The 1,106,963-nt window shown below is 38.8% G+C and overlaps 7 protein-coding genes and 2 pseudogenes across 32 annotated transcripts; 5 read left to right on the top strand and 4 right to left on the bottom strand.

Moving 5' to 3' along the window:
• Positions 1 to 48,611: 48,611 nt before the first annotated feature.
• AP1AR (adaptor related protein complex 1 associated regulatory protein) lies at positions 48,612 to 79,641 on the top strand. The gene is made up of 10 exons (XM_087437733.1): positions 48,612 to 48,976; positions 64,326 to 64,374; positions 66,189 to 66,215; positions 68,597 to 68,622; positions 71,576 to 71,672; positions 72,853 to 72,951; positions 74,785 to 74,843; positions 75,522 to 75,595; positions 76,682 to 76,810; positions 79,115 to 79,641. The coding sequence occupies exons 1-10, from the start codon at positions 48,897 to 48,899 to the stop codon at positions 79,378 to 79,380; spliced, it is 906 nt and encodes a 301-aa protein (XP_087293859.1). The 5' UTR covers positions 48,612 to 48,896; the 3' UTR covers positions 79,381 to 79,641.
• Positions 79,642 to 86,060: 6,419 nt separating this feature from the next.
• On the bottom strand, positions 86,061 to 93,577 carry TIFA (TRAF interacting protein with forkhead associated domain). 4 transcript variants are annotated; one of them, XM_087437736.1, is made up of 3 exons: positions 93,548 to 93,577; positions 91,824 to 92,040; positions 86,061 to 86,995 (listed from the first exon to the last, which is right to left on the bottom strand). In XM_087437736.1, the coding sequence occupies exon 3, from the start codon at positions 86,969 to 86,971 to the stop codon at positions 86,414 to 86,416; it is 558 nt and encodes a 185-aa protein (XP_087293862.1). In that variant the 5' UTR covers positions 86,972 to 86,995; positions 91,824 to 92,040; positions 93,548 to 93,577; the 3' UTR covers positions 86,061 to 86,413. The 4 variants fall into 4 exon arrangements, with proteins under 4 accessions (XP_087293862.1, XP_087293861.1, XP_087293863.1 ...); XM_087437735.1 differs by lacking the exon at positions 93,548 to 93,577 and adding an exon at positions 93,221 to 93,495; XM_087437737.1 differs by lacking the exon at positions 93,548 to 93,577 and adding an exon at positions 92,915 to 92,982.
• An 8,711-nt stretch (positions 93,578 to 102,288) lies between these two features.
• Positions 102,289 to 221,407, top strand: ALPK1 (alpha kinase 1). Of its 3 annotated transcripts, XM_087437730.1 has the most exons (17): positions 102,289 to 102,436; positions 113,700 to 113,752; positions 156,384 to 156,614; positions 160,923 to 161,077; positions 186,868 to 187,066; positions 197,901 to 197,960; positions 199,880 to 199,966; positions 200,685 to 200,761; positions 201,634 to 201,729; positions 203,271 to 203,375; positions 204,139 to 206,272; positions 208,869 to 209,022; positions 212,545 to 212,707; positions 213,965 to 214,151; positions 215,346 to 215,534; positions 215,731 to 218,385; positions 218,496 to 221,406. In XM_087437730.1, the coding sequence occupies exons 3-16, from the start codon at positions 156,494 to 156,496 to the stop codon at positions 215,871 to 215,873; spliced, it is 3,870 nt and encodes a 1,289-aa protein (XP_087293856.1). In that variant the 5' UTR covers positions 102,289 to 102,436; positions 113,700 to 113,752; positions 156,384 to 156,493; the 3' UTR covers positions 215,874 to 218,385; positions 218,496 to 221,406. The 3 variants fall into 3 exon arrangements, with proteins under 3 accessions (XP_087293856.1, XP_087293857.1, XP_087293858.1); XM_087437731.1 differs by lacking the exon at positions 113,700 to 113,752; XM_087437732.1 differs by lacking the exons at positions 102,289 to 102,436; positions 113,700 to 113,752; positions 160,923 to 161,077 and having other exon boundaries at positions 156,491 to 156,614; positions 218,496 to 221,407.
• A 34,115-nt stretch (positions 221,408 to 255,522) lies between these two features.
• On the bottom strand, positions 255,523 to 257,373 carry NEUROG2 (neurogenin 2). The gene has a single exon (XM_087437245.1). The coding sequence runs from the start codon at positions 257,200 to 257,202 to the stop codon at positions 256,384 to 256,386; it is 819 nt and encodes a 272-aa protein (XP_087293371.1). The 5' UTR covers positions 257,203 to 257,373; the 3' UTR covers positions 255,523 to 256,383.
• Positions 257,374 to 284,347: 26,974 nt separating this feature from the next.
• On the bottom strand, positions 284,348 to 345,417 carry ZGRF1 (zinc finger GRF-type containing 1). Of its 8 annotated transcripts, none has more exons than XM_087437720.1 (31): positions 344,922 to 345,242; positions 341,303 to 341,393; positions 340,039 to 340,119; positions 336,900 to 336,959; positions 334,739 to 334,924; positions 332,135 to 334,415; positions 327,420 to 327,493; positions 325,503 to 325,568; positions 323,110 to 323,193; positions 321,306 to 321,491; positions 316,173 to 316,275; positions 315,985 to 316,082; positions 313,928 to 314,051; positions 311,767 to 311,819; positions 310,782 to 310,886; positions 310,030 to 310,168; positions 309,285 to 309,469; positions 307,839 to 308,035; positions 306,585 to 306,724; positions 304,282 to 304,425; positions 302,646 to 302,757; positions 301,272 to 301,534; positions 300,068 to 300,227; positions 297,220 to 297,297; positions 296,878 to 297,025; positions 293,738 to 293,865; positions 292,225 to 292,348; positions 286,162 to 286,338; positions 285,889 to 286,023; positions 284,912 to 285,173; positions 284,348 to 284,739 (listed from the first exon to the last, which is right to left on the bottom strand). In XM_087437720.1, exons 2-31 carry the CDS (start codon positions 341,321 to 341,323, stop codon positions 284,582 to 284,584), a joined length of 6,072 nt encoding a protein of 2,023 aa, XP_087293846.1. In that variant the 5' UTR covers positions 341,324 to 341,393; positions 344,922 to 345,242; the 3' UTR covers positions 284,348 to 284,581. The 8 variants fall into 8 exon arrangements, with proteins under 8 accessions (XP_087293846.1, XP_087293847.1, XP_087293845.1 ...); XM_087437721.1 differs by lacking the exon at positions 310,782 to 310,886 and adding an exon at positions 311,164 to 311,241 and having other exon boundaries at positions 302,646 to 302,760; positions 344,922 to 345,241; XM_087437719.1 differs by having other exon boundaries at positions 302,646 to 302,760; positions 344,922 to 345,241.
• An 11-nt stretch (positions 345,418 to 345,428) lies between these two features.
• On the top strand, positions 345,429 to 364,794 carry LARP7 (La ribonucleoprotein 7, transcriptional regulator). 4 transcript variants are annotated; one of them, XM_087437727.1, is made up of 13 exons: positions 345,429 to 345,557; positions 351,189 to 351,399; positions 352,004 to 352,104; positions 352,177 to 352,260; positions 352,661 to 352,825; positions 352,907 to 353,000; positions 353,071 to 353,418; positions 353,490 to 353,634; positions 355,260 to 355,411; positions 356,226 to 356,344; positions 359,367 to 359,526; positions 359,747 to 359,838; positions 364,152 to 364,794. In XM_087437727.1, exons 2-13 carry the CDS (start codon positions 351,198 to 351,200, stop codon positions 364,230 to 364,232), a joined length of 1,743 nt encoding a protein of 580 aa, XP_087293853.1. In that variant the 5' UTR covers positions 345,429 to 345,557; positions 351,189 to 351,197; the 3' UTR covers positions 364,233 to 364,794. The 4 variants fall into 4 exon arrangements, with proteins under 4 accessions (XP_087293853.1, XP_087293854.1, XP_087293852.1 ...); XM_087437728.1 differs by lacking the exon at positions 345,429 to 345,557 and adding an exon at positions 345,772 to 345,911; XM_087437726.1 differs by lacking the exon at positions 345,429 to 345,557 and adding an exon at positions 345,933 to 346,327 and having other exon boundaries at positions 353,074 to 353,418.
• Positions 364,795 to 413,907: 49,113 nt separating this feature from the next.
• On the top strand, positions 413,908 to 1,043,839 carry ANK2 (ankyrin 2). 11 transcript variants are annotated; one of them, XM_087437715.1, is made up of 48 exons: positions 815,016 to 815,858; positions 844,558 to 844,659; positions 868,669 to 868,767; positions 870,961 to 871,059; positions 901,160 to 901,258; positions 905,891 to 906,076; positions 909,729 to 909,827; positions 910,919 to 911,017; positions 917,749 to 917,847; positions 922,999 to 923,196; positions 925,384 to 925,482; positions 925,646 to 925,744; positions 930,880 to 930,978; positions 936,525 to 936,722; positions 939,685 to 939,783; positions 940,332 to 940,430; positions 944,319 to 944,516; positions 947,019 to 947,117; positions 947,822 to 947,920; positions 957,318 to 957,416; positions 958,272 to 958,370; positions 966,547 to 966,619; positions 976,769 to 976,913; positions 983,631 to 983,733; positions 984,431 to 984,534; positions 995,060 to 995,284; positions 996,807 to 996,905; positions 997,892 to 998,046; positions 1,000,246 to 1,000,457; positions 1,000,765 to 1,000,969; positions 1,003,145 to 1,003,241; positions 1,005,794 to 1,006,022; positions 1,006,786 to 1,006,911; positions 1,009,387 to 1,009,509; positions 1,011,472 to 1,011,504; positions 1,013,430 to 1,013,451; positions 1,016,155 to 1,022,415; positions 1,023,958 to 1,024,032; positions 1,026,413 to 1,026,544; positions 1,027,534 to 1,027,677; positions 1,030,420 to 1,030,705; positions 1,032,381 to 1,032,672; positions 1,034,991 to 1,035,083; positions 1,035,557 to 1,035,640; positions 1,035,753 to 1,035,917; positions 1,036,962 to 1,037,144; positions 1,038,576 to 1,038,667; positions 1,041,567 to 1,043,839. In XM_087437715.1, the coding sequence occupies exons 1-48, from the start codon at positions 815,724 to 815,726 to the stop codon at positions 1,041,748 to 1,041,750; spliced, it is 12,444 nt and encodes a 4,147-aa protein (XP_087293841.1). In that variant the 5' UTR covers positions 815,016 to 815,723; the 3' UTR covers positions 1,041,751 to 1,043,839. The 11 variants fall into 11 exon arrangements, with proteins under 11 accessions (XP_087293838.1, XP_087293840.1, XP_087293839.1 ...); XM_087437714.1 differs by lacking the exons at positions 815,016 to 815,858; positions 996,807 to 996,905; positions 1,034,991 to 1,035,083; positions 1,038,576 to 1,038,667 and adding exons at positions 414,013 to 414,074; positions 583,392 to 583,452 and having other exon boundaries at positions 1,041,567 to 1,041,715; XM_087437713.1 differs by lacking the exons at positions 815,016 to 815,858; positions 996,807 to 996,905; positions 1,034,991 to 1,035,083; positions 1,038,576 to 1,038,667 and adding exons at positions 510,947 to 511,069; positions 583,392 to 583,452 and having other exon boundaries at positions 1,041,567 to 1,041,715.
• Positions 759,865 to 760,177, bottom strand: LOC106801246 (peptidyl-prolyl cis-trans isomerase A pseudogene; annotated as a pseudogene).
• Positions 853,060 to 863,448, top strand: LOC147915873 (RNA-binding protein 42 pseudogene; annotated as a pseudogene).
• Positions 1,043,840 to 1,106,963: the final 63,124 nt, after the last annotated feature.

The raw sequence follows: 1,106,963 nt of genomic DNA, 5'->3' as shown, positions 1-1,106,963 counted from the left end.
CTACCTGCCTGACTCTTCTGCTTCCCCTAGTGTTTGCTGCTCTCCCAGTTCTCTGCAGGGCTTTGTTTCTGGTAGAACCATGTTTTTCAATGTGATCTAATCTTCTGAGGAAGCCTGGAGAATGGAGAATGGTTTTCTGAGTAGGTTTGGCACATATAATCATAGCAAGACTGAAATGAAACTTGCTGTAAGACACCGTCTGCTGCCAACTTTGTTCTTTAAATACAGAGCAAGGAACAGCAGTATGAACCCATGTTTAGCTTAATATAGATACAGATAAATAAGTAGAGATGGTATACAAGGGGTTAGGATTGAGGGAGTGAGGGACACGCCACTCCAAATATACCGCTTTGATACATTGATGATTTTGAGCTGAAGGCACTTGTAAAACAGAGAATGTGGGGAGACGCTTTCTCTGAACTCCCCTTATCTTCCTCCAAAAAGAACTCAGTTGTCATAATCCCCTCGCCAGGAGTCTCATCAACCAAGGAATGTTGACTCATCACAGGAGAGGACACTGGAAGTTGACACCACACCAAACTTTGTCACAAACCATCATACCTCACGTCTATTCTTCTAAGAGCCCATTCATCTTTCCTAAAAATCAGGTACTGTCCCCTAAGTTGCCTATATCCCTTCTCCCCTTCCCCTGTTAAGATGGTATAGAAGTTTTCAAATCTCGTGTATTTTGGGGAGTAGTCACTTTTTTTTCCTGTGACGCTCCTGTGCATGTAATATTAAAAATTAATTAATTTATATACTTTTTTCGGGCCGGCCCCGTGGCTTAGCAGTTAAGTGCACGCTCTCCGCTGCTGGCAGCCCGGGTTCGGATCCCGGGCGCGCACTGACGCACCGCTTCTGAGGCCATGCTGAGGCCGCGTCCCCCATACAGCAACTAGAAGGATATGCAACTATGACATACAACTATCTACTGGGGCTTTGGGGGAAAAATAAATAAACAAATAAAATTATATACATTTTTCATGTTAATCTGCCTGTTGTCAATTTATTTCATAAACCCAGCTATGGAACCTAGGAGGGTAGAGGGAAAGTCTTTCCTGCCCTACAGTATACATTCATGTATTTCCAAGCTGAGAGCAGCTAGAAGTAAAAACACCCCAGTAGTAAACAGCACGTCAGTACTAGGCCTTTGTTTTCTTATACCATTCTCTAATAACAGGACCCCAAGCTCTCTAGAGAAATGGCCGATTCCAGGACTGGGCAGGGAATATACAAGATGAGCCTGGGATATCCTGTAGTGCCAGAAAGTAAGGAAGTGCTAAAATCACACACACAGATGGGGTGTAAGAGCCGATTGAAAGAGCTCCCAGTGACCAAAGCTGGGATAATTTGAGCAAGAAAATATATAAAGTAGTATTGGATTGTAACCCAAAGTATAAAATAAATATCCATGAGTTCATCCTGATATAAGTGAATGATTACATTAATAAATTAAGGGGGGAGAATGGACAAATCTCCCATACAGAAGAATTCCAAATAACTTATGTAGATACTGCTCCTTCCAAAAGGTGGAGCATAACTCCTCCCCCCCTTAAATGTGGGATTTATTTTCGAAAGAGCACAGTATGGAAGGGAGTAGGGAGGTAACTTTACAGTGGAGAAGCTTGACAGACATCTCCTCAGCCAGGCCATCAAGCTTAATATCATCGGTAATAAGTCATGTTGACAGCATGGCCCCTTGACAGGATATGACAGGATATGAGAATGTTACTTTACATCTGTGGTCTTCCTCTCAAGAAACCATAACTCCAGGCTAATCACAAGAAAAACATCTGAAAAACCCAAACTGAGAATCATTCTACAAAACATCTGACTGGTACCCTTCAAAACTGTCAAGGTCATCAAAATCAAGGAAAGTCTGAGAAACTGTCCCAGACAAGTGGAGGCTAAGGAGACATGATGATTAAATGTAATGTGATATCCTGGAAAGGATTCTGGAACAGAAAAAGGACATTCGGGAAAATTGACGAATTCTGAATAAAATATGGATTTTAATTAATAATAATGTATCAATGTTGGTTCATTAGTTGTGTCAAATGTACATACTGTAAGTGTAAATGAAAGATGTTAACAATAGGAGAAATTGGATGCTGGATATACAGAAACCCTACGTACAATCTTTGCAACTTTTCCATAAATCTAAAACCATTCTAAAATTAAGTTTATTTAACAAATTCCACCTGAACCCTTAGGCAAGTCAGTAACTATGTATTATCCCCTTTACTATAAATGTAATTTGTGTTATCAGACAACATGAATTTCTAATGGTTTCTGCTTTTTTCACCCTCTTCTTTTTATACATTATTTTATAGCAATATAAAATTCACATTAACTCACTCTCCTTTGAAAATTTATTGATCTGTAACTTTCCATGTGAGTATTTCACTAATGTTTAATAATTTTCCAGGGGAGGGGGAAAGAATAGGAATCTAAATGTCCTAATACAAAGCAATTAGCTCACACCCAAGAGAGTCTTTGAGTTTGACATGTACTCCCATACTTCTGGACGTTCCTGTTGGGTGTGGAGTATGCCTCCAGAACACCCTGGAAGTGGACAGGCTGTGACAGCGACAGAGAGTCTGCAGGCTCAAATGTCCTGAAGAGCCTCACCACTGTTGAGTATTCTGATCTGCTCAAGACAGACCAAACCAGAACACCATCTCCTTCCCCCACTGACACGCAAAGAACAGTCAGTCTTGGAGCCAGTCTACCCATAAGAGAGCTCCTAGGCTGGAAATATCTTAAAATGTCTTTCCAGGGCAGCTTCCCAGGTTGATATCAATACGGCCCCGTGGCCTTAGAGGACCCTGAAGAGGAGGCATGATGAGGGGTGGGTCCTGTAGCCTGGCAACCTCTGTTTGCCCTCATGCCTAGCCATGGGGGCATCCTCAATATATCTGCACGTCACTAAGAGGCCCTCTCAGGGGAAAAGAACAGGTGCTGGGTGCTCTCTGGAGTGTAAGCCTTTACAAGGTTTGATAACTGCTTCTGACAGCAGCACCTGTTTCCTTCTCATTAAGAGATCTTCTGGCCTATGAGAACTTGAAAACATTTCTGCCTGAATATCTCTAGTATACTCTCTCTGGCTTTTTGAAGGTCAGCTACTCTAACTACCCAATGGTGATTATGAAGAATATCTGTTCATTGAACAGGTGACAAAACAGAGAAAAAGGAATGGCACTTGCAATCTGTTCCTAACTCCTGCCCTCTAGGAATCAGGCTGTGCCTTGATTTTCCTGTTTGTAAAATGCCAATTTAATAACACTCAAAAAGGCAAAACATTATCAGATAGGGTTTAAAAACATCTTGACTTTGGTTAAAGATTAAATTTAAATTAATTTGGTTATATTTCTATGTTAAATTTATATATACATTTATTATGAATATTTATTATATTTATTTAATTTTTGTATACATTTTCCAGGAGACATACTAAGGTGTTAACAGTGGTGATCTCTGAGTGGTGGGCATTGTTTTTATTTAATCATTGTGCTTTATTTATTTTCTACAATGCAGTACATGTACACTAATAATAAAAGGTTTGTTTTTAATCTATGCTAATTTATACATTCAGTGCATCACATTTCTCTACCTTGTACCTGTTCCCTGCCTGGCAGAAAAGCGGTTTTTAAAGGATAATCTATGTAATGAAATAGAAAAGCTGCAAAAATACATACTAAGATTGTTAATAAACTTTCTGTTAATAAATAAAATGCTTCTCAAAGTTTTCCGTGAGGTGTTGGCCTTCAGGATGGAAATTTCCCAACTCTTTTCACTTGCTACAATAAAAATTGCATGAGTGCTCAGGCCTGAACACAGACAGGAAAACACGGTGATGCCTGGATGACAAAAAGGATAATAAGGCCTAGACGGCGAGCTGTTTTCTGTACACCCCACCTGGTCCACGGGGCCCAAGCGCTCCAAAGGCGATGTCATAATCGGTTGTTGGGAAAACGAGCTTCATGTCACGGAGAGGTCAGTCATAACACGGAAAACTCTTTGAACTGAGAACCTCTTATCACTGCCAGTTACCTTGAACCTAATTTTTATACAGTTATTTGTTCAACTGTTCGCATTCGAGGTCAGTAATGAAAGTTTAAATTCTGGAATCCCTGAAAATATTTTTAAGAAAGTTCCCTACCTCTGCTGCTATTCCCCTTCCGCCATAACAGCACGGCAGGCAGGAGAGGAATACCTCCAAACCAAGGCCGGGACAAGTTCCTTTTGAAGCCCTCTCGGGTCATCTGCTGCCCTGTTTTTTTCCCTCAAGTTGGCAATAATGCCTATTTTAATCTAACTAATCAAATAAACATCAGGTCCAAAATTCTTATTTCTTAAATCTTAATTCTTCCCTCTGGGAAAACTCAAAGTTCCTGGCAGACCTGCTCAACCAGACTTTGCCACATTCTGGGTAGCCAGGGAGTTAGGTGTGCTAGCCGAAACTAAATAATTTGGCCCTGCTCTCCAATGATTTGCTAAGTCTAAGGACAACGGTCTATCCACCAAATCCTATCACTGCGTTCCTCATGTCTTTTCATGTAAACTTGTGTAGAACTTAAACACCGCAAAAATGAAAAAACAAGTTTAAATACAGATTTTTAGTAGTTTATATTGTTTTTCAATACTTTTTCAAAAGTTTCAAAGTAAAATTTTCTCACCTACATGTTATCCAGACATTTGCACAGGGAAGATAACTCTTTGGCAAGCAGTTTGTGACCGCGGTTGGCATTTGCTTTCTGTAGTGAGATTTTTGTTTTGTTTTGTTTTGGTTTGATTTTTTGGCAAGATTTTGGAGATCTGGTTTTTCTGTTGAATCACTCAATCCACAAACACTTATTAAACACTTATGATTTGCAAAGCAATGCAGGCATTGCATGCGATAAGAAATGTAAATTATAAGGCCTAGTACTTACTATTACAGTTTATAGTCTAGCTAAAGAAATAAAAAATAAACGTGAAAATTTTAATAGCAACAGCAAGAGATAAAAATAGGTTATAAATCCAATTCTCCGGTTGAATATGATAAAGTTAGAATACTACAGGGCTGGTCCCCTGGCATAGTGGTTAAGCACACCCTATGATGTTCACACAATGATGAACTCGGCTAATGACACTTCTCAGAAGATACCACATCCTTAAGCAACGCACGTATTAGATGGGGGAATGACGTCAGCAAAATGGTGTCAGGAATTTCTACTGCTTGTCCCCCCCAGAAACATCCATTTGAACAATTTTCCGTGCACAAAAATACCTTCACAAGAGCCAAGGATTCCAGGTGAGGGATTACAGCACCTGGGTGAAGCACAGAAATAAGAGAAGAGGCGCTGAGGAGGCAGGAAAGATAGATTCACATTATGCCATCTCGCCTCCCCCAAGCCGGGGCTCCTGAGCGCGGAGAGAGACACTCTGCCCGCGGGAGCAGAGTGAAGTGAGCGCCCGACTTGACCACAGTCCAGAGCCAGCCCGCCCCGGCATCAGGCCGGCTCCCGGCGGGCTCCTGCGAACCCAAGGCCCCGCCTCCCCCCAGCACCCCGGCTCCAGCGGCCCCGGGACTCCGGAGGCCCAGGCAGCTCCTGCAGCACCAGGTCCCGCTCCCTCCAGTGCCGGCCAGCGCTCCCCGCCCCAGGCGGCTCCTGTGGCCCCACGGGCTCTCAGTCAGCACCTGCGAACTAAGGCTCCCAACTGTGCCCAGCGCCAGGCCAACCACCACAGACCCAGGCTTTCAACCTACCTCGGTACCAGGCCGGCTCCCGCGCCCCACGCCCCAGCCACTCCGGCACCAGGCTAGACTCGGCAGACCCAGACTCCAGACTGGCTGCCTCCGCAGACTGGCTGCCTCCGCTAGGAATTGCTCTTTACCCTTCCTTGGAGACACTAACCTTAGTTTCCTCCCCCACTATTAGAACTTAGAGTTTTAGCTGCTCCCCTATGCACTTCTGGAACCAAGAACCGTTGCTCCACTCGTTTGGAATGAAGACACAGGGGACATCTACATCCGTTTTCTTGTGAGCCCAGAACCACTCACATTCATAAAGCTGCATAAATCAGGGTAGAGCACAGACTCTCCAACAAAATAAACCTGTCTAAATCTCAGCTTCCCTGGCTCCTAATTTCTGCTCTCTCCATTTTCTCTGTTATATCTTGTTGAGATGTTCTGAGGACTACAGATAATGAGCCTGGCTTCTTATAATTGCCCCATAACAGATGGTTGTTATTTTCTCAGTCCTTGACTTATTTGCTTATGCCTGTATTACCTGAACTCCACTAGATGCGATGTTCGCCACCTCCTACGGCTCACTGGGACCCAGTCTTGACTCCCTACCAACCAGTCCTGAACTGAGTCTGTCAGGGAGTGAGATTAAGAGCAGATCCTTCACCTCAGAGTCACAGACAGACAGAAACGGAGTGGTGCACCGTTACTGAGCTACATGCTTCTGAGCCAACAAAGGTAGGCAAAGAAATATGACCAGCTAGAATCTGTCTTCAGTGCTTGTCTGCCAGCCCCCTTCTTTAGTCTTTTGCTTCATTTGTCATTAGTTATCGTCTCTCTCCCCCCAGGGATCTTTCCTTCTCATTCTATCAATCTTTCTGCACTAAAATCATGGCTTTACAAGTTGAGAGGGACATTGGAGACTATCTAGTTCAGCTGTGTCATTTTAGAAGTGAGAAAACTTTGGCTCAGATTACTAAAATAACTTGCCCAAGTGAACCCAGCTTCTTTGTTCCAGACGTAGGATTACCACCCTGGTCTCAAGGTTCCTGGTCACATGCTGGTTCCATGCCTCCTCTGTGCCTTCATATCACAACTGTAGAAAAATCACAAAATAAAAATGTCTACAACTCAATGATATGCTTTGGGAGTGCATTCAAAATTTTTATTTCTTAGTATACATGGTAAAGTTTAAGGATGCATTAAATATGATTGTCTTTATGCATTTTAATTAAGATAAAATTTTTAAATTGCAAGAAATATTTAGATGATCTTTTTTTTAATCCAGAGAGTGAACATCTAATAATTTAGTCAAGAAATTTCATTTTCTCTGACATCATCCACAGATGATCAAATATTACAGAACTACAGGTAAGGGAAATGGTACAATGAGAAAATTAATTTTGTGGGTAAAAATCCTCCTATTGTGAAAGGATGAAATAGTTAACAGTGAAAGGAAGGAAGAAAGGAAGGGAGGGAGGGAGGAGTAGAAAATGCTTACTTATTTCAGTAGTGGTTTAACTCTACTTCAGAAAAATTTCACAGTAAAGTATCAGCAACAAATTCCAGAAAGCCAAGTTTATTACCAATTCAAAGAAACAGGAATATTCCCAATTTTTTTGTATATTTGTAGGTACATGATATTTAGAGTGAAATAGTTAAACCTTATGCCCCTAGAAAGTGTTAATAGTATTTCACTGTCAGGATAATGATGCTCATGTTTCTGCCCAATGGAGAAATCCATGATTAGCTAAGGCTCCATCAAGAAATTACTCTTTCTGCCAAAAGGAACAAAATTTAAAACACCTTGTTCAGTCCCTACAGAGGTCTAAATTAGAACACTCAGAGCAAGTTCAAGGGGACCGTGAAAGGTAAAACTTTCCCTTGTGGAGTGACTATCGATCTTTTACTGAGCATAGTGTAGAAGGAAACTTTCTTAGGAATGCCATTTATAAAAACTAAATACTCAAAGTGCACTTGGAACAAAGTGAATTTGGAATATACACAAAAAGACTGATAATTCTGTAAAATAACAGGAAAAGAATAAGCTCAATAGAAGTGGAACAAACAAAAAGTAAAACAAACCATATTGGACCCGAAAGGGACCATTGTCTTAAGCCATCCATGATTTACAATTTTCACCAATACATTAAAGAGGAGGAATTTAAAGCATGCACGCACGTGTGTGTGTGTGACATACCTCTAGAAGATTATACTGGATGCTGGTAATAAAGGTTGCTTCTGGGTAGGAAAACTGGGACAAAGGGGAGAAAGAGATGTAATATTTCTTAGTGTACCCTTTTGAAGCTTTTTATTTTGTTCTATGTGTATGTATTAACTAGTTTTTTAAAAAGTAAGTAATTTTTAAATGCATATATATAATATCTAAAAGGATTCATACCAACATGTTAATAGCAGTTATTTCTGAAAGAGAGACTGGTGGTTGTTTTTTTCTTTTGTATTTTATAGTTTTCAAATTTTCTACAATGAATGTGTATTAATCTTATAATTACAAAAATACATATTTTAAAATTTCTCTAAAAACATGGAAAAAATAGTGAGTAACCAATGAATCAAGATAGATAAAATTAGGTTCAATAATATTAATATTCCCACTGTATAGTATTAGTACTTGTTGCACATAATTTCAAAGTCAACAATACAGAAAACTAAATATAGTTTTCATTAAACAGTATTCATTTTCAACTAACCTCTTTTGTTTTCTTCGTTAATTCCGCATCTTAACCCATCAGTTATTGGTTTTTTTTTTTTTTCCCTGAGGAAGACCAGCCCTGAGCTAACATCCATGCTAATCCTCCTCTTTTTGCTGAGGAAGACCGGCTCTGAGCTAACATCTATTGCCAATCCTCCTCCTTTTTCTCCCCAAAGCCCCAGTAGATAGTTCTATGTCATAGCTGCACATCCTTCTAGTTGCTGTATGTGGGACGCAGCCGCAGCATGGCCAGAGAAGCGGTGCGTCGGTGCGCGCCCGGGATCCGAACCCGAGCGTGTGCACTTAACCGCTAAGCCGAGGGGCCGGCCCCAGGTATTGTTAAAGATACTTGAACTAAGTGGTCCCTACCCCTGGATATTTGGGTATCTAGGAAGTACAAAACTGGATAAGCAGCACTCCCAAAATGCTTTAACATGGCTAATTTCTACATATCACCTACCCAAGACTGGCCATAGAGAAGCAGATGCAGCTAATGTAAGAGTAATGTACAAATTATAATTTCTACATAAAATATCTTTAAAAATTTTATGCATACACCTATTAAAGTCTTGCATTAATAGGTGATATGAAAAAGCTTTTAAATTTTCGTGGTGACATTTCTCCAAGGAAAATATACAAATGGGCAATAAGTACCTGAAATGATACTCAACATCATCAGTCATTAGGAAATAAAAATGAAAATCACGAGATACTAGTTCACACCCCTAAGGATGGCTATAATCAGTAAGAGACAATAACGCATGTTGGCAAGGATGTGGAGAAATTGGAACCCTCATACATTGCTGATAGGAATGTAAATTTGTGCAGCGGTTTGGAAAACAGTTCAGTAGTTCCTCAAAAAGTTAAACATAGAATTTCCATATGACCCAGCAGTTCCACTTCTACATGTATACCCAAGAGAAATGAAAACACATGCCTACACAAAAACTTGTACACGAATGCTCATAGCAGTATTATTCATAATAACCAAAAAGTGGAAACAGCCCAAATGTCCATCAGCTGATGAATTGCTAAACAAAAGTTGTATATCCACGTAATGGAATATTATTCAGCCATAAAAAGGAATGAAGTACTAATACATGCTACAACATGGATGAACCTTGAAAACATCATGCTTAAGTGAAAGAAACCAAACACGGAAGACCACACATTGTATGATGACTTTTATATGAAATGTCCAGAGATAGAGGGTAGATTAGTGGTTGCGGGGGTCTGAGGGGAGAGGAGAATAAGGAGTGACTGCTAATGGGCACAGAGTTTCTTTTGAGGGTGATGAAAATGTTCTGGAATTAGAGAGTGGTGATGGTTCCACAATCTTGTGAATATGCTAAAAACTACTGAATTATACATTTTAAAGGAGCAAATATTATGGTATGTGAATTATATCTCAATGATTTTTTAAAATGTCATTCTGAGCTGTGTGACCAAGGTCAGTGTATCAGTTTGGTTGAGTTTATTGACCCATGGGTATAAGGATCATGTGGACTCATTCTTTGGGAGACCATGGTGTTATTATTCCTTCTTAAATAGCATATTAAAACTAACGCAATACAGACCATATTTAAAACCTCTTCAGGGATATGCTAAGTCTTAAATTTTACTTTGGAACTTATCACTAAAAGAAAGGTAATATGGGGCCGGCCCAGTGGCTTGGTGGTTAAGTGTGCTCCTCTGCTACTGGTGGCCCGGGTTCGGATCCCGGGTGCGCACCGACGCACTGCTTCTCCGGCCATGCTGGGGCCGCGTCCCACATACAGTTGTGTCATAGTTGCACATCCCGAAGGATGTGCAACTATGACACAACTATCTACTGGGGCTTTGGGGAAAAAGAAAAGGAGGAGGATTGGCAGTAGATGTTAGCTCAGAGCCAGTCTTCCTCAGCAAAAAGAGGAGGATTTAGCATGGATGTTAGCTCAGGGCTGATCTTCCTCACACACACAAAAAATAAATTAAAAAAATAAATAAAAGAAAGGTAATATGACACACAATTAAAAGCAAATTTGCTTTTTTCACAAACTTTGATTACAATACCATAGTGGCTCTGGTTATTTTTAGAGTTCTTATCACCAAGCTTGAACTACCACTCAGTGAAAACTGACAACAATGTGGCCTCAGATATCAAATTAGACTCAATAGAGCAAGTGTTTGGCAGCTTATATGAATACTACCAAAGTCTGACTTCTAATACCCATCAATCCATCTCCTTCTGTATTTTACACACAGGTTATGCAATCTGTATTTTAATTACTATAAAAACATTATTATGACTGATTTTAAAGTTAGAATCCTTTTAAATATGCTGTATACTGTAGTTATTAAATTTGTATGGAATATTGAAATATTTCAATGAAAACATCTAAATTCTCTTGTTTTTTCTCCTGGGTCATTTGGTTATTTGTTAATATAATATTGTAAGAGGACAATAAAATTGCCGAATAACAGTTCTCAACCCTTCCTATCCCTCTTCCTCCCCTACACACATGGAGTACTCATGGTTTTATTTAAAGTATTAAAGTGTTAATTCAAATGTTTTTATTTAGCATTTCGCTAGGAAATTTTTTATGCCTGTCAAGTAGACTTTATCTTATAAGGCTGAATTAGTTATCTACTGCTGCATAACAAATTACCCCAAATCATAGTGACTTGAAAACACTTATTATCTCACTGTTTTTGTGGGTCTGGGATTTCAGAGCACCTTAGCTGGTGGTCTGGCTCAGGAGCTCTCATGAGGTTGTTGGATTCGCTTTCATCTGAGGGCTTGACTGAGATGAGAGGATCCACTTCTACAAGAGCTCACCTACACGGCTGTTAGCAGGTGGCCTCAGTTCCTCACTGCACACAGAACTATTTGATGTATCCTCAAAACCTGTCAACTGGCTTCCCCCAAAGCCAGTGACCCAAGAGAGAGAACAAAGAGGAAGCCACGATGCCTTTAATGATCTAGTCTTGGGAACCACATATCATCGTTTCCACCACATTCTGATCATTAGAAGTCAGTCTCTAAGTCCAGCCTACACTCAGGGAGAGAGGAATGAGGCTCCACCTTTAGAAGAGAGGCATGTCAGGGCCGGCCCCATGGCTTAGCGGTTAAGTGGGCATGGTCCGCTGCTGGCGGCCCGGGGTTTGGATCCCGGGCGGGCACCGACGCACCGCTTGTCCAGCCATCCTGAGGCGGCATCCCACATACAGCAACTAGAAGGATGTGCAACTATGACATACAACTATCTACTGGGGCCTTGGGGAGAAAAAAGGGAAAAAAAGGAGGAGGATTGGCAATAGATGTTAGCATAGGGCCAGTCTTCCTCAGCAAAAGGAGGAGGATTGGCATGGAAGTTAGTGCAGGGCTGATCTTCCTCACAAAAAAAAAAAAAAAAAGAAGGAGAAGAGAGGAATGGGAAAGAATTTGTGGACATATTTTTAAATCTCCACAATCCCCTTTGAAATCAGTTGATCAGCATGAGTATAATTAATGCATTAAAAATAAACATCATGTATGTGTCAATTTTGCTCCAAATTTCACTTGACTAATTTTGGAAGTTCTATGATAGAGTTCTAGTTTTTGTTTGGAAAATTTTTTCTCTATTTCATACCTATATTGCTATTTTCTGTAAGAAAAATTCAAGGATTAACAATAAAAGCAATTCGACGGAGACTGTTAATTCTCATCAAATATGCATGTGCTTCTGTATATTTCACAGCCTTCCCTACAGTTAGGTTGGGGCTGTATATTAAGTTCTGACCAATAAAATGTAAGTGGAAGTGATGAATGTCACATTCATGCTGAGACAGTTAGGAGCGGAGTTGCCTTTTTCTAGCCCTCTCTCTCTCCCATGGCAGCCTTGAACAGCACATGTGCCAGTTGGTGGATCTACAAGAAGGAAGATGTTCCAATGATTATTGGACCATGTTGTGCACGAAAAGTAAACATTTACTGTGTTAAGCTATTAAATGTGGGGATTAATTTTTTATCCAGCATAGCATAGCATAAAGTGACTAATTCATACTGCTAACACTTCAGTTAAATATTTAAAAGTACAATTCTCTTATGTCCTAAACAAGTGTTTTTATCCTTATTGGAAATTAAGATATTTCCTTCCAAGAGTAAATAAAGGCAATTGACACTAGACTATTTAAAGCTAGTCAATGGAACCTCATACTGAACTTAGACCCAGTTAACTGTGGTCTAATTTTAGACTCCCCAAAAATAGCCCCCAGTACAAAGAAACTTTGAGGAAGAAAATGATGACAATTCAACCTCAGAAAAACCCAGAGATTAAGAGAAATGGTATAAGAAGTTCATGACTTTATGTTGAATTCACTCTAAACTGAAATTTGTTAAAGCGGAATCTAAGACTTACAAAATAATTCAAGGAAGAAACAAAAAAAAACAGTTAAATAAATATATTCCTAATCTATGGAGGCTAAAATCTAAGATAAATAATGTTTTACATATGACAAGACCTAAATAGCCCTAGGTCTATTTACTTATATACTAAGTAATCTAAAATTGAATTCCTAAATCCAATCATTATCATTTAGAAATCTTGTCTCTTGTCTGTCTTTTGGTGTAATAGAAGACCGTTGAATAAAGGCGGTTGAAGAGGAAGATGTTGTTCAAAAGAACAAATGAAAGAATTGGGAATTAAGAAAACTAACAACAAAGGAAGAGCAGGAAAGACTAGTAAATTGGTGGGAGAAAGAGGGTGCCAGATTATTTTAAATAAAGAAAAGTGAGTACTGATAGTGAATTCAATCCCATTCAAAAAGAAAAAAGGCCCAGAGAATTTATTTCGTTTCTTGCCTGCAGGTGGCAGTTCCTGCTCAATATAGAATGGGACTGTTCCTGAGTATTTCTGCACGACCCTCACACAGGCAATCCTGAGAGCTGAACGCAGGCTCTCACTTTAAAAAGAAAAAAGAAGCCAAAATTGTATTTCAGTCACGTCTTAATGCAGTACTAAAGTAGAAATTTTTCAAAATAGCTTTAATTCTAAGAAAAACATATAACAAATACCTTCCAGGGGCATAATAGAAACAAAATAACATATATATATGTATATCCCTTCCAATATAGCAATTCTCAGTTATGTCTTGAACTTCTTGGGATTGTATCTTGTTTTGCTTTGTTCTGTTGTTTTTGTTAAGTTTTGCATTGTCAGAACTCACTGGTGTGCTCTAGGCCAGATCATGAAATGCCAGGATTGGGTGGATGGGACATAGCATATACTAATCATATAAAAAATGTTAAATATGCACAAAGACCACTTATTTTTTCGAGGATATATATATCTCTAAATAAGTATCAGGAGGGTGTATTGGAAGGGCATATATTACACACATTAATTCTAGTGTCTATGGAGGAGAGGGAATGGGATTGGGGATAGAAGATGAAAGGAGAAAAATAAAGTAGATTTAGATTTATCCCTAAGTATTTCATAGGTTTTGCTGCTTTGGTAAACAGTATTTTTATTTCAATTTCCAATTCCTTGTTGTTAGTATATATAGAAATCTGGTTGATTTTTGTATACTAACCTTATATCCTGAAATTTTGCTAAATTCACTTATTGACATTAGTATATTTTGGTAGATTCTTTGGGACTTTTTAGGTGCATGATCATATCATCTTTGAATAAAGATAAGGAATGCCAATTGCCAATCTGCATACCTATTATTTCTTTTTTTGCCTTATTTCGCCATCTAGGACTTTGGATTTCATAGAAATGGTGAGAGCTGACATCTTTGCCCGGTTCTTGACCTTAGCGAGAAAGTATTCACTCTTCCATCATTAAGTATAATGATATGATGATAGCTGTAGGCATTTTATAGACTCTCTTTATCAAGCTGTTCAAGTTCCCTTCTATTCCTAGTTTGCTGAAAAATTTTATCAAACATGGATGTTAAATTTTGTCAAATACTTTTTTCTGCATTTATTGAGAGGATCATATGGTTTTTCCTTTTTAGTCTATTGATGTGGTGAATTATCCTGATTAATTAGTGAATATGAACCAAGCTTACATTCCTGAGATAATCCAACTTGGTTATGATGTATTATCCTTTTTGTATATTACCGAATTTGATTAACTAATATTTTGCTGAAGGTATTTGCATCCATGTTTATGTGATATATTGGTCTTAAACTGTCTTTTCCTGGAATGCCTTTCTCTGATCTTGGAATCAGAGTAATGCTGGTCTCATGAAGTATGTTGAGAAGTGTTCCTTTCTCTTCTATTTTCCAAAAGAGTTTGAGTAGAATTGGTATATTTCTTCCTTAAATATTTTGTAGGATTTCCCAGTGAAGCCATACCACCCTGGAGTTTTCTTAGTGGGAGGGTTTTTAACTACAAATTCAATTCCTTTAATAGATATGGGACAATTCAGGTTATCTGTCTCTTCTTGAGTGAATTTTGGTAGTTTGGGTGTTTTAAGGAATTTTTCCATTTCGTTTAAGTTATCAAATTTATTGGCATAATGTTGTTCAAAACATTCGTTTATTTTTCTTTTAATGTTGGTGAGATCTGTGGTGATAGCCTTTATTTCATTTCAGATATTTGTAATATGTGTCTTTTCTATTTTTTTCTTAATTAGTCTAGCTAGAGATTTATCAATTTTATTTATCTTTTCAAGGAACCAGCTTTTTATTTTGTTGACTTTCTCTATACAGGTGGTCCCCAACTTGTGATGGTTTGACTTCCAATTTTTCGACTTTACAATAGTGCAAAAATGATATGCATTCAATAGAAACCATACTTCAAATTTTGAATTTTGATCTTTTCCCAGGCTAGCAATATGCAATGCAATACTGTCTCATGATGCTGGGCAGTAGCAGGAAGCCACAGCTCCCAGTCAGCCACGAGATCACGAGAGTGAACAACCAATACACTCATAACGCTTCTGTACCCATCCAACCATTCTGTTTTCACTTTCGGTACAGTATTCAATAAATGACATGAGATATTCAACACTTCACTCTAAAACAGGCTTTGTGTTAGATGATTTTGCCCAACTGTAGGCTCATGTTAAGTGTTCTGAGCATGTTTAAGGTAAGCTAGGCGAAGTTAGGATGTTTGGTAGGATAGGTGTATTAAATGCATTTTTTTTTTTTTTTTTTTTTTTTGGTGAGGGAGATCAGCCCTGAGCTAACATCCCTGCTAATCCTCCTCTTTTTGCTGAGGCAGACCGGCTCAGAGCTAACATCTATTGCCAATCCTCCTCCTTTTTTTCTTCCCCAAAGCCCCAGTAGATAGTTGTATGTCATAGTTGCACATCCTTCTAGTTGCTGTATGTGGGATGCGGCCTGGGCATGGCCGGAGAAGCAGTGCGTCAGTGCGCGCCGGGGATCCAAACCAGGGCCACCAGCAGCGGAGCACGCGCACTTAACCGCTAAGCCATGGGGCCGGCCCTTAAATGCATTTTTGATTTACAATATTTTCAAATTTTACAATGGGTTTATCAGGATGTAGTCCCATCGTAAGTCAAGGAAGATCTGTATTTCTCTTTTTCCTTTTTCGCTGATTTCTCTTCTTATCATCATTTCCTTCCTTCTGCTTACTTTGTTCTTCTTTTCTAGTTTCTTAAAGTAAAAATTTAAATCACTGATTTGAGAATTTTCTTCTTTTTTGATAAAGACATTTAATGCTAAACGTTTCTCTCTACCAATCGCTTTAGATGTCTCACAAGTTTTTGTTTTTGTTTTTTTCTTTGCTGAGGAAGATTCGCCCTGAGCTAACATCCGTGCCAATCTTCCTCTATTTTGTATGTGGGTCCCTGCCACAGCATGGCTGCCAATGAGTAGTGTAGGTCCACGCCTGGGAACTGAACCCAGGCCGCTGAAGTGGAACATGCCAAACTTAACCACTAGGCCATGGGGCCAGCCCCGATGTCTCACAAGTTTTGATATGTTGTGTTTTCACCTTTATTCAACTCAAAATATTCTCAATTTTCCTTGTGATTTCCTCTTTGACCTTTTTAGAATTGTATTATTTCATTTTCAAATATTTCAGGATCTTTCCAGAGACTGTTCTGTTACTGATTTCTAGTTTAATTCTCTTGTGGTCAAAGAACATACTTTGTATGATTGCAGTCATCTTAAATTTGTTAAGATTTGCATATACAGTCTACTTTAGTGAATATTCAATCTGTACTTAAAAAGAATATATATTTTACTGTTATTCAGTGTAGCACTCTATAAATACCAATTAGGTCAAGTTGCTTGTTCAGGTTTTCTAGATCCCTACTGACATTTGTTCTACTTTTTCTTTCAATTACTGAGATAGGAATGTTGAAATTCCAATTATATTTGTCTACTTCTTTCAGTTCTATCGGTTTTTTCTAATTCTATTGTTAGATTTGTAAACATTTATATCTTTTTGATGCATTGAGCTCTTTACCATTATGTAATGTTTCTCTTTATCTCTGGCTAAGTTTCTTGTTCTGAAGTCTACTTTCCCTGATAGCTTACTTGTTTTTTTTTTAATTGCATGCTTACTTTATTTCTTTTTGATTTTTAATTTTATCAACTTTGTTGAAATATAATTTTAATCCAATAAAATGCACAGATTTTAAGGGTACAGCTTGATGAATTTTTGACAAATGTATACATCCATGTAACTGCTATCTTTTTTTTATTGATGTCATAATAGTTTATAACATTGTGAACTTACTAGTTGTACATTATTGTTTGTCAGCCACCGTAAAAATGCGTCCCTTCACCCCTTGTGCCCACCCCCCAACCCCTTTCCCCTGGTACCCATCAAACTGTTCTCTCTGTCTGTGTGTTAGTTTATCTTCCACATATGAGCGAAATCACGTAGTGTTTGTCTTTCTCTGTCTGACTTATTTCGTTTAACTTAATACTCTCCAGATCCATCCATGCTGTTGCAAATGGGAAAATTTTGTCTTTTTTTATGGCTGAGTAGTATTCCATTGTACATATATACCACATCTTCTTTATCCAATCATCAGTCGAGGGACATGGGTTGCTTCTGCTTCTTGGCTATGGTGAATAATGCTGCAAAGAACATAGGGGTGCATAAGCCTCTTTGGATTGTTGATTTCAGGTTCTTTGCATAGATACCCAGTAGTGGCATAGCTGGATAATAAGGTATTTCTATTTTTCACTTTTTGAGGAATCTCCATGCTGTTTTTCATAGAGGCTGCACCAGTTCACATCCCCACCAGCACTGAATGAGGGTTCTCTTTTCTCCGCAACCTCTCCAACATTTGTTATTTTTTGTCTTTGTGATTATAGCCATTCTAATGGGTGTAAGGTGATATCTTAGTGTAGTTTTGATTTACATTTCCCTGATGATTAGTGACGTTGAATATCTTTTCATGTGCCTATTGACCAGCTGTATATCTTTCTTTGAAAAATGTCTGTTCATATCCTCTGCGCATTTTTTGTTCAGGTTGTTTGTTTTTTGTTGTTTAGTTGTGTGAGTTCTTTATATATTATGGAGATTAACCTCTTGTTGGATATATGATTTGCAAATACTTTCCCCCAGCTGGTGGGTTGTCTTTTCATTTTGATCCTGGTTTCATTTGCCTCATAGAAGCTCTTTAGTCTGATGAAGTCCCACTTGTTTATTTTTTCTTTTGTTTCCCTTGTCCATGTAGACATGGAATTCGAAAAGATCCCTCTATGAACAATGTCAAAGAGTGTACTGCCTATATTTTCTTCCAGGAGTTTTATAGTTTCAGGTCCTACCTTCAAGCCTTTGATCCATTTTGAGTTAATTTTTGTGTATGGTGAAAGAAGATGGTCTACGTTCATTCTTTTGCATGTGGCTGTCCAGTTTTCCCAGCACCGTTTATTGAAGAGACTTTCTTTTCTCCATTTTCTTGGTTCCTTTGTTGAAGATTAGCTGTCCGTAGATGTGTGGTTTTATTTCTGGGCTTTCAATTCTGTTCCATTGATCTGTGTGTCTGTTTTTTTTCCCTTGTGAGGAGATCAGCCCTGTGCTAACATCTGCCAATCCTCCTCTTTTTTCAGCTAGGGAAGACTGGCTCTGGGCTAACATCTATGCCCATCTTCCTCCACTTTATATGGGATGCCGCCAGAGCATAGCTTGCCAAGCAGTGCGTCGGTGCGCGCTCGGGACCCAAAGCAGTGAACCCCGGGCCGCAGCAGCGGAGAGCGCACACGTAACCGCTTGCACCACTGGGCTGGCCCCTGTGTGTCTGTTTTTGTACCAGTACTATGCTGTTTTAATTATTATAGCTTTGTAGTACATATATACATATTTTGTGTGTGTGTGTGAGGAAGATCAGCCCTGAGCTAACATCCATGCCAATCCTCCTCTTTTTGCTGAGGAAGACCAGCTCTGAGCTAACATCTATTGCCAATCCTCCTCCTTTTTTTCCCTAAGGCCCCAGTAGATAGTTATATGTCATAGTTGCACATCCTTCTAGTTGCTGTATGTGGGACGCTGCCTCAGCATGGCCGGAGAAGCAGTGCGTCGGTGCGTGCCCGGGATCGAACCCGGCCCACCAGTAGCCGAGGGCGCACGCACTTAACAGCTAAGCCGCGGGGCTGGCCCTGTAGTATATTTTGAAGTCAGGAATTGTGATGCCTCCAGCTTTGTTCTTTGTTCTCGGGATTGCTTTAGCTATTCAGGGTCTTTTGTTGCCCCATATGAATTTTAGTATTCTTTGTTCTACTTCTGTGAAGAATATCATTGGGATTCTGATTGGAATTGCATTGAATCTGTAGATTGCTTTAGGTAGTATGGACACTTTAACTATTTATTCTTCCAATCCATGTGCATGGGATATCTTTCCATTTATGTCATCATCGATTTCTTTCAATAATATCTTTTAGTTTTCATTGTATAGGTCTTTCACCTCTTTGGTTAAATATTTTATCCTATATATATCCTAGATATTTTATTCTTTTTGTTGTGATTGCAAATGGGATTGCCTTCTTGAGATCTCTGTTACTTCGTTATTAGAGTATAGAAATGCAACTGATTTTTGTAAGTTGATTTTGTACCCTGCAACATTGCTGTAGTTGTTGATTATTTCTAATAGTTTTCTGATGGATTCTTTAGGGTTTTCTATATATAAAATCATGTTGTCTGCAAACAGCGAGAGTTTCACTCCTTCGTTGCCTATTTGGATTCCTTTTATTCCTTTTCCTTGCCTAATTGCTCTGGCCAAAACCTCCAGTACTATGTTAAATAAGAGTGCTGAGAGTGGGCACCCTTGTCTTGTTCCTGTTCTCAGAGGAATGGCTTTCAGTTTTTCCCCGTTGAGTATGATGTTGGCTGTGGGTTTGTCATATATGGCCTTTATTATGTTGAGGTTCTTTCTTTCTATACCCATTTTGTTGAGAGTTTTTATCATAAATGGATGTTGGATCTTGTCTAATGCCTTCTCTGCATCTATTGAGATGATCATGTGATTTTTATTCCTCATTTTATTAATGTGGTGTATCATATTGATTGATTTCTGGATGTTGAACCATCCCTGTGTTCATGGTGTAAATCCCATTTGATCATGATGTATGGTCTTTTTAACGTATTGCTGTATTTGGTTTGCCAATATTTTGTTGAGGATTTTTGCATCTAGATTCATCAGCGAGATTGGCCTCTAATTTTCCTTCTTTGTATTGTCCTTGTCTGGCTTTGGTATCAGAGTGATGTTGGCCTCATAGAATATGTTAGGAAGTGTTCCATCTTCCTCTATAGTTTGAGAAGGTAGGTATTAAATCTTCTTTGAATATTTGGTAAAATTCTCCAGAGAAGCCATCTGGTCCTGGACTTTTATTTTTGAGGAGGTTTTTGATTAGTTTCAATTTCTTTACTTGTGATTGGTCTATTCAGATTCTCTATTTCTTCTTGATTCAGTTTTGGGAGGTTGTATGAGTCTAAGAATTTATCCATTTCTTCTATTTTTTTTTTCTTGTGAGGAAGATAAGCCCTGAGCCAACATCCATGCTAATCCTCCTCTTTTTTGCTGAGGAGCTAACATATATTGCCAATCCTCCTCCTTTTTTTTTTCCCCCCAAAGCCCCACTGGATAGTTGTATGTCATAGTTGCACATCCTTTCTAGTTGCTGTATGTGGGACGCAGCCTCAGCATGGCTGGAGAAGCGGTGCGTTGGTGCATGCCTGGGATCCCAACCCGGGCCACCAGTAGCAGAGCACGCACACTTCACCGCTAAGCCACGGGGCTGGCCCCTATCCATTTCTTCTAGATTGTCCAATTTGTTGGTGTATAGTTTTTCCTTGTATTCTCTTATAATCCTTTGTATTTCTGTATTATCCATTGTAATTTCTCCTCTTTTATTTCTAAGTTTATTTATTTGAGCCTTCTCTATTTTTTTCTTAGTGAGTCTGCCTAAGGATTTGTCAATTTTGTTTATCTACTCGAATCAGCTTTTCGTTTCATTGATCCTTTGTACTGTTTTTTTGGTTTCAATTTCATTTATTTCTGCTCTAATTTTTATTATTTCCCTCTTTGTGCTGGCTTTGGGCTTTGTTTGTTCTTCTTTTTCTAACTCTGTTAGATGTAGTTTAAGGTTGCTTATTTGGGATTTTTCTTGTTTGTTAAGGTGGGCCTGTATTGCTATGACTTTCCCTCTCATGACCACTTTTGCTGCATCCCATATGAGTTGGTATGGTGTATTTTCATTTTTACTTGTCTCCAGATATTTTTTGATTTCTCTTTTAATTTCTTCAATGATCCATTGGTTGTTCAGTAGCATGTTGTTTAGTCTCCAGATCTTTGTCACTTTCCTGGTTTTTTTCTTGTAGTTGATTTCTAGTTTCATAGCATTACGGTTGGAAAAGATGCTTGTTATGATTTCAATCTTCTTAAATTTATAGAGGCTTGCCTTTTTTCCCAACATATGGTCTATCCTTGAGAATGTTCCATGCACACTTGGGAAGAAAGTGTAATCTGCTGTGTTTGGATGGAGTGCTCTATATATGTCTATTAAGTCCATCTCATCTAGTTTTTCATTTAAGTCCACTATTTCCATATTGATTTTCTGTCTGGATGATCTATCCATTGATGTAAGTGGGGTGTTAAGATCCGCTACTATTATTGTGTTGTTGTTAATATCTCCTTTTCGGTTTGTCAATAGTTGCTTTATGTACTTTGGTGCTCCTGTGTTGGGTGCATATATGTTTAAAAGTGATTTGTCTTCTTGGTGGAGTGTCCCTTTTATCATTATATATTTCCCCTCTTTGTCTCTCATTACCTGTTTTATCTTGAAGTCTACTTTGTCTGATATAAGTATGGCAATACCTGCTTTCTTTTGTTTGCCATTAGCTTGGAGTATTGTCTTCCATCCTTTCACTCTGAGCCTGTGTTTGTCTTTAGAGCTGAGATGTGTTTCCTGGAGGCAGCATATTGTTGGATCTCATTTGTTAATCCATCCCACCACTCTGTATCTTTTGATTGGAGAATTCAATCCATTTACATTTAGAGTGATTATTGATATATAAGGGCTTAATGTTGCTATTTTATCGCTCATTTTCCAGTTCTTTTGCATTTCCTTTGTTTCTCGTCCCATCTGTTTCAGACTACCAATTCAGTTTAGTAGTTCTGTATGACTGTTTTCTTAGTTTTCTCTTTATATATTGTATGTGTCTCTGTTCTGATTATTTAGTGGTTACCGTGAGGTATGTATAAAAAATCTCATAGATGAGATAGTCCATTTTCTGATGGCCTGTTATTTCCTTAGATGAAGTTGATTCCATCCCTTTCCTCTTCCCTTTCTACATTATTATTGTCACAACTTATTCCATCTTGTGTTGTGAGTTTGTGTTTAAAGTGGTTATATTTGTTTTTGTTTTTTTCCTTCCCTTAATCTTTGATGTTATAATTAAGTGTTTGCTAACCTATTCCGATAGAGAGCTGCAATTTTTCTGATTTTGTCTACCTATTTTTCTCCTTGTTCAAATCTTTGTATCCTGTTTCTCTCTTTTTTTTTTTTTTTTTTTTCGGGCATGAGACTCTTCTTGAGCATTTCTTGTAGTGGGGGTCTTGTGGCAATGAACTCCCTCAGCTTTTGTTTAGCTGGTATAGTTATTATTTCTCCATCATATCTGAAGGGTATTTTGACTGGATAGAGTATTCTTGGCTGAAATTTTTTGTCTTTCAGAATTTTGAATATATCATTCCACTCTCTCCTAGCCTGTAAAATTTCTGCTGAGAAATTGGCTGAGAGCCTGATTGGAATTACTTTGTAGGTTATTTTTTCTTTTTCTTTTTTTGCCTTGCTGCCCTTAATATGTTTTCTTTGTCATTGACTTTTGCCAGTTCTACTACTATATACCTTGGAGAGGGTCTTTTTATGTTGATATATTTAGGAGATCTATTGAATTCATTCACTTGTACTTCCAGCTCCTTCCCCAAGTTTGGGAAGTTCTCAGCTATTATTTCTTTGAACAAGCTCTCTGCTCCTTTTTCCCTCTCTTCTCCCTCTTGAATACCTATAATCCTTTTGTTGGATTTCCTAATTGAGTAGGATATTTCTCAGAGAATTTCTTCATTTCTTTTTGTCTTAGTTCTCTCTCCTCCACCATCTGGAGCATTTCTGCATTCCTATCCTCAATAATGCTAATTCTTTCCTCCATATTGTCAGCTCTGTTCTTTAAAGATTCCAGATTTTTCTTTATCTCGTCCATTGTGTTTTTCATCTCCAACATTTCTGATTGGTTTTTCTTTATAGTTTCAATCTCTTTTGTGAAGAAGTTCCTGGTTTCATTGAATTGTCTATCTGTATTTTCTTCTAATTCAATGAGCTTTTTTATGATAGCTATTTTGAATCCTCTGTCATTAGGTTATAAATTTCTGTGCCTTCAGCATTGATTTCTGAGTGCTTGTCATTTTCCTTCTGGTCTAGAGATTTAATATATTTTTGCAGACTGCTTGAGGATGTGGGTTTATTTTTCCTCATGCTGAAAATATCTGGTCATAGCTTCCACCTGCCGCCACTAGGTGGGGGTCAAGACCTGTGTATTCTGAGCCTGCCACAATACGCGGGCACTCTGGCTGGCGGATTGTGCTGGAGCACTGGGTGGGGGCAGGGCTTTTTCTTTCACCTGCCTGATCCCGGGCCCTTCTTGCTCTTCACTTGCTATCTGCTCTCCTGGGATGCTAGCTTGATGACGGCAACCCTGCAACAGTTCAGTCCCCTCCGTATGGGAATTTCCCACTGGCTGTGAGAGAACTTGGAGAGCGAAGGTTTTCCCATCAAGGGCCACCCTCCCTACCCCGAAAGCCACGCGATCCTGGTCCCACGGGAGGGGATCTTTCTTTCACCTGCCCGATCCTGGGAACCTCTCACACTTCCCTCACTATCTGCTATCCTGGGGTTCTAGCTTGATGAAGACATCCCCACAACAGTTCAGTCCGCTCTGTATGGGAATTTCCCACAGGCTGTGAGAGAGCTTGTAGAGTGATGGTTTTCCTGTGGAGGGCTGCCCTTCCCCCCTTTCTCTCTGAGAGCCATGTGGTCCTGGTCCCAGGGTCACTGTCATTGGGGAAGGAGAGGAGTTCTCCTTACCTCCTTCCACTTGCTCTGGGGGGTTCAGCACCTCCACCTTCAGATGTATGGCTGCACAGGTCTCTCAGACGTCTTTTGTGTTGTATGAATGTCCTCTGTTGGTATATGAGTGTCCTTTTTGTTCTATCTTAAGGGGGGAGAGTTTAAGGAGGAAAGCTCACTCCACCATGATGCTGATGTCACTCCCTGATTGCTTACTTTTAATTAGCTAATGCATGGCTTATTTTTGTGTAACCTTTTTTCTTTGGGCTGTTCTATGTCTTCAAATTTAAAGTGGGCTATTTTAGGCAAAATATAGTTGGGTCTTGTTTTTATATTCAGTCTAAGAATGTCTGCCATCCAGTTGGGGTGTTTGAAGCATTTATATTTAATGTACCTAGTTATATGATTGAATTTATACCTACCACTCTATTTTTCTCCTTTTTCCCCAGAAGTAGACTGTCACTGTTTGTTACTTGATGGGCAGCTTATGGTGGGATGGAGAAGGTTCTCATTCCTGCTTGTCCATCCTCTGCCTTAGGCAGGCCATGTGTGCCCGGGGCCTTGGGTGTGGGCTTTCCCAGTGTTCCTGCCCCTCCTCACTCCAGGATCAAATTCTTGGGAGCTTTAGGCTGGAGAGAGTTTTCTACCCCTCCTCCAGCAGCATACTGCCCTTCTTGTTACTCAGCGCAAGACTCACAGTTGGGGCAGAGGCATTTCCTGTTCTTCTCACTGTGGCATATGGCTTTTGCTTCTACCCCTCCCTCAGCAGCATTATACCTTTGCCTGGGCTCTGGTAGTAGAAAAGTTTCCTGCCACTATCCCAGAGGTTTGCAGCTTTTGCTACGCATGTGAGAAAAGTCTAGAAAGTAGTGTGCCACCAAGGAGCATGCCCTCAGGTCTCCCAGATCTCCTGCATCCAATCTTTCTTGTAAACACCAGTTAGAGGCCAATGGAAAAGAACTGACAAATGAACGGGGGCTCTATCATTCCCAAAGATCCTAAACTGTCATGGTAGTCCATACTCAGCCTTTAAGAATTTGTTAAAACTTTAGCTGTTTTATTTTTCCTGCTTTTACGGCAGCAACCTCTCCCTTCTGTGCTCTGTGAAAGGTGAGACAGATTGTATGTGCCATTTCTCCTTGGAGGGACTTGTTACCCTTTAGAATTTATCTGTTTGCCTTGCAACCTCAGTTCTCTGATGGACTCGATGAGTTATGATTCTGTAGATTACCTGGCTTCTTCTCATTGTTAGGGTGGGAGCAACATTCTTTTGTAGTGGGAGGATGTGCAGGGTGATAGATGAAATACAACTGGCAAAATGCTGATAATTGTTGAATCTGAGTGATGGCAGGTGGAGACTCATATTCTTTTTTTTCCCCTAATTCTGTATATGTTTGAAAGTTTCCATAATAAAAAGTTTTTAAACAATTATCTGAAGATTGAAACACTTTAGAGATTAGGCTTCATATTCTAGAAATTGCTGTATAATTAACATATATTCTACAATAGAATAGTCTTTGAGAAACTGTATTTATAAAGTAAAAGATTTCACCTCTGAAAGCAGAAGAATGTTGGAAACAGTAGTGGGGAATTTCTCCTAATAGTTAACTCATATGCCGTGATTATTGCACGCCCATCCCATGACTCTGCATTTAGCAATCCTCTTGTTTGCCGATGTTGTTAACTCCATTCAGTGTAAAGAAATTAGTTTTCTTGTCAAACGAACTTTGAGTCTTTTTATTACAGACACTTTCGTACGTTTCAATCCTGGGAGAAAAGACCCCAATGATGAAGAAATTTTATGAAATATTCCAGCCTTTAATAAAAAGATTCTCCTATTTCTTTTTTCTTTAATAATAGACTTTATTTATCTATTTATTTTGCCAAGGAAGATTCACCCTGAGCTAACATCTGTTGCCAATCTCCTGGTTTTGTGTGTGAGCTGCAACCACAGCATGGCCACAGACAGACGAGTGGTGTAGGTCCACCCCTGGGAACCAAACCCAGGCAGTGGAAGCAGAATGAACCAAACTTAACCACTAGGCCACCTAGGTTGGCCCAGATTCTCCTATTTCTTAAACCTCTCCTGCTGGCTTCTTTTTCTTTGCACACCCCCGATGTTCCTCAGTTGCTGATACGTTATTAGTTGGGTCGACCGTGTGTAAGGTGCACAGTATGTGCCGGGTGCTGGGACAGATCCTTTTATATATATCACCTTCACACCACACAGCCTCTCTTCCGTTTCCACAAGTTCTCTTGTTGACCTCACCTGCTGCTCTGCCCTGACTCTTGATTCTAGTGTCTCTAGGCCTGAACTTTGTCCACAGGTCTAGGGCCACATTTCCAATAGATTTCTGGATTTTTTCATATTGTCCTCACTTGCCCCTCAAACTTGTTATGTCTAACATAGAAAGCATACTATTTATGCCATTTGAGCTGATTTTATATCATGCCAGAAAATATGTGCTAAAAAATTACCATGGAAAATATTACGACATATTTCAAGTCACTCGAAATATCGAAATAAATTCTATAGGGTCTGGCCCAGTGGTGTAGTGGTTAGGTTCATGCAGTCCACTTCAGTGGCCCAGGGTTCCCAGGTTTGGATCCCAGGCATGGACTTACGCACCTCTTGTCAAGCCATGCTGTGGCAGGCCTCCCATATATAAAGTAGAGGAAGATGGGCACAGATATTAGCCCAAGGCCAATCTTCCTCAGTGAAAAAAGAAGGATTGGCAATGGATGTTAGCTTAGGGCTAATCTTCCTCACTAAAAAAAAAAAAAAATCTATATACCTCAAACCCTGTAAAGATATATTTTTTAAAGATGTGACATTTCTTACCCATGTCATCGATCATGCTAAAAGGAAAAAAATTTACCTTTTGACAAAACAGCTGAAGAATCATCACAATATATATTAAGTACCCACTATAAGCTGAACATATGAATATGTAATTCCTAAAAAGGATGGACTCCCCAGAATTTGGGGGAAGAAATTAATACAAATCATTCTCTGAGTTAATTTTTGCAATGTTCAAGTATTCCCCCAAATTCTATCAGAAAGACTATAACTGCTCCTTAATTTTGTCAAAGAGAACAAATATAAAGATAACTTTTGGTATGTTTCATTGTTGTCTACAATGGTGTCATGCTATGTAACTGAAGAGTAGTGATCATCATAGCATCTAAAATGAGAAAGTCAAAGAGCAATGATTTGCCAGTATTTATCCACAAGATACCATAGCAGAAGGTTTCTTGGTTGACCAAGTCAAGCATTTGGGTCAGACTTACTATGTCTTTGTAGAAGAAGCTGTTCTAGTTTGATGATAACTTTCCACAGGCTCACCCATCCACTTGCTTTTTGGTGTACCAAGTGGCTTTTCTTATTGGGAAGAAATGCATTCCAACACACCCAGATAACTGAAAAATTGAATTCCTGTGCCTCGAAGCTAAGACCTGGGCCATTAACCGGAGGTGACTGACCTGTTTGTGACACAGCCCCTACCTACGGTTGAACTAGCAGAATCTGGTTTCTCATTCCCCCACCACATCTCATTGTTAGCCTCATTCGTGTAAGATTCTGCTTGGTAGCACCTAACAAAGTGTTCCAATTTTTATTATAGGTCTAGAATTTTGCTCTTCATTTAAACAGTAAATGCATTTGCTTTTGGCTGAAATACTTGAATAAATTTTTTATAAAATGTATATATATTTGTGTGTGTGTGAGGAAGATTGGGCTTGAGCTAACATCTGTGCCCATCTTCCTCTATTTTGTTTGTGGGACGCTGCCACAGCATGGCTTGACAAATGGTGCCTCGGTCTGCACCTGGGATTCGAACCTGCAAACCACAGGCCACCAAAGCGGAGTGCATGAACTTAACCACTGTGACACCGGGCCAGCCCCTTTGATAAAATACATTTTAAGAAAAACTATCAAGTCATCAAAATTTTAAAGAATTTGTAAAAGGAGAGAAAACCCCATAATTTTCTTATTTTAACATAGCTATTATCATTTTTTGGTCTTTTGGTCAAATTGCTGTACAAAAGAGTGACAACAGTTGACAACCCAGCAATGTACGTACACTGTGGCAAGCTTTTTCTGTAAAGGGCCAGACGGTAAATATTTTAGGCGTTGCAGGCCACACAGTGTCTGATGCAGTGTTTAACTCTGCTTTTGTAGCACAGAAGCAACCACAGACAATATGGAAATGAATGAGTGTAGCTCTGCTCTAATAACACTATTTATGAACACTAAAATTTGAGTTTCATATAATTGTCCTGCATCACAAAATATTATTCTTTTGATTTTTTTCAGCATTTAAAAATCTAAAATACAGTCTTGACTTGTGGGCCATACAGAAGTGGGTAGCAGGTTGAACACCCATGGGCCGTAGTTAGCCAGCCCTGTTTAAGACCATCTCTAGTTTTGACCTATGTCCTGAGCTCCACAGGTACATTTCCAGCTTTTTCCTGTTCATCTTGATCTAAACATCCCAACAGCACCTCAAACCAAATCATTTAAAACCTAAGTCAGAACACATGCCTCATCCACACCGTCTGTTTGTCTGAAATCTCCTCCTTCTGTTCATGGAACACTGTCTCCTGGTTATCCAGATCTGAAACTTAAAATTGTCTTAGATGATTCGCTACCCTTGTCAAGTCCTGTCCTGCCTCAAATATGTCTTCCATTTGCAATTCCCACACCCAGCGTCCGAGTTCAGGCCTTCATTATTTAGCCTACACTGTTGCCATGGCACTGTAACTGGTTTCCATGACTCTAGCATCCCATACTCCAGTTTATCTAATATGTGGCTGTCAGAATAAGCTTCCTAAAATGCTGCTCTAATTATGTCACTACACTACACTATTTTAAAACCTTGTGTAACTCTATTGCTTGCCAAATTAAATACAAACTCTTCAACTAGCATTCAGGGCAATCCAAAACATTATCCCAAATATCTTTCCAGCCTTGCCTCACCCTAAACCTTTGTCTATTCATTCAACAAACATTAACAAGCACCTATTAGGTACCAAGGCACTGTGCTGGATACATAATGGGATGCAATGATGAGTAAAAACCACGTGACCTCTGCCTTCACAGAGTTTACAGTCTAACTGTGGAAACAGACATTAGTCAAATAATGACACAGAAGGTATGAGAATAAAACTGGCATGGAAGACGGACATGAAGCAATATTTTCACAATATTGAAAGAAAATAACTTCAAATCTAGGATTTTACATAAAAGTAAACTATTATCTAAGTGCGTGGCTGAAGTAAAGAAACTTTCAGGCATATAAGGCATGAGAACATGCGTCACAAAAATACCCCCTTTGGAAACCCTCCCAGAAGAAGTGCTCCAACAACAAGAAAAATACCTCTGGGGGCTCTGAGATCTGTGGGAAGTAAGCCTACTCAAAATCTTGACAGGCTTGATCGTGGTGGTATTCTAGAGCTGTACACATTTGTCAAGGCTTATAAAGTTGTAGTTGAAATATGTGCAGCTTATGTATGTCAATTATACTTCAATAAAACTGGCAAATATTTGATAGCAAGATTTTTAAAAATGTATATGTGCAAAGTAAATAATAAAAGAAACACCTGTGTAGCCAATATCTAGGTTATGAAAAAAATCACATAAATAAATGTAAAAATATGACTGTGACTAGTGCTATGAAAAAAGGTACAAAGAGCCTGGAATGAAGGTATTTGGCTGAGTCAGGAAAGTTAGGGAGGCCTACCTGAAAAAGTGGTGCCTAATCTGAGCACCAAGAGTCAACTGACTGAAAGCCAACAGTATACAGTCATGCTATGTGCCAGGGACTGTTTTACATGTATTATTAACTCATTTAATCCTCACAGCATTGCTTTAGGTTGGTTCTTTTATTATCCACCCCCCCCGTGATATTGTGATTTATAATAAAAAATATATATTTGGTCTTTGACCCCATTCCTGGCATAGAGCTCCTAAAACCCTTGAAATTTCATAAATGATGAGAGCAATAAAGGTGTTTTTGCTATGTGAATGAGGTGACTTTAGGACCCCACCTAAGGATGTGGGCTGGTTGCCCAGAGAACCAACCATGTGATTAGAGGTTGAGTTCAATCACCAATGGCCAATGATTTAATCAATCATGCCTATGTAATGAAGCCTCCACGAAAACACGAAAGGACAGGGTGTGGAGAGCTTCTGGGCTGTGAACACGGGGAGGCGCTGGACAGGCAGGGAAGTTCCGAGCCCTTCCCCATGCTTTGTTCTACGCATCCCTTCCATCTGCCTGTTCCTGAGTTATATCCTTTCTTAATAAACCAGTGATCCAGTAGGTAAAATGTTTCTGTCTATTCTGTGAGTTGCTCTAGCAAATTAATCAAACCTGAGGAGGGGGTTGTGGGAACCTCTGATTTGTAGCTGGTGGGCCAGAAGCACAGGTGACAACCTGGACTTGTGATTGGCACCCTGAGTTGGAAGGGGTTGTTGGAACCTCCAATTTGCAGCTAGTACGTCAGAAGGACAGGTAACAACAGAACGTTCTGAGTCCCAAAGAGGAAATGTAACCAGATAATAGGTTACGAACCTAAATAATATTCTCAACTTTATGATTGTGAGAATCCATGCTTATAAGGATTATTTTTGTTTAGATTAAGATTCCAGCATCTTCACATTAAGCATAGCATTAAATACATTAAACCTGGGAAGGTTTTCTGATCTATGTCGTAGAGGACATTTCTTTTCTGCTCAGCATCCTTTCCTTTGGAGGATGCTCACCCTTTCCATATTAATATTTTCAGTCCATGTGAAGCAGGTCAGATGGTCATGACAAGCAAAACCAATCAAAATACCTCAAGACCATCAGTGATTTCCTATCTGGTCACTAGGAGGAAGTGGGATGTTCTCTTTTTCTGGAAAAATGACGTGTAAGATGAAGTAGATTTGGAGCCAACAACAGGCATCTTTCCATTATGATATTCTCTTTCTGAAAATGAGGTGTAGAGGAGGAAGACAATTCCTCTACCCTCTAGGTCCTTCTGGCTGGCCCCAAAATTAAATTGGCATGAGGCAGAATAACAAGAGAAAATTAAACTTTAATAACATGTATACATGACAGAAACCCAGGAAAACTGAGTAACTCACCCAAAAGGCCAAAGCCGCCACCTTAAATACCATCTTCAGCTAAAGACAAAGGAGGATGTTGGGGGTAGTAGTTTGGGGCTTCAAAGGGGAGGAAGGCAATTTACCTAGAGAGGGAAAAGCAAATGTTTGTTAAACAAGTGTTTGCTGGGCCGGCTATAGACAATGTGACCCAAGAGACAGAACTTTGATAAAAATGGGCTTGCTGATGCTTTTTTATCACACTTATTTTCCATTATACTGTAGTGGTATTAGCTCCTTCCTGGAACAGGGCTTTTATCTTAAATTCTTTTTGGCAGTTTGAGGGAAGGTCAAAGTTTCTTTCAGAGTCTTTTGTTCTTAAATGTCTTAAGTAATCAAGGCAAAGAGACACATTTTGCGGTGGCTAATTCTGATCCCCCATAGAGATCAGGCAGAGAGGGCAACGTGAGTGATGGAGAGAGATAGAGTCCTAAGGACATGGTTTCCATCCTGTATCTACCTGTGCCTTAAAGCTCCAGCTCCTCCATTCAAACTTCCACATATGCAAACCAAAGAAATAAGTCTTCTACTTAAACTTGTATGAGTTGAGTTTCCGTTGTTTGCAACCAAAAGGTCCTGACTCCTACATGGGGGTAGTATGTAACATTTATTGCTATTATTATTTAACAATTATTCAGCACCAGCAGTACATTGTACAATATGAAACATATGTTTAGCATCACAATTCCTATCATCTAAGAACTTACCATTTAAATTAGGTCATGAAAATGAGAGAGATATTCATTTGCCAGGAAAGATGGTGAGGTAACTAGAAAGGGAAAGACTGTGATACCACACTGACCTCCCTGAGGTGCTTTTGCTCAGACCTTGCCCTTACCTGTTTGGAGGGTAATATGCAATAATTTTTTTTTTTTTTTTGGTGAGGAAGATTGGCCCTGAGCTAACATCTGTACCATCTTCCTCTATTTTGTATGTGGGACGCTGCCACAGCCTGGCTTGATGAGTGGTGCATAGGTCCGTGCCTGGGATCTGAACCTGCGAACCCGGGGCCGCTGAAGTGGAGCACACAAACTTAAACCACTATGCCACCGGGCTGGCCCCAATCTGCAGTAATTTTGCTAGATTAAATCGAATATGAGAAGGTACTATAATGTCCAACAGGAGGATAACTAAATTGCCACATAACTCATAAAACTAGAATTCTAACAGAGGTAAAAATAAATGAACCATAGCTTCACTTGTTCACACTGATGAATCTCAAAAACACTCAATGTTGAGTGACAGTAACTTCAGAACACTCTAAAAACATAAACACTTAATCTACCATAAGAAATACATACCTACACATAAAACTGTAATGAAAAGTGAGGAAATGATAAAGTTAATATTCAGCCTAGTAGCAGTGACCTTTGGTAGAAAGGGAGAGGGATGTGGTTGGAGAGGAGTGTACAGGCGTCCCCAGGGGCCTGGTTAATGTTCTGTTGCTTACTCTGGGGCTCTCACATCGGCATATTAGTTCCCATTGCTGCCGTAACAAATTACCACAAATTCAGTGGTTTAAAACAACACAAATTTACTATCGTACAGTTTTGAAGGTCAGAATTCTCAAATGGGTCTTAATGCGGCAAAAGTCCAAGTGCCGGCAGAGCTGAGCTCCTTCTAGGATCTAGGGGAGCAGATGTTTTTGGCTTTTCCATCATCTAGAGGCCGCCGCATTCCGTGATTTGTGGCCACATTGCCCCAGCCTCTGCTTTCGTCATCACATCTCCTGATTCTGACCTCCCTGCCTCCCTCTTATAAAGACCGTTGTGATCACATTGGGCACACAGGTGATCCAGGATAATCCCCTATCTCAAAAGCTTTATCACATTTGCAAAGTCCCTTTTGTCATGTAAGGTATTTATATGTTCCAGGGACTAGGACAGGGACATTTTGTGTTTGTGGGGGGGGGCATTATTCTTTCCAACATTCTAGGTGTTTGTTTTACTCTGTATGTCTTATTTATTCATTATATATATTTGTAGTGGATGCTGTGATGTGCCATCCAGATTTCTGGTCAGACCTAGGGCACTCATTCCCCTAGATTCTGGGAAAATTGGCAGCTGGCAGTTCCCAGTTGAGTCTTCTCCAGGAATTGCCCTTAACCAAGGAGAGTCACCTTGTCCAGGGCCTTGTCCCTTCCCCACAAGCAGCCTGCATCCCCTGACTGGAGATATAGGAGTATAAGGCCTGGGCTCCAGAGTGCTCCCTCTGCCCAATTTTGCTTTCTTCCCTCCCCTTATAAGTGTCGATCCCGAGAGCACGCCCCAATAAACTTCCTGAGCGTAAATCTCCCTCTCAGAGTGTGTTTCGTGATCTATGATAATATTATTTTACAAAGATAAAATATTTCATGATTATTTAAAAAAAATTTAAAAGCTACTTAGGGCACTTAGTACGGAGTAAATAAATTCATTGGAGCAGAAAGAAACTGGAAGCACAAAGTCCAATTGAAAATACTGTCGATATCTGGGGGTATTAAATGCTTGGCTAAGGAATTAGCAGTGGACTTTGAAAGAATTAGATCAATCTACCATTTCAAAATAATTTTCAATAAGAATTAGCAACTGAACTATTCAGGGATGTCAAGGTTAACACTCTTCAATTGGACTTAAATTGGATTTAGTTCTAACTCTGCTTCCTAAATCCTCGGGATTGTGGTTTCCTTACTATGAAATGAGGTAATTGGCTGCTAATTTCTAGTCTAAATAGCTCTGAATGTCTTTTAATCCAGTCATAAGGAATACAATTTTACCAGTTAGAAGATTTGAAAAATGAGAGCAGAAGTAAACCAAACACTTTGACTTTGGAAAAACACTGAATCTTTTGTTCTGACAGCTACCAAGTAGTCAATATGGTTCCCATGCTTCGAAAGAAAAAACATGGAAAAGTCTAGCCTACCATCGAGGCTGTGATAATTTAAAATCTGCATTTGAAAATATTTTCCTCCTTACTGACAAAAATCTGAACAGATCTTGACTTTCATATTTTACATTGTGTAAATTTCAAATATAACATAATTAAAGAAAATTAACTCAATATATCTCCTTATTTATTACTCCACTTAGAATACAGTCACGAGTTGCCTAACAACAGGGATGCGTTCTGAGAAGTGCGTTGTTAGTGGAGTTCATCATTGTGCGAACATCATAGAGTGTTACCTACACAAACCTGGATGGTATAGCCTACTACACACCTATGCTCTATGGTATTAATCTTATGGGACCATAGTCATAATGTGGTCCATTATTGACCAAAACGTCATTATGTGGCTCAGGACTGTATTAATATTGTTTTGTAGATCCATGAATGAATGTATATATTCGTATCATGCCCTATTTTAGAATAGTACCTTTCATGTCTGTTATGTTGTTAGAAATAGAAAATAAAATATTCTGTACTGTATGTAGCTACAATCTACCCACACAAGTGAGGGTTTATATGGCTAGGGAAAATACGTCCTATGAACTGGCAGACACAGGCTGATGTTTCCTGCAATCACCCAGCCATTTAGTTTGGAGCCAGCCCTGGCAGCATAGGTCTAAACCACCATGGGCTCGCAGACTGGCAAGAAGTCCATAGTGGAGCAGATAAACACCCGCTCATCAGCAAGTGTGTGCAGTGCAGGCTGTGTGATGGACACTGTGCTCGTACCTGGAAATCCAGCCTTGGCCTAAAGACCCAACACGACTTTAGGACTCACTAGATGCTCGGAACTAAAAATAACTGATCCAAAGCCTCAAAGCCAATTGAAAGGCAAACCCACCAACCTCCTAAGATCAGGCAAGGTACTGTTTCAGACCTGCTCTTTAGTTTCCCACATCCAGCATGATGTTAGCCTCTCAGAACCACAAAGAAAAAATGGTTTTGAAGTCGTATTTAAGGGCAAATCATAACTTTGCCACATGTTGGTTTTGCGAACTTGGATAACACCTAATTCTTTTAACTTCAGCTTTCTCATCTGTAAACCTAACTTACCTCATTGAGGAAGAAAAATGTAATAAGTAATTGAAACTCTGTATGATTCTAAGGGCTGTGCAACTGTGTTTGTGTTCTTGGTGGGGTTGGTATTGATGGGGAGGGTGATAGTGTTACCACTGTATCCATAATCAGTAGAAGAAAAAGAAAGTACTACAACGGCAGCATGAAAGAGGAGTCTGGTGGGTATGCTTTCCTTCCACTCAGTAAATGACTAGCAAAGGCAATCACATTAGGAATAATATTAATACTGGTCTTACATATAAATCAATCCACCTTCTAGGCAGCCGTCCTATTTAACCAGTGAACCCAGCCCTTATAAGGTTCGAAGTTCATAAAATATGCCCATAGAAAACAGTTAACCAAGCCATACGCCCATTCTCATATGTACCAAACAACAACTAAAACCCCAAAATCATTAATTTGATCTTCTCAAGATTGTGTTTCTGACAATTGCAGGAAAATGCTAGGCATGAGTTCATCTCCTCTCTTCTTGCTACTGGTTCTTATCAAGGTCATTGGTTCAAAGGCATAACAGATTGCATAAAAGGAGGAGAGAAGAGGCTAACTTAGGATATTATAAATGACACGAGGCTAGCTGTCAGTAACCTGAATTCAAATGCCAGCTCTTCCAGCAATGAACAGTTTTACTCTGTATAAGCCACTTTGCCTGGCTGGGCTGCTACAGTTACAACGCATTGATTATTCATTAGTTTGTGTATTCAACAAAGATTTCTTGATCGTATACTAAGTGCCAGGCACGGCATTAGTAGCTAGGGATTCAGTGGTGAGCAAATATAGATACAGTCCCTACCCTCATGGAGTTAACACTAAAACCTGCCTCCCTGGATTATTGTGAGAATGAAACAAGTTAATATACTTACAAGTATTTTGTTGCAATGGACTACAGGGAGAAGCTAAAAGGCCTCAGTGCCCACCACTCTTTAGTTATTTAATTTTTGAAGCGTTTAGGAAAGTAGAGAGGATAACGTAAACCTGTTTGCACCCATCCTTCAGTGCTAGTCAATCTTACTATTTTTCCTTTTATTCTCTCCTCTCCCTCTACCTTGTTCCAACCTTATTTCCCTTCCTTCTTCCAAGATGTAGCTCTATCCTGAATGTTGCGCTTATCATTCCTATGTGGCTTTTTAAAAAAACATTTACTACATAAATCAGTACCTGTGCAATAGTATTGCGTATTCTGGAATTCTATAGAAATTGTATTACACTGTATGTATCATTCTGCAGCTTGCTGTATTTCACTAAAATTTTTATTGGAGATTTAAAAAATATCATTATAGTACTAGTTCATTCATTTTCAGTGCTGTAGAGAAAGGCTTGGCAAACTTGTTCTGTAAAGGGCCAGATAGAGACTATTTTAGGCTTTGCGGGCCATATGGTCTTTGCAGCAACTACTTGGCTGTTGTGGCACAAAAGTTGACATAAATGACACACAATGAATGAGGATGGCCATGTTCCAATAAAATTTTATTTACCAAAATAGGCAGTTGCGGGCTGTAGTTTGCCAACCGCTGCTGTAGAGCAGCGACTGTTCTCAACGCTGACGGCACCATAGTATTACCTGGGAAGATTTTTGAAAATTCCCTGGGGGTACTGAGACTAGGTTGGTTAAATCAAATCTCTGAAGGTGGATCCTGGCACTGGTGGCTTTTTTTCCCCTTTGATCGTGATAATTCTATTATCCAAATGTGTTAGTATACGTTTTTAGAGATGCCTGGCATAGAGCAAGCACTATATAATTTGGCTCTCATTTTTATTATAAAAACAAATGTTGTGTGTCTGTGATGGAGGATGTAAGGTGGGTTTTAACAAAGTCATCCAATTAAATAAACTGAAAGTCAACTGAGTAATAAAAAGGGCATCCTCCAAAAAAAAAGAAAAGGGTATCCTCTGGCTGCAAACCACCCATGTAGGTCTGCCCACCCTGTGGCCTCGTGTTTGTCATAGAATGTCCTCTGTGCTGGAAGAACTTGCAGCACCTGGCCAGGGCCAAAGGTGGCCTCCATTACCACTATTGACTGATTTCTCTGCTTCCCCATGGCTTTCTCAGAGTCCAAGTCCCAGGGAGATTGCAGCTCCCACAAGTGGCCATTGAAAGGTGAATCCAAAGGAGTGTCAGCCGGCAGCAGGTGGGCACAGCACCGGGGAGGGAGCCAGAGTGGTACTGGGCATGTGCTCTCCAGGGTACAAGAGCTGCTACCAGGGGGACAGAGGCCCATTTTGGCCAGGAGAATATTACATAATGGGAGCTGGCACATGGGCTTCACAGCAACCTGGCCTGCAGGCCTGTAGGCTGGCAGGCACCTGCACACACCCTCAGTGGTGCCCGTATGGACCCCCAACCACCACCAGGGCCAGGTCATAGGCTCAGGCAAAGAGTAGGCCAGCCCTTTGGGGATTCTCTGGGACATCCAGAGGCAGTGCCTGGGAGGGAGGATTTGGCAGATGGGTAGGGCCCAACCAGTCAAAATATACACCAATCACAGGACTGGCACAAGCTCCTGAAAGCCTCTTTATGTGCCGGGGATTAACCTTTAGTTGTTGGCTTTAGGAGAGGTGGGAGGGAGGGTCCTAAGGGACACCCAGAGGGCTTGGGGCAGCAGCTATTTACCAACCGGTGGGAAAGGATTGCAATATCTTAACAATCGTAGATGCCATAGTTGTGTGACTTTTTAGATAGCACATACCTTTATTTTGCTCTCACTGTTGAACAATATTTTAGCTGGGTATTGGTTTATTTTCTCTCAGCACTTTGCATATATTACTCCATGGTCTTCTGGTTTTTATTGTTGCTGTTGAGAAGTCTGTTGAGGGTCATCATTTCTATAAATGTAATATGTTTCTTCTCTTGGGTTCTTTGTAAGATCTTCATGACTTAGGTGGTTTTCAATTTTCATATGACATGTCTAGATATGAATTTCTTTTTATTTATTTTACTCAGGAATTGTATTTTCCAAATCTAATGATTCATATCTCATCAAGTATTGATTATACTTCGGATAGTATCTTTCTGAATATTTCCAAACACTATTCTTTCTTGCTTCTTCTTCTGGAACTCCTGTTATACCTGCGCATTCTATATCCCACTCTATTAAACTCTCATATTTCCATCTTTATGTACTAAATTCTGGGCAACTATCACAGAATTTTTTATTAGTTCATAAGTTCTCTTTTTTAAAAACTTTTATTTGTATCAAGGCAATACATGCAAATAGTGGAAAGCATCAAAGAAGCAACCACTTTACATTTTTCACTGATTCCTTTAGTTGTGACTTTCATATCACTAAATAACATATTTTTATTGCCAGTTCTAGATTTTTCAGATTTAGGTATTATTTCTGTTGTCTATTGCTGCATAACAAACCACCCCAAAATTTAGTGGCTTAAAACAACAATTTATTTTTTCTCACAATTCTGTGAGGTGACAGGGTGGTTTTTCTGCTTCATACGGTATCAGCTAAGATGCTGACAACTGGAAGGCCTAAATGACCTCTCACATAGCTGGCACTTTGTCCTGGCTGCCGGCTGGGAGCTCAGCGGGAGCTGCGAGCCAGAGCACTTCAGCAGTCCTCCACATGGTCTCTAGTGTGGCAGCTGCATTCTCAGTCAATTATTAAGTACACGCACAAGTCAGGATTGTTAGGTCTTCTTGATTAATTTACCATCTTATCATAATAAAACATCCCTCTTTATCACTGGTAATGCTCCTTGTATTGATGTCTAATTTGTTTCATATTAATATAATTGCACCAGCTCTATGATTATGATTAGTGTTTGTATGGTTATATCTTTTTTTATCCTTACTTAAAAGTGTATCTCTTGTGAACAACATATAATGGAGTCTTTCGTTTTTTATAATCCAGTCTGAAAAAAGTCCCTTTTAATTGATGTTCTTAGCCCTTTTACCTTTAAGGAAATTATTTATATGGTTGGTTGAAGTCTACCATTTGTAATTTGTTTTTCATTTGTCTCATCGGCTCTTCCGTCTGTTTTTTCTCGCCTTCTGCAACTCTTTTGGATTGAGTTCTTTGTCTATTTATTTCCCTGATTTTAATATTTCCTTTTACCTCTTCTATTGGCTTTATAGCTATAACTATTTGGGGGCATGTGTATATTTCCTTTATTGTGTGTCTTTTAGTGATTGCTCTAAGGCAGTGCTTCTCAACAGGGGGCAGTATTGATTCCCAGGAGACATTGGCAACGACTGAAGAAATTTTTGGTTGTCACAGTGTCACCGCAGAAGGTGGGTGTGACTGCCATCTAGTAGGTAGAAGCTGCTGCTGCAGCTAAACATCCTGCGATGCCGAGAACAGGCGCCCTGACAAAGAATTATCTGGCCCGATATGTCAGTAACGCCGAGATTAAGACATTCTGCTTTAGGGATTACCATATGCATCCTTATTTTACCATAGATTATCTTGAAATTATATTAAACCACTTCTCTGCTAATAGAAGAATCTTACAACTGTGTAGTTCCATTTAACCTCTCCCTTCCTTTGTGCTAATTATTATCATATATTTTACTTGTACAAGCTACAACTCCCACAATACATTGTTGTTTGCTTTATAGGGTCAATTATCCTTTTAAAATTTTTAAGAAAAAAATAGTGGTTTATATTTATCCACATTTCTAGCACTCTTCATTCTTTCTTGTAAATCTGAGTGTCCATCTGGTATTGTTTTCATGCAGCCTAATGAGCTTTCTTTAGCATTTTTGTAATAAAAATCTGTTGCATTGAATTATTTCGGTTTGTGTTTATCAGAAAATGTCCTTATTTTGCCTTATTTTTGACAGATATGTTCCAAAAATATAGAATTCTAGGTTGACAGTTTTTTTTTTTCTTTCTTTCAGTCCTTTAAAGATATTCCATTGTGGCTTGCATTTGTTCTAATGAGAAGTCAGATGGAGTTCTTATTGTTGTCCCCTGTAGTGAGTCTTTATTTTTCCTCTAATTTTTTTTTTCTGAGATTTGCTCTTTATCTTTAGTTTCCAGCCATTTGATTGTGACATGCCTAGGTGTGATTCTTTATATTTATCCCGTTTAGGGTTTGTTGAGTTTTTTTGGATCTGTGGTTTGATGTTTTTCATCAAATGTAAATAATATTTTTGCCATTATTTCTTCTTCAAATACTTTTTTCTACCCAATTCTCTCATCCTCCACCCAGCTCCCCCTTATTCAAGCACAAATAACTTGAACCACTTGATATTATCTCACAGGCTGTTGACACTCTGATTTTTTTTTCCTAATCCTTTTCTCTTCAGATTAGTTAATTTCTATTGAACTATTTTCAAGTTCACTAATCCTTTCTTCTGCATTATCAAATCTGCTGTTAAGATCAACTGATGAATTTTTTTATCTCTGATATTGTATTTTTCAATACAGTTTTTAGTTCTAAAATTTGTTTGCTTCTTTTTGATGTTTCTATTTCTCTCCTGAAATACTACATCTTCACCTATCATATCCATGTTTTTTGTAAATGCTTTCACATATTTATAATAGTTGTATTAAGGCTCCTGTCAATGGAGTCTGGTAGCTGAGTCAGCTCTAGGTCTACTTTTATTGACTAATCATTTTCTTTATTGTGGTCTTATTTTTCTTATTTTCATGGCCATTAAAAAATTAATTTATAGACATTTATGTAAAACAATGAAAACTAAAGTTTAATTTTTGTTTTGTTTTGATTATTTCCAGAGAGTATAAGCCCTTTCCTCAGTTAGGGCAAGGGTGATTATTCAGATTCTTCTAAAAGTCATGTTGAACAGAGTCAAGCCAAAAGCTTTTTTTTAGCTTTAATTCACCCATAACTAGCCTAACTCATAAAACATTAACTCTATGTCTTTGAGTTTTTTCAAATTTGAGCTGGGAGGAGATTGGGTTACTTTTGGATAATTTTGGCTCATCTTTAGATTCAATTCTGATAGGGCCCACAATCCAAGCATTGTAAGGATGCAGAGGAATATGTATTTTATCTCTACGTCTCAAGCTTCCCTCCATTGCTGCTTTCTTGGCAATATCTGGGTGTGAGTGGTATGTGGGGAGGGGAGAATTGTCAAGATGAGTAGTTTATTTTCAAATCTGGAGCTTATTCTGGTTATTTATTGCTCTATCACATGTTACCCCAAATTTAGCAGTTTAAACATTTGAAATGAAGACATTGGAATTGAAATAAAACAATAATTTGTGTGTGTGTGCGCGAAGAAGATCAGCCCTGAGCTAACATCTGCCAATCCTCCTCTTTTTGCTGAGGAAGACTGGCCCTGGGCTAACATCTGTGCCCATCTTCCTCCACTTTCTATGGGATACCACCACAGCATGGCTTGACAAGCGGTGCGTCGGTGTGCACCGGGATCCGAACTGGCGAACCCCGGGCCGCCGCAGCGGAGCACGCACACTTAACTGCTTGCGCCACCAGGCCAGCCCCGAAATAAAACAATAATATTTGAAATAAAAACCTTGTATCATGTTCAGGGATTATGTGGAGCAGGCTGGAGGTAACCCAATGGCAGGGAGGAGGAATCCTCTAGAGGTGGCTCCAATCACATGCCTGCTGGTGGATGCTGTTGGCTGGGAACTCAGCTTGGGATGATCCAGAACACCTCCACGTGACCTTTCCCCACACCACAGCAGCCATGGATTCCTTACACTGCAGTCAGGGTCACAAAGTCATGTGTCCCAAGAGGGCCAGACAGAAGCTGTACCACCTTCTATGACTTAGCCTCAGAAGTCACACATCATTATTTCCGCTATTGTCACAAACTTGACTAGATTCAAGGCAAGAATCATGGACACTGCCACTCAACGGGAGGAATGTCAATGTCATATTGTAGGAAAAAGAATGTAGGATTGGAGATACTATTGCAGCCATTTTTGGAAAACTCTACTACAGTCTTCTTCCAGATTCCACTGTGTCCCACAAGCCCACACTGCTGTCTACATCTTGGTTGGCTTCTCCTCATCTCCATCTTTGGCAGGCCAATTCTCCAGCATCCCATACTTAGACCAGGTGCCTACTCCCAGGTAGAAAACTGCCGAGGCTTTCTGCTCCTTTATGAATGCCTCATTTCTCTTTGAAAAATCGGTTCATTCAGGCTTTCTTTTTCTCATCACTCCTTGCTGACTGTATAGAAAAATATGATCTTAATTTTGTTGAGGTTTTTCTCGTTGTTACCATGTGTCTTTCGTGTCCTACATCTTAACTGGAAGCAGAAATCTCTCCATTAATGTTTAATTTCACTGTCTTTTTCATTTCTATTAGCTGTTTAATTAACTAGTCTTTTGTATTTCCTTGCTTTCTTTTTTATGACATTATTTTAAACATGCTTATTTTATAGTGTCTATCTGACTCTATTTTCTCTATTTTCGCTTTTCCTGTGGCTGCCTGTGTCATGGTAGTTTGTAACATGTGATTGCAGGCTCATTTTCAGTGTCGTTTTAATCTACAGGAATCTTGTACAACCCAAAGGGAAGATATGTCCCCCCTAGAGCGAATTGGTTTTTGCTTTGCAAGAAATCTCAAGGGCATCACTGCCTCAAAACCACCTTTTATATTAATTTCTTGGCCTGGGGATCCAAGACTCTGAGGTTATTGTAAATTCCAACTCCTTAACTAGAAAGAAGACAGGCCTTTTTTTTTTTTCTAACCCATATCACATCAATATTAACAACCCTTTTTAACTCCCATCCTCCTTTGCCCTGCTTTTTGCTGCTAGAACTGGACTCGGCAAACTATCCTCCTCCTTTGCTGGCAGGTTCTATATTGGGATCTTCCAATAAGGGTGCTGGAGAAACACTGCAAGGATGGAAGAAACAATTTATTCTCTTTCTGCTGTTCTGTTCTCCATATGGTGGCAAGTGGATCAGCAGGAAGGAGTCCTGGCAATGTTTACCACAGTGGCCACAGCGGCCACAGCCCTCCTGCTTCAGCAGTGAGTGCCCCTAGCCCACAGAGGTGGGTTTGAGGGTGGGCATCTTTCCACCTAGCTTCTCCTTTACCCCGGTGAAAGGTAGCATGTCTCTATGGCTTCCACCGTCTTCTCAGAGGTCTCAACGTCTACCTCGTAGGGCCTTCCTCTAAATGTCTAAATTCCTTCCCTGTTCACTTTTCCTCAGTCCCAGGGTAGTGGCTGCTCCCTGCAGTAGCTATATCTGTTAGACCTTAAGTTTCCTTCTAGCATTAACCACTACTTACCTACTTAATGATTCCTTGTGTTAAATTTTCCCTGTTCACATTACTAGTGCAGTTTCTGACCAGGCAAGAGAGATCTGGAACAAACTCTACCCGGTGGAAACACTCCATATTAATCACATAACTGTTCTTATTAATCTCTCTCTTTGTGAAATGTAAATACTGGGTGAGCCAATAAGGAAGCAACTTAGTGTGTATTGTACTCAGTGATAATGACCAATTAATGAAGTTTATCACACACCCTAAAGTCAGAATAAATGGGACACTGGTGATTGAGGCAAGAGTTAAGTAACTTCCCCTTCTACTTTCCCTTTTATCTTTAAGCGCATCTTTGCATGCCTTTGTTCTTGGAAAATCACTTAAATGGTCCATTTAGCTATTTAGTTATGCAAATGTAAAGTAAAAGACCACGCAGAAATCAAAGCATTTGAGAGGAGTGATTTTAAGGAGCTAAACCACTCTGTATGATAATGCAAATGTCATTCACAATGTAGGCAGACTTGGTTCATTTGGACTTATTTTGGAGACGTTTGTTTTTTACGTATGAAGTTAAGCTGTGATGTGTCTGCAAAGTGTTACTTATTCTCATGGCAATGTGCTCGTGTTTAAGCCATTGTTGAGCACTAAGGAGCTGAAACTAGGCTTACTGCACCCAACTTTTCACTTCATAAGGATGTCAATATGTACAAAAGAACTACGCAATGTTGGTTTAAGTTAAACCTGGACTGGACTATTGGTCTTTCACATAATATTACTTAACATTGAATAAATAAGACTTTAGGAACCATGATACTGAATTATTGTGTCATGATGAGAATGTTCTATTGGTTCCCAGGACAAACACTCCTAGTTGGTAGGGGGTGAGGTCTCCCCTACCCATAAGTCAGTGGATATTCTCATTTTCAATCATCCTGGAAAGAGGCAGATCGTGGGACAGAAGGGCCTGAGCGTTGGAGAACTCTTTTCTCTATGCAGGCCACACTTACTTAGAGCCTGACTTCAAGTAGCAGCATGGAGTACACCTGAGTGCACGTCTAAGGGGGAGAATTTTGAAAAAGCTAGCGTTTTTCATAAGATGTCAGGGATGTGGCTACAAAGCAAAGAATAATTGGTTAATGAAAATCTCCTTCAGTCTGTGGATAACAATAATAACAGCTAATATTGACATTACATTTAAGGTATTATAGATAATTATAGCATAGTAGATATAGTACATTATAGGAATTATAATGTAATGATGTTATACTAAGCACTTGATGTTATACTAAGCACTTGCTTTTATATTAAACACTGAATTAAATGTTTAATCATTTATCCTGACAACAAACCCATATGTAAATTTTATTATTATCTCATTATCTCCATGTTATAGTGGCCATCTCTAGCATCCTGTGTAAATTTTGGTAATCTAAACTCTGCTCCAATAAATTAAAAGGCTGAGTTTATGTCCACATTTGGACCAGTGTGTCATGGAGGGCACAGAATTCTCCCCCTTGTGGGGGCCCCCTAGCCCCCCAGAACAACATGATAGTAGCAACTGATTTCAAAATAACCCAAAGCAATTACTAGCTGATAGAGGAGGAGTTCTAAGGAAAAAGAGATTCAAATTTGGAACCACATAATCCAGAAGAGAATTGGAGGTACAGATTGCATGCTGATTGACTCCAGAGCATCTAGGAGAAAAACTCTTCCTTTGACTTCAGAATAAACTACTAGAGAGAAAGGAGGAACTTTGAAAGGGATGGGGAAGGAGAAAGGTCCTACTACCCACAGGTAGGCAGGTGGGGTCTCTCTAGCAAGCTGACATTAACTGGCCATCACTGTAGATAATCTGTGTGTGTCTCTCACTGGTAAAATGAATATGTGGCCTGGCCAACTTCCATATAAACGAACGCTCTGCCTGTGATGAATTAAACACAGAAGTCTTATAGGAGTACACTTGATACAGTCTTTACTCATTTCAAACCCATGCCCAAGTGTAGAGTTGGGAAGTAATACTACGCCACGGCATGGGCACAAGCCTTGCTGTTAGACCTGAGTTTTCTTCACTTTATGCCTTTAATTCCTTGTATGACCTTGGGCAAATCATGTAATTCTTCTAGGAGTCCTCTTATTCATCTGCAAAATGAAGGAGTTCATTTGCCTTACAAACATCTCTTCCAGTTATGGGATATCTCCCTGCTAATCCTGACTAATAGCAGATCATCACTCGACTGAATGTATAAAAAATGTTAAAGCTACATTACAATGAAGATTCTTGATGTCAATTCGGTGAAAAATTGCATGATAAATTCCAATAACCTCTTAACACTAGCTTGGTAATTTAATTATGTTTCTAGAAAAAAATTAAGTAGCTCAACTCAATTTATTATAATCTACCCACATTCAAGTTCTCATCACTTTCTAAATGTCTGCATTTGTTATCACACTTAATTGAACTGGTTATCAATTAATCTTTTCTGTTGATAGGCCAGATTAGAAAATATTTTTTTCTGAATACAGAAGTATTAAATGATCATTGTAAAAAAATTGAGAAAAGGGGCTGGCCTGGGGGCATAGCAGTTAAGTTTGCATGTTCCGCTTTGGCTGCCCAGGGTTCACCGGTTCGTTGGATCTTGGGCAGGGACCTACTCACCACTCTTCAAGCCATGCTGAGGCAGTGTCCCACATAAAAGAGTTACAACTCTACCACTATGATACACAATTATGTATAGAGGCCTTGGGGAGAAAAAAGGAAAAAGAGGAAGATTGGCAACAGATGTTAGCACAGGGCCAAATCTTCCTCAAAAAAAAAAATTGAAAAAACAGAGAAGTATAAGAAAAGATCTCCCCAAATTCACAATCTTGAGATAATTACTGTTAATATTTTGATATTTCCCATCTAGCCTTTATTTTCTCCTAGGAATATGTGTAAGAAAAATGCATGTATATATAAGAATGTATATGCTTTGTTTTAAACATGACTTGGAACAGTCGATATATATAATCTTCTACCTGAGTTTTTCACACGTTATTCAGCAGCATTTTTCTATGCTATTAAAGTTTTTTCAAAAAACATTTCTGATGGTTATATAATAACAATACACCAGTGAATTTAACCATCCTTCAATTGTTGAGCATTTAGTTTGTTTCTGATTGTTGATAAATACTTCCAAATGATTTTTCAGAATGAGTTTCTCCCCAACAGTTCAGAATACTATTTCACTGTACCCGTTCACTGGACCCTAGCAAAGATTGAACATTTCATTTGTAAATTTTTTTTTAAGATTTTATTTATTCATTTTATTTCCCCCAAAGCCCCAGTAGATAGTTGTATATCATAGCTGCACATCCTTCTAGTTGCTGTATGTGGGACGTGGCCTGAGCATGGCCGGAGAAGCAGTGCGTTGGTGTGAGCCTGGGATCCGAGCCCGGGATCTGAACCCGGGCCTCCAGCAGCGGAGCGCGCGCACTTAACCGCTAAGCCACGGGACCGGCCTTCATTTGTAAATTTTTGTCAACCTGACAAGTGAACAACTTCTCAATGGGTTTTAATTTGCAATGTTTTGATTAGTGAAGTCAATCTTTTAATGTTTTAATCATTTGTGTTGATTCTGAGGATCATTCATATCCTTAACTGAGACCAGATTTACTTTTAGCAAAGGTTTATAGGAATGCCTATAAGAAAAAATGTCCAAGTGTGTATAGTTGCATTTTTTAAATTAAGCTTTTTCTTTTGAGATAATTGTGTCAGATGCAGTTGTAAAACATAACGTAGAGAATTCACCACATGTACCCTTTCCCCAGTTCCCTCCAATGGTACCATCTTGCAAAACTATAGTGCAATATCACAAACAAGATATTGACACTGATACAACCAAGACAGGTTTTCCATCATCAAAAGGATCCATCCACCACTCCCCGACCCCTGGCAACCACATAATCTGTTTCCATAATTTTGTAATTTCTAGAATGTTATATAAATGGAATTATACAATATGTTAGCTTTTGAGATTGGCTTTTCCATTCAGTACAATTTCCTGCAGACTCATTTAAGGTGAGTGTATCAATAGTATGTATGGTCCTTTTTGTTGCTGAATAGTGTTCCATAGGATGGCTATCCATAGGATTCTTTAAACATTTATGGTTGAATTTTAAAGACTATTTCATGAATATATTTGCCTGATTTCAGGGGCTGAAAGGGGGAAAGAAAACAAAGTCATTATTCAGGAAGTCATCCAGTTATTCCACCAACATTCCCTGATTGCAGACTATTCGGCCAAACGTATCCCTATGCACTTGGTTACAAAAACGACTAACACCCAAATACAGTCAAAATTAGTTAAGTAGCAGTGCTAAGATTGAAACCCAGGTCGGTCTAGATTTCAGGAAGCAAGAAAATGAGTAGCTCAATGAATATTTCATCATTAATAATAAGCTTCTAAAATGTAACAATTTTCCTAGGTTAAGCTAAAACAGGCTAAAAATTGACATGTCTGGTTAGTAAACAAAGCATCCTATCTACTGGAAGAGGCATTTACTGATCCACGCCTTACACCTTATCTTAAGGCCCACTACACACAAAAACCGAGTTTTACAGGAGCACTTGAGGAGGGTGCCGAGGACCAAGCCGCCTCAGAGTAGCCATCCCTTCCCATACGCCACAGTTGTGGGCAGCACGCTCGGACTGGCAAGGCTGGTGTCCCTGAAAAACCCCAGCCCTCTCATTTCTTCTGGACCTCAACTGCCCCATCCGAAATTATCTGAAGATATTTTAAACAAAACCAAATGAGGCTAGTAGGGCACCCTTAAGTTTCCCTACAACATTGATAGTACGGAGATTGAAACGCAAACTAGAGAGCAGAAGAGAGAAAATTCTTGGTGCGTTCAAAACAACTTCAGTCAGTCCCCTGACTATCCGCCACTATGGTGCAGGAACGCAAGCACCCACTGCGCAGAGAGCGCCCTTCACACCCGACGACGCCCGGCCCCGGGCTCCAGGCGAGCCGCTCACAGGCTCCGGTTCAAGTCCGAAAGCTGAGCCTTGACGGTGCGCCTCCCGGAGACGCTCGGGACCCAGAGGCCGGAAACCGCAAGGCAAAAGGCTTCCTAGTCGGGTCAAGGTCCAACAAAACAAACACGCACTCCCAGGCACCCAGCCGGCCGTGCAGGCACAGGACCGACCCGGGAGTGGGCGGAAGTGACGTCAGGCCAAGCCGCCGGAGGAGGCGGGGCCTCCGGGGGCGCGCGCCCTATGGGGTCCCCGGAGAGGCGGGGGTGTGGCGGCGTCGGCGACCCGCGGGGACTGGCCTCCTTCGGCGGCGGGAGGCGGTCGCTCGCGCCGGGCTGGGGGGCCGAGGCGAGCGAGGGGCCATGCGGACGGCGAGGGAGCCCGGAGCCCGCAGCCCGGCGCTCCTCCCTCGCGCGGCGGCGACCCGGCGGCCGCTGGAGTAACCACTGCCTTTGTTCCGACGCCGGTCCCTGCCGTCGCCCCGGCCGGCCCGCCCGCGGTGCCCGAACCCCCATCCGGCTCGCGCCGCGCGGATGCGGCTGCCGGGCCTGGGGCTGGGCTCTGCGCGCGAGGAGGGGAGGAGGAGCGGCGGCGCCCGGGCGGCATGCGATGGGGAACTGCTGCTGGACGCAGTGCTGTGGGCTGCTCCGCCAGGAAGCGGGGCGGCTGCAGCGTGTGGGAGGCGGCGGGTAAGCCCCTGGGGGAGGGCCCGGCGCCCCTGGCTCCTCCTCCTCGGCCCCTGGCGGAGGACCCCTGTCACTGTCCGCCAGCGGCCTGGGGGAGGCGGGGGGCCCCGCTGTCCTCGCGGCTAAACAGGCGCGGGGCGGGTGGTGGCAGTGGAGGCCCGGGTCGGGAGGGGCCTCCAGGGAAAGAGCCGAAGAGGGCGGGTGTCGCTGCTGCCCCCTCCAGCGAGACTCCGCGGGGCGCGCGGGCACGCGGGGGAGAGTCGAGGGAGGCCTCGTCTCCAGGACGCCTGGGGCACCTTCCCACGGACGGGCAGTGGAACAGGCTCCACGGCATCCCGGACACGCCCTGCGTGAGCTTGGGTTCAATACCAAAGGTGGCAGCTCCCTGTTTGATCCTCTCTGGCTCTGACAGAGCAGGGGAGAATGTGGCTTCGAAAAGTTGATGGCTCAGAGGGATCTTGGGATTTGGGGATGCCTCAGGAGTCATTTGGATGCTGGAGTAAAATATGGTTCCCGACTTTGAGTAACTCTGATATGCACAAAGACGTGCCGAATTGCTGGGTTCCCAGTGGGCATTCGGATTCTTGGTGTTGACAACAAGAGGGGCAGTGTGTGGCTTTTTCATATTTTCTGGAATTTCGAGAGGAATGCCATACACTGATTGCCACCCACAAGCTCTGTAATACTAGGGAAATCGCAGTCCTTCTGAACCTCACTTCTCTTGATTAAAACTGGGATATGCTTAGGTTTTTCTACTCAAACCATCCATAGAATAGTAGAATTTCATAATTATTCCATTTTTGTGTTTTTTATTTCATAGAGTATTGAAAAAATTATAACAAATTCTTTTGAAGTTGGCTTTGTTGTTGTTAGATATCTCCCAGGAATTCAAACTTAGAATTGACGATCTGAACCAATCCACTTTATGTAAGGAATCAGACATTAATTTTGCACTTTCTGGACTAGATTGCCAAGTTTTCAGAAAGTGTCTTGTTTAATCAACATTATTAGGTAATAATGTGTTCAGTATGCACAGATTGAAGCCAAATGATTTGTAATTTGGATTTTTTGGTGAGGGAGATCTTATAATATATAATATGATTCATTCATTCGTTCATCAGGCATTGTGTCACAAAGTAGCTAAGGTTGTACACTAAGTGTCTCTCCAGTGGAAAAGTAAGGAGTTAATGGTGTTGTGCCTAGTTTAGTATTTTAGTTTCCCTGACTTAATGGCTATTACTGTTGCAGGGGAACTTGGCAGCTGTTTTATCTTGTCAGCCAGAGTCATCTACTTTACTTCTAATTTTTGTGGGTGGATGCACCCATATAGTCAAGCTGCTTAAATAGGCTTGCCTAAGGACTAGATGCCCCCAAAATCTCTGGCTTTAATATTTTACTTGTAGTTGTAGGGTGTTAAATTCTAACTCTGTGAAAATAGGGTCTGATAGTCTAATTGGGTAAGCAAAAATCATTTATATTTGACTTTGAACTACATTGTGTGGTGTCTGTGGGATTTTTATTTTGTTTTGTTCTTTCATGGTGATTTTGCCAACTAATTATGTTTTCCTTAGAGTATAGCATTAAAATTGTAGATTTTATTCCCTGAGCATGTGAGCTTGGCAGCATAGGGAAGAAGGGGCAGGGGAAAATCAGTGTGAGTGTTAAATGTCTGTAGATATGTCATAAAAACATAGTAGTGGGATCTGTACCCTTCTGGTTTGGGGCAAAACTCCTTGAGCAAACAAGTCCTGTTGCAGCAATGAGAGTCTGTGGGGTGTGGACATTCATCTAAAACACTATGATGGTGATATCGATCCTGTTTGTTTTTATCCATAAACGTAGGTTTGGACAGTTCCCTTACTTGAATCTTCTGATTAACTTATTGTTTTACATTAACTTTAATATTATTTTAGGAGCTTCTAGTAAACATGCAGAGACGGGTGGATATAGTTAATTGTTATTTATAGAATAAGGTTAAACTTTGCCTCTCATTTTAGTAGCTTTTTTTTTTCATCACCCAGTAGTTCTGATTTTCTTTCAGGTATAGGTCTAGAGAGTTAACTAGCAGTTCATCTAAGGGCAAGAGTTTAGGAGTAATTACCAAAAGTTGTTTGATTTGTATTTGTTGTGGTAGTGACCACAGGTAGAAGAATCCTGGGATTTCTTTGCTGCTTTAAGCTGGACATCACAACGGTGCTTTATGATCCAGGGCCTGGTTTCTTTTTTTTTTTCTGTGAGGAAGATCACCCCTGAGCTAACATCCATGCTAATCCTCCTCTTTTTGCTGAGGAAGACTGGCTCTGCGCTAACATCTATTGCCAATCCTCCTCCTTTTTTTTCCCCAAAGCCTCAGTAGATAGTTGTATGTCATAGTTGCACATCCTTCTAGTTGCTGTATGTGGGACGCGGCCTCAGCATGGCCTGAGAAGTGGTGCATCGGTGCGCACCCGGGATCTGAACCTGGGCCGCCAGTAGCGGAGCGCCCGCCCTTAACCACTAAGCCACGGGGCCAGCCCCGAGGGCCTGTTTTGTTTGCCTTGTAGATTTCCCAGGGGTGTCTCAAAGTTAGATCACTCACTTTTCACTATCCAATTTCAAAACCAGAATTACCAAGTTTGTTTTCTTTTTTTTGTGAGGAAGATCAGCCCTGAGCTAACATCCATGCCAGTCCTCTTCTTTTTGCTGGGGAAGACTGGCCCTGGGCTAATATCTATGCCAACCTTCCTCCACTTTATATGGGACGCCACCACAGCATGGCTTGACAAGCGGTGCGTCACTGCGCGCCCAGGATCCGAACCTGGGTCGCCAGCAGGGGAGCACAGGCACTTAACTGCTATGCCACAGGGCCGGCCCCTACCAAGTTTTTAATTTATAAAATATTAGAGAACTTTAGCATTTTATATTGTAGAATGTCTGTTGACTAGTCAAAATGTCAATATCAGTGTTGAGGTCTGTTGGAAACCTTGCTGCTGATAAAATTATTTGGTGATTAAAGCAGAGGAAGTTAAACATCTTTAAGGAATAAAATTTAGACATCTGAATGAGTCATCCTTCTTCACTATAGGGAGTTTTCTGTACCAACACATTCTAGAGGGCTCCATCTGCTGGTCAGTTCACCTGTTTTCTTGGGTGGTGCTAGAAATCTTTTGTATAGACGCTTATCGTGTTCTTAGTTTTTTCTTTCTCGAACTGAAAACCCAAGTATGTTTTGTTGTGTTGTATTTTAATTCCTATTTTTATCTTATCTTATAATTCCACACAGTGGTTCCAGTTAAGATGTACTATAGTTTCATATAAAGGAATGATCATATTTTGTATCTTTCTTGATATTTAACATTTGTTGGCATTTTTGGCTCCAGCAGCAAAGTTGCCTTCAGGTGACAGCTTACATAATGTGCTGTTTCCTTACCTGGTAAAAATGATTTTAATAATAGCTGCCAACGTTTGATTGCTTCCTATGTGCCAGGCACTCAACTAAGTACTTTACATTATCTTATTTATTCCTCACCACAGTCCTGTGAGGAAGGTAAGTACTATTACATACATCATAGGTTGAAAACTGAAGGTTAGCAAGTTTAGCATGCCCAAGACAGCAGAGGTGGGATCGCAGCCCAGGTCCCTCTGATTCAGAGCCCTTACCCTTAACCACTAATAGCTCATGGCATTTTCTTCTGTAGGTGAATATTTGGTTGCTATATCTCTCAGTGCATTATCTTGTACTTTGTCACCGGAAGATCTTATGCATGTGTCTCAACAACTTGGCTCTTTATTCTGTGTCATAAGCTGTTCTCCCTTTCTTGAAACTATGCACTTGACCTTTGCAACATCTCTTTTATCTTCTTATTTTCCTGTTCCTGTCCTGGCTATTATTACTCTGTCTGCCTATTAAATAGGGAATTTTCCTGTGTCTTTTCTCTTCTGTATTTAGTTCCCTTCACACATACACCTGCCCCTGAAGAAATTTCATCCGTTCCTGTGATTTCACCCACCACCACTTCCGATCGCACGTCTTCTGAACAGACCTCTTCTCAGAGGTTCAGCGCTGTATTTTCAGTTGCCTGCTGAAGAGATACACGTGGCTGTACCACGGCTCCTCAAACCAGCCTATCTAAAATATCTAATATCTGTGTTCCAATCAGTATCTAAAATAGTGCGTTTTCTTCCCCCCCAGATTTTTTCTTCCCTGCTTCATGTATTCCCTAATTCACTTAACAGCTCCATTCACAGTGTTCTAAGCTCCAAACTTCATAATCCTCTACCTCTCTCTAGTCAGCTCTTCAGTCTCTCCTTAATACATACTGAACCTCTTTCCTTCCCCTTACTTCTGCCTTAAACTTTGTCTTTCAGATCACCTGGTTCCCTGCTTCTAGACTGCTCTCCCTTTTGTCTCGCTCATATTCAGTCCATCTTCCCTTCCCGTCATCTGAGTTAGGCTTTCTAAAACCCATGCTGGATCATACCATTCCCATGCTTAACGACTTCCATCTGCGCCCTGTTTTCTGCATCCTAATTGCTCAGCCTTTTTTTCCTTCTGTGACAGATGATTGTGTGGCATTCAAATATGCAACATAATGTCCATTTGTACACTCAGGGTTACCTGCAGCTCTGCATTTGGGTGAAGCATGTAGTGTCACTCTTATTCTCTCATTCAGAAATTCATGTCAGAATGCAAATCAGTGAGAATCACATTAAAAGGGAAACATCGAATCCATTCAACTCATTCATAAATCTTAATATTTTAACTTTTTTGATAAATGATAACCTTCCAATTAAGAGTAGAATCAAGTTTAAACTCCTGACAAGATGACTTAACCTTAATCTATATTACCAGTCTAATTGTGTGTTCTAATTATATTTTCCCTAGCGTATAGCATTAAAATTGTAGATTTTACTCCCTGTGCACATGAGCCTGGCTGCGTAGGCAGGGGGAAGCCGGTGAAAGTATTCTCTGCCATTCTTTCCTTGCCACGTCCCCAATATCCTATATGCCAGATGTACTATACTTGTTCCTGTTTCCTAAAATACAGTGTTCTCTCATCCTGTGCCTTTATGTGTGATATTTCTTCTTCTTTTCCTTTTCTTGGTGATCTTTTACTTATCCTTAAATATTTCCTTCCCTATGAAACCTCCTCCAACCCCCAAGACAATATTATCTCCCTGAAGAAATAATATTTTCTATATGCTTAAATGTGCTCTATATCAGCGCTTGGCAAACTTTTTCTGTAAAGGGCCAGATAATACTTATTTTAGGCTTTGGCCATAAGGTCTCTGTTGCAACTACTCAACATTGTTGTTTTAGCACAGCGGCAGCCATACACAATATGTAAGCAAATGAATGTAACTGTGTTCCAGTAAAACTTTACTTACAGAAACAAGCATTGGGCTAGATTTGGCCCAAGGACCATAGTTTGCTGATTCCTGGTGTATACCATGAAATGGGTTGAGAGCTCCTCAAGGTTGGAGACTATGTTTTATCTTTATCTCTCTCCACTCTCAGTATCTCATGTTTGCTGCATAAATAGCCAGAGAATATTATCTATGAACTTGTAAGATCTAGAAAACAGTGTTTTCTCTTATCTTTTTTTGGGGGTCTCAAGGCAATTCCCTAACTTTGGCAAAAACCCCACTCGTTCACATAGTTAAACACACATCCTACCACTTTTATGTTGACTTACTTTTTTTAAAAAAGAGAGACTATAGAGGACTGATGAGAATTAAAAAAATATTTTATCGTAATATATATTGCTAAAATATAATGATCAGTAGTGTCATTATTGAGAGATTCATTTTGATTTTCTGCATGTTTGTCAGCTTTGAAAAATATACAGGTGTAAGATGTTTCTTTTGAAATTTCAGAAGTTAGAAAGGAAAACACTAATAGACTTAAATGGAGATGAGTTTCTTGAACATTCTGTGTTATACCTTAAAGCCTCCCCAGGGCTCTTTTCTGAACCTCACTCTATTCCTCCCTCTTGTATTATCCTTCCTTAATGTGCTTTCCCGGTGATGGCATGAAAACACATGGCTTCACCTACTGCCTGCGTGCTAATGAGCTCAGTCATCGCAGTCTGAGCTCGGAAATACCTAATTGCCTACTGAGTGTTTCCACTTGGATATCAAATTTAGTGCAAACCGCAAATTTAGTTTGTAAAGCTGAGCTCCTCTTTCTTTCCTTCTCATAGCCCTTTCCTCCTTCTTTTTTCTCTTCTTTAAAGCCACCAACCATTTCTACTGGTTTGTGTCCTACCTTTAGTGTGGTGAAACAGTATATAGTCACCTAAGCCACGAACCTGAGAATCATATTAAACCCCTCCCGTTCGCTCACCCTCCAAATCCAGGTCGTCAAGTCCTGTAGATTATACTTCTAAATGGCCCCTACATCCTTCCTACCTCTGCATCCTCCTTGCTTTGGTACAGGCCCTTCGGTCTTCTGTGCTTGTAGCTCTATCCTCTTGCCGATACCCATTTGAGCTTGTGCCTCTCTAATCTGAAAGCCAAAAAGAAAGAAACACTAAACCTTACTTGGACTCCTGCATTTCCAGCCATTACGCTATCTCCTCTCTTTTCCCTTTAACAATTGTCTAGTCTGGATATCGTCTAGTCTTGAAGAAGACTCACTTCTTGCTGAGTCTTCAAAGCAAGCTAACATTCATTCTCCCAGTCACGGCCCTCCTCTTTCCCTCCACTATCATGACATGAAAACAGCCATCATAATCCAGTGGGTGCTCTCAGTCCTTACTGTACTTGATCTTTTAGCAGCATTAGATGCTGTTGACTCCTCCCTTAACTCCTGTGATTTCACACTCACTGTATTTGCCATCTACCTCCCTGGGTAGTGGACTTAAATGGATCTGTCTTCGCTATCTCCTGTGAATGTTCATTTTTCTTCACCTCAGTCATCAAATGTGGGAGTTCTTCAAACTTAGACTCTTCTCCTCTCCTGCTGTACTTTCCTTAAAGAATAGCATGCATATAGTCACTTACCTAGGAGTATCTTTTACTACTCCCCTCATCCCACGTTTCTAGTCCATCCCCAAAACCAGATTTTTTTGTACTTCCTAAATAGCTTTTCAATCCACCACTTCTCTAACTACTGCCACCTTAGTCCGGGCTGTTGTTTCTTGCTGAGATTTCCAATACCCTGTGTTAAAATACCACTCCTCCTCATTCACCGTTTTCTGACACTACTTTGTTTTCCTTGACAGCACTTTCCACTCCATGACTGTAGACTGAGTATTTGTCTGTTGTCTGTTGCCACTGATGGAGTATAAGTTGCATGAGGTCGGGGACTTTGATTTGTTTATTCCTATAGATCCAGTGCACCAACAGTGCTTGCCACGGAGTAGGCACTCAGTAAATATTTGTGACTGAGTGGACGGACTGCCAGCTGGTCTGCCCACATATATTCCTGACCTTTTTCAATTTCCTCTGCATTCTGGAGCCAGAGTGATCGTAAATGCAAATTTAGGATACAAACACGGCTTAAAATTCTTCAGCGGCTTACTTATACTTTATAAAGACCAAAATCTTTAATGTAACTTTCAAGGCCTTGCATTATCTATTCCTTGCCTTCCTTTTTTGTTTTTTGGCCTCATCTCTGTCACACTCTACTTGAATCCATTTCTTCCCTTTTTACTTGGGTAACTCCTACCCACTCATCTTTTGGATGCCAGCTCAAGGATTATTTCCCACAGGAGTCTTCCCAGACCATCTCCTACCCTCTGGGATAAGTCTTCACACCATCGAGAAACCATCTTCCATTTCTTCTGAGCACTTCCTCAGGTTATAATTATACCTGCAACAGTATGATTATTTGGTTAATGTCTGTCTTCTGCGCTCAATGTAAAGGAAGGAGTCCATGCCTGTTTCTGCTCACCATTGAATATTCAGCTCCAAGTTACTTGCCTAGTGTGTAGTAGATGTTCAGTAAATGCTTGTGGACAGAATTAATGAATATGGTCTTGATCTTTTCATTCCCCCTTGCCTTGGGTACCTGCTGCGCCCTCAAACATTCCTTTCCACTACTTGGGGGTCTGGCTAATTCCTCCTCCGGCTGATTTTTGATGCTCCTCATCTGAACATATCCCTCTCAGAGCATGGTAGTTGTTAATTTACCTGTGTGTCTACCCAGTTAGACTGTTAGCCTCTTGGGTACATGTGTCAATTTTTATTCACTTTTTATTTCAATTACGTAGTTATGTCTGTCATTCAGTAACCCAGGGAAGTAAGAATAATTAGAAGGTTCAATATCATAGACATAGAAGTGGCAACAGTTTCTAAAAGAAGAGGGGGTCAACAATTTCAGTTGCTGCGCAGAGATTGCAGAGGATGAATAGGAGGGAACTAAAAGACCTCCAGGATCCCTTCTAGTTATTAGTTTCCTCTCAATCAGGCTCCTCTTAAAGGGCAGTGACTTTTTTCTTTAACCCACGTTTTCTACCTTTAACAAATTTAGCAGGAAGATTTGTCTCTTCTCTTCCAAGGCATAAAGGAAATTTTCTGAATATCCATTCTTCCTAAATTTGCCTTCATTAGGGAGGAGCTTATTAAACAGTAAATATTATTACTTTATTATTACCGCCTATGTTTATGCTATCCCTACCTGGAAAATCTGTCAATGGATCATCCCTTGAGATTTGAATGATTAAAGCTGCATTGAAGTATTTGATACTAATTGAGAAGCAGTGTGTCCATCATCTTCATTGTAATAGTTTTTGCCAGGCATCTGATTTGTAACCTTTCCAATTTTTTGTTCAGAAAAAGAGTCTTGGGAAGCTTTTAATTTTTAATAGACTTTGGAAAAATTTACCCTGATGCTTCATCATTTATTGGTAGTGTCAAACAGAAGATATGGGAAAAGACTTTCCTGTTTTATTTTAACAGATATTATGCAGGAGAATATGAAGAAAAGGAAAATATCAGTGTAGGATTTGTGAGAATTTTTCAGTGGTCTTTTGCTTAAGTCACTTTGGTATAAAAGAGCACTTACCTGCTATGCAAAATAACTTATAGATGCACAAAAAACTGCATTTTCAGTGTATTCTTGACGAGACTGATTTGATCCTTAATAAAAGATTGTCTTGATATCTTCCTTGATAATCTGATAAATAAATATAGGCACAAGAATCTCCACTTTTGTACCACATTACTTTCAAACTCTTCCAAATGCCTTTACATGCCCCATCATTCAGAGTACCACAGCCTGTCTTTTCTGCCTCTTTAGCACCCTGTACATGTTTGCGTCCCCTTCCACATCGTCAGCGGTAGTAGAATGGATATACAGAAGCTTACCTTACTTTGTTTAGAGCCAGCTCTCAGGGACATAAGGATTATGTATCAATGAATGTCCATAGATGACTTTCGGGAGCTCTAGACTGTTAAGAAAGAGGGAAAATAGACCTCTGTTTTCTTTAAATCATTGTTTTTGGAGCCTGTGTGTTTCAGCAGCTCAGCTTTCACCATAATTAATACTCCTGAATGTACATGCTCTTGAATAGGATGGTGGATTGTTGCCCACATTATTTCTCACCTCCCCCTTCCCTCCAGGGCATATGGCTGAATTCATGCGAGTTAAATGCACACGATGTGACTTGAACCCTTTTCTTCACAGCTCAGCTTTATCTGATGTGGACCTGGTGTGTTCCTAGAGGACTCTTCCAGTGTCTCATGTCACTTTGTCCTTTATCCTTTTCACTCCTGACATTTAAGTCGTCTGTCTTGGATTTGTCACGTTTATTTTTCCCTTGTACCTCCATCTTGACTCCTGCTTCTTTCCTGTTACGTCCCTATGGGGATTCCAACGCTCCTCCCCAGCATCTCATTTTCTAGTCCATCCCTCCCACCGGATGATTTTTATCCTCTAAATATTTCTTTTAATCTACCCATTTCTCTCGCACCACTGTAGTCCAAACTATCATCATTTCTTGCCTAGACTCAGATTTACTTGCATACATTATTCATGTATTCACTCACTCTCTATGCGTTTATCCCCGCTCATTTCTCTTGGGTTCACATGGTTCCTGGCACTTTCAGGAGCAGCTTCTTATGTGGACTCAAGTTTCCTCCTCTAAGTTGAAGGAAAGAGTGGTGTTTTTAATTCCCATGTAGTCACTCTAAATACAGTGAACATTGATTGATTAAGTCTTTGATTTAGGGTAGTGATTCTTAAGTGGAGCGTTCATTCAGAATTCCCATTTTCATATGTGTAGCTCTGACTCATTCATTCATTTCTACTACTGTGTAGTGTTTCATTGTATGAATAGGCTGTAATTTATTCTCATGTTGATGAGCATTTAGATTATTTTGAGTTTTTTTGCTATTACAAACTACTTCAGTTAACATTCTTATAAACGTCTCTTTGGACACATCTACAAGAGATTCTTTAGGTATATATACCTAGGAGTGGAATTGCTGGGTCATAGCTCATGCACATCTTCATATTTACTAGAGAATGTCAAACTTTTTAAAGTAATTATACCTGTTTATACTTTTACCAACAGTGGGTTTTCATTGTTCTACTTCCTAACACTTGGTATTATCAAATCTTTTTCCTAATCTGTTAATGTGAAATGCTGTCTAATATTTGTATTAAAATTTTATTGTGTTTCTATATACCAACAACAAACAGATAATACATATTTTAAAGATTACTTTCTATGTTAGCAATGAAAAATATAAGAAACTAGGAATAAATTAATAATAGATGTATAAGACTAAAACAACATTTAAAAATAAAAAACTGAAATAAATGGAGGACAGTACCATGTTCGTGGATAGAAAGATCTGAATTCAGTGCAATTCCAACAAGTCCACTAAACTTGACAAGCTGAGTCCAACAATTTTTATGGAGGAGCAAATGACCAAAAATGGCCTACAAATTTTGAGGCAGGCGACTTGCCCTGTCGGATGATAAGTTCTAATAATTAAAACCCTGTTGTATTGGCACATGACTAGACAAATAGGAGAGCAGAACAGAATATAATATCCAGGCTCTGTAAATCAACGTGTAGCTCAGTAATCTTCATTTTTAACAAGGTGATTGTTACGTGCCAAAGTATGAGAATGACTACTTTACTAAAACGGAGCTGTCAGGACTAAATATGTATTATTGGAGGTATTTTTATGTACTGTGTCTAGTTCAGGGACTCACCTCTTTTCTTTCTTAACTGTCAGAGGTGTAGTCTCCTGTCGGTCATAATAACTTACTAATTATATTGATTTTTGCCCAAGAATGGGGATGGATGCCTCCCTAGATTTACTGTTGCCATTTTCTCATGTTATTTTCTGTGATCCCGCCAACATTCACTCCTCTGAGAGTCTCTGGTGTATATGAGCTTGGGAGTTTTCTCATTGAATTATGTTATCATTATAAATGAAATTAATTTGGGATTCAACAGTTTTAGTCAAATATTACAAATATGAAAACAGAGAATATGGTTTTTAGCTTTCTATTTTTAAGCAATTATGTTTGCATAGTAGAAAAATCTTAAATTATTCTGTACTGATTTACTTTATAATTTTTTTAGTAAATTTCGGGAGCTTTGTACAATATGACCCACATATATGCTAACAATAGGTCTGCAAAAGTAGGATGGCTATTCTCCTTCATTTTTAGATTCTTAAGAAGTTAATGACGAGAGTGGTAGACCAGATTTTCTTTTAATTTTAAATGTCATCAGATTTATTTACCTCTAATATTTAGTGCAAAACTTTTTAGGAATAATAAAATAAATGCTTTATGAATAGTACAAACTTATTTTTTCCTCTAAGAGTATATTAAAGCATATATTGTGAGCAGCGTTACACATAAAATCAGCACACTTAGATTCCAAGCTGCACACACAGTGTTGGAACATGCACAGCAGTGTTTTCAACTGCAGAACTGGGATCAGTTGAACTTGGAGGGAGGAGGAATTGAGGAAGATCTAAAAGATATTTATCTATGTTTGATCGTGGTTATATGTTGAAAAGAGCTTAGTTATTGGAGTTAGATATGTTACATTCTTTTATTTGGTACTAAGTCTTCAAAATCTATTCTGTATTTGAAATAGCCTTCTCAGTTCAGACTAGCCACCTTCCAGGTGCTCAGTAGCTGCACTGGCTAGTGGCTATCATATTGCACAGTACAGATCTATCCAATAAGGTCACAGTACCTCCAAGGACTATTGTGGAAAGGAAATGTATTTAAGATACATATAAAAACTGAGCTCGTACTACATATAAAACCTAGCCCATTGTAGGTACACAGTAAATGCAAGTCTCTCTTTGCTCTCTGCTATAGTTACAGCTTGTTATGCTTTTGTAACATCATATATAGTTGGAAACTTCATGTCAATAAAATTTTGATTTTTTTTTTTCAAATTGAAGAAAGCAGAATGTTAGTTTTCTAAACTAAGTAACAATAATCAAGAGTCAGGCCTTTGCAATAGACATTGCTGCTTTTACTAATTTTGTTTTTTATCTTTCCTTCTAAGATTTAACTTTTATTGAAGGTTGTTGAAAATGTACTTTAATTAGTTGGTACCAAATTTCTGGGTTTAGACTATGATCCAATTTCTCTTTATCTCATTTTCCTCTGCTCTTTTTTAATGGTGCTCCCTTAGACACAACTAAAACTTCATTCTTGAAGAAAATATTCTCAACCAGGATCTATGTACTGTTATGAAATACTGCCCAGAACTTGGGAGACCTAAATAAGACAAGTCCTGTGATTTTTTTCTTGTGGCTAGTTGTGTTGTCCCATTAATACACAGTAATTTTGTCTGAACAACCACATTGGTGATTTCAGCATGTCCCAGGCCCCTGCCTTTGGCCTTATTGAATTGGATATAGAAAACCAAAAGGCAAATTTAATAAGGAAGAATGAGAAATATAACTGTCCAGGAACTGTATAGTACTTGTATTGTCAGGTAAGGACATTCTTTCACTACGAGTGAAGAATAATGGGGTGCAGGTACTTAGTGAGTATAGATTCAGAAACCCCTAGCAGCTCCCTGGAGCTCTCAGGAGGATATTTTCTCTCTCTTCTCAGTTTCCCTATAACCCTGAACCAATCAAGTTAGGTCTGGGGGATGGCTGTGCTCTGCCTTGGTCAGATAATGAGATAATCAGGGAGTCAGAGTCATGTAAGAGCATGACTGTCCTCACTATAGGTAGATGTGGATAGAGAGGCAGAAAAGGGAGACATTTACAACGGCCAACACCTTGGCCTTCTATTCCAGTTCGCTGTACGTTCGTGTGTAATTGGCACGGAACACGGTGTTCTGCTGTCGAGTGTAAGTGTAGTGCAGGAGTTGCCTGCCTTGGTTTGGACAGTGTCTCAGTTAGCTTTAGGCTTTGCTTCAGCAGTGAAGTGACACTGATGGCTTGTCCTGAGATGCTTAGGACTACTGAACTTTATTTACATTAGTTAGTTATACCACTCAGTAAGCCTGGAAGGGGAAATAGACTAATCAGAGACAGATTCTTATTGAGGGAAGAGAGTGATGGTTGCAGAGAGAGAGCGTGTGGCACTTTAAGCGTGAATCCTAATCCCAGAACACGGCTACAGGAGGGCTCAACTCATTTTTTTTGTTGTTGAGAAATGGGGAAAGTAGAAGAATGGGGGCACTGGATGCTTAGAAAATTAAGGATATTTTGTTTATACTGAATATGTTCCATGAATTATTAGATTATAGAATGACAATACCAAATCCTCTTGTTTTTTGTCGATGATCTCTTATTTGAGTAAGGCTTTGGTTACTTTGGTTCTGAGCTGCTTCTGGTTGTATTTGAGAGCCTGCACTTTCCACCCTCCACTGCCTCTGGTAGAGGCGTCAGTCAGTGCCCCAGTGATCTCTTAATGGGCAATAAAACTGCTTTGCATCCATTAGCAAATAGAGATTGTACCAGGAAAAATATCACCTATAATTTCATTGCTCTTTTTATTCTTTATGAGAATTTATTCATGATAATATAGCATTCTCTTTTACTAAACCTATCTGGCCCCTCCCCACACAGGTATCACATAATACTCACAAAGCATTTTGACCTGTCCTAACCCTGGGATTCTTCCCATCTCTAGGAGTGCTTTCTGTCTAAGAATCCTAACACATTAGGAACTCTCAGTGTGATTTAGGATCCCATGAGGGATGGAGAGTCCTCTCCTCCCTTAATTTAGGCAGCCATAACAGGAACCACATTATAAGTGAGTCTTAGAATCCCCTGGTACTTCCAGTAGTAAAGGAAGTACTGTCTCTGTGCTATATCAGCTTTCACAGTTCAGTTAGAGTGTGGACATGTCTTTGGAGCAGACATAACAAAAGAGATGCTTGTTTGACTACATCTAAGTTTCACTAGTAGGAGCGAAAGAGAATGATTACAGTTTGTTAATTTCAGCTTTGTTGAAGTATAAATGACAAAATTTTAAGGTATTTAAAGTGTACATCATGGTGATTTGGTATACGTATACATTGTGAAGGTAAAATTAAAGTCAATGTTTGGCACTAGTTGGAAAAATTAATGTAATGGATTATTTGGTTGACGTGTATATGCGTTTTTCTTTCATTTCTGTGGGCATGGGGAGAAAATAAAAAGGACCTAGCTTTGTATAAACATTTGTGATCCCACCGTCTAGAGAGAACCACTCTTATAGCATATTGGCATATATCTTTTTTAGATTTTTGTTGTTTTGCATATGTTTAACAAAGTTGGGAACATACTGTTATACTGTTATACATTAAACACATCAGGATTTTAACCAGATATTTTTCCTGATACAGTAAAAATAATGAGATAAACTTTAAAAATTAATTGTATTTTGTTCTACGTAGTAGATATAGTAGAGTAATTTATTATTACAGGTTTAGTAAACATTAGTACCAATAGAAAATTTTTGTTGACTAAACACTTTTAAACTCATAACTAAGTTTAAAAATCTGGACTATTTATATTCTTAGATAAATTTGGTGGTTCCTTTTTATAAATAAAGATACTATATGTTAGAGAATTTCAGGTTGTTCTTGAGGAATTTTTTTTTTTTTTGAAGGCAGTCTTATTTTTTGGTGGGAAAGATTCAGTCTGAGCTAACATCTGTTGCCAATCTTCCTCTTTTTTTTTTCTCTTCCTAAAGCCCCAGTATATAGTTGTATATTCTGGTTCTTCTATGTGAGCCACCACCACAGCGTGGCTACTGACAGACGAGTGGTGTAGTTCTGCGCACTGGAGCCAAACTGGGCCTCCGAAGTGGAGCACGCCAAATTTTAACCACTAGGCCATCAGGGCTGGCTCTTGACGAAGTGTCTTTATGCCACTATATTAACACAATTTTAGAATTAATTGTGATTTTTAAAGTTGTTTTTCTTTTTCTTCCCAGATCCAAGTATTTTAGAACATGCTCAAGAGGTGAGCACTTAACTATAGAGGTAAGTAGAGTCATGAATCTGATTAGATAAAAGTACCTTCAGGAGGGACTTTTTTTTATTAAGGAGGAAGGATCTGGACCTAAATTTAGTATGGAGTATTTATATTTCAGTATTACTGATGCTAGTGAAGAGGGAAAGAATTGGGGTGAGGGGAGGAGGAGTGAATAGGGAGAAGTTTGCAGAAGATTAAGGTCTCATTTTTCAAATGGAATTGCTATTTCTACTTAAGAAGTGGTGTGTTTGTTTTTCGTTTTTTGTCTGTTTTTCCATCCTACACAAACCAGGGAGAGAGTGTTCTTCTCTCAGTTATAGTGGCTCGGGAGACAGTGATTCTAGAGACAGATGGTTGGCCTGCCCCAGTGGAGAGGTATCGAAGAATCAAAGCAGCAAGTTGGTTTTAAGCGGCTCCACCAAATCCATCACTGAGTTGCTTATTCCTTCTGTGTAGAAAGTAATAATAGAATCTCCCATTTGCTCAGTCCCTACTGTGTACTAGCGACTCCACCATATGGTTTATGAATGTCGTTGCACATAATTCTTATGACAATTCTATTGAACAGGTGGCAGTCACCCCCTTTTATGGGTGAGAATTAGAGGCTTAGACAGGTGAAGAAGTTGGGCTAAATTACACAGCCTGTAAGTGGCAGAACCTAAATCCAGTCCTAAGCTGCTTGGCTTCAGACTTGAACCCTGTGCTTCACTGACTTCTGTATTAAATAAGGAAGCATGTAAACTAGGAGTTAGTTTTTAAAAAATCACAAACCAATACAAAAAATAAGTTCAAAATAATAATTTTAGAGAGTTTTAAGTCATCTCTTTAGAGTCTTGTATTTTCTTTTGAATTCATAGTTTTCTTGATCTTTAAACAACAAAACAATATTAACAATAAAACACTTTTTCCTTTCTGTCTAGTGGTTATTTATCAAATTACTTATATTTAAAATACAAATATTTTGGGGCCAGCCTGGTGGCACAGCGGTTAAGTACACACGCTCCACTTCGAGGGCCCAGGGTTCGCAGGTTCGGATCCTGGGCGCGGACTGACACACTGCTTGTCAAGCCGTGCTGTGGCAGTGTGCCATATAAAGTAGACGAAGATGGGCACAGATGTTAGCCCAGGGCCAATCTTCCTCAGCAAAAAGAGGAGGATTGGCATTGGATGTTAGCTCAGGGCTAATCTTCCTCACAAAAAAATAAATAAATAAAATACAAATATTTTAATTATATAGTATATAATATTATATAGTAATGACTTTCATTTGGTCATTTGACATAATAGTGTTCATCACATTATGATCAAATTGTTTAATTCTTATCTCTAGAAAGACTTTAGGGAGTAGTGACTACCATCTAGTAGATTTTCAGTAAATAGTTACATGAATGAATAGATGAATATTCTCTTTTGGGTATCTTTTAAGTCCTTGTTTCTTGAGTAATTTTCCTCTTATGACATTAAATAATTTGTTCTGAACTCAAGTGAAGTGGAAAATTATGGCAGTGTAGGTTTGAAACACCATGTGAAATATTCAATTCAGGTGGAAGTTTTAGTTTATAAGTTTATGATTTATGTAGAAAATTGCTGTAATTTTCCTGTTCTTGTTCATATACAGTCATAAATTATATGCTTGTCTTAGCTATCTTGTAGGACTGTTCAATATAGCAAAGGAATTGGTATATAAAAAGACACGTGATTTAAGTATCTTAAAAATATAAAGGTATATTATTTTTGAAGTGAAAAAGTGACTTATAATTTTTTGTGAGATATGTTCCTTAGACAAATATTCCTCCTAACACTTACTTTCTTGTTGTTTCAGTTTGAGAATCTAGTAGAAAGTGATGAGGTAAGTATTTACACAGTAGTACAAAACCCAGATTTGTTCTCATTAGTCATGTCATTAGTTCTAACAATTATTTAAAAAATTTTTATTTTATTATCTTCTATTTTAGAATATTTATTTTTTGGTTTTTGTTTTTACTTTTCAGTCCCTTACCATTTTCTTCTTTTACTAATTTATATTAGTAAATAATTTAGAATTTTCTACTATATAACATTTATAATACTCTATATAGTATACTATATATAGTTACATATATCAGAGATATATGTATAACAGGTTTTTAAAGCATTTTATTGAATTCTATAGCATTTAAAAAGGGATATTTCTAACCTCTTGCCATTAGGTAGGTAAAATTTCTCAACAATCCAGAGCAGACCCATTCTTTAACCATAGCCTTTATAGATTTCTGAAGGTAGGATTTATACATGCTTATTCTAAGCAAAAGTAATCACTTTTGACTTTAGCCATTATCTTTTGTATCAGTTATTCTTTTTGTTGATTTTTGCATTTCATCTCATCTAAAACTCAGTCATTTTTAAGATGCATCCCAAGTACAGAAACGTTAAAATATGAAAAAAAAAAGTGCTTTTTAGAATTAGTGAAATGTTTTCTTATGCACTGGTATAGTTAGAAGAGTTTTATTTTGTATGGTAATTTCCAACTTCACTCAACTAACTATATGAGTTTGTGCAAAGTACAGAATACTAGTCTGAGTGTAAATTAGCATGTTAACAGTGCTAAGAAGAACTATTAAAGAAACTGTTAAAATTATTTAAATTTGTTCAACTAAGCATTTCCAAATTAATTTGCATATAAATCCTTTTTAAAAATCTTCATACATGTTTATTATCATCTGGTAGAACACATTTGGGAAACTCTTAGCCTTTTGTTTTCCCAGTAATATTTCTCCCAAGTATTTTAATGTTTCATGGAACCTAGTTTCTTTCCCTTTTTAAAGGTCACTTTAATTCCATGTACTTTTTAAAACAAGTGTAAGCAAAAACGCTTAACATGATATTTTTAAAGTTTCTGACAAGTGCTAAATGTGAGTTCTTTCACCCTTGAATATAGCTCATCCCAGCATCATATGGCTTTTTAACAGAATTTGTGGTTCCATGTGTTTTCCTAAGGTGCTTTTCGTTTGGTTGAGTTTTTGTCTGTCTTCGTGTTTGCTAAGCAGCCTTTTCCACTTTCATCTCATTTCACATTTGTCTTAGTTGGACGTCATCCTGTCTTGTAACGCTATTTCCTAAATTCTTTTGGACCATTTGGAATTTTATTCCTGTTGTTACTTAGTCATATATTTTAACTGTCAGATGTGAATAGCTTAAATGTGTAAGAAAGATGTACAAATCCAAATCAGTCTTGAAAATAGTTATGGTTTTCTTTGGAGGAAAAAAGTATAGGTAGTTTCATAACCCTGTAAAAGAAAACAAACACAGTTGATTCTCATTATTCGTGGTAGTTAAGTTCTGTAAAGTTGCTGTGAATGCTGGGTTCGTCCACACTGGAACGTTGCTCCTGGGGAAATACAGAATTAGGTTCCTGCAAGCTTCCGGTCACAACATTTTTGTCAACCGATCAATATATAACTTTGTTTTGTGTTTCTGTTTGACACTTTATTTTAATATGTATTATTGATTGGTTAACTTTGAACTCACAATCAATAGCCTATAACTCACGCTTGAACAAAGTTTATCTGACTCGCACATTTTCTGCATAAGGCACATCACAGCCTTCTTGGGATTAGGAACGTTAGACAGCACTACACACGGGGGTCATTTTAAACAGTGAAATTACCAAAAAAAAGCACACAAATACAGAAGGCGTGGCACTAAATAGACTGTGAAGAGGACGCAGCGTGAGAGCGGAACAAGAAGGCAGTGCATCGCCGTGTTCTGCCTCCACTGGCAATGTGTGCATTGGGCAACTCAATTTCTGCTGCTCTGTGAAGTCTCAGAATGATCGCAAAAGTGCAGGGAGTATTGGTTTTGACATTACAAATAAATTTTCACTTGTAGGTGAATTTGCCAATACAGAATCTGCAAATAATGAGGATCAACTGTAAACGATGAGGGCATAGAGAATATGTTGTCTAGTACCATCCTGACCCCAAAAGTTCATTTGGTATAGGCTAAATATTTGTTAGAAAAAATTGAGAAACGTCCAGCACTTGGTTTTTATATAATTAAGATAGATATTAAACTAAATTGTGCCTTTGAGAAATAGTAAAATTTGAAGGCGTTTTGTTTAAAACACTTTTAATAATGAAATTTGTTTACTATGATAAAAAGAGATAAGCAGAAAATATTTTGATTAAATAATTTTATTGGCTTGCCTTAAATAGTGAAATTTCTTTAATTGTTTAATTGATTTTTGTACAGGCGGAAAGCCCAGGAAGCAGTCATAGGTAAGACTTTTTTTAAAAGAGAAAAAAACAACTTCTGTGTGAATTATAAGGAGCTCTCTGAGAATCCACGCTCTGTCATTTGCTTGCTCTGAGGCATTGAACAGCTTACATTTCAAGACCTTAGTTTTCTCTTTCTATAAGACTGAAGCAAATAATAACATGTCTCAAAAGATTGTTTCGAACATTGAAGAATGTAATGTACCTAAGTGCCTAGGTGCTTTCCTATTGAACCTAAGTTGTTATGTATTTTTTAGTTTTTAAAAAAACCATTTAATATTGATAAGTACATTTCCTTGAGTTTTTAAAACTTTATCTCCCTTTTCCTTCCTTATGACATTCTAAAACTTGTTTTCCTAATCACGTTATCTTTCAATAGTAACTAGAACCTTGACACACTAATATTTAAGCAGCCTCTTTAAATTTTTTTAAAATTACATCATCTACTTGAAAAAGAACCATCTGTCTTTAACTCAAAGGAGAGTTCTTAATATCAGGAGAATATTTTCATTTTCTGTTTTATATATTGAATGTATGTTCTTTACCTTTTTTAGTTTAGCAAACATTTATTAAGCAACTATCATGTGGCCAGGCACTGTGTAGACACTGGGATTTAAAAAGCAGATGTGGTTCTCCGCATTGGAAGCAAGAATATCCTGGTCTGGGAGATAGTTCGTGGAGATGACTAATTTCAGTATGAGGTGGGAAAAGCGATTAAATAGCAATTATAAAACATGCAAGGAAAACCTAGAGGAAAGGCCCTTTGCCCAAAATGTGTAAGAGGAGGTGTGTCCAGGGAGACTTCTTTGAGGAGATGTACCTGGGTTGATGCTTGAAGGGTTGGTTAATGGTAACTCTCCAGAGGAGGAGAGCATTCTGGATAGAAGAAATTGCATGAACAAAGTGGGAGAATTGATGGAAAGAGGCACAGGGGGACTTTGTGGAGTGATGGAAATGCTTTGTATCTTGCTTTGGGTGGCAGTTACACGAGTGTATACAATTGTCAAAACTTAATGAACTGAACACTTAAAATTTGTATTTCATTTTATATAAGTTATATCTCAAAAAACTAAAAAAAAGGAAAGCTCTGGGCAGAAGTTAGGGCTAGAGGAACAGAAGTAGGAGACATTAGCTTACACATACCTGGTTAAAACCATGATAGTTATCAAGATCACCTACCTGAGGTTGGAGAAGAGGAGGAAGTGGGGTGATTGGAGCGTGCAGATAGCGCAGTGTCTGAGGAATAAGTAGGCAGACACTGGAAGAGGAGTCTGAAGACAACCCAGGAGGCGATGAGCAAAAAGAAGAACCAGGAGAGCATGAAAAGCCACGGGAGGAGCTGGGGAGACGGGCAGACAGGTGGAATGGAGGGAAGGGTCAACACTGTTGCGTGAAACTGAAGAATATGATAAGGACTAAAAACTGTCTATTATGTTGGCAACATAGAAGCCTTCAGTTACCTTTGCTAGAGTTATTAGAGCAATGAAAGCAGAGGTAGACTGCTGTGAGTTGAGAGAATGAGAGGTAAGGACACAGAAGGTCAGAGAAGCACAGTAGTTAAGAGTACGGAGCTAGTTTACTTGGGTTCAAATTCTAGCTCTGCCGCTTATGTTTTAAGTGACTTACTTGGAAGTAATCTGTCTTCGGCTTATTTCCCTCATGTGTGTGATCTCTATATCTACCTTATAGGGTTGGTGTGAGGATTAAAATTAGTTAATATATGTAAAGCACATAGAAGAGAGCCTGACACATAGAAAGTGCTAGATGTGCTCTCAGTCTGTGTTTCATTTCAGGAATTTTGGCTGAAACGAGGAGAGGGAGCGGTAGCTAGAGACAGATACAGGTCAAATGAGGGTTTTCCTTCTTCTTTTTTCTTTCTTTCCTTTCTTCCCTTCTTCCTTTACATGGGAGAAAGGCGAATCCTAGGCTAACAATGAAAGAGAGGTGTTAATTGATGGAGCAGTGTCCCAGAGAATTCTCTGGAGTGGGGGTGGGAAGGTGCATTGGTGGTGGATGAACCAAGAGTAGAAGTGTAGCCGGTGACCTTGAACAGGTTAAGGAATGCCACCTCTTGAGAGGATAGAGGGGAGAGTAGGGAGATCGACTTAAGAAAGAGGAGGAGTGGCAAGAAGTTGAGGGAGTTGATGGTTGATGCTCCCCATGTCTCCAAGTGTGGTGACATTAACTTCTCAGAGAAAAGAGTTTGAATGAGGAACTCAAGGAGTATGTGAAGATTTTGAAGTAGTTAACGTAGGATGTGAGAGGGAGTTGACCAGGTGTAAGTGAAGGGTTATTGCTAGGGGCTGAGGGCCAAATAGATGTTGGTTTTCTCTAGCAGCTCTCAGCATAAAAGGCCAATCACAGAAACGATCCAAGGTCAGAGAGTGAGTAAGGTAGGTGAATAAGGCATAATGATAGGAGTGCAAGAAAGTGAGTATATTGCTAAGAAAATACTTCAAATTTGTCATGGTGTCCGAATTGGTTTAGGTGAAGTGAGCCCAGGAGAGGGTCAGGATAGACAGACTGGGGTGGCCAGAGTGACTGAGCAGATTGAATAGTGGGAATGAGAGTTAAGAGTCCCAGAGGGTATGAGGGCTGAGACCGGAGTGTCGCGTACTGAAGTTTGTATTTTATGATGAACTTTTTGGGATATGGTCAGATGGCTGAAGCAGAGCCAAAGTGAAGGTAAATGGAGTCCACATTTCTTACAAGTCGTAGTGCTAACAAATACTCTGGTAATATATCATCTTATTCAACTTATATCCCAAATTATATCAAGTATTAGAATGTATGCTTTTTCACTCTAACAATTGAAATTATAGCATCAAATTGCTTCAATACATTTTTTACAGTAAAATTTCAGAATTTCACTGGTTTTATGAGTGTTTTATTTGGACTTGGATTCATCAGAAGTCTTTTTGTTTTCTTTCTTTTTCTCCCTCTTTTTTCTCTGTAGGCCTCTTACTGAGGAAGAAATTGTTGACCTGAGAGAGAGACATTATGATTCTATTGCTGAAAAACAGAAAGATCTTGATATGAAAATTCAAAAGGAGGTAAATAGTCTTTTATGTTGCTTAAGTATATGTTACCATAAAACCTCTGTTTATAGGGGAAAGTTGTCATTAAATAACATATTGCATATGAACAGTCATTGGACCTATACTTAGATACATACAGATGGAAATGATTTAAAAGTAAAAAAATTATTCCAGCCTATTATAATTTGTTTTAGTTTGATTTAATTTATCAGAAATCAAATGCTGCCCCAAAATGAAGGTAATACATTTTATAAAAATAATTGTTTAATTCACAAATAGGGAGTCTGACCAGATATATGCATCTTTGTGTTTAAAACCAACTTTAAAATATTACTGTTTCACAATAAGTATTTTTTTTGTCTTTTTGTTTGTCTTGCATTTATTTATTCTTAGTAAGTGAACCAAGTACTTCTAACGATCATAAATGTTATATATTTTTAATGTATTTACGAAAATGGCCTGTAATTATAGTTTTGCTATTTACTAAACTAAATGGAATTATTCATATTCCATTATACATTTAAAAATAGTCTGTTTAGTACCAATCAGTGATTTCAACAGCGTTAACTTAAGCTACACAAAAGATGCTAATATTAGGCTAAAGAAAAAAATTGTGTTGAAATTTGATTTTTAAGTTTGATTTGACATGCAGTAGATTATCACTAAAGTAGTTTGGATGCTGTTATGAATGGCAGGAACTTAAATTTGAAAGTAATATTTTAGTAGCTTGATAGTAATAAAATTCAGGACACGTGCATCAATGAGACATGAACTTTGTGAAAGCTTACTTGCCTTTGGTGGACGGTGATGTGATTGGCCTCAGTTTTAAAGATCTTGGACTTAGGAGGGCCAAAGCCATAAGACTCGTCAGAGTGATAGGCACTGGAATGATTGCTGAGAATGAAGATCATTGCATATTCTAAAGAAAGAAACAGTTTTATATTTATGCAAATTAGACACTACTGGTTCATAATTCAGCTTCTGAAGAATTCTGTAATATGTTTGATATCATTTGAATTATTTTGTAAAAAATTGAAACGAGAAATCATAAAAATTTCAATTCTATTATGCTTTGTAGAGATAAATTATTTTTTTAATAGTTTATTTTTTATTTTATGAATAGAAACATTTTATTTTTAGAGCAGTTAGACAGGTTCTGATTTTTGTTAATCCTTATTGTTTTGTTCATGTACAGTTAGCCTTACAAGAGGAGAAGTTAAGACTAGAAGAAGAAGCTTTATACGCTGCACAGCGTGAAGCAGCCAGGGCAGCAAAGCAGCGAAAGCTCTTGGAGGTGAGGGGAGAAGACCCCACATACGTTAGGGCTGCTTTCCTTCTGGTTTTCTCTGACCCGTCTTAGTTGGGACTTTTTTCCCCGCTAGAGTCAAGGGCTTCTTGTTTAACAACAAATGTATTTATGCATATATCCTTAGGAATTTTAAAGGCAAATTGGTTGTCTTTCACAGCCAGAAATAACATCAAATTATATGCTTGATACTGAATGCCGTTTAGCTTTAAATTAGCAAAAGCTAATTCTTATTTATCCCAAAGATGAAATTTAGTTTTCCAAAATCTAGTATTCTTTTGGAAAAATAAATATACTCTTAGATGGAAACATTGCAAAACTAGCCTTTAAATATAATTTCTACAGCATTTTTAGTTTATTTTTGTGAGTTTTTTTTTTTTTTTTAAACAATTCCTTGAACTGCTAGAATTTCTTGTATTTCCTAGAATCGGGTAAGCTGGGCAATTTTGCCCCATAGGAATATTGTATTTTTCTTGTCTTTATTCTTGTGTCTTTGAGAGATTGGGAGTTTGAGTCTTGAGAAATCTTTGGTGTATTATCAGAGAAGGCAACAGATTTATTGTATCTTTCCTGCCATATGCTAATACGGCATTACTGTAATGCCAGACATTGTTAATAACAGACATTTATGGAGCCCTAGCGAAGTGTCAGGAACTGTTCTAAGTGGTTTACGTGTTTCACCTTGTCTAATCCTCATGACAGTCCTAGGAGATAGGCAGTGTTTTTAATCCCCATTTTATAAATGAGGAAACCAAGGGACAGAGATGTTAAGTAACTTGCTTGATCCTATAGCTAGTAAATGGCAGAGCCAGAGTTCAAGCACAGGAGTGCTTAGCCAGAATCCTACTTAGTATCGCCCTCCATATTTTGCCTGTATGAACTCTCTAGTGTTAGCTGATCATGTCACATAGTAATTATTGTAACTTAGAGAAACTGAAAAATCATGTGTATTATAGTGCTACGTGATTTCTATGTGACCTATGCCCTTTATCTCTTTGGTGTTTCAGCAGATTAATTAGAGTACATGGAGAGTGTCTTTTATTTTTTAGTAAGTTCTAAATAGTGGGAAAGTTTAAAAATTAATTCACTGAAAGACTGAAAGCATTCCATACATAGTGCCTGTTTGAGTTGTCCTGAGTTGTTTCTTCCCTGACTAAATATAGGAACACATAACAGAGTACACAACATACACTGAACCACAAAGATACACAGGTACATGCAGATTCATTTGATTTTCACAATAGCCCCATGAGTTTGCTAGGGCAGTATTACAGCCATCTGTAATTTACAGATGAAGAAACAGAAAGTAAAGGGCATGCCAGGGACACAGAGCTAATAACTGTCAGAGCCACAATTCTGACAGGTCTTCAAAATCCTTTGTTTTTATTATTTCTGAGTCAACTCAGCTAGGTCTTCTAGACCTTTTGTTTTGCTATTTCACCCAGAATAGAACCTCATATACTGTCCTTAATGATTTCTTTCTGGCCCCTCATCCTTCTAGTTATTAGAAGTTCTTAGGTGTAACAAGAATGTTGAGACACCGATATATATCTGTTATAAAGTTATTTTTAATAACAGTATGAATATTCTGACCACTTAAGGATTATACACTGAAAAATTGAGAGAAATTCTACCCATAAATAAGAGGATGTAGAAGTGACCAGTGATGAATTTAAGGAAAAAGACTTCAATAGAATAACTTTTTAAGTTTTTTGGGTTTTTTTAGAAACTAGAAAAAAAGACTCTTTGGTGTTACATAAATGGTTTTAAAAAACATAATTTTATCACAGAGTGATTTTGTATTTCATTATGTTTCCAAAGCAAGAAAGGCAGAGAATTGTGCACCGATACCAGCCTTCCAACAGTGGAGACTGTCAAAGGTAACAGTGAGATATACGTCTTCCCTTTGTGGTAGAAAATGTTTCCAGAGAGAACACAGTTCACTTCTGGATGTTTGTATACATATTCAGGTTTATGTTCCCTAAAGAATTACTGCTTTTCAAAGACACTGTCTTGTAAGAATACTGAGAATATTTTCTTCCTGTATGTTGGAAAGTGATCATTTATTTAAATTGACTTTACTGCATTTTTAATAGTGGTCACATCTTCTGTATAGAAAATGATGCAGTGGCATACTGAACGCCTTGGATACATTGTTTGTACCTGGGTCGTCTGTGGTTTCCTCAGCCTCTCTCTTTTTTTATGATAAGGTTCATGTGTAATTGTTTTTTGGAAGACACATTTCAGTGTCACGTCTCCACAAGTGTTTCCTACTCACTCAAAGAACCTTGTTCATGCTTCATTATGGTAAATTGTAAAGTTGGGCTTACGGCAAAGCTTTGAATCTTAACTTCAAGATCAACCAAAATCTTATTGTTTTTAGTTTATTGCTAGCTTTAAGAAAACTAAGACCTATTTTCATTAGATTATTCAGTTGTACAGTGATTATGAATTTGTGTGGGATAGACCTTCAAACCAAAATGCCATCCTTAACTTAAGCATAGGTTATGTTGCATCGACTATGAATATATAAAAAATTTATTTCACTTTTATTACAGTTCAGGACCAGAAGATGACTTTGAATCTTGTTTGAGAAATATAAAGTCACAGTATGAAGTTTTTCGAAGTAGTAGTAAGTCTTTTAAAATATCTCTGTACATTTTAAGTTTACTTTATGCCATGTTAAGCAGATAATTGGAGATCATGGCTCTGTTTCTATAGAAGACCTTCCTGCCCTTCAATTTGTGTTGCCCAGATAGGTCATTAACTAGTCCTTAATTATACAATTTTATCTCTCCTTTTTTTTTTTTTAATTTGTTTATTTTTTGTGAGGAAGATCAGTCCTGAGCTAACATCCATGCTAATCCTCCTCTTTTGGCTGAGGAAGACCAGCTCTGAGCTAACATCTATTGCCAATCTTCCTCCTTTTTTTTTGCCCCCAAAGCCCCAGTAGATAGTTATATGTCATAGTTGCACATCTTTCTAGTTGCTGTATGTGGGACGCGGCCTCAGCATGGCCGGAGAAGCGGTGCGTTGGTGCGCGCCTGGGACCTGAACCCGGGCCGCCAGTAGCGGAGTGTGCGCAGTTAACCACTAAGCCACAGAGCGGCCATATCTCTCCTTTTTTAAAAGGAGTTGGGGCAAAGAACAATCTCAGGCTATTTCTGTAGATCCATATAGGGAGTCAAGCACTCCTTTTTCCATTTCTACTCGCATCAGAAGAAGAGAAGGTGGAGGAAATAGTACAGAAAGATACTTACTTTACTTATTACAAATTGATTTATAAGATTACAATGTTGTTGTCTAAGTTTCAAGAGTCAAAACTCCTATTCTTCCCAGTAATGGAAGTATAGTTGTGGTTCCTTTTGAAAATATAGACTGCTTTTTATTTATCATTTTTATTTTTTCATTTGTTTTTTTGTCCCTCTTTGAAACTGACTATTAAAAATATTACCTAGAGTTCATCATATTTGAAAAGTTTGTAATTCATTTAAATTTGCATGTTTACTGTGCTAGATGGCAAAAAAGTGAAAAGAACAGGAAAAAAGCCCTTTATACTGTTCCTAACAGAACTTAGCAGTGTAATGATTTCAATACTTGTTTCTTGTGATGTTAAAAGGGATAATAATATCTGGAGAGAGACAATTATTGCAAAATAAATGGTTGTGGTAAAAGAGTAGAGATGGCCACATTTAATTGTATTTGGTGTATATTCTAGGACTCTCATCAGATGCCACAGTTTTGACACCAAATACAGAAAGCAGTTGTGATTTAATGACCAAAACTAAATCAACTAGTGGAAATGATGACAGCACATCCTTAGATCTAGAGTGGGAAGATGAAGAAGGTATTTTATATTCACAATTTTACCTGAATAATTTAATCTGTGTTGGTTTATAGAAATCTGCTTGGTATTTTACTTTTAAACTGAAATGAATGCAAGGTCTTGAAAAATCAGCATAAAAATTTCTTAGTCTCTTATTGTATTAGTGATTATCATTTGTTGATAAATTGTTTAGAAAGTTGCTTAATTCTTATTGTTTTTTGAGATTCAAAAAAGAATGTTAAATTCTTATTTTAAGGTTTTTGTAATCCAGCCCATGACATTACTCAGTAAGAAGACTCACTGTCCCCTTGTGGGCAGCGTAACGCCAAAACTTATTTAACTTTTCGTTCTTTATAAATTGGCAGTATGTTAATTTTTTTGATAGTACAAAAGCTATAACACATATATGAGTTTGAATTTTAGCTGGTATGTCTTCCTAGCTGTACTACTTTAGGTAGATTTCTTAATCTCTCTAAGCTGTAGTTTGTTCATCATAAGAAGAGAATAATCAACCTCCTTTAAAGGATGATTATTCACTGTTGTATTCTCAGGGTCTAAAATGCCTGACACAGCAGGCAGTCAATAAATATTTGAACAAATGAACACATGACTATTTGCGAAGATTAAATAAAATTTATATAAAACACCCAGTACAGGATATAGCACGTCGCAAGTAGTCAAAATTATAGGTAAAATGTGGATTTTTTTTAAAAAAAGGTCTGTTTCACTGAATAAGGCCCAAGTTTTCATTTTCATTGTAAGAAATAGGTAATCCAAAAAGGAAGAACCAATTACAGAATATAGGACTTTAAGAAAATAATAAGTATTAAATGTTTCACAGAATTTTGAGATGGAATGGACCTTAGATATCCTCTAGTCAAGCCATTTATTTTGTCAATGAAGAAACAGATATACAGGGGACTTGAATAACTTTACCAAAGATTGCATTCACTTCCTTAAGTCGTCTTCTCAGCTAAACAGTTTCCCCAATCCTGTACTTATATGTTATTGCATATTTGGATCACAATCAGCAGACTTTATATTTATATTTTAGCATCTTATTCAATTTGAACAAAGCCTTTCAGATTTTTTAATTCCTGATTCTGCAGCCACGCTGTGTGCTGATAAAATGACTTTTGAGGTTATTATTCAAGTCATTAACAGAGTTATTAAGCTAGACGAGGTAGAGGACAGACTGATGTACAATCCAGCTTCCTTTCGACATAGTGTTATTCAATCAGATACAAACCCACACAATTATATTAGCATCCAGCTCATATTTTTATCTCTTCTATAGGGATAACTTGCTTTGCTGGGTTGAGTCTTTGTGATTTTTCAGGAGTGACAGACAAGAGTGATAACAGATTTAAATGTTCTTTTATTATTGTAGGATCTGATTCTTTAAGGTCAGAAAACAAAATTATTAAATGTGTCTAGGGATGTTATCTTATAGTCTCTTTTCTAGTCCGAGATTTTAATTCTGTTACCAATGTTGATTCTATACTTATAAATTCAAATTTCTTTTCTGTCATCCCTCTCTTCCTTCTGCCAAAATAACATTATTTTTCTATCAAGATTTTTGACACTTTTTCTTTACGGACCAGTTTCTTTCTGTTCAGAATTAGATCTAGAACAGCTTCCCCTAGAAATGTCTCTGTTGTGATAGAGTCAGAATAGCAGAAGAGCACAGACTTTGGAGCCATGTTTAATGGATTCAGATTGTTGCTCCATCACTTCCATAGCTGTGTGACCTGGGCAGATCATATCCTCAGCTGTACAACGGGGGATAATGGTAGTACTGTGTGTAACTTCATAGAGTTGTTGAGGATCAGCTCAGTTAATATATGTGAAGTGCAAACAACCTAACTGGAACCTAGCAGGTGCTGGAAAATGGAAAAGTGTGTGTTGTTATCATTGTCATTAGAGTTATTATCATCTCTGGGAAATGAAAGTGTCATCTGGGCAGGAAAGGACTTTGGCAGACACACTGATTTGGCCATTTAAGACTAATAGCAATCGAAGTCCTGCATCCATTCTGCTTTATTTATGCCTCTTCAAACATTTCATCGTATTAGATGAGCAGCACTGCACCAGAACTGTCCTTGGGTGAGTATTCATGTTCGTGAAAAGAAAAGAAAAGTGCCTTGTATCCAAGGCGCACTCTAGTATTAGACCCCAGCAGTTTCCGTTAAGAAGGCCTCCATAGGACTGGCCCTTGAAGTTAATTCACAAATCAACTTTGTTAAATAAAAACTCTCTTGTTGTCTTTTAATATCGCTTTTTTAATCTTCACTGAGATTTCTAATAATTCTGCCCAAATAATAGGAATGAATCGAATGCTTCCAGTGAGAGAACGTTCCAAAACAGAGGAAGACATTCTCCGGGCAGCACTGAAGTATAGCAGCAAGAAGACGGGCAGTAATCCTACGTCAGCCTCTGATGATTCCAATGGGCTGGAGTGGGAGAATGATTTTGTTAGTGCCGAAATGGATGATAATGGCAATTCTGAGTATTCTGGATTTGTAAATCCTGTATTAGAACTGTCTGATTCTTGCATGAAGCAATCTGATGCAGATCAACAGAAACGATAGGGTAAATTGTGTGACCCTGTCTATCAGTTATGACCAAATGTTAAAAACCAACTAGAATGTATAAATGGTTATGCTGAGCCTTTTTGTAAGAGGGAGGTATGAAACCATGTTGTAAATGCTTATTAGAAAGGAGTAGGAATGGTAGGCTATATCTGAATTGCTTCAGAATTAAGTGCAATTTCATCACCTGCCTTCTGCTTTTCAAAAACAATTTAATGGTTCTGTCGTATTATCAATTAAATTTATTTTAACTTTTCTTTATAGCATTCCTGTTTACTGTTTGTAGATTTCACTTTTTAAAAACAGTTTTATTAATTTTACTTTGAATGCTTTCTTAAGCCTATTTCAGTAGCTAACTGTGAAAATATTAAGGCTATTTGTGTTAATTCTCAGCAGATGTGAAGGGAGCATGAGGAACTGCCAGATTCAAATTTAGAATAGTGTTCCCTTTTCCAGCATTATTTATTCCTGTGACTTATTTAAGTTTTATCATCTAGAAGTAAGCACAATTGGAGTAGATGACCCTGAAGAAATGCTGGCTGAAGTATCAGTTTCTTTCTGCACTTACAACATAACCTAGTATAATAATGTTGATTCAGTCTGAACAAAGGATAAGATATGTTAAAAAGCTTTCAGAGTTTGGACACATAAAGTTGGTAATCAAAAGTAATATTTTAGAAAGTATATATACTTAGGTCTTTCACTTCCTTTTACATGCCACTATAAATATGAATATTGGCTTTAAGTTAATTGATATACTAAATTTCTAGGTGTCATTTTTTTAAATTCTATATTTCCAATGATTGGTCTTAGGAAGATTTTACACAGAATATATTCTCTGTGCATGATTTATTAAGAAAGGAAAACCTAAAAAAGGTAATACGGGTATTTCAAAGTAAATAAAATCCTTTCTGTATGAAAGGATCTGTTGATTTTATTAAGCTTTCCTTTGCCTTGTAATACAAGGTGCTTTAATGGGATGGAACTAAGTATATCAATATATATAACTGCATTTTGTGATATACCATTAGCTCTTCTTTTCTCTGAAGTTTACATATCAATTTAAAAGGCCAAGGATATAAGACACTCCCTAATTGCTTGTCTTGATTTTGCTGAGGATTGAGTATGATTTTAGTAAGCAAGCTGTTCTTTGATTTTTCATTAGTGTTTTTTTCTTTTCTTTTTCTTGCAACAATGACAGTGCATGTTCTCAAAAATATAGGAAGGTCCATATATAAATAGAAACTTAAAGTTCTTGCTGTACTTAAAAAAAAAATCATGTGGCCCTTTCAATATTTGAACTGGTAGGCAATGACAGCTGAAGTTTCATCTCTGTTTTTATCTCATAGACATAAATATGACACTTTACATTTAAATATGTAAATATATATGTAATGCTATTATTTATATCTCCTGATATAATTTAAGTTGTAGCTGTGTCATAAGAAATATTTTAAATGTAATCTATATTCACATTGCCTGTGTTATGCTTTTTAAAGTTTATATACATCAGATGTATATTTTTGGTTGGGCATAAGCTATGATTGTAATTTTTCTTGGCATTTTGTTCATAAAGAATTTTTTGAAGGAATGGTAACTTCTCAAGGATTGTGAATAAACACATTTTTACATTTAAAAATAATAAATTATTGATAATTACTAGCTTTACTCCATATACATGCAATAATTCTGACTCCTAACTTATAAAATAATCATTTAACTAAATCTGCTGTGAAGACAAAAAGGAGTGAATTAGGAAAGCACAGGATGGAATAAAACTTAAAAATGTTTGTGTTTTAACTGCTAAGAAAAGGATGTTTTCTTGCTTTGTATGTTTATAAAAGACACTAGAAATAACATTTATTTATTTGGCAAATATTGGAGAGTCTGCTGTGTTTAGTAGGGTGTTGAGGACACAGTAGTAAAAAGACATACAAAGTCCCTGCTCTTTTTCTTACGTTCTGGTGAGAGGGAGACAATAACAAGTAAACATTAAATAAGAAAACCATTGATCACAATTAGGAAATATACAAGATGATAGGACGCAGAACAGCTGGGGACAAGTGACTACTTTTGATAGGTCAAGGGAGTCTTCTGAGATTGGAGCTGAGACCTAATTGTTGAGCGGGAACCAGACAGGTAAGAAAGCCTGGTGAAGCACATTGTGTACACCAGCAAGTGCAAAGCTCTGAGGTAGGAGACAGTGAATAAAAAGACCACTGGGACTGAAGCATCGGGAGTGGGGTCGAGGGCTATGAGGTGACACTGGAGGAGTAGGTAGGCGTCATGCAAGGCCTTGTAGGCCATGGTTAAGAGTGAATTTTATTTGATGTATAATAGGAAGCCACTGATGTTTTGTAAGCTGGAGTGTACAGTGATCAGATTTGCATTTTTCAGAAATTCCTCTAGCTGCTGTATGGAGAACAGGTGTAAGAGGCAAGAGTGGACGTGTGGTACTCCCAGCGGGATGTGCTGTGGCTTGGGGTGATGATGGCTGTAGGAATGCAGAGCAGATTAACTTGAGAGATAGACCTACAAGATTTTCTGATGGGTTAGGTATGGGGGCAGAAGAAGGGATGGAATCAGAGATAACTGTAGGTAATGCCTCCAGTGTGGTGCCCTGGCGACCTTGCTCACTGCATATATCCACGTAGCAATACTCAACCCTAGTCTGACCCAAGTCTTGACAGAGAGCCCTGTGACCCTCCCTGGAACTGGCAAGATAGGCAGTCTTAGAGGAGCTGTCACAAGGACATTTGTCATCTGCTTCCCTATCTTGCAGAAGGCTGCCATGAGGCAACTTCTCATCCAACTCCCAGGTTCCAGTGAGGCATGGGATTCCCACCCTGGCCCCACTTAGATAACAGATGTAGGCTAATGAAACTGCTTGGCTGGAGTTTAGAGTTGGCTCCTCAATGACACAGCTACCCTCCACATATATCATCTGTCATCTGGCCCCCCTGGTTCAGTGTCATCCTAGGGACATCCCTAGGGTTCAAAGAGGAGGGACACAGACACTGCTGATCTTGCTTTTGCTCTCTGTGTAAGTAATACACTGTCTGAATCTATTTGAGCTCTTTGTCTCCCTGATGGCCAGATCTGTGGAAGTGTGACAGCCAACCTAGCAGCTGCAGCTACACTTGACAATAACTTCTTGGTTTCTGACTTAATAAATGTAATGGGAGGAACACGTTTGGGTAAGTGGGGGAAATTAAGAGTTCTGTTTTGGAAAGTTAAATTTGAGGTTTTATGAGGGATCTGAATGAAGATGTCAAGTAGGTAATGGGGTATATGCCTGCAGCTCAGAGAAGAGGTCTAGGTACAAGTTTAGGAGTCCTTAGGCAAATGGTATTTTAAGTCATTATACTAGCTGAGATCACCCCGGGAAGCATATAGTCAGAGAAGCCCAACTAAGTGTTGACATTTAGAGGTCAAGGGTAGAGAAATGGCCAAAAGAAGCAGATACGGGAGGAATGCAAGGAACCGAAGAATGTGCTGTCACAGGAGCCAGGAAACGGGCAGAGTCAACCACGTCGCTGCTGCGGGTGCAGCGAGAGAAGACAGGCGCGCCAGCCGGGTTTGGGAACACGAAGCTTGTTGCATGGTATCGTATTTACAAATGAGGGAATGGAAACTGGGGAGTATCTCACAACGGGTGAAGAATAAAGAATGGCCAGTGTAGACAATGTTTTTGAGAAGTTGCTGTCAGAGAGCAGAGAGATGGGGTAGCTGGAGGGGAATTTAGAACTATGTGAGGGTTTTTATTTAGGATGCTAGAACTTCTAAAATGGTATGACCTAGAATTGTACCTGCTCTTTTTTTTCCAGTCGTTCGAGAAATGTTTTTTTAGTAGAGGCCAGAACTTTATTTTACTTTAACTATGTAAAGATGTTCTAATCATAATTCAAGAACACATATCTTAAAAAGATTTTATATCAAGAATATAGTATTTACTTGGTACCTCTGGTTAATTATCTGACAGTAAAGGAGATCACAGAAGAATTCAGTGAAAAACAGATTTCCTGTGTCTGATTCTTGTATCCTCAGGAAATATTAAAGCTGAAAGTGAAATTAAATTAGGAAATTGATATTAAAATAAGTTATCACGAGTATTTTTATTAATATTGCTGATTTTTTTTCTGAACCCAGACGTAGTAATGTCCTCTGTACTTCAATAATCTTCTATCTGTGACCATTAAATAGAAGGACTGCTTGTGCTCAGTGCTGTTCACAATAACACGTACTGTGTGTAACACCGTAGTGAGAACACTGCACACTGTACCTCAGGTGATTTTCACAGAAACCCCGTGAGGGAGGCACTACTGGAATCCCTGTTTTTCAGGAGAGGAAACTGAAGCTCAGAGTTAGTGACAAATTCACCAGGAAATGGTAGATAAAACCAGGCAGGGTGACTCAGAGCCCACACTCAACACAACACATGCTTCCTTTCTAGAGGAATTAGATCAGTATTGTTTTTGAGGGTTTTTTGAGGTTTGGGAGCTTTTTTGCTTAGCTGTTAGAAAAAGTCTGTCTAAACTAACTTCGGATGATTGGAAATTGTATTAAGAAATCAAGTGATATTATAAAAAGGCACTTTGACCTAAGGTGAGGTTGCACTGTTTTACCTTATCTTGACTGTCTACCCTCAGAAGTTTTCTGTTTTAAAGTGCTACTGCCTTGATTTTGGCTTTTGAGCAGTGATTTCACTGACAGTATTAAGAAAGCTGTTGTGTTCCCGTGCATCTCACGATTTTCTCTCCCGTGAAGATGCTAGTAAGCAGTGCCAAAATGGTTCATCTCTAGGCCCTCAGTGGGAAACCAGCAACAGAGCTGAAATCACTGCTTTCCCATTTTTTTCACCAGTGTTCCTGGCCTAAATTCATTGCTTAAGAGATACAAGGCCAGATAAATATTTTCATGTAGGCTGAATAGTAGAATGATGAGCGATGTACTTGGTAACTACGCATACCAACTAGAAGGCTGGCAGATTCCACCACACTTGATTGTGCTCATCTGTCGTCACCAACTGAAATGGAAGCTCTGATTGTTTCAGTCAGGGTCCAGTTAGTACAATAGTCACCACACCTGTTATTTTAACAGATAATTACTGTAAGGAATTAAACCCCTGTTAGAGAACTGGAAAAGTAGAAAGGGATATGAGATAACATGGAAGCAGCTACCACATAAACACATACACACCATGTTAACAATAGTTATCTCCTGGTAGCGAGATTACGGCCAATTTTTCTACAAGACATATTGAAACAAACACGACCACTCATGTTAGAGCCTCAAGGTAATGCTTCTTCAAGTCAGTCAATGCATTAGATAGTAGAGACAGAATCTTCTAGAATATGGTTATATAATCATATGGTATATGAGATTTCACTGTTGGAGAGCACCACCTCGTCATAAAGATGCAGGTTCTAGAAGAGACTGCCTATGACTAACACTGGCACTGATTAATACACCCCTCTACTTAAAGAGCCCAAGAAAAATCAATTTCCTGGGACAAATGAGTCCTTAAGGGGTGTGCTGAAAGTTTCACAACGTAGCTGCAGTATCTTGTATCAAACACTAATACTTTTGTTTGCCCCCACCACCATCCACTGCGGCCTTTTGTGTGTGTGTGTAAGGAAGCTCAGCCTTGCGCTAACATCCAATGCCAATCCTCCTCTTTTTGCTGAGGAAGACTGGCCCTGGGCTAACATCCGTGCCCATCTTCCCCTACATTATATGGGACGCCGCCACAGCATGGCTTGACAAGCGGTGCGTCGGTGCGCGCCGGGGGTGCGAACCTATGAACCCCGGGCCTCCGAAGCTGAGCGCGCACACTTAACCGCTGCGCCACTGGCCGGCCCCAATTGTGGCCATTTTTTGAGAAAATGCTTTTCCTGTCCACGTGGTCACTGCCTGGAGCAGCCGTTATTTAGTGAGCAGAGGGTAGAAGGTGGGCACTGGACCCAAGCTGGCCCTTCCCTGGAACTGGAGTTGGACGATCAGCTTCTCTTTGGGTGGCTGGTCAATAGCATGTAACACTTGGGAGCGACTGGGCCGTGTGCCCCATGCGGAGTGAGGGACAAACAGAGAATGTAGCCAGGACGCACGGAGGGCAGAGCTGGAGGCGTCTGAGTCCCCAGCACAGCCGCCGCCTGAGGCCTGCTGCACTCCTTCCCTCCAGCAGTCAGAGAACAAAGCAAATGGTTGGAGAATGAGACTTTACTATGTGCGCGGGGGATGCTGTTAAAATTGTGAATTCAAATTTAACAACTTATAGTACATAAAAATCAAATAATTTAAAACTTGGTAAGAAAACTGAAAAATAATTCTAAACTTAACAGAGTGGTACATTAAAATGTTTAAAATATTGGGTTTAGATGCTGAAGACAGATCAAGAGAACTGTATTCTCAGGAATAAGCACTCTATAATTCTATAGAAAATCAAGGTATTATTGCTCAAATAAGTCTTCCCATATTAAAACCACAATGACACACGGACACTACTCCAAAACACATTATGCTGCGTTCCAGTACTCTGGTACCACGAGTACCAACAGGCTACAACACCAGTAACAACTTGCCCATAGTCTTGACCTTGAAAACAAATGGCTATTGTAAAATAATATGACCAAAGAGACAGTTCCTTACAAACAAAATTAAAACAAAACATAGGACTAAAGTCGAGCATAAAAAGAAAATAATATAACTTTACTTTGAGAACACTATTCCTTCATCACAAAGGATACTTCTTGTACATTAAGCCTCACAGTTGTACACTTAAAATAATACTTCATACATCCAGGAATGCAACAGGTGACTAAATCGATGACTAATGCCATTTACAGACTTCAAAATGATAATACCCGATCCCAAATTTGCCACCATAACAGATGACCATAATATACTACACTCAGAAACTGGCACCGATTAATAGTACTGGCACACCACTTAGTACGTGGAGTGTCTGTGGAGTGTCTATAAAGTGTCCACAGAGCTCTGCATCCTTCACGATTCTCTTCTTAGCCGTCTGTGTTCACAATTCATTTTCATCCATTTCTGTAGGAGAAGTGTTTTGGGTGGAACAGTATGAATAAGTGCCATGCTCAGGTACGGGCTTCTGTGGTGGCCAGTTGTTTTCTTGCAAGAGTGATCTTGGAGACAAAATAAACTGAGTCTCAAAAAACTCTAATGACTCTCCATCCTCCTTCTCTATCAGGAACTGATACTCGCCGAATCTGACCATGCACTTGTATGGCAGGTCCATTTTATTCAGGTAGCCCAGCTCCCTGTTGTCCACAATCAGATTGGTCTTCTTACTCATATTTTTAATTTCAAAAGAGAGAACTGAGCTATCAAATTTTTTAAACAGCTGCAGAGAAAACTGAACTCGGGAAACCTGTTTGTCCTGAAAGGTATAATGACAGATGTTGGAATTTCGGCCAAATTTCACCACTTCGCTGGAGGGGAGTTTCTCTCGGTTATAAAACCTTATGGATTGGAATACTCCACTTTGCAGCTGGGCGGGATGGTAAACAGTCATCTGGAGACACGTTACTGTCTCTTCTGTGTCTGCATCTTCAAAATTCGACATGGTGCGCACCAGAATCTGACGCCCCTGCGGCGAGCAAACCACACGTTAGTTTACCCCCATACTTCAGGCATTGAGATCTTTGATTCTAATAATTTGATGAAAATCTTCTCATAGGTGATTTATTTGAACTTTAAGAAAACAACACATAGAATACTTTCAATTAACTAGTAGATATGTGAAAACTTACACCAAGCCCCATGAGAACTGGTGTATTACATTTTCCTATCTCTCTATTTTTCATTTCAAGCTTGATGATAAGACCATACATATAATCCAGACACTAACAAGGAATGGTTGTTGATAATAAAGTGATCTGGGGGAGCATAAAGAAACTTTACTTCCTTTCTCACTTAAATAGAGTGACTTGGACCCAGAGAAAATATGACAGCTGTTCTTTAAAAAGAAAATCCAGAATAAAGACTCCCTTTAGTTTGAATGCTCTCAGAAGATATACACACAAAGAGGGCCTACAGTTTATTAACTGAATTATAAGTAGATGTATTATGAACTGTGAAACCTGATTAAATAAAAAAATAGTTATAAGCAAATAATTGCAACATTTGTCCTTTATATCCTCACTTAGATTTCTAGCACGTAAAGTTAAAAATGGTAAATATTTTAAAAGCTTATTTTATTCTATAATTTAAAAATTTAGACATTATACACTTTTTAAAAAAAATAAATCTCCACAAGGTAGTTCCAAATATCATAGTCTGTACTCCTACTGGAACTGTTTATTTTTGTCAATGGTTCCTAATGACCAGACAGACAAACTGTCATTAACCACAAGCAGTGTAGTCTAACTGCTGCTAACCACAGTCCTCCAGAGCTCACCGCCCCGCGGTGCCCTCCGCCTCCACTGCACCACATGCACCTTTAATAATCAGTGGAGGAGTCAGTGTAACAGGATAGGAGAACTAGTTACTAAAATCTTTGAGAGGTTATTTTGACACAGAACTGCCATTTTACAACTAATTTATTCTAAAAGAATTACACGCACATGATTTAAAAATTCAAACAGTAAAAAAGGATTTTTAAAAAAAAAATCTTCCCTCCACCCTAATCCTTAGTGTCCCCATCGAGAGTCAACTACTGTAAAAGTTGCTTTTATCCTTACACAAACTGTCTTTACACAACAAGCATAACTAAGTGTGTGCTCAGACACATACACACATGTTTCTACACAGGGAAAAAATTTTCTTACACAGATAGGAATATTCTGTATTTAGTTCTAGACCTTGCATTTTTCAGCTAATCATACAAATGGGTGATTTTCTGCCACATCTACACATAAATATACCTTATTTTTGAACAGCTGCATAGAATTCCTTTTATCTAGTGTAGTGGTAAATTATACCAATAGATAGAATGACATTGAGTGCCCCCTACATTCCTTAAAGACTGTATTTGGGGTTTGGGGATCAAGAGTCTTAAGTGAAGTTAATTGGTTGTTTTATTGTTTTTGTCTGCCATCTATATTAGATGTGGGTATCAAAACTACGCTGGTTAAAAAAAGAACAATGCTTTCTTTCTCTTTTTACGCTTGCTGCTATTTACTTTTTTTGGGGGGGGGGGGGAAGATCAGCCCTGAGCTAACATCCATGCTAATCCTCCTCTTTTTGCTGAGGAAGACCAGTTCTGAGCTAAAATCCATTGCCAATCCTCCTCCTTTTTTTTGCCCCAAAGCCCCAGTAGATAGTCGTATGTCATAGTTGCACATCCCTCTAGTTGCTGTATGTGGGACGCGGCCTCAGCATGGCTGGACAAGCGGTGTGTCGGTGCGCGCCCGGGATCCGAACCCGGGCCGCCAGTAGTGGAGCGCGCGCACTTAACTGCTAAGCCACCGGGCCGGCTCTGCTGCTATTTACTTTTAAGATACAATCTTTCCCTCCATTTTGCAGTTATGCTGCTAAAAATCAAACTCCCAATTTATTCAATTATTCAACAAATGACATAGCTGAGCAAAATTTCTTTTTTATTGATTTGGAAATCTATCTTTAGTTTTAAATTTACTTTCATAATAGATTCTTTTTGGACATTATCACATCATATTGCATCACCTAAGCAGGCAACAGATGCCCAGCTATAAGTAGAAAAAATGAGAGGAATCCTCAAAATCTTGGGCAAAGGGTAATAAAAACTACTATGAAACTGAAGGCAGCAAGAAAATACACAATGGGTAGAATTGGTTAATCCATCCTACACTGTGATTTGAAGATCCTTTAATCATGATGCTGAAGTCTCACTATTCAAGAAGCAGACAGAATAAAAGACTAATTATAACAAACCATGAGATGATGCAATTAGTGGCTGACAAGAAAAGAATTAGCTGTTGACAAGTGAAGAGCCTAAAAACGAAGAGCAGGAATCTGTCAGTGGTCTCAGCCTTGTTTAGGACATACTGCCGTCATTCCAGTTCATTCTCGGACTTTGGACACTCACAGTTCCACGATGTATTCTGGATATAGTCTTTTGGTAAAATCCAATTTTGTTTTTGTGTCCTTGTGTAACCTACTAGTTCAGAATTCAGTCTTTTGAGCAAATCTGCCACCAAGAAAAGTTTGCCCCATACAGGCTCTTCTGCCTAGCACCCAGGGCAAAGATATATTATCCACTGCAAGGGAAAAAATTGGCATTCCAGTTTACAAAGCAGTGGCTCTAAGTGTCTTGGTGTGAATCAATTCTCAGGGTTTGATGAACTTCTGGGTTCACCACCATGACCCTCCAAGAAACACGGAGGTAGACTGTATTACTGTCAAATACTGGCTGCCCCTCCCCACCAGGCCTGTCCCTACTGGTTCTGCTCCTTCAGAAAGATGACACTTCCCACTCCGTTGACAGCCATGTCAATGAAACACAACGGAAGTGACAAGGAAGCTTATTTCCAAGCAGAAGCCTTAAAAGCCACTGTGTAGTTCCACCTCTCTTCTTTCCTTCTGCCACATCAGCAGTCCCCAAAAGGACCAGTTCTGCCTCGGTCCCAATGCCATAAAGGACATGTAATATGGGCAAGAAATCCACCCCTCTTCCTGTAGGTCATGAGTTGCTAAGCCATAAGGTGGCCTGCCATGTGCAGTCGCCTATCTTATGAAAGTACAACAGACTGCAAACCTGACAGCGATAACGGCTACCACTCACCACCCACCATTAGTGCACCAGGTGCAGTGATGCCCTTTACACATACTGTCCTACCTAATCTTCAACACAACCCTACGAATCACCCTCACAGATGAGGGAGCTGAGTCTCAGAGGACTTAGCTAAGTAGCCCAGATCACAAAGCCAGTGTCAAAGGCAAGATTCAAATAGAACAGAACTGCACCCTCTCTTACCCCCTACAACACTGCTCCCTGTTACCAGGTACTTCACAAACCAGAGCAGCTAACCTGTAGAGAAGGGGGCCACGGATGTGTGTTAGAACAAGCAAGATACCAACCTAGTTTCCAGTCTTGGGGAGGGAAATACACTATTCCTGCTGCCTCGTAAGAGGAGGGGGCTCTGAAGCATCAGCTTACTGGGAGCATCAGTTATCCTGAAGCCCGGGTGTAGGATATTAGCATAGACCTAGTACGCACTAGTAATTGCCGTGGGTTGTTTGGGGAGCTCCAAAGTTGAATAAATCATGGTCTCTGACCTCAAGAAACTTAGAAATTAATCTATTCATTAATTATTTCCAGGCTGCCAGGTCCCGCTACAAAGTGGCCTGAATCTCTGACATGTCTGAGGCGTCAGCAAAAAAACAGAAAAGACGGAAACTAACAAAAAACTAAAATAATAAACTAAAATTGGTAGATCTTTTTTTTAAAAAAAAAATCACTAGTGTGCAAATGCTCAAAAGCAGATTTTCAAATCCGTTTGTTATGGAAGAAACAGAAGAACAATGAGCTTACATAGTGGTAACAGCGGTGGCCTCTGGAGAGGGAAATGTCGGGGTGGAGAGGGGACTGCACACCGCACCTTTGGGATTTTATACCATGTGCACTTCATATCTATTAGAACATTTAACAAATAGTTTCTCTACAAAATCACAAACCATCTGATTTTTATGGAACTCCATTTAAATGGAGTTGGAAATCAGCCAAGTATGGTTAAAGCGGTAAACTGATGTCTGACAGACACTTAAGAGAGTCTCAGAGCTGGAACAGAAGGGCTGGACTCGGGTCGGCTTCCGACTCCTCTCAAAGGAAAGGAGGGTGGATATGCGTTGAGGTGCTATGTGCAAAAACATGCTCTCCACCCCTGCTCACATTCCCACTCCCCACCCCTGCCAAACACACGTTCGTGCACACACAGACACATAGACACACACACTCCAGCTACCCCTCCCAAGGCCTGCAGAGCCAGTGAAGAGACACACTATCCTCATCCTGCAGAAGGCTGTTTGGCCTTCAGCTGTGATGAACAAAAAGATAGACATATTTTTGCTAAAAGGAGCCAGGTGTCCCAGCAGCTTAACAGAAAGCTTGGCTCCCCTGGGTGGTCAAGTGTGCCAACGGGTTTCTCTTGCTTTAAGAGTTTGGTTTTTTAAGACAAGCTCCCTTGTAATAATGGTTTGTTCTGGGTGATCTGTTAAGGAAAGTATCCCTCTAAAACTTGTACTTTCATCCCTCCTCCGCCCCCCACCCTATCGATATTCCCAAGAGAGAGTATGTCTTTGCCTTGTGGCAAGTAGAAGTTTCCTTTTCTGTCAAAGGAAGCTTCTGTCCTTTTTGCCCAACACTGAGCTAAGAAGGGAAGAAAAACTTGGAAGCACAGCAAAAGACACAGATAACCTCCTGCCTGACCCCTCACCGCCGCCCCGCGTGACTTGGAAGACATCTGTGAACCGTGCTGTTCAGCAGAATCGATACTTACCAAACAAGAGATCTTGCAGCGGGAGTCGTGAAAACTCCAACAGCAAGAGGAAAACCTTCGGACAGCTCGGTTGTTCTGCGAGGCGGTGCCTGGTTGGTCTGCGCCCAATCAAACACGCGCAGCACAGCTTCTCCGCGGCCGCGAACGTCCGCCGTGAGGTTCGGTGTGGATTCGGGCTTCCAGAGGGTTTGGGAAATCCCTCCTTTCAATCTGAAAGCTGGGGAAAGTCCCAGAAAACAACGGATTACTATATTTTCCTAATAAACCAGACTGAAGCGAGGCGGGCAGGTCCAGAAGCGCCCTCTGCAGAGAACCCGGCGCTGCAGGGAACCGGGCCCGCAGACACGTGTCGGGCGGCGGGAGCGAGGGGCGGGGAGGGTGGCGAGGGGGCGCTGTGAGCCACACTGCGTAAGTGGGACTCTTGTGTTCCGATTAGGAAAAAAACTTGCAAAGCACAGAAAAGTACAAAGAAAACACACCCCGTCTCCCATATTTCCTTTCAGTGCTTCCCCCGCCGTTTATACACATTCCTGTATTTTGTGAAGCTGGGATCATGCCCTATGTTACTCTATCATCGTCGGGGCGCCTGGGCGATGGCCCCGCCGGCAGCAGCAGCGGGCGGTGACTTTCCCGAGTCCCCGGGAGACTCCTGGACGAAGCGTCCCCGTTGGGCGATACACAGAAAAGACAGTCCCCACTGCACCCCCAGACCCCGCCCGCAGGTACCTTGGGCCCCGAGTCCGTGGGCTTCCCGGAGCCGCCTCGCCCGGGGCCCCGCCGCAGCTATCGGGGCGGGGGTCAGCCCGATGGGGGACGGGCCGAGTGGGGGGCGCACACCGGACCGAGCGGGGCCGCGGGGCTGCGGCTCCCGATCCGCGCGCGCCGTCGCCTCCGCTCGCGGCCGAGCGCGCCTCCCCGGAGCCTTTAGGAGCCCGGCGGCGGGGCTTCCCAGACTCCGCCCGCCCTTCCTTCTCCGCCGGGCCCGGCCGCCCACGCCCTTCCCACCCGAGGCCCGGCCCCCGACCGCCTCTCTGCGCGCGGACCGCACCGCCCCGAAAAGGGGCCCCCCCGCCCGAGAGGACGTGACTTACGAGCTTGATTTTGAAAAGAGAATGGAATCTCTTCGGCATTAAGCGCAACTGCCCCAACCCCCCTCAACAAGTGTTGGCCTGGGATGGGGGTGGGAGGAGGCGGGGAGCTGAACTAATCTACCAAACTAGCCGGGTGCACGGCATGCGTCATCTCATCCCATCCTCAGCCAGAAGAGTAGGTCCCCCTTGCAGATGAGTGAACTGGCCCAGAGAGTGGGTAAGCGTCCGGCCGAGCAAGGGCAGAGGCAGGATCTGAACTTGCTCCAGAGCTCCTCATCAGCCTGCTGCTGCCCAGGATGCCCTCACCTGACCACGAGCAGTCCGGGCGCTTCCTCCTGGAAGTCCACCTGGAGGGATTCCTCCCTCGACGCCCAGGTCTGGGGTTCCACAAGTAAAGGCCGGTACCAGGTGCCATGGGAAACACTCGCCTTCCCACGAGTCCTTTATAGCTTAGTGAATAAGGCACACTTTTTCTGCCTCAGGAAGAAGGTTTGGAATGAACTGAGGGTGGAGAGAGCCTAAAGACAATAGGTGTCTAGATGGGGACAGGAGGGAGACTCAAGGAGAAAAGGATTGAGAACAGCGGAGGGAGGACAAAGCATGCGGTGACTGAGGTCATACCGGTCTACCTACTTCAAGGCTTGGGAAACTGCCCGCCAGTTCTGGTAAACGGATGGAAGCCGCTTATTTGCCTGGGTTCCGCCCTTGACTTCAGCGGAGTGCTTCTTTATGGGTCAGTTTCACCGGCAATGAAGTGACGTCAACATCTGATAAAGAAGTTCTGGGGAGCGGTCAAGCTTTGAACTTTAGTTAGGTACAATCAAGAACAGTAAGCATGAGGAAGGAAGGTGCCTCTACAAGTGAGGTAGATTCCCGTAAGGCTGCAATTTTGTTTGTTAGTCAACAACATTTATCATTTCTTCTCTGAAAGAGACACACAGCCAGTGTGTATTCTTGCAGCTAAAGACCATTAGAGCAGGTGGAAGATAAGACCAGCAATTTGACAATACCAATAAACTCATACAATAAAATAATAGTATCAGAATTGAAGGTTCTGATTTCTAACCTTTAAAATTAAATAACATGTGAAAATGCTTTATAGATTCATGATGTTGAAGATTATTCCATTTTTCTGTTTCCCTTAAGGTGACTTACTAAATGACCCAAAATGAGATTTTTGAATAAGCCTTCAATCTAAATCAGAACCTAATTTCGGTAATGGTGTTCTCCCTCTGACTGACAACTGGTTAAAAATAATGGGTCTTAAAACCGAAAATGGCTTATGGACGTTGAGAAACAGCCAAGAGGGCACAATTGAACAGTTTCTCTTCCCTAAACGCTTGAGGGGACACTTGCAGTGGCTGTGGTTACACCCCCCCCCTCCCCCCCGCTCGTTTCCCTTCAAACTAGTAACCCGGGCACAGACGTTCACAACCTTGACTTCAGGGACTTCGTGAAAACTGACAAAAGGCCCCGAAAGCTTCTAAAAGCTTGGATAGGGCCAAAGCCAAAAAGAAATGTGCCCATTTCTTTCTGTAATTTCAATTTATTGAGTTTTCTGAGGATCCCCAGGCGATATTTTAAAAGAAGCAATTTTAAATCACTAATACCTAAATTAGACAAAGTAATTTCTATTTCTGTTTGTGTAAAACCACTAAAAACATTTTTTTTTTGCTGAGGAAGATTGTCCCTGAACTAACACCTGTGCCCGTCTTCCTCTATATTGTATGTGGGACGCCACCACAGCATGGCTTGATGAACCATGTGTAGGTCCGCACCCAATATCGAAACAGGGAGCCCCTGGCCGCTGAAGCAGAGCACTCGAACTTAGCAACTACCCGTTGTTATTCAAGCCAGCCCTGGTCCTCTAGTGGTTAAGATCCCACGTTCTGATAGCAGCAGCCTGGGTTCTGTTTCCTGATCTGGGAACCACACTACCCGTCTGTCAGTTGTCACAGTGGCAGCTTCGTGTTGCTGTGATGCTGAAAGCTATGCCACCGGGATTTCAAATACTAGCAAGGTCACCTGTGGTGGACAGGTTTCCGTGGAGCTTCCAGACTAAGACAGACTAGGAAGAAGGACCTGGCCACCCACTTGAAAAAAATGGCCATGAAAATCCTGTGAATAGCAGCGAGCATTGTCTGATATGGCCCCAGAAGGTGAGAGGGTGGCGCAAAAAGACCTAGCAGGGTTCCGCTCTGCTATACGCAGGGTCACCAGGAGTCAGAATCAACTCTATGGCACTAACAACACCTTGTTATTCAAGGTCAAAGTTTAAACGAAAAAGGTAACGGTTTCACTTATAGAAAAACATGAACATCATTCTTTGATAGTGTTGAAGGAACACAATAGGACTTTGTGCAAGGAAGGTTTACTAGATATTACAGGAAGGAGTTTATACAGATATCCTCATCTCAGGCTATGATTTCTCTAAAAACAAGCGAATTACTAAAAGCCCGTGTGAAAGTACTTCATCCAAAGTCACATCAGGCTGAGGAAGTAAAGCTCCCAGTGTGTGCTACCACCACAAGGCTGCTGCTGAGAGCCCGCCGCCTACAAATCTCTTTTGAGGCTCTTTTATCTGCAGATTTCCTTTTCAAAAAGGAACAAAATATTTTTTTCTTTTTTTTGGTGTCCATGTGGTTGTGTCATTTTGACAAACCCATTCTTTGATCCTGAAGTGGCAAAAACTCTTTCTTGCACTCAGAAACTGCTCCTGGGCTGCCAACATCTTTTAAATTAGACAGTGTGTGGTTGAAACTCCTTTCCTGTGAATTTAACGAAGGCTTTGGGTGGCTTTTAAACTTGGTCAACTTCACCTGATACAGCCAAAGGCTATGAGTGTTGCTGGGGATATACGAAGTAAGCTAAGAGCTTTCTGGAAGGTTTAAGTACTATTCCTAGGCTACTCATTTAGGAAGAGAGTAAAAAGAACCCTTCAGAGAAATGGTATCCCAAAAGTCAGGCTAGAATTGTTTATCAAAGCAAAACAGAAGAAAACACCAGGCATGTATATTGTTGACACGAAAAAAGACGGATTTACCATTTGAATTATCAGTGATGAATGACTTAATTTGAAAGTAATGTAAAATGCCCGAAATCCAATATATTTCTATCTAACTTTGAACAATTTGAAATTTCTGCATTGTATTAATGTTAAAAAATAAAGTAAAATGCTGTCTCAGCTCGCATATTCAACTGATGGTGTCCCCTTCAAAACTGTTCCCCTTACTATCTCCACCCCCACCCCCATGACACAGGTTACAACATAATTCTAATTCAGTTCCTTGGTTGTTTGGAACTATAAAAATATTTGTCCATGGTAAGAATCTTAAAAATAATTTTTAGATACTTTCACCAACCCATAATTAAACTGATGTACCTGAAAGCCTATTGTATTTCACTTAAAATCAAAAACAGAGGAAGCTAATTTGTCGTAATACAATCACAAACTATAGAAAAAAATTAAAAAGTGTTGCTTGTTTATGTTGCTCACTGGTGATTGGGTTACAGGATACTCACCTTCTGCTCGAGGTGCTCTAAGCCCTTGGAGATATATTCGTCTAACTCTCCACATCGTCCAGCTCTGATGCTCAGATTTGGGGTCACCCAGCCCAGGAGCGCCCCATCTCACCACTGATGCCATCAACCCGTGAAAACATTCAGGATCCTCCATGACATCTCACTTCGCTCTTTGTCCATAAGTGTCTCCTAAATGGGAGACAGGAGGAAGCCGAAAGTGTTGGATGTGAATGCAGAAAAGTTAGTAAGGACTTCTCTGCCTCCCTAGTCCTGGAGTCAAGTGACAGCAGTTAAAACAAACAATTTAGATCTATGTGGAAAGATCTGCCAGATACACCACAAAAGAAAAAACTAAAGTGCCGAACAAAAATGCTACCATTTGTGGAATCAACGTGTCTGTAAATGCATGAACCGTCTGCAAAGAGGTCTAAGAAATGGAACAGACAGTACTGGTTAATCTGAGAAAAAGAATTTGGCAGAGAGAGGGCAGAAGGTGGAGGTGGGGAGGTATTTTTCATCATGTACTTTTTCAAACTGTTTGGATTTTCGTCTCATTGGCGTGCATTATGGTTATACACCAAAAAAAGCCTTTTTAAGAAAAGACAAGTAAGAGAAGTCTTCCCAGAGAAAGGTCTCACTTAGTGCTTTAATGCTTCAATATTTTTCATATGATGGAGGACAGCAATAAAATTCAGGCTTTCAAGAGAGTGGTCAGATGGTAAGGAGAACATAGGAGCCCCAGCGGCAGGGCACCTGGAGGGAGGAGGGAGAGGAGGGGTCAGCCTGTCTGGGGCCATCTAGCCTGCCCCTCCCTGGAGGCAGCTGTGGCAAAGTTGCTGTGGTGGCAAGATTCTGAGATGGCCCCCAAGATTCCCACCCCCTGGTGTACACAATTTGTGTAATCTCCGCCCCTTGGGCAGAACCTGTGAACATGGCAGGATAACACTCCTGTGTTTAGGTTTCTAATTAGTGTCTTTGAGTTAATCCAAAGGGAGATTATCCGGCTGGGCCCGACCAGATCATGTGAATCCCTAAAAGGGACTGAGCCCCTCAGGAAGTCAGAGACGCACGTCCCTGCTGTCCTGGAAGCAAACATCCCCACTAGGAACTGCCTGTGGAGACCACGTGACAAAGAACTGTGTGTGGCATCTAGGAGCTGAGAGCGGCCCCCAGCCAACAGCTAGCAAGAAAATGGGGACCTCAGTCCTACAACTGGAATTATGCCAACAACCTGAAGGGGGCTTGAAGGAGACCCCAGGCCTTAGCTGAGAACGGCAGCATTCTCAGCTCTAATGTGCCCAGCTTCTGACCCACAGAAACCTTGATAGAATAATTGGGTGCTTGAGTTTTTTTGTATATCATAGAACCTTTATTATTTTTCCTCTAAATTCTTAAATACTTATATAACATCTATGCTCTAGTTATGATACCATTTATAAACATTTAAAATGCATCTTCATTTATAAATATTTTACATTTGGTCCACAGAACAGGTAATTTAATGAGTGCTGTTTTAAGTTGCTAAATTTGTGGTAATTTGTGATGCAACAATAGATCACTAATATGGTTTTTTCCTTAGAGGACCCCAGTGATTTATGAGAGTCCCCAATAGATGCTGGTCCTGGAAGCCCCCATCACCCCTAATGAGAGCCAGATGCTATGGAAGCAGGAAAGAAGGGCTGATTGGGTGGGGGGCATTACTTCTACCTGTCACATATCTTCCAAACCAAGTGACTTCATCTTTCCCTTGTTGAGTCTAACCTTTGTCATATAGTACTCCTTATCAGTGTAATTTTTAGTAAAAAAGAAACCAGAAACCAAAAACCTCCCTTCTTTAATATTATATTTAGGTATTTACATTTCATTTGCTAGTGCTTTTTCATTAATTTTTAAAATCTAATGAATTACTAGCATCCTAACAAATAACAACATTTTATACTACTAATGAGGGATCAGAAGATATACATTATTCAATTTATAACACAATAATTTAATTTTATCATAAAATAAAATAGAAAATATTGTCTCAAATAAATTCTCTTTCTATCCTCCATCTCTGGTTCTCTCTTTATGTTTACCATCATTGTGCTGCCAACTAGGTACATAATTCTGGGAGGAAAGTTCCAGAATGACATTCTGGCCATTTTCCCCACAGAAATATCACTATTCCCTGCTGTTTGTGGACTTCAAGTTTATTATGTTACTAATTATATAATAAAAGGGTTAAGTTGGTCTTGAGATCATCTTACTCCAACACTGAAGGACCCTCAGAAAGATTGTAATCCCCTCCAAAAGTAGGCTCCACATGTATATTTTGTTTAATCTAGGTTTGGACGGAAAGATTCTCTTTCTAGTCTACTTATTTGTCTTACTAGGATTTTAAAACTATTCCATCTGCTTTCTGCCACCACTCCACTGAATCTGTTCTTGTTAAAGCTACCCTTGCCCTACTTGCCAGGCTAGTGGACATTTTTTGTCCTCATCCTTCTTCACTTCTCTGCATCATTTAGAACTGTTGACCACTCCCACATCATTGAAATGTGGCCCAGCCACTCCATCACTCTTACCTACTTGGCTTTTAGGAAGGGCTGGCTTCACCAGGGCGTGATCTGTGTAGGCCCACAGGGCCCCACACTCAGGGCCCCATGCTTGGTTCTGCTGTTGCCATCTTAAAAATCTTAATTTTTGGACAAGAGGCCCCACAAATTATGTAGCTAGTCCAAATTATGTAGCTAGCCCTGTTTTTAGAGCATAATTTTGTGTTGATTCTTCTACTACTGTTCTGGTCATTCTTTCCCCATCTCCTTTGTGGGCCCCTCTTTTTCTGCATGAATACCAGTATTACCACATTTGCCCTCTGTGGCCTTCTTTTCACATCCTCCCTTTGTAATCACTAGCTACAGTTGCAGTTTGATTGCCTCTAAGTTATTTTACCCATATTTCTATGTCTCCCACCCCAGCCTGTGAATCTGTCTCCTAAATATTTCTTTCCCTGCCTTTTTATTTCCACTGTTGCTCTCATTAATTAAGCCCAGTCATCATCTCTCTCTAGACTGTTGCAGTAGGCTTCTAGCTCATTTTCCAGTCTTGCCTTCTAATCCATCCACGACCATGATCTCTCCCTGGTATAAACCTTGTTCCATAATCCAACCTTCTACTACAATGAGTGTTCTTTCTAAAATAGTTATACCATTTTATTACTATATTCCTTAAAATTTTATATGATTCCCCAGTGTTTTCAAGAATAAAGTCCAAACTCCTTGGAATGAAACCCAGAGCTCTCATATTCCAAGCTAACTCCTACTTTCCCAGCTAATTTCTAGGCACATCTCCACCAATCCATCTATCACCGTGATTGCCTTGAGGGTATGGCTTATGCAGTCAGTCTGAATCCAGGGCACCAGTGTAGCACTTGGCACAACATAAATGCTCTAAACATGCTATTTGAATGAATTAATGATATCAGCTTGTTTCACCAATTTGTGCTCAAGATTATAAAACCTAGAAAACCAAAATGAATATGATGGTGCAGCCAGTTTTTCTAGTGTGTCATAATGTACTTCTTTTATAGGTGTGCATCTCAATCACTTACAGCAGTTCAGGCTTGTGTTATTAGATTTCCATCTCAAGGAATTTTTATCTTTGAAATCTTTCTAAAGCTCAGCATTGTGATTATAAACAAGACATTCCATCTTTGTGTTTCGTGGCTCTGGGGATTCTACTAGGAATCCATATTGGAGACAGACTTGGCCATTGTCCAAATGGTAAGGAAGATGAAGGTCTTCTTATTGTATCCCTCCAATAAGGATGGTGGAAGTGTCAGTACCCTTTTCTCTCTCTACATTCCCAAGTATCCACTGCCCTCTTTTAGGATCTAGAATATTCAGTCCTTCCCCCAAAATACTGAATTTCTAACATTTTTCCTCACCTACCCTCAAACAGAATTTTACAAAAACAATAACTCTTTCACACATTTTTAAGTTGATATTCATCTTTTATCATAACTTTAAATAGTTGCAAAGGATTTAAGTCGGATATTTAATAACCCTTTTTTAAATGTATCCAATAAAAATTATACACAGTAGTGCTTTGATGTTACCTATCATCCATTTAAAAACACATGTACAAGTTCTTGTGTATGTACAAGTTTAACAGTTGGAAATTTTATATTATTCCCTTGTCTCCTTAAATGTGTATTTCCATTCCACTTCCTCCATAGAATTTTCTCCTAATATTAGGTTTATCTGCTTGAAAGTTTTCTTTATCATATTTCTTTATAATATAAACGTGTGGATACTGAAATTAAACATTTTTGTTTCCTCTGGCCATACACTTTATTAAATTTTTTAAATATTGAGTTAGACATTACAAGAATTATGAATTCATAATGGATTAGAAAGATAAAAATAAATGATATATTTTGATGAATAACTATTAGAATAAAATTTTACGGAAAATACATTTCTCAATGAGATTTGCTGGGTTTTAAAAAAAAACTGGTTCAGGGGCCGGCCCTGTGGCTTAGCGGTTAAGTGCACGCTTTCCGCTACTGGTGGCCCGGGTTCAGATCCCGGGCGCACACCGACGCACTGCTTCTCCTGCCATGCTGAGGCCGCGTCCCACATACAGCAACTAGAAGGATGTGCAACTATGACATACAACTATCTACTGGGGCTTTGGGGAGAAAAAGGAGGACTGGCAATACATGTTAGCCCAGGGCCGGTCTTCCTCAGCAAAAAGAGGAGGATTGGCATGGATGTTAGCTCAAGACTGATCTTCCTCACAAAAAACAAAGCAAAACTGGTTCATGGATGAACTTTACTGATAGCTAAAATAAAACAGCATCCCACAAAAATGCATACATGGAAAAGAGAAAATCTTCACATAAATAAATGGAGAGAGAAAGAGTTTCATCAAAGCAATGTCATTTGCTTGTTTGAGCTTCTTCTAAGGTCATATATTAAGAATTATGTAGTGATCTATGATACAAGTTTTTTAAGTGGTCTAAATACTGAGTATTTAGTACTCTAGTATTAGTATAAATACTGAGTGGCTGAACACTTGAGTATTTCCTCCTCCTATTTTGTGGGGAAGCAGAGTTGGAAACCATTCCGCTTGCCAAAGGATTTGTTACCCACTTATTAGACTTATTCACTTTCCCAGTTTTGGGGAAATATACCAAAAAGGCTTTACCCAGGTTTATCAAATTACTACTAATGAAATCTCCTCCTACTTCACCTAAGAGAACACTTCTCTAACCCAGCAGGCTCAGAAAGGACTGAGAAAATTAAAATATTGTTGACTTCAAGAACTTTTCCAAGAAAATGTTGTCAAACATTTAAAAATATTTTCATGTACTTTTGATATTTTTTGTCAAAATTTGTAGCTGCTCAATTGATTGACAGTGTCCACCATGTAACATAGACGGTCCTCACTGTCAAACCAATCAGCCTAATGAGGTTTTCTATGAGAAAAAATCTAACTTCATTTTTCAATTCAAATAAGCCTGTTAATATATGTGTCCTTGTGACAACACGTTCACTTCTCCACTCTAATTCTAAAATAGATGGAGTGCTGAATGGAGCCTTAACGTGAGTTTGTCTTTTAATAATAGATCAAAACAATGTCATGTTTATTGTTTCTTACTGACATTCTCTTTCTCTGCCTCTCGGGACTGACTTTCCATTCTTAGTCCAAATAAGGTTTTCTTGCACAGTCTTTAAAAGAAGGAAATTGTCTGTGGTAATACAATTCCCAGAATACCTTTCACCAAAGCAGTTCCCTAAAGGGGTGTGTCTTATGTGCAAACTACTGAAAGTCCCAGAGTTGAGTTACACAATCAGATTCTGAGATAGTGACAGGCTTCCTTTTCTTTCCAATTCCTGCTTCCTGAAACCGAGGCTGTTTATAAGAAACAGCTGGGAGGTTGTGCCAGAATTAACTTTTTTCAGAGTTAGATTTGACGGTCTTAAAGTGTTTTTCCTCCTCTTCGAGACAAAGGTGAGTATCAGCCTTTAAATGACAAAACGCAGTAGATATGGGTACAAAAGATTGCATGATGTGTAAGGAGAGATTTTCTTAAATTGTGACCCTGTTTCCACCTCCCGGTCTTGTCTGTATTTAAATAACTTTAAAGCTTTCAGAATGTTTTCACTTCTAGAAACTCCACAGAAAGGGGGCGGGCGGGGGCGGGGGACTGCCTACAACATTAGATTTAGGTTATTACAAACAGAAGAAAAGGAACCAGTTTTTAGAAGGTTTTAATAACAAAGTCCTTACCTCGAGGGACTTGCTAGACCTACTAGTGAACATTTGGCTTTATATGTCACTGAATCGAGATGTTTGATTAAAGCATTAAAGAAGTTGGGATTTCTTATTTGAAAAATTAACTCTACAACTTTTGCCTGGAGTACATAGCAAGTGATAACAGAAACTATCTCTTTTATGATGGCCTCATTAATTTTGCCAGGAAACAGACAGATAAGGCTCGAGAATTACTCTTCTCATATAGGAAGAACTGACAGAAATTCTGGGTGTGGAGAAGCATTATGTAGGGAGAAAGCAATCTAGAAAAATTAAATTCTTTCGTGTTTCTGTTCCAAAGAGTCTTTTCATTAACAAATTTTAGCATTTGAATTTAGGGTTCTACATTACTTTGGAAAGCCACAAATTAAAACCTTTAGAATTGTTTGGGATTTGCAGGTGGGTGAGGGTGCAGAGAGGCAGGATCAGAAGGGAGAGGACTTTATATGTCACAGCAGAATGGCACCTCTGTTTGGAGTATTTGCTTCTATCTCCCCTGTCATTTCTTTTCTTTTTACTTAGTGCAGCTAGCACTCTTATGAGAAACCATGTCCACCTTTGGTTGGCTGATACCTCATTGTTAAGAACATGTTTAATTCCTTACACGTAATCACTGTTGCTGTACAAGCCTATACATGTTGCTGCAGCATAATCTCCTTACTCTTTAGTTTCTCCTCTTTCCTCTTTGGCCTCAGAAATTATTGAACTATACAGAGCATTAGTAACTGTATGGAAGCTCTGTGCCCCTAAGTCTAGGTGGTATGTCAGCAAATTACATGTCTGTATGGGGTGTAGGATTTTGGGTACAGGTGGGTGTAGGTTAATTTACCACTTGAGAGACATTCCAGACCTAAACAAGCGCCAAGTCTTTATATCCACTGACCAAAATAATCTACCTCTCTCTTCCCACTTCCTCCTTCCAAACCCTGTCAATCTGCAGCTTCAAGAGAAACAAAATACTAAAAATTATTCTCGCAATAATTTACTCTCCCCTTCAAATATCTTTTGAGTCTAAGACGAATCCTCCAAGTTCTTCCCCCAATGAGACTCTGGAAATTTATAGTATCCTCTACTTGCATGAGTAGAGAGCCAATAATTACTTTAAATTTAAAAAATATATATATATTTTAAAATAAAAAAGCCACATGTAAGTCATGATGGAAATCTCATGTAAAATAATACTGTGTAATGGGTATGCCTGAAGTGTTAAGCTGTAACAATCTTCCTTTACATGCTATGTGATCTAAGTTTGGGTTTAAAACCTGGAATTTTTTCTTAAGGATAAGTGTGTACATTTCAAAATATTTCTGAGATCCCATGGCTCCTTCCATTCCAAAAGAATTTCACCAACCACTTTATCCAAACACAGCACATGTACTCCTTTACTTTCCTTTACCTTATTTTGGAGAATGATGACTTTTCAGCATAAAATGTTCATTGTAAATGCTTTTCTTTCCTGAAATTTTAAGTATCTATGGGTTGAAGAACTTTTACAAGAAAGTGCATTCCAACTGTTGGTGTAAACTCATTCCGTACTTTTGTTACTGCGTTTGCTCCCTCCCTACGTGGGGACTTGTTTCTTGTTATCAACAGTGACATCTATTTGTGCAGGATGTTGTGAGTTGCTTTGTTTATGGAGTTCTGTGGGATAGACAAATTTAAAAGTAAGAATATTATCTTGAGTTATCATTCTTCTGTGTCTGAAGAACAAAAAGAGACAATTATGGCTTAAATATTAGTTACATATTAATACAATTTTCCCAAAGTATGGCATACCGGCAACTGATTTTAGGTGGCACGTATCCAAACTTTGAAAACTTGACTTATTGGCTTAGTTTAATGTGAAATAAAAATATAATAAGCTTATAAAACCTATCATTTCATGGATATTATTGCTCAGGGAGATGCTGAGTAAAAAGAAAGTGAACCAATTTACTATTGATTTTAAGGAAATGACTAAATAAATAATATTACAGGTAATATGCAGATTTGGTAAAAAATTGTAAAAGTAGCATGTGAACGGCTAAAGCTTTGGAAATACTGCACTACTATGTTCGAGAAGTGAATATTTTCCGAACCAGTGTCTTTGAGCTTCACTGGTCCTTGGTTACAGAGCTCAACAGATAATATAATCTGTTGAATTTCTTAATTATAGATGTACAAAATATTTGATAGATAAAGAAATGCTTTATCACACTTTTATCAGAGCTGTAGTGCTTCGCATTTCCTCATGAAATGTCATATAAGTGGGGGGATGCGGAAGGTAGCCAATGTTTTTTGAAATAAGAGTCACAGAGAGGGCGAGTTACCCCAGAGTAGGCATTACAGCTCCATTCTGCCTGTTTCACTGACACAGGTATCTCTCTGGACTGGGGTGTGAGGGTAGGGGTGGAAAGGATGGGAGTGGGGCCTTAAACATCATCTAGGTCAAGGGCCACTAATGTATCATGATATATGCCAATGGCCATTAAAAAATGGTCATATTAGGGGGTTGGCCCCGTGGCATAGTGGTTAAGTTCACACGCTCTGCATTGGCGGCCCAGGGTTTGAAGGTTTGTATCTCAGGTGCGGACCTATGCACCACTTATCAAGCCATGCTGTGGCAGGTGTCCCACATATAAAGTAGAGGAAGATGGGCGTGGACGTTAGCCCAAGGCCAATCTTCCTCAGCAAAAAGAGGAGGCTTGGCAACAGATGTTAGCTCGAGGCTAATCTTGCTCACCAGAAAAAAAAAAAAAAAAGTCATATTTGTAATTTTGTTTTGGGAATCCATTCTAGGGAAGAAATAATTCTAAAGATGGAGAAAATTCACAGAGATGTTCATCATAAAGGTATTTATAATAACAAAGAATTGCGAGCATTCTAACAAAGTGGAAAGATTAAGCAAATTGTAGTATTCCCCATAAGACATGACAGGCAAAGAATAGTCCCAGTGCAGAAAATGCTGAGTGCAAAACAGGTTCAGGGTGGATTAACTCTTCTGCTGACGACTACTTAATGCATACCTGAAATGGCATAGATATAAATTCAGGAACGTCCTAAAAGTGGTTGTTGTCTTGTAGTGGTAGATCGTTTCTTCCCCTTCCTTTTCTCTATTTCTATATATATAATATGAAATTTTTATATTGGCTTTCTATATTACTGTATAGTATACTTATTTTTTTGAGGAAACTAATAGAATGCATTAAATAAAACTATGCTGCCATATAGTAAATAAAATTGTGCAGTCTTTGGAAGATGTCGTTAACTTCTCTTTATTGGACATACAGATAACTTGCTATTTGAAAGAAGAGGGGAATGAGTCTCCCCACTAGAACAAATAGGAGTAGCAGAGTCAGAGAATGTAGGAGGAAATACCAATTGAACACCTACTCTTAGTTGATTTTTCTTGTGTGATTGCTTCAGCGTCAACCACAGCTTTTAGCCCAGTCGGCTATCCTTTTGTTTTGAAGAAGAGAAAAATGGAGGGAAGGAAGAATGAGAACTTTCCCTGATACGGGAGCTAGTACCTTCTGAACTAGATACTCGTTCTCATGGATTCCCGTAACCTAGGTTCGTGAATTTGTGTCTGCACGTGTTGTACTCATAGGCATTTTTGTCATACCTTTATATGTACTCATATTGCACCTCACAGTGTACAGTGTCATTGGCTTGCCCAGGAAGCACTGCTTAGAATCTCAACCCCAGCACGTCTAGTTACTGTGGCGCATTCTCCGTTAGTGCATAACAAGCACCCAAAAATCTGTAAAACTGCCAACAAAAGCCTTGTCCACTCATAATTGTCTTTTTTTCTATATAAAAAGAAAATGTTTAGAGCCTCATCATGTGTCCCTTTATTTGGCCACTTCTTCAAAATAACTCAACCTCTAATTAAATGTTGGAAGCTGCAGGTCATCATTTTCCAAGATAACCATATCCCTACCCAGAAATTTGCTTCCCTAAATCATCCCCAGGTTCCTGTGAGGGATGATAAATGTAGGCGAATGGCACGTATGATGCGCACTTCCAAAAGCTGCAAGTTGTATCATAAGAAACATTTGAAGGGGCCGGCCCTGTGGCGCAAGCAGTTAAGTGCACGAGCCCTGCTTCCGTGGTTCGAGGGTCACAGGTTAGGACCCCAGTGCGCACCGACGCAACGCTTGTCAAAGCCATGCTGTGGCGGCGTCCCATATAAAGCGGAGGAAGATGGGCATGGATGTTAGCTCAGGGCCAACCTTCCTCAGCAAAAAGAAAAAAAAAAAGAGGAGAATTGACATTGGATGTTAGCTCAGGGCTGATCTTCCTCACCAAAATAAATAAATAAATAAACATACATTACGTACATAAAAAAAAGAAACATTTGAGACCCTTTGAGCTCAGATTCCCCGCCACTCTGCACCTGCCCCCTTCCCCAGTGGGCAAGAGAGACTGGTGGGTGGACCCTAGGAACCAGGTGGAGGTTTCTAAAGGCACAGCTTTGCCCGGCAGCTGGGAAGCAGTCAGGAACACCCTTACCCCGTTCATGCTGGGCCTAGAGGCCTCCAGCCTCTTTATGCAGATGGGGCAAAGCGCCTCGTCTTTCCAGCTCCCTCGGGGCCCTCTTGGGGCTCGTTCTTTGAATATATTTCCACTCAGCAAAGTGACCCTCCCTCACCTCATCCAAATCCAAAGGCCACGTTTTAGACTTCATCTTTCTCTCTCTCTCTGTACTTTTGACACTGTTGACTCCTCTTCCCCAAATTCTCTCCTTGGGTTTCCACATCACCACCCGTTTCTAACCCTTCTCCTACGTGTCTGGCTGTGCTTCCCTTTTGTACTCTCTTTCTCTGCCCGCCTCATACACTGCGTTCTGCTCTCTGCCTCCTTTCTCTCTTGCTGTGTGTTCGCCTTGGGAGAATGCCTGTGCGCCAATTTGCACCAATACACCGAAGTCCCCGTTGTTCCTCTCCCTGAGTTCTAGACTCTTACACCCAAATGCAAACGTCTATCTACAACTAAATATCTCTGTTCTGCATCCCACAGGCATCTCACACCCAACATTTTCGACATTGGACTCATCACTGGCCACCTCCATTTGTATTTTTCATATTGATATACGGCACTGAAATCCATCCAGTTGCCCAAGCTAAACACTTGGGGGGGCACCCTAGACCCCTTATTTCTTTACCAGCACTATCTAATCAATTTTGAAGTCACATTGATTCCATTCCCTAAATATCTTTGGAAACTACTCATATTTGTCTATTCTTGGTTCCAGCCCTCAACATCTTGTGTTGTTCCCTGATCTCCTCGATCTCTAGTCTGCCTGCAGGGTGGTGTTTGAACAGTTTATATCAGATCATGTTGTTCAGAGGCTTCTCGTTTCCTTAGCACGTATTTTAATAGCCTTCATGACCTGCCGTCTGCATACTTCTCCAGCCCCGTCTTTTCTCTCTCCAATACCCTAGATGAATCTAAACTCCAGTAACACCCTGCTACTCATTCTTTCCGGAACATGCCATACTCTCTGTCACCACTCCTGCTTCCCCTGCCTGGAAGATCTTTTTTTCTTCTATGGCCTTCTCTTCTTTAAGATCCAGCTCAAGCATCACTTCCTCTGGGAAGACTTGACTGACATCACTGCTCTTTACCAGAGTGGGTGGCCGCTTTATCCTGTTGGATTGGACGTTTCTTAAGGCCCAGAGCATTCCTCTACCTCAGAACTTATTGTAGTGATTGTGATTATTTCTTCTTTGTCTCTGTCCACAGTTAACCTTTTCTGAGAACTAAGACTGATCTTTTATATCTGAATTCCCAGTACCTAGCCCAACACACGACACCTTGTAGGTGCCCCATGTGGATTTGCTAACTCAACACAATTTCATGGATCTCTACTGTTCTGCCCTTTTTCTTTTCTTTTATGAGACTTACCACTACTTAAAGCTCTCTAGCTCACAAAGGAAATAATTTTTCCTGAGGATTAAATTGAAAAATACGTTCATCAACTCAACACTTGAAGAATTACGTCCATTTTTTCACACATATGTGATGATACCTCCTCAGCTAGAGATAGTAGAAGGTTGTGACATTTGAGAGATTTTGGACCCCGCCAAATGCCTCTTCTGATTTGGTATTGTTTATAAAACAACATATCCTGAATTTTTGCTCCATTTAAATATATTTAAAGCTTCCCAAAAGGAATGCCATATATTCTGTATCAGAAGGCTCACATTTTAAAGCAGCTTATCCACAACATAGCCAAGTTTTGCTTTTGTGCTATTAGGTTATTTTTTTAAAAAATTTTACTATCTATTCAAAATAACATCTGTTCTAGGCTACCTTTATCAAGTGTGAGTGCGATCCTACAGTATAGGATGCTTTTGATCTAATAAATTGACTGCCCCTGTTAAAATCAGCTTTGTTCCTTCTTTGTTGTGCCACCATGACCAATGGACCTAATCACTGTGGGCCTCGATTTCCTCATTCCTAACATGAGGATAATCATGTTAATCATCCCTTACAGTTTTTATGAGAATCAAATGAGTTAATACATTAAGGCTCTTATGGCAGTACTTGGTAATAACAAATGTTAGCTGTTATTAAGTCCTGTGGATTCTATAGATCTTATGCTAGCAAACCAGGTTGACACTGGTCTTTAGTTACTTGCTGCTGAATTTTGAAAGGGTGGACATAGCATTAGAGAACCGTAGAGTTGGAAGGGACTTTAGAGACCTTAGCAAAACCCCCTAATTTTAGAGATGAGGAAATTGAGGTCTAGCAGGGAGAGGTGACTTGCCTGAATTCACACAGCTGGTTTGTGACAGAGTCAGAATTAGAACCCAGATTTCCTAGTGTGTGATGAATGGAAAGAGCCTTGGCTTGGGAGCAAGAGGCTTATTGTGCGGTTGGGATCCAACATGAAGTGACTAGATCACAGAGTGAGAGAATTCACGAACAGGCAGTATTTAAAGATCTAAGAAGCCAAGGAAGCAGGACTCTCCTCCTCACCCTAAATTACACTCTCAATCTGTTCGCCAATGCTAAATAATGATAGTTAACAATAACATTATAGTTATCCATTATTCATTAATATGTATTTATTGTGCATGTTCTGTACGGCAGTTTTTTTGCCACAAGGTTTATATTCATTGTTTTTTTTCAATACTCACTATAGTTTTGTGAGTCAGGTACTATTATTAGTAGTATTTGCTCAATAAATGGTAATAATTATGATTTCCACCTCTTTGCTATGCTAAGCTACGAGCATGACTCCATTATTCTACCTAATGCTGTACACTTCTTCCATCTCTAATTCCAACCATTTACTAGAACCATGCCAACTGTCTGTTCACATCTGCTTTGACTGAGATGACATACCTGCCAGAGCAGACTTTCCCCAGTACCTGCAGCTGTGTCTGCCCTCAAAGTGCCTTCCTGACTTGAACAGATGGCCCCGCTCCAGGCTCCCCCATCCTGCTGTTAACTGCACCAGGCCTGCCCTGTACACGATATGAGAGATCTTTTCCTAGTAAAGGTTTAATAAAGGTTAACACCTGCTGATGAGGGTTGGCTATCGGGATAATTCATTTAGGTGGGATGTGGGGGGCAGGCAGAGTGGTGAGGATATCTAGTTCTAAAGCAAGGCTGGAAGAAAACCAGAAGATAACACATGCAGAAACCACCCCTAAGTTAACCATAGGACATGAGTGAAAGGAAGTGCCACCAACATATGTACAATGTCACAATGTCTAGCTAAATCACTTCTGAATACACTAGGCATCTCAACTGAGGGGCAAAAATCAGAGTGCTCAATTATAGTCAAAGATTAGTTAGTTAAATTTTGAAAACTTACACTTTTTAAAACTTCATTATAAATATAACTATGTGAGAACCAATGATATCAAAATATTTATAGTGCTTATTTCTTAGTGGGACTATGGGTAATTCTTATTTTCTTTTTTATCATATTTTTTCTCCAAATTTTCTCCAATAACACTGTTTTGCTTTCATAATAGTAAAATGTTTCAAAACTCTAGATTCTTAAAAAATATATCAGAGATATCTATGCCACAATCTTCAAGACTTTTATGATTTAAATACTTGTTGATTGAGCCTACTGGGAAGCACCCAGTAGGCTGGTAATACCGCTCACTTGCCAGCCAGTAGCCACCACGTATGAAAAAGGAAGTCATAGTGAAGGAAAAGAAAAGCGTCACATTACACAACAGATAGATTTCAGAAGCCCCGCAGTGTCTCAACACAGTTATTCCCCCAAGTCACGGTTGTCAGAGGGAGAGCGTTTTAGACTGCAGCTGCACGTGCAGAAAGTGAAAGGCTGAGTGGGCACGGGGGAGCCAAAGAGCCCCCCTGGCTAAATTTTTTCCAAAAGATGTATCCCCACAGGTCACCTTTTCTGTCCCACTCAACCTCTTCAGGAGGCACAGCCTCTCAATAGCTGCCCTTTCAACGCACTCTCCTGGAAAGCTGGAGTCATTTCCTGAGGCAGATCAGGAGTCCAACGTGGACACGTTTAGAATGTGATGCTTATTGGATATCCAAGTGCAGATATCAAATAAACAGTTGGAAATATGCATCTGAAAGTTCAAGAGAGAGGTTTGGACGGGAGACAGAAATTTAATGATTGTCAACAATACACGATATTTAAAGCCCTCAACTGAATGAAACCACCAAGGGGTGGATTTAGATGGAGAAAGGAAGAGGTCTGGAGACTGAGCCTTTGCATATGCCAACATTAAGGGGTCTAGGAGAGGAGGAGGAACCGGCCAAAAAGGCTGAGGAGGAATGAGCAGTGAGGTAGGAGGAAAACCAAGAGAGTGTGGTGTCCTGGAAGGCAATAGAGGAGGGAGGGTCTGTGTCACATTCTGTTGGGAGGTCAACTAAGATGAGGAATGAGAATTGACCATTTCATTTAGCGGTGGAGTTTATCAGTGACCTTGACAAGGAAACTCCAACAATGGAGTTTATCAGTTTTTCAGTGAAGTGATGGAGCAAAAGTCTGATTGGAATGCATTTAAGAGGGAATGGGAAGAGACAGGTTGAAAGCTCAAGTAGGAATAATTCTTTCAAGGAGTTTTGCTGCAAAGGGCAACAGCTACTGATGAAAGTGGTCAAGACTTTTCTTCTGAGATGGAAGAAATAATGGCATGTTTGTAAACCTGATAGGAATGAACCAATGGAGAACAAAAATGATAATGTGAGAGAGGAGAGAGAAATCTGCATTAATGTGCTTGAGTAGGGAGAGCGGTGGAATTATTGCATGAATGGAATGATTGGTTTTAGATAAGAGAATGAGCAATTCATCTCTAATAGCAGATGGGAAAGCAGAATATGGGGTGCAGCTGCTGTTAGATTGGTACAGGTGGGTGGGAGTCTGTGGAAGTCCTCTTCTGATTGCTGAGAATGTGGCTGGAGGAGGACGGGAGAGAAAGTGTGAAATAGGCCCCTAAGAGAGCGGAATGTGAGTGGACCCGAGAAGCGCAGTGTGATTGCCTGGCAGCGTTAATCATGACAAACTGTTGATGTTCAGCGTCCAAAGTTTAGAGTGAGCCCAGGTGGCATGCTTATGTGTTTTTTCCCAGCATTGTTCAGCTGTGTGAAAGTTGAATTGAACTAGAGTTGTGATTTTGACATACAAATATTACAAACAAAGGGGTCAAAGGTGTATGCAGGTGTAAATTGTATGCAAGTATAAATTGACCATGGAAATTAAACTGGGTAAGGAGAGGAGAGAGGACCTGAAGGGGCTGAGGATCCATGGAAAGGTGGGAGGATCCACGGATTAGAAGTCCCAGTAGGGTTTTAGGATTGTTAGGTTTAGGAGACTAAAAGGGGACACAATGGATGGTAGTGGACAGAGAGTGAGGTACACGAATTTGAGAGGATAGAAGAGTTGCAGGTTTTGGTAATAACAAAGTCCAGGCTGCATGACCTTAGGAGTGAATGCTTGAGGTTAAGTGAAGGAGAAGATCTTTGAAAGAAAGGATTTCAAGGAGCCGAGAGTCCCTGATCACTACGTAAGTACTGAATCTCCAAGAGTAGGAGTGGTTTGGAGAGAGTAATAACGGTCCAGGAGCTAAATGCCCTGGGTACTGGCCTTGACAGCAACAATGAGGGGCAGCAGATGAGAACATGAGATTCAAGGATGGGGAGGGGTGTGCAGATTAAACAAGGAAGGCAAAAAAGCAAGTTTCAAGAGTGGCCGAGAAGGACCGGAGGCTGCTTATCCGGAGCCGGGCGTTCAGGGGCTGTGGGAGCGTAGGCTGCCCCTTGAGAGATTTTTTAGGCTGGTTGAACAATGTAAAGCACTATGAAATGTAATGTATTGCCATTTTTAACATATGAAAAAGTAGTGATCATTTTTGCAAGCTCTTTTAGCGGAATTTTTGTATAAATAACCAGAGGGAATTCCCTCTCTTCGGCAAGCCCCCAAAGTTATAGACAGACATTTTTTAAGTTAGTAAGGGAAAATTTCAGAACTTCAAGAGACAAGATATCATCCAGAAGGTTTTTTCAGCCAAGTCTCTTTGCTTTCTGCATAACATGATCAGATAGACCACCCTTGCTAGTTTAGACCTCCGCTGGCGAAGTTTCTCTGCTCTATGGTTGAGCTGTTTCAACAGTCTAAGGAGAGATTTGAAAGCCCTCCTCTATTTAAGGGGATGGAGGGAAGAGACCAAAAGAGATTTTTGCCCTGTCAAGCACTTTGGAGAGGATCTGGTCTTCCCCAATGTGACATTCCTCCCCCTTGTGTATCTAGGGTGATTGACAGTGATGAGCAACTGTAACTTCTCTGCTCTCATGTGGGTTCAGGAACGTGAATTTTCTCTGTTCTCGTATCCAGATGTTTCAAACAACAAGCATGCAACAATGCCCATGACATAATGCAGGACATAAAGAGTAGAGATCATTCCTTATTCTGTCCATTATCTTATTATAACCAAGTCCTCTGTGTTTAATGGGTTTTTTTTTTCCCCTTAACTAGAAAGTTCTTCTAAATCAGAAATGGATTGAAATCCAGTGAACACAGATTTTTGGGTAAGTTTTCATGATGCGACTTTTGAATTGAACTCTTTTTTCCTAATTAAATAGCTATACATGGTCATTGTAGAAAATATGAAAAGAAGGGGGAAATAATCAACAAATATTACTTAGAGGCAAAGACTCAAATTTTGGTGTATTTCCTTCTGATTATTTTTCAATTATTTTTTTAAATTGTGGTAAAATACACATAAAATTGAACATCACAACCATTTTTAAGTGTGTGCATTAGTGGTGTTAATTTACGTTCACATCACTGTGCTGCCGTCACTCCCATCCATCCACAGAATTCTTTTCATCTTGCAAAACTGAAACTCTGTACCATTAGACAATAACTCTCCATTCTCTCCTCCCCCCGCCTTTGCAACCACCATTCTATTTTCTGTCTCTATGAATTTGACTATTCTAGATACCTCATATACGTAGAATCATGCAATATTTGTCCGTTTGTGACTGGCTTATTTCACTTAGTATAATGTCCTCAAAGTTCATCCATGTATAGTATTTGTCAAAATTTTCTTTTTAAAGCTGAATAGTATTCCATTATTATACGGTATGTATATGCCACATTTTGTTTATCCGTTCATCTGTTGATGGACACATAGGTTGCTTCCACCTTTTGGCTGTTGTAAATAACGCTATTATGAACATGGTGTACAAATATCTCTTCAAGTCCCTGCTTTCAATTATTTTGAGTATGTACCTAGAAGTGGAATTGCTGGATCATATGGTAATTCTATTTTTAATTTTTTGAGGAACCACCAATGCAGCTGCCCCATTCTATATTCCCACCCACAGTGTGCTAGGGTTCCAATTTTTCCACATCCTGGTCACCAATTTTTATTTTCTGTTCTTTTTTTTTTCATAGTAGCCATCCTAATGAGTGTGACATAGTATCTTATTGTGATTTTTATTTGCATTCCCTTAATGATTAGTGATAAAGATTAGTGAGCATCTTTGCATGTGTTTATTGGCCATTTGTATATCTTCTTTGGAGAAATGTCTATTCAAGTCCTTTGATTATTTTTTTAATCAGGTTGTTTGTATTTTTGATGTTGAGTGGTAGGAATTCTTTATATATTCCGGATATTAACTCCTTATCAGGTATATGATTTGCAAATATTTTTCTCATTCCATAGGTTTCCTTTTCACTCTGTTTATTGTGTCCTTTCATGTACAGAAGTTTTTAATTTTTATGTAGTCCAGTTTATCAATTTGTTCTCTTGTTGCTTGTGCTTTTGGTGTCATATCCAAGAAATCATTGCAAAATCCAATGTCATGAAGATTTCCCCTTATGTTTTCTTCTAAGAGTTTTATAGTTTTAGCTCTTATGTTTTTTTTAGTTAATTTTTGTTTATGGTATAAGGTAAGCGTCCAACTTCATCCTTTTGCACGCAGATCTCCAGTTTTCCCAACGTCGTTTACTGAAAAGACTGTCCTTTCCGCATTGAATGTTTTTGGCACTCTTGTTGATAATCATTTGACCCTATATGTGAGGGTTTATCTCTGGGCTCTCTATCCTATTCCATTGAATAGAATGTGTGTCTGTCTTTATGCCAGTTCCACACTGTTCTGATTATTGTAGCTTTGTAGTAGGTTTTGAAATAAGCAAGTGCAAGACCTCCAAATTAGTTTCTCTTTTTCAGGATTGTTTTGGCTATTTAGAGTCTGTTGAGATTTAATATGAATTTTAGGGTGGATTTTTTCTATTTATGTAAAGAAGTCATTAGTCTTCAATGACTTTTTTTTACATAGTTGCTATCACACCATATGAACAATTTTATATTCTGCTTTTTCTTACTTAACATTATAATACATTTATCCCATTAAAAAATAAACATTACTTCTTTTTATTCAAACACTTCATAAACATACTTACAATGACTACATAAAGGAAAATGTACAAATGGAAGTATAAGCGAAAGATTAGAAAATATTTATGCTTCAAACTATGTGACCTGTGTATACCTTAGACACTATAGTCATAAACATGAGAAAAATTTGATTAAAACATGCCAGAGTGTTAGGATGCAATATTCATACCAAGTGAGTAGGAAGGAATGACAACCAATTCCGTTAGTTTAAAAGACTGTTAAAATATATACTTATATTACTTTTGACCTACTACAACTCTAGAATTCATTTATTTACTCAGCAAACATTACTGAGTCTGTAGTTTTTGAAGCCCTGGGAACCTAGATATAAATTAGATACAGACTTCACCCTCAGGGAAAGGAATAAATACTAAAATGTAATGTAAGTCTGTATATGTCATGAGCTTTCACTTTCGTTTTTAATCTTTGCATCACTCCTGTGGGGATGTGGTGTTAGCCCCATCTAGAGATGAGGAAATTAACATTCACTTCAGAAAGGCTGAGCCACCTGTCAGCTGACACAGAGAGTGAGTGGCAGGGCTAGGACACAAGCTCAGGGCTATCTGCCTCCAAAGTCATGCCCTTTTCACCCTCCCAGTTGCCTTTGGCTCTCATGACCTAGCACAGGAGACAGGGGTACATACAGCTGACTGTAACGTGAGCAAAAATCTGTGAAAGCAATGAGTTCTGCCAGATGAGAGTCAAAAGAGGCTTTAAAGAAGTGGCATTATAATCTATGACTTGAAAACTGAGGATTTCATTAGGTAAAAATGCAGAGAGCAGCATTCATTCATTCATTTACCCATTCACAATCCTGCACTGAGCTTCTCCTGTGGGCTGGTCACACAGATGGCTCCAGCCGTGTGCCAGAGTTTTAAAAGAGAATGAGAGAGAGATTGACCACCCTCAGGGATCCCGGTCTCTCAGGAGACAGTCAAGTAGCTGATGTTGTGACAGAGCTTTGTGCCAGAGTGCTGGGGACACTATTCCGGGGTCCTAGGGCAAGTGCACGGTGGCAGGTAGTGCTGAGCACAGCGGATGGACTCTCCATGCCAAGTTCAGATGCTCGGACTTCATCCTATAGGCAACAGTAAGCCAGCAGACGTTTTTAAGCAGGGAAGTGACACAGTTCTGCATTTAGGAAGCTATCTGGCAGTGCGAGAAGGATAGAGCGTGGGAACGGGGAAAGAGACAGGTGGCAGGAAAACACATCTAGAGGCTAATTGTCCAAACTGGTGATGGAGAGGACCTGGGACAGGCAGCAAGAGGACAGACTGAGAGAGCAGAGACCCTCTTTATGAGGAGAAGTTGACGGAATTCGTCAACTGTGTGGTGACAATAAGGTAGGAGTCAAGAGAACAGCTTGAACAGCATAGTTCAATAGATTTTTTTCTTCCATGTAGTTTAAATACGCCCTGCAATGCTATTTACACTATTAATTTGGTTAGCAAACTCTCCACAGATAGTACAAGTGTAATTTTTATCATTGTTATATAGAAACATCATAGGTTTTGGACAATGGATTAGTGAAATTTTTTTTCTATAATAGAATTCAAAAAGATTAGTGAATTTTTACTGAGAGTTCAAAAAAGATTATTGGTCAGGTAATGAATATGCATCACTATTTTAATGTTTCACAGAAGTTTTCCATTTCCTTAGGTCATTACTAAGTCTTATAATTTATTTAGGTCTTTTTTGTCCTGTAGAGGGCCACATTTGTTTTCAGTAATAAGTAAATATATATATCTAGTTAAAAGTGATCTCTTATGCCTGTGCTGTTATGTGCCACCAGAAGAGGGCGGCAGTGAGGCGCTAGGAAGAATAAATTTACAGGCCCTTAAATTGCAGAAAGGCAGATCAGACCATGATGTGAATGACATAAACATTTGTTGGGGCTGACGTCCTAATTAACTGACTCACTTTCTGAGCCAGAGACTATGATATAAACACTGTCACAAAATTTTCAGAAAATCTGATGATATCCCTATAATGGAATAAGGTAATAAATTTGTGGAAATTTCTGTTAAGATTGATGAGGATCGACGCTAAGAGATTCTGAAAACTTTACATCAGTTTGAAGGCAAAAGGTTAAAGTATGAATTAAAAGTAAGCATATTGTTTCTTGTCACTTCAAGAGCTTAAGCAGAGAATTTAATAGTTTACAGAGACAATACAAGGCATCTTCTTTGAACATTACAGATATTCCTGAAATAAAAAGAAATATTCCCAACTTATATCAAATATACAGTAAGCAATGCATAGGATTAAGCAACTAAGAGGGGTTGACCACAGTCAGCCTATATCTCCTTTTATGAACATTTAACAACAAATATTTTTTGAGTACCTCGTATGTGCTAGGAATTATTCCAGGTACTGAATATTCCAGACTGTAGAAAAGAACAAAACAGACCCCTTCCCTGCCCTGTGGGAGTTTATATTACAGTGGGGAAGACAGACATTAAACAAACAGCACAATTAGTTCATTAGTTACAACTGAGAAAAATGGAAAGCAGTCTACCACAGGGCTGCAAATAAATGAGTTGGAGCTCAACCCCAAAATTGGAAATTAAGTGAAATTGAAAATAGGACTCAGAACAACTGGTCTTAAGTTCTTAATACCCATTTATATTATTTATTTCCCTTAACAATAAATAAAATGGATAAGGTAACATTTGCAGATTTATGAAAAGAACATTGCAAAAGAATGTTTAGGTAGTTGATATGCAGCAATGAAACATTCTGCCAGTTTGGAGTGGTCAAATGCCGCGTGCCTCCCTGACTGCCTCCGCTAGATTGACGCCATGTCGGTGATCAGGCCAGCCCCAGCTGCAGCTGAGACTCTGTCCTCCTTGATCCACTCTAAACCCCAAAGGCCAAACCTGAGAAACACCTGTGTGAATGTAATCCCCCACCTCCTCTTCTCATTCATCTTCATTGGCATCTCTGACATCCCTGATTCCCAGTTAGCCCAGGCTATGAGCCCAATTCTAGCCCCTATAGCCTCCCTCTGAGTCTAGACCTCTGGGCTAAAAAGGTTATCTATATTTTTACTAGCACTTTAGACTTGTGTTTTGTCCCTTTGACCTCCGCTGTATACAATTCTCAGACCTGGGTTAACTTAGCTCTCTAGGCCAGAGCTGAGACAGTCCCCGGCTGACTCTGATGGGATCCATTACTGATGAACCATAGCTGGGGTCTCAAAGAAATTCATCAATTCTTTTATTCATCTTTAACTGATTATCTTTCCAATTCTCCACAGCACCTGTTTCAATCCAGGATCCCTCTTTTCAAGCCAATCTCACTCTTGCCGCCCTACCTCTCAGATTTCTATCTATTTGACTAAGGATACTGGGCTATCCATGGTGAACTCTCAGATTTTCTCTAAATCATTAGCCATTCTTTCCTCCTTCCCTTCTGCCTCAGAGAAACAATGCTCTCCCTTGTATTCAAGCCTACTCCTGTTTTCTTGAACCAACCCCTTTTTACCTCTGTTGGAATTTTTCTCGTTATTCATATTCCCTTTCATCTTTTTTTCTTTTCTTTCTCAAAATAGCAGTCTATATTTATTCCTTTCATTTCCTGTTTAACATGTATCTATCAAATTCTTCTGATCTGTCCCCTTCTGAATCATCTATTTACGAGATCAATGAGAACTTCCCAATAACCCAATCTAGTTGCCTCTTCCCAGTCTTCACCCTGGGGCTTCCTGTAGAACTTGCTGCACCGTGTCATGTCTCCACACTTGCCTAGTTCTCACATTTCTAGCTGCTTCTTGTGCAGGCCCCTATTCCACTGTTTGGCTCCTGGTAGAAGCATTCTCTAGAAGTTCATGTCTTCTTCATATCCTACCTTTGCCTCCTTTAATGACACGTAGTGGCTTCAGTTATCATCTCCACGTGGATGAATCCCCAATTCATCTCTAGTTCTCATCTCTCTCCTGAGTTTAATTCACATTTCCCACCTCGTGTAGAGAGCTGCATTTCCCTACAAGGTTCCATGGGCACTTCAGACAGGACTGTCTGAAATCATCATCTCCTGGTGGTGCTGCCGGCACAGGGACGACCTGCTACTCCAGCCATGATCTGCAAGGCCCTCCTATGCCTTTGCCCTTGCTGTGTCCCTGTACCACCCCCTCTGTCTGAAATGCATCTCTTCACACCACATCCCTCGTTCTCCACACCCTGCCTCTCCCATTTTTACCTCTTGTTGGAGTCCTACCCATCCTTCAATGTTTAGCTCATAGTTGGCCTTCTGAATAAACAATAACTTAACTAAATCTCCCCTTCTCCATTCTTTGCTTGGAATTCAACTATATCTGATCACACTCAGTCTTGTAGTTGAGGTACACATCGCTCTGTCATCTCTGTTAAACTCTGAGCCCTAAAAGTGCTGGGACTGTGTCTTATTCATCCGTATATCTCCTGTAGACCCTGGCACATAGCAGAAACGATGGACATTTTGGTTGATTTGCATTGTTGGAAGAAAAGTGCCACAAACCACAATTTTAAAGAATTTTTATTTTTTAAGAGCATGGAATTTGTAATATGCAGGCTACGAATTTGGGAGAATGTAGAAAGTGAAAAAAATTTATGTCAAGGTTGACATTTTTGCCTTTGTCCTATTTCTAAGACAGATTTTTCGGAAATTACATAAAATTTTCCTCTGCAAGGGGCTTATTTAGGGGTGATGAAATTCTCAGAAATTAAGATTAAGTTTCAGGGTCTGGGATTTTACTTTACTCTCCTTAAAGTTCACAAGTTAGCCTGCTACTATTTCATGGATGCTGGTAGAAGACATGAGACTCTTGGGTCAAAGACAAGGGCTTTACTACTCAGAGCATAGGAAGCATCGTAAGCATCATGTTAGCATCAGCTCCTCATGTCCTCCAAGTGCCAAAGGAGCGATGCTGAGTGGTCCAGGTGGATGTGAGTGGGCTTGTATTGCAGCCAAGGAACATTGAGCTTGAGGAATCCACTGCTTTTATAGCAAGCCTGCTCTTTGTCCCAGAGAGAGACATTACCTCATCTGTCAAGGCTGCTGCATATACAATCCTGATAACTAGCCCAGGTAAGGAGAGATGGTCCCACATTCTCGACACACCCTGCAAGAACTTGCAGACATGCCCACAGCCCGTGGAGGATCACCTCTCCCAGAAACATGCTGTGAGAGTAAGGATTGGGGTTATCCTGGCACATCAGAGGGGCTCAATAAGTATTTGTTGAATCAAATTAATTAATTACTGAGAAGACGGGGAACTATGGAGCAACTGAAAAAAGGTGAATAGAGTGAATCCCCTGAGGGAACAGTTCCAGATTTCAGACCTTATTAGGAGGAAAAGTCAGAAGGATAATGAGAACTAAGACTGTAGACTACCTGGCTTTAGAACAAATACAATTTCTAAACACCTTACCTCATGGGAAGTGAGTCTAGGACTCAAACACAAAATAATCACTGATCAAGTCCAAACAGCCCGAGGCAGTTCCTGTAGCTGGCTCAGTTAGAATCACAGTAACTACAGCTCTTCACATCTGCAGCCTTTTGCCACATCCCAAATTTCATTGAAAGTTTTAAAAAACTTTAGATACTATGCCCCTTTGGGAGCTTTTACCAGACATGATTTTTACTTTTTCAAAATAGTAAATTGAACTATAAATCAAAGTAGATTATGCTAATAATTTTGATCAGAATTAAACACTTCCTTAGAAATTTGCAGTTGAACAAATGAAATATCTTACCCTCTCAAGATTCTCTTGAAGGAAAGGAATTAGCCTGAAATCTCTTGTCAGAGTATAGAAGTGAGGTGGTTGGAAGTCCAGGGACTAGGGACCACATCAGCCTTGGTGGCTAAAAAACTTTGGTTATAGTCACACAAAGGTTTGTTATTGCGCATCTCAACTTTACCTTTCCCACTCCCCATTGTTTCTGGATGTTTTCCAGTCTTCACGAGCTACTGCTGCAGGGCCACTGCTCTCCATCTGCTGCTCTCAGAATTGGAGACTGATTCTCTCCAGGGTTCCCAAATGTTTCAGGCAACCTTAGATAATTTGAACTTTGAAGCAGCTCAAGTTTTTTAGATCTTCCAAGGAAAGCCTTGTTTTTAAGATCTATAATTCCCATCCTCTGTCCTCCCCCTCCGAAGGAATGTCACCCAGGTTCCCCCGAGGTGAGGTTAGAGGGCTTTTGAGTAACCCCCTGCCTCACTCAGAGCCTTCCACTCAGACTCAAACCCGTGTCCCTAGAGAGACCATATGTCTGGGAATCTCTCCCGACCTCAAGGTGAGTTCTCAGCCTTCCCGAGGCTCTTTCCTTTTCTTTCCTTAAGTTTATGGAAACCTTCCTCATCCTTCTAGCTTCGACAATCTTCCCAGTAGAGAAGGTCATCATTTCCTTCACCAGCCAGACCCTCTTACCAACACCCCATTGTCACACAGTTTGCTCTAGTCTTCCCTGATGGCTGAGCTTGTCTCATGCAAATCCCCTTCCCCCCATCACCACCCCCAGAGTCATTGTTGCTATACCTGATTGGAGCAGGGGTGGACAGCTGATGCCAAGGGAACAAGCCATGTGCTGTGCTGAGATTTTGTCTCTGTTTTTTTTTTTTTTGAGGAAGACTGGCCCTGCGCTAACAGCTGTTGACAATCTTCTTCTTTTTCTTTTTTTCTCCCCAAAGCCCCAGTACATAGTTGTGCATCGTAGTTATAGAGTTGTAGCTCTTCTATGTGGGACGCTGCCTCAGCATGGCTTGATGAGCGGTGAGTAGGTCTGCACCCAGGATCTGAACTGGCAAACCCCTGGCTGCCGAAGCAGAACGCGTGAACTTAACCGCTATGCCACGGGGCAGGTCCCAGGTTTTGTCTTTGAACTAAGGATGCTGAGACTGAGTTGTTTCTGTTGAGGGCTTGAATCAGGAGGGCACATAAAGCCATGGGTCAGATAAGGATGGCCTACAGAGAGGAGTAAGGTAGACCTCGTCTGTTCTGGTCACCTTATACTCTTATACATAGCATGGTGCCTGACACACAGTGGGTACTTGGTAAGCTTTGATGGAATGCATAAAACAGACTGTAGAGTGTGAGAGAAAGACAGAGAGAGAGATTACTACCACCTCCAACAGCTTTCCATTTCCTGGCTGTAATCCCTCATGAGGATTTTCTGCATGTCCTGTCCTTATGTCCAGGAGATATCCCTGTGTCCATCCAATAAATTCCCCTTGATACTAAAGCTAGTTGGGGTGTGTTCTGTTCCTTAAAGCTAAAATAAACCCCAGAATCTCTTAATCTAGGGTTCCCAATCATCAGTCTTTAAAGTCTGCTTGTCCCCAGGGAGCTATGGTTCCTCATGGAAACCAGACATCTTGGTGACTTGTCCAGAAATCACTGAATTCCACAAGTGGGCATGCCTCCACTTTGCCTAAGTGAACCTTACCTTTTTGGGACAGGGAAAAGACTAGAAACTCAAATTCAACTGAAAATAAAGAAGTTACCTCCAAAAATAAAGCTTGATGATCTTCTTAAAAGGCAACCTCTAAAGAAAAATGTGACAGAAACTCTATCTTGAGGATCCTTTTGAAGAGAGGGCTGGGCCTTAGGCATTGTTGATTGAACATGACTTTAATTCAAGTTCATGGGGAGGATCAGGTATGATCAGAAGACACTGGCCAAGCCAAGCTCCAGGAGGAGGAGGAGCAGGTCACAGCTTCACTCCAACTTCTGGAAGCTACTGGATTAACTCAGGAAGCAGGAGACTTCTCTGCAGCTTCTGGCTGTGCTCTCAGTTAGCCCACAGCATGTCGAGGAGAAAGGTTCTTCTCTCCTGCTCTGTAAAGCAACAGGGAGACAACCCCGGCCTGGGAGAGAAGGGTGCTTATGGACCTCAAGGAGGGAAGAGTTGAAGAAGCCATAGGCAATCATGCCAGGTTTGAAAAACAGAAAAATAGAATACTTGCAGGCAGGATGGTGGGTTTGTCAGGAGCACAGGTTTGAAGTGGGAAGATCTCCAGAACCAGCTCTCCAACTTACTAACCAGCTCTACGTCATTAGTTAAGCCTCCTAATCTTTCTTAGCCTCAGATTTATCATGCACAAAATGAGAATAATGATACTTCATAAATTTGCTGTAAGTATTAGATAATGTCTGTAAGTTCCTAGGCCCAGGGTACCACCGAAGTGCTCAGTAAATGGTAGGGATTGTCAGTGTTTTGTAATACAAGCATTAACGAAAAGTGTGTTATTTTTATGTTAACCAGAAGGGAGATTGAATTTTTTTTAAAGTTGAGAAATGGCACTAAAACTTATACAGATGGTCCCCAACATACAATGGTTTGACTTAACTATTTTTCGACTTTACAATGGTGCAAAAGCAATATGCATTCAGTAGAAACAATACTTCAAATTATGGATTTTGATCTTTTTTCAGGCTAGCGATGTGAGCTACAATACTCTCTCATGATACTGGGCAGAGGCTCAAGTCACAGCTCCCGGTCAGCCCCGCAGTCATGAGGGTGAACAACCGATACACTTACAACCCTTCTGTACCCACACAACCATTCTGTTTTCACTTTCAGTACAGTATTCAATCAATTACCTGAGATATTTAACACTTTATTATAAGACAGGCTTTGTGTTAGAGGATTTTGCCCAAGTATAGGCTCATGTGAGTGTTATGATCACATTGAAGGGAGGTGGGGCTAAGCCAGGATGTTCAGTAGGTTAGGTGGATTAAATGCTCTTCGATTTACTATATTTTCAGCTTTTACAATGAGTTTATCAAGATGTAACCATAGTAAGTCAAGGAAGATCTGTATTTATTAGCTCTCCTTCGCTATTACCTTTTTAACATGAATCCCTCTATGGTAGAGAAGTGTAAAGGAAGAGACCAGTAAATGTCTAACAAGACAGTAGTTATGCAGTAAATAGCCATCAGCAATCAGCAGCACTATAAACTCCCTAAACAGGAGGCCCGTATGACTTCTCACATGCCATCTTCTCAAGACCCGAAAAGCAACCGTAAACTCTGTGACCTGTAGATGGCGAACTTGGCTAGGGTGATGCTGAGCAAGACTACCCAGAGAAGAAAGCAGTGGTTTCTGTTTTGTTTTGGGAGGACTAAGTCAAATCGATACATTAATAAAGGCTGTACACGACACCAGGCGAAAGAATTCTTTGCTGACACACTGGGTTCCTTCTTCCCAAGGGACCGTCAATCTGTCTGTGGAAGTGAGTCCACCCTCAGTCATGTGTGCTGGTGAGAGACAAGACTGCATTAGCTGCTGGTGGAAATGTTTTGGTTGAGCATTCATGCTGGCTGCTGGTCACTGACACAAGAGAGAGGAAGATCAAGTAGGGAACATCAATAGATTTCTTGTAAGTCTCTCGAGAGGTACAGAAATGTTACCTTCTCAGAATACCTATATGTAACACTATTTAATTATCTGAACCCATTGTACACGTCCAAAGTAGCCACATCTTTTGATCTATATAAATAATTATTTCCTCCCTTGCTCGCTTAGTGCCACTCTTGGGTATTTGTTCTGTACACTCCCCAAGGCAATCCTTCAGGGACCAATTACCATCCTTTATTGACATGATTTCACCGGCTGACGGAGATTTCTAGAGTACCGCGCTGGGCATTCGGGCCTCCTAAAGGAGCTCTGTAATACTTTGTGTAATCTATGTACCCTACTGGAGAAACAGGTTTTTTTACTTAAAATTCTGCTCTGGGGTACTGGTTTTACCATCTCAGATCACAACTACATGTAATCTGTGTTTGTGGGAAGAGCAGTGTGACTTTCCCAAACTGCCTGCTCCTGCAGTGGCCAGAGAGGTTTTGTTGGTTCTTTCAGTTGAGAAAATGCCCAGCGACTCACCCAACATGATAGATTGACGACGTTTTGCTGTATTAGAAAGCAGGGTCACTGTCCCCAAAGTGCCTCTCAGCTTGTGGGTCTGGTGAAGGGACGTCTCTAGATTTCTATGGTGCCTCGGCCCTGTCATTTATCACATGGCTGTGAGTATTGTCTGTACATTGGCCTCCCCACAACCATGTAGTTCTGGAGTCCAGAATCAGTAGTGTGATCATCTGTTTATCTTTAAACAGATTGTGTCTGACACATAGTAGGTACTTATGAAAATGCTGAATGAATTAAAGAATAAATATATGTGCTTGGGAAGAACAAGCAGGCAGGAAGGAGGAAAGATCAATTTAGGAAAAAAAAAAAAGGGGAAGATCAGCCAACCACCTATGAGGAATCACACCTATATGAGACAGATTTATTCCTAAGGTATAGAAGAAGAGAAAAGAGCATAAATTGTGTCCAGCCCAATCCACTTATTTTTACCAACCAAACTCTCAAGAGGTTGATTTATAAACTAACGTGCTCCACTCTTTCCAGTGGAGAACACATCTTGCCAGAGATGACAATGTTTACGTCTAGCTGACAGCCTTGCCCTTGCCGAATTTCATATATTTCACATCTTCATCTATTTCAAAACAAGGAAAGTCCCTAGCTCTCAGGATGAAGCATCTCTGGTTTTCGGGTAGCCTCTAAAAGGTTGCAGTTAATCTAAGATAAATAATGAAGTTATCAGGGCCGGCCCGGTGGCGTAGTGGTTAAGTGCGCGCACTCCGCTACTGGCAGCTCCGGTTCGGATCCCGGGTGCGCACCGACGCACCACTTCTCCGGCCATGCTGAGGCCACGTCCCACATACAGCAACTAGAAGGATGTGCAACTACGACATACAACTATCTACTGGGGCTTTGGGGAAAAAAAGGGAGGAGGATTGGCAATAGATGTTAGCTCAGAGCCGGTCTTCCTCAGCAAAAAGAGGAGGATTAGCATGGATGTTAGCTCCAGGCTGATCTTCCTCACACACAAAAAAAATAATAATAATGAAGTTATCAGAAAATTCAGAAATTGTAAGATCTTGTCTAAGAGTGGACTGGGATTTATGGGCACCCACTGGTGAAAGGCAGGTCCTAGAAGGCGGGAGTGAGGAACAATCAGAAATAAGACTCCGAAAGACAGTCCAAATAAAAGGAGCCACATGTTACCCCAGTGTTGCCCATGGAGTTGACAATGGGGCATCTGACGTGAAATAATAGGGATAGTCGAGGACATGTGGACTGTGCACAGTGATGGAGAGTACCGGATGGTCGTGTCTGCACATGGTAAGCACTCGATAACTGCTGGTTGAATGGACAGGCCATTGTGTGGCCGAGCTACTGCTAAGGGAAGCCGTGAACTGCTTCGCTAAAGGCAGGGTTTATTTATCTACTTATGTATTTACTTAAGTACATATGAAAAGGACTGAAGTGACATGTGCTATTAAAACGTACATAAACCAGTGCAGGAAGAGTTAAAGTGAAAAGGACTGATCAGACACCATTTAGAAAGAAGGAAGAAAGCAATGTCCTGGAAATCTGAGGTGGGCGAATCATTAACAATGGAGCTTAGAGGAGCTCTGAGCTTCCTGACAACCAGTCAAAAATGACACGTGCTAGACTGTACAGTTCTCATCGGTCAGTAAAGGGAAGGTTGTAAATTCGTCTGGAAATGCACACTTATTCTTGGAACTTAATTCTAGAAAGAATTTATTTCATGGACACTTAAGACAAAGAAGACGACATTTGATAAGATTTGTAAAAGCTATATACATGTTATTCATAGGCTAAACTATAAAGGTAACTGCCACCAATACGCCCTATATAAAATAAGAAGTGACAAGGAGAGGGGAGAAAAGGAATAGGTTAATGTATGAACATATACACTACCATGCAAGCAAAAAAATATATAAATGTTGTCCATAGTGCCGTTTTTGCAACTGATTATGAGGCTAGATTTCTAACTTCCTTCCTGCACTCTCAGTAAAGGGGGAGGGGAATGTGAGAGGTTCCACTCCTACCTCTTCCCTGTCATTCCTGGACCCATGTGATCTGTCCCTGCATGAAACAACACCACATATTGGTTATTGATTTGGAGCATATACCCTTTTCCCTAGACCAGTCTCCCCACTTCACACGATGCCCTCCAGCTGGCTCTGTAACTCAGTCTTCAATAGACTATTGCACTGCCTACAAGGCCAGCTGCTCCTGGGTTATGGTAAGACCAATGAATCCTGTGGGAATCCTGAAACATCTTTGGCCAGAAGCAATGTTGTATGGATTACTGAGGGTGAATTAAGCTTTCATTAAGTCCACAGAAGGTATTGCTAATAGAAGCATTGAGGGAAGTCGAATCTACATCCAGAACAAATAACAATTCTAGTGAGAAAAATTGCTACAAGTCCATGATGAAAGGGGTTCAATACAATGAGTCAACAGGAGGCTGGCCATGACACCCGTCCCCCATGTTTGGAGCTGAATGGAGGGCTTTCTGCTGGGTCTCTGCTGTTGGTGTTTTAAGCATTCAAAAGTGGTGCTTAGTAAGGGAATCTGCCTTGGTAAGGGGAAGTTCTTGTGGCTGAGCCCATGGGTAACCTCCATGTCTGTCACCATGGCCGCTTTGCTCTTGAGCCCACTGAGGACTAGTAGTGATTCTGGGAAAGAGGACAGCTGACATTTGCAGTGCTGGTCTTCCTGCCCATCTGATTATTGAGAATCTCCTCTGTGGTAAGAGCCTTGTGGTGAGCACTCACATGGGGCACAAGTATTCTCACATCATGAACCCATTCTGAGAAGTCCATACATGCACCTCTACCCTAAACCTCCTTGTCCTCCAATCTCGTTCCTTCCAACTTGCTCATCATCACCTTTAGGCTCTATCTATAAATCTTCACTGTGAGTATCTTATTCTGGGCAAGATGTACAATTAGATGTGCTTCTCAAAGTTCTGCTTATTGTGAAGACTTATTTCCTACTTGTTCTTCATGACCAACAGTGAGGAGAGCTCTAATCCTGCGTCGATTTATTTATGGCTAGTGCCAGTACATCACACTTAATCATTAGTAAATCAGTCTTGAATCTTTTCTTCCCTGTCCATGATGAAATCCCCAAATGTGTGGGTCTGGGGAGAGGTGGCATTGCAGCAAAATTCGGTGCCATGAGAGTTGGAGCCATTTGCTCATGAAACTTTCTTGTGCCTTTAGAACTTGCTTGAGTGTGATCATGTATATGCACTTCAACTTGATGATGGAGAGCTCCTCTGCACAACCAAATTTAAAAATAGGTCAATCAAATAGCATCTAATTGGGAAGGACAGCTCAGGTCTCATTATCAGTTCATTTCTCATGGCCAGATATTCAGTCTCTATCAGGACCCAACAGCAAAAACCAGGAGATGTTACTCAAGGAAAATAGTTATTTGTCAAAGAGGTATGGCTTTGCTCTCAATTCTAGAGGTTGTACTATTATTCTCTTATTCAGGAGTTCCATAGGCTCAGTGATCTGCCTCCGACAATTTGTGCACCTTAGATTTCCTGGGTCATAAGATCTAAGCAGCAAGAGTGGCTTATTCTTTAAACTGAACTTGGTGAAGAGTATTCTTTTGCTTTGGGCCTTCCTTAAATATAGAAGGCTTATGGTTTATTCAATAAGTAGGAAGGAGCAACACCAATGTGATATTGTTTAGCCTCTGTAATACTAAAATCCCATCAAATGTGTGTGCCTCTTTCTTCATGGGACTGGACTCAAGGTGAAGCAAGTTGTCTCTCTCTTCGGAGGGGATACCTCAGTATCTCCTGGATCTCTAGACTCCCAGAAACATCAGTGAATTAGCAGATCTCTGGACTTCCATGGATTTTCTCTTATCCTCAGTCACATACACATGTGTCTTACTGAGGCGTCTTATGGATTTGCTACTTTCTGACCAAATTGTGATAACCGATCCCACCCACAGGAACCAGCACGATGAGTCCAGAATCTCTGGTAAATGTACTCACGTTAGTAATTTTGACCCAAAGGAGCCATGTTCCTTTCTTCCTCCTTGGTCTAGCCTTTCAAAATTCATTGTCACACATATTCCCCTGGTTTCTGCTGATATAAATTAGAAAAAAATCATACAATTTTTTTTGGAGTGTAAGCCTGCTCCTCTAGGGATAACTTGGTCAGATTCTCCTTCTGATCTTTAGATACCCCAGCCCTGCCATTTCAAGAGGTAAGACATTGAAGCTCCATGATTCTTTCTTTTCTTTTCCTTTTCTTCCTTTCTTTTTCTTTCTTCTATTTCCTTTCTCTTTCTTTCTTCTTTTGAAAAACAACATATATCAGTTTTATTTTTACTTATTTTATTTTTTAAAAAAAAATTTTTAAATATATATTTATAAAAAATTTATAAATTTTAAAAAATGTATTTTTATTTTAACAGTGACCTTTAGTTTGGTCTTTATTTTATAATTTTAACACATGGGTGGGTCTGTATAACCTACACACAGTGGGGATGGGTAAGAAAGTATCCTGGATGATGGAGAGGAGATTCAGTAATAGAGTGGGTAAAATGAGATTCAGACAGATGTCTTTTAGAAAGTGGAGAACTGGTTGTTAAACATTTACCAGCTCTAAATTTATTCTGTTGGTGTTTTTTTTAACTAAATTTACTAAAGGTACAGTACTCCCCCCTTATCCACGGTTTTGCTTTCCACGGTTTCAGTTACCTGTGGTCAACTGTGGTCTAAAAATATTAAATGAAAAATTCCAGAAGTAAGCAACTCGTAAGTTTTAAATTGTGCATCGTTCTGAGTAGCGTGATGAAATCTTGCGCCTTCACGCTCGTCCAGCCCGGCAAATGACTCATCCCCTTGTCCAGTGGATCCATGCTGTATCAGCCACCCACTCGTTAGTCACTTAGTAGCCATCTAGGTTATTAGATTGACTGTTGAGGTATCACAGTGCTTGTGTTCAAGAACTCTTATTTTACTTAATAGTGGCCCCAAAGCACAAGAGTAGTGATGCTGGCAATTCGGATACGCCGAAGAGAAGTCATAAAATGTTTCATTTAAGTAAAAATGTGAAAATTCTCCACTTAAGAAAAAAAATCATATGGTGAGGTTGCTAAGATCGGTGGCAACATTTATTATAGTATATTGTTATAATTTTATTATTTTATTTTATTATTAGTTATTGTTGTTAATCTCTTACTGTGCCTAATTTGTAACTAACTTTGGCATAGCTATGTACTTATAGGAAAAACACAGTATATCTAGGGTTCTGTACTAGCCGAGGTTTCAGGCATCCACTGGGGGTCCTGGAACGTAACCCCGGTGGAGAAGAGGGGCACTACTGTATGGATGATTTTGGAAAAAATGACATCTTTAAAATATTAAGGCTTTGAATCCATGAATATTATTTGGTTGGTTGTTCTTCAATTCACCTCAGTAAAGTTTTTGTTCCTCTTATAGCTCAAATCCATTTCTTATTAAATTTCTATTTGACAGTTTATATTTTGCAGATATGGGTGGGCAACATCTGTGTCTACTGTAGTTATCTTTTTTCATTGTCTTGGTCAAGTATTAATAATAGTGTTCTGTCAGCCTTATTAAATAAACTGGGAAGGTCTTATATATTTCTATCCTCTGTATGAATGTAAATATCCTAGAAATCACATATTTCTAAAAGATTTGGTGGAAATTGACTATGATATCATCTGAACCTGGCACGTCTCTTTGAAATAATAGAAAAATTTTTTCACTTAGTCTTGATTAGATCTTTGATTTTTCTTCAGGTTGAATAGTATTATCAAAATTGTCCTAGAAAATATACACTTTATGCAAATGTTCACATTCTTTAGGTGGATTTGTACATAATAGTCTCTTATACTTCTAAAATCTTAACTGTAATGGTGTTTATACCACTTTTCCCATTCTGAAAAGATTCTTTCTTCTTTTTTTCCATTAGATTTTCCTGAAAGCCAACTTATTGGCCTTTTCAAATAACTATTATTTTGATTTATCTACTGTTTTATAAATCATTATTTTAAAAATGTTATGTTTTTCATTCCTCCTGCTTCCCTAAGACTTGGTTTGTGTTCCTTTTCTTTAAGATGAAAGCACAGTTTATATGTCTTCATTTTTATTATAAAAGATTGTCATGCTGTGGATTTTCTTCTGAGTACAGTTCTGGTTGCATCCCTTGCATTTGGAAGTGTATTGGAAAAGGACAGTGAGATGACTTGTGAGTGCTGTTGAAATTTTCAAGTGGGCTAAGTATAAATTTTAATTTTTTGTTAATAATTTAGAGCTTTTCTGCATTGTGGTCAAATAAGTTTTTCCTTTTGGGGATTTGTGAAGTTTCTTTTGGGCCTACTATATTATTAATTTTTTATAAATGTTGGGTAGTAATATACATTTAAATATACATATATTTTGAATTCCAAGTTGAAGGGTTTGCATTTTTAAAATCATTTTGATTAATAAGCTATTTTACATCATTTTTTATTCTTAACTATATTCGTACCTACTGTTTTTGTCTAGGAAGATAGCTTTTGAGTAAAATATCATAGACATTTGTAAACATACCACACTGCCTACTTCTTTTCCTACCTTGTTTAAGTTAGAAGTGCGGGAAGAAGGTGGTACTAAGCCAACAATCAGGAAGAAGTGTAGAGAGAAGAGGAAAATCACACAAAGGTGCTTTCATAACTCCTAAAGTGGCACAGACATCGAAGGAGGGACACCACCAGGAAAGGTATTTGCTACTGTCTGGAGGACTACAATAAAATCCCTGAGTATGTTTTACCTTGGAAATGTAAAAAAACAAGCAGAGAATTATACTAACTGTAAATGAGACTTCAATCTGAATTTAGGTATTGCCAGCATTAAAGGAGGATAGAGCATGAAGACTTATAGCAAAGTTTTCTTTTAATTTCTGAAAGTGCCAAAGTGGCCCATGGCAACAGATATAATTGGTTACCTGCCTCACAACTTAGTGACCCCAGAGGAGCAGGCAAATAATGGCTGCCACGCAGTAGGTATGCAGTCAGTCTAGCACATTGGGCTCCAAACCCTGAGTTCTTTCCACTGTGTCATAAAGCCTTTCTAACATAGGCTCGTGAAGAAAATGGACAAACTAAATATGGAACGCTATTGTGAAATGTATTTCAATTTGCACACACTTTCAAAAATATTTGAAATTGCCTATAATGAGAAACATAGATGTGTCTAGAACTATTAAACCAAGGGTAAAGAATGTGGACCAAGTAATGAAGGTCTGGGTTAGATGGTTTGTACAAGATTAAGTGAAGGACACCCAGGGAACTGATCACAAAATCTGGCTCTGAGTTTCCTGGGACTAAAGGCAAAAAGAGACACTATAGTGAGGTTTAGATCCTCATAATCCAATAAAAAGAAATATATCCACTTGGCATGAATGTCAGTGTCTCCTGCTTTAATCATAGGAGAGTTCACTATGTAGAACTCTAAGTAAAATAGCATTAAGCAGTATAATGGACATCTTCAATAGCAATGTTTAACAAATAATGATTTTCAAAATTACAAACAATTTATAAGCCAATTTTTTTTACAAATTAATTACCATAAAATAAGAAAAACAAATAAGATCAGTTTTGTTTACAGAATAGCACTGTCCTTTAAAAAAATAATCTAAGCATTAAGGGAATATCATCAGTAGAATGATGGACTTCACTTGTTTTCCTTTGTTTTTAGCTAAAAAAAAATGACATTTTCTGCAATGGTGTACAATTTTTAGTTTGTTACACGTTATTGAAATTGGATACTGGATTATCTATCCGATGCTTAATTGGATATCATCAGCTGAGTCACCTTCACCTGTAGGAAAGTGAGCTACCTATGAATTACTGCATCTAAATGTTTAATGTTATCCTGTAAAAATAGGCGTGCAGGAAAAAAGACCTGTGACACCACTGAGTCTCCTTCCTCTGATTATCCAGGATCAGATTTCCTAGACAGAAGATACAGTTAGCACTTGATCCTCATCAACGGACCAAAAATACTTGGATAGAGTTCATTTTAACCTCAGTTGAAAAGATTGTGGATAGACACTTAGGAAAAAGTGAAATCAGCATAATTTCTCCTCTTCAAGTGCAGTGCACCTTTCAGAGCGGTAACGTGGATTTCGGCCTCCTCAGTGATTCTCCTTGATGAAAACAGAAAGATTTCACAGCATAGAAAGCAGCGGTTCACGAGGCTGGGTACAGACAGAAGCACAAGGGAACTCTGTTCATCGTCTTCAAAGTGATGCAGCCACGGCGCGGCTGCTGCTGTGGCCACATGTAATACAGCCCGTAGCTCTTTAAAGAGGATTAGCCTTAGCGCTGGGAGCATTCAGCTCTGGATTTCACGGGGAGCGGAATATGCTAATGAAATGTAAATGTCTACGGCAAACATTGCGTAATATCACAAACCCTCCAAACCAAGCTTTGTCTCTGGCTCAGTGGGAAACCAAACTTTATCATATCAGAAGAAAAAGTAAAAAAGAAATGACCTTAAACTTTTCTGCCTTAAGTATCTGCTTCTATTAAAAGTGAATTTAAATATAGATACATACATATCTATATTTAAACTAAATTAAATTGCAAAGTCAGTAGAAAAACCAAAGTTCAGTCATTCAAAAATATCTTAACTAGATCTACGCTCAGGGGTGGATGTGAAATAATTCATCTTTGTAAAAAAGTATATACATATAATATGGATTTTTTTAACAGTATTTTTAACACTATTATTTTTTAAAAACTATTTTAGGATTACAAAGGGCTTGCAGAATTTTCACCTTAAAATTTTTATTTGCCATCTTTACTTTTTGCCTGCATGGTGTCCTTCTGCCCAGTATTGGAAAATGCTGTATCTTTATCATAATTTTCCATATAGTGTTTTTACTACTTCATAGGAAGCCAATATGAGATTTGATCACTTTCTTAAAATTTGCATATGTACTTAGTTAATAGTAAAGTTATTTTCACAGATTTAGAATTTCAGAACCTGTTTGGCATTGGGAAGGTGAATTCATTATAAACCGTGTGATTTGCAATCCGTGTAACAGTGCGTAGCATCTTGGAATCCATACACGTGGTTCCCAAAGAGTGAAAGCCCTCTAAAGATTTCATCTCAATTGCTGGGAAATAAAGATCCCAGCTAACACACGGAACTGAGTGCCTGTGGCTCGGTTGCCAACACGTGATCTTTCATTAGTTACTAGAATTTCACGACGCTCAACCAAGTAGCTTAGGTTCTCTCCATGTTTGTTGGTCAGTGGTGTGTGCGTTTGTTTTATATCTCAGTTTTGAAGGGTTTGTCTCTGTAGACACGAAGGGATGGTAATACATATTCATGAAAGAGGGCTCTTTCCAGGCCCTGTTACCACTGACAAAGCCTTAGCTGTTTCACACAGCAAGCTGACCGGGCTTGTGTGTGGGGGCTGCACGGCCAGATTAGTGCAAACAGCAAGCCCACTCCTCTGCTTGTTAGGTCTTGCCTTCCTGACAATTTCCCCAATTGTCGCTGGTGACAGGGCTGTCATTAGGTGATGGCTTCTTTTGGCCATTTTCAGATAAAGATAATTTCCTTAACTTCCATTTTATTTGACAACAAGCAGTTTGGGAGAGAAAGGAAGTGCTTCAGTAGTTTATGGATTAGGGTTTTGTCACTTCAAAGGCATCTTTGATCTAAAAATATGTGCTGTACCAAATTCATTATGTCTTTCCTTAAAGAGCTTTTAAATTTATTGATCTTCTCTTCAATTATTCTCCTTTTACATCCAATAATGATGTGTGAGACGGTAGTGTTGGGAGAGCCTAAGGACGAGTGCGGGAAGAATGCAGCCAACTGGTCACTTCTGAGGCCATGACAAGAACCAAACAACAGGTGCTTTTGTTTCGTGTCGAGTATCTTCTGAGGCCCTGTGCGGACAAAGGCCCCTCTGCTGTTTATGGCTCCACATAAAGATATTCGCACCCACAGGAGAAGACAAAATTATATTTGGTATCGTAGCCTAATCAAGATGAAAACTTCACAAGTTGTATGAAAATTGTGCCTGTAACTGTTTTCACTGTCACCATAGAGTCTGTGGGTTTCGAAAGCCAGCATACGAGGACTGTGGAGAAAGGGAGTGACTTCTTTGTGGACCAACAATTTGGCTTCCCCTAGAAGCAATCTGACATTGTGTTGAGGGTCAGCTTGCTCAAGTTCTTATAACTGGAGAATTAGAAAGTCATACAGAGCAGAAAATAAGAATTCATATGTGAAAATTTGCTTTAGAAACATACCAAGAGGAGCATTTCCAGCTGGGTAGTGGGTTCTCTCGTTTAGAAGGTCCACTTGAGCTTTTGTTCCTCGTTTTGTTGTTGTAGTTCTGAACAATTGTTACGTGAAGTTATTGCATTTTAAACAACACCTAGGACCAAAGGGTAAATAGTTTACAACCAAACTATAACAATTAACTATTGTCTTCTAAAACTTCACATATAGTAACCTCAATTTAGGACAGAACAATCTACTCACTTCCATTTCTGCTGCTAGGAAAATGAGGTGAAAACTGCTTAATTTCTTTTATTTATTTATTTATATTACTTTATTAGCCTCTTGGCAGACTATTTTATAATTTAGAGATATCCAGATGCTTTTGCTAATTAGTAAGTTCACTTTAGCAAATCGTAATTTCAAAATCTTATACGTTACAGGAAATACATAATTTTGAAGTGTGACCTTAGGCTTCTAAAAGCAATAGACATTGTTTCTTTTGAAAAGTCAGTTTTCTGAATTTACAAAAACTGATAGAACATAATGCCTTTGATTTTGAAAACCTGGTTTAAGGGTTTGGGACTCCCCTTGGGCCCTCGATAGTCTTCTCCATAATGTCAGGATAAAAGTAGCTCTCAAAGCAATGTCAGAAGCATTTTCCATGTGTTAGGTTATTTCATCCTTATTAAGAAGTAGATACTATTATCAGCTGAATTTTACAGATTGGGAAAGGGAGGCACAAAGAACTTCAGTAATTGCCCATAGTCTCACATCCAGGAAGTGCTGGCCCAGACCTGGGTACTTTGGATCCGAAGCCTCTCTTCTTCATGCTAGAGCCTAGAAGACACAGGACCCGGAATACCTAAATAGTCCTCTCCTGACTCCTCCTGGTGCTGCACAAGGAAATGTTAGTTCTCGTTTCCCCTCCCTTCCTTCAGCTCCCCAATCATGGTCATTCCTTCCACACAATCCAAGAAAATGGGACGAGACAGTGCAGGAAATGGGACTGGAGTGCAAGAGGGATCTTGTCCTCTGCCTGGGTTTATCCAGTTTTCCTTCTGTCTGCGTGTTAAACACGGGGATTGACATGCCAAGATCTGATAAATGCAGACAGTAGGATTCATGGTTCATTATGCAGTCTTTTCAAGGAGTCCTCCATCACTTCATTAAAGATCTCTGATGTAATTTCTCTGGACTTTGTTTTAACCACGAAACCTTGACTTTGACTTCGTTGTGAAATCAGTAAATGCCACATTGGAGGAGGAAAGATGTTGATTTTGAGGAAGAATGTTCTGGGGAAAGATCTCTGTTTTGTCTTGGAGTTCACCTGCTTTGTGACATGTGAACGCACCACATAAACTAGCAGACAGCAGCACCATCAGCCTGCCTCAGAGTAGACGAAAGTAAACACCCGTGACAAAGAGATTGCGCTGAAATATGATATCAGCTGCCAGAGAGGGCCATCTCCTCCGGTCAAATGAGAAAAATCATATTATCCTCACTGGGGTATACAAATAGCTTGTAAGCCACATTCTCCATTTGAATGATAACAATAAAGTGCTAACCTCACGGTGCACGGGCCAGCCTGATCCCATCTTCAAACACAAACACTTCTGCCTGGGTTTGGCTGGGGGCTGTTCAGGGGCCTCCCAACCCCCACCTCGCCTTCTCCCTGTTAATTGGCTGAGACCACCAGAATTTGGAGGACACAGATGTCACTGATAGTTTTCCTAGGGAGCACATTCATGCCCATCTGTTGCAGCCTAGAAGGCTGTTCATATATCCACAAGGCCTTCATTTAATTCTTGTCAGAAAGTAATGTAAATCCAGTTTACCTCAGAGGTCGCAGCCGAGATTTATGCCAATGAGCCCCCTGCAATTTACACACACTGTAGTTGTATAGGATGAAAAGAAAGCCTTTCATGTTGGTGCATATTAACAAGAAAGCCTGCCTTCCGAGAGGGGCCTTCTCATGGAGGTTTCTCCTGATTTTAATACAGCCGATGCCATTTGGTATACCCAGCTTTAGAAAAAGGAAAAAAAAAAATCTAATCTTTAAACTAAAGTTTCTTCTTTTATAAGAGGTAAAAGAGAAAGAGAAAAATCCCAGCGAGTGGCTCTGCCACGTCTTGAATTATCTGTTATGAGGCAAAACTCCCCCAAACTTGGAGAAGACAGAGTGTGACAGGAGAGCGTGTTCTGGCCTGAATTATTGCTCGTGGAAGTCTAGAGAGAATTCAGTTGTAAGCAATCCTCTTTCCACCGTGAAAATTGTAGGAGCGACCAGTTGAATTAGTCTCTGACTTTTCAGCCATCTCTTGCTAGTATATTTAGAGGAAATTATGGAATTTGATTAACCTTCTTTGGACCAGGCTGGGTGGAAATTGATTCATCAGTAAAGCAGAGGAGTACCTATGTGATATATACATATATATATAGAATTATTTTACTGAAAGACTAAGAGTACTTAAAAGGACTTCCATTAATCCTGTCTGTCTATGTATTGATACACTGAAATATTCATTCAAGGACTGTGTCAGTAGGATGGAAGGCAAATAGTTTCACAAATTTCACCCATGGGGTCAAAAATCTTCTGGAAAGTCTAAATATGCCCCTATTAAGTACGTGATCTTGGGCAAATTACTTAACCTCTACTACCCTCAACTTTCTCATCTCTAAAGTGGGAATAATAAAGCCTACATCATAAGGTTTTGTGTCTGAGGTATCTAGCACAGTACCTAAAGTATAGAAAGTATTCAATCAATGATGATTTCCCTCTCCAGCCTGCCTTTTGGTGTCTGTGACAGCAAACTGTGGATTAAAAATATTAGTTAACTTAGTTCAAAAACTCCAAGCATTCAAATCAATCAGACTAGTTTTTCATATTTAAAAAATTTTTAGGGAGTCGGGGCTGGCCCGGTGGCGCAAGCGGTTGGGTGCACGCGCTCCGCTGCGGCGGCCCGGGATTCTCTGGTTCGGAACCCCGGGCGCGCACCGACGCACTGCTTGTCAGGCCATGCTGTGGCGGCGACCCATATAAAGTGGAGGAGGATGGGCACGGATGTTAGCCCAGGGCCGTCTTCCTCGGCAAAAAAAGAGGATTGGCGGATCAGCACAGGGCTGATCTCCTCACAAAAAAAAAAAAAAAAAAAATTTTTAGGGAGAGATGAAGTTGGAGGTTTTCTTTCCACAGTTTGGAATTTTTGTTTTAAGCTGTTTACCTTTTTAATTCTGTAGAAAGCAGAATAATAGAAATGTGTTACATAGTTTTGGTAAAAGCAGACACAGCTTCTTTAGTCATTCACAGTCGTAGCCCCGATTTCCCAAGACGGTGTTAACAGGGGGCATGCTTCTCGTGTTGTATAGACAGTGCTCGTTTACCCGTGCTAATGGCTTTGAAGTATTTGGTATCATTATTTTTGCACCACATTTAACTTTTTCTTTATATTTTGCTTAAGATAATATTAAAATTCAGTTGTGAATCTGAACCACATACTAACAGGGAAATGCAGTAGAGTAGCCAAGAAGGATTCCATGATGGGCATGTAGGTGGAACGCGGCTGTGATAAAAACTACGTGTTGTTGCTAACTCATTAAGCAGACACTCCAAAGGCCCGTAGTCGCAGTCTGGCCTAATTACAGAATTGGATGAAGCAGTAGCTTCACTGTGAGTGGAGTTCACATCAGGGAGTCAAAGCCCGACATGGTTGGCTGTCTAAACCAGGGAATAGTGGATTTAAAACAATTTCAGAATTTTTTTTGCTGTTTCTCGGAGTTCATCAAGACCATTCCTTTTTGCTTACAGTCCTCAAAACAGAATCTTTAAAAATTTTTTATTATGAAAAATTTCAAAAGTGTACAAAAGTAGAGGGGGCAGTATAAGAAATCTGATGTACTTTTATTCAGCTTCAACATTTAATGATCTATAGCCAATCTTGCCAGTTTATACCCTTACTTTCTCCCCACCTCCATGCCCTAAATCTCAGACTTCATATAATTCCATTTGTATTTCAGAGTGTTTCCCTAAAAGATATGAACTCTTTTATAACATAACCACTATTATCTCACTTTAAAAATTAACTAATTACTAATTCCTTAATATCATTTATTGTGACCTAATATTAGCAGTCAGAAAACGGGGACTCTTTTTTTTTTAAAGAAAATTGATTACTTGGCTCTCACATTACAAATTAATGATTTTGCTTCTATGACACAATGATTTTGTGAATACTCTTTCGTGATGACTTTCATTGTGGATTTATGTTGTTGGTATGTTTTGTGATATGTGGTAGAATCTCCTAGAATAAGATTTTGTCATCTTATTGAAAAATAAAAATTGCATCATTATTCTACTCCTACCCCACGTTCACCGATTTGTTTGGATAAGCGTTTTCCAAACTTATCAGCTTCAAATGAAATTATACGTGGAGGCCACTATCTAAAACGGATGGAAATGAAATTGCTCTGGGGTCACGCTGCCGACCACTCATTTGGCCCATTCTGTCCCCATGTGGGGTCTTACTGGTTTTGATATGTGAAATGCTTTTTAAATAAATGTATATTATTTTCACATTTTGATTTCAGGGCAAGACAACTTGCTGTGTGAAATGATGCAAAGAATAAGAGAGGATTGCATACGTAGCTGAAATTTAAAACGTGACAGTACAGAACTTAATTTTTAAGCTTACTACCATTAAAAAGAATGTTTCACTTAAAATAATTAATGTTTATTGTAAAGGGAAAAATCACTGTGCTCATAAATAATGACCCTACTTCTCAGTAGACTATTTTGGGGCCTCTGAGAGGAGACAAACTTGCTCCCTGTCAGTATTAATCTATAAATGCAATCACCAATTAGACCTCATCAATTCTTTCCTTCCCCTTCATTGATCCCTCTGGAATTATATTGTAGCGTGAACAAGGTCAAAGTTAGGATACGTTTTCCCCAGGAAAAACACAGCAATTGTTATTTCAGTGCTTTAAAATTTGAGAATCAAACACCAGACTCATTTCTTTAAACAGACCAGAATTTACATTTCTGTCATAGAATCAACAATCTACCAAAATAATACATCCTGGTTTTCAGTGTGGTTATTGGTTTCTTCCCCAAAAAAGCCAGGACACAGAGTGGTAAAACCACAGCAGATTGGATGTTTGAAAGCTTGTGTCTAACCCCAGCAGATAATCCCGGTCAGCTGCTGTTTGAACTTCTGACTTTCTTCAAATGGGGACGATATTACTTGCTACCTTCCTCATCCTCACATAATCTTATAAAAGTAAGATAATCACCCCAATTCTTCCATGTTCTTTTGCCAAGATCTAACATGCATGCCTTTTCTTCTGTAATAGTGGGAAGGATCCAATGAATTCTCCAACTTGGTGTAAATTTAAGTAAACTCATCCTGTGGCTCAGACCGTAGCTTTGGAATCTTTCTCAGGTTGAGTTATATATTTATTTTACTTCCCCAATGAGGTTGTCTTTGAGGGTTGGAACTGTTTATTCTATCTCTTGGTAACCTTTAAAACTATCAAGAACAGTATATAATGGGTACTCAATAAATGCTTAACTACCATTCAAGAGTTTGCAAATACAGTACATATTATTTTATATTTTAAACCTATAAGTTAGCTATTAATGCCAAGCATTAAGGAAACAGTAGGAAACAGATAATTATTTTTTGCCAGTAATAGGTTGCGTAAAAGCTCATGTGTTTCACTGCCTATTTTGATTTACTCATTTTTAAAAATTTTTCTGTATCACTGTTAGTGCTATACTAGCAAATATTCCTTCATTAACTAAAAGCAAAGAATAGAGGTAACGCTGTGTCTCAGATCTCCATACTCCTTATTAGTGAAAGGAGCAAATTAGAGGTCTTCCGCTCGAGGAGCTACCAAAGAAAGTGAGTGAAGTGGCTCAAAAACAATCAAGTTATCCCCCAAATCAGGTGACTGACGCTCTGAGCACATTTGCTCCGTGACTGAGCAGCATTTTACTCAGTAACAGAACTCTTCTGGAAAGTATAGAATCCTGAAATTCTAAAACTGCCCTCATTTTCCGAGTCAGCCTGATGGAAGGAGGGCCTGGACGCTCTCTGCAGGTTATGGACAAAGCAGAAGTAGGCCTGGTTTTCTAAGCAAGTCTTTTTGGCTAAGCTGAGCCATGTTAAGGACTCTCTATTTGCATATACTGTGGGATGCTCAGGAGCCTTGTCAAGAGGCAAGTAAACAAAAACTTAAATGTGCTACCTTTTCTTTATAGACACTCTTTTGCCCCTTAAGATCCCACGTGAGGAATAAACTCCTGCCGTGCCTCCTTGTCTTGCAGAGCCCCTGGCTGCAGGGTGGTACGTGGTTGTCACTCTGTTGAAGTAGTCTGGAATGAGGATGTTTGCCCCACTGATGGTACTTTTGCCTTTGGGCCCTCCAAGTGTGTGGCTTTCCGAGCTGTTCTCCATCACAGTCGCCTGCCACTCAAGGAAACACAAGTCTGCAGCCCTTGTTCCCAGGCCAGCAGGAGGCTCCCTGCCAAGACCCATGGTTGCTGGTGACATGCACACGCTGTGTGAATCACGCGGCCACATGGTGGACTTGTATTATGTCAGCCCGGGAGTGTGGTTTGCCAACCCCGGTGCAGAGGCCCACCCCCAGGTGCCCTTGACATTTTAAGTATAAAATAAATACAGAGCTTTGTTTGTGTCTCAGAGTGAAGAAGAGGACAGGGGCTGGGTGTTGCTGTGATCTGTAATCCGATGGACGCCCTTTCTCTTCCCACTTCAGGGCTCGCTTTTCTGACACCTCAGACAGAGGAGCGGCTGCGCGCTGGAGGCAAACAGCTGATTAAATCTAGCGGGCTGGGGTTAAGTCTTTCTTAAAAGCAAATAAAACTCTCATCTTTCCTCCTGAAAATGTCTAACTGGTCATAATATTTCAATTCTCTAACAGAGTTTCTATTCGTTAATTGAATGCGTGTCTGGAGAATCATTTAGGGAGTGATCCCATTATGTCATGGCTTTATACAGGAAAAATATCAAGAACCTGAGGTCTTTGCAAAGCCAAGCAATTTTCTTTCTCAAAACCATAAACACTAATGAAGCCAACAAGGAAACCAAATCTAAATAAGGTAAACTAAGGAGAAATTGGATGATCCTTTAAAAACTGAAATTTTATTTCTTGAAAGCTTTATTGATATCAATAACTGATACCTATGAAGCACTTATTACATGCTAGGCAATGCTCTCTCTGTTTTACGTATTTTAACTCAATTGATCCTCTTGACACGCTGTGAGATTGGTCCTATGGTTGCCCCTTTTTTTACAGATGAGGGAGCTGAAGCCTGATTTGCTGAAGGCTGCTCAGCTAGCAAGTAGCAGAACTGAAATTGAAACCCTAGAACCCTGACTGCAAAGCGCATGTGTTTAACTTGGCTGCGTATGGATGACTTAGACAGCTAAACTGCACTTCTTCAGTTCAATATCTTCATTTTTCTGCTCCAACAATTTCAGAGACCCCTCTTCCCTTTCCTCCAGAATAGACTACTCTTTTGTGGGCTGTCTCTAACTTCAAAATCTACATGGTTCTTTGCAAAATAACTCTCTTGGCTGTGGGAATTATAAACACAGATTGGAAAATATTTTGTTGCAAAATTAACCTTAATCCTCACATTTGCTGGCCTCATCAAAAGCATGTAATGCTTCACAGCCCCGGCAATTTTACTTCATAACATGCTTCATGCCATTTCCATACACATACCACACCGCCACCTGGACGTCCTCCCACTCCGGCCCTGGAGACAGCAGCAGCTAGGTGCAAACAGAGCGTTTCAGTTGCCTCCTCCACTGCAGCACAGACCCGTCCATTTCTTCATTTAAAGACATTTCTCTTTTAAAAGAGAACTCGCTCTCTTTCAGCAAAGTTACACTTGCTGTGTTTTGCTCCAGAACTCTGATATTTATTAAATGGGAAGCAAAGTGTTTTTTGAGGACAAGTCAGAACCCCTGAATTCTTACCTGAACCCTGCTTAGGTCTTTGGGAAAGTTACTCAACCTCCTCCTGCCTCTTCACCGCCTCTGCGGGGCTCAAATCCTTTAGCTAGAGTTAGGGTGGACAATATCTGCTTCCCGGAGGATACTCCTCAGATTAAAGACCCTTCAAAGTTTATAAAATAATTTTTCCCGCTCTGTGAATGCTTCCCGGTATCCTGGCGGCTCTGGCTTTGGGACATACGGAGTCAGTATACGTGAGCGCTCTTCTCTCGTTCGGGGTGCAGAAATGCAAAGAAAACTCTCCTAGAAGGACTATTTGAAAGTCATAGGTACAGGAGGCTTAAGCGGAACCAGATGGCAGGTTTGACTCACCTTGACCTAAGATGTGGCTCTTCTAGCCATGGGGGCCGGACTAACAGTTCATCAGATGTCACCATGGCTGATGGAGTGGGTAACTGTAGCCGGGGAGAAAGAGCAGCCATCCCTTCAGTGATGGCCTTTTCTTTTTCCTCTTCTTTCTTCCCGAGGCTGGCAGGTAACCCATTCGTGACCCGGAACACTCGCATTGCACTTTGTTGTGCAGTCAAGTTTGCTAAACACGTTCAGCTGCCGGGAACTGGAGAGGGTGGGGCACAAGGGCAAGAAAGATGGAGGGAAGGGACAGCTTTGGCCTTGGACTGCTCATTGTAACAAGGTGTGGCCCTCAGGCTGGAAATCTTGATATGAAAGAGCCATAGCAAAGAACTTAATTTTCACTTTTCATAGAATTTCCTAAAATCGATTTTTCTTTTTTTCAAAATCACAGCACACTCCTTCGTTTTCTTTATAAATGGAATGAAAAGATTTCTTGGCAATCTAGTGTTTGCTGAACTAATAGTTCAAACTGCCTGTCTTATCAATTATTTCAATAGCCTGTGCTTACTCATGGATTCCCAACAAAAGGTGAAGATCTCCTCCTTGAAGTCTCTGCTCGCCTCATTCCCCAACTGGATTTCTTTTCCTTGCTTCCATCATCAGCTATTCCAAATCCTACCCTCTTAAGAAATCCCTGTTCAAGTGCCCCTCCCTGCTCTGAAATGCTCTTTTACTGTCTCTCAATGGAATCGCTGGCTCCAACCCTAAGGGCAAGAACTGATATTTATTACCTATTTTTCAATACTCCTAGATAGCTATGCAATACTCCTAGACTTGGGTTTCCATTTTATTCTTTTTAATTTTTTCGTTAAATGTCAAATAGATAAAAAAATTACAAAATAGGTGTAATATACACAAAACGTGACGAATATCCCCAGATCAACCAATTTAAGTAAAAGAACGTACCACTTACTTTGAAGTCTTCTGTGTACATACAGCTCCTTCCCGTCTTCTTCACTCTTCTCTCAATAAATCCACTATTCTGAATTTTTAGTCTATCATTCCCTTACTTTTCTTTGTAATTTTACCATATATACTTGTACCCTGTAATGGTATATTGTTTAGCTATGAATGTTTGTAAATTTTATGCATGTTTTCGTCTGTGACTTGCTTTTTGTATTTCTAAGATTCATCCATGTTGTTATATGTAACTGTAATTCATTCATTTGCTTATTCTATTGCAGTGTATGAATATACTTCAATTTTCTGGTCCATTCTCCTGTTGATGGACATATGGATTGTTTCTTTTTGTTTGTTTCGTATTACAAACTGTGTCACTGTGAACATTCTTATACATATCCCCTAGACACAGATCCAAGAGTTTCCCTAAACTAGAATATACACCTAAGAGTAGACACTGGGTTGTAGTGTACGTGCATCTTTTATTTTACTGGATAATGCCAAACTGTTGGTTCCAACAGTGGTGGATGGGATTAACTAACCCTGACAGTTTTTTTTTTTTTTTTTAAGATTTTATTTATTTATTTATTTTCCCCCCAAAGCCCCAGTAGATAGTTGTATGTCATAGTTGCACATCCTTCTAGTTGTTGTATGTGGGACACGGCCTCAGCATGGCCGGAGAAGCGGTGCGTCGGTGCACGCCCGGGATCCAAACCTGGGCCACCAGCAGCAGAGTGCGCGCACTTAACCGCTAAGCCACGGGGCCGGCCGTGCTGACAGTTCTTGACAATTATTATCCAACTTAAAACTTTTTCCAATCAAAAAGTTGTCAATGGTTCTTCATTGTGGTCTGAATTGTATTTCCTGATTACTAAAGAGGCTGGACACTTTTCATATGTTCATTGACCATTCCTGCTTCCTTGTGTGAAGTGTCTGTTCAAGTCTTTTGCTCATTCTTTTTCTTCTATTTGGTTGGTCCTTTTCTTATTGATTTACAGGAAATTTTTATATATTCTAGATAGAAATCCTTTCTCAGTTACGTACGTCACAAATACTTTCTCCCAGTTTGTGACTTGTCTTCCACTTTCTTTATGACGTCATTTTACTAATCAGAAGTTCATCTTTCCAATTAATTAAATATATCAATCTTTTCTTTTATGATTTGCTGTTTTGCAAGTGTTTAAGAAATTCTTCCCTAACCGAAGGTCATGAAAATATTCTTTTTAAGTATTCTCTTTTAGAAGTTGCATAGTTTTGTCTTTCACATTTAAGTCTTTAATCTTACTAGTATTAATTTAAAACAACAATTAGCTCAATGCCATATATTGAGCTCTGTAATAAATCAAGTTTCCATATGTATGTGGATCTCTTGCTGGACTCCCTATTTTATTTAGAAGGTTGATTTGTCTATCCTAGTGCCAATAACTTTTGTATCATTTAATATAATTTTATATTAATTATTGACATCTGGTAGGACACCCTCTCTTCTCTCTTGATATTTTTCATTAGGAATATCTTGATTATTCTTGAACTTTGTTCTTCCACATTAATTTTAGAATCATCACAAAGACACTCAGAGCTGTTGAGATTTTGAATGGAATTGCATTAAAGATAAAGATTAATTTGGGGAAAATTGATATGTTAATAATATTGAGTTTTCAAGCCTACTAATATGGGATATCGCCTCATGTATTTAGATTTTCGTTAATGTCTTTCAATGAAGTAAGTTTTATAATATCTCTCTAAAAGTCTTGCATATTTATTATTAGAATTATTCTTAAATACTTTATATATACTTATATACACATATACATTATTTTTTATTATAAATTGAAATTTTATTCCATTGTAAATGGTATATTTTTATTCAATTACATTTTTTAGCCATTTTTTGCTGATTTCAAGGATATTTTGCACAAGATTGGATTTATTGGCTCCTTGAATGTTTGGTGAATTTTGCTGGTAAAAGTGTATGTTCCTGCTGTGTTTTTTTTGTAGGAAGATTTTTCAATTACTGATTGAATTTCTTTAAGATTATAGGACCATATAAGTTTTCTATTTCTTCTTGATTTTTTTAAGTAAGGTATATTTTTATAGGAATTGCCTATTTAATCTAAGTTTTCAAACTATCGGTATGAAATGTTTCTAATATTCTCTTATTAGCTTTTTAAAAATCTCCGTAGCATCTGTAATGCCCCCTCCCAAGATTTTTAATCCTACTTTATTTATCTCTCTCAATCAAATTTGCCAGTAGTTTGTCAGTTTCATTGGTCTTCTGAAGGAATTTTATTTTGTTGACCTTCCTATTAATATTTGTTTTTTATTTCATTAATCTCTATTCTTATCTTTATTTCCTTTCTTCTACTTTCTTTTAGTTTACTTTTTCTATTCATTTCCTTACTTTTGGTTATGTGAGCTAAACTCATTAATTTTCCATAATTTTCTTATGTTATGAGTATTTAAGCTGTACATTTCCTTCTACATTCCACTTTGCCTGAATTCCACACATTTTGATATGTAATATTTATCATTCCATTATATTATTTTCTAATTTTCGTAATGGTGACTTCTTTGACCTTGGAGTTATTTAGAAGAATATTTCTTAATTTTCCTCCGTATAAGGGTTTTTCTAGTCTTCTTTTTGTTATTGATTACCAACTTAATTGCATTTTGGCCATACGATGTCATCTGTATGATATTAACCTTTGAAATTTGCTGAGATTTGTTTTATGACACAGTAGGTGTTAAATTCTTGTGAATGTTCCAGGTGTGCTTGAAAATAATGTATATTCTGCTATTGGGTTGGGTATGTTGTTTCATAAATATCTGTTAGATCAAGTTTGTTTGTTAATTGTGTTGATACAATCAATTATATCATTACTGATTTTTTTTTTGTCTGCTTAATACATTAGTCTCTAAGAGAGGTGTGTTCAATTTTCCAATATGATTATGTATTTACATGTTTTTCTTTATGGTTCTTTCAATTTCTGTTTCATATATATTGAAGTTATGTTACTAGATGCATACAAGGTTAGAACTGCTATCCCTTTCTAGTGAACTGCACCACGTATCATTTTGAAGTGACCTTTTTATCTCTACTAATGCTTTTTGCCTGAAAGTCTATTTTGTCTGATATTAATAGAGCCTCACCAACTTTCTTTTAATTTTTTTCTACCATATCTGTTTCTATCTTATTACTTTTAACCTTTCTATATTCTTACACTTTAACTAAATCCATGTAGCTATTTTTTTTAATCTAGTCTATCTTTTTACTGTAGCATTTAGTTCATTTATATTTATTGGAAGTACTGATATATTTAAATTTATTTCCACCTTCTTATTTTGTGCTTCGTATTTATCCTAACTCTTCCTTGTTTACATTCCACTTTGACTGAATTCGACACATTTTGATATGTAGCATTTATCATTCCACTATAATATTTTCTAATTTCCGTAATTATGACTTCTTTGACCTGTGAGTTATTTAGAAATATATTTCTTTTTTTTTTAAAGATTTTATTTATTTATTTTTTTCCCCCCAAAGCCCCAGTAGATATTTGTATGTCATAGCTGCACATCCCTCTAGTTGCTGTACGTGGGACGCGGCCTCAGCATGGCCGGAGAAGCGGTGCATCAGTGTGCGCCCGGGATCCGAACCCCGGGCCGCCAGCAGCGGAGCGTGCGCACTAACCGCTAAGCCACAGGGCCGGCCCTAGAAGTATATTTCTTAATTTTCTTTTTTTCTTGCCTTCTTTTAGATTGTTTTGTTTCTTTTCATTTTTTTCTTTCTACTAGTTTCAAAGTTATATATTTTATTTCAACCTTTGGGAATTATCTTAGAAATTTTATCACAGCCTAAAGTTAATGTTTCCCCTCCTCCTGACCTATTCAAAGATCTTAGAACATTTTAACATCAATCACTCTCCTCCTGCCATAAATGCTGTTTGTGTTTGTATGTGCATTTTTCTGTTTTTTTTATCCCATGTGACATTGTTATTGTTGTAGCTTTATACAATCAATGTTTGTTTATATTTTGCCAATAACTTACCACTTTTGTCGTTTATTATTTCTCCTTGAATCTGAGGCCCTTCATCTGTGATCACTTTCCTTCTATCTAAAGTACATACTTTAGAGATTTGTTTAGTACAGAACAATTAATGTTTATTTTTAAATATTTTTACTTTGCAGAGCTTTCTCCCCCAGCATATTGAAGATATCCTTTCACTGTCTTCTAGTTTTTCATTGGTGGTTTTAGGTAGCCAGCTATAAATCCATTGTTGTTTCTTTGAAAGTAATCTGTCTCTTCTCTCTGGCTATTTTAAAGATCTTCTCATGTCTTTGGTGTTCCCTAATTTCACTATGATATTTCTAGGTTTGGATTTTTGTTTATTTATTTATCCTGCTTGAGGATTATGGGTATTTTAATTATTGTCTTCCTTCTGTTCTAAAAGTTTTTTTGTGTGTGTGTGTGTGAGGAAGATCAGCCCTGAGCTAACATCCATACCAATCCTCCTCTTTTTGCTGAGGAAGACTGGCCCTGGGCTCACATCCTGCCTATCTTTCTCCACTTTATATGCGATGCAGCCACAGCACGGCTTGACAAGCAGTGCGTTGGTGCACGCCTGGGATCCGAACCCCAGGCCACCGCAGCAGAGCCCACGCACTTAACTGCTACACCACAGGGCTGGCCCCCTGTTCTAAAAGTTCTTAGTCATTATGTCTCCAAACATTTCTTCTGCTTCTTCCTGTTATTCCCATCTAGGACTCTGATTAGACATATGCTAGACCTTTTCCATCAATGCTCCCTGTTTCTTAACCTCTCTCTTTTTTTTTTTACATTTCTTCCTATGAACTTTCTTGTCTTTTTAAGTTTTTTTTTGAGAAAGATTGGCCCTGAGCTAACGTCTATTGCCAATCTTCCTCTTTTTTTCCTTTTTTTCCTCCCCAAAGCCCCAGTAGACAGTTGTATGCCATAGTTGTACATCCTTCTAGTTGCTTTATGTGCGACGTCGCCTCAGCATGGCTTGATGAACTCAGGATCCAAGCCCAGGATCTGAACCAGGGAACCCTGGGCTGCGGAAGCAGAGCACGTGAACTTAGCCGCTATGCCACTGGGTCGGCCCCGTCTTAAACTCTCTTTTGTATTTTCCATCCCTTTGTCTTTTTCTGTTGCTTTCTAGGTGATGTTCTGATTTATCATCCAGTTCAAAAATTCTGTCTTCAGCCAGAGCTAATATCTTTTCAAATACATCCAGTTCATTGAATTTAACATTTTTAATTATTATATTTTTTATTTCTAGAAATTGTAATTGATTCTTTTTCAATCTGCTTGTACATTTGTATAGTTTCTTGCTCTTTACTCACACATTCAACATACTCTTTCAGTTCAAAACCTGTATATTTTGTAGTCTATATCTGATAATTCCATTGTCTAAAGTCTCTGTGGGTCTGATTTTACTATCTGTTGTTTCTGCTTTCATTCATTGTTTCTTTTTGCCTTATGCATTTTGTGAGCTTTGACCAGGAGCTCATATTTCTTGGTATTTTTTAGGTGGGAATTCTTTGAAGCTTGTATTGAAGGCAGATTCCTTTAGAGAAGATTATGTTTCATTTCACCAGTTGCCTGAGAAAACTACCAACCTAAGATTATTTTTAAATAACTTACTTTAAAATAATTAACAACTAGAGGTTTTGTGGACCGTGTGGCATCACATTCTCAGGAAAAAGTTTTGTTCTCCTCCATGAAGTAGCATGTTTTCCCACAGGCAATTTTCCTGGGAAGTAGGGGGAGAGGATGAGGATTTATTTTTAGCCCACCCTTACACTGAAGGTACAGCCTTTTAGGATCTCAGTTTTATGCAGGGGGGCAGTCTCCTCTTATACTTCCCACCTGGGAAGTAAATAAAACCAAAGGGTAGGCCTTTGGTTTTATTTCCTACCCTCCCACACTCAAAGATATTGAAAACCAAAGTTTCAGCTCACAGCGTTTGGCAAATACACTCAAGGCAGACGCTAGCTTCTCTGTTGGTTAACTTTCTGGGTTCCAGTTTCTACTTGGTTTTTGTCTTCTGAGTAGTCCTTCATTTCTTGCCATTTCATTGATACATTGTAGAGATTTTTAAATGCTTTTCTAGCATTTTTAGTTGTTTTCAGCAGGAGTGTTGGTTAGGGCATATAGTCTTCCATACTGCTAGAAATAAAAGTCTGCTCCTTATGTTTTTGGTGACTTAGAACTTGCTTCTCCTTTTCCCTTTTCTGCAATTTTAAAATGCTAACAAATGGCTGTTACCCCAAAAATATCTATCCAAGCCCCACAGCTGGATTACTTTCCAATCAGATTTTTCTTTCTCCTGTTGTTTCTCCACTTTCACCTCTGAAAGTGGTCAGAGTCTGTGTGTGGGGTTGCTCAGCGGAGGATGAAAGGGTGGAAAAGGCTCAATTGTCATTGCTGGTGCGTGACTGAAGAAATGTATTCTTGTTGTTCTACACTGGAGACTAGAATACCTTTTCTCATAAAAAAAATATGATAAATGATTTTCAATGTAGATGAAAAAGTACTTCTAGTATAAGTATTCATGTACATATGAATTAAATGAGCTGTGTGAGCTTGCTTATAAATACAACCAACCATTAATTGAATCCCAGCAAAGATAATTTAAATTGAGCTTTTGGAATACAATTATAATTGTAATATGCCTTGTAGAGTTCATTTTTTTATGTATTTATGTTTTTTTCCTCTAATTATATTGTAAACTCCTTGACAGTACAGACCATCTCTTATACTTTACACTTTCGCACATCTTCACACTTAGGGATACTGACTAGTTGGCTAGAGGATTATTACAGAAGTGGCAGCCAGCAGACCATGGAAATCTTTAAAGTTCTTTTATTTTCTTTGATTCACCCCCTAATAGAGATACTAATTGTCCAGTGAAAAAAACTCAAACACAAAGGCTAAAAGAAATGGGACTTTGAATAATCCACTGATTTATTTTTAATGATGGTTGATTTATCAATTATCCTATAACTCAGCCACTCAGCTAAATTCTAAGTCATCAATAGAACTAAAGCATACATATGTCAAAATAAAACACAGAATATATGAATACATGACCATATGGCTATGTGTGTGCTTGTGTGCCTTAGAGTATATGATTCTACATTGTTGGGTATCTAGTGTTATTCTAGACTTATCTGTTTGTATGTTTGATTGGTTTTTCTGGCCTCCTTCTATTTGATTTTTAAGAAAAAGATATGAGGCAGACTTTAAAATAGAAAACATAATCCATAGATTACAAAAAATATTGGTAAACTCCCGTTATTCAATTTAGAATGATGTATAGCTCAGAGTGCCACAGTTCAGGGGGGCAAAAAATTGATATGTGTTGAAATTGAAAATGATTCTTTTATAAATGAAGCTGACCAACATTTCCAGCAAGACTGTTGCCTGAAGGAAAATTTCCTGGGATCCAGCCTCTGTTATGTCTAACAATGAACCATACAAGTCTGGACAGATGGTTGGATTCCAAAGTGTTTCTCATATTACAGTATTTTCTTCCTATTTTTTCTCCTAAATTCTACAGAGAAAGGGGAAAATGCTATAACTTTTAAAAAGTATAAAGAATATCTTTAGTACATTTTGGGGAGTTACAAGTACTAAACATTAATTATCCTGGACATCTCTTCTTCCTTTTTAAAAAAGCTTTCTTGGTTAAAGTCTGATTGCTTATTTTGGACAGCATGATTTATCTTCCATACTATCTTTATTGCTAGAAATACAAAATAGAAGATATATTTATGTCTTTTCCTAGAAGATCTCTTCTATGATCCCTGGCCCAAAGCATGGTAACATCATCCGTTCAGTTTTGAGCTATGGTGAGGCAGAAATTTGGGATTCATCTTTAAGACCATTCATATCCATCCAACACCAATACTGTATTTATTTCCCAAACAGCTCTCAGGTCTGTCCAATTTTCTCTTTCTCTAATACTATCACTCTGGTCCAAAGTCCTGATGTCTCTCACCAGGATTATTGCCATAAGTACCTAAGAGATCTACCTGCAGTCACCCTCTTCCTCTCGCCCCCGGTTCATACTACAGCCAAAACAGAACCATCTTTTCCAAATGCAAATCTGGTTGTGTTCCTACTGCTTCCAGTAGTTTCCTAGCACTCTGAGGGTAAACACAAAATCCTCACCTGGCACACAAGGCCCTACAAAGCCCCTGCCTCACTGCCTATCAATTTTCTCTTTTTATCTCTAGTTCAGCCAACCTGGCCTTCTTTTACTCCCTCTGTATTTCCTTCTGTGTTAGGGCCATTCCCCACCATTTTAAGTTCATTAAGCCCTGTTCCTCTTTCAGAGCTTAATTCAGGCGTCACATCCTCAGGGAAGCCGCCCTGCACCTGCCCTGGCCTTACCCAAATGGTTAAGATAAGTCTTATTGTTTGCCCTCACAAAACCATGTATCTTATCTCTACTTCACAGCACTTGGACAAAAGGAAGAGATTTATGATCCGGTGCATTAGGAATTGGGGTTTCAAGTGAGGAAACAAAAGCAAAGACGTGTATTTATTTAGTAATCAACCTCTAAGATTCAAGCCAACAATTCTAAACCACAGAGAAAAGTATACCTAAAAGTATTATATTTAAAGTTTCTTAAAAGAACCAGGAACTTTTCAGTAAATAAATATCAGATATTCTTCAGCAGTAGACAACCTGGTCTATCCAGACTCTTGCTGAGTATGTAACTGAAGACCTGGAAGGATCTTAACAATGGTTCTAACCAACACCTCAAACTACAGATGAGAAGAGTGAATCTCAAAAGTGAATCTCAGAGCTGTCATAAATAGTAAATGATAGAGAATGAAATGGAATTAGCCCACAAATATCTGCTGAGCACTATTACATGTACTAGTTTTCCTTCTTCTAGGTCCTCTTTTCATTGCTATGTACTGTCTCTGATTAAAACCTTTATAGAAACAGAGCAATTAAAGTTCACTTTAATTTGCCAGTATAACAGAAGACTGCTTCCTACCTTAAGAAGATGAAACAGCACCGATAAAACATGATCATAAGCCTTTAGACAACGGGGTGATGTGCTATTAAAATTATGCTATAATGCAGTTTTATTTCTTCATATATGAGCTCTTCATATTTTCATATTACACCTCTCTTTCTATAGGAAGTCCTTAAAAAAGGATCCTAGGAAAGAAAATTCCCTTATTGCTTTAATTTAGGACTTGAAGTGAGTGTCCTACTCACCCACAGCTCGTCCCAAGCGAAGTTTATTCTTAACCTTCTCAACAACCAACTGCATTTCTCAATCTCCGTACTAACTTTTCAGTATAGCCACCGTCTCCCCTTTTCAGAGTATGGTGGGAATGGGATATCATTGCTGCATGGCCTTTTGCTCACTCTAGTCCACTAATTAGCTCCCTGACCAGCCCTTACTGCTTGGTTCTTTACTTAGAAAGGCAAGCTAATGGCCAGTTTGTACCATAAAACATTGACTAATAAACATTTGAGGTAAAAGTGCTATTGAAAACCATTAAGCCCAAGAACCCAGTTGATGCAGGGATACTTTCTGAAATGCCTAAACAGAAAAGAGATTAAGGATCAGCCCTAGTGGCCTAGTGGTTAAGTTCAGCGTGCTCTGCTTTGGCTGCCTGGGTTCGGTTCCCAGGTGTGGACCTACACCACTCGTCAGTGGCCATGTTGTGAGGGCAGCTCACATACAAAAAGAGGAAGATTGGTCATAGATGTTAGCTTAGGGTGAATCTTCCTCAGCAAAAGAAAAGAAAAAAATATATATATATATACACACACACTTACGTTTAGATGCTTCCAGTAACTAATTCTTCACAATCTCATGTATGTGAATGCTCTTTCAAGTAACAAGAATTTTGTGTTCAAGAACCCTGCTTGTGTTCCTCATCAACAAATACATGATTCTTTTAATGAAACAAGGTTGTAGCATCCTAAAACTTTGCTTTGACAGTTCTATGTGTGTAAAGAATGTATGTGTTTGTGTATGTGTTTTAAAACCCAATGCATACAGAATATACCAGCCAGGTTAGAATGAAAAATACAAAATTTAGATTACACTGTTAGCTCACACTTCATTTTCTGTTCCTGTTAAGTCATGGAATAGAAAAAAGATAGAAAAAATGTTTTCTTGCTGTTTCAAATTCAAAACCAACTTCTTAGAGTGAGCCCATCGGGTAGTAAAGCACGTTTTACCCCAACACCAACACAATAATTCACTACTTTAAATTTCCCATGATTACTTCACTGCATGGAGATGCTAGGAGACAGAGCGAGCAGCGCCATCTGTATGACTGTGACTTTCTTCCCTTTCAGGTTCTCTTGCTTGGGTAATAAGATTCTGCATGCCTTACAAGAACATCTAAACCAGACAGCAGCTCTGCTGTCTATTCTGGCAAACTCAGAAAGAGAATAACTTCCTTTGTTTTGTTTACAACGTACATTCTTTAATAAAAGAAAGGCAAACAAAAAGATCTGTTAATCAAATAAATTTTTGGTATTTATCTGTAAGGCATTTTTGTACTGTCAGTGAATTATTTTGTTTCTGAAATTACCTTGACTGCAATAGCTCATTACAATATACTCATATTTATGAAATAAATCTCTCAATATATATGTTAAATGGGAATATAAGTAGATCCATCCATTCATATGATAGATTCATCCATATTATAGATCTAGGAAACCGGGTTTTCTGGGACATCGTTTCTCTATGTTATTTAGCAATGTGCCTGACAGTGAAGAGCTTTAAATTTGGCATCTGGCATTGCCTATCTTGGTCCAAATTATATGATGCTAAATACCATGAAGAATACTGCACAGGGGAAATCAGTGGTGGGTTATGAGAGTGCTAAACTTCATATGACCATGTGCTTGTGTCTGAATATTAGAACTGTTAGCCAGATGCTTCCTGTAGGCTTCCAAAGAGGCAGAAAGTGTGGTACCACTGGGATCCAGAGGCTCTGATGTGAAGTATGCAGAAGATACATAAATCATAGGGAATACTCATTTCACTCAGCTCTGTGTGATTCCACTGGCTTCACCGTGGGTAACGGGGTCTGCACCAGGACCCTCTCCCTTCTGCTCTCCGATGCCTTCGAGGTGCTGCCCATCTAGACCAGGCCTGCAGTCATTTCACACACTCCCCTAATAAAGTCCTCAGGGGCTGTCATGTATTTTCATGTGTTTGCCCTATTATCCCTCCCTGCTTGAGTCTTACACATAATTGATGATGCTTCAGTTAATTATCTTTCCCCCTCTTTTGTTCACCAGGTACTTCGGCCTTGAAGGGGCTCTTTTATTGAGAATCGATGTCTTCTCCTAAGTAATTGATCACCGTAGACCCAGGGACACTTGACTCATCGTCAGGGAGGGTAACCATCATGAATAATCAGAAAGCTGTGGCTGTGCTGCTGCACGAGTGCAAGCAAACGCTGGACCAGCTTCTGTCGGAGACGGCAGATGTGTCCGAGGAGGACAAGAGCGAGGACCAGCGGTGCAGAGGTGAGGTCCTGACAGGAGGCGCTGAGGGGAGGGCAGCCCGCAGGTTCACTCTCCTCTCGCCAGCCTGAACGACACGTTCTCATCTCTGCCCTATTTTTCTTCTCTTGGCAGACGACCACCGAGAGATGAGTGGATTTCTAGGGCATGAATGGGACACGGGCTGCGGGCGGATGGGCATGGGAGGAAGCCCACTTTGTTGCAGTGAATTGCTGTCAGTTCTAATTTTAGGCTTCAGTAAACATGAGGCTACAAGAAACAGTTTAGTTCAAGAAGAACAAAGGGTCCAAGTGTGCTGGTGCACATAAATTTCAATTATTAAAAAATTGAAGCAACTTCCGAATGATGGCACATACTTTTTTACAAACTAGGCTTTTGTGCCTCATCAGTTTCCATAGACTTCTACGGTTTCCATAAATGTGTCATCTCATCTGTCCAATCTCTCCTTTTTTTTGATCATCAATGTATTTCTCATGTTGTATTCACATGCCATTCGTAAAATAAATCCACTCATACTGATAAATATTTAGAGCAACATTATCAGGGTTTAAGAACTTGGCTTTTTGCTCATTTTATAGTTTGTGCCATTCATAGTTTTAGATGAGTCATTGTTTAGGAAGTTTCAATCACAAAGTCCAGAAAGTTAAAGCAATTCTTATTTCTTCTTTAGCAAGTTTTAGAGAGGTAATCTTTTTTCCTTAGATTTCTTTTTAGCATTCAAATAAATTTTCCTCCATTTCTATAAATGTGTCCCTTTTATGTGTTTTTAATATTTTTTTGGTATTTTTAGTGATTTGCTTACTTTACAGAAGTAAGATTCCCGTATAAAACGCATACCCCCCATCTGTTCTGTTGTTGTTGTGATGACGTGATGGGAAAAGTTCTGGTAGAGAGTCCTTTCCCCATGTTCTTGTATACAGGTGCTTTTAGGTGCCTGTAGAAGTCTTAATTTTCTGTAACCTGTCATTCATGTAACCTGTGCTCCTTTCAAGATAAGATGCCCCATGTCCAGTCGTTTCACCATCTTAGTTTAGGCGTTTCTTTCTTTACTAGCCTGATACGCTAGTGTGAGACTTGGCTTGTCAGTTATACGTGCCGGTCATCCTGAGTGCACACAGGCGGGTGTCAATCTTTGTCAGGTACTGGCGGGTACTCAGCACCCCCAGTAATTCTCAAGTGCTGGTCCTAGTTCTCCCCAGGGCCAGTGTGTTCTGTTCTGTTATTTCCACTGAAGTTTTTCTCTTGTCCTTTTACTACATCACGTCCTTTGTCTCTTTAGCCCCAATTTCTTTAAGCTTTGTGTTCTCCCCAGTGAAGACTCTGAGCCCCTAGTCAGGTAGCATTTTCTTCCCAAGTGCCACAGAATAAGAGAAATAATCAGTTTAGTTCCAGATAAGGCAAATCACAGCTGCGAAATCACTCAATTAGCCAGGGGCCTTCAGGTAAGCTGCTTGGGGAAGTAAGTGATCAGAGAGGTAGAGGAGGTTCTGCTCAGTCAGGGCTGACTGCTGGGGTTGGCTGAACCCCATAAACCAGCAGGGAGGAAACTCCTATGCTGAGCCATCGACAGTCTCAACGTTAACCATCCCCACGGCTGCTCTGTGGTCCACTGAACACTATTGGCGCAACTGGATGCAGGGTGAACTCAGACCCCTTCCCTTGGCAGGTGGTTTCTGAGCAGCTCCAGTGGGCCAGTTGTGCCACCACCAGCCACTGCATGTGCTCCAAGAGGAAGGCATTAGTACAGGGTCCCTTATGGCGACAGGGCAAGCCAGCGGACTCCAACACGAACACTATGGTTTTTATTCTTTTCCCTCTTCTTCTCAACCCCATCCTTTTTCCTCAGAAATTGTCCCTGTCAGCATGGGTGACTACCCCTAGAAACTTCTCCAGAGATAGAGAAGGAACTGAAATCCAAACAGAGATATATTGTTAAAACGTATTTCAGAGGCATCTTCTATTTCAGTATGCCCCATGGCCTATCCACGTCCTGGCATGACCTTAGGAAAAGGGTGGTGTGAAGGAGGCAAAAATCAGTTGTAAAGAATAGATTTGCTCCATCATCATGAAGAAATTTGAAAATATTTAAACTATTCAGTGCCAAAATATGGTGAAATTCTATGAATCCAGAAATCCCATTTCTGTTGTCATTTGACTGCTCATTTGACCCCTAAGCTTGACATTCGCGGACAGAGTGAACAAATAATTTATCAGTCAAACTGGGACACTTTTGAGAGCACAAAGGAGTGCTTTACTAAGTACACTAGGACCACATAGGAATGTCCTAAGCAAATAGGACTGAATAGTCATCCTGTTCCCAACTATTTAGAAATGTCGTTTAAGAAGTTCTCCCTACGTATATCTTGGAAACATTTTCAGAGGTTGAAATTATGTCAGTGGTGAGAGAGCCAGGCTTTCCAGCAGATTGTGACCACGTAGGTCCCTAGCCCCACGTCTCTGCTTTCGTTGGAGGAGTGCTGTTCAGCATAGGTGCTCAGTAGCTCTGAGGTGATGAATAGAAGGAGGGTGATTTCAGGGTGATATCTGTAAGTCATCCTCAGTGGTCAATCTGGATCACTTATTGGTGTGGTCCGTATGATATCCACTCAACGCCAAGCAGTCCCTCCCCATCAGGAGATTTCCTTACATTTCTGCCTTCTCTTCTTTTCATTTTTCACTCTCTCTGTCATATCCTTTTTGCCCTGTTTAGCACATCTCATGTAGAGATAAGACTAATCCTTCTTTTAATCATCATGGTGTGATTTACAAAAGTGATAAGATACGATGACTGTCTTCAGGGATCTTGAAGCCCAGTGAGAGCACAGATGTGGTTACAGAGCAGTGGGATGAAGGCTGAAAGAAGCATGCACCTAGGGGCTCGGGAGCACTCAGGAAGGGCATCTCAACCCCACTGGAGTTCATGGCAGGCTGACCAGAAGCGGCCATGTTTGCACTGAATGCTAAACTCAGTGGGCCTGAGCTTGATCGCCAGGGGTTGAAGGAGGGCAATGCAAACAGCAAGGATGGGATGTGCAAAACCGTTAGAGAATCTTATGCAGGGCCGTGGCCTGGTCCATCTTGTTTTTGGCAAAACGGGGATCAGCAATGTGGAAGATGGAGTGGATGGGGCGAGATAGGAAGCAGAGATTCAGACAAGAATTACTGATAATGAAAAGGAGGAAATGGATCTTAGGATCCACAGAATTGGATAATCAGTTAGGTTCAGGGAGGAAGAGAGAGCAAAAGCCCTGACTGACCCCAGGGTTTTAGACTTGGGTAACTCAGAGAATGGTAGCATTCATCAAAACAAAGAATAGAGAGAGAAACAGATTTAGAAAAAAGGCGATGAGTTCACTTTTAGATATGTCAAGTCTGAGATATCTGCAAGAGAAGCACCTAGAGATGTGTAGCTGGCAGTCCATATACAGGTCCATAATCCCTTATTCAGAACCCTGGGACCCACAAGTGCTTCAGAATTCTGAATGTTAGGAAGATAGTATGGTGCACATACTATCTGTTATATTCACATTCCAGCAGAAGCTGGGGCAGCATCTATAGTCAAACATTAAAATTTTGCAGCAAAATCTTTAACTAATCTCACTAGGTAGGATAAACAAGATTGTAAACGGCCTCCAGTCAATTCAAGTCTGGTTTGAGTACCAAACTTAAGAAAAAAACCTTCTAGTTTCCAGAGCATTTGGGGTTTCCCAAGTTTGGACAGGAGATTGTGAGCCTGTGTAAGTGGGCTTGGCACCCATAGAGAGATTGAATGTATCTACTAATGTGAAATAAGGTCATTTCAGAACAAACTGATACCATTTCCAATTTCATTTGGGTTTTTCGTCTTCAACGTCTCCATTCAAATGTAGTCCACAGTGAAAGTGCGAGGCGAGGCGAGGTCTTGGAGAAGTACGAAGAGCTTGTACAAATTGACTCTGCGTGACCCAGCTGCCGCAAGCCCCAAATGCCATTCCATCTCAGTCCCTTTCTCATTTTACAGGGAAAATAATATTTCCTCCATTCCTTTCTCTGATTCTTCATGCAGAGATGGTCACTAAAGTGCTTTGCTTCCTGCTAAAAACCTTTCTTAATGCCTGACTACCCCAATCTACCTGTAGGGCAAAGTAGACCAGGGCCCGCCTGACAAATAGCTTTGCGCTATTATCCTTCGAGTCAGAGCCACCAGCTCAGACTATCCAGCAAGAGGTAGAAAAACATTTTTTGGCCACTGAGGTGCTTCAACATAACATTGGTAACTCAACAGCCTTTTCTTTGACTGCAATTTCCTTACCTGAACTCTGACCTTTTCAGCTTCACTCCCCAGCGAATTAAGGACCCTGATCCAGGAGGCAAAGGAAATGAAGTGGCCCTTCGTGCCTGAAAAGTGGCAGTACAAACAAGCCATGGGCCCAGAGGACAAAACAAACCTGCAGGACGTGGTTGGCGCCGGGCTGCAGCAGTTGCTGGTAGGAAGAGCCGCACCACCTGTGCCTCTGACTCCCCAAGTGAGGCATTTAGCCTCTAAGCGGTCTAATAGATTAAATTTCTTTGAAGCATCAGACAGCCCCTATCCTTACGGTCAGCTCTGCCAGATTGACTAATGTGGGGAAATAGCTTTTAGAAAGCGTCTCTTGCCTGTAAGACCGTCTGTTGGAAAGCCAAAGCAAGTAAAAGTGAAGAAGGGTGGTCAGAGGGTCTAAGGAGAAACCTGTCACCCTGAAGTATTTACAGATCCTCAGTGGGCCAGAAGCAGTAGTTCGATTCTGCCATGCCTCATAGAATTTTTATTCTGAAATGCTCCTTTCTAAAAGTTGGGTAGCTTAAAGACAAATTCACCACTGTTTCATCAATGTGACTTGCTGTCTGAGCTATGGAAGTCTGGCACGTCCCTTCCCAGACCTGGGATCCTCTTCATTCCCTTATTTCCTCATGAGGCAGGCTGTTCAGGAAGCATCAAGTCAAAGTCATTCACATGCTTCTTCCTCAGCTCACCTATTGGAAATTAATCAGCTCAGACCTCCAGCCCGGACAGGAGTGGGCCTCAAGAATAGCACATGCACTCGGATGGGAGCTCAGACTTCAGGCTCAGGCTCTGGGGATGCCACAAGGAGCGCTGTTGTCCTTTTTGGTAGCATTGTTTTTTACCTACATTCTCTCAGATGATTGTCAAGAAAGAGAGTCTATTAACTTATATGTATTTTTTCTCACATAATATATATATATTTGTCCAGAGACCAGGCATTACGAGCAATGACAATATCCTATCATTTTTATTTTATCAGTTTTCCTGGGAATGTGTTTTTGGGTCATCCTGAAATAAATGTATAGATATTGTCTTCGCCTATCAAAACATAAATCCTGGAAATATCCCCTGATCTGTGTACACATTACAGCATCTTTGGAGACTTAATAGAAACCTCCACGTTTCCTCCCCCGCTAAAAAAACCAAACAGACTGGGGTGAAGCAGCCTGGGGTCTGCAGGCAAAGAGAAGTGAATACTTGGAAGAATGCAGTAGAGAGCCAGCGGGTTAAATAAGTGTGCTTGGTATCGGTGGAGAGCTGGGACGGAGTGATAACTATAGTCTGTATCTCTCTGTAGAGTTTGCAAGGTGCTTGCACATGCATCATCTCCTTTAATTCTCAAAATAGCCCTCCAGTGATTATTACCATTATCATCCCTATTTTACAGATGAGAAGATTAAGGTGCAGGGAGATTAGCTTGCCCAGGTGAACAGACCCGTGAGTGGTCTGACTGTGACTCAGAGCCCCTTCCTCCGTCCCACTTCCAATTCTCCCTCAGGAAGCCCCACATGAAGAATTGAAAGCACAAGTAGAAGCCCTGAGACCTGTTTACTCTAAAGCGAGCTATAGGCTTCCAGGAGAACTTTCTGTAGTGAGGGAAATGTTCTGTGTCACCGCTGCCCAACACATTAGGCCCTGGCCACATGTGGGTCTTGAGAACTTGAAATGTGGTGAGTATGGCTGCAGAACTGAATGTTTAGTTTTATTTACATTTTTAATCAATTTCTATATAAACAGACACATGTGACCAGGGCTGCTATTTTACTGGACAGTGCAGCTCAAAAGCAGTGATGCTTAAAGGAAGACCTCCCGACAATAACACTAGCATTAGCTGGAAGCTTGTTGGAAATTCACATTCTTGTGCCACCCGCCCCCCTCCCATCTTACTGAATCAAAAACTCTGGGGGTGAGGGTCTGGCAGTCAGCATTAGACAAGCCCTGCAGATGATTCTGATGCATGCTGGGGTTTGAGAACCACTGTCTTAAAGAAGAGAATAGTGTGCCGAGTTAGGGGGGAAGTCAGAGAGGCTGATCAGGGGTGTGAGTGGAGAAGAGGAGAGGAGGAGAGGGGACTCCAGAGTGAAGGTGGTAGGAGACCAACCAGAGAAGTCTCTTCCCCATCAATTCCGGGAGCCGTCGTTTAGACTGGAGCCAGTTCGCACAGAGCTGGTAGTCGCTTCACTTGCTTGGAAAGCCCTGTGTGATCCGGCTGGTGGCATCTAAGAACTTCACAAGCCTTCCAAGGAAGTTGACAGTAGGACAGCTGCTCAGAGGGAGGGACCCTTATTTTGACCTTTAGGGCTTAGAAAGTTCCTCTGAATTTCGAACATGGGCTGAGAGGCCGAGATGTAGCACCCCACTACCAGGGTTTCCCCCTCTTGCTCCATCCTGCACTCACCAGATCCCCCTCCCTGCATTCAAAGCCAATAGTGACATTAGCTGAGAACTGAAGATGGTGTTTTAAAACATTTGTCTCGCTGCATTTGGGGGTTAGTGTGAGTTGGGAGACAAGCTGCTTGTAGTTGTTAGACTGTTTTAAGAGTCCATTTTATTCCTTCTACCTTCCCACTATATATTGCACAGATGTGACAACTGGGGGAAATAGAGGCACGGAGAATTTAAGAAGTTTGTGCCCAGCTCACAAGCTCACTCAGTGGCAGCTCTAAGAATCAGTTCATTAGGCTTCTTTAGCCCCTAATGTATTTAACCTGAGAGCTTTTAGAACTCTGAGCATCATTTTCTTTAGCTTACCCAGCAAGCTATAAATTAAGCCACCACACCTCCTCAAGACTCTTAGAATGCTTTCCTATTGTGTCAGACCCCAAGTGCACAATTGCTAACCCACTCTGTTTTGTAAACACAGAGAACTATAGCACCCTGTGAACTCATGATACTTTTAACATCTTAGTCTGTCAAAAGTATCTTGAATAAATTCCATAATTAGTTTTTGTCCCATTATCCGTTGGTTTCAATATTATACTTTACTGAAGCCAGATGACCATGTTTTAATAATCAATTAATTGTGAGATTCTGTTCTCACATAAAAAATAGTTCAAGGCTGCTGAGTTTGTCTTTTCCATTGTCTTATCTCTTCTTAGTGTTTTTTCATAAATCTAAACTTTCCATGATTTTTTTTTGCCTTGAAATCAATCCTTCCCATGAAAAGTTTCCCCTCCATTTTTAAAATTAGCATTACACTTGGAGTGTAGACATTGTGCCTTTTATGTTATTTCCACAAATAACAGCTCAAAGTTAAGCATAGAATTGTGCTCAGTGCCTGAGTTGGTGAAATTAAGGGTCATTTATAATGTTACTCTCTTAAGCTGAACTTAAGGAAAATTATATGTGTTTTGTGCTTTGCTTTCTGTTCTCCACTGCCTCCCCCGTTTCCTCCCTCCCCGCTCCCCTCTTCTCCTCCCCCACCCCCAGTCTTTTCTCCTTTGGTGTGTGGCCACAGACAGAAATTTATGGCAGAGGCCAACCTCCTTTACACTCTACACAAAGCTTGCTGACTTGAGAGGGTTTGTCCGCTCTCTCCCAGAAAAAACACCTGCAGTCAGCACCCGGAGAAACCTGGAGAGATGGGAGATTAATGTGTCTGTAATGGCCGGGCAGCATTTGCACATTATGCCCTCTCCCCAGGTAGATGGGTCTTCCCGAGACGATACCAATTATTTATTGCTGAAACATCTGTTGATAACTGCAGCTGCCCTGTGAAACAAAGCATATCACAGGGTCACAGGCTATGAAACCCTAAAATCCTACCTCATGCTAGTTTTAGACTATTCAGTAACACCCTCAAGTCCATGGGTTACCATCATCTGTAACGTCTCATCGCGCCATAGAGAATACTTTGTAAACACTGCAGTGCCCCGCACTACAGGCTTTGAAGTATTATTTCATCCTCATCGCTAATTTATATTCCAGTGCCATTGTACTGTGGGAAAAAGAGGGGGAACCTTTTTTGTTTTCCATTTAATTGTATATCGCCTGCCACTTTGACCTGTATTATTAGTATTAGTCAGAAAAAGGATTTTCTCCCTCTCTTATTTAAAAATAAAATTTCAAGGGAAAGTAAGCGCTCCTTCAGCTCTTTTCACTCAAAACAATGTTTACACTCTGAGAGGGAAAGATGAAAAGCACAAGCAATTTTTTTCAAGTGTCGGAGAAGGGCATTTCAGTTTCTGAAAGAGAACAGTAAGGCCCTTATAAATATCATTCAGCAAAACCTTTGATGGATTTTTCAAAAAGTACTGAAGGCATTTAGCCTGAGCTTCAGTTTAGCTTGGTTTTCGGCGGGCGCAGGAGAGTTCTAACTAGGAAACCCGTCCTTGCTTCTGAGGTGCCAGGGAATGAAGGCACCGGCCTCGAGGTGAATGCCAACTTTGTAATTTCTTCAGTAACTTTCACACTTCTAAGAAGGATGATTTCTACACAACTAAAAGAAAATATGATAATAAAGTTTTTGAACAGGAGGTAAAGGGCATGTTTGCATCTGCGTGTCTGTGGCAGTTGGGAGCAGGCTGGGTTGCGAGGCCAAGGAGAGGTGTCTGATAGACCCTGGTTTTGAGCCTTCCCTGCAGGTTTGGGGGTCCTGATGCTGTTTGGGGCTGGCCTGTCCCCAGCCCTGTTTCTGTGGAGGGAGGGAACTGAGTTGAGCGTGGTGCCTCTGCAGGAGACACAGGGTAATTTTTATAGGTTGGCAAAAGTACAGTCCGAGGAAATGAAGCAGGCTCAGAATGAGGATATTTTTTCCATTTCCTTTCCAACTTTACAACCATGAAAACGAGTAATCTGATAACTTTTATTCCACAAATGTTTTTGGAACTATCTGTGCTTCCTTGCAGTAATTTGAAGAGAGACCAAAAAAATAAATGATTAGTTGTTTTCTTATGCTGTCCTGGGTGAAAAATCTTTGTGGGTATGTCAGGTTTGATAAGTTTAGTTTTCAGAATATTTTTTCTAATGTCTCTTCGGAGAATCTTGATGCTTTTAACTTATTGATATTTTTATTTTTGAACTACTTAAATATTAAAGGGCCAAGAGTTAAAACATAAATAAACATGTATAAATATAAGAGTTGGTCATGACAAGATTTCAGGGAAATGTTTTAAAAACATCTAGTGTGATTAACCTGGGAGCAGAGAGGGGAAAAGGGTCTTTAGCAAAAGACAACTAAAGTATGAATTTATTAGGAAATGAAATGTCAAGTTGAAAAAAGATACGTGGTGTGAGGATGTGGTAAGACGTGAGATGCTATCCATGGGAACAACAAAGTTCCGTCCGTGAATAAGCTCTGGGTTAAAAGATATTCTTAAAACTAGTTTAAAAAACATTTATTTCAGGTGCTAGTTTTCATATTAATAATAGAGAATTCAAAAGCAGTTATAGGTGCTTTTTGGATTATGTTTTTTTTAAATAATTTTTTTTATTTATTTATTTTTCCCCCAAAGCCCCAGTAGATAGTTGTATGTCATAGCTGCACATCCTTCTAGTTGCTGTATGTGGGACGCGGCCTCAGCATGGCTGGAGAAGCGGTGTGTTGGTGCGCGCCCGGGATCCGAACCTGGGCCGCCAGCGGCGGAGCGTGCGCACTTAAGCGCTAAGCCACGGGGCCGGCCCTTGGATTATGTTTTAAGCCACCCAGTTTGTGGTACTTTGTTATGGCAGCCACAGGAAACTAACACACCAAGCGGAAGCCAGCTTATGCACATGTGGAAGATAATGAAGCAAGAAAGCTCTCAAATGACTTCCAGATTCTTAGCATGTGATCCTATGCCTCTATAGAGAAGAAGGCAAAAAAACCACAGTCCACAGTCAAGAAAAGAGTTTGTTCAAAGGAACATTTCAACGAAAATTGTTTCTAAAAGAAAAACAAAAAGTGGATTCTACTATATTATTTCATCCCTAAACATGGCCAGAGAAAATAGATTGGAAGAAACACATCAGTCTTCCTACTTCAGTTTTGGGTTGTAGTGCAGTCAAGAGCCCACTAGACGTCTCCAACTGGATGTCCCAGATACCTTAAGTCCAGCATGTTCAGAACTGAACTCATCATCTTCCAACTCCCTCCCCTCCACCAACCACATTTTATCCCCCTCCAATGATCGCAATCTCAATAAATGGTACCAGAAACCACCCAGATACCCAGATCAAGACCTAGGAATCATCTTTAACTCTATCTTCTCCCTCAACCCTCATATCTCATTGGTAATCAAAGCCTATTGATTCTACTCTTAAATATCTCTCAAATGCATCTTCCTTTCTCCAACTCTACTGCAGCTCTACTGGTTCTGACCCTATCAGCTCTTTCCTAGATCCTATCCAGCTCCCTCTCCCTACCTCTAGTCATGGCCGCTTAAGTCTAGATAGGGTCAAGTGTTCAGACACCTAAGGGATGAGGGTCAGGCTTTGCTGCACCACTCCTCTAAGAGCAAGTACAAATACTGAACTGCTCCTATCTTCACCATGGAGAAGCGGGAGTCATTAATTAAATGACGCAGACAGTGAATCTTTGCACTGATAAAAGATTGGAAATGCATTGTGCTTGTTTCCGAATTTTCTCTCTTCCCATTTGATAGCCTGCTATAAGCTAGGTGTCATTATTTTCCTGTTCTGTTTTTGGAGAACACTTTAGCACACACGTGTGCACACACGTATACACATATATGCAATATACATACATATCTATATAATTGGTATTCGGGGACACAAGTTATTTCTTTATCAAATGATAGAACATCAAAGGTAGAGGGAAATTTAGAGATCATCTATTTCAAGCCCATTGTTTGACAGGTGGGGAAACTGAAAAGCAGAGACAGTAAGAAGGGGGCCACCGCGAGTCACACAGCCAGTGAGTGGGAATGACAGGACCACAACCCCAGGTGTCCCAACCCTGGGCCGCGTGTCCTCCCTGAATCTACACGATTCCGTCCTTTACACGGGCTATGGGAGGACTGGAGCAGCCTCTCTGATGCAGTCCTCTCCTCGCTGCTGCCCTAGGCCCACCCTCTGCCCCCCTCTCATTGTGACATGACTATTTTACTCAGAGCAGAATTAATGAAGACAGAAGTTTTACAATTCCAATGATCCACATTTAAAACTTTAGTTTCCTCTGCTGAACATTATAGTTCTTCTTTTGAAAAGGAGCCAGACAAAACGTTCAGGTTCATAAAAAATAAATTTCATTAAATAAGTGAAAATTAGGCTCTGAGAAAATGGAGTCTTTGGAGGACAAATATTAGCCCCAAGGCCCATGTATGTTCAGACTTTAAGATGGAGTATGATTAAAATCACCAAGGATTTAAACCCTGCTCTAAAACTGTGCCAAAAATTGCCCCTTTTAATACTGTACTTTCAAGTTTCAATGGAAGATAAATTAAAATGGTGACTTGTCCTTACAATTCTACCAGCGAAACTTTGGTTGCCACAGAAGCAGGCATGTGAGTTATCCCTTTGATGAGGGCTAACCCTATGGCATGAATTTCACGTCTCCCCCTAATGAGGCCCACAGGCTGAGCCAAGTCTTGGAGGAGTTGATCCGACTAAGATGAGTGGGCAGAACAACCCAGCTCAAAATGCAGAAAACGAACAGGTTGAAGTGGGCAGACAGAAGAAAGCAACGACCTTCAGAAAATGATAAATCCTAGGGATGTGTTTATTCAGTCCTGTCAGCAACTAAGGATAGCAACACCTCCCACATCTTTTTATTGATTTATTTTTATTGAAGTATACTTGGCATATAATATCATATTAGTTTCAGGTGTACATCATAGTGATTCGATATTTGTATACATTATAAAATGATCACCATGATAAGTCTAGTTACTGTCACCATACAAAGTTCTTACATATTACTTACTGTATTCCCTATGCTGCACATTACATCCTCATGACTTATTTACTTTATAACTCAAAGTTTGTACCTCCTAATCCCCTCCCACATCTTACATGTTATATAAATAAGGAGTTTAAACAATGATATTTTCTCTAAATGTAGGTCTCCATGTATCTGACACTATTTATATTAGGTTGGACATAAGTGTTGTGTCTGTATGTCAACAGACGTCAGATACTGGCAATTTCACATGCCTCAATCTGATATGTTCTTCACAACATATCATCTTGATGACAACCCTGCAGAATGGAATTGATTATGCCCATTATGCAGATGAGGTGATTGGCTCAGAGAGCTTGAGAGGCGTCCCACACCACGCTGCAAAGTGTGGCTAAGCTGGACGACACCCCATGGCTCAGAGAGCTTGAGAGGCGTCCCACACCACGCTGCAAAGTGTGGCTAAGCTGGACGACACCCCAGGCCTGCGCTCTGTGCACCTCCCTCTGCTCGCCACCATCCTTTCATGATCTGGAATCACCTGCCCTGCATATTGAACCAACTTGCCTCAGGGGGCAGAAACCAAAAAATTTTAAGCTCAACAAATTCATAGATATTTGGAATTAGTCCTTTCTTTTTTAGAATGTGTTTGCACAGCACAAAAGAAAATTTGCGTTATCCCCACTGATCATTCTGAATCAAGTGTCTTTCAATTTTTTTATTGCTCATCAGTAAAAACTTTTGTGCAAGCACCCTGATATACATTGATTTATTTAATAAATTATATGCAGGTACTATGCATTACTGTGTTATATATATTTCTATAGGATAGACTTTTAAGAAGAATAAGACAAAGATTAAAGGAATATTTTTAAATAATTTTTTAAATTGCATTATTGGCATGAGAACCTTTTTGTTCTTGTGAAAATTGTGATTGAATATGTTTATTTTATTTTATTTTATTTTTTGGATTTTTATTTTTATTTATTTTTTTTAAATTTTTTGTTTATTGCAGTAACATTGGTTTATAACATTGTAAAAGTTTCAGGTGTACATCATTGTACTTCTATTTCTGCATAGATTACATCATGTTCACCACCAAGATACTAATTACAACCCATCACCACACACATGTACCAAATTATCCCTTTCACCCTCCTCCCTCCCCCCTTCCCCTCTGGTAACCACCAATCCAATCTCTGTCCCTATGTGTTTGTTTATTGTTGTTATTATCTACTACTTAATGAAGGAAATCATATGGTATTTGACCTTCTCCCTCTGACTTATTTCACTTTGCATTATACCCTCAATGTCCATCCATGTTGTCACAAATGACTGGATTTCATCGTTTCTTATGGCTGAGTAGTATTCCATTGTGTATATATACCACAGCTTCTTTATCCATTCGTCCCTTGATGGGCACTTAGGTTGCTTCCAAGTCTTGGCTATTGTGAATAACGCTGCAATGAACACAGGGGTGCATGTACCTTTGCAAATTGGTGTTTTCAAGTTCTTTGGATAAATACCCAGCAGTAGAATAGCTGGATCATATGGTAGTTCTATCCTTGATTTTTTGAGGAATCTCCATACTGTTTTCCATAGTGGCTGGACCAGTTTGCACTCCCACCAGCAGTGTATGAAAGAGAATATGTTTAATTATTTTTTAAAATCTTGGCTTAGCACTGTGCCTTCAAGATGTGGCCAGCACAGTTTGTTTCAATACTTAGTTTTAAGAGCTGTAATAGTTGAACAAATGATTTCTCAAAGATATGTAGATCCAAATAAAAGAGGATGTTTTATTACTATGATTACTAATTCATGCTATTCATATTTCAATCCATACACCAATTATGAAAAATCAGTTGTTGAAATTCAACTAGCAAATTTCCACCTTCCTTAGTGTCAATTGTGCATTTCTGCAAGGTAATCAGAAGACATTATTTTTTAACAAAGGATGTCAAAACCCATTCAGACTCTTCATTTGGAAGATTTTTAAACAAGTTTAAAAGTTTCTCATTTGTGTAAGGTTTTTTTTTCTTTTTTCGTGAGGAAGATTGGCCCTGAGCTAACATCTGTGCCCATCTTCTTCTACTTTGTATACGGGACACTGCCACAGCATGGCTTGATGAGCCGTGTGTAGGTCCGTGCCAGGGATCCGAACCCTCAAACCCCAGGCCACCAAAGCAGAGCGAGGGAACTTAACCACTACCCCACTGGGCTGGCCCCTGTGAGAGGTTTTTTTATAAGTGATATTTTGTTTTTAGTAAGAAAATCACAATGATGAAAACACTTCCAGCCCTTATCATCTGAAAAATATTTTTCAAAATACCTGTTGAATAGCATACTCTTGTCAGCTGCTTGTCATCACAGAGAAGGCTGGCGAATTTGGAGCACTTGTCTGTTTCAGTTAGCAAGAATCACCTCAGATATACCTCATTGGCTGCAGTACTGCCACTGCACAAAGCTGGCACTTGTCTGTTAATAAAAGAAAAATGTCGAAACTCTTTACATTTGATCATTCTTTAAAGAACTTTGCCTTGAGATTTTTATAGTCTTTCTCCCTCTCATGATGAATTATTCGAAAGTATCTGTGATTTGTAATAATATAATCTGTAAATCTACTTAACCAGGTATAAATAAAGGGCAGTACAGTAAGCTGACAACAGTTGAATGAGTGAGTTCTCATCGTCAGCCCCTCCAAGAGGAGGAATTTCTCATGCTCCATCTCTGATCAGAAAGCATCTGACGTAGAGGCGAAGTAAGGGGCTGGTGTCCATCCACTGCTTTAAATGTTAGTAAAGCTTCATTTCTTTCTCATTGGTAAACTTCAGTGGAAACTTTCTGAATTTTCTTTATATTTTTAGGTCTCAGAGACTGATTCCACAGATCTACTCTCAAAACAATGTGTTATCATTTATTGAACACGTATTTATTGCTAAGTGCTAGGCACTTCATGTATATGTTTTTTAAATAATCTCAGTAATCTATGTGATATTACTATCCTCATTTTGTATATGAGAAAGTTGCAATTAAAAAGTTAAGTAACTTACCCAAAATCAAGCACTGCCTCAGTGCAATCAGAGCCCCATTTTTTTGCACTTTCCCCCAGTATCTCCCTCTAGTGACTGAGTCGACCAGCTTCCTCAGGAGAGTGGTCTCAGCAAATCAGCTTTTTTTCCATAGATACGTATAATCTGTCACATTGTGAAAGTATTACCAACTGAGTTCTGGAATTTTTAATATTTATTCACCATGTAAAGACCGGAAGCAAAATATGTTTCTTTCATGGTCATTGGAAACCTCTTATCATATTAGGCGTGAATTGTTCCCTCTGGCTTTGTGTATGAGATCGAAATCTCTGGGCCTTCTGGAGTAGTCCTTGTCAGGTAGAACTTGAAAAGGGCTTGTGAGTCACTCTGCTACCCTCTCTCAGCAGCGCTCCCATTTTATTACTTTGAGCACAAGACTGTGGCAGCTTCTCTGCACTCTTAATGTAAAGCCATATCTTTGCCTAATATGCTTAAAATGCACATAACTTTGACCTGATTATGACTTCAGTGACTTGTGCCAGAGATTCCACATACTGCTCCAGGGGCTGACTGAATCAGGCTTCCTGGGATGTGTGTGTATTGGGGAGGGAAGGGAGGAGAATGGGGAAAAGGGCAGCTTCTTACAAATATATATTCCCAACTCCTGCTACCCGGAGATTCTGATTTAGTAGATCTCTACTGAAATCCAAGAATCTGTATTAACAAAACATCACTATTGATTCTAACATACAACCTGGTTTAAGTACCACTATTTCACTCCCCCTTTGAAGTATCTTATTATTCACATTATTAACATGTTTGTAATTGAATCGTATTTTAAATTAATTATGGAAGCTTATTATTTAAGAATATTACGGTGAATCATGAAGACTACTTTGTGACATGAATAACCATTCCTTAAATTGACACTTCCTAGTTTAGTAGTCTGGGATTTTTTAATAGGACATTTTATTAAACAAGGCTAACCCTTACTGAGTAAACATTTATTTCTGCTGTGCGTATGTGAATGTGATTCTCTTGGATTATAAGATTTTAAAGTGACAAATCAGTTCCATTTCTTTCTCTAAGTATGCATAGCTATTAAAATTCCAACAGGCATAAGTAAGCTCTTAATCCTTTCAGTGATAATTATTACTTTAAGAAGAAGTAAAAATCCATAGGGACAACAGGGCCCAAACAGCACTCTTCGTACTATATATCTGCCACTGTTCTAGTATACGGTGTTCATAGCAATGCCAATCTTTGTCATTAAAATTAACGCAGTAAAGGTAGAGGTTAAGGAAGCTGACTTGGGAGCTCGTTTGAATCCCAGGGCTGTCCCTTATTAGCTTTGTCATCTGGGGCAACTTATCTAAACTGTTGGCTTCCATTTTCCTACCTCTATAATGGTAGTAATAACAGTACCTACTTCATAGATTGTTTACAGGATTAAGTAAGTGGATAACACAATGAATGCTTAGAACACTGCCTGGAACTCAATAAGTGGTAGCTATTATTATTGTATAAGCTAATTGACAAAAGGACATGGCTTGGGGCCACATGGGACTGCTATAGTTATGAGGTAAGACAGGCAAAAGCTAAGATTAAATAGAGGAATCAAACCTCTAACTGAATTTTGCTATCAGCACATCAAAAAATGACTGAGATGTATGTTCAGAATTATCCATTAACACATATAGGCAACGTTTGAAACAATGCAAACAAGTTAACATTCTAAATAGTATGTTAGTGAATCTATCAGTTTGAACTTCTCCTTAAGAGTCCCTCCCTCCATACCACCAGATGCACACATCACCACTATTTTTTTTAAAAAAGGAGGGAAAAGGTAATCAATAATGTAGTCATGGGAGAACCCCGGACTGCAAGACACTGATTGTCATGCTAGCCACTTCCTCTGCAACCGCTGACAGCCACTGAGATAGAAGAAGCTACAGGTATTGGTGACCCAGTATTCTGGAATGCTCCCTGGAATGCCTTTGGAGCCAAGCCTGAGATTTCATAGCCTTAACCCCTGACAGAACCCACTGATTATTAAGAGGAGTAATATCCACATAGCGTGGACTTAGTTCCCAGGAAACAAAGGAACACTCCACCACCAGTTACAAATGTCTTCAAATTCCACATTAGATAAGAAGGACTTTTGCCTTTGACCTGACTTGGTGCTCTTTAGAGACGAGGGGCATCTCCCCAGGAGCCGGTGGTTGGGATATGGGAGAAGAATGCATCCTTTTCTTCATCAGATAACTCTTCCTCTGGGGACCCACCTTTTTGACTAGCAGACAATTCATTGACTCAGAATAGAATCCTATACTTGTGGGCTAAATATTAAATTTTTATTTCCAACTCTGACATTAATCTATTCTATATTTTCTGTAAGCTACCCAATCCATTTAGGTAGGAATTTTCATCTTCAAATTGTTTATAGATCAGAAAACACTGTGTCTGTCTTTGTTATTATTGCATCTCCAACGTCTATCAGATGCATCTAGAAGATGCTCAATAAATATTTTGCCAAATAACGAATGAATTCCCACTAAATCATATGCCAAGAATCATTTGCTACATTATAGTTTCAAGTGCAACGTTCTCCCCTATTAATGGAATGTATTGCAATGATGAGTTTCCCCTCATTTTTGAGATTAAGCTCATGGGCCCAAATCAGTTAGTTCTGCCCACAGCAAAGTTTTACATCAACTAACACAGGTTTTTTATTTTGCTTTTCATTTTATGATTATTTCCAATGGAAAGTCCCTCTAAGAAAATATAGTTTTGCTATGATTTTATAGGCATATTCATAGTTAGATAAGAAGCAATAAGAATCCCAATTTCTCAGGCTTCCCTAACATTTCTTTGTCTCTGCACCTAATTATGTCATTGTCATCACTAATAAATATTTTTGTAAAAATATGGACTTTATGCCCAATGACAAAAGTCTATATTTTTATAGAAGGTAGTTTGGAAAACAAAATCCCGTCTGTCTTCTTTATAGTCTGCTGTGATCTCCTTTAATTATTTGGTGTTTTACTCCCTGAAAAAAACTTTGATCTATCAATATTTTCACTCATGCCTTGTATAACAGCTAAATCATGATCTAAAAGCTGAAGTAGTACTGTCAGCCATGCATGCATATGTGAAAATAAATGAATCAAGGAAACACCTAGAGAGCTGTGAATGACTTCATTTATTCAACAATTACTTACCAAGCCACTCTCCAAGGCATTGAGGATGCAGCAGGAGACAAGACGCGGTGCACGGGCATTGACATTCAGTGTAAATGAAAACCTTACATTTTGGTGTGAAGACAGGAAATAAACAGGGAAACATAAAAACATACATAATTTAATATTAGACGGTGATAAGTGCTATAAAGATAAATAAAGCAGAGTCAAGGGGTAGCCAGTGATTGTAGATGCTATTATTTTAGAGGAATGGTCAGAGGAGGCTTCTTTGAAAGGGTGACTGAGCCCAGATCTGAATGGGGGAGCCATACACGTAGCTGAGGGAAGAGCATTCCAGACAGAGGAAGCAGCAAATGCAAAGGCCCAAAGGCACATGCTTGACTTATTGGAGGATGAAGAGGGAGGCTAGAGAACATGAGAAATCATGAGAATGAGAGGAAATAGGTCAGTGAAGTTGTCAGAGGAAATATATAGGGCCTTGTTGGCCATGATGACAGATTTAAATTTCATTTTAAATGTGATGGGAAGCCATGTTGAAGTTGAGAGCAGGAAATCAACATTATTATTTAATTTACATTTTAAAGGGATCACTCTGGTTGCTGTATGAGGAATTGGGGGCGGGGAGGGGAGGGAGACCTGGGTGGCAAAGGCAGGAATTCTAGTTAGGAAGCACTTGCTTGTATCCAAGCAAGATGACAATAGTGACTTGGACTTAAGTGTTTGCTCTGGAGGAGATGAAAAGTGATCAGATCTTGTACATATTTTAACGGCAGAGCCAACAAGATTTGCTGATGGATTGGATGTAGAGTATGAGAGAAGGAGAAGAGTCACAAATTTGGAGTCAAAACTAGTTTTGTCCTAAGCAAATGAATGGGTTGTCATTAACTGAGATGGAGGACACTGAGGGAGAAGCAAGTGGAGAAGAGAAAATAAAGAGTTCTATTTTAAACATGTTAGGTGTGAGATACCTAACTGACATCCCAGTTGGGCTATTGTCTAGGCAATTTCATATACAAGCCTGAATTTCAGAAAAGAGACACAGGAAGGTATTTAAATTTGGGATTCATCAACAGAAATGATACTTGAGGCCATGGGACAGTCTAAGTGAGCTTAGCTAAAGAAGAGAAGCAGTCTCAAGACTCGGTGCTATGGTCTTTACCATTCAGAGGCTGGGGAAGAAGGATGCTCCAGTAAGTAGAATGAGGAAGAGTAGTCTGGAAGTAGAAAGGCAACCAGGAGAGTGTGAAATGCCAAAGTCACATGAATAAAAAAGGAGGGATTGATCAGCTCAGCCAAATGCTTCTAGCAGTTTGAATAAGATGAGGATTAACAAATGGTCATTGGATTTGGAGGTTGTTGGCAACCTTGAAAAGAATGGGGTCAATGGAGTTTTTAGGATGAAAGCTATAGATTTGAGAGAGAGTGAGAGTGAGGAAGTGAAGACAGTGAGTTTAGACAACTCTTTGGAGATTGGCTTTGAAGGGGGACAGAGAAATGGACAGGAGCTGGAGTGAGATTGCTGTGGATTGAATACTTATGTCCTCCCCAAATTCATATGTTGAAACCTTACCCCCCAAGGTGATGGTATTAGGAGGTTCGGGGTTCAAGAGGTGATTAGGCCATGAGGGTGGAGCCCTCGTGAATGGGATTAGTGTCCTAATAAAAGAGGCCCCAGAGAGATCCCTGGCCCCTTCTGCCATGTGAGAACACAGAGAAAAGACAGCTGTCTATGAACCAGGCAGCAGGTCCTCGCCAGACACTGAATCTGCCAGTGCCTTGATCTTGGACATCTCAGCTTCCAGAACTGTGAGAAGTAAATTTCTGTTGTTTCTAAGACCCCCGGTTTTTGGTGTCTTTGTTTTAGCAGCCTGAATGGACTAGGAGATGTATGGCGTCAAGGGAGGACTTTTTAAGATGGACGATATTACAATATGTTTGTATGCAAATGAGAATGATCCAGTAGAGATGAGTAAATTAATGATGCAGAAGAGAAAGAGGGTGTTTACAGGCATAATGTCCCGGAGTAAAGAAGAAGAGATAGAGTCGAGTATGTAAGTGAGGGGCTGGCCTTAAATCTACCACTAGGAGTGTAGGCGGGAACATGGATTCAATGCAAGAGGATTGGTAAACTTCAGGAGGAGGATAAGGAAGGTCTCTTCTCACTGACTCTGTTTTCTTAGGGAAATAAGAAGCACAGTCATCAGCTGAGAGTGAGGAGGTTAAGGGGGTTGTGGCAGCTTGAGAGGAGAGCAGAAGGTGTAAATGCAGCTGGGATTGCCAGGCCGTGCTGAGGGCCAACTTCAGATTATGGTCATAAATTTAAAGTGTCATGGTTGTGCGTTTTTCTCCAGCATATTCACTTGCTTGGATAGAAGCTTGGGTTAGGCAGAGAATTATGTATAATTTGAGGATTTAAAGTGACAATAAATACCATTCATCTTCTCCCCCTGTGTTCAGAATCATCTGAAAGATAGACGCAAAAGAGCAACCTTTATTATTCTAAAATGGATAGGAGAATGTAGCTTTAGGCATTCAGGCAAATGAGTTGGAAAATTCTTCGCTCTAGACCCATCTTATTGCTGGCGGGCCCCTTCCCTTGTTGTAGAACAGGCCAGAATGCACCCTTTGCAGGCAGGAAGATTTGAACAGAGGAGAGGAAGGTCTGAGCCAGGTTTGCCACTCGCAATAAACTCATTCCACCTCCAGCAGGGCAAGGGGAGCCAGGGGTGGGGAAAGAGGCTGCAGGTCAGGCTAGCTCAGGGGTTCTCAACACTGGCTGCACATTGGAATCACCTGGGGATTGTTGAAAGAAACTGATGCGTGGGTACACTTGCAGACCTTCTGATTTAACTGGTCTGGGGTACCATCTGGGCATCTGGATTTTTTAAAATCCCCTAGGCAATTCTAATTTTCCCTTAACAATAAATACGGTTGGAATTGCCAGACAAATACAACAGAAGCAGAGAGTGGCAAAAGAATTGAGAATGCTTTTTAAAAAATTGTTATGTTGATGCACCATGGAATTTAAAGTGGTAAGTGAAGGTATTAGGGGATTGATGGCACAGCAAAATATAGTAGGGTCAGTGGATTGTGCGGATTGTCTCCAAAGGGTTACAGAATTGCTGGGATATTGAGAAAGGGAGCTAGAAGAATAAGAGATAAAGATCAGAGAATCAAATGGTTAAATGGAGATTCTGACTGTGATGCTGCCAAAATGGTGGGTTCTGGGTTTGACTGCCTGTGGGAGGAGGTCTCTAAGGTTGGGTGTAGAACAAGATCGTCGGATAAGGAGGCTGTGGCAAGAGAGACCGGTGTGCTGAGTGAATCATCAGTGTGGATGCTGAAGTCACCAGGAATGATGACTGGAATCATGGTGGCCATGGCAACCTGGAGGAGAGGTGAGGCATGCGGGTCCTGGGCTCCCAGGGCATGAAATTCACCAGGATCCTGGTTTGGTGGTTGTCTCTTTTGATACTGCTTTCTTTTTCTTACAGCTAGCCAGCTCCATTGACAGTAGATTTGAGAGAGGGAGAGTAAGAAAGCAGAAAGAGATGATCCAAAATGTTATCTTTAGGTATCGAGATTGAGAAAAAGACTATGATTATTTTCCAAAAGTGCTTGAATCTGCATGTTCCCCTGATAAAATGAAGGATAGGCCCATGACCTGTTAACAGGCCTTGGGCATAAACCTTAGGAAAGTTCTGTTTTTCTTCTCTTCTCCTCCTCCTCTCATTTCAGTGGGTGGACAAACATGGAGCATGCCATGCTCGGTCTTCCACTGACCTGGAGTAGTCTGGTTTGATCCGTTCGACTCTTACCCTGCTTTTATTGTTGATGCATAACTATACAGGCGTTGATCACTTTTCATTTGTTTATTCTGCTAATACCTCACCTCAGGACATCTTCCCCCCCTTTCTCCTGCCTTTTTTCAATCTCCCAATTTGCTATGCAGCAATAATTTCCCTTTACACTGTTCCTGCCAATTGCAATGCCAGATGGCTTCGGTTCTGAGTCCCCTCACCCAGCCCCCCTTGAGAACAGCTGCCATTGTCATTGCTGTGAACACATCGCGGCTTTGAACCCATAGATGGGACCCCAACTTGATGCTCAGCATCGGGAGGGGCTGGCGCTAATGCAAGGAACCATGAAAACAGCACATGCTTTTCCTTGCTGCTGTTCAGCAAAAGCCCTTAGAAAAGGGTCTTTAGCATTTTTTCAATCATCTGTGTATTGAAATCTCATTGTGGAGTTTAATTCCTTTACCACCTGACTCAGCTTCCTAGCCATGAAGTTCCCTTTGTGCCACAAACTCAATTAGACCCCATATTTCCCATCCTGCAAACAGATGTGAAAAAGACAACTGTGGGGTGTGTGTGTGCACACACATGTGTACACATTTGTGAGCCTGTCTCTTTAGAAATGCAGCACACTCCCTTATCTACATCCACATATTTTTATTTAAACATGATCGCTCAACAAGAAAAACACGATTTGGTGGCTATTTGGACAATCTTCCCCTTAAGTCAGCCTCTGAGGAAAGATAAAGGAATAACATTCCTGCTCATGTTTTCTCTTGAGTTATCCTGTGTTGGCTCCAACATTAAAATTTTGTTACTGTGACACTACCCAAAAAGATCATATTTTTGAGTCCTCTGTGATGGCAGGTCAGTCGTGGGGCTGAAAACCCAAACAAAAAGAATCCTGAATCAAATTCCATGTAGACCAATATGCATTTCAAAGGCACTGCCCATGTAGTCAGTGGGTTAGGGTTTCTGTGTTGTTTTCTTTCTCTTTTGGGGTGTGGGGGAGGGAGGGGGACCCTCTTTCATGTTAATCTAAGTGTGCATAACCCAGGAACATTCTACCATGCAGGGAACTTTCTCTTTAGTGTCCATCCCTACCACACACTCTGGCCTCTCTCATTCTCTCTTCTAAAGTCACAGGCTCCCCCGGCGTCCATTTTGGGGAGATTCCCAGGAGAGTGATGTATTCTGCTTTGCTGCTGAGGAATTTACTATCCCCTCACTTGGCAGCAAATGAAAGTGGGTATTAATTTCTCACAGCGCTAGTGGAAACGAGAGAGGGGCTGCAGGGACGATACCCACCTCACTCTGCATGTAGCGCCCAGCACGCCGCCGATTCAAAGGAGGGAGAGAAAAGACGACGACGAGAAAGACAAGATTCTCCTGAGTCGACGTCTCTGCATTTTGCGTTGTTAAGTGTTGGAGAGAGATGCGAGAGGTTCGGGCCCTGAACGGAGTGAAATTATGCAGCTTGGGGGATGCCTGGTCCCCCAGAATAGGATGCTTCGTTTAGATTTTCCACAATGCTATTGAAGTGCTTATTTTCCTCCTGAAGAGACACAAACAGATGCAAACTTCTGTAAACACTTTAGAAATGAATTCAGTGAGTTTGGCCTCTCAGCAGTGCTCAATAGCTGACAGAAAAATGTCTAATTAGTGCAAGTGGAAATAATAGGGCCACTTGGATTCCTTCCATCCTCCTCCAAGTCTACTTTTCCAAGGAACTCAAAGGCCCTTTGTCTGGCGGGTCACCCTCTCTCAGGCTTTTGTGCTCCAACCTATTAAGAGTAGAAGGGGAAAAAAATAGATTAGGCAATGTTCTCTGCTCAAATATATGACGTGTTCATGCAGGATGCAGAACAGGGTGTTTGCAGCATCAGCTTACCCGGTGCAGCTCCCCAGGTGCCTGGGGAGGGATTCCTCCATTGGCGATGGCCAGAAGCAACACGCACATGTGTGCTGAGAAGCCTCCCTTTCAGGAACTAGCTTTCCTTCACCAACTGCCATAAAGCCTGCTCATTTCCCTTCTTTTTTTTTTCTCCGTTTCCAATAACATCACCCTTCAGACATGGGGAAGAGAAGAAAGAGATGAAAAGAAACGAGAGGTTTAGCCATTTTCTGAGATGAGCCTTATAGAGGTGATATGTATGATCTGTTTCTTCCTTTTTACTTTATTGAAAATTCCACTGACACTTATTTTAGGAGCCTGTCTTTGCTTGCTGTTATTTTTTCACACAAGAGAGTGAGAACGTGGGAACTGACTTCTATTTCCTTTTTTTGGTAGGGCTCCATGTCATTTACTAAGCCCCCACAGTGTGCCAGGCTCTGTGCCGAGCATTTGACTCACATTTCCTCCAATCCTGAAAGAACAGTCAAAGAGACATTACCCGCAGTTCCCAGATGAGGGGACTGAGACTCAGAAAGCTGAAGCAACCTGACACAGCAAGTAAATGGTGGAGCTCAGAAACAAACTCAGATACCTATGGTTTCCTCTCAGACATTATATTCTTCTATCTCTAGAAGTCTGACTTTTTTTTATATTCCCCCATGTCCCTAATTCCACCTAATTTTACTCTACCTTCTTGAATTTATGAAATACAGTTATAATAACTGTCATTTGGGGGTCAGTTTCTGTTGATTTCTTTTTCTCCGCAATATGGGCTTCTTTCATGCCTGGTAATTTTTGACTGGGTGCCAGACATTGTAAATTTCACCTTCTAGGATGGTGGATAATTTGTGTGCCTATAAATATTCTTGAGTTTTGTTCTGGGACTCGGTCAAGTTAGGAAGCAGTTTGATCCTTTCCAAGCTTGCTTCTAAACTTTCAGAACGGGCCAAGAGCTGTCTTACTCTAAGGTTCATTTCTTCTCACTACTGAGGGGATATCCTTCTGAATACTCTACCCTGTGCCCTGTGGACGACAAGATTTCCTCTCTGGCTGATGGAAATACAAGCTGCGTGAGGCCTGGGGATTGTTTCCTCAGCTCCTTTTAGGTGGTTCTTTCCCGAGCCTTGTGCTGTCTTTCCCTACACAAGCTGATCACTATTCTGCTGAAGACTCAAGGGAGACCCCCTCCAGATCTCTGGACAAGTTGCTTTGTAGAGCTCTCTCCTTCTGGTACTCTGCCCTGTGAACTCTGGCCACCTTGGCCTCCCCAGACTCCTAGAAGCTCCATCTCCTCAACTCAGGAAGACCACCTCATAGAGGGTTGCACTGGACTTGTAAAGTGTCCTTACAGCTTGGTCTGAGGAATGCCCAGTTGGAGTTGTCTCTAATAACTCCAGCTCTGATAGCTAATCACCAAATCATAATTTGCTCTCATGGCACCAACTGTCACTAGAGACTTTCAAAACACTGAAATTAAAGGCCTTCTCCTGGAAAGTTTTCTTTTCTTTCTCTTATTTTTAAATACATAACAGGAACGCTCTTTTCAATTGTTTCATTTTTTTGTCCTTTTTTTTTTCTTAGAATTTTCTCATCATAATAGAGAATATGGGTTCCTTTGAGCCACTGTTTGGACATAGTGACTGGTGAGTTTAGCCCTAGCTCTGAAGAACCAGCTTCTTATGCCCAGAATAGGCACTGCTCAAAATCACCCTGATCAGGCCATAGGGGGAAAGCAGAAGAAAAACTGACCCTCAAGAGCCTGAGTTCCTCAAGTGTAGGCCAAGGATGCAGGAAAATTGGAACACTGTGCACTGTTCCATTGTAAAATGATGTTACCTCTGTGGAAAACAGTATGGAGATTCCTTGAAAAATTAAAAATAGAATTACTATATGATTCAGCAATCTCATTTCCAGGTATATATCCAAAAGCAGGGTCTTGAAGAGATATTTGCATACCATGTTCATAGCAGCACTATCACAATAGCCAAGAGATTAAAGCAACCCAAATGTCCATCAACAGATGAACAGACAAACAAAATGTGGTATATACATACAATGAAATATTATTTGGCCTTAAAAAGGAAAGAAATTCTGTCACATGCTATAAGATGGATGAACCTTGAGAACATTATGCTAAGTGAAGTAAACCAGTCTTAAAAAGACAAATACTGTATGATTCCACTTACATGAGATATTTAGAATAGTCAAATTCATAGAAACAGGAAGTAAAATGGTGGTTCCCAGGGGCTGGGTGAGGGGGGAAAAGGGGAATTGTTTAATGGGTACAGAGTTTCGGATTTGCAAGATGAAAATATTCTGGACATCTCTTTCACAATACTGTGAATATACTTAAGACTACTGAACTGTCCACTTAAAACTGGTTAAGATGGTAAATTTTAAGTTATGTGTTTTTTACCACAACAAAAAAAATAGAGGCTCAATTTCCTTCATGACCCTGACCCTTTTGACTTTGTAGCTTTTGAAAGTCATTTATGGGCCGGCCCTGTGGCTTGGTGGTTAAGTGCGCGCGCTGCAATGCTGGTGGCCCGGGTTCGGATCCCGGGTGCGCATTGAGGCACCACTTCTCCGTCCATCCTGAGGCCGAGTCCCACATACAGCAACTAGAAGGATGTGCAGCTATGACATACAACTATCTACTGGGGCTTTGGGGGGAAAAAATAAAATAAATAAAATCTTTAAAAAAAAAAAAAAAAGTCATTTAATCTCTTCGCCTCAGTTTTCATATCTTAGATTTTATAGTTACCATAAATTTAAATGAGATAATGTGTGTGAACATTTTTCATAAGCTAGATAGTGCTACAAAGTACTACAGGGAGGAAAGGGTGGAGAATCACCTCGGGAGACTAGCCTGCCTCTAAGCATTGCATCCCAAGTAGGTACTACAGGTCCCCCAAAACCGAAGTGGGGTACCTATGAGAAGGGAGAGCAGACATCGAGCATGCGTCAGCATGCAACGTCAAAGAGAGGGGACTCACTGTGTCTTGCTGAGTATCCTCCAAGGTACATGGCCATGAGCAGGGTGAAAGGAATAAGGTTACTCTTTTCAAGCAAAGGTTTAAGGGAGCCTGGCGGTGGCAGAAGCTGCAAGTTCTTCTGCAGGTAGCAGCTGAGGTTGCAAACCAAACGGCTATTTATGTGCACCTACCACAGGAAGGACTCTGGATCAGAGGCTGGCTTTATTAAGCAGAGCTGAGCATACATAAATCCATCAATTTTCTTTTCCATCTTTGAATTCATATTTTATGAATGTCAAATGACTGAATTGTTCTCATTTTAAAACTTGTGTTTTTCCGATTGGTGGTTTATTTGACAAACCTCAATAGGAGTTTTGAGCATTTTAGTTTAGCACTAACTCATAAAATGGAGTGTACATTATCATAAAGATATACATGGGACAGTAAAGGAGACCTGTAACTCTAAGTAAACGACACTCATGAGAAGTAGATTAGGATTCAGAGCCATCATTCTTGGATGTTGGTTCTGATGTTGCCCATAAATATGACTTAGCTACTCACTTGCTGCTTCTTTCCATCCTAGAACTACTGGCAAATTCTTTCTACTTTTCTTAGTTCAGATTAACAAATTCATTTTTTCAAGTCCAGCCACAGAGTCATGGGGCCAGGTATCAGGTGGCTACTCTTAGGTTAGCCTTGAGCTGGTGATGGGGTCAAGGTCAAGTTGCCATATACACATATACCATGGCTGTGTCCAAGGCAGGGGCTGTGGGCAGAGCAGTTTCCTTTAGAAAGGGGTTACATGTCTCGGGTAGTGATCAATAATGGGGTCTTTGGGAGGACCTCTCTTCCCTTCCTGGATTCTGAGCAAACTGAGAAATATAACAAAAGAGTTAGGCAGACAAGAGATTAAATATTACCTTTAAATCTGATAAGGGCTAAATTGGAAGATATAACTTCGTATTAGGGCACAGGGGGTCTGCTAGATGAACCCCAGAATTACGTAGACTTCCCCATTCAGTCACAGGAATTACTGGGCCAAGCAGAACACACTCTATAGGGCTTTCTAGATAAGACTTGTGATGCAGAAGAGCAGAGTAGAATCCCTGTTTCCTTTAGAAAGCTTGTTCCCAATAGAAAAAAGAGGAGCTAAGCCATGCGTGCCCAGTTTCTTCTTCCCAATTACCAACCAGAGTAGTCACTCCACCTTCCCTGCAGCAGAGTGGGCAAAGGAGCACAGAAAGGCCAGGAGTGCTACAGTACAGAGCTCCCTTCACATGAAGGGAGACATCAAGAGGAGAGAAGAGATAGTCGCCCCTAACAACTGGCATCTCTATCACAATCTGAACAGTGATTGGCTTAGAACAAAAGGATAAATACAAGTGCAAATTATCACTTTCCAGACTTAATAAGCACAGTAATAGGTTAAAAGCCTCAACAAGTTAAGAAAGCATCAATTTGAAAAGAGAAGGGTTACTGTGCTGGTTATTGGTAGGTATTGCCTGACTACTGATGAACACCTATAAATATAAATGTTATGTTCTGTATGCAGTGCTGTAGATCATCATTTATCTATAGGTAGCTAGATAGATAAATAGATAGATAGATAGATAGATAGATAGATAGATAGATAGATAATCTCTCAGAAATCAAATCATGTGGACAAGTACTGTAGATAGAACTCTGGAATGGGCCAGATATAAAAGTTGAGGCCAATTTTACTTATAGATATGCAAGTGTCAAAGTAAAACTCTAAAAGATGTGTTCCAGCTCTTTTGAAAACCAGAGATTACTCTCTCCCAATTTGAATGCACCCTCTCTTATTTTCAGTTGGTTAAATTAAACCCTGCTTAGACCAGCAATGCAACACCACCGACTGCACATATGGCATTTACTGACATTACTGTAAGCATCAGATAACTGATATCCTACTCCTCCAGTGTTCCTAACACAGACAAGGCTCTACAACACAGGACTTGAGCAGTGGGATCTGGACCTGGACTTCCTGTGTTCAAATCCCCACTCTTAGTCACAGGTCATGTGACCCCAGGCATGTTATTTAACCTCTCTGAGTCTTGGGTTTTCTCTCTGTAAAATGGGGATAATAGTAGAATCTGCCTCTTAGGATGGTTGTGAGGATTCAATGAATTAGTACATATAGAGCACTCAGCACTGTGCCCGGCACCTAGTTTTGCCCAGGAAGCGTTAGTACTTAGAATAATGTGGTGAGGAAAGTAGTGTTTGTGTAGTAACGTTGTGGTGGGAAAATGGGCAACGCTTACAACGCTTTCTAGGCTTCATATGTGAGCTGATGTGCCCAGAAAACACTCTGCTTGATTTAGTGTAGCAAATCGAGAAAGTACTACTGGGTAGTAAACTCATTTACACTATTAGCTGCGTGACTTTGAATGTCTGGTATAACACCTTAAGAGACCAAAAGATGATGTCTTTCATCAAAGTTTGCCTCATTTATCTCTACTTCTCATTCATTATGTTACACTTTCATTTCATGTCTGTTTCCTTCTTTTTCTTATTTTATTCATTAACTAAACATGATCATATAAATCAAATTTAAAATGTTACCTAAAATTCTATGTTTCTTCTCAAGTAAAATGCAGACAATAAATGAAGCAGAGTGTTATGAACTGATGTGGGAAGTTCTCCTAGATGTTAGGATGACTCAAAGAACCAAGCAGCAGAACACTAGGGCTAGTGTAATCTCCTTTATGAAGGAGGAGGAGAGAGAGAGAGAGAGAAAAGGAGAAAGGGAGGGAGAAGGCAAGACAAGGAATCAATTAATTTCTAAGTATACATAAAAGGGTAGAAGAAGTTTCTAGAAGGATCTCTCCAAAACCACTATCATGAAGAGTGATAGTGGAGAGGAGGGGAAAAAATAAGTTAAAGAGGCGAGAATCTAAGGGGCACTTTTAATTTTTACTTTGTGTTGTTTGGATTTTTTAAGATCAAGAAATAGGCATTTATCACTTGTATAATTTTAGAAATGTAATGGAGAAACTGGAATGAAAGAAATACCACTCTATCCCACAACTGCATTGGACTTTTCCTTATTTTTCTCCTTGTGGTTCAGTCGCCCCCTAAGTCCTGTCTCTTCTAGCTCGAGGTTTGGTTGTCCTGGTTTGGATACAAACACCTAGAAGACTAAGCTGGGTCCCGGGACGGCCTTCTTTCCATTTCATGCGCTCATTTGTCCCCCTGTCCCCCAGGCGGCCCTGAGAGCCTCCATCCGCGCCCGGGACGGCGCCACCGCCGCGGCCATCGTCTTCCTGAGCGACCGCCTGCTGTACGGGCTCGACGCCTCCCGCCCGCTCCTGCGGGTCGCCAAGGGCCTCCACCGGCTGCAGCCCGCCGTGCCCATCGCCCCGCAGGTGGTCATTCGCCAGGCCCGCGTCTCCGTCAACGCAGGTAGCGCCCGCCGCCCTCCTCCCCCGGGCCGCCCTCCTCCTCCGGGCCGCCCTCGGGGCTGGACCAGGGCGGGAGGACCCGGGCTCCGCGCCTCCACCGCCTCCGCCGGCACAAAGGCCCCGGCATAAAGGGGCTCAGAGCCAGAAGCAGGAGAGAAAATTGTGAAAGGGTGTGGAAAATACTAATTGGAGCCTTTGTCTTCTAACAAATCTGTCCCGCTGCTTTCAAACAGGGGTGTCTGAATTGCTATACTTCTGACCAAGGGCCTTTAAAAAGCAGATTAGAATTCTCCTATTTTCTCTTAGCGCTCCTGTCTCCTTTCTGTAGGGCCACTTGACTATGCTAACAATAGAGCTGACAACCCCACTGGAGTAATCTGCGGGTGTTTTCATCGCTCCGAACACCGGTACAGTACCTGATTAGGCCTTAAAGTATCCTTTTTTTTTTTTTCTTCTGTCACTTTGAATGAAATGAAAAATGAGGCTGACATTCTAACTTAGGATGTAATGCAGAGGGGGTTGGAGGGGAGAGGGGCCTGCTATTGCTGTGTATTACAGCAAAGTCCACTTCCATGGGATTCATGAATTATTGAAATTCCCCCTAACCATGAGGTTTAGCAACTGGGTAGCCTGCTATTCTCATTTCCAAGAGTGAAAGAATTAAGGAGGAAAATAGAAGGCAAGTTGCTCCCCCCAGAAACAGGACTGGCTCATTTTTTTTGTTGTTGGTTTTAGCCGTTGTTATTGTTTTAACAATTCTGGTCATTAAGAGGTTAAAATATCTTTACTTCATTTCCTTTGACAAGGAACTGTACTAACTATACTAAGTGGAACAATTGCTGAATGCAGAGAGGGACAGAGATAAAGGGACATGGGAGAAATGGGCTTGTGGAGGTTAACTTTCAAAAGCCCAAGTTCATTCTCTTTCCAGTTCTTGCAGCTGTACATAAATTGTGCCCGCATCTTATTGTTTACTTTTCTAGAGTAACTGCAGGGACAGACTTGAACTTAGGAAAAATTTCTTCGTTCAAATGTTCCTGATTTGGGACATATATGTTTGGGGTTTATAATGTTTGGGGTATGAGGGAGACCTAACAACTAAAGTTCCTTCTGATGGCATCAGATGGCAATGATGCGAGAGCCGAGCATTTGGGGTGGGCGGGGGGTGGGGGGCTGAATGGTGAGGGCCACATGTGCGCAAGCAGAGTTCTAATGTTGGTTCTTATCAAGTGGAACAGAGTCAATGTGGCATGTTTTATGATACACACAATTGCTATGGTGTGACATGGAAATTGAGGTCAAACGGTAAGCAGGCATGTTGATAGCTTTACTTTTACACAGTCAAACTAATCTTAAGCTGGTTGGTTGGTTGGTTTCTTATTTCTCTCATGTCTCAAACCAAGGTGGGATAGAGCTTTCCTCCTGATAACACATAAGCCTTGATAGCATCGTGAGCAGTATGCTCCTCTGCTCGCACACCTTATATCTAAGATAAAGGTTCTAGATCTTATTCCCCAATGGTTGGTGTTGTCTTTTCCTCAGAGATGCTCCCAGAAGTGCCGCGAAAAGACAGCTTCAGAGTTAAGTGCTTCTTTGTAAGCTTCTGCCCCCAGACATCTCTTGAGTCTCCACCTGCACTGGGGGTCTCAGAGAGAGAGGAACTTTGAGCAGGGGGTAGGGACGAGGAAGAAAGGTAACATGAGGGGACAGCACAGTCTTCCTGTTATCCCCTCTGACCCAGCCCTTCCTGGTATCTGCCCAAAACACGTTCCAAAGGGCAAAGCATTCAACGTAGTGGGATTCAACACAGAGGCAAGAAAGAACACTCTGGGCCTGCCCAGCTCACTCTTGCCTGAAATTAGGAGACAAAAGCTTTCAAGGAACAGTTAGAGATAGATAAATGTTCAGACTTCCAATTCCATCAACATAGAGGATTGAGCAAGTGCAGAATCTTCTCCCATTACATCAATGTGGTGAATTAAAGATTTTTTTTAAAGTGCCTATGTAGGGGAAGAAGACAATTCCTCCACCCTCTAGGTCCTTCTGACTGGTCCAGATATTAAATTGACATGAGGCAGAATAACAGGAGAAAATCAAACAAAGCTTTATAACATGTATACGTGGGAGAAACCCAGGAAAGCTGAGTAACTCGCCAGAATGGCCAAAGCCACCACCTTAACCATCTTCAGCTAAAGACAATGGAGGATGCTGGCGATAGTGGTTTGGGACTTCAAAGGGAAGGAAGACCATTTATATGGAGTTGGAAATGCAAATGTTTGTTAAACAAGTGTTTGCTGGGCCGGTTATGGACAATGTGACCCAAGAGACAGAACTTTGATAAAAATGGGCTTGCTGGTACCTTTCTGTCTATCACACCTATTTTACATTATACTATAGTTGTCTTATGGTATTAGCTCCTTCCTGTAACAGGACTTCTATCTTAAATACTTTTAGGCAGTTAGGGGGAAAGTCAAAGTTTCTTCCAGAGTCTTTTGTCCTTAAAAATAATCAGAGCAAAGAGACACATTTTGGGGTGGCCAATTCTGATCCCCCACACCTGTAACATAGAAGATGTTCAAAGTCAGAGCGGTAGACTACTGCTCACCACACTACAGCCAAAGGGGTTTACACTTGGATATACTCCTAAGGGTGGGGACTCTCATTTTAATCCCTGTGCAAGGATGAGAGACAGGGCCTTGAGCCTATGTGAGGAGTGAAATATCTGCACAAAGCTGGAATTCTTAAAGGTTTGCACAGGCTATGACAGGTGACTGAAGAGCTCCACCAGCCCGCTCAGAGAAGTGGTGAGGAAGCCTGCTCTCTGTCCAAGTTCTGGGATGGAGGCAAAAAAAAAAAAAAAAAAATCTCCCCAAAGAAATAATAATCCCAAGTCTGCATCAAATGTGCACGTGGAGTCTGAATTTTCCCTACCCACAAGGGAGTGAATCCCCCACCAAACTAAGAAAAAACTAGTTTAGGACTGAAATTTCTGGGGCCCAGCAGAAGATCAAGTGCAAAACTATACTCTAGAGTGACATCCACACCCCAGGGGCACAGGAATCCCACAGAATAATTTTTGCTTAGATTAAAATTCGTAAGCAACAAACAGAAATGAAACATGTGAGAGAAGAACAGCATATACAACAAACAGGGAAATGGTGCTCCAAAACAAAACACAAAAATAAGATGACCTGGAAGACTCCTATGGCTTAAAAATAGTCTGTTTAAAAGACTAGTGCACAATAGGGAAAGAAAATAAATTTACTAATTTGAAAAATAACTAAATAGAACTTTCAGAAATTAAAAAATATAGCCATTGAAATTAAAAATCAAGGTGGTTTTCAGAAAGTTATAGTAGTTGATGTGGAATTGCTCACAAAACAGGCAGAACATGTAAGTTCATTTTTTGTAGTTACAGGCTACAAGAATGTCACCACAGATGACATCTGGCTGGAGGGAGCCCCAAGCCCAGGAGCCATCCCAGTGTGGGGCTAGGCTTCCGCATATCAAGTGCTGATAAGGGCCCCCAACTGCCCAACAAGTTGTTTCATTAGGGCAGATGCAATAAAACAGATTCTTAGAGAAATGAAATAAGAAACAAAGATACATCAACTACAAGCCCAAAGTATTTATCATTAGATTCAAAAGTCATAAAATTACTTTGGCAAAAGATGATAAAACTTTCTAAATGCTCTCTCTCCTTTTTTCACTTAATCTCATCTCAGACCAGTGACAAAAAGTCACAAACAGCCATGCTCTGGAGCAGTGCTCCCCAAGCTTCCATGTGCCTAGGAATCACCGGAGATCTTATTAAAATGCAGACCCTGATTCAGTAGGTCTGTGGTAGGGCCTGAGATTCTGCATTTCTAACCAGTTCCCAGATGGCACTGATGCTGCAGTTCTGTGGACCTCGCTTGACTAGCAAGGGACTCTCTAAAGATTCTAGACATGTGCCTGTCTGCCCACCTGGTACAGGTGACTGGTAACAACCTCACAATAAAGATAAATTCCCAGGGCCAGTTTCTCAGGCGTTCGAACCCCCTGACTGACCTACCAGAACTGTATTACTGCAGCAGGTTTAACAGCAAGAGAGAAAATTATGGAAGTAGAAATTGTATTTAGAAAATACCGAGAATGAAGCACAGAGAGTTAAGTGGAAGAAAATATGAAAGAGAAATTTTAAAAACTTGGAGAATAGAATGAAAAAAGCACATAAGCATAATAGGATTTCCAGAAGGACTGACCGGAATTGGAGAAAAACGTAAGTCTATATACTGAAGAAGTAAACTCAACCTTGAGCAAAATTTTTCTTTAAAAAATCACCTAGACACAATGTGGTGAAACTACAGAATAACAAACAATGAGAAAATCTTAAAGGAAACAGAAAAAAGACACATTATTTATATCAGAACTATATTTAGACTGACAAAAGGCATCTTATCAGAAACAGCAGAGTCCAGAAAGCAATGGAATATACCAAAAAAAAAAAAAAATTGAGGGGAAATACTTTCAACCTAGAATTTTATACCCAGCAAAAGTCATCATTCAAAAGCGAAGACAAAATGGACACTTTCAAACAAAGGCTAAAAGCGTTTATTACTCTCAAAACATCTCTCTCTCTCTCTCTCTCTCTCTCACACACACACACACACACACACACACACAGTAAAGGATGTATTTTCTTAGGGAGAAATTGAACTATAAAGATAGAGTGGGGGATTCAAAAAGCAATGGTGAATAAAGAATTTGGTAAATGCGCAGGTTAATCTAAATAATATTGAAAGGAAAGGAAATTATATGGCAATATCACTTGTATAATTTAGAAGATGCAAAAATCTTAAAATATTATCAAATGGGCCAGCATTATATTAAATTAATAATAATACATTACATCAAAGTAAGGTTTATTCCAGATATATAAAGATAGTGAATATGTGTTTACTAAAATTGATTTGAGAAATATTTTATAAAATTTTCAACCTGTTTAGGTTAAAAATGGAAACTGGAGTTAGAAATGTTATCATTCAGGTTCCAATCAGGAGACAGCAATCAGGCAGTAATTTGAACAAGGAAAGTTTAGTATAAAGAATCATTAACTGTATCAGGGGATTAGAGTAATGAGGGATGGCTAGTAAGAAGTAAAGAGACCTCTAAAGAATATAGGCCAGCTGTTATAGGGAGGAACCACTATTCCCTGGACAGAGAGAACACCTGAGAAAGAGCTCCCAACCCCACTCCAGCACACCTGCACTGAGACCCATACCTTGCTGAAGAGGGCACAGCCACAGCTCACCAGATGGTAAAGAAGTCAAGGAGGTTCCAAGTCAGCAGAATTCACTGGAAATCCACCCTCTTGGGTGCTGGGGGAAGCCATCCACAGAGAGGTGCCTTGGAACTCACTACAAAGCTGCCTTTATGGAATGCCAGGAGGAAACATTCACGGGGAGGTGCCTCACTGGCAGCATGCCACTGTGAAGTCACTTGAGAGGGTGCTGGAGGGGGCAGCTGGCCTCTGGGTGCTGCTGACCTCTTCTCACTGAGGATCCAGGTGCTGGAGAAGGCACCTGTGTTGCAGTAAGTTGGACACAGAGGAAGCCAGGAAGGCCGCAGGAGGCATGCATTGGAGAAGCTAGATGCGCTATAGGAGCCTGGCAAGAGGAGCATACAAAATCAGGAAGAGAAGCCCCTTCCCCATGCAGTCCCTCCACACCCTCTAATACAAACTTGGCAAAGGAGAAATACTTACAAGGACCAGACCCGTTATTGCAGAGCAGGCAATGAATGGTGAATTTGGAGCTGAAAGGCAATAAAGTGGTAACACACAAGAGGGACCTTTCTTAACCTGATAAAACGAAGCAACCAAAAACCTTCAGCAAAACCAATGATGAAAAATTAGGAATATTCCTTTTAAAATCAAGTCAAGAAAAAAAATGTATCTTATTACCACTTCTATTCATTACTGACCTGGAAGTCATCCCAATGCAGTGAGAAAAGAAAAAGAAATAAGAAATATAAAGATTAGAAATGAATAAACAATATTATCATGATTTGTAGATGGCAGGATTGCCCACATAGAAAACTTCAAGAAATCTGCAGATTATTAGAATTAAGAAATTCAGGGCCGGCCCCGTGGCTTAGTGGTTAAGTGCGTGTGCTCTGCTGCTGGCCGCCCGGGTTCGGATCCTGGGCGCGCACCGACGCACCGCTTCTCCGGCCATGCTGAGGCCGTGTCCCACATACAGCAACTAGAAGGATGTGCAGCTATGACATACAACTATCTACTGGTGCTTTGGGGGAAAAAATAAATAAAATTAAAAAAAAAAAAAGAAATTCAGAACGGTTGGTGAATACAAGGTCAACATATTTTTAAACGCCCATCCTTATATATCAGCAAAACCTAATTAGAAAATATAACTTTTAAGAGAGAGCTTTGATAAAATTTATTCACACAGGTATTTCACGTTATTGCTCTCTTTTTAAATACATTGGTATGAATGAATTTTAACCAGACCCTAACTCATGATTTCAAATGCTGATTTTCTTTTTTTGACAAATATGTATTGAAAATCTGCTGTGTGCCAAGAATTACCTTAGGCCTTGGGGGTAGTCATAAAGATGATCAAGACATGGCTCATGATTTTCAAGTGGCTCAAGTTAGAGGAGGAGACAGACCAATAAACAAACAACAAAAAATAATAAAACAATGAGGTTTAAAGCAGAGAGAAAATTGGAAAGGAAAGAAGGATGGAAAGAAAAAAGGAAGGGAGGGAGGGAGAGGAGGGGAAGTGACAGAGAAAGGGAAGGAGGAAGAGAGGGAGTAAAGAAGGGAGGAGCTCAACAACTTAAAAAAAATTGAGAAGGAAAGGTAGGAAACTGGAAAAACTGCAGAAATACTGCTTTGTGCTGCATGTTTCTTCCTCTGAGGACAGAAAGAGACTGTGAGCAAGGAACATTATATCCTACATGGCTGAAAATAGGCCTCTACAAAGCTATCATACTAGATGCTGCTCTGAAATACTGGTACCTCTGGGAAGCAGCTTAGCACAGGGGAGAGCTCACATCCTTGGTTCAGATCTTTTGGTCGTGTTACCAGCCTCTGTAGGGACATTTCCTCATCTGGGAAATGGAGATAATAAAAGTACCGTATATCGAGTAGTGACCCCTTATCCTCAGGGGATGTGTGCCAAGACCGCCAGTGGATGCCTGAAACCGAGGATAGTACTGAACCCTATATACAGTGTGTTTTTTCCTATACATACATACCTATGAGCGTTTAATTTATAAGTTAGGGACAGTAAGAGACTAACAACAATAACGAATAGAATGAGAATAACAATATACTGTAATAAAAGTTAACTGTAGATCTTAGCACCCTCAGCATATGATTTTTTTCTTCTCTTAATAAGTTGAGAACTTTCACCTTTTCCATTAAAGAAAGCACTTTACAGCTTCTCTTTGGCATATCTGAATTGCTAGCATCACTACTCTTGCACTTGGGGACCATTATTAAGTAAAATAAGGGTCCCTTGACCACAAGTACTGTGATATAGTGACAGTCAATCTGATAACCGAGTCGGCTACTAAGTGACTAACGGGCGGCTGGCCCATACAGCATGGATCCACTGGACAAAGGGAGGAGTCACGTTCTGTGAGGGATGGAGAGAGACAGTGTGAGATTTCATCAGGCTTCTCAGAACTGCATGCAATTTAAAACTTATGAATTGTTTATTTCTGGAATTTTCCATGTAATATTTTTGGGCTACAGGTAACTGAAACTGCAGGAAGCAAAACCACAGGTGAAGGGGACTACTGTAATTTAGAACAATGCCCATATTTAGAACATAATATGCACTTAATAAATGGTAGCTCTTACTATTATGACCTTGAAGGCAGGGCTCTGTCTTGTTCCCCTTCCCATTTCCAGCTGTTAGCACAGTCCCTGACACATTCAAATATTTGCTTGGCTGAATAACAGATATTTACTGAGTATCTGCTATGTGCCAAGCATGTTAGCAGTACATGCGACAGAGCAGTGAATGAAATGGACAAAACCCCCTACTCTCTTGGAGTTTACATTCTAGTGGGGAGACAGGCAATAAGAAAATCATTGAGATAAGTCGTATATACCATGGCAGTAAGTGCACTGGAGAGAAATACAGCAGAGAAGGTGAAGGAGAGTGCCAGTGTTTGGTGATCCTTTGCTCCATAACAAACCACCCCAAAACTTAGTGGCTTAAAACAAAAATTTAGTCGTAGTTTATGTTCTAACCACAACAATTCACATCCCTCCCAAGTGCAAAATAGTCTTACCCCTCCCTGAGTGTCATCCCATGAAGGCGTCAGGCTGGAAGTTCAGGATCTCGTCCTCTGGATCAGGTCCAGGGACAGATAAGTCTTCTCAGGTGCCACTTCTGGGATACAGAGACTTGTGAACTAAAAGACAAGTACCTACCCGCTGACACAACCAGCATGCCATGGGGAGATAACTTCAAACACTGCTGTTGGGGGGGTGGGGTGGGACCTGAGAGTCACACAGCAGTCACTACGTCCATATTCATCTAAGATCCAGCCAGGCGTATGTCCCAAGTCTTCCTTCTGGGGACATTAAGACTCCTTTCTTCTCTTTGGGAGTGGGTCCCCTCAGTTCTTGGACTTGTCCTGTGAGTCATCCTTCCTTTTCCACAGGACGTTTCTTATGAACGTATCTCAGCCTGCTCCATGCCCACAGAAAGGTGCGTTCCCAGCTGGGTTTCATTTTGAGCTATCACTGCCCTTCTTAAACTAAGCTGATAGAATTCCTTCAAATACTTTATAGCCTTTTAATGCATTGAATTAGACAAAAGCCATGCCTACAATTATCTGTGGGCTCTACTCTGGGCTACAATCAAGGTGCTATAGAACAGGACCCTTGAGATTCTTCAGAGCTCTTTTGCCTGGTCAAGAGGGTTGAGGTCTTAGCAAAGGCTTTATAGCCACACCCTTGACTTGATCTTGGCCACATTTTACTGCCAGTGCCCTGGATTTGATCTTTACCCCCAGGTTTTAATTTATTTTGAGAATGTCTTGCTGGCTAGAAAGGCTATTCTGGGCCTTCTATGTTTCTTCTAAATCCTGCTTGAAAATGAACTAGTTCCTTCTGTAGCGTATCTCTTTCTTCCCACACTACATCTTGGTGGCTAAAAGAGGTCCATTTGGGACTTCCAGCATTCTTCCTGGGTATCCCCTTTCTAGACACACAAGTTCATTGGTTATATTTTCTATTTTCCACATTATTCCTGGAGACCATGATGCCCAAATTTCCACCACTAGATAACGTGTGTTCCCTTTTCTCAAACCTCCGGTGACGATTTCCTCACTGCCCTTTCAGTCTCCTCATCGTCTTTCAAGCCTCCACCTGACACCTGTTTCCTCAGCCAGTGCTGGATGTTTGAAGTTTCTGTTACAGTCGCGTCCCGGTTTGGGTGCCCAGTTTCTGTATGTATTGCTATGTTACAAGCCACCTCATAACTTACTGCCTTAAAACAATAATAATTTATTATTTCCCATAATTTTGTAGTTCGACTGGATAATTCTTTTATTTTAAGTAGTGTCGGCTGGGCAGCTGGGACAGCTAGAAGGTCCAAAGTGGTCTCACTCCCACAGCAGGCTTGTGGTACCGGCTGCCAGCGAGAAGCTCAGCTGGGGCCGTCAGGCAAGCGCCCCGGTTCGCCCCGCCTGGGCCTCTCGCAGCATGGTGGCTGGGTTCTGAGAGAGGTGAAGGTAGAAGTTACAGATCTCTTAAAGCCCAGACTAGAAACAATAACAGTGTCCTTTCTGCCATATTCCATTGTTCACAACAGGTCACAGGGCCAGTTCTGACCCAAGGAGAAGGGAAATAAACTCTAGATTCCACTTCTTGATGGAGGAATGGCAGGGTCACCTTGCAAAAGAGCACGTGGGGTGGAAGCTATGGATGTGACCTCCTTTGGAAACACAGGCTACCCCAGCCGGGCGTGTGTCTGTGGGTGCAATTTGAAATAGGGTGGTCAGGGAGGCCTTATGCGACAGGGACATTTGAGCAAAGACCTGAAGAAGGGAGCAAGCCTTGGAGATATTTAGGATAAACACATTCCAGACTAAAATAATTATACAAAGATCCTGATGTGGGAACAAGCTTGGCAGGTTCAAGGGACAGTAAGGAGGCCACTGTCCCCAAAGAAGAGCGAGTGAGTGAGGAGAAGAATGCTAGAGATGAGGCTAAAGCAGTCCCAGGGGCCAGGTCTGGTAGGCCCCAGAGGCTCCTGGAAGAAGGGATGGGTAAAAGGGTAAATGCTTGAGTTTCCTCCTTGGGAACAACAGCTGTCCATACATAAGGCCCCTCCTATGCAGTGGTCACCAAACTAAGTGGAAAGTTTAGAAAGAACCTCCTTCCCCTCCCCCCTAAATAAATCCTTTCCTGATAATTCTGTAAATAGCCCTGTTCGTGGGCAACTCTGTTCCACTTCTTGAGGTGTGGCTCTCGCAGAACGGAGACACAGCCTTGTACAAAGATTTGCCTTGAGTTCTCAAGCCTTACTCTGTATGAATGAATTATTCATTCATAGGAGTGAATATATATGAATCTAATTGCCATTTCAGATCCTGTGCAACTCCCACCTTCCCAATTCCTGAAAACACCATCTTGCTTTTCACTCTTATATATCATGTAGTTATTGATTTTAAATTTTAAAATAGCATGTTTCCAAGAGCGGTCATGGTCCCTGTTATAATGTATTCATCTTAGAGCCTGAACTACTAGTGGTATTTAAAGCACACAGTCAGAACTAATTGAGTGGCATTTGGTTGCTTCTTTTCAGGGAAACTTTTAAAAGCAGAGTATATCCTGAGCAGCCTAATAAGCAACCATGGAGCAACAGGTAAGGTGTTTTCACGTCTTCACAACGACCTTCACCCTCAGTCCCCACCAGAGTTCTAGCCTGAGAACAACTTACGACCTGATGGTTACTGTACACTGGATGTTCCCAGAACTACCTGGGACTGGCTCTGCCACTGATAAGTGTAGTGGCTTTGGCCAAGCAGCCTACTTCTCTGTGTCTCCATTTTCTCTAATTAAAGACAAAAACACCAAGGCTTCTAACATTTCCCTGCTTCACTGTAGAGTGTGTTATCCAATGAACAATATCTGTTAAAGCAGGTAACTGTACAGGCCTCAGAAAGAGTTCAGCAGCAGCCTTGAAAAGAGTTCTGACGGGGAATAAAGCCTCTGAGTTCAGAAGAATACACTTATGGCTTTATGTATTTAAATGATTTGGAAAATAAATGTGGTTTTGCTACATAAGAACTTTAATAAGAGCTTATTTTAAAATGGATTTCTTTTGATATTTAATTATACATGAAAGGAATCCAGTCCTAATAGTTTGGTAACAAATAATCTAAGCCTTCAGATATCTTTTTTTTTTTTTTTTCTGTGAGGAAGATCAGCTCTGAGCTAACATCCATGCCAATCCTCCTCTTTTTGCTGAGGAAGACTGGCCCTGGGCTGACATCCATGCCCATCTTCCTCCACTTTATGTGGGACGCCACCACAGCATGGCTTGACAAGCGGTGCGTCGGTGCGCACCCGGGATCCAAACCCGGGCCGCCAGCAGCGGAGCACGCACACTTAACCGCTACGCCAGGGGGCCGGCCCAGCCTTCAGATATCTTGTCTGCATTTCTGGGCATTTAAGTCAACATCTATCCCGGTCAGTTGAACACAGTTTCCAGTGGACTCTTAAGCTCAATACATTCAGATATAAGGTCCCGAGCTCCTTGAAACTCGCAGACCTTTCCAGTGGGGGGGCAGTTTGGAACATAACTATTGACCACTCACGCCTCATTTGTAGCCACCATCACTAACCTACAGTATGCACTCTTCCCAGCTTCTGCACCCTACACACACGTGCACATACACACACACCCCAGGACTAAAGGCTAGGGAGAAAACAAAGAGGGTGATGTGACAGAGAATAACGAGGGGGGAGTAATAAATCTGACTCTACGCTTGATGTTTCATCACTGACAGCTCTCAGGCCTCAGCCTTCCTTACTCCTTTTGCCTCACATCTGGATAGGCTGATTCCTTTTTTAAAGAAAGCCCACTCATCAGTAAACTCTGGCCCAGCTTGTGGGAACCTTTATCCTGGCCCCACACTCTATTCATGATAAAAGCCAAAGCCCTTCACCACTCTCTTCACTCAAGTCAAATGGACCAACTCAGGGGCCTGCCCTGCTCTCCTCAGAAAGGCGCATATGTGAGTAGTAAATCTTTTCACACCCTCTTGGTGCCTGTGTGGAGTCATCAGTTTCCTCCAAGCCAGTTTTGGGTGGATGGGATGGATCCCGCCCTCCAGGAGGCGACCCCAGGACAGCGGGGTAATACTGTAGGGAAATTAATCTGCGGAGGCCTTTGAGGCAATAGCATTGAGGCTGAGACCTGAAGTAGGAGAAGCAGAGGTCTCCTCAGGAGCCAGAGGGAAGTGGGTCCCAGGCAGAGGTAATACAAGCACAGATGCCACGAAGCAAGAGCGGCTGCTGTTATAAGGAACACAGATGAAGCCGGCGTGCAGAGCACAGGTGGTAAGGCGGAGAGTTGGAGACTAAGCAGGAGTCAGGTCTCTGTAAAGCCTTGTAGGTTACAGCAAGGACCTTACTCTAAATGTACAGAAGAGATTGTCTCTCGAATCTATATTGTGTGTGCTCATGAAGGCTTCTATGAAAATAATTTTATCTTATCAGGCTATTTCTTAAATAATTCAAAGCCAAAAATGCTTTTCCTTTTCCCCTCTTTTATTGTAGGTACCTGGCTGTACAGAAATGAAAGTGACAAGGTCCTGGTGCAGTCAGTCTGCATACAGATCAGAGGGCAAATTCTGCAAAAGCTGGGTACGGTCATCAAACATTCGCTCCTCTCAAGGCTCGTCGACAAAGTCTGGCTATGAGATTTTACTGTGGAATGTTCTGGTTAAAGTTGTTAATCCCCACTTCCCTTAATTTCGTCATCGAAAAGAGAGTGTTATGAACATTAATAAAACAAAATATTTTCCTGTTGAGTTTTGTTAAAGAAATTTGCAGTTGCATATGGTGATCATTAACCATAGGATTCTCGATGTTATTTCCGGCATCTGACTCTCAGTTCAGCAGGACTCTGTGTGATATAGTGACACCTTATTCTAAAACCACCTGACACCTTACCCGTTCATTCCTCAGGGGATATTCTTGAGTTTTTCAAGCAACGTTTATAGAACCCTAATTATACTTTAAAATGCAAACTAAAGTGTTTGAAAATTTTTAACAGAGGATGGTAATTATTAATCGTTTAAATAATGGAGATAATTATTTATATATTAAAAAATATATACATACTATATAATAATTCTTACTGTTTTCCTATGAAAGGGAAAAATTGTTTATATTCAACCAACTGGAAAAACAGATTGCTGTTATTCCAGCAGATTTCTCTCTGCTGATGGCTGTCAATCTAATCTCGCCTTATATTTTCCTAACAGGAAAATGAATCTTCTCTCTGTATTAGTTTGCAAAGGTATTTTCTAACGCAAGAGCACAGATACTAGTGGTGTGTCCATCTCCCCCTTTTTTTCAGGGATGTGGTACGAAGCAGCAGAGCTAACATGGGCCTCGATCATAGGATATTTGACACTTCCTCATCCAGATAAAAAGGTGGCTTTTTTGTCTACTGCTTTTTTTATCCTTTCTCATATTTATCTTTGGATGATTATCTCCTTATGGCACAATTCAGTTTATCGTTTATCGGTCCTGTGTTTATTGATTCTATGTGGGTGTAGGATGAGGAACATTTGGTAACTTCCTCCTGTGTCTTGCTCTGTCCTCACTCACTGCTAGACTCCTGGCATATTTTAGTGTCTCTAAATCCATTTGTAACTATCTATTTATATATTTATTTCTACGGATCCATTCATCTATCTATTCCATTGTATATTTAGCCTTTATCTGATTCCATAGCAAAGTTGACATGGCCAAAGTTTCTTGTATGTAAAATCATTTTCCTTGAGTTGAGTGGGCAAAGATGTCTATTAATTGTTTACGTAGCATCTTTATGCAAGAAATTGAGAGGCAACATTTGCTTTGCTACCTGGTGTTTTCATTCTCTGTAACTCTGTGGGAATCTTCTCCTTATGAACTGAAGCATCAAGTTATCACATTTCCCTGAGCTGTGTCCGCAGCGCTGCTGCCTACAATCCTTTTACTACTCGGACAGAATGGGATGTGAGGACTCTTGCTTGGGCCAGTTCTTCAGGCCTAGCAGTATGCCTGGTTAGTGCTGGTGATCCAGAGAGGCCCAACTAAGAAATAGCTGTGTTTACATGAGATCATGTCCTCAGGACGTGATGCTCTTTCGAGCCCTGTGGTATCCAGTTTAAAGGTATTTCTAGTGTCATAATAATAGCAATAATAGTAATAATAATAAGCAGTGGTTCATATGGAGAGCTAATTATTGCCTTTAGGCCATGAGATGAGAGCAATAACTGACCGTGAATTCCTGATTTGTTTCATCTGTCTTTTCCTTACAGGGTATCTCCACGTCACTAGGGATCCTGGCAGACATCTTTGTTTCCATGAGCAAGAAAGATTATGAAAAGTTTAAAAGCAATCCACAAATTAACTTGGTGATTATCACTTGTCAAAACCAGGGGGCTGAGGGGCATCACCTACAAAACTGCCACCATTCTCTTGGAGGTTGGGTGGCCGATCCCGTTCTCTTTCCAGGGTCAGGGAGCGGTGTCTCCCCTCTTCGAGCAGCTGGAGCAATCCGTAGATGGTTCCTACACTGTCCTGTTTGGCTTTGTTACCCCAGTGCCTGGTACAGCCCCAGACATACAGAGGGTACTCGAAAAGTGACTGGGGAATGAATGAATGAATATCACCAAAGTGATAAATGCTTTGAACCCTATTTATGTCATTTCAAATTATCACAAAATTCAGTTTCCACACTTGGGCCATCTCAATGATAAAGTAAAGGGTAATAATTTTAAAACTTTAATTACCATCTGTTCAGGTCATTGCATCCGTCACTTGTCCAGGCTCTTATCCTTAATAGTAATGATTACTAACATTTGTATATGGCTTTACAATTCAAAACGTATGTGTATATCTGTATAGGGTTCACATAAAATCCTATGAGGTAAGTAGAGCAAAATTGATCATTCCCATTTAAAAAAAAAAATAAACTAAGGTCCAGAGAAATTAAGTGACCTCTACAATTTGCACAACCAGTAAGAAAGAGAACTGGGAGCAGAACCCAGGTCTCTGACCTGCCCAGAGCATTGGCACAGACATTGAACTGCTCTCTGCACTGCCCTGAAATTGAGATTTTAACGTTATCATCAATATTGCCTTTTTTATTAAATACCAAAGTGACAGCTGTAACCATACTCAATACTAATTAGTGTAGCATAAGAACACATACAACTTGCTGCTAGTAATCTGAATTTTCACAAGATGTTGCTTTTGCTGTCAGACCAAAACACGGGAAAAGGATCCTGTCCTTAGTTCAGAGACGTTGTTTCTACTGACTGTTTAAAATTGCAAACTGCCTTCCCACCCTGACCTCTTCCTCACTTTATTTTTCTCTGGAACACTTATGGCCATCTCAAATACTGTGCATTTTACATATTTTCTGTATCGACCCATCCCTTGCCCTCAGCAGACAGTAAGCTCATTGCAGGTTCACTGTCTGCTGTCTCCTTTGGGTCTAGAATGGTGCCTGGCACATGGCGGTACTCAATACATATTTCTCGAATGAATCTTAATTGCTGTGAAATCATAAATTAAAGAGCTCTTTGCCAAGAACAATGCAGAAATCATCAGTTAATCTGGCTGCAGAGTTCCTGTGAACAAAGAGCTGCCACCATCCTCCGAGGAAACGTGTCTGAGTTCTTTTGCACCAGGGGGCGTTGTGACCTTGTGCACATATTAGACCCTTGTGGGGTGGGGGTGGTTGGTGTATGGGTGCTGGGGGAGAGAACAGCCAGTGCCCTGGGGTCTTTTGACCCACTTAATCTTCTTTGGCACTGTTCTGAAGTGGTTGTAATGAGGGGCAGGGCATCCCTCAGAGTCTTGACAGAAAAGCAAAGGAATTTCCTAGCCTGTCTTTTGCTAATGGAGAAATGATTGTTGACGCCACACTTGGCCTCCTGTTTTCCCGCAGGGCCTGCTGAAGGAGTTTGACCACCACTTGCTGTCAGCCGCAGAAGCCTGCAAGCTGGCAGCCGCCTTCAGTCCCTACACACCCCTCTTCGTGCTCACTGCTGTGGTAAACAGACTTCTCCCCGGCGACGCCGCAGTGGGAGGGGAAGGTCTAAGCTAGAGCAGGCTCTGTGCACATCATTGCATAACTGCAAACAGACTGCATGTATGAGAAGGTTTTATCAGTCAGGGGGCGACGTCCTGGTGGGAGCTAAGTCAACTCAGCCTGACGTTGTCGGCTCTAGAACGATGGTTCCCAAGCACATTAGAATCACCCAAGGAGCTTTTTCAAAATACGTAAACATGGGATCTACCTACATCCGCTACATTTAAATCTCTGGGATTGGTGCCCAGAAGTCTTTTCATGTTAAAATACTGCCCAGGTGATTCAAATGCACAGAGGGGTTTCGAAGCCACTACTCTATTCTGACTATTATTAAATGAATGATGTGTTTGATATAGCAACCTTATCTGCATAGAGAAACTTATTACGTCTACATCCCATGTGTAGGCTCTGTTTGCTAAAACTAACGACAACAACAAATCTATCATCTTTGATCAAAAAGTATCAGGGCTACAGTAGGCTGGTAGTTAAAGTTAATTTCTTACCCCTTCATGCCAGCCAGTCACATACATCCCAGTCCCTTCACCAAACAGACCTCACATTCTTAACTCAGTTTTCAGTTGTGTCTTTTTCTTGGAATATCTGTGGTATGTGTTTATTTTCCAATAATATTTCTAATGACTATCCTTCAGGAATGAAAAGTTTTTCCCGATTTACCTCCGATTTCCAATTCAGTGTCTGATTTTGTATTTGGTATTTTCCTCAGAATATCCGTGGCTCGTGCTTGTTGTCATACACTAGTTCTAATGACTGTCCTCCAGGAATGAAAAATTTTTATCTGTATGAAGCCAAAGAGGCCTTTGAAATTGGCCTCCTCACCAAGAGATATGGTGAGCCAGTTACTGGAAAACAGGAGCTTCATAGTTTTCTCAAAGCTGCTTTCGGTCTCACCACAGTGCACCGAAGACTCCACGGGGAGACAGAGACGGTCCATGCAGCTCGTCAGCTCTGTAGTGAAGCTATGGGCAAGCTCTACACTTTCAGTACTTCCTCTGGAAGTCAGGAGAGAGAAGCTCTCTCTCAGGAAATCATGTCTGTTATCACCCAGGTGAAGGATCATTTACAAGTTCAAAGCTTCTCAAATTTAGATGACAGGTCTTACGTTCCAGAGGGTTTCAAGTGTGGCCTGGATAAACCCCTCTTGCATGGGCAAGTGGATTTCCAAAAAATCCTTGAAACCTATACACAGCATCATACTTCAGTGTGTGAAGTATACGAAAGCACTTGTGGAAACAACAAAAATAAACAGGAAGATACAAAAGTAGGCATCTGTATCACTGCTCTAAAAACAGAAACAAAAAACATAGATACTGTGAGTACTACTGAAGACAAACCACATTTTCAAAAAGGCATTGGAACATCTTCCTCCCAAATGGCTAAGAATGGTCAGGAGAGAATCAGGAGGGTAGGAAGGAGAAACTGGACACATTCTGCTGCTTTTCGAGTCTCCTTGGACCAAGATGCTGAGACTGAGGCTGAGTCACTAGAGCACAGCGATGGTGGGGGAGCTATTTTGAACAAGTCTCTGAGTGACAGCCAGAGTTCCAGTTCTTGGAGCAAGTTATCAGGGTTTAGTTCTTCTGCAAGCTGGGTGGAAGTGAATTATCATGCTGATGATAGGTCAGCCAGAAAAGAACCTAGCAAAGAACATCTTGTGGACACTCAGTGTTCCACCGCCCTGTCTGAACAGCTGGAGATCATTGGGGAAAGCAGAGATGTGCACTCCTTGTCTTCAGAGATGCATGGTCTCTCTCTCCAGGTGTCCAAGGATGACAATTTAGAGTCTTCTCAAAGTCAACTCCACAAACACGTGCCCTTGACATCCTTCCCTCCTCATAGCACAACAGGCACTTTCTTGGCCTCTTGTGCAGGGCTGTTAGAAGGAGCTCCAGAAGGTATGCAGGAAGTCAGAAATATGGGATCCAGAAATACTTCTGCTCATTCCAGACCCTCATCTGGTTCTGCTTCTTGGTCTTCTTCTGATTCTGGTTGGCCCAAGAGTATGGCCACATATCCTTCGATCCAAGAAGAAGAAACCTTTGAAATAATTGATGAGTTTCCAGAAATTAACTGTGATGCCAAACACAGGCATGGAGAAGAGAAAGGAGAAAAAATCAAAAGAGGCACAGGCCCTACATTTAAAGATAGCCCCTCCTGGGTTGACCCAGAAGGAGAAACAGCAGAGACAGCAGAGGTTATACCCTTAGACTCTCACGTGGCCGTGGATGATTCTCTGGGCAAAAGTTCCCTGATGGCCTGCAGCTCTTTCGCTCCTCACTGGCCTGTTCAACATCCTGACTCAGGAAAAAGCGGTGGCTCAGTCAGAGAGCAGGGCATCGACCCTGATGCCTCCACGGTGGATGAGGAGGGTCAACTGCTCGACAGCACAGATGTCCACCCCACAAGTAGACATGGCTCTCACAGACTAGGTGCTCTGAGGCAGCAGCATAGTCAGGGGGCTGAGACCCCCAATTCCTCTGTAAGCAGCAACATTCCCTTCCCTGTGTTCAGCGAGGACTGCGCTACCACAGAGGAAGGAAAGGAACCTGGAAACGTGCTCAACTGCAGCCAGAACTCCAGCTCGTCCTCGGCATGGTGGTTGAAATCACCTGTATTTTCCAGTGGTTCTTCTGAGGGCGAAAGCCCATGGTCCTTTCTGAATTCCAGTGGAAGCTCTTTTGTTTCATTGCCAGGAATGACAAGGCAAGAGATTCTTGAGGCTCGTACCCTGCAGCCTGAAGACTTTGAAAAACTCTTGGCAGGGGTGAGGCATGACTGGCTGTTGCAGAGACTGGAGAATACAGGAGTTTTTAAGCCCAGTCAACTCCACCGAGCACACAGTAAGTGCAATGTTTTTAGTAGGTACAGCTCAGGAAGCATCTATGTATGTTTGGGGCCCTTTGAAGAGCCTGTTATGTAGATCGCTTAAAGCTCATGAGAGACGTAGGCCCCTGTTATGCTTTGTGAGTGCAAGGGAGGAAGACAATTCCTCTACCCTCTAGGTCCTTCTGGCTGGTCTAAGAGTTAAATTGACATGAGACAGAGTAACAGGAGAAAATCAAATAAAGTTTAATGACATATATACATGGGAGAAACCCAAGAAATCTGAGTAACTCGCCAAAATGGTGGAAACCACTAGCTTAAATACCATCTTCAGCTAAAGACAAAGGAGGATGTTGGGGGTAGTGGCTTGGGACTTCAAAGGGGAGGAAGGCAATTCACATGGAGAGGGAAAAGCAGGTGTTTGCTGGACCATCTATAGACAATGAGACTCAAGAGAGAACTTTGATAAAAACGGGCTTGCTAGTGCCCTCCTGTCTACCACACCTAGTTTATATTATACTTTAGTTATCTTATAGTATTAGCTTCTTCCGGACAGATCTTCTATCTTAAATTCTTTTAGGCAGTTAGGAGGAAGGTCAAAGTTCTTTCAGAGTCTTTTGTTCTTAAAAATAATCAAGCCAAAGAGACACATTTTGGGGTGGCCAATTCTGATCCCCCACAGGAGTATACAGAGAAATGTGGAGGGCCCCCCCCACTCTCTGTGAGATGGACTCTAATGGTTGCAAAGAGTAGAGGCTCACAGAGGCCACCTCATATATTCGGGGTTCGCTATAAAGACACACAAGGCAGTAAGAGAGAAGGAATCTTGGAGGACTCAGGAATAGTCATCAGTCAGGGTTTAAAGCAGCTCTGGATGAGATATCCACTCAGCGTCCATCTTCTCCATTGATTCTCATTACCAACCAGCTGATTTCTCTATATTTTTCCCCATTCAAATTCTAGGGGCACAGAGTTTGACCTAGTTAAACATCATCCTTCTAGTGTGCAGAGATTTTTCACACCTGTCCACCTAAGAGGTTTCTTGCCGGCTAATGGATTGATCAGGTGTCCCCTACTGTTGCAATCAGCAACGACTTCTTGCTTAAGGAACACCCCAAGGTCACGTCCCACAGCAGGGAGCCTGGGTTGGGGCTGCCCGGCAGTCACTGTGTCTAATACAGCTTAGAAGCAGTGGAGAAGCTGGGAAAAAGAAGACAAGGCTCTTCTCCTATCTCAGAGGATCACATTGTAATGCCCTCTGAGATATTGAAAAATTATTTGAATGAGAAACAACTATAGCAAAGTGCATTTCAGAAGAAACAAACTATGTGGATTGCTGAGCACTGGATACTCAAGTAGTAGTTCTCAACCTTGGCTCCACATGGGAATCCCCTTTTTAAACTGCCAAAGCCTCACTCCAGAGATTCTAAACTGATGGGTCTGGGGAATGGATCCAGGCATCAGTGTTTCTTAAGAGAACTCAGTGAGTTTGTATAAAGTCAATGCTGAGAACTTCTGCTTCAAAGTATTCCAACGTTTTGCCTGCCACCTTGAAGTCAGACTGAAATACAGATCAGCTTGTTACCAAAAGAAGCCAAATTTTCTACCAGTAGGGTTTCCCTATTTACTGTGAGATTCTTCAAGCTCAGAATCACAGTTCTTAGCATTAGGCAACTGCTTTATTGCTATGTCTGTGTGCCAATTTATGGGTGAAAAACCATGTTGGAGGAAGCAAGGCCTGCAGTTTAAGAAACAGAATGAGCTATACATTTCCCCCCATCTTCTTCCCTCAACTCACTCCCCTTCCTGTGTGTGCGCAAGCAGCTCACCTTCCATTTCCATCTCCAGCTTCTCTGATTGGGTCGCCCAGCCCCGGTCACATCTCCCCCCAGCCCCAGTCACCTCCCTCCTTCAGCCCCTCCCCCCCTTATCTTACTCTAAGTATTTTCTCTCCTGAGTCTCCCCTTCATTCGTCTGTTATCACATCCCAGACACAGAAGGTCTTTGTTCACTTCATTTTCACTTGGATCCCAAACTGTTGCATTTCCTCCTCAGGGTTCATCTTGGTCTTTCCCCTCAAAGAGATGCCTTCCTGCTGGCACTGTCTTCCTTTCTCTGAGGTGGAGACAGGCTTTACTTTTCCCTCTGATCTTTTCCTTTATCAGTTGAGTTTGAATGTTTGTACAGTAGTTATAGTTTCTCAAGTAATTCCTGAACTTTCCCAACTTAAACAAAACAAGTGAGAGGAAATTAGAGTGCACTTCAATATGTAATCAGGGTCCCTGGAGTCGTCAGGAAGCTCTGACATCAAATTGTGTAATTGATTTCTATCTGTGTGACCTGGCGCAGGCAGGGGCCTCTATCCTCTGGGGCCCGCAGACGATTAGAAGAGATGCAAACATATATCACTGTTCCAAGATGGACTCTGGGTTTTGCTGTTTTAAAAATTCTTCATTTTCCACTACTTTCATACAGAAACTCTGGCCTTACCTTAATCCCTTGCCATCACAACAAGAGATTTTGTGAATCTTCATTATGTTTGTAAAGATTTGTTCATGAATTGTAACATCCTTTTGAAAATAAGATGCATTTTCATCTTATCTTTTTTTCCAGATGCTCTTTTGTTAAAATATTCTAAGAAATCTGAATTGTGGACAGCCCAGGAAACTGCTGTGTATTTGGGAGACTACCTAAATGTGAAGAAGAAAGGCAGACAGAGAAATGCTTTCTGGGTTCAGTATCTTCATCAAGAAGAAACACTGGGGAGGTATTATTTTAAAAACACTGATAACATTAACATCAAATGGGCTGATTTTGCCGTTCTATGATTAATCGTTTGTGAGATTTTGAAAGGGCAGAAAAAGTTGGCCAAAATGTATGTTTTCCGATTTCTACTCCTTCCTTCTCCTCATTAATTAATTAATAACAAGTTACACATATTGACCAACATTGTGTCAGGCATTTTGCATAGATACACATGATCTCAAACCCATTAGGGAAACATTCTTATCCCCATTCTAAAGATGAGAAAAATGGTGTTTCTGGCAATATGGCAGGAAAGAACCTTAAACACTCTCACTAAAAACGCTGGCAAAAAGTCTAGTTAAACTCTGAAAGCCACTCTTTTAGGTAAATGAATGAGCCTGCAAAAAAGGCGGAAAATCCTCTGCGGCCAAGGACGAAGCTTATCCAGGGATATCAGTGAATACCGAGCCCCTGAGACATCCTCCATAGGAGTCTTGGGCAGGGGTAGATGAGGAGCAGCTAGGGACAAAAGTCACACAGGGAAGAGATGAGTTCAGAAATGACCCATATAAAGCAGGGATTCAGGAATGGCTACATCCTCATGGAAAAGCTTATCTTAAAAGGTCCCACCCCCCTGAAGCAAAGGCCTGGAAAGTTTTTTGTTTGGCCTTAGTTCTCAATGACAGCTTAAAGCAAAAACTCACCTGAAAAATTAGTGGCCACAGGTGGTCCTCATTGGGTTTGAGGCCTAATTTTATACTATTTGTGCATTTAAGAAGACCTATAAGCCAAGAACTTTAAGTAAACTCTGTTCTTTACCCAAATCCAAATAATGTAAGAAATAAATAGGAAGAGAGGGAAAAAAAGAGACAGAGAGAGAAATTGGGTGAATCTTAAGCAGCAGAACTGCATTTTTTGAAAAGGTTGTTGATAATGATAATAGTAGTAAACATGTAAATGGACTTACTATGTGCCAAGCCCTGTTTTAAGTGATTCATATACTAATTTAATTAATCCTCACAAAAGACCATGAGGTAGATATTATTACTATCCCCATTTTACAGATGAGGGAACTGAGGCACAGAAATGTGAAGAAACTTGCCCCAACTCACACATCAAAGTGGTGGAGCCAGGTGTTATGGGTGGAATGAATTTCTTAACATCTCTGTGCCCCCCCAAAATTCATATGTTGAAGTCCTAACCCCAGTACCTCAGACTGTGATCTTATTTGGAAATAGAGTCATTGCAGATATAATTAGTTAAGTTGAGATGAGGTCATATTAGAGTAGGGTGGGCCCCTAATCCACTGTGAGTGGTGTCCTCATAAAAAGGAGAAATTTGGAGATAGACACATACATGGGGAGAATGCACGTGAAAACTGTAGTTATGCTGCCACAGGCAGGAACTACAAGAAGCTAGGAGAGGGGCCAGAACACCTTCCCTGGCGCCTGCAGAGGGAGCGTGGTCCTGCTGACAGCTGGATCTAGGACTTCCAAGCTCCAGCACTGTGAGAGGATCAATTTCTGTTGTTTAAGCCCCCCAAGTTGTGGCACTTTGTCACAGCAGCCCTAAGAAACTAATACACCAGGCTAGGTCACGGGAGGGTCTGAGATGGGAAATGAAAGAGAGAATGAGAGACGTGGAAGATGGAGTGAGAGGGTCCAATACACATCTGATCAGGAAAGGTGGCAGAGCAAAGAGAAAAGAATTCCTATTTGAATAGATAATTTCTGATAATTTTCCAGAATTGCCAATATACATTAATCTTCAAACACAGGAATCACAATGAATCCCAAGTAGGATAGAAAGGGAAGGAGGGAAGAAACCAGAAGGGAGGAAGGAAGGAAGGCAAGCCATCAGAAATTCACTTCCAGGTACATGGTAGTCAAACTTCAGAACACCAAGGACAAAGAAACAATCTTAAAAGCAGTCCAAGTAAAAAGAGTTTACTGCTAACAAATCTTTACTAAAGAAGAGTGATCCCAGCAAAATGGTATAGGATGCCAGAAGGAATGGGCCTCTGTTTGCAGACTGATGACCCTCCAGCAGAATATTCAGGAAATGCTCCAGGAGCAGCACCCACAAGGTTTGCTCCAAGTTCTGAACTGGTTCAAAGCCTCTGCGGGCCCCAGGATGTCTCCACAGCAGAAAAGCTTGAAGCCCTGGCAGAATACCACTATTATGACAAAGCTCCTCTGCAGGAGCGTTGAGGCCTGCGGGCTCCTCCTCTGCAGCCTCAGGTTCCCTTTCTGACCCCGGGAGTGTGAATGGCCAAAAGTGCAGCGAACTTGGATTCCTTTATCATATTGGACTCAGAAATTTCGGGAGACAGTTTTCTCTGTTGAGGTCTATGATTCTGACAATTCCCTTTGATTTTTGAAGATCACTCTGGACACATGTGAATTACTCACAGATTCACACCAGCTTATAGCAAATATAAACTACGGTAAAGTGTAGTACTTACTGTTTTGCTCATTTCAACACTTAATCGTTTAGTGCCTCGTATCTTCTGTCCCCAACTACGCCTCAGCCCTTGAAATATACAAATCACGTCTCATACTTTCTTCCAAACACTCAGGACTAGCACAGTGTTGTGCACGTAATAAGTGATGATGGAAAACAGGTATATGGAGAGACAAAGTAATCATGAAAGGAAGGGAAAGAGGCAGGCTTCTGATTGGTTAACTGACCTGTAGAAGGCCACACTGCAGGTAGTGAAAGATACGGCGCCAGAGACCCTGCACTTTCCAGTACCCACGCTGGCTGCCTTGGCTGACCAAAGACCTCTGGCGAACTGCTACATTAAGTGGACACTTTCTCTTTATAATCGATATCATCCCAGGTCAGTGTATTAGTCAGAGTTCTCCAGAAAAACAGAACCAATAGCATGTATATACATATAGACAGAGATTTATTATAAGGAATTGACTCACACGATTATGGAGGCTGACAGGTCTCAAGATCTGCAGTTGGCAAGCTGGCGATCCAAGAGAGCTGATGAGGTAGCTCTAGTCCCAAGGTCAGCAGCTTCAAGACTCAGGAAGATCCGATATTTTAGTTCAAGTCCAAAGGCAGGAGAAGACCAATGTCCTAGGTCAAACGCAGTGAGGTAAGTCTTACTTGGAAGGAGGTCAGCCTTTTTGTTATATTTGGTCCTTCACCTGATTGGATGAGGCCCATTCACATTAGGGAGGGCAACGTGCTTTACTCAGTTTATTAATTTAAATGTTAAATTCATCCAAAAACACCTCACAGAAACACCTAGAATAATATTTGACCAGATATCTGGGCACCCTGTGGCCAAATCAAGAGGACACATTAAATTAACCAACAGTCAGCTGGATGCATTGCGTTCCACTGTTCAGGGGGCTCTTACAAAATTATTTGAGTCATGAGATAAGTCAAGATAATTGATATTGACTGGGTAAGGCAGAAAAAGAGTAACATCTTTCAAGCATTTTTGCATATCTCTTTTGATCTCCTCTCTCTTACTCTATAGCAAGATCACTTTTGCGTTTCTCTGTGTGGTTTTCTCCATTCACAGATATGTTGGGAAAGAATATAAGGAGCCGAAGGGACTCTGGCACCACTTCACCGATGTGGAGAGGCAGATGACTGCCCAGCACTACGTGACAGAATTTAACAAAAGACTCTATGAACAAAAGATTCCGACACAGATATTCTACATCCCATCCACATTATTACTGGTGAGATTAAAGAAAGCAACAGTTTGGTTAAACAGGACTATAAATATATATTAGGTTAGATTTCTATTGTCAACCTACCATCCATCCACCTCCACCATCATTCTGGTAAAATCCAATAAACTCAGTTACCAGCCTCCCTCATCTACTTCATCTGCTCCATCTGCTTAGACAGATAGGTAAGAAATATGACCTCTGTACCCTGAACGAGTCATTTGGATCTTCCAAGTCACACTTGAATATCTGTTGATCCTGGTGTCTGGTCTCACATGGTCAAGTTAGCATTTTTAGTATACTTTTCCTTTGTATTGTCTCTGTACTTTCAGAAAGGCCCCTAAGATCATATCTAATGCAAATTATCCCCTCAATATGATGCATAAATACCCTATTTTATATCTGCTGACCCCTACTCCTCATAACCAAGAGATTACTATGCCATAGCTTAAACACCTTCAGTAAGAAAAAGTTATTACCTTTTTACTTTCAAATAATTCTAATTGTTAGGAAGTTCTTAAATTTGACCCCAATCTGTCTTCCTCTAATTTCTACCTGTGGATTACAGCTCTGCTTCTGGGACCGCTAAGACTGGTCTCTCTTCACTAAGATATCCCCTTAAATATAAAAAGGCAGCCATCCCCACTGACTCTTCTCTTCTTTGGATTAAGATGACGCTGCTTCCCCAAAGATGTTTGATCCTTAGCTCATTCACACCTAAAGAATTTTTTTACTTTGGCCAGAGACATTTTTAGACCCATATTTTATTACTTATAATGATAATCACTAGCATCCATTTTGTACTTTCTTATGTCAAGCACTATGCTGGGCATTTAACAAACATTAACTCTAACCTTTGAAACAACTGTGCAGGCAGAGCACAGAGCACAGAAATACTTGAGCTGGTCTTCCAACCTCGAGTCCCGTGCATGGTCTAGCTACCCGCCCTGGCAAGCCAGCCCCTAGGATAGGTCACTTCATGGCCTCATTTTTATGTGTGCATTTTAATAAAAGAATAATAATTTTAGATTCTGTTATATGCCACATACCATGTTAAGCAGTCTACATGCATTTTCTCATATGATCCTTTTAACAATTTTAAAAGATAGCTATTATTATACTCACTTTACAAATAAGGAAACCAAAATCTAGAGAAGTAACAAAGCTCCTAAGTAGCAAAGCCTAAGTTCAGAGTGAGACCTGCTTGACCCCAAAGCCCATAGCCTTCACCCTTATGGTATACTGCCTCCCGTTTCTGTTTTTCAGATTTTAGAGGGCAAGACAATACAGGGGTGTGTCAGTGTGGAACCTTACATACTGGGAGAATTCGTAAAATTATCAAATAATACGAAAGTGGTGAAAACAGAATACAAAGCCACAGAATATGGCTTGGCTTACGGCCATTTTTCTTATGAGTTTTCCAACCATAGAGATGTTGTGGTCGATTTACAAGGTATGTGAAACTGGGAATTATTTTTTATTTTTAGTATTATTTATATGTAAATGTGAGGTCTTGAAACTAGCTCTGCCAATCATTCCTTAATGTTCAGTGCATAGGCGACTGTTTGGAATTAAATTAGTCAATTTTACTGTATGTAGCAAATGATGCCTGAAAAAATATCTAAAGCTTCTACAAGCATCTAAGGTGTCAAATAATCAGTGAGAAGATCGGGCTCATATTCTGTTGGGCTTAATTCTAGAGTGAATCCATAACAGCTTTTTTATTTCATTCGCATGAATTTGAGTGATGTAGGTTGCTTATGACGATATGTTTCAGTGTGTCAGAATCGTTCCACACGTCCTTTTCTCCAGCCTTTTACCCTCATTACAAGTATGACATTGGGTTTCATAATTGGGATCACTATGGAACAGAAAGCTGTGTGTACTTGAATGTGACTTCTTTTAAAATCTGCATTAATATTTTTATTTTGTTTCAGTTCGTCTAGTATTTTATTTTTCAGAGCTAGCCAATAATCTAGACTTAATTTAAATGATAAATGAGGTTTGTCATAATTATTTCTAGTAATGATTCTATGACCATCCTCCCAGCCCTTTCCATTCCCCTTCCGTAGCATTTATCATCACTCTCTGTCATAGTATGTATGTCACTTACTCATATTGGTTATGTATCTGTCCCCTGCACAAGAACGTTAGCTCAGTGAGTACGGAGATTTTTGACTCACTCGTTCACTGCTGTATCCCCAGCACCCAAAACAGTGTTTTGTACAGTGTGTGCGCTCAATAAATATTTGTTAAATGAGCACATGAATGTAGAATTTAATGAATAAGGCACTAAAGAAACTTCTGAATCATGCAAGAAATATTCACTATTGCGATTTTAGTAATTATACTAAGTGAATTTTATTGCTCTCTAATTCCTTGAAAATTGGAGGTCTGGGTATGTCATATTGGACAAATTTAATTACCCAATATTCAATTCTCATTCTTAAACCAATAATTGGAATATGCAAGACCAAATCCCCTAACAGAAATTCATTAAATATAAACCACAGGATGACCAAGTTTTTAAAGTGTCTCTTTAAGTATACATATATTTTTTGTTTTGGTTTTTTTTGTTTTGTTTTTCTGAAACATTTTACTGACGTTTATAGAGGATTTAATTCTCAGACATTTATTTCTCTTTTAGGTTGGGTGACTGGTAATGGAAAAGGGCTCATCTACCTCACAGATCCCCAGATTCACTCTGTTGGTCAGCAAGATGTCACTACTAATTTTGGAAAGAGAGGAATTTTTTACTTCTTTAACAACCAGCATGTGGAATGTAATGAAATATGCCATCGTCTTTCTTTGACAAGACCTTCAATTGAGAAACCAAGTAAGTCACAGACCTTCTAGGGTGGTAAAGCGACAGCCTCGGTGCTGCTCACCGATGCCGGGTTCTCCTCACCTTCCAGGCACACAGATCGTGTCACCTGGTCCCTTTGGGCTTAGGCAGGGCCATGGGACTGGTTCTGGCCAGTGGCTTGGGAGAGGAATTGAGAACCACTTTCAGGCCCATATTTAATTGCCAGTGCAGGACCCCGCAGAGTCTCTCCCTCTGCCACCGTTACCAAGACCACATCGGGGGGTAGCTGCCCATCATAAGTCCTGCAGTGAGGATAACACGGAAAAGAGCCCCATGACTCACAGTGGACATAAAGACCATGAGAAATAGACTTCTGTGGCTTAAGCCGTTGAGATTTGGGAGCTTTTTGTCACTGTCTATCAAGACTGATACTACTGATGTTTTCTTATTGATTTAGGAGTTCTTTATGTATATTAAAGAATTTTGGTCTTTGTGATATCAGTTCCAGTTTTTTTCTCTTTGCCTTTTGACACTTGACTTGGTTTGAAACTTTTTTTCATGCAGCATTTGTTTTATATAGTTCAATTCATCAATCTTTTGTTTACAGCTTCTAGGTTACATGTCATATGTAGACCCTCCCTACTCTGGGTTTCTTTATTTTTAATCCTCCCATATTCTCTTCTAGTGCATTTACATGTGTGAAAGGTATGAGGGAAGAATGGTGCATTCTAACAGCCCCCACAGTCCGCCCCTTGCATCACACAGATCTGCTTCTTCACACAGGTTTGGGGAGCAGCTGCTCCATGAGCTTGTGAAAGGAACTTACAGAAGGGAGATGGTGAGATGTTCCCTTGCTGCAGTTAGTCCGTGGGCCTGCTCTGGTGCTCACTCTCCCTCCTCCACTATTCATTCTAAATTTCCCTCACCCTTAGCTGTTATCTCCGCAAGTCTTGGTGGCTGACCTACTGGTATGATTCAGACCTACATACATGAAGGTTCTGAATACTTGATAGTTATACTTTTCTCAATTTGGTGTTACTGCACGTCTGCTCACAATTGCAATTGGGGCAAGCGGGAACCCCTCAGATCTCCTGCTGTGGGGAGAGAATTGACCAACACCCCCAGCTTACACTCCCCTTACACTTCTGAATACTTGATAGTTATACTTTTCTCAATTTGGTGTTACTGCACGTCTGCTCACAATTGCAATTGGGGCAAGCGGGAACCCCTCAGATCTCCTGCTGTGGGGAGAGAATTGACCAACACCCCCAGCTTACACTCCCCATCCACCACTGTGTTCTCGATGAAGTCATGCTCCCCCAGTGTGCCCTCAGCCAGTGACCAATAAGGCAAGGCTACCAGGCTCAGAAGACTTCTAACAGTGACTGCGCACAAAGTCTCCCGAGTGGCCTGACCAAAATCCTCTTCAAACTGTGCTGTGTTCTGAGCCCCTTCCTGCCCAGTCCTCCTTCGTTTGCCTTCTCCTTTCACGGCTGTCAAACCCGCACCCTGGCCTCCCTGCGTACTCCTGTTCCCTCCCACTTAGCTCTTACAGTCACTTCCCCTAAAAAATATCTTCTTATGTGTCTAATCCCTTCTTGGCATCTGCTTCCTGAAAAACCCAAACTAGCACAAGTTTATTAAAGAAATGAAAAAAAAATTCATCTTATTAACAAAATAAAAGGGGAAAATCATATTATAATCTCAAAAGGTGCAGAAAAATCATTTAATAAAATTGAAAATCAATTCATGGTAAAAAAAAAAAAAACTCTTTGCAAACTAGGCATAAAGGAAAACTTTCTAAATCTGATAAAGGGTTTTTAAAATTTTTTCTTAAAGAAGAACAATATCATAATTAATAGTGAAGCAGTTAAAGTTTTCCCTTTGAGAAAGGAAATACGACAAATTTGTTCACTATCCCACCCCTAGTCAACATTTGTGAAAAAAATGGAAAATATATATTTTGGTCTCTGACCCTGGTTCTTGGCACAGAGGTCCTAAAACTCTTGTAACTTCCTAAGTGATAAGAGCATTAAGAGTGTCTTTTGCTGTAATTTTTGTTCTTTGACCCCGGTTCCTGACACAGGGCTCCTAAATCCCTTGGCATTTCCTGGGTGACAGGAATGTCTTTTGTTTTAATGAGGTGACTCTGGGTGGGCTCCTAGCTAGCAGGATGGGAACTGGTCACCAGAAAGACCAAGCCATGATTAGACGCTTGGAACTTTCGGCCCCACCCCCATCCTCTGGGCAGGGGTGAGGGCTTGGAGATTGAGTTAATGATGATCATGCTTACGTCATGAAGTCTCCATAAAAATCCCAAAAGTACAGGGTTTCAAGCTTCTGGTTGCTGAACACATGGAGGTCCTGGGAGGGTGGGTGCCTGGAGAGGGCGTGGAGGCTCTGCATCTGTGCCTCTTCCCCCATACTTTGCCCTGCACAGCTTTTCCATCTGGAAGTTCATCCATATCCTTCATCATATCCTCTTAAAATAAACCGGTAAATGTAAGTACAGCCATCCCTAGGTATATGCAGGGAATTTTTTCCAAGACCCCTGCAGATACTAAAGTTTGAGGATGCTCAAGTCCCTTCTATAAAATGGCCTAGTATTTGCATATAAGCTACACACATCCTCCCGTATACTTTAAATCACGTCTAGATTACTTATAATACCTAATATAACATAAATGCTATGTATATAGCTGTTATACTGTATTGTTCAAGGAACAATGACAAGAAAAAAAAGTCTATACATGTTCGGTACAGATGCAACCATTTGGATGTTGTGGAATAAGGAACCGCAAACTATGGCCCATGGTTCAAATATTGCAGCCATCTGATTTTGTAAATAAAGTTTTATTGGAACACAGCCACACTCATTCAGGTATGTATTGTCTTTGGCTGATTTTGTGTTACAATGGCAGAGCTGAGCAGTGGTGTCAGAGACTGTATGTCCCACAAAGTCAAAAATATTTACTATCTGGTCCTTTACAGAAAAAGTTTGTCATCCCTTGTTGTAGAAGACGAAATCAGGAATAAAGTTCGGGATGTTTACACCAACAAAGAAATATGGATATTTCTACCCACACATCCAAAAAAGGAGGTAACAGTGGGTGAAGAAATTGGAAATTGGAGGTGATAGAGAAAGAAGTTTATGGAAAGCATACGTCAGAGCACCCTTTTCTTTGTGAAGTCAAAAAGCTAGGATATGGGGGCCAGCCCTGTGTCCTAGTGGTTAAGTGCGCGCGCTCCGCTGCTGGCGGCCGCAGTTCGGATCCCGGGCGTGCCCCAACGCACCACTTGTCAGACCATGCTGTGGTGGCATCCCACATAAAGTGGAGGAAGATAGGCACAGATGTTAGCTCAGGGCTGGTCTTCCTCAGCCAAAAGAGGAGGATTGGCATCGATGTTAGCTCATGGCTGATCTTCCTCACAAAAAATAAAAAGAAAAAACTAGGATATCTGCTGAGTGAGATGACACTGGCAAAGTCAGGAATTTGAAAGGAGTAAAGGTTTTGAAACAGTGCATATCTCTTTATTACAAAGGGCATGAATAGAACTACTGAGAAGAATTTGCAGGAAATTACATTTTTAAAACCTCTTTAAATTGCTATTTATTTACATCAACACCCACATACCCAACCTCTGGCTTAAGAAACTAAATGTAGTACTACTGTTGAAGCCGCCAATGGATCCATCTCTGATCTCTACCTCCTCCCCTACCCAAGAGGCAATCCCTGTCCTGAAATTGTTGGCTCTCATTCCTCTTAATGTTGTTACACATTTATGTTTATTTAATATTGTTACACATTTACATTTTGTATAAAAGTAACAATAAATATCCAGTATTAGGTTTGCAAAAATACTTTTAAGATTTGTATAAATATAAAAAAGATCAGATAAGATTTAAAAGAGCCAAACAGACTTTCCCAAAAATGCAAAATATGGTCATTGATATTTATCATTTAATAGAAAGGTTAAACAGCAGATTAGGCATAGTGCAAGAAAGGATTATTGAAATGGAAGGCAAATGTGAAGAAATTAACCAAATGCAACACAAAGATAAAGGGATAGAAAATACAAAAGAGAGAATAAGAGATGAGGAGGAGGGAGATGGAGCCTCACTAGTGGGGGTTCTAGAAGGAGAAAAAGAGAGCGAGGGAGAGGGAATCCTCTCAGTCAAGTGAAAAAAACGAGTCAAGGAAGACGTGATAAGAGGTGTCAGAGGCTGCTGATAGGTGAGTAAGATGAGGCCTGCGAGCTCAACTGTTGAGTTTAGCAATGTGGAGTTCACTTGATGTGAGCAAATATGTTTGAGTCCTGAGGGTGAAAGCCAAATGGAAAGGTGTGTTGGTCTTCTACTGCTGCATAACTAATTACCACAAACTTAGCAGCTTAAAACAACACACATTTATTATCTCACAGTTTCCATGGGTCAGAAGTCTGGGCACTGCTTAGCTGGTCCTCTGCTCAGTATCCCCCAAGGCTGTGATCAAGATTTTGGCCAGACCATGTTCTCATCTGGAGGCTTGACAAGGGGAGTGTGCACTGCCAAGCTCACTGGGTTGTTGCAGAATTCATCTCCCTACAGTTGTGGGACTGAGGTCCCCACATTTGTGCAGGCTGTTGACTGGGGGCCACTCTCAGCTCCTGGGGGCCATCTGCATCTTCTTACCATGGGACGCTCTCACAGGCCCTCTCATCAGCTGAGCTTCTTAGAGACCAGCAGGAGAGCATCCCTCTCCTTTCCAGTAGGCTAAGAGGGAGTCTTGTGTATCATAACCTAATTAAGAGTCTATTCTATTCAATGGAAGGAACTCACAACTTCCACCCACATTCAAGGGGAGGGAATTATACCGGGTGTGATTCAGTGGAGGTTACCTTAGAGTATATTCACACAAAAGGGTTTAAGAGAGAAGAGAGGAAAAGAATTGGAGGAAGAGAACATAAAACACTCTGTGAGTTTTGCCACAACAGGGAACAGGGAAATGACATGGTAGATAGTGGGGGAAGTGGAATCAAGAGAAATACAGCAGTATTTTTTCTATAGATGGGAGAAATTACAGCATATTGATGGAAGAATTACAGAAGAGATTGAAGAAATGATGATATAGGGACACAGAATGGAGAATTGTTGATGCAATGCCCTTGAGTAGGTGACAGGGATGGAATCTAGTACACAAATGAAAGCAATGGCTTTAGACCAAAACATGGAGAGTTTATCCATGGTTAACAGGTAAAGGGCAGAGTCCTGGGTACAATGCACATGGGCATGAATAGGTATGTAGGTAGTAATGAGTGGAAATTCTCTGTTGAGTCCTTCAGTCTAGCTCTTCTAGAATTCACTTCTTTGTCTGTCCCTACAACCAGAACCTTAATTGAGGTCCACATGATCTCTGACTCTGGTGTTGCCCTACATCCTCCTCTGAGACACTGGTGATCTCTCTTAAAACAAATTTTATCATCTCATTAACTTGCTTTAAATCCTACCATGAAACACTAACAAGCAAATAAGAAGGAAAAAATAGACAAAGGATGTGAACAATGATTCACAAAAAAGAAATACTATTTTCACTCATCAAATTGCAAATATGATAAAAAGTAATACTTAATTCTGGAAAGTTTGGAAGAAACTCTCTAATAACTGATGATAGGAATGCAAATTATGACAGCCTTTATGGAAAAGAATTTGGCAATATATAATTTCCATTCTTGGACCCAGTAATTTTACTTCTACAAATCTCTAACCAGGAAATAATCAGAAATATGAAGAAATGTTTATATATACAAGTATGTCTATCATAATTTTACTTATGATAGTAAAAAATGAAATAATTTAAATTTTCAAGAGCATGGAAATAGTTTTATATAATTTATCCATATGGCTAAATATTATTTATCCATTGAAATTGTATATTTTCAAAAATATTTAATTATATATAAACTTTCAAGTAAAAAAAGCAATTTATAAAATAGCATGTATAGTATTGATCCCAATTTCAGTATATATGTATATGTAAATAGAAAAAAAATAGTATACAATATATTGGAATGTTCATTGTGTTTTTCCTTGACTAGTGAATTTGTGGTAGTGGATTTTATTTTCTTCATCATCAATATTTTCCAAATTTTCTGCAATAAGCATGTATTACTTATATTAAAAAAATAGTATTTAATAAGACATTCAAATGTTTCTCTTTTCCAATAGAAAGTGCACATTATTAGACAAGCCTGTAGGGCTTTCTCCTTTAGCCCATCACTACTCCCAGTCTTGTAATATACTCTCCAGAAACACTGAATTGTTCATGGTGTCAGTGTGTAGACCACCCTGCCCCTTCCCCTCCACTGCAAGATGCTTTGTCACTTGGTCAGTGTTCTCATGCTTTTCTTAAACCTACAGGGACCATACCTCCTATATCTTCTCACCCTTGAAGACACCTCAACCAACACCTCCTTCAAAAAATCCTCCCTGATATCCTTTATTCCCATTCCCTCCCCCTCCACAACCTAGGTAAATCACCCCTCCTTTGATTTCCCAACATAACTGTAACTATCACTGCACAGTTATCACAGAAGCTAATATACACTTGTGTCATATTATCTACACTTTAGTTGAATTATAATTATCTGTTGTATTATTTATCTATTGCTGCATTACAAATTACCCCAAAACTTAGAGGCTTAGAACAACATTTATTTATTATCTTGTAGTTTCTGCAGATCAGAAGTTGGGGGGTGGCTTTAGCTGGGTAGTGCCAACTCAGAGTCTCTCTTGAGGTTGGGGTCAAGATGTCAGTGGGGCCGCACTCATCTGAAGGCTTGACTGGGTCTGGAGGGTCTACTTCCAGGCTCTCTCATGTGACTGTTGGCAGAAGGCCACTCCTCCTCCTTGCTGGTGGTTGGTCAGAGACCTCAGTTCCTCACCACATGGGCTTGTCCATATAAAAACATGCCAGCTGGCTTCAACCAGAGGGAAAAATCCAAGGGAGAGAGAAGCAGAAGTCACCATGTCTTTTATAACCTAGCCTCAGAAGGGACACACCATCACTCCTTCTGTATTATCTTAGTCACACAGACCAGCCTGGTACAATGTAAGAGGAGACGAAAAGGCTATGAAACCAGGAGGCTGGGATCACTGGAGGCTGTCTTGGCGGTGACTCTATCTCTTCAGCCTAAACTGAGCCTTGTGCCTCTTTGTACCCCCAGCACTTGCTTATTATGGTGTCTGCTTAATGGCTGGTGCTTATTTCATTTTTGTGTGCATAAGTGAGTAAATGAATGAGACCTCATGATAATTCTATGCATTTTATATGCTCAATAAGTCCTTGTTAGCTAACTACGTCTCACTACATAAGGCAAGAGGCAGTAAGGATTTATGTCTTAGTTACAGAAGTAAAGAATGTCTAAGCTTTTCAGTCTTCAGAAAATCATTCTGCAACAAGGTGGGATGGGGGCAGATAATTGGATGGACAGAAGGATGGAAAGTTGGAAGGAAAGAAGGACAAATAAAATTTCCTCAGTCCCACTTATAATTTATAAGGAAAATTGTTTTGCTTCCTTTTGTTTAAACTTTTCTAATTTCCTCCCCCCTTTCTTTAATGTTTATTCCTCATAGCGAAATGGATATTGGGAAATTTTCAAGTAATTTTCATAAAAACCCCATTATCATTTTTCCAAATTGAACTAAATGATTCATTTTTATTTCAATCTTTTGTGTGTAGAGTTGTGAAATGACAATGTGTAAAAAGCTAAGTTTCAAGAGTTGAGTGCAACTTAAGGAGACTTAATTTTTGTCCCTTCAGACATCACAAATGTCAGGCTTTTGTTACTGTCTTTCAGCACTGCTATTGTTTTGAAGATGATGTTTGTTCCATGTAGTTTGGATGTACAGATGTCCTCTGCCTGAACAGTTCAGCAGAAACTAGGTGTAAGTGTAAGAAGCAAGAGAGAGTGAGAGAAAAAAAAATAAATCTCTTTATTATGGTGCATAAACCTTCAGTGTGAGGGAGCTTTGCAGCTGCACAAGGAGAAAAATGCATTCAACACTATAATGCGAGTGTGAATAATCCTTTCTCGAGTGCTGCTTGCAGACTGCTCCAGCTTTGTCAGGTGAACTTGAACTGGGCCATCAGATTTGCCCCCATTCCCATTGCACACTCTGTCTATCACCCGGGGGCATTCACCATCTTGACTGTTGTTTAAAGAGAACAAGCAATCCATCATTGAATCAGGGAGTCACTTTCTCATAGAAAAGTAAAATCAGCATGTGACAGTACTCAGCCCTAGTGTTTTGCAGATTAAAATGATACATGACGACTCACGTGTTACTAGGAAGATTAAGTCCGTTATCTTGTTCCGCTGTTCAGACAAAAGAATTCCCCTCCAGCAGTAAGTGGGAGCTTTACAGAAGCTGAAAAAGTTGGACTCAACTATATGGAGGTAAAACAGAGAATTTAACAAGACAGAAAAAGAAAGTTACTTTACATCTATGCACCTTCCCTGCAGGAGATGGTACAACGGAGAATCCATCCTGAAAGGGGAGCTGTTCGTTTGTACACGCCTCTGCTGTTTGAGGTGCCAATTTTATTACCAGAGATGGACACACAATTTATTGTCTGACTGCCTCCACAATTGATTTAAATATGGTGAAATAAATGAGCAGCCGCTGGCCCCGGGGCAGTTAGCTTCATAAGAGTAGCCTGCAAATCCTACAGCTACAGTATCAAGTTATTAACACTGTTATTCCATTGTGTGGTCTACACAGTAATAAAATTTTAAATGAATCTCATACAGAAAAGAGCTCACAAAGGAAGGCTGGGATACAGCCTTTAGTTTCCCAAGCCAAAGCAAAGACTTATCATATTATAGAAAATAGTATTTTTTAAATAACTGAATCTAGAACTGTGTTATATTTGTTGTTTAAAGTAATTTTCAATTTGACACATGTTAAAGAGAAAGAATTTTGTGTTTTCTTTTAGGTTCTGATGAATTTTAGGCAACACTGTTATTAGAAATGACTTCATGATTTACAATTTGCCCATATTTTACCATGCCAAATTCTTTATTGAGTACAGACTATTTTTCTAGTCAAGGGATTTAGAATCAAAGAATGCCCTATTTTGTTATTTTTAACCAAATTTTCAAAAATTGCTTATCCATAACCAGCTGTATGTTCTATAAGTGCTCTGTAAGAGTAAGTGACACCACCATACATAATTTTTCTCTGCCAAGGACAGACACCAGATTTAACCTTTTCCTACACAAATCACCAACAAGGAGAGGAACTGTTTAAACACTTTTGTTAGACATTTGACATGGTGTTTTCCAAATAACAGAAGGACCCACAGCGACTGGCTTTGAAGGGCCGTGTTCCCAACATGTTCTCAATAGGGAACATTCTCTCTGGGCTGAGCACCTGGATCATGTGCAGCATTCCCTCGGGCTGGACAGCAGTCACTGAGCCACCTGCATCAGAAAGGATGGTAGATGAGGGCCAGGAGCCTCTGGCCGGCTGTATCCTTCCCCAGCCTCCGGGGCATGCTCGTGCAGGAGCCAGCCCAGCACAGACCAGCACACAGGCATCCATAAGAGCGGTTGGCCTCTTTGCCCTGTCATAGAAAAGTTAGCAAGCTCCTTTAATGGCGATAGATAAAGTCTAAGAGCAATGGAGCTCAGGAGCCTTTGAAACATGCCTTGTGCAAAGACTCAAAGCCATAAATTGTTCTGACAAAGGCAATTTAAAATATCAAAGTCCACGACTTTTGCACAAGCACCAAGGAAGATGACCTGAGATTGCACTGGATATTAGAGAGAGCTCCCCAGTTCAGCAAGACCTCAACAACCTCCTGCAAAATACGGAGACCCAAGCTCATCCCCTCCTGCCTCCTCTCCTCCCTCCATCCCGGCAGCTCATCGTCCACACTGTCTGAGCTGAGCAAGGACACACACTCAACAAACAAGACTTATTCCTAAGCATCTTGAGACAACAGGATCACATATAAAGGTGAATTAAACTTGGCGTCTCTACAACTCTGCACTGCCAAGTATCAGCTTTTATTACATTCAACTCTTGATTACCAGAGGGGAGAGAAAAAATGCAAACAATCAAAAAGAAGACTATTTTTTAAGACCCATCCTATATAGGCCAACAACTTTTTATATCGTTCAGTGGCTATATGGTAGCTGATGACTGGGAGATAGACAGATCCAAATTGCCCTGGACATCAGGAGAATGCCAGACTTACTCACCAATAACTTAAAAATTAAATTAAAATACAGATGAAGATGAATTAAGTGCTTGCTCATTCGGGGTACGTCAACTGTTTTACTTCCTTGATGGTTTTCGAAGATGAGCCCAAAATGCCGTGCTCAGAGTGTACATCTACCAACCAGAGTGTATCTCAAATACTAAAAAGAACTGAAAAAGGCACTTGAGGAAAGTTAATGTTTTATCAGTTTAAGACATCAGTCCAGTTATCAAGAAAATATTGTTTTCAGGAAGCATTTCCAAGTTGGGTGCAGCTGACTCATGCAATTGCTGAAAGAGAGAGGAGCCCCTGCTAAGATGTTTGCCTATTGACTAGAGTGTTTTTCCATTGAAAAGATTAAACATATTTTCCACTCTGTGGAAAATGGCTTCCCTTTTGCCCCTGCAAAGCAACCCAAGAGTTATTTTCTCTTTCAATCCTAACAGAATCATATGTTTCTTATGAAAGGAGGCAAGACTCAGACAGACACAGGCACCTCAGTCTACATTCAAAAGTGTCACCTTTAAGGAAATGTACCCACTTTTTTTTTTTTTTTGAGAAAACCATTTAAAAACACAGACTGTGAATGGCTGCTTCTCAGTTGGAAAGGTCATTTCGAGTGCACTGTCCACAGCATTAACTAGAAATGACCCTTGTCATCACTCTCAGCATGTGGGACAGAAGAAACAAATGAAAAGACACACCCAAAAGATGGTTTCTAGAATAGGCCCCTGGGATAATAGATGAGATGCTGTGCCCATGGATCACGTGGCTCCCGAGGCATTGTTCCCACTGCGTGTTGTAGTGTGCCGGGTGGCTTCAAGATACAAGGCCACAGGGAACTGCAGCATCTCTGCTGGACCACCATCCCAAAGCGATGGGCTCGTCTCCCAGCTAAGAACACTCCCTTAGTAACCTGCTTCAACTTTGATGTTATATTTTCTTGATTACATATTCCTTTCTATGCACATCATTAGAAGAATAAATCAAGGAAAATGTTTTCATCACTTGATATCCACAAATCTTCCTCCCTCTGCTATGTAGCTGCCGTTGAGAACAACGTCACTAAGCAGAATGCGCTTTGTTCTTGCCACAGTAAACAGAGTGAAAGGATAGAGCCAGCTGGTTGCTTGCCTGGGAGGTTGGAGGGGAAAGAGTGCCCTGCCTTCACTTTCATCCCTTATCACCAAACTCCTTCCTGTATATGCCATCCCCCTCCCCTTTTTCTCCCTTCCCACCTCCCTGAGGCCAAAAAGTTTAAAATGAAAAAGCAATGACTTCTGACACTGAAGTAATTCATGGGGCTACATGCACTTTCTGGTCTTTCCTCCTCTGGGAATAACTGTTGAACATCAGCTGGTGGTCAGGTCCCCTCTAGTTCTGCCTGCAGTCACTCTTGTTAGGCCTCCTTGAAGGGCAGTGCCTGGTGCAATCACAGCTCCGCTAAGTACTAGAAGAGTGGCACCGAGCCCCTCAGCGCCTCAGAGGCCCCACGTGCACAGTGGGTCTAAAAAGACACACCTGAGGGCGTTGTGAAGCTTAAAGATAACGCCTGTGAAGAACTTTAGGACAGCGGCTGACACATGTTGGTGTTCAGTAAAGGATAGGGTTTTATTATCGTTATTATCCAAGCTCTTCCCCCAGTGCAGTCCTGCAGAATTCACTATCCCAGTCCCACACTCCCTAACTTTGGTGGCCGAGACTAGTCATCTGCACGTAGGCTCAGAATCTCCCCCAGACACAGGGAACAGCCTCGGTCCTGGGAGAAGTGATTTCTGATCAGGGTGGGGAGTGGGGAATGCAAATAATAACAACGACAGCAATAGTAATAGAGTCTGTTCATGTAGTTGTTTACTGATGCTCATTCATCATTATTGTTGCACCTTGAAATAGTATTTAAGCCATATCGATTTGCTGTTTTTTAAGTCAAAATAATATTGGCAAGTTCACAGGTTCAACCTAATTAATACTCAAACATGATCCTCTCATTCTTTATCTCTCTAACCTCATCTCCACATAGCCCAATGTCCTCCCAGCCTTGCCTGAGTGCAGTTCCCCACACGTGACGTGCCCTCCCACAACTGTGCTTCCCAAGGCTCCTTCCTGCGCCTGGAATAGCCTCCTCTGCCTCCCCTGGGAAGCTCTCCCTTGTCCTTCAAGGGTCACCTCCTCAGGGAGACCTTATCTGACTCTTCTCCCCTCTAGGAACATACACACACACACACACACACACACAGGCACGTGCTCATTCACACAAACACACACTCATGCACACACACACAGAGGCTCCATTACACCATCACAAACCTTTATGGTGGGACCTCAAGGCAGAGTAATTACTGGTTTGTGTATCTGCCTCCCCCATTAAGTTATAAGCACATGAGAACAGAGATTGTGAGCTCTTATTGTCAGCCCCAGTGCCTGGCCTGGCACTTGGTTGTTAATAAGGCCTTGTTGAATGAAAGAATTAAATCATTAAAAATCACAAGATTAATTAAGAGTGTAGTTTTATGATTGGCCCATTGTGGCATAACTCTTAGTGTAATACAGTATTTAACATTGTGCCTTGCACAGAGCACGTGCTCCATAAATGTTTGTGAACTGCATGAATGATGGCAGGTGAAAAATCTCTTAATTAGATCCAGAGGGTCCTCTTTATTTGTACAATCCAAACAAAAAAGGCATCCTCAGACACTGAAAAAAACTAGGCCGACATCTTTGTCTTACAAAAGGCTCATCTGAATGATAATGTGTGTGGAAAATGGATTAGCTCCTGGCTGGACAGGTTTTTTTTTGTTTGTTTGTTATTTGTTCTGTTTTTTTGTCTGGGTGAAAAAGTAAGAATGCTTGACTTCTTCATTCCGTAGGGAGATTCAGTCCTCTCTGTTTTCCATGATTTTGATTTTAGTGCTTCTTTAATTAAGAAAATTAAACTATTTGTAGTACATGAATAAAAATTGGAAAAAAATAATAGTTCCTAGTGTTCTATCAATGTTGATTTTTATCTTTATCTTATATATCTGCAAATCAGATAACGCTGGAGAAATTGATTACCATCTCTTCTCAGACTCTAGCTATAGGCATAATTATCTCTAGGAGCGCTCTACTACTGTGTGGCCAAAATGTGTTGGTAATCCAATTTTTTAAGATAATCCATAAATGTTACTAACCCACGTTACATGTATTATTACATAATATGCTTCAGATAAAGCATGAACTATTTTAAAAATAAGTAATAAAGAAGGCCTAATTTATTGGTCTTGGCTCAGAAACCAGGTTTTTTTAAGTACATTAAGAAGGGTGCTTTTCAAGTTTCATGAATTAAAGAGTGTAGGTCCTCCTTTAGCCAGAGCAGATAAGCATTATTGAGATTAAAGGCACTTCATAAAACAAACAGGCACTTCAACTTCCTGTACCCAAACACTGCCCTTGTTTCCTGTTTTTTTCCTGATTAATCTCAGGGTCATTCTTCATTACCACCACCCAAAAGTTAAATGAAGATTAATAGTATCACCCTCAAGGGTTTTGTGAGATTAGACAGAGCACATGAGAAGTTGCTACAGCATCACCTGGCACAGGGTAGATGTCCCATAAATTGTTGTTGTTGCTATTGTTTTTAGCATCATCATTGTTGTTTATCCACCATATTTCACTCTCAAAGCCAAAGTAGAGCCACCGCTGTCAACCTCAGTTTTGTCTTCCATTTGTGCTGAGGCTAGTTTCTCTATGAACACGAGTTGCTCTAATTCTTGTTTATCGAGAGCATCTGCTTCCTGCAAAGTTACCTCCCCACTAATTCAAGTGTTGTTTCACGCTATTTCCTCCATGTTTTCTATGATTCAACCTCTGCTTTAAGTCCATTCAACACGAAGAATCTTGCATCCTGATTATGAAAATGTGTCTTTCCACATGTCTCTTATTCTGGTAATACAGGGTCACAAAATTATTCATGATCAGGGCTGCAGCACTGCACAGCTCCAGAGAGTTCCATTCACCTGAAATCAACGTGTATTAGTTTTCTATTGCTGCGTAACAAATTTAGCCTCTTAAAACAAGACCCATTTATCATCTTACAGTTCTGAAGGTCAGAAACCCTGGATGGTGTAGCTGAGATCTTGGCTCAGGATCACACAAGGCTGGAATCAATATGTCGGCTAGCTTTGTTCTCATCTGGAGCTTGAGTTCCTTTTCCAGTCTCATTCCCATTATTGGCAGAATTCAGTTCCTTGCACCTGTAGAACGGAGGTCCCCATTCCCTCATTGGCTGTTAGCTGGGGATTGCCCTCAGCTACTTGTGGCCACTCTCTGGTCCTTGCCCAGAGCCCCCTCCACCTTCAAAGCCAACAACAGTGCACTGAATCCTTCTCATGCTTCCAGTCTCTCTGACTTCTGCTACCAGCTGTAGAAAACTTTCTGCTTTAAAAGGGTCACCTTTTAAAAGGAGTCACACCCACCTGGATAATCTCCAGATTTTAAGCTCAACTGCTTCAAGACTCGAACTACATCTGCAAAATCTCTTTACAGAATTACCTAGATGAGTGTTTGAATAATCAAGATATGAGATTCTTGGGGAGCCATCTTTAGAATTCTGTCTACCATGCAATTCGAGTTCGGTTCTCCTGATTCTGGGATACTGGGTTTCATACATGCTTTAAGGTTTTTAGTTGCAAGGAACAGATACTTCTTTAAGGAGAGTTAATTTGGGTGCACATGAGATAGTAAGGGAAATGGTCTCACATGAAAATCCAAGACCTAAAGCAGACACAGACCCCATAGCAGGAGTTAGTAAATCTTTGCTCTGGTGATTTGCCATTAACATAACTTAGCCACTCTCCCTGATTGGCTCCTTTCTGTCTTTCAAGTTTAAATTTCTAGAGTTCTGCTTCTACTTAGGATGTAGAACGTCAGAAGAGAAACATGGCACCCACCTCAGCAACCAGAAAAGGCTATAAAATCTACGAACTTTTCCTGAGCCGTAAGAGAGCTGAGGTTACAAGGCAATCAAATAAACTAAGTTCCAAAGAATAGTAAGCCCCTCCAGGGAGATATCAGAAATGCAAACTCTTTTACCTTTGGCAGAGCACAGAAGAAAGAGATGACCACCATGTAAGCCAGTAAGAAGAAAGAGCTAAAAGTTTAATGAATTCTTAAAGGTCAAGTGTGGACAAAAGCATCAGTTCAGAACAGCTGAGAGTCCAGGACACCAAGCGGTTTTGCCCTAATTCACAAGTTCCTTTTCACTGGGAGCTCACGAGAAGAACTACAGACAAACTAGAGAAGGCAGGCAGGAGGGGATCAGTGGTATGGGCATATGGGAAATTTCTGGCTGCCACCGGGGCAGAGGTATGAAAACTCACCCACTGGCTTAGATCCTCCTCTCATAAAAAGGAAAAAAGTCTGGAGGAAGAGTCAAACCTATTGCTTCTGGGGTATGAACAGAAGCAAAGGCTCTATGCCCCTGGGGAAAAGCAGGAAAACTCTTGGACTCAGGATCCTGCACTGGGATAAGGAGAGGTGTACTACTTCTGGGAATAGACAGGAAACCCTTTTCTATCCATGACCCAAAGTCAGACCTCAGCAGGCATTGGGAGGAGGGGTAGGAAACACTGAGAAAGCCCCATTCCTGAGATCAGGCACAGAGACTCTGTCAAAGACTGAAGCTATACCAAGAAAACAAAGATCCTGTCTTCCCCATCACGAAGTCAGCATACAGTAATAAGCAACAGTAGTTTGCAATTGAAGGAGGACAAGAGACATGGAAGGAGACCCCTCTGGGGTACAGGCATGCGGGGAGTACAGAAAGCTGCAGGTGGAGCAGGGGCTAGAAGAAAAAGACACTTCCACTGACCCAGGTCCCCTCCACTCTGAGCACAAAGAACAACAGCCACCACTGAAGGAGCATAAGCGTGCACTGCAATGAAGAAAATGAGACCAGCAACACAACCCAAACCCGGCTGAACTTCTGACCAGACTAACTCAACTCCAACATAACAGCACCAAAGAAGAAGCATGCTCATTTCCAGACGTAAACGTTATTCACCTCAGCCGCTACTATTTTCTACAAATGATGTCAAGCCTTCATTCAAATGATATGAAACCTTTAAAAGCATGAAAAAACAACCCATTGTTAAGGGATAAAGCAACCAACAGAACTAGAATAAGAAATGACTCAGATGTTGAAAGTATCAATCAGAGACTTTAAATAACTCTAATTAATATTTAAAGGATTTAATTAAAAAGGTTGATAACATGTATGAACAGATAGGGAATTTCATCATAGACATAGAAACTATTTAAAAAAGAGTCAAACGAAAATATTTGACATAAAAAAAACCACACATTACCAGAGATGAAGAATTCCCTAGATGGGCTATTCAGCAGGCTGAACACAGCTGTAAAAAGAATTGGTGAATTTGAAGATAGATCAGCATATATCACATAAACTGAAATGCAAAGAGTCAAAAGACTAAAAAAAAAAAAAGAGCTACTGAGAGCTGTGTAGAAATATCAAAAGAACTAACATACGTGTAATTGGATTTCCAGAAAAAGGAGAGATAGAGAATGAGGCAGAAACACTGAAGAGGGCTGGCCCCGTGGCTTAGCGGTTAAGTGTGCATGCTCCGCTGCTGGTGGCCCGCGTTCAGATCCCAGGCGTGCACCGATGCACGCTTCTCCGGCCATGCTGAAGCCGTGTCCCACATACAGCAACTAGAAGGATGTACAACTATGACATGCAACTATCTACTGGGGCTTTGGGGAAAAAAAAGAAGGAGGAGGATTGGCAATAGATGTTAGCTCAGAGCCGATCTTCCTCAGCAAAAAGAGGAGGATTAGCATGGATGTTAGCTCAGGGCTGATCTTCCTCACAAAAAAAAAAAGAAGAAGAAGAAACACTGAAGAGATAATTTGTGAGAAATTTCCAAAGTTAAAAAAAGACAGGGGCTGGCCCAGTAGCACAGTGGTTAAGTGCACAAACTCCGCTTCGGTGGCCCAGGGTTCGCAGGTTCGGATCCCGGGCTCACACCTACGCACTGCTTGTCAAGCCATGCTGTGGTGGCATCCCATATAAAGTAGAGGAGGATGGCCATGGATGTTAGCCCAGGGCCAGTCTTCCTCAGCAAAAAGAGGAGGATTAGCAACAGATGTTAGCTCAGGGCTAATCTTCCTCATCAAAAAAAAAAAAAAAAGACAAAATTCCACAGATTTAAGAAACCCAGAGAATCTCCCAAAGTATAAATATCAAAAGAAGCCACACCTAGACACATCATAGGCAAACTGCTGAAGCCAAAGATAAAGATAAAATCTTGAAAGCAGCCAGTGGTGGAGGTATGATAAGACAGACAAGAGAACCAGGATAAGAATTACAGATTTCTTGTCAGAAACTATACAAACCAGAAGACAATGGAATAATATATTTAAAGTATTCGGGGGGGGCCGGCCCGGTGGCTTATTGGTTAAGTGCGTGCACTCTGTTACTGGCGGCCCTGGTTCAGATCCTGGGCACACACCAATGCACCACTTCTCCGGCCATGCTGAGGCCGCGTCCCACATACAGCAACTAGAAGGATGTGCAACTGTGACATACAACTATCTACTGGGGCTTCAGGGAAAAAAAAAAAAAGGAGGAGGATTGGCAATAGATGTTAGCTCAGAGCCGGTCTTCCTCAGCAAAAAGAGGAGGATTAGTATGGATGTTAGCTCAGGGCTGATCTTCCTCACAAAAAAAATAAATAAATAAAAGTAAATAAATAAAATAAAGTATTGGGGGGAAATAAGTTAAACAGAATTCTATACCTAATGAAAATACCTTTTAAAAATGATGACAAAGACTTTCAAACAAACAATAGCTGAAAGATTTCATCACAAGCAAATCTATGCTGCATGAAATCTTAAAGGAATTTCCTCACGCAGAAGGAGTATGATACCAGACAGAAAGCTGAATCTACAAAAACTAGAGTGCTAGAAATGTTAAAAATTAATTAGTTAATGATAAATAAGTAAATGTAAATGTGTATATAAAGAATGATTTTCTTGGGGCCGGCCCCATGGCATAGTGGTTAAGTGAGCGCACTCCGCTGCTGGCGGCCCGATTCAGATCCCAGGCGCACACCGATGCACCGCCTCTCAGGCCATGCTGTGGTGGCGTCCCACATAAAATGGAGGAAGATGGGCAGGGATGTTAGCTCAAGGCCAGTCTTCCTCAGCAAAAAAAAAAAGAATGATTTTCTTATTTTTAATCACTTAAGGATAATTGACTGTGTAAAGCAAAAATTGCAATAGTAAATGTAACAAATAACTATTGTAAGGTTCTCACATTATACATGAAGTGAAATGATGGTGTTTGAAGACAGACTGTGGTAAATTCACAATGGATATTGTAAATCCTAGAGTAAGCATTATGAAGAAATTTAAATAGAACTATAATTACAAGTCAATAGCAAAGATAAAATGGAGTATACAAAATACTCAATCAAAAATAAGACCAAAAAAAGAGGGAAAAGGAGAAGCATAGAACACACGAGACAAAGAGAAAACAACTAGAAAGATGATGGATTTAAATCCAACCACATCAATAAAAGTGAAAAGAGACACGACCAAACACTCATCAAAAGAAAGTTGTAGTAGTTGTGTTAATATCAAACAAAAGAGACTTCAGAAAACAGACTACTATCAGGGATAAAGAGGGATTTTAGTGGGGATAGTATCGAGTCTGTGGATCAAACCGGGAATCTAATCAAGTGCCTGACTCCATTTTTGATGTTTGATTGTTGATGGCTTTGAAGCCCCACCACCCCCGTCAGCTTTCTGCCCCACATCTGGGCAAGCTGACCAGAAAGCCCAGGCACTCTCCTTTGGCACCAGCAGGAGGTTAAAAGCATGCAAACCCCAGCCCATGGAAAGCACCCTCCACCAGCCCCACTGTCCAAACACCATAGAACCTTAAGCCCATTCTTTCAAGATATTTTAGACTTGCTTTGGAGCCTCCCTTGTTCTCCCCAGAAAGCCTTATTATGTGAGTAATAATCTTTTCACGCCCTTTTGGTGCATGTGTGACACCATCAGTCTCGAAATCCAAATTTTGGACGGGCCAGGGGATCCATTTCGAATCTGCAGGCTGACCACAATAGGGGAAGATTGGCATTTTAACAATATTAAATCTTCTGATCCACGAGTACCATATATCTCTCCATCTATTTCTCTTCTTTAATGTTTCCCATAAACGTTTTTTATCTTTCAGCATACACATCTTGCCCATATTTTGTAAAATTTATCCTTAAATAGAGTATTTATCCCAAGAAAACAAAAACACTAACTCAAAAAGATATATGCACCCCCATGTTCATTGCAGCATTATTTACAATAGCCAAGATATGGAAACAACCTAAGGGTCCGTCAGTGGATGAATGGATACAGACAATGTGAGATAAACACACACACACGTGCACACACACACACACACACAGGAATATTATTCAGCCATAAAAAAGAATGAAACCTTGCCATTTCCAACGACGTGGATGGACCTCAAGGGCATTCTGCTAAGTGAAATAAGTCAGACAGAGAAAGTCAAATACCATATGATCTCACTCATGTGAAATCTAAAAAAACCAAAAAACCCCACAAAGAAATAAGCTCATAGATACAGAAAACAGATTGGTGGTTGCCAGAGGCAGGGGGTGGGGAGTGAGAAAAATGGGTGGAGGGGATCAAAAGGCACAAACTTCCAGTTATAAGATAAGCAAGTCATGGGATGTAATGTACAGCATAGTGACTATAGTTAATAACACTGTATTGTATACTTGAAAGTTGTTAAGATAGTAGATCTTTTTTTTTTCATTTATCAGAAAAAATAATTTTGTTTTATTTTTTTTTTAATTTTTTGTTTATTGCAGTAACATTGGTTTATAACATTGTAAAAATTTCAGGTGTACATCATTGTACTTCTATTTCTGCATGGACTACATCATGTTCACCACCAAAATACTAATTACAACCCATCACCACACACATGTACCGAATTATCCCTTTCACCCTCCTCCCTCCCCCCTTCCCCTCTGGTAACCACCAATCCAATCTCTGTCCCTATGTGTTTGTTTATTGTTGTTATTATCTACTACTTAATGAAGGAAATCATATGGTATTTGACCTTCTCCCTCTGACTTATTTCACTTTGCATTATACTCTCAATGTCCATCCATGTTGTCACAAATGCCTGGATTTCATCCTTTCTTATGGCTGAGTAGTATTCCATTGTGTATATATACCACATCTTCTTTATCCATTCTTCCCTTGATGGGCACTTAGGTTGCTTCCAAGTCTTGGCTATTGTGAATAACGCTGCAATGAACACAGGGGTGCATGTACCTTTGCAAATTGGTGTTTTCAAGTTATTTGGATAAATACCCAACAGTGGAATAGAAGGATCATATGGTAGTTCTATCCTTGATTTTTTGAGGAATCTCCATACTGTTTTCCATAGTGGCTGCACCAGTTTGCACTCCCACCAGCAGTGTATGAGAGTTCCCTTCTCTCCACATCCTCTCCAACACATATTGTTTCCTTTCTTGTTAATTATAGCGATTCTGACGGACGTGAGGTGATATCTCATTGTAGTTTTGATTTGCATTTCCCTGATAGTTAGTGATTTTGAACATCTTTTCATGTGTCTGTTGGCCATCTGTATATCTTCTTTGGAGAAATGTCTGTTCAGGTCTTTTGCCCATTTTTTAATTGGGTTGGTAGTATTTTTGTTGTTGAGATGCATGAGTTCTTTATATATTTTGGAGATTAAGCCCTTATCAGATGTATGGTTTGCAAATATCTTCTCCCAATTGTTAGGTTGTCTTTTCGTTTTGTTGATGGTTTCCTTTGCTGTGCAGAAGCTTTTTAGTTTGATGTAGTCCCATTTGTTTATTTTTTCTATTGTTTCTCTTGCCCGGTCAGATGTGGTGTTTGAAAAGATGTTGCTAAGATCGATGTCGAAGAGCGTACTGCCTATGTTTTCTTCTAGAAGTTTCATAGTTTCAGGTCTTACATTCAAGTCTTTAATCCATTTGGAGTTAATTTTTGTGCATGGTGTAAGGTAAGGGTCTACCTTCATTTTTTTGCATGTGGCTATCCAGTTTTCCCAACACCATTTGTTGAAGAGACTTTCTTTTCCCCATTGTATGTTCTTGGCTCCTTTGTCAAAGATTAGCTGTCCATAGATGTGTGGGTTTATTTCTGGGCTTTTGATTCTATTCCATTGATCTGTGTGTCTGTTTTTGTGCCAGTACCATGCTGTTATGGTTACTATAGCTTTGTAGTATATTTTGAAATCAGGGAGTGTGATACCTCCAGCTTTGTTCTTTTTTCTCAGGATTCCTTTAGCTATTCGGGGTCTTTTGTTGTTCCATATAAATTTTAGGATTCTTTGTTCTATTTCTGTGAAAAATGTTGTTGGAACTTTGATAGGGATTGCATTGAATCTATAGATGGCTTTAGGAAGTATGGACATCTTAACTATGTTAATTCTTCCAATCCAAGAGCACGGAATATCTTTCCATTTCTTTGTGTCTTCTTCAATTTCTTTCAGAAATGTATTATAGTTTTCGGTGTACAGATCTTTCACCTCTTTGGTTAAGTTTATTCCTAGGTATTTTATTCTTTTTGTTGCAATTGTAAATGGGATGGTATTCTTAATTTCTCTTTCTGCTACTTCGTTGTTAGTGTACAGAAATGCAACTGATTTTTGTATGTTGATTTTGTATCCTGCAACTTTACCATATTCGTTTATTACTTCTAAAAATTTTCTGGTGGATTCTTTAGGGTTTTCTATGTATAAAATCATGTCATCTGCAAATAGTGACAGTTTCACTTCTTCCTTTCCAATTTGGATCCCTTTTATTTCTTTCTCTTGCCTGATTGCTCTGGCTAGGACTTCCAATACTATGTTAAATAGGAGTGGTGACAGTGGTCACCCTTGTCTGGTTCCTGTTCTTAGTGGGATAGGTTTCAGTTTTTCACCATTGAGGATGATATTAGCTGTGGGTTTCTCATATATGGTCTTTATTATGTTAAGGTACTTTCCTTCTATACCCATTTTATTCAGAGTTTTTATCATAAATGGATGCTGGATCTTGTCAAATGCTTTCTCTGCATCTATTGAGAAGATCATGTGATTTTTGTTCTTCATTTTATTAATGTGGTGTATTACGTTGATTGATTTGCGAATGTTAAACCATCCCTGCATCCCTGGAATAAATCCCACTTGATCACGGTGTATAATCTTTTTAACGTATTGTATGCGATTTGCTAGTATTTTCTTGAGGATTTTTGCATCGATGTTCATCAGTGATATTGGCCTGTAATTTTCTTTTTTTTGTGTTGTCCTTGTCTGGTTTTGGTATCAGGGTAATGTCAGCTTCGTAGAATGAGTTAGGGAGCTTCCCCCCCTCCTCAATTTTTTGGAAGAGTTTGAGAAGGATAGGTATTAAGTCTTCTTTGAATGTTTGGTAGAATTCACCAGGGAAGCCGTCTGGTCCTGGACTTTTATTTTTGGGGAGGTTTTTGATTACTGTTTCGATCTCCTTACTGGTGATTGGTTTATTCAAATTCTCTACTTCTTCTTGATCCAGTTTTGGAAGGTTGTATGATTCTAAGAATTTATCCATTTCTTCCAGATTGTCGAATTGGTTGGCATATAGCTTTTCATAGTATTCTCTTATAATCTTTTGTATTTCTGAGGTGTCTGTTGTAACCTCTCCTCTTTCATTTCTGATTTTACTTATTTGTGCCTTCTCTCTTTTTTTCTTGGTGAGTCTAGCCAAAGGTTTGTCTATTTTGTTGATCTTTTCAAAGAACCAGCTCTTGGTTTTATTAATTTTTTCTATTGTTTTTTTCGTCTCTATTTCATTTATTTCTGCTCTGATTTTTATTATTTCCCTTCTTCTACTGATTTTGGGCTTTGTTTGTTCTTCTTTTTCCAGTTCCTTTAGGTGCATTGTTAGATTGTTTCTTTGAGATTTTTCTTGTTTGTTGGGATAGGCCTGCATCGCTATAAACTTCCCTCTTAGAACCGCTTTTGCTGTATCCCATCAATTCTGGCATGTCGTATTTTCATTTTCATTTGTCTCCAGGTATTTTTTGATTTCTTCTTTGATTTCTTCATTAACCCAGTCATTGTTCAGGAGCATTTTGTTTAATCTCCATGTATTTGTGGCTTTTCTGATTTTCTTCCTATAGTTGATTTCTAGTTTCATACCGTTGTGGTCAGAAAAGATGCTTGGTATTATTTCAATCTTCTTAAATTTATGGAGACTTGTTTTGTGGCCTAATATGTGATCAATCCTGGAGAATGTTCCATGTGCATTTGAAAAGAACGTGTATTCTTCGGTTTTTGGATGGAATGCTCTGTATATATCTACTAGGTCCATCTGTTCTAGTGTGTCGTTTAAGGCCAATGTTTCCTTATTGATCTTCTGTTTGGATGATCTATCCGTTGGTGTAAGTGGAGTGTTCAAGTCCCCTACGATTATTGTGTTACTGTCTATTTCTCTTTTTATGTCTGTTAATAATTGCTTTATATATTTAGGTGCACCTACATTGGGTGTGTAGATATTTACACGTGTTACATCCTCTTGTTGGATTGTTCCCTTGATCATTATGTAATGCCCTTCTTTGTCTCTTTTTACAGTTTTTGTTTTAAAGTCTATTTTGTCTGATATGAGTACTGCTACCCCAGCTTTCTTTTCATTGCCATTTGCGTGGATTATCTTTTTCCATCCCTTCACTTTCAGTTTGTGAGTGTCTTTAGGTCTGAAGTGTGTCTCTTGTATGAAGCATATATATGGGTCTTGTTTTTTTATCCAGTCAGCCACCCTATGCCTTTTAATTGGAGCATTTAGTCCATTGACGTTTAAAGTAGCTATTGATAAGTATGTACTTACTGCCATTTTTTAACTTTTTTTTTTTCTCAGTGTTTTAGTAGTCCTTCTCTGTTCCTTACTTCTTCTATACAGAATTGATGGTCACTTGAGTTTGACCTCTGTCTGAAAGCTGTATTCTTTAACTCCCCTTCTCCCTCCTTTTATGTTTTTGATATCATATCTAACCTCTTTTTTGTGCATTTGTATCCATTACGTTCTAATCATGGAAATAAATAATTTTTCCTATTTGTGGTCTTCTCTTTTCCCCTTAAATCAGTCCCTTTAACATTTCTTGTAGCACTGGTTTCTTGGTGACAAACTCCTTTAATTTTTGCTTATCTGGGAAAATTTTGATCTCTCCTTCCATTTTGAATGATAACCTTGCTGGGTAGAGTATTCTTGGCTGTAAGTTTTTTCCTTTTAGCACTTTAAATATATCGTGCCATTCTCTTCTAGCCTGTAAGGTTTCTGCTGAGAAGTCAGCTGATAGCCTTATGGGGTTTCCTTTGTATGTAACTTGACATTCTCTTGCGGCTTTTAGGATTCTCTCTTTATCTTTAATTCTGGACATTTTGATTATGATGTGTCTTGGTGTGGGCCTCTTTGGGCCTTGTTTGGGGCTCTCTGTGATTCCTGTACCTGGATGTCTGTTTCCTTCCTTAGGTTAGGGAAGTTTTCATCTATTATTTCTTGAAATAGATTCTCTGCCCCCTTGTCTCGCTCTTCTCCTTCCGGGACACCTATAACATGGATGTTAGTGCGCTTGATGTTGTCCCAGAGGTCCTTTAGACTGTCCTCACTCTTTTTAATTCTTTTCTCTTTTACCTGTTCACCTTGGGAAATTTCTTCTAGTCTTTCTTCCAGCTCACAGATCCGTTCTTCTGTATCCTCTACTCTGCTTTCGAGTCCCTCTAATGAATTTTTCATTTCCAGTATTGTATTCGTCATTTCTGATTGGTTCTTTTTTATATCTTCCATTTCTTTGTTGACATTCTCACTGAGTTCATCTATTCTTCTCCCCAGATCAGTGAGCATCCTTAACACTCTTAGTTTGAACTCTCTGTCGGGTAGGTTGCTCATTTCTGTTTCACTTAGTTCCTTTTCTGGGGTTTTGTCCTGTTCCCTTACTTGGAATGTATTCTTTTGCCTCTTCATTTTGCCTCTTTCCCTGTGCTTGTGTCTACGTATTAGGTAGGTCAGCTACGTCTCCTGCTCTTGGATAGGTGACCTTATGTAAGTGATGCCTTAGGAGGCTTCCAGTGTGCTTCCCTCAGTTCTCAATGTTCCAGGGGTGGCCCCTATGTGGGCTACGTGTGTCCTTCTATTGTGGCCTGTTAGCTCTCCCTATAGGCGCCCAGGGAGGCTGAGTTATGCTCCTGGCCAGCTGTTGTTATGCTCAGCTGCTTGTAGTTGTTGTGGGCCCTTCAGTCTCTTTATCTGGTGTGGGGAGCCCCAGCACAGTTGGCTGTAAGTTCTAATACCACATTTGTGTTGCAGTATTTCTTTTAACTGAGTAGGCCCCCAGCGTGGCAGGTTGTTAGGCTCAGGGCCTTACAATTGCTGTAAGCCTCTAGCCTATTAGGTCTCTTGTCAGCTCTCTGGGGATTGCAGCTGGGTGGGGCTGGCCTCAGGCACAGGAGCACCCAATTGTTTCAGGCTTTGGAAGGTGGGGCAAACCTCCCATGTGGGTCTTTGAGAAGCACAAGTCTTCTGCAGCTGACAAGCCCTGTTGCCCACAGGTCCACACACACAGTCAACACAGTCCTGTCCCGTGTGAGTGCCCCGACCTCCCCAAGCGGACCCAGTCTCACCACGGCGGGAGCCCCACACACTCCGCCACCGCCCCACACTCTCCACCGGCTCCTTGTGCACACCCTGCCCGCTCAAGTCGGCTCAGTTGCCAGGCTGCAGAGAATCCAGTCACCAATCTATGCAGGCCCACACGTTGCCTGAGGGCTTGTTGTTGGGTGGGGCCAGTCTCTAGGGTGGGCTGCCTGCCCTGGCTGAGCTGGATTAAATTTAAATCGGTGCTCTAGTGGGTGGAGCAGACCCTGGGCTAGCAGGCCTCAGGGAGAACTCCAATGGCGTCTGTGTCAGCACGCCCACACCAGGCCACAACAATGGCCGCCGCCAATGTCCCAGTCCCTGGAGAGATCTCACCTCTCATCGAGATGCACTCAGGGCCTATTAGGTGAGTCTCTTGTCACCAAAGCACTGTGCACCTTTCTTTCTGGTGATTTTAGGATGCTTTCTGGAACGCGTGAGTTTGTGCGCGGGCCCTTTAAGAGCCAGTTTTAGTTTCTTTGTGAACCGGGTTTTCTGGGGGTGCTCCCCAGTGTTTTAGTAGCAGGCAAAGTCAGATATTATGCCGCTGGTCTCGATTGTGCTGGGTCCACAATATGCCCACAGCGGGGGCGCTCCCCAGCTCAGGGCCCCGCTCCTCCAGGGAGGCTGCGTACCTGTGCGCTGCTCCCGGCGGCCGTGAAGCTGGCGGCTTGTGAAGGCGGCGTTTTTCCTCTCCAGAAGGGAGTCTCTGCCTCTTCCCCCTCAGTTAGGATTGTCCATTGTTGCAGGAGTTCCTCTTATCCAGTTTTCAGTTCTGTCTCAGGGGTAATTTTTCCACGAGTAGTTGTAAATTAGCTGTGTCCGCAGGAGGAGGTGAGTTCAGAGTCTGCCTACGCCGCCATCTTGACTCCCAAGATAGTAGATCTTTAAAGTCCTCATTACAAGAAAAAAAATTTGTAGCTATGTATTGTGACAGGTATTAACTAGACTTATTGTGGTGATCATTTCACAATACATGCGGGTATCAAATCTTCACATTGTACATCTGAAACTAATATAATGTTATATGTCAATTATACTGCAATTTTTTTTAAAAAGAGATGAAAACTAAAAAATATAAACAATAAATAAATAAATCCTGGGGATGTAATGTACATCATGATGACTATAGTTAATCATACTGTATTGTATATTTGAAAGTTGTTAAGACAACAGATCTTTAAAGTTCTCATCACAAGAAGAAAAATTTTTCATAACTATGTAAGGTGACAGATGTTAACTAGACTTATTGTGGGGATCATCTCACAGTGTATACAAATATGGAATCATCATGTTGTACCCCTGAAACTAATATAATATTATATGTCAATCATACGTCAATTAAAAAAAAAGAGTTCGGAGAGGCTAAAGAACTTATTTAGAATTATACAGAGAAAGCCAAAACTCAAACCAGACCCTTCCATTACAAATGCACTGCTCTTTCTCTCAATATAGTATTTTTGATATCAAACCGTTAACCATCAGTACAGTATAGGCGAGAGTGTTAGACATTGACTTTTTTGAGAGAGAGATCAGCTTGCGGGAATTCTCAGTCTCCCCTCTACCAGTTGTCCTAACAAAGGCCATTGTCAGAACTTTGTTCCAACACGCGCACCTGCTTTGTTGTCAAACCATCATCCGGTTGGGAGCCTTGTGCACTCCAGACGTTTTGAATATGTGGTCACCTTACGGGAGACCTTTTGTCAAATTACCCTTCACAGGCCTAAAGTTCCCTTAATACTCAAAATATATTTAATACTTTTCCCTTCTTTTCATAAAAAGCTGAAATAACACATCATAACTATTCTCAAGTAAGTCCCACCATAATCACTGTGCATCTTTCTCAGAAAGAAAAAAATTCACAACGCAGCAACAAATTGAATGTAATGTTTGCAAAGTTCTTTTGGGTAATCTTTGTTCAAAAATTATGCCAGCTTACTGTTGAATGTGTTGCTACCAAAGAAGAGAGAGTTACCTGCCCATTCACCCTGGCTCAATGAGGTCGTGAAGTTGGGACTGGATTTTTTCATTGCCCATCCTGTTTGCCTGAGCTGCGGCTTTGAGATGATTTTCTGGTGACATTGAAGCAGATGCCAGGTTAAGGGCAAACCCTACTGGAGAGTCTAGATTTGCTTAGAGGTGAAAGGAAGAAATTTCCAAAGGAAGGGGCTGAAACTAATTGGATTAATCTGAAGGCTGAGAAGCAGGAAATAAAGTGGCAGTGAGATTGCTCCTTGACTGCCCTCCAGGGTGCTTGGTGTCCTGAAATCGCTGTCTCTGTGTTCACTGCTAAAGCAAAAGCAGACCTGGTTTAAAGAAGGGAGTCAAATCCCAACCTGGGAAACACCAAATATACACCTTGACAGAACCTTAGAAGGCTTGTCTCAACCGTATTTAATGTGTTTATTGGTTCTTTTTATTACCTGGGTGATACAAACTTATAAAACTCCATGCTCTACTGTATCATTTCATACTCTATTGTATATCATGAAGGAAAAGGGCCTCTCTTACCCCAGCAATCCAATTCCACTCCACAATGGCTACTATTACTATTTGATGTGTACCCTTTCATGTTTCTCTGTGCTCATATGAATGTGTGGATATAGACAAAAATATCTTGATACTTTTATTAAAATTGGATGATTCCATACACAATGTACTACAACTTGATATTTTCATTTATTAAAATATTGTGGACAATTTACCTTTTCCCAGTTTTGCCCAGGGTAGACTTTCCCAAGAATAATGTAAATGTAAAGCATTTCCATAGCTAATAAAGCCCCTCTTGCAAAAGAGCCCTCCCAACTTATATACGTGTACTTTAACCAAGGCCATCTGGAAACAATCCTGCACATTCATCTTTACTGTCTTACTCCACAGTTTCTGAATGCTGATCCCAGAACTGGTGCCAAGCTGGTTGCATCAGAATCATTTTAATTTTTTAAAAAAATATAGATTCTGGTCTCTAGCTTCAAAAATCTCATCCTATAATTCTGGGGAATGGGCTGGGAATCTATAAAATATAACAAAGTAATTCTGAGAATCAGCCACGTTTGGAGACAATGGAACCATCAATGTTTCCTGAAGAGTGAATTAGCAGTAACAGTAGTGGAAGATGAGCTTCTGGTCACCCTGGCGAGTCAGTTCCTTTAGCAATATTCCATCCTTTTATGGTGGTATGTAGTATTCCACCGCCTGAATGTGCCATGTCTTATTTAACTTATTCTCTATTGATGAACATTTAAATTGATTCCAAACTTTCTATTTTACAAGCAACACTATAACAAACATCCGTGTGTGTGTGTGTGTGTGTGTGTGTAAAGATGAAGAGTGGGAGAGAGAGTCTCTGTAGAGTAAATTCCTAAAAATAGAATTTCTGGTTCAAAGGGCATATGCTTTTTAATTTTTGAAACACCCCCTCCAAAACCACATTACATAGGCTCCTCTCTTGCTCCATGGTATATTATCAAAGGATTAAGTACTTTGTTTCACCTTTCCAAAGAATTATGTTAATTATAGTTATTAACTATAAATAACACTACTCTAAAGTCAATAGTAGTTATGATTATTCTAGATTTTTACTAATTTGGATTTTTCTTTGATACGTCAATAAAACACATTTTTGAAATAACTAAAAATCTAAAGGCTCTATAATTTTAATACTTAAAATACTATGTACATTTATTACTCATTTATTTTAAGAAAATAACAAAATAGCAACCATTTGTTAGGACTTACTATGTGCCAAACACATTAAATGTATTAGCTCATTTAACTCTATTTAAAAATAGGGGACTAAGGCCAAAATTAGGTGCTTACAATTATAGAGCTAATAAATATTAGAAGTGGGATTTGAAGCCAAGCCCAGTCATGTAATATTAAAATTTAATTTTCCTATGTGATAGTGATAGAGTAATGTGAGTGGAAGCTCAAGTATATTACAATGCTTACAGAAAGGTGGTACTATTACCACTTAATCTCTTCAAGCAACTGTGTTTATACAGAATATATTCTGAACCCCTAACTCTCGCCTCATCCACTACCTCGCAGTATTGTTGCAAGTATGCTTTTCTCAGCTTTGGAAGATTCTAGGTGCAGCTTGAAAAGATGAACTATTGTATAAAGAAGAAAAATGACTGTTTAGGCAGACTCATCTATGACCACACCCATCTATGACAGAGGTTGGGGGAAGGGTTAACATTTGAATAAACTACATACTTGCTTCTTATCAAAGAGAAATGAAAGTGTCTTTGAGATGTGTCTTAATTCAGTATGCATATAAATAGGAATTTAGAACTGATTGTTCCTTACCTATTAAAAATTCCTTCATTCTTCAAGAATAACTCCACAAATATTTATTGAGCTCCTACTGTGTGTGTGGGAGGCACTGTTACAGATGTTGGAGATGGCAGCATTGAAGAAAGCACATACACAGACACACACACACACACACACACACACACACATACACACAGGTCCTCCTGGAGTTTACATTCTAATGAGGGGAGACAATGTACACAAAATAAGTTAATAAGATAGTATACTTGTTGGTGATAAGTACGAGAAAAACAAAGACGGTTGGGCATTTCCAAAGTGGAGTAGATCATAACTGGAAGAAGAGTAAAAAATTATATATGGATTCAATACATTGTCTCTAACCGAACTAATATCTAAAAATAAGCTATAGGCTTATAAAGGAACAAGGTCATTTGTTGACTTGGATCTCTCAAAGTCTCTGCACCAGATAAGGAATATCGAAACTTCCTACTGAAAGATCAATACTTTTGTTACTTTTCCTGAAGTTCAGTGACAGAGTAGTACACTTCATCCAGCCTTTGGGGAGAAAAAGGACAATTCTAAGACGATGCCAGGAGAACACTAGTTCCTAGGAGTGAAGTAAACGTCCCAGCCGCCATGCAGGGTACTGGATCCTTCAGATCTCTCTCTCTCTCCTCTTCTCTACAACTCACTGCTCTCTACACCCTACCCTCTCCCCTCTTCAGAAAACCAGATCATCATGTTAATAAGAGTTGATTTGTAAAGAGTGTCTCCCTCACCCCGTCTCACCCCCCTTTGGCCAGGCTCCTACTTTTCTGCTCAATGGCACAGATGCGGCTTTGAGCTGACTGGGACCAGGCAGCTATTAGCAGTAAATCCAGTGAAGGAAATTAATGAAGGGAACAACTAATAAAAGACAGCTCAGGACAGCCAGACTAACTTGCTCCGAGCAGTAATTAACTTTTTTTTCCTTTTTTTTTTTTTTAGGTCATGAAGGTAAATATGCCATCGGCACTGGCCCAGTCTAACTCTTCTTTATTAAAAAGGAGAGAGCAGAGCTATTCATGGAGAGCTGAGACTTAATCTGTTTTCCCCCCAAGAAGAACAATTTTAAAATACTTGTGTGATGTGTTCATAGATCCATGATGCTCAAATCAAGAGACACCTTTAAAGATGAGGGAGAAAGGAGGTAGATGAAGGAGTATGAGTCTCTGAATAAATGAAATAGTCCTTGTCTGCCTGGAAGCAGTTTAAAAGACAGAAATTTTTTTTAAAGGTTTGCTTATCTCCCCCACCTAAAATGCTTGGCTTCCGTGCAGTGCAAGGGCTGAACTGAAAAACAAGACTGGATTCAATGTGCATGATATGTGTCAGATGGCAGTGTTAAATATTAGCCTAGCTTGAGGGACATGTCAGTTGCCTTCCTCAAGCTTCCAGTTTTCATTTTAAAGACAAAGTTATAAAAGGCAACTTAACGTTTGGTTTCTTCATGTCTTTTTGAAAAACAATATGGCTCCTTTAAAAATAAATCTTTCTGGGCCGGCCCCCGTGGCTTAGCGGTTCAGGCGCGCACCGACGCACCGCTTCTCCTGCCATGCTGAGGCCGCGTCCTACATACAGCAACTAGAAGGATGTGCCGCTATGACATACAACTATCTACGGTGGCTTTGGGGGGAATAAATAAATAAATAAAATCTTTAAAAAAATTTTTTTAAATAAATCTTTCTGGAAATATATCAAGATATAACTGATAGGTTTTGTCCAAAAGTGTTGCTAAAAGCAAACCTATTGTATTTCATAAAAGCATTGAAAATCAGAGCTAGAAGAGACTTTGGAAATATGTAGTCTGACCTTAAGCCTCTCAGGCTGAGACTTTCTCATGATCACACAGCCACTCAACGACAAAAAGGACTCTCGCCATGAATTCAGCCTCTTGACTCAAGCCAGTGCTCTGGCTTCATCAAAACGAAAAAGCTTCATCACATACTCTAAGTTAATAAACTAATGATAGTACTTCAGTTAAATGTGTGGTTTAACCAGACTGTCCTCTTATAGGCTTGGGTACAACAGGATCAAATGACGTTATCACAGTGAGTTTTACCCATAGTGTCCCAGGAATCAATCTACTCTTTAAACTAACCTCCAGAACCTATCGAACCACCTCAAGCACATTCTGGATAGGATGGGGCAAAAACATAATCGCCCGCAAGGCTCTCTCGAGAATAGATGGCTTCGTTCAAGAGGAACAAGTACCCAGATAACGGGTGCCCTCCTGCAAAATTGCCCTCAATCCATCAATAACACTATACAAAGGGGAGTGCAGCTCTGTATTATTAACTATTTCCCACGAGACAGCAGAAAGGCTAGATGTGGTGAATGACACAACTTTACACATGCTTACTTCTACACCAGCAGTGTGGAGAAACAAAATTAAAGTTTATCAAAACGAGATAGAGGAAAATGGGAACAGGGACACTCCATGCTTTAAAAATAAAAATGGCTTTTATTACATAAGGTATGTAAAGTAGTCAAATTCATAGAAACAGCAAGTACAGCAGTGGTGGCCAGAGGCGGGGGGAGGGGAACAGGAGTTGTTGGTGTGTATAGAGTCTCAGGTTTTCAAGACGAAAAAGCTCTGGAGAGCTGTTGCAGAACAATGTGGAAATACTTAACGCTACTGAACTGTACACTGAAAAATGGTTACGGCAATTTGTTAAAATTGCTTTTACGACGGCTGTAGACTTGGAGGTATTAAAGCTTTCTTGCATGGCCAAACATAAAAATAAAAATAAAGATGACTTTTATAACACAATCTTCAAACTCTTCCTAGGTGAGCCACCAAGTCTTGGTCAATAAGAATTTTTTTTCTTTTTTGCTACAAATAAGTTATATAGGCCTCAAATAAATATATATCTGTATTAATCAGAATAGGTTGGAATGATGCAATAACAACCACCAAATCTTAGTGGCTTTTAACTCATATGTTTTTTCCTTCCTCATGCAGTAGCCACTGTGAGTTTAGGTGACTCATGGGGACTACTGCTCTTTATGTGGTCACTCAGAAGCCCAACCAGCTTTGATATTTTGGCCTCACCATCTCAAGACAAGAAGATAGACCAGCGATGGGGCCCCACCCAATTGTAAGGGGCCTGAGCATGCCCAGAAGGGTTAGAACATCAGTTAGTGGTGGAGTCTAGGAATGTCCTCTACAATGTCCAGCGGCAGGGTTTTGTCAGATGGAATGAAATGAAATAAGAGGCTTTGAATAAGAGTTGCAGAGTTGTGTCAAGATAGTACCAAAGAAATTACGTTTCCTGGAACATGCAGAATATTGTCTAGTGTATAAGGGAGGCTCTGTCAGGACAAGAAATAGTTCTACTCAAACAGTGATACAATGCTGAAGGGCAACAGCTGATGGCTGTGAATGCTACAGATTCTGTGCTACACAGTGAGGATGCTCTGTGGTGTAATCACAACTGCCTTGTTCAACGTTGTTTTGAGACCCTTAATCCCTTCAAATATACTAACAAAATTTCTAAGATTCGAAAGTGTGTCATGAATAGAAAAAAGTCGAGACGCTTAATGCTTATGAATGCTCTCCTTCTAGTCCCCTATCGAAGATCTTGTAACATCACTTATTTAGCTGGGGTAGGAAAAGGGAGCTATTGAAGAAAACTGAGCTTTGGTCTCTGTTGGGTGACAAGATACAGAAGTAGCAATTACCTGGGGAGCTGTGACGAGTAGCTGTCACCATAGGGATTTGCCCCAGTCTCTATTATCGTCCTTACCATCTTATAGACGTTGTTATGGAAGACAGGAGAGTCCAAGAGTTCAGGGTAGTGTGAAGGTGAGGTGGGTCTCACTGGTCAGTGCCTTCATCAGCTCTGTTTCATCTTCTGGAGGTTAGAACCATTTTGCTCTGAAAAAACTCTAAAGTCTAGAAAACTCTCCCCAGTGTAGGAGAGCAGAAGAGTTAAGATTCCAGAATAGTTTTACTCAAGTAGAACTGAAACCCTCTTTAAATTATTTGCTCACAGAAAAATAAAACTCATTTTCACTACAGTCTTTCTGACACTTCTCAGACTGAGATGTTGCCAGATGGACTCTCCTAGGTCCACTGAAAATGGTAGGAGCTCCCTCTGCCAAGGAGAGTTCCACTGGAGAGGCTAGCCTGTGCACACGCCCACTGTCATGCAGATGTGGTGAAATCACTTCTTTCTAATTCATGGGAAACGCTGGACTTGAACTCAGGACTTTTGAGTTGCTTAACTGCTCTCCCAGCAAATCATGTTTCCTTGTCTATTTCCAAGCTGCTGCCATGGCAATTTTGAGAGCTAAGGAAAATATTATTAGTTTAGCTACATTTGACTCAAAAAACACTTTTGATCATGTTCTAGGAACCATGATATGAAGGAAGTATTAATGCATGAACACAGAACTTTAATCTAAAGTTTGTGGTTAGACTTCCTCCACCTGGTTTCAAAGGTATGTTCAAGGTTTACTTCATTTGATTTCTTTTTCCAAAATTATCTGGAAAGTAAGCCAAGAAAATAAATTAATCATATCCTTCCATTGAATCAATTTTCTTGTATTTGTTTGCATGTGGTTGTTTCAGTAGAAGTAAAAGGTTGAAAAAACACAAAATCAAATTAAAGTTATCCCAGAATCCCTCATTTTTTAATTATTTCAATGCATGGCAAGATTTATGTCTTACAGGAAGAAAGCAATGGCAAGCCCATGGGGTTACTCTTTTGGGGTTACTCTTTTGTCCCACTGGCACTAGTTTGGCTTCTTTCTGCTATTCTTACACCAAGGAGGCAATAAATACCCTCGAGAGTCATAGAGCTGCCCAAGGAGCCCTGACAGTGCAGAGGGGCTTTTATGACAAAATACAATGCATAAAGGGATCATAAACACAGTCGAAGAGGAAGATGACCTCTTTGTCACAAGGAATTAGGCTTTACTGCAAGCTGCTGCCATGGAAACCAGCCCCCAGTTCTCTCTGCTTATTTTGAAGGTTCCTGTTTCCACTTTATACAGACTGCAGCACTTTTACAAACTGTTGCTAGACCAAATAAACTAGGGGAAAGGTTTTGGTTCTTGGATCCTTTGTTTAATGTCTCCAGGTATGCCTCCAGGTACTGGAGTGAAGAGAAACAAAGGGAAAGTGATGATAGAATCCTTAGAAAGGAAGGAGAAATGAAGGAAAATATTGGTGATACAGCCTGCTCTACAGTTCAACAAGATCAGAGGAGATACACACAGGCGGTTGCATCTTTGAAAGGCCAGCTACAGTCCTAACAGCCTCTCTTGGAGGTGCGTCCTTTGAAATAACTTGAACTTTTTGCCTCTTGATTTCGTACATCCCTGGAATTCAGTGTCTGCCAGGTGACATGAATCTAAGGCGCTGCCCCCAAAGTCCAGCCACAATTAAAAGCATGCTCCCACTAGGAGGAATCTTGGTTCTCGAGTCCTTTTATTTCTTAAGAAATATGACTTTTGTGAGAAACTTGACATGAAGAAAACCGAATGCTTATACAGTTACAGCCTTGAAAAGTAAAAGGGAAGGGTAAGCAAGAAGGGAATTGATATTGAGCTAACCACCGCTGAAGCTCGGCGATGCAAAAGATGGTGGGACGCCTGAAGAACGGCCCGGGGTCAGCTGGGCGAGATGCTGGGGCGAGGGAGCGGGAGAAGGAACGCGGCCCTGGACGTGCAGGTGCTTCTCGGATCCTCTTCCTTTCCCGCCTGCCATCTCCCCGCCTCCAGCCCTCCCGGATCCCTGCGCTCAGGTCGGGGGAGGCTGAGCCTCTCTCCCGCAAGGGAGACCTACCCAGGCTGGAGCGCAGAGCTGGCGCCTGTTGGGCTGCTCAGGACACCCGGCCTTTCACGTGTTGTTCATATTCAATAATCCAAGTTGACTTTCCCCCCTTCGCGCTTGAGTGGCTGGAGAAGCCCGGTGCGAGCGAGAGCAGACAGGAGCACTCCCACTGCCCTCCCGCCTCCCGCGACCCTGGCACCGAGAGAATAAAAAAGTCATTTATTGTAGCGCACACGCCATCAGGATCCTTTCCCACTCCATCCTCCCGACTCACGCCACCTTGCAGGGGAATAATAGCTCCGGCCACACTGGCTTTCCCGTTCTGCTCTCCGGATGACTGAATTTCTTTGCTCCTCTCTCCTGTCGGGAACCATCTGAAACTGCCCCCAGGTTGCGTTCCCAGGGGAACCGCCCCCCCCGCCCCCGGATTCCACTCGGGGACTAAAAAGCAGCTCACTTCGGCGTCCTCCATAAGACGAACCCCATCCAGGCTGGATAAACCAAACGCGGAAAAGAAAAACGGGTGGGGGCGAGGATGCCCACTGCTGCAGATCTCGCCCCTCCTGGGCCGGGCGGACCCCCGGCGGGGCGCACTGCGAGCCACGTGGGGCGGCCTCGCGGGAGGCGCAGCCCCTCCCGCGGGCTTTGGAAAAGAAACTGCCGAGGACAATGAGCCCCGAAGGACAGGGAGAGGTGGAGCGGGGTGAGAATCTCGTCTTTCACCCCCTCCCCCCTTTGTTGGACATTCCTTAAGTTTAATCATTAAAAGTGGATCCTTAAAAAAGGGAGGCAGCCGCTTAACGCTGCCGTTTCTGACAATCTGCCCCATACACTGTCAGCGAGGTGAAAGATCTGGATGGAGCTTTGTTGCTTCGCTACCAATAGCGGACTCGGGGAGACCAAGCCTCCGATTTCTGGCCACATCAAAGCAGTGATTATGCAAATACCCATTTTTTTTTTTTAAGAATAAAATGGAGGGGGAATTATTTATCACACAATGAGCCCCCTGCCAGGGCGGGAAACAATAGATCAGACCAGATAGCCCTTCTAGCCCCAGGCTGGGGGAGAGGGAGGGGGTGTGGAGCCCTCACGTTTTATTGGTCTAACCTAATTTCACTAATTCTCTTTTCACACATTTTCTTTTGCGGATTCGGAGGCCAGGACTTTCACGCTCCCGGGAGCGCCCTGCATTGGCGCGATTCAGGGGCTGCCCGCTCTATTTAATTAATGCATTCAAAGCACGCCTGGAGCCCGGGAGCCTGGGGGGGGGGCGGGTGAGGAGGACGCGCTTTTAACGGGTTCCAGGTGTCGGTGCCCAGAGTCACAACCTGCCCAAGGCTGTGCGACGCAGGGGGTGCCCCCGGCGGGAGGGGGCCCGCAGCGCCCAGCGTCTCCTGCAGCCCCGGCCCCGCTGCAGCCCGGAGCCCCCTGCGCTCCAGACGGGAGGGTGGCGCGGCTGGAGCGGGCCTTGGGCCTGGATGCCCTGCGCGGTGAATCGGGCTCAACTCCGGGAACGGCCGAGTGGACCCTCGTTCCCTCCTGGCCCAGGCCGCCCGGGGCCTTCCGATGCCCTCGCCCTCGCCACCCGGCTCCTGCCCCGGCGCGGGGTCCTCCTCCCGCCCCCTGCCTCGGCTGGGCCTGGACCCGGGCCCGCGGCGCGCCCAGTGGTAGGCAGCCCGCCTCTCTGCAGCTTTTTCCCCCTTGTTGACCCTCAGATGGATTTATTTAAAATCTGGAGAGGGAAAAAGAAGCCTTAGCAAGGTCTGGGCACTTCAGAACAAATACATGCAACTAGCGCCACGGCCCTGGCGACGCTGAAGCCACGTCTCCAGTGTGGACAGAACCGACCTTGGCACCTTTGCGCGCGTAGATAAACACGCCGCAGCGCGCTCGCTGGCGCTGGAAAGATCTAGAAACTCTGGAGGTGTGGGACTGTCATCGGAAGAATATCTCCATTGCCTTGTTTGAAACGTTTCTCCTCAGAGAGCTGCCAGAAACAGAGTGGCTTGGCTCAGCCCCCCACGAGCCGGCTGGGCGCAGACAGACCCGGCCGCTCACAGTGCGGGCACCAGGCGGGGACGGAAAAGGACGAAAGAGAAAAGCAGCCACACTGCAAGAGTGGCGGCTTCGCCCTGTAATTCTCATTCCTACAGGGGAGGGGAGAGGACCGCTGGGCCTCGGCCCGTAGGCGTGGAGGTTGCCGCGGCAAGTTATGTAGGAAAACTCCTCCCAGCGCGAAATGAGGCAGAAAGACCATCATTCTTAACGGCTAAAAGTGATTAGACACCATAAAAAATAATCGCGCCAATTTAGTGTAAAATAAGGTCTGCTGTAGATGGGGGCGAAGCCTAAGTGTAGATCACAGGCGTTAGATGGAGTTCCTGCCATGTATGACATGGTGCTGATGTATATGGAGACCTGCCAGGGCCGGCCAGAGACCGGGAGAAACTGCAGAGGTGGCTGCTAGGTTCAGCTAGGTCATGGGTTAAGTCGTTAGCTATGTTACCCTTCCTCAAAGCTGTGATTACAGGACCGTCTCCACATCCATGCCTCTCCAACTAGGCCACGAGGGTCGGCTGGTTATAGGATGGCCTCACCAATTGAGGAGGTTCCCCATAGTCTTGGAAGAGTAACTGCATCTGCGAGTTTGCCTCCACAGACCCGTGCCATGAACTGTTTCTTTGGCAAGTGTCCCAAAGGAGCACCATATGTCACATTAGCATCGTCATCACTAGAAGTGGTATTTCTCTTGTATTCACGTTTATGTTTCTACTGTTTAAAAAAGCCAAGCCAGTGAGCAAAGCAATTGCAGCATGAGAGTTTTAAAACATCAGTTTGGTTTGACTGGTGAAATCCTCCCCTGCCCCCCAAGGGCTTAAACCTAGAAGGTGGTCAACCTTCACTGGGTCCTCTTGACCCAAGGCCAATCAAAGGTCATTCATTTCTGTTGTGGGGATTGAGGTGCAAGTTAGAGTTACGTATCTTGAAGATTAGAAAACCATTTTCAATTTCTCTTTGAAGTTCTGACTATGTAATTATTTTAACAAAGATTGGAAAGCTGAGCTATTTCTTTCAGATGATGTTTTATTCCAGCTCCCTCTGAATATTTTCTTTTCTCTGGGAGTTTGCTTTTCAAACCAACAAGCTTGTTAAAATAGCTAATACTGACTCCAGTAAGGAATTTATGAACACTCAGTGACCTCACAGATGTTAGAGCTGGAAGGGGCCCTTAGAATCCCTTCAGTTTACAGAGGACGATTGAAGCTCCAAGTTAAGTGTAAGAACCAAGTTTCTACACACTCCAAGAAATTTCAACTTCACTATTTTTTTTAAATCAAGTTTTCTGAACTTTGGAGCTTATCACTACTTAATTATCATTTAAATCTCCCCTTCCTTTTTTTTTTTTTTTTTTTTACTAATCTTGTTTGCTCAGAAATTGATTTCTTAAAAACCAAGCTTGGTTTGTACTGAGAGTTACACTCATGTCAGTGTTAGTGTCTCAACTATGATTCAGCTTCTTGTGATTTCTTAGACTTTATGTGTCAGTGAAATGCTACACACTGATGTTGATGAAAAATACAAGTACTCAATCTGATATAGGGAGAATTTCAGAAAAACACAACTCATTCTTCTAAAAACCACATAAGCAGGAAAAAGTTATAATACAACACAGAAAAGTTATGAAAATTAGATACTTTATTTATAGTTTAATCACAAGAACAACTTCCTTGTTCTTCAAGACGTAAATACATACTAGAATAAACTCTGTAGAATATACAAAAAATACATACTTTTCCCATGAAAATTTTCTTTATAATAAATAGAAAGGAACACGTGTGTGGCTGATCTGGATAATGCTCCGTGTCTGCTTGGGTTCTCAGTCTGTTGATTTATTTTTAATCTCTTGAAAGAAGGGGGGAGTTCCTTCTCCCCTAAAAGGTCGAGATAAATAATGCATGAAGCAATCCTCCCTCCTGATTTTTCCCTTTTCCTTCACATTTTTCCTTTTGATAGAGAGTTCAGCCTAAATTTCCACGCTCGCATTCAGTCATTACAAAGGCTACAAATTATACAATGACTTCTAACCTGGCCCTCTAACAAAACAACTTTTTCCCCCTTATAAATCATAAGAGACAGATGGCAAAATGGAGAAGAAAAAGGAAAGAGAAGGACGGGACAATAGGTATTGTGACGAATCTGGGAAACAGAACAAAGTGCACATCAGAGAGGGAAAGTTCGGTTTGACAGGTGAAATTCCCACAGCCCGCAGACAGCAATGGGAAGAAAGCAGATGCCAGCCATTGCAAATCTGTGGATAATATTATTACCGGTAAAATCATTCAGATGCTAAGATACATTTCTTTCTACTCGACATTAACATCTCTATGTAGAAGCAAAGGTGAAGAGATCACAGGAACCAGTTGCATTCCCCCGGGAGATTCACACGAACTGTACCGAGTCCTCCGACGTTACAGAGAGGGGAGGAGCGTCAGTCCGCGCGGCAAACTCCTTAGACGTGCCGCCTTCGTCTCTTCCCAGCATCTTTTTAGCCGTAAGGAGCGCCCCCCAAACTCCACCATCCTCTTTGACAATAAGCTCCATCACACTTACAATAAATTAGAGCCCGTCTGAATGAAGGAAACCTTTAGCCAAGGAACGCCACAAAGAACCGAGGAATCAGAACGGCTACATCTGCTCTGTGAAGTGGTGGAAAACGGGGGCAGGAGAGGGGTGGGAGGAGGGCTCGGTCGGGGACAGGAAGGGAACTCCACTAAGGCCTGGCGTGGGTGGCAGAGATGGCGGCTTTAGATACAGTCCCGGACTATGGGGAGGTGAGGTGCGTAGCGGTGCTTGTCGGGAGGCGGGGGCTGCCAAAAGTCCATGTCGGACCCCGCCGGGCTGGCGGGAGATAAAGTGCAGCTGTAGGGGGAGGTGGAGCTGGAGGACGCGGAGGAGGACGGCGCGGGGCTGTTGGTGCAGCTCCACGTGGAGGCAGGCGACGGGCTGTCTCCGCCGCTGCTCAGGGCGGCGCTCGCGCCTCCCGGGCTCAGCAAGACGGCCTCGGAGAAGAGCGCCCCCGGCAGGCCTCCACCGCCACCCCCGCAGTGGTCGGCCAGGCGCAGGGTCTCGGTGAGCGCCCAGATGTAGTTGTGGGCGAAGCGCAGGGTCTCGATCTTGGTGAGCTTGGCGTCCTCGGGGAAAGTGGGGAGCACTTCCCGCAGCGCGTCCAGCGCCGCGTTGAGGTTGTGCATGCGGTTGCGCTCGCGGTTGTTGGCCTTCAGTCTGCGCGTCTTCCTGATGCGCTGCACGGTCTCGGCCGTCTTGGCGCCGCGGGAGACGGCCCGCGCCCTGGAGGGGCGCCGCTTGCACTCGTGCAGCAGCCCCAGCAGCCGCGCGGGCCGGCAGCCCTCGGCTCCGGCGGGCGAGCCGCCCCGCGCCCCGGGCCCGGCCTCCGGCCCCCGCTGCCGCCGCGCCCCGCCCGCCGCGCCCAGCTCCTCCTCTTCGTCCTCGTCGGCGCTGGACGACAGCGGGGTCAGGGCCGCCGAGGCGGGGGAGGCCGAACCGAGCAGCAGCAGCACGTCCTCTTCCTCCTTCAACTCCAAGGTCTCGGATTTGACGAACATCCTACCGAAGAGAGCAGGGAAGGAGAAAGAAGCAAACGAGGTGTCAATTTAGGCGCAGAGGCGCGTTCTGGGTGCCACAGGGACATTATCCTGCGCGCGCCCGAGAGGACTGGTTCGGAACCGCGCTAGAGAGGAAAGCCCTGCCAGTGCTCTCCGAGCTCAGGAGCGCCCCCAGTTGTGACCCCGCCGCCAGCCAGCCGGGTCCCGCACTCTGTGGTCCCGCCCGGGAAGGGACCGCGGCCCCGCGACAAAGATTCTGCGCGAGCAAAGGGCGTCCGGACGTGGTGGGACGGAGTGCGGGAAACACCGTTCAAGCTGGAGCGGCAGCGCGGGTACTCACTCACTTCGCTCTCCAAACGCGCTCGGCGTCGCTCTCACGCTGGCGTGTGCCGCGATTCTCCGCGCCGCCGGGAGCGCCGCGCCGCGTCCCTCTCCTCTCGGAAGCGGCCGGCCCGGCGCTGCTGCGGCGCGGCCCCGCGGGGGCCCTGTCCCACCGGCGTTTGCCAAGAGCCCCGGCGGCCACGGCGACCCGCCCGGCTCTCGTGTGTTGTGGTGGTGGTGCGTGTCTGTCTGTCAGTCAGTCCCCGGCCGTGCGGCTGCTGGCACGCGACTCCCGGGCACTCCAGTTAAAGCGAAGCTGCTTGTGGTTCAGTGGCTGCGTGTCTGGCACACGACTCTCCTTAAAACCCCTTATATACCACCAAGAAAACAATCAGATCTGCCCCCGGGGCCCCTACCTCCCCCCCACCCCCGGCTGCCGCCTCCTCCCCCCGTGCTGCCCCCCTTCTCCCCCGCTTTTCCCTCCCCGGGCTTACTCTTTTCATTGCATTATCATCATTCATTTCTTTCTCTTTCTTCACCCAAGTCCCCCTCCCCTGGCCCTGCCATCCATCCTGCTCCCATCGCCCCCGCCTCTCTTTCCCCCCTTTATCTAATCAGCATAAAATGGTTCTAAAGCTCCTGTTGGAGCTCGAGGCTGCGGTCGCAGCGGCTGAAGCCGTGGCGGCGGCGGCGGCTCAAGCTGCGGCTGTTGTCGCCGCCGCTGCCCATTGTGATTGGTGGCTCGCGCTCGGCTGGAGCGTGCCGCTAATTTATTAGTGAATGGAGGTCGCGAGGCGCAGCTGGCCAATCAGGGCGCCCCGGACTCCGGGAGGCCTGCGAGCCACGCGCACCGGAGCCCGCTCCCTTTCAGCGGCTCATTAGGGGCCGGGGCGCTGGGGGCGGGTGGGGGGACCGAGGAGACCATCCCCGCCCCCGTCCTCGCGGCCGCACCCCACCCCCTGCCCGGCGCGCGCGCACGCACCGTACCCGGCGCGGCCCGGCCTCCTCGCTCCCGGACGTCGGGATCCGAGGAATTAGTTAATGGGGGTCAGCATCCCGGTGCTGCCGGACGACTCTTGGCAAAGCCTCTTAGGAGCTGTATCAAATAGTAAATGATTTTTAAACGCATTCATTTGGTTAAGGGAGGAATGGGGTGTGGGTGGCGAGCGGTGGGCACATCCTGGGCAAGCGTGTTTAGGTTCCAGAGAGACTAACGGGAGAGGGAGAAGGGAGAGGACTTTGGGGGATTCACAGAGGCGTCTCCTGGAAGGGGAGATGGAGTGGGGAGCAGCTGATGGGCTTTTAGGGGCTGTGAGAATAAAAGCACTCACAGGTTAGAGCGGAAAGGGACCTCCTCATTTTACCTGTGATACACTGAGACCCCGGTCACTGACACAGGTGGGCTTTTTTCCAGATTAGCCCCAGTTTACGTCAGGGCGTAGCAGCCAGGGGCCTCCCTGCGTGGGTGGCGGCGAGCCGAGCAAGAGGAGCCGGGAACTTGCGCCTCCCGGAGCGAATGGGCCGCGCTGACACTTCCGTGACCTCTGCTCCGCGCTGGGGGGCGTTGTAGGGACATGGGGCCCGTCCGCCCGATTCTCTGGCTTTTCAATAGGAAAAAAGAGCTGAAGGGCTACCGGACTTTGGAGGAAACTTGTTCTGAATTGCACGTCGGCCCTCCCTCTCTCCTCCCCACACTCAACGCCCACCCTCTTGTCGACGTAGCTGACTTTCCTTAGAGACGGAACTAGAGCCCCCAGAAGTGTGTGCTGGGCAGAGAGTTAGACCGTGCATTAGTGGCAGGGATGGATCTAAGCTCGAGCAGATTGGAGGAGTCCCTTGGGAAGCCTTTTGCAAATTAAGTTTAAGCAAGGTGCAGTTGGAATGTTAGGAGTTGAAAAGTTGCAAGAGAAAAAGAATATTTTCTGCGGGTCTCTGTCTCATTTGGTTTGTAGAAATTGGAAACAAGTTGTATTTCAGAGAAGAGAATGATGAAAGTCGTGTTGGTTAGATGAAAGTTGTTAGTGTTTTGGCATGGTTTTAATTTGTTTAATGTTCTCTGATGGGAGGTAACAAGCAGGATGGGAAGGCACAAAGTAAAGAAAATGAACATTGGAGTCCCATGAGACTGTTACCTGCCTCATCTCTCCAACTTCCACTTTCCTCTACGATTTTCACTTTGCCCATTGATAGTTGTATTTTGCATCTCCTCCCCTTTTAAAATAAATTCCCTAAATTTAAAAGCATTGTTTCCCCAGTTCCCTCCTCAATCCTTTCAGAACAGCTTGATTTTATTTGTTCGAAGTGCAGAGATTAAAAAAAGAAAGAAGAGAGAGACACGTTCAGTCTCTCCAGAATACAGCATCTGCCTCCCTCGCACTTCTTTGGGTCTCTGGCTCTGTATCATGAACCTGCAGAATGAGAAATTAATAAAACAGTTTGATCAGTAGTGACAGACCCCAGAAGCGCTTACCTTGGTTGCATGGACATATTAGCATTATTTTATGGGTGGTGGTCACTGATACAAACAAACAAGTAAGTACTCTGCACAGTCCCCCTAAAAGAAAACCCTCCAAGGTCTTGGCTAGCCTGGGAAAGACCGAGGAACACGTGCGAATGGATGCAGGATTTTTATGTTAATTTGAATGAAACAGAGGGTGAGATAGCTAGGTTCTGAGGAAATGTTCAAAGACTGCGAAAAATAAATAGTGGCATGATGGGAGGAACCCTGGAGAGTCAGTCTTTACGTATCTACATCTCACTGCGTTGCCTGCAAAGAAAAGCCAATAGGTTACTGTAACAGAAAACAGAGGAAAGTTTTAGTATCAGTAGAAAGCTCTTTGGACAGGTGGTTATAAATTTTGGTTTGGCTAGGAAGTGCTGGGTTGATTTGATGATAAAATACATTTGGGGGAAGAACAGAATCAGAACCCAGTTAAGTAGAGGCTTAAAGGAAAACCTGATGAGCTTTGTATAACCGCAAACAAACACCGAGATAAAGCCCCATCTAGTGCTCAGTGCTAGTGAAATACACAATGGATTTCTTTGGTTGATTGTTAACAGTATTTGGGCCTCTGACTCCCCAGTTTTTATGTTCTCCCAAGATTTTATGTTTTTATGATGCACTGAAAGGGTACATGCTTTCCTTTGTCAAAATCCAAACCTTCTGTACTGTCTGTGAGAAGTTAATAATGGATATATAAGTGTATCCTGTGCAGATATTCAGTAACGGTAAAATATTATCAGGCTAAATTGCACATTTCTGATCCCAGAATTTTGGTTGTGTGTTTGTACTGAAGTATCACTCTTGATAATAGAACACTTCTGGAAATATTTCCCAACATGAAGAGTATTATTTCAAAAAAGAAAAGAAACAACCCTAAGAACAATGTAACGATGCTGGTGCAATCCAGAAACCAACCATTCACACCCAGTTGCAGAATTCTATTTGTTGAGCATTTTGCTCTATTTCGCTGAAAGAAAGCCATTTCGATTTGTACTCAGATTTGCAAAGACGTGACCAACGCCAAATATCCTTAGCTGGACTCTTCTAGCACTCTTTTAACTTAAATAAATTCAAGAGGCACTTGTGTGGTCTGAAAGATTGTCCAGATGAAGCGAGGCTGAAATATCGCGCGGAGGGGGAGGGGAGCGTGTGAATGGCGTCAGCGAGGAGGGGGGCGAGGGCCGCTGCTGTCCACTGCGTGAACTGTCCCAAGGGTCAAACTGTTCATCTTCAGCCCCTCTTTCAGTGTGCAATCCTACTTTACGAGAACAAAAGCTCAACGCAGGCAGTTATCAAGAAATGGGAGCACGATGATTTAAACGCATCCCCAAGCCTTAGAAAGAAAGGGGCCCAGTGCGTGTAGCGAGAGAAAAGTGAAGCGAGGGGAGGGGTGAAGGGGTGGAGATCTTTAGAAAGTCTTTGTTGCTTCTAAGAAGCTTGAACTTTGAGACGACCCCAAAGCCCTAAAGTTTAGGGTAGGTGTTGCTGTGGGGCCGTAGGCTACATCCCATCCACACTTCGACCTCACAAGTGGCCAAAGAGGACAAACGCTCCCCGCGCCAGACTCTCGCTGTTGCAGGTGAATATGGGGTGGGGGTGGGGGGCGCTGTCCCCAGAGAGCAAGAGCGAAAGTTCGCCTGCCTGGCGAGCCTGTCCCCCGATTCACAGTAAACCACCCTGCCCGCTAGGGGAGGGCGCGTCTACGCTCTGCTAAAAGGACGGGTCGACGTGCCTGCCAAGGGGGGCTTTGTAGCCTAAATCCTAATCCTCTCCGAAAGGCGGAAAGATGGCGAGAAAAAGTTAGCCAATCAGGAACATCTTTCGTTCTCCGCTGAACGGGAAACGCAGTTTCCCGAGACGGGGAGGCCGGGGTGGGAGCGGTTCGCTCTCCCCCAGCGGAGGACTCCTCGCAATGCCACAGTTGGTTGTTGGTGATGGTGAGAGCCGGGAGCGGGTGCGAGCTCGGAGTTTGGGGCGGTCCCCTTCCGGGAGCCAAGGAAACCAAGAGAAATAACCACGTAAACTCATGCCCCACCTCGGCCTGGAGCCCTGCACGGAATTCTCAGTCTCACCCTCGCTTTCCCTGGAATCCTGTCCGGGGGGATTCGGCATCCAGGGAGTCCTGCAGAGATGTCGGACCCCCAGCGCCGCGCGGCCGCCTCCCGGCCCAGCCCCTCCGGCTAACGTTGGCCGGTGGCGGCGGAGGAATCGCCCAGAGGAGACTCGAGGCCGGGAAGATCGTCCCCCGCGCCGAGCCCCGTGCCCCCACCGTTGCCCCAGGCCGCACGGCGCGCTTCGGTGCCCCAAACCAAACATTCAGGGACTCGGGTTGACGCACAAGGTCGTCCTGACGGCGGCGAAATCTGCCCGGCAGGCACTGGGAGGCCCCCTCCCTTCTGCCGGTCCTACCGCCTCCCAAGCGCCCCAGGAAGGCAGCGCCCCGCCCGCTTCCCTTCACCCCTTATGCGACCCGCTACCCAGGCGCCCTTCTCCTTTCCCACGAAGGAGAGAGATCACTGTAGGGGATTTTGCCAATCTCCGCCAGCTTTCTGATTGTTCTCCTCAGGTAAGGGGAAAAGAACAGCCGGCGCGTGAATGGGGGGCTGGGGGCCCACTAGGGAGAGAAGCCCCCCCAACCCTCTGTGCCTGCAAAAAGGGACATTGGCTATCCAGGGGAAAGTGCAAGAAAGAGAGCACTAATCGCTGAACCAGGAGACAAACACGATTACCAGCTCCGAGCCTTGAGTCAGAAAGTCTCATAGACTTTAAGATGTTAATCCCCAGCATAATCCTTCCTTTGGCGTGTAGGAATAGTGCAGCCACAAGAGTTGTTTTGTTATTTATATTGGCGTTTAATAAAACTCAGCCAGTGGTGAATGGGCTGCCCACTCTCCAATGGTAATTAATTCCCTATTTCAGTGACCCAATTGTCCTGGGACAGAGTGGTGGGCCCGTCCCGGTGCCCCGGTCCCCCTTTGTGCGGATACACCGCCCTCGTGCTTCAACAGCTATGGAAACTCATTCTTTTGATGTCATTCAAGGAGTTTTCCTTGGGCATCTTCTAAACCTCAAGGACCCTTTTCTTTCTCCGTTTCATGAAAAGCAGTGTGAGCTTGACCACCTCTGTAGAATTTAATGATTTGGTGAAAGGGCCCTTTGGGGTTTGTGTAAGGAGTTAGAGAGAAAGGAAATTTGGCAGCCGGCTCCCTCTCAGGACAGTCCTGAACCTGGAAAACACAAAACTTATTGAGAGCAATGGAGCAAGATCCGAAAGCTGACTTTCCCTCTTCTCCACCAAGGAAAAAACGAAAACCCCCAAAACACTGAATTCTCTTCTGGAAATAAATGCATTGCTTGTTGTTGCTGATATAAATTATAAGGGTGAAGTTGGGGGTAAATAAGTTCGAATCTTTAGCAGAGAAATTTCTTTAATCTGTATCGTTGGGGAATAGGACATCAGTTTACTACTTTAACTCATTCATTCAATCATTCCTTCTTCCGACATTCAAAATATACTAATGAGCGCCCAGTGTGTGCCAGGCCCTGGACCAACCCCTGGGAACAATGCCACGCACGAGACAGACAACATTCCTACCCCCAGAGAGCTTCCATTCAAATAAGTAGACCAAAAAAAAAAAGGAGTTACATAAGTCAGAAAACCGTGTTTTATGTCTAATAATATATATTTATTTATTGTCTAATAAAATAGAGAGTGCCGGGAAAGAGCGAGGCTACGTTTTATTTTCAGAGATCCAAAGTGATGCTTTAGAACCCAAAATTTTCAGGGGCGACCCTTATAGCTGCCTTATTCATTCTTTCACTCCCCCAAATATTTCTCCAGCGCCTACTGTGCGCCAGGCGCCGAGGGGGCGCGGAGTCCGCCCCGCCAGCGCACAGACAGCCGCGGCCTGTGGTCCTCCGTCCCGCCGGGGGATGCTGCGATCACGGACGCTGCCCTCGCCGAGCGGCGGGGCCGGGGCTCCAGGCCGGGAGGGGGCGGCCGCGGCGCGCGGGCAGCGCTCGCAGCACAAGTAGCTCTTCTATGTCTTTATACGCACTTCCAAAAAAACTTCGCAAGTCACAGAAACAATTCAGAATTCAACTAAGAAAATACAGAGTGAACCATATGGCCTGGGTGGCTCGAGTCGGCTGCATTTTCCTCTAGACAAAGAAGGGATTGAGAGTTGAAGGAAAGGAGAAAAAAACCAACTTTCCGGCTGATGAAGCTGTTGTCTGAAGGCAATGATCCCAAATCTGAAGGCTTTATTCCGGCTCCGACGGAGACGTGATATGTCATATGATTAGCATCTTTCATATTTACAAGAGTGGGATGGGCTGCCAGTCTGGAGAGAAAGGCGAGAGAAAGAAGGGGGCATATGCTGAAATGGATTTAGCATTTGAAAGAGAGAAAGGAGATCGGATAAATACACTTAAACGAGGATTTCGTTTTACTCCTGTTGAGTTCTAATGGATTGTTGATTGAGATTTTAGGGGCCTGGAACCGAGGTGTCAGCAGTAATTTAAAGAAGGCTTTCAGTCCCCCAGCGCCTCTTTTCTCCGTTTCCCCCTCCCACCCTCTCTCATTTACGCCTTAAAGCAGTACGGGGGCGGAGAAGGCTTTTAAAACAAAACACAAAACAAGATCTTACGCGAGGGCGAGATTCGAGGGAGCCGCAGCGCCCAGGGGTTTGGAGGAGGCGCCCCCTCCAGCCGGCGGTGCCCCGGGCTCCCGCTCCGCGCCTGCCGCGCCTGGGCGTTTTCAGGTCGCGCGGCGAGGTCCTGGCGCCCTCTGGCGGGGCCACGGGGGAGCACGGCGGGGCCCGGGGCCGCGGGAAGCCCCTTGCCGGGCCAGCGGGCCCGGACCAGACGTGGGGCTGGGCGTCGCTTGGCAGTTCCTCCCGGGACGCCCTCTGGGGCCCGCACCTGCGGCTCGGGTTACAGGCGCGCGGCGCCGGCCGCCTCTCACCTTCACACTCGGCAGCGTCAGTGGTGGGCGCCTCGGGCCCAGCACACACAAGACAAGACCCCTCCCCCGTGGGTCTGCGGGCAGCCAAGTTTGAGAACAAGCGGGCCTAGGCCCCAGACTTTTGTTTTGAGGATTTAGCTATTCAACAGCTAGAAGTGATGCCAAGACTCAATAGGTTGGGGAAAAGACTTAACTCCAGACTGTTAAAGGAACCTCATCTGCGCTTATGGGGTATATACTGTATCTGTATATTCTATAATGTGGGTACAGATCAATGTTTCTCCTCACACACCCAGAGCCACTTTCCAGATTCCTCCTCCAGACGGCTTGTGGCTCCCCTGCTATTTTCTATTCTCTTCCGAATTAGTGTTTGATGCTCATTTTAGCTAGATGTCGTGTGTGTGTGTGTGTGTGTGTGTGTGTGTGTGTAATACGTTGGGGAAGGGAGCTGCCTTAGGCCTCATCCCCTGGATCCAGACGCCCAAATTCCTATTTCTGCTCCCCGTTTTCATCTCTGTCCACGTACTTGTCCTTAACTTTGTCAGGCAAATTGTGCTTTCCCAAGTGTCAAAGGTAGCTTAAGGACTGACCATTTTAGACTTTACCTGTGACTCTTTTAAGCTGCCCACATTTACCAACAGTAGAGACTAATAATAAATTATAGTACTGCCACAATAACAAAATGTTATGCAGACTTTAAAATCATATTTATGACAGATATTTAATTTATAAAAATCATAATATAATGCTTAGTATGACCCCAATTTGTAGACGATATACGTCTGAACGATTGGAGGGAAATACAAGGACACACATCTTGGAGAGAAAAATATTCATAGTACTTATCTTTTTGCCATCGGGGAGTGGTAATTTAAATTTTCTTCTTTGTGTTTTCCAAGTAAATTTTGGAACATTTATAATCAGAGACTGTTATTTAAAAACATTGGCCTTCTGGAGTGCCTTGTCTTTTGGAGTCTTCCTCAGAGATTGGAAGTAAATTCCAGACCAGAGACGTCTGAAGTGGGGTGAGTTATATCACAGAACTCATCCACAGTTAAAATCAAGGCCTCAGGGTTTGGCCGTTTGCATTGACATGGGATACTGTAACTTAAAAACAAACATTTAAAACTTGTTCTTGAACTACAATGTAAACATTATTGTGTAGGACAGAAACATTCAATGTTAATTTTAAAATTTAATTTTTGTTAAATCACAATTCCTGGGGTTGGGCAGAGAAAGGAACACTCCTCAGTGCTATTATTTTCTATATTCTAGGTAAATCACATCTAATTTTCCCAGGGGGATGAGATCACATCATAAGGTTTTGATGGATTTCTAAAGAAAGATTTTTTACCAATGTCTCAAAGTAATATTTTTCCTTATTTAATAACACTTGCTAACAGGAAACTTGTTGTGTCTCATCTTTCTTAAATGTGTTTCTTCTTGACCTCTCCTCAGTAGTGATTAAAAACTGTTTGTTCTCTTTCATTCTGCGCTTGGAAATATGGCGTCTAAAGCTTCTGTGTTAAAAATAATCAGGATCCAGAAAGTGTTTAATTCTGAGTTGTGCTTTCCCGTGCTTTGAGGCTTTTGGCTTTCTCTGTTGACAGAAGCCATCGTTACCCTGAAGGAGGCTCCTGTGGGTCTCTGTTTAACTCTGCTTTTCTATAGCACCAATCACCACACTGAAACTATGTTGTACTATTGTCAGTGTATGAGACAGCAGGACCGAGAATAAGAGAAAGGAAAGGATTTGCAAGAGGATAATGGCATTCTTCTCAGCAAATTCTCTTTTTCTGTAGAGTTTTTATTTTTGAGGATTTGAGAGTTCATTTTCTCTTGAAGGAAGAAAAAGAATAATCTCACAATGCAATATTGTGCAGAAAAATCAAGAGATATTTTCTAAAGTTTTTCATGGTAAATGTCTACTAAGAAATTCTGAAAAAATAAAATAGGCTAGAAATAAAAAATAAAACTCTGTGTCAATATTAACCCAAAACTGAACTCCTGTTAATGCCCTAACTAGAACACAACTTTCTCCTTCCTATTTTTTTTTTTTAATTTCCCAGCTGGGGAGAATCTAATATGCCACTAAAAATTAGAGGAAAATAGTTTTATTATATCCATAAATCTCGTGGACCCCCCCCCATACTGAAAATTATGTGAGTTACATTGGATTTGAGATCCACACTATTTCTCAGAAAATGAGTCACTGGAGGTTTAAGGAAGTTGCTTTAGTAAGGGCTAAGTGCATTGTTTCTTAGGATAAATTGCTGGCTGCTCCCAAAGAATCACATGGTGTTTTGGTTTCTTCTCTAAATCTTTCTTTGGTTCTCTTATGAAATCGGCATTAACAATACTTACTTTTCTCCATGCTGATGCTTGGAAACAATTCATTTGTTCAAAATAAGCTAGTTAAGGAGTGTTGTCTTATTAAAATAATGGCCTTTTCCTTCCCTCTTATCCCAAAAGCTCAAAGTGCTTTTTCCTTTCCTCACAAAATAGGGATGAAATAAAATAAGCCACACAGAATCTTAAAATAATAAGAAATAAAAACATATGCATACAGTCTAATAAGAAGTCAGTAATACACTTCTTGCTTCCAAGCATTTAGCCAAGAAAAAATACCTAGATAGTGATTTCAATCACAATTTGTTGGCAACTGGAAATTCTAACACAATATTCAAGAAGAAATAAATCTTTAACTATAGAACACAGAGTGAGTTTAGTCATTGTGGAGAGCCAAGTCAAAATGGAGGTCAACATGGCATTTATAGGGATGAGGACCATCTCTTTCTCCTCCTCCTCCTCTGCATTGATTAATAGCGATTGGACACAGTTCCTGGCTGTGCCAGGGCTGTGCAGCTCAACATCAGTGCCCTTGACAAAATTGTCTTCTGAAGGAATAACTTCTATTGCAGTTTTTTCTCCACTTTGTCTTTCCCATATTTTTAGGTTGCAGTGAGCATTTTCTGGAGTGCTTTCCTAAAGACTTATTTGGGGCTGATACCTGATGAAAACTGAGCAAATAGGAACTACTTCTTGCGGAAGGGAAGCAGACCTACAGTGAGCCAGGCGCCGTAGCAGGCAGGAACTTTCAGTATATTATTTCATTTCGTCTTCCACAAATCCCAAGGAGGACATTATTGTCATTACCATTTTCACAAATGAGGAAACCATTGCCCAAGGTCACCCATTGACTAAAGGTCAGGGTCCTGATTGCAGTCTAGACCTGTCACGCTGTGGATCCAGACTTGACAATTCCAGGCCCGTGTCCTTTCCTTGAGTAATGTGTTGACCCTTCTGAAAAGGAAGAGATTCTCTGTGGCCTGCTGGGGGTAGACCATGGCTATTATGATGATGATATATGTTATCTAAAGACGTACAAACATAAATCTTGGTATAAATTCCTTATGTCTGTATCTCTTATACGACCAGGAAAACCAACCAAGTTTACAAATTAAATATAAGCACAACTATAAAGGCAATTCCATCCAAATTATTATTAATTTGATGTGATAGATTTTATATATATATATATATTTTTTTAGACTACGTAAAGACTCACAATGCACATTTCATTCAATAAGCCACTGTAAAATTTCAAGTTTGGTGCCTTTCATATCACATCAGGTATCGTATGATGGTGCCCACCACTTTTCTATTTTAGATGTATTGAGAAATCTTTGTACAGTGTCATTTGGCTGCCATTAGTGTCAACAAATAATGTATATATTAAGTTACCTATGTTTTTTTTCTTATTGGCTATTAAAGTACTACTTGGAGCCAACATGATCAAACATAAATGCAAATAGGGCACTAAAATCTCATGTAACCAGTGGCCACAAAGAACCCCTGTGTCCCCATAGAGACCTGCCCTTAGATCCATAGTTCCACATCAAAGCTGGACCATGAACTGATGGGAATACCACCTCCTGAGTCCTTCAAGACATTCAAGGATAAAGATATATCCTAGCAAGATTGAATGGGAATGTCTTGCATGTGACACTGCTGTGGAAGAGACTGACAGTGGACCTCTACTAGCTATTTTCTCCTTCTTCTCTAGAGACAGGACTCCCATCTTTTAGCTGGGCACATGGCTACCCTCAATAAAGACTACATTTCTCATTTTCCTTGCAGCTAGGAGTGGTCAGTACAACCCAATTCTAGCCAATGAGATGTAAAAAGAAGTGGTATATACAATGTCATGTCCTTAAAGGGAGAAGCGTGCCCTTCTCTCTCCTTTCCCTCCACCCTGCTGCTTGGAACACGGGTGTGATATCTGGACCTCTGTCTTGGGTCATGAGGAAGAGAAGCACAGCCTTGAGATGGTGAAGCAGAGATGCTATGCCGGCTCTCCATTGCTTCTTTCCAAACTTGTATGCATGAGAGAAATAAACTTTTACTTGTTTAAGCCACTGTTGTTTTGGGTTTTCTTTCACTCACAACTAAATCTAATGAGCACACGCTCCAAACTCCCAAACCCATGAAAAGTAACAGAGAAAAGGAGATTTTTGCCTCTCTCTCAATCTTACCTTGATTCCAGATAGTTAAAGGTGGTAATCTTGGTCACAGAAGAAGGTAAATCAGTGAACATCTTATGTGGACCCTCATAATTCCAGGTAGGACACCCAGAATACCCAGCAGATTATACAACTGGAGATGAGCTAAATGAGGGAAAGCAAGCAGAATGCTTCGATTTAACAATCATAATGAAAACCTTCCTATGTTTTGAGAACTTGAGGTAAAATGAGAAGGTTAGATGGCCCTTAGTAGCTGAATGGATATGGAATCATGAGGAGGCAAAGGTAACATTTCCCTGGGGTAACAGGGAATTAGAACCACAATCTTAGAAAAGTGCAGAAAAGCTGAATCTTAGAAGAAAAGTGGTCTATTGGTCATTTGCTTCTTTTTTTTAGATGAGGTAAAATTTGTATAAAATAAATCACATTTTCATGTACAGGTCTATGAGTTTTGACAAATGCTTACAGACCTGTAGCCACCACCACAATCAAGATATGGAACAATTTCATCACCCCCAAAAATTCTCCCGGCTCCTTTATAGTCAGTCCCTCTCTCCTCCTGTGGTCCCTAGCGACTACTGACCTATTTTCTGATCTGCATTTGCCTTTTCCACATTGTCATGTAAATGGAATCGTACAGAATATAGACCTCTGAGTCTGGCTTCTTTCATTTAGTGTAACACATTTGAGAGTTACTCATGTTGTAAGAATCAGCAGTTCATCCTTTTTATTGCTGAGTAATATTTCCTTGTATGGATGCACCACAGTTATGTATTCACCAGTTGAAGGACATTTTGGTTATTTCTGGTTTGAGGCAGTTATGAATAAAGCCACTATAAAAATTCACTTGCGTGTTTTTGTGTGAACCTAGTTTTCATCTCATTTGGGGATAGGAGGAGAATTGCTGGGTCATACGGTTAAGTGTGTATTTGTAAGAAACTGCTAAAGTATTTTCCAAAGTTGTTGTACCATTTTGTACTCCCATCAGCAGAATTTGAGTTCTACTTGCTCTGCATCCTTGTTGGCACTTGGCATTGTCAGTTTTGGTTTTGTTTTTTTAGTCATGTGTAGTGGTATCTCACTGTGGTTTTAACTTGTATTCTCTTCATAACTAATGAGATTGAGCATTTTTTTTCATGTGCTCATTTGCCATTCCTATGTCTTTTCTGGTGAAGTATCTTCAAATCCCTTGTCCATTTTTAAAATTGGATTATTTACTTTCTTATTGAATTTTGAGATTTCCTCATATATTCTGGAAACAAGTCCTTTATCAGACATATATTTTCCAAATATTTTCTCTGTATATTCCTTGTCTTTTCTTCTATTAACAGTTTGTTTTGAAAAGTAGAACTTTTAGGGGCCAGCCCCGTGGCTTAGCAGTTAAGTGCGCGCGCTCTGCTGCTGGCGGCCCGGGTTCAGATCCCGGGCGCGCACCGACGTACTGCTTCTCTGGCCACGCTGAGGCCACGTCCCACATACAGCAACTGGAAGGATGTGCAACTGAAAAGTAGAACTTTTAAATTTTAATGAAGTCCTATTTATCAATTTTTTCTTCTATAGATAGTGCTTTTGGAGTATTATCGAAAAAATCTTTAACTAAATCAAGGACACAAGGATTTTCTCTTATGATTTCTTTAAGAACTTCTGTAGTTTTACAGTCTACATTTTGGTCTATGACTCATTTTTGCATATGGTACAAGGTATGGATGAAGGTTAATTTCTTTGCATATGAGTGTTAATTGTTCCAGCACCATTTGTTGAAAAGACTCTCCTTTCTCCATTGAATTATCTTTGTCAAAAATAAATTATCTTTATTTATGTAGGCCTATTTCTAGATTCCCTATTCTGTTCCATTGATTTCCATGTCTATGCTTTTGCACAACTCTCTTGATTACTGGGGGAGGGGAGAGGTGGAACCATCTAGAAATACCCCAGAGCACTCTGTTCTTCTTAACAAGGCCTGCCCACCAAGGAAACTAGTTAAGCAGAACCTGGCCTGCCCACTCAGGAAACTAGTTAGGCAGAACCTAACCTGCTGGGGTATTATCAGAGCCTAAACTACCTAGGGAAGGGAAATACCCAATTGCAGCCTAGTCTAGCCATCCTGTACCACCTAAGGGGGAGAAAAAAATGAGAAACACTTGTTAAGTTCACAGTCCAGAGGCACAGGCTCACTAAAGACTGACACCTAATCACAGGATTACAGAACACTTCCCTTCCCTCTACACCATTACCACATTACTAAAGGCCTATTTACACATTTCCTTTTACCCAGTAGGTCATGTTCACCTATTAAGAACAAATTACAAGGTGTACCAAGAGGCAAAAAACACAATTTGAAGAGCTAGAGCAAGCATCAGAACCAGACATGGCAGGGATGTTGGAATTATCAGACCAGGAATTTAAAACAACTATGATCAATATGCTAAGGGCTCTAATGGATAAATAGATAGCATGCAAGAACAGATGAGCAATGTAAGCAGAGAGATGGAAATTCTAAGAAAGAACCAAAAAGAAATGCTAGGGATAAAAAACACTGTAAGAGAAATGAAGAATGCCTTTAATGGGCTGATTAGCAGACTGGACGTGGCTGAGGAAAGAATCTCTGAGTTAGAGGATATACCAATAGAATCCTCGAAAACTGAAAAGCAAAGGGAACAAAGACTGAAAAATACAGCACAAAATATCCTAGGACTGTGGGACAACTACCAAAGGTGTAATGCATGCATAAAGGGAATACCAGGAGGAGAAGAAAGAGAGAAAGGAATGGAAGAAATATTTGAAACAATAATGAATGAGAATTTCCCCCAAATTAATGCCAGACAACAAACCACAGATCCAGGAAGCTCAGAGAACACCAAGCAGGATAAATGCCAAAAAAACCTACACCTTGGCCTATCATTTTCAAATTACAGAAAATCAGATGAAGAAAAATCCTGAAAGAAGCCAGAGGAAAAAACACCTTACCTGTAGAGAAACAAAGATAAGAGGTACATCTGACTTCTCCTCAGAAATCATGCAAGCAAGAACAGAGTGGAGTGAAATATTTAAAGTGTTGAGAGAAAAAAAACTCACCCACCTAAAATTCTGCACCCTGAGAAATTATCCTTCAAAAGTGAAGGAGAAACAAAGACTTTCTCAGAGAAACAGAAATTGAGGGAATTTCTTTTGCCACTAGACCTACGTTGTAAGAAATGTTAAAAGAAGTTCTTTAGAGAGAAGGAAACAATATAGGTCAGAAACTCATATCTACATAAAGAAAGAAAGAGCACTGAAGAAGGAATAAGTGAAAATAAAATAAAATGTTTCATTTGTCTTATTGTTAATTGATCTAACAGATAATAATTTGTTCAAGATAATAATAGCAACAATGTATTCAGTTATGTGTGCTTATGTATATATATTATGAATATATATGCTTATGTCTACTTATATATAAGTGAAATGAATGACAGCAATGATACAAGGGATGGGAGGAAGGAAGTAGGATTATTTTGTTATTACAAGGTATTCATACTACCTGTGAGCTGGTATAGTGTCATTTGAAAGTGGACTTGGATTAGTTGTAAATATACATTGCAAACTCTAGGGCAACCACTAAAAAAATAAAAAAAAAGAGGTATAACATATGCTAAGAAAGGAGAGAAAAGAAAGTTATATAAAATGCTCAGTGAAAACTACAAAAGGCAGAAAAGAGTGGAAGACAAAAATAGAAACAAAGATCAAGAGCAACAACAGTAGTAAATATGGTAGATATCAATCCACTATACCAATAATCTCTTTGGATGTCAGTGATCTAAATGCACCAATTAAAAGGCAGAGATTGTCAAAGTGGATCAGAAAACATGACCCAACTATATGTTGACTACAAGAAATCCACTTTGAATATAAAGACACATATAGATTAAAAGTAAATGGATAGAGAAAAATATACCATGCTAATACTAATCAAAAGAAAGCAGGAGTAGCTACATTAATTTCAGACAGAGCAGACTTCAAAGTAATGAAAGTTATCAGGGATAAAGAGGGGCATTACATAATGATAAAGGGGTCAGTTCTGCAAGAAGACATAACAATCCTTAACGTGTATGCACCTAACAACAGAGCATCAAATTACAGGAGGCAAAAACTAATAGAACTGCAAGGAGAAACAGATGAATACACTATCATAATTGGAGACTTCAACACCCCAGAAATGGAAAGATTCATTTGATAACCTAGATGAAATGGCCCAATTCCTTGAAAATCACAATCTGCCAAAACTCACACAAGAAGAAATACACAATCTAAATAGGCCTATATATATTAAAGAAATTTAATCAACAATTAATAACCTTTCAAAACAGAAAGCAGCAGGCCCAGATGGGTTAACTGGTGAATTCTACCAAACATTTAAGGAAGGAATTACAGAAATTCTCTGTAATCTCTTTCAGAGGAAAGAAGCAGAGGAAATACTTCCTAACTCATTCTTTGAGGCCAGCATTACCCTAATACCCAAACCAGACAGACATTACAAAGAAAGAAAACAAAAGACCAATATCTCTCATAAACACAGATGCAAAAATCCTCAACAAAATATTAGCAGATCATAAACAAAAAAGTATAAGAAGAATTATACACCACGACCAAGTGGAATTTATCCCAGGTATGCAAAGCTGGTTCAACCTTCAAAAATCAATTAATGTAATTCATCACATGCACAGACTGAGAAAGAAAAATCGCATGATCATCTCAATAGATGCAGAAAAAGCATTTGACAAAATCCAATACCCATTCATGATAAAAATTCTCAGGAGGGGGCTGGCCCTGTGGCTTGGCGGTTAAGTGCGTGCGCTCCGCTGCTGGCGGCCTGGGTTCGGATCCCGGGCGTGCACTGATGCACTGCTTGTCCGGCCATGCTGAGGCTGTGTCCCACATACAGCAACTAGAAGGATGTGCAGCTATGACATACAACTATCTACTGGGGCTTTGGGGGGAAAAAAAGACTCTCAGGAAGCTAGAAATAGAAAGGAGTTTTTTCAACTTGATAAAGACTATCCACAAAAAACCTACGGCTAACATCATACTTAATGGTGAGAAACTCAAAGCTTTCCCACTAAATCAAGCACAAGGAAAGATGTCCCCTCTCACCACTCCTTTTCAACATCGTACTGGAAGTCCTTGGTAATGCAATAAGGTAAGAAAAGGAAATAAAAGGTATACAGGTTGGGAAAGAAGATAAAAAACTGTCTTTGTTCACAGATGTCATGATTGTCTATGTAGAATATCTGAAAGAATTGACAAAAAAACTCCTGAAACTAATAAGTGATTATAGCAAGGTTAATAAACAAAAGTTAATTGCTTTGGAATTTGGAATTAAAAATACAATACTATTTACATTAGCACACAAATGAATGAAATACTTAGGTATAAATTTATCAAAATACAAGATCTATATGAGGAAAATTACAAAACTGATGAACAAAATCAAAGCACTAAATAAATAGAGAGCTATTCCAACTTTATGCATAAGAAGACTCAATATTGTTAAGATGTCAGTTCTTTCCAACTTGATCTATAGATTCAATGCAATCCCAATCAAAATCCCAGCAACTTACTTTATGGATATTGACAAACTGATTCTAAAGTTTATATGGAGAGACAAAAGACCCAGAATAGCCAACACAATATTGAAGGAGAAGAACAAAGTTGGAAGACGGATGCTACTGACTTCAAGACTTACTATAAAGCTGCAATAATCAAGACTGTGTGGTATTGGTGAAAGAACGGACAAATAGAGAACAGAATAGAGAGCTCAGAAATAGACCCCTATAAATATAGTCTCCTGATCTTTGATAAAGGAGCAAAGGTAATACAATGCAGCAAAGACAGTCTCTCCAACAAATGGTGCTGAAACAACTGGACATTCACATGCAAAAAAATGAATCTAGACACAGTACTTACACTCTCCACAAAAACTCAATCAAAATGGATCATAGACCTAAATGTAAAACGCAAAACTGTACAATTCCTAGGAGATAACATAGGAGAAAACCCATGACCTTGGGTACCGTGATGCCTTTTTAGATACAACACCAAAGGCACAATCCATAAAAGAAATAATTGATAAACTGAGCTTCATTAAAATTAAAAACTTCTGCTCTGTGAAAGACAATATCAAGAGAATTAAAAAACAAGCTACGCACTGGGATAAAATATTTGCAAAAGACAGATCTAGTAAAGAACCATTATCCAAAATATACAAAGAACTCTTTAAAACTCAACGGTAAGAAAACAAACAACCAGATTAAAAAATAGACCAAAGAACTTAACAGACATCTCACCAAAGAAAATGTACAGATGGAAAATAAGCATAGGAAAAGATGCTCCATATCATATGTCATGAAGGGAATGCAAATTAAAACAATGAGAGATCACTACACACCTATTAGAATGGCCAAAATATGGAACATTGACAACACCAAGTGCTGGGGAGGATGTGAAGCAACAGGAACTCGCGTTCATTGCTGGTGTGAATGCAAACTCGTACAGCCACTTTGGAAGACAGTTTGGAGGTTTCTTACGAAACAAAACATACTCTTACCATATGATCAAGCAATCATACTTCTTGGTATTTACCTGAAAGGAGTTAAAAACTTATGTCCATATTAAACCTGCACATGGATGTTTATAGCTTTATTCATAATTGCCAAAATTTGGAAGGAACCAAGATGTCTTTCAGTAGGTGAATGGATAAATAAACAGTGGTCCATCCATACAATGAAATACTGTTCAGTGCTAAAAAGAAAGGAGCTATCAAGCCATGAAAAGACATGGAGAAACCTTAAATGCATATTACTAAGTGAAAGAAACCAACCTGAAAAGCTACGTACTGTATGATTCCAAACAAATGACATTTTGGAAAAGAGTAAACTATAAAAAGATCAGTGGTTGCCAGGGGTGGAGGAGATGAATAGGCAGTGCACGGAGGGGTTTTAGGGCAATTAAAATACTCTGTATGATGTTATAATGATGGATATATGTCATTATACACTTGCCCAAACCCATAGAATTAGAATGTACAACACCAAGAGTGAAGCATAAGGTAAACTACAGATTTTGGGTGATTATGTGTTAATGTAGGTTCATCCTTGGTAACAAATGTACCATTCTGGTGAGTGATGTTGATAACTGGGGAGGCTATGCATGCATGGGGGCAGAAGGTATATGGGAAATCTCTGTACCTCCCTCTCAATTTTGTTATAAACCTAACTGCTCTAAAAAAATTAAGTCATTTAAAAAAAGATAAACTCAAAGGAAACTCCCAGAGTGTTGGGGGAAAAAAGCCAAAGATATAGACAACAGTAAGGATAAGATACTTAGAGAATCAGTCCAGGAGTCTATCATCTGACCAGTAGGAGTTTCAGAGAGAACAGAGAAAACAGACAAGATGAAATTATCTCAGAAGTGAAGAACTGATGAATGGATTTAAAACAACTATTGTATATTCATACAATAGAGTATTATTCAGCATTAAAAGGAATGAACTGCTGATATATGTAATAATGCATACAGTTCAAAAACATGCTAAGTAAAAAAATCAAAAGACTAGCTACTGTATGATTTGATTTGCATGAAGTTTTAAGGCAGATGAAACTAATCTATGGTGACAGAGGGGATTAGTGGTTACCTTGGGTGGAGGAGGGATTGACTTCATGGAATTTTTGCATGTTAGAAAAATCATTCTGGCGGGAAGAATGACTGGAGACACGAGCTGAAGAGCTTATTAGAGACATATAACTTCTGGGCCTGTGGGACCTATGATATCAGTTATCATAAATGTGTTGTGGCACCCATCTGCACATTAGTATAATTTTCTCTAGAGCACCCAGCAGCCCAGGTGTAAGAAAATGGAAAAGGATGTTTGGACACATCCATGGTTACAGTTTCTCCAGCTGGAAAACCCTGCAGCAAAGAGGCAGCGCACCAAGGCCGTTGGGAGTGGCATCTGGGCAGACAGGAAACAGAAAAGGAGGCTGATAGATTGGCAGAATAGTGAAGAGTCAGGAGATGAGAGATCATGATGAAGCCAGAAAGCGTGTGTAGGGAAGTGAGGGAGAGGCTGAGTCAGTGGCACGTTGGAGTAATTTAGGGTGATGACAAATCCTGGGCAATTTTTAAAAAATATACACAACATAGAATGAGTTCTAAGGCATATCGTTCAGTGAAAAAGGCAAGGTACAAGAAAGTGTGTAGTGTAGGCTACTGTGAAAAGGTGGGGACCATTTATATGTATCGACTTGTATGTTAGTAAAATATTTCTGGATGGAAATATAAGAACCTTACAGTATTGGGTGACTTTGGGGAAGAACACTGGGTAGCTGGGGGACACAGGGGGATGGAGACTTTCACTCTATTCCCTTTTATTCCTCTTGAATATTGAACCATGTGTGGGTTGTTACCTTAAACAAAAAAGAAAAAGAAATTAGATGTGATATAATGAATAAAAACAGAATACAATGTGAGGTATTCATGCTTCAAATATATAAATTAGGCATATATATGAACAAATACTAGAAGGTTAGAGAAATAAGCTTAAAATATAGAGAAATAAGTTAAAAAATATAGAAGAAAATGTTTAAAAAGAAGGCAATTTTTAAAGAAAGGAAACAGATCACCCGGACATTCTAGATTTTACATACCATTCAATGGTTTAACACTTACTGAGCACCTATTGTGCTGATGCTGATCTCAAATTATACATACAAAATATGATTCTGAAGGGGGCCGGCCCCATGGCATAGCGGTTAAGTGCGCGCACTCCGCTGCTGGCGGCCCAGGTTCAGATCCTGGGGGCGCACCGAGGCACCACTTGTCAGGTCATGCTGTGGCAGCGTCCCATATAAAGTGGAGGAAGATAGGCAGAGATGTTAGCCCTGGGCCAGTCTTCCTCAGCAAAAAGAGGAGAATTGGCGTGGATGTTAGCTCAGGGCTGATCTTTCTCACACACAAAAATATATATATATATGATTCTGAAGAGCCATTAGCACTAAACTTGTGTATGTAGTTCCTTTACAGTATGTTGTCTATTTTGTCCTTGGTGCCTTATATTCAGTGGGCTTGCTTGTGCCGTATGCCTGGCACATAAAAGCAAGTTTCATACAATGTCTAGACTTAGCAATTACCCTGGACTGCTGTTCATTACACTTTGCTGGATGCCCTGATTCTCTACTCATGTGATGTCTCCATTATCCATTCAAAACACTGGATAGAGCCTGTGATACCTAAAAGGACTCACAGACCCGTGGGAGATGTCATCACGTTACAGACACACACACACACACACACACACACACCACCTGTGCTGAAAGACTTGGGATCTTTTCATGCTGCAGAATTTGTCAACCGTGTGTCTTCTTTACCAGTTGCCTTCCCCATGCGCATCCATCCCTCTCCTCCTTCTCACTGCCTTACTTGGTCCTCAAAGATCTGGCCTCTATCTCACACTCTGAAGCCTGACACTAACTCTGAAGATAAGGAACCTGAGGATGTAGGAGACTATGTATCTGAGCTCCCAGCAACATCATGGCCATGTTGGTTCTTGGTTTATTTAGAGGTATACATCCAAAAGAAGGGTCAGAGGCCGATTTTCTTACCTCAAGAATTCCCCCAAGTTTCTCCACCAGGGAGAGCTTTAGCTTGCCCCCAGTAGGGGTAGGGTGGTATGTGACTAGTTCACCTATACTCCATGCCCGGGCTGACAAATAACACAAGCTGCACCCACATGTTCCAGAAGATTGAACCAGACTGCTCTCCACTTACTACAGGGCCAGCCACAGAAGAGATGCTTGCCGAATGCACTGACTTCAAGTGAACCAAAGAATCAGTTCTATTCCGAGAAGCCACAAATTCATCATAATTCAGCCAATAAAAGAAATGTACTCAAAGTTTTTGTTTTAAAAGAGGCCACAGGTACCCTCAAATTTCCACTTAGGAAGCCTTCTCTACTAGTTCTTTAACCCGAAAGTTGACTGCTTCCTGATTTCTCTCACACACACACACACACACATCCTCATTTACTCTATTATCAGGACCAGATTTGCCTGATTAGAAACTAGAATAGTAAGGAAAATCAATAATTAAGAGACTAACAGAAGAGTTAAAAAAAAAAAATCAACCTAACTAGTGTTTTAGGATGAAACAAACTCAGAGGCTTGCAGAGATATTTGGATTGTATTTTTCCTTTACTTTATAATCAACTCATGCTAATATAAACCAAAAACACAACTTGAACTAAACATACACTTCACTCATGACTAATTACAAAGCAGGCATTTCAAATCAGCATTGAGCTAATGTTTTTAGAACAATTATTTCATTTTCAAGGTCCAATATCTGTCGAGTAAATCACCAATTTCCATTTCATTCTTATTTAATATAAAAAAATCGAATTAGTATAAAGCTATTTCACAGCTGTCTTTAAATTAAACCATAGTCAAGAGCATGCAGCATTTGAGGTTTGCTTTGGCTTTGCCAAAGCCAACATTCTTTTTGTTCAAATATTAAAGAACATTTTAGAAATGTTACATTTTATTGTGAAGTTTTAAGCTGGGCTTCATAATCTCAGAATTTTTTTTACGATTTTTTTTTTTTTTTTTTTTTTACTAGGGAAGCTTAGCCCTGAGCTAACACCTGTGCCAATCCTCCTCTACTTTATATGTGGGTCGCCACCATAGCGTGGCGAATGAACGGTGTAGGTCCACACCCGGATCCAAACCCACGAAGCCAGGCCGTCAAAGCAGAACGCACCAAACCTAACCACCACACCACAGGGCCAGCCCCCAAAATCTCAGATTTTAACTTGTGATTTTTCACAAGTAACTCAAATATTGAAATGTATGTTTCTAAGGAGAGGGGCTGGCTACAGAGCAGACTATGAAACATATATATTATCTTGTAACCAGCTTTTTTGTTAATAAGAACTTTAAGAATAACCAGCTCAGCTATTAATACATTTTTGTTAATCAGTTTTTCTTGCATTATGTAGCAAACTAGATCGTCTAGTAGCAAACGTAGACCTTCAAAGAGAAATCAACAATCCCATTTTTCTAGTAAAATATATTTGCCAGGAAAGTATAGATTGTTCAAACAAATACTTTGTTAATAAATTGTTACATAATAAATTAACCCAAGTAAATTCAGGAAACGAGTCTGGTTGGGTCAAAGATGATTGTAGGGTTTTTGGTTTCAGCGTCTTTCCCCTTTTGGTAAAGTAATTTAAAGTGATTCACCAAGCAGGCAGTGCAGCACAGCTGAAGAGCCTCAGGTCCAGCCCTGCCTTGTCCTAGATATGGTAGATTAGGCGGGTCACTTCGATTTCTCTGATCTTGGCTTCATCGTTTATAAAATGGGGGAAACACCTGTTCTCTTCACTGGGGATCAATGGAATGTTTGTGAAAGAATCTTGAACAAACCTAACACAAATACCCTGTACAGCAAAGGCAATTACTGATGATTGGATTAAAGCCTAGCAATTTCTTTCTATTTCAATACATGATGCATAAACTAATAGACCTTTTCTGTAAGTAAAAATCTAGAGAAATTCTTATATAATGGGAGACATCGCTTTAATATTATTGTTATCTATAGATATGTGATGGTCTATTTGTAAAAGTGGCTTATTACTTGCGGTATATTGTAAAATCATGAGAAATTCTAATATTTATTGTTTACTGAATAGAATACTCCTTAAAATTCAGTTTGTGTCCAACCAACCTTGGAATTTGAGAAGAAAAACATAAAGGTGTTAGGCTAGATTTTTCTATATATTGTTACAGCCTTTTTCTTCTTGAAAACAGAAATAAAGGCCATAGCAATATTCTGAGTTCAGATAGTATGTTTTTTGCTCAAAATGTATCATGAACCAAAGTCAATTTAATTTATTAAACTAATCTTTCAGAAAGATAAAATAGATGAGTCACTAGATCCCTGGCTCCTCTTACTGAGCCTTTGAAGGAAATAAGGAAACGAGAGCTGACCGTTCCCCACCCCATTTCTGTTGTAACAGATTGGGGAGAAGCAATGAGTGAAGACTGATTGTGCTCTGGACGGGGACCAAGAGCACCGTGTAAGATCTGACCCCTGCATGTAAACCAGACCTGCTGCAGCTGACATTACACCTTGGGGTGATGTTCTGTGACCCAATCCAAATAGGTCTTTCTCCAGGATGGGACAGATGAGAACCAGAGGAGAAAACCCATTAACACCACATCCACTGTAAGTTATGTCCACCCAGAGGGGAAGAAACCTGACCTGCGAATCTCCACGCTGGGCCGAGGGAATAGGCGAGGCAGGGGAACAGAGACTGAAACATTCCCATCTTCTCCCTTTTCTCCCCACACCACTTTTACTGCTTTTTCTTTTCTACAGTGCCTGGTGTAAAAGAGTGCTTAATATGGTGAATTATACAGGTGGGCTGGAAAAACTGAAAGTTAGCCCAGAAGCAATTCTGCGACACCAATGTTGTTTTCTGTTAACCAGTTTCAGAACTCTACTAATTATAATATACTATAAATTAGAAATAGAAAAAAAGGTGTGTAGTTATAAGATATAGCTACCCCTTAGCAACAGTAGTATAACATTCTTCTCTTAACCAATCTCTCAGCCTCTTAACCACCTACCATACTACATTGTTGAATGAATGGGAAGTTCTTTTAAAGATTTCAACGTGTTCCTGTTTAAAAAGGTTTCAATAGTCTCTGTGGCATACAAATAACTATGGAGACACATAAGATAAATATCGGACGTTCAGAGCTGACCTGTTGTCAGGAGTTGGGAGGAACAGTCATAAACTGCAAGGATGACAGACTGATATAATTGGTGGACTACCTGTATGACGCCATTAGAAACGAGGTGGGCATGCCCATCTAAAAATAAAAAGGCCCTTTGCTCTCCTCTACTAACTGTTGCCTGGATCAAAAATACTAGACTGCTCCCAAGCAGGAAACGGGCAGCCACACTTCTAAGTGCAGTTGCCGCTTCCTGAGCCAGCCGGGGTGCTGGGCCCACCCTCTACACCACGCTATCTGGCAATGTCTGGAGACAGTTAGTTGTTATAACTTGAGGGATAGATGCAACTGGCATCTAGTGGGCAGAGGCCAAGGATGCTGCTCACATCCTATGACGCACAGGACAGCCCCCACAACAAAGAATTATCCAGCCCAAAATGTCAAGAGGGCCGAAGTTGAGAAATCCTGCACTACACCATGAAGACCTCTTCCTACATCACTGCAGAAATGGAAATGTCTTGAAAACTGACAAAACGAGAGGCAGAGTGGAGAGAGGAACTAATGACAGCACAAGCACAAGTGCGGAAGATTCTATGAGTCTTTGAGCAGTTCTAGATAAAAACTAGGAGTTAGACTAGGAGATGTGGAAAATCAGTCTGCCAGCAGCTGTAGGTCTGAGATGGAAATTCAACCGTCATCCAAATGAACAGAAGGGAGGCCAAGGGCAATCCCCATAGTGCTTAGACAGCTCTCACAAGTGTATGGAACAAAAACATACCCTCAGAGGCACAGAGCCTCAAAAGTACATCATCAATATACTCTCCTTGGGGAAAAAAGAAATTACTTCAGACCTAGCTCCAGCTGACCTAGAACTGACTCAAAATTAAGAAATGAAAAATGGAGGAAGTTTGGGCAGCAAAACTCAGGAATCCAGTTTCAACCTGTGTTGTCAGACTGTACAGCTCAGAGGTAAAACACAGCTCTGTAGTCCTTCCTTCAACGACTCCTCACCCAGCGTAAGGAGCTGTGGAGTCAGAACTGTCACTTCTCAGTTTGGACAAACGCTTCAAAGAGCAACTGCGGTCACAATCAAGAACACATCTGGGACAAGGCTTGAAGAATTACGAAACAAGTTTTGTTCATTTGTTGGACTTATTTTTCTCCCAAACATAAAAGAAGAGTTTTATAGAGGTAGCCTGTCATTTTTCATTGCGAAGTAATTCAAGTAAGCAATTCTCTGCATCTTTAAAATGAATATTGAGCGACTTGGGTCACTGAGATATTTTTTTAATTGGTAAAGACAAATATTTCATTGATATTAATTTTAATCAAGCCCTTGCCATTTTTCCATGTAGGATGAATAAATGTTCCTTTGTTAATCATGTGTGAAAATCATATGACAAATGGTTTAACTTATTAACATATATACATATAGAATATCAGCACAGAAAAAGGACAGAAGCAATATGTTAGCAATGATTATCTCTGGGTAGTAGATGTCCAGGTGCTTCTCTTTTCTATTATACACTCTTCTGTATTTCACAAATTTTCTAGAAGGAGAATATATTCTATAATAAAAAATTTTTTAAATCCATTATATACTATATATACCAATAACTACCAGGCAAATCAATGCAAAGGAAAAAGACTAGAAGGAAATGAACCACAGGTAGTCTTTCATTCATTCATTCATTTGTTCATTCATCCAACAGAAACTCACTGAGCACCTGCTGCACCAGGTCTGGGGCTGGGTACTGGCCACGGCAGGTGTTGCGTACTGCTGTCTTCAGGGGGGAGCTTCTAGTGTTTTTCCTCTTCCTTTTGTACTTCTTTAAAGTTTTATTGTGAATTTGTTTTTACTTATAAAATGACAGAGCATTATATTTATTTTTAAAAGATTCTGATAGAGTTATAGTTCCCAAAGAGTGTGTTGGTATAACTGTGTGGCCACGTTCTAATAGATGAGCTTTTGAGATATTTACTTATTTTTGAAGTAACACTGGTATTCCCCAGGAAGGCTTTTCTCTGCCCCTTGTAAATTCATTTCTTTAGCAAACAGAAGCCATAATTTTTAGAGAAAAATTTTTATTAGTAAGATTTTATATCACCTTCAACATCTGCCTATCTTAATATAAGTAACGTATACGTTTTTGAAGAGCAAATTTTTTTATATCTGTTTCTTTAATGTTATTTAAATATCATGAAGTACTTTTTTCACGATAACAAGGGTTTGGGGGTAATAAAAATATAAAAAATGTATAGTGTAAAATAAATGTGAATTTATATAAATACAAAATATCTATACTATGTCTTTTTGTGAATGAGATTTATCTTTAGATTTATCTTTTTCACTCTTTTTCTTCTGTTTTTCTTCTGCTTGTTTTTCAAAATAATCTTTAAGGAGATGGTTCAGCTGTGGTTCATACTGGCTTGCATGTTGTAATCCATCTTCCCTTCCTTAAAAAGACACAAAACGTGAGACAACTATACTTCAGTGGTCCCCATATTATCATTCCAGTCATCTGCACAGTGGCAAATTCAGAGCTGGTCCTACCTTAACGATTCCAAGCACTAACCCAAAAGCTAGTTTTAATTCAAAATGCTTGAATTAAACACATTTTTACTTTACCTTCACAGTGTTGGATCACACGCCCCCATAGTCGATTCTTCCTCAAACAGGCTAAATTTCCCACAATCAACAAATGCCTGCTTCCTCTGGTCAAGGCAACATTCATTCTTTTTTCTGAATCAATGAATCCTACTTGTCTCGTCCTTACACAGGACAGGATAATGATTTCCTTCTCAGCTCCCTGAAAAGCATCTACCGTGGACACCTGCACAGCTTTAACATTGGGATGGTCAAAGTCCACGGTGCTGAGTAAATGACACAGCTGTGGGGGAAAGAAGTCAGGGGTCAGGCGGGCCAGAGATCATGAAGAACCTATGCACAATAACCATTTTAATGTAACTAAAAGGATAATTTTCATTTTCTTTTTTATGACTCACATAGATTTGCCTGGATGGTTTCTAAAATGATAGATAAATAACTAGATGACAATATAAATTATGAAACGAAATCAAAAGTGATGATTTACCTATTGCTGGGGAACTCATTTGGATACGCTAATTTGAGTTGATAAATAAACTAATAATGAAAGGGATGAAAAATACTAAAAAAAATAAAAATAAAAATAAAAACTAGTTAGAAGTAATTGGCTCATGTGTACATTAATATCTGCTATCTATCTTTGATTTACTGATAAAATGTAATAATAACGAAAGAACATTTTGGAAAACAGATTCAATCCCATCTGTCCCAAAACACAAAGCATACACCATATTTTCTTCCCTATAATTTGTTTATTTGCATTTTCGCCCCAACAGCTGTAAACTGAATTTAATTAAACCTTGTTAGGTTTACATTTAATTATACAGAAAAAAAGCCAGACCAGGCAAAAATCGGAATGTTTCTTTTTTAATATATTAACTATAGTCCCCCAAGTTTTTCAAGCACCAAACCAACCTAAATCAAATGTAACATCAAATATTATAATGTAAAATTATAATATTTAACATACGATAAATATCATAATACATAATACAAACCTTGTACATCTGGGATTTGTATAATGTTATCACCCCAATCATAGAGCCCGCAATTCCACTTGCAATCAGTGATTGAATCAGCTTGAGTGTAAAAGCAGCTTCTGCCATATTATGAAAGCTGTTATCTCTTTCAATCTGGAATAAGAAACAGATCCTAAATTATGCTTCCCAGAAAGGCTATGGAAAGACCAAGAAAATCATACAAACAACAACAATAAAATTCAAACAGGAAACGAAATCGTGTTGACTCTCATCAACATTAGTGTCATTTACCTGCTCCAGTCCTTGGACGTTGTAGAAACACAGGGTCGGCAGCCATTCCAGTAAAGGGCTCCTCTCTGCCTCTGAAACACCGTTCATGAGGTGTCCTTCATAGAACAGATCATTAGCAATAGCACTGATCGCAGGGTGACAACGGTACTGCGTTCTCAATAGAACTGGCTTGTGACCCTAAGAAATTTAAATGCAGAACAATAAAAAATTAAAACAGCACTTTTTTCCTTAGGGGAAAAAAAGATAATACTTTAAAGTTTAAAAATATTGCCATATTGTGCTCTTAGCAAATGAATTACAACCATGATAAAATAGACTATAAATAAAAACAATTTTAAAAAGTTACTAAACTGTTTTATATTATTCCATTCTGTAACTAAATCACTTTTTAGTCTATCCTTTATTTGCCCTTTTAAAATCCCCTTAAAAAACCTACTTCATATTTTAAAAGTCATCAACAACAGAGAGGTGAAAGAGCAAAGGGCATAATGATATGCATACTATGCTACTATTTGTTAAAACAGGGGGAAAATATATTATATTTTTGCTTACATTGGCATAAATTATCACTAGAAGGATAAAGGAAAGGGATGACGGTGGTTTTTGGGGAGAGGAGCTGAGTGGTTGAGCGACAGGAGTGGAAGTCTTTTCACTATCTCTACACTTTTTGGTTCGCTTAAATTTTGAATCATGTGACTATATTACCTATTCAAAAATGTTTTAAGAATTTTAAATAATTTTTTAAATTAAGATTTTAAAAAAGCCATTAAAAAGGTCTAATTTCAAAGAGTCTGGACACTGACTTATGAAAGGGGTAGAAAGTTTTGCAATTCAATTCAATTACAATTAAAAGCTCAAGACAACTGAAAGCTTGGGTCTTCACAAAATTAAGTACAACTCAATTAAAAACTCAATGCAACTTGATGCTCAATGTAGGGGGAACTTCTGAATTAAGGTAAAACAAAGCTGTCTTGCAGAATCCATTCTCCAATATCTAAAGGAATAACAACAACAAAAAACACTAAAAACAACAGCAATGAAAAAACTCAGCAGCCATGCAACAAAGAAAGGTTTACAGCCAACCCGATGACATAAACTTTAAAGAGTGCTTGTCTTCAAGAAAGAAACAAGATTCTGGGGTGGAAGGGAGAAATGCCGTACAGTGAGATTCCTAACTTCCCCAAAAGTCATATAATGGAAATGGCTCCTAAGAAGGAAAATGAAAAGGGAAAGTGAGCTGAGCATTTTTAGTGGAGGTGAAGGCTCTGAGGACCAAACATTGAACTGATGGGACATCTGAGGCCCAAGAACATGCCTTGTCTGGGAAAGGGACACCTCCAACCATGTGGCGTGAATCCTGGTACAGCATATTTAACAAAACCTTAGAAGTGAGAGGGCCGATGTAAGCTAATGAAGACAGCACACAATCTTACTTAGTTCTAGTCCAATCCCCTCCTCCTCCCTCCCCCACCATCATATTTTCAAGGTACTGGGAAAATAGAGAGAACACAGAACGCAAATCTGAGAGGGCTGCCCAAGCATGAATGTCAGGAAATGAAACAGGAATGACAACTATGCAAACATACTATAGCCTCTCCCCCAAAATTAATAAAATCAAGGAAGACAATGCAAAAGATACATAGAGAACCCAGCCTAGACAAAAATATAACGAGAGCAGAAGAAAATTTTCCACAATTGTTCAAGCTTTAGCATATAATTAGAATACGATTCAGTAAAACAAAATCTCAAAGGTGTGATGATGAAAAGATAATGAGATTAAAAGGGAAATTTCAATCCTAGAGAATAAACCATTAAAAAAGTATCATTAAAGAACTAATAAACTACAAGCAGCAAAGAACAAATAGAATTTCTTCACAAACTCACTGTAACCCAACTCAAGACTCAATGCAACTTCAAACTCAATGTAGGGGGAACAGAAATAAAATTTCTGACATAGAAGGCTTCACAGATAATGCAGATAAAATTAAAGTAATACAAATGGAAGACAGACAAAGACACCCAATACAAGAATAATTGGGGTACCTCTGTGTTATGGGCTCAACGTTTATAACAACCCCCATTCACACGTTGAAGCCCTAAACCCCAAAGTGATGGCATTCGGAGGTGGGGCCTTTGGAAGGTCATTAGGTTTAGATGAGGTCATGAGGGTGGGGTCCTCATGATGAGATTAGCGATTTTATAAGAAAAGGAAGAGACCAGTTTTCTCTCTCCACTGAGGACACAGCCAAGAAGAGAGTCCTTACCAGGAACCAAATCTGAAGGTAACTTGATCTTGGCCTTCCCAGCCTCCAGAACTGTGAGAAATAAATGTCTGTTGGGTAAGCCGCCCAGTCTATGGTATTTTGTTATAGCAGCCTGAGCTGACTAAGACACTGACAGAAAACTTAACAAATGGAAAAGAAACTTTCCTGAAATGAAGCAAGAACAGAATCTCCAGTTTGAGAGAACTTATATTACACGATGAATAGATACAGAATGCTCCATGTGCAGATATACTGTAGTAAATTTATCAACTTTAAAGTTATAAATTATAGAAAGAGTTCTCACATCCAAGTAGAAAAAATGAATCATTACAAGTGGAAAGTAATCAGGCTGGCCCTAGAATTCATAGTAATAGTTTATGCAGCTATCCAATAGGCCAAGCTGCCATTTACATTTCAACGCAATAGACATTTTGAAGCATAAAAAGAACTCAGGAAAGTAGGCATCTATGAGCCATTCTTGAAAAAAATAAATTGATGATGAAGTCCAAGGCACTCAGAGGAATGAAGAAGCTAAGTATTGAATCTTTTAAATATAGAACTGATTCAAAATAATTGTTCCAAGTATGATTGTAGAACAAAAATAAAAATGACGTAAATAACAAAATAGGAACATGGGAGGGGATAAAAAAGAGGGAAAAGAAGCATGAGAGCACTAATATCTCTACCTCTTGAGCAGAGAAATCAACCCACTCTGTCTAAAATCTCTTGTTAGAGGGACCTTTTAGGAAATCTCTCTTATGGGAGAAGAAATATTGACTTGAGATTTAATAATTCTTTTGTTTCATTTCAGTTTTTCTTCATCTGTTAATAAAGTACAGATTATTGAAAGTTCAAACAGCAAAATAACTCCTTAAATGCAGTTTAAACTAGCAATGATGATAAAATTTTTCTTTTGGCAAAAGATTTTTTACAATTCTTTTGGCTGTAACTATTTTAATCTTCTGCTTACAAAAATAGCTTGATTTAGATTATTGCATCAAAACAATAGTAATGATGAATAGATAAGCAAATTGTGGTGTACACACACAATAGAATCTATTCAGTCATAAAAAGTAATGAAGTCACATAGACCAACAGAATAGAATAGAGATCCCAGAAATAAACCCACACACACATAGTCAACTGATTTTTGACAAGGGCACCAAAACCATTCAATGGGGAAAGGACAGTCATTTCAACAAACGGTGCTGGAAAAACTGGATATCTACATGGAAAAGAATGAAGTTGGACCCTTACCTTATACCATACACAAAAATTAACTCAGAATGGATCAAAGACTTAAATGTAAGAGCCAAAACTATAAAACTCTTAGGAAAAAACATTGGGGGAAATCTTCATGACATTGGATTTGGCAACAATTTCATGGATATGACACCAAAAGCACAAGCCACACACAAGAAAAAAATAAATGAACTGAACTTCATCAAAATTACAAACTTTTGGGGCCGGCCCAGTGGCGCAAGCGGTTAAGTGCGCACACTCCGCTACAGCAGCCCGGGGTTAGCCAGTTCAGACCCTGGGCGTGCACTGACGCACCACTTGTCAGGCCATGCTGTGGCAGGCGTCCCATATAAAGTGGAAGAAGATGGGCATGGATGTTAGCCCAGGGCCAGTCTTCCTCAGCAAAAAGAGGAGGATTGGCAGATGTTAGCTCAGGGCCGATCTTCCCCACAAAAAGAAAAAAAAAAAAGAAAAAAGTATATATGTGGAATTCCTGCAAATCAGTACAAATAAGATCCCAAAAGAAAAACAAAAATTACAAACTTTTGTGCATCAAAGTATATATCAAGACAAACAAAAGATAACCTATAGGATGGAAGAAAATATTTGCAAATGATATATCTGATAAGGGATTAATATCCAGAATATATAAAGAGTTCCTACAACTCAACAACAACAAAACAAACAACCCAATTCAAAACCGAGCAAAAGAGTTGAAGAGGCATTTTTCCAAAGATAAGCACATGAATCCCTGGTCACTAAGGAAATCACAATGAGATGCCACTTCACACCCCTTAGGACAGCTATTATCAAAAAAAAGAAAAATAACAAGTGTTGGTGAAGACGTGGAGAAATTGGAAGCCTTGTACAGTCATGTGTCAATTAATGAAAGGGACACATTCTGAGAAATGTGTCATTAGGTGATTCAGTTGTTGTGTGAACATCATAGAGTGTACTTACACAAACCTAGATGGTGTAGCCTACTACCAACTAGACTATATGGTACAAATCTTATGGGACCACGTCGTATATGTGGTCTGTTGCTGAATGAAACATTGTTATGTGGTGCATGACTGTATATTGCTGTTGGGAATGTAAAATGGTATAGCTGCTATGGAAAACAGTTCAGTGGTTCCTCAAAAAGGTAAGCATAGAATTACCATATGACCCAGCAGTTGCACTTCTGGGTGTATACTGAAAAGAACTGAAAGCAGAGACTTGAACGTCCATAATAGCATTATTCACAATAGCTGAAAGGTGGAAACAACCCAAATCATCAACAGGTGAATGGATAAATAAAATGTGGTATACATATACAATGGAATATTATTTGGCCTTAACAAGCAATGAAATTCTGACACATACTACAACATGGATGAACCTTGAACACATTATGATAAGTAAATAAGCTAGACAAAAAAGGACAAATATTGTATGACTCTACTTACATGAAGCACCTAGAATAGGTAAATTCATAGAGACAGAAAGTAGAAAAGAGGTTACCGGGGCCTCAGGAGAGGGTGGTGATAAGGAATTATTGTTTAATGGCTACAAAGTTTTTGTTGAGAAGATGAAAAAGTTCTAGAAACAGATAGGGTGATGGTTGCACTACACTGTGAATGTACTTAAAACAAAAAGTAATATAGTACTGATATACGCTACAATGTGGATGAACCTCAAAAACGTTGGGCTCAGTGAAAGAAGCCAGACACAAAAAGTCACATATTATATGATTCCAAGTTATATGATATGAAAGTTGTAAGACTGTATGATATGAAATATCCAGAACTGGGGCCAGCCTGGTGGCATAGTGGTTAAGTTTGCGCATTCTGCTTCGGCGGTCCAGGGTTCACAGGTTCGGATCCTGGGTGCACACCTACACACCACTCATCCAGCCATGCTGTGCCAGGGTCCCATATACAAAATAGAGGAAGACTGGCACAGACGCTAGCTCAGGGCCAATCTTCCTCTCCAAAAAAAAAAAAAGAAATATCCAGAATAGATAAATCCACACAGACTGAAAGCAGACTGGTGGTTGCCAGGGGCTGGAGGGAGGAGGGACCAGAGAGTAACTGCTAACTGGGTATGGGGTTTTATTTTGGGGTGACAAAAATGTTTTGGAACTAGAGAAGGAGCAGTTGCACGGCACTGTGAATGTACTAAATGTCACTGAATTATTCACTTTAAAGTGGTTAATTTTATGTTATGTGTAAGTCACCTCAATTTAAAAATACACTAATAATTAATTTTTTAAATTTTTTAAAATGTGAAGTAGAGCTCTACAACAAGGGACATGGATAATAGACACATTACAGATTTTTTTGATTTTAGAGCATACTTATTACCCACTACTAAAGCACATAGGGAAAAGACTCATTTTATAAAGGGGCACTTAAATTATAGGGTTCTACCTATCTTAAAAATGAGTACTTCCTAAACAACTCCAATTAAAATCATTTTAGGGCAGGGACTAGGTCTTCTAATATTTTCCTTTTCTATCATCCTACACAGTGTATAAACAATAAATGATAACTCCGTATGAATTTATCAGTAGTACCATTAAGCAAAGTCGATCAAAAAGAGTTTGTTCCAATCCATTTTCATGAGCTGCATCAGAACCCTGAATAGTAGGAGGAAGCTGTTTGGGATCTCCAACAAGAATCAGCTTTTCACACTCAAACCTAAAAACAGAATTCCAAAAATTAATCTAAGCAACGAGAAAAGCATGCATTGACATCATTTATTGCACTATTTTCTAAAATGTGTTTCAAAGAATTCGAATACCATGAAATGTTCTGAGAACTAACAAGGCTTAATAGTGCTAAGTGTATTAAAAGGCTTTGAAAAGTTATGCAGTAAAAAATCCTTTACATAACTTTATTTTTTTCCACATAAAACCTATTAAGTGTACCCTGCCTCTGTATGGAATTAGTATTTCATAGAACACAGTCTGAGATACAGTGATTCTTAGAATCAATAGACTTAGAAGCTTTCTTAGAAATCATTTGGCTTAAACTCTTACTTTAGAGATAAAGTAAATCAGGCTCTCAGGGGCTAAATGTCTGTCTAAATAGAGGTAAGATATAGTGGGGGAAAAGCCCAAATTTTGTAGAAAAACCTATATCCAAATGTCAGCTCTATTATATTCTATGGACACAGCAAGTTTTTTAATTTCGCCAAGCTTCAGTATTCTTACCAGTAACCTGGATGTAATACCACCTTGCACGGCTGTCGTAAGGATTGAATAAAGTATGCAATGTGTTAGTATACAGTAGGTGCTCCACAAGTATCACTCCTCCACCCTCCACGCAGGGCCTGACCCTTCCTCCACCCCTGGCTCCTGAGTAGGGTGACCAACTCATCCTGATTTGCCCAGGACTGTCCCAGTTTAAACACTGGAAGCCCCATAACGCGGGAACTTCCCAAGTCCCGGGCGAATCACGACAGCTGGTACCCTACTCCCTCATTAACTGGGGATGGAGCAAGGGCTAGAACTCAGGACTACTGAGTCCCAGTGTCTTACTCTTTCCCTACCTTTAGGATTCCTCAATAAGAGACGCTTTAAAAGCACAAGGTTTCAATTGGCTGAGACAGCTTAGAAGACTTCATAGTCTTCTCAATTTTAGTTAGACTAATTTTCATTTTCAAGTTCTTTTTCTTTATATACATTATATCCTTTCATAATCTAAAAATTATTTTTAGAACCTAAACACTGGAATTATATCAAGGTGAGGCAACTGAAGAACATTCTTCAGAAGAGTTAGGTTCTCAAACTATGACTAAAGAGGAACCTTGAGTCTAGTTGAGAAATCTGCAAGGTTCTAGTAGAATCCTAGCACTAGAGCCATCAAGGTTTTAAGGATTATGTGATCCAAATATCTAAACTGTGATCTAACAAAATTTTGATACATTAATCCCCCAAAATTTCCCTCTGCATTCTTTTAAAAAATCAGTTTAGTATTAGAATTGCTAAGATTTTTCACAGAAGTATGGTAAGAGTTTGAACTGAGGAGATGTTTGAAATAATTGTGACATCTGAGTGCCCTTTGGAGAAGAATCTTTTAGGTTACCTTGCAATAGGAAGGAGGGAGGCCGGCTCAGTTATCTGACTACATTCGTCCAGCACAACCACAGGAAATTTAAGATCATTCATGCATGGGAATGGGCAGGCCGCACAGGTAACTCCAACTACTCGAACCTTTATTACAACAAGAATGGTACTGATTAACAGCTACTAAAAAAAATAAAACGTATTTACCAAAGAACTTGTAGGCTAAAATCAGAAATGAGCTAGTCCTAATTACTCACTATCAGAAATCATGGGTCACTTTATCTCCACATTTTCATTATTCCCACATAAGAAACAGAAATCACAGAATATAGGCAACAAGCTCATTAATAAGAACAAATAAAAGGCACATTTTGATATTCAGAAGGAAGGTATTATAATATCAAGGATTTCTAAAACATTAAGGATAATGTACATTTTTTATCCTTCTAGATGAGGCTGAATAAACACAATATGTGTTATTATCAACACAGGCCAAAGTTCTCCACAAAGAGCACTGAACATGCTAATGAACTGTCCTATGCTTAACCTTCAAGCACACCAGTATTTTGACTTATTTAAGAAGGTAAAGAAGGCTAACTAATTCCGGACAACAGTAAATTAAGTGTACTTGTAGCCTGTAAGTATATTTGAATTTTATAAGTCTTAAATATTGTAGCAGAATATTCTCAAGGCAAAAAGCCTGACAAAAGCTAATATTCTATCTCTGGAACTAAATATAAATAAGAGGAAAATCAATGAATTTTCTAATTGGATATGGTTATTGGCCTAGTAGTCTACTACATAGTCTACTAGTAGTCTATACACACATATACATACACACACATGCATACATACATACACATACACACATATACATAAATATATACACACATACATACATATACATAAATATATACACACACATATATGTATACACATATATATTTTTCTCTTCTAACAATCTGAAGTATAATTACACTTCTTGGTAGCAAGGGCAGTCCATACAAACTGACCATATCTTTTGTAAATAAATGTGATTGACAAAAGTTGTTTTACAAATTAAATACTGCCTCCATAGATCCTGTGAAACAAGAAAACATTATAAACACTTTATTTTCTTTAATAATAAATAATATTCATCATATATAATAACCTCTGTCAGTTAGGTTTTCCTTCTTTTGTTAAAAACAAAAATCCTAAAGCCACATTTATATTAGGAACTCTACAGTTTTTAAACATTCAGTTCTTTTAAAATGATCCAGCAAAGGACACCCTTGTAGCAATATACACTGCTCTTGGTACCACTCTCAAACATCATCCGTTATCTAATTTCTGGTTACTACGTCTGACAAAAACAACCTTAGAATGAGAACCCTCAAGTTGTGAATCAGGGGGCAATTTTTTTATTTAAAGAAATATCTAATACAAAAACCTAAAAACTTAAGTTTTTTCTTTAAAAATTAATTATTTGTATCTTTTAATATATCATTATATTGCCGAGATTCTAACAGCAAAAGAGATTTTACTATTGATCTAAGAAGTAGTGATTAACTATGAAGCATTTTTAAAAATTGGTTTTATTGCAAAGACATGTCACTTTAGCAATGTGTCAGGTCTAACCGGACCTTGGAAATCTGTTAGAGAAAACTTTGTAAAAAATGGTTCCTTTAAAAGCTTTTTCATTTGTGAACAGGTAATACCAACGAGCAGTATATTATGGTAACTGGGCTTTCACTTAGAAAATCAACGAGCAGTAGATTATGGTAACTGGGCTTTCACTTAGAAAATCAACGAGCAGTAGATTATGGTAACTGGGCTTTCACTTAGAAAATCATCAAAGAAACCATTAATGATGATTCTTATATAACCATATTATGTTGGATAAGTGAGTAAAATGACAAATAATTTACATAAATGACTAATTTGCATTAATTGAACACAGTCAAACTAAGCCCTTCTGGATTTGGTTGGGGAGAAGGGAGTAGAGTTAACTCTGTAACTCAGATAATAGAAAGGTAGCTTGGAGCCTTTTGCGGACTTGTTGTAGATTGGTTATTATTTCCAATTTCTGCCTCCTCCTGTGAGAGTATTACACATCCAGGCCCTTTGCCTTGTGACTTTGCAGTGCTTCCCACCAGAGAAGTAGGTGGAGTATATTTCCCTGTCCCACTGATGTTGAGTGTGGCCATATGACCTCTTACACCAAATGGAGTGTTAGAGGACACGATATGAACAGAAGCTTTCAATGTATTTGTGTGATCCAGCCTGCTCTCTTGCACTTCTGCTATCTGTCAGGAGAAGGCCATCATGCCATAGGCAACTGTTCTCAGAATGAGAGACCTGACTCATAGCCTCAAGCTGAGCCACACCAATTGACCTGTAGAGTCCTAAGTTTGTTGTCTTAAAGCATTGAGATTTTGTTTGTTAAGCAGTCTTATTTCAGCAATAGCTAACCAGTAAAGGGTCCCAAGCATGCTGATTTTCCCAAATCTCTTGCAGAAAGTGACCAATCTCCATGTGGTCCAAGAAGCCAATAACCCTCTTTTCCTCCATCCCCCTCACTTTTCCCCAAGCTCTCCTTGCATAGGAGGAAGGTACTAATTGGCATCTTTTTCCCCTACCAGCTGATGCCCAAGCCATCCTGGATCGGAACTTGATAAAGGGGATGATGCTACTTGTTATAGCCTAGGATCCTGTGTGTCCAGTCTTAGCTCCCAATGCCTGTCCCAAGACCTTGAAAGGCCTGTCTTTCTATGAGCTCTAAATTAAAGAGCTCTAAAATTTTACTTGGATATTTTGCCCAGGGTCAGACTTTCATTTCCTCTATTTCTCCTAGGGGAAAAAAAAAAAGTTTCATTTAACTTTCCAAGAATATGTCCCACCTCTTCTTTTTCTTCTTTAAGCATATAAAAAGATACAACAGGGAAAAAGAGAAAGGACGACTCACTCATGGTGAGTTGGATCTGTTCACAAATTTGAAGAATGCTTTGCAATAAAATAAAATGTGCACTGGATAGACATATGCACACCTTACTTGAATCTAAGCTATTACAGTCGTTCGTTTTATTTAAAGGAAATATTCTCCATCAACAGAAATAAAATAAATCATAATAGCATACACAAATCATAAAGAAACCGATGGAAGCTCCTTCCCCTCACCTGCCTCAGCAGGGTTTTATTGGTCCCCAGCTTGTGCTGCTCAATGCTTTTTCTCACACAGACTCTCTCTGCAGGGGTCAGGTCTTCTTTCATCAGTGCATGCAGTTCTTTCAACTGTTCGCTTTCATTTTCTGAGCCAGCATGCAAGCTATAAAAAGAATTGTATAATTTACTCCATTTTTCATTACACCATAAAAAGTAAAATACAGATTTTCTAAGTTAACCAAGTAAAAGATAAGGCTTCGAGCACTCTTCTCCAAAAACCAATTTTAAAGTAAGAGTTACACAAAACTATTCTACTTCTTTGGACATTCTGTGACTTCTGGAACTTAGCATTCTTACCTATAAGGTAAAATTGGCTTGGCAATCTTCCTAACACTCCCAACTCTGACAAACTTTTCAAATCCAAGACTGAGAAGCCTTTAAAGAAAACAAGGTAAAATAGATTCTGATTATTTAGAAAGTAGAAACTGAGATTTCATATAATATTTATTAAAATTAACTTTGTGTAACAGTATATTTTATAGTTATATAATTCAATGTAAAATGCCTAACTCAAAGTAAATGCAACGTAGCTAAAAGACTTTTTTATGTAATGCATTTTATAGAGAATTTTTAATATCTTATGTTGAGGACTCATTAAATGTTCATAAAAACCAATGTTAGTATTTATCGCTAATAAATTGCCCCTAAAGACATAATAATATGGAAAGCAACAGCTACCAAATATTCAGCATTGAGATTTATTAGGAAGACTGTCAGCCTCTTTATGTACATTATCTCATTTAATACTCCTTACAGCTCTGCATGCTATCTCACCTTAAAGAGGAAGACACTGGAACTCAGAAGTGAGGTGTTTTGCTGAGGCCATGCAGCTAATCAGTGGGGTCAGCCGTCATTCAAACCTGGGCAAGTCTGTCCACCTCCAAAGGCTGTTACGGTTCTTCTACATGCATTCCCCCCACTTAGGGCTAAGAGAAGCCACAGCCCTCATCTGCCCTTCCCTCCTACGGATCTCACAGCTCCAGCTCTGTGCAAGGAACAGAGCAGGAGCCCAATGAACGTCCAGTCTCTAAAACGTCTTCTCCCACCTCAAATGGGAATTAAAGAGCTGGAAAACTAAAGAAACTACAGCTCTCCAAACATAGTTTTCCTAAATAATTTTGAAGCAATTTATTTAAGGTCAATACGTGAATAGATTTCAATTTTTGCATTTTTCATAGTCCTCATCTTGGAGGATAGTCAGCTACTTTCAGTCTGAAAAGTGCCTCGTTTACATTTTTCCAATGCCAGTTTATGTTAATTCTATGATAACAGAGGGTGCAGTAGCCTCATCATACTGCTACCACAGGGTAAAAAGTATGTTTCATTTCTTCTCAAGAAACTGTTTGTCCTCTCCTGTCCATTACAATCAGAATACATGGTCCACGTGCACAGCTAAATGTTACTTCAATGAGAAGAAATGTGTGGTCCAGCCTATATGCAGTTGAGGTATATATCCCAATTACAGATTCACATTTCTCAGGTCCTTATCAGAGGCTTAAGCATTCAAGAATCTCTGCTAAATGTTTTGTTACCTTTTAGTGTTCAGTGCTTACCTTCCCTTTTCATTCTACTTCTTGATATTTCCTTTTCTAACAGTCTACAGTTAAATTTTCATCTCAGGCTGAGCAATCTAAAGTTTCTTCCTGTCTAGTCCCCAGGTCTCCTCATTGTCTTGAACCAAAAAATGTCTCAGCTGGTGTTTTAGATTACTTAGCAGGGTGCACACTGGCAGAACCTTTCTGAAGGGCAATTTTGCGAAGCATATCAGGAAGCTTAAAAATGTTCCTATCTTTTATACTAGGCCTAGGATTTTTTTCCCAAGGAAAGAATCAGAAATGGAGACAAAGACTGATGTTTAAGGATCTTTGTCACAATATTGTTTATAATGGCAAAAATCTGGAAAGAACTTAGTGATCAAAAATTGCTTAACTAAAGTATGATATAAGCAAATCACTACATATAATAGAGCTATGAAAAATTACATTTTCTAAGAAGATTTGATACCATAGAGAAATAAGCTTTCAGTAAAAAAAGCAGGACACAAAACAATATATACTGTTGAACATCATGTTTAGAAAACAAAATGAGTGTGTATGTATAAAAAATCTGTAAAGAAATATAATAAAATATTATCTGAATAGTCTGTATATTTTCTATCATAAGTATTAATTTATGTAATTATAAAAGTTAATTTTTAAGCCTACACTTATAAGGATTATTTCTCCTAATTAAACTTTGTCATTTATGTTGAAATTCAGATCATTAAACATTGGAATATTGGTAAAATATTAGGTAATATTTTCAATAAAATCTTACACAATCACAAAAATTGTATACCTGTAGAACAGACTGTGATTGCCTTCTTTAGATCCCTCTTATTGAAACCAAACACAAAATTTAATTGTTCAGCTATTTTACTATCATGTGTTCATACAGCAGGTGGACAAGAGAATGACCTATAATTTGGTTCTGCAATTTTAGCCTACTTCCCAGGCTCCTGGATCAGCGACAAAGGACTTTCACTCACCGCACAGGAAGCAGCATGAGCATCAACATATCTGCGTTGGTTTCCCTTGGTCCCCAAGTCCTATGGGGAGCCGCAGAGGGTCCAGATGGACGCCTGCACATGCAGTGGGTTGAGTTGTAGGGAAGGAACACTAAACTTGGGGATCCACTACTTTTATAACAAGCAGTAAGCAAACTTGCTCTTTGTCTTGGAGGGAGACATTACCTTATCAGTCAAGGTTACTTGCTGTAAACACAATCTTGAGAAATGTTTTGGGTAAGAGTGGTCAGGGCCTTACATCCTTAGCATCCCAGTAGGGATGTCAGGGTCCCAGGGCTTATTGCCTCTTCCAACATACACCTTTCAGCTCTACGTGTTCTTGGTTGACCTCAAATTTTTACATAAGTATCCCAACCTTGTGCCAAATTGTCAGGTTTGGTATTTGATTTTACTCTACTTACAAACTAACAAGTTAGCCTATTACTGTTTCATGGATACTGGCTCTTGTGTCAGAGACAAAGGCCTTGCATTTTTGGCATGCTTGGCAAAAGCACGCAGGGACACGCAGGGCCCACGGTGGATTGCCTTTCTCAACAATAACCTAAACATTAGCTATGTAAATACACCTGTCACACCTACCCAAGAAGTACTCTGTCAACAGCTACATTAGTGGAAGAAGAAATCAGAAGTTTCCACGGTCTTGCATTTCCAACTGTAGGAGCTTCACTCTTTTCAAATAGCTGTACAAAAAACAAAATCACCACTGCCAGCAAATAACTCTTTCCTGCTCCAAAAACACCTAATTATTTTGAAGGAGGAGAAAAAAATAAAGGCAATATCATAATTAAATTTCTGAAAGCACAAGAAATATTTCATCCACCTCTCTCCCTCTTTCATTTAGTTAATTTATTCAAAAAACAATTGAGTGCCCAGCACAAGGGATAACTGGATAAATAACCAAAAAGACCTCCACATTTAATGAGACCCTAGCCTACTTAGAGAGATAGACAAAGTAAAGGAACAATGAGAGAATAATACCATAGGTAACATTGTTATGGTATCAGAGAAAGAGCATCTCTCTCTGCTTTGGTGGAGATGGGAAAGCTTTCTAAAAATAAGAGGCAGCAGAACTCAAGTATTCCAGAAGAAGATCTCCAGTCTGCTTAAAAAAAAGGTCATTCAGGCCTATTTTGTCCTCAAAATAGGACAAAAAGCAGGACTGACTTTGGAGTGGAGGCCAGAGGAAATGAGCTAAAGAAGTGCGAGAATCCAGATACAAGCATTAGCTCTGAAGAGGAGAAAGCAAAGCTCCTTCACTGGGACAGAACCAAAAAGGTAAGACTAGGTTCAAACATGTAAATCGGAGAAGAAAGGCAGGACACTGGAAGGAGCTTCTGTTATGAACTCCATTTCATGTTTTAGAGGCAAGATCAGTATCAGAGAGAGTGGAGCAGGGGCAAGTATGGGGTTATGAGAAGAACGAAGGTTTGGAACAGCTGCTGGGAAGGATGGAAGAGTGAGTTGATAGGAAATACAAGGCTTTGCTGGTCAGAGTTGAAGTCCACTGTAACAGAAAAACATGTAGACATACAGAACAGGTCTGGGTACTTTGATATGAATGTACAATGCTACTCATTCATCAGATATGCTCCCTATTCTCCTGTTCAGGGTGGACAGTTGTGCTCTCACCTAATAGTTTACCAAAGTAGGTTCAGATTCAAAAATCTATTCAGAGTTATTCTGGAAATCTTGTTTGACTACGAAATTACAAATGAGCAGACTGAGTTACAAAAGTTTATATAACAATGTATTTACTAGAACTGTTTTCTTTCTCGCTTCTTACCATGTATGATGGTGATAGGGAGGGTATGGGTTCGCTGTTCCTCCACTTCTTCCACGCTTTCGTGTGAGGCCATCATTTGAGCTATCTGAATCAGAGCTGTAGCTTGATCCTTGTTTAACTTGTGTGCCTGAATTAACTCACTAGCTAACTGCAACGTTGCTCTTAGACTGAGGAGTTCAAATTTTGTGTTGATATTTGAGAAGGCTGGTGGGATAAATTTTCTTTTATTGACTCTCTTGTTGCTAACTGGAGTTGATGAAGACCTAGTAAAAGGGCAGGAAATAAAATCAAAGAAAAACGAAGCACTTTTGAAAAAGGTGAGTAAACCTATTCATAACTTAGCGTTCACTTTATAAGCAACACAGAGAACATTTTTTTACAGGCACAAACGGATATATACAATTTGGAGGAGAGTGGAAAAGAAGAGAACTAACATTTGTTGAATACCTACTATGCGCTGGCACTATCCTAAGTATTTTACATGTTATTTGATGTAATCTTCACAACAACACTAGGAAGTAGTTAATTATCTCAGATAAAGATACAGACATATTAAATTATTTTCCTGAAAAGCAAACAGCTATTAAGTGGTATACTGACTTTAAAGCCCATGTTCTATTACATAAAACTGAGATAATTAATATAGCCTCTATTTCAGGTAAAACTGCAATAAATAAATTTGTTTTATTTCTCTTTCTATAAAGACTAAATTCATTTCAAAGTAGATAAACAACATAATGGAATCATAAAGATATTTATTTTTTATCTAGGACTTCATTATGGTGAGAAAATGAAACACCACAAGACAGATCATAACATTCCAAACTAGAAAGTAGACTTTTTCTATTATTTTAATGAATTTAATATCATATCACTTCCAATTTTTAAAAAAGGGGCATAGTGCTTGAGAAATTACAAACGAGGTAAAGGTTATGTCAAGAAACAAAATTAGTATCAATATACATACTGAATTCAAGCTGCAAAATGATTCTTTTAAATGTTAAATAATCTGTGGCATAAAAATACACATGAATAAAAAAATAAAATCAACACTCAAAAGATCCTTAAGAAATTATTCCTTGACAAAGGGAAAAAATTTGCAGTAACATTTATTAGCCCCAATTATAAATAAATAGATGGATGGATGGATGGATGGATGGATGGATGGATGGATGGATGGATTGATGGGAAATGATGCATATTTCCCTCTCTCTTTTTATTTTTAACTAGTGACTGACAGTAACCTCATAATCTCTAAAAGATAATTAAAATTATTTGGCAAAAATTTATGTAACATACTTTTATTGCATTTTCATATTCACATCTAGTCACGATTTTGGAATGCCAAAGACCCAGAGGTAAATAGCGACTTACATTGTTAACAGATTCTGTGTTAGAGGCAGAGTAGCTGGAGTAAAGTAGTCCTGGATGTTTTTCAAAGTGGTCAGCTCTGTGCTAGCATTACAAACCAGTAACGCATGGACCACTACTGTAGAGAGGATGCAGAAAATGAACATTTAATGTAAATAAAATGGACCACAAAAAAACACTATTAAATGTTCATAGAACTCAGAGTTCAGCTACTGAATACATGACATAAAATAAACCCTTATGTACACACAGACGTCCTTTTATCCATTCAACTACTATACTATCTGCTCATTCATGCTTTATATATGGGTGCCCATACACTGCATAACTTAAATCAAATCTGGACTTCCACACATCAGCTGATGAACAAGAACACCTGTTCTGAGTTAGAGCGTGGTGCACTGCTTGACAGCCAGCAGTCCCCTTTATCAGCATACTGCCTTGCCATACATATTGCTGCACAATAGTATTTGTGTAATTTTTGAACATTCTCTTGCATTTCTTCCTCAATTATTTTAGAGAAATATATGAAAGGTAGAAAACTAGAATGTTAATATTGGTGAGGAAACAACTGCAACAAATATGAAAATACGCATATGAAAAGTGACAAACGTTCACTTAATTAGGCTCTTATTGGACTCAAGATGGTTGACTAGGTTTATTGGAGTTCTGAAAGAAAAAATCGAAAGTTAAAAATATATATGAAATACTTGAAGTAAGTCATTAAACGCTGTCTTTAATTAGTTATGGACCAAAATTTGACCATCAGAATTTATTCCAGAGGGCCGGCCCCACGGCTTAGCAGTTAAGTGCGCACCCTCCGCTACTGGCGGCCCAGGTTCGGATCCCGGGCGCGCACCAACACACTGCTTCCCTGGCCATGCTGAGGCCGCGTCCCACATACAGCAACTAGAAGGATGTGCATCTATGACATACAACTATCTACTGGGGCTTTGGGGAAAAAAAAAGGAGGAGGATTGGCAATAGATGTTAGCTCAGAGCCAGTCTTCCTCAGCAAAAAGAGGAGGATTAGCATGGATGTTAGATCAGGGCTGATCTTCCTCATAAAAAAAAAAAGAAATGGGGCCGGCCCCGTGGCTTAGCGGTTGGGTGTGCGCGCTCCGCTGCTGGCGGCCCGGGTTCGGATCCCGGGCGCGCACCGACACACCGCTTCTCTGGCCATGCTGAGGCCGCGTCCCACATACAGCAACTAGAAGGACATGCAGCTATGACATACAACTATCTACTGGGGCTTTGGGGGAAAAATAAATAAATAAAATTAAAAAAAAAAAAAAAGAAATTATTTGAGAAAATTCTTATTTATATATTTAATGGTTACATTTTTAAAAATCAGGTATATATCATGTAAAATTCAACTTTAACAAAATACTTAAGTGAGGGGTCAAGATTTTATTATATTGTTAACCCTCCGGGACTTGAACTGCTGAAATATTTATATATTCAACTTTCGTACACATTTTCAGGAACAAATTGAATACGATAGGAAGAAGGAGAGGTGGATGCTTTTTGATGACTTTAATCAAACAGTCCCACACAAAGTTAGCATTCTCGCTCACAGCGCACCTCATGTCTATCATTCTTTTTTAATACAAATTCATATGGGCATGGTAATACTTACTGTTAGTGGGCCAATTAGAGGGGAAATAACCTTTCAAAGGTAGTAGCTCCACCTCATTGAAAGATGATGGTCCAAAGAAAGCACTACATGCAATAAAAGTATCCAGTTCAAAGTCTAGGGTTTTTGAAACGACCCAAAGATCATCTGAAAAGACAAACATTTTTTAAAGGACTCAGAACTACACTCAATCCAAAGCTGCTTTGGATTTCTTAGATACTTAGTCCTACGCTATTTCTCAAAAACCAAAATTGGTTATCATCATCTATAAGATTCCATCCAAACTAAGACCTGAATACATAACACATAACATTTCATTTCTACGTTTTTAATTCCATCAGTTTTACATTATTAAAGTTATTTTTATAATTATTGAAAAAATAATGTAGGGCCGGCCCAGTGGCACAAGCAGTTAAGTGCGTGTGCTCTGCCGCGGCAGCCTGGGGCTCGCCGGTTCGGATTCTAGGCGCGCACCGACGCACCGCTTGTCAAGCCATGCTGTGGCAGTGTCCCATATAAAGTGGAGGAAGATGGGCACAGATGTTAGCTCAGGGCCAATCTTCCTAAGCAAAAAAAGAGAAGGATCGGCATCGGATGTTAGCTCAGGGCTGATCTTCCTCACAGGAAAAAAAAAAAAAAAAAAAAACCAAGAAAAATATATAAGAACTATAAATAAGATTACAAACAACACAATAGTAAAACGGCTAAGAAGAAACATATAGAGCCAATAAACACATGAAGAGCTGTTCAACATCATTGGTGAGCAGAGAAATGCACACTAAAACCACAATGAGATCCTTTTACACCCATTTGAGTAGGTGGGGCCACAGGATAGTAGGAGTATACACTGATGAGATACACTTTAGAAATCAGTTTGGCACTACAGCATGAAGGCATGTGGGGCATTTTCAGAGCCTGTAACATACAGCATTTTTATTCCTAGGATTATACCCAAAGGAAACTCGCACACATCTACAAGAGAGTACAAGATTATTCAGAGTGCACTGTTGCCAATGGCACAACGTGGAAACCAAAATGACCATCAATGGAAGAGTGAATGAATGAACTGTGGCATATTCACAAAATAAAATGTTAGCAGTCAAAACAAGTAATCTAGAATCTAGATTTTAGATCAACATCAATAATATGTATACATTGCAGCAAAATACTATTAAGTGAAAAAGATAAATTCAAAAAGATTACATATAGAATTATATCATTTTAATAATGTCTTAAAAACAACTAAAAAATTAAAATTTAAAATATGCTCTTTAGAAATTCATTTATATAAACCTATATACAAAGGAAAGCAAGATGTTGATGAACACAGGGATCAAAATGATAATTACTTTAGATTAGGCGAGACCACCAGATGAGTTAGTGGAGTTACTTTATATTAAATGCAGGTAGCTATAAAGCTACTAGATTTTGCTTTGGTTTGTGGATTCACATTTATATTATTTAAAATAACTAATTAAATAACTAAAGCAAACTAGGTGAGGACCAATGACAAGAGTAGGTCATGAAACCAAAGATAACGATTAATCCAATTTAGTGCACCTAAGGTCCTTAGAAAAACAATTTTTTAAGGATTTTACTTCCAAATTTACAAAATTTGGGGTCCAGTGTTGTCAAATTGTGCAGACAATGATAAAAGTATCGATAAACTCATTACATTTTGAGTTTATTTTTTGTTCTCTCTTTTTTTTTCTGCTGGGAAAGATTCACTCTGAGCTAACATCTGTTGCCAATCTTCCTCTCTCTTTTTTTTTTTTTCCTTCCCAAAGCACCAGTACATAGTTGTATATTCTAGTTGTAAGTCCTTCTAGTCCTTCTATGTGAGCCACCGCCACAGCATGGCTACTGACAGAGGGGTGGTGTGGTTCCGAGACTGGGAACTGAACCCAGGCTGCCGAAGCGGAGCGCAGTGAACTTTAAGCACCAAGGTCATCAGGGCTGGCTCTCAGTTTATTTTTGATATTAGGTCAAAGTACAGTTGAATCAATATACTTATTCATATGATGCCAAGAACTTAGTGTGACTTTTTTAAATAAAATTAAAGTTTTTGGTAGCCTTTAATAAAGTTTTTTAAAAAGCTAAAATTTTAAAATGTGCTTTTTAGAAATAGTCTAATTTATTAGACTATAATAATTGTATTATATTAATTATTGTGAATTATTATTCACAATAATATATACTATTAAAACATACTTTAAAAAATATCTTCAATATAAAGAATTTACAGAGCTGCACGTAACTGAGATACAAGGCTAGACTCAGCCACCAACATGATCAGATCAACCTACCTTTGCTATAAGTTGAAGAACTTTCCTTCCGACTGAGCTTAAGATAGAGCTTGCTTTTAGGTTCATTACAAAATTCAGGATTTACAGTAGTAAACTTCTTTAGTTTGCCATACCGTTTTCTTTGAAAATCAAATCCTTTTCTGCAAAATGAGTAAAAAACAAAAATAAATTTGAATATTAAGATACAAGTTTTTTATTGAGATATAATTGACATATAACATTAGTTTCAGGTGTACAAAATGATTCAATATATGTATATATTGCGAAGTGATCACCACAATAAGTCTAGTTAACTAACATCCATTACCACACATAGTTACAAATTTTTTTTCTTGTGATAAGAACTTTTAAGATCTACTCTCTCAGCAACTTTCAATATACAATACAGTATTATTAACTATAGTCACCATCCAGTACATTACATCCCTATGACTTATTTATTTTATAACTGGAAGTTTGAAGGTATAAATTTTTTTTAAAAAATTTTAAAATACAGTATGAAAAGAAAAAAACCAGGATGTGTGTATGTTTATATACTTTCATACATGTATACAAAATAAAAATATACTGTGTCAAAGGAAGAAAACAGCAACCCTTACAGAATTATCATTAGTTTTAAAAGAGATAGAGACAAGAAAGTATCTAAAAGATAGCGTACCTCAGTTCCTATAATTGTAAAATGGGAATAATAAATTATCCTCATTATTTCCACATCTTATAGGTTATAATGATGATTAAATGAAAAAATACATGCAAAGTGCTTAGAAGAGTACCTGGCATATATAAGCTCCCAATAAATGTTGTTGTTATTAAATTACCATGCAAACGCTCATTATATTTACTTTTTGGGTAATCCCACTTTTTAAAACATATTTCTAAAAAGTAGCATTCTATTATCCTATAAACTACATAGTTCAGGCTTGTAAAGGACCACTACCTATTATCCTGCATTGATAAAAACTATTCTTATGGTTTGTTCGATAGGGTTTCACTCAGGATTGTGACTATATATAAAAATGGTTACAAAAACAGCATTCTTGCCAGTTACCCTGACATTGCTGATACTGCTTGATGTTTAGAGGGAGCCAAAAACAGCTCTAGGGAATTATTCCCATTTTAGAGTTATAAAAACAGAGGTACTCTATCTTTGAGATACTTTTCCTATCTCAGTCTCTTTTAAAATTGATGATAATTCTGCGAGGTTATTATTTTCTGATATAATTAGAGGCAATTATTTGGTACCATAAAACATACCTCACCAAAAGCTGGCATTCCTCATAGAGGGGTATCTTTTGACTTCTTAAGTACAAGCCAATACTCTTTATATCACTTAAAACCATGCTAGGTAGAGATTCTTCCTGTGTTAAATATCCTGGGGTTACTTCCTCAAGCCACTTGAAAAATTTACATCGGTCAGCTTTGGGTCCATCACAGGTATAAAAGAGACGACCCTAAAGGGAAAAAGATATTCAACTTTAGTGAGAAAAAGAATGTTTTTATTTTTTACTGTTTTTATATTATGTATGTCAAGACTAAGGCTGCTTGGCATTAATGTACTCCAATAAATTAGTCACCATACAACATAAACTTTTTATTAATTTAAACAATAAATTAAAATTTAAAACCACCTACTTGTCCATGTACTTTCTCTTTATCAAAAAATATTATTCTGAGAATATAAACTTATTTGAAAAATAAAAATTACTGTTTTTCTGATTTAAAATGTTCACTACAGACAACCTGAAAGCTACCCAGAAACAACTACAAGGATATCTTTTGCATTTCTTTCCAGCTTTTTTTCTCATTCACGTAAGTGCGCGTGAGCACACACACGAGGATACACAAGCGTGTAGCTTCTTTTTTAGAAAAAACTCAGATAACAATACATTTTCTACTCTATAACCTAACCCTTATACCCAACAACATATTATGAGCATGACAACCATGTCATCAAATAATCTTAAAAAGAAAAAAATACTTAGTGGCTCTATAATATTTTATTCTATGGTTATATTATTTATGAATTCTTGCTTTTGACAATTAAATTTAAATCCAAGCTTACATACTCCACTAATGATGAAGTAGAATATTGCAAACAATGGAAGAAAACTGTATTATTATGAATGAAAGTACAGTCCTACAAATGAGTACAAACCATCAATCAAATACATTTTACTAACTTGACTTCTTCCATAATAATGTTATTAGCGATACAAATTAAATCAGTAGGCTTTTCTATTCCCTTGGCTTTATCTGTTACTCGTACTGGGGATCACATAGTTGACTACTTTCAACCTTCACTTCCTTCAGGCTCATCTCTGCATTCTCTAAGGCCTCAGGCTGGGACATAATCCCTTCTCAGTGCTCTCACTGTGACTTGGGAATATCCCTCCTACTTTATCAATTACAGTATTATATAAAATTTCCTTTTATGTATCTCTCTCCATCCACTACTACGCAATAAGTTCCTAAGCAACTTGAAGGTTGATCTGAACTCATATTTTTGTATCTTGGAACACAGATCATCTTTCAATAAAAACTTATTGAGAGTTTACTATATGTCAGTTACTAATTCCTCAAGTAGAAGGCCCCTAATCAAGACCTACTCTTTAACTAAGCTTGGCATAAAGCAGTGAGTACCTAAACTTTTCATAAGACAAGTATTTGGTGGGGCAACGGGAGGGAAAGAGGGAACAATACCTTATTTGGACCTTCCTTTTTAACCATGACAAGTTTTGCAGGTTGATGATGATGACAGGATGGCACATTATTTTCTACATTTTTCGGTTTCTCTCCTTTTGATGATGTGTAAAATGTTATGTCAACTTTTGAAAGAGCTTTGTGCAACCTCTGTGCCAACCCAAAGAGCAGTATATTTAGATGTTCTACCAAAAAAAAGATAGATAGAGATGAAAATTAAATACAAAATAATTTTGTGTTCGTATCACATATGTGCTGTTTGTTAGCTAAATTTGAAAATAGCCTTTTAACAGAGTAAACCGTAACTTAATACTAATTAGGTTACTAATTATATATACTAACTGTATATATATAATATATAATACTAATTTAAAAAACGTGTATTTTTTAAAGGCAAGTTTTGCCCTTGCACAACAAAACAACCTATCAAAACTAATCACGTATCATGCTTAAAATTTCCTACTTAATTTAACAAAACCATTTGTAACACTTCCAGTTTAAAAAAAATTAAAAACTATTAATTTGAAATGAATAATACTGTCATTTCCCACTTTTAAAGCTCAATTTTGATCTGAAATTGGAATGTATGTTACTGTCAAAAACTGCAGTAACCATATGGAAAATAACAAGTCTCAAGTAGAGCACTCAATATGAAAATTCACAATATAACATATTACACTGTCTCACAGCTATACTACTTACATTAGCAATCAATCATAATAGAATAAAAAGATAACAGTCATACCTATGAGACAAGATGTAAAAATCTGCTTATAATGAGCAGGTGACTGAAAAACAGCTGGTATGTGAATTTGCCGTTGGGGAAGATAAACAGATTTTATTTTCTGCCCACTTGGGAAGCATAGCTCAGAGCCATTTATTTCCTGAAATGGAATAATTCAAGTTATTATAACAACTCCAGAAAAATACTGGTCACTAATGAGTAAATTATTTTCTATACATATGCTTAAGAAATTTCTATACATATGCTTAACAAATTTTTCTTTGGATTTCCAGAGTGCTTGAAAATCATTTTCTAATTTTATTTTATTTTATTTTATTTTTTTTTTTTAAAGATTTTATTTATTCAGTTTTTTCCCCCCAAAGCCCCAGTAGATAGTTGTATGTCATAGGTTCACATCCTTCTAGTTGCTGTACGTGGGACTCGGCCTCACGTTGGACGGAGAAGTGGTGCCTCGGGGCGCTCCCGGGACCCGAACCCGGGCCGCCAGCATCAGAGCGCGCACACTTAACCGCTAAGCCACGGAGCCGGCCCTCATTTTCTAATTTTAAATGAGAAACTAAGCATAGCAAGAATGACTATGCATGGCACTTTTAATCATAAATAAGACTAACTTTTCTTGTCTGCCCCTCAATAAGTTTCTAAATACTTTTTGCTAGGAAAAACTTAACTGATGTGAATGATCATCATGGATCTCTATTTCTGGTTACAACTATAATAGAAATTATTCAGAATCAGTATGTAATAAGATGTACCTTTATCCTAGTAATGATCTGATCAGCAAAACTGAGCCGACAGTGAAGAAGGAAAACAATCACAGTAACAGTAGCAGTGGCAGGGATGGGTGGACACAGGTGGAGCTATAAGTATGAAATATCTACTAAGTGTCAGAGACTGCACCAGACACTTTCACTCAAACACATAATTTCATTTAATGCTCACAACTACCAGGAAAGATTTTAAGTTAGAGAAGATGTGACTGTAGCTAAAGTTCTGGAAAAGTCTTAAAAACCAAAAAAAGCCATTGGCTCCCAGAGTAAAAGCATTGCTCCCATATGATTTTGATAATTTTTTTGTTGAAATTCAGACAATAAGTATTAGAAAACGATGCACCGAGACGTTGGTACATTTCCTCACCTGTAGATCTCTTGTTACACTGCAGTTGGAGCAGGCAGACTTTCCTAACACATTATGAATCTCCTCAGTCTTGGAAATCTGCTTTAAATTCAAAGAAAGTGCTTTCTTTCTGGAAACCAAATCCTGATTGCTAAAACCCTGCTGCTGCTGATGAAGCATGCCTTTTATCATTTGCAAATGCACAGGGTCTACAGAGCTCTCACTCACAGCATCACCCTGTCCTTCACCTCTGTCACTGAAGTGCATCCCGGAAACACGCACAGCAAAGAAGCCATCTGTCACTGTCTTATCAACTCTGCCTGGAGCAGTCAGGTTGCACTGGGGTATGTTCTGATATTTCAGCCACTTGCTTTGAGCAGATAGATCATCAAGAAGTGAAACATCCCCTGGAGTCACTTCCCTAGATTCTTTAGAGAAACAAGTTTCACTGTGGTCCTCAGGCCCAAAGCTACAAGAAAGAACCGCTGACGCTTCACACAAGTTGAATATGGGGGAACCAGAAGACTCTTGCCTGTTACAATTGATCCCATATGAACAAGAACCTAAGTCAGGTGGCCCATCAGCAGGTGGCAAAGTAATAAGTGGAACTCGGGTTCTACTTACGAGCGGAAGCCTCTGAAGGTGCTTATTCTCCAGAGAACTGGATTTTCTCATTACTGGAAAAAAAAAAAGCTGATTAAATAAAAATATATTACGATCATCACCCAGGCTTTAGAAAACAGTGGGTATCTATACAAAAAAGCAAAAAGTACCAACTTGCCTTGCCAAAAAAACATATAATCTTATTTCTTTTTTTAAAATAAACAAAAACTTACTCGTTTTAGTCTCAACAAAATAAAGATTACAAAGCCTAATTAATACACTCTGAAAATTTTTTAAGGTTGATGAATTTGAAATCCTTCTTTTTCTTTTCCCCTTAGCTAAGGATTTTTCCCCCGACAATTACTACATTATATTTACATAGCACTTAAGTCTTCAAACTACTTTACAGCCAAGAAGGGATTCATCATTCTCATTTTACAGATGAACTTAATGAGGCCTAGCGGTAACATGACTACCAGATAGCAGAGTCGGGACGAGAACTCAGAACTAATTTTTTGTTCTCAACTTTATATTCTCTCCCCAGACAATGAATGAAGTTCATGGTTCATTTATCCGACTATGTGATTGTAACTTCCTCTATATATTTCTTACACTCATGAATTAATATGTTGACCTTCAGGGTAAAAAAGATTTTTAGCTTTATTTTGATCTATTGGTATGTGATAAGAGTTCAATTCTGGTAAACTCAGATTATGGCAGATTTGGGCTGAGTTTTATAATTCCTTTTCTCTGTCAGCAGCATTAGTAACAGATATAGTCCTAAAAATGTAAAAAGCAATAATATTTTTTGAATAAATAAATGAATGAATCATATTGCATGGCAACTACATAAGCTTAAAATTTTTATCTGACAATGCTGTGGTTTCCTATTTTATAACAAGGTACCTTCTTGACAGAGTTTCTATTTTCTTGGAAATAAACTCTGGAGATCACTGGGGAAGGCAGCAGAGCAGTAGGTGAGCCAATGGTATTCTTTTATAAAGCGTTAGGTCGTAATTTTAACAAGTCGATCAAGTAACACTGACAGAAACGTTAAAATCTCATTAAAGAGTAAAAGATTCACAGTGTAACTATGAAAATCATCTATTATTCCACTATCACTTCACTTGCGGTAGATACCCACTCCTTCTATACTGTCTGCTCCCTACCTTGTTTCCTCTACAACCACACCCATTAAATCTTCTCCAACCCAACTACCCATTCACATTACAAAGTTCTTTTTTTTGTGTGAGGAAGATCAGCCCTCAGCTAACATCTGCCAATCCTCCTCTTTTTGCTGAGGAAGACTGGCTCTGGGCTAACATTGTGCCCATCTTCCTCTACTTTATATGGGACGCGGCTACAGCATGGCTTGCCAAGCGGTGTGTCGGTGTGCACCCGGGATCCGAACCTGGGCCACCAACAGCAGAGCGTGAGCACTTAACTGCTACGCCACCGGGCCGGCCCCTCAACGTCCTTCTTTTTTTATGTCATCCACCTACGACCAAAAAAATTCCCTACAATTTCACCCCTCACCCAACATAACTTCAGAATCAGAGGAAGATACACTAATAAGATTACAAAAGAGAAGAAAAGAAAAGTTAGTGGAAGGGATCCTACAGAATGTACTATACTTATCAAGAAGCAGGAAATTACTCAGAGGGAAGAGACAAAATTTATGCAAACACAGAGGCCTGAGAACACAATCACAGCAGCAGCAGTTGAAGGGTCCCTGATATTGCCAGGATCCCAAAGCAAAAAAGGGGAAACTAGGAGGCTATGCTAAGGTCGACCAATGGTGTCAATCAGACATTCACATGAATCATCCCCTTGGGAGGGAGGGGGCTACCGAGCGGCCAGGCTCTGGAGCTACAGCTGTGAGAAGTGTGCAATGGTAGAAGACACTTTCAGTGGTCTGTGATGAGAAGTTGAGAGGAGAAACGAGAAGGAACTAGAGAGCTAGGAGGGAATATTGTATTTGGAAGTAAGAGCCATCTGTAATAGAAAAAGTCAAAAGGAAGAAAGGGTGTGGGAAGGCTTCAGGGGGTTTGACACTGAATCTCGTTCCAAGATATTTTTAGTTAGTAAAAAATCTCTCAAATAAAAAACTTCATTTTACACGGACAGATAGATATTAGAGCAATATGGTAACAATTGTCTACGTTGAGAAAGTGAAGATCACCAGGTAAAGTTCTTGCTTTCAGGGACTCCTCAGAGAATTCTAGCTTGAAGTCTTCATCTCTTGAGTTCAAAGAAAAAGTAGAAACAGGGCTCAATGTTGAGATCTTCTGTTCTGGTGACGTCACCTATCCAGAAAGAAGAAACAAAGCTACAAACCAAAACCTTCTTATTGCATTTTCTCCCTACAATTTGAATGAATTCTAGTAATCTACATTGTAAAAATAACGCTTTCGAGCACATTACATAGAGCTATAGCGGGGCAAAGATTCTTCCCAAAGGGACAGGATAGAATAAACTCATTAAAATCAACAAGAATAATAAAAAGTGAAATGTAGAACATAAAACCGGTTAGATTTATTCGAAATGGGCCAGATTCTGATCTGGATTGATCTGGATTATGGGGATTTGGTTCTGAAGATCAATTCCCAGTCTAAGAGGCTCAGGCTAAATCAGATCTCTCATGCTTAGAAGCTGTGAGGGTAAAATTCCTGCAGACCCAAGGACTGAACAGCTTTCTCTTATGTGCTCAGGTCTAGGGTTTGATCTAAACTTCAAGATATTGCTCCCAAATGGAGTGAACTTTTTTGATATACTCCAGACCTGAACTGTCATATTATTCACCATGCTATTCTCCTTAGAACAGTAGTTAATTCTGCTGCTGCTTCCAGAAATTAATCACCTTAAAAATCTAATATGATGATCACATTTAATACACATATTTGTATGAGAACAGAATAAAAGAATAAAAGTTTGGAAGAATACACACCAAACTATTACCAGTGGTTTCTAATGGGGGTAGAATTAGGGGGAAAGGGTGCTTTTACTTGTAACTTTATACACTTCTGATTGGTTTGAACTTGTTAAGATGTGTTTGTGTGTGTATTTCTTTTTTGAGTGAATCACAACGAAGATAAAAGTTTATATATAAATTTTAAAGCATTTTCTTGATTAGCCACTTGATTCCAGATACTGTGCTAGGAGCTAAGGAGGAGAAGATGAATACTCATGGCCCCTGCACTCAAGGGGTTCAGTCTAGTAGAAGAAACAGACAAACAAATGGGAAATTACAATTCAATCATCACCATAATAGTTTTACTCTATTATCGAGGTCTTATTATGCGTCCGGGACTGTTCCAAGCACTTTATATTTTTAACTTATTTGATCCTTACCACAACCATATGAGGTGGGTACTCTCATTTTCCTTATTTTACAACTGAGGGAACTGAGAAATAGAGCAGTTAAGCAATTAAATTCGCTTAAATTCATCCAGCTTATAAGCAGCAGAGTTGAGATTCAAACCTAGGCAGTCTAGATTGCATTGCCCCTTCAATAAAAATAACAATAGGCAATACTGAGTGTTATACCCTGTCCTCATAGTACAGTCTCTACAAACCTGCCAGAGTTCTTTCCAAACGTAAGTTCAATCATTATTACTCCTCTCATTACAACTCCAATGGTTCCCAGTATCTCTCAACATACAAGGAGGCTCTTACAACGTCCTAGGCAGCTGCCCTGCAAGATCAGGCCCCTCACCTCCTCTCCAATCTCACTTCCTTCCCCTCCCTTCACTCATTCACTCACTCAATGGCAACCTCTTGGCTGTTCTACAAATTGGCCAGCATTCTTCCACCTCAAAACCTTTGCACTTGCTATTCCCTGGGCCTGGAATGCTCTTCCTCCAGATAGCTGCACGGATCTCTCTCTTCATTCAGATCTCTACTCCAACGTCACGTTATCAGAAAGGCCTTACTTACTTCATCTATACGGACAAAACAGAACTCTACCCCCATCTGCCCTCCCTATCTCCCTTACACAGCTTCAAGTTCAACATAGCACTTACAACCCTCTGAAGGACTTTATATTTATTTGTGTTCTAACAGAAATTACTCTGCCGTTTCATCACTAAAATAACGGTGGTTGTTGATAAACTTTCTTCGTCATGTTTAAAAAAATCATCCAGTCTTAAGATTTTTATCTTTTCAGATTTTAAGATTCATTTCTTATAAGACTACCAAAATTTTTTACTGCCAACTATTAAAACTTTGTTTACATTATACCTTATTTGCTTCCCATGAAGTCCTCTCTGCTGATTTAAAACTATAATCCAGATAATGATATGAATGTTCTGAATCTTTAGGAGGGAAATCTAAAATTGCTGTGGGGAAAAAAAGGATGGATCTTACATAACAGTTTGTTCAATGTCAAATAACTTTTTAATGTTATATTTTACTCACAATTTACTTACGTTCATTTTCAAATGAGTCCTTATTAGACTCAGCTATCACCTGAAAATTGTCTTCAATATTAAAGTTAGTACCTTCTTTTGGAAAGTTTTCTTCATCTGGGAACTAGGAAACAGAGATCCATTTATCAGTTTATTTAGTAAAAAAGAAGTGTGTGTGTACATATCTATATCTTTATATCTTTTATTATCTTTCTCTCTCTATATATATATGCACACACAGTTTATGGTTATAACTTGAGACAGAAAAATAGAAAGCTACATGTTATGAAGCCAATTCCATTCAGGGAAAGCAGAGTACATAATATTTCATCAATTCTTACGACTCACATTGCCTACATTTTAACATCTTTGAAATAGGGATGCACCTTAAAAGGGATGGCATTTTTACATCTCTCTACCACAGACAACAGTTGTGACACAGTTGTCATTGCCTGCTTATGTGCAATTACATGCAAATTAGTCACGCTGTTCATATAACGATGACTTAAATATGAGTTTGTGCTTTAATATTAGCTATGTTAAATAATTTTGCTGTTTAAATGTCTTCAAAAAGATTACACTATGACTTAGCACTGGACAAAAAGTATTGTGTTCACAGAAAGGCAAGAAAACAAAGCTGTGTGATATACAATAAAAACCTATGCCCAAATAAATCTAAAAGATTTCTTTCAAAATAAACATAACATTAAAAATCTAAGTGAAGGTGAAAAAGCTCTGGAGATCTGCCTCATAACACTGTAAATATACTTCACATTACTGAACTGTACACATGAAATGGTTAAGATATAAATAAAATTGTAAATTTTATGATGTGTTTTTTACCACGATAAAAGAAAATTTTATTAAATAAAAAAGTCTAAGTGATAAAGCATTGTGTAATGTTAATTGACTGCTCTTCTTTCTTGGTATATAATATAATGGTGCTTCTTACAATCAGTGACAGTATCTTAGAATTTGATGAAATATAGAACATTTTTTAAAGTTCAGAGACTGCTCAGTGCAAGCAATCTGTCATACTTGTTCCAAAAAGCTCTTATCTCCGTGGTGGGTCTAGTCATTTTGCCCCAGAATATTTTTTTATACACTCAGGATATAAAACACAACCATACTGATGTATGTGAAAATAATTAGAAATAAAACAAATGGACATAAGTTTCTTTTTCAATACAGAGAATTTATTTTCCTCTCAAAAAACATAGGAAACGAGAAACAGAAACATCTTTTATCTTTGATGAAACTAAGAAACAATGGTAACTCTGAATAACGATACAATATTAAGAGGATGGGGGGCCAGCCTGGTGGCGTAGCGGTTACATGCGCACGCTCCACTGCAGCAGCCCGGGGTTCACAGGCGCGCACCGAGGCACCGCTTGTCAGGCCATGCTGTGGTGGCGTCCCATATAAAGTAGAGGAAGATGGGCACGGATGTTAGCCCAGGGCCTATCTTCCTCAGCAAAAAGAGGAGGATTGGCATTGGACGTTAGCTCAGGGCTGATCTTCCTCACAAAAAAAAAAATATTAAGAGGATGGGGAAAGAGCACAGACTTGGCAATATGGAAGAAAGCCAAACTGAAGTAAGCCCAATAAGAGGTAAAACAATTGACCCCAATAACCATGGAAATGCTTAGGAACTGGAGTCCAAAAGAGCTGCTGAAAAAGGGATACAATGAGCCAAAAACATTTGATAAAAGTTCTAGAAAGAGAAAAACTAAGAAAACAGTGGGGAGGAAATTACCAAAGAAACGATTTAAAAAACATCTTTATAGGACTGGTGGCCTTGTATCTGCAAGATGAAAAGACTCACTGAGTACCCAGTACACAGTATTAATAAAACCTGAAGGAAGGAAGAAACATCACCGTGAAATTTCAGAACACCAGGAATAAAGAAGAGATGCTAAAAACTTCTAGAAGGAGAAAGCACTGTTAAATTTAAAAAGAAAAAAAAAGCAGATCATATCCAAATTCTATACTTAGCCAAACTATCATCAAGCATGAGAACAGAATAAAAACATCTCAACATGCAAAGTCCCCCAAATTTTATCTCCCATGCCCTCTTTCTTAGGAGGTACTCAAGATGTACTCCAGCAAAAAAGAAAAAAAGACATGGCGTTCAAGATACAGGCAACCCAAGCTAGGAGAGAGGCAAAGGCATGGCAGGATGTGAACTATATGGTCAGATTGGAGCAGACAGATGGAGGACCTAGGAAAGAGGGCCTAGGAAAAATATGGAACTAAGAAAGATCATCTGATAAGTTTGTGTGAATTCCTTTATTGAAGAGTATTTTATAAAGCTTTTAGAGGATGTAGGAAATCTTTACCCCAATATTCAAAGAACACTAAGCAAATTTTAAAAACTGGGACAATTATAAACCAAGAAAAAACCCAAAAATTATAAAAGAAAGAAAATGTAACTAAAGTATACTAATTGGCTCAGTAGTGAAAATATTAAAACATTTATAATAATGAAAATGCTGAATATCTACCTAAAAATTATGATATAGCTATAATAGGAGTCTGGGAGAACATTAAGAAGGAATTCAGATATAACTTATTTTACTTAACACAGCCACTGTAATCATTAGCTCTTGCTAAAGATAGTATACAACCATGATAACAATTAATGAAAGCATCAAAATTTATTAATAAAAAGCACTAAATTAAGACTTAAGAATTCTGGGCACCAGAAACCATAAAAGAAAACACTAATAGATCTGATTACATAAATATTAAAATTTTATTTCTGGAAAAAATCATAAACAAAGTCAAAACATTAATAAATTAGGAAAAATAACAGTTAATTTTTTTAATTAGAAATTAATTAGAAAGAAGTCCCACAAATCAAATATACAAATAATATATAGAGAACATCTATATCAAAACTATAAAACATTACTGGGAGAAGGTAAAGGAGTTTGAAATAGAGGGATATATTATCACTATATTGAAAATATATCAATAATATTGTAAAAATGTCAATTCTCCCCACATACAGACAATGAAATTCCAATCAAATCCCCACCATGGTTATATGTATGTATGGAAATTGTTAAGCTAAATCTAAGTGTATATGGAAATGCAAAAAGCTAGGAACAAGGTGGGAGGATTTAAAGATACATGAAATGCATATTTTATAAGATATAAGACTTCTAAAACTACAGACCAATGAATCAGAATAGAAACCAAAAACAGACCTCAAATATACGGACATGTGATTTATGGCAAACTGGGCAATAAAAAGAAATGGAGAAAAGAGAGCCTTTTCAATAAATGGTGCTGGGTCAACTGGATGTCCGTATGGAAAATATGAACCTTCACTCCTATCTCAATACACGAAAATCAATTACAAGTGAATTGCAGATCAAAATGTGAAAGGTAAAATAGTAAAGCTCCTACTTTACTATTTGAGATAATATGAGAGAATATCTTCATGACCTTAGCGTAAAGAAAGACTTCTTAAGACAAAAAAGCACTAATCATAAAGGAAACAACAGATAAATTGTATTCAAAATTATAAACTTCCATTCATCAAGAGGCATCATTAAGAGTGAGAGATAAGTCAGAGTTGGGGAAGATATTTGCAAAGTATACAAGTGACAATGAGTATATATCCAAAATACATGAAGAACTCCAAAAATTAATAAAAAAGACAAGCACATCAAGTAAAAGCTGAGAAAGAACCCCGAACAAACACTTCCTCAAAGAGGATACAGGAAAGGCCAAGAAGCATACGAAAAAGGTCCCAACTTCACTGTTAGGCAGGAAAATGCAAATTAAAATCACAATGAAATACCACTGACATACCACTACATACCCACCAGAATAGCTAAAATTCAAAACAAAAAACTGTCAGCACCACGTACTGAGGAAGACGTAGAGTGATGGGGACTCACACACTCTCGATAGAAATGTAAACTAGGACAACCATTTTGGAAAGCACTTTGGCATTACCTACTAAAAGTAAAGATGGACATATCTGGTGACTCCTAGGAAGAATAACTAACAGAAGCGTGTCATGTGTGCACATGTTCATGACAGTACTTGAATCTTCACAGCAGCACTGTCTGTAATAGCCCCCGAAAGCAAACACCCCAAACAACTGAAGAATGGATAAACTGGGGCGTACCCATACAATGGAATGCTACACCAGCAATGAAAATGAAAAAACTTCGGCCTCAGGCAACAACACAGATGAATTTCAAAATTGCAATATTGAACAAAAGACACCAGACACCAAAAATACACTGTGTATTACTTAATTTATACAAAGTTTTAAAAGCAAAACTAACATTTGGTGTTATAAGTCAAGATAGTGGTTACTTTTGGGAGAATGGAAGGGGTAGTGATTGAAAGGAGGCAGAAGGAGTACTTTTGGGATGCCAGTAACGCTCTATTTCCTAAGGGTGGAGGTTACATGGGTGTGATCACTCTGTGGTAAAGATTGAGCTGTGCACTTACATTCTGAGCGCTTATTTTGTACGTGCATTATGCTTTAACAAAAAAGGAAAAAAAATTTTAATCTCTTTAACAGATACTGTTTCGGGCCGGCCCCGTGGCTTAGCGCGGGTTCGGATCCCGGGCGCGCACCGACGCACCGCCTCTCCGGCCATGCTGAGGCCACGTCCCACATACAGCAACTAGAAGGATGTGCAGCTATGACAGACAACTATCTACTGGGGCTTTGGGGGAAAAATAAATAAATAAAATCTTAAAAAAAAAAAAAAAAAAAAACAGATACTGTTTCAAATACATGCATATCATTCTCTCTCCATGACCTCCATTCGGTAGCAATGAGAGGTACCTGGTGCATACCTAGGGCGGGGAATAGTAGAAGAAAAACAATCTACTAACTGTTAATCATATTTTCTATATGTAACCTATCTGCTCTTGTCATAAATTCCCAGTCTTCTCTGAAGCGAAAAGTAATCCTTTAAATTCCTGATCCTAAAAAAGGCAGAAAATCTTTCAAATAAAACAGTTTTGCCTTATTTAGTTTGATTTGAGATATTATGCTTCTTGTCAATTTACTAAATTCCTTTTTAACTTACAACTGTACTAAATATAGTCTTTTTACAAAATTTAGTATTGACATAAAGAAAATGATTTGGCAGGATGCAACTATAAAAATATTTTTACCTGCAAGAAGTCAATCTGCATACAAGTGCTAGGCAACTTTGGTGTCAAAAAACAAGGGTCTGTCGTGCAATTTTCATATTCAATTCTATCTGGAAACTGACTGCATTCTAGCTGTGAGCTGTGTCCTCTGACCATCACAGCACTAGTAGCTGATCCCTTCACTTGGTGCCCTTGAAACTCAACAGGCTATAGGTAAAGTATTAAAATAAATATTGTGTAAGTATATATTCACATATATATTCACAATGTATATATACATAGAAAATAATACATAATTCAGCTTTCTATTAAATATTACTTAATGTAAATAATTACTAAGGGACTACTACTGAAAACCGGGAAATACTCCTATTATCCTAAAACATACATTAAGGGTAACTAATTTAAAGTGCGTTGATTTAACTGAATTCAATTTCAACTAAATAAGTACGAATTTTTTTATTATGAGCATAAGGAGTGTAGTAATAATGGACTAATTAAGCCAGAAAGCCACAGTGGCTCCTTTCTCTCTGTTTCCACTGCACATTATACAACTTTCCATTGTAGACGTACCACATTATACTACCATGATGTTCCTTCTTATCTGTATACTAACTGTACTGTAAAGCCCCTGAGGGAGAGGCCTTTTTGTTCCATCAGGGTAGCACCTGCATTTAACACCATTGTTGGCACATAGGAGGCAACTGATAAACATATAATAGGAAGGGAGGAAAGGGAAGGAACACAGGAAGCATTTTCCTTTGTTTAAGGGTTTTGTAAACTATCAGGTTTAACACAAGAGGGATGGTGGGCTCTCTGCCTCCCAGAAGACCTGATGCTCTTGCTCTGAGAACAAAGGCCTAAGAGTGTGATTCCGATACAGATGTGTGCCTCGAGAGGTGCTTTCATCCCCTCAGAGACTTGGTCTGCTTTCAGGCTTCAAATGGCTTTCTCTGCTGCCCCCTTGAGGGTTCCAGGATTTTTACTCCACACAAGGTGACAAAGCCTACCCAAAATGTGGAAAAATAAGATTGCTAATATAACTAAAGGAATGGACACAAAGGATGAATTCATTTCTAACTGATAAATTAACAAAATGACAATAATATAAAATCTGAATATTCTCTTATTTAAAAATGAAGATTTTAAACTACACATTCGAAAGGAAAATCAAATCTAAAATGTCTCTTATACAGGACTTTTGTTGAAAATATTATTCTGAATTTTAAAACATATACATTTCAATAAAAAAAGTCTCAACTGTTAAAGACTGTATATTTCTGCTTTGTTTGATGGGGAATACATATTCTCCACAAACAAACAGATGCCTTGTTTTCTATGCTTCTATGTAGATCTCTTCCAGAGGTCTATTAGGTTTTAGGAATAGAATCACTATTTACAAAACCCAACCATTTATATGCTGTTGTCTCTATCAATTTTTGATGGGGAGCAGATAGGACAACTTAAGAGCTTGGGTTATGTATGCTTCTATACCTTCAGTCAGAGGTAGAAGCGTGCAGTAGACTACCAAAAGTTAAAGGTCTTCATTTTGTCCTCCACAGAACATTCATTGATTGTACTGTACACATCTTCGTGTCCACCCCCTAGGTTATGTATGCATATACACTGCATTACTAGTTCATTAGTGACAGAGAGAGGGCCCGCGCCAAAAAAACAGGGAGGAGTCATTAGTTCCTCTTGTTCTTAAAACCAGGTTAATTCTTTATGCTCACTAACCTTCTGCCTATGAAAACACTGATAGTTGTGTAAAAAACAGCAGGAAAACACAGTGGCTTAGAAAATCAATGTTCTTCACAAAATTTACCTTAGGGTCACAGGTTTTCCTCTCTGTTTGTTTAGGAATAACAGCCAGAAAAGCAGTCTCTTCTTCACCTCCCAAGGAAAAGAACTAGAATATAATATCAATAAGTGTGTTAGCTAGAATAGTTTTGTAGGTGATTCATGAGTATTTGGAAAATACTCCCAAAACTTAAAGCTAAGTTTGTCCTTTGAAGATACATTTGCTTCTCTCTATACACACATATAAGAAGCCACCCCAGCAAAGAGTGATCTAGCAGATAAGATACTCCGCTAATCAATGTAAAATTCAGTATATTAGAAAATTAGAATTCTAAAATTTTAACCGAATTTTTTAACACTAGAAGAAATTGTTGAGTACATAATAAATCATCCATCAAACCTAATACTTATGTTAATGCAGATTATTTAATTCAAAAATTAGTATGAAATCAAACAAGGAAAAATTATAAACAGTGCAACAGTTTAAAGAATGAATTATCTTCTAGAAACCACAAAACACAAGATATAGACAATAGCAACTAGTCATTTTTAGCTCATCAAGTAACTATATAAAATAACCACAATTTCTAAGATGAATTAGACAGACTTAGAAAATAAATTCAACTGTAGAAGTAATTTTTTTTTCTTTTTTTTTTTTTTTTTTTTGCTGAGGAAGATTTGCCCTGAGCCAATCTTCCTCTATTTTTTTTTAGTATGTGGGCTGCCAGCACAGCATGGCTGCTAACAGAGCGGTGTAGGTCCATATCTGGAAACCGAACTCAGCCCACCAAAGCAGAGAGTACTGAACTTAACCACTAGGCCACTGGGGCTGGTCCCTAAAAGCAATTTTTTATGCTTGAGAAATATGGAGAAAAAAAATTTCCTCAATAGACAGAAGAGGTAAAGTAGTGTATTTCTTCAAGTAATGGTCACCTTCCTGTAATAACACTATATACAAGTACAATCGCCAACCAAGTAGTTCTTGAAAACATTCAACTCATATTTAGAATTTTCTATTATAGTGAGTTTAAAAAATCAACTGGCATAGTACTTTCTCTGCTGGAATAGCTCCTTGGGTATGTGTAGCTAATTATACTTACAGAAATAAGATGGAGGTGGCATTATGTGTATCCTCAAAGAGCACCCTAACTTTAAGTTTTGAAAGTTCCTTCTATCATCAGCATACATGAAGAGGTTGTTTTAGAGAGTTGTAGTAAGAAAGCCATTACCAAAATACAAATACTCTCCTATATTAATGCTAAAAAGATTTAAATAATTTTTTAAAGGCTTTTTTTTTTGAGGAAGATTGGCCGTGAGCTAACATCTGTTGAAAATCTTTCTCTTTTTCTTTTTTTCTCCCTAAAGCCCCAGTATATAGTTGTATATCCTAGTTGTAGGTACTTCTAGTTCTTCTATGTGGGACGCTGCCTCAGCATGTCCTGACGAGTGGTGAGTAGGTCCGTGCCCAGGATCCCAACTGGTGAACCCTGGGCCATGGGAGCGGGACACGCAAACTCAACTGCTATGCCACCGGGCCAGCCCCTAAATAATGTTTTTTGCAAGAGATTGTAAGACCTTTTTCATTACTGTGATATTACAACAGATTTTTTAAAAATATGTTTATTTTATTTATTTGACATTATATGACATTTATTTTAAACAGCAACTCATTCTGGAGGAAAAAAAAGTGATAGTGTTTATTTGCAGGTTATACTTTGTGATAACTGTCCTTGAAAAAGTTTAAACCCTATTTTTTTCAAGTGAAAAAAAAAACCAGTAAGAATGTGATCATTTGAGGGGGCAGCCCTGTGGCCTAGTGGTTAAGTTCAGCGCGCTCCACTTCGGCAGCCCGGGTTTGGTTCCCAGGCATGGACCTACACCACTTGTCAGTGGCCATGCTGTGGTGGCAACCCACAAACAAAACAGAGGAAGACTGGCACAGATGTTAGCTCAGGGTAAATCCTCCTCGGCAAAAAAAAAAAAAAAAAACAAAGTTTGATCATTTGTAAGCTAAATTATACAGTTGCTGATTCTTTATGAATTTATACATTTGATCTTGTATATAAGGGTGAAAATGGTTGAGCCACCACAAAATGGATTTTGTTTGTTTTGTTTTGTCCTCTTTTAGGCAACAGAGCTTCAGCTGCAGCTGTAATTGTCAATGACAATTCTTGGATTAGGCAATGCTTGCAAATTTGCAAAATTAGCTTCATGATAAAAGATTTGTTATTTAACCAAATTTTCTTGACTACACAGGACATTTATACAAAAGACAGCTGGCTCATCTAAACGAGTATAAAGGGGTAACTAATTATAAATGAGTTTGAAAACTGACAATACAAACATAAAATTATACGCCATACCTATATATATACAAATATAATTTCTGGCTACTTTACATTTTAAAAGTTAACTCACCTGCAAAGACTGAAGTGGTTCACTTGGTTCATCTTCATTTTCTTTTATAATCTTTGGAATAGAATACTAATATAAGATAAACCAAAAGGCAATAGTAAGTTACACAAGAAAATATAAATTTCTATTAGACATATAAGAAATATAAGGACACCATCAATAATAATCAAAGAAATAAAAACTAAATGTTGATTAAACACTATTATCACTTAGCAAGAATTTTTAAAAATCTTAACAGTACTGGTAAATATGAAGTGAAATAACTATTCATATTATAAAACAGATTTTTATTTATTATTTTTTTTTAATTTTATTTATTTTTCCCCAAAGCCCCAGTAGATAGTTGTATGTCATAGTTGCACATCCTTCTAGTTGCTGTATGTGGGACGCGGCCTCAGCATGGCCAGAGAAGCAGTGCGTCAGTGCGTGCCCGGGATCCGAACCCAGGCCGCGAGCAGCGGAGCGCACGCACTTAACCGCTACGCCACGGGGCCAGCCCCAGAAAGATTTTTAGATTAGACAATATATATCAAGAACCTAAAAAAGTTTTTCTTAGCCTTTCAAGTTATCACTTCCACTTCTGGGAATCAAATCTAAGGAAATAACTTAAAATGCAAACGATTTATGTGCAAAACAATTTACTAAACTTTAACTTATAATAGCAAAATGCTGGAAATAATCTAAATGTTCAAAATAGGGAACTGTTTGTCCAAAGCATAAGATATAAATAGGATAGAATGGTAAGTAACCCTTAAAAGATCTATTTAAGAAGAGTTTTTAATAATGTGAGAAAATACAATATGATATTAAGGGGAAAGGATATAAAACTATTTGTACACATCAATCTACTATTTTTTTAAAAACAGGCCAAAAAATGCTGGAAATGTTAATAATTATCTCTGGGTGGTACAGTAAGTTTTATTTTTCTTCACTTTTTTCTGTATTTAAAAAAGAAGGAAAAAAATCAAGATTATTAAGAGAAAAAAAGACTGATGACATGGAAAATAGAGTAAAATACAAAATGGGGGCAAATGAAACATTTCACTTTCTTTTCTTCCAAACATGCCTGCTAGAAAGAGCAGTGCCATATAATAAAGAATTGTCCCTTCAAAAATGCTAATAGCATCCCCATTGAGAAACACTAATCTAGATGATTTAGTCTAGAATTTCAATTCATCCTAGTTAATACTATTATTTTTTATATTATTACCATAGTTCCCAAATTGTGCCACGAGGTACTTTTGGGGTGCCACAATGAACTCAACAGGGCTCCACAAGATGTTTTAAATTTGAGGGAAATACAGTGTCACTCAGCATCTCTCGGACACTGACTGAACTACTAGCCCAAAGTAGTTAGTTTCAACATCAGATCTCACGTCATTTCTTTCAATGATATCATATCTTTGTGAAGCTGGGTTTTCGGAAATTGCTATGATAAAAATCAATTACTACGCGAAAATCAATGTGGAACAAGAAAACTAATCCAAGGTTTGAGAAGTTGTACAGTGCCCAATGAGTGCACACATTCCATTAGTAATTGTGTTTATTTAAAAATAAAATGCTTATAGTAATCATTTCACAACATATTCATATATCAAAGCATTATGTTGTACACCTTAAACTGATACATTATATGTCAATTACATCTCAATAAAACTAGAAAAAAATAAAAATAAAATGCTTACTAAGTTACTAGGACATAATACTTATTAAGTTGTTTAATGCTACTAACTACTTAATAAATGGAGCTGCTAGGTATTTCTTTTGGCCAAGGGATGCAATGACAACATTATTGAGATACAAGGAGGGGTCATGAACTCTAAAAGGTTGGACCATCCGTATTACTATAATCTCATTACAAATTACAGGACATTCTATATCAAAATAAAAGAATATACTGATAGGAAAAAATACATATACCTGTTGAGAATCCTGGTTCAGATGAGGAGACTTTGGTAAAGCTTGTGAAACTGCTGTAGTCAGTTGTTTCCTAGCTATAATGGACAAAAATCAAATGATCTTATTCATCATACATACAATAGTGGTCTAAAATTTTTTTAAACTTACTTTTAAAACTGAATGAAACAAGGAATATAACTTAAATTTTAAGATGAGGCAAAGTCTTGATAATGTTGAATCTGGACTGTGGGTATCTGAGAATTCACTGTACTATTCGCTCTGTTTGTTCAAACATTTTCATGATAAAAATTAAAAAAAAAAAAAGGAAGCCTTTTTGGTTACTTTCTAAGTCAACAGTAGGAATGCTTCCTTTTCTTTTTCTTTTTTTCAAACTAATTGAAAAATAAATACTGAGTCAACAGCTAATAACCTATACTAAAAATGGTAAAAATGAAATATTAACTAATTGTTAGAAGCAAAAAAGCCAAGACCACCATTACACTGTTGCTGTGTGCAAACACAGAAAAGGAAAAAGCACTTAATGCTATTTCCGAATGTATCTTAAATCCATTTGACTATTGTTTGGGGAAAAAACTTCAACAATTATTTTCTTTTTTTTTTTTTTTTTTAAAGATTTTATTTATTCAGTTTTTTCCCCCCAAAGCCCCAGTAGATAGTTGTATGTCATAGGTTCACATCCTTCTAGTTGCTGTACGTGGGACTCGGCCTCACGTTGGACGGAGAAGTGGTGCCTCGGGGCGCTCCCGGGATCCGAACCCGGGCCGCCAGCATCAGAGCGCGCGCACTTAACCGCTAAGCCACGGAGCCGGCCCCAACAATTATTTTCTAAGTACAGTGTGCCAGGCACTGGGGAAAGAGCACTGCACAAGACAAATAAGATCTCTTGGAAAGGGAGGGCCACTGAACATAAACAAATAAACCAGATAAATTCAGACTGTGATACAGGAGGGTTTCATAACAAAGTTAGATATGATAGAAAATAACTTTAGACGGGCTGATCGGAAAGATCGGACAGATCTCTCACGGGAAGTAACATTTAAGCCAGACCTGAAGACAGGAAAAAGACCAGCTATGCCAGGGGTACAGGTGTTCAGGCAAAGGCAGAACAGGTATAAAGACTCTGAGACAGAAAAGTTGGCAAGTCTGCAGACGGAAAGGACAGGGCGGCCAGACCATATCACCTTATCGGGTATCTGTTTAAAAATAGGATTTTTTTTCTTAAAAGAAAAAGTGCATATTCAATAATTTTAATTTCTTCTGAAGTCACCAAGAAAACTATAATTTTAAAGTGATTATCACTGTAAAAAAATCATAGCTATATCTGGTGTAAACTTCCTTCTTAGCCAATTGTTATTTCTGGTTTCATTATTTTCCTGTTAAAATTCAGAATACATTAAATGAAACAAAAATAAGTGGATTTGGGAACTTCATGTTATTCTAAAAAGAGCTTTAAAAAGGCACTGAATGAAAATTGATGTTTTTTCCTTTATTGTCTTTACTCAAGAAAAAAAATTGTAAATTAACATTTCTAAGATATAGTCAATCATCTCACAAAAACTTCAACATACTGGACAAAATGTTTTTTAACACTTTGACACATCCTAAATTGGTTAGAAAACTGATTCTTCTCTAATTCCATTTTTTTGTGTGTGAGGAAGATTAGCCCTGAGCTAACACCTGCTGCCAATCCTCCTCTTTTTGCTGAGGAAGATTGGCCCTGGGCTAACATCCATGCCCGTCTTCCTCTACTTTATAAGGGATGCCACCACAGCATGGCTTGACAAGTGGTGCGATGGTGTGCGCCCAGGATCCAAACCTGAGAAACCAAGGCTGCTAAAGCAGAGCGCGCACACTTAACCACTACACCACCTGGCCAGCCCCTCTAATTCTGTATTCAACTCCATGGTCATTTGTTATACTCCAATAAATAGATTCAATTTTCTCACATTGTCTCAAGAAAACCAACTTACTCCTTTTTAGAGAAATATATTTCTATCAGAAAACAAATAGTCAATCCACATTACTCACAGATTCTGCCTACTCACTAAAATTTATTTGGAACTCTCAAATCAATATCCTGTTTTTGAGGTTATTTGCAGACATGAAGAGCTACAAATAGATGAGTTGCCTGACACACACATGCCCAGCTGAGGGAGAACAAGGTGACACTCTGATTTCCTGAGCTCTCATACTATAAACAAGTGTCCTTTTCATGGTCTATTTAGTAAATTTTTTGTGTTTTGGGGCTTTTTGTTGGTGATTTTGCTATTTAAAATGCTCCCTAAGCATAGTGGTGTCTAGTGTTCCTACATGCAAGAAGGCTGTGAGGTCCCTCAGGGAGAAACTATGTGTGTTAGATGAGTTTCTTTCAGGCACGAAGTACAGTGCTATTGGCCATGAATTCAATGCCAATGAATCAACAAAAAATATTAAATAAGATGTCTTTAAATAGAAATACACATAAAACAAGGTTTTGTATTGATCGGTTGATAAAAATGCTCTGACCAGATATCTGAAGGAACTTCACCCTATATTTCCCCTAAAAGCAATGGCTCATTGTTCACTAATTCAGTGTTTGCAGTGACTCTATAGAACATAACTACTGCAAATAATGAGAATCAACTGTAATCCTCTTTTTCAACTCGATGAGAAAAAACAGATTTTCCAAAACTAAATTCTGTAATTCCTAAATCTTCATATTATGAAACTATATCCTTATATGACATTATATATCTACCCATATTTATTTTTCACTAAAGTTTTTTCCTTATTTTTAATTTTTTAGAAAATAAACTGTAACAATTGCCATAAAATTTAACTACATTTAAAGAAACATTTCAGTAGGTACAATAATTTATTCTTATTTTTCTCAGGAATCCCTTGAGATATTCAAATAAGAGCTCAATTTTAACTTTTCTTTGAGAGTATCATAAAGTACATTGTTCATTCACATTCATACGTATATAATATTTACTATATTTACTAATGTGTTCTATAATATTGTTTTTCTTTAAAAAATGCTATTGGCAACATACCATAAGCAAAGTCAAAAGACCAATGACAGTGAAAGAAAATACTTGCAACATATATCATAGATAAAGGGTTAATATCTCTAATACATAAAGAATTTACAAATCAAGGAGAATAAAAAGACCAACAGCCATTAAAAAACTGGACAAAAGGGTAGAACAGACAGTTCATGAGAAAAGATATATAAATGACTCAAACATATAAAAAGATGCTCAATTTCACTTGTAGTAATAGAAATACAAATTTAAAATACACTGAAATGCCATTTCTAATCTATTAGATTGGCAAAAATTCAAGCTTGGCAACATATCTATTGGCAAGGCTGTGGAGAAACAGGCATTCTCCTACATTACTGGTGGGAGTGAGAAATGGAGGGAATTTTGAAGTATCTAATAAAGCTACACATTTACCCAGTAACCCTACTGCTAGGAATTTGCCTTGAAGACACACCTCCAACAATATGCAAAAGCCCATATATTTATACAGATATACATATAGATATATACGGTTACTTACTGTCCCATTATTTGTAATAGCAAAATATTGGAGATGGGTTGCATAAATGATGGTTTATCTACACAGTGGAATATTACACAGCTGTAAACAAAGAAAATGAGGATGTGTCCTATGAAGTGATTTCCAGGATATATTATTAAGAGAAAAGAGGCAAGGTGTTAAAAAATATACAGAGTATGGTCTCTTTTGTTGAATAAGAGGAAACAAGAATTTATATACAGAGATATTTATTTTTACAAAAAAAACACAGGTGTGGTATATTGGTTACCTACAGCAGGTAGGTAGGAATGGGATGGAAGGAATTTGAGGCATTTGAGTATGTGTTTTTATATAGCTTTAACTTTTGAACTAGGTTAATATTTTACACAGTCAGAAACAAAAATAAATCAACAAGGATGGGCAAAAAAGCCCTCATACTGAATAAAAACAATGAACTTAACTATACTTAAATCAAATGATAACATAATCACTCTAAAGAAAAAAACGTAACCCAAGTAACTTTTGAACATAATACTCCAACTATATACTCTCAGTAGGACACATTCTAAAAACAAACCAAAAAAAAAACTGCAAAGATTTGTGAACTTTACAACTCTGTAGAAGTTTTTTGCTAGTGGTGATATTACTGTAACAATTTGGAAATCGTTTGGTGTGTATTGTAGAACCGAGAAAGTAAATATACTGACGTTGTTGGGACCCAGGGCCCTCTCTCACTGTGGGAGTAAAGAAGCACATTTATGGAATGGAGAAAAGAGAGGAAGAACCCTGAGGCTTAGAACTGGAATTAGAGATATCAATATGAACTCAAGATTTTTTTTAAAAAAAAAAGCTATCTCCTAGCACATAACCAAAAATGTATGATAAGAATGGATTATAACACACACGCACACACACATACACACATTTGCTTATAGGTACCTATATACGGTTATATATGCATAGGATATTTCCTGGATACCCTGGAAGGAAACTGCAGCTAATTCTGAGGAGAGGACTGAGGGACTGTAGTAGGAAGGATATTATCCTCTGTTAGAATTGATTTACCAAGTACATGTATTACCTATTCAAATACTATGTGATTCTTTAATGTAGCAAATATCCAAAAGCAAATATCTTCTTATCCTTGGAGCTATACAGAGAACAATCCAAAACAAACACGTGGTTCTAACCTTCACGATTGCTATCTGGCTCATACGTCTGCAGGGCTTCTTGTTGTTGAAAGGTAGTATTTTTCTTCTTCAGTATTTCCAAGCCTTCTAAAGCTGTACTGTGTTCAGACAAGGATTTTAAAAGGGAAATGTTATTTACTAGTCCAGAAAGTTCTGAAGAATTTCTAGGACTATTCCAGTATTGTTTGCTTTCTCCAGTAGTTTCTACTTCAGTATGGTCATGGGATAAACTTCCAATCCTTTCCAAATCTTCAGATTCAGGAATACGTGCTTCTGTGTCTTTGGAAATAGAACGCTTTTTTCCCAGAGGGAAAAACAAAGAATCGGAAACTTGAGAATTTGGTTTATCGAGTGCAATACATTCTTCAGAGTGATTCTGACTGGCACTTAATAGTTGGATACTGATATCACTGCTGGAGGTTGATGGTAAAACCTGTTCATCATTTTTGTCTAAGTCACTTCCCACAACGAAAGGCTGAGGCTGAGCGTGTTCCGAAAATAGGTTATTTTCAGGAGTCTGATTAGTGGCTATGTTTAAAAAAGGAGGGATGTGTAAATTAGTATTCATACCTTTAGATTTATTCGGGAGTGAAGCAAAATCATAGTTAATTCTGATTTTTTCAGTAGATTTATTAGCATCTTCATCATTGTCTACGTATACATCATCAGCCCACTCTAAAGATGAGTCAAAATTGCTTAACGTGTCACTATACTCCTCTATTTCTCTTCCAGTGTTTCCAGCTTTCCAAGGTCCTGTGTCAAAACCTACACAAGTTTTATCACAAAACTGTGATAGCAGAGTCTCTTTAATAGGAAATGTCTCTGTAGGTGTACTCGCAGTAGACGCTGAGAGAGGCAAACGTTCACTGCCAACTTCTTTACAGCCTGTATCCTCACACCTCTTTTGAACACCTACGTTGCCATCATTAACGGAAGTTTCCTTTACCCAACCCTCTGAATCCCGGGAAATTTTATTGCTTTCCCGTGATTCCTCCTCAGTGTCACTGGTTTCAAAATTGTTCAGATCAAAAGTGACCTCCACAAGAGGTTCTGTCACATTACTCATAGGTTCACGAATATTATTAAGACTGTCATCATCATTATTACTTTTAGCAAACGTGTGGGTAACGTCATCAGAGATCCTAGCACTGCTACTTAGAGGAGAGGCCACGTGCAGATGGTCAGATTCTGGCAGACACAACACCAGGCGTTCACATTCCTTTTCCGGTGTTCCACACATATTCACCTCCTGAGCATTTTCTCTAACGCGAATTGATCCTTTTACATACATCTGGTCATTCTGATGAACAGGTATTTTATTATTTTCCTGAATGTCTGATTCTGATAATAAGCCATCATTTTCTACATTGCTACAGGTAACTGGTAAGTTGTTGCTTTCACAGAATGAAGGCATTTCTAATTTTACTTCCTGATCCCAGGATTGATCATTATTATCTACTGGCTTGTTTTCATTATATTTTCTCCCCTTTTCAGCACATGTTTCAAAGAATTGTACCCTTTTTTGCACCAAAAGGTCTTTCAAATTTAAATTTATATTCTCCTCCTGGGACTTGGGTTTTCTTTCTATATCGTGTCCATCTTCAGTAGAAGAATGTATAGGCAAACTCTGTGAGGATACATACATGGCCCACCGGCTTTTATTTCTCACGGTATTTTCCGATTGATGCTGGAAGTGTAACCTTTCTGTGCTCTTCACCTCAGCACACTCTTCCCCTTCAATTAAGTACTGTGGTTTATTAGGAACGTTTATAGTTCCTTGTGGTTGTATCTGAGGGAAATGTTCTGCAATCTCAGAATCTAGTTCCTTACAAATACTGGTTGATTTGGACTTCAGAAGAGCTAATATCTGCGCTTTGCTTCTGATGTTTTGTGAAACCCCTAAACAGTGAGATGCCAAACCATCTCTTTTCCTGGCCTCATTGGTCAGTAAGGAATCTGATTGCTTATTTACAGAACTGCTAGGAAAGCAAAAATAATTTTCTTCACATAGCATTTCTGGGTTAATCTTGAAGGATGGAATAGAGACAACTGAAGAAAACGGTATGCCATTTCTCTCTCTGCTCTTATAAGTGTCAGTGTTCTCAGGGTCTGCTGGCATATTATTTATATCTTTCTTGCCAACAGTAGAAAACAAAGAAGTTGTGCTGCAGAATGGAGAAAGAAAAACAGGGCCGGGTTTCTTAGCCTCAGGTGATGCAGCTGATTCACCCTTCTCCATAATCACCATTTTCTTTGGCACTTGACGTGGTCCTTGAAAACCCTAAAAATATTAAAATAATTATTAGCCGTTCCATTACCTATAAAGAAAATGTGAAATAAACTAGCTAAAAAAAAGGAAAAGACAAAAAGAGTGTGTTTGTTTTGCAAGCTAAAGTAATAATTAAGATATAAAGTTTGCTAAGTTAAAATGCAAACACTCATTTGTATTAAGATTTTTCTAATTAGGGTTTACGTACTTTCTACCTAAGCACATACTATGAAGTACCATTTTAATGACAGAGTACAACAGCTTCAAAATTCACTACTTCTTGAAATGATTTTATAAATATATATTGATTTATTATTTTCAACAGAGAAACTTACAGTAAACTTCCTTTTCAAACCAGCAGGCTGACATCCAAGAGGCCGGCCAGAGGATATAAACCTCCTTGAATTAAACTCTGCTGCTGTGTTAGTGACATCCTGTTTAACAGCTATGCTTCCAGGAACTTTAACCTCCTCAACTGTGATTAAGTATCGATCGCTTTCTAAGTCATCTCCAGGTTTCACCTAAATTTTAGGGAATAAATGTCAAAATCATATACATCTAATTATTTGATTATCTGGGTATTCCAGTAAGCTCACCAGCACTAGCAAGACACAATGGATATTCAATAGTTGTTGAATGAATGAATCAATAACTAAATTCTTTGTTTATTATTATGCACTAGGTAACTATCAACAAGCACAAAAAGGATAATAACACAACAAAAAGGGCCGGCCCCTGGTGGCACAAGCGGTTAAGTGCACGCGTTCCGCTGCAGAGCCCGGGGTTCGCCGGTTCGGATCCCAGGGGCGCACTGACGCACCGCTTGTCAGGCCATGGTGTGGCAGCGTCCCATATAAAGTGGAGGAAGACGGGCATGGATATTAGCCCAGGGCCAGTCTTCCTCAGCAAAAAGAGGATTGGCAGATGTTAGCTCAGGACCGATCTCAGGACTGATCTTCCTCACAAAAAAAAAAGGGGGGGGGCCCTGGCATAGCGGTTAAGTGCGAGCACTCCGATACTGGCCACCCAGGTTCAGATCCAGGGTTTGGATCCTGGGAGTGAACCGACACACCGCTTGTCAAGCCATGCCGTGGCCTCCCATACAAAGTGGAGGAAGACAGGCACAGATGTTAGCCCAGGGCCAGTCTTCCTCACCAAAAAGAGTAGGATTGGCATGGATGTTAGCTCAGAGCTGATCTTCCTCACCAAAAAAAAAAAAAAAAAAAAAAAAACCACAACAAAAAGAAACGTCACTAACTATTGTTTACTTAACAATACACACTGGAGACCTATATGAGGCCCTCTCTTACACGCTGGGAATACAAAGACAAGTAAGAAAAATATGCCTCATCTCAAGTAAGAAAAATATGCCTCGTCTCAAGGAGTTCACTTGGAATCCATACAACTAAATCTAATTTTTTTAATTAGAGCTATTAAATCTCAATTATATATCTCAATAAATTAACATGAATTAGATACATATCGATAATTATGACAAATTAAATATTATTATAAATTATTACAGTTGCTTAAACAATCATATTCCAAAGAAGCCTTTTTAATCACCTTAATAAAATATAGCACTTGCCACCATCTCTGACTGCAGTATAAAAATAAGATTATCAACCTAGTTGATAAGTGTGCTTAGTCTTTACTAATGAAATGATTTAAAATGAAATAATAACAACAGTAGTTACCCCTAATTAAGCATCTACTAAGACAGCGCTTCTCCCAGACCCTCTTTTGACAGATATAAGAATACTACCACCACTAGTAATGTCGTACAAAATCTTAAAAGATTAAATACCATGGCCAAAATCAACATAATGAAAATATGCATTTTAACACTTTTAGAATCACTGTACTAAACTGCTAAGCACTTTACATAAATTATTTCTAATTTTCAGACCAACCCAATGAAGTCTAGCTATGGCCTATATTTTACAGTAGAGAAGTTAGACAGAGAGGTTAGATTAACTAGGAAGTATTTGAAAGTGGGAAATGAACCCAGAATGACCAACTCTAATATCCTTATTCTTTACACTAAAATAAGCCTTTAGTTCCTTTTCCTTCTTTTTTTCCAACAGGGGAAAAACACAGAATACATACTTGAGAAAATATTTCAAATAGGAATAATTTCACAAAATACTTCCCACTGCAGTTCTCTATCAAAACCATGTAATAGAGTCAGACAACAGAGTCACTTCCTGGGTTCAAATCCAGCCCTACTTCTGTAATTCTGTGAAACTGGCAAGGTACTTAACCTTTCTGTACTGCACTCCTAACATATAAAAATCACAGGGCTGTGTACAGATTACACGAAACGATATGTAAAAGCTTTTAGCACAGAGTCTGGCTAATAATAAACGTTCAAGAAATATTAGCTATAATTATCACTATTAGTACCATGACTACACTATTTAAGAATATTCATAAAGGAAGTAAAGAGATTTTTTTCAAGAATAACTTAAAAATAAGATAAAAACATTAAAATACCTCAAGGCACTTAAGAAATATACTATCCAAACAGTCTCCTTTGTCATCATATAAAATCGCCTATATTAAAACAAAATAAATGTTAAAAAGGAACAGAGCATAATTCTGCTTTTCTTAAACATCTTGATTAGCAAATCTAAAATTGTTACATAAGGAAATCACATAATGAAAGAATTATCCACTTTGTTAACTTGGATTAGAAAGTGCATCCATTTCAAATGTTTACTAAGGATCTATTCAGTGCATGCAAGAGAGCAAAGGCATATACATAAGAAATTCAAGAACTTAATCTCTACCAGGATTTTGGAATGGAACTGGGAAAAAAAGAGAATTGGAATGCGTTAGAGGGGGCAAAACAGGAGACAAGATCCATAAAGAGATTATTGCAATGGTGTGATATTGGAGGATCGGAAGATGATTAGTGCCTGCAATAAGTCATCAGCATTGGGATAAGACAACTGTTTATGAGGTATAACAAATAAAACTTGTTGATGTGAGGGATAAGGGAGAAAAAGGAAGCTACAGTGATTATCACTTTCTGGCTTTCTCCTTGTGTCTCTCTGGCCATTTTTCACAGCAGTTTCTCCACTAGCCCCTTAAATATTGCTGTTCCCATTACTTTGGAAAACAGTTTGGCAGTTCCTTAAAAGATTTAAACACAGAGTTACCCCATGATGCAGCAATTCCACTCCTAGGTATATATAAAGAGAAATGAAAACATATGTCTTCACAAAAACTTGCACACAAATGTTCATAGCAGCATTATTTATAATAGCCAAAAGTGGAAACAACTCAAATGTACATCAATTAATGAATGGATAAATAAAATGGGATATACCCATACAACAGAATATTATTCAGCAATGAAAAGGAATAAAGTATTGACACATGCTTCAACATGGATGAACCTTGAAAACATGCTAAATGAAAGAAGTCAGTTACGAAAGACCACATATTGTGTAATTCCATTCATGTAAAAGGTGCTGAATAGGCAAATCTATTGAGAAAGTAAGTAGATTAGTAGTTGCTTAGTGCTGGGAGTTGGGTACTGAGTAGCGACTGCTAATAGGTATGGGATTTCTTTTGAGGGTGACAAAAATGTTTTAAAATTAGATTGTGGTGATGGTTGCAAAACTCTGCGTATACTAAGAACTACTGAATTGTACACTTTAAATGGGTGAATTGAAAAGTGTGTAAATTGTATCTCAATAAAGCTGTTAAAAAAAAATTGGTGTTTCCAAGGGCTCCATCTTTTTCCCTCTATTCTTTACATTCTACACGCCATCCCTGAGCAATATCATCCATACAAATCAGGTCATGTCATGCTTTTGCTCAAATCCTTCCAATGTCTCCACAGCTCCCAAAGAATAAGAACAACAGTCCTTACAATGACCAATAAGGCCTACATAACCCCCTTTATCTCCATTCTCACCCTTGCTCACTCTCTCCTTGTCATTTGCCTAACTCACTAGACATACATATTCATTTACTGGTCTGTCTCCTCCTTGTTATTTCCACAAAGTCAGGGATTTATCTGTTTTGTTCCCTGCTGCATCCCCTAGAACAGTGTGTAACTCATACAGGTGCTCAAAAATATTCATTGAAAACATGAATGAATGAATCCACTCCAGGAGCTTCAATATATCATCTAAATGCCAAATACTCCCAATCTGTATCAGTAGCCCAGAACTCTTTCTCAGGTCCCTACAGCCAATTACTTGAGTGTTTCTATGACACTGAAAATGCAGTATGTTCAACATGGAACTCAAAATCTTCATTTTCCTCCCTAAACTTACCTTTCTTTTTGAGATATCCTAACTCAGTACCATAATTATAATACTAAAACCTGACAGTCATCCTGGATTCTCCTCATCTTCCATATCCAAGACTGTAAGATTCTATAATATTTTTATAATTTCTCTCTAATATTCCTTTCCATTCCAGCCATATTTAATTGCTTATAGTTCCCCAAATGTTTCATACTGTGTCACACCTCCATGTTGTTATAGCTATGACACCATCTTCAGCTCCCCTCCCTCCAACCTATCAATTTTGTTTACAAAACCAAACAAACAAATACTCAAAAAAATATTCTTAATCTGGAAAGACTTCTCTGAGCCCGAGTCAGATTTTGATGTCTCTCTTTTGTAATCTCATAGATCCCTAAGCATAACTCTGTACATATTATAATCCTTAGGCTCTTAGATAAAAGTCCCTTGAAGAGAAAAACTACAATTACAGTTACCATTCACTCGATGCTTACAACGTGCCAGGTACCTTGTTAAGAGCTTTACCTGTTTTCTCCGTTAATCCTCAGGACAACCTTATGAAGTATCATTTCCCCCATTTTACAAAGAAGAGACTAGAGGCCTTGAGAAGCTAAATAACTTGCCAAGATTACACATCTAATAAGTGAAGAGCACGTAGGACTGAGTCCTGAGTAAAAATTTAAAGTTTGGGAAGAGAATGAGCCCACAGAAAATACTTAGAAGTGATCAGTAAGCAACATCAGGAAAGTGTGGTGTCACAGAAGCCAAATGAAGAAGAGGAGCTGTGAAGAAGGAGGCAGGAGTGCTGAACAAGGTCACGAGAAGTGATCGAAGGAGAACGTTAAAATCTGGCAGCTGGAGAAGATCACCACATCCAATAGAGGGAAACATCACCCTAGTAAATAATTCTTTAAAGACTTATAGGACCATGTCACAACCAAAGTAACAGATTCAAAGAAAATCTTAAAAGAGACGAGAATTCTATACATAATTTCAGAAATTGGCAGCTTTTCTAAAATGGTATGTCAACTCCATATGTACCATTTCACTGTGAGCATTATTGTGTTAGAAATATATTTTAATAGGTAGTATTTTCTGTATCGTTAAGCTCTTATTGCATGCAAAGAAAAAATGTGCCAAAGTGCCTAAAAGGTTTCATAGAAAATCTAATTCAAATAAAAAAAATCAAAACAAATTAAATAATATTTAATGAACCTTTATAATGTGCAAATTAATGACTGTGATGTGGAAATCATTTAACAGTTTCTGTTTTCACATCATGTCAGCTTATGGGCATATCTAACATTTTATCATCTACAGAGTTTTCATAATATTCAATCAAAAGGCAAGAACCGAGCCCTTGGACTTACTTTGTTTCCTAAGTGAGTGATCTTCAGAATTCCATCTTGCCACACCTTTGATTTCTTCATCTTTTGATGAGTATATAGTACCTTATTTCCAAAAGTACAAAAGTAAAGAAATGATTTCTATTTATATGTATTGTTATATAGTTTTATACTCTTCCTACACATAAAAAATATTTAAGACATCTTTTATTGAAATAAAAGCACAGATATCATAATAATCACAACCAAACGTCAATTAAAAAAAAAAGAAACTAGGTAGTACAAGGCAAGGGAGGGGAGAAGGAGAGGTAAAATCTAAGGAGGAAGCTGAAAAGTTAACTGAGCAACAGAAATAATTTTGAGCTTCCTGGTCATTGGTGGGAAGGGAAAAATGTGTGTTCTGTGCAGTTCTCACAGTGTAGTCCAGAGACTCCTGGAGGTCCCCAGCATTTTGTCAGGGGTCTATGAGGTCAAAACTATTTTCATGATGTTATTCGCCTTTTCAGGCTCATTCCTTCAGGCATGCATAGTGGGGTCTCCCAGGATTATGTATGTGCAATACTGCAAGATTCAATTTCAGACTGAAGGCAGAAGCATATCTGAGAATTAGCTGTCTTCTATTAAGTCAAATGTTAAAGGGATTTGCAAAAAACCTACAGCAATGCTAGTCTTTTCAATCTGTTTTTTTCTGCTGTTATTGTTTTGGAAAATATAGCTATTTTCATTAAAAAATGTAATTTATGTTAAATGTAAAGGACTTATTACTTTTTAATGAATAAATCTTTTTTAAATTTCTGTTATAATTTTTCATATGAAAGGCATCAATAGATATAAGCCTCATAATAAAAAATTCTTTGGGTTCTGCAACAATTTTTAAGAGTATAAGAGGGTCCTGAGACCAAACAGTTTAACAACTACTGATCTAGAGAGAAGAGGCATGCCAGTTTTTCAAGAGAAAGAAATTATTTCCTGATCCCAAGCTTCCAAAGAATTTGTGCCAAAAGACTTTGTATAACAAACGCGAATAGTAGGCAAGAGATACGGTTGCCAGATAAAATACAGGGCAATGTTTGAGACAGATATACTTAAACTAAAAATTATTCACTGTTTATCTGAAACTCAAATTTAACTGAGTGTCCTACTTTTAGGTTTCAGGTGTTTTTTTTATTTTGTTTTGTTCTGTTTTGTTTTTGGCTAAATCTGGCAACCCTAGCAAGACATTTATGAAATGCGGAAAGAAGGAAGGAAGGAAGAAAAGAGGAAATAAGCAAAAACTGGAAAGACTTACAATAAATTCTCGGCTCTCCATTGTTTCTTCTGAACTTATAAACCAGTCAGGTCCAGAAAATAATCAGTAGTTATTCAACTATTTATGCTCCCTAAAATGAAAAATGACAAGGACTATTCAACCCCTATGAAAAGAATAAATATCAAATACAATTTTTCCCCACAAACTTTTTTTTTTTCCGTAAGGAAGAGTCGCCCTAAGCTAACATCTATTGCCAATCTTCCTCTTTTCACGTGAGGAAGATGCACCCTGAACTAACATCTATGCCAGTCCTCCTCTATTTTGTATGTGGGTAGCTGCCACAGAATGGCCGCTGACAAGCGGTATAGGTCCGCACCCAGGAACCAAACCCGGGCCACTGAAGAGAGTGGCACTGAACTTAACCACTAGGACACAGGGCCAGCCCCCCCCAACAAACTCTTGACCAGAGAGAGGAATCTAAGAGTTCCAAGTTCCATGTAACTACCAAGGGAAACAGAGGTATAATGAAATTATCTGCCCCCGAGGACATATGAAAAGAGTGACACCACACTGTGGAAAAAGAATTTGCTAGGTAGAGAAAACCAAGTGAAATATACAAAATAATTAGCACTCTGCAAGCATTTTTCCAAGTGCCATAATATATATCAGAAAATATGATTCCCCCTCCCCTCCGTGTTTGGTTCCTTATAGAAAGAGCTTCAATTTTTAAAGTTTTTTGAATTGCTATGGCCACCACAAGATGGCCCCCTTGCGTTTTAAATTTTTCCTTTTACATCTTAGAGTCAATATACCACAGGATCTAGGACCAAATATACATTATAATACTTCCACAAGGAAAAATCTCTTCAACATCGTTGCCATGAGTACTGTAGTTATCCTATGCCATTGGATAAAATTGTTATTGTGGGGGCCGCCACCGTGGCTTAGCGGTTAAGAGTGTGCTCTGCTACTGGCAGCCCAGGTTTGGATCCCGGGCGGGCACCAACGCCCTGCTCCTCCGGCCATGCTGAGGCCGCATCCCACATACAGCAACTAGAAGGATGTGCAACTATGACATACAACTACCTACTGGGGCTTTGGGGAATAAAAAAAAAAAGGAGGAGGATTGGCAATAGATGTTAACTCAGAGCTGGTCTTCCTCAGCAAAAAGAGGAGGATTAGCATGGATGTTAGCTCAGGGCTGATCTTCCTCACAAAAAAAAAAAAAAAATTGTTATTGTGGGCAATTTTGGAAATCTAAAATCACTGACGGTGACTTGAAGAAGTAAACAGACATACCAAAGGAAATTATTACTTTATCCCTAAAGAAGTGGTTCCAAAGGTATGATCCCTGCACCAACAGCACCAGCATCACCTGGGAACTAGTTAGAAATTCAAATTCTTGGGTCCCACCCCTGACCTATTAAATCAGGGCTAGTAGTCTGTTTTAACAAGCCTTGTAGGTGACAGGGATACACGCTCGAGTTTGAGAAGATGGCCCTAAAAGACCTGGGGGATTCAATAAAGCTATAATTTGCAGTTCTGGATTCAATTTCTCCTTGATACATATAAAATATATAAAATAGGCTACCTACATATTATATATAAATTACAAATATTTATTTAGTACTTACTATGTGCCAGACATTGTGCTAGGCTGACATACTAAAATGAATGAAATATTATCCCTAATCTCAAGGAATTTTCAGTATAGCAGGGTGATAAACAGTAATTACAATAAAATATGACAGGAATAAGCACAAGAGGGGCACCCAACTCGGTCTAGGGCATTCCTGAAGGATGTAATGTTTGAGCTGGACACTGAAATAACCATTAACCAAGGGAAGATGCCAGGGAATTATTTCCAAATATGAGTCAATATGTACAAAGGCCTGTGGAAGACAGAGCAAGGCGTGATCAAGAAACTCTCACTAGTACGGCTAAGCGGTTGAGTGTAACGTAGTGAGACATGAGACTGAAAAAGTGAGCAATAACAGGATTCAGAGGGCCTTCTATGTTAGGCTGAGTTGTCTGGACTTTCTACAAAGACAGTAGGAAGCCACGGCAAGATGTTAAGCATGAGATTACATTATCTGACTTGGGGTTTTACAAAGATTGCTCCAGCTGCTGTGTGGAGAAAGGATGGGGTAAGAAGTAGGCAAATGAGATATGAATTAATGCCCCACAACATAGTTCACAGGACAGGACCCAGACCTACAGAGGCACTGCCTTTCAGAAATATAACTCCCATATCCTATATCCCTCCCCTCCAGCCCACAGAAATTGTCAGACGCCTAATGAATGGCAAGAAGATAACAGAGAGGTCCAGAGAAACACACCATTCACTGCTGCAGAGCAACTTGCTCCCAGCCACTGAACGGGTTGGACATCCTACGTATGTAGATGAGACTACATGGTGTAGACACAGTGCTGGGCATGTGGCAGTTATTAATCTTAGATCCCTTTAACAATAGCTATCATTTATTCTGTGCAATTATATGGTAGACAGTGTTAAAATGCTGCAAACGCTCACAACCTTATGGTATAGATACTATTTTTCATATTCATTTTACAAAGAAGAAAACTAAGGCACATAATAGGTAAGTAAGTTGCCCAAGATCATAAAGTAAACAAATGGAAGATTCAGAATTCAAAACTAAGCAGCCTAAACTCTGATGCTCATACTCACAAACAGTACATTATATGACAATTTATTGAGTACCTACTATGTCAGGCAGGAATTGGGACTAGATACTTTACATATAATATTCATCAGTCTCATAATCCTGAAGAGTAGATATTATCACCACAATTTAGATTAGGAATCCAGTATTTATTAGTTTAGAATTACTTATATGCTATTTAGGAATTGCAAAATAAATTCCCCATTGTTTTCCTAAATTAGAGATATTACTTGTGGGATTTACTTAAAAGGAACTGAGAAGGTCCAAACTCTCATAAATGGTAAATTAGATTATAGGATTAAACCTCAAAAAAAAAAAAAGGTTAGCTGGATTTAGAAGAGCCCTAATTTCCACTTTCAAAGGAAAGTCAACACTCCTTTCTTACAAGTAAACAGGAAAAATGGTTTTAGCCAACAGCATCATATATTTAAGTGAGGTACAAGGATAAAACATTTTCTGAAAGTCTTCATCTGTCCACATCTGTCAAACAATTCAAGTACTGACCCATCTCTGCAGGGTGAGTTTAGTGCCCAAAGAAGTTTTTATTTTTAAAGTGGTGTGGAGACCTCAGATGCTCTGTGACAATGATATAAGTACAGACATACATAAATGCCTACACTCACATATATACACACACATTATTATGCTGCTTTATACATTTATGTATAAAATTCGGTGCTTTCACTAAAATAGGAGCCATTCTTCCTGTTACGTATGACGAGATGTTTTTGGTCCTTTTGTTATGGAACAAGCAGGATCTCTCGAATCCCAAAATGGTTCACAGATTTAAAAGCTGCAGAGTCACGGACCCAACACCGTGTTAGAAAACCATTCAGTCCAAATAACCAAAGAAGAAGCCCACACTTCATCTGCCAAGATTCTAACTACCAGGATCCTGTGTGACCAAATGACAGTGAAGACTTGACCCTTTGTCAGTCCTGAAAACAAGGAGCAAAACCCTCTCTGGTCCTCACCCGTACGCGGGAACGGCAGAGCAGGGGCTGGGAAGAGCGGTGAGGACGCGGCACCAGCTATGACAGGGAGTCCGACCAAGCCGCGACTGTCACCACCCAATCCTGGCTCCACACAGCACCCTCCGGTCCGCTTCCGGCCGAGCAGAGTCTCTGGTCCCCTCGCCCCAAATCAGCTTCGCCGCCTGTCGCTCAAATCCCGGCGCCTACCCACCCTCACGCCCCGGAAACCCCGGGAATCAGTTCACTTCACCGTCCATTGCACGAAATCCACTTTCGAATTTCTCCCGCGAAAGGCTGTGACGTCATTAGCCCGGGACCGCACCAGACCAGGACCCCATACTTAGCCCGCCCACCAGAGCCCCCGTCAGAACGGCCGTTCTCAAACCGCCAATCAAATTCTTCCCTAGCTGCGAGCCTCCTTGGGCGGGCGCGTTCTGCGATGCCCCGCCCCCCGAGCCAGCCCACGCCTGTGACGTAAGAGACGGCGCACCGCCCCTGGGCCCGTCTTCTGCGACGCGAAGCGGAGAACGGTGTCGCTCCTCTTATGACGCAGAGACGACCAGGACCGTAAGGATCGGGAGACGGAAAGAGCTCAAGGACGCAGTCTCTGGCCCTGTATTTTGGGGGCTGAACGGAGTAAGTTCAAGTGGGCCATAGGGTTGCCCAGGTCGGGTGAGGTCTAAATTCCCCTCAGTCCTTTTTCATGCAGTCCATTCTATCCTTTGTCGGCCCTCTCACCCCGCCCCCTCCAACTCACCCGTCAGTTGGCCTGCCCTGGTTCTCTGTGCGCACGCGCAGGAGGCCTCTGGCAGCCCTTGTAGTTCCAGTTGTCAGCGATTGGGGGCGCGCGTTGTCCGGCGCTGGAAGTTTGGGGTCCGCCCCGCCCTGGCGGCGTCCGTGCGGAGGGACGGGTGCTGAGAGGGGCAGAAGTCAAAAGGGAAGTAGCCTTGCTTCGCAGCTTTGCCGTTTGGTGGCCAAAGAATAGCGAATGTGAGGACTTGTGTTTTAAAATGAAATCATTTCCTTCTTCAGGACTCTAGTCTTTGTCAGCAAAGAGTTGAAAGTCCAGTTGTGGAAGGGAGCTAACAAATAAGTGCTAAATACGGTGTACGGAGTGCGTCAATAGCCGTGCTTCGGGGAAGCGGATGAGGAGGCGGTTCATCGGGGGAGATGCGGGGGAAGGCTCCGGAGAGGAAGAGGCCGTGAGCCGGGGCCTTGAGATTGAGTGGGGTTTACAAGGCAAGGCAGACAGGAGTCGTTCAGAGCAAACGCACAGCGGGGCGAAAGCGTTCGGGTACCTTTGCACAGGTGGCTGCGACTGGAGCAGTGGTTCGTAACCTTCTTGGCACACCATTTCCTTTAAAAACGTGATAAAAGCTGTGGCTGAGCCTCCCCGGAAAATGCTGGTACATGTCAAAACATTTTGCATATAATTTTGTTAGGAAAAATTGTGAAAGACTTTGAAATGGCCAAGAAAAAAAACTACTGGGTGTCTTGGGTAGCTCCCTCTTCCAGGTTATCTCTGCCTGTCGTTGTCATTGAGTTATTTCACAATTGTGTCAGTTGTAGCCAACGATAATAATGGAAATTAGTCTTGCAGTTATTTTTGCCATTGTTGCCCTGACCGGTTGTGCGTTTATTAACAAATTCATTTCCCCGTTCCTGATAGCTTATATTTGTGTGTCTGGTTTTTTAATTCTCCTGTGAACTGATTTTTAACACTTAGCTAGTTCCCTAATGAATTACTTAAATAAGATTTTTGACATGTATTCATTTTATATTTATACAATAGTCGTGATTTTACTTTTCCTTTAAAATTTATCTTTTAACAATTTCATGGGATTCGCAAGAATTCTTGAAACCCACCCAAAATTCCATGGACTTCAGGTTAAGAATTCCTGAGTCAGAACATAGAATGCGTGGTGACAGTTTGCAAGAGGTTCTGCCGAAAGGTAGGCAACGTGGGAGTCACACATACCTGAGCTTCCTTACCCAGCCAGCTTTGCTCAAGTCGCTTAACCTTTGAGCCTCTATAAAAAGAAGTTCGAAGAAACAACCTAGTGGGCTTGTGAGGATTTCAAGCAAGGTATATAAAGTGACTGACATTGTTACACAGTAACTTGTTTTCTGTGTTTAAAAGCTCTGTTTAGAAGCTAGTTAGACTTCACTGGTTCATTTAACAGTTTTTTAAAAATACATATTATGTTACAAGAAGGGGCTGGGAATGTTTAGTGTTGAAAGTTTTGACATCACAGTCACAAAATTAAATCTGTCTTGTAGACAAGTTGCACAGCTTTTGTGAAGGATGGAGGACTTCTAGAATAGTTTATAAACTGTTCTAAACTGACTGGTAAATGATAAAATGATAATAATGGTTACATAAATATTTTTTAAGATTGCAAATTGCTGATATGTGTTATACACACTAGGTAAGAGTTTCTGAAGTTACGTCCCCAAGCCACAAAAATAATCCCTAGGAGAAGGAATGAAGGAGAATCTCTGGACTGAGATATGAGAATCCTGGGAGTAGTCTGGTTTCTAGGAGAACTGTGCTGTTCTGTGCTTATGCAGGTCTGTCCACTACTTCTTTAGGTGGTATTTTCTGACAAGGAAAAGAATTGGAGAGCTGGTAGTCTGCCGTTTATAATCTGGTGTTTTCAGAAGGGAAAATTAGCAGTGGACCCTGCTGTAGTGATAATCGTAGGCCACATTTGTATTTTGTTTATAATTCTACCCCCTTACAAAAGAACTTGAAATGCTTAACACTTTATAAGATCCTTTTAAATACATTATTTATTTAATTCACCAAATGCCTAGGTCGTGACAAGCTAAAGTTCCTGTCCTCATAGTGTTTACTTTCTAGTGAAGTAGACAGACAGTAAAACTGTAATTCTGGGTAATGATAAGAGAATACAAGGATAGAAAGTGGTGACTGGTGGGTAGGGGTAAGGTTGGCAGGGAGGAAATATTTTAGGTTGGGTGAAAAAGAAAGGCTCTTGGAGAAAGTGACATTTTCAAAGACCTGAATGAACAAGAACATAATCCCTATAGATGCTGCAGGAAAGGTAAAGACAGTGGCGAGAGCAAAGGCCTGGAGATGGGAAGGCCTTAACGTGTTTTAAGGAACAGAAAGATGGGGCGTTGTAGTTGGAGTGCTCGTGCAGGAAAGAATTTTAAGAGATGAAGTTAGAGAGATATCCCGAGGCCAGATTGAATAGGGCCTAGTAGCCCACAGTAAGAATTTTATTCTGAGTGTGCTAAGAAACCTTTGAAGGATTTTGTGCAAGAGATTGCCATGTTCTGATTTACATGTTTAAATGATTATTCTGGCTGCTATCTGGAGAAATGATAATGGAACAAGAGTATAAACTAGTATACATGAGGATGCTCTTGCAGTAGTTCGGGCAAGACACAGAGCTCGGACCAGGTGGTTGTGATGGAAGAAATGAGAAGTATTCCTATTCAGGATATGTTGTATAAAGTTAGAGCTAATAGAAATGCTAATGAATTGGCTGTAGGGTGTGAGGAAAAGAAGAATTAAGGAGGATTTCAAGGTTTTTGCCCTCTCGGCAATTTTTTAATTGGTATTTTCGGAGATCAGGAAAACTAGGCAAAAAAAGGTCTGTTAAAATTTGAGAGTTTAATGTTTGCCATTTTAAACTTGAGATTTACTTTAGGTGAACAAATGGAGCTGTCAAATGGACAGTCGAATATTGGAATGGGGAGCTACTGAGAGAAGTCGGGGCTGGAGAACGTAGATGGGTGAAACATCAGCGTGGAGCCGAGGAGCTGAAAGCCAGGGACCCTCAGCAAGGATGGGTGTGTCGATAAGAAGGGCGCCCAGGGCTGAATGCAATCCTAGGCAGCATGTGAAGGTAGAGCAGAGTAGGAGGGTCCCGAAAAAGAAATTGAGAAGGAGGAAAACTCTCCTGGAAGCCAGGTGAAGAAAAATGTTTTCAAGGAAGGAGTTATCAACTGCAGATGCTGCTGAGAGGTCAAGCAGCTGGGGGAGATCTTTGTTTTCAGTGTCACTGGAATGGCGGGAAGGGAAGCCTGACAGGATGCGTTGAAGTGAGAGTATGAGGTGAGGAACGCGATTACTCAGCATTAAGTGACACCTGCTTCTTCTTCTACTGATTACTTCTGGTGTGGACCCCCATTTTTTGTGTAATGCTAGCATCATCTGAAGAAATACTTCATTAAGTATCTATTTTCAAAATTGGTACTTGGCTGATCAGCTGAAGCCTGTTCTAAATAAATGCCAGAATACTCTTCTCCTGACTTCGGTGAGAACGCAAGTTTAGTTGGAGATTTGAAGTGAAATGCATTAGTGGCTTCGTGCTCTCTGACTGGATGTCTCTTTGAAATACATGGTCTGTTTCTGTTACTTCTGCAGCATCATTGCTGCAGTGACAGATTCTAGCTGACAGATTCAGGAGAACAGTAGGCCTTAATCTAATACTGTGTTTGCAAGCTTTAAAGAAGGATGCGAGGCAGCGGATGCAGTAGGGGTAGCATCTTCAGCTCATCTGGAGGCCCAGCCCCAGCACTTACCCAAATCCAGCAAATCACCCAAATCCGCTGGTTTCTTGTTTTGTTTTTTGTGCCCCTTTCCTACAATAGACATGTATGGCTTCCACAGATAAGGGCCACAGTGTTTTAGGTCACCTTGATAGGTAACAGCTTTAGCCCCTTTTGCCCGCCAATCAGATATGTCGTCCTAGTCACATAGGCCCAAGGCCTGCATACCGACTAATAGCAGCTCCCACCCCAGTGTGGCCGGAGAGACAGAGACAGCTCCCCGTTTGTCTTCTCTCTTCTCTTTCCCACAAAACCGTATTATGGGAGGGAGGCTGAGGCAGGCCTGCATTGTGCCAGGCCTGATGTGCAGCCTTTGCTCATATACTCATTTTTGTATACATACCCCTGATGATTCAATTAAGATGACACAACTCACTCGACAAATTTTTGAGTGACTACTTGCCAGGGACTGGGGATGCATCAGTACACAAAACAGACAAAAATCTCTTATTTCATCAATCTTACATTCTAAGAAGGACAAAGAATAAACAAATTATATAGTACTATTGGAAAGTGATTTAAGTGCAATGGAGAAAATAAGGCAGAGGAGATAGAGTATCTGTTTGTCCCCAAGTTTGCAGTTTTAAATATGGTTGTAGGAGGAGACCTCAGAGGTGAGGTTTGAACAAGCCTTCAGCCAAGTGAGAGAGCAAGCCATGTAATCTAGGGGATGAGTGTTTGAGAGAGAACAGCAGCTTCAGAAGGCCCTCTGGCAAGAGTCTGCTGGCTAACATTTAGGAACAGCTAGAAAACCAGTAAGCTGGAGCTGAGGGAGCAAAGAGGCCTGCAAAGTCACCTGGGGAAGGAGGGCTTGGGCACTGCTGCCCAAGAAGTACTCCCTGGGAGGGAAGGTCACCTGAAACAGAAGGCTGATTCTACATCTTACCAGTTGAATTCTACCCCTAGTGAGCAGAAATTAACCTTTTTAAAAATCAAAATCAAGGGGGCTGGCCCGGTGGCACAAGCGGTTAAGTGCACGCATTCCACTGCGGCGGCCCGGGTTCCCCGGTTGGGATCCTGGGCGCGCACCGATGCACCCCTTGGCAACCCATGCTGTGGCAGCGTGCCATATAAAGTGGAGGAAGATGAGGCACGGATGTTAGCCCAGGGCCAGTCTTCCTCAGCAGAAAAAGAGGAGGATTGGCAGATGTTAGCACAGGGCTGATCTTCCTCACCAAAAAAAATCAAAATCAAGAATCAGTTTATTTGTGTTTCATTAGAAGTTGTAGCATTAAAAAATGTGAATGCCTTTTTGAGGTTTGAGAGGAAGAATGTCTGAGTCACTTAATCTCACACTTTGACTCACTGATTTAAAAGTGTAGCTTGGTGAGCTATAGATGTAGGTAGAGATTTTATACTATACTAGGATAATCTGGTCCTGCACTTTAAAAGGCATAAAAAACTAAAGCTATGATCCATGATAGGAGGTAGATTATTTTAAAAGTGAAAACAAGGGCAATGAAAAGTAAACAGGAAAGAGCTAAAAAAGATTTTAAAACCACAAGGCCAATGAAAGTTTCCTCAGCTGATTGTAGAAAATGTCTGGGAAGTGTTCCTCTGAAAAATTTATCCTCTGGCCGCCAAAATTTGAGTCCATTATCCCTTTAGATAATTAAAGGCTAATCTAAATTTTTTTTATTACCAATTAATTACTTGTGGTAGCTTAAATATTTACCTTTTTTTCAGTTCACGGTAATGGAAACTGAAAGTGGAAATCAGGAAAAGGCAATGGAAGAGGAAAGCACTGAAAAGAAAAAAGATGTAGAAAAAAAGAAACGGTCTCGAGTTAAACAGGTGCTTGCAGATATTGCTAAGCAAGTGGACTTCTGGTTTGGAGATGCAAATCTTCACAAGGATAGATTTCTTCGAGAGCAGATAGAAAAATCTAGAGATGGATGTAAGTTTGCTTTCAATATGTAAGGGAACTAGTTTTTAGATGTGTTACCTTTTAACTTCTGAAATATAAATTTAAATAAAATTCTATATGATGTATAGATTATATACACTACATTACACAGTATATATAGCATTACATAGTATATATTATACACTATTACATACTTTTTATATGTAATGTCTACACACATCCATTAGATATTAAATATTTTCCACATAAACTGTTGTGGCTCATTTTAGCCTTTACGACGACAATACTTAGTTTCTAGAGTTAAGGACTCAATAGGACTCTAGCGACTTCAAACCAACGCAGTTATATCAAAATAATTCAGAAGACCTGTTTTATGTTGTCCATGTTTGAGGAGAGAGGCATGTGCATGTGTGCTCAGGCAGTTATCTCAGACAAGACATTTAACCCTAGTCCAAATCTGAAAAATACCTTTTATTTGTGTTAAGATTTAATTAATGTGAACTGAATTTTTAACCATGACTTAATGGCCTGTACCTGCATATAAGGGCAGATTGATTTTATCCCAAATTGCCTTTATCCCACTGGTTTGGCTTTTATTTGTATTTATACTTATTCACTTTTGCATTTCCATTAGATGTTGATATATCACTTCTTGTGTCTTTCAACAAAATGAAAAAATTGACCACTGATGGCAAGTTAATAGCCAGAGCACTGAAAAGTTCAGCTGTTGTAGAGGTAAGAATTGTGACAATTGATATCACATAACCATGTAATTTAGTCTACTAACCTAATAATGTACCTTTAAAGCTGGATTTAGAAGGCACCAGAATCAGGAGGAAAAAACCTCTGGGTGAAAGACCAAAAGATGAGGATGAGCGGACAGTGTATGTGGTAAGCTGTTTTTCTAGAAAAACCTCATCTCCAGTAAAGCATGACAAATTTTTGACACTTCTCTCATCTGCACCTCTCTTCACGCACAATACCTGTTATACACCCCTCTCTCAGTCCCCATCTACACACCCACTATTGCTCTCACACGCAGTTGCACACAAACATCTCTCAAATGGCTCCCTTCCACCTGGTTCTCCCTTTCCTGCTCACATCTGACAGCCTCTGCCTCTCAGGTTCACATCTCTCTCAAACCACTCTTCTGTCTCATGCACTTCTCTCACATGCTTGTTCATACCTTTCTGACATACAAAAGAAAAACATTTTAATATTCAAGTAAAAATTTATTGGCCTTGTGAATAAGAATCCTTATATATTTAATACTGCTTCTAATTTACCACAGGAGTTGCTTCCCAAAAATGTTAATCACAGCTGGATTGAAAGAGTATTTGGGAAATGTGGCAATGTTGTTTATATAAGTATACCACATTACAAGTCTACTGGAGATCCAAAGGGATTTGCCTTTGTGGAATTTGAAACAAAGGAACAAGCAGCAAAAGCTATTGAGGTAGGTCCAAAACCTAAAAGGAAAAAAAGAAAATTAGCAAGTGTTTGAAATAGTAACAGAATTTTGCTGATTCCTTTTCAGTTTCTTAACAACCCACCAGAAGAAGCACCAAGAAAACCTGGTATATTTCCTAAGACAGTGAAAAATAAGCCCATTCCTGCCCTTCGAGTATCAGGTGAGTTACTAATAATATCAAAGTAGATGTAGTTGAAGTAAAATTAAAATTAATGATAACATTGTTACAGAAGAAAAGAAAAAGAAAAAGAAGAAGAAAGGCCGAGTGAAGAAGGAAGACAACATCCAGACCAAGGAATCAAATATGGACACAAGCAAGGAGGCCGTGTGTAAAATAAAAAGATCCAGGACCACCTCTGAGGGCTCCGAAGTAGAGATTACTGAACCCCAAAAGCCACCCTCAAAGAAAAAGAAAAAACGGGAAAAAGCTGAAGCATCCAGCTTACCTTCAGTCAAAACAGGAAAGAGGAAGAGAAGTAGCTCTGCAGATGCAGAGTGCATAGCTCCCAGATCAAAAGTCAAGAAAATGGCTCAGAAAGACATTAAAAAAGAAGCCTCAGAAGTTTCCAAAGACAAAGGTATTTATGACTTCAAGGTTAGGATTAGATAAATAAGGTTATTTCTTAACTTAAGTCTTTTCTTCTTAAAGATTTAGAAGTCTCTACTGAAGAGGAAAAGGATACCGGAGATATAAAAGATGGATCCCTCTTAAAAGCAAAAAGGAAGCATAAGAAAAAACATAAAGAAAGGCATAAAATGGGAGAAGAAGTTATACCATTAAGAGTACTATCCAAGTAAGTCAATAGTATAAATTTGTTGGCAGTTGACACACTCCATCACCATTGCTAAAGTGCAATTCCAATTTGTATTAAACAGAGTTGCATATTAGCAACAGTAATGGCCTGTGTCCAAGATTTGCACACGATGTGGGTATAACATGGTTGAGGACTAAAAAGGAACCACCACACTAAAACATGGAAGCACTTATTTTTATCAGGTCACAGCAAGTGCCTCCATGTTAAAGTCGAGGGTGTTCCTTAACGCATGTAAAAGACACAAGTCAAATATACCAAAGACAGTAGTTAAATAAAGACTCTTGAGTCTTGTAAATGTAAGACTTACCATCACTAAAACATGGAAGCACTTACTTTTCTAGTTTCAAAGCAAGTACATCCACGTTTAAGTGGTGGGAAGCCCAGTCTTGGAAAAAGTTGGAATCATGAACATTTTTTAACCTGTAAACGACGTTTAAAAAATAAACTTAGGTCAAAATAAATGTGTCGGTTTGGAGACACCTCCACTGAAACATGGAAGCACTTACTTTTGTTTTACACAGCAGGTACCCCCATGTTAAAGCAAAGGGGATCCCTTTGGCCTCTATATATTAACCAGGCTGCCACGTTGTATCCAGAGGAATAATTTGGATTCACTTCTACTAAAACATGGAAGCACTTACTATTTTAAGTCACAGAAAGCACTTCCATGTTAAAGTTAAAGGGAGTCCATCTACTCGAGGGGTGAGAACCAAGTAGAAAAAAAAAAGAATGGCATACCTTTTGGAAGACTTTCCTAGAGTCTGTTCTCCTCTTGAAGGTTAAAAGGCAAGGACCTCAGGCACTTGTATTTATACTATTCTTAACCCCTGAATTCCTTTTGCCTTTTTATCTCAGAGAATCATTACAAGAGCCTTTTGTTATTCTAATGTATCAGCTCACAGGGAATGTATGATCCTGGGTGGGTCTGGATACTTCTTTTTTTTTTTTGAAGTATACAGATGTCAATGTTAACAGCTAAAACCATTACCACAAGATATCCTCCTCTTTAAAAAAATCCCCTATCTGCTTGTTTGATGGCATAGATTAGGGTAACAATGTGTGCTCCTGGGGAGCTAGGAGAGGCATTGTGTTTCTTTCTGGAGGAGCTCTAGCTGTTTGAAGAAACATCTACATGTTAAATGTATGTAAATAAATAAATTGCTTCCATGGGGTGTTTTTTTCTTCTTAGAAATTCCTTTTGATTCAAGTAAATACTAAGGAATGTTATCTCCCAAATTGGAAGCAGTTTAACAAGTCTTTGAATTTTAATCTCTCATTTTTTCCCCCAGAGGTGACTGGCTGTTCTAGTAAATGTTACTAGTTTATTAATTCAAAACTTTTATTTTCATAAATTCAAATATTTGAAGCATACTCAAGAATTTAATTGGCAAATTTAAAACACTTAATCTGAATGTTGGGACAAGGGGAACTCCCCTTTTGCTCGTCTGCTAGATGGACTTAGAACTCAGGAATAACTTGAATGTGTGTAAAGAAAGACGAGTTGGGAGGAGTGCTTGCAAGTCACTGTGAATGTATGTGTTCAGATATTTACTTTTCATTTAATCATTTGTCACTATTTCAGGAGTACATTTTTTCATTCACAGGAACGAATGGATGGATTTGAAAAAAGAGTATTTAGCATTGCAAAAAGCCAGCATGGCGTCTTTAAAAAAAACAATATCCCAAATAAAACTGGAGTCAGAAATGGAAACAGACCACGGAGAACCTAATAAGTCTGGAATGAAAAATGGAAAAAGTAAACATCGCTATCATAGTTTTTGTAACATTATATTGTACTTGTACACTGAAATGCTGTTTCTGAGTTACTGTAGGATAAAGTTTAATTTTAAAAAACTTAATTATACAGTGGTTGTTATTAGAACAATTATTGATTTATCAAGTCGTCCAGATGTGTGATTTATTCTTGATATAAGAATATTTGAAGGATTTATTTTAAACAGTGTCTTTTTTAATCACGTAAGTTTTCTCTGTTAATTAGAGTTAGTAATGAGTGCCTAGTTTATGAATTGAGCAAATTTGTAGAAACAAAGATTGTAATTTCTCACCTGTACTTTTATTCCATAGTATTAACCACAAGCAGGAAAAAATTAAAACAAGATTCTTATGAAATCTTCAATATTAGGGTATATTTTAAATTCCTATGAACTGAAAATAAAATTTTTTACATTTGAATCATAACGAGTACAGAATATTCTTATATGTTATCCTATGCCTATTTATTTTATTTTCTTCACTTTAGTAAGTAAATTTCAGGGAAAAGGGGCTTTTTTTCTAGGGTTTACAAGTGCTCCGTAAACATAACAGTTTGCATTTAGAGTACTCAGACTTTTTATTTTATTTCATGGTAATCTACAATAAGCAGTATGACTTACAACATTAACTTTCTTAATTACTTAATTATTTTACGATTAAATTTTAAATTAAGTAAATTTAAATTAATTATTTAAATCAGCCTAAGAAATCGTTGTTATTCTAAAGTGGGCCTCCTGAGTGTTAAATTATTAAGTGTAAGAGATTTATTTTTGGTGTTTTCCTTTTCAAATCCACAGCAAACAGTGAAGAGCCTTGTCCTCAGGAGAAGGTTCCTGCAGCGGGACCACAGTTTGTGAGCGGCGTGATTGTGAAGATCGTTAGCACGGAGCCTCTACCTGGCAGGAAACAAGTCAGGGTAATGCTTTTGACTCCCCAGGGTAGTTTCCCTCTTTCCTCTTAAAAACTCCCCCGTGTGAAAAAGTTTAGAATATGGAGAATGAAGCAAATTTTAGTTTGTTCCTCTGTGGTAAACTACTTGTAAGGTTTGATTCCATAGTAACTCTTAAGGTTAAAGCAAAATCTAAACACTGAAATTCCTCAGTGGAGCAAATTTACAGTGAGCACAGTTTAAACATCCTTCTATAGAAAAACTGCAATTTGTGCTTATTTTTATTGGTGCTCCTAATGGTTGGTTGGTGTGTAGTTGAATGAGGAAACCATACTATAGTCATTTTAACTAAAGGAGTAGATAGAGTAAAATGCTTTCCCAGTGTTCGTTTCTTAGAAGACTTTTTCTGTTTTCAGAGAAAAATGAATTTTAGAAAAATACATAGTGCCAGAACTTTTTAAAAGATTTAATGAACATTAGAGTTGGTCTGAAATTATTTTAAAATTGTAATCATCTGCTGTTGTCTGGTTTTGGAGCAAACTACAGAATTTGTAATTTGTTTTCATTAGAACTCTTAGCTTTCAGTAGATTTCTAAAAGATTTTTTGACCTGAAACTGCCAGAACTATTTTGAAATAAAAGGAATAATATGCGTATTTTTCACTTACCATGGATTTATTTCTGTCTGTTAATGAATTTTCTTGGGAATTGAAATTTTTTTCTGAAAGAAATGCAGTTTCTGGAGAAAGGAGCCTTTTTAATTTTTATTTTTAAAAAGGTTTGGTATTTCTCAATCCATGCTGATAGTTTAAAAAATTTGAAACAATTACAGAAAAGTGTCAAGTATTTTGAAAAGCTACAAAAATTTGCATGCTTGTGCAAAGTAAATTCATGGTTCTCCATAATTTACGCTACAAGTTGCTACACATACTGTTCTTTTCCACTTTATGTAGTCTGTCTTCTCCAGGCTTTTGTACCAATGCGGCAGTATCTCTTTCTTACTGACATAGTGCTTTGTGTGGAGTACCTATCTTATTTCTCCCTTCCCTGTCACCCATTTAGGTGAGGTGCTTTATGTAAAATGTTCTATAACATAGCAAATATATTTAAAATTCTTATATTGACTCTCAATACCATGCAGTGTGTTGTTTTGGTTTTGCCCAAACTCATGCCAGTCACATCTTGAACTTGCATCCTCATTGAGGTTGCTCGCTGTAATCATGAGTAAGCACTCTTTATCTGAAACCCTATCCTAAAACTGTAGCTGTCACTCACACGTAAATTTAGATTCTCTTTACAATATAGATGAGGGATCTTGGTCAATCCCAAATTGGTGTTACCAGCTTGCACTTCAGAGTGTGTTAGCAATATACAATTTCAGATGAGAAGGAGAAAATATTGAGCATGTAAATGCTGCTGCGGTTAGTCAGATTGCAAGTTTTAATAGGAAAATTACTCAAAGTTTGTTATTTGGAGTGACTGGCATAGATTTAGTTATATTTATCAAAGAGCTTTTATTATCTACATGATAATTATCGCCATTACAAATTCTTCATTTATGTTCATCAAAATCATAAAATAAGTGCATTAACCAAGTTAGTAGTTACTTACATTTTGCTGGAACAAAAACTTAGCTATGATGATGGTCTCGGCTGTCTGTGACTTGCTCAGCCCATTACCAGGCTAATTTGTCATTCTAAGAAGGTTTTAAATCCGGAGATTAGCCTGACATTATAATGGATATGTAGTAAATATCTTTTGAATTGTAGTAATCTAATCTGTCTGATAAATCACTTACAAAATTCACTACTACCAGTGAATAATTCAAATTTCATCAACTTGATACTGATTATTTTCTTGCTTTGTGTCTGGATTTCGTACTAATTAACTAGATAGAGAAATGAGATGAATTGGCATGTATATTTCTTTTGTAATTTTTTTCATTTATTAAGTGCCTATTTTGTGGCAGGCAGTATTCTAAGTGTTGGGATGAGGTGAGACTTAGTCCCTGGCTTTTACCGACTTGCATGTTTTTACTACTTGTTCTATAATATTAACTAATAAACTTTTCTTATTCTATGACAAAATAATATTTCCAGGTATTGCTCAGTTCTTTCTATAATTCAGACTTTAAAAATCCAGCATCTAAAAATAATCTAAATTAGTTGTGGCTTGAAATTTTGTGTTAAAACTAACGGGAACGAGATGGATAAGATACTTTTTTTTCAGTTGGTAATCTCCAGTTATTTCTTTAGCTTTATGAATGGAAGTTGATGAATTAAGAATTAGTGTAACATTCCTGCATAATTGCATTGTATACACTGTAGAACCTACTGTGACCAAAAAAAAAATGATTAGAAATGCAGGAATCTTGTTAATTTGCCCTCACAGCAGGCATAGGTAAAACTTCTCTTTGCTGGGTGAAGCAAAGTCTAAACAACTTGTTTAGGAAAGGTTGCTGAGGTATTTTATCAGATGGTAAGAGCTCTTGAGCTATGGTCCCATAGACCCACTCGGAACCTAGGATTTTTGTAGGTTCCATGAAACTTTTTGTGTGTGAATTGTTATAAAAAGTTGAATGTTTTTTACATGTTTTAAGTTGTATGTGATTTTGTACAGGTGAGAGGAAACACACCTTTTCTCCCAATTCATTGTGTGTGTGTTTGTTTTTAATTTTATTCCTTATTCTAACTACACCCAGACTTGGAACTCCTCTTCTTGATTTGGGGGTGGGATAAGTGTTTGTCCATCCTGCTCTGCAAATCTGTTCTCCTTATGCAATATTCCCATTCTAGTTAAGATTTTAAGGGTGTGGTTGAATAAAAGAAAGTACGTTGTGATTAGAGGTTATGTTAAATTGGTTCTCAACTTTGTCCAAGTCAATTTTTAAGAGCATTTGGTATATTTTAGAAGAAATATTTGATGTAGGATAGTTACTCCTCATTTTAAGCTACATATGACTTATAATTCTGACACGATTGGAATAATTTTAGAATTATTATGAAAAATTTTTATTGTTTATTTTAAGTCTTTCTAAAACTCTGATGCAGGATACTTTGGCCACAGTCTCAGAAGTTGTTTATGTTGATTTGCTAGAAGGAGATACAGAATGCCATGCTAGGTTTAAAACTCCTGAGGATGCTCAAGCAGTGATCAAGACATATGCGGAAATTAAAAAGAAACACTGCTGGAAGCTCGAGATCCTTTCTGGTAAAACTTCATAGAATCTTCTTTTTTAACAATTCTTAGTGTGGGATGATTGTATTATATCTTCTGAGTTTGGCTAATGAAACATATTTTTTGTCTTTAATATGCATAAAGTAGCATTAAATATAATTCTACTTTTGTTACTGAGAATGTGATGCCTTGAATATGTCTCTTCATATGTATCCTTATGTTCAGTGGTCTGTGTTTCTGTTTTGTTTTTAAGGTGACCATGAACAGAGGTATTGGCAGAAGATTTTGGTAGATAGGCAGGCCAAACTTAATCAGCCTCGTGAAAAGAAAAGAGGCACTGAGAAGGTAATCAGTTCATATTTGTTTTGTTTTATTGGCAGCCTAAACTTTTTTTGGAGGTTGAATGTCTTCTGAAAGTCAGTCATGTATAGTCCTAAAATAACCTTGGTTTTGCTCTACGTAACAAAGATTTACATGGTATATACTATACTGTGTTTTAGACTGAGAGGGAATACTTATTTTTCTAGATTTTGAAATGCACAAAATTAGAATTATTTTCCCCACAAGCGTACATAATTTTAATTTAGAGTTTTCTTTTTTTTTTAACTAGTGATGTAATTTAAATTTAAACAGTCTTGATTTCTGGCTGCTGTGTTTTGTAGTTTGGTGGTAAATGATTATTTAAAGATTGTCTTAGTGGTAAAAAACAATGTATTTGGAGTGTAGTTTTGAAACATATGAGTCTCCACAGATAAGGTTGAGAGACTTTATGCATAATGTTCCCTATGGCAATGATAAGCTTTATTCTTTTTCTCTACAATAGTCAACAAGTGATAAAGCCTAAATACATTAAATAATTTAAAGCAAGCCTGTCTTTCGGTAGTTTTATTTTAAATTATACTGACTAATTTATAAAATAATTATTGTTGCTAGTGAGCTATCAAGTTTATTCTTTCTTTTTTTTGTGTCTGAGGAAGATCGGCCCTGAGCTAACATCTGCCAATCCTCCTCTTTTTGCTGAGGAAGACTGGCTCTGGGCTAACATCCGTGCCCATCTTCCTCCACTTTATATGGGACACTGCCACCGCATGGCTTGCCAAGCAGTGCTTCACTGCGCGCCCGGGATCCGAACCGGCGAACCCCAGGCCGCTGCAGCAGAGCGCGCGCACTTAACTGCTTGCACCACCGGGCCGGCTCCCAAGTTTATTCTTTTGAAACAAATTATTATACCTGTAAAGATTAGTACATCTTAAAGTGCTTAGGACAAAATAGGACACATAATAACTAATATTACTTATCAGAATTTTAAAATGTATATTAGAAAAGTCAGAAAAATGTAAAAAGATGTATACTTTTTTTGTGTGTGTGTGAGCAAGATCAGCCCTGAGCTAACAAGATGTACATTTTTTTTTATGATTGGTTAGCACTTGAAAAGTCATATGTCCTATATGCCAGGCTTGTTGGTTTGGGGTCATATTTATAAAATTCCTTTTTTTTTTAAAAACTTAAAAATCAAGTGTTTTTCATCAGCCTTGCATTGCCTAGGATTCATTGGCATTTGGGATGATTTAGAGGCAGGTTTCCTACTGGTCTTTGTTAATTCTGTTTCCTTGAATGCAGACTGAATTGGCTGAGGTGGGGAGGCCTCCTTCCTTCCTAAGGACTCTTTCAGGTCTATGAGGTGTTAATTTAAAAGTCTGCTTGAGATTATTTAAATGTTAAAATCATTAATCCAGAACTCACAACTGAAATGCAATCACTTTGTTAATACGTATCCTTCTAATTGGTGTGAAATTTCATTTAAATTGTGTATATTTTTAAAACTAGGAATTAGTCGTTTTGTTTTTCAGAAAGATCCCATCTCTGTAAATTAAATTTGAGGCAAGGAAATAAACATTGACAGGGAATTTTATAAATTGGGTTGGAACACAATGAGTAGCTCTGTCATTGAGTCAGAGAATTCTTTTCCTGATCTCAGTTACTTGTTGTGCCATCAGGCTTGTCATTAGCATGATTTGTTTGATAAACAGAAACATCTGAAAGTATAGGATCCTAGTGAAGCTATGGAAGTAGCTAATTGGCTCATCTCCACGAAATGAAAAAAAGGTACCACACACAGTAGGTGCTGTACAAGCTTTTCAGGGGACAGGGGTAAACCATAATTAGTCAACCTACTTTTTTGTTAATTCATCAATTAATGTTTTTGAGTGCCCGTTTGTGTTAGCCACTCTTCTAGGGACTGGGGCTACAGCCATGGGTAACGAAGTCCCTGCTTTCATGCAGCCTGCATGTCAACAGGTTAGGTCAGGCGATGACCAGTCCCGTGCAGAAAAATTAAAGGGTATTGTGGGATAGTTCTACATTGCTGAGGTGGTCTAAGAAGTTCTGTCTGTGAGGGTGACATTAGAGCAGATCTTAGGGAAGTGAGCACGCAAGCTAGGGGAGCTTAGATGCACAGCGTCCAGGCAGAGGCAGCAGAGAGTGCAGAGGCCTTGAGGGGGAGTGTCAACTAGGAGGCCAGTGTAGCTGCAGTACTGGGAATAAGCACTTAGTACTGGAAGTTAAGGACTTAGAAAAAATTAACAGCCCAAAGTATGACATAAATACCTCACTGACATGACAGCCCAGTGTTTCCACAGTAGTATCGTATTTGGTCCGTAATGGAGTGAAAGAAAAGCACTAGTAAAAAATCCTGGTTCTTAGTTTTCCCGTTATGGAGTAGAAGGATACTGGGAACAATTTCCTAATCCCCATCGGTTTATACAGAATTAAAAGACAAGAAAATAGAATAAAGAAAAATTTTATTTTCTACATATGATATTTTTACTTGTAAAAATCAAGTGTGAGTAAATTAAATTGGAACTCTCACATAAGGTCAGTAAAATGAAGGAAAGATCTGCCAAAAGGGGTCTTGCTCATTCTTGCTGGACCAGATCTTTGTAGTGTACCCTGTCACTTTGCTAAAAGTAGGTAACAGCTACTGGAGACAGAATGAGACTTTTCTCATTTCTCCTTAGCTTTTAAAGCATATTTGAATTTTTTATTGTTTTTATCAAAGCGGTCTTTTCCCTCCAAATTACTGATATCTCAAATATTCAGCAGGTAAAGGGAGAATTCATGAAATTTGTGAACAGGACATGGGTGTGACAAGAGTTTTAAATACATTTTGACTCACCTCACTGATGAATAGCTTTTAGTTTAATCCAATAGTGACTTCCTGCCAATCACCAAACACTTTAAAGAAACTATTTTAAATAATGTACACCTGAAATTACACAATGTTATAAATCATTATGACATTGATAAAATAATTGGAAAAAAAGGAAACTATTTTAATGAATACTCATTAGAATCTGTGTTTTCAAGAGACTAAGATTTTAATTTCCTCCAAAGCTAAATAAGATATTTTAAATCTTTCTATCAAGAAAGCTTTGGGAAAATTTAGACATTTTAAATGGTCTTCTGCATTCCACATAATTTCATTTGCCTTCTTTAAAAATATCCAAGTACTTATGTAAAGATGTAATAAAAAATAAGTGCTCTTAGTAGCAGATCCTTATTTGGGATATTTTAATTTTCAAATTTGTAAGAAAACCTTTTGTAGCACTCAGCCCCAAATATGCTGTCTTATTCAAATAATACATGAATTCTCAAGCACAGTATAATTACTGGGGACCACATATCATTTAAGAAGTGTCTTGGTAATTAATACTCAAGCCCAAGGGGATATGAAACAACTAACAAATATGGGTCCTGAATCCTCCTAAAAGGTTAAAAAATTGCTAGCATTGAGTGGCTGGTTTTAATTGGGAAATTTTTAGTAATCTGGAACTAAAGTGGGAGGGGTTTAGATAATTCAAGGGTTTAATACCTATTATACTTAATAAACCATAATGTAGACAGTTCTCTCTGTGATTGATTTGACCTAAGCTTAATTACCTCATTTGTCTACCTCTCCCACTTTTTTTTTTTTTTTTTGGGTGTTGATGAAGTTGGGTTGTTTTTTTTTTTTTTAATTTTTTGTTTATTGCAGTAACATTGGTTTATAACATTGTAAAAGTTTCAGGTGCACATCATTGTACTTCTATTTCTGCATACATCATGTTCACCACCAAAATACTAATTACAACCCATCACCACACACATGTACCGAATTATCCCTTTCACCCTCCTCCCTCCCCCCTTCCCCTCTGGTAACCACCAATCCAATCTCTGTCCCTATGTGTTTGTTTATTGTTGTTATTATCTACTACTTAATGAAGGAAATCATACGGTATTTGACCTTCTCCCTCTGACTTATTTCACTTTGCATTATACCCTCAATGTCCATCCATGTTGTCACAAATGGGTGGATTTCATCGTTTCTTATGGCTGAGTAGTATTCCATTGTGTATATATACCACATCTTCTTTATCCATTCGTCCCTTGATGGGCACTTAGGTTGCTTCCAAGTCTTGGCTATTGTGAATAACGCTGCAATGAACACAGGGGTGCATGTACCTTTGCAAATTGGTGTTTTCAAGTTCTTTGGATAAATACCTCTCCCACTTTTTAAAAAATTTTATTCAAGCTGATAGTTGTGAAATTTTTCTAGTAGTAATTATCTTTTTGTGTTTGGGTATCCAATACATTCTAATTTCTGATTTCTTTGTCTATAGTTAATCACCAAAGCTGAAAAGATCAGACTCGCAAAGACTCAACAAGCAAGTAAACACATTAGATTTTCTGAATATGAATGAAAAAAAATTTTGGTTCATCTCTTAAGATGTCACTGGATACTTGAGCTGTTCTTAGGAAATCCATTCTTATTATGGTAGTAATGCATAATGAATGTTTTTCTAAAACCTACATTTAATTAAAAGAAATACCTTTTTTTCCTTAGTTTGTAAATAAGACTTGTTTCTAGAATCAAGTATATTGTATACTTGATTCTAGTTTTTCATTAAACATTTTATTTGTTGATATTATCTTATATAAATCAACCTCAAAGTGATTTAGCAAATGTGGTTTGAACATTATCGTTAATTTTGTTGTTTTTATATTACAAAAACAATAACATATTTGCAAAAACAATACATAAATATATAGTTTAGAAAAAATGTTTAACAGTGGACTCTCACTGTACTTATTATTCTGTAGCTTGCTTTTTCCATTTCAGATATCTTGGGAATCTTTTCATGTTGATTTATGCAGAGACGTATGTGTAATACTTCATTCTGTTTATTGCACTTTGCCTCTCTCAGCTTCCCTTGAGAAGACCATGTGAACTGTTTCCAATTAAAATGTCAAATTTTAAAAGTATTGAGTTTGTTTTTCATAAATGAAGTCAAGCATTTTATTTTGGTTAGACAAAATAAAGATGCTATGAACATAGGTGGAAAAAACCAAATCTTCTAGAAATCAGCCTTAGGCATAACTGAGGTCTATCATTTTATTCAGGAAAATCACAAACTGTAGCATTTTTTTTTTCCCCCCAAAGCCCCAGTAGATAGTTGTATGGTCATAGCTGCACATCCTTCTAGTTGCTGTATGTGGGACGCGGCCTCAGCATGGCCGGAGAAGCGGCGCGTCGGTGCACGCCCGGGATCCGAACCCGGGCCGCCAGCAGCGGAGCGTGCGCACTTAACCAAGCCACAGGGCCGGCCCCCACAAAGGTTCTTAATCTCAGTCAATTTAGGGTTGTCTCCCTTTCTCTTACAGTTGAGTCCAAATCCTGCAGGCTTATGCAGTACCAGGCTGGGGGAACCCCTTTGTCTCCAGTCATATATCTGAGAAGGCCACTGTCTTAATTAGTCCCAAGTCATGACTTCACTCCAGGTGCATAGGTATCCCTTGTTTATATACTTGGCCAGGTAGTTCTCGTGCTACTTCTGGGCCATGCACAGGACACGAGAATAACTCCAGAGCTTTTGTGCTGTGCTGTAACTTGGCTGGCTCAGGAAGAAAACACTTGGTGATTGTTGATTCGCTTCTCTTCACCTGTCAATCAGAGTAAGAAAAGATCGACATGGGGCCCAGCAACATATTTACAGAATAAGTGTGCAAGAGCAAATGAGAAAGAAATTGTGCTATTTGCGATTCTTCTGGTTGCAAGAAATAGAAACCAACACCATTAGATTAAGCAAAGGAAAAAATTATTGTAAGCATACAAAGGAGGCTCGTGAAATCTGAGGGAGAAATAGATGTATAATAAAGCCTCAAGAAGTACGGGAGCCTGGACAGCTCTGGACCTCTGGACAACAGGAGTTTTTAGGGAGGCTACACAAGTTACTGTTCAGTAGACTCAGCAACAATGCTGTCCAGGCTCACGAACGCTCAGTTCAAAACTCCCAGTTCCCAGGAGACAGAATCTGATGGACCAAGCTTGGGTCAGGTGCATTCTTGGATCAATCACTTGTTCCAAGAGGAGTAGATTGTCTGAATACTCACACTAGGACTACAGTTTTGGGAATAATTGCTTAAAGAGGGCAAAGGTTGTTAGCTGAGCATCTACCCCACTAATTCTTTGACGGTAGTAGAGTTGAGTGAACAGCACATGTAAAAATACTAAAGGAGGAACTTGCCTGGCGTGTTTGAGACACAACGAAGAATCTCAGCAGCTGAAGATTTTGGTAAAAACAAAGTAGAAAAGATAAAGAATGGGATAGGTTGATAAGATTAGGATGGGTTGATACTGAAAACTGCGCTTGAGAGTTTAAAGAGCGATGAAATTTCACAAAAGGAACACACATGGGTAACCAGCACCCTAATCGAGAAACATTATAAACACCCTAGAAACCTCTTCCAGTCCCTCCACCAAGGGAGGGGGCTCAACACCAGAGTTCACTTTCACTGGATTTTGTGCTTTATATAAACAATCAAACATTTAGATGTTCTTTGTGTCATTGGTTTGCTCATTCCAGGATTGTTTCTAAAAGAAAAACCCTAAATCATCAAAAAAGAGACTAGTTGTTTGTATTGTGGTACATTTATACAATTGGATACTCTGCAGCAGTTACGATTGGAATGGAGAAAAGAGGTTACAAGTCAGTAATACAGTATGAGCCCATCTGGGTAAACATATTAAAGAGAATATATCTCCTTTAAAAAAGCGTTTATCATATATGTGCTGTTACATGCATTAAACACATTTAGAGTAATACACAGGAAATTGACACCAGTGATCCCTTTGGTGAAGAACTGAAGTAAAGATGGAGACTTTTTACTTTATGTCTTTGTGTCCTGTTTGCATTTTTAACAAACATGCATTGCTTTTATTTAATTTAAAAAATATGAATAGAAAGTTGAAGAATCCTTCAAATACAATCTTCACGTTTAATATGACAACCCTTGTTGACATCCGTGCAATAAGACATTGGCCTGTGGACTTAAATTGCAGTGTCGAGAAGTGTCTGAAAATTCTAGGAGGAACTGGTGACCCACTTAAAATTGTTGATTTAAGCTGTTAAAATTGTTGGTTTAAACTTTGAATCAGGCCATTTTCACAGTCATCATTTTCAAGCTCCTAGAGTAAAATTGGACTGATAATTAGTATGCATATCTTTTACTCAGGAAATCCAAACAGTTTTAAAAGAAAATAATGGAAAAAACAAAAAGAAAAGAATGTTTGGGAGCTTTAGTTGCTATTACTAAGGAAACCAACTCTGCCCTGTCTCTAGATAAAAAAAAAAAAAGCAAAAAGTTTGATGAATAAGGAAGAAAGACTACATAAAGGAATGAAGATATATTTTTAAATTATCTCAATTACTGAAAAATATATTAAATTTTTAGTAAAAAAATTTCTTCCAGGGCCGGCCCTGTGGCTTGGTGGTTAAGTGCGCGCGCTGTGATGCTGGTGGCCCGGGTTCGGATCCCGGGTGCGCATCGAGGCACCACTTCTCCGTTCATCCTGAGGCCGAGTCCCACATACAACAACTAGAAGGATGTGCAGCTACGACACACAACTATCCACTGGGGCTTTGGGAAAAATAAAATAAAATCTTTAAAAAAAAAAAAAAAAAAAATTTCTTCCAGTTATTATATTTCAGTTACATAAATAACACAAATTCATTGAAGAAAAAATTAGAAAATACATAAGAATAAAAAAGAAAAGGAAGTCACCAAAATTCTCTGCATGTTATTACACTGTTTCATCACGTCCTATGTTTACTGAATAGTATACTGTAAAGATTTTTCTGTCAATAAATATTATGTTCTCCAAGTCAGGTTTTTAATCTGCAAAATAGAGATAGTAATCTTATCTACCGTCTAGCACATGCTTGGCATATGGCAACCATTCATCAAATGTCCATCTCTCAAAAATAGCATCATTATTTTTAATAGCTATTTAGTATGCCATTTTGTTATCTACCATAACTTATAAATCAATCCATTATTGTTTGGCATTTAGTAGTATAAGTGTGTGCTTAGGATACATTCCTGGAAGTGTTCATGGCAGACAAGCGATGGAGTACGAAGGAGGTGGCCCATGAATTCCTAATAAGGGCCTGCTAAATATTTCTACAAGCTTTCTTTGCCCACCCTGTAAAGTTGATATGCTTTGTGCCATGCATGTCAAGAACCTACCTCGCCACCGTGACCATGACTGACTAGACCACAGCCAAAGGCGAACGCCTGTGGGCTGGACCTGGGGGAGGCCAAGAGATTCTGGGGAGGCTGGGAATCATGTCCCACCCAGTCTGTGTGCCACTGGACCCAGCATCACCTTCTCTCCTGGGTGGTAGGTCTCTCTCAGGCTCGCTCTCTCTGAGCTCCTGTGGTGGTTCTCCAGAGGACGGCTTTCCTCGCAGGCTTGACAGAATGGCAGATGAGTTGGCATCTGCGTCATATACTGAAGTAATCTGGGCATGTCTCTCTCCTACCACTTTAAAGAACCTAACTTCCCACCTTCAAAATGAAATAGGAGAAACTGGAAGGAAGGGACGCTGTGTTAGACATTTCGAGGGCACTATAAATTTTTCTTAGCTCTGAATATGCCAGTCACGCTTCTCAGCACCAGCTTTACTTTTGCTCTCTATCCACGCCAGCCTGAAGACTCGTACATGCTGGTTCTTCCCAATCGTGTTCAGTGTTTTAGTGATCCGATTGAAAACACTGCCTTTCTAAGAATAAACTGTCTAAGCTTCTGATCACGTCACGCTATTGACCTGCACTCCCCACTGATCCTACCCAGGATTCTAGTCCTCAGGACTGTCCTCTGCTTCTATGGACATATTGTGGTTTGGATGGGTCTGGCATTAGTCTCAGCTTTAATATATCATATATCAAATTGTCTTAGATTACTTTCAAAGAAGAAAAGCTGACCTCAGTTAATGTCAATGAATAAATAGATTTACCAGCTTAACAATGAACCATATTCTCTATTACACATTTATCCTCTCTGACCAGAAACTATTCAGCTTGGTTTTCCAGGTGGCCTGGAAGTCATCTCCCTCTTCATATTTTTTTTTCTTTAATTTTTTGCTTATTGCGGTAACATTGGTTTATAACATTGTATAAGTTTCAGGTGTACATCATTATACTTCTTTTTCTGCATAGATTACATCATGTTCACCACCCAAATACTAATTACAACCCATCACCACACACTTGTGCCGAATTATCCCTTTCACCCTCCTCTGTCCCCTCTTCCCCTCTGGTAACCACCAATCCAGTCTCTGTCTCTATGTGTTTGTTTGTTGTTGTTATTATCTACTACTTAATGAAGGAAATCATATGGTATTTGACCTTCTACCTCTGACTTATTTCACTTTGCGTAATACCCTCAGTGTACATCCATGTTGTCACAAATGGCTGGATTTCATCCTTTCTTATGGCTGAGTAGTAGTCCATTGTGTATATATACCACATCTTCTTTATCCATTCGTCCCTTGATGGGCACTTAGGTTGCTTCCAAGTCTTGGCTATTGTGAATAACGCTGCAATGAACACAGGGGTGCATGTATCTTTACGCATTGGTGTTTTCAAGTTCTTTGGATAAATACCCAGCAGTGGAACAGCTGGATCATATGGTAGTTCTATCCTTGGTTTTTTGAAGAATCTCCATACTGTTTTCCATAGTGGCTGCACCAGTTTGCACTCCCACCAGCAATGTATGCGAGTGCCCTTCTCTCCACATCCTCTCCAACACATGTTGTTTCCTGTCTTGTTAATTATAGCCATTCTGACGGGCGTGAGGTGATATCTCATTATAGTTTTGATTTGCATTTCCCTGATAGTTAATGATGTTGAACATCTTTTCATGTGTCTGTTGGCCATCTGTATATCTTCTTTGGAGAAATGTCTGTTCAGGTCTTTTGCCCATTTTTTAATTGGGTTGGTAGTTTTTTTGTTGTTGAGATGCATGAGTTCTTTATATATTTTGGAGATTAACCCCTTATCCGATGTATGGTTTGCAAATATCTTCTCCCAATTGTTAGGTTGTCGTTTTGTTTTGTTGATGGTTTCCTTTGCTGTGCAGAAGCTTTTTAGTTTGATATAGTCCCATTTGTTTATTTTTTCTATTGTTTCTCTTGCCCAGTCAGACATGGTGCTTGAAAAGATGTTGCTAAGACCGATGTCGAAGAGCATACTGCCTATGTTTTCTTCTAGAAGTTTCATAGTTTCAGCTCTTACATTCAAGTCTTTAACCCATTTGGAGTTAATTTTTGTGTATGGTGTAAGATAAGGGTCTACTTTCATTTTTTTTGCATGTGGCTATCCAGTTTTCCCAACACCATTTGTTGAAGAGACTTTCTTTTCTCCACTGTATGTTCTTGGCTCCTTTGTCGAAGATTAGCTGTCCATAGACGTGTGGGTTTATTTCTGGGCTTTCGATTCTATTCCATTGATCTGTGTGTCTGTTTTTGTGCCAGTACCATGCTGTTTTGGTTACTATAGCTTTATAGTATATTTTGAAATCAGGGAATGTGATACTTCCAGCTTTGTTCTTTTTTCTCAGGAGTCCTTTAGCTATTCGTGGTCTTTTGTTGTTCCATATAAGTTTTAGGATTCTTTGTTCTATTTCTGTGAAAAATGTTGTTGGAACTTTGATAGGGATTGCATTGAATCTATAGATTGCTTTAGGAAGTATGGACATCTTAACTATGTTAATTCTTCCAAGCCAAGAGCACAGAATATCTTTCCATTTCTTTGTGTCTTCTTCAATTTCTTTCAGCAATGTTTTATAGTTTTCGGTGTACAGCTCTTTCACCTCTTTGGTTAAGTTTATTCCTAAGTATTTTATTCTTTTTGTTGCAATTGTAAATGGGATTGTATTCTTAATTTCTCTTTCTGCTACTTTGTTGTTAGTGTAGCCTCTTCATATTTGATTATGAGTGTGTGTGTGGAGGTGCTTAATTTATATATAGTACTTTTAATTCTATATAGTATATAGTGGATATCCATTTCTTTCTGATTATAAAATAAATATAGTTAAGTAGAAAAGCAAGTTGAAGAGCAGAATGGTCCCACTTATATAAAACAATTATACACATACATAAAGATATAAAAATTGTGTGTGCATATAAAAAATATATAGACAAATACAAACCAAACTATTAACAGTGGTTGTGTCTGCACAATGGGATGGAGTGTGGATTTTCACTTTTTACTTTATACATTTCTGTATTAATGAATGATAATAAATGATAAAACCTAGTCCTCACAGGTGCTCACTGTGCCAGGCATGGTTATAAGCACTATACATTCATCAACTCAGATTTTTTTATAACAATCCTACGTGGTAGATACATTTTATATACGAGGAAACTGAGGATCACAGATTAAGAAACTTATCCAAGGCCACGTACCTAGTAAATGGCAGAGCTGGGATTTCAAACCAGGTCCTCCCAGTGCCTAGATCAGTGTCCAGTGCATAGGAAGCATCGAAAAGGATATGTTGGGCTGAGATCTCAATAGAAGCAGAAAAAGCATTTGACAAAATTCAACATTGTTTCATGATAAACTCTCAACAAAATAGGTATAGAAGGAATATACATCAACATAATAAAGGCCATATATGATAAGCTCACAGCTAACATCATACTCAACAGTGAAAAGCTGAAAAATTTTCTTCTAAGGTCAGGAACAAGACAAAGGTGCCCACTCTCGCCACTTCTCTTCAACAGAGCACTGGCCGTCCTAGCCAGAGCAACCACGCAACAAAAAGAAATAAAAAGCATCCCAATAGAAAAGGAAGAAGTAATTATCCCTGTTCCAGATGACATGCTCTTATATATAGAAAGCCCTACACACTCCACCAAAAACCATTAGAACTAGTAAGTGAATTCAGTAAAGTTGTAGGATACAAAATCAACATACAAAAGTCATTTGCATTTCTGTACTCTATCAACAAACTGAAAAAGAAATTAAGAAAACAATCTCATTTACAATAGTTTCAAAAAGAATAAAATACTTAGGAATAAGTTTAACCGAGGAGGTGAAAGACCTACGCACTGAAAGCTACAACACATTGATAAAAGAAATTGAAGAAGACACAAATAAATGGAAAGGTACCCTATGTTCATGAACTGGAAGAATAAATATTGTTAAAATGTCCATACTACCCAAAGCAACCTACAGATTCAATACAATCCCTATCAAAATTTCAGTTGCATTTTTCACAGAAATAGAAAAAATAAATCCTAAAATTTGTGTAGAACCACAGAGGACCCTGTATAGCCAAAGCAATCCTGAGAAAGAAGAACAAAGCAGGAGGTATCATGCTCCCTGATTTCAAACTATATTACAAAGTTATAGTATTCAAAACAGTATGGTGCTGGCATAAAGACAGACACATAGATCGATGGAACAGAATAGAGCCCAGAAATAAACCCATGCACATACTGTCAACTAATCTTTGACAAGGGCACCAAGGATGCACAAGAGTAACGGATTATTTTTTTAATAAATGGTATTGGGAAAACTGGACAGCCACATGCAAAAGGATAAAATTGGATCCTTATCTTACACCATACACAAAAATTAACTTGAAATAGATTAAAGACTTAAATGTTAAGACCTGGAACTGTAAAACTCCTAGAAGAAAATATAGGGAAAAAGCTCCTTGACATTGGTCCTGGGAATGATTTTTTTGAATAGGACACCAAAAGCACAGGCAACAACAGCAAAAATAGACAAGTGGGACTATATCAAACTAATAAACTTCTGTACAGCAAAGGAAACAATCAACAAAATGAAAAAGCAACCTATGGAACGAGAGAAAATTTTACAAGTCACATATCCTATAAGAAGTTAATATGCAAAATATATAAGAAACTCATACAACTTAATAGCAAAAAAAAAAAAAAAAAATTCAATTAAAAAGTGGACAGAAGATGGGCCATCCTGGTGGCATAGTGGTGAAGTTCACATGCCCGGCTTTGGTGGCCCGGGGATCATAGGTTCGGATCCTGGGCACAGACCCGTGCACCACTTATCAAGCCATACTGCGGCAGGTGTCCCACATATAAAGTAGAGGAAGATGGGCATGGATTTTGGCCCAGGGCCAATCTTCCTCAGCAAAAAGAGGAGGATTGGCAACAGATGTTAGCTCAGGGCTAATTTTCCTCACCAAAAAAAAGTGGGCAGAGGATCTGAATAGACATTTTTCCAGAAGACATACAGATGGTCAACATTTACATAAAAAGATGTTCAACATCACTAATCATCAGAGAAATGCAAATCAATACCACAATGAGATATCCCTTCACACATGTTAGCATGGCTATTATCAAAAGGACAATTAGATACCAAGTGTTGGCGAGGGTGTGAAGAAAAGGGAACCCTGGTACAGTGGTGGTGAGAATGAAAATTGGTACAGCCATTATGGAAAACAGTATAGAGGTTCCTGAAAAAATTAAAAATAGAACTACCATATGATCCAGCAGTCCCACTTCTAGGTATATATACAAAGGAAATGAAATCAGTGTCTTGAAGAGATACCCGCACTCCCAAGCTGATTGCAGCATTATTTACAATAGCCAAGATATGGAAACAACCTAAGTGTCTGTTGACAGATGAATGGATAAAGAAAATGTAGTATATGGGCCGGCCCTGTGGCTTGGCTTAGGTTAAGTGCACGTGCTCTGCTGCTGGCTGCCCAGGTTCGGATCCGGGTGCGCACCAACGCACCGCTTCTCCGGCCATGCTGAGGCCGCGTCCCACAGACAGCAACTAGAAGGGTGTGCAGCTGTGACATACAGCTATCTACTGGGGCTTTTGGGGGGAAAAAATAAATAAAAATAAAAATCTAAAAAAAAAAAAAAAGAAAGTGTAGTATATGTATGCAATGAAATATTACTCAGCAGTAAAAAAGGAAATCCTGCCATTTGTGACAACATGGATGACCCTGGAGGACATTATGCTAAGTGAAATAAGCCAGACACAGAAAGATAAATACTGTGTGATCTCACTAATACGTGGAATCTAAAAAAGTCAAACTCGTAGAACCAGAGAGTAGAATGGTTGTTGCCAGGGACTGGGGGTGGGGGACATGGGGAGATGTTGGTCAAAGGATATAAACATTCAGTTATAAGATGATAAGTTCTGAGGATCTTGTTGATTAATATTGTTAATCATTTCAGTGTATACATATAATCAATCATCACATTGTACACCCTTAATAAAAGATTATAAATAGATTAAGCTTATTTTAATTATCATAAGAGAATAAACTATTTTTGGTTACTTAAGAAATATCCTTTTGGGCCAGCCCTGTCGCTTAGCGCTATTTATAATCTTAATAAAAGATTATAAATAGATTAAGCTTATTTTAATTATCATAAGAGAATAAACTATTTTTGGTTACTTAAGAAATATCCTTTTGGGCCAGCCCTGTCGCTTAGCGGTTAAGTGCGCGCGCTCCGCTACTGGCGGCCCGGGTTGGGATCCTGGGCGCGCACCGACGCACCGCTTCTCTGGCCATGCTGAGGCCGAGTCCCACATACAGCAACTAGAAGGATGTGCAGCTATGACATACAACTATCTACTGGGGCTTTGGGGAAAAAAAATGGAGGAGGATTGGCAATAGATGTTAGCTCAGAGCCGGTCTTCCTCAGCAAAAAGAGGAGGGTTAGCATGGATGTTAGCTCAGGGCTGATCTTCCTCACCAAAAAAAAAAAAAAAAAAAAATCCTTTTACACACAGTTATGATACTGGTTTCAAATTATTCCTATTTAGTGACACTTTCTTGTACTTTGTTATGTCTGTCTTAAAGTACTGCCAAAGAATGTATGTCAAAATAGAGAATGTAATTCTTTCAATTATTCTTTAAGTCAGATTTTATCTAATTCAGACATCTTTCTCCATTAGTTTAATTTGTGAGGCCGATTTCATTGAAGTCACATAGAAGTATATTAACTATAGACCTGGGTTCTTCTACTGACTATTTCTCATCATAGATGGCAATCTTGGTAGAATAATTGGGAAGTTTTACATGATGTTTATGACTTTGAACTCAAAACCCTATCCTGCTACTTACCAGCTAAATGTTTTCAGTAAGTTACCTTACCTCTTCGTGCCTCAGTTTCCTCAAGCGTAAAATGGAGATTAGGATACTGTCTATTTTTAGAGAGGGTGGGGAGAATTCAGTGAGCTAATGGGGATCCTTAATCTTTTCTTTAAAATATCTTTTATCTATATTAAAGATATTATCTTTATATTGCAATTACCTGTAACTAAAGATACTAATAACTGGTATTTGTATAAATAAGACAACAATCCTTTAAGAAGAGATATGAGAAAAGTCATCTTTTTATGCCATAGTACCTGTAAAATTTATTTAAAATTTTTAAAGAATGTTTAAGTCCCACAGTAATCAGTATCATTTCGAGGTGCACAAGTAAAAAATGACAATAAATGTTTATTGATTGACCTGTAAGCAAACATGAGTAATTTTTCTTCTCTGACACATTTTGCACATTTCTTTGACCTATTTTTTTATTAATTTTTCTTTTCTCATTCTTATGTCTTTAATCTCTTCTTATCTAGTTGTTTGTATAAGTTCCTCATTTTTCTTATTTTACTTCAATTTTTTCTTACATTTTTCCTTATAAAACACAGCTTCCATTAAAAATCAGTAAAGGAAACAAAAAATTCAGTCTTGAGTCTACGTTGAGAATTAACTTAGGAAACATCTTTAATCTCCGTAATATAGGTTTGCAATACAAAATACTTTTCATCCTTTACACTTGCTGTTGTGACCTCAGTAGGAACTAAGAATCCCTCTTCTCCTCCCAGAAGGCTGGACAACCTGAGGACGGGCTGAATAGGTCAAACATTGCTGTAGATGGTTCTAAAAGTTCAGATTCTTTCTGAGGCAGGTATCACAGGTCTGAGAAGGGAGGCTGCACTCAAAATAATCACAGATGGAAGTTTCGTGTGCAAGAAAGACACACAAACATCATCTGGTAAATATTCCTGACGTTACAACTGAGAAACAGAAGCCTTGAGTGTTCAATTACGTACCCAAAGTCAGAACAAGTGGAGTGTCCCAGGTGCCAGGGTTAGGTGCTAGGAGAAACACCACTAATAGTCAAATTTATCTAGGGAAAAAAAATCCCCCTGGAATGTGCCTCGTTGGAAAAATTCATTCTTCAAGCTCAACAGAGCCAATTTCCCCACCACTGTTAGAAGCAGTCTCTGTTCCTTCAGGTGGACACCAATGCATAGGAGCATCATGTCACATGACAAATGTATCTTTAAATGCTGAATCACACTCGAGTGTAGCTTGATGTTCACACCCGGAAATCTTCCCATTTCCCCAGTAAGTGGACGGTCCCACATTAATTAAATTATCACTCTCTCTTTCTTCCCCTCCCCCTCCCTTCCTTTCCTTCCCTTCTGTCCCTCTTCTCCCTCTCTCCTCTCCAAGCTTGTAAGGCTTGTTTTTTAAGGTAAATGTACGTATTTTGTGACTTCACCACAGTTGAGGGGCCCATGGGAGCACAAGAGGAATAGTAGGAACAGAGAGGAAAATGCAAGAGTGACCAGCATCCACGAGCGAGGAGCACACCTGGTGTTCGTCTTTGGCTCGTATCAAGTGGGAAATCCTTACACTTCTTTTCTCACCATCCCAATGACTTACTCTCCCAAACCACAGACCTCACTTCTCAAAACTTAACACAATTTTGGCCAAGAAGTTAGTGTGGACCCTTAAACATGTTGAACTAAATCCATGGGTTCTGCTTTTCAATACTTTGCTCTCCCTAGCTTTTAGTGTCCTTGACAAGTTGGGAAAAGTTTCACTTCAAAATCATGACTTCCTAGGCGATCAAGCCTTAGCAAAATTCTCACACTGATTTGTTATGCATCAACTCTGCTCTTGATTTAAACCCATAACAACATCCTTGAGTTATGTGGAGCCTGGAGTGAACAATTATAGCTCAATTATAGATGGCTTCTTAAACATGAATATTAAAATTAAAAAGAGGGCCGGCCCTGTGGCTTGGTGGTTAAGTGCGCGCGCTGCGATGCTGGTGGCCCGGGTTCGGATCCCGGGTGCGCATCGAGGCACCACTTCTCCGTTCATCCTGGGGCCGAGTCCCACATACAGCAACTAGAAGGATGTGCAGCTACAACATACAACTATCCACTGGGGCTTTGGGGGGAAAAAAATAAAATAAATAAAATCTTTAAAATTAAAAAGAAAAAATAGAACTCAAGATTAGGACTGGGCAGTATAGCATCACATTTTCCCTTTTATTTAATATCTTTGGCATATTTGAATTATCAAGATTTTTAAGAGCTATTTTCAGCCTTGTTACTGCTCCAGTTAAAGACGGTAAAATGTGAGTACAGATGCAGTTTCCTTAAATGAAGCCAGCGGCGTATGCAAAGGATGTAGCAAGCAGAAACTTCGCTGGTTTGACTAAGGTTAAGTGGTACAGCCTTTGCAGCTCAATGCAAGTGGAAGGGGTTCAGAAATGTGGTTCAGAAAAATAGTGTTAGCATTGGTTCCAAAAAACCTGAACTACTTTTGCATGATAGAATTTGGTGTGTCAGATTATTTTTTCCAGCATGATTTAACATTAGAATTATTTTACACTGTGATGCCGGAGGAAATAGAGCAGAGAGTTGTTAAAGCACACGAAGTATACAAACAATGGGAGAAAGATGCAGTAGTGCGGATAATTTATATATGTATTCACAACAATTCTTGCTTTAAATGGCTTATATTGCCAACAATATAAACCCATAGATTTTACTTTTATAACAATATTCTCTTTGGATGTCAACCTTTTTTATTGTTTAACCACATCACTGTCTCATCTGTGAATCTTTCAAGATTCCCTGTTTACTGGCTACCATATCTCTTAGGTTAGCCTTCTGGGCTCACTGTCCACTCTTCCACCTCATCTTTTGTTATTCCCTAACATGACCTTCTTCTCGAGCCAAGTTAATTGGCAGATAGCACCCAGCACATGACTTGCTGGTTCCTCTCTTTCGGTCTTTAGAAAAGCCAGTCTCTAAACCTGGAATGGCTTTTCTATTCTCTGCCAATCTGTATCCATCACTTCCTCTCAATGCTGATCCCAAACTTAATTTCCTTCCGGGAGTCTTCTCATTCTGATCACTTCTTTACTGTGTATTCCCTAATCACTTAAACTCAGTGGTGCTCCTACTGTGATCCTTGTTAATTTCCTTAAATTAACTTCATGTGACTCTTGTCTTCACAGAACTGGGGCTGATTCTTTGTTTTTTTGTTATTTGAGCTAAACTTAGCACATGGTAGCAATCAATGCGGTCTTCTGTAGCAGATTCAAATGCTATTACCACTGCTTGTCATAAAAATCAGAGCTAGTTGTTTTATATTTATGAGCCACTGAACAGGAAACACACAGAAAGATTGTAAAGCATAAAAATGACAAGCATACAGGCTAAACTGATACACAGAAGTGCGTACATAAACCAAGTGAAAAAAGTAGTAGCCTCAAATCCTTTATAGGTAAAAGTAAAGCATAAACAAAGAAAAAACAAAAATAAAAATCATATCACAAAATAGTACATAGACACTGATTTAAACTTGGTAAAATATTATGTACATTTGCTTCATACAATGTAAGTGGTGTTAGAGATTAATTTTTTTCTGTGGATTTGAGTATAATAACAATGAACACGTAAGGGAGGAGTGATAGAAGCTGAGTTCTGCTGCTTTGGTGTGATAGAGGAATGTGCCCCTCCTCTCCCGCCTGTCCTTTCCTCCACGGGGCCACAAGAACTGATGAAGACCCTATTCTGTGCAGGGCGTTGGACGGTGTGATCTGTCACCAGGTGATGATTTTGATGCTCATTAGTTTGGCGAATTACTACTGCCCCAGGGCAGAAGATCCGCTAGTCCAGTAGTTCTCACACTTGAATGTGCATCAGAATCCCTTGGAGGGCTTGTTAAGCTTGCTGGACTCCACCCACAGAGTCTCTGACTCAGGTCTGGAGTGAGCCTGAAAATGTGTGTCTGAAGCAAGTTCCCAGGTGATGCTGATGCTGCTGGTCCAGGGACCGCTGTTGATTTTGATTATCTGACGCTAACTACATGACAGCGTATTATTATCTCATACAACAAATTTTTGCATATCATCTGGCTTCTTCTTTGATGTGCTTAAGCCTCACGTCATATTCCCTTGTGGAGTAACCTGTTGCCAGCTTCCACCGTACCCTTTCTCTGTTTAGAGTTAATTATCTTTCCCCTAAGGCCTCTCTGCAAAAAAAGGCCACCATCCTCCAAGACAGAATTTCCCTCCATCGCCACTTCCTGTCTAACTTGCCTATGCCAAGGAAGAGAGAGCTATAGTTAGAAGTTTTCCAGAGCAAGTTTTTGATGACTCTGCTTTAGTTGGCATCTGAAGCTGATGTTTAATCCTTGAGTCGTGAGACCCTGGGCAGGCCTGAAGAGGTGTCTGGTTTCACCACACCTCGGGGCCCAAACTGCGTATCATTGAAGTGTAGTCTCTACAGATTAGAGTATACTTAGCTTTGGAATGGTTTGAAAAAGTAGGAGGGGACTTAAGACCTTCCTTATGTTGTTCTGCTCTCAAAGGGTTCTTGAAAATTGACTTCACAAAGACACAGAAACTGTAGCAGAGGCCGTGGGCACTGGTTTGAGAGCGTGCATGCCATCAGAAGTGAGAAGAATGCTGTCACCACATGACAAATGTTCCTGCAGCAGCTGGGAAGACATCCATAGCTTCCAATGCGATACAGCATATTTTTGTCTGGAGTCACGTAGTCCCTGCCTTTAAATATCCAGATTCCATTTTGAGAGGACGGTCCAAGTATCAGATCATTAAAAATTTTTTATTATTATATGAAAAATAGAGAATTGCGAATCTGAGTTTCTTAAACTTTCCTATCTCAAGATTGAAACCAGGAACAACATAATGTGTTCCTTGTTGACAGGATCTTATTTTGGCAGACTTACACAGTCTTTATTTCTTACAGTACGATGTGACTATATTTAGTTAGTCATTCCCTTCTGGGCCCTTGAAGTAATTTTTTTTTTTTTTTTTTGGCTCTACTGACCTTAGAGGAAAAAGAGAGATCTATTAATATGAGTGAGAAATGGCCACCATGGGCCGGCCCCGTGGCTTAGCGGTTGGGTTCGTGTGCTCTGCTGCTGGCAGCCCGGGTTCGGATCCCAGGCGCGCACGGACGCATCGCTTCTCCGGCCATGCTGAGGCCGCGTCCCACATACAGCAACTAGAAGGATGTGCACCTATGACATACAACTATCTACTGGGGCTTTAGGGGGAAAATAAATAAAATCTTTAAAAAAAAAAAAAAAAAGAAATGGCCACCAAAGGGTTTTCATACAGCAGTGGAATTTCTAAGATGAAGTTTATGTTTTCCTCAATTGCCAGGATTAATGCAGTATTGTTTCTGGCCCACTGAAGAGGGCTGGCCTTCTGCAAAATGATCAAGTAGATGAGTTTATCTTCAGACCTCCAAGACTTCCACATTCCGTGCCCTTCACCTCCTTGGTGGTGTCCCATCTGATTCTTATGCCTCCTCTCATGATTGCACTGTTATTAAAATATTTTCTTAGACCTTCCACTACAAGATGGCAATGTATTTGATTCATTCATTTATTCATTCAGCAAACATTTATTGTGCAGCTATTAAGGCTAAGCATCAGCGACAAAACAATACATCTGCCCCTGCTGGGTTTACGCTCTAGTGGAGGGAGATGACAATAAATATATAAATACATATACACTCTATTGGATTGTGATACAGCCTGTGGAGAAAAACAGAGCCAGGAAGGGAGATAGGTAGTTGAAGGGAGTGGCAGGTGGGCAGGTATTACAGTTTTAAATAGAGGACTCAGGATGGGTCTCCTGGAGGAGATGACATTTGAGCAAAGACCTGAAGGATGTGAGGTAGGGAGCAATCAATCTTTCAAGCCCACGAACAGCAAATGCAAAGGCGCGAAGGTGGGTGGGTCTCTCCAATTTTGAGGAAAAATATGAAGCCAGCATGGCTGGTGTGGCGTGAGTGAGGGGGAGAGAGGTAGGAGATGAGGCCAAGAATGGACCTGGAGGTCATGATATAGAACCTGGGGAGTCACTGTAAAACAATCTTGTTCTGATTCTGAGGGAGATGAGAAGACACTGAAGAGTTTTGAGCAGAATAAGGTGGTCTAAAACATTTTAAAGTACTGTCCCTTCCAGGAGTACAAATTGTCAAGATAAAGTAACAACAATATATAATATTATGTATATTCTAATGGTAATAGAAACACCTGTTGGATATTGAATGATTAATATGTGCAGGCACTGTGACAAGCATTTTACAAGGAGATTCTGAAATAGAATTTCAGGGACAGGATGATATTTTTAGGCAGGGGGTGTCTTCTTTCTGAAATCACCTTATTTTCTCTCTTCCCCTGTCTACAAACAAGACCAGCCATGGAGTGCCCTGAATTTTGCTGGTCTTGTGAGAATGAAACTACTCTTTTAGTGACAAGAGGTAAAATAAGAAAAAAGAGAAAAGTTTCAGATTACACTGTTCCGGAAACATTATTCTTACCGTAAACCCATCATTAGAGGGAAACCCATCATTGCTAACTCATCATAAAAAAAACGCTGACCAACTCTTAGCACTTCATATTCATTCAATGCTACATGCATGGATGGCTCCTTCCTGTGGGATCCTAAGTTCTTTCTAGGATGATGCAGGGCAATTATTTCTCTTCTCTTTCCTTTCTAAATTTTCTGCTTGACCCAGATTTATACTGGGAGTCTCTGATGCTGATGGCTAATGCAAAATCCTACGTAACTTTGCTGTCAATTCAGTAGTGCAGGCTCTATGGCAACATGTTGCAAAATTCCTGGGGCTGTGTCCTGCTGGCCACTCTTTCTAATTCTTAATCCCTTAATTTTCTTTGCCACGCACCCAAGTAGACTCCATAACCGGGAATAAGCGTAAGTGAATGGCAGTGCTGGGCACCATTTTGCGGCATTAAAAGACCGAGGAGCTTTCTCTCTCCCTTGCAAAAGTTCTCAGATGCCTATGCTGGCAAAGAATTGAACTCATGTTTATATGTGCTCATCTGTTTAATTCAGTTGCAACAGATGCATGAGACACTATTCTAGCTGTGATAGGAAATGAGTGTTTAAAACATTATCTGTCTGACACTGTGTTAGTCTTTTTGAATATATTATTTCACTTAACACTTAAATTTGCAGTTAGGTGTTTTTAGCTCCATTTTGTCTAAGGAAATTGAAGCTCAGAGAAGTAAAATTGCTTGAAGTTCCGACAACCAATAAGTGGCAAAGTCAGGAGTAAGATTTCAAGTTTATCTGACATCAGAGTCCATGTTTTACCAGCACAAATGGTGACATTTTATAAAACAGAATATAAATATCGAGCATACAGTCCATATACAGTTTCATTATTCTCTGGAACATTAAACCTTATTAAACTGTTTAAATTGTGTTTTCCCATGGCAAGAGATTTCTTTGATCTTTTCTTGAGGTGGGAATATTGCCCAAACACAAGGAAGCCCCCTAAGGCAATGCTGGTCATCAGAAGCCCTAAGAAAGCACTCAGGACCAGGGGAATGTCAGGGGCATTGGCACTGTAGGGTTAGCGCAGGAGAGCGGGAGTTTAGGTTTCCATGTCTCCGTGTGTGTCTCCTGAAGGGCAGGATGGAGGAGGGAGGTAAAGGGCAGGCACTCGGGTTCGGCAAGAGGCCAGCTGCAAGATGAGAAGCAACAGCAGCTGAGGACCCAGGGACTCGGAAACCCAGCCTTCCTCTTCGACCTTGACTTATTTTTTCCCATTTTCGTTTACACCCAGTGCCAACCTCCTCTCACTTTGTGTTTCTGTTCCCTGAACTGAATAGGTAAGGCCTCCTAAGTCCCTTTGAGAAAAACTTCACAAGAATATGAAACTTCAGTTCAAGGATGCAGCCTTTGTTTTGCCCAAGATGGAAAATTAGGTTTTTCTCCAAGATTGATGACAAACAGTACAGACAAGTGCAGATGAAGTACAAGGGGCATACATACACAGAAAAAAAAAGAAAGAAGTAGAATGGTATATGCCAGGAGTTAGCCTTACTGCTTAGATTACAGCTCTTGGATTTCTTTTTCCTTTTTCTTCTTGTCTATTTCATAATGTTCTTAAGTGAACAGGTATTGCTTTTTTTAATAAAGGAGATGAAGGTTATATTTAGTTTTAAAATATGCATATATGATGACTTACTAACGTATTTAAAAGAGGAAAACTAACACATAAATTGGAAAGGCTATGTAAAGACAGATGCAGCATCACTATAGAATCAAAGAAACTCAAAATCATAGGTGAATAGTTAAGGAAAATCTGTAGAGGGTCTAGTATGGAGGCTTCTGCAAGCCTACCTCTGCTCTTTGAGAAAGTCTGTTTAGTTGACCCCCATGGGGTGCTAAGGAGGACTAAGACAACCACTTATCTTGATGGATCAACCTAATTAAACTCTGATGGATAGGTTAACAACAAAGACAGATCACTTTAACATCCAAGTAAATTCCACAGAACATTACAGTCATTAAAAAATTGTGTTTATGAAAACTGTTTATGTGGAAAAATGTTAACTGAATAAGTCAAGATGTAACATTGTATTTATAGTATCAATACAAATAAGTTTTTAGGGCTGGCCCCGTGGCTTAGCGGTTAGGTGCGTGCGCTCCGCTGCTGGCGGACCAGGTTCGGATCCCGGGCACGCACGGACGCACCACTTGTCCGGCCGTGCTGAGGCTGCGTCCCACATACAGCAACTAGAAGGATGTGCAACTATGACATACAACTATCTACTGGGGCTTTGGGGGAAAAAAAAATAAATAAAATAAAATTACAAAAAAAAAAAAAAGAAAAAATACAAATAAGTTTTTTAAAAAATAAGAATAATATAGGGCAGGCCTGGTGATGTAGCCGTTAAGTTTGCACGCTCCACTTTGGGGGCCCAAGGTTCTCAGGTTCGGATCCCGGGCATGGACCCACACACCGCTTGTCAGGCCATGCTGTGGCAGTGTCCCATATAAAGTGGAGGAAGATAGGCATTGATGTTAGCCCAGGGCCAATCTTCCTCAGCAAAAAGAGGAGGATTGGCGACAGATGTTAGCTCAAAGCTAATCTTCCTCGGGAAAAAAATAAGAAGAGGAATCTAAGCATTAAAAAAAGACTGGAAGGAGATCCACCAATAGTCTATCAGTGACTGTGACTGGGTGGTGGGACAACAAGTAAACTATTTCTCCTACTTCTATCTTTCTATTTCTAAATTTTTTTTTTTTTTTGGTGAGGAAGATCAGCCCTGAGCTAACATCTATTGCCAATCCTCCTCCTTTTTTTTCCCCAAAGACCCAGTAGATAGCTGTACATCATAGATGCACATCCTTCTAGCTGTTGTATGTGGGGTGCGGCCTCAGCATGGCCAGAGAAGCAGTGCGTCAGTGTGCGCCCGGGATCCGAACCCCGGCCGCCAGTATCAGAGTGCACGCACCCAACCGCTAAGCCATGGGGCCGGCCCTCTAAAAAGTTTTAAATGTGTATTACCTTTGAAATAAACAGGAAAGCCATTGTAATAAAAATTTTAAAATAACTATCTTTTTACATATCAAATAATTTGAGAAAGATTGCTCTTGTGGGATTTTTGACTGAAAATTTAGAAGCTTAGGCCTCCACAAAATTATTATGTTCACCAAGTTCAAGTTATGTTATACAGATATTGAATAGAGAGATATAAGGAAAATGAATTTCAAGACACTACACAAAACATTCATCATTTTTTTTTTTTTTTTGTGAGGAAGATTAACCCTGAGCTAACATCTGTTGCCAATCTTGTTTTTTCTGAGGAAGATTGGCCCTGGGCTAACATCCGTGCTCATCTTCTTCTACTTTATATGGGATGCTGCCACAGCATGGCTTGACAAGCGGTGCTTAGGTCTGCGCCCGGGGTTCCGAACCTACGAACCCCAGGCTGCTGAAGCAGAGCGTGCAAACTTAACTGCTACACCACAGGGCTGGCCCCAACATCCATCATTTTTGATGCAACAATTCAAATCTTAAATTTTGACCTAATATTATAATCCGTAAAAAGGAACACTCCTTCAGTGCTATTTATAATAAAAAAGAATTGGAAGAACCTGCAAGAGGAATAGTTATTGAAATTGTGATGTATACATTCTGTTACACAACCATTATAAATGGTCCTTTTAAATATAATGTAGACAAAAGGCAAAACTGAATATGCAAAATAATAGATTATACCCAATAATTTCATTGTGTAAAAATATGCATGCATCTTGCAAAGTATTAGGAAAGAAATATACAAAATATCAACATTAGACTTAGGGAGGTGTGATTATGGATGATTTTCCTCCTATTTTCCCCCCAAAAAAACTTAGAAAAAAGAAAGTTTTGATAAATTTAGTTTGTTTTTTAAAGGGAAAAATTATCTAAAAAGTTGCCACTCAAAAAATAACCCCAGAGCAAGAGGGGTTACTTTTCATGAGAATGAGTTTGCATTTGGGAACAGGCAACCAATGGCGGAGTTCAGGGTCCAGCTCCACCATTTGATCCTGTAGGAATGTAGGTGAGTCACTTCACCTCTGCCAGCTTCGATTTCCTCATCTGTAAAAGGGGATGAGGTGGTGATAATAGTACCTGTCTTATAAGGTTATTTATGGATTAGTAATGGAGTGCTTAGCACAGCATCTGACATCATGTGTACTAACAAATGAGAACCATTTTTACTCTCTTATCTAATTTCTTTCACTTGTTCATTTATTCATCAAACCTTCCTTAAGTGACAAATCGCTTGGCATTCTGAAGGTAGAGAGGAGTCGTCTCTTTGATTAAGACTGACGAGGTGGGGCTGGCCAGGTGGCGTTCAATGTTCTCCAGCTCCGCTTCGGCGGCCCAGGGTCCACAGGTTCAGATCCCTGGCTCGGACATATGCACCGCTCATGAAGGCATTTTGTGGAGGCCTTCCACATACAAAATAGAGGAAGATGGGCACAGATGTCAGCTCAAGGCCAGTCTTCCTCCCCCCCAAAAAAATAAATAAAAAGACTGATGAGGGGAAGGAGGTGGGAAGAGGTCGAAAGTGGTATAGGGGCACATATGTATGGTGACGGATAAATATTAGACTATTGGTGGTGAGCACGATGCAGTCTATACAGAAACTTATATACAATAATGTACACCTGAAATTACGCAATGCTATAAACCAATATGACCTCAATGAAATAACTGGGAGAAAAAAAAAAGACTGATGAGGATCTATACCTGCAAGTGGGATTAGCTGTGGGATTGGCTGTGTCTAAGAAAGTTCCCTGAGTAGAAACTGGCTATTGATGAGATTAATGACTTGGTACAGGGCTGACTTTTCCATTAGGCATAGTATCTAGGGCCCACACTATTCTTTGGGTCCTGAAAAAAATGTTTTAATTTATTTTAAGATCAGAAGGAAAAATAACTTTCAGTTTGAAGAAAATATTTTAACATATAATATTAATATATTTGTCTTTATGCCAACACAGTTGTAAAATATAATTTCAGTATTTGGAAGGAGCCCATGATTGTAAAAGCGCCTTGGGCCCATGAAAGTTATGATGTGCCCTGCCTCTCTAGATGTGGCCAACACTCTGATAATGCACTCACAGCTCTAAACTTAAAAATGCAATACTGTAAAAAGGACGCTGAAATAAGAAATAGTGACATTGCAGTGCGTTAGCTGTAGTGGTAATATTAGGGTGTCTAGGAAAAGGCCAGCATTTCACGTTTCCTACAGACCTTAAAGAGGAGAGACAGGGTATTTCAGGCCCACTAGAAAGCCATGCTTTCTGGAGGATACTCCACAGTGATGTAGCTAAACACCCACTAATTCCCCTTCCCCATCTGTGCTTAGCAAGCAACCTTCTCATGTCCTTGTCTCTGTGGTTCCTTCATTTTGTCTGTATGTTACAATTAGTTGTCTGGGAGTCTGTAGCCCTTCATGTGACTGCAAAGGACTTGAGGGGAAAAACCCCATATTACTCATCACTTACCCATATTGAAGCTCAGATAATAGGCACTTAATGTGTACTTGTCGAATTTATTATTATACTGATTATCCAGACATATAGTCAATGGGAAAGAGTCATCTGCAAGTAGGACACATGTAGTCAGTCACTAGTGAGCCACATACCTGATTTAAATAAATAAATTTTATTAATAGCAGTGAGTTTGGGTAGCTTGAGCCATCCTTGGGCAAGCCATCAAGGTCCAGATCAGAAGAGCTGAATAAAGAGCTGACTTTAACCTGCATGGCCCATGCCAAATATTCTTAGCCCAAGGAGTCCTCTAGTCTTCTTCATCTCCAGCTAACTTTGTCTCAAAATTGCTGCTGCACATCGCAATACAAACGCCCATGAAGGATGTGAACACAAAATAAATGGCAGATGAACTATGACATCTAAGTATGACATAATATTTAAACTTCTAAGTATTCAAAGAAATGCAAATTAAAGCAACAATGGAAAATCTTTTTCTTTTCTTTTTTGCTTTAAAAACTGGCAATTTAAAAAAAAATTACCACTCAATGCTGAGAAGCGTCCAATGAGAAGAAAGTGCTCATGTGCTGCTGGTAGGTACATAATTGATGTCTTCAAGAGAGCTACTTAATTTCTTGAAGAGTTTTCAAGAAATTTCTATCCTTTCACCTAGAAACTCCATTTCCAGGATTTTTTCTCTCAAAGAAAATAAATCAAATATGTGGTAATGGTCGAGAAAAATTTGGTATATTTATAAAATGAAAGAAGATGTATCCATTAAAGATAATATTTTTGAAAACCTTTAAATGACACACTAAGGGAACTGTGTTGAATGAAAAAATATCGGGTGTGAAACTCTATATAGAGTATGATTCCAGCTATGTTACATATATCTTAGACAATATGTTAATTAGAAATCAAAAGACAGGAAGAAACCTTGTTAAATATGTGAAATATTTCAAGGAACAATATATGTTAAAATTTCAAGACTTTAATACCTTGGTGGGGATTTTAATTTTTCTTTATAATTTCTTTTTCCTCTCAAAACATCTTCAGTGAATATTAGTTTCATAATCAGGAAAGAAAAGTTATTGAAAACTGTGCTTCTCAAATCCACTGGATAGAAAGTTTTCTCTCCCTTGCCTTTCCAGCGTCCAGCACATTTGAGGCATTTTGTCATCTTGCAGAAATACTGGAGAAATAAATATACGAAAGGATGCATGAATGAACGAATAAATGAAATAAGACAGAGTCCTGTGTTTTCAGGCCACTTTAACTGCTATCTTTTCCTAATGTCTCACATCCAATCCATTCTCAGATTTTGTCAGCCTTACCTTCATAAATAACCCAAATCTGACTCCTCTCCTCACTCACATCAACACCCTCCTAGTCTAAGCTACCGTACGTGCACAGCTGAGCAATTGCAATAGCCTCTTAACTGGCCTCCCCACTTTCATTCTTGCTGCCGACGATCTACTCTCCATTAAGCAGTAAGAGTGTGCCCCAGAATTTATCACTCCTCTGCTCTGAAGCCTCCAAGGACTTTCAGTGTCAGTCAAAATGAAATAAAAAGTCCTTACAAAGGGCCTATCAGGCCCTCTGCATCCGCTCCCACCCCACACCCCTCTAAGCTCGTCTTCTACTCTTGTTCACCCCATTCTGGCCACATTAGATTTTGCTCCTGCCTTAGGTCTTTGCACCTGTGTTACCCTCTGCCTGGAATGCTCTTCCCTAAAATAACTGCAAGACGTGCTCCACCACTTCATTTGGTCCCTGTGCCAATGTCACACATCAGAGAGGACTTCTCAGATCCTCCTGTTACAAATAGCACCATTCCCATCCATCACTCGCCTGTCAGTCTCAGTGCCCTTACTCTGCTTGTCTTTTCTCCCAGCCCCTTAAACCACCCGAAATAATGTATATTTCTTTGTAACCTCTATCTCCCCTCCCATCCCCTGGCTAGAATGTAAGCTCCATTAAAACATGGGATTTTTTGTTGTTTTTTCACTGCTATGCACAAAATTATTTTTTGAAAATTAAAAAATAATTACTGCCAAAAAGATTAATATGTTCCCCACTCTGAATTATCTCAAAGATTAGTAATAAGGGCACCTTAAATTTATTTCTTCTGGGGCCGGCCCGTGGTTTAGCGGTTAAGTGCAGCGCGCTCCGCTACTGGCGGCCCGGGTTCGTATCCTGGGCATGCACTGACACACTGCTTGTCTGGCCATGCTGAGGCTGCGTCCCACATACAGCAACTAGAAGGATGTGCAACTATGACATACAACTATCTACTGGGGCTTTGGGGAGAAAAAGGAGGAGGATTGGCAATAGATGTTAGCTCAGGGCCGGTCATCCTCAGCAAAAAGAGGAGGATTGGCATGGATGTTAGCTCAGCGCTGATCTTCCTCACAAAAACAAAAACAAAACCAAAAAATTTATTTCTTCTGTAACTTTAGTTCTGAAAGCTGAAAGTTTCCAAAATATCCTAATTTTATAGAATAATGTGTTAAACTGAGCTGTACAGCGAGAATTACTAGACATCTGGTATACGAGGTACTATAATGTATCTTGTGTATCAAGTTTAGAATAGTTCAATTGATTGCATTTAAAAAATATTTTAATATTATTGGTTAACATTAATTTACATTGAAAATAATATATAGCTTATGACAGAAGAAATAAGGCAGCAATCATTGCTTGATGTTTTTCTAAGGTTGTGTCTCTACGAATATGATGCTGGGGACCTGAAACTTGGTTTCAGACTCCTTGCTGAAGCTTGTCTTAACAATTACCTAGAAATACTGGTTCCACAGAGCAGACCCCATAGAGTTGTCTCAGCGGTTTAGATGGATGGAATATTATGATTCTTGTTAATGTACATATTCCGAGACAGCTCAGCTCCTCACCAGCTTTGTGATCTAGACCAAGGACTCAACCTCGCCAAACCTCAGTGTTCTTGTCTGTAAAAGGGGGATAATAATAGCAGGTGACTAGTAGGCTTGTTGTGGAAATTAAATCAGATAATATCTGTAAGGTACTTGGCATAGTGCCCGAAACACAGTATGTGCTCAGCAAATACCAGCTGTTGTTATCATCACAAAGACACGTGTAAGTGGGGAAAACAACCTCTGGGATGCTCTCCCAAGCAAAGGCCCCCATGAAAACTATGAGAAAATAAAAGTTTAACCTCGCTAGTCATCAAGAATATATTAGAGCCGGCCCCGTGGCTTAGTGGTTAGGTGAGCGCGCTCCGCTGCTGGCGACCCGGGTTCGGATCCCGGGCGAGCACCGACGCGCTGCTTCTCCTGCCATGCTGAGGCCGCGTCCCACATGCAGCAACTAGAAGGATGTGCAGCTATGACACACAGCTATCTACTGGGGCTTTGGGGGAGAAATAAATAAATAAATAAATAAATAAAGAATATATTAAAACAGTATATGGTATTTCACCTGTCAAATGGGAAAAGATATTTTAAAAAATCAATGTACACCATTTACAAATAAATGGTGAAAAGGCCACTCATCCACTCACCGCTCATGGCAGTATAATTTTGTAAAATCTTTCAAATTTGTATTATGTATCTAAAGCTATATATTATGTATCTAAAGCTATGTATAAAAATATACATTCTGAAGTGCTGGAAGTGCATTCAAAGTCCATAATTAACGGGGTGTAGGAATATTCAACTACAAGGATGTTCATTACAGCATGGCTTACAATAGGTTATAATGAAATTAAAAATTAGAAACCATCTGAATAGCCAAGATAAATAACTGAATCAATAATAACTTAATCATACAATAGAATTCTATGCAGCCATAAAAAGATGTTGGATTATATTTATTGGCATTAAAAAGATATTCATAATATGTTATTAATTTAAATTAAATAAATCAGAGGATTGTATTTTTTTATTTTTTTATGTTTTTTTTTTTTTTAATTTTTTGTTTATTGCAGTAACATTGGTTTATAACATTGTAAAAATTTCAGGTGTACATCATCGTACTTCTATTTCTGCATAGATTACATCATGTTCACCACCAAAATACTAATTACAACCCATCACCACACACATGTACCGAATTATCCCTTTCACCCTCCTCCCTCCCCCCTTCCCCTCTGGTAACCACCAATCCAATCTCTGTCCCTATGTGTTTGTTTATTGTTGTTATTATCTACTACTTAATGAAGGAAATCATATGGTATTTGACCTTCTCCCTATGACTTATTTCACTTTGCATTATACTCTCAATGTGCATCCATGTTGTCACAAATGGCTAGATTTCATCGTTTCTTATGGCTGAGTAGTATTCCATTGTGTATATATACCACAGCTTCTTTATCCATTCGTCCCTTGATGGGCACTTAGGTTGCTTCCAAGTCTTGGCTATTGTGAATAACGCTGCAATGAACACAGGGGTGCATGTACCTTTGCAAATTGGTGTTTTCAAGTTATTTGGATAAATACCCAACAGTGGAACAGCTGGATCATATGGTAGTTCTATCCTTGATTTTTTGAGGAATCTCCATACTGTTTTCCATAGTGGCTGCACCAGTTTGCACTCCCACCAGCAGTGTATGCAAGTTCCCTTCTCTCCACATCCTCTCCAACACATGTTGTTTCCTGTCTTGTTAATTATAGCCATTCTGACTGGCGTGAGGTGATATCTCATTGTAGTTTTGATTTGCATTTCCCTGATAATTAGTGATTTTGAACATCTTTTCATGTGTCTGTTGGCCATCTGTATATCTTCTTTGGAGAAATGTCTGTTCAGGTCTTTTGCCCATTTTTTAATTGGGTTGGTAGTTTTTTTGTTGTTGAGATGCATGAGTTCTTTATATATTTTGGAGATTAACCCCTTATCAGATGGTTAGACAACCATTTGTTAGGTTGTCTTTTTGTTTTGTTGATGGTTTCCTTTGCTGTGCAGAAGCTTTTTAGTTTGATGTAGTCACATTTGTTTATCTTTTCTATTGTTTCTCTTGCCCGGTCAGATGTGGTGTTTGAAAAGATGTTGCTAAGACCGATGTTGAAGAGCGTACTGCCTATGTTTTCTTCTAGAAGTTTCATAGTTTCAGGTCTTACATTCAAGTCTTTAATCCATTTGGAGTTAATTTTTGTGTATGGTGTAAGGTAAGGATCTACTTTCATTTTTTTGCATGTGGCTATCCAGTTTTCCCAACACCATTTGTTGAAGAGACTTTCTTTTCCCCATTGTATGTTCTTGGCTCTTTTGTCAAAGATTAGCTGTCCATAGACGTGTGGGTTTATTTCTGGGCTTTCGATTCTTTTCCATTGATCTGTGTGTCTGTTTTTGTGCCAGTACCATGCTGTTTTGGTTACTATAGCTTTGTAGTATATTTTGAAATCAGGGAGTGTGATACCTCCAGCTTTGTTCTTTTTTCTCAGGATTCCTTTAGCTATTCGGGGTCTTTTGTTGTTCCATATAAATTTTAGGATTCTTTGTTCTATTTCTGTGAAAAATGTTGTTGGAACTTTGATAGGGATTGCATTGAATCTATAGATGGCTTTAGGAAGTATGGACATCTTAACTAATTAATTAATTAATTCTTCCAATCCAAGAGCACAGAATATCTTTCCATTTCTTTGTGTCTTCTTCAATTTCTTTCAGAAATGTTTTATAGTTTTTGGTGTACAGATCTTTCACCTCTTTGGTTAAGTTTATTCCTAGGTATTTTATTCTTTTTGTTGCAATTGTAAATGGGATGCTATTCTTAATTTCTCTTTCTTTTTTTTTTTTTTTTTTCAGATTTTCAAATTTATTGTTATAGAATTATGCAGGATGTTCTCTTATAATTTTTATTAGGCAATATTTTAACCATCCAGTAAAACATAGAGAATATTCTGATTAACACTCCTGTATCCATCATTTAAGTTTGCTAAATATTAACATTTCACTATATATGTTGAATATTTTAAAAAATAAAACAGTAACGATACTCTTGAAACCTTTGTGTGCCCATCTCTAATCTCATTTCCTTCTCCTCCAGAGGTAACCTCTATCTTTTTTTTTTTTTTTAATTTTTTGTTTATTGCAGTAACACTGGTTTATAACATGGTAAAAATTTCAGGTGTACATCATTGTACTTCTATTTCTGCATGGACCACATCATGTTCACCACCAAAATACTAATTACAACCCATCACCACACACATGCACCGAATTATCCCTTTCAGCCTCCTCCCTCCCCCCCTCCCCTCTGGCAACCACCGATCCAATCTCTGTCCCTATGTATCCGTCCATTGTTGTCACTATCTACTACTTAATGAAGGAAATCATACGGTATTTGAAGTTCTCCCTCTGACTTATTTCACTTTGCATTATACCCTCAATGTCCATCCATGTTGTCACAAATGGCTGGATTTCATCATTTCTTATGGCTGAGTAGTATTCCATTGTGTATATATACCACAGCTTCTTTATCCATTCGTCCCTTGATGGGCACTTAGGTTGCTTCCAAGTCTTGGCTATCGTGAATAAGGCTGCAATGAACACAGGGGTGCATGTACCTTTGCAAATTGGTGTTTTCAAGTTCTTTGGATAAATACCCAACAGTGGAATAGCTGGATCATATGGTAGTTCTATCCTTGATTTTTTGAGGAATCTCTATACTGTTTTCCATAGTGGCTGCACCAGTTTGCACTCCCACCAGCAGTGTATGAGAGTTCCCTTCTCTCCACATCCTCTCCAACACATGTTGTTTCCTGTCTTGTTAATTATAGCCATTCTGACTGGCGTGAGGTGATATCTCATTGTAGTTTTGATTTGCATTTCCCTGATAATTAGTGATTTTGAACATCTTTTCATGTGTCTGTTGGCCATCTGTATATCTTCTTTGGAGAAATGTCTGTTCAGGTCTTTTGCCCATTTTTTTGAAAGATTTTATTTATTTTATTTTTTCCCCCCAAAGCCCCAGTGGATAGTTGTATGTCGTAGCTGCACATCCTTCTAGTTGCTGTATGCGGGACTCGGCCTCAGGATGAACGGAGAAGTGGTGCCTCAATGCGCACCCGGGATCCGAACCCGGGCCACCAGCATCGCAGCGCGCGCACTTAACCACCAAGCCACAGGGCCGGCCCGCCCATTTTTTAATTGGGTTGGTAGTTTTTTTGTTGTTGAGATGCATGAGTTCTTTATATATTTTGGAGATTAAGCCCTTATCAGATGTATGGTTTGCAAATATCTTCTCCCAACTGTTAGGTTGTCTTTTCGTTTTGTTGATGGTTTCCTTTGCTGTGCAGAAGCTTTTTAGTTTGATGTAGTCCCATTTGTTTATTTTTTCTATTGTTTCTCTTGCCTAGTCAGATGTGGTGTTTGAGAAGATGTTGCTAAGACCGATGTCGAAGAGCGTACTGCCTATGTTTTCTTCTAGAACTTTCACAGTTTCAGGTCTTACATTCAAGTCTTTAATCCATTTGGAGTTAATTTTTGTGTATGGTGTAAGGTAAGGATCTACTTTCATTTTTTTGCATATGGCTATCCAGTTTTCCCAACACCATTTGTTGAAGAGACTTTCTTTTCCCCATTGTATGTTCTTGGCTCCTTTATCAAAGATTAGCTGTCCATAGATGTGTGGGTTTATTTCTGGGCTTTCGATTCTATTCCACTGATCTGTGTGTCTCTTTTTGTGCCAGTACCATGCTGTTTTGGTTACTATAGCTTTGTAGTATATTTTGAAGTCAGGGAGTGTGATACCTCCAGCTTTGTTCTTTTTTCTCAGGATTCCTTTAGCTATTCGGGGTCTTTTGTTGTTCCATATAAATTTTAGGATTCTTTGTTCTATTTCTGTGAAAAATGTTGTTGGAACTTTGATAGGGATTGCATTGAATCTATAGATGGCTTTAGGAAGTATGGACAGCTTAACTATGTTAATTCTTCCAATCCAAGAGCACGGAATATCTTTCCATTTCTTTGTGTCTTCTTCAATTTCTTTCAGCAATGTTTTATAGTTTTCGGTGTACAGATCTTTCACCTCTTTGGTTAAGTTTATTCCTAGGTATTTTATTCTTTTTGTTGCAATTGTAAATGGGATGGTATTCTTAATTTCTCTTTCTGCTACTTCGTTGTTAGTGTACAGAAATGCAACTGATTTTTGTATGTTGATTTTGTATCCTGCAACTTTACCATATTCGTTTATTACTTCTAAAAGTTTTCTGGTAGATTCTTTAGGGTTTTCTATATATAAAATCATGTCATCTGCAAATAGTGACAGTTTCACTTCTTCCTTTCCAATTTGGATCCCTTTTATTTCTTTCTCTTGCCTGATTGCTCTGGCTAGGACTTCCAATACTATGTTAAATAGGAGTGGTGACAGTGGGCATCCTTGTCTGGTTCCTGTTCTTAGAGGGATAGCTTTCAGTTTTTCACCATTGAGGATAATATTAGCTGTGGGTTTCTCATATATGGTCTTTATTATGTTGAGGTACTTTCCTTCTATACCCATTTTATTCAGAGTTTTTATCATAAATGGATGCTGGATCTTGTCAAATGCTTTCTCTGCATCTATTGAGATGATCATGTGATTTTCGTTCTTCATTTTATTAATGTGGTGTATTACGTTGATTGATTTGCGAATGTTAAACCATCCCTGCATACCTGGAATAAATCCCACTTGATCATGGTGTATAATCTTTTTAACGTATTGTTGTATGCGATTTGCTAGTATTTTGTTGAGGATTTTCGCATCGATGTTCATCAGTGATATTGGCCTGTAATTTTCTTTTTTTGTGTTGTCCTTGTCTGGTTTTGGTATCAGGGTAATGTCAGCTTCGTAGAATGAGTTAGGGAGCTTTCCCCCGTCCTCAATTTTTTGGAAGAGTTTGAGAAGGATAGGTATTAAGTCTTCTTTGAATGTTTGGTAGAATTCACCAGGGAAGCCGTCTGGTCCTGGACTTTTATTTTTGGGGAGGTTTTTGATTACTGTTTCGATCTCCTTACTGGTGATTGTTTTATTCAAATTCTCTACTTCTTCTTGATCCAGTTTTGGAAGGTTGTATGATTCTAAGAATTTATCCATTTCTTCCAGATTGTCGAATTGGTTGGCATATAGCTTTTCATAGTATTCTCTTATAATCTTTTGTATTTCTGAGGTGTCTGTTGTAACCTCTCCTCTTTCATTTCTGATTTTACTTATTTGTGCCTTCTCTCTTTTTTTCTTGATGAGTCTCGCTAAAGGTTTGTCTATTTTGTTGATCTTTTCAAAGAACCAGGGCCGGCCCTGTGGCTTGGTGGTTAAGTGCGTGCGCTGCGATGCTGGCGGCCTGGGTTCGGGTCCCGGGTGCGCATCGAGGCACCACTTCTCTGTCCATCCTGGGGCCGAGTCCCACATGCAGCAACTAGAAGGGTGTGCAGCTATGACATACAGCTGTCTGCTGGGGCTTTGGGGGCAAAAAATAAAAAAATAAATAAAATCTTTAAAACAAAAAAAAAAAAGAACCAGCTCTTGGTTTTATTAATTTTTTCTATTGTTTTTTTGGTCTCTATTTCATTTATTTCTGCTCTGATTTTTATTATTTCCCTTCTTCTACTGATTTTGGGCTTTGTTTGTTCTTCTTTTTCCAGTTCCTTTAGGTGCATTGTTAGATTGTTTCTTTGAGATTTTTCTTGTTTGTTGAGATAGGCCTGTATCGCTATAAACTTCCCTCTTAGAACCGCTTTTGCTGTATCCCATAAATTCTGGCATGTCGTATTTTCATTTTCATTTGTCTCCAGGTATTCTTTGATTTCTTCTTTGATTTCTTCGTTAACCCAGTCGTTGTTCAGTAGCATTTTGTTTAATCTCCACGTATTTGTGGCTTTTCTGATTTTCTTCCTATAGTTGATTTCTAGTTTCATACCGTTGTGGTCAGAAAAGATGCTTGGTATTATTTCAATCTTCTTAAATTTATGGAGACTTGTTTTGTGGCCTAATATGTGATCAATCCTGGAGAATGTTCCATGTGCATTTGAAAAGAACGTGTATTCTTCGGTTTTTGGATGGAATGCTCTGTATATATCTACTAGATCCATCTGTTCTAGTGTGTCGTTTAAGGCCAATGTTTCCTTATTGATCTTCTGTTTGGATGATCTATCCGTTGGTGTAAGTGGAGTGTTAAAGTCCCCTACTATTATTGTGTTACTGTCTATTTCTGTTTTTATGTCTGTTAATAATTGCTTTATATATTTAGGTGCACCTACATTGGGTGCGTAGATATTTACAAGTGTTATATCCTCTTGTTGGATTGTTCCCTTGATCATTATGTAATGCCCTTCTTTGTCTCTTTTTACAGTTTTTGTTTTAAAGTCTATTTTGTCTGATATGAGTACTGCTACCCCAGCTTTCTTTTCATTGCCATTTGCGTGGAGTATCTTTTTCCATCCCTTCACTTTCAGTTTGTGAGTGTCTTTAGGTCTGAAGTGTGTCTCTTGTATGCAGCATATATATGGGTCTTGTTTTTTTATCCAGTCAGCCACCCTATGCCTTTTAATTGGAGCATTTAGTCCATTGACGTTTAAAGTAGCTATTGATAAGTATGTACTTACTGCCATTTTTTAACTTTTTTTTTTTTCCTCAGTGTTTTAGTAGTCCTTCTCTGTTCCTTACTTCTTCTGTACAGAATTGATGGTCACTTTAGATTGTATTTTTTTAAATCAGTAGAAAAATATTTGGAAGAATTAACCAAGATGTTAATAGGTCAGAGCCAGCTAGATGATAGTTTTTATTTTTCTCCCTGCTTATCTGTATTTTAACATTTTCTGTGATAATCCTACGTTATTTGCACAATGAAGAAAGCACACAGAAAGACGTTTGTTGAAGCAGAGAGTAGCTATGAGCATTGGCTCTGGTCAGGTGGCCTGCGTGTAGTCCAGCTGTACCATCATCTATGTAAGCTTCGGCAAGTTATCTTGCTTTTCTGAACCTCATTTCTCTCTTACAGGAGCCCTGAGGACTAAATAAGCTAATGAGCAAAATTTAATAATACTCTGTAAACATAATGGCTAACATTTATTGACCACTTACTATGTGCCAGCACTATTTTCATCCTTACACATATTAAATCTTTTAATCTCTAAAGCAATCTTTTAAGGTAGGTACTATTAGTACCTTTATTTATAGATGAGCACTTAGTAAAAGACACAATAAACATAATAATAATTATTACGATTATTTTAATTCTTCAGTTTGGGACTATATATTTTCATCAAGTCAAAAACAGAACCCTGATTACACAACAGAAATGTACACTAAACCATAATTAACCACAATCTTAACATACAGAGGCAATTGATATTTCTGGTCAACCTATTTACTGAGGGTGCGCCACGGAGGGAGTTGTCCCAAAGCCATTCCCACCTTGAAGCATATGATGCTGTAATTGAGATAATTGCTAGACAATTCAGGCGTGACTGAAACATTATAAATGTTGACCTAGTGGCTCAAATCCATCTGTTGTCCATGAGTAAAGTCGTCTATTATATTCAGAAATATATCAAGTTATACTCTAGGCCTTTCCTTTTCACACATTGTGGGTTAAGTAACTGTGTCATCTTCAAACTGTTAAAGCAAAAAGACTATCTCAGTGCCACAGGGGATCTCCACCTAGAATAGATTGGTATTGTATTTTCTAAACTCACTTCATTTAACGTATACTTTAGGAGGAAGCACAGGTGCGGGAAAGAGACACGTTGTTAGTGAACATAGAAGGAAAAAGACCAAAGGATCCCCACTTCACTGAGTTTGTGGTCCTACTATGTGCCCAGAGGCATTAAGGGCTTTATGCGGATTCAGCGCACAGTGGTGGTGTACCAGTGCTTCGGGCCAGACCACCTGGTTCTAACCCTGCCTCTAACTCTACCATGGTGATCTTGGGCAACTTGCTTAAACCAGCGCTGTCCCATAGAAGCAGAATATGAGACATAAGTAATTTAAGTTTTCTAGTAGCCCTGTTAAAGAAAGTTAAAGAAACAAGTGAAATTAATTTTTTTGTGTGTGTGAGGAAGATCAGCCCTGAGCTAACATCCATACTAATCCTCCTCTTCTTGCTGAGGAAGACCGGCCCTGAGCTAACATCTATTGCCAATCCTCCTCCTTTTTCTCCCCAAAGCCCCAGTAGATAGTTGTATGTCATAGTTGCACATCCTTCTAGTTGCTGTATGTGGGATGCGGCCTCAGCATGGACGGAGAAGCGGTGCCTCGTGTGCGCCGGGGATCCGAACCCGGGTCGCCAGTAGCGGAGCGCGCGCACTTAACCGCTAAGCCACGGGGCCGGCCCTAAGTGAAATTAATTTTAATAACATATTTAACTTAATCCAATATATAGAAAATATTATTTCAACATACAATCAGTGTAAACCAATATTAATGAGACAGTTTACATTCTTTTAATTTGTACTCAGTCTTTGAAATCCTATGTGTGCTTCACTCGTACATCTCAATTCAGACAAGCCACAACTCAAGTGCTCAGTTGTCGCATGTGCTGGTGGCTACCGTATTGAACGGTGCAGGCTTAAACTTCAGTTTTCTTATCTGTAAAATGTGCATAAAAACAGTACCTGTCTGGGGAGTGGGGGTGGGGGTGGGGGTGGGGAATGGATGAAGAGGGTCAAAAGGGACAAACTTCCAGTTATAAGATAAATAAGTCCTGGGGATGTAATGTACAGCATGGTGACTGTAGTTAATAATACTGTACTGTATATTTGAAAGTTGCTAAGAGAATAAATCTTAAAAGTTCTCATCACAAGAAAAAAACATTTTGTAACTATGTATAGTGATGGATGTTAACTAGACTTATTGTGGTGATCATTTCACAATATAAAAATATCGAATCATTATGTTGTACATCTGAAGCTAATATAGTGTTGTCAATTATAACTCAATAAAAAAAGATAACATAAAAAGAAAAATAAAAATAGTACCTGTCTCATGAGATTAAATGAGTTAATGGATATAAAATGCCTAGCACAGATTCAGAATTTAAAAAATAAAACTCTTTCCAAGAATGGCCTGGTGGTCTCTAGGGGAAGAGGAGCTTGTTGCCACTCAAATAGAGCAGAGGAGAGGAGATCTCACGACAGGAGGCTGAGCAAGGCTGTAAGCACAGTTAGCAAAGGCCACGAGGTTGAAAGAGGCACTGAGAGCATACATTTAAAAGGGATTACAAGATTTGTCCAGTAAAACGTCAATGATCTATCATTTTATTGAGACTTTAGCTTTCCTTCTCTAATTACTGGTATATACTCTGCCTGTCTTATTTTGGAGGAGTTCATTTCCGCTAGAGAAAATGCCAAATAAGCAACTGCTCTTAAATTATCTTTTTTTAAATTTTATTTTATTGTAGCAAATCCACTTAACATGAGAGCTACTATCTTAACAAATTTTTAAGTGTACAATACATTATTGTTGACTATTTAAATTATTATCTTAATCTATTCACAATTAACCCAGTAAGAAGAGTGTTTTTATCTCCATTTTTCAGGTTAGGGATTTTATAGATGAAATCAAGGGAGAGTAGCTAAGTTATCCAAAGGTGAACAAGGATTTGGGTCTGGGTTTATCTGTTTCCAAAGCTCATGTTCTTTTCATTTCACCATATACGGAAGAGCACCATAGACCTAAATCAATTGATTTTGTAATTAGTCTTTTCACAAGACCATATCTTACCACTATTTCCTAAATAGGTATATGTTCAAATATTAATTTCTTTTTTGGTGGATTTTAGTTTTTGAAATGGTACGAAATTTTGTACATTAATACCACTCCCATCCAGAGCCCAAAGAATCATGAAGTAAGGAAAGTATTCTGAGTAAGCAAAAATCGTTGTCATAAAGTCCAATGCGCTAGAGTTCATGACCACTCTCATAAGAGAGTCTCAGGACACCATTCTGAATCCATGTGTTTGTATTTTGCATACAGTTACAGCAGTTTTCATGATGTGTCTTCCAAACTCGTAACAGATCAGAACGGTTAGAAGAAGCACAACTGTCTCAGGTGGCCTATCAACAACAGTAATAAATAACAAGTGATTTCCTGTCAGCAAGGAAGGAAACAGAAAAATATAAAAGAAAACTTAAGTACCTCAAAGAATAGTAATAAGGAGCCATTTAGTAGGCTCAAACAGTCCTATTCTTTTTTCAGAAGTCAGGGAGGTTATAATACATCTTAGAAATTTTTCTACATAAAATGAATAAGATAAAAAGGTTTTTGGTGCTTTTAAGGAACACTGTCAGCTATCCCAAAAAATCTCCATCCATCCATCCATACATACATCCATACATCCATCCATCCATTCACTAGACACTGTATTCAAATTGAATCCAGTATCTAGGCAATTTACATTCAGGTGGGGAGGAGAGACACATAAACCATCACAGCATAGTGATCATATAGTATAATGCCTGGCACATAGTAGGCACTCAAATATTTGTTGAATGAATGAATGAGTATTGCAGGTAAAATGAGAGCATAAAACAGAGGAATTTAAACTAGAGTGATGTGGGAGCGGAGGTGGCAGAACCCAGAAGAGTGACCTTGAGCTGTGTTTTGTAGAAGGGAGGGAAGAGCATTTGGGTCGTAGAAAGCAGGAGGTGTGAAGGTAAGACAGTGGGAAATAGCAAGATCTATTCGAGACACTGTGTGCAGCGCAGTATGCAGCAGTGGTAGAGGATGAGGCGAGAGCCACAGGCAGAGGACAGAGTGTAAAGAGCTTTGTGCATTAATGTAAAGAGTTTGGATTTTTATCCTGAACACCGTGCAGAACCTTTGAAGGAGTGGAAGCAGAAGTGCCACCGGATTAGACTTTTGTTTTAGAAAGATCATTCTAGGGTAGATCACAGGATCCAAGTCGGAGAGACCGGTCAAGTAAGAAGTCCCTGCAGCAAAACAGGACAGAAAGCGGTGAGAGTCTGAGATAAGACTGCGGCAACTGCGAAGAGAAGGGACTGGCGGGAACAAGATGTTGTGGAGGGCATTTCATGACTGATGTGGGGAGGACTGGAGGAAGAGAGGAAGGAGATTAGGATATTGCCTGGATGTCTGGTTTTCACTGTGAGAAAGCAGAGAAGCAGCCGACGTCAGTTTTGGACAAGCTAAGTTTGAGATGACACTGGGCCTGCACAGTGGCCTCTAAAGATTGTTTTACCCTTGTCCTGGTCTTTCAGTGTTATTATTGTCCGTGTCCCCTTTTGCACAGTTAAAAAAAGGATGCATAGAAGGAAAGAAACTCTTTCAAGGACAAAAACTGAAACTTTGCTTGCATGTCAAATTGAAAAAAGTATTGAGATAGTTATCTTAAAGCTGACTAATATATAAAGCACTTTTAGCAGAAATAGGAAAATAAGTGTTTAGTTTTGGGGTCTAGACACTATATTCTTTGTCATTGAAATAAATTACTCTCCATTTTTCTCCTGTTCTTTATTTTTTTTATTTTTTTTTATTTATTTTCCCCCCAAAGCCCCAGTAGATAGTTGTATGTCACAGCTGCACATCCTTCTAGTTGCTGCATGTGGGACTCGGCCTCAGCATGGCCTGAGAAGCGGTGCGTCGGTGCGCGCCCGGGATCTGAACCGGGGCTGCCAGCAGCAGAGCAAGCACACTTAACCGCTAAGCCACGGAGCCAGCCCTTCTCTCCTGTTCTCTGGTCTGTTTTTACAAAGTCACATTCATGTGCCATCTGCGAACCAATGAAATTTGCTATTCAAATTTTCCTAGTTGCCTATGAATATCCTGCTCCTATTTACAGGTGCTTAGATCACATTTTTTGTTTTGTTTTGTTTTGTTTTGTTTTTTGTGAGGAAGATCAGCCCTGAACTAACATCCATGCTAATCCTCCTCTTCTTGCTGAGGAAGACCGGCTCTGAGCTAACATCTATTGCCAATCCTCCTCCTTTTTTTTCCCCAAAGCCCCAGTAGATAGTTGTATGTCACAGTTGCACATCCTTCCAGTTGCTGTATGTGGGATGCGGCCTCAGCATGGCCGGAGAAGCGGTGCGTCAGTGCGCGCCGGAATCCGAACTCCGGGCCGCCAGTAGCGGAGCGTGTGCACTTAACTGCTACGCCGCGGGGCTGGCCCTTAGATCACATTTTAATTGATAAAAAAACAAAAAGTGTCAAATGCACGTTTTTCCATCTATAAACCTGCATCTAACGTTATTTCCTCTGTTTATATTCCCTTCATTACCTCACCAAGAGCTAACATCTCTAAGGAAAGAAATTTTATATAACGGCAGAATTCTTATGTATTTGTACAGTTGTTTTCTATTTTAGTTTCCTCTTTTAGAGAAGTGCTTTTTGACAGAGTACTATTTCATATTTTCTGAATCACTTTATACAACTGTTTCAGCAGCTGCGAGGTTAATGTGTCTAATTTTGTAGTTTTCCTTGGTCTTTTACTTTGCAGTTTCCTAACTGCTCTGAATGGGCGATATTATTTTAATACACTAGGATACTACTTGTCCTTCAACAGGAAGTTGTTTCAAACACTAGAGCGAGCCCATAAAAGAGAACTTTACAACTTTGACCTACTCAGATGCTGATTTTCACGTTGGCTCTTCACGTACCAGGCATGCTGCCCTGGATGAACTGGAAAACATCCCAGTGAGAAGGTCAGAAATCTCCTGGAGGTTTCCTTCAACCTCAGATTACGGTTCTTGTCCCTTCAGGTCAAAGTAAATTGTGTTGACCAAATGATTAAACACATAACAGATGCAAAGGTATTTTCTAACTTTATACATTTTCTTTTCTTTTTTTTTTGCTGAGGAAGGTTGGCCCCTGGCTAACATCTGTGCTCATCTTCCTCTATTTTATATATGGGACGCCGCCACAGCATGGCTTGATGAGCAGTGCATAGGCCTGTGCCCGGGATCTGAAACTGGGAACCCTGGGCGCTGAAGCGGAGCAAGTGAACTCAACCACTACACCACTGGGCTGGCCCCCACTTTATACATTTTCTGTTGGAAAGACTGTCCTGAGTGTCACCCAGGAATATATTCATAAAGTTACCATTACACTCCTGACTCCATGGCTGGGCCAATGTTAATTTCATAATGCAATGCTTGACTTTTAGAGTCACTTATATTTGATTTCTTAAACTTTGTTGTGATAGAAGATGCTGTGATGTCAGATAACACTCTGTTGTTTACAGTATTAAGATTCTAACTTACACCTGTCCACAATAAAAAGGAATGAACCATTGACGCATGTAACAACCTGGATGAATCTCCAGCAAACTTCACTGAGCAAACACAAGTCCATCTCAAAAGGTCAACATACGTTATGATTCCATTTATATAACATTTTATATAATGACAACATTTTAGAAACAGAGGACGGAGTAGTGGCTGCCAGGGGTTAAGGAGGGGGTATTTATAAAAGGGCCACACAGGGATCCTTACGGTGTTGGAACTATTTAATATCTTGCCTGTGGTGTTGGACATATGAATCCACGTATGTGATAAAATTGTATAGAACTTAATACATGCACACACAAATGAGTACAAGTAACACTGGGGAAATCCGAATAAGATTGGTGGATTGTACCCATGTCAGTCTCCTGGCTGTGATATTACTACTGCTTTGTGAAATGTTACCATGGGGATAACTGGGCAAGGTGTACAAGGGAGCTTGCCTATTATTTCTTACAACTGCATGTGAATCTACAGTTATCTCAATAAAAACTTCAGTTTAATCAAAAATAATTGGCAATGGGCCGGCCCTGTGGCTTGGTGGTTAAGTGAGCGCGCTCCGCTGCTGGCGACCCGGGTTCGGATCCCGGGCTCACACCGACACGCTGCTTCTCCGGCCATGCTGAGGCCGCGTCCCACATACAGCAACTAGAAGGATGTGCAGCTATGACACACAACTATCTACTGGGGCTTTGGGGGGAAAAAATAAATAAATAAAATCTTTAAAAAAAAATAAAATAAAATAATTGGCAAGAATCTATAGTTGCATTATAATAGTATAGGCTCATCATATTGTGTTTTAACTATTATATATTTGTTAAATAAGTTGTTTATAGGTCTCATGTATTACATTAAAATTTAAAAATGAAGTAGATTTACATGTGCTGATATGGCAGCACGCTATAGTGTAAAGTGAAAAAAGGACCCTGTCAAGTAGTAAGTATAATACAATCCCCAAAATATGCTTATTATGTCTTTGCAGATATATGTGCTAAGAGTTCTGGAAGGACAAACAAGAAACAGTTTACAGTAGTTTACTTCTGGGCATGAGGAATGGGAGAGTGGAGGACTCATTTTTCACTTTATATACTTCTGTAATGTTTGTACATTGTTTACCATGAATATGTATTACCTTCATAGTTAAAATTTTACAAAAAATATTCCAGCTTAATAACTATTTAGAATCTTAAAATTTTGTGAAATATTGAGATATACTTGTCAATAAGAGAGTAAAAAACTCTGGAATAACTACAAGTAATAAGGTATCAAAAGTTGTCAACTAAAGACGAATGTGTTCTTCAAAACTTGTCTCTCTAGACTCCTTATTATTTTGAAGAAGCCAAAAATGACTAGAAAATGAGAAAAAGCAGTCGTTTACTTTTTAAAGAAGTTCTTATGTAAAAAAAAAATGCCCATTTCTGGTGACTTCTTCAAATCATCAAAAATCATCATTTATTTCAAGCCTACTATTCATGGAACAGGTGCTGGGTTCTGGGGATAAAGGTAGCACAAGACACAGCCCTGACTTCAAGATGTTAATGACATAGCTGTTGGGAAGTAGACTATATACATAAAAGATAGATAACTGTACAATAAGTATTATACATAAATATTATATATACACAAGTATTATATCGTTGCTACAGATAGTAAGTGCTAATAAATGATCACAGGATAAGGTAATTGCAGAAGTCTAGGGAAATCCAATAATACTTTGGCTAGAGGGCAGAAATAAATGTAGGGTTTTGTTTAAGAATGAGTAGACTGGTTCAGCTGAAAAAAAGTTTATGTAGAGAAAAGATAGCAAATAAAATTGGAGAGGAACAAAGGAGTCCTAATGTGAAGTCTTCAATGTCAGCTTCCAGACATTCAGTCTATATTTAATATGAAATAGATCTTGGATCAAGACCTATGTAAGCTAGAATACCTGAACTTCAGTCTACTGATTTGTTTTGTGTAGCTGAAACTCTTCTCCTTTTAGTTGATTAATTTTAAGATTGTTTTGGACCTTATGTATATTGGTTTCACATGTTTACTTGGGAAAGAGTCCAATTCTCTTTAGAGATTTATTATCCCTCTCAATTTTGTCTTCAAGTTGAAACCTTCAAGTTTAAACCTTAGTTAGGGTATAGTGTGGAAAGCAAGGTCTAGGGCCTTTAGATTACAAATCCCACCTAAAATGCCAATTATAGTGTAATAAAACTATCTTTCTCTTATGAATAAGATGAGTCCTTAGCTTCTTTCCGGTTACATATGGAGAAAGAGGAGGAGAAAATATAATTACAAACACTATGACCAGGTGGTATGCTGAGGATGATGACAAGGGACACTTGTATGCCATGGCCATTTCCCATTTACAATGTGCTGTCACATATATTTGATCCTCTGGAACGCAGCCCTTGATAAACATCAGAAGGGGTGGAGCGACAGCACATTAGTGGTAGACCCATGGCTTCCTAGGAAGTTGATTCAGTGTTTCACATGATCTAATGTGGTTACAAATTGAAGCATTCATTTCACGTTATTCATGGTCTTCAGTTCATTTGACCAACAGGAAAAAGCAAGTAGAGGGAAATCAAGGCTCTGAGTTAAAAAAGAAAAGAAAATCCTTCTTAGTCAGAGTCAGAAAACAGCTGTGAGTCTTAATAGAGCTCCAATGTAGTATAATTCAGCAGAAAGTGTTCGACGAGGGTGCTGGAAACAGCGCTTACCAGCCTTGTGACTTGGTCACAGATGTAAACTTCTCTGTTTCGTTTTTCTTATCTGTAACATAAACATAACACTGTCCTGCTGCTCCACATAGCAGTTGTTAAGATTAAATGTGAGTGATAGGTAAAAAAACCTATGAATGAAAGAGCAATTCTAAATGTGGAACTTCAGATTAACGAAAAATAATGCCTAACATTTCTTCACACTCACTGAGTTCCCAGACACAACAATAATGATTTATTTCCCATTTAGACCCCCACCCCCACCACACACACATAACAGAGGTAACTTGCCCACCATCACAGATTATAAGAGACAGAATCCAAACTCAAAGCCAAGTTTGTTACACCAAAATGCATATCTTTAGTTTTTGGACCTGCACAAATAGCTAAATTCTAGTAATGACTGTAATGAGTCTTTGTTATGAAATAGAAATTAGGAGCCAATTGGAGACATTTGAGAGGTTGGGGGCTCTGTGTTTTTTGAAGCTTGATTGAAGTGCTAATTAATGCATATTTTAAATATGTTTATTAACGTATATATGGTATGATGTATATAATACTAGTTGGGAAGTCTTGTGTATCTAAGAAAATATAAGATCATACAAATTTATGTGTAAATTTCTATTACTCTATAAGGAGTTATAATGTCTTCGAGGAAACAAAGCATACACCTTTGAAAAGTGTTGACTTTTCTGAGAATTGTTAAGAATTACGTGGTTATGTTTCTTTGCTTCATATTCAATACAGTGATCTCTTCAAATTATTTTATACAAACACACATACCTACACACCATACACACAGACACTCTCTCTCTCTCACACACACACACAGAGCGGTGGAACCTCAATGCAGTTAGGTAGCTGTGGTTATAGATTACGATTCAATATTGTTTCAAGTTGTACTTTTTTTTTGCTGAGGAAGATTTGTCCTGAGCTAACATCTGTGTCAATCTTCCTTTATGTTGTATGTGAGCTGCTACCACAGGATGGCTGCGGACAAGTGGTGTAGGTTAGCGCCCGGAGCAGAACCCTGGCGGCTGAAGCATAACGTGCTGAACTTAACCACTAGGCCATGGGGCAGGTCCTCAAGTACTTCTTTAAATAACAAGCTTTATTGAACACTTATTAAATGTAAAGAACTATGTTAGGCACTGGAAATTCAGAGAAAAATAAAACCCAGCCAGTCTTAACTCTCGAGAGCTCATAGTCTGGTTGGGGAGATAATTGTGTAGACAGAAAAATTACAGATGTGCAATTCTTTTTTTTTTTTTTTTTTTTGTGAGGAAGATCAGCCCTGAGCTAACATCTGCCAATCCTTCTCTTTTTTTGCTGAGGAAGACTGGCCCTGGGCTAACATCCATGTCCATCTTCCTCCACTTTATATGGGACACCGCCACAGCATGGCTTGACAAGTGGTGCATCGGTGCGCGCTGGGGATCCGAACCAGTGAACCCCAGGCTGCTGCAGCAGATCGCGTGCACTTAACCACTTGTGCCACTAGGCCGGCCCCCAGATGTGCAATTCTTAAAATTTAACTAGGGAAAAATTACTTTTGGAGCACCAAGAACAAAACCCTGGTCTATCGGAGGGAGTCAGGAAAGGCTTTCTCTTGATCTAGGTCTTGCAGATGCACAGATGTTGTTAGCCAGGTGAAGGACAGAGGTGAGGGCACTCTGGGCAGATGAAACCCAGCATGTGTGAGGCCACAGTCTCATGCAAGGGTGGCTTTCAAGGACAGGAGAGTGGCAGGAACAGAGTGTGAGTGAGGAGCAGAAGAAAACAGCCTCAAAAGACCAGTTGTAGAAAAGACTGAGAAGGGCACTAAAGGAAAAAAAATAAATAAATAACTTGAAACAATTTTATTATGAAAACTGCTATACCTGAAATATTTGCCTAAACTACTATTTGAAAGGCTGAACAGCATTCCATTATACATCCCAATATGTGGAAGTTCCATAACTCATGTACTCAGTTCCCTCTTTTAGAATATTTAGGTGATTTCCAGGTTGTTGTTATTGGTTGTTCACGGTTATTATAAAGAATACTGCAATGAAAAATCATTGCTCATGTTCGTGATTATTTTCTAAGTCAAAGATTATATACATTTTTAAGGCTTCTTTGTACAGAGTGACGAAATACCCTTCAGAGAGTTTGTACCAATTTACATCTCCATCAACAATGAGTATTCTTTCTGAAGCTCTGGGGGAATTTTCATTACTTAAAATCTCTTCTGTGCCAATTGCATAAGTGAAAATAGGATTTTGTCATTTGAATTTGCATTTCTTTTATATCTAATGAGGCTAAACATTTTTTTCAGCTGCTCATTGGAAATCACTATTCTTTTGTGAGTTTTCCTGAAACCCCTCTTCCCTTTTAACAAGGTGCACGTCTTGGCTATATATTAAGGATATTGACTCTGTCCATAAAAAGTATATAAACACTTTTTCTTTGAGTCATTTGAATTTTAATTTTTTTCTCTTCATACACACAAATATATGCACATACCTATGTATATTATACGTTTCATACCCAAGTTATAATAATGAGTTTTAATATAGAGAAGTTTTATACTTTCAGGTAGAATAATCTATCAATCTTCCTTTCTTATTCTTTTATAGCTATTATTCTTAGGAACATCTTCCTCAACACAATAAGTATATTAATATTAAGAAAGGCTTTAACTTCAAAGTGAAGGGAAGTAGATTTTATCCTGAGGGCAGTAGAAAGCCATCAGGCTTTTGAAACAGGAGAATTTTTTTTAAGGAAGATACTCTGGCTAAATTATGCGGGATGTTCCAGAAAAGAAACAGCTCTGCACGGCCATTATTAAGAATCTACAACAATATACTAAGAGTAGCTGAAAGCCTGGACTAAAGCCATGGATATGGAGCAAAAGAAATAGGACATTACCACACTAGAATTCACAGGGTTTGGAGAGATTATGGAGTGTGAGAGATGTAGAGAGGTCTAGACTGACACTAAAGTTCCCAGTTTGAGTGACTTGGTTGGTGCTGAGAATTTTCATCCAGATTAGGAATGAAGAGGTTAGAGCAGGTTTTGAGTATTTGTGTATATGGATGAACAGATGGGATGGGTAAAGTAAGGGAGATGTATTGTATATTGAGTATCTTATATTCTAGGGACTTGATCTAACCCACTGGAGCTAGCTAACACTTTCCTGGAGCACTATTCACTGTTGTGGCAAGTGACAAGTGACACCAGAATTTATGAAAGTAAAAATGGGAATATTTTCCTTCTTACAAAATTACATTATGTATCTATTCATATCTATCAATCTCAATATCTACCTCTACTTTTTTACCTATCTGTCTACTTAAAACCTCAGCATTATTTATTGATATGTTCGTTTTTGGTTAATTTGAAGTAAGCACCTGAGCCACTAGAGACTGAAGAGGCTGATTTGGATTTCTGTGTGTCTAGTCGTGATAAGAACAGCAGGGAGCTGTAGCAGCATTACTGTCACTTACTTGCCTCGCTAAATTCCCCTGGATTCTCTGATATGAAATAAAGGGTTTCTTTTTTAATCACCTTTATCCTCAGCCTCCTATTGTTAGGTAGTTGTCATTACATAAATAAACAGTAATAACCACACTGTTGAGTGTTTATAATGTTTACATACATTGCCTCATTTAACAGTCACAACAATCCTGTAAAGTCAGTACTATTATTATTTCCATTTCACAGATAAGAAAACTAAAATATAGAAATGTTAATTAACTAGGATCTCAAGGTAGTAACAGACTTCAGTTCACCATCCTAACCAGCATGCTACACTGCCACCATCAAAAATGTTACATTGGATGACTTGAGGGAATCCTTGCAAAGGAAGAAAATAGTTTTTATGACATAGCTTCATAAAGAGTTTTTCATATTTGAACATGAATATAATTCCTATCCACACATTTGAGAACCTGCAGTATGTATAGTGTTTCAGTTATAGCATAGAGTTTGAGTTTTAAGACTTGCACTAGAGTTCAATCACAGCTCTCCAGTTTTCTAAGTAACCTTGACAAAGATATTTAATTCATTTAACAAATATTTATTGAACAGCAATGTGTCAGCTGTTCAAGCTGCAGGAGGTTCTAGGTGTTTAAGACAATGAACAAAACCATGCCTCTGTCCTCATGGAACTTACCCTCCAATGACACTAAACCAACAAGTAAATACACAAACTCTGTCAGACAGTGATAAGTGTACAGGAGGGATATACCTCAAGGTCAGGTGAGGAGGGAGGAGGGAGTGTCATTTTGTAGGATATATTAATATGTTTTCTAGGGGTGGTGTAACAAAGTACCACAAACTGAGTGGCTTCAACAATGGAAATCTATCCTCTCCCAATTCTGGAGGCTAGAAATCCGAGGTCAATGTAGGCAGGGTTGGGTCCTTCTGAGGGCTGAGGGATAATTTGCTCTATGCCACTTTCCCAGCTGCTGGTAGTTTGCTGGCAAACTTTGGCGTTCCTTGGTTTGTAGACTCATCATCCCAGTCTCTGCCTTCATGTTCACGTGGCGTTCTCCCTGTGTGTGTGTCTATGTTCGTGTTTCCTCCTTTTATAAGGACACCAGTCATATTGGCCTGGGGGCCCACCCTACTCCACTATGACCTCATCTTAACTAATTGCATCTGCAACCACTCTATTTCCAAATATTCTGAGGTATTGGCGGTTAGGACTCAACATATGAATTTTGGGGGACATAATTCATCCCATAACATAGGGTAATCTGGGAGGCCTCACTGATAAAGTGATATTGGCAGAGAGCCCTGAAGGAAGTGAGAGAATGATCCATGCAGATGTCTGGGGGATGAGTGGTCCAGGTGCAAGGGACCTGACACCAGAGGAGGCCTGGAATGCTCAAGAAGTAGAAACAAGGTCAGTGTGGCTATGGGGAGAGAGCTGATGGGATGGCTGGAAACAAGATTAGAGGGGTGGTGGGCAGGAGTGGACCATGGATTACACAGACTTTATCCTACACTGAAAGATCGAAGGGCCTTGGCTCTGACTCTGAGTGAGATGGGAAGACACAGGAGGCCTTTGAGCACTGCACTGGCTAGTCTCTGTTGCAAGTCGACCGTGAGGAGCAAGGGTGGAGGAAGGAAGGCAGGCTGGTTAGAGACTCCGGCTATCAGGGAGGTGAGAGGTGATGGCGGCTTGGACTTGAGACATTGTAGTAGAAATACAGAAGTGGTTGGATTCTGTATGAAGGATTTGTTGTTAGATCAAATGTGGGTCATGAGAGCAAGTAAGGAATTAAGAATATCTCTGAGGTTTTTGTCCTGAGCATCCAAAAGACAGGAAAAGCTATATCAGAGCAGTTAATTTGGCAGAGGAAAATAAAAAGGAGTCCAGTTTTGCACATGGTAAGTTTGAAACTCCTAGATATCCAGATAAAGGTGGAGGCAGTTGGTAATAGGAGCTTGAACTTAATGGGGAGACTGGGGATGGAGACATACGTTTGGGAATATATATCAGAATCTAGATTCTATTTAAGGCCATGGAACTGTATGAGATCAACAACGGAGTGAGTATAGATAGAGAAGAAAAGGAGGTCCAGGGCTGAACTCTTTGACTTTCCAAAGTATAGAGGTCTAGAAGGCAAGGAAGAACCAGTAGAGGAGACTGAGGAGAAGCAACCGGCAAGGTAAGATGATTGAGAAAGAATGGTGTCCAGAAGCCAAGGGAAGACATTTTTCAAGAAGGAGGGAGTGATTTAAAAAAACAATAATAACGTTTAGAGGTCAAGCCAAATGAGAACTGAGAGCTGATCCTTGGATTTACCAACATGGGGGTCACTGGGAACCTGGTGAGGAGAAAGCTTGAGTGGAGTGGGTCCAATGGACAATGTGAGGAGAGGCGTGGGAGCTACTGGAACATTGTGGAAGATCTTGCTGAAAAGAGATGTAGAGAACTAGAACTTTGGTTGGGGGAGGGGTGTGGGGGGTGTCTGTGGTAGAGGTAAGTTTATTTGTTTTTTAAAGGTGGGAGTATGTTTGTGTGGAGATCCATAAGAAAGGGAAAACTCATGAATGAGAGGGAACAATTAATCTCTTGAGGGTCGTCTTTTTATCTGTAAAAAGCCATAATTCCCACCTCAGTGGGGCAGCTGAACCACTGAAGGGAATTGATGATCAGGTCTTGGAAAGGGGTTTGCACTCGGTCACTGGTAGCTCTAACTATACCCCCGAGAAACAGTGACGGGAACAAGGCTGGCCCCTGTGCGGGTTCACCAACCCTGCCGCAAGTTCTCGCACAGAAAGGTCCGCAAACCCTGGCCTGTCTTCTAGGTTCTTCACAGGGCTGCAGAAGACGTGCTCTCCGCCCTAGTGAGGATGGGCGGTCACCACCCTGGACCGTAGCCGGAAGATGCTTTCTCCTAGTGAAGGAAGCGAGAAGGGAGAAGCTGGATCTTAGAAAGGAGGGAAACGCCCGAAGGGTGAAAGACACCGCTTAAGGCGCTTCGTTCCCCAGTCCTCATCTGACACGAGTCAAAGTCTCAGCGGCATCTCACGCCGCGTTCACCCCATAAGTTAATTCCCCCTTATCAGTAGGGAGTGGCTGGCAGAACAAAGAATGTGTGCCGGCGGAGGCCAGCGTGGGAGGGTGCCTGTCACTACGCGTGGGGACGACGCGCGTGAACAGGAATGTGTGCGGCGTGGATGGGGACAGCCGGGTGGCGCGGGGACGGCGGGCGCGCCCGCGGGAGCCCGCGCGTCCCCACCCCGGAGCCGGCGGGCGGCGTGCGCGGAGCCGGGCTGCTGGGAGCTGTCCATGAGCTCATCGCTCTCCCGGCGGCGGCGAGCGCAGCAGCTCGGCTCCCCGGGCGCCGCTAGACCGAGCCCGGGCGCCCGCACTCGCGGACACGCGCCGGGAAGGGGCAGCCGCCAGCAGCCCAGCCCGCGGCCAAGGTCGCGCCCGCCCCCGCCCGCCGCGGCCCCGAGCCGCCCCGCCCGGAGCTAGGTGGGCGCGGCAGGCGAGCGCTCCGGCCGGGACTGCGGGCGGCCAGCCCTCGCTGTCTGCGCCGACGAGCCGGCGGGGCCGCGGGCCGCAGGCCGGGGCAGGAGACGCGGGAGCCCCGGCCAGACAGGAGGAAGAAGCCGGCGCCCCGGGAAGATGGCTTCTCCCACCTCCTCGGCCCCGGAGGGCGGGGCCTGCACCCCGCCGAACCCTCCGCGGATTCGTCAGGTGGGTGCCCAAGGTGGGGAGGGGCGCTGCGCCCCGCCGGCCTCCTGCCCGAGGACCCGGACCTCGCCCCCAGGCGGAGCTGGCCGCGGGGCAGCGCTGGCACAGCCTCGCTTGGCCGCATCGCCTGGCCCAGGACCACTCTCTGAATCTCTTTTTCTCAAGCTCACTTCACACACAGACACAGAAACACGCACACACGCACAAATACACACACACCCTAGAAAAACACGTCTTCCAAAACCAGACGTGTAACTTCTGCACACACACACACTCCCCCCCCCTTAAACGCATCCCCCTACCGCGCACAGAGGCACACGCCCAGCTGTCACATGACCCACTGCGGAGCTGCACCATTAGAAGTAACCTGTGGTGCCCGGGGGGCGGGGGGGGGGGGAGATGCACCCCAGACCCAAATCCCCTGAGGACCTTGAGAGGGACTGCTGGAGGCGTTCACCTCCCAGCCCTAGGAGAGAAGGAAGCTTGTCTAGAGGTTTCTTACCAGTTCTCAACTTCCAGGCAGAGCTACACCCAACAACTGCAGCCCTGTTGAGACATGGAGTACTAGAAACATGTGTTGCCGCTCTCCGACGTCTGCAGAGACGCAGTTATCCCCAACACTGCAAGGGGGAATGCACATTTCTCTGGCTGGTTGAATAAGCCCTGTTTTCTGTTTGTATGGTAATATTAAAACAAGGGAGTACTCCATCTGGTTGTGATCTGTGATTTGGTATCTAAGAGTTTTGGGGATTTTTTTCTGCTACCGTTGCCAGGAACTCCAGCATTAGCGCTTGGGTTGTTGCGGTAGTAACGCGAGTGTCAGCCTGCCCTGTTCAGGGTGGTGAAGCAGTGTGAGAATATGATCGCTGGTTGCAGGAGGGCAACCTCTTTACCAAAGAGAAATAGAGTAAACTGGTTGATGGAGTCTGTCTTTGCAGGAAGATAATACCCAACAGAATGGTCTTTTTTCAGGGCTATGTGGAAATTTTGAAGAATAACAGGAGCTTCAGAATTTGGGAAAACATGACAGTAAAATTTGGTTGACATTTGACAAGGTCTTTGCCACATTTAGATTTTGATATGTATAGGTGGTGTTATTTTAGGGGCAACCTTTGTTTATGTGCATTTTTTATACAGTGACTAAAATTTAATGTGTACTTTTTTTTTTTTTATGGCAGTCTGTGTCCCAAAGAAACTGTCAGGGTTTCAAATCCTTATGGAATGCAGGACTCTAATTTTATGACAATACGTTTTTAATTGCATTTGGAGCTATTTTTTCTTCTTGCAGAATTATGGTAGCAGGCATCATTACATCTGTATTTGTGATATTTATTTATGCATCTAAGAATAAAGGTGAAATTAGTGCTATTTGCAATATGAGAGAAATCATATCCTAGGCAAAAAATCATTTTTATATCAATTTGGCTCAATATTTACGTATGTATATATATTTATGCAAGCATTGAGGAAGTAAAATATGTTAATTTAAATAGAATATATGCACTCACAAAAATCTCTATGAAATCTCATTCCATATTTAGAATACTTCTATTGATATAAGAAATAGTATGTAAGAAAATATTTACTAGAAAAAATTTGCATGAAAGGTCATTATTATTTTGCAGAGTAGATACTCTGCCTCGAGGACCACATAATTGGAAGCTGTGTGAATGATATAATGCCGAGACATTCAAGTAACTGACTGGTGTCCTCTGTTCAGACTTTCATTTATGTGACCTTACAGAAGCACTCTTTTAGTGATTGGTGCATTAATTTGCATAGGATGTGGAAATAGGTTGCTGGAATTATTGGTCACTCCAGTCTACCTGATTCATTCAGGCAGGTGGAACAGAAGTGCTGACAACCTCTGCAGCAGCCCTGTTTGCCTGCCAGTGATTTTGAGCAAATTAGAAACAAAAAAAACAAAAGTGATAACAGTATTTTCCTGTAAAGTGGCGAAATGTTTTAGGCCTCAGTCCCAGTGTATTTTAACTGTATCACTGTTCGCCAGAGATGTTTCTCCTTGTTCTTTAATAGTTCTTTTTCAAATCAATTCTGGATGGAATCAGAATTGAATTAACATAGAATTGTTTTCCTCTTTCTAAACCATGGTTGAGAAAAAGTATAATTGAAAAAGGATGGAAGTCCAAAGGACTGAAATATTTTAATTAAAGACATTACATGGATTTTAGCAACAGATAAATTTATTGGTCATAATTTTAATTATATAGTGGAAATTTAGAAATAAAACTATTATAGAAAGAGTTTTGGTAAATATAAATACAACTGGTAAATTTAACCGCTAATTCAATGAAAATATGCTATTTGAAGATTCATTTATTCAAGAAATCTATTCAGCATAAAAAGTAATGTTTCATGCCCTAGAGATAAAGAAATAAAGAGGGCAAAAATCTTATCCATGAGCAAGTGTAGGTACCTTTAACGAAGACAAGCATTAAAGCATTTGAAATTTGAATTGCTTATGGGGTGCTTTCCGCATTATTTTTAAAAAATATTTATTTCTCAGCTTTTTGTTTTGATCATTTCTGTAATAATGAGCCTAAATAATACCTAAGTTTGCATATATCTAAAAAGTCACCGTATGACTGAATTCGTGTTTGCATCCATCTGATGTATTTCTGTTCTCTTTTAGTTATTTAATATGTTATTAAAATTACATATCAGAAACTATATATATTATTTTTACAATCTGATCTTTTGGACAAAGATTTTTTTTTTAACCTTTTGGAAAATGCTGATACAGCACGAAATAGCTAAAGTAGTCCAATGCCTTTACATAGTGTAGTTAAAATCTAAGTTTCCAAAAATGAGAAGGTAAAAGGAAAATGACCTTCAACTTCATTCTGTCATGTTAAGGGAGAGAAAAATTTATCAGTGTACTCCTTCTGCTGAGGCTCCTAAATAATGGATATTTAATTTTTTTCCTCTTTTAAGAAAATGGTTATCTTTTCTTTATTTTATATACAAGATAAGTAAGGACAGAAATTTCCCCTACTTTTTTACCCATCTAAGTCAAATTATTTACCAAACTAGAAAGATGAATTTCCTGAATTTCATCCTGTGTTCATTCTTTATTCATTTTCTGACTTCGTAAAAGAAAGGGGCCGCCCAGGTGGCATAGCGGCTGAGCGCTCGCGCTCTGCTGTGGCTGCCCGAATGTTCGCAGGTTCGGATCCGGGCGTGCACCACTGCACCGTTTATCAAGCCATGCTGTGGGGGCGTCCCAGATAAAGCAGAGGAAGATGGGCACGGATGTTAGCCCAGGACCAATCTTCCTCAGCAAAAAGAGGAAGATTGGCATCGGATGTTAGCTCAGGGCTGATCTTCCTCACAAAAAAAAAAAAAAAAAAAAGGGAGTGAAGAAAAAAAGAAATAAACACACTTAAAAAAAAAAGAAAAGATTAAGAAAGGGTAGTTTTGCAACTAAGTTTTAAATAGTTTGTCTACATATATCATGTACATGGCAAGACCCATATAATTCCTCTGGCCATTGCCAGAGAATTTAAATCAATTAATGAAATGAATATTGAGATCTTGAGGTTAAGACACTTTGCTGGCATCTTTCTGGGCCTTACTGTCTTTCTGATGAGCTCCGATGGGCGTTTCCAAGGCATTGATTGCTTTGAAGTTGGAGAGCTATAAGACATCCTGTATAATTGGTGCCAGTAAAATTTAGTGTCTATTTCTTGTTTCATCCTTCCCCAAGATCTGTGAGTATTGTTGTAATTTCATTTATGGCCGTAAACCAGTGTTCCTTCTTTGTTTGCTGTAGGAACTGGAGACCTCCCATATGGTAATAACGAAATATTTACATTGAGGCAGTCATGAGGCTAAGCTAGGTACAATTTTTCACAACAGTCCTACAGAGGAGATATTGTTATTCCCGTTTTCCAGATGAGAAACATGGGTTTAGAGAAACTAAGCTACATACTCAAGATCATAGCTAGTAAATTGCAACTCAGGGATTTAAAACTTGATCTTGATGCCTTATTTCCCAATCACTGTTATTTATTGTCTTCCCATTTTAATTTTCAGACATTGTGACTGTTGAGGGAGCTCCTCTTAGCACCTCTGCTACTAGGAGCTATCTGTGACCATTCTCATGGAATTTTCCTTTAGGTTACCTTGAAATTAACTGTAGGATTTACAGCAGAGTTGAGATCATTTTCATTCCTCTAATTCATCAAATGAGAATAACTTGAATTCCACTTTCACTCCTGTATTCTCTGAGAGAGCCTTTCTTTGGTGTCATGCTTGCTGAGAAGAGAGACTAAAGCCCTCATTGAGCTTTTGCTTCCCCTGAGAGCTCCTCAGTTATTCCTGCTGTTTCCATGATGATCCTGAGGAAAATAATTCTGAGAATGAGTTGGGTTAATGGAAAGTTGTCTTGAACAGGCATAAATAAATAAATAACAGGCTTACATTTTCACGTTTTTCAGTTTCTTCTAATAATTCCATTCTTTGTTTGTGCTCGTCAAGGTAAGTTATATTTTGAATTTTCATGTTATGCAAAGAATTTAAGTTACAAAAGAGGATAATTTCCTTTAGACAGTGAAGGGGTGGGAGAAAGGCAATAAATGAACATAGTGATGCATTCATATAATTGGCTTTGATTTTTAAAATGTGCTTTTTAATTTACATACAGTAAAATTTACTTTTTATGTAGTTTAATGACTTTTGAGAAATACTTAGAGTAGTGCATCCACCACCACAATCTGGCTACAGAACAATTCTATATCCCTGAAACATTCCCTTGTGCTGATTCCACTGCTCAAACAAATCTTCCCACCTCCAACCTCTGGCAGCTGCTGAGTAGTCCTCTGCCCCTACGGTTTTACCTTTTCCAGAATGTCATATAAATGACATCATCTAGAATGTAACCTTTTGAAATGGACTTTTTTTCCCTCAGCATAATATCCTTAATATCCATCTAACTTCTTGTGTGCATCAATATTTTGTTCCTGTTTATTACAGAGTAGTGTTCCATTGTATGGGTGTACCATGTTTAGCTATTCAGATGAAGAACCTTTGGGTTGTTTCCAGGTTGTGGCAATTATGAATCAAGTTGCTATTAAACATTTGTGTACAGGTTTTGTGTGAACATAAGTTTTTATTTCTCTTGGGAGTCTACCTAGGAATAGGATTGTTAGATCATATGTGAAACTTCTAAACTATTTTCCAAAGTGAGTGTACTGTTTTTGCATTCCTTCCAACGATGCATGAGAGTTCCTGTTGCTCCACATTCTTGCTGACATTTGGTATTGTCATTTTTTTTGTTTTAGCCATTCTAATAAGTGTACAGAAGTATCTCATTATGATTTTAATTTGTATTTCCCTAATGACTAATAATGTTGAACACTCTTCATGTGTTTATTTGCCATCCTTACCTTTTCCTTGTTGAAGTGTCAAAGTATTTTGGTTCATCTTTTTCTTTCTTTTTTTTTTTTGTGAGGAAGATGTTAGCTCTGAGCTAACATCTGTGCCCATATTCCTCTATTTTGTATATGGGATGCTGCCATAGCATGGCTTGATGAGTGGTTCGTAGGTCCGAGCTTGGGATCTGAACCTGTGAACCACCCTGGGCCGCCAAAGTGGAGTGTGTTAACTTAACCACTATGCCACTGGGCCAGCCCCTCTGTCTTTTAAATTGAGTTGTTGTTTTCTTATTGTTGAGTTTATTTTATTTTTTTGTGAGGAAGATTGGCCCTGAGCTAACATCTGTTGCCAATCCTCCTCTTTTTGTTTGAGGAAGATTGTCGCTGAGCTAACATCTATGCCAGTCTTCCTCAACTTTATATATGGGATGCCACCGAAGTGTGGCTTGATGAGTGGTGTGTAGGTCTGTGCCCACGCGCTGAAGGGGAGCTCGTGAACTTAACCACTACACCATTGGGCCGGCCCCATTATTCTTAAGTTTACAAAGTTATTTATGTATTCTGGATACAAGTTCTTTGTTAGATATATGATTTGAAAATATTTTCTCTTAGTCTGTTCTTTGTCTTTTCATTTCTTTATAGTGTCTTTCTCAGAGCAAAGGTTTTCAATTTTGATGAAGTCCAATTTTCAGTGTTGTCAGCTAAGGGTTGTGCTTTTATTGTAACTAAAAACTCTTTCCTTAACTCAAAGTCACGAAGATTTTCTCCCATATTTTCTTTTAAAATGTTTATAGTTTTAACATTTTACATTTAAATCTGTCATCCAAGTTTCTTTTTTTTTTTTTTTTTGCATATGGATGTCCAGTTGTTCCAGCACCATTTGTTGAAAAGACTATGCTTTATCTATTAAATTGCCTTTGCATCTTTGTAAAAAATTAATTGACATATTGGCATGAGTCCATTTCTGGACTCTGTCTTCTGGATTTATGTATTTTGAGTTTTTCAGATTTTAGAAAAAAGTATATATCATGTAATTTTTAGAAAATCTTAATGACATTAATATGCTTTTGGCTTTGTTTTTTAAAATGTTGTTTAAACAGTTTCCAATCTAAACATCATATGAAGGTACAAGGCAAGTCCTCATGTCTTGGGGAGAAGCTGTTTATGAAAGTGAAATGCATACAATAAAACTATATCCAGAAAACAAATGGAAAATTGACAAGATAATGTGTCACATTGTGTACCCTGCTTGATGAATACAGAGGGTTTCCAGAGGCTTTAAGAAGACAGTTTCTAAATCAGCTATGTTGAATATGGGCAATGAGATGATAAATAAATAGGGACTTTAAGCTTCATTCACTACAGGCTTTGGAGAAGATTAGCATTTCATGTTTTTATGAAGAGTTATTATATGAGTAGATTTTGGTATATTAAGGAGCTAATTATCTGTTCCTAGTGACACATACAGCCTTGAGTTCAATAGTCTGTAAACCTAGCTTTTATTGCAAGGATATATAAATAAAGTTTCAGTTAGCTATTGCTGCATAATAAACCTCAAAGATAGTGGTTTCAAACAACAATAAACATGTGTTTTGCTCATTAATCTGCAATTTGAGCAGGGCCTGATGACGACATTGGGAATCAGCCGGGGTCCTGGAAGGCTAGAGGTGACTCTAGGGCTGGGGCAGGAATCCCCTACGGTTTGCTCACATATGTCAGGTGGCCAGTGCTGGCTGGGTCTGTGGGCTGGAACACCTATACCAGTCCTCTCCATGTGGGTGCTTGCCTTTGTTGCAGCATGGTGACTGGGTTCTAAGAGTGAGTCCCAAGAAAGCACAGCAGAAGTAAATGACATCTCTATGACCTAGCCTTGGAAATCACGTAGGGTCACTTTTGCTGTATTCTGTTGGTTGAGGCAATCACAGAGGTTCACCCAGATTCAAGGGGAGGGGGCATAGACCCCACTCATCTATGAGAGGGGTGAACATCACTATTGCATTGTTAAGAATGGAATGTGGCATGGCATATTGGCCACCTTTGAAAATACGATCTACCACAGAGCATGAGAACTCAGTCAACACAAAGTAAGCTGGAACGCTGAGCACGTGATTTTTGTCGTTGGATCAAGAGGTAACACAGAGATGACAAGAACTAGTTAAATAAGCATTTCAGAGGAAATACTTGCCCTCTTAAATCTTCATAAATCACTATATGCAAACACGGTTCTTTTGCCTTTTGCCTGACTTTCAGTTGCTTGAGAGTCCTGGCCTCAGGTTCTGCCCTTAGAGTTTGGAGGGTGTTCCACAGTACCACCCTTAGACACAAGCAGAAGAGGCCCTGGGCTCTAGGGCCTCCCACTCTGGGCCTCCTCTGACCACACTCTTTGCCACTGAGTGAGGACGGCACAGGGCCGGGGGACTTGCTCACATTGGGCCAGCACTTCGTCTTCCGAGCTATGCTCTGGGTGGTCAGGACCCAGGATTTCCTGCCCAGCGACTTCAGTTGGCTTCCTGTGCTGGCTTCCTTTCCTCCTCATCTGTTCTCCAGAGGTCAGACTGTGAGACCAGTGGGTGCACCCCTGACTCCAGGATGCCTGTATGTGAAGGGTGTAGACAGACCTTGACAGTGAAGGTGGGGTATCCACATGTCTTGTGCAAAGTCTGGTTTAGTCTTAGTCACTTACTAGGCATGTGACCTTAGGCAAGCTACTTAACCTGTTTGTGCCTAGTTTCTTCACTTATGAAATGGAGACCATAGCAGTATCCATTGCATAAAGTTAGTTTAAGGATTAAATAATATAAGGCACACAACGTATTTTGCTCAATGCCTGGCACTTGATAAATACTAAATAATTTTAGCTCTTGTTATTATATGATAAATGCTTAATAAATGCCAGACTCTTCCCTTTCCCAAAGATAGCACTAGAAGGAGAGACAATCATTTTCCTGAGGAGTAGATGTAGAAGTCAGAAATCAGGCTCGTCCACTTGCCCTGGGTGCTATTTGAGTAATTCTGAGTAAATAAATTATTTAATCTTGCTAAGCCTTAGTTTTGTAATCTATAAAATGTGAATAATTGTCATTCTGTCTCATAGGGCCATTATTAAACTCTAATGACATGATATTTGTGCAAGTACTTTCTAAACAATAAAATATTATAGATGCATACTTTGTTGTGAAAAACTATATAATTTTGATTTGAATTATTTGTGTCCTAAGCATCTTGGTTATCTAACTGAACATTATTCTAACAGTTTATAAATATAATTTTATTGTATTTTTTTTTAATTGAATAAGTCGTACAAGAATGTGGTAATAACTTCATGCATTTACAGATGGATATATATGAAAAGTAAATCTTACTCCAGACTCAAATTCTGCAATCTCCTACCCCTAAAGCAACCTCTTCTTATGTATTCCGTCTAGAAATATCATGTGTTTATAGAAAAATTCGTCTGTGTACATACCCCTTTCCCTTGTGTTTACATAAATGGGAGCTACTATACACATTGCTTTATACTCTGCTTCTTTCATAAAAATTTGTTCTGGTCATCATTCCATTTTGGTACACACATTTCATTTTTTATTTGGTTGCATATTATTTTATTAAATGCATGTATCATAATTCACTTCACTCTCTTTATGAATAGACATTTAGGTTGTTTCCAGTCTTTTGCTACAGTGAACATCTTGTATATTTGTATTTAAGAATATATGTGGGTATATATGGGTCTATGAACACAAGTATTGATAGATAAATTCCCAAAAGTAAAATTGTTGGATCAAAAGCTACTTTTTACTCCCTCTCACTTCTTCTTCTTCTTCTTCTTCTTTTTTTTTTGGTGAGGAAGATTAGGCCTGAGCTAACATCTGTTGCCAGTCTTCCTCCTTTTGCTGAGGAGGATTGACCCTGAGCTAACGTCTGTGCCCATCTTCCTCTCCTCTCCCTTCTGAGTACTATATTCATCAATGTAGAAAACCCCGAGTAACAAACTGAATTACATCAATTTCAGTCTTAGGTATACAATTGCCAATCCAGCTCTATATTTTGCAAATTCTTATTTGTTTCCTCCATTTTTAAATGTTACATGGGTAAATGTCAACATATTAGAAAAGGAGCCATCATAATCTTATGGTGAGTCATACTGGATTATACCTACTTTGGCTGCAAATTTTTCTTCATTTAACTCTGTTCTTTCCTTAGATCACTTTGGATTATTCAGCGCCAGGGTGTTATTAACAAGTACCGTTTCTGTTCACTTTTCAGGTTCCCTCCTTCATTAAAATTCTTGACCATCACTTAATGACTAATATCTGTAACAACTTGGGAAGCAGATAATCCATATTTTAGATTTCAGATTAGTTAAATGGATGCACAAAGAGTATAAAAGTAATTTGTTTGGGATTACCTAGCAAACGAATAGCAGTCTGAACAAGGCCCTGATTAATAATTATTTGCTGTTGAACCAAGGGAACTTTCTTGCATTTCAGACAACAGGATAGCAACCAGCAATCACATTTCAATTTTAACTACCGTTTGATAGAAGATATACTAATAATGTAATCCTCCTTTACATTTTCACTTGGACATGATAGGAAGTAGCTCTTAAAATGAGAAACTAAATTTAAAATTTCAGGTGTCGCCTGGAATGACCCTTGGTGGTCATTTTAAGAGATAAGTTCCTCAGATTTTTCAGAAGATAAGCCATGATTATATAAAATAAGCTATGGTTCATTTGGAAAATTCTTCCTAGAAAGGACATTAGGTCTATCCCTGCTCTCAAGAATCTTACAATCCTATAGAAGATGAAATCAAGCAGTGTACACAACTTACTATAGTACGGATAGAATATGGTAAGTATAATAATAGAGTACAAAATACCATGGGAAGACAGATAAAAGAAGAAAGCAGTTGAAATTTGAGTTAGATACATATTGAAGAATGAATTTAAGTTTGGCAGGTAGAGATTGGATAGAAAGCATTTGAGATCCAGAATGAACAGCATGAAGAGACACAGAGAAATGGGAAAGTATTGGAGAGTAGGCAGAATGGTTAGTAATCAATCCCAGTGGGCTACAGAGTAGGAGGCAAGGAGTGATTAGTGAAAGATCAAGTTGGAAAGATAATTGGTATAACATCATAGAGAGTCTTCAATGTAGCGGAGGTTGGTCTTTATTCTGTAGAAAGAGAATACCCCTGCTAAGGGTTGGCTCTATTGTCCACCTCCCTCCCATCCCCAGATAAAAGCTACCTTCACATAAATTCATCATCATTCTCATCACCTAATCATGGATAAGCCATATTTCCACAATCTTAACTAAAATGTCAATAAAAGAAACTTTAGGAAACATTGCTCTTTTCATCACTTCTGTAACATAAAATCTAAGAAAAGCAATATGTTTACTTTCTACACAAATAGCTTCATGCCATGCTCCCTTAGAATCTCCCCGTGTTCCAATCAGATTGCCTCCCTTAAGTCTCTCCTAAATGGAAACTCTAGAGCTGTTGCTGCACGTAGGGATTTTAGTTGAAGGAATAATGTATTTCAAAGACTGAACAATAACAGATTTAAGATCATAGCTCTTGTTAAGATCCTTTTGTGTAAATGTAACTTGTAGAGGGCCAGCCCCGTGGCTTAGCGGTTAAGTGCGCGCGCTCCGCTGCTGGCCGCCCGCGTTCGGATCCCGGGCGCGCACCGACGCACCGCTTCTCTGGCCATGCTGGGTCCGCGTCCCACATACAGCAACTAAAAGGATGTGCAGCTATGACATAACAACTATCTACTGGGGCTTTGGGGGGGGGATAAATAAATAAAATCTTAAAAAAAAAAAAGTAACTTGTAGAAAGGACACTCAGAAAAAAATGAACATTGTAATAGATATTGCTCATCTGGTTTGGCCCATTTGAGCACCAGAATCTTGACTAACATCCAGGTATTAGACCAGATGTCTTTTTATAATGATGCTTGGAAGAAAGTCTTTAATTCAGGACTTATGAAAGTAATAAAAGAATTTATAGGGAATAATGGCGCTCACAATATAGACTGAAAATTACATTTAAAGATACAGGAAGTTAAACATATCTCTGCAATTATTAATACTGTCCAGTGAGGTTTTGGTATGAAATTCTGTGCCTCTTCACTAGAAAGTCTCAGTCCAGTCTGGATTTCCTTTCTTCTAGGTACAGCCTGACCACATTCTGAATCCCATATTCTTTCCCAGCAATGTCTGTGCTGTGGTTGATCACTTTCTTGTTTTAGGGCCATTATCATTATTTGCATATTAGTCTTATTTGATGCTAATGGGATTTAATTTAAAAACCATTAATTTAAGTTAATTAATTTAATTATTAAAATTAATTTAAATATTATTTAAAGTACTAAGATTTACCATCTGATTTCTGGGGTGTTTTGTTTCTGTCATTTTACAATTATCCCTCAGTATGGGGGGTGGGGTTTGATTCCAGGACCCCCGCGGATGCCAAAATCCACAGATGCTCAAGTGCCTTATAGAAGATAGCATAGTATTTGCATATAACCTATGCACATCCTCCCATATACTTTAAATTATCTCTAGATTACTTATAATACCTAATACAATGTAAATGCTATGTAAATAATTATAATATTGTCTTGTTTAGGGAATAGTGACCAAAAAAAACAAGTCTGTACATGTTCAGTATAGAGGCAACATCGCAGGCCTTTCCATTTGGGGTTGGTTGAATGTGCGAATGCAGAATCCTTGGGTGTAGAGGGCCGACTGTACTCTGCAAAACTTCCACCATTATATACCTATTAACCTGATAATGATATCTCTCTAATCAGTGTCTTCTGTCTTGAATATGTCTTGAATATGTGTGTTTGGCCGTGATCACCTTTTGGTGAGCTGTAGATGAGGGGAGGGATATTTTGAGTTACAGCTTACTAGGTCATTTCTTGATTCGAGTTCAGGCTGAAAATGGAACCCTTTGGGCAGAATATAGACTGATGGTGCTTCCTGTGTCACACATGACCAGAAGCAGAATCTCTGGGGACCTGCCCAAATTTAGGAGATGGAAGCCTAACAAGAAGCCAAAGATGCAGTCATGCTCATGGAGAATGGTGTCACACGGCCGAAAGAAATTAGAGGAAACGTCAAGATCCGAGTTATTGTCAAGTGCCACATCTGGAATTTCTTTTTTCTTTTAATGAAATTAAACTTTCTTTTATTTTACCTAAGCAGGTCTGAAAACAGTGTTGTTCTTTTAAATGCTTTATTTCACGTAAAGTAGTAACAAATCTCGAAGCTTCGAGACTATCTTATATACAAGTTATTTATCTCAACAATTTTCCTTTATGATGGATGGTAGCTTGCTAGCCACTTGGTATTAAAAACCAGACTCCTGGAAATGCAATTTTTCAAATCCATTAACCTTTAGTCAACTCTTATGGTAATAAATGTAGAAGGATCACATCATTTCTCTGCAGTGTATGATCTAATATAAACTGGGCTTGCCTGACCTTTTTTCTGACTGTCCTAAAGGGTAGGCTTATAAAACTAAAAGAAATCTTCCCACAGGTTTTATGAACACTGAGTTTCTCCTATCTTCAAATTAATGTAAGGTTATTTGACCCTAGTTCATTTTAGGGTCAGGCAAGTCAAATAAACCCTTTCTGGAACTGGATTTAACCTGGTTTAACCAATTTGCTGCTCTATGCAATGGCTGATAATCATGAACATGAAGGAAAATATTAGATGCATGGTATCGTGATATTGCTTAAATTGTGTGAGCTTGTAACTTTAAGAATAACAGATGTATTTAACATAAATTATATAGGCTAATCACTTTTATAATGCTAGTTTATAAAGACATTTTTGTTTTGTAAATTTGCACCATTGAGCTAAAAATAATATCCAACAAAACAGTACATATAGTGCTATTATCTATCCATGATACTTATCAAGTATTTGTTAGAAGTGCTCCTATAGTTTTTTTTTGTGTGTGTGAGGAAGATCAGCTCTGAGGTAACATCCATGCCAATCCTCCTCTTTTTGCTGAGGAAGACTGGCCCTGGGCTAACATCCGTGCCGATCTTCCTCCACTTTATATGGGATGCCACCACAGCATGGCTTGACAAGCGGTGCATCAGTGTGCGCCTGGGATCCGAAACCCGGGCTGCCAGCAGCAGAGCGCGCGCACTTAACCGCTATGCCATGGGGCCGGCCCCTAGAAGTGCTTATATAGTTTATTTAGACACCAGTGAATAAGTATTTACTTTAAGAAAACATGCATTTATAAATATAAGAAGGTAAAATGTGCAAGAGTATCAGGGCTGCTGACTAAATCAGACTTCTAATTGGATAAGAGACCTTGTATACCAACCTAGAAAATCCTATCTCTATTTTTGATAAAAGCTTGGATTGTTGTATACTGACTGAATTCTTGCGTCTGAGAGTACCAAATGTTTTATTTCTGAATGCCTCTTTTATAGACACCTTCTTCAGTTATAGGAGAAAACCAGGAACATACTTCCACCTCTGAGCATGTGTTTTCACATACACCTGTATTCTTGCTTTCTTCCTTCCTGTTTCAGAGGAAGAATTATCCTGACTTTGATCTCACTCCTTTTGCCTATTCTCGGACTTTACTTTGTCCAGGAGTTGTTTTCTTTTTTTCCCAACTTTTTCATCTTCATTGTTGTAGAGACTGGGGCAGGGTTGAGCCTGATGGTGAGGTTAAAGAAACCCAACTGCTGGGGAGAGAAGGATGCCTTGGTTGAGAATTTAGCAAACTGACAGCCCTAATCCTACTAGACTTCTCAGCAGTTTTGATTCTGTTAACCTTTCCCTCCTTCCTGAAATTCCTCCGAACAGGACTGTAGAGCACCATTCCTATATTCAACAATTATATTGAACTCCCTCTGAAATAATGATGCTCACACCTAACTGAGCCTGAGTGTGTGCCAAGCTCTGTGACAAGTTCTTTTTTTTTTTTTTTTTTTTTTTTGGTGATGAAGACTGACAGTGAGTTAACATCTGTTGCCAGTCCTCCTCTTTTTGCTGAGGAAGATTGGCCCTGAGCTAACATCTGTGCCCATCTCCCTCCATTTTGTATGTGGGATGCCGCCACAGCATGGCTGGATGAGCAGTGCATCAGTGCATCAGTCTGTCCCTAGAATTCGAACCTGTGAACCCTGGGCCACCGAAGCGGAGTGTGTGAACTTACCCACTATGCCACCGGGCTGGCCCCTGTGACAAGTTCTTAACATGTATCATCTCATTTCATTCTCCCATCCATTCTATGAGATAGGTACATTAATTATCCCAATTTAAAGGTAAAGAAACTGAGGCCTAGTAGTTTGCTCAAGATCATACAGCCAAGTAAATGGCAGAGTAAGGGATTCCTGCCCACATGTGTTAGGCCTCAGAGCCCATGTCCTTAAAGAGAGCATATAATACCACCTCCTTACTCCAGGTGCCATGTAAGGGCTTGGAGATACAGACATGAAAACACCTCAAATACAGAGGTGAAAACATCAGTACTCATGGAACTTATGGCATAGTGGGAAAACAAACTAAACAGATAGTCTGTGATGATTTTGACGATGGAGATATGATCCAATGCAGTGGGGGCCTTTGTTTGCTTGGGGAATTCAGCAAAGCCCTCAAAGAGAAGCTGGTGCTTGAAGGAAGAGTAAGAGTTTGCAACATGATTAAGATAGAGAGGGAATTCCAGGCAGAGGAAACAGCAGGTGCAAAGGGGTGGAAGTAGAAAGCATGCTGCATTTTAGGGAGTCATCAGTGGTTCTGAGTGGCTGGAGCAGAGTGCTTGATGGAGGTCACAGGAGACGAGAGTGGTGAGTCAGTCAAGAGCCAGCTCCTAAAAAGCCTTGTTTATTATCATGATTCATTCATAGTTTCCTCCTAGTGTTTTCCAGGCAGTTCTTTATCATTCTCCTCTGTGGCTTCCTCTTCCTTCACTTGTTATTTAGGTATTAGTGTCTCTCAGGGCTGTGCTTTCTATCTTGGATCTTCTTCTCTTATATATGTATACTTCTTCCCAGGCCGGTCGTCCACTCCTGCAGCCTCCATTACCACTCATATGTGGATCTTTCTTCCATCCTGGTGCCAACCCCTGTCTTAACTTCATATTTTCATCTGACTTCTATAAACCGTCTCCTTTTTATCCTGCAGGTCCTTCAAGCTTAACCTGTCTGAAAGGATCTGACTATTTACTCTCCACCCCACAAAAAGTCTCACATATGCAGGTGGACTAGATAGAAGGAAAAAAATAGAGTTTGGTTTTATAATGTACTTGTAATAATCAAGGTATTTCAAAGCACTTTACTACGCAACAGGTAACTCAAGATTTGTTGTCCAGAGATTGCGTTGGCCAATGGAAAAGCCATTATGTACTGAAAAAGAACTTAAGTCTGGCTGTGACTGTTAGAGAAGGATGAAGGATATAAATGGTCCATGATTCAGAAGTTTGCACACCTGTTGTTTTTCTGAAAAGGTCCAGGGGATTATCTCAGTATTTAGGAAAATCCCCCCACACCACCCCCGCCAGCATCTATGGGCTCATTTTACTCTCTTCTTGCTGCAGAGAAAATAGAATCCCTGAATCTTCAAGTTCAAAAGCCCGGGTTCCCAGGCCACTCTAAGAGTTGTGTACACAACAGTTAGGGTGAGAGGAAGGATGCTGAGGAAAGGGTAGGACAGATGATAGAGAGTTCCTTTGTGCTTCTTAAAACTGGGGTTGCCACTGTGATGAAGATGATAGAGAGACCCTTATCATCCTGGAGCTGACTAGGAGTTGGCTCCTCTGAGGAAGACAGTGTCCCTGTACACCTGGAAAAATGCTGTGAGCTTCCAAATTGGAGTGTGGGAGAAGTGGAAAGGAGGGGAAATGATTCTAAAGCTATTGCTCCTTTTCAAAGGGGAAAGTAACAATGAATTGTGAATCCTGAAATGAAAGTGTCAGGATTTATTGTGTCTAGCTAGCAACTCATATCAGGTGTGATGGAAGTGGCATTGTGAGCATTAATAGAAAAGATATCAAAAGCAAGTCATGGTTTGAGTAGGTGAATCACCTGGGATCACACTAATCTAAACTCATGGCATCTAGAGTGATCTCTAAAAGTGAGTGTCTCCTGGAAGAGACGTGAGAGCATCAGAGAGGGAATTTGCATCTCTTGCATGCCTGATGATTGGACTTCATCTGTTATCCCCAAATTCAATAGAAAAAATGTAATCTCATAAAAGGTTTTGTTTTATTAACTTTCATTAAAGATTTTGTTTTATTAACTTTCATGTCCACAGATTCCTGGCCCGGCAGACATATTATTTGAGTGATTTCTAGCCAGCTACCACCATTTGGGATACTGTTAAGTTGCTTCAAGCCTGGCAGGGACAGCTCCAGCAAACATAACATAGTTGCAGTTTATCTTGTGTTTAGTCTTCAACTCTCTTTTAACTCATCCTTACTTCTGGCCCTCAAAGCTTATAAGTTGGGACCACGTAACAGTCTCTTTCTCTGCAAATGATGCCGGTGTCGTCTAGAATCATGGTTATTTAATGGAAGAGTCTACCTAAAACACACACACATACACACACATTTAAGATGTTTCAACTAATCGTGCCTTAAGCCATAAAGACATCTACTGTTTATTTAACAAGGAGGACAGAAGTTATTCCCAGGATTGTTGGTTTGGGTGGCTCGGTAATGTTATCAGTGATTGAAGCTTTTCTTTTCTTTTTTTTTTTTTTTATGTGTGAGGAAGATCAGACCTGAGCTAACATCCGTGCTAATCCTCCTCTTTTTGCTGAGGAAGACCGGCTCTGAGCTAACATCTATTGCCAATCCTCCTCCTTTTTTTTTTTTCCCCAAAGCCCCAGTAGACAGTTGTATGTCATAGCTGCACATCCTTCTAGTTGCTGTATGTGGGACGCGGCCTCAGCATGGCCGGAGAAGCAGTGCGTTGGTGCGCCCGGGATCTGAACCTGGGCCGCCAGTAGCGGAGCACCTGCACTTAACCGCTAAGCCACGGGGCCAGCCCCCATATCAGTGATTGAAGCTTTTCTGATCCTCAGCTTTGCAGTGCTTAGGTGTTAGCTATGTCGTCTCTCTTGATCACAAGATGGCTGTCACGTTCCAAGTGTCATGTCTTCATTTGATGTTGTCCAAAGCAGAAAGCAAGGTTAGGGGGAGGGTGGCAGGTGTTGGCCAGGTCTTTCTCTGGTCACACCTCTTTTTTATCAGGGAGGAAAATCTTTCCTAGAAGTCTTCCTGCAAAAGCCTCCTTTCATTTCATTATTAGAATTGGATCCGGGCGGGCCGGCCCGGTGGCTTAGCGGTTAAGTGCACGCACTCCTCTGCTGGCGGCCCGGGTTCGGATCCCGGGCATGCACCGACACACCGCTTCTCTGGCCATCGTGGGGCCGCGTCCCACGTGCAGCACCTAGAAGGATGTGCAACTGTGACATACAGCTATCTGCTGGGGCTTTGGGGAAGGAAAAAAAGAAAGGAGGAGGCTTGTCAACAGATGTTAGCTCAGAGCTGGTCTTCCTCAGCAAGAAGAGGAGGATTGGCACGGATGTTAGCTCAGGGCTGATCTCCCTCACAAAAAAAAAAAAAAAAAAAAAAAGAATTGGATCTGGGGCCGACCCCGTGGCTTAACGGTTAAGTGCGCGCGCTCTGCTGCTGGCGACCCGGGTTCGGATCCCGGCGCACACCGACACACTGCATCTCTGGCCATGCTGAGGCCGCGTCTCACATACAGCAACTAGAAGGATGTGCAGCTATGACATACAACTATCTACTGGGGCTTTGGGGGAAAAAATAAATAAATAAATACAATTATATAAAAAAAAAAAAAAGAACTGCATCCGGCCGGCCCCGTGGTGTAGCTGTTAAGTGCATGCACTCCTCTGCGGCGGCCTGGGGTTTGGATCCGGGTGCACACTGACGCACCTCTTGTCAAGCCATGCTGTGGCGGCGTCCCATATAAAGTGGAGGAAGATGGGCAGGATGTTAGCCCAGGGCCAGTCTTCCTCAGCAAAAAGAGGAGGATTGGTATGGATGTTAGCTCAGGGCTGATCTTCCTCACAAAAAAAAAAAAGAAGTGGATCGTGTGCCCACCCCTATAAAAATCCCTAGGAATGAAGAGCAGGATGCCATGTGTTAGGGCTGGGTTCACTGTCATCCAACCAAAATGGTTGGGGAAAATTAGAGAAAAGGTGTCAGGTAGCCAACCAACAATATCTGCTACGTCTATATAGCTAGAATTCAATTGAATTTTGGATCTCATGAATCTGCAATTAATTTACTGGATATTTACACTGTTAGGTTTAAAGACTGAATCTTTTGTTCAATTTATTTAGCTGAATGGAAGGAAAAGTAGTTTTTAAGTTATTTTTCTATTTACCTGTCTCTACCAGGGCTTGATATAAACTTCGTGGTTAATGTTTCCATGGTGATCAAAAGCGTTATCATCTAAGAGCATTCCTTTAGAACCTAACAGCAAAAAACACAGTTTAGATGATGATCACAGGAACAAACAAGTGCTCCTTGACAATTGCTGAGAATGTGTTCAGAAGAATTTATTCTTCAGTTGATGTGATGTTTGCATCACATTACTGCAATTACATCTGGGTTTAAATTTTAAAGTATCACTAATAGAGACAAGTCTCAATTTTATACTCAAACTTCTGAAGGAATCTGTTAGAGATGGTCTATATAATAATTCCTATAAGAACTATTCTCTTATCTTTTCAATTTGAAACTTATGCTAAGATAAAAGAAATCTTCAATATGTGGTATCGTTAGTTCATTCAATAAAATCGTTTTTGGATGCCTAATATGTGTCAGGCAGTGTTACAGGATTTGGGAATACAACAATGACAACAATGAAGTTCCTGCCCCCATGGAGCTTATATTCTAGTAGGTAGGAAAGATAGAAAATAAAGATATAAAAAAATTAGGATGGCTACTATCAAAAAGCAGAAAATAATAAGTGTTGGTGGTGATGTGGAGAAATTGGAACCCTTGTGCACTGCTGGTGGGAATGTAAAATGGTGCAGCTGCTGTGGAAGACGGTATGGCGCTTCCTCAAAAAATTAAAAATAGAATTACCATATGATCCAGAAATTCCACTTCTAGGTGTATAGCCAAAAGAGTTGAAAGCAGAAACTTGCATGGATATTTGTATACCCACGTGCACAGAAGTATTATAGCCAAAAGGTGAAAGCAACCCAGTGTCCGTCGACAGAATAATGGATAAGCAAAATGTGGTGTATACATACAATGAAATATTATTCAGCCTTAAAAAGGAGGGAAATTCTCACATGTGCTACAATATGGGTGAATGTTGAAGACATTATATTAAGTGAAATAAGCCAGTCACAAAAGGACAAATACTGAATGATTCTACTTATATGAGGTATCTAGAGTAGTCAAATTCATAGAGATAGAAACTAGAATGGTGATTTCCTGGGGCTGGGGAGGGGGAAGTAGAGAGTTGTTATTGAATGGGTATAGAGTTTCAGTTTGGGAAGATGAAAAGAGTTCTGAAGATTGGTTGCATAACAATGTGAATGTACTTTGCACTACTCAACTGTACACTTAATAATGGTTAAGAGAGTAAATTTTATGTATATTTTACCAAAATTAAAAAATATAAATAAATAAATAAATATAATGACAGGTAGTGATAAGGGCTATGGAAAGATAAAGGGCTATGGAAAGATAGGAGTGGGCCGGCCCCGTGGCTTAGCGGTTAAGTGAGCGCTCCGCTGCTGGCGGCCCGGGTTCGATCTGGGGCGCGTACCGACGCACCGCTTCTCCGGCCATGCTGAGGCCGCGTCCCACATACAGCAACTAGAAGGATGTGCAGCTATGACATACAACTATCTACTGGGGCTTTGGGGGAAAAAAAATAATAATAAAAAAATTATAAAAAAAAAAAAGAAAGATAGGAGTGGGAGCAGAGGGGGAGTGGGGGTGTGTGAATTGCTATTTTGTATTTGGTAGTATTTGGTAGAGAAGAACGCCCACTCCCTGATGAGTGATGGTCAAGCAGAGGTCTGGAGTATGTGAAGGAGGGAGCACCCTCCTTGGGGAAGAGCATTTTAGGCCGATGTTAAAGCAAATGAGAAGGTCAAAGGTAGGACCGGTTCGGTGTGTTCCAGGAATAGGGGGATTGCCACTGCGGCTGAAGCTGAGTAGGCGAGGAGGAGAGTAGTAGCATGAGGTCTCAGAGAGGTGGGGGTGGGCAGATCGTGTTTCAGGTTTTGACAGTAAGTGTATAAATGCATCCTGGTATGAATGAAATATGGGTATTATATTTCTCTGTAATTGTAAGCTTAGTGTCGGTTTGTTTGAAAGCAAATGGACCTAAATCATATATGTTTTCACCCTCCGTGGCTCTACAGTTAACAGATGAACATTTATATTGGCACACACAGTCCCTCGACTGTGTTCAGTATGGTTCTTCCCCACTCTCCCCCATCTTGCCATTCTTCTAAGGAATATTTTTCCAAAAGTTTCAAGGTACAGAATTAATATTGTGTTCATAACTTCAGAGTAAGAAATTAAGCTTATTTTAAGAATTCCATTATTACAAAACTAGATTAAAAAGTGCAGAAATCAAAGTATAAGCCTTCTTGATTTCAGAATCACGGGTAGTTCACTGGAAAATATATACTGAGTTTCCTCAGTGTTTATAAATATCCAGCTATGGCTTACTTTGGACTTTATGTATAAAATTAAATAATACATACATGGTTCAGTATATCGTAGCTGGAGCATGCAGTATAGAGAGTTATCATTAAAACACTATTTAGGGGCCGGCCCCATGGCTTAGCGGTTAAGTGCGCGCGCTCCGCTGCTGGCGGCCTGGGTTCGGAACCCCGGGCGCCCACTGACGCACCGCTTCTCTGGCCATGCTGAGGCCGCATCCCACATACAGCAACTAGAAGGATGTGCAGCTATGACATACAACTATCTACTGGGGCTTTGGGGGGTAAAAATAAATAAATAAATAAAAATAAATAAATAAAATAAAATACTATTTAGATAAGTTGTTTAACCCAAATTTTTACACTGAACTGAAAAAAAAAAACCACGCTGTTCTAATTATGGCATAATGTGTGATAGTGGAGAAAGCATAAGATTTAGCCTCAAAAGACCAGGTTCAAGTATATGTTGTTTTATTTACTAGATGTATGCCCTGTGGAAAGTTATGCATCCTCTCTTAGCCTCAGTTTCTTCACTTGAAAATAATATCCACCTAATATGGTTGCTGTAAGGATTAATTGAGATATTGTAAGGAAAGCACATGGGAGACCCTCGGTTGTTATGAAATTATAAATCATATATCATTAATATTGTCATTCAAATAAGAATCTTTTGTGCATTTGCAGTGAGAGGCTCTACTCTATCTTGGAGAGAACTAAAGGGTGGAAATCTGATTAGAAGGAGCAGAGACGTTGTGGAATCTGTCTAGAAGCTGCATTTGCATAGCAAACATACTGTTTTAGTTAGGTTGTATCCTCTGTTGCGGCCTCCTGGGAAGAAGGGCCCCTCTGGCCACCACTATATATTTAGCTATTCTGAAAATTATAGTGTATTTGAACATTCCAAAATCAGAGAAAATGCTGTCACATATATTATACTAGTATATATAGTAAGTAATATCCACATGTTTTATAAAGAGAGAGTGCTTACCAAGTGCCAGGCACTTTTTTAAGTGTTTTGTATGCAGTGGTGTGCCATGGACCAGCTCGAGAGAGCCCGTTGTTAAAATATCAGGAATTCTGTGAGCAGATTCACTTTGGTAGCTTGAAATTGGCTATGGTAGGAAATTGGCAAATGCTACAAATCACCCTTAACCCCCAGGCCTATTGTTAAACATTTACCATCACACCACTGTGTTTATCCACTCATTTTACTCTCACGATGACTCCATAAAATGGGTACCATTATCATTCCCATTTTACAGATGAAGGAACTGAGGCCAGGGAAGTTAAGGTCACTTGTCCGCAGTCACACAGAGTAAGTAGCAGACTAGGGATTTAATGTCAGCAATCAGACTCTGGAGTTCACGGTCCTAAATGCTCTTTGCATTGTTACTATTGATTGCTCCCAAAGAGGTGTTCCCTCCTTACAGTGTTTTCTACAAAACAGAAAGCGACTTCACGATTAGAGGTTGGAATGAACTCTTAGAAGTTGTCTACATGGATCTTCACTAACACCAGACAATATGGTTTAGTCTGGATTGGAAAGAACCTGGGTCTCTCTCTGCTTCTAAATAGCATTCACTATTCCTCCTAAGACTCGGATTCCTCACCAAAAAGTAAATAATTGGATTAGATGATATCTAAACTGTCTTCCAGGTATAAAATTAAAATTCTTACTTATGGGGCTGGCCCGGTGGTGCAGGCGGTTAAGTGCACGCTCTCCACTGCGGCGGCCCGGTGTTCGCCGGTTTGGATCCCTGGCGCGCAGCGATGCACTGCTTGGCAGGCCATGCTGTGGCGGCGTCCCATGTAAAGTGGAGGAAGATGGGCACAGATGTTAGCCCAGGCCAGTCTTCCTCAGCAAAAAAGAGGAGGATTGGCAGATGTTAGTGCAGGGCTGATCTTCCTCACACACACACACACACACACACACACACACACACAAATTCTTACTTAACCAAAGCCTATCCAGTTCTGCTTCTTGGCCCTGGTGTTTGGAGACCCAGCATCTGCTCCACGTGTAACCTATAGGTCTACTAGTGATCAAGCATTTGAATCCATTGGTAATTTTCCTCTATTTGTTTCATGTATGTGCATACTTTTCATAGAAACTAGGTAGGTTTTAGACTAATAGCTCATCATGATTTTACAAATTAGACTTTAAGCTTTGTGAAGGCAGAAACTCTGTTTTGTTTGCTGGTATAGAACCAGTATCTAGCTCAAATTAGACATTTGTTGAATGAATAAATGAAATTTTCTTCGATTCAATTCAGCAGTTCAATTCAAATCAACAAGGATTAATACTGTGGGTATAGGTAGAATATATTGGGGGTGGAAAGAAATGAGAAAATTGGAGACAAGGAACAGTTATATGATGTGATGTGAACTGTGTGTGTGTAACATACATATTTGCATATATATGCGTAGAATATCTGCAGAAGGAAATGGAAGAAATGGGTAAAATTGCTTTCCTTTAGGGGTGAAGAGTGTGAGTTCAGTTGTAAGTCTACTCACAGTCTCTCCATAAGAAAAGATACCATATCTTCTCCTCTCTTGGGGAGGGAACTGACACCCCAAATTGGCTCACTGGTGGGACTTGACAAGTTATAAATAACTTTCTCCTTAGCATAGTAAGTGATGGGAGCATTCCTGCTGTTCTCTCTTTCTAGTTAAGTTTGGGCCAAACTGTACCCTAGGGATGACTTAGTGCCTTCCCATCTCCTACGTTCAGAGTCATTAGTACTCAAGAACTATTTACTGAGAAAGTGTGCTGGGAAGAACTCTGTTAGGGGTATGTAAAATCCATGAAAGACAAGTTACTGTCGCTAAGTAGCTGTAATCCCCACTTTGCTTGGTGATACAGAGATGGGGAGAGTGATCTGAGAAGGCTTTGAGGGAATCTGCACAAGAGAACATGTCCCCTGACTATCAAAAAGGATCCCCATCATTTTTCTTTCAGGTTCTCAAGGAATGCTTCTCTCGTTTTCCAGTGTCATATATTATAGTAGCAATTTATCTCATTAAAAGTTTTCCCATTATAAAAGGTGTTCATGCTTATTTTATTTTGTATTTTTTTGTGTGGAGGATCAGCCCTGAGCTAACATCTGATGCCAATCCTCCTCTTTTTTTTTTTTGCTGAGGAAGATTGGCCCTGAGCTAACATCCGTGCCCATTTTCCTATACTTTATATGGGACGCTGCCACAGCATGGCTCGACAAGCTGTGCATCGGTGCGCGCCCGGGATCCGAACCTGTGAACCCCAGGCCGCTGAAGCAGAGCAAGTGCACTTAACCACTTGTGCCACCTGGCCAGCCCCTCATGCTTGTTTTTAAAACATAGAAATAAAAAGTAATACAGAGAAGGAAAAAAAGCCTTCCATTGTTTTAGCACCCAAAAGTAACAATCCTTATTGTGAGACACTTGTTTCCATTTTTACTTTTTATAGTACTGTGTTGGTGTGTGTAGGAAGTAATCTGGGCATTTTGCCCAGTTGGGCTTAATTTTTGTTTATTTGTGTAGTGTCTTAGATTACATTACACTTATTACATCATTACTGTTATTAGCTGTTACTAATGATACCTCATAAAGTGTTCTTATCAATCTAAAATTGAAGCAATAAAAAGTTCATTCCCTAGGGCAATCTCATATGTTGGCTCAGTTATGAAGAAATGACACAGAGAGGAAATATAACTGTAACTATAATGAATTTAAAATTCCCTGGCTTGTGGTTCTTTAAGCATTTCTTCTCTGTACGCATTGCTTAGTGCCGAGATCGGAGTGGGTCTCTTCTTATCCCCAACACGCGCGGCCTTTTCCGCCTCCCCGGTTTGTCTCATTTGTTCAATCTTCCCATCTCTACTTGTCAAGATTTAAGTCATCTTCAAGGACTGCCACCAATCTTTCTTCCTACAAGGAGGCTTTCCTTCTCACACTGACCTCATTCACGGCAATGGATCTTTTAATTCCTCGAACCCCTGCACTACTTACTCTCTGTACCATTCATGTGGTATTTATATTCTATTTCCTTTCCTTTTTATTGCGGTAAAAATCTCATAATATAAAATTAACTATCTTAACCATTTCTGAGGGTACAGTTCAGTATTGTTAAGTATATTCACATTGTTGTTCAACCAATCCCCACAACTTTTTCAACTGTAAAACTATACCCATTAAACAACTTCCCAAAAAAAAAAAAAAAAAAAAAGGATGTGCAACTATGATGTACAACTATCTACTGGGGCTTTGGGGGAAAAAAAATAAATAAATAAAATTAAAAAAAAAAAAAAAACAACTTCCCATTTCCGCTGCCCCCCAGCCCCTGGTAACCACCATTCTGCTTTCGGTTTCTATGAATGTGGCTATTGTAGATACCTCATATAAGTGGAATCATACGGTATTTGTCTTTTTGACATTTCGTATATTCTGTTTTCCTTTATTGTCATTATTCACACATATATCTTTTCTTTCCTACCAGATTTTAAGCTACCACAAAGATATTGTTATGTACATTTTCTGACCCTTCATATTGATAGAACAGAAAAGTTTTCATTAAATGTGTTCAGTAAGCTTGAACTTGTGTTGAACGAGTCAAGCAGACTTTCAAGTCTGACCCGTAAGCAGAGCATGCCCCAGGCATTTGTGGAGGCCACGAGGGGTACTTACGTGACATTTCCTATTTTCCAGAGTTTCTTTCTTCAACAAGTTTTAACTTTGCTGGCAGATTTAACGTAGATAATTTGTCTGGGAGTCATCTGTGCTAAATGTTCTCCAAGTCCTACTTTTTCTTTTACATTTCAGAATAGAAATAAACCCATGTATTACCAGTACCTTTCAATTAAATCAGGATATTTTATAATCCTTTACCTAACTTAATGACATAGTTGCTAAATTTATCTTAAAGAAATAAAAAACAGGACCCACAGAATGTAGGGCTGGCCCAGTGTCTTAGCGGTTAAGTGCGTGCGCTCCGCTACTGGCGGCCCGGGGTTCGCATCCCGGGCGCACACCGACTCACTGCTTGTTGGGCCATGCTGAGGCCGCGTCCCACATACAGCAACTAGAGGGATGTGCAACTATGACGTACAACTATCTCCTGGGGCTTTGGGGAGAAAAGGGGGAAAAAAAAGGAGGAGGATTGGCAATAGATGTTAGCTCAGGGCCGGTCTTCCTCTGCAAAAAAGAGGAGGATTGACATGGATGTTAGCTCAGGGCTGATCTTCCTCACAAAAAAAAAAAAGAAAAAGAACCATAGAATTTAAAAAATAAAGTTCTCTAATTTTACAGATGAAGGAATTGAGTCCAGAGAACTGGATATGCAGAAGTATGTGGCAGACCATTTATCACTTCCCCTCTGTGATGGCAAATTTCAGGCATCAGCCAGTTGGGGAAGATATTTTTGGTTAGGCAGGCTTTTCCTTGCAATCACACTATTTCTGCAGGTGCTGAATGTTGAGAAGGTTAACTCTCATTCTGAAAAGTCTTTTTATTTATTTGTTTATTTATTTATTTTTTAATTTTTATTTATTCATTTATTTTTTTCCCCAAAGTGTAGTAGATAGTTGTATGTCACAGCTGCACATCCTTCTAGTTGCTGTATGTGGGACGCCGCCTCAGCATGGCCAGAGAAGCGGTGCATCGGTGTGAGCCCGGGATCCGAACCCGGGCCACCAGCAGCGGAGCGCACGCACTTAACCGCTAAGCCACGGGGCTGGCCCCTGCAAAGCCTTTTTAGAGGTGAAACTGATGACTGAGTCATCCCACTCATAGACATTTGAGTAGTTAAGAATTGTGACAGCCATTCTTCCTTTAAGGAGCACGGTTAAATGATTCTGGTGATTAGAGGGTGGTGGTGGTAGTCGTTGCTCTTCAGAAAGTCACTAGTGTTTTTAAGGTCTCGGGCTCTGAAGGTGCACTGTCTGGGTTCAGATTCTGGCTTTGAATCCTGCTCGCTGTGTCACCTTGGACTGGTTACTTCATTCATCTCTCTAATCCTCAGTTTCCTCATCTATAAATTGGGAATAACATGTGTAGCATAGAGCTGTTGTGAGAATTAAGTGATGAATACAGTGTGCCAAGCACATAGTAAATCATAAATATTAGTTATTTTTCTTGACGAGGAGAAAAGTGCTAATATTTCATAATGCTTGATTTAATAACACATCACGCTATTGTATGTCCAGAAATTATACAAGTTTTCTCGTAAATTTCCTGCCTTTCATTGAAGGAAATCTTTGAGTATATATATATCTATATATATATATTGAATATATATAGATACTGAGTATATATATAGAGAGATATATAGGGTTTAGGTATTATTTCTATGAAATTTAAATAATTATGTACCTGTTGACCATCTATCTCAGTTATCAATTCCTGCATAACAACTATTCCAACATCTAGTGGCTTAAAGCGATAACAATCATTCATTTGTCCAGGACTCTGCTGTTTGTGCAGGACTTGGAGGGCAGCTTGTGTCTGCTGCCCATGGCATCAGCTGGGGCAGCTTGACTGGGGTTGGATGATCCACTTCTAAGATGGCCCATTCACATGACTGGGAAGTCGGTGCTGGTTGTTACCTGTCAGTTTGGTGGGGGAGAGATTCAGTTCTTGCTCAGCTGAGTTCCTCAGTTCCTGCTGTCAGCTGGGCTCTCAGTTCTCTTCCAGGTGGCCTCAGCGTATAGATAACTTGGGCTTCCTCCCAGCTTGGTGGTCTCAGGGTAGTTGGGCTATGTACATGGGGGTTAGCTTCCGAGTGTGCAAAAAGAGGAAGCTGCTAAGCTTTCTGAGGCTGGAACTGCATAGAGTAACTTCCTCTGTATTCTCTTGGTTAAAGTGTGTCAGAGTCAAGAAGAGGGGAGTGCCCTAGGATGAAATAGTGGGAGGTATGGTTCATTGAGGCCCCATAATGTAACAGAGTGCCACACGATTCATCTAATATAAATATTTGGCTACTCTTGGTGTATAAGAGAATGTTCATTTATTATTCCCACAGTTATTTACTGAGCATCGGTCCTGTGCCAGGGCTTGTTAATAGGCACAAGGGATACACAACTGAACAAAATGGACAGGATCCTTGCCTCCATAGAGCATACATCAGGCAATTAAACAAGCGATTCCCTTAGCTCGTGACGTGATGGGTGCTCTGAAGGGTAAGGGCTGTCTGCCGGCAGCATTTAGCGGGGATCTTAGCCTCGTGTGCGGGTTCAGGAGAATTCTGAAATGTGACGTAAAAATAACACATGCCGTAGGAGTTCAGGGAAAGGAGAGAGGCAGAGTGAAAGTAGGCAAGGAAAGTCTGTTTTGTCTGGATATTACATGCTGTGGAGCACTTCCAATGGTAAGGTGTAGGAGAGGAAGCATTCCAGAGGGAAGAACCCAGTGCTGCTCGCGAAGCAGGTGCGTGTGTGGCTGAGGTGAGCGGGCCCCTCCACGCGGGCGCGCTGGGCTGGCCCTGCTCTTCACGGCTCCCTGGGAGCCCGGGGCACCGCTTACAGAACAGCGTGCAGAGAGGAGTGCACTCGATACTCGTGAATCTAGAGACAGACCCTTCGACCTTGAGGTTATCAGCAGGATACGGCAGAGATTCCAGAGAGGGAGAGGCGAATGTGCATGGGATGGAGCTTTTAATTTTTTTTATAATTTTTATTTTTTTTTTTTTCCCCCAAAGCCCCAGTAGATAGTTGTATGTCATAGCTGCACATCCTTCTAGTTGCTGTATGTGGGATGCGGCCTCAGCATGGCCAGAGAAGCGGCACGTTAAAAGCTACCTCTGGGGCCGGCCCCGTGGCATAGCGGTTAAGTGCGCGCACTCCGTTGCTGGCAGCCCGAGTTTGCATCCGGGGCGCGCACCGAGGCACCGCTTGTCAAGCCATGCTGTGGCGGCGTCCCATATAAAGTGGAGGAAGATGGGCACAGATGTTAGCCCAGGGCCAGTCTTCCTCAGCAAAAAGAGGAGGATTAGCATGGATGTTAGCTCAGGGCTGATCTTGCTCACAAAAATAAAATAAAATAAAAGCTACCTCTGCCCACCCCCTTTATGCCAAATTAACAAATTCTTCATGTTCCCTTGGGAGGGGGGGAGCAATTTCCTCCCACCTCCCCTCCAATCACTTTTTCTGACAAATCTATGTTGTTGCCCTCTCCTTTGTTAGGTGAGGAAAATATTAGAGAACCACTGATTTAATTTGAGTAGGCTAAGAAGTCTCTAGAAAAATATTTCTTATTAAAAATATCATTGTCATTGTTGAATATATCCATTGTCCAATTTCCTATTCAAAGTAGAAATTCTTATCAATTAGAATAAAATAGGGGCAGGTTTAATCAATGTAGGCCTACTCACCTGTGTAATGAGGAAGTTGAATTAGATCTGGTAGTTTAGATTTCATACTGGGCTTCTACTCTAGGAATGAAAAACATGTGGTTCAGGTTTTATTTTTCAAATATATTTGTTTCATTTTTAGACGTTGAAAAAACATACATATTGAAATATATTCAGTAAAAGATTTAATAACTGGAAACCACTAATTTCAGTTAAATTAAAATCTCCATTTACTTCAGGCCCGTACTCCACAATTATATTTGGTCAAAGAAAACTATGACACAATGGTGCCCGATTTCCCTTTAGATTCATAACGCTGAACCTCAGGGGACTCTTCATACTGTCCAGCAATATTACTGCACTTCCCGCATCCCGTGCTCTCCAGTTTCAGCGCATCACTGTCACTTGAGGGGCTTGTTAGAACGAGAGATCCAGGAGTAGTACCTCACCGCCAAGGTTTCTGATTCAGTAAATCTGGGTAGGCTTGATAACTTGTCATTTCTAACAAGTTCCCAGGTGATACTGGTGCTGCTGGTCTGGGTACCACACTTTGTAAACCAGTGTCTTAGACCATTCACTCTCTCACTCTATTTCATAATTTCATTTCTCCCTTCTCTTAAACTTCTAACATCTCCTCCTTTACGCTCACTCTCAGCTAATGACCTTGCTTCTGGATTCACTGAGAAAACTGAAGCCATCAGAAGCAAGCTTTCACAAGCTCCCATCAGCACCAGTTTGCTCTGCCCACCAAGTAGAACCAAGCAATAATAAGCTTCAAGTTATTAGATAATAACTCATCAAGTGTCTTTACAAAAAACATAGGTTTGAATTTATATAACACATTCATCCTAAGAAAATACATTTCATATCACTTTGTATATTGGGTTCCAGTGTAATTATTCATTTGAATTATACTGCTAAAAACAAAATGAAAAACTCCTGGAGTTTATGACCTCTAAGATCCCTTGCAGCTGAATCATTTTCAGACTTCATGTAATGTAGAATAATGAGACAGGACTTGAAATGAGACAGAATAATACTCAAGAAGGGAGGGGGGCAGTGTCACTTCCATGGAAAACTTAAGTAGAGAAAACCTGCACCAGTTGTCCTGTTGGACAGAAGGTGATTGTCATGATGAAGAACTTCTCTAAAGAGTTGCTTATTAGTGATCAGTCACCACATTAAAAGATATGTAGGTGAGTGACATCATCTGAATTATGTTTTTAAAGAATCACTCGCTACTGTGCGGAGATTAGATGGAATGGGGACAAGAGTTAGCAAGACTAGTTAAGATAGTACAGTTCTCTATGGAAGAGATAACGGTGACTTAGATTAGAGGACTATCAATGGAGACTGAGAAAAGTGGATGATACTGGTTATATTTAGGAGACAGAGTTGACAGACTTCCTGATTAGCTACAGTGGATGAGGGAAAGAAGGGGAAGGAGAAGATGTGAGGTTTGTCATTGATAATAGTTTGGGTGGTTTCTTATTTTCCTCTTCATACTTTTTGTAGTTCCCAAATTGTCCTCTTGCATGAATAATGCGAAAGCAAGGGCCGGCCCCGTGGCTTAGCGGTTAAGCGCTCGCGCTCCGCTGCTAGCGGCACGGGTTCGGATCCTGGGCGCGCACTCACGCACCGCTTCTCCGGCCATGCTGAGGCCGCGTCCCACATACAGCAACTAGAAGGATGTGCAGCTATGACCTACAACTATCTGCTGGGGCTTTGGGGGGAAATAAATAAATAAAATTAAAAAAATAATAATAATGCAAAAGCAGTAACAAATGTCATTTACCATGTTAAAAATAGTAAATAGAATTCTAAGCCATTTAAAAAGAAAGGTAGGCACAGATTGCAAATAACTTCTGAAATATCTGAATGTACAATCAAAACAAAAGCTATGCTAGTGAAAAAAATGAATTCAATTTTACCTTTTATGATGTAATATTTTATATTCAGAAAATATGAGACTAGATTAAACTTTTGTTCAAGTGTAAATTCCACAAAGGCAGAGATTGTGTTTCATTTTTCACTATTTTCCCTGTACCTAATTGGAGCTAAATAAATATTGATGAGTGAATATATGTACATAAATATATTCTTACATACACTTTGTAAGCTTATATCTAAGTTTATATCTATATCAATTTATATATAAATATCTAAAATATTTTGTTTACAATTTTGACAGATTTGTTGAATGATACTTTAGGAAGACAATCTTCAATCTCTTCAGCATGAGCTTGTGTTATTATATTTTCTTCAGAAGGATGTGGGAAATTGGACGTACTCCAAATTGATTGGATCGCTGTTAATCCTAGAGGATTCTTTTTAGCTGTAAGAAAGCCCAGGTAAATGTCAGGTTAATTTTTGTAATCACTGGTTTCTCTATTTACTTCTTTCCATGATGCTAACAGTTTGCCCTGAATTAGAAACATGGTCTGCTTTAGATGCAAGGACATAATTAACATTAATGCTCATGCAGGGCTGGAAAACACCAATATGATTTCTTATGGATTTATCAGGAGAGTCTGGTCAGAGTTCTAGGGCTGGGAGAAGAGCTGTACAATACAACATTTTTATACTAACACAATAGATTAAAATTTAATTCTTATCAGTGTGGGTTTTTTTCCTCCCTCAGCTAGGAGGGTCAGGTCATATCTCTTCGGTGTCCCCTCTGCTCTTCTGCATCTCTTACTCTCCTTTCCCTTATTAGCCTGTCTCTACTCTCACACTCCTAGTTTATCCTTGACTCTGCCTCCAGAGAGATCTTTTTAAAACTCAGATTTGATCCTGATATTCCCTTGCCTGAAACTATTCAATGATTTTTTCATTGCCTTTAAGATAAAGTCCAAATTCTTAATAAGGCTTCTAAGATCCTCTGTGGTCTGGCTTGTCCATTGTGATCAGAGCCCCAGGTCTCTGAATGGGCCATACAGTTTTTGCTTCTCATCCTGATTCCTTTGTTTGGATTCCAAGCCTTCCCCCTCCTGGCCCACTAGGTAATTTACTTCTCTTTCTAGACTCATCTCAAGAATCCTCCCTCCACGGGAGCCTTTTCTAAGTCTCCCAGGTTGAATAAATCCGTCCATCTTTGTGCCCTGCCCCCACCTTTACAAAGTTGCGTTGCTGCCTCCTTTAACAGTTTAATGCACTTCTTTGTTTTAACGTCTATAACATCCTTGAGGGCATGGACTATGTCTTATTCATCCTATCCCCAGTGTCTAGCACGGTGCATGGTGCACAGAAGGCACAAGATGTATGTCGTATGAATCAGTAAATGAATGGTAATGTTTTTCTTGGGAAAAACTCTTCTTAACGAATAAAAATCTTGGTTGCAGGCTGGTTTTTCTAGCTTGGCTATTTCGTTTTCCAAAGTCTCAACACCAACCTACTCCTTTTAAATGTGGTTAGGTGTCAGTATTTGTAGTCTAGGTTCTGATGAGGGGGGAAAAAAAGAGGAAAAGCAGAAGCAAATGACTTTTAGCAAAGGGCCAGAAGCATTATTCTCTGAAGGATCATTATCACATATGACAACCACTCTCTCCCTAGCAACATTTATCATGTGCTTCTGTATCCAAGTACCCAGCTTTGCTCTCACCCAGGCGTAAGTACCCAGGAGAAAGAAATCAGCTCAACTCCCTTCCGTTCAGTGATCTAACTGCTCCCACTGGGCTTCTCCCTGGTCAATGGGCTTTCCTCTGTCCAAAAGCACTTTGCGGTAAGGCCTTTCCAACAAGTCCAGTCCTATACTTGGCCCTAGGCAGATAGAGAGCCTCCTTTTCCTCACATGGCCACCTTGACCAGGCAAAGCCAGCCCTGTCCACACTATCTCTTAGGGTTGGAACTGGGAAGCATGGGTGACAGAGCAGTCAGGCTGTCATCATCCACCACAGCCAGATCTCTCAGGGCCAGGGTCCATGGAGTTGCCTAGTATAAGCATTCATGGTCAGATTTTGTTCTGGATATAATTTTAAATTATAAATGTGTTTTTTGTTCTCTATTCCATTTGAATTTCATTATTCTTCATGTGAAATGGCTGGTTTGTAAATCTTTAAAATTGGCATTGGAGGGGCCTGCCCAGTGGCATGGTGGTTAAGTTTGCATGCTCTGCTTCAGCGGCCCAGGGTTTGTGGGTTTGGATCCTGTGTGCGGACTTACACAGCGCTCATCAAGCAATGCTGTGGAGGTGTCCCACATACAAAATAGGGGAAGACTGGCACAGATGTTAGCTCAGGGACAATCTTCCTCAAGCAAAAAGAGGAAGATTGGCAATAGATGTTAGCTCAGGGCCAATCTTCCTCACCAAAAAAATAAAATAAAATTGGCATTGGATTCAAAACACTTCTCAAAGCATTTTTCTTACTTGCTGATATAAACAGTTATAATATAACAATGTTCCAGGTACTAGATACTAAATACTTGGCCACTTTACTGGAATAGGTTACTGTTTAGAACAGAGAATAAGTACTTAAATAAAATAAAGTGTGATAGGGCCGGCCCCGTGGCTTAGCGGTTAAGTGTGTGCGCTCCTTTACTGGCAGCCCGGGTTTGGATCCCAGGCGCGCACCGACGCACTGCTTCTCCGGCCATGCTGAGGCTGTGTCCCACATACAGCAACTAGAAGGATGTGCAGCTATGACATACAACTATCTACTGTGGCTTTGGGGGAAAAAATAAATAAATGAAATCTTTAAAAAAATAAAATAAAGTGTGATAAAATCCTACACAAACTTGAGGAAGGCTTCATAGAGGAGGTGAAGTCCACTCCATGTTAGCACTGCATCCTCATCAAACTTTTCACCGAACAGTGTGTGTGTGTGTGTGTGTGTGTGTGTAGGTAGGGTGTGGAGTTGGGTGAACGGAGATTGTAGATAAGGCTGGTTAAGGTAGGTTAGGGCCAGAATGTTAAGAGCCTTGTTTGCCTTGATAAGGAGGAGTTTGGGCATTATCTTTTGAACAATGGTTACCCGGAACAAATTTTCACGTAGAGGAGTACCAAGATCAGGTTTACTTTGTTTCTTCTTAAAACGAAGTAAAACTATAATTGAAGAAAAGCCCCCCAAAATGAAATGCAAGATAATCCAAAATTGCGTTGCAACAATTCATAAACAGATTTTGGGGATTTCTGTCCTCATTCCGCATCTCAGGGGCTACCAGGTCAGGTCAAAGCCCAGATGTTGACTCTGATTCTTTGCATGAAGAATGTGGAACTTTAATCTTCCTCAGGCTGTGAACGCAAATCTTTTCCCATATCAGCTCACTACATTGCTTGGTCAATAACACTGTTTTTAGTGAACTGGCTTCTTTCCCAGTCTTTTCATGGTGTTCCAAAATCTTTCCTTTCCATTTGGCACAGAAACAAGAAAGTGCAGGCTCTTTGGCTGATAAGTGACAAGTACATTATAGTAGAATCCTATATGATTCACTTTATTTACTAAATTATCATTTATATATGTTAGTTCAGTTCTACATATTGAATTTTATTTAAAAATATGTATTTTCTGGTTATAGCATAATATATACTTATAAACGTCAAACACTATAGAAATATGTTAAAGGAAAACACGTGTTTTTGTAGTTCTCTTCCCTGAAGATAACTTTCCTAGTGTACAGTCTTCCAGGTTTTTTTGCATGTCTACCGCTTAAACCAACACATGTAGACGTATATTATTCTGTATCTTATATTTCTTACTGAACATCTTAGATAAAATAGCACATTACTTAATAGCTATAGAGTATTACATTTAATGGGCAATTCTACTCTTTGGGACATTTCCATTGTTTCCAGTTTTTCATGTTGTCTATAGTATTTCCTTAGGATGAGATCCTAGAAGTAGAATTTCTGGGTCGGACTATGTGCATCTTGAATTTCAGTATATATTGCCAAATTATCCTCTATAGTTATGGCACAAATTTACATTCCTGCTTAAAGAATATGAGAGTGCCTGTTTCAGCGAATACTTGCCAATAGTAAGTATTTTGTCTCATTTTTAATCTTTGCCAATCTGATAGTCAAAACACATTTCATTGGGTTAACGTACATCTATTCATTTGTAATCAGATTTAACATATTTTTGTAAGTTTATTAGCCACTTATATTTCCTTATTTGTGAATGTCTGTTCACAGACTGTCATTTTCTATTGGTGCTTTGGTGTCTTTCTTATGGATATGTGGCGCCTTTTTGTACATGTGTCACGTATGAGCAAATAATTTTTTCCTGGTAGGATTGGAATACTTGGATTCCAGTGATCGTATTTTTTTCTTTATTATATTCGTAAGTAGGTAGTCAAATTATCAGTCTTTTCCTTCTTTTGCTATTTACTTCTTCCCTGAGTAATTCTAAAAAAAAAGTGTTATATACGTTCACCCATTGTACAGGTCACAATAGACATGCATCGAATATAAATGCACACAAAAACTATAATGCTTTTTTTTCAACACAGGATTAATCCTGTCCTGCCTTGCTATTAACCCACCCCTACTCCTTGCTTCAGCCCTTTAAAGGAATGTTCTGTATTTTCAATTATATAGTGGCTGTTAAGATGTTTTGGAAGTTCTTAAGATAAGATTACACATATATGGGATGACAATTAAGTTAGCATGTATGGCAAGCTTTTATTGATCATTAAAATGTATAAGAATTAAGAAAATTAAAAAATTACATTAATCATGAGTATATTAATCCTCAGAATCTTAAGAGTATTTTTAAAAAATATTTAAAGAGCACATTATTTGTGTTTAACTTTAGTTAAAACTGCTTTTTTAGCTCTTACATATGATGCAAATAAAAGGAGAGTCCAAATAAAATGCTATTTGAATTGTGGAGGTATCAGAGTTAACGTGGGGGCCAGAAAATGCCTTTCACTACCTACCTCTTCCTAACATGCATGGTTTTCTGGATAAAGAAAGACAGCATTATTTTTCTCATAAATCTAAAGGAATTTATTCATCTTTAACTATTTTAAATATTTTAACTTAGTAGGTTTAAATGATGTACTAATTTAAATTTTAATCACGCTCAGCAGGGAAAGTCTGATGCTTATGAAAGTCATTCCTATTATTCTACGACAAAAAAAGACATGATTTTGTTTTTCTGCAAATACTTCAAATATATTCAAATATCCAATTTTAAGCAGTAACTAGGTCTATAACTGTATTCACATATTTATAAAATCTCTAACATGAATTTCAATATGGATTATATTATTTCAGAAGTTGAGCACAATTACTGGTATCAGACATTCCCTTTACATCCCCCCAGAAGAAGGGAGCAACAGTAACCAGATCTTTTAGGTTGAGGAATTCCTAAGGGTATAAGTTATAATGAAGGGTATCAACATCCTGAGGTGATACATTCTTCACCCAAAAGTCCGTGGGGATTTTCAAAGTGAGAAATTCTTTTGTATCTTTGAAACCGGGAGAATCAAAGGAATTTCTTTGAATCTGGCTTACATCCAGGCCAATGAGTGGCACTAACAAGGAACAAACACATTAGCACCAAAAGGAAATGATAATTAGAAACGAAATCTTAATCCATAGACCACCGGCTGAGCTCTCTAAAGCCTTGCCACTGGACTTTAAATGTAAAGATCTCATTCACATGTGCAAAATCGTAATACATTTGCATGTGAAAATGAGTAGTTTATGCGCAAATTGGTTAGGTGAACACCTTTTGTTAAGAAGATGGAAGGTGGTTGTTTTCTCCTAGGAGCTGTTGGGGGAGGCGGGAAGCAAAGTTTTACATGAAAGCACTGAATTTAAGAGTGGATTTATGTATCAAACTAAAAGTATTAAGTGCTGACAGTTAAACAAATTGATTTTGCTCTGAAGTGATGGATTTTAATGGTGGCTCTCTAATATCTGGTTTTACTTACCAGGATCTAGCTGCCTTCTTAATATTAAGAATATTGGGAAGGTGGGAGAAGTGGGGAGAGCATTAGGACAGAGAAAACAGTAGACTTTAACCTTCCTGTGTCCTAGGGTCTGAAAGGAGAAATACTAATTGTGAGATAAAAGGTAGAAGTTGATAAGAATTTCTAAATACTGATAACGCTGATGTTATCAGGATAATCCTAGCACAATGGATTAATAATTCTCTATTTTGGAGAGTTCCCAAAGATGTCAGCATATACGTATTTACTAATTGTTTTCATTGATGAAAAGATTTGGCTGTCATCCTGGAATATATTGAGTTCTATTAGCTATTGAGATGTAGAAGAAGCTGTTTTCATGCATACATTTTTTTGGTAAGGCATCATCCGAGTGATTCAGTATCTTCAGTACATCAGGAAAATGTGGTGATTAATATTGTATGATGTAGAACACTAAAAGCCCTTCTGGAAGACTATCTTGCTCCTGAGTGTCTATACCAATTTACAAAGGATACCCGAGGCAAAAACCAGTTTTTAATCTGGAGTTGAACACCAAATCTGCCTACTTACAGAAACATGTTTACTGCGTAATAATTGTTAGATAGCAAATTAAAACGGTCGTTGTGGGTTTTATAGAGTAAATGTGGCACAAGTCAGAAATAAAATCCAAGATCCCTAAGTGGTGGTAGATCTAATTCAGACTTGCTAGACCTGAGCTTGCTGTGGAAATAGAGAAAACATTCTCCTAACGAGCCTGATGCAATGTATTCTTCTAGGAATGTGAGCGACCAGGTGTTCTTAATCCCTGGAGAGGGCTAGTTCACAATGATAAATTCTTCTTTCCTTAAATCTCTTTTCTTTCCAGTTTCTTTATCTTTGTCTTATGGTTAACCGATAAGGAAGGTTATGTTAATTTCAGGCACAGACAACACATTCCTCTTTGACCTTATTTCCTTTCCCTTAACTCCTGCTGCTGTTGGGTTGGAAGTTTCTCACAACATGATTTTGTCCTGGATGTGTTCTGAGAGTTGATGAATACAAGATACTCATATAAATGTTTTATGGTCCCCTGAAGCAAGGCAACTGAAGACCACTTGGTTGGAGAACATTTTGAAACACACCCAAGCTTTTTAAATGCTTGGAATTATTGGAAACAAGAATTGCAGGTAATCAACTTAGTAAATAGCAGTTAAGAGTAGAGACGGTTCTTTAAAATAAAGGCCTTGGACTGACGCATGAATCTAAATCACCTTTAGTTGATTCTTTTATGACCCCTGCACATTTCAGCAGTTATCACTTCTGTAACATCTCCAGTGATGTCACTGGTAACATGTATGTGAGGATTTCAAGTTTCTGGTGGGAAAAAGTGTCTTGAGTGACTTTGCACTTAGGTATAAAAATAGATCCATATATATTATGGCAAGCACTTGTTTATGGACCCAAATAAACTTTGGAATTTGGGAGAAAATGTTACATTCAAAAAACACATGGAAAAGTGTGGACTGTTTACTCTAGAATTTCCCAAAGTCAGCTGTCCCCAACTCTGCAGAGCTTGTGAGCTAGATGGGCTGCTACCGAATAGAGTCACTGAACTGAGAACAATGACAGCAGTATTTTCTGGATTGCACTCTGATGTTCCTGGATGGTGCTGGATAATAAGGAAGCAAATTTTTGACACTGAGATTTGTCATAGAATATAAAAGGTGTTTATTTCAGGTTATTCAACTGTAGGCGCCTTCTACACATTGTTTTCTTACTTCTATGGTTTCTGACTTAGAAACTCAAGAAAGATGCCCCAAACCCAACTTTTTTATTACCTTAGGGATCATAAATGGGAAAAATCCAAACAGATCGAATAAGCACCTGTTTGTTTCCATGCAACAGAGCACGGATATTACGCGGTTTTATTTTATCTGTAAGAATATTCTCTTTCTGTTAAAGGAAGCAGCTATTGAGGGGTAAATCTCAGGCTAACTGAAGAGTAATTACAGGGGGAATCAGTGGTTATAGAAAGCCCCCAGGACCCTCTGCCTCCTTCCAATGAATTTGTGATTGAGCACATCAGGGAAGGACAAAGCCCTTCAGACAGAAGCCCACTAAGTAGACATGTCCACCTCTTTGTTTAGAAAAATCACCCTTCAGACTTCTGTGTATTTACGTCTGGATGTGGACAAGAATCTCAGCACACTGCTTTTAAACCAGATTTATTGTGTGCTATCACGTGTGTGTATGATATGTTGTATACATCTATGGGCTTCGAGATTTCTCTGCAGTTCTTTCTACCGCCTGCCTGCACAGTTCTTTAGATCTCAGCGGATGGAGCAAGACTGGCCCTCTGAGTCCAGGAGAAGCACTGGGAAACGCTCCGAGAGTCAATGAGGTGCTCTAAGAAGGAAAGGGCCTGGGGCCGGAGAAAAAGAACACGGAGTAGAGGCCTGAGGAGAGTGAGGGACCGGGCTTGTGGGAAGGTTCCTGAGAACAGCATTGCTGTGAAATGAAGGCAGCGGTGGGAAAGAGATAGTCTAAGCCAGGGGAGTGTTGCTTAGAAGAGTGGGCGAACAAGGCTGTGTGTATACTCCAGGGCCGGGCCTAGAATGAACCAAGGGGCGCTACTGCCCCAAATTTAATGACCCAGAGAGCAAGCCACTCTCTTGCCTTGTCTCGACCCCGTGCTGTGTTCCCCGGCATGAGTGGAGTGCTCACCATGCGCGCACCCATGCACACTGCTCAAGGAGGTGGTGGGGTCGAAGCAGACGGTAAAGAGCAGAGAGAGTGGTAGTAATCTAATGAGGGCAAGGAACCCAGAGTGAGGTTCCTAAGACTGCCGGTACAGAACTCAGTAGAGGACTGATGAATGAATACAGGGTTGACTTTACCCCTTGAATTTCTGTCTCCTAAAATAATTACGGTTCCTGGCAGTGGGGATCAGGTTGTGCCATGTGTATAAGAAGTCTTGACTTCAGTGGTCATTTACCCTCGGGTAATAAGTCCTAAGAATGGTAGGGAAAACACCAGAGCAAACCCCAAACTACTTTCCCCTTGTTCTTTATACTGATAGAAAAGCAACTCATTCCCAGCTGCAACATCCCTTCTTGAGACCTCAGCACATTCCCCACAAGAAGAGGTCCAAAAATTTGCCCATTTCTTTAATCCTTAACAACTCCCTTGGGATTCTTTATGCAGATGACCCTCCCTTCCTAGTTTAGAGATAAGATCTCTGCCATCCAGGGTAAACACCCGCCACACCTTTGCAGGTCTCCGGGTGCATTCCTGTCCTTTCATTTTTGCTACAGTGCTTTCCCCTCCCCCACTTCTAATTCCACCCCTTCCCCCCTGCTACTTAATCCTTCTCATCCTTTAGGACCTAATCTAATCCACAGCTCCTCCACAAAGTTTTCCTTACATTTCCTGTCCACAATGGTATCTTCTTTCTTTGAACTTCAGTGAAATCTGTCATAAAAAGTCTTAGGATCACCAAACCAGCAGGTCCTGAAGTCGCCTTCCAGTCTAACCTCATGGTATACTTGTTTGCCTAGTCCTTCAGCTGGTTAATGGCTGAGCCGGGACTAGACCTCCGCTTTCCGATTTCCAGGCGCTGTGTTAGCTGCGCCACCATATTTTTTAAATTAAAGGCCAAGCGTTTCTTCCCTTTCACAGGTTGCCTGATACTGGTATAAGGCATTTCTAAATGCTGGCAGCTTTCCTCCACATTTGCAAGCCGGGTCACATTTTACATTGCTTCATTTCCTTGGAGGGAGGGGCTGGGGTTGATTTTGGGACCAGGAGGCAGCATGGTGTAGGCTGCAGAAATAAGAGACCTGGGTTGGGATGACAGGCATTAACTGGCTATCAGAGAGCTGACCATTTCCTTCTTTGTTGTAGTTCTGTACCTCGTACAGTCTTCTATTATTGCATGGGCCTTGATAAAACTAATTTCCAAGTGTTCACGGGTTCTTTCTCCCACTAGACTGGGCAGTTTGAGGACAGGGTCTTGAGACTATCCATGTTTTCAGAGCTTCTCTTGTGTCTGCTATTTCTTAAAAATAATCATCCTAGAATAATCCTTATGCCAAAGAGGCATCTTTTGGGGTGGCATATTCTGCTCCCTTCATTGGCGTAGTAATTCATGCCCAGGTGATGCTGGTTCACCTCCACGGGGGCCACAGCACCACTCTGGACCCCAGTTTCCTTTTGCCATAAAACAAAATGTTTGCACTTGATGATTTCTGAGTCCTTTCCGGTTCTATATTTCTATGATCAACTTAAAGCTTCTTGTAAATCTAAAGTAGAGGTAGCTAACTCTCATCTTGTGGACTGAGTTGGGTCCGTGTTATGTTTTTGTTGTTTGTGTGGTTGTTTGGGCTGCATTATGTTAAAAACTTTTAATTAGTTTCCAATGGTTAAAAGGCTTCATATAAAAGTATAGATCTCTAGTTTCTCTCGAAAAAACCTGGCACATTGAGCCTGCTTTTCTTCAGACAGACATCGGCTGGCACCACTCTCTTGTGGCCACCACCTGCAGACTCCATAAAATTCACCAGTTCCCAGGTCTCCAAGCCTGTGTCAGCCATTCATGTATTTCCCAGCCACTGTATGTATTGTGTCCGTAGTCTGTGCCCTAAAGCTGCCTAAGAAAACTTGCTAAAAAGGGAAGTGGTAGAAGGGAGAGTGAGGGTCATGTGAAGAAAACCAAGAGTGGAGATTTGGGGTGTGAAATACTGAACGAATGACAAATTCTAACATGATAGCAGTGGTCACCCCTACAAATAGAGACAGAGGAGGAGGGAAAAAGAGAAAACATATTACCTTAAACTCTTGTGTCCTGACAACCTACAAGTGGGAAAAATCCAAGATGAAAACAAAGACACATCCACAACTTGAAAGTAGCTAATATTTACTTTGTCAAGATTTTGGGTCTGGTGGTAGACCCATGGATCTGCCTTGTGGCAAGAACAACTCTCATTCATCTTCGTAACTACCCTATAAGCCCTGCAGAGTGATATTGGTATGGAATAAATGTTGATTGAATTGAAATAAGAGAAATATTGATCTTAAGGTTATTGCTTTATGTAATTGAGAGATGCATATATTTCAGTATTTCTCATAGTTGATTCCTAGAAGCCTTTGGGCTCTTCTTTGCTGACTGAGGTTTATAGACATGATTTGAATCTGTTGGGATGATGGTTCTAGTATCATCTGATCATGAATTTGTCAGCATCCGGTCCCACCGTGCACTGGCGGATGTTTTCTCAGGTGGCCCGGGGGCAGATCTTTGGGTTCCAGACATCGGCATGCCTTAGGGCTTTGGCCTTCTCCTTCAACTCTGAGGCCCTGATTTCTAGTTTAAAAAGGACAGACTAGAGTTTCTAAGGTCACTTGGTAAGTTCTTCATAAGTATTTGTTGAATAGATGACTGTGGTCCTTCCAATATTACCTTATCAACTATTATTCAGGGCTGCTCCTGCTATTGAGGAACAGGAAATCAGAGCCTTAACTTTAAATCAACAAAATTAAGACAGAAGTGAAGCCGCTGCAATTCAAAAAGACTGGGAGCAAAACAAGTAAAATGCTAATTACTCAGAAGGCAGTTAATTAGCATTGTTTTTCCCCCCTTATTTGATTTACAACCTTGGCTAACCTTGCCAGTCTTTATATGTAGGGTAACTCTTGTGTTATTATTTCCTAACCATTTTGTTCATAAGTTTTCTACGTTATTTATCTGTGTAACGTCATCTTCTTTATTAGAAATGATTATTACAATGAGTCACTATGTTTCTGGATAGTTTTAAGCACAGAGAAGGAAATGTCTTCTACTCCTTAATGACTGTGACTGGAAAATGTATTCAGGGTAGAAAACCTCTGAGTCCTTCTAATAAAGGGCCTTCCTTCCTGGAGGCTCAGCGAGCCCTGGAATGAGTCAGGAGTGCAGGATTGGCTTCTGGCTGCAGGAGCCTTCCCCAGGCTAAAATGGGACCCAGTGACAGGCCAATGCAAAGGGGGCTAGAAGAGAAAACAAGCGGAGGTGCTTTTATTTATTTATTGTCTTTAAAACACTCCTTTTCCATATTACAAGAGCAATGTCCAACTATCTTCTGGTAAATGGAGAGACCACTTCTTGCAGGATTCTCGAGAAACTAGTATTATTCGTTGCCTCTGGGGAGAAGAGTTTATATTGGGGGCGGATACTTCTGTATTCTGTGGTGTTCCCCCAACCCCACCCAAACCCAATTCCAGTTCATTCTGTGTAGAGCTGGGAGGTAAATATTTTTCAAATTTCCATTTTCTTAAAGCTGGGGTGTCTCCTCCAGACTTAACAGGACTTCTTATTTTCTGATATGTGAAATCAAAGGTGCTTTAGGTGGGTTTATTGTGTGTACCTTCTTAATAAATGATTCCTCTCTTTCCTGCCTGAACATACATGTATTTTCTTCATAGTAAATTCATTTCATTTGAATGTATATTGCTTTTGTCATGTCCTGCAGTTTTGGGTGTATATGTTTTATTTACCCAGTGTGCTTGAAATATCCTGAGTTAGCAGCTGTGCCATTTATTCTTTTGTGTGCTTCTCTACAGTGTCTAATAAATACAGTTGGTACTCTGTTAATAAAAATAAAGTTCTCTTGCGAGTTGAGTGCAAAGACAGTGCTTGGAAATATTTCTTTCCAGAATGAATGCTTACTTAATGTTTACTGATCTTCTACTATACTTCTTCCATTACTATACACCTATTTTTGCATGTAATTGTATTTTTTTTTTCTCATTTCACTCTATTACCTATTGTAGGGGAGAAAAAATATCTTTTTCCTGTCCCTTTTTAGTTCTTGACTGGGACCCTTGTAACAAAAGACAGATTAACAGGAGAAAAGCATACAAGTTTACTTAATATCAGTTTAATGTGACATCAGAGCCTTCATGAGGAAATGAAGACCTGATGAAATGGTTAAACCTGAGTATTTTTTTGCTAGAGTTGATGAAGAGTGGAAAGTCGTGGAAAGATATGATGTAACAAAGAGTATGAGGCAAATGCAGTAAATTGGGCGAAATTAGCAAGTCCTGTTCATTCAGATTCCTCTCTGTGTCCCTTTCTCTTCCCAGACAAGGAAGCTCCTTTGGTCTAGGTATATGGAGGGTGCCTCTCATCTGCGGGTTTTATGATCTGCTTTAGGGGAAAGTCAGAAAGCCCTCCTGCACTTGCCGTTTCTCAAATTTCCTCAGCTTAAAATATATTCAGTGTGCCACGTTGCCATATTTTGGGGTACGGTGTCCTGAACCCCATGATGTAAACTCCGTGAGGGAAAAAAACCGAGCCTCTGGTGCATGGCGCCTAGTAGATTCTTAAGAAATATTTCCTTCCTTCGCTTGCACGGGGTGCACCAGGTGTTGTAGGAGTACAGAGAAGCACAGAGGAAGGAATGATACGTTTCTCCCCAGGTGATGTGGTGCTAGAGACAGCTGGACCAACATTTGAGCTGGTCCTTGAATTTACTGGGTTAGGGGGAAGGACGTTCCAGGTAAAAGGAATTATCTCACCAAGGTGAGGAGAGGTCCAGTATTTTAGGTGTGACTTTATGCAAGCTGCCCTAGTTGATCGGTGCATTGAAAGATTGAAAACATAGACCTCTGAGGGCCAGTTTGTTTCTTTGGAATTCAATTTATTACTCAAGTAAAAATGTTTTCTTAACTTTTGATTAGATAAATCAGTGGAACATAAAAGGATGCAAGGAAACTTGTTAGTTAAGGGAAAATTACTAAACTCAAATCTGCACTCTTAATAAAGTAAGGTAATTTACTTGGTTAAGCAGAGTAATCTCTAATTTAAAATTGCAACAAGTCTTGATAATATTATTCTCTTGATTCTTTAGTTTTTAAGAGTTTCAAATATTTAGTGGCAATGTTTAAAAATATTTAGTGGAAAAGAACAAAATTAAGCAACGAGTTTGATTTTCTAAATATTTTGACACTGTAACCTGTACTCTATTTTGAAGTACTCTAATACTTCAAAATTGAATTCTGTAACAACTTGAAAACTATGGTATTTTTTTTGTTAATGCTTCTGAACTTCTGGTGCCCTCTAGTGGTAGGAATGAACTGTGACATCCTTAATTAAGTGTTTTGAAAATGCTCTCTACTGCTTGATATAGTTCTATGCATATTCAACATTTCATTAGGAGAAAATTAAGCTTGTGACTAATGGGAAGGAAGTAGTAATTTGGATTAGTATAAAGTAATAATGCCTAGAAATATTGTTGGAACTTGATGAATATTCAATTCATTTAAGGAAAAACAAAGGGATCAGTGGGCTACAATTCTCAAAAGGTATTAAGGTACACAGTTTGGGGCTGAAAGCCATGGACATTTTATCTAGGAAGCTAAGTATATCAGATCAAGAGGACATCAAGAACATACAAAGTGGAGTGGTAATTTACATAGTTCCTTTCATCTATAGATTTTCAACAATTAGGGAATATTGCCCCTGGGAGGGGGTAGTCTGCTGCATTCAAAAGATAAGTAAGTGCAGTGGAATTTCTCTGGTCCCAGAAATCAGATTATAGAATTACAAAGTATCAGATAACTGGTCAGGTTTCTTTTGAAAAACTCAAGGCAGAATCATCCGGTTGAAAACATTAAAAGACCTTGGTTCTAGTTCAAGATCCGTCTTTGACCAGCAGTCACCAGTGGAGAGAGGTGCCCACCATATTGGAAATGCCCTTGTTTGCCGTCACCCCAGCAGTGAGCTCAAGATCCAGAGTCTGGAGACTGAGTGTGGGTACTTGCTCTAACGCTGACTGACTGCTGCCAGTTTTCCTTGCTGGGCTTCAGTTTTCTCATCTATAAAGTGGGGATAGTAACAGTTTACTATTTATTAATTTTATTTTGTGTCTTAAATGAAATGTGTAGATAAAGCGCTTGTTAACTTTAAAACAACTTTAATATTGGGTTACTGTTGTTCCTAGGAATTGTTAGTTTTTCCTAGGCGTGGTGTGAGGAGACAGAGAGTGATAGAGGGTGGTTCAAAAGTGGTATTTTAACCAGGCTTTTGGCACTGGCTAAGAAATTTTATAAAGATTTTGCCAGTATCCGAGTTCAGAACTGTAATGCACACAGGAGGCCAGGCCTGAAAGGTAGATAAGGGCATGTAGAATTAGCCTCCCAAAGGAAAGGCCCTGGACGTTCCTATCTGGATCTGGGAACAGTCTTTCTTTTGCTCTTTTCACTACATAACCATTAGGCCTTCATTTGGGTCTTTGTTGGGGGACTCGGGTGTTTTCATTCAACTTTACGAATTGTTCTTAAAACTTTTCAAAAACACCTTTTATATCAATTATTACTTTATTTAGGATACAGCCATTAAGATCTAGGCCCAATGAAACACCTCTGGTTTTCCCTACTTGAGTCTGCCTGTGGGAGTTAACACTGTCAGTAACTCAGACCCCACAGAGGCTTCTGGAATGAAACGTTCAGTAACTACACTTGGACTAGATTGATCATTTGGCAAACAGGAAATTTTCCCTCGAAGAAATCATTCCCTCAGAATTCACAAACGTTTCTTTCACTAAGGCGTTTCCCTGTGTCTTCTAACTGGTCTCCTCGACTCCGCTCTCCATTTCCTCTGATTCAGTAGCTCACGGTCCCAGTAATGGAGAACCAGACACAGCACTGAAGCTGATTTCCTGAGTTTCAGGGAATCTTGACTACTAGGTAAGCCGAAGGAACCTTGCTTGTGTCACATTGTTAAAATCACTTGTTAACTAACCACAATGACAATTGCAAGCGTTTCTGGGACAAAGCTTCTCAGCCTCCCTTGTTTTCTTCTCTTTCACTGGAAGCCACCTTTCTTTTGCACTCCCGATGCACCTAGGATTTGCAGCCTCTCGTTTCAGTGGGGATGCTGAGACTCTGCTCTGGCTTCCTTCAGTTCTAAATAGAAACCGTAGTGAAGAGGCAACACCACCCCAGTAGCTACGTTTCTTAGGGTCTGGCACAGACCTTGTTCTCCAAGCTCTCCTTGGTCACTGATCCGCAGCCTCTCTCTAGGTCTACCAAACCGTCTCCACCTGGTCCTGATTTGAACGCATTTACAGTGAGCTGGTTAGTCCAGCTCCTTCCATCAGCTGTTTCTGGGTTTCTTCTTAGACTACTTAGCATCCATATATGAATGACGGACATTAATTCTTACACACGTTATCTTCTTTGATCTTACAGTATCCTTATGGGACAGGTTATGGTGATCCCCTTTTACAGAACATTTCATGATTTGCGAGTGTGGGGGAGGAAGAATTCTTTTTCCTAGTACCCTCCTAGGTTCTCTGGCTGGGGCTCTGTAAATTGGACTGACAAAACACAGATTAACAAGAGAAAAGCATACTCATTTATTCAATATAAGTTTTATGTGACACAGGAGCCTTTGTAAGGAAATGAAGGCCTGAAGAAATTGTTAATCCTGATGAGCATCTTAATAGGTTTGAGGAAGAGTGGAAAGTTGTGGAAAAACAAAAGGGTATGAGCTAAGGGTAATAAACTGGGAGACACTTGGCAAGGCCTGTTCCTTTCAGCATCTCTCTGTCTTCAGAGATAAGGATGCTCCTTTCCTCCAGGTACGGGGAGGGCATCTGTCACATGAGGGTCTTAAGATCTGTTTCAGGGGAGACAGTGGAGGTCATAGAGTCCTTCCTGCACCTGCCATTTCTCAAATTCCTTCAGCTTAAAATATTCAATGCCAGGTTGCCATATTTTGGGGGCAGTGTGTTTTGAACCTCATCACTAGGTAATGACAGAGCTGAGACAAGACTGCATCTCCATGATCCTGGTCCAATGTTCTCTCCACTGAATTACTGTCTCTCTTTTATCTTCTTGGTCTCTTACTCCTCTCCTTTTTCCAAATGCCTATCTGCTCACTGAGATTTTTCAAGAAAAAATGTTGAGTGCTTACTATTTGAGTATTTTGTATGCAGTCCCTTATTGAATCCTCACGCCCTTATGAAGGAGGCATTACTGTGAACTTCATGTGACAAATAAGGAACTGAGTGAAACACAGAGAAGTGAGGTAACAGGTCCAAAGTCATAAACCTGCTATTTGGCAGTGTGAAGATCTGAACCCAAGAAGTGTGACCCCAGAGTTCTTGCTGTCAACCACAGTGCTATGCAGCCTTTTTTTTTGCTTAAAATCCACCCCTGATCCTATCAACATGTCCTTTTTCTTTCATCACCAAAACCACATCCACTATCTATTCCCTTAACTGTTGGCAAGCCACTCCCTGCATCCTGGCTTTCTCTATCAAAACTTTTTTCCTTTTAATTTTTTTAAGATCAGTAATCACCAGTTGTCTAACATGTTTTTATTTATTTTTTAACCTTCCTTTACTCCTGGCACTGTTAAGTTTTTCTTCTTTCTTGAAGCTCTTTCCTTTGTTTCCTGTGACACATCAGTATCCTGTGTTGTTATCCCTCTGCCTGGTCCTTCTCTGAATCATTATTCAGGCATTCATTCATAGTGTGTGTGTGAGCGTACGAGAGAAGGTGAGAGGCATGTACTAGTCACTGGAGATGGAAAAATGAGTTCTGAGTGCTTATTATATGCATGTGTTTACTTTGTGTGAAACTTTATCAAGACCTACATTATAATTTGTGCACTTTGTGAGTCTTCAATAAAACATTTAAAAATAAGTAAAAATAAGTAAGTGTAATGAAGAGTTTGGGGTCTAGTGTGGGAAAGACAAACAACTGATTACAATACAGTATGATTGCAATGCTGTGTATGCTGTTATGGGTTATGATACATGGGGTCCTATGAAATTGTACACTGAGCAGTGAGAACTGAGGTAGTGATGCCAGAGTTGAAAGTTGAAAAAATGTTTAGGAAGGTCAAAGAGTTTGAAAAAGATTTAATTAAGACTGTGTATAAGCACCTTCTAGGCAGAGGTTATGGCATGTAAAACATACATTTAAAACATAAAGAAAGGTTGCCAAGTTTGCATGGCCATCCATCCATCCAGTAGTGTTTGAGTACCTATGCTAGGGTGCTGTGTTAGAAATGACAAACTCAGTCTCTACTCTCAATGAGTTTACTCTCTAGTGTAATATATGAGATGGACAGTTAAATAGTATAACGTATGATGAGTTAACTACTACCAAGGAAGAACATGGTGATATTGCAGTTGAGACCTAAAATAAATGAATAGACGTTAGCATTAAAGCTGAGGCCCAACCTTAATGGTGGTGTTAATTGTTTAGGACTTTATCCTAAAGGCAATTTGAAGCCATTGGTTACACTGGCAATTGAAAGGATCAGATTTGTGGTTGAGGGAGGTTTTCTCTCTATGGCTGCAGGAGCAAGACTGGAAGCTAGGATTCCAGTTAAAAGGGTATTGAGACATGTAAGAGATGTTAGAGGCCTAGATTTGCTAGCTGCCTTTGTGATAGTGAGACAGTATAGATTCAGTAGACAGACTTAAAGCACCTGGTGCGGACTAGACGTCAGCCAGAGAGGGAGAAGTCAAGAAGTCTTCCATGCTCTAAAATAGAGAATGTGAGAGCAGGTCCTGTTGTAGGGAAAGTTGATGAGTGTGGTTTTGGCCTTGTTGAGCTGAAAGTTCAGTACGGTTGAACGGCCACATCAGGTTGTAGCTAGACTAGAGAGATGGGTCACGAGCACATTATGTGGGCATTCCATGTCTGTCTGCACGCTTGGAATCCATCCTTAAAGGCCATGAGGAGCTCTAAGGGCTTCTTCCATTCCAAGGTTTGGGCTTTTATATTCAACATTCTTACATTTACTGATCTCATTTACTACCAATGCTTTAATTACTGTTTTCATAGAGAATATTCCTAAATCTGTGTTTCTAGGTACATTTCTCCAGAGATGCATATATAACATATCCATTGGTCTATTTGGTGATTGGTGCCAGCTGGTTATGTTATATCTCTCCTTGGATCTCTCACTCACACTTAAAATTTAATCTAACTCTCACATTTGCTCCTTCTGGGTCTCATGATTATTTTTCCCCCACATCCTCCCATTATATAGCCGCTAAATACTGGTATCATCTTTTTTTTTTTAATTAATTAATTTTTTTCCCCAAAGCCCTAGTAGATAGTTGTATGTCATAGCTGCACATCCTTCCAGTTGCTGTATGTGGGACACGGCCTCAGCACGGCCAGACAAGTGGTGCGTCGGTGCGCGCCCGGGATCCGAACCCAGGCCGCCAGCAGCAGAGTGCACGCACTTAACCACTAAGCCACAGGGCCTGCCCAATACTGGCTTCATCTTTGACTTCACTTACCCTGCATCCAATCAGATAGCTCCTGGTCTCATTGATCTCTTTTCTATTGTATCCCCCTAATCTAGCGCCCTTTCTATTTCAGTTGCTTCTGTGTTTCTTCGTATTTCTCCTTGATTTGTCCTTATATCTTCTAACTGCTCTCCTTGACCTCACTATCCCTCTAATTCACTGGTCCTAACCATAGGGCTGGCCAAGTGGTCTCATGAATCAAGATCACCTGTCACACATTCTGCTCCCCTCAGCCCATCCAGTATCAGACCCTCAAGAATATGCTTTGCTTTCTCTTCTCTCTACATTCTACAGAGAACCAGTGAATCTAATTCACTTATTCCCAAAGCATCAGAATCAACTGAAGTGATTCCTGGACCAAGATTACAATTTACTAGGTTTTTGATGGGGCTCAGGAATTTGTAGTTTAAGACTCTGCTCTAATTCATTCTGTATACAGTTGCTAAAGTTGTATTCTTCAAGCACAGGTCAGAGGTCACCTGTGGTGAAAAGTGCATTGAACATGGAATCAGAGGCCTGCGATTATGATTCGCCTACGTTGTTTATTAGCTCTGTGAATTCAGACAAGTCCTTAGTATCTTTGAACCATGTCTGTAAAATGGGATGGTAATAAATCACGTTAATAATCCTGATATTGAGTTCATATCTGGATCAGAAACTTCTTCAATTATGAAGATCTTTTATATATTTATATTCCAATTTCTTCTTATAAAAACGTGGATAGGGGCCAGCCCCGTGGCTTAGCGGTACGCGCTCCGCTACTGGCGGCCGGGGTTCGGATCCCTGGCATGCACTGATGTACCGCTTGTCCGGCCATGCTGAGGCCGTGTCCCACATACAGCAACTAGAAGGATGTGCAACTATGACATACAACTATCTGCTGGGGCTTTGGGGAGAAAAAGGGAAAAAAAGGAGGAGGATTGGCAATAGATGTTAGCTCAGGGCCGGTCTTCCTTAGCAAAAAAAAAGAGGAGGATTGGCATGGATGTTAGCTCAGGGGTGATCTTCCTCACAACAGAAAAAAAAAAACGTGGATATTGATAATCACTCAGCTTGTCTCAGATTTCAGAACTGCATCATAAAGTGAGACTGGCTCTAGAAGAAAGAGTAGTCAAATGCTGAGATGTGGGGTCAGAGCTATTAAAAAATCCCCTCTTGACTCAAGCCAGTATTTGTTCCGAACTGCAGGTTGATATCAGGAACTTGATAGGGTGCCACCCAGACAGGATGGGGAACCCCCATATAGCACATTAATATGGAGTAAGATTTGGGCAAGTGGTTCTCAACTTTGCTGCTCATAGGACCCACCTGAGGAGCTTTAAAAACTACTAATGCCCAGTTTCTATTCCCAAAGGTTCTGATTTAATTTGTCCAGGGCCTACAAAGAAGTAATTTTTAAATACTTCCCAGTACCCAGGTTGTTTTAATGTGCACTTATAGTTTAGAACCATTATTTTAGGGTGTCTCATGAGGAGTTTGCTTTTTCCTTCCAAATTGCCACTTATTAAACTAGAACCATATTTTTTAAATGAAGAATTTATATAGAGCTTAATATGTGCCAGGTGTTGTTTTAAGCACTTTATAAACATCAAATCATTTAATCTTCTCAACAATGTATAAAGTAATTATTATCTGTATTTTAGTGATGAAGAAATTGAGGTCTTTAGATATTAAGTAACTTGCCCACATTTTGGACTCAGGCAGTTTGACTCAGGAAATGGTATTCTGAACGTGTAGGCTAAGCTGTTTCTCTAGATTTTCTTTCAGCCCTGAAATAGAAAGGAGAGGAGAGACCAAAGATAGCACAGTTCATACCCTCCAGTGTTTTTTTAAATAAATAGTCATTTATTAAAAAAACAGAAATTGATTAAACTAATTTTTAAATGTCATCATTACGTAGAAGCTATGTAGAGCAAGAAATAGAAAAAAACCATAGAAAAGATGTATGTGTATTACTTCTTCAATTAACTCTGATAAAGTTCTAGTTTTTTTTTTTTTTTTTGTTCCTAAATACAATAAAATAGTCTTTATTGGTTTACACCATGCACAGCCAGCACAGAGCAAGATGCATGAATAACAGGCTGAGAAACAGTGTTCCCGCAGGAGCAGTGCCGGGCTAGGGGTCCTTCTAGTTTTTTAATTGACATTTTATCATGAAAATTTTTCTGACAGAAAAGTAGAGAGAATAGGCTAGTGAAAATCCATATATCCAGCAATATTTTAACAAAATAATTAAAAAGAGTATTCATTAAAATGCCAAATTGAACCTCTACCTCAGTACCCTAGCTTTAACAAGTATTAAGCTTCTGCTGTGTTTGCTTCATCTTTTATTGGCTGAAATATTTTAGAGTGCTTACAGGCTTGGTGACTGTTCACTCCTGAATATTGAACTATACATCTCTAAACACGTGAAGATTTTTCTACATAAGCACATCCAACAAAATCGACAATTCCTTAATATCATCTAAGATACAGTCTATTCTCAAATTTTCCCGATTGTTCCCAAAATGTCTTTTACAGCTAATTTGTTCAAATCAAGATCCAAGCAAGGTCCACGTATTTATTGCGTTTGGTTGTTTTGTTTCTTAGGTCTCTTTTAATCTAGAACAGTCCTCACCACGCCCAACTCGCACCCTTTTTATGACCTTGCCTTGTTGAGAGGGAAGACCAATTGTCTGCAGAATGTCGCCCTTTTGAATTTGTCAGATTGAAGCTCTATTTTATTATGAACTTGATTTATCTTGCTCATGGCTAATGGTGACCTCAAGCATTTTTTCTGTTAGTCCTTACTGGTTTGCTATTTTGTAACATTTATTTCTACTCATTGTAACCCTTATTTGCCTTTTACCTTCTAATAGTAGATACCACTCTGTTGTGCCTTCTGGAAACTTTTCCTACTCTATTTTTTTTCCTGATAGGTACTTCTGACACGTCTTTTATACAGGATATGCCTGACAGGTCTAAAATCCTTAGTTCTGTGATGTCATGGTCTGGGTCTTTCTCCCAATTCAGTGGTTCTCAATCAGGAGTTGTGCTGCCCCCTAGGGGAACTTCTGGAAATGTGGGACACTTGCACTCGTCACAGTGACTGAGGGCTTTCTGACGTATATATTGGCCAGAGGCCAGGGATGCTAAATACTCTTCCCTACTTGGAATAATCTTGAGCAACTAAGAATTATCTTGCTTAGGGCTGGCCCCGTGGCTTAGCGATTAGGTGCTCACGCTACGCTGCTGGCGGCCCCGGTTCGGATCCGGGTGTGCACCAACGCACCGCTTCTCCGGCCACGATGGGGCCGCGTCCCACGTTCAGCAACTGGAGGGATGTGCAGCTGTGACGTGCAACTATCTGCTGGAGCTTTGGGGGAAAAATAAATAAATAAAATTATAAAATAAATTTAATTTCTGTTAATGTCCACTTTAAAAAAAAAAAAAAGAATTATCTTGCTTAAATCGTAATAGTGCCCGTGTTGAAAAACACTATACAGCGGATCCTGGTTAATTTACTCTTGGTTGACTGATAGGATGTGATATACCAGCACATGGTAGGTGCTCAATAAATATTTGTTGAGTGAATGAATTTTGAAATTTGACCTTTTAAAGTAGACTGTTTTCCCACACATACACATACACACATGTTACACGAAAGTAAACTATTTTGTTAGAATTCTTTTAATTACAAATGAGAAGAACTCAGTTCACACTGGATTATGTAATTGAAAAGTCCAAGGGTATCTGTCTTCACTGACAAATTGACAGATCCAGGGGCTTAAATGGTGTTATCAGAACTTGATTTCCTTTCATCTTTTGGCTTTCTACTCTGAATATCAGCTTCACTTTCAGATGGGCTCTCTTCTCAAGATGGTGCCCAGCAGTTCAAGGCTTATACCCCTCACCCTGAAGTCCAGCAGAAAGGAGAATTTTGTTTTCCTAACAGTTCCAACCCATGCTTAAATCTTTCTAGAGTCATTTGCATCACCTGCTTGTACCTGAACCAGTCCCTGTGGCCAGGGGAGATGGGGTGCATTGATGGGTCGGGTAGGATTGTGTTTTTTCCCTCACTCAAGGGGAGAATTGAGTTAGCCTACCTGAACCAGATGCTTTCATCAAAAGAAGAAGGGTGGATGCTGAGCGGGAAACAAGCAAACAACACGCATTTCTACTACTCAAACCCATCACCCAGTACAGAATGCCAGTCAGATATTCATTCTGTCATCACCACCTGTACCAGGCACAGATTTTTTAAATGTGATTTTACAGTATCAAACATCAAATGTTATTTGCATAATTTGAATATCTTATGATGTAAAGCATCATCTCTTTCTCACCACAAAACTATAAACTAAAGGAATAGTCCAATAGAATTGAAGTCTTTAATTCAATTCTACAGGTATTTCTTGAGGCCTACTTGTGGTGTCAGATTTCTCATAAAATAATTGAAGAACAATTCAAGGTGGTATGATTGAAAATGTTGAATTTAATCTAATTTCTAAAATATATGGTCTAGACTATATATTCCTGCTTTCACCTCTGGAGCAAAGGGAATGGGCAGCAGGCAAATATTAATTATAGACTAAATTTTCTTTCTGGGTGTCATGAATATGTAGATGCTGTTGTTAAAAAGTGAATGTCTATTCATTGATAGCATTTTTGGCCATTGTTGTTACCTTAACAGATACTAAGAGTATTTTTAATTTTAAAAGGACTTCATTGCTCAAAAAGGCTGGGATTTCCCACCCAGGCAATCAAATACTCCACTTCCAGGGATATGTTTCCCCATCTCCCCACTCTCCTACCAAGGTCTGACATACCTCTCCTTGCCTTTTAGCTGAAAACAATCAGAGGAAGAGGAGTTAGGGCCAGAAAGACAGGTGAAGGAGAAAACAAAGAGGGAAGGAGATAGGGAGAAGGCAAGGAAGGAGAAACCTGGGAAGACGAGGTTGCTGTGCAGGGTTTGTTGAATGGCTGTTGTTGAAGGGGAGTAGGGTCATATGGGTGTAAGGGATGTTTGACTTTATATATTGTCCTTTATATCTACATTGACATTACTCCATAATCAATGGGAAAATGTGTTTGTCAGTCCTCATCCTAATTGAAATCAGAATTATTTGGTACTATTATTCATGCTTTCTTTCCTGAAGTTCTTTTTCTTTATATCCTGCAATATTATTTTCTCCTGTGGCAGGAGAGGATACCTGGTTTTCTGACTGTTCTAAGTGGTGTTCCCCTAAATTTCTTATTTTGCTCTTTAAAAAAAAAAATTTCAGGGCTGGCCCAGTGGCATAGTGGTTAAGTTTGCACACCCTGCTTCAGTGGCCTGGGGTTCATGGGTTCAGATCCCAGGCGCGGACCTACGCACCGCTTATCAAACCGTGCTGTGGTGGCATCCCACATACGAAGTAGAGGAAGATGGGCACAGATGTTAGCCCAGGGCCAATCTTCTTCAGCAAAAAGAGGAGGATTGGCAATAGATGTTAGCTCAGGGCTGATCTTCCTCACCAAAAAAAAAAAAAGGTGGGGGGGGAATTTAAAAAAATCTCATTCTTTGTGCTCTATGAGATCAATTTGTGCTGATGGTTAAAATTTTTGTCATCAGCTCAAAATTTTATTTGGGTTCTAGACTTGTGTTTCTATCTGATTTTTGGATGTTTTTACCCAGATGTCCTAAAATTATCTCAAACTCAAGATGTTTAGACCTGAACTTATCTTTTACTACCCACATGATATGACTCTGTTCCAAAAGTCTGTAAAAGAGAACCATTTTGTTTCTTACTGTCTCAGTTGTCTGCTGTTATGATAAGGCAACTCACCCCAAAAGCTTCGTGGCTTAAAATACAGCCATTATCATGACTCACAGGTCTCAATGGATTTCACTCATGCACTATGAGGTCAGCTGCCCTTTGGTTACACAGCTTTGCTGAGTCTTGATGGGCTTTAACATGTTTGAGGGTCAGCTGGCTACAGGCTGGTCTAAGATGACCTTAGTTGGATGACTGGGCTCTCCTTCATTTGTCTCTGATATGCACTTGTTTCTCATGTCCCTCCAGCATGCTCGTTTGAGTGTGTTTTCAAGCAAGCTTGGAGAATACGCTCATGGTGATCACAGAGAAGCAAAAGAGTAGAAATCCTCAAGAGCTTTTTCAAGTTGCTGCTTGCTTTAAGCTTGCTATTGTCCCATCGGTGAAAGCCTGTCACATAGTCGAGCACAGAGTCACAGTAGGAGGGAACTACATGTAACTATAGGGTAAATGGTGTAGATAGGGGAGGCCATTTAATTGGGGCCATTGATACAATCAGTCAACGGCACTTGTCTAAGTTAGACTCTGAGTTATCCTTGGTTTCTCTGTTTCCTTTACTTTTCATGCAGTTACTTATGTCCTCTTCATTCTTCCTCTGAAATAGAGTCACCTCTTTCTCTTCATCAGTACCCACTAATGCTGCGTGATTCAAGACCTAACCATCACTCTTCTGGATTACTGTAATAGTCTTTGCACTGGAAGGTTACCCAACCCCTTCAACTCGTTTTATATTTCCACATCAGAACTGGTTCAGTTTCTCTCTGAGCCCTGCAGATCCCCATGAGTTGGTTTCTCCCTTCTCTGGCAGTCCTGACTCACAACCCCAGAGACGTTTTAGCCCTACTAGGCCTGTGCTGCAGTCAGGAGCTCCGGAGAGTGTGAACACACAATTTGGGTGAGGCTGCTACAGATTCTGTGCTCTCTGTTCCTACAGCATTGGATAGGGTGTCAGAAAGCATCCCAAGGGCTCACGGGCCATTCCTGATACCCCTGGTTAGATGAGAGGGGAACAGTTTTCACTATAGCCAGTGCTGATGAGGGTTACAGTTCAGCATTAGCAGAGAATTGGGAGCAGATTGTGGAGGCCTCTAACACTGGGCTCACTGTAGGTCACTGAGGCAGACCTGGGTTGGGATAGCGTGTCTCTCTTTGGTGTCTCCTCTTGAGCCTGCCTCTGCTGATGACTTGCTGAACCTTAAATCTTCATAGTTTCTACGAGAACAGCAGCTTGTGCCATTGGCTCTACATTTCTAAAAGGAAATCTACAGATGTCCTCTCATGGACAAGAAGCTGGGTGGGATGTTGAAATAATTCCACCTCGGGGATGAACTGAGGAGGTGTTCTGGGGAGAAGTGTGACCTCGGGACCATCACGGTGAGAGTCAACAAGCGTCTCATCTAGATCCAGCACCGGCGTCTTCCTTTTGTCTGTGGCCCTGGGACACAGTAGATGGAGGGAGGATTCCATACTGACAAGTTTGATGCTGACGTACTAGGCCGATCCGAGGAGCTCCAGAGCTTTGTGGCAATGGCCCCAAAGGTACGCAGCCCCAGCAGACACTGTTCCCGTCGTCCCTGTGTGCCCCACGGGCGTCCACGCCAGCCAGCTCTGGCTGTGAGACAGGGAGTGTGGACCTTGAATGTCAGAGTCTGAGAAGGGCATGGGACAGAGTGACTAGACAGTGATCCCTGGCCTAGCAGAGCGGGAGCCAGGCAGCTTGAGGGACCCCATTGGGAGAACTGCACTGAGGGCTCTTTGGGGTCTGGGCAGAGACAGCCTCACTGCCTTTCTGTCCACGCAAGACATAAAAACCCATAAAGTGCCTGGTACTTGGTACATTGTAGGTGCAATATAAATGTTTGATTGCCTTTGTTTTCCTGGCTTTAATTTATACCGTCAGAGCTATCTTTCTAAAACACAGATCTAAGGACACCATTTCTTTTTTTTTTTTTTTGTGAGGAAGACCAGCCTTGAGCTAACATCTATTGCCAATCCTCCTCCTTTTTTTTTTTCCCTTTTTCTCCCCAAAGACCCAGTAGATAGTTGTATGTTATAGTTGCACATCCTTCTAGTTGCTGTATGTGGATGCCGCCTCAGCATGGCCGGACAAGCAGTGCGTCGGTGCGCACCGGGGATCCGAATCCAGGCCGCCAGTAGCGGAGCATGCGCGCACTTAACCGCTAAGCCACGGGCCAGCCCGAGGACACCATTTCTTTGTTTTAAACCACCAGTCACTACCTTTCCCTTACATCAGTGGTTTGCAAACTTACGTGCATTAGAATCACCTGGAGGGATTTTTGAAACAGATTTCTGAGCCCCATCTCCAGAATTTCTGATTCGGTAGATCTAGGGTGAGGCCCGAGAATTGCATTTTCTAATAGGGTCCCAGCACCATGTTGATGCTGATGGTCTGGGTCATCGCGCTTTGAAAAGTGCTTTATTACAGAATAAAGTCCCGACTCCTCAGCACAGCTAACAGGGACCTGCATAATTCGACCCCGGTGTGAAGACGGGATTCTACCAAGGAGAAGAGACACTGCCTCGGCCATCCCCTCCTGGTCATCACACCTGGATTACCCTCTCCTTTCAGCCAGCCAGTATTTGATTCTCCTCAAGTCTGGCCTACGAGAATATGAAGAACTATTCTGAGGGGAAAAGAAGGCACTAAAGGCAAACGCAGCCTCCCTGACTAGCACAGCATAACCTGGTGGAAGCAGTGTGCGCTCCGGAGGGAGAGGCCCCGGGCCCTTGCTGTCCGGCTGCTTCCGTGCCCTTGGTGTGGCTGTTGTAATCAGGTTATGCCTTCAAGTCCATTTTATTATCTGCTGGTGAAGTTGCTTTCTTCTTCTGTTATGTTTTTAAATTAATGAGCTGATCCACCCATTTGCCTCTAATCAAGGGGTAGGAGGCTATCATACCGGGGGGCACATGTCCTGGGCTGTACTGGAATCAGGTGAGGAGCTATGGAAAAAAAATGCAGATTCTTGCTGCAGACTTGCTGACTAAGAACCTCCATAATGATGCCCTAGAATCTGTATTTTAATTTAATTTTAAAGCAATGTGTTAGGTTTTAAAAATATATAAAAAAGAACACATAATTGGTCTGTATTCCTCTACTCAGATAAGCCATATTGGCATTAAGGAAAGAATAGAAAATATGCACATATTTGGAAAATTCATGTAGTATTGAAGGTATAAAATGAAAAATAAAAGCTTCCCTCCTGCCGCCTACCCCTAGGCCCTTTACTAAAACGTAATCACTCTTGTTGCTTTCCTGATGCTGCTGGTCTGGGGACCACACTTTGAGATGCACCAGCCTAAAGAAACATAGAGTGAGAGAAGACAGCTAAGGATGGGATTTTGGGGAGTGCCTGGACTAAGAAGGGAGTGAAGGAAGAGGAGCTAGTGAGATGCCTGTAGGTGTATCTTAGAGTTCCCTTGCATTGTGCTAAACATAACTGTACATTACAGATGTACATTATGCACCTATATTTGCACATTAAATATGCACATGCCAGGTATACAGTTAGATAAGAAGTCTCAGAAGAGAACTGGGAAGAGAGAAAATGCTGTGAATCCCGGAAGTTTGGACTTTCAGGGAATCCCTCTCATTCTGTTTAATCCCTGAGTGGCTTTCATTTGCGAGTCCTCCGTTCCATACAGCTCTCAGTGGCTAGTACTCTTATTAACTGGTCAACTTAACCCGTTCCTGGAATAATAAAGTCAAACCAGATTTGTAATCTGAGATTTCCTCTGAGTTGCTTCTAAAAATTGAGATGGATTTTAATTTTTCTTGTTATGAGGAAAATGAAAATAATATAGGTAACAAAAATAACTCAGTGAGCGTTGGTATAATATATTCTTGATAATTGGGTTAAGTCGTTTCCATATACTGTTTGGTTTTGAGGCGTGAGCTGCAGCTGACCAGCAATGTGCGTATAGAAGACTCAATGAGCAAAATCACATTTGCACAAGTGGGGAACTCGCTCGTCAAAGTAAATTTTTAAAAAGCCCTGCTCATAAAAATATTGGAAAGTATTGAAATTAGTTTTAAAAAATATATCCATGATCTCATATTTGAGGAATAACTACTATGAAGACATAGGTATATTTCTTTCTAGTTTCATTTACATTGTAGTTTCATTTCTATTATATAGAAAAGAATTTTTCCTACTACCCCCCTGGGTTCTCTGGGTGGGCCCCGTAAACTGGACTGATAGAACAGATTAATACGAGAAAAGTATCCACATTTATTGAAGTTTCATGTGACGCAGGAGCCTTCATGAGGAAATGAAGACCTGAAGAAACTGTTAAACCTGAGTGTTTTTATACCAGATTTGATGGAGTGGACAGTCAATGAAAAACTGTGATAGGGCAACAGGGTTTGTGCTAAGGGTAGTACACTGGGGGACGCTTCACAAGGCCTGTTCCTTCAGATTCCTCTCGGCATCCCTCTGTCTTCAGGGAGAAAGATGCTCCTTCCCTCTGGGTACAGGGAGGGCACCCCTCTTGTGAGGGTCTTACGATCTGTTTCAGGAGAGACGGGGAGGTCAGAAAGCCCCTTCCTGCACCTGCCATTTCTCAAATTCCTTCAGCTTAAAATATTCAATATACCACGTTACCGTATTTTAGGGGTGTGTGTTCTGAACTCTGTCGATATTTAGAAAATTGAAATCAAATGATTGATTTGATTTTGTATCACGCCTTTTCCCCCTCAGTATTATAATGTGGATATTTGTCCATGTCATCAAGTATCCTTTGCAAACCTCATTTTTTATTGGCAGCACTGCATTCTAGTATATGGTTGTGTCATAATTTAACTATTGCCTCAAGTTGTTTCCTTTTAAAAAATTATTCTAAAGTCAAAATATAGTGAGGTGAATATTAATATTCTTTTTCGTATGATAGAGAATTTCTACTAAAATGTAAACAGCAATTTAATTTTTGGCACTGTTCCCTTTGCTGTTTATTTTATTTTTTTATAATTTTATTTATTTATTTTTTTCCCCCAAAGCCCCAGTAGATAGTTGTATGTCATAGCTGCATGTCCTTCTAGTTGCTGTATGTGGGACTTGGCCTCAGCATGGCCGGAGAAGCAGTGCGTCGGTGCGCGCCCAGGATCTGAACCCGGGCTGCCAGCAGCGGAGCGCACTCACTTAACTGCTAAGCCACGGGGCCGGCCCTTTTTGCTGTTTAGATATGTAGATGATACCTCCTCTTAATCTGATGGATGCGTCTAGTGCTTGAAACATTCAAAAGTTTTACTTGTCTCAATTTCTTTCATTTTATTAGATGTTAGTCACCTGCTTGAGACAATTTTTTTGCTAATTGTATGTGTGTAACTTTAACAATACTCGATAGCAAACACTTATTGAACTCTAGGTATCATGAAGTATTAGGTGTTATGGGAAATTACAGAGATAAATAAGATGGGGCCTCTGCTCTCAGAGAGATTATATATCTCTCTGAGAGGCAAAAATATGAGGCAAAAATATGAGATTATATAAGGTAATCGAATTTAGTTTATTGGTCAACTACTCTCTGATCTAAAGTTGCAAATTAAAAGAAAACAGTTGTTAGGCAATAGCAATTACATGTATATTTCCTCCCTCCTCTTGTGTTAGGAAGAAAATACCATTGTGTTAAATATGCACATTGATTATAAAATGCATCCTTATTTCAGAAACGTTACATGTGAAAAGTCATATATTTCAGAATTGAGACATTGTAATTTATATGTATATATCTATCTGATATCTATCTACCTGCCATCACCTATTGACCTGTATTTCTTTTCCTTTTATGTTACTTTATTCTAGCACTGTTTTCTTGGCCCTTTAACTGCTCTCCCTGCCTCCAGTCACTTCTGATCCTGCTTATTACTTCCAGACTAATCTTTCTAGTTCCCAGCTCTCATCAGAACATAGTGAAAACAAAGTGTGTGCTGGTCTGAGACCACAGCTGATTCTATGATGGTCAAGACAGTTGGTCTCTGACTTGGCCACAAGCAAGGTCCTGCTGATACCAGTGAGACCTTGCAGAGCCAATCAGGGTGGCGATCACCAACCCTTTTCTTTTCTGTGGTTGTTGGAATTTGATAGCTCAACAACATGAGGTATGGAGAAAAGCACATCAGATGGAGTATAATTATTTGAGGCCCATCATTGTTCTTGTCTATTTCAATGTCTTTAGGGGAGACCCCTGTAGTCTTGGTCAGCTTTTGTATATCAGTGTAGCTATTCTATCTCCCTCTCCAGATTGTGGTAAAAAAGAAATCAGCTCTGTATATGAAAGCACTTTCAAAAGGATACAATGTTTCACAAATATAAGTTCAAGTTTGTCAGCACCCTGCTACTGCAAGGGCTGGCTAAACACAAATCCTAAGATATTATGACTTTCAGTCAACCGTAACTTCAACAAACATCTGTGGAGGATGCAATGAATTTTCTGGCAGTGCTAAGGGCTGGGGAGACAGGGATGAGTAGAACACACAGTTCCTCTCCAGAAGGGCTTCATCATGTCTGGCTCCTCTGAAGTGGGTCCCTGTGCCTCACTTGCTCTCTTGCAATAGTTGTGTCATGGAACCAAACCTTTGAGAATGGATACCAGCCTGCAGCAGGATTGCTAGCTGGAGTATTCCTGTGTGTGTTTGGAGGATGGGGGTGGGAGCAGGATGTGAGAGTGGCTGACTCTCAGATAACCACCCAGCGCACCACTGCCTGGAACTGCATCTGTTGGTTTGCTAATTTTTTGTATGGGGAAAACTGAATTTATAATGACTTCTGACCTCTCAACATCATCTTTTACAGGCAGCACTAGAATTTACTATTCATTTCTGACTTGCTGAGCCAGCTTAAATTGCCTTTTCTTTATATCAAATTGGACCTCTAGGGAAATCTAGTTTGCACCAAAGTGGTCAGACATGGAAGCCCGCTCTTGTGCAAATTTTCTGTATCACCTTTTGTGTGATATGCAACCCCCGTTTATCAATGCTGTCTTCTTGGACTGTGGAACCACTCTTTGGGTGAGGTCCTGGTGTATTCTCTATAGCTATGCACATCTTATAATATAAATGTGGAATAAGTAATTTTTTTTGATAATTCTGCTTTTTCTTTAAAAATCAGTCACCTTATTCTTATTGACAATGCAGTATAATAGTACATAGATTTCTCATTTTCTTTTCATTTTCTCATACAATTATCTCAATTATACAAATGTCTGAGAGACATTCTCAGATTTTACCACCAGATTTAGAATTTTCCTCAAAGTCCTGGAGGGTGGAGTATTCCACATGACTGTTTTACATAAGCATTTATACATATTTTAGTTTCAGCCTTTTTCACAATTATTTTATCAGATGGTCTTCTCTTGCCTTCATGTGAGCATAATCCTAAAGTAGGATTATGGAAGAAAAGAAAAGATTTATGCAAGAGCCTGACTTCCTGTTTTCCTAAAACAAGGGGTTTATCGCAGTGCATCTTTCAAAGTTTCCTTTCTCCCAGGAACTCTGCCAGAAGATGGCATTGTGCTCCCAGAGCCCCCTCCTGCACTGAGTCATTGGAAGTCATTGAAAACTCTGCAGGTGGAAGGCCCATTAGCCTGCGAGAGGCTGACAGGAAATGAATTTGTGTGTGTATCTCCACTCAAGGACAATGCCATCAAGGGCTGCAAATCTACAATATCCCAGACTAAAGATTTTCCAGTTCTGTTGCTGGCACATCATTAAGACACTTTCATTTCAATTTAGACCCGGGGCTGGAAGCCCAAGTAATGGAAGTGCAGTAGTTAAGGTAGAACACAGTTGTGACTATGAAGAAATGAGTGAATTCTAAAGGGCATCTGTATATTGAGTTCACTGCAGAAGAAATTGCTCAGTGTTTGTTACGCTTTAATGACCATAAGTTGAATCTGTTTTTGATTTTCAATGGCATTTCCTTTTTAAAAATGCTATTTGATGGTAATGCCTCAAAAGACTGTACTATCACATTTTATTTCATTCTTTCTTTCTTCTTTTTTGAGGAAGATTGACCCTGAGCTAACATCTCTTGCCAATCTTCCTCTTTTTCTTTTTCTCCCCGAAGCCCCAGTACATAGTTGTATATCCTAGTTGTAGGTCCTTCTAGTTCTTCTGTGTGGGACACCACCTCAGCATGGCTTGATGAGCGGCGAGCAGGTCCGCACCCAGGATCCGAACAGGCGAACCCCAGGCAGCCCAAGCGCAGTATGCGAACTTAACTGCTATGCAACTGTGCCGGCCCCCTATTTCATTATTTCTTTAAGTGAATCCACTATGTGCATATGGCAAAAAGGTAAACACTAAAGAAGAGTAAAAAAGGAAAAGTAAAACTTGCCCTACTGGATTTCTGACTTCAGTTCCCACTGCCAATGGTAACAGTGTTTCGTATATTCTTTTAGAAACAATGAAAAACACCCAAATTGTCTAAAAAGTAGAGATAGGCTCATATTCTCCATCATTTTAATATTAATTTAAAAATTACAAATTACTGTGAAAAAGGCTGTCAACCAATTGTAAAATACAACTCTACTTGGATCCTGATTTAAAAAAATTGTAAAAAACCCCCAAAAACAAAAAATCCAACATTCTATTTCTTCTTCCACGTGCTGGCTGGTTACGTGGGTATGTTCACTTTGTAAAAATTCAGCAAGCTTTATACTCATAAATACTGCAACACAAAATTTACTTATATTTATGAGATAAGCAAGGAAATTTAAACAGTGACTAGATATTTGATAATATTAAGGAATTGTTTTTTTTTTTTTTAATTTTATTTATTTATTTTCCCCCCAAAGCCCCAGTAGATAGTTGTACGTCATAGTTGCACATCCTTCTAGTTGCTGTATGTGGGACACGGCCTCAGCATGGCCGGAGAAGCGGTGCGTCGGTGCACACCCGGGATCCGAACCCGGGTCACCAGCATCGGAGTGCGAGCACTCAACCGCTAAGCCACGGGGCCGGCCCATGGAATTGTTAATTCTTAAAGTGTGATAATGGTAGTTTTGGTGATTTTTTAAAAGTCCTTATATTTTAAAGATATATGATGAAGTACTTATGGATGAACAAGTGGGTCCTAGAGCAAACGAAGCCTGAACTATCACTGGAGGCAGAGATGGTAAAACTGAGGCTGTCCTACTTTGGGCACATCATGAGAAGGCAGGATTCTTTGGAAAAGACAATAATGTTGGGAAGAGTAGGAGGCATCAGGAAAAGAGGGAGACCAAATATGAGATGGATTGACTCCTTAAAGGAAGCCATGGGCCTGAGTCTACAGGAGTTGAGTAGGGCTGTGGAGGACAGGACATTGTGGACATCACTCATTCATAGGGTGGCAGGAGTTGGAGCTGACTTGATGGCAGGTAACAACAAACATATGGATGAAATCTAGGATTTCCTTCAAAACAATCTAATATGGGGGCAGAAGTGAAATGTAATTGGCTGTGATTTGCTAATTATTAAGGCAAAGTGTTGGTACATTTGGGTTTATTATAGTAGTATCCCTAGTTTTATTTATATGTACAATTTTCCAATAAGAAGTGAAAAATATCTTCATAAAATATTCCAGCTATACAAAAAGCTATAAAAAATAATAGTAGCTGGATCAAACAGTGCTTACTCATGTGCCAGGTACTGTTTAAATGCTTTATATAGGTATATTATTTGATCTTCGCTGTACCCCTGTGAGATATGTATTATCTCCATTTTATAGATGGAGAAATTAGGTTAAATAACTTGTCTAGGGTCACAGAGCTCCATAGTGGTGGATCCACATGGGTTTATGTGAACCCAGGTGAATCCACCTCTCAGCTTAAGAAAGAAAACCTATTTTACACAAAGACCACTTATATGTTAGGTTGAACCATGTGACATTGTTGTTTTTGTGGGTCAAAAATGGTGGAGCATTGGCAGTGTCCTGTGGTTTAACCCAATACCTTGTCCTTACATCCTCCCCCCACCTCCAGATAATGACTACCATCACTCCCAGGCGTTTCTTTGTACTTTTACTTCATATGTCCCTCATGGTAGATAGAATTGTTTCTCGTGTTTTAACCTTCATATAAATGAGATCATTCTGTTAGTATTTTAGCAATTTGCATTTTGCTCTCAACTTATTTTCATGAGATACATTTATATTGATCTGTTTTATAAATATATTGTAGCATACTCATAATTTGGCATACTTGACTGTAGTGAAAATATATAAATTAGAGGTAAACTTTTCATTTTCACTTACTTTCAGTGTCACTTATTATTCTTTGGAGTGTTTTCCATTTCAGAAATATAGGTCTACCTCATTCCTTTTAATTAGCTGCATAGTTTCCATTCATTGTATGGGTAAACTAATTTATTTAACCAGCTCCCTGCTGGTAGACGTTTAGGTTGTTTCCAGACTTTTGTTAGGACAAGCAATGCTCCTGCAAATATATGTGGCATACTTGTATGAGTATGTTAAAAGGATAAACTACCATCAACAATGGCAACTTATAAATTTTAAAATTAGTGGATAAAAATGCCACATTAATCTTCTTTTGTTTCTAGAATATATTTGATTGGGTTTTATTTGGTCCTCCCTGCAGATATTCCAGATGGTTCTCACTGATTCTCATGACAGACTACATTTCATCTGTTTTTACAGAAAAATATAGCTCCCCTTAAGAGCAACTGGAAGCGTGCATAGAAAGACAAAGCAGATAACGTGGTTAAGCTGAAAAACGTTTACTCAGTTTGACACTGTGGCCAACAAAATAGAATAAGAGGGAGAGAACCAGAAGTATGAGGAGAGAGGGAGTCTTCAAACTAATAATGTATTATCTTATAGGAAGGACCTCAATGTGGCTTTGGTTGAACAGCCGCCTGCTCTAGAGAGAATCCATGTTCGAGGGTTTGGGGCTCTGGATGCAGATGAGGCAAGAGTTTGTACATCTGGGTTGTTGGTGGGGGTATTTGTCCTTTTCACTGCCCGCTCTCCCGTGCTTCTTTTGCTGCCTCTCCTTGATCCCTAATACGTCTTTTTGCCTCGGTTTGGATTATGAACAACCTTTCTGGTGACCCTCAATGGTTGAGGCTCTTGGCAGGAGTAACTCTTTCTCACATAAAACCTGAAAAGGTAAAGGGAAGCCTCAGGTTCAATAACGAATACTGGGTGTACCAACGTGAATGTTCTTTGCCAAACTGCAGTGGCTCTTCTGCTATTGGTACACACATTTGTAGAAAGAGGTAAGAGGTGCTGGAATGACATTGGAAAATAAATTGTTACCATTTGGTGGTGCTTTTTAATCGCAAGCTTTTCTCTTATTTCAACGTTAGCAGTCCTCTGTGGTCAATGTTCCTGCATTGTAGGTAGATCCTTAGTTGAGATTATCTTGGAAAACTGGATGTTTGCTTTCTTTTTCTGAATATTAAGCTTGTTTTTTAAAAGGTTTCAGCTTTTATCCCCACTCTCACTTCAGAGAGAGCCAAGGAAGATATTTCAATTAAAAGATTATGATTAAAAGAATTTTAAACCATACTACTAGACACAAGAAAGAACATTTTAGCGTCTTATTCCTTTAAACTTTCTTGATACTTATTTTGCTTTAAAAATCCTTCTAAAGCAGACCCGGTTATCATGCATTACTAATTGGAACCATAAAATATTTAATATTTAAATTCAACTACAAGAAAAATCAATCTTATTTGGAGATATCCTGTCAACTTTTTACCATATTGACGAAAATATTTTGGCTTGCAAAATCTATTCTTCACTGTATGCAAAAAAATATGGCAATATGAAGTGTGGGTGTAGATGTACATCTTTTTTGTTTTTAAAACTGTAATTTTTTTGGAGCCATTGTAGTTTCACAGCAAAACTGAGAGGAAGGTGCAGAGATTTCCTGTATACCCCCTGCCTCCACACATGCATAACTTCCCCTGTTATCTACCTCATTCACTAGAATAGTACATCTGTTGCTAAGGACGAACCTCATTGACACATCATAATCACCCAAAGTCCATAGTTTTCCTTAGGATTCACTCTTGGTGTTGTACACTTTAATTCTATGGGTTTGGACAAATGTATAATGATGTAATAATATATCATTATAATATCATCATAATGTTATACAGAGTATTTTTGCTGCCCTAAAAACCCTCTGTGCTCTGTCTATTCACCCTCCCCCCCATCCCTGGCAACTGCTGATCTTTTCATTTTTACCTTTTCCAGAATGTCATATAGTTGCAATCAATACAATATGTAGCCTTTTCAGATTGGCTTCTTTCACTTAGCAATATACGTTTAAGGTTCCTCTATGTCTTTTCATGGCTTAGTAGCTCATTTCTTTTTAGTGTAGAAGAGTATTCTGTTGTCTGGATGTACTACAATTTAGTTATACATTCATTTACTGAAGGACATCTTGGTTGCTTCCAAGTTTTGGCAATTATGAATAAAGCTGCTGTAAACATCTGTGTGCAGGTCTTTGTGTGGACATGTTTTCAGCTCCTTTGTGAAAATGCCAAGGAGCATGATTGCTGGATGGTATGGTAAGAGTATGTTTAATTTTGTGAGACACTGCCAAACTATCTTCCAAAGCGGCTGTATCATTTTGCATTCCTATCAGCAATGAATGAGAGTTCCTGTTGCTCCACATCCTCCCCAGCGTTTGGTGTTATCAGTGTTCCAGATTTTGGCCATTCTCCTAGTTGTGTAGTGGTGTCTTGTTTTTTTTGGTGAGGAATCTTGCGCTGAGCTAACATCTGTTGCCAATCCTTCTCTTTTTGCTGAGGAAGATTGGCCCTGGGCTAACATCTGTGTCCATCTTGCTCTGCTTTATATGTGGGATGCCTGCCACAGCATGGCTTGATTAGCAGTGCGTAGGCCCATGCCTGGGATCCAAACCAGCCAACCCGGGGCTGCTGAAGCAGAGCACGCGAACTTAACCACTATGCCACTGGGCTGGCCCCTGGTGTCTTGTTTTTTTAATTTGCATTCCCTTGATGATATATGATGTGGAGCATCTTTTCATATGCTTATTTGCCATCTGTATATATTCTTTGGTGACATGTCTGTTAAGGTCTTTGGCCCATTTTTTAATCAGGTTGTTTGTTTCTTATTGTCGAGTTTTAAGAGTTTTTTGTGTATTTGGGATAACAGTCCTATATCAGATGTATCTTTTGAAAATATTTTTTCCCAGTCTGTGGCTTGACTTCTAATTCTCTTGACATTGTTTTTTGCAGAGCAGAAGTTTTTAATTTTAATGAAGTCCAGATTATCAATTATTTCTTTCATGGATTGTGCCTTTGGTGTTGACATACCCAAGGTCATCTGAGAGTTTTACTTTTAGGAGTTTTATAGTTTTTGCATTTTACATTTAAGTCTATGATCCATTTTTAGTTAATTTTTTTGAATAGTGTAAGGTCTGTGTTTAGATTCATTTTTTTGCACATGGATGTCCAGTTGTCCCAGTATCATTTGTTGAAGAGACTGTCTTTGCTCCATTGTATTGCCTTTGCTCCTTTGTCAAAGATCAATTGACTATATTTAGGTGGGTCAATTTCTGGAATCTCTATTCTCTTCCATCAATCTACTTGTCTATTCTTTCACTGTCTTGATTACTGTAGCTTTATAGTAAATCTTGAAGTTGCATAGCATCAGTCTTCCAACTTTTTTCTTCTCCTTCAATATTGTGTTGGCTATTCTGAGTCTTTTGCCTCTCCATATAAACCTTAGAATCAGCTTGTCAATATCCATAAAATAACTTGCTGGGATTTTGAATGGGATTGCAATGAATCTATAGATCAAGTTGGGAAGAACTGACATCTTGACAATATTAAGTCTTCTTATCCATGAGAATGGATTATCTCTCCATTGATTTAGTTCTTTGATTTCATTCATCAGAGTTGTGCTCATATAGATCTTGTACATATTTTGTTAGATTTATACTTAAGTATTTCATTTTTTTGGGTGTTTGTGTGTTATTGTGTTTTTAATTTCAAATCCCAATTTAATTCCAGTTAATTTCAAATTATTCATTGTTAGTATGTAGAAAGCAATTGACTTTTGTATATTAACTTTGTATCCTGCAACCTTGCTGTAATCATTTATTAGCTTCAGGAGTTCCTTTGTTGATCCTTTTGGATTTTGTCCATAGATGATCATGTCATCTGTGAACAAAGACAGTTTTATGTCTTCTTTCCCAATCTGTCTGTGTACCTCCTATTTCCTTTTCTTGCCTTACTGCATTAGCAAGGACTTCCAGTACAATATTGAAAAGAAGTGGTGAGAGGGGACATCCTTTCCTTGTACCTGGTCTTAGTGGGAGATGTACATCTTTTCTGCATGTGAAAAAAAGAAAAAATTTAGAGAGCATTTGCTTACTATGTCAAAACACCACTAGAATTTTTAATGCCTGTGGTTATCTGTGACAAATAGGTATGAAATCAAGCATTTTTATTTATGCTATTCGTCACATATATCTCTTGCAAATTAGTTAAATTTGATTTAATAATTAGATTAATTCAAATAATTCAGGATGGGTGCTCTTTTTTTTGTGTTTGGCCAAATATACAATGGCAAAATTAAAGTAAGATTAGATAAAAAAGAAAAAAATATAGCTGATACTCAAAGTTCTTCACATGTGAAGACTTTAATTTACTCTCCCAACTTACCTTTTCCTACCCCCTGGATAAACCCTTTATTCAGAGTAGACTCATGAATTGCTTATTCCTAAAATATACTGAATTATGGTTTTTTTTTTTAGTTGCAAGGAAGAGATTCACTCAGATAATCTTAAGAGAAAGGGGTTTATTGTGAATACCCAGGACCTAGACTTTGTCTTCCGGTGTCTTTCTGGATGACTGCTCTTTTCTCCCTCCTATTCAATCCTCTCTGTATTCTCCAGTATAAATTCTGGAGGGAGATAGTCTGATCAGACTATTGGGCATTCCATTGCCCCTGTAGGAAGAGCCCTTTGAATCAGACCACCCTATGGGTCAAGACTGTGAAGTTGCTGCCCTTGGGTCAGGCCCACTTTGGTCCAATTAGTGGCCATTTCTGAGTAAAGAATAGAGTAGCACCATTGTCATGGGTAGGCAGTTTCAGTTGGAGGGACAAGATTTTCTGTGTGACCCTGCGACTGTCATATCCAAGACACGTCCAAGGTATTTCCACCTCTCTGCCTTTGTCGACACCTATTCTCTTATCCATAGGGTGTTTCTTATGACTTTACACATATTCTGATTCTACCCAGCCAAAATATTAATGAGTAAGGCAAAGCCTGCCCCCAATATTGCAGTCTGCTAACATCGTCCATCTATGTTGGTTTAGTGGATCATCACTGAGCACACATCATGTGCTGACTAATATCATTTGTTAATTATTAAAATTATATATTAAATCATCTTAAGTAGAGTATAAACTCTCTGAGGGTGGGGGCCATGTTTGGTGTGTCTTTACTTTCCTCAACATGTTTAGGGCATGAATTCTATGTAGTAGATTATAATTTGGTGCCTTTTACCAATTTTTATAAAATCACATTCATTTCTAAAGAAAAGGTAGTATATATCTACTTGCCATAAAACAGTACTCTCACTAAGAAGTCGTTGTATGTGGAGTGTGCTCTGATACAGTTATTATACTGTGGTAAGATGGCAGGTTCAGAAAGAGCTCAGAACATACTTGAGGAAGAAAACCCCAAATCTTAGATGAGCTGATGCTGGGGGTTCACAGCTTACTAGAAAATCCTTAAGTGTTAGAAGACTAGAAGATATAAAAAGGTAGACGATAGTTGGGAGAAAGGCATCCAGAATAGGAAGATCAAAATGGAGGTTTAGCAGATTATACTTGATGAGTAACTTATTAGGGATCCTTGAAGGAAGAACATACAGGATACCATTCAAGTCAGCAGGTGAGATGACCACCAGGGAAACAGTTATGATTTGAGACTAAGAACGTGGAGAAGGGCCTAGAAAGGGAACACTTTTTCAACAGGCTGTAGGAATGCACGAATAAAAATACTTATATTTATATTAAATTTAGAGTTGAATTATTCTGAGCATGAGGGTGGGGGAATTAGCAATCTGGACTAACAGGGACAACAACGACCGCTGAAAGCTTTAAGCCTCACCAATGATTTACCTCAGGTGTATATGGTTTATATTCCCTGGTTCCCTTATACTCTAGCAAATCTGTGCCTTTGATGTCTGTGTTATGGACCACAGCAGTTGGAATAAGTTAGAGAAGAAGAAAAAATAAGGGGTGGGAGAGGACATGAACCCAAAGGTGCAGGACTTGAAGGCAAAAATCTCCTCTCTCTTTGATCCTTGGAAGCAGCACCAGAGAGTTGTCACCCAAGATGGTGACAGCAAGGATCACTGAGGAGTTCCCCAGGCACCAAAGGATTTACTCTTCTAATGTAGTAGAGATAGCTGATGTAAATGGGCAGTGGACTACCTAGTTTGTCCCTGTGGAAAAAAGAGAATGAATAAGGGGAGACTGATTTAGACATTTTGGACATAAGAAAGGTGATAAAATATAAATGAATTTTACTCCTGAGAAAGAATGAATGGATTCTTTGTACACAGTGACCTTGAGGTAAATAGAAATAATCTGTCCTTGATGGTGTACTCATTTATCTTGGTGCAGCATCGAGTCTCCAGCCAGTTGATCTTGAAGTCTACCTTGTTGATTTCTTTTTTTTTAAAGATTTTATTTATTTTATTTTTCCCCCCAAAGCCCCAGTGGATAGTTGTGTGTCGTAGCTGCACATCCTTCTAGTTGCTGTATGTGGGACTCGGCCTCGGGATGAACGGAGAAGTGGTGCCTCGATGTGCACCCGGGATCCGAACCCGGGCCGCCAGCATCGCAGCGCGCGCACTTAACCACCAAGCCACAGGGCCGGCCCATACCTTGTTGATTTCTGAGCCAGCTGACTAGATTTCCAGGAGAGTGAGGGAGGCTTATAGAGGTTTTTCTTCCTAGATATATAGCCTCGTTGACTGTTCCCTTCTTAAAGGTTTTTAAGGATGGGCAGAAATAGAAAGTAGCTTTTCTTCAGGAAAATGCTACATATTAGAACTAATTTAGCAAAGTATAGTGTCCCTGTGTTATTCATATTTGTAGAGTATTTGACAAGTCTTTCTAGCTGCCACATTTTAAAGAGTGTTTTGATAAATTAAAACACTTCTAAGAAAGACAAGGTGTAAAGGATAAGAAAGAATTGTTAAAATATCTGGGACTCTTCGTTAACTTTTTTTTAAATTGAGAAGAGGGGTTAAATTTATTGCACGTGGCTGCAGAAGGCAGAAGCTCGGTTATTGGGTGGAGGTTACAGAAAGCAAATTTCTACTTAAAATGGGAACTTTCTAACACTTAGAGTTGTTTGAGAGTGGAATTAGTCACCTTGTGAAGCAGGGTGTATTAGGCTCTGGCTGACTCAATTGCTAGTGAGAGCTCTTTTCTGGCTTGGCTGTGGCTGCCTTCTCGCTATGTCCTCACCTGGCCTTTCCTCAGTGCATACATGGAGAGAGAGAGAGAGCTCTGGTGTCTCTTCTTATAAGGAAACTAATCCCATTGGATCAGGCCCCCACCCCTATGACCTCATTTAACCTTAATTACTTCCTTACGAGCACCATCTCCAAATACAGCCACACTGGGGTTAAGGTTTTGGCATGTGAATTTTGGGGGGACACAAAACAGGGGAACTCTGTGTTTGGAGTGTTTAAATAGAAACTGGTTAGTCATCTGTCAGAAAAGTTGTAAAGAGGATCCTCAAACTAGGAGAGACTTGACCAGATGATCTCAGTTTTCTTGAATCTGGAGGAACAAGATAAAGCTGTCGATTTTTGGAAATAGGCGTATATCAGAGTACACATTTGAAAAAAAGTTTTGATCTTATTCTGGAAGTTTCTTAGGAACCAAAATCATAGGTGTTGGAAAATCAAGGTGGAGATGAAGAAAACCTCTTACCTCTAGAGCTGCCTGTACTTTGTTAGATAGGAGAACTGAAAACATCAACATCTACCTAGATAGAATGTCCAAATACCTTAATCTTCATAAACAGCAGAAATAAAGGAAATACATATATATTTGTCATGTAGCTGGTTCTTTAAAGGACAAATTCATAATAACATTATAGATATGTTGTCTAATTAATAGGTGCTGATAACTACTTTTAGAGAACATAAACCACATTTCATTTCGTTCAACACATCCTAACACACCGTTCCTTTTTCAGTAGGCAATGCAGTAAATTCTGCATCAGGTAGGAGATCAGAATTGTACCTGATAACTAAACATTTGAATGATTTGAAAACATTCTTATGTACAGGTCATAATGCAATACAATTTGAATCCTTTTAGTGTTAAAAATGGATGACAGTCTACGTTGTTCAGTGTTGCTGATGACTTGAAAATGGTTGCTAGGAGGGGATGGTCAACATCTTAGGTGTTTGGTATTTACTGTGGGTCTCACAGAAATTAACATTGTATGCTAACTACAGCAGAAAAAAATATTTGGCCTGCTACAGGATACAAGAAACATACAGATGCTACACAGTATATAATTTTCCACATTCCACTTAGTCGACTTGCTACTATTTTAGAAACATGGAGAAATGAAGAGCCAGAAGGAAGGAGAGAAATAGAAAAGTTTTTCCCTGATGTAAAGGAGGTTGTGAATTTTATTTGCGTGGTATCCTATTCTTTTGTCCTTGTTTTATTTTAAATTTGATACTTGCTTATTATAGAATGTTTTGGAAAAGAGTGCGTTATTTTTAAACTTACCATCTGTTACCTCAAAACTAGATCTTTTTGGGTAACGTGAACTCTTCATTCCTTTTGATCCAAAATCTAAAATAAAATCACAGTGATGTGGCTTACTTTCAGAGGAACTTCAACTTTTGCTGTTAAGAACCTAAAAGTATTAAAAAAGTAACAAAATTTTCAAATCAGTTTTTATATCTTTGATACCATTGATTAACTTGTTTTGTCCAAGAAATTAAAACAAGTTACAAATGAACCAAAAGTTAAGGTGTTAAAGTGGTTCATATCAAAATTATTGATATGAAAGGCTAGAATAATATTTATATTTTGTTCAAAGAATTTGTTATATTAAGGGCATATTAGCTATCAAACAACTTAGAAAAATAGGTATAAAACAAGTAGTTTTTATCATTATTATTTACCCTGAAAATTTCTTGTTAAGAATTTTATCTCATCATGCCATTACTTATTAAAAATTAGATAGGGATTATTTTATATTTTGATTTGTCATATTGCTGAATAACCAAATCATAGAAACTCAAAGACTGACATATCTTTAGAGATAATTTTGTTCAATTCCATCTTTCATAGATGAGAGGTAAAGCTCAGATAGAAATGAGATTATTTCCTCCACTGTGTAACTAGCAGCGCCCCCCCCCCACATCATCACATTTCATCTGTGGGGTTTGTAGAGTAACTAATTGTTGATTCCCCATCCCAATCCAATGTCTTGGAAGACATTTAACAATGCAAAAGAGAACTTTGATGTGCTTCTATGGCAAAAGTGGATTTCATTTTAAGACAAGCTATAAAAAGTCATGAAAATGGGCCGGCCCCGTGGCTTAGTGGTTAAGTGCTCAGGCTCCGCTACTGGCGGCCCGGGTTCGGATCCTGGGTGTGCACTGGTGCACTGCTTGTCCGGCCATGCTGAGGCGGTGTCCCACATACAGCAACTAGAAAGATGTGCAACTATGACATACAACTATCTACTGGGGCTTTGGGGAGAAAAAGGGGGGAAAAGAAAAGGAGGAGGATTGGCAATAGATGTTAGCTCAGGGCCAGTCTTCCTCAAACATACACATGCACGCACACGCACAAAAGTCATGAAAATCCTTTGGAAAGTTTTCATGTAATTTATTTGCACAGATTTCTTACTTGGATGTTTTATAAAATCAGTTGCTGTATATTAAGATTTCATTTATAAGACTTTGATGTATTGAATACAGAAGTTTTTTTGTGTGTGTGAGGAAGATCAGCCCTGAGCTAACATCGCCAATCCTCCTCTTTTTTTTTTTTTTTTGGCTGTGGAAGACTAGTTCTGAGCTAACGTCTATTGCCAATCCTCCTCCTTTTTTTTCCCCAAAGCCCCAGTAGATAGTTGTATGTCATAGTTGCACATCCTTCTAGTTGCTGTATGTGGGACACGGCCTCAGCATGGCTGGAGAAGCGGTGTGTCGGTGTGCGCCCGGGATCCGAACCCGGGCCGCCAGTAGTGGAGCGCGCACACTTAACCGCTAAGCCGTGGGGCCGGCCCTTGAATACAGTATTTTGATAGACAAGTCTCCTGTTGTCTGGAAGAGGGATCAAGTCATTTGTTAGAGGATATTTAATTGATTAAATGATTAATAAAAGCGGAGTATGTAGTTATCTTGTTTGTTTATTGCATTGCCTATTCCTAGCTAATAAAGTAAAACCAATCCCATAACAAATAGTCCTGGAAATGCAATTTGAGTATAATTAAGTTTACAAGGTCTAGTTTGCTCACAGGGGAGTACAACATTCAAGGCTGAATTTATACTTAGTGAATTTTCAGGAATCAGGTTTAATTTCTTTCATCAGTGAGTTGATGGCTCTGTTTTCCTTTTTGGGCCAAGGGGGGTGCTGAATGCAGAGGTAAGAAGCACTTTCTTCTGTCACCCCTAATTATTCTAGCTGGGAATCAATCTCAAGTGCTTTCATCAAAGAATGAACTTGCTGCCAGGAGCCTTATTTGCCTGCCAACATGAGAGTTTGGGTATAGATTTTTGATTTCAGGATAACATAGGTCTTTCCAAGGAGGAGCCAGTGGCGGAAATTGACTCTATAGACAACTGTGAGACAGAACAATAAAATGAACCTGGGCTGTAGAGTCAGGAAATAGTCAAGTTTGAAGCCTTGTCCTAGGACTTGCAAGCGTTATGACTTTGGGAAATAGTAATTGCTCTGAGCCTTAATTTGGCCATCTATGAAATGAAGGTAATACTATATTATGAGAATCAGATGAAATAATGACTGTCAAGCTCCCATGGCAGTATCTGGTACATGCTGCACAAGTCTTAATTCCCTCTCTGTCTCCCTACAAATTCAATTCTACTTCCTTTGGATTCCTTTGGAGACTAAACTGCAGGATAACTGAAGTGGGGACAGAGAGCATTGGGCTACTATGGAAGCCATCTCATCTGTGGACATTTCTTTCTAGTAAATGTAGGAGAGGGGTCCAGATTACCATTCTCCACTGTGCTCCATTTCTAACCCCAGCTCTAACTGCAAACAGCACGAATCCAATTAAATCCGGTTCCTAGGAATCTCATCTTTGGATGTATTACTCAGAGACTTGACATGATGATAGCTAGTCCTGCATTCCAGGGTAGAGTAATCCAATATTGGCCCCAGTTGCTTATAGAGTCCCAATGCTCAGCTAAAGTGGATTAATATTTTTCTCTGTGAAAGATGAACAGGATTTACAGATGCTTAAGTGAGACAGATGTCAAGATCCAGGGACAGGATCAGAAAGGACAGCTAGGTTGATCTTTTAAAAAAAAACTGTGGTAAAATATATATAACATAAACTTTACATTTTAACCATTTTTAAGTGTACAGTTCAATGACATTAAGTACATTCGCGTTGTTGTGCAACCATCACAACCATTCATATCTAGAACTTTTTTATTCTTCCAAAACTGAAACTCTATACCCATTAAACAATAGCTCTAGGGCCGGCTCCGTGGCTTAGCGGTTAAGTGTGTGCGCTCTGATGCTGGCGGCCCGGGTTCGGATCCCGGGCAAGCCCCAAGGCGCCACTTCTCCGTCCAACGCGAGGCCGAGTCCCACGTGCAGCAACTAGAAGGATGTGAGCCTATGACATACAACTATCTACTGGGGCTTTGGGGGGAAAAAATGAATAAATAAAATCTTTAAAAAAAAAAAAAAAGCAATAGCTCTGCATCCCCAGCCCCTGCCAACCACCATTCTACTTTCTGTCTCTAAATTTGGCTACTCTAGATACCTCATATAAATGGAATCATACAGTACTTGTGCTTTTATGACTGGCTTGTTTCAGTTACTATAATGTCATCACATAGTAGGTGCTTGTTGAATGAATGAGCAAGAATCCACACTTCATATATAAAATGAAATGGCAATAGAAAATAATCCAGGAAGTATTACAATACAATTTATTTATCCGTCTATCCACCCATCCATTCAGTCAATTAACTGGAGTATGTGCCATGCACTATGTTAATTGTTAGGAGTTTGAATTTCAATAAAAAGTGAAGCCAAGACAAATGTAGTTCCTTCTCTCAAAGAACCCACAACCTGTTATCTCTCTCGGGAGGAAGGCTGAGTCACTAAGATATGATAACTCAATTAAAGTACCCTTTAAAAACATTTAATCCTTTTGGATCTAAAGTCCGTATTTTTCAAGCCATGTCATGGTTAGTAATGATACTGTATTCTAGTTTTGATGACACATGTATTTTCTTTTACAGTTAGTAAATATATATATATGTAGTTTACTTCATGGGATTCAAGCCTTCTGGAGTTCTGGGAGTGAAGTAAGCCCTAATGGCTGTAAGGCATCCATTGTATGTAACGAATTAACTTCTCTTTGCGTCTAGAATGGTACTAGTCATTTGCCATCCTTGGAAGAATTGGGAAATAATCACTCAAATAACTTTCTGTATTTGGTGTTCAGATGAACAACCCTTGGGGTTGAGGAAAGTCTGCCTCAGTGACTTTCCACTTTTGAGTGAAGTAATAACATTGAGCTCTGACTCTGCAAAGTGGGGAATATGCTCTGGACCTGGTAATGACAGAAAACATGCAGAACACCAAAAGAATCAGTTGGCTGTATTGTTAGATTACTGCTTCTGTTTTCTGTATTAAGTTCGGGAGGATAAGGAGGACATACATTTGCAACTGAATCATAGTCTGATTTTCTTCCTGTAGAGAGAAGAATGGGCTCTTTTTTTTTTTTTATTTAATTTTTTCCCCCAAAGCCCCAGTAGATAGTTTTACGTCGTAGCTGCACATCCTTCTAGTTGCTGTATGTGGGACGCGGCCTCAGCATGGCTGGAGAAGCGGTGCGTCAGTGTGCGCCCGGGATCGAACCCGGGCCGCCAGTAGCGGAGCGCGCACACTTAACTGCTAAGCCATGGGGCCGGCCCTGGGCTCTTTTTTTTGGATGGGATTTATTTGTCTTGTGCCCAAGTCAAGAAAATGCTGTAAACAATCATGCTGTCTTTTGGTTTATTACACTTAAGCCATGGGTTAGACTTCCTCCCTGACCATTAATGTACAGTGCCTTGCTACTGAGGATCTGCATTACTCTTTCTACATATTTGTTTACCAATTTAATTAGCCAGCCCTGGTGGTCTAGTGGTTAAGATTTGGTGGTCTCACTGCAGCGGCCCCTCCACCCACCTGTCAGTTGTCGTACAGTGGTGGCTGTGTGTTGCCATGATGCTGAAAGCTCTGCCACCAGTGTTTCAAATACCAGCAGGGTCACCCATGGTGGACAGGTTTCAGTGGAGCTTCCAGACTAAGATAGACTAGGAAGAAGGGCTTGGCCACCCACTTCCAAAAAATTGGCCGTGAAAACCCTATGAATAGCAGCAGAGCATTGTCTGATATAGCGCCGGAAGGTGAGAGGATGGCACAAAAAGACCGGGCATGGTTCCACTCTGCTGTACACAGTGTTGCTGGGAGTTGGAATCAACTTGTCAGCACTAAAAACAAATACAACAATTATTTTTTGAGATCCTGCTGTGTCTAGGTCCGGAGAATGCAAAGGTGAACTGAGCCTGTGGTCCAGTGGTGGTGAAAGACAAGTGAATAGGCAATTATAATTCCTAAGTAGTAATAAATGGCAGAGAGAGCACAGGACGCTGAGGTAGCACAGAAGAGAGGCCCCTATCTCAGACTAAGAGGACTGGGGGAGACTTCCTAGAGGAACTGATAACTAAATTAGGACCTATAGATTGAATAGGAATTAGCTAAGCGAGGAGAGGGAAAACTATTTCTTAGAAGAAATAGCACATGCGTGGGTAAGGATGCATTCTTAAGAAAATGAAGAAAGTAAGTGTGGTTTGAGACCAGGGTGTGACGGTGCGAGATGAAGCCAGAGAGATAAGCAGGAGCTGCCTAATCTAGGACATTAGGAACCATCTTCAGGACTCTATTCTGAGAGCCACAGAGACCCGTTAAAGAGCTTGAAGAAAGGGTGCATCGTAATGAAATTTGTGCTCTGCAGAGATAACTCTAGCTGCTGTGTGGAGAGTGGGTGAGAGGAAGGTAAGCTGGAAGTCTGGGAGACCACTCAGGATTTTTTTTACCAATCCAGGAATGGAGAGAAGTTTATAAATTTGAGTGCTCTTTTCCAGGATTTGGTGACTTTTGGGATACATGATGTGGGGGGGAAGTGTGACTCCCTGGTTTCTGGCTTGGCTACTAGGTGAGATGGAAAACAGCAGGAGTAGCAGTTTCCTAGGGAAGATGATAAATTCAATTTTAGATAATTTATATTTGAGGTGCCTATGCAACAACCAAGAAGGCTATTGAGGTGGAAGTTTTAGGGGGAGATTAGGGGAAATTATTGTTGATGTTTTAATTGTTGCTCTGTTGCCAGTCCTCTTTTAGGATGCCACTACAGAGTTAATAATAATTTATGAATTAGAGATATTTCCTGTGGGGTTGGACCCAAAGAGTATAACAGGAAGGGGCACATAACTTGCTGCTTTTGGGCAGCATAATGGGCTGAAGTAGCATTGTTTTGATTATCATTTTTGCCGACAGCTAAATGATTGCTCCTTCCTATTTATTTAAATATATCTATGTTTACATAGACATAGACAAGGTCTCGACATGGCTGTGGATGTGCTTATTTTTGGGAAGTGGAATTAGTTGGAGGAGAGGGGAATTATTACTTTATATGATCTATATTGCTAGAATGTTTTTGCACAAAGCACTTTATTTTATGAAAAAATAATTAAATCAAAATTATTGAGTAAAAATTTTGAGTAAATTGGGGGTTGATAAAAAATAGTTGAAGGGGTGGGAAAGTTTTGAGGAGCAGTGGGGAAGACATAGAAAGAAAAAAATGACTGGTGGTGAGATAGGAGGTTTGGGGATACTCTGCAAACTACATAGAGTAAGTCTTCCTGCCTTCTAGCCTCCCTAAGTGGTAGATTAGGAAAGATGTGTAAAGAATTTTTGTCACTCAGTTGCTGCTTCTTGTGTCTTCTCCTGTAGCAAGCCTCCAGCATCACACCTGTTAGCAAGACTGACGCTCAGCTGGTACTCGCTGGTGGGCGGTAGTGGTTATTTATAGCTGATGTCTGTTCTGGTTGGTCTGATTGCTGGGTGTTATTATCACTACTGCTTTAGTAATATATATTCTCCAACAGCAATGATTTAGGAAGCTTTTCTTGACGTCTGCCTCTTCTTCCATCTCCTTCTCTGGAGATGGAAGTTGAACTGTCAGCTCCTTCTCTGTTTCTACAGTATTCCGTGGTAGATGTCTATCATGGCACCTGTAGTAGACTGAATAATGACCCCCAAAATATCAGGTCCTAATTCCTGGAACCCTTAAATGTTACCTTATTTGGAAAAAGGGTCTTTGCAGATATGATTAAGTTAAAGATCTTGAGATGGCAGGATTATTCTGGATTACGCAGGTGGGCCCTAAATGCCATCACAAGTGTCCTTATAAGAGACAGGCAGAGGGAGATTTGACACAGACACAGAAGAGAAGGCAATGTAAAGGCAGAGCAGACAGAGATTTGAGATGTTGGCCTGGAAGATTGGAATCATGGGGCCATAAGCAAAGGAATGCTGGCAGCCACCAGAAGCTAAAAAGGCAAGAGCCAGATTTTCCCCTAGAGCCTTGGGAGGGAATGTAGCCCTGCTAACACCTTGATTTTGACCTAGTGAAACTGATTTCAGGTTTTCAATTCCAGAAATGTGAGAGAATAAATATCCCAAATATTGCATAGAATATACTTATACTAAAAATATATTATTTGTTGTTTATCTGAAATTCAAATGTAACTGGCAGGCCTCCAGTATTTTGTTTGGTAACCCTAGATAGAGATCATGCCTTAGTCATCTCTGTATTATTGCTTAGTAGTGTTTGGTAAAATGGATGTTTGGTGAATAAACGACACGACAATTTTGCAAATAGTTAAAAAGTGTTTTTATTATTGAAATTTTCAAATATATTGAAAAGTAGAGAGAATAGTACAGTGAAGCCCATGTATACATCACCTAGCTTCCACAATCATCAACACTTGGACAGTCTTGTGGTTTTTAAAACAATGCTTTGTTCAAAAGGAGCAGCTCTGGTAGTATTGTTTTGTGTCTATATACTTGTGAGTGTGTGTATGTGTGTGTGTCAGGAGAGGGGTGTGGTGGTATTAGCACTCAATTTCAAAATGCTACCTCCCTCCAAAAGAATCCAGGAACTGGAGAGTGATGAGCATCTGTATGTGGATAACAGGAGAGCAGAACAAGATTTCTGTGATTGAGGGACACTGCTGGAGAATGCCAGGCGAGGTAGAGGACATGGCCAATATTTTCCAAATATAAATTGAAACATGGGCATGGAGATTGGTAAATGTAACTTCTGGTAGAATTGTTCTGCTAAAAACAAAGCATTTCATGAACCTTCAGCTAGCTTTGCTGCCACTTGCACCTTTCAGAATAGTGAGGAAGGAATCAGGAGGATGGATATTCAGAACTTGATTGGTTGGAGACGCAAAAGTGACTGGCACTGAGGGAGGGTGTGACCATACGACCATGTCATCCCTGAATGTGAAGTAGCTGAGGAAGAGAGGGCTGAGCTTAGTCAGACCACGGTCTGTAGGAAAAGTAGGCTTCAAAAATTCAGAAGAAAGACGGGTATAAATGCATCAGGAGGATGTTAAATAACACACAGGTGCCAGAGAAACACGAAGTTCTTTAAAAAGAGAAATTTTACAGTTAAGCTACATACATTTTTCTGGAGAAGGAGGAAGCCAGAAGGCGTCTGTAGCAGCTGCTGTGGGATGCCGACCCCTCATAGCAGGTAACCTGAACCAATAAAGTGGGCCAGGCCAACAAGTCAGCCAACAGATCCTTTCCTTTTCTCACATTTATTGAGGTATAATTGACAAATAAAATTGTATATATTTAATGTGTACAATGTGTTGATTTGGTGTACATATACCTTACCACAATCAGGTTGATTAACACATCCATCACCTAACATAGTTACCTTTTTCTTTTTGTGGTGATAATGCTTAAGATCTACTCTCTCAGCAAATTTCAAGTACACAATACAGCATTATTAACTATAGTCACCATGCTGTACATTAGATCCCCAGAACTTAGTCATCTTATAACTGAAGGCTTATACCCTTTGACTAGCATCTCCCCATTTTCCACACCCCCTAGACCTTGGTAACCACCATTCTGCTCTGTTTCTGTCAGTTTGACTTTTTTTTTAGGTTCCACATATAAGTGAGGTCATACAGTATTTGTCTTTCTCTATCTGGCTTATTTCATTTAGCCTAATGTCCTCTAGGTTTATCCATACTGTTGCAAATGGCAGGATTTCCTTTTTTCTCATGGCTGAATAATATTCTAATGTATATATATACCACATCAACTTTATCCATTCATTCATAGACAGACACTTAGGTTGTTTCCTTATCTTGGGTATTGTGAGTAATGCTGCAGTGAACATGGGAGTACAGATATCTCTTTGAGATACTGATTTCGTTTCCTTCAGATATATACCCGGAAATGGGATTGCTGGATCATATGATAGTTCTATTTTTAATTTTTTGAGGAACCCCCATACTGTTTTCCATGGTGGCTGCACCAATTTACATTCCCACTGACAGTGCACGAGGGTTCCCTTTTCTCCACATTCTTGCCAACACTTGCTCTCTCTTTTCTTATTTTAAAGATTTTATTTATTTATTTTTCCCCCCAAAGCCCCAGTAGATAGTTGTATGGTCATAGCTGCACATCCTTCTAGTTGCTGTATGTGGGACGCGGCCTCAGCATGGCCAGAGAAGCAGCGCGTCGGTGCGCGCCCGGGATCCGAACCCGGGCCGCCAGCAGTGGAGCGCGCTCACTTAACCACCAAGCCACGGGGCCGGCCCTCTCTTTTCTTATTGATAAAAGCCATCCTAACGGGTGTGAAGTGATAGCTCATTGTGGTTTCAATTTGCATTTCCCTCATGATTAGTGATGTTGAGCACCTTTTCATGTACCTGCTGGCCATTTATATGTCTTCTTTGGAAAAATGTCTGTTCAGATCCTTTGCTAATTTTTTAATTGGATTATTTGTTTCTTTGCTATTGAGTTGTATGTGTTCCTTATATATTTTTGATATTAACCCCTTAGATATATGGTTTGCAAATATTTTGTCCCATTCCATAGGCTGCGTATTCATTTTGTTTATTGTTTACTTTGCTGTGCAGAAGCTTTTTAGTTTGATGTAGTCCCATTTGTTGATTTTTGCTTTTGTTGCCTGTGCTTTTGGTGTCGTATCCAAAAAAGATCATTGCCAAGACCAATGTCAAGGAGCTTTTTCCCTGTGTTTTCTTCTTGGAGTTTTACAGTTTCAAGTCTTACGTTTAAGTCTTTAATTCATCTGGAGTTAATTTTTGTGTGTGGCATAAGATAGTGGTCCAGTTTCATTCTTTTGCATATGGATATCCAGTTTTCCCAACACCATTTATTGAAGAGACCGTTCTTTTCCCATTGTGTGTTCTTGGTTCCCTTGTCAGAGATTAGTTGACTGTATAGGCATGGGTTTATTTCTGGGTTCTCTATTCTGTTCTATCAATTTATGTGTCTGTGTTTATGCCAGTACCGTACTGCTTTACTATAGCTTTATAATATAGTTTGAAGTTAAGAAGTGTGATGCCTCCAGCTTTGTTCTTCCTTTTCAAGATTGCTTTGGCTATTTGGGGTCTTTTGTAGTTCTATACAAATTTTAGGATTGTTTTCTCTTATTTCTGTGAAAAATGTCATTGGATTTTTATAGGGATTGCACTGAATCTGTAGATTGCTTTGGGTAGTATGGACATTTTAACAATATTAATTCTTCAAATCTATGAACACAGGATATCTTTCCATTTATTTGTGTCTTCCTCAATTTCTTTCATCAATGTGTTATAATTTTCATTGTAGAGATTTTTCACCTTCTTGTTTAAATTTATTCCTAAGTATTTTATTGTTTTTTATGCTATTATAAATGGGATTGTTTTCTTAATTTCTCTTTCTGATAGTTTGTAGTTAGTGTGTAGAAATGCAACTCATTTTTGTATATTGTTTTTTTATACTGTAACTTTACTGAATTCGTTGATTAGTTCTAACAGTTTTTTGGTGGAGTCTTTAGGATTTTCTATACATAAGATTATGTCATGTGCAAACAAGACAATTTTACTTCTTTCCTTCTGATTTAGATGGCTTTTATTTCTTTTTCTTGCCTGATTGCTCTGGCTGGGACTTCAGTGCTCTGTTGAATAGAAGTGATGAGAGTGGGCACCTTTGTCTTCTTCCTGATCTTAGAGGAAAAGCTTTAAGCTTTTCGCTGTTGAGTGTGATGTTAGCTGTACGCTTGTCCTGTATAGACTTCATTATGTTAATATACATTCATTCTAATTTTATTTTATTTATTTATTTATTTTTCCCCCAAAGCCCCAGTAGATAGTTGTATGTCATAGCTACAGGTCCTTCTAGTTGCTGTATGTGGGACACGGCCTCAGCATGGCCGGAGAAGCAGTGCGTCGGTGCGCACCCGGGATCCGAACCCAGGCCGCCAGCAGCGGAGTGCATTCACTTAACCGCTAAGCCATGGGACCGGCCCTATACATTCCTTCTATACCTAATTTGTTGAGAGTTGTACCATGAAAGGATGTTGAATTTTGTCAATTGCTTTTTCTGCCTCTATTGAGATCCCAGACCAACTTATCCTTTTTGATGCTTCCTATGCACCAGACATTGGTCTAGGCACGGAGGAGACCATTATAAAGGAGCCAGACAAAGCCTCAGTGCTCTGAGAGCTAATATTCTGGTGGCAGTGTAAGATAACAAGGAGGTAGGGACTGTGACAAAGTAGGTAGGTATGTAGATTTTTGTACCTTTGTGTTTAAGATTGTGTGGGGCAAACAAAACGAGTCTTCAGGGGAACCTGGCTCTTGGGTGGCCTGTTTCCAACTTTCTCCTCCGGGAGAAAGTTGAAGTTTGTTAGCATGGCTTCCAAGGCCCTCTGTGGTTGAGGTCTCTTTTTAAGCACCCTCCATCCTCATTTCCTGCTACTCCATAACTCTGAGCCAGCAATGCAAAACTGTTTCTAGTCCTTACACACCCTATGCTGTGCTGCACCCCTGCTTCTATTGTTCTCTCTGTTGTCTCTCTGTGTCTCCTATCACAGTTGCTGTTAAAATACCTGACACTCATTAAATGTGGGTTGAATTGAACTGAATGTGATTCAGTGCTGTTCTTAAGTAACTTAAAATCTGGTTGAGGAGACAAACATGTATGCAAACACCTTTACAGATGTGCGTAAAGGTACTGTAATGAGGAATGATAAACCAGAGCAATGAAAATATGTGCAGATGCGATTCACAGTCACTATTCTTTGAGGAGAGCTGGAGAATGGCAGAGATTCTGGATGATGGGTGATTTTTATCCATATTTTTAGAAAGGGGATAAACTTTGGATTTGATGTACGATTGATTTTGCGTTAATCCTCAGCAAAATTTAGAATGAATTTAAAAATAGGTGGTTTGTAAGCACTCAGATTGGGGAGAAGTAATCACTAGTAATCAGTTTGGGTTTGCAAAGAGCAAGTGAGATCAAACTAACCTCGGTCCTTTTTTTCATAGGTCTCCTAGTTAATAAGGAAATGCTGAAGATCCAGTATTTCAGCCCAGCTTTGGGCAATCCCCTAGAAGGCAGCATTTGGTTATTTTGTCACAGGACTTGGTCCTTTGCTCTTTGTGAGACTTTGTGCATGAGGCCAAAAAAGGGCATGTTTATTAAGTTTACAGATGACTAAGTTTTAATGCTTTGGAAAGTAGAATTAGGATTTATGGTAAGGCTGAAATGATGAACCAATATTGAAAAAAATGAAACTTCACAAGGATACATACAACCACGTGTATACAAATAGATTCAGCATTCATCTGCTTATGTTTCAGAAAATGAAGATCTATTTTAAGAACAATTCAGTGGAAAAGTTCTAGTGATTTTAGTTGACTGCAAGCTTGTTATGAGCCAGTAGTGTACAGGACTGCCAAGAAAAGTGGATAAAATCTAGGCTGCATTAGAACAGCTGAGGGCTCAGAATAAGGGACATAATGCCACTTCTTTGTGCTTTTCAGACCACTTATATTTGGAGCCTTGAGTTCTTAGATCTGGGTGCCACATTTCAAGAGGAAACACTGACAAAGTGGAGCATATTTGGAAGTGGGTAAGCAGGACAATGAAGAGAGTGGAAAATCATGTCAAATAGCAAATGGCTGAATAAACTGGGAGCTTAATCGCTCTCTTCAATTATATGGAAGAATGAGTACACAAATTTACGTCACTCCAGGGACCAGAACCAAAACAGTGGGTTGGGGAATTTGAAGAAAGCAGATTATTACTCAATATGAAGAAGAATTAAAAACTAGAGCTCTTAAAATTTGAGTGAAGTATTAATTGTCAGTAGTGTAGAAACGATAATTCTTCCCAATTCAATTTTAATCAAAACACAATAGAAAACATAAAGAAAAAAATGAGATTTTTTTGAAGTTGGGGGCAAATTTCAAAAATTACGTGGGAAAACAAATGGACAATAATGACTTTAAAACTTGAAAAAAGAAGGTTGTTTCATTACTACATAAAGCTAAAGTGATTAAATCAAAATGACAATGGTACAGACAAACCAATAGAATAGTTATCTCAGAAATAGACTCTAGTATATCAATAATTTAATAAAAGACAAAAGAGGTATAACAATTGAGGAGAAATAGAGGGATTATTTAATAAATTTTCTAAGACAATTGGTTTGGTAATTGGAGATAGATAAAATACTGTGAAAAGCTTCCAGGTGATTTTTAAATTGTTAAATGGTTTAAAAAAGTCAAGCCAGAAAAATTAGAAAAATTAGAAGTGAATATTTAGAAAACTCCTGGACTTGAGGAGAATTTTCCTATTTTATTATGTTTTACTATAAAAGATTTCAAACATGGAAATATATAGAGTGAATAGTATGACAAACACCCATATATTCCTTATATATGTTTACTAATTGTTATCCTTTTGCTATATTTATTTTCTTTTTAAAGCATTTGGAAGTAAATTTCAGACATGTAGTTTTACCCCTACATTCTTTAGTATGCATCTCTAAAATAATATTTTTCCTAAGCACAGTAATATTTTTATCACATCTAGAATATTAATAATAATTCCCTATCTTTTATTTTATTTTATTTTGTGAGGAAGATTGGCCCTGAGCTAACATCTGCCAATCCTCCTCTTTTTGCTGAGGAAGACTGGCCTTGGGCTAACATCTGTGCCCATCTTCCTCCACTTTATATGGGACGCCGCCACAGCATGGCTTGCCAAGTGATGCGTCGGTGTACACCCGGGATCCGAACCAGCGAACCCCGGGCCGCCGCAGCGGAGCATGCGCACTTCCACTTGTGCCACCAGGCCGGCCCCCCTGATATCATTTTTTTTTTTTAATAATTTTATTTATTTATTTGTTTTTCCCCCCAAAGCCCCAGTAGATAGTTGTATGTCACAGCTGCACATCCTTCTAGTTGCTGTATGTGGGACGCAACCTCAGCATGGCTGGAGAAGCAGTGCGTCAGTGCGCGCCCGGGATCCGAACCCCGGCCGCCAGCAGCGGAGCACACGCACTTAACCGCTAAGCCACAGGGCCGGCCCTCCCCTGATATCTTTTAATACCCAGTACACATTTAGATTTCCTCATTTGTTCCCAAAGTGTGTTTTGTTTTTAGCTAATTTGCTTACACAGGATCCAATCAATGACCTACATGACTCTTACCATTTGGCTGTTCTAGCTCTTATTTCTCTGTAGTCCAGAAAAGTCTCCCTCTCCCTCTTGTTTCATTATGTTTTCTTATTGAAGAGACTGGGTCAGTTTTCTGGTAGAATTCCACCTTCTGGATATATAATTGTTTTCTTCTGGTTTTATTTAACTTCTAGTTTACTCTCCACTGTAATTCCTGTAAACTGGAGATTTTGATCTAAAGTGGTGACTAAAGTCAGATGAAACATTCTTGTCGAGAATATTTCAGGGCCAGCCCCATGGCCTAGTGGTTAAGTTCAGCGTGCTCTGCTTTGGCAGCCTGGGTTCGGTTCCTGGGCGCGGGCCTGCACCACTCATTGGTGGCCATGCTGTGGCAGTGACCCACATACAAAATAGAGGAAGATTGGCACAGATGTTAGCTCAGGGACAATCTTCCTCAGGGGGAAAAAAAAAAGAATATTTCATGGGTGATGCTGTGAACATGATATTGTATCATATCAGGAGTTGCACAATACCTCGTTGTTTTACTTTTTATGATGCTAAGCTCATCACTAGATTAATGGTTAATGTGAAAATTGCCACATCGCTCCGTGGTCAAGTTATGATTTTTCCCCTTGAGACAAATAAATATTCTGTGTTGATAACTTGGCAGTGGATTATTGTCCAGTCCTTGTAAACCTTACGCTCAATGCTTTTAGCATCCATTGCTGGTTCTTTCCTGAACCAGTTATTCCATCACAGGTTGCAAAATGGTAATTTTTCCAATTCTGTCTGTCCTTTTGCATTCACTAATTAGGATTCTTCTGTCAAGAAGAGCTTCTGCTCATCAACTGGAGCTAATTCTTATCCTGAAATAGAGTTCCATGTGGTAAAGAAAGAATTAATACTTAAACCTCTCTCTTTGCCACTTTTTGAGTAATAAATTGATATAACCATCATCTTAATTAGTAGCAATGTGTGTTTTTCTTTCTGTGTTGAGTATCATTAGGATTTTTTATATTCAAGTGCATTAATCCATTATAGTATTCCTCATGATGCTGTGACAGATTGTATTTACCAAAGAAGGCTACACCAATATATTTGGTCCCACATGTTCTTCTTAGAATCTGATATTGACACTTCTCCGTTACTTCTGCCCAGCACTCTCCTGGGACAGCTGCTTTTAGTGAAATCCAATCACTTGGAAGCTACCATGTTGGAGGGAGCATATGGAAAGACAACATAGAGATATAGGAGGTTGACTAAGGGGTCCTAATTGTTCCATCCTTTAGCTGTTCAATCCAGGCAGCAGACATGTGAATGAGTGAGTGAGCCCTCAGAGGATTTCAGTCTCCAGCTTTTGAGGTGCTCAATTGATGCTGAGTAGAGTGGACGCCAGCTGACCCACTGAGCCCTGCAGACTGAAGATTTGAGAGAAGAATACATGTTGTTTTAAGTTTGGCCTGGCTTTTTTACACAGCCACAGTAACCAGAACAGATACTTTGATGGAGTTGGCCTTTGGATGCCTCCCCAAGTTGATTCCTACGTCCCTGGACATGAGGCCAATGCCCTTCAATAGTTTCCTTGCTTTCTGACACAAAATGATGTCTTAAGCTCACCTTGTACATTCTGTGCCTCAGATCTGAAATCAGCCTTTTCCCCAAAGAGCTCTTATTCTTTTTATGGGGGATAGTATATAGGGTTCAAAATGTGGGCATTAGGAAAGCTTTCAGTGGAAACAATTACCATAGAAAAGTTACATATTTGATGACAATAAAACAGTTCTACATGTTTCCCAAAAGCAGAATTGAAAGAGAAACTATGAAGCTCAACAGAATGGACAAAAAAAATATTAAAAATCCAATAAAAATAGAAAATAACATGAACTAGCAATTCTCAAAAGACGGAATACCAATGAATAGTAAATACAGTATCAACTTCCTAATAATAAAGAGAATATATACTATTTTTTCCTTTATCAAATTAGTAGATTTTCTTTAAGAGACATAAGCTTCAGTGTTGACAAGAATGCAGTAAAACTGTAATCTTGTTTACATTGGTGGAAATGTCACTTGATTTTTGACTTTCTGCTACGTAATTGGGCAATATGAATTAAGTCCCAGTATTAAAAAGTTGCAACCATTTGTACTAGCTAGGATAGAGCCTAAGATGCTGTGACAAAGAGGTATCAAATGAAGTGCCTTAAAAAAATACGTTTGTTTTTCTCTTGTACCATGTCTAGGGTGAGTGGTCCAGGTTGGAAGGGCACCTCTGCTTTCTGTGGTCATGTAGGGGCCCAGTTTCCTTCCATTCTCTTGCTCTGCCATTTCCTAAGTGTTAAAGCTGTGTGGGTGAAGGTAGGTCACAGGCAAGTCTATGTTCCTGCCTGAAGGGGAAAGAAAGAAGTCTAGGACAAGCAATTTTCTTTTAAGTAAGAAGGTGAAATTATGCTGACGAGGCCACCCCTCGCTGCAAGGGAGGATGGGAGCTGTGGTCTTAGGACGGGCAACTATATATCTAGCTCCAACGCTGTTCCTTAGGAAGCAGACCACATCCTTTGACTCAGTAATTCCATTTCTGATAATCTATCCTAATGAGTTAAATCAATTATAGAAAATAAGTATTAATTACTTAAAGAACAATAACTCAGCCACGGAGAGTAATGTTCAGTATGTTACTTACTAGAGAAGAAAGCCACTTGAGAAACATCTATGCACTATTATTGAAGGGTTTTAGAGCCATGGTATGGAATTAAATGAGATGGGAAACAGTAGAGGGTTTTAAGTAAATGAATGATTCCGTTTGATTCAGAAGAACATTCTGTTTGCTGTGTGGAGGACAGAGTGGAAGCAGTTGCCACAGTCCAGGAGAGATATGATGATGGTAGTTGGAACTAGAGTTTTAGCAGTAGTAGTCTTTGAATATTAAACTTTTATTAGCTGTATAGATTTTGGAAGGAGCATTTTGTCTGTGAGACCAAATTTTCCACTTTACTTAGCCCATATAGCAAGAGATGGTGGCAAAAGATCACTAAGTGGGGTGTTGGTGCAGTCACATTTCTGGGAAGTGTCATTTTTTATTTTTATTTTTTATAATCAATATTTACTTATTTATGGTTTATTGTGGTAACATTGATTTATAACATTGTATAAATTTCAGCTGTACATCATTATACTTCTATTTCTGCATGGATTACATCATTTTCTCATGTTCATCACCCAAATACTAATTACAATCCATCACCACATACATGTGCCTAATTATACCTTTCACCCTCCTCCCTCCCCCTTTCCCCTCTGGTAACCACCAATCCGATCTCTGTCTCTATGTGTTTGTTTGTTGTTATTATCTACTACTTAATGAGTGAGATCATACGGTATTTGACCTTCTTCCTCCGACTTATTTCACTTTGCATAATACCCTCAATGTCCATCCATGTTATCACAAATGACTGGATTTCGTCATTTCTTATGGCTGAGTAGTATTCCATTGTGTATATATACCACATCTTCTTTATCCATTCTTCCCTTGACGGGCACTTAGGTTGCTTCCATGTCTTGGCTATTGTGAATAATGCTGCAATGAACACAGGGGTGCATGTATTTTTACACATTGGTGTTTTCACGTTCTTTGGATAAATACCCAGCAGTGGAACAGCTGGATCGTATGGTAGTTCTATCCTTAATTTTTTGAGGAATCTCCATACTGTTTTCCATAGTGGCTGCACCAGTTTGCACTCCCACCAGCAGTGTATGCGAGTGCCCTTCTCTCCACATCCTCTCCAACACTTATTGTTTCCTGTCTTGTTAATTATTGCCATTCTGATGGGCATGAGGTGATATCTTACTGTAGTTTTGATTTTCATTTCCCTGATAATTAATGATGCTGAACATCTTTTCATGTGCCTGTTGACCATCTGTATATCTTCTTTGTCAGGACTTTTGCCCATTTTTTAATTGGGTTGTTATTTTTTTTGTTGTTGAGATGCATGAGTTCTTGATATATTTTTGACATTAACCCCTTATCCGATGTATGGTTTGCAAATATCTTCTCCCAATTGTTAGGTTGTCTTTTTGTTTTGTTGATGGTTTCCTTTGCTGTGCAGAAGCTTTATAGTTTGATGTAGTCCCATTTGTTTATTTTTTCTATCATTTCTCTTGCCCCGTCAGGTATGCTGCTTGAAAATATGTTGCTAAGACCGATGTCAAAGAGCCTACTGCCTATGTTTTCTTCTAGAAGTTTCATTGTTTCAGGTCTTACATTCAAGTCTTTAATCCATTTTGAGTTAATTTTTGTGTATGGTGTAAGATAATGGTCTATTTTCATTTTTTTGCATGTGGCTATCCAGTTTTCCCAACACCATTTGTTGAAGAGACTTTCCTTTCTCTATTGTATGTTCTTGGCTCCTTTGTCAAAGATTAGCTGTCCATAGATGTGTGGGTTTATTTCTGGGCTTTCAATTCTATTCCATTGATCTGTGTGTTTGTTTTTGTGCCAGTACCATGCTGTTTTGGTTACTTTAGCTTTGTAGTATATTTTGAAATCAGGGAGTGTGATACCTCCAGCTTTGTTCTTTTTTCTCAGGATTCCTTTAGCTCTTTGGGGTCTTTTATTGTTCCCTATAAATTTTAGGATTCTTTGTTCTATTTCTGTGAAAAATGTTGTTGGAACTTTGATAGGGATCGCACTGAATCTGTAGATTGCTTTAGGAAGTATGGACATCTTACTTATGTTAATTCTTCCAATCCAAGAGCACGGAATATCTTTCCGTTTCTTTGTGTCTTCTTCAATTTCTTTCAGCAATGTTTTACAGTTTTTGGTGTACAGATCTTTCACCTCTTTGGTTAAGTTTATTCCTAGGTATTTTATTCTTTTTGTTACAATTGTAAATGGGATTGTATTCTTAATTTCTCTTTCTGCTACTTTGTTGTTAGTGTATAGAAATGCAACTGATTTTTGTATGTTGATTTTGTAAGGGAAGTGTTATTTTAAAATGTCCAAAGTTAATTATATTTATAAAGTTAAAGGTGAGCAAAATGCCAAGAAATTCTAAACGAAAAGACACTGCTCAAATAGAAAAACATATCATTTCCATTTTCTTGTATTTTACTTTATTAATATGGTCTTTCCCACAGAATAATCACATTATTATCAAACCAGAGGTTTTCATTATTTTGTCTTTGTTCCTTGCATTTAAAGTGGATTGTACTATTTTCTTATGCATTTAAATAATATTTATTTATTTATTTATTTTAGGGTATTAAAGTCATTTTTTAAATTTTATTTATGTATTTTTTCCCCCAAAGCCCCAGTAGATAGTTGTATGTCATAGATGCACATCCTTCTAGTTGCTGTACCTGGGACGCGGCCTCAGCATGGCCAGAGAAGCGGTGTGTCGGTGCGCGCCCCGGATCCGAACCCGGGCTGCCAGTAGCGCAGCGCGAGCACTTAACCGCTAAGCCATGGGGCCGGCCCTAAATAATATTTAAATAGTATCCATGTAGCCTCTTTATTATGGAAATAATTTAATCTAATAATCTATTAATCTATGTAATTATTAATCTAATAGACTGTCATTTTATATATAATATTTAAGTCATCTCTTTGTTTTGTATCAAGCTTGTGATATCTTCCTCTGAGAGGATGACCAGGTTGCTTGTGACTATGCAATTCAATATGAGATTGCATGGGGCAACTAATTTCCATTTGCTCTCTATTGAGAATAAGCCATATAAAGAATAAAACTGTTTGAGTCAATTCATTTATTCTTACTACTTATTGAACACCTATTATTTTTAAGTCACTGTAAATAATACCAAGGTATGTGAAATTCAAAGGGTTTATAAACTGTTTAGGAAGATCCTGTTTCTACATAAATATCTGAAATACAGTTGATAAACCAAATTCACAGGAAGTAATGCAATTAAAATAGACAAAGAAAGTGAATTCTCCTCTTGGCTAGGGAAGAATTACATTTCTAGTCACTGCTGCCTAACTTGGCTATGATTTTGCTTCATAAAAGCTTAATAATTTTGGCTATTATTACCTTAAAGGTTACATTTATTACTATTTATCGTAATTATTTATCTTATTTATTTATTTATTTATTTATTTATTTATTTATTTATTTATTTATTTTGTGAGGAAGATCAGCCCTGAGCTAACATCCATGCCAATCCTCCTCTTTTTGCTGAGGAAGACTGGCCCTGAGCTAACATCCATTGCCAATCTTCCTCCTTTTTTTCCCTTTTTCTCCCCAAGGCCCTAGTAGACAGTTGTATGTCATAGTTGCACATCCTGCTAGTTGCTGTATGTGGGACGCCGCCTCAGCATGGCCTGACAAGCAGTGCGTCAGTGCGCGCCCGGGATCCGAACCCGGGCCGCCAGTAGCGGAGCAAGCGCACTTCACCGCTAAGCCACGGGGCCAGCCCCTATCATAATTAAATTAAGATAAAACCTGCTTTTGTTATCAGCCTTCAGATTCAGTATTAGATACAGAACATATTATGTATAAGGAGCTTTGATAAAGCTATTACTTTTTTGACTTATCACAGAAATAGAATTAGAAGCCCTGTGCCAATAAAAATAAATCTTATTTGAAGCTATGCATACCGTTCAAATATCCCCCCTAATTTTAACATTCTCCCTTTGTGCTAGGTACCTTGTAGGTGATCAATAAATGGTTACTGAATGAATGAATACAAGCATGAATGGATGATCCTTTCTGTCTACTTCCCTGTCTGTCAGTCTGCGTCTGTAAGTCTGTTTCTGTTGGACTGTATGTGAGTCCCCTCACAGTAGGATTATTGTACATGGCGCTGAGTCGAGTGGTTACCTCCCTGAGAGCTTCTGTAAACTTAAATCAGTGGTAACTCGTTTAAATAAAATCCACACAAATCACCAATATATTTTTTTAACCCACCAATATTTTATGACTTAAATGTGTATACACACACACACACACACACACACACACAAAGATAATCTACAGAAAAGGGGGGGTAGTGATTTGCAGATGAATCACTCCCAAGGTATTGGCATCTTGAGAGTAGTTCACGCTTCACCTTCCCTGACCAGGAGTGGAACTCCAGTTACTTCCCATATATCTGATAAATTCTGGCTGCTAACAAATCCAAGTGCTTTTCTTACTTATTTTTTCCTTCTGTTAGAAACAGAAGGAATCAGGCAAAAAAAAAAAAAAAAAAATTTGTGAGAAAATGACAGTTCCTTACTCTGACACTCTTACACTCTAAACAGTGTACCACCTGTTTAAATGCAGGCCAGAGGCATCTAAATGATGCAACCCAGGAGTGTGGAAGAGGCTGGCGGATGGGCTGTCACGTCTGGCTGATGTGATGTCAGAGCAGATCATGTGGTGCTCTGTGGGCAGCTGGGACTGGCCCGCCGAAAGCACATGGATTACAGTCTGAGGCTGTAATGGGAAAGTCGTCTCCTGGGCTGCTGTCTCATAGACATCAGCTGCAGGGAAGCTGGGGGCTCTCGGATCTGCCCCGCTCTGAGGCCCCTCCTGCTGAGTGACTCACAGGCACAGTGCAGAGAGAAGCTGCTGCTCCCAGTAAGTGCTTAAAGAAGGTCTTATTCAGAGCATTTTGGAAGCGGGGAGGAAGTGTTGGTGTTGACGGGGGTCCTGGAAGCCCTTTGTCAAACACTCTCCCAGGATCTGGGCTGGGCAACGTCGCCTTCCGTGCCATCCTGGAGTTCACAGGCAGCGCTGATGTGCAAATGTCCCCCAGCCCCGATTTCGGTTTGTTCTCCGCGTGATGTGTTTTTCTGATTTGCGTTTTCTCTTTTTGTAATTTAGGGCAGATTTGTTAGATCTGGTTAAAGGGGGTTGATTTCAGATTCCCAGACCCCTGAGTGGACCTGGTGTTCTCTGCATGGTAATCAGGGAGAGTAGAAAGAGGGTGGTGGCGCTCGGTCAGAATCACTGCTTGTGTTAAGATACTGGCTGTGTCTGTGCTGGAGAAATATTTACTGGTTACCACCCCTTTTCTGCTTGGGGTGAGTAGGTGGTGAGCGAGAAATCAGGGTGAATCAGCAGTGAGGAGCATGAAGATTTGGGTAGTTTCTGGTAAATTGTAATGCTGTTAACATATTGCCTTTCTTTAATTGCCTAATTCATATTAGGTAGTGTCGTCTGGCAGAACAGGTGCCTGTAGTGAAAGAGTGATGGCGTTCTCTTCCTTTTCCCAGCAAGCAAATTGTCTTTCCTGCTTCAAAAGCCCAGTTAAAGAAATGGTGAGAAGTGTGAGAGGGGCAGATTTCTAAGCACGTCTTTTTCTTTTTGCTGGTAACAAGCATCACATTCCCACGGTCATGCAGCTTGAGAGACCCTCACCTCTGCGAGGTTTAGGTGTGGCCTCTTTGGAGAGCAAGGGAATAAATCCGATAACACCTTACTGTTCCTTTTGGGCATATAACACTGAGTTTATTTTAGAGACTGAAAATAAGTGTGTGTGGCTGGAATGGGGTGTAAAGGGAAATTTAGAAGAACAGATTGTCTGTTTGCCTTGGCACTTTTCTCTGAACACGTGACAGTTTTAGGTCAAGGTGTAGGATGGATGTCCACTTGATAGACAATAAGCAAACATTAAATAATTAGGGTATATCTTTAAGCATTGGAAAAATATTCTCTAGTTTTTTTAGGGATAACTCTAGTCTTTTCTGTGAGTCTCTGCACGAACTGTAGGCTTTGGGGCCAGAGACCAATTCCTGAAACATTTAGGCATTGAAGGAACTTTGGGTGGGAAAGATAGTCGAATAGGAGCAAAGCAAGTATGCTTAGGTGAGGTCTATTCTCTTTTACAGCCTTTTGCAATAGATGATTTAAGTCCCAGAACCTCGAACAACAGACAAGAGCTTGCCCCACCCATCGTGTTGTGAACATGGATTATTCACTTGCCATTTTATTCCACTGAACTGCCTGAGCTCTGAGTGCAGAGAGGGTTCTAATTCATGCTCTGAGCCCTGTGAAACAGAGTACAAGCCAAATTAAATGAAGCCATAGAAACATGAAGATTCTCTGCGTCCTGCCCCACCCCACCTTGTCCTCCTTCCATGCTGTTGAGTGAAGCTGGGTTGATGCTGGAAAGGGTCCCTAACTCTGCTTGTGATTTTGGTAGGCATTTCAGAGAAGCTGACACAGGGCGCGGGATGTGCAGCTGGCACTCGTGGCGGGAGAGCAGGTGAGCGCAGCGTGAGGAATGTGTCCGGAGGTGCTCTTACCGACCCAGCCATCTCTCTCCGCTTCTCAGTGCAGCCCTGGACCACACCCCCCTTTTTGGCCACATGCCAAACACTGTATATTTCTGAAGAGGAGCCCGATGAAACGATGCCCATGCTTGGTCATAAATCCGAGGAGCCCTCCTCTCTCTGCAAGCACACATCGCTTGCTTCTTAGGGTAGAGATGCCCATTTATGAGAATTTTAGAATTTTGTTTCCTCAAAGATTAATACAGTACTATGAAAAGAACTGAAAGGAAATTACCCATTTCCCCATCTCGCTCACACAAGCTCTGTTTAATGTCTTTGTGTTTCCTTCTTGTCTTAACTGTTCCTTTCAGCAGGCTATGATTAATGCAGAGGGGTCCTCGACACTCCAGATTTCTACTTCTCAGGGAAGGCACGTGCAGTGGGGGACTTAGAGCTGGAACAGACCTTAAGGACTGACAGTTCATCCCCTTATTTTCCGGAGGGGAAAACTGGCCAGAGTTATACAAGTGATGGGTGACAGAATCAGGACCAGAATCCAGATCTCCTGCCTTCCTGCTCAGTGCACCTTCTGCAATCACAAAACTTAAGGAGAGAGCATTTTCCTACAAAAATTAGGTATTTTTCAATTTCAGGTTATTTTTTATTCTCTTTAGCTGTGATATTACTAGAACAGTAAAATCACTGCAATTTCCCTCTCCTAAGAATATGTTGGAATAGATTGGCAAGTCCTTAAAAAGAAAATTAAGCTCCATTTTCTCAGGGGAGTAGCATGTATATATTTTTGTGGGTCATGTGATGAGATCTCAGATACCTGATCATTAGTTTCCCAGTCTTGCCTTACTGGGAATGTGGACCACCCTAATTAATAAAGGGATCATCGTTCAGTTATGGAAAATCAATTACCACAAGAACATTTAGAAGCTTCTTCCCATTTGGGTTGTTTTCTGAGTCATATTAATATTCTTTTTTTATGCAGACCCTATTCATGGTGACATATTTAAAACCATTTAAAAGATGCTTAATTTAACATAAAGTTTTAGCTTAACTTACTCTCTTTAGATTACTGCTAGACCCAAAAGAGATTTTCAAAACAATACTTGTTGATTGAATGATAGAATATACAGAACATTACAATGCCTACTTACGGGTATAATGAGATTTAAAAGGTAGCGCAATGTAATGCTGTACCATAAGGGTATTAGAATGCCCATCTGTTAATTATTCATTCTAATTTTGGTCAGGGTGAGATTCACATATTTGCTTGAAATCAATATAAATATGAATAAATGTCACATGTAATTCATCTGTGTTAATGCATCTGTAAAAGCAATAAACATATAATTAGATTGGGTGTTGTTTAATTACAATTTTTGGGAACCTTGACTACAATACAGAGGCCCTCTGATTGTATCCTTTATGTGAAATAACCAGTTTCTACTGGTCCAGTGAGGGCATCTTTTCATTCTAGACATTAAACGATAGTGATATATTGGGAGAAATTAGTTCTGGTAGCTTTGAGTGGTTTCAACAGGAATAATTGGAACACTGTTCTGAAGAGCCTGCACTCTCCAGCTCGGAAACAAATGGCTGCATGTGTGACATTTCTAAATGGTGACATCTTCAAGGAACCCCCTAGCTGATTTCTTATTTTAAGCTTCAGATTATGGAGGGGGAAAAAAACAGAAAAGGGAGATTAGACGTTAATGTTCCTAATATGGAGAGACAGAGACTCCAAAGAAAGATAACACTTATTTTAAAAAGATGTAACTAAGAGGAAATGCCAAGAAGATGGTTCAGTGGAGCCTTGGTGCTGTGAATAACGGTTGTCCTCATTGTAAATTTCACTGTTTAAGGTCCTGGGTGCCTTTAACCGGTTCCATTTAGGCAGAAAACACAAGCAAATATCTCTTGTTGTAAACAAAGCAACAGATTTAAGTTAATGCTAATGTGTTCACAGCCAGAGCCAAAAGCTTTTCAGGGTTATTATAACACACTGGGCTCTTAGCCCGTCCATCTAAATGTCTAAAGTAGACTGAAGTTATGGAGCAGTCCACTGTATACACCATCTCACATGAGAGCCAGATGCTACTGTTTACTGTGCTGGTAACTTTGCCAGCTTCAATGTGAAATCTGAGATTACTGCTTGGGGTCAATGAAAGTTATAGATTGATTTTTCTGATCATAAATTTAAGCTCCTACTCTCCAGTCTGTTTTGATTAATGCTGATTTTTTAGAATAATCTCTTAAACCTAATTTACGCCCAACTCTCTAAACTGTTTAGATGGAGGGCTTCCTTGTGAAAACTGTGTTTATTTATTGTCTTTTGGGCTTTGGGTTTGACGTAGGTCTTCAGCATATTTTTGTCTTTTGTTTTGAGCATGGAAAAGAAGTCATGAAGATGCACAACTCTCCACTTGAAAATATCACTACAACATAGCCTTTGAGAAGATTTGGTAGAAAAATAGTTCTGTGTATATTGATTTAGGAAAAAACTCTCCACTGTCCTCAGTTGAAAAGAAAATCCCATCATTCAAGACCCAGTGTTGGATTTTGTTGACATTGTTAGATCCCTTATTCCTTGATCTGACTCCATTTGATTTGTGCCTTTTGCATCAGATTAAACTGGTTTTTGGGAAGTATCATAAGTAGTAATAATAACAACAATAGCTACTCCATATGCTGAGCACTTCCCGTATGCTAGGCCCTTTACCAACTCTTCATTTATTTATGGACATTTCACAAGTTGTAAGGTGAACTTGCACCAAAGTATGTGACTTGTCAGCTGAGATTCCAACCAGGTCTTTCTAAGTCTACGGCTTTATCTCTTATAACTTATGCTTATTGTTTCAACTATAGATTTCTATAGAGTTGTGTGCACAAACATAAAGGTTGTGACAAAGACCTTTTATCTACATACAACACGCAGATTTGGTGGTGGTGGTGGTGTTGACTTCTAGATGAGGAGAGAATGCCTTTATTTTAGATAACATTATGTTAATAGAGTGTGGTATGATAGGGTTAAAAGATATGGGAAATGCTTAGGAGTAATACTTACCTGCTTGTTAGTTCGACTTTAAGTATCCAGAGGACGGTCCCCATAGGAAGTTCCTGATGAAAATATCATAATTTAACAAAATTTTGTATTACAAGATCTTATTCTTAAAAGCATACTTCTTTCAACTTTATCCAAAACATGGTAGCTTTATAGTCAATTTAACTTGCTGTGCAATGATTAATGACTTCCTAAAGGTAATCAATGTAAATATATTATATATATAAATATATAATGTGTAATAAAAGTATTTCACAGAACACTATTACTAGAAGTCTGAAAAAGCACAACATATTTGTGACATTTTTCTTGTTTTGCACATCAGTTCACGTCCCCTATCTGAGCAGGCATTTGTCCGCTTGTCTTAGACTACTTTAAGCTCCTTGAGAGAAGGGCTGAGTTTCACCTTTGTCTTACAGAGCTGGGCACAGTGGCTGCGACAGAAGGTTGCTTGTTCACAAAATTGCCATGCACCGTGAGGCCTAGGTCTCTCAAGGTGTAACCTTTGTGGTTGAAACTTCAAAGTATGATTTCTTTGACATTTTTAAGAGAATACATGTTGAAAACCATAACAAAAAACAGAACACAAAATCGAAGTAATCCAGACTGAACTGCTTGTGCCTTGTTTTTTAGCAAAGCAACTTCACAAATCTTTTCATGCTAGCCGTTCAGAACACCCATTGTTGGGGCTATTGTTTGTGACTCTTAAAAGTACACCCTTAAATGTGATATTCAAGTGCTAATGAAAAAATAGGCTCCAGAAAGTTTTACTTGATTAGATCTTTTTCACATCTTGGTATTGGAACGTCCACTTTGCAATTTGTAACTTTTCCTCATAGCTTAATATCATTGGATTCTGCATAAAGGAAATATTATACCATCCCTAATGAAGAATGAAGTTGAGTTGAAAAGTAGATTTTGTATCATTTTACAGTCACACAATTATTGTTTTGCCCAGAAAAAACTACTGTTTCTCCATATTGTACATTTTATGCTTCCTAAAACTTTGTTGAAATATATAAAAGCATATTCTTTCTAGTTATAAAGTTACTTGCAGAATAATACTGCAGAATTTTAAACATCTCGTTCTGATATTGTATGGTATTGAATTTCAGAATAAACTAAATCCTGTAAGAACATTTGGCCCAGATGTTACTAAAAATAATTGTTGCTGTAAAATTTCACACAGGGAATAACATTCCATGGTTTTCTACTTGTTATACACTCTTGCTTCATTTTCAATTTGGGATTGAAAAGAAGAAATTTAGAAAACATATTTAAAAAGGAGATTGGTGCTTATATGCTGCCTCAGTTAAATCTAAATTGTTGCTGTAAAGAGCCAACGTTGTATATTTGTGTTTAGGTACTAATCTGTTTATTTAAAATTTAATTTTGAAAAAAAGGCAAATCCCCTAAAAATAGCCAGCCCAGCACATGTTAGTTAATCAATACTTAGCTAGGACACGTAGGTTGGAAGGACAGAAAGTGGTCTGTAGCAGCTGGATTGTAAGGCAGGTCTCGTGTGGCCATGGAGCAGTTTTCAAAGGTGGTCTTGCTTTCACTTTGAACCACCAAAGAGATTAACAGAGAGGGTTTGCTCTACCGAAGAAAGTCTCGGAATACAAAAATAGAAAAAGTTTGAACCAAAATAAGCAAAATAGGTGGTGGGAGGTAAGGGGAGATGAGATGACAGTAAGCTTCAGTGGCAAAGTTTTAGACCACAGTGACTCTAAAACCCAGAATACTAGAATATTGGATTGGACAGATGGTGGAGATTCCTGAGTTTAGTGATATCAGGGCAATTTTCCTATGTAAATCTGGTAGGGCACCAAGTTAGATTAGTTTAAACTGTGACTGATCATCACATTTAATGATTAGTTTTGATGATACATGATATATCCAGGTGACTGTAAATTTTGTTTCTTTTAATTTATGATGAATATATAATATACTGTCCCCATTTCAAAAGATACGAAAGAATAAATAAAAGTCTTCCTTCTTCCCTGGGGCTCCAGTTCCCCTCTTCAGAAACAACCGCTGTTTTTGGTTCCATGTGTATCTTCTGGTTATATTCCATGACTATGTCGACATGTATCTCTATATATCTTGTAAAACACAAAGTATAGCATACTTCATACACTATTCTGTGCCATTTTTCACTTAACATGTCTTGGGTATTGTTCCATATCGGTATGTACAAAGTTCAATATATGTACCAGTATTTTGGCAATCTTACTGTGTATAAGATAATATTAAGGGATTATCATTACCTTGTGTTAATGTATAACTTGTAGTGTATCATTAACTTAGGTGTAGTAGTGGCCCAGTGGTTATGTTAAAGAATTTTTTCTTATCAATTAGAGATGCATGCTGATATATTTATGAGTGAAATGATATGTTGTCTGATGTTTGAGATTTACTTTAAGATATACAAGAAACGGCCGGCCCCGTGGCTTAGCGGTTAAGTGCTTGCGCTCCGCTGCTGGCGGCCCGGGTTCGGATCCCGGGCGCGCCCCGACGCACCGCTTCTCCGGCCATGCTGAGGCCGCGTCCCACATACAGCAACTAGAAGGATGTGCAACTATGACATACAACTATCTACTGAGGCTTTGGGGAAAAAAAGGAGGAGGATTGGCAATAGATGTTAGCTCAGGGCCGGTCTTCCTCAGCAAAAAAAAAGAAAAAAAACCTCAGTCTTTCAATTTCTCTGATTTTCTCAAAAATGTCTTTCTATAGTTGTTTTGTTTGAATTAGGAGCCAAATTAGGTCCACGTATGGCATCTGTTAAAACTCTTTTAAACTTTAATAATTCTCTTAATTTTTATAAAAACAAACTTATTTGTTTAAGAAACAAGGTTATTTTTCCTGTAGAAGACCCCACCTTGATTTGACTGTTTCCTCCAGGTGCTGTTCAACTTGTTCCTCTGTCCTTGCATTTGAGGCTTGATTAGATTCAGGTTGAATATTTTTGGCATGGATCCTTCTTGGGTGGTGCTTGCTGTGTTCTTCTTGCTGTATCATCTCAGGAGGCTTATACGTCTCTTGTTTCACTTCGAGTGATTCTAAGATGGAGTAGAGGATTTGGGTGGCGTCAGCCGGATCTGCCCATTATAAAGTTTCCCACCGACTTTTCCCCTAATGTTTTTGGCATCCAGTGATTGTTATTGCCTCAGTCCATTATTCCATTAAGGGTTGCAAAATGATTTTCTAATTCTTCCACTTCTGTTGAGGTTCCCGTCATCAACTTTTTTATTAGCCTAAGTACAGTTGGTTTATTCTTTTTAAAGACCATATAGCATTTTACTGTACCATAATTTAACTAATCCTCATTTATGGATATTTGAAGTGTTTCTTTTGCTATTTCTTGGTTTATTTAAATGTTTTTTCTTACTGTATTTCCTCATATACTTATGTATTTATAATAAATAGTAGTCTATGGAATTTTGAGTTATATTTTAATACAAAATTATTGGATTTTTTACTTTCTGCATGTTAATTTATACTAATTTAATATTAGTATAAATATGAGAGTTAGAGTCAGGCAGACCTGTATTTTATTTTATTTTTATTTATTTCGTTTTTTTTGGTGAGGAAGATTGGCCCTGAGCTAACGTCTGTTGCCAATCTTCCTTTTTTTTCACTTGAGGAAGATTGTCACTAACATCTGTGCCAGTCTTGCTCTATTTTGTATGTAGGATGCCGCCACAGCATGGCTTAATGAGCAGTGTGTAGGTCTGAGCACAGGATCCCAACCCACAAACCCCGGGCCACTGAAGCGGAGCTCATGAACTTAGCCACTACGCCGCCAGGCTGGCCCCAGACCTGTATTTTAACTCTGGATCACTTATTAGTCACATGACCTTGGGCAAGTTGTTTGTCCTTTCCAAGCCTCATTGTCTTCATTTATATATTGGGAATAATAATAACATCCGATTCCTTGATTGTTTTAAGGATTAAATAAAATAATCTATCAAAATGCTTGGTACAGGGCCTACCATATAGTAAGTGCTCAGTAAGATGAACTTTTTGTTAACATTTGAGGGTTAAATGAAATAGCACATGCAAAGTGCATTGGACAGGGCCTGGCAAATAGATGCTCAATGAATAGTGCTACTCTACTCTCTTTCTTCGCTGTTTCTCCAATTTGAGCAGTAATGAAGATTATTCTTTTTCCTAGACTATTTTCAGGAATGGAAAAAAAGGACAAACCTTAGCTGCCCTGAGCTTTTTGCTGGGAGAGGTCCTTCTGTCATTCTGCTGTTAGCCTTATGGAGACCCACCTGGAATTGCTGGGGTCATAGCGCTCTGTCCCAGAGGCCTTGCTGCCTACTGAGAAATGCCCACTTCTCAGCTGTCTCAGTCCAGAAAGGACCAGGTAGAATGCCAACAACACTGCGTTTTAACCTTGAGCTGTGGAAATAGAGTGTTCCTCTCCTTTGCCTCACCCTCCCTGCCTCATGCATGGTTTCCAGTTCATTTTAGGAGTAGAAAGTTATCCTGATGTAACTCTTAAATCACTGTTACTTCCTGTATTCTGTCTAAACTCAGTGAGGTAATTAAAACAAAATAGAATCATGACAAATTAACTTTCCTAACCATTACTTGAGAATAAATAGCATTTGCCTGAAAGTTGATAGTTAAATTATTTTTTTATTACTGTTTCTCCTGCCCTCTTGGTATTTCTCTTTCCTGAATATTCCTCATCTTTGTGACGTGTTTGGCTTTAGCTTTATTCCTCCACTTTCCCCTATCAAATCATGGCCAGCTTTTCTTCTTTCCCCTACGGACTTCAGGCTTCTAGCATCTCTTCTCCTTATTCTCTGCCCTCATCCTATACTATAACCTCTCAATTCTCAGAAGCACCATCTGTCCATGAAGTAAGGGGATGTTTTGCACCATCCCTTCATCTGTGTGATTGGATAAAGCCGGTCTTTCTCAGCATTACCTCATTTCTTCTTCCTGTGTTCCTATGTAATAGCTGACAAGCACTGTACTTTCATTCACTGATCCCAAGTTTTTAGACATGCAGAATGCAGAAAGGTTAAGTGATTTGAAAAGATGTGCTGAAGATAATAATGTTGAGTCAGCACTGCAGACTGGAAAAGAACAATTGACTCCCTGATGCTCAGGATCAGGCTGTTTTTCAATGAAATGTGCTGAAGGAGCACACACACATTTTAGTAACAGCCTGGAAAACAAGAGATACTTCTGGTCATTCTGGTGATATTCATTCTATCTGCTTCGATAGAAGGATATCATGGACGTGTGCTGAGTCTCTAAAAAGCGGTGATGCTAAATATTTTGATGAATTTTAATGAATTTTCTTAAGTATTAAAGTGTGGTTTTGGTTAAGATGAATACCATTTGGTATATTAATTGAGATTTGGAGCATCACAAACTCTCACAGAATTGCTCTGCTACTTAAATAAAAAGTAAAGTATAAAGCAGAGGAAAAAGATCAAGAACACGGAGGCTGCTTATTTTTCCAGTCACCTTCCAATTAATCCGTGATAAATTAGTTCAGGTTTCAACAACCAGCTTTAAATAGTAACCGCCCATGTCCGCTCTTCATTCTGGGTATAAGCATTTTTTTGATTGAAGGATGATTTTAAAAAGATTTATGTGTAACAGTTGAAATTTTGTCTTGCACATTCTCTGTACCTGGGGTCCTTCAGAGGGAAACCTCTTAAAAATGCCTACCTGTGATCTTTCTCCACTGGTTTTGTACTCCTCTGTATGTTGGGCAATGGGTTGTTGTTCCCACCTACGAAGGACAAGAGTTTTTTCTCTTGCTTTACTCATTCATGCAACACAAATTTATTGAGCAACTGCTATGTGCTAGATCTGGTGCCGTGTGCTGGTGGTGCAAAGAGAAACAAGACACGGTCCTGGTCTGACAGCTGGCACTAGGTCAAGCATCTCTGCCTGGAACAGGCAGCGTTTCCCAGAGTGCAATCTGTGGCCTCTCCCAGGGCCCCATCTGAGCTACAGTGTCCGGGTCTTGGGATTGGCCTAGGAATATGCATTTTCATCAGATGATGCTTATGCACTGGCCCAGAGCATGGTAGGAGTAAGGTGGTTAATGGGGAGAGTAACAGCCAGCGTGCATCCCTTAGAGAGAGCTTTCCACTCAGCGTGAATATTTCTGGGAGGCTCCTCAGGAGGAGAACACCTTGCCTGGCATGAAGGAGCTTCCCCTGGAGTTGGGGGGCGATGGGGGGGCAGGCTGAAGTGCTGATATAACGGCTTCTGGGACTGGTGTGAATTCTCTTCTCCAGAAAGTCACAGTCTTGAATTGAGGGACAGATTCTGGGTTAGGTGGGAGTACTGGGTGATGGGGGATAAGGGCCAAGGGCTTATGTCCCTTGAGGGTCCATAATTGAGCCCCTGGGATGTCCAAGGGGGAGAATATAGCTGACAATTGATATTATGAGGATTCATTTAGGGTGAGAAATATGCAGAGATAGAACCACAAGAGCTAGCACATGTACATGTCTTGCTATGCCTCAGTACTGTTCTCAACACTTTACATATATTAATTCATTCAGTCCTAACCACCTTATGAGGTAGGTGCTCATTTTACAGATGAAGAAACGGAGAGGTTAAGTGATGCTTAAAGTCACCCAGGAGGGCCAGGACTCCAACACAGATAAGTGTGGTGCAGAATGGAAGCTCATCACCCCTGCATTCAACTGCCTCTCAGAAGCATCGTTATTTAAAATGGTAAGAGCAGAAGGACACACCTTTTGTACTGTTTTATGTGAGCACTGATTTCTTTCCGTTTTTCACCAAGTAATACCCTCCATCCCCCGTGGGCCACACAAAGAACACTTCTGGAAGCCCTGACAGCTGCTCTCTTAAATGCCTTCAAGTCTGTTTTTTTCTGTTTTAGAGAAGAAATTACATGCTTCTTTTTGCTGTTACCTTATAATCTAGATGCACATGAAAACCCCCTGTAGAAGATCTGGTCCATCACTGCCTGAAGTGGAGACTGGATGCACTGTTTTTAGAGATGAACCCACAACATCTTAGTCTTTAAGCAAGTGTGTGTGATACAAAAACCAAAAAAACAAAACAAGCAACCTTGCAGTGCATATTTAGAAGGCTGAACCACTTTTCAATTGCTTTTCTTTGATTTTAATTTCAGATTGGGTATCTAAAGGCTTTCACGTTGTGTTTTCAGTAATGTGGATAATTATTTACAAGCTTAAAAAATGTTAACAAGGAAAAACACGTTTGAACTGTGTCTGAGCTTCTGACTTGAAGGGTTATTTGACTGGAGTTCTTTTTTAGGAGCTATTTAACATTTTTTATTTATTATACCAGATGACAGAGACCTGGCTTACGAACAGATCTGAAGGTGTCTTGAATCAGAGGAAATTGGTGAAAAATGAGATCACTGCCTTTTTTTCTGTAGAATGAAGAGCAAAAAGCCTGCTATTTCTGGGAAATTTTGCCCAGTGGCCTGGCAACCTGGACTTTCCTGGCCTCTTTGTTGGAAGAATTACACCACACAACATTACCTTACTGACCAAATAATTCTCAGGTATAGGTTTGCTGCATGAACGTTTATTCTTTTTTTATTATTTTATTGAGGTCATATTAGCTTATAACATTATGTAAATTTCAGGTGTACGTTATTATATATCAGTTTCTGTATAGACTGCATCCTGTTCACCATCAGTAGTCTAGTTTTTATCCATCACCATACATATATGCCTCTTTACCCCTTATGCCCACCCCCGAACCCCCTTCTGCTCTGGTAACCACTAATCTGTTCTCCTTATCCATGTGTTTATCTTCCACATATGAGTGAAATCATACAGTGTTTGTCTTTCTCTGTCTGGCTTATTTTGCTTAGCATCATACCCTCAAACTCCATCCATGTTGTCACAAATGGCATGATTTTGTCTTTTTTATGGCTGAGTAGTATTCCATTGTATACATATACCACATGTTCTTTATCCATTCATCTGTTGATGGGCACTTGGGTTGCTTCCACGTCTTGGCTATTGTGAATAATGCTGCGATGAATGTAGGGGTGCGTAAATCTCTTTGAATTGTTGATTTCTTGTTCTTTGGATAAATACCCAGTAGTGGGATAGCTGGATCATATGGTATTTCTATTTTTAATTTTTTGAGAAGTCTCCATTCTGTTTTCCATAGTGACTGCACCAGTTTGCATTCCCACCAGCAGTGTATGCGAGTTCCCTTTTCTCCACATCCTCTCCAACATTTGTTATTTCTTGTCTTGTTAGTTATAGCCATTCTGACAGATGTGTAAACACTTATTCTTCCACTTAACAAATAACTCTTGCCTAGCTGTGTCGACTTGTAACTTTACTGAAGGGCATGGTTATTTCTGGCTATAAAAAGATGCATGAGCTTCTCACAGGTCAGGAATGACTATAGACCCCACTGAATATCCAAACCCAAATTATTTATATTAATTTAAACTAATTATTTTCCATTAAAAATAATTTGTACTTCTTATAAAAAAATTCAATAGAAGAAGACATGTTTGAAGTAAAAGGTGAATGACTCTTTCCCCTAAATTATTTTCAGTGTTAACAGATATCTGGTGCTTCTCTTAAAATAACATTCCCATTGAAGAAAGCAATAGATTAAACCTCTGAAAACTTGAGTTATGATTCATGAGTGATTTCTTTATTTTTAACTATTAAGGTATTATGTTAGTTTCATATTGTTGCTGTAATAAATTTCCACAAACTTAGTGGCTTAAAACAACACAAATTTACTACCTTATGATCTGGAGATCAGAAGTCCCCAGTGGGTTTCACTGGGCTGAAAGTGAGGTCTTGGCAGGGCTATGGTTCCTCTGAAGGCTCTAGGGGAGAATTCGTTTCCTTGTCTTTTCCAAATTCTAGAGGTTACCTGCATTTCTTGGCTCCTGATCCCATCCTCCATATTCAAAGAACATCTCTCCAACCTCTGGTTCTGTCATCACATAACCTTTTCCCTTGTTGACGCTCTTGCCTCCCTCTTGTAAGGTGCCTTGTGATTACATTGGGCGCACCTGGATAATCTCCCCATCTCAAAATCCTTAGCTTAATTGTACCCACAAAGTCCCTTTTGCGACATGTTGTAACATTCACAGGTTCCAGGGATTAGGATGTGACATCTTTGGGGAGGGGACATTATTTAGCCTACCACAGACATGTCAACTCTGATTTTCTAAGAGATTTTGTCTGGGAGAAATTCATATTAAATTAGCACTTCTCCCTCAACTATCTTTTCTTTTTTTATCATCCAAATACCAGAAGCTCCATTAAGGTCTCACATTTGATTTATCTGAGAACACCTGACAGTGATTTGAAGACGGTTCTAGAGCAACATTTCCAAACTGGAGCTCTAGTGACCCGTGAAATGTTAAGAGATATTCTATGTTAAAAAATATTCTCAAATAAGATTGAAAAATACTGCATCCTCCATCACACCCACCTTTGTCTTTAATACACATTAGCATATGGGAAAGGTGCTGAGAATTTTTGCTATTGTCTGTGATCCCAAATGTATTTTATAATGAAATCTTTATTTATTTTTTAAAGAATGCTTATTAAGGATCTTGTGAAGGATACCGATGTATTGTGTTTGGGGAATGTTGTCCTTAATGAGGTCTTTCATTCCAAAATTTAACTATATTGCCTTGGGAAAAAAAAAAAGGCCAGCCCCGGTGGCCTAGTGGTTAATTTTGGCGTGCTTCACTTTGGTGGCCTGGGTTCAGTTCCTGGGCGTGGACCTACACCACTCATCTCCGTGCCCATGCTGTGATGGCACCTCACATCAAAATAGAGGGAGATTGGCAACAGATGTTAGCTCAGATTGAATCTTCCTCAGCAAAAAAAATAAATAAATAAATGAAAAGAGTATATTGGAGCTGATTCTAAATGTCTCCTAAATAACATCTTTTCTATTTAATCTTCTTTCTCTACTATGTATGTGGAACTTAGATTCTTTAGACTTTAAAGCAATCAATTTTCGTAATTTAAATTCAAAACCTGATATTAAGAATAACATATTTCTGTAAATAAATAAATATTTATTTATTTATTATTATTTTTTTAAATTAATTAATTAATTTATTTATTTTTTCTCCCCCAAAGCCCCAGTAGATAGTTGTATGGTCATAGATGCACATCCTTATAGTTGCTGCATGTGGGACGCGGCCTCAGCATGGCCGGAGAAGCGGTGCGTCGGTGCGCGCCCGGGATCCGAACCCGGGCCGCCAGCAGCGGAGTGCTCGCACTTAACCGCTAAGCCATGGGACCGGCCCTGTAAATAAATATTTAGAATAATATTACAGGCATACAAAAATTTTGTGACTATGACAACAGAAACAAAATTGTTTTGAAAAGTAAGATAATTTCTTGATGTTTTTTAAGGTGTGTAGAAAAATTTACTATTGTGAATACTATCTCAGAATCACAGGACTGGAATACATTAATTTCTTAAAATATTATATTCACCTTTTCCCTATTTTGAGAAGATATTTCCTCTAAAGTGGTTCAGAATGGTACTTGATATCTTATGTTGATTCATCTGAGAGCTCCCAACAGTGGTGTGAAGACAGCTTTCACCTCCTGTGCTGGGTTCATGGTTAGCGAGCCCTTAGCATGGGTTGGCAATGCAGTCTTTGTCGGATAAGACTTTCATTGCACTCTCTTTGTCCCTTTCTTATGACACTGATCGCATTTTATCATACACTATTAGTTTCATGTTATGGCTTATTTGCTCAAAGTAAAGTTCTTGAGAGTAGGAGCCATTACTAAATCCCTACTGGTGTCTGGCTCAATACTTTTCCCTTAGCAGGAACTGGACCCTTTGTCAAATGAATGGGTCTGTGAATGAATGAGTGCATCAACTTAGCTTGGAAATTCTAGCAGTATCAGATGTATACTTCAATCATCCATCAGTTGATCCATCCATTTATATCCTTCCCTACTTAAAATTTCAGGAGACTCCTGAAGATGTATAGAGAGAGCAAAGAAAATCTAAATTAAAAATAGGTAGAATTGGGGCCAGCCCCGTGGCTTAGCGGTTAAGTGCGTGCACTCTGCTACTGGCAGCCCGGGTTCGGATCCCAGGTGCCCACGGTTGCACCACTTGTCCGGCCATGCTGAGGCAGTGTCCCACATACAGCAACCAGAAGGATGTGCAACTATGACATACAACTATCTACTGGGGCTTTGGGGAGAAAAAGAGAAAAAAAGGAGGAGGATTGGCATGGATGTTAGCTCAGGGCTGGTCTTCTTCAGCAAAAAAAAGGAGGATTGGCATGGATGTTAGCTCAGGGCTGATCTTCCTCACACACACAAAAAAAAAGATTAAGAAAAAAAATAGGTAGAATAACTAAGGCAAAGGAAAGATAAGGTGGGAAAGTAAAATGGATTTAGGAGTAAGCCTAGTTCTGAAAAATATGTGCCATAAAATCTTATGTATTTTCAGAGGAAGGACATTGATTTGGTGCTAAGCTTAATAGAAGCCTATGAAGGAAGTGGTTGGTTATTTGATTTTCAGTATCTAGAAAATCTGATGTCAGTTGCTCACATGAATTGTAGTTATTCCTGGAACTAGGACCAGAGAGAAATTCTTCTCATGGGATATCAGGAGTTCACTGTGTAATATAAAGAATAATGTATTCAACTCATCTTTACACTAAACACAGCACTGCATTTCAGAGAGAAATTTCGCATTTTACCCTTGGTTTATACTGATGGCATTTCTGTCGTCATGGCAGAATCTAAATAAGGAGTGCACCTGTAGAAAGGAATAAACAGTGGTTCGTGAAATCCTGTTAGGCTGACAAAATTGCAAAACAGCTATCAAACATTTTTTGCAAAATCTGTACTTAGCAATTAATGTGGGTATAAAATTTTGCTAGCAGGTAAAAGAAAAGAATGTGGAATAATATAAATAAAATCTTTTGCTTGATTGTTAGAATAAATAAGTTGTAATCAATTAATATAATTACCTGAAGGTGGGGCTCAAATATTGATGAGCATCATTTACTTTGCCTTTTCTCTGTATATATAACTACAGAATGCAGCAAATAGGACTAGTTATTAAACAACATAAAATTCAGTTTAACATGGAGTGTATTTCTTCCTTACATTGCAGTTTAAGTTCCTTTTCAGTAGAAGGAAACAGAGTCTAGTGAGAATTCACAGATTCTAATTATCCAAGAAAATGATGACTTAAAAGGAAGGTGTGAGAATAGAAACCAATTAAAGAAGGGCATGCACCTGGAGCCCTCTCTGGGGGGTGGGAAAGTTGGATGGGAGTGTTGTAACTGCTGGGATGTGATGGATGGAAATAGCCTGTCTTCTGGGAAATTAACCGCCACTCACTTCCCTTCTCCTGCGCCTGTGTGGATTTTATATTGCCGTCATGTCACAAAGGCGCCGCCAATGTCAGTCTGGAAATACCTGTCAACATGCAAAAATTTACTACAGAGTTTACAAAAATGTGGATTCCCAAAAGTTATTTTTAGATCTTGGGGATTTTCTTGTGATGTTGTCTTAATATTAGAGGTTTTGAGGTTAGGATAAAAATTTACCCTGACCTCCTCCTTTCCTTCTGACTTCTGGTGTTGGTGCTGATAGGGGTGCCCAATCAGATCTAGGGTGGTAAAGAAGCCTTCTTATTTGGTTTTAATTCCTTTGAGTCACCATGAATTGACTTTGCCTCACATTTAGGGGTTTTGTTAAGCCTATATAAGAAATCGTAATCCTGACCTTCAAAATACTTTTCTCCATCTCTCTTCCCTCTACTTCTTGAGACAGTAGCCTTCCCCAATTGCATTTGCTTCCTTTCTTCTTGTTACTTTTGATAGGCTGTCTGCCCCAACAACTTCACTGACTTTGTTCTGGCCAAAGTCACCAAATTCATTAGCCTCTTTTTAGTCTCCATTTTAGTTTTCCTCTGCCCAATTTGACATATCTAAAACAGCCTCCTGTCTCGTCTCTCTTGATCTCCTCCTACTCCTGTGGCTGTTTCTTTTTGGTCTCTTTTTATCTCACTTTTAAGAGATTGTTGCTCATTATCATGCTCCTCCAAGTTTTCTTACCTTCTTTTCCTGGTGATCTCATTTATCCTGAGGTTTCAACTATGAGCTGATGACCCCCGCATTAGTCAGAGTGAGGCTAAGCTGCTGGAATGAAGAGGCAGATGGGTGATTCCACTCCGTGAGGTCACCCAGGAATTCACTTTTCTTCTCTCTGTTGCTCCACCATCTCCTAGGGTGTTGTCTTTATCTGCACAATCCACAGTAGCTCAATAGCACCATGTCTATGTTCCAACAACCACAAAGTGAAGGTCAAGAATTTCCTTCTAAGGAAGTGATAAAGAAGTTGTACACGGGGTCGGCCCCGTGGCTTAGCGGTTAAGTGCACGCGCTCCGCTGCTGGTGGCCCGGGTTCGGATCCCAGGCGCACACCGACTCACTGCTTCTCCGGCCGTGCTGAGGCCGTGTCCCACATATAGCAACTAGAAGGATGTGCAGCTATGACATACAATTATCTACTGGGGCTTTGGGGGGAAAAAATAAATAAATAAAATTTAAAAAAAAAGTTAATGTTAAATGGGGCATACCTCATTTAAAAAAAAAAGAAGTTGTACACAGCATTTCTACTCAAATTGCATCGGTGAGGATGTAGTCACCTGACCACATGTAGCTTTAAGGGAGGCTGAGAAATGAGTGGCCATGTACTCTGTGAAAACTGTGAGTTTAATAAATTACAAGGAAGAGGTCTCTGCTAAAATACCTTCAGCCCCATCCTCTGATGCTCCAGATTCATAGATGTGTCTATTTCGTGATGTCTTCTTTTTGTGATGGTTCATTAGATTTTTTAAAATTTTGCTTTATTGAGGTATAATTGACATATAAAATTGTAAGATATTTAAAGTGTACATCGTGGTGATTTGATATACATATACATTGTGAAAGGATTCCCCGCATCAAGTTAATTAACGCATGATGTCTTCTTCTCTGTGTCCTGCAGACACTTCAAACTCAACATGTCAAACCTAGCAAATCTGAACTAATTGTTTTCTCCACACGTACTCCTCCTACCACTTGCCCAAGCTCAGTTAGTGGTCATTACTCTGTTGCTTGAACTAGAAATCTCAGTCATTCTTGATTCCTCTTTATATCTTATTCCCTACGGCAAATTTGTCACCAACTTCTAAATATTTGAATTATTGCATCCATCTTTCTACCACTGTCTGTCTATCTAGACCACAAAAGCTCTATCTTATATTATGTCTGAAGCCTCCTAACTCGTCTCCAGCTCGTGAGTTGTTTCCTTAGATGATCATCCTTCCCACACAGCCGCCCTATTATCTTTCTGACACATATATGGGATGATCTCGTTCTCATTCTCCGTTTACTACTGTGGGTCTTCTTTAAATGTGATTTTTAGAAATGGAAACTTTTTTTTCCTTAAAATAAATCTTATTAAAAATTCCCCAATATAAAAAAACATGTAGAGCTTCTTGTATGGGTATTGTCCTTAGAGTGTAGTTTGAAAATTGTTGGCCTACAGGATTTTAATTCAGATTACTTGCTAGTAATTAGAAGACCCTTCATAACCCAGTCCCAGCCGACTTTCCCAAACTTATCTTTAGCCAGTATTTCCATCATCTTCCCTGCTCTAGTCACATGGTGTGAACTACTCATCTTACACATGGCAGGCACTGGTGGGTCTGTGTTTGCTCCTTCAGTCATAAGTGATGTCTCCCTATTGTTCACTGGGGCCACCATTACTCGCCTGAAAGCACGTGAACTTTAGAGCTAGGCGGACTTGGATTAAGAGCTCATCTTTGTTTCCTCATCAGAAAAATGGATTTTAAAAGAGAATCTACATAAAGTATCCAGGCCATAGGAGAGCCTCAAAGTGTCAGTTCCTTTCCTCTCCTTCTCAAATGTCACTTTTGTATTTTTCTGTGTGACTACTGCAGGAAGAAGTAATTTCCCCTATTTTGTGTTTTTATAACATTTGATAATGCTTCTATTAGAGAACTTTTATCATTATATTTATTTACGTGTCTGGTTGTCTCACCTGCTGGACTTTGAGCTCTTTGAAGGTAGGAGTCTTGACTCACTCACCTTTGGTTCTTAGAGTCTGGCAAAAATAGAAGTGAAATCAAGGTCTGTTAAATTGAATGGCATTGCACTGAGCTGAAATGGATTTACAGTAGAAAAACAAAGGTCAATCAGTTTCCTTGGCTCTGACTCACCCTTTCCATAAGGAATGGAACGAGAGTTTGATGGCTGTGCATATGCTGTTTTGTAACAAAAAGGAGCAGTCTTCTGATTCTGAACATGAAATAGCAACTGCTGGACTGTGAAACAATCTGCAAAGTTGCATTTATCCTGGAGTGTTTTGTTCTGGCATCAGTAGGGTAGAATGTTGTTTCATAGTCCATGTTTATTGAACCATGTAAGGGATTTACAGGAGCATCTGTATGGAGGCCAAAGTTAAAGTGGGCACAGTCCCAAAAAAGTGACATGTAAGACAAATTGATGTATTCAAGCATTCAGAGTTGACAACATAATCTGCTATTTTTATAGAGGACATTTTAGCACTAGGTGCAGGGTGTGTATATATGTGACAAAATCAAGCCCAATATCAGATCTCACCACCCTCAAACAAATAAGCAAATTCCTCTTCTTTACTTCTCTATTTTTTTAATGTGGTAAAAAAAAAAAAAAACATTAAATTCACCATCATACCATTTTTAAGTGTATAATTTAATAATTATATTCACATTACTGTGCAACAGATCTCTAGAACTTTTCATCTTGTAACACTGAAATTCTAGACCCACTAAACACGAATTCTCTCTTCTCCCTACCCTCTGCCCTTGGCAACCACCTCTTTACTTTCTATTTCTGATTTTGACTGCTCTATATAGGTAGTTCATATGTGTGGAATCATACAGCATTTGTCCTTCTATGACTGGCTTATTTTGCTTAGTGTAATGTCCTTGAGGTTCATCCATGTGGTAGCATGTGACATAATGTCCTTCTTTTTAAAGGCTATGTAATATTCCATTATATGTATATACCACATTTCCTTTATCCATTCATCTGTCAATGGACATTTGGGTTATTTCCACCTCTTAGCTATTGTGATTAGTGCTGTGATGAACATGGATGTGCAAATATCTCTTCGAGATCTTGCTTTGAATTCTTTTGGATAAATACCCAGAAGTGGGATAGGTGGGTCATATGGTAATTCCATTTTTCATTTTTTAAGGAATCTCCATGCTGTTTTCAGTAATGGCTGTACCATTTTACATTCCCACCAACAGTGCATGTGTTCAAATTTCTCTTCATTCTCACCAACGTCTGTTATTTTCTGTTCTTTTGACAGTGGCCATCCTGATGGGTTTGAGGTGATATCTCATGTAGTTTTTATTTGCATTTCCCTAATGATCAGTGTTGTTGAGCATCTTTTTGTGTGCTTATCGGCCGTTTGTTTATCTTCTTTGGAGAAATGTCTCCTCAAGTCCTTTGCCCATTTTTAAATTGGATTTTGTTGTTGATGTTGAGTTGTATAAGTTCCTTATATATTTTTTACATTAACCCCTTATCAGATATATGATTTACAATTATTTTCTCCTATTCTGTTGGTTGCTTTTTCACTCTGTTGATGGTTCTCTTTGCTATGCAGAAGATTTTAAGTTTCCTGTAGTCCCACTTGTTTATTTTTCTTTTTGTTGCCTGTGGTTTTGGTGTCATATTCGACTTCTCTGTTTCTTTTAATGACATACCAGTCTTTGTGTTACACAGATTTGGAATGTTAAAATTATCTTGCTCTTTTGTCTCTTGTCCTCTATGATTAATAGTTGCCTAAGACCATGCATTTCTGGAGTAACCTTATATTCATTCTCTCTCTCTTTCTCTCTCCATTCTACTGGAGACACTTGGTTTATCGCTCCTCTCTGGATTTCTCTTTCTCGCCCTTATCAGATATCTCTTACCTTTCCAGGCTAGTCAATGTGTTGCATCTAGTTTGTTTTTTTTTTTTTTGGTGAGGAAGATTAGCCCTGAGCTAACATCTGTTGCCAATCCTCCTCTTTTTTGCTGAGGATGATTGGCCCTGGGCTAATATCCATGCCCATCTTCCTCTACTTTATATGTGGGATGCCTGCCACAGCATGGCTTGATGAGTGGTGCATAAGTCTGCAGCCAGGATCTGAACCTGTGAACCCTGGGCTGTCGAAGCAGAGTGCGTGAACTTAGCCACTATGTCTCTGGGCTGGCCCCCAGCCTCTAGTTTATAATTCCGAAGGAAGCATATGTCTAGTCATAGATCTGTTTAGAGTGCTTAAGGTTTCCCCATTGCTGTCCAGAAATGTCTAAATTTTTCTAAAATCTGGCTCTAACTTGCCTTTCCAGCTTTATCTTTTGTTCCTTTCTTCCCTTCCCTGCACAGACTTTATAGTTTAGTCAAACAAGGTTATTGCTTTTTTCTCATGGTGGCCCACAGTTTCCAGACTTTGCCTGTGTTGGTCTTTTTGCTCGGAATGCATTAGAATGCTTTAGTGACCCTTCTGTGGTCATTCCTCTCTCTGTCTGCCGTCTTCTGCTCTTATTCCTGGGGAGTTCAGCTTCAACCATGACCTATATGTTGATATTTCTGAAATCAGCATCTCTGTGTATAACCGCATTACCTGAAGGACATTGCTGAGGTTTTAGGGGACCAATGAATAGCACTCATCCTCCACACCCAAGATCCAAGCCAGTTAATGGAAAGACTAGGAGTAAAACAGATGAAACCAGAATACCATCTTTATTATTAATAAAGCTGAAACTGGAAAATCTGGCTTATATTTGTGAGAAATTGACTTCCTAATACTGAATCTAAAATTAGACAGTCCCCTTTAAAACTTAAACGGATGGGGTGAAGCAGAATGTGTGTCCTCCTGGCAATTGCTGCCCAAAGATAAAGAGAAGAAGAAGGAGAAGTGCCGTCCAGCTTTTCTCCCAAATTCCCTAATCAACCTCACGTGGGGAGGAGTGAGTGAGGAGGTGGGTGAGGCCAAGGGGTTGCACTCCTGGACATTCATCCACATGGAGGAAACATCAGGAGTGGGAAGAACACCCCCCCAGATATCTCTGTCCAGATATTCTGCTATGATCTCAGGTCTGCATTTGAAGACAGCTCTCCTCCCTAGCTCCTCTTGTTACACTAGAACTTTGCATCATCTTTGACTAAGCTTTACTCATATGACACAAAGTTGAATATTATAATATCACTGTCTTTCTTTGAAATCCTCTTTTTATTTGTCCATTCTCCAATATAGCTACCATTAACTTATGATGGACCCTTAGCACCCTTCAGTAGATTTGTCCAAGCTGCAAGTGTTCTCTTTTGCTTCTGGTTTGCATGCTAAAGAAGGTTGTTCATAAATCTGTGTTATTTTGGATTAGGTGCAAACTGGCATTTAAGCGTCTCACCATTGCCCTAACATGTGACATTCTTTTACAACGTAGTCCAGCATACAAACGGCACTTTAGAAAGATGATGTTTTTGGAACACACCATGCCCATTCCTATCACATCTTTGCCCAAGTGGACATTTGTGCCTGAAGAGCAGCCCTTTGACTCTTCGTATTCTTAAATTTCCAATTCAACTTCCATCTCCCCCAGAAGGCTATCTGTGTACTCTAGTCAACGTCTCTGCTATTGTACTTAAAAATCATTATTTTATAATTCTAAAATTGTTTATATTTTGATTTTATCTTTCCAAGTAATTTTCTGGAGATCAGGAGGACTTCTTATACTTCTTATGTCTGCCCGCCTTCCCCTCTACGTCTAGTATGGGCTGAAAACATAGTGAGTAATCAGTGGAGCTGCTCTGTAGAGGAAGTTAGAATAGCATGAGTCATTTGATATGTTTGAGGTTAAATTTCTAGGCCAAGATGTGAGTCTTTTAAGAAAAAACAACAAAAAATTTCTCCCATATTTCTTACTTAGGAATTTCTCTAAATGCATAGGCATTCACATGTATCCTATTTAAAATTCTCTGGATGCATTCTTTGCTGGATTATAAGACCCTTTTTTTTGGTGAATCCCAAGTGAGAGTATTGGAATGGAATACTGACAGGAGAAAAAAAGCTCTCAAGATACCACGTGGCCTCAATCAAGAAAGCATCAGAAGAAATTAAGCAGGAATTTGGAGAAAAGACATATTGTCATCTGGCCTCATTGATTTTAAAAGAAAACATTTGGGTACATGTAATATTTAAAGCCACTTTGTGGACCTCTCATTTTGGAATATAAAATAAGTTATTTATTTAAAATAACTCCAGTTTGTCTCTGATGTGTATAATGGTGAGTTTGAATTGATTTTGCACAATAGCATAAAACATTTGATGGAAAGGCCAACAAGCACTCTAGAAATATCTATTAGAATTTAGTTTCCTAAAAGAAAGTCTTAAAAGAAGAAACTTTGTCTTTCTTACATCTACACAATTATTTATTATTAAATAATTATTTATTATTAAATAAGTCTTCTTTAATTAAAAAAGTCTTCTTTTAATAGTATAAGAACAACTATTACAAGTTAGCTAATCAGTTGAGTCTCCTATCTCTATGAGTATTTTGGACAGCTGGGAACAGGAAGAAATCTAGGAGAAATTGGGAATGTTTCTTAATTCATAGGATTTCAGGATGCTGGAGAAGGTGCCATTTCTAGGAATGGCCACAAGATGGTGTAGAAATAAATACCTTAAACATTCATAAATGTCATTCATTCATTTAGTAAACAAACATGTAATAATCCCCAACTACATGCCAGGAATAATGTTAGGCACAAGAGCTACTGAAATGAAGTAGATACAGTTCTTGTCCTCAAGGAGCCTAGAGTCTAGTAGAGGGGATGTATCTGTAAGGAAATAAGGACAATAGAGTGTTACAGGGGCTCTGCTAGAACTATACATGACCAAGAATGGGGACCAAAGGAAGGAAGGGGCACTTCTGCAGAGGTTGAGAGGTGAGGGGCAGTGTGGGTTTGTAAAGGCACCACAGAGGAAGTGATTCTTACATAGAATCTTATAAGCTTGGTAGGGGGTTGCTAGGAAGTGATTATATAGATTGTAGAACTGGAGGAGGTGGGGCCTGGGAGTAGAGGAGGGGGTCCTTCAGGCAGAGGGAGACACATGAGTGAAGGAGGAAAAATGTAAGAACCATTCTGGCATGTGTAAGGACCTTTGCGCAGCTCAGTATGATGAAGACATGCAATAGGAATCTGTAGACAATGCAGGCCAGACAGTGGGCGACCTGATGTGCCTTCCATGGTGACGTGAGAGCGTTGTGTTTTAGGGAGGTCATTTTGGTAGTAGTTACATAGATGGGGGCAGGGAGATAAGTTGGGAGACTCTAGTAGCCTCCGCAGGCCAGATGATAAGGGCCAATACTGTGGGAATGAGAGGTTAAATCCACATGATTCAGTAATTGGAAGAGGTAGGATTCCAGGAAGACATGGAAGCGTTCTAACCTTAGAGAGGGTGATAGGTGATTCCCCAAGATCAGAGTTACAGGAGGAAGAGTGGTTTCAGGACCAAGACGTTGTAATGAGTATAATGGATTTGTGTCATGAGCGCTCAGTTTAGGACTAATAGTACAGAGGTGGGGCTGGGGTGAGGACAGGAATGGGTGGATCGTTGTGCCAGAGGTAGGCTCGGTGTGGGAGGAGTGGGGTAGAATGGGAGGCGAGGGGCTGTGATTTGATTTGGTTATTTACATTTCTGTGTCATTTGTGTTTCTGATTGAGTGTTAGAGAGTTAGGTTGAGGACAAATTGCCAAACCACAAAAAAGATTTTAGTTTGTTTCTAAACATTAAGTTCCTAATGACACAACACAGTTATTGACTTTGTTGTTCAATTTTTTAATCCTACAAATACCTTGGTTAAGACAGGCTGTCACGGGGCCGGCCCTGTGGCTTGGTGGTTAAGTGCGCGCGCTGCGATGCTGGTGGCCTGGGTTCGGATCCCGGGTGCGCATCGAGGCACCACTTCTCCGTTCATCCTGAGGCCGAGTCCCACATACAGCAACTAGAAGGATGTGCAGCTACGACATACAACTATCCACTGGGGCTTTGGGGGGAAAAAATAAAATAAATAAAATCTAAAAAAAAAAAAAAAAAAAAAAAAGACAGGCTGTCAATGATCTGGGCACCGACCATGAACTTGGGTTTTGCGTGGCTGGATGACATTGGGCAAGTTAATTACTCTTCCCTGTTTCCTCATCTTAAAATGGGAAAATTTATTACTAGGGGGCTAGTATATCTTACTTCTCTTCTCCCATGAGTTATAAGTTAACTGAGAATGACAAAAGACTCAGGAAAATGGACAGCAAAATATTAACTTTAGTACTGAAAAAAGCTCCATGAGAGGATGTGGCTTAGATGTGTGGAAACAGTCAGCTTTCTAATATTCTCTTTCTCTCAGAGGACACCTTGGAATAGATAAATGGCACTATTAGCAGGAGCACTTTCTGCTGTATTTTGTGAAAATTAAAAACAAGTGCCTGGTCGTGGGGCCAGCTTCCCAGAGGACACACCCCTGGCCTTGTGCAGATTCCGGGTGGGTTGCGTTCCCTCCTGGGATCCCCTCACCGGCAGCACCACTGGCCCAGAGCTCTGCACCCATCTGCGTTCTCTCAACACCCATCAGCCTGCTCAGACTGAAGTACGGCCAGCATTTCCACTCTACTGTCTTTGTGCGTTTTCAGCATCTGCCAGGACAACTTTCGGCTATGTGAAGTTGCCTGCCCAGGCAGTTTAAGCTATACCAGTTATAGTTTCTGGTAGTGCTCTGATGACTGGGTGCGTAGGTTTTGAGAAGTACCCGTATTCCTCTGTTTTTCAGAATGTGTATGTCAAGGTATAGCAGAAATCTGTAATGATAATAACTAATATTTATCTATTACTTACTCTGTGCCAGGCGTTGCCCTGAGTGAATTACATGTATTAACTTCACAACAACCCTCTGAGGTAAGTATGATTATAGGCCAGAAAACTAGAGGCACAGGAGTTAAATGACTTATCCAAGACCCCACATCTGGACAGCGACAGAGCCAGGGTTCAGACTCAGGCAGCCTGGCCCCAGAGTCCCTGAGCTTAACTGCCATGTCACCTATCTCTTCAATGAAGCAGCGAGTGTGACTAACAATGGGTGCAATTATCACCTCAGTTACCCTCCCCATTCTTTGCTTTCTCCAGTGCTCCTCCCATTCTTCTGTGCTCTCTGTGGTGTTTCATCATTCTGAATAAATGGGAATTATCTGTGAGCTGCAGCAGCCATCTGCGCTCCCCTGGTCCTGTCAGGCGCAGGGGTCTGCCCCAGCCCCAAGGGCCAGCTGAAAGGCGTCTCATCTTCCATTGCGTGTCCCAGCGGGGCTCTCCTCTCACTTTGTCTCACTCCGTGGCCAGTAGGGGCTCTTCTGGATGGCCTCTGCACTCTCCACTTTTAAAGGAAAAGCAAAATTTCCTTATTATCCTGTTTTTTGAGTGATGAGAAGGTGATGATGGTGATAGTGGTGGTGGTGGTGGTGATGGTGGTGTGTGTGTGTGCAGGGGGAGGCATGGCAATGCCATACCTTAATCTTTTCCTTTATAACTTTCACTGATAAAACAAGCTCCTCCCTTCGCATCTTCTCCTTTTCTTTTCCCAGGAAGATGGAGTCCTCACCGTAAGGTTCAGGAGTTTCAACAAGCCATTCACAATGTGAGATTTAAAAAGGGTTTTGTGGCAATTGCTTTTGGGAAAACCCTAGACTAAACAGTTATGGGGGCTCCTTTTCTTCAAAACTTTCGGAACGATCAATATGCTAATGTGATTCAGAATCTTGTCTGTGCTAGTGAACATGGGAGTCTTGATGCAGGGAGGATGGAGCATGCACTCTTTTCCAAGTTTATTTGATGAAGGAGCCATGTTTTTGGAGAGCATCTCATCAGCTAGTGTTCTGCAGAACATGGCCTTGGGAAACACAGATGTGAATAATGAAGCACACAACCTAGGAGATCCCTATAAAAGTGGCCTGAAATTGTCTTATTTATCATCTATCCACATTTTAATGACTGCATCTACTTTGACCTATTTTGTTAATTTTCGGACTTGAGAGTATTTAGAGGTCTTTTCAAAAATGTCCCCAGTGGTGATGCGATAGCTTGATGTGACCTAGAGGACTCTACCCTTTGGAACTAGACTGCCCTGTCGTCATTTTGATGGCCTTTGAGGGACGTGAGAAGAGTCATCATATTATCTCATTTCTGGGACTTAATTTGAGTTTCGTGAGCAGTGTGAGTGAAACTTAGATGTGGGTACCTGACGAAGAGGTGAGTTAATGCAGGATCACTGGACCTCTGTTCTTCAAGCAGAAATAGATTATTAATATTTTTGGACTTTTGGACTGTTGTTTAGACATTTGATTTTCTTTTGATTATCCCTATCTACGTTTTGGGTGAAATTATAGCCCTGTATAACTTAACTTGTTAAGCTAAATAGTTTCAAGTGTACTTTTAATGAAATAAATTTTATTCAAACAAACTGTTCCCAGTGTTTCACAGCTCTCTATGGGTAAGCTATAGTTCTTGCCAATGTTTCTGTGCTCTGGCTGCGTCTTAATAAGAATTTTTTAACAGTGTATTGTTAAAGAAAAAGTTATTCTGACACGTTAAAATGGTAAGGAAGACTTTATTCAGGACTATTGTGAAAGGTGTCAAGACTATTCTCACAGGGGAGAGAGATGGGGCTCAACTCCGACAGCTGGAGATTTACAGCCAAGGAGCAGAGTGAGGGGGCCAGTGGGTGGAAAATTACTAAGAGGAGGCATTAAGGGAAGGGAGATTCTTGCTGAACTGACTGAACAGGATTCTTGCTGAAGACAAGCCAGGGTGACCAGACATCAAGGGTGAGAGCTGAGGAATTGATCAGATATTGAGGGTGGGGGATTCTCTTCAAACTGACTTATCAGGATTCTTGTTAAAACTGGGCTCTCCAGGACCAGCAGGGATGGGGACCAAGATTGAGGCTTAGTTGAGAAGAGGGCTCAGAGGAGCCTGACTAAAGTTTGGTTAAGAAGAGAGTCTTTGTCAATATGCAAAGTAAATAAGTAAACACATTTCTTCGTTTTTTAAGAAATGGAGAAAGGTATTCCTCAGACTTAGTGAGCATTTATATTTTAATAAGTCAGGAAACGTCAAGTCAGTCGCGTACCATCAACATGTTATGTAAAATGTATTCTCTCCTACAATGGCTGTAGCACAAAAAGCAGAAGCTCGTGATTTGGTTTAGGCATATTGAGGAACCATCAGGAAATATTCCTCTAGTATTCCCTTATATGTCTTGTTTAAATTTACAAGAATATATTTGCCTGGAATTTGGCACCAAGATATTCATTCTGCAAGACTCTAACTGGGCTTTAAAAAAAGAAATAACATGTTACTATGCTGCAATGGTTTACTTAGTCCCCTCCTATTGATTAGAAACAGAATAACAGAATGTTACCACCCTGAGTTGATGGGGCTCGAGTGTCATTAAATATGCACATGGAGGGATGTGGCTAGTAAGGGGTCCAGTGCGCCTCTAATATTAATGTACGTATGAATCACCTGGGATCTTGTTAACATGCAGGTTCTGATTTGGTACGTCTGGAGTAGGGAGGGCCTCGGATTTTGCATTTCTTTCAAGCTCCCGGGTGATGCTGATTGTACTCGTCCTTGGATGAATAGCAAAGATCTAACTCAAAAGGAATAGCACTAAGTGTCCTTTTGAGCTATTTATTTACTTCTCTCCCCTAAAATTAAGATGAGTAGGTCCTAGTTTCAAAACATATATACATTTGTAGGGGAAAGGAAAAAACCTTTCATCTACCCTCTTAGGTTATGTCACTAGGATGTGCCAATTAGACTGACAAAAGACAGCTTAACAGGAGAAGAGTCATACACATTTTATTTGATGCTAATATTTTAATTTTTATGTGCATGAAGGCCTTCATAGAAAAGAAACGACCCAAAGAAGTGGTTAGGCTTGAGACCTTATGTACCATTTTAAGAAGGAGCGATAAATTGTGGAGAAGTGATTAGGCAAAAAAAAAAAAAAAAAAAAGAGTTTGGGCTTCTGGGGGCAGTAAATTGTGGGAAGGTAAATATATGGAGGAAACTAATGGGAAGACTAGGGTTATTTTAGTAAAGTTTGTGCAGACTCATCTCAGTGTCACCTTTCTGTCCCCAGTAATAACGATTATGGGAGAAGGAAGGATGAACACCCTCATGAAGGGAAATTTATGTCCTGCTTTTAGGTAGATAGGGGGAGGGTAGAGACCTCTTTCTCTATTTCGTGCTTTTTAATTGCTTTCAGCTCAAAACAACGCTAACGCCAAAGTGGCGTATTTTGGGGCGGCATATTTTGACCCCTTTGTATTCTTGTCACATTGTGAAATCAGAATTTTAATTCATTTATTACTTCCAGGCGGTGAAGATGACTTATTTCATGGAAATGTAGTGCATTATTTACAGATGTCACTGCTTCCTCAATTCTAGCGTCCCTTGTTAAGAGGAAGCATTTTTATGGATACGAGATCCAAATGAGTAGCAATATTATTATTCACAAAAATAAGTTCAATAGCAAAAATAATAAAACTGTCACATTTTGAGCACAGACTATGTACTAGACATTCTTCTGGGTGGTCTTTATATGTTGTCTTTATAAGTCCCTGCAACAACCTTGCAAACTAGATATTATTAAATAAGTTTTGAACGATGGATGAGGAAACCGTAGTTCAGAGAACTTCAGGACTCTGCAGTGATAGAGGGGAAATTTGAACTCAGATCTGCTTAACTCCAAAGCTGTGTCTAATCTGTGAGAGGAAATTTGGCGGTAGTAACAGGAGTAATGTCGAGGCCCCTTATTCTCCTGGGAGGAGTCTGTTCTTCACAATCCTCCTTCGTGTTTTGACGGAAACAAAGGGGAAATTAGAAAAGAAGACCGACTTGGCAACATGATTCTGTCTGGGACTGTGGCTGTGAGTAACATCTTGGAGGACAAAGATGCTTTAGAGAATATTTACTCTTTTATTTTCTCCCTTGATGGTTTCTCTTTTCTCGACCTTCCCTCCACATTCTAGGTAGACAATCTTCTTTTCCCTTTCGAATTGTATGATGCACACAGTCCAGAGTTCTTTGGCCCTTCAACAACTGTCAGGTTCTTTTGGAAAGTAGCTCGGTGGCTTCTGATACCCTCCCGTAAAGTCTTTATGTCAAAATGAAAGCAAGTCTCAGAGCACGTTCTGCTGTACTTCCAAACACTTAACGAGCAGAAGGCCAGAAGGGTTCCAGCACTTGGTCCTGGAGTTCGCCCTGATCTCTGTCCTCAGGCACTCTGTGCTTTTACCAACACTGCCCACGAAAACCTCACCCCAAGGCCAACACAGGAAGTTCTGATGGCAGGACCCGTGAAGTGTGTGGGAGATGAGGTGACCAAGCCATCCTGGAAGAGGAGAGACCCAGTGCCAGTGGGGCTGCAGACACTGTGTGTGCTGTCCCCTGGGGACAGCGGGGCTCTGGCAATGCTCCATTCATTTTACAAGGAAACATTATTTCAGACCTCCCTGTGTTAATTAATGAACCTCCTGGTATAGTTTTGTGTGTGTGTGTGTGAAGCTGAGGGCTGCAGGTGGTACACGGGGCAGCACCGTGTACCCTGGTGTAGATTTTAAGAACATTTGAAATACTTAAGAAACCTCTGGAGTATTGATTCATGATTACATACTACAAATGCTAATCACTCACTTCTACAGTGTAGATTAAAAATTAACATACACACAACTATTTTCAATAGATTACCACACTGGCAGCATAATACTCCACATAATTTTTTCTTCACAGAAGTGGGTTCTTGTAAAAAGTAGCAGGAAAAGGCTTGGTATATAAACTGACAAGGCCTGGAAACAAAACTAAAAACAAAGGGCCTGAAGGACCCTATTTACTGAAAGGGATGTGCAGTTCACAGCTGAGTAGACCTTCTGAGGCTGTGCTGCCAGTCATCCCTGAGTCCCACGATGCTCATCTTATCGGCACTCCGTGGGCTCCATCAGAGTATAGCCACTAATATCACACGTCACCCATGTATACCGTCCTTCTCTTTCCTGTTTCATCATTTTGCTAACAAACCTAGGGATTATGGAAGTAAATGCAACATTCACAACTTTTATAGTACCTTGTTCTAGAAAGGGACATAAGTGTGGGAAATTTCCCATTTAATTTCCTCTCTGTTCAGGAAAAACAAACACAGATAGATGTGGGCAGTGGTGGGTCCAATGGTACATCTCTCTTGAGAGTGTGGCCATCCACGTTCTCAGGTTCTTTTTGGTGCACATAGTAGCTTCTGTGGGTAGAGGAAGTGAGTGAGGACTGTCTTCTGTCCCATCCACAACCTTGCTACCATGTGATGTGATACAATAAAAGCATATGTTGGACCAAATTGTGTCCCAAAACATACATCTAATAGTGAGCAAGCACGAAAGCAGTTGTACAACCTGGAATGCGACTTCTGGTCTCCACTCTCTGTCATACGTTCCTGCAATCACCAACAGTGGGAAGGTGCATCTCAGGCAAATGTCCTGATGCTCTGGCAGCAGGGTTCCTAACCTTGTAGTTGGATCAGATGACAGAGTCCTCAGTTATGTGACATTCACAGGAACAAGTGACATTCTGGTCATAAGAGCTACTCCAAGTTGTTATGCTGCTGGGCTAGACCGGTGCTTCTTTGCCTTGCAGGGCAAAGCTGTCCATCCAGTATTTCCAGCCAGTCCCCATTGCGTGAGCACCACTCATTTCACCAGTAATGGATTAGCCTAAGACCCGTGTGTTAATTAATGACTCCTTTTACCCAGATTCAGATGGAGATGTTTGAAGTGTTTGCCCAAGCATCCTCAGGAGCTTGGACTCCTGAGGAAGGTCTGTCCATTGCCAACACCTCCCCTTCCCCCCGAAGGTGATTTAACTGCCCTCAGGGTGTAGATTAAGACCAGCGTACAACACAACATCCCACTGCCCATTCAGAAGTCTTTTGAAGTAAATGACAGACAAATATGTCTGGCCAAGGGCGAAATTGTCACTTGGCTAAATAGTTCCTGGGCAAAACAAAAGAGAGAACTTAGCGTTTTTCTTAGTTGTACTCTCTCAAAAAATTATAAGTTTACATAGGATAATTATGATCACTTGTTGCAATATTTACATTAAAATACCATGCCTTTTAAATGCCCAGTACTCTTATTTTGTGCTTTCTGGACTTGGGAAAGGCTAAGGAGAGGTGGCCCAGTTAGATGTCTATTTGCCCAAGTGATCCTGCCTCAGCAGGCTCCTCCTTGCTCCAGCCTTCGAGGAGGAGAGCTATGTTGGCCTAAGCTTGTACTTCCTATTGTCTCTCATTTGCTACCAGTTTATATGGGTGGAAGCCAGAATTTTGTTCTGTTGGCTGAAGTCTCTTTAATAAAGTCTCTGCCAAGGAGCAAGTACATGTGCAATGGGCATAGGGGCAGCCATATGGCTACTTCTCTGTGACTTCCCTGCCTGGGTCACAGCCCCTTTCTGGGGCTCCCTGTCACCTGGCTGATTTCAAGTTCGATGGTTAAGAGGGCTAAAACATAGGGATTTGTTTTCCTGAATTGATGACCTTCATTACTTGAAAAATAATAATAATAATAAAAAGATGGAGTTTTAGTTGCTTACTAAATTGTCTTGGTTTCCATGATTTGTTTGCTCCCTGGCAGATGTGAATACACTGGCTGATTGCTGCTCTGCCAGGAATAGAGCGACTGTTCTCTCCAAAATAAGGGGATGCCGTTCCATCAGTGGGGTACATACCAGCCAATCGGATCCATCTAATGGGGGGAACAGCTCCAGTGAAAGGAAAACTCATGTCAACGTTCCGTTATTACAGTGTCTGTCACTCAGAGGAGAAAATGTTTATGTCACTAAGTGCCATTCACTGTACTCCCTTCCCAGTCACTTTCTCATCCACAGTCTCTTGGAGCCAGATTTACCATTTAATGTGACCCAAGTTTTTAACAGAGGGTTTTTTCTTTCTTTTTCTTTTCTTTTCTTTTTTTTTTAAGTTTCTATTTGAACGCTAGACAATAATTGAGAAGATCTGTGTTCTGGACCCACCCTGCTAATAACTGGAAAAGACATTCGAGCCCTCTGGGCCTTAGATGAAGTATCTGGAAAAATGAAGTGGTTGGAAAAAACAATTACTGATATCTTTAGGTCTAAAGTTGTATCACCACGTATTTTACAAAATAAGGCAATACTTGCTAAATTAGGGGCTTGCTTAATTTTGTGGGTTTAATAAGTACCAGTAGAATGTATAAGAAGTTAACATTTTAAAGTGGAAAGATTTTGCCATTACTATTTTCTGGATGTAATCTTGCTTTCCCCTAAGGTTGGGTGACTAGGGCTATTGTGATTTTGGGTCCTTAGCCATAGAGGCTGCCAAAGGGTACAAAAGAATTGCTTCACTGTTAATTCTGCTGGACTTTTCTAATGGTAAACAAACTTCCTTTGACATGCACAAGTTTCCAAAGCTGTGCTTTCCGTAGGGAAGGTAGTTGAAGCTAAAAGGAGCAAAGCCTTTAGAGTTCATTCAGTGGGTGGACAGGAAAGCCACACATAAATCTTAGAACTGTGCTTTGCTGGGAGGCAAAGAATTCTCCCTCCCCTCTGATGTGGGGATACGCAGGAGGAGCCCAGGGGGTCCCTGGGAGGGTGCAAACCAATTAAGTAAAAGTCTTGAACTGAAATAGCTTTTTATCATCTGGGTGAGAAGCCACAGATTTAAAGAAAAGGACTATTGTTTGACAAAGACCTAATTAGCTGGGCTACACTCAAGCTCTTGGATTTATATCTTATTAGGGAAAGGAAAGGTTGAAATTGCAGATGAACTACTAATTAGGTTGGAATTCCTTGAAATTTGGAACTTCTAAATCCATTTCTGAGGAATTCAGGATTCTCCCAAAGGCTGTGCATATTTGACTAACTAGGAGTTAGAGTGAGACCCAAGCTAAACATGTGGCTACGCTGCCTTGCTGAGAGTTGTCTTAAATATCTTCTTTCCTACAGGCTTGGTGGTACAAGGGAGGTCTTAGCCTGTTAAAGAACATGGACTCTGGAGTCAATACTATGTGGGTTTCAAATTCAGCAGTCGAAAATCTCAGCTGTGCTTAAATAGCTATTTGCTTTGATGGGAATTACTTGAATTGCTTGAGCTTAGGTATAAAATGAGGTCATATAGGGTTATTGGGAAGATTAAATGAAATTTAATGGCATCGTTAGTGTCCCAAGGGACCTGATAGGGCTTCTCATCCTTACTTGGTACAATGTTTTAAAATGTGGCTCTTTCAGGGTGGCAACATTTTATCATAAACGTGAATTGAGATAATTCTTCTTTGTTAAAAACAAGCAAACAGGGGCCTGGCCGTGGCGTAGTGGTTAAGTACGAGAGCTCTGCTGCTGGTGGCCCGAGTTCGGATCCTGGGCCCACACCGCCGCACCGCTTGTCAGGCCATGCTGTGGCAGCGTCCCACATAAAGTGGAGGAAGATGGGCACGAATGTTAGCTCAGGGCCAGTCTTCCTCAGCAACAAGAGGAGGATTGGCATGGATGTTAGCTCAGGGCTGATCTTCCTCACAAAACAAACAAACAAACAAACAAACAAACAAAAAACCAAGCAAACAATAAGGTGGTGAGAGAAAAAGAAAGAAGAATGGGGGATTCATAGCTACTTGGAAAATATAACAAAGAAAAAGCTTCCTTATTCTTGAAAAACAGCCAGAACCTGGCACAGGTTCAGATCTTGCCTCCTCGGTTCCAGTCTGGAGTGTGCCACTTACTCCCTGAGTGACTGGGCAAGTTATTTCGCTTCTCTGCTTCCTCATCTAAATGGTGAAGATAGTAGTCCTCCTACGGTGGTCGTGAAGATGAAAGGAAATAACGGCTGTGAAGAAAGTATCTACCATGTGCTCAGCACCCAGGAAAAGTTCGTGATCGTCATTCCTCCACCACCGGCATTAGACTGCTGGGCACTCAATTTCAAAAATAAGAACAAAAAGTTTTAATACAGTGGTGTTTGACAGATTTAAGGAACAATGCTGGGCCAGCCCCGTGGCTTAGCGGTTAAGTGCACGCGCTCCGCTGCTGGCGGCCCGGGTTCGATCCCGAGCGCGCACTGACGCACTGCTTCTCCGGCCATGCTGAGGCCACGTCCCACATACAGCAACTAGAAGGATGTGCAGCTATGACCATACAACTATCTGCTGGGACTTTGGGGGAAAAAAAGTAAATAAAATTAAAAAAAAAAAAAAGGAACAATGCTTTTCCTTAAAGTAATTTATTTCATTATTTTTTAGTGTCCAATTATGACTTTTTGATTTCACAAAGAGATATAGATGGTTTGTCCAATGAGAACAGTTCTAAGCTACATTTTTAAACATGCTAATCTTCCATGTGAAAGCTGGGCTTCATTATTTCTGGCCTGTTCCTGGCCAAGGCAGATCAGAGCTTTAATTTTTGGAATGCTAACAAGGGCAGCTGTATTCCAGAGTCCCAGTTGTTTTCATGGGATTTTAAAAAAAGCACAGAAACAAAACTAGTGGGAAAAATGTTTATAGACTCTGGTTTGAGTCTAAATGCTTTGAGAAGGGTTATTTCTCTTCAAATTAGATGGCAATAAAATTAATCAAGTACTCAAATGTGAGGTCTTATGGCTTATAATTGTATTGTTAGATTAACTAGTTTTTTTCTTTGCAATTATTTTATATATTTAATTTAGAAATCATTTTTACGGCATGAGATAAATGTTTTTCCAATGAATAAAAACTTAAATGAAAACCATTTACTCTAAAGGATTCAGGGAATTCCAGAGTTTGAATTTTCCTGTAAATACAGTTTTTATACATAAAATATGACACGTGTACCGTTAGTGATGAAGTAAAATTTTTGGAATTGATTAAATGCTTTGCTATTTCATATTTTATTCTAATCTATGTTTATGGTTTTTCTAGAACGAAGCGTTAAATTATCTTATTTTTCCCCCCTAGCATCCTGTATTTCATTTTTGAAAAAATGATTTTAAGAGATATTAATTTCTATATAATCAGTGTGATTATAACTATGAAAATTTAAAAGGTCTTTCATTAGAGAAAAAGGCTGTGAGGAACAGTAGCTATGTGTGGGTAATGGTGATTTAAAGTTTTTCATGTTTCGAGTATTCTTATTTAAAAAATTTTAATGATCATGTATTACTCTTAAATTAGAAAGTCATAATTTCTAGTTCTATGTAAGATATAGTAAATTCAATAGCCCGAGATTTCATCATTATCTTAAAAGTTACAAAATCCTTTTTTTTTTTAACTCTTACATAATTTTGGGGAAAACATCTAAGTTTATTGTTTATATTTTTTTGATATGGTGATGACTATAACTAGTCAACTCCATTTTATGTATTATGAAGAAAATAATGAAATATTTGTAAACAAAAGAAGTTAAAAAATTAAATGATAAAATACTGTTATTAAAAGAATTAATAAAAGATAAAAGACAGTACAGTCAGGGGTCCCCAGAGCCTTACGTTTCTGTGGGAATACACGCAACCAGGAGAACTATCTGAATGTAGAGATCAGGGGAAGAAGAAGCAGGAATTAGGTAGGTATTATGGAGAGGACCCAAATATTATTTTTAGAAGCAAGACAACGGATTCAAACAAATAGGGGAGGACTGAAATAAGTGTTCTGGTTAATAAATGGATATATTTCATTCATTTAGCATTCAACAAAGATTTTTTTCCAGGTGGGATCAAAATATCTCTTAACCAGATCCACTCCTCACTCTCAGTGCCATCTCTTATCACTGTGACATTATGACATTTTGGGAAAGACCAGTAACATTTTCATTAAACAATAAGATTTTTTTTTTAAATTTCAGCTTTATTGAGGTATAATTGACATATAAAATTGTAAGATATTTAAAGTGTATATCTTGGTGATTTGATGTATGTATACATTGTGACAGGATAACACGTTGGTAAGGATTTTTAAAGATGTTTTTTTAAGGGCACTGCCAACATCTGCATTGATAGCTTCCCCTCTGTGTTCCTCCATTGCCAATGAATTCCAATTTAAAATAGGACATTGTTACTTTAGATATGTTCATACTGTCGATGAGGTCTCAACGTGTTCATGATCTAGAGACTGTCACTCATTCATTCAACAAATATTGGTTGAGATCCTATTATGTATCAGGCACTGATCAGGGCAGGGGGGATACAGTAGTGAACAGCACAGACAAAACCCCCTGGTTCCACAGGGCTTACCTTCCCTCTCTTTATTTTAACTTCTGCTTCTCTGCCTCATTAAAGTGACTTTGCACTATGGGCTGATTTTTATAGGTTAATTCTCCAGGCAATCAAATTTCTCATTTGTGACTGTTGACATTAGGTACTGCCTATAAATACAAAAAACAGGTGCTATCTTCTATTAGAGTTTTGGAAAAGGGAGAAAGACATATAAGTTCAATAGGTGATTACAGTGTTGGAGTCCATTCCTCCAAGATTTTTTTTTGATGTTTATTTGGCTTAAAGTTATTCATTAACTCATACTGTGTTTTTTTTTGTATGAGGAAGATTAGCCCTGAACTAACATCCGTTGCCAATCCTCCTCTTTTTGCTGAGGAAGATTGGCCCTGGGCTAACATCCATGCCCCTCATCCTCTACTGTATATGGGATGCTGCCATAGCATGGCTTGACAAGCGGTGCATTGGTCCATGCCCGGGATCCAAACCCACGAACCATGAGCCGCTGAAGCGGAGCGCACCAACTTACCTGCTACTCCACTGGGCTGGCCCCAACTCATACTGTATTTTAAAATCGTATAAAAGCAACCAAGTGCTATGCTGATGGCACTTTGATTTGAGGGGCTGTTAGGAGTAGAAACTAGAGATTCATTAGCCTTAGAAATGGCATTCAGTAAGACCTGTGCATTATGATTATTCTAATCTCCCAATGGGATGGGTCTTCATTTGCTGTCAAAGTAACGGGGAAAACTCTGGCTCCGCATTATAAGTCATAATCCTCCAAAAGCAGTATAACCAGTCATGAAACTTAGTGTGGACAGTTTTTAAAATTGCATTAAAGAAATTAACCTTCCCGTCTTTCATTTTCTCCCAACTTTGTGAAAGCTCTGTCACTGCAATTACAATGGATTTTGGTATATACTAAACTCCCAAAGACAGGACTCAAAGGGAATGTTTGTGTGTGGTTTATTTATTTATTTTTTAATTTTTTTAAAATTTTATTTATTTTATTTTTTCCCCCAAAGCCCCAGTAGATAGTTGTGTGTCATAGCTGCACATGCTTCTGGTTGCTGTGTGTGGGACGTGGCCTCAGCATGGCCGGAGAAGCAGTGCGTCAGTGCACACCCAGGATCCGAACCCGGACCGCCAGGAGTGGAGCGCGCGCACTTAACTGCTAAGCCATGGGGCCAGCCCTGTGTGTGGTTTTTAATTCACACTTTTAAAAGATTTCTGGGTATATGAGAAGCATTACTATGCCACATAAAAAGAATATATTTTGTTGAAATAATCTCACTCTATTTACTGACAGTTTCACCCATGAAAAATAGATGAATACTTAAAAAACAGAGCAAAACAAAATGTGGTGTGGGGGTGTGGAGAGGAGCGTGATGAATCACATGAATGAAGTTTTGCTGCAGTTAGAATTTTTCTTTTTTTCCCGCTAAGGAAGATTTGCCCGGAGCTAACATCTGTGCCAATCTTCTTCTACTTTTTAGTATATGGGCCACCAGCACAGCATGGCTGCTAATAACGCAGTGGTGTAGGTCCGTGCCCAGGAACTGAAGCCCAGGCCACCGAAGCGGAGTGCACTGAACTTAACCACTGGGGCTGGCCCTGCAGTTAGAATTTATAAGAGGTGTGATGATAGAAAATACTACAAACTATCTAATCTAATTATACACTATAGTCTTTAAAAAAGGAAAATATTGTCATTTACCTAAGATTTATTTCCTGACATACATATTTGAGATACTACATATGGATGAATTTCACAAATTTCCTTGCAGCTTTATAAAGCTCTGCTATTGGTAGCGATGGTCTACTTGGTTTCTTATGTATTTATTCATTTGAAAAAATTATTGCTCCAAGTTTTATTATTATTATTATTTTTTTTTGTGAGGAAGATCATGCCAATTGGCATGGCTAACATCCATGCCAATTCTCCTCTTTTTGCTGAGGAAGACCGGCCCTGTCATTGCTCCAAGTTTTAAAGAAATTAAGTACCCTGTTATTTTCCATAGCAATGTGAGTTTCAATTGTTTAATAATGTTTTGTGGCAAATTAAGATTACTTACATACACACACACACAAACACACGTTTGGCCTTATTTTAGTTCTTTGGCAGATCATTTTGCTACATTTATGAAGTATTCTATTTTAATAAGAGTCAGCACTGTTATTTTTCTTAAACAAATACCAGCCATAACTATTTTTTTGACTGAGGTGCAGTATATAGTGCAGCAAGGGAAAATTATCTTTTGGAGAATTAAATATTCTTAACTCTCAGTTATTGGGCATCCACTTTGTGACTGTAATTTATGCCTCCCCGCCGCCTGTAAACCTTACACAGGAAAAACCCTTAAAGTAGCACGAGACAACAGTGTAGCTTGCCCAGCTGCTGGTAAAAACGTCAGAATCTGGATCTACCAGTTAAGATCTTAGTCAACATACCTGAGGGAACCATTTATGTGAGATTATGTAATGACAATAAAAACATTGAGTGCCTAACCCAAACTACAGAATAAGAATGATATAAAGTTGAGTGCGCTTCAGGGACCTTAAACGTAATTACATTTACATCACAAACTAAGATTAATATACATCATTCCTTCTTTTTATTCTTTTATTATGACATAGGTATTGCATAAAAATGATAAAATATTAACAAAACACAAATAAGCAAAATGAAGATAATAAGTGGACTTATCATCCAACTACCTGGAAATTGACAGTTAATTTTTGGTGTTAACAGTGGTGTAAACTTTTTGTATGTTTTTCCTCATGTTTATTATTATTTTTTAAAGAGAAGGTAGTATTATGCTGTGGTCCTGAAGGTAAACTCTAAATTTTTCTTAAAAGTGAATTATGACTAAAGGAAAATTCCATGTCATGGTCTTTTCCTTTTCCCTCACAATCCTATATTGTCTGCTGATAATCTTTTGTAGTGGTTTATCAGTGTTGGTTTGTGTCAGAATAGTTACTTCCTTGTATCAAAGCACATCAATTTTAGATAAATCCAAGTTTCTGTAATTACTTCAAATTTATTTTTAATACAGTTTAAAAAATTATATGTATTTTGATAGGTCTAGCTTTTTCCCAGATCCGTGCTATGCTAGATTTCTGCTTTAATACACTCCAAAAACCTTATACTTTGTCTGTAAGGTGCTTGTTTTTACTTTCATGATTTCCTTTTTTTGAGGTCTTTTAATTTTTTCTTTCATTTTTTTTTTATTGAACTCTGCCAGCTCATGTTTTATCTCCTTTGAAAGTATTTCCTTATCTTCTCTAGGCACTTGTATTTCTACTTTGTGCTCTTATTTTATAAAGGCAATTGCTTTTTAAAGCTTTGTAAATTACATTAATATGTTTGATTAAATTTTTTGTCTGTTCTTTGGTAGCATTTTTCTTGTGCATACTCTTAATTTGTCATTTATTTCTTCTGCTTTTTCCTCATTTTTTTTTTGCATTATTTTTGTATAGATTCTGTTTTTTTAAAAATTCAGGTATAATACATATATCATAAAATTCATTATTTTAAAGTGTGCAAATCAGTGGTTTTTAGAATATTCACAAAATTGTGCAGCTACCACCAATATCTAATTCCATAACATTTTCATCACCCCAAAAAGAAACTCAGTACCTGTTAGCAGTTACTCCTTGTTCCCACTTCCCCCCAGCTCATAGTAACCACTAATAGACTCTCTGTGTCTCGGTATTTGCTTATTCTGGGCATTTCATATAAATGGAATCATACAATATGTGGCCTTTTGTATCTGGCTTCTTTCACTTAGCATAATGTTTACAGGGTTCATCCACATTATTATGTATCAGTATTCCATTTCTTTTCATGGCTGGATAATATTCGATTGTATAGATATACCATTTTGTTTATTCTTTCATCAGTTGACAGACATTTGGGTTGTTTCCACTTTTTGAATATAACGAAGAAAGCTACTATAAGCATTCATGTACAAGTTTTCATGTGGATATATGTTCTCATTTCACTTGGATATAGACCTAGGAGCGGAATTGCTATGTCATGTAGTAACTCTATGTTTAATCATTTGAGTAACTGCCAGATTATTTTCCAAAGAGGCTGTACCATTTTACATTTCCACCATCAGAGTGTGAGGGTTCCTATTTCTGCACATCTTTATCAACACTTGTTAATATCTGACTTTTTGATTGTAGCACCCTAGTGGGTGTGAAGTGATATCTCATTGTGCTTTTGATTTGCATTTTTCTGGTAACTAATGATGTTGCACATCTTTTCATGTGCTTATTAGTTATTTTTATATCTTCTTTGGAGAAATGTATATTCAAATTTCTTATCCATTTTTAAATTGAGCTATTTGTCTTTTTATTATTGAATTGTGAGAATTTTCTAATATTGTAGATATTAGACCTTTATCAGATATATGATTTGCAAATATTTTCTCCCATTCTGATTTCTCCCATTCTGAGAGTTGTCTTTTCAATTTCTTAATAGTCCTTTGACACATAAAATTTTTAATATTAATGAAGTCCAATTTATTGATTCTTTTCTTTTGTTGCGTGTACATTTGATGTTATATCTAAGAAATCCTTGGCTAGTCCAAGGTCATGAAGATTTATACTTATCTTTTCTTATAAGAGTTTTATAGTTTTATATCTTACATTTAAGTTTTTGATCCATTTTGAATTAATTTTTGTATATGGTGTGAGGTGGGGGTCTAAATTCATCCTTTTACATTTGGATATCCAGTTGTCCCAGTAGTGTTTCTTGAAAAGAATGTTCTTTCCCCTTGAATGGTCTTGGAATCCTTGTTGAATATCAGTTGATCACAGACACATGACTTTTTTTCTGGACTCTTAATGTTGTTCTGTCTTATGGCAGTACCACACTGTCCTGTAGTAAGTTTGAGATTAGGAAGTGTGTCTTCCAACTTTGTTTGTCTTTTTCAATATTGTTTTGTCTATTCTGGGTCTCTTGCAATTCCGTATGAATTTTAGGATCAGCTTATCCATTTTAGCAAAATAGGCAGTTGGAATTTTTGATGGGGATTGCATTGAATTTGTAGATCACTTGCATAGTATTGCCAATGTAATGATATTAAGGCTTCTAGTCCATGAACATTTGATGTCTTCCCATTTATTTAGGTCTTCATTAATTTCTTTCAACAATGTTATGTAGTTTTCAGTGTACAAGTCTTGCATTTCTTTGATCAAATTTATTCTTAATTTAAATATTTCATAAAAGGATCAAATAAAAATGTGTGGTTATTTTTGATGCTCTTATAAGTGGAATTGTTTTCTTAATTACCTTTTTGAATTGTTCATTGATAGCATATAGGAATATTACTGATATTTGTATATTGGTTTTGTATCCTACAACCTTGCCAAACTTGTTTATTACCATCAAATTGTGTGCGTGTGTATGTGTGTGTGTCTGAATTCCTTAGAGTTTTCTATATATAATGCTGTGTCATTTATAAATAGGAATAGTTTTACTTCTTCTTTTCCAATCTGAATGCCTTTTATTTCTTTTTCCTGCCTGATTGCCCTAGCTAGAACTTCCAGTACGCTGTTGACTAGAAGTGATGAGAGTGGACATTGTTATCTTGTTTTTTATCTTATGGGGAAAACTTTTAGGCTTTCACTATTAAGTGGGGGAGTTGTTCATAGATGCCCTTTATCAGGTTCAGGAAGTTCTCTTCTATTACTTTTTTGGTGAATGCTTTTTCTATGTCTATTGAGATGATCACGTGGTTTTTGTTTTTATTCTATTGATATGGCATATTACATTAATTGATTTCTGGATATTAAACCAACCTTACATTCCCAGGATAAATCACATTTGGTCATAATGTATAATCCTTTTTACGTGTTAAGGATTTGGTTTGCTGGTATTTTGTTGATAATTTTTGCATTTGTATTCTTAAGAGATATTGATTTGTAGTTTTCTTGTGATGCCTTTGTCTGGTTTTGGTATCAAGGTGACATTGGCCTTATAGAATGAGTTTGGAAGTGTTTCCTCATATTCTATTTTTTGGAAAAGTTTTTGAAGGATTGATCTTAATTCTTCTTTAAACATTTGATGGAATTCACCAGTGAAGCCATCTTATCCTGGCTTTTTCTTTATGTCAAGTTTTTTGATTACTGATTCAGTCTCTTTAGTTGTTAGGCATGTATTTAGATTTTCTATTTCTTCTTCAGTCGCTTTGGTAGTTTGTGTCTATTTAGGAATTTTTCCATTTCATCTAGATATCTAATTTGTTGGCATACAATTGTATGTAGTATTTCATTATAATCCTTTATATTCCCTGTAATATTGGCCTAACGTCTCCTCTTTTATTCCTGATTTTAGTAATTTAACTCTCTTTTTTCTTGATCAGTCTAATTAAAATTTTGTCAATTTGTTTGTCTTTTCAAAGAACCAACTTTCAGTTTTATGCATTTTTTATTATCTAATTTATGCTCTAGTCTTTATTATTTCCTTTCTTCTGTTTGCTTTGGGTTTAGTTTGCTCTTCTTTTTCTAATTTGTTAAGATGAAAGGTTAACTTATTGACTTGAGATTTTTTGTTTTAGCAAACACATTGACAGCTATAAATTTCCCCCTGCTATCACTGCATCCCAGAAGTTTTGGTACATTGTATTTTCATTTTATTTCATCTCAAAGTGTTATCTAATTTCCCTTGTGATTTCTTCTTTGCCACATTGGTTATTAGAAATATGTTGTTTAATTTCCACATAGTTTTGAATTTCCCAAATTTTCTTCCTTTCTTGGTTTTTAATTTCATTCCATTGTGGTTGGAGAATATACTTTATATGATTTCATTCTTTTTAAACTTATTGAGTTGTTTTTTGGCATAATGTATGGTCTATCCTGGAGAATATTCCATGTGCAAAAATAATTCAATAAATAAACATTTTTAAAATTTCACAGTTCGAATTTTGAATATGGTAAGTACTGATAGATATAAACCACATAAACAGAAGCTTTGGGGTCCTCAATAACTTTTAAGAGTGTGAACAGATCCTAAGACCAAAGTGTTTGACAACCGCTGACCTAAAAGAATGGTGGGAAATGACCCTGGATATAAATTTGACTCAGATTATGAAAGATGATGGTTGCCTTGCCAATGGGTATGGACTTTTCTCTGTAATCAGTAAGAAGTCAGAGGAGGTTTTTAGAAGGAATGAATAATTATAATATCTGCTGCATTCGCAGGGCATAGAACAATGCTTGCACTTTCTAGCTCAACAATTATTTGTTGGATGATAGTCCGACGTGTGGATGGAAAAATTGAGAGACCAGAGGCAGGAAAACTAGTTTGTTTTTAGAATCTTAGGCAGGAGATGCTTAGATGAATGAAAACCATTCTGAGAAATATGTTTCAACTCTCTAATTACTTTTAATTTCTGCTTTCATCATTAAAGCAAATGTGAAATATTCCCTGGATGTTTGGGATTTTTTTTTTTCCTGTAGAACATTTAATGTCTTTCCAAAAGTTTAAAGTGGTGTTTTGAATGAGTAAAATCAGTCTTTTGCCAATGCTGTTTTTCAGATAAGTTTGTAGCTTGAATAAATAGAAAGTCAATATATAAACTGAGCACAAAGCAGCTTAAAGGGATTCCCTATGGTGATAATCACAGTCTCCCTTCTTTAAAATGGGGAATCCTGCTTGGAGTTGCTATATGCTTTGAAACATGTTAATTTAAATCAATGTAATTTTGCATATATTGTGGGGATATTTTGAAATTACACAGCATATCAATTAGGATTCCAACAGAAAGCAGCTGGCACTCTTAAAATAGGATAAATTAGGGAGGTTTTATTTATGTTGAAACTATTTATAGAGGTAAATAAAGAGGAGGAGGAAACCAGGGGAATGGAAGATATTGAAAAAGCAAGTAAAACAGTGTATGTGGGATGGAGGGCACAGGTGAAGGCTTTAACTTTGAGATGAGATGTACTGCTTCCTCCAACTCTGCAGGAAAGGATTAAACAAACAGATGCAGAAATGGATATATTGGAACCAGTAGGTGATGGGCAAGCGTGTGATGCTTGTCTGGGACTAGGCTAGAGCTCTCGCCTTTGATTCTCACTGATTGCACAAGATCCTTTGGCTGGTAAAGGGAAGGTATCCTCACCCTCTAGCCAAACAGGGAATAATTTTCTCATTGCAGAGAAATATTACACCTAAGCAGGTCTACATAGGGTTCATATTCATCTCCCCATGCACCCAGGCATCAGATACCACATAGCGCAGTGTCCAGGATCACTGACGTACCCCTGTCCCCAATAGCAGAGATAATTTGTTGCACTGGACAGATAAGGAGTACAATGTAGTTGTACTGAAAATGACTGAGAACTGTTTACTCAACCCATAATTTTCCAATAGCTTTATTGAGTTATATGTATTATATTTAATACATAGAATTTGATAAGTTTTGACATATGTAAACAACCATGAAACCATCACCACAATCAAGATGGTAATCCTATCCATCATCCCAAGAGTTTCCCCATATCCCTTTGTAATCCGTCCCTCCTACCTCTCCCCTCCCCCCAGGTTTGTTGTCTGGACAGAATATAGAACATTCCCATCATTACAGAAAGTTCTATTGGAAAGTGCTTGTGTAAGGCTTATAAAGAATGCTCCATTTTGTTTTGTTGTAGTTAATATACCAGTTGATTACAAAGTCAATGAATGTTGGAACCTAGCAGTGCAGAAAAACAGTTCTATCTCTTGACAGTAGCTGATGAGATAGTTTGTGGGTTTTAGAGCTCTACCGGATCAGCTGAGGTATATCAAGTTTACACCATTGTGCTGATTGTGAAATATCAACAGCAAAGCATCATCTTCTTTCAGGAAACTAGCTCCTTACTGTGATTAGAAAAGTTAGCTTTAGAGGCTGAAAGAGAGATTTGTAGTCTTTGATTGAGGTAGGGGAAAAACAAAACAAAAGCTTGATCCTTCCATTTAATTATCAGATACAAAATTTGACCAGAGGATCCCCTATCTGTATCCTCACATCCTCTTTCCTTTTCCTCTTTTCTCTGTTTGATTATTTAGACCAGGGGTCAGTAATTTCCCTTTGAGTCTCTCAAAGAGATTGATGGAATTAGGAAGGGTCTTACTTGGTCCCTCTTATCTTCACTTGGAGCCCTAGACTGAGAGGAAGATGGGATAATACAGTCTATTCCTAGAGAATAGTTCCAATTGTTTGTTTCTTGTTACAGAAGTTTATTGTTAAAAATTAGATGTACAAATAAGCTAAAATAAGACAGTAAAAATCATGACTATGCTTATCACATAGAAGTAACTACTTAATATTTTAGTATAAACGGAATTTTCATTCTCCTTTATAAGAATGAAAATATACTACACATTTTAAAGTCTTATGTCACTTTCTACATCAAGAACATATTGTGTTATCAAATATATTCCATAGCACAATTTTAAATAACTAATGGAATTGTATAGTGTTGTTTAATGAATATTTGAATGTATCAGCTGCTGTGAATAAAGACTTTTTTTTCTCTAAGCTTTTGACCCTTGGATTGTTTTTATAGTCCTATATATAGGGAAAAATATACAGAAGTAATTCCTAGTAATGTTAGGGTTAAGATTACCAGTTTACAAAAGAAGAAAAAGTTAGATCCCTTTTTAGTTGCTGAAATATTCATTAGTAGTTTAAAATGTATTTTCAGTCTCAAATTCTGAATATGTTTACTAATTTGGAACGGTTGGAAACCTGATCTGGGGAATGGAATGTGGCAGCTGTTCAATGGTTCAGAACAATGAGAATGTTGGTTTAGGATCAGAATCAAAGGATGCCATATCTAATTGAAACTTTGGGAAAATTTATGTAGGCAAAATGAAATTATCCAAATTGGAATTAGTCAAGAATATCAGGTCTAATGCCTCAATAATTGAAAGACTAAAAAACAAAATAAAAAAGCTAGGTTCTTTTGATTTCATCTCTTACTATCGGCAGAGTATTTAACGTAGTTTTAGGAATCCTGAGAATATGAAAAATATTTGTAGATGAATTCCATGAAAATAACAGTGTCTTGTACAAAGGATACAAACCTTTATTAGCTGGTAACAGAATACAGTCGAAGTGCTCATGAGGTCACCAGGCTGGATTACCCTGTACACCCATTTCTCCTGGAGAACACATTGAATGGAGCCATGATGTACTGAATGGATGTGGCTGGTGACCACTGTCTGGTGTGCCTGGGAGTTGTGTGCTTACTCACAGCCACTTGTGTTTGCTATTAGAATTATGGAATTTAATTAAATATTACATAGGCAGATGAAACATATTTGAAAAAAAAAAGTTATTTCTATGAATGCTTTGTTAAGACTCGGTAAAGGTGAGTCAAAGTGGGTCAGAAAACTGTGAAAGATTAGGGGGAAATTCATCAAAAATCTTTTTTTTTTTTTTTTAATTTTTATTTATTTATTTTTCCCCCAGAGCCCCAGTAGATAGTTGTATGTCATAGCTGCACATCCTTCTAGTTGCGGTATGTGGGACGCGGCCTCAGCATGGCCGGAGAAGCGGTGTGTCGGTGCACGCCCGGGATCTGAACCCGGGCCGCCAGCAGCGGAGCGTACACACTTAACCACTAAGCCACGGGGCCGGCCCTCATCAAAAATCTTGGAGGATCTGTATTCAGACTGCCTCACATTTGGCTTGACATTTTCCCTCCACTTAAAGGAGCTGAGATTTGTAATAGGAGACTGTCCATTGAGGATGTGGTTCATACGAGGAAGAGGGCCTGGAACTGCCTATTGCAGACATGCAGTCAAACAAAGGGGCTTGGCCCTACTCAATAAAATCATGAATATGTGTACTTTTGATTAAGTTAAAATAAAATATTTAAGTTATTTATATATCATTTTTATGATTCTGTGTTTTTTTTGTGTGTGTGTGTGAGGAAGATCAGCCCTGAGCTAACATCCATGCCAATCCTTCTCTTTTTGCTGAGGAAGACTGGCCCTGGGCTAACATCTGTGCCCATCTTCCTCCACTTTATATGGGACGCCACCACAGCAAGGCCTGACAAGCGGTGCCTTGGTGCGCGCCTGGGATCCGAACCCTGGGCGCCAGCTGCAGAGTGCGCGTGCACACTTAACCGCTACGCCATGGGGCTGGCCCCTGAGTCTCAGTTCTAACTTTTTCAATTTACCATCCCATACCTGGATCTGATTGTTTGAGATAAGGAGATAAGGAGGGTGAGCTTATATTATGAATGTTTTTCAAGAGATTAAAAAAAAATGATTCTGTAGGGCCGGCCCCGTGGCTTAGAGGTTAAGTGCGTGCGCTCTGCTGCTGGCGGCCCGCGTTCGGATCCTGGGCGCGCGCTGATGCATTGCTTCTCCGGCCATGCTGAGGCCGCGTTCCACATACAGCAACTAGAAGGATGTGCAGCTATGACATACAACTATCTACTGGGGCTCTGGGGGAAAAATAAATAAATAAAATAATTAAAAAAAAAATGATTCTGTAAAGGTTCAACCAAATCTGGTCTCATTTCATAAATTCCCCTGAGTGATTATGAAAATGTGACTTAGACTCTATCAATACTTTTGGCAAGTAATTATAGAAAAACTTGAAATTTTGATAAAAGCTTTTCAAAAAAGAGATAGACAACAATATAAATTTGTAGTCTTTAAAATTCTCTAGTGGTCTTACTACAATAATGAAACAAACTGGCCTGTTATGATTTAAATTATTAAACGTATTGCCCAGTGGGTAAGAGAATAGATCAGAAGTTTGATTTTTTAGACCACGGGTTGGCAACTTTTTTTGTAAAGGGCCAGATAGTAAATATTTTTGGTTTTGTGGATTGTATGGTTACTACTCAACTCTGCTCTGGTGCCAAAAGCAGCCATAGATGATACGTAAATGAGTCAGTATGGTTCTGTTCCATTTTTATTGATGGGCACTGAAATTTGAATTTCATATAATGTTCACGTGTCATGAAATATTATTGTCCTTTAGATATTTTTCAACCATTTAAAAGTATAAAAACCATTTTTAGTTCACAGGCTGTAAAAATCATGTGGCAGGCTGCATTTGGCCCTCGGGCCCTTGTTTGTCAGCCCCGATCCAGACTTCGTCCTCGTGACCTACAGTGCCTCTCTCACGACTGTCTGATCAGGTTGCTTTAGTATCACAGAAGCGCATTGTGTTCATATTTGCTAACACATTTTTTGCTCATATTTTTCTTGCCTGGAATATCTTCTGTTCTGTCTTCTAATCCAAAATCAGCTTAATTCCCCTGTTCTCCCTCATAACTTTCCCAGCTTCTCTAGCCTCAGGTGTCTCCCTTGCCTCCAAATTCTTTTAAGTACCTTCAATCTCTTTCACATGATTAGTGTGAATTACTCCTTTATTATTTCAGATCAGTGAGCTTTGATTCTTTTGATTATAACTTCTTGGAGCAGAGACCATGTATTATGCTCCCTCTAATTCCCCTCGGCCTAGTACTGAACACACAGAAGGGTAAATGCTTTTTAGATTGGCGTGTTTGCTCTCAAAATACAATATTTATTATTCTTTTATTAAGTTTTAAAACATTTTTATTTGGGTTTTTGGTCTCAATATCCTTATTTTCTCTGTGTCTTCACTTAATCTTTCTCCATTGACTTCCTTCCTTGTCCATGCTCATGCTCAAGTCTCTTTATAAAAAACTAACAATAACAACAAAACCTGTTGACATTGATGCTCATCTATTCCTTACTGTCAAGGAATTCATTTTTTCCTTGAGATAATATTTTTTGGATATCTAAAGGGAAGGGAACACACGATTGGGCCATAGCTTCTTTCTGGTAATGCTTTCCTGTCATAGCACTTGGAGGTGGAACCCAAATGGAGCACAGTCTCACTGGGCTGAGGAGACCGAGATCCGAATTCTACCATGCTGTGGGAGCTGGAATGGTAGGGCCAGGGCCTGGAGAAGAGGAGGAGAGTCACAGAGGTCACCTTGGGGACTCATTGTGCATCCTTGGCTAAAGGCTGACCTGCACATGTATAAGACAAGACTCCGTGAGGCCCAGCAGAAATTGCCTGCTGCAGGGCTGAGGGGTGAACGTGGTACAGAGCTTGTACCATGCTGGAGACGTTCAAGTTCTGGCCCAGCTAGAATACAGACACCACATTGGACAACTTAAATGTTTGATTGAGATCCCCAAAAGGCCACATTCCAGTAAGTGTGTGGAGTAAAGGGTAAGAGCTATGCCCTATGTCTCGGTTCAGAGCAAATAGACTTGTCCTAACAAAGAATGCAAAACTGGTCGCGGTGGGAACAAAAGGATCTGTGAATAATTTAACTGCCCTCCAGAAAAGTAGCTCAACACCCTTTACAGGAAGAGGACATAATCCAGACTTCCTACAATGTGTCACCCACAATGTTCACCATACAGTACAAAAATTACTAATTATGTGAAGGAGAATGAGATCCATAATCAAGAAAAAAACATCACCCAGGTATTGCCAGCCCACAAAAAGCCTCTAGTGCCTTTTCCTATTTTTTTTTTTTTTGTTAATATTTAACACATCCTTCAAGATATCCTATTCAAATGGTAAGAATTTTTCAAGAGGCTTCCCTGAGTTCCTGCAACTGGAAATAATTTATTTCTCTTTTGACTTCTCACTGGTTTATGTCTTTCTCATGGTGCCTAATTATATGACATAATTATATTATAGTTACCTCCCTGCATATTTTATTTTCCTGGTTGAGGTCCGGTATTGTATTTTCTTATCCTTTTAGTCACTAATGTATTTACCCACCAAAGTCATATAGTAAGCACTGAGTAATTATTTTTGAATATATAAGTAAGAGATGTATGTGTTCCATATTTTTCCTGTTGTTTTAAAAACATTTACTTCCTGAAATTTTTGTGTTGACTCACGTACGTACATGTATGAGTGGAAAATCTTCCTCAACGTTATCATGGATCATGAGTTTTCATAGAGGTTTCCACAAATTAGCAGGCTAGAGTAATCCATCTTCTTTCTTTTTGTATAAATGGAAAAAGTAATTGCTTATTGTTTTCATCCTAGAATATTGAATATAAATTTATTTATGTTTATCTTCTCCACTAGAATGTAAGCTCCTTGACAATAGAGACCTTGTTTTGTATCCGCAATATTTTCAACAATTCCTGGAACCTAGTAAATTTTCAATAAATATTTATTAAGTATCTGACATTGACTGGTATTAGGCCAACCTTTGATAAATATATACACATTTTAACGTTTCACGATAATTTATTTTAAACCATGTGATTGTGTCAAGAAAAGCCTTCAGAGTTTTCAAATAATTTTTCTTGAGAATTATAGTTGTAATATAAGGCCTGTTAACTAAAATCTGTGTATTAACAAAAATTAGGGTAAGTAGTCTTTTTCTTTACTTGTTAGTTTCTTTCAAGATGGTTTTGGCTGTAGATTTTATTGCTATTTATACATATCATACTGACAGTATTTTTATGCTCCCTTTGGTAAGAACTCACAAGTTAAAAAATCAGTTGGTGGAAAATTGTCTAGTTATATAGAAGGTGGAAATGGTTAATAGAATTTTTAATGTCATCGTATTCTAAAGCTAAAATGGACCCTAGAGGGCCGGCCTGATGACGCAAGCGGTTAAGTGCGCCCGCTCCACTGAGGCGGCCCGGGTTCGCCGGTTCAGATCCCGGGCACGCACGAGCGCGCCGCTTGTCCAGCCATGCTGTGGCGGTGTCCCATATAAAGTGGAGGAAGATGGGCACGGATGTTAGCCCAGGGCCAGTCTTCCTCAGCAAAAAGAGGAGGATCAGCATCAGATGTTAGCTCAGGGCTGATCCTCCTCACCAAAAAAAAAAAAAAAAAAAAAAAAGGACCCTAGAGATCATCTAATCTAGGGATGATGAAAAAAGAGTTCCAAAAAGTTAAACAAGGTGGTTCACAGAGTCAGAATAAGTTGATATTTTGTATAATTAGTAAAACACTTTTCAAACAAAAAAATATATGAGGTTTTTTTTGCATTTTGAAAATAAACAAAGGTTTGCATTTTAAATTATAAGATAACTCAATGTCAAAACATTTTTGGGGGGAAGTTTTAGCAAGGTAAACGGTTCTAAATTATTTTAATTTTGATATTTTCTTTTGACTCTACAAAAAGGGAGTCCCGTCTGTTTTCTAACCTCTCACCTTCCCACCCCCAAAAAGAGAAACAAACTAGCGATGCTCAAAGAAATAAATCCAGCCTTTGTTCCACCAGATTCTTTCAGTCTGGCACTGGCGCTACCACTGGCTTGGTTTGATTATAGCTAATCCACTGCCTACAACATGACAAATGTTTTGGTCCGAGTTGAATGGCAAAGTCTTTTCAAACAGGAAAAGCACTTGTCAGCTGTCGTTGTTGTGGTACCAACATGTATCATGTCAGGACAACCAAACAAAGAAGAGGATGACTCAGAATGCTGACCCGAGTACACTGAACCTTATTAACTCTGGTGGGTTTTCTGGAAGGCTTGTCAATAGTGACAGAAAAAAGAAATCAGGGCATAAACCCCACATTAAATTTGGTCCCTTTGACTGATATAAATTTATCAACTGGCTAACATCAAGTGGTGTTATGAAATTGTGAATTGTAATTTCTAACTCCCCTATAAATGACATGTTTCTCTTCTCCTTAAAATCTCAATTTATGAAGGTTTCCTTAAAATAACATTTTTTCCCCAGTTTTTAAAGCTTGTTTAATAGAAACTATTTCAGTTATAGTTCTTGAATTCTGTGAGTGCTATTTCTCTTGAAGTACTCGTTCAAAAAGATAAACTTTAAATTCACTTGAACACTGTGCCTACCATTAATCATCTCTTTTATGGGAGATATTGCCCTCTTTTCTCTTTGGGGTGAGTGATGTGTGGTGTTGTTTCTGTACTAGAATACTACCAACTATGATACACATTTAGGGATGTGTACTCAACACGGCCTATCTTGAGCCTTCTAGGTACACAGGGTCTAGGAGCCCACAGTTCTGCAGAGCTGCTCTGAGTAGACCGGAATAAACACGTATCTCTATTTTATATGTTCCACTAGACATATTTTGGCTATCATTATATTTTTTAGCTCTTTTTTATTTTGTGAGGAAAATCGGCCCTGAGCTAACATCTGCCAATCCTCCTCTTTTTTTGCTGAGGAAGACGGCCCTGGGCTAACATCCATGCCCATCTTCCTCCACTTTATATGGGACGCCGCCACAGCATGGCTTGACAAGCGGTGCGTCGTGCGTGGCTGGGATCCGAACCTGTGAACCCGGGGCGGCCGCAGTGGAGTGCGCACACTTAGCTGCTTGCGCCACCGGGCCGGCCCCAGCTCTTTCTTTTTGTTTCTTTCCTCCCATTTTTTTTGCTGGGTTCCTGATTTTTTTTCTTGTTTCCTTTTAAAAGTGATCAGTTATTTCTACTTTACCAAATGAATGTGAGAAATGAAAGTGTATCATGATATTTTCTTTCTTTACTAGTAAAGCATGTCATGATCCGATAGGTTTATGTTTTAATTTATCCTTGAAAAGAACTCAGTTTATGGTCTTTATTTCACATCCCAGCTGTTAAGGAATTGCTAAGTCCACGGGGAGTCGCGTTGGGTTATGTAATTGGGATGAATTATTTGAGTTTAAAGAAGCACAGTCACCCCACAATGTAACGTTAGCCAGTGCTGGGCGAATCCACATTCTTCCAGGACTCAGGGTTGTGGAGGTCTGTGGGACTGTGATGTTTTCTTAGTTGAGGGCCGTTTTAAATTTATTTCTTCTTTTATAGCTTCTTAAGTGAAAACACATCATTCTTTAGTATCTTGCCTCATTACCATCTAGCAAAGCTGTGCTATGGAGAGAGACGACTTAACAGATGAAATAAACAATTAAATAGGCTTAGGAAGCGTTAAACTGATAGTATTTAGTGCTTTATAATATATTCAGACCCCCTCCATTCTTTCTCACCTCTTTGTCTTCCTTTAAACAAAGTACAGGAGGTACAAGCATAGTCTTCCTTGCCAAATAGTTTTGTTCTTTCACAGTGGGAGAAAGGGAAAGAGCTTCATCCTACCGTGCTGCTCTGGGATTTCCTTTCCTGTTCCCTCAAGATGAGTCTTAAAACTTGGTTCCTGGGTCTTTGAAGTCTCAGATTCTAGAATAAAAATAAGAATCCAAGAGCGTGGTGTGGTTTTGTTACTTTGACTTACACGGAAAGACCACCTATCGTGACTAGATCCTCGGGCTGCAGAATATTGCATGGCCTTCGAGGAATGCATTATGAAACCGGTTCATTTTCGTACATGATTCCCAACGCTGTAACTCTGAAGAATAAAGATTGTAGTGAGAATTCATGATATAAATTTCTGTTGGCTCTGTAATGTTAAGTGCCTATCCAAAGGCTGTTTAATCCCTCTAAGAACTCATCGTCATTTGCAGTAGTAAAATCATGTATCGTATAAGAGAAACTGGGTTCCAAAGAATAACTGAATATCTATTTTATTGAGACCTTATCATGTGCCACATGTAAAGTTATTGGTCCGGGTACTTTTCCTATGTAATCTTATTTGCTTTTCACCACAGCCCTGGGAGTTGGTGTTTTAAATTCTATATTATAGTTGAGATTAATTGAGAGTCAGAGAGGTTATGTGACTTGCCTGATGCCACATAACTAACCAGGAGCAGAACCTAGTCCTGAATCAAGGTCTGTTGACTCCTAGTTTGTTGTTTGTCCTTCCTTTCCATACCCCATTTGTGTCCCAGTGAATATGTTATAAAATTAGTTTATCTGGTTATTTATAAAATCTACTAAATTAATAATCTTGTGCTGTTTTCTATTCTAGCCATGTCTGGGTAAAAATTACTCTTTTATGGGAAATAGGGTGACGATGTAACTTTATTCTTCAAAGAAGGACACTTTTGAGAGTGAAAGGGGGTGCTATTAATTATTCTGGGAAAACAGACTTATACCAGAATTATCTCAGGCAAATTAGGATGCACATATGCCCCAATTATTAAGAAAACAACAAAACTAGAGGTAGTGTAGCTTACTAGGAGTATCAGCTCCCAAGACAGAGCTAAATTCAAACCCTGATTCTAGCCAAATGATTTTTGTCAAAATGCCTCAGCACTGTGCCTCAGTTTCTTCATATATAAAACAGGAATAATGTTATTAGTACCTATTTTACAGGGTCATTGTGTGTTTTAAATAGTAGTGTTTTAAATAGTGTGTTTTACACATATTATCTGTACATATATTACCTCTGTTTAAAAGGTATTACCTGTAATACATGTACAGGTAATATGTGTAAAACAGAGTAAACACTTGATAAGTATTATCACTTGTTATAGGCAGAGAGAGAAAATGACTTCTGTAACTATAATTTGAGTGCCATCCAAAGACTTGTCTGAAGACAAATGTAGCTTCATTGGTCCTCAGAATTAAAGGATTAGCTTTCTGGAATTATTACATAATAAGTTCTCAATAAATATTTATTAAATCCTAGAGGAATAAAATGCACTAGCATCCATTTACATTTGATAATTTGTATTTCAAAGAGATATAAAAGAATAGAGATGGGTGAGGTAAGTGTTGGTGATGGCAGTGGGAGGATGGGAGTTTGGGTAGGGAAATGTTGCATGGCGCTCCCGGGAGAGCAGACTCAGATGGAATGTGGGAATTCTAGACAGCACTGGGTGTGAAACTTTTCTGGATTCCAAGTGGAAGGAAGGGGTGGAAATGGAAGAGGCCCCCAGACAAATGTTATTTGCACAAAGATTTTATTGACATTATATGCTAGGAAAAGAGAAATAGCTCTGGCATGGCAGGAAAATCTGGCCCTTGAAATGTGACTATATTAATATCTCTGGCAAGTCCCTTGGGCAAGCAGCCTCAGCTGGTTCATTGGGGAACTAGGGATAATAATATTTACTTTATAGAGCTGCTGTAAGGATTAGAATGATGTGTGTGTGTGCAGGCTTGTGTGTATGCATGTATATAACATTTGCTCCTCGTAGAAATCCACCAAATGATAGCTTTTATAATTTTTAAGGCTCATAACAACTATCTGACTTGTCAAATTTTGAAGAATTTTGGAGTAAAGTATTGGAAAGCTCTTGTGAATGTAAAGTGCTTTACAAAGACATGGACTTGCTGTGAATGCTGACATTGTCCTGGTAACAAGCCCTGGCCCTTGGGTGTGCTGCCATCAGGAAAGAGTCGAGTTCCATGTTCACGTGGTCAGAGCAGCAAGGGTTCAGTCGAGGTTGTGACTGATGTGCATGCTCCGAGGGTCTTGAGGTTAAACTTTAAAGCATAATTGCTTTTCTTATTCTCTTTTTTAATTTCTTTGAGTCCTGAGGTCATAGGATATGGGGCTTTAGTAGTTTTGAGCTTAATAAGGATCTTTGAAAAGCTAGTTTGACTTCACATATTTGGCTACTTATGCTGCCACACAAGGTGAGGGGAAGGTACATCTTCATGCATTTACATGCTTTTTAAATATCTTATTTATATTTTTTACAAGTTATTCATTAAAACTGATAATATATCCAAAAAATGGTCATTTCAACTACATTTTGGGTAAATGTTTACTTTTTTTTTAGTTAATTGTTTTGTGTGTTTCCTTACGAGCCCATGCTGATATTCTGACTCTAATCTTGTGAAGATGCCTAGGAATATGAACTTCAATTTTCTCAGATACAAAATGGAGATAATGCCACATCATATGGTTGTTGACTGGGTTAATATGATAAAGTTTACAAGGTACTTTAAAAAGTGCATTATACCTACAGGTGTGAGGTATTACTTTTGTGAATATGAATAATAATGCACCTTAAATCTTAACTTGCTGTAAAGAACCTCAGGAAACATTATCATAATAATTACTATTTATCAAACTCTGCATTTTGCACATATTCTTTATTCTACAATGATCTTGCAAGAGTCTTCTCCTCTTTTTAGAGATGGAGGAAATCTCCACAGAGGTTGGGTTATTTATTCCTTATCACACAGACAAGAAATCGCAAAATCAGGATGCAAACACCTGCCGGTCCAACCCCAAAGCTTGTGTAGTTTCCGCCATGTCATGTTGATTCCTAGTCTCTAAGCTCTGTGATGTCCCAGTTCAAGATGTCTTAGTTGACTACTTATGAGCATCTTCTTTTTTTAATCTAATTTCTTCATTTCTTGAGCACCTGCTATGTGCCAGGCATGTACTAAGCCCCAGTGATGCAGAGATGAATACAACCCTGGCTCTATCTTTGAAAAATTTAGTCTAGTGGGGAAGGAGGACTCCACGCATTTATGTAGTTAGAAGGCATCTGTGAGTCCTTTATTTTTAAGGAAATTGAAATTATTGACTGACATAAAATCTTTTTTGCTACTTCATTTTCTCTGGGTGTGCTATGGAATGTTCCACAATTGCCTAAAAGTGAAATGCAGAAAACACAGTAAAATGCAAATACTCAAAGATCCATGTCATTCTTCATTGGAAGCATGATGTTCTCTTGGATGAAGTCACTGCCCCGGTTTTTTCCACCATCCTTGGTTATTCCAGCATGACTTCATAGGAGTGGAAACAAGAGGGCAGTTTGTTATACTCATGTTTTAGCTTTGGTTTCTTTGAGTCACATTGATGAAACATGCTTTAGAACAGCAGAGCTCATAGATATGATGAGGCTGCAGGATCTGAATGCCAGGTTTGATATATAATATTTCCTTTTTTCCTCAGTCTTCATGACTAACAAGTGATAAAATTTCCAGTAATTCAATAATTGCATGGCAGGGTTAATGGGAAAATTATACCGTTGGTGACATCAGGATGCTGGTGCATTAGACACATTTAGTGTAGTGGTTTTATAAGGCCACTGCCAATTGAAGCATCAGTGTGCTGGTAAATGACCTAAGGATAATTTAGTTATCCTGAATCCTCTTAAACGTATTTTCTTAATGGAAATTTTTATTGTGATAAGTATTGAGTCACTTAGTATTGTTGCTATCATATTCCATTTGTCTGGGTAAAAATACAGATGGCACTAAAAACAAGTGTATTAGCCTAATGCCACAGTGGATGTCACCAATACATTACTTAGGGAAACTCGATACACTCACCATAAAGCTTTTGAATCTTCTCTTTCATGTCCTTGAGTAGGCAAGCCTATTTTCAATTTAAAAGAAAAAATAATCTTTCAAAGCAGGATTTGCAGAAGGAAGTTTCATTCATTACTGAAGATCAGGATTACTTTCCTCATCAATTTTATGGCCTTTCAGGTGAAGAATGCCATCGATTTCTCCCTAGAGTGGCAGAAAGTTATCACTGTCTATTCTTTGGAGAACTAAATAGATTTTTTAAATGCTCCACTGAGGTCGCAGTTTTACTATTATGCTCATACGGCACCAGAGCTTGCAGATGCTGGCACTTCTGTATTTTTCAGACAACTGTTACAGTCACCATAAGAACCAAAAGGAACACTTTTAATTCATCAGCAACTGCATTTCATAGTTCAGTTACTTTGAAATTCTGCCTAACACGCCCCCTAAATGTGTCCCCAAACTAGAGAGTAATGCAAGACTCCTATGTTTTAAAAAATGCCAACACCACCACCAAACCAGGCAAGACATTGTCTATCTTCCTAAGTATTTATGAATTCCAAAATCAAAATATGAACAAAAGCAGCTTAAAAATAGTTTTCTTGGGGCCAGCCCTGAGGCATAGCGGTTAAGTGCGCATGCTCCGCTTCGGTGGCCTGGTGTTCCCAGGTTCGGATCCCGGGCGTGTGCCGCTTGTCAAGCCATGCTGTGGCGGCGCCCCATATAAAGTAGAACAAGATGGGCATGGATGTCAGCCCAGGGCCAATCTTCCTTAGCAAAAAAGAGAAGGATTGGCATCGGATGTTAGCTCAGGGCTAATCTTCCTCACACACACAAAAATAGTTTTCTTGGTTGGCAGTAATTTCAGGAAAAAACTAGAAAACTGTCCAGCTCAGAGTACGTGTCAAAGCAAAAGCATTCACACCGTCTGTGTTTTGATGCTGGTGCCTGGTGGCCTCTGCCTTGCCCCAATGGTGTTGTGTCTCTGAGTCGAACTCTCGTTTTGTCTCGGCAAGCTGCACAATGGAAGCATTTGTTCTCTTTCTCTCATCGCCCTACTGCTTCAGTTCCAGGCCACTCGACCCAAACTCGAACAGAGCAGAAGGAACTCGCTTTAGAATGCTTTGACAGGTCAGCAGGCTTGCTGGATGTGGAGGAAAGCTCTCACTTAATTTGGGGCCAGTGGTTATTTACAGAGCTTAGCTGTTTGTGCGTGGTTTCCAGCCACAGGGGGAAGGAGCTACAATGTACTTTTAAAAGTTATTTCTTTTGCCGTGTGTGATATAGACTATGAACTGAAACAGTTCTGTCTAGAGCGAAGTCGTTGCTTCACCACAGGCGTATTGTCAAGTGCAGAATGAATTTCTCCTACAGCTGGTCTGCTGCCAAGCCCTTTGCTTTGTCTAAGCGAGGAACAATTCTGAGAGGTGAAATCCGTGCGTTGGAAAGAAAGTACAAGCCATTTTCACCAGAACCAAATAGAGAGGGGAGAAAACAGGACTGAGGAACAGACAGGAAACTTCTCAGCTTATTGAGGCCTCTCTTTCCTTGCGGGAAGGATAAATGAATGTCTGGGGGCTGGTACCCCTTTTCTCAAGGTACCAGAAAAGTACCTCTCTGCACTCTCCCACTGGCTCTTTTCCCGCTGGTGTTCTGACAAGTCTTACCTCTCTTATAGCCAAGGCTAGAGTCCCCTGTCCCTGAGCTTCTCTGATAACTCTTCACTGAGGAAGTGGCCAGTTCTTTAGAGATCAGGCAATGGTTGTTCAGGTTTTCATTCAGGCAAAACAAAAACTGTATCTGGCTCCAAAAACCTTGTATGACTGTAGCTTCTAGGTCCCCATGACAGAAGTTTCTTCCCTCTCCTGAGTTTTCCCATGAGCCTCGTGTTTATTGACCTAGTCTACCAATTCTCTTTGTTCAATGCCTCTTATTTGTGTCGTTGTCCTTGATACTTTTCTCATTTGTCTCTTCTCTATAAAAGGAGTTCAAATGGAAAAGATCACTTGTCTCAGGCAAAAATTGTTTGCATACATGGTTATGTAGAAAAGAGGCAGATTTTCTTTAACCTCTCAGGATCGGCCTCTTTATTTTTCACATTTCAAAAAAGCGTTTAGTGGATTGCTTGTCAGAAATTAGTCAGCCGTTAAGATTTCCTCATCTGCGAAAATGAAGGGATTAGAGCAGATGATCTCTTAAGGGTCTTTCTAAACCTAACAATTTCCATGTGCTGATGATGTTCTGTCTTCTTGTGGGAAAGGACAGATGGATGCTCAGCTCTCCATACTGCACATTTTTTTGATCGATGGGTTGAACATCTGTCTGGGATCTCTAATGCACTGCAATTCCCATTGCTCACTCTTCCAGCTAGCAACAGCAGAATGACTCTCCAGAAGGTGTCAGGCCTCTGGTCTCTGGAAGAGGCTTTTATTCTCATTATTTCCAAGAATAATATAAGAGCTAGTTTCCTTTATATTTCCTTTTTGAGACTGGGAAATCTATTTTGGGATCATGGAGAAAATATGTATATTCCTCTCAAGTATCTCAAAAGAACAGAGATTTAATATCTAATCATAGTATGAATTTATAAAACATAAAATATAAATAGGAAAGGTAAGAATATATTTTGACTTATTTCATTGAGAGAAGCCAATGGTTTTTTAAATTAATAGATTTTATTTTTTAGAGCAATTTTATGTCTACAGAAAAATTGAGCAGATAATACAGAGAATTCCAATATTACCTCTCCCCCCCATTTCACCTACTGTTAACATCTTATAGTAGTACGGTACATTTCTTACAATTAGTAATAAATTCTATTAATTATAGTTATTGGTTATATTATTATTAGCTAAAATCCATAGTTTATTGAGATCTCCTTAGTTTTTAACCTAATGCTTTTTTTCTGTTCCAGGATCCTACACTACATAGTATGTCTCCTTAGTCTCCTCCTGGCTGTCACAGTTCTTCAGGCTCTCCTTGTTTGTGATGACCTTGATAGTTTTGAGGAGTATTGGTTAGGTATATTGTAGGAGACCCCCCTACTGGAATTTGTCTGATATTTTTCTCATGATTGGATTGGATTATATGTTTTTGAGAGGAAGATCACAGAATAAGGTGCCATGCTTATCACATTGTAGCAAGGGTAATATCATCCACATGATTTATCACAGTTGATGTGAACCTTAGTCACTGGCTGAAAAAGTGTCTGTCTTCAGTGTCTCCACTGAAGCCAACTACTTTTAAACCAGTGTTGACTATTTTTTTCCAAGTAAAGTTCTAGATCTGGAAATTAATTTGAAAAAGAACATGAGGAAATGGTCTTCAGTTTGATGAAAACAAGTGAAATAATCCATTTGTTTTCCTTCTGTCTAAAGAACCACAGACCTAGATATCTAAGCTCATGACTTACTCAGACCACTCTCCCAGGGAGATAAATTTTTTTCTGTCTCGTTGACACACCAGGAGATAAAAAGGGAGGAAACAGAAGATGCTCTTTTTCTCTGGGAAGTGTCAGTTTCATGAAGGAATTGCTGCCCTGTTTATCATGACTGTCGACTCAGACATTTCATTCTGATCTATGAAACATTTAAAGAAGGGACCATCCAGGGTACTTTCAGCATTTCGGAAAGCCTTGCTCAGGGAAGGAAAAGGCATTTCCTAACCTTCGTCTGCATCTTTCTAGCCTGACTCTACCCAGGTTGATGAGACTGTGAAGCCTTTCCTGTGGGCACAGGCTGTTATTTTTTATTTAAAATTGAATGAGGAGCCGGTCCCATGGCTTAGCGGTTAAGTGTGCGTGCTCCGCTACTGGTGGCCTGGGTTCAGATCTCGGGCTTGCACCAAAGCACTGCTTGTCCAGCCATGCTGAGGGGGCGTCCACATACAGCAACTAGAAGGATGTGCAGCTATGACATACAACTATCTACTGGGGCTTTGGGGAGAAAAGGGGAAAAAAAGGAGGAGGATTGGCAATAGATGTTAGCTCAGGGCCGGTCTTCCTCAGCAAAAAGAGGAGGATTGGCATGAATGTTAGCTCAGGGCTGATCTTCCTCACAAAAAAAAAAAAAAATTGAGTGAAAGAAATGTTACAAAGAATCATTCAGGTGTGTAGTTCCTTGAGTATCCTGTCACATATTTTGATATTAGTGGAAGTTAGGAAACTAACTTCCTTAACAGAATACAGATGTGACCTGAGTAACTGGATATACTCTGTAGTGTCTGGATTCTAAATATCTCATATTTGAGTTCAGCAAAAGGAGTTCCCTTTAAATAAAACCCATTGCATAGATTAATGTGTATTTACATAATTTCTTAGTGACATCCAAAATGATTTTTATAGTATTTATTTATACATTTCTCCATAATTTTTTTTCTCATTTTGTTAATCTGTATTTACATTATTACTACTGTGTGCACGCACATACAATTTCCTCTTTTTCTTCCACTGACCCACATATAAAAACGCCATTTTCTTAGCCATTAGCATGGATGATCAAAACCATGATCTTTGCAGCATTGGGTACAAAGTAGGCACCTAATAAGAGTTAGCTATTTTATTATTATTCAAAGTAAATTATAAGTAGTATGAGACTTGCATTACTTCCTTAAAGTTTCTTGTATCTGTCCCTTCTTTAGTTTCAGTGCCACTGCCTCAGTTCCTGTCCTAATTTTCTCTGCTTTTCTTCAGCCCGTTAACTACCCTGCAGCCAGATGGAGTTGTCTCAATATTAAATTTAATTATGTCTCTTGTGCTCCCACTGTAACTTGTCCATTTCAGCACATCACGATGACTCTGGATTGCTATCATTAGTTTTCCGTCCTGCCTCCCCCCTGTGATTATGAGATCTCTGAGAGCAGGGACAGTGTCTCCTTCACCTTCGAATAACCCCCAGTACACTGTCGACTCAATAACCGTGTGCTGAATGGATGCATGAGGGTGATCATATTTGGGTGGTATCTGGTGGACATCTCCATGTGTAGACTAAAATTTTGGTGTTTGTTTTTGCTTTACTGCCCACATTTCATGAGGCTCTTAAAAAAATCTCTTATGGATGTTTCTAAACATGGGCCAAAGTAAGGAGAATACTACAATGAGTCGCCATATATCCAATCAACTTCAAAAATCATCATTTTGCTACTTTTGCTTCATCTCCCTCCCACCCTACATTTTTTTGTTTGATTTTGTTGAAGTATTTGAAAGCAAACACCAGATATTATATCATTTTTCTTGTATATATTTCATTATGCCTCTAACTAGTAAGGCTTTTTTTTTCCACCATGCCATTAACATACCTCTTTTATATAATTTAATACCAAATACCTAATATCCACATTTCCCCGATTGTCTCAAACCTGCCTTTTTTACAGTTGATTTGTTCAAATCAGGACCCAAAGAAGGCCTGTACGATGCTTTGGTTATAATGAAACATTGTTTAATATTCACACACAGGGGAGTGTGATTTATGTCAAAGGTGGGTGAGTGGTGGTCTGTATAGAAAATGTATTTCCGCTTTGCTTTCTCTCTGTTCTACATAAACATGTAATAACATTAGGCGTAGAATTAGACATTTACATGGTTGGGCATTTTGCCTCATTCATTCACTCAGTAAATATTTATTGAGTGGCTACTCCATGTTAGGCACTATTCCAGGCACAGACATTCAACAATTAAAACAACAACAATCCCTACCTCATGGAGCTTACATTCTAGTGTCGAGAGCCTCTGCAAGGGTTAACCCTAGACTTGACCTGGGGTGGAAAAAAAAGAAGTGCACTGCTGAGTCCAAAAGGTTTAACTAATGCAAATTTGGCATTTGGAAGCTAGGCTATGATTCTTAAGCTTTGAGGTGTTTTGCAATTGCCAGGTCCTTATTAGAACATTATTTCCACTGTAGTTATCTCTTTCTAACCCCTGTCCGAGCCAGCCTGCCCACTTGCTGGATGAATCTCCTTGAAACTCCATTTTGATCATGCCATTCCCTTACTAAAAAACTTAAAGTATGACTCATCATATTCTATAGATAAAGGTCAAACTGCATCGCTTGGCATTTAAGACCTCTAAAATCTGACCCTAACGCCCACTTTCAATTTTATCTTTTTGTTCTGTTAACTCTGCTCCAGCCAGACTGGTCTCTTGAACTTGCCTTGAGAAGTCCTGCTCTGTAGCTTCACTTAGGCCAATAGTAACTCATCTTATATTCTCCTTTGGGTCTTTCTCTTCCATTCCTTTCCTTCCTTCCAATTTCCTTTTCTGTTCTCTCCTCTTAACTACTTCAAGACTCAGCTTAGGTTTTATCACCTCTGTAAAGATTACATTTAATGCCTGACCCACCAATATGCCACTTAGTTTACATTGCCTTGATTTATAAAACCAACTTTGCGGGCTGGCCCCGTGGCTTAGCGGTTAAGTGCGCGCGCTCCGCTGCTGGCGGCCCGGGTTCGGATCCCGGGCGCGCACCGACGCACCGCTTCTCCAGCCACGCTGGGGCCGCGTCCCACATACAGCAACTAGAAGGATGTGCAGCTATGACATACAACTATCTACTGGGGCTTTGGGGGGAGAATAAATAAATAAAATCTTTAAAAAAAAAAAAAAAAACAAAAACCAAATAGTTGTCTTTAAAAAAAAAAAAAAAACCAACTTTGCTAAGGCCTAGGCTTTATAAATCAGAAAGACCTGGATTTGATTTTCAGTCCAATCACTTATTAGCAATATGTTCTTGGGCAAATCCCTTTATTTCTCAGAATTTCCCTTTGCTTGCCTATAGAATGTAAATATAGGATGATTTTCACAGAATTGTTTTGAATAGTAATTGAGATAATGTATGTAAAGTAGTCAATACAATTTTTTGTACTTGGAAACACTCTGTAAGTGATAGGTTATGATTATTATTAAATTTTTTTTTGTTTAATTATGTCGTCTTCAACTAGATTGGAAAGCACTGAAATAATGCCTTGTACACTGTTGATACTGCGTGGTTTTGGGGGGAGTTGTTTTTCAGGTTTCAGACCTACCACTTTTAGTGGGGTTCCTACACAGTCATCTACATATTCATCCAGTTGTTCATATATGGTTTAGTAGTCAGTTGTGACTAGATAACTATAAGGTATGAATGGAAACATACATTCTAGGACGTGAGGAAAAGCTACTGTACCTATTATTCCTATTTAAGTAGTTGTTAAAATTAGAGGAAAAATATGATTGAAATTAGTGAGTCTTTATCTTCATATGGGGTTTTCTATTAAGTTTAGGGAGGAAAGAGTTGTTGAGAAACTGATGCTGAGAGTATCTGTCTAGTTAATATTTTATTTGTTGCAAATAGTTTTCAGTGTTGTTTCTTTGCCAACTGCAAAGCAGAATACTCTGCCTTGAAAGAAGAAAAATACGAGGTGTGATATATTTCACCACTGAAAGCTATTCACAGTCAGAGGCCAGGAGAATCGAATTGAATTGTGGATCCGAAGGAGGCCAAGAAAGTGCATTTTAAACCGAGCTAAGCCCAAGACGCTGCATCATTAAGAGAGGAGAGTTACAGGCTCACAGGGAAGAAGAGAACACTTATACTGCTCTCGATTCTCTTGGAGAAGAATAAACATGGATGCAAAGGCCCAGGAACTGGTTTTCAGTTTCAAAAGGAAATAATGCATGTTCTCTCAGTGGAGCTCAAAGTATTCAAAGGCTCGACAGAACAGCCAATGAGAGCTGGAAGCAAGGACTTCATGCAGTAGCTCTGTGTCTTTGGCAGTCTGTTAAAATTGGGAACAAAATTAAAAGTAGTTGAGTGCAACTGGTTCTAAATGTCAAACGGAACACTTTGCCCAGCATGCAGTGAACAGCGTTGATTTTCCTGTTAGGTTCCTAGTTGTGTGAGATGCCGGATCAGGTCCCGGTTAGTGCGTTCGCTAATGTAAGCTCTGGGTGGCAAACGGGTCCACGATTAGTGTTCTGTGATGCTATTGTCTGTTTGTCTAGGACTTTGGGCAAGGTTTTTGTGAACTGGTGCTATTATTTTGACACCTGAAGGCGATGTTCTTCTTCTTTCAATTTGATTCATCTTTTCCAGGGAAACTTCTTATGAATTCTTAAATGTTGTACTTCCTAAATTGGTACGAAGGTACAGAGAGGGTTGTTCATTACAAAGTGAACTATGGGAAGACTTTTTCAAAAAAGTGTCATGCCAACCATCTGATCTCTATGGTTACACACACGATTCTAAGGGAGTTTGAAATGATGGTTCTGATTTAAATGTCTGAATACCTGTTCTTATTTAGAAGATCTGGGGTGGGGCTCAAGAATTTGCATCTCTAACAAGTTCCTAGGTGATGCTGATATACTGCTGATCCAAAGCCCATTGAAATAAGGCAATGATTCTTGTCTTATTTTCTCAAACTTTAATATGCAGAAGGATCACCTTGGAGAACTTTTAAAAAGTACAAAATCTTAAAAGATTATACTGTGATGAGGCTCAAGACTCTAGGATTTTTTAAAAACACACTCAGTGATTCTGCTGTAATTGGTCCAAGGACACTGGTTTAGGGACCCTAAGCCATTGGAACATCTCTAACCTGTTAGTATTTGAGTCCTTCGTGTTTTCGTAACCATTCATGGCTTGAATGTTAATGACTGTTAAAGTTTCAATCTGCCTTGAAGAGTAAGAGACAATAGAATGGAAACATTACAGTATTTTAATAGATTAATGATATTGGGCTAAATCACATCTCATGAAAATATGATATATTGTGATACAATATGATGAGCATTTAGCAAAACTTGAAATAATATAAACACGACTTTGGCATGAAAAAGTTGTCTGATCCCCTGATATCAAGTAAAATGTAGATACACCAAATCTCTTAAAGGAGGCAGCAAGATATAATGAAAAAGGTGACTTTGGAGATGATAGATCCTGGCTCTGGCACGTACAAAGCCTGGGCAAGTTACTTAGCCTTGTGATGATTAGTTTTCTCATTTGTAAAAAGGACTTAATAATTCCTGTCTTCATGTCATGATGAATAAATAGAAAGTACATGTGAGAAGGCTAGTGTAGCTTCTGACATATTGTAGATGTTCAATAAATGGTAGTTATTAAAAGAAGAAGAAATGATAGGCCAGAGGCATCTCTCATCTCTTAGTTTTTTTCATTGCAGTTTAACTCTGAGATGGGAGATGCCTATCCAACTTAACATTCCTTGGTCAGCAATTTCAGACACTGCTTTTGTTGGAATTTTAGACTGACTTTGAAGGTAAACATCATTCCTCAAGTTTCTTTCATAGAATAATTCTGAGTGGAACTCTTGAAGATATAAATTAAAACTGAGAAATTTTTAAACTAATTTTGGATATTGTGTGATGGAAAGAATGTCCTTTCTTTGATTAAATAGATATATTATATGCACGTATCTTCAGGAAGGCTAAGAAAATATTGAAAAAGATGAGATGAGTTTGTATATATTGGCATGGCCAAGATCCACGAGGACAAAAAAAAACAAGTTCCAAAACAATGTTATATAATTTTTAAGACAATAACTATGTGTATGTACATAAAGCAATCTGGAAGTAATACGTTTCTTATTAAGCCTGATTATTCCAACAGTATCTCTCTCTTTACTTTATATGCTTATACATAAAGTATTTTTCTCTGTACTTTATACACTTCCATTTTTTTTTTCTTATGAGAAGGAATAGATGGGAAACTCAGCCAGGATTCTTGAAGAGACTTTAATGAAGAGACAATTTAAGGAGAAGTGAGTCAGGTTAAGGGAACCATCAAGGGGTGGTGAGGTACCTTGGGGCCACCATCATCACCATTAGTCTAGACCTGAAGGACTGAGGTGGAGGAAACTGTGTTACTAGAATGTAGAAGAGGGGCCGTCTAATGGAAGCTGTACTGCTAGAGGGATGAAGCCCCTGCCAGAATGTCAAAGCAGGGAGGGACCATGAAGAATATGCATGTTAGTCTCTCTCCTATCCCACTTTGGGATCTCTTGCTGGTGCATCCCACTGGCCAAACCCAGTGTGGTAAGCCTCACATGATGAGAGCAGGGCAGAGAAGAGAATGGAACAGATGGGATCTCAGGGGTGCCTAGAAAATAACCAGCACAAGCAATTATTTCTTTTGTAATGAAAAATTTTTAAATCAATTATCTTGTGATGGATCACGGAGACAGGAAAGTGAGGTTAAATTTTGCATGTATGTAAAGGGGAATAGCAAGGAATTTGGTCTAGTTGTAGGATAAGTAAAGGAAAGTAGTGATAATTAGTGTTGGAAAAGGTATTTTGGGTCAGACAGATGATAGGTGGTTTTTAATGACAGTTTCAAGATTATAGACATTATTTACTGGATTTTAAGGTAAATTTAAAAAGACTCTTTTCCAATCCTTTCAAATTAAAAGGAAATCTTTATAAATTTTTTTTAAAATTTTATTTATTTATTTTTTTCCCCCACAGCCCCAGTAGATAGTTGTATGTCATAGCTGCACATCCTTCTAGTTGCTGTATGTGGGATGCGGCCTCAGCATGGCTGGACAAGTGGTGCGTCAGTGCGCGCCCGGGATCCGAACCCGGGCCGCCAGCAGCGGAGCGTGCGCACTTAACCGCTAAGCCATGGGGGCCGGCCCTAAAAGGAAATCTTTAGAATATTGTGAAAAGCTGGATCTTAGTAGGGAAGAGGAATGAAAATGAAAGACAGGATGTCACAGTGGAGAGAACATTGACTTAGCATCACAGAGACAATGGCTAGAATCCTTGATGAGCGTTGATTATTACTGTGAATTTGTTCAATATAGACTCTGAACCCATTCCTCATGGACTAAATGTGCAAAATATTTCACATGGCTATTGTGAGATTAAATGAATAAATGTATATAAAATGCTTAGAATGAGGTCTAGACATAGGCTTCTGTCAACAAATGGTAATACTTACCAATTTTTGAGTGACACATTTATGCCAGGCGCATCTATGTACTGGCCCCAACCCTCCAAGTAACCTCATTTCCTGAATAGGACTGAGGCTCGGAGTTGAAACAGTTTGCGCAGAGCCTATGGTTGGCAAGTGGGAGAGTCAGGCCTTGAAGCCGGGCCAGTAAGATTCCAAAGCTGGGCTCTTCCTGTTAAAGCACAGTTCACATCCTTTGACCTTTTTCCCATAGGGCACAAACACACTTCAAATAGCTTTCTGAGAAAAGCCATAGGAAATCATTGTGTAGTAAGTTTTCTCTGAAAATGATACATGGAGGCTGTTGATGCAAAGGTATAAAATACTTGAATGTTATGTGTGAGGCAGCACAATTCCTAAATGGATATACACACAAAAATCAAAGCCTGCTTTTGGAATGTGACTCAGTGTGTCATCATAATGGTCCTCGCGGCCATCAACTCCAGATTGTTCTGCATATCATAGTCAGTCTGCCTAATTATTTTAACTTGTATAATAGGGATATTCAGGAAGAATTCATGCCTTTTCCTTGTAGTTTTAAAAATTGTTATGTAATCAGAGAAATGTCAAAAACTTTAGAGAGCCTATAAACTTTCTAAAGAGAATGAACACAAAATAAAAGTGCAGGAATTAATAGTATTAATGCATATCAGAGAGAAAGTATAATGAGAAAGAAGATCCTGTTGACAATTGCAAGAAGTATTAAATACTTCACGATGAGCTTAGCAAAGGGTGTGCATGGACCATGCAAAGAAAACTGGAATACTTTTTTGGGAGATGAAAGGGAAGATTTGAATAAGGGATGGATGAGATGACAAGTCATCGTTGGTATGTCAATTCTTATCAAGTCTATTTATAGACTGAATGCAATCCTAATAAGTCTGGTTGGACTTTAAGGAATTAAACTCAACAAATTGATACTAAACTTCAATTGGAAAAGACATAAGCATGAATATAAAAATACATTCTGAAAAAAAGAAAAGAGCAATGAAGAAGAATCTATCCTACCAGATGTAGGGACACATATACATCAGCAAAAATTAGGATTAAAGATGAGTGGAACTGAAAAGAGTTAAAAGAGCTATGTATACGCACATACTTGAATTTTTATAGAGATTTGACAATAATTTAAATATCATTAAAAAGACAATGGCCAAGTAAATTATGAAACAGCAGCTCAATGTACAAATTTGCAGACATTAAAATGACATACATGAACAGTAGACAGTAACAAGGAAAAGTAATTATAAGTAATAAAAAGTAAAAAAAGAATATAATATTTTCTATTTATAGTGTGTTATAGATGCTAGATTTAAAGGAGTACGTACTCATAGTCATGCTAGATTTATATTCACCTACTTAAATGAGTGCATATTCATATTCATAGATTTAAAGGAGAAAGAACATGAATAAATAAAAACTGTTAAGTTCAGATAATGAAATGAGTGATTTTTGTTGTTCCTAAAATCTTTTACTATTTTTGTAATGTTTTAACAATAAAAGTTTTAATATAGACTATGTAAACTTTCATATAGAATATGATCCAACTTTCATATAGAATATGACCAAAGTGCATTGGCTGTGTTGTTTGTCATTCTCAACTTGAAGCAATGAAAACAATTCTCAAGTATGAACACAAGAATTTTATCTTGGGCCGGCCCCATGGCTTAGCGGTTAAGTGCGTGCGCTCCGCTGCCGGCGGCCCGGGTTCGGATCCCAGGTGCGCACCGAGGCACCACTCCTCCAGCCATGCTGAGGCTGCATCCCACATACAGCAACTAGAAGGATGTGCAGCTATGACAGACAACTATGTACTGGGGCTTTGGGGGAAAAATAAATAAATAAAATCTTTAAAAAAAAAAAAGAATTTTATCTTGTTCGCAATTATCTTGATTATCTCAAATCTAAAGTTCCTTATGATTAGATGGACATTTTCATAATTTCTTAAATCTGTTCCTCTTACATATACTATTTTTCCGTCTTCTCATCTGCTCTGTTTTGCCTGTTTTTCTGAGCTCTTGAAATATTTACATATTATTTGTTTGCTCTTTTGCATTTATAATATCGACAATTTTCTTACAGAGCAATTTATCAGTGCCTACTACAAACTTATTTTTATTACAAATGTAAAAAGTTTTCTTAACGATAAATTGAAATGCTTTCAAACTTATTTTTCCTTTTTTGTTCTTTTAGGTAAGTAACTGAACAGGAACATGAAGAACTGATATTTCAAATGACAACCATGTTGCAGAAGGTACTTTTGGTATTTTAATATTACTGTAAAAGGAATCCTATAAAAAGACACAGAGGTTGGAATATAGCTAAGTACTATTTTGGAAAAAACAATTTTTTGTGTAAATAGATTTAAAGGAGTTATAGCTTTAATATTTTAATTATGAGAAATATAATAGATAATAGGACTTTTCTTTCTGTAGGAAATTATTGTCAGTATCATTTGGGAATGGAAAGATAAATAAATTGATCATTTTGTCAACATATTCATTGGTGGAAAGAGTGAAGTAGGGGAAAGCAATTAGATGCACTAGACAAAATGAATATATTGGGATTTGTGCGTGAAAGTCATCTGTCTGTTTTTCTAAGATCTTATGGTTTGTTTTCTGTGATCAAAACATTGTCTATCAGAATTGGTCATAAAATTGATTGCTCTAAGCTGGTCAATAAGGCAGTTTGATTCTGTATAATTCAAATAGATTGCATCAGTGTGGAGAATTCTCCAGATTCTATTTATATGAAAAACAATTTAAATAAAAGGGAGGGAGGGAAGAAGGAAATATTACACTTAAATAAATAATAGAATATAAAAATTCTTAGTCCTGGATATTTATCACATGCATGGTTTGTGGAAATCTGATTTCTTTTAATGTCATGAATCTTGTCTAGAAGAATCTCTTTCTTTTCAAGAAGAAAAATTTTAAATATTATAAAAACTATCACATCTGGTTACAGGGGAAACAATTGCGTTATGACTGTTGGATGAGCTGTGTGACACCATTAGCATTGGCAATCGTGCAAAAGAACAGTGATATTTTACATGCAATGAAGTGTGTATTGTCCCTTTATACTAAATTAACAATTTATTCCAAGGAACAAAAGATATATGAGAATACTAAAAAAAGAGAAATGAATTCAACTTCTGTATAAAATCATAATTTAAAAAAAATTTCTGATTTTGCTTAGAAATTTCCAGAAGGCCCTTATAAAATTCAGAGCAGGTGCCTCAGAAGAGGCTTAATTTGAAGAGGAGTTTGAAACAAAGTTGGGGAAATAACTTTACAGCAAAAAGTTTATACTTGTCTAATGACGATCATTTGGTTAGTATAAATTTTCATCACTTTGTGGCTATTTTTTTGAGTGGCTATTTTTTTGAGTGTCAAATGAGAATTAGGCAATTTTATTAATACTGATAATGAGAGAGCACTAATAAGCTTGGGCTATTTTTAGGGAGGTCAGATATGACCCTATCTTTATTATATTAATATGTTATGATACAATTTGTTTCACTTGAGATACCAGTGAGACTTCCAAGTGTAAAGGCTAAATGGGCAGTTGGATAGATAGTCTTAGAAACTCAGAGGAGAGATCTGTGGTAGATTTGGGGAATCATCGTCTCACAGTTGGTAACTAGGACTGTGGGAATAAATGAGACCACTTTTGTAGAGATTACAGTGTGATAAAGAACAGAGAACCAATTCCAATACTTGAAAAAAAGGAGAGAATAATGAGTTGACAGGGAGTGCCAAATATTGCTGACAGGTTGAGGAAGATGAAGACTTCAATAAACTGACTGGATTTTCCACATAATTGCCCTCAGTGACTTTGACAAGGGAAGTTTTGGTGGAATGGTAGGGACAGAAGCCAGATTGAAGTGGGTTGAGGAATAAATAAGAGGTAAGGAGATGCGGTTAGCAAAAAAGATAGTTCTTTGAAAATGTTGTCTGTGAATAAAAATAGAGAGAATCCAGTAGCTGGACACGGATGTTGGAATGAGAGAGATTCTTGAACATGTTTAAATGTTAATGTGAACAGTGCAGAGAAAGGGGAGAGATTAAAGGCATGGGCTCCTGAAAAGGAAGGCAGGGATGAAGTAGGCAGTGCAGGAAGAGGCATTTCCCTTGGTTGGTGGGAGGATACCTCCTCAACATAACCAAGGCAATAATGGTAGCATATGTACAGATACAGATAGGCTTATAGACTTGGGAGGGAAAGTTTGGGCAAGTATCAGCAATGGTTTCTATTTTCTCTATGAAGAGGGTGTGGCCAGAGTAATTGGTAAGGATTTGAGGAAAGAGGAAAGTTTGAAATAGTATTTGTGGAGAATGGGAGAGGGAAATTTGCATTGGGAACAGTGTTTTTAGACGAGGCTGGTATCAGTGACTGGGCATTTGTAGTGTCATCAAACTCTGAATTTTGCCAGTGGTCTTAAGCTTTCAATTTGATGACAATCCTTCACCATTGTAGATCATGACAAGCCTTAGGTGGTGGGAGGATTTATTTAAACCTAATAAGTACCTTCTTCCATACAATTAAAATAGAACCATAATTGAAGACATTCATCTAAGTGTGATCTTTCCCCTTAATTTTCATGAACAAATATTATGTGTGTTTATAAGGGTACTGTACATATGAAGATTACTTTCTAAAAATCGGAAATCAGAGATATTCTGCTTTGAGGAAAGAGAGGAGAAACATATTGACTATTATTTTGTCAGCTCCTCAGTTTTTGTATGTGTCTCCTAATGACAGTATTTTCATGGCAAAATTTAAGAACACTATTTGACCTTGAAGAAAAGATTACTTTTTTTAAATTGAAAACTTATGTCCTGTTTGCTGTGACTGAAGAGAGCCTGCTGTCCCTACTCAGGCGTCATTGGCTTGGCACGTTCTTCCTACTCTGGCGAGTGTCCTTTGGACAGTAGAGTTAGACTCTGAAAGTATTAAACAGGCCTAGAAGATGAAAGACTTCGGTTTGTTGACTTTGAGTTATAAGAATGTTAATAAGCCCATTTAACTAGAAACTCTAAATTTCTATTTCCCATTTTGGTTTTAAGAGTGGCTACCGAGAGTATAGAGTTCTTTGTAAGACTGAAGAGATCTTCTTCTAGTTCAGGGACTTTCAAATGTTTTTTTAGCTGCAAAACCACTTTGAAAAATAAAATCTGGTATAAATAAAGATAAAAAGAGAGCTGTTCTGGTTCCAGTATGCATGGTGGACCTGGGATCCACCTACTCTCTCCACCACTTTCCATTCCTTCTCATCCCATGTTCAGGTAGGTCCCCTGAGACATCGCCATTGAACCTCCATGGAACATTGTTTGAAAATTACAATTCTTAGTGATCACAACTATACTCAATTTCATCAAAATATAAAGTTTTTAAGATAACTGTGGTTTGAAGATAATTTTTTTTCTCTATAATAAAATAGGCAAGTTAGTGTCTACTTTGACCCAAAGTATATAATTATCTTATATTGCTAATTTTAGTGATAATAGTAATTTTGGCCAACAAAGCTCCATAAAAACCATTGCTAAGTATGTTGCAAATCTGGGCTTTGAAAAGCCAGGCGCTCCGTTTAATTAATTCTGCTGGCCAGGATGATTGAAGTTTGTATATGAGGAGCCATTTACTACTGCTCATGAGTAGAACTGCTCTTTAAATTGTCTTCAAAGGATAGACATATGATATGGCAGGAAGGATTTAACTGCCTTGATCTTGAGCAGCCATGAAACTACATAGTATAAATTACTAGGATGTTGATCTTACATTAGGATATGACTTTGCCTGGGGCTGAGAGTATCTATAGACATGGAATTGAATGTTTTCAAGAAAATAACAGTACCTTGTTAGAAACTAGAGCATGGATAAGGTAGATAGAGGGAATAGTCAAAAGAAGGCTAAATTGAAGTATGTAGAACTTGCTAACAGAGTTATAAAGTCAAACTAATAGGGGACAGTATTGAACATATGATATGTGCCACATACAATACCAAATAGTTTACTTGAGTTATTTTTAATAGTCATAGCAATCCCATGAGGTAGATACTATGACTCGATTTTATATTTGATGAAATGGGGACTCATCGAGGTTAAGTAGCTTGTCCAACTCACACGGTAAATTACCAGCAGATGTGGTGGAGCCAAAATTTAGATCCAGATCATTTTATTTCAAGACCAAAGCGACCTCATGTTGGCAGACCCAACAGCCAGCTGAGATTAGAAGTAGTTGAACTTGTGAAGGCAAGTTCAAAACTTTAGACATATAGCAAGAAGAGGGCTGTTCCTCCAGGCCAGAGAGCGCTACCGAAGAAGTTAAATACCTCCAGTGGCTCACTGAGGAAAGAAGTGGCTCTGAGAGTCCAATGAGGGCTTATATCCTTAGAACCTACTGCCTTTTTAATTGCCTCCACACAATCCTCTCTCTCAAGACTATGGTGATTAGAGGACTATCTCTGCAGGGCTCAGGCCACTTGGGGCTTATGCAACCAAGAGCTTTTAATATTGAGGTCAGATGGGGAGAGCTCCCGCTGGCTGAAGACTCCCTGCAGTGTCTCTTAATTTAGAAGTCTGACCAATTGACTGGGAGAGCTTTGTCCTTTCATTCCCAGATTCATTTCATGGGAAAAGAGAAGGAGCTCAGTTCTGGGCTGTGTCCCTGACATCTTCTATTCAGGTGCAAATCCCTGAATCATACATTACGGTCTGTATCTACTGGTACATGAGATCTTGTTCTGGCTATAGAGAAGCAAGTAACAAAAGGAAATAAGAATAATTAAAAGGGTTAAATATGACATCATGTGAGCCAGATATAAAATTTATAGTCTCGAGTTTTTAAAAGTTTTTTCAAATCTTGTTTAAATATATAGGACTACTAGGAGATCAGATATTAGGGAGTAGAATACCATGCATTGACATGATTATTGGTAATATGTACATTTTTGTTTGCCTGTGATGTCAAAAAATTTTTTTATACTTCTGTGGTGCCAATTTCTTATCTTTTTGTGTAAATCAAATGTAATATTTGAGACATTTCTTACAGTGATAGCATGTTAACCCTTTGTTCTGGTCAATAATTATAAGATGATTTGCTTAAATTTAGATAACTCAAACTCTCAAACTCTGTATTTTCTGAGATATTTTTTCCTAAAGAACGTATATAATTGGGAGTAATGTTAGAATTAGATTTGTTCATCTTAATCTGTTTAAGTGTTACTAACCATCAAATCAAATGGGGGCTTTCTAGTCTCTCTCAGCTAAATTTCATAGCTAGATGTAGATATATTATCCTTATATTACTGTAATTGTATTTTACATACAGTTCTTGTGACTGGAAAAAAGAATCTTCTTTCATTTCATCGTATTTCCTTTTTTGTTGTGTTTTGGTTTTGGTTAAACCTGTACAATTGGCATAAAAACCCCTTTTCTGCTCCCACTGTGAAAAAAGGAGAAAATGAAAACTCAATAAACCAAAGTATTACCAATTTTTCTGAAAGAAAAGAACAGACTTTTTGGAGAAAAGTGTTCACTGTTTTTCTGTACCATGCCTGGAACCAATCCCTCGCTCTGTGGTCAGTCTACAACAGAGACCGTGTGGGAAGGATTGGTATCTGATAAAGTGAACAAAGCTCTAATGAGCTAATGGTTACTTACTTTGTCAAAGCAAAATGTGCCTCCTCTCCCACAATTCCTCCATTTAATTTGTATAAAGTAATTGTAATTCTAGCAATGCTAGTAATTTTCTTTATTTACAGTTACTATATTGGTCACATAATTAACCAGGGGCACTGCAGTAAAATATGTGTTAATTATTGTTGTCAACCATAGTCTTTAGTGTTTAAAATTTTGCAAACAAACAATAGAGTAAGCATGTTCTTCTCGGGTAAATTGGAGAGACTTATACGCATCACAAACTTATATGCATCACAGTGATCCCCAGTGTCTGAGTCCTCATGCTTAGAGGCAATGCATATGAGCAAAGCAGGCCCTCACCCTGATTAGCGGACTAAAGCTGGAAATACTGATCCCACAGAAAGGATCATGCTTTTCTCAGCATGCATCTGGCCCTTTCCATTTTGCTTTCATCAGCTAGGGCTGTTCAGTGGTGCAAAGCAAACATTGTAAAATGCTTACAGCTTTTAGAAGTGCTTCTGAACTCTCCAAATAGTGGTAAGAATTGCAAATCTTAAAGGAAGAGCCTATCACAGAAAAGCTTTATTCAGCTCTGCAGGCAGTGGTGAACTCCTGTTACTGAGAGCTTCTCTAAAGTAAAATACTTACGAGAAGGGGATACTGAAGTATTCATTGTTGTAATGCTTAAAGGGAACAAACATGCGTTTCATTACACGTCTAAACCTAATATCTGTGAAGGGTGTCTGTGGCCGCCAGCAGAGGGAGAGAGTGAAATTTTGCAGATGGATAAAAAGAACTTTCAACAACCCAGCTTAGTTGTTTGGCAAAAATCCAATGCACTGGGAATTCTCCAGCAAAATGGGTTGAACTTGGCAGATCTGCAAATATGCATATTTCTACTCAGTACAATCAGGCAGACATAGAGATTTCCAGAGGAACTAATTATCTTTTGTCTTTTTTACCTTAAAAAGAGGGTAATATTGGTAAGACAACTGCTAAGAGATTTTAGAAGCAATGTTTGAAAAATGTTGAAAGGAAAACCTATATTTAGCCTTTTTCAAAAAAGTTTTTAATACCCATTGGTGTTCCCAAAATAATTTCTCATAATTGACAGAAGCCCAAGCCATATGGTTTATAATTTGAAGACTTTTGTTTATTATTTGCCATTTGCTTTTTAAGTAAAAAGAAATTCTCTTTCAATATCTTGTGTTTTTCTTGCTACTTATTGCTATAGTTTCATCATTATGAAATTAATCAATGCAATCAGTTGTCTAAGTATGTATTCATATGAGACAAACCCTGTTTACTGAATCAGATTATTTACATTACAGAAAAACAAGCTACACAGGGGTATAGATGAGCTTATCTCCAAAGAATATTTTCTGGAAAATGTAGGCATATATGAAAATGTGCTGTATATATCAATATTAATGTATAATATATGTTTTATATTATGTTTGTTTATATGACTATATATGAATTGCATAATGAGATGGTCTTTCAGGACAAATTATTATAGCAATATCAATTGATTTGACCAAGTGTTTAAATTCAAATATACATATTTTAAGTATTTTCTCAAAAAAATTAAATCACACAAAACAGTAGAGAGAACTGACTTACTTGAAATGTAAATTCTTGATTTTCACATTTTATAAAATTTTTCAGTTACAGTTGGAGCATTACAAAATATTCAATGGGCTTAAAATAGAAAAAAGGGAACATCCACTTTTAAGAGTAGACTGGTGGGTGGATAGATAGCTTTTTAAATAGAATGAATAAAGTTATATGTTTTAAGGTGGAAAGATGGCCAAGGTAAAGAAAAAAAGGAAGAAAGAAAAGAAAGGTGTAGAACACTACACTTGAATCTATTTTTCTGTTGTGAATGTCTGTTCATAGCCATAGAAAATATCTGAAGGACACTGGACGGTTAATGGTGGCCACCTTTGGTGTACAGGACTCTGTGAGTGGACGTAGGAGACTTTTACTTTGATAAATACATTCTGTATTGTTTGGGTCTTTTTTCAATGAGTATGTATTAAAACATGTATTTTTAGCAGAATATGTATATATTTTAAAGGGAATAGCATAATGGAAAGACCACTAGTCCTGACTTTGCTATTGACTAACTGTATCAAAACATAAACCGATCTGCTTATTTTACACGATTATTATGAGAATCATTTGAAATTATGAGTGAGGAAGAGAAGATTAACTTTTTTTTGCTAAGTAAGAACACTGACAACTCAAAAAACGTAGCAGTTCTGTTGAGACTACGAGGCTAAGAAGTTGTCCTGTAGATCTGGTGGACTTTGCAGACTGGGTAGAGTGAAGGCAGTGTCGTGAGAACAGCACTGATGTAAAGTTATTTCTGTTTGTAAATGTTACTCTGGAAGGACTGAAATTAGGGTGTCACAGAAACATCCACACGATAGAAAAGATTGTACGTGGTGGAGTTACAAAATCCGTCATTAGCTGCTGTTAGTGAGTAGAAAAAGTTAGCAATTAGGGTTTTTTCCCTCTTGTAACATATGTAGAGTTCTGATTTGAATCCATCAGTTTCACTTACTGTAAATCTACGTTAAAATTCCATATGGTCTAAATCCTTTGGGAACATGGTTAGTTTGGATTTTCTAATAGGACAGGCATGCATGAACTCAGACAGTATCGTTACAAGCTTCCTAGGTTATGTGTATATATATATGTGTTTATGTATCTATATATTTACACCTTCAGATATATAGATTTTTTTTCTTTTCTCCAACCCTGAAGAATAGTGCTTTCAATTGCAATGCTCTTTGACTTACCAGTATTTCACATTTTATTTTTATTATCATTATTTTCTACTTAGTGAAATCTATAAGAGATAAAACAATCTAGAAAAGTTATAGACCATCAACTGGGTGAAAAGTTGAATGAATAAACAAAACTTGATTAACAAGAGAAAAAAATGAAGAACAATAATGACAAAGTACTAGCAAACATAAAATATTAAAGTACTATATTAAAATTAAAAATTTTTAATTAAAAAATTTTTGATGGAAACTAAAAGTGTATAATGTAGGCAAAGTAAGGAACAGGGGCAGAGATTCTCATTTTAAATTAACTGTATGTTAGTTTATTATAATTAATCATCTACAGATTAAGATTACATAGATGACATGGGCTAAAATGCTCATAGCCTCTTAAACATATTAAATTTTGTGTGGTCCGAAATCCATTACCCTTTCTGGGGGTATTTGTGTAGTTGATTGGAAATGTGCTCTTGGCTGAGCCTGTGTGTATCTGAGACCAGATCAACCAAGTGATTGATTGACTGATCCTGTCAACGATATGATTCTTATATTTGCTTTCAGAATTCAGACACAAATGTTTAGTATTTTGTCAATGACTCAGAAATGAACAACATTTTTCCAAGTGTAGATCTATTTTAGTTAATGCATTTTACAAAATATCACATACTTGGGGGCTGTGTCTCAGTATCCCCAGAGAAGAGCTGTTGGTTTTATCATATATCATGTGAATCTTGAGTAGAAATTCAGTATTTTTTTTTATTGTGGTAAAAAAAGTATAACATTAATATAATTTTAAGCAAAATATAACACTATTCTTTTCCTTACTATGCTGTCAATGATGCTTAAAATAAGCTCAAATTGTCTCTATATAATATGTTTTGCCAAGTTATTCAGATAAAAAAGGAAAGAATGTTCTGTAAATAAAATACTTGAGTTAGCTAGAAAAATAGTTTACATTTCTGAAGTGAGTTAGCTAAAAGTACATCTATTAATTTATTTTTCTTTTTTTAGGGGGGGAAGATTGGCCCTGTGCTAACATCTGTGGCCAATCTTTCTCTTTTTCTTTTTTTTCTCACCAAAGCCCCAGAACATAGTTGTCTATCATAGTTGTAGAGTTGTAGCTCTTCTATGTGGGATGCCGCCTCAGTATGGCTTGATGAGCTGTGAGTAGGTCCCCGCCCAGGATCCGAACCAGTGAACCCCGGGCCGCTGAAGTGGAACGTGCGAACTTAACCACTATGCCACCAGGCCGGCCCCAAGTATATCTATTTAATTAGTTATTGTACTATGTTTTCTTTATTGTTAAGAGATTTGGGTGTGGCATTTTACAGATATGTAGGCACAATACTTATGGCTCAGAGAAAAAGTCCCATTTTTGATGAATTTTCTTTTCAGTAACAGAAATTTGGAAAAAAAAAAAAGGAGAAATCAGTTATGAGGACCAAGTGTTTCCAAATATAATTACTTTCTTTCAACAGATGACCCAAAACTCTGATATTCTGATATAACAGCATTACTTTATAAACCACTTATTCCTACTTCAGAGTTTCCAAGCAAAATTCCACTGATGTAATATTGAATGCAAGAAAAACCATTTAGTTGCCAATTTATTTTGGCGGGGAGAGGTATATATTGTGATTTTTTTTCTATCTCTCTTGTTTCCTCCTACAAAGAGTTATTTATCTTTTAAGTGGGGATTCCCAAAGGACAAAATGTGTATTCCTAGGAAAGTAATGTGGAAAATATCACACAATGAAGAGAGCTGGATAGTGGATAGCCCGTAGTATGGTTTCTAGAAGACTATATTTGTAAGCAGCCTAATTTATATTAATATTATCAAGAGCAAGTCAGCCATGTGACCAAAAGTGGAGTTAGAGATATTTATTTGTAAATTAAATATTTTCCAGCTTCTAGAAATAACTACCTCTAGGAAAACATGAGTAGGGGGAAAAACAAGTACTGGACTGAAAATCCAGTGGAAGTCTCTAAGGTTTCTTCCAGATCTATAATTTTCTGATGTAATATGTCAATCAATAGTTGGAACAAGACACACAGCATAGGCCCAGGTTGCCCGTATAATGGCAAAAAAACTAATATTAGCTTGTGTGTTACGGTACTTTACATAGGTCACATCTATTGTTGTTAGGTTCTTCCCATTGTAACTATCCAAATTATTAGTAATACTAGAATAGTGCTATATTAAATACTGCTTGAATATTAAATATTTATAAAACGTTAAGTATTTATATGAAAGGCCAGTAATTGGCATTTGAGTATCTTTCTGCAATATAAAGTTTTAAGGCAAAATGAAGCTTATCATAAAGGCTTTTGACCAGGATAATTCCTTTCCCTGTTGAATAGGTAAAGTCATTATCATTCTCACTTTCTAAGCAAGGTAATTAGGACACTGAGAGGATAAGAGGTTTGCTCAATATAATGCATCCTTAATAAAAGTTTTCAAAAATAAATACAATCTCTACTATTCTAAAAACTAAAGATGTATTTAAGAAGGAAAGGAGAGAGAGAGGGAGAGAAAGAATGAGAAAGTGAGAGAGACTTTCTAGTACATCATATGAGCACTTTTATCAAGTCAATGTTAGCCCCTTTTAAATGGCATGTTTTAATGTTGAAAAATTGGTTTTACTTTGTACTTATTTTCCTAAAACTGTGTTTTTGACCAGAATTAATTTTTGAATAATGCATTTTAAAAAATATATGTTCTTGAATTTTCTCCAGTTAGATTATGGAGTCTGTATTTGAGTTCGATACCTCGAATTCTCTAAATGCTTTGAAAATCTCTTCATACCCTCTGTTCTCTTCATCTGTATTGGCTTCATCTGTAAATTTGTTAGACATGTATCCTACACTTGTACGGATGTACTTATTTTTGTTCAGTAGCTTGAAAGCCCTATTTGGAAACCATGGAGAAGTTGTAATATAGTACATGGAGTTTGAAAAGAGATCCAAGCTCATAAAAATGGGGCAGTTTGCTATGAAATTTAGATACAATAGCATCTTCAAGATATATTTTAGGTATAATAACATCTTCAAGATATTTTTTCTATATCTATGTTTCCCTATGTTAGGGAACTTTTCACAGATATTTATCCTATGTTCTTTTCAATGGAAAGGTTTTATTGCAGTAATACCTGACATCTTTAGTGCTTACTTCTTGCTAAGAACCTCAGGTAGCATCATACTTTGAGGTAGATTTTTATTATTCCTGTTTTATGGAAGTGGAAACTGAGGCTTAGCATGGTTATATAACTGGTTTGGGTTATATGACTTGTTTGTGGCATAGCTAGGCTTCAAATCCACACCTATGGGCCGGCCCTGTGGCTTGGCGGTTAAGTGCGTGCACTCTGCTGCTGGCGGCCCGGGTTCGGATCCCGGGTGCGCACTGACGCGCCGCTTCTCTGGCCATGCTGGGGCCGTGTCCCACATGCAGCGGCTGGAAGGATGTACGGCTGTGACATACAACTATCTACTGGGGCTTTGGGGGGAAAAAATAAATAAATAAAATTATTAAAAAAAAATCCACACCTGTCTGATTTCAAAACTCATGCATTTAATCATGAAATCAAACTGTAACTTATGTATTTAAATACATAGATAACTGTTACATGTAAACATAATAATGAAATATCCATTTGTGTTACTTTTATTGCATCCAGTCATTTATAGAATTAGCATAGGGTGAAATTACATGTGATTGTGTAGGATATCTATTGTGAAGTACAACCTGATTTTTTTCCACACCTGCTTACTTTTCTTTCTGTGACTTGAAGGGGAAAAGGCCCCAGCACATGTGTCTTCAGATTGGGAAGGAGTGGCCTGCTGTTTCCTAGAATTGAGAGCTGGAAGGGGCATTAGAGAGCTAGCCTCACCGCTGATTTTTAGATTAAAGTTCCTGTATCACAGTTGACATGATAGTCAAGGTAAGAACATTAGTGCTTCTTCCATTGGAGGAAAAATCTGTTGGGGATACATGAAGGAAGAGGTGAATTTATTTTTGGAAAGCTTAATGCAACACAGTCCAATATGAATGATAATGACCGGTGCCCCTGGGGGCTGCTGCTTTCTTCTGAATAGTTACTGGAAAATACATTACGCTAAAGTTTATAGGTAAATTTAGGGTCTATATTTTCTGATTTCCCCAAGATAATAAGTTTATGACTTTTACTGAATTGAATTGAGTTACCGAAATTAGATTTCGATTTCTTCTCCCGTTATTATTGCTCATCTACTTCCTGGTGTGTTTTCTAGAGAAAGCTCCTTTGGAGCAGGGACCTTGTCTGCTTTCTTAACCTCCGGATCCTCAATGCCTTGAAGCTCCTGATGGGGGCTCACTAACATATTAGGGTAAACAAATAAACGGTAAATGTCAAACTTAGTCTAAAGAAATCTTTACTGAGAACATGAGACCCGACAGGAAAATAAGACTCCAAAGAGATTTTTTTTTAAAGGATAACTTAAAATTGTCAAAGAAAAATATAGGATGGAGTGTATCTTGAATAACAGTTTGTGTTTTAAAAACTGGTAAAAAGATAGTATGAATGATTTTTGTTTGTGTTGGGTTTCAATCTTGTGTTTGCTTTCATTTTTTAGGCTTTGTGATTTTGTTTGTAGGCACATGACTTTCTTAGTATAATTATTAAGTATACTTAGTATAACTTAGTATAACATTTGACTGTTATCACAGAATTTTGTACCTAGAACATCAAAAATTAACATATGCAAAATTTTCTCCTTTTCTGTATACTTTTTAGTTTTTTTCATTGATCTTTAGATGCTGCATTGAGAAAAGATGTGTGTTTCATTAAGAGAAGAAAGTTATTGTTAAACTATCTAGTAAATATATTTGTTTTCGAGATCAGACAGCACTTTTGGCCTGTGGATTCTAAATGTTACAGTCCTGAATTAATAAACCAGTCGCATAAATCTGTAGCATTTTTGTGTTCTCGTGGTTTTGAAGAGGAAATGGGCCAACATTTAACCTAATAGTTTATGGATATAAGTAATAAAAATCTGCCTTTGATTTGGTTATTGAAGATTAATGCACTGAATGTACTATTGCATCTTTATCACTGAGCGGGTCTGCGAGCTTCAGTAATGGAAAATAGGAGAATGTGGAGTTATTTATCAAAATCATCTTTGATGCACATTACAATTCTATAGCTAAACTACAGTTATGAGGCAGAGGAAATTGATCTATAAAGCTTTGATAAATAACCAATGCATAAATAAAAATTTCTGCCTTGATTAGATATTTACGTATTTCAGTGAAACATTTCTAGTCTATGTATATTTTATGGCAATTTAGATAGCAATGAGACTAAGAGAAGAAGTGTCAACTTTCTGCCAAGACCGTAATCTCTTTAATGGCCAAGACTGAGTCACTTGCATACCTCCCATTCCTAACACAAGGTCTGGCACATTTTACTTTAAAAAAGTAAAAAACAAAAACCTTGATACACATTCGTTGTATGAATGAATGAATGAGTATTTATGAGAATATCTTCAACCGTTATAATAGCATCAGGAGTTCCACTCAGTGTATTTTAATGAGTAATTCAATGATCACATTACAAATCTCTTTATATATAAAGTACTGTGAAAGGCACTTCAGTGGAATTAAGATGACTTAAACTGGCCTTGCTTTTAAGGATTTTATACTCATAAAAGAAATATAGAGGGATAACTTAAATTCAAATGTCAGAAATGCTATGGGAACAGAGAGGAGGCAAAGCTTGAGTAAAGGCCAATGGATGTTCCGGAAAGAAGGAAGAACATGTGCAAAGGCATAGGAATGTGTGGAACATGCCAATTCCGAAAGAGCAAGTAATTCAGGATAGCTAGGACTCAGGGTTTGTGCACAAGATAGGTTTGAGTAGTGGGGCCCAAGAGGCACACAATTGCTGCCAGCTACCGTCTTTCTGCCAAAGCAGCAAGCACCACAGTAAAACAGAGCTCATAACAGTCTCTTCCTTGATAACTCTCTTGGATCTAAACCCACTTCCCACGTCATATTACATCCAGGTCAATTCTATAAACTTTTGATGCTCCCAACTTCCAATGTGGTTTCTCATTCTCCTTTTTTGTTTGCTTGAGGAAGATTGGCCTCGAGCTAACATCTGTTGCCAATCTTCCTCTATTTTGTATGTGGGTTGCGGCCACAGCATGGCTGCCGACAAGTGGTGTAGGTCCATTCCAGGGAACAAAACCTAGGCCACCGAAGTGGAGCATGCCAAACTTAACGACTGGGCCATGGGGCTGGCCCCTTTTTTTCTCCTATTTTAGATTTTGTTTCATAACTTTAGATTTGATGCTGAAGCAAGATCCTGTCCTCAAGCAACAACACTGCCGTGGTGGCACTCCTGCTGTTGGTACTAATGGTAGAACCACATCGTAGGTAAAAGTGGAAAAAAAGAGGTGGGGCTGAGATCATGAAGGACTGTCCTTCCATGTGTTACATGCTTAGGGTCTGGTGAGAAAGAAGTAGCATTAGCAATAAACTCCAACTGTTTGGTTGTTAAGATATATTATTAGATGACATAGATCTTGGGGAATTCATCTTGGTTCAACATTGAATCCTTACTTTGTAGGCTCAGAAATTAAGTTTGTCAGCACACTAAGAATAGAGCAATCTCTTGGGGTGAATTCGTGTTAACTGACCTCAAAGACAGTGATGTATAAAATAGAGTTCCAATGTATTGTCACATAAGATTTGAATAGTAGTGCCAACATGAGTGTGGTATTCTAAATTTATAGGCGAATAAAATTATATTGGAACCAAATACTAATCAGAAGGTTTTTACATAAGCCTGAGACCGGAAGAAGGGGGAGATAATTATATAATTTGATTGTCAATGGCATCAGCCTAGTATCCCAAGGCACCATCTACATAAAAAGGATTATCTGGCCACCAGGATTGGAATGCAGGAGATTTGGGGCCTACGCATTGCTTCCCCTTCTTGGCCTGGCATGATCAACATCGTCCTTCTCTGACTCTGCTTTCCCTGTGAGTCCACTGCTCAGACTTGCCTCTGGTCAGAGCATCTTCTGATTAGCAGTGTATCCAGGAGGTGTGCAGGTTTTCTTTCATGGGCCGTCTCTGATTGATTGGAAGTGGCTGCCTGGAACAGACTTCAGAAGGACTGTGAGACTCAGACAAACTCAGTGGGCTCGAGTGCCTGGGAGGTTGTGGTTGATGCCTGGCCCGGGCTCCAGGAGGGGAGAGTGAAGATAATTCCCTGTGTTTGCCTTCCCTGCGTGCATAATTCAGATGATATGGAGCACCTGACAGAGCATAAGCAGGAGAGTGACATGGTCAGATATTTATCTAAGGAGGGATAAGAGATGATCAAGTCACCTGCCCAGATTTGTCGCATGACTAGGAGTAGCTGAAAGACGTGGCAGAAAATTGAACTTCTGTGCCTGCCTCCACCATGGCTGAGGCATTTGTTTTCCAAGTGAAGATTATTTTTCCTGTCTGAAGAACAAGGAGAAACATTCAAAAATCTTGGCTTTGTTGTGCAAAATTGAGGGAATTTAAAATCCAGTCAAGACTCGTCAATTATAAAGCGGGAAATTCTTGCTTAATTACTTAGTAATGGTTAATTGAAAGATAAGTGCATCGTATTTAAAGCTGAAATCTGCTTGTGCCTCTTTATTTGCACGCCACTTAGTGTTATTCAGACCAAACCATTAAGTGCTTTTAATGCTCATCACCTCACTTCCATGTTCACATCCAAAGATTTAGAGTTGTGCTTGTTGCTTTCTTTCATTAGTAAGTGGAGTCAATTTGATAAAAGACTGTCTAATTGATAAGGAGGGTCATTTCCATCAGTGTTGCTGTGGGGAGCATTATGCGATCCTCGAGTGTAGCATGAGTTGGGTGCACACCTCACTAACAGGCTTGAGAATCTTGAGCAGCGTTTTTTTCTTGAAATAGGAGACTTTTTAATGACTAGAGTCTCATTTGCCTGTTAAAGATTATTTTTAAAATGTTATATATAAGGAACTATGCTTAGGGATATAATTTATTTTAAGACATTATTTTGCCAAGTAACTACAATCTGGTAGACTCGGGTCTTGTATGAGCCAGATGATTTTTATGTGCCAAACACTTTGTGGATGTAATTTTGAATCCCCTCATCTAATCTTTTAGGGAGCATTATTAATATTCACTTTTGAAATGTACATTATAAGGAACAGAGAGATCAAATAATTTGCTGAAGTTTAGACAGCTAAAAGTGGTGTTTAAGTTTGAACCCAGGCCTGTTTTAATGACAAAACCTACAGTCGTTATAACTACATGAGAACGTTATGTGAGAGAACATAGTCTGCAGATACAATAATTTGAATGTTATTGGTGCTGTTGGTCCCAAAGGATTTTGTAGGGCATAAATGGATTGATACTATTTACCTTCTTTCTCATAAGCCTCTTAGCCTGAAGGTTATGCCACATTCTAACAAATAAAATCAAAAAGCATGGCAGTGATACTATTGACATTATCTGCTATCTTCTCAAGTGTTTCGTATTTTGTATCTGTGTTTGGCCTGCCAACAGAATTATTGGTTTTGGATTGTAAGTGACTTTTGGTATCCTTTGATCTTTTTATCCTTTAATTTTCCTGCTAATTACTTTCTGGTTTTGAAAAATTGTTAAAATTTTCCATGGCAGTTTATTTTCCTATGTTCCCAACCGTTTGTTTACGTGGCTGTTGTTTACTTGGCTACCTCTGGAACTGGGATTCGTGTTTGCATGTCACCATTTCTGCATAATTATTTGAGTCTATATACTGCTAATCAGGGTAGCAATATGCTCTGCTTTGATTGAGCCCTGATTTCTTATACCCTCTCTTAAATTTCTATTTTCTTCCACTTTGTGCTTAATAAAGATTTATTTATCATTTTCTACATGCAAATACCCTTTTGGGCTGACTAAAATGGAACTCTTCCTAGCTTAGTATAAATTTCTTCGTATACTGGACATGCATGTTAGTGTCATCCTCTAGCCCTAGCTCCATATTGACAATTGGCAGATGCTTCTTTTATGTAAGATGAATTTGTAGGTGACAGTGAAGACTTAGCAGCCATATGAAGCGGGGAATAACGTTAAGCAGTTCATTATTTTTCTATTTATACTTCCATTAGCTTTAGTCAGGTTTCATTTCTTTATCATAGATGTTTTTATTTGTTACCTATTTTTTTTTAATTTTATTTATTTATTTATTTTCCCCAAAGCCCCAGTAGATAGTTGTATGTCATAGTTGCACATCCTTCTAGTTGCTGTATGTGGGACACCACCTCAGCATGGCCGGAGAAGCGGTGCGTTGCTGCGCCCCCGGGATCCGAACCCGAGCCGCCAGCAGTGGAGCACGTGCACTTAACCGCTAAGCCACGGGGCCGGCCTGTTACCTATGTTTTTAATGTATATGAAAAACAAGTGATATTTTAAAATAAATTAAAAACTCAACATAAACTCACTCATTGATGGTCATTAATGTCATGAAGTCTAACCTTTCAGGTGAGGAAATAAGACAATTAGTTTATTTTATGAAGGCCAATAGAGGATAATTAATGTATACACTAATTTTAATATACATTGAATTATTTTTTATTTTTTTAATATTTATTTATTTATTTATTTCCCCCCCAAAGCCCCAGTAGACAGTTGTATGTCATAGTCGCACATCCTTCTAGTTGCTGTACGTGGGACGCGGCCTCAGCGTGGTGGGAGAAGCGGTACGTCGGTGCGCACCCGGGATCCGAACCCGGGCCGCCAGTAGCGGAGCGCGCGCACTTAACCGCTAAGCCACGGGGCCGGCCCCATTGAATTATTTTTAATGCGCCTAAATCCTAACAGTTTATAATGCATACAGCTTTTAATATTCTCTTTATTTTTCCTGAGACAAATGAAATAAGTGTGTTACCAAATCTAATTCCCTTAGCAAAAAATAAGTAGAAAATTCATAAGCCAGCATTTTGTTGATACTCTGTAATAGGGAATAATCCTTTTTTTGCTTTAGTCCTACTAAGTGTCTTGCTAATGTTTGCAGATGTAGCTAAGTGCTGCCAAACTAAGGTTCCAGTTGGGAAATACGAAGTGAACTTTAAATGCATTATAATGTCTGCCATCAATGAAGATTGAACATCTTAGTGAAAAAATTATTTATTTTGTCTAGGCAAGAATAAATATCACTTTAATTGATGAATCTGTCAATCTGCCCATAGTTTTTCCTCATGCAGCTATTAATAAAATTTATTACATTTTAGAGTAGAATAATAAAATTATGGAATTTTCGGTCTCCTGGAAAGGGCCCTTACACATCATTCAGTCCAGTGATCTTATTTTAAGTGCTACGGAAAGTTCTCCACCAGGCTGGGGAGTGGCAAGTCTAGGTCTAGAACTCACATCTCCCACCTCTCAGCCGAGAATGTTTTCACCACCGTATTCGTATGGTTTGTAATATCCACGAAACATTTTGTAAGACACAAAGTCAATCTGCATTTCTAATATTAAGGAGACAGCTCATTTTTCTTTTCACAAATATTTATAAAATACATTATGTGTTGGCAACAACTACTGAGATGGGGTTGGTGGGAGAGTGATCTCATGACATATGAGTGGAAATGTCAGTATCTACAAACAGCCTCCCCAAAGCCAATCAAAATGCGTTCCCCATCGAAAAGCAATTAGTTAAGAAGTAATAAATGTTCCAAATATTACTCACATGTGCAGAGGATATAGAATGTAACACTAAAGAGACAAGATGCATTTTATTTTTATTAAGATCTATGCTTTCAAAATCTGAACAAAGTACAACAATCTTCAAGGATTTTTGATTACTGACAATTATATATTATTTTCAGTTATAAATAATATAATTTCATCATTAATATTTTAAATTCTCTTGGATTTTTGAAGAATTTACCATATTAGTTATAAATAGCGTGCAGATTGGCACAGAGAAGCCATTTATTTGCTTACTTTCCTCATAGATAGAGTGTGTATAGATTTTGATACTGCCATCAAAGATGGTCTGTTCTGTTCTTATTTAACTGAATAGTCATGTTTACTTTGTAGATTTGCTTTAATTATGGCTATACCTTGTTTCACACACACATACTTAAGGATCAAGACTTCCCCATTCCACTTCCCTCACTTTCTGTTTAATATTGCTTTAAATGCCAAATATAAAATTGTTAAATTTTATACTTGAAATTCAACCTTAAATGAAAACTTTGACTTATATAGCTCAGGGATTTCTGGTTAAGAAATAGTCAGAAAATCTTATTTATTTAAATACATCATGTTAGAGTTTTTAATGGTGATTAGTCCAAATAAATAATTCTATGTATAATTTTTCCTTTGGGAAAATTTTCTGCACTAGGTTTCTTTAATTCTTTTTATAGTCGCTATTATATACTCTGTTATAGAGTTAAGAAAAGATATTTTGAGAAACATGATATAGTATTTCTCTAATTTTTATCAAATTTTCAAGAGTGAATTTAAAATACAATTCGATTTTTTGCATTTTCCTCTATTTGTTTCTGTGTTTAAATGTTTGTTACCATGGCAGCTAAGAAGAATTTATTATTTGTTCTCTGTCAAATGTCAAACAGCATGGTCTCTTATGTATAGTGCTTAGAACTCACAGCAATTCGGCTTTAGTTCATTTGTCCTTGAATATGTTGCCTGGGAACCATCCCCTGACAGGCAGCAGAGAGAATAGAACCGTCTAGTCTGGAAGTCCGAGGACTCGGTTGCTAGTTCCAGCTCCAATGCTGTTTAATCTTGTGGGCTTGAACAATGACTAACATGTTTGGGCCTCAGTTTCCTGAGTTGTTAAATGAAGAAGTGGGACTGGATGATTTTTAAGGTCTGTTTTTAGTTCAAATATTGTAATTAATGGAATTGTCGAGCTATTCTAATTATCTTGGGAGTGCCCATATACACCAATCTCTAGAACACTTGGTTTCCTTTAACTGGACAGTTAGAGAGGGAAGACTGGTTCTTCTCTTTGGGAGTTTTGAGGAGAGAAAGCAATCTTTGAGTAAATCTGAATTGAGCTGCTCTTGAGTTGTCCTTGTACCAACCTTTGTAATTTTCTTGAGTGCTTGTCCAATCCTCTTTTTCGTGTAGCCCAAGGGTTCTAGATATGCTCATGATGCCACATTCAGTTCTGTGACTGGGTTCTTTACCATCCCTATGAGCCATATTTAAGATAAAATGATAGAATCATTGACAAGAAATATTCACCAACTACGAGATCCCATTCAAATGACTTAGCCCAACCAGAATGTGTCGGCAAACTTTGAACTTCAGCAATGTTCTCAATTAACGCTCTGTAATAAAGTGATGCAAAGAAGTAAAAGAGGATTGATTTAAAGATACTTGAGTAGGAAAAACTCACTTCTCCTCTTGTGTGTCTCTCCTTCACTACTCACACAAATGCTTCTAGTGACTTCACTTGACTTGACACTTCTGGTCACCAGATGTGTGTGGGTTTTTCCCACACCGAGCAGTTCTGTGACACCAGCTGGATGTCCTACAATTTAACTCAATTCTGACACTGTTTACCTGACACTGTTTACCTAGTGTCAGGTCCCCCATGTTAAGGGCTCAGTCCTACAAGACTGGCCCCACCCCTCAGACGCCAATGGCAAGCCCAGGTTGTTACAGGTGCTTCTGACTGACCAACTACAAATCAGAGGGTCCCACGACTCCCTCCTCCGGTTCAATTCATTTATTAGAGCGGCTCATAGAACTCAGGAAAGCAGTTTACTTACTGTTTGCTAGCTAATTATAAAAGGATATGATAAAGCATACAGATGAACATCCAGATGGAAGAGATGTATAGGGCAAGATATGTGGGAAGAGGTGAGGAGCTTCCGTGTTCTCTCCCAGCACACCATTCACCCAGCACCTCCATGTATTCACCAACTGGAAAGCTCTCAGAACCTCCTACTTTAGGGATTTTGACGGAGGCTTCATCATGTAAGCATGATCCATTATTAACTTCATTTCTAGCCCCTCTCCCCACTGGAGAATGGGTAGTGGGGCTGAAAATTCCAAGCTTCTAATCATAGCTTGGTCGTTCTGGTGACCACTTCCCATCCAGGATCCCACCAAGAGTCACCTCTTTAGAACAAAAGACACAGCTATCACCCAGGAATTTCCAAGGGATTTAGGAGCTCTGTGTCAGGAACCAGGGTCAAAGACCAAATATTGGAACAGAAGATGCTCCTAGTGCTCTTATCATTTAGGAAATTACAAGGGAGTCAGGAGTTCCATGCCTGGAACTGGTGGCAGAGACCAATATATATATTTTCTGTTATCTCACAACACCAAAGTGCAGATTGAATAAAGTAATTTTGCTTGGACACACTTGAGATAGTAGCAAAGACTGCTCAGCCTGGTGTGATGGAGTCAAGATGGGGTGAGTCCCTTATTCTGAGCAAAGGTTTCATAAAGAGCTTACTTGGGATATCAAAAGGAAGGTCTTGAAATTTGATGCTGACTTACTTAATGCGTTAATCATTTCAGGCAGGTCACTATCAGTGTTGCATTTTAGTTGAGTACGGTCAAACCCTGAAAAACAGCTATAATTAAAAATGACTGTCTAATATTCGTTGTCACTGACACCAACCTAGCAAAACCCAAGATGCAGCAGCAGAGGGAACAGAGTTTTTATTTTAGGTTGTCTCCTTTTTTTCTAGTATTATAAAGAATAAATTGTTTTTAATGCTCCTTAAAAAAGAAGAAAAGGAAGAAATTCTTACATAGTGCTAAGATTATTTTTCTAACTACAAAGAAAACAATACTTTGAACTTATTTTTAGAGAGGCGTAGACTTAACTGTCACGAGATCTGTACTTTCACAATGGAGCTGCAGTTTCAATAATCAATATACTCTAGTGGACACACTATTCTATTTTTAGCATTTTTGTATTTTGGCAGTTAATAGCACTAGATTCAAAGCCAATCCCACCTAAACACATAGCACTAAACTAGAGATCAGAGAAAGTAAATATTTATATTCTAACACTTTAAATTGCTGTAAGGGATAATATTGAAGAGTTATTTAAAGTGTCTTTAATGTTGTTGCTTCTTTGCCTTTTCAAATAAAATGCTAGAATAATTGCTCCAGTAGGGAGTGCTGTGTGTTGTATTTAAGCTGCTAAATAAAGTGTTAAACTCTATCATATGGAATTATTTTTGGAATGAGGCTGATTATTAAGCTAATTGTTGCTATATTGTTTTAAATGAGCATTGGGCTAGTAAAATCCCAACAAACAGCAAGCTCCAGTAACACATGAAGTTTGGGGAACATTATAAGAGCTAGATATTTTTGAAAAAAAAAAAAAGACTGTCTTTTGCAAATATGAATTAGATATTAAGCAGAAAAAGTTCATGACTGCTCTAAAATTAGAATGTTCATTTTAAATACCCCAGAGGGCCAAGTGCTGAAATTTGAACCAAGTGGGAACCAAAATATTAACATTAAGCAGTCTCTTGAGTAAGTTGTAAAAAAAAAAAAGAATTGGTCACTTTTGCTTTGTTGCTAAGCTTTAGATATTGCCATAGAGAGGAAGGAGGAATTTGGAAAGGAATAGAATGAAACGCCCAAATTCTTGGAATTTGATTCAAACCAAAAGAAAGTGACCTCTGAAATTCAGTACAGATTTAAAAATAATGATTCTTCCAATTGTGAAATACTTTAGTCACACTTCTGTTTTAATGACCCAAAAGATACTTCTATAAGTCTTAGTGTAAAAGAATGAAAGGATGATATGTGAAAATGATTTTGAAATTAATCAACAAGGCGAGTGTATATTGGCATTTTAAAACTAAGGACTTTTTAGATTTCTTGAAACATGTCCAGAAAATTTGAGTTGTTTATCCATGGATAACACTTCATCTTAGACAACTAGTGCATACCCTGGCTATTGCTTGGTGAGAAAACAGCTTTTTAAAAGCTGACTTACTATTATTTTAATGGCTCCAAATTGAAAATAGTCAAAATATTTAATAATAAGGAAATTGTTAAATAAATTATGGTATATCCATGAATTGGAATGGAATGAAATATTATGCAGCCATTTAAAAGTAGTTTTTACAAGAAATTTTAATGAAATGAAAAATTCTCATTATTTATTGATTTAAAAATTTAGGATAAAAAAATGTATCCAATATGCTCTCAACTATATTATCTATATGCATAGAAACATGCAAAAGAAATCTGTATGTGTCAATAGAGGTTTTATCTGGATACCTATCATTATTCTCCAATTTTTTCTTTAATTTCAATTTCTTCTTACAGTGAACATTGATTACCTTTTATAATTAGAAACTACATTTTTTAAAGCTTACTGATTCCAAATGTTAATGCAAATTACAGTGGTGAAAATAATCATTATCAGTAGCATATGATAAAAGCTAGTTTTTTCTGAAATGCGGGGGAAGAAAAGAACAAAGAATGCAAAAATGCCCGCTGCCCTGAAACTGGGATCCAGGGCTTCAGGCCACCTCTCAAACAGAGCAGTCGTTGCCTAAGAATAATAACAACCATTCATTTTCCATCCGCCATGCTAAGTTTTATGACATTTTTAGAAATGTGTATACTTTTATCACTAATACAAAAGATACATCTGCCTAATGTAGAGCCCATTGACTATATAAATTATGTTCTGAAAGAAAATTTTCACATGGTTGGAAGAAAGTAATAGCTTAAATCTGGCAGTTCTCTGCCAATATGAACTTGGCGTAGTCCTCCCAATACCCAATGATAGTGATAGTAAGTACCTCAAAGGAATTCTTAATTAATAAAATCAAATGGTACAAGTATACTACAAACATTTGGGACTACTTGAGTGGAATAAACTTGGAAGAACTCTGAGAGATTATTCAGAAGAGTTCGCTGATACAGAATATAATCAGTAATTTAATTAAAGTTATAGAGCATGAAATGAGTTTCTTTCCTGGACTTCTCTGGTAATCAATCCATTCTTCCACAGTTGAATGGAACTATGGTCAGCTAAGGCACAAAGTTTGTACTGATCATGAAAAGAAAATATAGTGATTCTTTGCTTTTAACAGAATAGTTGCAAATAAAGTCAGGCATTAGTTTGTGTTCTGGACCCTACACAACAATTTCAGAAATAACTTCCTTGAACCTTTTCCTTTCACTCAACCAACATGACTACATCAGAATCATTTAAAAAGTTCAGAGACTTGGATTCTGTGCCTGGAGAATCTAATTTGTTCAGTAGGGTCAGGGTGACTGTATTTAAACAAAATAAAACAGAAAACCGCTTCTTGCTATTTTGATGTGTAGCCCAAATGGAGAATAACTAGGCTGTAGATGCAAGTCATTGGGGTTACAAAGAAATAAGACATCAGGCCGGTCCTCATGTTGTTTATTCTCTGAAAGAGCAGCTCAGGGTCTACTCTTTAAAATTGGTAAGATGTTCATTTTTCTAATAGAAAAGATATTTTCCTGTCATGAGCTCTCTTCCCACATGTTGATAGTTTTTATGTCTATTGTCTGAGGTTCTACCATGCCAGAAATAGAAGGGCAAAAAACAGGCAAAATGATTGATTCAATTATGTCAGAATAAATTGTCAAAGATCTGAAACAGGCAGGAGAGATTAATGAGTGTCTGTCCAGTGGAGTGCTGGATGTTGTCTAGCAGATCTCCAGGAATTATTTGATTTGATAAGGGTGTGCATATTTAATTCTCTTTCTGGGCCATTTTGCAACTTGGTAGAGGTAGAAGTTAACTTGTAGGAAACTGATAGTAATGCAGATGATTTTTTCCATAGAGATGCTAATAAATTGTGTCCAGTATGAATACAATTAATCTCTCATATAGAAAATATAATCCCAAACATAATATTTTGTTGCCATATATGATATTAACCAGTTTTGCATGTAGTAGCAAAATCATTTCAGCATTAAATTTATATAGTTGTCCACGTATAAGTCTGTTCTTCAGATTCTCCTTTGATCCAGTTTTAACGTCTTACTCATCTTCTCATTAATTAGCTACATAAAGTCTTTGACATGTATCATCTTATATTTGAATGATAGTTATGATTTTACCTTTTTGAGAAACATGCTTTCAGAACTATAAATCCCTGTATAACTTTGCCTTTGGAGTGGATTTCCCAGCAGGAATATTTCTATATCTACTGCTCTTTCAAGCAGTGGCATTTTCTTGCTCATCACTACTTACCACTGGAGCTGGAGAGAGGATGTATCTCCTCCTTGCCCATCACTGCTTCTTTCAGAAGTTGAGATGATACATTAGTGATTCTTTCTTGGATATCACACAGAAAAAATTTATAAAATCATCTACCCTGGCTGTTTCTGAAAAATCGATCCTGGCAGATTTGTTGACAAAAATCAACTCTCCTGCAGCTATGGATTTCATCATAATCATTTTGTGTCTTTTGCTGAGTAAGTTATGGTTATAAACTTCATTGCATTCACTGGAGAAACATTCCTTGTTACCGTGGCAACAGGCAAAATATGTCAGAGTTATGTGTAAATTGTATTTATTTCTTTGACCTGCTGTGTAGAGATGTGACTTCACTCTCAAAACAATTCAAAGATATCCTCTCTTGCTTTCCAGACCAATAAACTTTCTCATACCGAATTGTCAGAGCCAATAGAAGGCTGTCTCTACGTAGTATCTGTACTTAATTAAGAAAGCCCCTGTGTGCCATTAGTCTATAAAGTTTATAAGCATTTTCTGATTTTCTAATAGTCTTGTAAGTTCATTTTGTTTAAAAAAATAAAAAAAGAAATTGATGGGTACATTTTAGAAATATCAGAAGAAAGTATTTGCTAAAGGTAGAATCATCTGTGACAATATATTTAAGTTTTAAAATAATTATTATATTTGCATTTTTAAATAGTGCAAATACAGATAAAAGAATAATACATTGGACTTCAGACTAAAACAGTTGCTGTTTTTTTGAACTAGCTTTTGAAGTAATTATAATTGACAGAGGAAGTGCCTTTCATTTTCCTAAGCTGATATAATTAGGAAATGTTTTAAATAGGAAAATATTCTCATGTCATTAACACTTATGATAGAAAACACAAATGACACTGTGAGATATTTCCACTGTCAACCATAAAAATGTACATTTTTCTTAAAACATCTAACGTAGAATTTTTTGGCAATAGTAATTGTTATGGGCTGAATTGTGTCCCCTTCAAATTCATGTGTTGAAGTCCTAACCTCCAATACTTTAGGGTCTTTAAAGAGATAAATAAATTAAAATGAGGTCATTAGGGTGGACCCTACTCCAATATGACTGGTGTCCTTATAAGAAGAGATTAGGACACAGACACACCAAGAGGAAAAAGCGTGTGAAGACCCAGGGAGAAGACAGCCATCTATAAGCCAAGGAGAGAGGCTTCAGTAAACACCAACCCCGCCAATACTTAAATTTTGGACTTCTAGCCTCCAGAATTGTGAGAAAATAAATTTCTGTTGTTTAAGCCACCCAGTCTTAAGGGTTTTTTCATTGAGTTCAAGGTAGAATAGGGCAACTATATACTATATTAAAGTCCATAAGTAGGTTAATTTGTGCTTACCAGTCAAAATTTATTTGGCTCCTTTTTTTGGTCAAAGTCAACTTCTGTTTTTAGGAAGTCCCTGATTTATACTATTACACATCTCTTAGTTTAAAAATTATTGACATACTGTTTACTCCTGAGACATATCTCTGTTCTCACAAGGGTTTGCAATGATGAAAACAAATTGCTTTCAGGATTATGAAAAAATGAAGAAATGAAGAGAGCTTTGTGGAGGGGAAGCTCCTGAACTAGCAGCTTGCTGTGAAAAATATTCACCCTATTTTTTGGATTCATTCTGTTATTGTGTTTATGTGGAGACATTGCATTAATCTTTCTTGTTTGTTGCTGTCATGGCCAACACAGGCACTAGCCAGCTGTCCAAGCTTATTTTCCCCTAAGAAATCTAACATTTCTTGTCCTCAAATGACTGGTCTCTAGGTGAACTCAGAGATGAATGAAGTCTGGATTACAATGAGCGATTGTTCTTGCATCCTGAGGTAGGCTCCTCCTAGGTTGTTCTCACCCTGACAATCTGCACTGCAGACTCAGCCTTAATTCTCTCTCTCTGATGACCACAAACCTCATAATATCCCTTTCTGGGGTGAAGACTGGCATGGTGGCCTGTTCTCCTTTCTTCCCAGAAGGTGGCAGCCTAGACAGATGTTGGAAGAACTTTCCACACCCAGTTTACAATGACTAGAAGTTGTCCAGCTATCACAGAGGAGACTGTGATAGTCTCTGACTCATGGAGTGTGGTCTCTCTGAGTGATTGTCTTGCTACTAGCAGAATAATGAACTTTTTGCTTCTAGGCCCATATAATGGAGCTGGAGAATAGGGCGGTGCTGAAAGGGTAGAGGGATACAATATTTGGGGGTGGAAGATCTGATCAGAATGAGAGCTCACTTTTTATGGTCACTTGCCTGCTAATTGAAAATGTTCAAGTGTTGTCTAGGGGTGCTGCCTGTGAATACCAGGCAGGGGAGTTAGGTGTGAGGGGCAGAGAGGGAAGGCTGGATTGGACCATAAATGGGGAAAAAAAGAGATGTAAGAATGAGGCTCAAAGCAATAAAGGACACCAGACAGGAATAACAAATGGGGTCTCCAGACGTTTACGAGTGTAAAGTGTCCCAGGAGGGAAACTAAAATAAGCAAGCATTGAGAATAATTGCCTGGATTTGGTCAGAGCACACCTGGAACAGGACATAGAGGCTTCAAGGTATCAGGGGTGTGGATGGGCAGGAAGTCTGATGATTTGTAACAGTTCTTTAGCCCTTTCCTCTTAGTGATGATAAGAGCTTTTAAACCCATTGTGGACGCTGCGTGTGGCTAGGGAGAAAGCCTGGGTGCAGATGATAGGGGGACATGTCTGGGAAAGTGGTTGAGCAGAGTAGGGCCATGGAGACTGGAGTCTTAGTGGTAGAAATAGAGAGGCTGGCACCCTGCAAAACTGGTCTTCCCTTCAATCCTCTTTTATCATAGGCTCACGGCATAAAGCTATGGGGATTCAAGAAGCATGCATTTGTTGGAAGTTATTGACAAGCTTGATTGCACAATACTCATTTTACATATAGTTCAAAGATTTCTACTTGAATAGCTTCCAAAAAGGCTCCTCCCCCACTTGAAGTAACTGCGGGTTGGTCTTGATGCCGTGATTAGAGAATCATGTGACAATTCCATCAAAGAGCATCCCATTCTGACTTATATCCCCAATCCTGGTATCTCTAGTTATCTTAATAGGAATTTGCACATTTTTTACAGACAAAATTAATTTTCACTCCTATTTGGGAGTTGTCATGAAATCAAACAAGTAAAGCTTATAATGAATGACTCTGAAATATTGGAACTTGCTGCTTAATATAACATAGGTCCTAAAGATTCAGTTTAATTCATATTTTAAAAGACAACAGAATATCATAGTGTTCCTACTGCCAAGAACTAGTTATTTATCGACAAGTGTTAATTTGTTGTTTAATAAGTGCAAGGGTCAGCCTCTAGCCTGATGAGTGATAAAGTATTTGGCTGACATGTTGAGCTAGCTTTATTCTCATGTCTGCAACTGTGGCTTTTTGCCTGCAAAGGATATAAAGTTTAGTGTTAGTCCAAAATTTAAGTTGTTTATAATGAGATTTAGTAGAATGTTTTAAGGCCAATGAAAAAGAAAACTTCTTGAAAATATTCCCCCGATTACTACATATAATTTCACTCTTAAAAAATCTCTTTCAATTAGTTTTTGAAGTAGTTTCCTACTAGATAAGATTAAAGTTTCTCTCATGTAAAGCTAAAGGAAAATAATGTTAGTAAAAAACTTGAGCAAAATCACAAATATAATTTTGTTTTATTTAATCAAATGAGTCAACTTCATGTTACCTTTGATATTCTCCTGTTTCTTCTTTTATTCAGGAAAATGTAAAAATCAATTAATTGATCATTCAACAATTTTTTCTTTCATCCTTGCCTCCTTTAGCATACCTTTTTCCATTTTGATTATAATTTCCGTGGTGTAGTAGAAATAAGAATGGATCAGGAGATATGACTCATGAACAAATTAATTATTTAAAAAAGATATTTTGGATATAAGCAGGGAAATTTGAAGATAGAGTAAGAATTAGATGATATTAAGAAATTACTGTGAATTTTGTTAGATGTGATGCCAGTTCATGGTTATGTAAGCAAATGTCCTTATATTTTAGAGACGTGTACTAAAGAATTTAGTGATGAAATGCCAGGATGCCTGGAATTTGCTTTAAAATTTTTATCAAAGGACAAAAAAAGTTAGATGAAGCCACTGTTAATAATTATTAAATCTAGGGGAAGAGAATATGGATATTCATTTTACAAATCTCTCTCTGCTTTTATGGATGTCTGAAATTTTTCATAATAAAAAGTAAAACAAAAACAAAACCAGAGAGAGGTATTCTAATACCAGATCCACACTCTGTAGCTTTAGGAGTTGTCATGAAATGAAACAATGACAGCTTATAATGACTCTAAAAAATTGAAAACTGTTGCTTAACTAACCCTTCTGATTCTCAGTTTTTCCAACTTTAAAATTGAAAAAAAAGAAAACACATTACAGTGAGGATTAAAGAATGTAATTTACATGAAAGAACTCCAAAAAAAGTAGAAAGTGATTTCCTAAAATAAGGTACAAATTATTAACGTAAACATGAGCACCTAACTTTGGCCTGTCCTTGTACAAGTAATTTTTTGAAGAAGCAGACAGGAAAATTGCAATAGATCTAAAGGAGATGGAAACTACGTCACATGAGAATGGCTGAAGACATTGGGGAGATTGAGCCTGGAAGAGAGAAGATTTGTGCAAGGGTTGGATGAGATGGGGCCTGTTAGTTGTTTTTGAATATTTGAAAAGTTGTGGAAATAGAATCAGTGTGGTTCTGGAAGGCAGAATAGGGACCAATTTATGGGAGATGGAAGTAGAAGTTTGGGGTTTAGAATTTAAGAACTTATTAATACGAATTTTCTCCAAATAGGACTTAATTGTCTTATAAAATTAGACTATTTCTGTGGTTGAAGTTTTCAGTTGAAGCTAGTGACCCACTCTAGAGTCCTACTGAGCTGTTTCGTCATGAAATGGGAGGTGAGATCCACTGGACCCTGAGAAACCTTCCAGCTCTCTGTGGTTTCCTTGATTCCCGTGGCTCCATATCTTTCTACTTTTCATTTTATCCAAGACATTACTCTCTCTCAACATTCTTGTCTTCTCCCTCTGGTCTCCCCATTCCTCTCAATTTGAATTTTTAGTCAACATCTCTATTTTTTCAACATGTAAGTCAATTGAATGGTGTTTACTAGATTCCACTATCACATTTGTTCTTTCACTCATTAAAAGTCACTATCAATCCATCTCCTCCCTTTCCTCAGGATTTATTGTATTTATTTCTTCATATTTTTTAAACACGTAGATTAGAAAAATGATGTAAAATTAATTTATAATAAATAACTATTGAGCATTATCTACATGCCAGGCAGTATTTTGGGTACTGGGGATACGGCACTGAACAAAACAAGCAAAAGCTTTTTGCTCTCATGGAGTTTAGATTCTAGTGGAAGAAGACAGAAAACAAACCAGTTATAATGTATTTGTTAGACAGTAATACGTGCTATAGAGAAAACTATATGAGAGTGAAGGGACTAGGAAGTGCAGAGGGGAGGATGCTGTTCTTTTATACAGGATGGACAGGGAAGGCCTGTCTGATTAGATGACATTTGAGCAGAGATTGGAAGGAACAGTGTGGATATCGGAGGAAAAAACATTTGATATGTAGGGAACAGTGAGGGCAAAGTCCTTGAGTCGGAGCATGCTTGGCTTGTTCTAGGAACTTCAAGGGAGCCATTGTGGCTGGAATGGGGTAAGTAGGGGAGAGAGTGTAGAACCTGAAGTCAGAGAAGTGTGTGTGTGCACATGTGTGCGTGTGTGTGTAAAGGGTACAGTTGGGGTGCTATAACATATAGTGAGTGCCCTGTAAGGTCTTTATCTTTACTCCTAGTGCGATAGGGAGCCATGGATGGGTTTCCAGCTGAGAAGTGACGTGATCCGAATTGCATTTTAAATGTTTTCTTTTACTCAAGATTTATTGCTTTTGGAAGTGAAAATTAAAAAAAAAAAAGTTAGAGTAAAACTTTGAAGGCACATATAATACCATATTTGTTTATCTGAATAAATATTTTTGAGCACCTACTATGGGACAGGCGTAGTGCTCAGTCCTGGGAGGAAATGATGTCTAAGCCACGTCTCTGCCTTTGAGACCATCCATCTGGCGTCTTGTGTTCTCAGTTCTGTGATTTTTGAAGCATAAAATACGCATAACAAGGATAACAACAAACACCCTTTAAGAGTCTTCCTTGGTCAGTATTATGAAGAATAGAAATATACAAGACCCTTAGCTCAAGGAATTTACAATCATTTGCAGCAGGAGACAAGAAAAGACAGAAATTAAAATTTAAACATGACAAAGCGCTAGCAGTGAAGTAAAATAGAGGAAGTTTATCTTTCCTGGGACAGGCTAGTCTCACAAAAACTGTTGCTAAGTTCATTTGTCACTAGTTGACTAAGATTGTCATTTTGATATGCTTTTCTTCTGGAGCATGGCTTTGTCTGTCTCTGAACTTGTGTGAATTCAAAGTTTGTAAATGGAGGAGCTTGTGTATCGTGCAGCACTAAATGGCAGATGATTTGGCCACTGAGTGCAAAGAGCTCATGTGATGTGACCAGCAGGAAGGACAAGAATATTAACATTTATTGAGCTCTTCCTGTGTGCTAGGTCCTGTTCTAAGCGTTTTCTATGTGGTAACTCATTTTACTCTTGCAACCCTAAGAGGGACTATTACTGTCCCTGTTTTACAGATGAGGGGTGTATAACTTTCCCCAGATCTTTTAATTGGCAAGTGAGGGAGCAAGAATTCAAACCAAAAAGTCTGTACTCCACAGAGATCATGTTCCAAATTACTCTACTGATGAAGTTTATTTACACATCAACGACTATTTCTTTATTCCCAACAAACACATCTGAGCTTGTTCTTGAAGAGCTAACAGGTATCTGAGCAGAGCTTGGAAGGATTAGATAAAATAGTGATAGATGTGGAAAATCTTACCTTTCATGACTTACCTTTTGTATGGCAGGCTCTATGTTGGAGCAGCTATAAAAGTACCTGGGATATGTGAGTACAGACTTCATTTGTACGATCATAGTTCTAGTCTCTCTCAATTTGGGCATTTTTAGGTCTGATTAACTTTGATTTCCTTGTATGAAGCAGTTCCATGCATTACTCTGTCACGCTCTGAAAAGAATTCCTATTCTTTAGCACACCCCGCATGTTCTACTGGTTCCAGTGTTTTCAGTGGTGTGGGAGCTCCTCACATAGCTCGTGTAATGGATGTGATTTATGGAAATGAGGTGGCCCTTGGGAAAAGATGAGCTCTGCCACTTAATAGCCGTGTGGCCTTTGGGAAGTTATTCTCTTTGTAACACTGTTTCCTCAGCTGTAAATGAGGATAGCAATAGTATCTGCCTCATAGTGTTAAATTTAAAATATTAAATGAATTAATATTTTAAAGCAGTTGGAACAGTTCATGATACATGGTAAGCACTAATTAAAAAAATAAATTAAAAATACTATTTACTATGTTCATAATTCCAAAAATAATATATTTTCTCTTAGCCAAAATATCTCATTAGAACCACATAGCTAAAAGTGTCCAAAGTAGCACTTTTATGGACTTTAAATCATTGAATCTTTACAAGACCCTCTTCAGGGAGTAAGAATATATTACTCCTTATATTTTTCTTTTTATTTATTTTTTTTTTTTGTAAGGGAGATCAGCCCTGAGCTAACATCCATGCTAATCCTCCTCTTTTGCTAAGGAAGACCGGCTCAGAGCTAACATCTACGGCCAATCCTCCTCCTTTTTTTTTCCTTCCCCAAAGCCCCAGTAGATAGTTGTATGTCATAGTTGCACATCCTTCTCGTTGCTGTATGTGGGACGTGGCCTCAGCATGGCTGGAGAAGCGGTGTGTCGGTGTGCGCCCGGGATCCGAACCTGGGCCGCCAGTAGCGGAGCACGCGCACTTAACCGCTAAGCCACCGGGCCTGCCCTCCTTATATTTTTCTAATGAGAAACCTAAGGTTCATGGTGATTAGGTGAATTATCCTTGATTGCTCATCTAAAGGCGGGTTAAAGGTGAGCTAAAGCTGGGACTTGAACACATCTCGCTAGACACCTTTTCCAGACTCCTTGTCCCATCATTCCGCACTGTTTCTCTTCTGGGGTTCTGTTCATCTGTGGTGGCGTCTATCCACCATCACTTGTGTTGGAGTTTGGTTGAGTGAGAGCTCAGACCTTAACCTGTTATGTTCTAAGGTGGCGTATTCCAGCAAACTCAGACTTTTATCTTGTCTTGTTGTATATTTTTGTTTCCCTCCAAATGGTATATTTTAAGCTATGTTTTGGTCACAGGAAAAGCATGTTAAAAACAAAACCAAAGGAAACAAAAAGAATATATTCCCGTGGAAACAAGGAAGTCACTTTTTATTCTGATCAATGAGACAATGCCACCTAGTGGATTTTGTCTAGATAGCTGAGCTAAGAAAGAAAAGTTAGAGGCAGCAAGAAGATGTAGAGGGAAAATGCTGAAAAAAATGGAAAACAAAGAAAGGAGAGATGTAAGACATAGGGTCTGTGTACACCTCAGAGTCCCTAGTGCACTGTCAACCACTCGTCAGTGGAATATCACACTGTAATGTTAAGTGCCATAATTTATCTGTTGCATTCACTGCTATCCTCAGAACCCAGAACAGTACCTGCCACATAGTAGGAAATCAATAAATATTTATTAAATGAATTAATTGTTAAATTTGACTGCTTATTTTTTAAATTGAAAATATTATTCATGTTTTTTTCTTTTTACTGGAGAATTTTCTATAGTTCATATATCAAAACAAGTTTGTCAGTTTTATTTGAACTTTATAGTTTTGTATCCTAGCTCCTATTGTAAAGGTAGTTTGCTAATATTTGGTGGAAATTGAAACAAATGTTTTTTTAAAACTAAAATAAGGCTTGTGGAAATATTTTCATGGCTAGTTTGTTAAATTTACTTGAGAAATGGCATGCTAGTTGGTAGAAAATGGGAAAGCTAGTAAGCATATTCATCAAGTCAAATTCAAAAAAGACTATGAATTTAAAAAACATAGTATCAGGGAACAATCCATTCTTTAAAATTTAAAATTTATTTTAAAATTGGATCTTCATCAGAATGACTCAAAATTCAAAAAGTAAAAAAAAAGCATAGTGTAAAAATTCTCTCTCCCTATCTCTGTCCTCCAGCTACCAATTTTATTCTCTCATATGTCTTTCTTAGATGTTTGCAAGTGAATATGCCTTTCTATAAAATTTTACCTATTATTATAAAGAACAACTGTAAAAATTGTACTTATTATTATAAAGAACAAAATTTGGTGAAAAACTTAGAGTTGTCTCAACTACCATAACATGCTTTTAATTATTAACAAAAATGGCAGTGTTTTCCCATTGAAAAAAATTCCTTTTGGTGTTCTCTGGATTATGTTTAAATGGCCGTTCTTAGCTTTGTCAATTTCTTGTCAGTTTTTATAATAAGTTTATATTTGCATGTACGTTATATACACAGATTCTCAGTGTATTGGTTGACAAACAGTATTACCAGGTTGTAAATGTCCACCATGTCATCTCATGTTTCTAGTGCCTTAGTAATTTGCTGCAATCATATCAGCAGGCAAGAGAAGCACAATTACAGGCATTTTACCTTGTCAAATGTTATTTGCCTGTTACCCAAGCCAGTTTTCGCCTGATTTCTTTATTTTGCTGTTAAGAAAATGGTAGAGAGGTGCAAGATACATATTCATTGACAAGTCATTTTTAAATACTCCCATGAACCTAAAACTATGCTAGAGACTGTAGAAATCACCTAATAATTATGTAGAGCGTTTGTGGGATAAATTCTACCTAGGGACACATAAATAAAAGGAGCCAGTGACATTTAAAAATTTGGCTCTCTTTGAACACACACAGGGAATGTCTAATTACTTAAAAAAAATTACTGACACCAGACCACTTTCAGTATTTGGTTATAATGAGGAGTAACGTCATTAGCATTTTTAAGACTCTCCCAAATGCCGGAGGCATTGTACAGAAAATTAGAATACCCGTTAATATCATGCGTTGAGGTTCGGACTGTCTGACATATGCTCAGTTGAATAACTGTTGTAGGACTTTCATTCAACATAACAGACTCAGAATCATAACCGCAATGCCAGCTCAGTATGCACATGTCAAATACAGGAATCCAAAGCGAAGGAATCTCTTGAAAGTCTTTGAACACTTTTTTGGTTTGTTTTTTGCATGGAACAGCAGCATTTTTAGTTCAGACAGCTTACAGCAGACTGATTTGTCTCTGAAGCATCTGTTCTTCCTTGGTGAACGCGTAGGCAAACAGGGATCCTTAAATCAAGGGGTATGATTTATTGACGTCCTGGAGCGCCGACTTTAAAGCTCGAATTCCCATTAAGAACTAAGATCTCTGGGAGAAAGGGACAGATACTTTCAACCCCCTAGTGCTGTCCTTGATAAGATTTTGGCATTTTTAAAGGTTGGGAAAACATATACTGAAAAACTGTCAGAGGAGTTTGGCTACTTTGCCTGAAAGTTATTGAGTGCGTCTTTAGGATATTTATTCTTCATGTACATAATACTCTATTAAAATCATATGGCAGAAGAATAGTTAATAATACGTGGAAATGTTCATGTTATTTTGTTGAGTGAAAAAGCATATTAAAAACATATTAAAGCATATTAAAAAAGAAGATGAACTGTATTAACCTAATTTGGTTAAAATATATATGCACAGGAAAAAAATGGAAAGCTGTACATCAAAATTTTGGTAAAAGTTTTCTCTGTGCCCCAGTTTATTCATTTTAAAAGTGAAGTTAATGACAGGGCCTATTTTATAGAGTTATAAAGATTAAGTAAGATAATACTTGTAAGATGCTTAGAACAGTGCCTGGCATAAATGGTAGCTATTATGACTGTTGTTTTTATTGTTATGCGTGGTGTTTTTATAGATTATTATTATGTAGATTTATTTTCCTTTGTTTCCTTACTTTATTTTCATAATTTTCAAAATCAACATGTTAATTTTATGATTAAGTTATTTTAAAAATATATTATCTGCTTCTAGGATTATTTTTAGTTCCTCTGCCATGCAAACATTGGAGGGGTAGAGGGGACCCTGTCGTTCTCCTCTGCAGCACAGCCTGCTACTGTAATGAATTAGTCATCGGTTTGAGGACTGTCCTCTCTAGTGAGCCGTGAGCTTCACTGGGCAGGGAAGTGTTGGTCTTGCTGATTTCATTTTCCTGTGTGTCTAACACTTTTCCAGTTCGTAGTCAGCGCTCAATCAATATTTGCTGAATGAATGAAAGTTCAGGATATGTTCAAAGCAATTCATAGTCACTTAGCACTTTGTGGTTTAGTTTTATGTGTTATGTCATTTAATGATATTACCCCCATTTTATAGATGAGCAAACCTAGCAGACTCACAATAAGCAAGGAGTGGGCTCAGGATTTGAACCCAGGTAATCTTATTAAAGCGTACTGCCTCCCATGAGAAAAATGAGGAAAAATGTTCAAAGTAATACTGTAGAGGGAATGACACCAACCATATAGGACATTTTTGATATATTTGTTGAGATTTAAAAAAAAAGGAAACTGAGAGGAATGGAGGAGAATATGTAGCATATCCAGCATGCTTTACAAATGTGTCTGTGTGTGTCACATGCCAAAGACTTTCCATATAATTTCCCAAACAAGTCACTTTTATTTATATCAACTTTATTTATATTTATTGGCTTATCTCTTTATATTCCCTTCTATTCATAAAATAAAATTAAGAAAAAAATTTTCTCCATTAATTTCTTATACATTACCTTTTTTAGGGGAGGGGTGCTTTTTAAACTAACTGTAATCTAAAGTATTAGCAACAAGACAAATTACTAAATTGAGCACAATTTTACTTGCCCAACACATAAATGGTTAAACTTGGTAACCATTTTTGCAGCCCTTAATCTTTCTCCTTCCTCCTCCAGACTTCTGTGAACACGGGTACGGCAGAGTCAAAGTCTCGTAAGAAACCCCTAACTCTGAGAACAGATTTAAGCAGTAAGATGGGGCTTCAGCAGGTGGCTAATTCTTTTTTTTTTTTTTTTTTTTTTTTAAATTTTTTAAAGATTTTATTTATTCAGTTTTTTCCCCCCAAAGCCCCAGTAGATAGTTGTATGTCATAGGTTCACATCCTCCTAGTTGCTGTACGTGGGACTCGGCCTCACGTTGGACGGAGAAGTGGTGCCTCGGGGCGCTCCCGGGATCCGAACCCGGGCCGCCAGCATCAGAGCGCACACACTTAACCGCTAAGCCACGGAGCCGGCCCCGAGGTGGCTAATTCTTATCCTAGATCGTAGGTGCTGATGGCTCAAAGGTAAAACCTGAAAGGAAAGCATATTCTCTGCGAGAGCTTTCCCATAATAAACTGAAAGTTTCTCTCTCTCTCCCTCCATCCCTCCTTCCCTCCTTTCTTTTCTTCCTTCTTTCCTGTCCTTCCTTCGTTCCCTCCTTCCTTCCTTCCTTCCTTCTACTTGCAAATATAGGCAGCCTCAATTAACAATTTACTGTAAGGATTGAACAACTGCAGGAAAAAATTAGAGATGCTGGGAGAACCAAATTCCTGTTATTCTCCTTTCTGTTTATTTTCACTTGTTGCCTTTGTGCATCGTGGAAGAAGCCCTTGACTGGAAGTTATATCATCTAGATTCCAGGGGTAGGAGAGGAAGAACTATTTTTCTACCCTCTAGGTTCTTCTGGCTGGTCTAAGAGTTAAATTGACAGGAGAAAATAACATGAGAAAATCAAAGTTTAGTAACATGTATACATGGGAGAAACCCAGGAAAGCTGAGTAACTGGCCAAAATGACAGAAGCCGCCACCATCTTCAGCTAAAGGCAAAGGAGGATGTTGGGGGTGGTGGTTTGGGACTTCAAAGGGGAGGAAGGCAATTCACATGGAGAGGGAAAAGCAAATGCTTGGTAAACAAATGTTTGCTGGGCCATCGATAGACGCTGTGACCAGAGAGAGAGAACTTTGATAAAAATGGGTTTAGCAAGGATCCTCCCAGTCTATCATGCCACACGGTTATCTATGGTGATGGCCTGTCCTGGGACAGACCTTCTATCTTAAATTCTTTTAGGTAGTTAGGGGGAAGGTCAAAGTCTTTTTCACAGTCTTTTGTTCTTAAAAAGTAATCAAGCCAAAGAGACACATTCTGGGGTGGCCAATTCTGATCCTCCACACAGGCCTGGATTTGATTTCTGTAGGATTCTGTCTCCTCACCTTCACAGTAACGGCATTAGGCATCTGAGGACCCTTTCAGCTCTAAACCTTTCTAATTTTATTGTCTATCAAAGGGGTGTGTGTGTGTGTGTGTGTGTGTGTGTGTGCATGAGATGATAATGTCAGGATTAATGGAGTTTCACAAAAATAACAACATGGAGCCTATAATTTTTTTTGACTTTTTCCTCTACCTTGTTTTGCTGTAAACATTTGGGGGATGAGGTGGGGATGGTGGAAAGAGAAGATTGCTGTGAGAGAATATAATTTAATTTATTTTCTGCATTCTTGGGTAATAATTTTTAATTAGGAGAGCAGAGTTGGTATTCAGTAACAAGCTTTATGGATTCAAACCTAATTTGTATGTCAGATGTAATTTAGATGACTTCAGACTATTTATATAAAATGGGAATGGGTTTTGTGGACTTTGATTAGAGAAGCCTGAGGTATATTTTACAGAATTTTCAGTCCGTTGAACTAATGTTTATATTTAGCAAGAACTAGAGAACACATGTATAAGGGCTGCCTACATGGAAATCAGCCCTTAAACCCTCTTTCCGGACAAGTCTTTCACTTATTGTTCCGGTGGGGCTTGGTCTTGGTGTGCATCTCTTTCTCACGGCCTTTTCCTAATTGATGAGAAATGATATGCATTAGCAGCCTTGTCTCTTTGTTTACCATGATCTCACTACACAGACTACAGAAAATACAAGTATTTTCATTTCCAGTTAATAAACTGAGGAAATGAGTTTTGCAGTTGACAGACCTGCCAAACATAGTGAGTACCTTCTTTAACTTGGGTAAGTAAAACCATCCATTAATTTGGAATTTTTCAAAAATGCAAACATTCTACTTATTTGTGATAAGGATAATGGGAAATTATTATTAATAATGACTACATTTAATGAGTGTTACAGCGCTTTGAAGGCATCCTTAACTTTAAGAGTCTAGGGCCTTATAAACCCTGATTTTCTCTTTTATGTCCATTTCCTCCCCCAATGATGGGGACCTCTGAATATGTGGCTGCCTGAGGCTTGATGATCAGGGTAGTTGCTTGCACATGGGAAATGTCAAGTGATTCCAAGATTAAGGTTTAGCATAGAAAAAGCAATGAAAAGACTAGCTTGTGTGCAGCGAAGAGAACTGAGGCAGGTAAAATAGAATAAAAGTATGGCTTGTAGAAGACATCAGAGGGAATGAGAGGTGACACAGCCATCAGTGGACTGATGAGGATGATGCCTTCCTTTGAGGAAGAATATGGTTTAGTGTGGGTAGCTCTTCCTCTCAGGGCTGATTACCTTTCAGAAAAGATACCTTATTGCAAAAGGCAGTGCTGTAGTGAGAGCTAACATTCTCAGACCAAGAGTGTGATATCCCAGGTATTATACAAGTTATCACATGATATCTAACCAACTGAGTACCAGTCAAAATGGGCTGGTTATCCTGCAGTAACAAATAGCCCCAAAACTTAGTGGGGACTGAAAACCACAGAGATTTATCTCTTGCTCATACCACGTGTGCATCTTGGGTTGGTAGGGACTGTGCTCCACACTGTCCTCATTTGGGGCACAGGCTGGCAGAGCTCCCACCTTCTGGAATATTCTGTGTGCCATGGGAAGCAACATGGTGAGATGTGTGCTGACTGCAGACAGCTCCTCCCTGGAAGAGAGGAATGTTACTTCTACTCCCACTTGATTGGCCAAAGCAAGTGCAGGAAAGGACAATGCCACCTTGTGCACAGAAGGAGGAGAGCCAGAAATACTGGTGAGTTGCACCAATCTCAACCAAAAAGAGCAAAAAATATTCCCAATTACTATTTAGTATCAAGATTTTAAAAGTAATAAATCAGTTAAGGAAAAATGGTCATAGTGACTAAGCATGAAAAGTTATTTAATAAATTGTAGGGTCAGGGCTTCTGTTTCTGATTGGTGACCACATGGCAGTCACTCTGAGACGTGCACCTGAGAATGCATCCACGAACAGCAGTTTGAGGAGCCCTGACTTAAGAAACTGAAGTTGTATGTTTTTGGTGTGTGTGTGAGGAAGACCAGCCCTGAGCTAACATCCATGCTAATCCTCCTCTTTTTGCTGAGGAAGACCAGCTCTGAGCTAACATCTATTGCCAATCCTCCTCCTTTTTTTTTTGCCCCCAAAGCCCTAGTAGATAGTTGTATGTCATAGCTGCACATCCTTCTAGTTGCTGTATGTGGGACTCGGCCTCAGCATGGCCGGGGAAGCAGTGCGTTGGTGCGGGCCTAAGATCCGAACCCCGGGGCCAACAGTAGCGGAGCACGTGCACTTAACTGCTAAGCCAGGGGGCCTACCCTGAAGTTGTATGTTCTGAAAGTCTCTATTAATTGCAAATTATCACTAAGGAATTTTATTTCTTTTGTAAAGGGGGCAAATAATTCAACACGAGTACAAGAGCAGACACAGGAGACCTCTGCCCCCACCCCCCAAGAATTCAGTTCTACACACGCTAGTTTGAGAAATACAAGGTTATATCATATCGTCCTTATAACAAGTGACGGCCGTGTTATAATGCCCATTTTACAGTGAGGAACCCAGGCTCCAAGAGGTCAAGTCCCATTTCCCAAGTAGCACAGCTGGGAGCGACAGAGCTTTGCCTGTCTGGGCTCCAAGTGCGCGTGCTCATCCATACACTCTGTCGGCTTGCCACCAGCCTGGGCCCCGCGGGACACTGAGTACTGGGGGCGTGGGTGGTTCAGGAGTCAGGGACTGGGAGAGTTGGTGCAGCTGGCTCAGCTGGACCCCAGAGAAGAGCGACTGATCTTGGCACTCTGCAGTGGTCGTGCTCATAATCTCACCGGAAGAAAGAAGTGTTTTTAAATTAGTGGTTTTCTGGACTTTTGCTACAGAAGCCCAGTTATTTCCTGGGCCTGGGCGAGGGCCTTTGCCTGAGGCTGGGAACCAGGGATGTCCCAGAAGATGAAGACCAGAGCCCGTCCTGGAAAAGAGCCTTTGCTGGGCAGAGCAGGCCTCCCGATGCCCGGATGTGGTGGGGTGGGCTTTTATCAGCCGTAGCACCGCGGAAATGAACAGGCTGAGTGATGCTGTTAGTTATCCCCCTTCCCCAAGTACCGCCCAAGTCAGAACAGGGGTGTACATGGCAGGGGCTGGGAGGATGCTTGTAAATCGAAGACTGCGTATAATTTGATTGAGGCACAGACAGCTAACGGACCTTTAAAGGAGAAAGGAGTGCTTCTAGCAAATCACCGAGTGAGGAGATGGCCCTGGGGGGAATTAAAAGGCAAATGGGGTGAAATTGTCAGTTAACCAGATGCAGCTGTCCCTCGTTCACTATTTCTAACTTATAAATAAGTGAGGTCTATGTCATTTATATACCAGGAACAGTATCAGACCAACTAATTTTGGAATTTGTAACAGTAAAAATCTACTTTTTCTTAACATTGACTACTCAACAGTGCCAGGTACCAGGCCAAATACAGATGGTTTTATTGACTCTTCACAACAGCCCTATGAGATAGGTATTGTTATTGCGTTTTATAGGTAAGCAGACTGAAGCCTTAAGAGATTAAGTAACTTCTCCAAAGTTACATGGCTCAGCTTGAAACATCTGCTTGCCTTTGAGGTACACTTACATGGGTGATTCTGTTCAGCAGATCAATTCTTCTTTGAAGTTGAAGAATTATATCTTTTCTTAAAGTCTCTGCTCACCCCACATTTCTAGACCTCCTTTCCAGTTAACAGTAATATGAAACTGATGCAGAAACAGCAAAGCAGTATTTTCTCTCTAGTGATTCACTCTTATGAATGGGTACTGCATGTTTATTAAGTCCATATTATCTTCATGTAATATTGTATGCCCTCTGGGAGTGGGAGCCATCATTAAGCAGTTATTTAACCCCCATTATTTTCAGTGTGGCCCTTCAATTAATGGCTGATTTTATGAAGTGTAGTTATTTTATGGTTAGGCATTTCATGTAGCTCATTAGTTGATAATATGTGCCCCAAATTTTAATGAAAATCTTTGCTTTGGGGTCTTGCTATCAAATAAGGTGTTTATGGTTTGTTCTGAGTTATGACAAAAAATGACTAGAGTTATTTAACTATATTTTTATCACTTTAAAATATGGAAAAGAGAAGCCTGGAAGCATCTGGGGCAAAGACGAAGAGGGAACGCAACTGAAACCTGCACAATTGAAGGTTATAATTTTATTCTTTCCAGACAATTAGAAGGTATATATTTAATATAAATGTTATACTGATAAAGTCCAAGATCTTTATACAATGAAAAAGAATTCGTGCAGTTTATTAATTGCACCAATTAGTGCAATGGTTTAGTAATTAACTAGAGAACTTGTGGGCAGTACTGGAAAGCACACTGGGCACAGTCTGTCAGGTACACTCGGGTTCCCATCCAGGCTCTCTCACTAGTAGCTGTTGCACCTGCAGCAATTTAAGTAGTCATTTCGAAACTTACTTTTTAAAATTTATTACATGGAGTTTGTAATTCTTAACTTGTAAGGTTGTTCTGAGGATCAAATGTATGTAAAACATCTAGACCTATGCAGGCACTCAGGAAACAGTCATTACTATTATTATCATTACTGAAGCCCAACTCTCAGGACTATTTTGATAAGTCAACGACTCGAACGAAGATGCCATCTGTTCTGTTTTTCTGAGAACACGGTGTGCCAAATAGAAGAACCTTGTGATATCTGCCAACCTTATGACGAGATTTAAAATTTCTGATCCCACTAAGTGCTCGAGCCACTCCCTCCGTTGACCCTTGTCATTTTATTACATTCATTTCCTAATGTGTATATGCTGACCCATGACTATCACTTTCCTCTTCACATTTTTCTGCCCAAATCAGAAATCAGAGTGGAGAAAGGTGGGAGATGGAGATGCTGGGGGTAGGTTATCACAGAGGATCAGGTGTGTGCCACTTGCCTTGGATAACTGGGCGTTAACAATTGACAAGGCTGCTGGAGCTACTTTTTGCCTACTTACTAGAAATCAGCACCTTGGAGAAGCTGAATATATGTACATATACCATGTCTACTTTCTCTCTATGGTTCATTTTTATGAGAATTGACATAAAATTTTAGCTGTTTGTTATTTGTGTTTGAACAATTTTTGTTTGTGAACAATTTAAAAATATTTATTTGTGTTTTGAACAATTTAACATATTTGTGTTTGAGCAATTTAAAAATAACTGTAATTAGTCACTAAAGTGGCCCCTGGTGAAGGAAGAGACAGATGGATCAATGAGCCAGACTAGAATTCAGAACAAATCTAATTGTATGATCAATGTGTTACTGTCTTGATTCAGTGAAGGGCTTGCACGCAGGAAACTTCTCTGGGTTTCTCCCAACATTTCATTCAAAGAAGCTCTGTTGTCCCTCTCTCCTGGCCCTGGACATCATCTCAAGTCATCCGATAGCTTTTTGGTCATTTTCTTGTGACCAAGTGGTCTCATTTTCAGACATTAAACTGTCTAGTCCACATACATCAAAACTTTATTTTGATGTACAATTTAAAGGCTTTGTCTCCTTTCAGCTCAGGTCTGACTTCTGGTTGACTGTGGAATCAGCAGAGGATGAGGAGGAGTAGGGTCTGTCTGTCACTCTTCTGGCCCCATATTCTCCTCACTTTAGATCTTCTAGGGTTGGGAGAAAGAGGATAATGAGTAATGTTTTTTGTGGTACTTTCCTTGTATCAAATGCCTTCTTCATTTCAAGTATTCAGATGCTGCCTCTTTTGTGAGGCCACTGGTATTCTCTGATGATTTTCCTGTGGGATTTATCCAGTGACTCTCAGAGTTCCTCTCATCCCTGAGCTTTTGCTCTACACAGTACAACTCCAACCATTTCCTGTTGGGACCTTTTGCCCCAGCAGGCCGCAGCTTTCTTGGGTGATGCCTGTCAAGTCAAGATGACATAAGTTTAGCAAACTGCTCAAATCTAGTTTCATTGGTTTTATCTTGAAAGAAGAGATTGGTGTGTCCTCAGCTGGGTAAAACCTGCAGCCATCTCCGAAGTGGTTCTCTTGGTCCCTCCTTTTCCTGCATGGCTTGAGGGAGGGAAAACATCACAGAGCACTCTCCTCCTGAAATTCTCTTCAAAGAAACAGTCTTCTTAATGAACCTGTAGGCTTCTCGTATATGTTCACTGGCTGGGGTTTGTGACCTTTTAATTCCTGTGGAGATGATGCACCTATTGGTTATTTTTAGAGTGTTTGTGGATACTGCAGACCTATTGGCTCAATTTGGGGTTTTAGCTTAAATTCTGAGCCAAAACGAAGAGTTTTATTCCACATTCTTTTTCAAATGTAATAATCAAATATGGTGGGGAAAGTTCTTTCTAAATGGCATTGGTATGTCTTGCTAACCATTTGGAACAAAAATAGTTGGATCTCTATTTTAATACCATACAAAAATAAATCTGAGGTGGATAAAAGATTAAAATGCAGAATAAAGTTGATATAAAAGTACTAGGAAAAAAGATATTCATCTTGGTCTGGGAAAGGCCTTTTTAAATTTGATGCCAAAGCTAAGAAACTATAAAGAAAAAGAATGCTCAACTGGGATATATAAAAATTAAAAATTTCTGTATGGCATGCACCATTCATAGTTAAAAGACTAATTATATAATGGAGAAATCATTTACAAAAAGGGTTAACATTCTCAATATATAATGAGATATCATTAATAAAAATATAAATATGATAGATGAACAAAGGCTAGAAATAGGCAACTCAATAAAGAGGAAATGCAGTTGATCAATAAACGTAACTGATTACATGTTCAGTCTCACATGTAACTTGCTGTTGAGTCTGTTTTAAAAGCTTCCCTGTTTGCTCACAAACTTTATAAGCCTGGTTCCTTCTCCCTTAGGTCTTCACTCTGATGCTCCTGAGCTCAGTCACTCACTGTGTCACTGCTTACCTGTCTGCCTCCATTTGAATAGAAGCTTTTTAATATCAGGGACCTAATGTCTAGGTTTTTTCTAATATGTGTCTAGAGCTTGATCACAGGAGACTCAAATGTTCGTTGAATAAATGTGTAGATGAATGAAGGAATTAATGGAAAGTAAATTGAAACAATTACAAACAATATTTACCTATTGAATTAAAAAAGTTAAAAAATGAAAATATCCAGCATGGGTGAAATAGTATATTCTCATTCTTGGAGGTATAAATTAGTGCAATATTTCTGTAGGAAAATTTGGCAATTTGAATCAGATTTTGAGATGTGCATGCTTTTGATCAAGTAATTCCGTGATTTGGAATTTATCCTAGGAAAATTATTAGACAAGAGCACAAAGATATATGCATATGATTGTTTATTAAAGTATTGCTTATGATAGGGAAAAGTTATCAGCAAGTGACATGTCCATTAATAAATATGAAGTTGATATATTGTAGTACATCCAAGCAACCAAATATTATGCAGTCACTAAAAATGATATTATAAATTATATTTCTTGACATAAAAAATGTTTCTGATACAGTAGGAAAAAAATAAAATTATAAAGAAGTATGTATAGTATAATCCTGTCTTTGCAAGATGTCTACGAGGATATTCACCAGAATATTGACAGTACTTAATTCTTGAGTCTTTTTATGGGTCATTTTACTTAATTTATATGCCCTTATTCATTTTCTGACCTTTTTATTTTATTTTATTTTATTATTTTATTTTATTTATTTTATTTTTTTGTGAGGAAGATCAGCCCTGAGCTAACATCCGTGCTAATCCTCCTCTTTTTGCTGAGGAAGACCGGCTCTGAGCTAACATCTATTGCCAATCCTCCTCCCTTTTTTTTTTCCCCAAAGCCCCAGTAGATAGTTGTATGTCATAGTTGCACATCCTTGTAGTTGCTGTATGTGGGACGCAGCCTCAGCATGGCCGGAGAAGCGGTGCGTCGGTGCGCGCCCAGGATCCAAACCCAGGCCACCAGTAGCAGAGTGCGCACACTTAATTGCTAAACCACCGGGCCGGCCCCGTGACCTTTTTGTATTGAACATGAGTTATTTTGTTAACTAGCTAGTACAAGACAACTTTAAAAAAAGGTCATAGTTGCTTTTTCTAATATTATTTAATGAATCAAATGAAAAGAAAACAGACGAAGTAATTTGTTAATTCCTTTTCCTTCTAGTTTCTTTTTCTGAGATTTTCTTCTTGTTACTGCCACCTAGTGGATGAGGATTAGTTTACTTTTTTACTATTTGAGATTAGAGCTCTTTTTTTCCGAAAGGACAGCTCTTTCTATTTAAGAGTTTAAAAAATCACCAGCGATGTACCAGTAAATGTTTAACAACCAGCTCTCCAAAAAACAATGTATATCTATCTATCTGGATGGATATAGATATAGATACGTTCATAAATTTTTAATAAATTTTACTTTCATAAAGGAGGCACACAATTTATATAAAGGTAGCACACAATTTACAAGTAATAGTAAAATAGGAAATACTCTTTATTTAAGTTATATATACCTAATTAATTATCCCAAAATGCTTTCATTGATTTTTGCTCAACTCGTGTCTGTAGCCAAACTATGGTAGCAGTTCAACCATGATTTGATACATAAGTTGTATCCCAAGCCACTAACTCTTTTCCCAATTATCATTAAATCTTATATATGATCTAATATAACTATTTCTCACCCTGGTACAAATTATATTCATTAAACTCAAATCTCTTTCAGCCTTAGCACTAAATCAAGCCCTTATATGTAGCACTTGTCAATTTCTGTTGTGTAAATATTCCCACCATGGTCAATTTCAGTCTACCAATGTGACATCACTGAACATGGATTTGGGAACGGATACACAATAGCACACCATTATATTATATAGTAGTATACAGTGTTTTCACTGTATACATATGATAGACATAACCTCAAGAGCATAGAGAATAATAAAATGTAATAAATGTATAATAAATAGGAAGTGATGAATTTGGAATGTACATTTATCTTTATTTTTAATATAATTTATTTAATTATAAGTTTATATAACTTAAATGACTGTTAACAACTGGCTTGAAAAATTCTTTTTTTTTTTTTTTTTTTTGTGAGGAGATCAGCCCTGTGCTAACATCTGCCAATCCTCCTCTTTTTGCGGAGGAAGACTGGCCATGGGCTAACATTCGTGCCCATCTTCCTCCACTTTATTTATTTATTTATTTTTTCCCCCCAAAGCCCCAGTAGATTGTTGTATGTCATAGCTGCACATCCTTCTAGTTGCTGTATGTGGGACGCAGCCTCAGCATGGCTGGAGAAGCGGTGTGTCGGTGTGCGCCCGGGGATCCGAACCCAGGCTGCCAGCAGCAGAGCGTGCGCACTTAACCGCTAAGCCACGGGGCTGGCCCCTATTTAATTATAAGTTTATAATAACTTAAATGACTGTTAACAACTGGCTTGAAAAATTCTTGAGAATTTAACAGTTGGCTCTGCCAGGCCTATATGAGCCAGCTCCAGCACACCTCTGAACGTGGCTGTTATCTTCTTTCTGAGTTATCTTTATTGTTCTAGGAAAACTGCAGAACTGTGAAAGAGAACCATTCCTTGAGTTTCTAATTTGTAATTGTGCAACATATTATGGCATGTCTTATTGTTATCTGCCATTAGTGCATGTTAGGGAAGAGTAATTGCTTCCTTAACATGCACTAATTCAGGAGACTACTCTTCCTTGACGTGTGTTTTAAGCCTTTGTGCTTCCTGTTAAAAAAAAAAAAGGAAGAAGGCATAAAAGATACATACAGAGTTCTCAATTACTGAGTGAAATTATGACCATACAGATACATTTACCTAAACTAAAATATCTCTTGGAGATACTTTTATATTGCAATCCTTTTATTTTTTAAATTGCTTATTCATATTATCTCATTTGACCCTTTTTACAAACCTGTGAGAGGGTTATTATTACTTTCATTTTACAGGTTAGGAAATCGGGATACAGAGAGGTAAAGTGACTTGACCAAGGTCAAGAGAGATTAGGAGAGCTCTAATAATAACGATGATAACAGCAGCAACAGCATCACTACAGGAAATGCTGGCTGAGCACTGGAGATATGCTAAGCATTATTCTAAATACATTGCAGGTAGTGTTTCATTTAATCCTCCCAACAACCCTCTAAATCTCCATTTTTTAAGTAAGGATACCAGATCAGAGAGGTAGAGCAACTTACCCAAGATTATGAAAGAAGTGGGGAACGTGAGGTTCACAGCCAGGTGTGTCTGACCTCAGAACCTAACTCCGAGAGGTGCTACAATCTCCCGTTCCACCCCGCCATTCCTAATCTGTCCTCTGCATATGCAGATCAAGAACTAGACATGCAGTTTAATATTCTACCCATTCCTCAGGTGGGTATCATTTATTATAGCTTGAATATTGCAAAACTAGTTCCAAGAAAATATCCTTAAATACTACCTTTCTCCTTAAACAGGATTGTTTTTCCTTTTTATTTCTTAAAATTTCTGTTATTTTAAGAGCCTACAGGGGATTTTTAGTGTCTTTCCTTTCAATAAGCAAAAAACTTATGATGAATAGCTTTTAAAATTTTTTTCCGAATTTGTAGAAGAAATAATACTGACTGAAATGAGATGTACTATTTCTAAAACATAGATACTATTTTGATTTCTGTTTTTCTGTTTTTCATTGTATCCATACTTTTTTTTCCTTTTCTTTCCTCTGACACTTTTGACCTGCCCTGTTCACCCTTGACCTCACTTGAAAGTCTTCTCATCCAAGATTTAATACATGCTAGTAATTTCTCTTCTTTTAACATTTTTTCTTTTTTTGGTGAGGAAGATTGGCCCTGAGCTAACACCTGTTGCCAATCTTCCTCTTTTTGCTTGAGGAAGAGTGGCCCTGAGCTAACATCTGTGCCCATTTTCCTCTATTTTGTATGTGGGATGCCTCTACAGCATGGCTTTGATGGTTGGTGTAGGTCCACTCCTGGCATCTGAGCCTGCAAACCCGGGACAGAAACAGAGCACACAAACTTAACCATTACACCACCAGGCCGGCCCCTTAACATTTTAATACCCAGGGGAAAAATACACCATACCTATTCTTTATAATAAATAATTAAAACTGATTTCTCATAACAAATATACTTCATCATACCACATCTTTGCAGGGTTTTATTTGTTTGTGGATTTTGGTTGAATGTGAGTTTCCCTTCACTAACTTGCTAAACTGAATATTCTGGGGATGGCATATTTTTAAACAAGTAGCCACTAAGTAGTATAGCTTCTCTGTTCTCAGCTACACATGTTCCTATTCTGTATCATTCCAGAAAGAACTAAAGGGCTATATTCAGGTATTTGATTCTATGTGAAACTCAAAGGCTGGAGTTCTTTTCTGATGTTCCAACAAGGGCGGTGTTCACAGTGAGGACCACCCTGCTTGCTGTCTCCAAGCCTCCTCACGTGGTTGTGGGGAGAATCCCATCATTAGTTTGTTGACAGGATTATGTATGTTTAGTTTGTATTCATTTCAGAGATTTGACATTAGCATTTCTTTTACAGGACTCTTTCTAATCGATATTAATTTCCTATTAAGGAGATTCAACTTTTGACATTCTTTAGAGGTCGAATCATTGACTTTTCCCTGCTCTCCACTCTGCTAGAAGGTAGTTCTTTTCTTGATCGGCACTAACGCTTGCGTGTTGAATTTTGGTAAGGATTAGTATCCGGTGTTTGGTGGTCTAATGAGTATCTCGTGCATTGTGAAAATACATAGGAACTAGCCACAGAGATCTTATCCACCCTGTTCAGATATCCCAATTTTTTAGTTTTCTTTTAGATGTTTGAAGTCACATAAACAGATATTTTCTTCTTTTGTGCTAATTTTAAGGGCAAAAAAAAATATAAAGACTAGAATAGAATATAGGATAGGTTGGCACTTCACAGACTCAGAAAAATGCAGTAACTTCTGTCCTTATTTTAAACCCAAATAGGATTTCAGTACCTAATTGCTATTACTATGTGAATAATTTGGTTCTTTTTTATGGAATTAAATTTGCCACTGGATATTGATCCCTTCCTCTCTCCCTCCCACCCTCCCACCCCCTCCCTCCCTTCCTGTCTTCTTTCCTATCTTTCCATAAGACAGTTCAGGAATATGTCAGCCCTCAAAGGCATAGTTCCCTGTACAGAGGTAGAATGGTAAAAATCACTTCCATTAAATTGTTTTCTGAACGAAAGCTGATTATTATTTGAATTCTAGTTATGCTGCTTACTGTCCATGGGAGCAAGGAGATAAAGTATTTAAATGGAAGGGATTGTGCACCCAGAGCCCAGATGGCTCATGTCTAATACATAATTCAAATATAAACAGAACTTTAAACTGTTAAGCAGGTGGTGGCTTTTGGGCTTCATTCAGTAGAAAATAGCACTAGCTCTCTAGACTTGTAGTTCTTAGTTTTCACCTTCCATTTGATTTCTTAATAAATTTAATTTTATTTGACCATTAACCAACATTTATTTCTAAACAATAAGAATAGCAAAATATAAATAGAGTCTTTAAGAAGACAATTCTTCTTAAACTAGAAAGGTGCTAGTTTTAGAAATGAAAAAGTTCACAGAATTATCTGGCCATCTCTGCTTTTTGCATGTAGATACAAATCCTATGTAGATACAGTATTATAATAGGATATGTTTGCTGGTATGAGTGAGGGATGGGATGGTATTTTTGGAAAATAATTTGGAAATGTATATTAAAAACATGAAAATGTACACAAGCAAGAAGTCAACTTTTAGGAATCAGTCCTAAGGAAATAATCCTAAATATGTAAACAAACAAACAAACAAACAAACAAAAAACCCTGCATGGCTAAAAAATGTTTATAGTTGTGAAAAATGTAAATCTTTGGCAAGAAGTGTGAAGTTACACTAATGCTCACATTACAATTATGTTAACAAAAACAAGTCAGTAAAATGGAAATATATGACAATGTAAGTAAAAAAAAGAACATGGAAATCATTCTTTGATACAAATCATATAAAGTTCATTAAAAACAGGCAACAATTTAAGCTATCTATGCAAGAAGATACTCAATATGCTAATAGTGGTTGTGGTCTGAATATTTTTCATCTTTTTTTTTTTTTTGGTGAGGAAGATCAGCCCTGAGGTAACATCCCTGCCAATCCTCCTCTTTTTGCTGAGGAAGACTGGCCTTGGGCTAACATCCGTGCCCATCTTCCTCCACTTTATATGGGACGCCGCCACAGCATGGCTTGATGAGCGGTGCGTAGGTGTGCGCCTGGGATCTAAACCTGGGCTGCCAGCAGCAGAGCGCCCGCACTTAACCACTACGCCATGGCCAGCCCCTTTCTCATCTTTTTTTTAATTAAAAAGATCATATTACTTTTATAATAAAAAATATGAAAAATAAGCTACATTCCTGACCCAGAACTAGGCATCAAATTAACCTAGGTCTAATGATTGTACAGACCATCTTTCACTCCTTTAATAATTTAAGATTATGTTTTTAATAGTGAAAGGGCCAGAACCTTAGAGATCACGTATTCTAAATTATGTAGATGTGAGAACGTTAGTAGCAAGGAAGACTAAAACTCTGGTCTTTTAATTCTTAATCCAAAAATCTTTTAAACCACAAAACATCTTACTGTAAGAAAATTTTTTTAATGAAAGTGAAGTTATTGTGCACTTGATTACATAAGGAATTACCAATTTACTACATGGTACACGTATAATCTAATACAGTGGGATTCTAGTCTATTGTGTCATGAATGTTAATTACTGGAAACAAACATGCTATTTGTAGCAATGCTGGGCACAATAAAACGTTAAGTATATATGTACTAATCTTTGATAATTAGTAGGATTTGGGGGAGGAGGAAAAATGAAGGACCCATATAACTATTTAGGAAAGTTTGTGAGGATGCCATCTTGCTTCCCAAATAATTTGTTTTTTTTATAGCAAGTACAGGCATTTATTCATTTATTCATTCATTTAATAGGTGCTTCTCAATCACCTACTATGTTCCAATTGCTGTACTTAGTGCAGGAGAGATAATGGTTAGCAAAAACATATAAAAACCATTAAAAATAATTCCTTTTCTATTCTTCCTTCCAAAGAGAGCCATTACATTTTGTAAATATTAGGTATTCCTAAGATAATCACTGTGGATGATCCTTAAGTCATTACCAGCTGGGATCTCGATGAAAAAACTAAAATTGAATGAAGAGAATGAAGTGGATAAAGATATTGAGTGTTCTGAGTGTCAATTAAATTTGATGGCTAAGGATAGGAAGATAGACATTGTCTATACTATGTATTTTATGATATATATTTTTAAAGTGATCTCTTAAATTTCCCTAAAGTGAAATTGTAATATTGCCCTTGTCTTAAAGATTTAATATGTACCAATAAAGTCAGTCGTTGAGTTGACTCTACTTGAAAAACGTGTAATGATGAATTATTATTAGTATGAGGAGCCAAGTGTTTATGCCTATCCAATGATAATGGTTATCTTATTGGGAAAAAAGGAGGTTGAAATGCAGAAGGAAACCCTAACTTAACCCCCAGTGAAGGAGATTTTCTGGAAAAAAAAGCTTCATGATAAGATATGTTATTTTGTTAGTGAAGCCCTCCTCGCTGCGACAGATAAGAGCACGCTCCTTAGGGGTTTAAAAAGTTATTTTTGAGTCTCTAATGCTTTAATCAATGTTTGCCTAATTGAATTGATGCAAGGGTGAAAAAATAAAGGTTTGGGAACCTCGTGAAGATATTGTGGGACACACGCATATGGACAGGTCGTGGTTTATTCTTCTTGAGTAGTCTCTGTCTATAGTATAATTGCCTTTATGACCAGAATTCCTACCTCACGTGTGTTGCTACGTAGGAATATACGTGCATCCAAGTTGTCCTGTTAGTAAGTAGCAGTGCTACTACTGAAAGTGCTGGCGGTGAGATTCAAGAGCAGAAGTGAAAGAAATACTGGCTGATAGACCCTAGGAAGACTGGGAGAAGAACTGTCAAATCCAGCTGCAGGTACTTGCTGGGCCCATGAGGGGTACCTTCATGTCAGCCCAGTTGGAGAGACCCCCTTCTCTGAAATCTGCCTCAGAAACGTCAACAACCACAAATGCTCCTGCAGTCTGGAGGCCAAGGCTTGGACTGAGTTAAGGTTAAGCAGCTGAAATAGCTTGAAACCAGAAAAGTGAAGTGCATAATGGAAACTCTGATGAGCCTTTCATTGTGTTGGTCTCCCGTGGTGACACTGGTAGTAATAATAATTAATTTAAAATAACCCAGGTGGAGACAGAAGTTATTGTGTATCCAAGCCAAACAACTCCGATGAATAGTCATCGAAGAGAAAAACTTCTGAGAAAACCATCCTATAATAATATAAAGCCCATCCGTGTCAATAATATTGGGAAATGCCACTAGGCTCGAGGACCCAGAGCCTCCTTTTGGGGCAAAGTGTCCAGATGGGATGACCGCCAATGAAATGTATGTAGGGTAGATTCTAAACCAGAGAAGGAACAGTGTTAATGTCTGCTGTATTTTTAAAAATAATATTATTACCTTTTGGTATCTCATTTCCAAAGCCACTCAAAATGACAGAAAATAGATAAGTATTACACTAGACACATAAGTTTCTGTTTTCTAACATAGTTTTTCTGTCTCTCAAATATAATCACTGTTTGGTTTTTTTGTTTGTTGTTTTTTTGTTTTTTAAGAACTAGAACCCAAAACATCCTTTATTTTAAAAGAATTCATTAGTCCTAAACTTTGGTGTAATCATAATGCCCCCAATTAGGTTGTATTTAGTTCAAGACCAGAATTAAATCAATTTAAAATAAATAAACACTATTATCTTGATAAATTTATTCTTTAAAATAATAAATTAATGATAATTCTTAACATCAAAGTTTAACTCTACCCTTGTTTTCCTCAACTACAGCATTTTTATAGTAATCAAGTAATTTATTTTATATATTGGCTTCCCAAGTTTCCTCCCAGGCTTTTCCCCTTTTAACCTTCACAGCATCCCAACGAGGGTATTCAGGTGGGTATCATTACTCCAGTTTTACAGATAAAACCGAGGTTCAGAAAAGTTCATTTTTTCCTTAGGACATAGCTTCGGATTATTCTCAGTTTGCCACACTGCCTCATCATCAGACACTTTCACAAATAATCAGATTTGTAAGCTATTTGCAATACTCAAGTTCCCTATCAATCTTGTATAGCATTGGTACTTTTTAAAGGTATATTATAAATTCTTTAGTTTATGTAAATTGTTTAAGTAACTACTATTGTTAATAGTGGGCTTAATAGAGACATATAGGCTACAGATAAAATTCCATTACAAAAATCTCACTACAGAGAAGAGTTCTGCACAAAAAGCCATTTCCTCGTCTGGGCAGACGGCCCGTGGGCAGTGTTTGTCTGATCTAGTTGCAATGAATTCTGTGTGAAGGAAAACAGGTGCTTTCTCAGGATTCTGAAAGTCAGTATAACCACAGCGTCAAAACTCTCGTATGCTGCTTTCAGTGTGGGTAGGAAAGGAGACCTGAATGAAGGGATGATTTTATAGAGAGTGATAGTTACTTGTTTCCATCTCAAAAATATTACCAGACAGAACCCTTCTTTACTTCAAAATTATCAAAACAAAGCTACAAACATAGATTCTGAACACAGGATGGAGAAGGAAGTGTGTGTTTCATAAGTTCCTCGCTTCTTCAATGGGTCCTAAGTACTTGAAAATGCTGTAGAGACTGGGCCTTGGCTTAGCTGCACGTACTGTCGGTGAGAATCCCATCTGCACTTTGCAGCCTGTGACTTAACCGGAACAGATGTATGCTGCGTTTCCCTTCATTGTGTTCAGGACTGTTGACCCATATGTCTTTAGTGGACTTTTTGTTAGCAATTTTCTCTCCTTCTAAATTAATGTAAGGTGCTGTGCTGAAGATATTCAGATAAAATTCCCAACATAATTCTAATGAAGAGCTTTCAAGAAGTCAAAACGATATAGTGGTTCTCAACACTGGCTGCCCATTGTAATGACTTGAGGGCCTGGAAAATATGCTGGTACTTGGGCCTCTCTCCACAGATTCTCATTTACTTTGTCTGGGGTGCGGCCTGGACCTAGGAATTTTTCTAAAACTTCCAAAGTACAATGTGCAGCCAGAGTTAAAAACTACTAATCTAGTCTGTAGTTCTCAAACTTTGGTTCCCGATAGATAATGGGAACTAATTAAGGAAACATGTGTAAGCCCCATCCCTACTTAATGAATCAGAATTTGTGGGGAGAGGACTGCCAGCCTCTGTATTTTTAAAAGCCTTTGAGAATCACGATTTATGGCAAGAGCAGAATGACATGACTTCACTAAACCTTAATTCGACTTAAATTTTAGTGTGGAATCGCTCAGAAATAGACAAGGAGATTGTTTACTCTGAGAGTCTGAGGTTACTGCTAATCATTTGTGTGCTAAAGTGTTATTTCTTTCTATACTCCAGCTTCTTTTCAGCTAAAAGATGAATATTTCCTGATTATTTACTTTGTTTCCCACCATTTAGTTTTTTTATACTGCTTAATAGTCAATTACTAGGAGCATATTCTGACTCTAGTTCTGGTGATGAGATTGACCTTTCTAAGTGGTCTCAAGCTGCACCCTTCTCTGAAAGCAATATGAGAATGTATTTTGACTTAATTCTTTCTTTTTCAAAGCAGAGTGTATTTCCAAGTATATGTTGGTTTTATTGCTCGACTCTTTTAATTTTTAATGATCTTGATGAAACTAAAGCCATTTGCACCTTTATAGTTATACTGTTCAAGGCAAAACATTCTTTTCTGGGAACTCAATCTATTTCATGGATCTCTTTCTACCTCTTAACCTCTAATAGTCAAGATATCACAGCACCAAAGATAATTACAGCTCTTGGGTTGAGTGGGTTTTGGTAAGATTACTTAGATTTTAGTCATTCTTGAAACTACCGAAATAATTTATTAGTTCAAAATCTTGTTAACTAAAAATAATCCAGGCCACAGTGAGAGAGTAGCACTTGGCTTTACAGTGGGTGTTCAGAGAAGTAGTAGGGTAGAATTTCTTTCCTGATTCAATCACTATTTCTCTCCACGACATTCTTCAGTCTCGATGGGTGGCTCTATAAAATGGAAATAATAAAACATTTGTTAACTTCTCACATATTTCCTTAGAAGAAAAATATAGCTTAAAAAAACCTGCATAAACTGTGGAAGCTTAACTGTGTCTCTATAGAATGCGATATTTGCAAGAATCAAACAGTTAAATTCAAAACAACTAGCATTACTTTGACATACAAAGTGAAAATTTAACAAGTGATAACACCCACATACCAGCATAATTTCAGTTTTTGTGACCCTTTACAATCTTTATCCCCATTATTTATAGTAGCCAACTATCTACACTTACTGATGTTGATGCCTTGTAACCACCTCCATGATTGAATACAGTCATCCTATACATCATGTCAGTGACTGCATTGTTTTATTATTCAACCATATCCCATTGTGGAGTCTTATGTTATTTACAATAAAACATGACGTTTTCAATTTTTACTATCCTTTTGTCTCTAGATGATATTTTAAATCACATTAGAATGTTTCTGTTATAGCAAAAAATACAATGCTATATTTTATAATACTTATTGCCTGATTTTACAAAACCATCAAAATTCATAAAAGGAATTTTAATGACACTTTCAAATTTAGAAAACCTCAAATTTAATATATTTGAATAGAATTATATCTGTCACATTAAGTATAAAACTTTTAAAATTGAAATCTGTAAACATCTTTGATTATAATAATTTCATTATCTGCATCAGAGTTAAAAATACTTTAGGAAGAAACTATGATGATATGTTTCCATTGCCTCATGAACTCTTATGCTGTGAAACCAAATTATATCATAAATGTTTGATTAAGTTTATGATATCTTCTGCTTCTTCCTAAAAGATTATATAACTCATTAAAAAATTGAAGTATACTAAAATAATTTTTGTTTATGAAATTTGAGCATAACTCTTTTTATATGTATTTTTCATTATAAAAATGATCCATATTACTGGTAGAAAATTTAGAAAATTAGTCACATTAGTCATGTAAATTAGTATTGTCTTGTTTTTCTTTCTAGTCCTTTAAAAATATGTACATATATATATACACAAGTACACACATATATACACTTTTTAAAAGCAAATTTGTGATCTTATTGAAAATTAATCTTTTAACTTTATATAATTAATTATATAATTATAGTTATTATATTATGTATTAGTATATATTTATATTATATATAAAATATTATTTATATTATATATAATTATATAAAATATTTATATTATATAATTATATATAAAATTTTATTTATATTATATAATTATATATAAAATATTATTTGTATTACATATATAATATATATAATGAGAATTTCTTCATGTTTGTAAATATTCTTGGAAAATATTCTCTTAGTGTTGCTTTTCTTTTTGCTATTTCAAGTAATGTTATAGTAAACATTTTTGTACATAGATTTTTAGAGAATATAAGATGTTCATATTTGAGTATCACTGAAAACCATACCTACATTAAGATGGTAGATATAGAAAACTATATATTCTACATAAGCCTTTTAAAAATCTATTATGAAGTTGTTTTATAAACATTAAAAAAATCTTGATCTGTGGTGTTTGATTGACAATGCTTAAAATGCTGTAAAACCTTATTAAATGAAAGTGTTACTCCTTCTGACTCCCTCCTCTGGAAATGGCAAAATCTCATTTTCTGCCTGAAGAAGCACTGTCAATAAATGTACGAAAGCTTGATGAGAGCCTTGGGGGTAGCACGTCAGGGTGAATTGCTGGTTCCTTGAGCCGAACCGTTGTTTGGGGGTGTTCTTAAGACATATTGAGCAGTTCTGAGTGGTAGGAGAAAATGTATTCTCTACAGAGAATTTAGAAATTTTCTCAATTGAATCCCCTGTGAAACCAGTACTTAATAATTTTAAATGCTGAAATATTATGGTATTATACTGGGTTCAAAATAAGGAAGTGAATGCAGTGTAATCTCCACTCCGCAGGAAGGTGCAACTTGCAAGTTTGTGGGTAGGGCCTTGGCTCCCCCTTGTCAGGTACAAAGAAAGGCTGGATTAGCTCTTATGCCTTCTTTGGGCTGGAAACCAAAAGTTAAGATTGGAGGAATCCAGATCTTTCCTTTTGCAAGTGAGTAAAATGATGCTAAAAGAGGTTAAACAACCCCCCCAAGCCACATAATTCTGTGCCAGAGCTGAAACTTGCGTTTGCAGGACCTACTTTAATCACCACTTAGTATAGAGATTCAGAAGTCCCCTTCCTTCATTTTATAAACAAAAGAGTAGTTTAGATGATAAAAGTTGCCTATTATTATGATAGCTTTTGTCTTTTTTATCTATGAAAAAGGCTACTGAAATGGTGTATGCATTTCCAAAGGTGTGAAAAAATAAAAATGATCAGAGATGAAACCAAAGTTGTAGTAAGTCAAAAGTGTTAATGATTTCATATTTCTCCTTACTAAAAAAACAATGTCAAGCCAGTATATTTTTGATGTTATGTCAATTTTTATTTTAGTTAGATCCTTCATTTTTAGCTCTTTAGTCCCACTCAGACACATCCTAAATTTAAAATTCTTGGTGTGGGTGGCAGAAACAGAGAGATAGCAGCTTGCTTATTTTAATATTTAATCATTTCCCTTCTCAGCTTGAGGTGACTAGACAGAGGCTTGTGGATATGTTAAGGAAGATTGTGGAATCCATTGTCTCTCATAAAGAAAAATCTGACTGATCCATTTTGTCTGCCATAAGACGTCTTTCCCTAGTAGTCGATAGTAGATTACTTCTGCTAGTAGGTAAAATTAAATGATTCTTATAGTGAGTTTTTTTTCCATCTCTGACCTTTTTTATTCCAGAGAGATTTGCCTAGCCATAGAATGTGTAAATTACAAAAGCACTGAACTTTCTTTCAGTGGATTATACATTTCAAGGACTTTCTTATGAATTATTAATTATTATTTAACATTAATTATTAGTAGATAGTGTAATTCTTGACTTGAGATCTGTATGCCGCACAGGGTTCAAACGGTAGCGGCACTGTTGAGTAATGGTCAGAGGCATTGATCTTCTGAGCCATAGGTTTACTTTCAGGTGTTAGGGCAGTCTGACTGGGATATCTGTCACCTCACCGTTGACAGGGCTCCTCGGACTGGCTTGACAGTGCTGTTTTCCACCTCATTTCTCCCGCGCCGTGCCCTTGGCTGAAGAGGATGGCCATCCCAGAGGAAAGAGTCAGTCTTTAGTTGAGAAATTGTTCATGCAACCCTAGGCCAGATTTTTTCTTCTACTTATCTCTAGTAAATTTAACCTGCCACCAAAATTAAGAATAGAGGGATGAGAATACAAATTTCTGCAAAGCCAGATTCCTTATAGAATCATCACTTTTTGTTTTTTTCTCTTTCTTCTGTTTTCCTAGATTGCGACTGCTGTTGCCTATAGCAACCACCATAAAACATTCAGAACAATTTTTACTACAACGGGAAGGAATCCCAAATTAGAAAGTATATGCCTTTTCCATACAGGAACTAATCATTCATGACATAATTAGCTTAGTATAGGGTTAAGGCATTAAACAATCTGTCCCAAAGTGTTTAATATTTTTACTCGCCCTTTGGTTGCTCATTTCTCTACTGATACTGACGTTTCTTGATTGTTCACACCACCATAAGCTGGTCGTAGATTCCTGGAGAAACAGGGTCTTTTTGTGTCTTGGCCTCAGATCCATCCCCACAGCCGGAATTCAGAATGGCTCCCTTCCTTAATAAAAATTACAGATTAGAATTATTTAGCTAGCACTTTGCATATTTGTATAGTTCAGGAACTATGCTGGAGGCTCTGCATACGTTGTCTAATCCTCACCTTAGTCTTGCAAGGTAGGTGTGATCATCGCATTCTACAGATGGAAAAACAAGGCTCTGGGAGGCATCTGCCCAAGGCCGTATGGTTGATGAAGGGTGGTATCTAAATCTCTCAGACTCCAGGCGCTGGAGCTTTCTTCATGAATTCTCACTAACCCTGTTAGTGAGGACTTCTCGCAGCTCCACTGAGTTTTCAGACCGTAGAGATGCCCTGAATACTCTTTGCTGTGGACATGTGGCATCTCATTTCTCCTGAGGAAGAGTCTACCGTTTTTGAGTATCCAGGCTACAGGTATGACCTGTTCCCCAAATTTCCCTCCATACTTCCAAATCTCTCTCTTAAATTCTTATCCTTTCAGCCTTCCTTTCTGGCCTCTCATGTCATTGACTTTGACCTAGACTTCCATGTTGAACACTTTATGCTGTTTCCACAAGAGGTCTAGACTCTGCAAGGGCAAGGCTTAAGGGAAATGAAGGGCAAGGAGGAAAAGAATGGAGAAGCGAGCTTGCGGCTAATGCCCTCAAGGCAGAATATGAACTGAATGCTGTGCAGGAGAACAATTTAAGCAAACCTCACCTAGCCACTTTTTCAAAATATTTTAGGATATTTTGCTTATAGAATATTTGTTTTTGCATCTAACCCAACTTTTGTCCCTGTAGAGTGAGCCAGTATCCTCTTGTTCTGTCCTTGGTAGATACTGATAACAGTTTTCAGCAGCCTCCTTGTATATTTGATAATAAGTATTATATTTCTTCATAGCTGAACCCTCACATAGTACTTTTTTTTTTTTTTTTAATTTTTTGTTTATTGCAGTAACATTGGTTTATAACATTGTAAAAATTTCAGGTGTACATCATTGTACTTCTATTTCTGCATAGATTACATCATGTTCACCACCAAAATACTAATTACAACCCATCACCACACACATGTACCCAGTTATCCCTTTCACCCTCCTCCCTCCCCCCTTCTCCTCTGGTAACCACCAATCCAATCTCTGTCCCTATGTGTTTCTTTATTGTTGTTATTATCTACTACTTAATGAAGGAAATCATACGGTATTTGACCTTCTCCCTCTGACTTATTTCACTTTGCATCATGCCCTCAATGTCCATCCATGTTGTCACAAATGGCTGGATTTCATCGTTTCTTATGGCTGAGTAGTATTCCATTGTGTATATATACCACAGCTTTTTTATCCATTCGTCCCTTGATGGGCACTTAGGTTGCTTCCAAGTCTTGGCTATTGTGAATAAGGCTGCAATGAACACAGGGGTGCATGTACCTTTGCAAATTGGTGTTTTCAAGTTCTTTGGATAAATACCCAACAGTGGAATAGCTGGATCATATGGTAGTTCTATCGTTGATTTTTTGAGGAATCTCCATACTGTTTTCCATAGTGGCTGCACCTGTTTGCACTCCCACCAGCAGTGTATGAGAGTTCCCTTCTCTCCACAACCTCTCCAACACATGTTGTTTCCTGTCTTGTTAATTATAGCCATTCTGACTGGCGTGAGGTGATATCTCATTGTAGTTTTGATTTGCATTTCCCTGATAGTTAGTGATTTTGAACATCTTTTCATGTGTCTGTTGGCCATCTGTATATCTTCTTTGGAGAAATGTCTGTTCAGGTCTTTTGCCCATTTTTTAATTGGGTTGGTAGTTTTTGTTGTTGAGATGCATGAGTTCTTTATATATTTTGGAGATTAAGCCCTTATCAGATGTATGGTTTGCAAATATCTTCTCCCAATTGTTAGGTTGTCTTTTCGTTTTGTTGATGGTTTCCTTTGCTGTGCAGAAGCTTTTTAGTTTGATGTAGTCCCATTTGTTTATTTTTTCTATTGTTTCTCTTGCCCGGTCAGATGTGGTGTTTGAAAAGATGTTGCTAAGACTGATGTGGAAGAGCGTACTGCCTATGTTTTCTTCTAGAACTTTCACAGTTTCAGGTCTTACATTCAAGTCTTTAATCCATTTGGAGTTAATTTTTGTGCATGGTGTAAGGTAAGAGTCTACTTTCATTTTTTTGCATATGGCTATCCAGTTTTCCCAACACCATTTGTTGAAGAGACTTTCTTTTCCCCATTGTATGTTCTTGGCTCCTTTGTCAAAGATTAGCTGTCCATAGATGTGTGGGTTTATTTCTGGGCTTTCGATTCTATTCCATTGATCTGTGTGTCTGTTTTTGTGCCAGTACCATGCTGTTTTGGTTACTATAGCTTTGTAGTATATTTTGAAATCAGGGAGTGTGATACCTCCAGCTTTGTTCTTTTTCTCAGGATTCCTTTAGCTATTCGGGTCTTTTGTTGTTCCATATAAATTTTAGGATTCTTTGTTCTATTTCTGTGAAAAATGTTGTTGGAACTTTGATAGGGATTGCATTGAATCTATAGATGGCTTTAGGAAGTATGGACATCTTAACTATGTTAATTCTTCCAATCCAAGAGCACGGAATATCTTTCCATTTCTTTGTGTCTTCTTCAATTTCTTTCAGAAATGTTTTATAGTTTTGGTGTACAGATCTTTCACCTCTTTGGTTAAGTTTATTCCTAGGTATTTTATTCTCTTTGTTGCAATTGTAAATGGGATGGTATTCTTAATTTCTCTTTCTGCTACTTCGTTGTTAGTGTACAGAAATGCAACTGATTTTTGTATGTTGATTTTGTATCCTGCAACTTTACCATATTCGTTTATTACTTCTAAAAGTTTTCTGGTGGATTCTTTAGGGTTTTCTATATATAAAATCATGTCATCTGCAAATAGTGACAGTTTCACTTCTTCCTTTCCAATTTGGATCCCTTTTATTTCTTTCTCTTGCCTGATTGCTCTGGCTAGGACTTCCAATACTATGTTAAATAGGAGTGGTGACAGTGGGCATCCTTGTCTGGTTCCTGTTCTTAGAGGGATAGCTTTCAGTTTTTCACCATTGAGGATGATATTAGCTGTGGGTTTCTCATATATGGTCTTTATTATGTTGAGGTACTTTCCTTCTATACCCATTTTATTCAGAGTTTTTATCATAAATGGATGCTGGATCTTGTCAAATGCTTTCTCTGCATCTATTGAGATGATCATGTGATTTTTGTTCTTCATTTTATTAATGTGGTGTATTACGTTGATTGATTTGCGAATGTTAAACCATCCCTGCATACCTGGAATAAATCCCACTTGATCATGGTGTATAATCTTTTAACGTATTGTTGTATGCGATTTGCTAGTATTTTGTTGAGGATTTTCGCATCGATGTTCATCAGTGATATTGGCCTGTAATTTTCTTTTTGTGTTGTCCTTGTCTGGTTTTGGTATCAGGGTAATGTCAGCTTCGTAGAATGAGTTAGGAGCTTCCCCCTCCTCAATTTTTTGGAAGAGTTTGAGAAGGATAGGTATTAAGACTTCTTTGAATGTTTGGTAGAATTCACCAGGGAAGCCGTCTGGTCCTGGACTTTTATTTTTGGGGAGGTTTTTGATTACTGTTTCGATCTCCTTACTGGTGATTGGTCTATTCAAATTCTCTACTTCTTCTTGATCCAGTTTTGGAAGGTTGTATGATTCTAAGAATTTATCCATTTCTTCCAGATTGTCAAATTGGTTGGCATATAGTTTTTCATAGTATTCTCTTATAATCTTTTGTATTTCTGAGGTGTCTGTTGTAACCTCTCCTCTTTCATTTCTGATTTTACTTATTTGTGCCTTCTCTCTTTTTTTCTTGGTGAGTCTAGCTAAAGGTTTGTCTATTTTGTTGATCTTTTCAAAGAACCAGCTCTTGGTTTTATTAATTTTTTCTATTGTTTTTTTGGTCTCTATTTCATTTATTTCTGCTCTGATTTTTATTATTTCCCTTCTTCTACTGATTTTGGGCTTTGTTTGTTCTTCTTTTTCCAGTTCCTTTAGGTGCATTGTTAGATTGTTTATTTGAGATTTTTCTTGTTTGCTGAGATAGGCCTGTATCACTATAAACTTCCCTCTTAGAACCGCTTTTGCTGTATCCCATAAATTCTGGCATGTCGTATTTTCATTTTCATTTGTCTCCAGGTATTTTTTGATTTCTTCTTTGATTTCTTCATTAACCCAGTCGTTGTTCAGTAGCATTTTGTTTAATCTCCATGTATTTGTGGCTTTTCTGATTTTCTTCCTATAGTTGATTTCTAGTTTCATACCTTTGTGGTCAGAAAAGATGCTTGGTATTATTTCAATCTTCTTAAATTTATGGAGACTTGTTTTGTGGCCTAATATGTGATCAATCCTGGAGAACGTTCCATGTGCATTTGAAAAGAACGTGTATTCTTCGGTTTTTGGATGGAATGCTCTGTATATATCTACTAGGTCCATCTGTTCTAGTGTGTCGTTTAAGGCCAATGTTTCCTTATTGATCTTCTGTTTGGATGATCTATCCGTTGGTGTAAGTGGAGTGTTAAAGTCCCCTACTATTATTGTGTTACTGTCTATTTCTGTTTTTATGTCTGTTAATAATTGCTTTATATATTTAGGTGCACCTACATTGGGTGCGTAGATATTTACAAGTGTTATATCCTCTTGTTTGATTGTTCCCTTGATCATTATGTAATGCCCTTCTTTGTCTCGTTTTACAGTTTTTGTTTTAAAGTCTATTTTGTCTGATATGAGTACTGCTACCCCAGCTTTCTTTTCATTGCCATTTGCGTGGAGTATCTTTTTCCATCCCTTCACTTTCAGTTTGTGAGTGTCTTTAGGTCTGAAGTGTGTCTCTTGTATGCAGCATATATATGGGTCTTGTTTTTTTATCCAGTCAGCCACCCTATGCCTTTTAATTGGAGCATTTAGTCCATTGACGTTTAAAGTAGCTATTGATAAGTATGTACTTACTGCCACTTTTTAACTTTTTTTCTCAGTGTTTTAGTAGTCCTTCTCTGTTCCTTACTTCTTCTATACAGAATTGATGGTCACTTTAGTTTGACCTCTGTCTGAAAGCTGTACTCTTTAACTACCCTCCTCCCTCCTTTTATGTTTTTGATATCATATCCAACCTCTTTTTTGTGCATTTGTATCCATTACGTTCTAATCGTGGAAATAGTTAATTTTTCCTATTTGTGGTCTTCTCTTTTCCCCTTAAATCAGTCCCTTTAACATTTCTTGTAACACTGGTTTCTTGGTGACAAACTCCTTTAATTTTTGCTTATCTGGGAAAATTTTGATCTCTCCTTCCATTTTGAACAATAACCTTGCTGGGTAGAGTATTCTTGGCTGTAAGTTTTTCCTTTTAGCACTTTAAATATATCATGCCATTCTCTTCTAGCCTGTAAGGTTTCTGCTGAGAAGTCAGCTGATAGCCTTATGGGGTTTCCTTTGTATGTAACTTGACATTCTCTTGCGGCTTTTAGGATTCTCTCTTTATCTTTAATTCTGGACATTTTGATTATGATGTGTCTTGGTGTGGGCCTCTTTGGGTTTATCTTGTTTGGGGCTCTCTGTGCCTCCTGTACCTGGATGTCTGTTTCCTTCCTTAGGTTAGGGAAGTTTTCATCTATTATTTCTTGAAATAGATTCTCTGCCCCCTTGTCTCGCTCTTCTCCTTCCGGGACACCTATAACACGGATGTTAGTGCGCTTTGATGTTGTCCCAGAGGTCCCTTAGAGTGTCCTCACTCTTTTTAATTCTTTTCTCTTTTACCTGTTCACCTTGGGTAATTTCTTCTAGTCTTTCTTCCAGCTCACAGATCCGTTCTTCTGTATCCTCTACTCTGCTTTTGAGTCCCTCTAATGAGTTTTTCATTTCCAGGATTGTATTCTTTATTTCTGATTGGTTCTTTTTATATCTTCCATTTCTTTGTTGACATTCTCACTGAGTCCATCTATTCTTCTCCCCAGATCAGTGAGCATCCTTAACACTCTTAGTTTGAACTCTCTGTCGGGTAGGTTGCTCATTTCTGTTTCACTAAGTTCCTTTTCTGGGGTTTTGTCCTGTTCCCTTACTTGGAATGTATTCTTTTGCCTCTTCATTTTGCCTCTTTCCCTGTGCTTGTGTCTATGTATTAGGTAGGTCAGCTACGTCTCCTGCTCTTGGATAGGTGACCTTATGTAAGTGATGGCTTAGGAGGCTTCCAGTGTGCTTCCCTCAGTTCTCAATGTTCCAGGGGTGACCCCTATGTGGGCTACGTGTATCCTTCTGCTGTGGCCTGTTTGCTCTCCCTGTAGGCGCCCAGGAGGCTGAGTTATGCTCCTGGCCAGCTGTTGTAATGCTCAGCTGCTTGTAGTTGTTGTGGGCCCTTCAGTCTCTTTATCAGGTGTGGGGATCCCCAGCACAGTTGGCTGCAAGTTCTAATACCACATTTGTGTTGCAGTATTTCTTTTAAGTGAGTAGGCCCCCACCGTGGCAGGTTGTTAGGCTCAGGGCCTTACAATTGCTGTAAGCCTCTAGCCTATTAGGTCTCTTGTCAGCTCTCTGAGGATTGCAGCTGGGTGGGGCTGGCCTCAGGCACAGGAGCACCCAATTGTTTCAGGTTTTGGAAGGTGGAGCAAACCTCCTATGTGGGTCTTTGAGAAGTACAAGTCTTCTGTGGCTGAGAAGCCCTGCCGCCCACAGGTCCACACACACAGTCAACACAGTCCTGCCCCGTGTGAGCGCTCCGACCTCCCCAAGTGGACCCAGTCTCTCCACGGCGGGAGCCCCACACACTCTGCCACCGCCCCACACTCTCCACCCGCTCCTTGTGCACACCCTGCCCCGCTCAAGTCAGCTCAGTTGCCAGGCTGCAGAGAATCCAGTCACCAATCTATGCAGGCCCACACGTTGCCTGAGGGCTTGTTGTTGGGTGGGGCTAGTCTCTAGGGTGGGCTGCCTGCCCTGGCTGAGCTGGATTAAATCGGTGGTCTAGCGGGTGGAGCAGACCCTGGGCTAGCAGGTCTCAGGGAGAACTCCAATGGCGTCTGTGTCAGCACGCTCACACCAGGCCACAACAATGGCCGCCGCCAATGTCCCAGTCCCTGGAGAGGTCTCACCCCTCACCGAGATGCACTCAGGGCCTATTAGGTGAGTCTCTTGTCACCGAAGCACTTTGCACCTTTCTTTCTGGTGATTTTAGGATGCTTTCTGGAACGGGTGAGTTTGCGTGTGGGCCCTTTAAGAGCCAGTTTTAGTTTCTTTGTGAACCGGGTTTTCTGGGGGTGCTACCCAATGCTTTAGTAGCAGGCAAAGTCAGATATTATGCTGCTGGTCTCGATTGTGCTGGGTCCACAAAATGCCCACAGCGGGGGCGCTCCCGGCTCAGGGCCCCGCGCCTCCAGGGAGGCTGCGTACCTGTGAGCTGCTCCCGGCGGCCGTGACGCTGGCGGCTTGTGAAGGTGGCGTTTTTCCTCTCCAGAAGGGAGTCTCTGCCTCTTCCACCCCAGTTAGGATTGTCCGTTGTTGCAGGAGTTCCTCTTATCCAGTTTTCAGTTCTGTCTCAGGGGTCATTTTTCCACGAGTAGTTGTAAATTGGCTGTGTCCACGGGAGGAGGTGAGTTCCGAGTCTGCCTACGCCGCCATCTTGACTCCCCCCCCTCACATAGTACTTTAATTTAGTCTCACTAGTGATAAGTATGAAAGGGCTAATATCTAATTCCAAATGCTTTTTTTTTTTTTTTTTGGTGAGGAAGATTAGTCCTGAGCTAACATCTGTTGCCAATCCTCCTCTTTTTGCTGAGGAAGATTGGGCCTGGGCTAACATCTGTGCCCATCATCTTCTACTTTATATGTGGGACACCACCACAGCATGGCTTTGATAAGCAGTGTGTAAGTCTGCACCTGGGATCCAAACCCCAGGCCGCCAAAGCGGGGCATGTGAACTTAACCACTACACCATTGGGCCAGCCGCTCCAGATACTATTTTTGATGAAGCCCATGTCATATTGTTTTATTTGACAATACTGCTAAACTATAGACATATATATGTGTAAGAACAAAATATACAACAAAATACATATAACAAAATGGGAAAATATAAATGGAAATTAAAAAGTCACAATTACATAAAATATGTTAAAGTATAATTTTAAAAAGGAAAAATCTTGACTCATGAGCATATAAAATGAACATGTCACAGGTTTCATTCATCTTTTTAATTGATGAGGAAACGAGTAAAATGTTAAAAACCAGTCCAAAGAACATTAAGTTTTTATTAGATTCATTGCAATTTATTAGATTGCTAGATTAGGTACAAAACTGGTTACTGTCCAACAGGGCCATAAGCCATAACCTTTGGGTTCCACTGGACAGATATTATTTGCATTTCTACTGAACAAAATCTGCAAGTCAACCTCTGTCCCTACAGAGTTGTTAATAGCCAGTAAATAGAATGCCCAGGACAACACTGAAAGCATGTCTAGTAATCTCTTTTGCCTATTTCCAAGTTTTGGATAATTTTTCTGACAAATAATTAAAAATATTAGTGTAAAGGACCAAGATCAAGGTGGGAAATGGAACATATGTAAATAGGCTATAAAGGCCTATGTAATTGCTGTCTGAAATTTGCATTTAGTTGTAAGTTTTCTGGCAACCAAAGTGAGTAGAAGATACGAAAGATTAGAAGATTTTATGGTTGGAAGGAAGAAGCACAGCAGTTCCTTCAGGGAAGGAAAGTTTTTCTTAAGAAAAAGACAGGTTTCTCCTGAGGAGCTTCATATTGGGGGTCAGAGGGTGCAGGCTTGGAATTACACATGCCACAGTCCTCAGAACAGCCCCCTAGCAAATGCGATAACAGATGTCATCGGGGTATTTTCTTAGAGGACCCTGCGATGGATGCCTCAGACATACATTAAAACCCACGCAGAGAAAGCAATTCCGGTGGGACAGGGGTGGGGTGAGAGAGGAGTGGAAATGATAACTAGAGTCCGAGAATCCGACTTTCAGATGGCCTACTTGATCCATCTCGAGCAACGGTTCTTTCTCAAAGGGATGTAGAAGAATCACTCAAGGTTCCATGGGCCCTTTTTACAGTTCCACCAAGAGCGGTGCTGGGTTTACAGGAGAGGTGTCTTGCCAGGGCAGGAACCATAAAGTGATACTGAAAACATGCTTAGCATAGGGCCTGGCATAAAGTAAGTGTTCAAAAAACTGTTGCTGCTATTATTGTCATTAAAATTATTACTATTATTATAAAAAAAACTTTCTTATGCTTCTTAGACATCCAAGTGGAGACGTCAGGGACCGACTGAAGTTCAGAGGAGTGAAGAGGCCTGATGATGAGTGTTAGAGGGTTGTCAGTGCATGGGAGTTAATTTAAGCCAGGGGAGGGCCGGGTGGGCAGGTTTAATGAGGGTTAGGGTCCTTGGCAGTAGGATAGCACAATGTACGTTTACATTTGTGGATAGTCTTCCACAAATGTAACTTCCTCAATAAGACTTTCGATATGAGTAGGACAACAGAGAGTTGAGGTTGTTTTCTCTGCAATGCATGTTTTTCATGTTTTTATTTTAAAAATCAAATGAGCAGGTGCAGTTTGAGTTTCACAAAACTTTAGCAAATAGGTGTGGTAGGACATTTTTTGTCCCTGTTTGATAGTTGGCAAACTAAAGTATAGAACAGCAAAGCGATATATTCAACATTTAAATATATGTATGTTTATATATATATAGTAAATATATATACATTTATCTAGTAAATATATGTATTTATCTGGTAGATGGCAGAGTTAAGTCTTGACCTCAGAGCTTCCGACTAGTTTGTGCTTTTCCGTCTTATCTGTGTCTGTACTCTGCTTGCCAAGTTTTGTTGTGTTGCTATTGATAAAGGATCCAGTTAGACATGGTCACCGTGAGCTGATTAGTATTTTCTCAGATGCTAGCCCCTGGCTTCCTATGCAGACTTAATGAGCATGTTCCTTGTGCCATCATTTAGGATATTGACTGAAATATTAAATAATGCAGACACAGGACCACATCTGGCCATTGTTCCTTCCATTTGAGTGGTCACACTCTGGGTGATGGGTTGTGTGATGTAGGTGGTTCTCCATTAAGGAACTGGATTAAAACCAGAAACGTATTTCTTACGGGCCACTGCACTGTTGTTGGGGGTCAGTCACTGTCCGTCTGAGTGGATAGATAACTGAAAGTAAGAAATATTTCATCATATCTTAGGAAAGCCTCAAACTACTTATGCCACCAGCTACCATGCTCTAAAAAGCAAGTCATTGAAAGGTATAATAATTAAAGCGGTGCCTCGCACTGACCCTGTCACCTGATTCCCTGAGACATAAAAATCATTTGCAACATCAGTTAGCCTTTGATTTGTGCTGTCTTTGAAACAAACAATTCAAATCATGTGCTGGAGAGAGGCCAGGAACTCCATCTGCTGAGAGTTTGTCTTTCTAAATTGGGTGCAGTGCGTAGTGCTGGGGGAAAAGGCCGCACCTCTCCTATGAATATTTTCATGAACCTTCCCAGTCTCTAGAGAATCCACCCATGCACTGTTAAATTGTGTCATTTGTGGGAACACGATGACAACGGCCTAAATTGGAAAGCAATTCAGATTTAGCAAGAAAATGTTTTCCATTAAAAGGGGACCCCGCTAATTTCCTGTGTCTAATATAAAGAGCTAGAGGGATCGAATAAACAACATACACTGCTAATCCAAAAGGCCTACTTTCTCCTGTTACTAAATTAAAATACTACCTGACATTTCATGTAAATCGTCACACAGAGTGAAATGGAATTGTAAAATGTTTGTGAAGAGAGGGAAAATAAAATACAAGGAAGAGAGGACTCAGATGAACCTGAACTAGTCCTGTTTCTCTTTCCGTCTCACCACTCGCAATAAACAATGGCAATAATAGCCAGAATTTATGAAGCGCTTTATATCTCTGCAGCAGGGACTACAGATGGATTACCTCATTAATCCTCAGGATAATCGTATTATTTCACTTTATAGGGGAGGGCAATGGAGTTTAGAGAGATGAACAAACTGGTCTAGTTTCCCTAGCTAGTTTTCTATAAAGAACTCACATTCTCCATAGAAATTTCTTCTCTGTTTCTTCTCTCCCACTTCCCAGTTTAGCTCCTAGTCTTGCCTTGGCAAAAATAGAAAAAGAAGAAAGGAAGTGAACCTAGGTGTGGCCCACGCCTCTTGGAAGGTGGGGAAGCAGCGTTGTCAGATGAAGAAGGGGGGGAATTTCATAGGAAGGAATTTGTCAGGTTGTCGAGTCCAACATTTTCGTTTTCAGATGGCTTAACTGTATTTAAAGATAGTGTAGTAAAACACTTAGGTAGAAGTAAACCTGGATCAGAAGCTAATGTTACCCGTTCCCAGTCCAGCACTTTTCATGTATCACATTGCTTTTCTTCCTGTCAACCTCGCCCCCCACCCTCCCCTGCCGCCAAGAAAAATCTAAGTTACATGAGGTTTTTATCTGTCTGACATTATCTTTTTAAGGAGTATACTACTTAGGAACTCCCATTTAGTTACCTGTATAAGATTAGTATATTCTGTCGATGTTTATGTTCACTTAGCAAGAATCATAATTTTCCTAAGTGCATGATGATGATGATGATGATTATTTTTTGTGTGTGTGAGGAAGATCAGCCCTGAGCTAACATCTGCCATCCTCCTCTTTTAGCTGAGGAAGACTGGCCCTGGGCTCACATGCCCATCTTCCTCCACCTTATATTGGATGCCGCCACAGCATGGCCTGACAAGCGGTGCGTCGGTTCGTGCCCGGGATCTGACCTGGCGAACCCCAGGCTGCCGCAGCGGACCGTGCGCACTTAACCGCTTGCGCCACCGGGCTGGCCCCCATGATGATTATTTTTGGAAAGAGTGAATTTGGAGGTGCCATTCCTCCTTCAAATAAAATGATCTATAAATAGTTTTCAGATTGTCAAGTATAGTTGAGCTAAATGTAAACTTGAAAGGAAAAAAAACTTACTGGTTCCTAAAAAACATTTTGAAAAATATTACATACAACTTTAAATGATTTGTCATTGTTTGGTGTATTCAATAATACAGAAAAATGGGTTTAATTAAACTGGAGGAATAAATCAAAAGGAAGGGCTGACAGTTTTATCTAATGTGACCTATGAATTGAAAGCAAACTTTATTCCTTCTATAAATGATATGCAGCAGGACTGGAAGCAAATAAACTCCCTTTTACAATTTGTCACATCTTTTTTTGCACAATTACCTCCTTTTAATGTTGACAATAATCAGGTAGAATGGTTCAGGGGAAGTTCCTCTATATCATGATCATCACATATTTCATTTAAACTCTCAGATTATTATATTAGAGCACCAATGAGTTACTTTTTAGAGAATTCTCTAAAAATGGTAAATGGGTCCATTTGGATATGACCAATCCGCCTCTAGTGTGAGTTAATCTTTAGTTTTTATTATCCAGGAAGCCTCAGCTGCCTAAATAGTTGTTCCCATCTTATATTTAATTGATGTTTCCCGATTTGAAGATTTAATATGCCAATACATGCTTCTGAGGTTTCTTCATTTCATGTTACTTCTTGCTGCAATCCACAAATTCTCTATGCCTTCCTTCTGTGAGCATGCTGCTGAGAAGTTCAGTTTAGGAATTAAGAGTTTGTTGTAAACAGCCCTGGGATTTACTAGCTGTGTAACTTTGAGCTGGCTACTTCTCTGAGACACTTTCCTGTGCTGCAATACGGGAATAATCATAGAGGCCTCGTAGGGTTGTTACATCCCATAAAGTAGTGTATGAGAAACTGCTTAATAAATTTTACAGTGAAACATAAAGTGATATTAGAAATGTAAGGTGATATTAATACCGATATTGGCATTTTTCTGAAGACAACCATTCCAAACGGGAGAGACTTGTGATTTTCTTTTTCTTGTTTTCCTTCAAGAGAGCTCTAGAATCAGCAACTTAGAAGTGACTACTTCCTTGTGCTCCTACTGTATTTTGAATCTACGTCTTTTATTAAATCTCCCTCTTTGAGTCTCTGCCCACAACATAAAGATGCTTTATGTACATGCTTGTATCCCCCTTGGACTCGTTTCCTTGAAAGCAGGGAGAAAGGGTCTCAGTCATCACTGTCCCCCTAGCATCTTGCTCTGGGCGTTGTCAGTTGTAAACTCTTGCAAGTCTCTGTTGAATTAGATTTAATTTGGAAGACGAGAAAGCAGGAATTCTGTGTTCTATTCTTTCACTTGGTTTTCTTTTCTTAAAGTAGAGGTTTGCCCTTCTAAAAGAGTAGTTTTTACTGGGCCAAATTTATTTAAAAAATTAGATTTTTATGAAAGATACAGATAGTAGGAATTAGACTGTATTCATATGCCTTTCTTGATTCTTTATTATAATCTTTAAAGAAGATTACAAATGAATTGATGATGTCAAATTGGCTGTTTTGGTATGGAAACATTACTTTTAAGTTATTTATTATGAACAATTACCTTTCTTCCTTAGAGAATATTGTTGAAATTAACAATAGCAAAGTACATTTTTATTTCCAACAAGACACAAACTTGTTAGAAAGTACTTAGTGGAATTCAATTTTAAGAATAGTTTTATGTTAATTTTAAAATATAAAGAAATTTGAAAAGTGAGTTTGAATCATTGACTGTGAGGTCTTTTCTGAATTTTTTAAAAATTTGATTTTTTTCTAATATCTAGCTTGACTCTATTTTTCTTTAAACGCTTAATAGCATTAATTCATTGATTTTTTTCATAAGATTCTGATAAAACAGAAAGTAATTCTTAGCCTTTTTTAAAGTTTTTCTGTTACTTTGGTTTAAAAATTCCTCTTATTCTGAGTTTGTAATGTAATTTTGTTCCACTTTTTTTATTGTGGTAAGATATACATAGATAAAATTTACCATTTTAAACATTTTTACGTGTACGGTTCAGTGGCATTAAGTACATTAACATTGCATGTGAACATCACCACGATCCATCTCTAGAATTTTTGCATCTTCCCAAACTGAAACTCCATATCCATTAAACAACAATTCTCTATTCCTCCCTTTCCCCAACCTCTGGCAGCCACCATTCTGCTTTGTATCTCTGTGAATTTGACTACTCTAGGTACCTCATATAAGTGGAATCATAAGATATTTGTCCTTTTGTGTCTGGCTCATTTCACTTAGCATAGTGTCCTCAAGGTTCATCCATGGTGTAGCACGTGTCAGAATTTCATTCCTTTTTAAGGCTGAATAATATTCTGTTGTATTTACCACATTTTGTTTATCCATTCACCAGTTGATGGAAATTTGGGTTGTTTCCATTCATTTTTAAAATTTTCCCAGTAATTTAATGCTTCTGGAACTGTAATTTTAGCAATTTGAAAATGCTTCAACAAGTATAAATTTCATGTAGCCCTTTGACCTTTTACTAGTGTAAAAGGTGAGACCACAGAGTGTGGTCAGGCCCTGGGTAAGTTCAAATCTTGACTCTTAAAAGTCACTAGCTATGTGACCTTAAGTAAGGTATTTAGCCTTTCAGACACCAGGTATCCACATTTTTACAATGGAAATAATAATAGCTTAACAATGGGTTCCTGTGAATGGTAAGTGAGAAAGAGACACTTAGTTCTGCCTATGAGAAGAGTATTGCAAATGAGGGCCCTTCCTAGCCACGCCCCTCCAGCTCATTTAAACACATATGTGCTGAGTGCCTCATTAAAGCATAATGTTAGTGCTCTAGTGTATGCTAATGGGTGGCGTAGTCTTTCCTCTTGGGGTGCTTAGGGTTGGGGTGGGAGTGATGGTAGGAATTAGTAAGCACAGTAAAGCAGAATTCATGTCATTAAAGCTGTTTATGAAGTGAAATTTTTTAATAGTAAAACTTTTAGTTGGGAGAGATCATATTAGGATAGAGGAAATTAGGAAAGATTTCAGTGATCATAACAGTAATGATTATGTGCCAGAAACTTTATGTGTGCGTGCATGTGGATTTCATTTAATCTTTATGAAAACATGTGTAGTAAGATTGTTATCCCCAGTTTTACTCATGAGGGCACCAAGGATTAGAGAGCTTACAGCTAGTAGGAGTCAGAGTTGAGTTATGGATCAAGATCTGCCTGATTACAAAGCTTGTACACACCTGTGCTCACCATTGTACTACACTGTGCCTCAGCCTGAAAGTGTAAATATTTGAGATGGATCTGGAGGAAGATATGAGGGAAGAGTGTGGAGGAAGGACATTCCAGATAAAAATGGCAGAGATGTGCTCAAGTGAGGTGCATGCTTAAGACCTCACTGGCATATGAGTAAGAGAAGAATGAGCAATAAAGCTGGAAAAGCAATTTGGGTATGAAATTGTCAAGTAGATATCCTAGGCAGAATGCCAGTTCATGTTTGACTTGGTAGGCAATGGCAAGATATCAAAGATTTATGTACAGAAATGTCAAGTTCCTTTCATGAAAACCAACCAGCAGAAATGTAGAGGATGGAGAAGGGGAGGTGGGAGGCAGATTGAGAACAGCGAAGAGGAATATCAGAAGAGTTTATACGGAAGGGTCTGGATTAGGACGACAGCTTGGAGTGAAAAAGAGGGGATAAATTCAAGAGACATTGCAGAGGTGAAATCTACAGGATTTAGCACCTTCTTGGATGAGAAATAAAGGCAAGAATGACTGACTAAAGTTTCAGGTTGAGAGAACTAATAGAATGATGGTTCTATTAACTTGAATAATAAATCAGAAGGAGGATGGGGCTGGGGAGAAGGTAGTGAATTCTGTTTTGGGTAGTTTGAGTTTAAGAGGCTAGCAATTAATCCTTTTGTGAATATACCTGAGGAAGAAATATTGAGGAATACCAACTTTAGTGGAAAAGAAAAGAAATACCGCAAAATGTGAGGTCAAAAGAGAGTCAGGTCTAGAGGTATGCAGTGGGACTGTGAGGTGCTGCCTCTTCCTTAAAAACAGATCCTTACCTTCCAAGGTTGAGAGGAGGCTGGATTGTGTGGTTCTAACTATTCCTTCAACATTCATACGATGCATCTTCCTAGGAGTGGGGTGATGAAAGGATTTCTCTCCCTTTTGACAACAGTGTCTGCCAACATGACGCTGTAGAAGCAGTGGGACTGTCACTTTGACCCCAGAGAACAGCTGGGACAAGGTTTAAAAGTTCAAACAAAGCTTTGCCAAACTCAGCCCTTCTCAATGTGACACAACGATTGTTGGCCCATGGCGAAAAAAAGAGGTCTGTGGTCAAAAGAGTTTGGAAATGCTGGAGTTAAACAAAGGCAACTCATTTCTTAAAACTGTAAAATGTTGTTTAATTTTACTTCATTTTATTTTTACTGGACTTTTCAGTTTTGGAATTATTAATATTCACTGTCAGTCACTGAGAGGAAGCTATAGAATGCTGAGCATTTGAGACGTTTTGAAATGCAGAATAATTTTTAAAAAAAGCAAGCATGACGTAGATAATTTCGTTCACAAAATATTGCTCACTTCTCTTTAGTTGGGGCCTGCTACAGGCATGTTTCTTTTCGTAGCTCCCAGACTCCCTCCCTGTGACGTCCATTCTAAAACCCACCACCCAGGATCGCTATCCTAATATCTTTTTCCTTAAGATGTTTGACTAGGACACGCAGGTCAATCCCTCTCTCCTGCTTAGCTGGGGCCTATCTTGATTCTTGTTTGTGGATCCACTTCTTTCTTGGGGCTTTGACATGAAGGTTGACCTCACTTGAGTGATCTTCCCCATAATGACAATGAAGTAGTATTAATTTTGCAAGTTTTAACTGAATAATCATATCTCAATACAGTATAATCATACAATATTTGTTATGAGCTAAATTGTATCACCCCCCAATTCATATGTCAAAGTCCTAACCCCTAGTACCTTGGAATGTGACCATATTTGGAAATAGTAATTACAGAGATAATTAAGTTAAAATTAGGCCAGTAGGGTGGGCCTTAATCTAATATGATTAGTGTCCTGATGAGAAGAGGAAATTTGGACAGAGACACATACAGAGAGAAGACAATGTGAAGACACAGGGAGAAGACAGCCATCTGTAAGTCAAAGAGAGAGGCCAGGAACAGATCCTTCCCTCACAGCCCTCAGAAGGAACCTTGATCTCAGACTTCTGGCCTCCATAATTGTAAGAAAATACATTTCTGTTGTTCAAGCCACTCTATCTGTGGTACTTTGTTATGGCAGCCCTAGCAAACTAATATAAAATTTATTTTAAAACACACATATATATTGTAATGAGAGATTTTGAGGGGAAAAACTGGGAACTATCATTTCCTCAGACTGAGGTAAGCATCATCATAGAGGACATTTTTGAAGCCATGGTGAAGAATGAGGTCATTGAGGAAAAGATGGTAGAGAAGAAAATTGATCAAAGAAGAAACTTCAAGAAATATCTATTTTAAAGAGAAAGACGTAGGAAGAGGAGAATGCAGGAGATGTGGTCCTTGAGAGGCAGAAGGAGAAGCATACGATTGAGGGGAAAAAAGCTTTTAGTTAGAGGCAAGTGATCTCCAACATTAAATTTTGAAATATGATCATCATCTTTGACAGAAACTGAAAGGTCGTATTATTATCTTATGCAGAGCTATCAGTACAAAGTGATCAGAAAGGCAGAGTAATCTAATTTGTGTGAAGAATATGAATTTAGCAAATTCTGGAAATCCACTAGGTAGCATAAGCAGAGAATTGTTCTCAATGAATGAAACATTAACTTTAAAAAGTGCATAGTTATTACTATGTTCTTGAAAAATAAAATTGAGTTGATACAAGAAATTTTAAATAATTTTGTTTTGAAAAAAAAGTTTTTGGTAAAATATCCTAGGTCATGGAGGAATTTCTAGTGCCTCTGTGCTAGCGGGAAAGTTGAAGAGAACATGGGCGCCAGCCCTGGAAAGGGGCTTTTGAAGAATCATAGGGGATGGAGGGCACCATAGATGTGAACTGGGACTCATATGGGACCAAAGAATCCCTGTTGGAAGCTGTGCCCTGCAGATGGGGAAAAAAATGACAAACGCTGGTCAAATTCGAAACTAAACCACCAAGAACACACTGTTTATATCTTTCAGTTAAGCAGTTCTAGAAAGTCCCATCATTTCGTGTACATTTTGTGGTTCCTCCTGGTAGTTGAAGGAAAAAGCGGAGACGAAAAAGCTGTTTTGCAATCTGTGCAGTAGAATTCATTCTTCTAGCCTTCGTTATTGATTGCAGAACTGTTCTCTTCTCTATTTGAAGAACGCAACAGTATACACCATGGCAACCAGTGCACCAGACCCATGTAGTGTTTCAGCCACCCCAAGACTAATAATAGTAACCATTTTCATTTCTCTCATTAACTCTAAGCAGTATTTTTAGCCATCTTTAGAGTCAAAATTCTATTTTATTATCTTGAAGAAAAACTGCAGATAGATTTTAATATGCATTTCTAAATAAAATGGGTTTATTTCTTCACATCATTACATACTTGATTTTATTCAATGTATTAGATTCTTTCTTATTTTTTAGTTCATTTATACATATTATAAAATAATTATTCAGACAGTGACAAAAATGATTATGTGCCCTTAGCATTTAGATGCATTAAATCGCTATTTATATGAAGTGCACAGACTTCTAACATCATTGTGCAAAATGTGGCCTAAAAAAAAAGAATCGAGCTCCCTTTATAAATTTATCTCCTGCTGTTTCTTTTCCTCTTTCTCCGTATGTGAATGGATAACATAGGAGGCAGTATGTTCTGCCGGGTGACGTGGAGCCGGGTTCTAGAGGAGTGGACAGCTGTCTCTCCCTGTTCTTCCCTCTCATTGATTCAGCAGATACTTCAGGAATTTACAGGACCTTGGGGTCATCCTTCAGCAACCCAAATATTTTACTGTAGATGTATGGAAGTTCATGAAGACAGAGCCTGCTTAGAAGAACTTAAAGATACTATATTTTTAGTATCCTCAACAAAATAATAATAATGATAATTTGATATCCTACTGCCTAAAAGTGATTTTAAAAGTTGTAAACAGTTCTTCATCTGGGCAGAGGCTCAGCCAATATGGAATCATAACCAAGGTCCCCTACGATGTGGTTCATACTGTGCTTGGAATTATAAAAATCCTCTTATTTAATATTTACATCAACTGTGTAAAATTGAAATTAGTATCTTGGTTTTCCTGATATATGGAGAGAGGATCAGGAAGTTTGATTAGTATGAAGTAGTGAGGTCAAGATCTGAACTTTGATAAAAAGCCCAGGTCTTTATTACTAGGTCTCTGGCTTCCTCTAAAGACGAAAGATGACTGGGTGTGTAGAGCCCCAGAAATTCATCCAATCCCAGTAGGTTACTGACTATGTTTTTAATATTAGCTTTACCGAGGTATAATTCACGAATAAAATTGTAAGATATTTAAAGTGTACATTGTAGTGATTTGATATACGTATATTCTATGAAAGGATCCCCCCCATCTAGTTAATTAACACATCCATCACCTCATATTTATATCTTTTTGTGTGTGTGAGAACATTTAAGTTGTACTCTCTTAGCAAATTTCAACTATACAATACAGTGTTATCACGTATGGTCACCACGTTTTACATGAGATCTTCAGACCTCTTTCATCTCACAGCTGAAAGTTTGTGCCCTTTTACCACCTTTTTCCTGTTTTCCCCACCCCCCCAGCCCTTGGCAATCGCTTCTCTACACTCTGTTTCTGAGTTTGGCTCTTTGTTTAGATTCCATGTGTAAGTGATACCGTGCAGTATTTGTCTTTCTCTGTCTGACTTATCTCACTTAGCGTGATGCCCTCGTGGTCCACCCATGTTGTCACAAATGTTACTATTATTAAAGTTCATTCTAGCAGTCAGGAGTGAGCTCACGCACTCCCACCTGGGGAGAACATTCATGCCGTCTGGATTCAGCCTGCTCCACTGTGTTACCAGCACCGGCTGGAGCCAGACATAGGCCCTGATAGACTGGCTCCGTGAGCTAACTCCTCTCTATGGCTTCAGGTCCCCTCTGCCTTGTCCAACATTTTATTATGAAAAAGTTCAAATATACAGAATTGTATCATGAGTATTCACATATCCACCGTCTAGATTCTACGATTAAGCTTTTATGTAGCTGGCTTGTTAAATAATGGCGATGTTGTCATTCAAAACTAGACTGTACTTCTTTATCTGCTGTTATTAAGATAGAAGTATTTGTATTTCTAACCTGTCTACTAAATTATCTAAGGGCATCCCTCAAAATATCCACTTTTGAAACACTGTTCTATGCCTAAACCACTCCAACTGAGATACAGGTCGAGGTATAAATCAATGGAGTGTGTCTGCAAACTTGTCGGTGTGACTCTGATGGGTCAGAGATTTGCATTACAATTGAGACTACCCCACAACAGCCACCTGTGCCAGTACACTAAGAACGCTACCTTGAGGCCTGTTTTCCTCCCGACTTCTCTCCAGTCATTTTTCTAAAAGTGAAAAATAGGCAGTGAGAGCAGAAAGGCTTCTGAAGAAGGCTCCCTCAGAGTAGTGTGCTCTCCTTCTGCACTTGTGTTGTGGTTTTAAGAAAGAGAACTCTTCTCGAGCTTTGTTGAGCATAGTCCTTATTCTCCATATCTGTAAAATAGTTCTCATCTGAAGATTTATGAGGACATTGGCTCTTCCATAGGGACCTGCTTGGTTTAATGTTAGTTCTTTGAACTACTAGCTTCAGAGGACATTTGTATATTATTTTAGTGATACAGAAGTCTACCGTCAGTCTCATTACTCAGGTTGTCTGGTGGACCTTCTGATTAGGCTCCACAGCTCTCCCTGGAAGGCAGGATTTGGGACTGAAGATTCAGAGACCCTAGGCTCTGGTTGAAGAAGTATACTCTGGTCCAGGGTAATAGAATCAGAGGTTCAAGATGCAAGTGAGGTTGGTTTAGCTCTCAAGTTTCTGTTTAAAATTGAGCTGTGCAATACGTTTAGAGAAATGTATAGCTTCTGTATATAAGTAGCCAATTTTTTTCTAGTTCAGTAAGTCCTGTCTGTATATACCATTCAAATGTATTTTAAGATTTAAATCATAGACGCTTCATCTAGAAAAAATATAAACTTACAGAATTTGAAGTGCTTACAATGCTGGTTTTACATGAAGGCATGTGTTTTAGCGACCCACATGAGCATAAGACTGGCAAATTGTAAAAACCTCAAAAGGTAGTCAGCAGAGGGTTTTCCTATCATTTACTCCAGGGAACTGTAGATAGTGGCAGAAGGAACACATGCTTAGAAGAAATGGCTTTTGACTCTGAGGGAGAATCTTCCTGGTAACATTCGACTTGGAAAATCTTCAACACATTTAAGATACCCCATATATTGTGTGACTGCAACAGATATCTTTGTAGGTGACATTTTTACAGAAGGCAGCGACAGAGTGTTTGCTTTGAAGGCATTTTGCTGTTAAGCATTTCCAGTGATTTAGATTTGTGAAATTTCAGATGGAAAGAATTGCTGGAGTAACAGCATAATTGGTAATGAAATAGGAGCAGCCGTGTGGAGTGAATGTCGAGTGCCCACAGACGAGGCCACGTAATGCTCAACCTTCTCTGCTCACATTTCCTTCACTTGTGCTTTGGCACATTAGGTAGACATTGACACATGTTGCAGACGTCTAATTCGAGTTTTCCCATATCAGCTACCTCATGATTTCAAGGTATTGCATGGGTCTGTAGTCCCATCCTCCCAACCTGTTCACCCTAGTCTGGCATTCAGGACAGATAACCAGTTTTCTGGCTCAAACTTCCCCAGTGCTGGGGGCGGTGCTGGGCTGTAAGCAGGTAGCGGTGCGCCTTGGTGATACTCTCTATGCTTCCCTCTTCTGGTGGATGGGGACAGGAGATAAACAAAGACCCCTTGTCTTTTGCTTCCAGGTTCAGATTGGATGCTGACTTTCTGACCTACCTTTGTTAGAAGGCAGCAGGTCTTTGGGGAAGGGAATGCCCAAATAAATGTTTGTGCAAGGAAATGGAAATGACCAGTTGGCTTCCAGGCCAGCAATTCCCAGATGTCTATGCAAGTTATCACTCACCAGCAGGATTGCGTGGCCCTGTGGGAGGCAGTAGCAGAAGAAATTTAATTCAGGAATTATTGTTTCTCATGTTTTATTTCTGAGGGAACAAGTATAACATGCATGTCTGTTGCCCAACTTTTAGACACTAAACTTGGTAACATTTTTTTGGAGATACATTATGTACAAAAATAGAGAATTTCCTACATATCATTTCAGATTCCAGGAAGTGACTGTATTATCATGCAACAGCACAGGACGTAGAAACAGGGGAGGTGACTCAGATGCCAGAGCAGAACTAGCATGACAAAAGAGGAATGGGTTCCAAATTAGGATCAAGTTTGTGTCCTAGCATTTCCTCAACGCCCTAGTGAAAAGAAATCAGTGGTTTACCCTGCAGATTAATAATAGCTATACATATGTGGCTGCTATGTGAAAAAAGAACGCTTTTAGAAATTGTTAAGGAAGCATACTCGAAGCAGGTTAATTTGTTCATTAGGAATTTATTGACCCTCTACTATATGTCCCGTACTATTCCAGCAACTGGGATGCAACATTAAATAAAACAGAGAAAACCCCTTGGTCTCTTGGCACTTACGTTGTGGTGGGAATCAAGTGTCCTCAATAGATCTTTGTACTTGTTATTCTGGTAACCGTGTTAGGAATATCTCTTACAGGATGATGGCTGAAGTATCTTGAGTGGGTGATCCACTTCTTATTTATGTGGAATTGTTATTCTGTGTTCTACTCTAGCCTCCACTTAGTTGGGTTCTGAGATGTAGAGGCAAGGTCTAGGAAATCAATGGAGGGAAGAGTTGAGCTGAGAAGAAATCCAGCATACAGTTATTCTCTAAAGGAGGGGAAACAACTTGCTACAGGCCACTCAGATATAGTCACTTTCAGTCCTGGAATTTAGAGATGGAAATGGGAGAACAGGACCTGGAGACACAATGACTGGTTAACTTGGGATGTGTCTTGGCATTTCTTTTTATTGAATAGTAACAGCTAAAATATGTACAATGCCTCATGATCTACAATCTTCTTTCACCTAACTTATGTAATTGGAACCCAACAAAATCCTTTAGGTAAGTAGGAGAGGTAATATTAGCCCAATTTTGTGATGAGAACAAGTACATGAGCTAGTAGAAGGAGGTTAGAGGCTTTATTACTCACAGCTTATAACCAGAGACCAATATATTAGCTTTTGCTGGGTAACTCAAATGGTAAAAAAATTTGGGTGGGAGAGAAAAAGAGCTTGGTCTCAAAACAGTCTGTTAGGAGGAGGTTATCTAGGTGTGCCAGGTCCGCGGGAATGGTTTTCCTCACTCTGTGTAGACAAATGCTACTTTAATTTATGTGTAGATATATCTCCAACTTGTGTTTTTCTTAAAGCAGATAAAAACCAACATTAGGACTAGAGGAAACCCTAGAGATCTAGTTCTTCTCATATTTTAAATGAGAAATTGAGGCACAAAGAGGTTATCACTTTCCCAAGTTAAAAATTCTTACTTAATAGTATAGCAGGCACTCATATTATAAATATCTTTAATAGGACAATCTATGTTGTAATATTGATGAAAATGAAGCCTGTAATTGCAAACATATGATAAAACATGTGGTCTTACTGATTCATTGATTCCTCTTGGCGATAATATTTATCTACCAAACTTCCTTTTATTTGTAGGGGTGTTTTATATTTATTGTAGCTAATTGATTCTGGGAATAAAAATAAGCCCGTGTGCCTCTGAAAGGCTCAGCAGCCTTGTAAGTAAGTCTCTAGACTATCAGATGTTAACAAACAACACAGTGGGACAAATTTTAAATGCATGGTTTCAAAAAAATGTCCTACAGCCTTGCGGTGCAGTCTGTACACTCCTCGAAATGGTGGAAATTCATCAGAGATCTTGGAAAGAATTTAGTTTAAAAGGGAATGTGAGAGGTCAGGGAGCTTGATGGTTTAATGGTAATATATAGTATGTTAATAGTCTGCCTAGTTTTGTACTGTGAAAGTAATAAATGCTTTTAAACCAATTGATTAAAACAAAGCATACGTACACACACACACACACGCACATGTGTTTGTTTGACTTTGGACAATCCATAACTGTATCCTTCCAAGATGAAATTGAAAATTAACATTTAATTCCATAGCTCCATAGGTATTGTTAAAATTACAATATTTTGGCAAATTGAATTAATAACTTTGTAAAATAATGCAGATATTAAGCCAAAACAGTAGCTTTGAGGCCATTAGAAGGCTGGGCTGATCACAGTCCCTCACTATGAGTCACTGTATGAAAGTCCTGCTCTCAGATGTTAGATGACACCCCATTCTGAGTAATTATTCTCTGATTAAGCCCATTTCTTCTCTAATGTCCAGCATGTTTGTGAGAGGGATTTCTTTTTATACCTGTCTCAGTGTATCCAGGAGTTACATATCCATGTTTGGGTCTGTTCCAGAGAGAGAAAGTACAGTTTATCATCTCTAGTGTACCCAAGAAGATCAACATTTCATGAAATGATAGGCACTTCAAAAAAGGAGAAAGCTCCAATTTGGGGGGCATAGTAAACAAAGACGGGAATGCCCCACTGCTTGTTTGTGTAAATCTACCCTTATCCCAGGACAGAATACGTGTAGAGCACCAGCTTTCTCCTCTCCCCTCCTCACTACCCATTCCCCACTTCCCGGATGTGCATGGTTGGTGTGATGGTCATTTTAAAGTGTCTACTTGGCTAGGCTAGAGTCCCTAGTTATTCAATCCAACTCTAATCTAGGCGTTGCTGTGAAGGTATTTTGTAGATGTGATTAAAGTCCGTTATCTGACTTTTAAATAAGGGAAATTATCCTAGACAATCTGGGCGGGCTGATTCAATCTGTTGAGAGGCTTTAAAAGCAGAACTGTGGTTTCTTTGATGAAGAAGAAATTCTTCTTGTGGACAGCAGTTTCAGCCTGAGCCTGAGAGTTCCAGCCTGCCTTTCCTGATGGCCTGCCGTATGGAGTTCAGACTTTCGTGGCGAACCCCACAATTGCATAAGCCAATTCCTTGCAATAAATCCCTTACTATATATCTTCTACTGATTCTGTTTCTTTGGTCGTATACCTTTTCTATGCGATGCATTGTGATGGGTGCTAGGAGGATAGAGTTAGACAAGATGCAATTCACTCCATTCTAGGCGCAATTGCATGCCTTAGCTCATCCGTGCACACAAACCTATTTCCATCTGACAGACAGTCTGGAACCTCTCAGTCATTGCTAGGTAGGTTTGTATGCTGACACTTGGATCTGAATGGAACAGTGAATGCGTTAATAAAAACAGATATTAACCTAACCGGTTTTCTTGTAGTAGTTTTGACAGTCTCAGAGACAGCAACAGTTTTACAGGTTCTCTCTGACACGGAGGAAAGGACATTTCTTCTTCCATGATTTTGCTGCATACTGCAGTAAACAGATAGACATAATTCCCTTCATTGGTAGATTCATTGCAACTATTAGCAAAAAGAAAAATGATGTGATTGTTTACAAAATTTATATCCTAGGTAGGTCAGTAATTCCTAAGACAATTGGCTAAGAACTACTAGGGAGTTTCCAGCCAGCCCTAGTGGTCGAATGATTAAGATTTTGCATTCTCACTGCCCGTTGCCCAGGTTCATTTCCCGGGCCAGGGAGCCACACCAACCGTCTGTTGATTGTCACACTGTGGGGGCTTCGTGTTGCTATGATGCTGAAAGCTATGCTACCAGTATTTCAAATATGAATAGGGTCACCCATGTTGGGCAGATTTCAGCGGAGCTTCCAGACTAAGACAGATGTGGGAGAAGGATCTGGCCACCCACTTCTGAAAAAATTGGCCACGAAAATCCTATGAACAGCAGCGGAACTTTGTCTGATATAGTGGGGGAAGGTGAGAAGATGGAGCAAAAAGACTGGGCAGGGTTCTGCTCTGCTGTACACAGGGTGCTAAGAGTCGGAATCGACTCCACGGCACTAACAACAAACTATGGAGTTTACTCTACTGGTAAAGTTATGGCAGCATTCAGAATGCAAATTTTCCTGCAAGTCTCCAGTAGTTTAAAAAATTCCTTGTGATAATATACATCGGGCTTTTGATAGTATGATCTATTTTCATGAGGTATTGGTGAGGATTCCACATCCTTTCTAACTTTCATACGCTACTGGTGGGATTGTGAAATGGTGCAGTCGCTCTGGAAAACAACTTGACAGTTTCTTAAAAAGTTAAACATACATCTATATACCCAGCCATTCCACTCCTAAATATTTACCCAAGATAAATGAAAGCACGAATCCAGGCAAAGAGTCGTATGCAAATATTTATAGCAGCTTTATTTGTAATAGACACAAACTTGATACAACCCAAATATCCATCAACTGGCGAATGAGTAAACAAAAAGAGACAAGCTATTGATACACACAACAAAATAGATGACCTCTAAATAATCATCTAAGTGAAAGAAGCCAGACGTAAAACAAACACATACTGTATTATTCCATTTATATGAAATTCTAGAAAATGCAAACTAACCCGTGGTGACAGAACGCAGATCGGTGAGTTCCTGGGGACAAGGACAGGAGCAGGGAGGGACAGATTACAAAGGGACATGAAACTTTTGGGGGTGGTGAATATGTTCATTTTCTTAACTGTGGTTATAGCTTATGGCTATACACATGTGGTAAACCTCAGCAAATTGTACACTTTACATATATGCAGGTTATTGTACATCAATTGTGTCTCGATAAAACTATATTTTAAAAAGGAAAGCTTATATACTCGTTTTACACATAAAACATGTACTGTGCTTGTAGAATGCAATAGGAATACCTCCTTTTATGGCACCATTAACTTAACTTGTGTTGTAATATTTCATTCATTTTAATCCACATAAATTTTAGGGTTCTCCTGGTGCTTTTGCATTCTTTGGTATATCTTCACTAGTCAAGGTTATGCTGAAGTTAGTTTTCCTGTAGTAAGAATATGTAAAGATTTTCAAACTGCACACACATCCCTGCTCTCTGGACTTTCTACAGACCAAATCTAGGAGCTGCCTCCCTCACCCCCTCCTCTTCCCGCCCCCCCCACCGCCCCCAGCCCAGGATCCACGGATACACATAATGCCTGGTATACACACTAACATATCAACCTGCTCTTCACCTTGAAGCCATCCGGATGCGGAGGTGATGCCTCCATCACATCTCTTGGATTTTTCACCCTCGGGAGCTCGATTCTCGTCAAACACTTAAGATTCAATAGAATTCCCTTGTTTTCAGAGAGTATAGCATTGTGTTCTTTTCTTATTGTGTTCTTGTGTGCACACAAATATTTTAGCCTTTATTTTCTAATTGCGGGGTCAGTTTTCACAAAACTTTGGTGCCATTGACTACTTTGTCTAATTCCGTAACATGTGGGAAATATATATACAAATATATACAAAGGTCATCTTTTGAGCATGTGGTCCTAGATACGACGGTCTTAATTCTTCACATTTTGTTCTCAAAAGCTACTGGAATTAGCAGAAGTCCATTAGTTGAGGCTAATGTTTTTATAGAGTCTGGCACACTGAGTTTTTCATAAGTCTTAGATAATCCAGTGGTAATAAATAATTGCCATTTTCAAGGTACATTTGGTTGTTTTGCCAAGGGCAAACTGACTCTTTCAAGCAGAAGTCAATTATGCCTGCCTCCTCGTAGGTGCAATTCTCCCCTTCCCTCCTGGGCCCTTAGGGTACAATTCAGAAGAGGTTTTGTGCCTAAAATGAGTGATGGTCTCTAACAACTGTAATACTTTGTACCATTTGCCAGAAGTGCCCTCTGCCTTCCATTCAATCTCAGTCACATGGCCGCGTGTATCATGATGTCTTTGCCGGGGTTTTCCAGGGTGACTTTTAGGTTGAAATGTTAGTGAGTGAGAAAAAAACTGCTCAGCAAGCCTAGTTTAGAGTCAGCGCTGGTGTCTTTTATTTTGTAATGACTGCTGCGTATTTAAAACATGGATCTCATTGATCATTTTTCCCAAATTGTGTTATGCAGAACACTAGAGGTTTATGAGATATTAATGTGGTTGGTTAAAAAAATGAAAGTGTCATAGTTAAATAAATTTGGGAAATTGCGTTAAATAAAGTTGAAGAAATTTCTCTGTGGCAGGATTTCTCAGAACATTTTGTATGTCACTGAATTTTTAATCTCTAAGTAAAGCATATAGTACTTGGCATTGACTAAATATATATGATCACAGCACACTTTTTTCTTGTTAAAAAATACCCAATTATCATCTTGCAGAAAATGATCACACTTCTAAATGAATTTGGAGAAAGCTTTCTGTATATGCTCCTTTTCGTATATATTTTAATTGCAAATCAAAATAGGAGAACTCAGAACAATAATTATAAATTTAGCAAGAGTAGCCCTGTCTCTATACTTGTATATGTATAAAGTATGCACATATATATAAAGTATTGCAACACATATATTAGACAAAATGCTATGTATGTGCACATTATGCCTTTTAAAATATTAAACAATTTCCTGTCGTGCATTGTATCTCTCCCATTTTCCTCTGCAACGCAGATAGATGCTAAGAGATCATTCTTTCATGGTTGAAAATATTTTACCCAAATTTTTAGTAGTAAATTACTGATAATGAAGACAGTTTCAAGAGTAACTATAATAGAATACTTTATATTTGTGTGTCACTTGACAGTTTACCAAGCAATCTCAAATTATCATTTTATTTAATTCTCACAATCACCCTGCAGGATAGACAAGCCCAGTATGACCTCCTTTTATGTTGAAGAAATGGAGATCAGAGAGGTTAAATGCCTTGCTGAAGATCACACAGCGTTGGTCACCACTGATCTAGGCCTACTTCTCTGTCTCTCATCTGACAGAGGAGCAGAAGGGACAAAATTCCTAAAGTCTATATATACTTCTGAAATATTCAGTAGTTGTATAAGCTGTTTTGGTTCACTAAAGAACGTCTAAAATTTTGGACTACAAAAACAGTAGGAGATTTCTAGCTATATACTAAGTTTCCCCCAACCCCCACTTCCTATTCCTCCTCCTCAAAAAAAAAAGAGCCATATCCACTGCCACAATGCCAGCCACGAAGGGTTTTGGCTGTGGATTTTAATTTTACTTAACCCCCCTGGAATTCTTTCAGCTTTTCTTGGCAGACATCATAGGACAGTTGATTAGGGAATGTGACACCTGGAGGGTCTCAGTGATGACTGAGGTCTAGAGAGATAGAGGGACATATTCGCTAATACACTGGCCAATGTGTTTATGGAGGAAGATCATCTGATAATTGAGTTGCAAGTTTTTCAGGGATATAGAGTGATATGGGAAAATCCATGAGGATAGAAGTTGGGAAAAGTTGAATATAGGAGCTAACAATAGAGTTATGTTTTGAGTCAACCAGGAAAACTAGATTTGTGCACACAGCTTCTGGTGAAGGAGTGTGGGTGGTTCAGATCAGCTACCAGCAAATGGATTCCAAACTTCAGATACCTTCAGTGGCTCCTTTTTAAAGTCTTCAGGGCTGAGCAATGACCTTAGGATTGATTTTATTATTCTCATTACCCAAATCGTCATCTTTGTGAAGAAGAATGTAACCACATAACGACTACTTACTTGTCACTTTTTCTAATTGTTTACAAAAGACATAGGAGTAATTTCTACAAAATTTTGAGCTCATGTCTGCAATGGTAAAGATATGAGATGAAAGTTGAACATTTTCTTCTTTTCCATTGCATTTTCTTGCTTCTTTTCTGTTTTCCTTAAAATAATGTGAACCTTTATAATTGACTATTAATAAAAAAATACCTTTATTATAAAGAAAAATATGAATTATGAAGCAAAACTACCAAAGGGAAGACTATGATCACATGGTTGAGGTGTTCTTGAATATTCTGGGAATGTGTCAGATTAATAAGTATTTAACTAAGATTTCTCTCCCCCCCCCCAATTCAAAGCCTTTCAAGTGTCCTCATATTTCCAATTAGGTAAAAATTATTCAACTATTATTTTACTTTTGAGTCTAGTGACCACTCATTCTTTATGAACTTGATCCTCCACTGGATTCTGGGATAGCACTGAGCAAATTCCACTTACGGTTCTGCTCGTCCCTCAGTCAGTCTCACAAGGGTTCCCTTCCTCCACCTAACACATAGAGTTTGAGATTTCCTAGGTTTCTGTGGTCAGACTTCTCCCCTCTCCCTCACCTCTCAGTGTGTTTTGAGAGGTTCGGTGGATTCAATCAGAGAAGTAAAAGAAACTTTCCACTCCAAACAAATGGACTGAAGGTATATTTTATTATATAGAGGAGAGTAAAGGCGATAGTCCACAAACAGATCCGAATAGGTCAAATAATAAGAGGGAAAAACGTCAGATTGATCGGAAAGGGAAACACCAAATCGACTGAGATAGCAGCAGATCCGAATAGATCATATAATAAGAGGGAAAAACATCAGATCGATCGGAAAGGGAAACTCCAAATCGACTGAAGGGAAATGACACAAATCAACCGGAAAGAGAAACACCGGGGTGACCGAAAAGAAAACACATCAGGTCAGTTAAGCACAATGTCCACGCCCCACTGCTGGGGAGAGTTGCTTCAATTGACACAGCTAGGTGGGAATCCGATCATCAGAGGTCTTGGGCAAGGCGTCCCCTCCACAGGTGAGACTCTCACCAGGTGTCAGTTTCCAGCAGTTTATATAGTATCGGTAATTTCCAGAGTAAGCAGTTACAGAGTTTGCAGAGCAAGCATTTAGTGTTTCCATGCACAAATGGTTATCAGTTGCATACGTGCACTGAGCCCCCTGGCTATCGTCCCAGCCTGGCAGTTGTGTATGTGCATTGTTCTCCCCGGTTATCATCCCAGCCTGGCACAGATGGCCAGTCTGTCCCGAGCTACGACGCCCAAAGAGCCTTGTAATGTTACAATTTGCAACTATCTCTATGGGAGAAGGGCCAGTTCCCACCACACAGAAAGCAGCTTTATATTTCTTTGTGTGCTGGTGGCTGTATGTCAATGGAATGGCCAAACATGGCTGTACTCATGTCAAGACAGAGGGTGAATGCTGATGAGATAAACCACCACCAAATGAGTATCTCGACTATGACAGTGTATTTGGTCTATCTCCAAATATTTACCTCCTTGAAGTTCTCTCTCTAATCCTGGCCAGACCCGTGCTCAAGCCAGAAAGCTGGAATCCTCCCTCTTACTTTCCATATTCTATTATTTATAAGTCCTAAAAATTGTACCTCCTAAGCATCTCTTTAATCCATTCTTTGACCTCCATATCACAGGCTTTTGTCATTTCCTACCCTGAAAATTGAAAGAGCCTCCTATTTTCTTAATTTCCAGGCTAGCCCCTTAGTGGGGCTCTTTGGACCTTCTCTGTTATAACCCTTCAATATCTATGAAGCCCAAACCCCTTGGCAGCACACAGAGCTCCCTCGTGATTGGGCCCTTGTCCACCTTTTCAGCCTCATCTCCTCTCACTCCTTCTAAGACTCTTGACAGATTGGCTCTGGGAAACTATTTGCAGTTCACAGGTCACCTCTGTCTCTCAGGCCTTTGTGGCTCTGAACAAATGCTTCTATCCATCTGAAGTGCCTCTTGCCTCTTTGTCTGTTGGGAGACACCTATTTATCCTTCAGGTGACACTCTTCTGTGCACTTATCTCCGTGGTCCTGCTCCTGTATCATGTTTTTGCCGACCTTTTTTTATGGCATGTATCACATTATATTTTAGTGGTTTTAGTAACCTGTGTGTTTTATTGGCGTTTGAATTTTTTGAGTGTGGAAATCTTATCTTGCAATTCTTTGTACCCCCAATTACAATGGCAACAGAAAAGATAAAATACCTGGGAATAAACAAAACAAGAAATGTGTGAGATTTTATGAAAAAATTTTATATCTATTCCTGCGGTCTCAAGACATGAACAAATGGAAAGTCATACCATGTTTTCACATAGGAAAATTCAATATCATATACATTTTTCCTAAGTTAATCTATACATTTAACATGACCCCCAAAGCAATATTACTGATCTTTTTCTTTTTGAGCTAGACAAACTGAATCTAACATTCACATGAAAAAATAAATAATCAATAATTTACCAAAAAATGCTGGAAAAGGAGAGTAATATGGGGTTGGGGGAGAGGACCTCCCTGGATATTTAAAATATTTTAAAATATTACATTAAATATTTAAGGTATTAAACATTTTTTAAATATTTTAAAACTATAAAACAGTATATAGTATTGGAATATAAAAAGAGAGAAATCAATGGAACAGAATAGAAGGTCAAGAAATAGACTGGAATACATATGAGGACTGGGTGTATGATTAAGGTGGCATCTCAAGTCTGTAGGGACCAACAATTGTTGTAGGGACTATTGATCAATTTTGAAAAAATGATCTTATGTGACACCATAATAAATGGCAATGAATTAAAGATTTAAATATGAAGAATGAAAGCATAAAATAAATACTGTAATAAGCCATAGAAGAATTTTTTTAATAAAACTGGAGTAGGGAAAAGCTTTCTAACTATGACATAAGAACAATAAGTCATGAGAAAGAAAAATGACAAGTTCAACTACATACAAATCAAGAATTTCTGCTTGCAAAGCTCACCATAAATAAATTCAAGAAATAATCTTCAAATCAGGGAAAAATATTTGCAACTCATATCATAGACATAGGGCTAATTAACCTAACAGATAAAGGGCTCTCACATACTCATAAGAAAAAGACCAAGGAACCAATAAAAATAGGTAAGAGAAATGAGAAGATAATGAACAGGAAAGGAAATGTGTCTCCCCAGCATATGATAGGAGGCTTGACTTTACTCATTAGAGTAGTGCACATTGAAACACATTGAGATAGCATTTTTCAGCTTTCAGATTAGCAAATATGAAAAAGTTTGGGTAATAATTTGTGTTAGAAGATGTGGGGAAACAATCTGTTCTTATAGACTGTTGGTAGGAGAGTACAACTTTTATGGAGGGCAATTTGGCAATATCTATCAAAATTACAGATAAACATACCCTTTGATCCAGCAATTCTACATGTAGGGATTTAATTCACAGATCTATTTGGGACTGTGTTAATATATTTTATATATTAAAATATAAATAAAATTTTAAATCAAAATTAAATGAGTTTTGTTTAAAAAAATCTTCATTTCACATCTTTTGGTCTAGTTTTATCTTTTCCCTCCCCCCTCTGCCCCCCTATTGGGACAGTGTGTTTCCCTATATTTTGCTTCAAACATGTGTAACACTTTGTCATGAATCCACTATGAATTTGACGAATACATTTTCCCAGGAACTCATACTTTAAAAATTGCTTACAATTAGAAAATTTAGAAGGAAAATAGTTACTCTTCTTGTCTTCTATTTTGAAACTGAGCTAGCATTTCATTTAGCCTGAGAAAGTAAATGGTCCAAGAAAATTATTGATATACGATATGTTGGTGTATACCATCCACTGCTTTTCCAAAACACCTAATTTTTTTTATCAGTTATATATTTTAGGGTACATGCATTGATCAAATGTTGTTCGCTTATTTTTAACTTATAAGAAACATGGAAAAATATGGAATTACCTGACTTGATTGTTTTGTGGAGCAGTTAGTATAAATACTTTGACCTTTGTCTTGGCCTCTGGGAAGCAGATAAGCTTTCAGCTTTTCAGAATGGAGTTCTCACACATATGGCTACCTGTGCTGTCCTGGAGAAGCAGGTGGCTAAGTCTGGCCCTGGCCACTGAGCCCCCAAAGATTTACCCTTAGCTGACAGCTACACTCAGAAAGTGTGTATAATCCATCCTTCCAGGACAGGGTACCCAAAGTACCACCTGCCTAAGTGAGTAGAAATGTGCTTTTTCCCGTGTGCTTCATTGAGAGTGTTTTCTTCCCATCCCAGAAGAAAACTGTTAAGAAGAGAAAGAGCTTGGAAAGACTTTGACATGAGGAAATATTATGCAGAATCACATCACATTTAATTAATGACATGGGTTGCTAAACAGAGAACATGCATACTGAATTTATTGATAGTGAAGAAGTTTGTACCTTGAAGTACATTAAGATTTGAAAACAGAAGCAAACAAGATAAAAGTGAATAGATAAGGCCATGTTATACAAACACAAGCAGAGCTAAAATGAAAACCAGTACTGGAGTGGATGCAAACTCCATATGAGACAACACTATCACATGGCAGTAATAGTGCATGAAGAAACGGAAAGGCAGCATATAGGAATCATGGAGCGCTGTCTCTGAAGCCCGTGTAAATCCAGGCTAGCGAGCTCAGGCACTCCTGCTCACCTCCGCTAAAAGCTTTCTGGTTCAAGAACAGCAGACATTTTCTTCTTTGGAGCCACCATCATGTCCAGTTTTAATTCTTACATTTTATAGCAGTTTTACCCCGACAATATTGTACCTACACCATTCACTTATTAAACTTTTACATTTTTTTTTCTGAATGGAATTTTCTTGTTTTTCCTTTTGAACTAAATTTTTAATGGAAATAAACTCAGCTTGTAATTTTAGGATTTCCCAACTGCATAAGACTTGTAAACACTGCGTAAAGCCCATATACTCCACTTTATTGGCTTTTAAAGGCAGTTAAGTGGAGTTTATTGTACATAAGTCTTGTATTTGTAGTTAGAGAGAAACCTCACGTGATTGTCATGTTTCTTTTTGCAAGTGTAGCCTTAGAATTTAGTTCTGATATGCCAAAGGAAATGTTATTTTACCTTTAGTTAGGACTGGAGTTTTTAGGCAGGAAATTTAATTTTCATATCAGAAAGAATATCTGGACCCTGATTATAAGCCACTTACAGGGTAAAATTTTGAAAATCACTTACAAAAAAATAAAATAGCATAGGTGATATAAGAATTTCAGTTTGATTCATGCCTTTTGTAAAGTTGGAGCCCCTGAAATAAGCTTTTGGTATTTGGTGTTTTAATGTCAATTAAAAAGGAATGAGTGCTTCTACTGGAGAAAAGTAAAACAAAAATGTGTCCACATACTATTTGGAGAACATAGGGGGGAAATTATTGAATCAAATGGTCATTTTCCATTTTGTCTCATTAATGGGGTAATTGTCTTATCTAATGTCCCAGACACTCCATTACTTAAAGTAAGCACATTCAATCCTTGCTGGCTGGGCACTGGGCTCCGCGATTCTGTGCTCGACGTCTAGGTGGGGAATAGGAGCGGTCGGGTCCAGCTGCCCCACAGATTCAGCCTGCTCATTAGGGAAAAGGGCTCAGTGACCAGAGCTAACAAAGACGAGCTGGGGAATAAAGCAGAAAACTAGCAGCTGCTGATCCTCAGCTGCCTCACTTAAAAGGGACTTCAGAGAAAGAATTCAGTTTCTCCTGAACAGCATGTTTTAAATGACAATACAACACACCTGCCCACAGAAATATACATGGAGGGCTGTCGGAGCCGGTTCTTCCACCAGGCCCGAACCAGAGATTTTTAATTATACACACGCAGACGTGCAGATAAAGGAGAACACTGTTCTGGTTTTGTTTTTGTTTTGGAGCTGCTGCTGGAATTAGAGCAAGAACTGAGATGGATGTGGTGTTAAGTGGATTCCTCAAGAATGAGGGCAAATCCATGCTGTTCTTTGGTTTAAATGTATCCTGGAAACTGCAGAGTGTTCAAAAATCTGAAACTGTTTTAAGTATACATTAGTTATTTGTAAATTTTATGTTTTCAGTATGTGGCTCTTTATTCTCCAGACACCTTTTTAGTTGAAGTACCTCTACCTTTAAAGCCACGGGCCCAATTGTTAATTTGAAAAAGGTACAGGAAATATAAACCAGTATGCAAAAAGTCTGCAAACACCGGGAAATTTAGAGATAGTTCACCTGAAAACATGACTGGAGGTCGAAGAAAAGCATATTGAGAATGTTTTGTGTAAATGCAATTACCACTCTCTTCTGTTTCCAGGCACCCTGTGGTTCTAGAGTCTGCAGCTGGGTCAGAGGACACAGGGTGCATTCTCCTGCTCTGGGCTGGACCGCTCCTGAGGATAACAAGTGTCTTGGGAATGGATTTGGAATTTTATCATTTGGTTGTATGTTTCCTTTGTAAAGTAATCCACAGTAACTCTGTGTGATATATCAATTTTGGAAATGCCTAACTGTATAGTTAAAAAATGTTTTACCTTGATGAAGTAGGTATGTGCTTCTAATTCTCATCCTATCTTCAGAAACAAACCTGAAGTTTTTGTTAGATTCTTTGTTTTCCAGGGCCCCATTGTTGGGAGAGATGACACACACACACAAACACACACACACCATTATGCTTGTGGTACAATACGGCAGCACTGTGGTCTGGGAATTAGGCAGGAGAGCAAAGAACATAGTAATCCACACATGGTGAAGGGCGCAAGAATTGAAGAAAATGTGGGACCGCTACGGGGGCTTACTTTTATCTTCCGTTTTTATTTTGCCTGGTTTCTCCTTTTGGGGAAACTGCACTGTGTGATCCTGACTAAAGAAATTCTTGCTATCAGGAAGATCGTGTACTTTTTGTGACAGTAAGTGCTTTGAGAGCAGCATTTGGCGTACTGTGAATCAATTTAATCACTGATATACTATCCATTAAAAATTGTTCCCTCTATTACAAAAGGAATACATTTTTCTCACAGAAAATTTTGAAAATAAAGGTAAGCCTCAAAGGAAAAAAAACTAACCCTAATTTCACCAAATTGTTAATATTGGGTCTTTTTTCATCTTTTAATGCACATATATTTACAAAAACTCATTTGTGCACTCATTTATTCATTCAACAAATATATACTGAGCACAGACCAGGTGCCTGGCGTTGTGCTCCATGCTGGGACACTGCAGAGAATGAGACAAATCAGGTCCCTGCCCTCCTGGTGCTCACTGGGGAGATGGTCCCTAGGTACCCAAGTTCAGAAGGAAAGGACATCTCAGTGATGGCAGTAAGTGCTGTGAGGGAAATAAACAGCGTGTGTGATGGAGAATAAGGATGCGGGTCCCTGTTGGACATGGTAGTTGGAAACAGCTCTAGGAGGAGATTTCGAAGTCCAGGCTTGAAAGATGGGAAGGAACAAGCCATGTACAAGTCAGGGAGAGAGTATTTCAGGTAGAGAGAACACCAGACATATACACAGTTTTGGGGTTTTTTTGTTTCTTTTGGTGAGGAAGACTGGCCCTGAGCTAACATCTCCTGCCAACCCTCCTCTTTTTGCTGAGGAAGACTGGCCCTGAGCTAACATCTCCTGCCAACCCTCTTCTTTTTGCTGAGGAAGATTGGCCCTGGGCTAACATCTGTCCCATCTTCCTCTACTTTATATGTGGGACACCTGCCATAGCACAGCTTGATGAGTGGTGCATCGGTCCATGCCCAGGATTTGAACCTGTGAACCCCGGGCCACCAAAGCAGAGCACACGAACTTAACCACCATGCCACTGGGCCGGCCCTATACACAGTTTTAACCTGCCTTTTTTCACTAAATATAAATGTCCACAATTCTTTATATACAACTCTTGTAATATTTTAGAATTCAGAATTTTTTGAACTTTTGAAACATAATACGGTTAAATACATATATTAGGTAACATTTTCAGCATGTCTGGTCAGCACTCTGTAATCAAACACATGAATATTTCTGCAGTGAAACATAAGAATGATCACACTGTGTGAGACAAATAACGCCTCTGAATAGTCTCACTTCCAATTAGGTTTTGGTGTCAAATGAGTTCTGGTCAGATCAGGTTTTTTTGCCAAACAAGTTATATATAAACCTTTGATTTTTTATACTTTTTAGGTTTCAAGATCCTAGGTAAGGGGATTGTGGAGGAGTACTTCATGATACAAAACACCATAATTAATTTAGTTAATGCAACATTTTTATATATTTAGGCTGTTTCTTGTTATTTTAGACTGCTGAGAAGAACCTTCTTCTAGCCATGTATTTGTGCACGTTAATGGTCATTTTCTTAGGATGCATTGAATTGCTATGAAAGGGATGTACAAAAAATTTTTGATGCAGTTTTTTTATAGATTTGATATTTTAAAGTAATTTATCAAAATTGGAGTCCTCTCAAAAGGGCTTCCTAATTCTGTAGCTTAGCTGAGAGTAATTAATTTCATAATATCATATACATGGCTCAAATTTAATAACTTTTAAAGGCAATGACAACAAAAAAGTATCTTTGCTTCTGGTTGTTTTTCACCTTAATTCCTTTCTACCCCTCTCCTCCATTTGTAACAGAAACTGCATTTATAGAGAGATCTGATTGTTTAGCACTAAAATGTAACCATTCAAGGGAGGGGGAGGTTTCTTTTCCATATCAAAACAGAATGATTCAGGATCTGGACTTACAGAAAAGCATCCTTTATTTAATTAGAGAACCATGGGTCATGTTTGCAGATTTCTGGGCTGTCATTGTCATTTCTGAGCCGTCACTGTCATTTCTGAGCCTTCATAGATCTGAGAATGCATCTGACCTTCCTGATTAAGATCAGCCTGGGGATAACTAGAACTTCGTCTTCAAATCTTATCCTGCTCAGAATGTGACAGATTCTTCCCTTCAGAACAAAACTCCATCAGTCCCTCGTATCAGCTTTCACTTAAGCATGTGTGATATCAACGCCACGTTTCTGCTGTGCACTCTCGTAATCAACCATACCCTCCCTCTCAATAGTGCCTGTGGTTTTTCAAGTGTGATGCTTGTTCTGAGGAAAGCTTTAGAATTAAAATGTCAAACCGTTGGTGTTTGTTGTAAACATGTAATTTTATCGTTATCTCTGTTAATTCAGTATGAAAGAATATACAATTTGAGAAACTTGTAAACTTTAGCTACTACAACATGAAATTCAAGGATTCTGCCATTATTTACATATACTCCAAGAGCCAAATAAAATCATCTTTAATTCCAGCCATGTAGAATACACTTTTGTATGTTATCGTATACATATAGGATGTGTTCAAGACCCAGGTGCATGATTTATTAACTTGCTATTCCATTGGATCTCACAGGCCTCACATACATAGGTGTCCATCACGCAGATCTGTATATTTTAGAAATTGGAATATCAACATTATTCTTCTTGGAATAAATGAAGGAACTCTGTGGGTGTGAGTTGTGACTGGTTGCTAAGAATATCTAATCAGGTTGCATTGCTATGGCAACAGTGTTGCTAGGACTTTCAAGTTTCCCTGCAATCAGTTGGAATTCATAAGTGAAAGACACTGTTTATCTTAGTGGTATTTTAAAGTGATCCTAGCTAGCACAAGGCAGGAATCCCATACTTTGGAAAGGAACTGATACCCCCATGAACTGCTCTCCAGTTTATGATTAGTTCAGGGTATGTCATCTACATACCAGGGTGGTAATTTAGCAGCCTGTTTTTCAAAGTGTTTTGATTTCACAGACACCTACCTAATTCAAGGTCATTTCCATCTGACTCTTCCAAGGGCTCACAAAGAGAGATGGCCAGCCAGACCATCAGTCATCACACATTGATTATTTGAAAGGAAAAGAACCATTTCATATTTCTGTCATATATCAGAACACTGGAGGACTCCAAAAAATTATATTACTGTTCATATTTCCTCTTTTCCAAAGTGAAAATCCCTTTATTTTTCTAATTATACTTATTATGTATTTCTTGCCTAAAATGCAGACAGTTTAGAAAGCATAAAGCAGATAGTTAAAAATCTCCTAGAGCTAACAACTTTTAACATCTTGTGGTAAATATCCATAGTTATTAAATAAAGAGATATAAAACATGGACGTGTTTCTTCGGTGGTGTGTTTTTTCTAAGGTGGCTTTACACTGAATTTTTAAACTGCTTTAAAACTGTCTTTGTGTTTGCTCTCTGGTTTTTGAACACTTTTTTTCTTTCACAAGTGCACTCAGAATATTGAAATGATCAGGGGTTAGTCAAAGTTGAAAGCCTCTATGTTTATTAAATATCTGCTCTGTCCTATTCCAAGAAGTATTCGAAATATTTAGTTTAAGGATTTTGTTAATCACCATCTTAATGGAACATAAAGCCAGCAGTTTTTCTTGATTTAGTCACTAAACTTTTGAGTGAGGGAAAGACATCGTGCGACTGTTTCATTTCAACTTTGTAATGTAGAATTTGATTCAATTTAAGGAATTAAAATTACTGCATGTTTTTACTAGGTTGAGCACTGCAGCCTGGAGAGCCGGTTTTAGGTTGACTGACTGTGGGGTTAAATCAGGCATGAACTCTAAGGAGCGTTCTCTGTCTGTTGTTTGTCATTTCACCAAGACCCAGAAATGAAAAGTAAAACAGAAATTCTTGGAAGATTTCATAGGATGGCTGGCTAATCAATAAAGACTGAGCTGCTCGTAGACCTAAGAGATAATAATAATGGCCAACGTTTTTTGAGAACTAAGTATGTGCCAGGCACTCTTAGAAGAGTTTCATTATTAATTCACTTAAGCTTTGTGATACCATATGAGGGTTCTGTTACATATAATAACCCTATGCGAGTTCTATTATTCCCATTCTATAGATAAGAACACTGAGGCAGAGTGAAGTTGAGCGACTTCCCGAGGTTGCATGGCTAGTAATTATCAGAGCCGGAATTCAAATCTGGGAGTCTACTTCCAGATCCCTCTTTTAAAACCACTGTGCTTTGCTCTGAGGGTTACTGGGTGGTTGTTTAGGCTGAAACACTCTATTGGGGTATTCACAGCCCGTGATTTCATCTGTAGTTTTCCTAGTCCAGAAACTTGTTTCTGTTTTTTGTCAGTTCATCCAGGGGTGCACTGTCTTTAGTGCTTTGCTCACAATAAGTAAATGCACAGGGCATGGATTTATAAACCGTTTAAGCCGTTTACAGAGGAAGATACAACTTTTTCAGAAACGTAGCCTAGTCATGTCCACAGAACATACCTCATTTTCTTTGCATATATCTACTCAGGGAACCAATTACAAATCAGAAAGTTCTGGTGAAAGTGGAAGTAGAATACATATTCCTCAAGATAAGTTTTCATTTCTGTTGTATCTGATTTTCTTTAATTCTAGGAATATATTACTGTCAAAGAAAAAAAAAAAAGGTCATCTAAGATCAAAGCACTTTCTCTTCATGATAGTGCTGGATAAAAACGACCAAGTTGGTATAACTGGCTCCTCTTCATGCATTTAGCTCATCCTTTGTTATGATAAATGACAATTCACTTCATTTGCTGACCCACTTGAAGAGGTTACGGCAGTATTGCAAAGTGGTTTAGGACCATGGCCTTTCCAGGCCAACAGACTGGGTTCAATCCTGACTTGGCCACTTAATAGCTCTGTGCCTTTCATGAAGCTACTTCTCTAAGCCTCAGCTTTCTCATCTTTATAAGTGAAAATAATAAGTAACTCTCCGCTATAAATTGAATGTTTCCCCCCAAATTCGTATGTTGAAAACCTAATGCCCAACTTGATGGTATTAGGTGGTGGGGCCTTTGAGAGGTGATTAAGTTATGAGGGTGGGGCCCTTGTGAATGGGATTAGTGTCCTTATAAAAGAGACCCCAGAGAGCTCCCCTGCCTCTTCTGCCATGTGAGGGTACAATGAGGAGTCAGCAGTCTGCAACTCAAAAGAGGGCCTTCACCAGAACCCAACATTCCGGCACTCTGATCTTGGGCTTCCAGCCTCCAGAACTGTGAGAAATAAGTTTCTGTTGTTCATGAGCCATCTAGTCTGTGACATTTTATTATAGCAGCCTGAATAGATAAGACTTTCTCTTCAAGTTACTGTAAAGATTAAGTGAGAAGATGTATGTAAAGTGCTTAGTCCTGTGTCAGTCACTCAGTACATGGAAGCCAATGCTCTTGTCATATTGATTAGATTTGGGAGGTATCGTTTCTGTAGATAAGGATCCTGTTTATGGAGTAGGTTTACAGAAATTGTTAGAAATAGCCCTGGCACCTAATAGTGTGTGACTTTGGGCAAATCCCTAACCTCTTTTAGGCCTTAATTTCCTCCTATCTTTGAGAAGATGTAATAATACCTAATTTTCAAGGTTGTGATAAAGTTTAAGGATAAAATGAGAATGGACTTAGCTCAGAGCCCTAAATAAATGATAACGACAATTTTTTTTGTCTGTGTCTAGCTGAAATTTCAAGGCTCTTAACTTTCTGATCATACGCCCAAACTCTGAGAATATCTAACCTGTAGCCTTCTATGTTCACTGTGTTTTCAATTGTTGGACTACATGTTATGATGGAATACGTTCATGAGGTCCCTCATAATATTTGTACTCTAGTTTCTCTTTTTGCCACTTGCAATTTTGTTGCCCTTAGTTCTACTTCATGAATAATGAGAACTGTATGGGTTGTTGGATCACATTGTACCACGTTCCATTTTCTATGGAAACTACATGGTCTAATGAGTACTGTTACTCATTAGATGTGCCATTTCACAAAAGGAATTTACAAGTATCATGAAAACGTGGCAGATTTTGAATTACCAATTGTCTATATTTTCTTCGTTCCATCGTGTTTTTTACTTCCATGAATTTTTCTCATTTATTTCCTAGAGAGTTGAAGATAATTCAGCATGAATTTAAAAGGTTTTGCTCAAGGTTTGAGGAATAGCATCTTGCATAATTGGGGAGATAAGCAAATGATTAATAAGGAAGTAATGATATGGTCTTTAAAAGTCAATGTTAGCAACACATACACAAACTTTTCTAGAGAGGGGAGGAAAGAGGTAGAAGCATTCAAGAGAATCATCGAGAAAATTCTCCTCGAGTAGCTTTGTTTTTCTCAAATTTCCTAGTAGATGGCATGTTTCCTCTCATGGAGGGCATTTAGGGAGAGGCCAGGAGGCCTTAGAGAGATAGAAGCCTCATCTGATATGTAGCCCATAGAATCTTTTATGGACATTTTTAATATCTGGGAAGCGCAAACTCTTGTAGGTTCTTCACCCTCCAGGTTTCTGCTCAGCAACTCATAGCTCCTGTGCCAAATGGTGATGCAAGACACTTTTAGTGGAATGACAAAATTGTCATGTTGTTTTTGACAACTGCCCTTTTCATTTTCAGAGCTCCTACCATCTCTCCTCTGCTCCGGGATGCTCCTCCGTAGGTCTCACATTCTTCGCTGGGCTGCCATCTTGGCCCTGCAAAAGGTTAAAATGCTAATGAAGGCATTAGCTAATGGTGTGATACCTTCCTCTGCCTCTTGTGGCAAGAGCTATGACCCATCTCCCCTGCCATAGGGTTTGTGCTTTTTAAAAGGCTGCTTTCAAGACCCAAAGGAATGAAAAATTATACAATGGAAAATAGGTCCAATGTAGGAGTTCGGAAAGGAAGTTGGATTGTGGTTTTGTGGACACCACCTATACATTCTGCCAGAGAGGCTAGTCGTGGAGAGGCTGTGGAGAGGTAGTGAAGACCAGAAGGTGCTACTGTCATCCCTTGCCCTGCTGAGGATGACAGTGGATTGTCCCTGACTGCCCTACCTCACATCAACGTGGATGGCTTGGGGGCCATGTCTCCATCCCCCCAGCCTGATTCCTCTCTGCGGCAGATGAAGGAGAATTACCATTAGCATTCTCTCCTGTCCCTTCACTTCATTTCTAAGCAAATATACCCTTAGAAATGTGGCACACCACTTTGAAAATTTTGTGGGCACCTACAGTAAATAAACAGCTCTTAATTTTTAATTTAGAAGTGTCTCAAAAGGCTCTGTAGCTAATTTTTGACCTCTGCCTATGCTGCTGGATTTTCTTTTGCAACTGTTTATCTTCCTGTTTGGTTTAGCTAAATATTAAACTTATTTCATATTCCTTGAGTACATTATATAGCTTAAATTTTCCCAAGCACCCATTTCACTTTCAAGAAATGTTTTGGGTGTGTGGAAACTCTGACGTGGTCAGTTTTCTATTTTGTGAACATTATGGTTGACAATATGAACTCTGGAAAAAATAAAAATAGAAAAACAAAGGGTGAAGCCCAGAGTGCTGCATGTATAGCAAAGTAGACTTTGATCTTTTTTCTTTAAAGAGATTTTTCTGCAAGACCACAGCCTCTACTTTGGCCTATCATAGAAGAGAAAAGCTAAACCAACATTGCGGAAATCAGAACTAGTATAAGACATTTTCTGAAGACTCTATAATTTAGTTAATGGACTCTGTCTTCATGAAGTATGCTGCAACTATAAATCTTTTAGAAGCCCATATTATTTGGGTTCCATCCAAACCTTAGATCTGCATCTCTCATTAATGTGCAGATTTTCGTGTGGACCTTTAATTCTCCACTCGTTTCAAGTGCACTTGAAAATGGATTAGAAAAACTTGGCTAAGGACGGTTGAATTTTAGCTGCAGCATGCAATTTTTCTGGAAGCTCCTATTAACTAGACACTCTGAGCTGATGGTATATGATGCCATGAGATCCATACCAATTGCTGTGAAAAGCTTTTTCTCCCTACCTTTATTTCAGTGTCAAATGACCCATCAGATCTGATCCTCAGATATTGAAAATATTCATTTTCTAAATAATTGGGTGTGCTGGGTGTATGAGCAAAGGGCTACTGAGGCACTCCTTCATGGACTTAAAGGGATGCAGAGAAGAAAAGTTCAAAGTAATACGTGTGAAAACAATGGGAATTTATCACAATTCTAGGTATTTTCCTTGAAAATAACAAGATGAAATGCTTAGTGCATTAGATTTTTAAAGAGTCTTTTAGTTGTCAGGCAATCTCGATGTCTCTGTGTTCAAACTGACGAGACCAGTGTTCTGTAGCTTGAGGCAACTGCCTGGAATTAATGATATAAAACACAGACAACTTGACAGGAAGTCACTTTACAAAGCTAGTGGTTGTGACTTGGAGAAAACTTGAAATTAAGTCTATCTGGGAGTAAGGGCGGTACTTTGAAAGATATTATTCATTGACCATCAGTCAAAACACCAGTTTACAATTAAAATGCATGGTTTTACTTTGGTAGCAAAATCTCTAAGGAACCATTGTGTTCAGAATCAATGTCATAGGTGTTGATCATATTCTCTTAGGAGAAAAGCTGATGTGAATGGAAGATAAATTAAATCAGTCTTTACTGTTTGACAGCTTACCAGTTCAGAAATTTCGAGTTTAGACCTAGGGTCTAAAGGGAGGTTTCTTTAGCACTCATGCCAAACGTGGTAAGTGAGAGAATGTTTTAGGGCCGTAGCTAGGGCTAACCAAAGCAAAATTGTAAGGACTATACCAGTTGTAGCATCAGCATGGTTTCGCTCCTCTCACCCCACAGAGGCACAGGACCCTGAGGTATGGGGAATGTTTCTCCAGGCTGTCCCTGACCTCGTTTCGGCCATCAATAGGCGACTGTATCCTTTCAGACCTTCCTGAAGGGCTAATGTGTGGGGGGGCACCACTCTCTTCACTTTCCTCATTTCCTTGGGATGTGAACGAACAGAGTTGGGTTGCCGATTCATGCAAGTGAGCAATTTCTTGTATTAGTTCTACAGTTCCCTGTATCTATTATTCTTTTCATCTAAATTGTCACATAAATCCAAGGTGAAGCTTAATCTCCTAAAATACATTAACAATCATTTTGAGCATAAAAAGTACTTTCTGTATGTAATAAAGTTATAATGGTATGCAACAAAATTTCTGAGAATCTGGTTTTGGACCTTTATTATGTTTTAGGGAGAAGGATCCCATATTTCTGTTTTCCAAAAGGCTTAGGTCACTAATTTAAAATCTGCATACCCAAACTATTTTTTATGATCATAAAAATCCAGAAAAATAGTGAATGTATTCCTAAATACAAGTGAATATATTTATGTTGTGGATTTTATTTCTAAACTAAGTGTAGACCAGGGAGGCATTCCCTATCATCTAATAAATGTAGTGCAACTCTGCAGATAAGGAGCAGACTTCAAAGTCCACATGTTGTTTATTGCATAAAAGATATATTGGTCTTGCTATGATTCAGAAGACCTGGGTGACTGGGTAGGCTTTCAGTAATTAGACTGATGCCAGCTGTGCAGAATTTTTCTATTGTAAATATTTATCACTGTAAATATCTATATGCAAGACATTTCACATTTTCACTGTCTTAGATTTTTTGGTTTATATTTTTTGATCCCCTGAGCCAAAGAAATCCTTCACTTTTGCTTATGAAGTAGTTTTAATGATAAAATGTTTCCTGTCTATATTATACCAAAAGACAAGAAAGGATTCTTAATGAACTTATTTGAAAAAGAGAGAGAATAACATAGCAGTTCATTTAGAGGATAAAGATATAAAATCAGGATATTGCTTTGGCTTAGGGAAATAGAGAAAATAAATGATTTTTCTTTCTTTTTACTCTTTTTGGTAGATATTCATTTATTATAAGGCAGGAGCTATAGCATTAATTAATAAATAATAACAGCATGGAACATGTTCTTTGGAATGCAGTTCATGGCTTCTTGCCCAGGACAGCAGAACAGCTGTTTCTGCTGAATTATTGGAATGTGAGAAGCAATGATGTAAACCCTTCAAAGCACAGAGAGTAAAGGGGATTTTTTTTCTCTTAAATCCCAATGAATAGAAGCTTTTATACACAAAGAGAGAATTCAGAGAGCCCTGTACTCTTTGAGCATAACACTTCTTCCCCTTTGCTCATTCCCATTGTTCTGCTAGATCCTTAGTGCGAGATGTTCCAGGGGTTTCTGACCACACAAGTTATTCTGTTTTCCCACGAATCACTCAGAACCAGAACCCTCATAGTCAGCCTAGGGTGAAGCCCCATAAGATGTCTGCAGGGAGAGGGTGGAGAGCAATGCCAAGTGGAGGAAGCCTGGGCGTGGCTGGTGGGGAGTGTAGTGTGCAGTTAAGGGCTCTGGAGTTGAGGGACCTTAGAGCAGATCCCAGCTCTGCCTCTTTACAGCACTGGGACCTTGGTCAAGTTATTAACATCTCTATGCCTCAATTTTTTATCAATAGCACGAGGATAATAATAGACTTGATCTCATAGGGTCCTTAATGAGTATTAATGGAAAAAATTTATGCAAAGCAAAATGTCTGGCTCTTGGTAAACACTGAATAAATGGTAGCTATTTTTATGAAGCATTTTATTCCAAAGCATTTTTCAATAGGTTTGTTGTGCAGAAGGTAACATTTATAGTATTGAATAATCTCCGTTTAAAAATGTACTGGAGTGGAACTCAAACCAGATACTGGTTGGACACTGCTAAACACTTTCTGGATGATTTAGAAAAGTCATTTAACTTCTTTAAATCTCAGTTTAGTTGTCTGAAAAATGGAGGTAATAATGACTTATGTTGATTCAATGCTTATTACATGCCAGGTACTGTGCTAAGTGCTTTACAAGCCTTAGCTGATTTAATTCCCCCAACAACCTTAAGTGACGGGAACTATTATAACACATTACAGAGGAAGAAATAAGTCCAGAGAGTAATCTGGTTCTGTTCCTGAAAAGAGTACTTACTGAGCACCTATCACGTGCCAGACACTTTTTCCTGGTGCTGGAGATGGAGCCATGAACAACACAGACAAAAAGGGCAGGGTCCTTATAGGCCTATGTTCTAATAGGGGAGGAATTTTTAAAAAAGAACATATATCATATATTGGAGTGATAAGTTCAAAGAAGAAAAATTAAAAAAAAAAGAAGAATAAAAAAGAGAAATAAAGCACTGAAAGATGTGGGATGATTTGTAATTTTAGGTAGGGTCACCAGGGATGGTCTCATAGAACAAGGTGACATTTTGAAGGTAAAAACCTACAAATTGATTGAGGAAGTAAGAATCCCAAGGAGAGGAAAGAAACAGGGTTTGCATTTTCAAGTGTTCCCCTGTCTTGCTAGTATAAACCTACCCACCTCTTTGGGATCTTGAGAAGATCAAACGGAATAATGTGAAAAAACTTTTTAAACAATGAAGTACTTGGTAATTAATAATTGTTATTATTATTCAAAAGAGGAAGAGAACATTGTGATACAATTTAGTATCAGACAGAGGTCTATTAGCTTTTCTCTCCTATTTTCCTGTACTTTTGTTCCTTAAAACATTTTCAAAAAACGTTCTAGTACAGAAGATGTGACTTCACTTCCTAAGGCAAATCTCAATAGAAAAGACACATCACTCTGCTATTCCACCTGAGGTAGACTCATCACTGAATTTCAATAGCTCCTTAGAAAGTTTCAGAATAGTGCTCTGCCTGTAGTGGAGACCAAACATTTTATAAAGCCATTCTTGATTTCTCAAATGAAGGCCATTTGGTTTATCAGAAATTTCTTTATCCTTTTGCTTATATTAACTTCAAACGATGCTGCTTTTTCAGAGGTTTTTTTTATAGTCAGTTAATCATGAGGTCACCTATATGATTCAGCCCAGCCTGACTCAAAACTAGCACTGAAAACATTTGCAAATTTTAACAGCTGCATGGTTCTCTAATGACTCAAGTGAGACCATGTTAGCCAAAATGACTGACCACTTCTTCCAGCAGTTGAATCCAATATATCCTCTCATTTTCCATTCTTGTTTCTTTTAAGGTAATGTGGCTTTAAGTAAGAACTCTTCCAATATATTTACTGAAGTTTAGAAGTCTGCAAAATAAAGGGATTCATTAAAGAGAAACTCATGCAATTGAAAGAAGCTTTTCTTTCAGAGATGCAAACTTGCAGGTCATGTAACCACAAGCTACTGGCCTTGTATAATTCTGACAATAGTGGGCACAACTCTCAATTAAGTAACTATTGATCCCCTAGGTCATGCTTCATTCCTTTTATTTTTTAAAAATAAACTTTAAATATATATTGTTCACATCAGCTTTGTGGTGAAATAGCTTCCCAAGTGTAGGGGGACAGAAATGGTATAGACAGCCTCTGGTGGTGGATCCTGGGTTGGGAAAGCATATTCACAGCAGAGCCACGGAAGAAATCCAGACTGGATTTCCCAGGAGCAGAGAGGGAGAGTCTTCGGACATTTTCTGTTTGTAGAATCCTACTGGATTGGATCCCATTTTATCTATTTTGTGTGATTTTTTTTAAATGTCAAGAAACATTATCTTGGAAAATAACTTTGCCATCTTTATAAGGAGAGGACTTTCTGAAATATATACAAGTATTTGTAATTCAATGACTGAGACGTTATTAGGTATTTATAGCAGCCTCTCTACTTCCGTATGTGTTGTTAAATCTGTGTTACATATAAATATGTTTTAGGTGATTCAAGCCATAGCTTTGGAGGATCTTGGAATCTAAAGAGGAAAAAAAAAGGTACTTAGATAAAACTGTTTTAAGAATCAACTTTGTTTTAAAATATTCATAACAATAACTAAAGTAATGCTTAAACAACATAACACTAAGCTTCCCACTTTGAAGCCAATAGTCCTTGGACAGCTTTCTTGTTCTCTCCCGTTTCCCTCTTTTTTTAAACCTTCAGAGCTTCTAAATGTTTTCCCTGTTTGGGTAATTTTATACTAATTGATAAAAACTTTGGGATTCTTTAGTGGTTAGAGGATCCATCAAGGTTGCTTCTACAAAGGATATACGTGTGTATATTTTTTTCCCTACCTAGGAAGGGAAAATAGGGCAGATTATCAAGATGTCCGTATATGTTGCTGATCATATGTATTTGATAACACGTAAATTTACAGATCAGTATTTTTTGCAAATTCAGCAACATTGCTCCCATCATTTATGAAATGCATGTTTTACCAGATGGCAAACTAAAGCTTAAGAGAAAAAGCATTATTTCTATTAAAATCTATTTTAGTTTCTCATCCTTAAATTGGACCTTTCTCACTCATATTTAATGTTCAGTTCCAAGATAATAGCGTTTTCCAACTGGAAGGGGCTTTAGCACAAACCCTTCACTTTTCACAGTGACTCAGATGGTTCAGAGATTTATCCAGTGCCTAGTTCTTGGTAGGTATAGAATCCTGGTCACATCCCGCAGGCACTTGACCATTGCCTGCCAGTAGGCACTGATTGTATATGGAATTTTAGGGTATATTTCATTAATTTAGAGCTAACCATGATAGAGAAATTTAAAAAGTAAAAATATAATTGCTACGTCTTCTATCAATATGGCTGACACTAATTCACTTAACCTGAGGCAGTTACAGGAGTGGCTTTAGTGTCATAAGAACCATGGCCTGCTTTTAGCAGGGACTTCATATCACCTTTCATTGGCTGGGTGATGCAATGGTGAGTCGTGAAAAATTAGCTGAATTCCCCTCATTGTGCGTTATCCGTCCTTACAGGAGCGGTGTCGCTGAATTTCAAGAGATTAGCATAATCAATACAATGAAGCTACAGCAAAAAGGAAGATTTCTCCTTCCATTACTTGAATTTTTATAAAAGTAATAAACGTTAGGAGTGATTTTTTAAAACAATCTGTACATAGCTCCAGGGGGTGTCTAATATTCAAAAATACTTTAGAGTATGGACGGGAGGAAAAGAGGAGGGAGTCAGTCCATAAACGGGGACCAACGAAGAGAGGGAGTTCAGATCACAGCTTCCACTTCACACTACTCTTTCTGTATTTAAACATTAAGCCTCCATCTCATTTCACCCACTCCCCACCAATAATCTGACCCAGCAAGAGCCTAGCCCTGCCTGGGGGCCCCCAGATACCTCAGCCCCGTCACTCTCCACCTCCTACCCTCCGCTCAGTTCGCCTCCCCTCCTTGGGCTTCACCAGGCGCTCCACGCATGCGTACTCTTCGCTGCTGCTTGGCGTGCTCTGTGCAGTTGTGCTCCTGGATGACTCCCACCCTCCTTTCAGGTCCCTGAACAAATGTCACTTTCTCAGAGACATTGCGTTTGAACATCTCATCTAAAACAGCTCTGCCCCCGTCTCTATCACCTTACCTTGCATTGTCTTTGTATCACCACTGGCCATACTTCATCTTCATTTGTTTAATTGTTTTCTGACTCCTCGCCACACCACGTAATCTCCACGACAGTGGAGTCTTGGTTTTGTTCATTGCTGCATCTCCAGCAACTAGCTCAGTTTCTGGCTCTTAGTGGGGCTTAATAAATAATTGGGGGAAAATCAATAAATTTCTTTCATGAGAAGATAATTTTGAAAGGCAACAGTGAAGGAAACAGTCCTTTCCTTCATGGAACTTAAAATATTTGTTTTGTGTAAAGAGTAGACTTCAATTTCAACCTCTTATTTTAGTAACTTTACATATATTCTAGTTCATTAACACAGAACATATGTTCATATCAAGCTTAGAGACCAGGAAATGAGAATAGAAGCAAAAAAAGATATATATAAAGGAATTCTTTAATTTGTTAGCACAAAATTATATATTTACCCAAAGAGCATTCTCTTCTATTGCAGAGGCAGAGCTTAATAATGAACAGTATATGTTAATCTGTTTTACTTAAAAATTGCCAACATACTAGACGTTCTCTCAGACACGTGAGACAGCCTGTTGTTCAACTTGAGGATCCCAGATTTCTTTTCCCCCATTAAAATTTTTCTCTCTCTACTCATTTAGTTTGTCGACTTGCCACATAAAGAAAACACTTTTAAAAGGATGCAAAAATTCTCCTTGATTTACAAAAACAAACAAATGAAACACTAAAGAGAAAAAAAAATCCAAGACACTCAAGGGAATACTAACAAACTTTCCCTGCCAGAAGTTGTGTAACTATAGCAATAGTCACGTGGCCTGTGACCAGCAAGACAATTGTGAAGTACTCCAAGACAAGCCATTCCCCTGTGTCTTTGTAAGGACTGTAGAGCATGTATCTTAAAGACACCAAGGACATTATGCAAATTTAAATTCACCTCCACTTCCCAGGCTTATAAAGAGCATACAATGAATGTGGTGTATAAATCATTGTTGGAGGCTGAAAGCTAGTACAATTTAGGTTATTGGTTCTAAACAATTGGTAGTAACAAAATTTCAGGCCTTGTGATAGTAGTAAAAAGTATGAAGAATTTATTATTAAAAATGTTAACGATTAATCTCTTCCAGCATACATTTTCTTTTTGGTTTTAAACTAAAAGAAGTTTATCTTTACTTTTTTTAAAAAAAAGACTTCTTTTTTTTTTATAATTTTATTTATTTTTTCCCCCAAAGCCCCAGTAGATAGTTGTATGCCATAACTGCACATCCTTTCAGTCACTGTACATGGGACAGGGCCTCAGCATGGCCATAGAAGCGGTGCGTCGGTGCACACCCGGGATCCGAACCCGGGGCTGCCAGTAGGGGAGCGCGAGCACTTAACCGCTAAGCCACAGGGCCGGCCCTTCTTTTTTTTTTTAAGTGGTTTTAGGTTTGCATCAAAATTAAGAGTAAGGTACAGTGAGGGCCGGCCCAGTGGCACAAGCGGTTAAGTGCATGTGCTCCGCTGTGGTGGCCCGGGGTTCACCGGTTCGGATCCCGGGCGCACACCAACGTGCTGCTTGGCAAGCCATGCTGTGGTGGCGTACCATATAAAGTGGAGGAAGACGGGCACGGGTGTTAGCTCAGGGCCAGTCTTCCTCAGCAAAGAAAAAGAGGAGGATTGGCAGATGTTAGCACAGGGCTGATCTTCCTCACAAAAAAAAAAAAATAATAAGGTACAGTGATTTCCCGTACACTCCCTTGTCTTTACATTTATAGTTAATATAATTGTGTTAATTTTTAGAAATTGTGTTTCATGTTAGTTTTGTACCTCTTTTTTTTTGGAGCATACAATTGACATTACTCTTGGAATGTTCTTTCATTATTATTCAAAAGCTAAAATTCCAAAAATCATCATCTTTTTTTCCTAATTCTTACATTTATGATCCTTGTACTAAGTATCCCTCAATATTACTCTCTTCTCTAATTCTTTTCCTTTGCTCTTTTCTGCCCCTTTCCCCAATTTATCCTAAACACTACAGCCAGAATTAATGCTTAGATGCCACTCTAATCTAATCTAATGCTTTTGTTTTTCTTAAAACAAGCCAACGTATATAAAGTGGCTACCTGCATCAGCTCCCTCACCCCTTACCTCTCACAACACACACCCATGATGTAAGAATTGTGACAGAGCAAGCGAGGTTGTATATGTGGACTTCTGGAGTCTCCCTGGATGTTCTTATATACCACTTCACTCCTGCCACTCGCTCCACACACCTTTATTTCCTGATGGGCCCATCTCCAGTTGGATTCTTCACTTTGTCCAAACAAATGTAAATTTCTCTTTTCTTGGTGCCTTTATGGATAACCTCCAAAGTCCTGGTACATTATGTTTCTTCTATTCAAAACCCTGCTAAAAATTAATCTCTGTGACACTTTCTAAGGCTTCTCTTCAATCATACCTAACATTCCTTCAAAATGAATGAAGCTGTCTCCTTCCGCAGTTGTAATTAGCTTTTTACGTTGTTTCTTGGGTTCTTGTGAATGGTTATTGGGTGCTTCTTTCTTTTTCTCTGTGAAATCTGTAAATATAAATTTCTAAGGGGATCCAAGGGTTGGGGGCAAGGGGTCTCACTCTGAGGGAGGGATCAGGTATTATTTCTTGGAAAATAAGTTTTTGAGAGATGTGGAGGTATGGGTGGTATAACTAATAGCTATGTAACTTTAAATAGTGAGAAATGAAACATAGGTGAACTTATGTACATTATTTCAGCTTTATATGTGTTAGTTTCCTAATCTATAAAATTAAGAGATCAAGGATATAAATTAAAACAGGAACAGGCAGGTTAAGTAAACAATTGAAGCTGGATGGGCATAAGAAGAATTGCTTGGTTTCTTGGTCATTTTGCACTTTGACATTTGAGACACGTAGAGTATGAGATAAATTTCTTAAGAAAAAACCCCCACAATGCAAGTGCTGTGATATACGGCAGCTGACACTTGGGACGTGGTATGTGGAAAGCAAATGCCCTCTCTACAGGGAACCGCTGCAACTAAGCTCTACTTACTGTTGCCGTATAGGGATATGAACTCAATGTTGCCAGATCTGAGTTTTCAAAAGAAGTAAGAAATCAGAATTCTGATGCAAGATCTCCTGACTTTTTAAAGTGAGTTCTAACAAAACGAAAAACAACTTTGTAGGACAAACTAAACACGATGAGGCCACCCAGTGAAGCCATGTCCAGTCCAAGCACTGCCGTGATACATGTTCTAACCACTACATCATCTCCAAGATTCCTTCCTGTGCCAGAGAGCTCTACTTGAAGTTGCTCGAGGGCGGGAACTGTCTACTCTTTCCTCTGTAACTGTATCAACATGGCATTGCTGCTGTGGATCAACAACTGATAATCACAAATATTTTTATCAGAACTTTCATTGGAATGAATTTTTGCAGGGAAATTTGACCTACAGAGGTATTTTCAGTGGGCAGAAAATGTTGATGATTCTGAGGGCAGCTGTTTATAAGAAAAGGCCCAATTGCTAAGCTGTGGGATGTAGTCAAATCTGGTTAGAAAAGATTTAATAGGATGCAAAGAAAAATGACAGCAATAGCTGGAGAAGGTGGGATTATGTCTGGAAGTGCAGGACAACTGGGAATCAAGGAGAAGGCAGTTATTCATAATGGTGGACTGGGCTGACTGGCTTTTTGGAGGAAAGAAGTAAAATGATTAGTCCAGGGAAGCAGCAACTTGATTTGGCTGAGAGGAGGTTATTGGAGACCGTGGAAAGGGTGGCCCTTTGCAGTAGTTGGGAGGGAAGCCAGATTGCAGAAGGTTAATGGAGTTGGAGGTGAGAAATTGGAAGCTCCAGACGTCTGCTGCTTTTCCAAGAGCTTGGATATGAAGAGAAAAGGGACCAGGAATCCATTGGTTTCAGGAAAGACGGTGTGTTGGAAATGGGGAGCGTCTGTGCTTGCTGGAAGCTGGATGGTGATACACTCTCTTCGTTGTCGCTGGTATCTTGGAAAGTAAGTGACTTCTTTTGACTTGCATGTCTGGTGAATATGTGAACCCCTCTATGGTGTGAATAGCTGAAACATAAAATTTCTTGATAGCTTCTGGATGGGATGATTAATAAAATTATGAATCATTATTTGAGTTTACTCAGAGTATGTTCAGAAGTTCAATACCTTCACTAACTGACATGTTGCAGGAGATATACTCTCTCTCCTATGAGTGAAAGTCACTCTGGCATGTACTAGTGTCTCCATACCCATGGTCTTAGTTCCTTAAAGGTGGGTTATACATCAAGTAATATTACTGTGGGGCCACGCTGAGCCAAGAGCATTCTGTGGTTATTTTTGCTGACTGTGCAGAACCTGATCTCTACCTGTTTATAGGCAGCCCTTCCAATGAACTCTATGTCTGTCCCCTTCCTGGGGCCACCATTACCTGAGCTGAGCCACATACTCCAGCATTATATCAGGTTACCAAGAGCTCAGGAAGAGCTCATGTCCCCAGGTGTCTTATCACCATTTTCTTTTATCTCTATTGAATGGTATGGCACACTTCCATTTTCACAAATTTTAAATTCCTGTTAGCCTGTTTGCTGAAAATTAAACATAAATCCTCTGTTGGGAGGATATAGGAGACAGATAGAAATAGAAATCTTTCTGTCCTTTTTTTTTTAATTCCCTAAAAACCACTGAAATATAGCTCATGTAGAGGAGGGGATACTAGTGGATTTATTTGGAAATGGTGACCTTGGATGAAATGATTCATTTCTTTCTTTACAATACACTATCGTGTTGTCATGTAATGTGGTGGCATAGTTTTGTTGATGTTAAAAATAACAAAAATATGATGGTATAAAATGTGCGTTCCTCCAGCTTCTCCATTTATTTATTTCAAATTTATTTACTTCAAACTTATTTCTTCTGGTAAAGCTATTAAAATAGGTGACTGGCAGTGATCCATCCAGTACACGTTTATTTAGCACCTTCTGTGGATTATGCCTAGTGGCGATGGTAAACAGTTTGCACATGTTTACTTGTATCTAGCAGGGGACATGACCAATGAAGCAATTGCAGTAGCATGACATGTGCCATGGTAGGGAAGTGCAAAATACTGTGAAAGCACAGAGTGGGCAAGCAACTGATCTAACAGGACAGAGGTTTCTCGGGACAAGTCACCTTGGGGATGAGACCTGAAGGAGGCGGAGAAGGGAGCCAAACAAAAGGGTCCTTCTGAACAGGGGGAAAGGCAGGGAAGACTGTCCCAGAAGTCAGTCTGGACACAGCAAGTCAGAAAAGTGGAGAGAACATTTGTTAGCTATTTTAGACATGTTAAATTGGATATATTAAGTACCTATTATGTGCTAGGCACTGGGAGTCATAAAATGTGAAGCGACTGTCTTCATGGTGTTTACCATGTAGTCAGGAAGTAACATGAACACATTAACAAATCGTTAGAGGACAGTACGTGACTACCGTGACTACCGTAGTAGAGTCAGGTACAAAGAACAAAGGAGGAATAATCAATTGTGTTTGGAGGTTTGAAGGAAACCTGGAGATTTATTTTACAATGACCCAAATGTAAGAGGACTTTTTGTTAAGTTTTCATTTATGGGCATAATTCAGAATTCAACTTTGTGCTAAAGATAATATGTTTGATTTGTACCAGGTTTCAGAAAAAGAAACCTAGAATAAATGAGAAGAATGATGCTTGCGGAGTGTCTATACATTCTATTTGGGGCAAAGGAATACATGCATTGTTTCCATGACGGAGAAAAAATGATTTGCTAACTCAAAGGTTGCTGGAGAAACCTCAAAGACCATCTACTTCCATTATATTTTGCTTTATGCGAACCCAATATATGTATTCTCCTCAGGTAGGGGATTGAAGTACTCAATCAATTAATATAAATTAATATCTTGGAATGAAATGTTGCTATGTGTTCTGTTAGAGCAACTCAGTTTCTGAAGTCTTGATCATATCTGGTGTTCAGACAATTGAGTGAATTTAGAAGATTAAAATAAAAACTTGGATTCAGAGTAACTGGAAAAACTCCAGGCACTTTTAACATATAAATAGGAGTAGATTATATATTACTTGTCATTAATTCCTAGAAAAATAGTATTTTAGGAAAGCAAAATTATTCTAAAGCAAGGAATTTCATGATATATGGGGATTTGAGAATTTTTAAAAAGATACTGCAAATGAATGTGGCAAAAGTTTCTCTAAAAAAATGGACCTTTAGAGCTTAAGAGACCATAATGATCAGTGGGTCTGAGGCCCACTGAGACCCAGTGAGTTGGAGAGACCTGCTCAGAGTTACACACCCACAAGCAGAGCCTGGCCTGTGCACCCTCCTCATCTGTGCCCCTGCTTTCTCTCTGTACCTCCATGCCTCAGGATGACATACTTACCGTGACAGCCCAAATACCCATTCTCCAAAATGCCCTGGGGGATTAAGGAGGCAGAGTTATGGGGATGTCTGTTGACTTGTTCTTAAATTATAAGTGAGAGAAATAATAAAACATGTATACCTTATCACTTGATTAATAGTCACACAATTTTACATGGTTTTCTCGTTCTTTTTGAAATTTTTTTCATTGAAGTATAATTGGCATACAATATTATATTAGTTTCATATGTACAACATAATGATTCAATATTTTTTGTACATTGTGAAATGATCACCACGATATGTCTAGTTACCACCTGTTACCATACAAAGTTATTACAATATTATTGACTATATTCCCTGTGCTGTACATTACATCTCTGTGACTTATTTATTTTATGACTGGAATTTTATATCTTTTAATCCCCTTCACCTATTTTGCCCGTCCCCCACCCGACCCCCTTTGGTCGACCACCAGTTTGTTCTCTGTCTCTATGAATGTGTTTCTGTTTTGTTTTGTTTTTTTATGTATTTTGTTTTTTAGGTTCCACGTATAAGTGATTTGAAACTGAAATGTAAAATCTGGTTTACTTTTTGATTTACCTACTACTAAGGCACACTTTTTCAATGAATAGTAAATAATTATTTATTATCTAGAATAAGAAAATACATATTTTATAAAATAATATCTAATGTACTACGTGAATTATAAATATCATCTAAAGGCAACAGAATGATAGTGTATAGACAGGTAATATTGAAAATGAAGCGTGTATTTCATCTGTAGAACTAAAATAAAATCAGAAGAGAGTGCATTCTCTATATAATAGTAAAAAAAATCAGATAACCTATCAGGGAGGGGCCTGCCATCTAGAGAATGGAAAGTCTCATATTTGACTCACTTGATAGTTTCCTAAACAAAGTGGTTGTCTCCAGCCTAGCTGAACTGTTGTGAAGAGGAGAGCATTTGAAGCAAGAACCTACAGTCTCCATAGCTCAGTTCCCTTCTTACGGGAGATCAAGCAGTGTGATTGGGTTTGGGGCCACTTGATTTAATATCTTTACAGATGACCTGGAAAAAAGAATCTAGAATATGTTCATCAGATTTGTACTTGATGCTTAAATTAGCTGAGACTCCAAAGATAGAAAGAAAATTCAAGTAGTTTTAGAAACAGAATAAAAATTCTATGCAGAGAAGTAGGATGTCCTTTATAATGTAAATACAGAGCTGGACTCAACACAAGAAGTGAAAGAAAAGGCCAGGAAAAAAATTTGGTACAAACTGAATATGAGTCAGCAATACACTGCCATTGTTTAAAAATGTCTACGCCAGGCTGACCCTGGTTTTTATTAATTCCGTGTTTGTGAATGGCCAATGTGCTTTAAGAACTGAAAGGTAAAACTGAAGAGTGTTTAATCCAAATGATAGAAAAGAAAGAAAGAGATCATACATGAGCACAAGTTTAAGAAATTAGGATGGTTCAAGGCAGAAAATTAAAAAAAACAAAAACAAAAACAGATAAGCTGAAAAATTACTTATACAGATACCTTTAAATACAGGAAGGGATTTTTATTTTTAATGAAGGTTGATCATTTCCTTTTTATATTGAGATGGAGGGAAAATGGGTTCAGTGAAAGCAAAAGACATTTTGCTGACTATCAGAGTGATAAATATTAGAAGAGATGAAGAGAATAGTGAAATTACCATCCTGGAAATCTTGACTAAGATAATGAATGGTCGTTTTTCCTTAAGATTTGAGATGTTTACTTGCTTAAAAAATACTTAGCAGATGACTTGAATTGTCTGCCAGTTCTGTGACTGTAATTTGAAGTTAGCCAAAAACTCTTTGAAATGAATTGTAAATTTGAATTAAAATAAACGAAAGGAAGAGCTATTATTATTATTATTATTATTATACATTATTATTTTTGAGACTCCTATAGAGATGCATTAGAAAAAATTTAATTTTATAATTTATTAATTGGCTCAAAATTTATCTTTATTTCATCTTTTTTGGAGATACTTCTCTTTCTCTGAACCATCCATTCATCTTGCCTTGGATTTATTTATTTAAGGGGAGAGAGGATGCCCTGGAGACTATTGCAGAATAATGGGCAGATGGGCTGATTTCTTGCTTATTAGTAAGCTGGAATGGTTTGACTTTAAACTTCTTCCTAAGGGATAGGAGCCGCTTAAAATGAGGTTTACTCAGTCACGGAAATATAATTAAGAATAAAGATATTATTTGTGTCCTCCACCCCCCACCCCATTTCTATTTTTTTGGTTTTCTGGTTTGACTTGATGACTTAGTGTTATCACAGATGAAACCTTAAGTAGACCAGTGGTTTGTTCTTTTGTTCTTTTGTTCTTTTGTTATCAGAGTAGGACAGATGTAACTGCAGGGTTCAGCAGGAGGGAGCTAGGAGAAGCCTCTCATTAAAGAAGGATTGGGAAATCCCATCTGAACACCCCTCCTCCCATTATTTAGGAAATGGAGAACACATGATGAATAAAACTGACGTTCTTAATATCAAATGCAAGGGTATGCAAGAAACAGCAGTATACCTTATGCATGCTTTATTCTTTCTTTCTTCCCTTTTCTTTTCTAAAACAAAACATTTGTATTTACTGGAGTTAAGCATGTTTTGAGGTAGTCGCAATTAGGTATAATTACTGTGTGATCAAGTTGTGCCCAATAGTACTCTAGAAATAAAGAACTTCTCAAACCAAAGCATCCCAAATATCCTGGCAGGAATGTTAATGCTATCACACAGGAATCAAAGCAGTATTTTGACTCTAATTAACACTTCTATTTACAGTACTATTCTTTGGCTACACACACTATTTGAAAAATACATGCAACTTAAATCATATGTCTGTGGTTTTTGGAGGGAGAAAAATATATAGAACGTTTTGAATTCATCTTTTCTTTTTTCTATCTTTACAATTGGTTTCTGCATATAGAAAACCTATTGTTCCACAGATTTGTCCCAGACCTGGGGCACAAACTGTGGAGAGTCAAGGGCATGGGTTAAATATGAGGAGTGTGCAAGAGTGGGTATGGGAACCGGAGGACCCATGTTGTAACCCCCTCCCTGCCACGGACAGGGGTTTGCCTTGATTAGTACTTACCCTCTCTGAGCCACAAGTCCCCTCTCATGTAAAATGGGAGAACCAAAGAGAACTTCATAGAGGGTTATGGTGTAGATTAAGGACAATTACCTAGGTAAAGTGACCTTGTGAACATCAAGCACTACCATAAAAGTTTGGTTTCTCATTGGAGAACTGAACTCCATTTTCCCAGTAGGGCATAAGAAGGGCTCCAGAGCGATGAGATATCAATCCTTTTTATCTTTGAGTCCTTTTTCTACTGCCAGCTATTCTTCTTTCCCACCTTCACTCTTTTAACTCTTTTCCCAAAGGGAATCAACGCCGAGAGTGTAGATTCTTAAATTTCCCAATCTGGTACTGGTGGTGTTGGGGATCTGGAAGTAGAGTCGCTAGGGACGCTTGTGTGGTCCCTGAGTCTTCCACTTAGCAATGAGTAAGGCTGTAACGTGACATGAGGTATTGCCCAAAGATAGCTTCTTCTATTTTCTAAAGTCAGTGATACCAGAGAAAGACTTACGATTGAGTTTAGAGAGAAGGAAGGTACTATTTTACAATTAAGTGAGTCTCATTTGTTTTATATGACCAAAGAGACAGTAGTGTTCTGTAGTGTTCTCTTTCTGATAGGATCATGTTCTTAAGCTGATTTAGAATACTCACTCAAATAATTATAGATGTATTTTTCTGCAAACACCTACTGTCAACCAGCTGAAACATTTTTCTCCTACCCAGGAAAGCAATGAATTCCTCCAGAGAAATCAAATTTTGGAGTGAGTTTTGGAAGAGGGTCCAGTTGACATTCACTATACCACAAAACAGCTTCCAGTACCAGGAAAAGCATATGCACCCTTGTGGAATCACAAATACTGCTCTCTTTGCCCACATGGTTCATTCCAATTAGATTATACTTGAGAAAAATGAAACAGCCTCTTTCCTGTGTTTGGAAAACCACTTATTATCTGGACTTAAGAAACACGATCAGTAGGGATCTGAGGAACACCATGTGACCACGAGTGTAACCCAGGATAACATCACAATCTTGTATTACATGAGCTGGGAAAGAGTGTGTACCAGGATGACAGGCTCATAGAACAACCTTGGAAATCATACCTATAATTTAACTTGCTTATTTTAGAAATAGAGGCACTGAGATTCAAGTAAAGTGACTTGCCCACAGTTGTAATCCAATTAGTGGTCGATCCAGGAATGGGATTCTCGTGTCCTGACTACTCATTCTGTAGAGCCGACCAAAAACTCAAGGTCTATAATGGGTTGATAGGGAAAAAAAGTTCTTAAATCTAGGCAACATAGAGAAATACTTAAAAAAACAAAACTTCTCTATATCAAACGCTAACTTTATATTATTAATATGCCTTCTTCACTACTGCCCTTTTCCAAAATTATCAAGAAGCCCAGCCAGGTATGTTACTCGTTATGATAAAAAGTAAATTAAATGAGCATTTTCCATTTGTTCTGGGAGTGTATATTCTGAGACAGACAGCAGTGTAGGGACAAAATAACTGCCTCTTTGTTATCAGCACTTGACCCCTATATTGACAACCTCCAGCAATCATCTGCCTTGATTCTCTCTCCTACATTGTCTCATTCCTACACCTTGGATACCTCATTATCTGAGCTAGAGGAAGAGCTTTCTTAATGATCCTGATGAGTGTGTCTTGGCTTCCTGGCTGAACCTCCACTGCTAGGCAGGTCTGCAGACCCAATGGGTAGATCTGGTGCTGGGGACCATCTCTTTTCCTGCTTGCTCCATTTTCCTGTGAGTATGCTACCATGCCAAATTTGCCAGCAGAATGGAATGAGCAATTTGCTGGCAAGTACCTAAAAAGTTCAGGAGGAAGAGGCTCTGACTCCCTGTGCCAAGGGAAGACCCGGGTTGAAGGATGGAACAGGAAAACCTTGAAGGTTGGTGAATTTGAGGATGAAGATTATACCAAGAGAGGAAATCAAGATCAATTTTAACCATGTCACATATGTTCTTTAGGTGGGTCTGGAAGAGGAACCTCTGCTGTTTGTATTTTTGTTTAGCTTATAACCAGATGGAGTTTTCCAATTAAACTAATAATAACTGAGTAGTCTTGATTTATCTGCAATCTATTCAATTGATGAAGAAATATGTACTGTCTGCTTTGTGACCAGCATTACTGGAAAGAACATATTGATGAGAAAAGACTGCAGCCAATATAAAGGGAATCCCCTGGGGGTGATTTTAACCTCCCTAGATTAAAATGAAGGCGGGAACAGAGTTCTCAAAAAGAAGAGAGCACCTTTTCATTCGTACCCTTGAGGGCAATAATCATGTCTTAATTATTTTTGTATCTCTAGAATGGAGAACAGAACCTGGCACTTAGCAGGTGCATGATAATGTTTGCTGAGGGAGTATTGATGATCTTTCTGGGCAAATGTAAAGAATGAGTAAATTACTTGATTCTTTTCCACCTAAAGACCTCCCTCTCTTCACCTTTCTCCCCCTTTCTGCTTAGGCTACCATGATGAGAAAGTGCATTTTGGCATCTCTAGGGGAGTATGAAATTCATTTTCCTGTAGAAGACGTGTTTAAAATGGCAGTTTAGATATAATTGAAAACTGTTTTGGGGGGTACCAAGGTTCTTGTGGGTTATCCAAGAAATCTAGATAACATAGTCTTATATAACATAGTTTCTAGGACCAGGTGTGTTCAAACTTGGGAACCCAACACTTTTTCTAAGTTAGGTTCACATCCACTTGTTTGTTTTTTTTTTAAATAGGCTTTTCTACTATTCTACCTGCTATGAATCTGTAGAGGAAATAAATACCAAGAGTGCCTTTCACTCAAGATAAAAAGATGCTTATCAAAGGATATCTTTTTTGGTGGTGGTGGTGTAGGTCCTAAATTTATTCATGGTTATTTTATTTGACATTTCAAGGTATTTAGTTGGGCATAAAATATGGAGGCATATTAAGCAGTTAACTAGCTTATGTGTTTAATACACAGAAGTGGCATAGTGATCTTGAGAAAAGGGAAGTTCAATGTAGTTTGTTGTTAGAACAAGCTCCATGGTCAATTTGGGACTTGAGGTGGGTAGATTTTAGGGAGAAGGAAGAAAATAAGAATAAGTATTTTTTATCTGAGAATTTCTCACTGACCCACCAAGACAGGATTTGATGCTCCTCCTAAAAGCTCTGGTAACTTTCCTTAATAAGAATCTGATTACGTTGTATTTAGATTTATCTATCTCTTTTTATAGATCACCTTGAGTAAAACACTTGAAGGCAGGAATGTATAGATGATTTTGAGCAATAATTGGAGATGTTTGAACTTTATCCTGAGGATGTGAAGACTAGAAAAAAATGTTTCTTGAAGAATAAAAGTACAACAGTCTGGAGCACAGATTCAAGGAGAAAACCTGAAGGTGATGAGACAGCAAATCCAGTTGATTAAAATAGTTCAGATATGAAAGAAAAAGAGGTGGTGCAGTGGTGATAGGACCAGAATGGAAGGAATACGTAAAATGTATTTCCAAAGTAGAAACAAGAGGTTTTATTTACTAGTTATGAGAGACTAGAAAAAGAGAAGGGAAAAGTAACTAGAGATTCAAGCCTGGTAGACTTTATTTCTGTCCGAACTGGTGGGTAAAACTCCACAGCATTTGTGTAAGTATCAAAATTGTTTTCTAGGTCTAAATAATTTGTATCATAACTGTCAGCATTTCTGTTTCCCCTCATTATTTTCCAACTTAATTTGTTGACCTTGAGAAAAGTTAGGTTGTGTAGTCTCCGATATTTTCCAAAGTCTTTGTTTTCTAGTGGAAAAAAAGAAAAGAAAATTGAAAACGAAGACAGCTACATTAGATTCTGTTTGATATTGAATCACTAGCCATTTAATCTGCTCATTAAATTCTCTTTGAGTCATTTTTCCCCTTTAATATGTAGGTTCATAGATTCAAGGAATTATAGCATGAAAAAAAGTAGAAAATTATCTGGGAGGAAAATAGGGGAGTGATCACAAATTCGGAGAGATACATAAACCCAGGTAAATTATATAATTTGTTGTGAGCCATGTTGTCAGTTAGTGACAGCATGGGGGTTAAAACCTACATGTACTGACTTTCAAACCGTTACTCCTTATTGTATGCCATAGTAATTCTGGCAAAACTGTAGATAATGTGTGAAGTCTTCCAGATGTTTATAACTAAGATAACTGTTAAAACTTATTGCACAGATATGTATATATGACTGCAGAGAATTTGCAGGCAATCTCATTTAGTTTCTACTTAAATTTAGACTGTCACAAAGGACAATTTGGCATTTATCTCCTCAATTGTAGGATAACCTGTATTTTTTGAAACTTCCTGTTGAAGAGATAATTTTCTGTATGTTTCTTACATTTCTGTACATCTTGCATGCAGAAACACTGACCGTCTTTGTTCCAGACTATTTTTTCAAGGATGTTGGTATAGAAAACAGCCTTGGAAGACAGAGAAGCAAAGATCAGGCATGCTTGGTCTCCAATGTAATAAAGGTAATGGCTCCCTCTGGAGCAACATACAGACATGCTTACTGCCTACTCTGAAAGGTTCAGATTCCCTAAACTCTGAGATCCTCTCCTATATACAACCAACTGAGTGTGCAGGCACCCATCTGGCCCCCACACTCTGCAGGGATTGGGAGTAAGGGAAACTTACACAAGTATGCGGATGGCCATGCTGCTTGCTATGCCATGAGTAATAAAGTTCTTTGTCTCCGACCTGGAAGTCTCATATCTTCTGCCAGCATGAAACTGTGGCAGGCTAACTTGTTACCTTGCAAGTAGGATCTCAGATTCTTCACAGTTCTTGACACTTTCTAGGTGGTGAGGATTATGGCCCCAGGAAAAATCTGATAATTGGCAAGGCATAAAGGAAGTTTAAAATGCTGTGTATCATTTTTTACTTAGTTAGACTCCTATAGTTTTAGATAGAACAGCCTAGGATCCAAGTGGGGCATTGATATCCTGGGGCTCTCTGATAGGATTTGTGAAATAGTCCTTGCTCTCACTCATTACAACCTATATAGCATTGGATATATTATTGCTGTTATAGTCTAAATATTTTTGTAAAGTGACAGGCTGGAAAAAGTTATTTTTTGGACACTTATGCATGATAAACTGGCAAGCAGTTTGTATAGACAGTCAATGTGACCAAAATGGATGGATTGACCATACTATGGTTCCTAAATTTTGCACGTATGACTTGATGAACTTCCTTGAGGAAGATTCTTCTGCCTACTTGAATTTGGAAACTCCCTTCCCAGGTCTGATTATCAACATATTATCAAGGCCCAAGGCACAATTTGTTCTTGGTAGGTAAGCAGATTGAATAATTATAATAGACATTGTCTGTTTTAGTTTTACTTCTAAGCTAGAAACACGAGTGAGGCCTAAATAGAAGAGAACACCACAAAGATTGAATGACAAAGGGAACTCACAGCTTTGTTAAGGCCCAGAACAAATAATATCCAACATTTACACAAAGCAGCACTGAAGAGTAAATTCTGGACTGTAGTAGTAGTATAGTTAATAAGTTAATAATCTTGCTTCCAACTCTAATGTGTGTTTCATCATTTTCCTGGTATAGGATTTGAAGATAACAATGAATGTGATTGCACTGCATATTTCTTTTAGACATTAGCTAAAGTTAGTTCTCAGCTATAATATACTTTTGTTTCCTTTTTAAGCTTTTTTTATTATCATCTTTTGTAGAATTTAAGGTTGCTATGAGGCTATCTCGATGTTATATAGAAGGATAGAATGGGCGCAAGAGTGGGTGAGAGACCAAGCAGAGTGCAGAGAGAGTGAGAGTAAAGAGAAAAAGTGCAAAAGAGCCATACTTCAAATATGAAAGACTTGCTGTGGATCTATTAGACAAAATGGCTCACGTTCAGAAAGTATGACACACAAAATTTATCTTCGAAGATCAACAGAGACTTTGCTTTGAGAGGAAATAGTAGAGTTTGACCCAGTAATACAGAGTAATCATTCCAGAAATTAACATTGATAACCTTTTTTGTATTAAAAAAAAGATTGCAGAGCACTGCATTTCTAGCCGGCAGAGTCTGTTCATTTGGGAAAAGACCTGTGTTTATGGTATGCAAAGTCAGCCCTTATACTTTATCTCCTTCATGGCCTACTTTACTTGCTAGCCATGTGTGGCAGATTGCATTTTCCAAGATGGCTCCCATCCCATATGCTCTTCTGCCATGAGACCTATCCACCTCCTCCCATCAAGAGGTGGAGTCCATTTCTTTACCCTTTGAATCTAGATGGACCCCATAACTGCTTTGACCAATAAAATGTGGTAAAGCCCTTAATTGGCCTGGCACTTTCCACCTCCTGCCTCTTAGAAGCCAGCTGTCATGGAAAAATGCAATTACCTTGAGACTACCATACAGTGAGAAGCCCCAACCATGGGGACAGGCCCTGGAAAATGAGATGCCACGTAGGTGGAGAGAAAGGCCAACAAGCACCAGGGAACCAGGGAACCAGATATGTGAGTGAGGATGCCATTGTGGAAGTGGATCCTCCAGCCTTAGCTGCCTCACTTGATACCACATGACCCCGAACAAATCAGTCAGCTGAACCCTTCCTGAATCCCTGGCCCATAAGTTTGTGAGCAAAAGAAAATTATTGTTTTAAGCCACTTAGTTTATGAGGTAGTTTGTAATAGCAATAAATATTAGGAATACCTCAATCTGGACTGGATGGTAGTTAGAGAGCACTAATAGAAAATAAATTCATTTTGACCTTTATTTCTACATGCGAGGAATAGTAGTGGTCATTTATTAATAATTCACCCACAGGAGTGATAAGATAGCAAACTGGCTTCATTTGTCAACTATTGTCTTTTTGATTATATCCATTTGCTTAAAGGCTCTTTGAAGCTTTAATGTTCATATTATCACTGCTTTTCTATCATTCTTGAGATTCTTTGGCAAAGAGTAACATTCTGAAAAAACAAGCTCGTCTACAAATTAGTCCTCTTTTGCCTTCTTGGTATATTTTGCAAAATTAAAAAAAAAATGATTATTTTGCCTTATTCAGCTCTCCACTCCTAATGTCTGAAACATTTCTGCCTGGTGTATAATGAATCATGTAATTTTTTTTTCCCATTCTGAGAACAACTGAGCAATCAGTAGGCCCTTGTGTTTGCTGAGGAGGGAAGGCTCCTTGAAGTTCATTTTAGTAGAGAGATACCCTGCTAGAAGACATCGATACTGGATTAGGAATGAGAAAATTTGGAATTTAATTCAAAGTGCTACTTAACTGTAGGTACAGCCTTGGGTAAGTAACATAACCCAGTTGGGCTCCAATTTTCTTGTTCAAAGTGAGGAGCTGGATATGATAGTCTCTAAGTTACCTTCTAACATCGAGATTCTTTGTGGTTTTATCACTTCCATTACCACCATGGTTACACATCTTTTAAACTATGATCTACATTTATATAAGCCTTAAATATGGAGCCTCTGGACTGTTTTTATGTTGATTACTTATCAATGGCACACACTTTCTCTTCATAGTTAAAAGAAAATAACCTATTTTCAAGCTAGTTTAAGATTTAAAATGTTTACAGTAATAAAGTTAAATTGCACTGGAAAAATTTGTCTGTCAAGGACACAACCTGGCCCCGTGTGCCATTCGTTTGCATCTACAGGGAAACCCAATTATAACAGCTATTTTCAAGAGCTAATACCACTGGAGACTGAGCAGAGCGACCCTGTAGTAGAGCCAGCGGGTAACAGCGCGTCCTATAAAATTGACCTAGACAGGAACGTAAATGTGGTGAGCTCACCCACATTCTATTATTCTCCTGTAAAATTCTATGTTTGATCTAAAATATTGTTGCTGATATTTATGTAGAATGAGACTATCATTAATCACTATGCTAGTTTTAATAATTATGTGCCTCAGGTGAAGTGAGGCACTAAATTGTATGTCATGGGTTCCAAAAGCTCTTTTTAGGTTGGACATGATAAATTTTGCAACCAATACATCTTTGGTAAACCGTATGTAAGACTGGCATAAAGTGGAAGATGCAGGTCCCTAATCAGTTCTTGCTGCTGCTGCTTTACCATCCGTCTCGATGAAACATTTACTGAGCCTGCTCCAATCCAGGGCGGAACACACACCACATTTACATGAGAGACAAGGGTGCTTCTCTTGATGTAAAGGCCGTTCAGTGAGGTGGCATGAGTCCTGGATCCTGGTCTTCCCTAAGCTACTAACTAGTTGTGGAACCTTGGGAACAATCTCTAATCTTTCTGAGTCTTGTTCCCTCATTTGTTAAATGAAACGGATTTCAAAAATTTTTCTTTGAGGTCTCTGCCCAATATGAGACTTTTATGAAGATGAGGTCTCTTTCCCTTTACTGTTTAGGCAGGATGCATCCTCACTGCCCCTTCTTGCTTCTCACTTCCTCAGGGCTTGTGAATACAGCACTGTTAATGGTGACAGAGTATCTAATGCCTCTGTCCACTCTGTCAATGCCTCTGTCCACTCTGTCACCGTCATCATTCTCCCAGACTGCTGGTATAGCCTCTTAACCACATCTCTTCACATCCAGTCTCTGTTTAGCTCCCATTCAGTAGTTTTTTATAAGGAATACTCTTTAAAAAAAAAAAAAACCACCAAATTTATCATTTCTCTTCTCTCTTTAAACCATTAAATGGCTTCACACGGCTTTTTGGTCTGAACCCCAAATCCTAACATGGCTTACTGGGCTCTCGACTCTCTGTCCCTGCCACACCTCTGGTCTCTCCTCAGTCCACCCTCTCCTTTTACTCTGCAGCCTGTAGTTGTCCCATAGCAGACTCAGGTGGCAGCTCAGTGAAAATGAGTGCTTTGTTTTAGTTTAAATTTGCTGCAATAAGCACAAAGAATATACTTTTACCAAAGGACACCTGGCAAAATCGGGCTGAGGGATGTTGCTGGGTGTGGCTTCTTAAGTCTTCCCAGTTCTTCACGGGAGATATGCTTGGTTTCATGGTCATGGAATTCTTCCTGTCCAGGGGGAACATATATCTCTATATATGTTCCCCGAAACTCCAAAGTATGTTACGTGGTTGGAAAACCTGCCTTTGTCTATGGCCATATCATCTGGATTAGCATCCTAGTTCTGGGTACATATTCTTTGTAAGCTAACAGGGCCATCTTGCTACATGGTTCACAAGTTATATAATAATGATTAGCTGTCACACGTGGATAACTACATGGGACAATGACCATCTGTGGACAAGCACGCTTGGTGATGCTTTAAGGCCTAGGATGGAGTCACTACTGCAGGCCTGGCTAGGGGTGACCATTCAACCACATGGGCCTAGTCTCAGCTCTGCAATGCCACATTCCTTCCCACCAGAGGGCATTCGGCTATGCTGCTGCTGCTGCTTGCATCACTCTTCACAAACCCCACCTTGCACCTTTCTTCCCTCTCAGGTAATTCCTACTCATCATTCAGGTCTTCTCAATGTTCAAGTCCCTTCCTCTCAGAAACTGTCCTGTTCTTTCAGACTAGCTTGCATGTCCCTGTTTTCTGCTTCCATAGTGCCCTTAACATCCCCTACAGATAGAGTCATTACACTTCCAGTTCAATGGCCGTCCCCACTTTTAGATTGTAAGTTCTTTAAAGGGAAAAATTATCTAATTCTCATGCTAAAGCCCCAACATCCAGCACGGATCCTGGCATATAGTAATCAGTCACCTAATAAAATAACTGTTGTGTGAATAAAGGAGTAAATGAATGATGGAAGAGGAGGACATAGATGAGATGAAGGAGAGGATCACAAGGAGGGAGAGCAGGTACTTCCTACTGATGCTGACGGTGGAACTGCAAAGAACTGGGAGAGAAAAATGAAAAAGGCCTCCTACCTGCCCCATGAGCCTGACTTTAGCTTCCAAGGAGGTGTAACTGTTAGAGTCCCTCCAGTTCTCCTGTGGAAGAGAAACAATATAGAATAAGACTTGTGCAGAATACCCCACAATTCAGGAAATTGTGGGGGGAGAGCAGTCCTGAGACCTAGAAATGGGTCTGAGCCTAACTGTAGGTACATTCCAACAAATACTAGGGCTTTTTTATTGTGAACTTTGAGAAACTGTTTTCCCTTTGTTTGCTATCTGTCCTTTGTATTTTTTCCCATTGATAACAAATGTATTAAAAATAAGGAACAAAAAGATCCTTAGAGAACCTCAAGAAGGCTATGTGTTAGCTTATAAGATAGGCAAGCACTGTATGTTTTCATTCTCAGTGGGTCAGAGAAGGGAGACTACCATGGTCAGAAGCAATGACTTCGGGAAATAGGACAAGAAACAAAAGATTTATCCAGGAAGGGAGATAGGAGGAAAAGGAGAGTGGACAAAAGCTGCTTTGAGATTGTGATTCCACGGACCTATCGGGCATCCCTCTCTCCTACCTACCCCTAATCAACAATATTCCTCTCCTTTCTCTTCTGATTCCCCTCTGATTACTTGTGGTCCTCTTTCTTTCAGACTGGCACCTTTGCTCCAGGACATAGGATCCATTTACAGTGGCTAAAAGCTTTGATGCACTGAGAGTGTCATTCATATAACAGGCAACCAAAGTAGAAATGTGACTGCGTATGCCCTGGAAAACATGAGCAGATGTGGTTAGTTACCATAGGCTAACTGTTGCAACAAACAACACCACAATCTCAGTGACAAAACACTCATGACAAAAAGTAACACGGGTCCAATGAGGGTCAATGGAGGAGAGAAGGGGAAGGAGAGGGACTCTGCTCCACACAGTGGTTAAGGAACTCAGGCTTTCTCTGACCTGTTGCTCCTCTACCTTCTTGGGTATGTCTTCCTCTGTGTTCAGCCACTAGATGGGTAAAGAGAGAAGATTACTCATGGGAGGGTTGTATTAGCTAGGCCTGAAAGTGGCATATACTTCCAGCCACATTCCACAGGCTAGAACTAAGTCAAATGGCTGCACCCAACTACAAGAGTGGCTGGAAAATATGGTTGTACTAGATTCCTAGGGTTGCCATAGCAGAGTACCACAAACTGGGTGGCTTAAAATAACAGAACTTCTTTCTCTCACAGTTGTTGAGGGTAGAAGTCTGAAATCAAGGTGTTGTCATGGCCATGCTCCTTCTAAAGGCCCTAGAGAGGGGTCTTCTTTACCTCTTCCTAGCTTCTGGTGGTTGCTGGCAGTTGGTGTTCCTTGGCTTGCAGTTACAGTGCTCCAATTTCTGCCTCTGTCTTCACATGGCTGTCTTCAGTCTGTGTGTCTCTGTACCCAAATCTTCCTCTTTTTATAAGGACACCAGTCATTGGATTAAGGCCCACCCTAATCCATTTTGACCTTGTCTTAACATGATTACATCTATAAAGACTCTATTCCCAAATAAGGTCACATACACAGGTACTGGGCAGGTGGGACAAACATATCTTTTGGGGGGACACAGTTCAACCCACGATAGTGGTCTAGCTGGCCAAGAGGAAAAGAGAAATGGTTTGGTGAACCACTGTTCAACCTCTGCCTAGTTGTTAAGATTCTCTACCACAGATAATAGTGAGTAGGAGAGCTTTTTGAGGGCTTTAGAGAACTGAACCTTTATTTATAACATTGTTGCTGTGAAAAATGTATTTTTAAAAGCAAACATCTCTGACTGATAAACTAACTTTTGGAAGACAACCTATCTCTAAGAGCATAATTGCTGTACTTCAAGGAACTTTATACCACTCAAATAATGTTACAATTTTTTTAAAGGTATTATGTGTCATATTTTGTAATACTATTAACTCTAATTGTTTAATAAAATAGAGTAGACATATTAAAATTAATGTAATCATCTTTAAAACTCCATGTCTGCAAAATAGGCTTAACATAAAACCAAGAAAGATTTCCTTTTTCTACTTGGGTCCCTGTCGTCTGACTGCGGTTTCTGCTCTGGGCATTTCCCATCTTAGTCTTTGCCCATCTTACTGCACTTTATTAAGTGGCTGCTCTTCATTGAAGCCAGTCGTGCCTTAACAAAAGAACGGTGGTCTTAGAATCGAAAGAACTTTAGCTCTGTAGCGTATTAACTTTGTTATCTTGGGCAAGTCACCAAAACTGCTTTTTACCTCAGTTTTTTCACCTATACTATGATTGATATTAACCTTTTCCCTGTGTGATTGTGAGAGTCCCATAAAGGCACTTAACATTTGAGTGTCTGCCATACACCAGTCCCGTTATAAGTGCTCGGGATGTATCAGTGAGAACAAGGGTCCCAGTCTTCATGGAGTTTCCCTTCTAGGAGCTAAAAATGATATAAATTACAAAATGCTTTACAAATGTAAGGTATTGTCATCATTGCTATTGTATCTGCAGCAACTCCAATTTCTCAAATGTCTTTAAAAAATCTTATTTGAAATTATGCATAGCTCCTAGATATAAGGAAGTATACAAAATAAAAGAAAATCTAAGAAATGAAAAATTTACCCACTAGAAGTTTAACCATAAATATAAACTCATGTTAAATATTGAAAATGCTTCTTTATTGCATTTAAAAATAATCCTTGGCCCCCTATTATATGCCATGCAATGTGTTAGGCTCCATGTGGGATGCAAAGATAGACATTAATCTGGCCCTCAAGGAGCCCCGAGTCCAGGTGGACACATGCCCACTAAAGACTGCACTATGAGGATAGGAAGTAGAGAGCACGCAGCAGAGAGGCACAGAGAAAGTGATTGAAAGCTTCAAAAGAGGACCCCAAATGCTTATAACACCATCACATCTTGTGGACATTCTCTATATGTAGAATATATACCTTCTAACACTGTGAGGGACATAGCACAACTGGCACCTGGTTAATTCATCTACTTGCTGAGATTTATATTTTACACTTTGAATATAGACGTTGACATCTGTGGAGTGCTGGTTTGGTATTGGTGCAGTACTTTCACTCTTTAAAGGAAGTATATTGAATAAAAGTTTAAATAATATTTCAGAACCACACCAAGCAGCCAGGAGGTTAGACCTCATTGCAAAATTAGATGCCTGAATCTGAGTGTTTAGAGCCATGTGCTATATACTTGGATGTTGACAGAGAAGGCACTGTTACAAGAGGCTGTCTGAACATAATCAGAAGTTATTGATTCGTAAAGTATTGAAATATGAAGTACATTTGTTTGCAACTTACATTGCAGAGGTGATGTAAAATATGATTAGGTTCCTAACTGGGCCACCAAACCCATGGACTGAAAAACACATTGACGTCAAAGGAGAATGAAGGGTGTTGGTAACACAGCTTTCCTATAGATCCAGTTGCTAGAAAAGTTTTCCCTTTTCCTTCTTTTCCCATTTGAGTATCATAGCTTCCTCAGTATGTTTGCCAAGAAGTTCCTATCTCAGGACCTTTGAACTGGTATTCTGTTTGCCTAGAATATTCTTCCTCCAGACAATTGCTTGGCTTGGTCCCTCACTTCATTCAGGTTTCTAGAGAGTATTCCTCGGCACCTTATCTAAAATAGCATCTGTCTCTCACCACTCCTTATCCTACTTTTTGTCCCCTTAGCACTTACCACTATTATTTGTGTTTACTACCTAGTTCCCTGGTTAGAATATTAGCACCATGACTGCAAAAACCTTGCCTGTTTTGTTCACTATTATGTCCCCACTGGTTAGGTCAATGTATCCCTATTGCTTAGTTCCTGGCACATGATAGGCATTCAGTAAATATTTATAGAGTAAATGAATCCAGTTTTCAGGCTGAGGCTGCTCCTAAGAAAGGTCCAGTAAGGGGGACACAATTGGGACAAGAGAGAGAAAAAGTGAGGGGATGGGTGAGAGGAGAGTGGAGGAGAGGGAGGATATCAGGAGGATTTGGGTGAGGGGATGGGTGAGGGGAGAGTGGTAGAGAGGGAGGATATCACGGGAGTTTGGGTGAAGGGATGGGTGAGGGGAGAGTGGAAGAGAGGGAGGATATCACGGGAGTTTGGGTGAGGGGATGGGTGAGGGGAGAGTGGAGGAGAGGGAGGATATCATGGGGGTTTGGGTGAGGGGATGGGTGAGGGGAGAGTGGAGGAGAGGGAGGATATCACGGGGGTTTGGGTGAGGGGATGGGTGAGGGGAGAGTGGAGGAGTGGGAGGATATCATGGGCGTTTGGGTGAGGGCTCTGACAACAGTGGGAGTTGGGCTTCTAGAGGCTTTTGTAGAAGTTCCTGTAGGGTTTTGTTTCAGAAAAAAGAGCCCCATTGCCTGTGTCCTGGCTGTGAGATCTGATGCATCACTGGTGGGATGGGTCTGCTCCAGCAGTGGGAGGTTGGAGGGAGTGAGGGGCAGCAAGACAGGGGCTGACTTAGATGAGGATGGGGCAAGGGTCTTAAGGATGGTAAGGCAGAGAGAGAGCAATCCCAACAGCAGTGAGATAGAAGGTGAATTTTTCTTGCTGTGTATGCTGGAAAGATGAGTTCCAATTTTGGTAGCCATTTTCGTGTAAGAAACATTTTTAAAGTAGACTTTCTGATTTGAAAATTACCTATATTTGTAATAATAATGATAAGATTAACAATATCGATAACACATTCACATAAGCACCTTCAATTTTCAAAGTGTATTTTATACATTACCTCAGTGGTTAAATCCTTACTCTGTTTTTACATCTAAGTATTCTGTGTATTATACTTTGAGTTTGTTTTCTAGGAATAGGGATGAGTGTTCAGTGTGTACATATGTGTATTTGAACAAAACATTTTGGGCTCTGGTTGCATCCACATTTTAATATGTTTAAATATAGAAATATGGCCACCTTGATCCAATAGACGAAATTGGGTTTCTTGTTAAAAAACAAGCCCTGGGCCGGCCCCGTGGCTTAGTGGTTAAGTGCGTGCGCTCCACTGCTGGCGGCCCGGGTTCGGATCCCAGGCGCGCACCGACGCACCGCTTCTCTGGCCATGCTGAGGCCGCGTCCCACATACAGCAACTAGAAGGATGTGCAACTATGACATACAACTATCTACTGAGGCTTTGGGGGAAAAAAATAAATAAATAAAAATTAAAAAAACAAAAAACAAAAACAAGCCCTGTTTTCTTTTCTTGTCAAGAATAATTCTGGAACTTTATATTATAAGCTCCTTGAGAGCAGGGATTGTGTTTTATTCATCAGTCAATAGAGAGAATTAGGTGAAGAAGATTTCTAAGATCAGTTATAAAATGTTGTAACTCCATGACTTTCTTATATTTGTATTACCTATAGTGTCTTACTTTTATATTCAACAACCTTGATTAACTGCCTTTAATGTGCCATGCATCATGCTTGGTTCTGGGAAATTCAGTGATCTCCCCCCACCCAAACACACACACACACACACACGCGTGTGCGCACACACGCACACATGTACACATACTCCTGGCCGTAAGAAGCTCCTGGCCTGTCAAGAAGACAGTTGGATCAATGTGTGTTGTGCCATAGTGTTCAGGTGCTCTGTCAGAAGCTACGGGGGAAAGAGGAGGCACAGAAGAGGGAGTGGTCTGTGCTACCTGGTTGCTGGGGGACCTGTTCTCCAGGCTTTATGACAGAAGTCATCCTTAAGCTGAGCTTTGAAAGATTATCATTCAAAGTCAAGTGAATAACATCTTAAAAATGTAACTTTCTTATATTCACTTTAGGACATTAACAGCTATTCCTTTTCCTTGAGTAGCCTCTTCACCAACTGAAATGTACCTCTTCAGGTTCAGAGACACGTTCAAGAATGTTTTCGTTTTCTTAGTGTGCATCGTATCTGTTCTGTGTTGAAGTACCTGTAGGAAGAAAATTAAGTGCAGGTTTTGTGTGTGGGTTGAGAGCTGATGGAATTGAGGGTGTGTCGGAAACTAACCAGCAGAGTCCCCAAATCATTTGAATCCCTGGCATTCTTTTTTCAAGGCTGTCTTCCTTGTAACCGGTCCCTGATGGTAATTGGTTGAATCAGATTTAACAATGCAGTCGGATAAACAGTTGTGGCAGCTGCTACCATGGCAACGTCACCGTCCCTACCCTCCCAGTGCGCGCCCCTTCCCCACCCCTCCTCCTCCTCCTGCTTTCCTCCAGTAAGTGCACACTCGCTAGTGGTCTGTACGGCGGCGGGGTTTAATGGCAGAGCTATTTTCTTTCCAAATTGTTCAAAATGATGAGCGAAGATGCAGCTCAGAAAAGCGACAGTGGAGAGAAGTTCAATGGCAGTAGTCAGAGAAGAAAAAGGCCCAAAAAGGTAAATTGCCGGAATTTGGAATGTCTGTACATAGATGTGTGTGTGTGTGTGTGTGTGTGTGTGTGTGTGAATGTGTATATCAGTGAGGCTATAGAAACCGTGGAGCGTTGTAACTATAGACTATAGCGGTGCCACGCATTGCTTTTTAAAGAGGCAGGTGCAAACTGCTGCTTTCTGAGACTAGGAAAGGAACCCAGTTCATGCTGGATACTGACTGGAACATGGTGAAGGGAGCAGAGATAAGGTGTGCTCGGCGTGTGGATTATTAAGGATTGTGGCCACTCATGGATGCTTCTGGTGTTAACCGGGTAGAGAGAGAGTCATTTTGTTTTTAGAATGTGTGAGTTTAAAAGGAAGCATTAAGCAAGGTGCATTGTGAAGCAAAAGGAAGATTTTTGGCCAGATGTTTTTGCTCGGTGATGGTCTCGAGATGGCTAGACAGCAAATGCCTTTTGGTTCCATCCTAAGTGTATTCTACCTGAGGAGAAAAGATTGTTGTCACAGGAGGAATATGATCCCCAGCGTGATATTTCTTTGGCTTGCTTACCTCCTCTACGGTTTTCTCAGACATTGTGATAGCTCTTTCATTGATTAAGATAAACAGCTAACGAGATTATGGGGTGGGGGTGTGGGCACACAAAGCAGTCTGCAGGATCTCTTACCCTGGCGTACATTCCCACACCCCTGCTTTTCATGGGAATGATTCCAGTGACAAACAGGGGGAAAGATGCAAACTATTCAGCCCCACCCAATGCCACGACTTCTTTCTTTATGGCCTGACTCCTCCTGGTAAACTGTTGCAGCTTCGCAGAGCTCTTTGAGCCCCACCTCTGAAAGAGATGCCTTCTAAATAAATTCTCCTAAAATCCATTTGTTTCCTGAAGCAATAATATGGGTGGGATATAAGATATGGTTCTAATGTAAATGGTTCCAGTGTTTGGTTTTGGATTTTCAATGAGCAGATTAAAAAATGATTATCATGAACAAATGAATATTTTTCATTTTGATAATGTTGAAATTGCATTGTGTTTCAAAATTATAGATCCCTGATGTACTAAATGTCTCATAATCTAAAAAATTTGAAACAATTCCAAACCTCTGATGTTTAAAAGATCATTGTATTAGCAAACAAGGGATTAGTATATCTGTATGGTGCCATGTAATTTGATAAAAATAAGCGTGCCCACAGATGACAATTTTTTAATAATAGCATGGAGATAGTGATGCAATCTGATAAAGGCAAAAGGATAATTCAGGGCAGGCAGGAACACTGGTAGAATGTCCTTTTGTACCTAAGGATTCTGGATCTCCCAGACCTCAAGGGCATTTTTATAGTGTTAGTTAATTGATCAACATTTTTTAAAAAAAGAAAAAGCAAATAGAAAAGAGAAAGAGAGCAAGAGATAGGGAAAAAGAAAGAAAAAAGGAATTTGTGCTTGAATTCATAGTATCATTTCAAAATCCTCTTAATTTCTCCTTAAAGTCCCTGTGTTGCATTAGAAACAATATACTCAGAACCACTAAAGGGGTGGAGAATGTATCTCAAGATTTTAAGCTCTGAGGGATGATACTAAATTCACATGACCAAAGCCATCTTAAAGTATTTGAGGAGGTAGAGAAGACAAAATCATCATATGTGATAACTATGAGATTTTTTAAGCTCCATTTTCTCAAACATATTTATTTTAGGAATAAATACTTTTCCAAACTTGCAGTCAAAATGATAGCAATTAATAGCAAGTTTTGAATGTGTGTGTGTTTATGCATAGATTCAGAGGCACATATTAAATGAGCTGCTAAAACACATGAATATTGAGTGGTTAAAAATAATTTCACCTAAAAGGAAAACACACACACACACACACACACGCACAGACATCCTTCAGTTTGTCAAGTTAGACATAAGCGGGTTTGAATCTTAGCTCTATCCTTTAATATTGCGTATTTGGAGTACGTTTCATTTAATTTCTCTGATCCAGGTCCTCATCTGTAAAATGTGAATAATTGCATATACCTTTTGGTATTTTTGTGAGGATTAAAAATAATGTGTATAAAATTCTTTGAGCAGTATTAGATATATAGTGGCTGGTAGTAACTTCTAGATGTTGTTACTGTTCCCTTAAATGGAAATTTTTTGTTGTAATAAGCCCTGTAGAAGGAAAGTCTGTTTATATTTTTGGGAGAGGCAGAATATAATTATTGGTACTTTGTAAAGGCTCGTAGTCATTTTTCAAAATGTCAAAAGTTATATGCTACAATTGGAAACTTTTTGTTTTGGACAAATTATTGAGATTTACATAAATATACCCTAGGTCTTTAAATTACTGCTTCATATATTTTTGCACAGCAGGCAACTTGAGTTTTCATATTTAGAAACTAGACCATTAAATGTGCTTTGATGAGGAAATAATAATCAAGAGATGAGCATCCCTAATAAGCATAAAATCTGAGAAAAGCAAGAATGGGAGCAAAGTCAATACCACATCATGTCAATACAGTTGTTTTTTTTTTTTCTACTAGAGGTTCACATTGCATCCATTGCAGGATTCCATATAAGCATCCAGGATTATAGACCACCAGGCTCACTGTGGCCTGGGTGTTGAGCTAACATGCTGAATCGCCTTCCTTGAAAGCATGCCTCTTCCTCTAGTAAATATCTAACAGATGAGCCATAATCCACTTGTTTATTCCATACCTCACAAAAGTAGTTCGAGGCAAAAAACTAAAGGATTCTTTGCCACAAAACCCACAATGTGAAAACAAAAGTTCAAGGAGATTATTTTATATCAGAATTGCAGTGAGTACCTTAAAGGTAATTCTTTTAGCTTTTCTTAAGCATGTCTATTCTGGCTTTAGTAGTTGAGCTTGCCAATGTCTTATGTGCAAAGCCAGCCCACACCTGTGGTTGAACGTGTTGGGGTTACAGCTCATTGCAGCGAGGGAGGATGCACATCGTGGGGAAACATGTTAGAAAAGAGTCACAGGATTTGGGCTTTGGATGAGTGATTTGGGGAAAGGTCTGAGAAAGTGTGGGCTCGCTCTGGACTGGGTACTGTCAGAAAGTGGGGACAGGTCTATGATTGTGCTTCCCAATAAATCTTAGCTCTAGGAGGGCAGACTAAAGTGTCACTGAAGCTGTAGTCAGTAAAGAAGCAACAGTCTCGGGGGCCAGCCCTGTGGCTTAGCGGTTAAATGCGCGCGCCCCCTGCTACTGGTGGCCCGGGTTCGGATCCCGGGCGTGCACCGACGCACTGCTTGTCCAGCCATGCTGAGGCGATGTCCCACATACAGCAACTAGCAGGATGTGCAACTATGACATACAACTATCTACTGGGGCTTTGGGGAGAAAAAGGGAGAAAGAAAAAAAGGAGGAGGATTGGCAATAGATGTTAGCTCAGGGCCGGTCTTCCTCAGCAAAAAGAGGAGGATTGGCATGGATGTTAGCTCAGGGCTGATCTTCCTCACAAAAAAAAAAGAAGCAGCAGTCTCCTCTTGAGCCAGAGAGGGAGATGTTTGGTATTTTGTGGCTTGGACAACCTTCATGTTTTGTCTGTGTTCAGATGTGATAAGGAAGTGGTGCTATTTTTCGTCCTCTCCCTCATGGCCACAGAGTGGCCTGGTCTCATGCTGATGCTCTGTGAAATTGTTTATGTTCAATAGGCCAATACCAAGGCCTCGCTGATAGTACCAGGCCAGCTCTAGATGTCAGTGGCTGCTTTTCTCTATCTCAAGCTTGAACACAAAGGTGCTTTTGGAGAGAGAGAGATTTATTTATTATTGGATGCTCTTTAGTGTCCAATAAAATAAAATAAATCAGATAGTAACATTGCTAAAGTATTCATAGAAACCTTTTTCATCTAATACTTCAATAAAACAGTTTCCTTAAGGCCCAGTTATTCCACACAAATATTGCCCAAGGTGCAGGTTTGGGGTTGATGTTCTAGTAGGGGTTCAGTGGAGGTGAAGAAGTGGGAACTACTCTAATTCTCAATGAAATCCTGGACTAAAAGGAAGCCGTGGGACCTACATGAAATGTATCAATGTAAGGGAGTTTTTAGCCTATTCTAAATGCCAGACAAGTCTATAAAAATTCCTTATTTCAGACAATATTTTGACAGATTAGATTAAAATAGTCCAAGACCATATTAGTGTGCAGCACCACACACACTTTCCAATTTTGTATCAATGACATAACAGTGGATTTGTGCTAGAGGAGGCTACATGAGCCATTGATAATTTACATAAATGAAAATGGAAATTCCCAAGCATCAATCACAGGAGACAGAGCCATCTGAAACCACTCAGCTTTGTGAGTTCTTCTAAAACAAGTAAACAATTAAATGGCTTAATAACTATTTTCCTCATTTGGTGGAGTAACTATAAAACTATATAAAGGTTAAAATATAAGTACTATTGTTTTCAACAGAGTAGTAAGATAAAATGGCTTTGTAGGATACCTAATATTCATTTAAGATGTTTTGGTTTGGACCATTGTTCTAAAATACTCATGAGCGTTGCAGAATATTTTGGTTATATATGTATTTTTATTGCTGTTTACTTGCCACTGCCTAAATAGGGAGATAATACTAATGCCAGATGTGTTATTGAAATGTTGCACCATTGAAATGTGAATGAGACACATAATAAAAGGTTTATTTTTATAGCAGCCCCAGAATCATGGCTTTTTTAGTGGAATCAGGTAGCAGATCCAACATTTGGATGTTCAAATAGTCTCGCAGTCAAATTAGCTTTGAATTTAGTTGGTGCCTTACCTAGTTCAATCAAGTCTAGAAAGTCTTTCATGTATAAGTCATCCTGAATAATATCCCCATTTCTTCAATTTTCCAAATAACTTATGATTTACCGTTTTTTTTTTTTTTTACATAATTCATAACCCAGAATAGCATGTGTTGCCTGAAGACGGCGATTCCTCATCACTGAAGGTATTTAAGATGACCATCTGTCAGGGATGATGTAAATTTTTTTATTGGATGGTAAAATCCCTTACAACCTGGTATTCTGTGATTTTCTTTCTATGTTTGTCTCTCTATTTCTGTCTCTTTCTATCCACCATGATGATATTGACTTTTTCACTAATTTCATATGTAGATATTAATCCTAGAATATCCTTTTTAAAGCAAAGTGCTGTCTGCTGACCACAACTAGCAGAATTACTTGGGTTGCCTCCTAAAGGAATAAAATTCCTAGGACCCGCTTCAGACCTACTCAATCACTTTGGGGGATTTTTAACAGGCTCCCAACTCTTTTTTATGAACACCGTTACTTTAGAAAGAAGAATCCTCTAATCTCAATTGAATGTGTTAGATTATTACTTGGTTCTTACAGTTACATTTGTTTAAGTCTAGATGGCAAAGCAATGACACAAGAGACTAGAAAGTGTTTTTTTCTATTTTACTCTTATTCTACATCTAGAGCCTAGAAATGCTTTGCATACACCATCTCATTTAATCTTCAAAATAACTCTCATTGAGTATTATTATCCCAGTTTCATAGATGTGGAGCTGGCGACTCAGAGACTGTATGTAGGGATGGTGCTGGAGAAATGATGGACATTTTTCCTACTATTCAACAAATGACACATTTTGAACCATTTCTCCCATGGAAACCAGGAGCCAAGCTATTCCTCTGTGTCTCTTAAAGAGCTCCTAGGGTACCTACAGGTTCATCTTCTGCCGAGATAACCTCCAGATTTTGCCCTCTGTTGCTTCCTATCTTACAACAGTTGATCACATTCTCCAAAATGCTCCCTCTAATTTCTCGGAATAATACATAAAGGTGATTTCTTTCCTGGCTGTCTATAATATTCCTCCAAGCAGGACTCCTCTTTTCCCTCCTTTTGCCTCATTTTGTGATATGTTGGTGTAGATGTTTCTTTCAGTGTATACAGACAATGTACTGGGCTTTGAAAATTCACAAAAATGAACGGAACAACCAGATAAGTAAACAAGTATCTTCATGTGGTTTAGACATATTAAATTAAGCTATCATAAAAAGTTGATCCTACTTTCACAACTTTAGTTCTAGTTATTCTCTTGAGAAACTTTGTTAGTATGATATTCCCAGTAATTGTTCTATGGAAGGTTCTTTTTCATATACTCTTTTCTGAAGTGTTTGATATTTCTTTTTCCTTCTTAATAAAGTTTCTAAAGAGACAAGTGATTGCATATTGAAATAGAATTAAGATGTTTAATCTGTACTTGTTACTGTCTTGTCCTAATTCAGAGCATGCTAAATTATAAATATATCTGTGGCTTTCTTTCTTTCCTGCTTGTATTCTATTCTGATTCCTGTTGGTAGCAGAAATAAAACCACTGCCTATTTTTATCTCAGTGGGCACTGGCAGGATTCATCACAACAAATGAACTTACCATCTCAATTTCCTTTTACTTAAGAGGGGAGAGTTGGGATTGCTACCAAATGAGCCAATCTTTTGCTAGAAAAAATGTAACTATTTTATACACTTGAGACTGAGTAAATATGATAGAGTCTTTCTTTTCTTTGAAATCCATTAATACTGCCAACCATTTATGGATGGTCAATTTTTAAAAGCTGGAGGAAGATGCTAAAATACGTTCTAGTTAATGGTACACCTAAATCTACAGAGTGAGTTTCTACTTAGTTCTCAGACTTGGTTTTTATTCATGTTTTTCTGTAAACTCATAGGCAACTATCATCTTCTTCTACCCACTAATTTGTGTTTGCACTCATTAAGACAAAGACCTTGATTTCTAACATTTGCTTAATGAGCTTCAGTTTCTAAGAATCAGCTTGTTTAACTCAGTTAATTTAGGTGTTTCCTCCTAACGCATAGGAAAGCTCCTTTAATTCAACAATTTTATATTGGTTTGCTAGGTGTATAGCACTGTATTAGCTGCTATGGCATCGCCGGGCTAAAAGTCAATGGTTGATACCTTCACCAAGTTTATAATCTGATTGAGCAGATATTTCTGTCCAAAAAAAAAAAAAAAGAGTAATGAGCAATCCAGAGAAAAATTATAAGTATTATGTAATTCTTACAAGTATTATAAGTAATAAGTATTATGTTGTTCATTGCCAAAAATAAATTCTACGGGAGCCTGGAGAAGTGTGATGTATCTACGTATTGGCCCTACGAGTGAGTGAGCAATAGTCTTGAGCCTTGAATTATGGCTACTATTTGAGTATGAAGGAGGGGGATACACAGGCAATCCACATGGGGCAACCTCAGCCATGTAATTACAAATCACATTAAAGATTAGGAAACTGTTGCGAGATTTGCTGTACTTCACAGTCATAAACTCTGTGGGTGAACTCTCCCTGACATGTCCTTATGCTCTGAGCCATGGTCAGTTCTAGGCTTACAGTTTGGAATCCGTCTTGTTTGGGGGACTTATTCTATGTCTTTTTCCTATAGCACATATCTCTTTAATCACTCATCTTATCTATGAAGCCTTTCTCCATATATATTCGTGTTCATAAAATTATTTCTGTAGCCACTTGTAAATTCCAGTAAGTAAGCCTCCAAGTTAACAAGGCATCTCAATCTAGTAGGGACACTTTTTTGAAATTATCCAAATAATCAACCTCTGCCTTTATCTTAAGAGATACTGGTATGGATAAGCCAGGGCAGTAATTACCTGGAACACTTATACAGGAACTCCTAAGACTTTGCATATTAGCTGAAAATGGCTTTTCTCCTATGGTTATTATTATATCTGTTATATGTTAGCCCACTTTGTGTGCTGGCATACTTCTGGGAGTTTGATGCGAGTAGCTAGGTCCTGTTGGATTTTCAGATCCTTGTATGTGAAATTCATGACTTTTCCTTGCTTTCCACTTGCTGGTGTGTCCACAGGTTTCTGCACATGGTCTTTGTCCATCTTCTTTGGCAGGCAGAGTGCCTCATGGCCAATCATTTTACCCTTGGCTGCCTGGCCTTTCTACCCATAAAAGAAGGACAGTTATAGCCACTGCCACTTCAGAGAACACACACATCAGAGCAAGAAGTAAAGGGGTGTTTTAGAAGTAAAACTATGGAACAGAAGTAAGTGTTAGGGTCTCTGTTGATTTTGGAAGTTTAAAGAAGTTAAAACGAAAAGTGGACCATCCTAGAATCTTTTACCAAGTTCTAGTAAGTGGTAGCTTTTTATAAGTATTTTAATATAATAATGTAATAATTCACTATAATGCTGATCTTTAACAGCAAATATTTTCATGTGGCAAACTGAGCCAGTTTAGGTGAGGGTGTTCTAACTTTTAAAAAATTATTAAAACTGTTTTTAAAAGTCAAAACATTATGAGGATTATACATGAGAAATTTGGCATTTTCTGTATCAAGATTTCAGTTTTCTTTTCATATAATGCTTATCCCTAAAGATCCCTTTTCTCAGATGTTCTAGATGTTTTCCCTGAATTCAGAGTGTGGTGGCAGGATGCCTGCCTATCTAATTTTATAGCACTGTCTCGTTGTAATCATTGCACCGAAGGGTGACAATTGAGCTAAAGACCAATATTTTAAAATGAAAATCGTGAAGGAAAAAACTAGAACAAGTACAGACACTTCGCATTAAGTAGTTTAGAGATGCCATTAGAGTTATTAGAACTATCCATCCTACTGGCTTATTAAAATTAGTTTGAATATCTGCTTTAATTTTCTCACATTCAATCATTCATCTGTATTAGATGTGTTTAACCTGGCATGATTGTATAGCATTTTTCATATAGGTGACACAGTAAATCATTTCAGTGCCCTCTTAAATCAGTCAAATTCAAAAGATGAGGTCTACATATGAATTTGATATGTGTGTGTTGTTGACATGAACTGTAGTAAATATATTTAATAATTGTCTATGCAACTTAGGCTTAGCCTGATTTACCACATATCAGCATTTGTGTAGAAAAGTTGTTCAAAAGCTCATATTTAAATGGTCAATGAATTACTTCACTGATAGCCTGTAGACATCAGTTCTGTTCTGCCTCAGCATGAGGAGAGGGGTATCACAACGGTGTACTCTTACAGCTCATCCGTCTGCCCCAGGACTTTGGTGTGGCTGTGTGCCACACACCTGTGCATTGCTGGGTCACACAGCATGTAATGAGAACGTGTGCCTGTGACAGAGTTAAGGCAAATTTGTCACACTCAGGGTTAAGATGAGTCTTCTAAATCTGAAGAAAAGCTGGTGTGCCCTTCAGTGTGGCTGTCAGGTCCATCTTCTGTAGAACGTTAAGTACTGCTCTGTCCTGATGATAATGCTGTGTCCTGTGTAGTACAGGTGAGGAGAAGGATTGAGGAAATGTCATGTAGGTAGCTCCTCCTCCGCGCATTTCAGAAAGTGTGCATAAAAGTTTGTGGATTCAGCAGGATAAAATAGATTTGCATCTGAGGTTTATCTGCAGAGCAGTATTTTTCAGTGGATTTTGAGGTACAATAGTTGTTTGATAATTTTGAACACATAAACCTGATATTAGAGTAGAATTTACATTGCAGAGTTTACCCCTTAGTTCTATCGAAGAGAGTTGCTTCTCCCAAGACAACATACAGGACAAAATGGAACAAGTGACAGGAATAAAATGAAGTATATGTGTAAAATTCTTCTTTGAGAATTTTGTATTTGTACTTTGAGAATTCAGAAATTGGCAACACTTTCCTCATAGCCTATGATTTATACTACAGTAGTGACTATGAAAAGCCTTAATGTGAATTACCCATTTGTTTCCATAATTTTACACTATTTTGAAAACCACATTTGAGTAGCAATAATAAAATGTTTCTGAGTAACACCTTGCTATACTCTATCTATTCTGAGACTTAGAATAAGTCCATATACTGAGGTTTTAGGATGAGTGTGACTAGGTTTTGGTTTGAATTGCTCAGCTGTTTAGGACATAGTGCTAACTAATCTAGCCACTACTATTGCAAACAAGCCAATCATCTTCATTTAGTCTCCAAGGCATGCACTTCATTCTTAACCTCAGAGAGTAGCTGAGCAAAGGGAGACAGTGCAGGAGGATATTGCTGGATGTGTGCAAACCCAACCCATTATCCAAACAAACATACTTTTAAAAAATGGCTGTTCTTTAGACTCATATTTATGTATCAAGATTATCCCCTGATTACTTATCTCCTCAATATGAAAAGGAATTCTGGCGCTTTGTCAAAGGTCCATATGAGGGTAACGATAGTAATATAATGAGAGTAAAATGGAGGTTCTCTATGGCTTTATGATGAAGTTTACCTAAATCAAACTTGTTTGAATAAATTATGTCTTATCCAATAAGCTGAACAATTTAATTATAGAATAATCATTCATTAGGAAAAATAATTCACCTCATTGGAACAACATTTTACAATAGTAAATAATAAGCAATAGTTAAAAATATTGAGAGCTTATCATAGTATTATGTGCTAGCCGTTGTGCTGAGAGTTCTACATAGATTATCTAATTTTATATTCAGAATAATCTGATGAGTTGGCACCATAGTATCCCCATATTAAAGATGAGGAGATTGATGTCTAGAGGGACTGAAAAGCTTCCCTGATTGAATCCACATAGCTACTAAATGATGGACCCTAGATGTTACCCCAAGTCAAGATGACCATTCTGCCTGTCTCTCCAAACCCCTGTGCTATGCTGATAGAACAACATTTGAAACAATTAAAATAGGATCGAGAATTAAAGAAATAGAGGTCTCTTTATGTCCCAAACCCATTACACCAATATGCCTTCGCTGATTGGTCAATGAATCTAAAAAGCTATTTTGATTGATGTTTTTCAAATATGGTTCAAAACAGAAGTATAAATCTAAATAGGAAAATGTTTTTTGTGTAGTTGTTGACCAAAATTGTCAGATGCTTTCATAATATTCAAGCCAGATGTGAGTTCTCAGTCTGAGCACTGGAACACTGAAGAATGAAGCTTTTTACATTGGTATTTCCATCTGTGCTTCAACTATTTTTGTCAAATGGCTGACAACCTTAACATAGCCTCTCCAATATAAGGGGGAATTTGTTAGTGAGTTTGTGTTGTTTGTCTTAATTCAAAAGGTCACTAATCTGTCATATGCTCCATAATCTCATTACACAGCAGGGACCTCTTTCCAGTTGTTAAGGCATCAGTAGGAGTGATTGGACTATTACATGGGGCAATCAGGCATTTGTCTACTGGCCCATGGAGGAACCTGCACTTTAAACTATTTTTTGGGTGGGTAGGAGGTCTGTTCCATCTGCAAACTCTTGCACTTGGCCTGACTTCAAGTGGCTTCTATGCCTGATTTGCAAAGGTTGTTCTTGGGCAACAGTAATAGGTTATGTGTAGCTTGGGAACTTACTCTTACTTTGACAGAATGCCTTGAGCAGATACAGAAATACTGTTGGAACAATTTTCTGAATCACTGGCCAGAGTCCAATGGAAAAGTGAAGTTCCTCTTGTTATTGCTTCTTTATGATAATAATATCAATAGATGACTATTTTTTGTAAAAGTCTTATTTTTATTTTATCTGCATTTGAAGACAGCTGAATGGAAGTATTTTTTCCTTTGCAGAGCAATTAATTTTTCTTTTCATAAAGGATATCGGGAGATACTTTTTGTAGGCTGCCTATATAGCAGTGTAAAGAGTTTGGGAAAAATGGTGTACAAACATACATACACATTTGGATTATTCTGAGGTTCAGATATGATACTACTGGAAGTGGCTTAGAAGCTTTTAGATTTTTAAAAAATATTTATGACTGTACTCTAACTCATAGCTGCCTAGATGTTTGAGGTGTCTTCATTATTGCTGTTGTCATAGAAAGTTTCTATAATGAACCATCCTCATTCTAAAAATCTAATGCCATGCCATTTACAGGTTTTACATTCTTGCCTAGAGATGGATTATTAATTTGGAAGCTATACATTGAATTTCCAAATATTCAAACAGGCGTCCCTCCACTTAGGGTAGGTTTGGCTATTTTTATCTGTGTATCTCTGGATCTGTAATGGCATTCTCACATTCCAAGCCAGGAGTCAAGGGTTGTGAAGAGACTGTCATGGAATGGTCTGATTTGTAATTCAAATATCATGTACATTTCAATGTAATACTTTAAAATAAAAGTAACATTAGTGTGCATTTTAGAGTTTTTTCTATTTGGAATGTTTCTTAAATTCATGATTACTCATCAATGAGTTTAGATCTTATTATATTCTTTGTATTATTGTCTCTACAGCTCTTTGTATATTTCTATATGAATACATATCACCCTTTTATAGGGCCTTTTTTTTTAACATGCAGAAGAGCCTTATTTTAAGTAGAGGTTATTTAATAATATATGAGTTGCAGAAGTGAACAGCTGTGAATAATTCAATAAAACTGAGAATATGTTCAACCTGGAACTCCTAAAATGTTTTTGATACAAATAATTACATCGCATGGGGACTGATACTTAGGCAGATATGACTGGCTACGTCTTTCAATATACTGAATGTTCTGCGATATGAGAATGATCCCTTGCTTCCGTTCAATGGCACATGTCTAGTACACATTCATTTACTATTTGTCCAGTAATTTCAAGGCTGTATAGCTCAGATATTTAATAATAGGATTAATATTTTGCCTTTTAGTTCTGCAGTACTAATTTGATTATTTTCCCTAGGCCGACCATGATGACAAGCAATTATGTCTGTTGACCTTAAAGTGACCTTGAGGAAATGAGGTGCTTAAACCAATTTAGGTAACAGATGACAAGTATCTGTGTTGTAGCTGGCCAAAATTCAAGTTCTATAGTGTAAGATCTACTTGAAATTTAAAATTATAAAATTGAATATGAAATTTAGTAAGAATATATCCAGTGGAATATATATGAATATGTGTGTGTATAGCAAATATTATCTTTGGAATATTATGAAATAATAGCAAAGATACCACAAAACTTGCCATGTTTCCTAAATGATGGTATTGGGTTATTATTTAGTAAAGATTTCAAATCATACCTGTGGCCAATATTGCAGAGAAGATAATAGTTGACAACAGTTGTTATTTTATTTTTTTTAATTTTTATTTATTATTTATTTTTTTCCCCCAAAGCCCCAGTAGATAGTTGTATGTCATAGTTGCACAGCCTTCTAGTTGCTGTATGTGGGACGCGGCCTGAGCATGGCCGGGGAAGCGGTGCGTCGGTGTGCGCCCGGGATCCGAACCTGGGCTGCCAGCAGCGGAGCGCGCGCACTTAACCCCTAAGCCACGGGGCCGGCCCAACAGTTGTTTGTTATTAAAATAAATTCTGGGAAAGATGCATTTCAGCATTGCTTTCTCAGAAAATATATCATAGATCTTGAGTTTACTTTCTTCCATGTGTCTGGTCAGAGTTTGTATTTCTTTAATGATGCAGATATGTCTTTTTCTGTTGTAAGAAGAATTGCTTTTGCCATAATCAAAAACCATTGTTTTTGTGTGGCCACTTTCTCAGTTGGAAGAAATTAGAAGACCAAATAGACTGATAAATAGTGCTATACATCTATGATAGTAATTACAGAATTTTCATTTGCTGACAGTTATAGGTAGGTATTTTTTATATTATAGTTTTAAAAAATTCTTGAAAATTAACAGTAAATGTGGAAATCAAAGAGCTGAATTATGGAAAATGATATTTTATCTCATAAAAATATTTCTATTTTTTAAAACTGTGCAACTGAACTCACTGAAAATATAAACGTAAGGCTGAAAAATAAATTTCAGGGCTATTTTGAATAGATATTGTGTTAATTCTTGCTAGTTTTCAGTTCAGTACGTTTGAATTTGTTTAGGTTGCGATGGGAAAAGTACTTTTCCGCTTCTTTATTTCACTCGACGGCTCAAATGGCACCTTACTTATGGAAAGCTCATCACTCGGCTGCTTTTAATATAATGTTATTTTATTTTGGGGTTGAGCTAAAACATTAAACAGAAATTTGATTATTTTCTTTCTTTTTTTTTTTTTAGGGCTATTTTCTTTTTGATTATTTTCATAAATACAAAAAGGCAGTTTTTTTCAGTGGGTGTGTACAAATGGCTTTCCTCCCTTTGAAAGTCATTTTTGGAACTTTTAGTGATTTGGTCCAGTTTAAACTGTGTTGCTTTAGGCATTAAAGATGTATATTACTTATTTTAGAGGGATTTTGCCTCGTTAATTCTTTAGGAATATGAAGCCCCTTAGAGTTTGATATGACATAAGTGCATTTTGCTGCGAGTCTAATGCTAGAAAAAGGTCCCTTCCACCTACCTCATTGTCTCTGTGTGCAGATTAAGCTTCCTAAGAATACTGTGTGGCTCATCATGCTGATGGGCTCTTGTGCCTCTTTTAATCGTGTCTCCCCTATGCAGGTGCCAGTTGTTCTGGGAGCACATACACAACAGGAGGTGGTGCCAGTCAGGATTCAGCTAGCATTAACCAGGAGGTGCTCCGCATTCCACAGTGGCACATGGCTGCCTTTTGTTTTTCCCATGACGGCAACCCTTGTCTCCCCACCTGCCAACCCAGCTTATGCACCTCACTCTAAGAGCTCAATTTGTGGTGGTATGCCTTGCTAGAGAGTACTAACCTGCCACCACCCCCCATTTTGAGGAAATCCAAACTATTGTGAAAATTATGGCCTTGTAGGGTTCTCTGAGAAGTAAGCTAACTTTTATTTATGATGTAAGTCATGAATTGCAATTAATTTTCTTGTGCATCTGTACAAACTCTAACAAATGAAAAATTTAGAATTGAAATTTAAACAAATGTACTACCTCTCAAATTCTATGAAAACCTATCAATTTCACCTATCCTATGTATATAATAAAGGTAATGATATTTTTGTTATTGCAAAATCAATATATATATGAGTGCTCTCTCTCCCTCTCTCTCTCTCATGTGTGTGTGTGTGTGTGTGTGTGTGTGTGTATGGATGCATGCAGGTGACTTTAATGTGTGATTCATACTAGTTTTCTTTGAGAGCATGAACTTTTAGAGTTGCGAGTAGCTTAAAATAGAGCTGAAATTAGTTTACAATTTCCAAATGCAAATGTCTTTTTTTATGTGAGAAAACTGAGACCCAGAGAAGTCAAGCACATTGACCAAAATCATGTAAACATGAGGCTAGGCTTCATGTCTCCTGACTCCTAGGGCAGTGATCCTTCTGTTGCTTAGAGTTCATCTTAGAGAGCAATCAAAGCCTAGCAATGAGAAAGAGTGTGTTGATTTTGAGAGAGGTACAGCTTTAGAAGTGCCCCTTATCTGCTGTATAAAGGAGACTCAGGTCAGCTTGACCGTGAGGACAGGCCGTGTTTCTAACACCAAGTGATGTACTAAGTTTTCTTCTGCGAGGTTATTAGCAAACGCTAATTTCCTTTTATTTAGTAATCAAATGCTTCAGGAGAACTTGTCGTACTGGTGCTACCAAACCAGACTGTCTTTCAGCTGTGATTTGTGAAAAGGGGGTGCTTTGCTGTAGTCACTACTCTGCTGTCCGCCTGGGTTCAAGTATATATTTTATGATACCTTAGGCCTTTTTAAATTAGAACTTTAAAATAAACTAACAAGATAGCTGAAATCAAAACATTATTAGGAAACTGTATATGGATTTGTTGAATATTAACGCACATCAGTCTTATAGAGTTGCTTGGTTTTACTTAGTCTGTGCATAGCTTCAATTTTTAGTCCCTTCCTACCTTGATTCATGTTGGTTTTCCCAACACGCCCACACCCACACACACACATGCATATGCGCATGCACACACACACTTAGGCCTCTCATAGTTTTTGTGAGCTGACTTCAGGGGCTACTGGACTCATTCTGTAAGTACTTAAAGTTCAGTTACTGTGGTACTCTAATTAGGAAGGGTTCTTGGTTACTGGTGGGGATGCCCTCTATTCATCCATGTATTCATTAATTCTGCACTCAGCACACATTTATTGAATGCTTCTTAATGGGTGGACACTGCTGTGTCAATATAAAAATGACAGAGACATATTCTGTGGCCTGCTATAGGAGCACAGAATATACATAACCTGCTACAGGAGCACAGACTATACATCACCTACTATGGCAGCACAGAATGTACATAGCCTACTATAGGGCGCAGATGATACATAGCCTACTACAGGAACACAGACTATACATCATCCACTATAGGAGCACAGAATGTACATAGCCTACCATAGGGTACAGATAATACATAGCCTACTACAGGAGTACAGAATATACATAGCCTGCTATAGGGCACTGATTATACATAGCCTATGATAGAAGCACAGAATATACATCACCTACGGTAGGAGCACAGAATATCCGTAGCTTCCTGTAGGAGCACAGAATATACACAGCCTACTATAGGGCACAGATAATACATTCCCTATGATAGGAGCACAGAATATACATTGCCTACTGTAGGAGCACAGAATATACATAGCCTACTGTAGGAGCACAGAATATACGTAGCCTACTGTAGGAGCACAGAATATACGTAGCCTACTGTAGGAGCACAGAATATACGTAGCCTACTGTAGGAGCACAGAATATACGTAGCCTACTGTAGGAGCACAGAATATACGTAGCCTACTGTAGGAGCACAGAAGAAGCCCCTGTGAGGAAGGGAAGAGCCCAGCAAGAACCGCAGCAAGCTGTGATGACTGAACTCTTGCAGGCTATGATGACTGAGTTGAGCTTTAAAGGATGAGTAGCAGTGAGCCAGGCAGAGGTGTGGCAGAAGCATTTCCGACAGAAGGTAGAGCATGAGCCAAGTCGTGGAGAAGTGAAAACAGGCCTGCACACCCAGGGAAGAAGGACATAATGGGATACAGGGTGGAGTCTGGAACTAGACTACGTGCTCTGACATGTGCGAGGTGTGTAACTTTGGGCAGGTAACTTAGCTTCTCTGTGCCTCTATTACATCATCTATAAAAACTGAGATAATTATAGGACCTACCTAATAGGGTTTCTGTGAGAATTGTGTGAGTTAATATATGTAAAGTGTTTAGACTAGGACTTGGCAACAGTGCATGAGCACTATGTAAGTTTTCTGTTGCTAGATTACAAGGTGAAAAGTAAGTAGGACATGTGATAAATGAGGTTGAAGACATGGGCAGGAGTAAGATTATTGTACCTCATGTTAATGAACTTGGACTTTATGCTGGATAGCTAAAGAGGAGACTTTGAAAAGCTTGAAAGGTGGTGGGGTGACATGGCCAGATTTATTTTTTCCATCACTGTGGAGACTGCAGAGAATGGTAAAGTCTGGAGACAGATTTTATTTGGGGAGCTGGGGAGCTAGGATATGGGGATGAACTAAGGCATGATGGTAGGTGTGGAGAGGAAGGGACAGATAAAGGTAAGTTAGTCTGATTAGGCCATTGAGTGGATAAGGGGGTGAGGTGGAGTGTGGGGGAAGCAAGAATCAAAAATGACTCCTGGGTGTCCAACTTGGGTGATTTGGTGGCTGTAGTACTAGCAACTGACAAAGCCAATAGTACAGGAGGAGCAGGTTCAGAGGGAAAGGTCCTGGTCTCCGATTTTCACATATAGGGCTTGAGGTTCCTGTGACGTCTGCAGACGGAAAAGTCCAGCAAGCATTTGAAGTGTGACACTTAGGGGAAAGGTGAGGACAGATATAATTTTAGGAACCATCAGCATGGAGAGGTTGAAATCATGAGAAGTCATGAAGTCATTCACAGGTGGAGGACAGAGTCTTGGAGTGACACCTATGGGAGCAGGGAAGGCTAAGAAAGAGGTTCTCATATTGTATATGGAGACAATAAAAGGAGATGGAAGAGCTCCTAGGAGAACTAGGTATGATTTCCCCACATCTGAAGGCTAGGCTTAGATTCTAACAACTGTTCCTCAGAAGCTGCACTTTACATATGGTAGCCCCAAGCACGAGTCAGAGGGTACCTGGTTGTCCAAGACTCTGCTCAGGCTACATGGCAACAGTGAGAATAAGTTAGCAGTTACATGTTTCTCTCTGGTTAGGTGGACCAAGCTTGCTCTCCTGTCTATACTGGTCACATGATCACTGTATCTCTGAGGCCACTCAGTAATGCCAGTTGATTTTCGAAGCATGCTGTTGTGAGTCTATTTAATTCCTGAGGCAAATACGAATTAAAGAGATCATTTGGGCAACTGTCCCCAAAGAAAACCAGAACAAATCATCTCTCTCTCTCTCTCTCTATTGCGTTTTTATTTCTTTTTCTTCAAACAGGTTTCCCCTGAGTGATGGAAAGATGTGAACTTTATAGCCACATCTTTGCAACAAAAACAAATCTGCTAATAATTGCCTATGAAGAGCAGTTAAAAGTCTTTAAGCATTTCCTGCCCTTATGTGTGAATTTCACCTACACAATGAAAGAATTGTAAAGATACACAAAAATTGAGGCACTAAGTTATGTCTATACTGGGTGTGTTGCATATAAGTGATGCTAAAAATTATTATGAGAATATTTTCTTTCCTATTTTTAAATATTTTGCATACTGGAGGTCCCTGGAAGTCCTTTAAATTGATGTCACTCTTGTTAGCTTCTATCATTTGATGTAGTGTGAATGTCACATAAACAGGCATCTCATAAAAACTTTGGATAATTTCAATTTTATAACATATGATGAAAAGCAAATACAAATATATAACACTATTTTAGGAATGGATTAGAAAAGTGCCTAGTGGAGCACCTAAATGTATTTTCCAGATTTCGGATATAGAGTTTGATGTCACATGAGGATAAAGAGAATGATTAGAAATGACTCATATGATTGTATATTTGTATTATACAGAGATGATGACATGGCTAAGAGTAAAAAATTGTAGACAATTTTATAATAAATAAATAATGAACTACCACTTTAGGTTTAGGGAAACACTAAAAAGGTATAAATTCAAGTAAGGGATGTCAGACTCAACAGATTAAGAAAATTGGAAGTCGAGATCAAAGTCTTGGAAGTAATAAGCAATATAAGCAGATCACAGAAGAGACTGTAAAACAAGGAGTGGAGAGACCACTGCTGGGGCGTGTAATCAGCGAGGAGAGGAGAATGAGCAAGGTCAGGGAGAAATGAAGGAAAGAACATTTATGCCCTAATTAGCCAGCAATTTGTTATAAAACAGCCTTGCCACCTGGAGAGCAGAATTTAAAAATTTATTGGCACAAACCATCAAATGAGCCAAATTAGAGCAGGCTGTCTTCCAGGTCTCCAGCACAGGCTGCAGTGGACAATTAGCAATAGCAACACACCTCATGAAGACTGAGAGAGAAGAAAGTGTGCTCTAGTAAAGTAAGGGATAATGCAATCAAAGAAGATTAGCATAAGTTCACGAGACTTACACATTGGAATCAGTCTTTTAAAGTCAAGTAATACGTTTATCCTTTGGCACAACTATGTGATATCTTAAACTGAGTATTTTGCTACCAGATGAAACTAAATAGGACAAGAAAAGAGCTGCTCATCTATTTATTGCATAAAGTTTATGCTAAACTTTTCCATTAAAGGGTAATATTTCTCTTTAACCTTGGGACCACATGTGACTCATTGTTCCTTCTTATGCTGAATATCCAGTGTATCTCTAACTCATCACTTTTACATTGACCACAATGCCTATTCATTCCTTCTTCAGTGGCCTCCCCCAAGGAGTGCAGGACTCTATTCAACCTGTAGTGCTTCTGCCGAAGTTCTCTCTTCTGCTTAATTCTGGTAACCTCCTCCCTTTCATCTGTTTTCTAGGCATGGAGGCTTTCTAGCTTTACATCATGCCATGAATGTGTTGACACTTGTCTAGAACAATCTAACCCATTTCATCCCAATCCCAGTTGGATATCCAGGTCAACATTGTCACTTCATTCATGTGTTGAGGGTCAGACCACATTTCAGTCTTCACACCATTTGTCTCTTTTGTTCCTGATCCTGGGTGGACACTGCAGACAATTGGCACACAAAATCTCCTCTCCATAACTTTCTGCTCTGAGAGTCTATGTCTTGTATTCTCCAAATTAAAATATAGCTCCCTTTATTCATTTCTCTTGTCTTAGTATACATTCTCTTCTTCTAGACAAAGTTGATCGGCTTTCCTTTGTACTCCACTGAGCTCTATTCCTAGAATGCCAACATTGTCATTTAATCACCTAAAAAAATCTCAGCATCACTAAAGTTCATGAAACCATGAGTCCTAACTAGGAGGGTGGTGGTGATTCTCTAAGCACATGATTACTTGGCATTTTACTCAGGGATTAATCAGTATAAATGGCATTGTCCCATGTTTGAATTTTTTCTTCTAATTCCCACTAAACTTAGTGACTCTGAGTTCGAATCTGTAGGGGAGCAAGACAATTCCTCTACCCTCCAAGAATTAAACTGACATGAGATAGAATAACAGGAGAGGGCTGGCCCCATGGCTTAGCGGTTAAGTGCACGTGCTCTGCTACTGGTGGCCTGGGTTCGGATCCCGGGCGCGCACCGACGCACCGCTTCTCTGGCCACGCTGAGGCCGCGTCCCACATACGGCAACTAGAAGGATGTGCAACTATGACATGCAACTATCTGCTGGGGCTTTGGGGAGAAAAAAGGAGGAGGATTGGCAATAGATGTTAGCTCAGAGCCGGTCTTCCTCAGCAAAAAGAGGAGGATTAGCATGGATGTTAGCTCAGGGCTGATCTTTCTCCCCCCCCCCCCCAAAAAAAAGAATAACAGGAGAAAATCAAACAAAGTCTAATAACATGTACACATGGGAGAAACCCAGGAAAACAGAGTAACTCGCCAGAGTGGCCAAAGCTGCCACCTTAAATACCATCTTCAGCTAAAGACAAAGGAGGATGTTGGGGGTTGGGGAGTCAGTTATGGGAGATTACCAGGAAAATCGCAATAAACAAGAGTAAGGTTATTATGCAGATTTAAGTCCTTGCCTTCCGTTAACAAGAGTTTCTAGAGATCAGGTCATCCCCCTCTTCCTGGTACGGAGAGGGAAACACCTTTACGAATGGAGATTTCCCTTACCAATGTAAATGTCTCTTAACAAAGGACAACTTCTACTTGGTTTTCAGAGCTTCTCCCATGTCTTCGGTTTCTTAAAAAATAACCAGCCCAAAATAATCCTTGTGTCAAAGAGACACATCTTGAGGGGGCAAATTTTGATCCCCTACAAATCCCAATAAAAATACACTTCCTTTAATTTCCTGGCTTTGGTACACCAGGAAAGCAAGAAGTTTGACTGGAAGGCAGAGTATCCATTTGCCATATGAGTCTGGCAGTACAATTTTGGAACCAGCCAATCAAACGCTGTTTTTTCCATTGGGTAGCAGCCATTGCTGCTCGGTCAGACTAACTACATTTCATTCACAGAGATCCAGTGGCCCCATTCTCTGTGTAACTTCCCTGATTTTACTCACTACTGCCATTAAATGCACTGAGTATTTTAAAAACCCTTAAACACTAATTAAATTAATTTATGGCATATGTCATTAACATCCCATTCTGCCTTGGTCTTTTATAAGACAATAAGCCCTTGGGACACTTGAAATGCTTATGTTTAGTTGCTTGGTAAATCCTTAGTACCCATCATAACATCAAATTTGGATGACAGTAATGATGATGGATAAAGGAGACTGTCACACGCCAGAGAAGTTATGAGCCAAGAATGTCTAGTTAGATTACTTCTAGAAAGAAGTAACAGACAGGGTAAAGCCCTAAGAATAAGACTGGGTTCATTTTAAATTGAGATGACAACCATCCCATAGTTCTGAAATAATGACTGCTTCTAGTGTACACTGTACATGCCTAAATTGCCTCACATTTATTTAAAAACAAAGCCTTATGTGAGCTAGGAGCTGACAGAAGCTTAGGCCTGATGTCTTTTTCAGTCAGATTAGGGACAAGGACTGGCAGATATAACAGCATGGTTTCAAAGTCAGTCAGCTGAGGGGGTAGTAGGCTAGAAAATAAACAGCAATTACAGTTCACCATGATGAAGGCCATGCTACATTTTTTTAAAGTGCTACAGAAATGCACAGTATGGTTCTCTACTCAGATCAAAGGGTCAGGCAGGGCTTCATAAAAATCTCCATGAATTTCACACGGTCTGTCTTACCTGGACTGTAGCTGCTTTGGCTGCCAAGATAACTCCTCCCAGACTTAACTCACAATCCACCTTCTCCTTAAGCCAGACTTCCTCTTTCCTTGATCAACTAACATATTTACTCCTCCCTACTCACTGCCCTCAACCCTGGCAGGATTCACTGCTTCTTTTTAGTTGCCATAATAGCTTTATAATCTGGTCCAGGCTTAGATGGTGGTACACGCTGCCCCTCCCCCATTCTGAATAAAATCAGCGCTGTACAGCCAGAGAGATCAGACAGAAGGACAAGTACCCTGAGTCAGCATTTACAAGCTAAACCCCCTCTTTTACCAGCACTTTTACCATTGCCCTTTTAGTGTAAGTAGAGGGGGGCTCTGGCTTCATGATAACCTACAGGTTACTTGGGCTGAGAAAGAAGGCCAATAAAACACAGCTTTTGTAACAGTCTTTATATACTCGAACCAGATCCCCTGTCCAGGGCATCGCCAGCATAGAGGGATGACTCAGATTCAGTTGTGTGGAGTCATATTACAGGCAAACTCAAGCAACATAGACAGTTGGATTTCTGGGGGAAAAGTGTGCTTTGAATGCCACAGAGTTCAAGTGCCAATGCATTCAGGTCTTCAAATGTCAGTCTTCTTGCCAGGCTGGTTTTTGAAATGTCCAAGTAAGGAGAGCCTGATATATTCTCAAAAGTAGAAGACGTCTGTGACTATTTTCTTAGAGGTATGGGTGAGGAATGAGGCGTGAGGACACGTCAGCTGAGCTGTGTAGGGAGGTTGTGGGAGTTGTTGAGGCAACAACAAGGCCTTATGCAGAACGCCACCAAAATATAGGTGTAAGAAATGACCATGATGACTTCTTTGATGTTCTTCTTTTTTTCCTTAAAATAAACAATTACTTCAAAATTTTTTTTGCTGTCCTGCTTTTCTAGCTCTCAAAGTGTGTGTTTAGACTCTTTATTGGGTGCTATAACTGTAGATATTATAGTGTTCCTACTCAAACAGTTTCTGTTATAGAATTTATGACAATTACATTGTGCTGTTAGTAGACCTGCCTGTCTTCTCAACTGTGTCACAGAAACTGTCTATTAATTCTTGGAGTTTTGCACGATACCTGGCACATAAATGTCACTCAGTTAATTTACTTTTATTTTTATTTATTTATTTATTTATTTTATTTTTTATTTTTATTTTTTTTAAAGATTTTATTTATTTTATTTTTCCCCCCAAAGCCCCAGTGGATAGTTGTGTGTCGTAGCTGCACATCCTTCTAGTTGCTGTATGTGGGACTCGGCCTCAGGATGAACGGAGAAGTGGTGCCTTGATGTGCACCCGGGATCCGAACCCGGGCCGCCAGCATCGCAGCGCGCGCACTTAACCACCAAGCCACAGGGCCGGCCCTAATTTATTTTTAAAATAATGAGTGAATTAACTCTTATTATTGATTGAACGTATACAATTTAAATCTCTACTAAATAACACTGAAGAATACTAGAACAGATATATCTGGATAATACAGGCAGGACAACCCAGGATATACCTGGATCATCTATGTAATTCACATGAAACTAGGACTTCAGCCAAATTCTTTAAATAATTCCCTGTGTCCCCTGCAGAAGACTGTCAGCCAGAGGTAGAACAAAGCAAGGAGAATGGCATTCTTTCCTACAGTCAGCTTTTAAAACACCAGTTCTCTTGTTTCCATGGCAAGGAAATCTCCTGGGTGCATTGCCAGGAGGTTCTCCCTTAGAAATTGAAAAGAAGAAAGAAAAGAAGGGAAAGAAGCAACCCATTGCTGTGTTTTCTGAAAACAGCTTGGCTCTCCCGCTGATCGTCGACTGCCGCCACACCATAGAAGCACCTCCTCCACTGGTGCCCAGGCCGCCTCCACTCAGCATGCTGGAGGCTTGTGATTAATTTTGTTTGACAGCAGCGAAAAGTGTGCCCTGTCTTGGGTGCCAGCTGATTATTTCCAGGATGGTTGCTGCTGAACATTCCATTAATGATTTGTAGTATCTATTCAACTTGAAGAGAGGCGAAAAGTGCTTTTCTGAAAAAAGAAAAGTAAATTGGAACCAGTCTTATGGAAAATCCTAATCTACGGTGAACATTTGCTGGCAGAGGAGTTGAGGAATGTATCAGCAACTTCAGAGTTTTTGTTCACAAAGGATTTGGTCTCTTATTGATAATGTTATCATTCGAGAATGCATTGTGAAGAATAGAAAATTTGATTGATGTGATTTCCTTTTCTTCCCAGGGTGCAAATATGGAAAATTTTAATGTTCAATTTGATGTGTGAGATCAATTTGATGTGTATTTATTAAGTGCCTACTATGTTCAAGGCCCTCAGTAAATTATTGCATCGAGTTGAGTGTACTATTATCAAGGTTTATGAATAAGATCTGATGCAAGCTTTTGGAGAGCCTACCATTCTCAACTGTGGCTGCACTTTGGAATACCCAGGGGGAACTTTAAAAAAATTCTAATGCCTGAGTCTTACTCCTAGAGATTTTGATTTAATTGGTCTGGGTGAGGCTTGCAGGCCCAATATTTTTTCATATGTGTGCTCGTATGCATAATATGCAACTAGATTTGAGAATGAACAACTGATAAAAAGGAAGTAGAAAGAGTAATGGCCAAGTCCCAGTAGATGTAGAGTATACTCTTTTTAATCATTTGTCTGTTTGAAAAGCATGAGAATTTAAAAGGAGGGGAAATTACATATCATTGAGGCTATCAGGAAAAGTTTCATGAGGAAGTCATATTTCAGTGGACTTTGTGTAAAAGTTTGATTTGTAGAGATAGGCATCCAGGAAGAGGGTCAAAGGCAAGGAAGAGAAAGGTGGGGCCAGTTCTGTGAACCCTGAGTAACTCAGTAATGCATGCTTATGAGAAAAGGAGCACATGGTTGGGTGTTATTAGGAAAGCTACCATGGATTTGTAATTTTAGCTAACTAGTAAGAACTCAAATACATTTATGAAATGGTAGGATATTTCAGCAATTTTTTTCTCATGCTCTAAACATTACTCCTAAAACAACAAGGTTGAAAGTGCCTAGTATATGATGAAGTAGGTATAGGTTTAAAAATGCACTTTAGAACCTTGCTATTTAAAATGTGTGGTCCTCAAATCAGCAGCATTAACATCATGTGAAGTTTGTAAGAAAATGTGGGATCTTGGCCCCTCCCTCCCCCCTAACCTAATGAATCAAAATATGCATTTTAAAAAAGATTTTCATATATACACTAAAGTCTAAGACACACTACTTTGGTATCTAAATTACTATTACATAATTAGCTATAATCAACTGAAGGAAGTAGGGAAGTAGACATATGTTCAATAAATTAAATTTCTACTTGACTGTGAATGTGAACAATAAATAATATTGACAGACAATAATCTCTTTTAATTAGATATCTTTTTTTTGGAAGATTAGCCCTGAGCTAACATCTGTTGCCAATCTTCCTCTTTTTCTTTTTTCTTCCCAAAGCCCCACTACATAGTTGCATATCCTAGTTGTAGGTCCTTCTAGTTCTTCTGTGTGGGACACCGCCTCAGAGTAGCTTGATGAGCGGTGAGTAGGTCCGTGCCCAGGATCCAAACCAGCAAACCCTGGGCCGCCGAAGTGGAACGTGCGAACTTAACCGCTATGCCACTGGCCAGCCCCTCTTTTAATCAGATATATTTTTATATCTATCACACTATATATCCCCATATAATAATTTCCTTAAGTGTGATTAATACATTTAAATTCATGTGACTTTGACAGTATTCCTCTCCAGTTCCAATCACCATGTCCTAAATAGGATCTTTTCACTGTGGACCTTAGTAATATTTCCTGTGCTTTTCAAATGGATATCCTCAAAATCACCTCTGGAAACCCATTATAATCCAATGTACTGTGCCCCTGCCATCCTACTGCATGTGGGTTTGGGTGGCATATGGCAGATGAGAAAGACAGACATGCGTCTGGAAAACTTTATCCGTGGAAACCTGGATGCTGGAGTAAACCTGAGACATACAGGAGGAGGGTCTAGCTTGGGTGCTTAAGTGTTATTCACCTCTTTAATCTGAGTTAAACAAATAACTATAAATAATGATTCAGAGAAGTTTTGCTAAATGGCAGAATATTTTATGGATGGCTATTATTTCCCAGTAGTGCCTCTGATTAAGAAAAGGCAGTACATTAACAAATAATTATTAAAACATTCCTTTTCCCAAATAGTATTGGATTTGGTAATCTATTTAAATACTCTTAGGTTGATACTTAGCAACAAGAGCTAATATGCTTTAGTTACAGAAAACATCTGTCTTTCTCCAAGTTTAGTGTGCAAAAGAATATCTGAGGATGTTGTTCAAAAACGGTATTCTAAACCCCATTGAGATTCTGGTTCAATAACAGGGGAAGGCTCAGGAGTCTGCGCTGAAATAAGCATCCCAGGAGATTCTCTTGGTGCTAAGAACACTACATTTTGAAAAAACATTGCTCTAAGGCACTATGTTGTTAGGAATTGATAACTTTCTTCCAGTATCAGTATTATCTAAAACCCAATTGTCAGGCTATTATTTAAGTTTAGTAAACTATAGCTTGATCCACTTAGGCAAGCTTTCTGAAGGAGATGGTAGTAGAAAATGATTTTGTTTTCACTGTAGGATTTCATATTCTAAGCATTGAAATATGCAATGCATTATATTTGATTATTGATCATGTTTCATTTTTGTAGGAAATAATTCACTACATTTTTTTACAAGAAACCTGTACTTAGTATCTGACTTTACTGGTGCTGGAAGTTTGTTTCTTAGCTACTTACCATTATAGAAGGAAAGGAGGAAGAAAGGAAGGGAGGGAAAGAGGGAGAAAAAAGAAAATAAGTGATGTTCCTTACCTTTGTGAGGTGATTCGTGGGCTGAGAAATATTAGATAATAATTGTCTGTTGTAAATCTGCTACATGGGTCAATGTCAGGAACTTTTCATCTTGGAAAGTGAGGAGTTGGTATCATTTCTCCTGCTCAGTGTATCAGTGAGTTTTTGTAACTGTAACTGTGACTAGGCAATGACTTTGTTGCATTCCCGAGTAAAACGGAGCCAAGAGAATTTGCAATCTATAAGGAGATACAGTGGTTTAAATATTCAGGTTGACAAATTGGAAATATCTTTTTGACAAATAAATACGCTTGATTTATGTTACTTGATTAAGACACCATGAAATCTTCTATCTAAGGATTTATGGTGACCAACAGTTGATTAAATTACCTTCGTGCACTGTATTGCTTTATCTCTTGTTCCTAACTTTATTTTGCATTAAACAACAACAACAAGTGTTTGTAACATTTTAGACTTTGTCATATTCCCTCTCTAAGAATTTGTCCAAGGAAATAATCATGAACTTGAACAATGATTTATGTAAAAAGATGATCATTGCAGCATTATTTATCAATAGCAAAATAAACCTGACTGTTGCACTGTAGAAACATGAGGAAACATATTTTGGTATATCCACATGAGAGAAAAATGCAGCCATTTAAATTAATATTTTTCAAAAATATTTAACATAGGAAGATTCTCATCATATAATGTTAAAAGAAAACTGCAGGATATAAGAAAGTTAATTTTGAAAATGATAAAAACAAACATAAAATTTTGGATGGAAACATCAAAATGTAACAATGGTCATACCTGGAGTATTGAATTGTAAGTGATTGTAATGATTTTTTCTTGATAACTTCTGTGTAGTCCAAAATCTTTTCAATGAGCTTATGTTACTTTTATAATTAAGAAAAAATTTTAAAAGAATATAATTTTTGAAATTGGATTGTTTTAAGGGTGGTTCTGCTTAAGAACGGGTGGATGGGCAAAATGAACCTTTACTGGCCCTTCAGTTCTAAGGACTATCTGCCCAGTCCTATTAACCAGGAACGACTGAAAGAAGTTAGATCCAATTAGTAAAGGCAGAAAGAAACATGCCTTTGTGAGTTCTATCTGTATCCCTGTGCGTATCTGCTGCCTTAAACTAATGGAGCTGTTTATTGAGTTCAAACTGTCCCCAGGGAAGGCTGGTTTCTACTTTGCTTCTGTGGAAGTGTTGTTCACTTTCCACAACTGGCCACTGCATCAAAATCAGCAGCTGGCCATCTATGCCATTACACAGAACAGTAGTCCCAGTGCAAGCTTCTCAAGAGTGAGCCTGCTCCGGTATTGTGAATATGTCTGCATAAAAAGCAGACACTACTGAGGATGGTTCTATCTGCTTCCACGTATATGATAAAAACAAAATATGAAGTGCGTTGAGGGCCACATCTTATTGAGTGACCTTGGGAAATTCAATTGCACTTCAGTTTATCTTTAAAATAGGAATCATAATGGCTTTCTCTGATTAGCTCCTTTAAAGTATGCGAGAAAGAGATTTGAAAACTACAGTTTTAAAATGTTAGTTGTTACATGATCATGTTCACATTTTTCATGTGATTTCTTTTCCTTTTTAAGTACATAGTGGTGCTAAAGAGACAGTAAAATAGCAGCGGTCCTCCTATCTTGCCCAGGACTTCACGCCACTTTGTAATGTGATCTCAAAATGGAGTGTAACTGGATGGCCTGATGCTATTTATTATCACCACTTAAAGTGAACCCATATGCCAGTGGCATATTGAGCTGACAAGCTGTGATGTCATTGGCGGGAGCAGCACTTCCAGAAGGCAGAGTTGCTGAGAATTGTTTATGACATTATTCTATCGGCATATTGGATGCTACTGGTCAATAGTGGCAGTGGAATCTGGAAATAAGGTCCCGGGAAGCAATGAGTTACTAACGATTTAGAGGTTACAGCCTGTTGGAGGCAGAGGCTGGACATAGACTGATTATGATTTTTTTTCTAAAATTAGGCTTAAATCTCATAGAGTTATCAGCACATTTCTTTTGCCTTCAAAAAGTTTATTAATTTTGTGGAAGATAGACTTTTTTCTTTTCCTTGTCAGAGTAGAAAAACACCCAGGTGTGAGCCTGTCCTGCTGGATTTTCTTACTAAATTTACAGAGCAGTATTCCTATCTTTTTGAAATAGGAGAAATATTATTGTGTTTTACAATGGGCAGTGCACTGTTCCCGATTCTCTTTCTACCTTACTTGATTAAACCTTCCCTGACCCCTACGTGAGGTCATTCTATGATTTTTTTTTCTGGAGCCTGGTAAGCAAAGAGAGATGAGTGGGTGCCATATTTTCTGAGAGCCTTAAAAGCCAAGCTACATTGTCCTGTTGGCAGTGGAGTTTTGATCAAGAGAGGGAATTATAGTAATGTTTGTGATGTAGGACAGTCCCTTTGGCACTATGTGGACTACAGGCAGGGAGACATGTGAGGAAGCTGTTATAGTCCAGATGGTAGATTGGGATTTCTTCAAAGAGGGCATTGGTAGTCAGGGATGAGAAGAAGGATTCAAGAAATACTTAGGAGGTGAAATCAACAGGCATAGATTGGGTGTAAACGTGACTGCCGGCTTTCTAGATTGGGTGCCTGCGGTGACACATCAAGAAGTAGCTACCAATGCTGTCTCTGTACTTACCATCTAGTAGAGAAAAGAAAGGTAAAAACATGTAAGTGCAATTATTGAACAATTCCCATGTACCAGGTGTTATGTTGAACGTTCTACATGCCTTGTCTCATTGATTTCTTTCACCAGCCTTACGAGATGCTATTATTATTGCCATGTGAAAGATGAGGACACCGAACCTTAGAAAGATTAGATAATATACTCAAGGTCAATTAACTGGTAAGTAGTGGACCAAAATTTGGAACCTCCCAGGTAGGCTGATTGCAAAGTCTCTCCTGCACAGCACTTAGAATGTTTACCCATAAATATTCAGAACAAAGCTCAAAAAGGAGCATTTAACCACTTCGGAGAACCAACTGCCAGAGAGTATTTTAGGGTTAGCCATTCACATAAAAATAATGCAAAATAATAGAGCCGCTTTCCTCTTAAACTCATACTTTAAATTACAAAAAAGATTTCTAATTCCCAAAAAAGAGAAACTTAGAGGATAGTTTCAAAGATGAAAAGTTGCAGAATATTGCATATAACACATTTACTTTTTAAAAAAGAGAAATTGAGACCTGGAGAAGCTCTCTTGCCCCCAAATTTCTCATAGTAATACAGGTGGAACCTGATCAAGAACTCAAGGGTCCTACCTTCTACCTTTTGGTCCAGTGCCCCTCATATTTCCTGGTCTGTGTACTCAAGCAGAGGGAGGAGATTAAAGTTTGTTATCTTTTCTGTAGAGCTGATTGGCTCTCATTGGAATCTACTGAATTGGCTCTTCTGCTATAGATGCACTCTGTGAGCCTCTGTTGTCTCCTGGATACAGTTAATCATGGCTTGATTTTGTCCCTGCTCCCTCTTCAGCCTAAACCACACGAACTGTGAACAGTTTCTAATGTTGTTTTGTGTTCCTTTGCTTTTGCTCCTGTTCTACTGTCTGTGAGGCCGTCCCTGCAACCACTCACTCAGATAGAATTGCTTCCTCACTGTCCTTTGAACTTTTAGTTTCAACATCTTTAAATTGCACTTACTTGTTTTTTGTTTGGTTTTCTCTTCTAGAGTGCAAGTTGCTTGAGGATAGGGACCACACTATATTTGTCTGAGTTTCCTTACTGCTCAGAATACTACTTGGCACATTTCAATAAATGTTTTTTAAGTGAGTGACCTTTAAAATAATTATAACTGTATTTCTTTTTTAAACATGTTTAGTTTATATTGGCTTTCCTTCTCATTTATCTGAACCATTGTGTCATTGAAAACGATCTGGTCAAATGAAATAAACATTTCATTCGCATGTGTGTCCTTGTCTTGACTTTTCCCTCAGCATACCGCAAATAACCAAATTCAATAAAACAAAAAATATTCAAACCTAATCAAAGATGAAAATATAAAGCAGTTTTAACTATTAATTTAAGAGAAGAGATCCAGTTGCCACCCTGACGTTCTTTTTTTTTTTAATTGAGGTCATAATAGTTTATAACATTGTGAGATGTCAGTTGTACATTATTATTTGTCAGTCACCATATAAATGTGCCCCTTCACCCCTTGTGCCCACCCCTCAACCCCCTTCCCCTCTGGTAACCACTAAATTGTTCTCTTTGTCCGTGTGTTAGTTTATCTTCCACACATGAGTGAAATCATGTGGTGTTTGTCTTTCTCTATCTGGCTTATTTCACTTAACATAATACCCTCCAGGTCCATCCACGTTGTTGCGAATGGGATGATTTTGTCTTTTTATATGGCTGAGTAGTATTCCATTATGTATATATGATATATGTGTATATATATATATATCTCACATATTCTTTATCCAATCATCTGTTGAGTGACACTTGGGTTTCTTTCACTTCTTGGCTATTGTGAATAATGGTGCAAGGGACATAGCCACCCTAACATTCTTAATGTCTTGCTTCTGGCAGATGCAGTTCTAGCTAACCTGGCTGTGGTCCTTTGTAACTTGAGAGAATGGTGAACGTGCCACATGGTTTAGCTGGGCTTTGAGATGATCTCTAGAGTAAAACAGTCAATGTTGCTCTCCTGAGGAAGAGATTTATGAAAGTGGAATTGGTTTTGTTTCTTAAAACAATCTATCATTTCACAGTTAACCTCTAGTGGTGATATTTTCCATTGTTATTCTTTATCACTAGAAGACTTTAAAAATCAGGGATAGTAAAATAAAGTATGAAAGCTCTCTGAAGCCTTTTAAGTTGTTTGATGGGAAAACAGTTTTGTTTGTCAAGCGCACAGTCTGGTATGCCTCCTTCCCATATAGTTTTAAGAATGTATACTCAATATAATGGATATAGACTCTACTATCTTATAAGACTTGGACTCCAATCAAAGTGAAAGGTCACTTTCTAAATTGAGCCATGACCAATTTGTATATGATTATGAATTGTGAGTGACTAAGCTACTCACAATTTCATGACTTATATACTCTTACATGTTTAAGCCTGGAATTATCATAAGTACTGTATGCAAAGCCATTAGAATCCCTTCGAATGGAAGGCAAGAAATCCTGCTACTTGGAAAAAAATCTGTTATATTTGTAGCTGGCTTGGCCTGCCTACTTGTTTTCCTTAATCTGTGCCCAGTCACCTGTTGATTAGGGGGCGAGTGACTCATTGATTTTGCTTTTCTCTTTTTACACCTTTGTCCGTGTAGGATTGTATTTGGAATCATGCTCTCTACAACAGGAAGGCAAAGGGAGATGTGAAAGAAGGTGATACCAAGGATGTTCTGGAGAGGAAATAGCAGAGATGGGGAGGGGGAGGATGGGCAGAGGAAAAAGACACAGGAAAGCTCATTAGGTACAGTGTGATAACCTTGACATTGATCCATTATCAATGTATTGACAGTATAAACAAAATTATATGGTGACATTTTAATCTACAAAATACATAAACAAATTATTTTCAAGCCCTTCAAAGGCATTTCTTAAAAAATATATATTATTCTTAACAGACTTCAGAAATCTATTATTTTGTATATTTTTTAAAAGTTGACCTTTTTAAAAAAAACTATAATATAGAGTTTTCACTAACTCAGGCGGTCTTTTCTTTTAATTAGTTCTGTTAATAAGGTTTTTACTCTGTATGTCTAACACCACTTACCACTTTACATTTTTAAACTCAGCATTAACTGATATCAGTGGGAAGCTCCCTTGCACATTGATTGGTTTTAATTTTGAAGGGCGTATACCTCTAAATAGTCATTAGTTCCTTCAAAGAACATGATTCCATTCCAGGATAACAGTCTTTGATGCCCAGCTAGAATGACTGGGCATTTTCTCCCAATTAATAAAGCTGGCTTCCATTTAACTGAATTAATTACCAATTCAACTATCTTGATCCTAGCAGCATGACATTAGGGACCATTTAGTAATAAAGTAATAAGAAGCTGAATATTTAATAGAAAGAAAGATCCATTTTTTAGTGTGAAAAATTTATTATCTTGGGGAAATGGTGTCAAGACAACATTCACAGTAACATTCTTAGCAGAATCTTGCCCTGCTCTTCTGCTATGAAATCAAGGTGTTCTGATGATATGACCCTAGGCAGAAATCACCTTCCCTTGAAGAAATTATTTAAATCACTTGTGGAGAATATGTAATTGTTGTTGGTTTAGGTTTCAAATAGTTTTACATGATAGGCGATAAGTGCTTTTAATGATGATGAAAAATTATTTATTATGAATAAGCAAAACTGGCCACTCATCTGTCAAGTCTCAGCTTAGATGTTATTTCTTTAAGGAAATTTTTTCCACCTATAATTAAATAAACTCAAGCATTACATTCTACACTTTTCCCCATAAAATAACTTGATCCCAGAAATTAGTACAGTGGCTGCATGGTCTAATGCTCAATAAATATTTGTTGAATAAATAATACATGAAAACCTATAAAACAAAAAAATTGCATATTTTATACTTACTTCGACTTGGATTTGCATAATCTGTATATTGCATCTAAATATGAAGCAAATGTGTACAATAATTCAGTTTCACTTGGTACAAGAATTCTTTACTTCCTATTTCTATAGGATTACATTTATTTTTAGATTTTGCAACAGCTATAAATTTTATTAATTTATTTAATAATTAATTTTATGCTACTGTTAATTATGAAATGCCATAATAATTAAAACTTAATTAATCATGTTTAATTTTAATGCATAATTTCTCCCTCCATTTTATCCATTGGATAAAACCAATTCAGCCTCAATTATTGAAACATACATGAAAATATTCCTGTGTTGTGGACAGTTGCTTCAGTTGAGAATATTATACAAGTGAGGAGAGAAAACAGGGTTCAAATATTCTGACTTAAAATACTTTGCATCTCATGAATATTATAAGGCAGAATGCCTTAGTAATTTATTCTTAGTTCCCTCTAAATTTTATACATTTAGTGTTCATTGTTATGTTTCTTGACAAAATATTATGTAAATTCTGCTATAAATGTTGAGCCATCTTTGTGAAACTGGTCCTGCTTAAAACTACAAAATCTGTCTGAGATTCACTTACGAAAGTGCGAACGTGTTCGGGCAGCCTGGGCACAGGCAGTCTGAGTTGCTCTCTAATACATACCCTCAGCCCCATCTGGAGAGGACAGCGTGTATCTCTTCTGCTTAGGTTCCATAGTCTGTCGTATGATCTAACCTAATGCAAACGGAGGGGGAAAATGAGGTCTTCAGCGGGGTGGCGATTCCCAAAAACAATACTTATCAGTGAAAAGGCAGCATGGATTTTTGGTGAATAGCTAGCTTCCTCTGCTATGGTAAGAGCATGACTATGATTGCTGTATTCAAGAACAACTGAAAATTGTCCTTAGAGTAATGGTATTGAACCTAAGGCTATTTTTAAATATAGAAACCACACTATTAAATCCATAATGGAGTAAGTTTAAGACTATTATTTTAGAACGAGAGATGTTATTTTTAAGTAAAGGAGTAAAAATCCCCCTTTCTATAGTTGAATTAAATAAAATTGCTAAGCAAGATGATAGTTTTATTTAGAAGGTATATACAACACATCATTTTGTGTTAAAATGATTATGACGTAAACATTCTGTGATACTAAAATAAATTTCTGTGATTAAGAATAGCTATGTCCTCATAGTACTTTACAAAGTATTTGTAAGTCCTTATGCCACTTGAGCCCATCAATGACCCTTTGAAAAAGATAGAGTAAGTATTATTAGCCCCCATTTTGGACAAGGAATATGAGACTCACAGAGTTTAAGTGACTAGCTTAAAATCCTTTGGATTTTAAGGGTTAGACAAGTGAGAACTACCATCCTGTAATGCTGTTTTCATTACCCACAATGACTGTATCTATCTGGACACTGGAAAGGACCATTATTTTAGATTTTTCAGTTCATACAATCTATAAAAATGACCACTGGTGCAGGTGATGTGTGAGTGAAGTAACCAAGGAGACTGAAATGACGGATGAGCATTGCTGGTTTATTCATTTTGCCAGTGCAGGCACATTTTGTGTATTGGCTTTTAAATATTTATAGAGTAGAATTCCAAGAGTGGACAGATATTAAGCTTTTTTCTTTTAATCCTCAAGGCAGAAGCCATCAAAACTGTAGCTCCAATGTATTTCTAAATGAACCCAGAGCTATTTCTACAATTTTTAAAGAATGCTTTTACTTAGTATAGTTGACTTTTCACCTTTTTATTCATTGCCTCTTTATTGAGTTTTTATTGCCCAGAATTGTTTGATATAGAGATAAAAGACTAAATTCCTCCAAGAAGATCACAGTCTCATGAGGGATAGACAGAGTAAGCAGAGACCTCTATAGTCTGATAAAGGCAAGGAGAGAAGGACATTCAGGGAGCCTTATCAGCCCCATGAGTAGAGTCTAGCTCAGCTTTGGGTGAGATACAGTGAGGTGCTATAGAAGGAGTTCCAGAGGAGGTGATGTTTGAATCAATTCTGGAAGGATGAGTAGGAGTTCAAGTGGACATGTAGTGCTTTTTAAAGTGTAAAATACAAAGTGTAGTTGCATTATAATTATTTGACTTAAAATTCGGAAATAATATTAAAATATAATGTACACATCTTGGCTTCAGAAAAGAAATTTAAAGGATTGCTCAGTAGAGAGTCATAAGCATTGGGAAAGAAAACCAATAAAAAAATAAGATGCTATAGTAGACATGCAATATGGTTAGATTCATAATTAACTTGAACTTGTTCTGTGCTTCCTCACTTATTGTGACCTATGTGTATTTCTAGTTTTGTAGGGTATACTCTTGGTTTTACTCTGTCTCTGTTCTGCCTCTGACTCTACCCCATTAAATCCATCCCTGCACCTGCTGTGATACACTTATCACGTGCATTTGTTTCCCCGTCGATTACTTATGTCCAGCCTTATTGTGTCAGCCCTTGTCTTTCATAGATTTCTGTGGCACTTACATTTCTGCAGGCTTTTTTAAATTCCCAGTGGCAATATTTATTGCTGACCTAGAAGTCACTTATGGCTGCAAATTGTGACTTTGCATATTAAAATCCTTTGGCAGATCAAAGAATGTTCAATCATGGAGAAGACAGACTTCAAAGACAAGTTTGTGAAAGTGTTTGGCTGTGGAGGGCCCTGGTAGGGGAGTGGCTGGCTCTGAGGAACTCAGTTGGGAACCCCCAGCACAGACTGAGATGGCAGCCTAGGAGGTTTAGGGGAAGGAAGAACTTTCCATCAGAGTTGTTAAGCACTAGAATCAGTCATTAGGGTTTTATAAAACCTTTATCTAATTTTCTTTTAAAAGAAATAGATTCTCATCTTCTGGAACAGTTTATTGGAAGTTCTGCATGAATGTAGAAGAGAAAGGGAGAGATGGAAAGAACAGAGGACCTAGCAAGATTGCTGTTAGCTTTGATACTGTATATTGTAAGTCAATTTACTTAGTTTTTTTCCTTTTATAAGACTCAAAAGCTGGTCCAATGTTATATATTTATTGATCATTGATCAGAAGATATGATAGAACTAATGTACTGTATTATATTTGATATAAACATAAAAACTGCCTCAGACACATTTAAGAACCACCATACTCTATTAATAAAGACCCTGAGCATACTTTGCCTGCCTTTGAAATGTGTCTCAGAAGTTGATAAAAGGCAGCTACATCTGCAAGATCCCCCCCCCCTTTTTTTTTTGTGAGGAAGATCAGCCCTGAGCTAACATCCGTGCTAATCCTCCTCTTTTTGCTGAGGAAGACCGGCTCTGAGCTAACATCTATTGCCAATCCTCCTCCTTTTCTTTTTCCCCCCAAAGGCCCAGTAGATAGTTGTATGTCATAGTTGCACGTCCTTCTAGTTGCTGTATGTGGGACGTGGACTCAGCATGGCCGGAGAAGCAGTGCGTCGGTGCGCGCCCGGGATCCGAACCCGGGCCACCAGCAGCGGAGCATGCACACTTAACCTCTAAGCCACGGGGCCGGCCCCCACTTTTTGTTTTTAAAAACTACTCTGTTTTTATTGAAAAATCAACACACTACAGTTAAAGAAAATTTGAAAACAGTTTTGATTGCTGTATTATATAACAAAGTCATCTTTATGTTCCATTCTTTGTTTCTATTCATAGACATTTTTCTGTAGTTGCAATTCAGTTTAACTCAAACATTCATCATTCATTTATTCAATAAATGTTGACTAGGTGCCTACTCGGTGGCAGGCCTTGTTCTAGGTGTGGGGGACACTGCTGTGAATGACACAAAGACCCTGCCTCTATGACGATTATATTCCAGGGGAGGTGGGGGGTTAGACAATGAACACATAAACCAACAGACTGATGCCACTGTCAGGTGGCAATACATCCTAGGAAGAAAACTAAAGCCCAGTAAGGGGATGGAGAGTGATGGGTGCCTGTTTAGACTCAGGCAGTGAAGGAAAAGAAGGCTTCTCTGAGGAGGTGATACTTGATCAGAGACCTGAGTGAAGCAAGGGAGTCCCCTCTGTGAGTATCAGGGTAAGTCCATTCTTGGCAGAGGAAACAGCCAGTCTACGGTGCCTGAGAAGGGAACTTGCTTGGCATCCTTGATGAGGAGCAGAGGGACCGGTAAGTGAGGCATAGGGAACAAGAAGGAGAATGGTCAGAGATAAGGTCAGAGGTCACCAGGGACCACATTGTAAGTGCTGCTGTGTCTGGCAGGTATATATTGAGTAATAGGAATACAGAAGTGACTAAGGCAGTCCTTAACTGCAAGAAGCTTATATTCAAATAGCACACAGATGTGTAAGCAAATAAATTACCATAAAATGTGTTAGGTGCCATTGTAAAGAAAGGAACAAAGCGGGGCCGGCCTGGTGGCGCAAGCAGTTAAGTGCGTGCGCTCCGCTGCGGCAGCCCGGGGTTCACCGGTTCGGATCCCGGGCGTGCACCGATGCACTGCTTGTCAGGCCATGCTGTGGCGGCATCCCATGTAAAGTAGAGGAAGATGGGCATGGATGTTAGCCCAGGGCCAGTCTTCCTCAGCAAAAAAAAAGGAGGATTGGCAGATGTTAGTGCAGGGCTGATCTCCTCACAAAAAAAAAAGCAACAAAGTGCAGTGGAGAGCATACCTAACCGCACCGGGGAGATGATGGTGCTGAAATGGAATTTGAAGGATGAATAGGAGTTTTCTGGGAAAAGAAAGGAGGAAAGGGCATTCTAGACACAGGGAGTAGCATGTGCCAAAGTCAAGGGGCAGTAGCACGTGCCAAAGTCAAGGGGCTGTGAAACGTCCTGGCATGTTTTAGGCTTGGCAAAATGTTTAATGAGATTAAGAAAAGAAAAGATATATGTTGAAAAGTCATGAGAGATGAGGCTGGAATATAGATTAGAACCAAATTTTAAAGGTCCCAAGTTAAAAAAATCTCTCAAACATTACGATAAAGTATTCCAGGCTGTTTTTCCTTTTTAATTTGAGTTATTTTATTTTACAGAAGTTTTAAAATTTTTATCCATTATATTAAACTCATTGTTTTTCTCTGATATTTCACCACTCCTTAAAAGGAGGGAAAATTGTTAACAAGCAATTAATAATATCAAAGGGAGATGAGTTATCCATTTCCTCAATGGAGGGAAACAGGGAGAATTTCCAAGACTACTTTAATTTTTAGTTTGGGGGAAAAAAATCAAGATCTCAAAGTTATATTATTTAATAATTATTTACTTTTTTAAAAATGATAGATTTCCCTCTTTCCTCATAGACGTTGATTTTCCACAAGTTCTAGAGATATAAATAACATACTTTTAATGACCATTTCTTGCTCAAGTAATATTACTTTTCAGATTTCACATTTTGAATGACTGTTATTATTCACCTATTGACTTGCATCTTGGTTGGATATTTTTAGAAATGAATTATAAATAAATTATAGATTCTGAATATAAATTTTCACAATGTATTATTTTAACCTCTGAACCTTAAAAGATTTCATTTCAAACTGATTTCATTGGGTAATATTTGTTTTGTTTATTTTTATATTTCATAATCATAAACTTAACTCTGCAATCCAGCTAGACTTGGAAAGAGATAGGAAAATGTGGACCCCAAAGAATAGCACCTAGAGCACAAAGGTTATAGGATATTGCCTGCCAGTGGGGATGGAGGGATGCTCTCCTGAGCTACAGAAGGACTGATTTGGTGGTTAAAGTAAAACGTAAGTCAAGTTTATTAGAGTTGTCCACAGTGGGCAATGGTGGGCTTCTTGCTGGTCTTGCCGTTCCTGGAGCCGAAGCTCTCCATGGCTTTCACAACGTTCGTATCCTCTTTCACCTTGCCAAGACCACTTACTTGCCATCAACCACTCATTCTTGGCAGTGCAGGTGAAAAACTGGGAACCATGTGTATTGAGTCCAGTATTTGCCACGGACAAGATGCCAGGAGCCGTATGCTTCAGGATGAAGTTCTCATCATCAAATTTCTCCCCACGGAAGGACTTGCCCCTAGTGCCATTGTGGCATGCGCAGTCACCACCCTGTCACATAAACCCCAGAAGAATTCTGTGAAAGCAGGAACCCTTATAACCAAACTCTTTCTCCTCAGTACTCAGAATGCAAAATGTTTCTGCTGTCTTTGAAAACTTGTCTGCAAACAGCTTGAAGTAGACATGACTCAGGAGCTAGCCCTTGACTGCATTGTTGAAGAACAGGGTGGGTTGACCTTGGCTGGGCAGCAGTGGCGTTGGTGGTGTCTACTAAAGCTCACTGGCACTCTTTTTGAAGGTTAAAGTGCTTCTAGAATTCCTAGAATAGCATTGTATGGTGTATGAGAAATCGGAATTAACTCATGTTTTTCACTGGATAGTTTTGAAGCTGATAAATTGCTATGTCAGCCATCCCTTGACACTCTTCATTAGAATTAGAAGTACTATGGTGAAGTAATGTCTTGGGAACTGTGGGCTGTGTAGAATTGGAGCTCAGAGACTCTGGGGTTCTCCAGGGGAGCAGGCAGTGCTCTGAGAGGCACGACTGGGTCACCGGGAGTTTTTCACAGGCGCCTCTCTGGCTGTGCGAGAGGGCCTTTTGTTAGTGGCTGGCAATGGTCACAGTTCTTTTAGGAATGGGCAGGGGGACAAGCTGAACAGATAGCACTAGTGTTTTAGAATATGCATGTCCAGTGCACAAAACATTAGCATCATCCTTAATTTTCAAACATAATTCTAAAGTGGAAGTGTTGACCTGTATAAAGTGGAGATTGTTAGAGCACACCATCATCAACAGTTGGCCTCACGTCTAAACGCATGATCGTAGTCTTGTTTTAATGGGCTTTATGTAACAAAGCTTGAAAACCTCGGAATGTTAATCTTTAACAAAATGTTATTTAGAAAAGAAGAACATTTTATGTCTCCAAAAGACAATGAAACAGAAGCCAAATGACCTGAGCTGGGAAAGAAACAAACATTTATTTGCATGTGGGCCTTTACACAACAGTTCATTTAACTGCCACAATTGTTACAGAGGCATAATTAGCATCATATTTTATAGGTGAGGAAAGTGAGGCTCAGAAAAGTTGCAAGACTAGATCATGAACTGGGATCCAGGCCTTTCTAGCTCTAACGTCCATGGTTTCACCTGTCATGAGTCCCAGTTCTGCTTAAAAACATCGTTTGATCTTTCTGTGTCATAGTTCTGCTCTAGTTAGTTATTGCAGCATAACAAACCACTCCAACACTTAATGGTTCAAAATAAAACAACCATTTAAATTCTCTCAACTCCAGTAGGCTCGATCGGCTTTCTTAAGTGGTGGTCTCTGGGCAGCTTTCCAAGAAGGTGAAAATGAAAGTTGCAAAGTGTCTTAAGACCTAGGCTCTAGAAGTCCACGGTGCCATGCCACCACATGCTAGTTGTCAAAGCAAGAATCAAGGCCAGCCCAGATTCAATGGGTGGAAAATAAATTTTCTCTCTTGACGGGAGGAGCTGCAGACATTCGATGACCATATTTAATTGGCCAGTATTCTTTTCTGTTTTTAATTTTTAATATATTGTATTATGTTGCATTATTACCAAAGCACTGAAGAATGTTAGAAAATGAAGCTTTAGATTCTTAAATATGTCTCCTAGTTTTGTCCTACTTTACCATTGTGAAGGAGAAATTTGAAAGGATATAAGGAGCACGAAGATATCTTGAAAACCTATAAATAGAGCCCTTTGTAATCCAAGGTATTATTACGATTTATAGAAGATGCTAGGATTTACAGTTGAAAGGAGCTTTTAATAGATTAAAAGTAGATGGAAAAGGATATGACATGTAATCTCTAGTTCATAGGGCGTAAGAATTTTCTTCTAGACTTACAGAAGCATTAATGGTTTTCTGAAATACAATAAAATGTGATACTTTTAATTAAGTGTTTTGTTGTTTGTGGGTATAAAATCAAGCAATGAGTAAAAGTCATGCGAAGTGAAAGTCTTGCCATCCTTTGGACAATTAATAGTATTAGATTGAGATACCCTCACACCAAGAAGTCTGTGGAATCATATCATGGATGTGGAATGGTCCTGGCTGATGCAAAAATGCCTGCTAACTCTAAAGCCTTTCCCAAGGAATGAGATTCCTTAGTTAAATCCTCTCTTTCTAAAAGTTATTCTAACCTTCAGTATGACTTTCATAAAAATACCGAATCATTGATAAGCTACCATTTTATGTAACAAGTTATTACTTTTGACTCCTTCTCCTTCTAAAATCTAATTTTCTTTTGCATCTCAAAATATTATTGCAGTATGCTAAAATGAGTTCTAAAATGGAAAATCTAAATGGTGCTACAAAAAAGATATCCTCCCAGGATTTCTTTTCTAAGGGAAGGTTTGGTGAAAATGGGGGGCTTTATTTAGGAAGAAGTTCTTTAAAGTTAACCCTGAGTGATCTGTTCTTAAATGGCTCCTGTAACTGAAACTGTAAGGATTTAAAGCTTCCTTCTGTGGCTTTTCGTTGTTTTTGGGGGTTGTTTTTATATATGTTTGTCTGCTCAAATTGCATCCTCTACCATAAAATCTGGGGATTAGAAAATCATGGCCCAAGCCACAGGCATCTTCTATTTAGCTCACATAATATTTTAAAAATTGAGTTAGTTGCCAATATTTTAATATCAGAAGATTTTACATAAAAGTCTGGAAGTCCAGCTTCTCCATAAAAATTAGAATATCTGATAATATTGGGCCAGCATTCCCACTTGAACATAATGGTTTGAAGCTGAATAGAAGTTGCCCTCTTTAGATGGGGCATGTGCAACCTCACCTCACCTCCCCTCCCATACTTAAGATAATGTGCTAGGCATTTGAGTTTGAGACAGTGATAGAATTATGGCTGAAAGGATCCAAACACCCCTCTGATGTCTGATAATCAAAGAATTTGTGGGCTGCTACTGGACATATCAATGGTGCATCAGTGACAGAGTGTGGAGACTCTTAGCTATATGGGTGCAAAGAGAAAAGATGAACTTAAGAGTTCTGTCTGTTTCTTGATCAAGCTCTGAATAACAGTGATACGGATTCTGTCTTGGAAGCGTATCATAAAACCTGATTTTGGCAGTAATACTTTAGCACAGATTGCACCTGCTGCTTTTAAAATACAGCTCATCAGTCATCTTTAGTATCATATTGATATCCAAGCCAACACAGCCTGAAATTTTGATTTCTGTCAATATTCTTATAAAGCTACGAAGAATGGAGAAAAATAATTATAATTCCAAATTACCTTGAATTCTGAATTCAGGAATTCAGGCAAACCAAATAGTAGTCAAATCCTTTGATCAAATTTTGGGTTGGTTATATGGAACAACAAAAGACCCCGAATAGCCAAAGGAATCCTGAGAAAAAAGAACAAAGCTGGAGGTATCACACTCCCTGATTTCAAAATATATTACAAAGCTATAGTAACCAAATTTTGGGTTGGCACAGCCTTTACATATGTGATACTTGATTTATAGATTTTTAAAAAAATGTTATGAGTTCTGATGTGTGTCATTATTAAATTTTTCCCAGAATATAGTTATGATTTTCATACCAATTGACAATTTTAAGGTTGATTAAAAAGAAAAAGAGCCAGATGGCTGTAGTTCTAATTTCTGAAACAAAGATATGCAATGGATTAACATGGATAATTTTGAAAATATCAAAATTAGTTTTTAATAATAGTAGCTAACAATATTGAGTGCTTATTATCTGCCAATATTTTAAGTATTCCATGTTAACTAACTCATTTATCCCTATTAGATAGCCCCACTTTATAGATAAGAAAATTGAGACAGAGAGAGGGAATAGAATTTGTGTCAATTCGCAGAGAACAGGGTTGTGTCCTGGCGGCCTGATTCCAAAGTCTGGTCTTGATCACTCTGCTCTGCCACCCCTTGCTTGTCACTCTTCACAGCCTCCACTGAGTTTCACAAAGGCCTCTTTTCAGACATTGTGATGATGTGCACCAGTCTCAAGTTGACAGGGCTTTTGGAACATTCTGTATTAAACTTAAGGATTTACAATCACAGGTACTATCATGACAGATAAAGACAAAATTCATCAATATGAAGATTGGTGGAAAGGGTGGGTTTTCCTTATAAAATAAAATCATGTGGGGCCGGCCCCGTGGCTTAGAGGTTAAATGCGCATGCTCCGCTGCTGGCGGCCCGGGTTCACATCCCCGGCGCGCACCGATGCACTGCTTGTCCGGCCATGCTGAGGCGGTGTCCCACATACAGCAACTAGAAGGATGTGCAGCTATGACATACAACTATCTACTGGGGCTTTGGGGAGAAAAGGGGAAAAAAAAAAAAAAGGAGGAGGATTGGCATGGATGTTAGCTCAGGGCTGATCTTCCTCACAAAAGAAAATAAATAAGAAAAAAAATAATAATAAAATAAAATCATGTGTTTCCACTCTAAACATTGTTTTTCTCTTCTAAGATGGTTTGAATAGAGCCAGTGTACATTCTCAAAGTTATAAAAAAAAAATGTGGTAATGTGCAAAGAAGAAAATTAAGGTTAGAATACTTGGATTTATTTAGAGTGGCATCTGGCTACAGGATTACAATCCATGTGGTCGAAGTATACACTGTACACAATAGCAAAGCTATCAACAGCTCTTATCACGGTGCAGAACCGCCCTTACTCCTCACTGTGAGGGCTGGAGTTTAGTAAATATTAAGCTTAATAAATATAAGGAAGAAATAGTGAGAAGAAGTAACTTGATATATAGGCAGAAACAATGCATAAATCCTTGCTAATTAAAGTGTGTCCACAGACCAGGAGCCTGGGCACCACCTGGGAGCATCTCAGACGCCAGCCAGGGCTAGGGAATCAGAACCGATGTTTACATCAACAGTGGTTCACGTGCACACTCAAGTTTGAGAAGCACTGGGCTAAAGACAGTGGATTCTGCGAGAAATTAGTTGTGCGATCTTGAAGTCACTTGCTATACTCTGTATTTTAGTTTCCTCCATTCCTTGCCACTTAACTATATGTTGATTCTGGACAAGTTAATTCTGTAATCTTCATTTAGTTGCCTATAAAATAGAGGGAATAACGATATCTACCTCATACTATATAAAGGATTAAATACGGTAATAATTGTAAGGTATATAGAATATTGTCTGCATATAGTGTGTGGTTAATAAATGCTTGCAGTAGTTATTTTAGATATTCTTTCTCTGATGTACTATATTATCTTATTGATCACACAGCAAGTGGGATAATAAATTTCTCCCAAAATTTCCTGTACAGATATTTAATATGCTTTTTTTTTTTGCATTTTCAACTTTCCGAGGTAATGCAAAGCTGTTTTCTAAAGTGGTTGTACCAATATAGATATGTTTTTAAAAACTGAAAAGTTAAAAGAAACAATATTTTCCAAGAGTTAAAGAGCCCAGTGGAAAAAACACTGGAGTGGGGAGTAGACAGACTATATTCTAGTCTCAATTCTTTTGACCTTGAACTCATCATTTAACCTCTTTGGCTTTCATGCATATTATATAAGAATATACAGTGCTTTAAAATGCTTATGGTACTATTTTATAGATTTTATAGAACTGGCAAAACCCAATTATCATGCATATGTTATCTTAATCTATGAGAATTAGTGATAGGGAATTAGATGACTCTGCTGGTTTGTGGCAATATATTGGGTACTTTTAGAAGCTTCAGAAAACCTTTTACATTATTAAATGACTGTTTCAGCCACAAATATATGCCCTAATCGCCTATGTCTAATCTCAGATCCATTATTTCTATAAGAAATAATTTGCTATTTGGAAATCTGCTCAGTATGTAATAGTATCAACACATTTCTTAAAGCTTCGGATAAGAGCCTACTGTCCTCTCCTCTTGCTGCCTGCTTTTGTCCAGGCACCACCTGAGCACACTGGCTGGATCACTGCAGGAACTCAACGAATCTTCACTGAATCAAAGGCAGTAACTCCACCCGAATTGTCTGCTCTCCATTTGAAAATTAACTAAAATTTGTTGCTTCCCTTTTTTGGTAGTAGAGTTTATAGCAAAATATCAACTCTATGATGACCAAGAACCTAAGTGTTTGGTGTTCACCATAATTCTTCTTTCCCTGAAAATCTGTCTCGGATTCATAATTAACTCAGCCAGTGTTTGTGTTGGACGAGAGTGTATTATGAAACTTTTATAAATGAATAGAACTCGTGAACCTTCCTTAGTTTGCTGCCTTTGTTTCTCTTTGTCAATCACTGATGATAAATTTTCCTGGTTGAACATGTGGCCAAAGCATTGAATAAATATTTAAATTGAAGTGGATGCTGAAGTGAATGCAAATTAAGTTAGGTCATTTTTTCTGCTTATTTTACTATATCTGCAAGTCATGTCCCATTGAGGTGCTCTGCGATTTAAAAAAAAAAAGCAGTTTCCTAAAAACCAGAGGAATGCTGTTGTGCTTCATCAGATTCATAAATAAATAAAGACTTTTCTTATCAACACATCTCTGAGACAAAGACTTTAAGTCATTAGAGAAGAGACAGTCTTGAGGGAACTATGTTTATATAAAGTTTAAAAATTTGGACATTTATCTGAAGGAAGATCTTTGATTATGGATTCAAAATAATTACACCAGCAGGGAGGGACCGGAAAGAACTGACTGCCGTGAAGAGGTGTGTGGATTTTGTACGTATATAAGTTAAAGCTGCAGGAGATTTCAGTTATCTTCTTTTTATTAGCAGTTTTAAAGATATAATTGACATAGATATTTAGTGTGCATATTTAGTGTAGTGTACAATTTGACAAGTTTTGACAGGTATAAACCATAAAGCCATCACCACAATCAAGATAATCAACATATTTCGTTATCTTAGGTTTGATAGAGGTGTTTAATTGAAATATCAGAACCAGATTCCATCTCTTCTCCAGCAAAAGTTTTACTATTATGTTGAATTTTAAAATTAAAATCAGATGTGTATACATTTATTTGTGTGTAGTCAGAAAGCGTTGTTTTTGTAACTCTAGTTCTATTTTTTTAAAATTTAGGGTGTGGCTGGAATTCATACTGTAGCTTGACTGGCCTCCAGTGGTGTCTCTGAAGAACAACATCACTGTAGATTCAAAGCACACAGGGTGAAATTTAGAGAAGAGCAGTTACACGTCGGCTCAGATCATGCATCAGGCGCTAATTGGCAGGGCTGGTGAAATGGAGTATCAGGTCCTCCGTAACGGGAGGTGGGCCCTGCCTCCCTCTAACCTTGGGATTCCCCAATATGGAAAAACTGTTCTGATGCTGGCTGATGCTTTCATGCAATTGTGGCTCAGGTCTTCTTCACAGAGGCAGGTTTACACGGATTTTCATTTTCTGAGAGCAGAGACTTACTTCTCTCTGCCTGTCTTCTCTCTGCTGTGTTGATACTTCTTCAAGATTTATATCTTTATGATATTATGTTTTTCCATTTGTGCCTTTTTTCTTGCAGCTTCTAATTTTGGTTAAATTCTCCAAGAACTCTGAAATTGTACCTATATAGGTGAAAATTAAGGATCCACGTAACAATGGCACTGTTAATTTGAAGCCATTTTAAGGACGAGTGTGGGTAACAGGGAGGTTTGCCCATGAATAGTATCGGGCACGAAGACAGGAATTATTCAGATCTTGAACTGCTATATTTGGCATGTCCTTTCTTGTTATTATTTCTCTCTATTATTCTATTGTCCACAGCAGTAGAAGAGAGGAACTATAAATAAGATGATGGAGACCAGGGAAAGAGTCAAGTTTAGAATAAGTGAAGCAGATATTATGTTTTTCTGATTATAAGTATGTTAATAATTCTTCTATAGACAATCAAATTCTTCAGCATAGGAAAAGGAGAACCTCAAATACTTGGATGTTCAAGTTCAGTTGTGAGTTAGACATCAGCATCTGTACCACCCCTAAATTTTTTCTCAGATTTTTCTGCTCACCTCCTCTGCACCACCACGACTACATACCTTTTCTCCTTCTGCTTTCCAGCCTGAGCCAAGAACTCTGGAATCTTTATCCTTTGTCTTACTTTCTCATCTAAGTACATTCATGCTGTACGTCTCACTGTCTGTGTGTGCTCATACTTATTTTCTTCTATTGTTTTTGTAAATGTGGGTTTGTAATAGTTAACTACAATTCAGACCTTGGTGGATGGAGACCACATCCAGATGGCCAAATTTTCTTAGGCCTCCCCAGCCATAGATACAAATGAAGTCAGTTTATAGTCACATGTCTTCTTTTATGACTGATATACCCATCTCAGCCTCCTGCAAAGCCTGCTTTCTTTGCTCTCATTCACCACTCTTGTATTTTGGGGGGTTCTCCAGGTGGGGTCTTACATGTGCTCGTAAACAAGTATGGTGAGCCATCTCATCGGCTGCCATAGGGTGTCTGAGCACATCCTCCCTTTTCTTCCATTGCTCACTGCTCTGTCCCCAGGCTCTGCTGAAGCACCAACGCCCTTGAGGTGCCAAAGGTACGTGTTGTCTGGTTGGAACTCGTTCCCCATTGTGCTCTGTTGAAGGGCGGCCTAAGTAGTGTAGCTCGTGCCCCAGTGTCTTACAAAGTTCATTCCAATTCTTTCTATAAAGTTCAAATATGAGGAGGATTTGGAAGCTGACAAGGAGTTAAACGTCTGTGACAGCCGCCAGCCCTTTCTCTTTTATGAAGAACACCTCGCTGCTGCATGAATCTCCTGTGACTCATTCCTTCTTCCATTTGGATGAGTTCTTTACCAAAAGGCTCCCTGGTCTCTTCATCAGTTAGGATTAATTAATTAAATAAATAATTGATTTACTACTGGAACTAATGAAAACCTGTAGTAACAGTGGCTTAAATGAGATACAAGTTCATTTCTCTCTCACATAAAATAAAGCCAGACATGAATAATCTGGGGCTGGTAAGGTACTCCACTGGGTCGGGGATCCAGGGTCCTTCGATCTTATGGCTTTGCTGTCCTCACCATGAGGCTTACACCTCATACCCTGAACTGATGGCTCAAGCTCTAACCATCATGTCCAGCAGAATGGAGAAAGCTGGAGGGGAATATTCATGACTTGTCTTTAAGGACATTTCCAAAAGTAGCAAGCAATCTTTTTTGTTTTTTGAATCCTATTGGTCATTACATAGTTAATGACCACACTTGGCTTCAGATAAGGCTGGAAAATGTAGTCTTTATTATGACAGCCATGTGCCCAACTATTATCATTATTATCATTACTTTATCAAAACAAGAAGGGAGAACAGCTATTAAGGAACAACAAGTAGATTTTGCTGCAATGCTCATGCAAATAGTTTTCTGGAATGCCCAGCCTTCCAGTGGACCTTGAGCCAAACCAATATTAATTGCCTCCAAGGCCATCATGGACTGTTCTATTTGGCCCTCTTCATGGCAAAATGTTACCACTCCTTTAATTTCCCTTCTGGCTAGGACTGTCTGTTATTTACAGAATTCTCCAATGCCACTCTTCTTTTTCCTTTTTATCTCATTGGATTTGTTCAGAATGCGTCACTCATTCTCTCTCTGCTATGTAGAATTATCTGTATGATGTGATTGATTTCCTAACTATGATCTTTGCACCAAGTTCTTTCAGATAGGTGCCTTGATGACAAGTATTCACTCCTCTAAATTCTGCTCACAGAAAGATATATTTCTGATGGGCTCTCTGCTAGAGCTAGTAGCACCCATGCAGATTGGTTATGGTGGACTTCCAGACACTCAGCATGTAATTTTTTTTTTCTGAGTGAGTCCTAGCTTATGTTTTTTCTGGTAGATCTGGCTGCTTCAAGCTATGATAGTAAGAATAGTAGATTCCAGAATGCAATTGTGCCTGATTTATACAGCTTGGGAGTGTCTTCTTATCAAGGTTTACTCTTTTTCCTAATCCAAAGGGAAAATAAATCAGGACTGATTACTGTTAGATCATTTTCAGAGCTACCTACTTTTGTAAGTACATTTGTTTCAGGAAACATTATATGGATGGAAAACTTTCTAATTTTTGCATAAGGCTGATCCTGTTTGAAGGGGTATTAATTTTTAGATACATTCAGGATAAACTGTAGACACAGATTCAGGATAATCAGATACTGCAGATATTTGAGCCCTGTAAATTATCTTAGCTTTTAGAAAGCTAACCTTGAAATTTGGATTAGCCATTATCTCAGAGAAAAAAGCAGAATAGCTATAGATATTTTGCTCTTGCACATGCACATAAATACATATATACATGTATGGTTTGAATACAGTGGTAAATAAAGCCTAACATATCATAGTGATCAATAAATGCTAGCCATATGATCTTGGGCAAGCCATGGTTCAGAGTTTCCATTTCCTTTCTCTCTTTTCCTCTCTGTGTAATATGTGTTGAATCTATTTTTGAAAAATTAGAAACTACAGATGAGCAAAGCAAAACAAAACAGAAAGAGCAGTGCTTAGAAGAAAATTTATAGCATTGAATGCATTTTTAGAAAAGAAGAAAGATCCAAAATCCAAGAATCTAAGCTTCCACCATAGGAAGCTAGAGGGGGAACAGCAAGCAAGCAGAGGGAATGATATAGGAAAAATTAGAGCAGAAGTCAATGAAATGGAAAATAGTAGAACAATAGAGAAAATTAACAAAACCAAAAGCTGGTTCTTTGAGGTCAATAAAATTGATAAAAACTCTAGCAAGGCTATCCAAGTAAAAAAAGAGAGAAGACACAAATTACTAATATCAGAAATGAAAGGGGGACTATCAGTACTGGTGCCATATATGTTAAAAGGACAATAAAGAAATATTTTGAACAACAGCCTAGAGGAAATGGACCAATTCCTTGAAAAACATAATCTATCAAAACTCATACAAGGGGAAATTGATAATCTGAATAAGCCTATATCTATTAAATAAATTGAATCAATAATTAACAACCTTCCAATAAAGAAAGCACCAGGCCCAGATGGTTTCACTGATGAATTCTACCACACATTTAAGGAAGAAATAATATCAATTTTCTATAATCTCTTCCAGAAAATAGAGAGAGAAAGAACTCTTCCTAAATTGTTCTATGAGGCCAGCATTACCCTAATACCAAGACCAGATAAAGACATGACAAGAAAGGAAAACTACAGACCCATGTCTGTCATGAAAATAGATATAAAAATCCTCAATAAAATATTAGTAAATAGCATGCAACAATGTATAAAAAAGATTTATACACCATGACTAAGTGAGATTTATTCTAGATATACAAGGTTGATTCAACATTCAAAAATCAATGAAAATAATCCATTACATCAACAGGCCAAAGAAGAAAAATCATATGATAAAGTCCAACATCAAATTTTGAGTTTTAAAAAAACTCAGCAAACTAGGAATAGAGGGAAACTTATTCGACTTGATAAAGAACGTCTACAAAAAACTTACAGCAGTTGTGCTCCTAGGTATTTGCCCAAATGAGATGAAAATTTAAGTCCACACAAGAAACTGGAGTCAAATATTTGTAGTAGCTTTATTTATAATTTTGCAAAACCAGAAGCAAACAAGATGTCACTTAACATGTGAATGGATATATAGACTGTTACATCCATACAATGGAATACTATTCAATGATGAAAAGAAATGAACTATCAAGCCACAAAAAGACATGGAGGAACCTTAAATACATATTGCTAAGTAAAAGAAGCAAGTCTGAAAAGGTTCCATACTGTTTGTTTCCAACAATAGAACATTCTGAAAAAGGCAAAACTATAGAGATAGTAAAAAAAGATCAGTGTTTGTCGGGGTTTCTGTGGTGAGTTGGAGGAGAAATGAATAGGTGAAGCATGAGGAGTTTTAAGGTGGTGAAACTATTTTGTATGATCCTGTAATGCTGGACACATGACGTTGTGTATTTGTCACAACCCATAGAATTGTACAACACAAAGAGTAAATCCTACTGTAAACTATGGAATTTAGTTAATTAAGAGGAAATGAAATCAACAACAACAACAAAACTATTTTCCAAATTCTAGAGATAACCACTGATACCATGTTAATGTATCTCTTTCCAAATGTGTATATGTAAATGAATCATAATTACAGTTTTTTACATTTATGAATGAATTTGATATTTTTCTTGATGGTACCAAAAAAGTCAGGCTTTGATTAAAGGCAGAATAACTTTATGCAGGGATACTATTGCTTCCATCTGTGAAAAGGAAATATCCTTAATGCCTCTGGGAAATTCAATGTGGACCCCAGGGGAAGTGTCAAATTCTAGTCGTTAGTAGTGTTGAGTGGACTTCAAAGATATACAAGTTTAGCATTTTTAATCATCAGCAATCCTTTCAACGTTCTTAGTCATCAGTAAATCATTCATGCATTCATGCATTCATCCGTCTATCCAACAAAAAGTTACTAAGCCCGTATTACATGCCAGTCTGTGTTTTTGGCACCAGGAACTTGCCTTAGTAGAGTTTACATTCCAATGGGGAAAAAAAGACCTAGTTGACTATATCATTAGAAATTGTGATGGATGCTATGGAATAGAACCCAGGTTGTTACAAGAGAGTTTTACAGGGCGATCTAATTTGGCTCGAGAAAGTGTCAGAGGAACCTGCTGTGAGCAAGTGATACTGAATCTGAGGTTTGAAGGATAAGTAAGTGAAGAATGAGGACAACTTTCCAGGCAGTGGGAAGTCGATGTGCAGGTCCTGAGGTGGGAAAGAGCTTGTTGCACGTAGGGACTGAAAGAAGGCCAGGGTCGCTGAAGCACAGTCAGGAGAGATGAGCAGAGAGGGGCCAGATCATGAAGGCTTTGGAACTGTTACTAAGTTCAGTGGGAGTTCATTGGAATTATTTAGGCATTTTCTAAGCAGGATCCAACTTATAATTTGACACTTTTTGACTGGGAGGAATGGAGGAGGGATAGAGTAGAAGTAGGGAAGCTGTAGGAAGCTATGGGGATAGGCTTGGTGAGAGGAAGTGATGGTCGGCAGCTTATGGGGATGAGGGGAGAGTATAGATGAAGATACATTTTGGTAGAAGAATTTACAAGACTCAAGGATAGATTGAATGTGGACAATTCCCAGGTTTTTGGCTGGGTACTATTCATTGAGATATGGAAGCCTGGAGGAGAAAGACATTTGGGGAGGAAAGATCCAGAAATACCTGTAAAACATCCAAATGGTGGGTCAAGTGAGCAGATATAAGGAGAGGTCAGAGCCAGAGAGAGAAACTGTGGATTTGGCACAGATATGAGATTTAAAGCCGTGGGAGTAGATGCTGCTGCAGGGGAGCGTGTATAGCATGAGGGGAGAGAAAACCCAGGAGAGTTCTGAACAGCTGAACTCAGATGAGGAAAAGGAGGACACCCCAAAGACGACTGAAGCGTAGCTAAAAAGATGGGGGAAGAACAGGAGATTCTAGAGCCTGAGCTAAGTAAACAGAGTTTTCCAAAAGAGGAAGGAATGTTCAATTGTATGAAATACTATTAGCAGGTCAAATAATGCGAAGATTGACAAATTTCTATTAGATTTGGCAACATGGAGGTCACTAGTAACTTAGTAAGGTATTTCCAGGTATCTTGAAAACACATACCTGGACTGAACTGAATTTCTAGGACATCTTCTTCTCACCATTGTATTGTCTCCAGGGACTGACTTCATTTTTCTTCCTCTCCACTCTCCCAAGTTATTTTCCCTTCTCTGTCTAATTTTCCTCTTCTCTTTGGGCCAAAAGAAAAGTATGACACAGGGAGAGGGGAGGCAGGAGAATGAAACACGGTGAAAGAGAAAGTTAATACAACATACATGCAACATATAATGATTTTGTCCCGTTCTTCACAGAACTACTTTTCCTTCTTGTTATGTTTACCTAATTTACTTACCTTCATCTACACAGAAAAATCAATAATAAAATATTGTCTGTTTCATCAAACTCATGTAAATACATTCTTGTTTTGTCTACTCCTGATGTGATTAAATCGCAAATACTAGAGCTTTCTTTGCAATTTAATTTGCTGTAATCCATAGCATAAAATGAAATTGGCCTTAATGTGGAACACAAATACTATGATATGGCTTATGTCAAGATGACTTGAAACTTTTCATCTTCTTTCACTTATTTCATTTTTTTATAACATTCATATAAGAGAAGACTTGGCATTAAATGCTAAGAAATAAATGCTTAAATGGCCTGGAATTGACTGAGTTTGATAGCCTTCAAGCTATGATGGTACAAAAACATCAACTCCTTTAAAAAATAGTGTTATCTAAGACTAAAGATTTCTTTTTAAGAAGATTTCATTTTAAGTGGAAAATGTTTTTTGAAATAAAGGAAAAGAATATTAGTGATGTTTTTTAATGGCAATTTTTGAAAGTAGTCAAAAGTCACTCCCGTATACATCATCATGAATTTATGGTAAATGACTAAAATAATTTAGAATCCTGCTTAGCACTAAGCAAAATCAGTTAAAATAGTACCTAGTACTTTTGAAGCACATAAGATCTCTGGAAATGCATTACTGAATATTATTTGTGCCTTTGATGATTCATCAACATTTAGGAGTATAAGCTTTTATTGTCAGTGTTTTAAAAGTCAGCTATATAAAGTTGATAGGGTATACACGTTAGATATATCCATTAGTCATTTTTCAAGAAATGGAGTATGTATGCATGTCTGAATGTTTATTTAAATATAAAACAAGAGGAAGATGTTTAAGCCTAGTTTTGTAATAAAAGACTAATATTTGGATTTTAGCAAGTTAAAAAATATTAGTTGTCATTTTTGTCCTCTTCCTCCCTCATGCATTTCATTCTTTCCCTCAGAAGGCAGATAAAATGCTGACTCGAGTAGTACTTTTTAAAATATTGAGGGCCTCCAAAAGCTGGGGTTTGATGAGTGTTTGATAGCGTTAGAAACAGGTTGAAGGGGAAACCTCTTTTGTCCACATTATCATTCCCCAGCCTGTTCCTCTTTTCAGCAGAAACCTGAGAGTATAACCCGTGCATAATGTTTCTGTTCCCTGGGTGAAATGCTACAGCCTTTTTTTCAAATGTTAGATGCTGTATTTTTGTGATTTTGATGGAGACATGGTAGGAATTCTGGGTTGGGAAATGAGCAGAAAAAGAAAAGCAGGTTTTTGCCTTTTAAAAAAATTTTGAAAACCTCATTTACAAATCTAGACAGTTGTTTTGAAGAAAAGAATTGTGCAAAACATGTGTTACTGAGCAAAAACTGAAAGAGAAGGCAGGATCATTTAAAAAAGCAAGTAAAGTGAGTCTATGATTTAAAATTAGTGAAATAAAATATAATTGGTGAGAGTGAAGAACATAATTTTGGTAGCAAGAGTAGTATCTTGGGACTTCTAGAAGTGTCTAGTTAAAGACCATTAAGAGCAGAAACAGGAAGTAGCTAGACTGGGTGTACTCAATGGTTAGAGTGATAGTAGAAAATGGCCCCAGGAAATAGATGATAATCCAAACAAATTGAGAGGGTCTAATGTGCACGGCAGTGGTGTCCCAGCAGACAGGCGAAGCATGGAGATGGAAATTCAGGAGGAGAGGGGTTTGGGATATTCAGTAGGATGATGGGCAGTTGGAAACAGGCAGTCTTGTCAGTAGGTAGTACTTCTGAAGTCCTAGGCATTTACCAGCCTAGGTTGGGTTAAATTTTGACATCAAAGCATAAATCTAGTTATCTAAACTGGGATGCAAGGGTGAGTTGGTTCTGCATTTTGGAGAACTGGAAAAGAATTTCTTAATCCTTAGTTGCCTCAGGACAGGATTAGCAGAATTTGGAAGTGAATATATCAAGTGGCCTCTGCTGTGAGGGTGGGAAAGCTGAAGAGACCGTGGACCAGGCAAAACCTTATCAATTGGTTTAGGAAGCCCAGTGACAGAGGCTAGGTGTATGGAGAGAGGGTTAAAAGTAAGAAACAGTTTTAAGTGATACAACAATAAGATGGGACTTGAAAAGATATGTGTAATAAAATTAACCAGAAATTGATCCAAGATCTTAAGAGACGATTTCAAGACTCATTCATTTTAAGGTTTACTATTGAGACTTTCAAACACTCATCAAATAATTTTCCAATTGGGTTTGATATAAGCATGAAGGTTCTTTTGTGAAACAATTTTTGTAAAGATAGTATTGTTCTAGGACCTGACATGCTTCAGAAATTGCACATCCAAATTAAGAGCTGAATATTCTAGAGTCATTCTGCCATGATGTTTAGAAGTGTTCTTACTCTAAACAAAAAGCCTGATCATATTGTATTACTCAAATGTGTATAAGACTAGATCTGACTTAACGCATATTGGTGTACAGTTTGAGACTGCCTTAACAAATGTTTTTTTAAATCAGTTATAAACATATTGATCTAACCTAGAATGAGGTTAAGAGAAATCCTAGGTAGGGATTTGACAACTGAGAATCTACAAATATCTTGCTTGTGCTCAAATTTTACTTGCTTTCTTTGTTTCAAATTCTATTTTTGTTAAAAAAAACCCAACTGCACAGTATTTTAATTTATAATCTGCATTAGATTCTTCTAGTTTAGTGTTATATTTTACGGCTTGGCAAAGAGGATATTTCTTGTCTTCTGCAAAACAGGAAAATATTCACTAAACAAAAAAAAAATATATAGCAAGCATTAAAGTACCCTTCTAAACCTTATGAAAACATTTAGTTCCTCAAATAGTACTTTAGAGAACTGGATTTACTATCTCTTATCCAGCAGAGGGCTACCAAACTCCAGTAATTTCTGTTTACACACTAACAAATTTGTATAGCTTATTTCAGTTTTCTGTTCTGTTTTGTTTTTTGTTTCTTTAAGCAGCAGATCCTTTTCTTGAAATGGAGTTTTCCAGTATGTACAGGAGGTACACCTGGAACTGCTCTAAATTCTAGAAGGGCCCCTGAGCTGCCTCTGCAGAAACCCCAGTGAATTGCGGAGGATAATGGAAACCCTCCGCTCTGATTTATCCAAAAATACTCTTCCAAATTCAAAGTCAGCTCTTTTTGGGTAGAGTCGTAAATATCATTACCTCCGTCAAAATCCTAATGCTGACACCGCAGAGAAAATACATAAGCAGAATGATGTCCAAGTTATAAAAGTTCCTCATGCTGGGTTTTGTCTTCACTTGTAACTGTAATTCCTACCGTGTGGCTGTGTGTCTTGTTTTTGTTTTGTTTCAGGAAAGACGGCATTTTATCTCCAATCTTATGAGTGAAAAAGGCATTTATTTTGACAAATTTTCGTCACAGTATTTCATAGGTGTGCCAAACTGACGGACCAGTTGACTGCGTACTTCTATATTTATTCCTGTAACGGGGCCAGTTTTGCCCTTTAATTATGAGAGTGAAAAAGCATTCCATCGCCTGCCTATTTATTATTTTGCTTTGGTAATAAATTTATTTGGACCACTTACTTGGTAGTCCAATGGTAATTGTTCTTGGTTTTGTTTTTTCCATTCAAAAGGAAGCTTTCGTAGGGTGTCCCTTTATTCTGATTGAGGCCTGGTCTAAATCTTTGGTACTGAATTCATTTAAGTAATATGACTGTAAAGGGCTATACTTTCATGGGGGCTAATAAAACTTTCTCAGGCACATATGTTGTCTTAGTCGGTCCAGGCTGCTATAACAAAAGACTCCAGACTGGGTGGCTTATAAACAACAGAAATTTATTTCTCACAGTTCTGGAGGCTGTAAGTCCAAGATCAGGGTGCCAATGTGGTCAGGTGAGATGAGGGCCCTCTTCCAGGGGAGCAGACTTCTCCTTGTATCCTCACATGGTAGAAAAGAGACAGGGGGCCCTCTGGGGTCTGTTTTGTAAGGGCATAAATGTCATTCATGAGCTAATCACCTCCCAAAGGCCCCACCTACTAATATCATCACGTTTGGCATTAGGATTTCAACATATGAATTTTGGGGGACATGATCATTCAGACTATAGCGCACATTCACTGACTTTAAGATTCATTCCACAGAGTTACAAGCTTTGTGTTGCATTTCATCATTACCACATGGTCTTAAGAAGTGTGAGCTTATTAATGATGTTGATCATCTGAAGTGATCAGCATTTTCTTCCCACACTATTTTTGGAGGTAATCCTATCTTATTTCCATCTCTTCCCTGTGTTTCTGTCTTACAAGTCTACTTTTTCTCCTTTGCATGCTTTTATATTAGTGTTTTGTTTTTTTCCTCAGAACAATAGTCATAGTAGTTACTACTTATTGAGCACCTGCTACGTGTTTTACAGGTGCTATTTTTCTTGGTTCTGTTAGGTAGACATTATCCCCGTTTATATAAAATGAGATTGAAGCCTACAGAGGCTAGGTAATGTATCCAAAGCTATAGAGCTCAAGTTGGATTTCAAAACCCAAACTCAAGACTCTTCACCACAAAAAGGAGCTCTATTTTATAACTTTATCAAAACTGTGTTATATGATCAGTTGATAAGAAAAGATGGGTAAAGTGGAGACTCATAAACAATAATGGGTACATACTTTAAACATTTTATTTAAACTTGAAACATATGCATTGGAATTCTTTTATCAATGAGTTGATGTAAGATCATGACCTTTTGTTTAAGAATTTTCCACTGTTTGAGGCTTCACCTTGTGTTTTTTTGAATAAACAATACCTACTTATAAGTACTTACTCATCTATATTGGTGTCTTTTAATTGGAGTCGGAACTTAAAGACACTTGCAAAACAATCTGATTGCAGAATTTCTAAATGTTTCTAAAGCCTCCTCCCCAATCTTTTACATTTGTTTTAGCCATACCCATAATTCAACAGCAGTATTTGTTAGGGATTCATCTTTATCAAGGCCTTACAAAGGATTCATATTTATTTTCATAAAACGACTTTTTTTGCACCCATATTTGCTTAGATAATATGATTTATTTAAATTATATAATTGTAATAACAAGTACAACTGGAATAAAAAGATTGATAATAAACCTACCTGGCTCTCATAAGCATTGAACTTTATTAGAGGGAGAAGTAGTGTAGAATAACTAGTAAGCTAGAAGCTTTTAATATTTGGTTGGCATGAATAGTACTCATAGAGCAAATAGAGACATTTTGTAAAGAAAAGGTTTGCTAAGAGAGCTTCTAGTCTATGTCTTTCAAGAAATGAAGGGAGAAGGAAAACTAATTCACTTTCTATGAAGACCTTGAAAGTTAAGTGTATCACAGGACTTGAAACAGGAAAAACTCTACAGATGTTTTTATTTTACAAAGTTAGTTGGGTTGAATGTTGCCTTAAGTTTCTACCTAAACTATCAAAGTTGTTCTTCATATAAAACTTTTAACTTGTGAAAAATAGTCTATTGTATTTTTTCAGTTACATCTTATTTATCTATTAGATTTTGGTGACATTTTTGAATTCTCAAATGTTTAAGGTTGCAATTCTCCTTATTTGCTACATTGTTATCAAAACTTTTTATTAAGAAAAAAGTATAGCATTCTAAAGTCCTATAGTACATATTGTTTCTACAATTCATTTGATGCTTATATCGCTCATTTATCTAACATTTATTATTATCTGTTCTCATGCAAAGTAGTGTAGCTTGGTGAAGAGGTAGGGAATAAAAAATAAGTCTGAGCTCCAAGAGTTCAGATTAACTTCCTAAGTGATACTGCTTTGAGGAACCAGAACTGTTTCTTTGTTTGTTTGTTTTAATTCATCTTTTCTGTGTCAGTGCCTTGTTCATGGTTCCATTATTTGAAGCCTGTACAGGTCTGTTCTCTGATCTGTTGTTTCTGCTGTATGCTTGGTTGTCTTTGATTGTATGCTGGTCACTGTACTTAGAAAATTATTTATGCAGATACTTTGAGGTCAAGGATGAAAGTGACTCCTTCAGAGAAGATATGTGTTTACTTCTGCCAGCCTCTGAGGTCACAAATGATATGGAGATTACCCTAAACCTAGTTCAAGGCTTGAGTTTTGTTGAAATTCCAGGCAGTAAAACCCAGGTTGTACACCTGCTGGAGGGCGGGTTGTTTGTTCTTCTACCCTTAGCCTCAGAAGATAGCTTTTTGAAGTCTCACGTGATTATGGGCAGGACCCACCCCCCCACATTAGACTCTGCACCTTGTGTAGACACTGGCTGTTGATTTCTGCCCTCTTGCTCATGAAGATTTCGAATGAAATTTCAATTTTTCTAGGGAAATACACTCAGGAAACAAAAGCAATTTCTATGATTATCTTTCAGTGGTTCCATTTTCCTTCAGTTTTGCCGAGAAATTCTTTTTTATCATGTCAGCTATTTGTTGCTTTTAAGAAATTATTAATTTTTTATCCAGTATTCCTAGTTTGTTTCAGTGGGAGGGTTGGTCTGAATGACCTGGCTCCTATTAGCTGGAAACACACGCTGTCCATCTAGATGCTTAGTATTTTGCTGAGTGATTTGATTGAAAGGTGATATAAACACCATGTCACAGAAAAGCCTCCATTATGCCTTACCTCTGGAAATGTGGTTTCCAAAGAAAGTTTGACTTATTTTTATACGTTGGTTTCCATATTTATGGGCTATGACTTTGCATGAGTAGGTATAAAATGAAAAGTGCTGGTCATGCCTAAAGCAAGAAGCATTGACTGCCTAGCAACAGATTTTATTTATAGGTCAATTAAACAAAGGTTGCAATAAAAAGGATATCTTATGTCTGTTGGTTAAGAGATGAAAACGGTTCGTGGAAGCTCTTTCTATATCGGCAGAGGGGTAAGGAGTGGATGGTTAACTAAATGTGATGGCATCCAGAAGCAGTAATAATCCAGATGTTTATACCCCATAAAAATTACTAACTACCCACAGATACAACAGTAGCACTTTGTAGCACTTCAATTTTTTAGTACCAACAATGCAGCCACAAGGGAATTGTTTTTTGGATGGTTGTATTATTGAAACAACATATTTTATAAGTCTTTTATATTCGTTGCAGTATCCACTGCACAGAAACTCTACTGGGTATGGAATTGGTTGTTGGAGTTGCTGAAAGTGTTTATGTCCATGTTTTAATGATTAGGGCATTGAGTTGAAAAACTGGAGATCTGAAACATCTATCACTGTTTGATGTTTGATCTTCAGCGGATTTGGACTTACTTTAAGATTACATTTTGCTATCTTTCCATTGTTAATTTTAAAAAATTATGAGGTGTTTTTGCTCGTAATGTACTGGCCAGGAATACTGAGTTAGAAGACTATAATTCATGGTCCATAAAATGTACAGTATAATAGTCCAGTCATTTAAATGCACATTTACTGGCCTTTAAATCTTTCTGATTTATATGCAAATATAAATTATTTCATGAAAATTTAAGATACACATGGCTTAAATTTGGAGTCACATGAAGAATAGCAATTAAAAATAGTTTTGTCTCAATCAAGAAAAATTAATCTTTTCCTTTTGTAAATAGTCTAATTAAAACATGTTCTATCAAACTGTTTATCCCAATAGCAGTTCTAATTGATATTATGCAAATGTAAAACTTTCAAGTATTGATCAAACTTCTCTCTCCCTTGTCAATAAAGCTGTTTCCTTTGAGATGCTAAAGCTACTAACATATAATTCCTGAGTAAAAGTATAATTCCTAAAATAAAAGTATAAATTCCTTTATGGATAAAAGGCACACAAAAATATCTTCAGGATTAATAGGTTTGAGATTGCATTTTCACATTTTAAGCACAATTCAGTGCTTTTTATTTCACCAAAGTAAAAGGGCTAAGAAACACACCCGAAGTTTTTATGAAAAGCTGTTACAAACCCAAAAGGGAAGTTACATGTGTTTTAAAACACAACAGTAAACTGTCAGCAGGAGTTAAAACTTAACCCCAATGTTTCAATTTCTAATAGACTATGGGACTGTCTTATCCAAGATCAGTATGTTTTTACCAAATAAAAGTCCATTTATGAGAAGAAAGCAGCCCTGAGAAGACATTTGAAGGCATTTAGGATAGTTTGTAGTTTGACACTTGAAACCAGGGGTTTGAAGATGATGCAGCAGCTTTCTAGTCAAGATCTGAATATTCGTAGTTATAGTCACTGTACATTGTGCAAAGTGACTGAGATGTTGCAGGAAATCTGAACATCATTCACTTATAACGGCTGGATTTTCTTCTCCAGAAGGGCAGAGGCGTTGTCATTTTCACTCCTGGATCCCCGGTGCTTATCGACTGGCTCATCTTAGGCCCTCAGAAGGAAAAGGTGGCACCAGAGATAGAAGCTGTGCAGTAATGAGATGAGGACAGTGAGAAAGGTTTTATTTTAAACAAAGAATATTTTAAAAGGCAAATTTTAATATTAATTCCTAGGCTTTCAATCTAAGATACCATATAGTAAATTAAAAAGAAGACAGATTTTATCATTATGGGACTTTTCTGATTCCTGATGAACTTATTTATTTCCTGTCAAAGTGAGCACAGAGACATAAATTTGATTAAGAAGCCTGAGTGAAGGGATTTTCTGTCGGAAGAGTTTTTCACAGTGAGCAAACCCAGGCTGACTCCAATTTACACGAGCTCGGCTAACGCACATTCACCTTTGTCCATCTAGGCTCGCACTTTGGGAATGAATGAATGGAGTTGGGGAGGGGGCGGGGGATGAAGGGAGAGACAGGATGTGTCTCTCTTTTCCTTCTGAACTGTGGCTTTTTCCGTTTTCCTTTCTCTGTGCCTTTCCCTTCCCTCTGCCCATTGCAGACATGGCTGCTCCACTGATCCCCTGACCATCCTCACAGTCATTGTAGGGCTGAGGTCTGTGGTGACAAAGTGCTAACTATTTATGACCTACACTTTGTGTGGCCTTATCGTCTTTATGTAGAGGGGTCTCCAAAGGGAAGCTCTTCACTCCTTGTCTGCTTACTGTTGTTACTAGCTGGAAAGTTCTGTGACACATCAGAAGTGTTGTCAGCTTGTTTCAGAGGCTGGAAGGCGAGGGTCTCGAGACTGCTTTTGCTTTTCCATCCTAAACTATGGAAACCACCTGTTTTGACTTGGAGCTTGGATGACCTTCCTTCCATTCCCAGGTAGAAGCAGAAGGAAGATACCATATGGGTATTCTAATTTTAACCAAATCATCTCCTCACAGAGACCGTTATCAATGGAAAAGTAGGATCTATTATATTATTAGCTTAATAAATCTCTGCTTTATTAACTTTGTGTTATCAAATTGGCTTTTGGATTTGGCTTCAGGCAAAACAAATTGGGGGTGATACATCAGTGTAGTCCGTCTTTCAGTTTGCTTTCCCTTACCCTGACCATTCATTAGTCTCAGAACGCACACGAATTCTCAAACATGGATAAACACCATTGAACTCGAGTAGAATGAACTGTTGGCTCATAGCTCACGTGAACAGAGTCTTTATTTTATTTTATTTTTTCCTGATTAGGTGATGTTTTAACTATCTTCCTAGTGCATCTGCTTCTCTTCCCACTTACCACCCACACTCCATTTTTGGTGGGGTGACAATATAGGCTGTTTAATTGCATGGCTGCCTCTCCTGGGTGAGGCTGGGGAGAGAGAAGGGGATTAAGTTGCATATGGCCAGCTCAGTACTTATTGAACGATGCCCTTCCTGATGCCTGACGTCTGCAGAGGATTCTCTTTGGATTCTGATCAATGGAGTGCTGGACACTGAGGACAGCAAATGGCCTTTTTCTCTCCTGTCTTTAAAATGAAGTATGTCCTCTCTGAAGGGCGATCTGTCTGTGCTGGCTCTCAAGTTTAAATGTAAACGACAGTGTTCCTTAACTTTGAAGGCAGACACAAGCTTATCCCACTGATGGCCAAGATGCTTTGTAGAAGGAAGCAGCTTTTGTTACAAGTTCAAAATTCAGCCAGTGTTATCTCTCTGCTGGAGGCTTGATGGGAAGACTCCTTTAACGTGGTGCCTGCATCATTTAAATGGCCGGGAGCTCCTGCGACTGGAACCTGGGGCCCTGTCTGTGCACAGGCCAGCTGGTGAGTGTGCGCAGCTCTCTTTCCTCAGAAAACCAACACCAAATTTTTTCCGTTCAAAAAGAAATCATGGGAAAGTTTGAACAACACAAATATACGAGAAGGAATGATTTTAGAAAATCATTTCCTAACTTACTATTGAATAAGTTAGTTGTAGAGAGATGACGCTCTGACTGTGTAGGAATGTCTGATCTGCTCCAAAAAGGATTATGTGCTGCCATCCATCTCATGTGGGAGCAATGTGTTCCATGATTGGGGAAAAGATAAATGAAACATTGCACACTAAAAAAGGACTCGTGATTGGTTATTTTATTTAAAAATATTCGTACTAGCCTGTGAGTTCCTGTTTAGGGATTTGAGTAGTAGAGCCGGCAATAGGGCTTTGTGAGTGGGTTCCCTCTCCTGGGGTGGACTGATTTCAGAGTACTGAACCTCGGCCCTCCTGCCACTGACAACCATCGTGGGGAAGGCTCTGGAACAAGTCATTGGCCTTCTAGTGTCCTCAACTGTAAAAACGCGAGGGCTTTGCTGCTCTGTATTGTATCCAAAGATATTATGAGAAAACGTGGGCAAAGTAGAGTAATTATTGTTCTTAAAGATTTGGCTATCATGGTGCTTTGTGAAATATTTATGTCAGTCAAACTAACATCTTACAAACTAACATCTGATTCATTACCTTTTCTTCATGAGACAAAGTGATGAAAAGAGCTCTCATACTTTTTTGTAGAAAAATGGAGGGAATCTTGGGAACTAAGACTCTGTTAACTATGCCTAAGAACTTTTTTGTTAGTAGATTGAAGTTTTAAAAATGTGTGATTTTCCTGGCATTAGAAAACAACATAATTAAAATGATACTGCCGATTTATAAGTAGGTCTATTGAGCTCATTAAAGCTAATGAAATAAAATTTTTTTGACAACAGGAACTCCCCACTTTCTTCTCTAGCTGTGCTTGTGATTTTCAGCTTCCTTTTGGGACATCTACAGAGGGGAAAAGATATTGTGATATAGGGGAAGGACATTATCCTAGAGGAAGCCCAAAAGAGTCACCCTCACTAACAGGGAAAACCATAGAGGAGGCTCAGCCACATTTTGGGGACACGTGGTATTGAGTTAAAAGGACATTCGTGAATCAAGTAAGACTTGCTTGGTTGTAAACATTTTTTTAAAAGTATTTAGAAGAAAAATAGTGCAGATGGCCTTAAGAACACCCTGTGCTCCAGTCTTGGGGCTTTCCCTGAGTCACCCGCACTCCTGGTGATGGATTTGACACCATCACAGCTGGTTGTCTTGAAGAACCTCAGAGGAGAAAACGTTTGAATTGTATTATATCAGTGGCAGGCGGTGACTCACCTGGTTAAGGAAATATAAGAATTCTCCCCAAATCCACATATCACCTTCCCAGGAAGCCTAAATGTCTTTATGTGTTTCTTTGTAAATATATACAGGATTTTCCAGAGGAGGCAGTTAATTAGAAGGTGATTTTTTTTAGGAGATGACTTCTCAGCTATTCAAGTCAGAGAGGATTGTGCTTCTCATACATAAGAAACTAACCTTGCTGGCTGGAAGTTAAGTGACCCATGAACCACCGTGGCGCCAATACAGTGCTGCCCAAGCCATGGTGATTATTCTCACCTTTGATTAACTTTTGAATCAGATTAAAAGCTGGGTTCCCTATACTACAATGGAGCGCATTTTGCTTGCTTGTGGGATATTTTATTACTGCTTTCAACTTATTTTAGGTAAAAAAGAAAAATTATAAATTATGTTATTATAAGCTAAAACACGTAGAGACCACCCACAGTGTAGAAAATTAGTATTTTCTCTCCTAGAAGAGTTACTATCTTACTATATTCATGTAATAAGGGAAAGGAAACTCTACATTCTTCATTTATCTAGGTAGGTGTGTCATAGAGTTAGGATACAAAAACATATCATTTCCTAAGAGGACACTTGTAATGTTATTTTACTTTTTTCTTAATAATAGGATATATGTAGAATCAGATTATATTGTTTAAATGTCAGTGATTATAGTAGCAGTCAAAACTTTTTTCTTCTAAAATGAGACAATTGTATGAGTGAGTATGTGTGTGTGTGGGGGGGTTTCCATAATCCACTATGTACGACACAGTGTAATGACTGTCACCAGAGTCCAGGGATGAATGATTACAAAATGAGTGACATCCTATTGGCCCTTGATAAAATTGTGGTAAAATTAGGAAAATTTGGCTGTATATGCAATCGGAATACTATCGAGAATTTCATCTTCTTGAGTTAACAGGTTGTATCCTCTTTTTTCATTGCATCTCCCTATTGAGTATATATGTGGAAACATCCAGAAATTTTAATCCTGCTTTACTTCATCACATTACTTAATGTTAATTTGGTATTTAACAAAAGCCTTTGGTAATTAATAATGCGTACCTGTGTGCCACTTAGAATGACGGAGAGTGGTTTTCCCTGATGCCTGCTTCTGTCTCTCCTTTTCTCTACCTCTGCCCTCCTCTCCCTCTTTTGGGGACCACCTCTTTCTCGCAGGATAACCTGGCTGAGCCCAGATTATGCTGTGTGCTCACTGACAGCTCCTTTCGATTCTCTGCTTAATGCAGCACCCCAGTGCGGCCTCACGTGGGTCTGTCAATGACACAGTGAGGACGGGCTGCTCCCAGCCCTTCCCGGACCTGCTCACCCTTGTATTGCTATGGCAGGGGCAAGTAACTCCAACTGGGCTCATCCTGTCCCAAAACGGCAGCGTTGATTCTTTTCTTTAAATGAACCTTGAAGAAGGGAAGGGCTGAGGGATTTAAAAGGCAGGAATTCATGTCGTGTGCTACAGCAGAGCTGCCGTAGCCACGGCAGCAGCGGCAGCGGCGGCGGCGGCGGCAGCAGCAGCGAGTCATTTATCGAGACTGCACCATTTTCTTCTCACCCTGCATAGAGGTGTGGTTGGAAGCGGCAATTAACTACCCACCCCCTAGCAGCTCCACAGAGGTGGCCTCTTCCTGGCTCCAGTCGGAAGACACAGACTGTCTGGAGGAGTCCCCAAAGACCGTTCCAACTGGTGATGCGTGTCTAAGGAAGGCTTTTTCAACTAGTAGGATGCCTGTCTGCACTTGCGGCCACCCAACTGCTGAAGAGCTCGAAGCCTAGTGCTCCGCCCTCCCCTGGGACCATTTGCGAGTGTGCGTGCACACCTATGCCTGCGTGTGTGCAGGTGTGTGCTGCTGGGGCGCTTCGCCTGGGACCTTGGTACATTGTGGTGAATTATGGGTGCTGCAGAGGCTCACGCAAGATTATGACCTAGCTCGGGGGCGGAGTGGATTATTTTGTGAGTGTTCTGGCTGCCAGCCATTGCCCTGGCGGGGAAAGTCACATCTCCATCCAGCTCTCAAATCATCTGGACTGCTGCGGAGTGGAAACCGAGCCGCGGCAACTGCCTCTGCTTATTTCCTCTGCAAAATGGCTCACGCTGCTGCTTCTATTAAAAAAGTTCGAGAGGCTGAACTGGATGAAAAGGAAAAAATCCTTGAGAGAGAGAGAAAAAAACAACGGAAAATCCCCAGGGAACGTATGGAACGGAAAAGAAAGGTATGGGGAGCATCCTTTTTACCCTTTCTCTTTGTGGCTCTGCGTAAACGCTCAGAACTGGCAACTTCACCCTTCCTTCTCTCCATCATTCCCCTGCACCATTTCCAAGACCAGTTTGCAGCCTATATCTCATGCCTAAATTTGGTGCATAGGGAGAAGATGCCTGAGCAGGGCAAATTTCCTTTGCTTTAACCAAGCAAAGGAAAAAATGTCCCCACTTCATTTTTCCGTGTTTTTCTCAGTTATCTTTATTCAATCTCAAAGCCAGGTGCTTTATTTCTCCAAGTGACTCTAAACACTTGTCATAGAAGAAGGAAGGGGTTGGTTTATGGTTGGAAGGTTAAAGTATTTTCCTCTTCTTGTTCTCATCTCTACTATTAGATCTGTAGCACTGCGCCTTCTCACTGACTTTATATATTTGGTGTAGATCTCTGCTTAAGAATAAATCACAGGTTTTATTTACTCTTTTTTTCCCCTGCTGAAGGTTGACACTGTTCTATGTGAAACCGCTCTAAGAATACTGGGGCAATGAGCTGTGTCTCTGAATTTAAAAAAATTTAATTTTAATTAATTTATTTTTTTGTTTCCGTCAGTAATCTTATGACTTTCTTTTCTGACTACAGCAGTTAAATGAAAAGATTAAGGTTAAATAATGGGACAAAATATTGATTCTCTTTACATTAACCTATAAAATGGTCTCTTTCTGTCTTTTAAGATATTCTCTTCTTTCGAGTAGAAATAATGTTACAACTTGATGGAACTGAAATATTCATTTAGCCAGAGATCTGGTTCTATAAGGGAAGAGGATCTCTGTAAATGCTTTAATTAACAAAGTAGGTCACTGAATAATTTCAGAAGATGATAAATGGCATATTACATTAGCAGAACATAAAAATAGTGATTTGTACACAAGCTGTTGTTAAACATAGCTCTGGGATTAAGGATGCAGTGGGGATCCAGATGCTCAATAATCCATATGCCCAATGCCATTTTTTTTTTTTTTTTTGCTTCCATAATCGATATGTTTACCTTTTCCTTTTGGGGGTGTTATCTTTGCCTCATTTTTGGAAGGACGCTTGAGGACTCATAGTGAGTTGAGATCTTACTGCATAGGGATTCATTACATTTCAGTTTTACTACTTTTCACCACAAGTTAGATCACATGACTGCTATTAGGCAACACAAATAAATAAAATTAGCGTATATTATGATTTCCCTTCTGGGGATAACTTTAATAGGGTCTGTCTGCCCTTTACAAGGCCTCATTTCAAGGATGCATCAATTCTTTTTCATAGTATCAAAAGTATTATTAGCCATTTTTGTCGGAGTTGGCTTCCTTCTTGACAGATACTGCAGTTCTGTTTCAGATCCTCCAAATGGAACATTACTGCATAAAGCAATTTCCTGTGATTATATCTTTTTTATCTTTTGTTCTTCAAAACACAGTATATTATTTCTTGGCCAGGAGTGCTTGTTCAGCATCCAGGTGTGACCTGGTAACTTTGCTGAGCTGGAGAACCATGCGTACACCTGGAAAATCTCTTAGCCTCACTCTGAATTCTGTACCTAGTTCAGTTTTTTTCCTTTTTCTATACTTTATTAAAATTGAAAAACGACATCATTAAAATGGAAAAGCGCCCATAGTTGTTGAGAATCTCTGTGGCTTGGATGCTGTATTGCTGTAGCTTGAATCCAGCAGGGAGGCCAGGTCATTGGTTAATAATAGGGTCACGTGATGGGATTATCTCTGATTTTCACATTTAGATAATATCACTAAGCTAGATCCAGAGGAAACTGGGGGAATAATGGCATAGCTACTATTTGTTCTTGTTCTTCTTCTCTTTTTTTTAAACACACCTATTGGACCTCTTCCCCTTTCTACTGCAGATGCGCCTTGCATTACATAGGTATTTACTCAGCACAGCAAATCCTTGCTAAAAGGGTGGCTGGGTTTTTTAGTTATATCAGATTTATTTTCTAGATACATTTCCATCCCCCCTGCCCCTGCCACTTCCTCCCCGCCACCACTCCCCACACACATAGCTGCTTGAGCCAGTTCTGAAATTTGGTTTAAGAGAAGAAAAATTTACATCGTTATTGTTCCTTAATGTATATAAAACGGTAGTTCATAAAGAAATAAAAAAGGATGGTTGCCTATTAGTGGCACTCTGGAACACCATCTCCAGAAAGTAATCTAAAAATTATTCTACTTTATTTGCTGAACCGTTTTATAACCGTATGGGAATCCATCGGTTGTAGAGATGATTGAGTGTATCGTTAATGTAGCATTGGTGAAGTGTCCTGCAAATGAACCTGTTTATTCGAAAAATTTAGATGGGACCTGCCCCAATGCAGATAAATCCAACTGTGGAGCTTGAAAAAAATAAATAAGCTGACTTTGAAAATGTTTTTACTGCAGTAAAAATTATTGAGTATTAAATCAATTAGGCAGCCTCATATTTGGATTTCATTTCAATATTCTTTTGTAAACTTCTTGTTAATTAAAAGAATCTTTGCATTATTTTGTACTCCATAAAACATTTTAAATAAATTGTAATTATTTGTAAACTTGAAACACATTGCATGTTCGGCTATAAGCCCTCTACCAAGCTGTCAAAGCCCTCTACCAAGCTGTCAGTGGTATGGTTTTTTTAAATGGCTGTATTTGTATAGTATGGGATGTAGTTTCAACCTCATTATAAGCAGAATTTACCTTAGAATAAAATGTTCAGGCTTCTTTGGGCTGTAGTCTGGATAGCTAATATTTAAATATAGTATATACCAAATGCATATTGTATATGTGTCATACTATGGTAGAGCTAGAATAAAACTAAGCTTTAAGCAAATGGACCAAAATTAAGATTAGTTGAAACAAATTAACTTAACATTTATTTGCTCAAAGGAATACATTGATATTCTAGCTTTTTACAAGAATAAGAGGATATTCTTGTTCTAATTTTAGCTTATATTAACTTACGTCATTTCTTTTTATGTCCAGATATCTAATTTCTATAATAAAATCTGAGAATTTTAGACTTGACGAGGATGCCAATAGGAATGATTTCTCACAAACTTGTAAGACTTAATTCTAGAAAGTGATTTTGAGCATAATAGTCTTTCCACAACCACATACTATTTCTCAACTGTACTTTTTTTTTAATTTGGAAAAATAAATAATTTTCAGAGAATCAGTAAAAAAAATAAATAAATAAAATTCCATCCTTGAAAGTAAAGCATGTATTTAAATGATCTTCTTCATTTAAATTTATGAATACCAGTTATTTTCAAATAAATGGATATGTTCTCCATTTCTCAGCGTGGACAAACCATTCTCCAATCCATGATAATGTCTGCAACACTCATTGGAATCATATGACATAAAAAGCAATTTGTATGACTAGTTCTTAGCATTGTAATGCTTAAGAAATTCTGCCTATTGTTTTAATTCATCCTATTAAAAATGCCAGAGTTCATATTTCCTGTAAAAAAATGTATGATATTATCTACTGAGTACCAATGTGACCCTGTGTCTGGCACTTGACACACATTGTACTGTTTAATCCCAATGGCAGTCCTACACATTAGGCACTATTCTCTCTGTTTCACAAATAAAGAAACTGAGACTCAGAGCTATGGAGCTTGCTTAATCATATGCAACTAGTATGAGGCAGAGTTGAGATTTGAATCCAGGCTCCAAAGTTCATTGGGGAAAAAAGGTAATATGATTTCTTGGTCTTGTACCTACACTGAATGTAGAACGTAAGTAAATCATTTAATCTGCCAATGCCTCAATTTCTTCACCTCCAAAATATCTTCCTACAACCAAAAGAAATTTACTGTGAGAATAAGTTAAATGACACATTTGAGAGGAAACTATATAAATTTAAGGTTGTGATTCTATTGTAATTGCACCAAAATATTTCATGAGATTTCTTGGAAAATTGACTATTAGAAGTCAACATTTGCTCCTTAAATATAGTAATTGCAGTCGATGATAAACTATGATATATCATCATTCCTTCGTACAATTTTATCAGGACTTTAAAATATATTTGCATATTTACATTTATTAAACTGACACAGAAAGGTGATTTTGCATGAGATTGGGTAGAGAATAAAAGCAAACTTTTTCCAAGTCCTTTTCATTGAATTTTGTAGAAAAGGTTCTGAGCAGTTCTTTGCTTTTTTTTTTTTTTTTTTTTGGTGAGGAAGATCAGCCCTGAGCTAACATCAGCCAATCCTCCTCTTTTTGCTGAGGAAGACTGGCCCTGGGCTAACATCTGTGCCCATCTTCCTCCACTTTATGTGGGACGCCACCACAGCATGGCCTGACCAGCGGTGCGCGTCCGTGCGCGCCTGGGATGCGAACCCGGCAGCCAGCAGCGGAGCGCACGCACTTAACCACTACGCCATGGGGCCGGCCCTGCTTTTGTTTTTTAATGTATATAATTATCATCTTGGAGAGAACAAGACATTATTTCTAGGATAAACTTTGGGGGACACCCCCCACAATAGTCGCCTTGTCCACGTGGTTATTTAGTAGGTGACAATGAGAATATTTATTGAGTGTGTATAAGGGACTTATCACCAAGCTGTAAGGGGACATGGAGAGATGAGAACTTTTAAAAGTTACTATGTTAGTATACTTTGTTAAAATGGAAGAACGTTTTATTTGTAAGTGTGGAGAGGAAAGTATTCTGTAACTTTTGAATTGTGTTGTAAGAATGAGTTGTAAATAAACGTAAAACATAATGGCTGGCTGTCCCGGCTCTCCCTGGTGGTCTGTGGGTTAGCCCCGTTGTATAGGAGGCGAGTGGACAGGCCAGTCATCCCTTGAGTCCTTGAGTCTTCTGCTTAGGCTCTCAGCTGGATTCCAAAGGCAAGCCCAAGTCTGAGAGCAGCAACACTTAGACAAGAACCAGGTACACAAAGATTTCTGGGCACCAAACCAAATACAAATTAAAAATATAAATCACAACAGAATAATGTGGTCCTGTATAATGTGTTACATTCTAGAACTCTTCAAACATGGAAAATTCCAGTACCATTTTTTAGGACTTACATCAAATTGTCTTTATATAACTTCCCATAACCTCTTCATCAATGTGTCACCACTTCCAGAAGCCATGCTAACATTAGGTAGAATGGACAGTCTTGAGCTTTATCTGGACAGTCTCTCGTCTTATGTCCTAATTTCCACTCATAAGTGAACACAAAAGTTTTGTGGATTTGCTTTCCCACTTGAGTCTGAATAAATATGTTCAGGCTTGTCTATTTACATGTGGAGGTGGCCATAGAATCATGATTTTTTTAAAACCCATTTTCTTCCTCTTTAACACTCCTTCTATCTCCTTTTCTTAATTCAATTCACAAACCCTTTCTTGGCTAGAATAATTATCTTTATAGAAGTGCCTTGCACTATTAACGGCACTCTTTGCCAGCACCGTTAAGTCTGAGTTTTTATTAGTTTTTAAGTATAAAGAACCTCTTTCAGCCATTGAGTGGGTGACTAACTACTAGCTTAGGGTTACAGCTGTCAGGTTTGTGGGATTGTGGCGAAAAATAGTCCCAATTATATGGCTTGAGATAAGTTTTTAAGAAGACTGTTACAAGACAAAATCTTAATGTAGAAAAGCTATTATGAGTGGGTTTAATTTATTTTTGGAATCTAAAATCTTTAAACACAACTCAACATAATTTTTTCTCCTTTTTTGTTGTATTAATCTGAGTTCATATAAATGTCTTAATGTTTAAAATCAGAATTAATTCATTGGTGACCTTTATTATCAAACTTTTAATTTTATTAGTTATGTTATTCATCACTTGGGTAAAAATAATAATATTTACAGCACATTTTGACGTCATAAAGAATGCTACAAATATTTTGTAGAAGTATTGTAGGAGTCAGTGAAGTTAAGAATTCTACTCATACCATTTTTAATGATTTTGGTGTTTATATTTTTCCATTATATCATCCTTTTTCATTTATATTTCTCAAAATAATTTCTTCACTAAGAATACTTAATTTTATTCTCAATGACAGAGACACTGTAGATTAAAATAAATGATAGTACGAAGAAAGCATTCCCCAATTTTGGAGTTGCACATAAATTGCTAGTGGAATCATTAGCTATTTGAGTGTGACTCCTTTGCTCAAAGGTGACGTGTTTTTAAATGTATGTTGTGGAAAATCTCATTAGAGTCATCTTGGCTCCATTCCATTTGTAATAAATCAGAATCTTGGGTAGACTAGGAGGGAAAGGAGACTGTAATCTATACATTTTTAAGGCTCCCCTGGTGATTCCAACCAGAATTGGAAACCACTGGAACAAATATTTTCATCCCCTCACCAACCGTTACTCTGACCTATCTTTGAATTTGGAGCAATGACAGATCTACTTCTAAAAATCAGATCTAAATTGCCATTGAGAAAAATTTTCCATGTGTAGATAGAGGACACCCTGGCAACCTTCTGAAAGTTTAATGAGACTAATTGGTCCATATAATAACCAATTAATTCTGAGCATTGAGAGGAGGAAACAAGTGTTTGAGAGAAAGTCGTAAGCCTTCATGATCTGCAGTATGACTCTCTCTTTCCTAATGGAATAATCTTCAGGAATGAGGCTTGTGTGTTTCTGAGTTCTACAAAACTAAGCTCAAGGATCAAGGAGGATCTAAGCTAAGTTTTTGAAGGAAAGCCACTAAAATCTGCTTTAAAAGTTATGTCTTAAACAGATTGTGCTGTTTTGAATAAACTCCAGTAAATGTCCTAGGGATTTAATGGGTAACTTAGCAGCCTTGGAGACCTCAAACCTTGAGAGATGTCAGAACTTCTGGACCTCCTAACACAAATCAATAACTATTTTTTGTTTCTTGCACTTGACTTTGATAGATTTTCTATATCTTTTCAAAATTCTGTAAAATGGCATGAATATAAGGGAGGAAGAAGTAATGAGCAACTCATAGATGAATTATCTGCCCTAATTCTTCTGATATTTCCAACTCATCCAATTCTTACAATGCCAGCAGTTTTGTTTGTTTGTTATGTTTTTGTTTTTTGCATGAACATTTTACCAACTCCTCTCTCACTCTCTTCCTGGCTCTCTGCAGCTTCCAAGGCAGCCAGGAAGGGATTCCCCGCTAGGTTGTACAGAAATCTGGAATGGACTTTTTAGCATGTACAGTTGGAATTACTCCTTCTGTTTCCCTCATTTTATTAGTAGCTTATCAGGGAAAGCCCTCTCCCCGCCATTAGAGCTTCATTGGAATCCAACTTAGCCTTTTTGTAGAGCCATCTTTTTATTGTATATCATTACTATGCTGCTTATATCCTGGGGCTGCCTCAATAGAAGACAATGTATGTAGTATTAAGAAAGAGAAATATTAGGAGTGTAACAATTATTATAAACAAATCAATCTAGTCTTTATTTGTTTAGGAGTAATACAGTAGTGCCCCCTCATCTGCGAGGTTTCATTCCAAGACCCCCAGTGAATGCCTGAAACTGAGGATAGTACCGAACCTTATATATACTATGTTTTTTCCTATATATACATAGTTGAGGTGCGACAGCAAAACTAGTATGAATTTCTTTTTCCTTCTTCACAATTTCACGGATAGAAGACTCGTTCATACCGTAGATCTTAGCAACTTCAGTGTACAGTTTTTTTTCTTTCCTTAAATTGAGAACTTTCACCTTTTCACTTAAAGGAAGCTCTTTACGGCTTCTCTTTGGCATATCCGAATTGCCAGCATCACTACTCTTGGGCTTTGGGGCCATTATTAAGTAAAGTAAGAGTGACTTGAACATGAGCACTGACATACCACCAGAGTTGATCTGATAACCGAGAGGGCTACTAAGTGACTCATGGGTGGGTAGTGTCTACAGAATGGATCCGCTGGACAAAGGGAAGAGTCATGTCCTGGGCAGGACCTCACAAGATTTCATCATGCTACTTAGAATGGCGTACCATTTAAAACTAGGAATTGTTTATTTCTGGAATTTTCCATTTAATATTTTTGGACCACAGTTGACCATGGGTAACTGAAACCGCGGTTAACTGAAACCACAGAAAGTGAAACCGCTGATAAGGGGTGACTACTATAGTGTTATTTCACATTAATATATATATCTTGGCTTTACATATATTTTGCATAGAGATCTGTTAATTACCAATTTTAACTCATTTGTGTATAGTTTGTATGTAAAAAAAAAAAACGGTTGAAATCAAGACTGACAATGACCTCTCTTTATGTATCTGTTGTGTGAGTAATGATGCTTTTTTCAAATGTCTCTTCTTCAGAGAAGCTATTTAATCTCTAGGTTAAATTTTAAAAAATATATAACATCACAAACATGAACTTTAAGACTCTGGTTTTATTATTAATATAGAGATCAAATATTACTTTTGCATCTGAAACCAAGTTTAGCTGCCAATGCTTTTAAGACATTCAGCACAACTGGAGGTGGATGTGGAATCTAAGGTTATAAAGAACAGGCAACATACTAGAAAGCTGTTTATTAATTTAGTAAGTGATATTTACACAAAATTATGAGATGCTTCCAAAGCTCCATAAAAACAAACTCAGGAGACCTGTGTTTAATTCTGTCGACTAACTGTGACATTGGGTAGACAATTGACCTGACCTTGGTTTTCTCAGCTATAAAATGATGAGGACCTGAGATCTGATGGAATTCTTTCTGTTCTTGTATGATTCTGCACCACTTTTAATTGTGTCTTTACTTCTCTTCATTTTTATAAATGATTGAGATAATTCAGTGGAATTTCCAAGTTTTTTTCATTTAATAGGAATTTTTTTGAGCTGACACTATGTCCCAGATACAGTGCCTTCACCCAAGGAGCTCTCAGACCACATGGGATGGTAGGTACTTTCACGAATAGTGAGAATAAAATGTCATTTGGGCCATTAAGTTGGATTGGAGATTGCCTGTTTTTGTATATATGATGCAAGTTTTCTTTAATAGGTCTTGTGTTTGTAATCTCTTATCTGGCAGAAGAAATAATGGAATGAAATAGTTCCTGTGGTGGTACTTGAAATTTTCTAGAGGTTGTTAAGGCAGGATGTATAGAAAATGAAGTAATCTTATGAAGCTGTGTGGTTGTTTTTGTTTTGTATCTCAGATACTAAATTAAGTCATTTCACAGGAAGACATTTATTGTGGTTCCCTTATTTTCTATTAGACCCTCTATATCCTGGTAATACCATGACTTATAAACCCACAGAGAAATATCATCACGGTATTGTTAATCATTTTACAAAGATCCAATGGCAGTAATGGTAGCTCCCTTTGAACTGCAGGGTGCTGTGATGATCAAGAGCCCACAGGACACACTTAAAGAAGCCTCAGCAATTCACAAACCATTCAGCTGTACAGCTCAGTGACAATAAGATATTCTGAATTCTTCCAGGGGTAAAAGTGCAAACTTCTTCCTTATTTACAGCTCCTGCCTCAAACTGGGCCAGAATGCTTAATTAAACTATGTCACATCCTAAAATGACTGAAACCAATAAAGTGTAAGTGGAACAGGTTACCTGGAAACAGTAACTCCTTTGAGGACAGAGGTCACTGAGGAAATGAAGAGCTTTTGTTCAGGGTGGTCACCTCTAAACATGGGGCTTCAGTGTGGGCTCTGAGGGTCTGAGGGACAGGAATCAAAGATGGCGTGGGTGGAGGAGAAAAATGTCATGGTGAAAGCACAAGTTGTCGTTAACGGGGAAAAGGCAGACGATCAAGGGCCAAGTAGCAAATGCCAGCTCTGACTACAAACACTTTATTGACTCATGTAAGGGACTTTGTGTATAACGTGAAGCACTCCTGCTCAGCCATTTAACACAAGAGGCAATATTTCAGAACTTTTGGCTTTTATGCTAGAACACAGCACTGGAAAGATGAGAGAAGAATTTGTAGGAAGCTAATGTGAGAAATCTTTTGCCATCGAAGGAAGCTTGATAACTGCGGTGCACGCCTCTTTAATCACTGTAATTAGCCTTCACACATGAGCCTTCTGGGTTATGTATTCTATAGTAAGTTGTATAAGAGCTTATGAAACAATTTAGGAACTCCAATGATCTTTAAAATTCTATAAAAGTTGATTAATCAAGACATTCAGATGACTGTGTTTTCTAGTTTTAATTACATTTTCCACTTAGAGTCAACCAGAAGCTCTTTTAAATTGTACTTGTTTATTTCTGTTCTTTCTTGTGTTGGTTAAAAAAATTTTCATGCTTCATTTTCCATCAATCTTTCTCCCTATTTCCAATGTGAGTTCAGATGTATATAATACGTATAATATAATTCAGAATATTGCAGTTCTTTGGAACAAAGCATTATGGGAAAAAATATTAGGAGACAGTGCTAGATCCGATATAATAGCTTTTTGTTTTTATAGAAGTGTGGAGTTCAAGCTGGGCTTGGGAGGGCAGGTAAGTTTGGCTTAGGTGGAGAAAATTTCAGAGGACAGAGATAGGAGCTGGTTAACAGCCTGGCATGACGTGGCCCGAGAGGTAAGACTGGATGTGAGTTGGTGAATAGTTGGAAATAAAGCTGACTGCACAGGAGAGCCTTCAGAGCGAGGAAGAGGTAACTGAATTCCATGAGGCAAAAATAAGAAACTATGGCAGGTTCTGTGATGATGTAAGATTATGGGGAGGAAGTGGAGCTAGTGGGGTCACCCAGGAGACTGTAAACTAATCTGAAAGAGATGAACAGGGTTGGATTGAAAGAGTTGAACAGGAAAATCAGTGGAGAGGGAAACGGGATGGAGATTAGCACTCAACTGGGAGCAGGGGAAAAAAGAGGGTGAATAAAAATGATTTTGAGGTTATACATTTCAGTGATATTAAAAATGGTAGTAGCATTGACAGAAACAAATATCTCAAGTGCAATTCAAGGGGAAAGTAAAAATGTGTTACATTATTTATTATGAGTTTGAAATGGTGGCCAGATGATGTCTCTCTTACTTGAGTACAGAGACTTTATAACAAAAGGCCAAAAGAAATAAAAGTATTATCTATCTTTCTGTTTTGGTGTAGTGGAAGAAGTATGAAATTTAGAGTCAGAATCCTGCTCAGCTCCACCACATTCTGGTGATCTGATCCTCAGCTTTGGTTTTCTTTTCTGTAAATCTGGGTTAATAACGATTAACTCTGATAATTAACAGTGTATATATCCCAGAGTAATTGTAAGGACTAAAATGAAACAATGTTTATGAAAGCACTATGCACATGACAGTATTAGTTATCATATCACCAGATTTTCCCCCCTTTTTTATGTAGGAGAAGGAGAAAAGGAAATATACTTACCACTAAAAGGATTAAAAATGTCTATGAACTCATTGTTTTTAATATATATATATATACATATAGATATAAAGAGAAATATACAGAGATGTGTGTTGTATGTGTGTGTACATACATATAGTTCCCAGCTCTGTCCACTGAGAGGGCCTGGCAGCAATGATGCCCCAGTAGCAAGGAGCATGTGTAGCCCAGATCTTTTCTAAATATCATTTTCCAGTAGAAGGAGCCAGAACTCCTTTGGGGAAATGGCCGATTCAAGTAAGGAAGTGCTCAAAAAATGATGGGGTGTGTCAACCTGAAGAAGCTCCCAATGACCTACTATAGAGAAATTTGAGCAACAAAATAAATAATGAAAGTAATGAATTATAACTCATAGAATAAAATAAACACCCATGAGTCCATACTAATAGAAATAAATAATTGAATAAATGAATAAATAAGTATGGAGAAGGGAAAGATTTTTCTCACAGTAGAATTTCAATTTACAAATCTGGAAGAAAACATGTAAATTATAACTAATAGAAAGGTACGAAAGTAAATAGCAGTCTCGCCTGTTTGATAGTTCAAACTATCAAAAGTTCTATTAGTGAATTGTTTTTAACCACAGAATTCAGTAAAAATTAACTGTCTAAGTTGTCACAGAGGGAAAAACTTAGGAGACACAATTACTTTGTAGAGTTTAGAATAACTTCTGCTCTCCCTTGAACTCCCAGACACTTTCAGAAAAAGAGATTGTGTTACGATATTTTAGTGATTTATTTCAGAGATATAAAGGAATTATAAGTACAAAACAATTATTTTGTTTTTTATTTTTAATTTTTTGATTTTGTTTTTTTGAAGTATAATTGACATGTACACTTTTTGTTTTAAATGTGTTTCTGCAGGTTTTTACATAAATTAGTATTTAAAGAAATGACACAGGCAAAGAACTTCTGTATAGTGTATTGAATGATATAACCAAAATTACAAGACAGTATTTTGTTCATGATAGTGGTATTTTTCAAATATCTGCAGTTGGTCTATATGAATTATATCTCTGCCTTAAACTGAGCACTGCACTCTTGATGTAGATGCTGTTGGCACTGATGCAATGCTTTTCTTATTTTTCCATTTTATTGCTGAATCCTTTTTAAATAAAATGGTAATTTAAAAGATCCTTTTTTTGATAATGGATAGAAATATATTTATTTATTTGCTGATGATATTAAATATGTAATATATAAAATAACATTGGCCACTAACATTTGTTGAGCACTTTTCATCTTCCTACTGGTGGGAAAAATTATAATTTTTCTTAGTTTGAATGACTTGGATAATTGTCTTACTTCTCTGCTCTTTTGAACTAAGGCACACCGTGAATCTGTGCAGAAACCTGTACACCGTGCTGCTTCTGGTTCGGGGGTGATAATGTATGACTGAGTTGTTCTTTTTTTCCACTTTGGCCATGAGAATTAACTTTCTCTTTTATTTACCATACTTGATTCTCTAATAATTTTCATGAGCAGGCAGCTGCTCTCCACATACAGATAATTCTCTCACAACTAATGAAGCATCCCCTGGTCTCTCTCAAAAGTGCACTCTACTTCTCATTTTAATTAACTTTACTACTGCGTGTCCAAACTCAGTAAAATTTTTCCTTCTGTTTTCTTTGCTTTAGTAATTCACTTGCCCACCTCAATTTTAGCTTGGCAAAATATTTAGATAAGTAATGTTGGTTCACTCTTGACACTAAATTCTTAGGGTTATAATCAAATGTATAATGAGATTGTAAGCTTAGCATATATTTTAACCTCCTGTAGAGCATTTGACCACTGATCAGAGACCACGCAATTACTTCTATTAATGCTACATGCCTGTTCTCTGTGTAAATGACCACATGATGTAGTGATAACTATATGTGTTTACCCAGGAGGACTTGAGGTTCTTTCCCTAAGCCCATGTACTTAGTAGTTTTAATGTACAAGATGAGAACAGTATCCTGCCTAGAACAGCCCAATGCTCTGGTGTCATGGGATTTGACCAGCTTGCTGTACCCATAACGACCACTGATTTTCTTCCTATATTATGTCACCATTGCCTAAGACATAGTAGATACCTACCAATTCTAAACATCTAGTTACTATTTTTGTGTCCTAAACTCAAATTTGTCATAGGTTAGTCTTCTAAATCAAACCTAGAAGGAGAAGGTTATTTGGGCAACTTGTAGATGGTACCAAGCCTAAGCAGTTGCTACAGAATGAAACAGAACCAGAGCTTTTATCATTTTGTGAACAGCTATTCTCAATTGCATATATTAACAGGGAAATTAAAGACATTATGAAGGATGGGACAAAAAATTTTACCGTGAAATATTTTTTATCTTCCTTTGTACCGGTAATTTTAAAAGTTAATGCACTGTTTGCATCTAAAAGTCACAGCGATGTTTTAAAACTATAAAAACTTTTGATTACTGGTTTTGTTACTAATTTTACTGTTTTCAGTACAGATTTCTTCATCCTTATAGGACTTGAAACTTTCCTCTGGGGTACATGAAGTCGACTACGTTAGGGAGGCAACACCCTCTCGTCACTCCTGTTTGCACTGTTTCTCCTCTTAACCTTGATCCTTGTTCGAACTCAGTGCATATTAATGGCATATTTAGCTGCCCTAAAGCAGAAGGCCAAACTCAGTAACTTTCCTTGTTCTTTTCCTGCTCTGTTTTGATGAATGTCACGGAAGCTCCTGTGATGAGGTGTCTACGTGCCAGAGACCCAGGCATATAGGGGACGTGGGTATAGGCTGCATTACTAAAATCTACATTCCATTCCTAGTGAGACATACCCGTGTTCCAATGATTTATAAAACTTTTGACAGATCGTCCCCTGATATGTGTAGGTTTCTCCCAATCGAAAGCTGCTAAAAGCATGCACATGACTGTAATGCAAAAAGGAATAAGAGTGTGATACTCATTTAGACTCTAAAGACTGGTTCAACGATTGTGGCACGTCGGTGTGTTTTATAGACTCTCAAGGGCAGGCAGACCTGTAGAGCAGAGGCACACTGTGTTGCAACAAGCAGCATGTTGTAACTGGCTTTAAAACCATAGAATGTTCCTACACACTAAAGCACAGTAGAGTTAAATAGGATCTTTGTGATCCCACATATCCTGAAGAAGCAGTTTTTCTCTGTGTGAAACCACATACATTTTCATGGAAGATTCAGGGATAAAAACACATCTAGGCAAGATATAAGAGTGAAATGTATAAACACAAGCTTTAATAGTTCAAAGGCATTTTCCCCCTTCCCTTTCCTCTTTGAGCTCGGTTATCATTTAATGCCGTGGAGGAGACAGGTCAAGAATTTGACCTAAAAGAGTAGTAAAGTTGACTAGGAAAATGTCTCTACCATATAAAAGAAAAAATAGAATACTCTTCTGAGATGTCACAACTATCAGACCATAAACTCTAATGCAACATGATTAAAGGATGTTTTTTCTAATTAGTTTATTTTGAAGTAGGTTCTTTTTTGAGAAAACCTATCCTTGGAATTCTGTTTTTAAGGTATGATGTGTATGTATATATGTATGTGTGCATGTATGTACATACATATCTATATTCTACATATCTGTATTTCTCAAAATTTTATTTCCATTTTTATATGTGTTTTAATAATGTCTCTCTGTTTACTTTTTTTCCCTGAGTTTTCAATATATTGAAGTTAGAGTATTGCAGTTTTACTATAACATGCACTTCAAATGTACTTAAGGAAACGACCATTTAATAAGATTTAACAAAGGGATGAATCCTTTTCATAAGTACGTGAAATTGAAGACAAATTTTGTAAGTTAAACAGCATTGAAAATTGTACTTTGTACCTTGCAACTATAGCCTGAGGTATGATGGCACTCTCCCCGACACAGCCCATGAGATAGATGGTAGCATTTTGGGATCTGCCATTAAAACAGATCTAGCTACAGAGACTGGGCCCAGAAGGGTGTGCCAGGTATGGTATCACATAACTGCCTCATCCATGGTGTAGGAAACAGTCAACATTGGAGTTTTTATTGGGCAGGGGGAATACAGCAATGGGGGGTTCCAGCAGCCATCAATACTTGGGAATCAAGCAAAGAGGAGCTTCACGTCTATCCTTGGCCAGCATAATGCCACCCACTGATATTGATTATGGGACAAAGCTTTGGTGTTGAGAAAGAAAAATGTCATGAATATACCCGGGAAGTTGTACTACCCACAACTCCCTTCACAGCAGCCTTCAAGCCAGAGAGAGGCACTAGAGTTTTGGCCACACAGGCTAAATTTAGAAGTAAGGATTACTCCTCTACTTCATGAAAACATGAAGAGGAAAATGAAGTTATGCTTTGGGGGTGACTTAATTATTGGTTGTCCCTAGATATGGGTACCAGGGTACCCATATCTAGGGACAAAGATAAAAGGACTTGCTTCTAAATAGTTGGTGAGTAAGACAGGGGAACAGGAGGAACTTTTTCTGAAGATGACTTCATTGTGAGCCACCACTGCATGGAAGCCTGAGGAAGTTTGACCGATTTGTTCTGAAATGGAGGCAGCAAGTGGGATGCCTCATGGGCCCCAGCCAGGCGCGAGGAACTGATGCAGAGAGAAATAAGAACATATAGTCTCTGTACTTGGCTTTCTGCAATTATTTATTATATCATTTAATTCTCACAATGAGGTAGATATTTTCAACTTCATTTTTCAGGAAGAGGAAAATGAGGCTTGGAAAGATTAATTCATTGCCTGCAAATCTCACAGCAAATATATACCTTGAGTGACAGACAGATCCCAGATGTCTGATCCCAAAGGCCATGCCTTTTCTCTGAACCATGCTGGGTGTATACTGTGACTGATTTTGTAGCACTTTTAAATTAAATGGTAGGACAGGTAGTAGACACAATTTGGGGCCATTCAATTCAAAAAGTGAAAGAAGAATGAAGGTGAGGAAAACGAATCATAGCTAACACTTCCTGAGCAATGCCGTATGCCGGGCACTGTGCTCAGTACTTAAGATGCAGCAGAGAGAGATTATTTAATCTCTCAGCACTACCATGAGGTAGAAATGATTATCACCCCCTTTTTTCAAATGGAAAAAGTGAGGTTTAAGAAGGAGGAAAGAGATAAAACTCTGACCAACTTGTATCTGTACTTCTCCAACTTACGTTATAATGCTAGAAAGAAAAATAGCTGTGAAGTAGAATATGTATCACTAAGATACACAAAAATATTTCTAACATTTCAAGGAACACAGCAAACAGTATCGGGGGCGGCTCTTAAGAGTCGTAATGTGGTTACACTACAGCAAATTCTCCAATAACGAGATTAGAGGAAGAAGAAGGAGGGAATGGTTAGAATTACCAAGTGCTCCAACCACCTGTACTACTTGCATCTCCAACAATCAAAATAGCGTCAAAGCAGATGTCTAAGTCCTAGATGTCTGCAACAGGAATCTCTTGTAAGAGTGGAGGACAGATGAGGTAGGGCCCAAGACCCAAAATGTCAAATGGGTGGTTATATGAAATCAGTTTATCCGACTGCAGATGGAGGTAGTTCTAAAATTTCCTGAAAGTTAGTTTTTTCACTGGACCACAGAGGGAATCCAAGGACATGAATACAAAGCAAACTAGAAAAAGAAGACTACTGAGGTCTTTTTGACTACAAACACAAAAGGTGGGCAGCACTAAAGGTCTTTGAATGCCATTACTGCTCTGCGGAACAGTGAGGTCAAGGATCTGTGTGATGCCTCTATAACAGAAAGATCGATCGTCACTTATCTTAGTGTGGGATAATAATAAACTGAACTATATCGGGTTCCAGAACAAAGAGAAAGAATATCTGATAAGGTGGTTTTAAATTTGATCCCCAAAGCAGCTAAAATCGAACGTTACTAAAATAGAAAGAACGTATTTCAGTAAAATTGACATTTTAAAATGTCAGTGGTTAATGGAAGCTACATTTACTCTTATTGATGATTCTTTTTTAGGAAGAATTTAGTATAAAATTAAATTGTCGTGACATACTTCTTAGTCAAACAAATAGAACATGACCTATGTGATTAGTAAAATTTGATAAAATCTGATTAGTACTTTGCCATAGATAGTCTAATGAGTTATCAAAATATGAAATCAGAAAGAAATGTTATTGCCATAGGGATTTAGAAATTGGAAATTCTAATTTCAAACATTATAAGTGTCATTAAAAAAAGAAGACAAGACTTTGAATTTTTATGGTGCTCCTTTCTTCAAGATGCACATTTACTGCATTGAACGTATATCTGAATTACTGATGTCTAATAGCAGCAAAGATTGGAGAGGTCCGCCTGAGCACTTTAGTTAGTTATTTATCATAAACGTAGGAAATATGCATTTTTTCTACTAGTACTTTCTGTAGGCTGATAATTGTGAAGTATTATGAATTTGCTATATTATTGGTTGGTTTTGTCTACAAAGGGTTAGTGTTTGCATTGAAGGTAAGACATGTTAGAAGTAAAGGTACATATTGAAGAAATAAAGAAAAACAGTGGAAAAGGAAGTGAGCGTCATAGATTCGAGGCAATGTCAGAGAAGATCCTGGCCGTATAGAGGTGATGTGAAGAGGATGAGATGTGACAGTGAGGCCAGGGATCTATTGATGACCTATCATCATCAATAAAAAAGGGAGCCAGTAATGAAAGAACACAGAGCAGCTCCACTGGTGGAAAGGATGGAATGAAAAGAGGTTTCCACCACATGTAGTACCTTAGAGGCTGAAGATGGCCAAGCCACAGAGGGGTATGTGTGTGTGTGTGTGTGTGTGCGTGCGCACGCGTATAGACATTCATCGTATGAGTAATCTATTTGTTCCTCTAGAGAACAATCACTACATTTCTCTGGTATTAGCAGTGATTACTCTCCATAGGTTTTAGGCATGGCTGAAATATCCATGGTGTGATCAATAGTCTTATCCTTACTTAATAAACCGTCTTCTGGTTTGTGGTGACTGTGGTTCTTGTGGCCATTTGCATTTTTGTTCCTGTTTTTGTTCCTCCTCATATTCAGATGATTGCCAGTATGTTCAATGCCAAGACCATTTCATCACAAAATCAAACATCTGAAAAAATAATCATATGAGAGCTGACAGAATAGTAATGTGGACAAAAAATGGAGCATTTACTGGTAATTGAATAGATTGCTGCAGATTGCCATTCTCAGAGATTTATTGAAGCATTTCTGTGTACATCAGAAACATTACACATTTTCCTCTTTTTATTTAAATGATATGTTTGGGCCTGGCACATAATGCTGGAGAAATATTTATGGGACGAACGAAATAAATGTTTGTAAAAGCCAATCATATTTTAAATGTATTAAGGAAGATTTTTATTGTTTATTTATTCAGTAATCAATTATGCATGTCTGCTGTATTAGAGGCACTATCAGAAGTGCCAGGGATAAACAGATAGATAAAATGTAATGTCTGTCCACCAGGAGCTCATAGTCTATTGAAGGAAACATGCACATAAAAAGATGATTACGGCATGGGGTAGCAATCACTCTGATGGCTCTATGTTCACAACAGGCCCTTAATCCTGTTGGCCAGGCGGGGCTTCCAAGAGAAGTCTTGTAAATATGGAGGGAGGATGGCAGGTGATCCAGATGGAGGATTAGTTGTTTATAAAAGTCCAGAAGAAATTATGAGAGAAAAGGCAAAGATGAGACGGGGGGAGGGAGATCAGATCATACAGGGCTCTGTATACCACAGTAAAGATTTTGCCTTTTATCGTGAAGATTATAGGAAGTGCCCTGAACAGATTTGAGCGTTGGGAAAGCTCATTCTGGTTACAGTGCGGAGAATGGATTAGAACAGAGCAAGCTCGAAGCGGGAAATTATTTAGGAGGTGGTTATAATAATTCAGTCAGGAAATGATGAATTCCTGACCTAAAATAGTGGCAAAGGGATGGAAAAGTGTAGACTCGTCAGGACTGGGTGTATGGGAAAGGGAATGTTAAGAACATCATTTCCATCTTGAGCAGCAAGGCATATGGGCATGCCGGTCCGTTGAGCCGTGGAGGCCAGGGCTAGGAGCAGGTTTGGGGAGAATCAAACTTCTTGCTTAGGGTAGAGATTCTTTATTGATCTAGGAAAGCCCTGAGCATGTTTAATACCAGCTAAAGAACTAGTAGAAAGGAAAAACATTTTTATGGAAAGTATTTTTTTTGTGTGAGGAGCTCAGCCCTGTGCTAACATCCGCCAATCTTCCTCTTTTTTTGCCGCGTCGGTGCGGGATCCGAACCTGCGAACCCCGGGCCGCCGCAGCAGAGCGCGTGCACTTAACCGCTTGCGCCACCTGGCTGGCCCCCAAAAGTATTTTTTAATAACTGCTCTTAGAAGAAAAAACTCACATTTTGGAGACAGATCTATGTTTTCTTATCGTATTTACATTCCTTCTTCTCTTCCTTCCCTCCTTCCTTCTTTCTTCCTTATCTTCCTGCAGAGAAAATAAATCATATGCTGTGCTCATAGGATGATTTATAAAATTAGGACTCGAAAGATTCAAGACATACAAACATTAGCATAAGAGTCTGTTTACTGTAGCTCATTATTATACAGATGGCAATACTCAAGTTCAAAATGACAGCTGACAGTGCTCTGTCCAGGATTCATTCCTTAACAACATACGGCCAATAGCATTGTAGCTCAGAGGACGTAAGACCACAATGACACAATTTTAGAAGAATTACTGTTATTGATTTTATATTTTTATTTTTATATTCCCAGGATTTTTGATTGCCTCTAAAATGATTCTCTCTTCAACAAAAAGGACATAAGTAAAAGCTTTCAAAAATTTCTCCCATTTTCCAGGGAGAACAAATGATGTATAATTAGGATATTTATTCCAGTATGAATAATATGTGAAGGATTATAAATAATTATTTATATTTTAGGGTGCATAGAATAAATTTGCTCTAGAGAGATCTTGAAATAAAACCCAAATTCATTATCAGTTGGACAATGAAATTCAGATTCTTTTTGACACTTTAAGTTTTCACAGCCTTTGAAATAAATTGAATTTAGTCTATCATTCCATAATTATAGTTAATTTAATTCTTAAATGCACACTGAACATGCAGTTTTAAAAAAATACTAATGATACCATGTTTTACAACCACTTACTGAGGTAACTGCTACACAATTGGGTGAACCTACTTGATTCAGTGTTTTATTGTAGTACAAGGAAATCAGTTACCATCCTCTTAATAATTGGGTTTAATTGGTCATTTTGATAAATACTCATATCTGCTCCTGTTTGAGCTAGTATTAGATATTTAGTCTGAACTTGAATTTGTTCTTGATTGATCAAGGCCTGGCTACAATCTGGCTGTGTATTTTATTTTTTATTATTTATTTTATTTTATTTTATTTTTTTATGACATACTCTTTTTTTTTTTTTTAAGATTTTATTTATTTATTTTCCCCCCAAAGCCCCAGTAGATAGTTGTATGTCATAGCTACACATCCTTCTAGTTGATATGTGTGGGACGCGGCCTCAGCATGGCTGGAGAAGCGGTGCGTCGGTGTGCGCCCGGGATCCGAACCCAGGCCGCCAGCAGCGGAGCGCGCGCACTTAACCACTAAGCCACCGGGCCGGCCCTGGCTGTGTATTTTAAATGTCTATGTCTCCTGCTTCATTTCAAGTGGTGTGTGTGTGTGTGTGTGTGTGCGTGCATGCATTTATTTTGTTGAGGATCAGTATTTTAAAATACTTTGAGATCGATAGATGAAAATATTTGAGTACATGATTACATTGAACTAGGCTTTGTTTTACAATTGAAGAAATTCTTTCAGTAATGACAAATGTATCAAAACATTTAAACCCTCATATTGTATGTTGTAACTGAAAAAGTTTATGAAAAGTTGCTATTCTTCTAGAACCTTTAGAGTGAATGTACAAACCAAGAGTATAAACGTAAGTAGCTTAAGGCCTTTGAACCATCAAAGGAAAACTTTGTCCCAATACTAAGTGAAACGAGAACTGAGAAGTATGGAAAGGGTAAATGAGTTTTTCTTTGCTAGTCTCAGTCATGGGTAATTTTTGAGTTTAGGGGTGGGGTTTCCTATACACTTAATGGGAAGGTGTTCTTTGACGAGGTTGGTGATAAGTTGTCATCAGTACAGCACCCCCTTTATCTTGTCCTGATGCTCAAGCACTGAGTCTACTGCTGTGGCAGTGAGAGACCTCTTGGATGGACAGGAGACAACCGTGGCATGTGGCATGTGAAACATAGCTGGTCAGCGTTCTCAGCAGCCTCCCATGAAGAGCTGCCTCCTCTAAGAATGTTGTTCCTTGGGCTCTAGACTTTCCCTGCTTTCTGATCAACAGTTGTGCAACACGCCATTCATTCATTTTAACATCACCTTAACAGAGTACTTCCCAGGTGACCTCTGTCAGCTGTCTCCCTAGTTTACAGATGGAAAATTACTAGAAATATTAGTCAACTAAAATGCTGGTTTCAAAACCAGGTTTCAAAAAGTCACTATTAAAGCAAGAGTGTCGTGGAGCCCCCTTCCTGCTTTTTTATTTTCATCACTTGACCCTTCTACAGTAAAGCCTGAGGGTAGCCCCTGCTTTCGTAGTTAACCGTTTTCTGAGTACTATGCACACACATATTTTTCTTCAGAAAAAGTAGGAGTGCACAATGGCTAAATTGTTTTATTCACGTTGTGTGTCAGAGTCCAGTTCAGTATGACAGAGCGTAGAGTTAGTCACATGGCCCTTTTGGCTTACTTTGGCCACCCCGCACCACTTGCCTCACAGTCTCTTTAATGTCAGTCAACATTTCTTGAGTGCCCACTTTGTGCCGGGCATTGTGTGGAGTAGCCTTTAGAAAACTTCTCAAGTTGGAAGCACTGTTTATTAAAGAATGTCCTCCTTATGTTCTAGAAGTCAAGAAGCAGTAGTCTGGAATGAAAATAATAGCTGGGAGGAATGTAAAATTAAATTGGTTAATTGATGTTTGTGGGCACATAAATAGCTTGGCAATATTCATTTTGATTAATTTGTGTACAGCATAAACAGTAAAACTCATTTATACTGACCTCAATTAGAAAAGTTACGCTACATGTTAATAGAGGGAATCCAGTGTAGATCTATACATTATGCAACAGTTTTCCTGACTGGTCAATTATGTAACAGATCCAACTGGAGAAAATCATTACATGTTTAACTTTTAGCCAAAGAAATTATATTGAATGTAACCAAACACAGAGAAAATGATGTGCTGCCTCGGTGGTTACACTGAATGTTCCAGTTTTATTTTCACAGGTCAGTGATTCTCAAAGTTAGAAGAACTTGCCCTTCGTCTCATGTGATTGGGCATGGAGAATTTTGCACGTAATAGGAGTAACAAAATATTAGTTTAATCAGATAAAGACCAAAACAATCAGTCTAGAATTATGGCTACCATAGTTAAAAAAAAAAAAAAATGGAAGGGAGGGATTGTAATCTAAGCAGATTTCTAAATTCAGCAAAGTTAAAATAAATCTTATATATGAATGACGATCTGCAAAATACACTTGTCGGGGGAAGAGGGAGACTCTCCCTCTGCCCTTTCCCTTAAGGTTCTTCTGGCTGGCCAAATAATCAACAAGACAGGTTAGCAGGAGAAAATAATACCAAGTTTAATAACATGTATACATGGGAGAAAGCAGGGACACTGCGTTTCTCAACACAATAGCAGAAATTCTCGTCTTAAATATCATTTTTAGCCAATGACAAAGGAGGATTTTGGGGGTGGGGGGAGTCAGTTACAGGAGATTACCACTAAAGCACAGTAAACAAGAGTAAGGTTTATTATACAGCCCAAGGCCTCACCTTCCACATTGATAAGTCACTAGAAATGAGCTCATCCCCCTCTCTTCTCCAAACAGAGAGGGAGATACCTTTACAAATGGAGATTTCCCTTATAAATGTAAATGATTGTCTGGCAACTCTTCGCAGGGTCATCCAGAGAATGTGGCCAGAGAGACAGAACTTCTGATAAGAGGGGCTTGTTGGTGCCTTTCCTATTGTAACATTTACCCTATGTTATCTTTACAGCCATCATGATAGATCTGTTCCAGAAAGGAGCCACCATGTCAAATTCTTTAGGCAGTTAGTGGGGGAGGTCAAATGTCCCTAGAGAAAACAACCAAGGTAAAGAGATAGATTTCAGGGTGGCCAAATCTTGATCTCCCACACACTCAAAGTGTTAACTAAATATCCTGTTATGACAGTTTATTTTGCACATGATGGTTTAGATTAAGAGAGACTCTGCATGGCTTTTTTTACTCGTGTAATAGGTATTCTTGAATAACCCTTACAACCTGGAAGAGAGAAAAAAATTAAATTCCATGATTCTAAAGTGAAACTTTCTTTCCGATTTGCAACTTTAAAGACTCCTGGCAAAATATTTTTTTCAGTGTTTTTAATATGATAGTGCTTGCCCTTTAAGAACAAATAAATTGAAATATTTAAGGGAGAATAAAACCCCTGCTAGCTTATGCAGTTGATTTGCAAAAACTTGTGCTACAAGCCCTCTAAAGCTGTCCTACAATGTCGGTTTTGCAGAGTGAGACAATTTCTAGGTGAAAGTTGTTTTATGATTGTGAGATGTAGAAAACTGGCAGATGTGGTTTCCAAAATGCTTCGAGTTTTTCAGTGGGGCTAATATTCAGGAAAGGTGGAGCAAGAGCGAAGAATCCTCATCTTGGAAAAGAGCTCTTGGACACCGACAAAGAGTTCATCATATTTTACAGAGTGGTCCCTTCATCTTCCCTTGTGCCTCTCCCAGGGACACACTGCTGCACACAGTCAGCTCGTAGAACTTAGCTCATGGAACTAGGGACCCGTGATGCAAGATACAGAACGGTTCTTACCCTTTTTTTTTAAATTTCATGCTAACAAACTAAATAGATGGTCAGCTTCAACTACCACCGTGTGTGTTCCAATGTTAACAAGTTCTGTTTCTTAGAAGTAAAGAACTTCAGAGGAGAAAAGGATCTAGCAATCATCTAATCTAACCCCCTATTTTAAAAAAGAAGAAATTAAAGCCCAGATTTGATAAAGGTTACACAAATCCACACAGGTAAGTTAGTGGTAGAACAAAAATCTGGGATTAGTTCCTCCTAGCTAAGAGGTCTTTTTACTCCACTACTGAAGCTGTGATCTAATTCTGGATTAAGTTATAGAACTGAGACAGTTATTTCTTCTCCAAGGTGTTAGTTTTCTGATGATTCTGTAATCATTGCTTCTTATTTAAAAGGTGAAACTTAAAGCTGCAGAGGATGGTCTTCAGATTTGCTGTCACAGGGACTTCAGTAGCTGCTTTCAGAAGATTACAGCTAAGAAGATGGCCTTTGTTCTCAGTCCTTAACCATTATTCTCTTTTGATAGATTTGAAACACAGCAATACAGATGAAATAATAACAGTAAAAGTGCCTGGGAACTTAAGAAGATATTGCAAACATGTCACATCATGGGGTTTTGAATTTCACTTTCTAACTCATGCACCACGTTCAAGTACCCTGCTCTAAGTGTGGCCAAACAGGCAAATATTTGCTTTCTGAGTAATTTGTCCTAATGACTTTGAAGCATTTTTGAGGAACAGTGGTGACATTGTTCCGCCCTGGCAGAAAACATGTCCTTGTCAGATGTCCACAGAGATCCCAAGAGTCTGCGGCACATTATTATGGCATGGGTACTGCACGGTATTTGCTAACCTTACCTTCTCGTTGACAAAATAAGTATATAGGTTGTCACATCACCCAAGCTTTCATGACAAACCTTTCTGGCAGCCACTCTTGGTTAACCACCTGGAGATAGAACTAGAAGTCTTTTAACTTCTGGAGTAATGCCCTCTTCTCCAAAGCAGACCCCTCTCACCTTGTTTTTGCTTAGGCAGAAAGCATCAGACCATGGGCAAAGTTTGGAGTGATCATGAATATAAAGTTGTTCAATGGAAGTTCTGTTTTCATAGCTGTGATATTTTCCAGGTTGATAATTTAAATCTGTTCGGTCAGAAAATAGAAAATTTCAGCGATCACAGGGGGCACCAGCGGGTGTATTTGTCTTTTCTTTCCCATTCTTGTCTAGGGGTTCAACTTTAGTGGCAGAACCACTATGGGGCATATTTTGGGAGGCCCTGATGATAGGAGCATGGATGTTATAGTCAACAAGCAGGTTGTTTCTCTATTAGGGAAAGAATGAGATGATTTCCCTGGGATGAAGAAAAGAGAGAAGAGTAGAAGACGACTAATTACTAGGCATTTAGAAAAAGTATCTTCTAAGAGTTGTCAACATTTCTTTTTCGTTCATATTCTTGGTGTACTTTATAAACATTTTTTTCTTTTGTAACAAAGCACTAAAAATTCTTTTCTAGGAAAATTCACCCCCAACAATATTAATATTTTTAAATTTAAAAAAAATTTTTTTTTTTTTTTTGGTGAGGAAGATCAGCCCTGAGCTAACATCCATGCTAATCCTCCTCTTTTTGCTGAGGAAGACCGGCTCTGAGCTAACATCTATTGCCAATCCTCCTCCTTTTTTCCCCCAAAGCCCCAGTAGATAGGTGTACGTCATAGTTGCACATCCTTCTAGTTGCTGTATGTGACGCGGCCTCAGCATGGCCGGAGAAGCTGTGCGTCGGTGCGTGCTCGGGTTCCGAACCCGGTCCGCCAGTAGTGGAGTGCGCGCACTTAGCCACTAAGCCACTGGGCCGGCCCCGCAAAGATTAAAATCTGGAAATGAAATTAGATTTGTCATGCTTAAAAATGTTTAAAATTATTAAATCTGTTACTGTTAATGTGTAAAAAGGAGAAGTTTAGGTCAGTGTAGTCCAGTTAAATATTGATATTATGAATTGTACTCCTATCTGTGGCTGCCTTTTATTCATTTACTTAACAAACATTTAATACTACTGTGCGTATTTCACGTCTGTGAGCAGGTCAGTGAGAGAAACAAGGCATATTATGTAAAAAGAGCAAGAGCTGATAGTTGTCCCAACTTTAGTCAAAAAGATAGAACAATTAAGGAACTAGCATAGGTGAAATTAAGACTTTCAGGGGAAAGTGAATTTTAAGATGACCTTTGAAAGAGACAGTGACCGTGGCCTGGGGGAGGGGGGGGCGATGCGTGCTTGGATGGAGGAGGAGCAAAATCAAGGGCATGGTGGTAGAATGGGTGATATATTAACGAGACAGAAAGATGCCAGGAAACAATTCATGCTGTTAAAGTGCTGCACAATTATTTATCTAGCACCTAGGGACATCTTGCCCTAATCTAGTATGGTGCAATATTCCTTTCACATGTGTTAAGTACAGAGTTTCAGATCTCAGCCTAGAATAAGGGAGGAGGAGGCTAGAGAGAATTTTTAGGATTTGCTTCCAGTTTTTAAGTTGCATGATTATATGTTAAAAGACTGTAGAATATTAAATTTTCATGTTTTAAAAATAATCAACTAACTGATTCTAAAGTGAGAAAAAAAGTGCCCTTCTTTCAACAGCTGGCAAAATCTTGGTTTATGTTCTAAATAAAATAGTTCTCATATATTCAAGAAGAAACACCCGTTGTGACTTTGTAAGGCATTGTAAGGCACTAAGATCCTTAGAGAAGAAGAAAAGAAAATTAAAAACACATTCTTTTAGAAGATTTTGTAAACATATCATTAAACATCATAGCTTACTTAATACAGTACACGGTTCAAGTATGTGGAACATTTGATGAGAAATTACCATATTATGATAAATCATTAGTTTGGTCTATATAAAAATAATTCAAGCAACACAAAAGGCTTTGCCTGATCCATCTCAGTTACCAGCCTCATCTTGTTACTGATATTGAAGCTTCATTTTTATGAAACTTTCACCTAAGATAGTATGTATGTACGGTGTTGAAAGCCATTCTTGATTATTTTTTGTAAAGCTGGGGGAAACATTTTCAAAATATTAAAAATGAAAAATTATAAATGAATCAAAATGTTTGCTCTTATGTGGCATAATCATGAATAATGGAAAACTGTGGATAATTTATAAAATGTAAAACAGCCATACCAGTGTAAAATGATGTGGTTTTGATTGATGTGGTTCCAGTGAATTTCAAATGCTGGAAGGATGGCTAATTGTTTTCTGTAAATGATCATGAAAAAATAATGTATGTAAGCCAAGTGGATGCCTCTTGGTTTAAGCAATTACAAAAATAATTTTTATCTGTTATGCTGTTAAAGTGAAATCATTAGCAGATTTAGTGTTCTGTGTGAGCAGAAAAACAGAGGGGGAAAATCAAAAGTCTCAAAGGCATTCATTGAGTAATGCAAACATTCTAATATGTGGAGACGTTTCACACAGCAGGAACTGAAGTCCATGTGTAAAAGCAGGCTGCTTGCCTGGTGAAAAACAAAACAACACCGCCCCTCCCCTGGCCTCCCTTGGCCTCACCCCCCTCACTCCATTGACATGCATAGCTGGCCTGGTAGGTGTAAAAATAGACTGGCAGCGCCTGAATTGGAAATGGTCACTGAATGCAGCCTGCAGTTGCTGGGGTTTTGAGTTCTCTCTGACACGAGCAACCCAGCCAGCACATGGGGAGAACTGGTGAGGGGCGTGTAGGGAAATTGAGCAGAGGAGCCAAGGATCGTCTGGATGAATTTTCCACGTTAGCATCCCCCTGGGAGCCCTGGACACAGCACAGAGGGCAAGGACTGGCCCACTGACAGTAGGAACTGTAGAACTGACATGGGAAATGCAGCTCTCTGCCCGTCTTGCCATGCTAGTAAGAGCGTGGGAGCACAGGGACATATGCCGGAATTGGATAAATCCCCAGACTACTATGGCTGTGACAGCGAGGACACCAAAGAACTTGGGGAGCGGGTAAGTTCCAAGCCACAAATGAGGAGGAGAGGAGGATGGTGGCAATGAGAATCAACAGCAGACCTCATTGGTCAAAATTCTAAACTTCCTGGAAGGAAGTGTACAGAATAAAACCAATGTGATCGGGCCACCTGACTGCCTCTGATTCAGTGGCACACTCTGGTTTCCTCTGTGTGCTCTGCCTTGCCACATGTTTGTTCCCTTTGAGCTGGCTTCAGCTATGAACTGACATTTGGGAATAAGCAATGATGCTGTCTCTTTAATTTGAAATTTTGTCCAAAACTCAACATATATTTTATTATAGAATGACTTGTTGCAATCTTGCAGAGATTCACTTACAACCAGGCCATCACATTCTTTTGATTATTTGTATATTCCTGTATGGTTCACTTTTCATTCAGTCACAGAGCATTTAAGCTTGTGCTAACTTCAGATCCCAGCCTCAGCCTGTGAAGGCATTTTACTTCTAATATTTGATGAACTTCAGTGAAAAGGCCTTTAAATACCATTCTGATTATGGTAATAATATTTTGTGGAGAGGCTTAAAAGTTGAGCAATCAAATGTTTAAGTTGACTTTCAGATTTTAATAATACATAGTCATGGTATGTTCCTTAAAATAGTTACAAAGGCTTGTTGTGATTTTTTGGGGGGAGGGCCAAAAATCTCTTTCTGAAATATTTCGATTTTCATATTTGCTGGAGAATAAAGTTTATCTTTGATCTGTCAGATCCAGGAATTTGACCTTAGCACAAGTTATTTATTTCAGAGTGAAACTATGAAAGTAAGGTACGTCGAGTTTCTGAGTAAGAGAAACAGAGAGGTTGTCCTCATGGAAGTACATGCCTCGTGATTATATTTCCAGGAGTGAGAACAGCCAGTCTGTGAGCAGGGTAGGATGGTGCCCTACCCTCTTTGGCCTTTACTCTGACCTGGATGAAGTTCATAATTTCATAGCATTGAAATTCTATCAGACCACAGTGAAACTGAAACAGAAATTAAGAACCTATCAATAAAAACAACATGCAGAGCCAGTGTTTGCAGTCGGCAGAAGTGAAAAGACAGTCTGTCAGCACTGTAGTGGAAAAGAGGGCAGAGCTTCTGGAATGGGGATGGAAGTGACCGCAGGCAAGGGAATAAAGAGAAAGTAAAGTGGGGAGGAGGCAACCCCCTGGGAAGGGCGAGCACCTGCCTTACTGACCACACAGCCCAGCTTCCTAACCAGGAGCAGCCGAGTTTCTCCTTCTGGGCTGTGGTTTAAATCACCCACGTCCCCAGGGAGTCACTCCAGATTTCTGAGCGGCCACTTCTGGTGCAATTTCTGGACTGACAAGACAAAAAAGGTGAACTTTTTTGTAACTTTTTAGTAACTCTATGTGCTTGCTTAGTTGCAATATATAAATATATTCCCTAAGAAGTAACTGCCTCATTTAAAAGGTAGTTTCTATGAATATTTTTTATTAATTTAGAATTTAGACCCTTCCTTAAAATGTTAGTTAATAATTCTTTCAATATTTTTAAGTTATATAGATGTATTCCATTTTTTCACCTTTTAAAAATCATTAAGAAAAATGTAATGCATAAAAATAAATGAGGTGTTTTAAAAATTAAATGTGAAAGCATGTTTTTTAAATGTAGAGAACAGAAGTGGTGATATCTTGATGTGTTGGTTAGTTCTTTTAGGTAAAAAAGAGCAAATGTCCACATGATTTTGAGGTCCAAGGGTTGGAATGAGAAATTCACTCAAAACTTCAGAGTTCAGAAAATGATTAAAACTTTTTAAAAGAAATAATTAACAGCAATATCATTCCTTCGTTAAAATCCTTTTATCCTATTAATATAGATGCTGGCGCTGAAAAAAGTGAGTTGATTTGGTTTTTTTAAATATTATAATCTGATTTCTCTGAATTAAGTAACATACTTATAACCTGCTGATCATTGAATAAACTCTTCTGTCAAAGATTTTATAGATGAGAGCATATACTGATGTTATGACATGAAAAGGTATGATAGAGATGGAAACGCACTTGTTATTTACCTTCTGAAGTGATATTCTACTCAGAATTTCTTCACTTTGGCCATGGGACAAAAAAAAATTAATTCTAAATACCAAGGACGACTTGAGTAAAATATGTGGTTCTATCTAGCTGAGGTTTCCCAAACTTAAGAAATCCATCATCTTTCTTTACTTTTAAATGGGTACTATAAGACTGAAGTCACTCACTCCTTAAGTCGTCTAGATAAATGCATTCCTTAATTAGTCACTTTCCATCATTCATGTTTGTCACAATTAATAATAAAGAGCTTCAGAACTTATTAACTTATATTTTTATAATATTCTTTTTTTGATGGGTAAAAACAGAAATGGAGGATCTTGGCACTTTTTTCCTTCTGGAAATAAACTTAGAAATGTTTTATAGAGTTTATTGTGTTGTTCAGCCAAAACTTTCAAATAAATAAATTTTCCAGTTTTATTCACAATCAGAACTAAACTCATGGAAAAAATGTAAATACTAAAACTGCTGGGCTTTATGTAAATTAATACTTCATTCTTTTCTTTGTTTTATTTAGAATTTTGAAATTTCTCACATTTATTTGTATAGATAATCATGGCAATGAGGAATAAATTAGTTACCAGAAATTGTGTTGGAAGTAAGCGAACAAAAATAATTTCTCCCTGAACAATATTATTATATGTCCATATTTGAAATTCCACTTATAGGCTTATAAGTTTTTATAAGAAAGATAAAGAAAATCAGACCAGAATAATTTCCAGATATGTTACATAGCTAAACACAGAAATTATACCAAAAAAATAGAAAATGAAACTAAATATTATTTTGACAGTATGATAATTTTCTAAGTTTTAAAGCAACCTTTAACAATTATTTTTAATTGTTTTTTAAACAAAATTTTTAAATACTAGAACTGGACCAATAATATGTTATTTTTATAATGTATATACAGATTAATATTTAAATTCCAGAGCAGAGTTTAGCAAACTGCTGCTGCACAGGGCCAGAGAGTGAACATTATAGACTTTGTGGGCCACGTGGTCTCTGCTGCAGCTCCTCATCTCGGCTGCTGTAGGAAAAGCAGTAACACATAGCAGGTAAATAAATAGGCCTGGCTGTGTTCCAACAGCACTATATTTTTCTGTTATTCAATTTTCAATTGCAAAATTTTTCATTTACTAAACATTAATTTTAGTTACTATTTTTTCTATTTTGTAAAGATATAAATTAAAATGATAATAAGTTACCATTCTGTGTGAACCAATCATACCGATCTTGGCTGTATATTTATAATATAAAATATTATAATACTCAGGCTTATAAGATTCTGTTGAGACTGGTAGACATTCCTGGGTATGCTGTCAACTTTTCTTGGAAGTTTAATTATTTAATTATTATTTAATTAAATTATTATTTAATTATTATTTAATTAAATTATTATTTAATTATTATTTAATTAAATTATTATTTAATTATTTGGAAAGCAATTTGGAAAGACATTTCAAATTCTAGTTACAACTTCTGTTTTTCATTTTGCTAGTGCGGTGAGGACTCTAGTAGCAGGGAGGTATTCGCATGGAGAAAAAAGAATAGGCAAACCTCTGGGCAGACTCCCACCTCCAACCACAGATAGTGGACTGGACTGGACTCCAATCCATCTCTTGTCAGTATATATTCTCAAGCCCATCTCTCTCTTCACTCAAATTTTAAGGGCACGAGAGAACTCTACCCCAGAGACCTTATTCCAAATCCACTGAGAAAATATCTGCCTTCCTAATGAAGATGTAAGACTCATTAGCATATGTTAGGGTTTTCCTCCGAAATGTGGTAGCTTCTTACATTAATCCTTAAAGGACTCAAAGATTTGCTATTATCACAGTCAGCTTGACAGTTCCAAAAAGAGGAAACATGTAGGGCAGGAGAGAGTCAAGAACAAAGTTCAGCTGCTTTTAAATTCTTATTCAGAATAAGTCCTAGTAATGGTTATGAGTTTTTCTTTGATCACAGTAGGGAAAACTGCATCATCTCTCAGACACCTTTTCATGTTCATTTATGCAGAGGACTGGTAGGTATAGTCCAAGTTCACTTATGAAAGAAAAAGCTCTTAGAGATGTCTTACAGAGATGCTCTGGGTCCTAGGGGAGCTCTGTCTGGGACATGAGTCAGCAAAGCCATGAAGGGTCTGAGTAGGCTCCAGAGAGAGAGCTTCTCGCCCATGCTTTGGTAAAGTGCAATCTTGAACAGCTTCAGGAATTTATCTTCATTTCATGTTCTTCCTGGCTTGTATTTTTGTTACGGCATCATTTATAGATTTGCATTTGGGCTAAGTGCACTCTATATTTTTTTGCATTGAGATCATATATTTTTTATTGTAGTTTCTTTACCACATCACATGAATTTGCTTTGTCCCTAGAGCAAACCATAAATGTGATGCTTTGTCACAAACATTCCTTAGGTTATCTATCCTAGCTGATTTTTGAATTATTACATCTTTCTCTTTTTACCAGTTTATCCTCAGAGATTTTTATTTTCTTGTTTCATGTATTTTAACATTTTCCCCCAATCATAGTAAAGAATTTTATTTTCTCTATATCAGCCTTTTCGTTACTCTGTAAATTTTCTTGTGACTTTAGACCACGAGCAGTGAAATCTGGTGTTATTGTGATCGCAATTCAGTACTTTTCTGCTATGCTGAATCAAGAGATTGTAAGTCAATCAGCGAATATGTATTGAGCTAGGTATGGTTCTAAATGCTGGCCATATAATGATGACAAGACAGAGCTCCTGCGGTGGGGGTGGGGGAGCTCGCTGCCGAGCTGAGGCAGGGATGTGCTGGGCATGGTCAAGGGACAGAAGCACAGCGTGGCTGATGCATAGTGAACAAAGAAGACAGGGGATGGCAATGAGGTCTGAGAGGCAGGCACGGCCCACCTTGGCGGGAGTTTTGGTTTTCTAAAGGTAATGAATCTGGGTAAAGGAGCTTGGGTTTCACTCAAAGTACAGTGGGAAACCTCTGGAGGGTTTTAGTCAGGGAGATGGTAGGACCTCATTTATGCTTTGAAAGATCTCTCTCTCTCTCTCTGTCTCTTTCTCTGGTGGAAGATAGCTTGTGAGTACAGCAAGAGAGGAAGAAGGGAAGCCAATTTAAGTGGTCGCTGAAACCCTTGAGGTGAACGATGGTGGAGGGTTGGATTCGGGTGTTAACAGTGGAGGAGAGAAGTAGTCAGATTCAAGGTGTATTTTTGTTTTTATTGAAGGATTATTTTGGCATTATAAAAGAAAGAGAAGGGATTTTTGGCTTAAGCAACTGGGTACAAGATAGTGCTATTTACTAAGTTAATGGAGTGGTCTCTGTGTGTATGTGTGTGTGTGAAACAGAGAGAGAGAGAGATGATTCTTTATCTATGAAGCATATCAGTATGTCAAGAGAGTTAAACTTTTCTTCAATTTTGCATTCTAAGAGGACAGATATAAGAGACTTTAAATGATATAGTGAATGTTATCTTCGGTAGCCTTTTTTTAAAATTTTTTTTATTTTTATTTTTTTTTTGTAAGGAAGATCAGCCCTGAGCTAACATCCACGCCAATCCTCCTCTTTTTGCTGAGGGAGACCGGCCCTGAGCTAACATCTATTGCCAATCCTCCTCCGTTTTTTTTTTTTTTTTCTCTTTGTCTCCCCAAAGCCCCAGTAGATAGTTGTATGTCATAGCTGCACATCCTGCTAGTTGCTGTATGTGGGACGCAGCCTCAGCATGACCGGACAAGTGGTGCGTCGGTGCGCACCCGGGATCCGAACCCGGGCTGCCAGTAGCGGAGCGCGCACACTTAACCGCTAAGCCACGGGGCCGGCCCCCAGTAGCCTTTTTATAACTGCTTTAAGGAAACTTTCTTCATTTAGTTAGTTTTGATATTAACCCTAAAAAGAACCAAGAGTGTAATGAAAATCATTCTAGTAAAGCATTTCAAGAAATATGAAGTGATATAGAGCATGGTTATGTAACTTTTGGATGATTTACCTAAAGATAAATATTGAAGGAAGATAAGACATGGCTTCTGTCCTTTAGGAACTTTCAGTCTAGTTTTAGAAATAGGACTTATCCACATGTAATCAGTTAACCGTAAAAGGCAACAGGCAATTCAGTGGCAATGCGAGTAAAGAAGTGAGGACCTGGAAGATGCTGAAGGAGGGAAGGACCAGCGCAGACCAGTGTTCTGGGAATGCCTCGTAGATGGGCTGATATTGAGCCGGTCTGGAGCAGAACAGCTGTACCAATTTACCAAAATTTAGGCTTGAAATGCTTCCATACAGGCTAGGTAAATAGCTGCGTCAGTGAGACCACCAGCCTGCCCCTTCTACTGAGCTTACCTGGAGCCTATCTCCAGGATTCCCCAGTCCACTTCCATCCCCAAAATGAGCAGACAAAGGGATAATGCCTGGACCAGCAAGGGGTCTCTAGGACCACCTTCCTCCAGTGCTACAGCCAGCATCTGTTGTGACTGGTTGGTGCCTAAGCTGTACCGGTTGTTAAATATTTTGCATATCCCTTCTGCTAATGGAGAAGTTGGAGCCTGTAGTAGATCTTGGAAGGAGAGTACAGTCTTTGTTCCTGTGGGGAAGAAAATACATTCAGTAAGCATTTACTGAGCGTCTGCTGAGTGCCAGGCCCTAGGCCTATCAAGATGAATAAGGCATGCAAACCTTGGCTTCAAGGAGCGTAATCCAGGGATGGACAAAGCGGGAGTCCCAATACAGTGTGGTGGGAAAGTGCAGGGTGTTATGGATTACCTAAGGATGGCCGCTCAGTCTCAGAGGGTTGCAGAAAAGTCAAATCTTGCAACATTATGGGCAGATAAACTCAGTCTTGGGGTCAAAAGTAACATAGAACGGTAGAGAAGCAGTGTATAAATCCCCATGTCTGTAACACTTAGTTTCTATTGGACATGTGGAGAACACGTGAAATTTGGATAATAAGCATGGGATTGGATTATCAAGAGTTTCATAAGCCATGCTGTAGAATTTGGACTCTATTCTAGTGAAAGACCACTGATCAAAGACCGTTTTAGGAGAATCAATTAGATTGTGTTTTGCATATCAGAAGATCCACTCTCTTTGCAGTGTCTAACAAAGTACCTAGCACTTAATAGATACTTATATTACTTAATAGTAAATATTTGTGGAAAATATGAATAAATGAATGACTTGGAAATCACCCAAGGCAGCAAATCCAGTTATGGGCATTTTCCAGTAGTTGGTGACAAGCCCTTGGATGAAATCAGGCTGTGAAATTGAAAAGGTGATAGAGGTACAAAAGACATTTCTAAAAACATTTAAAGAACTCGGTGACTAGGAAGTTTTAATTACAACCTGCTCAGAAAAGGAATGTACCCTTGTTGCAAGTGCACGCACATTGCTGTGAAATACTAGTTCTATAAAACGTATTTACTGTGTAAAATAATATACACTTTCTTGAATTATTATGCATTTCTATATCAAATTGTACATAAAATGCAATCATTGCCTTTTAAAGAAATTCAGTGAAAGATTACATCGTGATAAGAGGGGTAATTACAATAGAAACAATATCTAATATAATGTCTATTATATATTTCTTACAATGAAGTTCATCCAAACCAAACATAGTTATTTGAAATATGTAGTAGTTTTTTAATAGTCTTTCTTCTGTTGTATTTAATAAAATTAGTTCCACTGTACGTACAGTGGCTCTTTCACGGTCACATGTATGGCAGAGCTGAGAATACTCTGGGGAGAGAGCTGTCTTTTCAGCCACGTTCTGCTTCCTTCCCACACAGACATCTGCCGTGCTTCTTATCCACTTTCAGTTGCTGTTTTGGATTGCATGTCCTTTTAGTGGGTGAAACTTAAAATTTATAATGCCACAAGAAATATCTACTGGTTTTCTGATTCCTTCATTTCATTTAAGGTTTCTCCTTGAAATTTGGGGCATATTATATCACATTTGATTGTCAAAATTTTAAGTATTTGACTTTTCAAAGCTGACATTCACATCATATTTGTGTGGGCAAAAATATTACAACTTACAATGATTATCTGAAGTGTAATCATTTCAATGGTGTCTTTGAGCTAATGAATTGTATCTAAAAGCTATGTGAAAGCAGGGTGTTAAATAGTAGAGATGTGAGTTAAAGCAGTGTTTTTGATGAATTATAAATGTTGCTGACATTGTTTATTTTAAATTTTGGTATTTTTTTTTTGTACTCTTTACCTACCTCAGTTATCAATGAGTTACAAAATGGGGCTTTGAAGTATAATTTTATGTTCTACATGATACTGTAGCAATTTCTACATTCTAGTATAACAACTCTATTAAATAAACACATCATGTACTTAAAATTAAATCTCTATGATTGATAATTTGTCTAACGAAAAATTCTTACTTTATCAAGGAAAAGTACAAGAAATTCGATCTCTCCAGGCAGAAATAATGTATTAAAACTAGAGCTGAAGTCTCTTTAGATTTGCTACTTTAGTATCATATTTTTCCAGATTGTTGGTCTTCTGAAGGAAATTAGTTAGAAAGCACCTACTAAGACATCTAGTAAAACAGAAGTACAAAGGAAAACTTGTGACTCTTTCCTTTTTGAAAATCACTGGTTGTCACATATAGTTTTTTTTCCTGGATTTATGAAAGGAAAAGGGCATTTTTCAGAAATAAGATCCATTCAGAATTTTCTATTAATAAAGTCTATGTTTTACAAACTTGTCCATATATCTACAACACATAATTATTTCTTTTAAAAAATGGCTTATCATATTCAGCTTTTTAATACATCCTTACATCACACATTTTGACCAACTAAATGATTGATGATGACACAGGGATAAAGCGTATATGGGTTGTGTAATAAACACATAGAATGAAAGGTCCAGTTAATCCTTTGTGTCAGCATCTCCCAAAGTGTGTTCTGTGAACCACCCACATCAGAAGAACCAACTGAGGTGTTGTAAAGTGATGTAGATTGCTGAGCCTCACGCCAGACCTCCAGAATTAGAATCTCCAAGTTGGGAGCCAAGAATATTTATTTAACAAGATTTAGCATGATCTCTAAGTAACCCTTAAGTGCACTAAACTATAATAACCACTGCTGCATGTTCTACGAGGTTGACTTTACTGATGAGACAGGGCTGAATATGTAACATCAATGCGTAACAGCTTAAGAGAATAAAAACTCTTCATTTTATTATGCTTCTTCTAATGCAGGTTAATTCAACCGATTGCCAAAATTCTATTTAGTGGTAATTACAGAAACTAAGGCCACACAGGACATATGGGAACAGAGGCTGCTCTGCCAGCAAATGGGGCCCTCCTATAGTTCTTATGCATTGTCTTAAAAGTAAGAAAGTGTCTGCATTGAATTGCAATGGAATTTTAAACCACAGTACTTAGAGTAAATTTAAGCTCCACTTCCAAAAACTAATAATTACGGTACTCCTATATAAAGTCCTTTCATTTGTTGTTTAATCTTTTAAACTCCCATCAGAAATCTAGGCATTGATGTACTCTAAGACATTATTATGAAAATGTGTCCTAAAATTTTTAAAAGTCAGAATTTCTTTCCACTATTGAGCAGGTAGCTTGAACAGCAAGATCGTTCTGAATGATCTGATCCTCCCTTGGAATTGAAGTCCAGTACAATATCCTGGCTGAATTCCACACTTCTGCCTAAAGAGTCATGTTGTGCATGGGAGGTGATTAATAAACTTCTGGCCTCATTAAAATTGCTTAGTACATTGACTAATGTGAAATGTCAAATATTCACTCCATGTATTTTCAGTTTTTAGAATTATATATGCACTTCTGAAAGATATGTAAAATTAAGTATTAAATCAGTTTCTTTCAAGAAAGTAAATAATGAATTCTACATGCTCCATTCTTTCTTTGTTTCTCTCTCTCTCTCTCTTTTGTTATACAGTATATAAATACAGATTGAAGAATCAACCTTTCCTTTGGTGTTGATTTGTACATACTCACCAATTAATTCTTTGAAGAATTAAGCAGTGATCCAGATGGCAAGCCAACTTCCGTTTCTATTCAAAATGTGACCCGGGCAGCTTCAGCTATGTGTCAGAGCCTCACCTGGACATTGTCAGCCAAGTTATTGATCCTGGGCTGCTTTCCAGCCCATCCCTAAGCACTTGATCTGACATTAGGACTACATCTATTCTACTCAGGATAAAAATGACTTAGATGTGGAAAATAGCAGGAGAATAAAAAGAAAATAAAAGAAATATAGGAATGTGGGGGGAATTCTATATTAATTATTAATAATAGCTATCATTTACTGAGCCGCTAATATTTGCCAGATTCTGTAATGGTGCTCTGCGTACCATTTACACAATATAAATTTCACTTACTCCTGATGTCTTACTTACTCGTCTGTAAGTCAAGTATTAAAATTTACTCTTTTTGAGTGTCTGCTATTCCAATACACTCTTCTTAGGGATTTTACATATATTACCTAATTTAATCTATATAATTCTATACATTTTATAGATGAGTAAACCGAGGCTTAAGTTCAGTAATTTGCTCAAGGTCACATAGCTCCTGGTGAGTGGTAGATCCAGCATAGAAAAGGTAGTTCTAAGCACATTGTGTTATCCCGGCTTTTTAAGGAAAGAGAAATGTGAAAAAGGGTATATTAGAGGAACGTAAAAGTGAATTGAAAGATTTTCAACAACTGGGAAAAATTGCCCGCTTGGAAAATTTCAAGTAAGGTTGTCACTTATGCCCCATACCAAAATAAATTTCAGGTAATTAAAAGTCAAATGTAAAAAAAAAAGTAATTTTTTTAAAGCTAGAAGAAAATGAAGAGAAATATTTCATTGATTTCAAGATTGGAAAGCATAAAAGCAATGGAATAAAAATCTAAAAGTAGAAGTTTATACTTTTTAATTTATAAAATTCAAAACTTCTAAAAGTCAAAAGATATGTTAAAAAGAAAATAACAAACTTGGAAAAATTTGCAACAAATATGACAAAATGTTTTCTTGCCTGCATGAAATTTTTAAAAATTAAAAAAGACATTTGAAACTCTGAGGACAGAAAATGGGAACAATCAAAGACAAAGAATCTAAGAGCCAATAAATGTATGACTAAGTTTTCGAACTCTTCAGAAAGGAGAAAGGTAAATAAAAACCACAATGAATACGTGTCAATTAAAGCGAATTTGACCACGCAATTGTGCCGAGACAGCCTCTTCCAGAAACAGGTATGGCAGTATCTTTTGATTCAACCTCTCTCACGGATGGTTTTGCAATATTACAATATGTACCAAGAATCTACATCTTTTGACAGAGTTATTCCATGTTAGGAATTTAAAAAATGGACATAATCAAGACAGGGACAAAGACTTGTCTACAAAACTTTTTATCACAACATTCTTGACAATAGTGAAAATCAAAGGCACTAGATGCACAAATGATTAAGAAAAGCTAAAAACAATTTTGTAATCTATCTATAAACTATTAAATGAGATTTAGAATGTTTCAAACTGAATAGTAGAGACAAAAGTTATTTGGTAATGTTAGTTTTTAAAAATATAAGACAGAGTATTATTATCCCAACTTTTTAAGAATATTATCTATACACACATATACAGTGTGTATGTATTATACAGTGTACGTGTAGAAAAATTCTAGAAGAGAATAGTGCCGTGTTTGAGTAAGGGGATGATGGCTGCTGGCTGATTGTGTTTTCTTTTTCATTCATTTTCAAATGTTCTACTATTAGAATATATATAGGCTTTTTTAATGATCCCCCTACCTTTTTTAAAAGAAAGTTTTTGTGGGCCAGCCCGGTGGTGCAAGCAGTTACGCGCTCCGCTGCGGCGGCCCATGGTTCGCCGGTTCGGATCCCGGCCACGCACCGACACACCGCTTGGCAAGCCATGCTGTGGCAGCGTCCCATATAAAGTGGAGGAAGATGGGCATGGGTGTTAGCCCAGGGCCAGTCTTCCTCAGCAAAAAGAGGAGGATTGGCAGATGTTAGCTCAGGGCCTATCTTCCTCACAATTGAAAAAAAAATAAAAGGAATTTGTCATGAATCCTATAAAAAAAAAAAAGAGAAGGTTTTTGTAAGAACAAAAAATGAATTAAAGAACATAGAAAATTATATAGTGTTAGACAAATACTCTCATGGAATATTTATTTCTGTATTCTTTAGGTTTCATAACAAATTATTTTATTTAATATTCTACACTTATTTAGCTCTTCAATTAATTTGGAGGAGAGGACTTTTTATGGGTATCTTTTTACTACTTAATTTTTACTAAGAAAATAGGATTACTATTATCATTTCTTATAGGTGTAATCAACATTTAACTAGCAGGTGTGGTGACTAATTAAAACAGCTGAGAGAGGTTTCATCCATCTTGGAAGCAGTCCAGCTTTAAATCCCACTCAGGGAAATATGTCAGTATGAGCTAGTAAAAGTCTACATGCTGCTTTGAAAACAGAGGAACAAATGTTGTCTTTGAAGCCTACCATGCTGTGGAGCTTGAAAAATTTTTTTCCTTGCATGGTAATAGCAACAATTGTGACAGAGACATTGCTCTAGATTCACTTGTTGAGTATAATGTGCAGTAATATTTTGAAATAATATAACTATGTTTTTAAAAGTCACAACTCTTGGGTTAGCAATGTTAAAGGCAAGAAATCTGGAATTCCAGAGGTGTCGGTGCCATATGGTTCAAACTCCGGCCCTGCCCCTGCACAAGGAAGGGAATTGGGCAACGAGGGAGATCAGAACATGATCACTGGGCCAGGAGTGTTGTTGCAGTAGCTTTTCCCCAGGACAGGAGGCAGCAGACACTCCTGTCAGTCAGTCAACAGTGGAAAGGTATTTGGCACTTTTGTGGGGAGCATGGTGGCTGTGATTATGGTCTCTGGAGTAAGACTGACTGGGTACCAATCTCAGCTCTGGCATTTATTACCAAAAATCCATGGACAAGTGGTTTAATCTCAGTAAGCCTCAGTTTCCTCATCTGGGTGGTTTACGAGAATTAAATGAGAGTATAAATGTGTTTGGCATACAGTAGCATTAGCCATTAATATTGTAGTAGAAAGTGTGAGAAAGAAATACAAAAAGTGCAGAATATTATTTCTTCCTTCAAGGAGTTTACAGTCCACTTTAATAACAGAGTGAATGCCCACAAAAGCAAACTGCATGTGGTCGAATCTCATGTGTAGGTGGACCACTTAAAGGAAAAAGCAAGTCTAGGTGGCCTGTAGAACCCTAATATATGTATGTCAGTCCATATTCTGTAGGAAAATATTAAAAAATCTTAATAAGGAATCATCAAAACTACATAAATATACGTGAATCATGTAAAAAGGATGAATTAACTTTTTGCTCACTGTGCCTTTTGACAAATGTTTATCTTAAAACAAAATGTAGTGGGAAAAAAGTGTAGTAAACCCAATCAAAACACGTGTAATTAATTCTCTTACTCGAAATCATAACCAGAAGAGAAAGGCTTTAGGTCAGGGGAAATCTTTGTAATTCAGTGCTAAATTAACAGTGACATCGGTGAAAAGATATTATCAGTAGAGGAAACTCAATTATTAAAATCCCTCACAATTCTTATATGTGGGAGAAAGAAACCAAGTGGAAGTGGAACTTCTGCTCTAGAGGACTGTGTCTTGTAGAGATGTCACCAGATTTTAATATAGACCCAAGTTTTCATCCTGCTTCGCTTATGTGCTGGGTTCCCCTTTCAAACATTGCTAATCAGAAATGGCACAAGCTAAGCATCTTCTAAATGAAATCCTCAACATCTCTTAGTTTCACAAGTTTTGTCCTTTACTGAGACAAAGGTAGCCTGCCACCTGGTTCTTAGTCAAGGACCAATAATGAGGTATCTATGATGTTAATATTTAACAAAAATTTTCACATTTCAACTAAGTTGATTTTGGTGGACCAACAAGGTCTTTTTGTCTACAGTTAACTACTGCTTTGCAAATAAAAGTTGTAATGCTAACTTTTTATATGTCCAAAAGTAATCTAATTCTTGTGTAGCAATTTTCTAAGTTTAATTTTTGAGTAATTAAAATAACTTGTATTTATATTACTTTTTGTCAGGTTTGCATAAGACTAACATATTTTTTTTTCCAAGGATCCCTTATCATCATAATCATCTTTATTGGCTAATATATTGTAGGCAATGAACTAGGGTTTGGAAATTCTAGGAATTGTAGGACATTGTTTTCTTCATTCAAGTGATGTTATAATTTTGTTCTGAAGATGGGATCTATGACTCTCTCTCTCTCTCTCTCCACACACACACTCATATACACACACTCATACACAAATTCACAAACATACCACACACGTATATATGACAGGTTAATTTTATATGTCATATTATAGGTAGATATTTATATAAGAATGTAGAGGTGGAATTAAATATATAGGTTTCCTGTAACTAAGGTGAGGTATATTTTATATGAGTAATAATTCTAAAAGAACACAGCCTCTCTCCTCTGTATCTTGGTTAGAATAATTTAAACATACCAATGATCTCTTTTATTTAGAAAGGTAATTAGTCTTACTGTAACTACTGGGATATTGAAATATATTCCTGTATGTTGTTATGCATTCAGAAATACTGAGTAGTCTGTAATTCTCCTCTTCTTTGGCTAATTTATACGGTAATAAAAGCTTATATTATTGCTTTATATAAAGTCTTTTTCTTCTCTCCCAGAGAAGAGCAAAATTATAGTTTCTTATTTCTAAGAAACAGGACACTAATGGTTCTATGTAGTTAGTATCAATAAGATACCGATTCTTTCTGTATTTAATTTCTTTACTAATGTCATAGTTGCCAATTATCTGTTGGCCTAATTAAAGTCAGAGAATGTTGAGCTCCAGAGTCTACCTAATCAAGCCCATTGCCAAGTTCAGTAGTTTCCCCGTGACTTCAGTTGTAAGGTAATAATGATACAGATGGAGGCCATCCCTACCCATTACTCTCTTCATTTACCCTTAGGAAGAGTTAGGCATTATTTGGTTTTATTGTGGATATCTGATAGAATTATATAGGAAACTTTAAAAAACAATTTTAATCTTAAGTAATGAGTTTTAGGTGAATTAATATAACAAGTATAAATTTTGCTAATCAAGAATTGAAACCAAGTTTTAAAATTTAGTAAGTCTGCAGAGATTTACTTGATCTACCAAACTTTTCACTAGTTTAGTTCGCATTGGCCAATGCTGCTTCATGCTCCTATTTGTCCAACTTCACTTTGTTGAACTTCTTCCTTTATTTTGCTTCATTTCCACAAATATTTATTGATCTACTCTGTGTCAGGCAGTGGAGACACAAAGATGAGTGAGTCATGACTCTATCTACTCTGGAGGGCCAGGCTGGTTGGGGAGATAGACACGTAAACAGATAAATTGGGGCCCCTGCTGTAGCCACGCACAACACCTAGTGCGCATTGTGCTTATCACCAGAAGTCAGCCAATATTTGTGAATGATTGAATGCTCAGAGTGTTAGGGGACCCGAGAGCAAAGGAATCTGGTCAAACCTGTGGGGAGAAGGTGGGTTGGGAGGGTATTCTGGAGAAGCTATCTCAAGCCTCTGGGAAATAGACCCACAGGCTCCACTTAATACAAATTCTTGTAGAAGTCAAATAATAAAAAACAACAAGTAGAGAATTCTCCATTTTTCATTAAACTTGGCTTAAGCCTGACTTTTCTTTTAAAAGGGTCTTGGGCATCTGAACGAAAGCTTAGTTCCAGGAGATGAATTAACCCTGCCTTTGTTTCTAGTTATGTTTAAATTAGGAGTTTCCTTTTCAAAACTCTCTTTATATTTGATGCCAATGCTCTTCTCCCAGCAAATCAAGAATTTGTTTTGAAAGCTGCCTCAGAAGAAGTTCAGATATTCTTTGAAATGCAGTAATAACTAGAGGGGTTTTTATTGACTGATTTCCAACAGTGAGATTTTGTAGTATAAGCTAAAATGTTAGGGAAAAAAAAAAGGCAGTGCAAGCTACAAATACTTGATTTGGTAATCTTTTTTCCACTGCCATGTGTTATGTACTGTAATTAATCAAACACATTGGGCCGGCCCTGTGGCTTGGTGGTTAAGTGCGCGCGCTGCGATGCTGGCGGCCCGGGTTCGGATCCCGGGTGCGCATCGAGGCACCACTTCTCCGTTCATCCTGAGGCCGAGTCCCGCATACAGCAACTAGAAGGATGTGCAGCTACGACATACAACTATCCACTGGGGCTTTGGGGGGAAAAAAAAAAAATCAAACACATTTCTTTTTTGTAGCCAGTTTTCCATCCTATCTTTTACATTTCAGTGTAAAATTTCATAAGCTTGTATAGAGTTAGAATTGAGTCGCTCAAACCATTCTTCACAATTGCAGTTCAAAGCACAAGGGTAAATTTAGAAAGTTACAGCAGGTCACATCCATTGAGGATAAAGCGATATCTCAGTTGTGCCCTGGTCTTAGAGGGAAACGTCAGCTGTGTGATATCAGTATTCTGAGCTCGTGAGAACCTCCTGTACAGAATTCTATTTTAGTCTCACTGATATATATATATATTATATATATAATATATATATAATATCTGTGTGTATATATATACACACATACATGTATACTGCATATATAAATGCATATGCATTTGTATATATGTATATATACAGATACACAGCAGTATACATATATCCTGCAATTTCTATTTTATCAGCACTTCCTGGCATCTCATGCAAGATGTTGATAGGCCAACAGCTTTTGCTTTCAGAGACAATACAAGAGATGCTTCCCTATTCCTAGGAGTTTTATAGACTGAGAAATGGTAAGGGAGTGAAGCAAAATCCAGTATCAATGCGGAAACCCTGTTGCTTTCCCAGAGGTTACTCTGTGGCCTATGTCTTTGTCCATTTTCTCTCCTGGACCCTTTAGTCATATGTTTTCAGCACAATACTATGCAGCGATAGCTCTTGAAATTTAATCAGTCCAAAACCAAACTATTGTGTTCTCTCCAATTTTAGGGTATTCTGTTCCCCCAGATTCCAGGTCTTGATTAGAAGTGTCACTCATTACACGCCAAAGCTAGATGTCTCCAAGTTTTCCTTAACTTCTTTTCCATAAACCCACAAATTCAATTTCCCGAAGTTTTATAGCTTCTTTCCCCTACAAATATGACAACTCACTGCTTTTTCTACATTGCTGTCTCTGATGATATTGCTCACCAGGACTATTGCAATAGTATCCTAAATTGTCTCACAAACTCCATTCTCTTTCCCTTCTAACTCATCCTCCATATGTAATAGATGGATTATGTTAAAACAACATCTGATCTTGGCTTTTCCTGTCCCTTTACCTACAGGATAACACTCAGTCTTCTTATTACAGCATACAGGAGCATTCATGGTCTGGGCCCTGCCTGACTTTTAGAATTTTATTTCTTTCTTGTTGCCAACATGATCTTTATAATTCACACACACTGAATTACTTGTAGTTTTCTGCATACTATGTTCTTTTACGACACTATGACCTTGCACTCTCTGTTCCCTGTGCCTGCTATGTTTTCCACCTGACTTACCACCAGGAACTTTATCAAACACTGTATTGCTGTTTCTGTCCTATATCTAAATGTAAACCTGTTCGTAAAACAAAGCAAGCATCTATTGCTTGGACTACTGCCTCTAAATGGATCCCTGGATCCACTTTTGCCCACTTCTAATTCATGGACCATATTTCAACTAAAATTGTTTGTTTGATGCAGATCTTAAAATCTTTTGAGGGGATGTATCATATTTATTTCTTCTACATTCAATCTCTTGCATCTAACATTGCTTGGTACACCGTAGATGCTTCAAAAGAGTTTGTCTGGCTCTCAACTAAGGAATTTGTTGCTAAGGACTGGTTAAATATTTTAACTGTTTATTATCAAAATAACCTGTTGTTTGACTAATTTATTTCCACTGTTACCAAACTGCAGCTTTGATTTTTCCAATATGTACACATTTAGATAGGCACAACTATAGAGCTGTTCAGTAATTTAATCAAGTTAATTCAGTGAGTCAAACTGGGAAGCGATTTCCTTCTTATACAGTTAACATATTACATATTCTTTAGTTTTTTTTTTAATTTACTTTAAAAAAGGTTTGTTGGCATGCTGCTGTGTACCACAAGGTCAGCATGATGGGGATCTGGAAATAAATGTAAAAAATAATTTTATATATTACATTGAGCATAATGCTAACTTATTAGAATGGGAATTTTGCCTTCTAAAGTTCATTGTTTGCACTCAGTGTCCAAGTAGATCACCACAAATGTGCAAAAGAAACTAAAAGCTGTGCATGCCCCTGTGGTACCAACATACTTTGGAGAATGGGGTGAAGAAACAACTTCTCAAAAATTATATGCACATTAGAAAGATGGGCTCTTACCATCTTAGAGATGACAGTGAACTTAACAGCAATTTAATGAAGGGGACTACAGCCACAAATTATTTCTAATAAACAACATGATTATCATGCTGAAATTCCTGACACCCAGTAATTAGAAAGATTTTCCAAAAAAAATATAGAAACTCCAAAGGTGGCACAAACAGAGTTCTTGGGTCTATTATTCCTAGAAAATTAAAATATTGTCTTGGGACTAGAAATGATATAGAAGGTAATGAATTCGAATTCCTATGCTATTCTGGAGTAGATATGAATATTGCAGAAGTTATGCATTCAAAAAACTGAAAATAAAACATTTGAGTAACTGATGCATTTTCTCTAAACTAGTCTCTTTTTGAAAATGGTATAAATAAGTTCAGAATTGCATTTAAAACAACTAGAGTCAGGTTGTTATGGTGTATGGTTGTTAAACTATAATTAAGTGATACTCCCCAGAAAAATCAATCTGACTGACACTTACAGATGTACTCTAGGCTGTTGTAAGCAAAAAGCCCTTCTATATTTCCATGTGCATCTTAACAGGGCCCCACAAAAATCAACAGTGTGAGGATATGTATCATGATAGAAAAATATATGCAAGTTCTTTGAAAATAGAGGTCATATTATAAAAGAAGCCATTGTCAACCTTTCATCGCAAGCATGCATTTTTATTCAATCCTGAATAATTCAGTGCTAAAGAAGCAATCTGCTTTGTAGTATGTGCAGCCCGTGCGGGTGCAGTCAGCACCTCATGTGTGCTGTGTCACGAAGCTGCTTCTGTTTGAGTGATGTCTCCCTCAGAGCAGATGGTCTGAAGATGAAGAATAATCAGACCAATGGGGACAAAAATGCGGTGCCTACCTCAAGGGGCAATAGGAAATTAACACTGTAGGATGCCTGGATAATAAAAAATTGATGAAAGATATTTTCACTTGGTTGGGTTTGTTTTTTCATATCCTGACAGTTTTAAAAGCCTTCAAGGGAGACTAAAACCTAATCCAGGTCCGTTTATCCTGACTTTAAGTGTAGCAGTGAGATGAATTCTAATATATCTTTTCCCCCAAAATGTCCTGTAATATTTTAACACGCTGATTAGTCAGGGAATGAAAAGAATTTTGCATAGAGAAGATTCCTTAAAGGAAAAATTCAATAAACTGTTTTTACTAAATTATATCAAAAGCTTTGTCTTCTTTCTCATGACCCAGATGTTATTATAGTTGGTTATTATTCATTTAGAAAACCTACATTTTCGTGATCAGTGACAGTCCAAAAGGAAATTCCTTTGGAAATTTGTGAACAGTACATAAAAGCTTGATAAGCTCTTCCGTGTTTTGGCCCATATTCGTTTGGGGCATGTTGAGTTTAAGATGCTGGCAGAACACTTTTACAGAGATGTCCAGCTAGTTGGAAATTAGGAAAGAAATTAAGTCTGGGATGCAGATTGTTTTAAAAATAAGTTTTCGTTATTTTACACACAATTAAAACCAGTTGGAGATCCCAAAGCAATACTAAAGAACTGTTTAGAATTCAATCATATATAGATGTGGTGTGTATTAGTAAACTTCTATTGTGGAGCTCTAAGTTTTCATTATTTTTATTATTGGCATGTTAAATTGAAAATATTAGGAAATTTTATGGAGAAACTATAATATTTGGTATAGGATTTGTAGAATATTTCGCTTGCCTTTGCACTGTCAGCATTTTGAACAGAAAAAAGTAAGCAGAATTTTTCAAATATATCAGTTCAAGCAACCCCTAGTGTTAAAGGTTGTGTATGGAATTAAACCATGATTTATAAGATACCTCTACACCAAGAGGAACCAGTAACAAAAGTGGGGAGTCATAGTCCCCTAGTCATATGCCATTGTCTGGAAGTATGAGAGGCTGTTTAGGAATAAATATTAACCCTTGTTAAATATTTTAATAGTTAAAGCAATCATCAACGTGCTTACCTAACGAAGCAGTAATGTCTTAAATCTGTTCGTGTAATTGAGGCCTCTCAAAGAGTATCCTATCCCTTGAAAAAAATCAGAAGCATTCAATTGCAGCCTTCTTCAATTTAAGTTTTTAAGATGAACTTCAAGTTATTTAATCTGATGTTTGACCTATAGCTACAGCAAAAAATTTCTCTTATTATTCTGATTTTGTTAGTATAGATTTATAAATCTTGTGAAAGGAACCACAAATATTTCCATCTACAAACTTACCATTTTCATGTTTAAATTCAGAAAAAAATGACATTTTGTATTTAGTGATGGAATTTCTGAGTTCTGTAGGTGTTTCAAAGTCATAGGCAGAACATATGCCTAGAATACAAATAATCAAAACCTATTGATTGTCTGCTTTATGAGAAGTCGCTTAAATTTTCAATTCACCATGAAGTCAATAGGAAACTGAGAATTATAAGCACTTAAGAAAGTTTCCATGTATCTTTGTAAAAGTTCTTATTTTAGTGAAAGTTTCAGTGCGTCTCATTGTAATAAGCATCTTAGCAATGAGCCTAGGTATAGAAACATTTTATGAAGCCAAGCTAATGTCAGCAAAACAAAATTACTTTTCATGTCAGACTTCTCCTGTGTCATAAAATACTAACTGGAGAGTTCATATTTCTTCTCTTCAATAATTCTTTTAAAAATATATAAGAACTTTTTAAAATTTCAAAATCATGTAGGGAATTTGAAGTATAAAATATTTACCAAAAAAAAAATAGTTATCAAAGGTAAATCACAACAGTATTTTCTGGTTTAGGGTTTTTATTTCTACTAGTTTAGGTTTTTTGTGTTCTTGTGGTAGTAATGCTAGTTCATTGAGGAAGGGTATTGTCATATTATTAATATTTTGATTCAGTTGGCAGAAAAGTGAGTGTCACAGAAAAATTTTAAGGTATGAAATTGTCTCTTACAACTTACCTCAGTTGTGTTTATCCTAGAAGATTTAACAACTGAGATCTCTGAGCCAGATCTGGTCTTCTAGGATTTGTAATAAATATTTTGAAGGCCAGAGGAATATTATTTGTACAAAATGTACAAAGAATATGAAAAGTAGAATAACCTTCACTAGTGCTAAATGAAGAGTATAATTAATGTATGATCAAGTAGACTCTTGCAGTTTTTATGATTACAAAGCTTCACAGACATCAGAGCAACTAAGAAAAAGATGCTCTAGAACTCTTAGCAACTCTTCTTTTGAGTTAAAGAACAAAATTTTGTATATTTAGTAGTCTGCATTGTCTCTTAGACTGTATAGTCCCTTAAATATATGCAAATAAATTTTCATTAAAAGTCTTGCATAATGTGAATAGTCAGCATTAGAAAAATTGCCTCCACTGTGAGAAAAAGATACTGCTTTTGAATACTAATGTTTTCAACTATTTACTCTTCAGTGAATTCTGTCACCATTGTATAAATTAGGAACAACTTACTTATTTTTCAGTGTCACAATCTTTTTTAAGTAAACATTTTATTTAATTGTACATCAGAAAAATGCATAAATTATAATGTTCATCTTGATATTTCTTACAAAGTTTACATGCCCATTTAACAGCACCCAGAACTAGAGAGCAAAACTACAACATTTCCAGCAACCAGAAGCTTCTTTCTGCCTCTTTCCAGAAACTTCTAACAGTATAGATTAGGTTTGCCAGTTTTTGAACTTTAATAAACGGAATCATAAGGATGCTGTTTTTTGGGTCTGACTTATTTTGCTTAGCATTATTTTTGTGAGATCTGTTGATGTTGTATATAGATATAGTTCATTCATTCTTATTCCCACTACTGTATAATACTCCAGTTTTAGTCTCTTTTAAAGTATAAGAATTGTACAAGGAATTCATGAATCTTGACATAGGATTGCAAATAATCTTAATGCTTTGGAAAGGATGGAATTGATATGTGTAGGCAGTTTTTACATTTCGTGGATGATAATCTTAGGGAAAGCATTGATGCATGAAATAATTTACCTAGTGTGCTACTGAAAATCAATGTCAAAATGTAATACTAAGTTAAGGGAAAAAAATCTTCGTCTTTATATAAAAATGTAATTTCAAATGATCTCATAACAAAAAGGTATTTTCTTAAAATATTCCATAATTTTATAATTATGGCATAATTTATCTGTTTAGTTAAACTTAAACATTGTTCTGATCCCAGACCTCAATCTTATTTTTTAATAATTAATTATCTTAAATAACATTTTAAAAGTAAAAATATAAACATTTATATCTGAACCAATTTTCTTAGCTCATAGGTCGCTGGAGTAAACAGTCTGTGGGGAAGTCGCATTAACTCTCTGAATATCAGAGCACCTATCAGTATTTTTCATTTAGTAGCAATCTAAAGACCTATTGAAATGACACTAAAAATGTAGGTTAATCTGCATGTTTGAACTAAAGTGTACAAACTCCTGGTTTATAGCAGGTTTTATTATTAGCGGCAGCTGAATAGAAATTATCAAGTGGGATTTTGTGGTGTAAAGTGTTTTACCTGTCATTTATGTGTCCCAACTGCGGGAAGGCAACTTGTGGAATTCCTTCTAAAAAGTTCCAGTACATCTAGTGTGCAGTTCTCTTTTGCCCCCAAATTTTTGATTTATGACAAGATAATGATAACATTGGAGCTTCTAAAAGAGTTAAATTATTTAAACAATCCAGCAAAAATATGATTATTTAAGTAAAAGCATTGATATATCACAAAGAGGGTGCTTTGTAAAATCCTCATCGTGGGAGACAGACCACACACTCCCAGTTCTGGCTCTTTGTCTTTCCGCACCTGCACACATCAGAGTATTTTCAAATACTCTGGTCGTCTGGTAACCACCTTCATTTTTAAAGAAGATCACGTGGATGCAGCTGTACTTTGATTTGCTGTGGTCGTTTTTTGTATTTATGATTGACAAGAAAAACCACAATTATAAAACAAATTCAGTAAGTGCCCTCTGTGCCTGTTATTGGGCTAGGCACCTTCAAATCATCATACTGAATTCTTCCAGCAACTCTGTAAAGTACATTTATTTTTGCTAAGGAAACTGAGACACACACAGACTCGAGACCATACAACCTGTGATGTGCTGAGCATGGATTTAACTTATCCCACATTCCTAGGGAAGACCTAAGGAATTGTAGAAATGTCCCGTATTTCATGATATTCGTATTAAGGTTTTTCCCCTCAAGTGATTTTAACAAATTTTATTTATTTTGTATCGCTATAAAAATGTGGATCTCAGGGTAGGCAGATAAATGGCCCTGTTTTTACAAAGCAAAAACTGCATCCTAAGACAATAAACAAATTCTTCAGATACCACAAGGAACATGTGTTTTCCTTAAGGTCCATCAGTCAGCAGATACTGGTGGCGGACGCACTATAAACCGAGACTTGAGGGGAGGGGCTCTGCCCCCCTCCCTCTGGGCAGGCAGGACTGCAGGCTGACCCCCACTGGTAGATGAGTGCTTCTCAGACTGGAGTAATGTATTCATCTCTTTTAAAGTATAAAAAAAGTTCATGTCCTCCGGTGTTGTTATTTTTATTATAGTGTTAATTAAATGTAAAAATAAAACTACGTAAAACTCCTTAAAATCTTAGACCATTACTAAAAAGAAAGCTTTACAAATTAAGCATAAATAAAACTACACATTAAGTATGATTCAAATAAATGACACCAACTTAATAGAATGGATAGAATTGTCTAAAACTAAATCACAGATATGGGGCTTAATAGTAAAAAGATTTAACCTCAGATTTCTATAATTTAATAAGCTTCTGAATTTGACTTCAATGGAAACCATATAAAGAATACCTTTTTTTATAAGCATGTGTACAAACTGTTGTTAATACGTTTAAGGTTTTGTTTCCTGCTTAAGCATAATAAGACCTAAAGCTATCAGAGAAATTTGCTAATGTCAATTTTAATGGCATGCCATTTGATAATCGTTTAAAGCTCTCTTTATTTACTTGGAGGTGAGATTAGTATTGTGGTAGAGATGTGTACCTCATCCATTAAAAGCTAAAATGGGGAACTGAAAAATGTTTCCCTGTGGATTTTCTAGTACACTCACTGCTAATGGTCGATGCAAGTTGGACCACACAAAGATAGCACTGAGCCTCACTTTTACATGCAACTTTTGTGTGCTGCTGGCTACTGTGCTGTGCTCAGGTTCTTTTGGTTCATTATGTCTCTACCATCCTGCCATGTATGATGACCAGATTCTCTGATCATTCTCTGTACCATGGTAAAACTTTTTGCATATCGTGCGTCTATATGTCATCTGTACTTTACTTGTTATGCACTGAATTATAAACACAAAGGCATATATCAAAATTGCATGGTTGTACTCAGTTAAAGGGTAGCCATCTAGATGACTTGGAGCACGCTTATATTTTCCTTATTAGGTTCTTATTGAAATGTAAGCACAGTATTAAAAAGAAAATTCTTGTAGCAAACTCATGGACCCCTGTGAATATGCCACTAAACCCTTTGGGGAAGCACTCCTTGAGGATATAATGTAGCTCTGTGAATGCACATTCCTCCGTGCCTTTCATGTCCACCCTCCTGGGTGCTAAGAAAGTATTCTGTTTTTCTAACATTCAGATACAAAAAATGTACAGAACTGTGTCAAGAAGAATTTAAGAGGAAATTTTTCTTTCTTGGCTTGAAGTGCCACCCTGGGGTTGTAAAGGGGGCAAGGTTTAATGTCATCCATCTGTTGCAGATTAAAATAAGTGGGGCTCAGCATTTGAATTCTTTGTCCAGAGTCCAACTTTACAGGCATAAGTGCAGTTGGTTTTAGGACTGAGTGTCCTAGGGACATAGAGCAGCAGAGCAGGAAGAGGTTAGTCTTACATTTGTCTGAGACTTTCCCCAGAGGAATTGCTCTCGCCTCCCTTTCTCTTTATTGTGCTTTTTAATGTGTGAAATCTCCTGGTTGAGCCAGGAGACAAGAATCGATTTTGAAAGCATGCTTTTCCTCCTACTTATACTTCACTTTAAAATTCTGACTTTTGTCACATTCAGAGGCAAACAGCATGGTAAAAATTGCTGCATCTCTCACCATGAGTTTCTGTATCCTCTTTCATCTCTGTGTTGATTGAAGGTAACCAGACCGACCAACTGTTTATCCTAAGCTCTTGTGTCAAGAGCTTTAATCACAGATTGACCTCATTGTAGCATAGTGTATGCATGTGTCTATGTGAAGGAGGAGAAAAATATATATTTCTGTGCAGATCTATACTTTTGACCTTCAATAATGTCAATATCCGTACTTAAATTTTGAAGTCTCATTTTAATTTTGTTCTTGAAACCCATGTTCATGAACCATTTATAATAACACTTTGATTTAATGCATTTTCTCATTTTGGGAAAACTAAATCCCTTAATGGGGTTCTAGAAGAATCCAACTTATAGCAAAGACTACTGTGGCTCAACTGTTGAAGAGGTCCCTCGCAGGATGGCTCAGATGTTACGTTTGCATTGGGTCCAGCCCCTCAAGAACACTGGGAATATTATTTGCTAAAATTCCCAGGACTGGCTGTAAATCTCTGACTTGCATCTACTTTTTAGAAGTTTGATTCAGAAAAGAGAAAACCACTAATGAAATCTTGTTATTATGTAACAGCAAAAGCAATCCTCAATGTCATGTGCAGTCCCTAGAGAAGGCTCTATGAAGGTCTGTTGGATACTCCCCAGTGACATCTGCAGCTCCCTTCAGATCAACATGTCCCCCTCTAACCTCCACAGTGGTGTCTCCAGGTGTAGCTTCATTCCTCCGGGGTCGGGTGCTCCCTTCTGCTCTACCTGTTCATGACATTCTTTTTCTACATGGACAATAAAACAACCTGATTTTAGTTCCTGAGTTTAATCATGTTAGGCATGTAGAGAAAGACAGTCAACTGGCTTTTTCATGCAGAGTGTACTTTACCACCTCTTTCCTCATTCCCAAATGAATATGTTTCTAAGCAGTTTGTCTCAGGCCAGCTCTTAGTTTTTCTAGGTGCATACAGATGGCTGATGGATGTGAGGATTGGGATGTCAGCTGAGAATCCTCTCTCCAGCTGAGACACACTATTTAGCAAGTGCCATCATTTACAGGGCAAATATGTAGACCAAAGGCATAGCTGTGGTTATCACAAACTAAATAAACTATAGCTCATAGGTTAGGAATCTGTAGGAACATCTGCTTTGACACTGGCGGGGTGAGATAGGAGAGCAGATCAGACTAGCTGCGAGGCTGATAAACATGAGTTAAATCTTGGATTTTCCACTGAGTAGTTGTGTGACCTTGGAAACTTTCTAAACCTTTTTCCTCACCTATTACATGAGCATAATAATAGTTCCTTCCTTGTAGTATTATTGCGAGTATTAATGATGTTATGCATATGACTCCCTTAGCTATGTGCCTGGCCCACAGTAAACACTCAATAAATATCACCTATAATTATTATGCCTCATGTACAAGTTGGAAGTACTTTCTAGGCACAACCTTTAATATATAGCACATAGATTTATTTTTTTAAACTATATATGGGAAATAACATTGTCATGCTTTCTGTGACCTAATATTATTTAATTTTTGTTGTTTTATAGTAGATAACATTTCCTGTGAGATAGTGACATAACAATGCATAATATTATGTTTCACCTTTAAGTGCTGTGGCAAGAAACTGAAGGTGGAAAATCTTCCTGGAGGTTAGAATTTGCTACAAACTGCAAAATAATTTCATAGGGTAGGCATTTAGGAATGAGTCACAATTCAGCCCCTGCAGCACTGCAGATAGACTCAGGGAGCCCTGCCACGGGCACAGCTTTCAGGAAGGATGAAGAGTGAGGCATCCTAGCGGTGCGGGGAGGGGTATTAATCATACCGTGATTCATTTCTGAGGAATCAGCGTGAATTCCAGGTGTATAGATTTCAGTCATCCCTCTCAACTCTTCATAAGTTATCTATCTGATCTGTAAACATGTAAGCCGTTGTGGTATTTGGGTTAAATGTGAGATAATTCAGTCCTAGGGTTTTCAGTCTTCCCATGTGTAAATCATTTTAACAGTGTGCAAATAATTCCATATTTGAGACTTGCAGAGAAAATACTTCCATTTCTATCTCTGTACATCGCCACCAGTCGTAATAAATAGGGCTGAGCCAAGAGCCCCTGCCAAGTGCCTTCTTGAAGGGAGGGAGGCAGTGTAACCTACTGAGGAGAACGCTGGATTCAGAGCTGTCCCACCTGTGTCTCATGTCCTAGTAGGTCAGTGACGTCCCTTTTCGTGCTACTGTTTTCTCTTCAGTCAGATAGTATATCACAAGAAGAATTATAAAGTTGTGCAGGTGTCTTGGAACCTAATAAAAGTTTATCATTGTTATTGTGTTAAGGTTTGAAAGTCAGGCTTTTTAAGCAAGCCAGAGGGGCAGGGTGACTATGGCTACGTTTCTGGAGCAGGTGTCCTCAGGACTTTCTGTGGGGAAAATTCAGCTGATTCTCCCAGGATCAGATTGTGAGAGGAGTGAGGGAAAGATGAGGACTTAAAAAGCAGTCTCCATCGAGAGTGAGCATCTTTACCAAGAGATCTTAGTCTGGTATTATGTCAGCTGGTTTAAATTTAATCTTGTTTTTCCAAAATCACTGGAATCGCAAAATTTGCATTGGCCCCATCGGCACCTGCCGGCTAGTGCTATCCTCTTTCCTCAAAGCGTCCTCAGAGCTTTTCTGTTGTTCCCTTATCATGAGGACGGATGGCTGCCAAGTGACCCACACTCAGCGTTCTCCCCCAGATGCATCTGAAAACCAAATAGTGAAGGCAGAGGAGGAGGAAACCCAGCACTTTCCATTGCTTTTAGTCTTTTGATTCCTTTTAGGCTTCACGTTAGGCTTAGTATAAAGTCAACAGCATCCTGTAGCTAAAATGAAAGGGTCACAGTGGATTTGGGGGTGGTATAAATTCATCTTCCAATGTGGCTGAAGATTTAGAAAAAAGCGGTAACAATTATTTTCATCTTAATGGTTCTTTTACGCTCTTTAATATAGCAGAGCGTATTTCCCATTGACTTTAACATCCTTAAATAACTCTCCAGGAATATTGTGAAGTTGCTACCTTATACTGTGAACTATTATTCAATGTTTTAAACTCAGTATTGAAATTTTTAGCAACTAAATCTTTGCTGACTTACAGTGTAAACATTCTTGTCTTTCTGTCTTTGACGTGTTTTTATTTTATCAATAATTCACTAAAGGTCTTTTCTTTTCCTCCCAGTCTGACAGCAATGCAAGCTTCCTCCGTGCTGCCAGAGCAGGCAACCTGGACAAAGTCGTGGAGTATCTGAAGGGGGGCATAGACATCAACACCTGCAATCAGGTGAGAGCATGGCAGCTGGCTTGGTATTAGATGAGGAAGAAACGCTTGTTACCCACAGATATATTGTAAGAGCCCAAGGTTATTTTTTTGTCCTCATTGAATTTACTGAAGTGTCAGTGATTCAGACTTATGAAAGTCCATTTTCTCCCCCTTACTAACTTTTGAAGCCTTAGACATTTGTATCTAGAGCTAATACTGCTGGCAAAGTAGATAGATTAAAAATAACAATTGAATGTCAATTTGTCTGTGAAATGACCTGGGCCACCCTTAGCTGAAATGTTGACCAAGACTGATGTTTTAATTCTCCTTTATCATCAACTAGCTCTCCAGACTCTAGCTGCTTTTCTTCTCTGCTATATGCCTTTTACTCGTGGGTAACTGACTGTTCTAATTTGGAATAGAGAAATAAGAGAATAAAATCAAAATTCTTCTTTTTTTCTCCTAATTAGTTTTAAAATATGGATTAGAATGAGAAGAGGTTGAAACTATTGGCTTAAATTAAGTGTTTGGATTATTCATTCATCATATCCATTCAATAAGGACTTCAGACAATATTACACATTTTGGATATTATTTAGACCCAGAGATGTTGAGATTTTTTTGATATTTTTGACTAAGATTTTTATGCCATGTTGAGTTCACGAGTTCTGCTTCGGTGGGCTGGGGTTCGCCAGTTTGGATCCTGGGCGTGGACCTACTCACCGCTCATCAAGCCATGCTGAGGTGGCGTCCCACATAGAAGAGCTATAACTCTACAACTGTGATACACAACTATGTACTGGCGCTTTGGGGAGAAAAAAGAAAAAGAGGCAGATTGGCAACAGATGTTAGCTCAGGGCCAATCTTCCTCTAAAAAAAAAGCCATTTAAAAAAAAAAAGAAAAAAATTTTTACACCATGAATTAAAGTGTCTAGTGGACTCCACTATTTAGTATAGTGTGCTAAATGTTGACGGCGAGTGTGTGTGTGTGTGTGTGTGTGTGTGTGTGTGTGTGTGTGTGTGTGTGTGTGTTTGACTGAGTGGACTGGAAAGTGAATAATCCTGGCTAATTTTAAGTTAACAAGAGGTAAATTTCGTTGTTGGATTCTAAATCATCTACAGAATGCCTGTTTCTATCCCAGTATACATTGAGGCCAGTGATGTTCAATCTATAGTCCCCTATATCTTCTTGTACTTAAACGTACTCTCGTCTCAAACTCCTACCTGCTGATTTCCAGCATAGAAAGCATCGTCACTGATGGCGATATTTCTTATCCTTCAGAGGAGTGTATCTCATGGCATCAAAAAATGTTGAGAGCTACTTGCTGTTGGGAAAGGCAATCTGCTGTCACCCTGAATGTCCCTACATATTCTTTTGGGCATGACAAGAATGAAGACCCTGATCACTCTTTATCTGGGCCATTTCTCAGGGTGGTGCTTGCAGTGAGCAACCTTGAAGGATTAGGTAACATTTCCCCTCAGACAAAAAATAGGCTTGTTTCTGCTTATTACAAAAGCTGTGAATCCCCCAAGTTCAGTGTTCTTCTTTAATATAACCCCACTGCATGTGCAGGTGTCAATCATTGGTCCTTTGCATCACTCCCATGGGATTGGGAGGCGGGTAGAGGGAACTGGTACCCTCAGCCACTGCTTTTGCTGTAAATTATCAAGTCCTTTGTCTCTGACCTAGGAGACTCGTGTCTTCTACCAGCATCATGAAACAGTAGCAGTTTAGCTTTTTAGCTTGTAGGTGACATAAAATCTCAGACCTTACATATTTCTTGACCCTGACCTATGGAATAAGGCCAAATTCCTTTATCCCAATGTATAAGATCTTCATACTCTGCATCTACATTCCTTATCCAACTTATTTTCCATTATAAATCTTTTTATTGGACATGTTTTTAGTGCTCTTTTGGACAAACAAGTTGAACTTTAGGTACATTAGTTACTTTAAAAGAGAAAGAACATCCAAATTCCCATATGGATACATGAACTTCTTCCAAAAATGCCTATGAGATTGAATATAAAATATTTTATAATTTTAACATGTTACCTTAGGTTTTTTAAAGTATATTAAATACATTACCCAAATTTTAATATTAATTCATTAACTTTCTAAATTTGCAGTATGCTAGAGAATGGACAATGAAACTATTAGTGCATTTAGGTAAAATTATGATAAATAATGCCAAAAAAGGAACCCAGGGAAAATGAACTTAACCTCAGTGGAACTAAGTCCACTTCACCCTAAAGTATAACAAATGTATTAATTGTATTTGAAAGATCTTAGGTTTTTTTTTTTTTAGAAAAATAATCTCTCAGCAGTTAAGTACTCAATTCTTATCAGCTTTATAGACCAACCTAACTTCTTGAATTACCTCAAAAAGTTGTTATGAGGTTAACATATTTTCCTTATAGTGGCCAGCTGTCCACTAACATGTCAGTATAAAAAGGAAGAATATTTATTTCTGTGAGAAGACAACATGATGTCACACAAAACTTAGAGCCCGGAGGCTCAAATTTAAGTTCTAGCTCCACTTTCTTCGTGTCATTCCATTTCAGAAAGTGACATTTTTCTAATCTCTAAAACAGGATAATAACAATACATTCAGTTCTTACATCATTGAGTTGCAATGTAAGTTAAATTATGAAATCTTAAAGGAATTTCTAAGGTGCACATGTTCTAATAGCAATTATTGTATATAATTCACCAAAAGTCAGAAAAATTAAAATTGACTTCCATACAAGATCCAAGATTGATTCTCTTCAGTCACCTGAATTTACGAGGTATTAAGTACATGTTGTTGTCTGGTGTTGGTTCTTCATTATTACTATTCAAGAGTGTACACTAATTAGAGACTAGGGAAATAAAGTGACTAACGTGAACTAATTAGCTTCTATGCAGCAGACTTCCTGCTGGGGCTTTATATGTGACATTGCATCCTTCAACACGAATGTCATGACGTAGGCATTCGCCCGAGTTTACAAACGCAGAAACTGAGCCCACAAGTGGTTCACTGATGTTCCCAGGGTCACTCAGATCTGTCTGTCGCCCACGTCCACATTTCCTCTACTGCAGAACATCTCCCTGAGGCATTTGGAGCTGCCCTTCAAAGTGTACGGTGGTGGTGTCCTTTATCTTGAAGCTCAAATTTTATTTTTTAATCTACCATTGTTAATATAAAAAGAGCTTTATTCATTCTTAGAGTAACACAATAGGTAGTTAGAGGAACTTTTAAGTCAAAGAGCACCACCACCAGGATTACTACTAAAAGTCAAATAAAATATAGAACAGAAAATATTTTCCGAACACCCAGGAGGGAAAAAGAGGCAACTGTCCAGCCAAAGTATTGCTATTTCTAAATATGCAAAAGCTCAAAGCCACTATGGCATAAGGAAGAAGAGAAGAAAAAGTATCCTCTGTTTTGCTGGTAAGCCCTAGTTTCCGGGGAGCATTATGACATGTAACATAGAAACCAGGACTTTCTGTACCCTGTTATATTTCTCAATGAAAGGCAATCTGGGCTGCTCCAGCTTTCCAAAAATATCACTTGTGTTGGCGTGCTAAGATTCCTTCAACTGAAATTTGGATGAAATTTTTTTTCTTCATTAAATTGGTCTCATAACTACCATGAGAATTTTGAAATTTAATCCAAAAATACTGTTTGGCTTCTAATCATTTAAAGGATATGGGAAAAATTCATAAATTTGGCACAAGACAATATTCTTAAAAAAATAACTTCAAGTTTTCATTTTTCTTTTCCAAATGGTTACAAATCTGTTAACTTTTATTTTCTTTGAAAGATCAGACTGGTAATTTATTTATCATCTCTTATACATTCAGAAAAGAGAATAAATCTTAACATTTGCTCCCTGTTTCTGAAACTCATATACACTCATGCTTCTCTTATTTAGGTAGTATTTCTTCATAATCTAATAATGTTATAAACAAGGTTAACTTCCAGACATTAAAAATAGACTCTATAAATTGTTCATAAAAAATTCATAGCCAGTTACATGTCAAAAAAGCCTCAGAGAGTTTAGATACTTTCACCATATATAAAATTTATTTGTTCCAGTGCAGTGACTTCAAAATAAAGGGTATCATATCGTTTATTGGACATAATTCTAGATATGACACTAAAGGTTAATGGTTCTTAAAGTGTTCTGATTTTTGGTCTTGACATTTTGCCACTAAGGTATAAAAGTGCAAAATTATCAGTTAGATCTTGTTTCCTTTCTCAAAAGGAAGGCAAGGTCAAAAGCACCATTTACAAAATAATATTAATGTTCCCCAAATACCAGGCCTTTAGCAACAAGAAAGTACACCCAACAATGACTTTAGCATATGCTCACATAGTTATGACTCAGACCAGAAAGCATTTTTGGAAGTCACATTAAAAATATGGGTGCTGGAATCAAAATTCTCATTTTATCTACTTACCAGCCAAGCGACCCTGGGCAATCAGCTTCCCTAGGGCTCAGTTTTCTCAACTATAAAATAGCAGTCTTAACAACACTGAGGTCATAGCATTGTTGTAATGATTAAGTGCGACGTTTGCAAAATGCTTAGCAGAGCAAGCATTCAATAAATATTAGCAAATGAATAATCCTTATCATAATATTGTAATCTTTTGATATTGATTCTTGACTTCAGCTTTAGCAAGAGTGGTGCTGGTTCTCATAGGCAGGACAGAACATAAAAGGTATTATCAGAGCCTGCATCACCAAATAGGAAAGATCATGTTTAGTAGCAATTTGGTAGCAGTTACTGTTTATCTGAGTTACATTAAACTAAAATCTTTTTTACAAATGCCATTTGGATCCATCTGGTCTGGACCTCCCTTTAACAATGCCAAAACACTTCCATTAGCCTGGGACTTTATAATGGCAACAAAAATGAAAAGCAGAGAATTGAATTCATGGAATAAATGGAATATGGAATAAACTATATACAGTTTTCTAACCAGTTAAATGAGGCAGTCTATGTGTTTATTATTGACCCCTCATTTAGAAGACACAAAAGGCAGTGCAGCTGTCTGGTTCTGGTTTGTTTTTAGATTCTGTAGCATTCTCCAATTTTCTTCAGGGCATTAACACCAGCCCTTGCTCTACAGGGAGGAGTCCTCATTCAGGTTGGATTGGAATAATGTCTGCGTAATATTTTGAATACTTAGAATTTTGTTCCAGTGTTGATAGTTGTTCAGTGTAAAGTAATTCCAGGAGACTTTTCATCAACTACTTGTCAATAGCGCTACAAAGTTTTGTCTCTATTCGCAACTACAGATTTATGAAGATGTTTGAAATGTAACTCTTACTTCATTTTAAAAAGGCCAGGGGTAGCTTCACGCAAATTATTTCTGCCGCTGTCTTCTTAAGTGCTCTGCTGCAGCGGTTTAGATTGGAACAGAGAACAATTTACATTCTGAGAATTCTCTGGAATGCTTTCTGCCTATGACTGAAAGATGTGGATTTTAATACATAACTCCCAGGCAGCCACTCAACTCTTCCTAACTCATCTCAGACATTATAATCACAGCATTCTTCTACCCATCTGAACTCAGGCTCACCATTTGTTCATCTATTTACTCAAACGTGTTGTTATTTTACTATGTGGCAGGCACTGTCCTAGGTGCTGGGAAGGAGCAGTGAAGAGAGAAGCAAAGACTCTGCTCTCATATAGCTTACAATCTAGAACCTGGGAGGAGAGAGACAGTCACCAAGGAAATAAGTAGAACATGTCGAAGGAGAGATGGCAGTAAGTGATAGAGAGAAAAGTGCAGCAGGGGAGAAGGAGAGGTGGCTGGAGGGGAGCAGAGAGTCATTTTAGATAGGATGCTCAGAAGACCTGAAGGAGCTGAGCAAGGAAGCCGTGCACTCTTTGGAGGAGGTACATTTTAGAGGAAGGCTTGACATGTGAGAAAGTCCCAAGGAGGGAGCATGCCTGGCTTGCTCAAGGCCCAGCAACAAGGCCAGTATAGCTGGAGGAGGAGGAGGGAGGAGAAGAGAAGTGGGAGGTCAAGGCAGAGCAGAAGGGGCCACCAGGTCAGGAAAGCGCTTGTAGGCTATTTTAAGATCTTTGGCTTTAATTCTGAGTAAGAAGAGAAGTGATTAGAGAGTTTTTAGCAGAAAAGTGACACAAGCTGACTTAAGTTTTAACAGTCATCCTCCGACTGGAAGAGAGCACGGGCAGAAGGAAGGAAGCCTCCATAATGCTTCAGGTGAGAGATGCGGTGTCTGGTGTGTACTAGGGCAGTGGGCAGCAGAGATGCTGAAAAGTGGTTGGATTCTGGATGTATTCTGAAGATAGAGCTGATAGATTTCGTTGAGGGATTTGATGTAGGATGAGAGCAAAAAAGAGGAGTCAGGGATACAGTTTGGGGTCACAAGGAGAATAATGAGGGTTAAGGTTCCATTAGCTGAGATGGGGAAGACTGTGTGATAAACAGGTTTGAGAGAATACTCAGGTCAGTTTTGAACATGTTCAGTTTGTCTATTTGATATCCATGATATTGAGTACGCAGTTGGATATATGAGTCTGGGGCTCAGAGGAGAGGTTTTGGCCAGAGATACGTATTTTGGAGCACTCAGTGTTAGATGTGTTAAAAGCATGCAACTGGATGAGATCACCAAAAGAGTGAGTGTTTATGAAAAACTGAAGAGGTCCAAGGACTGAACCTTGGGGCCCTCCAACTTGTAGAGGTCAGGAAGATGAGGAGGACTCAGTAAGAAGGATGGGGAAGAGTGTCCAGAGGAGTAGGAGGAAAATCTGGAGAGTGTGCTATCTTGGAAGCCAAGTAAAAAATTATTTTCAGGTGGAGGAAATGATTAACTCTGTAGAATGATGTTGATGAAACAAGCTGAGGAAGTGACAGTAGCTTAGTAATGTCATGGTAACTGGTGACTTGATGAAAGCATTTCCAGTTGAAGGGTGGGTGAAAGCCTGCCTGGGGTTGATTCAATAGATGACGGGCAGACCACATGCTACTTCAAGGACTCTTTCTATAAAGGGAAGCAGAGAATGGGGTAGGTGGCTAAAGGGCAATGGAACCAAGAGAGCCTTTTTTAAAAAATATGAAATAAATAATAGCATTTTTATTTCATTGGTAGAAAAAAATCAGCAGAGGAGAGAAAATCAATGATGCAGGAGAGAGAAGGGAGAATTGCTGGATGTTGTCCTTGAGTAGATGAGGGGGATGGGGCATGGTGCACAAGTGAGGGGGTTGGCTTTTGCTAGGAACATGTATAGTTCAGGAAAAGGAAGGGTTTATGGATAAAGGAGCAGGAAGTAGTGTGGGTGTGGTGCTGGGAGCTGGATGCAGAGTGGAAGTTCTCTTTTAATTGCTTCTATTTTTTCAGTGAAATATGAGTCAAAGTTATCAGCTGAGAGTGAAGACAGGAGAGGAGGTGATGGAGACTGAGGAGAGAGAAGATGTGAAATAATCATCTAAGAGAGTGGGACAGAAAGTGATTAAGGGTAACAGAGTATGATTGCCAGGGGGCATTAAAGGCCCACTTGAGGATCATGACCAGTTAGCATATATGCGTGTTCTTCTGCAGCCACATTCAGGCATGGGATCAGATGGAGAGTTATATATAACCAGGAATGTGGTTTAGCTAAGCATGTATAAGATAGCTAGAGAAACTGTATGTATTCCTTGCATACAAGAGAAGGAATAAAATGATCATAAAGATTATGCAGGGAATTTAGGCTGAGTGAGGAAGACAGTGGGCACTGTGAAAAGGTGAACAGACTCTAGGTGTCAGGGATTTAAGGATTGTTGGAGTTGGACCAGTAGACTTGCAAGAAAATAAATGGTGGCCAAAGGGTTGGAGGCTTGAAATTGAGATCCTGGAGGGAGACTATATTATTGGTAATGACAAGGTCTAGAGTGTGACCATGGAAGAAGTGGATGAGGTAGAGAAAAGGACAAATGATTGGCAGAGAGGAAGTCAGGAACTTGAAAGTCCAAAGTTTGGGAAAAATCACCTACAGATATCTTGGAGAAAAGTGGCAATGAACTAGAAGCTGAAATCTTTAAGGGATGAGAGATGGGATCTAGAGGATACAGGCTGATGACATCTGGAGGTTTGTGAAAAAGGAGGAGGAAAATAGTTTGGAAGAGCAATGAGGGGCAAGGAGCATAAGTACAGCTCTATTGAGTCCAGTGGTTAAGTGAGGGGTAAATGTCTGCCACTGGAGTAGGCTTCAGGGAAGCAGTGGCTTTGGGTTTCAGTTAGAGCGAGAAGGTTAAGAGGCATGTTTAGAGAAGAGATTTAGGATACAGAGATGTTGCTGATGACTATATTCATGTGTTCCAGAGGACTTAATGTAAGAGTCTCAGGAAATGGGGAGTGATAAGAGATAGAGTCAGAAAAGGGGATACACAGAGGCATACAGGGGTCACATTTGGAGGGATGAGGATTGACCTGGTGACTTGCATAAACAGGGATAAAGAATATGACAAATTTAATCCATATGGTCCCAACCAGACAGTGATGGTGAGATCGTGGGGCTCATCTGGAGGAAGACATGGGGAGGAGGCTAGCCGGGAGCCTGCAGAGTCCTGGAGTCCCACCTTGGTTTCTGCTGTTGAAGGGCAGCAGAGGGAAGATCTTGATCCAAATGCATATTCCACACAACTCTTCAGGTACACACTACAAGCAAACACAGGTAGTGTGTGAGGTGAGATGTAGCTGCCATTCCTGCTTAGTCATTTTGCTGCTTGGTTATTTTCTTGTGCCATTAAAAATCATCCAGCCCCTTTGCAGAAGCTGAGATTTTGCCCACTGGTAGTCTAACATTCTCTTTCTTTTACTGATCACTTATTCTAAACAGTCTTTTTCTCCCTTTTATAGAAGTTTCCCAGTCCTTTCCCATCCCTCCCTGCCCTCATGGATTTCTTCTTTGGTGTGTGTGTGTGTGTATGCCTGTATGATTGTACATACATGATTGTATGATTGATGATTGTAACAGAGTAACCTGAATCCTATGATCTCCAGTCTTTTCAAGCCCTTCTCTCTCCTGGAATAAGGAGAAAAAAACGAAAAGGAAAGAGAGAAAAAAAAAAGAAAACCTTGTTTTCAGATGGTAACTTCTTCAAATTCTTAGAAATGAAGGAAATAGATGTGTGGAAGAGAATTCAGCAGTCCAGTACTAAGAAGTGGTTGTCCGTTGAGATGAGCATGATCAGGGACCACCTGTCTGTTAATGAACCTGCATGTGTACATGTGTATAACTTGATATAGGCAGTTGTTTTCAGTCCCCTACTCACTTTCTTTTCAGCCTCTTCCCTCAGAAATGAAAGGTCTTCAGGGTGGGATGAAAGAGTCCAAAATGCAGATGAATAAAAGCTCATGAGGGCACACTTTGGAGCAGGTAATCCCTGGCTCCTCCCACCCCCCAAAAAGCTATCATCAGTAAAAAGAAGAAGGTTCTCTGTGCAGGTTGGAGTGGGCAGTGGGAACAGTCTGAAATGAAACCCTGCACCATAGTGGGTACCCAGAGTCATTTCTGGGGTGAATGAAGGATGCTACTGTCCTTGGGAAAGAAGTTTATTAGAAAACTTATGGCACAATATTTCCTTTGAGGAATGAAGGAAGACAGCAATAGCACCCATGAGAGGCAGAGGAGGGAAGTAGGGGAGAGAAAGAAACAATTTATCAGAGTTGAGAATGTATTTTCTCATCCAAAGCAATCACCAGAAGTTTATCAAGAGACCTGTTATTCAAGTTCCCTTGAAATTATAAGTTTGGACATCAAACTAGCAATAGTCTCTACAATCCTTTTTAACAACTCCTTTTAGTGAGATTTTTGTGTCTCTAAAGAAGTACTAGATTCTTAACCAGTTGCATCCACAGCTCACAATTTAGCGATATGCAGAAAGGAACGCAGGTTCCACAAACTGGGAACTTGGAACCTTGGCAACACTGGAAAATTAAGGTTTAAAAAGAAAGGTTCGTGAAGTGTATTGATATAAATATGGTCAAATTAAACTTCGGGGGGAGGGAGGCTAGCATGGACTTATATGAACCAGCTCACAAAGGATGATTTATCAACTAGAATTTAGGCTTCAGTGTTGTTTAGTGAAAACAGCAAGTACTCTGTTGGAAGGAATAAGACCCAGGATTGGCACATAATAGGTATCTAACTAATATTTAATAAATGGATGATTGAATGAACATGGACATTGGGCCATTCACTTAAATCATTCTGAGTCTCAAATTATCCATTGTGAAGTGGGAAATAATAATACCTACAATATCAAGTAATAGTAACCTTTATTGCATGCCTACTACGTGCCCGTCACTGTGCTACGTACTTTATATATGTTATCTTCACAACATACTTCTCTGCCTCAAAGGAGACTACTGGGAGCCCAAATGATCATGTGAAAACCCATTGTGTTGTGCACACTCACTCAAGAGACTAAATTAGGGCTCTGATAATTGCAGTTAGATGGAATTTAATTAACAAAAACTTGGTCTGGACACAATTAATGATTTCACTCAAACTAGGATGGCTGGATGGACAAATTCTGGACAAATACTAATAAATTTATTCCTTCCAACTTAATCAAAATTGTCATTATTTCTTTCACACAATTTGTAATCCTGTGGGTCTCAGTAAAGCTTCTAATACTCAGGAAAGTTCTAGTCGTGCCTCCTCAAGCATCTGTTCTGCCTTCTAAATGGAAAGACCTAAGTTTTTTCAGGTTATGTTTACAATCCATCTCTTAAGACAGTATTTCTTCCACTTACAGAGGGCGACTTTTTTTTGGACCCCTGAGAATACATCTGTATGCTTCAGTTTGAGAAATACTCATTACAATTTGAGTGTGCCCCTAAGTGATCCCTTGGAATCAGTCAACACAGTCTAAACATGACCAAAACCAAGACATTATTAGATGATATTTAATTAAATGTGATTATCCAGATGATCCAGAATATACTTCCATTATTATTTTTAGATTGGCATTAAAATGAAAATGTGAAATTAAAAAATTCTCAGAGAATTCTGAGATCCTTAAGAACACATCCAGGGATTCCAGGCTGAGAAAAGTCACTTTATATTAAGTGCTTCTCGCGGGGTCTAATTTCCTGTTATAAATGTTAATGTTAACCAGCTTCAGCCTCAGAGAGTGAACCTTTCCTCATTGTGTTTCCAAAGGCTAGAGATGGACATATTTATACTTGACTTATCCACACACTAACTGCATTTACTGACAAAATGCAGAGTGACTGGATGAATTCAGCAAAGTCCTGTTTACCTCCATATGGTACATGCTATTTATTAGCTCATCCATTGTACGAACGTTACTGAAGTATCCTTTTTCTTGTGCTGCATACTATATTAGGTGTAGAGATGACACAGGTGAATAGGATTTGATTCTTGCCCATGAGATGCTTTGTTGGAAAGATAAACAGGAAACACAAAATACAATAAATTGTGAAAAGAACCAAATTTTGTGATTGCTCAGAGGATAAAAGCCAGCTAGTACATCTCAGATAGACCTGAAATTGATACCAAATGCCATTTGTAGGAATCATTTTATAATGATGGAAAGCAGGGTAACGATGTGCTACTTGGAGGACTCTCTTGTTTGGTGGCTCCCCCCTCACTCTTCCCATATCCTTTCAGAGTCCAGCATGCCAAATTTGGCTTATATTTAATTAAAATTGTGAAACATGGAGGGAAGATTAGAAGTCACTGTAATTCTGTAATATTACTAGACTTCTGTGTGGGTACCTTGAAATGTGGACTTGGTTCATAGAACAATGTTTGGCATACAATAAATATTTTAATATGTGAATAATTGATATTCAATTATTATTATTGAATTTAAGCTTTCTCCAGTCTATATTAATTTTTAAACTCTGTGCCATGTTTTTATCTGTTTCCTATCTTGCGCCTCATTAGAAGTAGGGGGAATTAGCTGTGGAACTTTTTTAGGTTCTAGTGTCTCTTCTTCCTTCCGTCCCTTTGAGCTCCTGCCCCTCTTTCCCTCCCTCACTCCAGTCTCACCCTTAGCTCCTGGAGGCACATCTGCTTCAGGCTACCCACTAGGGAGTTCTCTTGTTTCGTTAAAAAAAAAAAAAAAGTTTACTGGTTGATTCTGACACACACTCCTTTCCCTGCTTGCCAATCTTGAAAAATTCTATGTTAGAAGGAGAAAGTTCAGATTTTTAATGCTCTCCTTCAGGATGAGTTGATTGAAATAGCAAATGAGTCAGTAATAAATATACAAAGACATGACTTAGTCTCTTGGATATTTTCTTTAAAATCTTCTGGAAATCATACTCTTATTACTTGTCATCTGATCTAAGAATCACAGAATTTTCTTACTGTGAGAAACTTAAGGGATCAATCAATCTAACCTCCTTCCTCCATTTTTACTTTAACTTAAAACCAGCTAAGCTTGGTATGGATATGATACCATAACATTCTAGAATTCATTATAGAATTCCTCTCTAATTTGAACATATTTGGACATTATGTGTCTAGAGGCTTAAAGGAAATATTTTTTCTCCTTAACAACTGTCTTATTAGCAAAGCCTGAGATATTTCCTATTCCACAGAATACCAAATAGAGTTAATGAGAAATTGAGGTCTAAAGAAAGCAAAATAGGATTATAATGCAGGATCCTTAGATTTTTTTTTTTTTAATTGTAGGGCTTAAGAGTGTATTTTCTGAGCTAGAATCACTGGGTAGTTCATAACTCATAATATTCAATTTGGGATTAAATGAGTTAATGCAATTAAAAGCTTAGAACTGAGCCTGATAACATAAGAATAAACTCTAATAAGTTTTAGCTATCATTTAAATAATTTGCTGCTGACTTTTAAATTTAATGTTTAAATCTCTTTAAACCATGACTATTATAATAATAAGTAGCTCAAATAATTTTCTTTCTTTGAGCTTCATATAATGTTTTGCTTTAGCACATATTAAGTCAAATACTAAAGAAATAATTTATCTATCATTTCTCATAAAAATTAACCAAAGAAATGAGACCATGTGAAAATGACATTTACATTAGGAGAGTTAAAACTTTCAGTAGTAAAATAGCAGCTCTTTGAATTATTGACAAGGATGACTACTAATGGACCAGGTTCCCATCTGCTTCCTAGGTTTCATTAGAATTCAAAAAACTTTTTAGAATAAATCATTTCTGCATAAATTAATAATTTCCAAAGCCCAGGTAGACATTAGACTCAAAAATACTCAATTCAACTCATCATATTTAACCAAATCTTAGTGACAGAAAATAGAAGGAGAGACTTAGGAATATATGGATTTATTACTTCTTGCGTCTAACCAGGAAATCATAGGATCTTATATTTGTATATTACTTTATAGATTCCAAATAAATAAACATACATTATTTTATATTCTCTTGTAAATAACTATCTGAAGTAAGCAGAGTGGGAAATTTCCCCTTTTTACTAATGAAGAAGCTTTAAATCACATCATTAGTATGAGAGACAGGATGGGAGCCCAGGTTTCTGCTGTCTGATGTGTGTTCTCCCCTAGTCCACACTCCCTCTCGGAACCCCAGCTGTGGATGTGGTTTAACAGCCAACAGTTTCAAAACGAAGAATTCTCGTTTGTCCCATTGTCACTCCTCTCATTTGCATCATGACACTCGTGTAAAATGGGAATTACTGGGGCCAGCCTGGTGGCATGGTGGTCACGTTCGTGTGCTCTGCTTTGGAGACCCGGGGTTCGCAGGTTCAGTTCCCAGGCACGGACCTACACACCGCTCATCAAGCCATGCTGTGGTGGCATCCCACATACAAAATAGAGGAAGATGGGCACAGATGTTGGCACAGGGCCAATCTTCCTCAGCCAAAAAAAAAAGGAAATTATTAAGTTCAGACAATTCAATTAAGCATACTATAAAAATCATTCCTCTTTTAGAATGATCTTTGTGAGCATCAGCTTTTTACTTATTTGGTCTGAAAAGACATCTAGTTTCCTCAAGGTGCCCTCACGTCTCGGCTCTTGGCTAAACTTCCTTAATTTTTTTGCAATTCAGAGCATGTCTGCACACACACTCTCTCTCACACACACAGACACACGGGCATGTGTGCATCTGTGTTTGAAAAGTTTCAACCAAAAACAAAATCAACACTCACTGTCCACGGTGTACTCTGTTTTTCTTTGTTTTACTTCATGTTTTGAAATACGTTGATTGGCAATCCATTAAATAGATTTTATGACCTACTTATGCTATCATGACCTACAGTTTGAAATATGGGTTTAGAGCTTAGTTATTTTATATTAAAAAGCATGAGTTTGGAAATCAGATAGATCTAAGATTGAATTTTTGCTTTTCTTCTTTTTAATGGTAAGGATCTTTGAGGCACATCACTTGATTTCTGAGAATTTTAGTGTTCTCTTCTGTAAAATATAATAATGTGATAAACATAAAATATAAAATATAATAATGCTATGTCATTAAGTTTCTCATTCTTTCATTCATCAAGTATTTATTTCTCAGCACACATAACCTCTTTATTCCTCTTGATCTTGGTAAGATTTTGAAGAGTTTTCACAACTCTTTCTTCTCTTAAGCTAACTTACCATCATATTTAACGTCATTCTCTATATTTTGTGGATTATATGATAGGAACATTTGGTGGGGCTAGACAGGGGAGAAGGACCAGTGCCAAAAAGGAGCTACCAGCCAGGGGCACTAGATGGGTTGAAGTGGAGATCCAGAAGTGGACTACATAAAGAGATATCTTCAAAAAAATTCTTATTCTAAGCCTTTTCCCTATGAAATGATCAATGAGCCACCAAATTCCAAGCCTCACTGTAAATATTTTTAAATTGCTGAAGGCTTAGCAAATACCTCATTAAAAAGTCATCATTTGGGAATTAAAAAGAAAGCCTTGAAGATTTGAGAATAACTCACTAATAAAACAAATTTCCTCTTAGGTCATCCATGGTTTGATTTACTTTATTAAATCAGAAACCTTTGGAGACCAGCCAAAGACACCATAAAATCAGTTAAATTGTGTCTGACAAAGATGATGCATTGCTTGCTTAGATTTTCCTATTCTTCATAAAAACTAAATAAATCCTAAGTCCATCACAGTGAGTACTCTTAGTTTAGAGCAGCCCATGGAAGAGGTGGAAAAAGTGGAGATAGATTATGGATGGTTATAAAGAGTGGGACTTTGATGGGGAATATGTAAACAGGTCATTTTTGTTTTGAGTTTGACTTTTTTTTTCTCCATCGTATAGATGAATCCTTTTGCCAATGTCATTTATGCTAATGGAAGAGTAAAACTGTAAATAGTATTTCATTGTTATTTGTATCTCTCTATGTGGGCATGTAGTTCATCTTGAAAATAGCTCCTGGTTCAGGGCGTCTCTGACACTGGAGCCCCACGCAGAGCGAGAGTGGGGTGGAGGTGGGGCTCCGTGTCACTCTCTGTTCTTACTTCTTGCCCTTTGATGTGCCCATTTGCTCTCTATCTCTTTCTTCTAATATTTTTCAATAACTCATATATTTCAATTGCCTCCTTCTAAATATTCACATTTTAGTATAATTAAGGAAGTTATATAAGTTAGTTGTACTTTTCTGATATGCATCAGACAGACTGGAGGACCCTTAACTCAACATGTAAGATTTGCAAAGTAGAATAGCCAGAGATTTGAGAAAAATCACAGACAAATATAAGCTAGGGCTGAGGTGATTTTCAGTTGTTTAATAATAAATATTTTGGGGGCTCTTTAGGGACACAAACTATGTCACATGTGCTTGGCTTCTCCCTTAGAACCTAACACCTAGAGCTGAGCACCTGGTGGGTACCTAACATGTACTTATTGATTAACTGATAAGTTTGTATTGATTATGGATTTGTACTAAGATGCAAAACAGTTTAATGGGTTTTGATGCCAGCATTTAACCTTCATGTGTGTTTAGCTGTGTCTTCTTGATTCTATCCCTCAGCTTTTCCAGATGGACTACTCTCTCTCTTTTCTGTATGTGCCAAAAATGTAACTAATACTTGAATGACTCTTTAAAACTTTTTATGGACTATCTGTTTTACCTTGGGTTTCATCTACTAGATTTACATAATCATAGAAAAGCAGTCAGTGGGCAAAATATCTCATAAAATCAGCAATAGAAATGGCGAAGAGCACTTATTGTAAAATCTGATTGTAGACAAGATGTTATAATATTGCTTTATAAAAATGTAATAGAAGTGCTAAACAAAAAAGATCTCTGCCCTTTAAGATTAATTAGTGTGCACATAGTTGTTTCAAAGTAGCATTAAGATCTTATTTTTTGGGCCGGCCCCGTGGCTTAGCGGTTAAGTGCGTGCACTCCGCTACTGGCGGCCCGGGGTTCCAATCCCGGGCGCGCACGGACGCACTGCTTCTCCGGCCACGCTGAGGCCGCGTCCCACATACAGCAACTAGAAGGATGTGCAACTATGACAAATAACTATCTACTGGGGCTGTGGGGATAAAAAGGAGGAGGATTGGCAATAGATGTTAGCTCAGAGCCGGTCTTCTTCAGCAAAAAGAGGAGGATTAGCATGGATGTTAGCTCAGGGCTGATCTTCCTCACAAAAAATAAAAGATCTTATTTTTTAATCACTTGGTATATTTAGTTAGTTTAATGATATTATATAGAAATAGCATTATTTAAAAAGTTGCAGAATCAAAAGTGATGACTTGCCTGGGACTCACAGATCTATGAGCCCAATCAATACCTTGCTCACAATAAGAGCTCAATGAACATTTGTTGACTGCTTCAAAAGACTCAAGTTCATATTGTTTCATCTGCATTAACTTACACAAAGCCAGTATCAAGGACTGTCAGTATGCCGTGACAGCGACCACAACAGCTGCAGACCAGCCCCGGGACTCCTGGGTGCAAAGGACCTGTGCTCCCCCGGCACCGGCACCCCGGGCAAGAGCGGCGAGGAACGCTTGACGGAGATGGAGGCGCAGATGGCCCCGTTTAAGCAGGAAGTTCTGGGGGCTCCGGTAACCGGAATCTGAAGTGCTGTGCCTGTGGTCCCCACGGTCTGCTGGTCCCCATGGTAGAGGCGATGCATGTCGCAGCCACTCCTGTGATCTGCCCAATTATTGCGACCAACACATATCAGCAGGTGCAACAGGCTCTGGAGGCGTCGGCAAACGCTGCAGCCACAGTGGTTCTTCTCATGGTGGGTGGCCCTCCTTTTGTGGGCCCAGTTGGCTTTGGCCCTGGTGATCGGAGTCGCCTGGACGGTGCAGAGGCTCCCTAAGCCATGTTCCTGTGGCGAACAGCTGTGGCCCCCCAGAGAACCCCAATCCTGTGTTTAGCCTTCCTCCCTCACGGGCTACAGAGAGCAGATTCGGCCCTTTCCTCTGCAGCAGGCAGCCCCCTCACCAGGCCCTCCTGGGTCCCCCTCTGCCTGGGCCCCCTGGATCGTCTATATTGCTGACACCGATGGCTTGGGCCTGGGGTCCCCCCTGGGCTCCATGGCTGCTCTGAGGCCTCCCCAGGAAAAGCCAGCCACACCCCGAGAGCTGGGCCTAGGCCTGGGGTTGGGCCTGGAAGAGAAGAAGGAAGAGGCGGTGGTGGCGGCAGCAGCCGGGCTGGAGGAGGCTAGCGCGCCGGCGGCTGTGGGGGCAGGAGACGCGCCCACTGGCCCAGCTGTCATTGGGCGCAGCCCACCGCTGCCCAGGCCGTGCCTTGGCCTGAGCGCAGCCCCCGCCCCTCCCGCCGGAAGCAGCGCTCGAGGCCTGCGGCCCTGCGTCCGCGGTCCTGGCCCCCTCGCCGTGGCTCCCGGCTCTCGAGGTCCCAGAGCCGGTGAGGACAAGAAGAAAGGAAGGCCAGAGAAATGGAAACGCTGCATTCGCACGGCGGCTGGGGGCGGCTGGGAGGACCCCAGCCTGCTGGAGTGGGATGCAGGTGACTTCCGGATCTTCTGTGGGCATCTGGGCAACGAGGTGAACTATGGCATCTTGGCACGCGCCTTCAGCCACTTCCCGTCCTGACTTAAGGCTAAAGGGATCCGGGACAAGCGCAGGCAAGACCACGGGCTATGGCTTCATCAGCTTTAAGGACCCCAGAGACTACGTGCGCTCCACGGGTGAGACGAACCGGAAGGAAGTGGGCTCGCGCTGCGTCAAGCTGCGCACGAGCTCGTGGAAGGACCGGAACCGGACGTGCTGCGCGAGAGGCCGCGGGAGAGGACATTGGGCCTGAGGTGGGGTCTGCGGCCTGGCACCCGCTCCTTCCTGCCTGGGCGCTGGCTCCTCCCCACAGTTCTCTTTGAAAAACCCCCAACTATCCACCCACTCATCCTCCCCAAAACCAGTTTTAATAAATTTCCGTTGATTAAAAAAAAAAAAAAAGGCTAAAGCAATGATTAGCACATAACTGGTGCTCATGAATGTTTGTTTATCATGGTCATCATCACTTTCCATTGTCATCATTATTATTTACATGTAAGACCGTTAGAAGACAGAGAGGTTAATTGATTTGGCCGACTCCACATGTCTGGTTAGTGGCGGAGCAAAGACCAGACTGCCTTGCTTATTCCCAACACCACGTTATTATTCCTGCAGTTGACCACACTGTATTAAAAAGAAGGAGCAAGCTAAAAAGAAGGGAAGAAAGAAAAAGAAAAGAAGGAAAAAGAGAAAAAAAGCTACATTCAGTCAATCGCATACAAATGAGAAACATTTAACCTTTAACGACCCTAAAATTTTAGGAAAGATTTCCAATCTTCTCTAACTCAGTGACAATAACGCCAATGGCTTTTATTTCCAAGCATACTGAGGATATGAATTCACTGCTTAGCCTACTATTTTTCAGGTTTAATTAATTCTTAGATTTTCCTCTTAAAATTTTGTTTTTAGTTTTTAAATCATTTTAAATGTTCTTCTAAGTTTTTTCCAGTGTTGGTTAGTTGGTTGAGTCACTGAATAGCTCATTAGAATGAGCAGCCATATTAATCACAGTATAATTGTCGTCTGTAAATCCTTTGAGGTAGGGAATACATCAAACTAAGTGAGACTAGCACGTGGCATAGTGCTGTTTTGAGATACAAAAGGACTAAAGAATTTTTGCAATAAAGTATTGGTGGCACAACATATACATATACACACTCAGATGCACTGTGATTCTGACATCATTAAAAATGAAACTAAACAAGATAAAAGCAAAACCAAGCAAAAAGAAGAGAGGAATAGAGGAGTCATGTTACTTGCTTCCCATGGATACTGAATTTATTCTGTGTTTCCTGGAAACTATGAAAAAGACAAGCACATTGAATTGTGCAATTTTCTTAAATTAAAAGTTAGTAAAAAGAAGCATAGAGACTTTTCGTGTTACTGAATGTTTTCGTCTTATTAAACTCAACAATAGTTAATCAAGAGAACCCATATAAGATAGACACAAGGACATAAATATTGCTCATGTCGACATTTCTTATTTCTACCTGATGTCAAAACCAAATGTGTAGTAATATTTCGTAATTCAGTGAAGCCATTTCTGTAGGGAATAGAGATAACATGCTCCAGGTACATTGCTTTCTGGTGATCTAACTGAATATCTACCCTGATATTAATCAGAGAGAATGAATAGTTAATGTTTCTGTTTTATATGGATTGTCTCTGAAGACTCTTTGGCCAGAACGTGGTAAGCTCATGGTGAGTGTTCTAATAAATGCAGAAACTGACACTATTTTATATTTTGATATGAAAAGGACCTTTGTGCCTCAAACACCATATGTGTGGGAGGTACTACTGGGAAGCTGCTAGAACCTGCCCTGTGTTTGCACCCAGATATAAAAGGTCTGACCAGTTCTTTACGTCTACCTCCTTCCCACTCCCTCACCAGACAAAGTGAAAAGTACCTAACAACAACAAAACATCCTTTGAAATGGGGGCCAGTATTACTAATTGACTACGGTAAGCTAAAGAGTGTTAGTGTGGCTCCTGTGGGATGTTTGATTTTTAGAAACATGACCTGAGGGACTCAGCCAAATGGGTTAACTACAAAATATATTCTCAAGGAGTTAGCTTAGTTGTACTATTGAATGGGATTATTTATCACTTTCCATTTTAAACATGATTAATTTGTATATTAGCTCATATTCACAAAATAAAACATTTTTGTTTTAAGTACAGTTGATGCTGAGTTGCTTTTTCTGATAACAATTAGCCAACATATTCAGTTGTTAATTAAATCTGTTTTGGCTAGAAATTCCAACACCAAAACGTTAGTGTAAAGAAAGTTGCTTGTCTGCTATTTCCTACAGCTAAAGAACACAAATTCAATAATATGAGAGCAGTCCCAATTTCATTGCATTTTAAAAGAAGGCAGATTAAGGATTTACAGCATTTATAACTAGAATTTCACTCACCATCCGTGTCTTTATAGCTACTCTAATTTCGGTAGTATTACTATTACAGAAATCTTGGAGACGTGTATGCTGAATTCCATTTATATATTGTATGCAGTTTGATTTTTGAACTATTCCCTCATATAGAAAATTTTAATCATATTTTTGATGATTTTTTTCAATAAAATGCAACTATATTGCAGTGATTTGTAGTAGGAACTTTGTGCTCCCAAAAAGGATACTTTTTCCTTACAAAATTCTTCTAACTTAGCCTTGTAATTAATTGAGAAGAAAGCTAGCCAATTATTGAGAAAATGTTCTATACTGTTCTATAAATTTAAATGGGTTCTTTTTCTGGGTGAAAATGAGGTTGGCTACATTGAATTCATGAAAAGAAAACTCTACGGAGTAAACTAAGATAGTTTGGCATTGGAGTCCTCCTTAGGATACCTTCTCCTGAAATTGTTTAATTTAAGTATATATCTGAATTTTGTAAGTTTTTATATTGTGTGAGGTTTATTCTATTTGAGATACTGTCTTGTCACCTTTGTTAATTTTTTTAAAAGTTTTTGTCAGTATTTGTTGAAATACGAAAATCTGAAGTCTAGTGTTCTAGCAGTCTGGTCTACAGCAAGTTCAAGCTTTCAGCAGAGCTGATGCTGAAGTGTGAAAGGAGAACTATCTCCCAGAGGGAGACTGAGAAGAGTATTGTAAATCCTCTAAACCTCAGAGAGTTGGTCACTTGTGGAATCGAAGAAAATTTACACATGTTTCAACATCTTCATTCTCAAACCTTCTATTTTAAATTCATAGAAAGTTACATTCAGAATGGTATTGTTGGGATGATTTTCAAACTAGACTAGAGCATTCATTTTAAGCAATAAAGGATTGATGGTTAGTTAATAATGCTTGATTCTTTATTAAAAATGTAACAAGATTCCCTGTAGATGTATCCCACATGCTGCCCAAATTACAGAATTTTTAATATTTCTTGTAAATGTTTAACAACTGGCTGGGGTTGGGGGGTGGGCAAAAAAGCCCTGATACATATTATTTGCTGATTTGCATAGTGAAATATTTCCATGACAGGACAGGGAGACATGATCCTGGGAAATAGTAAATTAAGGAACTAGAAGAGAAATCACTGGCATATATTGAGGCGATGCTCTCTTCTCTTCCTTTTCCTCCTCCTCCTTCAACTAATTGCAGCTCAGAAGCCATGGGCTTAGTCCAGGAAGATGTGATCTGTTTGGGGTGGTTAAAGGGCTTGGGAGAACTTAAGGTGGGAAATCCTCCCTGTTCCCTCAGCAGGTGATTTCAATTTACAGGTTAAATTTTTTTTTTTTTTAAGTTAAATAAACATTGACATCAGATAAAAGAATTTCTAAAAAGTAAAAGATCTAATGGGAAAATTCTAATGGGGTATAAAAGTCACCAAAAAGGAACTTTTTTTAAAATTGAAAGAGATAGAATTGCAGAAGAGCAAATAAAATGATTCCCCATTCTTCCAGTCTTGGAGAGGAACTTCATAAAGAATGGGTCAACACAGAAATTCATACATGGAGAGATTCTGTTATTTGACCAAGCCAACTGTTTGCCGCTCAAGTTAGAACTTACTGAATTATATGGCATCAGATTTTAGAAAGAAGATAACAATTCCTGGGCAGAATAAGTCCAGTCATTCCATGGACAGGCCTCATGCACCTGGAAAAAATATCTCCAAACCAGCTATCTCTATTCCCATTTGGACAAAAATCCTGATATATAGAAAGCTTATAAAGAAGGGGCTACTCAATCTTTTTTTTTTTTTTAAATATATTAAATAGTTTTGATTATTTACAAATGTAATCGTTACCAAAATATTCCCTCTAGCTCTCTTTAAATTCATTCATTCATCCAACAGTATTTATTGAGTAGATCCTCTGTCTTAGGACTCAGGCTGAGTGCAGGGTAAATCACTGGACTGGACAGTCTTACAGGTCCTTCAAACTCTCAGGTTCTGAAACCTCAGATGAAGGCAGAAGTAAGAACTGAGGAAAAGGAAAGGTAACTTCTTAAATAAATGTCTTAAGATGTAAAATTCTTTAAATATGTTTAGACAACTCCCAATGATTGGAACCTTTGATTCTTACTGACTGAAATAATGGATCCACTCTCCAAAAACATTTATGTAATGGCTCATGATACAGAGTAAAAGATTTCTTCCTCTAAACAACTTAGGAAAACCAATAAAAAGTCATGCTGAAGAATATATAGAATAAAAAGCTATCGGTGAAGTTAAAGGCTCTTAAATATTATCAGGCTTAATTATCTCCTTAAAAATTCCTGCCCTGTGGCCATATTGCTTTCTCTTCCATGTCTGTGAGAATGAGTTTACTGTTTGCGAAGTAGATTACGTCTATTTAAATTAAGTGCTTCCTGTTACCAAAGAGCCTGTGTGTTGAATAATTAGCTCAGAAAACAACTTTAAAATGTAATGCTTTCCTTGGTCTGGTGAATGGAGTGAAAAATAATTTTTATTTGTTGAATCATTTGTGTATAGGTAACACAGTTAACATCATTTGCATACTGGTAGAACCCAGGGGTCATAAAACTGCATCTTTTTCAAGTTTTTGCTATATTGTTGATTCATTTGTTAAATTTTCTAGAAATATAATGATAAATTTCAAAAGTGCTTTAATTCTTATTATTTTGTGCCAGTAAATATATAGAAACCATGATAGGCATGTATTGATAATGCAGCTATATCAGCTACTCAAAGTTAAATGTTGATGAGAAACCAGGACTATGTTTTACAAAGAAAAAACCAAATATTACTATATTTTTGAATCAAATATAAAAGCCTGAACGCTTTGCAGAAGAAAATCATTAAGTATAAGGTGTTCAATGACCACAAACAGGAAACTTGCCGTATAGCAACTTGCATTTGTACTCGATTCTCCTTATATGTATGACAAGATCTACTTTCAAACTTTATGTCAGTATAATATATGTAGATCTCATATTTAGTGAAATTTTCAATGAGAGTTTTCAATGCTGTGGTGAGTAATTAACTTCTCAGGAATTAAGATAGATGGGAACCAGATATTATAGTACTATCAGAGATTATAAGATACATTTTAAATTTTTGAAAAAAACCCTCAAGACAAACTAGTGTGGTAGTACTAAATGTCTTCTAAGTACAGTGTTATATTGCAAAGTTGTGTTGTCTTAGAAATTATCCTATGGCTTTTTAATCAATTTTTATGGAAAGGACATTTCTCCCCTGCTTGTTAAAAAGTAAGAAAATTTCTTTAAAGCTCTGTGGGTTCTAGAAACTGGACAGAATTTTATTTCTGGCTGGCACAATAAATGATAGAGTTGCTCTGGTTTTTCTTTTCTCCTTGGAAAGGTATTTAGATATTTCTTAGTTAAAAAAAAAGTTTATTGAAATGAAGTTACCAAATCCACATTTCTAATGAATATTTACCTCTTTGCCTCTCTGAATCGAAAACACTGGAAATTAGTCTCTCTGAACTTAATAGCGTCGAGCTAATAGAAAAAGAGAACAATGAGGAGATCAGAGTCTGTCTATTCTCTGGGTTATATATACTAGCATAAGATCAGCAACTCTCTCCCTCATCATTCCTCCACTTCTGAGCCTTGTTTGCTTCTCTTCTCAGAATGGACTCAACGCTCTCCACCTGGCTGCCAAGGAGGGCCACGTGGGGCTGGTGCAGGAGCTGCTGGGAAGAGGGTCCTCCGTGGATTCTGCCACTAAGGTAATGTTCATGCTGGGAGAATTTTTTTCCTTGGAAAAGAGGACATGATTTAAAGCTTCTTTTCCCTGATTATACATTTTAGAGGTTTCCTGGAACACCAAGATTTTCAACAATGCAGAACTGAAATTGAAACCCTTTCTGTTAAACTTTTTAGAGTTTGAATTTCTTCATTTAGGGACTTATCAGATATGAGACTGAAGAATTCTTCATAATATTTTGTCTTTTCTCCTTTAATTCATATAGATACTAGATTAATATAATTCTCTGTAGACAATAGCACCTGTTTTCCTAAGGTTAATTCATTTTAAAAAATAAATTAATGTAGTAAACCTCTCAATGGAAATGACAAGTAATTTTGATGCTTTAATTAATTATATCTTTTAATATATTCATATAACTTGGCAAGAGAATATACAGAATCCTTTGTACTCTAATGGAAAAGAGATTTTTAAATCATGGATTGAATTACGGTAAAATTGGATTTTGTCACCATAATGTGTTTGTAAGGAAATTGGACTCATTTTTAAAGAAATATGCATGATACTCAGTATACTAGAAACTGTTGCTTCCTTGTTGGTAATTCTTTTGCTAAAATGTATTTGAATCTTGTCTTTGGGGAGTCATTTCAGAAACAACAGATATTTTAAAAAATGTCATCAGTGGTGCCAAGTATCTGTCTTCAGAAGGTAAAATTTTAATTTGAAGAAAAAAAAAACAGTATCCAATCAGAATCAAGCCTGCTGACCAGGGCTGAGTGTGGTAATATGGTTGTGGGAGATGCAGAGTGAGGAGGCCAGCACTCGAGCCTCCAGCTGGGGCTTGAGTCTCATCAGGAAAGACAAAAAAAGTGCTGGAATACGTTAGGAATATGGCTAGTTAACTTGGATTTCCAACACTTCCTTCATAATTGCCAAAATGTAGACTGGCTCTGCTCACAGTTTAGTATAGTAGACAGCAATTCTAGTGGAAATTTAAAAAGAAAAACAAGCAAACAAAAAACTCTCGGGCAATTCCAAAACAGTTAAAATATAAGCTCACTATATGCAATAAATACTTTGAACCTAAAGAGAGAATGAACATTTTTATTAACATTTCTCTTGGTCACATCAAATAAATGTTAAACCAATATTTAAAGAATATCAGTTTGAATGTGTATCAAATTATTTGCTTCCCCTGAGTTGCCCATATTAATATAATATATTCATTAAACCAACCACTTTTTGGCTTAAGTGTTTGTTTTCTTTTTACCTTTCCTTTAAACTCTATTGATATTTTAAAATGTAGGTTCACTTTTAATCATAGATTACAACTGTAGAATTTTAGATCCAGAAAAAATCTCATTTTAAAGCTCCTCATTTAAAGAGGAGGCACCTGAGCCCTCAAAATAGGATGTGAGTGGCTGAAGGCCCCACAGTGAGTTGGTGACAAAAAGAGAACAAAGAGAATAGTGTCCACAATTTATGGCCTTGAATCTACAGATTTCTGTTTTTCATTTTTTCTTTTTGTTATTGATTTTAATCACATCATCAACCTATATTTTAATCTCTTAGCCTATATTTTCTTTTCGTGAAAGGTTTAAACTGTTTTTCATTTGAGTTTGGTACTGTAGGTGGTAAATTTTGATGTAGCATATGGTAGAAATCATTGATAATATTGTAGTTCATGTAAAATGTATTATTTTATTCTCAAAATATTTTGAACAACCATGTGCTCTAGTGGCTGGAAATACAACTGTGAGTTAAGTCAGTTTCTCTACCACTTAAAATTCCTAGGTTTCTCTGCAAGGTCATATAAACTCAGTGGTTCAGTAAACAATTTTTTTTTTTTTTAATTAACTTTACCTTGGGGTAGGACTCTTTAGTTGTTGATTAAATCGCTTGAGTGGTGATATTGTCACACACACATATGCATACATGCACACACATCCCAAATTATTTGATTCAATAAGGACTCAGTCTTTGCATGTTCTTAACACTACAGCGGAATTGTGAAGGATAGAAAAGAAAGACACTATATGGGATGGTCAACATTTTGATGGTAAAAAATTCTCTCTTCCCAGGATGGGCTGCTATCTTGATAGAGTGAGAAGTTTTAACCACTTGAAATAATCAGCAAAAATTGAAAATGCCTGTACATTATGATTTCTACAAAATTTGGAAAGCTAACATTTTATATTTTGTTTCTCCAAAACAGAAGGGAAATACTGCTCTTCACATTGCATCTTTGGCTGGACAAGCAGAAGTTGTCAAAGTTCTTGTTAAGGAAGGAGCCAATATTAATGCACAGTCTCAGGTATTACACTCGGATTTTCTCTAATGTAAATGAACTTCAACTAGAACAGCTTTCTGAAGTTGTTTTAATGGGTTTAGCCAGCTGTTGGGTAGATAAATTTACTATAAATACTTCTGTTATTTATTTCAGCCAAATTATTTTATTAACTCATGCTATGACATTTCTTATTTTTTTGAAGTATCATGATCTCCCTCTTAATATAACTAAAAATTTGACATGTGCAAGTCTATCATTGTCTTTAAGTGCATTAAAAAAGAATATAAAGTGTTTTTTTCCAGAATGACAGTGACATCTGTGAAATATGAATTATTCATGCAAGTTCTGTGTTGCTCTATAAAAGGATTTTCTCTCCTTAAATTTTAAAAATTCTCGAAAGATTAGCATTCCAGTGGGAAATCTGCTATAAAGTGGGAATCACACTACTTTGGTTACTTCACACTCCAAATGTGGGCCTTACAAAACTCCAAAGGGAAACAGGAAAATTTGAGACCCACAGCCTTATGATGCATATAATAACAATTATATAAGACAGGAAATGGATGTTCTTAAAAGGAAATTAAGAAAAATTTTAAAAGAATAATTAAAATATGTCATACCGTAAACTTGATCCCTACTTTTTTTCTGGTGGAAAGGGATAGAAAATATTGCTTTGCCCAAAGCTTTACTCTTGGTATCTATTATGCATTTGTGTAGAAATTGAGGTTCCTATCTTTATAATCAAATCCCTTTCTTTTCTCCATTTTTTAAGGTTTTTGGTTTTTCTCATAACACAGGCCGTACCATGGGGGCTATTGGCAAAATAAACCAGCTCTTCTCCATACATTCTTTGGGATAACCTCACCAGCTTGTCTTTGAAGGCTTTTGTATAGGAATATCTATTACCTATATTGTTCATTCATTCGTCATGTAGACATAGCTTTAGTTGTGTAAATGGCACAAGTTCCGAGTTCTGGATCCATAAAATGCTTAAGGGCAAAACTTAGAATCAGCCCTATTTTCTTTGACTTTGATTATAGGGAATAATCTGCTGAAATTACAACAGAGAAGACATTATCCATTTTTATCTCTGTAATATCATACTGTTTTAAATAACCACATTTTCCCCTTACAACCCAAATTTTTAGTTAAATACATATCAGTATTTTAACATTTATTGAGAATATGCCATACTCTATAATCTTTATTAAATGAAATTTTTTAAAACATTGGTACCATCTGTAAAGAACTCCTATATATTCTATAAAGTATGATGGCATCTCGGGCTTAGAGACACAAGACTCTACAAAATCGACTGCCTCAAAGTAAGGGATAAAAACTTTTCTTTATAGCACGAGAACATCTTTTTGCTTCATAGCAGAGGTTCTCAAACTTTAGCTTGCATTGTAGTCACCTGCAGGGCTTGTTGAAACACATGCTTCTGGGCCCCACCCCAGAACTTCTGTTTTAGTTCTGGGGTGGGACCTGAGAATTTTCGTTTCTCACAAGTTCTCAGATAATGCTGTTACTGCTGGTCCAGGGACCACACTTTGAGAACCGCTGCTTTGGAGAATGTAAGAGAAAACTGGGCATAAGAATGTTGCAATGAGTCACTAAATATAGTTTGAACTACATGCCTGAGCCAATAGTTTGTGATGAAAGCCTGGTCAAGTTCAATCCCATAGGAGTTTGCTTTTGATGGGACGTTCACCCATACGTTGGTACTATTAATATCTTATTAATAGTAAGATTTCAACTGGCTAGTTGAACATAGTGATTTCATAAAAGTTATATTGGTTATTACACTGTGATTGTTGGAAATTTACAGGCTTTGGAGACTTTTCAAAGAGAACAAGCTAAAACAATTTAATCAGTGATTTGCTTTCAGAGTCAATGAGCCTGTTCTTTATATTCATAATCATGCCAGATTGTAACAGATCTTAAAGGAAGGTTTATATTATCAGTAAGAGATTAAAATAATCTTTATTTTTACTATATTCAATTAGCTCAATTTAAGATTTATGTTGTAGGAAATCCTGACAAGTAGCTTTGAACTGATTTTTACATTGCGAGCAATTTTTAGAGTGATAAAAATTAATAATTAAAACGTACGATGTTTTTCTAAATGCCTAAGTCATTTGATAAGGCCTATGAAATTATTTGCTATATTGAATTTAGGTAACCATCATTACCAATTAACAAAAATTATTATTACTTAGAATGTTTTATAATTTAATGATTGAGATTAAATACAGGAATTTATATAAAACAGGTTAACTATTTTGCTCCTACGTGTGAGTAAATTCCAAAGGCCTGGTTTTAAGGGCTGTCGAGGGCAGGTGTGAGTTCTCCATATGTGATTCTCATCGGTCCTGTCTTGTTTAAGATACAGATTTCTTATGTGACAGTGGTGGACTCAGGTGAATGGGTAGGAGCCATGCTCTTGATAGTTGGACCATAACTTCTTTTTCAGAACCAGAAAAAGAGCATAGGAATCCCAAATGCACAACATAAATTTTGAATTTTGTGTTCAAATCATAGCTTCTCTTACATCTTTCTAAGAGCATAATGCAAGGCAAGTACAGAATAGTCTGATATCAGAGGAATGTTGGTGGCTGCATAGTACTTTGCCTTTGGAAAACTTCTGAGTTATTTGGAAATGGACCATTAATGTTATTGTTGAATTAAGAAGGTAGGAAACTCTCTGAAAAGCTCCAAGGAATAAACCTTCACTAAGCATTTACAGGTCTCATAGGTTATAGATAGGTACACATCTATGGATTTTTCTGCACTCGCTACGTAAACTATGAGATTACCTTCGCATGACACTGCCAATTTTGGTAGACGCTGTCTTTATTTCCTGAAGAAATCCAGAACACCAGCAGGAGCAATTTAAGTATTTTAAATAGAATTATGTGACTGATATGATAACAATCAACAAATGTTCAAGTTTCTGAGCTCAGCAGTGAGCTGAGCCAGTTCTGAGCCAGTTCTGGGTGTGATTTTAAGTGCTGCCCTCACCCTGTGGCTCTCCAGCTTGGTTCTTTGGTCTCCTGAATTCAAGGGCGTGGAGAGCTCATCCTAACCTCACTGAAAGCTGTTTTGATGGAATCATGGGGCTGGAAGTCAAATTAGAGTGATCTGAGGAATCCTATTTGCCTTGAGGATGGTTGCTTGCTTGTTGAACACACAGACACTTTCAGAAAATCTTGTCTAGGCGTATTAACATCCTCTAAAGTGTCCTCATAAGTAGTGCTGGGATGCTTTCCGGCTATCTGTACGGGCATTTGTTTGTCACTTTTATAACCTTTAAACCTGCTAGACTCAGAGATATGACTTAAAAAAAATTGTTCCAATTACATATTATCAAAGAAATTGTACTTTGAAAAAGTTTTAAAAATATTCTTAGAGTAATGAGTTCCTTTAAATTCTGGTAGCACTTTTTGCCTGTTGATATTTGTCCATCTCAGGTTTGTTTTTTTAATGTATTTCTACAATTTTTGCAAAGGGGTAAACTTCTCTGGAGCAGGTAATTTTTCTTACACTTCTTTATAGTTTTAGGATTTGGCGTAATGCCTTGCACATATGTGATTGGAGGCTAACTATATGCATGTATGCTCTTCATGTTTAAGAATTAGCTTTGTTGTGTATTCCAATCATTCCTAACAGTGGATGTTAATATTAATAATAGGACAGATAATAATACCAACTGCCAGGCACTGTCTCCAGTGCATCGTGTACCTTATCTCTTTTGATCTTCATTTCCTCTGTCATTATCAATGACAAACTGAGACAAAGATGCTTCACTTACTTGCTCGTAATCTTCGTCTCCAGGCAAAACCGCTTCGCAGAGTTTCCGTAACAGTTCTACCTTCACTACAGACCCCAGAGAATAATTTTAAAAATTCCTTTTTCTTCTGGTCCAAACCCTGTTAAGGTCCATGTAAGTGATTCTCCTGAAGTAGAATCCGTGCAAAAAGTTTAAGGTGGAATATTGTCACTTAGCATTTTTTGTGAACTATAAACGCTATAGCTCTGTAAAATCTTCAAAACATGAAGAGATTTTGCTGTTGTTGCCAAAGAAATTTGCCCTGAGGAATTTCCCCTCTTTAATTTTCTCTACAAAAATGTAACTTTTTGTTCCTCATATGAGAAAATTTTTCCTTTAGGTCTTTATTATATTGTCCTTAAGTAAAATTATTAAAATCAGAGTGACCAGTGTAATAAAGCAAAGTTATCTTAAAAATATCTTTTTTTTTGCTTTTACAAAGCAAACTGGTTTATGTTATGTATATTTTACTACAATAAAAGAATGCAAAACGGATCCCGGAATAGGGAATATCTCCGAGCAGCTGAAGCTAGTGAAATTGTGGAGCATGGGGACAGTAAAACTGGGTAGCTGTAGCTTTCTATCTTTTACCTTATTCAGTGGAACCTGTGATGTTTGAGTTCCCTGATAATTATAGAGGGAAAGAAAAATGTGATTTCATAAGAAGGAAGGATGGGCTGGAAGCTCCCACAAGACTCTTTAAGAGGTATGTGTCCAGCCGAGTCTGGATTGGAATAGATTCCAGATGCCACAAAAGTACAGCCCAATAGTAATATCTTGCACTCAGACTCAATTTTAAAGTGTATTTTCATGTGTTATGTAATCCCCTTTTGTCCCTACCATGGTGTGCATCAGTAATTATTATTCTCATTTTGGATATGGGGAAAACTGAGGCATGTGGGAAAACCAAAGTCTTATGACAAATTAGCGATGGAGCCACAAACCCATGGCCATTTGGTATGGACACCTTCCTTCCAACAATCCTCAGCATAATTCACTGTTTCCCTTTAAACTGTCTCTACACCTTCTACCTCCACTAGGGAGGTCCAGGACCTTCCACAAGAGTGGGTCCCTGGCTCAGACGCCATCCATTCTCTCCTGGTATAATTGCTCAGATGGTGGGAATAACTAAAAGTATTCCACAAAAGCTAGGCAACTACCAATGAAGGGATTCATGTAACTGTGACACCTTATCCATAGTTGAGACTTTTTCAATCAGCCATCCATTCTCTTAGAGTGTTCTTTTACCAAATGCAATTTTTAACACAGGGAAGACTGAAATATATGTTCTGAAATATGGTTTGTGATGTCTTTTTTGATTCATTTTTCTTATCTATGTCTACACTGTTTTACTTTTTCTTGGAGTTTCTTGTGTTTCAATCCTTTTATGAGGACTCCAGAAACAGTTTTTTCTTTTCATCTTATTTTAATGGTGAGTCCAAATAAGATACTCTGATTTGGTATTCTTGATATTTTACTGAAAATTTACTTCTATTTTTCTTGACTCCTTTTGCCTGTTTTCTGCTCACTACTCTTTGTTCTTTCAATCCTGGAAATTTTTTCCAAAAGAAGACTTTCCCCTTTGTAACATAAACATGTTATTTGATTAGCTGTCAGATTTTCAGACCATGACCATTAATGCCAGTTGCAAGATTACATGACCGTTGATTACACCCCCAGAATTTTAGGGGTGCATACACTTTCCATATGCAAGGATAAATGTCTTTTCAGGTGTAGCTTCCAGTAGTTGTTTCTTCATTGGCCCGCACCCATTGTCACAAATAATTTGAATTGGGCTGTGAAGAGCAAGAAAGCCTACACAGTTGGCCAGCATGCCCATTACACTGAATTGCTTCCATATGGCCATAGAGCCATCCTTGGCTCTCGAAACAAAAACTCATAACGGAACATTGCGTTCTGTCTCACACACACACACACACACACACACACACACACAGTGTATAAAATGGGATCCGTGATCACAGATTTCAAAAAGTTTTGTTTTCAGCTTTTTTTCCTCCAGATATATACATATGGTTCTTTCTTCATGAGGTACTTGGTTTTTCTAGTTGGGAAAATTACTATTGTAACATAAATTCTCTGAAGTTAAGTTGAAGGCATGTACTTGCGTTTGACCAGGGATAAGAAAGAAGTCAGAAGACTTATGTTGTCTTTTTGACTTTGGAAATCAGTTTATTGGGTGATTACAAGTTTGCAAGAACATCTGTGTTCCTCAACATTCCAAGATAGAGGAGTATGCTTTCTCCAATTCTCCATTCTTCAATATGCTTGAAGAAATGATGAGAATTGATGTCTTCAAAATTTTGCATAGAATGGAATTATTGTCTCATATCCCAGCAGAATTCTAGCATTAAAATTACTAGTCTGCCATATATACATACATACATACTTCTGAAAAGACATGATAATATTTTCATTTTTAATAAAATAATTTTTCAATTTCTGAAATAGAATTAATATACTTATATTTTGTCCTTATGGTCATTTATCTGGGGACAGGTGGTGTGGAAAGGCTGAATACTTGTCATTTTTTTCTGAAACTTGAATGAATTAGAGCATAATCATCACCAATCTAAATCTTTGGTGGATGTCCCATTTATTTTTCACTTCAAGTGATAAATATTATTTCATTTTAAGGGAACTAAATTTGGAGTAAGATGAGACTTATAGGGAGAAGAGAAAAATGGCAAAGATTGCTCTAAGTTTTTCTTAATAGAAATAGAGTTCAAATTTCATACAGAGGACCCCCTTCTTTTTTCCCTCATTCTGAGTTAAAATGGAGGATAAGCTGCTCTGGCAGTAAATAGTTAAACTAGTACTGTAGCAGTCGGCCTCTTACCTCAGCTCTCAGCACAACCTGCACATTCCACAACAACTAAGACGCTGGGTGAAACCTTCAGGAAGACCTTAAAACAATGACCCTTCGCGGCAAAGATCACAAAACAAAACAAAAAATGTGAAAACATGACACTAAATAAAACTTGCCTATAGAAAATTATTGGAAGTAATCCAAGTTCACTCCCTCCCTCTGAAGGTCTTTGGTATTCAATGTGTGGTCTCTAACATTTGCTAGAGATACAGTGATGAGGGGAGGGGGAGACTTGAGGAAGTGAGGACTGAACTCATTTTTTTAACTCATAGATATTTTATTTTTTAAATTTATTTTTTCCAGCTTTATTGAGGTATAATTGACAAATAAAACTGTAAGATATTTAAAGTGAACAACGTGATGATTTGATATATGTATACATTGTGAAAGGACTCCCCCCATCGCGTTAATTAACACATCCATCACCTCACATGTTGCTTTCTTTTTTGTGAGAACATTTAAGTTCTACTCTCTTAGCAATCTTCAATTGTACAACACACTGTTATCAACTATAGTCACCGTGTTATACATCAGATCCTCAGACCTTATTCTTATAGCTGAAAGTTTGTGCCCTTTTACCAATCTCTTCCTGTTTTCCTCACCCTCCCAGCCCCTGGTAACCAGTTTTCTACCCTCTGTTTCTATGAGTTCGATTGCTTTTTTTTTTTTTTTGGTTTCACATATAAGTGATACCATGCAGTATTTGTTTTTCTCTGTCTGGTTTATTTCACTGAGCATAATGCCCTCCAGTGAACTGTTCTCTTGAAGAAAGGAATTGATATGAAAATAGGGGTAAGAGGAGGTGAAGTGTGCTACAGAAAAGTGAAATAGTATGTGCAAGAGCCTAAAGAAATCTGGGAGCTGAAACATGAAGGGGAAATGTGGTGTATATGAGGCCTGACAGGAAGTCAGATCCTGCAGGTCTCTGTGAGCCATACTGAGGATTTTGTTTTAAGATGTTTATCCTAAGCCCAATATGAGGTGGAGGTGGGAGGTAGAACAAGATGGGATTTGGATTTGGAGAAGGTCACCTTGGTGCAGTTTGGAGAACAACTTGGAGGGAGGCCAGGACCGATGCAAAGCAGACTATTTGGAGACTATTGCAGTGGTCGATTCTGGATAATAGGTGATGTTAGCTTACAACGGAGTGCTGGTGGCTTGAGTGATGGAGAAAAGGGGGCTGCTCTGAGAGTCATGTAGGACCTATTTCAGAGCTCTGGGTAATGACAGCATATGGGAGGTGAGGAAGAGGGTGGTGACAGGATGACTTCTGGATTTCTCCCTGAATTATCGGTAGAGATGGTGATGCAGTCCCCTGACATAGAGAACACTGGATAAGGACAAGGTTTCGTTTTCGTTTTTGGTGAGAAGGAGGGGGAGATCATGGGTTGCATTTTAAGTACTTGTTAGACATCCAAGAGGAGATTTTAATGGGAAGTTCGAGCTACAGGTCAAGCGCTCAGAGGAGAATTCTGGAATGAAATGAAGACATTTGTAGCTCATCTGACATAAGTGGTTATTAAAGGATTAGACTTGAATGAGACTGCCAAAGCAGTGAAGCCTGTGAGAGGCAGAAGAGGGTCTAGGTTTTAGGGAAAATTTTTATTTTTTAAATTATTTTATTGAAGTCATATTGGTTTTTAACATTGTGTAATTTCAAGTGTACGTTATTATATATCAGTTTCTGTATAGACTGCATCGTGCTCACCACCAGTAGTCTAGGTTTTATCTATCCCCATACACATGTGCCCCTTTACCCCTTTCGCCCTCCTCCCACCCCCTTTCCCTGTGGTAACCACTAATCTATTCTCCTTATCCGTGTGTTTGTTTATCTTCCACATAAGAGTGAAATCATATGGTGTTTGCCTTTCTCTGTCTCCCTGATTTCGCTTAATGTAATACCCTCAAGGTCCATGCATGTTGTTGCAAATGGGACAGTTTTGTCCTTTTTTATGGGAAAAATTTTATATTGAGGAAAATAAGGGGATGAAGAAAATTTGGGACACATGGCAAAAAAAAGAAAGAAAAAGTTATAGTGATGGTCCAGAGGACTCTGGGTCCTTAATGTAAAGTGAGTGAAAAATAGCAGGCCTGGAAGAATTAGAATGAGAGCCAATCAAGACCAGTGAAATAAGCATTGGAGTTAAACTTGAACTGGCTTAAGTTTAGCAGGGTTGAGAGCTAGACTCCAGAGTCAGACAACCTAGAATCCTGAATCCCGCCTCCATCATACACCCACTAGCCTTGTGACTTTGGGCAGGGTACTTACCGTGTCTGTGCCTGGGTTTCCTTATCTGTAAGACAGGAGTAATTACAGTACATAAAATTTAGGGTTATTGTGAGGATTGAAGGAAATAAAGAGCATAATCCTTGGTACATAGCAAGCCCTCTATGTTAGTTGCTGTTGTTATTTTTATTAGTTTTGTTGTTAGCTGCATGGGCATGGGCATGGGCAAGCTGTTTTACTATCTGTATGGGAAGCACTGGTTCAGTTGTTATTGATTCCTTAGTTCCTGAGTTACTTTCCCTCCCTGTTTATTAGATTTATTTATTCTTAGGAACAAGACGATCTAAGTTTGCATTCACAAGTGAAGAATATCAGAAAGAAGGAGAGGAGAGCAGTGTGAAGACCACTGAAAGAAACCTGGGAACTTAATGGATGAAAAAGAGAGGCCAGGAGAGAACCAAAATGTACAACTATATCAGGCCCTTTTAAACAGATCAGAATTTGCACCTTCTATTCGTACACTATTTTGATCGGCCTGACTAGGAAAAGATTCTTGTATCAAGGTGCACACCATGTTTTGGAGCTTATGACAAACTCACTAGCATTTGACAATTGGACCTGCTTCAAAAACTTTACAGGTGGCCTTTCTTTCCCTTCTTTATTCTAATCTGTCATTGACTAATAATCAAACAGCTTTGCATTTGGAACAAGGTTCTATGTACTACATCATTTTATATGGACACTTTATATTCTTCCTATTTTCTGAAGTTATTTGAAAAGCTTTTGACCTTCTAAATTAGCATTGTGCTTTGTGTTTTAACAAAAAGTTGTAGAGGAAATAGGATGTGGACAGTATTTTAACTATTTTGAGTGTAAGTCTCCCATGGATGAACTGTTAACTATTTTGCTTTATTTTGGGGATGTGACTCTCTTGCATTCTCCTCATATTATGCTCTTCACTAAATTATTGTAGTTTAGAACCAGAAGTGAACATCAGAGACATCATGTCTATAGCATTTACTATAGGAGTCTGAAGTCCACAGAGTCAAGTGGCCAAAGTCCTATTGGTGACCCCTGTCTTGTGATATCTGATTAAATACTCCACGTGATTTGAGTGTCTATCTATCTATCTATCTATCTATCTATCTGTCTGTCTGTCTTAACTTCACAAGCAATACATGAATATATTCTTATTTTAAATAATCAAAACAATGCAAAAGTTTATGTAACAAAAAATATAATTTCCCCCTTCCCAGCTACCATGCACTTCTTCAGAAGTTACTTCAGTTCAGAAGTAATCATTTTTCTAGTTCCTTTCTGTGCAGTTAAATTCTCTTTATACAACATTATGATGTTTCATAAGCAATTACATTTTTATTGTTCCTTAATAGAATTTTCTGGATTTGTATGTCTAAAACTCTGAAAAGGACAAGGGAGTTTATTGAGAATATTTCAGTACTCCTTGCTACATTATTTGCACAGAAATCAGTCATTGCTTCCTCCATGTTGTAGAAAGGAAACTGAGAGTTTAGATTACTACTCATGGACTCAAAGTGATTTTGTTTATACCCCAAACATTGATTAATTACATAACTCTATTGAAATATGAAAATTAGCATCTACATTATGACAAATTATTTTAGACTTTCACATTTGGTGCAATTTCTTATGATTCTTTTTTAAGTGCTATTCTAACTAATATCTTTAGTATGCATTTCCTATCTTAGTTTGGAATATTTGCAGTGCCCAGTAATTGACAGAACATGGTAAATATAAATTTGTATGCAAATACATTACACTGTTAACTATAGCTAACTATTCATGTGTTATAGCTGAAATCTTCTGATTATTTCTACTCTTAAATCCTTGAAAGAGAATAGAAGTGTTTAAGACATTAAAATTGCCAGTGATCCCTTTTGACATTGCATAGGTAGGCAGCATAGTGAAGTGGCTAAGAATACAAATTCTGAAGCTAGAATGTCAAACTCTTCTACTTTCTACGCATGTAATCATGCTTCAATGTCTTCATCTATAGAAAGAACATCATAGTAATAGTACCTCCCTCATAGAAGTTGTTGTGAGAATTAACTTAGTTAATCCATGTACAGCGCTTAGAACCATGCCTGGTGTAAGAACTCAATGACTGTTAGCTGTCGTCATCACCAGATTCAGTGATAGTGCATTTGTGCAAGAGCAGCCATTCTGCGTACCCACTGCTGCCTGTTCTCAGCACAGTGAAGAACGGAAGAAAGTCAGTTCATTGATGTAGGTTAAGAGATTGCTACTAAAAGTGAAATATGTAGTTCATATGACTGGCTTTTTTCACATGCTGCTTGGAACACTATCAGTTGGGGTGCATGAAATTGCATTATCCTCAACACCGATGCAATAGTAATCTAATAGTGTAAGTAATTCAGTAGTCAGGACTTTTAGAGTATAGACATTGATCGCCTAGAGACACTTGCAACTTCGGGCTAATGGATAAAAGAATGAGAATTCTCATCTTAGATACCTACATTCTGGATGGTGAAAATTGAAGTACAAGTAACAAAATGTGGTTTTAACCAAATATTATTTTTGAAAATTGCTTTCATAGCGTAATTCCAATTGTGGAAAATTCTAAATAAAATATCATAAACCTAAAAAGTATTGCTTACATTTGCTTATGGTACAAGAGTAAAAAGATTTTTGAAGTGACCAAAATATAGCATTAGTGTACCTTATTTAGAACAAGATATCAATGAAGCTAAAGTCACAAGTTGAAGGTATGGAGAAACAACTTTAAATTGCTGATTAAAAAACATCCAGTGTTCTTGATCGATGTGCGTTGGTTTTCTTTAAATATAAAGTTACATGCTACATCTATTATTTGGGCATATATTTACCTCTTTTCAAACTGTTTTGTGGTATTTTATGGGTCATTTTAGTCCTCCACTACACATATTTTTGTATCCAATATTTTAATATTATTTTGTGATGTATTTAATATGTATTTAAATTAATAGATTACATTTAAAACTTTAAAAAATTACCCAACTAGGAATATCAGGCTGCTTCCAGAGGAAATATACCAAAACCCACTGTAAACATCAGTCTAAATGGTAAAATACTAGGAGTATTCTCATTAAAGCCAGTAACAAGGAAAGGATTCTCATTAGTGATACTATTCAACCTTGCATTCAAACCCTAGCCAATGCAATAAAATAAGTATATGAATGGAAAAGGAAAAGACAAAAATGTTGTTTTATACAGAAGATATGGTTATTTAAATAGACAATCCAAAAGAAAATATGAATCAATTGTTAAAATATTTTTACATTCACTGATTTGTTAAGAGCCTACTGCCTGCGTAATTCTATCCATGCATCATAGAATTGTCCTTTCATGGTATTTGGCTAAGATTTTCTTCAGTCTAAAAAAAGAATGAATTATTCTCTCAAAAAGTTAATACTAAAAGTAGTGTTTCATATCTAAAAATGGTAGATTAGGACTTTAAATTTAATATGAAATTAGATTTGTGAATCACAGGTTAGAACTTCATCAGAGTGTGCCTGCATGACTGACTCCAACTATATTTTCTGTTCTTTTCAAATCACTGGGAAATATTTTTTGATGATTTTAAAAGGTCACAAAATCATATTGTGAAAGTGCATATCTTTTCATTTGCAAACAGCAGCCTTTTAAAATTTTGCATTTTCAGAAATTGAAACTCATGTCAACCAACAATGTCATCAAAAAACATTTATTTGGGACCAGCCTGGTGGTGCAGTGGTTAAGTTTGCTCGCTCCACTTCAGCAGCCTGGGGTTCGCAGGTGCGGATCCCAGGCGTGGATCTACACACCACTTATCAAAACCATGCTGTGGTGGCAACCCACATACAAAATAGAGGAAGATTGGCACAGATGTTAGCTCGGGACCAATCTTCCTCACCAAAAAAAAAAAAAAAATTAATGATCTGATTGGATTAAGAGATTCTCCTGCATGCTGTCTGAACATAACTTGATACAACATTTTAAATTGTATGCTTTTAAAATTTTAAGTTTCAGTGACATATTGACTTGAAGACACGAATAGCAGGAAAGATAAGCAGTAGAATAAAACCTTGACATTAAAATTCAAAACAACAGAGGCGCATCTTTTCAGGAGAGCGGGATAAAGACATCACTAAGTGGAGACGAATACAAGGGCAGGGCAGATTCCACTCTACTTCTGAACAAGAAAAGAAAGGCAATGAAATAATTAATTTAATTACTTTAGTTTAATTAAAGTTTAATTAATCCGGGCATACCACCTGCAGACATGAAGACTTCATGAGAGACTCTATAGTCTAGTGGTTACGAACCCCTACTCTATCACTTCCTATCTGTGTGACCTTGGGCTTGTTACTTAACCTCTCAGTGACTCCATTTCCCCATCTGTAAAACAGGGAGGATAGTATGTACTGCTCATGGTAAATATGAAGATGAAATGGGTCAGTACATGCAAAGTACTTAGAACAGTGCCTGGTACCTAATAAATGCACTCTAAATGTGAGCTATTATCCTAATTATTAGATATAATGGTGTTATCTGCTTAAGTTATTGAATAAGTAAAAAATGATTGGGAGCATCAATTGAGGACCGTATCTGTAATTTTGGCTGATTGTCCATTGGAGCTGAGAGACCATTATTATCTGGAGGGAGAGGTAGAGAAAAGATTATACAGAAATTCCATCTTTAGTGATTAGAAATATATACCTTTTCCTCGTTATAACCTAGGTTCGGAACAAAGAGCATGAAGCTGAATGATTAGGAAAAGCACTGGCTACAAACAACAGGAAAGAAAATTGACAATATTCACTGAACACATACCATAGGCCAAGCACTGTGCTAGCCGCTGGGGATGCACGAAACAGTCTCTGCTTTATTAGCTTTTGGTGGTTAAGACAACTGAACTAAAAAATATCCCCCTTTCTTGTTATCTATATCTAATAATTAATTATTCTATTTTCTGTTATTTTAACATAACTTAGATTTTTAATCCCAATATTTATTTAACAAATTTACTTAAATAGGATTTATTAAAAGAATAAGCTATTCTTTATCTCTTCTTACACATAAAAAACATATTTTGAAGGCTGAAGATAAAGGATTGCTTCCTTAGAAAAATCCTTGTTTTTTCTCTTTCAATTGTTAAACCGGGCTATTCTCCCTACATTTTCTTGGTGTATTTCAAACCCAGACTCTAAATGTATTACCTTACGTGAGGAGCAAGCAATTTCTGGCAAAACTGTTTCATTACTAATATTTGTCATAATCTTTCAATTTACTGAGAAAATTATTATAACTGCAAATTTTCATAAACCATTTACCAATCTTTTGTCACTTTCTGATTTTCTAGCTAGGTACTGTTTGAGACCAAGCTATGGGATGCCATCACCAATTTCAGACAAACAGTGCTGTTTATAACATCGGGAAGGGAAAGCATTGTCTGTTCACAGATCAAATTCTAATTGTAGACCTTGAAAGGTGCTTACATGGAAACAACCTGATTCTGTACTTACATGATTTAGTAAACATTCACTTGCCACAGCCAAAAGAAGGATAAGAATTCTATACAATGACAATGCTAATGCCTTGAACACAAACTAGGAGTCATCCCTTTTGCAATTAGATCTGTTAAGACATCCTCCTTTGAAAGTGTAATAATAATTATCATCTTAGCAGCCATGACAATTGTTTTGGGCAGGCATGCTCCAGAAAATATATCTGAGAGATCAGCTTAGTTGTTGTTTCTGGGTACATTTTGAAGCCAATATATCCAAACAGTACTATCAGAATATATTTTTGTTTAAAATCTGATTTTTAATGGGAGGATAAGGAGTGGATGGGGCATAGTTATGTCCTTTTATGGGTGAGCTTTGAGGGGTAACATCTTTCCTTAGAATTATTTGGGTCCAGAGGCTGGCCTGGTGGCATAGTGGTTAAGTTCACATGCTCTGCTTCGGTGGCCCGGGGTTCACAGGTTTGGATCCGGGGCACAGACCGAAACACCACTTGTCAAGCCATGCTGTAGCGGTGTCCCATAGAAAGTAGAGGAAGATGAGCACAGATGTTAGCCCAGGGCTGATCTTCCTCAGCAAAAAGAGGAGGATTGGCAACAGATGTTAGCTCAGGGCTAATCTTCCTAAAAAAATTGTGCATTTTTGAGCAACTTCATAAATGACCCAGTGGCTTAGAAGCCAAAGGAAATGTGTCACCTCCAAAAGCAAAAATACTGACTACTGTGTGTAGGTCCATGATATTGTGACAATTAAGTCAATAATAATCACTGTGGGGTGCTTTTATTTTCCCCCAATAGAGTAAAATCGATAAACCTGAAATAATTATTTTGAATTAAGCTATAGTGCTAATTTAATTGGTTATTGTTTTATTATTTTGAGGTTAAATGTAATAAGGATCAAAGAATTTTGACTTTCCAGATTAAAATACTCAAAATAAGCTGTAACTCTTTTACTTCTCTCGCACATAAAACCAAAAAAATACTTTAAAATTAATGATTACCAGATAAGTTTCTTGTTTCTACCCAACTGTCTTTGAGAAAATAAAATGCTACTCCAAGTCTTAAAAAACACATCTAACATCAAAACACTATATGGTTCATTTGGACCAACTCATCTAAAGCCACATTTCTTATAATCCTGTCAACAACTGCAACTCGAAGGCTTTGCTTTGTTCATAAGTATATAAGGTAATCACACAGCATTTTTTTATTGCTTGAGACACACATCCAGAAAGTCTAAATATTTAATTAGATGAAATTATTGCTTCCTTCAGCAATGTCAATCTTTTTTTTGCCATTTAATGATTAGAGTACTTTGCATGCCAATCCAAAAATGAAAACATATAGTAAAAAGCATGCAGACACACAAACACACTGACACACCCCATTGGGATGCAAACATTCTTTCTTAATTTTCCAAAGCAAAAGTTTCCTTTTCTTTGATTCCAAAATATTTGCTGTAAGTTTTCTCAGTCCTCAACAGTGGTCAGAATTACAGCACTATTCTTACTTCTTGTCTGATATTAGCAGTTTGGGATATAACCAAGGTCTCATTTCATGTCATATTGTACATATTATACCAATATAAATTAGATCAAAGACCTGGGGATATAAACAGGTTCGGTAATGTTGGAGGAACAGAGTAGTTTAAGGGCAGTAAAAGCCTTTTTTTTTTTTTTTTTTTTGTGAGGAAGACTGGCCCCGAGCTAACATCCGTGCCCATCTTCCTCCACTTTATAGGGGACACCGCCACAGCATGGCCTGACAAGCAGTGCGTCGGTGCGTGCTCAGAATCTGAACCTGGGCCGCCAGCAGCGGAGCACACGCCCTTAACTGCTACGCCACGGGGCCAGCCCAAAAGCCTTAATATAGAACTCTCCCCTTACTAAGGGTAGATTTTTGTCTGTGCCGATTTACCCTTATCTAAGCTCTTTTTTTTTTTTTTAATAGGTTACATGTAGGATTTGACCACGTTCTAGTCTTTTTTTTTTTTTTTAATTTTATTTATTTATTTATCCCCCCAAAGCCCCAGTAGATAGTTGTGTGTCACAGCCGCACATCCTTCTAGTTGCTGTATGTGGGACGCGGCCTCAGCATGGCCGGAGAAGCGGTGCATCGGTGCGCGCCCGGGATCCAAACCCGGGCCGCCAGCAGCTGAGCTCGCGCACTCAACGGCTAAGCCACGGGGCCGGCCCCTCTAAGCTCTTTTAAAAGTTGCTGGGGAGTTAGAGCAAGGAGTGCTCCCAGACAGTGCCAAGACCAAGACAGAAAATAGATCCATTAAAATAACCAGCCCCAAGCGACATACTCAATACTTAACAGCTGCTTAACACATTCTAGTTCACAGCTTGCCGAAGATATAACCTCAAAGAATGAATACTCTCAATGTCATGATCCAAAAACTCTGTGTAGACAACACATGGAACCATTCAGTCACATACCCAGACTTTGAGTCCTTTGGAGTATTTATTTATAATTTATACCTTGAAATATAGTCACATTCACAAAGAATTTCAGATTACTTAAAACACTTTATATATACATATAGTTAACGTATATATCTAAAGTCAAGATAAGGCTATAGAGGCAGACCTAAACAAACTTTAGCTGCAGAAATCTAGTGGTGATAGCAGAATGCAGAAGGAGCTGGATGCAATAATTGACCACTTTGATTTGGGCAGCCATAGAAATAAGGAAAATGTGATAGAGATGGCAGTTGTCATGTTTTTGAAAAAAGGAAACTTGCTGATTGCCATCTAGAATCTTGATTTCACACAAGGCACAGAAAAGATACGGAAGTTGGTTGTCTAAATGTGCCTGAAGGAAGAGTTCTCTCAGGTACATATCTGTCAGGGAAGGAATCAGCATCGGGTGGAGAGCGAGTTCTCACCCAAGGAAATAAACTCTAATTAGCATCTGAGGTGGCAAGGTTGATTCATGCTACTCCTGCCATCTGTGAGTGTGACACATCCTTACTGAGACAGAAGCTGCCTCACTTTAACCTAGAGGTACCTATAGCAACACTTTCCTTCAAAAAGTGGGTTTGATTGGCTTAAAAAATCTGGGTACATAGAATTCTTGATTTCAAAATAGAAAAAGTACAGTTTGGACCCAAATACATTTTTTTTTTTTTTTGGTGAGGAAAATTGGCCCTGAACTAACATCTGTGCCAATCTTCCTCTATTTTGTATGTGGGAGGCGGCCACAGCATGGCTTGATGAGCAGTGTGTAGGTCTGTGCCTGGGATCTGAACCTGTGAACCCTGGGCCGCTGAAGCGGAGCACGTAAACTTAACTGCTATGCCACCGCGCCTGCCCCCAAAATGCATATTTTTAAAGCAGCTGCTATATGCCAAGCATATTGTATTATACACTAAAGATCTGAGCCTAGTAATCTATGTTGTTCAACAATTTGAAAGTCTAGAAAAATTTCTTTAAAGAAAATGTATCAGGGTATGAATTTCTACCCAATTTCAATATTCAAATATTCATTAACTTTATGTTAAAGTTTCATCTCTGATATTGAGACATTTTTGTTAATTCTATAGAGATTAGTCAGGGCACAACATCTGCAACTTTAATTTTAGTTTTTATCATTAAAATTATTTACTACATATACAACACAAAGACATTTGTATAGATTATTATAAAGTTTTATGTAATACAGTGAAAAAACATTTAACCTATGGATAGGTAAACTTGCCATTTCTATCAACAACGTAAATAAAAGTTAGCATTATATGTGCAAAAATAACAATGGAAGAAAACCTACCACTGAATACCTTATTTTGTATTTGCCAATCACACAGAAAAAAATTATTTTAAAATCTCATCACTTGCAAGAGCAAATTTATTTCCTTATTGAAAATGATGACCCACCTGCTTTTTTTGTAGTGTAACCTTATTCTTAAAAATCTATTTTATATTTTTCTGCACATGCGTCTCAGGGTCACTAAATAATTTATTTTTAACATAATAATAGTAAATTTTGCTTTTCATACTTTTATTTTTGTGATACATGTTGTGATACTCCAGATTTCCTGGAAAATACTTTATTTTAAATGAAGGGCAGCAGTATAATGTATGTTTTAGTATAGATGTGTGTATCAACTAGGATGCCTTCAATTGCAAACAAGAAAAACTTACCTCATACTCGGGTAAATAAAAAAGAGACTTTCTAGGCTTTCATGAATACAAAGTTCAAGTAGGTAAGGTAAGCTCCAGTACTTAGTGTTTTGTTTTGTTTTTTTCTCCCACTGGCTTATTCGTAACCAAGGGCTCAGATTCTCTCCTCTATGCTATGATTTCTGCAGTGCCAGCTTTATCCTGGGCCAGCTTCCATTGTGGACCTAAGATTAGAGCCATTCTTTTCCTTGTTCAGAGTCATAGTAAGGAAACTTGTCTGTCCCAGCTTTCCAAAAGAGAATCCTGATATTGACTGATTGGACCATCTTAATTCTCTTTCCCGACCTTGGACCTGTCATTGTATCCAAGAGAATGGAATGTGTGGATTGGCTTAGGTCGTCTGATGCCCTGCCTAGAGCTAGAAGATGAGGAGAGAAGTTCAGCTTCACTGGGGAAGGATAGATACTCTAAGAAAAAAACAGAATGTTTTCAAGAAAGAGGAAGGATCCTGGGTGGACATCAGCAAATATCTACTGCTGTATTTTGGGCATTCCATTAAAAAAATTCATTTGCTTTCTTCATTTTTAAAATTTCACTTTCTTTTAAAATTCGTTTGCTTTCTCTATGATTTTTAAGAATTTATTTGACTTCTCATTTTTTGTTTACAAATCCAAAGACATAAAAAATATAATTATTCAGTCATAGCTTAACAGGTTAATGAGGGATTTATTCATTTTTGCAAAGTGAAAAATGGAGATAAATCTTTTCAGCATTTTGGAGTAATGTGAGAGTAAATAAAACATCACCAGCCAGCTCAACTCCTTTGTAGAATGAAGTGGTGTTAAGTTACCTATTGAATTGAAGTTTTAAACTTGAATAAAGGAGAAAAACACAAATCTAAGTTATCTATAATTGTCAGGAACTGAGTAAAATAAAGCTAAGAGTAAACTGTTAGTCGATCAGACGCTGTTATTGGTGGTTACTGTGTACTCGGCACAGTGCTGATTGCTGTGGAGGAGTCCTAACAAGTGTCAGACAGGAAGCTGCTTTCAAAAAGTATACAGGCTATGTGTAAAGTCAAGATGAACACACAAAAAACAGCGACAAGCAACGGAAGATAGTATATGATTTGATACTAAATTGATGGAACAGACTATATCCTAGAGAGGAAGGTTTAAATTGGCTAAACTCTGTTTATGAAAAATTCACAGAGGACTTGAGCCAGGCGTTGAAAAGGAAATAAGGTCTGCAGAGGGGAAATTGAAAGGGAAAACTTTCCACATGGGAAAATTAGTAACAACAATGTTAGGAGACGCAATTGAGCTTGGTGAGTGTAGACACATTGGTGAGACAAGCTGGTCTGGAACACTGTCAGAATATGTGTTAAAGGTTTGTTCTTAATATGACTATGGGGCAAGGGTATAAAAGGTCTTGATCTTCAGCCATTGTCTATGAAAACTGATCTTCAATTATGGTCGATAAAATGACAATGTAGGAAAGTAGTTTGTTGAAAATACTTTTTAGGAAGATTAGTTCAGGTCGTTGTGGAGGGAGTAACTTGGAATGTGTAAAGTGGTTCAGATCTTTTCTTGGTAATTTATCCAGCAAGAGCTGAAAGCAGGGATTATGGCAGACCCAATGGAAATATGGTATTTTCAATGGTGTTTCTGATTGCTCACAATATCCAGATGAGATAAAATACTTTGTATCAAATTTGCTGCTAAAGCACATGGCAGAATAGTATAGTAGAAAGAGCATGAGCTTTACAACTAGTTGTATGTGGATTCAAATCCCAGCTCCACGTTTTAGGTTATGTGAAACTTTCGGCATGCTTCTTAATTCTTGTGAATGTTAATTTCCTTGAGTCATATAGAAATATTACTTATTTCACTGGGCTGTTAGGGTCAAATAACAAATATAAATTGTGTAGCCTTTTCTCTCCTCACTACCACCACCTTAAATTTTTTACCCACTGGAAATAAAAACTGGAGGAATTTTTATCCCTAAGAGAACACTTGGACATTCTTCATCAAGCAGGTCATGACAATTCCAGTACTGCCACTAGTCAGAGCTCCCCTGCTCATCTCCAGTGAATGGCTAGGAGAAAATTGAAGAAGGCTAATTAACTGTCCAATTACTAGATAAAAATGTGGGTGTTCTCTGAGGCAATTTGATCCTGGTTGGTTGAAGGGGACAGCTGAGGAGAGTGGAAGGAGCACTGAGTTTGGAGTCCTTTAGGATTCAGGCCCTGATTGTACCACCTGTGGGTGTGTCCTTGAGTGAATGACTATGAGCCGTAGTTTTATCCATTAAATGGCCCTGATAGTGTGGTCTGTCCTGGGGATGAAACAAGATGATAAAGTAAACATTTCATGAAGTTTAACCTCCCTGGACAGATTTAGAACATTAATCATTTTATAATCATTATTAATTAATTAATGAATCATTAATGTCATTTAATAGTTTAGCTATAATCCTTTAAAGAGATTTGGAGAGAAGAAGGTGGTTAAAATAACTCATAATATCCTAACCCTGGTAAAGAATTGTCAAATTCAGATCATCTGAGAAAATTTGTATGACATTTTAATTAATAAAATGCCTTCTTAACTACCAAGCAAGTGTATAATCCTGTCTCTTCTTCTTTTGCCCTAAGTACACCCCCAGACACACAAAATAGTCTTTATTTTTGTGACTACAATTAGTACCCATTGGTTTTTTTACATCCTTTGCAGCTGTGCATTTACAATATATTTAGGGAAATAATTTGAGTCATCCTGACCTTAAAGCTGAGTGATAATTTTGGGATGCTTCCCAACCTTATCTCTCATAATGCTAATTCTTTTTTTTTTTTTTTTTTTTTTTTATTGCAGTAACATTGGTTTATAACATTGCAAAAATTTCAGGTGTACATCATTGTACTTCTATTTCTGCATGGACTACATCATGTTCACCACCAAAATACTAATTACAACCCATCACCACACACATGTACCGAATTATCCCTTTCACCCTCCCCCCCCCCCCCCTCCCCTCTGGTAACCACCAATCCAATCTCTGTCCCTATGTGTTTGTTTATTATTGTTATTATCTACTACTTAATGAAGGAAATCATACGGTATTTGGCCTTCTCCCTCTGACTTATTTCACTTTGCATTATACCCTCAATGTCCATCCATGTTGTCACAAATGGCTGGATTTCGTCATTTCTTATGGCTGAGTAGTATTCCATTGTGTATATATACCACAGCTTCTTTATCCATTCGTCCCTTGATGGGCACTTAGGTTGCTTCCAAGTCTTGGCTATTGTGAATAAGGCTGCAATGAACACAAGGGTGCATGTACCTTTGCAAATTGGTGTTTTCAAGTTCTTTGGATAAATACCCAACAGTGGAATAGCTGGATCATATGGTAGTTCTATCCTTGATTTTTTGAGGAATCTCCATACTGTTTTCCATAATGCTAATTCAAAGGAAGAAGATGATACATAGTATCTGAGATGGTAACTGGAGTAGTAATTCCCAACCAGTGCTAACTGGTGTGTGATGAAGAGCCTCCTAGCATGGCATGGCTGAGGCTGCTGAAGAATTCTGCTCTGGGAAAAAGCCTAAATCTTCATACTGACCTCCCTGCAAAAGACAGAAAGCTTCATCAGAAGACTATTCCTACTTTTGCTAAATTCAAATCCAGAGCTATCTATAACCATTCCCATTTTCTACAGTTGGAATTGGTTGTGTAATTTGTTGATAAGTTTTCTAGATATGTAATACTCTAGAAAACTGAAAAATGGCACATGGGATTAAGAGTCTTATAAAGATTGAAAGCTGTAATTTTCAAACTCTCTTAGACTATAGATTGCTCCATCTAAGCAAATATACGCAAGCTACCTGCTTCACTCATTTCTTTTCATTAATGCAAAGACTCTTTTCCAATTGCAGAACACAATAAAGAAGGATAACCTATGACTGCCACATTAGACTGTTTTGTCTTTGTGTTTTCACAGAGTGTTATGGGCACTGAATAAGGCCTCTCAGAGAGTGTGACACTGTCAGGGCCTGAAAGATGAGAAGGAAAGGGTGAGAGTCCCCCAGCATCTCTGCATCTGCTGTGTCTACTTACCTCCTCTTCTCACCTCAACCTCTGTAGCTGGCCTGTCCACTTGGTGGTCCACTCAGTCTCTGGGCTAAAATTTCCTCAGCTATCAAATGATGAGTTCCCTTTTTGCTATAACGTTTTCATCTAGGAAAATAGGGCACTTTCTTTTAATCATTGAAATATACTGAATATGCTTAGCAGCAGAGGACTGAAAATAAGAACAAATAAAACAACAATGAGCAGCTTACAGAGAAATTAATTTATACACCATTTGAAGTTTCCATAATCAGTTTCCACTCTTTTAGCTTACGCTTGATCTATGAAATTATCTAAGGTATATCTTTAGCTGGGTGGTAATATTTTATACATGAATTGCCATTTTCTATGTTACCAGTCTAGCTAAGAGATCTTTGAGTTGTGTTTTGTTGTTTTTTTTTTTTAATTTTAGACCTGTAAGAATTCTTTTCATGACGCATTCTTGCATTAGCTTTTATTCATGTTCAGTAATTTTACTTAGAGTTCTTTTACTATTCAGTAGACTCCTTATTAGACTTAGAGAACAGAATTCCCCAAGTGAAATGTATGCCTGCAGCAAACACACTCAGTCTTTCTGTACAAACACTACATCTCTTGAGAGATAGGGCAAATGAAACCAGAACAGAAAAGAACAGGAAAGAACATTTCATTTTCTCTGGATCTACTGTCTTGATTTCATTAAGGCCTCCTCATCTCCTCTCAGATCTGTGTGCCTGGGCAGAGTACCTTTCTTCATGGTATTAAGTGCTCACTCTTTAGTGCTCCGACAGCATCTCCCCCCCCACCCCAAAGCCCCAGTAGATAGTTGTATGTCATAGCTGCACATCCTTCTAGTTGCTGTATGTGGGATGTGGGCTCAGCATGGCTGGAGAAGCGGTGCGTCGGTGCGCGCCCGGGATCCAAACCCCGGGCCTCCAGCAGCAGAGCGTGTGCACTTAACCACTAAGCCACGGGGCCAGCCCTCTGACAGCATCTTATTCATGCTTCTCCTTTGGCAATTATAGTATGTATTGAGCTATAGATGACTCTATATATATGTATTCTGTGAATTCTGTGATATTTTCTGTTCTTGAGGGCAGGAACAATGTTATATCCACATTTGTTACTCCCCAAACATCTAGTCCAGTGGCTAGGTGAAAAATTTTAGGACAAATTTGGTGCTATAAAAAAGAACTTCTGGAGTGCCGGCCTGGTGGCATAGCAGTTAAGTTTGCACGCTCCGCTTCAGTAGCCCAGGGTTCGCAGGTTTGGATCCTGGGCCTGGGCGGATCCACCGCTTGTCAAGCCATGCTGTGGCGGCGTCCCATATAAAGTAGAGGAAGATGGGCACAGGTGTTAGCCCAGGGCCCATCTTCCTCAGCAAAAAAGAGGAGGATTGGCAACAGATGTTAGCTCAGGGCTAATCTTCCTCAAAAAATAAAAAAGACCTGAATTGAATGGTAACATTGACACTTGTGTTAAGATAAAAGTAATTTTATATGATCAATCATTTCTTTTTTTTTTTTTTTTAATTTTTTATTTATTTTTTTTCCCCCAAAGCCCCAGTAGATAGTTGTATGTCATAGCTGCACATCCTTCTAGTTGCTGTATGTGGGACGCGGCCTCAGCATGGCCGGGGAAGCGGTGCGTCTGTGCGCGCCTGGGATCGAACCTGGGCTGCCAGCAGCAGAGCGCGCGTACTCAACCGCTAAGCCACGGGGCTGGCCCATGATCAATCATTTCAACTGAAGAATAAAGTTGTATGTGCTGGCAAAATTGAGGCTGAAAAGTTGTTACCATGTTGGTACCATGTTACCAATTTTTAAATTGGTAACAATGATTATTCTTAGAGTTTTGGTCATTGTCCAAAACACTGATGTTAAACCATTTGTTACTTTGCATACTGACATTATTTGTCTCTTTATAATTTCTTTGAAATGATGTATAAATATCAATAGATTTACTTACTTTAAAAATGTTCTCAAAAGCTTCAATAAGTCTACATTTTGTGGGTAGATATATAAATATTAGCTCCTTCAATTTTTCCAGATAATCCAATTACCGAAAGAAATTCTTAGCAATGGCTAAAACCTGATTACTGGTTCATAGTTATATCACTAAAGAAAATAGGAAAAACATTTATTGTAATAATTCAGTGTTTGAATTCTCTAAAACGCAGCATAAGAAAAATTTTATACTTTTTTAATAAATCTGAGAAATATTATCAATAAATCATACATGGGGCCGGCCCGGTGGCGCAAGTGGTTAAGTGTGCGTGCTCCACTGCGGCGGCCCTGGGTTCACTGGTTCGGATCCCGGGTGCGCACCGACGCACCGCTTGGCAAGCCATGCTGTGGCGGCGTCCCATATAAAGTAGAGGAAGATGGGCATGGATGTTTGCCCAGTCTTCCTCAGCAAAAAAATAAAAAAGAGGAGGATTGGCAGATGTAGCACAGGGCTGATCTTCCTCACAAAACAAAAAAAATCATACAGACTGTCACCACTTCTAATCCTTGAGGGCATGAAGTAGAATATAAATACATGAATACTAAATTACTTTTGAAAAATATCAAAATTAATATTTTGAATCCTCACTTATCTGGATTATTACAAAAACCTTTCTACTCTTCGAGACTGTACTCTGGTCATTTTCCAATTCATCCTCCCCACTCCTGGCAAATTAATCTCTTTAAAATGCAAATGTGACCATGTCAAACCCCTGCTTAAAACCCTTCAGGGACTCCCAAGACATCAGAATACAATTCAGACTCCTCAGCGTGGCAGGTGGGGACTGACCCCTGCCTGTCTCAGCCTCCTCTCCCCACTATCACTCTGAATTCTTCGTAGAGCCCAATATGTTCTCTTTGAAATACCTTTCCTGCTCTAGCCTAACTTCAGTGTTTTTGTGACTAGTTCAAACCGAATCACTCCCAGTGTCTTCCAGCTTCACTCCCAGTGACTTCCTTTGGCTATGATTTCCTTATCCAGTTGAGTTCTGTGTCCTTCCGTGTTCTCTTTTTATCCAACACATAACTTCTTTTGAAAAAAAAGAAACTAATTACAGATGTGTCCACTGAACTGCAGCACCGTAGTTTGCTGACTTGCCCATCTCGGCCTCAGACTGTGAGCTCCTCGTGACAGGGCCTTGGCCTTTCGTCTCTGAATCACTAATGCTGAACACAAGCCTCTCAGTGAAGGGTCACCAAACACATTTTTGTTGAATAAATATAAATAAATGGAAAAGTAATAATTTTCTATGGAGAGAATAATGCTCAAAATATTTACTAGCCAGCTGGTAGAGGCCCCTGTTGGTCACACTGGAACTACTGTAACAGCTGATAATGCTGTACTTATTGACACCCTCCGTGTATCAGCCTGGGCTATGGATCTCTTGACTTTTTTATACCAATGAGGAGAAAATACATATCCTTTCATGCCTGCCTGCAGCCAGGCTATTTTAGAAAAATATAGAAACACAATATATTGGGAAGCACCTGGATGCACAGACACAGAGGCCAATAATCCTGTGGTGTTCACCTATTTAAGTGTGCAGAGAAAAGCTGTCCTGTAAAGTTGACAGTGCTGTTACAGTGCTGCGTGCCCTGTCCCACTCACCCAGAGGCACGTCTCACGTTCTCTGGTGGACTGTTGCTTGTTAGACAGCATCAGTAAGGTAGGAAAGGATACTTTCCCACATCTTCGGGACCTTTGGTACATGTTTATTGCCTTCTTACTTCACGTTTGGTAACAGTGAATATCTCCCGCCTTCTCCCAGCAAGGTGTTATCTTGGCTCCTATTTCCTTCATCTTTTAAACACACTCTTGCAAATATTACAAAAGCTGACTAACCCCTACTTCCATTCCTGTTTCCTTCCACCCCAAATCAAGGCGTCTCTGGTCACCAGAGTGAACTTTCTGAAATGCAGATGAAATCACGGTACCCCCTGCCCCAAACCACTCAGTTGTTCTGCGTCACCTATAACAAAAGTCTCAAGGAAATTTCAGAAATGGAGCTTTTTAAAAAATGCACGTGCTTCAGCATCACATGTGGAGACTCCAGTTCAGTCAGGTGTCAGGGTGGTACGTAGGCAGTCTTACAGGTTTCCAGGGAGGGTCTATCACACAGCCAGGCTGAGGACCGCACAGCCACAGGATCAGGTCCCAACTCCTTTAGAGGAAAGAAGCCTATTTACGACTGCCTCCTGTCCGTCACTTCCAGTTCACTTATTAGCTGTGAGACTTTGGCCAAGCCACCCAGGTGTTTGAGTGTCAGCTGCATCCATCCAAAGGGCGATAAAAATACCAATGCTGCGCACTATTCTAAGTATTAGAGATAGTGTTAGGCCATCTAATTTATCATCTGAACCGAGACACTGTTAATAATTACTCCAGGATACTATGCATAAACTTCTACTGTCCCCGGCAAACTGGGGCATGTGGTCCCAGTAATTTGAGGTGATATATTCAAAGCATCTCTCCCAGTGAGTAGCATAGAGCAGAAGTTCAGTAAATCATCTTTGTTCTTATCATTCTTCGTATCTACCTCTCCTACTCTGCTGGAAGCGCTTGTATGCTGAGGTTGTGGCAAAGGCACAAATGGTATTCGTGATGCACTCCAAGCAAGATCCTGAATGTTTCTCTGTTTCTGCCCTTCCCCCCTATATACTACACGTCATCGGCCTTGATATTTTTCCCTTTTCTTTCTCTACCACTATAGCCTACCATTAGCACTTGCAGGGCCCGGCACAAGAGTGCAAAAGAAACCCACTTACAATGTATTTTTTTAAATTAAAAGCTATATATCAAGCTAACAAACTATAAAATAAGTATCTTCTGTCCTCCTACCCTGACAAATATATCTTTATAACAACATGACAGGTCCAGACTTAGACTTCTCAGAAACCTTGCAGTTCCCTGCAGGATTGTGGCTGATTCTGTACCCTGGCCTACAGCTGGCTCCTCTTCTCTCAGCATCCCTGGCTCCATCCGCACCACAAAAGCACCCTATGAAAAGGTGTAGACACCCCAACCTACACATTCAAGCTCTGCTCATCTCCTCCTTCCACCCTCCCCAGCAAACAACTCTAGTGGTGTATATTAGATTCCTGTTGCTGCTGTAACAATTACCACAAATTCAGTGGCTTAAAATAACACACATTTATTCTTTTATAATTTTAGAAGTCTGAGGTCTGAAATTAGTCTTACAGGGCTAAACCAAGGTGTTGGCACTGCTGGCTCCTTCTGGAGGCTCTAAGTGAGAATCTCTTTCCTTTGGATCATGTCCCTTGCTTCCATCTTCAAAGCCAGCAGTATAGTATCTTCTCTCCTCTCTAACCTACTGCCTCCCTCCTATAAAATCCCTTGTGATTACATCAAGCCCACCTGGATAATCCAGGATAATCTCCCCATCTCAAGATCTTTAACTTAACCCCCTCTGCACAGTTCCTTTTGCCATATAAGGTAACATTTAGAGCTTCCAGGGATTAGGATGTGGGCATATTTGGGGGCCATTAGTCAGCCTACCACAGGGTGTGCATAGCAACAGACCCTTAGGATGAACCCAAGGAAGAAGTCTGAGCAAGCGCTGGGACCACACATGGGCTGCTGAGGCAGGGATGCTGGGTAGCTGCATGCCTGGTGTGTGGTCTCGAAGCAGAGGAGCTGCAGGATCAGAGTGGGCACGTGCCTGTGGCGCTCTGGATGCCTTGCCCTGCTCAGCTAGAGGAGGTCCCTCCCAAGTCCGGGAACCAGGGCAGGAGCCTAAGGATGGCACATCTCCTTCCCCCTATTGATCTGGCAACTGCAGTCTGTTTCCCTTTCTCCCCATCTGATTAAGGTTCTATCAGAGGAAACAATGTAAGCAAATTGTTTTATTCTATTAAAAGTTCTTTTTCTCTTTTTGCATCTCTGCCTTTTACTTGTCATGAAAGAGCCCTGTTGCACACCCACTCATTGTTTTTAACCATCCTCACTGGCTTTCCCTTCCCTTGAATCTTTAATTCCGTCCTTCCGCCACCTCTTCAGTGTTCTTAAAATACACAAGATCTCACCTGTTTGCTGTGTTTTAAAAAACATGCTACCCAGCTAGCAAGTTATTCCAGATCCTACAAAATTGTCAATTCACTCCTCTTGTAATATTTCTTAGTTTTAAATTTTCCTCCCCCATTTGAAGCCTGCAGGTTTTCTTTTACAATCAAATTTAAAATTTCTTTTCTTATTCTACTTGTCTACTCTGTATGTGTATTTTACTGGATCTTGGCCATTTTGAATAATGTTTCTACACTTATACAATGTATATAGAAGAATTTTTCAAAAGATTTATTTTTATCTCCTTTTAAGTTTTTGAAAATCCCTGAAGTGTCATCTGTGTTTTTACTTATTCTCATTAATGTATTGAATTTTTAAGGGAATCAACATGTTTAAGACTCTGACATTGTTTTGAGAGAATTGTTAGATTTGAGAGTTTAAGGATTATTTCACTTTTTTTCCCCAAAGTTTTCTGTTTTTTTACCTTAATGAGATATCACATATTGCAAAGGATCTAATGAAAAGAAAATTTGCCAATTTAAACTTAGTTTTAAACTCAAGTGATAAAATTTTAGTGATTTTTTTCAATCTATGACTACATATTAATGTTATAATATTACCATAGTATATGCTCCATGAGGGCAGATGTCTGTCTTGTTTATCACTGTGTCTGTGATGGCTGGATTTTAGTAAATAATTGAATAAATTAATCTGAGAATTAATGAATGATAGAATTTCAGAATGGCTTTAAAAAATAATATAAAGATGTTCAGTATAAACCATGCTACTTCAATCATAACATTCAAATATAGATTTTTTTTTTTTATTTTCAATCAGATTTGCAATCTCTCCTAGCCTATTCTGGAATGAGTAATAATTTATTTATACTTTTAAATGTGCTAACCACACTGTGTACATTCAAGATAATGGTGGTCTGTTTAAATAGTTTATGAATTGATAAATATAGAAGATATTATATAAATGTTTTTTTATATATATGTTATATAGAGTGAGAATTCTATGTATTATAGAATTATATAGATATTAAGATACCAAATATCTGTAGTTTTAACACAATTTTGGATGATGAGAGATGTGAACCTCTGGTACTGAAATGAAGACAGGAAATGAGGGAAACATCCCTTCCATCTCCCTTTCTCCTCATTCTTTTAGGAATTGTGTGTGGGAACTGGTTCACTTTGATTTTGTCTAGTTTTATGTGGTAAATATCTGTATTACTTCTTCAGGGTGAAGGTATGTTATATGTCTCACCATTTCAAAGGTTTACCTCATAGTATTCTCTTTCCTTGTCTTGTGTTCTACGCTGGTTTCAACTTTACAGATGATTGAAGGTGTCTTTTTTGTTGTTTGTCCTCAGAATGGCTTCACTCCTTTATACATGGCCGCCCAAGAAAACCACATTGATGTTGTCAAATACCTGCTGGAAAACGGAGCCAATCAGAGCACTGCTACTGAGGTAAGACTGTCGAAGGTTCAAGTGCTTTGATCTTGATGTCCATATTCTTTATATCCAGCTGCTAAGGGTCTCCATTACCTTGTCTAAAATATGCGAGGGACGTTCACGTCCCTATTGCAATTGGCAACAGTGGCTGTGAACGAATGGCCCAGGGTACGCAGTTCAAGGGGTTTATGCCTTGATTTGAGATTCACGTCCATTTATTCTTGCATGAAATCGTGCTTCCATCATTTTGTCATTCTCTAGGTTTGGTGAGCTTTATACTTCTAAAATTAAATTACAATAAGTTTTACCCGTCTCTTTCTCTCAATATTTTATCTTTGTTAGGATCCAATGCAATTCCTTAAAGGAACAATTTTTAATGATCAGAAATAATTCCTAGATATTTGTGTTAGCACAATTTTATGAGGAATGTGTCACTAAAAAAGCTCTTCATATTTTCTGAAGCACAAATTATGACACATAGTTGTGTGACTATGATTATGGCAACAGCTGAACAGAACGTTCAAAGTCAATCCAGTATCAAAACATTCAGGATATCTGGACATAAGAAGGGGTTGGCATGGGCCAACTTAGAACACCACTTTCCTTTTCCTATGCATGTCCTCCAGCAAGCAGAACTTGCTGTGTATTTGCCTTCTCATTTTTGCATAGGCAGATTAAGAAGGAAGTTCAGTGGTTGTTTAGAACAGTGATTTTTAAGTGATGCTCCAGAAGCCCTTGAGCTTGGGGAAAAAGCCTCAGGGGCCACTGGAAGGTTGGGAGTGGGTGACATGAGAGAGAAGGGGAGTAGAGTTCCATTGGGACATACCTCTCCTCACCCCTTTCAACCAGCGTATGCAGGCTTTGTTTTTCCTATTTCATATCCTGCTTCTCCAATGACCAAACTTTAAAACTCCTGGCCTTGAGTGAAAGATGACTGGTAGATGCGTGTCACCCAGAAACTATCTTGATAGTTTTTAATGTCTAATATGACTTCCTTTCTGGAAATTAAGTCTTTTGAAATAAACATGAACTCTCTTCTACTCTGCATTGGGGGGAGAGGTCATTATAATCTATTAAATCCATTTCCAGTCCCTTTGGGAGCTCCAAAAATTTTTGTGGAGCCAATTGCAGTAACTTTCTGACAGCTTATTCTCATTAGTTAAAAAAAAAAAATCCCAAGAAATCACTATTAATGGGACCTTGTTTCCTGCTTATGAATGGAAAAGACAACTTCCCAGTATGAAATGATCTCAAGTTCTCTGCTTACCACACACAGATTTTACACTCTTACCACAAAGATACAGCATGATTTTTATGATTTGGGGCCATTTTTTTCTGAGACACTAATTCTGTCAATGAGTAGCATGTGAATACCTTCAGGCGAAGCTTGAGTAACAGTATGAGACTATATCTCTGCATCAGGACCTCTGAGAAATGTACCAAAATAAGGAAATCTGTGTCTGTTTTATTTTATTTCCCTGAAAGTGGAATCATTTACCTAAAGAAATCTTTACACCACAGAGTTCTTCTACTCACCAAATAGACTTAATATTTCTAGCGTATGATTTAGGGAAACTCAGCTTTCTGGCATTCTCAGCTGTCTGCAGGCTCCTTTGGTCTGGCCTGTAGCATTTCAGTCTGGTTCCCAAAATACCCCTTTATGCACCTAGCATCGGCAGAGGCCATGTTACATTGTGATTCTCAGAAAACTTAAAACTCTCACAGAAATGCGGCTTTTACAAATGAATCATATGAGGTTTTGACACATATATGCATGTTATTTGTTTTCATTTTTTAATCACTTAAATAACTAAAATTAATTTTTCCTGGCTGGTCATATATAAACTTAGTTGGTTAACCCCTCATCACTGGCCCTAATGATTATCGAGAAATACACATGTGGACAAACCTTTGCACATTCTCTTTTAGTCTATCATTCTGTAAAAAGTAACATCTTTACAGGGCTACGTGGTTGATTACTATTTGATATTTTATGTTGTATCAGTAAATACCTTCCACAGTTCAGTGCTCATGTGTGACTATGCTTAAAGATGATGCTTACTCTGAATTCATTAGTAGCCCTAATTTGTAAAAATTAATTACTAATCAAGACATGGTGACGACTTTAAAAATCAAATAATTATGAGATCATTCCAAATGGCAATGAAACTCATGTTTGAAAAGGAATATTTAAAGTTTTGAAATTTCCCATAATTATAGCAATTAGCATTGGTAAATAAGTGATGAAAAATGAAGCTACTGAATTTTTTTTTTTTTTTTTTTGTGAGTAAGGTCAGCCCTGAGCTAACATCTGCCAATCCTCCTCTTTTTGCTGAGGAAGACTGGCCCTGTGCTAACATCCATGCCCATCTTCCTCCATTTTATATGGGATGGCACCACAGCATGGCTTGCCAAGTGGTGAGTCGGTGCACGCCCAGGATCCGAACCAACGAACCCCAGGCCGCCGCAGTGGAACGCGTGCACTTAACTGCTTGTGCCACCGGGCCAGCCCCAAAGCTACTGAATTTTAATATGCATTTCCTTTTCATAGAGTTAGTCGAGGTACTTGAAAAAATCATTCCAAATATTTACCCTCCTCCCATGGAGTATAGATTAGAACAAAATCGACATGGTGGAGCTCAAAGTTATTTTATTTTATTTTTTATTTATTTATTTATTTTTGTGAGGAAGATCAGCCCTGAGCTAACATCTATTGCCAATCCTCCTCCTTTTTTTCCCCAAAGCCCCAGTAGATAGTTGTATGTCATAGTTGCACATCCTTCTTGTTGCTGTATTTGGGACGCGGCCTCAGCATGGCTGGAGAAGCGGTGCGTCGATGCATGCCCGGGATCTGAACCCGGGCCGCCTGTAGCGGAGTGCGGGCACTTAACCGCTAAGCCACGGGGCCGGCTCCTCAAAGTTAAATTCTCGGAAAGAATTCACTGTCCCTCCAGAATCATTTTTATAATTCTCTACTCTCTTCGTTCTTCCTCAATGTTACCAAAATTGAAGGCTAAAAATTTTTTAGTTAGGTTCTGTACTGTCAGCAAATGCCTTGTCTCTACACTCCTTCATTGTCAGCCATCACAGTGTGGCAGGGTAGTCGAATGAGCCAGGTATTGAGAGTGAGCCCATTCTTGCCTCCCTCACGGAGTGTAAACTGGTGCTGAACAAAGTTCTCAGTTGAGGCCACTGTCTGTCCTCTTACGACATTACATGCTTTACTCTTCCATTCTATTAAGTATTGTGTTTATTTAAAATTCAATTCTTAGGGCCAGCCCTGTGGCTTAGCGGTTAAGTGAGCGCGCTCCACTGCTGGCAGCCCGGGTTCGGCTCCCGGGCGCGCACCGACACACCACTTCTCCGGCCATGCTGAGGCCGCATCCCACATACAGCAACTAGAAGGATGTGCAGCTATGACATACAACTATCTACTGGGGCTTTGAAGGAAAAAATAAATAAATAAATAAAAATGATAAAATTCAATTCTTACTTAAAAAGTTCACTTCTTATTGTGGTAGTGCATAGATGATACGATTCATTTGAGGAAAACAATTTTCCCTCAAAAGTCTACAGTTACCTGTTTAAAAATCATTGTTGAAAACAAACGGAGTAGTTAGATTATGGTAAACTGCCATTGTCTCTAGAATGCAGTCATGAAATGCCCCAACCTATTGCCCTCATCTCTTTTCTCTATGAATGCAAACTTCTAACTCTGCGACTTGTTTTCAAGCTTTTGTGCATTAAGGGAGTTCTTAACATAAACAGAGTCTAAATATATATTTTTCCTACTTATATGTCACCTTTCCATTAACTGAATACTTGTTTCTAGACAGAAATCATGGCTCCCAAGTTTTCCAGCATGGTCATCCATCTCCCCTAACACTCCTCTAACTCTGATGATCTGTGCTATTGATTTTTTTAAAAATTGTTTTCTAAGTTTAGAATTTAGTTTAGATTCTAAGTTTAGAATTAAGCTGACTTTTTTTACATTACCTAGCACATGTAATTTTATATCTAAATGATCTAAATAATATAAAATTCAACTGAGTGCAAAATTAATGAATTAGCCTTGTTTGCCGAAGAGTTTGGGATCATGTTATGTCCCAAACTTCCCAAATTAATTGGTAACAGACCATTCCATTAACACTTGCTATTGCTTTTCCCTAAATAATACAGAGAGATTTAGCAATAGAGATATTTAGCAACTTGCATAGTTAATCATATAATTTATTTCCTTTTCTTGGCTACCATATCTTTATTCTCAATCAGACTTGGTCACCATTATTTCTACCCTTCTCACTTTTTCTTTTCCATAAGCAGACATTACTTAGGGTTGGTTCTAATTTTTATTTTTCCATTCTAAACATACATTTGAACGTATCCTATATGCAGTATGCTCTGTTAGGGAATGCAGAGGTTTTTCAAAATATATAGAATAGAAATTAAGAAAACAATCTGATGAGTCAGTCCATAGTATGGCAAATGACTGATTATAATCTGCTTTAGTCTTCACAGTAATATTTAATCCTTTTTCTTTGCTTGTCAGTTGTAATTATTACTTTAAAAATTAGAGGCACCATTGCTTCAAGTTGAATCCTACGCTTCCAAAAGCTAATGGAAGATTTTTTCTTCTTGTTTTACTAGGACGGCTTTACGCCTCTAGCTGTGGCACTCCAGCAAGGACACAACCAGGCAGTGGCCATCCTTTTGGAGAATGACACCAAAGGGAAAGTGAGGCTGCCAGCTCTGCATATTGCAGCTAGGAAAGATGACACCAAATCTGCCGCACTCCTGCTTCAGAACGATCACAATGCTGACGTACAATCCAAGGTAAAAGCTGAACACACTGTGGAGAGGAACTCTTCGCTGCCAGACTCCTGGGGGATGATAAAGAAGTAGGCCATGGTGATAATGCAAAATTACTTCTGGTCATCAAAAGAGAAAAATTTCTTTCAGAGGTATTTCAGAAAGAAGGGGATTGTCTGTTGGGTACAGTAGCCAAAAAAAATTAAAGATAATTTTCTTTAAAAGATGAGGTTCAGCTTTTTAGAAATCTGCTTATTTATTCTATTTATAGTCAAAAATAATAGAAACAGAATTAGAAAGATAAAATTGTATTGTATTGTATTACGAATGTCTTTTCTCAGTAGAATGCATTTTGGCATGTTGGAACAGTGTATCCAATTGCTGTGAGCAGATTGTTTCCTTCATTTTGCACTGTGTAATATCTTCCCTCTTTTTCCCATACAACACTGCTTCAGATGATGGTGAATAGGACAACCGAGGTACAGTATTGTGGTTATACCAAAATATACCTTGTTTTATTTATTTTAGTTTTTTCCCCAATTAGAATAAATGCTCACTAATTCATACTAATGATTGGAACTTCCATTATTAGAAAATTAATTTGGAAACTTTTCCCATAATTAAGGCAAATGGATAATTCAAAAAAATTTAAGGTGACATATATTTGAAACATTATTTAATCATTGAAACTATTTAAATAGCTTATTAGGGTAGAGCATGAAATGAAACTTCCTTAATATATATTTTACTGAGTGAGCTTTACAGTTAGCTTTTTGCCAGTGAGAGATGTGACCTACTTCTCTTAATGAGAATTCTTAGGTTAGAGTTTATCGAAGTGAAATCTAAAGAGATATCTCTGTCACTGGTTTAATCCTTTTATCTCACAGTTGCCCTTTTTTTCTGTATGTTTTTTTTTTAATTGACGTTGTATATAATCAATAATGATATTGATCATATCATGAGTAAAGCATTTGCTTTTATCTTGCTGAGTCTTACAATACTCGTCGTGAAATCGTCTATTTTCCACATACCAAGATAAGTCACATCGGTCAACAAGAAGATTCAGTTCAGAAGCCTCTAAGGATAGTGTGTGTGTGTTTAGTGTTTAGTGGTCTCTCCTTGACCATTGCTACTGAGACACATTAACACAAATACTGTTGAAAGTATATTATAAAAATTAACCAATATTCAGAGGCAAGTGACTATTAATGTAGGTTAATTTTCACTTTGTTGAGGGGACTTCTAGACTAACATCTCATATAATCACTGGGTTGTGGACCTGCGGGGGTTTTGAGCATTCACACTTAGTATTTACTGAGAGTAGTGTATTTCTAAAACTAATATCTTGTTTATTAACAAATTTACCCATTGAGATGTGAATATACGTGAATTATTCATATCATTTCTTCTGTTCTATAACTGTGCATGGAACTTAGGTCAGAGATTGAAAAAAAAAGGCCCAACTGCTTGGAGAAATTGCTCAAGACTGGAACCATACAAATCGATATCTTAATTACTGATTTTAATACCTTTAATTTTTAGGTGATTTTTGGTGATTAAGATACATTTTTGAAAGCAGTATTGGCTTTCCACGTTGTGTTGAAAGCAGTAGTTTGGGTAGATTGGTACTGAATTAGAAATATTTCTTTGAGGACAACAGAGTAACAAAGAAGGGAAAGCCCTCCACTGACCGTCCTGTAGAAAGGTGCCCTGAGCCTCTGCGTCCACATTCATCAGTGGGGAGCTCCTCTCAGGGGTTTATACCAGCGTCATGTTGATCCAGGAGTCACAGCCTGAGGCAGCACCAGCATGCTCAATGAGGCTGTGTCAGACCATAAGTTAGTTTATTTTTGCAAATGAGAAAAATAATATTATTATGTTTGAATAATTTGAACATGATTCACCAACAATCCTTAAGTTTTTCTGAAATTAAATTGTGACTTGAATAACAGACGCACATTCAGGATGTGTCTGGGTGACAGGAAATATCAAGATAAAAATGAAAAACATCCAGTCAATTATTTCCTAAAATATAAAAATTTGACGTTTTATAAGATAACAGCAAGGCTGTAGACTGATTTTTCCCTCCACGTGACATGAATGTTTGGCATCCTGTAGGAACAAAATGAAAACATCTTGACCACAAGTGTGGGATTTGGATCGAAGGTTACTGTTCTTATTTTATGTCTTGCTTCTCTACGGTCAGAAATTATTTGCAGCTAATTTGGCTGTTAGCTCAGAGGAATTTCTATTACTTAAGGTGTCTGAATGCTTATTTAGGCCCATTTTAAAAACAAAATCACCAGAGCCTACGTATCAAGTGATAGAAAAATAATGGTTGTGATTTAGATGATATTTCTTAAAAACAATTTTATGTACATCAAAGTTCATTTCAAATAATAGAGAATGATACAAAATAACCTCAGAACTGCAAGATTTGATATCCAATTTTATAGGAACCATCTTTATTGTTCCTATAATCTTTTATTAAGTAATGAAAGGTATAGAGAGCAAAGGTAATACATCTTTGCATACTTTAATGATAAAAGAGTTAATATGCTTCTATTATGAAGTGGCAAAAATTTCTAACTAAATTTTAATCAGAAAAAGAAATTAAAGGAAATGTACTTTTCTTCCATTTAAGATTTTCAGACTCAGTTTTTAAACATTCTGAGAGTAAACAGTTCTCTAATGTCCCTATAGTTGATTTAACCTGCTTATTGTATTTTATATCAATCTTATTTCATTGATCAAATTTGGTTTAATTAACATTCAAAATCAGATTCAGCTGTATTTTTTCTTTATTTTATGTTCATATTGATGCCAAGTATATTGTTTAATTTTTGTTGTTTCATTTTTTTTCATTATAACATAGTCTGACTAAAGACAATTGTGAAAGAGAATAGAAATAGCACCATGGGGGCCAGCCCCGTGGCTTAGCGGTTAAGTGCTCGCACTCCGATGCTGGCGGCCCAGGTTCGGATCCTGGGCACGCACCCACGCACCACTTCTCCGGCCGTGCTGAGGCCGCGTCCCACATACAGCAACTAGAAGGATGTGCAACTATGACATACAACTATCTACTGGGGTTTTGGGGGAAAAATAAATAAAATTATAAAAAAAAAAAAAAAAAGAAATAGCACCATGACAGTGTTAAATGATGTGGAATGAATTGTACATCCTCTGTGAGAATTTCTCACAATGTTTTCATAGTTCCAAAGATACAATGCCAACCAATGCTGTTTTTCATTAATAAAACTCATAAAACAAAGACAGTAGTTTTGAGTTTTTCTCTTGAGAAAATATTTTTTATTCATAATTATGTTAATCCTGTGGCTGAAACCTTATGTTGTTTAATCATATTCTGTTTTTCTCTAAAGCTAAACCAACTCAAGAAACATGGTTTTGTATAAACAACAAATCTCATAAATAAATAGGTAATTAGAAATAATGTTGCCAAGAAACGTAGGATATTTATTTACCTGTTTATATGTTTAGTTATTTATCATCTCATGGCACTAAAATTTAAAGAGTCTTATTAAAGAATTTATTATCTGAATTGTATTGCTCACGTATTAGGTAAACAATTATTGTGTGATTTTCTTCACTAATCCAGTGACTGCAACATAGGGAGGTAAAATGCTTTACTGACTGTCAGTTTCTTTGCTTTCCATAGAGTGGTTTTACCCCTTTGCACATTGCCGCCCATTATGGAAATGTCAACGTGGCAACTCTTCTTCTAAACCGGGGAGCTGCTGTGGACTTCACAGCCAGGGTATGGATTAAAATAGTTTCTCATTTTAGATAGCAGTAAATGGGCATTTTACTAAAGTGAAGATGAACACCAATAAAGGTTTTATTTCTTCCTCCTTAACTGGATTTGTGCTGGAGATATTAGATTTTCCATTTTTTCCTTCAAATCACAGGAAGTCATTATGACCCAACAAGTGAAAGATAAGAATGTGTAAATTCACATGCACACAAATCATTTGCAGTGGTTAAGGAGGATATTAATTTGGACATCAGTATGAGCAGTTATATCTAAAGATCACACCACGAATCATGAATAAGCAGCAAGTCAATAAATAATTTGTAAACTGTTAAAACATTAAGTATAAAATGTATAAGTACATTTATACAATGTCTTCACAATGATTATAGGATAGGGCACACAGTTTGACAGGGAATTTTTTTAAATGAATTGAGAATTTGCTTATATAAAGAGTCTTCCCAAATACATAAAAAGACATCATGTTGCATTAAGTGTTTAATGGTATGCTTTTATTCGAGAGAATTCACTTACATGGTAAATATAAAACTCAGTATACTTAATATGAATCATTAAATGCAATATTTGAATATTTGCAAAATTATGACATACGAAAAATTAGGTACATGTCCTTGCCATAATGATGACATGTGATAGCCAATAAAATAAATAAATATAATATGTTCTATTTTTAAGCATAGGCAACCTTAAGATCCCAGATTCTTTAAGTGCATGGGTGTTATAGAAAGAAAGATAGACTTTGGACTTGGGCTCAATCCTAGATAGAATCTGAAATTCTGTGTCTATTATGCAAAAGTGCCCCCTTCGTCTCTTGACTGGGATGTGTACATTCAAAACTTATGTTGTAGTTATTGACTAACTTATATAATTTCATTCCATTTTTCATTCCCTACCCATAGTGCTCTGTGGTTTGTGTGCTTTTTTGTTTCTTAAATACTGAAGACATTGAGACCTTAGAAACCTTGCATCCAATTACCACATAGGTCACAACCTCCGTTGTGCCCTCTAACACAAAGTCTTCACGATCATGCCCTGTCCTACACAACATGCTCTTGTTTGGTCTTTCTATGATATAGAATGGAATCACTCCTCTACATGTGGCTTCCAAAAGGGGGAACACAAACATGGTGAAGCTCTTACTGGATCGTGGTGGTCAGATCGATGCCAAAACTAGGGTGAGTGTCTCTGTTCTTTCAATTTCCTACCATTATTATTTCTTATATTCTTTTAGCAGGCACCTTAAAATACCAGCCCCTAAACATAGGCAATGCAGGGGGCCAGCCAGGTGGCGTAGTAGTTAAGTTTGCACGCTCCGCTTTGGCGGCCTGGGGTGCGCAGGTTCGGGTCCCGGGCACAGACCTATGCACCGCTTATCAAGCCATGCTGTGGCGGGCGTCCCACATGTAAAGTAGAGGGAGATGGGCATGGATGTTAGCCCAGGGCCAATCTTCCTCAGCAAAAAGAGGGGGATTGGCAACAGATGTTAGCTCAGGGCTAATCTTCCTCACCAAAAAAAACAAAAAACAAAAAACATAGGCAATGCATTTTCAAGGAAATTGCTTTCTTGGATTTAATTGAAACCTCATATAGTATTTAAAGGTTTCACATTGTAAAGTGAAATTATTATTTGCTCGTAAGTTCCTGGAGAAACAGAACGCTAGGCCCTCAATGAGATGGTTTTTCAAATCCTTGCTTATTGATTTTCTGAGAACAAAGATCAAAGATTGGACTTAACACAACTGTCGTGTAGTTAGTTGTAAATATCAAGAACCCAAACTCATCAGTATACATTAAGCTATGAGAGTGTGGCTTTTACATAAAATATTTAATACATGTTGAAAATCTTTTGCTTTTAACTTCTCAATTCCCAAATCATTTTTCTTAAGTGGTTATGCTCTACTGACCTGAGCAGGGAATCTGCTATCTTGCTTATGGAAAAAAGGCACACAGTTATTATGTTACGTTTTACTCATGTCAACTTGGTAAGAGGCAGTGCCCTTCATTCATTTCAATCTTGTTAAGTAAAATATAATTCTGGGTTTTTATGCACTCCCAACAAATAGATAATAAGATAGGCAGGAGAATACAGCTGTTAAAAGTGCAGCCTCTGAAGGCAGATGACCTGATTTCAAATCCTACTTCTGCTACTTCATAGCTGTGTCATGTTGGCAGTTTACTTATCTTCTCTGAACTTAGGCTAATAACAGTACCTACCTCATAGGTTGTGTAAGAATTAACTCTCAGGTATTATTTATCGTTTTTTTTAAAGTGGGGTGGGTAAATTACTTAGTTACAAATAACTTGTGATTATGTTACTGAAATTATGTGCAATTACTTGCTAAAACATTAAACTAGCACTTAAATATTAGTTCTCCGGAATGGATTTGGTTAATTATACCAAGACTTGGGTAGACTTCAGCAAAACTTTAAACATTCTTATAATATGAAAATTTTGAAATATATGGTGTAAGCAGTCTATGAAGATGGTAGATACACTATATCCCTTGTGATATTTTATCTTCACTTTCTTTAGTTCTGCGACTTTATGTTCTCATAGTCCAAGGAATAAGAATCAGATCTAGTTCCCTTGCAAATCTTGAGGCTAGCAAATATTTTTGTTTAATAAACCTTATCATCTTCTAGAAACTACACTAGTCCCAGACTATATATTCTGGCTTTTAATGACCACAGGAAATGTTGCTTTCTTAATCTCATTTCTCTAAGACACTTGTTCCTGAGCACCTGTGTCATATTATCATGTGGGAGTTCTGGAGTGGTTTGCTTTGTCTGTCAAGATCTTTGTTGTGGTGTCCAGTGTCTTTGCATCAGAGAAACCATTAGTGGTTTCTACCCTCTGCTTTGTTGGCATGCCTTTTCCCTTGCTGTGCTGTAGGTATGCAGAATCTGGAACAATTATGCACAATGCTGCATGATTTGCTTGTTTGTTCTTTAAAGGAAAGAGTTTAGTACCTTTTCCTTTAAGTACATTACTAATGTACTTAATATCCCCCTTTACAATTACTTTTCTGTTTCTATTGAGACTCTCTAACAATTGCGAGTACCAGTGGAAAGACAGCACTTTGTAAATGCAAAACATTATCTTAGTGTCTTAAGGATTCACATTGCTCTTACTAATGCTTTTCTGGAGTATTCATTCATTATTGAGGCAATTGGTTTTGTTCTTATTAATGACCACAATATTTGCTAGTTCTTTAAAAGATGCTCTCATTTGCACGGCCTACATACGTTTGCTTATACAATTTAAAATTCTAGCTCCAAATAGGCATTGTATTTTCATAAGAAGAGTACTAAGAAGTGGAGACATATGGATTCTTTTGCTAGCTCTGCCATTGACTTGTTATCCTTCAGCAAGTTGACAATTAAATGTAAGCCTTGGTTTCTTCTGTGAAGGGACTTTTTGGACTGTATTTCATCCAGTGCAGCCTTTAGATACAGCAAATAAGTTGAATTTCATTCAAGAATTTATAAAGCAAAAATAGATTTTCTAATTGTATACATCATGTGGACATTCTGTTCATTCCTTCCTTAAACAGAGAGTTATTGAGTTCTCTTTGGTGCTGTGACCCCTAGAAATAGAACAGTTAACAAGGCAGACTAGGTCCCTATACTCAGAGATGCAAGTCAACAGTACCCAAGGGATCAGATTAGCAGAGTGCTGATAAAAGTGTAATAATCGGTTCTCCAAAAAAAAAAAAAAGGCCCTGATTTGTAGCCTTTGCCTTAGCTGATTTCCGTGGTGTAAATACTTCCATACTTCCATCACGGCCAATCAGAGCTACCAATGTGGTTTAACTGAATGCAGAATTGGGAAAAGATGTGCAGAAAATTGGCTCTTACCAGTTTGTGTGAGCTGGGTCCAGCACACCCCAGGGTGAGGTACAATATCGATTGGTGGCATTGAGCTTTTCCCCCCATAAGTTAAAATACTTCCTCATCTCTAAGGAGCAGGATTTTAAAAGCAGTTAGGTTCTTTCAATTCTGTCTATAACTAAAAGACTTATATCCTTCTCACCAAAGGCAATATCAAGTAGGAGGTAAGTAGTCAAAACAAGATCTGTGGTCTGGCATTGAGAGACCAGTTCTGGAGTTATAATATTTGATGACTGAAACAAAAGAATATGGTTTGCTTTTTCTTTTGTCTTTTGAAATATATTTTAAAATAGAAAAATGTTATATTTGTTTTTGACTATCTTTTTAGGTAGTACAATAGAGCTTCTATATATGGAATTAAAAATAATATAAATATTATTCTTTCTTTTTTTTTATTAGAGAGGTCTCAATTTCCCCTCCCAATCAGATTAGTCATAAACATTCTGAATTTGGTATATTCTGTCAAGAATTTTATTTGATCTTCTCATTATTTTTCTCATTTATAAGGTTTTCATTATCTGGAGAAAAGGAAGATATATAGAGGCTTTGGGGTAATTAAAAATAATCTTATGCAGAGTTTCTCCACACTTTTGCCGGCACTTTGTCATTCAGTGGGACATTTTGCATCTCATTGGCATTCTCCTCATTGACTAGGATCTAGTGTGAAACGCTGAGACATTTTCACCAGCGCCCTGGTTTTCTGGTATCTGAAAGACCTCATTTTATCACTAAAACAGAAACTTTGTAGCTGATTAAAATTGATATTATTAATTTAGGTTTTATTAAGGGCATTTTTCTTTTTTCTTTTTAAACTTATTTATTATTTCAATGTGGAGATACTCCATATAAGGATTATGGTTAAAATATTGAAATACATGTTTCAATGCAAACAATAAAAGTGTATGAAAAACATTAAAGGATAATGAATGAAAAACAGTACGTCAGAAGAAGAGATCACACTTGCTACTTGTTACTGGAAGTAATAAAGTAAAAACAATAGTGATTACCGATTGTCACAAGCATATGTTCTAAGCACCCTGCTAAGTACTGTACAAACATCATCTTATTTCATCTTCCTAACAACTTATGTAGTATGTATGATTTTCTTGTTGAGAAAATATGGAGGTCTTCATTTGAGAAATGAGACTACCAGAGGGAGAAATGAGTTTCAGAGGAGTTGTGTAACTTGACCTAGGACACACAGCTTAGTAATTAGCAGAGCCTATGTTAATCTACAGACTTCAGGGTGCTGGAAGAACAGTCTGAGCAGAGAGGGAGGAAAGGAAAAGATAAGGAAAGAAATGGTTGTAAGAAGCTGATGCCGTGGGTTACTAGCTGGATAAATGGTGTCCCTCTAATGTTGAGTGATCTTTCCTTTTAAGAATTAGCAACATCATGGTGTGATATGAACTGATTCTAGTGAAGAAAAAAAGAGAACATGGGGAAAAGGACTTTGGAGGGGAAAAAAAAAACATGACATTCAAACACAGCCTTAAGAATTTAAGTAAAAACAGAAAAAAGATAACGAACAGATCATCACCCCTAAGAGCAAAGGAAAAAAAATTTTAAATAAAAAAGTGCTTGAACACAAAACCTTGATAGAAATTTTTTTGGCAATAACGAGATACTGTACTTTGTAGAAAATATCCAAAATCTCAGATTGTGCATGTTGGGCAACTTGGATTTGATATAATTCACACATTCTTTATAAGGGCAGATAAATTGCATCAGTAAAATGTAAGATTTAGAACCAATTTAGTCCTTACTGTTCCCTGATGTTTTTGTGGGTTTACTAAACGTCCTCCGTATTTTTCTATTGGTATTCTGAGAGTATTTTGGAGGCTTCAACATGATTACACAATGGATATTTCATGTAATCCGTAGAAAACAATACCTTTTGTAAGAATGATTTAAGGCAGCTTCTCCTCATCTTTCAAACAAGGCTATAAGTTAAACAGGGTAAGAAATATCATCCCCATTTTCTGTATCATGAAGCTGGGTCTCAGAGAGATTCCTCCCTGGTGGCTAATCTGAGACTCACCCCAGGGCTTTCTGATTCCAGATCCCACACCCCATTGCACGTAATGCCCACAATTCACAGTGTTGGATTTCTCAAACTCTAGATCTCAGCGAAGCCCCCACTAAGACTCTGAGAAATGAGGCCACATCTAATTGTTGTATAACTTATATAGCCACTAATGCTCTGTAGTTGCACTACGAGGTACCGTTATGAAGATATGAAAGCACGATCATTTTAATCGCTTTGCCTGCTCAGTTTCTTTTTTAAGCTCCTCTCTGGTAAACTTTTTAAAATAACTTGGCATCTCAATTACAGTAGTTAAATACTTTTTTTCTGGAAAGGCAGTTTTTTCATGCTAATCCCCACATACCACAAGTGTAAGGTCTCTTTTGGTTACTTGGTCTCTTAATACTAGCCAAATAGATTTAACACAGCAGGGAATCATTATCAGTCAATGTCCTAGCTGAAAACAGATGGTGCACTCAAATTTGATAATTTGGATTGAGATTATTCAAGGGCCTATTTATAACATTGTGGATGGACTGAAGGGAAGGCACAAGGGATGGTGCAGTATCCCTTGGGCTGGTAACAGCCAGGCTCCTTACCAACCCCAGACTGAAAAGGTGAGTAGAGTGGTTACCAGAACTTCAAGGGAGAGAATTATATGGAGAAGGCTGCTTGGCAGGAGCCAGAATTAGGAGATCCTTCAGGGAGTTGCTCCCATGTCTTGCTGCATTTCCCTTTGGCCAAACCCAAGCAGAAGCCAGAGGGCAAGGTAGCCCATGAATACAATCTAGAGAGGTGTGTCTGTAGGACATGGATCTGGAGAGGCAAGGGAAGATATCTAGCACAGAAATCCTAGAATGCTGGATCAGGAAGAGTGTTGTAATGTAGATGAATTATATTTGTTAGGAGGAAAGCATTACCCAGAAAGATGGTCCTGGAAACAGAGACATGAAAGATAGGCCATTAGAGTTCTGGATAAATCAGAAGCTTCTGAAGTGCTCTTAATGGCTCAGCACCCCTCATTTTCTCTGACTGCTACCTATCTCTCAACCTCTTTTCCTATGACAATCTTTATTCTTTTTCCTTAAGCCTGAAAACACTAGTTAATTTATGTACCGAGGATTTCATTTTCTCTGTTACTTCTTGCCCAGTGTTCTTACATTTTGCCTCATGTTTCCCACCCACTCTGTTTTCTGGCCATGCCACCCTAAACACAAATAAAATCCAAAAGACAGAGGGCATTTGAGGATTGCTCTGGAATCAGAAACTACCCATGAATGATCTCGTTCAGAAAGTTTTATAAATAACATAACATACGGTTGTGCCATAATTTTATTTGATGCAGTTTTAATGCTATTTATTAATAACAAATATCATCTTTGGGAAATAATTATGTAGGTTATAAAATGTTGAAAAATAGGCGTGGAAACTGTTAGAAGAAGGTGAAAAAATGACCCTTCCCTTTTATGAGCAGCAGGGAGCATTTCAGGAGACTTTATGACAAAAGTGACAATTCAAGAGAGAACATAAATGGACAAATTAGATTAAGACGAATTTTTAGGTAAAAGTTCTGTAAGGACACCCAACATGAAAACAGTGAACAATCCAATCTTTGGTTGTGGTTCCAAGCAAGTAGGTCTTTCAAGGTCAACAAATGCAATGTACTCTGTTTCTCCATCTTCCTGAATATGCAAACACAGGACCAGCGTCAGACTCTTTTACATTGAACCTCCACGTGGGTTCTCTCTTGCTCTCGCCCTGTCTCTGTTTTGTCCCTGTCTTTCTCTTGCTCTCTGTCAGGATCTCTCTCTGTCTTGTTTTCGCTCTCACTCTTCTCCTTCTCTATCATTTAATCAATAGCAATGCTATTACTGACCTATTGAGTCACTAGGAGTTCAGGAAACCCTCTCTTTGAGGTAGCAATAGATGCAATCTTGGTTTTTTAAAAAAGAGTTTAACTCAGGCCTAATTTTTTAATTCTTTTGGCAGGATGGGTTGACACCGCTTCATTGTGCTGCAAGAAGTGGGCATGACCAAGTGGTAGAACTTCTGCTGGAACGGGGTGCTCCCTTGCTGGCGAGGACTAAGGTGAGTCATTATGGGTGAGATGGGATCCAAACAACTCTTTAAGCCCCTTTTTTCATCATCTCTATTCTTCTTGGAATCAAAGCATCAGCCAAGCATTTTCTAGTTACTCAATAATTGTGCACTAGTAATGAGGAATGTATATCAAACTGTTTTAAAATTATTTAAAATTAACAAATGAATGCATTAAGATGTATTGAATGCATACCTTCAAGTTGTTTCTATATTTTTACCTGGTATTCTTACTACAGTTGGAAATTTGAATATATTTGTATTATATGTAAATGAGAATATTATATATAAATGAGAATACCTCTTACTTTCCATGAGTCTATATTTTTATGATTCTCTGAGATGACTATAAAATTTTCTTTTAAAGCAGCACAATTAGCGATATAAGATAATTCTTCTAGCTATCCAATCTTTCTCTCTTAGGCAGTGTTAGTAAAAAGAATTACTCACCAGTGGTATTGATTGATTATAATTGGGATTAGTGGGTGATATGGAAAGCATGAGTTAGGATAGGCCATCTACAAAGAACCATTAAACAAGCAGATTGTTCTCTATGGCACAGTACATCTAGCACTTTTAGTCTCATTTCATCAATATGCTCAACCATGGGGAAAACTCTCGTCCATATAAATAAAAACCACGTGATGAGCTGATTCATTGGAGGTTTTCATTATAAAATGTATTTTAAAAGTTTTATTACTGTACAGTTCCCCATTTTCTAGCTATACGTTGGGTTACCAGAAAATATCCTGAGACAAAAATTGAAGATAATCACACAGAACTATTTAATAGGATCTACAACTACCCTTGAATCCTTCAATACAACAAAAATTCAGACAAAGGACACTTACATTTTCTCCCTGTTTCAATCCCCCAACCAGGGTTGGTATCAACTGATGTTATTTTGAGGGTAAGCTGAGAAAAATAAGGCAGCCGATATGACAAATATTTTTCAATTTATATTATATTTTAACTGAATATTTAATTGAAATTACTTGGAGAAAAAAACAGCCCAGACACTTAAAATATATGTGAATGAACTCAGTCTTTAAAGATGTGCCCTACAGGCCATGAAAAGGTGGCTTCAAATCATATGCATTATTTTCGTTCTCTTACCTAAACTGTGAGTGTTGGAGAGTTCTGCCTTTAAAATGTGACATTTTGGGCTGGGAAATGCAGAGATAATTGTCGAATGGTTTGTTGAGGAAACTGATTGAAATTTAAAATGGAAATAAAATTTCACCAGTCATGTTACAACAAATGAAAAGCCTCTATCAAATTGAGGCTAGGCAGATATGTTCTTCCACGAACTATAAAATAATCTTGTCTACAGAGTTTGCCTGTAATTGTCATGTCGCTAATGGAGACCATGGATTCCCTTTATGGAATTTTTTTAATGGCCTTCTTGTGAAATCAAATATTCATATGTAAGGATCCAGCATAAAGTGTCTGTGGCTGCATGATTACATTCATTCCTTCATCCATGCATCCAGTTATCATAGTGATTAGCTACAAGTTGCAAGGCAGTGTTCTGATCACTAAGGGACTATCAAATAATATACTGCCTATACCTTCAAGGAGTTCAGAATTTAGTGGGTAAGAAAGATAAGGAGATAATTACTACAAGTAGAGCTATGTACAGGGTAAAGAACACAGAGTAGATGAACTAACCAGGTTGGTGAGGTGACACCACTAGCCTGAGTGGAAGAGGCATCTAATGCCAGGCTATTCTCCCTCCCCCTCCATAAAAACTCCCAGTTTTGAATCATCCATTATTCCTCCTTGAAGCAAATATTCATCTATCTAGTTGTCACTCCCCCTCATTCTTTGAAAATTCTAGTTCTCAGCAAACTGACTCTTCTCTACAACCCCTATTCTAGTTCATGATGACTTTAATGATCTTGGCCAGAGCAGTAGACAATCCTTCTAGTTGGCCTCTCAGTTTGGTAACTGTCGACCCTCTGTAATTTCTGTGTCTCACCTCCCACTCTCCAACCACCCCCTTCTATGTTTCAGCTAACTCTCTCCAGAACCCCCACTCCAGAAGTTGGTTCATTCTGCTGGGTCCATCAGTCATTGTCTCACTGTCCTTCATTCATCTTATGCCCTCACCTCTGCCCAGCACAAATTCCATAGTTATTCATACCACTCCCAACATATTCATACTCACTTGCTACGTTTCACCCCGATTAAATCCAACGCACATTCTTGCAGCTGAATGTGGTGGGAGACAACACCTATCCACACTGCCTGAGCTCACTTTAAATTCACCATCCCTAACCTCAGATCGGCCTTAATCTGCCAGACAGTCGTGGTATATTCCCAGGTCTGTTCACTCTCGCTCCCTGCTCCTGACCACTCTGTGCTTTTTCTTTTTTCTCCAAACTTCTTAGACTTCTTTCCTTGTCCTCACTTCCCATAACACTGAGAAAATGGAAGCAATCAGAAGAGCGTTTCTACAGACTCCGACCTTCCTATCTCCCCAATGACATGAATCAGAGCCCATATCGTCCATGTTCTCCCCTATTGCTGTCATCTGACACAATTGTTTACTCCTCCCCTCTCAGAACTTTCCTTATTTGCCTTCTGGGACATTCTATGCTTCTGGCTTTCCTCCTGTTTTTATAGCTGTCACTTCTCAGTCTTTTCTAGTAGTTTCTCCTCACTCTTAGGTCTCTGAATGTTAGAACTTCCAGAACTCACTCTGTGTCTTTGTCTGTCTGACTCACTCACTCACAAATCTCATCTAGTCTCATCTTTCAATACTGCCTATATGCTGATGACACACAAATGCATGTCTCCAGAATCCCAAATGTAGATGTCAACTCACCAACTGCTTAGATGTCTACTGAGCATCTCAAATTAGTAAGTTCAAATCTTGGGCCCTGATATTTTCCCCACACCTATTCGTAATCCGCTTGTAGTCTCTCTTACCTCAAATAATGGCCATACCATTCTTTCAGTTTCTCAGACCAGCTGCCTCATGTAGTGCTAGACTCTTCTTTTCCTCTCTCTCTCCACATCCTGTCACCAAGCCTTGCCACCTCTTGCTTCAAAATATATGACTAAGTCAGCAACTTCTCAACAGTCCCATTACCACCACCTTGGTCCAGAGTGCCATCAGTCTTACCTGGATGACTGTGAGAGGCCCTAATTGGCCTCCCTTCTTCTCTCTTAACCCCCTTAGTCTATTCTCAACACAACAGCCAGAGTAATCTTATTGTCCTAACCCTCCAGCAGCACCCCATCTCACTCAGAGTAAAAGTCAAAGCCCCTGCTCTGACTTGGGTGTCTCCTACCTCTGAATTCCTCCCCTTATACACCCGCCTCATCACTTGCCTTCAGCCACAATCTCCTCTCTACTGTTAATGAGTCATGCCAGTTGTGGTCTCAACATAACATGTTTGCACTTGCTTCTCGTCCACCTCAAATGCTCTCCACCCAAATCAACAGCATGAGCTCTCTTACTGTCATCATGTCTTTCATGAAAACTCACCTTCTCAGTGAGGCCAATTCTGGCCACCCTATCTAGAACTGAGCGCCTGTACACAATCTCCCTTGGCCATCCTATGCTTTGGTTTTCTTCTTGACACTGATGGCCTTCTAAGGTACTGTGCATTTTCATCTTGCTCTTTCTGAATTGTCTGCCCACCACACTAGGATGGAAGCTCCCTGAGGACAGGGGCTTCCTGCCATCATGTTCCCTGCTGTCTCCTCAGCACCTGAACAGGGCTGAGTAGGCACTCAGTTAATATTTGTAAAATGAACAAAGAATTAAATGGTGAAGATTTTATTTTCTACATAATCTTTAAGTGGATACAACAGCATTAAAGATTGATAGAATATCAAAGAAACATGCAACACACCGGTCCAAACATGGCCACGGCCTAAATTTTTTCTACACTTTGCTCTTTATGCTATCTTCCCCCAATGCATAAATACCTTCTCATCAACCTGCTCTTGTTTGCTAAGTTCATTTTATGGATTTCTAAGTATAAAAGCAATAGTTATGAATAAATAGTGTTTTAAAAACAAAGAAAAATATATTAATAATTTTAAAATCACATACCCATCCAGAAACCACCACAAGTAAAATTTTGATATATTTGATTTTAGCTGCCCCTCATTGTTGAAATCACCTTCCTTCTTGAGAGTATTCAGCCTTGGGCCTATTCCGGCTTCTTTTCCAAACACAGTTTCTGCTTCTGTGAATGTAATGACTGCTAAACTGGATACTTGGTCAACAATTATTTTCCAGTAAACCTGTTTGCATTGACTATTAAGAAAAGACAATAGTCCACTCTGTTTAATGGACAAATGTTTTCTAGTTTAGTTTCTTTCCTAATTTTACATATTTTTTCCTGTAAGCTTATTTATTTGTCTTTAACAAATGAGAATCTTACCCAGACTGATGATTATCAGTGAATTGACCTGCTATCTTGTGTTTCTGCTGGTGAACTTCTCTGAGAATTAAGGCTGAAGCTGTTTGGGGCAGTATCAATGATGATAAATTTAGATCATCCTCAAAATTTAAAAGTTGGGAGGTCATTGACACATGGTCTACATTTGCCTCACGCTTTTCTAGCTTTCTGACTGCTTTCTCCAAGTCCAGTTCAGGTCTCATGTTAGAAAAAAGGGACCATAGAATTTCAGAGCAGCATGGATCTAGGAGATGATCAAAGTCCCTTCTCTCCCTGATCCACCCACCTTCGCCTCCCTCATCCACCTCCTCTTCTGTTTAGAAGTAAAGAAATTCATACGGAGAGATGAACTGAATATAGATTTCTGTGTATGGAATTGGATACAGATAATTTAAGCATCAGCTATCACTTGTTTTTGTATATCTAATATTGCCCTAATAATTGTGAGATCCAACTGAATTGCCACATATACTATGTATTCATTCATGAAAGACATACTAATTTGTTTTTTGCTTAAGAATAGCATAAGTATGAAATTAAATATTCTCTTAGCTTCCCTTTATGCCAAACATCATCTGCTATATATTTAGATGTCAAACAAAAATTATTTTTTCCCCTGCTACCAACTGTGCCAGAGATCAAGAATTGACGTTGTTGTGTTTCAGACCCTGGAAGTAATGACTAAAATGTGGACTTGGTTTTGTTTTGTTTTGATGCACAGAACGGGCTGTCTCCGCTTCACATGGCTGCACAGGGGGACCACGTGGAATGTGTGAAGCACCTGTTACAGCACAAGGCACCCGTTGATGATGTCACCCTAGACTACTTGACGGCCCTCCACGTTGCTGCACACTGTGGCCACTACCGTGTAACCAAACTCCTTCTGGACAAGAGAGCCAATCCGAACGCCAGAGCCCTGGTAAACTTGGCCCAGTCCACATTAACTAAATATAGATTAAGACGAGCAAACCCACATTGATTGACCAATGGTGCAGACACCAGCCACGTATGGTTACAGATGTGTAGTTAATTCTGCTAAGTTTGTCACCTTCCACAGCTGCCTGCCTACTTCATGCCTTCACAGTTTGCTATTAAATGTTGGTGAGCAAAGATAGATTTGAGAGAACACCAAGGTAATATTTCCATAACTAGCGAGCTGCTGATAGATATGAAACCTCTGGAGTGATAAGCAATTTTAAATGGAAAATAGACCTTGAAAAAGAGGAAATTATAAAATAAGTTCTAGACACCTCTATATAGAGTCAGAATAAAAGTGTGAAAAAGTTGAACTTTATTAATCTCTTTTTGAAAAAAAAAGGGGGGGGGTTTGAAAGTGGTAAGTAGATTTGCCTATGTAACATCATTAAAATGGAAGGCTGTGAAGCAGCACTTGGAGAGTCTCCCTATTGACCTGATTACCCAGCCCTGGGCTCACACAAGCGTGATGCTTAGCGTCTTCTTGCTTCCGGAAGCATTTTACAGAAACCATTGCAGGAACTGCTCAGATCTGCAAGAGGCTGTCCCTAGAGCAGCTTCTTTGTCTCCCAAGGTCTAGTATTGAATAAATCTTCCTCGCTTCACTGATATTCTAACAATAATCACTGGAAATATTAGGCATGTACTAATTTATGCCTCTTGCTTCCTAATTCCCGAACTAAAAGCAAATCCTTTTTTCCTATATATTTACATGGTTTATGTCTGTTAAATTAGTCTTCAGACAATATTTAAGATGTGAGAATGTTGTTAGAATTATCAAATATTATGTCTTATTTTTATTAGAAATGTTCCATTGGAATCAACTTATTCCTAATTGCCTGGGAAGCAAATTAGGTGAGAGTTATGTGCAATTATGTGAGGATATTTATTTTCTCATAAGGAGGAAAATAATCATTTTCAATCGGGCAGTGGTCAGTAAGCTTATAAAATATCACAGTCTAATAATTATAATCTTTAAGCACTGCATATACATGTAGCTGTTTATATCTGGCTTATCACATAGCTCATAAACGGGAAACGACTTAACAAACATTGCGAAGATATTGAGTCATTAGGTTAAGTAAGACCATATGCTTTCCTGAGAACTGCTAGTGTAGAAAAATACTGACTGATGATCAGACCCCGTTGGGACATGCAAACTTGTTAACTGGCAGAATAGATATAACCATTCTCTATATAGGGGTCATTCTTCACATAAAAATATAATATTTAAATATAACACATAGGATTAAACATGGGGCTATTTAACAAATTTTTAGTAATTTCCCCCAATTCCTACATGTTAGCGTAGCTTGGAAACTTAGAAAGGGCCTTAAAAACTTCTCCACTTTGCTTTGCCTGTGAGAGCTATCTCCTGTTATTCCAGAAATTCTCCATACTTTTCTTGAAAATATTCAGGAACTTAATAATCATTTCTTTATAAAATAAAATGTATCTAATTGGCAATTATTATAAAAATTTTTAATATAAGAAATATAACTTTTGGATATAAATTATTATCAACATAATGATTTCTGCTAATATACAACCCCTTATAAAAAGTTTTTAATATATGACATATAACTTTTGGATATAAAAAATTATCAACATAAATAATGATTTCTGCTAATTTGAAACACCTTCTCCCTGAAGAAAATGGTAGCAAAATTGAAATTTTTATTACAGAGGCAGTCATGTTGTTAGATTTTTGAAGTAAAACAGATAAACTTTTCTTATGCTCTAAGAAATGGCCCTTCATCAGAAAAATATATGCTTATCTTGGACACGTCTTCTAGCCATTTCATAACCTGACCAATATGTATACTTTAAAACATCTTAGAACTTTTAAAGTATAGTCACCCCTCTATTTTTCCTTCTTTAAAGAGTAGACCCCTTCTTTAAAGAGTAACCCCCCAAGCAGAATTATATGCAGGTCTACCATATATAAGCAAAGTTTGCTGCCTACAGGGACACACCACCACTTTTCTATCCAAATTCCAACACCCACAGCATTTGAAGAAATGGTAACATTGCGTGACGATGTAACATTATTGCCTGCAATGCGCCAGCATGGAGTTGTGTGAGAATCGTTTCTGCATGTCTTCAACTAACTTGATTGTCTTTTGCACAGAACGGTTTTACTCCACTGCACATTGCCTGCAAGAAAAACCGCATCAAAGTCATGGAACTGCTGGTGAAATATGGGGCTTCAATCCAGGCTATCACAGAGGTAGAAAAATGTTTCAGCTTGTCACGAAACATTCCTTCTCTTACTCCTCCTTTCCCTTCCTTTCACCCATCTTCTGTCCTCTTCACTCAAGTTGTATCTATCTGAAGAAGCCCAAAGCCCCCATCGTGCAGAGGAGTAAAACTGCTGTTGCTTTGTTCCGCAGTCTGGCCTCACACCAATACATGTGGCTGCCTTCATGGGCCACTTGAACATTGTCCTCCTTCTGCTGCAGAACGGAGCCTCTCCAGATGTCACTAACATTGTGAGTATGGCTGGGGTCAGAATAACCGCAGGGAGAGAGAGTGAGAGGAGAAGCAAGTGTGGGAGTGTGCAGGGGCGTGTGTGCATGTCATCAGAGCCAGTGGCCGAGCTTCTAGGAGAGAGCCCGTGATAACATTATTGAAGTAACTGCTAGAACTTCGTGGAGAAGAAACTCAGTAGGATAAGAAGTGTGTTAGAACGTAAAAGGGACGCTGTGGAGCACGACCGTTTTAGCTTCCTGGTGCACATGGATTGAACATGCATCTTAAATACATTTATTAAAACAAAATACACTTTAAAAGTTCCTCTGAACATAAATGAATGACTGGTTGGAATAAAATCTTCAGGGCTCCCTCTAGTTGCTTGAGTGAATTTTATTCCAGGTAATTTTGGTTAAAATATCAAGTCAGTACCATAATCAATCATATCAAATGATTAACCAGAGATAGACCAATATTAGGAATTTTTACTTGATATCAAATTCTCCTTCCTTCAATTACATGGATTTTTCATTTTCTAACCTTACACTGATTTTTCATTTTGATTTGATTTTGTTTGCTAGAGTGGAGTCCTCTCTTACCTGAAATACTTATACCATTGCAACTTTTTCATGTATCCTGCAATGAATGTTGGTCTCCAGACAACTTTCATTCTGCCAATAAATACTGGATATCCCAGAATTCTTCTACTTAATCTAGATTAGGATTTTTACTTCCAATTCCTTTATATTTCTCTCATTTCCTTGGAGTCTGCCCCTTTAAACTTTGATCATTAAATGCAAATTTTCTCCTGAGCTAGAGAACTTGCTCTGCACAAGATGCAGTCATGTATTTGAAGCTCAACAGAGACCATTGGAATATTGAGATTTTTTAAAAGTATGCAACAGAATAACTCTCCCCAAATAAACATTATTAAAATGAATCATATTTTCAAAAGCAATTGATTGACTATTGTTGCTAATTTTTGGTATCTCATTCCATTTGAGTTGTGTAACAGAATGTTCAATTTCACTTTTTATTTGTATTCCCTCTCATATTCTCATTTCTTTGTATTTTACACGCAGTTTCTATGCTGAAGTTTCTGATGCATGGACAAAATCCATGTGAAATAAATTTATTTGATTTTAAATATTATTTAATACTCTCTATTCATATTAATCACAATTAGAGCATAAAACCATTAAAGAATAGAAATATAGTCTATGTTTGTAAGTTTCCCTAATTATAGCTTATTGGTCCTAAAGTAATAGTATTGTATGCTAATCTTTAATTACTCCATTAAGGATAAGAGTGATTTTACAACATGCCAATTTGAGTTTAATTTCTAGTCACTTCTTAGAACTTAAAAAAAATCATCATCCTTTTTCTGTTCAGAGATCACCACCACCCATCTTTGAATTGAAATCTGTACAAACCAGTAACTTTTGTACTGGTACTCTGTATGCTTTCCTACTGTACTATATTTTCCTTATTTGCATTTCAATGCCTACAGGATCACAGAAGCAATGGTGATACTATGTTAAATTATGTTACCATGTTATAATAATAACATATACAAGTATATTCTATGCAATGACTGATTGAAATCCCCTAGGGTAGTCTTTCTGAGGGGAGATTGTTTTCAAAATCATCAAAGAAAATACACATGAAATGGTTGTATGATTCTGTGGCTACTCTTAATTTCCTTCTTAACTGACCAATTCCAAATCATTTGATGGTTATGAATTTACTCCATATTGATATGCTTCCCTCTGCAAAAAAAAAAAATAATAAAATGTTATATAGGCTGCATGTAGATTTTGAAATAAGAATAAATAAAACATTAATTAAAACACTAAAAATGTTGACATCCTTTAGGCTCTTTAAGACTCCCAAATTTGGCAATTGCTCTACTAAACTGTAACTTCTACCAGTTGGTCATATAAGTTCTTCATTTCGTTTAATCTTCTCATTTGTCCATTACATACTCTTTCCCTTCAGCCCCCTCCAGACAAAGACTTGAGAGGCACCTGCCACTGTAATCCTCTCCTCAACATGTTTCCTAGTTGTTTTTGTTTGTTTATTTTTATTTTTGTATGATGTATCCTTCAGGAAGCAAACACCATATATATAGGGTTGCCATATAAAATACAGGACTCCCAGTTAAATTTCAGTTTCAGATAAACAATGAATAATTGTTTTTAGTATAAGTATATCCTATGTAATTAGTTGAGACATACTTATACTAAAATAATTATTAGCTGTTTGTCTGGAATTCAAATTTAACTGGCCATCCTGTATTTTAATTTGCTCAATCTGGCAACCCTACATTTAGAGGAATACAACTTTCTCTAGCAGTGGGATGCCTGTGAACTTGTGTATTCTCAAAACATGAGGAAATAGCATCTGGATCCAAAACTCTTTGCAGGTTGATTAAGAGACCGTGTGAATACAACTGCCTGCTTGCTGTGTCAGAGTTGGGCATTTCCTGACCCCAAAGTACCCCACCCTTGGAGCCTTTGTGTGTTGCCTGAAATCATGTTGCATTTTTGAATGCAATGCTGTCTGTTGTGCTTTGATGCTTTCCAACTGATGCAGCCAAAGTGGAAGTCAATGTATCTGTTGGCAGAGTCAGTTTTAACAACTGAGAAGAGGGGCATGAAACTTAGTACCTGCTTTGGACATGAGCATACCCATTCTCTTGCCAGTCTTGTTTTTGTCTCAAAGTTCACTCCAAGTGTAAGGTGTACCAATAACTCAATCATGTGCAGATATTATTATTGCAAAGTTCCCTTTCCAGAGAGCTCACAAATGTACTTTAAAACCTAGAAAGCTAAACTGCCAGTTGTAATACATGCATAATCCAAAGTATTTATTGACAACCATGGGAGTAGAAAACCAAGCACTTTGGGGACTATCCAGAGTACAGTGTGGGTATTACCAAAGTTTCTCTTCTTATAGCAAATCAATGGATTCATGGCTAAGTTCACACTTCATATTATGTTTAAGGATTTCCCCAATCCTTAAAGTTAATTAGCTTAAGATAAGGAAAACAAGGGTGTTGAATAAGATGAGGCGCCCAACAATCAAGAAATGGAAGTTATTGATTAAAATAATATTTACCTTCTTTCATTTTCTTATTTATATTTCTGTATAAATAAGGGTAATATAAATATAAAAGAGTAAGGGCAATTTACAATAAAAGTCGATTACCCCAGAGCCATTAAATAAGAATTCAACAAGACCATTGTTTTAAGGTCAAGAGACTATGTGTGTATATATAACTTTTCTTTGAATATAATGTTTAATACTTTAGATTAGGTTTTATATCTAACTCATCAATTTCAACTGTGTAAACACCATAAAAATAACTTATTTAAATATAAAATAAGGGTATTGGAAATATTAAAACTATTAATGGAAACACTTTACATTTTGAAAACCCCTTATTAATAAAGCTGGCTTGTAAAGTAAATATATAAATTCATCAATGAGTAGGTACTCCCGAGGCTTCTTTGACTTAACTTCTTGTAGGGAAATTTATTTTTGTCTTTATTTCTATCAAAATTAGTAAAACTTCTATAATTTTATAAGACTTAAAAATGAGTAAAGATGAGGGGTTTTTTGTGTTTTTTTTAATAGTTAGAAGATCTTAGCTTCGTCTATTTAGAGGCAGGTTTTAAGTGACATAGAAAACAAGTTAGGAATCATGGTTGTCCACAGAGGAAAAATCTTGCCATACATCGAAAGTCTGAAGACGAATATTGCTATTCCAATAATATGTTATTTTATTAAACAACATACTCCAGATACATTTACTTTCCAAAGTCAAAATATGTCATCAGAAAAGAAGGCTATTAGAGGATAAATGAATCATCAACAAAAAAGAGAAATTTAGAGTAGATGTCCAGTTTAATGCTTTCAAAATGAAATCATTTGAAATGAATTTCTCATAACTTCATAAGGAATGAGTCTCTGAATACTGGGAAAAAATGAACTGTGAGCTATGTACCAAACTAAAGTTCATCTTAAATCTTCTAGATTTAAGGGTTTGTTGTGCAAGGAATCAGAAGAAATTGTTCACTGGAATTTGTCAGGATTATCCAATTACCACAACCAACTTTAAGATAATTTAGTTTATTTGGAATGGTTTACTTGGTTGAAATCAGCCTTATTTTCTAGAATAGTTGTGGTGACTAAAAGCAATAACATCTATTCCAGTAACTTGTTCCTTTTAACTGCAATATTGTTTGAAAGAATGAACCTCTGCCTTCTTCAGAACTACATGTGGTTTTAAAATATGCTGATAAAAAAAAACAAAAACAAAACCCTCTATCTTAGAGGCAGTCATTAACAGGCTTCCCAAGGAGAAAATTCTCTTGTATCTAACCATCATCGTTCATGCTACAGCTTAAGCTACCATTTCCTGACAAGTATGTCATACCTGGATGTGGCACGAAGATCCTTGAAGAGTGACCTCAGCACATGACACTGTTAATAGTTGCTTTTCTCATCTCTTAGTAGTTCTCTCAAATAACTGTCTATATTAAATATGCTCATTAATAATAAATAGGGGACCTCCTGGGCAAATCGGATTTTTTGTATGAATAGTCATTGTCTAGTCTCATAACACAAAGACAAATCAGATGTAAAATAGTAGTTTACTTCAGCAGTAAATTTTGATTTCTGGAAAGGAATGACTTTTGTATGGTACCAATGATGTGATTTGTTTGCACCGTGTTGACTTGATCTTCAGCATCTAGAGTTTCTCATTAAAATGGGATCAAGCTGTAAGCACATAGTTAAGTGTGACAATGACAGATTTTAGGTTTGAAGGATAAAAGATAACTTTATATCACCAAATACGATGCAGGTTATGTGAGGTTGACTGTGAGGTTAAACCTCAGGGGATCCTGGATGTTTGGGTAAGTTCACTGGTTTGTCATGGACTGAAAAAAATTTAAAAACATTTGTTTTATCCTAATGAGGACAGAGAAGATACAAAACTGTATTTTTCCAGACTCAATAATTATGCCTTTTCATAGATTTCTTAAACCTTTGGATATAGTGCTGAATTTCACAAAAAGGCACATTTTTATTCTTGACCATCCAGAGCAGTGGGTTTACTTACGATTCAACGATCTTTGTCTCCCGGCAGCGTGGGGAGACCGCACTGCACATGGCGGCCCGGGCGGGGCAGGTGGAAGTGGTCCGGTGCCTGCTGAGAAACGGCGCCCTTGTCGATGCCAGAGCCAGGGTAGGTCTGGTGCTCGGGTCCCTTCCATGCGTGCATGAGTTCCATCTTTACGAGGGGGTGCTATCTTCATTTCCTTGATATGGAAATGCCAGGGAACGTAAGTGAAAGCCTCAAGTCAATAACAGTTTTTCAGGCAAAAAAGAAACGGTACGGTAAATATACAGAATGGAAAATTTCACCCCAATTTCAGAAACATTAACGTTTGAAAATATATACAGTTTAGTGTCTAAGAAATACAACATTGACTAAGATTTTAATAATTTTTTACTTATAAAAGCACTTTCACGTGTATCTTTTTATTTTCATGAATTTTCAAATTTTACCTATATTATATAGATATTATATCGATACTATAGATATTATATCGATACTATACATTCATTTCTTACCACCGCCAATCAAATTTCCACAGACATTCCTTACTAATTACTTAAAAACAAATTGTACTCTAAGTTTTAATGTTTTCCCTTCATCTGCTTCACTTTCCTCTTTTCTGTAATGATTTCTACTTTTCTTCTTATCTGATTTTACATATTTAGACACTCTGTACTTCCATTATTCCAAAATAGAAGCATTTGGGCCCAGGAGATGGCTTGATTGGATTTCTGTTTCTAATTGCTTCTAATTCCCCCACAGGTTGATTTTTTTCTTCTTTTCTTTTAAACTTCACTTTCCAGTTTCTTTCTACACCTTCTTCCCTTACGCCAAATATACCAATAATTTTGTATTAAAGTACTGTATCTTCTACATCCTTTTCCACGTGTTCCATTAACTTTTCCACCAGCATCTTTGGAATTCTTATGGAGTATTTAAACACTTTCTCTTCTTCAATATTTGATATACCTAAGCTAGAACTCACTTCAGCTCGAGTATACCATTGTGATTTTGTTTTAGAAACAGTGTTGTACTGGAATGAAACCATTCGTCTGGAGTCATACAAATTGTCATTTCAGGCCAGTCATTTTACTTCCAGGTCTTTATCATTACAATTTGAAGGTTGGACTCAGAAACCTTGAAACTCCACTCCAGACTTGCTCAACATTGTTTGGCTTTATGAATTTTATAGCATTTTTTCCACAGAACTTCATGCAGAATCCAGTGATACATGGGCAGCCTTGACGTTACTCTTGTGTTTTTAGATTTTATCTGCCTTTCCCCCTTGCACAAGTAGTGTAATTTATGTTCTTTGATAATCATCACTGGCATTTTATGTTCTTATATATTTAGAGCTTTTATTATTCAAACTGTATTCTTCCCTGCCTTGGTATTTTTCTTGTTTCTCTCTTTTTTTTTCTTAGAGATTTTATTTTTTTAGAGCAGTTTTAGGTTCAGAGCAAAATTGAGAGGAAGGTACAGAAAGTTCCCATATGCCCCCTGGCCCCACACATACACAGCCTCCTCCATCATCAGCATTCCTCACAGTACGGTATATTTGTTATGACTAATGAACCTACATTGACACATCGTAATTCCCCAAAGTCCATAGTTTATATTAGGCTTCACTCTTGGCGTGCATTTTATGGTCTTGGACAAATGTATAATGACGTGTATCCACCATTATAGTATCATACAGAGTAGTTCCACTGCCCTAAAAATCCTCTGTGCTCTGCCCATTCTTGTTTCCTTTCAAGGTGACCTGGCATTCAGCTATTTAAAAAGAAAATTTTATGGTCAATCAGTGTATCTGAATATCATGAACTTCACTATTTTTACCAGAAATTGTGATAATGATCCTGGTAAATATTTTGTAATCCACACTTAATAATAAAAGGGCTTCCCATTTCTTTCTCAAAATAAAACTGCCTAATATTTTTCAATATTCAAATTTTAATTTATTCTATTTTTAATGGAAATTTTCTCATTTTCTGCCAATTTTTTTATGTTATTGATTTAACTTATTATTATCACCTTACACCTTTTTGGATACCGTCTGAAACTCCTTCCTCAAAAACACGACTGGCTACAGACTCTTTCCTTTGAAATATCGTAACCTTTATTTATTTATTACACATGAATTCCATCAATTCTATTGTTTTACTTCTCTTTTGCAACTACATTTAGTCTCATGGTCTACATACATACATAAGCATCTCAATTTTTTATTCCTCCTTATTTAAAAATCACATTTCGTGTCATCCTTTGTTTGTCTGTTTTTTCAGCTCTACCACCAATTCTAAGAGGCTGAAACCCCTTCCCTAGAGCATCCTCTGACTGTGGACAGGAGAAACCACCATAGCATTATCTCCTATTTCAGATGTAAAGAGAGCCCTTCTCTCTTTCATCCAAACAACTGAATTCTAATTAGTCACATTCCCTGCCTGAGCTGATCACTATGGCCAGGATATAATATCAGTCCTGGGCTCCGTGTCCATTCATGTGGCCCCTTCATGAGGTGAGGTGAGGTGAGGTGAGATGACTGGCAGCCCCTCTAGAGCCGCATGGAGTCTGGGATGTTCACTTCCCCCAAAGGAGGGAAGGCTGTTCCCAGAAGAAGTGTGTAGGGGCCACTGGGCAGAAAACGAACACCTATCTGCTCTCTTTTGGCTCTTGGTCTCCCAGCACACGTCCACACGTGATACACTCCTGAAAACTCCCTTTTAACCTAACATCACTGCTCTACTATTCACTCTCGCCCAGAGGGGAGACAGTCACAAATTATGCCCAGTTACTACAGTGAGCTCCAAGGTTGAGATCTCTGGTAGTCTGCATTCTTCTCCCTTGGGTTTAGAAATAATACCTCATGGTTATATAATCACGAGGCTAAGTCATATTTTTGCCTACTCCCAATATATAATGAAAAAAATCATATAATCACAATAATATCTCTCATTTAAAAAGTGCAAGCAGCTTACTTTATTCACCAGTCAAGAGCATAAGAAATCCTTTGCTAGACAGACTGGAGAGCCGGGGCTGCAGGAGCATAAATTCTTGGGTCAGCCAGTGTGCTTGCCCCCAGACCCTGCTCTCAGGAAGGTCCTTCCTTGTCCAGTGTCCTCCATGGACATAAGTGAGGGCCAAGACCTGCCCTCCTGGGAGCTCTCCTGCTCCAGGTGCCCACATTCTGTTGGCACAATATGGAGGTCTGGCATTTGCTTTAGAGACTGAGCAATCACAGGGCCCCTCGGCTTACACTCACTTGAAACTTAACTCATGCAAAACTTTAGTTAGTTGCCAGTAGATTTGGTTCCTGGGAATCCTATTAGCTAGGAACTAATAGCAGACATTTTATCAAATCTTTGAACTCTGTCCCAGTCATTGCTATTTCTGTCTCTTGGTAAAAGGAGTTGGGGCTCAGCAAGTCTCCCTAATTTTGATTCTCTTGGAGCAAAGTAAAACAGTAGCCTGTGGTCTCAGGCAGAGCTCTCCCTGCTCCAGGCTGTACCACGGTCAATGATACTTTATGATGAGGGAATTATTGCCCCTTATATTTGGAAGAGGTCTAGGAGATCAAGCTGCCTGCCACTTTTTTTTAGCTCTTCTCATGAATATTATCTTGTGTGCTTTCCCAATTCTTTGCTTCTCTTGACTTAGCTTTAGCTTGGGGCAGCAAATTCAACTTTTGGAATTCAACAGAGAAATAATTACCCAAACTTCAAAAGATCTTATGTCTCTGGTTACAGGTGGAAAGACTTTCTTACCAAATTTGTATGTTCTTCTCTTTTCCACTTTCAGATAAGATTGTACCAAAAGTTGAAGGAAATGGGCAAGACAGCTTATTTCTTAATTTTTTTCCTTTTAAACAAGTAATGCTCCTTGGTCTAAGAACCAAGGGACAGTAGTTGATAATTTAAATAATTACTTGGCTGCCATCAGTAGTGAGATTGCCACTTCTCAGCTATGGATTAAGGGGTCATGATTGCCCCAACTCTCCCTGTCACTCGTTGAAAACACATTTTCGAGTGTTACTTGTAATACCCACCTCCATCGAATTCTGCCAGGCAGAAGTCCAAGAAGGGAGACCCAGAAACAACAGATGTTCACAACAGCTATTCTCAAGTTCTTTGGTGTTTTAATTGCTGTTGTTGTCTGTTTGTTTTGATATCCATTTATCTTTGTAACTGTAATTCCCCTGTTCCCCTATTTTGTCCTCTGTATTTCAGAGAAAGTTGTGTCTCCTAAAGTGTTCTCAGTCTTCTTTCCGATTGAGAGTCACCTTGTCCTATTAGTTTTCTTAGTGGCCATTTCATTGTGGCTATTTCTGTAGAGTGTTTAGGCAAATAAGTGTCTTGAGTATCTAATACCTGAATTCAAGTCCTGTTTTCAGAGCTGAGCGACTTTGGACAATCCTGGAGAACGCATTTAATTCTGCTTAATCTCTCTTCTCTGGAAAATTGTCTAATAATACATTTTATGCCTTCCTTTCAGGTCTATTATAAGGATAAGATCAAGTATGCATCATACATGAGAGAAGTTTATAAATTGCAAGTTTTTATAAAATTCCAATTCTATTACTAAAATAATTGTATTATTATTATTTATTTACACCTCACCACCCTGAAATTCATACAATGCTATTTCATCTCTTCCTGTAGCTCCCTCCTAATACTTTTTCTTTCCTATAACTTTAAAATTCTGCATTTATTTGAACAGCTCTTCCCTCTTCTGTTATATGTTTTCTCCCTTCATTCTTAGCCCCAGAAGCTGGCCCAGCTTTTCCTTCCTCAGTTTTACTATGACATATGCCCTTGGGCAGATTGTGAGGATATAACTCTTTCATCACTTAGGTTCCACACAATTTTCTTTTTACAAGAGATGGTTTGCCTGGTTCTCTTGACACTGAAAACATTTTCCTGACTACACATTAGAGTCAGGTGATCTCTTGAGCCTCCTCAAACGTGTCCTTCCTGTCTCTTATACCAGCTATATCCTCTCTGTGTTTTTAAATGAAAAGCACTTGGCAACTAGTGAACCCCATTTGCTTCTTACCAGAGTTCTGTTTCATCTTTGAAGCCCTGGATGCAAGTCCCAGACTCATGTGCAACGTTTCCTGGAACAACATCTTTTTAAATCAGCTTATAATATCTTCTTTATCCACAGTCTCTCCTGGAGGAAGATGACGGGTATTTGTATCCTTGGCTCTCTGAGTGGAGTCAGAACAAGGTTTTCCCAGCATTTCTCATGCTTTTCTCTTGATACAGTTCCCAGAATAAATACTGGCTCTTAATGAAAGCTTTGGATGAAAATCTAGGTCCTAGGAATTCTGGACTAGATTTCTTTCTTATTCAGAACCATGAGTTGGTTTATATTTAAACATAAGTGAGAGCTGAAGCCGTAATGAGTTGAGAAACATTTTGGTGTGCCCAGAAAACAATGACCAAGTTCATGGAAGTACATACTTTTAAAAAATCTGAGGAAGATTTTGTGACCAAACAGGTCACCTTTGTAGCAAAGTATAAGATAAATTGTGGTCAGAGTAGTAATGATTTCCTTTTGGATAGGGGTTCCCAGAGATGCCCAGAAGACGTCATGGAACAGCTGAGTGCAATATATTGGCAGTGAAGTTGGGTCTGTCCTGGCACTCACTTTTCACTTGACTTGAGTTGTAGGAGGAACAGACGCCTTTGCATATTGCCTCTCGCCTGGGTAAGACAGAAATTGTGCAGCTGCTCCTACAACATATGGCTCATCCAGATGCGGCCACCACAAATGGGTACACACCACTGCACATCTCTGCCAGGGAAGGCCAGGTGGATGTGGCGTCAGTCCTCCTGGAAGCAGGAGCAGCCCATTCCGTAGCTACCAAGGTAAGGAGAATGGCTTCATGGCAGCATGGACCAAAAAGAATCCTAAGTCAGGGCCCCTCTGCTCTACTACACAGAGCATCAAGAAGGGTACCTCTCCTTTAGGCCTCTGACTGACTTCTTTCTCTCTGAATATTGTAGATTCATTTTCTAAATGATCAGAGGGGATTGTGAGATTCCATATAATTCAATAAAGAGTGCTGGATTCCATTCTTCTAATTAATGCCAGTGTTGTTTCTAGTACAGGTATCTAGTGCTTTAACTGAGATGTTTCCAGAAAGCAAGGGCTACTTTCTCTTTCCTTTCCATTATAAAACCTCCCAAGAGGACAAAAATGAGATTCCCAAATGCCTTGAACTGGCATTACTGAGGAGAAGAAATATGCATTAAATTGGCAAAACTGTATTTGTTAAGAGTTTTAGTACTATCTAGAAGTTCGCTGTACTTAATCTTGCATTTTCCCAACCCTGGTATCAGCTACCCCATTCTACTCTCTAATTTTTACCAGCCACACTCTTGCCTTGGTATTTACAGTGTCTACACAGAGCTGAGCTGGAGAGTCACACTTTATTCGTTGTTACCATCATCTAACCAAGGATACACACCAGCCTGAATTTTATTTATGTTCAAAGTTTCATGCTAGGGCAGAGTAATTTTTTCTTCACTGGATACATTTTATTTGAAATTCACTATTTGGGTGTGACTTAGAAGGAAACGTGAACGCGCTCAGTTAAGTGGAGCAAGAGAACCTGGACTAGTGCAGAACAGCAGGAAAATGAGACTGGTTGAAGCCTAGAACAAGCGAAGGGTTCACAGGGCAAAATAATTCCCACGGTCACAACAGTGACTCACATTATTAAAAAGACACTTTCAATTTGCTCCTGGCAAATAGACAGAAATACTGTACCTGGGGGAGAAGGACATTTGCAAGTCTGAACCGCAGTGCTGTTGTGGCACCTGCTCTCTTAGCAGTCGGAGCAGCCCACCCACAGTTACGGCTGATCTAGTTGCCCGTGGCTGTAAAAAATGTTATGCTGTGAGAAATTAGTAATTATTCAAATGCTGAAATCCAAAGAGTTGAAAGGATTTTACTTTTAAAAAATCAGAAACTAAGCAACAAACATATAATAATAATAATAGTCATAATAATAGTAATAGCCCAAGAGAGACTGGGTGATTATCTCAGCAGATAAAAGTGATCAATAAGTGAAATTCAGATACGTAAAATACAGAAATAGAGAATAAAACATAGTATCTTGTCTTCTAAAGATTTTTAGGGTTTAAAAAATATATCTAGTCACTTAGAGCAATAAAATGGAAGAAACTATTGAGCAGAAGAGCTCAGCAGTGGAACTGCCTGGGTTCTGAAGAAGAGTTGACTCAGCATCATTAAAGCTATTTAAGTGTTTATAAATATCTGCGAGTAAATGAAATCCTGTTGAGATTAACACAGGGGAAGAAGGAAGATGTGTGACTCAAAAGATGCTTTCCAACTCTACTTTGTGATTCTACAGTAAGATTCTATGTAGTTTTGTCTAATAATAGTTTCCAAATTTATAAAGGGGCTGGATCACTATTCCAGCAGGACTTCAAGGATAAGGAGTTTATTTTTTCTTCTTCACCACGTGGTTTGTGTCAAAGAACTCTCCTTCATCCCAAGTGCTGCCTCAGTCATTGTGTGCATTGAATGGAGGGAGGAGAGCAGTAACACCAAGTGCTGGTTTAAATGGACTAATGCAAGAAGGAGGAAATCCTTCCTATGTGTGTCCCATACTTGGCAAAAGCGGAAGATTCACTCTCCTCCAAGGACTTATTAGTACCAAATGTTCACAAAGAAGCAAAAAGAAAAATGACGTCTTAGTTAAAAATCATTAGTGTGGTGACACTGTGCAAGGGCAATGTTGTTTCTTGGGGAATATTCTGTGTTATGACAAGGGCTTAAATGGTCCCGAGGAGAAGCCATACCTCAGACTACCTCACCCTGGCATATTTGCTCTGTGTTTTTCAGGCCCTGGTCAGCTTTAGAATTCTCCTGCTCCCACTGCAGGGCCAGAAGAGCATGTGGCGAGACTGTCTGGCCACGAGGATGGATTTGAGATCATGGTGTAGGAACCGTGCCATCCTTGAGATCCGAGGCCAGGGACTTGGCTGTATCTGTAGCACACTCTAATTACAGAGAGGGGTGTTAGTTAGGCACACAAGACGTTGAATCTTACATACAAATGTATAGGAGAGCAGTCTTTAAAAAAGCTTTAAAGCTGCGAGATGTTTAAAAGTCTGGTGTTAATCAGTTCACCATCACGCCAGAAACAGAGTGTATTTTACAAAAGGAATTGGTCTTTTATACTGTGTGGGGCTTCTGGGAAGGAGGGTCACAGTCAGGATGAAAGGTCCTTTTCCATGGGAGTATTTTTTGTTCTGCTGACCATTTATCTTGCTATTTCTGCAGAAAATACAAATCAACTGAATCACAAATAATAATAATTTTTTTTTTTTACCATGGCTGCTGAAATATCCTAAAACTTAAATGAAGAAAATTGCAATTCAGGTATTATAAAAAGGGTAGAAAGAAAGAGAAGGATTGGAGAGAAGGCAGCTATTGTCTCAATCCTATTAATTTTGGAGGCAAGAAAAAGGCTTTTTTGGTTTTTTTTTCTTCCACTCACGAATTGGGGCCATTTAACTGACACTAATGGCTTTTATAAATCCCAAACCTGTAATGTCAAATTTCAGTCTCCAAGCCTTAAAATAAAATTTCTTTTGTTTAGTCTGTCAAGCCAAACGCTTGCAAGTTGAATTTCATCCTTTATCCTAGTCCTTGTTTATGGCTAACAGATTCAGTGCTTCTAATATTTTCCCCAAATGGAGAATCAACATAGTTTGCTTACCCTGTTAACAAATAAAAACGATTTTGTTAGGAGTCACAAAAATAAATACTACATTTTACTTTTGTTCACATTTTCAGAAGGGTTTTACTCCGCTGCATGTGGCAGCCAAGTATGGAAGCCTGGATGTGGCAAAACTTCTCTTGCAACGCCGTGCTGCTGCCGATTCAGCAGGGAAGGTAAAGGGTTTCAGTAATTCATGTTAGGTATATAACTTAGGCAAGTTGGACGCTTTGGAAGTCTGTCTTTCAAGATATTTTTCTCACTCTTCTGAAAGGAATATGAGTGTAACTGATGAAACTAAGCCAAATGGACTCGATGGAGATGTCTGTCCGTGAGCTGTGCACATACACACGGATTCGAAAGGCGTTTAGAGCTGGGCCTCAAATGTGTCTTCTTGTCACAGCAGGGCCCAGATCCTCTCTGTATTAAGAAGAATCCCTGCTTTGTTAATGTAGTAATTCTTACATAGCATTTTAGACCTGTATTTATGGTGGACATCAGGATGCCCTGTGCTAATTGTAAGCTCCACCAGTCATTTTCAGTTTTGGTTAAGTTTCTAATATGAAAATCATTAGGTATTTGTTTATTTTGATTCTTTTTTTTTCTATTGACTGTATTAATTAATTAACATGGACTTAATCGATATCAGTTTCCATGCATCCTGTAGCTTCAGGGCAGCTAACGCTAATTGATTAATGTTGCAACTTAAACACACCCTTTACAGAACGGCCTTACCCCGCTCCATGTTGCTGCTCATTATGACAACCAGAAGGTGGCGCTGCTATTACTGGAGAAGGGTGCTTCCCCTCATGCCACTGCCAAGGTGAGGACCCCAGAAAAGGATTTACAGACATAGGGTGTTAACTATAAGCCCACAGCACAGGGGAACTGGTTTTTAAACAGATGGTATCATATAACTGCAACTAGTCGTAGTAATAGTTATGTTTAGTATTGACATCTTTTTTCTTTCTTTGTATTTCTACCAGTTGCTTCCACAAAGCCTTTTAAGATTTTTAAAAGTCAGCAGACATTAAGGGGATGCCCAGGAACCAGTAGAGATCACTCTTATTGCCAACACTTGGTGCTTTAGAGATTGAAGTATGAAATTTGAGAAATGAAATATAATAAAGGCAGTGCAGGTTTCTCCTCCCCTGTGAACAGCATGTTAGGATATAACATACCGTTCAGTTACTCATTCCTTGACTTCAGATTTTTCACTGTGCTATGTGAATGACCCTTTGTTTCTTTGCCTTTTAAATGTTTCATCCATGTTAACTATAGCATACATCCTTTTAGGTTCCTAGCCTAGGAATGCCTTTTTGGTGTATATGTAGCACCAACTTCTAAAACAGCCCCAACTAAGATTTGTGCCCGTGGACAGGGCATTTCCCACCGTTTAAGTTTCCTTCTCATTACACTGAAAATATATATCAGTGTTGTATAATACATAAGGTCATCATTGCATCTTTTATTTATTCATTCAGCAAACATATATTGAGAGCATATTAGGGTTTATTTAGAAAGAAAAAATATTTATTATGGTGGGAAAATATTCGTGCTATATTAGATGCCGTAATAAAGCAACTACTACCATTTATGTGGCAAACACTGTGCCTAGCACTTTACATGCAATATCTCATTTAATCTTCTAATAATCCCATGAGATTGGTATTATAATAATTTCTATTTTACAGATGAAGAAGTGAGATTTAAATAGGTTAATTTGTTTGTCCGAAGTCACATGACTAATAAGTGACAGAGCTAGGATTTGACCTCAGGCAATCTGACTTTAGAGCCAGCACTCTTATCCACTAGGTCCACTGTGTCCCAGAGCAGTGGAGAGAGAATTATTCCGCTTCTATTATAGAAATATATACATATATATGTATACTCACATGTCTATTTAAATCATACATATTATACATATTTAACAAAGTGGAATACTCTAGGTAAAAGTATATTCTGTATAATTCCATATATATTGTATGTAAATATGTTATATATAATAAAATATTATAAGTATGTATAACTTTGTACACATACCTACATATACATCTACCTATATATACCTACATATATGCATATTTTATTGGTACAAATATACAACTTACAATAAAATATTTATCACAAGAAGAGGGCAAATTTTTATAATTGCATATATCATTCTTACTCCTTTATACCCTTTTTTCTGTAATCTCATCAATTTTGCATTTATTTTATGTCTTTCTTCCCACTAGATTATAAACTACTTGAGGACAGTAATCATGTCATATTCATTTGCATATCCCTGAGGTGTCGCGTACAGTATTATGTAGGTTTCAATACATGTGGATGAAAGAATGAAGATTGAGCAACTATTTGATGGAATAAAAAATACCTGCTCACTTAACATGCCAGTATTTTTTTTCATTAACTTTCCAGGTTGGCCATTCTTAACATAGATATGAAAGACTTGATCAATACCCAACACAACACTTTATCTGAACTCTTAACTGTGTATCAAGAAAGGATTGTAGAAAAACAATAAAACATATGTTTTCCTCCCACAAGGGACTCTCAATCTACTTGGGTGAGAAGACCTAAATTATACAATAATGTGTATTCCCGTCCTAAAGAGACAAATGTAGTCTTGATCTCTAGCCTCTATAGTGTATGGTCCTTACTCTTAGGCACACACATAAAGTCCAGAAAACAAGGCAGAGCAATCCTCTACTCCAGAGTTCACAGTGGGGTAGATGACCAGGAGGCTCCTCTAGTGTCTCCCACTCATCTGCTCCAGCCTGTCGATGAGCACTAGTCTGGGGCCACTCCAAGAGTCTTCCAGTTGGTTGGACCCTCACTCCCTTCTCCACTTTCGATTCTCTATTCACTGCATTCCCCCCAAAAACACACGCACAGCACACACAGTCCCTTGGACCCTAGAATCTCTTTGCTTCTTTCTACCAGATTCCAGAAGCTTTTCATCATCTTTATTGGGGGGTGGTTTTGGTTATTTGATTCCAAAAAATTTTACTCTACTTGGAGTAGGAGGACTCTTCAGATCTTGTAGATCAAGTATCTACTGGACAGTCAGACATCTTATATTGCCAAAATTGACACTTTTTGATGATCTCTTATGTTGTTATGTTAAAATATCCCTGTCCTTCCCCACATGAGTCTCTGACTTGACCCCACCTTGGTAGGTTTACTCTGATACTTTCCCTACCCTTGGTGGGGCCTGTGCTGCAGGAATAGGGGAATTTGGGACTGAAGAAAACACAATGTAGCAAAAAAAAAAAAGATGCCTAAACTTATAGGGCTCACAAATATCTGTGTGCCCTTTTCTTCAAGGAGCCCATGGTCCAAGTGCAATGTTCTAGAGCTCAGACTCTGAAAAGACTTTCAGGAATAGCTGCTGAATTTCCTCAACAGCTTAAAGAGAAATATCATTTATCTGAACTGAAAGATGCTTATTTTTGCTTGGAGAAATGGGGACAGAGTAGATAATGTAGAGGAGGATCGTGATCTTATGACTGCACTGTTTAAATTCTCAAAACCGCTTTTCACTTTTTGGTACGCTATGCAGTTAGACTTCAGGAAATAACATGACCTAAAATGACCTCTCATCATAGTCTTACAAGAAGCTCTTGGTCTCTGTGCCGTCTTTCTCTTCAGCATGTCACAGTTAATGGCAAAGCCACTGTTTTTAATTTCTATCATAGATTTTTCATGGAAAATTCTACCAGACTAGATAAAGAAAAGGAAACAATATAGGTTCCAGACTTGTTACACAGTTTTGATTGTTTTTTCTTTTATTTCAGTACGGGGTCTAGAGTTTGGTTCTTGTAAGCCAAGCATGAATTACTCTGGTTCTCTCCACAAACTCCCACAGAAAACTAGGCACCTCATATTTCTACCTTTGAGCCAGCAGTTTGTAGGGATAAAGGGGAGGTTCAGGATTTTAATTGACTGCGGGGTTAATATAAGTCAATTTTGCTGTTTAATATCTTTTCCACTAGAATGCAACCTCTTAAAGACAGGGGTTGTGTGTTGTCCACCTTGGTGTGCCCACACTTGACATCCTTCCTGGCATATGCTGGGTTCTTACTAAACAGTTATCGAATGAGTCGAGTCCAACCAGAACATACTCGGAGGGTTATAACAAGACCATAGAAATAATTCCACTTTATTCTGTACTATTAAAACCATATCTGAAGTATAGCATTCCGTTCCAGGTAGTACAACTCAAGAGGAATATTGACAAACTAGGATCAATCCAGAACAGGTCATCTTTATTGGAGAGAGGTCTAGAAATGGGGCTTCTGTCAGGAATTGTTGAAGGAATGGGGAAGTTTAGCCTGGAAAAGAAGAGACTAAAGGGAGATACAAAAACTATCTCCACATACTGAAAGGATGGTCATGTAGAAGAGGAATCTGGCTTATTTTATGTTGCTCTTTAGGAGAGAACCAATACTATAAGGGGGAGATTTTAAGCTCTGGGGCTTTTGTGTTTATATCAGTCTCATAGTAGAATGGGGTGCCTTGTGACATTGGTTGCAAAGGTTTGGATGTTGTTAGATGGAAACTTGTGATGGGTAAGAATTTGGATTTACTATAAACCCACTTTTAACTTTTCTGCTGATTAGAGATTCTTATTTCCTTCAGACATATATATTAGGGCAATTGTTAAGCTTACAATTATATACGTATATGTTTTACTTATTTATTTTAGAATGGTTATACTCCTTTACATATTGCTGCCAAGAAGAATCAAATGCAGATAGCTTCCACACTCCTGAACTATGGAGCAGAGACTAACATTGTGACAAAGCAAGGAGTAACGCCACTCCATCTGGCCTCACAGGAGGGGCACACAGATATGGTCACCTTGCTTCTGGATAAGGGAGCCAATATCCACATGTCAACCAAGGTATTCTGTTTTTCCCTCTTGTTTTAGTCAAGAGTCTTTTGGACGAATGTAAACAGAAGCCAATCAAAGATAACTTGGAACAAAAAGGGGGGATGTGTTAAAAGGTAATAAGGATATCTTACAGAATTCAAGGACAGTACAGGAGTCAAGCCTTATGAGGACTGGAAAACTACAAGGAAGTGAGAAGCGAGAGGCTCACGGACTCCCTGCCTGTATGGCTACATTTTTGCCTCTTGACTTTTCCCTGCAAGTCAGTTTCATTTACCTCTCTCTGTAGATCTGCTTTCTCTGCTTCTCTGTGTATGTGATCAAAGAGGCTACCCCGGTGCTCCCAAGAGTTAACATCACTGCAGTTCAAGCAGTCAGTCCAGATTGCTGTAGAACCCCTTGGTCCTAATTCCAAATTCCAGAGACAGAGGGAGAGACAGGTGACAGTTTCATCTGGGGTCTGCCCCAAACAACTGCTTATAAGCTGTTGGTCCATGTCCACTACCCAACTCATTCTCCAGCCTGGCTGAGCATCAGAGTCATCTGTGCGAGGGGGCAGGGAACTCAATAAAATATAGATTTCTGGGCCAACTTCAGCCTAGCTTGGGTGGTTGTGGTGGTGGTGGTCAGAGAATCAATGTTTTTAATATAGCATCTCTATCATTTCAGTCTTTCTCCAGAAAATGGCCTTTGTAGACATGCATGTTAACTGTAAGAGAATAACAGTCAGAGATATAGGGGAAAAAGATGTTATTCAAGTATAAAAATGTTTAGATTTTTACAAGTACATGTCTGTCTCTATATATCTCTCTCTACCTATATATCTATAGCTCTATCTATTATCTATCTAATCTAATCTATATCTATCTATCTTACGCTTATATATACTCCACTGGAGCCAGCTGCTGAGAAACTAAAAATTGGAGCCTATATTTATAAGTTAGCTCACAATTTAGATCTCTTAATGCTTTTTGTAACAGATAGTGTGGGTTTAGTGAAAATAAAGTTTCTTAGGATTTTCCACAAGTATACAAATACTACGTCTTCTACATCTCACTGTTGAGTTAATTAGTGCTTTTGAGACTCAATTGTAAATTGGTCTTAATAGCATTTGTAAATAGGTTATGTAGCATCTGTCCTTTAGAAAGAACTGTGAGAAAGACAGGTTGTCTTGACTGTCTTTAGAGTGCTATTCTGTTTTTTTCACTCAGAATGTCCAAGTACATCCCTTGCCCTTATGCACTTCTCTGTCCTCTGTCAAATTCCCCAGAGATCCTTTTTTAAGTATAGTGAGAGCTAATTATAGAGTTAACTCTCCAAAAGATATCTGCATTTTAACAAGAATAAACATGATGAAGCCTGATGGTGAAATTCAGTGTATCAGCCAGACAGTCATTAAAGTCTGGGCATAGATTTCCTTGTGGCCACTGAAATCATGACATTCAGGTGGTCGTTTACCCTGTTGTGGATATTCTCACCATGAAACCAATGGTAGACTGTCTCATTTAACATCAGTATACGAAGGGGGCATGTAAGTGTTTATTGTCCATTAAAAACACATCTTCATTTGAAAATAAACACAAGAAATTCATAAACAAATCACGCAAAATTTTGAGTAGAGTGAAAATTCTGGACGTTTCATGAAATTGATCAAGCAATGCTTCTGATGGTGTTATTTTTAATTCATGAAAATGGTACATACATATCTGGAATTAGTTCACTGATATATTCAAGTGCCTAGAATACTTCCTGGCATATGAAAGGTACTCAAAAGACACCTATTAAACATACAAATGATTTAGGTTTTAAAGATATTCTTCAAATTTCAATTTTCCTTGATGGAAGCTACTTGCACATGTAATGAGGCTGCCAGATTGTGGCAGAATAAACCATTTTGTTTCCTCCTTTCTCTATGCTTTCATCTTTTATGAATTCTTAACTGTATTTTAATTACATATTCAATTAATCAAAATAATTACTTGATGTATATATGCCAACCATTTTACATAAAACTGACCAATTTATGGTGCTATATATAAATGAGGGGGTTACTTTTTATTTAGTGTTTATTATACTATCTTTGGGTGCTGTAGAAAGTTACTTTAAACTCATTTCCCATAACTCTGTACACTTTTTACATTGACATGATATTTTATTGATAAAAACATAGATTATGCTGTGGTTATAACGTAGAAGTAGTAGTTTAAGTGAATAAAGAGATTCGGCAGGAGGCACAGATGGGTTTGAAATGAATGTTGTTTAGAAGCTTATTAGCTGAGTTATTTTAAAGTCTCACATCATAATATAAGTACCCAATATAGAAAATGTAATTTGCTGCAAGTGTTGATTAACCTAGAGAATATATCTTGGACAGAAAGTCCAAGATCCATCAAAAGATGCAGTTTCGGGGGGGAGGCTATGAATTTTCCAGCATTTTTTCAAGACATGATATTATAGAGGATGCAATGTATTTTCTTCTTCAAATATACCCCTTTGCTTCCATTCTCTCTATAGAGTGGACTCTCATCCTTACACCTTGCAGCCCAGGAAGACAAAGTGAATGTCGCTGATATTCTCACCAAGAATGGGGCTGACCAGGATGCTCACACGAAGGTAAAGCGAGTCGCTCTCAATACTGTGACAGGTTCTGACTTGGATAATTCCTAGTAGCCCCCATTCAGTCACCCCAAGTCCAAGTCCCCCCTCCTTAAAAGTCCATTCTGAATTAACGATAACTCTCTCCTGCTCGCAAATCTATAATGGTTCTCCAATTTTGCTGGAATCAAGTCCAAATGGAGAGCATGGTATCAGGACCCTTTACAAAACAATTCCAGTTTTGCAGGTTAAGTCTACCTGCCTCCCTTATTGCTTCAGCTCATCTAGATGACTTGCTGTTTTATTCCTGTAGCGGCTTGCCTGCATGCCCTTGGTCTTGAAATGGCTTTTCCCTCTCTATGCCGTTAAATTCTTCCAGCCCACCTTAGCTACATTTTTCATGCATCTCCTCCAGATCCTCCTATCAGACTCAATCTCTCTTCCCTGTTTTCAAGTCCTGTTTTTTGTGCTTCTCTCTTAGCTCTTTGTCAGATTAAGTTACACACGTCTGATCTTCTTTGCTGGTGTTATGTTCCTTGTGTTCAGGGTTCTGCCCCTATCCATATTTGTATCCACGCGATGCATATATAATCTGCTAAGTAATATTTGTACAATCACATAGAATTTCTACCCATCCTACCATAACTGAAAGTCTGCCTAATCCCTCTCCTCTGAGTACTAACCACAAGAGCAGTAATTTATTTGTTTATTATTATTTATAGCTTGGTTACACTCCTTTAATTGTGGCCTGTCACTATGGAAATGTGAAAATGGTCAACTTTCTTCTGAAACAGGGAGCAAATGTCAACGCAAAAACCAAGGTAAAATATACGTACTCATTTTCATTTGCCATACACAAAAAGGTTCAGGCATACGCACACTTTGCTAGCTCACCATAGCTGCAAATGTATTTTTTTTCTTTTTAGTTCTTCTAAAGCGATTTTGAATAAGTGATGTTGACTCGTACAATTGTTTGAGATTTTCATTCTCATTACCTTTGACAGCCATGTAGGTTAACTTCAGAACTACTTCTACTACAAAGTTAAAGTGGCGGACATCGATTTAACAGTTTACTGCAAGATACAATAGACGCCCGTCAGAGCATCTTGATGTTCTGGCCCATTTCTTTTACATTGTTTCGGGGCCTTGGCCCCCTACCCTACCCTTCGTGAGGAAAGACAGACAGGCAGCCTAGATTGCATTCCTTTCATTTTGTTTTACTTTAATTTTTTGTTTATTGCGGTAACGTTGGTTTATAACATTGTAAAAATTTCAGGTGTACATCATTGTACTTCTATTTCTGCATGGACTACATCATGTTCACCACCAAAATACTAATTACAACCCATCACCACACACATGTACCGAATTATCCCTTTCACCCTCCTCCCTCCCCCCTTCCCCTCTGGTAACCACCAATCCAATCTCTGTCCCTATGTGTTTGTTTATTGTTGTTATTATCTACTACTTAATGAAGGAAATCATACGGTATTTGACCTTCTCCCTCTGACTTATTTCACTTTGCATTATACCCTCAATGTCCATCCATGTTGTCACAAATGCCTGGATTTCGTCGTTTCTTATGGCTGAGTAGTATTCCATTGTGTATATATACCACAGCTTCTTTATCCATTCGTCCCTTGATGGGCACTTAGGTTGCTTCCAAGTCTTGGCTATTGTGAATAAGGCTGCAATGAACACAGGGGTGCATGTACCTTTACAAATTGGTGTTTTCAAGTTCTTTGGATAAATACCCAACAGTGGAATAGCTGGATCATATGGTAGTTCTATCGTTGATTTTTTGAGGAATCTCCATACTGTTTTCCATAGTGGCTGCACCAGTTTGCACTCCCACCAGCAGTGTATGAGAGTTCCCTTCTCTCCACATCCTCTCCAACACATGTTGTTTCCTGTCTTGTTAATTATAGCCATTCTGACGGGCGTGAGGTGATATCTCATTGTAGTTTTGATTTGCATTTCCCTGATAGTTAGTGATTTTGAACATCTTTTCATGTGTCTGTTGGCCATCTGTATATCTTCTTTGGAGAAATGTCTGTTCAGGTCTTTTGCCCATTTTTAATTGGGTTGGTAGTTTTGTTGTTGAGATGCATGAGTTCTTTATATATTTTGGAGATTAAGCCCTTATCAGATGTATGGTTTGCAAATATCTTCTCCCAATTGTTAGGTTGTCTTTTCGTTTTGTTGATGGTTTCCTTTGCTGTGCAGAAGCTTTTTAGTTTGATGTAGTCCCATTTGTTTATTTTTTCTATTGTTTCTCTTGCCCGGTCAGATGTGGTGTTTGAAAAGATGTTGCTAAGACCGATGTCGAAGAGCGTACTGCCTATGTTTTCTTCTAGAACTTTCACAGTTTCAGGTCTTACATTCAAGTCTTTAATCCATTTGGAGTTAATTTTTGTGTATGGTGTAAGGTAAGGGTCTACTTTCATTTTTTTGCATATGGCTATCCAGTTTTCCCAACACCATTTGTTGAAGAGACTTTCTTTTCCCCAATCTATGTTCTTGGCTCCTTTGTCAAAGATTAGCTGTCCATAGATGTGTGGGTTTATTTCTGGGCTTTCGATTCTATTCCATTGATCTGTGTGTCTGTTTTTGTGCCAGTACCATGCTGTTTTGGTTACTATAGCTTTGTAGTATATTTTGAAATCAGGGAGTGTGATACCTCCAGCTTTGTTCTTTTTTCTCAGGATTCCTTTAGCTATTCGGGGTCTTCTGCTGTTCCATATAAATTTTAGGATTCTTTGTTCTATTTCTGTGAAAAATGTTGTTGGAAGTTTGATAGGGATTGCATTGAATCTATAGATGGCTTTAGGAAGTATGGACATCTTAACTATGTTAATTCTTCCAATCCAAGAGCACGGAATATCTTTCCATTTCTTTGTGTCTTCTTCAATTTCTTTCAGAAATGTTTTATAGTTTTCGTGTACAGCTCTTTCACCTCTTTGGTTAAGTTTATTCCTAGGTATTTTATTCTTTTTGTTGCAATTGTAAATGGGATGGTATTCTTAATTTCTCTTTCTGCTACTTCGTTGTTGGTGTACAGAAATGCAACTGATTTTTGTATGTTGATTTTGTATCCTGCAACTTGACCATATTCGTTTATTACTTCTAAAAGTTTTCTGGTGGATTCTTTAGGGTTTTCTATATATAAAATCATGTCATCTGCAAATAGTGACAGTTTCACTTCTTCCTTTCCAATTTGGATCCCTTTTATTTCTTTCTCTTGCCTGATTGCTCTGGCTAGGACTTTCCAACACTATGTTAAATAGGAGTGGTGACAGTGGGCATCCTTGTCTGGTTCCTGTTCTTAGAGGGATAGGTTTCAGTTTTTCACCATTGAGGATGATATTAGCTGTGGGTTTCTCATATATGGTCTTTATTATGTTGAGATACTTTCCTTCTATACCCATTTTATTCAGAGTTTTTATCATAAATGGATGCTGTATCTTGTCAAATGCTTTCTCTCGTCTATTGAGATGATCATGTGATTTTTGTTCTTCATTTTATTAATGTGGTGTATTACGTTGATTGATTTGCGAATGTTAAACCATCCCTGCATACCTGGAATAAATCCCACTTGATCATGGTGTATAATCTTTTAACGTATTGTTGTATGCGATTTGCTAGTATTTTGTTGAGGATTTTCAGATCGATGTTCATCAGTGATATTGGCCTGTAATTTTCTTTTTTGTGTTGTCCTTGTCTGGTTTTGGTATCAGGGTAATGTCAGCTTCAGAGAATGAGTTAGGAGCTTCCCCCTCCTCAATTTTTTGGAAGAGTTTGAGAAGGATAGGTATTAAGTCTTCTTTGAATGTTTGGTAGAATTCAGCAGGGAAGCCGTCTGGTCCTGGACTTTTATTTTTGGGGAGGTTTGTGATTACTGTTTCGATCTCCTTGCTGGTGATTGGTCTATTCAAATTCTCTACTTCTTCTTGATCCAGTTTTGGAAGGTTGTATGATTCTAAGAATTTATCCATTTCTTCCAGATTGTCGAATTGGTTGGCATATAGTTTTTCATAGTATTCTCTTATAATCTTTTGTATTTCTGAGGTGTCTGTTGTAACCTCTCCTCTTTCATTTCTGATTTTACTTATTTGTGCCTTCTCTCTTTTTTTCTTGGTGAGTCTAGCTAAAGGTTTGTCAATTTTGTTGATCTTTTCAAAGAACCAGCTCTTGGTTTTATTAATTTTTCTATTGTTTTTTTGGTCTCTATTTCATTTATTTCTGCTCTGATTTTTATTGTTTCCCTTCTTCTACTGATTTTGGGCTTTGTTTGTTCTTCTTTTTCCAGTTCCTTTAGGTGCATTGTTAGATTGTTTATTTGAGATTTTTCTTGATTGTTGAGATAGGCCTGTATCGCTATAAACTTCCCTCTTAGAACCGCTTTTGCTGTATCCCATAAATTCTGGCATGACGTATTTTCATTTTCATTTGTCTCCAGGTATTTTTGATTTCTTCTTTGATTTCTTCGTTAACCCAGTCGTTGTTCAGTAGCATTTTGTTTAATCTCCATGTATTTGTGGCTTTTCTGATTTTCTTCCTATAGTTGATTTCTAGTTTCAAACCGTTGTGGTCAGAAAAGATGCTTGGTATTATTTCAATCTTCTTAAATTTATGGAGACTTGTTTTGTGGCCTAATATGTGATCAATCCTGGAGAATGTTCCATGTGCATTTGAAAAGAACGTGTATTCTTCGGTTTTTGGGTGGAATGCTCTGTATATATCTACTAGGTCCATCTGTTCTAGTGTGTCGTTTAAGGCCAATATTTCCTTGTTGATCTTCTGTTTGGATGATCTATCCATTGGTGTAAGTGGAGTGTTAAAGTCCCCTACTATTATTGTGTTACTGTCTATTTCTGTTTTTATGTCTGTTAATAATTGCTTTATATATTTAGGTGCACCTACATTGGGTGCGTAGATATTTACAAGTGTTATATCCTCTTGTTGGATTGTTCCCTTGATCATTATGTAATGCCCTTCTTTGTCTCTTTTTACAGTTTTTGTTTTAAAGTCTATTTTGTCTGATATGAGTACTGCTACCCCAGCTTTCTTTTCATTGCCATTTGCGTGGAGTATCTTTTTCCATCCCTTCACTTTCAGTTTGTGAGTGTCTTTAGGTCTGAAGTGTGTCTCTTGTATGCAGCATATATATGGGTCTTGTTTTTTTATCCAGTCAGCCACCCTATGCCTTTTAATTGGAGCATTTAGTCCATTGACGTTTAAAGTAGCTATTGATAAGTATGTACTTACTGCCATTTCGAGTCTGCCTACGCCGCCATCTTCTCGACCCCCCTTTCATTTTGTTTTAAACTAATATTCATTAAATGCATGCTATGAGTCATTCATATATTATATATGACTTTATATATATTAAATCACTTAATCCTTAAATAACCTCATAGTCAGATGCTATTACTACCTTTATTTTACATTGTGAGTTTAAGTAACTTGTCTAGGATCACAAAGTATTAGTTGGCAGAATCAGAATTCAAACCCAGGCAGTCGGGTCAGGGCAAAGCTCTGACCTGCTGCAGTACACTGCTCTAATTCCCACGTTGCTACAAGTCAATAACCTCAACTCACTACATCTAAAATCTTAGCAATCATTCACTCTCCTACCTGACATTTATTCCACACTATCAGATTCTGTTGCTTCCTTCTCTTAAGGAGTTTTCTCACCTGTTCATTCTCTTCCATTCTTTTGAGCCTTTATAATGTGACCTGACCTAATGTAACTTTCCAGATGACCCCTACAACTGTCCTACAATATAGCCTGTTAATGCTTCACTTTCTCCCAACTAGTATTTTCCCATTTTGCTCATGGTCTTTCCTCTCCCAAGGTGCTCCCTCTTTTATCTATTTAAATCTTATCTATCCTTAAACTATAACCTCTATAATGCTTTCTCCAACTACTTGAACATTTTATGATTACTATGTCCTAAGAATAACAAATAGTGCTTCCTTTTTAAATTCACTCATAAAACATTTTTTTAAATTATCAGTACATACTTTTAAATGTCTTTGTGTTTTTATTGGTGGTGCATTATAAAAGATGATGTATGTTCTAATCATATCCTATTCACCCCTGAGGGAAGGATTCCTCACCCTAAATAGTAGGAGATAGCTGAACACAGGACACCCAGTATCACGTAAACTTTAAATTCATTTATGTTTTTTATTTCATTTTTTTTTCTTTTTACCTTTTGAACCCCCTTCACCCAGTTTGCCCACCCCCCACCCCCTGCCTCTGGCAACCACCAATCTATTTGCTATATCTATGAGTTTGTTTGTTCGTTTGTTTTTTAGATTCCACGTATAAGTGAGATCATACAGTTTTATCTTTCTCTGTCTGACTTATTTCACTTGGCTTAATGTATGTATATATACACATACCACAATTTCTTTATCCATTCATCCATTGAGGGACACTCAGGTTGTTTCCATATCTTGGCTATTGTAAATAATGCTCCAGTGAACATGGGAGTGCATATATCTTTTCAAGTTAGTGTTTTTGTTTTCTTTGGATAAATACCCAGAAGTGGAATTTCTGGATCATATGATAGCTGTATTTTTAACTTTTTAAAGAACCTCCACACTGTCTTCCATAGTGGCTGCACCAATGTACATTACATCGTTCCTACCAACTCTGTCACATTTGGACTATCACGTGGTCATACTCAGTGAGGCAATAATGTGTAAGGCCTGGGTGCAAGTTCCCCAGGATAATGCAAAGCTGACTTGATCCCAACTGTTTTTCCCAGTGGCATTCAGCAAAGCGAGGTCGGAATAGAACACCACACTTCAGTGTACTCAGAGTGTGCACTCAAATTGCGCTCTCTTCAAGGGGAAGAGAAATGCGTAAGGTAACTACTGCCACCACGCAGAATATAACTTGCAGCTGAGGTTCTTTGGTCCAAAGAAATATGTAGTTGCCTGTTGTTTTCTTAAGTTATCTATCAGAAATCCTTAATTGCAGCTATGTGAGTGGGCTCAAGTAAATTAGTGTGAACACATTTAAGATTTTTTCAAAGTCATCACTCAAGATGCTACTAATTAGAAATTAGAGACATAAGAAGTTTAGGAAGAGTCAGTTTTTTAATATCCTCTTAGAACTAGAGACAAAATCATGTCTCTCCATAAGCAATTAAATGAATTAAGTGAATTACAAATAAAGTTATTTTTAAAATTATAAATAATACTATTAACATTTGAGATTCAAAACTTCTAATCTGACTCTAGCAAGAATAGCAGTTCCTGAGTTCTCATGAAACTGTACTTTGAGACTTATTTACAAGCACTAATACAAATTCTCAGGCAGTCTCATCTATACCATTTTTGCTGACTCAGCTCATACAGAAGCGCTACAGACAGGATATTCTTGTTGGAATCCAGATATTCTCCTGAAAGGCATAAATGCAACAATCCATGAGACTTTGGCATAACTTGAAAACGTTTACCACATATTTTTTTAAGTGTTTGATTGCTGAAATGGTTATAATATTTAGAAGCCAAACATACTGTCTAGATAACATCATTTGCCTCCATGGAGTTTGATCTGCCTTCAAATGGACATTTGGTTGAGAGAAAAATTTCATTTTAACTTTTCAATTTTTTTTTAACGTGGTGGTAGATTTTACTTGCTTTTGGAAGTAAATATATCTTTTCATATACCTTCAGGGAAGTGGATAGATAAATACCTCAAAGCATGTTCTTTTAATAAACACTTCAGAATTTTTTCACAGAGAATGACATTTTTGCAGAAGGAGTTGTGTTTTCTTCCTCACGTCTCACGTGTAACCATAGTTACTGAAAAGTTGTTTTGTTGCTATGAAAATGTAAACATGTGTGCTGCCTTTACTCCTCAAACATTCATGATGTGGTCCAAAAACTTGGAAAAGTGAACTTGTTTTATGGGACTATTGCTCAAAATTAGAATGAAACCCTGTAACATCAGCTTGAGGCAAACCAGATTTGGTTAATCATATGATCATTTGCAAAGAGTGTTTAGATTTTCAGCATGGAAAAGGAAATTTTCTTTATAAAATATACTACAAAGATCATAGAGGTCTTCAATGAGAAAAGAAAAAATGTTTTGCTAGCATTTTCATATAACTTTAGATAAATAAGAAAAATTTCATGGAAACATATTTGATCCTTCACTGAACTTGAAATCTTGGCCATTTCCATTATATGAATGAGAAAATTGAGGGTTAGAGGGGTTTAGGGAGTTGCTGGTAGTTGGTAGAAGAACTGGGTCTATAGTTCCTAGCAGGGTGGGCCTACGACGGTGGATTAAGCTTCAATCAAATGTTCATGTAAAAGCTTCTGAGTTGCTCCCAACTTCCCTGGAGATATACTCACGCACCAGAGGCTTCGGGTAAAGGTTAGATGGACTCAGGCCTGGGGGACATTTTCCTGGCCACAGTGTCCGTTGAGGACTCAATATAATGTGAGCTATTGAGGGCAAGAACGTTACTGTGGCATTACTTTATGTAAGCACAGTGCCTCCGGTTTAGCACACAGCATGTGGTAGTAAATGCTTGCTGAATGAATTAACTTGGCTGAAACTGAAGAGGTGAACTAAATTTGGTTGGTAGGATATGTATAAACACAATGGGAAGGAAGAATTTTTAGGAAAATAACTACCACTTATTTTATGCCCCTCCAATGTCCATGGATTACCTGATTTGAGAGCAGAGTCCCTGCAATAGCTATACGTTTCTCAGAGTCCCTGTAACTGATGTTTACATCCAGGTTTCCTGGGGCCATTCCATCATAGGGATGTATAGCAGACATGGCAGAGCTGATGATGTTCCAGACTGAGGGGCACTGAGACTGATAGACTCTCACACACATGGGTACATCCCATGGACGGGAAGGCCACAGTGAAAGCATAGAGGGAATCGTGGGGCTCCCTGCGCAAGCACACGGATGCTCCATGTAGACAAGACAGAAGACAAGAGAAGCAAGTAGGCATGCTGGCTGTGAGGTAGCAGTGACACTACATACAAGGGATACAAGTTTAAGGGCTGAATGGGCTACTCAGAACTTAGAGCCCAGGATAATTGGGTCTGAAATATATAGATACAATTTTATCAGGGGTAAGGCAGGTAAATAATAAAAAAGTAGTCTGATAGCCATTGGCTATCATGATCTTGTACACCAGATCTGAACCTAGAATGATTGCAAAGAAAGTACGTAGCTATTGTTTTATCATCTCTGAAATGGGAAGAAAAATATTCATTTATTCAATCATTTGTTCATTCACTCATTTAGTCACCCATTATTTATGAAACATCTACCATGTACCAAGCACCCTCATTTTTAGGATGATAATAAAGATTAAAAGAAACAATAAATATAAGGTCCAGTATCTGGCACCAATTGAACATTCAGTAAACGATAGCTATTAATGTTTTGTTGTGCCTCCGAGGAGTCCAGTGCAATTTGTCTAATTGGTGTGATTATGCAACCAACCTGTACCATACCGACCACCCACTAGAGTTCTGGGCAAGACTGGCTTCACACTAACCTTGACAGCAATTCCTCACAAATCGTGGATTACAGAGCTTTCATCTGAGTGGAAGTTTACACCAGAATGTTAAGAAGAACCTATATATCAAAAGATGTTTTTTGTTGAAAGTGGGCCACTCAGCTTCCAATGAAATCTTCTGTTCTCTAAGTGTGCTCTTCTTTGGCCAGTGCTGTGCTCTCAAAGGAATATAAGATTTAGAATTACTTTCATTGACTTAGAATCCCTAAAACTAGCCCAAAGATTATTAGGAAAGTCATGACCCACAAGTAGTGGTTTGTATGATCCTCTGCAACTGTCAGTTAAACACATTTTACTCTTTCTTTTTCCTAGGGAAGAAATCACTGTGCTAATGCCCTTTCTCTTTACAAATCTTCTCTCAGCATACCCATTTTTAATGCCAGTTGGTGAAAATATAATAGTTATAATATGGAGTCTGTTGATCTTGCTATTTCATAAGCTAGTCTCTTGTCTCTGTTTAGGAGACCATAAGATGTGAGGGAGTGTTTGCTGCTGAGAAATGGGTCGCTGGTGAGGTGGCGCTCCAAATAAACAAGCATCTGTGACGGTTTGGTTGTAAATAAGACTAAGAAATTCCAAGTGAAGGCTAACCTAGTTTTCCTTCTTCTGCAAATCTACGTCCTGTCCATCGCAACCGTCATCTACAGAACGGCTACACGCCTTTGCACCAGGCCGCCCAGCAGGGCCACACGCACATCATCAACGTCCTGCTGCAGCACGGGGCCAAGCCCAACGCCACCACTGCGGTAAGGGGACGCAGCTCCCCACCCTGCCCTGGCTGCCCCTTGTCTGAGCTGAGTTCAGATACATCCTCCTTAAATAAGCCCATGCACTCTGGGAAGCCCGGGGGTTCTGGAAAGCCTTTCGTTCTTGCCCGGGACGGAGTGCGGCCTGACTCAGTTGTCTCCCTCGGGGGAGCGGGGCCCTGCGCTCTGCCTACAGCTGGCTCTCAGATGTGAGCGCAAGGCCACCCCTCCAGCCGGCTTTCTTAAGGGAGCACAGTTTCCCAGACTGCCGGCTTAGACAAAGCTCTTTGGGATGTGGAGCCATTGAAATGTAAACTAAGCTGTGCAATTCAATAAACCAGGGTGGGTCCTGAGTGGCCTGGGCTAGAGCCTGAATCGCTGGCTTGTGTTATTTTGCTGCACAGTGAGCCTCCGCACAGCTGTAGCTAAATATGTTACCGCGTTCCCTGTGGTGACATCTTACCTGCATCAGATGGCCTGACCTCTGATGAGGAATTCCTGTTCTCCGTAATCGCTCACAGTGTTTGGAGGCACCAGCCTCAGTGCAAGACGTCCTTTCCTAAGCACAAGACAGCATTGTAGAGATTTGACAACCTCAGGGTTAAAGCCTCAAGTGCTTCTTATTAGGCGGAGCAGGCTGATGCAGCTTGTTGTGTTACCATGGTGACCTGGGCTATAGACTAGAGAAGTTACAAAGACAGCTTCAGATGTAATGGTAAAAACTAGTGATTTTCCTAAGCTGTGCCTTGTTTTGCAAGGAAATGCTGGCTCATGCCGAGCCGCGGGTGAGCTCATTGGCTCCTGTCGCTGTCCTCCCTTTCAGTTCTCACTCTGTCTCTCTTTCACTCTCTTCAGAATGGCAACACTGCCTTGGCGATTGCTAAGCGTCTGGGCTACATCTCCGTGGTCGACACCCTGAAGGTTGTGACCGAGGAGGTCACCACCACCACCACGGTGAGTAAAAGGAACTGATCTGCTTCTGCTCCTGCTCAGTTGTCTTGGTTTTCAAGCCACATACTTTCTCATTTACAAAATGTTTTGAGCTTTTAGTTTTGAACTTCTCTTGGTGAATATGTTGTAGAACGTAACATAGAGGTATGCAGATGTAAATACATTTACACAATACAGGGGTTTTAGCTTCCTTTAGTCAACATTAAGTCCATATAAAATGTATGAATATGATTTTATAATGTTTAGTTCCTTTTTCTGTGACTGACTTCTTTTCTTCTGGCTCCTCTGCCCTGTTGTTGTGGTTGGGTGTGATACCTTCTGCTGGCAAAGTGGCAGGACACTCCACAGCCGTCTTCTCCCCTTGGCCAGGAGGTCAGCCAGCCTCTGGAAAGACCCTGACCTCCTAACGCTATGCTCACCCTGGGTCAAGTGCATTCCCGTGAGAACAATTCATCCCTACTTTCTTCTTGTTTGATTATTATTTTTTATTCAGAAAGAAAATTGAATGTGCTTGGTAGGTAAACTGTGTCTGAATCATGACAGAGTATATATTTAAATTTTTTTAATTTTTACTGTTTTGAATACAACTACTGATTCTGTAGGAGAAAACAGTGATCATCATTGACATTTGCCAGAGAAACCCTAGAAGAGTGAGGACTGTGACGATAATGGATGCTAATGCTCTTGTACCACTCAGAGCAAAGCTTGAAAGAGGCCTCCTGAGAGGAAGACTCATAGCTGGAAGTGGAGATGCTATCTCTTTGCATTTATTTGTTTATTAACTTTTCCCCTGCAGCATGAACTCTGAGAACAACAGCTCTTTAATTTCTCTTTGTAAAGTAGACAAGTGGAGCAACAGTAGAACATTAGATGTTCTTTAGAGACAATAAGATCATAAATCAACAAAAAATTCTGAATGAGGTTCTAGTAAATGCCCCAAGCTGGAAATGATGCCCATACAGTATTAGAACACTCCATTCTGTTGCTAGATGGAAGGAAAAAGAAAGGGATTTTGTTCTTCAGGATGACAGCAAATCCCTGTTGACATACATTGAAGTAAATGGAATACAGTTGGTTGATGTGAAGTTTTAGAGTGGAATATGATTTATTAATGAACTGCAGGACACAGACTGAAATTAGATGGGAGAGAATAGCACTGCTTGTTTCCTCAAAAACCTTTGGCCAGTGCACCACAATATTTTTAAAGTATAGCTTCAATAAATTATACAGGAGAAAAACAAGTCTTGTCACCACCTAGCACTATACCTCTGAGTCACTCCTCACGGCTGAATCAATGGCTTTTTCTTACTATATGATTTCTTATACCAAGAAGATCTTCATATTGTGGACTTATATGCATATGTCTTTATTTGGTGTCTTTGAAAGAATGTGTACATCGCAGATAAATGAAGCCTTTAGTGGCCAAGCACGTCTGTTTTTAAAAGTCATGTTTTCTGTCAACTTTGTAACCTTGTCCATACTCTGATCATCATGTATGTACATTTTTATCAAGTTACCACTAGGTGGCAAGCATGCATCTTTTTCGCTATCTTGACCCGCTTTTCTTCCATTCATTTCATTGACTAATTCATTCCTTTAATATTTACTGGATATAAAATATCTGCTGGCTTCTGTGCTGACTGCTGAAGAGTCACCAGTGGTGACAACATTGCTCCTCCCCACCAGCAACTTACATTGTAGTGGGAGTGGAGAATGAGACTTATGTTTGGTAAGAAAATTAATTCTTTAACATCAACAAAACTATAGAACTTACGTGTCCAGGTTCAAAGAGATCTCAGGGTCATAAATATTAGTTAGAGTGAATGACTTTAACCATACAGATCTATATTTTTAAAGAGGAGCAATTAGCTTTTTAAATACTGTTGCTAAACAAGTTCAGATACCTTGTCAGAAATCAGAGATGTGGTCATATCTCCACCACATCTACCTCTAGCGGGATTCGAAAACTCCTCTTAGAACTCTCTGTAAGCTTTTTTTCTTTTCTGGTAGCTGTTATTCTCTACGCTTTTATTCTCTAGCTGAGTATTGCTCCAACAAAAACCACTGTACTTAGGAATCAAGTTTCTAGGTGAAAAGCCAACAAACAAATGTAAACATAATATCGTGTGTGCGTTCAGTCGGGGTGATAAGAAATCATGGCCCACGTTAACTAAACAAGTGCCCCTTTATCTAAATGAGTAGTTTTATTTATTTGTTGGTTACATGTTTTGGTGCTGCCCTGTCTTTACTTTCTGCTTCTCTTAGAATTGGATTCTTTTCTTAGAATCGTGAGTTTTATAGTTTTGTGAAATGGAATTTGGGGGTAAGAATTGGAAATAGGAACTTATTCCTGTCTGTTACGTGAGTCTTCTTACTTTACACTTCCTCTCTCTCAGAAGAGATTTTCATTCATTCTTTTTCCACATAATGATGTTATTAATGGTATTAAAAACAATAATTAGTATTTAATAATTACAGATATTCGAGGCATGGAGGGCAGATCTAGGATTCAATGTTAGGTTGTTTGATCCCAAAGTCCATGTTCTTAACCACCCCAATGTCGCTGATCTTGGCTTTGCTACAAGTAGCTTTACTGGAACTTTGTGAAGGAAATGCTGTCACCTAATTTTCAACTTAAAAAAACCCTCTTAAATCATGTTCTTGATTGATTTTCATGAAAGCATCCTATTCAGCATCGTTTTCTCAAGTCTACAGATTCACTAAAAATAGTTTGGAACTACTCACTGGTGATAGGCAAACAACACAAGAGACAATTTCATAATTATGTAAAATTAAATTTAGTGTTTATTACTATTTTAAATGTAAGGGTTGAATTACAGCTGCCCAACCAACGTACGAATTTCACATCATTAGATCCATCCGATGTGCCATTTGAGCAGCCAAGTGAGTTCTCTTTCATCAGAGAACGTTTCCTTTGCTCTTCCTCTTTCCAGAGTTCTTTCCCCCAAAGTATGAATGAAGTCATTGTGTGGAAAGAAGAGTTAGGCAGCGGTTTGTAAAGGAAAAGTCACTGCCACGGAAATTTCTGAGACATTCTGGAATTGCGGTTTGTTTCCTTAACCTCTGCCTTTCCCACTGCTTTGAAAGACCCAGCAGGGGCCATGAGACACTGTAGCCTTCTCCTGGGAATGTGACCATTGTATATTTGCTGGAATGAACATCAGGGTGCTAGGAACACATTTCTGGCAGCAGAAGCCAGCACTTAATGCAGTTTGGAAAAACTGAGAGATATGACTCATCCCTCCACTTATTGATCAGCTATCATCAATTATTTGTATTATTTGCAAAATTTTAAAGTGATTGTGTTTTATGTTGTGTATAATCATTGATATGTAGAGCATAAATTACTGAATAAACTACTAAAATAAAAATGATATTTATAGTATCATTTAAACATTGGAGGGTCAGCCTGGTGGCTTAGTGGTTAAATGCGCGCACTCCGCTACTGGCGGCCCGGGTTTGGATCCCAGGCACGCACCGACGCACCACTTATCCAGCCATGCTAAGGCCCCATCCCACATACAGCAACTAGAAGGATGTGCAACTATGACATACAACTATCTACTGGAGCTTTGGGGAAAGAAAAAAAAGGAGGAGGATTGGCAATAGATGTTAGCTCAGAGCCGGTCTTCCTCAGCAAAAAGAGGAGGATTAGCACAGATGTCAGCTCAGGGCTGATCTCCCTCATAAAAAAAAAGAAACAAAAAAAAAATATTGGGGAATTTTTTGACAAGCAATTAAGAAAATGTAAATATTCAGAGTCCTAAATCTTATCTGATGCCATAAGTCAGTTAAAATGGCAATCATAAAAATGGCAATACAATAAATACATGTAAAGTCATTTAACACATTTTGAGGTGGAGTCAAGGTATTGTCTTTGACTAAAAGGCTAAGTTGTCATTCTTGCATAAAGAATGTTAGTAATACATACTATATAGTGTGTGTGTATATATCCTATAATATCTATATCTATATAATATTTATCCTGTGTATTATCTTGAAGAGACACTATACTGAGTGCAAAACCTTTTTAAACTTTTGGTATATTTTCTTCCAATCTGTTATAATTGTCTGAACACACCTAATTGAGTAGCAGTTATTTTTGGTCACTCACCTTTGTTGAGACTTTCCAAACCATTTACCGAGACTTTCCAAACCACTGACCTTAGTTTTTATAGAAAAATATGATTTACCTACTATTTAATTTGTTACGAAAATTATATTAACATGTACAATTGGTGTAAATAGATTTGGGAACAAAACCAAGTTTAGCCTGTAACTCCACTCATGGAAGCCAACATGTGTGGGCATTAGAAGGAGGCATACTAGCCAAGATCACTCATGCTTTGGTGGCTTGATTAGGATGTGGCACAAAGGAAGTGGTTGACCAGGGGGATTTGAACCATTCCTAAGTGATAGTCAGTAAAGCACACTTTTTCTTTTGCATAGAACAAACCAGATATTATCCACCATTTATAAAACAGCATATTAAAGAATCATTTTATTTTCTACATCTTTCCCGCATCATGATAAATATTAAAAACTTATTATTAAGTCTTCCATCTATCTTATCCTATTTTTTTTTTGCCATATTATCTGATTTAATTATATCCTATTAAACTTGTGCATAGTGTACTACTCATTTTAACTTTTAAAGTAGTTTCTAATCTTGACCACAGAATCTTGGATTCTATAGCAGAAGGACAGGCCCATGATCATTGAATTCTATCCTTGTTTTCTGTGTGCTATTCAGATAGAGTTGCATAAAGCCATATTTATGTTTTGATAATGAAGTTTTCAAAGGATACTTCATTTAAAAGGAAAATGTATTCATTTCTTGTAACATTACTCGTGTGTAGGAAGACTTGTTATCCATTCAACAATTATTTATTGACGGCCTTCTAAAGGTCAAGCACAACGTCATGTACAAATGCATGCTATATTTACTACATTGCATATAGAGGGCATTTTTAATATCTATACAGAAAAGTATTCGTAACTGTGTGCCAGCCCAGTGGCATAGCGGTTAAGTTCGTGTGTTCCGCTTCGGCGGCCAGGGGTTTGCCAGTTCGGATCCTGGGCGCAGACCTACTCACCATTCATCAAACCATGCTGAGGCAGCGTCCCACATAGAAGAGCTACAACTCTACAACTATGATACACAACTATGTACTAAGGCTTTGGGGAGAAAAAAGAAAGGAAGATTGGCAACAGATGTTAGCACAGGGCCAATCTAACCAAAAAATAAATTCTTCTTCCCCATCTTCCTTTAAACAAAAAATATTCGTAACCAATATGATAACTGTGTGTTACTTTTTCTGTTGCCATATATATTTGCTGATAATAACTTTGATAGTATTCAGTGACCAATCTCAAGCAAAGTTATTTCCACTCTCACAAGTTCAAAGGAAATATAGTCCCATTATTAGCCTTTGAAAATAGAAACTAAGAATGTCAGGCAATATAACTTAACCATTTAAAAAGTATTTCCGTCAATTATTTTCAATTGGAGAAGCATCCTCTTGTGGAATTGTTTCCTCTGAAGGGCAAATGCCCTAGGACGTTTCTACAAAAATGGACTTTCTGGTGTAGCCTGATACAGTCCCTTCACATTTTTTAATCATTTTATTTACACTTAGATACTTATTTTACATATTTCAGAAAACGTTTACTAGGATGTTGTAGTTTAATGGGATGTCATTGTCTCTATCCTATATTTGAAATGCAAATCATTTTCCTGCAATTTATACACGTTCCTAGTACAGGAAAATGGGTTGTAAATTGAGCTGCACAATAAACCCACCTGAGGAACTTTTTAAAAATACCCATCGCTGGGCCCTGTCCTCAGGGATGCTGATTTAACTGGTGTGTGATGGGACTCAATTAGCAATATTTTAAAAATTCCTCTAATAATTTTAATATGCAACTTGAGTTGAGAACCATTGATATAGAACATAGGTTATAATTTATCTGTGTTAAATTTATCAATTGATTAATATTAAAATCATAATTAAATGGTATAATTGTCTTTTTAAGTTTGTTGATCGAATATTTATTGACCACCTATTATTCTCCAGAACTTTGGGTGGATGCTTTTGTCTTTCCTACAGTGTTTAGTTTGTTTTCAGTGAATAAGACATTATGGAATTATTTAAACATCATAAACAACATGCAGGGGAGTGGAATTTATCACTCTAGTCATCAACAGTGCCCTAATCTGGATAACATGCGACTTTCTTTACTTTATCACTTTCTTCCTGTTCTTTCAGTGTGATATCACTCAAAAGAAAATCTGTTTAGTCGCTATGTGGATTTTAAATGTATTTTGCATAATTTTATATCGTTGATTTATTCGATATATATTTGAGAAGCACCTGCTGTGTTTTGAGTTCTGTGGAAACAATGTTACTCTTTCATGACTCACACACAACACTTGTGTATGGTGTGGTATACACAAGCTGTGGGGTACAGAGCAGCAGATAAACAGTTAAACAAATAAATTCATCAGGGAGGACCAGGGAATGTTTCTCCAAGGAAGTTACATCTCATATGAGCCAAGAAAAGAGGGGAAAGAATATTTCTGGTAAAGGAAAGAATATATGGAAAAACTCAGAGACGTAAGAGAGCGTGACCTGTCAAATGGTTGTAGCCCGGCGTGAGAGACGAGGCCGCCCTGCCTCTCCTTACTGCATCACCAGGGGTCTTCTGCACCAGTTTATTTGGTTTTTTTCCTGAAGAAAATGGGAACCACTGAAAAGTGATGCAGTATCACATTATGATTTAGTGAGTCCCTCTTAACACACAGGTAATATTATACATGTATATGTGAATATATTTTCAAACTAATCAGTTGAATTTCCCTGTAAGTATATTTGAAGTTCTCTACTGCTTTTGGAAAGAATTGGTGATAGGATCATTGTAGCCATCAAACAGATCTATAATATCTATGTAGCAAAGCTTAAAAGCCCAGACAACCTATTTGTTGTATTTCAGTTGCTTTAGTTGAAGATTTTACTCTTATTTTGAGAGATTCATTTTTTAAAGTTCCCATAACAATGCCAATCGATGCACTTAATACATTTTCAATGCAGAAACCAGAAATATGAATTTGAGACTCAACTGTCTTCGGGTGACATTTAAAGTCATGAGATTTGGATTTTTATTTTATTTTTTTTATCGTTTTGGTATCTCTGATGTCAAAAACGGCGCCTGGCATGCAGCAGGCACTCAAAATGTCTCGAGCGCCTGAGTGACTGAAAAGCACAGAGGCCCTTCATTTTTAAGATTACTGAATTACAACAACAATAATAACAAATTACGCTAGCTAATATTTGTTGAATACTAACGTATGCCAAGCACTGTTCTTAGAGCTCTTATCTATATTATTTCATTTAATCTTAATAACAATTTTATGAAGTAGTGGTATTATCCCCATTTTACCAATGAGGAAATTGAGGCATAGAGAAATAAGGGGACTTGCTAAGCCTCATAACTAAGCGGTGAAGTTAGAACTTGAACCCAGGCAGCTGGATTCCAGAGCCTGGTTTCTTACTCTTACATCTTGCACCAGGAATGGAAGGCAGTGACTTGACAACTCTGCAATGCTGTCACGGAAGGCATATAAGCAATAAACGGAGTTGTAGCCCAATGAAATGCTATAAGGATGATTGATTCCCTAGTCCCAGAAGAGATACATTACATTTTCTGCCCAAATAGTTTCTGTCTTTCACATTGTTTATAACTTCTTCTCCAGTGTCTTTGTTTTTAATAAATTGCATATGTTCATTGCTTCTTTTTAAATCTTTTTCTGGAGACATTCCTTAGTTCATTTTAGGGAAACCCTGAAAGCATTAATCTGCTTTCTCAGTATGACTAATTATTATTGCCATTGCTAAAGAATTTATTTTTCAAATGGGAACTCAAAATAATGAACTTTCTCTTGTACAACTTCACTGGCGTAAATGATCATTTATCTTCAGAAAGAACAAATGAGTTTTCATGAAAGAGAAAAAGCTTCCAAAATATACGTGAGGAAAAGCTGGAATGCTCAGGGCCTGATGGCTTACTGATGTGAAGAGGAGGACCTCCTCTGTGATTCTTTTGATCTTTTGTTTGATTTTGTTTTTAACTTGAGCATTAATGATTTTTTTCTTTCCAGACCATCACTGAAAAACACAAGCTAAATGTCCCTGAGACGATGACTGAGGTTCTTGATGTTTCTGATGAAGAAGGTAAGACTTTTATTCAATTTTCTACAGCTAGTCTTACCCAAGGGCAGGCCGTCTTTTTCAGAGACTAAGCTGGTCAGTGGGTGTGGTGGCAGCGTCCTAACGTGTAAAGTCACTTTTTCACCTTTCTTTCAATACATTTGCTTTTGCCACTTGAGGGAAGGAGGATTCTGATTAGTGTATATTCCACTGGTATTATCTTTAATGTCTTGCTAGATAATAGGGCTGGGAAAGGCGAAAGGAACTGGAGATTGGCCATTAGTTAAAATATGTATCTGATAATATAATTATTATTAATATATTTTTAAATTATGTTAAATACATTTTTTGTTAAAATGCCTTGAAGTAAAAGACCTCAAAGTATACTCTATCCGTGGTATATTGAGAAATCTCTGCTGTCTGCTTGGTTCAAATGTACAGAATATATTTTAAATCCAGAGGAAAAGAGCTGTAGAGAAGGTTAAAAACAGCACAGGAGTAAATCATACAAATTCAACATAAGAATTTGATGCTTTAAGTCAGGAAATACGCCCCTTATAGAGTTGATGAAAAATTTCGAAGGCAGTGGATTTCAAAGTCCTGAGAAGCCTGTTGCTCTAGAAGGACCACTGGGAACTGCCTGGGGTGGGGATGGGACATCATGCTAGACATCACCACAGCAGGGTTTCTGACTCCCTACTTCTACTTCAACTAGAGAAGTTGACTTTTCTTTTTTTATTGAGGTATAATTGACATTTAACATTATATTCGTTTCAGTTGTACAACATAATGATTCAATATTTGTATATACTGCAAAATGATCACCACTGTAAGTCTAGTTACCATCTGGTAGTTGACTTTTCTTGAACAAAAAAGTCTGCTGCTAAAAAATCTTGAACGCAGGACATAAAGTATGCAGCTAAGTTTCAATAACACAGCTCTTGCTCAAGTGAACATGTTTGAAAAATTATTGCCATAAAGGATGGTATGGGGCCCAAGACTAATTGCTTTTATGGAGAAATATTAAAAATATTTCTTTAGGTTCTTCAAGATATAAGGTAAAACTTTACATTGAGATGTCCTTATTTGGAACCAGTTTGTTAAATCACCCACTGGTAATAGGCATTGAGTTATCTCAGCTTTTATAAGAACTTATGACAAGAATAAACAAATGTTGGGTCAGTATATGATTGTGAGTAAATTAAAAGGTATTGCCAAAGCCAGAAGTTCAAAGTATTTATTATAATAATTTTGTGTTCCATCCTAATACTTGCCAACTAATTTTCAGCATTCATTTATGCATACAATATTTTGTTTTGTGGGATCATCTTTCTTATCTTCGCTTATATGTTGGACAGCTTTTAAACAGTTTGGCGACCAGTTTATTGATGGGGAAGCACTTAGCGATTCAGGTACTTTTAGAGGAAATCACTGGAGTGAAAGCTTTTGTTTGCTTTTAGTTTTTCTTAACTGGGGAGAAGCAACTTGCTTACTACTAATCTGTTTCTTTTGAAATAGCATGTGTAATATGGGTGAAATTGTGTATGTGTGCATTTAAGTGTGTGGATTTTATTAACTTGGAAGCTTAAAGCCATGAATTGCTTGTATTCTGAATGAAACTTATTAATATAATTAAATTATCTAATGACTGCTTCACATGAAGGCAGTTAATATCATTCTTCTTGGATAAAGATATTTTAGGTGTGGTAAAAAATATATTAAATTAGTACTTATAATGTGATTTTTTTTAGGGTAGTTGGGAATAGGGATAAAATAACCTTTAAAAATTATTTAGGGTGAATTTTGACATGGAGGGAAAAATGAATAATATAAAATATTCTATCTAGCAAGAAGTTTCCAAAGTACATGTGGTACCACTTTAAGCAAACTTATTACATGAAAATCTAAATTTATAGATCAGATAAATTAGTGGTTATTTAATTTAAAAATAATTCTTTATTTCCAAAACAGTTGTTAAGGAATTCCAATAGCTAATTCATTCAAAGTATTTACTGGGTTTATAGAAATTCCATTTTTATGAAGCAGCCTCTTGGACCTACCCATTGGATAATACAAGATCTAGCTATAACATTCTGTATGCTTTTATTAAAACTATTATATATTAAAAGTTATTAGTGATAAGAACTCTTGATTTGAGAGGCATATTTGCTAATAATCAAGAATTTTGTGGTGAGAGAATTTTTCCATCTTTAGATATAGCCAAAAACTTAACATTTTTTTTCCCAGAAAGAAGTTCAAGTTGAGTAATTTTTATGTAGAGGATATATTTGAGTATTGTGAAGTAACTTTTAGTGCAAAGAATTAGTATAAAGGGATTTGGCTGGTTGACATTGCCAACCTTTAATGTTTTGTGTCATTAATATGTTTTCATGGAACCTACTCTCTCACTCATATGGACAGAGTGCAGCCACATGTGTTTGGAAGGTATTAGCCAATCTGTGTTTTCTTTACAGCCCTACTGTTTTAGTGGTAGTATGTGTATCAATACTTAAAAGCATATTCAAGCCAAGTATAGATGTCCCTTCAGGCTAACTTGCTATAGTAAAGCAATTAGCATTATCCACCACGAATCCAATCAACAGAGAGTGAAAGCTGTGTTATTGTGTGTAAAGTTCTCTAACTGGTACCACGGGGAAATGAAAGGTGAACCTCGGGCATGCCTTCAAGAAACATATATGGAGAGATAATGTATGCATTAAGTGAAGTATAACTGAAGGCACTATGTCATCCGCTCTTCATATCTGCCTGGAAGGTCAGGAGAGGGAGAGATCAGCACAGTGCGATGGACTTGCTGAAAGGTTAGAGATTAACAGGAGAGCGGCACAGGTTTTAGGGAGTGGAGAAGGAACAGTATGGGAAGGTCCTGAGATGGGAAAGTGCAAGAGAGAGACACAGTGTGGCAAAATAATCCAGTCGTTCAGTTTGGCTGATTCATTAAAACATACTGGGCTCCATTGTGGAATGTTTGAATTCTTAACTGAAAAAAAAGGTCTGGGAAATTAGGATACATTAAAGATTGCCATTAATGATTGAAACGATTACATTGTTTTTTACAAAGATGAAACCGGCAGTGGTATACTGAAGGAGTATATTAGGGAGATATTAGAAGGAAGCAGATATCTGAGGGAAGAAAAAGCATTTACTAAACATCTACAATGCTAGATGCATTGTCTCATTTAATCCCGATAGATCCATATGAGATAGGCTATGGATTTCCCTCATCTTTGTTCAGGTGAGGAAAGGCTTACCTGAAGGTGGAGAGACTAAGGCTTAAACACATTAAGTAGTTTCTTCAATGGCACACAGCTACTGAGTGGTGGATATGGACTCTAAATCCAGGATAAAGCTCTTGTCGTAGCTCAGTCATGATATAAGTAAGTCCTGATGGAGCGACACGCCAGAGAAATGGAAAGAAAAGAAAGAAATGGCTAAGAGAATTCTATTGTCCAGACTAAAAGAAAGCTGTAAATGTAATCGTCTACGTCTTCATAGGATCATGAGCTGATCCCTGTCTTTGCTGACTCAACTCCACAGCTGTAAGTTATAAGGCGAGGTTCAGGGGTTCTAACACCTGTGTAACCAGAATGCCTGTAGAAATGTGACCAATGTATCACTTATTCTCAAAGATCCGTAAGTGGATGGTTTCCTAGTTCTCGGGAATGATGTGTACTGAGAATCACGAGAACTCCAGCATGGCTGAGTGTCGGGATGAAGTACAGAGGCATTGTCTGTCTTCTCCTTTGACACCCTCATTTCTGTTGTACACACTTGACACTTAGTGGGGCTCCTCACCTCAGGTCTAGTCCTTTTCCTGTTTCTTAGCAGGAAAGCTACTTGCTTGAAAGGGAGAGGGCTCAGTGACATTTCAGAGAATCTCCTTCTTGTCAAGATTGTGAGGGGTTGTCAGGATGGAGAACCCTTGTGACCACCCCACTTTATCTTAATTTATTCCCCTGATCTTGAGATCTGTGTCCTACAGAGGCTGGTCATGGCTAAATGTGCCACTGTCACTGAGGAATCTTGTAGTTTCTGGATATCAAAACATGAACTTTACTTAAAAAGCCAGTAATACACCATTGCTATACAGTTAGTAGGAAGAAGTTTTCACAAAATTGGAATAACTAGAGAATACAACAAAAAAAAGTTAAGTCCTAAAACCTGGGAGTCAGAGTTTTATTAAGTGAGTATATAGGTAATGAACGAGAAGGGGTTGTTCCAAGTATAGGAAATAATAAGGAAATTCCTAAGTTTGTTATGACGCGAGAAAACAGGGTTTGCTTTTTGTTCACTTGTTTTACATCAAATGTCAGTTGATATAAGAAAGTATGTTAGGGTATAACCATTCTTTCACAAGCTCTCTGAGTTATACAAAATTCTTTCCAAGTCTAATCAAACTTGACTCAAACAAATAAGGGATAAAAATGTTAATCCAAAATCGTATTTTAAGGAGACCTTTTTTCCTCCCTGCTTCCCTCCTTGGCTTGGGTAGGGCAGCAGTTGTACTATTTTGCTCACTTGGGGAATTTGCAGAGAGAAACAGATGGGCAGGGGGCTGGGGAAGAAGATGAGTCGTGTTTTGGATGTGCTAAATCTGAGATGCTTATAAGAAATTCAGGTGCAGAAGTCCAGGGGCCAATTGAAATATGAATGTGGAGTTTGTGAGAGAGGTCTGGGACGGACACAGATTTGTGTATAGCGAGTATACAGTTGGTCCTTGAAGTCTTAGAAACACATGCTAATATGTCAGATAAAGAGAAAGGTCAGGGTCCAGCCTGGTGGCGCAGTGGTTAAGTTTGACGCACTCCACTTCAGCATCCCGGGATTCACAGGTTCGGATCCCGGGTGCTGCGGACGTACACCACTCATCAAGCCATGCTGTGGTGGCGTCCCACATACAAAATAGAGGAAGATGCACACAAATGTTAGCTCAGGGCCAATCTTCCTCTTTCTGCCTGAGGAAGATTGGCAACAGGTGTTAGCTCAGGGCCAATCTTCCTCTTTCTGCTTGAGGAAGATTGGCAACAGGTGTTAGCTCAGGGCCACTCTTCTTCACCAAAAAAAAAAAAAAGAAAGAAAGAAAAGTAAGATGGGAAATATCAACATTTAAGGAGAGTGGAGACTGTGAAGAAAGATTCCAGAGGTAGGGAGAAGGTCAGGAGAGATTTGTGTCAGAGAAATTCAGGAGGGTAATTTTCCAAAGAAGAAATCACCTCTTGTCCACTGGTTAATTTGTAAAATTAGCAAGCATCTGTTTAGTAGGTTTGACTGTGAAAGGAAGAGGAGTTGATGTGAAATAAAGAAGGACTAAGAGTTGAGGGAAGAAGTTACTGTATTTGAGAGATGGCAGAAGCATGGATATTTTATCTGTGGAAGGGAAAGGGCTGACAGAGGAGAGAGGTTGAAGATGAAGGGCCTAGCAGACAACGTATCTAGGAAGATGTGAGAAGATGAGGATCCACAGGCAGGAATGGGCTAGCCTTGGACTGGCAGATATCACCTCGCTTACCAAGATGGGAGGCAAGGATATGATCGTCTTATTTTGGGGGCACATTAAAAACATTTAAAGCTTTGAGCTGGATGCATTATTTCCTAGTTATGGACCAACTTGGGCAATTTTATTTTTTTCCCCAAACTGATTTTATATTCTACTAATTTCTGCAGGCATTTCTACTTTCCACCTCACACTGCTGATGTGTACTACTGAAGAGCATGCTTTATACACAAGTGCCCTGGGATAGAAATTTTATGACAACAATGGCAAGATTAGTAGCCAAACAGGTGCCTTTCCAGCTAATTCCAGCATTGGGTTAGGATCTGACCACTGATATCAGTATTTAGGGACTTTGCTTCTTTGGGCTATTTCTCTCTGAGACATAGTCAAGACATCAGGATACAGTCATACGTTGCTTAATGACAGGGATACATTCTGAGGAATGCATCATTAGGCGATTTTGTCATTGTGCGAACATCACAGAGTGTACTTACACAAACCTAGATGGTATAGCCTACTATACACCTAGGCTTTATGGTACTAATCTTACAGGACCACTGTTGTATATGCAGTCCATTGTTGACTGAAATATCGTTATTCGGCATGACTATATATACCTAAGGCCCCCAGAGGTGTCTATAAGACCCTGAACTTCACATTTAGTAACAGTGAACCCAGGAGAGGATTTTTTTTTTTTTTTTATGTAGTGGCTTTCTTATGCAGATAACATTGTAACAAAACCATCAAAATGCAGAAAATGGGGAAGAATGTAAAGGACATCCAAGATCTCATGAACTCTGTGTAATCAGAGGTTTTCAAATTGTGCCTTGACTTGTCACCAGTCACAAACTTTGAGATATGTGATTAAAATTTACTCTTCAGATTGCTTTCTTTCTACCTTCTAGTGAAAGTCTATGTACACAAGAGGGGGAAGGCTGAGTTCCTGTGCTTCATTTGCGTGTTCTACAAACTATAACGGCGACACTGGGCCTTGCTTGCTTCTTCAGACTGGAGTCGTTCCAGCTAGGCTTCCTGCACTTCTTTTTTTTCCCCTCCTCTTTCCTTCACTCTTGTAAACCTTCTCTCTACCAAGGGATGACGAGAGGGGAAGTCGAGAGGAATAAAACAGAAAGCTTGAAATATAGGCCCTATTTTATTAAGGAATCTTGAGTCATTTTAATAACCAAGAAATTGAAGCTTATTTTGAGTTATATTTGTTCCCTGTAACCATCTTGGCTGCTAGGAGACTGTGGTGAGAACTGGCAGATTAGGAGAAGCAAGAGGAAAGGCAAAGGCAAATTGACTCTGAGGATGGAGAAGACGCCCTAATCTGGGTGGAATTAGGAATTGGATGCTGGAAAGCAAAGCTCAACTATATTGAATTCTTGCGGGTTGGGGGTGGTTGGGGGCAGGAGAGTGGAGGATAGAGAAAGAGAGTATTCAAGCAGACTTTTGAGTTTTAAATAATCTTTTTGGCCTCTTGCTCAGGGGATCCATAAACTACAGCTTATATTATATGTCAGATCCTGCGTTTAACTATTCCCTTCACTTTTTCATAAATTAGAGTAGACTTAGTCTTCCCAAATGTTAACAAAACTTGCGTATTTTTTTGTGAAAATAATTTAGGCTTATATCCAAACCAGACAGTGCCTGTGTTTTGGTAAAATGATTCTTAGAATTGATCTTAGAATTTTTTTTCTCCCAGAAATAAACAAAAGGGGTTCCTAACTTATTTGACTCTTACAAACACTCTTATGTAAAGATATACCAATTATACAAGAGGCAGAAATGGTAGAACAAAAGTAAAAATAAGTCCTACAAGGCCTGTAATAAAATGTCTAAGCTTCTAGATCTTGTCACTATGTTCACACCAGCTTTCTCCCACACTTTTTGCCATTGCTCACCAACAGGAACATCTATTGCCAAGTGATTCTGCTTAGTATTCTCTAAATAAGTAATGCATGTCACTCTTTCATTTATGCTGTTTTTGCTGCCCTCCATGACCCCTTACACACTAGCCTCTCACCTGAAATACTATCATCTCTGCCCATCAAAATTGCACTCAAACAAATGACCAGCTCCAATTCCTTTTTCAGTGATTACTTCTCCAGCTTCACTGGAATTTCCTAGGGCTACCGCAACAAATTGCCACAGCCTTGTGGCTCAAATTTGTTCTCTCACGGTTCTGGAGGTTAGAAGTGGGACCATGCTAACCTCTGAAGGCTCTGGGGAAGAATCCTTTCTTGCCTCTTCCAGCTCCTACTGGCTGTCAGCAAGCTGTCAGCAATCATTGGTGTTCCTTGGCTTGTAGATACATCACTCCAACCTCTGCTGTCACATGGCATTCTCCTCTGTGTCTCTGTGTCCTTCTCTGTCTCTTATGAAAACATGCTCATTGGATTTATTTAGTATTTATCTTATCTCAATCTTTACCTTAATTATATCCTTGATTATTGGAGACTCTATCTTCAAATGAGGTCACATCCTGAGTAGACATGAAATTGAGGGGGACACTATCTAACCCACTACACCATCCTAAAGTGATCTCTCTCCTCTGACCTTTTTGGTTCTTCAGGTTGGCCGACATCCTGTGTTTTGTGTTTGACTCTATTGTTATTTATCTGTGGAATGCTATTATCGTTGCATCTTGCTTTCTGAGGGAACACTTTGAAGAAGAGAATATACACAAGGACAGGGGCAACCACTTTAACAAACTAAATTTTAAAAAATTTACTCATGTTTTCATTAGCGGTATCAGATTTATGAAGTGTTTAAACAGAGTACAGTTATATTTATTTCTTTATAATATATACATTTTTTCAAAAAATATTTTTACATAAATGAAATTTAGCTCATATTTCATTGGTGTGTCAAAACTTTGACCATTTTGTATTAGTAAAAATAATAGCTAGGAATTATTAAGTCCAGCACTCTATTACACGTTCTATATGACATTTAATTTATGTAATCACTGTGTGAGGTCGATTATTATCATCCCCATTTTCTAGTTGTGGAAACAGAGGCTTAGGAAGATTAACTGGCCAGTAAATAGCAGAATTAGAATTTGAACCCATGTCTTTCCAATTCTAAAGACTCTACTTTTAATTGCTATTCTATGTAGTCTAACTCAGCCAAAACTAAATAAAAATCTAATAGTGTCACTGAAGGAACAATAAAAGTAATTTTAATGATGAGACTTGTAACTGTCAAATATTAACTGTGTGGATTTTGAGACAAAAATCTAATGGTGGATAGATTACATCTCTATTTTCTGGAAGGTCTTTTGTTCATACTACCTTTAGCTTTAAGTAATTGAGAGCACTAAGAATCTTTTGATGTATACCTGGGCTCTTAGGATCATATGTATAGAGAAGTAATGAAATGTTGAAGACATATCCCTCTAATGCTGTATCTTTATAAATAAACTAGTGTTGATTGAGAACAGTTACGTTAAACAAATGAGATTAAAATAATTAATACTTACCTTCATTATAGGAATGAAGTGCATTCCTTCAGGTTTTTCCTTATACAGGTTATCAAGCTTAAAGTGTGTGATTAGCGCTCCTAAAGAGTCACCAAAAACAGTTTCTTGGGGCCAGCCCAGTGGCATAGTGGTTAAGTTTGCATGCTCTGCTTTGGTGGCCCAGGGTTCGGGGTTCGTGGGTTTGGATCCCGGGGGTGCAGACCTACGCACCACTTATCAAGCCATGCTGTGGCAGGCGTCCCACATATAAAATGGAGGATGATGGGCACAGATGTTAGCTCAGGGCTAATTTTCCTTATCAAAAAAAAAACAACAAACTTTCTCTCAACTGTATTATTCCTCCATTCCAGCATGTTAATGATACATAGAGCATTTCCGTGAATAAGGTATTATTTATTGAATTACCTGAAATCTGTATTTTTGAAAGCAGACTATTCCAGTTCACAGGCAGGGAATGATCCCTTACCATTTGGGCTTCCAGATGTGGGTGACAGTACTTAGTCATCTCTTTCTGCCACGGCTTAGTTACTTAATTCACATTTTTCCCTGTACTTCACCTTTGGGAAGCGATCTAGTTTCAAAGAAACATACTTTTTATGCTCTGTAATGTTTAAAACTTAAATTCCAGTTTGTTTATTAAAATGTCACAATCTGCTCACTTTGTTTCAGTGTTCTTTCCCTAATGTGCGTATTTTATTAATCTTATAAATCGTATTACTCCATTTAATATGTCTCCTATTGGTTTTAGAGAAATAGATGTTTCTTAGCATATTGCCAATTACTTCAAGAGACTGTCAATGCTGGACATTATGTACAAAATTGTTGAAACTACATATAGAAGCTAAGTAGCCTATGTATTATACTAATTGTTAAGTTAAATAATATAAGCTGTAAACCAGCTATCATGATAAAGAAATGAGTGAAGAAAATTGACTGATATTAAAAGTATTACAATTCAGGTAATTATTTCTTCTTGGTAAGCAATAGGAAAATGAGTCAAACATTGTTTCTCTAAGTTTTAGCGCTTTTTAATTCCATGTGTTCTGTGTTCTTCTAGCGTGCATGTTCAGTGACGTCAATGCTGTGATGCTGATGTTTTTCACAGTCATAATCATTTTGTAGTTAATAATATATTCAACAAATAATTCTTTCTCCATCTTCCTTGGATTGTTTCAAGGTGATGACACAATGACAGGCGATGGGGGAGAATACCTTCGGCCTGAGGATCTAAAAGAACTGGGTGATGACTCCCTACCCAGCAGTCAGTTCCTGGATGGTATGAATTACCTGCGATACAGCTTGGAGGGAGGACGCTCTGACAGGTATTCATGTAAAGCTTACACTCGTTATCAGCCAGAAGTGAGTGCAATGCATTTTTATGATGATAATAAAAAAAGTGGACATATTTATTGGCACTTAATAAGTAGCTCACTACTCTAGTAGTTCACATGTTATCTTACTGCATCCTCTAACAACTTGAAGTGCCCATTTTAAAGAACAGGAAACTGAGGCCTAGAGAGATTAAATAACAGTAAAAGTCAAACAACTAGTAAGAAGCAGAGCTGTGATAAATAAAGAGCTCTTTACCTTTCAATATGATGTATTTAATCATCTGCCACTTTTTGTCTAGGCAAATGAAAAGGACAGTTTTGCCTTAGGGGCACCCTTGTTAAGCGGCAGTTATAGACACTTTCAGTCCCCTTGGTTTTTTTCGTTAGTGCTATAACTTCTGTGAATAACAGTATGCTGTGAAGAAGGCTTAAAAAGAAACAAATTCAGAAGGAAACTGTGTCTGGAACTGACATTTTCATGAAAAAGAATCACAACAGAATCCTGCAAGAGACTGGACATAAAAAGCATCTGAGCAAAATCTGAAGGACCCCAAGTTTCTAATAGACAAATCTGGGGAAGTTTATAGAATATTCTGAATTATAAGATCAATGTTATTTTTTGGTTATTACTAACTAGTAGAACTGGTGTTATTTTTTGAGGCAAGCTGAATAAGAACATTCTATGGTACCTCATCAAAAGTATGACTGCCAATTTAGGTTAAGCATGTGGTTGTCCATATGGTGTAATGTCTTTCTCTAATCAGTAATCTCAAATTTATAATTTTAATCTTGGCTCTATTCTGAGCTGTATCCATCATATTTGGAGTCTAAAAAATAAATACCTTAAAGAGTACTCGATTCTAAATGGATAATTAGCAAAAAACAGCTTTTCTTGTGCTTTTTTCTTGAGCACCAATGCCCCCTCTCCTACCTTTTCTTCTTTTTTTTTTTTTTTAACAACTCAATGTGTATGTAATAAGTGCCTTTCTAGGCTGGCTTTGTGGTAGGTGCTGGAGGTACAAATATGACTAAAATATGCTAAATTCTTAGTCTAATGGGGTGAGAGAGAGGCTAGGCTAGTGGTACCCCCAGAGTGCAGCTGGAGCCCTAAGGCTCAGGCTCCTGGAGGAGATGAGCCCAAACTGAGATGGAATGATGAGCAATGATGGTGGGGAGGGGATTTGAAGCCTTAATAAGATCCTGAGCAAAGGCTCATGGATTGTGTGAGTAACAGAGTAGTGGAGTGTTGCTGGAGGGTAAGTGTGAAGGAGCGGGGATTGCATTTGCATTTTGGATGGATCCCTCTAACAGTGAGTTAGAGGATGAATTTTAGAGGAGAGTTGTCAAAGGGCTAACCCTGGCAGTTGCAACCATCTGAGAAATTATTGCAGTAATATTAGCTGAAGTTGTTAAGAGAAGACTTGAACTCCAGCCTTGGTGGTAGCAGTGATGGGAGAATTTGAGAAATGAAAAAATTGAGAACATGTCTACAAGGTAAAATGGGCCAGATTTGGCAATGGATTTCCCCGGGTGTGTGAAGAAGAGGAAGAAGATTAGGTTGACTCCTTGGCTTCAATGACTTAGATAGAGGGTGGTCCTTGGGATCAGGATACAGAAGGAGGAGCCACTCAGGTGGGTGAGACTGGGGGGGGGGGGGCTGTGAATTTTGACACACTGATAGATTGGGACCTCACAATCTGAGATTCTTAAAAGACTCCAAATTTCAATAAAATGAAATGTTTATGGCTTTATACAAATTCATAATAATGTATGAATAATCATAGTACTGTCAGCCAAAAAGCCTTTGTTTTCACATGGTCTCTTTTATTAAGAATAGTGCTTGATTTTATCCTTTTTCTTTCTTTGAAAGTACTTAGGTTGAGAAAGAATTTAGAACAATACTTTCTGTAAAGCAGGAGTTGATGATTTGATGATTCTACTTAAGCTGAGTACTTACGAACATGTAAGGACAGGGGATATGAAACTGACAAGACATGATTGGTTCTCCAGGTCCACACTTGCATTTCCAGAACACCAGATGTGTTCATGATCTCCAAGATAAAATTACAGGCAGTGTTTCATTTTCATGGTTTTTTGTTTATTTATTTTGCTTAGACAATTCAATATACGTTACCTATTTTTGGTAACCATTTCCTTTTCATTATTTCTTTATTTGGTATGCTTTCAATAGTACCATGCCCAGGTAGGTATTATATAGCATGAAAACATGACCTTCCTGGATACATCCACATTTCTCTGCTCACTGCTCAATGTGTATGTGTGTGTGTGTGAGTTGGTGAGGGATGCTTATATTCTAGAATTATGGATTTATTCTCAAATTAGGATTTTTATTTATTAAATTAAATATCTTTTGAGCTAAAATGGTGAATATAGTACTAGAATGAAAGTCTGTGACATGCCCCAGGCATGACTTTTTTTAACGGTCACAGTTTCACCTTGTCATTGATAAAACATTAGCATGCTTCCCCAAGAGAAACCTAATTAGCTAATGTATAGTTGGAAATGATAGAAAAACGATTCTGATGCCTAAAATGTACATGGGGGCTGGCCTGGTGGCGTAGCGGTTAAGTTTGCGTGCTGTGCTTCAGCAGCCTGGGATCCACAGGTTTGGATCCTGGGTGCGGACCTACGCACTGCTCATCAAGCCATGCTGTCGCAGCGTCCCACATACAAAATAGAGGAAGATGGGCACAGCTGTTAGCTCAGGGCTAATCTTCCTCAGCAAAAAGAGGAATATTGGCAATAGACGTTAGCTCAGGGTCAATCTTCCTCACCAAAAAATAAAAATAAAAAACGTACATGGATGCAGAAGAATAAAAATAGGGACAATTTAATGTACATTGAATAAAAACACAACCAAGTTCTGATTAGTTGGATTTTGTGTCCATTTTATTTTGTTATTGCTTACAAGTTAAGAATGCTATCCAAACGCAGTGTAAAACACTAAATAACAATGAACCACAGACTCTTTTCCATATATTAAAGCAAATACATTGAAATTTTTGGATATTCTCTTGTTGAGTAGGGTTTGAAAACTCCACCAATTGAATATCTAATAAATATTGCCGCTTACTAAGATAGTAATTATTACATTTTCCAGTGAAATTACAGACTTTGATACTACCTAATATATGTCCATAAAGCAGTTGTACCATAGTGAAAAAAGTATAAATTTAAGACCATAACAAAACTTTTGGCACATCCCTTAGCTGAACAGTAAGTAAAAATCTACACTTCTTTGGATAGTGTTATTGTAAATTTATTAACTGAAGAGCATGACTTCTGAATTAATTTAAAAAATGGCAACTCTTTTGCAAAATATTTAAACTTGTTGTGGTTTTAAATCAGAGTGGACATTTCTGATCCAGAGACTTCAATTATTCCAGACCCTTGTGCTGGTCACTATTCCTTCAGAGAGAATAATTTCTCTACTGTTGGAATATTCTAAGCTTAGTTCATTTAACTAGATTCTATGACATTATAGAAAAAAAGAGCATTTAGAAACTATAAGCATTGATTAAATAACCAGTTCACCTTTAGAAGGCAATAACCAGAGTGAGCTAGAATAAAATCATAGAGGATAGAGGTATTAGACATACGGTTCCAACTTACTCGTTCTCCCGCCCTCTTGGTCCCTCAAGCTTCTCTCACTCTCTGTCTACATATCCTAATATCTTTCTCTTTCTGCCCTAATCTCCTTTTTGTGGTTGTAAGTCATTTTGTCTCTTTCTTTCCTTTCTTCTTCCTCTGTGTTTCTTTCCTGTTGGGGCTTTAGAAAAGATAAAAAATAATACCAACTCCTCCCTGCCCCTCTTGGTTCAAAACCAATCAAGAGATAGACCCAGGTATCAGGTAGATGGATATCAAAAATCCACCTTTATTACTGATGCATTCAGTGCAAATGTGGCTTTACATTTGCAGCCAAATGAGCTCTTTCAAACCTCATTCCTGGAATAGACAGACATTTACCCAGCTGTGGTATCTATCTCCCTGACAGTGGCAATTGAGACCTGGCTGCCTTCTTTCAAAGTTTAGACATTTACAATGGTGGCAACCATGTCACTAGGTCTTATTTATACTACTTTTATTTGCCATTCACTTTGCTCCCAACCAAGCTAAATTTCCATTTCCCGTTGGAGGCCTGTTTCTGCTATCCCGGTGCTGCATTTAAAGGTCAATTCTACCTGATGACAGAGTCCCCACTTGCTGTTATGAGCAGGCATTTCTAGTCCTGTATCCCAATGCCTCTTGCTCCTTTTGTGCTGTTCGTTCATATAAATCTAGCATCTTTAGAGGCCGGCCCGGTGGCGCAAGCGGTTAAGTGCACACACTCCACTGCGGCAGCCTGGGGTTCGCCGGTTTGGATCCCGGGCGGGCACCAACGCACCACTTGGCAAGCAATGCTGTGGAGGCTTCCCATATAAAGTGGAGGAAGATGGGCATCGATGTTAGCCCAGGGCCAGTCTTCCTCAGCAAAAAAGAGGATTGGCAGATGTTAGCTCAGGGCCGATCTTCTTCACTAAATAAATAAATAAATAAATAAATAAATCTAGCACCTTTAAATACGCGACGTTACAATCTGGATCTTTGAATTCTAAAGCCATGGATAGAGATTATGTAATTAACAAATCTGAGCCCAGTAGAACTTGATGGGGGAAGATGGTTGAGCCTGTAGACAGATATATCATTTCAAGATGTTGACCCCTCTGTTATTTTCCCTCTCTTGGCCCAATTCAAAATGAAATCAAGGAGAATAGAATTTAAGAGCTGGCGGTCTAGTGCTGCCTGTTACAAAACACATACAAGTGAATCTTAGCTCTCTTTGTGGTTCAAAGCAGGAGAAAAAATCAGTTCAGTCCACCAATTGAGACAAGCTTTTGCTGAGATTAAAAACCCTTTTCCCAAATAATTTAATACATTTCTAATCCTCAAATTCAAGATCAGGCCAAGGTTAGTCACAGCAGCCTGCAGCCTGTTTATGAACTGCACCATCAAAACCCAGCTGCACGACTATAAAACCAGCTGTAATTCAAGTTGCCTCCTACTGCCAAGATTAAAATGCAGTGGATGGGTTTACTAAGGCATCCAGGATGCTCCTGACTTGTGTCAGGAGACGCAATCATCTCCAAAAGCCTATATAACATAAAATAGTGAATTCCCAAATTATATTTAGATTTCATTTTATTATAAACACACAGATTTTTATACTATAAACACATAGGATCAGACAATCAACTCCTTTGATTCATGTCACTTACCCTTTATTAGTCGGGGTCTATTTTTTAGTCATAAAACCTACAGCAGAATAGGAGGGAGAAGGCACTAAATTAGTACAAATTATCTGCCCAGTGATGATTTCCTCAAAGATAATTGAAGTTGGCTATATTGAGACCTCATAAAGATGACAGAATATGACTTACAAAGCTAGGTATATTTGCAAAATGAAAATAGTTTCTACTAACAAATATACTAACTTGACATTTAGTCCATAATTCTACACTGCTTCACTGGCCAAATACCGACTAGCTGACGGTAAATGAAACTTTGCCTCTATAAATATTGTGAAAGCTTGCGGATCCAGATCTCTTTATCTTCCCCTGTGGGCTTTGGGCTAATATTTTGAATACAGATCTTTAATTCTTGGACTAACATGTATAAAATATAGCTTATTTAAGATATCAATCTATTTGTCATTTGATTGTACAAATTGATTAGGAAGGAATGAAATCGCATCTACGTGAATGTCAAGTTTCACCCATCGCATTTGAGTATATAATTCAGAACTTTGAAATCAGATTTATCAAAAATGTAAAGCATTGATTATCAAAGCCTAGATCCCATTTTGAAGCCAAACCTCATTTCTGGTCAGTGTCCATTGGCGGTTGGTTTGTGCTGGCAGATGTGTCTGTGCTCTTGGTTGGTGCTTAGAAACACTCTCTTGTGCTCTTGCATCTCATCGCCCCAGCAACCAGCCCTCGTTGGTGCTTCACTCACCACACACAGGACATGCAAAGGGAACAGTGCTGTCCTTTGAAATAGCATTGTTGGAGACACCAGAGACAAACAAGAGGAACTCCACTTCCGCAGGAAGCATGCATCTGGCCGCAGTTCATTTCACTCTGCACCTTCCAGGGGAACGCGCCAACATTCAGTCATTCACAGTTGGAGCGGAGGAGAAAGAGGCTTGGAGAGAATGGGAAACGAGTGAAAATGAAACCTATGCTTTCATTTTATTCTCTATGAGGGCTATTTACCCCCTAATATTTTTGTTATTTGCAGGGGGATTCACATTTAACACAGATTTAAGCAATCTATTCTGGAATTATTTCCAGTGTGAATTTCTTGTATTGGCAGTAAGTAAACCACAGTTGCTGGTTTCAGACATTTCTGGGAAGAAAATGAATCAGATTAGGAGTATCAGATTTTAACTTCTGGATTCCCTTGTGTCCTTGCCATTGAGTGGTAGGAACCAGTCAAAAGGTGTGTTAGTTTAGTTGTTGGACAGAGAGGTAGGACAACGTGGAGACCTGTGTTTCCTTCTCCCACGGCTGCGATTTATGTTCCCCTGGAAGTTGCACTGTTGCTAATAGCACGCTTTTTTCACTCTCCTGCTCGGCTCATCATTTCATCCTCCCAACCCTACCACTGCTGTTGGTATATGACCATGGCCTCCTGCCAACCTACCAGCCTTCGATCCTTCAGTTCCGACAGGTCTCACACCCTGAGCCATGCCTCCTACCTGAGGGACAGTGCCATGATTGACGACACAGTGATGATACCCAGTCACCAGGTACGTGACTCTTTACCTTCACATTTCTGCTTTCTGGAGGGCTTTTTAACACTACCTAATGCTGGAAATGTCCGGAGCAAGTTTTTTACTTTCAGGAAAAAACCATCTTAATTCAGTTGACAAACTATGATAAGATAAGAGATTTGAGGGTTTTCTTAAAACATGAAAACTATTATAATGAGCAGAGTTTTTCTAAACTAATATACTGCTCGTTTCTTCAGCTATACTGAATTCTTCTGTAAGGATTATGTATAAAAATCGGTTTCTTTATAAAATCTCTATTAAAGGAAAAAGCGAGGTAGGATGCCTTTAAAGTATAAGATGAGTGGTACAAGTTAAAATAAATCTTAAATATTTAAAATTGTTATCTATTAGAAAAGATGGAGGATTTATTATTAAATATTTTAATTTTAGAAATGATTTTATCAGTTTTGGCTAATTGGACATAGGGAAATAGATGAACACCTACTCTCTTCAAAGGCAATTACACAAATGTGATCTTATATCAATAACATAATTTAACTGGGAATGTGTTATAAGAGGTTCCTTTTTAATTCATCAGTCTTATATCATATTTTTAAATGAGAATTTTTCCAGGTAATACCACCTTCCTGTGATACCACTTTTTGGAGTTCATTATATTTTACTTTAATTGAAGGAAAGTCTTATTATTAAATTCAATGTTCTTTGTGTTTAGGTGTCAACTCTAGCCAAGGAGGCAGAAAGGAATTCTTATCGTCTCAGCTGGGGCACTGAGAACTTAGACAACGTGGCTCTTTCTTCCAGCCCTATTCATTCAGGGTGAGTGAATCAATATTATGTATCCAGATCAAGAGGTATAAAGAGATGAGAGTGAAAATAACAGCTTTGTCCAGTAGCTTTAGCTGATGGCTAGCTTACAGGGGAAGTGACCTTTGTTTAAACTTGTAAATAACATTGCTTTATCCAACATGGACTCTATCTACAAAAACAAACCAGTAAAAAGGGTTGAATTCAGCATAGAAAAACTGACTGTTGTCTTAAAATAACTAGTAGAATTGCATCAAACAGCTTGCTAACTAACCGGAATATACAGATGACCTCCTTACTGTTCACATTTTGTCTTTAAGACGTCTTAAAAGAAGTGCAGGATCATTTGCTTTCTAGAAAGTTCTATTTACTAAGATTAACTAACTAGTTTAATAAATACCTTTCCTCACATAGTAATGCATTTAAAATAATGCTTACGGAAGTTTGAGTCACACAGATAGATAGAGGAGTTCATATGCTGTTTGAGGTAGGGATATACTAAAAAGGCAAATTTGAATGCAGCCAGTCAGGTTCTCAGTCTTCTTCTAAAAGTCATCCAGGTAATATATATGCCACTACTACTTAGGGAATGCTGCCTGTTTACCTTAACTCATTAAAAAGTGGACTTTGAGTTAATAATTTTAAACATACTTAAAGATGTTTTTAAAGTATAAGAATTCAGTTATGTGGAATATAAGTTCCTTAAAGAGTTTTAAATTGTAACACTGTTCAAAATTGGTTTTTCCCTTACATTTTAGTAGTTTCAAGTCATACAGTAATAATTTCATAGTTATATATAAATTTTAAAATATTTTTTCATTTAATCACTTTTTTTAAGCCCTACCCATATTTTACATATGTGTGATGCTTTGGTTTAAATTATTATCCCAAACTCTTTATCCATAATCCCCAGAACTATTTTGAGTAGTGGATCCTTTCTTGTTTTTATTATTCTAAAATGTTCTCCTTTCAGGAAAGCATTCTGAGATATTGTAGTTAAAAATTTCGGACCTCTTACTCTAATCTTTTACTAAAGGCTCATAGAATATAAAATTAGTTATATTGATATTGAAAATAATCATAATGCTCTTTATCTTGTTAAATAAGTAAAAGTTAGTTCCTGATGCAAGAGTTATTGAAGGGAATAACAACCAAATTAGGCCTCATCCAAATTTACTTTCATATTTTTAAGTATAAAATGAGATAATTAAAATCTGACAACTAAGAATTATTCAAAAAACATAACATTTCATTCTGCTACTAAATTTCTCAATGATGAGAAGAAGGAAAAGAAACTTGGACCTAGGGTGTTGAAGGGTAATAGAGCAGAATCTAGAAACCATAATAAAGTATTTGAAGTCCATATCCAGCTTACAAAGTGACAAGATTATTTTAGGCAAAATGTGATTAACTATTAATAGCTGAATTTAAAAAAGAGTCAAAGTGTTGTGGTAATACTTCAGTTTTCAAAATAAATAATTTACTTTAAAGAAGGAATTTCTTAAAGAAGTCTTTTAACTACTCAAGGTCAGTAAGTACATCAGTATACATACCAATTATATAAACTAGATACATATATAAGTAATTATAGTTGATTACTTATGATGAACCAAGAGCATCCAGTGGTTAAAGATTAATTACATATTAAGATAAGGATCTTTAAAATCTTGGTCTCTAATAAACCAGTTTTTCTATGAATTTTAATCATGATCACTGACTCTAAATAACTCTCAACTCTGTACAGTAGAATCTCCTGGGAGCTTCAAAACATACTGATGCCCAGGCCCCAGCCCAGACCAATTACATCAGAATCTCTGTTGTTGGGGCCTTGGCATTGGTATTTTCTATAAGTGCCAATAATCCAAATATATAAGTTTTATATAAACTGTTAGAAAGGAACATCTTTGCCTAATAAAGCTTTGATTATTAGGGAGACCTAGGTAATTAACACATACCTAGTTCTCTCAAACCTTTTTTATTTCTTCCATTCACTTAGGTATTCATTCTTCACACATTGTTGAATTCTACAAAGTACCAATCCTTGGGCCAGGCACTAAGAAAAATAGATAAGTAAGACCTAGCCCTTACCTTTAAGAAATGCATCTATATGTTGTTATTTGAAGTTGGAAGACAATTTGTAGAAGAGAGAGAGCGTGAGGGTTAAGAGTGTACTTTGGAGACAGACCAGTCAGAATTCCAGTTCTGGCCCTGACACTCAATATGTGACACTGGGCAAGTTATGTAGAATCTCTGCATTTCCGTTTACTTATCTGTAAGATGGATGTTATGTTATGACTCCCGTAGGGGAGCTTTAAGGATTAAATTCTTAAATAATTAGCATTTTTCCTAGAAAGAATAAGTACTCATTAAATCATAGCCATTAGTAATTATACAATCCCTATAGACATCTTCCAAATCTTTCATAAATTCCAAATCAGTTAAGCAAAATGTATGCTGAGTCCTCTAAATACCAATACCAATGTGGTGCAATTCATAATGGTAATGTTTGATTTATTGTTATCGTTATCAGATAATCTATCATCTAGTAATGTCTCTAGTATTGAACAAACAATGCAACAGATGACTCTAATAGGGTGGGTAATTACCATGAAAGCTCAATGGTTCTGAGTGTATTTGAAAGCTACCATTATATTAATGTATATGAATAACATTCATAATATCCTATCATGTAACAATGATTTCTTGTAATTTTACTTGTTACACACCAGGTTCCTGAGTAGTAGTTTTTATATATTTTTCAAGGAACTGAGTTTCTCTTTAATTGATAGGATGAATTCTTAAGCCACTCTAAAATCTGCCCAAAATGTAAGGAAAAAAAATGATATTTGATCGAGGGGATAATAAAGTTGGCTTTTTTATGCACATGCCACTAATTTTGTGTATAACGTTCTATTAGATTCCATAAAGAGATTTTACATTATTAGAAGACACAACTTCTACCAATATGCAGTATTAGTGTTTTTTTTTTACCTCTCCTCTGTGTTTCCAATGACTAATGTCCTTGACTACGGGAGAATAGGTATCAGTGATTAAAAAACTGTCCTGCCCAGTAGATATAGCCAATGTCTGGCAAAAGAAAGGCTGACAGTAATATTTTCATTGTTGTCCTAAGGGGTTGCATTAGTGATTCACAGTCTAACCAACAGTTTTTTTCCAGCATCCCAGTTATAATCATACCAACATAATCTTGGGCAAGAATTTGAACTTTACAATTCTGCTATGTGAACCTAAAACTACTCTAAAAAAAGTCTATTAAAGAAATGTGAAGATATCAGCTCAAATAATGGAAGTTGATATTTGAGATGCAAGGAAGTCAAAGCTGTTTCTCATTTGACAACAGTAATATTTATCTAAATACCCATAGTAGTTAATCTAGTTGTTCATGTATTTCAAACACCCTAGGTTTTCTTAAGGTACACGAAGGTAAATTCTTTTGGATGAAGAAAATTATTTTATAAGTAGTAAAACAACTATTTAGTAAGGTCGGATTTCTGGTCCATTAAACATGTATCCTTTCGTATATCATCAGGTGTTGAAAACACGAGAGAACTGTGTGAAAACTTCTGGAGAGTTTTGAGGAAGAGCAGACTCAGGTGGAAGAGGACTGAAAGGCAGGGCTGTAAGGGGGATTAGTCAACATGACCAGTGAGTGGGACAGCAGTCCCCAGAGCAGGGAATGAAAGTCTTGAAAAAAGCACTAAGACTTTGTTTGCCTAGTTTTTTGTTACCTGCTAGTAGGTAATTAATGTTACCTACTTTGCCTTATAGTTTATGCTACTGTTTGTCATGGAAGCTGTTCTTTAAATTGTGCCTTTTCTGTGTGCATTTCTTCTGTAGTAGCCCAAAAGGGCATTGCCATTATTTTGAAAGTATTAAAAGTATGAATGAAAAGCTTTGGAGACAAGACTATGTCCATCAAATCAGAGACTTTGTAGCTTTCATTATAAAGCCCCTTGAGGTTTGGTAGCTTCTTGAGCACTTTAAGTTCCCCCACAAGCCAGTGTTGAATTAGGCTACAAATCCATATCCGGTGATTTTATAAAATCCTCAGTTCCCTGAGTCACCACAGAGCCCTCCTCCCTTGCTACTTCTCTCAGTATTTGCATAGAGCTGTATCTCATTTGTATTTCCATCTTTTTTTTCAATGAATGCTGAATTGGTATATAAATGTTATATTTCTGTTGAAAGTCACTTCTGATTTCCTTCTTTATATTTCACTTTATCCATTCCTTCTCTGTGCTAAAGTATCTATTCTGTTGCAGCCGCACCTCTCCATGTCTTGATCGTGACAACAGCAGGTGAACTTCTGCATAATTCCTTCTCTGAACATGTTGCCTATTCCTCTCCCCCTTTACCATCTCCTTCTGCATAAACCCGCCTCAGGATGCTTTAGTGTGAAGATACCTAGCCAGAGAGAGAGAGAGATTTATATTCTCCAGATCATGGCCATTGCTGAATTCCCCTTTCTCTACGGTGAAAAGAAATTTTGTGCCAAAATTAATATAAACCTGTTCTATGAACGCCTGTCTTGGTCATGGGTCTCTACCTCTTAGCTTCTTTTGTGGGAATAAGTGCTACATAGAGCTGAAAAATATTATTCCCAGCAATTATGCAAATTGGTTGAGCTATGTTAAAGTTGTTATTTAAAGGTTATGGTTTTAAGTGTCACTTAGCAGGGGCTTTTTAAACTATGTTCTAGGTGAACCAAAGTCTAAAAGTTTATTAATAGTGCATTTCTTTGCTCCTACTGCTTTAAATGCCATCTTTTGATATTTTGGAAATTGTGCTATTGAATGATTCTAGTCAGTGTTCTAAAAATATCCATTGTTCTATGTTATTTCGATAAAGTTATTTTTAAAGGTTCTTATTAGACTGCTGATGATAGTATTTTTATTATACAGTCATCTTTCATGATACTACAAATGGTCCTCAAATAAGACAATTTAATATTTCCAATTTTGAAAATTTTATATCCATCTTTTTACTTTTTCTGAAACACTAACTATTATGTTTCTAAACATGAACATAGTGAGTGGTAAATAATTGGTGATTTTTAACAAATCTGAGCCACTTTTTTCAAAGGCATTTTCTATCTGTTTTTCAATTTATGGAATTTGGAAGATTAGGAAGGAATTAAGGGAATTATAGAAGAAAAAGAGTTGCTGATATGATTTTCTCACAGTACCCCAGAAATCAGATTTAATGTAAGGCCCTCTTGCTATGTATATGTGGATCACTGAAGCACCCTGATGACTTTATTTTTTCCCATTTTGACCCAGTAACTAACTCTGAATGCTGCAGTCTCCTTCCCGTCCATACCCCGTGGTCCTGGATGAATTAAAAGTAAACCTAAGGATTAGTAACTTTTGAGGTGGAGGATGTAGTCCTCAAAAGACCAGAATCATTGTTTTCTGCCGCCTCCTCTAAGCATGTACCTGTTTAGCTAATCAAATCGCAAATTTGTAGGCAAGTTATCCGCATAATAATGGTGGATCGCTTTTGCTTTTATTCCTTTTAAATTGTGATAACGTTGTATCTCACAATTTAGAAAACTCCAACAAGAATTTCTACTTTGCATGACTGCTGAATTTCGTTTGGAGAGTAAGATATGCAATTAAACCTGAGTATGTTACATGGTATTTTTTGTCTGTCCAGTCTTGTCAATGTTTATTGCAGTGTTTGTATACATTTTCTGCAAAACTGCTCATTGACTGTTTTAACCATAACAAACCAAACCATAACCATAGCAAAAATAATATCTATTTCTTGGAATAATAGCAGCTTATTGTCCAAAGAGGAATTCTTCCAGAGCATCTGAAATGGAACATTTCAGTAGGTTTCCTAACCTAGTTAACAGTAAATGGTACATAGAATTTTAACATCAGAAGGCCACCTTAGAGTTTATTTAGTCACAGTCTCTCATTTCATGGATGAGAAAACTGAAACCTAAAGATGTTAAGTGACTTGTCTGAGGTTACAGTAATAACTCAAGACAGATAGATCTAGCGATAGATCAGAGACAGATCCAGGAAGGAGCATGGTATTTGCTACATTGTCTTGTGCTCTGTGACAATAGTATTGTTATATCTTATTTAAATAGTAAGGTTCATAAACTAATAAAGACTTCATCATCATCTTAAATTGCCTTAGCAAAGTTCTGAGTTCATTGTAGGTATTCAGTAAATGTTTGTTTCTCCATTTATTTTTTAGGTGTTGTATTATATTGTACTATAATGTTTAAGACATTCTAAGTAGATAAAATCATATGGGTGCAGGGAAAGAGAATGACATTTATTGAATTCTATATGCCTTACCTACACATGATTTAATCCTTACTGTACCCTTAACTGGTGACATGATTATCCCTCATTGACAGATGAGGCTTCAGTCTTCCAGTTCATAGACAGCAGAGCTGAGCTTCAATCCATATCCCATCTCCTCTGTGCATATTTAATTACATATTTTTACTTCAGTTCCTTTCATCTCCAAGTGTTTGCAGGCATTCTCTTGTCCCATTTTTAATCTCCTGAAAATATGAGAAAACCATATTTATTTAATCAACTCTAGTATGTGAACTGATTCATCTCATGACTCACACCTTCCATCCTTTCATTTTTTCCTATGGTACAAAAAAGTAAGTGGTCTCTTACAATCTGCTTTGTGCTTTTTGAAATGGTTTTATGCATTGCAGAATAACTATCCACTAATTCTACTACCTATCCAAATAGTGTCACCTTTTGATATTCTGATATTTTTAATGAAAAGGCTTAACTGGTTTTATATTATAAACTATTGGGATTAACTAATTAGCATGTTGACTTGTAAATCTAAAAAGCTTTTCGTCAGCACCTAGATATAAACTTGAATCATTATTTCTCTTATTCCTTCTTGTTTGAAGAAAAGACTTTTCAGTATACAATTTTACATATTCAGCTTTTTTATTGTTTATTCTGCAATTACATGATTTGAGTCTGATTTGTTTAGAGTATTTTCTTGCTAAATTTATAGACATTTTTATTCATTTTGACTATTAATATTGAGCTCTTTCCTATCTTCTAATCCTTTGTTTCTTTTATGACATCTTTTTGTTTTGCTTTATTATCAATCTTTCTCTCTCTCTTGCTAAAGAACATCTCCTCACTAGAGCTTATCACTTTTTGTTAGTCTGTTCCACTTTCTTTGGTTATTTGATAAAGAAACAAAGACTAATTTTCTTTGGAAATTTAATTTTTCTTTTCTCTGAGTTATGCATATTGGCACCTTAATTTTTCCAGTTTGCTTTGTGTTCTGATGCAATACTTCGGTATTATTTTCCAGATCTATAATGACACCAAGAGGCTTAGAGTTAAATGTATCTATTTGCAGCTTCAGTCTTTAAATTCTTTTATTTTGATTTCCCAATCTTTGGTCTGTCTTCGTGTAATTTCACTCCTAATAAAATGGTTTACTTTGGTCTATTCAAACTCTTGGTTTTTGCTTACTCCCATTTCCTACTAATCCTTTATCAAGGGAAATAAATTTATTGGTTCTCTCATTTTGGAGCAGGGAAAGGCCTGTAGAAGAATATTTAATATTAAGGATAGTCCTTCCCAACTATCTTGCTATTTTATGAGCTGAAACATCCATGTGTAGTAATTTAAATGAGTTCTAACTTGATTGGTTGTCCAGAGACCAAATTAAATTGCCTTCTACTTTAGCCTTCTTCTCTCTTTATTAGACAGATATATACAACTTCTTACAACTTGCCCTTTTCAGTCTTCCATTCACTCGCTTGTTCAACAATTATTTATCAACTACCTATTATGTGCGCCATCCACATTGTGCTGGGCCCTGGGGGAACACAGGAAGGACTATAGAGAACAAGGTCACTGCCATTATGGCACTTATATGGCTCCTGTATGTGGTTATAATTAATTTCTCATTGACCAGGAAAGTAAGCGATTCTAAGTAAGCAAAACGTCATGTGACATCTGGGCCTTAGACTGTGAACATCCTGGCAGCAGCAACTATGTCTTTACTTTCTGTGTCCTCAGTTCCTAGCAGGGCACCGGGCACTTAATAGGAGGGTAACAACCATTGCATGAAGAGCATGGAAATGGAAGTTATGGAGTAAATGAGAACAAAAGAGGATTTCAAAAGGAACAGTCAATGACACAAAATCAGAGAAAGTAATCAAACACGTAGTTACTTAAACATTGTTACAGCCAAGAACATAGCTACTTCAATTAATGCACCGCTAGAAGATATCCTACATGTTCTTCTAGGAGGAGGCTTTGTATAGGCTATAAGCCATCATCAGAAGAGATGTAGTGGAAATACAACAGCACATAACGTGAGTGTGGAAACTCCCTAAATGCCTTCAAAAGCTACAAATAGTATTGAAGATTGATAATATTAAGCAGATGTATTGTAATAATTCCTTACTAGTTTGAGTCCCTGTTCTGTTCTCTGATGGTGATAGTAACCAAAAGATGAAAAAAAATTAGAGAAAGTCAGAAATATTGCAATGAGTTTGGAACAGCACTGCTTAAAACTTAAGTAGCTTTTTTCCAGTTTTTATGAAAATCAGCATAAATATCATAGTCAAATAAAACTAACACAATGACAAGGAAACCTTTAAATTCATTGAGAAGTTTTACCAGTTCTTTCATCCTTTTGAGCAATAGTACACTTTAAAAAACAAATAGGAAAGAAGTTTTTTACAAATTCATACAGAAAGACTAGTAATAAGAAAAGCAGCCAACATTTTCTCATTGTGTTTTGATAAACACCAGAAACATCCACACTTCAGTACTGAACTGTAGATTATATAGGGTGGGGAATGAATGGTAGGTCTAGGCTGGCTCCTGCATGTGGGAAGGACTGTGACACCTCTTCCTGTGGTCTCATCCTGCATGATGTGCTTCAGACAGGGGCTCTGGGCTCCTTCACATCCATTTTTATTACTAGCAACAGGATTTCTGTTTAATCGCATGCTTAATTAATGAGTTCTGTGTTCTGCTATGAAAAGGATGCTAAGATATTTTTTCTTCGCTTGTCTAAAAATAACATACATGTATTGTTTCTATCCCGTAACTTACTTTGATGAAATAGCTTTCAAATGTTTTAAATGTTGTCATGAATGCAATGTCTAGGTGTGGTGAATCTGGTATAGTTCTGTGCTGGTTAAGCTATAAGTAGATTCATAATACACCTATATGTTGCTTTCCTCTTTCTGTTTTGGTCTAAAAATCTTGCAAATGCAATGAAAATTGGGAAAGGCAGTAATGTAATTTATGTAAGGGCGTACACACTGTTTGTTTGTGTCCTTGTGTATATGTGCACGACAGTCAGATTGCCTGGTTTAATTTTTGCTCCTTGACAAAGTGAGTGCCTCCAAGACTTTAATGAGTGTTAAGACTAACAAAGTGACAGAGACTCAAACGAAGCTGCATCAGGATCTGTTAAGACCATCTCAAAGGAAACAACTTCAAAGTGAAGACAAACCTTTTCTCTTGGTAGATTTAAAATAAACAGACCAAGTCATCTTGGATTATGGTTCTCCATATGATTCATGAACAATTAGCGTGGCAGAAAAGGAGCAAAAATAATAGAGATGTCTTTACATTTCTAAATTATTAGCTATGATTTTCCCCATTCAATTTACTATAATTTGGGGGAAATCACGATGCACAGATATCCTCCATCAGTATAAGCCCAGGGTTTCCTACTTCAAAACACAGAGTAGAGGGGATTTATAATCTTGTTTCCTTCCACCCCATCTTTGCTTCAGTTAAAATGGTAAGGCAGAGAGATTCCTATTTAAGAAGTGAAAAACTGCATTTCAACCAGTAAATTGGTTCTATATAAAACATTTAATTATTTTGCTTTTCCTCTTCCTTTAGAATGTAATCAGTTAAAAACGTGCATTCTGGGTAAGATGACGTTGGAGCAGGATGCATGCACATGAGTTAGATCTTGGGAGAAGGCCTATGAATCCTTTTTTTTTTTCATGTCATAGAATTATATTAAAATGAGCTAGACAAGATGTAATTTTGAAAAGTCGAGTTAATTTAGAAAAACTGCAATTTGGTCTTTCCTCTCTGCTCTATCCTTATATTATTTCAATATGGAGATTTTTCAGGACACGCATAGAAGGAAGCAGAAGTCTTTGCATTTAAACAAAAGGAGACTCCTCAGTGTTCTTTATATAATTTCATTCCACTTTCTTTCAAGTCAATTGGACATATTTTTAATTTACAGTTTATATTTAATATCACCATTGTCATCAAAAATTAGAAGAATTCTTTAGTTACAGATCAAAATAATACAAAAATTGAAACAACAACAAAACAGAAATAAAGGCATTGGTATAAAGTAAAATAACTTTTAAGGACAAATGTTTTGCCACCATGCGTATAAATAGAAAAGAGATGTTTTGGCAACATAGCATTATGGAAAAAAATTAACTTGACAAAGCTTAGCTCTCTGCCACCGATATTTCAAAACACATCTAATCTTCTATTTTAATTTTTAGTTTCCTGGTTAGTTTTATGGTGGATGCCCGAGGTGGTGCTATGCGAGGATGCAGACACAATGGGCTCCGTATCATTATTCCACCTCGGAAATGTACTGCCCCAACACGGGTCACCTGCCGACTGGTCAAGCGCCATAGACTGGCGACAATGCCTCCAATGGTGGAAGGAGAAGGCCTGGCCAGTCGCCTGATCGAAGTCGGACCTTCCGGTGCTCAGTTCCTTGGGTAAGGGTTTCTGATAAACCTCCCACTTAGTCACCGATGAGCTTGTGTCCTCTACATGAAATCACTAGGATGGAGTGGAAAAAGGTACGTCAAAACATTTTGAAAGAAGATTGGCCCCTATGAAATTTTTTAAAGCTTGGAAGTAGACCCTCAATGCTTGACTCCACTTTCATGCCTCTTCTTGGAAGGCATTATTGAGTTAAACATTCAGGTTAATTCCTATTCTTTCTCTTTGGATGTGATAATAGCTGCTAGACTCCCAATGTGAATAATCATGTTTTAGCTGATGGTAGGTTTTTTTTTTTCCTTTGAGACTTAAGTGGTAAAATCATAAAGAAAAAATACTACTCTATTTAAACAAGAACTTAAAGCCTTGTGTAGTTATGAAACAGAATCATTATCTTCGCTTTGGAAAGCAGTGTTTCCTTTATAGAATATCCAAAAATTTAGTCTATGTGATTGTCTTTTCTGTTATCAAAATTGCTACCTTGAGTCTTAAAAATTACCCTGGCAGTCTATTTAGTCGTAGTTTTCATGAAGACGACAAAATCCAGACTAACTTCCGCCATGCTCGTTTTAGCAATTTTGAGCAGAAGTTAGCATTTCTTCTTTCTTCTGTTTGTTTGTACGGCTGCTATTATGTTAAGTGGTATCTCAATATGCCAAGAAATGAATAGCTACCACTGAAAACTGACAAAAGGATGAAGTTTTGGAGGGGGACAAGTTTCAAAATATTTTGAAACAAATCAATTGTATTTAAGTCTTGTCATATCAAGTCTTTGTGCTGAAAAACTGAGAGAAAATCTTGTGAATCATGAACTCTTTTGCTTTGCCAGTGTCGTATTGGGGGGAGGATTTCTTGCTTTAGAACTCGGGAAAGGTTCTAAAGCCTTGTAATTTGGAGCAGACTATTAACAGGTTGCCCCAAATTATGTTCGCACCCGAAAAGGGGTGTGTCCATATTTCCCAACTATAGAAACCACCCCCCATGTCCTCCTGTCAGACAGACCAGAGATTTAGAAGGAGCCTGTGAAGTTCTGGGTTGCATCAGAAAATGCCAGTATGGTTGGAGTAATTCCCCAATGAGTCCTCTTGTGTTCTGTACCAGGCCCTTTTCCCTCCCTCATGCTCAGGTCGTTTTAGGCTTTTTAATAATCTTCAAATCTGTTGAGGAATATCCATGAAAACATCTGGCCTCTCTACCGAGTCAGAGTTTTTATTGTATTCCCAACAGCTTTGTGTTTCCTGTGGAGCATATTTTTTTTCTTTTTTGGCTCGTGCCCTGGCGGTGAACCTAACTAGGGACAGATCCAACTTCTAAGTGCTCTCCTTCCACGCGCCTCCATTGTACACTCTGGGTCTCGGTTCCCTGCTCTTTGTGACCAATGGAGGGGGCAGAACCAAACGCAGTGTGAAACCAAACTTCACCCTGTTGAGCAGCTGGTGACGCTGGGGTTCTGTGGAAAACAACACCTGAAGCTTACCTATGTTCTTTCTTTCACTGCTGCTCGGATGTACTCAGTAAACTTCACCTGCCAACGGCTCCTCCCCCACTTAATGAGGGAGAAAGTTTGGTCAGCCGCATCCTTCAGCTGGGGCCTCCTGGAACCAAATTCCTTGGGTAGGAGTGACTTAAAACAAATTGATGGCTGCTGGCCCCCATTCTTCTCCTTCTTCTGCAATATGATTTCTCTTTTTGTCATTGTGCCCATGACATGTCCCTCTCTATGATTTAAATTCTGTATAACCTATCTTTAGTGGACCATTTCTGACCCTTGTGGTATGTGACTTTTATTTTTGAGTGATGTTTTTATATCTTTTCCCTTAAAGTGCTGTGACCTTCATTTTCGTTTAAAGCATGAGATCTGCCTAGTTGTACTCTGTGCTAGTTATGATGTTGTTATGATAAATTTGGAGTCTGTATCAAAGCAACCTGGACTGAAAAATCAAAAGCCTCTATAAATTCTGAGTGAATGCGACCTGAAAATAGTCAGGCGGTGCATGTTCTGCATCCTGAATATAATAGGCATTGGACACAATTGGGCTGTCTGCTGAGGTGCTCGAGTTGGGCCACACTGTGTACACATGCCTATCATTACCCCGAATGAAGAAAATATAAACAAAAACCATGAGTGCATGACTCCTAAGTTCCCAAGTCGTCAACTTTTCTGACATCTCCTCATTTACAACACATCAAATTATGCAACATAGGAGCCATCTTCCCTCTTAAACCATTCTGTCATTTTGCACCTTGTAGAAAATGTTTCAGGAGGTTGGCACACATCACAGATATGCATGTACATTTCTTTTGGTTAAATGTGTTCTACTTACATTTGTCAAAGGAGAAGTTCCAGAATGCCACATGCACTCACAGGGAAACATCATTTGGCTTAAGGTAGTAGCATGTCCCTGAGGACTGGTGCCCCTGAGTTGGAATGCTACTGTGCGACCATCTGGTAGCCGACAGGCTCCAGAGGACAGCCCACTCTGTCCCTGTCCCCAGAAAGAGAAGAATTCCAGGTCACTTTGCAACAGACAGAGTCAAGGTGCTTGTCTTGCTGTTGGTTAGCTCCTGTCCACACTAAATGTTCTGCCTTACCATGCCAGGCCTGTGATCGTGGAGATCCCTCACTTTGCCGCCCTTCGAGGAAAGGAGAGGGAGCTGGTGGTCCTGCGCAGCGAGAATGGGGACAGCTGGAAAGAGCATTACTGTGAATACACTGAAGACGAATTGAATGAAATCCTTAATGGCATGGATGAAGGTACTTCATATTGACGGTTTTCAAAGAACTATAAAGTGGAAGCATGAAAATGATGTACTTCTTTCTTATGACCTAGGGGATTCTGGTATGTTCCAGTGGTGCTGAGTTGGAATGCACAATTTATTTGCCAATCTTACTTCTGCTACATTCAGGAAAATAAAAACCTTTAAATAGCGAATATCTCATTTTAATAAGGAGATAGAGCACATCTTCATCTTTAGTATAAACATTTTCAAACCTAAAACACAAGATAGAATAGATATTGTTGTTTCATAATAAAATGAACTGATACTAGATAATAAATCTGTGATTTTAAAAAATACCTCACTTGAAAATTTAGATATTTAAGACTGATAAAAAGTGCTAAGCTTTTCTACTGGAAAACTTACATATACCCATAACTAGTGCATTATAGGATAATTTGATTTCTTTTTAACTATTATTAAGGAGGTAGGAAAATTAAATTCACTTAAACTTCTACATATAATTCACACAGGGAGTTAGCCAGGGTTGAATTTCATATACACACATACACATTTAGTTAAGGAACTTATTTTTTATTATGGCTTTAATCTCTCTAAATCTCAAATCCAGCTTGGGCCATTTTGCTGCAGGTTGAAATATCTGTTTGACGAGAGGGAAGTGGCTCATTTTTGGACCTCCTTAGGCTGCACAGAGACAAGGTCCAGTCCTGATACCAGGAGACCTCTTCTACTTTAAGTAATACACAAATGGGACAAGTTCTTGGCCTAAGTGGCAAGAGCTTGCCAAGTGTTGTACAGAGCTGGACACACAGCTGCATAGCTGTTGTCGTGTCTACAGTAGCTTCAGATGTGGCTCGTGGAGAGTGAAGTGTAGCCTGACAGCAGGTGCATTAATATTTCTTTCTGCATCCTGCTGAGATTGAATAAGAATAGAGGCCAGGCTTCCCCTATCCAGGGGGTGGATGGAAGAAGAAAGTATGCCCTCTAGATGGATAGGTCAGTATCTTTCAAGCAAGATCAAAAGGTCAGGATTCTTACTGATAAATCTCATTCCATGCAAGATCTAGCTGCTCGGCTTCTTGGGACCATTCCTTTTGCCCACATTTAGGTTGAGGATGTTTTCCTCTGAGATGTTTACCTGTCATCAACATTGCTGTGAGCACTGGCATCTTGTTCTTGGATGGGAGGCCCACTCTTGTAACTTTCTACATACGAAAAAGCTTGTTTTAATACGAAGAATCAGATTTGTGTATCTTGACATTTGTTATGTTTGGAAATGCACCCTTGCATGAGCATGTGAAGTGTTTGCGGAGCATCAGCGATGCAGGAGCAGATCCCGGGACTTCTGGCTTTTGCTACCTAGTTATACTCAATAGTCAAGAAAAACACAGTTGCTGTTCCTGCCTGTGTAATGAATTGTAAATGATTTCTAAAAATGACAGCTTTCCATGATCCCTTAAAGTTCAGTAGTTCAAATTTTCTACATTTTAACCCAGCCTGATTTTTTGTATTGCCCTACATATCTGCACTAATGTAATTTATAAAGATCTTGTGTTCCCCTTCTCCTGATGCTGGATGATAAGTTTGGTAAGTTAATGGTCTCAGAGGAATATTGACACCCTGCATTCATAATCACTGGTCTTTTTTAATATCCACAGTGATTATCTCAGAGACAACCATCCCACTGGGGTCCACAAACACAAACCTTACCCTCCAAGACAGGTTTTATTCCTGCACTGTTCCACTGAGAACTGAAAGGGCCATATTACTTCTTAAAACCACAATAACTGGTTTTTGAGCTGATTTTGAAATTTGCAAAGAAAAAGAGTGCATGAACAGTTTTCTCTCTGTCACATGAGCCAAGAATAGAGCAGGTTCATTTTCTTCCCAGGTTTGCCCTCAAACCCCTTCATTTACAAGGTGGCTCTGTGGTACTGTTTCTGGAACTAGATGCTTTTCTTTCACGGTGTGCTGGAAAGACCTAGTTTCCACATAAAAAAAAGAAATTGTGCAAACTGAATGCACAGGTCTTGAAAGATTGCAGTTTTTTCTGGTGTTGTTAGGATAGCCTTGCTTTTTTAATTTTCCTGTTATTTAAAAGAAAAAGGATGCTTTGCTGCCACATCTGTTCACTCTTAACTATGCCAGTGAGTTTGCTAGAGTGCTTTCAGAAGGAAGTCCTTGCTATATGAAGATGGGTCATTTCTTGTCTCAGTGCTGGATAGCCCCGAAGACCTAGAAAAGAAGCGAATCTGCCGCATCATCACCCGTGACTTCCCACAGTACTTTGCAGTGGTGTCTCGCATCAAACAGGACAGCAACCTGATTGGCCCAGAGGGAGGTGTGCTGAGCAGCACGGTGGTGCCCCAGGTGCAGGCCGTCTTCCCAGAGGGGGCGCTGACCAAGCGGATTCGTGTAGGCCTGCAGGTATGCCCATGTTAGATGCAAGGTCACCCAACATGGATTTTATTCCAGTTGTTAAAAATCAGCTTTTCAAATGGGAAATAAATGGTTAAAGAATCAAATTATTCCTGGGTGAGCAAAAGCTGCTATTAGAGGTCATAAGTCTAATAATGTTTTATATACGTGCTTAGTAACAGTACTAAACTTACAGTGGCCATATTGAGGCCACCAAACTGGTTTGTGAGATAAAAAGCAATGCAGTGAGTAAGAAATTTGACATGAAATATCATTATATATTGTTTATTTTAATATTTTTCTTTTCCTCGAAAAGGCTCAACCTATGCACAGTGAGCTGGTTAAGAAGATCCTAGGCAACAAAGCTACCTTCAGCCCTATAGTCACTTTGGAACCTAGAAGGAGAAAATTTCACAAGCCAATTACCATGACCATTCCTGTCCCCAAAGCTTCAAGTGATGTCATGTTGAATGGTTTTGGGGGAGATGCACCAACCTTAAGATTACTATGCAGCATAACAGGTGAGTCACACATGACTGTGTTAGTAGAAATTTCTGAAAGAAGAAACTTGGATCATTGTAAATGTTACAATACCTTTGTCATAAAATGCCTGCAGGGTTATATGCATTAATTCAGGAAAAGCATTCTAATTAACTAGGGAAGTGAAAGGTGATAGGAAATGAACTAATATTTACTAAATAAAGCTTCTATGCAAAATTGTTAGACACTTCATGTGCATTGTCACTTTAATCTTCACAGTAGCCCTACAAGGAAACTTTATCCCCATTTTACTGAAAAGAAAACCAAGTTGGAGAGAAGTTGTGTAACTTGCCTGAGATTATACCATAAATATTTGGCAGAGTTGGGATTCAAATCCAAGCCCATAAACCTCAGAGCCCAAGCTTTAAGGCTCCATTGAAGCCATCATCTTATATCTTTTGCAAAATAAATAGTGTCTTGAATAATTACACCCAATAGTTCAAACCAAACTTTTCTGTCTAAGAATTGGTTATGTCTTTATCATTGATCTATTGAACTAACTTAGGAAAAACAAAGTAAAAGTTTTTAATGTTTGACTGAATTTTGGTCTTTTCAATTGGAAGTTGTAATACCTTTCAGACAACTACCAAACTCCAGAAAGACATTCCCAGAACATTGGTTGTCTCTGGCCAATAATACCATCAAAAATGGTGAGAGAGAAAAAATCCATACAAATAACCTATGTTAGAGCTACACAACTTGACTGATAATTTCCCTGTTTATCAATAACTACATGGTATTGGCATTCAGTAAATAGTCCAGTTTTCAGTGGGAATAATAACCATCCCTGGTTGTTTAGGTATTGTTAGAATTTTTTTTTATTTCTCCTTCATATTGTCAGGAATGTGCGCCCTTATTTTGTTCTCTTTCTAATCCTCCCTTCTAATTAGTGTTTTTTCCATACTTATGATAGTAAATCATGAGACTTTACCTCATAGGTTTAATAATATGACAAAATTTTCAAATATATGGACTAAAATGAATATAGGAGGAAATCATATGCTTCACCTATGATCTCTTTCCTGGTGCTCATTTCTGGCTATTACCTAGCATTCCTAGGTGTCTTTCCCATACTTTTTGGTCCATGTGTATATGATTAACTTTTCTATGATGCACAACATAATAGCATGGAAGCAAAACAAGTAAGATTGAAAATAGTCTGTGGCACTCCCTGTCCTTGTAGATGATCAAGTGAAGATACCACATGAGCCTACACACCATCTAATCTAGTTACGCCAGTTCTCTGTCTTCAGATGGGCTTGCACTAAACGATTTCTTAAATTTATTTATTAAATTAAAAAAAAACATGATTAATCTAGGTGTTTGGATTTTTGTGTTTTGCTATGTTATATTGTACAGTTCTGCTAAGAATTTATATTTTAAAGGTCTATTAGAATAAGTTTTCATGACCTTTCTTTGATAACTCATTTCCTTCTTTAAGAAACTTGAGTCAAAATTTTTCTTCATCTCAAATATGTATTCCTCCTGCAATGTTAGAACTATTTCTCCTTGTCTATTCTAACTTAATTTCTCAGCGGAAATGAAAGTCAGCATGAGCATACATGGTGATTTTCCTGCGTACAGAGGCCAGCCTGTGGCATTCACTCATTTATTCATTCACCTTGCAGGATTTATCATCTCTTAATATTTTTCCAAGCATCTCTTTTTTGCCAACCTTCAATTGTAAATTGAGAGGAAATTTTATTTCCTGAAAATAATTGCATAAAATATGAAGTTCAGGAACAAAACAATATTTGTATTCTTCATTTATTTTAACAAAGTATTCAGCTCCTTAGTCAAAGGATCTTTTAAAATAATCAACTGTATACAATTCAAAATTATCTTCCGAGTCTAGCAATTACAATAAAAGCTTCAGAATGTCAGGCAGAGACTAGAACACCTAGTAATTTGAGGCAGTTATTCAAACAACCTCCATTAAATTTAGTTCCTTGGAAGGTGGTGTCCCCTGTTTATTTTCAATGTGTCATTTTTTTACCATGTAGTTTTTAGTTATTTTGAGTCATTTTGAGCCAGTGTGTCATTTTGAGGGGTGGGTGGGGTATGCTGGTGAACACAGCCAGAACCACAAAGACTTTATTTTACAATCCAGAGTCTGGAGTTTTGCCTGATTTTTTTCAACAATCATATTATTTCAGGTGGAACCACCCCTGCTCAGTGGGAAGATATTACAGGAACTACGCCATTAACATTTGTCAATGAATGTGTTTCCTTTACAACCAATGTGTCTGCCAGGTATGATTATGCAGCACAGAAAAGCCACTATGATATTGTCCTCTTCCCTAAAATGTCTTTGTTTTGTTTTCTTTTGTTTCTTACATTCTTTAAAAGTGAATTTTTTTTGGTTTTGTTTTAAATATGGTCTGAATTTATTTTCATATTCTAAACTAGACCTGCCAGCAAATGTAATAATGATGATACAATAACACAGTACAACCAGTCAGATTTAAACCTAGGGAAAATAAGTGATTTTTGGTTTTGACTGTATGACCCTGACTCTGGTTTTAGCAGCCACCACTGATTTTTCTGGTCCCAAAGGCCTTAGGAATGATCAGTTTCCTGCTGTCAAGAAAATAGCCTGAACTACTTTTTCCAACAGAACAATAACAAAAACACAGAGTCCACTGTGATTTGCTTAAATGATTTAGGGGTTTCAGTGACTCTTATGTATCCTAACATTTACATATTACTCATTTATGTATCACACATCTTTGAAAAGCTGAAGCTATCTAGTTTTATTTCATATGCACAAAGTTTATTAATATTAGTTTCCATTTGCGTGATCTTTAATGGATTGCTGAGCATTTTCCCATTTATTTAATTTGATTACTATAACAACTTTCTGACTCAAGTAGGGCAAGATATATTATGTCCATTTTACAGATGAGAAAACTGAAGCTGAGTGGTTAAAGCTTAAATTCCTATTCAAAGGAAAAAGAAAGGATAGAAATACATGAATAATTCAATAACAGTGCACAGCAATAGTTGGGTGTGGTGGCACACGTTTGTAGTTCCAGCCACCCAGAGGGCTCAATTATTGTCTCTGGTTCTGTGTATCAGCATGCTCAGCCACTCATGCACCTACACTCTAATGCCAGAAAATAAGTTCTGAATGAGAGGTACACCAGAGGTACTAAAAGAATTCAGAGGAGGGTGTTCACATTGGGGTAGTCAGAGAGGATGTCCAAGAAAAGGTGACTCATGAGACATGTAGGAACCTACTAGGCAGATAAAAATGGAAAAGAAAGTCACATGAGCAGAGATAGAATGTAAAAGGGTATTGGGGTATAGCAACAATGATCCATGAGGTCTATAATTCAGAAATAATGCTGGAATGTTGGTTGACAACGTTGTTTATAGAAAGCCTTGTAGGGCAACCAAGAAGTCAGGAGTTATTTAGCTATTGTATTAATAATTTAACTCCCAGACAATTGAAGAAACAATGAATAAAATGTGGTTGAATCAGTATAAAGAGGAAGGTAATATTGAGTGCCTGCCAAGAGCCAGAACTATGCTGAACCTTGAAAACATCATGCTAAATGAAACAAGCCAGACACAAAAGGACAAATGTTACACGATTTCACTTATATGAAGTACCTGCAATAGACAAGTTGGTAGAGACAGAAACTGTAATAGAGGTTAGCAGGGGCTGGGGTGAGGGGGAAAATTGGAAATTATTGTTGAATGGGTACAGTGTTTCTGTTTCTGGGATGATGAAAAAGTTCTGGAAATGGCTAGTGGTAATGGTTGCACAGTATTGTAAAAGTACTTCATGCCAATTAATTGTACACTAAAAATGGTTAGAATGGTAAATTTTATGTTATATATACTTTACCAAAAACTAATAAAAAAAAAAACGAAGAGAAATGGATCAGGAGCTTGAAGAAAAGAGGCTATGAGGACAAGGAAATCTCAGGAATGTTTAAAGATTATGGGAAATGAGTCAAGAGAAGGAGGGTGATCATTGATGGAGAAAGATTTTGGAGCAAGAGGATATGGAATAAATTTTTGGAAGCGTATAAATAGTAAATTGAAAAAAATATTCATCTGGTGGCCTCTACTTTCTCAGTGGAGTTATCTTTCTTAGGGCTTGAGGTGAGGGGGAAGCTCGAGGAGGGTCATAAAGGTTTAGCAACATTACCATGCTGAATAAAATGATACTTGAGGAGAAAGTTGCCAAGAAACATCACAGACTTAGCTGAGCTTAGAAATCATAAATTAGTCACAAAGCCAATAATTTCTTCTGTGAATTCTATTCAGCAATATTTAGGAGTTCTGGAGCAAAAGCAGATTTTCGAAAATGGTTGGATTGATCTAACCTTGCTGACTGGAGAGGTTATTGGAAAAGAATGAGGAGATGAGGAAAAGCTGGCTAGACAGGAGTTTCAGGAAATGAAATGAAGACTAGGATGGGGAACTGAGGAAAATAGAAACACATCCAGTGAGATACTTGTCATAATGTCCTATATGGACGTACACCACTGAAAGATTCCAGAACACTGAAGGTATATTTCAGAAAGTTGAGTACTCAGGGGAGTGTCCAAGGAAGACAATTACAAATGTAGTATTTAATAGTTGGTCTTAAACGCCCGACACATCTTTCTCTCTTGCCTTCCCTCCCTTTCTTTCCCGTTACTTTTACTTTCTCTCATTATCTCCCTCTCTCACTTCTTTCTTTTTCCAAGAAGCATTTGACTACTTTGATCATATTGAAGGAAGTGTTTATTTTTTTTTTTCAACTGGCATACTTTAAATCTTAGATAACTGGCCTTTATTTCATTCTCTAGGTTCTGGCTGATAGATTGTCGACAAATCCAGGAATCCGTTACCTTTGCATCTCAAGTGTATAGGGAAATTATCTGTGTCCCGTATATGGCCAAATTTGTAGTGTTTGCCAAATCACATGACCCCATTGAAGCCAGGTTGAGATGCTTCTGCATGACTGATGATAAAGTGGATAAGACCCTGGAACAACAAGAAAACTTCGCTGAGGTGGCCAGGAGCAGGGATGTGGAGGTACTCGAATTAAAAAAACAATGGATGTTGATATGTTGCTTGTACCTTTATTAATAGATTATATTTAAAATAGTATTTAATAAATAGAGTCATAAATTTAAAAAAAACCCTTTCACATCTTGATCAGTTAAAAGGCCAGGGTCCAAAATTAACCGTTTTTAGCCAGTTTGGACCTATCCTATAAGATCGTCTCAGTGTATGTGAGGAGGTAAAAGGACTCTCTTAAAGATTATTTTGGGAAAAATCATGAGTTATTGATAAAGTGTGTAAATGACTATAACAGTTTAGATGTTTTTATCTTTCTTTCTTGTTATTATTTTTTGATAGTAGAGAAAACAGCCTGGGAAGTATTTTTTGTGTAAATGTGAAATTACGATATCCAGGGCTTTTCTACATTACTTTTTCTTATTTCAGAATTTTCTATCAGTGTCTACCTTTGGATATTGAAGTCGAGTAACCTGGCTCATTGTGATGTTGAAAATTGCCTAATCAGAAATTTAAATTTAGGACTTAAAGATATATTGGTTTTGGGGGGTAACATGATACACTGTTAGAAATGAGAACATTAACATTCAATAGCACTGTGCATTTGGAGTATGTGCTTTGTCACAGATGACACAAAATGTCAGTATCAATTTAAAGATCGTTGTATGTATATTCTAGGAATTTTAATGTTCCAAGTAGCACCACCACGTCTTTACATAAATAACAAGTAATAATTGCAGCTGTTATATTCTGTGTTATTTTTCTCTGTTTTCACCAGGTATTAGAAGGAAAACCCATCTATGTTGATTGTTTTGGCAATCTAGTGCCATTAACCAAGAGTGGCCAACATCATATATTCAGTTTTTTTGCCTTCAAAGAAAACAGACTTCCTCTCTTTGTCAAGGTAATTTTTACATGGAATTTTGTAATGCATTTTATTCAAGATCAAGCAAGGATTTTACTTCCTTCTGTAGGAGAGAATATTTGCTTTTCAATCATTTCCAGTGATTTTTTTTAACCATATCTGTAAAATTTTAAAGTCCTGGAAAACCAATCATTTTTATTTTTGAAGTTCAATATCAACCTTAATTTTTAGTTAGTTTTAGTGTTTAAAACTAAGAATGAAGACAAATAGCCAATTCATTAATTAGAAAAACTGGCCATTCTTACCCAAATTTTAAGGGAAATCTCTCTTTTTTTTTACTATTATATCTTTTAAATATTTGTGCTTAAATTTTAAAAATGAATTTCACAAATGTGGAGACCAAAAGAGTTCTAAGAGACAACTTTTGGTAATAAAAGCTCTCAAAAGAACCAGGGTCTTACTTAATCTAATAAGAGATTATCCCAGATAGAGCTATAAACTGGATATACTTTCATAAATTCATTCAACAAAAATTTATGGACTTTAATGCCCCAAGAATTTGTTATCTCTGTTTAGGAATATTAATACGAATTAGGAATTTGGCAGTGATATATATACATTGCATTCTAGATTCCAATAAAAAGGAAATAATAATTCTATTCTGCTCTATTTCTCCAGCCACTCATTTTCCCCATTTCTCACAATGTTATTTCACTAATCTAGAGGTCCTAATGCTCAGTCCTCACAAGATCCTTCCAAGATAGAAGCTGGTCTGCATCAGTATTTTACTAGTCCTACTTCAGACTACTAATTCCCAAACAGTTTATCAGCAATGATGCCTTTTATTATTTTAACCCTTCATGATTTTTCCAAGTATGTGTCTGTAAACTTCTTTTAAGTTTTTTTAAATCTATTATGTTTTCCCAAGATTTCTACTGAGTCTTTCATTGTGCCATTTCTGGTTCGATTATTTTCCCTGATTAAAGATAGGTTCTATCAGATCACCACATTAAGCAGTTACTGCTGAGGGGTAATGGATTCATTTAAGACAAAGAGCTATATAATTAAGCTAATTTCTGATATCATTGATGTGCAAAGTCATTCTATAAACAACCCAATACAAAAATGGGCAAAGGACTCAAATAGACATTTCTCCAAATAAGGTATACAGATAGCCAATAAGCACATGAAAAGATGCTCAACAGCTTATGGAAATTCAAATTAAAACCACAATGAGATACCATTCCATACCCATTAGGATGGATGGCTATTATCCAAAAAAAAAGAAAGCGGAAAATAACAAATGTTGGTGAAGATGTGGAGAAATTGGGACCCTATTGCATTGCTGGTGAAACGGTGTAGCTGCTATGGAAAACAGTATGATGATTCCTCAAAAAAGTTAAACATAGAATTAGGATATGATCCGCCAATTCCACTTCTAGGTATATATACCCCAAAGAATTAAAAACAAGGACTCCCCAAAAAACAGTTACTTTCACACCAGTGTTCAAAAAAGCATTATTAACTGTAGCCAAAAGGTGGAAACATCCCAAATATCCATCAACAGATGAATGGATAAACAAAATGTGGTATATACATACAATGGACTTATATTCAGCCTTAAAAAGGAATGGAATTCTGATACATGCTACAACATGGATGAACCTTGAAGACTATGCTAAGTGAAATTAGCCAGACACAAAAGGACAAATATTGTATGTTTCCACTTGTATGAGGTACCTAGAGTAGTCAAATGCATAGAGTCAGAAAATAGAATGGTGGTTGCCAGGGGCTGGGGGAGGGGAGGAATGGGAAGTTATTGTTTAATGGAAACAGAGCTGCAGCTTGTGAAAATGAAAAAGTTCTGAAGATGAATGGTGGTGATGGTTGGACAACAATATGAATGTACTTAATGCTACTAAACCGTGCATGTAAAAATGATTAAAATGATGTTTTATGTTATGTATATTTTAATACAATATAAAAAGGAATGAAATTCTAATATATGTTGCAACATAAATGAGCCTTGAAAATATTATGCTAAGTGAAATAACTCAGACACAAAAGGATAAATATTGTATAACTCTATCTATATGAGGTACCTAGCAGAGGCAAATTTATATAGAGAGAAAGTAGAATAGAGGTGACCAGGGGCTGGGGGAGTGGAGAATGGGGAGTTACTGTTTAATGGGAGTTTCCGTTTGGGATGATGAAAAATTCTGCATAGTGGTGATGATTGCACAACTCAGTGAACGTGCTTAATGCCACTGAATTGTACATTTAATAATGGTAATGGTAAATTTTATGTATATTTCACCAAAATTTTTTTAGCTGAATGATTTTTTATAAAGTCATTTGAAATGATAATAGGAAAAGGAAAAGGAATACCTCTAAATCCTTACTTAGCATTATCAAATGAATTTTATTTTTCCCTGATTCTTTTGAGTATCATCTAATTAAAATAAATGGTATTCATCATGTATGGGTGAAGCATGTATGCCTTTCTTGTTCAAGGTACGTGATACAACTCAGGAACCTTGCGGACGACTATCATTTATGAAAGAGCCAAAATCCACAAGAGGCCTGGTGCATCAAGCTATCTGCAACTTAAACATCACCCTACCAATTTATACAAAGGTATTGTAAGATCTGCTATAGTGCAGTTTAGGCACTATGAGATTTGATTTTCAAAGCGTTTAAAATAAATAAAATCAAAGACACTGAATACAAGCACAAAAAAGACAATCATTTTTGATTCCCTGTCAAATTTATGATTTTCCATTTAAGTAGGGAAAAAAGTAGCTCCACTTTATTTCACATTAAATTCATTTTGATAGAAAAATTTCTATAAATACATATTGGATATGGGAGAGAGAAAATTTGAATTTAAGATTTAACTTTTTGGACTAATTTTTAAAAATAAAATAATTGGCTTTATCTTCATTATTGTTTTTATGTGTCCTTCTGGGACCATCCTAGTGCATTTGGCCCTAACAAAATATTATGAGCCATTAGCTTCTGTTTACTACCAATTCACAGGTGGTTTATGTTATTAAATTCAGAGCAACTCATGATATTTTATCTTATAGCTAAAATAATTACCTGATCATCTTATAACCTATAATATTTTAGGAGTATCAAATAAATTTTTCAACTCTTTTAACATGATTTGTATACAAAACACTTCCATGTTACAAGGAGTATATTTGAAACATTGTTGGAAACGAAAAATTCATTAATTTCTGACCCAAAGTTTACCTACAGATATCACTTTCTATTCAAACTTCACCCTATTACAGAACTCCTTGATTACTCTAATCAAATCAAAAAGGCAACTAAATGAATTGAATGTTGGGGATAACTTCTTTTTTATTAAAATTTTTTTTAACCAGTACCCCTTTTTTAATGGAAAGTCCCACATGACAGCCTATAGGAGGTTGCAGCAAGTTGTCAGTGTGTGTAGCAGAGGTTGGGGAGGGACATGATGGTGGCAGGTGAGACCTGGAGAAGTAGAAATATATTTAAAATCCTAAATCTTGACTCCACAAAGCAAACCATTTCCTATACTTCTTTTTACCCCCAACAGTATATTTTTCTTAATTAATTATTCTTGTAAATAGAGATCAGTCACATAGAGAAAAGCTTGTAGCATCATGTTTAATATTGTAAATTCTTATTAAATGATAAAAATGAAATATTATCTGAATATGTAAATTTACATGTCATTCCAAGAATTTGAATACAGCAAGAGGTACATCGACCCAAGTGAGCATAATCTAATTGCCTTCCAGTGGTGCAGAATGCACTTTGGGTTGGTAGTGCTGCTCACTTGTGAGTCAGTGAAGCAGAATGCCACATGAGAACTGTGAAGAAATAGGTACTACTGTGGACAATCATCTGAGTGATGGAGAAAGAGGCATGAGCTTTGCCTCTGATTTCAGTGAGCTTTCAGTGTGCTATAAAAGAAAGCATTTTCTTTATTATTACATTATATTTCCAAGTCAAGACATTTCAGACACGGTTGTTAATGCTGTGTGGTCCAGGACAACGTTTCATTTAGTAACTCAAAAGAAAAAAGTGCCAAACATTGTATACCTCAGACATACTTTAGAATTTAGTAGCTCTTTATGATAATAGAACTCCTAAATATTGCCTGAGTATTGAAAATATTTCACCATATCCTTATTTGTGGCTTTTAACATTTTCAGCCGATCTCTGTAATGACTGGGATGTTATCATCTCCATTTCTGTAGACATATGCCATTAAATCCATTGAATGTCAAACTTTGAGGCTGCTGGTGACCTAGCATCTGAAATTAGTATATTTATAATTTTAGTTCTTTTTTCTAATAAATTAGTGTATGTATAATTTTGGCTCTGTTATCTCTTGAACCTACAGACTTTTACATTTAAGTCAATCCTCTTTAATTTTTGTGTCTGTCTTCTATAAACTATTAGTAAGAAAAGATAAGGGTGCACCAACTGTATGTTTGCCTGTTGATGTTTGTGGGCAGGGTATTTAATCTTTTCTTCTAAATACTCTCTCTGCTCTTCCTGCTCTCTTTTTTCCCATCTTGCATGGCATCTTGGGGCGGCAAGGAATCAGAGTCAGATCAAGAACAGGAGGAAGAGGTAATTGTGTCACATTGTCGCTTGTTAATGGCTGTCATGGCTGTAACCAGTAATAGAAGCACATGGTTTACCTGCGTTCTCAGAAGGGTTATACAATTGTACTTAGTAACTAAAGGGTCATGATTTTACTTAACCTCTCTGAGCCTCTGTTTTCTCCTCTTGTGGACTGCAGAGAACAGTCAAGTTTCCCTGTAAACTGATATCCTGTCTCTATGCAATAATATATATTTCTCTACCAACTACTGAAGACAAAACCTTTATCTCAGTGGTTCTCAAGGTTGGTCTGGAGATGCCTGGAGGTCAAAACTCTTTTTCTTAGTAGTACTGAGACATTATTTGCCTTTTAACTCCCATATCCTCACAAGCTACAGAGGAGTTTTTCAGAAGCTATATTACATATAATGACATCATCACTCTGACACTGGATTGTGTGCTTGGTTCTAGCATTTGGGTTCTAGCATTTTCTCAGCTTTGATTTGTAATACAGATATTTATTTATATATATAAAACATAAACAAAAGTTCTTCAGGCTCCTCAGTAATTTTTAGGAGTGTAAAGGGGTCTTAAGACCAAAGTTTGAGAACCACTGAGACCAAAAACTTGAAAGAGCATATAGTTCATCCACTAGACTATAATGACATTATAATGCAGAACTCTGCTAATAATGAGCACTTCTTAAGGTAGGCTCTTTACTAAGTGCTCCACGTACCTCATCAACACCGATCGCTCACAATCCCCCTATGAGGTGTTTGCTGTCATATCATAGATGGAGAAAACAAGTCTTAGAGAGGTCACCTTAAATAAGGAGCCATTTGAATTATAACTGCTTCAGAGTTAAAGCAAGTATGTGTTTGTTTCCCTTATAAAGATCTGAAAACACCCAAACATTATATAGAAATGAAAGAAATCATTGGAAAATTCCTTATTCTTACCTATTAATATATTGGTTTTTATTTCTAAGATAGACAATTGCGGTTGTTGTTACAAGTAAATGTTTTCAAATATACTAGTTTTATTTTTTTAGTGTTATTCTGAAGGATTTGAAATACAAAAACATAAAGAAAAATATAATAAGTACCCTTGTACCCACCAGCTTAAAATTAGGCCTTCTCAGTTCAGAGAGTCCCCCTGAATTCACTTTTTCACTGATGTCTGGCAGTGGAGCAGGACGAGAGGGGTGATTATAGACTCATCATCCTGCCATGTATAACCATATACACAATATACTTAGGCTAAGACTGAAGCCATTCTTTCCCTCAACTGTGCAGTCCCTTTGTCTCACATATTCAATTTCCTTCCTGTACTTGGTGACTCGATCACCAAAGCTGTTCCAAATGATACCTACACAATTTCTTGAAAGAGCAATACAATTATGAAACCAACTTTGCTAAGTTCAAATGAGCTTTTTCCATTACGTTATGATTTTTCTATTGAATATTTTCAGGAACTTTTCAGGGCAATAGATCCAGTTTGTGTTCTTTTCAGGATTTGTCATTCTGGCTTGTAATGATAATGAAACTACTTCTGTAGAATGTATCACCCTGGCATGCTATTTGTTCTTTCCTTCTGTTTCTTAACTAAATTGACACTTACTGTTTAATATGTACTTCCCTCTTTTCCTGGCCTTTTCCCTAATGAATATGTATTTCTAACATCAAATACACCTTGGATCATATCTTCCCAGGAATAACATGTTAGAAAGGACTTTCAATCCATAGTGTCTAGAAAAGAGATTTATTTTTTTCAAAGGTAGGATAAGAATCAGGGGACTCTCAGGTAGAACTGTAGCAAACTGCTCTGACCTTCCTCCAGCTGATGGGGTCTCCCCGTGTGTGTAAATATGAGTAGGAGCTTATTGTGCGCATCCGGCGCTGAGAGACAAGACGCTATTGGTAACTGTTCAATTTATGTATGTTTTCTTTCAGATCGATATGACATCAGAAAAAAGTAAGATTTTAAATAAAATTGAGTTTGTTTGAAAGCTGGCTATAATAAAGAGAAGCATGAATAAGATGCAAGCTAGTTGCCATCACTAACCACTATAATACTTATATTTTTATATGATCCTTATTAATCATTAATATATATTTAGAAAAGCAGCTTGGCCAGTTAAATGACAACTATATCTAATGTGTGAGCTAATTAGCAGTAGAATGCAATGATTATTCATCTAAGCATTCACTTTCTTTTGATATCCCTGTTAACCCTGCTATTGCTGTTATGCTTGTTTAGAAATCACCCTACAGTTTCGTTCATTTGTTAGCATAGCATTGTCATCTCATTTTTTTCCAAGCACTCACCTGACAGTATCACTTTTTATATCAAGCGACGCTTGACTTCGGTGGAGAGCTCATTATTTTTGTAGGCTGCACCTGCGAAAGTGATACTGTCTTAATAGTTCTCAGCTAACGCTAACTCTCCCCCTCCCCACCCACCCCGCACCTCTTACTGTGGTGAAGTGTAACTGACTACTTTAGGGCTAAGGTCTAACAGACTTTTGTGAAAACTTTCTGAAAAAAATAAGAACCAAGAATGCAAAAATTAAAGCCTCCTGGAAGAAACTGCTAATCACAACACTGTGTCATTATAGGGCTAATTTTAAATAATGATGCAAATCCCAAACATGATCTAGTATAGAGAGAACTGGCTGACCTTAAGAGAGCTATTTTAGAATTCATTTCAGGTCTGTAACATTCGATTAACATTTTAGTTTGTGACCCTCTGGCTTCTTGTGTGGAAGAAGTTGACTTTTTCAGGTGTCTTTCTTGCTTTTATGCACCAAATGCTTTAGAAAAAAAATTCTAATTTCTAATATTTATTCATTTTAAGATTTATTTTGATTCATTGTATTTCAGGGTACTATTGAGAAAACTTAGAACCATGTTTAATATGGTCACCTGGCCCTACAGTGATCTAAGGGCTTTTTTTTCTTTTTTCTTTTGAAGTCCTAGCACAATTTAACTTACTACTAAGCTATTGGAACGTGTTTAATGGAGAATCTTCTTACCTAGAATACTTGAAATTCTGGATGTTTTCATTGGTTTATATTTGAACAAATCTGTATTGCTATAAAATATTTTAATATATCTTTATATATGCGTATTCACAGAGTTTATCTCCTCAAGAAATACTGATCCTCTCAAGAGAAGGCACTTTTGTTTATTAAAAAAGTGAAATTATCATTGCCTTCTTTAATTCCTTTTTTTTTTGTCAAGAGATTTTATTTTATCATCCCACTTTCTCCTTCAGGACTCCTGTGTTTATTTACATGGCCCTTTTTTTTTGTTCCTTGGATACGAGCTAGTAGGAATTAAAAATTTAATACCTCCATCTGGCTCAATCATTTTTTTTAAAAAAAGTTACTATGTTACTATAATGCCATGGCTTCTTCTGAATGACTCCTAGGTGTTGTGAATATTTAAAAAACTTCAAATATAGGCTCATGTTTGGTTTTCTTTTCAAGACAATCATTAAATAGTCTTCATCTGGATATAAAATAATCTCTACAAAAGGACTCTGCTGAAGAGACTCAAGTCTTTTCATGAGTAGATCCTAAAAGAATTTCACTGAGTTTTCCTTTTTGCTTTTAATGGGTGCAGGCCCCCGCTACCTATGCTTCAAGTATACTGCATTCAGCATCTTAGGTAGGGAAACATTGTAGGGAAATAACTACACTGCACCACAGTAATGTTTTACATACGTTCTAATTTCTTCCCATCCTCCTGCCCGTGCGTTTCCGCAAGGCCGCCTCTCCTACCGGTTTCACTCCACCTTTGCTTTGCATGGAAATAACTTGGCTTACATAAACTGTGCGTGTGTCCCGTGTGACTGTCTTGGATTTGGGTTGCCATGCACCACTTTTTAACTTTGGACTCACATATAAGTTTCATCACAGTTGACAGTTGTTGTTTTTGTTGTTTTTCTTTCCTTTCCTTTATTTCCCTCCTTGGTCTGTCCATTATGTGTCTAAACAAGGAGGTTGCTCCAAGGAAAGGGCATGCCTCTTAGCACAAGACCATTTGTTTCATTGTTAGGTGTGAATTTCCCTTAGATGGAATGCCGGTTTGCAGCTGATTCAGATACATTTTATGTTGTCATTGTATACATTGGCAGAACTGAACATACTGAAATCCAGGTTATTTTATGATTAAAAACATGTACATATGTCATTAGAAGGTATTCTGAATTTGCTACTACTGGCTTTCTCCTAGAGGAAATCAACTTTCTGCAATTTCTAATGCTTTTTACCTTTTTTTTTCCATGTTTATTTTTTTTCAACATTGATCTGTAACATCTGAACAATCTTGAGATATCTCTGTGTAATTTCACTGCGTTTGTTCTGTTTTGGTTTGTGATGGGTTTGTGTGTGTCTTGGTTATTTTTTATAGCTTTGTTGTGTGTGTGAATGTGCTACAAGTGAGAAAATTAAGCAAGTTATTTCCTGCTCATTTTTTCTTTTCAGTTTTTCTTTCCGTTAGCCTTGCTTTGCTTTTGTATCCTGAGACCTTATGGATCCACCATTCCCAGCCCATTTTGTTGTCCCTCCCACCACAACAGGAAAAGACACTGTGTCGTTTCAGTCCTGATTACATTTGCCAATATCTTTTTTGATTTCCATTTTACTTTCAATGTTTTTCATTCACATCAAAGATGATGAGACAGAATCTACAGAAACATCTGTCCTGAAAAGTCACCTGGTTAATGAAGTTCCTGTCCTAGCCAGTCCGGACTTGCTCTCTGAAGTTTCTGAGATGAAACAAGATTTGATCAAAATGACCGCCATCTTGACTACAGATGTATCCGATAGGGCAGGTTCTATCAAGGTGAAGGAGCTGGTGAAGGCTGCCGAGGAAGAGCCAGGAGAGCCTTTTGAAATCGTTGAGAGAGTTAAAGAGGACTTAGTGAAAGTGGATGAAATTCTGAGGAGTGGAACCTGCACAAGAGATGAAGGCAGTGTGCCCAGGGCTCAGTCGGAGAGAGAATTAGTGGAAGAGGAATGGGTTATTGTCAGTGACGAGGAAATAGAGGAGGCCAGGCAGAAAGCACCTTTAGAAATCACCGAATATCCATGTGTAGAAGTTAGAATAGATAAAGAGACCAAAGAGAAAGTAGAGAAAGACTCAGCTGGGCTAGAGAACTACCTGACTGAGCATCTCAATTCCTTTGTGTCTCCTCACGAAGAGCAACTGCAGCCAGTTCAGGGTATGGCAGTGGAGACATGTGAGGCTCTGGCTGTTGGCAGGAGCTCTGAAAACGAAGGGAACGACGCACCCCTAGATGAGATGCAGAGTCCCAACAAACAGCACAAACCGAGCCTGGGAATAAAGAAGCCAGTGAGAAGGAAATTAAAAGAAAAACAGAAACAAAAAGAGGAAAGTTTACCAGCTGGTGCAGAAAAAACCGAACTTAAAAAAGGTAGTTCAGAAGAGTCTTTAGATGAAGACCTAGGCCTAGTCCCTGAGCCTCTTCCCGCTGTAAAGGCCACATCACCTTTGATAGAAGAAACTCCCATTGGTTCCATAAAGGACAAAGTAAAGGCCCTTCAGAAACGAGTGGAAGATGAACAGAAGGGTCGAAGCAAGTTGCCTGTCAGAGTCAAAGGCAAAGAGGATGTGCCAAAAAAGATAACCCACAGGACACATCCGGCTGTGTCACCCTCTCTGAAGGCAGAGAGGCATGCACCAGCATTACCCACCTCAAAAACTGAAAGACAGTCTTCTCTCTCCTCCTCTGCAAAAACTGAAAGGCATCCTCCGGTATCACCGTCGAGTAAAACCGAGAAACATTCCCCTGTGTCACCCTCTGCAAAAACTGACAGGCACTCACCTGTGTCATCGTCAAGTAAAACCGAGAAACACACACCTGTATCATCCTCAACAAAAACTGAACGGCACTCCCCTGTATCATCTTCTACAAAAGCAGAAAGACACCCACCTGTTTCGCCTTCAGGTAAAACAGACAAACGCCCACCTATATCGCCCTCTGGGAGGTCAGAGAAAGTTGCACCACTATCAGCCGGGAGAACGGAAAAACGCTCACCTGTATCACCGGCCGGAAGAATGGACAAGCACCTGCCTGTGTCAGCCTCGGGGAAGACTGAGAGGCACTTGCCTGTGTCACCTTCTGGGAAAACAGAAAAGCAACCACCTGTCTCCCCAACCTCAAAAACAGAAAGAATCGAGGAGACTATGTCTGTTCGGGAGTTGATGAAAGCTTTCCAGTCAGGTCAGGACCCATCGAAACATAAGGCTGGACTCTTCGAGCACAAATCAGCAAAGCAAAGGCAGCCACAAGAAAAAGGCAAGGTTCGGGTAGAAAAAGAAAAGGGGCAGATACTAACCCAGAGAGAAACACAGAAGACAGAGAGCCAGACAATCAAACGAGGCCAGAAAGTCCTGGTAACAGGAGCTTCAGAATCCAAAAGAGGGGTCCGTGCTTCCTCCACAGGGCTTAAGAAAGAAGATACAGTTGCAGAAAAGGAGAAAGCTCTCAGCCACAAAACACCGGAACCTGTTCAGTCAGCACCGGAAGAAGAAAGCCATAAAGAGAGTGAAGTCCCCAAAGAAAAGCTGACTGAGGAACAGGGAGACCTGGATCTCCAGATCAGCCCAGACAGGAAAACCTCCACGGACTTCTCTGATGTCATTAAGCAAGAATTGGAAGACAATGACAAATACCAACAATTCCGCCTGAGTGAAGAGACGGAAAAGGCACAACTTCACTTAGACCAAGTCCTCACTAGTCCTTTCGACACGACATTTCCGCTAGATTACATGAAAGATGAGTTTCCTCCAGCTCTGTCTTTACAGAGCGGTGCTTTAGATGGTAGTTCTGAGAACCTAAAGCACGAAGGGGTGGCAGGCTCTCCATGCGGCAGCCTGATGGAAGGGACCCCTCAGATTAGTTCAGAAGAAAGCTATAAGCATGAGGGCCTCGCAGAGACCCCTGAGACAAGCCCAGAAAGCCTTTCTTTCTCACCAAAGAAAAGTGAAGAGCAAATTGGGCAAGTGAATGAAACTACCAAGTTAGAAACACCAACAGAAATTCATTTAGAAAAAGAACCTCCCTCAACCAAAGACATTCCTGATGGTTCTGAAGAGCAAAGTGTTGCCATCACTGAGGATACAGAGCCCTCAGCTGAGTGTTTGCTGGAGGAGGCCACCCTAGACCCTTCCAAAGACACATCCCCCAAACAAGAAGGTGATTACCTTGGCAGCAGTAGTGCATCCTTAGCAAAAGACACACCCAAAGGACTGGCTGAGGAAGTGTCCTGTGATGAGGGTCGGCTTCCACATGTTACTTCAGCCCACAAGACACAAACTGATACTGAAGCTCAGGGATCCGCAACCACCAAGCCCTCAGAGGAGACTAAGACCTCACCACTGCCTGATGTTTCTGTAAAGATAGGCGCAGGGACTGAATCAAAGCCCCAGGGAGTCATTAGAAGTCCCCAAGGGTTAGAACTTGCGCTCCGCAGCCGCGATAGTGAGGTCTTCAGCCCTGGTGCTGATGAATCATTTGCAGTAAGCCACAAAGACTCCCTGGAAGCCAGCCCCGTGCTAGAGGATAACTCTTCACACAAAACTCCTGATTCTCTGGAACCGAGTCCTCTGAGAGAGTCTCCTTGCCGTGACTCTCTCGAAAGCAGCCCTGTGGAACCAAAGATAAAGGCTGGAATTCTCACCAGTCACTTTCCTCTTCCTGCAGCTGTAGCCAAAACAGAACTCTTTACAGAAGTGGCCTCTGTGCGGTCCCGGCTGCTCCGAGATCCAGACGGCAGTGCCGAGGATGACAGTCTTGAGCAGACATCACTCATGGAGAGCTCAGGGAAGAGCCCCCTTTCTCCTGACACCCCCAGCTCTGAAGAAATTAGCTATGAGGTCACACCCAAAGCCACAGATGCAAGCACACCAAAGCCAGCTGTGATTCATGAATGTGCAGAGGAGGATGACTTGGAAAATGGGGAGAAAAAGAGGTTCACGCCTGAAGAGGAAATGTTTAAAATGGTAACCAAAATCAAAACGTTTGATGAACTTGAACAAGAAGCAAAGCAGAAAAGAGACTACAAAAAAGAACCCAAGCAAGAAGAATTGTCTTCCTCCTCTGACCCAGATGCTGACAGTTCAGCAGACGTGGATGAACCAAAACACTTGGAGAGTGTAGAGGATGAAAGCGATGTCCCTGTGGTGGTCACGTCAGAGAGCAGAAAGGCTTCTTCTTCCTCAGAAAGCGAACCTGAGTTGACGCAGCTGAAAAGAGGTGCTGACTCAGGCCTCTTACCAGAGCCAGTTATTCGAGTGCAGCCCCCTTCCCCACTTCCATCCAGCATAGACTCCAATTCCAGTCCTGAAGAAGTACAATTTCAACCTATTGTTTCCAAACAATACACTTTCAAGATGAGTGAAGATACTCAGGAAGAATCAGATAAATCAGAAGAAGAAAAAGCTTCTGAATCCCATTTACCTGAAGACAGTCATACTGTTTCTACTGAGGGCCCAGATATGTCTTATGATGATGAAAACGGAGATGATGATCAACCAAAAATCTATGATGGTCATGGTCGTGAGGCTGGGAGTCCTAGCAGCCCAGCCACTCCTGTCTCTTCCAGTCTCCATAGTCCCACTGGTGATGATATCAATGAGCAGCTCGTTATCCATAAGGAATCATTACCTCTCCAAGACACTGATGGAAAAGACACAGAAGGGGAAGAGCTCGATGTTTCTGGAGTGGCATCTCCACAAGTAGAATGTCCCAGTGAAAGCTCTTCTTCTTTGTCCTCTTTGCCTCATTGTCTAGCATCTGAAGGAAAAGAATTAGATGAAGACGTAGTTTCTCCATCTTCTGCTACAAAAATGGAGGCCACAAAAACTGACCAAGCTTTTGAGAGCTTACCAAAGGACTGTTCCACTGAAGAATCATCAATTACTACTCAAACAGATAGATTGTCCATGGATGTACCAGTGTCTGACACAACTGAGACTGATGAAATCTCTGATCCTCAAATCATAAGCCCTTATGAAAATGTTCCTTCCCAATCTTTTTTCTCTGGTGAAGAAAGCAAAACCCAAACAGATGCAAGACACACAAGTTTTCACTCTTCTGAAGTGTATTCTGTTACAATCACATCCTCTGTTAAAGATGCAGTAGTGGCAAGCTCCTCTAGCAGAACTGTTTCAAGCAAGGAATCCAATGTTGAGGAGCAGAACATGGAAACAGAATCCAAACAAGAAAGCACCTTGTGGGAAATGCAATCAGATGGAGCCCCCTCATCTTTAGAGCCTACTATACCAAATACATCAGCAGTCATTGGTGAAAAAATAAGCAAAATCATCATCACAAAAACTGATGTGGATTCTGATTCCTGGAGTGAAATCCGTGAGGATGATGAAGCCTTTGAGGCTCGAGTGAAAGAGGAAGAACAAAAGATATTTGGGTTGATGGTAGACAGACAGTCACAGGGTACCACCCCCGACACCACTCCCGCTAGGACCCCAACTGAAGAGGGGACCCCAACCAGTGAGCAAAATCCATTTCTCTTTCAGGAGGGAAAATTGTTTGAGATGACCCGAAGTGGTGCTATTGATATGACCAAAAGGTCCTATGCAGATGAAAGTTTTCACTTTTTCCAAATTGGGCAAGAATCTAGGGAAGAGACTCTCTCTGAAGACGTGAAAGAAGCAAGTACTGGGGCTGAGCCCCCACAGCTGGAGACATCAGCTGAGTCACTAGCACTTTCAGAATCAAAAGAACCAGTGGATGATGAAGCAGAGTTACTTCCAGATGACCTGAGTGAGGAAGTAGAGGAAATACCTTCTTCAGATGTTCAACTTAACTCCCAAATGGGGATTTCATCCTCCACTGAAACATCAACAAAAGATACTACTCCTGCAGAGCCTGAGGACCTCCCCACTACACAAATGAGTGATACACCTCCTAAGTCCAGTGTGAAGCAGACATCTTGCCCAGATTCCCCTGAGCCGGTTGTACAAGTTCAATTAGATTTTTCCACAGTCACTAGGTCTGTATATTCAGATCGGGATGATGATTCTCCTGATTCTTCCCCAGAGGAACAGAAATCGGTAATTGAAATCCCTACTGCACCCATGGAGAGTGTGCCTTCTACTGAAAGCAAATCCAAAATTCCTGTAAGGACTATACCCACTTCCACCCCAGCACCTCCATCTGCGGAGGATGAGAATTCCCTTTCTGAAGATTTTCCACCCACCCTGGATGAGGAAAGTAAAGAGGATGAAACAAAACCAAAGTCTAAAATCCCTGTGAAAGCACCCGTCCAAAGAGTAGAGCAGCAGCCTTCACTTCCAGACTCATCTCTCCAGGAAACAGTGGCTCCTCAGGGTCAGGACATGATGAGCAGAGCACCAGATAATAGAAGCAAATCTGAATCTGATGCCAGTCCTTTGGACTCAAAGGCCAAATGTCCAGTAAAAGCTAGAAGTTACACTGAAACAGAAACAGAGAGCAGAGAGAGGGCAGAAGAGCTTGAGTTAGAATCAGAAGAAGGGGCCACAAGACCAAAGATATTTGCGTCCCGATTGCCAATTAAGAGCAAAAGCACCACATCTTCCTGCAGGGGGGCTGTGAGCCCCACAAAAGAAAGTAAGGAGCATTTCCTTGACCTTTACAGGAACTCCATTGAGTTCTTTGAGGAAATTAGTGATGAGGCTTCCAAGTTAGTGGATAGACTTACACAGTCAGAAAGGGAGCAGGAATTAGTTTCAGATGATGAAAGTAGTAGTGCCCTGGAAGTTTCAGTCATTGAAAATCTGCCACCTGTTGAGACCGAGCACTCAATTCCTGAGGACATCTTTGACACAAGGCCCATTTGGGATGAGTCCATTGAGACTCTGATTGAACGCATCCCTGATGAAAATGGCCATGACCATGCTGAAGGTATTTGCCAGCCATTGGGATTCCCTGTGCTACGCATGTCATAAATTTGATATAGTTTTTTTGTATGTCTGTTTTATTTGGTGATTTGTGTCTCATTTTCTTTAAGCTTTCTGTAGTGATTACTGTGTTTGTGTAACCCCTTTGTGTTTTGTGCTTTCTCTGTATACTCTTGTCTATGAAGACAATCTCAAGATTGAGTAATGAGAATGCTTATGGAAAACATAAACGCGGTAAATGGGCAATGGTGAACTTGCCTTTCTCTAGCCACTGCACGTCAGGCCATGCAAGCTTTGAGTTTTGTTGTTCTGAAGTCCCAGGCTTAGCCTCACATTAAGCACTTTTGCTTTTGCACACGAATATATTGGGTTTTGTTTCATGTTATGAAGATTCATTGCTTTTTCTTCTTACCCTTGAGTACTTTAAAATAAATTGTAATTAACAATTTTGTAATCATTAGGAAGCCATTTGCCCAAGATATCATGAAATTTCAATTTTTGTGGATCTGTTTTTGACTCAGAAAGGTTGGATTTTAGATACTATTGGTAAACACCGTAAGCAAACAAATATAAGGTAAAAATATGCTTTTCATTTTAGGGGTAGATGAATGGAGAATGTACTCCCATTAGATGCAGCAGACAACAAAAACTCAAACTTTGCATGATTTAAGTTGACTGTGAGGGGATGATGACTCATTGAATTATAAAAAAAAGGAAACCATAGATGGCTTTGAGAAGTAGCTTCTGGTCTTCCAATATCTCTACAATAAAGACTGTTCATCTTAAATTTGGTGTATAAAAAATATCATGATACCATGATCTAAAATGCTACCCATCAATTAATGGGGCTTAAAAATGAATGGGAAAATTATAGTTTGTGGGAGTAATATATGAGCTTACTTATTAGTAAGCAGACAGAAATTTTGCCCAAAAGACATCTGTAGATACGAAGACGACATACAAACACATACACTTTTATTCTACCTTCTTCCAAGGTCGCCAGGACCAAGGGAACTGTTGTTTCTGGGCACACTGAAAACACCCAGTATGGTCTGATCAACCCATGATCTGGTCTCTTGTGAATCTCAGATGTGATTTCTTCCAGACATGACCTGGAAGTGATCTCTACTGCCACAGGCAATAGTAGGAGGTCCTAATCAATTACTCCACTTTTGCATCTCGTTTGTGATTTTCCTGGTGTTTGATGAACAAGATGATTGTCTTCTGATGGGCAGTATTCTCTCAGATAGTTAAAAGGAAAGTCTTCAGATTACTAGAAATCAGCAACTTATATAATTATATTCAGTGACGAGTCTTGATTGAAGAGATATGGAAGCAGATGGTTTCCATGATTCATAATTAGATTTATTTCCCATTCCATTCCAGAAACAGGCAAACACACAATTTAATGTGATTTAAAATGTAATAGCTCATTTGTTCTATTATCTAAAATTTGGACAAGTGACTTCCTTTCTTGGATGGTCAGTACTGTTGTTCCTCTTCTGTATAGACAACCTTTGGCCATTCTGTTTTTGACCTTCTATAGATCAACAGGATGAGCAGGAGCGGACTGAGGAAAGGCTGGCTAATATTGCCGATCACCTTGGCTTCAGCTGGACAGGTAAAATGAGACTGGTCCTTCTTTTCAACAAAAGTTGCTTGGTTTAAATGACATAATTGCATCAGCCAAGTGTCATTAACAACAAAAAAGGTGTCTTTTTTCTTTCCTTGAGGAAGACCACGTGGAATAGTGAAAAGACTAATAAACTACGAACTAGAAAATCCAGGCTCTGTGTTAACTCACTGTGTGAACCAGGGCAGGCTTTTTATTGTCTATGAAATTTAGAATAATAGAACTTTATGGGCCAGCCCCGTGGCTTAGCGGTTAAGTGCGCACGCTCCACTGCTGGCGGCCCGGGTTCGGATCCCGGGCGTACACCGACGCACCGCTTCTCTGGCCATGCTGAGGCCGTGTCCCACATACGGCAGCTGGAAGGATGTGCGACTATGACATACAACTATCTACTGGGGCTTTGGGGGGAAAAATAAAAAAATAAATAAAATTAAAAAAAAAAAGAATAATAGAACTTTAGATTGGGAGATTATGAGAATATACCAACCCTCACCTCCCTCCTTTGGGACCTGTGGATATCCAAACTTTGGGGAGATTACTGTGTTTCAAAACCGTCATTTGATGTAATTGTCATAAAATTCAATTTGAGATTTAACCAGGGCCCCTCGTTTTAGATACTGTATATCAGATATCTTCATCATGCACAGTACTAAAATTTGCTTCGGAAGAATGTTGAAATACATATAAATGAGATGTTTCACTAATTTTCTGAGAAATGGGAATATTTAGGTATAGAAATTATAATATATGTTAAATCGTTTATTAAGGGGAAGTGAATTCTAAAATCAATATGACTTATTTACAGATCGTAATTTGTAGGTTTTAAAAGCTTACCCTTTCCTCTTACCTGTGACTTAACATATTAAAGCTAAATTGTGAGTCTGGCTTTCTTTTTTTTTTTTTTTTGGTTTGACTTCCTTTTATATCACTTGTGACTACTTTATTTAAACAAATAGTATAAAGTTGATATTGTTCTCCTTTCAGTTTCTTAAAGATTTGCTGATGAATAGGAGTTTATAATACCCTTAAAAATGATAATTGATAATGTAGAAAAATGACTGGAAGCAGGCCGAATAGCCATTTTCTCACTTTTAAACATTTTAAAGTAATTTTTAAATGCTGATCAGATTTATTTACTTGAGGGATTTGGGGGAAGGAAGGGCATCAAAATATCCCCCTACTTGACTTAGTAAATTGATAACATTCAAAATTATTTATTTTGTTTTTTAAATATGTTGTATGTATACATATGCATTAAATGTTATATCTTTTTACTTGTTGAAAATTCAAACCCTACAACCATACAGAATGGTACAGAATGAAAAAAATAGATCTCTCACACCTACATCTGGTCTTCTAGCCCCATGTCTCAAAGGTAACTGCTGACAATTTCTCATGTATTCAGAAAAAAATATGCAGTGCCCACATCTATGCCTATTATTTAAAAATAAGCAAAATTTTACTTAATAATATTCCTTGTAAATTCCTATCTCATTCTTTTAAATGGCTATTATTCTACTGTGTGGAGGTACTATAATTTTATCAATGACCTTTATTGATGGATATTTAGGTTGTTTCCTGTTAATGGCAATAAATATCCTTGTGCATTGGTATATTTTTGTGAGTATATCTATAGGGCATATTCCTAGAAGTAGAATTGCTGAGTAAAGGGTATGCATATTTTGAATTTTGAAAGATAATGGCAAATTGCCCTCCAAATAGGACACCTCATTTACACACACATGCACACACTCACATGCACACCATAATGTATAAATATCAATATAAAATGTTAATGGTAGACTTTAAAGAAAAATTTTGTGGCTTTTTCCCTAGGTCAATTAATGCTTCCCAGACCTTTTATTCATGTGACATCAGATCAAAGAAAGGAATTACCCAACTACTAGACTATATCCACAACCAATATTTATTCAAGTACCTGGAAACGGGATTTATAGTACTTAAAATGTCACCCAAAGATGATTAAAAGTGAGAAATGGTCTGTTTCTCCTGTTTTTAGTCATTTATTTCCCATTATCTTGGTTAGGACTATAAGCCAGAATTAATGATCCTTCCTGCATTTTGGAATTAAAACGGGCCTAAATTATACATGTTTTATCATCATTGCCTCAAACTTACTATTTCCACTAGAACACTGATCAATTTCATATCCAGTTTTAAGGAAAAAATCTGCAATTAGTGCTAGAAGAACAAAGGCATATAAGAATTACTTTTAATATGTAGGAAAAAAAGCAGCCTTATAACTCACAGCAATACAAAGAACACATCATTTACAAAATCACAAGGCAGGTGTGGAGACTCAAACGTTGAAGTTAATGTGTTTACAGGGCAGTATTTTCTCTTCTAGAATTAGCAAGAGAACTGGATTTCACTGAGGAGCAAATTCATCAAATTCGAATTGAGAACCCTAACTCCCTCCAAGACCAGAGTCACGCACTACTGAAGTACTGGCTGGAAAGGGATGGGAAACATGCTACAGGTCAGCGGGGACTATGGTAACAGGCATTAGGCTAAAGGTGGAAATAAGTCTTATTCCACAAACCCTTTCTTCCAAATTCAGTAAAATAATAAAATAACAAATGCCATCAATCTGAAGTACTACTATAAGGAAATGAGAACAAGCTATGACATTTCTAAAAATATACATGTTGTGTAAAAACTCTCACACTAAATTCCCACGAACAGCGTTAACTAGTGGAAAGTGATACTAGCTCTGGCTGCTAACGGGAATGTTATTAAAGTCCTAAAATTTTCTAAATATTGTCAATGGACACAGTTGCTTTATTCGTCATGGTTTTATTGGTAGTGCATTACCTTCAGTTCCTACTTCCCTTACTCCCAAATAACTTAAACAGGGAAAAAATGTCAAGTAGATTATTCTATAGAATGGTTTATATATGATATTCTGACCACATCAAATGAATGGGAAGTGATAGAGACCATAACTTCTTCTCATCCCTCAGCTGGTCTAAATTGGCCACTTCCTTTAGTGTCTCTCTGAAGATCTACCTAGGGACCTCCCTTATTTACATCCAGTCTGCATTTATCTTTCCTTCTCTGACCATTCTTCTAGGTAGGATTGCCAGATTTAGCAAATAAAAATAGAGGGCACCCACTTAAAATGAAATTTCAGATAGTCAACAAATACTTTTTCAGTATAAGTATGTCCCAATCAATATTTGGGATATACTTATGCTAAAAAGTATTTATTTTTTATCTGAAATTCAAATTTGATAGGATGTCCTATATATTATCTGGCAACTCTGCCATTAGGGCTGTGCCCACGCTGTGCCACCCTTTTTGTGCATACCTCTTGTTTATCTGTTTGCTTATTATTACAGAGACCCTTAATGGGACTTTGGTTGTTTCCTCTACAAATATCAAAATTTCAGTAAAGCAACTAAATGAAAGAGATTTTAAAAAGAGTACCCCTCAGATGTAATAAATGCTTTTTCTCTGATATCCCAGATACCAGTCTCATTGAGTGTCTCACCAAGATAAACCGAATGGATATTGTTCATCTCATGGAGACCAGCACAGAGCCTCTCCAGGAGCACATCAGTCACAGCTATGCAGAAATCGAACAGACCATTACACTGGATCATAGTGAAGGTGAAATCGTGTGTGTGTGTGTGTGTGCATCATATGTTTTGTATATATGGTTAATTCATACTCCTGTCTATATACATACTACTACTACATACATTCATAAGACCTACTGTCTTCCTTTTTTTAGAAGGTGGACTCTGGCCTTTGGTGATCACATACTTTTCTCCTTGCTACCCTGAGACTTCCCTGCCCATTTTATAGCTGCCCCCATACTGTTCATTCCTTGTTATTTCACCATTGTCTTAGTCAGCTTGGGCTGCTATAACAAAGTATCATAAACTGGGTGGCTTAAACAACAGAAATTTATTTCTCACAGTTCTAGAGACTGGAAGTTTGAGATCAGGGTGACAGTCTGGTCAGATTCTGGTGAGGGCCCTTTTCTGGGCTGCAGACGGCTGTCATCTTGCTTTGTCCTCACATGGAGGAAAGAGAGCTAGCTAGCTCTCTAGCCTCTTCTTATAAGAGCACTAATCCCATTCAAGAGGGGTTACCTTCATGACCTAATTACCTCCCAAAGGCACCACCTCCAAATACCATCACATTGGGATTAGGGTTTCAACATAAGCATTTTAAGGGGACACAAACATTCAGTTCATATCAACCATCAACCTGGATGATTCATCCAATGCCCTTTCCTTGGTTCCTTGATGGCACTTCTGATACTTGTGACTTTTACTATACCTTAACCACCCATTTCTATGCTCACAACCAAGACTCTATCATTATCAGTGAGCGTACTACTTCCAAGTCCTAACTTGAAGTATTACATGTACTTCCTCTTTGGCTTCTACACTAAGAATTCTCCAAATCCACTGGGACCTCCAGCCATTGGTCCTACAACCTTTTCAGTATTAAAGTTTCTTTAATCCATTTATTTGCATGCTCACTCTCTTTCTTTCTCCTTCTATCACTCTCACCTCTATTTTACACCTTCTCTTCTTTCAAGCCTCCAACATTTCTCTTCTCCTTTTTATTCCAAGCTGATGACCAAGCTTCATATTTCTTAGAAAAGATAGGAATAATCATAAGTAAATGTCCATATTTTTTCACCACAAAATCTCCCAACCTAAGTGCATCTCAATGCTTACACTCTACCTTCCCTCCTGTATGAAATTTCCCTGCTTTGCTAAAACCATCACCTCTTCCTTTCTACTAGATCTCGGCCTCTTTTATCCAATTAATTATCCACCACTGCAACTATCTACTCTGGCTTCCTACAACTAGCCCATGCTCGACAGCATTAAATTCTGCTTTAATGGACCCCATCTTTAAAATAAAACAAAGCAAACAGCACCCTTCACCCAATCATACAATCAACCTGTATGATTGCTCTCTTTCTCCTCCATTTTATAGGAAATTTCTTCCAAGTTTCCTGTACCTATGTCTTCTCTTCCCACCCTCTCTAGAACTGTCTCTAGAATCCACGCCAGTCAGGCTTTTGTCATCACAAAATTCGACAGAAAACAATTTTGTAAAATTCGCCAATTGTTTCCTCATTGCCAAATGCAGTGAGTAACTCTCAGTCTTCATCTTACTGTATCCCTTAGCAGCATTTGACAGAAAAAAGTCATCCCTTCTTAAAACATTTTCTTCACTCACTTTCCATGGCACCCTCTCTTCTTGTTTTTTTTCTTATTTTACTGGATATTCTTCCTCAGTCTCTTGCTGTAGCTTCTTACTTTTCATAGACTTAAATGATGGCGTGTATTACTGTTCACAAGAGCCTCAGAGCTTGCCCCATCTCCCATCTGTCTCCCTCTTTCATAAGCCCCAGACACCTGGCCTCCGTGCTGTTCCCTGAGCACCCTGCGCATTCCCGGGCTCCAGGGCTCTGGTACTTTCTGTTGCCTCCCCTCTGGAGTGTTCTTCCCTCAGATCATCAGGTACCTTTTTCTCTCACTTTATTCAGGCCTCTGCTGAAGTAGCACCTCCTATGGGGAGCCTTTCCTGACCAGTCCATCTAAGATACTAGTCCTGCTCACTGTATGCCTTTACCTCAGTTTTCTTTTCTCCTAAAATGTATCACAACTGTATATGTATCTGCAGAAACTCAAGTTCAGTGAGAACAGAAGCTTTTTCTATCTTGTTCACTGCTATATATCTAGCATCTAAACAGCACCTGCTACATATAATTGATACTCAATATGTATCGGTAGAGTGAATAAATAGATGAATGTCAATCACACCTCTGCTAAAAATCTTTCAATGACGCCTCATTGCCCTGGATATAATGAAATGCCTTAGCCTGGCATGGGAGACCCTCCATAAGAAGAGTACTAACCTCAGAGTGTTATTTAGTATAAGTTAATACTTGCAAAGCACCTAGAACAGTGCCTGACACATAAGGAATATTTGGAATGTATTAGCTATTATTATTATTAACTCTCGCTCTTCTTACCAGTTAGATTCTGTGCCTCGGCTATCGCGATTGATGCCTAGTTATCATTAGGTCTCATTAAGGTGTCACGCCCTGTGCATTTCCTCCCCTGATTCTTTAACGCTGACTCGGGTGCTCCCACGTTCATTGACTGGCCCTGTGGCACAGTCACTCTGCAGTTTAATAGACTGTTGCTTGCCTGAGCTCCCCTAGATGATCAGCATCTTGGAGGCAGACACAGTGTCTCATTCAGCTCTGTAACCATGGACCTATCACAGGACGTGGCACGTAGTAGTTACTGAATAAATACCCATTTAATATAGGTGAGCTTCAATCACATACTTAATTTAAATTGTTCTCCACTGCAGGGTTCTCAGTGCTTCAAGAAGAGCTATGCACTGCACAGCACCAGCAGAAAGAGGAGCAGGAAGCTTCCAAAGAAGGCGAGTCCTGTGATCACCCTCCCATCGTCTCAGAGGAAGACATTTCTGTCGGTTATTCCACTTTTCAGGATAGCATCCCCAAAACTGAGGGGGACGGCTCAGCAACAGAGCTCTTTCCCCAAACTCATGAGGAGGAAGCTCAACAGGATTTCTCAGGGAAAACGCCAGACCTGCCTGAGGAGTCACCTTTTGAACATCAGCAGGAGTACTTGTGAGTTTCAAAAGAAAGCCTGTCAAACGTGATTCCAAAAAAACAAGCCCATATGGCGAGGGGCCCGGTGCACACAAGTAAATTGTTTTCTAATTACCCCACCAATAACAAATGGCAGAGCTACAGGACAAAAGCAAAATATGTAAGAGACATCATTGTGGTGGTGTTGTGTGGCACAGATCTGCTTGCACCACCTTCCAGTTCTATGACCTTGGGCAAGTCCCAAAGCCCTTTGAGTCTTCGTTTCCACATCTATAAATTAGGATAATGATGTACACCTTATTCATCTCACAGGGTTGAAGGTCAAGACATGCCTGTGAAAGCATTGTTTAAACTGTAAAATTTCGTGTAGACCACATGGTTATTACCTGTAAGATTGCGGTACCGGCCCCCCCCCTTCTCTGAAATGCTCCTGATATGTGCCCGTTGCGCCATGGCTGGTCCAGAGTATGAACTGTGACGGCGGAGGTGAAGCAGCCCTCAGTGCATTTCAACAAAGCTAGGAGGTGGCTAACAGTAAAAATAGAAATGCAACACAAATTATTCACCCAGAATGAAAGACCATTAAAATGAGGTGGGATGGGTTTGGAGTGGGGATAAAGAGAAGCCTTCTGGAGAGCTTTTGGCTAAAGGAAGCTGCAGAGCACAGGCAGCTTAGGACTCAAGTTCTGGGCATCATGGAAGCAAACGAGAAAGAGCGTTGTTTAAACGGCGCTTGTTTAGAAAAGGAACACAGATCATGGGAAAGCAAATGTGTCTGAAGCCCTGAAATCTGAGACCAGAGTGTCAGGAGATGGCATCACAGCGCTGCCTTTGTCATGAAGTGAGGTTTGTGCTGGGCTCACTGGAACCTGAGAAGAGGGTGAAATGGGTAATGAAGTGATCTCTTCTTCCAAGGGCTCCCCCGCCCCCATCTACCTTGAGATTTTAGGGGAGAATATAAAGAAGAAGTAAGGAAAGGAGAGAAGGGCAAAGGAAAAGATGGGAAGCAAAGAGGGGACATCAGAGAGGCACTCTGGGCATTTGATGTCTACGGAGTGACAGAAAATGGCAGTAAATAAAAAACCAAAAAGGAGCAGAAAGGCAGGGAATTTTCTTATTTGGGAATTGAGATTATAAAGGTTGCATTAGAGTAACTCCAAACTCGATCAACAGAAAAACGTTCAATGTCAACAGATCGTTCTATCAAATCATAGTTTTCCAGGGTATAATAAGAATCTCTTTCTATTTATAATTATGGTAACTGTATTAACATGGGGTTCATATACTGTTTTGTCTTAATTTTGCTTCTTGCTTCACAAGGCTTAATTATCTACAGATCTTTGTTATGTAAACCTCCTCAAATCTTCAATATTACTTTGAGTTATCAAAGAAAAGATGAAATTATAATTTATATGTTTTGTAGAGATTAGGACATGGTAATACATTTTAGGATAATTTTTATCTCTAGAAGACATCTTTCCCAGTCAATGCCAGGTCCACAAGCTGTAACTCTATACTATATCTTACATATAATTTTTATTCAAATTTCGTTTCTTGGCCAAATTTACAAAATCTGTTTGACTCTTGTGGCCTCTGAAGATGCGTTCCATCTTCTCTTCTAATTCCCTTGCTTCATTCAGCAGGAGGAGAAATGCATATGCTCTCATGATATAATTTGGCTTTTTCATTTCAGTGTGACGACCCCAGGGACAGAAGTATCAGAGACTCAAAAGGCTACGGCAGTATCTGGCTCTCCCAGCAAGACACCTGAGGAGATTAGTACCCCTCCGGAGGAGGAGAGGCCGTACCTCCAGACCCCGACATCGAGTGAGCGGGGAGACTCGCCCATCGTACAGGAACCCAAAGAGCCCCCCGAGCAGAGGGAGGAGAGTCCTCCTCGGAAAACCAGCCTCGTGATAGTGGAGTCTGCTGACGACCAGCCACAGGCCTTTGAAAGACTCGAGGAAGATACAGCTTTTCAGAAGGTAAGACTCTCCATTTCCTTGCCCATGTGTAACAAAACTACAAACCTCCTAGTTTCCATTACTCTAATGGCTTATTTTTCACTGCAAAAAAAAGGTTTGCCAAATTAGTTAACCTGGACCATGTGAAGCCCCCAATCCCTTTTAAAACCTGGGAACCAATGAATCTAGAAAAAAAAAATGATATACAGTTCCAATTCTAGCTACTTGACCACAAGCCCTAATTTTAAAATTGGAAACCCTATTGCTAAGAAGGATGAACACTGAGTTGAAACAATACACCTGATGTAGCTTTTCAAAGTTAGTAACCTTAGGCATGAAGACTAGTGAGAGGGACTAACAGAGCCTCAGGTAAGCAGGGCAGGCGTGGGAAAGTGCTAGAACCCACACTCTAATTGTTAGATCTCTGTCTGCTGTCAGGTGATAAGCACACAGACTGTGGATATCCCAAAACAAATTTTTCTCATTAGAGGAAGGATTATTTCCAACTCAGATACCCTGATATTTATTTAAGAATGACTTAGAAAAAGGACATTGCTCCTAAACCTATTGCTGGTTGTCAATGTCGGGACACCTGACAGCTGCGTGAGGGTGCTGCACAGCGCTTCCTTTGTCACTGAGTTTTGACGTTGTGAAGAGGGGTGGAGACCATCTTAAGAAATTCATTTACACCATTTATTCTCAAAATGTGGTCTAAATGGTTCATATCCCTCCTCAGAACTCCTGAATCAGAATGAATCCCACAGAGGGGAGGGAGACAAGAATCTGCATTTCCAGTAGCTCCCTAGATGATTCTTGTACACAAAAAAGTGTGAGAATCTGTTTGAATTAAACTTAATTTAACATAAATTAGATATATATTTTCCTTTTAGAATTTAAAGACATTTTATATGTCAAAGTGTTTTTAAAGCATTAATATACATCTTAGTAGGAAAGAATGAGTCATATAAAAGAATTAAAACTTTGGGGAAAAAAGTGATACAACATATCTCTGAGCTTAAGACCTACATTTATTTTTGTTCACTATGAGTGTGACGTCTGCTAGCAGGATTTATCTAAAATCATAACGACGATTAGGAGAGGGCCAGGCAGATAAGAACTGCTCCTGATTTTGGCAGTTATCTGAAATAATGGATTCATCCCATGAATGCATTTTTATTCCATTTTGCCTTTGCACAGAATTACTCATCTCTCAAATTCTTGGCTTAAGTGAATTCTAGTAAAAATGTTTCACAGATGCTGTCTGGGCTTAAAAGTTACCAAATTTAACCTAAGAATCCATAGGCTAACTGAAGTACAGACTTTAAACAATTATCTGGATAATTCATCTATTTAATCTGTTCTCTGCATGTAAGTAAATTTCGATATCGTTCTGTATTCTACAGTCTTTATCCAGGCCTGTTCCACTTATTCCTGATAAATATCCAATTATCTCTCTTTAAAGCTTTCTGTTTTGACCCTTAACTTCTCATGAGCCTGACTTGGGAATCCAATTTCAATCACTTTTCTTGCTGATCATATTTCTAGGCAGCAGACTCCTAAGTGTATTTAAAGTATAATTCGGTTTAGAATTTACGTTTTCCTTTAGCAGAAAAGAATGTAGACACATAAGTGGTATTTTAAAATATGTTGAGAAAATTTAGTTTTCTTTAAAATAACGTTCCATTAGGAAAGAGTGATTCAATATTTGGCCCCCAAGACATATGTTCTAATCTAAAATTATGTTCTTAGTTCCATCTCTTGCTTTGGGCCAGACCCATAAAATCAGACCAGCCTCTGCATTTCACCTTCTTTGCAAAATGAGTCTAATCCTACTTAGAGCCTACTTCCCTTGATGCCAAGGGGACGCACTTCTGGCTGGATAATAGCGAAGGGAAATTTTGACTCCCTGCAGGAAGTTCTGCTGCAAGCATAAGACATTTCAAGACCTTTGGGCTAACTATGCCAAGCCTCAGCCCGGAGTCGATGGCTCACAAGCATTTATCGTGCTGCTGTAGGTTCTGTGTTGACATTCAGTTATTTATCAGGAGCTCAAGTCCAAGAAGTCATGGGGGCAAGCTGCTCATTTCTTCTGACAAATTTTGACAGATGGCTGCTCAGACAGCTCTCCAAATTCCAGAATTCTTTTTTCCATTCATTGAACAAAAACCTATATCCTCACTGAAGTGTGAGACGAGCACGCACTTGTGTCCCCTGCTGGCTCTTCTACCGAAGCCGGCATGAGTACAACTTTCAGAAACCAGTGTGAACCAAAGCAGAAACCTGGAGTGAAGACATTCCTTAGCCTGTTAAACAAAACAATGCTTCCGTGCTTCCACCAGGAGCTAATGGAGGAATTAGGTGAGCTGGAGGCCAGCTCAGATGAGGAGGCAACGGTAACCACCAGGGTTGTCCGCCGGCGAGTGATCATTCAGGTACCGGCTGTGAAATTACTGCACGTCAGGGCAGTTCTGTGCCCATAACCCTTAGGGAGAATGAAGCGGGAGCAGCGAGGGCACAGCATGCTCCTGAGGTAGTGCATGGCCCTTGAAAGCAGGCCGTCCGCTCTGCTGTTTTGTTTGTAAGGAAACGCAGCGGCGCCACGTCTGCAGCCTACGTCCAAGAGAGCGGGCAGCAAGAGCAAGACTCGGCTTCTTCAGCTCCTCCCACCTCACCTCTCGCTTGTCCGTTTCCTTTGTTTGTTTGGAGCTTTACCTAACTTTGGTCTAGTTCTCCTAAGCATGTTATTACCCACCTGTTTTTTTTTTTTCCTTTAAACCTACTACTTGACAGGGTTTGGCATCTCAGCAATGCTTCTCCACGGCTCCTTTAACATTCTAACCTTGCAGAAGTTCCTCAGAATTGGTGTCAAACACTCAAGTGTTCTTACTTTTCTCTTACTCCTTAGGGAGATGATATGCCCGACATACCCCCGGAAACAGTCACAGAGGAAGAATACGTTGATGAGCACGGACACACGGTGGTCAAGAAGGTGTGTGGTCTGGTGTCTCTTAACGTGGTTGATTTCAACCTGCTGTGTAAAATGTATCAACACCCTCGTACGGTCACTCACAAACAGGACACATGAATAAAATATCTTTCAGGTGACAAGGAAAATTATAAAGCGGTACGTATCCTCGGACGGCACAGAGAAAGAAGAGATCACGATGCAGGGAGCGCCACAGGATCCCGTGAGCATTGAGGAGGGGGACAGCTATTCTAGGGTCATCAAGCGCGTCATACTGAAGAGTGACACGGCTCTGTCAGAGGTGAGGCCGCCGATTCTCCGGCCTGGTTTTATGGAGAGGTGTGCAGTGGAGCTCGAAAGAGGTGGACGGTTGTCTCTTCGTGTTGGTCTCCCTTCTCACCTTATATCGCAGTCTGCTTTAAGTTAGTTGCACATTCATTTTTTTTCCCATGATTTTGTGGAATTTAAAAATAGCCATCAAGGAGATTTGTAGCCATTATACTCATTGTCTTTGTTCGGTCCTTTTTATTTCTGTTTTCTGTTTAATTCATAGTCGACCACAGCAGAAATCCAAAAGTGCAGTTTTAAAAGACTAGAATCCCATTTGCTGGCAAGCAGTACTTTAGGAAAGGACCCTGTACAGATGGCCTGTGGTGCCTGTGCCCAGTCAGCACAGCAGCCTGCTGTAGGGGACTTCACATAACTATCTGATATTCAAACTTCTGCATTTCAGAGTCCCTAAAAACAGGATCCAGAAACTCCTTGATTTATGGTTTTATTTCTTTCTGTTTTACTTCCCTCTTTGAGGAACATGTTTAGTCTCTTGGATGTATAGATTTGCAACAGTCTCACCGTTTTGCATTCATTCACATCCTCAAAATTTTATTATTATACACATGAAGTTCTCTAGAAATCTACTTGTTCAGTTTCTCATAACTTTGAGAGTTCCTCCTTTGGGGGTTAATTTTATCTTCACCCTGCCAAAGCAAACCATTTAAATGTGGGAAAAGAGAGTTCATCCGCAGGTTGGTATGTCTGCGTTGCTCTGAGCAATCAGTTTCTTATTCACGACACTTCCTGACAAATTTTTGTTTAAGCGACTAATTAAATGATTGATTTGGTGCTGTGTAGATAGAGTCATTATGTAGACATTACCGATTGATTAGAGGGTTTTTTTTTTTTCCTAACTGCTTCTCTTTTCCAAAACAGCTGGTTTTCTGGAAGGCCAGTATAGAACATTGTAGTTGTTTTTGTTTAGTTTTGTTTTTTTACATAGAAAAATTCATCCCTGTTACATTTTGGCAATCAGAAACTGTGTGTTTGTTGTGTGTCCTTCATTCATCAGGTGACTTTGTCTGAGCCCAGCATTTTGTCCAGTACCTCACAATTTGAGGCTGAACCAGTGGAAGGCCGTAGAGTGAGCAAAGTTGTTAAAACAACTATGGTCCATGGAGAGAGGATGGAGAAACATCTGGGGGACTCTAGTTTAGCCACTGATCTTCCTTCAGCCAAAGATGACTTTGAAGAGGTATAGAAGCACCCTCACCTTGTCTTTGTGTGTGTGTGTATTTTATGTTTGCTTTGTGTTTGAAAAGAAAATGGTTTAACATTATGTCACTCCATATATGTGTTTGAAAAGAAAATGGTTTATCATTATGTCATCTCATATATGTATTCATGGAAGGGTGCAGAATAATTCAGGAGAGGAGGATTCCTGTTTGAATGACTTGTACAGTGAGGTTATATTTCCTCAACCTGTGATATTTATCAGTGTCAGCTCGAGAGCTTTTAGAAATCCAGATGACCAGGACTCACTTCACCTGAATCGGAATCAGGACAGCCAGAGTGGGGCATATTGTACATCTTGCTTCAAAGTCCTGGAAGTGACTTGCACTCCCAATTAATAAGGGAAAGAAATAAAGAGGTTGCAAATTACCTTTGCTAGCTAATATTCTCAAATATTTCCAATGGTAGGCGCTAACGAAAATTCAGATATATTTTATAGCCATAAATAAAACAAGCACTTATAATTATTTAAGTTCTGATTTCCAGTAATTAGGAGATGGGTCCACAGTGATAGATCCACAAACCCTTATGATGATTCAAAAACCCTAAATTCTGAAAACCAAAACTAATTTTATAAGTTAGTAGCAAGCTAATTCGGCAGTAAAACTTAATATGAACTGACATGGAGCTATGACATGGAGTTTTTTTGTCCTAACTAGAGTGAATATTCATATGTTTTGCTGTTGATACAGTAATGGGTTTGATTACAGGATGCTGTCCTTACTCCTGGGGTATTAGGATATACAGTATATGCATCATATTACCTTTCTAAAATCCAAGAGGAAAAAAAATATGAATTCTGAAACACATCTGGCCCCAAGCTTTTCGACTAAGGGATCATATGCATGTGCAAACATCTACAAAACATTTTTTGCTATGAAACATTTTGAAGTTAAATGTTACCTTTGTGTCCTCTTCTATACCCACAATATGCATTGAGATTATATATGAATGCATTGGGATATTAAAAGTATACCTTATTTAAATACTTTTAGTTCTTCACATTTTGACGTCTAGTACCTTGGACAATTAAAAGATGAATTGTCTGAGTTATGCACTTGGGCCTTATTTGTTTATTGCTTGTTCTTGCCTCTGGTCATTATATTTATTGTTAGAGTCTCCGCTGTAGAAAGGAGTGGGGCGAGGTGAGGAGGAAATTACAAGTCAGCCAGTATGGATGTTAGTCAGCAGCCTTTGTGAAGTAACGTAACAGATCTCCCTCACAAATGGGAGAAATTTAAATACAACTCAATACTTAGATCTGCTCCTAAAAATTGTTTTTATTTATCCTTTCATCTTTTTATACTGACTATCAGTTAAGCAAGGTAATAGCTTATTTTAAAGTCTGTGGTTGGTGATGGGTTTTGTCTTGTTTTCTTTTTTCTTACCTCAGGCTTTGAGTTACACAGGCAGCCACATGAATGTCCACTCCCCCAGTTTAGTAGAGAATGAAATCCTGAAAGAGGATGGATCCATAATTAAAAGGTTTGGGTTAGCATGGAGTGATGCTTTGCCAACTAACACACCTTAAAGTTTTTTCCAATTTTTAAGAAAAGACAAATAGAGCCACTACATACACCCTAAAACCCCTAGGGAACTGCCACTCTCCCTGTTTTGTAAGACTTTTGCCAAGGGGTAGATCTGTCAGTGTGTTACACCTCTAGTGTCCTTTTGAAGGTAATACTAAGGCATGATGATGGTGAGAGCCTGCTTACACAGTCACTCCCTGGGTTTTAGCAAGTTATCAGTTTCGTTGAGGCCAACCAGCTGGGATATTCCCTGTGTCGGTAGATTTGGAGAACACAGGAAGGGAAATCTAAGCAACTGCTCACAGAATAATCTTGTGACCAGCTACCTTCAGCTCAATCTTAGTAAATCATTACTTTGAATGGTACATCCTTGTTTTTTGTTTGTTTTTTTTTAATAGCTGTTTCATGATTCTGCATGTGAGTAGCAAATAACATGAGTATGAGTTTGATCCCCATGAACTTGAATATATCTAGTGATGCTGAAGCCAGGGGCTTTACGAGGTTAAGAAAGTGTCATGAAAGCAGTAAGCAGCTCATTTTTGTGCCTACGAAGGGGGACTAGCTGGGAGGCTCTCTGGTCTGCCCGTCTCCATCACCTATGTGATGCATAAACTTCCACGCTTGGTCGACTTGGTCGACTCTCACTTCTCTCTGGTCCTCCAGCAGCACTGTAAGTATTAATAAAATGTCCTCAGCTTCTCAGTGAAAAGACACGATGGAAATTCAAGTTACTATTGTGCTTCCATTTCATTGAAAAGAAGAGAAAGATTGTCATTTATAGTACTCTACAAAGCTATTTTTAGCCTGTGGAACATAATAATTAGAACAGTGAAATTAAAGGTTCTGTCACAATTCTGCCCTCCGGTCACATGTGAAAAACAGCAGCAGCTAGGAATTTAAAAGAGTGTAATTGTTCACAGAACTTTAAAAATGCTGCATGAATTAAGGGTAAAGTACTTTTTATACTCTGAACTTTTAAGTCTTTTATCCAGTCATTCAAATGAAACCACATAAACCATGCACACCCTAGTATCATGAGATCTTCAAATTAGAATAGACTTAGAGACCAGTTAATCCAGAGTTCTCAGTTACAACTAGTGAGTTTGAAGCCAGGGATATAGACAACTCAGTGAAGTTCCACAACCACTTAGTTATGGAACTCTATCTGTGATGTGCGACACTTCATCTTATACGTTGCTGAAGACATTTTATCATACCCACCGCTCCTCTGGTACACATATGAGTAAATTCATTCCCTTGCTTGAGTTGTATACATACGCATATTCATAAACACCTCCATCTACATATGCCTGCACAAAATACCAGGGACTGTCCTGTGATAGAAGCTTATCCCCCAACACCAATGCCATAAAGGCCTCTACTAGCTCTTGGCAGATATTTGCCTTTTTGAAGAAAAAAGATTTATAGATGCTGAATAGTTAGAAAAATATAATCTGATTTCAACCATTGGAACCAAAGTTGACCTTGTTATCAAGAGGAACAAAGTTAAGTTTGCTTTCAGATGTAAAATAATTCATGTGGTATCAAAGGGAAGGGGGATTAAGAGAACATGAGAGGAGAAGGAAGGAGGAGCAGAGATGGCCGAAAGCAAGCTGAAAGTATTCTGGCTGGAGTAAGTCATTTTTTAAAAATCAGACTGATCTTAACAAATGCACGGAGGTGTTGGAAGGTGTAGTAATGATAAGGGCAGCCATGAGCAGAACCTCCCGCTTCAGGACACTAGGAATCAATCCATAAGGAAAGGCTGAGTAAAGCCATGAAAACTGATCATTCCTCCAGGGTGTTTAAGAGAAGATGCATGGCAGAGTGGCGACGGATTCTGGCTCTGGCCCCAGTACATACTAACTGTATTATTTTTCATTTGGAGCATTGCTTCAATTCTCTGAGATTCAGTTCCCTTATTTGTTATATTAATAGTACCTGGCACATAAAACATGTTCACCACATATTTGTGGACTGGGGAATTGTATTTAAGAGTAGACAGTGAGAAGAACTGAGAGTGAAAATTACAATGTAACCATTTTCAAGTAGGGATACAGGAAAATAATCACACAAAATATAATAGTACATCATAGCCCCTTTTCTCAAGTAATCACCACTCTGATGAGGGAGCCAAGAAAGTGGCAGTCTCTTCAATGGTGGTAGGAGACCAAAAATGGGCCAAGTACATGGGGCTCTGAGAGACAGAGGAAGGATTTGTGTTGTTTTCCTTTTCCTCTCTCTTCCCCACCACTTTCATGGAGCTTCAGAGGCCTTCATCTCTTGTTGGTATTCACCTTCCTGTATACTGAGAGAATAATATTCCAGTTTTTAAAGATCTACGTCTCATGGAAAAGTTCTCTTACAACATTTTTGGGAAGTTTGAGTCAGGATATGACTCAAAGGATTAAGCTGGCAGCTAAAGTGTTTTAAATAAATTAAATTCAAAACTATTTTTCTTAGCCTGTCAAAAAGTACGCATGAATCACTATTTCAGGATGAGCCAATTTCTTTTAAATCAGTGCACCTTAATCAAAACATGAAAGATTCTATGGTTACTTTTTGAGACAATCATATTAAAGCATGGTTTCATTTATTTGAAATATTTCTTAAAGCTTTGAAAAATACCTCTTGTTCTAAAACACTTTAAAAAATCTCATGATTCATTTCAGATAGGGGAGCCATGTTTAAAAGAAAGGCATGAAAAGACAGCTGTAGTTGTTATATTAATAGCTTGGTGTAGAAATATCTAGAGGTAAGACAGTAAGTCTTTAATGTGATGGTTACCCTATACCAAAGGCTGCTTTTTAGCAGTGGAGAGAGAGCATAAGTTCCTCTTGTCTGCTTTCCCCCAGGACGACAATGAGTAAAGCCAGTACACAGAGGAGGGCTGTGGTGAAGGACCAGCATGGAAAACGCATTCACTTGGAGCACCTGGAGGATGTACCAGAAGCACTAGAGCAGGATGACCTCCAGCGTGACCTCCAGCAACTCCTTCAGCAATTCTGCAGGGAGGACTCCAAGCAAGAGGCCAAATGAGGGGCTGCTCAATTCTTACACCAGAAACCACACATTCACTCAATGCACAACTTCCCGTTTCATTAGCAGAGTGACCTAACTGACCTAATGGGATACCCTGGCATTTCCACGTTTAGCAAATACACTGCATTTTGTTTTAGTTTGTGCCCATCCTCTAACTGTAAGCTAATTTGTGACCAAAGATAGCGTCCTTCATTCTGGATGCTGTATCCACTACTTTGTCGTGTCTGTGCTGACCTGGGAACTGGCCACCCCCATTGTTCTTTGCTTCTGCGCAAGCTCCATGGAAATCCATTGATCGGAAGAACTTCACCTTCAGACCTCTTCAAGTGACGATATATAGGAATCCTTCCAGGGGATGTCCATGTGTGTATATAGCTAAAATGCTCAGATGAACAACATATTAAAATTAAAACCACTGCCTATCGTAACTACACTGGGCATCATGGAATAGAAGGCCTCTAGAAATTGCTGAACAATGGTTAATTAAGATATTGCTAACACAATCGAATGATAATACAGTTCTACTGCAAAAGAAGCACTTCAGACCTACCATGTCCTTAGAACTTCCAGAGTAACCATTGCTCCTAGTCAAAGATGGGTTAATAACCTTGAGGAACTGTCCTAACTCAGCACTTATTGCTGGTGCTGGCCAGCCATGATTTGTGACTCTCCTAAAGCCACTTGGAGGGAGGGGAAGAAAGGAGCAGAAGGCAAAGAGAATGAAACAAGGAGATCTTCAGTTGCTAGCTGCCACATCCTGTGGCCTTCTAGCATCTTCAGGTCTTTTAGATTTTGGACACGTTGGCAGGGTATTTTAAAAAGCTATAACTACTGTAGTTTCCCAGTTTTCACTGCTGCTTTAGCAAACCACGCTGTCTTATTGGTGGTACTTCCTTCTGGCCACTGCACTGTAGATACTTCATTGGAAACAAGACTTACCCACCACACAAAAGGTTCAACTCCTTCACCGTGTTGGAGTGGTTTCTTCTTTTTTTTCCTCCAGGTTTATATCTTCTCTAAGACGTGCATGTAGCATTTGAAAATCAAAACCACAGTCCAAACCCCTCTTCTGATCACATCAATGGTTTTCATTCTTTATACCCAGAGCAAGCACTTTTCGCTGTTCATCTACATCTGTTTTTTAGCTTGCAGACAAGGTTGAGAAATCCTTAAAAATTTGGTTTTGGTTAAAATTCTTGGTTTATTTATCTGAAATCCAAACTCCCTTGGAACCTCTTAAGTGCATTTGTGCACTTTCCTGTTCGCTTGTTTCAAAGAAGGGACTTTAATAATCTGAGTGATTTCCACGTCCTGTTCCTTATTCCTCTAGTGGTTAAAGCTGTGTAGCATTTTAACATATACATATATTCACAAATATATTCATATAAACAGTATACATTTTGAATCAGTTATTTGTTAAAGAAAAGTATATTCAATGAAGATGAAATTTAAAAAAAAAAAAACACCAGAGTCCATCCTCCAAGGATTGAACATTTTCCAATTCTATCTGGTCTTTTCCTGTTGTGCAAAAATGACTCATTGCTCCGAATGTCAAAAACAAACACGACAAACAATGGCACTTCATCATTTCAAGTAACGTTGCCAAGAGAGAAAATTTCCTGGGAGGGAGGTTTCCCACAAGCCGAATCTCCTAGGCCTCACATGCTAGCACTTTTTGGCAGTTGGATAGGAAATAAAGCATTCTTTGGCAGCCAAAATGAGAGAGGCCCATGGTGAAACTTTTTGAGACATACCATGGCCTTCTTGTCAAAACCTTCACTGGAGCTCAAGAAAAGCATTTCTGTTGTGTTCTTTGCAGTACAGATGATGTCTGTGTAACAGCATAATGGTTATTCACCTTTTTCTGATTTTGATTTTTGCTGTGTAATCAAAAAACTTGAATACTGTGAGAAGAAGTGAATTTTCAGTTGATGAATCAGCATCTTGTTCCCATGGTGATAACACTAATTGAATATATCTATGAGGGCATGTATTAGTTAATGGAAAAAAAATACAAACACTAACAATACATAGCTGCAATGTGTACAATGGCTGATTTAATTAAATAAAATGTACAAGTGTTAAATGTGGCAAGGGTGATTTGTTCTTCTTTATGAATAATCTGATTTCAGGAGATATGAGATTATTAAAGAGACAACATGGATTTGAAGCCAAAACACACAAATTGGTTTTTTTGGTGGTGGCTTTATTTGGTAACTGAAAATGCTGTATGCCCAGCACTGTGTTAAGCACCGATGGATAGATTTTGTCCCCGCCCTCAAAGAACTTTTATTGTTATTGTTATGAAAAAGAAGAAGACCAAAGATTTGTTTTTAGTTTTGAGATGGCTAGTAAATGAGAAATAGGAATCTAGGGGCTTGAGGGAGGTGAGGAGAGGACAGCCAGGATTTGTCAGCATAGCGAGGCCCACCGGGCAGGGCCCACTTCAGCTCTCTCCTACAAGGCAGTGGCTCTCAGAAACACTGCTGCCTTTGGGAACAGCATTTCACTTGGGTGGGGGGGGCGATATTTAACTCTTATAGCCTGAGAATTAGAAATTAAATGGATACGTTAATATAAATAAAGACAGGGCAGGAATATGCAGAAGTGAAATCAGTTGTATTTGGAGAGTTTTTTTGTTTTTTTAAACAAAATCCCTTTAGTGCTGTTATATTAATATTTTTTTTACTGCAAAAATAAAAAGACTTTAGAAAGGGAGTTGGTTTTATTTAAATCTTATCTAGTATGAGATAGGAAGCTCACTGGATCTGGCTTATCTGCCTGGTTGATTTACAAGATCTTCCAAAATTAAAGTACCGATTATGCTTGAAATTTTTCAAAGGAGGCAGAGCCAAAGTTAAAAATTTTTTCCACAGTAGGAGTGTCTGTGTGACTGTTCCCCTTCCTCTCATTTGTTTCGTGAGCTGTGCTTTCCATGACGGGAACTCGGGGCGTCCAGTGCCTTAAATTTGATTAAGGAGATTAAAGCATCAGAGAATATTCAGTGTCTTCTCTTGGTTAATTATGTGGTGAGCAAACCCCATTAAAAAAAGGAGCAGTGAGTCATATGCCCTTTTACAGAAATATATTTAAAATGTGGGGTGGGTGGGAACCCTCCAGACTGAGGGAAGACGATGCTCCTCTCATAAGTGACTTGCATTAGTCATAAAGAGGTGCAAATTACAGACAAGCACATTGAAATAGGCTTGAATTGAACTTGAACTTAGGTTGATAGTGTCATTCGATTTATGTGAGCACGGAGGGTCTGGGTGCAGTCAAGTAGACAGCACATGAATAAAACAGATAAAGGGAAGCTAAACAAAATTTAATGAGAACGAAAATCACAACAAGGTTTTCCTGTGTAATGGAATAAAGACGGTCTGCTCATTTTCATTATGCTATGGGAAAAGAAGTTGAAAGTCTTTGTCTTCAGTTGCCACTCCCTGCTGAAAAACTACACTCTCCTTCCTTCAGTTAAGGTATGATTTCTGTTTCCAATCTAATTAAAGCCAGAATTACAATCTTAGAATGAATCACCCAAATAAATATGTAATACAATTTTTCTCTCTGTAATAATAGAACATTTAAGAAAATCTTTTAAATAGCTTAAGAAAAACCTTCATTCCTAACTCCTGCACACAAACTAAAATATTCTTTTTTTGGTTATACTCAGACTTCCTGGGAAAAACAAAAGTACTCCCTTGCTATAAACTAGCTCCATGGTGTCCTTTGGTAGAGCTGGTGTGTATGGCAGACGGGACATTTGACAGTGGTATTTGTCCTACTTCAGTCACTGGAAATGTTCAGCTGGTAAGTCCTTGAAATGTTCCAGTGAGGCCATATGACTCTACAGTTAAATAGGTGATCTTGGAGGAAGACTGGATTGGAATCAGTCCCTCTCTGTCAAAACTCACATGACTCTGTGCAAGTTTACCCTCTGGAACACAGTTCGCTCATGGTAAAATAAGTGAATCCAAATCCTCTCAATGCCATACCAGACGCAGGGAAGGTATCTGCCCTGTGTGTCGCCCTTTAATCTAGAAGTGCACGGTGGCCTAAGTGTCCTTGGAGGCCATTGGTTATGGACCCCACTTGTGACCTTCCACCTCTTTGGGGAGGGGAGAGCCTCCCGGTAGGTGTTGAAGGCCTCATCTCAGCCCTCGGGGTTAGAAAATGAAATTAACCCTCTTAGGGACTCACAGGGCGTTCTTGTCAGTGAAGCCCTTGGATTCGCTTCCCGTTCTGAGGAAGGATTCCCCTGGATCTCCTTTTCTCAGTCGGCCCTTATAACTCAGTTCTGGTTTCCATTCCCTTTTCAAACTTCCCACACATACTCTATTTTGGGTTTTCTTTTTTCTTCCCTCTCAACACTGACTGCAGACGTGGATAAAGCCACCCCAGCCCCCTACTAAGTGTTCTCTTCAAGCAGCAGTGGCTGCAAAGAGAAGGGCTGGCCAGGCCTGGGCTGGACTGGAGGGGACGTGAACACAGCAGCTGTCCCTGTGGGTGAGCAGAGACAACTGAATTACCATGTCAGCACAAAGTCCACGTTGTACCCATTTTTCCTCAGTGTTGATCAGAACTCAGCCCTCATCTAGGCCGGGAAATAGCGTAACAGCAACTTCTGGAGGAGTTGGACCTTGTGTGAATTTTCCAAGTGACTCACAAATATGCGACACCTTAGAGAACCACCTCCCCAACCACACTCTCACCCCAGAGGGTCAGAGGGACAGTGTGGAGAGTGTGCTCTTCCAACAATCCTGTCGGAGCTTAGATTGGTGTGCTAGTTTCCTAGGGCTGCCATAACAAAATACGCCAGACTGGGGGGCTTACACAACAGAAATTTCCCTTCTCACAGTTCTGGAGGCTGGAAATCTGAGATCAGGTGTTGGCAGACTGGTTTCTTCCGAGGCCTCTCTCTTTGGCTTGCGGACAGTCACCTTCTCGCTATGTCCTCACGTGGTCTTTCTTCTGTGTGCATGCATCCCTGGTGTTTCTGTGTCCAAATTTCCTCTTCTTATGAGGACACCAGTCAGATTTCATTAGGTCCACCCAAATGTTCTCATTTTAACTTAATCACCTCTTTAAAGGCCCTATTTCCAAATACAATCACATTCTGAGGTACCAGAAGTTAGTGCTTCAATATATGAATTTTGGGAGGACATAATTCTGCCTATAACAATTGGGTTTAGTTCAAAAAACAAAGCCCACTAGATATTTTAAGCAGGAAAAGATTGAAGCAGGGAATTAGAAGCTTATGCAATTGTTAGAAGAGCCAAAAGAGTGAAGGCAGGGAAGCCACAGCTGCTTTAGAGAAATCCATAAGTGCAGAAACCAGAACTCCAGGCTGCCCCTGACAGGTTCCGCTGCATGCAGCAACAAAGTGTCTGCTTCTTAGGAGAATGCCCAGATGTCGCTGCACAAACCTTTCATCTGTCTTTTGCTAAAGTCCATGCACTCTCCCCAACTGCCCCTCAACAAATAATTATTTTCCTTCTCTTTCCCTTTTAAACCTTGGGCTAACAGGTATCATTGGCAGACTCTAACACATAACCCCACTGGAAATGGATTCCAAGAAATATAGTTCTGAAGATCTTCCCCCAACCTGCAGTGAAGAACATAGAATAGGACAGAAATGGTGCTGAGTATAGGGGCTGAGCCACAGAATAACAGTCTTTATCCATCCACTGATTCCTGCATTCAAGACCTACCATATTGCAGGCATTGTGCTAAGTGCCCAGGGTAGATTGAGGCCAAGATGATCATGAGTTTTTACTATTGCCAGACACCATTGAAAGTGCCCTTGAAACTTCTTTACAAACCTGTGAAGTATGAGGAAATTGAGGGGCAAAGAGGTTGAGTAACTTGCCCAAGATCACACAGCTAGAAAACAGCAAAGCTGGGAAAAGAACCCATGCAAATGGCTCCTGCAGTAAACCATGCTCCGTCTTTGAAAGACACAGCCCTTACCCCTTGAGTTTATAATCTTGCAGTAGAGGCATATGGAACCAATAATTTTACAAATAATTACAGTTTTCTTCTAGAGAAATACCTTATTTCCTTATTATATATTCCTTATTTATTATTATTTATTATTTATTATATTATATAATATATAATTTATAAGGAAACGAGCCCTGTTCAGTACCATTCTCATTCCTATTCTACAAAATCTCTTCCTTTCTCCCAGAGCCTGCTCTCCCTTCCTCACCTGCCTCATGCTCAGCAGATGACCTCCACTCTGTTTTATGAGAAAGTAGATGTCGATGGGCATGAATTACTTCAATGCTGTATTGGTCAGGGTTCTACAGAGAAACAGAAACAATAGGATGTATAGATATATAGACAGAGACTTATTATAAGGGATTGGCTCATGTGAGTTTAGAGGCTGACAAGTCCCAGGATCTGCAGTCAGCAAGCTGAGACCCAGGAGAGCTGATGGTGTGGTTCAAGTCCAAAAGCCAGCAGGCTCCAGTCCTGAGAAGAGCCGATGTTTCCGCTTGAGTTGGAAGGTAGGAAAATACTGACGTCCCAGGTCAAGGCAGTCAAACAGGAGGAGTTCCTTCTTACTCAAGGGAGGGTCAGCCATTTTGTTCTATCAACTGATTGGATGAGGCCCACCCACATTGGAGAGGGCAATTTGCTTTACTCATCCTACCAGTTCAGATGTTAATCTGGTCCAGAAATGCTCTCACAGACACACTCAGAATAATGTTTGACCAAATATCTGCCACTTGTGGTCCAGTCAAGTTGACACATAAAATTAACCATCACAAATGCCTTTCCTGTTCCTACCTCCACAATTATGTATACCCGCATGCAGCCTAGTGCTTACCCATAACGCTCTCTACTGGCTTTCTCTCCCAGCCTCAGCAGAGACTCGGGTTTCTCCTCGTTTCCAAGAAAAACAAATTTATCCTTTGATCCTGGTTTTGCACCTAACTACCACTTTCTCTCTTTCTCTTTCTTTCTTTTTCTTTTTTTTTCCTCCTATATGTTTCCCCAGTTTCCTATTTCTCAATCCTCCTTCAAGTCTGGCTTCAAAAAATCTAAAAACTTGATGTATTAGAACTATGAGATATGGCTAAGCAGAGGCCACAGGAAAACTTAAAGCCTTAGACTAGGGGTCATAATTCTTTTGCCTAGAGTGGCCAGACAGGAAAATAATGGGTGAATTGTCCAGGCACAGGAAATAAGTGCTAGTGGGGCCTGTGGCAAACTTAAGAGAGTATGCACATGTTATATATCTATTCAGATAAATATATACCTTTGAGAACCAATTTATTAATTAGAAAAACAGTAAAAATACAAAATATATCCAAGAGCTGTCTTTTGAAATAATAATTTAGATAATCTCCACTCACATAAATAAGAGGTAAAAGAGATACGAGAAATGTGCCTTGTTGAAAAAGAGAGTGGGGGAGTGTGATATTGTGATTTATAATAAGAAACATATATTTGGGCTTTGTCCATTTCTGTTGCAGAGCTCCTAAAACCGTTGGAATTTCCTGAATGATAAGAGCAATGTGAGCATCTTTTGTTATAATTTTTGGTCTCTTGACCTCAGTTCCTGAAATGGCTTCAGAGCCATAAAGGTAAAATGGGTGTCTTGTTCTTAACAAGTCCCTTTCAACCACACCTGAGTTTATGTTAATGCGGTGACTTTTGGACCGCACCTAAGGATGGGGGCTGGTTGCCAGGGGAATCAACCATGAGATTAGATGGCGGACTTTGAGTCCCACCCCCTGATTTCCGGGGAGAGGAGAGGGGCTGGAGGTTGAATCAGTCACCAATGGACAATGATTTAGTCAATCATGCCTGTGTAATGAAGCCTCCATAAAAACCCAAAACGATGGGGTTCTGAGAGCCTCGGGGTTGGTGAGCACATGGAGATGCGGGGGGAGTGGCATCTTAGGAGAGGCACAGAAGCTCTGCATCCCTTCCCCATACCTTGCCCTGTGCATCTCTTCCATCTGGCTGTTCGTGCATTACATCCTTTTATAACAATAAATCTAGTAAGTAAATGTTTCTCTGAGTTCTGTGAGCCACTCCAGCAAATGAATGGAAATTGAGGAGCGGGTCATTGGAACCTCCGAACTGTAGTTGGTCAGTCAGAAGCTCAGGGGACATCCTGGGCTTTCCACTGGTGTCTGAAGTGGGGGGCAGTCTTGTGGGACTGAGCCCCTAACCTGTGGGCTCTGATGCTAACTCCAGGTAGATTATGTCAGAATTGAGTTGAATTCTAGGAGCACCAGCTGGTACAGGAGAACTGCTTGTCAGTGTGGGGAAAAAAAAAAAAACCCAAAAACCCACACACTGGAATTAGGAGCAGAATTCCTTTAGGGAAATAATCAGGGAGGAAATAGTTATAAGAAAATGTTACCTAATTTTATGTAAGTAAATGTAGAAACCTGAATAAAAGTGACGATTTTGTTTAAGTAGAAACTACTAAAATTTACCACAGAAGAGGCAGTAAAGGAAAATCCCAATGTGATAGTTAATTTTATCTGTTAACTTGACTGGGCTAAGGGGTGCCCAGACAGCTGGTACAACGTTATTTCTGGATTGCGTCTGTGCTGCTGTTTCCAGAAGAGATTAGCATTTGAGTGGGTAGACTGAGTAAAGAAGACCCACCCTCACCAATGCAAGTTGGCATCATCCATTCCATTGCGAGCCTGAATAGAACAAAATGGCAGAGAAAGGGCAAACTTGCTCTCCTGCTTGAGCTGGGACCCCTATCTTCTCCTGCCCTTGGACATCAGCGGTCCTAGTTCTGGGGCCTGGGACTTTTGGACCAGGACTTACACCATGGGCCCCCTCGGGTCGCGGGCTTTTGTGTTTGGTGGGGAACTGCACCGCCGGCTTCCGGGCCTCCAGCTTGCAGACAGCAGGTCATGGGTCTTCCCAGCTTCCATAATTGCATGAACCAATTCCTCACAGTAAATCTCTTCCATCTACCTGTGCATCTCCTGTTGGTTCTGTTTCTCTTCAGAACACTGATTAATACACCCAATAACCATGGAAGAAATCAGGAAAGTAACCAAAGATTTAACACCACAAGAAAGCCCCAGAGCTGGGTGCTGTCACAGATGGGTTCTATTAAGCTTTCAATAAACAGATGATTTCAATGCCATTTGAACAGCCACAGGGCCCTGGGAGAAAAGAAAAGTTCCCAGTATATTTTTAACAAAGCAAGTATATCATCGATACCAAAACTTGACAAAATGCACCCCAAAGCATCCAAAGTAACAACAAGAACTCAGAGACCAATTTCACTAAGGAATAGCTATGCGAATATCACAAATAAAAGAGCAAATACAATTTGGCAAACATTTTAAAAAATAATAAATTATGACCTAGTGGCTTCATTCCAAGATGCAAAATGGTTAATTACTAATAGCTGTTAATATAATTACCTACACTGAAAGGACAAAGGAGAAAAACAATGTGTGATTATTCTCATAGATGGCCCAGAGGCATTCGTTAAAATGTAGTATCCATTCTTGATCTTTGCATCCTTTTAAGAAAATCAGAAGAGATACATTCTTCCTTAAACTGATCTAATGATGTATGTGTATGTATAGGCAGCACTTCCTTAACAAATGTGCAAATAAATTTATGTGGAGAGCATGCCCATTTTAGCACAGCTTTTGCAATAATTTGCAGTCATAGAGCAAACCTTGTCCTTTTTTATCAGTTATGGAATATTTATAAATCCTCTCGTAAAAGGTTCAAAATTAATACATTCATCAAGTTATTTTTTTTAAAAACACAAGGACAGAAAGAATGAATGTGCAACAAATAAGGGAGTCATTTGTTTGTTACATAGTGTAATTAGAAAGAATTTACTTTTAGGACTGAGTTCACAAATAATGTTGCAATTTTAACTAAAATTTGGGCTTTATAGAAAATAACTTTTACTTCATGCCTTTTTGCTTTGTAACCCTGATTTTTTTTTTTAAATGAATTAAAGGCACTAAGGGAGGGGACATGTGCTCCTCACACCAAAATTCATCTTGCTTAATGATGAACACTGGGAGCACTTCTATTTTAAAACTGTAAACAAGACCAAAAAAAGTCCATTATTTCCATTATTACGCAGAATTGATTAAGAAGTATTGGTCAATACAAATTTGGGGGGAAAGAAACAAAGAAATAAAGCATAAAAATTGGAAAAGAAGAGGCAAACATCAATTTACGCAGCTAATATGTTTGTGAACCAGGAAAACCAAAGAAAACCAAACTGAAAGAAAAATTAGTCAACAATTTTGTCACTCTTTTCAAAATTAACGTAAAAAGTCTATAACTTTCCTTAACATAGAAAATCTCCAAATTAAAAATGGAAGAAACTGTACACATAATTTACAATAGCAACAAAATAGATTAAATGCCTAGTTATAAATTTAACAAGAAATGTACGGGGCCTATTAAAAAATGTTTAAAAGTTTTACTTAAATAATTGAATGAACACATACCATTTTGCATATAATCATAAAATATTGTAAAGATGCCAATTCTTCATTAATTTATTTCCTAATATGATCACAATAAGATTGTCTATAGAATTTTAAGTTGAGTTTATATGACAAATAACAAGCATGTGAAATTAATCAAGAAGATTCTAGGGATTAAAGAAAAGGAATATTTGTAGCAAAGGAGCCCTACCAGATATTAAGATGTATTTTAAAAGTTACTGTTTCTAAAACAGTTTAGTATTCGTGTGGAAATTGAGAGTGAGAGCAATGAAATAGAATGGGGACTCCAGAAAGAGAAATTGATCCAAAATAAATGGAAATTTGGCATATGATAAATATAGCCTTTCAAACCAACCAGAAAAGAGCAGACTATTCTATACAGTGTTAGGTCAAATGACTAGTTATTTTGGGGAGGAAATGAAGCTAAATCCCTATTTGTTCCCTTCACAAAAACAAATTATAGATAGTTCAGTTATTTAAATGTAAAAATTTTTTTTTAAACTGTAAAAGCAATAAAAGAAAGTAGGGGCAAATTGTTTCTTACTTTCAATGCGGAAGATCTTCATAGACGAGAAATAAGCCCAGAAGCCCGGGTGGGAAAAAACCCCATACATTTGACTATAAAATATTTAAAATTTCCACGTGGAGAGAATATTATAAGCAAAATTAAAAGATAAATGGAAAAGTATGACTTTATTGATTATATAAAGAGATCGCATATCTCAACAACTTAATATGAAAACAGCAGAGGATATGGACAGACTGTTCACACAGGCACAGGAAGAAATCAAAGTACTCGTTTACCTGGGGAGATAGCCCAGCCTCACGTACAATTAGTAGGTGAGACTAATCATAAATTAAAACAACCATAAATTAAAAGACTAATAAATAAAACACTAATCGTAAATTAAAACAATAAGATGCTATTTTTAAATGTATCAACTTGGAAACAACTACAATTTTCATAAGACCAAGTGTTACCCCAAGTGTGGGAAAATGGAACACTCATATATCTGTGGGAATGAAAAACAGTATAGAAAGGCAATTTCTCTCAGAATAAAATACGTACAAATCCTTCGACTCAGCAGTTCTCCTTTAAGGGATTTATTGATAATCTCCACATAAAAGGAAAATATAGTAACTTTTTTTTAATAACAGTAAAAAAAAGGACAAATTTTATATCTGTAGTAGGATGCATAATGGAATAGTATGTGGCTGTTATCTTCAAGTATGTCTTATATGAGCAAGTAAGGTCCAGAGGAGGGAGTATAGTCTGCCCACATCTGTGTAAAACTGTTTATATGTGTCAGTGTGAATGTGTGAATCTGCTGACAGTTGTTCCCCAGGTCTGTATGTTAGGGGGACTAACCCAGTACTACATAGCCTCTGGCTGTGTTTAATTTCTCTCTTCTCCTCCTCCTCCTTCTTCTTCATCACATGCTAATTGAGAGAGAGAGAGGATATAGTTATTATATAGATGATTAAACCCAAGTAGAAATAGATACTGGTAATAAGATATTGTTAATATATAACCCACACTTTAGTTTCAAACAAATAGAGAGGTGCTTAAACAAGGAAACTGTAAATACTCAAAAAGAAGAACGATCCCTTATATGATTTGTATGAAAATAATTTTAGCTACTTGTAAATAGAAATAATAAAAACATCCAGTGGTTTTAACTTTAGCTTCATTATAGAGACAATGGGTAGAGACTTTGTTACATGCCTGGTGAGCCCTGTAGAAGTAGATCCTTCTTGTGCCTCCATTTCCAGTACGGTACATAAGAAAATTTCCCCAATTTGCCACGAGAGGGCAGCAGATGACCAGTTATTTGCCCAACAGCTCCGGTGGTGGCTGCCACAAAGCAGTGGAAGTCTGCCTGTTCAGGAGCTTTGTGACTGGAAAAGTTGCTGCAATTTTCTGGATCTCGATTTTACCTGGGAAATGTGGAGGGGGTTGTGGGCTGGATGACTCTAAGAGCTTTGCCAGCTCTAACAGGCTGTGATTTTAGCACATGGAATCACAGAGTGACCATAGTGACTGCTAAGTTAAAATTTAACCATGTTAAAGTTTAACCATTAAACAAACAAAATCGATTTAAGCCCAAATCTGTTTAGATACTATTCTATTCTTTTAAAAATAGCTAACACTTACTATGAACTTCTTACGAGCCAGGTACTGTTCTAAGCACTCTGCTTGTCTTGTTATTTACACAAGACTCCTGTTGAGGTAAATGCAGTTCTCATCCCCATTTTGCAGATGAGGAGGGTGAGGCACAGAGAGGTAAAGTAACTTGCCCAAGGCCTCACAGCTAGGAATGGTAGGGCCAGAATGTGAGGGCTCTGATGCCAGAGGCCGAGTTTGTAACTGCTCCATCATACTGGGAACAACCAGCGCAACAAAAGACAACCCAAATGTCTAATAAAACGTTAATAATGGCATCTGGCTGCCAGTTCATAGTTTTGTCCTCGTAGTAAATGACTTTCTTGGGAGCTTTTCAGGACATATAATCACACAGTTGCATCATATACCTTGCTATTTAAGTGGTATTTTGTTACCATACAAACACTGTAATCTGTCCATTGGAAAGGCGGTTGGTCTCTGAGCTAATCCCTCCCGCCACCCCTCCACAGATTTGCTGGCTCGCGCCCCACTGCAGTTCACACGATGCTCGCTGGCAGGCCCTCTCCCAGCCCCATGGGAAAGGCTTCCAGGAGCTATCTCATGAATGGCCTCCCTGCAAAGCTTTCCCTGAGCCCACAGGGCAATCTAAGGGGCCCTTTCTTGCGTTTCTACTTTGGCAACAATCTCATTGTACTATATTTGTTTATTTTGTTGTTTTTTCCCAACTAGATTTAAACTCCATTAGATCAGATACTTTCTCTATTTTCATCTTTGTACCCTAAGGTCTAGCACAGCACTTGGAATGTAGTAGATAACAACTATTCTTTAAAGGAATTAATGATGAATGAATGAATGCAGATTTTTCCAAACGCTTGCTCTGAGGACTTTTAACCAATCTGCCTTTTACATAGATTTTTTTTTCCTGCTGATGACCTTAATTGTTTTGAATAACTTAAAATAATTCTCTGACTTGGTTTACTTAATTGTTCCAGAAGTTTACAATGACAGTTCTTTTGTTTTGCTTTATCTTTTAAATCATTGTTCTCAAGTATTTGGATGCTGAAAACTTTATTAACAGTCTCTAGGAACAAGCTGGTAGGCCCAGTAATTCTGAGAACCAGAATTAGATCTTAATCGCAGGGAGGCAGGATTGCAGAAATCAGTCGGTGTGGGAGAGTCTTGGCATCTAGGGGGGCTGTAAACATCTGCTATGATGAAGTAACTACTTATCAACTTCTGAATAAACGATGAAAGTCAGAACCACGTAACTTCCATCTAGAAACACTTTACCTACCTGAGGGGTCACTTGGTTGAAAACAGTCTTGCTGATTCTAAAACTAGATAGTTTCTCCTCCCAGGTGCTCAGGGTTCCACCCAGGGATGGAGCCTGGGGGTAGTCATTTTAGGCCCCTTGGGTCAGCTCTGCCAGCTCTGGTTCGTTTTTAAAGCAGTCTTTGGGTCTGCTTCTATCGAACCTTTGGTGCTTTTTTGTAAACTGTCTTTCTAAAATGGATGCCCTTCTATTTACAAAGATATGTGGAATCAATGTCCTCAGAATACTCCAACCTCCCACAGTTTTCAGCATGGAGAAATCTCCCTCGTTGTCCTGTGTTTCTAGCATCCTGTCCCATCTCCTCTTAGTCCTTCTGTCTCATGAAACGTGAAGTTCACTCTCCTAGCCTACACACATGCTTCAACTCTTTCTAATGTAACTCGAAAGAAACGTCACTAGAATCTGCTAGTCCCCTGAAATGCATTCCACCTCTCTCTCCTTTCAGGCTGAAATTTTCAGCTAACATTCCTAGAAGGGTGGAGGAGAGCCTGGAGGAACTGCTTGAGCACAACCAGGGAGGAGGGAGCCCGTCAGGCATATTTGGGGAGCATGAATAGACGATTTCCCTGACACAGGAAGTTGGTTTTGGGGAATGATGAGAAGTAAATCTGAAATGATTTTTTAAATTAAATTCAGAAAATCTTGACTGCCAGGCTGTGGAGTGTGGATGTCATGTGGTTGGCCGTGTATAACTGTGGCAGATATTTGATCGGGAAAGTGCTGAGTGGAGCGAGTTTAAGGGGCAGACAGGAGACAGAAAGCTGTGGTGTAGTCTCGGCACGAGGTCCTCGCAAACACTGAAAAGAAAATAAAAGCCTGGTGACGTTATAAAGATCAAACTTTTCAAAACTAAGATTGTTGGAAAATAGAATATAATTTACCAAGGACAGGCTTTTTTGTAATAAAGCAGTATCTAGTATTCAAAAATATGTTTACACATGGGACTTAATACGGTTGAAAATTTTAAATGAATGTTACTAGTATGTGGAGTAAAATGTTATTTTGCAAAGGAGAAATGCATGTAAAAACACACATGTGCGTAACTAATGTTTTGAAAAAGCCTAAATCAGGGGGATTAGGAGGGACAGGGTGGTCTTCCAAGTGCCTGTGTGTGTGTGTGTGTGTGTGTGTACACTCGTGTGTGTGTGTGTGTGTGTGTGAGCGAGATTTGGCCTGGGGCCCTCCCTCTATCCTTCTCTCCCTCTGACTGCGTCTCCCCATCTCTGGAGCCCTTCAGCTGGCTGCTTGCAACCCCCCCCTTAGCCCCAGCTAGCCATAGTCTCTTTTGGGGGCTACCTCACTCTGCCATGTCCTCATATTGAGTCCTTCTCAGGCCAACTCAAGGTCAGTCACCTTTTCTTGTCCACTTGGCTCTTGTGCATTCTTGCCCTGTTAACATCTGGAAGTTCAGGCCATACCAGAGTAGACCTGTTTCTTGTCTTTGCTCTGCCACCGCAGACCATTCTGGACTCTTCCAGCCTGAGTCAGGCTATTTCAATCTCCTAAACCCCAGAGGACACATGGGCATCTTTGTTAAGTGGCTTCCTTGAAGTTCCACATGCTTAGCTGGGGGAGTAAAGGGGGAATTCACAGGACGTCAGAGCCTCTGCAAAGTACTCCACACCAGGCCTGGATCTTCCTCAACCTTCCTCTTTCTGTTCAGTCTTGCAAAGTCAGTCATGAGCTAGGGTGCCAACCTGATTTCACAAACTTGCCTGGCCTGCATGGAGGGATGGTCAAGCACCGTAGTTCCTGACCTCTGGGGCTCGCGAAAGCTCCGAGCCCTGAATCCGCAGGAAAAGTCTCATTTAGCATCTGAGACACACACACATACACTTGCACATGCTCCCACACTCACAGGCTCTCACACACACCCACACACAGAGGAAGGGGTTGATGGACAAACTCATCTTTGAGTATAAGAATTAGCCCTTCAATCTTTTTCTTTGTGTTACTTTTACAACTAACAATATAGTAAATATTGTAAAATAAAAGAAATTATAAGCAAAATAAATTTTATGTATCTTCTCCAATTTAATACAACTCTTCAGAGAAAGAGTATTTCCTCTCCAATACGTCTAATGACCCATTAACTTCATTTCCATTTGTGAAACTTTATAGTTGTGTTCTTTACCTTGCTAATTTACGTCATGGAATCAGTGAAAGATTTATATATTTTGAGTTATTGTACCTTAAAAAGGAGACCCTACAATTGTGCTGATTTCGTGTTTGGTTGAAAGTTCAGTTTGGGGCTTTATATGGCATTAAAAATTGTTGTGGCTCAACAATATTTATTTATAAAATCTGATTAATGCATGAATGTTCTTCTTTTCCTTCAGATCATCATAACACAAGCCCTGAGTCACACACGTAACATTGGCAAACTTCGTCCACCCCTGTTATCTCACCACTGACTGGGGGTTCTGAATGTCCTCAGGTTTGGGCCTCATGTGTCACAGTCGGCCACCTTGTCCTCGCCGGTGAGATTCACAGATGACCCTGAATTTGATCAACAACAAATCATTGGAAAGGGATATTGGAATTTCTACTTTCAAAATAAATTTTTGAAAACAATTTTTATAAACTAAATCTGAACCTGGGTGTACGTATAAGGAAGTTAATATTCTTCCTCAGTTATCCATTCCTCATACAATGGGGTCTGAGGGTGATGGCGAACCACATCCTCTTCCTGTGAGTTCTCCACCAGATGGAAAAGTTACAGGAGTAAATACCAGCTTTATTTTGGTAAGTAAGGATAAAATAGGATTAGGCATGGATTTACAGCCAAAATTGGGCTTCCTACTCTGTTCCCACTTTTTTGTACTGACTTTTCCACCCGTTTCCAGGGTGGGTGGAGAGACTTTGCCCTGATGACCTTACTTGTTATGTGGTAGCAGCGTATGTGCCCTGCAAACTCTCTGGACCTGCCCAAGCATGGTGAGGGAAAAAGGTTTTCTTCTAAAATTGTTCATTCGTGGGGAATAGAGCTCCTCTCTTTAGCAATATGAGGAATGAGGTAATAAATGTCTTACTGCTGAACATGTCTGGATTTGTTTTTCCCATTGCTAAAAATGTAGGACTTTGTAGATGAAATGAGGCGATGGGTAGATCAGCTCTTGCAATGTCCATGGTAGTTATTTTAATAGTGCTTTACTTAGGATTTAATATATTTCCTTTGTTTGGATCGAATGAGTGGACTTGATCAGCAAAATGAAGAGAATAGATCATGAGGATTTTTACAATAAGAATTCCGTTTCAAGAAGAGCTAACAGCAATGTTTATTGGTCTTCCTGTTTGGCTTAGGAATGAATGGAGTAAACAGATCATTATGGCATCATTCCCTTCCCTGTCAGAGGAGGATCTGATAACTGAGCTGTCTCTGAATAGCCTGGAGTCCTGCAGCAAATGGAAACTGATGAATAGAGGTCTCATTTGTTTCTGGCCTGGATTCTTTAATAATCATCCACGATGTTGTGCAGAGAATCAAGATTTGGTGTCGATCCAGGGTTTTGAATTAGAAGCCAATATGAATCAAGAGCAAGAGCTGAGGAGAGGTCAAAAGCCTCTCCTGGACGGGGAGGAAGGATGGGGCAGAGATAAAGAAGGAGGCTCCTCTGTTCTGCGTCTCCATGATGGCTCATCTTCTCCTTCCCCCTCAGCTCCCGCATCAATGGAGGTTGACCCTGTTCTTCTGCATTTAAATCTCCCAGAACACGGGCAGATGTGTACATGGGAGTCAAATTCTTCATCTCAAAGGAAAAATGGGAAAGTTCATGCCCCTGCAAATACCCAATGCCCAGCACATTGTAGGTACTCCAAAAATGCCCATCTACCAAATTGAAGTCGCTTGAAAATGGCTGTTTGGGTCAGGGAAAGACCCTCGACTCTGTTTCACTGCTGATTAGCACCTGAATCAGATAGTGAAGAGAGAGAGAGAGAGAGATGGCAAAATGTTAATTACTTCTTAAAGCTGGTGAAAATAGTTGACCGGTTGCAGCTGAAATGCAGTTATAATTGTAGATAATCATCCTTTATCTCCTCCTGGTCTCATAAGCACAGACACTTGAGAGGTGTCTGTGATATTATTTAACACTCTAAATTGATCACACATTCATATTAAGAAGAGTATTTCTCTTAGTGTAATGTTGTGATATTACGATTTATAGTAAGAAATATATATTTGGTGAACAGCAAAGCCCAAGTGACTCCAGTAGATAGAAGCTCCTTTGGAAGCCAGCACCAGTATGAAAAGCATCAGCCATCACTTTGTCTAGTGGGATCCTCCAGCCATGGTGACCTTGACTTCCAGATGTGAGCCCCACCCTTACCCTGTGGGAAGCCCAGCCAAAACTTTGGAGTCCATTAACTCTTGGAGGGGGAAGGCAACTATTTTGGACATCGTGTACATTAGCTGGCACACGGTGGGTGCTCAATAAACAGAGAGGAACTCCTTTAAACATACCTCAGAGAACAGCAGACACCCATGTGGGCAGTTTCCTGAGCTAGGCTGAGAGAGAGGCCATGCATCCTATAAACATGGAGAGACTAGGGTATGATCTTGCTAAGTCTACCATGTTGGTTAGAGCAGGTTCCACACAAAGTTGTGAAGGTCATCAAGGTCCCTCTCACCTACTCTTTCAGGGTCCTGATCTCTTCTCTCTTCTTATATGTTTGTCTCTTTTTATATGTCCTCTCCTCTGTGACCCATGTCATAATCACTTCTCAGAAAATCTCTGATTGAATCATCTCATTAAGGAGAGAATTACTAAGAAAGCATTTGTTTTATATATCCCAGACGTATTTGTCATTTGTTGAGGTTGGACAAAGGCAAAAAACTGTAATCTAACAGTGGAATTTAAGGCAGTGTATTTGTTAGGATAGGCTAAACCACAATATCAATAGTTCAAACACAGCAGAACTTTATTTTTCATTCACATAACAGTTCAGTGTGGCCGTCGGGAGACTGAGGAGATTTCCTTCACCTGGTAATTCAGGGTATACATGGGTTTATACTCGGCCTTTTTCTTATGTGCAGCCAGCAGTGGAAGGAAGAAAGAGTGGAGGCCCAGCTTTTCTGTTAAAAGCTCCCATCCAGAAGGGGTATAATCACCTGTGCTAAGGTTCATTGGCGAGAACCTAGTCCTATGGCCACAACTACTTGCCCAGTAGAGTTCTATCACCCTGGAAGAAGAGGAGGATGGGTTTGGCACATAACCCACAGTCTTGGCCCAAGTCCCAGAGTGTGGTGCTTTGTTGCTCTGGAGGGGTGCAGACGATGACGGAGGCTGATCTTCTCTCTGATGGTAACCAAGTCCTGGAGCCAGTCACCACCTAAGAGAAAGCCCAGTGCTGCTGATGAAACTAATTCCCAGTGTTTTTCACTCACTCACTATCCTTTACCTCTTTGTAGCTCTCTCCAGGATTGTAACAGTAGAAGAGTACAGTGTGGACTTGTACATCAGTGGCCACTAGACCCAGAGCCAGTCCCCAGCTCCTCGACTGCTCCGAGCAGACCCCGAACTCAGAGTACATCCTAAATGCCACCAGACTGGACGGGGCTCCACTCTCTGACTCAAGGGCCTTGTTTTGCTGAGTCCCCTCTGTGCCCTGTTTCTTCTCTTCTCCCTCGACTGGTTCACTGCCAATTAGCACCTGAACCAGATGGTGAAGAGAAGGACAGAGATGGCAAAATAAACATAAGCATGTTAATTACTTTTTTTATTGAATATGATCATAATTACTTCTTAATGCTGGTGAAAACAGAGTTGACTATTTGCAGCTGAAATGCAGTTAGAACTGTGGATAATCATCCTTTATCTCCTCCTGGTTTCATAAGCACAGATACTTGAGAGGTGTCTGTGATATTATTTAACACTCTACATTGATCACATATTCATGTTAAGAAGAGTTTAATGCATTTTTCTCAGTGTAATGTTGTGATATTGGGATTCATAGTAAGAAATATATATTTTGTCTTCAACCCCATTCCTGGCACAGAGCTCCTAAAACCCTCAGAATTTCCTAAGTGATGAGAGTGATAAAGGTGTCTTGTTATGTTAATGAGGTGATTTTTGGAAGCCTCTAAGTAGGGGAGCGTGATTAGAGGATGGGAACTTTCAGTCCAACCCCCTGACCTCCAGGAGGGAGAGAGGGGTTGGAGGTTGAATCAATCACCAATGGCCAATGAGTTCATCAATCTTGCCTGTATAATGGACCCTTCATGAAAACCCAACAGGACAAGGTTTGGAGAGCTTCCAGGTTGGTGAACACACAGAGGTGCTGGGAGAGAGGTGCGCCGGAGAGGGCTTGGAAGCTCCGCAGCCCTTCCCAATACCTTGCCCTACATATGTCGTCCATCCGGATGTTCATCTGTATCCTTTATCATATCCTTTTATAACGAACCAGTAAAGGTGAGTAAAATGTTTCTCTGAGTTCTGTGAGCCGCTCTAGCAAATTGATCGAACCCGAGGAGGGGGTCATTGGAACCTCCCATCTGTGGTCGGTCAGTCAGAAGCTCAGGCGACAACCTGGGTTTGCAACTGTCATCTGAAGTGTGTGGGGGGCAGTCTGGTGGGATCTGATGCTGTCTCTGGATGAATAGTGTCAGAACCGAGTTAAATTGTAGGACACCTAGCTGGTGTGGAGAAGTGCTTGGTGTGGGGGAAAAATCCACACACACTTGGTGACCAGAAGTGTCAGAAATAAGGGGTTCAGTGTGAGTAGTAAAGGAGCCACAGGAAAGAAAAACAGACTCACGGGGTTTTTCCTATCCAGTAGGGAAGAACTGTAGGTTTTTCTTTTCAAACGTGTAACAAGCAGTAATTATAACACTGAATGTTTATAGAGAGATTATATGTCCAGCACGGTCTTAAATACTTTATGTACATGGTTTCATTTGATTCTCCCTACAAGCCTAAGTGGTAGGTACTTTTATTACCCCTATATAATAGCCAGGAAAACTGGGCTGGAGCCAAGCACCCATGCCTGATGAGCAGCAGAGGCGGTGCCATCTGACTGCAGAGCCCAGGAGCTAAACCTTCATATTATTCACCCTCCCGACTCCAGGAGCAAATTATGGCATGCTCACTTTTAAAGAAAATATGGTGAGTATATTCTTCTTTTAAGAAAGTGAATTCGTCTGTGAAATTCTTCTTTCCTGCCTGAGGGTAGAATGGAGTGAGATATCTAATGGAGAGCTGAGAGCCGCCATTCGATGTTGACAGCAGTCGTTACAGCCACACTCCCTGGATAGTCTTCACCAAACTCGTGGGCAATAAGCTATCGTGGAATTTAGACAACCCATGCACCCCAGCCTACTGTGATGGGAGAAGAAAGTTAACAGCAAATGAAAATGGAAGACAGAGGGAGGGAGCCGCACGGTGTACCCCTGTCCCCCCACACAAAGGGCAGAATAGATGCTGCTGGTACCAGGTCCTGTTGACTAGTCTGCCTAGTTGACTGAGATCTCCTGTGAGGTTAAATAGTAACCATAGCTGCCGCCAGGCATCACGTTAAATCCTTTTCTGCCCTTTCTGTTCTGTATCTCTGCAAATCGTAAACACGTGCCTAGCAAGTGCCAAAGAAGGTAGCAATGAGTACGGAGCAGGTAGCTGGGCTCACCTGGGGACACGCCAATAGCTGTGCCTAACGACAATATTGGAAAGCCCAGTTAGGCTCTAGAAAGTTCCCTTGAGCAATCCCTGATGCGCTGTTGACTTTTGTGAGGCCTCAGCAATGCAGAGCGCCTGCAAAAGGCTCATTAGCTACAGGAAGTATCTTGTGCTGTCCAACTGCACCTCTGTCTCAGAAACATAAGACTTGGGAGGTGGAGCCTGTCAGCAGCTCTGGGAAATCTTCCCTTTGGTTTCAGTTCACGAGCTTTAGCAACCCCTTCAGTCCCCTGTGAAGGAACTGAAACTCCATAGTAAGATGCAGACGACTCAAGCATTTGTAGTCGTTATGGCCATGCACACGATTGTTGCCGAGTTCCGAGCACCGTGAAGCACTCTGGACAGTTAGTCTCTCTACTCAAACATAGAATTTTTATGGGTTTTCCCCACAGAGCTCACCCTCTCTGATGTTCCATTGCATAACATCTAAAAATAACATGTCACATTTACTATCACTATTAGTTTTAATATGTTTGATTTGCCCTGTAGAGACCTTTTATGATGTATTTTTCCTGGATATAGAAATTAAAACCATTCATAGCAAAGTGACTTCAGAGATGAATGCAAAGCACATTTTCAGTCATACAAGTCTCTCCTTCCTTCACTCAATACGTCTTTCTCTCTCGTGCACTCTGTCCCTGCACTCCTCTAGACCCTGGGATATGCCAGCAGACAAGAGGCAAAGGTACCCTCTCTCATGGAAAGGAGAGACCTTCCTAAAAAAATTAAATGGATAAAATATATAACAACGTAGATGGTAAAAGTCCTGAGATGAATAAATCAGGGAAGCACAATAGGAACTAGGGTGCAGCAGTGGGACTGTGATTTTGACCCGACTGGACAGGGAGGGTCTCACGAAGGTGACACTTGAGTAAAGATATGCAGCTGTGGGGGGGTGGGGAGTGACTGGTGAGAGAGAAGAGTGAGTGTGGTTCTTTATATATTGGCTGATTCCTTTTGGTCCTTGTATTGCAAAGGGAGATAATAGTTATACGGTGACTGGTTGTGTTTGTGACTAAAACCCATCGCAATGCAATACATGTTGGTGTTCCTCCCAAATTCATATGTTGGAACTCTAGCCCAATGTGATGGTGTTTGGAGATGGCGCCTTTGGGAGATAATTAGGTGATGAGGGTGGAGCCCTCACGGATGGGATTAGTGCCCTTATAAGAAGAGACTAGAGAGCTCTCACCCTTTCCTGTGAGGACACAACCAGAAGTCTGCAGTCTGCAGCCTGGAAAATGGCTCTCACCAGAACCCCACCACGCTGGCTCCCCAATCTCAGAACTTCAGCCTCCAGAACTGTGAGAAATAAATTTATGATGTATAAGCCACCCAGACTAGGGTAATTTGTTATAGCAGCCTGAATGGACTAAGACACCTATAAAATTAATGAATTGGTTTGGAAGGATAAAACATTGTAAAGAAATCTCAAAAGATTTGGTCTGAAGTGGCTGTGTTTATCCAGACTTGACTGTTTTATTTTAAAACATTGTTGGATTCAGACAAAATGAAAACTATCTTATCAAATAACTGATTTAACTACATTTCATCTTGAAGCTATTATTTTTATGGCAAGTAACGGAAAAGATCGTACAGAGGAAAAGTGAAGGTATGAGGCAGTGATCAGTAAGCGCAGGGACAAGTCTTTCTTCAAGGGCACATCTGACTTGATTTTCCAGCTTCTGTTTATCCATCAAATAAATCTAACAATTTGAAAGTATTTCATTTTAGCAAAAATTTTGGCCATCCCCTTTATATCTTGATAACCTCATAGGGAAATCCTTCAGTGCCTATGCAATTATTATCCTATTTTCCACTATGAGAAACAATAGGGAAGGAAATGGTAAGAAAGCAAGGATGCTGTAACCCCTTTAGCTGGTTTTGCTCGAGGGTGACACTGTCAAAGCCCCAGGAAGAGGAGATAAGCATTCTTCGTGGCTGTCCTATGTTGGAGAGGGGGCGCCACTCTGCTCTGGGCTTGCAGTGAACACATCACACCCTCCAGTTCTCTGAAGATCTGCACAGTTTCTGCACTCAGCAAGTGTTCAGGAAACTTTTCAATGTGGACACAATGGTTAATTTAGTCTTAGAGTTCAAAGGCTGATTCTATTCTGAGTAGGTGACAGTGCAAAGAGAGTGCAGTAAAAAAAAAGCAAAGGGATGGGATCAAGGATCTCTGGCAATGCACAGAAGGTTCCAGATAGGGGTCTACACTCAGGTTAGGCCTGAGCTTGTAGATTCTGCCCTTGCAGAGGCATCTGTGCATTTACGGCCACAAAAGGTTGAGAGATACTAGGCATTTTAAGTCTCTCATTTAAACATTGCCAACTTTCAGCTAAAAATTTCTCTTTTCCATTTTCCTAGCTCCTTTTAAACACATTCAGCATTTGTTATTGGTTTGGGACAATAACATTGAAACGGCCTTCCTTTGTAGAGACCTCAGGAATCTGCCAGGATTTTCGGCGACTTCACGCTCTCCAGCAATGGTTTTAAATTTTTTCTTTGTTTTTATATGTTTGTTTGCTTTTAACCCAAACTGCGTTATGTGGCTTGTTAGCTAAATAGGTTATCATCTCTATCTGGTGTGTTGTTCTTAACGATTCTCTGTGGCTTCCTTTCCATTCTCCCTTCCTGATCACCCGACGTTAATAACAGCAGAACTCTAAACAAATGAGCCATGATTTCCCGGGGACCATTTCTGCCAGCATTAGATTATTTTTGTATTGTGTGAGCTTGTTGCCTAGGAGGCTTTTATTTTCAGTAAGCACAGTTTTTGTTGTTTCTTGGTTTCATAGATGGTAAAAAAGAAAGCACTTTTGGATTGTATGTAGAAAAATTGTCTTTAAAATCCCCAGTTACAAAGCATATAATTTCCTATAAAATTCTTATTGTCAAACACAGAAGAGCCTTTTAATGGAAGTCATCACAGGTGCTCTAATGGAAAGCCTTTAGTAAAAAGATATTTTATAAGCAGGATCCTGTATCTTAGGGCTCATTTAAGTTCAGTGGGTGAATTAACCATAATGCTATGATTTTAGCCTGTGGGAAATAATTTTCCCAAACTCTTTCTTCGCTTGAAAAAGTCTCTAACAATAGACAATGACTTTTCTGATAGAGAGATATTTGGTTGAACTTTGTGAAATAGCTGTTTCTTGCAGATCAAAAATGGTGGCATATCAGCAATTTCATAGGATCTAACTTAATAGAAGACTTAAAATGATAGAAGTTAAAAAAAAATACAGTGACCTAGATCCATATAAACACCTGGAGAATTGGAAGAGAGGGGATCTGAAGGATAAAACAGGGTCCTTGGACGGCGGGGGGCTGATTCTCCATACTGGGTGCTCTTGGGCATTGGTCCAGAATTGAATGCTGCCCGGTCTGTGGAACAAATACGACGAGCTAGGCACTACTCTAACTAATCTCTTTGTGGTCTATGCATGCTGAAGAAAGATACATTATCCACGTTGTCAATAATCTGTGAGGTATTTGTATCTTCATTTTTATGGGTGAGGAAATTGAAGTTCCTAGAGGTGACATAACTTTCTCAAGGCCAGACAACATTCAAGTCTAGTTTTGTCTGATCTAAAATTTCTGCTCTGAATCATTGGGCCATCTTGTCTTGTGACCGGAAAGCAGGAGAAAGCCCAAGTGCTAGGGAGTTTTGTGGGTGCTCTGCTCTTTGTATTGACAAGAGAGAATCTACATCCAAAAGCAAATTCTACAGTGTTTCTCTTATTCAGGCAACACTTTTTTCTTTATACATCAGAGCTTTAAACCAGCAGGTGTCAGAGTCATGCAGATTTTAAAGGAAATCATTCCATTTCCTGCCCTCCCTCAAAGATTAGACTCTTTTATTTACAGGTAGATTCTAAGTTATAAATGCCATTGCTTATTTTTTCTACCGAGAGAGCATCAAAGGTAGAAAATAGCTCAGCTACGAGAGCTGTGGATGGATAGGAATGGGGCATGAAGATACTAAGGAGATAAGAGGTTTTCCTTTCCCCTTGGAGACATGTCTTAATGTTTCATTGCAGGATCCTGATGCACTAAGCACCTTTTAGGAGATGGTGAATGATAAACTCTCCCAAATCACCATATTTCCTTTTCCAACTTTTGTCCGATTCATATTTCTAAAAACAAAAATACAGATGTATTATAAGAAGGGACACAGTGTGAAAACAAGGGAGAGAAAAGGCTTTAAGAAAGTTTTTAAGGCCTTGAACAAATCTTTAATACGTGGGTTCAATTGTGAAGGGTTAGATTCAGAAGCTTTCTAGCCTGTAAGAAAGCCTTTAACCTCCCGTCCCCCACTCACACATGCACCCTTCATATGTCTAAGTTTGCCCTTTACCTTGGACATTTCATATTTGGGAGCTTAAGCTAGATTTTCTTTTTAAATCTCTTCTCAACCAATCCTTCTAGAACAAATCTGGTGAAGCAGTTGCAATGCAGGATTGAGACGTGGAGAACTGGCTAGGCTGCCAGCATGAGTACCATTTTGGACCCGACACCCCTAGAGAAACTAGGAATTTTCCTAGAAGATTGTGGGAGAAACTAGCTCTACTTTTCCAGGAGATTAGCTTACCGATTCATTCATTAGACTATTGTTTTTTCATTGCCTACTTTAAGTCAGGCATTTTGCCAAGAGCTGTGGATACACAGATGCTTTTGACATAATTCCTACCCTCTAGGAGAAACGACAGTGGAATTCACACTAGTAAACTGTCAATAACACAGTGGTGTAGGAGGCTACAGAGGAGTGAGGGGACGCAGGGTGCTTGACTCACCAGAGAGAGTCCAGAGAGTGTCCGTTGGAGGTGCTGAAGTTACAGGGCTTCCATCCAGAAACCTTAGCCCTACTGGGATGGTATCGCCTACTGGGTGAAAATTTATTTAGTTAGGGCACAGTGCTTCTGGCCTTAATGGAATACTTTTTTTCATGTGCAAAATTTTTGTGATTGATAAAATAAGTGCATCTTCCTCAACTGACATCAGACAAATGTGAAGAGAGGTGACAGGCTGAGGCACAACAGAAAAGGAGAAAGGAGTACTTCTCTATAACTATAAACTCTTTTCTATTTTTATGTTGTCAGCCATAGAGAGAATAGCCATCCATAAGAACTGTTGTAGTAAAAAGAATTGTATGCACCAAAGAAAAGAGGGAGTTTTAGTAACTTGTCTAAGAATTAATGGCCATCTCTACGACTCGAGGGGGAAAAAAATCCATCAGTCTCTTATTCTATTTCTCTGTGGCTAATGAACTACTTAAAATTCCATTTCAGTACAGCAAGTTGGCTATAATGAGCGCTTACAAGGCAATTTTCAGCAGCCAACAACTAGAGTTAGTTAACTATCTACTGGCATGAGTGATATAAATCATCTTAAATGGGATTAGTCCCCACCCTTTCCCTTTATTTCCTGAAGTGGGCTCCAAGGACTAGCTGCATCAGGACTGTGTAGGGTGCTTGTTACAGGTGCAGGTTCTTACAGATCTACTGATCAAGAATCTCGTTAGGTAAAAACTCCAAACCTGCATTTTTAAAAATAAATTTCTTAGTGATTTTTATGCACAACACAGCTCAGGAAGTACTGCTGTGGCAGTTTACAATCTTAGAGTGCAATCTGGAATAGACATGCACATGAAGTAAGAATACACATAGAGAGATATAGGGAATATATTTAACTCATGATAATAAAAGTGGGTAAAAAGAGAGACAATAATACTCATGATATTGCAGTCCCAGAGACCATTGAAACACAATTTATATTGAGCAAAACTCCTTGAAGACAAAGTGATGTTTCAGAATTCTTCTTGGATCTGCTAAAATTCCAAAAAAATATCTTTCACCTGGACTTCAAAAGAGTTAGGCGGTCTAAAAATCACTCCATCTCAAATTTGTGGAATTATAAAATAGTTCCATCCGTGTGACATAGATACATATTCTAGACGTATTGCATATGTAAACGGCAGGAGGCTCAGGTAAGTTTTACCACGGGTGGGGACAGAGACACAGGGAGGACCTGTGAGTGGTCCAAGCACACATGCCTCTTCATGTGTCCATCATGCCTTTCAAAGAAGGAGCAAAAAGCTTGAACTATGCTACAAGCCTTCTACCATTAGAATCCTTCTTACTAATAAGTGCTAAGCATAGAGATGCTAATTGCTGACCAGTCTCAGATCCAGGAATTTTAGATAAATTGTCTGGTGGGCTTAATTGGCTTTTGTACTAGGTGTATCTTGCTAGTGATAAATTTAAGGACTATTTCATAGGCACTAATGGCACCTTGGCATAATACAAATTTCATGCCAGAGCCAACTTTATTCCACGGTAATAGCCAGGATCTGGGGTGAGGAGGTGTCCTCTTACAATCAAGAAGAATTGCACAAATTTTATCAACAGCTTTACAAACAATTTTCTTAATTATTCAAGCGTGGGTTAATGGACTTGCAGATTCAGAATCTCACCTTTCCTTGGTGGTTATTCATCTCCTTGTGGACTCTGATTCCTCCCTCCCTTGCTCAGCCCCCTCCCTCTTTCCTGGGTTTAAGTACCACATTCCTCGCAATCCTTGCTAAATAAATAATTTCAGATTATGATCCACATTGGCTAAAGCTAATTTGATGAATGAGATAATTGGAAGAAAAAAACAGAAGGCTCAAAAGTTTGCATCAAGTGCTTAGATTTTCATATTGCATTGAAAGAAAGAAATAAAGAGTGATGGGGAAAGGAAGAAAAGAGGAGACGAGGTGGAGAGAATTATGCAAATATGAAAAGAAAGGGAGATTATGCCAACTAGAAACATCAGATGACAGTAAGATTTTATAAAAGTCAAACTTAGAGGAGGAAACATTTTTACCTGTTATTTGGAGTAACATATCTTTTCCTTCTTGTTATGGGTTGAATTGTGTCCTCCCCAAAAAATGTTGAAGTCCTAGCCCCCAGTTCCTGTGAATGTGAACTTATTCGGAAACAGGGTCTTTGTAGATGATTAAATTAAGATGAAGTCATTGGGGTGGGTCCTATCCAATATGACTGATGTCCTTATAAAAAGAGGAAATTTGGGAACAGAAATAGACACGGATAGAGGGAAAACGATGTGAAGACACAGGGAGAATGCCATCTACAATGAGAGGATGCCTGAGGCTACCAGAAACTAGGAGAGAGGCATGGAACAGATTCTTCCTCAGCGACCACAGAAGGAACTAGCCCTTCCAACACTTTGATTTTTAACTTCCAGCTGCCAAAAGTATGAGACAATACATTTGTGTTGGTTAAGCCACCTAGTTCAGGGTACTTGGTTATGGCAGACCCAGGAAATGAGTACACTTTTAGAAAATGATATTTAAGAATTAAAAAGAACAAATTAGAGTGTCATCAAGATGTAGAACTTTGCTCTGTGGGACATGAGAATTTCCTAAGCAATTTTCTGGTTTGGTAAATGGATTGATAGGAAATGAGTGGGCAAATAAGATTGAGAGGCAAGGTTGTAACTCAAGAAGTTGAAGTCAAGTTTTCTGAAAAACAATGAAGATAGAAATAGAATTACCATGCGCTAAATTATAGGGAACAGGTCCAAAAACCCTGGGTCTCAAGTCGTTCTCAGGCACCTCCGTGTGGACTGATAGAACTGAGAGAGCTCTTATAGTCTGGCACCAACTCCCCTTTTGCACGTGAGGAAACTGAGGCCCAAGGAAGTTATATTACTTGGCCAAAGAGTAGTTTTTAGCTTACAAGGCTGTCACATTGGATATATGAACAGAATCTTGATGTACTATTCCAGAATCTATTCTATATATTTTATTTCACAAAATAATTAATTCAGAGACAGGCATCGTTGTCTGCCAGTATGATTCCAGAATCCAGCCTCAGCTTGGGAGGAAGGGCATTAGAGTTCTGGGAAACTTTCCGTCAGTGAATAGCTGCATGCCGTTTTCACTCATCTGAAAGGAGCAAAGAAATTAAGGTTTTAAGGGGCAAGGTAATAATTATTGCCACCTCACCCCATTTGTTTTATTATATGGTTTGAAGATGGCATGCAAGATAATCAAGTAATGTCTACTGAACCTGAAAAAAATGCTTATCAGACTCTCTCTTGCCCTTTCTCCCTCTCTCCCATCATTAGGTGATAAGCAAGAACTGTATCAGAATCAATTAAAATTCTTGGAAACAGTATACGAATCTCTTTCTAATATCTCAGGCTGGATGGCTGTTTTACACAGCATGGAAAAACAGGAGGTCTTTAATGCTGTAGTTGAAAGTGAGCCCCATTTATGGAGGCCTCCATGTATGGAAGGATTTGTTGGACACTGTTGCAGGATGCAAGAATCATAATTTGATGGGGTAGTGACTTCATTTCTGCACTAAATGTTAGTATTCATAAACTGTACTGGTATGCCGCTGAAAGCTTTTTCTGAGAAAATCTTATAACTGTCAAATGTCACTTAATCTTATCACTTGGCTCTAATTTTTAGGAGCTATGCTACAAGATTCTGTACTTTTGTCAAATTTTTTTTTTTTAATCAAAGTAAGCCTTCATAACCCCTAATAGTAACTTAGAAAAAAGCTTATTTTAGATTTACAGAAAAATTGTGAAGATAGCACAGGGAGTTCCCATATACCGCACATCCAATTTCCTCTATTATTAGCATCTTACGTTAGTATGGTACATTAGTTACAATTAATGAACCACTATCAATACATTATTATCACCTAAAGTTCATACTTGATTCAGATTTCCTTAGTTATTACCTAGTGTCTTTTTTCTGTTCCAGGATAACACATAACATTTAGTTGTCACATTTCCTTATGCTCTTATTGGCAGTGACAGTTTCTCAGACTTTCTTGTTTTTGATGACTTGGACAGTTTTGAGAAGTACTGGTCAGAGAATATCCCTCTGGTATTTGTCTCATGTTTTTCTCGCTATTAGACTGGAGTTACGTGTTTGGGGGAAAAAGGCCCCAGAGGGAATTTGTCATTTTTATCATATCATTTCAAGAGTACATAGTACCCATCTTACCATGACATCGCTATTCATATTTAACCTTGATCATCTGGCTGAGGTAGTGCTTGTCAGATTTCTCCACTGTACAGTTACTCTTTCCCCCACTTGTTCCAACTGTAGTCTTTGGAAGAAAGTTATTTTGCACAGCCCACCCTTAAGGAGTGGATAGTTATGCTCCACCTCTTTGAGGGAGACATCTACATGAAATATTTTTAATTGTTATACACAGAGGATTTGTCTATTCTCTTTTTCTTTTTTTTTTTTAATTTTATTTATTTATTTTTTCCCCAAAAGCCCCAGTAGATGGTTGTACGTCATAGTTGCACATCCTTCTAGTTGCTGCATGTGGGACGCGGCCTCAGCACGGCTGGAGAAGCAGTGCGTCGGTGCGCACCCGGGATCGAACCCGGGTCGCCAGCAGCGGAGCTCTCGCACCCAACCGCTAAGCCATGCGGCCGGCCCTCTATTTTCTTCATTTATTAATTTATTCATGTCAGTATGGACTCAGGAATATTTATTTTATGCCTTGGGTTACAATCCAATATGACTTTATTTTGTTGATCAAAGTGTTTCAGCTTTAGCCATTGGGAGCTCTTTCAGTCGGCTCGGGTGTTCCCTTTGATACATTCCCATCACTGTGAGTTTTTTTTAAAGCACTTCCATACTCTCTGGCACTACAGATACCCCATGCTCATCTTGTTATTTCCTGCTCCAGTCCTAGAACCAGGCATTTCTCTGAGCCCTGGTTCCTTTCCTTGGAGGATGCTATAAAAGATCTGGGTACCAAGCATGCTCAACGCTCCTGTTTCTTCTAAGTCCTCTCAGCCGACAGAGCAAGGACATGTGTGTGTGTATAATAACCCATACATGTGCATATATTGAAAAATGGTATTATATGTAACCATGTGTATCTCCATTAGGCTAAACACGAGTTCATAGCTGATGTTTCCAACTCTAATCTATTACTACATGGATCATTCTAGCCTCTTCCCTTTACTATCTGTAAGCTCCCGTTGAAACCATGCACTTTTCATTTACATAATGTTTGCTTCTAGTATATGTGTATAGTGGTATCAGAATTATTAACCCATATACCGAGGGGAAACAACTTTATCAATTAGATACAGGGCTTATATACAATTTCTTTTGCTTTTAGTCTTATGGGCTCCACTATCTTCCAAAGTGACCTAGGTCAGCACCTTTTCCCTCCCTCTTCTGTGAGGTTGTTTCATGCATTCGTAATGTAGTTGACTGTATTGTCACATTCTGTATTCCATCCATGGATCCCCTGACCTCCTATGTGATATTTTAAAAATTCGTATTATTAAGATTCATTCTTTGCGCTGGATAATTCTATGGGTTTTGACAAATTCAGTGTCATGTATTCACAATTACAGTATCATACAGGATAGCTTCACAACCTTAAAAAAAATGTCCTTTGTTTCGCTTATTCAAGTGTCCCCCACTCTCAAGTCTCTACCAACCATTGACTTCTTTTTTTTAACCATTGCTAGGATTTTCTTTTCCAGAATGTCATATAATTGGAGTCATAGATTATATATCTTTTCAGACTGGCTTCTTTCATTTAGCAGTATGGATTTCAGCTTCATACATGGCTTTTTGTAATTTAATAGCTTTTTTTCTTGCTGAAAAAATTTCATTGTATGGATGTACCAGTTTGTTTACCCATTCACCTTTTGAAGGACATCTTGGTTGCTTCTAGTTTTGGGTATGAATACTTCTATAAACATTTTAATACAGATTTTTGAGTAAATATGTATTTTCATCCATTTGGGTAAATACATAGGAGTGTAATTGCTGGATTGTATGGTAAGACTATGTTTAGCTTTGAAAGAAATTTCCAGTTGTCTTCCAAATTGGCTGTGCCATTTTACTTTCCCACCAACAAAGAATGAGAGTTCCTGTTGCTTCACATCCTTGCCAACAATTGTATTGTCAGTTTTTTGGGTTTGAATCAATCCAATGAGTGTGCAGTGCTATCACTTTGCAGTTTTAATTTGCAATTCCCTAATGACATATGATCTTTTCGTATGCTTATTTGCCATCTGTCTATATTCTTTGGTGAGGTGTCTGGGTGTTTTCTTGCAGACTTTTAAGAGTTCTTTACATGTTTGGGATACAGGTCTTTTATCAGATATGTGTTATGCAAATATTTTCTCGAAGTCTGAATTGTCTTTTCATTCTCTTAACAGTGTCTTCCACAGATCAAAAATTCAACTTAATTTTTTCTTTCATGTATTATGTTTTTGGTATTGTATCTAAAATATCATCACCAAACCCAAGGTCACATAGATTTTCACCTTCTAGAAGTTTTTAGAAGAAACTATAGAAGTATTATAGCTTTCCATTTCATATTTAGGTTTATGATGCATTTTGAGTTCATTTTTTTTGAAAACTATAAGGTCTATGTCTGGGTTCATTTTTTTTTGCATATGGACATCCATTTGTGGGAAAAAGTATCCATTCTCCATTGAATTGCCTTTGCTTCTTTGTCAAAGATCTACTGACTATATTTGTTTGGGTCTATTTCTTGGCTTTCTAGCCTGGTCCACTGATCAATGTGTCAGTTTTTTCACCAATACCATGCTGGTGTTGATTACTTGATTACTGGAGCTTTGTAGTAAGTAGTGAAATTGGGTAGTGTAAGTCCTCCAGCTATAGTCTTCTTCTTCAGTATGGTCTTGGCTATTCTAGGTCTTTTGCCTTGTCATATAAACTGTAAAATCATTTTGTCAGTTGTCTACAAAATTGCCTCCTGGGGTTTTGATTGGGATCGCATTGAAGCTATAGAACAAGTTGGGAAAAAATGACATCTTAATAATGTTGAATCTTCCAGTCCATGAACATGGAATATCTCTGTTAATTTATATCTTTCCTGATTTCTTTCATCAGAGTTTGTAGTTTTCTGCATACAGATTCTGCATATATATTTTGTTAGTACTTCGTTTTCAGTGCTATTGTAAATAGTATTTTTTTAAAGAACTCATGTTCAAATTGTTCATTGATGATATATAGACAAGCAATTGAATTTCTACATTAACATTGTATCCTGCAACCTTGCTATATTCACTTATTAATTCTAGAAGTTTTCTTGTCGATTGTTTGGGGTTTTCGATGTAGGAAATCTTGTCCTCTGTGAACAAAGACAATTTATTTCTTTTTTTTTCTCCAATATGTATACTTTTCCTTTTCTTGTCTTATTGCACTAGTTCAGACTTTTCATAGATGTTGAATAGGAGTTGTGAGAGAGGACATCCTTGCGCTGCTCCTATCCTTAGGGGGAATGTGTTCAGTTTCACTATTAAGTATGATATTAGCTGTTGGTATTTTGTAGATGTTCTTTGTCAAGTTGAGGAAGGTCACTTTTTTTTTCCCAGTTTTGTTAAGCTATGATACATAAAAATTGTATACATTTATGTTGTAAAATGTGATATACATATACATTGTGACATGACTACCACAATCAAGCTAATTAAAAGGGTCACCACCTCACATAGTTACTTCCTTCCCATTATTTGTGGTGAGAACACTTGAGATTTACTGTCTCAGCAAATTTCAAATACATTTCAGATTTCAAATTTGTCTCAGTAAATTTCAAATACAATACATTATTATTACCCATAGTCATCATGATGTACATTAGGTCTCCAGGAGTTATTCATCTTATAACTGAAAGTTTGTCCCCTCTGACCAACATCTCCCCTTTCCTCCTACTCCCCAGCCCCAGACAAACACCATTCTACTCTGCTACAATAAGTTCGACTTTTTTCTTCGATTCCACATATAAGTGAGGACAGCAGTATTTGTCTTTCTATGTCTGGCTTATTTCACTTAGCATGATGTCCTCTAGATTCCTCCATGTTGTCACATATGACAGGATTTCCTTCTTTAAGGCATTATAATATTCTATTGTGTGTGTCTGGTGTGTATGTGTGTGTATACATATATTATATATATATAATATTTATACGTATTATATATATAGCACATTTTCTTTATCCATTCATCTGTGGATGGACACTTAGATTGTTTCCATATCTTGGTTATTGTGAATAATGCTGCAATGAGCTGGGAGTGCAGGTATCTCTTAGAGATAGTGATTTTATTTCCTTTGGATATATACCCAGAAATGAGATTCCTGGATCATACGATAGTGCTATTTTTAATTTTTTGAGAAACTCGCATACTGTTTTCCTTAGTGGCTACACCATTTTACATTCCCACCAACAGTGCACAAGGGTTTCCTTTACTCCACATCCTCACCAACACTTGTTATTTTTTATCTTTTTAATAACAGTCATTCTGACAGATGTGAGGTGACATCTCATTGTGGTATTGATTTGCATTTCCCTGATGGTTAGTGACGTTGAGAATCTTTTCATGTGCCTGTTGGCCATCTGTATGTCTTCTTTGGAAAAATGTCTATTCAAGTACTCTGCCCATTTTTTAATCAGGTTGTTTTTTGATATTAAGTTGGGTACGTTATTTACATATTTGGGTTTTAACCCCTTATTGGATGTATGAATTGCAAATATCTTCTCCCATTCGGTAGGTTGCCTTTTATTTTGTTGATGGTTCCCTTTGCTGTGCAGAAAGTTTTTAGTTTGCTGTAATCCCATTTGTTTATTTTTCCTATTATTGCCCTTGCCTGAGGAGACTGGTCTAAAAAAATATTGCTAAGCCTGATGTCAAAGAGCTAACTGCTTATATTTTCTTCTAGGAGTATTATGGTTTTAGGTCTTACATTTAGGTCTTTAATCCATTTTAAATTTATTTTAGTATATAGCATAAGAGTGTGGTCCAGTTTTATTCTTTTGCATGTAGCTGTCCAGTTTTTGCAATACCACTTAATGAAGAAACTGTCTTTTCCCCATTGTATATTCTTGTCTCTGTTGTCATAGATTAATTGACCATATATATGTGGGTTTATTTTTGGGCTCTCTATTCTATTCCCTTGATCTATGTGTCTGTTTTTGTGCCAGTACCATACTGTTTTAATTACTATAGCTTTGTAGTATAGCTTGAAAGCAGGACGTATGATACCTCCAGCTTTGTTCTTCTTTCTCAAGATTGCTTTGGCTATTCAGGGTCTTTTGTGGTTCCACACAAATCTTAGGATTCTTTGTTCTAGTTCTGTGAGGAATGCCACTGGTATTTGGATGGGGATTATATTTAATCTGTAGATTGCTTTGGGTAGGATGGACTTTTTTTGCATGTGTGTGTGTAAGATTGGCCGTGAGCTACCATCTCTTAGCCAATCCTCCTCTTTTTGCTGAGGAAGATTGGCCCTGAGCTAACATCTGTGCCCATCTTCCACTATTTTGTATGTGGGATGCTGCCACAGCATAGCTTGATGAGTGGTGCCTCAGTCTGCACTCAGGATTCAAACCTGCGAACCCTGGGCTGCCAAATTGGAGTGTGTGAACTTAACCACTACGCCATTGGGCCAGCCCTAGTATGGACTTTTTAACCATATTAATTCTTCCAATCCATGAGCACAGAATATCTTTCCATTTATTTATTGTATTCCATTTATTTTTATTTTTATTGCCAATTTTTTTTCCATCCATGTCTTATAATTTTTAGAGTACAAGTCTTTCACGTACTTGGTTAAATTTATTCCTAGATATTTTATTCTTTTTGATGCAGTTGAAAATGGGATTGTTTTTCTTTCTGATTGCTGTTATTAGTGTATAGAAATGCAACCAATTTCTGTATACTAATTTTGTATCCTGAAACTTTACTAAATTCATTTATTAGTTCTAATATTTTTTTGGTGGAGTCTTCAGAGTTTTATATATATAGTATCATGTCATCTGCAAATACTGACAGTTGTACTTCTTCCTTTCCAATTTGGATGATTTTATTTCTTTTTCTTGCCTAATTGCTGTGGCTAGGACTTCCAATACTCTGTTGAATAGAAGTGGTGAGAGTGGGCATTCTTGTCTTGTTCCTGATCTTAGAGGAAAAGCTTTCAGTTTTTCATTGTTGAGTATGATGTAAGCTGTGGATTTGTCATACGTGATCTTTATTATATTGAGATATATTTCTTCTATACTCACTTCGTTGAGAGTTTTTATCATAAATAGATATTGAATTTTGTCAAATGCTTTTTCTGCATCTATTGAGATGATCATATGATTTTTATCCTTTGTTTTGTTAATGTGGTGTATCACGCTGATTGATTTGTGATGTTGAACTATACTTGCGTCCCTAGAATAAATCCTACTTGATTGTAGTGTATGATTTTTTAAATGTATTGTTGAATTGGGTTTGCTAATATTTTGGTAAGGATCTTTGCATCTATGTTCATCAGGGATATTGGCCTATAATTTTCTTATTTCATAGTGTGTTTGTCTGGTTTTGGTATTGGGGTAAGCTGGCAGCATAAGACGAGTTTGGAAGCACTCCTTCCTCTTCCATTTTTTGGAATAAGTTGAGAAGGATAGGTATTAACTCTTTAACGTTTGGTTAGAATTCACTGGTGAAGCCATCTGGTCCTGGGCTTTTGTTTTTGGGAGTTCTTAAATTATTGATTCAATTTCATTGAATCAAATTCATTCATTCTTTCATTTGAATTTCATTCTTATTCATTAGTCATGCACTGCGTAATGACGTTTTGGTCAATGACGGACCACATATATGACGGTGGTCCCGTAAGTTTAGTACTATATAGCTTAGGTGTGTAGTAGGCTCTACCATCTAGGTTTGTGTAAGTATACTCTATGATGTTCGCACAACAATGAAATTGCCTAATGATGCATTTTTCAGAACGTATCCTGGTAGCTGAGTGATGCAGGACTAAACTTGTAATCGGTCTATTCAAATTTTCTGTTTCTTCATGATTGAGTCTTGGAAGGTTGTGTGCATCTAGGAATTTATGCATTTCCTATAGGTTTTCTATTTTTTTGGTCTACAATTGGTTATAGCAGTTTCTTATGATCCTTTGTATTTCTGTGGTGTTAGTTGTAACTTTTCTTCTAATTCTGATTTATTTGGTCCCTCTCTCTTTTTTTCTTGATGAGTCTGGCTAAAGGTTTATCAATTTTGTTTATCTTTACAAAAGACCAGCTGTTAGTTTCATTGATCTTTTCTAATTTTTTGTCTCTATTTCATTTATTTCTGATCCCTTCTTTATTATTTCCTTCCTTCTATTAACTTTGAGATGTATTCTTCTTTTTCTAGTTCCTTTAGGTGTAAAGTTAAATTATTTATTTGAGATTTTTCTTGTTTCTTGAGGTAGACCTGTATAGCTTTGAACTTCCCTCTTAGAACTGCTTGCTGAGTGCCAGAGATTTTGGAAAGTTTTGTTTCCATTTTCATTTGTCTCAAGGTATTTTTTGAGTTCCTTTTTGATTTCTTCATTGGCACATTGATTGTTTAGTAGCATATTTGTTTGGTCTCCATGTGTTTGTGTTTTTTTCTTTTTCTTCTTATAATTGATTTCTAGTTTCATACTGTGGTGGTTGGAAAAGATGCTTGATATAATTTAAATCTTCTTAAATTTATTGAGACTTGTTTTGTGGCCTAACATGATTTATCCTGGAAAATATTCTGTGTGCACTTAGAGAATGTTTATTCTGCAGTTTTTGGATGGAATGTTCTATATATATATCAATGAAGTCCATCTGGTCTAATGTGTCGTTTATGGCCAATATTCCCTTATTGATTTTCTGTCTAGATGATCTACCTTTTGATGTAAGTGGGGTATTAAAGTCCCCTGCTATTATTGTATTACTGTCAATTTCTCCCTTTACGTCTATTAATACTTGCTTTATATATTTAGGTGCTCCTATGTTGGGTGCATACATATTTATGAATGTTATATTCTCTTCTTGGATTGACCCTTTTATCATTAATGCCCTTCTTTGTCTTTAGTCTTTGTTTTAAAGTCTCTTTTGTCTGATATAAGTATTGCTATCCCAGCTTTCTTTTAGTTTCCATTTGCATGGAATATCCTTTTCTATCCCTTCACTTTCAGTCTGTGTGTGTCTTTAGGTCTGAGTCTCTTGCAGGCAGTATATAGATGGGTCTCGGTTTTTTTCCCATTCAACTACTCTATGTCTTTTGATTGAAGGATTTAGTCCATTTGCATTTAAAGTAATTATTGATAAGTGTGTACTTATAGCCATTTTTTTGTTTTCTGGTTGTCTTTGTACTTCTTCTCTTGGTCTCTTGTGGTTTGATAGTTTTCTTTAGTGTTACGTTTGGATTCCTTTCTCTTTATTTTTTGTGTATCTATTGTTGGTTTTCAGTTCGTAGTTACCAAGAGGCTCATAGGTATCGACCTATATATATAGCAGTCTATGTTAAGGTGATAGTCGCTTAAGTTTGAATGCACTCTAAAAGCACTACATTTTTACTCCCCTCCCCCGGTTTGATTTTGATGTCATATTTTACATCTTTTTATTTTGTGTATTCCTTAACTACTTTTGTAGTTACAGTTGATTTTACTGCTTTTGTCTTTTAACCTTCATACTAACTTTTTAAGTGACTGACCCTTGTCTGTAGTAAATATTTGCCTTTACCAGTGAGATGTTTTTCTTTCATATACTTTCTTATTTCTAGTTATGGCCTTTTCTTTTCCACTTAAAGTTAAGACCCTTTAACATTTCTTATAAGTCTAGTTCAGTGGTGATGAACTCCTTTAGTTTTGCTTGTCTGGAAAACTCTCTCTCTTCTTCAATTCTGAATTGTGGGGTAGAGTAGTCTTGGTTGTAAGATTTTTCCTTTCAGCATTTTAAATATATCATGTCACTCTTTTCTGGCCTGCAAATTTCTGCTGAAAAATCAACTGATAGTCTTCTAAGGATTCCCTTGTATGTGACTTACTGTTTTTCTCTTGCTGCTTTTAAGATTCTCTCTTTAACTTCTGCCATTTTAATTATAATATGTCTTGGTGTGGATCTCCTTGAGTTCATCTTGTTTGGGACTCTCTGTGCTTTCTGGAGCTGGATGTCCCCATGTTAGGGAAGTTTTCAGCCATTATTTCTTCAAATAAGTTTCCTGCCCCTTTCTCTCTCTCATCTACTTCTGGGACACCTATACTATGAATGTTAGTGTGCTTGATGTTGTCCCAGAGGTCACTTAAACTATCTTCATTTTTTAAAACTCCTTCTTCTTGCTATTCTGATAGGATGATTTCCACAATTTTGTCTTCTAGACCTCTGATCCATTCTTCTATATCATCTAATCTGCTGCTGCTTCCCTCTAGTGTATTTTTCATTTCAGTTACTGCATTCTTCAGCTCTGATTGGTTCTTTCTTATATTTTTTAACTTTTTGTTGAAGTTCTCACTGTGTTCCTCCATTCTCCTGAGTTCAATGATCATCTTTATGGTCATTAATTTGAACTCTTTATCAGGTAAATTACTTATCTCCTTTTCATTAGGATATTTTTCTGGGGTTTTATCCTGTTCTTTCATTTGGAACATAGTCTTTTGTCTCATTTTGTTTGACTTTCTGTGTTTGTTTCCTATGAATTAGGTGAAACAGCTACATCTCCTGGTCTTGGAGGATTGGCCTTATGTAGGAGCATCCCCTGTGTAGATTGCATGTGCTGGGTGGCTTTGGCAGACTGGCTGGAGCCGTAGTGGGTTCAGGCTGGGGGAGTCCCAAGGCATGCCACATCTGGGCCACCTTGGTGGGAAGACTGCAGCTGGAGTGGGCATAGCCCAGGAGGTCCTGGGGCATGCTGCCCCAGAGCTGCCTTGGTGGGACAGCTAGACCTGGAGTGGGTGCAGACTAGGGGTGTCCTGGGGGCACTCTGCACCAGGGCTGCCCTGGAAGAATGGCTGGAGTGGGAGCACGCATGGATGTGGGTGCAGCCCGAAGGGGTCCCCACTCTATGTCTTTTGATTGGATAATTTAATCTATTTATCTTTAAAGTACTTATTAATAGGTTAAGACTTACTATTGCCATTTTGTTGTTTCCTGGCTGTTTGGTAGTTTCTTTATTCCTTTCTTCCTCTCTTGCTATCTTCCTTTGTTATTTGATGATTTTCTGTAGTAGTATGCTTTGATTTCTTTTTCTTTATCTTTTGTGTATCTACTGTAGGTTTTTGCTTTTTGGTTGCCATAAGGCTTACAAAAAATATCTTGTAGTTATAACAATCTATTTAAAGCTGATAATATTTTTGATTGCATACAAAAACTCTACTCTTTTACTCTGCTACCCACATTTTACATTTTTTGATATCACAATTTACTTCTTTTTTTTGGTGAGGAAAATTAGCCCTGAGCTAACATCTGTTGCCAATCCTTCTCTTTTTGCTGAGGAAGATTGGCCCTGGGCTAACATCCGTGCCCATCTTCCTCTACTTTGTATGTGGGATGCCTGCCACAGCATGGCTTGATATGTGGTGCATAAGTCCACGCCTGGGATCTGAACCCATGAACTCTGGGCCGCAGAAGTGGAGCACGTGAACTTAATCACTACGCCACTGGGCCAACCCCGCAATTTACTTCTTATATTGTGTATCCATTAACAAATTATTGTAGCTATAGATATTTTTAATACTTTGTCTTTATACTTGTCTTTAATACTTGTCTTACTTTATACTAGAATTAACAGTAATTTACACACCACCATGACAATATTAGAATAGTCTAAAATGGACTATATATTTACCTTTACCAGTGAGTTTTATACTTTCCTGAGTTTCATGTTATTAATTAGTGTCTTTTGTTTCAGCTTGAAGAACTCTCTTTTAACATTTCTTGTAAGGCAGGTCTCATGGTGATGAAATCTCTCAGCTTTTGTTTGTCTAAGAAAGTTTTTAATCTCTCCTTCATTTTGGAAGGACAGTTTGCCAGGTAAAGTATTCTTGGTTGGCAGTTTCTTTCTGCACTTTGAATATATCATTCCACTCTCTCCTAGCCTTCAAGGTTTCTGTTAAGAAATCCACTGATGGCCTAGTAAAGTTCCCTTGTATGTGAGGTTTTTTTCTCTTGCTGCTTTCAAAATTTTTTCTTTGTCTTTGATAGTTTTATTATAAGGTATCTTGGTGAAGTCCTCTCTGGGTTGAATTTGGGGGCCTATGAATCATGTATCTGGATGTCCATATCTGTCCTCAGATTTGAGAAGTTTTCAGCCATTATTTCTTTAAATAAGCTTTCTGCCCCTTTCTCTTTTACTTCTTGGACTCCCATAATGTGTTTCCTTGGATAGTGTCCCACAAATTCCATAGATTTTCTTCATTTTCTTTCATTTTCTTTTGTTCCTTTAACTGGGTAATTTCAAATGACTTGTCTTTGAGTTCACACGTTCTTTCTTTTGTTGATCCAGTCTTCTGTTGATGCTCTCCATTGCATTTTTCATTTCATTCATTGTATTCTTCAGCTCCAGAATTTCTGTTTGGTTCTTTTTTATAACTTCTATCTCTTTGTTGAACTTCTTGTTTTGTTCATATATTGTTTTCCTGATTTCATTTTGTTTTATCTGTCTGTACTCTCTTGTAGTTTGCTGAGCTTCCTTAAAACAATTATTTTGAATACTTTGTGCAGCAACTCTTAGATCTCCATTTCTTTGGGGATGGTTACTGGAAAATTGTATTCCTTTGGTAGTGTCATCTTTCCTTGATTTTTCATGTTTCTTATACACTTGCATTGATGTCTGTACATTTGATGGAGCAGTCACCTCTTCCAGGACTGTTTTTGGTAGGGAAAGATCTCAACCACCAATGGGTGTGAGGGTGCTGGCTGGGGAAGGTGTGGTGGTTCCAACTCTGGAGAGGGTGCAGCAGCATAGTCTCCATGCAGCTCCAACAGTGAGGCTATAGGTCTAGGGTGCAGGTGCTCTTGCTGCAGAGCTCTTGTTCTTATGTCCAGAAACAGCTGCTCATGGAGAGCCTGCTGAGTCAGAATCTGGACCGTGGACATAGGCAGAGCAGCCACAGAGCTGAGGTCTGGAGTGTGGGTACCACAGAGTGGCAGCAGCTTTGGACCTGGAGCATGTGTGGGGTTGCAGGGGAGGAGGAGACGCATGACAGCCCTGGTCTTGGGGTGGCACAACAGTGGCTCCCCCTTGGGAGGAGGGGCACGCAGCAATGTCTCCCTCTCTAGGCGTCTGCTGCAGTGATGTACGTGGTTACCTCAGTGGCAAAAGCTGCCGGTGTCCTCTATGGAGCAGGCCACTGGGGTCCATGCTGATGAACACTATAGGACCCTCTGATGTGAAAGCTGTGGGGAGTCTACAGCTGTCAGCTGCCACAAGGGCCACTGGGGACAGTGGTAGCACCTGACATATGGCTGATACTGATAGTCCCCACCTTTCTTCTTTGTTCCAAGCCATTTCCAGACATCTCAGTTATGCCAATCTCCCCAGTGATCCTTTGTGTGTAGTTATTCTGTTTTTTGCTTCACTATGTTGCTGCAGGTTCTTATTGGACTCTTGAGCCCTCCCAGGGCTATTTTTACTCATGGATAGCTAATTGTTGGTTTCTGTAGGGGAACAAAGGCTCATATCTCCTACTGCAGCATCTTGCTGACATCACTTAAGGAAGGCCATTTCTGTTTCTAGCTTGCTCAGAGTTATTGTTGAATTTTGCCATATGCTTTTTCTGCAACTGATATGATCATATGATTTTTCTGTTTTGTACTTATTGATGTGATGGATCACATTAATTGATTTTCAAATGTTGAACCAGTCTCGTATATTTGGAATAAATCATTTGATCATGGTATATAATTCTTTTTATACATTGTTGGATTCAGTTTGCTAATATTTTTTGAGGCTTTTTACATCTATGTTCATGAGAAATATTGATCTATAGTTTTCCTTTCTCATAGTGTCTTTATCTGGTTTTAATATTAGGGTAATGCTAGCCTCGTAGAATGTGTTAGAATGTGTGTACTCTGCTTCTATTTTCTGAAAGAAATTGTGGAGAACTTGTATTTTTTTTTCTTCTTTAAGTGTCTGGTAGAATTCATCAGTGAGGGCCTGGTTATTTCTTTTTCTGGAAGTTTATGAATTATTGATTTAATTACTTTAATAGGTACAGGACTATTCAAATGATTTATTTCTCCTTTTGTGAGTTTTGGTTGTCTGTGTCTTTCAGGAGGTTGGTCCCTTTCATCTAACTTATAAAATTGGTGAGCATAGAGCTGTTTATGGTTTTCTTTTATTATCCTTTTGATGTCCATGGGATCAGCATTAATAACCACTCTTTCATTTATGATATTGGTAATTGGTGTCTTTTCTCTTTTTTTCTTGGTAACAATTTAAAAGTAATAACTTTTTAAATCTCTGAATTTTTAAATTTGCTTCTATCCAGTATCATTAGTTATTCACCTTTATCATCAAAATTTCTCCTATTTTTTTTCCTTTTCTCTTTTATTGCTGAGGAAGATTAGCCCTGAGCTAACATTTGTTGCCAATCTTCCTCGTTTTTTGCTTGAGGAAGATTAGCCCTGAGCTAACATCTGTGCCAATCTTCCTTTACTTTATATGTGGGTCACCGCCACAGCGTGGCCAACAAGTTGTGTAGGTCTGCGCGCAAGACCCAAACCAGTGAACCCAGGCTGCCAAAGTGGAATGCGCCGAACCTAACAACTATGCCACCGGGCGGGCCCAAAATTTCTCTAATTTTTAAAGTAGACTTTCTGCGAAAGGGATAATTCAGCACATGTGTGTGGTGATGGGTTGTAATCAGTATTTGGGTGGTGAACATGATGTAATCTATGCAGAAATAGAAGTATAATGATGTACACCTGAAATTTATACAATGTTATATACCAATGTTACTGGAATAAACAAAAAATTGAAAAAAAATAAGAAAAAAAAAAAGAACATAGACTTGAAAAAAAAATAGACTTCCTTGGGGTATACTGGAATGAATCCCTCCTGATAAGATGCATAGTCCTTCAGATACCATTTTGCTCCAGGGCAAGTAGCATCCACCAGAGATGGATTCTAGACTCACATTTTGTAATCTACAACAGACTAAAATCCCACCTAACTGACGAAGCATCACAGATAAATAACCCAAGGCCTTTAGTAAAGTGGTCAGGGCACATTTTTTTGAGACTGTATCCCATGAGGTCATTTGTTTTCAGTCCTTCTTCCTGACATATTAAATCATAGTGTAAGGAATGTTCCCATGCCATGCCTCAAAAAGTTTGCAACTGTCTATAAAACAAAATTACTAGTCTACAAGTTTATAAGAATCTGACAACGTTTTACACAAACTTTGCTATCACTCCATTCTCAGTCTCTGTCTCCTTGTAAAGTTCATTATACCCACATGCAAAGAAAATTTAATATTTTCCAAGAGAAAACCTTGTACCACTGCCTGATTCTCCTCAGATTTCTCTAGATACCAGTAAATAATCATTTTGTTATAGGGGAGTGGTAATATGCTCCCAGAAGTAGAGAAATGGATTAAAATTTAATTGTTAAAATATAATCAAAATGAATAATTAGAACATGATTTAAACTCTCAAACTTCACAGAGGACAGGGCATGTAAAATGTGAAATCATCGTTTTATCAAACAGGGTTAGTTTTAGGACAATGCCACTAAATCAACACAGGTGTTTTGATTTATTTGTAAAACATAGGTAATATAGTCATCAAACAAGCCTGAAATCAGAAAGAGAGATTGAATCATAGTTCTGATCTCACTAACTCTGTAGTCTTAGGCAAATTACTTAATTCTTTCTAAACCTCCATTTTATTGTATATAAAATGGGGAAGCAAATAATCATTGCTTGACATAGAAATGAGATAATGGATGCAAAGCATTTTAGAAGAGTGCCTGGTACAACTACCTATGAATATTAATGATGATAATAATGTTGTCAATGATGATTAGTCGAATATATTCAGAGGAGAGCAGGAAGTACATTTGCCTACCTTAGTTCAGTGGTGACCCTTTTTAAAAACATTTAGTGAAATTTACAGGGGGCTGGCCCCGTGGCTTAGCAGTTAAGTGCACGCGCTCCACTGCTGGTGGCCTGGGGTTTGGATCCCGGGAGCACACCGTCGCACCGCTTGTCCAGCCATGATGAGGCGGCATCCCACATAACAGCAACTAGAAGGATGTGCAACTATGACATACAACTATCTACTGGGGCTTTGGGGGAAAAAGAAGGAGAAGGATTGGCAATAGGTCAGAGCCGGTCTTCAGCAAAAAGAGGAGGATTAGCATGGATGTTAGCTCAGGGCTGATCTTCCTCACACACACACACAAAAAAACCTGGAAATTTACTTAACATGCTACAAAATTCACTGATTTGAAGTGGTGAATTCAATGGTTTTAGCCTGTTTACAGAGTTGTGTATCACCACCATCTAAGTTTAGAGTATTTTCCAGAATGGTGGCATTTTATGGCCCTTGGTAAAAAGTAGCTATGAGAGATTTCAGAGAAAGAGGTCCTTATATATCTAATGGCAATATGACTAAAAGCAAAACAAAAAAGACCCTGGAAAGTTCAAAGGGTAAATCTGAGAATGGATTGACTTTTACTCAAACCTTTGGTATCCTATGGAATAATCCTTGACAAAGTAGAAATTCAATACTACTTGACTCCCTAAACCTCCTGATCTTGGTTCTACTGATCCAGATTATCCTAACTAGATACTTACCAAGAGAGAAAAATAAGAAGATTGTCTGAACTTGTCTCAGTTTCTCTGCACTGCTTCACTTACAGCTTACTGTTTAATTTGTGAGAAGCAAAATGAAGATTTTAGACAATTAACTAATTATTCATCTGAAATTTTAATTTATCTCATGGATGAAAAGAGATTTCTTTCCTTCATCTTTAAATATGCTTGTATCTAAGGTGGAGTATGAAACAAACTCCATATCCATGATTTAGTCATAACATCTGTTCTCCTCTGAAGCCCTTATTTAAGGTAACTTTGAGAGAGAGGGGGCAGAGAGAGAGAACACTGATGAGAAATTACCTGTCTGAATTCCTAAGTATGGTGGATGTCTCAGGGAATTAGAAAGAGGTTGGCCAGTAGCTGTTACATAGACAATGAGCTTTCAGTAGATCTTAAGTTACCACAGATTTTTGTGTGTGTGTGTGAGGAAGATTAGCCCTGAGCTAACATCTGATGCCAATCCTCCTCTTTTTGCTGAGGAAGATTGGCCCTGGACTAACATCCATGCCCATCTTCCTCTAGTTTATATGGGATGCCGCCACAACATGGCTTGACAAGCAGTGCATCGGTGTGCACCTGGGATCCAGACCTGTGAACCCGGGGCCACCAAAGCGGAGTGCACGCACCTAACCGCTACGCCACTGGGCCGGCCCCTTAAGTACCACAGATTTTTAAAGACAATCTTACAATCTCTACAAGTATTTTGCCATCAATCTTGCCTTGTTAATATGCCCTCTATTATTGACAACTGCCGTGCTCTTTTCTATGGGAGATCGTGTATCCATTCAACCCAAGCAAAATCAGACTGCTTTAGGAAATGTGAAATTCAATTGACTAGCACATTTCACACTAAATATAGTCACCAGCTCTTTATTTCCTGCACTTATTTAGTTTACAGTTCACATTTGAGTATTTACTCCTCAATAACCCCATTTTGTTAGAAGTCTCTGGAGCCTGAATCTGTTTTGTGTACTTTATTGGATTCCTTCCAATGCCTTATTCTGAGAAACCAAGCTCGCTTTTGCTCAAAGCAACTGAACTTACTTGCCATAATCCATCCACAGTGCACCTTTGACATTAGGAGCCTCCTAAAGTGCTCTCCAATTGCACATGAGCTGTATATCTCAGCTCTCGGTACCATCCTGGATGTCTCTTTCCCCCAGTTTTGCTATCATTTTACCAAAGTGTTCTACATTGTAACGCTCTTAACAATGAGATCATGTTCACTTGGGTTCTTGGAAGATACTCCCAGCTCTTCATAACTCTTATCGACAAATTATTATCCTCTCCTTTTGTCCTACTGAATAGTCTTGCTGCTGTCGTTTCACCCCACAAGATGCCCTCATAGGAGCCAGAATCATCAGGAAGAGTCTCCACATGAGAATATTGGCATGACTGCCGTATTAAAGATAGTGAAATTTTAGAATGTCATCTTTACAAGAAAAATAATGGTGCTTCGATTAGCTATTTTACTGAAGGCTACCTGTACATTCATGGCGGGGAGAATTTCTAGTTTGAACTCTGTATTTTCTATGTTGTGTGTGTTTCACCCCGTGAAAACTTGATCCTAAATCTTTGCTTAGTCAAATTTGAGTTGAACAGTTGCATTTTCTTCTTATGGTCCAGCTCAATCTCTTTCATATCCCTTCTCTTAACAAAACATATCTACGTTTTCAAAAGCCACGTGATTGCTTCAGATGGTTCCCAACTGCCTAACTGGCTCCTCTCCACATGACGCTGTTACTGGGGTTTCTAGTTCCTGTCCACTCCACCCCGCGTTTCAGCAGCGAGAAGACGTAGCGTCTCCTCTGGCTGCAGCTGTCTTCTGAAGAGGCCCGTGCTACCAGGAACTCTTCAGCACAGCAACCTTGTCTGTTCTTCAGGGTTAAGTGGAAGACTGTTTTGGTTTTCTATGCACTGTGCACACGTTAATCGACATTTCCCTCTAACAACCAGGTGGTTCTGGCTCTTTGAAGAACATGTACCTTTAAAGGGTTAATGTAGTTTCCTAGAATTGTTTTTTGTTTTTTTTTTTTTAGTTCACTTTCTCTTCTTCCAAAGCAAAGTTGGGATTTGGAATTACTTGCTGGAATTCTCACTGCCTGGCTGCATCATTTTACTCATTTGGTTAACTGTTTTTTAAAAAATCTGGTTGTTAGCAGACAGAGGAGCTACACCATGTTAATGAAGCCAAAAGCACTGACTCACTTTGCGTCTGGACGTGCTGATTTTGCCCTCGTGGGATTGAGAGCAGAAACCTCTTTAATCAAGATGAGAGGATCAGCCTTGCTGCTATGGTGATAGAATGCTTGTTTTCAGGAGTAGTCAGAGCTGGATGGCACTTCCGCATCCCCCTTGGGAGAAAGACACCGCTGCCAGCAACTCCACTCTGATCCCAGGCGATTTCGGGAACCAACTGCTTACCCTGATGACAGTTCTTAATTCTGAGTCACAGCAGTGTTAGGTCAGGCATGTCTGGAAGGCTGTTGTGTTAGCCTCACACTTTTAAACCTTGCCTAAGTAAAGTTCACAATGGTGTTACTTACTGGACACTCTAATTTTAAAAAATGACTTATTAACTAAGTTGCTTTTTGTTGAGAAAAGAGCATCTTCAAACAAACACAAACCTGAAAAAGTACCTACATAAGCCTCCACCTCTGTTCTATCACCAACCCCTGAGAAACCAAAGCCTTTTGTATGTGAGTGCTCTTTCATTATTATTATTATTTAATAGTTATTTGTTGAGGAACTACTATGTGCCAGGACTCCGTAGTAACGGTTTATGTCTTAGAGACACTCACATCTGGTTATTAATAGCTACATCCTTAAAAAAATTTTCCTTTTTCCTTATCAAAGATATTTCATATTAATTATAGAGCATTTGGAAAATTCAGAAAAGCATAAGGAATAAGACAAATTATCATTAATACCAATATTCAGACATGTTTATTATTAAAATTTTAATGAATATTCTTGTTTCTCCTATTTATATAGATGGTTGTTTTTACAAAGATGGCATGATTCCATACATATCTGCTTGTATTGTTTTCTCAATGAACGCATCAAACGTCACTATTCGAGCTTTTATTTTCTATTCTGTCTTGTGTGATTAGCTCCATGTATTAGTGAGGACAGTGCTACCTACTGTTAGAAATATGCTGCCAAATCTCAGCGACTTAACCCAACAGAAGTTTATTTCTATCTCACCTAACAAACCAATGTGGGTAGCTCCGGTCTGTGGGCAACCTTCCTCGTGTGGATTCAGGCATCCGGCTTCTTTCATGTTTGGTTTGGCCTTCTCTTAGGGTTGCAGAATACTTTGCCGTCAGTGCCGGACGGAGAAAGAGAAAGCACACCTATTTCCCAGATTCTAGGTTTAAGAGTGGCCCACATCCTCTGCTCCCACATCTTATTCACATTGCTGGGAACTAGGCACAGGGCTCCACCGAGCCGCGCAGGAAGCTGGGAAATGTGGTCTCTAGCTGGTCAGCTACTTCCCACTGATGAGTCTATACAATGAAGGGAAGCACAAAATTGTGGTGATCAGTTAAGTGTTTCTTACACGGTCCAGCCGTCTGGGCAGCCAATATCCACATGCAAACTTCTTTCTAAATATAGAACACACCTACTTCCTCCCCAAGGAACTTTCTATCAACACACTCCCAAATCCTAGACCTCTGGGGGTGGAGCAGTCCTCTCCGTAAAGTTTGGATGCAGCTCCTTGTGGTTTGGCAATATTGGAGTTAAAAGGCACTCCCTGACTCCCGTGTCATGATGGAGCAGGGACAGGATAGCTGGAATAGTGAGAATTGAGACTTTGTCAATGTGACTTAGATAAATATTGTGGACCACAACTTTGTTGTTTGGTCCAGGAAAACTTTGACCTGGAACGACACGGCTATAAGTCAGGAAATAACAACTCCATGATTTGCTTTAGGAAATTCCCACAGATTTTTTTTTTTTCCCCCAGATACAGTAGTATGTTCACCTGGGTAAGTACCTCAATTATCAGTAACAGTTCTCTTATCAAGGCTTTGCTTCAAGCCCTCCCTTTCACTTACATCCTCCAACCCAAAACTGTTATATCACATACTTTGTCTTGTCTCAAACAGTTCCCCACCTTGAATGACCTGCTTAAACCAACTGATCCTGGACTCTGAAACCTATACATATCCCACTTCTGATTTCTGCCTCCTGAGATACTGCTATTCCTCCATCAAGGTGGTAATCTCCCTTCCTGCAGTAAGTTCTAAAAAGATTAGTTTTGTTTATCAAACTATCTAATGACATTGGGGAATTCAACAATCGAGGGGAAAAATGGGAGTCACACAGCAGTCATTGGTCCCTGGCCAAGTTGAAATCATGCTGAGTTTGTGGCATTGTGAAGTCCCTCTGTCCCGGCCAGGGGGTGTGTGGTAGGTGGGGAGAGTCTCTTGACTGGACATTGGACCAGCTCTCCGGTAGGGTTTCTGTGGGCAGGAACGGCCATATCTGGAGGAGTGTTGGAGAATGAGTGTTGGAGTGTTGGAGGAGTGTTGGAGAATGTCATTGGTTCTGTTGAGCTTTCTGTTTGTGCGAGTTTTGGGGTTTGAAGATGATGTTTAAACATTCAACAGCATTTTTGTTCAGGATTGTGGATTCTTTGGCAATATAACTCCCTCCCTCAAAACCTCAGTAGGTTCCTGTTTTGGGCAGTTCCATATGCCAGGACTTTAACTAGAGTTTTTGCCCAGACCTCATTCTTAGGCCTGCTTTATTTCTTGGCTCTCTCACCTCGTGCCTTTCTCTTAACTTAATGATGCTTATCTTAAAGCTCTCTTAAAACAATCGGCTTAGGTGGGAAGGAAACATCCCTATTCTGATTTTTGATTTGAGATGAGTCACTTTGTTTAACTGAAAAAATAAAGGGCCTCTGTTTTTCAAAACCTTTTCACTTATCTATTATCTTTGAATTCTAGAATTACGCAGACTTTCCAATTGTGAGAAACACCAGATAGCTGGATCTTCTCTATTCCTTTTCATTTTTGTTTGCAAACTGGTCAGTTCTTTCTTGAGCTCACCTTTCTTCTAATAGCCTGCTAAAAACAGCCAGTAACAAGCTAACACAACCAACCTTCTAATTTAGAGCTATAAGCTTGGCAGGTATTTAGTTACCAGCAGCCAAAGTTGTTTCAAGTCTATTGCCACTGCGTAACATGACTCTCCATCTTTCCAGCATCCTACATCAATTTCTGCCAACCAGTGAATGGTGGCACATATTGGAGGATTCTGTTAAAACAGCATTCTAGTTGCTGTACCAATTTCTAAGATGATAACAAATAAGCCTCAAAATCAGTGACTGAAAAAAAATAGAAGTTTATTTCTTGCTCATCACACAGACCTATGTTGGCAAGTGACCTTCCATGTGGAGATTTGGGGACTTCCTTTCATATTGTGGCTCTGCACCCACCTGTTCTCCTGCCATCCAGAGCCTCAGAATCCTCACTCAGCCAGAGGATGGGGAAAGAGAGTGCAGAAAGCACACCTGGTTTTTCAGGTTTCTGGTCTTAGAAGTGACACACAGTATTTCTGTTCACATTCCATTGGCAAGAACTAGTCACATGACCACTAGTTGCAGGGGGACGGAGAAATGTAGTCCCTCACCAAGGCAGCAACTTTCCAGTAACACCATTGTACTTTGGAAGGAGAAGAATGATTTGTGGTGGTAAATTAGACATCTGCCACATGTCTTTTTTTAGAGCAAATTTCCTTTTGTTCTGAGTACCAGAACACTAATTTTCTATGGTCACAACTCTAATAAATACCCAGTGAATCCTCCTCTTTTCTCTGCATGCACTGTTACCATCATGGCTCAGGAGTCTCCATCATTCACCTGGATTACTGCATTCAATTCCTAGTTGAAATCTGTATTTGTTTCCTATTGCAGCTATAACAAATTACCACAAATTTAGTGGCTTAAAACAACTCATGTTTATTTTCTTATAGCTCCAAGAGTCAGAACTCTCCCTGGGCTAAAATCAATGTGTACCTTCTGGAGGCTTTCTGAGAGAATCTGCCTCCTTGCCTTTTCCAGCTTCTAGGGGCCACTTGCATTCCTTGGCTTATAGCTCCTTCTTCCATTTTCAAAGCCAACAGCATGGCATCTTCAAATCTCTCCTCCTCTCTCACTGTAGTCTCATCTCCTTCTCTAATTTTCCTGCCTCCTTTTATCCCTTATAAGGACTCTGTGATGACACTAGGCCTACACAGATAATCCAAGATAATCTCTCCATCTCAAATTCTTTAATTTACTCACAAAATCCCTTTGCCATGTAAGGTAACATAGCCCCAGGTCTCGGGGATTAGGATACAGACGTTAGGATATAGAGGGTTATTATTTTGCCTACTACAGAAGCCACATCTCTAATATTGACCCACTTCAACATATGCTCCACACTGCTGCCAGAGTAATTTTTCTAAAATACAGAACTAACCAAATCTTACAACTTTTTTTAACAGTAGTATATGTTATTACTAGACTACTAAATTTTGGAAAATGACTTCTCAAAACAAACCTAACATATGAAGAATCAAAAGAGATCACACCAATTAGAAAAAATGCATATGGGATATGGAAGCAGGAGCATTTATAATTTCCCAGTTTACTTTGTTATGTCCAATGACATAATGATTTTTAAATTTTTTTAAATTGAAGTATAACTGACATATAAAATTATATTAGTTTCAGGTGTACAACACAATAATTCAATACTTGTATACATGGCAAAATGATAACCGCAATGAGTGTAGTTAACATCCACCACCCAAATGTAGTTACAAATTTTTCCTGTGATGAAAACTTTTAAGATTTACTCTCTTGCAATTTTCAAATATACAATATGGTATTATTAACTATAGTCACCATACCGTATATTATGTCCCCAGGATTTATTTATTTTGTAACTGGAACTTTGTGCCTTTTGATCCCCTTCATCCATTTCCTCACCCTTCAGCCCCCACCTTTGCAACCACCAATCTGGTGTTTTTTGTTTTTTTTTAGATTTCACATATAAGTGAGATCATACAGTATTTGTCTTTATCTGTCTGACTTATTTCATTTTGTATAATGCCCTCAAGATCCATCCATATTGTTGCAAATGGCAAGATTTCCTCTTCTTTTTGGCTGAATAATATTACATTGTGTGTGTGTGTGTGTGTGTGTATGTCACATTTTCTTTATCCATTCATGCATTGATGGACACTTAGGTTGCTTCCATATATTGGCTATTGTAAATAATGCTGCAATAAACATGGGGGGTGCATATATCTTTTTGAGTTAGTGTTTTCATTTCCTTTGGATAAATACCCAAAAGTAGAATTGCTGGATCATATGGTAGTTCTATTTTTAATTTTTTGAGGAATCTCTACACTGTTCTCCATAGTGGCTGCACCAATTTACATTTCCACCAATGGTGCACAAGAGTTCCCTTTTCTCCACATCCTCGCCAGTACTTATTTCTTATCTTTTTGATAATATCCATTCTGACAGGTGTGAGGGGACATCTTATTGTGGTAATTGATTTGCATTTCCCTGATGATTTGTGATGTTGAGCACCTTTTCATGTACCTGTTGCCCATTTGTATGTCTTCTCTGGAAAAATGTCTATTCAGATCCTGTGCCCATTTTTTAATCAAATTGGTGTTTTTTTGCTATTGAATTCTATGAGTTTTTTTATATATTTTGGATATTAACCCCTTATCAGATAGATAATTTGCAAATATTTTCTCCCATTCAGTAGGTGGGCTTTTCATTTTGTTGATGATCTCCTTTGCTGTGCAGAAGCTTTTTAGTTTTATGTGATCCCACTTTTTTGTTTATGCTTTTGTTGCCTTTCTTTTTGATGTCAAATCCAAAAAATCATCGCCAAGGCCCATGTCAAGGAGCTTACTACTTATGTTTTCTTTTAGGAGTTTTATGATTTCGGGTCTTAAATTCAACTCTAATCCACTTTGAGTTAATTTTTGTATATGGTGTAAGATGGTGGTCTAGTTTCATTGTTTTGCATGTGTCTGTCCTGTTTTCCCAACACCAGTTATTGAAGATACTGTCTTTTTCCCATTGTATATTCTTGGCTCCTTTGTTGTAAATTAATTGCCCATATATGCATGGGTTTATTTCTGGGCTCTCTATTCTGTTCTATTGATTTATGTGTCTGTTTTTGTGCCATACCATACTGTTTTGATTACTATGGCTTTGTAATATAGTTTGAAATCAGGGTGCATGATGCCTTGCACCTCCTCAATTTTCACCTCCTTTCACCTCCTCAATTAAATCTATTCCTAAGTATTTTATTCTTTTTGATGCAATAGTAAGTGGGATTGTTTTCTTAATTTCTATTTCTGGTAGCTCGTTATTAATGTATAAAATTTTTATGTATTGATTTTTGTATCCCGCGACTTTACTGAATTTGTCAATAAGTTCTAACAGTTTTTTGGTGGAGTCTTTATATTGTGTGTACTATCACGTCATCTGCCAATAGTGAGTTTTACTTCTTCCTTTCCAATTTGGATGCCTTTTGTTTCTTTTTCTTGCCTAATTGCTGTGGCTAGACTTCCAATACTATGTTGAATAAAAGTGGAGAGAGTGGGCATCTTTGTCTTGTTCCTGATGTTAGAAAAAAAGCTTTCAGTTTTTCACCATTGAGTATAATGTTAGCTATGGGCTTGTCATACAGGGCCTGTATTATGTATGTATGTATATTCCTTCTATACCCACTATGTTGAGAGTTTATATCATAAATAGATGTTGAATTTTGTCCAATGCTTTTTCTGAATCTATTGAGAGGATTTTATGATTTTTATCCTTCATTTTGTTAATGTGGTGTATCACATTGACTTGTGGATGTTGAACCATCCTTGCATCCTTGGAATAAATCTCAGTTGATCATGATGTATGATCCTTTTAATGTATTATTGAATTCAGTTTGCTAATATTTTGTTGAGGAATTTTGCATCTATGTTTCATCAGGAATATTGGCTGTAATTTTCTTTTCTTGTGGCTTCCTTGTCTGGTTTTGGTATCCAGGTAATGCTGGTGTTTTAAAGCAAGTTTGGAAGTGTTCCCTCCTTTTCTATTTTTTGGAAGAGTTTGAGAAGGATGGGTATTAATTCTTCTTTAAATGTTTGGTAGAATGCACCAGTGAAGCTGTCTGGTCCTGGGCTTTTGTTTGTTGGGAGGTTCATTACTACTCTTCATTGGCTCTCTATCCATGATCTATAAGTAAATTCTGTTATTCTTACCATACATGATATTGCATGTCTTTTGCTATCTGATGCTTTTAGTAGATTGACCTATCAGCAGAAAATACTACAACACCAGTCTTCCTAGTATTATTTCCTGGTACCCTCCCTGATCCTCCACTTTTTGCTCCAGCAACATTAACTACACGTAGGTTTCTGAATGTACCATGACATTTTACTCTTTCCTTTATTTGCATATATTGTTGCATCTACCTGAATCTCTTTAGTCCTGCTGGCAAATTTCTATTAATGTTTCAAATTTTAACATATGTATCCACTCAACTGAAGTATTGGATAATTGCCTTGCCTAACCCTGACTAAATCCACTGTTGACTCACTCAATACCAGCAACCAAGCAGATGAACACGACAGGAGAGAAACATTCCACTATGCTGACTTGTCTCATATTTTATCTGTGACCACAAACTCTGTGGGTTCTCAAAACTTCCTGCCAATCCAATTACATTTCCCTAGCCTGCTCACTCTTCTTCTCCTCCCTTCTCCAACAATATTTCCTACCTTCTTCTTCCTCAAGGTATCCCCTCCTCCCTTCTTACACTAAGGTGGGGATTTTGCTTCCTATTTAATTGAAATAGTAGGACCAAAGAGAAGAGAATTTCATGCTGCCCATTCAATAACCTACTATCCTATCTATAGTGAATTACTATTCTCCACTTTTCCTGCAGTTATATGAAAGGTCTGCCAGTGCTCACATCTAAGGCAACCCATTCTCTGAGGCGCTGGATCCCATCTCCTCTCAAGGACATTACTCCTGTTGTCCCCTCCCACTCCTGTATTGTACAACTTCTTACAAATTCAAAAGCTCATGTACCCTAAGCACAAGAAACAGACAAAATACACCAAGACACATCACAATCAAATTATGGTTATATTTTTCATCAAATTTGGAGAATTTTGGCAGTAATTTCTTCATATATTTTTTCATTTCCTCCTATTTCTCTCCTTTTATGGGCACTCCAAATATATATGTATTAGGCTGCTTGAAGTTGCCTACAGCACACTCATATACTGTTTATGCTTTTTTAATTTTTCTCTCCATGCTTCATTTTGCATAGTTTCAATTGCTATGTCTTTAAGTTCACTAATTGTTTCTTTTGTAGTGTCTAAGGTGCTAATAATCCCATACAGGTGTATTTTAATCTCAGACATTATAGTTTTCATATTTAGAAGTTCTTTTTGGAATTTTTTCTATATGTATTTGAATATTTCTACTCAACATGCTCAAATCTTTCCTCTACCTTCTTGAACACATGATATGTAATAACTGTTTTAATGCTCCTAATAATTTTATCATCTTTACCATCTCTGAATCTGTTTCTTCTATTGATTTTTCTCCTCGTCATGGTTTGTGTTTCCTGTTTATTTGCACGTCTGGTGATTTTTATCGTATGCCAGACATAGTGAATTTTACCCTGTTTATTGTTAAGTATTTTGTACTTTTGTAAATTATTCTTAAAATTTTTCTGGGGCTCAGTTCAGTTACTTGGAAACAGTTTGATCCTTTGAGGCTGGTTTTTAAGATCTGCTGGGTGGGAGCAGAAAAGCTTTTAATCTAGGGCAAATTTTCTCCCACTACAGAGGCAATACATTTTTGAGTACTCTATCTGATGCTCTATGGATTACAAGGATTTTCCACTCTGGCTGGTGAAAGCACAAACTACTTCCAGCCCTATCTGAGCCCTGGTGATTAGCTTTCAGGTTTTTTTCCCCCAGACTTGCTAATCAGTACTCAGCTGAAGACTCAAGAAAGATCCTCTGCAAATCTCCAGAGCTTTTCTGTGCAGTTCTCTTCTTTCTGGAACTTTGTCCTGTGAACTCTACTTGCCTTGACCTCCCTGTTTTCCCACCTCCCTCTCCTCAACTCAAGGAGACTACCGAGCAATGCTTGGACTCCCTTGTGTTATAGGCTGGAAACTCTCTCCAGGCGGTAAACTGGGGTAACCATAGGGCTTATCTTGTTTCTTCCTGTCTCTGAGATCACTGTCCTGTGGCACTTAACACCCAATGTCTAAAATCCATTGTTTCGTTTGTTTTGTCTGTTTTTTAAATTGTTTCAGGCGAGAGGGTAAATTAGTGCCTAATACTCCATCTTGGCAGACCTAGGGTAATTTTGGATGCTTGGCTTCTTCTCCCCTGTTACTGCCTGTTTTACTTTTGTTCTGTCATGAGTGTACAGTGGAGTTTTCTAGACGCTGAATGATGTGTGGTGACATTGTTGCTCTAAGGGCTAATGGATGGTATGCTTGTACATTACCACGTTTTAAAACCTCCTTGGTTTTAATTTCTAATATGGTAAACGTCAGTAAATATAACCTACATAAACAATAGCTTTATGAGGTTGTCAATTATTTTTTTAAGAATGTAAAGTGTCTGAGACTAAATTGAGAACCATTGCTCTAGGTTTCATAAATTCATCCTTTTTCATTTCAGTTTCAAAATTGGCAATAGCTATTCTATTCCTTGGGATTTCTTACTCATAAGATTAGGTGCCATCTACAAGTTGTCCATTTATCTGGTCTTTTTGAAAATGAGACAGATTCTTTTTTTTCTCTTTCTTTCTTGTATCACTGCTAGTACAGGTGTGATTAATTTTATGTGTCAACTTGATTGGGCCATGGGTGCCAGATATTTGGTCAAACATTATTCTGGGTGTGTCTCTGAGCGTGTTTCTGGATGAAATTAACATTTGAACTGGTAGATGGAGTACAGCAGATTGCCTTCCCTAATGTGGGTGGGCCTCATCCAGTCAGTTGAAGGCTAACCCTTCCTCTAGTAAGAGGGAATGCCTCCTGCCTGACTGCCTTCAGCTGGGACTTCAGTTGGTCTTTTCCTGACTTCCAACTTGAACTGAAACATTGGCTCTTCTTGGGTCTCAAGCCTGCTGGCTTTCAGACTGGAACTACACCATGGGCTCTTCTGGGTCTCCAGTTTGCCAACTGCACATCTTGGGACTTCTCAGCCTCCATAATCATGTGAGTCAATTTCTTATAATAAATCTCTCTATATATGCATATATCTTATTGGTTCTATTTCTCTAGAAAATTATAATACAATCAAAAGAACAAAAATAACAAGAGAAATCTACAAAAGATCTTGGATCCTTTTGAGTTCTCATAGTCATTTTTGCCAATCTGTAGTTCCCAAACTGATAATCCAGGCTGAGTAATTCCATCAGGACTTCTTAGGCTTAGCTAGGGCACCTGCAGCCCAAGTAATATTTAAAAGCAGCCTAATGATATCCAGGAAAATGGGTGCATCAATTTTAAAGGGAAAGATGAAGTGAAAAAACAACAAAAAACCAAAACATGAGCCTAAACAGCAAAGTCCATGCATAGGAAGATCTGGAGCAGAATGTAATCAAGTGGAAAGAACAGTTGGGAACAGCATTTCAAAACGAAAGCTATGAATAGCCAACAGTCTTCTGGAATTTCCCTCCTATGTGGGACCTTGTCCTTCCAATGTGGTGACCAGAGTTGAGCATGGTGGCTTAAAGGAGCTGCAGATGATTGCACAGTGGAGAGTCTACTGGACATGAAATGAGGAAACCTGGATTTGAGATAAAATTTTGCTGAGTGAGCTTGGCTGTCATGTAATCTCTCATAATTTCTGCCCTATTAATCATAACTGTTTTTGTGAGGCTAAAATGGAATGGATGACTCAGTATTTTCTCCTCGGGTAATTTCCCTAAGGAAATAATCAAGGGTCTGTGCAAAACATTAGCTACAAAGATGTTCATTGCTTATTGTCGATAGCATAAAAACTAGAAAAGAAAGTGCAACAATAGGGGATTGATTAAATAAATGGCATATCATTTAGGTAAACATCATGAGGCCCCTAAAAGTAATAGGGGCTTTTTTTTTTTTTTGGTGTGGAAGATTGGCCCTGAGCTAACATCTGTGCCCATCTTCCTCTATTTTGTATCTATTTTGTATGTGGGATGCTGCCACAGCATGGCTCGATGAGCGGTGTGTAGGTCTGCACTTGGGATCCAAACCCACGAACCCTGGGCCACTGAAGCAGAGTGTGCGAACTTAACCACTATGCCACTGGGCTGGCCCCTGTAGGAGCACATTTTTGAAACGAAATTTGTTTATATGCTAGTAAGTGAAGAAAGCAAGTTACATAACAGAAAGTATAGTCTGATCTTGCTTTTGTCCTATGTATACACTTGGGAGAATGGAGCATCCTTTTTTTCTTTCTGCAGATCAAGCATAAGAACAAAGACCCTCAACATTTGAAGGATCTCTTGAGAAATGATCATTAGGGGTAATAAGGCTCTGTAATTTTTCAAGTAAGCTTGAAGGGGAAGTAGGAAAGAAACCAAATATGCTAAGAAGGAGAAAGGACATTGATGATCATGAGGCAGCTAGCAAAGTATTTTTTTTCTAGGTCTTGGAAGAATTAATATTTGGTCTTGGGAGGGTGTGTGTATTCATGCTTTTAACAGATAAGTTAAAAAAAAAAAAAAAAAAAAAAGAGTGAATGTGGAACACAAAGATGGGACTTACCCAAAAGAGAAACTTGAGGTTCCATGCTGCTGAGATTTGGAGTTCAAAATGCCCCCTTTCCCTCATTCCTTCATTCCCCCTTTCCTGATGCCATAGCATCAGCATAGAAATCCTGTAGAAAACACGATACAAGACAAGGATGCTTCTCTAGCCTCAATGTCTCAAACCCTGGGAATGGCTCTTGGGGAGTGAATAATGGATTGGGTGGTGAAAGACCTCTTTTTGTGACTTCTCCCAAATGTAGGGTGTATTTGCTTGGGTAAGTTTGCAGGAGTGTTGTGGCCTGAGCATGACTCAGAGGGCAGTGGAGCTGGGTTAGAACGAGGTAGAAGCCCACAACTGCAGCCTCCTGGCGATTTTTATCACCATGCCTATGATGTAGTGAGCACTTGGTCAATGTTTCCTTCTGTTGTTTACTGCCTATAAGGAAATTTCGTTTCACATTGTCTTTCCCACTCATCATCTCTAATCGCCAGCCAAATGCCTGTTCGCCATCCTCAAGTGCTTCGTTTTCCGTATCTCTTCATACGTATGCGTGTTTAAGTGTGTGTATATTCAGACCTTCATCTTTTAGCAGAGTGGTCTCAAGACAGATTAGTTAATTTTCTTATGAACTGAAAGAGGGGAATGCAGGAGTGTGAATTCAATTGTCACTTTTTAAATCTGTCCTCTTAGCCCTATGCCCTAGAGGGCGTCCCTTCCTCACAGTTTGAACAATAGAGAATCTAGTTCTTTTGCTTGTGGGTGAAAAAGTGCTCATGAAAATATTAAGAGCAAATATGAGGGGAAGATACGTTCTGAGAACTAAGGCTTTTGTAAGAAAGACTGTGATGAGTAACCAACCCCACCTTCAGGAGAAGACGTCTCTGAGTCACCTAGATTTGCAACAACGATACTGACAAGAAGGAGCATTGTGCACATAGCACCACTTAATCACAAAGCAGTTAGCTCAAGCCGTCCTCCCACACGACGGCACATTGCTGCTTCAGACCAGGCGGGAACGAGTTCTGCGGATGAGCTGCTTGTTCTTTTGTTCACTTTCTCGTGCAGAACCCAGTGGGTGGATGGTGACTAGATCATTGATGTTACTTAGTGGTTACACTCCCCCACTTTCCTACTTTGTTTATTTAAAGTGATAAAAAAGAAAAGCAGAACTGAAGACAATTGATCACTACATGTGGCTTCAGGATCCAAGTGGTCTTCACTCCGTCCATTGAAGATAGGGCAGGGCAAAGAGCGTGTCTGGAGATTCTGGCTTCCTGGGCTCTTTTGGGGGTTGAAGTTCCTGGAAGAACTTCAGAGGGAGTGAACCGACTAAACTTTCTTGGGCCCAAAGAGTTCTGTGATGGAAGAACTCTCCAGCACTGAACTGACAGGGCACATGAGGAACTTACCACGCGCAAGACCGCACCGGTACATGAGATGTTGTAGAGTTTGGAGAAGATAACAATGCACTTCCTTACATTTTATTTTTTCACCACTCTCATTATGCATAGAATAGCAGCTCTAAAAGGAAAAATAAAAACTAAGATTTTTCTGACTTTCCCTATGTACTTACTATACCAAACAATATTGGTGTCTGAACTCTTGCTTGAAAAAAGGCCTACAATGCTGTCTCTGTGCAGCTATCCCCCCTCCCTGAACAGCCATGGTCTATGAGAGAGAGGCCACCCTAGCTCTGGGATAGGTCCTGATCAGTCTAAGCCAACAGGGTATGGCATGTGACCAGTTATGGGGCAATTGGGCTTCTGAGAAGTGTTTCTTTGCTGGGGTGGGGGGTGGAGGAGAGTGGGCAAGAGCACTCCCATTGGATGCTGTCCTGCCTGGATGCGACTCTAGGAACCTAGTCATGCATTTTGGGACCATGAGGTCTTGTAACCTGGAGTATAGGGTTTACACCCTTGGAAGGACAAGCTGAAAAATGAAAAGAACCTGAGTCCCTTCTCCTGTGGTTGAGTCACTGAAATAACCCTGGAACTAACTCAGCCATCTCTTGTTCTGTGAAATAACGTATTTTCCTCATTATTTACGATATTTGGAATTCAGTTTTCTGTCCTTGCAGCCTAAAAAAGTTCTGAATTTGTTCATCAATGCTGAAAGTTTGTTCTTTAACTACAGTAGAGTTTCTTTTTTCTTTTCAAGTAATTTTGATGTAGGTAATTTACAGCTGTTGGGATTACTCTGAGGCAACTCATACATGGGCTGGGAGCCTCGGCTTTTCTAACTGTAAAAGAGGAGAATGAGTCATTAATTTATTTGTTCAACTACAAATATTTATTAAGCACCTACTGCATTCCCGACCCTGTTCTAGGAGCTGGGAATACACCAGTGAACAAAAGAAACACAAATCCCTGCCCTCATAAGATACATAAAATGAAGAAAGCAATATGTTAAACAGTAAGTTCTGAGGAGAAAAAAATCAGGAAAGGAGGATATGAAGTGTCCAGTGGGGAGTTAAGCTTGAAGTCTTGGATAAGATGGCCAGTGAAGGCTTTACTGAGACGATGACTTAATTTCGTAAAGAAATAAAGTGAAGGAGTTAGCCACTTGGATCTCTGAGGAAGAGTATTTCAGGCACTGTAGCCAGCAAGTGCAAAGGCCCGGAGGTGGGAGCACTCCTAGCACATTCACAGAAGGGTGAGTGAGAAAGGTACTGCGGACCTCTATCAGATAGGGCCTCTAAGGGCTTTAGTGTTTACTCCAAGCGATAAGGGAAACTTCGTGCAGAGAAGTGACATGCTTTGACTTATATTTTAACCAGCTCATTCTAGCTGCTGCACTGAGAGTAAACAGAAGAGAGACAAGAGACCAGTTAAGGGGATATTCCAATAGTACAGAGAACACAATGGTGGTTTGGCCCAAGGGAGGCAGCAGGGGGCATGGCAACAAGTGGTCACATTCTAGTCATATTTTGGGGGTAGAGGTGACAGGATTTCAAATACAAAGAGAGGAATTAAGAAAGACATCAAGATTTCTGGCCTGATCAAAGAAAGAATTGAGTTGGCAATTCTTGACATATGGAAAGACCTAGAGGGGAGCAGGTTTTGGCACAGACTATCAAGAGCTCAGTTTTGGACATTTTATTCTGAGATGCCTATTAGGTCTCTACTGTAGATTTCAAGCAGGCCGTTGCATCGACATGTTTGGGGTTCAGGGGAGCCATCCAGGCTGGAGACACATATTTGACATTAATACAATTTAAAGCCATTGAGATTGGGTGCAATCATCCTGGGAGTGAGGGAAGATAGAAAAAAGAACAGTTCCAAAATTCAGAAGTCAAGTTGAAGAAAAGGGACCAGCTGGAGATTGGGAAGGAGCATCTAGAACAGTAGGAAGAAAATCAGGCAAATGTGTTGCCTGACAGATAAGAGAAAAATGTGTTTCAAGACTGAGACAGTAAACAGCTGTGTCAAAGGCTGCTGAGAGATCAAGCAGTAAAACGAAGACTGAAAACCGATCCTTGGAATTAACAACATGGTGATCATTGGTGACTTTGGGAAAAACTGTTTCATGGAGTGGTAAGGGCAATTGTTGTGGGTTTAAGAGACGGGGGAGGAGAGAAAGTGCAGACAGCAAGAGCAGGCGGCCCTTTCCAGGAGTCTGGCTATAGAGGAAAGAAATGGGGCGTTGGTGGGGTATCCAGTATAGAGCAAATGATTTATGACGACAGGGTGAGGTGGGGGAGCTGGTAGAGCAATACCTGTGAGTAGGTGTGAGCAGGGTAAGTATTGGCCTTTGACAGGTGCATGAAGTATTCATCCACAGCAACGGGAGAGAAGGCAGGGTGTGTAGACAGATGGAGAGATCAGACAGTTCTGACGGTGAAGCCAGAAGCAAGGTCCTCAGCTGGGTGAAGAGAGGGGAAGAAGTGTTGGAGGGGGAGGAAAGCCAAGTCTGCACTAGTTGGTGGAGAGGGGAGAGAAGGGAGCTGGGAAATAGGATTCCTGGGCAGCCGTCAGGACCCCTGTGAGGAGATGAAGGGACCATGAATCTACAGTGAGACCTATCAGCAGGGCTCTGTGCTTTCCTCCAGCCACAGGAGTGCGCGCAGGGCCCAGGCAGACGGGTGGATGTAGCCGTGCTTGTGGATGTCCAGATGAGGGAGAAAGGAGAAATAAGCAAGGCCGTTAAGTTCTAACGGCTTTGAAAACAGCTAATTTAGATTAAGCCCGGACTCTATTATGTGTTATCAACCGAGTCAGGCCTTGGTGGCCTTATGGTAAATCACCCTCCTCTGCCAAGCCGTTTCTGATCATCTAGGTGTAGATAGAACGTCTCAGGATTTGTATAAATAGTTCACAATTTATCCTGCACTGCCTATATAAACGTAGCAGTAAAAATTACCTGACAGTTCTTGGACATTCAAGACTTAGAGAACAGGATAAAATCAAATAATTTTACCTGAAAATAGCAGCTGATCTTCCTTTAATAAATCAAATAGTACCTAATAAAAATTGTGCGCTTTGGGTTCATTTTAGTGGATCTCAATTTTCTTGTTAAAATGAAGTTAAAATAATCATGGGCACTTTAGCTAGAGAGGCCTAACAGGAAGACGACGGCCAGAGAAGTCTGGTTTAGGGACGCTGGGAGCATTCCTACAAACCAAATGCCCAACCTGTGCAATGAGGCCCGAGGAGCCAATAGAGGTGCCCCCTGACTTCAAGAAAAAGGTCACAACTCCAGTGTCCACAGGAGCCAGCAGCAATCGCCAAGAAGGGAAGCATTTGTGGGTGGGGGGACGGCAGAGCACTCGCTCCTCCCTAACAGAGGCATCGGCTTTTCTGACTGTTGCCACAGTGAACACAGATCCAGTGCGGCAGAATCTTATAATTTTTCAAATGAATTAGGCAAGAAATCATGACTTTTATATAAAATATCCAATTTCAAAATGTTGGCTACATTAAAAAAAAAAAGGCTAAAATCATTCTTAACGAATATACCAGAAATTTCTGACTTCTGTTGCAAAGCAGTAAAAGCCTTTAAAATGCAAATCCTTCTGGGGTAAGAGTAATACTTCATCTCATCAATATTTCCTGCTAGAGTCTCCGGGAGAAGATGTCAGCGTGCTTTTGAGAACTGGTTTTGTTTGATAAAGCAGGAATCCTGTACGAACTCAGTGCTGCTGTCTCAGGCCGCGGTGGTTCATGACGGCTTATTGTTCAGA

This window comes from Ceratotherium simum, chromosome 12 (genome assembly GCF_057802395.1).
Source record: "Ceratotherium simum simum isolate JZ-2026a chromosome 12, ASM5780239v1, whole genome shotgun sequence".
Classification (NCBI taxonomy): Eukaryota; Metazoa; Chordata; class Mammalia; order Perissodactyla; family Rhinocerotidae; genus Ceratotherium; species Ceratotherium simum.
Note: the sequence above shows the minus strand (reverse complement) of the source record. Positions and strands in the feature narration are given on the sequence as shown.

Bases quoted from the DNA above. Each gene is read 5' to 3' on its own strand.
- NEUROG2 (XM_087437245.1), bottom strand. From the start codon at position 257,202: ATGTTCGTCAAATCCGAGACCTTGGAGTTGAAGGAGGAAGAGGACGTG.
- ZGRF1 (XM_087437716.1), bottom strand. From the start codon at position 341,323: ATGGAGAGCCGAGAATTTATT. The intron at 310,169-311,163 runs GTGAGGAAATGT...ATTCCATTTCAG, and splicing joins GTGTAACAAGAGATCTACAG to GAAATAAATGGCTCTGAGCT. The intron at 297,026-297,219 runs GTAAGAATGCTA...TTCTTTTTATAG, and splicing joins AAGCCAATTTTACCTTATAG to CTTGCATGCTGGCTCAGAAA.
- LARP7 (XM_087437725.1), top strand. The intron at 353,635-355,259 runs GTAAGTCAATAG...TTTCATTCACAG, and splicing joins CCATTAAGAGTACTATCCAA to GAACGAATGGATGGATTTGA. The intron at 359,527-359,746 runs GTAAAACTTCAT...TTTGTTTTTAAG, and splicing joins GAAGCTCGAGATCCTTTCTG to GTGACCATGAACAGAGGTAT.
- TIFA (XM_087437736.1), bottom strand. From the start codon at position 86,971: ATGTCGAATTTTGAAGATGCAGACACAGAAGAGACAGTAACGTGTCTC.
- ANK2 (XM_087437715.1), top strand. From the start codon at position 815,724: ATGGGAAATGCAGCTCTCTGCCCGTCTTGCCATGCTAGTAAGAGCGTG. The intron at 930,979-936,524 runs GTAGGTCTGGTG...CTTGAGTTGTAG, and splicing joins TTGTCGATGCCAGAGCCAGG to GAGGAACAGACGCCTTTGCA. The intron at 966,620-976,768 runs GTAAGACTTTTA...GATTGTTTCAAG, and splicing joins TGATGTTTCTGATGAAGAAG to GTGATGACACAATGACAGGC.
- ALPK1 (XM_087437731.1), top strand. From the start codon at position 156,494: ATGAATAATCAGAAAGCTGTGGCTGTGCTGCTGCACGAGTGCAAGCAA. The intron at 209,023-212,544 runs GTATTATTTTAA...CTCCATTCACAG, and splicing joins CAAGAAGAAACACTGGGGAG to ATATGTTGGGAAAGAATATA. The intron at 212,708-213,964 runs GTGAGATTAAAG...TCTGTTTTTCAG, and splicing joins TCCCATCCACATTATTACTG to ATTTTAGAGGGCAAGACAAT.
- AP1AR (XM_087437733.1), top strand. From the start codon at position 48,897: ATGGGGAACTGCTGCTGGACGCAGTGCTGTGGGCTGCTCCGCCAGGAA. The intron at 71,673-72,852 runs GTAAATAGTCTT...GTTCATGTACAG, and splicing joins ATATGAAAATTCAAAAGGAG to TTAGCCTTACAAGAGGAGAA. The intron at 74,844-75,521 runs GTAACAGTGAGA...CTTTTATTACAG, and splicing joins AACAGTGGAGACTGTCAAAG to TTCAGGACCAGAAGATGACT.